This window comes from Gopherus flavomarginatus, chromosome 3, assembly GCF_025201925.1.
Source record: "Gopherus flavomarginatus isolate rGopFla2 chromosome 3, rGopFla2.mat.asm, whole genome shotgun sequence".
Classification (NCBI taxonomy): Eukaryota; Metazoa; Chordata; order Testudines; family Testudinidae; genus Gopherus; species Gopherus flavomarginatus.
In genome coordinates this window covers 44,627,652-45,670,805 of record NC_066619.1, presented here as the reverse complement: position 1 = coordinate 45,670,805, position 1,043,154 = coordinate 44,627,652, and the positions used below count along the sequence as shown (strand labels likewise).

The following is a 1,043,154-nucleotide window of genomic DNA, read 5'->3' as shown; positions in this document are numbered from 1 at the left end:
TGTGCTTCCAGCACTGCGGCACTGTTTACACTGAGGTGTTACAGCGCTGTATCTTGCAGCGCTCGGGGGCGAGGGGGTTTCACACCCCTGAGCGCGAAAGTTGCAGCGCTGTAAAGTGCCAGTGTAGCCATGGCCTCACAATACCTTTTTAGTGGAGAATTTCAGGTACTACTTTGAGCACCACATATACCTGGCAATAAGAGTCTGCAGAGAAACTGGTCTGCCTTCAGCATCTTTTTCAACAGGTTGAAATAGCTAATGTACAGGGATTTTGTTTTTAAGACAGATGCAGACAAATGAAGAAAATATCCAAACAGTTTTTATGCAGATTACTTAAAAGCCTATATTTAGATATTTTCACCACACTGCAAACTCTCATATTAAGCCTGCTGACAGGCTTCCTCCAGAAACCAAGAGGACATAAGAACTTAGGGTTTGGCTACACATGCAGCTACCAGCGCTGCAGTGTGACCACATTTGCAGCAGTGTTGGGAGTGGTGCATGATGGGCAGCTATCCCAGCGTTCAAGTGGTTGGAACATGCTTTTCAAAAGAGGGGGGTGGGGTGGCATGTGACAGGGAGCGTGGGGGAGACAGACAGAGTGGATTTTTGGAGCTGACACTGTGTCAGCTCCCTGCCTTGCAAGTTCTAAGGACTTGAAGATAGCACCAACTTTCAATCATTTTAAAAGTTTCGACCCCTTACCCCACCCCTCTCATATTGACTAAATGCAAATAGCCTTCAGACCAGATAAGCAGCTGTTCCAAAATGGACCTCCCATCCCCCTCTCCGGGCTGCTTCTCTCCTCAAGCAAACACTAGCTGTGGACGTTCATCCCCCTTGCCTGCCTCTGCTGGAGCAAATAGTAGCTGTGTTTGTTTTTTAGATAAGCAGCTCCGGGAGCCCTGAGTTCACAGCAAAACAGAGGGGCATCACAACAAATCAAAGAGAGTTATCTTTACTTAAAGCATTATGGGAAGGTTCCGGAGGTCAGTTACAGCGTAAGTAAGATTAATCACTGTTTACACTGGCACCCCAGCGCTGCAAGAGCAGCGGTATAGTCGTTATTCCCCAGGCTGAGATGGAGTACAGCCAGCGCTGTAGCCAGGGAGATACAGCGCTGTATGTGCATTGCCAGTGTGAATGGGGAGTAAGTTACAGCGCTGTAAAGCCACCACCAGCACTGTAACTCTCCAGTGTAGCCAAGCCCTCAGAAATAACATGGGCCATATCTTTGGCTACAGTCAAAGTGTACACAGCACAAGTTAGGTGCATGTGCAAGTGGTGGCTTAAAACAACTTTTACACTCTCTTGATCCATTTATAGCAGGGGTCGGCAACCTTTCAGAAGTGGTGTGCCGAGTCTTCATTTATTCACTCTAATATAAGGTTTTGCGTGCCAGTAATACATTTTAACATTTTTAGAAGGTCTCTTTCTATAAGTCTATAACATATAACTAAACTATTGTTCTATGTAAAGTAAATAATATTTTTAAAATGTTTAAGAAGTTTCATTTAAAATTAAATTAAAATACAGAGCCCCCTGGACCAGTGGCCAGGACCCGGGCAATGTGAGGGCCACTGAAAATCAGCCCACGTGCCGCCTTCAGCATGCGTGCCATAGGTTGCCTACCCCTGATTTACAGGCTCTGTACAAGGCTCTTTCCCCTGGTTGAAGTCAGAACTGCCTAAGAGGCACTGATTTACAAGAGCTGCAAACTGGCTAGAGGACCAAAAAACACAGTCAGTTTGGTATGACATAAGGGCATCCTGGCAGCAACTACTCTACCAAGAGCTCCTCCCTGGGCTTTTTATGTTGTCCTTACGGCCAATTTGGACTGGCAGTACCATGAAGCAGTCATACCAGAAAATCTTTGATCATGCCCCTGGAACTCTACCTGCTCAGGAGTCATACTGACTTGGAAAAAATCCTGGTGTTGGGTAAAGCAAGCCTTAGCCTCATAGAACTTTTCATTGCCAACTCCAACAATGTTGAAATCTATATATTGGTCAAACATATCAGAGTCCCTTTTGAATCTTGGGGAGCTGACAGATTGGAGTGACATCTTTGCATCCCAGCCAATAACGACTAATGATGGAGTATGCACTCTAAGGTATGACTCAGTTATCTAGGAAATAATCCAACAGCATTCACCACACATTCTCTCAGGGTTGGGTGCTGCAACTGAATCCATGTGACCAAACTTTTGTGCCTGGGCAGAGCCCCACTGACTTCAATGAGAATCTGCACAGGCATACGTGTCTGCCAGCATGACTCAGTCTACAGAATTGTGTCTTAGTGGCAAGGAACTGCCTTTTCTTATGTGCATGGAAAGCATCAAGGCCAATGTGGGTACTGCTGCAAAACAAATAATTAGAGAAGCTTTCTATATCCATAGAAAACACACAGCGAAGTTAGATTAAAAACATAAATACACTTGCTAGAAGGTTGCAGCAAAACACTACTTTATTTATTAGAATTCAGAACAACACACAAGAACCCCAAAATAGAAAAAAAAAGTAGGCTGCTCCCTAAAAAAAGAGAGGTACAACTCACTTTACTTTAGGCTGGATGGCCAGGGCCACCCGTGGAGGACAAGTGGGGCAATTTGTCCCAGGCTCTGGGCCCTGCAGTTTTTCGGGGCCCCTGGAGCAGGGTCCTTCACTTGCTCCAGGGGCCCCAGAAAACTCTCGGGGGGTCCGTGGCCCCTGGAGCTTCTCCCGCTCTGGGAGATAATTCAGCGGCAGCGGGTCCTTCCGCCCCAGGACCCGCCACCAAAGAGCTGGGTCTTCGGCGGTAATTCAGCGGTTGGTGACCCCAGGTCCCCTGAATCCTCTGGGCGGCCCTGTGGATGGCTGCAGACTGATTACATGCTTCCTACAGAGCTTTGAGTCTGGAAGCATGACCAAGAAACACCCTCCCCCGAATTTAAAGTGAGAGATCACAATTGTAACACAGTTTTCAATAAACCACAATCTGTGCATGTGAATGCTCAAGGAAGAAGAGCCTAGAGCTCAAACAAAGAAGGAAGCTGCAAACAAGAAAGACACTAAATGTTGTGAGGCCAAAACCTCAATGCAAGTGTGTTGATTCACATCTATATGGGACCAAAGCTTCTGGCATTAATGGCACACCTCAGCCCCACCTCGGAGTCTGCACTCCCAGACAGAACCCTCGCGCCCTCTGCACCAAAACCCCTAGCCCCAGCCCAGAGTCCCCTCCAGCACACCAAACCCCTCAGCCCCAGCCCCACTCCAGAGCCCGCACCCCCAGCTGGAGCCCTCACCTCCCTGCCCTTCAACCCCCTGCCCCACCCCAGTGAAAATGAGCAAGTTAGTGAGGGTGGGGAGAGCAAGTGACAGGGAGGAGGGGAATGGAGTGAGTGGGTTTGGGGCCTGAGAGAAGAGTCAGGGCAGGGGCGGGGCCTTGGAGGAGGAGCAGGCCAAGTGTTTTCGGTTTTGTGCAAATAGAAAGTTGGCAACCCTGGTGAGAACCCCGATCCAAACTTTCAGTTTACTTTCATTTATCTGTGCAGTAATTAGTACATTTTTAAAATATAAAAAAGGATTTCTTCAGAATTATCACTTGTATATAGCTTCCTGAAAGTCCACATTAAGAGATCACATGATTTCCACACAAACTGTTTTTTCCAATAAATTGAATAGCATTATTCTTTTCAGCCACAAGGCTTTTTAAAACATATACCAACACTGCCTCCTTGTGTTTTTATATGGTTGCCAAAGGGAAGAAAATGAATTTCAAACTGCTTTTCATGTTTGCATATGCAGGCAGGCAGAGTAATTATAAACTTTTTTTAATTAAAAAGGTTTCATTTGAAAACAATCACTTATGTATTTTTACTCTGAAAGGAACCTGTCATAGGTAACATATTCCCAAACCATGAAGCCTTTGGTTATTACTTTCTCCTCACTTTGCCTGCGTCAGAAAAAGCACATGGTCAAGTCAGCACTTCTCAAAAAAACCCAGAAGACGAAATATGTCAATCAGGCTCACTATAAATAATAGATTTTAATTATAAAGATGAGGACAATGGAAAAAACATGAAATGAAAGACCTTTTAACAATAGGTAACTAAGTAACAAATAAAACAAGAACTACATTAAAATAACATTATTTAGGTTGCAAATTCAAGCACTTGAAAGTCAGGAGATGCAAGATTTAGGGGTTGCCCAAACAACCTTAATTCTCTTCCCTTGTGAATTCACTGTGTGCACTGAATCCTGTGGAAAAAATAACATGTAATCATACAATTAAACACTGTACCATACTGCATACACACAAAGGGACAGAATTAAAGTGATGAGGTAAGAATGCAGTGATGTATGTTTTCTGCGGAGAGTCCTGAAACTGGAATTTCTCCCTAATCTCCTGGCATTACTGCCCCTGGAGCTAAAGAGTCAATCAAGACCATTTTCTTTAAAGCTGCTTCTATCTTTCTTTATGACTTTATGTATGTTAGGATTCTAATTTCATACATGCTATTATTGTTCCACCCTATTATTATCATTGACTACATCTAGATATTTAGTATGACTGGTTCTGCTGGTTCCAAGACTACGTATATTTGGGGTTATTCTGTATGCTATGTTGTTGTCTGGGGGTCGGAGGGGAATTGTGCTGGGAGATTTGTAATGATCTGTACAGCTGGTGAATGAGAGAGGTAAGTGTTCTGGTGAGAGGGTAGCTGTGTTTGAGTCTGTCCTGTGTGCTGATTATATAGTGTGGATGGTTGTGTTGATTTGTGTCTAAGGGGATTGTGCTGGGACATATGTGTTGATTTGTGTGGCTGGCAGCTGGGCCCACAGATCTGGCAGTTGGGCCAAGTAATCTACTATCTGTGCAGTGTTCCTCATACAACTAATGAACCTGTTGCATTCAAATTAGCTGTAGAATAAGGGCGGTGATTGGGTAAGTTATCTGATATCACAATGGTCCAGGACACTCGGCATGGCATAGATACATGCCTTGCTGTAGCTGTACGTTGGATGGTTGTACTTTGTAAATGAAAATGGCTGAGAGCGGAAAAATTGGATAGTAACAGACTATGAAACCCAGTGATGATTCAACATGGTGATATTCTGAACAAAAAGAGCCCTCAACCACCCTTGCAGCTGTTTCCATTGCTTCACACTAACTCTAAAGACATAATAGGCTTCAGAGTGACACACACACAGAATGACATTTCTGGAATATTATTATGTAGGTTAATATTCACATTATTGACTGGAGAGACAATTAACTTTTGCTTGTTTGAGATGAATGGATTTGATCCTTTGCGCTGTTATGGCAGCACGGATGGGACAGAAAGGTGACTTAAGGAGTCAGCTAAAGATTCCCATAAGAAACATAAAAATAGCCATACTGTCAGACCAAAGGTACATCCAGCCCAGTATCCTGTCTGCTGACAGTGGCCAATGCCAGGTGCCCCAGAGAAGTGAACCTGACCTGCATCTCCACCCCATGACAAACAGAGGCTAGGGACACCATTCCTTACCTCTCCTGACTAATCACCATTAATAGACTTAATCTCCATGAATTTATCTAGTTCTCTTTTAAACCCTGTTATAGTCTTAGCCTTCACAACCTCCTCAGGCAAGGAGTTCCACAGGTTGACTGTGTGCTGTGTGAAGAAGAACTTCCTTTTATTCATTTTAAACCTGCTGCCCATTAATTTCATTTGGTGGCCCTTGGTTCTTATATTATGCGAACAAGTAAGTAACTTTTCCTTATTCCTTACTCATGATTTTATAAACCTCTATTATATCCCCCCTTAGTCTTCTTTTTTCCAAGCTAATCATTTTAGTTGCCCTTCTCTGAACCTTTTCTATTGCCAGTATATCTTTTTTGAGATGAGGAGACCACATTTGTATGCAGTATTCAAGATGTGGGCACACCATGGATTTATATAAGGGCAATAATATATTCTCAGTCATATTCTTTATTCCTTTTTTAATGATTCCTAACATCCTGTTTGCTTTTTTGAATGGCGCTGCACACTACATGGATGTCTTCGGAGAATTATCCACGAAGACTCCAAGATCTCTTTCCTGATTAGTTGTAGTTAAATTAGCCCCCATCATATTGTATGTATAGTTGGGGTTATTTTTTTTTATGTGCATTACTTTACATTTATCCACATTAAATTTCATTTGCCATTTTGTTGCCCAATCACTTAGTTTTGTGAGATCTTTTTGAAGTTCTTCACAGTCTGCTTTGGTCTTAAATATCTTGAGCAGTTTAGTATCATCTGCAAACTTTGCCACCTCGCTGTTTACCCCTTCCGCAAGATCATTTATGAATAAGTTGAATAGGATTGGTCCTAGGACTGACCCTTGGGGAACACCACTACTTACCCCTCTCCATTCTGAAAATTTACGGTTTATTCCTACCCTTTGTTCCCTGTCTTTTAAACAGTTCTCAATTCATGAAAGGATCTTCCCTCTTATCCTATGACAACTTAATTTATGTAAGAGCCTTTGGTGAGGGACCTTGTTAAAGGCTTTCTGGAAATCTAAGTACACTATGTCCACTGGATCCCCCTTGTCCACATGTTTGTTGACCCCTTCAAAGAACTCTAATAGATTAGTAAGACATGATTTCCCTTTACAGAAACCATGTTGACTTTTGCCCAACAATTTATGTTCTTCCATGTGTCTGACAATTTTATTCTTTATTACTATTCCCCTTATACAGAGAAATCTCCATGTGGCACAAAACTGGCACAGCTGGACCTATATCACCTGTTCCTCCCCATCCCTTTGCATAGGTGGTATTCCAAGGGTCTAAGAGTATGGTCAGAACACCTTGCACTCCAATCATCTTGGGCTAGTAGAATGGCCCCTAGTAGGCTGTTACCAGCTCATGTAATTTAGAGCAGCCCTGAGGCAATGCTGAAAAATTTTATCAGGCAGATGGTCACGGCTCTGTATAGGGAAAGAGAAGGCAGATATGTGTCATAATGCCCAATGCACCACTCCTTGGGCCCTGTGCAGAAAACAGCTTGGCCAGACAAGGATCTGGCCCATGTTTTTTTCACCTTAATGAATGAACCAAACAGAAAACCCTCAGCTGTAGGGCAAAACTGATTAACTATTTTAATCTTGCAAATAAAAGTAAAAAATCATGCGTCTGATTCTCTGCTGCCTTGCATCTTATATAGTTATTTATTACTTGGTAAAGTAAATGTAAAAGGCACATAAACCAGAATTCTCCACTCCTGTACTCTATGTCAGTCTACTTTTCACAGGTGTAAAAGACTATACAGATACAAGGCAGTGGAGAATCAGGTTATACAGGTATAGCTACATTAACTATAGCAAGAACATTAAGAACAGGGTGTACTGGTGTTCCCTAATATGTACTTGTGTATGCATTCATGGTTTGGTTTAATTATCTAGAACAATATCTGGTCTAATAAAATGACTCGTTAACAAATCAATTATTTATCTAAAGCATAAAGAGATGTGTGGGTAGCATCCTATTCCATTATACATCTGGCTAGTTGCAGGTTAATAAATCAACGCTTTTCTTATTCTTGTCTCCTAATATCCTGGCTTCATAACCAAATGTAATACCTAGTTGTTGTCTGGGAGCTGATCAATTTACTCAGGTGCTGTATCTTACCACACCTCTGGCCATTCAGGGGTGCTTTACACATACATCTTGAAAAGATACTTCCAGTTTTTACTTGTCTATAGATTGCATGCACACCGATGCTACTATATAAATAGTAAAAACAATGTACAGTTCCTATAGAGTCTCCCTACAATGGCATATTTGATATACGCTTCTGAGCTGATACACAAAATTCATTAAAACAATTAAGTCTGTCAGTCACAATTCAACATTTTCTTACTTATGAAAAAGATGAAAATAAATTTTTATTTGTGAAAACCTGCTGCCCCTCAGTGGTTTCTGGAAGAAACAGCAGAACATTATCTATCAGCAAAGTAGTAACAACGCTCAACTCAGAGGCCTGGGCCAGCGGTCTTTTTTTCATAGATAAATCAATTCTCAATTTATTTATTATGTCAAAGAACAAGCTCATAAGCATAGAGAACCAACAATGTTATTCAATTAATTTGGTTATGTACTGTGCGCGGCACATACACCCCACAACTGGTGTCTGTCATCCCCTATTTTTGAGTGATGTTGAACTGAAGACCAGATTGTGGCTTTAAGTTATGTCCTGTCTTGGAAATGGTGTGGGTGGGAGTGCACAAAAGAAATACAGAACCTGATTTTTAGCAATGAGCAGCACTGATAACTACAGCTGAAGTCATTGAGAGCTGCAGGTATTCAGCACCTCTAAAAATCAGGCCGTCTGACTCAGAATTCTTCCTAGAGCTTCTAGGATTCCATTCATGCCTGTGGACTGGTGTGGAGGGAGGCAAGGTCATTAACTCACTTTACCCCACCTTTTTTCAGACAGCCAGTACCCATGGGGCAATAGCAGGGAACAAAGCCGGTGCTCCACACCTGCATGGCACCCATGCACAGGTGGGTGAGAGATGAAGGAACACTTCTTACACTCTCTCCTCCACCTTGTACAGTTACATAAGAATGGGCACAACCAACCCATTAGAATGAATTCTCCTGTAAAGCACGATGCACAATCTTGGTGATGTATAAATACATAAAATACTATTACTAATAATAAAATAATAATTATACACTATAATGCCACAAAAAGGAAAGAACATGACTCACATGAAGAAGCTTCATAGATTCATACATTCCAAGGCCAGGAGGGGCCCCTGTTGATCATCTAGTTTGACCTCCTGTATAGCATAGGCCATAGAAATCCCCCAAAATAATTCCTAGAATAGATCTTTTAGAAAAACATCCAAAATTGATTAAAACAGTGTCAGTGATGGAGAATTCACCATGACCGTTGTTAAATTGTTACAATGGTTATTACTCTCACCATTAAAAATCTGTGCTTTATTTCCAGTCTGAATTTGTCTAGCTTCAACTTCCAGCCACTGGATCATGTTATACCTTTCTCTGCTAGATTGACAACCCTTTAACCTTTTCTTTGTTAAGCTAAATAGACTGAGCTCCTGAGTCTATTGCTATAAGGCATGTTTTCTAATCCTTTAATCATTTTTGCGGCTCTTCTCTGAACTCTCTACAAGTTATCAACATCTTTCTTGAATTGTGGGCATCAGAACAATGCAATATTCCAAGAGCAGTTTCACTAGTGCCAAATATAGAGGTAAAATAACCTCTACTCCTCATTCTCATTTAAGCATCCCAGGATCACATTAGCTCTTTTGGCCACAGTGGGAACTCATGTTCAACTGATTATCCAGCACAACCCCCAGATCTTTTCCAGAGTCACTGCTTCTCAAAATGGATTCTCCCATCCCATAAGTATAGCCTACAGTCTTTGTTCAGTAGGCTCCATTACAGCAAGAACGTGGGGAGAGAGTCTCCTATCTTTCTTAGGTACTTACCTACCCCTATTACCACAGTACTGAGTACCCCACAATCTTTTAATGTATTTATCCTCAAAACAGCCTTTTAAGGTAAGCAAGTATTATTATTCCTATTTTACAGATAGGAAACTGTGGCAAAGAGAAGCTAAGTGACTTGCCTAAGATCATACAAGCTCTGTGGCAGAGGATAGCCTTGGACCCAGATGTGCCAAGTCCAACACTTGAACTTTAGCCATTAGCCCATCCTTCATCTCCTATGTAGTGACGGAAGGATTTTTGGAAGGAGGCCTTTTGAAAGCACTTCTTCACTCTAGTGGCATTAAGAATATTTAAGTGAAGCTGTTGGCAGCTCACTCTCCTTATTCAGCACTACAAGGATCCTGCATGAGACACTGGCAGATGCTCATAAAACCCTTCTGCCATAGGATCCCTTTCCTCTCAGCATCCAATTATCTCCCTCTTGTTCCGTGACCTCCTTTTTCTGCTTAAGAGACCGTGAGCCTCATTTTCACTTCAACTGAAGATGAGTGTAATTGATGTGAATTATGCAGAGCTTTTTATTGTATTTTCCATTTCAGTTGAATCAAAGCCCTGGAGCTAAACAGCCCTCCAAAGTTGGGGAAAGTTTTGATACAGATGTCAATGTGAAGTCTGCAACTCAGACCCACTGTTAGACAAAGAATTCTTTGTCTGTTAGATAATTTTAATTACTTCTGCTCATATAAACATCTCTTTCAATATAGTTTAAATTTTGAGTGTGTGGAAGAAGAACATCAGAGGAATCAGTTCTTAGGCAAGTCACTTGTAAAACATAAATAGCTCTGCTGAGAGCATAACAAAGGCTCATTGTGCTATTTCACAGCAGAGCCAAAAATGTTCTTGAAGCAAAGTTTGTTTACAATATAATTGCATATATTTCATACATAAAACAGGTGGTCCTATTGTATCCAAATATGTATTCCTTTAGAGTCGGTGAAGAACACAGAGTTACCTCTATTTATTTATATTAATAATAATAGCAAATGTATGTTAAGATTGTTTATATTTGATTGGATCCCTCTCCACCTCCACTTGATATGTCACTGCTTGCCTAAAGCCTCAATCCTGCAAGAGGCTTTGTGCAGACACAGGGGTCTGCCTGTGCAGAGCTCTTTGAAGGACTGGGAATTTAGATTATAAGATCCTTGGCGCAAGGGCTGTGTCTTGCTATGTTTTGCTCTGCAGACCTGTGGAAGACACTGACAAGCAGGAAAAAGATAGGAGCAGCCCAGAGAATTGGTGCGGGATTGACAGAACAGTCTTTAGCTGCCTAACAAAGGGTCCTGGGTGGGAACCCAGAGAAGAGTTTGGGCCTGAGTTCTCCTACCTCTCTCCAAGCAACAGAGGAAGTACAGGCCTCAGGATTAAAAGATACCAAGAATTATGAGTCCCAGATGGGGGCTAAGGGCCTGGCACAAAGACCATTAGACTCTGGTCCTTTCTGTTTTGGACTTTTCTGTTAACCCCAGAAAGGGGACTGGACTGAGAGGTGACCTGGCTGGAGGACTAGTCTATGGAAGATGCAGACCACTGTGGAAACAGGCAGATGGACAAGGGAGCGCTAGACTGGAACAGTCCCTACAGTGTAGTGTCCTGATATCAGTGGGTGCTGCAATGATGAGCATTCACTATAACATCTGGTGATCCATGACTTCTGGAGTGTACCCATAGGCACCGACTCCATGGGTGCTCCAGAGCACCAACGGGGAAAAATCGGTGGGTGCAGAGAGCTCCCCACCCCATCTCACCTCTGCTCCGCATCTGCCTCCTCCCCTAAGTGTGCTGCGGCTCCACTTCTCTCCCCTCCCTCCCAGCGCTTCCTGCCGCGAAACAGCTGATTTGCTGCGGCAAGCGCTGGGAGGAAGGGGGGAGGTGGGGGAATGTGGAGCGCTTGTGGAAGAGGTGGGGCTGGGGCAGGGATTTGGGGAAGGGGTCCAATGGGGCAGGGAGGGGGCAGAGTTGGGGCAGGAGGGGCGAGGCAGGAGTGGAGTTGGGGTGCGGCCGAGCACCCACCAGCTCCTTGAAAAGTTGGTGCCTAAGAGTGTACCAAGAACTGCTGGCAGCTGGCACAATCTAGAGCAGCCTAAAATCTGCTCTTTCTTGGACTACGGACAGGTCTAATGCCTGGAAATCCCAGAATCAGGGAAGCAAAAAATGTGACTTTCCCCTTCTCCCACCCTGGGACTTATGTTGAGCACATCTCAGCTGATCTGGAAAATCTTAATCATGGTGCCACTACTAGGGCCTAGTCCACACACAAATTTCTGAATGGAAAATAAACCTCATTTCCACTTGTTTTTGTCCCCCCAAGAATCAAAGAACTAATCTGTGGCTTTGACACAAGCCTTGCGAATGGGACAGTGCATAGCTGTGCCATCTCAGGAGGAGACCCAATTTGACTCAGAGCCACAACTTGTCTTCTGGTCTCCCTTCACTGCTCTGGGGGAGAAGTAAGTGGTGTCAGCCTTCTCGGGAACAACATACCCCCCAACACACCAGTAAGTGCAGCAACACTGTCAGCTCACCAGCGCATGAGAGCAAGGGGGCATCTTATCCCCCCTTAGTCCTCTATGCAGGCATGCAGAACGGACTCCTGTATAGCCTTAATCAGGTAGAAATAATGCCTGGAAGAGTCAACACTGACATAATGAACTTGTGACATGGTATGTGAAGCCATTCCCTTTTTGCTTTGAGGTACTCTACATCTTCTCTCTATTCCAACAAACAGTCCTAATATGAAACACTATTTTCCAGTTCCTTTCACACACAGACCACTGGATGAAGCAAGATAACAGAACATGTACTGAAGAGGCAACTGGTGCATCTCAGCTTGTTCTATAAATATAATTGAGTACAATAATCACTTAAACTTGTTACCACATAAACCTACAATATTTTAATTGTAATTCACTCTTCTTCACCTAAAGAAACCTGAAATGGGTTTTTAATTATTTTGCATAAAGTTAAAATCTGAATTATACAAATTAAAACATCCACCAAACACAGTCCCTAATCAAGATGGATCATTTCATTAGATTTAAAGTCCAACTTAATCATATCCATGGACAGGAGTTTTTGGAGGGGACATGTGACTGTACTGGTAAAAATCAAATAAAGCTTTATAGCAAAGAGAACTGGGATTTGTCCCATCAATCAATATTAAATTTTACATTTGCTACTAAAGCCTCTCAGAAATACAAACAATTAAGTTAAACTTAGTTGTTTACCCAATTGATCAAGCAGTTTTAAAGTAGCTGGTAAATTAATTGTAGTGATTAACTTGAAGAGAATACACCTCCATTTGAGAAACCTACATGGAAAAGAGGGGAGCAGGTAAGTCCAGCAACAAAGAGAGCAGATGAGCCTCCAGGGCACTTCACTGAAAGGGAACCTCAGATATATATTTAAAATGTTTGCCACAACTAAAAGTTGGCATATTTGGTCTGCTATGGATGAGAACCTAAAAGACGGCCTTTGTTAATGGAACACTATGCCAGAAAGCAAAAGTAAACTTGATCAGAGGATTAATTCACAGTATTAACAGCTGTCAGGATTTCAGAGCAAGCTGCTCCTTTCACCCCAATTCAGACCCTCCATGGGCACGCTTTTCAGGTGACAGACCCACCAGCTGCATGTCTCTAAAAGTGGAATTCCATCCCATCTTTAGATTGGGTCTCCAGATTTCAGCACCCCTGTTTACCAACTCTCTCTCTTTAGCAGTGCCTACTGGGTTTGGCCCCTACTACAGACTTCCTTCTGAGAGCTGTGAACAGTCAGTAAACATAGGGACTCCAAAAACAGATTCTTCAAAACACAGCATTACTGACTGATTTATCCATTTGAACATAACCACCAGAGAGGAAAAGGGTTAAAAACAACAAAAAGACCTATCTGCATATTATCTATCTTAAGCTTAGCATTTCTCTTAAGACTTAGGTAGGCCTGAGCGACTCCTGGTACTCCGACACCTGGGAGAGCAGGGTCACTACCTCCTTCTGATTCTCTCAGATTGAGGAATGAAGCTTTTAACACCTCCCCTTCATTTCATTTTTCCCCACTTGGAATCCAACCACCACAGTGGGTTATCAAACAGGCGGGCTGATCAGAGTATGGTAGAGATAAACCTTCAAAGCAGTTGACATCTATATCATGGCCTGCTTTATTTACAGCCATTGTCTGCCTTCCTGAAGATGAGTAAAACCACCAGGACCGAGTTATCTCTGTGCATCCACGTAGCAGACAGCATGATAGTAATCAGACAGAAGTACGCATCATATTTAAAAACAAACAAAAAAACAACAACAGGTATTTCCCACCTTCTTCACAGAGCTGTAAAGAGTTGCACAGAGGAAGCAATTTGCAGTGTACAACAACTTATTTGTTTTCCAAAACCTAGAACAATGTTGCATATTCTGGAGCACCATCTATAGACACATTTTTCTATTAACTATATATGTACATAGAACTATATTTCACTTGTAGAGCATTCTGTTAATGCACAATGGCCTTTACAGCATACTATCGCTATTACTGATATCTGTAAGGCTGCTATCTGACACTCTTCGTACATTTACTTAGGGCTTGGCTACACTGGAGAGTTGCAGCGCTCGTGGTGGCTTTACAGCGCTGCAACTCACTCACCGTCCACACTTGCAAGGCACATCCAGCACTGCATCTCCTTGGCTACAGCACTGGCTGTACTCCACCTCTGTCTGGGGAATAACGATTGCAGCGCTGGTGATGCAGCACTGCTCTGCCAGTGTGGCCACCAAAAGTGCTGTTATTGGCCTCCAGAGGTATCCCAAAATGCCTGTTCAGCCACTCTGCTCATCAGTTCGAACTCTACTGTCCTGGCCTCAAGTGACCCACCCTTTAAATGCCCCGGGAATTTTAAAAATCCCCTTCCTGTTTGCTCAGCCACGTGTGGAGTGCAATCAGTGAATCTTTCCAGCTGACCATGCCTCCACGCACCAAATGAGCCCCAGCATGGAGCAATGGCGAGTTGCTGGACCTCATCAATTTTGGGGGAAGGAAGCTGTGCAGTTGCTCTCCAGCCGTAGGAATTACAATACCTATGGGCAGATATCAAGGGCCATGCTGGAAAGGGGCCATGACCGGGACACGGTGCAGTGCAGGGTTAAAGTGAAGGAGCTGTGGAGTGCCTATTGCAAAGCCCGCGAGGGAAACCGCCACTTTGGTGCTACTCCCACAACCTGCCGTTTTTACAAAGAGCTGGATGCGATACTTGGGGCTGACCCCACCGCCAATCCAAGGACCACGATGGACACTTCAGAGCGGAGGGGGAGAAGAAGGAGGGGGGGAGAGGAGGAAACCGAGAGTGAGGGTACTGGGGCGGGGGGAGACACCCCGGAGTCCCAGGAGGAAGGCAGCCAGTCGCAGCAGTTGGTACTTGGTGAAGGACAAGCAGAGGAGCGGGTTCCCGGGAAGCGGCTTTTATTTTCAGGATGGAAATGTTTCGGGAGAGGAGGGAGGGTTAGGGCTGCATGCATGCATGCATGCCTAGATATGGAACAGCCCACTGATGTGGTCTATCACGTTGTGGTAATCGGCCTCGGTAATCTCTTCAAAAGTTTCAGCCAGAGCGTGGGCAATGCGCTTGCGCAAGTTTATTGGGAGAGCCACTGTGGTCCTTCTCCCAGTCAGGCTGTCGCGTCCGCGCCACTGTGCCACGCGGGGTGGGGGGACCATTGCTGCACACAGGCATGCTGCATAGGGGCCAGGGCAGAATCCTGTAGAAGATCCTGCATTGCTGTAGAAGACCCTCCCACTCTTCCCAGGTGAACCGCAGCAGAGAGATATCTTCCAAGATCAACTCCTGTGGAAAATGTTGGGAGAGCGTTCAGTGTAGGTGCCCCCTGCAGCTTTTTGCTTTCTCCAACACACAGAAACCCCAGTACAGCCCTGAAGCAATCATTCCCCCTTCCCAGGTGACCCGCAGCAGCAAGATCTCTTCCAGGATCAGCTCCTGTGAAAAATGTTTGGAGAGTGTTCAGTGTAGGTGCCTGCTGCAGCTGTTTGCTTTCCCTAACACAGAGCCCTAAAGCAATCAGTCCCCCTTACTCACCATTTCGGGGCTCCTGTGTGCTCTCTTTGGTATGGGAAAATTATGCTAAAGTGAAGACTGTAAACTCCTTCACTGTGTGGGAATAATTGTCCAAGATATAAACAATGCTGCCTCTGTTAACTGTTGCTTTTTTTGCCTTTCCATGAGCAACCTTGAGTTCTCAGCAGCCCGTGTTATCAACAGCTCAAAGACTCCAAAACCTTTGGAAGAAGCCACAAAAAAGAAAAGACGACCTGCTGCAAGCAGTTATGGATCACTCTGTCAGAGAGAATCAAAAAGTGCAGGACTGGAGGGAAAGGGAAAGCAGGATCCGCCAGAGAAACGCAGTGGCCAGGAAGAAAAGCACAAAGCAGCTGATAAGCATCCTGGTGCACCAAGAGGATTCTATCCAGGCGCTTGTAGCCATGCAGGCAGAGCACTACCGAGCACTACCCCCCTCCCAAAGCTCTTTCCCTTGTGCCCCAATGTCAGCTCCAAACACCCTTCCCCAGCATCCAGGTTCTTACCACCACCAGCTGCCTCCAACACCTGTATGTTCACCCACCAGCCCTGAGAACTACAACCCTCACCCTCTGCACTCAACCCCCATCACCATGCAGTATAGGCATCCTGAAGTGCAGCAGTCATTGCACAGCACTCCAGACAGGACATAGTCAAACCTGTGACTGTACAGTTCCCCACCACACACCCCTGCCCTTTTAGGTTCCCAAAATGTTGTGTGTCTGTCAAGAAAGTTATTTTCTTTTCAATAAATGAATTCTTGGCTTTGAAAACAGTCTTTATGATTGCAGAAAGTCAAAGATACCTTAGCCCAGGAAAGAAACAGGCACTGCAAATCAGCTTAGGAAAAAGAGATTCCTACTAACATTGTAACCACTGCACTTCACTCCCGTGCAAGGCACCAAACGTTACTGTTGGTTTTCAGCCTCACATTCCTCCCTCAAGCCATCCCTAATCCTTGAAGCCCTGTGCTGGGCCTCTCTAGCAGTCCTGCTCTCTGGCTGTGCAAATTCAGCCTCTGGGCGTTGAACCTCGGAGGCCCATGCCTAACTGAATGTTTCACCCTTCCCTTCACAAATATTATAGAGGGTACAGCACGTGGATATAACCGCAGGAATGCTGCTTTCCCCCCCAAGTCTAGCTTCCCATACAGAGATCGCCAGTGCCCTTTTAAATGGCCAAAAGCACACTCCATTGTCTTTCGGCACCGGCTCAGCCTGTAGTTGACCCAGTCCTTGCTCTTGTCAAGCTCCCCTGTATACGGTTTCATGAGCCAAGGCATTAACGGGTAAGCGGGGTCTCCAAGGATCACAATGGGCATTTCAACGTCCCCTACTGTGATCTTCTGGTCTGGGAAAAAAGTCCCTACCTGCAGCTTCCTGAACAGGCCAGTGTTCCGAAAGACGCGTGCATCATGCACCTTTCCAGGCCAGCCTGTGTTAATGTCAATGAAATGCCCACGGTGATCCACAAGTGCCTGGAGAACCATAGAGAAATACCCCTTCCGATTAACGTACTCGGATGCTAGGTGGGGTGGTGCCAGAATAGGAATATGTGTCCCATCCATCGCCCCTCCACAGTTAGGGAAACCCATTTGTGCAAAGCCATCCAGAATGTCCTGTACATTCCCCAGAGTCACAGTTCTTCTTAGCAGGATGCGATTAATGGCCCTGCAAACTTGCATCAAAATGATTCCAGCAGTCGACTTTCCCACTCCAAACTGGTTCCCGACCGATCGGTAGCTGTCTGGAGTTGCCATCTTCCAGATTGCAATAGCCACTCGTTTCTCCACTGGCAGGGCAGCTCTCAATCTCATGTCCTTGCGCTGCAGGGTGGGGGCGAGCTCCTCACACAGTCCCATGAAAGTGGCTTTTCTCATCCGAAAGTTCTGCAGCCACTGCTCGTCATCCCAGACTTCCATGACGATGTGATCCCACCACTCAGTGCTTGTTTCCCGAGCCCAAAAGCGGCGTTCCACAGTGCTGAGCATTTCCGTGAATGCCACAAGCAATTTAGTGTCGTATGCGTCAGGCAACTCGCTATCATCGTCAGACTCCTCATCACTTTGGATCTTAAGGAATAGTTCAACTGCCAAACGTGATGTGCTGGCGAGACTCATCAGCATACTCCTCAGCAGTTCAGGCTCCATTTCCCACAGAAATCGTGCTGCACGCAAACCACGGAGAGAGTCAAGATGGTGCCAAACGTGGACAGAAAAACAGGGACTGCCGGGATACGAAGCGATGCATCACAGGGCATTGGGACAGGAAGCAGAATGACCCGCACCCTCCGCCCCCTTCCCACAACCCATGGTGCCAAAATGGGACGAGGTGCTCTGTGGGATAGCTGCCCATAATGCACCACTCACAACACCGCTGCAAATGCTGCAAATGTGGCCACACTGCAGCGCTAGTAGCTGTCAGTGTGACCACACTCCAGCGCTTTCCCTACACAGCTGTACGAAGACAGCTGTAACTCCCAGCGCTGCACACCTGCAAGTGTAGCCAAGCCCTTAGTTATTGCTGTGACTCAGCTTCTGGGTTTAATACTTAATTCAGAAAAGTAGTTCTACAGTCTTTCATTTAACCAGCTGTTCAGATCCATCTCCTGTGAGCGCTGTTACTGCTAGTTAATCTTCCAAAAGTGGAGATTTTGCTGACAATATTCAAAGGAGGAAAAGAAGAAACTGTGGTTTTTCCAGTGGTTGTCAGTATAGATTCATACTTCCTACCCTCTGTCTCCACTTTAAGAGTTGAAGATACAGATTCTTATTAGGTGGAAGGAACTGAAGCCTGCAGCTCCTTATATTACCATATATCCAAATATTCAGTAGAGAGTGAGAGCATGTGCATGGTTCCAAGTCACTACTTTATATGAGGTTCCAGTTTCATGTAGAGGATCCATGCACACTTAAGAGTGAGGTTCTATGTAAATTAACAATATATTTGAATAATCACTGGTAATTAACCTCTTTATCTTTCAATATATGCAATCCTTCACCTCCCCCATCTTATTCCTCTTCCCAACTGTAAGCCATATTTTCAGGGGACCCAGAACCGATGTTGGCAAGCAAAAGCATCAGCAGACATCTACATAAAGGGAAGTCTTCATGTTATAACCTTCTTCTCTCAGTAGGAAATGCATCCTCATTATGACAGTGAGAATGACTATTGGTGATGGCAAGTCATATTGGCAGCAGGTACAACCATTCAGGAGACCATTGGTATTATGAGTCCATACCCTTGTGGGATACAGCCACTTCAGACTGATAAATGGTTTTATATCCACTCTCCCTTCTCCGAAAGTGATTTTTATCAGGAAGAGGAGATGGTTTGTAGCATCCAAGTATACATTTCACACAGTTCTGCGCATGTATTCTATCCAATTACTATCATGCTGTCTGCTACATGGATGCAAGAGTTAACTCAGTCCTGATAGTTTTACTCATCTTCAGAAAGGCAGACATCTCAAAGGTACTAGGTCTTGAGAACTATGGCAAGTCTGAAGCTTTCAAAAGTAGCTGATATGTTTTTCAAGTGCAAAAAGTGAGAACAACATTTGTGTATGCTTAGATGCTTAGTTACATGCTTTGTGACTGGACAAATCTAATTTTACTGAACAGTCCCACAGAAATTCACTTTTGGTTTGACAACAGTAGTGAGAAATTTACACCTCAAATTATTTTGATTCTTCAAAATTGTTTTGTAAAGAAAATGTCTCTTCAGCCATATCTATGGCATGTCTATCAATGCTGTAACACCAAGATTTTAATAGCGCACAGGAACGCATTCAAGAAAGAGGAAACAATACAGTTAGCCACAACCATAAGTCTACACAATCAGTCAAGAACATTTATTACTAGAAAGGGAAAACCACAAACCACAAAGAAAATTCAAATATAAACAACAAAATAGCCATGTGAATTTTTAAAAATTGAAATTCTAGCTCCTATACTGGCTAATAAAAATCTGCACAATCTGGTCTGCATGGCCTCTCTCATCCCATGCACACCTGGAGAAACAGCCTGTTAGAATTGCAGTTGCAGTAATGGGTGAGTGAAAGAATGGATCTGTGAACCATCAAATGCAGCAAGCACCATGATTCTTGACTCAACCAACCTACGAAGTGGGACCAGCAGTCAGGAAAACACTGCTCATATGAATGGATGTAGCAGAGGGTGTCTCCTGGAGACCTGCATCAACTTCAGCATGAGGCTGTCTCAGTTGTCTCTCCAATTACAATTTCGGTTTCAGTTATACTTCTTAGTATATATATTCTTATAGTATTAAACTAAAATTATACCCTAATCTTTCCCCACTCCTGTGTTGTGTCTAAATTTAACAGATTTCATTTTCGTATCTTTTCCAGCTTTCCAAAGAGGGATTCTTTAGTCTTGAATGCTGCCAATATCAACTTCTTGCTTTAAGTGCATGCCATCTTTTATTAACCAAAAGTCTCTGCTTCCAGAAGACAGTTGTGAGCATGATAAAATAGGTACTTAATGAGTCCTGGAATGCATTGATACAGCCCCAGTTGAAAGATGTGCCATAAGTGGACACATCAAAGTATAAAAAATGTTGCTATCTACATGCACTAAACCATCACAAGGACAACCAACCACTTCATGCAATCAAGTGCCCTGTCTCACTTAGTGTAGATGCACCTTTAGAAAAGTTGCTACAGTCTACAAAAGATATTTACAAACAGTAGATTTAAGTTTGCATTTTACCTTACTTGCATTGCAATTTGAACCACACTAGCAACACAACCTGTTCAAAACTGTTGTAACACATAGATCTGCCAGAACTTAACAATTCTTCAAGACAGAGGCAGTTTTAAAAACAATATCTTCACTGCTGCAGTGCTTCAAACCCTTTGATTGACTTGCCCTCTAACTACAGTAGCGTAACTGATAAACACTGTATGTGACAATGTGGACATAAATGACGTTACAATAGCATGGGAGACTGGAACTGTTTGAAAATGATTTAAATCCTCCCAATATACTAGGCTTCCCATACAGTGATGGGACTTGGGTTTCCTCAGAAAGACTTAGCACTAGAACTAGCTTATGCAAAGGGTTTAAACATTTGGATTCCATTCAAGAGGATGTAATTATGGTTAAGCCTTAAGCACTTTTCTTTCTGTAGGAGTCACAAATTAGGTGATAGGAATGTTTAAGCAAACATTTTAAAGAATGTTTCTGCTGTTCAGGGCATTAGTAGACAGAAGATGATTTATCCAGGTGTGGGTGAGATCACTGTAGAATGGTTCACACTGCTCATTTCAGGGAGGACCCTGAGGTTTGTGATAGGCAATTGTTATTCCTCTCTGAGAGCACTCAGATGTGGGGTTCCTCAAGGTTTCATCCTGCCACCTCTCCTGTTGAACATTTACTGTATATAAGGCTGCTAGTGGAGATTGTGAAGTGTTTTGAACCATACTCAGCTTTGTGTCTCCTTCTCACTGAACCCGGATTCTGTAGTTTACTTGATTTCCCAGTGCCTGGCTGAATTAGGATCTTGTCTGAAAACTAGCTGGCATGGACTCAATCTGGATAAGTTGTAGGTGATACTGGTGGGCAGGAAAAAACATATTGAGGAATCTATAGAAGTTATCTCGCCACTACACATTATGAGGTATTAAATCTACCTTTTAACTGGCTTGCCAGCCCAGATTCTTATTAGATATATCAAGGCTCACAGATTCCCAGGTGACAGCAGTGGCTCAAAGTGCCTTTTTTCATCTTTCGCTGGCCCTGGGATGATGATTATTAATTATTTCTATTATCACAGCACCTAGGTGCCCCAGCCATGGACCAGGACCCCACTGTGCTACGTGCTTACTAACGCAGAACAGACAGTCCCTGCCGCAAAAAGTTTACAATCTAAGTATAAAACAAGAGACGAAATATGGAAACAGACAGACCAACGGGGGTATACAAGACAAAAATAAGACCGTATTGGTCAGCATGACAAGCTGTGGTATCAGGACACCAGCAGCCTATCTGTTGTCAAGGAGTGAAACCATTCCTGTTCTAAAGATACCATTTTGACTGAATTCCTACTGTTGGGTCAATCTTGAGTTTCCTTGTTAGGGTAATACATCCCTCTCTGAGCAAGTCCTCAGCACTATGTCCATCAGGGTTCACAAAGACCTGAGATAGTGATTCCACAGTTTTATTGTCTCAAAAGTAGTAATACTAGTAGAAAGACTGGATATATTTACTGGTATGTATTACACATTGACTTTTTTCATTTGTGCATTATTAAAGACAAAATCAGATTGATATTTACACTCATATCCTGAAGAGTTTATTTCTGAATACCTGACAGAAACAGTCTATAGCTTTCCTCTCTGGACACAAAACTGTTTTCAATTGGAAGCTATGTTTGACTGATATTTGTTGAATTGTGTTGGCATTTAAACTACATGATAAATAGAAGTTATCTTTCACTGGAGTATCTCCCTTTTTCAAACCAGTTTTTCTTTGAGCTGATGTTCTTTCCTTCTAACTTTTTATGTCTGGTAGTCATGTTTTCCACACCACTCTGCATGTGTCTAGTCCAATGCTTGATTGCAAAGGAATGCATTTCCTTCTGGATACCTCCTTTGGAGTACTGTCACCGGGTGATGCCTCACCGGCACGGCACCTCCTGCTGATCATCCTGGGAGTTAGCTCTTCCAGCCTAGAGCACCCCCTGCAGGCCAGTTTCTCACGTGCCACTGGCCCCCATGTCCCTCCTGGACCCTAGTGCCCCTCCTCATCAGGGTTCTGCCCCAGCAGTAACCCACAATCTGGGTCTCCCCACCCTCTATCCCCACCTTGCCTCAGTGGCTACTGCTAACTCCTGCTCACTGGGGCAGACTACAGTCTGTAAACCACTCATCATTGGCAAGGGGGTTAGGAGCTGCTGCCTTCACTTAGCTCTGGCCCTTTTTAGCCTTTTAGCAAGGCCTGAGGCTCTCAAACTCCCTCTGCCCTTCCCCAACACTGCTCCACTTTAGGTACTCTTCTCAGCTCCCAGGCAGCCAAGTCATTCTCTCGCATAAGCTAGAGAGAGTCTCTTCTACTCTCTGGCCCTTAGCCCTCTTATAGGGCCAGCTGTGGCCTGATTGGGGAATGGCCCCACCTGTGGCTGTTTCCCCCATTCAGCCTAGTTTTTCCCCTGCCCCAGCCCTCTCCCAGGGCTGTTCTTAGTCCTTCAAGGCATGAGTGGGGTGACCATTCTGCTACAAGTACAAAACGTATATCATCCTCAGCCTGAGGACCATATAATATGGTCCTGTCTCCAGCTGTTTGCTATTGAGTCAACATTTCCCTCACTTTTCCCTTCAGTTCCAAGTTTTGGCATTCAAGAAGTCACGATAATTTTCCAGGGTACATGAGATGGCTTTGTACAGTGTCTTTGGTCCTCCGTGTTCGGAGAATGTTTGGGTTTGCAGAGGTTATCCTCAAACTTTGTTGTTTCCAAAAATAGGACTTTTTAAGAGACTCCTAGGACTCCTGCCATAAGAAAAGGGATCATTTAATTACTTGCGCTGCTTCTCTGACAATATTGTTTCAGGACGGATTCTTACTCATGTATCACCTCCTCTCAGATCTGAAAAGGTGTGGGGGGGCAACATTTTTCAATTACTGTTTTTTCTCTAATGGTCTTGCCCTATCATATAAATATTTTGGGGCCCTATTATTGTTGTTACATTTAAATTTGAGAAGAACTGTTTCCCACTCATCCAGGAAGTGAAAGGAGACATTCTAAAGGGCACCATGACACTGGCAGTAGGCCTCAGACTGAGGGTGAATTCTCAGTGCCAAAAATCTTTGAAAGTTAGATATTTCACCTAGTCTCATACTAAGAAACTGAGACGCAAAAGCAGGAATCCACTGAAATTATATCAAAAGAGAAGCAGAATTACAGGTGACTTGTTATCCCTTTTATGATGCGGTCCTTACAGTGCAATTGTCTAGTTTAGATATAGTATGTTCTGTATTTGGAATTACTTGAAGTGTCAACCAACGCAGAATAAAGTTGCCCACCTTTAAGTAGGCCAGGTAAACACGAGCATGTAATTGCTGTGCCTCGGTGCTCTCAGTTTACATCAAGATATCATCTATAAAACCACCCAAGACTTGGCTATTTCAGTGACTGCTTCTGTCCCCAAGTCCCACCACAGAGGCTGTTATCTGCCAGAGGTGCTTTTGCTATCTATCTACGGACATGAACTTCTAAAGCAAGGACGAGCATTCTTGCTAGAGGTCCCCTGACTCTGGAAATTACTCTTTTGAGGTATTCCTGCACCTCAGTTTGATGGTTTTACTTTGTCATGCAGGATGCATTTATTCAATTTCTAGTCAGGAGGAAGGGAGGGAGTACCAGCAACAGACGTGGCCTTTATTTGTGTCAGTCGCTGGTAACAGAGGTTTGTTTTTAACTTGTGCAACAGTTGCCCAGGTATCACAATGAGTAACTCAACATAAGGAAATAAGATAACCTACATAAAACACCAAACTCTTTCCCATTTCTCCTGGAAAGACTGTATTTGGGGCAGATGAAGAGTACAAAAAAATCCCAAGCCAACCACACCCACCATTAGTGAATGTGGCTTCATTATTACAGCATGGGATTTACATGTCCTTCAATGACAAGTAAGTCCTTTCCTGGGCTGGGTAACTGAAATAGAAAAATACATTTTAGGTGTATCCTTTTTGAAAAAACAAGGGAAGCAATTTTGGAAACAAAAGTTTGTGTGAGAAGAGAGGACAGTGGAGAAGAAAGTGAAACAGCAGGATGGGTTAGTGATTAGTTGCTGTCTGTTTGACTCCTACACGGAGTAGCAGCTAATGAGGGGAGAATCCTTTGAGGTTGTTTTGGGATTACAGATCTGTTGGAAGGAAAAAGAAGGATGATATGCCAAGAAATGGAAGAGAAACTAAATCATGGAACCCAGAGAGACAATGGGTTTTCAAAGACAAAAGGAAGCGTGAAAGCCGAGCTGCCCCGGAACTGACAGAGATGGAGGAATTGACCCCCTCCTCCCTTACCCTGTTATCCCAGAGGTGGCAGCGCCCCATGGCACTCCCCCCTGGACATTTCATCCGCCAGAGCCAGCAGCTGTGGGGTCAGGAAGAGGACTGACTTCGAATTACCCCTCCCTGCAGAGAAGGCGAGACTCCAGTTAAATCCCCCCGACAGAGACGATGAGGAGGGTAACGTAACACTCAGGCCTCAGCCGGCCGGTGTAACGACAGAAACAGTTCAACCTCATGGACCAGGCGGCAGCAATTCCTGAGCAGGAGCACAGATAGTTTCCTTATGCGGCAGAAACTGCAGCTAGTTGCAAAACGGGAGGGTTGCTCAAAGTGTCGTTACACCTACAGGCTCTTCTCTCCCCAACTCTTGCTTTTATTTTGTTTCCCTCCAACTGCGCTTGCGCCTGCTCCCCGGACAAGCCGACCCCAGCTCCCCCGCCCCATGGCGGTTAGGCCGCCCCGATTCTGAACGCCGCACGTGCGGCTCCTCGCGCCGCTCCCCTGAGCCTGACGCAGGCTACGGACCGGTGACAGCGTGAGGAAGGGGAACGGGCGGAGCATCCCCGTGGAGGAGGGGGGAGCTCTGTCTGGCGGCCTGGGGGGAGGAGCGCCGGCCGCCCGCGCCCCCCGCCGTTCACAGGAGAGGAGCCGGAGGAGGGGCGGGGACAGCAAGTGGCTTGGGGGCGGGACAGGACCCTAAGGCGGGGTGAGATGCCGCAGCGGCCGCGTCGCTTGTAAACAGAGCCTGCTTCTGCCCACGTGATCGTGCGAAGTACCTGTACGGGGAGCTGTGTTGTCCGCGGCGGCGCTCGCCCGCCCGCCCGCCAGGTGCAGGACAATACCGCGGCGGGAGGCGGGGCCGGCGCAGCTCGCGTCGCGCGCGCTGGGAGACAAGCGGCAGCGGGAGGCCGAGCTCGCGAGCGGCCGTTCCCCCCCAGCGCATCCTTCTCCCCCAAGATGGCTGAAGGCGGGCAGTGAGCCGGCGGCGGATGTGGATGCCTAGCGCGGCCGCGTAGCGGAGCACCATGTCCGCCTTCGCGCTGGAGGAGACGCTGGAGGCGGACTGGGTGGCGGTGAGGCCCCACGCCTTCCTCGAGCGAGAGAAGCACAAGTTCGCGTTCATCGTGGCCTGGAACGAGATCGAGGGCAAGTTCGCCATCACCTGCCACAACCGGACGGCTCAGCGGCAGCGCAGCGGCTCGCGGGAGTTGCGCCGGGGCAGCCTCGGGGGGCCGGAGCACAGGGCCCCTGCCCAGGTTGACGCCCCCGCGGCCCGCCGGACCCCGGCCTGTGGGGCGGACTCCAGCCGGGCCAGGAGCTCTTCGCATCCCCGCGCGGACTCGCTGCTCCGGAGCACCGAGAAGGGCGCCGCGGCCGGGGCAGAAGGGATGCTGAAGAGCCCGCTGCGGACGAAGGCTAGTCCGGTCCGGAGGCCTCCGCGCAACACGGAGGCGGCGGCGCCGAGCCCAGCTAGTGCGGCCGAGGAGATCGAGGTGCTGGAGCTGGTGAAGGATGAGCCCGCGGCCCCGCTGTTCTTGTTGCCGGGACCCGTGCAGCAAGGTGCCGAGCCGGCCACAAACGCGGACTCCTCGGGGGAAGAGTGCAGCTGGGCCGGCCTCTTCTCCTTCCAGGACTTGCGGGCCGTGCATCAGCAGCTGTGCTCGGTGAACTCGGAGCTAGAGCCTTGCCTGCCCGTCTTCCCCGAGGAGCCCTCGGGCATGTGGACGGTGTTGTTCGGGGCCCCGCAGCTGTCAGAGCAGGAGATGGACGCGCTGTGTTACCAGTTACAGGTTTACCTTGGCCATAGTTTGGACACTTGCGGGTGGAAGATCCTTTCCCAGGTGCTCTTCACCGAGACCGACGACCCCGAAGAGTACTACGAGAGCTTGAGTGAACTCCGGCAGAAGGGCTACGAAGAGGTGCTGCAGCGGGCTCGCAAACGCATCCAGGAGGTGAGGCCCCAACAGAGCTAGGACCCCTCTGCATAGCTTCCACTTGTTTCCACTCTGTGCCACTCTGTAACTCTGCTACCCCACTCCTCCCATCCGTACAATTGTACAAGGTAAATAGAAAACTAGTGTAGAAAAGGAAAACTTTACTCTGAGTGTATGTAGCTAAAAAGTAAAACTTTGGAGATGGAAAAACTGGGCTAGACCTTGCTGGATCCAGAGTCATATTTGGATTGTTTCAAGTGCTCATGGTGTCAGGGGCCAGACTTCTGTGATGTCCTAGGAGCAGCTAGATTCTAAACAGTAAAATTAGGGGTTTATGGATAAAAATTTGCTGGATCTGGTGAGACGTAAGTGCCAGGTATATGTTTTCTGCATTGTTCTTGCGCCAGGAAGTGTTGGAGTCTAGATTTTTCTGTTTGAGTGAGATTAGCAATTTGTGTTGTCTAATTTGACAGTTCAGTTTGGGAGCTTGAGGTAAAAAAATTGTAGGCTCCAAAAGACTCTGGGTACAGATTGTTCTTTGCAGTGCTAGTGAGCAGTCTGTGGATTTTTGCAGTAGAATTGGAGTTGCATTTCTCTTTAGCTAGAAGAATTCTGGGATTTGGGATTTAAAAAAAAGACCTGGCTCAAGAAGAATCTACTTGTGTTACTGTTTTGCCAGTTTGCAAAAAGGTCTACTTTTTTTTTTTTTTTTTTTTAGGTCTACTGGGACCTGCTGTTTTAGTTTTGTTTACAGAGTAGAATTTGGAGGACTGGAGTTAAAAATTAGCAGGATCCAGGTACAAGATTTTATTTCTGCAGTGCTACTGGGCTGAGATGTGTCAGCATCCAGATTTTTTCCAATGTTGTTGCACAATTTTTTATTTAGGTTGTGCAGTGTTGGCCAAAAAACTGCCAAGCTCCAGATGCCTGATTTAGGTTTTAACTAAGCTCAAGTGCTGGGATGCAATGGGGTCTGAACTTTTTTAGTGCCATAGAAGCAGCCATACTTCATTCATGTCATAGAATTTGGCTGATGAGGGCCAAAATAGGATAGATCCTACAGGATCCAATTGCTAGATCTGGGTTTTTGTAGCACTGATGCTCAGATTTGTGGAGGTCTGAATTTATTTATTTGGAAGTAGCTAGATTTGGGCTCTATTCTGACTGTACAGTTTAGGGTCTTGGGTCCATAAATAATCAGGATTCAGGGTAGATCCAGTTTTCATCCAGTGAACAGACTCATGGAGATCCACAACATGTTAATTTGGAGGATCATGCCATGATGTTGAGTCATTACTCTCACCACAATGCAGCATTTTCATGCATCGACACCTTATTACAATGCCATGTCAGAATTGATAATTGTCATTTTTGTGGCATTCTTACCAAAGGGGCCGAATTCATCCTTGGTGTTAACTTAATTGATCGTATGTCACTGATGAATTTAGCCTAATATTCCTCTTCTCATTTTACTTTCTTGTCCACAAGAGAGAAATAAGAAGTAGCCTAGAGACTCTTGGCCATTTGCCTAGCACTCTTTTTGTGTGGCGCTGTGTAGTATAAAAGAGATGCCTAAGAGAGCCATGTGTAAGGCCTTGAACCTCATTTGGTGATAGAGCATTGGTTCAGTATTATTACCATACAGTTATGGGTCCTGGCAAGTCTCCACCAGAATCATAAGCAGAAAAAAAAATTAGGCTTCCAAATAAGCTGTCTTCAGTCAGATTTGGATGCTGTTAATGTCTTGCGTTCTTGATAAATGTGTATAATTTGGTGCAGACAAAATGTCATGGCAGCATGTCTGTATTTGACCACAGTACAATCTTTCCTCCCCATAGTAACCGAACTAATTGTATACCTAAAGTCTATACAGTTTTATCTCTGTCAGTGCCTATTGTGTAAATCTATCCATCTTTAATTAAAAAGTGCTTCATGTTTAAGAAAGGAGACCAACTGGTTGACCTGCTCTTTCATTTTTGGCTCTCAGGTTTCTGCTTCCCTACCCATTGAAGCAGCTTGCTTGGTAATAGCTTCATTTTAAACAAATAATTTGCATCATTTGGCTTTGTAATTTTTAAGAAAAAAGAGGAACAGATGATGGGGTATCCAATATTGGTTAACAGGTAATTCTGAAGATAAAAGTTTTCTGTGTCTTGGAGACAGGCTTGGCTCTTCCCCTGAAATGTAAACCTGCAGGATCACATTTCATAGAATATTAGGGTTGGAAGGGACCTCAAGAGATCATCTATCTAGTCCAACCCTCTGCTCAAAGCAGGACCAATCCCCAAATGGCCCCTTCAAGGATTGAACTTCCAACCCTGGGTTTAGCAGGCCAATGCTCAAACCATTGAACTATCCCTCCCCTCTCATATAGTCCCTTTCAACTTGCCTTTTCCATCTGTACTTGAAATCTACTTATCACTGGATAGGAATATTAGATTCCTGCAGTTTTGCATGGCTATATATTTTAGAGCTTTGAGGGGCAATGCTGAGTGTTCTCAGCATTGGGGATGGTGTGTGTTATGAAACCTGGCGAATGTAGATGGTTTTGGTTAGTGTACAAAAGATTTCAAACAGTACTTAACATCTTAAAACATATTTTTAAGGCTTACATTTTTTCATGTAACTTTTTATAAGATAAATTCAATTGTGCACTTTAAGATGCTATAATATTACTTCTAAAATACTTGTAATATCCCTAGGTGTTCATTCTGTTAATTTGAAGGGAGTATGGGGCGAAACAATCTGAGCAAAAACCACCCCCTTTGTCTTTATTGTTGTAGTGTCCCACTCTTTGCCATCTGTTGCTTTTCATAAGTGCTACAAGATCTAATTGATCTTTTCAGCAGTTAATAATTGGTGCCGTTAGTCCTAGGCATCTTTCTTTGTTTGAACTGTAAAGTTTTAATAAACCATAAGCATTTCTCTCCACTTGCAGTGACTATTGTGCAACAAAGATTCAAAATAAGGAAGACAAAAATAGTTGTACAGGAAGGATATAATCAGCATTGTAAGGATGTGATTTTTATCAGTTAATATCAGTAAATGCCGATTTCACACAAACTGCTGAAAAAATAATTTCCCCAGATAATACTTGAAATGTACAGCGAGACAAAATAAGAAACGTGCTGCTTGAGAACTTTAGAGTTCTAAGGATATTTCCTTTGTATATTTTGATATAATTGAAAACAAATAATTACAAAACTTTTACTTTTGGAATCTCAGCTTTTACTTCTTGAATCTCATCATGTCATTAAATAATTGTCTGACTTCCTCCCCCAGTGCCCCACAACTGTGAACATTTAAATAAAAATCAGAAAAAAGGCTTAAAATCGAACAACGATATTATTCATAGAGATTATATAAAAATCAAATTCTGCCAAGTCTGTGTAAAATGATTTTAATAATTTGTTTTTCTTTTCTTAGAAATGCATTTTACTATAGAAGTAATGTTTTTGCAGGTCTAAGCTCATCTACACTAGGTGGGTTTGCTGTATAGCTGTACTGGCAAACTTCGAGAGTAGACTAAGCCTTGCTTTACTCCCTCCTGCTTAGCCAGCTGTGAAGTGGAGGATTTGGGGAGATGCCTATACTACATGCCTACTGCATCTTCTCTTTATGGGGTCCTTCAGTGTATAGTTTCTTTGCCTTTCTCTGCTGCTGCTCCTATCTCTTCTTTACTGCAGCAGCATGAAACTGACACTCTTGACAGTTGCACTGCTGCCAGCAAGGCTCTGAATTGTAGTTGTGAAACTGGCTAGAACTTGTTAATTTTATCCTGCTACTGCTTGGTAAAGTTACCATCAGCAGTTGAAGGGGCATTGCAGGAGTCTACCAGCAGGTGCAGGAAGATCACTCTGCTTCATTTGTTTACAATCTGTTTATATTTGGGTTATTTTCATGATCTTAAGGTCTAGAAACAATTTTAATGAAAGCTTAAAGTCAGAAGTTCTCTTATCTGCTGTGGCTAGTTTACCACTGTTTTGGGGCTAATAGATTTTATTTTAATCTCTTCCTCAGTTTAGTACACATACAGAGCACTTTACTAAGCAACTGGATTGTTTTATAGATCTTTAATTTTTCAACTCTTGGTTTAATTTTGCTTTTGATTCAAAGTGGCAGACCTTAAAAAAATCTTCTGTCAGAAGTCTTATGAAGTATTGATATAAATAACTAAGGTTGCTATCACTGAACCCCCCCCCCCATTTGCAAATATCTTGTATTTGATAATAGTGCATGTGGTCAGTCATACTATTTGTAGAGTCAGTGAATTTCTTTTAGATGTGGTTGGCCTTTTATGTGGGCATAGAGGAGAGAAACAAACAAAAAGTCAAGTCACAATATTGCCAGTGAATTATTTCACATCTTGCAGTTGATTAGATTTAACAGTGTTGTTTTAAAGGGATGCTGTCAATGTAGGAGTTAACGTGTCAACTTCAGTGTAAAACAATTCAAATAGTAACAACTTGTAAGGATTCTGTCTCATGCACATTTGAATGTTTTTGCTTCTGGTAAAGGAAGCATTCCACAGGTGAAAGCAGTATAGTGAGAAAGTGATGTTTGCATGATAATTCCAGTAATTTTAAAAACTAAACCGTAGTTATTTGACTGCTTACTAACAATTTGGATTTAGCTTTGACATAAATGTATCTGTTAAATATGTAGTCATGCACTCTGTCTCTTCTCATAGTTCAGTGCCCAGCTGTTTAAAGCAGAACATTCCCCTTTTATATCCATTCTGGATTATCAAATAGTTTGTGTATAGAATCATTGTGCTTGAATACTGCAGAAGATAAAGATAAATCCTGTCTAGTAACTGTAATGGTTAAATCTGAAAGATTTGCAAGACTTCTTGTAAGAGGAATAAAACATCTTTTGTTTTATACTTCTCTTTGATTTGAAATTCAGAGGGTTCAAATCTTGGCTTCTTTATTCATTATTCTGAACGTTCTATATCAGTGGTTCTCAAACTTGCGCTGCCCCTTGTTCAGGGAAAGCCCCTGGTGGGCTGGGCTGGTTTGTTTACCTGCCGCGTCCGCAGGTTCGGCCGATTGTGGTTCCCACTGGCCGCGGTTCGCTGCTTCAGGCCAATGGGGGCTGCAGGAAGGGCAGCCAGCACGTCCCTCAGCCCGTGCTGCTTCCTGCAGCCCCCATTGGCCTGGAGTGGCGAACCACGGCCAGTGGGAGCCACGATTGGCCAAACCTGCCAACACGGCAGGTAAACAAACCAGCCCAGCCCACCAGGGGCTTTCCCTGAACAAGTGGTGGCCCAAGTTTGAGAACCACTGTTCTATATGACTTTCTGTGGTGGTAGACATCGGTTAATTGGGTAGTATTGTTTTTTTTCAGTTGAAGTAAAAGAGAGCAGAAGAAAGCTAGCGTTGAACACTTTGAAAATTCCAGATGTAGATGATTGACAACAGACCTCAAATACTTGTTAACGATAGTTTTTTTAGAAACCAATATTGTTGCTCTGCAGTCTTGATTCAACACTGAATATTTGAACAAATGATCTTGAAACCACTCTAGGTGAGTAATGTAGCTTAGTTAACATCTGCCAGTTTTTTTGGCACAGTATTCTGTATGGAATTAGCCAGTGGCCTCATTCTATTGTCCACATCATAATTAGGTTTGGCAGAATTTGATTTTTATTTTATGTACATTTTGATGGATAATATAAATATTTATTTTTGAGCATTTTTATTTTTATCCATTTAAATTTTCACAGATGTGGGAAGGGGGTCATAAAATAATTTAATGACAGATTGAGATTGAAAAAGTTAAAACTCTATAATTGTTAAAATATAAATAAATTCACAAGCAGCATTTTCTTCAGCCATCTGTAAATTTTGATTGTTGATTTATGTATATGATGAAATCAACATTTACCAATAATCTAATCTTTCCAAGACCAATCATAATGTGCACTAATTAGTACTTAGTTGGGAGCCCTAGCCAGAGAGGATTTTTTTCCAGAATTGTCCTTATTCAGCTGTCTTTTTAACTTAGGGCATGTTTTCACTAGCAGTGTTAAAGTGCTGCTGTGGCTGTGTGGTCGCAGCACCGGCGCTGGGAGAAAGCTCTCTCAGCACTTTAAAAAAAACCCCACCTCCAGGAGGGGAGTAGCTACAAGTGCTGGGAGTAGAGCTGTCTACACTGCCATTTTACAGAGCTGAAACTTGCAGTGCTCAGGGGTGTGTTTTTTCACACCCCTGAGCGAGAAAGTTGCAGCGCTGTGAGTGGCAGTGTAGACAAGGCCTTAGTCTGAATTAGAGTTGCTATCTGTATATAGGCCTAGAGGCATTTTTTTCAGTTTATCATGGACTAGTCAAAGCTTACAAGTGCCTTACAGAGTCAAACCTCTTAAGATATAATTTTCCACCTGACTCATCCTGCAGCTGTTTAATACAGCATTGAAGATACTAAATGATGATATCTTTAGATAAACAGAAATCACAAAGGTAGTAACTTTCCCATCTTGCATACTAAAAATGCAAATACATTAACACTTTTCTTTTTCAAAATGAACATCTCTGCACTTCTGAAATATCAAGTGTATTTTGTTTATAGATTAATATGTTATATACAAGATACATGCATATGGCTTAAATGTTATCAATTAAACAACAACATTTTAATTTTGAGAGTAAGATATTAACTTGAAGACATGGAAACATTTGACTGAGGGTGATATAGAGCTTACCTTAAGGGAACATTATAAAGAATTCTTGGGCTTTAAGTAAAACTTCTGAAGTTCTGTTTGGAATTATTTTGTCCTTTTAAGTAGCAGTCTTTTGTTGTTTAAAAAAAAAAATGTTCACCATTTTGCCTTAGCTTTCTACATCTTATTGTTTTTACATTTCGCTTGTTTATATATTTCTCTTCCCTTTTACTTTCGTTCTGTGGGCAGAAACAAATTTAAACAATTTTGGTCTTTGAAGCTGTAATACCCTATCTTTTCTCAGAGGTTCGGGTTTTTGTAAATGTGATTTTGCTTTCTGCTGACAGTGTTGGGGAAAACAACACAAGAGTGAGCTTCTTGAAAAACGTACAAAATTAATAGTTTTATGCACTTCATCTGTAATAGATGAATGCATCTTTGAAAAAGCACTCTCACTTATGCTTAGAAATCCTAGTACTTCCATAGGCTTGTGACCATAGGGTAATCAGAGTTCTGGCTTGCTGCTCTTAACTATTGCCTCCTTGTCCCCAGGCATTGTAGGGTACTTGGTCCAGGTCTACACTACAGACTAACATCAGTATAACTATGTTGCTCATGGGTGTGAAAAATCCACACCCTTGAGCAGTGTAGTTACACCGACCTAATCAGCGCTATGTTGATGGGAGAGCTTCTCCCGTTGACCTAGCTACCACCTCTTAGGGAGTCTGGACCTGGCCAATGACAATATTCCTATGCTTATAGCCGCATGCTATACGTTCCATAATATTTGGGAAGGGAAGGGGGAAAGCTTCACTCAGGGCTGGACTGCTGAGGCTCAGTGCCTGGAGGCTGAATTTGAACAGCCAGAGACCAGGGCCATTAGAGGGCCACAGAGTGGGCCATAAGGATTGGGGATGACTTGAGGCAGCAGTTTGAAGCAGAAAGCCACTAATATTTGTTGCTATGCTCTGGGAGTGCAGTGCTTGTAATGCTAGGAGGTGATTGTGATTGGTGCAGACAACGCACTAGGAAGGTTTGAGAAAATTGTCTGATGCTTTGCAGGGCTCTGTTTGCTTTCAATTAATGGAATAAAGATTGCTTTCAAACCAAAACAATCCTTTTATTAAAAAACAACAACTGGAGGAGTGAGACAAAGAAAAAAAAACACATCAGCATTGAGGGGGAAGGGAGGGTCCCAGGAGGAGGTGGGGTCCTGGGATGGTTAGATTTTTGTATGTCCAGGTATCATATGCAACCTTGTCCTTTGCAGTACAGTGCAACAGGTACTGTACTTCAGCAGGGCTAAACTGTAACAGATGGATGTTGAGTGCAGTGGGTACTAGAAGTCCGTAGGGCTGGAGTGATGGGGGGTGGGTGGGGGTGGAATGTAGTGGGTACAGACTGTATCCAGGAGGTTGATAAGAGTGTGTTGGCTGTTTCTAGGGGGCGCATGGGAAAGAGTTTTTTGCAGAAGTGGCTGCAGGGGAGGGTGGGCGTGGAGCTGCTTAGTTTGCAGTGCTAATAGTGCCTGGAACATGTCTGCTTTCCGCTCCATAGCTTTTAAGAGCCGCTCCATGGCTTCGTTCTGGCGCACTGCATTCTCCTTTCGGTCCCTCTTCTCATTGTTCCGCCACTCCTTCAATTTGTGCTTTTTGGCTGCGGAGTCACCATGACATCACACAGAAAGTCCTCTTTAGTTCTTTGTGGTGCTTCCTAATTCTGCACAGCCGTTCAGCTGCCGATAACAAAGAGGGAGGCTGTGCTTCCAAGGTCATATCTGTGAAGCCAAAATGCAACATTTTACAGAAGTAGTAATGTTTGCAACACTAAGCCCTCGTCCAGACTAACCCGCGGCATCGGCGGGTTAAAATCGATTGCTCGGGGATCGATATATCGCGTCTAGTCTGGACGCGGTGTATCGATCCCCGAGCGCGCTTACATCGATTCCGGAACTCCATCAATCCGAACGGAGTTCCGGAATCGACGCGGAGAGCCGCGGACATCGATGCCGCCCCGTCCAGACTGGTGAGTACCTCGATTTTAGAAATTCGACTTCAGCTACGTTATTCTCGTAGCTGAAGTTGCGTATCTAAAATCGATTTTAATTCCTAGTCTGGACGTGGCCATAGACCACTGATTCAGTGATTTAAAACACAGCCACTATTCACATACTTGTCACTAACTGGCTGTCTCCAGGCAAGCGCGCACAGCCACAAGACCTCCAAAATGGTGAGTAACCTCAGGGGCAGGGGAAATCAGTGTTCCAGGACCATACTGTACACTGGGCACATGCTCCTTGGGGAGAGCCAGCACTTTACGGAGAGGCCTTATAATAAATCCTGTCCCCAGGATAAAGAAGAGCTCCTGGCTGCATGCATCTCTGACCTCAGTTTTGCCCTCTGTTTCTGGCTCCCCCTCCACATCCTTGTCCAAGATTTCCACCTCCCAACTCGGTCCACTCTTGACTGGCATGCGAGCGACCAAAGTATCCACAGTGGCCTTCGCAGTGAGGTTGGGTCGCCACCGAGTATCACGTCCAGCTCTTTGTAGAACCGGCAGCTCATGGGTGCAGCACTCGAGTGGCAGTTTGCCTTCCATGCCTTGTAGTAGGCGTTCTGCGGCTCCTTCTGTCATAAACAGATAGTTAAGGGTTAATGTCTCTTTTACCTGTAAAGGGTTAAGAAGCTCATTAAACCTGGCTGACACCTGACCAGAGGACCAATAAGGGGACAAAATACTTTCAAATCTTGGTGGGGGGAAGTCTCTTGTTTGTGCTCTTTGTTTTGGGAGTTGTTCGCTCTTGGGACTAAGAGGGACCAGATGTCAATCCAGGCACTCCAAATCTTTCTGAATCAGTGTCTCATGTGTCAAACTTGTAAGTAACAGCCAGGCAAGGCGTGTTAGTCTTATGTTTGTTTTCTCAACTTGTAAGTGTTCCTTTTTGCTGAGGGGATTTTACCTCTGTTTGCTGTAACTTTGAACCTAAGGCTAGAGGGGGTTCCTCTGGGCTATATGAATCTGATTACCCTGTAAAGTATTTTCCATCCTGATTTTACAGAGATGATTTTTACCTTTCTTTCTTTAATTAAAAGCTTTCTTTTTAAGAATCTGATTTTTCCTTGTTTTAAGATCCAAGGGGATTGGATCCGGACTTACCAGGAATTGGTGGGGGAAAGGAAGGGGGGATGGTTAAGTTCTCCTTGTGTTAAGATCCAAGGGGTTGGATCGGTGTTCACCAGGAACTTGGTGAAAAAGCCTCTCAAGGCTGCCCAGGGAGGAGAAGGTTTTAGGGGGGACAGGAAGTGTTCCAGACACTGAAATTTCTGGATGGTGGCGGTGTTACCAGATTTAAGCTAGTAATTAAGCTTAGAAGTGTCCATGCAGGTCCCCACATCTGTACCCTAAAGTTCAGAGTGGAGGAGGAACCTTGACACCTTCACTTTGACCCTGCACTGCAGTGTGTTCCAGTCATGGCCCCTTTCTGTCATGCATTGTGAAATCTGTCTGTAGGTATGATAATATGGCTGGAGTGCAGCTGGGATTGGACAGCCCCTCTCCCCAAGTGCTGATGATATCCAGCGGCTTGGCGTTGCTCCAAGCGGGGGATTGCCTGGTGTGTGGAGCAGGCATGGCCACCTGGAAAGATGCTCTGAGACCACTGCACGTATCACCAGGCAAACAGGAAGGGGACTTTCAAAATTCCCAAAGAATTTAAGGGGTGAGGCTCACAGTTGGTCACATGAGTGCAGGGCAATAGAGTTCAAATAGATGATCAGAGAGCTGAGAACAGGCATTGTGGGACACCTCTCAGAGGCTGCTGCAATCGATCAGGCTGTAGCCCTGACGCAGAAAGCTGTACACCTCTTGGGGGTTTTTTTTTGTTTTGTTTTTGTTATTTTTACAGCACTGCAACTGCACAGTTTCTGCTCACTAAGTGGCTTTGCAGTGTGTTCACATTGGGAGTTATACTGCAGAAAGCTGCTTTACTGTGCAGAAACTTGCCGGTGTAGACAAGGCCTCAATTGCTTGGTGTTCCTTCTCTCTTTCCACGTTTTGTTGTGTTGCTCCCCACCCTCTGCTTTCTACTTTACTTCATCTCTCCCTCTCTAGTTTCCTTCCCTTATTCCTACATCTTCTTTTCCTCTCTTTTATTATATGTCCTGCAGGGCTTAGTTTTAAAGTCAGTCCTTTCAAAGTTGCTTACAAAATCCTGTTTTTGTTTTGTCTTCTTCAGACTCCTATCTCTGAGATATTGCCACGTAGGTAGGCTCAAACTATACAGCTGGTTCTTTCTAGTTATTGCATCTTTTTTTTAACAGCCATTTTCCTTTATAGTGTGTCAATAGTATGCTACAAATGGCCAGCAGGGCTTAGCTGTGATATAGCTTTTTATAACTGTAATGTTGCTATAATTGAGATGGAGGAGCCTCTGAAAAACAGAATCTTGTAAATGGCTGGACCTGGCAGTTCTCTATAGGCTACTATGTAGTCTTTGCCAGAACACATTTTGTACATCCTTTTCTCTAATTTAGTACACTATTGTTGGTACAATTCTAGTCTGTTTAAAATAGCCGGTTTTAGGGAAGAACACCTCCAAAAGTATAGGTTTGATCCAATTAACTGATACTTTTATGGAATTCTCGTGCTTTTCAGATGACAACATTTATGATTAAAGAATATAACGGGTAGGCAACCTATGGCACGGGTGCCGAAGGCGGCACGCGAGTTGATTTTCAGTGGCACTCACACTGCCTGGGTCCTGGCCACTGGTCCGAGGGCCTCTGCATTTTAATTTAGTTTTAAATGAATCTTCTTAAACATTTTAAAAACCTTATTTACTTTACATACAATAATAGCTGAGTTATATATTAGACTTATAGAAAGAGACCTTCTAAAAATGCTTAAATGTATTACTGGCACGCGAAACCTTCAATTATAGTGAATAAATGAAGACTCGGCACACTACTTCCAAAAGGTTGCTGACCCCTGGAATATAGTGTTGGGAGAGGAAAGGTTAATTCTGAACTTCTTCAGTCCCACCCAGATTATCCTCCGGATGTTTGGTATTTTTGTTTAGAGAGATTTTAGCACCTGTGCTAAAAAGACCATTTGCTAAAAAGAGGCTGTGGATATAAGATAAGTGGGGTGCCTTTGTTAGGGAAAATTAACATAGGATGAATACTATATAAATGCTTGAGTGCTTTGTTTAAAAGTCAGGCAACTCCTTTTAAATATGGCCCCACACCCAGTAACTTCTTATAAGACCAATTATTTATGTGGAAAATAAGTCTGCATTTCAAGTCTTGGGACCTGCTAATTCTATTGTCTAGCTTTTAGTGTCACAAAGCCACTACAAATAGCAAGAAAATCAGTTCTTTCTGAATTTTGTGATTGTGATGTATGTACATTTTATGCAGGTTTGGGCAGCTCCAGTACTCAAGAAGTGTCAATAATTGAATGTGTTTTCCTTCTTTTTAGAGAAGAGCGTCAAATGACTTAAAGGGGCAGCATCAACTTAAAAAAAAAAGATATTATTTAGGATTGTCAACAGTATAGTGGTTAAAGGAGAACCAGCTGATCTGAGTCCTTTCAAAAACACTTTGATAAAGTCCTTCACAAGAGGCTATTAAGGAAACCTAATAGACAGGGTAAGAGAGAGAATACCATGTATTTAAAAACTGATTAAGAGAAGGAAAACAGGATTAACTGTCACTGTTAACTTTTTGCCATGTTGAAACTTGGGTGCACAAATGTTTTGTACTAGAACCAGTGTTCAGTGTATTAGTGATCTAAGAAAGAGGGTAATCCACAGTTGCAGATTTCGCAGAATTATTTAGGCTCATCAAGATGAGATGACTGAAACTGTCGGAGAAATGTTAACAAAGACAATATACCTTGGAATGAATGCACTTGAACTACTCACATACTTTGTAGGGTACTAAAATTCACAGTACCAGTCAGAAAAAAGATTTTGATATTAGCATCTGTAGCTCAGTGAAAACCTTCTCAGCTTGTAGTGCTATTTAAAAGCAAACAATGTTAGCATGTAAAGACTGGGATTTTAAATATTATATCACCATTATATGAATTGATGGAATGCTCTCCCAGAACTCTGGAAACTGAGATTTGTTGGTGTATAGGATAGTCTTCAAGGATAGCGCTAGAAATACTATTGCTTGAATTACCTAAAACTAGACTGTAAAAGGTAGATCGACTAGATGAACTAATAGGTTTTTCTGAGCCATAAGTGGTATGAATTAATAAGGGTAGGGCTGTTTTCTAGTTAAAGTACATTGTCTAAACTTGCAGAGCTACTGAAGTCAGAGGAAGGTGGATCTAAACTTGGGAGCATAGATTGGGAAAGTGGTTGACAATATTTTAAATGCTTAATTGAATTAAAACAAATAGGACTTAAATTCATCCTTGGTGTAAATGGGTGCATATCCACTGAGTGCTGTACAGCAGTACTAACTTTTCCCTTTAATGTCCTTGTAAGCATCTCCATGCTTATCTCTTGACTTTAATCCACACTCTTCCCTCCTCCGCATAGGTGATGGATGTGGTATGGTCATGTGTTTGGTGTTTCTTGTATATTTGGGTAGCAAAACTCGTCAACTGGTGCAATTCCATTGGTAGTAGCAAGAGACCTGATGTGGACAAGGTTCTTATGACAGCTGGTGTTTAACACAGTGTTGCTTAAACCTGCTTTGAGAAGGTCTAAATGACATAGTGTTAAACACTGGTGGACACATCTACTTAGGACTGTCACTAAAATAACTTACATGAGTGTTGGCAGTGGTGGAAAAATTTTTGCAATCAAAACCCTAGCACAGAGAATACTAACATTTGCTTCTCCTCACATTCTGTTCATTCTTCTTTCCTTTGACCTGGCTGTTCCTTTGTCTGTTGTGTTGTCTTACTGAAACTTAAATTTTTCTTTGCAGTTCATGGCATAGGCAAACACTGGCTGTGCTATAAAATAGAACTCTGATGATGCTTTTCAACAACAGGTTTCCCCTGACTGAGTATTGAGAAATGATACTAGTGTCATCTTGGCAGAATTGTTTGTTACCATTTCAGAAAGCATAACTGAATCTCCATATTTTCCAGAATGATACTGAAAAATGTCTTCTCCGCTCAACACAAGCATTTAACCAGATTCCAATACTGATTCCAGGGACTTTCTCCTGACAACCACTGTTGATGGTCTTAAGTCCGAATTTCCTGGGGTTTATTTTATTTTATTTTTTTGGGAGGGGAGGGAGGATAATTGCAGATCCCTGTAAATGGTTTTATCTCTAATTTGATAATGTGTGCCTTAATTTTTTGACCTGGGATAGATAGATAAGGTGCAATTGAAATGTTTTATTAGAACTCATTTGGGATGACTTGTAGGTCATTGGTACAAGTCATTCTAAATGAGTGCTAACAACATCTTTTGTGCCATACTACGCCATTAAGTATTCTGTTTATGACCACACATTGTAACAAGTGTTTTTAAAATGTATGAAAGCTGCTTAAAAAACAAACAGCATTCTATCCCTTTGACTTTAAAAAGTTACATACTGTTCACCACTGCTAGAAACAAATGCCTTGTAATAGTGAAAAGACAGGTTTTCCAGGCTTTCAAAGAGATGTAGTCCATCCGATGGTCCAGGGACATCTACATCAAGCACATCACCGGCCACCAACAGTACCAGGAGGCATGAGCCAGAGTGACATCGTTCTTTGACTATGAGAAAGGGACCAAGAGACTTTCTCCGTTGGATCATATGAACTGGAACCGTAAACTCCCTGAACATTAAATCTCACCAAATGAGGGTCAGTCCATGCTCATCATCGTATCCACTCATTGTACTCCACACTTGAACATAGCCACTTTATGAACTTTATACCCACATATCTCAATGTCTGTACTGTGACCCATCAACATTTTATCCCCAGTCAGGGATATTGCAGTTTATGTATTCCTTATGACACCCGATCTTAAACCAAACTTTGCGCCCTCGATAATCTGTATACCAGAAACTTCTATGCTTAAACTCTGTACTGTTCACTTTTTTTTAACATCATCTTAATGAAATTTTTAAATTTGATTCTAGCTATGATGCATTACAAGACTGGAACTAAAGTGTAACACTGGTCAAGCACTAATTGAAATTTGACTCTTCAGGCGAGTGCAATTTAGGGAAAATTCCATACTTTATGGAATGGATATAGCAGTGTGGCACTTTTTTGTTTTTGTTTTTTTTTTTTTTAGTTGGTAAGGGTGTATGGCGGTTAGAGACTCTTCTGAAATGTTACGGTAGTTCTGGCAGAAAGAGATTGGTGGGACTGATGCAGTTGAGGTGATAAGAGGTGTATGATAAATTGCTTTTATCTTATGGTTCAGTGTGGATATCAACCTCCCCCTGCTCCCACGGTTTATTTTTCCTTAATGTTCCCTCCCCCCAACACCAAATAAGCAAAATCACAACCTCTCAAACTCTCCAAGTTTATTCTGTGGCACTTTATTCCTTTGATACTAATTTAAATTGCTGCTACCAAGAAAGCTGTACTCTACGGAAGTGATTGCACAGATTGCTAATTATAAGGGACTTGACTGTTTTGAGTGGGAGGAAAAATGTGAGCAATATGGGACTTTCACAATTCCATGCACAAGTTTAGCCTTTTATTAATAGTAATACGTTCTAAATTTTGTCTTCTCTGAATGTTAATCATGTATGGTTTGGTTTATTTCTAATTCATAGAATCATAGGGTTAGAAGGGACTGCAAAGGTCATGTAGTCTAATAATTGGTTATTTTTGATATAACAATAGTTGCTGATAACTAAAATGATTTCAGTTTGGAAACTTTTTCATAAATCTTTTAAAATTGGGTTGCACTACTTTCTTCTTAGGGTAGCCATTTCATATTTCTTCTGTTTGAATGTGGTGTTGTAGAGCCTTGGAACCATATAGGAAAGCTGTGACCATTTGGAGGTGGGCACACGAGGGCCTGGTTGTGGCACTAGGCATTTGCTCTTCAAGGCTTTAAAGTAGATGTGGTCCCCGTAAGCAACTTGGTTTCTCCTTCTCCATGGATTTGAGAAGAGGAAACTCAGCTGTGCTCTGAGTCTGGCTTTGCAATACCCTTCTTGCCTGGTCCCCCCATCTGACTCTGTTTTAATTTAGTTCTAATAGTTTTGAAAATCTTATCAATGTGGTGATGTGCATCTAGGGTTGCAAAGCAATTATGGTTTGGTGCTAGTATTTTGACTCCCGTGAACTAACTAAAAAGTGATGGAAAAGGTGCACTTCTTATCTTGCTGTTTTCTGAGAATCAGACCCTCAAATCTAATTTTTGATCTGCCTAACTAACTTCTGGACTTGTTTGGTGGGCTAGGCCTACATTCCCTGGGCTTGCAAACAACAGACTTCATGTTGTCTTAATAAAAAAGTCCTTGAGCGTGAAGTCTTTGGCTGCAGCTGAGGACACTGGCCTTACTATATATTTATCTGAAAATACTATTCAGTGTTGGCGCATTAGAATAACATCTTCTTTTTTCACCTCTTGGCTTACAGTAGATATCCTACACAGAATGTCTTTAGGCCAGGAGTTAACATGCTTTATGTTAGAGCATAGATTCCCCAATACTGACACTAGTTCCTTCTCTCAAATTCCTGGTCTTTTGAGACTTTTGGACCTGATTTTTACAGGGCAAGTTCTTCTGGATTTATAAGGATCTGAGTAGAATAGAGTCCTTTGCCAAACCCTTAGAATAAAGTGTTACCTAGAAATTTTTTTGGTTCAAAGTGACTTTGTCCCCACTGATCATTGTTGGAAAAGGTATTCATTAGTGACTTTATTTTTATTGTGATGTTTTTCATCTTCCCAAATGGAAAAATAGGAGATCTTGGATACTCTGTTTACCTTGAAATAGAGTGAACTCATCCATCCCCTCTGTTTTTCTCATCAGAATACATAGTATTAATACATCCCAATACAGATAAATACCTAATGTGTTCTCATTCTGTTAGTAATAGAAAAAGTATGTGACTTTTCCCAAACAAGGACTAATTACATGAGTGACCTGCATAACCTGTTTCGGGCTTCATCTTTCTGAGTAATGTGCCCAAACCAAGCAAATGGCAGGTGTTTATTGGTCCTTGTTTAGTATGATAGTGTTAGTCAAGAATGGGACAGCTGCGTTACGCGGCCAGTTATGCAGGTTAGACAATTACCATCTTAAAACAAAAATACTTATACTATGCTGTCATGGATTTGCTTACTGGCCTTCAGAGAAGAAATTTGAGATACATTTTTTTTATTTATAAAAGATCCTTGGTTTTAAACTGACATCTTTTGCATTGCCTGTAAATTGCTGTAGTGACTGTAAATTATGATCAGAGTTAGCAACTTAACTAAATAGAATAATTAACTGTGAACCCCATCTGGGGGTGTGTGCGCGTGCACACAATTATATGTATGCTCTTCGGAGATTTATATTAAGAACTATAGAAAAATTAGTGATTATGGTCAATAAAGCATGTGTTAGATTAAATTAGTTTGTGGTTTACTTAACCACAGTAGTATTTTTAATAGTAAATATTCTACTCATTCAGCTTCTGTAGCCTCCTTGTCCAGCAGTTCATTTTTTCCTTCTATACTATCTGCGGTGATTTGGCTATTTATATGCACTGTGAGAGAGCCAAGGACTGAGCCCCAGTCAGTGACCAAGGCCACATTATGCTAGGCAGTGTACATACACATAATGAAAAACACTATTCTTACCTCAAAAACTGCCAGTCTTTAAGTGTAAGACACCACAAAAGGTGAATACAAGAGACAGACATAGATCATTTTTATAAGTTTTTAAAGGGTATATAATTTCTGAGGTTTGTACAGCTGGACTCACATATATGCCTTTTTAAAGGCAAAGGGTTAGAATCCAGTGCCAGTTTTTAAAAAAAAGTTTTCAAATATTTTTAAAACACTTTCCACAGTGTATGGCACAGTCAGTCAAAAATTAGATACTAGCCAGCACATTAGGCATTAATCTTTCACACCAGTGGCTCAGTGTTGTCAAATTTTTTTTAGGCATCACAGCAAAGGAGAGAGTTGAAGGAGAGGGCAGTGGCTTTGGGTGTTTACAAGGAGCTTATGCCAATTATATGGGGCTGCATGGGAGAAAGCATGAATGTGTGTGTGCATAAAAAACTTTGCTTGCTATTTCTCAGTATTTTCATTTTGTTCTTATCTAGAATAACTAAAACTATCTGATAACCCTTCCAATTATTTGAATTATGTCTTTGTTTTTTTTTTTATTTTAATCAACTCATTCTTTGTACTAAACAGCAGCTCATAATCGAATACTAACTAACCCCTGCCAAACACTTGCCTCAATCCCTATTGCTGTTCAAAGGCCAGGTGAAAAAAGTAACCCTGCAGCATACTCTAAAAGCTGACAAATAAGAGGTATTTTGGACCAGGGAAGGAAGGGTATTCTAGAGTCTCTTGGCCTTTATGGAGAATACCATGCAAGTACATAGGGTGACCAGACAGCAAATGTGAAAAATCGGGATGGGGTGGGGGGTAATAGGAGCCTGTATAAGAAAAAGACCCCAAAATTGGGACTGTCTCTATAAAATTGGGACATCTGGTCACCCTATTTGTACAGCACCTGCCACAATGAGATCTTGGTCCTTGACTGGGGCTCCTAGGTGATACGGTAATTAAAAATAATAACCCTGAAGTTACAAAAGCATCAGGGCCGAATTAACGCAGGGGCTTTAGGGGCTGCAGCTCACGCACTTGGGCTAAGGGGGCCCCTGCAAAAATAAATCCATAACTATATACAATTCAGTGGTCACCAACCTGTTGATCGCTATCTACTGGTCAATCCTGGAGCCTCTGCCAGTTGATCGCGATCTCCGGACTGCTAAAAGTCCAGCGGCGCAGCAGGTCTCAGGCAGGCTCCTGCATGCAGTGGCTCCATGCTGCTCCCGGAAGCAGCTGGCTGCTGGCACGTCTCTGAAAGCTGTTCTAAGGTAAGAAGTAGGCTATTCTGAATTAACTTAACTATATTCTACATGTTTTAAGACTGAAATGTAACTACAGAACAGTTTTATGTTAATTAAAAGTCAAGTATATAATTAATAGCCTCGATAACATAATTATGATCATTTTATTTTAAATTAGGAAAAAGACTTGTATATGGGGCCCCCCAAAGTCTAATAGCCCCATGCCCACAGGAGAGTTGATCTGGCCCTGAAAGGCATGGGTGTTGATAGCAAGATCCCCATCTCCAAGTCTGGTGAGGTTTATACAGTAAGACTTTTTTGACCATCCCTGCTACTTGATTCCTAAATGCAATAGTTAATGGCCAGAATAGGGGACCATGTGTGTGAGGAAGGCAAAAATAGTTTATCAGTAATCTTGATTCCATATAATTGAAGACTACTATTCTGGCGAAACCTATTCTGTACTAGTTGTGCGTGTGGCTTCTGTTGTCTTTTGGGGGGCAGAAGAGTGGGTTAATGGGATATCTTTTGGTGGGTGCAGAGAGTGAAGAAATACAAAAAACTTAAACATTAGAACATGCATACAATTTCCAATCAAATTTTAATTGCTGCTAATATTGCCTCTGAGTTTTATGTATCATTGGCTTTGGAAATGATCTTCTGGGACTTGTATGTTCAGTAGTCCTGCTGATCTATAAGGACTTGGCAACAAAAGGAGAGAGCTCTTTGAAGCTGCCACTGTTTGGAGAAAAGGGCAGGAGTATTTAGCAGTTGCTTTAGTGAGAGTAGTGAACTCTTGCTTTATAAATTACAATGACAGATAAAGCTTGGCAGTAGTTAAATATGCCTCTGTAATTAAAAAAAAGTTTAAAATAACCTCAGGGATTCTTCCTTCTTGAGAGACACATCCAAAATGACAGGCAGGATTATGAAGCTTCCGAGGACCTTGCATTCGCTCATATGGCACCACAATACTTTTGAAGTGTTTGTGTTTTCAATAACAAGCATATATTAAAACATAAGTGACCTAAAGAGATGTGTTTGTAACGCTTTAGCATCTTAAATAAAACATCTAAATCTATGTGGTTATGAAGATAATATTCAATACAGAGTAAAACAAAGGAGCAACACTAAAGGCCCTGATCCAATATTCATGGAAAGCCTCCTGCTCGTTTCAGTGATTTTGGATCAGGCCCAAGATAAAGAACAGCACATACATGTTTGCACAGACCTCTGTAATTCAGTGCAGTGCTTTTAAAGCTTTAGTGGCAAAGTATTTGATTATTTCCATCCTTAATTTTAAAAAATCTGCTATATTTTCAAATGCATGGACTGTTCAGTTGAAGACTTGGGTTTTTGTACCAGCCAGACCCTATCTGCATAATAGTTACCCAAGCTGTAGATTCATTTATTTGTGAACAATGTAACATCTGTAAAAAGTTATCTATTGAATACTGCATTTATTTTTAGGAGTCAACATCACTCAGGCCTGTAAATTCAGAGGTTACTCTTCCCCTTGCCTCTCATTTCTCAGTTAAAACAAATTTATGAATGATTGCAAATTTTATACCAAAGTTAGGCTATTCACACACTGCAGTAAATTGGCAGCTAAAGTAACACTGAGAATTAATTACAGATATGAGGGGGAAAATATATCAACTTTATGTTAACCCTCTTACAACTGTGCACTTTTTATGCACTAAGTTTATTTTGGCAGTCACCTAACTCTTCCAAGGCCTACATCTTATGGAAAAGTACTTAACGAATTTTCATGTGAGTATATAGTGTTTCTTCTTGATAGTGCCTGTGGGAAACTTTCAACATGTACAGTGAAACTGTCTGGTATACTGTTTCCTATTGGGATTTAGAGGATATAATTTGCCTCATACTATAAGTGAATTCTGACATTAAACAGAGACTGTATATGGAATTGAAGATAAGGTTTAGTCCTTCTTTGAATGGTTATCTACACATATTCAATTCTTGGTGTGCATGCACCTCATACACATGAGATTGTATTCTTTTTGGTCTGCAGTGTCCATTGAGCAGCTTGCACCCTAGATGCCTCATGTCCCTCTGCCCTAGACTACAGAAGGTGAAGCAGCCAATCTTCCCTTAGGGTACATCTACACTACAGGATTATTCCGATTTTACGTAAACCGGTTTTGTAAAACAGATTGTATAAAGTCGAGTGCACGCGGCCACACTAACCACATTAATTCGACGGTGTGCGCCCATGGTCCGAGGCTAGCGTTGATTTCTGGAGTGTTGCACTGTGAGTAGCTATTCCGTAGCTATCCCATAGTTCCCGCAGTTTCCCCTGCCCCTTGGTATTCTGGGTTGAGATCCCAGTGCCTGATGGGGCAAAAATCATTGTCGCGGGTGGTTCTGGGTAAATGTTGTCACTCATTCCTTCCTCCAGGACAGCAATGGCAGACAATCATTTCGCGCCCTTTTTCCCTGGATTGCCCTGGCAGATGCCATAGCACGGCAACCATGGAACCCGTTCAGCTTTTTTTTACTGTCACCTTATGTCTACTGGATGCTGCTGACAGAGGCGATACTGCAGCACTACACAGCAGCATTCATTTGCCTTTGCATGACAGCAGAGACGGTTATCAGTTGTTCTGTACCGTCTGCTGCTATCATGAGTGCCCCTGGCTGAGGTCGGCTGGGGGTGCAAAGACAAAAATGGGAATGACTCCCCGAGTCAATCCCTCCTTTATAGTATTTAAAAATAGTCAGTCGTGCCTAGAATATGCGGCAAGTGTACTAGAGAACCAGTGTATCAGAGAGCACAACCACTCCGTGTCAGATCCTGCAGAAATGATGAGCTGCATGCCATTCTAGGGGGTGCCCCTGCAACAACCCCACCCGTTGCTTCCCTCCTCCCCAAACCTTCCTGGGCTACTGTGGCAGTGTCCCATCCATTTGTGTGATGAAGTAATAATGCAGGAATAAGAAACAGTGACTTGTTAGTGAGATAAAATGAGGGGGAGGCAGCCTCCAGCTGCTATGATAGCCCAGGCAGTACAGAATCTTTTATTTAGACATGAAGGGGCGGGGGGGAGGGCGCTGATGGAGCTCAGCCCCCGGTTGCTATGATGATTACTGTTACCAGTCGTTCTGTACCATCTGCTGGGAATGACTGGGAATCATTCCTATTTTTACCCAGGCCCCCCCGGCCAGCCTCACCTGAGGCCAGCCAGGAGCACTCACGGGCTCATGACCAGGAGGGCTATCAGTCCTACTGCACTGTACTGTCTGCCACCAGGGAGGGGAGGGGAGAAGAGAGGATGCTACTGTTTACTGCTGCAGCACCGTGTCTACCAGCCGCATGCGGTATACATAGAGTGATACATAAAAAAGTCAAGAAACGATTTTCCCCCTTTTCTATCATGGAGGGGGAGAGGTAGTAAATTGGTGAGCTAGACCCTGAAACACCCTGGACAATGTGTTTCACTCTACAGGCATTGGGAGCTCAGCCAAAAATGCAAATGATTTTCAGAGACGGCGGGGACTGTGGGATAGCTGGAGTCCTCAGTACCCCCTCCCTCCCTCCATGAGCATCCATTTGATTCTTTGGCTTTCCGTTATGCATGTCACGCAGCACTGTGCTGTGGACTCTGTATCATAGCCTGGAGATTTATTTCAAATGCTTTGGCATTTCGTCTTCTGTAACAGAGCTCTGATAGAACAGATTTGTCTCCCCATACAGCAATCAGATCCAGTATCTCCCATACAGACCATGCTGGAGCTATTTTTGGATTTGGGACTGCATCACCACCCATGCTGATCAGAGCTCCACGCTGGACAAACAGGAAATGAAATTCAAAAGTTCACGGGGCTTTTCCTGTCTACCTGGCCACTGCATCTGAGTTCAGATTGCTGTCCAGAGCGGTCACAGTGGAGCACTGTGGGATACCGCCCGGAGGCCAATACCGTCGATTTGCAGCCACACTAACCCTAATCCGATACGGTAATGCCAATTTTAGCGCTACTCCTCTCGTTGGGGAGGAGTACAGAAACCGATTTGAAGAGCCCTTAGTATCGATATAAAGGGCTTCTTTGTGTGGAGGGGTACAGCGTTAAATCAGTTTAACACTGCTAAAATCGGTTTAAACGTGTACTGTAGACCAGGCCTTAGTTCCTTCTTACCACCTGTGCAGAACCCCTGCAGTGTCCACTTTTCTTTCTGAAAACTGCTAGTGTTTGTTGTTAGTTCTCATAGACAATAAAGGTTTTGGGGGAGTGTTGTGTGTGGGTTTATTTTGGTTTAGATACACTTTTTTTGGTTAGGCTAGACATGACACCCCCTGTGCTCCCCACATATCCCCTGCAGCTCCTTGCAGGACTGCTACTAACATGACAGAAGCTAAATCTCTAGGATTTAAGACCTATCCCTCATGTGAGGCTTTGCTGGCTAATAACTGGCAGTCCTGATGCCTTCTCTGCTTAGGAGAGGGACATATCCCCAAACAATGTTCCATATGTCGCTCCCTGCTTGAGGGACATCTAGCCCCTTTCTGGCGTTTGTAGAGAGGGTTATAGATCAGTCAGTATTCTCACAGAGGTAGTCTAAATTGGGTCTGCAACTATATAAAAACGTGGTCTGAGTTAGCCAAGTCAGATCCATCTATCACACTAGAGCTCATTCGTCTAGAGATCAGGCAGCCTCTGCTGCCTGTTTGAAGAGCGTCCATAGGGCAGCTATGTGGAGCTTGGTGCACACCTTATAGGGTGTTAGCCTTTGGCAGAGGCTTCCAGATTGGGTGCCTGTTTTGATAATGCTGACCTGCAGTCATTTTTTAATTAGAACCCCTAGTACTCATCTCCAAGCAGGGAAACAACTGCTGCATAGTCATCGAGTGGAATCCATAGGGACAATCACTTGAAGAAAGAACAGTTGCTTACTTTACAGTAACTGTAGTTCTTCAAGATGTGCTATCCACGCAGATTCCATGGCTGCTCTCCTTCCCAGCTTCTAAGAAATTCTGTTTCTCTGGAATTCTATATTGGTGAAGGAACTAAGGGTTGGTTTATCCTGAAGCATCCTTTATGACCTTGAGTAGCTGGTTTTAAGGGGATCTAGGGTGCAGGCGCAGCCCCAACAAACACTGCAAGCCGAAGAGAATCTGATCTCATGCTTGTGGGGTGCATGCGCACTAAGAGTGGAATCCACGTGGACAACACATCTCTAAGAATGACCATTACTGTAAGGTGTGTAACTCTTCTTCACAGATTTTCAAGATAGTTTATTTTATGCTATCTTTTTTTCCCCATTTATGGGTGTATACAGTAATATGAACACTCTAACTCTGATTTCATATACAACTATTATATATGTACCCATGCTTTCGGCATTCAAAAAGAAAAGACAACTTTAAAGTACTATAAATTTGAGTCTTAGCCCTTCACTTAGCATTTGTCCACCAAAACTTCCTTCTGCAGAGTTACTGTGTGCTTCCCAGAATATCAGAGCCCCGAAATAATCATAAACTACAGTATAGAATAATTAGTAAAAGTTACATCTATGCTATTGAGTTCTTGATGTAAGACTGCTTATGATTCTTCCAGAAACAATGAAAGAATTAAAATTAGTCTTATTTCCTTCCTGTGGGATTGACATTTTAGAATCTTAAAAAGTGGAGACATTTAAAGTTGTGCCCAGCATAAGTACAAGAAGAAATAAGGCTGTTTTCTTGAGTACTCTAACAGAGGGAAGATTGCTTTGCCAAGACTATGAGAGGGCTTTTTAAAAAAGGGGCAGGCAATAGAAAAGTTGGGGCAAGTTAGAGGTGAAAGAATAACACTGGCAGAACTGAGGAAATGAGTAAAGAATGAGAAGGAATGGAGTTGAGGGAGCAGGTGGCTTTTCTTTAGGGACTACACTGTCAGAAATGTCCATGCTGTTGGAGTTAAGACATCACTTATTGGATCAGAGGTAAGGTAACAGTTCCTGCCACAACAACTTGGTTTAAGGTATACTTGGCATACTTCTAGTTTAGGGGTTTCATTTTAAAACTATAAACAAATAACTAGAAGATATGACTTAGTTTAAGGGGAGGTTAAAGTCATTTCAGATGTATGGTTCAGAAAAAAAAGTAATGAGTGATATAAACAGAGTATAAGCTTTTGAGGCAGTAACACAAAAAATGAGCTTTGATTTTTTTAGTGGCTGATAATGATATAAAAAGACTATTAAGATAATCTGCTTTTTGTGTAGATACTTGGAAACATCTCAGATAAAGGGTAGAGGAGTTTTTTAAAAACATTAGCCTTAGCTAATCAGTAAGTGGCTTTCTAGATCTGGCAAGTGAGTTAAGTTATATGGCCTGACCTGCCAATGCATGTACATAAAATGGTCTCAAAGCAAGCATATGAGATAAAAATTTAATGTAACAAATTTGTGAAAGTTTCTGTTTTATCTGACTGACTAGGATTATATACAGACAATAATTTAAGAGAAGATTGTACAAGTAGTCACTTTCTTGAGGAAACAGTTTTAGGTTGATTTAAGCCTCAAATTAAGGACTTGTACAAAGTTTAAAATAAATCCACAACTTTTTTTTAATTCTAATGAAAACTCTTTGAAGACCTTGGATTTTATTTCACCTTCCTCTGCAGCATGTAAGTGTAGGTCACTTGCCAGGACCTACACTGTCATTGAGGGGGCCCTTGGGTGTTGTGTATCTTGGTTTCCCTGGTTCTTTGCACATAATAGTCTCATCTCCAGTGGGCAGCAATACTTTGATCTCATTTCAGTTGAGTTTAGTGTGTGCATGCTGGGTGGTGCAAGTGGCCTGTGATATATAGGTGGTTGGACAAGATGAGCTAGTGGTTCCTTCTGGCCTTAAACTCTTAAGACATTGTTTGCTTCATTTGTAACCTAGATAATAAAACGTGCTAAAGCACGTCAACCAGAAATTAAAATAGACTAGAAATATAGTCCACTATCCTGCAGATTGTGCCACACAGGCAAACCATTTCACCTGTGTGGAACTGCAGTGACTTTATTAGGGCTGTTTTTGGGCCCCTGGGGTCCACTTATGTGGAGCAGCTCAAAAAGCCAGGGCTTAGATTGTAAGTCTTTTGTGGTAATGCACTTGTCTTTTCTGTGATGCATCTCTCATCTTTGTGGTGTTAAAAAATAACAACTAGAAAAATCAAAACTTGACTTCTCTCTTATTTTGTCTAAATGGAGTGAAATGCAGTAAGTAAATGGCATAACTAGTGAAAAGCAAATCAGACTTTATCCTCCTACCTCCAGTTATGGCTATGTCTCCAGTGCTACTGTGCTTCGGGAAGCTCTTGGAAAGCAGTGATAACTTTAACTCTGGATGTTCAGTAATCAAAGGGCTGTTCAAACTTGACTGGCTTAGTTCCTTGCTTAGTATGGCAAGCTGCACCATGGAACCTTTTCATGTCTAGGTGGATCGGGGCGGGGGAGGAGGGGAGGGGATGGTTAGGGTGGGGATTGGCCATTAGCTGCAAGTATCCATCAAATTTTTTAGCAGGAAATTTTGAACACACTTTTTTTGAAGCAATATTTCTCTTATCTTTTTATAGCTGTTGGAAAAACACAAGAATACAGAAAGCATGGTAGAGCTGCTTGAACTGTATCAAATGGAAGATGAAGCCTACAGTAGTCTTGCAGAAGCCACCACAGAACTGTACCAATACCTACTACAGCCCTTCCGAGATATGAGGGAACTTGCAATGCTCAGAAGACAGCAGATCAAGGTACAAACTTTTTATCAAGAGATAAGCCATTATTTCAACTTGTATATAAAATAGCAGTGTAGATTGAAATCAAACCTGTTATACCTGAATGTGGAATTTCATGTTTTAAAATATGTTGTTGCTTGAGAACCTTCTGTCTATATTAAAATATCTGTAGACCAGTACATTTCTAGGCCTCCACTCTTCTCCCCCCCCGACCCCCAAACATCTCCCAGAGTGACTACATACTGACCAAAGGGCGAGTGCACATCCACACACATTTCTTACCTGTCAAGGTTTTCCTACAAGCAGTAAAGAGAGGGTGGGGAGGGAAAGACAGATATATTTTTAATTTGGGGGGTGGGGGTGCTAAAGTACTATAGTGAGGAGAATCATAAAAGTACCTAGATAGATAATTTTTTCCCTTGCAACCTTCACTGCAAGCTTTTCAACTAAACAATACTAGTTTCTTCATTTATGCTCACTCAGAATTGTGAGTATATTGAAGAGTAAGCAGTCATTGTCTTAAGCCTGTACCTAATGCATGCAGTTAGCCATCATTTTGTTTAATTTTATGTGCTTGTGAACATTTTAATTCCACATTCAAGTTCTTATTTAGTACGGTAACTCCTCACTTAAAGTCGTCCCGGTTAACGTTGTTTCGTTGCTGATCAGTTAGAGAACATGCTCATTTAAAGTTGTGCAGTGTTCCTTATAATGTTGTTTGGCAGCTGCCTGCTTTATCCACTGCTTGCAGAAAGAGCAGCCTGTTGGAACTTGGAACCAGAGTGAACCGGCAACCCCTCTATCAGTTCCCTGCTCCCCTAAGTTCCCTGTGCAGCAGCTGCCCAGCAGGCTATCAATTGCTGGCAGTTCAGCTGTTCCCCCCCACATTGCCGTGTGCTGCTCCTGCCCTCTGCCTTGGAGCTGCTCCTGGGAGCCTCCTGCTTACGTGGAGAGCAGGGGAGAAAGAAGGGTGCTAATGTGAGGGTATCCCCCTCCCCCGTGTTCCTCACCCCATCTCCATAGAAGGAGGGGGGTGGGAAACAACAGGGCTCAGGACAGAGGGAATTTGCTGGCACCAGCTGCTGTCTGAACTTGTTGATCTACTTAAAGGGACAGTGTACTTAAAGGGGCAATGCGCATCTCCACTCACGCACATAGTGTATGTCTCTATCTCTCTGTGCCATGCTGTCTCCCCTCCCTCCATTCTTGCTGACTTATAGAGTGTGAGGCTTCATTAACAATGTGTTAACCCTCGAGGGCTCAGCCAATTGCTAGTTCATCATTTAGCAGTAAGGCATTCCCTGGGAAATATCCCATCCTCTTCCACCCTCTGACTCTACCACCTCAACCAAGCTTCACAATCTTCATTGCTGTGTACAGTATTAAATTGTTTAAAACTTCTACTGTGTATGTAATATCTATCTATCTATCTAATCGACAGAGAGACTTTCTTTTGTTCTTTCTTCTGGCGAAAAAAATGTTCCTGGAACTTAACTCCCCCATTTACGTTAATTCCTATGGGGTAATTGGATTTGCTTAACATTGTTTTCCTTAAAGTAGAATTTTTCAGGAACATAACAACAATGTTAGGTGAGGAGTTACTGTATGTGAAGTTTACTGTCTTATGGCTTACTGTGAGTATTGACTAATGTGTAAAAAAGAAAAACGTGCTTTCTAAAATCTTTGTTACTGTTGAATTATTTAGTGAGATTATTTTGGAAAGTGACCTCCCCCCCCTCAGTGTTTGCTAGTGAAAGCACTGGAGTAAGTTGCTAGTTACCCATTCTTTGTTTAATTAGTAGAAACATTGGAATAATAACAGTGTACTTTAAAAACTTGTAATTTGGCCGAACACTAATGGCCTTTTTAAAATTGTTTCTACATCTGTTTTAGCTCTTAAGAAAAAACATTCAATAAGCTAAAGTCATTAAACATTTTTATAGATATATTCTGTTAAACTTTTAGAAAATCTTATATTGTCTTCATGTAGCAATTAATGAGCCAAAAATGATAATCGTGAGACAGGTAATTTCATCATCACACTTGGTTGGAAATATTCTGCACTTTTGATAAAGTATGAAGAGCCTTTTCTGGCTCTAGACATGTACTGTAGGTATAGGGGCCAAAATGGAGTCTTTTAGTTGAATCTGTATAGTGAGTATGTTGTCTTGTCTCATTATGATTCCTTCCATACATGTATCAGTAGTACTTGGTGGCTTCAGGTTTTTTGTAAAGGAGGGGAGGTTGGGGGAACGGTTAAAGAGCTTCCAAAAAGAACTTCTTATTTTGACTTATTACTGTGCCTAAAACTAAAATAACTTTCAGGAACTCTAGTAGTCTGAAGACAACTCAGTGAGTTAGTATATAGGTTCTTCTTAAATTACATATTTTCCTTTCCTGTTGGATAAATTTTAAAGAACAGAGAATTCTGGTGCAGAGCTCAGAATTCTTATACAGTTAGAGATCATCAACATTATAATTAATAAAAGCCTCTTTCAGTACAAGATAAATATTCCCCATTTTACTTAACTCTTCAGTGTACAGGAAAAGGTGAACTCTTGTTCTTTTGCTAATCAAGAAAAGAAACACTAATGCTTCATTAAAGGGGAAGCTTTGATTGATGTTTTAACAAAAATCATTGTTAGAAGTGAAATAAAAATTACATACAAAAGGTGATATTTTATTTTATAAACTCCAGAGACTTGGCAGACTGTTTGCAACTACTGGATTGGAGACCTTGAGTGGTACATAGCCGAGTCTAATGAGGTGAATGTATGTATGTTAAAATCTTTTCCTAATTTGGAAAACTTTGAGTATGCAAGTTGGTCAGCTGGACTTGTGACAAAGAAAGATGCCATCTCTTGTTTTATTTTCATGGGTGGAAAGAAAGCAGTACTTGTATCTATGATGACAAATTGTGTTAATCTTTGTAGCTAGGGTAGAAGACTTGGTTTATAAATTAAACTTGTTGGCAATAAAGTTGTTTACACTAACTCTCACAGCATATTGAGTTCTAGAAGGCTTAGGGTACGTCCACACTACCCGCCGGATTGGCGGGTAGTGATCTATCTATCAGGGATCGATTTATCACGACTCATCTAGATGCGATAAATCGATCCCCGCCGCGCTCTCCATCGACTCCGCAACTCCACCAGGGCCGGAGGTGGAAGCGGAGCCAACGGGGGAGCCGCGGCCATCGATCCTGCTCTGTGAGGACGGGAGGTAAGTCGAAATAAGATACATCGACTTCAGCTATGCTATTCTCGTAGCTGAAGTTCCGTATCTTACATAGAATCCCACCCCACCAGTGTAGACCAGCCCTTAGAAGTGTAACAAAACTCCACTGGGCTGCTATAGCTTCTTGGAGCTCCTTCTCAGGCTCAGTAGAACACTCAACATCTGAATGCCAGTAGCAGCTGTGGGCACACAGTACAAGTACTACAACAGTTTGTCTAAAGAAAATGGATGAAAGAGGAAAAATATTAACGTCAGCTTGCATGGAACCCAGCTTCTTCAGTCAAGCATGCCTACAGAATAATTGTAATAAATGTTAGTTTAAAATAATGTAAAAATCATATTTTTATCAGGATATCAAGTGTAACTACAAGTGGTACAGCTAGTGACACTTGCAGTTATGGTTGCCCCACACTGTCCATTAAAAGACCCTGTTTTCAGTTGCTTATAGCTTTATAAATTTAAACTGTTTGGGCTGAACCCTTTAGTGCTGGGTGTTTTGCCTTGAGCTGAACTTTTTTTTAAAAAAAAAAAGGTTCAGATAAAACAGTTGAGCTCTTTCAGGGAATGAGACTAGGAAAAAAATGTTTTGCCTTTAATTTTTCAGCTCATGCTCCAGTGCTTTGGAGCAAGGGCTTGACATTTGGCTAGGAGGTTGCCCTGGTGTCAGCGATGTAAAGTTTGCAGTTGGTATGAAAATTTGGTGAAATTTTGAAGCCTTGGGAAAAATCTTAGTTCACACATGCTCAACAGAGACTTATTAGATTTGGGCAGCTAAATGCTTTAGTGATTCCATCTGCACTGATAATGCTCTGTCCCTTCACGGCACCTATCTGCAATTGCCGGTACATGTAACGTCTCCACAATGTGACTGAGCATGGTCCATCCCAGGTCTGTAGAGACTGAGCAGAATTTTTCTACAATTGCTTGTTCCAGTTTCTGTGGCACAAGGCATAAAAACTGAGCAGGCATATTCTTTCCTGTGATTTCAATGCATTCCCTGTTAGTGCCCAGGCAAGAGGCACTAGAAAAATGTATTGCTTTAGCTATACCAGTATAGTTAGAGCAGTACAACCCTGCCTAGGGTGCACACAGTTATGCTGGTGTAAAACTTAGTTGGTAAAGCTAGTCCCATTAGTGAAGGGGAATAGCATGAGTGAGACTTAGTCTCTAGACTCCTAGTCTCTATGATAATACAAATAATAGCTATACTGGTATAAATTACCCCCATATATACATTCACTTAGTGACTTTTACTGGTAATAATTTAGCCCTCTAAGGAATAGTTACCCTGGTAAATTTTTATGCATATACCGGGTCTGAGAGAGGTGGGGAGAGTGTGGGATGCAGGGTGTGGTAGAGCGGGGGCGGTTAGGAGTAGGATCTGAGCAGAGTAATAGGTAGAAGATGGATGGGAGGGAAAGGAGGGAAGAGAACATGAGTATGGGCTGGGGATGAGAAACGAGAGGCAGGAGACAAGGAAGGATAGGAATGGGGGGGTGAGGAGGAGATGGGGCAGAAGCTGGGGTTAGGAGGTGGTCATAATGGTTGCAGCTCTCATTAAGATAATGACTGTAACAAAATTGCCTGCATCAGTGTTTCAACTTGTCACCTGCAGGGGTCAGGAAGGAAATTTTTTCCCCAATGCAAAATTGGCTTTATATGTTCTGTGTGTGTGTGTGTGTGTATGGTGGTTCTTTTTTCTTTCTCTGAAGCATCAGAGAATTCAGCCACAGTTGGAGATGGGATGGTGGACAAGAGGGACCAGTGCTCCGAGTGGGTACAGAGACTCTCTTCTTTCTCGATGCCTGGCTGGTATGTCTTACTCATGTGTTCAGGGTCCAACTGGGACCAGATTTAATGTCAAAAGAATCTCCCCCGGGTCAGATTGGCAGAGACCTCTATGGTTTTTCCACCTTCCTTTGTAGATGTGGGTGGGTGAGGGATTGCGGTTTGCCTGCTCGAATCATTTGGACATATCCCTCCTAGACAGTTCCTTGCCATTGGAGGAGCCTTGGACATTGATGGCACCTTGGTCTATCCTGTTTTCTGTGTCACTGGCACAGTTTAGTCTCCTGAGAATTGAAATGTGCTGGTCTAACTCAGGGGTCGGCAACCTTTCAGAACTAGTGTGCCGAGTCTTCATTTATTCACTCTGATTTAAGGTTTCACGTGCCAGTAATACATTCTAACGTTTTTAGAAGGTCTCTTTCTATAAGTCTATAATATATAACTAAACTATTGTATGTAAAGTAAATAAGGTTTTAAAAATGTTTAAGAAGCTTCTTTTAAAATTAAATTAAAATGCAGAGCCCCCAGGCTGGTGGCTAGGACAGGGGCAATGTGAGTGCCACTGAAAATCAGTTCGCATACCACCTTTGGCACGTGTGCCATAGGTTGCCTACCCCAGGTCTAACTAAAGTCTGTGGGCTTAATGTACAGGTATCTGGGTAAAATTTAATGACCTCTTATATGCCAGAGATAAGACTAGATTATGTGATGGCTCCTTTTGGCCTTAAACTCTATAAAGCATTAAAAGAATGTTAAGGTAGCAAAGTCAAAAGTTAGTAAACTCTGGAATTAAGGCTGCCTGTGCATTATTAATTTGGCTCCTTTGTGTGTATTATGATAGTCTTTAATTACGTGATCATACATTTTTTGCCACAAGACTGCTGCCTTATTCAGTGTATAAGATGGGTGATGTTCTGGGTATGCATTGGAGTTGTGTAGTGGAAGAGGTGATTGTCTGTTTGACTCAGCCTCATTTGTTCTTTTAACATAGTCTTTTTGGGTGTAATGAGGTTCAATCGGTGAATTATAGTGTTAATTTCACAAATACATTTGCCTGGAACAGGTATGTTTCATACAGCCACCAAAACTGAAAATTTGGAAAAGTCACCATGGCTAACAACCTCTCTCTTGTATTTTAATTACGAGTGGTTATCTTAATTTGTACGCTTCATTCTACTGTACCTAGCATGGTGCTCCTTAGCATTCTAAGGAAACAGAGTATTCTTGGGAGTTGGACCAGCAAGTGTAAAGCACACTTTTTTTTTTTTAAATATTCTTGAGAATCTGTGCTCTTCTGAAAGAACAAAACATTCTGAATGCATAACATCAAGTTTCATTAGCTGGAGATTTAGATTTTTCAAAAACAAATCATGCCAGGCCAACCTAATTTCCTTCTTTGACAGGTTTACCAGCCTAGTGGAAAGAGAGAAAGCAGAAGACATGATATATCTTGATTTTAGTGAGATCTCACCTTTTTGTTCTGGGTTATTGTGTGCTTCAGTTATGGACAGTGGTTTACTACCATGGTAATAGGCACTTTGAGATTGATCCAGGCACTGTTTACTTCAGTGAGAGTCTAATGTGAAGTAAAAATTGAAAGGCGTGGCTACACTAGGGAGTTTATGGTGGCACAGCTGCATCATGGCAGCTGTGCCACCGTAAATTCTCTAGTATAGCCACTTTAAGCCAACGAATGGCTTCACTACTTCAGCCTCTGCGAGTAGCTATGTCAGTGGGAGAAGCTCTCCCGCCGACATAGTGCTGTCCACAGTGGTGCTTATGTTGATGTAACTTATGTCATTGAGGAGTGTCATAAACAGATAGCTAAGGGTTAATGTTCTTTTACCTGGAAAGGAGTAACCTGAAACACCTGACCAGAGGACCAATCAGGAAACAAGACTTTTTCAAATCTGGGTGGAGGGAAGTTTGTGTGTGAATCCTTTGTTCTTGGCTTTCTGCCTGTACTCTCTCGGCTATGAGAGGATTTTTCTGCCTCCTGCTTTTCTAATCTTCTGTTTCCCAGTTGTAAGTACAGAAGGTAAGATAGTGATTTATAGGGTTTTTTTCTTTTGTATTTACATGTGTGTAGTTGCTGGAGTGTTTTGAAGTGTGTTCTTTTTGAATAAGGCTGTTTATTCATATTTCTTTTAAGCAATTGACCCTGTATTTGTCACCTTAATACAGAGAGACCATTTTTATGTATTTTTCTTTCTTTTTACATAAAGCTTTCTTTTTAAGACCTGTTGGAGTTTTTCTTTAGTGGGGAACTCCAGGGAATTGAGTCTGTAGCTCACCAGGGAATTGGTGGGAGGAAGAAGTCAGGGGGAAATCTGTGTGTGTTAGATTTACAAGCCTGACTTTGCATACCCTCTGGGTGAAGAGGGAAGTACTTGTGTTTCCAGGACTGGAAATAGGGAGGGTGGAATCCCTCTGTTTAGTTTCACGGAGCTTGCTTCTGTATATCTCTCCAGGAACCCAGGGAGAGAACACCTGGAGGTGGGAAGGGAAATGGTTTATTTCCCTTTGTTGTGAGACTCAAGGAATTTGGGTCTTGGGGTCCCCAGGGAAGGTTGTTGGGGGGACCAGAGTGCCCCAAAACACTCTAATTTTTTGGGTGGTGGCAGCTTTACCAGGTCCAAGCTGGTAACTAAGCTTGGAGGTTTTCATGCTAACACCCATATTTTGGACGTTAAGGTCCAAATCTGGGAATATGTTATGACAAGGGGGTGGCTTATTCACAGCCCTGAATGACATGTCCCTGGGGTACAATCTAGAACTGTGACACCTCTGTGCCCCCTTAGTTCTCCCCCCTGAGCTGTCTTACAATGCTGTGCTAGTGACAAGCAGCAAAATCCCTCCAGGTGCTGTGATCAGTCAGCCAACAATATGCAGGGACATACCTAGCTAAATTGCATGAATGCTATATGAATTATAAAGAGAGAGACACCAGCAAATCTCCCCAGGCCCCTACCTTGTACCTCAGTGATGTCCCACCTGACACTGCTCAAGACCTTCTCATGAACAGTGCAAGCTTATTAGTTAGTTTGCCACTTCATCAAAGGAAAGTGAACATGCACCTGCCATTGTAATCTGAGCAGATTCCCCAAGCACTTTATACAAGCTCTCTGGTAAGGATAAAACATTAAAATAAGTTTATTAACTACAGAAAGATTTTAAGTGATAAAGTGTTAGGCACAAAGATCAAAGTTAGTTACATAAGAAATAAAAATAGAATTTGGAATGTTTTTCTAACTTTAACAAACTAAGCAAGATTTCAGTCAAACAGCTTTTCTCACCCCACTGGATGTTCCAGGCAGTTTACAGTTCTAAATATACAGGGTGGATTTCTTTCTCAGCCTGGGACCAATCTTCCCAGTCAAATGGTCTTCCAAATGATCTTCTAGGTCAGGCCTGCACAACTTGTAAAGCGGCAAGGGCCACATTGCTCCAAAGAAAACAGCTGAGAGCCTAAACCCCCCGGCCCCGTGGAAGCACCCCGCCCCAGCATCGCCCAGCCCTGCAGAAACAAACCCTCCTTCCCCAGCGCCGCCCCACCATAACAGCTGTGGGCCAAAAAGGAAGGTTGAGGGTGGGGAGGTGATACTTGATTTTAAATCAACCAGAGGCTCCCAGCTGAAGAGGTGGCTGGGAGCCCTCAGGGTGAAATTAAAGGGCCCGGGGTTCCAGCAGCTGGGGGAACCCGGAGCTTTGCGGGGCTGGAGCAGGGATTTAAAGGGCACAGAGCTCCTGCTGCTGAGGGGAGCCCGAGCCCTTGAAATGCCAGCACCAGCCCATCCGCTGGAGCCACAGCTGGGATTCAAAGGGCTCTGGACTACCTGCAGCCGTGGGGAGCCCTGAGCCCTTTAAATCTCAGCCGCCGCTGGGATTCAAAGGGCTCTAGGCTGCCCGTGGTTGCGGGGAGCCCTGAGCCCTTTAAACCTCAGCCGCGGCCGGGAATCTCTGCGGGCAGCCCAGAGCCCTATGAATCCCGGCCTTGGCTGAGATTTAAAGGGCTCTGGCCTCCCCACCACTGCGGGCAGCTCAAAGGCTTTTGAATCCCGGCCGCGGCTGGGATTTAAAGGGCTCTGGGCTCCCCGTGGCTGCGGGCAGCCCAGAGCCCTTTGATTCCCGGCCGCGGGCCGCACAGTGAGCCTGCGGCCCGCGGGCCATATGTTGTGCAGGCCTGTTGTAGGTGTTGAGATGGGGGAGGCAAGAGGCCAAGTGCTGATGTAATGTCATCAACCCTCATTTATACTTTCTCTCCAGGTGCTAAAGCAGCTAAAAAGAGCTTTGCTATGATGGCCGAAAGGCTAGCTGTAGGTGTTTCCCACTGACCACATATTTCAGGAACAAACATACAGCAATACTTCATCACATCACATGCAATGATAGTACATACAATTCAACAGGATATTGATGTTCAACAGATTAAGACTTTTTAAATGATACCACACAAGGCATACATTGTACAAAAGATATCATAACATAACACAGTGGTGAATATGGGGGTTCCAGGGTGCTATTTTGAAGTATGGAGTATCACACGTAAGTTATACTGACGTAAGCTATAGTGTAGACCTAGCCTAAGATAAATGGTTTCAAAACAAACTTGTGGGAGGAAGTGCCAGCACTGCTTTCTGCAGCACATAGGTATTCTTGGAGTTCTGGCTTGGATTGACTGTGCATAACATATGAGAGTTGATAGACCTAAGTATATTTGAAGATTGTTATCAGGTCCCCCTTGGTCTTCTTTTCTCAAGATTAAACACGTCAAGGTTTTCTATATCTTTTCTCACTTTTGTTGCTCTTCTCTTGTCTCTCCAGTTTGTCCATATTTTTCCTAAAGTGGACACAATACTCCAGCTGAGCCTTCACCAATGCTGAGGAGAGCGTCAGTGGCGGATTAACAAATTTGGCACCCCTAGGCCCTCAAAAAATTGCTGCCCCCCTCCCCCCGCCAGCTCACCTCTGCTCCCCCGTGGTAAGCCTGGGAGGGAGCGGAAGAAGGGGGGTTGTGTCGTGCTTGAGGGATGGCAGCGGTGGAGTGGGAGGTGAGCTGGGGCAGGAAGTGGTTCCCTGCCCCCCCCAGGAGTCACTCCCCGTGCCCGCCGGCCCTAAGTCACCTTTGCTCCGCCTCCTCCGATTGCGCAGCTATTCGCTTCTCCCTCCCTCCCAGCGCTTTCGCGCAGTAAGCCTGGGAGGAAGGGGGGAGAAGAGGAGTTGCAGCATGCTCAGGGAATGGCAGTGGTGGAGCGGAGGCGACCTGGGGCAGAAAGCGGTTCCCGTCACCCCTCCCCCCCCGGGTTACTCCCCGCGCCCACAGGCCCCAGCTCACATCTGCTCTGCCTCCTCCAAGCGCACCGCTACTCGCTTCTCCCTCCCTCCTAGCGCTTTCGTGCGGCAAGCCTGGGAGAGAGGCGGAAGGAGGGAAGCACAGCGCGCCTGAGGGAGGAAGCGGGCCAGGAATTTGGGGAAGGGTTGGAGTTGGGGAGGGGTCACGAGTAAATTTGCTGCTCTAGGCCTAGGCCTTGTTGGCCTAGGCGATAATACGGTGCTGGAGAGCGTGACAATTACCTCCCCTGTCTGATGTACAACACTCCTGTTAATACACCACAGAATATTAGCCTTTTTTGCAACTGCATCACATTGTTGATTTATTGAATTTGTGATTCACTATTATCCCCTACTCCCCTTCAGCAGTACTACTGCCTAGCTAATTATTCCCGATTTTGTAAGTTGTGCATTTGGTTTTTACTTCAGACCAATTCTCTAATGTGTCAAGGTCGTTTTGAATTCTGATCCTGTACACTAAAATGCTTGCAACCCCACCCAGCTTGGTGTCATTTGTAGATTTTATAAGCATACTCTCCACTCCCCTGTCTAAGTCATGAATAAAAATACTGAATAGTACCAGACCCAGTACTGACCCGTGTAGCATCTCCTAAATATGTAACTCACAAACCTTCTGGGTGTGGTGTTCTATCCCATCTGGTGGCACCAAGACCACTTACGGAGAGAGAGATTAAGAAGTCTGCTTTACAGCCTTAGCTAACACCAGTTGGCTTTTTAGCTCATTGTCATAACATTTTTCCCAGATCTGGACCTTAGCGTCCAAAATATGGGTATTAGCATGAAAACCTCCAAGCTTAGTTACCAACTTGGACCTGGTAAAGCTGCCACCAGCCAGGAATCTATACAGTGCCTGGCGCACTGTGGTCTCCCCAAAACCTTCCCTGGGGGACCCCCAGACTCAGATTCCTTGAGTCTCACAACAAAGGGGAATAAACCATTTCCCTTCCCCCCTCCGGGTGTTCCCTCCCTGGGTTCCTGGAGAGATATACAGAAGCAAGCTCCGTGAATCTAAACAGAGGGACTCCACCCTCCCTGTTTCCAGTCCTGGAAACACAAGTAGTTCCCCCCTCACCCAGAGGGTATGCAAGTCAGGTTAGTAAATCTAACACAAAGAGATTTTCCCCCCTGACTTCTTCCTCCCACCAATTCCCTGGTGAGCTGCAGACTCAATTCCCTGGAGTCCCCAGTAAAGAAAAAACTCCAACAAGTCTTAAAAAGAAGGCTTTATATAAAAAAGAAAGAAAAGGACATAAAAATGGTCTCTCTGTATTAAGGTGACAAATACAGGGTCATTTGCTTAAAAAATGAATAAACAGCCTTATTCAAAAAGAATACAATTCAAAACGTTCCAGCAACTACACACATGTAAATACAAAAGAAAACAATATAAACCTATTGTCTTACTATTCTTGCACTTACAACTTGGAAACAGATGATTAGAAAGCCAGGAGACAGAAAGATCACTCTCAGAGCCGAGAGGGTCAGACACAAGACAAAGAACAAAGGACTCACACACAAACTTCCCTCCACCCAGATTTGAATAAGTCTTGTTTCCTGATTGGTCCTCTGGTCAGGTGTTTCAGGTTACTGGTGTTACCCCTTTACAGGTAAAAGAACATTAACCCTTAGCTATCTGTTTATGACACTCATACAGTACAGGCTCATGTACTAAGTTCCAGAGGCCCCAGGTTCTATTCCGCCCACCAGTGACTGGAGTCTGTCAGCATTACAAGTGGGGGCTTATCCTGGATTTCAACCGGGAAGTCTCTCTGAAGCTCAGGATGTGCTTCCTCAGCTTGGGGAAGTGTGTAACCCCCAGGCCTCCTGGGTGTGGTGTTCTGTCCCATCTAGTGGTACCGAGACCACAGAGAGAGAGAGAGAGAGAGAGATTAATGAGGTCTGCTCTATAGTCTTAGCCAACAGTTGCAGCTTTTAGCTCATGCAGTAGAGGCTTATGCAGTAAGCTCCAGAGGTCCCAGGTTCGATTCTGCCCACCGACGACCGGGGTCTGTCAGTGTTATAAATACACCTTCCGAGTTTGAAAGCAAACTATTGATAACTACTCCTTGAATACAGCTTTTCCAACCAGTTGTGCACCCACCTTCTACTAAGTTCATCTAGACCATCTTTCCCTAGCTTGCTTCTTAGAATGTCATGTGGAGTTGTGTGAAAAGCCTTACTAAAATCAGGATATATCATGTTTTTTTCTTCCTCTCTTTCCACGAGGCTAGTAATCCTGTCAAAGAAGGAAATTAGGTTGGTTTGGTATGATTTGGTTTTGGAAAATCTAACCCTTTTATCCTCTAGGTGCTTGTTGATTGTTTAATTTTGTTCCAGTTTCTTTCCAGTATCAAAGTCAGGCTGACTAGTTAATAATTTCCTGGGTCATCTTTGTCCCCCTTTTTTAAAAATAGGTACAGTTCTGAGATTGCTGTAGCTAGTTCCTTGTGTAACCTAGGATGATTTTTTCCACTGGACCCTGCTAACTGTAATTCATCTAAGTATTCATTAAATTATTATTAGCCAGTTAATCTCTCCCCCATCCCCCCCTCCATTGTTAATATTAGTTGTTTTGAGTATCTGGTCAACATTAACCTTTTTAGTGAAGACTGAAGCTAAATAGGCATTAAACATTTCAGCCTTCCGTTATTAGCTCTTCTTCCCTGCTAAGTAGAGGGACCGACACTTCGCGTCATGTTTCATGTGCTCCTAATGTATTTAAATAGCCCCTTCAAATTGCCTTTTATGTCACTGCCTAGGCATTTTGTGCCTGAGCCTTTCTGATTTGTGCTACATGTTTTGTGCTGTGCTTCTATTCACCACAGTAGCAATTTATCCATTGCTTTTTCTGTAGGATTTCTTTTTGACTTTTCATGTGATTCATGGCTCCATCAGGAGCTCCTTATTACCTCTTACTATTCTTCCTATCTTTCTTCACATTGGGATAGTTTGCAGTTGTGCCTTTTATATTGGGTCTTTGAGAAACTGCTGGCCCTTCTGAACTCCTGTTTCCCTTAATTTTTCTTCCCATGAAACCTCACTTACCAATTCTGAGTATTATAGTCTGCTCTTTTTGAAGTCCATTGTCCTTATTCCGCAGCTCTTGTCCTTTTACTGAGAATAATGAAATCTAACATTTTATGATCACTTTACCCAAGTTGTCTTCTAACTTCAGATTTGCTATCCTCCTTGTTGGTCAGAATCAAGTTTAAAATGGCTGTCCCCCTAGTTACTTCCTCCACTTTCTGAAACAAAAAGTTGTTCCCAACACATTCTGGAATTTTATAATTACCTGTCAATTCAATTTAGGAAAATGAGAACACTGTTATAATTAAAAGTGGTACTGTCTGTTTAAAAACACTGCACTTAATGAAAATGTATGTGGTTTAACTACCTTCAGCAGCAATTGTGAATTCACACGAATGTGTTTTTTTAAGCATACTTTATAAATGTGCCCAGATTGAGGGCTAACATGAGAAATATGAGAGCCTGAAATTCACTTACAGTTCATTTTGCTTATTAGTTATTTCTGAAGCTGCGGAATTGATAATTGTTTTGTGTGTTGTGCTTCTGTTTTTAAACTACTGTTAATAATGTCTAATGTCTAATTTAATTAGCTTGACAACTTAACTGATCAAGGCCTGATGGCGAACTATACTAATGTTTAAAGTTACAACTGTTTGGGTATTAATGTGACTGTTAAAAGGACAGATATCTTTTGAAAACAGCTTTATATTTTGATGAAACTTCAGATTTTTACTAAAAGCTACCATATAGTATGAAATGATATTAAACTTCACTAAACCTATTCTCTCATTTTAATGTGAGGGTAACTAAGAATATGTAGCCTGAAAAGAAAAATGTTAACACAGAAGGGGACTTTAAAAGACTCTCTGCAAACATGCTCTAGAAAATGTCCTCCACATATTGGAATGAAAGACCCTTTAGGCCCCAATCCTGCAATACAGTCAATGTGAGTGGACTTCCATCTTCATGGAGTTCCATTGAAGTTAATGAGGCGCTGTGTGGGCAAAGGGGTCCAATCGCTTGGAGATGATTGCAGGAAAAAAATAGTAAGTTTCTTATCCTCATGGTTACAGAGAAAAGCCTGAAAATGTCTATTTTGAAGCCCCCATGGAGAGACTGTGAAACAGCAATATTCAGATAACATCCAGCTCTACCTCTCCCTTCTCATCGTATGCAAACAACCTAATGTCACAGCCCTGTAGTGGCTTGGCTGAGAACAGCAAGTAGATGAAAAACAGTTGGCTAAAGTTGAATCCTGAACAGGCCAAGGTGATGATAGTGGGGAAAAAGAAACACTTTGGAAAACTCCCAACCTCTACAATAGTACCCCCAGTTGAAGGTATCTGCCCTAAGATCATGTAAGAAAAATGATCCACAATACAGCTACATAATACCTAGAGAAACTAGTAAAAAGGGAAAAAAATAATAAAAATAAGCTTATGTGAAATTTACCTGTTCCAGGCAAATGTCTTTTCAGAATGACTTCAACATATTCATTTTTCATATATTCCAAAGCCAGAAAAGATCCTTGTGATCATCTGGTCTGACATCCTGTATAGCATGGGCATAGAGCTTTTCCAAAATAATACCTGGAGGATATCTTTTAGGAAAACATCCAGTCTTGCTTTAAAAATGGTCATTGATGAATCCACCACAACTCTTGGTAAATTGTGCCAATGATTAATTGCCCTCATTGTTAAAAACGTACACCTTTATTTCCAGTGTAAATTAGTCTAATTTCAATTTCCACACATTATTGTGTTGTTCCTTTCTGTGCTACATTGAAGATGCCATTATTAAATATTTTTTCCCCATATAAGTACTTGCAGACTGATCAGGTCACCGTTTAACATTCTCTTTGTTAAGCTGACTAGATTGAGCTACTTGAGTCTGTCACTACAAGGCATGCTTTCTAATCCTTTAATCATTCTCATGGCTCTTCTCTGAATCCTCTCTAATTTATCAACATCCTTCTTGAATTGTGGACACCAGAACTGGATGCAGTATTCTAATAGTGGTTTCACCAGTGCCAAATACAGAGGTAAAATAACCCCTGTACTCCTACTCAGGGTTCGCCTGCTTATGCATCCTGGGATTGCATTAGCACTTTTGGCCACAGTGTCACCCTGGAAGCTCATTTTCAGCTGATTATCTGCTACCATACCCAAATCTTTTTCAGAATCACTCCTTCCCAGGATAGAGTCCCTCATCTTCTAAGTATGGCCTACCTTCTTTGCCCACATCTAATCTAAATGGAAATGTATACATCTGGGAACAAACTTCAGCCTGCGGGCCACATCTGGCCTGTGGGACCATCCTGCCTGGCCCCTGAGCTCCCGGCTGAGAGCCTAGTCCCTGGCCCCCCCCCCATCCCCCGTTCCCACAGCCACACGGCCATGCTCTGGCCCACCCCTCCCGCTGGGCAGCGTGGGGAGTGCGGCTGGCTCTGGCCTGGTGTTGCGGCTGCGAGCTCCTGCTGCTGGTAAGGGCTCATAGACTCTAGGACTGGAAGGGACCTCGAGAGGTCATCGAGTCCAGTCCCCTGCCCTCATGGCAGGACCAAATACTGTCTAGACCATCCCTAATAGACATTTATCTAACCTACTCTTAAATATCTCCAGAGATGGAGATTCCACAACTTCCCTAGGTAATCTATTCCAGTGTTTAACTACCTTGACAGTTAGGAACTTTTTCCTAATGTCCAACCTAAATCTCCCTTGCTGCAGTTTAAGCCCATTGCTTCTTGTTCTATCATTGGAGGCTAAGGTGAACAAGTTTTCTCCCTCCTCCTGATGACACCCTTTTAGATACCTGAAAACTGCTATCATGTCCCCTCTCAGTCTTCTCTTTTCCAAACTAAACAAACCCAATTCCTTCAGCCTTCCTTCATAGGTCATGTTCTCTAGACCTTTAATCATTCTTGTTGCTCTTCTCTGGACCCTCTCCAATTTCTCCACTTCTTTCTTGAAATGTGGTGCCCAGAACTGGACACAATACTCCAGTTGAGGCCTAACCAGCGCAGAGTAAAGCGGAAGAATGACTTCTCGTGTCTTGTTTACAACACACCTGCGTGAGGAGCGGGGGGGGGGGCGATTGAGTAAGAGATTGGAGGGTCCTGGGAGGCAGTCAGGGAGGAGGAGGTGGTTGGATGGGGTGAAGGTTATGGGGGGCAGTCAGGGGATGGGGGAACAGAGAAGGTTGGGAGTGGGAGTACTGGGGGGCCTGTCAGGGGACGGGGATATGGATAGGGGTTGGGAGGGCAGTCAGGGTACAGGGAGCAGGGGAGGTTGGATAAGGGGATGGGATCCCAGGGGGCAGGTAGGGATGGGGGGTCCTGAGGATGAGGAGCAGAAGGCTGTTGGATAGGGGGTGGGAGTCCCGGGGGGCCTGTCAGGGGGCAGAGGTGTGGATAGGGGTAGGGGCAGTCACGGGACAGGGAGCAAGGGGGTTGGATGGGTTGGTGGTTCTGAGGGGGGCAGTCAGGGGGCAGGAAGTGGAAGGGAGCAGATAGGGAGCTGGGGCCAGGCTGTTTGGGGAGGTACAGCCTTCCCTACCCAGCCCTTCATACAATTGCGCAACCCTGATGTGGTCCTCGAACCAAAAAGTTTGCCCACTCCTGATTTAGATGTATTAAAATGCATGTTTGCTTGCACCCAGCTTACCAAACGATTGCAGATCACACTGAATCAGTGTCCTGTTCTCTTCATTACCCTGAAAGAACCTGCTTCAATACAGGGGAAAAAATCTCCTCCAACTGTACACCCCTGGTTGTCACCTGCTACCCCACACTGAAATCCCTAAGGGGTGTCATCAAACAATTACAACCCATACTTGATGAGGACCACACCATGAAAAAAATATATCCCAAACACCTTCTGGACTTCAAACAACCCCCTAACCTCACCAAGCTGATTAGAAACAAGCTTCCCACAGATCAGGAGCCACTAACTTAAAACGGCAGCAGCTCGTGCTGTGACAACAGATGCAAAACCTGTAGACATATCTATACTGCAAGAATGATCAACATTCCCCATAACACACCTTTCAAGATCCCTGGGTCCTACACATGCCTATCACAACATGTGATATGGCTCATCCAATACACTAAATCCCCAGTAACAACTATGTGGTTGAAACCAACAATCATTATGTTCTTGAATGAACTCAGAGAGAAAAATAAGACAAATATACCATATCCATCCATGGGCATACACTTTTCACAAAATCATCACTCCATATCTGACCTCTCAGTCCTCATTCTCAGAGGAAACCTGCACAACACCTTCAAAAGGCAAGTCTAGAGCTTAAATTCTTAACTTTTAAGACCATGCTTCTTAGCATCAAGCTAAGACACTGGATTTATGGCTTATTACAATGATCTGTAACCCACTAACCCCCCTTTTTTGTTTTGTGGCTGCAGGGGTGTTCATGTGTCACTTCACCTTGAATGGTTGGAATATGTGTTAATTACTTATGCTGAACAATCTGTTCCACCTTGTATTTAGCTGTGACACTCACTTGTACACCTATACTTCGATATAATGCGACCCGATATAACACAAATTGGGGTATAACGTGGTAAAGCAGTGTTCCAGGGGGGGTAGGGGGCTGCACGCTCCGATGGATCAAAGGAAGTCGATATAACACGGTTTCACCTATAACACGATAAGATTTTTTTGGCTTCCGAGGACAGTGTTATGTCAAGGTAGAGGTGTATTTAGTTGAGTACCTTTCCCTGACCTGAAGGGCTCTGTGCAGTTTGAAAGCTGGTTTTCACCAACAGAGGTTGGTCCCATCAAAGATATATTACCTCACCCATCTTGTCTGTCTATTTTGAGACATATCAGTTAGATAATTTTAAATCCATTTATTGCATGCCATGTCGATCTTTATATTGTTCTAGTTTTTAAATAAAAAATATCCTGTAGTACCAAGTCACACATGTTAGAGAAATCTAAATATATTACATAAACGCCGTTACTTTTATCAGCGAAACTTGTAATCTCATAAAAATAAAATCAAGTTAGTTCGACAGCATCTGTTTGCTGTAAACTAGGGCTGTTGATTAATTACAGTTAACTCATGCGATTAACTCAAATTAATCACAATTTAAAAAGTAATCATAGTTTTAATTGCACTGTTAAACAGTAGAATACCAGTTGAAATTTATTAAATATTTTTGATGTTTTTCTACATTTTCATATATATTGTATTCTGTGTTGTAATTGAAATCAAAGTGTATATTATTTTTGTTTACTGATATTTGCACTGTAGTGCAATCTGTGTCATGAAAGTGAAACTTAGATGTAGATTTTTGTTGTTGTTACGTAACTGCCTTAAAAAAAATATAAAACTTCAAAGCCTACAAGTCCACTCAGTCCTCCTTCTTGTTCAGCCAATCACAAAGACAAACAAGTTTGTTTACATTTGCAGGAGATAATGCTGGGTGTTTCTCGATTTTCTGGTGACATTGTAAATGGGAAGAGGCATTTGTATGGCACTTTTGTAAGGTATTTATGTGCCAAATAAGATAAACATTCATATGCCCCTTCATGCTACACCACTATTCCAGAGGACATGTTTCCATGCTATTGTTTTACATTACTCTCCCTTTATTTCTTTTATTGGGGCCCCTACTTGCCACACTAGTATCTTGTCTGGGGTGAATATCAGACTGACAGGCCTATAATTACCCAGGTCACCCCATTTACCCGATTTACCCTTTTAAAAAATTAGCACGACATTAGCTTTCTTCCAGTCTTCAGGAACTTCCCCAGTGCTCCAAATGATCTCTCATGACACGGGGAACTGGTGTGGTCTAACAAATTCAACCAATGAAATATGCTGTGATCATTTTACTGTTTAAATCATCCAGTCTGTCATTCTGATTAACAAAGTTTGTATGCAAGTGAATGTTTAAGTTCGGAATTATACTTTTTATATTCTTTTCTTTATCTCGAAGGATCCTAAAATGCTTTAAAAATGTAAATCTAGAGTTCATAAGCTTTTGGGTAAAGGAGTGTGCTGAGCTGGGCTTTGAATGGAGAGAAGGTGGCGATATAGTGGACTGAGGCAATGAGGAATATAGGAAGATACAGCAGAACCCTGTTTATCTGATCTAATTGGGATGGGGCCCAGATCGGATAATCAAAAATCCAGATAAACCAGAGAATGGGAAAGTGCAGTGCTGCAGTGCCATCTAGCGGCCACAGGAGAGATTGCATCTGTCTGCGCTGGTAGTATGGTTAACACAAAGAGCCGACTAAAGGAGGGTTGGATAAACGGAGTTCTACTGTATACAGAAAAAGGCACATTGAGTGAGAAGAATACAGACAGGGGCACATTGTGTGACCAGGATAGAGTGAAGGGGCAAGGGAGAGGATGAAAGATGTTGAGCAGAGTTTGTGTTTGAAATGAAATTGTGCAAGGTATTGAGGGCAAAGAAAAGTGACTTAACTGTTTGGGAAAGATAAGAGGAAGCAATCCAATGTTTATTTAAATCTCTTGATTGAATGGAATAAGTTGCTTTTATGCTTCTGATGCTGCTATTTCTTCTCAAGCAGCAGTGAGAAACTTACATGATCCTAGTCAATTTCCCCCCCTGCTTTTGCTGTGGCAGTATCTGCAGAAGCTGCTCCCTTACTGCTGCTGTGGGGCACTATGGTATAGTCAAGTCTTGCTCCAAATTGTTTTGAAATGTTTGTCAAGTCTTACTCCAAATTAATGACTTTTAATTAAAGGTTGTATGTGAAAATAATATAGCAGGGCACAGATTATCCAACAAGTTCTTGAAATGTATTGGAGACAGTTTTATTTATTTCAGAAGGTGGAGAAAGCTACTGGGAGGAGGCTGTTCTAGATTTGATTTTGACAAATAGGGAGCAACTGGTTGAGACTTTGAAAGTGGAAGGCAGCTTGGGAGAAAGTAATCATGAAAATGGTAGAGTTCATGAATCTAAGGAATGGTAGGAGGGAGAACAGCACAATAAAGACAATAGATTTCAAGAAGGCAGACTTCAGCAAACTCTGAATTGGTAGGTAAATCCCATGAGAAGCAAGTCTAAGGGGAAAAAGAATTGAAGACAGTTGGTAGTTTTTCAAAGAGACATTATTAAGGGACAAGAGCAATCTATCCCAATGCATAAGAAAGATAGGAAGTATGGCAAGAGACTACCCTGGCTTAACTGGGAGATCTTCAATGATCTAAAACTCAAAAAAGAGTCCTACAAAAAGTGGAAACTCAGTCAAATTTCAAAGGATGAATATAAATAAATAACACAAGTATACAGGGACAAAATTAGAAATGCCAAGGCATGCAATGAGATCAAACTAGCTAGGGACATAAGAGAAAGAAGAAAACATTCTACAAATTCATTTGAAGCAAGAGGAAGACCAAAGACAGAGTAGGCCCATTACTCAATGAGGGGGGAAAGACAATAACAGAAAATGTGGAAATGGCAGAGGTGCCTAATTATTTCTTTGTTTCGGTTTTCACCAAGAAGGTTGGTGTCTACCATAGTGAATGCCAGTGAAAATGAGGTAGGATCAGAGTGTTAAATAGGGAAAGTACAAGTCAAAAATTACTTGGAGGAGATGTCTTCTGAACAGCAGGGCCTGATGAAATGCATCCTAGAATACTCAAGGAGCTGACTGAGGAGATACCTGAGCCATTAGCAATTGTCTCTGAAAAGTTATGGAAGACAGGAGACATTCCAGAAGATTGGAAGAGGGCAAATATAGTGCCCATCTATCAAAAGGGAAATAAGGACAACCTGGGAAATTACAGACCAGTCAGCGTAAATTCTGTACCTGGAAAGATAATGGAGCAAATTAATTAAGCAATCAATTTGCAAACATCTAGAAGATAATAAGGTGATAAATAACAGCATAGATTTGTGAAGAACAAATTGTGTCAAACCAGCCTGATCTCTTTCTTTGACAGGGTAACCAGCCTTGTTGATGGGGGGAAGCGGTAGATGTGGTATATCTTGACTTTAGTAAGGCTTTTGATACTGTTTTGCATGACCTTCTCATACACAAAACAGGAAAATACAGCCTAGATGGAGCTACTATAAAGTGGGTGCATACCTGGTTGGAAAATCATTCCCAGAAAGTAATCATCAGTGTTGCCCAGTCATGATGGAAGGGCATGACAAGTGGGGTCCCTCAGTCATCGGTTCTGGGTCCGGTTCTGTTCAATATCGAAATCACTGATGAAGGTAATGGCATAGAGAGTACATTTATAAAGTTTGCAGACGATACCAAGCTATGAAGGGTTGCAAGTGCTTTGGAGGATAGGATTAAAATTCAAAATGATCTGAACAAACTGGAGCAATGGTTTGAAGTAAATAGTATGAAATTAAATAAGAACAAATGCAAAGTACTCCACTTAGGAAGGAACAATCAGTTGCACACATACAAAATGGGAAATGATTGCCTAGGAAGGAGTACTGCGGAAGGGTATCTGGGGCTCTTAGTGGATTACAAGCTAAATATGAGTCAACATTGTAACACTGTTGCAAAAAAAGCAAACATAATTCTGGGATGTATTAGCAGGAGTATTGTAAGTGAGACACAAGAAATAATTCTTCCACTCTACTCCACGCTGATTAGGCCTCAACTGGAGTATTGTGTCCAGGTCTGGGCACCACATTTCAGGCAAGATGTGGACAAATTGGAGAAAGTCCAGAGAAGAGCAACAAAAGTGATTAAAGGTCTAGAAAACATGACCTATGAGGGAAGATTGAAAAAATTGGGTTTGTTTGTCTGGAGAAGAGAAGACTGAGAGAGGACATAACAGTTTTCAAGCACATAAAAGGTTGTTACAAGGAGGAGGGAGAAAAATTGTTTTCCTTAACCTCTGAGGTTAGGACAAGAAGCATTGGGCTTAAATTGCAGCAAGGGAGGTTTAAGTTGGACATTAGGAAAAACTTCCTAACTGTTACAGTGGTAAAACACTGGAATAAATTGCCTAGGGAGGTTGTAGAATCTCCATCACTGGGAATTTTTAAGAACAGTTTGGACAAACACCTGTCAGGGATGATCTAGATTCATAGATTCTAGGGTCAGAAGGGACCAATGTGATCATCTAGTCCGACCCCCTGCACAAAGCAGGCCACAGAATCCTACCCATCCACTTCTATAACAAATCCCTAACCTGTGCCTGAGTTATTGAAGTCCTTCAAATTGTGGTTTGAAGACCTCAAGCTGCAGAGAATCCACCAGCAAGTGACCCATGCCCCACGCTGCAGGGGAAGGTGAAAAACCTCCAGGGCCTCTGCCAATCTGCAGGAAAATTCCATCCCGACCCCAAATATGGCAATCAGCTAAACCCTGAGCATGTGGGCAAGACTCACCAGCCAGCACTCAGAAAAGAATTCTCTGCAGTAACTCAGATCCCATCCCATCACCAACCACTGGGCATACTTATCTGGCGATAATCAAAGATCAATTGCCAAAATTAGGCTCTCCCATCATACCATCCCTGCCATAAACTTATCAAGCTTAATCTTAAAGCCAGATATGTCTTTTGCCCCCACTACTCCCCTTGGAAGGCTGTTCCAGAAATTCACTCCTCTAATGGTTAGAAACCTTCGTCTAATTTCAAGTCTAAACTTCCTAGTGTCCAGTTTATACCCATTCGTTCTTGTATCTACGTTGATACTAAGCTTAAATAATTCCTCTCCCTCCCTAATATTAATCCCTCTGATATATTTATAAAGAGCAAGCATATCCCCCCTCAGCCTTCTTTTGGCTAGACTAAACAAGCCAAGCTCTTTGAGTCTCCTTTCATATGACAGGTTTTCCATTCCTCGGATCATTCTAGTAGCCCATCTCTGAACCTGTTCCAGTTTGAATTCATCCTTCTTAAACATGGGAGACCAGAACTGCACACAGTATTCCAGGTGAGGTCTCACCAGCGCCTTATAACGGTACTAACACCTCCTTATCTTTGCTGGAAATACCTCGCCTGATGCATCCTAAAACCGCATTAGCTTTTTTCACGGCCATATCACATTGGCGGTTCATAGTCATCCTGTGATCTACCAATACCCCAAGGTCCTTCTCCTCCTCTGTTGCTTCCAACTGATGCGTCCCCAATCTATATCTAAAGTTCTTATTATTAATCCCTAAGTGCATGACCTTGCACTTTTCACTATTAAATTTCATCCTATTACTATTACTCCAGTTTACAGGGTCGTCCAGATCTTCCTGTATGATATCCCGGTCCTTCTCCGTGTTAGCAATACCCCCCAACTTTGTGTCATCCGCGAACTTTATTAGCACATTCCCGCTTTTTGTGCCAAGGTCAATAATAAGAAGGTTAAATAAGATTGGTCCCAGAACCGATCCTTGAGGAACTCCACTAGTAACCTCCTTCCAGCCTGACAGTTCACCCTTCAGTACGACCCGTTGTAGTCTCCCCTTTAACCAGTTCCTTATCCACCTTTCAATTCTCATATTGATCCCCATCTTTTCCAGTTTGATTAATAATTCCGCATGTGGAACAGTGTCAAATGCCTTACTGAAATCTAGGTAAATTAGGTCTACCGCATTTCCTTTGTCTAAATAGTCTGTCACCTTCTCAAAGAAGGAGATCAGGTTGGTTTGGCACGATCTACCTTTAGTAAAACCATGTTGTACTTTATCCCAATTACCATTGACCTCAATGTCCTTAACTACTTTCTCCTTCAAAATTTTTTCCAAGACCTTACATACTACAGATGTCAAACTAACAGGCCTATAGTTACTCGGATCACTCTTTCTCCCTTTCTTAAAGATAGGAACTACATTAGCAATTCTCCAGTTGTACGGTACAACCCCTGAGTTTACTGATTCATTAAAAATTCTCGCTAACGGGCTTGCAATTTCATGCGCCAGTTCCTTTAATATTCTTGGATGAAGATTGTCCGGGCCCTCCGATTTTGTCCCATTAAGCTGTTCAAGTACGGCTTCTACCTCAGATGTGGTAATATCCATCTCCATATCCTCATTCCCGTTTGTCATCCTTCCATTACCCCTAAGCTCCCCATTAACCTTATTAAAGACTGAGGCAAAGTACTTATTTAGATATTGGGCTATGCCTAGGTTATCCTTAACCTCCTTTCCATCCTCAGTGTGTAGCGGTCCCACTTCTTCTTTCTTTGTTTTCTTCTTATTTATATGGCTATAGAATCTTTTACTATTGGTTTAATTCCCTTTGCAAGGTTCAACTCTACTTGGCTTTTAGCCTTTCTCACTTTATCTCTACATGTTCTGACCTCACTAAGATAGTTTTCCTTGCTAATCGCACCCTTTTTGCACTCCTTATAGGCTTTCTGCTTTTTCTTAATCACCTCTCTGAGATGCTTGCTCATCCAGCTTGGTCTACAACTCCTGCCTATGGTTTTTTTCCCCTTTCTTGAGATGCAGGCTTCCGATAGTTTCTGCAGCTGCGACTTAAAGTAATTCCAGGTCTCTTCCGCATTTAGATCCACAAGTTCTTCAGTCCAATCCACTTCCCTAACTAATTTCCTTAATTCTTTAAAGTTAGCCCTTTTGAAATCAAAAACCCTAGTCCCAGATCTATTTTTGTTTATCCTTCCATCTAGTTTGAACTGAATTAGCTCATGATCACTCGAACCAAGGTTGTCCCCTACAACCATTTCTTCTATGAGGTCCTCACTGCTCACTAAAACCAATCTAAAATGGCATCCCCTCTTGTCGGTTCTTCAACTACTTGGTGAAGGAATCCATCAGCTATCACATCCAGAAAAATCTGATCCCTGCTGTTCTTGCTAGCACTTGTCCTCCAGTCTATATCTGGGAAGTTAAAGTCTCCTATGATCACACATTTCCCATTAGTGTTTACTTCCTTAAAAACATTAAAGAGGTCTCAATCCATATCCAGATCAGATCCCGGCGGTCTGTAGCACACCCCAAGCACTATCTCAGGGGAGGCTCTAGTAGCTTTCTTTCCCAGTGTGATTTTTGCCCAGACAGACTCTCTCTTGTCCATTCCATCACTTCTTATTTCTTTACAGTTAACCTCCTCATTGATGTACAATGCTACTCCACCACCTTTGCCTTTATTTCTATCTTTCCTAAACAGCACATAGCCTTCAATACCTGTACTCCAGTCATGACTACTATTCCACCACGTTTCTGTTATCCCTATAATATCTGGTTTCACTTCCTGCACCAGTAACTCTAGTTCCTCCATTTTGTTCCCTAGGCTCCTCGCATTAGTGTACAGACATCTTAATTTTTGCCGTTTGGCTTCAGTCACATTCTGTACCCTGTTAGGCATGGACATTCTACCACCAACATCACCTGTTAGTCTGTTATCTACACTACCCTTCCTCCTTATGCCAATTCTTCTGTCCATGGCTGTATCCCCTCTTACTTTGTTTACTTCCCTCTCAAGGTTAAATTCCGGCTTGGAGATCTCCCGAACATCTCCCAACCATCTCCCCCAAATTTCTAGTTTAAAGCTCTCTTAATCAGGTCGGCGAGCCTCCATCCTAGAAGTCTATTTCCCTCCTTGCTCAGGTGAAGTCCATCCTGAGAGAACAGTCGTCTGTCTGTAAATGCTTCCCAGCGGCCATACATCCGAAGGCCCTCCTTATAGCACCACTGCCTGAGCCATCTGTTGATCGCCATAATCTTGTCACACCTTTGTCGCCCTTCTCTAGGAACCGGCAGAATCCCACTGAAGATCACCTGAGCCTCGATTTCCTTAAGTGTCTTTCCCAATCTGGCATAGTCTCCCTTGATACATTCCAGAGAGTATCTAGCCGTATCATTCGTTCCCACATGAAGGACAATCAACAGATTCTTCCCCGTTCCTGCTAGTATCCTTTTCAGCCGCAGGTCCACATCCTGTATCTTAGCACCCGGCATACAGCACACCCTTCTGTTCTCCTGATCAGCTCTAGTCACAGGCCTGTCTGTTCTTCTCAGTAAGGAGTCTCCAATCACGTAGACCTGCCTTTTCCTGGTGACAGTGTGCTTCTCTGGTCTATCTCCCGCACCCACCGGCTGCAAGTCCTCTCGATTTCTATTCCCCCTTGCAATCCTCCTGGGGCTCATATATTTGGTGTTGCCTTCATTGACTCCTCCCCTCCTCTTGCAGGGCTATCAACTCTTCTCTTTTTCCTTGCCCTCTCTCCTTCAGCGACCACCTGCTGTGCCCCTTCTTCATTTTTCAACTCTGCAAACCTGTTCCTCGGTTCTATTTCTCCTTCACTGGCCCGTCTTTTCCTCTGCCTGGTTCTCTTAGTCACATGCTTCCACTGTTCACTTTCCTCCCCCAGCAGTCTCTCCTCTGAATTCTTTGGTCCTGCTTCCATCTGCACATCTGAGCTTATCCCTTCAGCCCCCTCGTGTCTGTGCTCCATCGTCTGCTCAAACCCCCTTCTGGACTCAACCAGAGTTTGCACCTGCATCTCCAGTCCTCGGATCTTCTCTTCCATCAGCTCTATCGGGCGGCACTTCATGCAGACAAAACTCTTCTCAGGCGCCCCCTCCAGGATCATGTACATGCCGCAGCATCCACATCCAGTCATCCTCATTGTGTCTTTCACTGCTGCCTCTGTATCAGTCATGGCCTTTCCACCTGCCGCCTGGTAGTCAACACAACACAAGCCCCCAGCAGGCACCAGACCACCACCCTATCCCTTGACTTGCTTGTCGGTTCCTCTGTCTTAGTCTCCCCTGCAACCTCCCCCTGAAAACTCCCACTGAAACTCCGCTGTTTACAGCTCTGTTTGCTGGCTCCTGTGCTGCTGCAGCTGTCTAGATCAGTGATTCCCAAACTTGTTCTGCCACTTGTGCAGGGAAAGCCCCTGGTGGGCTGGGCCGGTTTGTTTACCTGCCGCGTCTGCAGGTTCGTCCGATCGCTGCTCCTAGTGGCCGCAGTTCACTGCTCCAGGCCAATGGGAGCTGCTGGAAGCGGTGGCCGGTATGTCCCTCGGCCCACACCACTTCCAGCAGCTCCCATTGGGGTCTGAGAAGTTACAAAGTAATCTACACTGGAGGAAAAATTTGGATTTATCAATGTTCAGTTCCATCTTTGCATTCAAGAAGTTAGAGCCTAAAAGCCCAAGTTCATTTCTGAGTTTAGATAACTTATTTAGAATGGATTGGGAGCGTGTAGTCCTAATACAGTTTCGAAAATATCTTTGGAAGTATAGCTATGTTACAGCTGGTTCTACAGGTTTTTAATAATAGTTTTTGGAGGGAAAATGGAGCTGAAATACATTCTCACTTGCTATTATATCAAAGTCAGGTCTGAGTGGTGTTCTGGCTGCAGGAATGCACTGAAGTAACTTTGATAACTTTTGTGCCAAACCACCCCCTACATATAAAACTATATATATTTCTTCAGTATACTGCCTTTTATCATAGATATACTATGCTCCCTGTGACAAAGTTCTTCCTCTGCCTTTCTGTGGATTCTCCTCTGTAGTTCTGCGCTTTCTGACGGATTTGCTCGCCTCAGAGGTTTTTGGCAGTCCTCAGTTTGTCTCCTTTTGTTAGTGGCACAGACCAGCTGTTCATTCAGCTAACCTCATCACTGGCCAGCATGGGGAAAAGGAGAACAATCCTCCACAGTCTCTGCTGGGCCCACCTAATGAGTTGTGGGACAGACCAGAGACCTTCCCCTCTGGTGGGACCCACAGTCCAGATCAACTCCTCTTATATCAAATAGGGAGTTGAGGGATAGGGGGAACCCGGGCCCGCCCTCTACTCCGGGTTCCAACCCAGGACCCTGTGGATTGCAGCTGTCTTTAGTGTCTCCTGTAACAGCTGCATGACAGCTACAACTCCCTGGCCTATTTCCCCATGGCCTCCTCTCAACACCTTCTTTGTCCTCATCACCAGACCTTCCTCCTGATGTCTGATAATGCTTGTATTTCTCAGTCCTACAGCAGCATGCCTATTCACTCAGCTTCTTGTCCGCCTCTTGCTCCCAGCTCCTCACACGCCCCTTACTGACTGCAATGAGGTCCTTTTTAAACCAGGTGCCCTGATTAGCCTGCCTGTCTTAATTGGTTCCAGCAGGTTCCTGATTGTTCTGGAGCCAGCCCTGTTACCTTACCCAGGGAAAAGGGACCTGCTTAATCTGAGGCTAATATATCTGCCTTCTATCACTCTCCTGTAACCATCTGGCCTGACCCTGTCACATCCCTCAACTTGCTTTCATTCTTTCTTATTACTTTAACTGCTGTTGGCACATCTTAGTTATCCTTTTCTACGCTCTGGGCCTAGGCAACTCGTGGTAATGCTGGTGGAGGGAAGATGAGCAGGACAGCAAATTCCCACTTCAGGCAGTAGTGTGCCCTGGCCAGAGTCTAGTTCATGTCACAATCTTGCCCACATTCCGTTGACTGGTTACACAAACAAGCTAGAAAAGTTCAAAAAACGGAGGAAAGAAGGAGGAAGATTCCAAACTGAGGGAGATGTATGCAGTATGAGATTTCAGGAAAAAGCCATAGTTGCAGGTCCCATTTCTGAAAACGTGCTGCCCATAGCACATCCACTTTCTCTTCCCTCCTCAGCACACCTTAAAAACAAAAACAAACTTTGAGGACTTTCCAGGGCAAATAATGACCTACTTTTATGTGTCTTCCTTGTTCAATCCCATCTGGCCCTAGGAGAGACTAGGAACCTGCTGTTACAGACTGTCATATCCTGAACAGACCGTATGGAATTAAATAAATTTTATTAAATAAAGTTAAACCTTATTAAAGGGGATGTTTTATTAACAATGCAATTGTGTATGTGTTGTTGTGGCTTGTAGAAGATAGAAAATGCAGCTTTTTTCTTTGGTTTCTGTTCTCACTTTGCAAGCATAGGAAAGAAGAAATAAGTTGGGGAAGGAAAAAGGTGTGTGTGTGTGTGTGTGTGTGTGTGTGAGAGAGAGAGTCTCACATCCCTGGTGGTGTTCAGGATTTAGCTGAATCTGATAGAGGTGGCAATATCATCTGGGTCCCTCTTGGCCTGGTCTGGTCAGGAAATCTCTTGGGACCAGGACGACAAAGGCCTAGCGATGTTACAGTTGATCCCAAGAGATAGCGGGAGATAGCAGCCATGATGGTGAAGCTCATTTCTTCCCCTTTCTCAGTCAGCATGTGTCTCTCTTTGCTGCTTCTCTGCCAATTTCCCTTTTTCTTTTTAAGGACCACAGAAGAGATCAATGGGCATAGTAGTTCATTCTTGCATTATTTTGTCTACCAGTAGGCCTAATTTCCAGCACACCAATTTTGGTTTATTGACTCTTACTCTTCATATTTACCAGGCATTATCTTAACACAGTCCTTGAGTTATATCAGTAGGCCTTTTTGTTTGGAATAATTCAGTCTCACTTTTGCACCTCTTCCCATCAACGTTTTTTGTTGATGGTTTATTGTGATGTTTTATACACTTTCACTCACTTTTCACTCTTGAGTTCACAATTAGGATAAATTTGTAGGGTAATTATTTCAGTGCCACTCTACTGATACATAAAGCTGTCAGAGGCAGCAAGCTGTTTGGTGACTCGCTTGAAAAAATTGATTGAGCCAGGAAGCATAGGTTCTCAATAAGTTGCAACTTTCTTGAAAGGGAAAGACACCATCAATCAAATCTGTCACTCCAGAGTGTTAACATTCAGTAATAAGTGCCTTACTGACTTGTTTCTTCTCTGGGATTAATTCTCCAACTTTTAGAATAGAATGTTAATCTCAGACTCCTTCCAGAACAATCAGATTTAATGTAAAATGCCTTTTTAATATGAAAAGAGGCTGTGTGAAAATGGCATGTTACTCAAAATATACCCTGACAGCAGAATATACAGCATTGATGTGCAAAATTTGTATTGCTTTTTACTCCTCTTAGCACTGCAGAGCCAGAATGTTTGAGGGAGAGTAAATGGATTCTGTTCTTGTACATGAACAGAGTTGTTTACAAGCCCACTGAATGCAATGACAATACACTGGTATTACTGCAAGGAACAATATAAATGCAAACTTGTGTAAATAAAGACTTAATTTGGCCTGTAGAAACACTGGATACTAGTGGAAGAGTCAGTTGGGGAGGAAGAATAGTTAATGTATAGAGTACTGGACCGCAAAATTGGGTTTAATTTCTGGCTTGGCCAAAGATTGACTTTGGGAGCTTTGCAAGTCAATTAACCTATTATTTGTGTCTGACATAAGGGGGAATTGAACCCACATCCTAGAGTACTCTAACCAGTGAGCTAAAAGTTAAAAGGGAGGTCCTCCTCCGCCTCAAAACTCCTCCCTCAAAGCATTTTTTTTAAATAATCCTCTTTGACTTTTGTCAAAATGTCAAAAATCTAAACAAAATTGTTTTGAAATGGGTTGAAACAGAATGTTTTGTTTCAACATTTACTAAAATGTCTTTTTTTTTTTTTTTTGGTTTATTGGACACTTTTGTGAACTCTACACACAGTCTCTAACAGTTCAGGATCAACTGAAGCTGCAATTTTTGGCAAATAAGCAATTTACTGAAAAATTGTGCCTGTTTCTACCTTAGAGTACAATTTACATTGACTTCAGACTGCAAACCTTCATTGGGACTATAGCCTGCCTGGTTGAAGCATTTAAGCTATTTTGATTTGTTGAAGGTGGCATTGGTGCAATGTAGTATGGCTGCTTTGTTTACCTATTTTTTGTTTTGATTTTCTATTCTCACAGTAAGAATATTAGTAAGGCCCTATGCTTGTCCTTTTTCAGCATAAATGAGCATTTTAAAGGTTTTTTTCTTCATTTTTTAATCCATTGATTAATTCATTGATTTTTATCCACCCAAGCTGACTGCAACTAGCTGCCATTGACAAAATTTAATTTGTTGATGTTAATGATGGACTGATTTATTTTCAGATCTCCATAGAGAATGATTACCTAGGCCCCAGGAGGATTGAGAGTCTACAAAAAGAAGATGCAGATTGGCAGCGGAAAGCCTACATGGCTGTCCTTTCTATTCAGGATCTTACCGTTAAGTACTTTGAAATAACAGCCAAAGCACAAAAAGGTAACCATTTTCCACTGTCTTATTTTTTTCACATAAAGATTATTTGAAATCTAAGTTGAATTTTAATAGTTCCTTTTTTAAGAAGTGGAAAAATGCGATCCAAGAAAGTATAGGCCTGTTAGTTTGATCCCAGTTCTATGCAAGGTCTTGGAACAAATTTTGAAAGAGAAAGTAGTTAAGGATATAGATGTTAATGGTAATTGGATAAAATACAACATGGCTTTACAGAAGGTAGATTGTGCGAGACCAACCTGCTCTCCTTTTTAGAGAAGATAACTGATTTTTTTAGACAACGGATATTAAGTAGATCTAATCTACCTGGATTTCACTAAGGTAGTTGATAAGGTTCCACATGGGAAAATATTTGTTAAATTGGAGAAGATGGGGATTAGTATGAAAATTGAAAGGTGGACAAGGAACTGGTTAAAGGGAGACTACAATGTGTCATACTGAAAGGTGAATTGTCAGGCTGGAGGGAGGTTACTAGTGGGGCTCCTCAGGGATCAGTCTTAGGACCGATCTTATTTAACATTTTTATTACTGGCATAGAAAGTGGGAATGTGCTAATAAAATGTGCAGATGAGACAAAGTGGGGAAGTATTGCCAATGTAGAGGAGGACTGGAATATCATACAAGAAGATCTGGATGTCCTTGTAAACTGGAGTAATAGAAATGGGATAATATTTAATAGAGCAAAGTGCAAGGTAATGCATGTAGGAACTAACATACCCAGCTTATAGCAAAAATTCTTCTTGTATCAGTTGGGAGTGACGGAGGAGGAGAAAGATTTGGGTGTACTCATACAGAATGAGTATGACCCACCAGCGTGATGTGGCTGTGGAAAAGGCTAATGCAGTCCTAGGGTGCATCAGGCGAGATATTTCCAATAGAGACAGGGAAGTGTTAGTACCACTGTGCAAGGCACTTGTGTGACCTCATCTGGAATACTGTGTGCAATTCTGGTTTAAGAAAGATGAATTCAGACTGGAACAGGTGCAGAGAAGGGCTACTAGGATAATCCCAGTAATGGAAAAACCTACCTTATGACAGGAGACTCAAACAAATGGGTTTGTTTAGCTTAACCAAAAGAAGTCTGAGGGGGGATCTGATTGCTCTCTCTAAATATATCAGAGGGGTAAATACCAAGCTCCAGCATGGACGCAAAAACAAGTGGATATAAGCTGGCCATCAACAAATTTAGGCTTGAAATTAGATGAAGGTTTCTAACATCAGAGGAGTGAAGTTCTGGAACAGCTCTTCCGTAGAGAGCAGCGTGGGCAAAATACCTAACTGGCTTCAAGACTGAGCTTGATAAGTTTATGGAGGGATGTTATGATGAAACTGCCCACAACAGCATGTAGCCGATCTTTGATAGCAACAAATGTTGCCAATGGCCAGTAACAGTTCACTAGATGGAGAGGGCTCTGAGTTACTGTACCGAAATCTTTCCCAGGTGTCTGGCTGGTAGGTGTTGCCAACATGCTCAGGGTCTAACCGAACACCATATTTGGGATTGGGAAGGAATTATACACTGGGTTAGATTGGCAGAGACCCTGTGAGTTTTTCATCATCTTCTACAGCGTGGGGCATGGGTCACTTGCAAGTTTAAACTAGAGTAAATGGTGGATTCTCTGTAACTTGACGTCTTTAAATCATGATTTGAGGATTTCAGTAACTTAGTCAGAGATTAGGGGTCTATTAAAGGAGTGGGTAGGTGAGGTTCTGTGGCCTGCAACGTGCAGGAGATCAGACTAGAATAATTTATCACAATGGTCCCTTCTGACCTTAAAGTCTGTGATTCTGTGTTGTTGGCTTTTCTTTTCCCTAGGAGGAAACTGGAGCTTTTTTTCCTTTCATCCTGTTTCTGCCTGTCCATCTCTCTCTTCAATTGGTCCTCCTTCTCAGACACCCACAATAGCAAACAAAAATGCCCCCTCAATGCAATTGTGTTTGTGCTCCTCCACAGCAGCACTTTTTGTGATTAGGCACCCCCCATGCAGACTAGAATTCCTGCAGGATTTTCTTTTTTCAGGCAGGTGGGAACCGTAATATCAATTTTGTCTCACTCTTTCATCTGACTCAGCGTTTCTTGTTCCTTTTCTCATCAGTTAGACCTTACATAACTGTAACTATCTTGCTACACTACTCAGAGAATACTTTACCCAGGTTCATCTGCAAAAGGTATCTGCTGGTTGGAAGTCTACCCTGATGTAACTGAGGCCTTTTCTATACTAGAAAATGCAACAGTTTAGCAAAATCAATTTAAAAGTCACTCTAGTTAAACCCTAATGTAGACTTGCTTAAATTGATCTAACCCAGGGGTAGGCAACCTATGGCACGTGCGCCAAAGGCAGCACGCGAGCTGATTTTCAGTGGCACTCACACTGCCTGGGTTCTGGCCACCGGTCTAGGGAGCTCTGAATTTTAATTTAATTTTAAATAAAGCTTCTTAAACCTTTTGAAACCTTATACAATAGTTTAGTTATATATTATAGACTTATAGAAAGAGAACTTCTAAAAATTTTAAAATGTATTACTGGCACGCAAAACCTTAAATTAGAGTGAATAAATGAAGACTCGGCACACCACTTCTGAAAGGTTGCCAACCCCTGGTCTCCCCTTCCTTGTATTGATTTAGCTTAAGTCAGTATCTTACCAATGCAAGCTACACTGATTTAAGCAAGGGTTAAACTTGTTTAACTACAGTGAATTTTTAAAAACATTATTTAGTTAAATAAATGCGCTGTGAAGTATAGACAAGACTTTAAGTCAGAAAAATGTTTTCCTGTGACTTATTTACCATCAATGTAGGTAAAGTAGCTAGAATGGTCCCTTGAAAAAATATGTTAACTACTTATGTTAAACAATCTGTTTCACCTTGTATTTAGTTGTGACACTCTGAATAGGTTTCCCAGGCCTGAAGAAGAGCTCTGTGTAAGCTCAAAAGCTTGTGTCTCTCACCAGCAGAAGGTGATCCGATAAAAGATGTTACCTCACTCACCTTGTCTTCAATATCCTGGGACTGACATAGCTACAACACTGCATCAATCCATCCCTCTGTCTCTTGTCTTATATTTAGATTGTCAGGTCTTTGGGGCAGCTCTTTTTGTTCATATTTGTACAGTGCCTGCCACAATGGGCTCCTAGGTGCTATGGCAATTCTAAGAATAATAAAAATAAGGACAGATTTTGTTACTGAGTGAGGAAGCAAGTTGTGAGTAACCATATTACTAGCTTGCCATTCAACAGCTATCCTTTACTGAGGGTACCACTGCTTTAAACACCTGGGCCCAGATTTAGGCCTGTATTCCTTTGAGGATCTGGGGCCTGAAGACTGAATGCTTCATCTGTAGACTCCTGAATTTCAGTGAGTTTTGCTTAGCAGAAGTGTTCAAATAATATCATGTAATTGCCCTGCATGGTTTAAATCAGTGAATGGCTTATCTGTCTCAGCCCAAGTAGTGGTTGGTGCTCAAGATAAGTGAGTTCTAATCTTGATCAGGCAAGGGACTTCTGCTATCTTGGGAGGTTCCTGAAGAAGTTCTGATTCATCTGGTTATGTCCAGGTCTTCTTGTACTCTGTATGGTTAACTTGAACCTAATTCTTTGGCAAGGAACCTGGATTTTCCAACAGCTTCAACTTTTAAAATAAAATTTTTTGTTACGTTGAATACCCAGTCAGTACAATGTTCATTGTGGTGTTAAATTTAATATTAAAGTGTAATTTTGTTGCCCCATAATTCTTAGTTTTCTTAGTGCTGTAGATTTGTATTGAACACACAACTGCACTGTAGAAGTTGTCAAGGGAAGCTGGAGGCTTTGGTAGGTAGAAGGTGACATTTAGGACTCTTAGCAGTTGGGAACATATGGGAGGCAGTTTAGAATTACAGGCTAAACACAACAGCTGGATATTTCTGTTAAATCAGGGGCCTCAACCTGGAGGTCATAAATAGATATCAGGAATTTGCAGTTATATTGCCTCTCACATATTGCTATTTGGGAGGAAGTTGGCATGGGGGCAGGTGGTGGTTGCTTCTGGAGATAGTTTGCACCATTGTGCTTAAATGATTAGCGGTGAAATAATATTGGCATTTAGATTACCATTATAAGGGCTCAAAGATAACACTCAATAGGTATTTGTGGAAGCTCACACTTATTTTAAAGATATTATTCAGGCTGTTTGCAGAGTTGAGTCTTTTATCATTCAGTTTACATTTGAAAAGTTTTCTTTGCAACCAGTTAAGCTAAAACGTTGGGCCCTGGAGATATCATAGATATGTAGGATTGGAAGGGACCTTGTAGGTCATTAGTCCAGTCTCCTGAACTGAAACAGGACAAAGTATTATTTAGATCAGAAGTTTCTAGACTTTTCTTGTTATGTACCCACTTCCAGATCAATCAGCTGCCTGCGTACCTCCAGTGTTGCTGTGTATATAAGAAAGGTGACCATTTATATCACTGTTGTTACCACTGTTAAACAATTTCCATAAATCTGGTACAAAGTATGGTATATAAAACTTCAGTGGAAAAGTTATGATTTGCCAAGTATGATTATGGTCTTTATATGCATATCATGTTTGTATCTGAAGTTATGAATATTGGCTATGTACTTGTATCTTAAACATGTATTGTATTCCTGGATGACTTCCACCAGATAGCTGTCTAGCCCTAATGTAAACCTCTATCGGAGATTGTCAAATTGCACCTCGCTAGCTGCATGTGGCTCTTTTTACAGTTAAAATGTGGCTCGCAGCCCCACCCTCCTTCTCTACCTACCAGACTGGGGCAGGGAGCTCTGGGTTTCAGCCCCATGGAAGATGGCTGCCTGGGGTTGGGGCTTCAGCAGGAGTGGGGCAGAAGCCCTGAGCCCCAGCAGGCACCTCCCATGTGGCTGAAGCCCTAAGACACCACCCATCCCCCCCACTCCACTGCAGGGCTGAAGCCCCAAGCCCCAGGAGAGGAGCCTGGCAGATACGCCTGGTTCTTGAACTTCGGAAGATTATCGCTCGGAGGTCAGTAAGTTTGGCCACCTCTGAGCTATGTATTGATGGCCCATTAAAATCACTCCACTCTCTGATATGGCCCGTTGAAGAAACTCATCCCGCTCAGTAGGTCTTCCTGTGGATGCCTCAGACAGCGAGGAGCCAGCGGCCACCCCTTATGATTCAGCAAAACATATAGGGACATGTGAGATATTCATGTGACCCTGGACTCCATTTTGGGCCAGTAACTTTCCATACATAGGGGCTGTGGGCTTTGTTTGGGACAGTAAATTTCCATGCACAAGGCAAAGAATAGAAAAGACACATGAAACAACTTGATTTTTCTTCTTTCCTACTCTAATTCTCTGGACCGTGGATGTACAACTACAGTAAAAGTAGCATCTTGAACTATGGACTGAGGCCCTTCCAATCTTTTGAAAGTTACCAGAGACTTTTGCAAGCCAGCAGTCTATTCCATCACTGCTACAAACCCGATATAAGGACTTTGCAATCATTTTTGTATGTATAGGATCTAGTAACCATTTATATCTCTCCTTTTATTAATAAATCTTTCATTAGTTTACTAAAGATTGGCTGAAAGCATGATATTTGAGTAAGATTTGGGATACATATTGACCTGGGTGTAAGTGTCTGATCTTTTGGGATTAGTAAGAACCTCACATATGGTGAAATGGGTTTTTAATAACTTCTTGCTATATTAGACTTGGCTGTTTGGATGGAAGCCAAGGGCTGGAATGCCTAAAGGGGACTGTGTTTTGGTTCTGGTTAACCAGTGTGGTACTGCAGAAGCTGTTTTATTACTAGTGTGGTGAATCTAATTATAGAATAAACCACCAGCTTTGGGGATTGCCTGCCCTATTTCTTGCAGACTGCCCTGAGTGTGGCATTCTTAGTGTGATCCATCCCAGGCACTTGGTCACACCCACTTGCAGATCTGTCAGCTGCCCCATGTACCCCTATCCTTCGTATTTTCTTCTTAACAATACCTGTCTTTAGCCTTTTGTCCATATTTCAGTGTTACGTGCTGATATAGTTATAGTGTGACGTATACAACCAAAAAAAAAAGCCCCTGACTAAGTTTTGAGCTCAGTTAGACTGGACAACTTTTCAGAGTGGTACCCGTGTTAGTCTGTATCAGTTGTTTTTGTTTAGACCGAACAGTTGCTGGGCAATTGAACCCAGGCTGTACGGTGATTGGAGGTGAGGGTTCTCTACATCAGCGTCTCTGTATATCTGTGTTTTCATTGGTATATTTTGAAGTAAATTAACTACCATATTTTATGTAACAAATTCCCACAGAGTTTTAAAGCTTTAAGGTTAGCCTATTAGGAGAATGCAGTAAATAAAATAATAAATCCACCGTTACGTAATTTCTCCTGCATGCCCCCCAGAAATGTCTGGGGGAGGGAGCATTCCGGGGGTTTGCATACCAAAGTTTGGGAGCCCTGATGTGTAGATCATCCTGACACGTTTGTCTAACGTGTTTTTAAAAATCTTCAGAGACTGAGATTCCATAACATCTTTATGTAATTTGTTGCAGTGCTTAACTACCCTTACAGTTGAGAAGTTTTTCCTCATGTCTAACCTAAATTTCTCTTGCTGTAATTTAAGCCCTTGTCCTGTCTTTTGTGGATAAGGAGAACAATTTATCACGTTCTTCTTTATAACAACCTTTTATGTACTTGAAAACTGTTAAGTCTCTCCCAGTTCAGATTTAGTTCAGGAAAGTATGTTTTACACTGTTGTTCTTATAGTTTGTTTTAAAGGCTTAGCTCTCTGTCAGTGGGTGGTTTTTGTGGCTGCAGAACTATGGAGTACTATGATATACCTCGAAACTTTACGTTGACAAGTACCTCAAACAAAGAAAACAAAAATTTGAAACAAACTAGGTTTCTAAAATTTTACTAAATTTCAAACTGTGTCTGCAGTGTCAGAAGCAGAAGTATAATGGAGAATGATAGTTCTGGGGAGATTGTGTAGTTGCAGAAATCATACATCATGTTTAAGCTCCTGGAAATTTATTTTCATAATAGCTATTACTATTGCAGAAATTGTTGATGTGTTTATAGGAATTGTGATAGCGCTAACAAATTGTATATGAAATTTAACAGCACATCAAATTTCATGTATTTTATCTGTATTAATGAGAGCTCTGTTTTTCTTTTACAGCTGTGTATGATCGAATGCGAGCAGATCAGAAAAGGTTTGGTAAGGCAGCATGGGCGGCAGCAGTAGAACGTATGGAAAAGTTGCAGTATGCAGTTTCTAAGGAGACTCTGCAGCTGATGAGAGCTAAAGAAATCTGTTTGGAGCAGAAGAAACATGCACTGAAAGAAGAGGTAATTTCTCATACAAATCTATTTAAAATTAAAAATATTGGGATTGTTGTGAATTAATTGAGTTTAATGTTATAAGGCTAGATTTTGTATTTGTATCATTTTCCTTCCGTATTTTCCCATATCCTGTTGTCTCCTTCATTGTACTGTTTAATAAGCAGTCTAGAAACTCTTCGACATATTTTAGTAATCCTAAAATTACGAACAATCTTAGTGGAGCAATAGAATGGGAGTGCAGAGGGAAGTAGTAGGATCAGAAATCTCGTAGTTATAATCTCAGCACATCATTGTTCCAAAGAGCTTTTGGAGGCCTGAGAGCAGTATTGGATTAACAGTGGATCAATGTACATGAACATCTGAGATCCAGAAAAAGATGACAGTCTACTCCCTCCACCCAACAAAAACAACCCACCAAAAATCACTATCTATGGGGAGTTGGGGTGGAGGGTATGGTAGCATATTTGGTGAAAGCTGCAGAAGAAAGAAGCTTTGTTTTACATTTTCATTGTCCTCTTTTTTTTTTTTTTTTTTTAATTTATAGCATATAGGGCAATGAAATGAGGAAAAAATTCTTGCTCCTTCAGCTTTCATGAAGGATGTTACTCACTTTGTTTTTGTGATGTTTGTGTGTGTCAATTTTTACTATAAATGACTAGAATGCTACTGAATTTCCAATTTGCTACAACTATGGATATGTAAACCTGCCTCTTTCTCTCTCGAGAAATATTTAAGCCTGTTTCACTAGCCAAAATGATTCCAGAATCATTGAATCATATAAATTATTATGTGCACAAACAGAATCTCTTCTGACATTGATTTCAACATGGAATTTTCCATATGAGCCAAATCTCTATAATGTAAAATCATATTATCACTTTTATCACAAATTAACACATTAAAAAGATAAATACAAAGTAGCATAGTTTGGATGCTGTTCATATGTTGGAAAGTGCAACAAACTGCTCATTGGTTTTAAATACTTATGCCTGATTTATTTTTGGCAAATTCAAAATTTTCTCCTCAGTTTTTGAATCCTTGCACTTAAATGTGCTTCTTATTGGCTTCTTGTTGTGCGCTTTATCCACACAACTTATGTTTGTTTCTGAAGCCCCATGGTGTAATCATGGCATTATTACATGATCAGCCAGGACTGGTTTTCTGCTTCCTTACTGTGGTGAAAACAGTCATACAGTATATCTATCGTCTCTCTCTCTCTCTCTCTCTATATATATATATATATATGCATGTGAACTAGGGAATAGATTGAGTAATGAATATAGTCCTTACATGCAACTTCTAAAGTTATTTATTTGTAACTGTTGTATTCAGGGAATAGTAGGATAGTTGGCATGTAGCTGACTAATTCCTATAAATCTCTATGGATAACTAAAAATGATTGCTTAAGGGATAGTATCTTAACGTTTTAGAAGTTGTTGTGATTTGAAATCCTCTTAAGGATATTGTCCTTTTAATATTTCTATCAATTTTTTCGTCATAATGATACATTCTGTTCACTCTTCTTAAACTAAATTATAACAAAACTGTATATTGGCTTTTCCTATATACAAGTTGGAAAAAGAGCACTCCAACTCCACAAAGATATCTGTTGAAAAAGCCATTGTAGAAAAGGTGCTAGCTGTTCAAATTGACCACGATCAAACACGCCACTGTTAGAGGTAATGCAGTCTCAGCTTTTAAGGCCTTGTCTAAACTAGCATCATCAGTGCAGGAGCTGGACCAAATGACCTCTAAAGGTCCTTTCCTGCCCTACATTTCTGTGGATTAGTGCCATAATACACCACTGGTGTAGCTCCACTGATGGTAGCCTTGGTGGAAGCTGTACTGTGGTAAGGGCTCAGGGATTTTTACCACCATCGATACCTCTGCTTCCATTTTTGCTACATTGGTGGAACCTTACCAGTATTGAATTGTGGGTCCTTATTTGCCAGTGTATCCACTGTCTTGGAATTTAGAAATTAACACCTGGGGCCTTTGAATTGGAGAGAGAGGGACAAGCTAGTCTTGGTTTATTTTTTCACCTCATAGTTAAAACATAACCATTTTCTATTGTGGTCTGTAAGAATAGCCACATCTTTACTTAACTAAATTTCTGTCTTCCCCTTTGTACCTCCTAAATTCTATGTGTGGTTGCTGTGCTCATACTTTGTTTGAGAAGGACTATGTAAAGCATCCTCAAAAGGAGACCAGATTCCATTTTGTGGACTGGTTGCCAAGTCTTGTCATGATGACAAACAGGAATGTATTAAATCATAGTGAGTGCTCTCTTTGTAAGTCTATAAATATGTAAAATTGTTTGGATACATAGAAGTGCGTTATTGGTCAATGCATTTCCACCAGTGCCTCATTGCAGACTTTTTACTTACTGTTGTATTGCTGAATTCCATAGACTTGACCTGCTTTATAAATAGCTTATTTATAAAGCTATTACAGGACATTTATAAATAGAGAACATTGCATTAAATTATTACAAGATCCCTCACTAAAGACTCTTAAGCAAAGTAAGCTGTCATGGGATAAGAGCGAAGGTCCTCTCCTGGATCAGTAACTGGCTAAAAGATAGGAAACAAAGGGTAGGAATAAATGGTCAGTTTTCAGAATGGAGAGGGGTGAATAGTTGTGTCCCCCCAGGGTCTGTATTGGGACTAGTATTGTTCAACATATTCATAAGTGATCAGGAAAAAGGGGTAAACAGGGAGGTGGCAAAATTTGCAGATGATACAGAATTACTCAAGATAGTCAAGTCCAAAGCAGACTGTAAAGAATTACAAAGAATACACAAAACTGGGTGACTGGGCAAGAAAATCGCAGATGAAATTCCGTGTTGATAAATGCAAAAAATGCACATTGGAAAACATAATCCTAACTATATGTATAAAATGATGGGATCTAAATCAGCTGTTACCTCTCAAGAAAGAGAACTTGGAGTCATTGTGGATAGTTCTCTGAAAACATCCACTGACTGTGCAACAACAGTCAAAAAAGCAAACAGAATGTTGGGAATCATTAAAAAAGGATAATAAAACAAAATATCACATTGTCTCCTATAAATCCAAGGTATCCTTACATTTTGAATACTATATGCAGGTGTGGTCACCTCATCTCAAAAAAGGTAAATTGGAATTCGAAAAGGTTCAGAAAAGGGTAACAAAAATGATTAGGGGTATAGAACGGCTTCCGTATGAGGAGAGATTAATAAGACTGGGACTTCTCAGCTTGGAAAAGAGGCGACTAAGGGGGGATATGACAGAGGTCTATAAAATCAGGAGTGGTATAGAGAAACTAAATAGGGAAGTGTTATTTACTCCTTCTCATAATACAAGAATAAGGGGCCACCAAATGAAATTAATAGGTAGCAGGTTTAAAACAAACAAAAGGAACTATTTCTTCACACAACTTACAGTCAACCTGTGGAACTCTTTGCCAGAGGATGTTGTAAAGGCTAAGACTATGACAGGGTTCAAAAAAGAACTAGATAAGTTCATGGAGGATAGGTCCATCAATGACTATTAACCAGAATGGGCAGAGATGCAAAACCATGTTTTGAAGTGTCTTTAGCCTCTGGTGTCAGAAACTGGGAATGGGTGACAGGATGGATTACTTGATGATTCCCTATTCTGTTCATTCCCTCTGGGGCACCTGACATTGGCCACTGTTAGAAGACAGGATACTGGGCTAAAGGGACCATTGGTCTTGACCGAGTATGGTTGTTCTCATGTCCCTCCAAAAATGTACAAAGCAGCAAATCAAAAGATGAAAGCAACAGATATCTTTAAAAAAAAATCTTCTAATATATATTCTGTGTAGATTCCTTCAGCTCAGATTAGTTTTGAACTTTTAATTAAAATTGGGAGCCACTTTTCCTTCTCTAATGAAGAGATTAAAAAAAACAAAACCCGGAGAAGGTTAAGTGCCTTAAGTGAATGTATTGGTGGTCAGTATTGATTCAGCTAGTTGTAACAGTTAGATTTATAATTATGTAATAACAAGTGAGTAGTGGAATACTCATTAATAGTGATTACTTGCTTTGCTTTTAATAGTTGGCAAAAAAACAAATAACCTCTTTTGAAGTTACAGTAATTAGAAGATAACGTAGGTCTTATTCCTTTATTATTTTAACTAGTTTTCCCAGAGAATAGCCAAGACTTTGAAAATGTAGAGTGGGAAGTTTATCATGTGTTCATGATCACAGCGAAAAACTAAGCATTCAAAGTGTTTGCGTTCAAACTGTTATCCTGTGTCTCATTGTGACTCATCCTGCATCTGCTTATGGCAAGAATAAGAAAGTCAAGACTGTTCTCATCAGTCTTTCACTTGAAAACACTTCATTCTAAGTTTTAAAAAAACAACCAATCTCTTTCCCCACCCTATACTTTCTGAAGGCAAACATTTTAGCCAAATTGTTTCATCTGTGATTTGGACATAAAATATCTAGCATGCTCACAGAAATGTTTAGGGGTGTAGAATAAACTGATCTGTTGCAGAAAACTGAAGAGTTGCAAAAAGATATCTTGGAGAAGTGATGACTTGCAGCAGGGTCTAGATCAGGGGTCAGCAACCATCGGTCCGTGGCTCATCAGGGTAATCCGCTGGTGGGCTGCAAGACATTTTTTTTACATTGACCTTCTGCAGGCATGTCCCCCCGCAGGTCCCAGTGGCTATGGTTCGCCATTCCCGGCCAATGGGAGCTGCGGGAAGCAGCGGCCAGCATGTCTCTGTGGCCCGCACCACTTCTACTGTAATAATAATGAGCTGAATCGACTCAATGTGGATATTGCATCACTCCAAGAAACACGGCTAGCATTAAGTGGATCTCTCAGGGAAAAAGACTACACATTTTTCTGGCAGGGAAACAGTGCTGAAGAAATGCGAGAGCATGGAGTGGGATATGCCATCAAGAACTCACTTCTGGGGATGGTTGAGTCACCTATAAATGGATCAGAGAGAATTTTTGGCACTACGCTTGTTCACATCTGAGGGCCCAGTCAACCTCGTGAATGTGTATGCCCGAACACTCTCCTCATTTTCTGACATCAAGGACCCATTCTGTGACCAGTTGAACACCACCATCAGCAGGATTCCAAAACATGAATATGTTTTCCTGCTAGAGGGCTTCAGTGCAAAGGTGGGAGCTGATCATGAAGCATGGACCAACTGTCTTGGTCAACATGGAACTGGTAAGATGAAAGGAAACAGTCAGAGACTGCTAGAATTTTCCTATTACATCCTCTGTGTAACAAACTAATTCTTCCAGACGAAGCCACAACATAAAGTGTCTTGGAAACATCCCAGATCTGGCCACCGGCACTATCTGGATCTTCCCATAAGGCATACCAACCTTAACATCGTTCTCATTACCTGCAGCTATCAAAGTGCTGATTGCAACACAGACCACTCTCTGGTATGCAGCAAGGTCAGACTTAAACCAAAGAAAATACACAGATCTAAAGTAAAGGGATGTCCTTGTATTAACATCAGTGCCATTCTGGACCAAGAAAAGTCACAGCAATACAAAAATATACTACCGCAATCCCTTGACTCCAGTGATTGTGCCACAAGTGACCAGCTGAAGTGGGACCAGCTGAAGAACGCAATCTATGATGCAGCTCTGTCTGTCTTTGGGAAGAAGGAAAATAAGACTAATGACTGGTTTCATACATATCTCAGTGTGTTGACACCATTCATGGAGGCCAGACGCACAGCCCAAATCAACTACAAGAGAGACCCAAATTAAAAAAACCTTACAAGCATTGAGAGTGACAAGAACCAGGATACAACAAACTACTTGATGCTACACTAATGAGTATTAGCTGCACTTATGTGAAAGCATCCAAGTAGCAGCTGATGCAGGCAACATTAGAAACATGTATGATAGGATCAAGAAAGCCTTGGGTCCTACATCGAAGAAGACAGCCCCATTGAAATCAACAACAGGGGAAACAATCAACAACTGCAGCAAGTAGTTGGATTGATGGGTAGAAAACTACTCTGAACTTTACTCTCATGAAAATATTGTTACTCATGCAGCTGTCAACGCCATCGAAAGCCTGCCTGTATGAACCAACTCGATGAACCAGCTGTCAAGGAGTTTAACCGTGCCATAGATGGCTTCCCTGATGGAAAGGCTGCTGGAAAAGACTGCATACCATAAGAGATCATAAAGTGCGTAAAACCTATTGTACTGCAACATCTTCATGAGTTCCTCTGCCTATACTGGAAAGAAGCCGAAGTACCACAAGAAATGAGAGATGTCAGCATATCATGGCATTTCCCTTCTTAGCATTATGGGAAAAGCCTTTGCCCAAGTTGTCTTGAACAGACTTCAGACCCTTGCAGACAGAATCTATCCTGAATCACAGTGCGGCATCAGAGCTGAAAGGTCTGCTAACATGATCTTCTCACTGAGACAACTATAAGAGAAATGCAGAGAACAAAAAAAGCCTCTTTACATATCTCACAAAGGCTTTTGAACTTGTCAGCAGAAGTGGATTATTTGCGATTCTAGAAAAGATTAGATGTCCCCCCCAAGCTCTTAAGCGTGGGTCGATCTTTCCATGAAAACATGTACGGCACAGTTCAATACAGCGGCTCAGTCTCTGAGGCTTTCCAGATTCGTAGTGCAGTTAAGCAAGGCTGTGTACTTGACCCAGCTTTGTTTGGGATCTTCTCCTCGCTACTAAAATAAGGCCTTGGCTACACTGGCGCTTTACAGTGCTGCAACTTTCTCGCTCAGGGGTGTGGAAAAAACACCCCCCTGAGCGATGCAAGATACAGCGCTGTAAAGCGCCAGTGTAAACAGTGCCGCAGCACTGGGAGCGCGGCTCCCAGCGCCGCAAGCTAAACCCCGTCAGGTTGTGGAGTACGTGCAGCGCTGGGAGAGCCACGGCAGTGCTTTGAAGTTTCAAATGTAGCCATACCCTAAGCTTTTGATTCCTCAATGGAGGGAATTTACTTGCACGCAAGATCTCATAGATAGCTGTTCAATCTTGCAAGATTCAGATCTAAAACCAAGATTCGGGAAGCCCTTATCCAAAACCACCTCTTTGCTGATGATGCAGCAGTGACAGCCCACATAGAAGCTCATCTCCAAAACTTTATGAATAGTTTTTCCAAAGCCTGCCAATACTATGGGCTTACCGTAAGCCTAAAAAAGACTAACAATGTGCCAAGGAGTTGAGCACCCTCCATCAAGATCAACAACTATGAACTTGAAGTGGTAAACGAGTTCCACTATCATAATCAACCTTTCACTTGAAATGGAACTCAACATCTGCACTGGAAAAGCCACCACCACAATGTCTAGACTGAGTAAGAGGGTATGGTAAAACAACAAACTGACAGAACACACAAAGATCTGTGTATATCATGCATGTATTAGCTTTTGTATGGAAGCAAGACTTAGACCTTATACTCCTATCAGGAAAAGAGGCTCAACAGCTTTTATATGCATTGCTTTCGTTGAATCTTCAGCATCTCCTGGAGGGACAGTCACCAATACCTCGGTGCTCAAGTGGGCAAGCACACTCGGCATACAAACACTCCTCAAACAGAGATGCCTCCACTGGCTTGGGTATGTGTGCTGAATGAATGGTGGGCACATCCCAAAGGACATTCTCTATGGCAAACTGGCATCTGGAAAAAGACCCAAAGGGTGACCAAAATTACATTTCAAGGATATGTGCAAGTGAGACCTCAAGAAATGGACATGGATGTGGACAACTGGGAAGATCGCACTCAAGACCACAGCCTTTGGAGACAAGAGCTAAACAAAAGTCTCTGGAATTACGAGAGGAAGCAGTCCAGCTTAGAAGAGGAGAAAAGAGTTCACAGAAGGCAGAGTTGAAATATCTCTAAATGTGACAGATTCGACAGCGATTGTCTCTCTCGAGTGGGTCTCTTCAGCCACATCTGCAGGTGCCATAAAACAGAGTAAATTCTTTACCTTTCAGGGCCGCATACCCATGGTCTCTTGAGACTGAAAGATGCCTACTAATTTGCAATTGCAGTGTTTCACTACAATATAAATGTGTAGAACCTAACTTCTCTGTAAGAGATGCTCCAGTCATATCAGGCTGCTCATTATATATACACAAATGTATTCAGTAAATATACAGTAAAAATGTTTTTGAAATAAATTTTATAACGTTTAATAGTATTCTGAATACTTGTTTAGCAGTGAGATGGTTTTACAGGTAAATAACATAGATTACAAGGTCAGAAGGGGCCACTGATTATCTGGTCTGACCTCCTGCATAACACAAACCATAGAATTTCCCTGAATTAATTCCTGTTTGAACTAGAGCATATCTTTCAGAAAAAAAACAGTCTTGGCTGAAAAATCTCCAGTGATGGAGGATTCACCTCAACCCTTAAATTGCTATATGATTAATTACCCTCGCTATTAAAAATGTGCGCCTTAATTTGTCTAGCTTCAGCTTTCAGTCATTGGATCTTGCTATACTTTTGTCTGCTTGATTGAAGAGCCCGTTATCAAAGTTGTGCTTCCCATGTAGGTACTTAGACTCTGATCAAGTCGCCTCTTACCCTTTTCTTTGTTAAACTAAACAGGCTGAGCTCCTTGTATCTATTGATACAAGGCATATTTTCAAGTCTTTTAATCATCCTCGTGGAGCCCACTCCATTTTATCAATACTCTTCTTAATTTGACACAGTATTCCAATAGCGGTCACACAAGTGCCAGATAGATGTAATATACAACTGCCCTACTCCTGCTCAAGATTCCAAGGATCATAAGTCCCCACAGCATCGTACTGGAGACTTATGTTCACTTGATTATTCACCATGACCCTAACCCTGACCCCTATTCCCGGGGCCTTTTTCAGAATCATTTTGTCCTGGGATAATGCCTGTCAACATGGGGGACTCTAATTATATCACCTTCCTTGAAGTCTTCATTAACTGAGTACTGGAACAGCTCTTCCATTATTTTCTTGGAACCAGCATCAGTCTGACGATCATCCCACTTACCCTTTTTAAATACTGGGAGAATATTAGCTTTTTTTCCTTAGTGTTCTCAGAGGCATTGAAAATCAGCATTAATGGTCTAGTGAACTCCCTGGCCAGCTGTTTTAAAACTGGGGGTTGCAAGTAATGTAAACCTGCTGATTTTAAAAATATGTAAGTTTAGTAGCTGCTGTTTTTAATATCCCTCTGAACTGCTATTGGAGTAGAAAGTGTTTCATCCTCATATATGGCTACATCTGGTTTTTTCAAATTCAGAACAGATATTTATTGAACACTTTTTTGCCTTTTCTTAGATGTAGGTGTGTATTTCATGTTGGTGTGCGTGCACACCCGGCGCACTGAAGCCAGAGAATTTTGCCTAGCAGTACTCGTAGGGGTTGCGCTCGTGCTTTGTGGCCCTAGCTCCTTCCTGGCCATAGGAGGGCAGCACTGCCTCAAACCTCTTCACTTTCTTCTTGATGGATGGAGATGGAGCTTGGTATAGTGTTTTCACTTCACATTTTTAGTCTGTTTTCTGAGGGTTATTTCCTCTAGATCAGTGGTTCTCTACCCACGGCCCACTTGTGGCCCAGTCAGCCCACAGCTACAGCGTATGTGACATCCTCGAGGCCATACAGGTAGTGTATATATATTTTATGGATGCAGCCCACATAGGATAGAGAGAGCTGCATCTGCAGCCCTCAATGGTAAATAAACTGAGAACCACTGCTCTAGGTAATAGTTACTAGTACTTTTTGGTTTAGTTTAGTGTTATCATAGTGTTGTTTATAGTAGCTGGGTGACGTGTGTTGCCTTTACCAGGGTTCAAGCATTGTCTGTCATGGCGGGGGGGGGCACATCCCCAATAATCCCTATAGGAGGTGCTTTTGTCTTGGTGATGGGCACATTAAAGAATGATGTGCCATATATAAGTTGTTCAAAAGAGGACTTAGGGTGGTGAGGGACTTATGGCTGAAGCAGTACCTTTTGGAGTAGGCCATGAAGCACACTTTGGCATGGAGGCCCTTGTCTGATTGGCAGTCGCCTTCGGAACTAAGAAGTGATGCTGCTCCACATTTAGACCCTGCTGTTTCCCCTAAGAGGAAAAGGAGTCATTCTCCCTCTTCTGGGGCAGTGAGGAAGAGATCCCATAAGACTAATCAGGACTGCTCCAGGGCTTAGGAAGACTTCCTCATCTTCTAAGAGGAGTGCTGACTGGCATCAGACTCCTCCTGGTACACTGAATGGAGCGGGTCCGTCTAACTGCTTCCACGTACTGGGCCGAGATCAGTGAGAGACCATACCATTGATTCCAGTTCCAGCCGTGAGCATCCTTAGAGTCCAGTACAAATGATGCTAGCGCCAGTGCTGACTGTCTCCACACTGGTGGTGTATCAGGCCGCGTTAGAGGTGCTGTATCTCTTAGTCCCTGTCTTTCCACTACTTCAGGAGTTTTCTGGTGCTGCAGTTGCTAAGGCTCTTGGTAGCTTTTGGCTGTGTTGCAGAGCTGCCAGGTTCATCGGCACTGCAGTTCACACCACTGGTATCCCTGGCTGTAGAATGGAGGCCAACACTGTGCCTGGCACTGAAGACCACCTTGGTGTGGGTGTGCCTTTTGGCACCATCATTGCCATGACAGCAGGTACCTGTCCTTGGCCTCAGTGCTGGTGCCTCCTCTGGTATCAGGTGGGAGTGTCTTGCTCAGTACTGCTAGTGCAGATTCCTTATTCCTCTTTGACACTAATGCTGTCCCTGTTTTGAGATTCAGATGAGTCCGATGATGTATTTGGTCCATTGGGGATGGCTCCCCCACTGTCACCAGAGAATCTCTGGGACTCCTTGAGATCCATATTGGGGTCATCCTCCAGTTCGTTGTCAGCTGATAGGCGCCAGAGACCATCCTCAGATACCTTTGATACTGGGATTAGCATTGTTCCTGCTGGCAGGACAGGGCTCTTGGCTTGGGGTCTTTTGGCCACCAATGCCATGTCCATTTGTCCAGTGGCCTTCTGGGAATCTTTGAGATGCTCCTTGGTCTTTGCGGTCCGATTCTTTGGCCCGCTCCAGAGCAAGAGCGTCTGTCCTACTGGTGTCTACTGTTTCTGAACCACCTCATCTAAAAGTAACGGCTGAATGGATCAAATTCAATAAGACAAGTGCAAAGTACGCCACTTAGGAAGAAACAATCAATTGCACATGTACAAAATGGGAAATGACTGCCTAGGAAGGATTACTGCAGAAAGAGATCTGTGAGTGATAGTGGGTCACAAACTAAATATGACTCAACAGTGTAACACTTGCCCAAAAAACGAAAACAAAAACAAAACAAAACATTTGGGGACGTATTAACAGGAGTGTTGTAAGCAAGACACAAGATGTGATTCTTCCATTCTACTCCGTGCTGATACGACATCAGATGGAATATTGTGTCCATTTCTGGGTGCCACTTTTCAGGAAAGATGTGGACAAATTGGGGACAGTCCAGGGAAGAGCAACAAAAACGATGAAAGGTCTAGAAAACATGACCTATGAAGAAAGATTGAAAAAATTGGGTTTGTTTAGTCTGGAGAAGAGAAGACAGAGAAGGGGACCTGATAAGTTTTCAGGTACATAAAAGGTTGTTCTCCTTAACCTCTAAGAATAGAACAAGAAACAATGGGCTTAAATTGCAGCAAGGGAGGTTTAGATTGAACATTAGGAAAAGCTTTGTAGCTGTCGGGATTGTTAAGCACTGGAATAAATTGCCAGGGACGTTGTGGAATCTCCATCATTGGAGATTTTTAAGAGCAGACTAGACAATCACTTGTCAGGGGTGTTCTAGATAAGTTCTGCCATGAATGCAGGGGACTGGACTAGATGACCTTTCAAGGTCCCTTCCAGTCCTACAATTAATAGAATCATAGAATTTCAGAGTTGGAAGGGACCTTAGGAGATCATCTAGTCCAACCCCCTACTCAAAGCAGGACCAATTCCCAACTGAATCATCCCAGCCAGGGCTTTGTCAAGCCTGACCTTAAAAACCTCTAAGGAAGGCGATTCCACCATCTCCCTAGGTAACGCATTCCAGTGCTTCACCACCTTCCTAGTGAAAACGTTTTTCCTAATATCCTCCCACTGCAACTTGAGACCATTACTCCTTGTTCTGTCATCTTAGGGGTTGGCAACCTTTCAGAAGTGGTGTGCTGAGTCATCATTTACTCTAATTTAAGGTTTCACATGCCAGTAATACATTTTAATGTTTTTAGAAGATCTCGTTCTATAAATCTATAGTATATAACTAAATGATTGTTGTATGTAAAGTAAATAAGGTTTTAAAAATGTTAAGAAGCTTCATTTAAAATTAAATTTAAAATGCAGAGCCCCCTGGACCGATGGCCAGGACCCGGGCAGTGTCAGTGCCACTGAAAATCAGCTCACGTGCCGACTTTGGCACACATGCCATAGGTTGCCTACCCTTGTGTCATCTGTACCTCTGAGAACAGTCTAGATCCATCCTCTTTGGAACTCCGTTTCAAGTAGTTGAAAGCAGCTGTCAGATCCCCACCCCTCCATTCTTCTCTTCTGCAGACTAAACAATCCCAGTTCCCTCAGTCTCTCCTCATAAGTCGTGTTCCAGCCCCCTAATAATTTTTGTTGTCCTCCGCTGGACTCTTTCCAATTTTTCCACATCCTTCTCGTAGTGTGAGGCCCAAAGGTGGACCCAGTACTCCAGATGAGGCCTCACCAATGTCGAATAGAGGGGAATGATCACGTCCCTCGATCTGCTGGCAATGCCCCTACTTATACAGCCCAAAATGCCGTTAGCCTTCTTGGCAACAAGGGCACACTGTTGACTCATATCCAGCTTCTCGCTACTGTAACCCCTTGGTTCTTTTCTGCAGAACTGCTGCCTAGCCATTCGTTCCCTAGTCTGTAGCAGTGCATGTGAATCTTCCGTCCTAAGTGCAGGAGTCTGCACTTGTCCTTGTTAACCTCATCAGGTTTCTTTTGGCCCAATCCTCTAATTTGTCTAGGTCCCTCTGTATCCTACCCCTACCCTCCAGCGTATCTACCACTCCTCCCAGTTTAGTGTAATCTGCAAACTTGCTGAGTGTGCAGTCCATGTCGTCCTCCAGATCATTGATTTTTCAAGTGGTTGCACGTTTAAACCGTTTTCCCTGCCAGCTTGGGACTTCAGATCCCTGTCTTGTTGAGCCAGATATGCTAATCTGCTACAATACAGATCCAGGGTATGACCCATGCCTCCAGAGCTGCAGACTTAACTGAAAACGGCTTAGCAAGTGTTCCTGTCTTTAGCACCCAGACACCCAGCTCCCAATGGAATCCAAACCTCAAATAAATCAGTTTTACTCTGTATAAAGCTTATACAGGGTTAACTCAAACTATCTGCCCTCTATAACACTGATAGATATGCACAGCTATTTGCTCCGTCAGGTATTAATTACTTACTCTGGGTTAATTAATAAGCTAAAAGTGATTTTATTAAGTATAAACAGTAGGATTTAAGTGGTTCCAAGTAATAACAGACAGAACAAAGTAAGTTACTGAGGTGGAAAAATTACCACACAATGTGTTTGGATCAGAACAGCCTGAGGCTCTTTTATTACAAGTATGCAGGGAGACACAGCCAGCCTAGCCGGTCTGTTTAACAAAGGAACACAGAAGCTTGTGTAGCTTAAAACCATGTTTAGTCAAACACACTTTTCATTCGTAATATCCTTTAAAACAGAAAAACAGCTCTTATTAGGAATACAAAAGCAACACGCTTTCCTATTTATTATCAGGTTGTACTTTTGCAGTTAAGACTACTAGCGATTACAGTTACATTTTGCAAGACTGGCATTTTTCATCCTCTCTCTCCTCTTGCCCCTTGTACAGAGTTATTTTAATCAAAGTTATCATGGTTAAAGTTTGGGCCTACTCAATTTTCCCTTACAATCCCCCCTTTTGTGCTTTTAGTGCAACCATTAATCTAAAAACCTTTATTTTTTATTAAAGTTTGCATTTTTAATTCCACATCAAATGGCTCAGCCTTTGGGGTTCTGGTTGAAGATAATGCATGGTCAGTATGAACATGGAAGGTGCTGCTGCTATTATTATTTATTATTACATCATTTACAACAACAACATGATCCCAAGCGAAACAGAAATATTAAAAACACTAAGAGCATTAACATTCCCATTGTAATAGCATGATGGGGTTGTTGTATAGCCTTAGTCACAGAACACATTACATCATACTTAGTACATAAAGTAGACACTTTATGGGCAGTCTGGAAAGCATGCTTTTCAATCTGATATATATTTTTGAGCACCTGAATTGTCCCTTGCAGTTCAGAGATTTTCTGAACCTTTGGTAGGAGTGAAAGCAAATTGTGAAATCAGTCAGGCACTAAGGCAGTCCAGTTGAAGGGTATTTGAAATCTTAAGGGCTGATTCTACAATCCTATTTGCAGGCCAGTAAATGATATTATTGCCTGTAGCAGTGGTGAGAATAAAATGTATGCTTTGCAAAGTGGTGGCCTTAACATACGGCTTTTATTAGCTTAGAAAAGTAGGTGTCCTGTCAGGGTAGTTCCTTGTCCCCTACCCTCCCAACAAACACAGTCATGAACAGTGACAACTTCCGCTGGGTTTTTGTACACACTGAAGCTGTGGGGGTTCCAACGGCCAGTGTGTCCATTTATTCCCTATTCCTATCCAAATATCGGGTGTTATTGCAGGAGCACTGACTTAAAAAGCGATTAGGCATACCAGGTAGTTTAATTTCCCAAATCTCTCGGTGAATTATTCAATCCTACATGCATCCTCCCCATGAACCTGGCAGAGTTCGGTTTGTGGGAGCCCACATCCCTCCATTTGGTCAATACACTTGGAAGGAGCACTGCGAACGTTTGCACTTCCACCCAAAAAATCTCCAAGTATGTCTCCAGGCCATAGATCAGATGATACTCCTGAAGTATCTGTAAGGACAGTGGGCCAAGCCTGATGCTCAAGATCACTCCAAATGGCCATTAACTGGGCATTCAGGAAATCATGAACCTCTGAACATGCCAGATCCCACTGCAGTTCCTTCCCAGCCCCAGTGATGTTTAGCACCATTGGTGGTAGCAGTTTCTGGGTCATTGAACTAAGGGCAGAAACAACATGTAACTCACCATAAGAACATAAGAACGGCCGTACCGGGTCAGACCAAAGGTCCATCTAGCCTAGTATCTGTCTACTGACAGTTGCCAATGCCAGGTGCCCCAGAGGGAGTGAACCTAACAGGCAATGATCAAGTGATCTCTCTCCTGCCATCCATCTCCATCCTCTGACAAACAGAGGCTAGGGACACCATTCCTTACCCATCCTGGCTAATAGCCATTTATGGACTTAGCCACCATGAATTTATCCAGTTCTCTTTTAAATGCTGTTATAGTCCTAGCCTTCACAACCTCCTCAGGTAAGGAGTTCCACAAGTTGACCGTGTGCTGCGTGAAGAAGAACTTCCTTTTATTTGTTTTAAACCTGCTGCCTATTAATTTCATTTGGTGACCCCTAGTTCTTGTATTATGGGAATAAGTAAATAACTTTTCCTTATTCACTTTCTCCACATCGCTCATGATTTTATATACCTCTATCATATCCCCCCTTAGTCTCCTCTTTTCCAAGATAATGAGTCCTAGCCTCTTCAATCTTTCCTCATATGAGACCCTCTCCAAACCCCTAATCATTTTAGTTGCCCTTTTCTGAACTTTTTCTAGTGCCAGTATATCTTTTTTGAGGTGACAGCAGAAGAAAAGGACAAGATGAAGTGCTAGTAACCTCTCTCTTGTCCACTGACAGACCTGTGATGCATTTGGACTTTGCTAGACAAACCAAACCATATCAGGGTGATGTGCTACTAACCTCTCCCCTGCATAATGCTAAACCATGGCTGTTCCAGGAAAGAAGAAGGAACACTCATGCTGCTGAAACCCCCAAGGTCCAGGAATTCCTGACTACAAAAGACATTAAAAATTGACCCTGGTGAAAAAGATGTAGTATTGTAAAGTGGCAGAGAGGGACTTGTGGGGACCATTCTTGGGAATGTAGAGTTAAATGGTGGGGTGGGGTTCTTCCAGGGGCTGGGCTCTGTGCTTATGGATAAGTACCATCAGAATGGACTGCCCTCCCTAATTGGCTTTGAAAGAGAGATGTGTTAGGATTTCGATGGATTGTGATTAATACTACTCTAGGAACATAAAATTCACACTGCCCTTATCTAATTTCCAAATCACCTCTACATATCCTAATTGTTCAGGAGGGGCTGCCCTTAGGTTAGCACTGCAAAGGGACTTGACCAGACACCTATGGGATGGTGCCAATAGTGCAGATGCAATTTTAAATATTTATAAAAGCCAAGAACATGAAGAGAAATTAAGACAGTTAGAGAAAGCCACAGGTATTATTACTGGAGTACAGTTAACCCAGTTACATTATATTCACACTCTGTAAAAATGCTGGTTCTGGTGGGACCCAGCTGAGAGTGCCAATTCAGGACAAATTGTTTAAAACAAGGCAGTTCTTCTTCGAGTGCTTGCTCATATCCATTCCAGTTAGGTGTGCGTGCGCCGCGTGCACGTTTGTTGGAAGATTTTTACCCTAGCAACACTCGGTGGGTCGGCTGGGCGCCCCCTGGAGTGGTGCCACTGTGGCGCCGGATATATACCCCTGCCGACTCAACCGCTCCTCAGTTCCTTCTTACCGCCCGTGTCGGTCGTTGGAACAGTGGATCTCCACCTCTCTAGCTACTCGTAGTTTTCTCGTTGTTATTGTTTATATAGTTCAAATTTCTATACTTGCAGTTAGTTTATTATTTTCTTTAACATAGTTAGTGTATATAGTTAAGAGGGGTTCGGGGATTAGCCCCTTCCTCTCACCCGGTGCCGAGGCCCACGCCCGGTTCACCGGGTTTCAAACCGTGCTCGGCCTGTCACAAGCCGATGCCTACAGGAGATCCTCACGACTCCTGCCTTAAGTGCCTCGGGGAATCCCACCTCGCAGATAAGTGCCGCATTTGCAAGGCCTTCTAGCCGCGGACCAAAAAGGAGAGGGACTTTCATCTCAGACAGCTCCTGATGGAGGCAGCTCTTACTCCTCCACCCTCGGCACTGAGTGCCAGACAGTCCGCACCAGGGAGAAGTGCATCTTCGGCATCGGAGCGCACCGGTACCGCTAAGGCCCCTCGACACCAACCGTCGCTGGCCCAGGTGTCTGCTCGGCACCGCTCCCTCTCCCCATGGGTAAAAAAACGTCGCAGTTGGAGCACCCACCTAAGTCTGACCGCCCGGCACCAACAACTGCCGTGGCACCGACAACTTCAGCACCGTCGATTCTGGTCCCACAAGCGCCATCGAGTCTGGTGCCTGACAGCTCCCCCGCATGCGCCGTAGTTGAGCTTACTATTCCCTCCACACCGGAGACATTCTCTACAGCAAGGGAACTGATTGCACTGACGGAGTCTGCGCTGCCTCAACCCCTGGCACTACCGGTGCAGGTTATACAGTCCATAGGCAAGCCTGCCGTACTGAGATCATCCTCCATTGGCACCGCTGAGAGGCACCGATCGCGGTCCCACCGGCGTTCTCGGTCCCATCGCTGATCCCGGTCCCGATGCCACTTGCAGTCCTGGTACTGTTCTCCATCTTGGTACTGGTCGTACTCGTGGCACCGTTCAGGACCCCGTTCGCCGGCCCGGTACTCTTGGTACCGATCAAGCTCCCGACACCGCTCCCAGCACAGCACCTCTCACAGCCGCTCCCGGTGTCGAGCTTCGAGATCCCGGTCGACCTCCCGGCACCGTTCTGGTCGCAGGTCCCGGTCTTGTTCCCGGTACCGGTATAGCGCCCGGTACTGCTCTCCGCTGCAGCGTACAGACAGACTACCCAGGGATGGAGACCTTTCTCGGGTTTTCAGCTCCTCCTTGGCCATCTCGCCATGCATCTATGTCATCCCATGCGGACAGTGCTTCCTATGCACAGGACCGTGACTCAGATGTCCCCAGCTGTGTCTTCCGAGAGACCCAGGCTCAAGACCAAGGACCTCATCAGTGGTCCTTCTGGACGCCTTGGGCATATCGCCAAGCCCAAGGTGGACCTCCAGTGCCATCACACTCCGTACCTTCGGAGCACCGGGTGCCGGAGGCTACTGTTAGCCACCCCCCCCTCCTGCGGGTACGGAGGACGCTCCTATTCAGGCACCAGACCCTCAGGTCCCACCGGAGCCAGACATCGCCCAAGTCCATGAGACAACAGAGGACCCAATTGTCCCTGGCCTTTCCTCTTCCTCTTCTCCAGATGAAGCGGTGGCGGGGACATCCTCCTCGGGCCCTCCTCCAATTGACCTAAGGTCACATCAAGACCTCCTGAGATGGGTGGTCCTGAATATGAACCTCCAGGTGGAGGAGGTTCCGGAGATAGAGGACCCGGTGGTAGATATTTTGTCAGCTGACACTCCCACAAGGGTAGCCTTACCATTTATTCGGATGATCCAAGCGAAGGCTGATACCATCTGGCAGTCTCCAGCATCTATTCCACCCACGGCTAGGGGAGTTGAGAGGAAGTACATGGTGCCCTCTAAGGGGTACGAGTACCTGTACGTACACCCTCCTCCCTGCTCCCTCATCGTCCAATCGGTTAACAAAAGGGAGCGTCATGGCCAGCAAGCCGCTGCCCCAAAAGCAAAGGAGGCTAGGCGCATGGATTTATTGGTACGTAAAATCTACTCTGCGGGGGGCCTCCAACTCAGGGTGGCAAACCAACAAGCCCTGCTTAGCCATTATAACTATAACACCTGGGCGGCAGTTGAGAAATTCACAGAGTTAGTCCCCCAAGACTCGCCTCGAGGGTTTGTAGCCCTTTTGGAGCAAGGAAAGAAGGTGGCGAGAATTTCTCTCCAGGCCTCATTAGACAGAGCTGACTCCACAGCCAGAACTCTGGCTTCAGGAATTGACATTAGGCGAATATCATGGCTTCAGGTGTCAGGCCTTCCACCTGAATTGCCGCATACAATACAGGACTTGCCCTTCGAAGGTCAGGGTCTATTTTTGGAAAAGACTGACCCTAGGCTGCAGAGTCTGAAGGACAATAGGGTGATCATGCGTTCGCTCGGGATGCACACACCGCAGACTCAGCGCGGACCCTTCCGGCCCCAGCCTCAGCACCCTTACCCCTCACCTAGACAGCGGCAGGACTTCGGCAGGAGGCTTGGCCGAGGCAATCGTAGACTGCAGTCCGGACCCCAAGGGGGTCAGAATCACGGCCCCGCCAAACCACCCGCGGCACCTAAACCAAACTTTTGAAGGTGCACCCGAGGGCAGCGTACCAGTTGTTCAACAGGATCCTTTCCCTCCCTTTTGCAGCCGCCTCTCCTTTTTCCTCTCTGCATGGACCCAACTAACTTCAGATCGTAGGGTCTTACGCACGGTAGAATTTGGATACCACCTTCAGTTTATTTCGTCCCCCCCCCACCCGCCATCCTCATCCTTCTTCAGGGACCCCTCTCACGAGCAAATCCTCTTGCTGGAGGTACAGTCCCTCCTTGCCATGGGGGCTATAGAGGAGGTACCAGAGGACTTGAGGGGCAAGGGGTTCTACTCCCGCTATTTCCTAATCCCCAAGACGAAGGGAGGTCTCAGACCAATTCTAGACCTGCAGGGACTCAACAAGTTCTTGATAAAGTTGAAGTTCCGCATGGTATCCCTGGGGACCATCATCCCATCCTTGGATCCTGGAGTCTGGTATGCCACCCTCGATATAAAGGATGAGTATTTTCACATTGCCATTTATCCTCGGCACAGACGGTACCTCAGGTTTGTGGTCAAGCGTCAACATTTCCAAATTACGGTCCTTCCTTTTGGCCTCTCCACAGCCCCAAGAGTGTTCACAAAGTGTATGGCCATAGTTGTCGCCTCCCTCCATCGTCGACGCATACACATCTTCCCATATCTCGACGATTGGCTCATTCGCGGGGCCTCCGAGACCCAAGTAACGCGGCACGTGGGCATCGTCAAGGACCTGTTCATCCAACAAGGCCTGATGATCAACCTAGAGAAATCTACTCTAGTTCCCACACAAAGAATAGAGTTCATTGGGGCCATTCTGGACTCCAATCTCACCAGGGCCTGCTTACCACAGCCTACAAAGATTCCCAACTACTTCGGCTCAAACTTGTCTCAGCCTCCTGGGTCACATGGCTGCCTGCACGTTCGTTACCAAGCGAGCCAGGCTACGCCTACGTCCCCTTCAAACTTGACTCTCCTCAGTATACCACCCGGGGAGACACAATATAGACAGGATCCTCATGGTTCCCCCGAGACTCCTAGGCTCCCTCGACTGGTGATTGACCCCCTCTCTGGTGTGTGCAGGGAATGCCGTTCCATCTGCCCTAGCCTTCTATGGCCCTGACGACGGATGCATCATCTCTTGGCTGGGGTGCTCACCTCAGACATCTTCACACTCAAGGCCTTTGGTCATCTCAGGAGCTGGCCTTGCACATCAGTGTCCGAGAGTTGAGAGCAGTCCTCCTTGCGTGCCAGGCGTTTCAACAGCATCTGCAAGGCCGTTGTGTCTCAGTGTTCACAGACAACACAATGGCCATGTATTACATAAACAAACGAGGGGGACATGGTTCTCCCCCCTTTTGTCAGGAAACCATTCAACTCTGGGACTTTTGTATAGCCTACTCGATAGACCTGGTAGCGTCCTTTCTCCCAGGGGTTCGGAACACTCTGGCAGATCAACTCAGCAGATCCTTCCGCTCTCACGAGTGGTCGATCCGTCTGGACATTATTCATTCTGTTTTCCAGAAGTGGGGATTTCCCCGCATAGACCTCTTCGCTTCCCGTGAGAACAGGAAATGCCAGATGTTCTGCTCCTTCCAAGGTCTCTCCCCGGGCTTGATCTCGGATGCTTTCCTGATACCGTGGACGACCCAACTGCTTTACGCCTTTCCACCGTTCCCACTGGTTCACAGGGTCCTGCTAAAGCTCCACAGGGATGGAGCTCGCTTGATCATGATCGCCTCAGCGTGGCCCAGGCTGCACTGGTACACTATGTTGCTCGACCTGTCGATAGCCAGCCCAATTACCCTGCCTCTTCACCCAGACCTCATAACTCAGGACCACGGCAGACTTCACCACCCAGACCTGCAGTCCCTTCACCTCACGGCATGCCGCCTGCGTGGTTGAGCCAGTCAGAATTATGCTGCTCTGCCTCAGTACAACAAATACTCCTGGATAGCAGGAAACCTTCCACTCGGTCTACATATCTGTCCAAGTGGAAGCGTTTTTCCTGCTGGTGCGAAACGCAAAATGTTACTCTCCCTGAGGTCTTGATCCCCACCATCCTGGACTACCTCTGGTCTCTCAAACAGGAGGGCCTAGCGGTATTATAATTGAGGGTGCACTTGGTGGCCATTTCTACCTTCCACCCAGAGGAGAGTGGCCTCTCCGTTTTTCACACCCTATGGTTTCCAGGTTCCTCAAGGGCTTGGAGCGCCTATACCCCCAATTACGCCGCCCTGCCCCTACCTGGGACCTCAACCTGGTCTTAACCAGACTTATGTCTCCACCATTCGAGCCGTTAGCAACATGCTCGCTGCTATACCTGTACTGGAAGACAGTTTTCCTCATAGCCATTACATTGGCCAGACGAGTCTCCGAGCTTCGGGCGCTCACGGTGGACCCACCGTATACTGTGTTTCACAAGGACAAGGTGCAGTTGCGACCACATGCAACGTTCCTCTCTAAAGTGGTATTGGCCTTCCATATCAATCAGGACATCTTCCTTCCGGTCTTCTTCCCAAAGCTGAACTCATCACGACAGGAGCAACAATTGCACTCCCTAGATGTCCGTAGGGCACTCGCATTATATATCGAACGGACGAAGCCCTTTCGTAAATCGCCCCAACTCTTCATCGCAGTGGCAGACTGAATGAAGGGCCTACCTGTCTCCTCCCAGAGGATCTCATCTTGGGTGACGGCATGCATCCGTACGTGCTATGACTTGGCTCATGTTCCCTCGAGCCATCTCACCGCACATTCTACCAGGGCTCAGGCTTCATCTGCTGCCTTCCTGGCTCATGTACCAATCCAGGAAATATGGCGCGCAGCTACGTGGTCCTCGATCCACACTTTTGCTTCACATTATGCTGTGGTTCAACAGTCAAGAGATGCTGCTGCCTTTTGGCTCAGCAGTTTTGCATTCTGCCATATCTCACTCCGACCCCACCGCCTAGGTAAGGCTTGGGAATCACCTAACTGGAAGGGATATGAGCAAGCACTCGAAGAAAAGACGGTTACTCACCTTTGTAACTGTTGTTCTTCGAGATGATGTGTTGCTCAAATCCATTCCAAACCCGCCCTCCTTCCCCACTGTCAGTGTAGCCGGCAAGAAGGAACTGAGGGGCGGTTGGGTCGGCAGGGGTATATATCCGGCGCCATGGCAGCGCCACTCCAGGGGGCGCCCAGCCGACCCACCGAGTGTTGCTAGGGTAAAAATCTTCGGATGAACGTGCACATGGCGCGCGCATACCTAACTGGAATGGATATGAGCAACACATCTCAAAGAACAACAGTTACAAAGGTGAGTAACCGTCTTTTACAGCCCAAGGCTGGGGTTTTTCGACCTCTAAGGCAAACCAAACCAGCCAGACAAAGAGGACTTTGGTCTCACCCCACTGGCTAGCCACAAGTCACACAAGCAATTCCCTTAGACACTCCAGTCTCCCAGTATCACCACCAGTGCCACTCATTATGGGGACAAATGGTTATGAAAACCAATACCCCAGTAAAATAAAAAAGGTTCTCTGACCAAGCCCCAGACCCAGGTCAATATACAAATGAGATCTTACCCACAAATTATGCTTTTGCCAATCCTTTAGAATATAAAATCTAAAGATTTATTCATAAAAGGAAAAAGATATAGATGAGAGCTAGAATTGGTCAAATGGAATCAATTACATACAGTAATGGCAAAGTCTTGGTTCAGGCTTATAGCAGTGATAGAATAAACTGCAGGTTCAAATCAAGTCTCTGGAGTACATCCACAGCTGGGATGGGTCAACAGTTCTTTGTCCAGAGCTTCAGTTTGTAGCAAAGTCCCTCCAGAGGTAAGAAACAGGATTGAAGACAAGATGGAGATGAGGCATCAGCCTTTTATAGTCTTTTCCAGGTGTAAGAACACCTCTTAGTTCTTACTGTGGAAAATTACAGTAAAATGGAGTCTGGAGTTACATGGGCAAGTTCCTGCATACTTTGCTGCGTTATAAGGTATATCTGCCTTCTCTCAATGGGTCAGTTGTATAGCTGATGATACTTAATGGACCATCAAGCAGGCTAGGCAGAGCTAACACCAACTTATCTGGGATGTTTCCCAGAAGCATAGCTTAAGTTTGAAACAGTATAGAGCCAATATTCATAACTTCAACTACAAAATTGATAGAGACGTATAGACAGCATAATCATAACCAGCAAACCATAACCTTGTCTTAGACACCTCATTTGACCCCCTTTATACAAGATTTGGTGCCTCTACAGGACTTTGGTTGCAACCATGTTCTATATGGTCCCAGTTCAAATCAATAATGTGACACACTCATTAGCATATTTCCCTAAAATTATATGGAGTGCAACGTCACATACCCTTTACCCACTACAGAGAGGATATAGTTTTTAGGGGTTGTGTTTTTCTCTTCCCAGGCCAGAACATTTCTCCCAGAGTCTGAATTCCAATCTCTTGTGATAGACCTCAAGGGTGGGGGAAAACGCCATTTGTTCTAACAGACAACATCACAGCTATGTTTTACCTCAGTAGGCAGGGTGGCACTCACTCATCCCTCCTTTGTTGAAGCAGTTCACCTGTAGGAATTTTTGCATAATCCATTCAATCAACCGCAAGGCCTCTTACTTTCCATAGCTGCAAGAATGAGCTAGCAGACCATCTGAGCAGGTCATTTTCTAGTCACCACAAATAGTTTTTTTGCCTGGATGTGGCAAGATTAATTTTCCAGCAGTGGGTGACTCCCCAGATTGATCTATTTGCAAACAACTTTCTGCTCCCTGCAAGGCCACAGTCCAGGCTCAATCACAGATACCTTCCTGTTACCCTGGACAGAAAAGCGATGCTTTACTCCTGATCCCACTCCTACAGAGTGCTATTAAAGATCAAACAGGATCATGCCTGGTTTATATGAATAGCCCCAGCACTGGTTCCTCCACTCTACTTGACTTCCCAGTGACATCTCCAATCTCATTCCCATTGCACCTGGATCTGATCTCCCAAGATTGTGGTTGGCTACTCCACCTGAACCTGCAATCGCTTCACCTAATGGCCTAGAAGCTCCATTGCTAAATTCCAGAGAACAGTCTTGCTTGGAGCAAATTTGCCAGGTCTTACTAAGAAGTAGAAACCCCTCCAACAGGACGCCTCCTTGTCAAAATGGAAGTGGTTCTCTGTCTGGGCTTGTCAAATCAGCATCTTGTTGATGCATTCGTCCATCCAACATATCCTTGACTGTCTGTTGCACCTAAAACATCAAGGCTTAGCAGTTTCCTCTGCCAAGGTTCATCTGGCAGCAGTATCAGCTTTCCACCTTTGTATGGATAACCAGTCTGTTTTTTCTAATGGTATAATAATCAGATTCCTTAAAGGTCTGTAAAGGATGTAGCGATGAGATGCAGATGAACAGAAAACCAGAGTTTACTTTTGTACACAGAAATCCAGTGGTTTTCCCATGGAAAAGTTCTCGCTCATTTGTTTGAGCTGAGAGACGAATTAAAACTGTTCTTAACTTTGGAGGAATCCACATATACAGACTTGATCTCTGATGTGGCATGGTGTGCAAAACTTGCTTATTTGGCTTATGTATTGCAACACCACGTGAGCAGGAAAATGCAAGGTAGAAATGAGAATCTTCTCTCCTGCATGGATAAACTGCATGGGTTTAGATCGGGGTAGACAACCTATGGCACGAGTGCCGAAGGCGGCATGTGAGCTGATTCTCAGTGGCACTCACACTGCCCGGGTCCTGGCCACCAGTTTGGGGGGCTCGGCCTTATAATTTAATTTTAAATGAAGCTTCTTAAACATTTTAAAACCTTATTTACTTTGCATACAACAATAGTTTAGTTATATGTTATAGACTCATAAAAAGAGACCTTCTAAAAGCGTTAAAATGTATTACTGGCACGCGAAACCTTAAATTAGAGTGAATAAATGAAGATGTGGCACACCACCTTTTGAAAGGTTGCTGACCCCTGGTTTAGATCTAAGTTAGCCTTCTGGTAGCAGAAGTCACAGTAGAAATGTCCCCCCCACAAACATGGCAGATCCTACTGGGAGTATTTTGGTCAATGTAATTTCTGAACATCTGAAAGGTCTGGAAGAAAAATTCAGGTTATATTTTTCTTCAGCCTATACAAAAGATTTTGACTGGATCTTTGGAGTTCTTTTGCCGTGGGAAGTGCTAAGAATCTTACAAAAATGGCTCGAGCAACTTGCCAAATTAAGGATGGACTGTGCTTTAAAGTATGGTGACATGTCTTTGGACTCATTCTGGTTGATGGTGGCAGATCAATACCCAGTAATGTCACACTGTGCTATCTCCATTCTGTTCTTGTTTTCAACAATGTACCTGTGTAAGTTTTTTAAGCCCGCCTTGCATCAAAAACAAAGAGCGTCTGAGATTGGTGGAGCAAGAGCTCCAAGTTGCATTGTTCACATTTCCTGCCAGGATTCAATGACTCTGTGCATCAGGGCAAGCTCAAATTTCTCATTAAAAGTAAGTTTTCTTTTAATAATTTTAGCACGCCCCACACACATTTTATTGAAGTGTACCTTAGACTAGAAAAGGTTGGGAAACACTGCTATAGTGGGAGCTGGTGATCTATAGCAAACACCAACTACTACCACATCTTCTGCTTTGTCTGTTAGAATATGGATCCTTAAGTGTTTATGATCATTTTCTTCTAAGTTGCCAATGACTTGGAAACAGGTAATGCCTTTTTGGACGGAGTGCCTGTCCATGTTTGCCCACTCCATGCTTCAATCTTGTGTGGAAACATGCTTTTCTAGATTAATTCAGAAAACTTTTTAAAGATCATTTCAAATCAATAAAAACTAGGAAGCCAATTTATGGTTGACTGTTCATTACAGTGAAGTTTTAATCCTTGAGGATATGACCATAACTTAAATCTACTGGCAAGTAAAATTTTGTTATTTTTAATTTGAAAAAAATACAACCCACACTTTTACTTTGTTTTGCATTTTCTCATTAGATGGCCCCACTTCCTGGTTGAGGATATATAATATAGAAGCTGGATCCTCTTTCCTCAGGAAAAGAGGATGGGCAGACTAGAAAAATGTGTCCAACTGAAACCAAAATGTCTTTCTCTCCTGCCTCAGCTAGGAGGGGAGCCAGACTTCATAGAAGCTGACAGGGACTCATTTTGTTAAGAACTTATGTTTGGCTTTGGCAGTGACTGGTAGGTGGGAAAGATAAACAGAGAAATCCAAAGCTAGATTCTCCTGTAAAATGCAGCAACGGATGAGAGATTCCTTTCAATATCAGCTGACTGTGCAGTTCTGAACTCCAATCCCCACTTTCTAGCAAAACAGGATCTGGCTGCTATGCATACTTGCCTACTGTGGGAAATGGAAAAGCTTAGAATTTGCATTTTGGCTGTTTTCTGAAACCTTGTTTTACATATTCCTTTCTGACATATGACCAGAAAAATTGACATCATTGTTTTAAACCTGGGAAATTCTCTATTCTCTTACTTTACTCCCAAAACAATGAGGCTCAAGAACTATCAACTTTTCTCTCTAACTAAAAAGGATCTAATGTTCTCTTCTGTTCATTGCTGCAGCACTGGATGTCCTGAGATTTTGAAGGGAGGCCTGAGAAATGGCACAAAAGCCTGTGGGTTAGGCAGGTATGCTGCTTTATGTCTGCATCTAGGAAGGTTAGCCACATAGTGTGTGAGAGTGGAAAACATAGAGTAAAGTATATGTATTTTATTTGCTGGAAGATTCCTCAGTTGTTGTCCCATTGAGAGAGAGAGAGATACATTTAGTCATTTTTTTAGTTCACCGTGACCTAGACTGTCAATCTTAACTTGAGTTTTCTAGGTTTTGTTGGTATAACAGCCTCTAACAATTTTAAAACATTTTTGCATCTAAGCTAACACAGTACCAAATGGTTATATTAGACCCCTATTGCTCTATCTACAAAAACAAACAAACACAAAAACATGAAATACATACAGAAACAGAAGAAACAGGAAGTTGGGGCTGTACCTCACTCTCCTCATCCTGAAAGAATGAGCAGTCATAAACTGTAACCTGATGTTACAGGCCTCCTAGTGCTATACTGAAAATACGTTGACTATTACATCTGAAGTGAGAGTAGTCAAAACTTTTACAGCATTGACAGTATTGAGTTTATCCATATTTACAATAACCTGAACTGTCTCTATTAAAACTACTTTTTGCATGTTTTAATTTTTTTAACATAACAATGAATATCTAGGTCTTGGTTTTACTAGGATCCTGTAGACATGTGTTATTCACTTTTCTTTTTTCTTTTTTTTTCTTCTCTCCATTCAGATGCAGACTTTGCAAGGTGGTACAGAAGCCATAGCCCATTTGGACCAGTTGGAAGCTGATTATTATGATCTACAGCTTCAGTTGTATGAAGTGCAGTTTGAGATTTTGAAGTATGAAGAGCTGCTGCTGACAGCACAACTTGAAAGCATCAAAAGACTTTTGTCAGGTGCAGTACACGTTTAATGTGCATAATCTTTGTTATCTAAGACAGTACTACTACTAGAACTGTAAAACTTAGAATCAGCAATTTTAGCATTCTCTAAATAAGTAAAGACTTAGGACTTTGAACATAAGTACAATTAAAATAAGTTAAAATCTGCATCTGGGAGAAGGAGGTAAATTTTTAAATCTTTATCATAGAATAGTAGAATATCAGGGTTGGAAGGGACCTGAGGAGGTCATCTAGTCCAACCCCCTGCTCAAAGCAGGACCAATTCCCAAATAATGTATTACTTTGTCTCCTTACCTTCAGTTGGAATCACATACCTAACATCTTATGCAATATTTGGAAAAATTAGGACTAGAAAGGAAGGAATTATTTTCTAAATAGTCTTGTGTACTGCATGTTTGGCTAACTTACAAGAGTTGTTGCTCTCAAAATTTTTGAAATAAATGTTTAAATGTAGCAAGTATCAGAGGGGTAGCCATGTAAGTCTGGATCTGTAAAAGTAGCAAAGAGTCCTGTGGCACCTTTTAGACATCCGACGAAGTGGGTATTCACCCACGAAAGCTCATGCTCCAATACGTCTGTTAGTCTATAAGATGCCACAGGACTCTTTGCTGCTTTTAAGTCTAGCAAGTGGCTGTCAAGGAGGCGTCATGCAAATTAGAATCCTCTAGCTGAGCTTTTGATACATTTTGAAACATTTATGCTGCCCTTATAACAGAGTTTTTAGATCAGGGACAGCAAGCTAGGGCCCCTAGACCTGATCTAGCTCACAAATCATTTAAAACCAACTCATAGACATGAAGCAGGGAAATTTAGTGTGTTTGTGTCCAGCCTGGTTTCCTGGGTTTTCTTATGCTTATACTTTTACTCAGATGTTAGCTGTCTATGCTGGCTCAATGCTAAAGGACTTGTGGAGGAAGTGTTCATCAGAAAAGTCACTCTAGAGCAGAAATTTTCAAATGTGCTCATGTTGTGAATTACGTCTTGGGAGATGGCACCTTTTCCCCCATTTACAGTAGTGTGGACCGTCTCTTCTCACATGTGTGATCTTATAACATCCTTATGTCAATTACTGTAATTGAGCCCATAGAGAGAGAGCTTAATACATTTTTAGCTGTCTTTTAATGAAATTTAGCAGTCAGCCTAGCCAGCTCTCTGCAGGCCATGAGTAAGTGCTCAATAGATAGCTCTTTGTTCACAGACTGCTTTAGGATATGATTCTAGTTTTGATCCTGATGTCACTGCACAGTTTACTTTCATGCAGCCAGAAAGGAACCTATCTAGTAAGAGAGACAAAGGAGAAAGAAGTGATTAAATCCATTTTCTTTAAATTAATATTAGCAAAACTATAATGTTATGTTGACTTTTACTTTTGGAAGGTTCACTGAGTAATTTGAAGGACCTCTGAGTTGAGAGGTACATTGTCACCAGTACTTAAATTCAGTTTGGGTATTGAGATCATTCCACTATTACCAACTTTTCCATCAAAAGAACAGTAGACCTGCTGTAAAAATAGTATACATCACTGTTTTGGTTATGGTACACTTAAGCAAGCTTTCAGATGATTACTGAATCAGAAAAATTCTTCATAGCTCACTGCTTAAGTTTTAAAAATATTCTTATTTCACAATATTACACTTTTATATTTAAGCCTTTATCCAAAAAAGCTTAAAGGGTTTGACAGACTTTATTGAATGCAACAGTCTGTTAGGAGTTAGCGTCTTTAAATAATGTACAGCAATACTACATGCAAGTTAGGACAGAATACTGAAAGAATACTGGTCCAGTTGAAATTTATGGGGGAGTTTTAGTTAGGCAGAATGAAACTACCTATTTGGAATTAATCCAGCAGAACTAGTGCAGTTACTCTTGTAAAAAATACCATAGGATCCTGCATCTCCTCTGAAACATGGCATCTCTCAAAGTACAGTGGCCTCTAACACATGCGAATTACTACTGACTCAGAGAGAAAAGTGCTGTTTATTGGATAATCAATCCTACTTCCTTTAAAGTACAGTTATGGTCAGAAAAGCAGCATTTTTCTTATGAAACAGATCTGTACTATGTACATTTTAGTAACCATTGTAAACTGGAACTACTTTTTACTCCTGGTAGCTACATTCACTCTGTAGTGCCATGAGAAGGCATCAGCAGAATTGACTAAATTCTGGCTGAGAATCTTCTTTTGATAATGCTAAAGCATTAAAGAAAAAAACACAACTTTACTTCAAAATCCTAGCTTGAATGTCCAGTTGTTAGTTAGGGAGGGAAAAAACATTGTTTTACTTGTAAATGGAACCCAGTTAGTTGCTCTGGTAGCTATTGAGACAGTAAATAGAGAATTCCATGATGATGGCCTTTAGAGTTACCAACAGAATATCTGTACTTGAATTCACATTCTGTAAATTAAGGCTTTTAAAGGGTCAACATACCCAAACAGGCCAGCTTCCTCTCTGCTGAGGGATTTGTGGTGGATGGAATGTCATCAACAGATAATGTGAGAGTTGGCTGCTAGCTTAGTATTTTAATTTATCTGGCAAGTCTGAATGTTGTGGGGCTAAACTGAAAAGGAATTATTTTAATTTGCATATTTTTCATGTTCCAGGTTATAAGAGAGCTTCAGTATTTACCAACCTCACAGACATGTTTTAAAGGCCAAAAATAATAGTTTGTGTTTTTCTGATGAAAGAAACAATAGAATTGAAAGGGAACCTGATAATGTACAAATATTTTAAAGAAAACTCTTGCATGTCCCAGTTTTAGCATTGAAGTGCTTGTTAAAGATATAATTGAGCAGGGTGGATTTGATTTAAATCACTAGTCAGGAAGACTCGATTTAATCATGGATTTCTACATAAAAGTGCATTCTTGTTGGTTGTTATAACCTTAATACACATCCTTCACAACTCAGAGATAGATGTAGGTTTCATTTTTAGAAAGGACACACTATACATAGAATCATAGACCATCAGGGTTGGAAGGGACCTCAGGAGGTCATCTAGTCCAACCCGCTGCTGAAAGCAGGACCAATCCCCAGACAGATTTTTGTCCCAGATTCCTAAGTGCCCCCCTCAAGGATTGAACTCACAACCCTGGGTTTAGCAGGTCAATGCTCAAACCTCTGAGCTATCCTTCACTCCTCCCCCCGCCCCCAACAAACACATGCCCTCGGGATGCGGGCACGGTCATCGGGGGAGGCAGACAGCAGGGGATGCGCAGAGACCATTTTTAAAGTGATTTATTTTGAAACCTTTCAGATTAGTTTTACAGCTATATCAGAAGATGAATGATTGTTTGGGTATTTTATTTACCAAAGGTAATTGAAGCAGATATTTCTGAAGTCATTGGGAAGTGAACTATCTCCAAATCAACAGGTTAACCATTAATATTTGGAGGATTTTCTTGCCATGCAGTATTAGGAGGAGAATATCACCAGACAGACATTTAAACTGTTTTATTTAACTAAAACAACAGCCTTCTGTGTTGTGGATTTTTTTTCTTCAACGGCAAACATTTAATAAATATTTTAACAAAACAAGCAAATGAATTTTTGAATGTAGTTAAACATTCAAGTTTTTTAAAATAAGGTTTGTTTTTGTTAACATTGTTTTTAACTAAAATAGTTAAATTAAATATTTAAAAAAAAAAGAAATTGACTGTGTCAGCCAGGTCAACATGAGAAACTTAAAATATTGGCTTCTGCAGGTAACTCAGTCGTCTTCACCTTCATTTTCCTGTTTGTTCATAATCTAGAAAAGAAAAACAAGCTTTCCTACTTTTCAGGTCCCAAATGATTTCTCAGTTTGGAATGAATTAGTCCAGTGGAAGAAAATATTCTTTCTACACTGGGAGAAGAAGCTACTGCTGTTAAAAGTGAGATTATCACTTCAACAGTCTGAATCCAAGTGCTTAAGTGACTTCCTCCAGTTCACTGGTGTGACTTTCTTTAAAACATTATCAGCAAACATATATTTTTTGATTCGTTCCACCAGTTCACTGGTGTGACTTTCTTTAAAATGTTATCAGCAAACATATATTTTTTGATTCGTTCACTCTTATCTCTCAAGTTTATTATAGTTGCATTATAGAGGGATGATTGCTGGATGTCCATGTCATAGCCAATTCTTCTTCAGTAGTTAAGGTTTGACCCTGGTACTGAGAATTGAGTATTGAGAATATTTGCAAGAAAATGAGCTGGTGATAGTGCTTGTCCCATTTGTTTTGTTAATGCTTGTAATTTAACTCTGTCATTGCATATTTCTCTCTTTAAGATCTCACTCAGTTCCTTCCAAATTTCAATGGCGTCAGCAATAAAACAACTATTTCCCTGCATTTTGTTCAAGGCTATAGAAATAGGCTTCAGGGTACTCAGCATGTGTTCAACATTTCTCTTAAGCCCAGTGTTGAGAACTTTGTCTGTGACAGTGCCATCTATTTTTTCACGATTTTGTTCACAGATGAGGCCAGTTCTTGATATAGTGCTCAAAACAGTCCACTACTGAGTTCCGTCGCACATCTTGTGGGAGAGTTAGCTTGGTTCTTCCCACTTTTGTCAGAGCAGCTACTGCAAAGTGGTTGTTACAGAAGTATTTTGCAGTTTCAACAACATTAGCCTTTATTTCTTGAACACTGAAGTCTTTGGCTAGGAGGTCATCAAATAAGCACTTCAACCATATGTTATTAGCTTGGGACTCTCTTCTAAATAATTTTTTCTCATCTTGGATACATTTGCAGCATTGTCTGTGACCAAGCCGTGTACTAGACATTTGATTTTTTTAATTGTTTTTACTGCTACTTCTTGTAAGTATTCTACTGTGTGCGCATTTCCTGATGTAACAATTGTTTCTGTAAAGAGACATTCCTTTCTTCTGTTGTCACACAAGCACATACAGCAGGATCACTGTGGACATTGCTCCACCCATCAAGACTCAGGTTAGCAATTTTACCCTCTAGACCTTTTGCGCACTGCTCAGTTTCTCTTTCATACACTTTATCCGGCAATTTGCCTGCAACATCTGCTCTGTTATGATTCTGTGAAACTCCTGGAACCCCATAAGATTGGGTCCCTAATCCATGAACTATTAGAACTCCTTTACAAAACTTTTCTTAAACATTACATGAATATATTGTCTCATACCATAGAATTCGAATTTATAATCCCTATTCCATGATGAGATATCTTTGAGCTATAAAGTATCTTAATTAAAACTATCTTTAGATAGGTTTTTCCCCCTCAAAAAGCATTTTACCAAAAAACCAACCAACCAACCAACCATTTTTTGATTTAGTTTTTTTAAATCATTGATTTTTATCCAGCCAGTAATTGAGTCTGTCAGTTCATTTGTAAAATCCTGTTTTACAACTCTTCCTCGTTTTAGAATGAAAACTGCACACAGATTCTCTCTTTGATAGCTGCTTAAGAAAATACAGTTTTAGATGATTCAAACATGAAATTTTGCAGGCTGATTTTTCATAAAGTGGTCCAGTGATATGTATGGCTGACTTTTTTTTTTTTTTTTTTTTTTGGTTGAATTTTTTTTTCTAAGTGAGTACTAGGTTCAATGACTAGTGTGGGGTTTTTTGTACATTGTTTTAATTTTAGAGTTATGAAGTTCTGTCCTTACTTGCTAGAATCACTTTCTTCTTCCGAGTTGTTGTTTGTTAGCAGGGAGATATAGTCAGCACCAGGAGGCAGAAGATGCTTCATGCAGATGACACAGTAAATGGCTGCTGCTTTTAAGATGGGTAGCCTCATAGAAGGAAGGAGGGAAGCCCTTGCCCCAGAAGAATCCTACAGCTGGGTAGGAGGAAGTTAGAGTTGTATGCAACCAGAGTAGCAGCTTTCCTGAGGTGGCTGACTGCAGGAGATATAAGACGACTTTTGATAATGTCATTGTCCTCTTAAGTGTGGTGTCTTCAAGGGAAGCCTAGCAGAGGTACTCACCCTGCCTCCGGTGAGCAGAAGCTGTGACTAGGCGCCCAGAAACCTTCTGATGGGTGAAATCTTGGGATCATCATGTTGTCTAATTTCTCTTTCATGGTGTGTGTGTGTGTGTGTGTGTGTGTGTGTGTGTGTGTGTGTGTGTGTGTGTGTGTGTGTGTGTGTGTGTGTGTGTGTGTGTGTGTGTGTGTGTGTGTGTGAGATATCTGAAGAAGAGTCACACAATGGACACCCTAGGAAGGGGCTATATAGCTTGAACTTTACAGTGGAGATCACATGGGATCACTGTGCAGCATAAACTCTCTCCCCTCACGTTAGTTAAGTTCAAACACTATCAGGGTTGTAGTGTTGGGGTGACATGGGGTTATGTTTCCTTCCCAAATCCATGCTTACATTTATTCTTTCTTAGAATGGTGTGTGAGCCAATAAGGTACAGGAGGTACATAATTGATGTAGCTTTTTATGTTTTAGCTAAACTGTAGAGCAGGGGTTGGCAACCTTTCAGAAGTGGTGTGCTGAGTCTTCATTTATTCACTCTGATTTAAAGTTTCACATGCCAGTAATACATTTTAACATTTTTAGAAGGTCTCTCTCTATAAGTCTATAAACTATTGTTGTATGTAAAGTAAACAAGTTTTTTAAAATGTTTAAGAAGCTTCATCTAAAATTAAATTTAAAATGCAGATCTTATCAGTTTAGTGCAGTGGTTCTTAACCTGGGGTGCACACACCCCCGGGGCAGGGCCAGGGCAAGGATATTTTGCGCCCTAGGTGAAACTTCCACCTTGCTCCCTCTCCTCCCCCCCGCACATCAGTTCATTGAGGGGTAAATCCCAACGAGCCTTTATAGACCCCAGGGTCTGCTCCTCAGACCAGGTTCCCCCCCCTTCCCGCCCCCTGAACTCCCCTGGAGGGTGCACAGCCCCTCCCCACCCCAGTGGCCCCCGCCCCAAGTCCACTCACTGGCTTTGCCGGACTTGAGCCACTGCAGCAGCTCGGCAGGGAGGAGCCGCCTTCCGGAGACACTGGAGAGCCAGTGTCCTGCTTGCAGTAGCAGCAAGCCCCAGCCATGCAGAAGCCAGCGTGGTGCAGGGGGGCAGCAGCCCTGCAAAGGTGGCGCCGCTGCTAGCAGGGAGCAGCTGTGCCCTCCTGCCCAGGCTGCAGCCTGGCGCCCCCCAGGGGCTTCTGCAGGCTGTAGTGGATGTATGCGGGTGCCAGCCCCCATGCGCCCCCCACCCCCATCCACTCCCTCCCACTTCCCACCCCGACTGCCCCCATCAGAACCCGCCCCTGCTCCTTGTTCCCTGACTGCCCCCTCCTGAGACTCCCCCCACCCTAACTGCCCCCCTCAGACCCTACCTCCTACCTGTCCCCTGATTGCCCCAACCCTTATCTACATCTCCACCCCCAGACAGACTCCCGGGTCTCCCACTCCCCATCAACCACTCCCTGCCCCCTGACAGGACCCTCAGAACTCCTGACCCATCCAACCCTCCCCCTGCTCCCTGACTGCCCCAAGGGACTCCCCTTACCATGTCTCTGCCGATCAGTACTTGGAGTACTGAGGCAGCAGGAAGGGGGGGAGCTGTGGGAGGGGCAGCAGTCCCGGCGGCTCACACTTCCAGGAGCCGCAGAGCCCTAGCACGGTAAGGGGGGAGCCGAGGGATGTGCCTGCCCAGCCTGCATCTTGGTGCCCCCCCAGGGGGGCTCCTGCACCAGATGCATGCGGGCAGCAGTCCCCGTGCTCTTTCTGGCTCCTCTCTCGCTGTGCTCGGGCTCTGCGGCTCCCGGGAGTGTGAGCTGCCACTGCCACCTCTCTCGGAGCAGGCTCAGGGTCCCGTGCCCTGGTAGCTCTCACTCCTGGGAGCTGCAGAACCCGAGCACAGTGAGGGGGAAGCTGGGGGGTGTGCCTGCCACCGTTCCAGGGTCCCGGCCGCCAGCCCCGCTCAGCCTCCTGCCGGCCTGGGATTCCGTTCACTCAGCTGAAAGTGGGCTGAGTGGGGCCGGTGGCCAGGACCCCGGCTGGCAGCCGCGTGCCAGGCAAAATTGGCTCGTGTGCCACCATTGGCATGTATGCCGTAGGTTGCCGACCCCTGCTGTAGAGCCTTCGGACGTTGTGCCTCTTTAACACGTTGGCTCTCAACTGTTGTTTTTGTCAAGACCAGCTCTTCCTGCGCATTGTCTAATGCAAGGTTCAATGTTAAACAAAAAAAAGGAATCCACCAACTTAGTGTTTTATCTCAGTCACGTTCACTGATTTGCCTTTTTATTGCTGACATTTTATAAACAGAGAAGAGAGATGAAGTGGTATATTACGATACTTATGAAAGTATGGAAGCCATGCTTGAAAAAGAAGATATGGCAACATCTATACACTTACAAAGAGAGGAGCTGCAGAAGTTGCAACAGAAAATCCGCCAGCTGGAAGCAAGGCGTGGACGCATTTCAGCCAAGAAAGCTTACCTCAGAAATAAAAAGGTAATATTAAATTGTACAATTCTTCTCTAACAGAGACGTCCCCTTTTTAGTAAAACCACAGAGACATCCAAACTTGGATGGGAGTCCACACAGGGAGACTCAACACCCAGTAAATTGCATCTCTTCGGGAACAGTAGCTGCACATAAGTGTTCTGGGATAAGGGATATAAGATACCAAGTTTTTGATGCTCCTTAAAATTATGGAGCTATCCATTTTAGTTCCACAGTGAAGGCTGAGAAGTTTTGCAACAGTTCAACCTTGTTCTGTACCCCACAATTACAACACTTGGAGCACATAATTCATTTTAGATAATTTATAAATCAGTCTGTTAAAAATGGGTCCTTTAATACTTTTTTTGGTCTCTAGTAACCTTAATAATGGAAAAACAGACTCTTCAGACTTCCAATATAATCAAAATGTCCTGAAACCTTGTTTTTGAAGAAGTTTTTGTTAGCGTTAAATATATTTATTCATTAGTTTGTTTATTTTGGTGGCTGCTTCTGTTCTTCACAACTGGAAGTTTCTCCTTTAGTAGAGGCTAATGTTTTTCTACAGAGAATTCTGCCAAGAATAGTCCTCTTTCAAAATAGCTATTATTCCCAGTTCAGTGGAGCATAGTCTCCCCACAATTAAGATGCCCTTCTCAAAATGGCTTCCATCTCTGATTGTTCCCAGTGCAGTGGAGACCACAGGCTGCCCTTAGCAAAGATAGTCACTGTCTTTATTCATCTGCTGCTCAGTCATCCTCTCTACTTCGTAACAGCATAGGGGCCACGATCTTTCCTTTGGGCAGCTTGGTTTCAGTCCTGTTAGAAGTGTGAAAATTCACAATTTAGAGCACTGAAATAACTTTAACTCTGCCCTGTAGTGACCCCATGCAATGTTACGATTAGGGCATTTCAGGGTTTGGGTTCCCAGATTAGATTAAATAGACTTTTAAAGAAAAATCAGGTTTTTTTCCCCAATTTAAAAAAATGTCAAAAGACTTGAGTAGAGAAGCAACAGTTTTTCATGGAACTTTAATTTGTAATCAGTATATGAAGAGATTTAAGTTACGGTATGGATTATCTCTTTAATATTAACCTGTCTTGAAAGATTAACGGTTGTGATTTGTATGCAGAAATGTTGCAATATGGATTACATTTTCAAGTCATATGTTAAATTTTGGTAAACGCACATTCATTCATTTCTCTGAATGACTTGTCTGTAGTTCCCTTAAAGCCCCATGCAATTATATGAACATGCATTATTTACGAGTGAATATATTATTGAAAGTAAAACATCACATAAAACATCACAGTACTAGAGATAGTCTTGAGTTTTTTCATCCATGGCTGTGTACTAAATTTGAAAACCAGCTGAAGAGTTAAAACAGTCACCAAGCAGTTATCTTTATACCAGCTAACTTTTTGTTTTGTTTTGTTTTGTTTTTTTTGTACTATCTGGTTTTCAGTCACCACTGTCTTACCTAGAGTGACTCCTGGGTAGCAGCGGCATGCACCGGGGCCAGGGAAGGCTCTCCGACTGCCTGCCCTGGCCCTGCTCCTCTCCTGCAAGTGGCCAGCACCATGTCCCTGCAGCCCATGGCGGAAGGGGAGCAGAGGGCTCCGTGCGCTTCACTCGCCTGTGGGTACCTCCCCTGAAGCTCCCATTGGCTGCAGTTCCCCGTTCCCTGCCAATGGGAGTTGCGGGAGATGGTGCCTACAGACAAGGGCAGCACACGCAGGCCTCTTCCCCCTCTCCTCCAGTGGCTGAGGTTGCTTCTGGGAGCAGTGTGGGGCCTGCGGCACCACAGAGGTTGCAATTCCATGGGCCGGATCCAAAGCCCAGACGGGCCAAATCCAGCCCATAGGCCATAGTTTGCCCACCCCTGTCTTAGAGCCTATGCAGTCAAACTACAGAAGACAAGCTGTATGTTAGATGGCATATGCCACAAGGTTCTGCTGTAGATTAGAGTAATCTAATATCTCTAGCTGCAGTATAGATTTTTAGGTATTAGGGTTCTCTGTACCCTGCTGCCTCTTTCGAGCTAAAATCCTGAATAGGAGAAGACTAGGATTGCATCTCCCTCACTAGCTCCTGCTTTTGTTTCTTTTTGCAGGAGATATAGCTAATCTAATTGTCCAAGAAACTGAAAACCCTCTCTCAGAAAAGTTAAAATATAATGATGTATTATAAATCCTTTTTATCCATAAAGTTCTGACGTCAAAAATACAGAAACATAAAATGAAGTGTAATGTACAATTGATAATACACATTGTACCTGACATTTGGTAATAGTGTAAGATCTTTCTCAAAACTTGTACTTCATTTTCTTTTTCCTTTTGGAGGGATAGCTCAGTGGTTTGAGCATTGGCCTGGTAAATCCAGAGTTGTGAGCTCAGTCCTTGAGGGGGCCATTTAGGGATTTACGGATTGGTCCTGCTTTGAGCAGGGGGTTGGACTAGATGATCTCCTAAGGTCCCTTCCAACCCTAATAATCTATGATTCTGTGAAAACATTGTCAAATCATAGCACCATTGTAACAAACCTTATAAAGTAAGAAACTATTACAATTTAAAATCAATAAGGAAACACCTTATCTTTCATTAAAAGTGAAGCCCCTACACAGTACATGAAGCATGTGTTTTGAGACACTTTTTTAAGATGCCACTGAGGCAGAATCGCTTAGATTAGGGTGAAAAAGTAAGTGCAACATATAGCTTGATAAAAGCCTTATATCTAAGTTGACTGTGCACCATCTTATCTTTGTAAAACTTAAATTTGTTTCACAGATAATCTTTTTTCACCTTAGTCAGTCATTTTTCCAGTGCTATTAGTTTTCCCTTCCCTCAGTCCAGGTGAGGTGGTTCTTCATGAACTAGTTCTTAATAGGTAATATAATGTAAAACTAGTTGTTTATTTTCCATCGTTCTTAAACAGCCAGCTCTGGATTCTGCTTGCAAATGTTGTAGCTGTATTGTTACCCTATTTCTACAACCGGATGTCTGCACAGTAGTATAGGATTAGGTATTCTTCTTCAAATGATTGCTCATGAGTATTCTACAATAGGTGTGCGTGCTCACCACATGCACCAGGGCTGGAAGTTTCTCCCTTAGCGATCCCTGGAATGGTGCCACCATGGTGCAGTATAAGGGGCGCTGTACGCTCCCCCCATCCTCAGTTCCTTCTTTCCGCCAATGAAGGTTCTTCAGAACTGCTCTGCTCCAGCTTTGCTGTAGCTTGTCTCCAAAACTGCTTGCTCGTTCAGTGTATGGTACCTGTAGTTAGTTAATTGTTTTGTTTAGCTTAGCTAGAGTGCTGGGGCATGCCCCATGCCCCAGGTTTTAAGTCGTGCAACACTTGTAGGCGATCTATGCTGGTGAGTGATCTGGACACAGATTGTTTAAGCTGTTTAGGGGGAACCCATCTCAGTGATCGCTGCAAGATTTGCAAGTCATTTAAGCCTTGTACCAAGAGAGAAAGGGACATCAGGTTCTGGACTATTCTGATGGAATCGGTGCTGACCCCAGCTCCAGTGCGCCACTCTGAGTTGGCACCGGGCACCGTGGTGTCGGTATGCAGTGACCCTGTGGCAGTATCGACTAGTTGGCACCGCTCCCCATCCACAGGGCATGCCAAGAAGGCTAGGAAGAGGCCTTCTTCAGTGCGGCATCAGAGTAAACCCAGGACAGAGGCTCGACCCATGTTGGGCAGTCCTCGATCCCCACTGGCCTCTAAGCTTCTGACTCAAGTCAAGCAGAGTGGCCTGGCCCATTAAGAGCTGGCTTCCCCGGATGTCCTCCACATTGGAGTCCCTGCAGGCAGCCTGGGATGTTACATCCATGCCGGTACCAGGAGCACCGCCGATGTCAGGCCTGCACTCCAAAGGCAAGCCACTGCTGGGATCTCCCTAGTTGCCCCCAGGTCAGTACCAGTCTCGGTCGAGGGAACATTCCCGACGCTGTTCGCTACCCAGCGTCCATCCAGTGAAAAGTCCACGTGGATCTCCCTTGACACTCACCAGGCTGTCTGGTTGGGTTCTGTCTGATTGAGACTTTCGGCACTGCTCTACCTCAAGGAGCGAACAGCGACGGAACCGAGGCAGACAACGCCAAAAGTCCTCATCTTGGAGGGGCTATCGCAGCCGGTCACGGCACGAACGTCGATGTCATTCCTGTTTGTCATCCCGCTCCAGGACCTCGCCATGGCACCATCTCTGCAGCCCCGGGCGTCGATTGCTGGCATCTCGCCGTCACGGGTCTGCCCACCGGAGCAGATCGCCGAGCAGCTGTTACCGACAGTACAGGTCCTCCACATTGGGATCATAGTCCCGTGGTCGGCATCGCTCCCAGCACCGCTGCTCCTCCCGGTCCAGGGATAGCGGCAGGTCGTATGTCAGCCCGGCCTCCCTTCATAGTCGTCCATCGATGGGCTAGGCCAGCCAGGCCAAACCGCCGACTCCACAATGCCACCAGGAAGGATAGTCTTGCCTCTTCACTGAGGAGTGGCGAAAATTTCAAATGCCCTGTGTCAAACCCCAGCCTCATTGGCCTCAGTCTCTAAGAGAGTGGAACGCAAGTATTTTGAACCCGCCAAGAGGCATGAATACATACATACCCACCCCGCTCCTAACTCCCTGATGGTTGAGTCAGTCAACCACAGGGAACGGCAGGGCCAAGTAGCCCCTAATTTGAAAAATAAAGATTCAAGGTGGCTGGACTCATTTGGAAGAAAAATTTATTCATCCTTGAGCTTCCAGTTATGAGTGGTGAACCGCCAGGCTCTCTTGGGCCGGTATGAGTTCAATCTGTGAGGCTCCCTGCCCAAGTTTGAGGACTCCCCCCAGTTCTGCTCCGGCGGGGAGGCTGGGACTGGGTGCTCTGTCTGATGACTTCCTCCTGTCCTGGTCAATCCAGTTTCTCTATGCCTTTCCCATGTTTCCACTGATCTTCAAGGTCCTGGAAAAGATAAAGACAGACAAGGCCCGGGTCCTTCTGATTGCCCCGGCCTGGCCCAGGCTGCATTGGTATGGGACCCTCACAGGCCTTGCGGCCACCCCACTGTTGCCTCTCCCAGGACCAGGGCTGCTTCCTCCACCGCAACCTAGCGGCAGTCCACCTCACGGTATAGCTGCTCACTGGTTAGGTACGGAGGAAAGGATGTGCGCGTCCTCCTAGAAAGCAGGCAGTCCTCCACATGCTGAGCCTACTTGGCAAAGTGGTCTCGGTTTTCCAGATGGGCAGATGAGTGGGGCGTTTCCCCGGGGGCCGCCCCAATCCATCTTATTCTGGACTACCTCCTTCACCTTAGAGCTCAGGGCCTGGCGCCCTCGTCAGTCAAGGTGCACTTAGTGGCCATCTCAGCTTTCCATCCGCCAGTGCAGGGCCACACGGTATATTGTCCCATGCTATGACTGGCCGATTCCTTAAGGGGTTGGATCGTCTCTTCCCTTAAGTTAGGCCCACAGTCCCACAGTGGAACTTAAACCTGGTGTTGTTCCGTCTCATGGGGCCCCTGTTTGAGCTGCTAGCCACATGCTCCTGGTCACACCTTTTATGGAAGGTGGCCTTCCTAGTTGCAATCATGTCGGCTAGGTGGGTCTTGTAACTCAGGGCCCTGACCTCCGAGCCCCCGTACAGGGTGTTTCATAAAGATAAGGTCCAGCTCCGCGCACACCCTTCTTTCCTCCCGAAGGTGGTCTCCGCCTATCATATGGATCAGGCCATTTTTCTGCTGGTCCTCTGCCCCAAGCCCCATGTGTCCAGTGAGAAGCGCAGCCTCCACATGCTGGATGTGTGACTGGCTCTGTCTTTTTACTTGGAGTGGACTGAGCCATTCAGAAAGTCCTTGCAACTGTTCATTGCCTTGGCCGAGTGCATGAAAGGTCGGCTGATCTCCACTCAGTGGCTCTCCAACCGGATCACCTTGTGCATCCGTACCTGTTATGATCTGGCGGAAATCCCTCCGCCACCAATTGTGAAGGTGCACTCGACTAGGGCACAGGCCTCATTGGCTACCTTTTTGGCCCATGTCCCCATTCAGGACATTTGTAGGGCTGCCATGTGGTCTTCAGTTCACACGTTCACTTCGCATTGTGCGATTGTCTCTCAGACCAGGGAGAACACCGGGTTCAGCAGGGCTGTTCTCTGTCCCGACAGTTTGTGAACTCCTTTCCACCTCTAGCTGATATAGCTTGGAATCACGTATTGTGGGTTACACATGAGCAATCACTTGAAGAAGAAAAGAGTTGCCTTTTCCGTAACTAGCGTTCTTCGATGTGTGTTGGTCATGTCTATTCTACATCCCACCCTTCTTCCCCTCTGCTGGAGTTGTCTGGCAAGAAGGAACTGAGGGTGGGGGAAGTGTGCAGCGCCCCTTATACTGCACAATGGAGGTGCCACTCCAGGCTTGCTAGTGTGCTCCTCTATGGATACAGGTAGGGGAAAAACTTCTGGCACTGATGCACAGACGTGGAACAGACATGAGCAACTGCCTTTTCTTCTATTAGTGTCCATATGGCTGCTCCACATCAGGTGCGCATTTTCCTCTTGAGCTCTTAATTGGAGATTTTCAGTTAGGAGTGTCTGTTTGGCCCATATATGCCCCCTGTGCCTCTTCGTGCAAATAAATCTGTTAGTCTCTAAGGTACCACAAGTTACTCTAGTTCTTTTTGTGGATACAGACTAACACAGCTGCTACTCTGAAACTTGTCAAAAAGGCCATATTAGGCAGGCATGGGCAAACTGCCTTCTGTTTCTTCTAAACCATCTTGGCCTGAGACGGAGCCATAGTGTCTGCCTTGAGCGTGCTTTGGTTTTTTTTCTAATATTAATTTTTATAGTTAATTGTTAGTATATTTGTAATTGTTTTACTCCTCTCTCCCCTCAGGGAGATTTTTTTTTTTTTCCTGGCAGGGCATGCCTGGTTCTCCATGTTTCAAACGTTGCGCCTCTGCCAAGAGACCATACATGTGAGTGATGGCCATTCTAAGTGTGTCCGTTGCTTGGGGGTGTCCCATGTCTCCCAGAACTGCAACTTCTGCCTGTCCCTCAAGTCCAGGGCAAGGAAAAACAAGAAGATTAAACTCAGAGTGCTAATGATGGCCAGCTTCTGAGTCAGGTCAGGACACCCCCTGCCATCCCCCCACCCCCATACATGTTCCAGCACCCCTTCTATCTCAGCACAGGCTTCCCCTAAGAAAGGGAAAACTTCCAAAAAGAGGAGTGCATGCTTTCACCTTAAGAAGACAGCTCTGAAAAGGTCCAGGTCCCAGGGAGATCTACAGTCTCTGAAACGGCGACCTTTCAACTCAACCCCATGCCATTGAATTGAAGGGCTTCTCCTCCAGTACTGGTGGGGCCATAAAGTCCCAGAGCACAAAGAAGAGAGAGATCTCCAATAGGGCCTTGGTACCCTCTACCAGCAAGGAGGGCAAACATAGACACTCGGGGCTGGTGATCTCGAGTTCACCCAGCTGTTGGTACCTATGTGTTCAGCCAAGCCATTGGTACCCATGCATGCAGCATTCTTGGCACCAAGCAAACAGTGGTGCCACCCACTATTGGCTTTAGCTACTGTGGTGATACCGATGCCCTACTTGATAGCATAGGAATTAAGATATACTGAGGACCTCTCAATAATAACCAGAGTCCCCACTACTTATGGGTAGTGATCATCTCTTGGTACTGAGACCCTGATCTACAGACTACTGTCCTCCAGTACTGCAGGTTTCTCCATCACTTTTATTGGGTGCTCTCTCTTTGGATCAGATGGAGGAGGAGAAGAGACTTTCAGTTGGTCTCCTCTATTTTTGTTCAGGCCTCTCCAACATATCTGTTCAGCAACCCATTCTCTTAAAGACGTAGGGAAGATTGGGGTCATTATCAAGGTGGCCCCTCATGCCACTCCCACTTCCATATGCCCTCTCACCCCCAGTGTCCATACTTGGATCTCTGGGCAGCCTATCAAGAATTTTCCAGACCACTGGTACTCTTCATAGGAAGGCCAGAGTTGTACAGCCCTTTCCTCCCCAGCCATCCCTCCCATAGCAGATGTTTGAGGTTCAGGAAGCTAGGATAGATAAGGAGGTCACCCCTCAAACACCTGGTTATGCCTCTGCCAGCATCCATGGCTGATGATTTTCGACAATTTCAAGACCTTGTTAAGAAGGTAGCTGACACTTTTCAAATTCCTCTTGAAGTAGTCAGTGATTCACAGCACAAACTGTTGGATATCTTGTAGTCAGTAACCTGTCCAGAGTGGCGTTACCCATCACTGAGGCACTTGTAGATCTGAGTAAGACTGGTGGCAGACATCTGCCACTGTTCCACCCATGTGGAAATAGGCGGATAAGAAGTATTATGTTTCCCCTATGGTTTCTGACTACTTGTTCTCCCACCCACCACCTAACTCCCAGACGGTGGATGTGGTAAATAAGTGGAGTAGGGAGCGCTTCTCCAGGTCTACCCCATATAATAAGGACTAGAAAAGGCAGGATCTCTTTGGGTGAAAGGCCTCTTTGTCAGCAACCCTGTATTTCAGGATGATGAATTGTCAGGTGGTCATGGCCAAATATAATTTTACACATTATAACAGATTCACAGTTTTTATTGAATTTCTGCCACAAGAACATAGGGAGCAATTCCAGTCCATCATCTGAGGGCCACTTGGTGGTCAGAACTGCCTGTCAAGCATGTTGGTGTGCTGCGCACACTGCTGCCAGGTTCATCTCCACGGCTGTGGTTATGAGCAGGGCATCTGAGGGAAGTACAGACCGCTGTGGAGGATCTTGCCTTTGGTTGTAAACTGTTCTTGGAAACCATGGGTGACTGCTTGTGCATGCTAAAGGACTCTAGGACTGTTTTATGATCCCTGGGTATACATACACCTACAAATAAGACAAAGTTTAATAGATAACAAACTGCCCAGAGATCACATCCCATTCAGTGTTCAAGGTTCCATAGATCCACCAAACCCCCTGCTAGAAAGAGACATAGATTTCAGAGAAAGAGGGCTGCATGACCACTCTCCATGATGACCCAGCCATCTTGAAGCAACAGTTTTAATGGATTGGTTGATGGTTCAAATCCTCCTGCACCTCTGGATTTACAGCTGTGCCCATGAGCCCACCTTCCCCATTTTGGAGATCACCTTGCCTATTTCAAACATGCTTGGAGGTGGATCACTACAGACAAGTGGGTCATAGAGGTCATAACATCCAGTTATACCATCCATTTTACATCACTCTCTCCACTCCATCCCTCTTCCTATCGTTCAGGGACCCCTCTCTGAGTTTTTATTGAGACAAGAAATGAACTCTCCTTTGATTAGGGGCAAGATCGCTGGTTCCTCCACCTCACAGGGAACAATGTTCCCTCTAATTTTTCCCATCCATGTGTGGAATGAGTTTTGTTATGAGCACCAAATTATTGAGGTAATGTGCGGATGTGCGCCACCAGTAGAAACAAAAAACATATAACATACATTTTAAAAAAGTTACCATACAGATAATTACTTCAGCCAGGACGGTTTAGGCATTTTAGAACTCACCACTCAAAGAATTAAATTTAACCGTAAGAGAGAAATAAAAATTATGAAGTGCATAGACCAGTCAAAAAACTCAAACAGCAACACATTGAAAGAATAAAATTACTGAGAATATATGTGTATTGCAGGAAGTTTCAGGAAATAACAATAATAATAATACACATATGTGTTGGGAGGTGAATGTGAAAGACGGAGATGTACACTGTGTGTGAGACAGAGACACGTTGCCGCTTTAAGTATGTTGCCCTTTTAAGCAGATCAGCACTCAAAGCAGCCACAGCAGCAGTCACCAACAATCTCCCGTTGTCCCACTCCTGAGCTCTGTCATGTTCTCCCCGCTCTGTGGAGAGGGGATGTGGGAGCAGGGGGACACCCTAACTTCAGCGCACCCTCTCCTCTCCTCCCCCCCCCACCCCCGCTCTGCATAGCAAGCAGGAGAGGCTCCTGGGAGCAGCACCAAGTCAGAAGGCAGGAGCAGCATGGTGTAGGGGGAGGGGCACCTGAAGTGCATTGCACTTGATAGCCTTCTGAGCAGCTGTGCAGCTTAGAGGGAACTTAAGACGGCAAGGGGTTTTACTTGAAGTATTTCCTTCTGCCAAAGGAGGACGGAGAGTGGAGACCAATCTTAGATCCAAGACTTCTAAAACAAGTTCAGAAAGTCTTAAAAGTTCAGGATGGTGACTCTGGCAGCTGTAATTCCCTCACTGGAGAAAGGGGATTGGTTTTTGGCTCTCTACCTACAAGATGCCTATTTCCATATAATGCTATACCCATCACACAGGAAATACCTACACTTCACTATAGGTCAGGATCATTTCTACTCCTGAGTGCTTCCCTTTGGTCTTTCGTCAGCCCCAGTGGTGGTGTCAAAAGTCCTGGCAGTAGCAGCTGTTTATATCTGACAAGAAGTGTCCTGTACTTCGATGACTGGCTATTCAAGGGCCGCTCCTATGAAGTGGTGCTATCTTCCACCCAGCCTGTCCTTGCCTGTTCCAGGAGTTGGATCTGCAGCTGAATGTAAAAAAGTCCCCATTAACCCCTGTATGGAAGATACAGTTTGTGGGGACATATTTGGATTTGTTGATGGCCAGAGCTTACCATCTATTATATTCATAATCTTATCATGAAACTATGGAATTGGTGTGTAGCTCATCAGATCCAAATTTTAGCACTCTGCCTCCCCACATATTCAGAATGCCACAGTTGATATCCCCAACAGACACTTTTCACAGGATTACGTATGGAACACTCAAGTTCTCCACAGCATATTCCTAAAATAGGGACTGCCACAGAGATGGATCTCAATACCTTCTTCAAGAACAGGTGGTGTCCACTTTTCTGCTCAAGCAGGTGTCTGGGCCACCACTCCTTGGGAGATGCCTTTTTTGGAAGAAGGGTCTGTTCTATGCATTTCCTCCAACACCACTGATACTAAGGATGATGAACAGGGACAGAGAGAGTTATCCTTATAGTGCTGGCAATACCGAAACAAGCTTGGTATGCTTACATGCTTCACCTAGATGTCCAACCATTATTCAGGCTCCCAACTTTTCCTCATCTCCTGTTACAGGTTGTGGGTTGTGCTTCATCCCAGCCTAGTAGTTCTCCACCTCAAAGCATGACTCCTCGATGGTTCACGGAGCTAGAATCCTCCTGCTCTCTACTACTCAGTAACTCCTCTTGTACTTCCAGGAAAAGATCAACCTGCATTACTTACCTGCAGAAATGGAAGAGATTCTTCCACTGATGGTGTCATTGCTGCTTCCTGCCTGCAGCAGTGTCACTTTGTCATCTTAGATGATCTGTTGGATCTAAAGAAATCAGGGTTATGAGTTCAGTTAAAGTCTATTTGGCTGCAATATCAGCCTTTCATTCTCTGGTAGAAGGATTCTCCATATTTGTTCACCCAGAATAGTCTAGGTTTACTAAGGGTTTGGAGACAGATTAGAAATGTCCACAGATTAGGCACCTACCCTGACCTGGGACCTCAACCTGGTACTCGGTTACCTTATGAGACCTTCATTCGAACACTAGTAACCTGTTCTCTGTTGCATTTATCTGCGAAGATGGCCTTCTTAGCAGCTATCACATCGGCCCATAGGGTCAGAGAGATTGGAGCCATGATGGCAGATTTCTCCCACCCCCTCTTTATGGTGTTCTTTAAGGGCACATTCTCCTTACAGCCACACCCTAAATTGTTACCTAAGATTCTATTGAAGTTCCATCGTAATCAACCCATTCATATACAAGTATTTTTCCTGAAGCCACATAGTTCACTACAGGAATCCTGTTTACATATCCTGGGTGTTAGCAGGGTATTATCCTTCTATTTAGATAGGACCAAGTAATTTAGGAAGTCATGTAGGCTCTTCATTTTCTTTGCGGATAGATTCATGGGGTTCTCGATCTCTACTCAGATTATCAAGATGGATACCTGGATGTATTACCACTTGTTACGATGCTGTGGGCGTTCTCTTCCCCCAAAAAGGGTGTGTGTGTGAAAACATGTTCAGCTAGATCACAGGCAACATCTGTGGCATTACTGAAGAATGTACCAGTATCTAAAACATGTAGGGCTTCTACGTGGGCTTCAATACATATGTTTTTTGAACATTGTGGCCTGATTCATGTTGTCAGATCTGCTGTGGCACTTGGTTCTGCAGTACTCTCTTCAGTTCTGGACTCTATTCTGAAGCCCCCTCCTCCATCTGGTGATACTGCTCAGACATCACCTGAAGTTGAGCACCCATAAAGATGCTACTCAGACAAGAAAAAGAGGTTCTCACTTTGTGCAGTAACCATAGTTTTTTGAGATGTGTCACTATGGGTGCTCCACTACCCAGCCTCCTTGCCCTCTGCTTTGGATTATTCCTTAGGGGATGTTTGGGTGGGAAAGGAACAGAGGGTGCTTTGCCTGCATGCCCATATATAGTCTTTGTATCTGGCACGAGGTGGTATTAAGTGCTTTTGTGGGCCGAGTAGACACTAAGTGAAAATCTCCAATCAAAGGCTCAAGAGGCACATGAGCACCTGAAGTGGCACACCCATAGGGACACAACCTCTTGAAGAACTGCAGTTACTGCACAGAGATGGATCGCAATACCTTCTTCAAGAACAGGTGGTGTCCACTTTTCTGCTCAAGCAGGTGTCTGGGCCACCACTGGGCTCCAGGGTTTTTGCTGCCCCAAGCAGTGGGGGAAAAAAAAAAAGGCAAAAAAAAAAAAAGTCGCAATTGTGATCAGCGGCAGCTCCACCATGCTGCTTTCTTCTTCGGCGTCAATTTGGCATCAGGCCCTTCCCTCCGAGAGGGACCGAGGGACCCGCTGCCGAATTACCGCCGAAGAGCCCGACTTGCCACCCCTTCCCCTTGGCTGCCCCAAGCACCTGCTTGCTGAGCTGGTGCCTAGAGCCAACCCTGCTGGGAGCACATCCTGGAACAAGTGAACAGCTGTAAAGATCCTGAAATATTCCTTGCTCTGGGAACTTATTCCTTATCATAGGCAGGCTGGGAAAACAGTTGGCCAATGAAGCTGTCTTAGGCACCATGAATAATGATTTCCTATCCCCCGTCATGAGCCTGCTAGGATTTCCACACAATCCGTGAAAAGCCAGTAGTGCAAGAGGAAACCATACATTTCCACTAAGGTAGTGCCTCACCTCCCCAATGAGTCCTGATGAAGTGAGTGAGATTTTGTGGAGTAAGGTGCTATTCCGTAAGAATATCACAAGCTGGATCAAAGATTGCAAACTCTCCTGGGAAGTAATAATATCTTAACAAATGGCCCTCAATCCTGATAGATTAGATTATGTATGTATTTTTTTAAAAACTGTTTAAAAGAACATTAAAGTTGCAAAGTCAAGAACTCAGTTTGGAAATGCCAGAATTAAGGATGCTTAATTCAGTACATGGGATGGACAGTTCTCACTGAATGATAGTTATTCAATATTACTTTTTATCCTTATTATGACTTCATGCATTATTTACTGCACACTATCCAAACCTTGCATCGAATGCCAAATTTTTAATTTCTCATGGACTTTTTTCTTATCGCACTCATCACTTTAGTATTTGGAGTGCTTCATGAACATTGGTCATTTTTTCTTCACACGTCTGTGAGGTCATGTGATTTTAAAGCTGGGGAACTGAGGCACAGAGAATAAGGACAAAATTGACCATTGTCCACTAATTTTGAGTGCTCAGTTTGAGACTCTAGGACTTGACTTTTTCAGAGTATTTGTCATCAGATAGCATTTTATATACTTGAAGCACAGAGCCCATTGACCTCAATTGCAGGTCAGTGCTTAACGCTTCTGCAAATCAAGCCCCAGGGGTTCTCCCTTTTCTCCCAACCTCTTTCCCTCTTCTTCCTCAGGATGTTTCCTTCTCCTCCATACTGCCTGGATTCCAGCAAGCGGAATGTTTGAGATCAAAGAAGATACGGCCGCCATACTCTGTTCTAGTGTCCAAGGGACCCTGGCAGTTGGGAAGAAAAATTACAGGAAAGGCCTTGCTCAGTATGGCTGACACAGAGCTCTATGGGGGAGGAGAATGCTTAGTGGAGGTGAAATATTAAAAAGTTTTGTAAATGCCCCTTAACCTCTACTGAGCACCTACAAAAGGTGATGTTCAGAGGCTTATAACTTGGCCGAATTTTGGGTGGATTTCCATGACAACAGGCAAAGATCTTTGTGTTCCCAGGGCGATCCTCCCTCCCCCACTCCCGGGTCAAATACGAAGTCCTAGCTCCAATGTGAGAGTGCTCTCAAGAAATTTTTTGGTGGTCTTGGAGTGTGGCCACCAATTCTTGCTGGAGGCCACTCTGACAATTTTTCCTAAAATAATTAATTTTAAGAAAAATAAATATGCACACATACATGTCCAAATTGTAGTTTATTTCTGTAGTATCAGAAGGATAGCCGTGTTAGTCTGGATCTGTAAAAGCAGCAAAGAATCCTATGGCACCTTATAGACATGCATCTGACGAAGTGGGTATTCACCCACGAAAGCTCATGCTCCAAAACATCTGTTAGTCTATAAGGTGCCACAGGATTCTTTGCTGCTTTTATTTCTGTAGGTTTCTGTAGGCTCAATAATAAAAAAAATAAAATAAAAATAATGTTCAGTTGTCTCTATTCCTTACTGGACCTAAACAGAATAGAAACACATAATGTACTTTGCATGTTCTTGTGTTTTTTGTTTTTGTTGTTTCTTTTGCTTTTTTGGTTGCTTTTTATTAAGACTTGCTAGCTAGTAAGTCTGTTTCTATGAAAAGTGATATTTATATGTTTGTTTACACTGGTTTGTCCCCGCAATCACTGCCCAGGAGGCTGTGACTGCACAAAAAGCCATGGTGGCTGCATTTGAGAAATGCTGCTCTAGATGTTTTAAATTAAACAGTTGTAAGAGTCATTGTTTTGCCAGTGATGCATGCTTTTCCCTAACCTCATTCTTGATGATGTCTGAAGTATTTTTGCTGACATTTTCCCAGAACTTTAGGCAGACACATGGCATTGAAAATTTCAACCTGAATGGTTAAATTCATAGATTCCAAAGACAGAAGGGACCATTGTGATCATCTGCTCTGACCTCCTGTATAACACAGGCAATAAAACTTCCACAGAATAATTTATTTTGAGCTAGAGCATGTCTTTAAAAAAATCCAGTCTTGATTTTAAAATTTCCAGTGATGTAGAATTTACCACAACTCTTGGTAAATTGGTTAATTACACTCACTGTTGAAATTTGGCAGAGTTACAAGCAACTGAAAACTGGATCTTTTAATGGAAAGTGTTAGGCAAACATAACTATTGCAGGTATTGCAGGTAGTGTGACCATCGCTGCCTATAACAGCGGTGCTATGGAGTACAAACCCATGCAAGACAATTTTTTTAATGCATTGCATTTAAATATGAATACAAAGTACAATGGAAGTTTAGGAAATCAACATATGTGTTCATTTTTGCTAGTAGTAATCAAGTAGTTTTATTAAGTGACAAAGGCTGAAAGGGTTGACCAGATTTTTGTTAGAAAAAGTGAAGATAGCTTGTAAACTTGAGGGTTTTCTGGGTTTTTTTGTTTTAAGAAATAGAAGCACACGTTGATATCACTGTAGAAATTAGCCCAGTGATTTGAAGAGAGAGAACCTGTTACTATAGAATCCATTAAAAAAAAGCCTGCTCTTTGGAGCTATTCCCATATGCTTTCTGAAACAAAGCCGTAAAATGCAAATAGCATGCATCTTTAGCTAAGTCTGCATGATCTTCTGAATATCTAATTTCTAAATTAAAGAGCATCAGAACAAAGACTTTGATTTCTTACATTGATACCATCCTTTATTTTTTCATCTTAACTTTAAGCATTTCTATTTTAATTAGCATATAATCAGCATTTCTTACAACCAAAGAAAGGGCAACTGTACTAAAAATAAAAGTTGAACATTTAGTCATCTTTTCATGTTTGTGTCTTTTATATAAGACCTTGAATTACTCTCTCTTTCTTCAGGGCTTTATTTAAGTTTAATAACTTTTAAAATTGGGGTAAATGCAAGTGTATAATTTGTAAATTCAGTCCTGCTCAAGTAACATCAGAGCAACATTCTAATGAGCATCTCAAATTTAAAAGGTCTTATTTAATAGTTCCAAATCAGAGTTTTTATTTAGATATAAAAGAAATAGAGACCTAAAATATTAGAATGGGTCATTTCTTGATCACTAGAAAGAGAGCTCACTATAGGTTTTGTGCTAATTGTTTACTTGTCTGACTCATTAGAAACATCTTTCATTTTTGTTGTTTCAAATTGTTTTGATTGTCAACTCTTAAGTGAAATGGCATTTTTGGTACATTTGTCTGAGGAATTATCTGTAAGTATAGTAACCTTTGTCATTTTCTTTCTCTGATTTCTCTTTTCTCCTCACCGTACTAGTCACAACTTAAAATATATTAGCTTAGAAATGCAGTACCTTGCCCAAAAAGTTACAATAATCTTTTAGCCAAGCTAATAGGTTTGAGAGACAACAAAACAGAGATCTAACGTTTAAGTCTCAGCTTCTGAAAGTCATTTATCATATTCTAAATTTATTGTTGTAGTTTCCAAAGTTTAGTTTATAGGAAACATTTGCTGCCTAGTGCCTTTATTTTATGGATAAATAGAGGATTCAGGTTTCCAGCCCTATTAATGACCAATAAAATGATTAAAAATTTAAAGTGTTAGTATTTACCAATAGTTCAGAAGGATATTCTATTATAAACCTACATTCTTCTTTGAGTATTGCCTGCATGAATTTCCATGTAGGTGTCTGCTCTTTGAAATTTTTCAGGTAACATTGCCGATTGAGGCTGGACACAAACTCTGCCTACTTCTTGCCCATCACTATCTCCACTGGTCCTCTTTGAGGAGAATGTAGCATTTTCCCTTTTTTATTCCTATTGTAAATGATTTTTCCTTCTTAAAGTTTGAGAGTTGGTGTTAGGCTTCTGCTGTATTTTTGGTCTCCGTTAGACATTTTGATTTCTTTGTTTTCTTGACTTAATTGAGCCTTCCTAACACCACTGTAGGTGTCTGTTGATTGATGGCTGAGGTCAAATCAACTATCTTTGATGATGCCTGTGATGGTGCATTGTCTGTAATGGATGAGCATACCCAGTGCCTCTTCCCCCTTATGGAGGGGCACGCTTGCAATCAGTTCTACATGTGGAGCATAATCCAACTAAAGTTTGGTCAAGTTTACAATATTGTGAGAACTTCCTGTAATTAATGTGAGGTAACTGTGTGTGTGTAATGTAACACAGTAAGTGTAATAGCTAAAGAGCCATTTTTTCATCAGTTCTTTAAATTAGACATGTCAGAAACGACTCTTGGAAAATAAGGTGCAGGTGCAGAAATGTAGATACAATAGCATCCATGTTTGTGTGTGCAGTCACCAATTGCACATGGAAATTAGGAATTTGCACTTGTGAGTTGCCAGTTGTCTAGCTGAATACATAATTATCTAATTTTGCTTGAATGTTAGCAGTCATTGCTCACGTCAGTTAAAATGGAGTTGCACGAGTAGCTGTGCACTCTCAACTTTTTGAAAAATCAGTGAGTTGTGCTACATCGATAATGGTGTTAGATTTGGCTAGTAGCTGCTACCTATATATGCTCTGGTGGTAGTCAAGAACAGTGTTAACACAGTTGTTTAGGTTTTGTGTCTTTATTCAAAAGTTAAATTAGATTACTATATGATGACTGGTTAAACAATTTTACTTTTTAATGCTTAGTGCTGTTTGTAAAATATTACAGTATGCCTTTAAAAGTTGATATTTGGAATGTATACTTTATAGGTAATATTTTGTCTCTACAGGAGATCTGCATCGCAAAGCATAATGAAAAGTTCCAGCAGCGTCATCAGAGTGAAGAGAAATACAGAATGCATCATACTGTGCAACTAGTGAGTTTGTGCTCAGTTATTGAGATTAGCCTTTGATTCATTTTTTATATCCCTTGCCATGCATTAATTAGAGCAGTGTTTTCAGATGGATTACTATTTTGAACAGTTGGCATATAACCTGGAAACTTTGGATAAAGATGAGTAAGTAGAAGTTCATGATAAGATATCTTATCTTATTTTTGAAAGTAAAACTGATGTTGTTAAACTAATGACTCCCACACAGTATTGGGGGTTATTTATTCTCTTTTACTATAGATAGAACTCCACCAGAGAGGTCCTTTGGGGCCATCTGCCTGTCCCAAGTCAGGATAAAGGAGGAGGGTTGGGCGTGGGGCTAGCAACTCCACCTCGTAAAAAATCAACCTGCTACAGAAACGCCAACAACAGAGACTTTTACCCTGGAAAAAGAACGGTCTTCAACTCGAAGATGCATGACGCTGGGTGGTAAAAGCCGTGAGGAAGCCACTAAGCCAATTTCAGGCTGATAGCAAAAAAGTGGGCTATACTTGGAACCAGCTAGAGTGAATGGCCCAGGACAGAGGACTCTGGAGATCTGTGGTTGGCGGCCCATACCCCGATTGGGGTGACGGGCATGAGTGAGTGAGTGACTATAGATAGATCTTTGGACTAGTTTTTTTAAGTGATATCTTTAACGAAATATTTTGCTATATAGTTAGAACCCTGAAATGTGTTGTGTTGTAAAAAGGGGGTTCATCTAAATTGTTGGATGTCAAGTAAGTTTATTTTAAAAATTATAAAAATACTTAGTTTAGAGAGAGAAATGGAGCTCTTAATTTTTTTTTCTTATTGCCAATTCTGGGGTGTGACTCCATTATTTTAGTCAGAGGGGTTCTTTTACATATCTTAGGGGATACCACGATTGTGTCCACCCAAAATAATCATAAATTATTAACCATGGTTATAAAGAAAGGAAAAGAAAACATTAAACAAAACAACACACATGACAACATAAATGATAAACTGGTTACTTCTGTTAGGATCTCTTCTGTATGTGTCTGTGTGGAGAGTTTTTAAAAGAAATTACACCCTTGAAAGTAAACCGCCTCTGGGGAGCGTTTTTCTCTTAAATCAAGACACAATTATATTGTTTCCCCAAATTATAGTAAGTTCACTCTTAAGTATCTTATTAGATACTTAAACTGTTTATGTATGAGCAAAACAATTTGTTTAAGGGCAGGTGGGACTCGTCCAGTTATTAATAAAAAAGTCAGTTTTATAGATGGCCATAGTAAACAATCTTAGTTAAATCCTAAGAAATCAACAAAATAAGTAAATTAGCTATTTAGAAGAAGTCCTGTAAGGAGCTGTCTTGAAACAGACCAATTACAAATATCAACAATCTTAAATCCCCACTATTCTTCTGTTTAGCTTCTGTCTCCCCTCTGAGGGTACATGGTTTAACCATCTTGTAATTAACAGGAAAAACTGTTAATATTTTAAGGTACAGCAGCATTTTTACATCCCAATAAAATCATTAAAAGAGTTTTAATGTTTTAGTTAATGTTCTCTCAAACCATGCTGAAATCTTGGTGAGGTTTTCATGGGGTTATTTCTTTGAGTCTTCTCTTTCATAGCTGTTCGTGGTAGCTTACTTGTAGAGATGGACAGGATGAACTATATTGAGTACTGTGTTTGAGCAGGGTAGCAGAGGGTGTGTTTTATGCCCTTCTTCCTATTTTCATAAAATGATAGGAAAACAAACCTTTCAGATTTATTTAGATTAAAAGTTGGTTGCTGTCACCCCTTCACTGTTTGATTACTTCCATGGGTTGTTCTTAGAGGCCTCTTCATCTTATGAATATGTAGTTTGTTAATGTATAAAGGTATTGGAGTTCAGCAGGAAATGAAATTGTTTCCAGAAACTCTTCCTGTTTTTATAAAAAGTTTTTTTTTGTTTTTGTTTTTTTTGTTCTTAAAGCAAAGTCTTTTGGCTTAAACAGTTATTAAAGAAGTTGTTGATTCTATGTGACAGTTTTTAGAAAGATGATCCTTGTCTTCCTGAGTTGGGTATGAGAATTCCTTGAGTACTCCCATTAATTAATTATTTTCTGCCATGAATATAAATAGCCTATACTTTAATAGCTTCTTACATTAGTAATTAGTTAGCAAGGTCCATCTTGGTACATAAAGTATTTTACCATTTATGTAGGAATGATATTAGGAGCTTAGCATTTGGTTAACGTATTTGCAAGCATGCATCTCACAAACATTTAAGAAATAAAAAAAAAGTTTAAAATATTTCCAACTACAAATGTTTTTCCTGGCATTTTGAAGAGTAGCAGAGGTTTTTCATAGTATAAACTCTTATGGGTAATAAACATGGGTTATGGTTAAGGAGTTGTTATCTTTCTGGCATTTGCTTGTCGTTGGGAGTCAAACAGAAACCTCATGGAATTTCTTTGATTAGACTGAACATTTTGTGACATATTAAGTTTAGCTAGTTATGTATTGTTTTTTATTGTGGCTATAACCTACTTGTAGCTATGTCTTATTATTCAGTAAAGATGCAGACAAGTTTGTAATGACCTATCAACTAAAAATGTATAATTTAATATCATTTTCCATCAATACTGAGGTCTCTCTGGTACCGTATCTTAAGTAAATTGCAAGAAACAATTGCAAAGAAACAAGTATTTTTCTTCCAGTTAGGCAAGACTGGCAAATTGTGGTGGTCTATGAATATGAAGTAGTATCGCTGCCATTAACTGCTGAAAGGTTGTTTTGCAAAAAGCAGTGAAATAATATAACTTGGAAAAGCATAGGAAAGATTTCTTTCATATTTAAACTGCCAGTGAATCTTGTCTTGTACTATGTAGCTACATTAGGGTTTGCGGCTGTATTTAAGTTGGGCACCAAATGCAGTTAGTCAAAGGCTGTTCATAACACTGTATCCATCCCTGATACTTGTCATTCAGAAACCCATCTAGAGCTGGCAGGGAGTGGTGCTATCTGAACAATAGCTTTCCACCATGTTAATTACAGCCATGCCACACACAACTGAACCTAATGTGGGTAGGTGAATCCACTTGCTTACAGACTTTGTCAAAATTATATTTCAGTCGCATTGGCATGTTCACAGTTACCATCCTCCATAGCAATGTGTAACTGGACATTGAGAATCCTGGGTAACTATTTCATACTGTCTCAGCAACAGATGGTAGGAATGAAATTATAGGGACTTTCCGAAAAGTCACTTTCTACCAAGTATTAAATAAAGCAATATGTAGTCCCAGAATCTCTCATCTGTATACTTCATGGCATTGTTCCCCTCCCGCCCCCATCACAGAGGCCGTATTAGCTGTTTAAATTGCCATATTTCTCACACAATTCCTGTTAGATGGGGTGATTTTTCAGAATTCCTTGTGGGTCTTGGACACTTGTTTATATTTAAATATTTATATTTAGTAACAATACTTGGGACAGAGATGCACCACAATCCAAATAGTCTCTTCACTGTCAAACTTTGATTAAAGTGGTAAAAGTGGACACATTTTATATCGAACATGTATGATAAACTTGTCCTGAGATCATGTTTCATAATTAGCATCATGAAAGGGCTACATGTGAAATATCACATATGAATTTATATAACCTTTCAAGAAATTGCAGAAATATTAAATTTCACTCTGACAGTAAAAATTGATAGTTTAGTTCAGCTTTTTCTATAAAGAAAAGGATTCTGGTATGTCAAGTAAATTAATTTACTGTTTTATTCATCATATCCTGACATACTGAAATCAGTTTTCCTTGTGTCTCTTGAAAATTACAGTAAGCTTTAAAGAGCTTAACCATGTTGCCATCTCACATCATTTTATCACAAGTTTCTCACTACTTGCTGTTCTTTTCCATAAATCCTTAGCTACTAGAGTCAGTGATTATGCGAGAATTTCTGCATTCACATCACAATCCATCTGGTCCACAAACACTTTCTGAGGTTGATGGTAGGAAACCATTATGACAATACAGGGTTCTACCATTTGGACTGTCAGCAGCTCCCAGGATATTCACAAAGTGCCTAACTGTCATAGCAGCCTACCTCAGAAAAATGGGTACCCAGGTATTCCCGTACTTGGATCACTGGGTAAATTTGGGAGACATCACAAAAAGTGGAGGAAAACGGTCAACATATCCTTCAATTATTCTGTCATCTGGACCTATTAATAAAAAAAAAAAGTCTGTATTGATCTTCTCTCAGAGAATAGAATTCACCGGAATTGTATTAGACTCCACCATAGTTAGCTCCAGAAACATTCTAAACAATGGTCCAGTTATATAATCTCTCCCACCGTGCTTCCCAAGCCTACCAACTGACTTCTGTCAGAATGTGCGTCAGGTGACTAGGCCTCATGGCATTACGCATCTTTGTCTCTCATCTGAGAAATGTGCAGAGCTGATTGGGATCAATATACTGACCAAGCAAATCTCACCTGCATGTGTTAGTATACATCCCAACCAAGGTCCTCCAGTTCTGTGCTGGACTGGGGAGCCCACATTGGCAGATTAACAGTTGAGTGAGTTTGGTCTGCTTGGGACGAGTTCCTCCACATAAACATGCAGGAGTTAATGGCCATCTACAAACCTCTGAGGTTTTTCTTCAAGAAATAAAAGGCCTTACTATTCAAGTATCAATGGACAACACAACCACTATGTTTTATAAATATAAACAAGGAGCATGGGCTGTTTACACTGATACCACTTGGAAGCTGAAGCTAGTGCAAAATGTGGCTACGCACTTATTAGGTGGAGTTTTATGCTTTATGATATGAGTTGGATGCCAGTCAGTTTCTGGATGAAACTTATGCTGGAGTGTTAATTTACAATACCGTAAAGAAAGTATTCTACCAGGTCTACATACCGAGTAGAATCGAAGAGATTTTCCAAATCAGCGCTACAACATCTGTCACCATCAAAATCTCAGATTCTTACTATTCATGACAGCTTATTACACCTTAACAAATTAGGGCTTTGATTAAGCTCTCTGCAAATACCCTTAGGAGCCATCTCATCCCCTTGTACTTGGATCCTCAGTGTTCTCTCACCCAGTGGTAAAGAGATTTATGAAAGATTTAACAAAAGTTTTTCCTCCAGTAAAAGATCCTGTTACAGTTTGGGATTTAAATCTAGTTCTGTTAGGGCTTGTGTGCTCACGCTTCAAACCCTGGGTCATATGCTCTTTTCCATCTTGCATTTAGGCAACTTTCCTGGTGACAAGAACTTTGGATAGGGGAGTTGCATTGGTGGCAGGTCTTCCATACACAATTTCCCACAAGAACAAGGTTTCCATAAAATCACGCCCCAAGTTTCTATCTAAAGTGGCTTCAGAGTTTTATTTAAACCAGATCATTGACTTTTTTCAAAAGCCACATTCTGATAAAGGGTAACAGAGGTTACATTAATTAGAAAGTACTCTATGCACATCTATTTTGACAAACTAAAGACTTCAGAAAGTCTTCTATATTGGTTGTAGCTCATCGAGAAAGTCAAGGGTGACACTATCTCTGCACAAAGAATCTCCAGTTGGATCTCCCCGTGAGACTTTATCAGCTGGTTGGTAAAACCCCACCTGATAAAATAATTTCTCATTCAATAAGAGCTCAATTCACTCCGGTGGTCTCTCTCAGGAACCTACTGTTTTGAGGCACTTGAGAAGTAACAATGTGACCTTCTGTCCACACATTCACTCAGCACTATGCCATTTCACAGGCTTGCAGAGATGATGCCGTCTTTGGTAGAACTGTGCTTCATTTTCTGTTTAACAGGTCACTGCTTGGGAGTCACCAACAGTTGAACATACAAATATAGATACAATATATCAGACAATCACTCGAAGAACCTGTTGCATGTATCGTAACTGTGGTTACTTTTGAGATGTATAGTCCATACATATATTCCATAACCAGCCCTCCATTCCCACTACTGTAGAGTCTTTCATCATTGAGTCTGCTGGTGATGAGAGAATTGAGAGTGGTTGGAATGATCCCATCCCTTATGCCCTTGGTTTGGAAGCACAGTGACATGCAGGGTGCATGCACCACCCTAGTCTCCGGCTCAAGCGCATTGGGTTTGCACCCATCAGCAGTGGACTATATATGTATATATGAACAATACGTCTTGAAGAACCACAGTTTCTGTGCAGGTAAGTATCTGTTTTTCCTCCTCGGCTTTTCTATGATGCTCATGACTGTAGTATGAATACTTCATGACCATTAATGAATTTATCTTCACAAACCCCTGTGAGATCAGGGAATGATTTTCTGATGGGGAAATGGAGGTACAGAGGGATTAAAATGAAAAGTATTCTCTGAGTTTAGGTGCCCAATTTGAGGTGCTTAGCACCTGATTCTTCAGTGTTCTTAGCATTGTATAGCACTTCAGGCACAGCTCCTAGTGACTTCAGTTGCAATTATGAGTGCTTAGCACTTCTGCAAATCACACCTCAGCATATCAAGTTTGAGACCCAGAAAATAAGGAACAGACAATCTGGGTATGTCTGCACAGCAATTAGACATCCATGGCTGGCCCGTGCCAGTTGACTCAGGTTCACAGGGTTCGGACTACGGGGCTGTTTCATTGCAGCCCAAACTGTAGGACCCTGCGAGGTGGAATGGTCCCAGAGATTGGGCTGCAGCCTGAGCCTGGAATTCTGCACTGCAATGAAACAGCACAGGCAGCCCAAGTGAGCTGGCACAGGCCAGCCATGGGTTTTTCTTCACAGTGTAGACATAGCTTAGTGACTACTTGTGAAAAATGTGGTTTATGTGACTTGTCTAGCATCACCCAGGAACTTCGTGACCAAGGCAGGGATATAATCCAAGTCAGCATTCAGCTGCCTTAACCATGAGACTGTTCTTTCTCTTCCTGCAGTCCCCTGCCTCAGTTTCCCTCTTCCTCTACAAGTGAGGCAGAGGGTCCTATCAATAGTCTTCCTCACTATATAACCCTGAGTCATTCCCAGAACATGTCTATCCTGTGCAATGAACAAGGCAAGGGCCTGTGGAAAAAACAGTATGTGATCCTGTAATTAAAGACTGTATCATACTGCATAAGTAAAAGGGGGCTGAATCTTAATTCTGGCATATCTTAACTTTTGACTGTTTGACTTGTCAGCTTTAATGCTCTGTTAATGTAATTTTTGTATGTAATTTCCTCTGTGTTTAGAAAAGCAAACCAGAAAAAATCAAATGCCATTATGTGGTTTATATTGATGTCCACGTGGGTCGTCAGAGTGGGAACTTCTAGATCCATCATGCAGATCTCTGCCATTTGAGCTTCTGGAATAACTAAGAACAGTAATAGGTTGTCATCCTCTATGTGGACACACTGGAGAGGGATGAGAGACACTTTGCCAGAGGGTTTCCCAGACGTTGCTGACAGCAGAGGAGTGGTGAAGCTCAGGGATCTTGGGTTCTGTTCCAGGCTTTGGAATGAGTATTTTCTTGTGGGCACAAACACCTTTCTTTCTCTCTCTCACCTCATCCCACCCCAATCTTGATGCTTTCAGTCCTGGTCCCTCTAACCTGTCCCAGTCCTGTCTCTTTCCTGCATGGGGCTCCTTATCCTAGTCCCCTAGACCTTGCTGTCCCCGTCTGTCTCCACTCCTCACGGTTCTCCATTCTCAATCTCCCTGCCAAGCCAGTCCCAGTTCTCCTCTGCCCCCTAGCTCGTTGGCTGATCTCAGTGTCCTCTCCATCCTTGGACAACTGGCACTCAACCCCTCATCCTCATTTCCGCCACTGGCTCCAGACTCCTTCCTCCCACCAAATCCCAATGACAGTTTCTGTTCCTGTCACTTCTTCCCTCTCTCCTCCATTCCATTTTGATCCTTTGTATTTCTTCCTCTCCCTCACCTCCAGTCAGGCTGTCTCCTGTGAATTCAAGTCAGGTGGCTTCCTCCTCCATGCTGTGTGGGTATTAGACAAGGGCCATTATTGAGAGTACAGTTGAGAGAAGTCCTCCTGTTGTCATTTTTGCTGCCCAGCCCCTCTCCAGCCGAGAATAGCAGCAGTTGCAAGGAAGGTCTAGCTCTGCCCCTGTAATTCTGGTGGAGTATGCTCCGTGCAGATGGTGTATGCAGAGTCTGGTCAGTACTAAGAACTGAGAGGCTCAAGCATGCTTGGTGAGGATGGAATATTCAGGGAGTTTAGCTACTAAAATCTAAATCTCTAGAATTTGTGCAGTTTGTTTTCATAGACTTATAACTTGGCCGAATTTGGATGGATTTTCTCCAGGAGGGCAAAAGGCATATCTCTCACACAATCCCTGCCAAATTTCAGGTACCCACTTCAAAGCCAGCCACTAACACTTTTCATAGACAAAGTTGTCAGAATCTTTTAACATTAATATTATTTTGCCCTTGTCTAGTTCTCAGAAATGACTAAACCGTTCTGACTAAAACGCCAAAAAAAATCAGCATGAAGTAGATACTTAATATGGAAAACTTCAGCACAAATGGTAAAAGTTTGGCAAAGTTTTTTATAAATATCTGAAAACAAGGTCTTTTAATGGGAAGTATTGGCCAACCTTCAAACAGGCAGTGCCACCAGTTCCACTTGTAATATTTGTATGAATTAATTGGTATTTCTGTTTGTACTTGCGTTGTCTTTTGGCAGTCACATATTGAGGGATAGCATCTTGGGGTTGGGATTGAGGGAGTTAAACTGCTTCCTCTCATACAAAATTTTGTAATATGTATCTTCACATTTGCCAAAGCAAATACTTTTATCGGGGAGGGGGGAGGAGAACGGGACCAAACCTACTTTATCTCTAATTTGCAAATTAGGTTTTAAAAGAAATGGGTTTTAAAAGAATTCTTTTACACCAGAAAAAGTGAACCATTAAATTGATTCACTTTTCACAATTGTATAGACTGGCATTTTAATGTGTAGACTGGGCATGTATCAACGTAACTAATAGTTTTCTGTTTGCTCATCATTTTTCTTAAGCACCTAAATTCAGTTCTAAACATATGAAAGCAGAGGACCAATAGTACCAATCTGAGCTAAGGATGACATTGGCAATGCTGTGCAGTGTTTCCCACACTTCTGTTAATGTATTTCAGCCAGCATTTGCACTCCTTTTCTAGTAGTGGACATCTAGAGCCAAAGAATGTGTTTTGCTGAATTTTGTTGGCAAATTAAGAATATTTATTTTTAGATCATTTTTGTATCAGCATAAATTGAGAATAAATTTGAAACCTGAAGTCTCATTAGGGAGCCTTTAAATCCATTTAATCTTCCAACTGCACTAATTCCTTACAGGGAACCTGTTTTATAGTCAAAACATGAAATCCAAAGCACACTTGATTTTTTTAAGCAATTCCTTTTTTAGTTAAGTTTAATTACTTAATAACATAGGATCTTCCAAACTGGATCGAACAGTGGCCCATTGAGTCCTATATGTTATCTCTGACAGTGACTAATATTGGCTGCTTCAGAGAGAGAAAATCTGCAGTAAGCAGTTATGGGGTAACTAGTCCCCAGGGGAGTATACTTCTAGCTCCCAAAAGTTAAAGGTTGGTTTATGCCCTGAAGTTTGAGAGTTTATACACCTTTCAAAATTCTTGTTTAGTTTACCTTTATAACTCAGGATATTCTTGTTACTCATATACATATCTAATCTTGATAAGAGTAGAATCCTGATAAGCTCTTGACCTCAACAATACCTTGAATTGGAAATTCTTATGATGAATGTTGTTCTGTACATAGTAACTGATGTGTTTTTGATGTCCTTTCTTAGAAGCAAGATCAGCTGCAAGATGAAGAGGAAAGAAAGAGCTCCTGGGTTAGTCAGGAGCGACAGAAAACACTGGACAGACTTCGCACGTTTAAACAGGTAACAGAAGTAATGACCACTTTTCACCATCGTGTGGCATTTATTCTTAAAAATACACTTCCGTTATATTCTGGTAATATCCTGAGAGAGAGATCTGTTCTTCTTTAAATACTTAAAGGATTCATTTTGGGAATAGGTGTTAAAATTCCCATACTCTAAGACTTAAGAGGAAATAAGGTACAGCGTTAGATAAAGTTCTTTGAATGTATTGCAGCATAGTTCTGTGCTTAACCTCCATCTTCGCAGTTTCTTTTCTTAGTTATTTAATATTTACAGGAAAATAATCAGGAACTGAAGCTTGGTCTTTCCTTATAGATATAATCCAGGTGCTGTTTTACACATGTATTGGATCATGTGACCTGTTATTTGCATTACCATAGTTCCTAAAAGTCCTTGTCTCAGAGTTTACAGCCTAATACCAGACAACAGACAACAGATGGATGCTGACGAGAATACAAGGAAATGACACAATGTTAACTCCTTTTAATGGTTCCTGGCCTATGCATCTAACTCTGAACAAGTAATAAAATTTCTATTATTAGCAAGAGAATTTCTATTATTAGCAAGAGCAGCAAAGAGTCCTGTGGTACCTTATAGACTAACAGACGTATTGGAGCATGAGCTTTCACCCACGAAGGCTCATGCTCCAATACATCTGTTAGTCTATAAGGTGCCACAGGACTCTTTGCTGCTTTTACAGATCCAGACTAACACGGCTACCCCTCTGATACTATTATTAGCGAGAAATCTTGTTTAGTAGTGATATAAAACTGAGTCTTTCCACCTGAATTGCTTGCAAGGCTGCTAGAAACTTACAGCTTCTATATACTAGTAAATTCACACATTGAAGCAATAGGATATTAATCAAGTAATTAATGGCTACATTATGTATAGTATATCCATATGGATAGAATCTATGTAGTTTTGTAAAATTTTTATGTTTTAAGTCATCTGTGGTAATTTAAAAAAAAATACGCATTGGGCCCAGTTTTCAAAAGCAGCCTTTAATTTCACCTTCAGCAGTTTGTATGAACAGTTGTAATTTGCAAGGACACAAACTAGGGGGGCAAATGTAAGAAGCTAGATTAAGACCACTTTGAAAGCTCATCTTTGACAAAAAATTCTAGTATTTGGAGTACCAATAGAAGAGAACTACTGAAAAGTGTTGAAGATTTTCTTGTTGTCTGAGTAAGTAGTACAATGCTGCATCTGAGACCAGCTCATCGGACCTGATGGCCTGAACATGCTCCAGTGCAACTCATTGGCCTATTTTATGGTGGGGGGGAGAAGGAAGATTGTATTTTTTTTATTATTCAGGAACCATTAATTTAGATGAAGAGCTTGGTTCTTGGAGAAGTATGATGTCTGTCCATTTGCATCCCTGAATTGACTTAAGCACAAAGATTGAGTTGACCAAGACCTCGCAGTGAGACAATAGATCACCCTTGATTTAGAACGTAGGATCTTTCTGCCATTCCGGTTTTTGGTGTAACCAGTAGTCACATAAAGAGGAGAGAAGATGACTGGGATAATCCCAGTGGTGCAGCATTTATAACCTTTTGAGGAATGTGCTTGTCTATCACCACCTGGTATGAGTTAGGGGAGGAGAAGGTGGAAGCTTGCAATATGTGGAAGTCATAATCTGGGAATGATGGATTTACATGTTTGCAAAACTTTAAACTATGACATGGTGTGTGTGTGTGTGTGTGTGTGTGTGTGTGTGTGTGTGTGTGTATACACACACACACACACACGGTACACCACCGTGCTGCCATATGCTGGCACATTTTATTGAAATGTGTTTTTGAAAATGTACTGCAGCGCAAGAGGCCTCCTATGTAATTCCAGTGCAATACAACAGCTAAGTAAAGAACAAAAATATTAAAGTGAGTTTCCTTGTCACAAAGGCAAAATCATCTGATCACATGTTCTTTAGTTTCTAGTATAGTATATTGCATACACTTATCTAATTTTAAATAACTGTTTCCATTTAGCGGTACCCTGGGCAAGTAATACTTAAATCAACCAGACTGCGACTGGCTCATGCAAGAAGTAGTAGTATACCCAGCTCAGTGCCCTGTGTAGATCAACCTCAATCTCTACCAGTAACCACGCAGATCCAAAAGAAAACTGAGGAGGTGGAATCAGGAAAAGTAATCCAGCCTTTCCAAACCCAGGAGCCCAGAAGCTTAGAACAACTTGAAGATAGTTCGTTACCTCCCAGTGGCATTACCTCTGAACTGTCTCATCATACTACTCCTCCTCTTCTTCCCGGTAATGAGCTTCAACCAGATACTGTTACTGTAGTTCCACTTCCGCCTCCTTTGCCGCCGCTGCCGCCACCACCGCCGCCACCACCTCTGCCTATCAAGGAAGACTCTACTGAACCTTTAGAGAAAAGTGACAGCCCTGTTAAACAGGAGAGTGAGGATACAGGAGTCCCACAGTCTACCACTGTCCCATCAGCACATCTTTTTGATAGCAGTCAGTTAGTCAGTGCCAAGAAGAAACTTAAGAAGACAGATCCAGAGGGTTTACAAAGGAGGAGAGGTAATATTTCTGTTTATATTTATTTAAACATAATTAACTGCTAAAGAATGTACTTGTCATTTTGTTTCCTCCTTTTTTGATTGCTGTGTAGAAAAGGGTATGTTGGATTTTATGTATAATTAGCAATGCAACACTTGTTCTAATGCCCTCAACTGAAAAGTTTGGTGATCTCATGTGGTGGGAATTTGTACTGTAGTGTATGCTGTTGATTCAGTTATATATAACTCCACATAAACTACAAATTGCACTTCATGATGCAGTTTTTCAGTTGACAGACATTACATAACAGATGTCTTTAGATCAAATATGGGTGCAAAAACTTATGCTGTATACAAAAATGAAATGAATTGCAGTATTTACCATATCTGTCTCACCCTGCCACCTCTGTGTATCCTTTTTCTTTCCACCAACCCAGTTGGTGTTGGCAGCTTTGAATAAACCACCACAGGTTGCTAGTTAGAAATTAAATAAACATTGAGACATAGGTGATCAATTTTAAAATTTTAGTACTTAATTTTCATTGTTTCCTCTGGGAAGCATGGGAAAATAGTCTTTCCATACCAACTTAGGATGGAATCCTTGCTCCAAGAAGTCAGTAGCAATCTTCCTATTGACTTAAATAGAGCCAGGATTTCACACTTTGTACTTTCACACTTTGTACTTTTCATTTAGCAAAATTTGTTTTCTAAAGTACCTACCTGTTTGGCTGTGTGCCCGTACTGTGATTTTATTAACCTTAACTAAAAGTGTGCTGAGTAGTAGTCAGACATAAGTGAAGCTCCTTTTGTGCCTCATGAACAGAGCTATGGTAGTGACTCCATGGAGCCTTTATTTGCAATACTTATTGTTAATCACCTAACTCCTTCCAAAAAAAAAAAATTTTTTTTTCTTTTGAAATGTCTTGTGGTGAATGAGACCACAGGATATTTTGAGTCTGAAGTATATTCAGTCTATTTTTTTTAATCACATGACAAACATTTTTGTTTTCAAAAAGTGTTGTCCAAATTTGTCCATGACCCAAATCTGTAAAGTTCAAACAGATTGTAAATTAAGTCTGAATGAAACTTAAGCATTTGACCAGCTTATAAATTTTGGGTACAAATCTTTAATTATCTTCATTGTCAAAATTCCGTAGTGTTGCAAGAACTTTTAAATCTCCCGAGACACAAAGGTGTTGTCAGGTGTCTGACATCATGGGCATGTCAGCACAGACTCTTCTTGAGGTTGATCGGTGTGTGGCAAAGGTGAATGTTACTGATATATTGATGCTCCTAACTTCTTATACCATCCACAAAAGAATTCTCTACTATTGTAAGCTCACAAAGGCTCTGATCCTGCAAGGATGTCTGTGTGTGGAAACCCATGCAGCTGGGCAGCTTTCTATTGAAGTCACCTGTGCCCCAGAGCTCTGCCTACATGAAACTCCATGCTTGATTGGGGTCTAATATACCCATGTGTTTCTAGGTGGGATAATCCTTACTCTCTAGAATTCTGTTTTACATTGATTTTAGGGATTGCAAAATCTGTGTGAAATGAAGAGTATAATTACGTTTGTTTAGTATTAATATGGGTTACACTAATGCCTCAGCAGTTAATTCTGTGAGTTTCTGTAACTTTGTCTGTTTTTAACTTCCTTTTGGATTTTTCCAAAAACTTCTTTTGGCCTGAAATTCCTAGTGGTCGGTCTGAAAGGAAACTTTTGGGACAATTGAAGTATATTAGTCCAGCTTAAAGCAGTTTTTTCAATGTTTGGAAAATGTCCTCAACATTTTGATGCATTCAAACTGCTTGGCACACAAAGGTACAACAAATGTGTGTGTATATATAGGATCATTTCTCTTAAGTTAGGTTTAAATATATTTCAGCTACTTTTGGTCAAACTCCAGGAGCATTATTGGGTCTTGTAAGACACTCATGGCCAGATTTAGGGGCAAGTGATCGCCTGGGGTGCCAGGCTCAGGGTGCTGTTTTTGTTGTTAGTGATAAAAGGAAAAATAGAATGTAAAATATTTCAGGTATTCTGTATGTGGATTTGTTTTTCACTAACCTCCTAGAATGTTCCGGACCTTTTTAGAATCTTGTGGCACCTTGCAGACTTCCTGAGAGTGACATTTTCCTTCAACCACCTAGAATGTTGTCAGTTGTGCCCTTGTGGGTAAATAAGTGGAGGGGAGGATGCTGAAGATACTCCTCACCTGGGGTGCCATTCGAACTAGGCCGACCCTGAAAACACTTACAGGTGTCACTCGGTGAAAAATATGAGAGTTGATAGAGCTTGTAACCACTGTCAGTTCTTCACTAAGAGAAGTGCAGCAGTTAACAATATATGCACCGTAGGACTTATTAGTTATAAATTCTGCTTCTAGCCCTCTCTTGGTGAACTCAGTTGCTGAGTACTGTGCACAAGTGTGGACAAGAAGCTACCATACTCCATTTGTGGATAGGCAGCTGAATCAGACCATGCAAATCATAATGGGAACTTTAAAATCAGCACCTCTCCTGTAGCTTTCAGTATTAGCAAACATCAAACCTTCAACCACTGAGATAGAGCTGCAGCACAAGAACCTAATTGTGCCAAAGGCAACCCAGAACTTCCCATCCAGCCAGGTTATGGATAACATACCCCAACAACACCTGAAATTGCCAAAACCACTATGGATCACATCTCATGTCTCTGGCCAGGGAATGGCAAAGTGACTGGACCACATTTACCATTCCAAACAAGTACATTATTACTGACTCAACAAGCCGCCCTCTCATTTCAACCATCCACACAGATTTTAGATCACACTGAACTGCACCTGAACAATCCTTAAAGGTGCAGCTATCATACAATCATAATATCAGGATTAGAAGGGACCTCAGGAGGTCATCTAGTCCAACCCCCTGCTCAAAGCAAGACCAATCCCCAACTAAATCATCCCAGACAGGGCTTTGTCAAGCCTGACCTTAAAAACCCCTAAGGAAGGAGATTCTACCACCTCCCTAGGCAATCCATTCCAGTGCTTCACCACCCTCCTAGTGGAAAAGTTTTTCCTAATATCCAACCTAAACCTCCCCCACTGCAACTTGAGACCATTACTCCTTGTTCAGTCATCAGGTACCACTGAGAACAGTCTAGATCCATCCTCTTTGGAACCCCCTTTCAGGTAGCTGAAAGTAGCTATCAAATTCCCCCTCATTCTTCTCTTCTGCAGACTAAACAATCCCAGTTCCCTCAGCCTCTCCTCATAGGGCATGTGCTCCAGCCCCCTAATCATTTTTGTTGCCCTCTGCTGCACTCTTTCCAATTTTTCCACAACTTTCTTTTAGTGTGGGGCCCAAAACTGGGCACAATACTCCAGATGAGGCCTCACCAATGTCGAATAGAGGGGAATGATTACATTCCTCCATCTGCTGGTAATGCCCCTACTTAAACAGCCCAAAATGCCATTATCCTTCTTGGCAACAAGGACACACTGTTGACTCATATCCAGCTTCTCGTCCACTGTAACCTCTAGATCCTTTTCTGCAGAACTGCTTCCTAGCCATTCAGTCCCTAGTCTGTAGCAGTGCATGGGATTCTTCCATCCTAAGTGCAGGAGTCTGCACTTGTCCTTGTTGAACCTCATCAGGTTTCTTTTGGCCCAATCCTCTAATTTGTCTAGGTCCCTCTGTATCCTATCCCTACCCTCCAGCATATCTACCGCTCCTCCCAGTTTAGTGTAATCTGCAAACTTGCTGAGAGTGCAGTCCACGCCATCCTCCAGATCATTAATGAAGATATTGAACAAAACCGGCCCCAGAACCAACCCTTGAGGCACTCCGCTTGAAACCGGCTGCCAAATAGACATGGAACCGTTGATCACTATCCGTTGAGCCCGACGATCTAGCTAGCTTTCTAACCACCTTATAGACCTTTCATCCAGCCCATACTTATTTAATTTGCGGGCAAGAATACTGTGGGAGACCATAACAAAAGCTTTGCTAAAGTCAAGGAATAACACATCCACTGCTTTCCCCTCATCCACAGACCCAGTTATCTCGTCATAGAAGGCAGTTAGGTTAGTCAGGCAGGACTTGCCCTGGTGAATCCATGCTGACTGTTCCTGATCACTTTCCTCTCCTCTAAGTGCTTCAGAATTGATTCCCTGAGGACCTGCTCCATGATTTTTCCAGGGATTGAGGTGAGGCTGACTGGCCTGTAGTTCCCCAGATCCTTCTCCTTCCCTTTTTTAAAGATGGGTACTACATTGGCCTTTTTCCAGTCATCCAGGACCTCCCCCGATCGCCATGAGTTTTCAAAGATAATGGCCAGTGGCTCTGCACCCACATCCGCCAACTCCTTTAGCACCCTCAGATGCGGCGCATCCGGCCCCATGGACTTGTGCTCGTCCAGTTTTTCTAAATAGTCCCGAACCACTTCTTTCTCCACAGAGGGCTGGTCACCTTCTCCCCATACTGTGCTGCCCAGTGCAGCAGTCTGGGAGCTGACCTTGTTTGTGAAGACAGAGGCAAAAAAATCATTGATTACATTAGCTTTTTCCACATCCTTTGTCACTAGGTTTCCTCCCTCATTCAGTAAGGGGCCCACACTTCCCTTGACTTTTTTCTTGTTGCTAACATACCTGAAGAAACCCTTCTTGTTACTCTTAACATCTCTTGCTAGCTGCAACTCCAAGTGTGATTTGGCCTTCCTGATTTCACTCCTGCATGCCTGAGCAATATTTTTATACTCCTCCCTGGTTATTTGTCCAATCTTCCACTTCTTGTAAGCTGCTTCTTTGCGTTTAAGATCAGCAAGGATTTCACTGTTATGCCAAGGTGGTCGCCTGCCATATTTACTATTCTTTCTACACATTGGGATGTTTTTTTCCTGCAACCTCAGTAAGGATCCTTTAGAATACAACCAGCTCTCCTGGACACCTTTCCCCCTCCATATTATTCTCTCAGGGGATCCTGCCCATCAGTTCCCTGAGGGAGTCAGAGTCCGCTTTTCTGAAGTCCAGGGTCCGTATTCTGCTGCTATCCTTGATGCACAAGTGGAAAACCAAAGACTCCCCTTTTTGTGACTGCAGAGAGACCATCCAAACCTTGAACACATCATAAGCAGATCAGACAATGAGCTTAGAATGTACCCTTATGTGTTTGTCTTTACAAAAATCTGAGCTAGCTTGACCAAATTTGGGCAGATTTTCACGGAGGAGGAGGGACTTCAAAAGGCATATCTCTGACACAAAGCCCAAGGCCCTGCTCCAAAGCATAGAGATGCTAGACTTTTCTTACAAAAAGCTCACTAGGTTTTGTTTTTTTCCATGGACAAAAAACATTTTCCCTCAGTCTTGTTCTCAGAAACACCTAAACCATTTTAGGTGAAATTTTCCATAGAAATTTTGCTTGCGGCAGACACCCGATACGGAAATTATCAACCCAAATGCTTGGTTTAGTAAAGTGAGCAACTGAAAACAGAACCTAATAATGGAAAGCATCAGGCAACATTAATAATAGGGGCTACCAGTCCCATCTTTAATTGCATGTCAGTCACAATTAACTCAAAACAAATTAACTCTCTTAAAAAATCAGTCATGATTAATCACTGTTCTAATCACACTGTTAAACAATAATATCAATTTAAATGTATTATAAATATTTTGGATGTCTCTGTATTTTCAAATATATTGATTTAAATTACAACACAGAATAAAAAATGTACAGTGCTCACTTTATATTATTATTTTTATTACAAATATTTGCTGTATAAAAAGATAAACCAGAGAAATAGTATTTTTCAGTTCCCCTCATACAACTACTGTAGTGTAATCTCTTTATCAGAAAAATGCATCTTAGGTTTGTTTTTTAGTGTGGTTATGTTAAAAAAAAATAAATCTATGTAAAACTTTAGAGCCTACAAGTCCACTCAATCCTATTTCTTTCTCAGTCTCTAAGACAAATGAGTTTGTTTACAGTTACGGAAGATAATGCTGTTGTAGCTGCCATTGCAAGGTATTTACGTGCCAGACATGCTAATCATTCACATGTCCCTTCGTGCTTCGGCCACTATTTCAAAGGACATGCTTCCATGCTGATGACAGTGGTTTAAAAAAAAATTGCATTAATTCAATTTGTGACTGAATTCCTTGGGGGAGAATTGTATGTCTCCTGCTCCATGGTTTTACCCGCATTCTGCTATATATTTTGTGTTATGGTAGTCTCGAAAGATGACCCAGGATATGTTGTTAGAGTTAAGAACATTTTCATTGTAGATTTGACAAAACGCAAAGAAGGTACCAGTATGAGATTTCTAAAGATAGCTATAGCACTGGACCCAAGGTTTAAGAATCTGAAGTGCCTTCCAAAATCTGAGCAGGATGAGGCGTGGAACATGCTATCAGAAGTCTTAAAAGAGCAACACTCCAATTCAGAAACTACAGAACTCGAACCACCAAAAAAAGAAAATGTTCTGTTGGTGGCATCTGACTCAGATGATGAAAATGAACGTGTGTTGGTCCACACTGCTTTGGATCGTTATTGAGCAGAACCTTTCATCAGCATGGAAACATGTCCTCTGGAATAGTGGTTGAAGCATGAAAGGGCATACAAATGTTTAGCATACCTAGCACATAAATACCTTGCAATGCTGGCTACAACAGTGCCATGGGAATGTCTGTTCTCACTTTCAGGTAACATTGTAAATAACAAGCTGGCAGCATTATCTTCCGTAAATGTAAACAAACTTGTTTGTCTTAGCAATTGGTTGAACAAGAAGGAGGACTGAGCGGACTTGTAGGTGCTAAAGTTTTATTTTTGAGTTAAATTATGTAAATTGCACTTTCACAATGAGATTGCTCTACAGTAGTTGTATGAGGTGAATTAATAACTATTTCTTTGGTTTATCTCTTTTACAATGCAATTATTTGTAATAAAAAGATAAAGTTAGCATTGTACACTGTACTGTGTTGTAATTTAAATCAGTATATTTGAAAATGTAGAAAACATCAAAAAATATTTAAATAAATGGTATGCTATTAATAGTGCAATTAAGACTGCGATTAATTGCTATTATTTTTTAATCTCTTGATAAATCAGAATTTTTCAATTGTTTTCCAGCCCTAATAATAATAAAAACAAATTGCACACATTACATTGTGTAATATAATATAAAAACTATAAATCTACCCTCTCCTCTCCAAGAATATCTTTGACTTCTGCATATGCACTCTCCCCACTAATCCATCTCCCATTGGATTTATTTAACATTCCAAACTTCTGAGTAGCTTCTTAGAGCTGAGTATAATGTTGATTTGCCAGAGAAACTTCATCTCTCACTTCCAAATGTGGGGCCCCATCACAGCAAATATATCAATAAATAAAAATGCTTGTCCCAACTCAGGATTGTTGAAATCCACAAATGGATAACAAAGGATGTCATAAAAATGTATTCCACAATACAGTTAGGAGAATTGGGGAGAGTTTTTCAGCTATGGATAAATGTTTTACTTTGGATATGATATGTTGGTACATAGCTAGTTCCCATTGTTGTATTGAAAATACTATGCTGGGTTGTTTTTTTTTTTTGACACACTTTAATCCTGGCCTCCACCTAATTTGTAGATCTGCAAAGCCAGAATCCAGTTGAAATACCATGTTTGTTCCACAGGGGAGTAAAGCTGCAGGTTGACTGTAAAGGGCTTTCACTCTGTGCCTTAACATAGCTAAATTACTGCTCTGCTTGCTTTAATTACAGGGGAAGGGGGCATTTGAGAAGGCTGGGATTAGTACTGTGAAAATCCACTGGCCAAAACCTCTGCATATCAGATTGAAGGAGAGGGAAATACATGCTGTTGCAGCTGACCACATCTGCTAGTTCTAGATGGCTTGTAATAGAAGTCATGCAGTGGATACAAACTAGCTACCTCAGGCATGTCCTAAGAATTCAGTTTCTCCTCTGGTGCTTGCATTACACAGAGTATGCAGTCCAGTCAGTTAAGTTATGTGCTCACTATCAGAGTTTCAGCCACAGGAAAAAGACATCATAATGTATTTTGATTTTGTAACTGATTGTTATCTTGCAAGCAGGAAAACTTATCTGCCAAAGTAGCCATACTGTATACCATATGCTGATGTTATTTGGTTTTCAGAAGTCATATTATAGTGTTCACAGTACAAATATGATTTCTTCTTGCCAGTAAATAAAAAGATAAAAACACCATTAGAAAGTTAACACTTACCAACTGTTTTTCCTCTATTTAGGATGCAAAATTGCTGTGGTAACTACCCTTTGTCATATAGGACATAAAAATAAAGATGCTGAAAAGTGTAAATATATTAAATTTAATACTAACGCGGTCTTTTGATTTGCTGCAGTGAGTTCCCCAATGGATGAGGTGCTGGCTTCCTTGAAGCGTGGTAGTTTTCACCTAAGAAAAGTTGAGCAGAGAAATCTCCCTCCTTTCCCTGATGAAGATGACAGCAATAACATCTTGGCACAGATAAGAAAAGGGGTGAAACTGAAGAAGGTGCAGAAAGATGTTCTGAGAGAGTCTTTTACAATTCTGCCTGACACTGACCCTTTAACACGTAGCATCCATGAAGCACTGCGAAGAATTAAGGAGGCATCACCTGAATCAGAAGATGAAGAGGAGAGTTTGACTTGCACAGACTGGGAAAATTAAGCTGTAAATTTCCTATATTTTTAAAAATTAAATTTTATTTTGTTGACACTTTTTTAGGAATACCTGCTAAGCTTGGGCTATAAAGTCTAGGAGACTTAGGTGTGTGCCTAAATCATGCAGTATACATAAACTAGTAAAAATGTGCATATCTAATCTGAACTAATGGCATATCAAAGGGAGTTAATTAAACTTATAAGGGAAACATATTTCTGGACTGTTGCCAGACATTTTTTTGGTAAACATTTTTTTGCTAAACCAGTGAGAGAAATTGTCCTCACAAAAAACCTAAACCTCAGTATATTGACCAGACTGTACCTTATAAGATTGAAAAGGGCTTTCAGAAATAATAATGCAACAAAATCACTCTTGAATATACCCCTACATTTACTAATGTCAAATGTTTTCTAATTGCTTCTGATGTGTAAAAATCCAGTGTATTTCCCACTTGAAGCTAAATAATTACAAGTCAAAGAAGATTAGATCTGACTACTAAGCATATTGAAATCTTGTTGGCTACCCTGTCTGTCTGGTTTCTTGGTGGCTGGCTTTTTGATAGCTTTCTTTCAGATTTGTGAAGGGTCTGATTAGATTTCTAAATCATAAACAGTAAATATGCCAGTATAATTTACACCTGTGCTATTCATAAAATACCCCACAAATTTCCAGGCATTGTAGTTAGATGTGATACAAGAACAGAACTTAGACTTAAGATAGCTAGTTTTAGTGAGTTCAGAACAATGCAGAAATAGCCAAGGAATTTTAATTTTCAAGATTGTGGTGGTAGTCAAAAGAGACATTCTTCTGTGCTACTGCTATGAACTGGACTGACAGAGTGCTGTTTTTCTGTAGCAAGTCTGCTGTTAGAACATGGCCATATTTAAATATAAATACAGGATTCAAATAAATATATTTATAAGTAAATAAAAATGTAAATCTAGATCGAGGAGAAAGCCACAAGGACCTCTAAAGAACTTATTTCAAAAACTTTCTTAGAAATGGACTCTCACAAGGTGTATAGTGAGTTAAAGGGAATAAATAATAAATTTTGCATTCAAACCACATATAGTGGTAGTAAAAGAAACCCCATTTGTATGTTAATAATTAAGCAGTAATGCACTCCAGGGATTGAGAGCTTTTGGGACACTGCCACAGCTGGGAAATGACATTTAGTGCAAGTACCACAGGTATTAAAAAGGGATGGTAGCCCAGCAAAACAAACAACCTGTAGTATTTTAATGTGGTTACAAATCTTTACTAAATTAAAGCTATTAAATAAATTGTTATGCCAATTTAATATCCTATTCTAAATTTTAAAAAAGGAAAATAAACAGTTATCTCCCCTCCATCCCCACTGGTAGATTAGTCAACTAGAGAGCCATATCAATTGATCTATTTGATTTAGTTTTACTGTATTTCTCCTGATCCAGCTTTATTGCTAGGAAGTGTGAACCTGTCTTAAATCCAAAGGCGCAGATATGCTGATGGAATGCACAGTCAAAAGCTGGTATGATCTGCAGGGCTTTCTGTCTCTCACTACAGTTGTTGATCACTCAAGAGCTGACGCCTTCCTCAAAACTATTATTAACTTCACGATTACAGGTTTGGGTCCCTCATGATTTCCGATGGCGATTGTTATAAAATCGAAGATGTGGGCTGAATTACTTTTTTAGCGTGTTCGTTCTTCTGTCACTCTTCCTAGACATTTGACCAAACCTATTTCAGTGATTTGGTTTTATGTAATAGTTTTGTAAACCTAATTGCATCTTTTTGAATCTTTTTTTCAGAGTAGCAGCCGTGTTAGTCTGTATCCACAAAAAGAACAGGAGTACCTGTGGCACCTTAGAGACTAACAAATCTATTTCAGCATGAGCTTTCGTGAGCTACAGCTCACTTCTTCAGATGCTTGTGCACAAGCATCTGAAGAAGTGAGCTGTAGCTCACGAAAGCTCATGCTGAAATAGATTTGTTAGTCTCTAAGGTGCCACAGGTGTACTCCTGTTCTTTTTTTGAATCTTGTTTTCCTCTTGGGAAGAATACTCTTTAATACCTCAGAATATTGTAAACTGCTTTCCTCAAAATCCTTCCCTTTTTTTTTTAACCTGAGGTATTGATAGGGCACTAGTTGCCATCTTCTTTTGTAAGCTAACATTATCTGGACCTTAAATATTCTAAGTAAATTGAAGGTGCTTAGAATCTTATGGAATTTGGACTGTGAGTTCCGCAGAGACTTATACACACATTGGCATTTGCATTCTATCCCCTCCACACTCTGTTACCATGAAAATACTTCAGTGAGATGTAATTGTAACTGACAGTTTTTTGATAGAGTTGTAATGGTTTGTGTTTAAAAACAAACAAACCTTACAAAAACTAGGCTATGCTGAGGAATTGTATGAAATAATCTGATTTTAGAAGCATTAGACTGAAACATATGTAACACTATTCTGCTGAATTACTATTATTTTCACAGACATGACCCTACTTGGATTGAATGTATAAATTGATTTAACAGAATTAATTACCTAGTACTTTAAATAATGGTCTACTGCAGAAATTTCAGAGCATGTTTTCTAGTACAAGGCAATCAGTTTAATGGCAGGATCTGTTAAAAGGATTTCATTGCTGATTAAAATTTCCTTTATAACTGCAGTCAGAGGATAGGGCAATTCTTTTAAAATTGTTTTAAGAAAAATTCGGTCTGTAATAAATTGGAATAAAATCTGAGCTGACTTGGTAGAAAGGTGTCCCTTTGATTGATCTTGGATATGTCTCTTCCCTATAATATAAGGAAGATGGTAAAATGGTTTGGTAAATGCTTTCTTTCCCCGAATACGGGTAACTTAGTTATAACTCCAAATAGCAGTAAAGGTTTTGGGGGGAAAAAAGTATAGTGGATGTGTAACAATTAGGGCTGTTCATTAATCACAGTTAACTCACGTGATTAACTCAAAAAACTTAATTGTGATTAATCACACGGTTAAACAATAGAATACCAATTGAAATTTATTAAATATTTTGGATGTTTTCTACATTTTCGAATATATTGATTTCAATTACAACACAGAATACAAAGTGTACAGTGACCACTTTATATTTATTACAAATATTTGCGTTGTAAAAATGAAACAAAAGAAATAGTATTTTTCAATTTACCTCATACTAGTACTGTAGAGCAGAGCAATCTCTTTATCATGAAAGAGCAACTTACAAAGGTAGGGTTTTTTTTTGTTTCATAACTGCACGCAAAACCAAAATAATATAAAACTTTAGAGCCTACAAGTAGTCCACCTAGTCCTACTTCTTGTTCAGCCAATTGCTAAGAGAAACAAGTTTGTTTACATTTATGGGAGATAATGCTGCCCACTTCTTAATTAAAATTTCACCTGGAAGTGAGAACAGGCATTTGCATGGCACTGTTATAGATGGCATTGCAAGATATTTACATGTCAGATGCAATAAAGATTAATATGCCTCTTCATGCTCTGGCCATTGTTCCAGAGGACATGCTTCCACATTGATATGCTTGTTTAAAAAAAAAAAATTAAAAAAAGTGTTAATTAAATTTGTGACTGAACTCCTTGGGAGAGAATTGTATGTCTCCTGCTCCATGATTTTACTCGCATTCTGCCATATATTTCATGTTATAGCAGTCTCGGATGATAACCCCAGCACATGTTGTTCGTTTTAAAAACACTTTCACTGCAAATTTGACAAAATACAAAGAAGATATCAGTGTGAACTTTCTAAAGATAACTACAGTACTTGACCCAAGATTTAAGAATCTGAAGTGCCTCCCAAAATCTGAGAGGGATGAGGTGTGGCGCATACTTTCAGAAATCTTAAAAGAGCAAGACTGACACAGGAACTACAGAACCCATACCACCAAAAAAGAAAATCAACCTTCTGCTGGTGGCATCTGACTTAGATAATGAAAATGAACATGTGTCAGTCCGCACTGCTTTGGATTGTTATCATGCAGAACCTGGAATGATGGTTGAAGCATCAAGGGATATATGAATCTTTATCGCATCTGGCATGTAAATATCTTGCGACGCTGGCCACAACAGTGCTATGCAACTACCTGTTCTCATTTTCAGGTGACATTGTAAACAAGAAGCAGGCAGCATTACATTCTGCAAATGTAAACAAAGTTGTTTGAGTGATTGGCTGAACAAAAAGTAGGACTGATTGGACTTCTAGGGTGTAAGTTCAACTTTCATCATAAAGAGATTGCATTACAGTACTTGGATTAGGTGAATTAAAAATACTATTTCTTTTGTCTTTTATGATGCAAATATTTGTAATAAAAATAAATTGAGCACTTACACTTTGTATTTTGTGTTGTAGTTGAAATCAATATATTGGAAAATGTAGAAAACATCCACAAATATGTAAATAAAAGGTCTTCTATTATTAACAGTGTGATTAATCACGATTAATTTTTTTAAACGCTTGACAACCCTAGTAATAATGTTTTATAAGTACTTCATAGGGTGCCCTAGGATATTATATATATCTATATATATGTATCCTAATTTATTAATAAATACATACATATTTATCCTAATTTATTAATCAGAGTCTTAAAAATGCACATGTTCTCAAACAAAGACTAAGTCCTTGTCCCAGGGGGCTTATAAAATAGGGTATGATAAAAAAGAAGGGTAAGCTATTTGGGAGCTGTGGAGAGGGTGGAGTGAAAGGAGTATTGCTTTTTTCTTCAATTTTGAGGGGAAATTAGCATTTATACAAGTTTTAAAAGAGAAGGCATGTGAATTGTAAAACTGAGTATTTGAAGTGGAATTTTTGGTTTCTCTACTAGTTTTAAAATGTAGTGTTCGCCTCAGACTAACACACTAAGAAGGGAGTTGAAACTTCCATTTCTCATTCATATTTTCTTCGTCTTTGTCTTCAAATAATTACCTGTTTCTAAGACCTTAAATCACACAAACTGTCCTTTTTAAAAAAAAATATCCACCTCTTGCACTTTCTGAAGCACTTAATTTATACTTCCTTGCATGGAGTATCATCCTCTGTTAATTGCATGCTTATGCCATAATGAAAGGGAAAAGTGGAATATCCATTCACTACTTTAAGCATTTTAGCAAGCCTTGTATACTTTCACAAGAAAGTATTTTAGAAATCCTATAGATGAGATTGTAATTTGAAAAACAGTTATAAATATACAGAATGAATCAACACATGAAAGATTAAATCTGGTCTGTCAGAGGTTCCAACTACCTGTTATATGGGTTAGCTTCTGAAACTAAATTTTTTTCCATTGATGTCTTCCCTATAATTTCTAAATCTTACAAGACAATACATGAGTCAGCTGCATTCATTTGAATCACTACCAGCAGATGCAGTGGCGCACAGAAAATTGTTGATGCTCAGAAAATAGCCAGTTGGAAGTTTTAGATCCTTTATACTTTTCGTTTTAAGATTGCATAGTCTCTGTTAAAGAAGTTTGTGTTGACTTGAGTCATCAGTCAAATGTTGTAATAACATAAGAGCCCAGATTCTCAGCTGAGACCAAGGAATGCCCAGAGCAACTCAGAGATGGGGTGACTGTAAGATTTTTCTAGACTACCTTGATTTAGGGCCAGCTATTTGACAGTGCAGCTCCCTGTTGCAGTTTAGAGCAACCTGACAGTGCTCTAACTTGTGTTGGCTGCTAATAAGCCCAAGAGGGCACAGTGAAGCCCTGGCTGTGCCCAATACACTGGTTGCTGGGGTTGTTAGGAGCCACTATGATGGCTCTAAACCACTGGAATTAAGGAGAATCTAAGAGTTTAAAAATGCTGCTTAATGTATTTAATGGAGGCAGTTTGTACAGTTGAAATTAAATTATGTTTTTCAGTTATTCTTTGTTTTGTTTTTTTACACAGGTGACTAACAGCCACTGAAGAAAGGAAAAAAACAACAACAAAAAATACCCCACAGCTGGAGATCAATCTTCCTCTTCGTTTCAGAAAATTCAAAGCCAGCAATTTTGACCATCAGCTGCATGGCAGAAAATAGCTTCTTTTGGCAAATGATTGAGTATGTGAAAAAACGTGAAACATTGATTTTTTTTTCAGATTATTTTTTATTCATTCCACAAGTGCAAGGTTGGACAAAAAGCTAAGTTGTTTAGATATGCATTTTATATAACTAATGAGAAAAGGGTCTTCAGGATGTTTTCTCAATTATTTAAGCACTTTTACATTTGCATTAGTATATATGGCCAGTTAGGTGAGGGAACATTTTAAGTGGGAAGAATGCTGCATTGATAAAGCTACTGGGGGATGCAGTTAAAACATCAGGACAGCTATGAAACCTACTTCTACTTTTCAGTGCACTGAAAATATCATCTGCTTGAAAAACAAATTTAATAGCTGTACCACAATAGCTAAAATTCAGATAGAGATGCAAATAAGATCTCTTTAGTTATTCTTCTCACTGCAAAGAAATGTATGTTAGTATGAAAAATAACAACAAATGACTGTACAGTCTAAGTACCATAATAGTGGAATACATGTATTTAAGAATGTATGGGTTTACAATATGGTACACTTAACATGGCATATTGCAGCAACTTTTTAGAAGGTCATATATAATCTTACACCCTACATTTTAAAAGTAGATTTTCCATGCTCTTTTAAACAGTAATATTTAGGTGAGATGAACTGAGTTAGTTATACCATACATACAAATTTGTTATAAGAAGCAATATTTTGTAATTTGATAATACTTAACATTATTTTTCTCTGTTAGCTTGAACTGTTCTTGTTTGATTACTGTAAGCAACCTTCTTTACTTTCTTATTTAAGGAGAGCGCAGGACTTAAACATATTAACATCGTTACGGAAGTTATGCTTCTCTGTTAGTTGTTAATATTTCCTTTAGTAGCTACAAAAAAAATCGTCATACCTAACAGCCTGTTTGGCTGAAAACTACACTTCCTTTTAATACTGGCTGTATGTGGCTCTAAAGGAGGGGAGGGTACAGTTTTCAATGCAGTGAGAACTTAAAAAGAAATAATCCTGAACTGCATGACTAATAGCTGCGGGCAGCTAGTTTTATAATGCCAGAGTACTTAGAACTCTGTATAAGATGTACCTCTAAGTAATCTTGTACTATGTTAAAGGCTCTGTGTAATGTTTGTTAGTTGAGAAACACTCTAGTTATATGAAAGTCTTGACCAGCGTTTTATTTTTATTAAAATTTTACGTACTGTTTGAGAGACACGCCACCCCTTTCCTTTTACAAAATGATATTTTTGTTCAGTATTCACTTTATGAAGGACAAATGACTGTACTCATATTTTCATGTAGAAGCAGATTCATGAATTGCTACTGTTGTGTAACGGAGTACATATTCTTCAACTTTTATAACAGTTCTTCTTAAAATAGTTGTGGGAGCAAGAATACCGACCTTGGCAATAGGTTATATAACCAAAATGAACCTCAGATCTTGGAACCTTTAGGCTGTTCTACAATTATTGTCCTGAATAATAAAGATCTGTCATGTTTTGAAAGATAATTTGCCACACTATACTTGGCATTGATAGACATTTTTCTTGATTTTTTTTTTGGCCTTATTTATAATGTCTAGTGAAACATTTTCATTTTCAAAAGGAATGCTTATGAGCAGCATTTTCAGAAATGATACCAGTTTTGCTCCAGGTATCAGGTTTGGGGCAGTATCTTTCTTGGATGTATCATAGAACTGATGCTCTGTCCATCATTAGCTTGTCAAGGACCTGACAACTTAAACTTCTTCCCAGTTTATTTCTATGGTTTTATATTTAACTAATCATTTCAAAATTTATCATGTGTAATCATTTAGCATAGATCATAAATGTAAGTAGTTTGTGTGCAGATGGTTTACAGGCATCCATATTCCAGATTACATTACACTATAAACTGGGTCCAATGCATGAATTTTTAGCTGTAGCACAAAACAGAAGTATCTGCAAATTAGAATGATATAGTATTGCAAGAAACAAAAGTGCAGATTGGACAGTGTGCATAAAACTGAGTTGGGGGGTGAATAGTGTAATTTGAAAAAGAGGCATAATGGTCCTTCTCCTTACACTAAATTTATTATCCACAAATTTACCACTATATAGGGAGATGTTTAAATAGCTCTGTACTGTGGTGTTCTCAGATTTATCTACACATGATTTGTCAACTTTGCCTTGAAAACTTGTTCATGATTAAAAATAAACCTGTCCTTGATAGACTTATATTTAGTTAAAATATTAGATTCCTGACTGAGTCTGTATACATTGCTTATTAATAGGAATATCATATTTTATGCACATGCACACAAAAGATAGGTGCTGAGCATAACAGTTTATATCAAATTCAAACGGCAACTTTAAAAAGGAAAGAAGGTGTGTGTTTTCTAGAGAATATTAAAAATCAGATTTTAATCTAAAGTACTTACTGGATGTCACAGTTTCAAATAGTTCTTCAATTTAATAGCCATTTACAATTCCATGCATAAAAATACTCCCAGTGCTTTTAGATGATGATTTATACCGGTATTGCAATAAAAGTTATATGGGGAAAGTCCAACTACTTTCACAAGTGTTAGAGAAATTGACAATCCTTGCTGTAACTGACAGTAGGTTTATTGAACAGCTCTGCACTTGAGAGACCATGGCAACCATCACTATGGGGATGGCATTAATACTTACTTGTGTATAAGAGGAAAAAAAGCTTGCCCATAAAATGATCACTAGAGATTTTCAATATTTGCTCTTCATGGATGCACTACATCAGATTTGCTGAATTGTTCTGTTCCTAGCCACTGATCTTCAACAATTGCTCACTTTTGCGCATTTTACATGCCAAGATACTTGCTTGTTTATTCAAAATAGAGCTGTTTGGTAGTGAAATGGGTTCACTGAGGTAAGGAATTGGAATTTCCCAATCTGAAATACATATAAATTCAGGAAGCATGAGTATATACTGTACTTTGGGGACTGAGAATTTATCAGTGAGAAAAAGGAATTAAAATGGTTTATTAGAGCAACCAAAAATGAAAGGTAAACAACAACAGTCTTTTGATCAGGAATGGGATTAGCATTTATTTCAATTTCTGTACCTTCCTACAGTGGTCCCAAAATCCATTAAAAATGACTTAACATTCTTATTTTATTCACTTTTGCATATTATGTTTGCGTATTTTGAGTGTGATTTAGTTTTAAAGCATAGATGAAAGTTTTGTTTCTCTTTTTTAAATGTTACTTTAAAGATTTCTTTAAAAAGTTTAGCAGCCTGTATGCAACACCACATAGCTGTTAAATAAATAAACTTGATCAGATATTGTGTTGTTCAATGGCTGCATCAGGGACTTTGGGTTCAATAGACTTCATCAGATTCTTTGTAAAGAATCACTTTGCCTTTCAGCATTGTGTTCTGTAAAGTCAAATCTTCAAACGCTGAGCAGTTCTTTATTGAAATGCAACCAATTGAGATGAGGAAGCAGAAACTTTCATTAGTTAATGTTCTCTTATTCCCTTTGTTGCACTGAATTTAAAGTAACTGTAAATTAAGGTTACTTGTAGTTTAAGCAGCTGTTTTCATTGTAATGCTTATGTACTTACTTTACCTGTGTTATTTCTGGTAATGATCCCATAAGCACGAAGCAAGATACTATGTATAATGTTAGAGAATCAATATGCTACAGAGAAGCAGTAAGAACTGGAAGCGTCTTATTGACAGAGCATGTTGCATTTACTGAATGCTAACAGGGCTGCCAAGAGCAGGTGCGGGCCCTGGTTAAAAAAAAATTTCAAGCCCCCCAGCAAGGGTGGACTGGCTAAATGGGGCCAACGAAGCTGGGCCCTGGTAATTTGTACTGGGTTCTTCCCCTTCCCCCCCATCAGCCCTGAATGCTAATGGAGTATATTGGACAGTAGGTTCAGTCTAAAAAGTGCTCTTTGGTATAGTGAAGCACATTGACCTGCATTGCTATCTAATGCTGTGTAAAATACAGCAGTGGCTGTTTTTATCCTATGAATATACTGTAATTTAAAGTTTTCCTACAAAATGAATTTATATTTAGTTGCTGCCTAAAACATTGTGTATTAAAGGTTAGAATTTTTAGGAGGGGGCTGGGTATGCCAATGTATTTTGGGATAGGGTGTGTTGTGTATATATTATGCCTTGCACTGCCCATTCAGTTACGACTTCGTCCAAAATTCCTGGCTTTGACCATGGTGAATCTGCAACTTGTGAATTACAATGAAATTCTGTAAATCCCATCTCCTGAAACCTGTGCCCTTGGGCCTCCTAACATTACCAAAATGGTCTTCCTTCCATTTCCCCCATGTGGATGCTCAGATATCTTTAAATATGGAATATGACCAATTTGTGACTTTACTGGGCCTATAATTATGTGAATGAGGAAAGACTGCCTACAGCTGATAGAAAAGACCAACTAAGCGGGTGTCTGTTAAAAGAAAAATCTTGACTGGGAGCATATTGCTCATTTATGGTCTCAGTGGGTAGGAGCCCAACAAATACAAAGCACAGCATCAAGTTTATAAATAATTCATCATGGTTTTTATTCACGTTCTGCTTGGTCATTCAAAGGTTCCACAGTAATTAATTTACCGGTAGAGTGGCTTGATTTTCAAGTCTTCACATCCATCGGAAGATACTTTTCACCCTCATGAATTGTGGAGAGGTATGTGATTAGAGACAGACTCACTGTGACCTCTCCATACATGTTTCTGTGGTTGCTGCCTACTTTACAAGTTATCTTACGTGTTTCTAAGTGCAGAGCCTCAAAGTAGGTAAAATGCAGAAAGCTGCAGATTTGCATGAATAAAGGGTTAAGAAAACTGACACTTTCTAGCTTGGTTGAATAAATAAGAAATAAACTGATTCACCATCCACTAGCTTTGTGCAATATTATGAATAGAATCAAACACTAGCACATTGTGGTTGGCTTTAAGAAAGTCTTTAACACAATTATATTTAAATGGACATTTTAAATGCACATTGTATTATAAAACTACTCCTGCAAATTTACAATACCTAATAATGCTCAATGTTAAGTATTAAGCAACAAGTGTAAAAAGTAAAAACTATGTGAGCATTTCTAGCAATATCTGAAAACTAAAAAGAAAAAAATATTGGTTTGACTGTTTGCCCTTTGCTCTTTCTTTAATGCAACTTTTCTGTAATTATTATTATTCTGTGTATTTCATGTTTTTACTATCATGACTTCAAAGTGAAACCTGTACACCAAGTACTGAAATCACCTTTTTCTTGTACAGGTGATGTAACAACATACTCACAGTTTTGGTGCTTAAAAATTATTTTTTTCTTTAATAAAGGATATTTATTTGAACACTTGTTTTATCAGATTGTTTGTCTCTCCTCCACTTTTTAAAACAATCAACACAGTTTAGTTCCCAAGATAATATTTATGTACTATTAGCCTTCCATTGCTATCATATTCTTAACTGCTGATAGGCACTTCTAAGAGTTAAATTTTGCCAGCTGAAGCACAGGTGTATGTCAGGTCGCTGAGATTCTAAATTCCTGAGTGTTTGTATTATCATTACACTGTTGCATCCATGGATATTTAAAGAGACACTGAAAAATTCTGCATTTATTTTTTCATCCTTTTATGGAACTAGGTAGCACCTACATCTTATTGTGGAACCAAAACAAGCCTCCAGATGGAATTACTTGGTTTAAAAAGACCTGACTTAGAATTAAAATAGACTCAAATACAAAAATCAGTTTGCCTTTGCTTATTGGAATACGTACAATATAATCTTCCAGAAACAATTAAGAGACTGTATTATGAGTATGGATTTCTCCCAAATTAGCAGACTGCCTACCTATCTCTAGTGTCTTTGTTATTCCCTTACATTATTACAAAAAATAAATCTGCATTAAAAGGGTGTTACACAGGTTGCAAGGTCATGCACACAAATGTTAGGAAATCTCCATTCCCATTTAGTCTTCTCTGGTATAGCTGTTACGATAGATCATATTTCAGCCATAGTATCCATGCCTAATTTCCACTGCAGCATGTCTTGTTGATGTTTTCACTTGTGCTTACATTAGAATGAAATTTGTGGTTTTGGCACGATTCAAAATTTTGCTGACAATGCAAGTGCCAGATGGAAAAGTCTAACAGTTTGTGTCACCCAAACCTGAACAGAATTTCATGGAACAAAGAAAAGGCCTAAGGATCTTCTCCCTGACCAATTTTGAAAGCAACAGTGGTGTGAGTGAGTCCTTAGGTATCTTATAATGGAGTCAGGCAGTCAAAATATAGGGCTGGTTACCAGCTTCTGTAGTACTGTATGTACAAAATGCTCTTACGGTTGTTTTGAAAAGATTCACCCATTTGTGTTCTGGGGAGAGGAGAGTAGTTTTTTAGCTAGGAACCCAGAAATGGGTACCGGGGTGAAATTTCCAAAGAGAAACTATTACCTTTTGTGCCAACTGGCTGATTTAAGTACCTCCACAAAATGGACATAAAGCTAAGTTCTATGTAGCTATTTTACAAAAATATTAAATTACTACATTATTGAATATGGCTATATACCATTTACTTGTATACTGAGCCATTTTCTGTTTGATATTTAGGATCCTACACCCATCTGAATCCACTTGCAGGAATCTGCTATTAAATTGTTAGCTTGTGGAGGCTAGGGACTCTGCTATGCAATTTGCAAATATAAAAAGGCAGATTGTTGTTGGAAGCACCACAAAGATTGCTCAGTCTTTCCCACTTAAAAAAAAAAAGTGCAGTAAGGTTACATTGGATGGGCACTTATACTTTGCAAACTGTCTTTGTAAAAAAGATGTTACTCTTGAGTTCCTCTGCTGTCTCAAATTTCATATTAAATTAGCTCAGTTTACACTGAGATTTTGGAGGGCATGTCTGGTACTGTGGATTATGCCAGGGATCTACTCAACAGATGCAATCATCTCTGTATCATTTTTTGTGACTGATCTCCATCTGGATCTTTTAATCTTGGGATACATCTCCACATGCTTGTCCCTGACTGCTGCAGCAGCGTACTTACTCTTTCCTGGTGTTTTGTACTTATTCCTTAGTTCTACTGACTTTTCAGGCCATTCCATGTATGAATCAGCAGCTGAGAGCAACATGTGTAGAGATTGCAAGGTCTCTCTTCTGGAATAGGCTTGAGTGGATGAGCAGCTCCTCTGTGCACACTTTCATCTTAATTGATTGGGCCCTATCTCAACAATGTATTTTTAATGTGTACAACAGAACCACTGCACCCTAGGAACTGAGATACTCCTTGCACGTTAGATTGTGTGAATTAGCGAATAACTCAAGCACCACTAAGAAATAAAATGATTAGTACAGTGGTGATCTTAGCCACATTTGGTAATAGAGAGATGCTAGATACAAAGGATAGCTACTCACTAGTAAGCCACTTTGTAACAGTCCTCTTCTTCCCAGTCCTATAGGAATAAAGCATTACATCAGGCTGTTATCTCCACCAAAGGGGGATGTAGGTTAGCCACCTTTCACAGCAGAAAATGAACGAAGGGAAAGAAGTTTTATACAAAACCAAACCACTCGATTCCTTTTCCCAATGCTCCTCTTCCTGTTGTTCTTCTTGGAGAAAACCTATTCTGTTACACCTACTGCCACAGCAAAAAGACAGCCTCTGTGAAACAAAGAATTTTTTAGGACACTTCCATACACACAAACTGGTAACATTTCAACTGATCATGTGGTTGCTCTGCAGTTCCTGTCCACTAAAGCTTCAACTTTCTGTTTACAATACACTTGTTTCTCTGCTCAGCAAAGTGAGTAGCCCGCTTCAGTCACAATATTCTAACAGGGCAAGCTTCTATCCACTTCTACAGTGGAGGACCGCAGGTAAAATGTCTGTTTGGTTGCTGAGATGTCATCCTGTCCTCCACTCATTGAATCATGTCACATTTTCTATAACTTGTCCAATTCTGCACCACCTTTTCCATCCCAACTACTAATAGTCTCCTCCACACCTTTGATACTATTGTCTGCACTGCTCCAGCAGTTCCACCTGCCTGCTCTCTAACCCACTCATGTTGTAGCTAGAATAAAATGTTCCTTTCCTGCCATGCCAGTCATGTGTTAGCCCGTGCTCAACTCCCCTTGGGCTTCCTGGCTCATTCCAGGAATCCCATCAAGGTCAAACATCAGTTTCAGAATCAATATAATTTTTTCACACTTACTGGAAATAATCTGATAGCTGAATGAGACTCAGACCCTGGACTGATAATGTCAGAGAGGACATTAACTACAGCTCTGGGACTCGGGGATACTAAAAATTGTGGGAGTTTAGGATTCCCTAGGTGCTGCTCCCATACACTCATAGCCAACAACAGCAATCCAAGAGTAAGTGAAGTTGATGAGGCCAGATGTTCTTATATCAATCACTGAGTCCGCGACTAGCATAGGTCAAACTTTTTGACAAAAGATTTCCACTAGAAAATAATTTTGTAGAAATCAAAACACTTAATAGGATCATTTCAATTTTAATGAAACTTTCAACAGAAAAGTAAACAAATAGCTTTCACTTGTTTAATGTCAGTATTTTATTAAGTAAAATGTTAACTTTGAAACAAATGTAATCTAGAAATATAATCTTCAGAACGATTTCAATAATCCTGACTTGATTTTTTTTTAACTTTAACTTTCTGTGAAGTTTTGACTCCCAGTTTGGAACAAAAACAAATGTTAAGAATTTTCCATGGAAATTCTCTTTTTCAGTCACTTCTGCCTATCCACGAGGCTAGACTATCCATCAGGCTATCAAAAGACTAATCTAGGAGTTACCTTAAACCAGCACTTCCTCACTCACCACACTGATGCCTGCCTCTAAAGGGAGTAGGACACATGGACCTGTTCATGAAGCCATAAATGCAATCAGAGTGGGGGCATGTTCTCACTAACTTTTTCTCATAGTGGTGATGTTCTTCCCAACTTTGCCTGCTACCTAAAAAAGGAGCCAGGTCTGCTGTTCCCTACTCCTCTATCCTAAGAGGACAGCACTAGGAGAAGGAGGTGACTGGAAACATCAGGAGGTAGAGAGGAGAAAATGATTAAGACAGCCTGGGGAATGGAGAGTATGAGGGTGGGTAAGAAGAGCCTCAGGAATGACACTATGGGGGTGTCATGGTATAATCCCCCACTCTGAACCTTAGCGTCCAAAAGATGGGTACCAGCATGAATTCCTCTAAGCTCAATTACCAGCTTAGAACCTGTAGCACTGCCACCAACCAGGAATTCCAGTGCCTGGTACACTCTGGTCCCCCCAAAACCTTGCCCAGGGACCCCCAAGACCCAGTCCCTCTGGATCTTAACACAAGGAAAGTAAACCCTTTCCCTCATCGTTGCCTCTCCCAGGCTTCCCCTCCCTGGGTTACCCTGGAAGATCACTGTGATTCAAACTCCTTGAATCTTAAAACAGAGAGGAAAATCCACCTTCCCCCCTCCTTCTCTCTCCCCCTCCCAGACTCTGCCTGAGAGAGAAAGTAATCCTAACACAGAGGGAAATTAACCTCTCTCTCCCCCTTCCCTCCTTTCTCCCTACCAAGTCCCTGGTGAATCCAGACCCAGTCCCCTGGGGTCTCACCAGAATAAAAAAACAATCAGGTTCTTAAACAAGAAAAGCTTTTAATTAAAGAGAGAAAAACCGTAAAAATTATCTTTGTAAATTTAAAAAATGGAACAGGTACAGGGTCTTTCAGCTGTAGACACTGGGAACACCCTCCCAGCCTAAGTATACAAGTACAAATTAAAATCTTTTCAGCAAAATACCAATTTGAACTCCTCCCAGCCAAATACACATTTGCAAATAAAGAAAACAACCATAAGCCTAACTCGCCTTATCTACCTAGTACTCACTAGTCTGAACTTATAAGAGCCTGTATCGGAGAGATCGGAGAGAAACCTGGTTGCACGTCTGGTCCCTCTGAGCCCCCAGAGTGAACAACCACCAAAAACTAACAGCACACACACAAACTTCCCTCCCTCAAGATTTGAAAGTATCCTGTCCCCTGATTGGTCCTCTGGTCAGGTGACAGCCAGGCTCACAGATCTTGTTAATCCTTTACAGGCAAAAGCAATATGAAGTACTTCTGTTCCATTAACTCTTAACTATCCATTTATGACAGGGGGAATTAGTGAGTGAGCGAAGAGGGTGAGCCTAGGGAGAGGTCTAGAAGGAGAAAGTGAAGAGGAAAGCTAGGAGGCAAAAAGTCTGAGTGGGAGAGTGTTTGGTGAGGGGAAGGGAAGGGATGAGGGGGGGAGAGAGAACCTGTATATGAGAGAGAAAATTAAGGGGGAGAGTACAGCAATTAGAATCAGGGAACACCAACAAGTACAAAGGAGAAGAGAGGGAGTGTGAGAAAACTTGAAGGAAGGAGAGAGAACAAAAGGAAAGAAAGAGGAAGGGGAAGAAAAGGAAGGAACAATTATTACACAATATAGAAACATACTGAAAGTCGCATGGATAAAAGATTTTAAAATTCAAATTAGATGTATTTAAGACATTAAAAATACTATTAAATTGGAAATTATGGCAACCTATGTTGAAGCCTAAACTTACTAAAATGATAAAATAATTTAAATAAAATAAATAATACCATTCAAGTGTTATATGTTTGCTGCCAAAGTTTTCAATACAGTCAAGCTACTTGAACTGGTGGAAGTTACTAGCTAGTCACCTGGAAGCAGAGTCTGCTGAACTGCTAAACCAGATTTTGACAGCAATAGCTTCTTGTAAAGGTGCAAGGAGAATATTTTCTTCATTGAGTTTACTCAACTAGTTCAGCCAAAGTTAATAAACTTACTGGGAACTGAAAAAGCTGGAAAGCTTGTTTTCTTCTTGCCATCTCTCAACAACAACTAGCTGTGAGACAATGAGAGCGGCTAGTTCTAAAATCTTGACAGACATGGCAACCAGAAACAATCAGTTCAGTTCACTAACTACACATAATACTTTCCTTGTTTAGTAATTGTTTGCAGTGTCTTAGCTGTGTTGGTCCCAGGATACGTTACCCATCTTGTTACTGATGTATCTTTTATTGGACCATCTTCTGTTGGTGGAAGGGACGAGTTTTTGAGCTACACAGAGCGCTGCATGTCTGTGTAGCTCAAAAGCTTGTCCCTTCCACCAACAGAAGTTGGTCCAATAAAAGATATTAAACAACAAAGGTGAGGTAATAAGTTAGTTTTAATGCAAAACATGTTTGGATAAACTGTTTTTCTTATGTATCAAATTTAAGGTACTTTTTTTTTTTTAATAAAGATTTTATGAAAATTTTAATTGAATTCTAATTTTCATCCAAATGCACAAATCAAGAGTAAAACATGATCAGCTAGTAAATAAATGCATTATTCACCATTTTTCCTAACAATAAACATGTAAAGATTAAGAATCTGAATAAATATAAATTAAACCCTATATAACTGCTTACATAAATGTATATAGACACACTATGTCCTCCTGGTTAGTAAACCCTCCCCCCCAAATTTTAGTGTGAAGGGTATATTCAGTTGCAAATCAACATGTTTTACTGGTTACCTACCAATGGGAATCAACCTCTTTTTAGGAAAATATAATTAAAAATGCAAAACAAGATTCAAATCAATTATTTAAATTGTGATTAAAATCAGTGATGCAAATTGATCCTCTCCGAGGGTAAAATAGACTGAAAAGGGCATAGAAAAAACAAAGTGAGAAAGAAAAAACAAATACAAGGAAGATAAAGTAAAGACATTTTTATGTAATAGTGTGATGCAGAAATGATAGAACACAGACATCTATGTGGTTATTTTTTTTTTAAAGGGTGCAATAAAATACGCTGTGGGAAGAGAAATTTGTCTAGCTTGAGTCCTGGCTGCCAATTCTGCTTCTCCCTTTTAGTGCTGCTGAACAAAATTCTCTCTCCTGGTCTCTCTTCATTTTTTTCTGCGGCTGCATGTTTATGCATATACAAACCACACTAGAGCAGAATGAGGGGACTGAAGTATACAAAAAACCTCCTCTGGGGAGCTAACTTAGAACTAGAAACGGATGCCTACAAAAAAAGTAACAAAACGAAAGTTGTAGAGGGGTAACCCAGAAAAGCAGCTGCTAGAGAGAAGAAAAGGACAGCATATCCAGACAGCCAGACCTGCATAGGGGATGGATGTGGTGTGTGTTTGTGGCAGTGGTGGAGCTTGGTTTCTTTGCATCTACGTCTGCTGGTTGGAGGATATAATATCCTCTTACTAGGCAGGGATATCAGGAGGATTTTTCCCTCCAAGAGATTTCTCTTATCAGGGGATGAATATCAGTTAATGGTCTGGGAATTCTGAATTTTTTTTTTTTTTAGCACATTAACCTCTAATGGCCCTAAATCCTATGGAGGAAAATTTGATTTCCCATCTGGTGACAGATACTTTGTTAATACTAGATTTTTTTTGTTTAATCTTACCTGTTAATTGTGGTTCTATTTCTTCTCTCAACATCTCGGCATGGCCTTCATTTGTGAAGGTTCTGGAACCTCTGCATTAGCTTCTGAGGAGGCTGGTGCTACCTGACCTACAGGAAGAATTTGTTCCTCATCAAAAATTCCCACATTCACCGAAGTGCAAGTTCTTTTCCACTAAAATATTTAGGTCGTTTGTCTAGTGGAAGCAGTGCTTGACAGGTATTGAAAATCCTGAATAAACAACTGGAGAAAGTTTCAACAGTGGATCATCCTAAACTACCCAAAAATGGAAAGGAAGGGAAAAAATTAATCAAAGAGCAACCTTCTGTCATGCTAATAGTGTACAGGTGTGAGACATGGGTGGCCTACAGCTGCTGTGACACCAAAATAGCAGAGTGTATTTAGAGACTATGAATGGCAAGATCACCACAATAATACTTTCTGGATTTGTGGAGGCAGAAGGCCATGAGAAAATGGGGTTTGCAGGTACCAGGGTTCTCAATGGCTTTATAAAATATATTCCATACTGCAGTATGTTTGGTACTGCTCTCGGGATCCCTGGTTGCGTGTGACACTTCCTCCTGGCACAATGAGTTTATCCAGCTAAGTTGGATGCACCCGAAGTTAGAGTGGCATAAGGGATTTGGAAGCGTGCCTTTTTCATGAACCTGCTGATGCAGATCCCTACTTCAGAAGTTGTATGTCCTGCCTGGAAAGCTATGAAACTTTGTCAATTTCTAAGCTGTGTCATGTGACAGATTCTTGATGAGAAAGCTCTCAGGATTCTTTTACATTCTAAAATATTTTTTAAACTTGTGCTTTTTTCCATGTCCACAAACTAAATGATCTAAAATAACATCAAGATCCAGATATAGTGGTCTACCCGAGCTTACCTTTATTCAAGATTGGACCACAAGCTGCAAATGTGGCTCTAAATCATATATGTGCTCTCCTGATCCCAGGGCTGGCTGCCCATACCCTAAAGGGTCATTCTGGCAGTTTGGACATATTGGTTCCCCAAGTCTCCTTTGCTTTATGCCAAGACATGAGCAAAGTGGGGAGCACAGGAACCACTATTCCACCTATGGATTGCCCTACACATGTGGAACATAGACTATTAGACCAGCTTTCCAGTTCCTTTACACTGCCAGAGCCGTAGAAAGTAGCTGAACAAGGATCCAAGATCTAGCCCACAGACCCTACTCACTATCTTGTATATAACATAGTGGGTCAAATTAAACTCTGATGTAAATTGGGTAAATCCAGGGGTTTGTTTTATTAAGCAGCATTAGGAATTTTAAAAATACTATTCAGCGATAAAGTCCCAGCTTTATACCATTGAGAGTTGGTGCACGGATGTAAGGAAAAACTCAACCAACCAATCAGGACATTGCTTTGCACAATCCAGAGCCTTGTTTAGAGAAAATGAGTGCATAATTGTATGTCTAATTGGCATAGTCAGTTACTGAGAGTGCACACACCTCTGGCTCAAGTGGGCTTGATTTTTTTAAAATGACTACTCAATGTTCAGAGCTGTACTCTAATCAGATTCACATTTGGCCCTATTCTAAGGTAATGACAAGTAAAGCAGTCAATATATTCTTAATGCTAATGGGCCAGACTTTGCAAAATAGAGAATGACAAGAAAGGATTGCAGCCTTTTTCTCCTTTGCCTCCCACTCTGAATCTGTGACAATAGCCTGATGCCAAATTTTGCATTTGACTCTGTAACTACCTCCTTCAAAGAATACGATGCATACAGGACATTGTTCTGTGCCTCTTCAGCACAGAAGCAGAGAACATGAGGATGGAACCAACTGAGGTTCACCCATTTACTCAAATTAAACATGGATTTAACCCTTAATTGATAGGCTGGAGAAGGAAAAGCCATGGAAAAAGGAAACTTTCCATGGCTGGCAACTGAAGGAGTATATTCAAAAATATTTTTTCTTCAATTGATGCATTCTTCTCCACTCTCTTTTATTAAAAATTTACTTAATTATAAAGGAATTATCTTCTCCAAATGTCACCATCACAGTATTAGTCACAGTCACCACTTCCTTACATTCAGTTTCAATTATATCTGTGTATTCACTATGCTAAACTACTTCTTACCTGAAATGTGCTCTTCTTTGAGATTTTATAACAATTAATTATTCCATATTCTTCCTGTACCATATAAAGTCCACTGTTGATGAATTATTTTGTTTTCCTTTCCAGTTTTCTTGGAAGTTTGCTGAGAGCAGGAAATCATGGCCTATATTACAGCTGACAGATTTTAATACGTCTGTATAGAAGAATACAACTTCGGGATCATTCCGGCATATGGATTATGAGAGAGACACTCCAAAAACTAACTTTCCAGACGGGGATGTACTTATAAAACCCTTTATGTCAAAGTCAGGATTTCACAACATGACACGCCAATGCAAAATCCAGTAGCACCTGAAGGATTAAGGTAACTGCTGCCATCACTTGAACACTTTTTAATACTTGAAAAAGTTTTAAGAAAAAAATAAAGAGAAAAAGTACATTCTCCAGAGAACAGCAAGTGTATTTCAAAATAAAAATTATATTTTTGTTTTTTTTTCTTTTTTCTTGTTGGGGTTCTTTTTTCCGATTTTTTTTTTACAAGACTCCATAGTTGTCTTATAACAAGTTATACATAATATGATTGCTCTCCTCTCCTGTTTAGGTTCTTCACATTTTCAGGCTACAGTACCCAACGCTGTTTTCTGGCATATATATTCCCACAGTTTTATCTAAATTAGATACAATGTACAATACCTGTCTCTGGGGAAAAATTAATGTTTCAAATATCTTAATACAGAAGTGGAGAGGCTACAGTAGGTATAACCACCTAATTATGAACTTTAGATTACAATTTCTACACACTCACCTACTGAAAATGAACATTTAAAATACTCTTAACAATAAGATTTTATTTATATGTGCACTTATGTCCACCTTATCCCATATCCATGTTTGACGACTACGTGGGAATTCAAAAGGTATAGCCCTCAGTAGATTGCATTATTTTAAAAAATGAAATCAAGCATCTCTACTTTATGAGAAAAGAAATTTTCAAATATTATTTTCCAATTTTAAATTTCATTTCACTAGGAAAATATTAAAAATGTGCACATCTAAATTTTTTCCATGTACTATATATACATATGTGTATGTATGTACACATAAAAATACTCATGTAACACACATATACAAAAAATTTAAGTGGAAATATTTTTGTAAGCTATTTTCCCACATGTAAATGATGACATTTTTAAAAGTTCTGATAATATAATTTAAAATAATATAATATCCTATCAACTTGCTTTTGTTTTACCTTTTACTTTCTCCTAATTAAGCCCATCCAGTTTTAATGGGCTTGATTCTCCTGGCACATAAACCAGTTTTAATCAGTGTAACTCCACTGACATCACTGAAGATTCTTCTGTGTGTAATCACTGGTGTAAATCACAAGAGACTCAGCCCCAAATATCTTCATGTAAATTAAAACCTGGTGATTTCTGTTCACCTGATGAAGTTACCCATATCATCATCATTTAACATCCACCAAATAAAAAATATGTAACTCACCACAGAAAGCTTTCAGTCATACACACGCTGAACTAAGCTTTTCCCCCCTCTTAATAAATAAAATAGGTGAGAAAATACACTAAAAATATGGAGGAAACGTAAATGGTGTGTACACTACAAACAGTATAATACATGATGGTTTAGTATTTGATCTAAACTGCTCTCCTGACTTGTCAGGGGAACCTGACAAATCACTTGTAAAGAAAAAATGATATTTTATAAACAAACCAGGTATTTTCTCTGTTTCTAATGTAAATCAGAACATGTGTATTATACATACGGTATACACACACAAACCAGACCTACGTTTTCTAGTTTTGAATATCACTCTGTAAAAGTGGAGAAAATTGTCTGTTATACAAATTTAGTAATCATTTAGATTTTGTATTTAACATTCAAATTAATTTTGGGTGCAAACAAAAACTCAGTGCATCTTGAGACTCTTGAGTCCGATACTCATTCATACATTTTTTTTTTTAAACTCTCCAGCATTGCAGGCAATTTATGGCAACAACATACTTTGATGCACTTCCCATTCAATAAGCAAACATATGACTCTTGGCTTACCTTTCAATGACTTTTCTTAAAATAAATATATTATATAGAGAAATGCATGTTTGACAAAAGTCTGTTAAAATTACATCAAAACAACTTAAAAACCCATTCACTGAGGATAAGTGAATTCAGTTCCTCTTTTTGAACAACTATGTAACAGTTCAGAATATTGCCTGGTGTAGTTTTGATAAAGATGTGCTGTGAAGAACTATACAGAGAAAACATGTCTCCATTTCAATTTGCTATGACTACACAACTTCTAGAAACATTTCTCTTGGCTGCACAAGTTCAACGTAAAAGTAATCCCCTTGTAATAGCTCTGCATCCTTAAAATGATCAATAAACAGTGTTCTCCACTAGCCATTATTACACAAAACTGAAATGCACTGATCATTCAGAAAAGATTTCTTGCAAAACAGGCTAATAAAACATCTTCAAGTAACTGCACGTTCTAATTATATTTGATGTTTAATAAGGCCAGACAATAAATGACTGGCTACCTATATTTATGTGTGTATGTCAAATTTTAAATTAAAAAAATATTTTTTTCTGAGGAACTCACCTGCCTTCATTGGTTGACTTCAAAATGTGTAATAAAATGGGAGACAGTATCTCATTGTAAATACATGGAATTAATATGGAAAGTAAACCATACACTGGACAATATTATAGAACACCAGAGTGAACTTCATAAAGAAATACAGTATCTTCCAGTATAAAAAAAAGGAAGAACTCTATACAAGCAGTTCTGTTAACTATGTTTCAATTAAAGATGCAATTCTCTCTCACTCCTGGCAAGAATTAATTGGTAATGGCACTGTTTCTCAACAGTGCAAAATATCCTGAGAAATTATTAAGATTACAACAAAAGACAGGGCTGTCATCACTAAGTTTTTGCACAAAACACATCAATTAGATATCTTAATTAAATAAAAAAGCAGATAATCTACATTGTGTCTAACACAAAAAGGGGATGTGACCTGGGACACTGCTAATTCTTCCACTGGCTAATAATTAGAAAATCATTGCATTTAATTACTGTTAATATCTTTCTTCAAGTTATTTATGGCCAATAATATACATGGAGGTAATTTGTAATTCAAGTGTTTTCTTTTTAAACTAGCTACAAGATGAATTCTAAATTTTACATTGAAATGTACTATTCAAATTTAAAATAGGCCCTCTTGGAGGAGCATTTTTCTAATTTTGTGCAACTTTGATGCAGAGCCCAACATAGTCCTATGAAGAGAGACAGTGCATCTTTAAGATGATTGGCACTGAAATCCCATTTCTTTAGCTGCATTCTATTAGCTTGGCCAGGTTATCTCGTAATTCTGTTAGTTCAAAGATTTTTCCATCAAGAATTTCTAAAAGTGTCTTCAAGTTATTGCGAAAAGCTTCTTGCTCATTCTGACTTTTCTCCAGACGTTGCTCTAGATCAGACAGCTGTCCTTCCAGGTCCTTGTTTCGAATTTCTACTTCCTTCAGAGAAAACATGCAGTATGTTAATATACTGTTTATAAATAGAATGTAGTTTTCTCTTTCTGCTGTCAGTCATGTCTGTCTCAGTTAATCCAGGTTTTAAAGACCACAGTTAAATTATTTGCAATCTTTCAGTTACTGCTAACTAAAACACAGGTTTTTGTTGAAGGCCAGTGAGGAGTTTGAAAAAAACGCTACCCTCCTTTTGTCTTCTCAGTAAAACATTCAAGGGACAGGACATTTGGAATAGAGTGATAAAATTATATAGCCGCTGAGTGCCATCTTGAATGCAAGACGTTAACTGAAGTAAATTTGCTATTGTTTCTGATATATAAATATGCCATTTACTGAAAGTGGCTTCTCAAGGGATTATTTTAATCTTAGCCATTCTCCATTTTAGAATACACAGATTACTCAAGGACACACACCCCACTAAATAAAAAGAATGGTTTCATGTCTTAGACATTCCTTCATGTGTGAATGAATATTATCACACTGTAAACCCACTGTATATGCTATTTCACACGACACACTGACCTATATAGATTAAGACTAATATCAAGATAACTGTACGAATGTATAAACAACAAAATACTAATTACATCTTTTGTTGTACTGAAATGTATGTTTCGGAGCTTCTCTCTGCTCGTGGGTGCTATTTGAGTAGTTTCTGAGCTGCCATACATAGAAGCTGTTCCAATATCACAGTGGGTAGGAGGGGAGACAACGTGTCTGCATCTCAAATGCAGCTCAAGGGGAATTACACCATGGTAAATGTCTTTTCTCATCTTTAAGGCACAGGAGCAGCCCACAGTTGCTATAGGTCACACAACACAATGCTGCTCAAATCCAGGCTGTCGGATCAAGATGCAGAACTGTATACTCAGACCTCTAATCTCTGTGGGTCACGTATTAAAGGGGAGGGCAGCTATAAGAAGCTACATTTTATGCAAATTGCATGCTGCCCTGGGGCTCCTGACAAGTTATCAACATGAGCCTTATTTGTGTCTGGTGTAGCTTATTGTTATAATTGCGTCTCAATTTTAAAATTTAGTTATTTAAAAAGATCTTTTAAAAACAGCACAGGGAGGGTTTATATAATATACCTTCTACTATGAAAAACTGTTTTCAGGAAACCGACAAGAAAAAATATTTATATATTTATTTATAAACATTTTTTCATCATTTTGTGGGCTACTTGGGCTTCCCCTTGATCCTCCCATCTCCCAGAAGCCCAGCTACCCTTTCAGCAGCACTCTGTGACAGAAAAGTCACTTTCAACTCGGCGGCATTTTATCAAATTAAATTTGGAATATTTAATAGTTCCCATTTTAGGTTTTACAATGACTGGTTTCAAGCTGCTGCTGAAAAGCACTTTGAGAAGCGGTCAATTTACAGTGGCCACTTTTTCTCCTCCTGTGTGTCCTACTCTCCCCTGCAGCTGCCTCCATTCACCACCTCCCCTCTCTGCACTGCCTGTTGCCATCCCCCCTGCACCACCTCACTTACCCTAATGACTATACTAATGTTTTCCATTGATATGGGCCCAGACGTACACCAGCGGGAGCTGGACGAGGACAATAAGCACCCACCTATGATGGGGTACCAAGTGGCTCAAAACTACCCTAAAGTCAATGTAATCAGCTTCTCACTACACAGGGAAATCCTTGGGTGGTTCAGATAATTGTATTGACTCCTACACCATCCCACCTCTTGACTACTAGTCACAGAGTACAACTTGGGGAAAGATGATGTGGCCAAAGCCCCTCAGAACAGGCCCAAAGAACAGCCCCTGGAGCATGTGGCAGCAAGCACAGATTTCAGCAGCCTTTATGGGCCAGAAAGCTGCAGAATCACAGAATCACAAAGGAGGCTTAAAAACCACACTTACATGTATGCACAGCAACCCGCCCTACGTGAGCACGTGGTCATGGGTTACATTAAAGTTAAACCGGAACCCTGTGCTTGCTTTTCATTTGTAAACAGATATGGAGTATTAAAAAATCTTAATAAATTACTGGGTTTTGATTACTGTGTCTTGTACAAAACCATCCGAGTAGGACTTTCCCTCCTGCTCTTGGAGTCCACAGCAGAGTGCTTTTAGTCTGTTTATACGATAGTTCTGGAAGTACTTAGAAGGGAGAATTGATTGAAAAAGATGCATTTCAGATTTATTTATACTGAATGGCATGAGTGATGCCTTCTCCTCTTCCCCAGTTGCAGCAGCGCTGCAGAGAGCTGGAGCAGTCGCTACAGGCCAAGGACCAGGCCGCACTACAGCATCTCCTGCCAGCAAGTAGGACAGACTTAGCACTGCTTTGTAGGCTCCTATTATTACTAGGTATGTAACAACTGCCATAACAGAACAGACCAATTATCCATCTTTGAATCCATACCTGTGCTAAATTCTATTGCCCTGCTCTTTAGTGTTTACACCTGTGCTGTGAAGTGTGTAAAACTGTACCAAATTACATGTAAATGATTACACAAATACAATGCAGTAAAGACTCAGGCCTCCTTTGTCCAAATCATCCATGACATATGCCTAAAAAGAAGGTGTTAACTCTTTAATATTTTTTTAGCTGCACAATGTCTATTTCTTCTTTCCAAAGTGGAACTGATTACTTGCTCTTTCTCCTCTTCTCTTTCTGACCTCCTGGCAGAGCCCCTTCTCCATTTCCCAATGCTACATGCAGTGGGGTGTCTTCCTTAATCCCAAGATCTTAAAATACTGTAAGCAGGGAGGGCAAGAGGATGTACTAGAACATTTTTCATATCTAATGATATTCATATAGATGGATGTGTGACTATCATCTAAATATTAGTAATCCTGAATATGTGCATCATCCAGGTCTAAATAATGGCTGATTTGCCTATATCTAATATTGAACACCTTCCTCAATCTAGTCCACTGTCCAATTGCTCTTAAAAAGTTAGGATTTTTATCTAATATCTAGCATAAACATTCCATTCCTTACTGTGCCCTTGCTCCTTTTCCTAATATTTTCTGAGAATAGGAATACTTACTTGCTTTCATTTAAATTATTTTGTGGGTACTTACAGACTGTATTTATGTCCCTTTCTTGTCTTCTTTTCTTAACTATACACAGTTAGCTCCCCAAATATTTTCTCATATATATTTTCCTCCAATTCTTGCATCATATTTGTTTCCCTTCTTTGTATTCAGTATACTTACTAATCTGCAGGAAACAGAACTGCATGCAATATTCCAGCTCCTGTTGCTGAAGTGTTATGTTATTTCCCTAGCTTTACATACAACCTTCCTACATATACACCCCAAAGAATAGCACTAGCATTTTTGGCACAAGTATTGCCTTGCAAGTTCGTATTTAGTTTAGTGTCTGCTATTACAGCTAGGTCTTTCTCACACTTGTTGCCTTCCAGATAGCTGTCTCTCTCCATTCCTATCTGCAGGTATGAGATTTAACTTTATTAGTAATGAATCTCATCTTATTATAATCAACTCACTCTTCTGATCTCTCCAGGTCCATTTGCAGCTATATTCTGTCCTGTGTTTTTGAGCTCCTCCTATTCTAATGGTATTGTGATTAATTTTTTAAAACATTTTTATTCTAAATGAAAAAAATATTAACACAAGAAATAGTGTTTGTTGTTTCCATCATAATAAAGTCCTGTGGATCTTAGTGCAAGGTATGTAGTAAACAGATCAGAATTAAATATATATGTTTTGAGTAAAAGCTATATTTATGAATCTGCTATTCTAATAAAGGAATACTTACTTATTGTGAGCTTATGTGATCATGGCTGATTGCGTATGCTTTCTCTGTATTATTAATGAAAATGTTAACTAACAAGGCTCCCAATACTTACCCCTCTACTGTGATAGCTTATTTGATACTGTTCCCCACTGGAGTTCTTACCATTAATGGATTTCTCTCTATTTCATTCCTGTTCATCAATATCTTTTTATCTAGTTGGTATGCAGGACAATGTGATATACTTTATTTTGTATAGCCTTTTTTATACAAGCTGTATTTTAAAATATTTTAGAGGTACACAATACATTAAATTGAAAATAAAAAATAAAACCGAGAGAGGAGAGAAATGAATAGTTATGCAGAAAGGAGAAAACATCTGTTTTTAAATGAGATCTGAAAACAGGTGATGGATCGGAGAATCACAGAAATACAGGGCTGAAAGGGACCTTGAGAAGTCACCAAGTCCAAACCCCTTTGCTGAGGCAGGACCAAGTAAACCTAGATCATCCCTGGCAGATGTTGTCCAAACTGTTCTTAAAAACTTCCAAAGATGGAGATTCCACAATCTCCCTTGGAAGCCTAGTCCAGAGCAGAGCTACATAATTAAAGCTTTTCCTCCTAACATCTAACCTAAGGGTATGTCTTCACTAGCAATGTTAAAGCGCACCAGCTGTAAAAAACCACCCCCACAAGGAGAGTAACTACCAGTGCTGGGAGCGCGGCTCCCAGCGCTGGTGCACTGTCTACACTGCCACTTTACAGCACTGAAACTTGCAGTGCTCAGGTGGCGGCCACTGGGAGCTGTGGGCGACTGTAGCTGCAGATGGTCAATGTAAACAAAGTGTCTCGCAGCCCGCCAGTGGATTACCCCAACGCACCACATGTAGCAGGTTGCCAACTACTACCCTTGTCTGTTTTGAATTTCATCTTGCTGATTTCAGACTAATTCTCTAATGTGTCAAGGTCATTTTTAATTCTAATCCTATCTTCAAAGTGCTTGCAACCCCCCAGGTTGGTGTCATCTCCAAATATTATAAGCATACTCTCCACTACATTATCCAAGTCATTAATAAAAATATTTAATAATATCAGACCCAGGATTGACTCCTCATAGAATCATATAAGATTAGGGTTGGAAGAGACCTCAAATGGTCATCTAGTCCAATCCCCTGCTCAAAGCAGGACCAATCCCAACTAAATCATCCCAGCCAGGGCTTTGTCAAGCCAGACCTTAAAAACCTCTAAGATGGAGATTCCACCACCTCCCTAATTAACCCATTCCAGTGCTTCACCATCCTCCTAGTGAAATATTTTTTCCTAATATCCAACCTAGACTTCCCCCACTGCAACTTGAGAACTAAAATTCAGAGGGATCTTGATAAATTGGAGAACTGGGCTATAGACAACAAAATTAAATTCAACAAAGACAAACAAAGAACTTAGGAAAGAAAAAACAAATACACACATACAAACTGGAGGAGGGGGGTAACTGGCTTGGTAGCAGCACTGCTGAAAAGGATCTAGGAGTTGTGGTGGATCACAACATCAACATGAGTCAGCAATGCAATGCTGTTGCAAAAAAAGCAAATGCATTTAGGTTGTATTAACAGATGCATAACATGCAAGTCACAAGAGGTGATAATACTGCTCTATTCGGCACTGGTTAGGCCTCAGCTGGAGTAGTGTCCCATTTTGGTCAACAATTTATAGAAAGGATACAGAGAAACTGGAAAGGATCCAGAGGCAAGTGACAAGGATGATCAAAGGGATGAAATGCAAGCCATATCAGAGCAAAGGCAGAAGGAATTGGGCATGTTTAGTTTTAAAAAGAGAAGATTAAGGGGGACATGATAGCGGTCTTCAAATACTTGAAAGACTGCCATAAAAAAGATGGAGAAAAGTTGTTCTCTCTTGCCACACAGGGCAGGACAAGAGGAAATGGGTTCAAACTACAGCATAGCAGATTTAGATTAAATCTCAGGAAAAACGTCCTAATTATAAGAGCAGTAGGACAATGGAACAGACTGCATAGGGAAACTCTTTCATTGTGAGCTTAAAAAGAAGGCTGGATAGCCATCTGTCTTGGATGGTTTAGACACAACAAATCCTGCATCTTGGCAGGGATTTAGATTAGATGATCCTTGCAGTCCCTTCTAACCCAATGGTTCTACGATTCTAACAGATACAGAAAAAGGCAATGCAAGCCTCTTCCTTGCCCTGTCTACACATTTCAGTCTACATCTGTAGAGAGACCTATTATAGGAATTAGATGTGGGCCCAAGAGACATAATTCAGATACGAATTTCAAAGCTCCTAAATTTTGGAAGTGTTTGAACACAGGGACTTAGTTAATGCCCATCTCTGCTCGAAATAAAAGAATAGTTCAGTCCCCAACTACATCTGGGCTTCTGCTGAGTCTGCCATAGGGTTTTCAGTTAAAGGGACAGACTGAGGTCACCGATTCATTTTACACAGAACTACTGAATTGTCAGGCTAACGATTTTCAAACTGGGGCTAAATTTAAACTGACAGAGATGAAAGGCTCCATGTTCCATTTCCAATTTGTGGAGGCATTCAGCTCTAAAAACAATTTTCACAAACAAAAACAAACACACCCCAATAAGATCCCCAACCCAAATCCTGGGTTTAGAGACTCCTGAGAGAATGTTAAGAATTGTTGAGTTATTCAAACCAACAAGGAATAATGAGATACTGTATATATGGACACTTTAAAATCAGAGTACAGTTGCAATTTGATCTAGATTCATTACAGTGTGTGCTAAAGAATCTGATGAAGGCACTCAATGGCAGCAGGTCTGCCAGAAAGGCCTGAGAGAAGCCAAGTAGTGCTCAAAATGGGAACAGTGTTGGCCAGTGAAGGAATGTGGCCAGAGAATGCATTAATGTGGTGCATCTCCTAAGCAGCTTCCACTACAGTAGCTTCTATGGAGCTTCAACTGCAACTTAAACTGCTCCCCTATGGAGCAGTTAGGTCAAATGGCCTAAGGGCAGGCAAATGGCAATTTGGTGTGAATTCCCCCTGGAGGATATGGGGTCCAGACTGGTTCATGGAGGCGTAAGTTACACCTCTCTCTGTCAGTTTGGGTGAACCTAGCCAGGAACAGATAAGCTGCAATATGATAATTATAAGCGTCTGCCTACTGCCCATCTTCCTTTTTCTCCTACATCTAAATTAATATGTATATAGTACTGATGCTTACCTGGAGCTTCTGGGTCAAAGCATCCCTCTGTGCCTGAAGCTCTCTGGCATTATCAATTTCTTGTTTCAATCTTTCTATTTCCTGAGGGAGGAAAAACAATTCCTTTAACTATATATTACCGGATCTTAACTCAGTGCAAATAAGCCACTTATTCTCTTCCTGGCCAAATCATTCCAATTATACCAAAACGGACACTGTGCAGCTGCTTACCGCGACACTTCTTGTGTGTGGAGTTCAACACCCCCCCACCCAGACACACACACTAATAGTATGGAATTAGCAACTTCTGCAATTTATTCATCTGCATGTTAGACATACACCAACAATGAGCAATTCCATCTTGAAAAGTGTAATAACTCAAACATATTTGCCATCAACATTTAACCTTTGTGGAGTTTCTCTTACCCTCCCATCCCAGCAAGGTTGGAATATTTTTTTCTGGAAAATTGAGGGTCATGGTAGTTAAAAGTTCAATCCTGGTCTGTACTTACTTTAAAACAATATTTTACTGCACACTAATGTACTCCTCCTCCTTTTCAAAAGAGAAATCTAGACTTAAGGGAGGAGCTGCTTCCTATATCATTAGCAAGGGATGAAGCCAGCAGCGGCAAGAGAGAGGGAACAGAAATTGCCTGAATACAAAGTTCTGACCACTGACTGCCATATGAAGAGAGATGGATAAAAATGGTATTTTTAGTTTAGAGAAAGTATGAGGGAATGAAGGTGATAAAGGTATACAAAATAAATGGTATAGAGATTAGATGAGACATTTCTGTTCACTCATTCTCATGATACAAGAACAAGCAGTTAGTCAATGAAATTGAAAGGCTGCAACTTTAAAACTGATAAATATTTTCCCCCACAACGCACAATTACCATGTTGACCAATTTGCCATAAGATATCACTGAGGCCAAGAGCTTAGCAGGAATCAAAGAAGGACTGGATGTTTACATGGATAACAAGAGCATACAGAATTGCAAAAGTAATGATTAAAAAAACAACAGGAAAAAAGAAACCAATACACATCCCCACATCTCAGGACACAAGCCGACCTCTTACAGGGGTTAGGAAGAAACTTGCCCTGTGGGGAAGTAATTCCATAACTGTCAATGTCCGGGTTTCTTGCACTTTCTCTTAAACATCTGGTGCTGGCCACTGTTGGAAACTTCTGGTCTGATCCAGCATGGCAATGCCAATGTTCCTACATACTGCTTGTTATAGAATCTTTGGTAATGGGGGAACCAGAAAAGCCAATTTCCGCCATAGTCTGCTCCCTTCTCCCTTTTATCCTTCCCCTTCAGTATGGAGACAGTTAGCTCTCTCTTTTGGGGGAGGGTATGCTTCACTTCGGGGCAGCACAGGTGGCTTCTCTAATTCCCCATACCCTCCTACTGCTGGCCCAGATCCTGGCTGACGGCACAATAAGCAGCACCAAATAGGGAGTGGAGCTTATTTAGAAGAAAGGGGCAGGGCCCTTAGGACCCCAAAATCAGCTATATTAAAATAAATCTTAACTCATAAAGACTGGTTTGTTTCTCACCACGAACTCACTTCCTCAATAAAGGAAAGCAGTGCTTATAGCTACTTTTTAAAATAAATACTTGCACTGACATTGCTTGTCTATAAATGGGATTCACAGTGCTTCATTTTGACTGCTGCTGTGAAGAAATGCTGCATGCTTCAGTACATGCTTTCTTTTGCAAAGAAAAGTACTTGGGGAGAGTGAACAGAAAAATGGAGATTTTTGGCTCAGATACACTAAAATACACACAATAGTTGTCACTGACAATCTGTAAGAAAATTTATTTGCCTCAAAAAGGCTAAAAAATGGATTCTTCTTACTTTAGTCCACACAGAAATTACCTCTGTGCTCACAAGCAGATTTAAGATTACATTACAAACTGTTATAAATAATATGATTTTTAAAGCCACTTTAAAATGTTATGAATAATGTTAGCAAATACCTCTTCTTTCTTCTTCAGTGTGGATTCTAATTCCTGTATTGTCTGGTTTAATTCTGTTTTATGTGTATGGACTGCATTTGCTTGACTGCTCACACACTCCAGCTCAGTCACCTGTAGAAATAAATGTCAGCAATAAATATAAAATTAAGTGACAACATGAAGAATTACAAGGTGCTATTGCCTCTTTGCATTAACACTTACATCTGAAATATACATCTGCTGAAATATACTTATTAACTGTAAAAATATATATGGATTAAGATGCTGAAAATATTTTTGTAAAACATTAGTATAAAATTCCATACCCAATTGTTTTGTATAATATTTCCAGCCTCTGAAATTCTAAATTTTGTTGCAGTTTCTGATAACTGAAAAATATTGGTTCTGTAGTCTGAAAAAAGCCCCTTTTGCATGAAAATGTGCACTTACTAATTTTGAAAACATTCAGGGAAGAAGCAGCATTATCTCTCTAGAGTTCACATGGTCTAGAGGATTGATCACAGATTTGTCTAATCTGATCTATCTAATCTATCCATTGAAAGTTTTTAATATTGCATCATGTTAATCAATGACCACCCAGTCCTCCAAAAGACAACTACAATTTCTCAGACTCAATTTCTGAATTTGCATGCAAGGTGTAGTGCTGCATACTTACCTACCAACACATGGCTGCAAACATTTTAACTCCTTTATATTTTCAGATCTCACCTTTAGGCCAGTGGCTAAATGGCACATTTTGGTACTACAGAGTTCCCTTTATTAGCAGACAGAGTGCTCTGTCCATCTGTCTTTGGATGAAATGCACAGCAATGGCATGTACCATTTTGATTTGAAGAGATGTTAATATGCCTGTTGTTATACACAGACAAATGATCCTTGAGAGAATAATGGGTAACATTTTGTACATCCATGAATTATATTCTATAATACAATATTCTACTTAGAAACATTGTTGTTCATAAATCATTCAGAACACTGATAGAGCCATTATGTTTTCTATCAATCCAGCTCTTGTATGTGTGAAGTAAGCTAAAAATATATTATGAATAATAAATAAAATGTTAGTGAAAAATATTACTGCACAAAGCAACAACTCAGTTTTCTAAATAAATTATTTCCCTCTGAAGCTTAAGGCTCTAATTTTCTTTAAAGACCATAATTACAAAGAGTCTGTTCAATTACAGATACGATGTGCTCCTAATTTGCATGAAGCATCTTTTAAAAGGGACAGATTTTCAGCAGTTTAAAATGAAGGTTACTTATATGAAACCAGAGTTCTTCAAGATGGACTCTGCATACTCACACTCATGGGTTGTGCTGCCTGGCGCAGCCTGAACAATGGAGCTTTCTCCTAGCAGTGTCCGTTAAAGGGACACTTCCCTCAGTGTTCTGAATATTCTGACAGAAAGGCTATAAAAAGTGGAAGGAACTGCTGCTGCCTCACTTCCTTCCACCCCTGCCTCAGAGGTAGATTTTATTAAGACTGCGAGGAAGAGTGGTGGGGGTGTGTGCGCGCGTGTGTGGAGATTGTGACTATCCAGAGCCCATCTCAAAGAACTCTGGTTACAGGTAAGAACATAAGAACAGACACACTGGGTCAGACCAGTGGTCCATCTAGCCCAATATCATGTCTTCCGACAATGGCCAATGTCGGATGCTCCAAGGGGAATGAAAAGAGCAGGGCAATTATCCCTGACTATCTTGGCTAACAGCCATTGATGTACCTTGTGATGGGTTGGATCACAGAAACCTCCTTGGGGCTGCCAACTGATGTACCGTGACTACTACTGCCCCTGCTTTCCCTGCCAGCCTGGGACTCCAGCACCCTGTCTTGTTGAGCCAGACATGCCTGTCTGCTCCAACACAGATCCAGGGTCTGAACCACATGCCCCGAAGCTGCAGGCTTAGCTGAAAGCAGCTTACAAAAGTGTTCCTGTCTTTAACACTCAGATGCCCAACTCTCAATGGAGTCTAAACCCCAAATAAATCCATTTTACCCTGTATAAGGCTGATACAGGATAAACTCATGAATTATTCGCCCTCTATAACACTGATAGAGAGAGATGAACAACTGTTTGCCCCCCGCCCCTCCAGGTATTAATACATACTCTGGGTTAATAAAAAAGTAAAAAGTGATTTTATTAAATACAGAAAGTAGGATGTAAGTGGTTCCAAGTAGTAACAGACAAAACAAAGTGAATTACCAGGTAAAATAAAATAAAACACACAAATCTGAATCTAATACAGTAATAAAACTGAATACAGATAAAATCTCACCCTCAGAGAAGTTTCAATAAGTTTCTTTCACAGACTGGATACTTTCCTAGTCTGGGCACAATTCTTTCCCTAGTACAGCCCTTGTTCCAGCTCGGGTGGTAGCTAGGGGATTTCTCATGATTGCAGCCCTCACTTTTGTTCTCTTCACCCACTTATATATCTCTTGAATAAGGTGGGAATCATTAGTCCCTCTAAGTTCCCACCCCTCACTTCTAAATGGAAAAGCACAAGGTTAAAGGTGGATTTCAGTTCAGGTGACACGATCACATGTCACTGTAAGACTTCATTACCCACTTGCCAGCACACATGTATACAGGAAGACTTACAAGTAAAACAAAGCCATGTACAGACAATTGTCCTGGTTAACGGGAACCATCAAGATTCCAAACCACCATTGATGGCCCACACTTTGCATAATTACAATAGGCCCTCAGAGTTATATTTTATATTTCTAGTTTCACATACAAGAGTGATACATTTATACAAATAGGATGACCATGCGCAGTAGATTATAAGCTTTGTAATAATACCTTACAAGAGACCTTTTGCTTGAAGCATATTCCATTTACATTATATTCATACTCATCAGCATACTTTCATAAAATCATATAGAGTGCAACGTCACATACCTATCCTCCATGAACTTATCTAATACTTTTTTGAACCCAGTTATAATTTTGGCCTTCACAACATCCTCTGGCAATGAGTTCCATTGGTTGATTGTACATAACATTCATTTCTTCTTTGAATGTCCTCTTTATATTTCCACTCATGGCATAGTTTGGAAAGCAGTACTCCATAAATGGGAGGTGGAACTCAGTGTCATAATTAAATAAGGACTGAAGTACAACTCTACCAAACTGGGTATCTACTCTAGGTGCCAGAACTAATATGTAATGTTAAGTAAAAGTATGTACAGTGCTCCAAGTGGCAGCCCTACATACCTTCCAAACTGGCACATGTCTAAGATATGCCAAGGATGTAGCCATTGCTCTAGCAGAATGTGATATAATCCAGCAAGGGGAGAATAGTTGCTAATCTATAGCGTTCCTGAATACATTGTCTAACCCATTTAGATATTGTTTGTGACAAGACAGCCTGTCTGCATAGGGAAAAAGGAGATTTAGGAATCCTGTGAAATTCCTTAGTCTTATTTAGATAAGATAGGGTTCTCTGAGTATCCAAAGTATGTAAGCTCGATTCACTCTTGTCACTGTGAGGAACAAAACTGGTAAATGTACTGTTTGATTAATATGAAACTTCAATACTAAGTAAAAATACTGGGCTAGGACAAAGCACCACCCTTATATTTGTGAAAAATAGTGAAAATTGGTCCAGCCACAAGGGTATGTAACTTGCTCACTTGCCCAGCTGAAATTATAGCTATTATAAAAGCAGTTTTAATAGACAAATAGAATAGAGAGCACTCTGCCTAAGGCACAAAAAGCAACTTTATGAGTTGCGCTAAGACTTAATTGAGATCCCATGGCAGAACTGAGTCTTTGCCCAGTCTCACCCAGCTCTGCCCGAGAAGAATCAGGGAAATATTCTTAACTGGCCTGCTAGTTCCTGATTGGTCAGTTCTCCTCCTTGCCCTTCTAGGGCTCTGGAGGACTAAGTGTTGTTGGTAGCCCAGCCTGACTGTGTGTGTGGACGTGTGTGTGGGGAGGGAAGTGTCAAGATGCCAGCACCTGGGGTTAGAGAAGGCCTGATGGATCCCAAGGGCCCAATCTCCTCCTCCTAGAATATCCACACCATACCGGGAAAAGAAACCTGCATTCTAGCACTGTGAACCTTGGTATTGCACACAAAAGGCATATGGTTGCAGTGACAAATAACATTGAGTAATGCGAGGACTAGTGTCCATCACCTGCAACCATTTACAGGGTGGATTGTCCATTATTAGGTCAAAGGGAGACCCTAAAAGATAATAATGTAATTCCCGTACAACCTATTTGATGGTCAGGCATTCTTGTTTGATGAAGAAGAATCTAGTCTCTAGTGGCTGCAGCTTCTGAATTACATATAGTATAAGATCTTCCACAACCTTACAGTTTTGTGACACTGCTCCCAAATGTACTGCAGAAGCATCCATTTGCAGTAAGAACTGGCGTGAGAAGACGTCCAGACTCTGAAGTACAGGCTGCTGACATAGGATACTCTTTATCTTGATATTGGCTTCATCACAGTCAGTTGTCCACTGGACTGCTCTGGGTGCAGTGGCCTTTGTGAGGTGTCTCGATGGTGCTGCAAGGCTTGTGAAGTGGGGCATGAACCTAGTGTAATAGCTGGTCCACTCCCAGGAAAGCATTTCCTCCCCCCTAATAGTCATGCTATGTCCATTCATACCCTGCTCCAATGATGTACTTATGAGAGAAAGGAGATCAAGGGATCCCAGAGGTGTCCTTTAGGTGCTACCTGTTGGCACTGAGGGCAAGCCTCACAAAAATTCTCTACTTCTTTGTGGACCCCTGGCTGATAAAATCTGCCCAGAACTCTCTCTAGGGTTTTGTCTCCGCCCAAGTGAGCAATGAAGGGACTGCATGTGCCAGCTGTAGCATTTCTTTCTGAATGTTTCAAAGCACCAGGATCTAGTGGCATACCTCACCTGGGCAGGAGTTCTTCTCCACACAATAGAGTAAGTCATTTTGCCACTTGAAATAAGGACATTGGGAGGTTTAAACCTCCTGAGAGATGGTTCCACTAACCACCACAATCTAGGTGTGTGCCTCTCCAAGGGTGTCATCTCCTTGTTCTTTTCAGACCAAATCAAAGGAACTGGCTAACAGCACTGGGTTGACATTGGGAAGAGAGAGTTATCCTGAGGTTGTTCTGCTGAGCTGCCAGCCATCTTGTCAGCTGTCAAGGCTGTTTGCAATCAAGCAAGTTGTCTCTGTTTCTGAGTCTTCTTGAATTGCAAGAAGCCATTACAGAGGTTGGAGCCCACAATTGGGAAGATGTCAGAACGGTGATCAGATCTGACATCTGAGCTCTCTAAGCGGTGCAGTAATAGCGAAGAGAAGCATTGCCAGTCTCTCCCAATTATTACTTCCCATGGCAAACTGAGTGTTACACCAACCTGAAGCATTCTGGTTGGTTCACTATGTTCAAATGTCGCCAGGCTATTGGGTAGGTATGAGTATCCTCATGGACTCAGGTCACATACACTGGATCATCCTCCTGTTATTCTCCAGAATCCACTAAGGTCTCCCAGACTATGATGCAACATATCAATCCCCGAATGCGCTCCGGTCAACTCCGGAACGCCACCAATGCGAACGGCGGTAGCGGAGTCAACAGGGGGAGCCACGGACGTCGATCCCGCGCTGTGAGGACGGTAGGTAACTCGATCTAAGATACTTCAACTTCAGCTACGCTATTCACGTAGCTGAAGTTGCATATCTTAGATCGATCCCCTCCCCTAGTGTAGACCAGCCCCTTGAGTTTATTAGCTCTGATACTGTTCAGCCCCATAGGACTACTGGATTTACAAATCCTTAGCAACAGTTCTAATCTGTTCTTCCTGAGAGATCCCAGTACTCCATGAAACCACACACTGTGAAATCACATGAGTGACTGATGTACCCCAGCTTTCTACAGTGGAAACAGATGATGATTTGTTTAGGGGAAGTTCCCTGACTCGCTCCCAGGTGTGACTCCATGTACTTCCTCTCTGATGCTCTTTTGGTGGTGTTGAGGGGTGCCTTCTGTGGTCCATGAGGAGGGTACCCCTCATTCTGAGACTTCTCCAAGAACTCTCAGCCCTTTCCTGATAGTTCAGGTCGATTCCTCAGGAGGCTGGGGCCAGGCTTCTCTAGGCCTAGGTGGCTCACACTGGTCGGGTCAACCTAACAGCATAAAATCCTCTGTGAATAGGATGGTACCTTCAGTGGTGTTGGAGTTATGTCTGCATACAGTAGGTTTGAGTGGTGGTTTGCAAAACCTCTAGATACTGTCTGAGCACTACAGACTCTACAATCTCGACTGGAGAGCAGGAAACCAGCTGAAGCAACAGGGTGGCTCAATCCTTTAGTTGCTGGGCCACGGAACAGGGTTGTGTCCCAAAGGAGAAAGTTTCTATCTGGAACCAGTGCTGGTAAGTCTCCACTGATACCCCTCGTCAGTCAAAGATGGCAGCTTTCAGGGTATCATAGTCCTTTGTGGCTTCAGCATTTAAGGCCCAGTAACTTGTCTGAGCTTCCCCAGACAGAAAAGGAGCTAGTCATGCAGCTTAGTCGTCTTTTCCCACTGAACAGCGTAACATGTATCTCAAGATCATCATCACGTCCTATTTTGGTAAGGTCTATTCCTGACCACAACAGTGTCACTCTGGAATGGGAGCCGCTGGTAATCCACTCATTTATTGCCTCCTGCAACTGTCATTGCCGCTATGGCTGCTGCCTCTACAGTAGCTTGAGAAGCACAGCTTGCTGCTTCTGGGTGGTCTCGTTGGCTTCCTGTTGTCCAGGAAAAGCCCCTGCTGCAGAGCCGGGAGTCTCCTTTACACAGTCTCCTCCATGGTTCTCCTTTACAGAAAGGAGAACCATGCTAATCCCATTGCTAATACCAAGCTGGGATAGGTGGGGCTGCTCCACAGTGCCTCTTGTGTGGCCAAGTGTGGTACTGCAGGTGTTCCCTGCCTTAGACCACAAGTTCTGGCAGCCTGCCTGGAGCAGGGTGACCATGTCACAAACTCAGCAACAGTCCCTAAAGAGTTAAATACAAACACTCAGATGTTGACTGTCTGCACCTTTAAATAAACAAACAACATATTTAGTTGTGTAACTTTAGCGCCTTCATGGCCAAGATGGAGTCTGCTCTGCAGGCAGCTCTGGCCAAGAGAAGGCGTATGCAGGAATGCAGCAGGAGAAATCCCTTCCACCCCAGGGGCACCTGTTCCAACCCCTTCCAGAGTGAACACACACATATCCACAGGAAAAGTACAAGGGATATAAGAAAGGGAAATATTTATTTACAGAGGGATGAGAGGAGAAATACAACAAGGGGAAATGTAGAGCGAGCAGTAAAACAGGGCTGCCTCCAAACCCAAGCCCCACGGGCTCAGTGGTAGCACAGTCTGGAAGGGCAGACACTGAGCAATGTGTCTGCACACAGAGTCTTGTTGGTAGCCTAACTGAGCAGGTGGGTTTTAGGGTGTCAACACCTTCAAAAGAGTGCAGAAAAGGGCTGATATCATACTTATGATGTTCTACAGCAAGATAGACAGGCTAGGATTAATGAGAATAATAAAACATGAAAGAAGGGTTATATAGAACTGTAAAGACGAATGCTAATTATAAAGATACAACATCAAGGTTCTGGTTGAACATAAAAATATACAGGAAAAAGGCAAGCAGTAACAATTTTAGCAACAAAAACAATAGGGCAGGACTAAATACAGAAAAATAAGATCAAGATAATAGTATGTAGCCCATCGTTCAGTACGTGTGATAGGTCGCTTCTGTGTTTGATCCATAGAGGATAAGGGTCTGCTACAGCTCTCAGCTTGAGGACTTAGGCCGCCATCCTGCAAATACTCACTCACTTTACTTTACTTAAATGAGTAATTCAATTAAAGTAAATGATCTTACACTTCTAAAATACAAATTATAATGCAGTTTTACCAAATTACATAGAAAATTTAATTTTCAAAACTACACTATGCATCATTAAACAGATGTAAAACAAGTAATTATTTCTGGAAACTCCAATTCATTTTTGTTTCTTTCCTTTCTCAGTAACAAATGTGATTGATTATCCACTAGGGTTCTCCCTCTCACTATGTACATTGTTTTTTTTGTGGTTTTCTAGGGCAATCTGATTGATGTGTGAGCTTCCCAAGAGAACACAGACAGACACACAGGCACAGATATAAACACTGCCCATGCAGGATGCTCTCACAGAAAAATCTTGTGTACAGAGAACCCATTTAACTACCCTTTAACATGAAAACCTGTACTGGAGTTTTTGCCTCCTCTTGAAATCTATCTTAATATGAACATTTCTAAAAACCAGGGCTATTCATTACAGGAGTCTCTTTTCTTGACAGGGCTCTCTCGGGACCAAATGGCATGTTTCTTAGGAGCTTAATGGACAGATTTTTGGTCATGTTTCATCTATATGCCCTCTGAAGAAAGAGTCAGATTTAACAACTAATATAATGATAATCCATTTGTCAAAACAGGCACAGTCACTTAACCTCTGCTTGCCATCATACGCTGTAGCTAAAACATTGCCTCCTTGTCTGTTATTCCAATGTGTGAGCAGAATTTTAAACACCAGTTTCTATCTTTTTTATAGAGGGAGCTAACTGTGATGTCAAAATTGTGCTTTAAAAAAATATGTCGCTGAATTAACTACCAAATCTAACAGCTTCTCCAGTTCCAAACATGGGACCTGACCCTAAAAGGTACTGACTGATTCTTGTAAAGTGCTGAGGGAAGCGTTGAAAGTGCTCAGAACCTTGCAGGATCAGGACCAGTCTAGATTAACAACCTGCATCCTGATTTGATCCACTTTTGCATCAATCATACTGACTGCATATTGATGTTGATCTTTTTTTTAAAAATGCCAGAACTCTATATATTTGCTTAGAGAGCTGGATTTATTGGGTCAGGTCTATCTCCCATGCTTAGGAATTCCCAAAGATGACAGCATACTGGGTGAGATTCCACTGTGATAATTTATGACTACATACCTATAGACATCATACCATAACTACCAGCCAGCTGCATAACTGGAGCATCATGATTACAACTGATGTTCACATTCCCAAAAAACACAGGTCTACAAGAGCTAAGGGAGTAGCTCACTAAAAGAGGTAGCAAAGGAAACCTGTACATATACACAAGCAGACTCAACATACATTATTCCATGGAACAGATGGCAATAGGTATTCACATGCCAGTTTATAACACCAAACTGGAAGGATCTGACTTCTAAAACAGGGATTCTCAACCTTTTTCTCTCTGAGGCGCCCCCCAACATACTACACCTCTACCCTGATATAACAGGACTCGATATAACACAAAGTCAGATACAACGTGGTAAAGCGGGGGGGTTGGGGTGGTGTGGCTGCGCTCTCTGGCGGATCAAAGCAAGTTTGATATAACGCAGTTTCACCTATAATGCGGTAAGATTTTTTGGCTCTCGAGGACAGCGTTATATTGGGGTAGAGGTGTATAAAAACTCCACAGCCCACCTCTGCCACAACAACTGCTTTTCGGCATATAAAAGCCAGGGCTGGCATTAGGGGGTAGCAAGCAGGGCAACTGCCCAGGCCACATGCCTCATGGGGCTCCAGGAAGCTAAGGTGTTCAGGCTTCAGCTTCAGACCTGGGTGGCGAAGCTCAGGGCGTCAGACTTCAGCCCCATGTGGTGGGGCTTCAGCTTTCTGCCCTGGGCTCCAGCAAATCTATTGCTGGTCCTGCTTGGTGGCCCCCCAGGGGGTGTCTGGCCCCTGGTTGAGAACCACTTTTCTAAAACACTTATCTTTTCCAGTTGTGCTTTTCTTTCAGCATACTCAAGAGGATGGCATTTATGGAAGAAATTTATGGGTTTGTTTTTAAACTGAGGTCACCTTCACAATATTTTCTAAGGTAACAAATTAATAAAATAGTAAACAAATCACTAAACAAGTCACAGCTCCTTTCTCCAAGTACTGATGCTGCCTTTGCTTTTTAATTTATTCACAAATGTGGAAATATGATTTCATAAGTGCAGAAACACATTCCAGGCTGGTCAGAGTGAAACTCCTGTGCCAACTTAATATAAAGAATAAATAATATTAAAATATAAATAATTACAAGAAAAAAAGAGAAATAGCACAATGCATATATTACAGAAACAGATCATTTCATTACTTCAATTTTGTGTAAACTTCATTCCTCTGTCATGCATTGTCATAGCTCCCTATTATCAGGCCAGATTCTCTAGTCTGTCAAATTCCTTCTGCACTGCTTACATAGGAGGATATTTACTACTGAGCATATAGGTCTACGCATAGTAATGTAAGAGTATGCAGGATTGGGTCTTCAGTGAGACATGATGGGCTTGATTCTCTAATGAACCCAAGTGTGCTCAGGTGCAGCGGATAGAAGAGGCTGTCAGGAGGTTGGCTGTGACTCTGATTCTCAGCTGCCTCTCTGTGGTGCATATAAAAGTTGCGGGGCGGGGGAGGGAGCTTTAACTTACACCACAGATGTAAGATACCTCATGGACCTAACAGCAGTGGAGAGTCAGGCACAGCGTTTGGGTGGGTGGGAGGTAAGATCTGTTGCAGAAAATAGTGGAACTGACACAAAGTGAACCTAAAGCACCTGGAGAATGCCACTGGAGAATTTCTTCCCGGATCGGTTCTGCCACTAGCTCCAACATCTTCTGTGTCAGAAACCCCATGTCAGCGGACAATCAAGCTCATCGTGTCTAAGGATGTGCCAGGGCCCAGATCATCATCCCTTCCCATAAGGGTGACCAGATGTCCTGATTTTATAGGGAAAGTCCCAATTTTTGGGTCTTTTTCTTATATAGGCTCCTATTACCCCCACCCCGTTCTGATTTTTCACACTTGCTGTCTGGTCACCCTACTTCCCAGAGAAAAACCCTCAGACAGAGACTATGAAGAGGAAATATCTACAAGGATCTCCTCCCCGAGATTCGCCCCCAATCCCAATATCTACCTCACCACCACCTCCCCCCTTGCAGGCCACAGGAATCCACAGGAGGGACTGGGCCTCTGCAGCTACTCACAAAGAACCCCTAACACAAGCACCTTGGCACTACATTTCCTTTACAATCTCGCTACTGAGCACTACCCTGGTTGCAGCTGCTCAAGGATCCCCAGATGGAGGCTTTGTGGAAAAGATAATATAGCCAGGTAAGAGCAACATTGATGCCCCCAAACCCTGCTTCTGACTTGACTACTCTTTTCTGCAGTCTTCTCAGTCTCCACCTCCTCACTGTGGATGCTGAGCACTGAGGTTTCCATGTCTGGGCTTCTGCTGGAGGAAGTTTTTATTATGCGCCATGCAGTTTCTGAAGTGGCTGAGGAGGCAGTATGTGTTACTCAGCTTCCTGGGTTTATCAGCAACCTCTTTGGAATCCAGGGAGATTACTGATGAACCCAGGAAGCTGAGTATCAGATACTGCCTCCTGAGATGCCTAGGAACCTGAATAGCAGCACATATCAAAGCTCAGAGGCAGCTCCAAGCAACCCACTGCTGCCTGGCTGCTTCTCTCCTCCCCCTTAACCCCACTGCTGGTCCCTCCTCTCCTCTCCCCAGAATCTGGACACCTTTCTATAGAAGTACAATGGCCTCTGTGTACTATGCCCCCTTAATGCGGGGAGAAGCTGCCCATGCCCAGGGAATGTGGAGCCACCAAGAGGCAAGGTCTGGGGCTGTGGGACTGCAGTGCAATGGAATTGGCTCCTTGTTATGACCCAGAAGGAGCTGCCTAGGAAGAATGGCTGGACTCCCTGCATCCCAGCAGCAGCAGGGAGTGAACTGCACTTACGGCTGCAGTGACTCTGGGTCCCATGCTCCTTCCAAGGTCCCTGAGCCCTGGGACTGCTGCTGGGGCGCCTGGAGCACTGGCTGCAGCTGGAGAGGTGAATCTTGAGCAATATAATGTTCCTTTCTAACACAGTTTTAACCCCCCATCCCTGTCTATTAAGAGAGTGGCTTTATTGGGTTAGGTCCAGGGTTGGCAACCTTTCAGAAATGGTGTGCCGAGTCTTCATTTATTCACTCTGTTTTAAGGTTTCATGTGCCAGTAATGCATTTTAACGTTTTTAGAAGGTCTCTTTCTATAAGTCTATAATATATAACTAAACTATTGTTGTACGTAAAGTAAATAAGGTTTTCAAAACGTTTAAGAAGCTTAATTTAATATTAAATTAAAATAAAGACCTCCCTGGACCGGTGGCCTGGACCCGGGCAGTTTGAGTGTCACTGAAAATCAGCTTGTGTGCCGTCTTTGGCATGTGTGCCATAGGTTGCCTACCCCTGGGTTAGGTGAAGGAGGAGACTTCCAGTTGAAGAGATTTTCCTTCCCACTCCTAGGTACCAGAATTTTGCTGACAAACCGTTATTTCTTCCACCAAACCCCCTTGCTCTGAAGCTAAATGAAAAGTTGCTGCTACTTTTGAAAGAGGTATTCTTGACCTCCTCCATTTATGGAGCTTATATTGCACTCTGTGTGCTCTGAAGCACGGCAGCCCAGTGTACCTCTTGCAGGGAAAATCCATTTATCAGCTGTTCGGGGGTGTGAGCAAGAGGGGATTGAAGGGGAAACAAGGATGCATGAGGGGGCAACAGCCTGGCGAAGGGAGATGCAAGGGGCAGGGTGGGATGGGGGGCAGGGGAAGTGGGTGCACAGCATGGAGGATGGGTCAATGCAGGGAAATCAGAGGTCAGGGAATTGTGGAGCTCCAGTGGGAGGAGGGCTGTGGGGGGAGGGAGCAATGAGGGTGGAAGGAGAGGAGGGATGTGGCGAGTGGGCAGAGGTAGAGTGTGGGCAGGACCACAGGCAGAAGAGGTAGACAGGGAGCTGGCCTCCCCCAGGGGAATCGTCACCCACTGCCCATGTCTATAAGGTGCCATACCTCTATAGCACCCTCTAAGTGATATAAAAATATTCACACTTCTTATGACAATTTACAACCCTTCATGTTACAGAATACTTCACTCCACCCTGGGGTTTTGAGTAAATTCCTAAGAAAAAAGTCAGTGCACATGTTAAGGTGTATTGCGCGCTCTCTCTCTCACACACACACACTCTCTCTCTCTCGCGCTCTCTTACAAAACTCTGCTTGGGTGCAGTTTGGCAACTGCAATATGAAAAGATAGTCTCTTGAGCGATCACTACACTGTATGTTTGATTTACTTCAAAATAATCAAATATATTCAATATATATTCATTAGCTCCTCAGTCTTATGGATTTCAAAGACCTTAGCTGTTTGTCTGGACTCACCCGCTTATGTAGACGTTCTGCTTCCTCCTGATATGCAGCAAGCTGTTGTTTCCATTGTTTTACATTGGCAGTGGACTCCAGCAGAGCTGCTGTGAGCTTAGCATTGTTACCCTTAAGTGTGGCCAGTTCTGCCTCCCAGTGCTTGCTGATTGTCGAACTACAAACAGAGAATAAGAACAATCATAATAATGCAAATCACCAAAGCATCACGTTGTGTTTTTTTTTTTTTTTGGTCTCTTCAACGCTAAAGTGCTGTCTTTCAGAAAACAAACATTCAAAATACAGAAAATCAACGGGACTAATTAAAAAAATCTCACTCCATTGAAAGCTCACATGAGAAAGGTATCCATGCTGGTTTAGTTGCTCAAATAGTTCAAAGTTAAAATTCTCAAAACACTTAAAATAGATTCCACCATAGAAAAGTATAATTATAAAAAACCGTCAAAGTCCACTTTATCCTCTCACAAATAGATGCTGAAGCCCAGGGCTGCTTTCTAAAAGTAACTGCATATGATTTAAAAAATGTATTCAACATAATTCCATCCTAATGATTTAAATATATATGCTTCATATGTAACTGATTTTTTTTAGCTTTAAATTTTAGAAGTATATTTAAAAAAAAATTCATGCACCATATTGATTTCAGAGAATTAATACAGTGGTTTGGAGCTACAGTTTAGTCAGCCTAATTACGATATCTCTAGTACAGGAGTAAATCAAACCTGAAGAGTATACTCAAACATACATTCAAACATCCTGAATTTACTGGGAAGCTTCTCCTCCTAGGAAGTCCATCCTGGACCTCCTTGAGAATAATTTTATGGGGAATTAATATATTTCCCTAAATATGCATCCCTATTTCTAACGCTGTAATTCTGCTTTTCTGTCATCTGTAGATAATAAAAATCAGGTACACTTCTATGCAGGTAAAACTGTTGTCAACAGTATGAAAATCATGCATGTTTCTGTAACCTTTTCTCTAGGTGTTAAATACGATAAAAGACGAGGCCTCAGTTAACATAGTAAAATGTCTCAGCGATTACTTCTCAGATTTCATTACAAGATAAAAAAAATCATGTGTGGAATCTGATGACCAAATCTAAACAACCATAAAATTAATTACTATGACTTTAGCTACTTTTAAAGGATTATTTTTTCCTGCACCAAGGAAATATTATGCAGATAAATACTACCTGCAATAAGGACAAGATAGAAGTAAAGGTTCCTTTTAGTCTTATTACCCTAGATGGAGATTCAGGGCTTGGCTACACGGGAGAGTTGCAGCGCTGGTGGTGGGTTTACAGTGCTGCAACTTACTCACTGTCCACACTTGTAAGGCACATACAGCACTGCATCTCCCTGGCTGCAGCGCTGGCTGTACTCCTGCTCTGCCTGGGGTATAATGATTGCAGCGCTGGTGATGCAGTGCTGCTCCGCCAGTGTGGCCACCAAAAGCACTGTTATTGGCCTCCAGAGGTATTCAGAGGTATCCCAGAATGCCTGTTCAGCCACTCTGCTCATCAGTTCGCACTCTTCTGCCCTGGCCTCAGGTGACCCGCCCTTTAAATGCCCCGGGAATTTTAAAAATCCCCTTCTTGTTTGCTCAGCCAGGTGTGGAGTGCAATCAGTGAATCTTTCCAGGTGACCATGCCTCCACGCGCCAAACGAGCCCCAGCATGGAGCAATGGCGAGTTGCTGGACCTCATCAGTGTTTGGGGGGAGGAAGCTGTGCAGTCACAGCTGCGCTCCAGCCGTAGGAATTACGATACCTATGGGAAGATATCAAGGGCCAAGCTGGAAAGGGGCCATGACTGGGACGGGGTGCAGTCCAGGGTTAAAGTGAAGGAGCTGCGGAGTGCCTATTGCAAAGCCCGAGAGGGAAACCGCCGCTCCAGCGCTGCCCCCACGACCTGCCGTTTTTACAAAGAGCCGGACGCGATACTCGGGGGTGACCCCACCGCCAATCCAACGACCACGATGGACACTTCAGAGCAAGGAGGGGCGGAGCAGGGGGGGGGAGGAAACCGAGACTGAGGGTACTGGGGTTGGGGGAGACACCCCGGAGTCCCAGGAGGCATGCAGCCAGGAGCTCTTCTCAAGCCAGGAGGAAGCTAGCCAGTTGCAGCAGCCAGTACTTGTTGAAGGACAAGCATAGGAGCGGGTTACCGGTAAGCGGCTTTTATTTTCAGGATGGAAATGTTTGGGGAAAGGAGGGGGGGTTAGGGCTGCATGCATGCATGCCTAGATGTGGAACAGCCCATTGATGCGGTCTATCACGTCGCGGTAATCAGCTTCAGTAATCTCTTCAAAAGTTTCAGCCAGAGCGTGGGCAATGTGCTTGCACAAGTTTACAGGGAGAGCCACTGTGGTCCTTGTTCCAGTCAGGCTAATGCATCCACGCCACTGTGCCACGAGGGGTGGGGGGACCATTGCTGCACACAGGCAAGCTGCATAGGGGCCAGGGCAGAATCCGCTTTGCTGTAGAAGACCCTCCCACTCTTCCCAGGTAACCTGCAGCAGCGAGATATCTTCCAGGATTAACTCCTGTGGAAAATGTTGGGAGACGGTTCACTGTAGATGCCCCCTGCAGCAGTTTGCTTTCCCCAATGCACAGAAACCCCTGCGCATCCCTGAAGCAATCAGTCCCCCTTACTCACCATTTCGTGGCTCCTGTGGGTTATGTGCGCTCTGTTTGGTATGAGAAAAGTATGCTAAATAGAAGACTGTAAACTCCTTCACTGTGTGGGAATAACTGTCTGGGTGAGATTATAAACAATGCTGCCTCTGTTAACTGTTGCCATTTTTGCCTTTCGAAAAGTGTCCTTGACTACTCGACTGCCTGTATCATCGACTGCTCAGAGGCTACAAAACATCAGGGAGAAGCCGCGAAAAAAGCAAAGAAGATATGCTGAAAGCAGTTATGGATCACTCTGCCAGAGAGAGAGTAAAAAACTGCAGGAAAAAACTGCAGGACTGGAGGGAAAGGGAAATCAGGATCCGCCAGAGAAACGCAGCAGCTAAGAAGAAAAGCACAAAGCAGCTGATAAGCATCCTGGTGCGCCAAGCGGACTCTATCCAGTCACTCGTAGCCATGCAGGCAGAGCTCTACCGTGCCGGCCCACCCCCGTCCCAAAGCTCATAGACTCATAGGTCAGAAGGGACCAATATGATCATCTAGTCTGACCTCCTGCACAAGGCAGGCCACAGAACCCTACCCATCCATTTTTGTACAACCCCTAATCCAGGACTGAGTTATTGAAATTCTCAAAACTGGTTTGAAGACCTCAAACTGCAGAGAATCCACCAGCAAGCGACCCATGCCCCACGCTGCAGAGGAAGGCGAAAAACCTCCAGGGCCCCTGCCAATCCGCCCTGGAGGAAAATTCCTTCCCGACCCCAAATATGGCGATCAGCTAAACCCTGAGCATGTGGGCAAGACTCACCAGCCAGCACCCAAGAAGGAATTCTCTGCAGTAACTCAGTTCCCATCCTATCCAACATCTCCCCGCAGACCAGTGAGCAGACTTATCTGGCGATAATCCAAGATCAATTGCCCAAATTAAACTATCCTATCATAACATCCCCTCCATATACTTATCCAGCTTAGTCTTGAAGCCAGATAAGTCTTTTGCCTCCACTACTTCCCTCGGAAGGCTGTTCCAAAACTTCACTCCCCTAATGGTTAGAAACCTTCGTCTAATTTCAAGTCTAAACTTCCTAATATCCAGTTTGTACCCATTCGTCCTCGTGCCTACATTAGAACTAAACTTAAATAATTCCTCTCCCTCCCTAACGTTAACCCCCCCTGATATATTTATATAGAGCAAGCATATCCCCCCCGCAGCCTTCTTTTGGCCAGGCTAACCAAGCCAAGCTCTTTGAGTCTCCTTTCATAAGGCAGGTTTTCCATTCCTCGGATCATCCTAGTAGCCCGTCTCTGGACCTGTTCCAGTTTGAATTCATCCTTCTTGAACATGGGACACCAGAACTGCACACAGTATTCCAGATGGGGTCTCACCAGCGCCTTATGTAACGGTACTAACACCTCCTTATTCTTGCTGGAAATACCTTGCCTAATGCATCCTAATATCGCATTAGCTTTTTTAACAGCCGTATCACATTGGCGGCTCATAGTCATCCTGCTATCAACCAATACCCCAAGGTCCTTCTCCTCCTCCGTCGCTTCCAACTGATGCGTCCCCAACGTATATCTAAAATTCTTATTATTAATCCCTAAGTGCATGACCTTGCACTTTTAACTATTGTATTTCATCCTATTACTCTTACTCCAGTTTACAAGGTGGTCCAGATCTTCCTGAATAGTATCCCTGTCCTTCTCCATGTTAGCAATACCCCCCAACTTTGTGTCATCCGCAAACTTTATTAGCACATTCCCGCTCTTTGTGCCAAGGTCAGTAATAAAAAGGTTAAATAAGATCGGTCCCAAAACCGATCCTTGAGGGACTCCACTAGTAACCTCCTTCCAGCCTGACAGTTCACCCTTCAATACGACCCGCTGGAGTCTCCCCTTTAACCAGTTCCTTATCCACCTTACAACTTTCATATTCATCCCCATCTTTTCCAATTTAACTGACAGTTCCCCATGCGGAACCGTGTCAAACGCCTTACTGAAATCGAGGTAAATTAGATCTACCGCATTTCCTTTATCTAAGTAATCCGTCACCTTCTCAAAGAAGGAGATCAGATTGGTTTGGCACGATCTACCTTTAGTAAATCCATGTTGCAATTCGTCCCAATTACCATTGACCTCTATGTCCTTGACTACTTTCTCCCTTAAAATTTTTTCCAAGACCTTACATACTACAGACGTCAAGCTAACAGGCCTATAATTACCCGGATCACTTTTATTCCCTTTCTTAAAAATAGGGACTATGTTAGCAATCCTCCAGTCGTACGGCACAACCCCCGAGTTTATCGATTGCTTAAAAATTCTCACTAACGGGCTCGCAATTTCACACGCCAGTTCCTTTAATATCCTCGGATGGAGATTGTCCGGGCCCTCCGATTTTGTCCCATCAAGCTGTTCAAGTTTGGCTTCTACCTCAGTTGCGGTAATATCCACCTCCATATCCACATTCAGGTTTATCATCCCTCCATCATTGCTAAACTCCTCACTAGTCTTATTAAAAACTGAGGCAAAGTACTTATTTAGATATTGGGCCATGCCAAGGTTGTCCTTAACCTCCATTCCATCCTCAGTGTATAGCGGTCCCACTTCTTCTTTCTTTGTTTTCTTCTTATTTATGTGGCTGTAGAACCTTTTACTATTGGTTTTGATTCCCTTTGCAAGGTCCAGTTCAATGCGGCTTTTAGCCTTCCTCACTTTATCCCTACATGTTCTGACCTCACCAAGGTAGCTTCCCTTGCTAATCCCGCCTTTCTTCCACTCCCTATAAGCTTTCTGCTTTCTCCTAATCCCCTCTCTAAATTGCTTGCTCATCCAGCTTGGCCTACAATTCCCGCCCATGGTTTTTTTCCCCTTTCTTGGGATGCAGGCTTCCGACAATTTCCGCAGCTGCGACTTAAAGTAATTCCAGGCCTCCTCCGCATTTAAATCCGCAAGTTCCTCCGTCCAATCCACTTCCCTAACTAATTTCCTTAACTCTTTAAAATTAGCCCTCGAGAAACCGAAAACCCTAATCCGAGATCTACATTTGTTTATCCTTCCATCTAGTTTGAACTGAATCAGCTCATGATCACTCGAACCAAGGTTATCCCCTACCACCATTTCTTCTACGAGATCCTCACTGCTCACGAAAACCAAATCTAAAATGCCATCCCCTCTCGTAGGTACTTCAACTACTTGATGAAGAAATCCATCCGCTATCACATCCAAAAAAATCTGACCCCTATTATTCTTGCAAGAACTCGTCCTCCAGTCTATATCCGGGAAGTTGAAGTCTCCCATAATCACACATTTCCCCTTTGTGTTGTTTACTTCATTAAAGACATTAAAGAGGTCTCTATCCATATCCAAATCAGATCCCGGCGGTCTATAGCACACCCCAAGCACTATCTCAGGGGAAGCTCTAGCTGCTTTTTTACCTAGTGTGATTTTTGCCCAGACAGACTCTGTCTTATCCATTCCATCGCTTCTTATTTCATTACAGTTAATCTCATCGTTGATGTACAAGGCTACTCCACCACCTTTGCCTTTCTTCCTGTCTTTTCTAAACAGCACATAGCCTTCAATACCTGTACTCCAGTCATGAGTACTATTCCACCAAGTTTCTGTTATCCCTATAATATCCGGTTTCACTTCCTGCACCAGTAGCTCCAGTTCCTCCATCTTGTTACCTAGGCTCCTCGCATTAATGTACAGACATTTTAATTTTTGGCGTTTAGCGTCAATGACATTCTTTCCCCCGTCGTGCACAGACCTTCTACCACCAGCATCACCCGTTAATCTGGTTTCTACTCCACTATTCCTCCTTGAATCAATTCTTTGGTCCGCAAGGGTATCCCTTCTCACTTTGTTTACTTCCCTCTCCAGGTTATATTCCGGCATGGAGATCTCCTGAACATCTCCCAACCATCTCCCCCAACTTCCTAGTTTAAAGCTCTCTTGATGAGGTCAGCGAGCCTCCATCCTAGAATTCTATTTCCCTCCTTACTAAGATGAAGTTCATCCCGAGCGAACAGTTGTCTGTCCAAAAACGCTTCCCAATGACCGTACATCCCAAAGCCCTCCTTGTAACACCAATGCCTGAGCCATCTGTTGATCGCCATAATCTTGTCACTCCTTCGTCGCCCTGCTCTAGGAACCGGCAGAATCCCACTGAAGATCATCTGAGCCTCGATTTCTTTGAGTGTCTTCCCCAGTCTGGCATAATCCTCCTTGATACAGTCCAGCGAGTAACTAGCCGTATCATTCGTTCCCACATGAAGGACAATCAACGGATTCTTTCCCGCTCCCGCTAGGATCCTATTCAGCCTCTGGTCCACATCCTGTATCTTAGCCCCTGGCAGACAGCACACCCTTCTGTTCTCCCGATCAGGTCTAGTTACAGGCCTGTCTATTCTTCTCAGTATAGAGTCTCCAATCACGTAGACTTGCCTTTTCCTGGTGACAGTGTGATTCTCCGGTCTATCCCCCACACCAGCTGGCCGCAATTCCTCTCGAATTGTATTCGCCCTTACAATCCTCCTAGGGCTCATACTTGGTGCCGCCTCCATTGACTCCTCCCCTCCTTCTGCAGGACTAGCTGCTCGTCTCTTTTTCCTTGCCCTCTCTCCTTCAGCAGCTTGCTGTGCTCCATCTTCATTTCCCAACTCAGCAAACCTGTTCCTGAGTTCTATGTCTCCATCGCTGGCCCGTCTTTTCCTCTGCCTGGTTCTCCTAGTCACATGCTTCCACCATCCACTTTCCTCACCCAGCAGCCCCTCCTCAGAGTTCTTTGGTCCTGCTTCTATCCGCTCGTCTGAGCTTATCCCCTGCGCCTCATCATGTCTGTGTTCCATCATCTGCTCAAACCCCCTTCTAAACTCAGCCAGACTTTCCACCTGCATCTCCAGTTCTCTTACCTTTTCCTCCAGCAGCTCTATCAGGCGGCACTTCATGCAGACATAACTCCTTTCAGGTGCCCCCTCCAGGACCATGTACATGCCACAACTACAGCATCCGGTCATCCTCAGCATGTCTCTACCTGCTGCCTCTGCCTCCATCATGCCCTTCCACCTCTGTTCCTGGCAGTCCACGCCTCACACCGTACCACAGGTCACCAACGAGCACTGGACCCCTGCCCCTTCCCTTGTCTGACTTCCTGGTTTCTCTGCCTTGGTCTCCCCTGTGACCTCCCCCTGGGAACTCCCACTGGAACTCCCCTGTTAGCAGCTCTGTTCGCTGGCTCCTGTGCCGCTGCCTGAGTGCCTGGCTCCTTATATAGGACCCCTAATCAGGTAAGCCCCGCCCCCAACTCAGGGCTCAGCCTCGCTCCCAGCACACAACCCCTAGCAGCCTACACACACACTCACTCACACACAAACTCCACAACACAATCCACAAACTACAAACTACAAAAACCTGCTCCGACAGAACTCCCACTGGAACTCCCCTGTTAGCAGCTCTTCCCCTTGTGCCTCAATGTCAGCTCCAAAACCCCTTCCCCAGCATCCAGGTTCTTACCACCACCAGCTGCCCCCAACACCTGTACGTTCACCAACCAGCCCTGAGAACTACGACCCTTACCCTCTGCACTCAACCCCCATCACCATGCAGTATAGGCATTCTGAAGTGCAGCAGTCATTGCACAGCATTCCAGACAGGACATATTCAAACCTGTGACTGTACGGTTCACCAACCCACCCCCCTGCCCTTTTAGGTTCCCAAAATGTTGGGTGTCTGTCAAGAAAGTTACTTTCTTTTCAATAAATGAATTCTTGGCTTTGAAAACAGTCTTTATTATTGCAGAAAATTAAAGATACCGTAGCCCAGGAAAGAAACAGGCACTACAAATCAGCTTAGGAAAAACAGATTCCTACTAACATTGTAACCACTGCATTTCACTCCCGTGTAAGGCACCAAACATTACTGTTGGTTTTCAGCCTCAAATTCCTCCCTCAAGGCATCCCTAATCCTTGTAGCCCTGTGCTGGGCCTCTCTAGTAGCCCCTGCTCTCTGGCTGTGCAAATTCAGCCTTCAGGCGTTGAACCTCGGAGGTCCATTCCTGACTGAATGTTTCACCCTTCCCTTCACAAATATTATGGAGGGCACAGCACGTGGATATAACCGCAGGGATGCTGCTTTCTCCCAAGTCTAGCTTCCCATAAAGAGATCTCCAGTGGCCCTTTAAATGGCCGAAAGCACACTCCACAGTCATTCGGCACTGGCTCAGCCTGTAGTTGAACCGTTGCTTGCTGCTATCAAGCTTCCCTGTATATGGTTTCATGAGCCAAGGCATTAACGGGTAAGCAGGGTCTCCAAGGATCACAATGGGCATTTCGACATCCCCTACTGTGATCTTCCAGTCTGGGAAAAAAGTCCCGGCCAGCAGCTTCCTGAACAGGCCAGTGTTCCGAAAGATGCGTGCATCATGCACCTTTCCAGGCCATCCTGTGTAAATGTCAATGAAACTCCCACGGTGATCCACAAGCGCCTGAAGAACCATAGAGAAATACCCCTTCCAATTAATGTACTCGGATGCTAGGTGGGGTGGTGCTAGAATAGGAATATGCATCCCATCTATCACCCCTCCACAGTAGGGTAACCCATTTGTGCAAAGCCATCCAGAATGTCCTGCACGTTCCCCAGAGTCACGGTTCTTCTTAGCAGGATGCGATTAATGGCCCTGCAAACTTGCATCAACACGATTCCAACGGTCGACTTTCCCACTCCAAACTGGTTCGTGACTGATCGGTAGCTGTCTGGAGTTGCCAGCTTCCAGATTGCAATAGCTACCCGCTTCTCCACTGGCAGGGCAGCTCTCAATCTTGTGTCCTTGCGCCGCAGGGTGGGGGTGAGCTCAGCACACAGTCCCATGAAAGTGGCTTTTCTCATCCGAAAGTTCTGCAGCCACTGCTTGTCATCCCAGACTTCCATGATGATGTGATCCCACCACTCAGTGCTTGTTTCCCGAGCCCAAAAGCGGCGTTCCACGGTGCTGAGCATTTCCGTGAATGCCACAAGCAATTTAGTGTCATACGCGTCAGGCGACTCGCTATCATCATCGGACTCCTCACTGTCACTTTGGATCTTAAGGAACAGCTCAACTGCCAAACGTGATGTGCTGGCGAGACTCATCAGCATACTCCTCAGCAGCTCAGGCTCCATTTCCCACAGAAATCGCGCTACACACAAACCGTTGGGGAGAGTCACAATGGCATCAAACGTGGATGGAAAAACAGTGACTGCTGGGATGTGAAGCGATGCATCACGTGGTGTTGGGACAGGAAGCGGAATGACCTGCACCCTTCCGTCCCCTTCCCACAACCCATGGCGCCAAAATGGGATGAGGTGCTCTGTGGGATAGCTGCCCATAATGCACCACTCCCAACAGTGCTGCAAATGCAGCCACACTGCAGCGCTGGTAGTTGTCAGTGTGGCCACACTACAGTGCTTTCCCTACACAGCTGTATAAAAGACAGCTGTAACTCCCAGCGCTGTACAGCTGCAAGTGTAGCCATACCCTAAGGCTTTCCTTCACTAAGGGTAAATCTCTCCTTGGATACAGCTGCCCTCCCTGCATCCACACAAGTGAATCAAGACCAATGGTTTATCCCACATTGGTTTCCCTGATCTACATTTATGGAGGTTAAATGTTGTCCAAAGGTCCACACAGGATTTTAAAACTTCAACACCATAGTTGTCTAAAACTAGAGTCCATTTGACGTCTGTGCGTCCGTATAAAAATGATTTTTATCCAAATTATAAAAAGGTAATTAGAAATACCAGTATTTTCTAGCTTTGCTTTTCACAAATGCTCTTCTATTCTAACCAACTAGTTACAGTACTGTGTTTTAACATGACAATATAAAATAATGTAATAGTGACATTAATTATCAAACAGAAAGGAATATTTTAGCTATTTCTCTTTGTGCTTCACAGTTAATGCCTGTAGCAAAAAACCAGCCAAGTTAATGGCTTAAATAAAGAATCATTGCCTCAGTCCATTCCAATGGACAAATTTCCACATCACAAAAACTATAACCATAACAATTACACTTTTGTCAGCAGCATCAGCAAAAGAGACCAAGGACTGAATAGGCATGGTGCTTTTATCATTCTACCTGGTCTACATTACAGAGTTAAGTCGCAGTAAAACAGCTTATGTTGACCTAATTCTGCAAGTATCTACACTAAAATGCTGCTCCCACCGATGTAAATAACCCACTACACTGACTTAGGCCTGGTCTACGATACAGAGTTAGATTGATGCAAGACAGCTTACGTCGACCTAACTCTGTAAGCAGCGACACTAAAATGTTGCTCCCGCTGATGTAACATGCCCACTACATCGACCTAATAACTCCACATCTGTGAGAGGCGTAGCACTTAGGCTGACACTTAGGTTGATAGTGTCAGTGTAAACACTGCATTACTTATGTTGACTTTAGTGGCCTCCAAGAGGTTTCCCACAATGCCCTACTATGACCCCTCTGGTCACTATTTTGAACTTCACTGCCCGGTGGCCAGGTAGACAGCCCTCCCCTTTAAAGTCCCACAAACTTTTGGAATTCCATTTCCTATTTGTTCGGCATGGAGAGTGCACCTAGCAACTGCCCAGCTGACCATGCTGGCTGCACACTGCAGACATATGCCTGCCTGGAGTACAGAGGAGGTGGTGGATCTCCTGGGTCTGTGGGTGTCATGGTATAACCCCTACTCTGAACCTTAGCATCCAAAAGATGGGGTACCAGTATGAATCCCCCTAAGCTTAATTACCAGCTTAGATCCTGTAGTGCTGCCACCAACCAGGACTTGCAGTGCCTGGTACACCCTGGTCCCCCCAAAACCTTCCCATAGGACCCCAAGACTCAGACTCCCTGGATCTTACACAAGGAAAGTAAACCCTTTCCCCCACTGTTGCCTCTCCCAGGCTTTCCCTCCCTGGGTTACCCTGGAAGATCACTGTGATTCAAACTCCTTGAATCTTAGAACAAAGGGAAATGCACCTTCCCCCCTCCTCTTTCCTCTCCTTGTCTCCCACCAATTCCCTGGTGAGTACAGACTCAATTCCCTTGAGCCTCAACAAGGGGAAAAAATCAATCAGGTCTTAAAAAAGAAAAGCTTTTAATAAAAGAAAGAAAAAAATAAAAGTTGTCTCTGTAATAGATGGTAAATATTACAGGATCTTTTAGCTTATAGATACTAGAGAGAAGCCTTCTCCTCAGCACAAATACAAATGAAAATCCTTCCAGCAAAATACACATTTGCAAATAAAGAAAGCAATCAAAAAGACTAAACCGCCTTTATACTTGTACTTACTATTTGAACAGAAAATTAGAGAGCCTGTAGGTACGTCAGGTTACTCTCAGAACCCAGAGAGAACAACAGACAAAGAAAACACACAAAGACTTCCCTCCATCGAGATTTGGAAGTATCTTGTCTCCTGATTGGTCCTCTGGTCAGGTGTTCCAGGTTCACTGTTTGTAACCCTTTACAGGTAAAAGAGACATTAACCCTTAACTATCTGTTTATGACAGTGGGGAGAAGAGGTTGTGCAGGCACAGCTCTGATCTGGCCATAGAAAGCAGTGGCGTAGCCAGGTTTTCAGCGTAGGGGGAGCAAACAACATAAAAAAGGCGCCCCTCCCTTGGCTCCCCCTCTGGCCATGCCCCCAGACCGTACCCCTCCCGCCCCCCCACCTTCCCTCCTGCGGTGCTGCCTGTCCCCGCACTTGGCTGTGCCTGCACCGGCTGGCAGGCACAGCTTCCACGCCGGCCTGTCACCCCGCGGCTCCTCCAGCTGTGTGGTGGGCAGCATCAGCCTGCAGCCCCACGGCTCCTCTGGCCATGCAGTGAGCAGCGCCAGCTTGCAGGCTCCGCTTTCACGCCAGGCTGCCTGCCGCTGCCACCACACGGCTTCTCCGGCCGTGTGGTGGGCAGCGCTGGCTGACAGCCGCGGCTTCCACGCCAGCCTGCAGCCCCGCTGCTCCTCTGGCTGTGTGGGATGCAGCGCCGGCCGGCAGATACCACTTCCACGCTGGGCTGCCACTGCCGCCCCGTGGCTCCTTTGGATGTGTGGCCAGCCGGCAGGCGCCGCTTCTGCATCGGCCGGCCTGAGGGGAAGCAGCTGCTTCTGCTGAATCCCGCCAGCTACACTACTGATAGAAACGTCTATATCTATGAGCAGATCACTTGGGGCATGGGGAGAAGGGTGACAAGCGGGACCTGCAGCAGTGCCACATGAAAGCCAAGGAGCTGAGGCAGGTGTACCAGAAGGCAATGGAGTCCATCCGTCGCAGTGGTGCAGAGCTGCAGCCATGCCACTTTTACAAAGAGCTGCATGCCACCTTTGGTGGGGACTCCCTGCTCCCCCCAGGGCCCTGTGCATACTTCGGGGGAGCTCGAATCACAGGCCGCTGAAGTGAACAGTAAAGAGGAGGTGTTGGATGAGGAAGAGGAGCAGCATGGGGGACAGGTGACCAGGGGATCCAGTGGTGCAGCGATCCAGGACGTGTTTTTGACTCCAGAATAGTCAAGCCAATCCCTACAGTCCAGAACGGGCAAGCCTGATGCCAGGGAAGGAACCTCTGGTAAGTGTGCAGTTTGCTTTGATATTGCAGGGGCACACCTGTTCATTTACTCTTTTTTAATCATGCTAGAAAAGGTAGTGAAATAACCAACAGAGATAGACACACTATCTGCTTCTTATTCCCCTGTAGAGTTAGGCAGAGGGGGTCCTGCAGAACAGTTTGTTTATGTGCACCAGGATGCATCTTGAAGAAACTTTTCTGAAGGTACACTGCAAGCCTCTGCTCAAGGTTTCTAGGGAGGGCTGCATTATTTTTTCTGCCATGGTAGGACACTTTCCCATTCCACTCAGCAATTACTTAAGCAGGCATCATTGCAACACACAAGCTAGCAGCATATGGATCCAGTCTACAGCCAGACATGTGCATTACCCCATTAATGCACATCACCAGCCTCAATTACCCTTGGGAATGAGATATCAGCTAAAATCACCACTGCCTGTGGAAAATGGTGCCAGTATTCAGTTTAACTGCCCTACCTATCTGCATATACTCACACCCGTCCCCCTCATTGTCCCAACTCGCTCGCTCTCTCCCTCCCAGGCCAGTCACTATGGCTGCTAGGACAGCCTCTGTGCTCTTTGAATCCCAAGGAGGAGTGAGAATATAGTGATTGCAACTTGTGTGGACCAAGGGGAGTGAGTTCAGTATACTACATTTCCATTTATCTTGTGAATATATTCACAATAGTGCCTCTGTGCATTGTATCTTTTGCAGCTGGAAATGTGGCCTTGAGGGTTTCTCCATCTACACCAGTGGAGCAGCTCAGTCAGATAAGGATGAGAAGATGCAGGATGACGTTCTAAGAGATCCTGCAAACCTCTGGTGCTGTGGAAACCAAGCACAAGGCTTGGAGGATCCCCCTTATGGACAGAATGGACAAGGATAGAAGGGAGAGGAGAAAAAGGAGAGACACATGCAGCAGGAGATGCTAGTGATTTTCAAGTGGCACACAGACATGCTGGGGACTCTTGTTGACTGTCAGGTTCAACAGACCCATGCTCACCTCCCTCTGCAGCCCACAGAGAATTGCATTCCGGGACTTCTTTTTATCCCCACGCACCCACCCAGCCACCCACATTCCACATGGTGTCTATTATGGAAACTTAATTCATTTTTATTAGTTCACAACATATGCTGGCTGGGGCTGACATAATTCACAGATAATAGCAATAGGCACATTTGCAATGTTATATTACTACACACACAACACTCATTACAAGGTTCATACCAGAGGGCGAAAAAACAATGCCAGGCAGAGCACACTACAGCAACACACATTACTGTGGCTTACTATTAAAATAGTCTTTCAAAGTTTCCCTGAACTGTATAGCTCCCTGTCAAGCTCTTCTTCTAATCCTGGTATCTGGCTGCTCAAAATCAACAGACAGCTGCTCCACCTCTGTCCTCCACCCTGGTGGAAACTTTCCCGCTTTTGCTTCACAGATATTATAAAGCACACAGCAAGTACCTATAACCATTGAGATTTTTTTTCAGTGAAGTCTAGTCTAATCTCACGTGCAGACAGGGCCAGCAGCCTTTCAAATGGTCAAAGAAACATTCAACTGTCCTGCTGAGCCTGTAGTTGAAGTGCTCCTTGCAGCTATCGAGGTAGCCAGTGTACAGCTTCATGAACCACGGGAGTAAGGGTTAGGCTGGTGGGGGGTATCCCAGGATCACTATTGGCATTTCGACATTCCCAATGGTAATCTTCTGGTCCGAAAAGGAAGTCCCACATGCATCCCTCACCATCTCGCACTGATGTCAGTAAAAACATCTCTGGTGATCCAACAGTGCTTGCAATAGCATAGAAAAGTAGCCCTGTCTGTCGATATAGTCAGTGGCAAGGTGGCCTGGTGCCAAAATCAGGATACGCATGCCATCTATTACCCCACTGCAGTTTGGGAACCTTATTGCTGCAAAACTATCCATTATGTTCTGCACATTGCCCAGAGTCACAGTCCTTTGCAGCAGGATGTCATTAATGGGCCTGCACACTTGCATCACAACAACCTCCTCAGAGGATTTCCCGATTGATGGTAGCAATCTAGCATTGCCAGCTTCCACATAGCAGTCACCACTTGCTTCTTCGCTGTCAGTGCAGTTCTCATTCTGGTGTCACTACGCTGAAGGGCTGTGGCAAGCACCACGCACACATCCAGGAATGTGGTCTGTGCATCCAAAAGTTCTGCAGCCACTGTACGTCATCCCATACCTGCATAACGATGTGATTTCACCAGTCAGTACTTGTTTCTGGGGCCCAGAATGGCACTCCACTGTCTGCAGCTGCTTCGTGAATGCCAACAACCACCTTGAATTGTTTCTCATAACACAAGAACTATGCATGCAGCAGGTTTAAAACAAACAAAAGGAAGTATTTCTTCACACAATGCACAGTCAACCTGTGGAACTCCTTGTCAGAGGATGTTGTGAAGGATAAGACTATAACAGAGTTCAAAAAAACAATTAGATACATTCATGGAGGATAGGTCCATCAATGGCTATTAGCCAAGATCGGCAGGGATGGTGTCCCTAGCCTCTGTTTGCCAGAGTGGGGAATGAATGACAGGGAATGGATCACTTGAGGATTACCTGTTCTGTTCATTCCCTCTGGGGCACCTGGCATTGGCCACTGTCGGAAGATAGGATACTGGGCTAGATGGACCTTTGGTCTGACCCAGTATGGCCGTTCTTATGTTCTATGTCCCATAGTAAGCTACCCTCTAAGGAATTATAATGTTCCTGGGACTCCTCTGGCAGCTCCGCAAATACTGCAGGATCAGGTGTACCATGCTCACAACACTCGTCACAATACCGCAGAGCTGTGCAGGATCCATGCTTTTCACAGAGATGGAGGACATGAAAGGTTGCGAGGCTTTTGAAAAGAGGCACGAAACATTATGGGATGCAGATAAAATGGGATGGAGAAAACTATATCATGGGACATTGAAACCATGTTCCTAGTTACCTGTACATGATTCATCTGCCCCCATGAGGCACTGCAAAACCTTCCCAAAATACCCTGCACTAGATGGTGGCAAGTTGCACAGTGAGATAGCTACCCATGGTGCACTACTCTCTGCATCGATGCAAGCACTGCTAGTGAGAATGCGCACCGCTGACATTGGGAGCACAGTGTAGATATGCAAAAGTGACTTAATTGCTGCAGTGGCTGTAAGTCGATGTAACTTAAGTCAACTTAAGTTTGTAGTGTAGACTTGCCCTCACATAGAGTAAGTTCATCCAGGTTGGGGTTGAGATATATTGGCAGAGCACTATAGGTAAACTGCCCCTGGCTATCCTGTAGTTGCTTTTTGGATAAACAGAGAGTTTCAGCTTCCAGGAGCAATCAATCAATCAATCTAGTATCATCCACAAACCCTACATTAATATGCAATACATACAAAGGAAGGAAAACAACATCTAAGGTAGATACACATAGGTGAATGTATTAATGTACACAGTCGGGTATGTACAGTCTCATAAACATACAGCCTTGCACAAAGTTGGCATTAAACAAATAAATAAATAAATATGAAAGCATGGATTGAAAAGCATTTATCTTGCTCTGTGAGTACGATGTATTTCGCCTGTTTTGTTTTTACAAGAGCAATAGCAACATTTAAAAACAAGTGCTCTCTGCCCCTGAAGAAGAGTGGGTTTGCCTGCAGGTTTACATGTGGTTTGAACATTGCCTACATATGCAGTATCATTCTGTGTTACTATTTCACCTATTGAGTTTCCTTTTCTCATCCTATGCATATACATAGCCTACCTACACTGCTGCAAACCTTACATACGAACTAGCTGACAGATTTTTAAGAAGATGTTTATGCCATTCTAAACCAGCAGCTGAGGGGTGCTTGTGGGCAATTCAGTACATCCTATGCAATTCTTCTTAGCGTTAAACCTGCATTTCACTAATTACGTATGGGTTCCCCCCAACAAAAAGTGAATAGTGTTGTTGTTTTAAATAAATCACCCACCTCCCTTCCTATCAGAATGTAGAAAATATCCTCTAGCATGGCATTTTAGGATCTATTCAACTAGTTAGAAGCTTACACTTTAGAAATGTCAACCCCCTCCCCCAACTGTTAGAGTAAAATGACTAAATTTTAAAACAATGAAAATCCTACTTTCAAAAGTATGAAGATTACAAGGGAAGATTGTGACTCATTTCTTCCAGAGAAGGCATGAGAAGTAACTATTGAAAAAGAACTTCTCATTCTTTGCTTCTGTGGGTGATGGTCAGATTTACTTTACAGTGGTGGCAGCATGACAGATGAGCAAAATCTATTAAGAACATGCTTAAGGAAGCCAGATCATTCCCTTTAATAGGCATTAGTTAATTATATGTCATATGCATATTTCCTCCCTTATGTCCTGATCCTGCACACACTTATCCAGCTAAGTAACTTAATGCATACAAGTAGTCACACTGAATTTAACAGGACTAATCACATGAGTACAGTTGCTCAAATGTGTGTTTACACTTGAGGCCCCTTCCTTCTTATGAAACAATTATATGTACAAGATTTTATACTAATGTATTATAGCACATGAAAGCTCTTTTTCCAAATAAATATACAGGCTAATCAAAGACTGGATTGATTATTTTATATATTTTAATTTAATGCAGCATAGGTAAGTAGATATATTTGTTTAATTTTTATATATCCATCTTAATACTAGGTAAACTTATGAATGATTAAGATTTCAGAAAGTATAGTCCAGCTACTATAAATAATGATGCAAGTGTGATCTTTCCTGAATGCATTGCACCTGTACTTTTGTATCATCCCCTCACCACCATGACAAGTAAACAGCCTTGACCTGTTTTATTACTGCTTGAACACTAGGATATTGGCATTAAATATTCCCGAAGCATTCATTTTCTAGAAGATTAGATTCAGCAACAATTCTATTACAGCTCTAGCTATGCAGATCTAAAACTTAGACATTGTCCCTAGAACTTTTTATGTATTTAGAATGGGAATTTTCAATGAGACTGCACCAATATGATTTCTCAAGCATACTGTCAGGCAATAGATTTATACAGCGGACTTGAACATTGCTATTTTAATGCAGACTTTCATAATACACTGTTCACAACACACACTGGTGCTTCCGTAAAGGATTTTACTGTGCCTTCTGCTGATTTTTTATGATTACATAAAATAACTGGCCACATTCTTCCTTAATTTGTCTAGTTTTATTTTTTATGAAGCAGAATAACTTCACAATTGTTTTGGTATTAGTACTTCCCCCTAATAAAATTTCACATCCTCTAACAAAACTATGACAATATTATTATAATTTCTTTTCCTTTGGACATTACAAGATTTGAACATATTTGAATATATACCTAATAGAATCAGGACCTGATTAAAATAATCAGCATCACATTATTTTGTTCATTTTCTTAATAATCACAGTGACGTTTTGTGCAAACCTTTCCAGAATAACTCAATTATAGCCCAACAATGTCCTCCAATAGCAGTGCTGAAAATACAGGAATAACATCCACGAAAGAGAGTAAAAATGTCAAACAAGACTCCAATGCAAGCCACTCAGACTGAGGTTTCCCAAGTACCAAGAGCAGGCAGATCATATCTACAAGTAAAGCAAGCTGGCATTAACTACTTGCTGACTGAACTGAGGACATACCCGGAGAAAATCAAAATTCCAGGTTTCCCATGAAATATAGAGCTTGTCTACACAAGGGGCAGAACCTCACATAGTGCAAACTGCCATAGCTCCACTGAAGTCAAGCTTCCGGTTTGAAATAAACAAAGCAACAATAATTTATGCAGACTGAAGATCTGCCCCGATATTGCACCAGTTTAACTAAAGGTATTATTTTAAATTGACTGAATCAAGAGCAAAATGCTATTTGGATACTTATTTTGGGTAAACCAGATTTATTTTGGATTAGTTTAAATCTGTTAGGAATCAGAGTGTCCACAATGGCATTTACACCAGTTTAACGAAATCAGTCCACATTTGTAGCCAACACCATAGTTAACTAATATCATGTCATTAGTCCCACAGGAAACATACATTCTTTGCATGCTTTGTGCGCATAATCTGGTAGGATGGTAGGGCATAAGCCAAGGCAGGGACTACATGGATCTAACAGTTAGAAGTCCCACATATACTCGATCATAAGCCGGTTTGTTTATAAGCCCATTCCCACAAGATGGATAAGTAAAAATGAAAAATTTTTATGACCCGTTCATAAGCCAACCCTATAATTCAGGGGTCAGCAGACTATGGCTCCCGGCCCATCAGGATAAGCCGCTGGTAGGCTGAGATGGTTTGTTTACCTCAAGCATCCGCAGACACAGAGGTAAACCTAAGTAAATGAAGCGTCCCAGCGCACTAGCTGCTTACCCTGATGGGCCAGGACAGCAACTGGTGGGGAAATGTTTTGCGGAGGGGAGAAGTTGGGGGTCAGGGGAGTAACTCCTGTGGCCACCCCCCACGACCCCACCCCTAGCCCGAGACCCCCACACGTTCCCCATCCCTCCCCTTCCCACCTTATCTGGGGAGGGCCAGGGGAGGATGTCTCTAGCCTGGCTGGAGCTGCTCCAGCAGGCTGGGCAGCGTGGCTGCAGCCTGCTCCGGTGAGCCAGACCGGGTTGCGCAGCTGCAGCATGTTTCAGCGGGTTTGGCCAGGCGGCACGGCCACAGCATGCTCCGGCAGGCTAGGTGGTGTGACCACAGCCTACTCTGGGGGGAGGGCTGAGCAGCACCGCTGCAGCCTGCCAGCCCCGGAGCTGCAGCTGCTTCAGAGGCTGTGGGGAGAGCAGTGTGGCCAGAAGCGGAGAGACTCTGGCCCCAACTTTTCCATTCTGGCTCTGCTGGCTGTGCTGCCTCTCCTTACTCCCTCTGTTGGGGGGAGGGGCTGTGTCTCACCTCTCCCTCTCTATACCTGTTCATAAGCTGACCCCCTTCCCTTTTTTACTAAAAAAATTTGGCTTATGAAGAGTATATACAGTCACTACATAGGAAATGCAGAGATGTTGCAGCCACAGTTCCAGCCCATAGGGTGGAATATCGATCATGGAGGAGATGCACTACAGTCCTCCAGTTGATAACGGATGATAAAGCAGGAAAATTTTCAGCCTAACAGATGGATTTCAGAAAACAGTGAATGCCTGAAAATAGATTATAATGGAAGAGACTTTTCAACAATAACTACAGTAGTGCTACTTAGGGTTGCCACCTTTCTAATTGCTGGTAACCTCTAACAAAGGCCCCGTTCCCTGCCCCACCTCTCCCTCAAGGTCCTGCCCTCTCTCTGCCTCTTCCCCCAGGCCCCACTCCTGCTCCGCCTTCTCCCCTAAACTCCTGTCTCCATGGCTCACTCCTTTCCTCCCCTCCCCTCATTGCTAACTGGATTGTCTCCACTTCCCTCCCCCACCATTCCCCCCAGCTAGGCTCCCTCTGCTCTGGGAATGGGAGCTGCTGCATCCTGACAAGAAGCCTGCCTGCAGATAGGAGGCAGCTCAAGCTGAGTAGGGGCTGGCACGGGTTAATAACCTGGCACCTCCCCTCACCCCGTGGTAAATGGGCTTTCCAGTTGAAAACTGGGCACCTGCAACACTAAATGGAACCCAGACACAGAGGCCAAAAAACAGCCTGTCTAGGTAAAACCCAGATGGGTGACAACCCTAGTGCTACAGTAATATGGCCTCCAGGCATGCGGATAAAGAGGAAAACAGACCATAGTGCTATGTAATAATAAAATGAGTGCTACTAGGGTCAACTACGACATACATATACTGTAGATATGTACAATATACAGAGTAATGTTTCCACAGTAAATTTATAAAGGCTTATCTACTGTACATAAAACCATGTTTATGTATCACTTGCCTTTATGATCATAAACACATGTGGGAGAGAAAGAGTTTGAGTGTCCATTAGAAATCTATGAGACATTTTCCTGGCTTTCTGGTGTAGATATAGTGTATCTGCTATCTGGGGAATGAATCTTGCATTTCTCAAGGGGAGGGATTCAGAGTAATAGATTTTCTTCAGTCTCAAACTTCTATGATTTATAATAATTTGACTGCAGTGGTGTTGTAGCTATGTTGGTCCCAGGATATTAGAGAGACAAGGTGGATGAGGTAATATCTTTCATGGGAACAACTCCTGCTCGTGAGAGGATTTTAGTTATGTCATTAACCTTCCAGGATTGTCCTGGAGTCTCCAGGAATTAAAGATTAATCTTTAATTAAAGATTGTGTCATGTGATGAAACCTCCAGGAACACATCCAATCAAAATTGGCAACCCTAATTTTAGTGTCTACAAAAGTTTACTAATTTAATTACTTTTCACAAAGCAATTACTCTATATCTGACCTTTCAGTCCTCATTCTCAGAGGAAACCAGCATAACACCTTCAAAAGACAAGCCTGGAAGCTTAAATTCATAACTGCTAGTCACTAAGGGTATGTCTACACTAGCACTTATGTTGGCAAAACTTATGTCACTCAGGGGTGTGAAAAAACACCCCACCAGCAACATAAGTTTCACTGACTTAAGTGGTAGAATGCACAATGCTATGTCAGCACCCGGCACTGGCCACGGTCAGAAAACAGGATACTGGGCTTGATGGAACTTTTGTCTGACCCATATGGCCGCTCTTATGAGAGCTTCTTCAATGGAGATAGCTACTGACGCGCATCCTGTCGGTATAGAGCGCCTACACGAGGGATCTTGCAGTGCCACTGTAAGCTGGCTAGTGTAGACATGGTCTAAGAATCATGGACTGATTAGAGACACTTGATTTATGTCTTATTATAACTATCTATATAACAATAACAATAACCCACTAAATCCCCTCGCACCCTAGCCTTTTTTACCCTCCTTCCCACCCCACCCATGACTGGAAAGGTATTACTGTTCACTTCGCCTTCAACAGTTCCTTAAAATATGCTAACTACTTATGCTAAATACCTTGTAGTTAGATGTGACACTCTGAGTACATTTCTCAGACCTGAAGAAGAGCTGTGTGTAAACTCTAAATCTTGTCTCACAACTTTGCTAGTCACTAAAAATCACACACTGATTAGACACACTGGATTTATGGCTTATTACAACAATATATAGCCCACTAAATCCCTACCCCAGCCATTTTTTTCTCATTTCCCCCAGCCCTTTTAAATCACCCAGGCAGGCTGCAATGCTCCTAGGCATGCATGGGGTGGTACTGGTAATGGCAAAGGCAGCCAGGCATGTGGAAGACCTGGCAATGCCAGAAGAGTGCCCATTGACTGTTCTGCCCTAGGGTCCGGAATTGCTGTTGGCAGGCCTGGTGTAGATAGCACTAGGTCAACAGAAGAATTCTTCCATTGACCTATGCCTGCTCTACACTACAGAGTTAGGTCGACACAAGCTGCCTTACATCGACCTAACTCTGTAAGTGTTAATACTAAAGTTTCGCTCCCAGCAATGTAACTCACCCACTACACTGACTTAATAACTCCACCTCTGTGAGAGGCATAGAGCTAAAGTAGATGTAGTTAGGTTGACACAGGGCCACTGTAGACACTGCATTGCTTACACTGACTGTTGCTGCCTTTCAGAAACTGTCCCACAAGGGGTGAGGGCGGGTCCCAGAGCTTGGGCTTCAGTCCGAAATCAAAAATCTGCACTGCAATTAAATAGCCTCTTTGTACAAGCCCGCAAGCTCGAGTCAGCTGGCACTAGCCAGCCATGGGTTTTTAATTTAGACATACCCTGTGTAAGCTCAAAAGCTTGCCCCTCTCACAAACAGAAGTTGGTCCAATAAAATATATTACCTCACTCACCTTGTCTTTTTCATAATTTGACTGTCAGTACAAAACAACTGCTTACTTACATGTTTGAAATAACCTTGATTCCCTCGCTTAATATCAAAGTATATTCCACTGATCATCTTTTTAGGCAACATGAACAATTAACATTGAGCCTGTCCTCATTCTTGTTGGGTATTAGTATTATAATGTAAGCAAATCACTAAGGAATAGCTTTGTTATCTGTCCATCTGTGACCCGAATACAGCGCCAGAGGCTACAAATGCATGCTTATTTTTTTCTGCAAACTAGGTCACTTAAGAATATTAATCCTGAATGCTCAAATCACCATATTTAGTTGTTTTTGCCAAAATAAAATAAAAAAATAAATAAAAATTGCTGCATTTAGCGTGAAGGATATTCCAACAGATGTCTTCAACATGTGAGAATACAAGAGATGGCCGAAGTAACAAATATTTTCTACATTTCAAGTCACTAGAGGATTATTTATTTGGTTTGCTGCACTATGTATATAGCAGGGATGGCCAAACTGGCTTGTTAGCCACATGTGGCTCTTTTACAATTAAAGTGCAGCTTGCAGAGCCCTCCCCCTCCCCCCCACACAGTCTGCCTACCAGTCAGGAGAGGGGTTGGGGGGGGGGCGCTTGGGGCTTCTGCCCTGAGAAGGGGTGGGGGGCTAGGGGCTTCTGCCAGAGACAACTGGTGTCTGCTAAGAGTGAGGGGGGACACAATTTAAAGGTTCACACACACCCAACAGCTTGAGTCATGACCTCCCAGTAACGTCCCCCCTCTTAGTCCCAGTGGCCCCATTCTGGAGTTCCCAGGTGTTAGCTCCATGTGGAGAGGCAGTGGCAAATAGCTGGAGCTGCAGGTAGGGGCCACTGCTTTAGGTCCATGAAGAGAGGCAGCAGCAAAGCAGTGGTTCCCCCTGCAGCTCCCAGCTGTCTGCTACTGCCTCTCATCAAGGCCGCAACTCCCAACTTGCTGGCTCCAGCAGCGAGGGGGCCTGGCAGCATCATGTGTCTGAGTGGGGTCAGCAAACCCTTGCAAAAATCTGGAGGGGGAGGCATGTGACCTCAGAGTAGGCCTGAAGCCCTAAGCTCTAGTAGGTGCCTCCCACGGGGCTGAAGCCCTGAGACCACCCTCCCCACAGGGCTGAAGCCCCAGCAGGTGCACCCCAGCTCTTGAACTTCTGAAGACAGTTACATGAGGCTCAGAGGGTCAGTAAGTTTGGTCACTCCAATATATACCAAGATATCAAAATTTTGCTTTAAGTTTTGCTTCAGAATTGTAGAAATAGTTCGTATGTACCGCCACTATGATTTCAATATCGTTTTCATAGAATCACACTAGTATGTGTCAATTTACAGAGTAATTACACATTTCCCTGCCCCAATATATTTATAATCTAAACCAAATAATATAAAGCAACGGACAAGTACGATGGGAGAAAGAATACAAGAATGATGGTTTTGTTACATTTTTTCTTTTTTTAAACCATGAGATAAGCTTTGGTTACTGGGTACTTCTTTCCTGTCTATTGTTGTGATTAAGTAGACACTGTACACAAAGGAGATCATATTGGATATTGATTGAAGTTATTGATTAATTGAAATTTTTAACAAAATATGGTCTCTTTACAGATGTGACCAAGAGATAAATACTGAGAACTTGCTTCAGGTTTAACACTTTAAACAAGGCCAGTCAAAGACTAATTAACTTTCAAAAGGACCCTTATCCTTAGAGCATTTAAAAGAATCTTTAGCAAAGGATGATAGTTCCCAGCGGGATGGGGGAGAAGCAGAGGACAAGGAAACATTAAGTGTGAAAGATCTGTTCTTCCCTCTGCACTAAGGAATATTTATATTAAGTCAATGGAGCTATGCCAGTGTGAAATGGAGAAATACATTTGTGAATCAGGTCCCAAATTTCAGATTTGATCAGAGGAAAAAAGATAAACGAAGTGTTATAAGAAAGTCTTGATTACACACAGGTTAAGGACAGAGAGACTTATCTATTGTACCACTTAAAGAAAAGCAGCAATGGCAGCTAAACAGACTAAAGTCATTGGGCATGATCTTATCTGAGATTCTTTTCTTCTTGACAAATATAGAAGATTGATCTCATTTCAGGAAGTATGTCTTTCACATGGAAATTTTTTAGACAGTAACAGAAACTTTTGTATATTGGTCAATGAATGAGGCGTATCAAAAGCTTGTGACTCAAGATTCTAGACAACACATGAAGCAATGCTGAAATAGGGTGAAAACACATCCCCTCTGAAGGAGAGTATCTAGGGCAACCTGATGATTCAGAGTAGATTCCCTGGCGAACAGGGGTATCGAGAAACAAAAACAGGCAGGCTCCTGGGGCCACCAAGGTAATTTGAACACTTTAGTCTCACCCTCAGACGTGCTTCTTGAATCAAGTGGAATGGAAGAGAAGGCATGAAAGAATCTGTTACTGTCTTCTTGTTTTTTCCCTTTTAGTGGAAGAGAGAAAACACCAACTCTTTTGGACAAGCGTGTCAGGGTGGGTATTTGTGGGACTATTTCAAGCTTCTCTTTCAAAGACTTTTGATATTCAGACTTACTATTTTCATTTGCATTTAGCATTTAATTTGATCCAAGATCTCTAATTCTGGAAGGTCAGCCGTGTAATCATGGTCCATAGAAATGGGGAGAGCTGCCTCTGGAATTGTTAAATCCATTTATTATCTCTAGTATTACATTTAAACTGTAAGCTCGTTGGGGTAGGGATCATATTTTTGTTGTGTGTGTACAGTACCTAGCACAATGAGGCCCTGATCCATTACTGGGGCCCCTCAGTACTACCATAATGCAAACAATACCTTTCCATGCAGGAGTAGTACAGGGAACGTGGTTCTGCATTTCCAGAGAGCTAACTGCTCTCCATAACAGGATCTCTCTCACCAACCCCATATGGCATTCCAGAGCAAGAGAATGATGCCCTAGGGAAAACTGGGTTTGACCCACTGTACAATGAAATATATACCATCCAGGAATAGCTTCAGAGCTAGCAGACAATGAATGAGAGCATGCGATCATAGCTCTAGAAACGGGCTCTCATGGGATCCAGAGTACTAAGAGACAGTGCCGAGGCACAGCGCTTTTGCTGTGGAACTTGAGAGATCCACAGATTTGGGGACAAGACCTCTCACCCAAACAAAGAAGGGAGACATACCTCTTCTCCCCAACAGAACAATGCCAATCTCAGAGTTTCCTGTCCACTTCCATATAGGGTTTTTTCCAGTTTAGCTCTACTTGGTTTTTCATTGAACTTGTGCTGTAACATTGTCCTTTGTGCCTTTTGCACATTGTTTAGTGAGAAAAGTATATATGTTGTAGTTATTTAACTTGCATTATAAGGATACAATTTGGGGAACTCATGTCCTATCTGGTGAGCTCGATTATTTCAAAAAGAGGTACTATACTTTAACTTAGTAATTTAATTTATACAATACAAAAGGATGCCACCACCTAGGTCACCTTTGTGTGCCTCTGCTGAAAGTCTAGCTAGCATTAACAACTTTGTTTTATAAGTTCTTGCTAAAGCTCTCTCTCCCAAAGGGTTAAACATTTTCTAAACATTTTTCACTACTGTACTAACACTACAGTCTCGTAAATGTAAAGTATTACTATATACTCTGAAAAAGTAAAAACCATTCTAGTACTCCATCCACAGATATCACTGGAATTGATCATCAGTGCTGCTAGGATAGGTGTGCAATCGTCTTGCACTTTTACCACAACTATTGTTTTCCATGATTTTGATGGTTACAAAGGATAGATACTTTAAGCTGTTCCAGACTCCTGGGCTTGGAATTCCCTTCAGTTGATGTGGTACAAAATACTTAGTTAGAAATTATATTAAGAATACAATTTCAAGAGCTCCTAAGTCACTTAGGTACTTAAGTTCTATTGTCTAAATTTGAAAGTCAATGAAAATCAATAAGAATTAGTAACTTTTAAAAATAAGACTTAGGAACCTAAGAAATTTGGCACTTTTGGAAATGTTATCCAAAGTGATCATTGATATATACACAGTGCTGCAATCCATGCACTACCACGAGAAAATTACTTTGCTGTAAAGGAGGTTCCAGTTACTGTAGAGTTCCCTAACCTAGACTCTCCTTATTTATTGTGCTAGTATTGTTCCAGATTGTAAGTGCTGGGGCAAATTAGATTCTCAGTTACACCTGTATAGATCTGAGAAATTCCACTGGCTTCAATGGAGTCGCTGAGAGCAGAATTGGTTCTTTCTTTCTGTCAAATCCCGCCAAGATGGTAGAGACAAAAGGGCAAAATCTGCTCTCAATTCCACCACTGTAAACGTAAAATAACTTCATCAAAGTCAGTAGAGGTTCCCATGTTTACACTGGTGGAATTGAGAAGTGTTTCTGTTCCTTTGCATCCACCATTTCTGGGCTGGATTTCAACACAACCCTGTGTACCAGGTGGCAGGCATTCACATTGCCTTACAATGAGCTCTGGGAGGAATTGAGTAGTCCAGTATACAGGGGGACTGCATAAGCAAAGGGGACTGCAAAGGGGACAGATCCATCGTCCACCTTCTTCTTGCCTCCCCGCAAGTACAGTGTGCTCTTCAGCAAAGCCATGGGAGTAATTAACTGTGCTGTCTCTGAGTGCAGGAAAGGCAGCTGACAGGCCCTATGCCAGCCAGGTAAGGGGGTGAGAGAGGGTACGTCTACACTACAGGATAAATTCGAATTAGCTTAAACCGATTTTATAAAACAGATATTATAAAGTCGATTGTGCGCGTCCACACTAGGCACATTAATTCGGTGGTGTGCGTCCGTGGTCCAAGGCTAGCGTCGATTTCTGGAGTGGTGCACTGTGGGTAGCTACTGTAAAATAATGAGGCCAATAACGTCAGTTTGCATCCACACTAACACTAAATCGATATAGTGATATCGATTTTAGCATTATTCCTCTCGTTTTGTATGCGTACAGAAATCAATTTAAAGAGCCCTTTAAATCGATATAAAGAGCAGTGTAGTGTGGACGGGTGCAGCGTTAAATCGATTTAACGCTGTTAAAAATCGGTTTAACAGCATAGTGTGGACCAGGCCAGAGTCTTCACATACTTCCAGACTTGCACCCTTGCGTATAGGCCTATCACAGCCTAGCCTTTAGCCTACTTGTGACATTTCCACCAATGACAACACATTGACAGCTGCTACTAGTGGCTGATTTGGTTCAGTTCAAACAAGGACTAAAGTTTAAACATTTACCTGAACCGTTTGAGATGTCTTCGTGATATCCTTAACTGTGTCACACACTTTCCCTGGGTCAGTGTCCATCCCTTTATCTTTGGCAATGCTGAGGCTAGCTGAAGCTCTGACACAGCTAACAGGCCCCACAATTTGAGTACAAAAAGTAGAGGAGCCATCCATGGGGGTTTGATTAGGAAGATGGCGAATGATTAAGAATGGTTATTTTGACTGGTTTTGATGATGTTCCTCATTTCCTGTATGTTCTGGGTTCTAGGCTATCTTATAACAGTAATATCAAATAGCTGCTGCACTCATACTCATGTTATGATTGTTATTTTACTTATCCAAATAAGTACAGTGACACATTAAATGCATAATTAGTGCACAAGATCTACTGTCATTTTACATGCTGACAACAACAATTTAATTCCATTAAGGAAGCAAAAGCTACATGAGATCATGGTAAATTTAATTAAGCCTAGTTATATTTCCCCTGATAACCATGCAATTTAAAGTCAGTAGCTAAAATAGACAGCCCAAACCTATTCTTTCTTCTGAGTTGTTAAAAGATACTAACAAGTAAATGTTAAAGGATGTGAAAGAAACATAGTATTAGCAATAACCTGACTCACAGTGTTCAACCCTCACAAAGCCAACATAACTCAATATGGGCTTTCAACACCCCTCTGCGTTCAGATACTGACAATTGTGCCATTTAACATCAGGATTTTACACTAGACTAAAACTATCAAATTTGTTTCACTTAAACCAAATCTGAGTCTAGGAAAAAGGCTACTAGGGGTCAAACTTTCACTTTTTCACTCAAAGATACACACTTCCTTGGTAAAGAACAGTGATTCTCAAATTATAGTCTTAGAACAATTTCTGATTAGCAGAAACTTTCTTGCATTCCCCACAATAACATGCTTTGAGAACCAAGTGTTTGTGGGGAGGGGTGTGTGTGTACGTACTGGAGTGGTAATGGGAAGGTGGTCCATGAGAGGATTTATGAAGGCCTGGTTTGTCCCCTTCGTTTCCTCCCTGACTGTCTTCCATACATAGTTGGGTACTATTTTTTTTAACCTAGTTACAGTAATATTGTGGGCAATATGAAATAAGCAAGTTAACTGATACTTTACATAGCCAATGCTGGATCTTCATTCATTGGACTCTAGTTTAATTTGATCCTTAGCCAAACTTTAAGTGAAGTTGCAGGTCCTGAAGTATCTTAGATTTCTGTTAGCACCTTTTTTGAATGAACTTGGCAGAGGTCAAGGCATCTTTATCTGTAAACTACAGAATGAAATAGTTGAGCAAGATGAGTATGTTCAACAGTCTATTGAAATAATAGTTTTGAAGAAACATTTAAACTATTATCAGTTTATGTCATTCATCTCTTGAAGTCAGTCATAGGAAACAGACTGAGTGGCAAATAGCCATCTGTACTTTTTGGATGGTTTGTAAGTTTCAGGCAAAATGAAACGACAGTTTCATCAAGAAGAGTATCTTCAGACCCGCCCCCCGACCCCCCACCCCGTTGGCCTCTAAAGCCAGGCCCACACTAACTTTTTTGCCAAAAGAATTTTCCACTATTGCTACCATTGTCTCAGCTTCACTGGCGAGATCACAAGTGTAGGGGGAAAAAATAAGCGCTAGCAGGTGGCAGCATTTTAACCTCCAGGAAACAACATGGTAGTTAAAATGCCAGAAAAATTCCCCAAGTGACAGAACTCATGGAACTTAAAGCCCTTTTTCTCCCGTCTCCAACTGTACTCAACATAGGCTCACTAAGGACTTGGCCCAACATGCCAAGAAAGTAGGCAATATGCAAGCCTCTGGCAAACATGACTTGACAATTCTACAGGACAGACACTGTCATCTCATTTTATTTTTAAAATTTGAAACTTGAAGCTGAATAAAGTGAACAGCTCTTTGAACTGATCAATTACATTTAGGTTTATGTTGACATGATGAGTCTACTTACATTTCATTCATCATTTTTAACTATGGAAAAGGAGAATAAGATCTCATTTCTGTTACGGGAAGATTTTATTTGTTAAACTACGCAATTGGATAGTTTATTTTGAGCTTTAGAAGCATTTCAGGGTTGGCTTCCTTTGACTGACCCACACTGGCTTAATCAAATCACACGGTTTCCATTTGATTTGAATTTCACAAGATTCTTTCTAATTCTCACACCTCAGTCACATCCTCTGCAAGAACACCTTGCAGGATACTACAATCCTTTGTATTTAAATAATTTAAAAAATTGGGTGTGTCATGACGGGATGATGGAATACCATTATCACACATCAAGTGATCATCTGGCTTCTTCCTTCCACTGGACAAGATTTGTAACGATAGCAACTCCAGTATCAAAGTTCATGATAATGAATGGCCTGATGACAGATCCTTGTATATGTTTATTGGAAAGAGGTCAAAAGTATCCTGGACATTTTATTTTGTCCTCTTAATTAATTTGAAGTGTGCTGGCTTTTCTCATCTGGACACATGTTTAAGAAAAACAAAGCCTGAGGGTTTTATTGACTAAATGGCTCAGATGGTTGATAAGTTGTATAGCCTTTCACCTCTAGATTACCAGTTTGAATCCAACCTGCCTTGCTACTAATCAAAAGTAGCTGGCATCTGATGGCTCTGTGGTGACCACTGTAAAATTAGTTTGGTGGTCAAATGGTACTATTTGGCAACCTAGATTACTGTCTCAACAAACAAAAGGAGAAACAGAGCTACCTTTTAACCTCTAGACTCTAACGATTTTTCAGGTTATATGATCAGAACAAGAGGGAGTGTGAAATCTTATTTGACAATATTACCCACTGCTACTGGCATTTATGGTGATGTTGATAGAACGCAAAGAGAAATTTTCTGAGGTCAAGGTTTACTGGCATCTTTAACACTATTAAGATCCTGAAAAATTTCAAGCTTTTGAGAGGCTATGTCCAAATGAGGGAGCTGTTCATGAGTGCTAGAATTAGAGGTGCTGCCACATCCCCTGGCTTGAAGTGGTTTCCATCATATACAGGGTTTTCAGTTTTGTTAAAGGGCTCTCAGCACCCCCATTGTACAAACTGTTCCAGTGCCCCTGGAGCTATTGCCCTTAACTGTAACCCCCTACTCAAGCTAAATCTTCTCTCATCTAAACACCAGATAATAAAAAGTCCATCTCCGTGCTCATTTCCATCTGCATACCTGCTCCTAAGCCCAAACCTACATCAAAGTTTTAAGAAGAAATATCACTCAACTTCCATTGCAAGGGGCTTCTGCTTGCCACGCGGTGACAAAAAATAATTATCCTGAGCAAAACAAACACGCTAATAAATGTTGCCCATAAGCTACACCCCAACATTAAAACTTACATTCAAATTCACAGTTGGCATTTAAACTAGACCATTATGGGACAGAACCAGAAAAACAGACAGCTGACTCCTCCAGTCTGTTTGTTGTAATCCCCTCTTCTCATTTTATATTTCAGATTCTAATCTCGTGGGAACAGGGACTGTCTTTTTGTTACATGTGTGAATCATGGTGCCCGAATCCTTGACTGGGACCTCTAGACACTATACTCTAATTCTTGCTCTGCATGTAAGTTAAATGTATTTGAAAGATATGCTAGACATCAGATGGATTAATACTGGATGGTTAAGGTCATTTACAATTTTTAATATCACTGTTACATGCGAGCTTTGGAACCCTATTTACAGTGAACTCTGATATTGTGGAACTGGAATTACTTTCGGGAAGTTCTCTCACCTGTTTTATACAGAAGATCAGACTATCACTAGATGATCACAACAGTCCCTATAGCTTTGGAATCTATGAAGTTATGTTTACAGTGAAGTGGAAATTCAAAGCTTTTCAACCCATTTCAATGAACTTTCACTCTTTGCTTTTTAGGGGCAAACTCGGTTTCCTCCTTCAGGTATAGCCTCCCTTTTAGAGAAAAATCAAATGGGTAGGGGGAGAGGGTTGAGGGCATACAAAGTATAGATGAGCTAGAGGAAGGCAAAAGTGGGGTTGGGGGATCTGTCGCTACATAGATTCCTACAATCCCATAAGTCCCAGTGGAGACTACTTCTACTCGGGTTGGAGTACTCTTCATGGAGTGGCTCCATACGCTAGAGGTGGGAAGGAACCAGGTTTTGCCAAGTCCGTACACAAATATGTAGGATGTCAATTATAAAAGTCTGTCATTCTACAGCTGTACTATCTGCAAACACAACACAGTTCTATTTCACTCTGATGAACAGTTTACTATCTTTAGAAGCTACAATACTGCATATTTATAAACATACACATACCAGCAAAAAAAAAATCTGATTTGTGTACTTATAACAGTGATGATAAAAGTTGTAAATGACAATAGCTGAAAGAAAATTAATATTTTCTTACAGGAGGAAAGATAATTCACTGCCTTAACACTGTTTACTTAAACTTTATGAGAAACTTTATGAAATTTGAATGAAGTAACTTCGTGACATCCCAGTTAGTAAGAACTTTGCAACAACAAAACACAATTACTCAAATGAGGAGGCTACCATAAGGCACAAATAAACGCCTGATCCTCTAAAGAGAGCTGTGTGGATGGATGTAAGCCCCATTCAGTGGGGCTCTGTGTAAATACTGGGGTCTGACTGGGGAACTGCAAAGAGAACTGCTCAAAGAATTTATTATATGTTAGACTTCTGCAATAGCACATTTTCAAATTTGGGAGTGAGGAAGATCTTTAGGAATCCTTTGATTAATCTGACAAAAATAGAGTCCATAGAGTACCATGCAATAAACTCTATGTGGGCCTTTTGAAGGAGATTGTTAAAAGCAAGCTGTCTGCTTTGTGTGAATATTTTAAGATCTCGTAGGCCTTCATATTATAACAGGAGTTTTTCCTAACACACTAGAGTATACTTTCTCTTCCCTTACCGTGATGCAAAAGTGACCTCCTGGTATTAAAAAGTGCTATAGAGATGCCAGATATTATATCCAGTATTTCAGATGCATTTTAAAGGCAAAGTAATATCTTGATTAAATTTAGTGTTTATTTGACTCAAACTAACAACTAAAAAATTATTTCAATAGTTCCAATAATTTAATGTTATTTTTAAAAGCATTGTGCTTCCCCCCCCACTCCAAAAATTTGGAGGACTCTTAAATGCAGGCATCAGCACCATCATAAAATGAAAGCCTCTCTTTAAGTCTAGTTTTTAAATGTAAGATCTATCAAAGATAAGTCGTTTTGCCAAACTACTCAGGTACAATACTGCCAACACACATGCAGAGACTTGGAGTTGGATTCTCCAGCCCAGTACAGCTGCTTTACAACATTGAGGCAACCAGAATACCAACTTTGTCAATAGCCGAGGGGTGCTCGGCCCCGCCACCCTCTCCCCAAGGCCCTGCCCCCACCTCACCTCTTCCCATCCCACCCTGCTTTTTCTGGCCCCTGGGAGGCACTGATTGGTGCAGCTGCCAGTGGGCGGGAGGCGCTGGGGGTAAAGGGAAGGAGCTGATCCGCGGGATGCTCCAGCCCCGGAACACCCACAGAGTCAGCGCCTACGCAGGCAGCACAAAGTTGCACAGGGGTACTCTACTGCTACAAAGTTGGCAGAGGCAAAAGAGCCTGCTCCTGTGCTGGTCTCCCCCACACCCCAGATGTAGAGGTAGATAAGTGATGTTCCAGGGCAGAAGAGCATTCAGCTATACCATTTCTGATCTCCCACTGGCTTATAGTCACTGAAAGACTTTACACTAGAGGTATAATATAGAGTTTCTCAACAGATCTAACTTATACGGGGGGGAGGGGGAATATTGGGAGCTGCAATCAACTGCTGACAAACCCTCTGCATAGTTCAGAATCCAGCTCACCCTATTTAATTTAAAAGGAAAAAAATTCTTAATTTAACGTTGATAGTTTAGAAGTCATACATGGGGGATTCTACAGCCACAGCCAAAGAGGAAACTTCCAACTAAGAAACTTGTTCTGACTCAAATACAGTTGTTTACAAATAATTTGGTAGGCCACGGAGGGTGGGAGGGCACAGAGCTTATGAAAACAACAGTGTTTTATGACTGACCAAAACACTTCATGAATTTCCTAAACACAGTTTGGGTGAATCCCTGATTGATAATTCACCATGAGACTTGAGAGTCTCATCAATAGCTATTAAGATCTGAAGTTCACTGTGGTATAAGCTTCAGTGAGAGATGTATTGGGTAATTATAAATTCCATACATAATAGGGCCCTTATAAACACCAATTGTGGTAAAAAAAATTAAAACTTTTCAACCCTAATTATTGCAACAGGTGGTGGTGATCAATACCAATCTCTGGCCTACTCTATCAAAGTGTGGGGTGTGTCCCTCCTCCTGGGGTACATTAGCGTACAAAGAATTAGCTGAAGGGGATGGGAAAATGTCTAAATGAAGATACTTAAGCCTTTAGCAGCTTACACTGGAACTGAGGAGTGGGAGCATATTTGGTTTCATTTCTCTGAAGTGGCTCAGCTTTCAGAAGTCAGGAAAAGCTGCTATAGATTCAAAAAAACAGTTCCACTTGATCATCCACCCTTTAAGGTTTGGAAACATGCAACAGCATGACAAATAGTCACCAACCACTCCAGGAATGCAAGTGAAATAAAAAAAGACAAATTCAAAACTGGCAGTATTGTTGGAGATATCTGCTCAGAAATGTTGACCGTCTTTGTAGGAGACCCTGAGATATATAGTACATAACAATCATCATAATCTTTGGGATTGTAAGGTTTAAATAGAGGACTTCTGAACAGTAAAAGATATCTGATTTTGCTTCCCTATTTGCTATCTCAAATAAAATCAGTGTTAGTTGCCTAAAAAGAGTAATCCGTACAGTGGTTGGCATTTTAAAAGTCATTATTTGCCATTAGTTACCATATGAAATATCACAACCCCCCTTTCTTTACAATAAGAAATAACTATGGCATCTGCTGGCAAATACTATTAAAAAATGGCATGCATTGAAGTTTACCTGTACTCATGATGTGTGCTAGATTGGCATGAAAGACACTTATATGAAGAACAAAGCCCTCCACACGCTTTTTTAAAAAAAGGTAAAAAATAAGAACAAAACAAAACAAAAACAGGATACAAAGAATATGGAGGAAGATACAAGATTTTAACACTCAGTTTTGGTCAGATGATCCAGGTCCAAGCTGGAAACACTGTGGGTAATATTGAAGGAGCAAGGAGGAGTATATCCAACATTGGAATACAAGGCCATATTATTTACTGTACTGAGCCCAGGGCCGGCTCTAGCAATTTAGCCACCCCAAGCATGGCGGCACGCTGCGGGGGGCGCCTTGCCGCTCGCCAGTCCCGCGGCTCCAGTGGGGCTCCCGCAGGCGTTTCTTCGGATGGTCAGCTGGTCCCGCGGCTCTGGTGGAGCTGCCGCAGGCGTGTCTGTGGGAGGTCCACCAGAGCAGCAGGACCAGCGGACCCTCGGCAGAAACACCTGCAGCAGGTCCACCGGAGCTGCCTGCTGCCCTCCCAGCAACCAGCAGAGCGCCCCCTGCGGCGTGCTGCCCCAAGCACGCGCTTGGCGCGCTGTGGCCTGGAGCCGGCCCTGACTGAGCCTTAACCTCATTAAGTCATACTTGGGAAACAAAGATATGTAGGGCTGCTGTATCTCTCTCTGTACCAGCAGCTTACTGGAAATTTTAAATGGAACGTTTTCAAATATAGCAATTTCCAGTACAATTAATTCATTGTCTAAAGAAGTGTATTGTTCTGACTTCCAGGCCAGGATGAATGTTTCACTGCTAGGATACTATACATCAAAGGAACTACTTGTGCTCCCAGACACAAAGTTTAAAGGGTTGAAATGGTTTCCCCAGAATATACATGGAAAGAGGAGTTAAAAAGTTTCAGTGTAAAATTGCTATGTGCCCAGAAAGTAGAACCTTAGTAATACACCAAAGCACAAATTAAAAAGTGGTCTATGTTCAGGTAGCTTCCCTGTCAATATTAGGGAAGGAATAACTGACAGAAGAATTCAAATTAAAAGTACTCTCTGCTTGTAGTTGCTTTTCCGGATACATTCCTTTCCAGTTACATCAAGCTAGTCTTCCTTAGACATACATACACTCACATTTGAATTTGGGCCCTGATCTCTGAAACACTTTATGTTGTTTCTTTAAAACAGCAGGATTCTAGCCAAACATAGCAAAGATTAACAGCAAAGTAGAATTATGTACTGCAGGAACTTGAGAGGAATAGAAGAATGGACAAACTGCAGTGGGTGTGCTTGAGGGCAAAGGGATAAAAATATAAAACAAGGGAAAATAAAGAGCCCGCAGGGGGAGGAGAAAACCACTTATTTTAAGAAATGTGCATACACCAACCCCCATCTCACCCTCCTTCCCCCCACCCCAACTTTATTTTGCATGACAGCCTCAGTTTTCTATAAACCCAATGAGGCTTGAACAGGGTCCCTGGAGGCCTGATCAGTAATCTAGCAATCAGAGGATTTTTCAGTCAAATATGAATTTTAAAAAATATTTAAAAGGTGCAGCACTAATCCATTAGCCCAGCTGTGATGAATGTGCAAGTCTGCATTTAGTACTGTATCAATCTAATGTGGACCATAAGAATAAAGTTGTTTTTTTTTTCAAAAATGTTTATTGTGCACGTGCAACAACAGATTTTGAAGTGTGAAATCTGACAGTCTTGTCTTTGCAAAACTTGACCCACACTAAATGCACACCACTTTAAATCAGTTTTCAATTACTGAAAAGCTAGTTTGGAGCCTATGGCCTCCTGGGAGCTGAAGAGTTTGTTATACTGTTGCACTGTCCTTTACTGCTGCTGATACTAATCTCTTTTGTGAAGCACTTTGAGATGTGCTGATGAAAAAGCACTATATAAAAGCTAGGTATTATTATTAAAGAACATTAGATGGAGGTTTTAGAGGCCTCAGACCTTGGCTAAATCAGACAACCGGAAATTAGGAGATGAATTTATCTTATGTATTCATAAAAATTCAAACCGAACACCAAATTAACCTTGAGATTATGCTGGATAGATAAAAAGATAGCGAAGCAGTTATTTTGTAGAAGTAAAAGGCTCTTAAGCCTACAAGCCGTATCTTAAGCTTTTTCCTCTTTAAATCTATATGCCCTTCTGCTGGATTCCTTTCTAGTAGCCATGAGGAATACTGACATCTGAAATCTAAGTTCAAGTCTTTCTTCTGCTCCATAGGAACCAGACCATGATATAGAATCTAGTTAGGTACTTAGTTTATTGAGTTGGAATTATATAAGGGAAGATTTGTCTGGCAGCAGAGGCAATTATAATTATATAAATCTTCTCTCTCTTGTATTTGATGAAAACTTTTGCCCTTAGAGGTATCAGATGGTAAGCAAGTAAGTCTTAACTTAATGGGTACACTGTTCCTTCATTTCACCAGTGCGTTTCTTTTCTCCTAGTGTATTAAATTTATAACAGGCTGCTCAGGTATATTTTGGACAGCTCTTACTTGGAGAGGCAGAGGAAAGCAGGTATCATGTGAACGAGTGTTATTCTTACAGATTGCAATAATTTTGCTACAGTCAAATTTCAAACCTTTAAGAGTTTCCCCACTAAATGAAGGGTGAACATGACCCCTCGCAGGCTGACAAAAGTCACCAGTTCCTGGGCATCTTTCTGATGAGTACAAATGTTAGGTACCTCATTTCTGAAGACAATTTAAAGCATTTTTATAAGTATTATTACATTCAGCTAGGACTCTGAAGAGGCAGAATATTCTGGTTATGAAATACTTTCACATATGAACTTCTCTAGCTAATTGGGATGCAAGCATGTTTACTACAATTTGATGAGTTCAGTTTGGTTATAGATATGGTTAAACAGGTGTTGTGTGACCTGAGATAGCAGAATCCTTATTTTTCATAAAAGGCATGTTTCTTAGAGAAGAGTCATGACTATCTTAAGTATTGTTGTGGCTATCTGGATTAACATCTTTATCATAATTTTTTCTAATAGCTGCAAATTGTTTTATTAGTTTCATCCTTTTGGTGGAAGAAAAGCTTTCAACAGGCCTTTTAGGAGTTACCTTTGACCAAATACACATTTGTGGTTTCAGATCCAAGTAAGATGACATTCGTTGTTACAGAAAATACACAGAAGTAAATTCTTCATCCCTCGTCCCACTGGTGACTCAAGAAATGTCACTTCCACAAAAGAACTGTGTATTTTTGGTTAAAAATGCTTCATGATAGTCTGCTTGATCGTTCGGGAATACACTTTGCTAGGATTCACAACATTAATTTGGTGTCTATTTTCTGAGACAAGATTTAAATGTTTTAAGATGTTTAGAGACATGTTGGACAGGAAAGATCTTTGTGACAAAAGTTGGAATCTTCAATTTAGCTCAGAGGAAAGTATCACAAATACAAGACAGATATTTGCTGAATGGAACATGGCAGCTTGGAATCCCTAGTCCTACAATAAAGAAGATCTATCATGCAGTTTAAATCTGCTCTTTGTAGTGCCCTAGTGTTCAAAGAATGACAAAAAAGCTGAAAGATGGAAGTGTGTGTAAGAACACAACAAAGTGACATAACTATCTTTCATAGAAGGCTTTTCCTACAACTCATCCCCTAAAGATTTCTTCATTGGAAGGAAGATAAGGGTCACAGTCTTAAAACTCATGATATTGTAAACTGTGTACATATTCTCACAGCATTTCAGACCAAACTGTCTCATAGAAGAACACCAGAGGAATCACACAAGGACAAACACAAAACCATCATATAATGTTACAACTAAAATAAAGACTTACTACTCTCAATGACATTTACTAGAAAAAACTATGACAAATAGTAATTAAACAGCAGGAATCTTATCACTAACCTATAACCTCAGCAAAATTTGAATGGGACAAAGCTCTTTCACCAGTGCCTCAAAAGGACAAGAAACTCACCACTCTATATGTGAAAGTAGCATTTGAACAGGAATAATGAACATCAAATATTTGTATTTTTGAGACATGCTGGGGCAATCCTAATGGCTATGCTTAAAAGCAACTCTCTTAACCAATAGAGAACTTGAAATTTGATTCCTTATTTTTAAGTACCAAAGGACACAATCCAGGTTTATAGAGAGTCATAAATAGTATTTATCATCAAATATTTAAAAAAAAATACAGGGTTTGAGAGATCTGGTTTTTGAATGGTTGAAGATTGGCTGTTCCTGATATTAGAAATAAGTTCAGCAGTTAAGCAAGCCATCTCCAACTTTTAATTTTTACATAGAATTCTTATGGATGTGATAAGCTGGAGGGGAAAATAGCATGACAATATAGATTGTATTAACATTCTTTTATGTGAACTACATAATGATTGTATTTGTCTTCTAAGAATGTGCTTGATAGACTGTTTTATATATTAGTCAAACAAATAGTGACAAATAATTATTCTAATTGTTTATGGCTTTTAGTTACAGTTATCATCAGTTCCTACATTTGCTAAAAATTAGCTCCAACCGATGCAAATTTCAGTTTTGCACACGATTTTTCAAGGCACCAAGCAATGTATGCTTTATGTCTACACTTACAACAGCATGATTAAGCCCCCCCCGCTTTGGAGATTGCTAGTGTAACTAAAGGTAAGTATCAAAGAGATCTGTATTAAGTATTCAGTACAATATTTTCTGGTTTGAACGTCTTCATAGGCCTGACTATATAATCTAGAAATTCCTATTACTTACCGGGATTGTCACAATTAGGAAAGTCTTTAGAAGAAATTCAAAGATTCAAGTTACATTAATTCAGTTAAGGCTGGCTATCATTTTTCTTTCAAATTAAGAACATAACACTGACAAACACTATGAATTTATTTATTTATTTTTTTTACTGATAGGAAACTCCTTAGGCTAAATTCTGGAAGCCCATGAGGAGTGCCAGAGAGAAGGGGGAAGCAGGAAGCTCTTCCCCTCTCTCTCTGCACTTGTTCAGTGGACAACCAGCATACTGGTCTGGAACTTCTTGAGCACAAAGGATAAGAGTACAGCACACAGACAGGTGCTCCACAGTAGTGAAGGACAAGCTGGTTGAAGTGAAAGCCACATGCAGCTGGCCCCCTCCCTCCACTTCCCCCTCCCCCACCCACTAGTGGCTGCATGCCAGCACTGGCAGGGAGAACGCATTACATCGTTTAATGGGTGAAGTAGTCACTGCTTTGAGCATACCTCAAGGGATTCTTTTCTCTTCGCAATAAAACAATTGAATCCATTAGAGTTCTTCCAATACACACAGAACTTATCTTTAATGAAAAAAAGTTACCGGTCACTTATAGACTGCTTAATTTTATAAAAAGGCAAAAAACTTTTAAAAGAACCTAGTTCTCTTTGGGTTACTATTCAGAGACGATATATCAACAATATTGTTTTATAAAAGGTCAAATTTAATCATTTTAATTCAAAACTTTTTTTAAGACCATGCAAAAGAAGCTAAAAACGACAATAAATAAAGGGAAAATATACATTTGGATTCCAGTACAAATTATCTCCATAATCAGGGAATGGAGTTATTTCAAATCTCAACTTCTCTTTTGTAACTCAGATAAACTTTGTAAGAATTCAACATAATCCATGAAATATAGTTTTACTATAATACAGAAGTAAACCCACAAATATTCAGTCTTTTAGCAAAAGTGCAATTGTAACAAAATAAAGAAGCAAATTGATCTACTAATAAGATTTCTGCACACAACCTTTAATGAAAACCCATAGAAAAACATGGACTAGCAGCAAGGTTTTTTTGTTGTTACAGCACTGGATTTACATGCAACATTATCAAATGGTATTCAGTCTAGACAATAAAAGATCTAAGATATAACCAACATTTGAAATAAAAGCCTATTTTTCACTAAGGCAATGAATCAAATTTTCTTATTAAAAACCTTATTTGAATACAAAAATAGGAATTATTTTAATGAACAGGCTATATATATATCTCTTTACTGTCAAAACATTATGTAGCACACACACTTCTTTTTCCAAAATGTAACACCATATATGTAACGGTTCATTAAATTTAATTGGCATACTACAAATTTATTGTACTGAAAGATTTTGCATAACATAAAATGTGAGGTAACAGCTTCAACTCATGGTTGCTGAGAAAAAAATCTTTCAAGATTTGTCAAAAACAAAGTCCTCACCTATTTAGTAAAGCCTCTGAAAGCTCAAGTTTATCACGTAGTTTTACAAGGTATTGAGAAATGAAATTAACTCTGCTAGGAAAACAATATGTTATAAAGCATCAAACAGATACTAGGCAAACTCAAAGTAATAAGATAGGCGTTCACTGACCTATTTATTAAACTTATAATTTTAGATCTGCTTTCAAAGGCTGAACAAAAAGAGTGCTCCTTCTTAACTGTCTTTCTTCTCTCTGGATGCCATTTTACAGTTAACATTTAAAAATAAAACTCAGACTGAGGATGTGAAAAAGAATTACAACCCTTCCCCCCCCCTCAAAAAAAAAAGACATCTGATGGTATTAAAAATCTTAGTCCTTTCTTGCCCCTTTCAAGTTAAGGGAGAAGATAATCTGTGCATTTTACTAGGTCTCATTTTACTTTACTAATGAACCAGAGGGCATGTGTATCTTCCTAAAAACTAGTTTGCATATACAGGATATACATTGCCTAGACAGGGCTGAGAAGAAAGAAGACTGGTGAAAAGTGCACCTTTAAAAGTGCATGATGCCAACGATTACTTGTGGCATCATAGGCTACAAATCATTTTATTTTTTATCCCAGGTTTCAGTTACCAGAGCAAGATTAATGCTATACTATATTTTAACTATTGCAGAAGGGAGAGATTGAACTGCAAAACAGTGTTACTGGATCAGTCAATGCTAACTACAGTAGTCACTCTGAACAAAGATAATAGGCAGAGATTTAACTGTATGCGTTTATCTTTCTTTGTAAAGGTCACATTGAATATTTGTGCAAACTAGCATATGCTGAAAAAAAATCTGATCTCCTTAAGATATGCTGACCACTTAATATGCTACAAAGCATATTAACACTAGTTCAACTAAGGTTGAATTGAAATGACTGAACAAAATTTTGCTCCGTTACATTCACGGAATATGAATGGGGTTACAGCAATTTACTGACAAGCAGAATTTGTCTCAATATTTTAATTATTTAACTAAAATAATTAAAAAAGTTAAAGTTCACAAAATAGCCAAAACTCTGTGGTGTGGTGATTTACATGGTGCTGTAAGTTAACATTTGGGTGCAAAATGCTACTTACACTTGTGTCTGACCAAAACAGTCTAAACTTATGATGCTGACATATTGTGTAAATGTGCAAAATAAAACAACTCCACTAACAGGCAAAAAGAGGCGAGTGTATGTCTGTCAAAGGGAGTATGGCTGGCCAAAGAGAAAGTACATCATGAGAAAACTATAAATCAAACCTGTTCTGCAGATGTGCTAGCAGACTAGAAGTGACTAACAGGAAAGGTGCAAACTAAAGTACCACCCCCTACACCTCTGATCATCTGTTCTCATCAACACTCACATCCTCCCCGTTATTCTTACATCACCTCTTTGAATCCTTCTACTCTCTCTCCTGTTACTGGATCAAGTTCAAGCTTCCTGTAACTACCTGTAAAGTCTTTCATTCCCTTTCCTTATGTACCTGTCCTTGTCTCATCTGCATGGCCCTCCTGCCTCCTCAGCTCTGTCCATTAAATTAGCTCTGTCTGCCAGTTTGTCAGCTTCTTCCACATTGCTCCCATGCCTTCTTCCATGAGCTGCATTTTCTGAACTCAAGGCAACCACGCTCCCTGCATTCACATCTCTCCTGAAGACCCACTTCTACTGTACCATCAGTGGGAAAATTAGCTGACTTATTCTGTATATCTGGGAGTAACACGCACACACACACTCTATTTGTTGGAGAAATAAACTTGTTAAGCTAACTGTATTTTACCAAAATATGGCCCATCACTATTTTTACCTTGCTATTAATTTGTTGTATCCTTTCTCCCTACTCTCTGTCTGCGAACTCCATGGAGAAAAGATCATGGCTGCTTTTGTGTTTAGAAAGTACCTAGCAAATTGTGGACACTATCAGTAATAAAATAAACACTAAACATTTTAAAAATACAGAACTGCACATAAGAGCTCTCCATTAGTTTTCACAACCAAAAACACGCCAAGATATCAACTTTGTCACTACACATTCACCAAGGAGACACCTGACAATTGCATAGTAGCAATAATTTCAGAAATGCACTACTGTGACAATGAAAGGGGACATTCACTTTGTTCTTTACAGCAATGCTATGGTCAATAAACATCACTGGTTATCTGTGCATCTGGAGTGGTGGGGGTTGGGTGGGGAAGCATCAGAATATATATATGATATATCAAGGTAGATCAAATCTGCCAAGTATTGAGAAATGCTATCAAGATATAGCAGTCACTACAGGAGTGTAATTCCTGTCTATAGTTCAGTTCCTGTGAAAATCCCAGATAAATACACACTAAACACTGTAGACTAACACAAAACAGTTTTCCTAAGGGCATCTGCAAGTTGAACTGTATAGCAAAACTGAACTGTTAAATCAATACAACGTACCTTACCAATGAATGCACCAAAAACTGCATCTGTCTAACTCGTCCATTCAACATTGTAGAATCCCATCGCATATTTGCACTTCTGACCATGACTACATGCCTACATAAGCTCATTTTACATCTGTTTTGTACATGCACTACAGAATTTGGCCCATGGAAACTTCATTAAACCTAACACCAAACCATTACAGAATAATCAAAGCAATTGATTTTCAAAATTTAGTTCGGTCATAGGCTGGGGGAAAAAAAAATAATGATTTTACTTAATTGAGCTATTCCTGAAAAGAGGCAACTTTATCTCTATCAGAAAAAATACTGAATTCCAGTATAGCAAAGACTGAGTTCTCATAATCCTTAATAAAAATAAAACTTTCACATGAAACATTTTCTACAAGTAAAACTCCTTGAAGAATATTTCTCTCAATGTTAAATATCACTATATAAATATCTGCAATTGAGCTTTTTAGTAAAATTAGAAAAATAGTTTTCTGTAATCTGTATTGAACTACAGTATAAACTACTTAACCCAGAATAACTTAATTTTCACAAGGTTACCTCCTTTGGATTTTCTTCTGAAAAAAAAACATGAATGGCTCATTGGCTAACTTGTAAGTAGCCATAGCAAAATAAACACTAGCTTTGTGAAAATCAACTTCATAAATAAGTGACACTCAAAATACAGAGTCAATACTGGAAGACAAATCCTAGCTAGTAAAAGTTAAACATAGTATAATAGAATAAACAGAAAATTCAAAATACATACATGAAGTAGACAGAAAAAAGAAATTCAGAAAATTTGTTGTAACATTGTAGTTTCAGAAAAATAATGGTACATATGGCTCATTTTTAAAATGTCCAAAGAAAATTTTTCCATGCATACTCATTGAAAATGGAGGTCCATTTACTATACTGGGTGTAACAGAAATGACTATTAAATTATGTAAGGAGCAGTTCCTGCAATGATCATAATTTTCTTTTAAAAACAAACAAACAAAACAAAACACACTGTGGACTTAGCCCTTTCCCTTTTCACACAAGATATTTATAGAAAATTTAAACATGCAAATATAACAAGTTTAAATAAACCCATTGACCAGAACCCTGTCTTCAGGATTTCAGAGAAGTGCAATACAGTAGATGCTCATTACTAGCAACTACGGCTGCCAAGCAATTAAAAAAATCAATCACAATTAATATGCAATTTAAAAAATTAAATCATGATTAATCATGCTGTTAAATTATAGAATACTATTTATATAAATATTTTGGATATTTTCCACATTTTCAAATATATTGATTTCAATGACAACACAGACCACACAGTGTACAGTGCTCATTTTATATTAATTTTTTATATTTGTACTGTAAAAATAAAAATAGTATTTTTCAATTCATTTAATACAAGTACTGTAATGCAATCTATCATGAAAGTTGAACTTACAAATGTAAAATTACGTACAAGAATCCATTCAATTCTACTTCTTGTCCAGCCAATCGCTCCGACAAACAAGTTTGTTTACATTTGCAGGAGATAATGCTGCCCACTTCTTGTTTACAATGTCAGCTGAACGTGAGAACAGGCGTTCACATGGCACTGTTGTAGCTGGTGTTGCAAGATATTTACATGGCAGATATGCTAAAGATTCATATGTCCCTTCATGCTTCAACCACCATTCCAGAGAACTTGCGTCCATGCTGATGACAGGTTCTACTCAAAAATGATCCAAAGCAGTGCCCACCGACCCATTTTCATCATCTGAGTCAGATGCCACCAGCAGAAGGTTGATTTTCTTTTTTGGTGGTTCGGGTTCTGTAGTTTCTGCATCAAACTGTTGCTTTTTTAAGACTTCTGAAAACATGCTCCACACCTTGTCCCTCTCAGATTTTAGAAGGCATTTCAGATTCTTAAACCTTAGGTCAAGTGCTGGAGCTATTGTTACAAATCTCCCCTTGATACCTTCTTTGCGTTTTGTCAAAATCTGCAGTGAAAGTGTTTTTAAAACGAACAACATCAGAGATGGCTATAACATGAAACGTAAGGCAGAATGCAGATAAAGCACAGAGCAGAAGACTTACAATTCTCCCTCAAGGAGTTCAGTCACAAATTTAATTAACGCCTTATTTTTGGAACGAGCATGAGCAGCAGCGTGGAAGCATGTCCTCTGGAATGGCGGCCAAAGCTTGAAGGGACATGCAAATGTTTAGCATATCTGGCATGTAATTATCTTGCAATATCAACTACAAAAGTGCCATGTGAACGTCTGTTCTCACTTTCGGGTGACATTGTAAATAAGAAGCAGACAGCATTATCTCTTGCAAAAACAAACTTATTTCTCTGAACAATTGGCTGAACAAGGACTGAGTGGACTTGCAGGCTCTAAAATTTTACATTGTTTTGTTTTTGAATACAAGTAATGTAACAAAAATATATATATTTATAAGTTGCGCTTTCACAATAGAGATTACATTACTGTACTTGCATTAGGTGAACTGAGAAATACTATCTCTTTCGTTTACCATTTTTACAGTGCAAATATTTGTAATAAAATATAAAGTGAGTACTGTACACTTTGTATTCTGTGTTATAATTGAAAACAATATATTTGAAAATGTAGAAAAGCATCCAAAATATTTAATAAATTTCAATTGGTATTCTATTGTTTAACAGTGCAATTAAAACTGCAATTAATCGTGACTGATTTTTTTTTGAGTTAATGGTGTGAGTTACTGCGATTAATCGACAAACCTAGTAGCAACATATCATTGTCCTTTTGCTATGTTGCTCCTAAGTGGCTGTTGCTATGAGGAGTGTTGACAATTCACAGTAGAAAAAGTGGTCCTGGGGGGAACACTGCTCATCAGCAGTGGTTGCTTTTAACAAGCTGTTGCTGCAAACAAGCATCTACTGTAGTTCGAATATTCCTCCCTCAAAAACATAATTTCTCTGTCTCTCTCTCTCTCTCAAAAAGACAATTTCCTCTACAGACGTACTGTGACTGCACTGGTGACAGTTCAAATATAAAAATGACATCTCACACAGTCACTCGTCAAACAATTTTCAAGTGTAAAATTTTGAGTATTTTAGAGTTTGGACATTTGTGAGCTTTTCCGGGTGATGTTAACACATTCTTCATAAGGAATACTGAATTCTTGAACAATTTAAAGTCCATGTCTCTGCTCATCCTGAATTCCCTACACAAAATTTCAAAAGATTCTGTTATCACCCAGTCTCTCAAGCACTATCTTAGCAATTTAAAGTTTTTAAACCTCTTCTTAAACTGAATCAAACACATAATTTAAAGAGAAATTTAATATTTCAAAACTTTGCTCAATTTATTATATATTTACCTAACTTTTCCCTGCTCTATTTATTCTGCTTGCAGAGAAAGAATGTCCCATTTATGATAATTTCAAGCTAGATCCATTTTAGCTTAGAACTTTCAACTTTAAATAAAAACATTGTTTCAATTTTCCTAAGGGGCAGTGGAGCAAAACATGCTCAGTTCAATGAATTATAATTCATGCTGAAGTGCAAATGTAACTTTCTTCTGTATTTGAAAAAAATATTGAGTAATATTTTAAACAGTCAGAGAGATGTTTAATTAGAAGGATGTTTTAAATGTAAGCACTTCAGGATTACATAGACACATTCATCTTTCAACAACTTATCACCACAAGGCTGAGTCTAACGTTATCAGTCTTTTAAAATAATTCGAAAGGGAACAAAAAATGTAAGTTAATTGGAACAAGTTCTTTGAAGCAGTTAATTCTGCTGAGGTCTCAGGCATGTAAGTATTGCTTCCTGTTAAAGGGACACCTTGTGTTCAGGAATAAAGTGCTTGTACTAAAATATTCACATTGTAAGAGAAATTCCAAAAAACCTCCTCAGTAGATTTTCCTATACAATTTTTCTGCGAAAACAGACTATTATAAACACGAAGCTGAGTCCTGTACTTTGCTTTTTAAAAAAAGAATATTAGATTCTTTAATTCATGACACTGCCATTTTGGAGCCATCTGAAGAAAAAAAGATCCTTTTAACAATGAAGTAAACATGAATTACTTAATTAATATCTGTGAACTGAATCTGTACCTATGTGTAAATGGCAATGCATTCTGGGTTGGTTCAGCCCTTGGTTCCGAGTTCTGTGTCACTTCCGGAGTTCTTTCATCATCTGTTCCATTAATGCTTTCTGGTGTTAAAGGAGACTGAATGTCCCCTCCTGCGGATTCCTTTAGTGAAAAAAAATTACAATTATACACTAAGCTTATGCCACAATGTGCATAGAAACAATGACAAAATTAACATTTTTAAGTGCATGGTTACTAATTTTAAAATGACATTAAGCTGAGGCACCCAAAATCAGTATACAAATTTGAAAAAAAAAAACCAAACACACCCAAGCTATCATGTGATATGATTCAGAAACTTAATATTATTTGTATGAAAAGATTGTACACATCAATATGTACAATATATCAACAAGTATGCAGTCTCCTCCTTATAGGGTTCCTGGACCTCTTTCCCTTCCTTTATCTTCTACCTACACATAGTACAGACTTTGTCATTGAAAATTCTTCACAACCATGACTACAACTCTTACCATCCACTTTGTATTTTACCATAGTGCAACCACCTTGAAGTATTAAAGCTATTTCTCATTTTACTTTAATCAAAAAATCAAAAGTTGAAAGTGGAAGCATCACTGTTGGTACAATCACAGCTTCAGCTGCACACTAATTACAGTAAAATCTGTACAAGAATCTATCTGCAAACCTTGTTCAGCAGGGTGGCCTGGACCTAGCTAGTGCTGGCCAAGGCAGCTAGTTTATGTACTGACTCAGCCCATGGGCAGCAAGTATAAGAGGCCAGGGGAGGCTAAGCCTCTCCAAGCAGCCTGCCCGCCAAGACCTGGTTCCACTCGTCCTCTTCCCCCAAGGCTCTGCCTCTTCTTGTACCCACTCTGCTTACATGGGAGCCTTGCTGAGGGTGAAGAGGTGTGTACAAACGGTAAGTGGCCAGCTGGGGTGTGTGTGTGCGAGGCGGGGGGGAAATATGAAGAGGTGTGAGCGGCAGGCAGGGGGACTGGAGGAGAAGAGGCGTGTGAGTGGCTTGCCGGTGGGTGAGGAAGAGGCATAAGTAGTGTGTGTGGGGACCTTGGGGAGGGGGCCGAGTGGGGCTGGGACATGGGTGGGCCTTCCCGGGAAGAGGCTGAGAGTGGGCAGGTCTTGGGGCAGGGCCACGGTCCAGGTGCATGCAGCCTCCCCAAATGAAGGAGTCATGCACCGCCCATGACTCAGCCCATCCCTTGAGCAGTCTCCACTCGTGTGGGTCTCTGGATCCCTGACTATACTTAAAGGATATCCACTGCTGTATGGCACTGGTACAATCTCCATCACCACAACACAGGTACATTTGTGTTTTGCTGTCTTTATCAAGCAACCAATATTTATTAAATCCTGGTCATTAGACATATTTCACTGTAATTTTAATTTTAAAAGAAACATCGCTCACTCTGAATCCTAAAACTAGGAATTAGACTTTTTTCACTCACTGTGTATCATTTACCTGACATGAATAGGTTACAGGAAGCACCATGTTTTCCCATGACTAAACACATCCTGTATCTCTAGTGTCACATGCCAATGGCCCCCTCCCTCAGAGTCCCCAGGGAAGGTAGATCAGCACTGTATGTGGCTAATGCTGTTGCAAGCATCACAAAGCATTTTGGGGAGGGTCAAAGGTGAGAAAGTGGGGAATGGAAGATTCTTTTGCAGGAGCACAAGAGGCCAAGGGTGTGAGAAAGCAGAGAACAGGTTAACTCGGCACTTTAGCTAGTTCCATGTGACAATGAGACGCTGGCCCTGGCTCAAGGTCATGGGCTAGACGAAAAATCTACAGACAAGAAATCTACAGCTGCCCAGTCATGAGAAGAGGAGAACTAAGTGGAGCAGAGCTGCAAAGATAACAGCAAAAACAGAGCGAACGGGGCAGCAACGGTGATGGCCAACAGAAGGGAAAACAAATTCTTCAGAGCCAGTGTGTTTTGGGCAGCTGAGAAGGCCACAGCAAGCTGATTGGAACTGGTACAAAGAGCACCAGGCAGAGAGGGGCCTGGACGACAACACCCACAAAGGAACCCAAGACTTAAAAACCCTCCCGAGAGCTGGAGCAATTTGGAGATTACAGCGGATTCCCTGGACAACCTGGGCCCAGGGCAAAAACTTCCATCCACCCCTCCCCTCTCTTCTTCTTACATGACACCAGACCTGGCCAGTCGTGGGTAGTGCGAGTGAGAGTATGAAAGTGGGTTAGGCCTTGGGGCTCTAATGCTTTCTTTTTTTCTCTGAGTGACGTGGGAGCGTTCCCAGCACTCTCTGCTGTATTTTATTAATAAAGCTTTAAAAAAATTAGACCCTTTGGTGTGCTTCATCATCTTCTCCCTGAGATCCTGAGGCATCAGCCTGATCAACTGATGCCTTCAGGCAGATTGGTAACAAAAATCTGTCACACTAGCACTTCCTATACCTCTGAATTAAGGATGTGGGGGGAAGGTGGGTGACAAAAGCTATTGTTACGTAACCCTAAGGGCTGAAGCTATGAAAAGGCTGCACTTGTAAGAGTAATGTCTATCCTCCCCATCCCCTTGATTACACTGACCTCAACGGGAACTGAAGGCCACAGAACCTTGTTAAAGGTGCTCACAACTGTAAAGGACGAGGCCCTCATTGTGCACATTCTTCCCCATTTAGTTTTATTCCCTAAAAACAAAGCTATAATTTACAAGTATTAGCCCTTTTGAGCTGCCACTTCTGAATCTGACCCAGTTACTCCAAATCACTAAATCTGCAGGAAAAGTTGACAAGGTTATCGAGACAGAAGCAGACCACAAAGTTCCAATTTCAGATGACAAACAACAATAGTTTTCTTTACCTGCACTGAAAGTGGAGGTTTCCTTTCCCTCCCCACAGGACAGATATTGTGTAATCAAAAATATTCAAGTCAAAACTTGTTAGTTTCAACTTGACCTTTACAAGAGCGTTGAAACATGGTTGACAAATGCTTAATAACTGTTAACATTTTTCTTTTGATTCATATATGCAGTGTTTATATCTTAAAGAGCTGCAAAAGCGGCATGATACAAACTTACCTTTTAACAGTTTTCTGTAATACTTGACTTATAGTTGTATTATGTTAAATGTTTTGGTTTTTAAAAAAAAATAAAAAAAATAAAGTCACACAATACACAAGTATTCCCCTCCCTTCCTCCCACTTCAGTCCAGAATGAAAAGTCTATTAACTCAAATTATAGGGAGTACACACTTCTCTCTTTCAATCTTGTTACCATTTCTGTGCCCAAAACTACTTTCTTTGTTTGTACTATAGTGAAACTCAGAATTTAGTCTTAACTACAGTGAATCATAGAATATCAAGGTTGGAAGGGACCTCAGGAGATCATCTAGTCCAACCCCCTGCTCAATGCAGGACCAATTCCCAACTAAATCATCCCAGCCAAGGCTTTGTCAAGCCTGAGCTTAAAAACCGCTAAGGAAGGAGATTCCACCACCTCCCTAGGTAACCCATTCCAGTGCTTCACCACTCTGAGTGAAAAAGTTTTTCCTAATATCCAACCTAAACCTCCCCTACTGCAACTTGAGACCATTACTTCTTGTTCTGTCATCCAGTACCACTGAGAACAGTCTAGATCCATGAATGTTAAAGGCAGAACAGTCTCAAGTGGGAAAAAACTAGTTTAAGAACACTGCTGCCAGAAGGTTTGGGAGAAATACATACAGGCATATATTATGCTATTATATGTAAAAGAGACAGCCCAAATTTTGTCCTCAGATACATAAAGTAACTTCTGCTGACATTAGATAAAAAGGCACAACTATTTGAGGTCAGAACTTATCCTAAACATGAAAATTTTTAGTTCAGTTTAACTTAAAGAATTCCATAAATTACATTTAGCACCATTTTGGGGGTAAAGCAAGTTAAGCTATTTTAAGTACAATGGACTTCTGTTGACAAATCAGTATACTTCATTTTAATTATTCCATCCAAATCCATACAGATCTCAGAGATGAAATCTGTATCTTGAAAGGCTAGATCAGTTTCGAGTAGCCATTTTTCCAATAAGGTTGGTCAATCAAATTATAATTAGTGCTCTCATATAATTAGAGCTTCCACTAGATATTAAATTCTTTACCTACAGCCAACTGGTATTCCAAAAGTGAGAAATTCTTTCCTGCCTTTGAAAACATCAAAGACTGTTTCTAATCTGATCTTTTCAAACAAATTCTCACCATCTTAATCAGTATGAAAGTTAAATCAAATTGTCACATATGGGACTAACTTCTGGAAAGTACCATCAATATATGTGATCAGGAAAGACAAATTCTACTGAACATAAAAGCAATAATTCTCTCTCAGCTGTCTGGGTAGTGGAGCATACCCACTTGGGGTTGGAAAGGAATTTTCCCCCAGGTCAGATTGACAAAGATCTTGGAGAGTTTTAAACTTCCTCTGCAGCACAAGGCCTGGGTCACTTGCTGGTTTGCACAAGAGTAAATGGTGGATTCTCTGTAACTTCAAGTCTTGAAAAATCAAGATTTGAGGATTTCTGGAAATGGCAGAAGTGCTAAATAACTTGTTCGTTTCAATTTTCACAAAAAAGTTTAGTACCGATTGAACCTCTAACGTAGTAAATGCGAGTGAAAATGAGGTGGGATCAGAGGCTAAAAACAGGGAAAGAACAAGTTAAAAATTACTTAGAAAAGTTAGATGTCTTCAAGTCACCAGGGCCTGATGAAATACATCCTTGAATAGTCAAGGAGCTGACTGAGGAGATAGCTGAGACATTAGTGATTATCTTTGAAAAGTCATGGAAGATGGGAGAGATTCCAGAGGACTGGAAAACATCAAATAGGGTGCCAATCTATAAAGAGGAAAATAAGGACAACCCAGGGAATTACAGACCAGTCAGCTGAACTTCAGTACCCAAAAATATAATGGAACAAATAATTAAGCAATCAATTTGCAAACACCTAGAAGATAATAAGATAAGTAACAGTCAGCATGGATTTGTCAAGAACAAATTATGTCACACCAACTTAATAGCTTTCTTTGACAAAGTAACAAGCTTTGTGGATGGGGAGGAAGCGGTAGATGTAGTATATCTTGACTTTAGTAAGGCTTTTGATACTGTCTTGCAGAACCATCTCATAAACAAACAAGGGAACTGCAACCTAGAAGGAGCTATTATAAGGTGGGTGCATAACAGGTTGGAAAAGCATTCCCAAGAGTAGTTATCGGTGGTTCACAGTCAAGTTGGAAAGGCATATCAAATGGGGTCCCACAGGGATCAATTCTGGGTCTGGTTCTGTTTAATATCTTCAATTATTTAGATAATGGCACAGAGAGTATACTTATATAGTTTGCAGAGGATACCAAACTGGGACAGGCTGCAAGTGCTTTGGAGAATAGGATTAGAATTCAAAGTGATCTGGATAAATTGGAGAAATGGTCTGAAGTAAATAGGATGAAATTCAGTAAGGACAAATGCAAAGTATTCCACCTAGGAAGGAACAATCAGTTGCATACATACAAAATGGTAAATGAATGCATAGGAAAAAGTACTGCACCAAAAAAGGATCTGGGGCTCAGAGTGGACCACAAGCTAAATATGAGTCAGTATAACATATTACTGAAAAAGCAAACATCGTTCTGGAATGTATTAGCAGGAGTGTTGTAAGCAAGACACAACAAGTAGTACTTCTGCTCTACTCCGCACTGATTAGGCCTCAGCTGGAGTATTGTGTCCAGTTCTGGGCACCATATCTCTCAGGAAAGATGTGGACAAATCAGAGAATGTCCAGAGAAGACATTCAATTTTTTTTTATTGAATGGCCTAGAAAACATGACCTATGAGGGGAGATTGAGAAAACTGGGTTTGTTTAGTCTGAAGAAGAGAAGACAGAGGGGACAGCATAACAGTTTTCAAGTATATAAAAGGTTGCTATAAGGATGAGGGAGAAAAATTGTTCTCAACCTCGGAGGATAGGACAAGAAGCAATGGGCTTAAATTGCAGCACAGGCAGTTTAGATTGAACATTAGGAATAATCACCCTGACAGTTAGGAAGTTTAACACTGGAATAAATTGCCTAGGGAGGCTGTGGAATCTCTATCACTGGAGAGGTTTTAACAGCAGATTAGACAACCACCTTTCAGGGATGGTCTAGATAATACTTAGTCCTGCCTTGAGTGCAGGGGACTGGACTAGATGTCCTCCTGAGGTCCATTCCAGTCATATGATTCTATGACAATAATGCCTTTGTTGCTACAGTAATTGAGAATCAGACCCTAAATGTCTACTTTGAACACTGACATGGCAGCAGACTATAAAGCATTTTAAAAAAAGAACAGTAAAACTGGAGAAAAAAGTCATTTTAAAAACACTAAGCAACACTCAGTACATTACTGAAACCTGGTGGGAAGATTCCTATTATTGGAACATGAATATGAATGGTTATGACCTTCTTAAAGAGGACTGTGGGGGCAAAGGGGGAGGGGGAGTGGCACTCTGTCAAAAATAGCATTACAGTAGAACCTCAGAACAGCTTGGGAATGGAGGTTGTTCGTAACTCTGAAATGTTCATAACTCTGAACAAAGCATTATGGTTGTTCTTTCAAAAGTTTTACAACTGAACATTGACTTACTATAGCTTTAAAACTTTACTGTGCAGAAGAAAAATGCTGCTTTCCTTTTTTGTAGTTTATGTTTAACACAGCACTGTACTGTATTTGCTTTTTTCCCACTCTCTGATGCTGCCTGATTGTGCACTTCTGGTTCCAAATGAAACGTGTGGTTGACTGGTCAGTTCATAACTCTGGTGTTCATAATTCTGTGGTTCTACTGTACTTGTTTCCAGGTCACTGACAACTCTGAAGCAAATGACCTTTAATGCTTATGGATTAGTGTTCTAACAGATAAGACACAAGATGGGGTAACTAGCTGGTATCTGCTACAGATCACCAAATCACACTAGAGAACAGAATGACTGGCTCCTTATTCACTTATCTATAATGTGTAGGGAAAAAAAGTTGCATTGACATAGGAGACTTCAATCCAAGTGACATGCTGGAGGGGTCTCACCGCCAATACTAAAACATCTTTCGAATTTCTAAAAAAATATAGATATCAATTTCTTAACTCAAAAAGTGCTGCACCCACCACAGGGAAATTCTGTTCAGGACTTCGTCTTGACAGAGACAAATGAACTGATCTCAGAACTCAAAATGAGTGGCTGCTTTAAGTACAACTAATCATGACTTAATTCTGTTTATACAAGTTCAATCAATTCCAAGCCAGTAACATATGTGCTTGTTGCTTTAAAAGGGTCAATTTCACATAGCAGAAAATAATTGAGAGTCAAGTCAGCTAGAAGAAAAAAAAATTTAAACAGAAAAATACTAATGATAATTGGGAATTGTTTAAGCATATTTTACTAGATGTCCAAAGAGCCACAGTGGAGAAAGGCTACACTGGTTTAAAATGCTATAGTTCAAGCACAGCTATTGGACTTGAAGCACGAATTAAGTCCTATGGCCTGTGTTAGTAGTCTAGTGTGACCACTTGCATTATACAATGGTCACTGCCTGCCAAATAATAGATTTTGTTTATGTATTTAATAATTTAAGCTATAAAGACCTGATCTCAGATCAAACCGTAAAACCCACCTGTGAAGGTGTACTTGTTAGCTCCATCTTTTCTTGTGATTTCTCCTTTGCTAATCGTGCAGCTTCTTTGAATTCCTGAAATTTTTCTGCAAACTGAAGGTACACGTTTAAAAAGATTATAGTACAAATACAAAATAATTGTTACAAAACATCTTACAAAATAAGACCACTACAGATTCAGTCAGTCAAGGGTTTTTCCCTTAGTAAATGACCATTTACCCAAACTGTGTTGTATTATTTATGGTACATGAGTTTACATACACTTAAAAAGCCATTTGTATGTTAGCAATACAGACACGCCCATCAGCAAATAACTACATTAAAATTGTGATATACCAACAAACTATAATGCTATACACAAATGAAAAAAGTGTGAAAAAGCCACTTCAAGCATGGGTATTAGGTTTGTTAGGTAGCCTTGAAAAGCTTCCTTGAAGTTTGAAATTAATTTTTCTCCTTACAGATGTTGAGATGGATGTAAAACCCACTGAAGTCAATAGGAGTCTCTTGATTTTCAATAGCCTTAATCCTTTCTCATATGGAAAATATACTGATTTCTCTCCATACCTTGGCTAAAACTGAAACTCAAATGGGTGAAAAAAAATCAACCAGAGGAATACTAAACCAAATTAATCTCTGATGTAGCTCCACTGAAGTCAATGGAGTTACATGAAGTATCAATTTGTTTCATTATGTCTAAGTAAATATTTAGCTCAGATTAATTTCAAGGATTACTATTCACATACTTTGCTTCATGAATTTTCATAAAAGGTCAATGTTTCCGGCACAGATTCTTCTTCTTGAAAACTGTTCAACTAGTTCTAATAGTGATTGAGAAATTATTCTGAATTAAATGTTAAATTTAAACATGATGGATTAATCTTTTGAGCAACTTTATTAAAGTAATGGAATTACAGAGATGAATTTGGCTTGATGTGCCTAAACCTGATGAGCACTGCACTCAGCATAGTACCCAAGCAACTGTTTTTATTTGAATTATGATTTTCTAATTAAGACCTCCCTGAAAACAACTGGTTTTGAAGCAACATCTGATTAAAGAGTTTGCAAAAATATTTTAATTTCTCTGATACTGGTATACTCTGTTATTTTTGGTTGTTTTTTTACACTGCCTATGATCACATGGATTTGGAGGGAATGGAAGATGTTATTGTATTATATAACTTTCTCACCTGTTTTTAAGAAAAACCTGACCTGTTGCCAAAGATCTAGAAATGGAGACAAAGCAGGCACCAGTTTCTCAGAATGAAAGCAATTCTGAATAACTTAATCCAGAGGTCAACTGCTCAGCTACTGTAAATAAACCTGTTTTCTAGATGGTCCACTAAAGTCTGGAGGAATATGGTATCCTCCTCACGGGAATTGTATCAATTTTCAATAAAACTCAGATTTATTTGCCTGGAGATGTGAGAAAGCGTACAGAATTACATCTCCTTCCTCTCAAGTCTCAGAAGGAGGTGATTTAGAGAGAAAATGAGTCAGGAGAGTTTTTCAAGAAGTTTAGGCCTCTTTCCTGAAACACACTGCAGATTCCTAACAGGAATCTGATTATAACAAGGATTTCTCTTTTCCTAGAGAAAGGTAAATTCAAGAAAGCTGTGCTAGATCATTCTGCCCTTCATATCCTAGTACAAGAGAGCTGGTTCTCTCCTTCAGACAATAAAATATTTTGAGTTGAGTTCTTAAAAACCAAATATAAACATTTACCAAAAGAAGAGCAAACTAGTGTCATCTAAAATAGACAATCATTACTTCCTACACAAAAAAGGCAGAAAATGCCAATCACCTTGGAGAACTTGGTTCCTTTCAAAAAACCCTCCCACCAGGTACTGACCTTGAACAAAAACAGTGATGTACTCTAAATTGAGTGAGAAGGGATGGAAAAGACTGGTGACAGTATGACCAAGTAGAAGCTGAGGAATGACCCCAAATGCAAATGTGGAAAGCCTTCCGTCAAGGTTCCTTCCCCACTCTGAACTTTAGCATACAGATGTGGGGACCTGCATGGACACTTCTAAGCTTAGTTACTAGTTTAGATTTGGTATCACTGCCACCATCCAGAATTTTCAGTGTCTGGATCACTCCCTATCCCCTCAAAAAAACTTTCCCCTTCCTTGGGTAGCCTTGAGGGACTTCACCGATTCCCTGGTGAACACAGATCCAAACCCCTTGGAACTTAAAACAAGGAAAAATCAATCAGGTATTAAGAAAAAAAAGGCTTTTAATTAAAGAAAAGAAAGGTAAAAATCATCTCTGTAAAATCAGGATAGAAAATACTTTACAGGGTAATCAGATTCATATAGCCCAGAGGAACCTCCTCTAGCCTTAGGTTCAAAGTTACAGCAAACAGAGGTAAAATCCTCTCAGCAAAAAGGAACATTTACAAGTTGAGAAAACAAAAATAAGACTAACACAACTTGCCTGGCTGTTATGTACAAGTTTGAAACATGAGAAACTGGTTCAGAAAGATTTGGAGAGCCTGGATTGATGTCTGGTCGCTCTTAGTCCCAAGAGCGAACAACTCCCAAACAAAGAGCAAACACAAAAAAGACTTCCCCCCACCAAGATTTGAAAGTATCTTGTCCCCTTATTGGTCCTCTGGTCAGGTGTCAGCCAGGTTTACTGAGCTTCTTAACCTTTTACAGGTAAAAGAGGCATTAACCCTTAACTATCTGTTTATGACACGCCCTCCAAATCTCAGACAGTGTTGAACCACACTGGCGGTGATTTCTTCCAAGAACTTTAGAACAAACAGGTTAATAAACGACATGCACCTTTACATATACTACTTATTATGTAAAACAACAACAAGATTTTTTACATTTCAAGGACAATTTTTAACCAGTGGATTCTGGGAAACTTTCACGGGAGAGTGCATCAGCTACTTTGTTAGAAGCTCCTGAAATGTGTTGAATTTCAAAATCAAAATCTTGGAGAGCTAAGCTCCACCAAAGTAGTTTTTTGTTTCTCTTGGCAGTATGAAGCCACTTTAGCGCAGCATGGTTGGTTTGTAGCTGGAAGCGCCGTCCCCAAACGTATGGGCATAGCTTTTCCAGGGCATACACAATGGCGTAGCATTCTTTTTCAGGGATTGACCAGTGGCTTGCCTTCTCAGACAGTTTTTGCTGAGAAACACAACAGGATGGAATTTTTGATCCGATCCTTCCTGCATTAAAACTGCTCCTACATCACGCTCAGATGCATCCGTGGTTACTAGGAATGGTTTGTCAAAGTCTGGGGCCCTTAGCACATGGTCAGACATAAGTGTCGCCTTAAGCTGGGTAAAGGCCTTCTGACACTTATCAGTCCACTGAACTGCGTTTGGCTGTGTTTTTCTGGTCAGGTCTGTTAGTGGGGCAACGATTTGGCTGTAGTGTGGTACATATCGCCTGTAATATCCAGCCAAGCCTAAGAAGGATTGGACCTGTTTCTCTGACCTTGGGACAGGCCACTTTTGGATAGCATCCACTTTGGCCTGTAGGGGGTTTATCGTTCCTTGACCCACCTGGTGCCCCAGGTAAGTCACTCTGTTTTGGCCTATTTGACACTTTTTAGCCTTAACAGTTAGTCCTCCTGCCTGATGTGCTCGAAGACTTTTTCCAAGTGTTCCAGGTTTTCTGCCCATGAATCAGAAAAAATGGCCACATCATTGAGGTTGGCAACTGCATATTCTCCCAATCCTGCTAGGAGACCATCTACAAGTCTTTGGAAGGTGGCGGGTGCATTTCGCAGCCCAAAAGGAAGCATATTAAATTCATACACCCCTGCATGGGTGACGAATGCTGACCTTTCCTTGGTGGGTTCATCTAGCGGTACTTGCCAGTGCCCCTTGGTTAAGTCTAATGTAGAAATGAACTGGGCATGTCCCAATTTCTCCAATAGCTCAGCGATGCGTGGCACTGGACAGCTGTCGGGACAAGTTACAGCATTTAGCTTACGGTAGTCCATGCAAAAGCATATTTCCCCATCTGGTTTGGGAACTAGAACCACTGGAGATGCCCATGCACTGTTAGAGGGGTGGATTATACCCATCTGTAGCATGCTTTGGATCTCTTGTTCTATAGCACCTTGGGCATGAGGAGACACCCGGTAGGGTGGGGTTCTAACTGGGTGAGCATTACCTGTGTCAATGGAGTTGTCATAAACAGATAGCTAAGGGTTAATGTCTCTTTCACCTGGAAAGGAGTAACCTGAAACACCTGACCAGAGGACCAATCAGGAAACAAGACTTTTTCAAATCTGGGTGAAGGGAAGTTTTGGGGTGTGAGTTCTTTGTTCTTGGTCTTGGTTCGGTGACCCTTTCAGCTCTGAGAGTGATCTCTCTCTATCTCCAAGCTTTCTAATCTTCTGTTTCCAAGTTGTAAGTACAAGGATAGTAAGACAATAGGTTTATATTGTTTTTCTTGTATTTACATGTGTGTAGTTGCTGGAATGTGTTAAATTGTATTCTTTTTGAATAAGGCTGTTTATTCACTTTTTTCTCTTAAGCAATTGACCATGTACATTGTCACCATGATACAGAGCCTATTTTTAAATGTCCTTTTTCTTTCTTTTTATATAAAGCTTTCTCTTTTTAAGACCTGTTGAAGTTTTTTCTTTAGTGGGGACTCCAGGGAATTGAGTCTGCAGCTCACCAGGGAATTGGTGGGAGGAAGGAGTCAGGGGGAAAATCTCTTGGTGTTAGATTTACTAAGCCTGACTTGGCATACCCTCTGGGTGAGGGGGGGGAAGAGAGATTAGCTCTCTTGGTACTTGTGTTTCCAGGACTGGAAGCAGGGAATCTCCTAGGGTCGTCCAGGGAGGGGAGGAAGTAACCAGGAAACAAGGGGAGGGGGATATTTCCCTTTGTTGTAGGACTCAAGGCATCTGAGTCTGGGGGTTCCCCAGGGAAGGTTTTGGGGAGACCACAGTGAGCTAGGCACTGTATAATTCCTGGCTGGTGGCAGCTTTACCAGGTCCAAGCTGGTAACTAAGCTTGGAGGTTTTCATGCTAACATCTATATTTTGGACGCTAAGGTCCAGATCTGGGAAAAAATGTTATGACAGGCGTGGTATGCCCGTTCAATCTGTCCTGGGGTGGCTGAGAACATTGGTGCAAAGCTAGTGTACAGCTCCTTGATTTGCTGTCGCTGCAGACGTCCAAGGGTCGCGGAGAGGTTCACCTCTTCCATGCCACCGTCACTTTTTTCTTCGTAGTAGACACCTTCAGGCCACTCAGCGTCATCTCTTCCCTGGGCTGTAAACTGACAAACCTTTAATTCTCTGGATTAAAAGGGCTTTAGAGAATTAACATGGTACACTTTAGTCTTTAGGGTTGAGGTGGGGAATGCTATGAGATAGTTGAAAGCTCCCAGGCGCTCTTGGGCTGTGAATGGCCCTTCCCATGATGCTTCCATCTTATGGGCCTGTAGCGCCTTCAAGCCCATAACCTGGTCCCCTACTTCGAAGGAACGCTCTCTGGTATGTTTATCATACCAGGCCTTTTGCTCTTCCTGAGCATCTTTTAGGTTTTCTTTAGCAAGGGCAAAAGAGTGTTGGAGGGTGCTTTGTAAGTTGCTTACAAAGTCTAGAATGTTAGTTCCTGGAGAAGGCATAAACCCCTCCCATTGCTGCTTCACCACCTGTAATGGCCCTTTAACCTCGCGGCCAAATACAAGTTAGAATGGTGAAAACCCTAAACTGGGATGTGGTACAGCCCTGTAGGCAAAAAGCAACTGCTGCAACATTAGGTCCCAATCATTGGAGTGTTCATTTACGAATTTACATATCATGGCCCCCAAAGTCCCATTACACCTCTCCACCAGGCCACTGGTTTGATGGTGGTAAGGGGTGGCAACCAAGTGATTCACCCCATGAGCTTCCCACAGGTTTTTCATGGTCCCTGCCAGAAAATTAGTTCCTGAATCTGTAAGGATGTCGGCAGGCCAACCTACCCTGGCAAAAATGTCTGCTAAGGCTTGGCACACACTTTTAGCCCTGGTGTTGCTTAGAGCTACTGCTTCCGGCCATCGGGTAGCAAAATCCATGAGAGTCAGTATGTACTGCTTTCCTCTGGAGGTCTTTTTTTGGGAAAGGACTCAGAATATCCACAGCTACTTGCTGAAATGGGACCTCCATTATGGGGAGTGGCTAGAGAGGGGCTTTGACCTGGTCTTGGGGCTTTCCCACTTGTTGGCACACCTCACAAGACCGGACATAATTAGCAATGTCCTTGCCCATTCCCTCCTAGTGGAAAGACTTCCCCAACCTGTCTTTGGTTCTGTTCACCCCAGAATGGCCACTGGGATGATCATGGGCTAAGCTTAAGAGCTTTACCCAGGATTTAGTTGAAATACCAACTGTCTTTGAGGATGCCAGTTTTCCTGGTGTCCACCAGAAAGAGTCTCCTTGTATAAAAGTCCTTGTTCTACAACAAATTGGGATCGGTTAGAAGAGCTGAGAGGTGGTGGGGTGCTCCGTGCCACCACCCAAGGTTTCCGAAGGCTGTCATCTGCTTCCTGCTCAGCCTGGAACTGTTCCCCTGATGCTGGAGACATCAGTTCCTCCTTAGACTGTGGACTTGGGCTTGGTCCCTGTGGAAGCGATGTAGGTGATTAGGTTGTTTTCGTTGATTATGAACCGCTCTCCGCTGGTGCACTAGGTGATATTTCAGGCTCTGGCTGAGCCTCTTGGGTAGGGTTGTCTGCTGCTTCTGCCAGTTCAGGCCTGCTGGTGCCCTCTGGCGTTGGAGATGTAGATGGGTTTGCAAGTGCTGGAGTCAGTGCTGACAACGGTTCTGGTGCTGGTTGCTTTGTCAGTTCCGGTTCTGGGACTGGATTCACTATGGCTGTAGCATTCATGGGTAGAAGATCCGGTTCCACCACCTCTGTCTGGGTCTCTGGTAACACAGACGGGCCCTGGCAGATGGCTCAGGAACAGGGATGGGTGTGGAAGCTTGCTTGGCCTGGCTGCGTGTGACCATTCCCACCTTCTTGGCCAGCTTCACATGGTTGGCCAAGTCTTCCCCCAGTAGCATGGGGATAGGATAATTGTCATAGACTGCAAAAGTCCACACTCCTGACCAGCCCTTGTACTGGACAGGCAACTCAGCTGTAGGCAAGTTTACAGATTTTGACATGAATGGGTGAATTGTCACTTGAGCCTTTGGGTTGATGACTTTGGGGTCCACTAAGGATTGGTGGATAGCTGACACTTGTGCCCCCATGTCTCTCCACGCGATAACCTTCTTTCCGCCCACTCTCAAGTTCTCCCTTCGCTCCAAGGGTATTTGAGAGGCATCTGGGCCTGGGGATCTTTGGTGTGATTGTGGTGTAATGAACTGTAATCAGTTGGGGTTCTTGGGGCAGTGGGGGCCTTTGTGTGTCCCAGTTCATTACATTTAAAACATCACCCAGCTGACTGGTCACTGGGCCGAGGTGGGTTGCTGGAGACTGGTGAGGTGGGACAATAGGGTGTCTGGGACTTTCCTTGGGTTGCCCCCGGTGATAGGGTTTAGTTTCGGCTTGCCCCCTCTGATATTTGCTCCCTTTGCTAGTAGTTTTTTTCTTTTCTGCCACTTCCACCCATTTGGCTCCAATCTCCCCCGCCTCGGTTACTGTTCTGGGCTTCCCATCTAGGATGTACCTTTCTATTTCCTCAGGAACACCCTCTAAGAACTATTCCATTTGCATTAGGAAGGACAGCTCTTCCAGAGAGTTAGCACTTGCTCCTGATATCCAGGCATCCCAATTCTTTCCAATGTGGTAGGCATGTCGGGTAAATGACACATCTGGTTTACACCTTAGGGCTCTGAACCGCCGACGGGCATGCTCAGGTGTTAGCCTCATTCTGATTCTGGCCTTGGTTTGAAAAAATTTATAATTGTTCATGTTCTCCTTAGGCATTTCAGCCGCCACCTTTGCTAAGGGTCCACTGAGCTGTGGCCTCAGCTCTATCGTGTACTGGTCTGTAGGGATGCTGTACCCATGGTAGGCCTTTTCGAAATTTTCTAAGGCCTCAGTATCATCATCTGCCTTGTAGGTGGGGAATTTTCTGGGATGGGAAACAGTACCTGGAGAAGAGTTGTTAGGGTTGGCTGGTACATTCTGATTAGCCCTTGCTAATTCCAGTTCATGCTTTCTCGCTCTTTTCCTCTCCATCTCTTTTTCCTTCACCTCCATAGCTCTCTTGTGGGCAGCTTCTTCCCTGGCTATTTCTGCATTAAATTTCTAATTGTTTCAGTTCCATCTGTCTCTTATGTTCGTTGTATTTCTCTGTTGCTTCCAGCCTAGCCAGTTCTAGTTTGTTAGCTGCTTCACTGGTACTCATTTTCCTGCTTTCTTGTGCTGGCCACACCCCTCTACAGTTCACTGAAACTGGGATGCACTCAGCTCAGGGCTGCTTGGTTAACAGAGTCTTTCTAACTAGCTACACCCGAGAGGTAGAAAGAAAGAAAAACAATTCAGCTTGTAAATTCCTTTTGCTGGTTGCTTGCTCACAGCTTGAAGCCTTCTCTTAACAAAGACCCTTGTCAAAAAAACTTAACACCTCTGCCCTCCGGCTGCTTTCTAAGCAGCTAGAAAGAAGAAAAAAATCCTACGGGCTTTTGGTTTAAAATGATCCCACCTCTGCCACCATGTCAAGGTTCCTTCCCCACTCTGAACTTTAGCGTACAGATGTGGGGACCTGCATGGACACTTCTAAGCTTAACTACTAGCTTAGATCTGGTATCACTGTCACCATCCAGAATTTTCAGTGTCTGGATCACTCCTTGTTCCCCCAAAAAACTTTCCCCTCCCTGGGTAGCCTTGAGGGACTTCACCAATTCCCTGGTGAACACAGATCCAAACCCTTTGGATCTTAAAACAAGGAGAAATCAATCAGGTATTTAGAAAAAAAGCCTTTTAATTAAAGAAAAAAAAAGGTAAAAATTATCTCTGTAAAATCAGGATGGAAAATACTTTACAGGGTAATCAGATTCATATAGCCCAGAGGAACCCCTTCTAGCCTTAGGTTCAAGGTTACAGCAAACAGAGGTAAAATCCTCTCAGCAAAAAGGAACATTTACAAGTTAAGAAAACAAAAACAAGACTAACATGCCTTGAAACATGAGAGACTAGTTCAGAAAGCTTTGGAGAGCCTGAATTAATGTCTAGTCCCTTTAAGTCCCAAGCGCGAACAACCCCCAAACAAAGAGAACAAAAGACTTCCCCCCACCAAGATCTGAAAGTATCTTGTCCCCTTATTGGTCCTCTGGTCAGATGTCAGCCAGGTTTACTGAGCTTCTTAACCCTTTACAGGTAAAAGAGGCATTAACCCTTGACTATCTGTTTATGACACCTTCGCAATTACTTGAATGCTGTCTGATGCAGTACCCCTTGTCAATATCCTCTCCTCCAGAGAAACTATTGGAAATAAGTGAGAACACCAGATTTTGGCTACAATTTTGGAGTGACAAGCTATGACTAGGATTTCTCACGCTAAGGTTTCTTTCTTCTCTTTCTTCCTTTGGATTCCAAGATCTCCATCAGATTAAAGCTGCACAAGAAAACAAGTTCCCTACTCAGGAAATGGACCATTTCACAACTAGGATGTAATTTGTGGACTAAAAATATTTCAACAAATTATTACATGATTGATAGCTTTGTGGCTAATGAGGCACTGTGCACAAAGGTCCCCAAAGAGCATCGCTATCCCATTTAGGTACCTCATTGCCTTTAAATATTACATTTCCAATATTCCCTGAAGCTAGCTACCAACATCCCGGGCACCTCAGTGTGCGCTAAACAAATAATTTGGCTGCATCCTTAGGAATTTTCCATACATAACAAAAATGAACAGTCCTCTCATTCAGAGGAGTTCTGTATTCTGCAAATCAGCTACATTCCACTCTTAAGGAAGCAAAAGAGAATGTCATCTCTGTTTAAGTGACTCAAGCTTGAAAGATCAACTTTTTTATTTGGACATTCTCATCGTGTTCCCCATCTGAAGATTATTGGCTACATTCAGAAGAAGAGATTCTCCATTGCTGCACACATTGCATAGTCATTCACTCTTGTGCAAAATGAGTACAAAGGGAGGAAGCTCTGGTAGGGTAGCACTTTACATGTTGTGCATTTGTGTATGAATACACAAGGTGCAAAGCAGTGGGAAATCAGGTCAGAAAGTCAAGACTGAAATTCCAACAACTCCTTTTAGAAGTTTTCTTAGACCTTCCAAACTGCTAACAAGCCTGAGAAAAATTTCTTCTAACAATTATAGTAGTTTAGTTCCAGGAAGCATGACTTCATGTCCTGGATAAGAAACAAGTTATCTTAATGACCCTTTGGAGCTACTGTGTATACAGTTCCAGTACTCCTATTCTGTCAGCAAATTATTTGGTTCAAGAAAATAAAGAGAGCTTTCCTTCAAGGGCGTTTTTCACCTTAACCTTCAGTAACAGATGTCTTTTCCCAATGCACAACTCAATTAACAGATAAGTTTAAATCCAGATTCTTCATTTCATCCTCATATTTTAAGATTGATTTATAGCTTCTCTCTCTTCAAGGTTACACATTTGCACATGAGCCACCAGAGATTCCAGAGGCTGTTTCTTTCTCTTTTGTTATTTTTCAGCATTAGTATTTTCAGTTTGGTGATTTTCACCAAAGTAATGATTACAATAGCTGCTGTGTTAAGGAAAGAGGCTATCCTGCTTGGATGATTGGTTTGAGAGGGCAATAATACCGGCACAAGAGGAAGCAGTCCACAAAGTGAAAATACTAGTCTAATTTTTAGGATTTATTGTCAACCTAGAGAAGATGTGCCACCTGCTAAGGGAACAGGCAATGGTCAGGCAAGTAGCAAGCTGAGAATGCTACTTATTACAAAAAAGATACTCATTTTTACAGCTACCTTGTCCTCCACAGCTCTGCTTGTCTGTTTCATCCATCTATAGTGTCTACTCAAACCTAGAAAATAAGCTTCCTGGGGTAAGAACTGTCTTTTTGCTATGTTTTTACAGTGGCTTGCCCAATGGGACTCTGATTAGGGCCCCTGTATACTGATGTAACTCAAAATTATATATAAAAATGAAACAGCTCATCTAGGGGCACTGTTAGTCACAAACACAAAAAAGCAATTTTAAAATTGGATTTATAGGTAAAGGAATAAATTGTTTCAGAAACAAACGTTTATATAAATTAATATTTCTCTGGCACCGCCAGGCCCACGTCACAACTGAAGTCCCATTCCACTAGGCACTGTACAAACACCTAGTGAAAGGCAGTCACTGTGGACAGGACACTTGGAAGGGGACACAGCGATAGAGGAAGTGAGTTACTCAAAGTCACACAGGAATTTAATAGAGCTGGATTATAACCCAGATCTTCTATTGTCTCAGTGCTGTGTCCACTAAATAAACTAATTTCCCAATTCAAAAGTGACTGAATAGATTACGATCAAAAAGTGAAGATTTCTTTTCCCCTGCTAAGAAGTTTCCATAACCTTTTCTTACATTTTGCTATTTAAAAAAAAAAACTGACAAAATAGCTTAATTTTAAAACTTCAGTCTTGTTTCGTGTCTGAGGTGTGGAGGGAGTCCTCAACAAGGACTGGCGACTAACATATCCGTAGGTTTAATAATTAAGATAAGGAAGGCATCATGAATATAGCATACTGAACATGTACTGAATGTTCATTATCATGAACTTCAGAAAGACAGTTTGATTTTTATAAAAAAAAGTTTACATATCTGCCAAAGAGCATGGAATTCAGGATATGCACTGCTTAACAACCGCTTCCTACAATAATTCTAATTTTTTTTCAATTCCTCATCAGCACATTGGTATCACACATGCAAATAATGATATAGCCAATGTATATGCACATCCCAAAAGGATTAAGAACCACGAACCACAGAAAGGGGCAAATGAAGAGGCAGTATCAAGATGCTAGGAAAACAAAAAGAAAAAACGAACAAACAACACACCCTATGAATTCCTGCTCTGAATACAAGGCATTCTTATTAAGCTCCTTTGATATTCTGTTTTGAGAAGTGAAGAGAGAGTGACCTGCAACAAACTAGTACATTAGAAAGGAAAATCAAACCAGCACTCATCAAATAACCTGTGTAAGTATTAGCAATGCAAGATATACACCACGTTAATGAGTAATTGTCTCTTGGGTAGATATGGACACCAGTTTAAAACAAGCTACATTAACTTATTTTTTAAGCTTATTGATGCAGTGATGTGTGAGAATGCACATGCATATTATATTATAATCAATGTCATTCACAATTTCTTCCTTGGTTTTAAGTAACTTCGTAGAGATTGATGCTATTTGATTATGTAAAGCAGAAATAATTTTAATAAGTAAATCACAATAATATCCAACTGGTCAGATATTCCATCAGGAAATATTTTGAAGGGGGTGGGCACAAGGGAACTGTTGTAACTTCTTGATCTGGACTGAGGCTGGCTCTACACTTCCCTAGGTGTAGAGTGGCTGCAGTAGTGCCAATAATCTGGTTTAAGAGAGCTCCAAGGAAAGCAAAGATAGCGTCTTCTGAAAGGCCCAAGATTCACTGGAAAACCAGGTAATCCAGTGAGAAAACCTTTCATGAGTTTCTCTATTCAGTACACCCTATGAACTACTGCATATGCTACTAACAACTTGCAGTTTGTTGTTCAAACTGTGGCACTAAAGACATCAGGAATACTAATTGGGTTTTCTCTGGGAAATGTGAGCAATTTACCTCGCACTAGGAAAACGGACTTATTTTCAAGCAGGCCAGCATAAAATTTCACATACTTCACAAGGTGTTTCTCAATATTGCTGGAATCTATTTGCATTTTCTATACTCCAATAATATTAGTTTTATTTTATCCCTGCTGTATTTTTCTAACTTTCCCTTAACTTTTCAATTCTTAAAATGTTTGTAATAAAATAGTTACATGGCAGAGAATGGAGGAAAAGATGAAAGAAGAATGTGGGTGAAAATTACAGCTGAAAAAAGTGTGTCACTGACTGAGCAAAAATTTTCCTGATGAGATCTAAATATAGCAAGAAAAACTATTTGAAATTAGGGCCTGAATCTTCTTCCTTAAAAGAAAAAAAGTAAACTGATCTTCCACGTAAATGTTTTGGTTTCCTATGGGGAAAAAAAATCACTTTTATATTACAAAAGAGAAGAGAAAAAATCTGACATTTTACATTGTACAGTAAGGTTTTAAAAGAAAAAAAAATCAATGTAAAATTTCTCCTTTTAAAAAAAAAAAATTCATGGGTATCACCAAAGCAGTTTAAAAGCTTATTTGCAGGGTTGCCCTTCTCACTTCTCCGGGTTATAAAAGGTAATATTTACATATTCTCTGAATCCAGCTTTAACACTACAGAGTGCCAAGGCTATACAAGATATTAATTTGGTTCCAGCTCTTCATAAATCATCCTGTTTGGGGGGGGAGGGGGGCAGAATTTCCATATCTCTTGGGTATTTTTAAACAACACGTTTACTTACTTTTGAAAGATGATGTTCAGAGGAAAATCCCAAGCCATAGACAGTATTCGCCCTGCTGTCTGCCCACTGGCCAAACTTCTGGGATGTTTTAGTAAATGTCATGTTGGGGGTGATAGTGCTATTAATTATTGCCTGCAAAAAAATGTAATAGCAGTTGTAAGAAGTTTTCACCGCATTTTAAATAATGTAAGATCCATCAGCCAACATGCAGATATCTCCAAATATTTGGGTATAGTTACATGCTCTCAAGAGAACTCTTTAGCAAAGTCATATAAACTGGTAGCCATGATTTAGAGGTGATACAAACTGTTCCAATCACATCTACAGTTATTAATATGCAGAGTGGCATTTTTTTCTAGGAGAGATGCCAATGGGGTCAGAAGAAAAAACACAAAAAACAGATTTTGTGATGTGTACATTGATGCGGCATTCTAAAGACATACTGCTAAGACAGCTGTTGTCTTACACTAAAATAAAAGCTTCAAAATGTGTGTTCAGAAACACAATTTTGTAGTTTTCGGTACTCTTCTTATTGTTCCTTTATGTGAACATGGCTAGCATTAATGAGAGAACACTTAACTATAGGAAAAAACCTCACATTTCTGTGTTTTAAATATCATGGAATATCAGGATTGGAAGGGAATTCAGGAGATCTAGTCCACCCCCCTGCTCAAAGTAGAACCAATCCCCAACTAAATTGTCCCAGCCAGGGCTTTGTCAAGCTTGACTTTAAAAACCTCTAAGGAAGGAGGTTCCACCACCTCCCTAGGTAACCCATTCCAGTGCTTCATTAAGCTCATACTGAAAACGTTTTTCCTAATATCCAACTTAAACCTCTCTCACTGCAACTTGAGACCATTACTCCTTGTTCTGTCATCTGGTACCAGTAAGAACAGTCTAGATCCATCCTCTTTGGAACCCCCTTCCAGGTAATTGAAAGTAGCTATCAAATTCCCTCTCATTCTTCTCTTCTGCAGAATCAACAATCCCTGTTCCCTCAGCCTCTCCTCATAAGTCATGTGCTCAAGCCCCCTAATCATTTTCATTGCCTTCCGCCGGACTCTTTCCAATTTCTCCACAGCCTTCTTGTAGCGTAGGGCCCAAAACTGGACACAGTACTCCAGATGAGGCCTCACCAACGTTGAACAGAGGGGGAATGATCACATCCCTCGATCTGCTCACAATGTCTGTACTTATACGGCCCAAAATGCCATTGGCCTTCTTGGTAACAAGGGCACACTGTTGATTCATATCCAGCTTCTCATCCACAATAACCCCTAGGTCCTTTTCTGCAGAACTGGTGCCTAGACATTTGGTCCCTAGTCCCTAGCAGTGCATGGGATTCTTCCATCCTAAGTGCAGGACTCTGCACTTGTCCTTGTTGAACCTCATCTAAACCTCTAATTTGTCTAGGTCCCTCTGTATCCTATCCCTACCCTCCAGCGTATCTACCACTTCTCCCAGTTTAGTGTCATCTGCAAACTTGCTGAGGGTGCAGTCCATTAACGAAAATATTGAACAAAACCGGCTCCAGGACCGACCCTTTGGGCACTCCGCTTGATATCGGCTGCCAACTAGACAGAGCCATTGATCGCTACTCGTTGAATCCAACGATCTAGCCAGCTTTCTAGCCACCTTATAGTCCATTCATCCAGCCCATACTTTAACTTGCTGGCAAGAATACTGTATCAAAAGCTTTATTAAAGTCAAGGAAAAATACTGCAATATAGCATAGAATAGATCAGTTACATACGCACAGCAAGCTGCAAAACTTTATGTATTCCTCTGTTGCATCTGAAGAAGTGAGGTGTTTTTTTACCCACGAAAGCTTATGCTCAAATAAAACGGTTAGTCTTTAAGGTGCCACTGGACTCCTTGTTGTTTTTGTGTATTCCTCTGTTACACACAGCACCAAAAAAAAGCACCTATTGAGTGACATTTTGGCCCCACTGAAGTCAATTGGACTACATTCGAATCCCTGTGAAGCAGAACTACTCAGCTGACTCAAAATTCATGTGAAAATAAAATACTTAATGTGTTAGTAATACCCAAATACTATGTTAGATCAACAACAAAATCAGGCAAGACCTATTGATTATTGAAATTCAGTACTAGCCAAACTGACCAAGAAACACTGGCTACACAGTATTCAGCAAAAGTTATTCTGTACTACAGATAATATGAAATGTGGCAATGTCCCTTTGCCTGGGTCTTTACAAACTACTTCCAACTTACTATTTAGGCAACCTATAGTAGTTATTGCAAATACATAATAGAGTGAAAAGAACGGCCTAGTCTCATCTGCCTTTGCAATTATCCTGGAGTAGACGAGTTGCATGAAAAGGCATATATGAGGTTTCAGTTCCACTGTACAAGAAAAGCTTCTGGTAGTGATCCTGGACTCATGCCCCCTCTGGGGCAGAAGCAGGACCGGTGCTAGGGGTTTGAGCACCCTAGGCGGACGGCAATTTCGCAGCCCCGCGCGCTGGTCCCGCGGCTCCGCTGGAGCTGCCGCAGTGGTGCCTGCGGAGGATCCGGTGCTCCGTGGCTCTGGTGGAGCTGCCGCAGTCATGCCTGCGGACGGTCCACCGGAGCCGCACAAGCAGCCAACCATCCGCAGGCACAACTGCAGCAGCTCCAGTGGAGCCGCGGAGCACCGGCCCCTCCGCAGGCACCACTGCGGCAGCTCCACCAGAGCCGCCTGCCGCCCCCTCCGGCAAAATGGCACCCACCAATTATTCTGGCGCCCTAGGCGATTGCCTAGGCTGCCTAAATGGTAGCGCCAGCCCTGGGCAGAAGTTCTGACACTTGGTATCTTCCTTGGTAGCAGAACAATTCTATCAATGGATGAAGTATCAAGTTGGTGATTGATTTCTGTGGCGACCACTCATGGCCTGTGATAGACAGTCTGTTTAGGACGTATGTCTGGTCACTGCCGGCTCCTGGGACATGGAGCACCACTGACGTCATTCTATGCAGGTGACAACATTTCCAGAGTGATTGCTTCTTGACAGAGGGAGACATGAGTGGTCATCCCCTTGCTAATTTACATATTGACAGGCTGCAGTGTACTATCTGCAGTGAGTGTCATAGAACACACCAGTTTGATGACTCTGAGCTCTAAGGCTATGTCTACACAGTAACTAGACACCCAAGCCCATGCCAGCAAACTTGGGTTCATGGAGCTCAGGCTGCGGGACTGTTTCATTGCTGTGTAGACTTCCAGGCTTGGGCTAGAGCCTGGGCTCTAGGACAGTGAGAGACAGAAGGGTCCCAGGTTTAATCAGGAACAAAGGCATCCATACTGGAAGAGCTACTGCACTTTAAATTCACACTCTGTTTTGCATTCACTTTCAAGAGAAGACAAGCCTGTAATCATTTTGCACGTAGTACCCACACTAGAAGAATTGGACCTTTTTCCTAGAGACATCAATTGACTAAAAAAACCACTGTTAGTAAATCAGTGCTAGCATCCTCAATGCTAATTCATAATAAAGCCAATCCTATTGGATTTAGTTATTAAAAACAGAGGGGAGGAGCAACTCTGGAAAAGCATTGATGTGAAAGACACAGTAAAGTTTTTTATAACCTCCACCACAAGCGCATATAGCACAAACACTCAAGACAGTTTCTCAGGAACCTTCCAACAAAAGCTGGCACCACAGAAAAAAGGGAAGACTACAACAAAACAAGTTACTGGCAATTTCAGTTTCTTCTCTTCCCCATCCTAAGAACAGATCAGTATGTGCAACAAATATTTTAACAAAGATCCCTCACAAAAATAAAAAAAAAAAATCTCTCCTTTAGCCTGTGGCAAACCCTGTGCATCAGGGCATGTGTTTGCAGAATGCGTGGGGAGAAAGGAGAGCAAGTGAGGGAAGAGGAGCAAGGGCTAGAGAATTTGTTACTTTATCAGTTCGCATTTAAACAAAAACATTCTGTAACAATAGCCAAATGAGGAGACAATGCCACAAGGCAAAACAAACCTATAGTTAAGTGCACTTAAAAGACTATTACTCACCTTTGTAACTGTTGTTCTTTGAGATGTGTTGCTCATATCCATTACAATTAGGTGTGCGCGCACTGCGTGCACATTTGTCCGAAGATTTTTACCCTAGCAACACTCAGTGGGTCGGCTGGGCGCCCCCTGGAGTGGCGCTGTCATGGCACCGAATATATACCCCTGCCAACCCAACCACCCCTCAGTTCCTTCTTGCTGGCTACTCTGACAGAGGGGAAGGAGTGCGGGTTTGGAATGGATATGAGCACATCTCGAAGAACAACAGTTACAAAGGTGAGTAACTGTCTTTTCTTCGAATGTTTGCTCATATCGATTCCAATTAGGTGACTCCTAAGCCTTACCTAGGCGGTGGGGTCGGAGTGAGATGTCATAGAATGTAATAGAACTGCTGATCCAAATGCCGCGTCATCTCTGGACTGTTGAACCAATGTGTAATGTGACGCCAAAGTGTGGACCAAGGACCAGGTAGCTGCACAACATATCCCCTGGATGGGTACATGAGCCAGGAAAGCGGCAGATGAAGCCTGAGCCCTGGTAGAATAAGCGGTAAGGTGGCTCATCGGAACAGGAGCCAAGTCATAGCAGGTGCAGATGCACAATGTCACCCAAGATGAAATGCTCTAGGAGGAGACAGGCAGGCCCTTCATTTGGTCTGCGACCGCGACGAAGAGTTGGGGTGTTTTACGGAAGGGCTTTGTTCGCTTGATATAAAATGCGAGCGCCCTACGGACGTCTAGGAAGCGCAGTTGCTGCTCCCGGCGTGATGAGTGTGGCTTCGGAAAGAAGACCGGAAGGAAGCTATCCTGGTTGATATGAAAGGCCAATACCACTTTAGGGAGGAAGGCTGGATGTGGTCGCAACTGTACCTTGTCCTTATGAAATACTGTCTAAGAGGGGTTAACCGTGAGAGCCCGAATCTTTGAAACTCGTCTTGCCGATGTAATGGCTACAAGGAAGGCTGTCTTCCAGGACAGGTACAGCAGCGAGCAGGTTGCTAGTGGCTTGAAGGGAGCAGTCATAGGTTAGGCCGATGGTGCAGTTCATACAAGAAATTGTTTAGTAACTGAAGTGTCAGATGGCAAGTCAGGGAGAAAAATGAGTAGTCAAACATCTCTGCAATGGCCTTCCACAAGGGTCAGTTTTGGTCCCTTTCTGTTCAATATATACGTAAGCAGGGTCTGAGTGAGCTCTATCCTGAAATCTAGCAATGAGCTGTGGATGACAACTGCAGGAGCTGATCTTGTTTGCATAGGCACACCCACCCTGCCCAGGTGCTCAGCATGATGTGATTGGTTGCCCAAATGATCACTTTTGGCTGGTGCTGAATCCACAATCTCCTTGTTATTGGGGCAGCTGTAATAAAATGTTGTTATTTCTGTTGTGTGAATCAAGGGCAGCAGAACTGTGCTTGGCATACCCTGATTGAGGGACTCACTCTCAACTAAACACTCGCTAGGCAGAAGACATGGGTTCCAAAGTCCCATGAGTTGAGAGAGGGTGGGGACAGGTACTTGTACCTGGTGGAATGGGTCCTGCTTAAGGACCTGTAACAGGGTACACTCACCTCCATTCAGGATAAATGGACACAATCAGATATTAGGAATGACAATATACAAAAACCTGTAGGAGAATACTTCAATCTCCCTGGACACACAATAGCAGATTTAAAGGTAGCAAAAAAAACTTCAGGACCAGACTTCAAAGAGAAACTGCTGAGCTTCAGTTCATCTGCAAATTTGACACTATCAGCTCAGGATTAAACAAAGACTGTGAATATCTTGTCAACTACAAAACCAGTTTCTCCTCCCTTGGTTTTCACTCCTCAACTGCTAGAAGAGGGCCTCATCCTCCCTGATTGAACTAACTGGACAAACAATTTCATTTTAAAAGAAAACTGCATTTTTTATCTCCTCTAAATTGGGTTGGAATAATAAAATAGCTTTCATGTTTTCCTTTCAACTGAGTTTACCTGGCTTTGAGGAAATAAGGCACATATCTGAGCTGTTCTTTTCACTGACTACACAGACAACATCTGCAGTCAAATATTTTATTTTGTACTAAAAGTAATGGTAATACTAATTTTCAGTTTCTTCAAAAACCATAGCAGTGAAGATCCACTTTAAAAGCCTCATTTTAATCTATATTTACTATTAAACAGATAATATAATAACACTTAACCAGTTTATTTTACAACAGTTAAATATAAAGATCCTCTCCAGCAGTGATATACTCATGGCTGGCTTATGAGTCACACTCATGTGGCCCCTGGTGTCTTCAAACCTGAGCAGCACTCTTCTTGTTCTACATTAGCTTTCGCAAGCCCAAATCTCAGAGAGAGCAAGCACAAATAACTGGAATTCTCCCTATACCGCCCAGTATTTGTGAAGGTGTTAAGAGCAAGTGAATTGGTACACAGAAGAGTGCCAGTTTGGAATGGATGAAAATGGTTTCTTTTTGTAAAATAGCTGCCAAAACATCCAAAAATAGGCTTCATGGAACCATCGGTGCCGATTCTGTGGGTGCTCCGTCCCTGGAGATGGAGATGCTCTACAGTGACGAAAGAGCTCTCCTGTCAGTGTAGTTAAACCACCTTCCTAAGAGGCAATAGCTATGTTGGTGGAGGAAGCTCTCCTGCCAAAATAGTGCAGTCTACACAGGAGTCAGGTCGGTATAACTATGTCGCTCACGGGTGTTGACTTGTCAACCCCTTGAGTGACCCAGTTATACTGATATAGGTCTGTAGTATAGACCAGACTTTGTGTCACAGATAAATACAACATACAACAGATTGTTTAGCATAAATAGTTAACACAGATTTCAAGGGGCCATTCAAGATGAAGGCCTGTTAATGGGCCATTTCGCCTCAAATGGCTCTTTGTGGCTCAAAAGCTTGTGTCTCTTTCCAACAGAAGCTGATTCAATAACAGATGTTACCTCACCCACCTTGTCTCTCTAACGTCCATGGCTATAACTACACTGCATACAAAGAAACTTTTTGTCAAGGTCCGCAACTCAGAGCTCTATGGTGGCCACAGTCTTCCACCATAATTACATCAATCTTTCCTTTTTACAGGAGATGGAAGAGAAAAATAACATCTCCTAAAACTAGTACATTTCTGTTGAGAAGTTCTTACTGGCTTAAAGATATACTTAGTGACTTTAAGGGCCTAAAAACAAAACAAAACAAAAACACACAACATGCCCGGAGGGTGGGGTGGTGAACTCCTGGCCCCACTGAAGTTGATGGGAGTTTTGCCATTGACTCTAGTAGGGCCAGGATTTCACCCTTGCCTCTTACCTCTGTCTTTATGATGTTGCCTCTCTGAAGTTAGATCAAGTAACTTGCTCCTTGGAAGGGATGGGATGCTAAATTCTTTTCTAGGACCTCTGAAACACACAACCTACCTCGTCCTTCTATATTAAAGAAGGACAGGAGATACTTGATATGGTTTTAATCAGTCTGCAACTTAAATATTAGATGTCTGGAACTACCTCGTCGGGGGCGGGGAGAAAGTACAGTACCAGTAACTCCATGATCGTACAATATCTACCCAGAGGCTTCTGCCAGCCCCTCTTTTTCCATCCAGGTCCTCCAGCTGACCCACTGCTAGGACTCTACCATCCCCCTCCCCCCAAATGAGTGTTTAGGTGGGCTATCAAGAAGGGGTGGTGGTTCCCTGCCATGCCAGTCATAGGAGCCCTAAGCACCCTCTCCCTCCCGGTTCCACTCTTCAACCAATACTATCTAAAAGTCTTTTACCAAGACATTTATCTGATCACTGTATCCCTTCCCTATGGAGTATCTGCACGGGACATCCGCCCCAAACTTACACAATGAGTTGTGACATCATAACTTAACTCTCATCCCATCTCATCATAACAAAGCCTTTCCCAAACCTGCTGTGGGGAAGGTGAAAAAACCTGTACTCCACCTAAGCCAAATCTGGCAGTGAGGGACAAATTGCTTCCCAGCAGTCCTAGAAAGGAGCGGCTAGTGCAATGCCCACAGCAGGTCCTTACCAAACCGGGTTTTTGGCATCTCAAGGGGAGGGATGGAGGGTGGGTGGGTGCTGCTCCACCTGGTCCAGGGAAAAGGAGCTTCTTCCACCAGGCTTTACACTTCCCCAGCCTTTCCATCCCTGGGGATCAGTCAGCATTGCCATGCTGGTCCACTCCCTCTTTTGTAGCAGCTTCTGAGCCCCTCTCTCACCTCCCACCTGTAAAGTGCCTTTCCCCTTCCCCCAGCAAGCTGGACAATGCCCCTTACTGTACCTCCCCCTACTTGCTTAATGTGTGATATCGTCATTTGCACTCCTGAACTCTCAAAGGTCTTCAGTGCAGCATCATAATAGAAAATAAATTGTGTAGGTCCCCAGAAACAATTCCTTCTCAGAACAGTAGTTTTTCTTAAGACTACCATAATGGCAACATCAATTTCGGGTGCAACAAATTTGAACTAATTAGGAGTTTACCTGTACTCATTAAGAATTACTTCATATAAAAATCAATAAACAAGAGATATGTCGCACTTACATAGCACTTTGCATATTCAAAGCACTATAGAACACCTGTTCTGAGACTTTTGCAAAAACTAAATGAAGAACTAATCACCATTTTGCACTGGAGTTTATCATCCTCCACGTGACTCAGAGTGAACAAAACCTGATTAAATTGGGAAGTCAGTGTCCACTAGTTTAAAGTAACAATGCTACATAGTATCAGAGGGGTAGATGTGTTAGTCTGGATCTGTAAAAGCAGCAAAGAATCCTATGGCACCTTATAGACTAACAGACGTTTTGGAGCATGAGCTTTCGTGGGTGAATACCTACTTCGTCAGACGCATGTAGTGGAAATTTCCAAGGGGAAGGTATATATATGCAAGCAAGCTAGAGATAATGAAGTTAGTTCAATCAGGGAGGATGATGCCCTGTTCTAGCAGTTGAGGTGTGAAAACCAAGGGAGGAGAAACTGGTTTTGTAGTTGGCAAGCCATTCACAGTCTTTGTTTAATCCTGAGCTGATAGTGCCATCCACAGCCTCAGAAACCACCCTGACATTATCATCAAAGAGGCTGATAAAGGAGGTGCTGTTATCATCATGAACAGGTCTGACTCCCAAAAGGAGGCCACCAGACAACTCTCCAATACCAAATTCTACAGGCCACTTCCCTCAGAACCAACTGAGGAATACACTAAGAAACTGCACCATCTACTCAAGACACTCCCTACACTAACACCAGAACAAAACAACATACCTTTAGAGCTCTGACCAGGGTTATTCTATCTACTACCCAAGATCCACAAACCCGGAAATCCTGGATCACCATCATCTCAGGCATCGGCACTCTTACTGAAGGACTGTCTGCATATGTGGACTCTCTACTCTCTGCCACCAGCACTCCCAGCTATCTCCGTGACACCACTGATTTCCTGAGGAAACTACAATGCATTGGTGACCTTCCACAAAACACCATCCTAGCCACCATGGATGTAGAGGCTCTCTACACAAGCATCCCACACACAGATGGAATACAAGCCGTCAGGAACAGTATCCCTGATGATGCCACAGCACAACTGGCTGCTGAGCTCTGTGCCTTTATCCTCACACACAACTATTTCAAATTTGATGACAATATATATCTCTAGATCAGTGGCACTGCTATGGGCACCCGCATGGCCCCACAATATGCCAATATTTTTACGGCCGACCTGGAACAACGTTTCCTCAGCTCTCGTCCACTCACGCCCCTTCTCTACCTACGCTACGTTGACGATATCATCATCCGGACCCACGAGAAGGAGACTCTGGAAAAATTCCACCACGATTTCAACAGCTTCCATCCCATCATCAACCTCAGCCTGGACCAGTCTACATGGGAGGTCCACTTCCTAGACACCACGATGCAAATAAGTGATGGTCACATTAACATCACCCTATACAGAAAACCTACCGACCGGTATGCCTACCTTCATGCCTCTAGCTTCCATCCTGGGCACATCACACGACCCATTGTCTACAGCCAAGCACTGAGGTACAACCACATCCGCTCTAACACCTCAGACAGAGACCAACACCTACAAAATCTCCACCAAGCATTCTCAAAACTACAATACCCGCACGAGGAAATAAGGAAACAGATCAACAGAGCCAGACGTGTACCCAGAAGCCTCCTACTGCAAGATAAACCCAAGAAAGAAACCAACAGGACTCCACTAGCCATCACATACAGTCCCCAGCTAAAACCCCTCCACCGCATCATCAGGGATCTACAACCCATCCTGGACAATGATACCACACTTTCACAGGCCTTGGGTACCAGACCAGTCCTTGCCCACAGACAACCTGCCAACCTGAAACATTCTCACCAATAACTGCACACCGCACCATAGTAACTCTAGCTCAGGAACCAATCCATGCAACAAACCTCGATGCCAACTCTGCCCACATATCTACACCAGCAACACCATCACAGGACCTAACCAGATCAGCCACACCATCACCGGTTCATTCACCTGCACGTCCACCAATGTAATATACGCCATCATATGCCAACAATGCCCCTCTGCTATGTACATTGGCCAAACTGGACAGTCTCTACGGAAAAGGATAAATGGACACAAATCAGATATTAGGAATGGCAATATACAAAAACCTGTAGGAGAACACTTCAACCTCCCTGGCCACACTATAGCAGACCTTAAGGTGGCCATCCTGCAGCAAAAAAACTTCAGGAGCAGACTTCAAAGAGAAACTGCTGAGCTTCAGTTCATCTGCAAATTTGACACCATCAGCTCAGGATTAAACAAAGACTGTGAATGGCTTGCCAATTACAAAACCAGTTTCTCCTCCCTTGGTTTTCACACCTCAACTGCTAGAATAGGGCCCTCGTCCTCCCTGATTGAACTAACCTTGTTATCTCTAGCTTGCTGTTATCTCTCTTCTAAACTGTTCAGTTTAGAAGAGAGATAACTGAGGTCTATAAAAACAGGAATGGTGTGGTGAAAGTGAATAAGTATAATTTACACTTCCACATAGCACAAGAACCAGGGGGTCACAAATGAAATTAACAGACAGTAGGTTTAAAACAAATGTAAGGAAAGTACTTCACATCATGCACAAACATGTGAAACTTGTTGCCAGCGGATTTCGTGAAGGCCAAAAATATAACTAGGTTCAAGAAAGAATTAGATAATTTCACAGAGGATATGTTCTTGATGGTTTTTAACCAAGATGGTTCACTCCCTCTGAACCATCTTGCACCAGCCACTGTCAGAAGACAGGATACTGGGCTAGATGGGCCTTTGGTCTGATCCAGTACAGCCATTCTTATATTCTTAGTACACTAAAAACCTGATTCTTATGCACCAAAATCCCAATAGAAATCTGGAATGAATGGTAGCGGCAATCTAAGAAGAGGCTCAAGTGAAAATTGGGATTGAATATCCTCAGACAGTCAATATAAAAATTCACTTTTATTCCATACCTCATATCAGTGATCCAAGAGAAGGCATTGTACAGGCCACTCACAGGATCACACATGGTCTTAGTAGGGATTGCCTATAAGTGTGCCTTGCATGCAGCAAAAGCGCACACTACTTTCTATATTCCCTCAGATTTATTCCAACTGATAGCCATGCCTTTTGGTCTGCACACAGAACCACTCAAGGCTCTGCCCACTTCTAGCACACAGAGGAAGAGTAGCAGCTTCACGGAGGCTTTTCTCCATGTCTCTCACAATGTGAATAGCTTATGGGAGAGTAAAGGAGCATCTTATACTTCCTTACTCCTCTGTGCTGGTAAACTTAGGGTAAACCAAGATACTTCCTTCCCTTAGGCTTTTTCACACATTCTGAAGAAACAGAAAGAACCTAAAGGCAAACAGGGGAAGGAAATAAGGGAATGCTGCAGAAGTAAAAACTAAATAAGTTTATTATAAAAACCTCTTAAGAGATTCTAAGACTTGTATAGGAATGATTTAATAATTAGACTTATAACAATTTTTTCCTGTGATCTTCAAGTAGCCAAGATACAGGGAGAGTTTTCAAAGATAAAGCAAAAAATGAAGGTGCAAGAGGAAGTTTTTGATCTATTTCCTTAAAGAAAGAAGTTTTAAATGCAGGGCATTACCTCAAGCAGCTCCAGGAACTAAGCTTTATAGACCTTCCCTCCTCTAATTTAATATTTGTGTGACCAATAGAGAAAGGCACTACAAGCTCAGACGACAACAATGTGTTATTGACACCCAGCTACATCCCAAGTAGAAGAGGTATCTGGATACAATTTGAACTTGAAGTTTTGTGATATCGGAATTGTGTGCTTAGCAATATATGTATATTACACACCACTCACGCACATGCACACACTTAATGGGCAGGGGTCAAGACTAAATACAGCTTAATTCCTAGAGATACATCTGCGTAATATCCTGAATTTAAGATTCAAACTAGAAATTCAGTCTTCCACTAGTGCCTTATTTACACAGGTAGAATGTGTGTATTTCAGTGTTTGCAGCAGTACTCAGCTCAACAGGACCTCGATCCTGACTGGGGTTTCTGGGCAACAAGTAAAAAATTAAAATTAAAAAATAAATAGCAATAGCAGCCCATGTATTTTCTGCAAAGATCTCAGTGAGTACTGTATTACTGATGGAAAGCTTGGAGAGGAAATGATAATTATTAATGTGAGCTGCCCTCATACATAAATACACAAAAGAAAAGATCCAATAGATAAATATAGGTATTACACTCTTCAAATGCTAGCAGTTGGACAACACAACTCAACAACTATTTTGGGATTGTTGATGCTTTTACACAATGAAGCCTCTATACATCAAGGAAAAAATGGTGAACATATGAATAAGGATTAGTGCTGCAAACAGATTGAACAAATCTAGGTATAAGCAGATTATTTAATTACTACCTTTGCTCTTACATAGCACATCCCATCTGAGATCTTCAAATACTTTACAAACATTGCCGAATTATAGCTCAACACTTTTGTGAGGTAAAGAAGCATTATCCCTATTTTACAGTTAGCGAAATGGAGAGAGATACCAAATGACTTAAGATCACACAATAAGTCTGCAGCAGAGTCAGGAAGAAAGCCATATATCATTCTCCCTTCTATGTGAAGAACAGCTAAGTAGAGTAGCTGCAATTAAAATAAATACTAGAGAAGTCTGCTAGAATTCTTTTGATACCCCCTTCTAAACTTGCCTAAAGTGGCATCATATAAAACATCCATTTAAAAACCCTACAGGTTTCTATAAAAATAAAAGGTTTTCATTTTATTTAAAAAAACATCAAGAATGTTATTTAAGAAATGCAGAGGTTCACATTTTAGGTTTTATTTAAAAAAACCTCTAGAAACTGCACTTTGCGCAAATCATGCTACTTAATTTGTAAGAGTTTTGCACTACTTTAGTGTCTCCTCTTACCTCCCAAGCTTGTGGCTTTTTTAATTATGCAAATCAGATCCAAATAAAATTCAAGGCAGAAAAAGTAATCAATACAGATGTGAGCATTATGTTGATTTGGGTATTTAAGAAAACTGATATTAATACAATGTAAACAGAGCTTTGAAGCAAATATTGTCATATTACTATTCATACTTCATTTATTATTTTGTCAGTGTAAATATAAAAACACCTGTAAGCTACATCTGCAGCTATTGTAATTTTTAGAGTACTTACACTCATAAGCTTTTGTTCACCTTACATATCTGATATGAAACCATGTCAATTTTGGTCAGAACTTACACTTATTTTTATTCAAAATATCTGTATGCAAATTTATTTTACTAGGGTTGGCCTCTGATCTCTGTGACTATGCAACACCCTGTTGACTTCAATGGGAGCTCATGTGGGCATGAAAGCTTATCCAAACAGAGTTTGACTCCAACTATTGTGCTCTATCCATTGGATCACTCTACCCAACCCTACGAAATTTTTACAAAACACAGTAAACCTCAAGTAATACAGAACATGAATTAACGAATTAAAACAAACTCTACTGCATCATGCAATTAGCACTAGTATAGGCCTTAAAACTTTGGTTAAAATACACGTCATCTGTGCCCCAGAATTCTTGAGTTGTTTTTGCTCTATCCCTGTTTTTCAATTCAGTGAAGCCCACAAAAGTTGCAACCTTTTTGTAAATTAAGACTTTCGGGAAAAATTCCAGCTTTTAAATTTTTGAATTATACTTTATACTTACATAATACCCTTAAGCCCATAGATTTCAAAACACTTTACAAATATTTAATAGCTCACAACTCCATGTCAGTATTTTAATATGTATTTTACAGACGGCTAATATGAGGGACAGACAAGGGTCTTGTTCACATCACACAATAGAACAAGATTCCTGATTTTTAGTCCTCTAAATCCAGGTACTAGATAATTTACAATGCCTAATCAAAATATGTATTGGGTTTTGATAAGAGGTTACTTTTGAAAGCATTATAGGAGAAAAGTCGTCATTTTTTCCCACACAGAAAACGGAGGATTATATGCCAAACAAGGATTTACTGAGAGATTATGATCACTGAACAGATGTCCTTCATAATGCCAAGGAACTAGTTATATTAATACTCCATAGAAAACAAAGCTGAAAACAGGTATGATCATCACCTACACATAACTTCCAGTATCTTTTACAATAAATGAACTTTTTGAGATAGCCCAGCGACTAAAAGCCAATTCCTGAACTTTGGTAATAGGTTTATATATTAATGTATTGACAACAGCATTTTCTCATGAACAATTAAACATTGTCAATAAAAGTGTTCCCATTTTAAAACACCAACAATAAATTTCCTGTTGGGAGAGATTGTGACATAGGACACATTTCTAAGAATGTGTGAAATATGCCAGACTGAAACATAGTTAAAAAGTTGATCAAGCAAATCAAAGTAAATAATCTTAAAATAAATAGACTTACCTTTGAGCCATCCAAGCTGATTATCCTATACACATTTCTTGTGCTGTCATAGAAGTAGGACACAGTAACAGCATGCTTGCTGGTGGGAACCCAGTTCTTCTTAGTGTTTGGGTCAATCTGGAAGACATGAGCTCGGGTGCTGAAGATGGGTTGTTCCCTGAAGGACAGAAAGTAAAAGTGATGAATCTGGTTTGGACATAGCATGGTTTTTTGCCTTAGTGACCCGACAATTCTGACCATCGGGATGTACACATTTTGCTTTGCATGAATAATTTTCCTCCACAAAAATTGTTATGTGAAGTGGGATACAGCAGTTTTAAGTGCATTCACACACAGAGAAGAGCAAGATTTTTAAAACAAAACCAGTGGTCAGCCGTAGAGTCAGATAAAAAAGGATCACAATAGATATCTAAATATAGATTCACCACTGATCCACTACCACCTCAGCTCCCACCCTCCATCTGTCTATCCCTTTAAACACTAGCAGCAGGGCCGCGTGAAACTTCCACCTTGCACCCCCCACACAGCTAACCCCACTCCCCCACGGCAGCTAACTCAGCTCCCCCCCCGCAGCAGCTACCCCCACCACGACAGCTAACCCCTCTCCCCCCCCGCAGCAGCTACCCCCCCCAACGCGACAGATAACCCCTCTCCCCCCCGCCACGGCAGCTAACCCTTCCCGGGGAGGGAGACTTCCCCCCTCACCCCCTTGCCACAGCAGCTAACCCTGCCTGGGGAGACTTCCCCCCTCTCCCCTCCGCCACGGCAGCTGACCCTGCCTGGGGAGACCTCCCCCCGCAGAAGCTAAACCTGCCTAGGTAGCCCACCCCAGCTCACCTTGGCTCCGCCTCCTCCACTGAGCATGCTGGCGCTGCTCTAATTCTCCTCCCCGCCCAGGCTTGTGGCGCTGATTGGAGGAGACTTAGAGCTGGACTGTGTGCTCAGCGGAGGAGGCAGAGTGGAGGTAAGCTGGGGCGGGGAGCTATTCCCCTGTGAGCACCCCCCTCATTACTGCGGGTAGCCCTCCCCGCCCCCCCCCCCAGCTCACCTCCACTCCATCTCCTCGCCTGAGGGGACTTTTAAGCGCCCCCAACCACTAGGCGCCCTAGGCAGACGCCTAGTTTGCCTAAATGGTTGCACCGGCCCTGACTAGCTGTCGTTAATACCAGTGTAATTACATCTCAGTACACTGAGCATTGCAGAGTGCATGGACTTCAAATCCTCCTTTTCCTTAAACTTTTTAATACTCTGATTATTCAATAATGGTCTGTCATCTGAAACTGAACTGGCCTCCTCGATTTAATTAAGCTACAGATGACATTCACTGGTGATAGGAACATGTGTTGTGAGACCCTCATCCTTTATTACTTGAATGTTCTAACAGAACCATGTAATTAGCCAATGGCAGCACAGTTCCAAGTGAAGTCTGGGGAGAACATGAGACAGATCAGTACAGGATAGCAGTCCTCCATACAGACACCATGGCATCCACACTATTAAGTCATCCCTTCCCCAGGATTCATGAGGTTGGAAGGCTGTTTTCCCTGACCAAAATACAGCAGCTGAACTCAGAAGCTAAAAGTCATCTTCCCCATCATTGGTCCTCATATCATCCCTTCCTTCTGAAATCATTTCACTTACTCCACTTGTCTAGCATATTATGTTTAAACTCCTGGCCCTCATTCAATACCTGACACAAAATTTGCTGCATCTACACCTAAACCGAATATAATAGAATTTTGCAATGGCACAAATCCAGTTCTCTCCAGTGTCCAAAAATTTAAAACCTATAAAAACAAATTTTACAAATCTTTATAAACAGCTATTTGGGAAAGATCCATTTTGGGATGAGGAAAAATACTTCGGCATCATAAATCCAACCTTTAGGTATACTGATAACTACTATAAGAACAGCAGGCCAAATACCCCATAGGAGCACTGTTCCTATTAAATTCTATCAAAATGGAGGATTTTTCCCCCCCAATATATCATGAGTCAGTATCCTGGTATGTAAACCGTAGGTATTTACTGTTAAGTATGAAGCAGTGCCTATCAAGTTTCCTTGCACCATTTGTAATACTTTCTGTAAATTAAAGCAAGACTGCTCTTTCCATCTTGTACATTGTAAAGCTGTCTGTTCACCAGAAGAGAGGAAGTTTAAAAAAAACCCTTAAGTTATACAACACATTAATCCATGCAAGAACGAAATAGTAGCTAAACATAGCAGTAAACAGTACAGCCCTATTTGGTTAAGCTAGTTGTGACAAACAATTTTGCCCAGATATCCTGCTGATTAGAATCTCTTGCAGCATCTAAAATGAAAAACTAGCCTTCTCAGAAAGATCAAAAACTCGAACCATGCCCCTGTTTTCTGCTGGCATGCTTAATTTTTAGATATACCCCTTGCACATTCCATTTTGTATAACTTTTGGTATGTGTTAATAAATCCAGTATTACATTAGAATAAATCTTTGCTTCCAAAAACAAATGGAAACTATTAAAATATTTTTAAGGGGAAAACGTTATAGAATCTTAATTAGTCATTCAACATTAAAACCTTTTAAAAGTTCCAGTAAAATAAAGTATTTTGTATTCATCTACAGTAGCATTAAAGCATAAAGTACATAACATAGGAGCTACTTACATTTATATTTACTGAGGGCATGGCTACACTTGCAGATGTAGAGGGCTGTGAGTTAAACCCGTGTTCAGAGAGCGCAGTAGGGAAAGCGCTGCAGTCTGTCCACACTGACAGCTGTTTGTGCACTGGTGTGGCCACATTCGTGGCACTTGCAGCAGCATTGGGAGCAGTGCAATATGGGCAGCTATCCCAGCATTCAAGTGACTGCAACATGCTTTTCAAATGGGAGTGCGGAGTGGGGTGAAGTGTGACAGTGAGTGTGTTATGTGTATGTGAAGGGGGAGAGAGTGGATTTTTGGGGGGCTGAGAGCAGGTCAGCACGCTGTCTTGTAAGTTCAGACAGCAGACAGACCCTGTCTCTCTCTCTCTCTCTCTCTCTCTCTCTCTCTCTCACACACACACACACACACACACACACACACACACACCATTTCACATTAATCTGTCTTGGAGCAGAGAAGCAGCCAGCTGTCAGAAACGGAGCTTTCAAATGGCATATCAGCATTCCTACAGCGAGTTCAAAACAATGAGAAGAGTGGCCACTTGACTTAAGGGGATTATGGGACCTTTCTGAAGGCTGATCGCAGTGCAGTAACAACACCTCGTTCACACTGACGCTGGGGTGCTCCAGCGGGGGCACAGCAAACGTTATTCCACTCGCCGAGGTGGAGTACCAGCAGCAGTGTAGCCACGGAGTCAGAGGGCTCTACATGCCTTGGCAGTGTGGACGGGGAGTGAGCTAGTGTGCCTGGGGCTCCTTCATTGCGCTGTAACTGGAAAGTGTAGCCAAGCCCTAAGACATTCAGATACAATCAGTGGCTAACAAGTTTTAGTACTTGCCTCTAAAAACTGTATACAAGAGCTGTGGCTTAAGCTGGTTAAATATCTCTGCTGAGAGCTTTCTTCCAGTAACAGTGTAGGCCATGCTGCCCTATCTTTCTTTCTAACTTGGAAATAATTATGGTTAAAATAGTAATGAGTAACATTCTACCTATGAGGTGATGAAGAATGTGTGTTTTAGCTACCAAAACACACAAATGCAGTTTTGGCACCAGTATTCAGTGTGTTAAGCAACTGATTTCGAGGCTTTTCTGCACATCAGTGACATTCTATGTACGCTCACAGAATTCACTGATGGTTTACTGGATCCATCGATGGTTAACATTTTAGAAAGACTGAAAAACATCCTATCTTCTACCTAGGTGTAGGCCCACACATACAAACTACATGAAACCTGAACAAGGTTAGTTTTGGCATTTATGTATATCAAACTGTTGTACTATCATTAATCAGAACCTCTTAGAGAGCATTTTTGTAGTCATATAGCTGAAAAGCAACTTATGTGCAATAGAGATGAAGTATTTTCTATAAGTTCACAGCTAAATAACTCCCCACCCCCCAAGTCATTGCATTGTTACATATGACAGCAGAAGTGAGTAACCGCCATTGTTAAATATAGATCGGCACGGGTTTCAATTTTAACTCAATGAGTTCTGAAACCTCTAAAATTTTGAAACAAAAAGTTAAAAAGCTACATGCTTGTTTGCATGGATTGCTTTGAGGGAAGAATGGAAGACCTTTTTCTATAAAGAAAAGGTCTATAAGAACATTTTCCTATTTTCTGCTTGCTACTGCCTCTTACTACTACTCCACTATTATGAAGATGCTTTCTGTACTCATTAAAATGCAAAAACCAGGAGTAAGGCAAGAGCTAGCTAATAATTATTAAGAACATTAATTCTTTTCCAGAAAAATCTTGACAATGAGCAATGGAAAGTGGAATTCTAAAGAAGTGAGACAGTATCCGAATTTAAATTAAATTTAAATTCATCTGCATGTGGCAGACACATCTAGGCTAATCTGCTATCCTTAATTCACTTTATAGTGCTCAGATATTCCAATGGTTTCTACAGACTCACAAACTTAGGCCTGGTCTACACCTAAACTAGCTACATTACTCAAGGTGTTAAGTGAGCCTAAGCTCCAGAGCAGACACTTCTGGGGGTACGTCTACGCTATGGGATTATTCCGATTTTACATAAACCGGTTTATAAAACAGATTGTATAAAGTCGAGTGCACGCGGCCACACTAACCACATTAATTCGGCGGTGTGCATCCATGGTCCGAACTAGCGTCGATTTCCGGAGCGTGGCACTGTGGGTAGCTATTCCATAGCTATCCCATAGTTCCCGCAGTCTCCCCCGCCCCTTAAAATTCTGGGTTGAGAGCCCATTGGCTGATGGGGCAAAAATCATTGTCGCGGGTGGTTTGGGTAAATGTCGTCACTCATTCCTTCCTCCGGGAAAGCAACAGCAGATAATCATTTCACACTCTTTTTCCTTGGATTGCCCTGGCAGACGCCATAGCATGGCAACCATGGAGCCCGTTCAGCCTTTTTTTTTTTTTTTTTTTTTTTAAAAAAAACAGTCACCGTATGTGTACTGGATGCCGCGGACAGAGGCGATACTCCAGTGCTACACAGCAGCATTCATTTGCTTTTGCATGATAGCAGAGACAGTTACCAGTCGTTCTGTGCCGTCTGCTGCCAGTGTAATTTGGCAATGAGATGACGGTTATCTGTCTTTCTGTACTGTCCGCTGCTATCGTGGGTGCCCCTGGCTGAGATCGGCCAAGGGCGCAAAAGCAAAACTGGGAATGACTCCCCGAGTCAATCCCTCCTTTATGGTTTCTAAAACTAGAGTCAGTCCTGCCTAGAATATGGGGCAAGTGTACTAGAGAACTAGTGTATCAGAGAGCACAGCTGCTCCGTGTCAGATCCCGCAAAAATCATGAGCTACATGCCATTCATGGGGGGGTGCCCCTGCAACAAGCCCACCCGTTGCTTCCCTTCTCCCCCAACCTTCCTGGGCTACCGTGGCAGTGACCCCCCCATTTGCGTCATGAAGTTATAAAGAATGCAGGAATAAGAAACAGTGACTTGTTAGTGAGATAAAATGAGAAGGAGGCAGCCTCCAGGTGCTATGACAGTCCAGGCAGGACATTAAGCGGTGCGGAGGAGAGGAGCCCAGCATCCCGCTGCTATGATAGTCCAGGCAGTACAGAAACTTTTCTTTACACAGGAAAGGGAGGGGGCTGATGGAGCTAAGCCCCCAGTTGCTATGATGAGGACGGTTACCAGCCGTTCTGTCCCATCTACTGGGAATGACCAGGAATCATTCCTATTTTTACCCGGGCGCCCCCGGCCGACCTCACCTGAGGCAAGCCAGGAGCACTCACGGGCTGATGGTGACAATGGATATCAGTCATATTGTACCGTCTCCCACCAGGGAGGGGAGAGGAGCAGATACTGCTCTTCACTGCTGCAGCATCGCGTCAACCAGCAGCATTCAGTAGACACAGGGTGACACTGAAAGAAGTCAAGAAACAATTTCTTTCTCTTTTCTTTCACGTGGGGGGGGGGGCGGTAAATTGACGATCTATTCCCTGAACCACGCCGGACAATGTGTTTGAACCTACAGGCACTGGGAGCTCAGCCAAGGATGCTAATACTTTTCGGAGACTGCTGGGGACTGTGGGATAGCTGGAGTCCTCAGTACCCCCCTCCATGAGCGTCCATTTGAATCTCTGGCTTCCCATAACGCTTGTCACGCAGCACTGTGTAGCCTGGAGATTTTTTTTTTCAAACACTTTGGCATTTCGACTTCTGTAGGAGCTCTGATAGAACAGATTTGTTTCCCCATACAGCGATCAGATCCAGTATCTCCTGTACGGTCCATGCTGGAGCTCTTTTTGGATTTGGGACTGCATCGCCACCCGTGCTGATCAGAGCTCCACGCTGGACAAACAGGAAATGAAAATCAAAATTTCGTGGGGCTTTTCCTGTTTACCTGGCCACTGCATCCGAGTTCAGATTGCTGTCCAGAGCGGTCACAGTCGTGCACTGTGGGATACCGCCCAGAGGCCAATACCGTCAATTTGCGGCCACAATAAACCCTAATCCGATATGGTAATACCGATTTTAGCGCTACTCCTCTCGTTGGGGAGGAGTACAGAAACCGATTTAAAGATCCCTTTATATCGATATAAAGGGCCTCGTAGTGTGGACGGGTACAGCGTTAAATTGGTTTAACGTTGCTAAAATCAGTTTAAACGCGTAGTGTAGACCAGGCCTGGGTCAACAGACGTATTCTTCTGTCTTCCTAGCTACCATCTCATGAAGAGGTGGATTTACTACAGCGAAAGAAAAAACCTTCCATCACTGTAGTAAGTGTCTACACTACAGCTTGTTCTACCACTACAGTTAGGTCAACATAAGGCAGCTTATGTCTACCTATGTGTCTACACCAGGGTTTCTCAAACTTCATTGCACCGCGACCCCCTTCTGACAACAAAAAATTACTATAAGACCCCCGGAATGGAGACCGATGCCTGAGACACCCACCCTGGAGGGCACCGAAGCTTGAGGGCTTCAGCCCAAGGCAGTAGGGCTTGGACTCTGGCTTCAGCCCCGGGCCCCAGCAAGTTTAACAGCAGCCTTGGTGACCCCAATAAAATGGGGCTGCAGCCCACTTTGGGGTCCTGACCCAGTTTGAGAACCACTGGTCTACACTACCTCTGTGCCCTACTACACCAACATCATAACTCCACCTCCCCGAGAGGTGTAGAGTTTACATTTGTGTAGTTAGGATGATGCAGTGTCTGTTACATCAGCTATTGGCTCTCCAGTCACCCTGCAGCCAGGTCTCCACTCCAAGCCAGGCTGCCACCCAGGCTCTTGGCTTGGGCTGCTGCCTGGGCTCCCCACAAGGAGCTCTGCTGTCCCAAGGACCCTGGCTCCCTGCTGGGAGCACAGCAACTGATTGGACTCCAGGAGCAGATCTCCCTGCTGGAGGTGAGAAGTCCCAGGTGGCTGTCCCTTACCCTGACTCTTGGCTAGGAATGGGGAGGTGAGAAGCTCCGGGCGGAAGCTGGGCTCCCAGTGGGGAGCTGGGAGCCCTGGTTCTCAGCCTTCCCTCAACACTGCCTCTCTTCAGTTGGTGGAAGCGCTTCTGGTGAGGACACTCACCGCCAACAGAAGGTGGGTAGTGTGGATAATACCCACTGCAGTAATTACTGCGGTTGGTGTAAGTTAACCTAATATAGGTTGACTTAAGATTGTAGTGTAGATGTGCCCTAAGACACTACAGCAGCACCAGCTGTAGGGCCATAGCTGTGCCACTGTAGCATCTGTAGTGTAAACAAGCCCTTTACTTATTGCAGTGCCTACACATTAATAGACCAGGATTTTTAACATGATGTTTATATATATATATATATATATATATATAGGGTGACCAGAAAGCAACTGTGGAAAAAAATGGGACGGGGGTGGGGGGCAATAGACACATATATAAGAAAGAGTCCCCCAAAACAGGACATCTGGTCACCCTACATATACTGGAAGAATATCTACTGGTTGTTTCCAGGCTTCAATTATAGATGGGTTGGTCCCATCTATTCTTAATTTCAAAGTAGCTGAGAACGTTTGCATGAAGGCTCCCTCTCAGCTATAGTTCCATTTCGAGCCTTGTCAAAAATTCTGCCCCAGAAAATATAGACTAGTTAATATAAGCACATAAAACCTGGTCTATACCGAAACTGGTAAATACTTCTAGACAAAAAGCCCAAATTTACAGGTTGGAAAACTATAATCCCTTTTCTGTTTATTATCTCTAACAGTGTGCATGAGTCTGTCACACATAGTCCCCCCAAAAAAGTTAGAAATAGGTCTATTGCTATAGGAAAACAATGGGGAAATAGTCTCCCCAACTCACTCACAGACTCTTAGCTTTCCTACCTCAAAGAGAATTAAGACCATCTACAAATTTTATTAATATGCAATTTGTCTCCATCTCCAGAATATTAAAGGTGTTAAAGGCCAGGCTTAACACCCCACTAGACTGACCTCCTCCCAAGTTGATAAATTACCACTTTTACTGTTTATAGGCTTTCAGCCAATTTTCTATCACTGTGACAATTCTCATACTCACACTATGTTAAGTTAGTTTTGACAAGCCAAATTTGGGACACCAAGAAACAATTTACTACAATCCAGGTTTTACCTCTGTCATTTGCCACTGATCCATGAGTGCTGAAATTGTAACTATCAATGTAATTAAATGTCTGTGGCATAACTAGAAAGAACAATGTTATTAATTAAGCTGGAATTTGGCTAAGACATCAGAGAGAAAACCCTATTCTTACAAAGACTAGCATGGAGATTTTAGTCAAGACCTCATTTGAGCTGAATATGAGGGAAGAGTGCCATCTACTGAAACAGCAACACTCTTTGTAACACACAGGCTTTCCTTTGGCATTTTCCAACCAATGAATGGGTCCAATCCTGCCTACTATACATGATTGGATAATGTCATAGTACACAACGGTATTGTTGAAAGCCATATATATCCTGTAATTTCTTAGACCTCTCAAATCTTATTATGCCTTAAAAGTGTGCAACATCAGAAATGGATCAGGTATTAGTCTATATTTGCTGAGTAGTAATACCATTTGGAGCCTAAGGGTTTGTCTTGAACGGAACAGATAGCTTGAGTTAGTACACCTGAGTTAGCATGCATTCAACTGAAAGTACCCACGCAGTGATCTGATCGGCAGAGAAACTGGGTTAGCAGCTGATGAGTTTTAACCTAAGCTGCTGCATCCCCACTATGTTACTAGCTTGAGCTTCAGTAGCTCAGGAGCGTCAATCCATACCCCCTAGCTGGTGCTTGAAACACCATTTAAAATAGAGATTTGTGTCTGGATGAGGTGGGCAAGGGGCAAAACTCAAGTTATACCTCAAGCTAACACTGTAGTGAAGACAAACCCAATGACTTCCAGGCTCCTAAATCACCTAGGCACTTCAAAAAATTTACACCACGTGTTTCTTAATTAGTTGAAGAAGTTGCTGTTGTTGTCATGCAAAAGTGATCTATACCTATTAAATCTGGCATAATTTTAGAAACCTTCAGGTTTATGTGATGCCAGCTCAGTTGCTACCTGAATTTTGAAGCATATAACTAGATAAAACAAAGTTAAATTATTTGCTGCCCAGTGAAGTAATTATGTCAGGAACTTTATGAACTAGCTGGAGGTTGTTGCTAGCCCAAAAGTGTGGAAAAACATACATATGGGGATGCAATTCATTGTAAAATGCACGAATTCTTGGAATGCTAGCCATATGTATAAACCAGTATCCCGCAGAACTGTGGACACCAGAAACAACTTTGGTTAAATTAAGTAGATGAATTTCATTTTGAAATTAGGATGTTTCTAATCCTAGGTTTGTTTTCTTTGAGTTTAGAATAGCTCAAAATCCCCTGAACTTTTTGATACTACAAATAATAGAGAATATGTTCTTTTTCAAGTGACAAATTTTGTGAGAATTCAATGCTCAAAAGGTGTCAAATGCACAACTCTGGGGACTGAGGTCCTCCTATACCAAAGGGTAGGCAACCTATGGCACATGTGCCAAAGGCGGCATGCAAGCTGATTTTCAGTGGCACTCACACTGCCCAGTTCTTGGCCACCGCTCCAGGGGGCTCTGCATTTTAATTTCATTTTAAATGAAGCTTCTTAAGCATTTTAAAAACCTTATTTACTTACATACAACAATAGTTTAGTTATATATATTACAGACTTATAGAAAGAGACCTTCTAAACGTTAAAATGTATTACTGGCATGCGAAACCTTAAATCAGAGTGAATAAATGAAGACTCGGCACACCACTTCTGAAAGGTTGCAGACCTGTCTTATACTCACAAAACAGATGTAGAAAGGGCAGACTCAGGGGCAATGCTCCATCAATGAAACTTAATCATGACTTGGAGGGGTCTAGCAGTAAGAGGCTATTCACTCTCCATGCCCCTTCAATCCTTGGCCTCTTCTGCAATTGCCAACGAGGATGCAAATAGATGGATGGAGTTGTGGTATTACATTGTGGGACACGTACAAGTGTCCACTAGAAATTGAACTGAGACCGTGAAAATTTATTTCCGATAAACAAGTGAACAGCCATCCTATAGCAACAATTGTTTACTATTAGGGAAGGCTGTATTTCAACTTCAAATATTACTACTTGCATTTTGGCAGAACTTATGCCACTGACAGCACACATACATATACACAAAACTTAAAGCAGCTATCTATGGATATATAAAAAGACAACAACATTTTGAAAAAGCTAGCACAAACACTAATCACTTTCTTTCGAGCCACTAGGTCAGTGAGAATCCAAGCATAGACAACCAGCTCTAAAAACAATTCACTGAATTTTTGGAAAGCACTTCTTACTCTATTTCTAGATAACGCTGCACTAGTACCTATCATCTGATATTGCTGAGTATAATTGCTATTAAAAACAATATTACATAGGGTTAGGGTCTTGTTATTTTACAACCTTTATGGAAGCAACTACAATATACAGAGACATTCTCTGTACAGGAAAAAGGAGGTATTTGAAGATAACAGATATTAATCATAAGTATTAAGATTCATTACACTATCTGAAAGCTTACTGGAGGCTAATATATCCGGTCTATTAAATTACAGAAAAAGCTAACAGATTTTGCTTTTCACACTACATACACCAAGTAAAGTGTCAGAACTTTGAATCCAATATAGTCCTGCTTTTTTAGCTAGGTAGCCATATTAATCCTATTTCTGCAATCCATCACTTAATAAAAATCTGGAAGCTATAATCACAATCAAACATTTACTGCAAAGATTTTCTATACCATCGATTGACTGACAAGAGTTTTGTCCTAAGTAGTTTTACACTTTAATTCTCACAGCTATTCAATCTGAAATGGTGTTTGGCATGCAAATCTTCAAACTTGTTGACTGTCAGTAATTTAAAGAGAAAGATGGTGTCTATAAAAGCTGAAAAGATAATTGAGAAAAAAAAAATTTCTGACAGAAATTTCTCATTCACAAGCAGTTTTTAAAAGTGCACTCTAATTCTATAAGGGTTTCAATGACTCATGTTTTGTTTTAATTTAAAAGTTTGATTATAAGAGAGGAGTGCCACAATATGTTGTCTTGATTAATTTCCTAGATTATGTAGACTATACTTTCCCATACATCATCACCTAGTTGTATAGGTCTTCTAGTAGTTGAAGTTTTATCACTAAGAAAGTTGGAATATAACTAAAATGAAAAACTGAAAATATTCACAAGAGATGGGCAGTGATATGAGGGAGAAGTTGGCAATCTTGGATAGTTTTATGAAAGTTAAGAAACCAAAACGTTTCCATTTAACAGGCATATAAAAATTCCTGTGTGTGTATTAATCATTAATAAGAGAAGCCTCAACAGTTGCTTTTTGATGATGGGTAATCACAGACAGGAGATTTAGCTGATGTGCTGTACTTTAAGCACTAAACAGCCGTCAGGCCTGCTGGTTTAATCAGCTTTAGCTGGCTCCAGTGCTTTCCTGCGCCAGCTATAAGTCATGGTTTAGCTTAATAACGTATTTTAAAATAATAAATCTAAACATGCTATCTCAAAAGCTTTTACTTTAGCAGAAACTCAGATAACTACCATTACCTCTCTTTTATAAAGGGCAAATTCAAAATTATTAAGAAGAGTCCATCTATCCCCCAACCCCCATTCTATCGTCTTCCTTGTCCTGTAAATTTGTTATTGGCGCCTCACCTACTCCTGCACTGTGAATTTGCTTTCAGTTTCAACCACTTTCTTCCTCCCCATCTGTTCTGTGCCATTGGCTCATGCCTGAATTAAAAAGTATACAGGGATCTGAGTAGAACAGGGGAGCAATTTAAAAGAAAACAAATATGTAGCACGATACAAAAACAGCTGAGAGGCCTATCCTCCAATGAAAATACAGGTCAGACTTGGTCTATATTTGAATTCTTGAAAAAAAAAATCCCCATTTTGACAATTCCCTTAGACGAAAAGTAACTTTAAAATATCTGAATTTATTGGGAAAAAAAACTTCTGACTTTGAAAGGGCCTAAATTTTGCCGAATGTTTGTAGGATTGATTATGTATATATATTTAATGGTTAAATTACCTGGGCTAAAGAAAATACTTGTGTACAGTGCAGGTCCTGTTAGCAGTTGTGGGAAGGCTTTGAAAGAATACACTTTAACTGGAAAAACTGGACCTGAAAGGTAACTGGTAAGATAGGAGGAAGAGTCCTTGGAAAGTAGGTCCCAGTTAAAAGGGATCATCATCACTCGTTTGAACAATAAAGGAGGATCGTGTGTGTTGAGCCAGTAGTAATCCCTAACATACGACTACTCAAAATTGGTTCTTAACTAAAGTTAGCAATTGGCAGTGACATCAATTGATTGTTAAAAGGCAAAAAAGGAGAGATATGGTCTTAAGGGGTTAATTACTAGTACCTGCTAACCAAGCTAGAGCCAGCCAACCTGGGTTTAAGCCCCACTGGGTCTAGTCCTTATGTAAGTATGTGATCACTTCTTATAAATGTTTGTTACTATACAGGTGTAGTAATTGCTTAGTATTTAGGCATTTGGACATGTTTAGAGCAACTTTAGAAATACCATTTGGCCTTTATTAAATCCAAAGGAATGTATGGTTACATTAATGACTTATTCCATATAAACAATTACATCAATACATTTCCAACAGCCTCCTTCCTATTTATGTAGGCTAACTGAGTTATCTAAGTTGTCCGACTAAAAACCAAATTGTATGACTACATGGAACCACGAGGTGAACTGGTCTGATATCATCTACATATTGCTGACATGCATCCGTGTTACACAGCTCTACCTATCCTTTACCACAGACAACGACACCACTACCACCACTACCACCACATTGAATTAGATCAGCTCTTGGATAAAGAGCAGCTGGCTGAAGTTGAATCAAGCAACACAAAGGTGATGCAGATGGGCAAAAGAGGAAAGTATTTTGAAGAGCTTGAGGCTATGAGCAAGTCTCGGTTGACTGAAGATACACACCCACAATTGGTCAATTTATTCCTGTAATCTAGGTCAGAGTAATCTTTGATTCTTTGCTAACAATGAACTCTCGCATACCAGCACCCACAAGTATTCTACCACCCTTGCTTGGCTAGAACACTCTGTCCCATTCTGGTGGGCAAAGACCTAGTCTCAGTTATTCACACTTCAATCACCTTTCATCTAGATTACAGAAATGTAATATGCCTCAGCATAAAGCTTCAGCATTTAGGAAACTAATTAGTTCAGAACTCTGCAGCACATCTCCTCAGCAAAGGAGGCTACCACAAACATATCAAATCTGTCCTCCGCTACTGGCTTCCAAGAGAAGTTGAAGGTCTTACCTGAAAAGCATTCCATTGCTTGGGCTCAGGATACAAAGAAGATCGTCTAAAGCTCTGGAATGCAGACCATGGTCGACAGCTACGCTCCTCCGGCACAATGAAACTCTTAAAAAAAGTAAAGCTCATCTGTGCATGAGATGGACCTTTATCCAAGGAGGTCCACAACTGCAGAATGAACTTCCACAGGAACTGAGGAACATCAAAACCTCAACACTTTCTGCTCCAAGTAGAAGACGCACTTCTTTGACCTTGTCTTCTCTAATGAACATATAACAACAGCTATATTTATATTAAAACGAGCCACTACTAAAATAAGACACTCCACTACACATTTCTCTCCCTCTGGGGAATGGATGAGAGAACACACACGACAATGTGCAGTTGTGCTGCTTTATGCACTACAGGAAGGTGTTTAGATACGACAATGAGCGCTATATAAAAACTGATGTAGAACAGAATTAAAGTCCATTTAACACAGCAATACAACCACTACAGTACTTGTCTGGCCTAGTTAACAAAATGAATGAAAATTCAGTATGCCATATAAACTTTAAAATGTTAGAATAGTTATTCTTATTTGCCACAGGGACAAAACCTGTGAGGGAGCCTTCAATTCAATGCTAAAACCACTTGCATGATCAAACCCTATGGATAAAACAGTAGGTAGCACTAGGAATCTAAGGGGATCCAAAAATCCCAGAAGCTGCAACAAAGATATTGTCCTTCTATTTGTCATCACTTTAAAATATTTTTAATGACCCTTTATCAGCTTAGTCAGAGATATGAGCCAGGAAGATGACCCCATGAGCAACATTTTGAATGGACTGGAAGGCGCAGCATGGCTGGCATTAAAGCCAGACAGCGAGAGATTTGTTGACTCTCGTCTCATGTTGAGTCTACTATAAAGTCTTGGCAGTCTGAGCAGAAAGGATTAAATCTTGGCATTATGGCAGAAGAAGTGGCAAGCCTCAGACAATGCCTGGATGTGTGCACTGGGAAGGCAGAGTAAAAAGGACACACAGATTATGGCACAGGGGTGAGGGGAATCCATTGTTTTATTTACAGTGAAGACAATCAAAAGCTTGGCTTTGATCATATTGAGCTTAAAATTATCAGCTGAATCAATGTCAGAAGCACATTAGAAATACAGGACTGGAGGGAGGGAAACTGTAATGACAAAGTCTCAGAAGTCTCCTTGTGGATGCTGAACTATTCGGATTGATAGAGATGCAGGGGAAAAGAGCAGGTGCTATTTCAGTGAGACATTGAGTTGTTCCTTTCCTACCAATCTTTGCAGAGGGTGCACGACACTAAATAGCCCACAGCAGAGAAGTACTGGCTTGCTCCTCTCTTGCTGAATGTCTTTCCAGAGAGGAGGAGTATTGTTGGAGTTGTAACCAGTGGCTGTAGTTTCAATAGTGCCAACTATATCAAGTTTCTTAATGAGAATTTCCAATTCCACTTGCCTGTTACCCAGACTTGTAGCACTTGTTTATAAGCAACTGAAAACTCTTTTCATGTTCTTTGTGGCATGCTGAGTAATTTTTTAATCAACTAGTCTCCTTAACACCCTTCCTTTGCACTGTTAATTTGAAGGACCTCCATGCTGCTTCTGCCAAGCTCCAGAGAAGACTCACCTATGAGCTGCAGACCATCCCATTCATACAGCCCCCCTCTCTTGGTGGATTGTGGCCTAATGTTCCACATAACTAAAACCTTTGGCTTCACACCATTCCCGCAACCCACATGCGGTATTTTCTACTTCTCTCAACTCATAATCCATAATTCCATAATCCATATAGTTCCAGTGATGCCATACCATTGGTTTCAACATGTATGATCAGTGTCAATTTACCAGACAACTGCATAGTCCCATCTAATCTTGCAGTTACATCTTGTATTTTTGCTGTTTTATTGTCCTTGTGTCCTTTCCTTGAATTCTCTGTTCATTTTGCTTAATACGGAGTCACCAATAATACTGCTTGCCTTCTTTGGATGGATGAAGAACCTCCTGCTAGCTGCTTACTTCATACCACAAGGTTATTTACCAGGTACAACCCCTGTAGCTTTCTGTTCCTCCAGAGACAGGCTCTTTAGCAATTTACTCATTGAGTGTTTGATAGTGATTCAATACTTCTAATCAGGTTGAAAGCTTCTTGGTTCTACTTTCCCCTTGGTCAAAAGTTGCCAATCTGAGTCTTTGGTTTCTATTCTCTCCATTTCCTTTATAGCAGTGGTCCCCAACGCGGTGCCCACGGGCACCATGGCGCCCGCCGGGGCATTTATGTGTGCCCGCCTAGTGCCCAGCAGGGAAGAGAAACCACGGCTCCAAGCCTGCCAGGGACAGAGAACTCCAGGGCTGCGGGTGCCAGTGTTCTCTGTCCTCACAGCTTCTCTCTGGATTCATATATTATGTAATATTAAATATGACTTTTTGTATTATTTAATGTACAAATACAAAATAAGCCTTGAAAAATTGTTGGGGCCCGCCACACTCTTCTGAAAACATGAGTGTGCTACTGACCACAAAAAGGTTGGGGACCACTGCTTTATAGCCAGTCTTTCCCCTTATATAGACTGTTGTGGACACAATTTCTGAATCCAGTTGTCCAAGAAGTCTTTTGTTTTCTCAAATGCTGCAGTGCTGAAACTTGCACTTCCAGACAATGCATCTTGTACAGGACTATGGCCACCAACTTGTACTTAATGTACCAAAAGTCTTGTCTGTCTTCTAGCAGAATGGACACAACAATATATCCAAGGCAGGTCACAGCAATTGTTCCCTTGTCCTCCATATCCACTACTTAGTGTGGAGCCATCCCTAAACAGAAGGAAGCACTCTCTCCAAACCTCTCCTGTTACAGCTCCCATTTACTTGGCAACCAGTTTGTATACTAGAGTTGACCACAATGCCCCTAAAGCAGATGGAATGTTGTCCAGGTTTGCTGAGGGAAGGCAGCTGTGCTTTATGGCTAGGGGTGGGAACGAAGTCAGAAACGGCTGCAAAAGGTGAATGGTGGTCAGCTTTCCAGCGCCGACTCACCCCCAAGGAAGTGAGGTCTGAAGGCTATAAAGATGCAAGCCTAGGCGTTGGAAGCCTCTTTTTCCACGCAGCAGGCAAGGCAACACCCACCCTCCCTCCCCTAGTGGCGGTCTTGGCATTCATTAGATAATTATTTAAATGCTGTTATTCTATTTGGAACTGTGCAAGATAAATAAAAATAGACCCTGCCCTGAAGAGCTAACAGTATATAAACAGAAACAGAATACAAGCTGCTCCTGGAAGCCACAGGTCATTAGTTTATATTCATTCTCATCCCCTCTTCACATACAAAATGTGAGCAGAGAGGGCACTGATTGACGTAGGTTAACATCTGTGGAGTAAGTGAATCTTGAAGAGGTATTTCAGTCGATGAATGTACATTCTATTGTTTGTGACAACATTGTTAGACCTATTGCGCTACAGTGTATTAGCCTGTTTAAACAGGGCCGGTGCAACCATTTAGGCAAACTAGGTGGCCACCTAGGGCGCCTAAAAGTCCCCTCAGGCGAGGAGGTGGAGTGGAGGTGAGCCGGGGTGCGGTGGGGAGGGCTATCCGCAGTAACGAGGGGGGGGGTGCGCACAGGGGAACAGCTCCCTGCCCAGCTTACCTCCACTCTGCCTCCTCCGCAGAGCACACAGCTCAGCTCTAAGTCTCCTCCAATCAGCGCTGCAATTTATGAATTGTATCTAATCAAGAATTTCATTCTCTATCAAAAGTTCTGGTAACATAACCATTTCCTCCCAAAAGACTTGTCCTCCCACTGTAGTGAGCTTCAGCCAGTCAGTCAGTCTCCCTACTCCACACAACAGCTCAGACTCATGAGGCTGTGCAGGGTGCAACTTGCGGATGCTGCTGTTGAGGTCTAAGTAGTATAGTAAGGCTGTTGGGGCCATCTGCCCCCAAATTTCTGGCCCCATAGAGAGGCTCAGCGTTTAGAGAGAGATTTACCTGTTAAAATGCAAACCACTGGGTTTTTTTTTTTGTTTTTTTTTTTTTAAGTAAGATGCATTCTAAATACAATATGAGCACAAGCTCCTTAAAACAGAGAACTGCAACAACATCATGGAGACAAAACCATTTACCAATATTTCCATATGTGATGACATTCTTGTGGGACATGTACATAATGCTGTTTGTCTTTTTGCATTCTGTAAAACCCATCTCTTACTTAGATACAATAATGGAGGGGAGAGGGGTTTAATCACATACACAATGGAAGGTGTCCGACAACCTAAATATCAGAGTGGCTGCTGCTCCCCCATAATAAAAACAGAAACTCTAGTTCTTTTTGAATGGTCCAACAAACTAAAAAAAAAATTTCACTCTCTGTTGCCCCAAAATATCCTGTGCCATTTCAGCTCTGTGTAATCACTTCTCCCAGAGTGCTATTAAAGAAAGGCAAGATCAACATTATGTTGAATATGGCAGTTTCATTGACTGCCGCTTTGACGGCCCATCTCACTGAATAGTTTCCCTTACTCTGTCTTTCCAGCCAACCATCATAAACATTCATCTTCCTTGTGTCATGTACCAAATGAGACCTCTGGGAGTAAGATGTCAACAAGGAGAAGGGTATGAACAAGGACAAGCATTAGGCTTCATGCAGCTCCTTTTTGGAATACCTTCATGAATGAATTACCATTAATAAATATTTAAGGAACATCTTAACTACTACTTTTTTAAAGATTTGTAAGTGCTTATTGATCTGGAGATCTTCCATTTATTTGCATACTATTACTTCTGAATTACCTCTTATTTTAATTTATTCTTTTGATTAAAATATAAAAATGGCTATGATCTTAAAGTGATGTTATAGCAATTAAATTTACAATCAGTAAAAATATCATCCAGCAGTCTAATCAAGTAAAAAGCAAATATTCTGGTCACCAAACAGCAGCAAAACCCCATCCCAATCAAAGCCTTGATACCCTTTGTTCTCACCAAAAGCCCTAACAAATTTTAAAAAGGGAAAGAAGAATTTTTTTATGCTGCGAGACCAGCCAACCAAGTTTAAAAAAAACAGAAAAAAAAAGGTAAGAAAACTAGCTATCTACTAACCAAAAAAGTAATCCCTAAAACAAATAATAAAAATAATCCAATAAATCAGTTAATATATTCTATGAATTTACAACACTGGAAAGATTTTAAAAATCCAATACATATTTCCTAAAGTAATTTATTATATTAATTGTTGCAACACTTGGGTTAAGATACAATGGAGACGTTTGCAGATGAGATGAAGTGGAGCCTACACAGTACTTCCCTCTTCCTATAAAGCACTCCCATGGCAAGCCAGCAAATATTCCAAATGATAGCTGCACAGAACTACAAGGAGTAACATTAGTTTCCCCTTTGTTAGGAGGAAGAGAAGTTGAGTGCACAGCTAGAGTTCCAGAATGAGCCAAGTAGAGATGCCCCAAGAGCTACAGAGATAAATATTTCCTCACAATTCCCAGAGCACCCATATGGTAGGAAGACCTCATTTACAGTCAACATTCAAAGCTCCCTCCTATCAAGAGAGATAAAAATACAGTTTTTTTTAAACAAAAAAAGAACATTTTTAAATTTAAAACAGTTTTTTATTTTATTTAAATCATAATAAGTTTTTCTTTTTAAAAATAAACCTGTTTAAAATGAAATCTGAATTTAATACAAAATGTTAAGGCCTAAACTTATTATACTCTCTCAAGACATTTAAACAAAAAATAAAATATGCTGTATCCATGAGTCTCTATCAAAAACTGAATTAAAGGCTGCTTTTCTATAAAGAAAGAATCTGGGGGGAAAACATCTAACTTTTGAGGTCAAGCTTTATAAATATGGCACAAGATGTCAAGTGTTGTATTAAGGGCTTGATCCTGTGGGGGATCTCAGTGCTGTGCTACTGGGTGCAAGAGACTGGCAAAGTTATGACAAGCATTGGAACTCAGCCTGTAACTCTCATGTGATCCCCTCAGGGTCATCCACTGAGCTCACCTGGGTGATTTCATACTCCTATTTTATAACTTCTCCCTTCCTGAGCTCTAATTGGCTCAGTTCTAAAAAAAAAGACTGAATATTTATGACTGCATTCACGATAGAAACTTATTCTCCGGCTCAGGGAAAAACACGGATCTGCTCAGTAACTAACTACCAGACTTTGCTTCTTCCTGGTTCTGGACACTTCAGGTAAATGGCCTTGCTATGTCTCCTTGCATGTGCACACAAATCCAATAATTTCTCAACTGTCTCCCTGTCCATAAACAAATAAAATACTGCAGTGTAAAAGGCATGTGGGTTACATGACAGAAGTCTTGGATTGTTAGTTCTTTTGTTTTTCTGGGAGCAGGGGAATTATGTAACAAGGGAGAAGGAGCACATTGTGTAACCAGAAAGGAGCAAAACTAGTGTCAAAGCAGGTCACTGTGGAAAGAAGAAGGGACAGAGTATAGCCTCTAGTGCTGATTTCGACACCTGAGATTTAGAGGAAAAAATATTGCCATGACTGCAGGTCATAGAAAGACCATATTTGGGAATACAGTCATGAAATTCCTGTATCCCTGGGTACATGCAAAAGGGTGCTGGCCAAAAGGCACTGACTCAGCCCACTAGCTCAGAGCCTGATAGCTCAGCTCCCAGTAAGGGGAAGAGATTGGAGCTGACAGGGTGGCTGATTAAAGCCCTAAAGGACAGATACTTGTGAGCTTGGTGTGGGAAGGCCTATAAAAGCTAGCAGGAAGGAAGAAGGAAGGGAGGAACAGGAAAGTGAGGGCCTGTTGCTCCCAGCTAGCTGTAAGAGCAAGCTGATCCCCATGGGGCTACCTGCCTGATAGGGAACTGTATAAAGCTGTATACATGTGGTAGTAGTAAAATACAAGGAAATAAAAGGACACTGATGTTTGAAAAAGAGTGGTCTCCCACGAATTTGTGCCATAGAGCAATGAAGAGCATATCTACAATGCAAGAGGAACACATGCCAAATGTATACAGTGCAACAAAGAGATACAAGGCCTGGACATCAGAATGAAACAGCATTAAGAAAAATGCTTCTCAGAAGGCAACAACTTTGAAGATGATGATGCAGACAAGTCTGAACCAATCTGGATCAATTGGACAGTAAATTTGTTTTTGCACCATTCTTCCAGGCTACCTATCCTTTCTAAATGCTAGTAAATGATAATTTAGATCATCATCAAATTTGTGTTTTGGGCGGATACTTATAAATTTCAAAATGTTCACATCCAAAATATAATTAGTATGATACTTTGTTGAGGGAGTATTTATCAATTTCATTTTTACTATTACTACTGGATTAAATTTTTTTAATTGCTCAATACAGTCAAACATCCTACATGAAGCTTTCCTGTTCAAAACTGAAGTTTTATTAGGCATTCATGAATTTTAACACTTGACGTTTTTTCCCAAGCTGTTTGGTATATTGCTAGAGATAAGGGTTTAAATAGATTTAGATAGTCCTTATAATTTATTCTCCCTATAAAACTGGATTTAGAATAATTATATCATTTAAACAGTGGTATAAACAGCTGCACTATGAAGAATCTGTCATTTACTCAGTGTACTGATTTAAAAAGATTGCAATGCTCAGTGAATGAGTTACCTTTTTACCATCTTTATTTCAGGGATGTTCAGATGAACATCCATTGTCTGCAAGGTCTAGAACTTTAGAGCCATCTGCTGGTGTGACCAGCATTTCTGCAACTAAATAAATATACATCAGACAGTAAATTACCTGCACACCCCTCCCCTCCCAAAAAAGCCTTTATTCATCATCCAGTAAAACCATGAATGAGTTTGTAACCACGACCAGCAAATTCCAGCAAGACTGAACAGCTGAAAAGATTGCTTAGTTTATTTAAGCAACAAATTCTCCCTTTCATCTTGTTCAGAACAAAATATTTCATTGACATGGTTCAGTCATTACAAACAGGCTATATTCCGCCTGCTAGAGCGGACATTGCTGGAAGGTTGCCAGATGCAGCATATGAGAAGGAAGTTGAACAAGGTGCAGAAAACACTGACAGAAAATTTGTTAATCCGAGTCTTGTTGTGTGGTGCAATGTACATACTGATCCAGTAATATGTGCTTGTGTGACAAGAGAAGGTGGGGCTTACACAGAAACAATTGATACATCAGGTAGTGTTAATAATGCGGAATACTTAAAAGTAGCAGCCGAAAAAGCTCTAACAACTGTGAACAAAAATTAACATTCAAGTGTGTTGCTTTGTCCTAAACAATGCTACAAATGTCTCAATTTTGAGACGAAAACTAGAAGAAGATAACGAAGGGAACCTGAAACTTAACATATGGCCACAGTGCTCATTTGACGCACATTTTAGCCAAAGGTTTAGGTACAATTCCAGGAATAAAGGAAAGTGTTAAAATTGCACAATACTTCTGTAACAACCACTTTATTTCAGCTTCACTGAAGAGAGCAGGAAGATTTCAAACTAATTCTCCACCAAGATGCACAATGGAATTCAGTGGTTGACTGTTTTGAGTTATTTATTAAGAATGGCCTATTCCGATAACAATTTGTGAAGAAAATTGTGACAAAGTAGATGGAACTATCACAACCAAAAAGTCAATATTGGATTAAAGAGAAATGTAGAAGATACGCTGAATATACTGAAACCTATTTCCATAGCCTTAGACAAACTGTAGCAAGATTGCTGCTGTATTGCTGATGCTGGTGAAATTTGGAAGGAACTTCAAGAGATATTGAAGAAATAAATACCCAACAACAAAGTTAAATTGCAGGCAGTAAAGAAGCGTATAGATCAAGCACTCACTCAACCTCATTTTCTTGCCATTACTCTCAACCTAAAATACCAGTATAGGTACCTAAATGCTGAAGACGCTAGTGCTATTACACAGGCATCCAAAAGCCACTAAAGCACTTCAACGATAAGTTTCAGGACTCGAAGTGAACCATTCATGCAGTACAGGTTTGCTGATGTTTTAAAGAAAGTCTTACCACTGAATTGCAGGAAGTCATTACTTCAACAACACGGATTTCAGGTGCTTAAGTGCTAAACCAGCTTTTGAAAGCAGTAGTACACTTTCTGTGCTACTGAAGAGATTTTCTTCATTTGGACTAATTCAAAGTTGAGAAATCGATTGGGAGGTTTTTTTGTTTTGTTTTGTTTTTTTAAACAAAGGAAAACTTGTTTCTCTTCCAGTCTATGAATAAAATCTAGGAGGGAGGGGGATGATATTTACTAGTTTTAAAAGTCTGAAGGATAGCCTAAAGTAACTTAGCAAATTGTTGTCTCATTTTCAAGAGACTTAGATAAGTAGAAACTTATGTTCCAGTCACTTTCACTTAGGCATATTTGAAAATTTTCCCAAGCTGAACTGAAATAATCAGTTTAATTCACTGACTACAGTTAATCCCTGTTCCTTTAATAAATCATTTAATTGTAAATGTGAAACATGTTTTGAGAAAAGTTTATGCGTTCAAAACATGTAAGGTGTTTTAATAAAACAAAATTCTATATGCTGTTGTGTGTTTAATTCCAGTTTCTATCCTATTGCAGCTTGACAAATCATGAGCAAAGAGTTAATTATCTAGTAAATAATATATTATTCACCATCTTCTAACATATTAAAAAGTATTACCAAGATCCGAAAATATTAAGCTACGCAATTGCTTGAAGAAACGTTTATAGTTATAGTATACTCTCCTAAGCAGTGACAAGATATACCAAATCTAGTGTAAAGGCTCTATTTAGTTGTAAACCAACATGTTTTAATGGTTATATCAGCTAATGAGAATACATCTCTCTTTAGAAAATATGAATGGAAGAGTTGATAAAAATCTAGGCTTTCTACTTGGTGATTTAAATCACCTTGGTTTAATTCTATTCATACCTCCTCGTATCCAGTGGGAAAGCATGTCCAAATGATCTCATGGAGTCTCTACTATTTTCATGTAAGGGGAGAACATGAGCTCAAGTTCTTACTGATGCTCAGCTGCCTAGTTCTTACTCACCTCAAGACAGCAATCCGATTACACAACCTGCAATTGCCAAAAACAGGCAGAAAACAGCACTTTATGCATGCCCTGATGCCTAAATCTCTCCTATTCCCCAGTTTAATGGATGGGTCATAGTGGTAAGGCAGAGTACCTGTGATTTACTAGACAAAGCTACACTTAGCAGTGTAGATATTTATTTTTCCATAAGTCTAAGTGGACATTTCCCCCTCAGTATCTTTAATTGTAAAAATCAGAGGATTTAACCACTGTAACAGAGACACTTTATACTGATGCAAAAGTTACAGGAAATATTGTCCAGAACCAACGTATTTTGTGACCAGAAGTTTGATCTGATAAAGACACCTCCCCACCATAATGGATTTCCTTCAGACATTAAAAAAAAAAAAAAAAAGAAGAAGAGTCCCTGCATACATTAAGAGCACAGAGAAAAGAGCTGGTTAAAGCCCTGCATATTCTGTTGAAAGCTTCACCTAAATCCTGCAGCCCCTGTAGTAGTAGACTGGAAATTCTACAGTAAAAGGAAGGATTTTAATAAACTAAATACAAAAATGAATGTAGTACAGTAGCCCTTCTCTTGTTTGATATTACTAAATTCTATGTTGTCTCCATTTTTGATATGCTGTGGATGTTTGTAGTGACAACTCCTCACTGCATCATAGACATTAACAAGGTCCAAGCTTGAGGTTTTGGCAATGGGGTAGAGGATCATTCAAGTGTTTGGTATATGGGGACAAGTAGAAGGCAATTAAGCTCATGGAAGAGGCACATTTTAGCAGAAATATTCACTTAATCAGCAGTGAAGTAGTAAAGGTTGATATTTAAAAAATCATCAACTTTGGAGGAGATCACATCCAAGAGTAATTTTTCAGGCTAAGACTCAGGAAGTAACAATCAATTTACACCCTGCTCAGGGTTTTCTTTGCAAGCACAAAAGCTATTTTGTTTTGAGGAAAACTGAGATTCTGGAGCACGGGATGGATTCTACAATAAATTCTTCCACAAAGGAATGAAGCATAGTGGTCATAATGCAGCAGCAACAGAAGGTTCACCTGGCTATAATGTAGCTGTGGTGGTACATACACAGACTTCTATCTTGAACAGTCCCTTGAAAGTCATCTTTTTTTGGAAAGAATAAGTGTAATGCCAACAGACCTTGGTCGTTGGTGGGCAGGATCGAATTGGGGACCTCTGGAGCGTAGTGCATGTGCCTCTACAGCATGAGCTAAAAGCCAACTGACTCTTAGTTAAGGCTGTAGAACACTCTCTAGGTGCCACTAGATGGGACTGAACACCATACCCAGAAGGTGTGTGGGTTACATAAATGTGGGAGGATTTTGTTTTTTGAAAACCCTCAAAAATTGCATCCTCCAACCTCATTCTGTGGTTGGCCTTGTGCTCTACAACCTTCAACCTCACTTCTATAACCCTTCTGTAAAAGTACCTTATACCTTTTTCTGCACATTGGACTTGATCCTACTGACAAGACCAATCTGATATGTGACTCTAGATATAGAACATCCGGCTGTCAGCCGACTACCCAGGCAAGGATTGTTCACCCAATCAATGTCACTACCATCTACAGACAGCATCTGCAGGTCATTCATTTCCATTTTATAGGAGGCACAAATAGCTTTACCACTACTGATCTTAAGTCCCATAGATTCTACAGTTTTTCACAGCTCTTCCACCACTAGCTGTAGTTGGTCCATGGTCTCTCCCAGTAAGGCAGTATCAGCCGCATACCCAAGATCCTCTAAAGATGAATCTTTAGATTTCACACGGCTTACTACTTTGGCCTCAGTCAGCTTTGTCATCAGATAGTCTATTAGAACATTAAAGAGCACAGGTGAGAGAATGCATCCCTGCTGTACTCCTGATTCTACTGAAAACGAGTCTGTAATACAACTGTTGACCCTCACACAACTAAGTGTACTGCAGTACAGTTCCTCTGCTAAGCACACTAAGCCCTCAGACACCCCATACTGGTGCAGCAGTATGCACAGTGCTGATCAAAACAATGAGTCAAAAGCAGCTGAAAAAAAAAAATCTATAAACACAAAGTAAGCTTCTTATTGTTGCTCTAGTGTGGTCAGAAAGAGTCACCTGGAATTTATCTGCTATATTTCAGCAGCAAAAATAAGTTTTCATAAATTGGCACTAAGACTGTGGTCATTCTCCTTCAACGCATTTTCCATATCAACTTTAAACTGCTTGTCCTTGCCGTCAAGGCTCAGCCTCTGCCTCATCTCTGCCTTAATTTATTACCACTTTTCTCTTCACCCAATGAAAGAATTCTGCCTCATCTTTCCTCTTCACCTCTACTTTCTCTTATCTGTGTGCATTCTTCCAGTGCTATGTATATCAAACTCCCTTCTTATCCCAGTGTGCTAAGCACCCGTCTTCTTTCAGTTCCATTCCAAAGACTCATTTAGCTCAGAAGCACTAACCTACATTAATAAAATTATCAGTTGCAAAGTTAAAAGTTTAAAGATAACGTTCCTTTGGTTCTCACAATGTATTCTAGGTCTATCGATTTAGACTGTAAGCTCACTTAGACATGGGCAGTATCTTCATCAGCACTGTGTACAGTGTTGATGGTTAAAGAGTGACAAATAATAAGAGGGGCTAAAATTGATATATACCCACTGTCTCCATCATCAATTTCCAAACAGTTCACATTTTCTTCCAGGCTTTAGAAGCATTCTAAGTTTTCAAAGGAATTGCTGATCCAGATTATAAGATCAGCCAATAACTATTTCACGCTACATGGGGCATTGGATGAGCATCTTTAAAAAAAGTAAATGAATTCATTTTACAGTAATAAGTATCAAATCAATTACACTCATTTTTAATAAGCACTGTATGTAGTACTCCAGAGCTATCTGCCATCACTGATCTGGCAAGTTACTCCTTTTCCTTACGTCTGGAAACATACTGCATAATAAAGACTGTTACATTATGGGAAGTCATGGTCCCTGACCCAAAAAGGAGTTGTGTGGGGGGGGTGACGAGGTCGCAAGGTTATTGTAGGGGGGCTTGCAGTACTGCTACCCTTACTTCTACACTGCTGCTGCCTTCAGAACTGGGCAGCTGGAGAGGTGGCTGCAGGGCAGGAGCCCAGGTCAGAAGGCAGAGCCACCGCCAGTACCAGCGTAGAAGGAAGGATGGTATAGTATGGTATTGCACTGCCATGCTTATTTCTGCGCTGCTGCCTTCAGAGTTGGGCCCTCAGTCAGCAGTCACCACTCTCCGCCACCCAGCTCTGAAGGCAGCAGTAAGGGTGGCATAGTATGGTATTGCCACCCTTACTTCTGTGCTGCTGCTGGCTGGGTGCTGCCCTCAGAGCTGGGCACCTGGCCAACAGCCGCTGCTCTCTGACCACCCAGCTCTGAAGGCAGTGGAGAAGGGTGGCAATATTGCGATCTCCCTAAAATAACCTTGTGACACCCCTTATGACAATCCCCTTAAATCAGGATCCCAATTTGATAAACACTGGTCTCCCCCATGAAATCTCTATAGTACATGGTAAAAGCACACAAAAGACCAGATTTCATGGTCCGTGACATGTTTTTCATGGCTGTGAATTTGGTAGGACCCTAACAATGGTGTATCAACCTTGTGATGCCCACAATACTCTGAGAACGGTAAAGATCTGCTATAAGAGTTATCTGTCGCTATATCCTCAGAACTGAAAAATAAAAAATAGTTTAAATGATTTGTAGCAACAGCCAAGCAGTAACACTAACGTTAAGAAGCTGGTTGGGAGTGTGAAAATAATTTAATGGAATGCAGCCAGCCTCTTCACTCTAGAATAAAGTTTTATAGTAGCATATAATCACCACCTGGTCTCCCAAAAGCAGCTAACCAGTTTCCAGGCCGCCTGGATTCATCACCCTAGATCTTCCGATGTGGATCCTTAGCAGGTGATGAAACTAACATTAAATTTATGTGTCAGTAGCACCGCGAGTACCTCCTCTGGGTCTGTCATCTGTCACCTCCCTCCTTCTGTAAAAAATCTGGGAAAATGCTGATCAGGCATCTGCTCTCAATTCCACAGAAGACAGAGAGATGTGGCTCAGTGATGAGTGCAGAGGGCTATGAAACAGGAATTCTCAAGTTCTATTCCTAGCTTCTACACAGACTCAAACCATTTTTAAAGATATTATCAGATAAAAGAGAAATTAAGATGTATAGTAAGTGAGAAGAGATGCTTTCAGGTAATATTTAAAGTAAGTGCATCAATGACTGGTAGAAAAAGGAGGGATTCTACCACATGGCAGCAGTTGCAGCAGTATAGGTTGTAGCACAAACAGTACCATTGGGAAGACTGGGAGAGTAGAAGGGGAGCCAGGAGACAGACAACTGAGAAGGAGAATAGTCAGATGAGGTTCATAACATTTAGAACTGAATCCTAAAAAAGAAAAGAAAAAGAGCCAGGAGAGCTGCTGAAAATAGTGACGTGCTCGTGTGTCTTCCAGTGCGTGACAGCAGTAGCATTGTGGAGAGCTAGGATTTAGGGAGGCCACAGAAAAGAATGGTAATAATCAAAGGAGAAGATTATATGGAAAGAAAGTTTCATCACAGGCTGAGTCAAGGTAGTGATATACATGGGAATTGTTGAGGAGGTAGCAACAGGCATATTTTCAGGTATTGGAGATGCCAGAGAGAGAGTCTGAGGTCTAAGATGACACTGAGACTACTGACAATAGAAGTAAATGGAAGGTGCTTTGAGGTCATAATGGGAGAGCCATCAAGAGAGAAGAGCCTACTTAGATCATCCAGTCCATCTCAATGTCAAGCCAAGAGAGTTCTGTAGAGTACGCTTTTTAAATATTTATTCCAGCCTAGTTTTAAAACTTGCAAGCAATGGAGTTATATTTGAGGATATACTTTCTCTATTCCAAAACCCATATTATTTCTGTCTCCTTTTTCAGACACCATGCCCAGTAATGAACAAAATGTCCCAAGCAAAGGCATGCCATTGACTTGGCATTATAACACTTATTTTCTATCAATCATTATGCATCTTCACATTTGATTTACATTTTGAACACCACTGCATGCTGACGATAAATTTTCATTGATAAGTCCACAATTATACCCATATTTTTTTAGCTAATTTTGACACCAGTAGAGTTAATCCTTTCAGATAGCATAACTTTACATTTATCAACACCGAATTTCATCTGCCATCATACTGCCCATACACCTATTTCTGTTAGGTCCTTCTGAAGTTCTCTCTAGTATCAATCACCCTAGATATTTACGTGTCTTTTGCAAATGTGTACAATTAACACATAACTGCGTAACTTTGACTTTAAAGAAAATAATTACTTCATTTTTTAAAAAAACTCTTCAGAGTTAGTACTTTGACAGTCTAGAAAACCAACTAGCACATATGGTGTACGTATGATTTGTTATTGTCAATTCCTTAAGATTCACAAAGTCCAAAAGCATGCTGACATTTCATTTTCGAAAACAGAAGTTTTTTTAAACAGAAGAACAACATTTACTAGAAACAAAATAAATGGCATAAAGAAAATAATTTATTTTGCAAATAGGTTTAAAGGTGATGTACAAGCAGAAGTTTGCAAATGCTGTTAAGTTTAGAATATACTGAATGCCCTAAATGACAAAGGTAAACCGGGAGAAGAGCTCTGTGTATCCTGAAAATGCCTGTTGGTGAAAGAGATGTCCAATAAAAAAAACAAAAACAAATTACCTCACCTACCTTATCTCTCTAGAGGTAAACATTTACTATTAGGAGTTGTAGGGGACAGCAGGTGGAGACATGCTGTCAGAATAACTTCATTTCAGAATAACTAATGATCACTACTAGTGATCTGGAGCATAGGTGTTACCCAGATGCCTGACTGCTCTTTTAAATAAATTTTCTTGACAGCATTTGGTGCTTTTCTCACCACACTAGCTACACTCTTTTTTCAGGCCTTTGACCAGTCCAACCCATGCTATGCAACATACTCATCACTTCCATTCACCAGCTTCACTCTTCTTTAAAAGACAAATGAGCTAGTTAGTACATATTTAATTTCAAATTGCTATCACACCAGCCGGCCTAGTTAGATTTAACAACTTTCCCTACCAGCCAGTGAAAATTAACCTATTACGGCCACGAGCAGCAGAAGTGGAGTACAAACTGACCTATAAGACGTTTATTCTTTCTTTTGTGGCTTAAAAGATGAGAGCTCAATATGTTCTCATTAGTATCTGCATCTACCTTGTCTGACAGACACTTGATGGTTTTTCTTCCATAAGCTTAGACAAAGGTGTCTCCTTGCAGCGGTATTGAATGCTCGAGCTCTACACTAAACCCTTAAGAAATCCACTGATGTATTGGTTAAAATGTTTGTAACAGTTTAACCCTCACTTTTTAATTTAGCAACTTAAATAACTTGAGTGTTTTGAACTGGATGAGTTCTTACAAAGCTAAATGGCTGCAAATGGGGGTCTTAACATTGTGGACAATGTTTTAAATGATCACTCTCAGAGCTATGTTCATATTTTTTCAAATTCCTGGAACAAAACCAACACACTGGGTGGAAGGTTTGGCTTCCTGCATCCAGCTGGCTACTCAGCTACTCTTCATTCCTCTCTCCACGCCAAACACACAACTATGCCACAGGCAATCTCGTACTTGTGCTACTGTAACTTCCTCCTCTTGGGTCTCCTTGCTCAATCTCCTCCAGGCCATCTGAGATACCACGCCTAAAATAGATTCTCCTGACCCCTGCCCAGTTACTCTCTCCACTGAAAACATCCATGAACTGTCTTACCTTTATCAAGTTCAGATTTCTCCTACTGTCCTTCAAGATTCTACATGTGCTATCCATGCTTATTTCTTCCAAATCCTATTTTTTTCTCCACCTAGATCTCCTTCCTCACCTCTTCCTTTGCATTTCCCATTCATCTCTGGACACTGTTTATACATATTGCTATCACATGTAAAGTCCTTTCTGGCCCTGCTGAACAAGGCAATCACCTTCTTCATTCAAATCCCTTTCTTAAACTCAATATTTCCATAAAGCATCAAGTGTTAAACCACTTAAAAACAGAAAGCACTATTCTACACCCATATGCAACATTTACTACACTAAGACCCATTCTCCTAGTCATCCAATGCATTTTGTGTCTGGATTTTGAAGGTTGAAAATTCTTTGTGGCAGTGACAGGATCAACCGACATGTTTTGTACAGTGATAAGGACACTGTTAGTAGTCCAGTTAAATATTTGAGAGAAGAAACATTAAAAAGAGAAGAATGGAAAATAAAAAAAAAGTTGAAGCAAGTTGAACCAACATAGGTTAGTTTTGTATACAATTCAGAGTATGCATCAGTGGGTATTGGAAATTAGAAATCCATAACTCATATGAAAGTACAGATGGTACAATGCCTTGTTTGAAAGTCAGTAGGCTAAATAACTGCTAGGGACCCAAATTACTTATATAACTAGAATGCTGGTGAAAAAGCCACCAATTACCAGCCATTTTTTCTCAGTTTCCGTCACTGATTTGTGTATACACAAACCAGTGGCTATTCTTTTACTCAGCAAGTTTCTAATAAGAGACAAAAAGGATACATACAGTTATGACAAGAAATTCTGCAGCAGCTTCATATTGCTAAATGGAAGTTTATAAAGAATTGAATAGGAAAATACTACAAGCAGGACAGCAGCCAGTAGGCAGTTTATTTTGTATATGCCATTGATTTTACATTGTCTTACTATTTTCAGTTTTCAATATGCTAATAATTTTTGTATTGACAATTCCTAGCTGCATCACAAGACTTGGGTAACACTGGAGGTTTTCACAGCTGGATAAGGGAGAGCTAAGCCTTTTGGCACCTGAGAGGCATAGGCTGCATGGTTGGCAGCTAGGAATGGTGGAACAGACTTTTCAGCTGAATACGTCATTGCTAAAAATATATCAAATCTTCACCTTTCAGACTTAAGAACTCACTGAGTTGCATGAGAATTCACACTTCTCAGAGCTATACTTCTAGGCTAATGTAGATTTGAGACTTTTCACCCTAACTTACACTGGTCACATCCACAGTGTCTTTGCAACCATACAGATGAGAAGCATTTTTAAAACCCTTAAATTCAATAATTTAACTTGTGGGAATGGGTCATTTCCATAGCCAAGGAACACAAGAGGACCTACTTATACTTAGGTTTATGTTGTCAACAAGGTACTTGTAGAGAATCATGAAAGAGTACTTGTCCTAATAAGAGACCAACCCAGCCCTCCAGATGGTCACAGAAAACTCTCCTAGATTAAACCCTATGTCTCATGCCCAGAGAAGATGGGGAGAACAGGGCCAATGTTTGTGAGGATACAGCCTTGGCTCCTAAACCCAGAGCTAGCAAGGCACCATGGTGGGGTGCAGTACTTACTCTATGAGGTAGTAAATTAAACTGTGCATATTTGGCAGGTGGAGGAGGTTGGAGGGTAGAAAAGAAGCAGGAGAGGAACTGTGAATTTGAATCACAATTTCTCTCAGAGCTGTTTAGCTACCAGACATCGTTTCAAGCCAGCCAAGCCCAAAAGGTGCAAACTAGTTGACTTCATACTTGTCGGTGACAACCAGCATAAAGATATAGGAAATCTAGGTTTACCCTGATTTTTCAAGTGAAAGCATCAGTCAGTTGCACTTGGAATGAGAGCAGCTGGATGCCTGAATACAGTCTTTCTGGAGTGGTGTTATTGTTTTTGTAGTAGTAATGACTGCTGTCATCAGCATTATATTTGCCAACAGAACAAAGATATCAATCACAGTACACTTCAGTGTCATGCCAGCAGTGTGTGTTTGATTTCTAACCCTGTTATTTAATTCCTTGGAACTGCAATGTATTCCATGCTCTTCCTTCCCAGAAACCAGTAACTTGCAATATTACCACTACCACTGGTAATTTTGTCTGACCCCAAAACTGTGCAAAGTTAGAAGCGTTAGGATGCTGCTATCTCTAATTTTAGAATAGAGTCCGAGGACTAATGGTGTCTTACATGGTTCCCTTATGATCTTTGCACTTAGTCATCCTTTTTAATTTAATCCTAAAAGAGACTATATTACAGACATTTGTAAGAAATCAACATTTGAGAGATTTTAAATCTTGTTAAAAGCCAGGAAATTCAGATTAAAGGTCCCAAGAGCAACCTTTAAAAGGCATATTTGCTTAGAAGTAAAGATCCTATTAATGGTGGCACATTATATGAAAACCTTCAAAATTGAAGACTTTTACAGGACCATGCTTTCAAATTAGAAATCTGTCCATAAAGAGATACATTCCTACCTACCACTATAGCCTTAACTCCAAGCTTCCCAATTTGTATAGTTTTGGTTTTTTTTTGTTTTTTTTTTGGTGCTTGGCAACTCTGTCAACACACTCTTCTGTTTGTGCCCTTCACGGAGGTAAAGATTATGTCAGTATCATATCACAGAGTTAAAGAGGAAAAAAAACACTTATTCCTTTACTCTACCACCAAGACAATGAACCCCCCACACATAGTGGATTGGAAACTAGAGCTAGGAGTCTGAAACCCAAGCTGCATCATGAAGAATAACAGCTTCAGTCTGTTGGTTTTGCAAGTTTATTCATTCTTTCAACAACATCTGAACCAGACATTTTTGATCTTTGAGGGTAAGAGAGAAAGGAAAAAAAATATTTTTGAAAGAAATGCATAATGAAGCATGCACACTTACTTTTGCAGTTCACTTCAAGTCTCATCCTAATTCTCCACTAGTTGCTGCTAATTCAATCACATCTTTCATTATATGAAACACAAAGTCTATAAATGAGCATGTCCTTTAGATTTAAATAAAATAAATAATAATATCTGATCAACAGAAACTGTCCTGTCTACTTACATATTTCAAAACTTCTTTACATATACACAATTTGAGATACATTGGAAGCTATAGTTACAAGATTAATATTTGACCAAGGTGATCTGGACAGTTATTTTACACAGATATCTGTAATCCACTTTTACAAACACTAAATCAGTACGTTTTTCTCCCTATGCATTACTGTACCACAGATAGATAAGAAACAATTCTGATTTAAAAAAAAAAAAAAAAGATTAGCCACAAGGTTCAACATTAAGTTGCAGTGCTGAATAAAGGTAAAGCAGATAATTTTTGATGGACCTACTATTATAAGAAGGAATTTTTTTTTAAATGTGTAACTTTCTGTGCTCGCCTTTATATTACTTGTTGTCTTGGCTCCTTAGGGTGTGTGTAAACTGCCAAAACCCACAGATGGCATAAACATGGCCATACTGGGTGAGACTACAGGTCCATCTAACACAGTCTTCAGACAGTGGCTAATGCCAGGTGCTTCAGAGTGAATGAACAGAACAGGTAATTATCAAGTGATGCATCCTCTGTCACCCATTCCCACCTTCTGGCAAATAGAGGCTAGGGATACTCAACCTGGGCTGCTGGGCCATTTAACTGCTATGTAGATGTTCCGGCTCAGGCTGGAGACAGGCTCTAGGACCCTGCAAGGTGGGAGGGTCCCAGAGCTCAGGCTACAGCCAGAGCCAAAACGTCTCCACAGCAATTTAACAGCCCCACAGCCTGAGTCAGCTGGTGCTGGCCAGTCATAGGTTTTTAATTGCAGTGTAGACTTTCCCTATGACTTTTGAGTTGTTCTTTTTAATAAATAAATAAATAAATAAATAAATAAATAACATTTAGCCAGTAGTGGTGCATTCTGCTTCTAATACAAGTGACTAATATTGCACTAAGCAGTCATGCTGGTTTGTTTTCATCCTTTTTTAAGTGGATTGTATATTAAAGCTATTCATAAGAACCGGTGGTAATTCCATTATCATTTGCAAGCCATAAAAAGACACACTCAGCAGCCCGCTAATCTATTTTGAAATGACATGTTAACAATGAGATATGCAATGCAGCAGTGTCTGTAGTCTTAGCCACAGTTTTCATTTATTATGTATTTGAAAGACATCCCAACAATAAAACCACTTGCAAATAATCCTCTGGTATCCACCATGTTTGTCTTGAGATATTAAGGGTGAAATCCTGGGCACACTGAAGTGACAGGGAGTTTTGCTATTGACTTTAGCAGAGCTAGGATTTCACCCTTAGGCACAGTTTTCGTCCTGATCTAGCTATACTACTGTACCAAAAAAAAAATAATAATAATAAATTGGTGCGACCCCTAGAGCTACAGTTATACCAATATGAAACCAGATCCATGCTGGGGGGCAGATCATACCAATTTCACTGTGTTTATCTCTAAACTAACAGTTGATTAATACAAAAGTTTTTTTTGGGGGGGGGGGAAGATGGGGGATGGTCTAATGTGTCTAACAAACCTATAACATGCTCCAGTTTTATTAGGGAGCAGGATTGGGAGAGAAAGAGGTCTTCAGCCCAATCTACTCCATGCCTACGTGCTGAAAAGCTGCAAAAACAGTTTTAATCTTCTCATGCCTGTTTCAAGGCCATAAAAAACACATGCTTTAAGTGTGTGGAGTTCCCGACCACATTACTTCCTCAGGTAGTAGTCTATGAACTATTTAGTATTAAGAACAAACACAAACTGGACTCTTTCTAGGCATTTATACCTCACTCATCTAGTACATACACTTTGGGGTGTACATCTGGGTACATCTGTAACAAGAGTTCTTGTTACTACACTCCACCCCTGCCAGAGGAAAGGGTATGATTTTTTTAAGTGTTAAAGTATTTAAGTGGAAAAGCAGTGGCAATGAAAATTATTTTGTCCTGAAAGTGCCAAGGTCTGCGGCTTTTGTGTAAGGGAGTTTCAAGATCACGAATGCATTACCAAAAAGCTCTGCCCTCATACTTATAAGCAATATTTCCAACTTCTGTAGGAGACCACTACTGATGAGAAAAGCTGGTTCTTGAGTGAGCCTGAATCCAGCACATTAGGTAGCTTGGAAAAAAAAATCAGGATAAGAATCTTAAATTTGATGTAGTGTCCAACAGGGGACATCATATCCTAGCTGGCTGTTTAGTATAAGGTCTCGTTTGTGGTGTGTGAAGGTTTCTAGTATTGTCAAATATTGTTTACTACTCAGTTAACATAGTCTGGAAGAAGAAATATAAAGGGCAGACAATCTCTGAATTGCTTTAAAAAAAAGAAAAAAAAGTGAAAGTGACATTTCTTTTCTCTGTTTTATAAATCCCTCATATGGATATTTAAGTTGTCTAGCATGTATCTCTATGCTGTGAGCCCAAACAAAATGGTTCAGCACAATTCAATGTAGATTTTACAACATCGATTGTAAGTTTCCCTTTAAGACTAGAGTCTGTTGGGGTGGGGAGAGAGGCAGAGGGATTGACTGAGACTTAGGCTACATCTACATTGGCAACTGAATGACAAAACTTCTGTCTTTCAGAGATGTTAAACCTCCCACCCCCCCCAAAAAGTTTTGCCGCAAAACGCACCAGTGTGAACAGCGCATTGTCCTGCCGACAACGCAAGTGCAGCTTGTTGGTAGTGGAAGTTTTTTGTCGGCTCTACAGCTGCTACGCTGCATGACTTTTAGTGGCACAGCTGCAGCGACATAACCATGTTGCTAAAAGCTGTGCAGTGTAGCCATAGCCTAAGTGTAACAACTTGCCTGTTTAAGGGTTTTTCCCAAAGTGCATTAAGCTACTATGCACTAAGGCAGTAAGAGTGTTCACATGGGGAATTATTGCACATTAGCTACTCCACGCTAACTGCAGGGTCTCCCTCCTCCCTCCCCCATGAGGCTAAACCCTTGGTATATTATCTCAGAGACAGAGTCCCACACAATTAAAGAAAAATCCACTTTTTAAAGAAGATTTAAAGAGACCATACATATATATTTGCTAAAAATTGGAGTGTTAGCTAGATGCCTGAGACTCAGACCACATGTAGATGAGTCAAAATTAGGGTAATCAATCAACTAGAAATATGCATTCTGCCAGGTGTCTAGAAAGAGCCCTGGCATGCACTACTTCAAGTACTCATGTGGAACTTCTGTTTCAGTTAAGCGAATAGTATCTGTGGAATAAGTACACACATACTACTTTCTACAACATGCCCTAGTTGATGAGAAAGCCTTGCTATCCTGACTGTGCAATCTCCTAGCAATTTTTTCAAGTGCTAGTGCATGCAAAAACATACATGTGTTAATGTCTGCAGCTACACCCAAGGACTGGAGGCTGACAAGTGTCATAACTGTCATTAGAAAAAAAAGAAAACAAAGATAGCAATTACTGTAATTTTTTGATCATTCAGCAAGGGTAAATAAAAGGCAAAGTGGTTAACAATTTCTTTGTATTTTCAATAAATATTTGACAAAGTCCTGCAAAAAGGCTATTAAGGGAATTAATAATTTGCCGGGGGCCTGAAGGATGTTCACCAGTTCACTGCTGCTGTATAAATTTGTAGTCATTGCTACCTACCCAAGCCATATGAAAGAAAGAGTTGACAAACATCCAGAATTGTTCTGGAGTCTCCAGGAATTAAAGATTCATTTTTAATTAAAGATTATGTCATGATGAAACCTTCAGTCCAGAAATACATCCAGCCAAAACTGGTAACCCTAATGAAAGAAGAAGATTACAGGGCAAAGGTAGTGTAATAAACCAGGATCTTATCCAGGAAAGTACAAGAGTAGCCAAGATCAGTTTTCACTTTGCAAAGTTAACAGCTGTTGCCCAAGTTCTTCATAGCAGAACTGGTATTTAAATATATTTTTCAATTATCTTTAAAAAGGGGGTGAACAACAAATTGGCAGACCTTCTAGATGAAAAGCTGTCTTCACTAAGTTAAAACAAAGAAGGTCAACAAGCAGCAAAATTGCAAGTGAAATTCTGTGTTAAACAATAAAAGGTAATAGTCATGAGTAGTGTAAACTATTCCTTCTAATGGGACTTGGATTGAAATTACCCTGCAGACGCTCAGGAAACAGACAGTGAGTGAATGACTGGAGATATAGAAATTTGTATACAAGGAGAGATCAAGAATATTAGAACTGTTTAGTGAGATGAATCAGAGTGGGGATAATGAAAAGGTACAAACTAATGAATGTTACAGACAAAACTAGATCAGGCATTTCTATTTACCTTTTCTTACATTACAAAAGCAAAAGGGACATTCAATGACACTGAAATGCAACAAACTGAAGACTGAAAAAAGGAATACTTTACACAGTGCATAGTTAAGCTATTTGCCACAAGATGCTGAGGCTATGAATTCAAGAGCTTAGAAGGATAATATTTATAGTGTCAGTAAGAACATCCAGTTACATTAGATATGACTAAAACAGAAAGCTTCTTTTTTGAACAGTTTACTCCACAATTGTCTATATGCGGTTTCTTGTGTCTATCTCTGAAGCATCTGGTACGAAGCGCTGAAATAGGTATAACACTGGTGTGGCCTGGTACCAGTTTGTATGTTCATAGGTTGAGTGAGAGGTGTGTAGAAAAACAGCACCTATTAAGTATTAGATATGTTGATAAAATAGATGCAACCCTGCCTAAATGTTTGAATTACCAACTGCCTCACTGCTTCTATCAGAGTAGCCATGCACTCTTGTAAATTGACTCTAAAGGATTAAACTTCAAGAGTTTACAGTCATTCACTTTGCATACCACTTGAATTCATTTTGAATAGAAGCTTGAAGAAAAAGCCATGATCGAGATAACTTTAGAAATTGTTGTGTTACAGTTGCTATATCTTACATTAGAAAAAGCATCTACACAAATATCACAGAGTACCCTCTAACACAAAAAAGGACTTCAGACCCATGAAGGGGACTGATACTTCATGCTATGTGCTTTTCAACACTAGTAAAATTGCCCATTCTCAACAGTGGATTCAGCTGAATCTTCGCTAAACATGGTACCCATGCATTCACTGTGAAACCTGTCAGGAACAGATAAGTGTAGACACGGCTATACAGCAATAGTCTTAGCAATGGTTAATATCAGCATTTCTGATCTGATTGTACCCATTCCTTTACAAGGAAATCTGCAGAGAGAATAGTACAGCTTCTGAGTTAATACATTTCTCTACATTATCTAGCATGCACTCTCTCTGAAGACAGTCATTCTTCAGATGAAGATCTGCTAGTGATTTGCTGCTGAAATTACTCAGTTAGAGACCTACTCTCTGGGAAGCCATTTTTGTAGTCTCTCCTCCTCTCTCTATACTCCAAAAGCCCCTCACATTTTATATATTTGTAATAAATATTTACAGAAACTTCCACCTCCTCTACTAGAAGAGGTAATTTGCACTGGTTAATTAACAAAAAATAACCAAACACACTTGAATTTCTCCGCAATGGTGAAATATTCTGTTTATGTTGGCTAGCTTTTATTTTCAGAAATGATAAAGTTGTGAAGGGGTCAGGAACTCATTACTTTTTACTACAGAACAGTGAAAACATGGGTATTGGGCAGAACTCGTGTGTGTGTGTGTGTACACACACACACACATATTCAGGTAGCATTAAGTATGTTCATATTTTTCAGTGCTCTGTGAAGGACAAAGTACATTTTCCGTTCATATGTGGAGTAAGATCAACTAACCAAGTTCTTAGAAAAACTATTAAGAGCAGACTTTAGTAGTATTTTGAAAGACTTCCAAAAGCAACAATTCCTACACCTGAATTAAAACTGCACTAAGGTCTATACAGCATTTATATTCTATGAAGACCCCACAATCATTTAGCCACTTGTATCACAAGGAGTTACCTACATTACTGCTTGCTTGAATACATCTTCTATGTATGTAGCTTGCTGCAAATGAAAAGTGAGTTGGGTTGTTGTCTGGTGGGTGAGTGGAAAAGAAGAGAGAAAGCAAGAATATAACATATAGCCTATGAACAAGAGAGGTGCATCACTGGGATCTAAAAGGTTATCAGTCTATTCATCCTATGCCACTAGATAAGATTAGTCTACTCCAGAACTACATACCAGAACATATTCAGAACTACCTAAAGCCCCGCAACTAGCTGCTGAAAAAACTGGAGGAGATTTAAAATGCCCATTTAACTGTCCTTGAGGAGAAATGCACTTTTCACTTTCCAGTGAAATGAATGAGACACTGAAGAACCATATATGAATGAGACACTGAAGAACCATAACTTGTCTTGAGTCACATTTCTGTTTGAAATGCTGGCCTTACTATTGTATAAAGTTAGTATAATTACAAAACGTTAGGGGAAAAAAAGTGATTTTTTGAGGTTTACTCTGTGCATATGACAACATTTTCTTTATAATCCACACTACTGTTTCCTGTGTATAGTGAATTAGTCAAATATCCCCCACTGATGTTCCGTGCAAAGAATAAGGATAAAGATAAAGATAGAGAGAGATCATATGATTTTTCCATTATATTTGGTAGGGGCTGCCCAACTAAGTGTGCTGCTTGGGATGACTTCAAGACTTATTAAAATTCCAGTTGGCCATGAGAAAAGATTTCTGGAATGGCTAAGTCACTTCATAGCCTAAATGACTTAAAATTTACCCCACCTCTCTACTTTACAAGTTCTGATTTACACAGAATAATTAGTGGCCAGTGGTTTTCCAATACAGAGAACACTCTATAAAAGCTGGGAAAACTATACATTAGATCTAATTTATCTTTGGTAGGGAACCTGGAAGAGGAGCTAGAACAAATGTTTCCTTTCCTGGTACCTACTGTTAAGTCAATGTAACAAGCTATACTTTAAACTATGGTTCAACTCTGAAAGTGACTAAAAATGTCACTGAAAGTTTTCAAGTTTCTCTCAGTCTGGGATCTGAAAGTCAAGCTGGGTTATCTTCTTCTTCTGTGTCAGCATCAGAAAGAGAATTCTGCAAACCAAGTTGTGACCAATGAAACCCACACAACTCTGTCATCTTCAGTGGATTTGCATAGGTTACTAAATGTAATTTATTAATAATAGAATGCAAATCGCTTTCTTAGCTGATCTGGCCCTGCAAAGCCAAGAGGTTTGTCACAATGCAAGTAGGTATGACTAGAGTCACACAAGGAAATGATCATTCAGTATAGAGATGCCATTTTCATTCACTTTTCAGAGTAAAAATTAAAAATGTAAACATGAAATAGATGGTAGCCAAGTCTGGAAAGGGCAGAAACACCAATTTGATGTTTTTCTAGCTATCATTTCATGTCTTGTTGCTGAAATATTCCCTAGTTCCCTACTCAACCTGTTAGCAGAAACCTGTTATAGAAATAACAGTGTCCTTTAATACAACTCCTGGTGCCCCATCCAAGTCCATAGTGCTGAGAGACCAAAGACTATATCACATGGCCACAAAAGCATTCATTCTACTAAAGTTAAAATGAAATTTCTACATACCAGACTTCCTGTACCTTTTCTTATTGACAACAGAATTTAAAAGCTCGTTTGTTCTGCATTTCATGTGGGACCTATGTATTTTGCTTATAACTTGTGAACCACCTGGAAACCCAGTTCCTTTTTATGTTCCTCTTGACAAGTCCATTTCTTAGTATGAAATCCTTACCCCATGATGCCCAATCGAGACTTGCACCAAAGTTGCTCTATAGACGATTCCCAGAGGATTTTCCTCGCCTCTCCACCACACTGTTGGTTCTCTACCCCTCTGGTCCGACGTTCCCTTGGCGATGCTGACACGAGTCTGGGTCACCACGTTTCCCGACTGAATATCCCAGGCGTTTCAGAGAAATCCAAGTGGCCCCGCGCCCCTATTAGCAGGGCTTATGCGCTGCCCTAGCGGGTCAGCGCCTCCCACAATCGGAGTCCATAGGCATGTGCGGTTGTAGCCAAAGAAATCACAATCCTCTTTGGAAGGAGAAGGAGCCGAGGCGTCCTAAGGAAGAAGCCCGAGACGGGTTTCTCCCATATCCTCTCGCAGCACGGTTTTCGCCTGTATCTCCAGCCCGCTGCCAGTGGAGATGGCCTCGGAGGTAGCAGCAGACAGCAAATCTCCTCCCCACAGCCAGCCAGCCTCTCCTTGCGCGGGGAGAACGGGAGACGCTCGCCTCTCACGGGAGCGAGGGACCCTGCAGCAGCGTTTATCCCTCGGGTAAGCAAAGCCCCAGGGCAGCGCGAGCTCGGGGTATGTCAGGTGCAGCGCGGGATGCGGCCGGCGTTATGCGCAGCGGTGGCCGCCGCCTCTCCCTCTAACACCCCCGCCGGCGGCAGCAGCAGCAGGATGGGGGGTATCGATTCATTTTCCCGAGCAGCAGGCGGAGGCGGAGCGAGCCGTTTCACCGGCGCTGGCATGAGGCTCCCAGAGAGCGGCGGCAGCAGCAGCTATGGGGGAGCACCAGTGGCACGTCCCCCGCAGAGAGAGGCCCCCCTACCGGCCGTGGAGACGCGGGGCGCCGCTCCCTCTTCCAGCGGGGACGGGTCCTTTCAGTCACGCCTCATCCTGCAGCGAGCGGGCGAGCATCTTTCTCCGGGCTCGGAGAGGCGGATCAATCACCGAGAGCGGCAGCGGGGGAGGGGAGCGGCAGCGCCCCCCACTCCCCTGTGCCGCAGGGGCACGGTACAGACCAAGGGTCGGAGCCGCGCGGGACTCCCGCTCCCTGGCCCCGCACACGGCAGCGAGATCCCAGTGTCGTGGCTGGGAGCTCAATGTCGGGCTGTACCCGGCTGCTCCAGCGCCGCCAGCTCCCCGCGCACCTCCCCCCTCCCTCACACCCGCCCCCGCTCCGCTCCGCTCCTTCTTTGCCTGCCTAGCTCCCGGGAAGAGGCGCTGCTTGCCCCGGCCCCCTCGTCTCTCTCTCCCACCCCTCGGGCACTGGACGAGGCGCTTGTTCTGTCCGCAAGACCGCAGCGACTTAGCGGTCCCGGCTGTGCACTTGCCCCGCCTCCTCCCCGCGGCCGGGCACCCTACAGTCCCCAGCAGGCTGCGCCGCGCGCTCCCTCCCTGTGCTCTGCAGCCCCGTCGCTCCCCACAGCGGCACCTGCTCGCTCTGTCTCCATCCTCCGCTTGGGGACCTTTAAATAGGAGACGTCAGCGCGTTCCCCTACGCACCAACGTCACACACAGCTCCCGGCGCTGACGTCATCAGGGTGCGGGGGATGATGTCAAAGTGTTCCACGCCGCCGGAAGCGTTTCTATATTAGGGAATGGAACAGGAGAAGTAGAGGGAAATCTCGGCTACCGCCCACTTCAGTGAGTGATCTTCCCGAGAGTACTGGCTGTGCCTTGTCCTAGCGCATCCATCTCCCACCTCCTCTGCCCACCTCACTGATTCTGCTCAGAACATCGGGTGTTCAGAAAATGGGAAGAAATCTGGAGTCTGCTGATTCTTGTTTCCAAAGTCGCAAACTGTACCATCAAAATAGTGAACAAGTCCAGCTCCCTCTTACCCTCCCAGAAAATAAAAATCCAGACCCAGATGTATCTCAGAGAATAAACACTACAAAAACTTGGAGTCTCTGAGACCTAGCCAAATTTTGGTTTCCCTCTCTACCGCCTTAAATTCCATAGCCTGGATAGAGAACAGTTATAGCTGGATCTTTGCAATTTTTGGCCTAAAACCCCAAAATGTATAAACTAAATATAAAATAAGTATATATCTACATCATCACCATAAAAAAAAATCCAGAACCTGATGGATTGCAGCCCAATCCAGTGCCTGCCTTTCTGCCAATTTTAAATTCCAATTTGGGTTTTTTGGTGTTCATCCTATCAAAATTTAACAGCTCCCACTGCACCAAAAAAATCCTGATCCTGTTGCAAATTGGCACACTGGCACCATAAAGATATATATCTAGCCCTTAGATCCAGCTACTTTTACAAATCCCAAACCTCCACATTCTACCAGGTAAATTCAGAAATTCAGCACCTTCTCCAGTTTTACTGCAAAAATCTAGATCCTCATGCACTCCTGCTTAGTAGCATTGCAAAGACACAGCCAGCACCTAGAGTTTTCCAGATCCTACTATTTTTGGCCCACTCCTCCAACTGTATTGCCAAAATAGATAACATGTTGCTGCTGCTACTAGACCGGAAATTGCCAGGCTCTATCAGAGACTGGTGCTAGTTTAATGTAAAATCATTTATCTGGCATCTGATTCTTTGGAGGTCCAGCAAATTTTTGTACCTAAAATCTCTAAATTCTAATGCAGAAATAGAGATCAAGGGCAGCTGATCCTTTACAAAGCTAGAATATTGAGGCAGTTACATCAAAAAGAGTCTCAGTCTGTGGTCTGCTTTCCAGCTCATAATTAGACACCCAAGAATTCTTTAAATATTTTCCCCATATAAGAAATCTAGTTACCATAGGGACAGTATGCAATCATAAATGGGAGGGGAGATATCCATGAAACACTCAAATTGTCTGCCTATATGTAAAAGTCTGATTAGCCTTGAGTTATACCATTGGGGTACATAGGGTACTGCCTCACTGAGAAAAATGACCTCTCATGTCCCTTCCAACCCTGATATTCTATGAAATCCAGAGGGGAACAACTACATAGTGTCCTGAGAACCAGAGCTGTGAGCAGGTTGAGAGCAGAGAAAGACTGAGCCATCTCCAGACCACCACCACTTGGGACATTGGGAAGCTGTCTCATTCTGTATCATTTTCTGGATGCTTCAGTTGAGAGCATGGGTCTGATTTACAGATGTGCTCAGCACTCACAGCTGCAACTGAAATCACTGAGAGATATGCTTTGACCAGATGAAGTGCTATGTAATACTAAGTACTCTGAAAAATCAGGGTCTGGGGGTCCCAGATTAGGCACTCAATATTTGTGAGTACTTTTGACCTTAATCTTCCTCTGTCTCAGTTCCCCACCTGTAAAATGGGGATAATAATCTGTTGTATCACAGGAGTGTTAGGATATAAATTAATGTTTGTGAAACACTGAGATACTGTAGTGGTAAGAGCCAGAGAAAAGCCCATGAGGAAATCAGTTAGTGTATTCTGAACAAGGTTTGAATACTGTGCAGTAAATAAAGCATAGGGCACAACACTGAACAATGAGGAGAAAACAAAATATTGAATAACTGCTCATTAAATGAACATTGTCTATTCTGTGCATTGAATGAGGCAGGGATCCTGTGTGACAAATAATATATAATTAAGAACTGTATCATAATACATAATCACAAAGCAGCTGAATTAGGATTACACAGGCAACCTTAATTGTGTTTTTTCCTAGTTTTTGAGTGCTTGATTTTTGCAACCATTGTAATGTTCTTTTAACTTGTTTTTGTGCAATATTTATATGCAAGCCAGGATCTGAATGAGCTCTCCCCTTCATGTCCAATTGAAGAAACGGTCAGTTATGAAAAACAGGGGGAGGTGGCCATTAATTTGAAAAATAAATCTTCAAAAGTAGTCTGTGCACAAGGTTTCAGTTAATTTAATGTAGGAAGTTTGAAGCAGACCTCCCAACAGTTCCAGGTTTTGCAGAACTGTCCTGGGTGAAGCAGGTCCTGTCCCATAGAGCTGGCTGGGCTTGGCTCTCAATTCTGGGCATTGAGTCCTGGCTCCTGGCACATAGGGTTGCACTACCACTCAAGTCTAGCCCCTCCACAAATAGAGATGGCGAGGTGGACAGGCTATATGTGAGTGAGTGGACCACGTAGGCAGCACCTGACAACCCCTCTGGCCTCCTGCTCCTTGCGGGCAGCACCCATCCTGCTTTAGCCACTTCAGATGTTGTGAAGTATGTCATTGTGGCTGCATTATTCTATTAAGAAAGTTCAGGACCAAAAAAGGAACACTTCACGTGACCAGATACTAAAACACAATATTTACAGGTGGGAAGGAACACAAGCCAAAATAGGGGAAAAAACAGGTTAAAGAATAATTAGATGAGTTAGATCAGTGGTTCTCAGCAAGGGGTATGTGTACCCCTGGGGGTACATAGGTTTTCCATGGGTACTCAATTCATCTAGATCAGTGTTTCTCAACGTGGGGGTTGTGACCCCGGGGGTGTGTGTGTGTGTGTCACAGGACAGGTTTAGGGGGGGTCGCAAGTGCTGGGCCAGGCTTACAGGGTGGCAAGCAGGGCAGTTGCCCAGGGCTGCCTGTCACAGAGGTTAATTATATGCTTCAGTACTAGGTGGTGGGAATAAGGCCTCCGATAAAGGCTCACATGTGAAAAAACAGGCTCAAGTATTACACCGAAATGTAAGTACAATATTTATACTGCAATCGATTTATTTTATAATTACATGGTAAAAATGAGAACTTAAGCAATTCTTCAGTAATAGGGTGCTATGACATTTTTTGTATTTTTACGTCTGATTTTGTAAGCAAGTACTTTTTAAGTGAGGTGAAACTTGGGGTACAAGACAAATCAGATTACTGAAAGGTAATCTGAAAAGTTGAGAACCACTGACCTATATGTATTCAAGTTGGCAGGGCCTGATGAAATTCATCCTACGGTACTTAAGGAAGTAACTTAAGCAATCCATAACCATTACTGATTATTTTTGAGAACACATGGAGGAATGGCAAGGTCCCAGAGGAGAGATGGGCAAACATAGTACTTACCTTTAAATACAGGAACAAAGAGGAATTATAGACCAGTCAACCTAACTTCAACACCTGGAAAGATACTGGAACTAATTATTAAACAATCAGTTTGTGAGCACCTAGAGAATAATAGCATTATAAGGAACATCTAACAAGGATGTCAAGAACAAATCATGCCAAACCAGCCTAATATCCTTCTTTGACAGGGTTACTAGCCTAGTGGATAAGGGAGAAGCAGTACATATATATGATATATCTTCATTTTAGAAAGACTTTTGACACAGTCCTTCATACAGGGGCCACTGATGCATCTACAGAATACCAGAGGTCTCAGTACTTCTGGAAAAGCATGGGCCTGCCCCTATCTGTGTGACCGCACATGCATGACACCAGTGGGAACAAGGTGGCATGCTTTTCAAAATGGTGTCCTCCATGCGGCATGACCTTGCATGCACCATATATGTGAGGTCACACCAGTGGGAGCAAAGTAGCATGCTCTGATATCAAACAAAACCAAGTCCAGGACAGGACAGGGACAAACATTACCAAAAACAGATTGTCATGTGGGAATAGGCAAACCAAATTTAAGCTGGACAGTCTCATAAGCAAACTAGGGAAATGTGGTCTAGATAAAATTACTATAAGGTGGGTGCACAATTATTGAAAGACTGTCCTCAAAGACTAATTTACCAACAGTTCACTGTCAAACTAAATGGGTGTATGTAGTGGTTTCACACAGGGGTCAGTCTTGGATCCAGTACTATTCAATATTTCATTAATGACTTAGATAATAGAGTGAAAAGTATGCTTATAAAATTTGCAGATGACAACTAGGTGGGAGAAATTACAAGTACTTTGGAGGACAGGATTAGAATTCAAAACAACCTTGCCAAATTAGATAATTGGACTGAAGTCAGCAAGATTAAATTCAATAGAGAGAAGTGCAAAGAGCTTCATTTAGGAAGTGAAAAAATCAAATCAACAAAATGGCGAGGTGGTAGTACTACTGAGAAGGTTCTGGGGGCTATAGTGGATCACAAATTGAATGAATCAACAATGTGATACAGTTACAAAATAGGCTACTATTCTGAAGTGTATTAATAGAAGTATTATATATAAGACAGTAGGTAATTGTGCCACTCTACTTGGCACTGGTTAGGCCTCAGCTGAAGTACTGTGCCCAATTCTGGGCAACACACTCGAGGAAAGATGTGGACAAACTGGAGAGAGTCCAGGGGAGAGTAACAAAAATGATAAAAGGTTTAGAAAACCTGAGCTGTGAGGAAAGGTTAAAAAAATTGGGCATATTTAGTTTTCAGAAAAGAAACCCGAGGGGGGTCTTGATAATAGTCTTCTAATATGTTAAAGGCTGCTATAAACAGGATGGTGAACAACTGTTTTCCATGTCCACTGAACATAGGACAAGAAGTAAGGGGCTTAATCTGCAGCAAGGGAGATTTAGGTTAACTATTAGGAAACACTTTCTAACTATAAGTATAGTTAGCACTGGAACAGGCTTCCAAGAGAAGTTGTGGAATTGGAATTAATTATATAATATGGGAAACCACCAAACACTAATTGGATTTAATAAAGGAATTTGTGATTAAAAGACCAAATGGTATTTATACAGTTGTTCTAAACATGCCTAAAGAACCTAAAAAATAAGCAATTTACTACAGCCAAAAGGTTATAAAACGTTTATAAGCATTTGATCAAGATACTTACAAATGGGCTAAACCCATAGGTGCTTAGATCCATATTGGTTGGCTGCAACATGGACAGGCAGGTATTAGCAACACACCCTTTAAGAGTTTACTTTTTATTCTCTTTAACAAACAAGTAATGTCATTGCCATTTACTAATTTCAGCTAAAAACCAGTTGGAAAGAACTCACCCTTATTTCCCGTCTTAATTCATATAAGATTTACAATCTCCTTTCTTCCCAAGGCCTTTCCTCCCCTCCTTCTTGCTGTCTAACAGTTCTCCCATTGCACCTGGGTTCACATAGGCTTTATTGCTGGTATGTGGTTTGGGGAAGGGCCATGTTGGCTCATTTTAGGATAGATTCTCTTGTTTTATTTAAAATCATCTGCAGTCATCCCTATTGGTCAGAGGCCCCCCCCCTTTTTTTTTAAACAAACTTCCCCTTATTATTAGTTATTCTTTGCACCAGACGGCCTCCTTATTTTATTCCTTCTGGCCTTATGCCATATTATTTTCAAGGACTTCCTTCTACTTACTTGTCAGGGCTTTCTTTACAGCACATATTTCCTTAATTAAACTTAAATCAACTTTAATTTTATACTTACCCTACACCTGGGGTTCTCAAACTGGGGGTCAGGACCCCTCAGGGGGTCACAAAGTACTACATGGGGGGTCGTGAGCTGTCAACCCCCACCCCAGACTCCACTTTGCATCCAGCATTTATAACGGTATTAAATATATTTAAAAGTGTTTTTAATTTATAAGGGGAGTCGCACTCAGAGGCTTACTATGTGAAAGGGTTTGCCAGACAAAAGTTTGAGAATCACTGTCCTACACCATTACTGGAGGTTTTTACAGACAGGTTAGACCAGGGGTAGGCAACCTGCGGCACACGAGCTGATTTTCAGTGGCACTCACACTGCCCAGGTTCTGGCCACTGGTCTGGGGGGCTCTGCATTTTAATTTAATTTTAAATGAAGCTTCTTAAACATTTTAAAAACCTTATTTACTTTACATACAACAATAGTTTAGTTATATATTATAGACTTATAGAAAGAGACCTTCTAAAAATGTATTACTGGCACGCAAAACCTTAAATGAGACTGAACAAATGAAGACTTGGCACACCACTTCTGAAAGGTTGCCAACCCCTGGGTTAGACAAACACCTATCAGAAGTGGTTTAGATTTACTTGGTATTGCCTCAGTACCAAGGACTGAACACGATTACTTCTTGAGGTCCCTTCCAGCCCTGCATTTTTATATTAAATTTCTTAAAGACCCCCTTTTAAAATTAACGTAAATCCTAAACAAATTAGCAGATTTATTTGTCACTGCTCAAAACACATATTCTGTACTCAAAGTGCTGTGATTTTGGGGAGGTTAACTGTATTTTTATACATACTACAGACATTGAATCTCTGCTTTAAGTGCAAAAATAAACTTAACTGTAACTATTTAGCCACAGCTGGTATTTCCATAATGGTTCCAATATTTTCTTGTTAGACAAAGAATTGGGGATTCAGTCTGTTCCTTGCATAAGGAACTTTTCAAAATATTTCCTGATTTGCTTTTCATCCAGCTCCAATTCATCCCTCAACATCTGCTGATACAATCCCTGAACCTCCATATTGATTTACAGTCTATACAAGACATGCTCTCAAGAAAGCAGTTAGCGGTCTGTGTGAGGTCTTAAAGACTAATCCTGTTGTGTAGGTAAAAAGCATGTTTATGAAGGAACTCCTCTTGAAACATCTTGCTTAGAACTTTCTGCCTGTGCCTTTTAGTTTGCAATATTTATGGTGCAATTATACATACTTTAAATTGTGGTAGGGGTTTTTTTCGGTAAACATTAAATTAATCCCATTTAAAATCCATATCAAATCACAAGAGGGAAAAGTGATGATGTTTCCTCCAAACCAGATAGTATAATCCAAGTTTTACCTCAACTAATTCTTTTTTGTCCTCAACCAATAGTGATGAGAGGTAGATGGATTGCATGGTCACTTATCCTCTCCAACTGCTGGTTAGGCCCTGGTCCTGCACACAGTTACACACACTTAACTTTACTGCCATGAGTAGTCCACTACTCATGTTAGTAAAGTTAAGCATGTGCATAAGTGTTCGTAGAGTTGGGGGGTCTTAGTTATTTTGTGAGAGAATAGTATATTTTATTACTTCATGTTCAAAAGCAGGCAAATAAAATTCTCATTCCTTCTTCTAATTTTTCTAAATCATTGACTCTTTGCTGTCCTAAACAGAAGGATAATAACTGAACATCTGGGATATGGTCTAGCTAGCCAATCCCAGGTGGTTCAAGAAAATGACCTATGATAACAGTTGTCAAGGTTTTTCAAACATGCATAGGAAAAAAAAACAAACAAACCCATATTCTTCCCCACCTGCATCTCACAGGAAGATTATTTAATCGTATGCTAGGATACTATTATTTTCCACATTTGCATTTTTAATCCAAAAGTAATTCAAATATTTGATAACTGATTACATTCTATACAGGGAAGAGATAAAATGCACATTTTCATTATTTTATTGTATACATTTGTAAGGCACCTCTCGCTAAAGCTTTTGAGCTCCCTTTACATAAAGGACTGATCTAATACAACATTTTCCATAAAAATAAAGGAACATACACCCAGTGTCTTCCCCAGCAATCAGTTCCCTGCAAGGACAATAAGGTCATAGCTCATAAAAAATAACATCTACATATGTGAAAGGGCAGGAACAACAGAGTAAACAGATTAGTCTTGCCACAAGAAGTGACCCAGTATGGGGAAATTGACACTGAGGGAATAGGATTTATTATTTAATAAATACTGGGCACAGTGTTCTTGCCAGCTCAACAGCCAGCAGCGCCCACTCCCCTCAGTTTACTTAACCTTATTGTGTCATGAATAAAGCACCATGCTGAGCAGTCCCATCAACAGCTCAGAATTGCACTTTCACAATCTGTATCTACATTCCTGCAAGACTGAGACCTTAATAGGTTGGAAGTGAAGGAGAGAGTACAGAGACCTTACTAGGTTCTGCTCAATAATGAGAAAATAAAAAAGTACTTGAAAATACTTGCACTGAAATGTTTAAAAAAAAATTAAAAACCACCTAAGAAAGTTCACAGAATACATCTGTGAATTTACAAATTACAAATAAATGCATTGTGAAGGTAACCTGAAAGGCTCTTTATCTGCCCAGATAAATGCAAGCCTCTGAGGTCTCTCCTCCAATAATTGATGGCATCGCTGATAAGGACAACATATTCCTTACACTCTTATGTCTTAGTGTACAAGTGAAAACAAAACTATGAGGACCTGATCCCTGTCTTGTTGTGCAGGTGAATAACTGTACTTAAACTATAATGGCAATGCAATTGGGGTATGCCATGAAAGACGTTTATATGGTGCTCTCATATGTGCTGCTCATTTGCTCGTAGAATAAACAAGAGTTGACTCACACAGGGAGACATACCAGGATGTTCCGGCACAGTTGAGAAATGGCAGTGCTGGAGAGGATGTATGCCTAGGGAGGGCTGGCTCCTTAGCTACTGGTGTAAGAAGTCTGGGATGGGGATTCTTTTCCCCTGGAATACAATAGAAAGAAAGGTAAGTGGGTTCAAATATTTCTAACAGACAAAAACTAAAAAAAAAAAAAAAAAAAAAAAAAAGAAAGGTTAAACTTGAAAACAGAGGGAAGACAAGGTAACAGCACCTTGCAAATAATAGGCAGCTTATGGGAGAATATTGTTACAAATTGTAACTAGAGAGAGTTGATTTAGTGAAAGGCATCAACTGCAGAGAATGGGGCCAGTTAAGGAAAGAAGAGGAGATGCAACTATCCCCACTGATCCATATAAGAGAGCAGTAGGGTGTGTGTTGAACTGGTTAAGAATACAGACACTTCTCCCTTCTGTTTGCCAGCAAACATCTGCTTTTGTCTTTGAACTTTCCATTAAGCTGGCCAGTTTACAGTGTAGGTGTAAGTAGGGGAATGGTCCCGCTACAGTGGGGAACTTTCCTAGCTTCTGTATCACCCTGGTAGAATAGGAATAGTGAAAGAATCTGAGTCCTCACTCCAAACTCAGATGCCTGCCTGACCTTGAGAACTCCTCTTCCATTCTCCAATGCAGTAGTCCTTGTAACCCCAATAAGGCTAGGTCTAGGATTCCTCAGAGGCTTAACCCCCAGTCTTGTCGTGGTCACTTAGGCCAGAGGCTAGGGTGTCACCATTCTGGGGTACTCTCCCCACACTAGCCACTTTCCTGACCCACTGATCACTACATTAAGTTTAAACCAAATACAATTTATTAAACAGCAACTGTAAGAAAAGTAAGGGGAAAATTGAAAAGATCAAACGAACAAAGGACCCTTCCCTATGGGCAGGGCGAACACCATTAACAGTAGTCTCTGCAACTTGAAAAGTTCACAGTCTATTCCTCACATGTCCCAGGCCTCCCTCCCAGGACCTGGATGCACTGCAATGATACTGTGGGTCAGACACCTGTGCTGATGGCAGCTACATGCCCTCAGGCCATAGGTGACAGGACCCTCTTTCCAAGCATCAGCCCTCTCATTGGGTTCACCCTCCCCTCCCCTAGTCCAACTTTCAAGGTCCTCTTGCATGGCAATATCTCCCTCCGCTAGGCCCTCACTGCCCAGTGTCCCCACCTCGCTCTCCTCAGTGGTTCATCATTCTCAGCTTCAGTGTACTCATAGCATGGCAGGCATCCACTATCCCGACTCTGGCCCTGCAGCTCATCTCTAGTGTACTGTCAGTGTGACAGGTCTTCATTGCTCCTGGCTCCAGCCCAGCTCTGGCTCAGTGTTACTGCTGCTTTGCCTACAGCCTGACTCTACCTTCTGGGCTGTTCCTTTGGCCCCTCTGGTTCTGGCTGCTGCTCTGCCTTCAGCTCAGCCCTGCCTTCTCTGTCCCTGGGCTACAGTCTCTCCCCCACCCAGCTCGGATTGCTGCTCAGGAAGAATAGGCCACTGGGCTTTTGACTCCCTTCTTGGCCTACCTTCCATGTCAATCAGGCTGACTTGGAGCATTGTCCTCTCAGTACTGCCCACCTCAAATATTCAAAAATCATGAGTCAGGCTCACCACAAATCATGAGATTCTGTAACAATAACAGATTTGGCATTCTTTTTATTTGCTTTCTGCTTTTTCAGCCTTTAGGGTGTGCACTGGGGTCACATTTTGAAGCTTTCTTCACAGCCACAAGGGCTAGAAACTTACTTTTTCTTGAAGAATGAAGGCTGAAATCATCACATATCCACTTGACTCCAGGAGCTGGGGTGTTAAAGAAAATAATCATCATGAGACTCATGACAAAATCATGAGTTGGTAACATTGCCCTCTCCCACTTGGCCCTGGGAAGTGTCAGTTTCAGGATCCCAACTTCTCTGTGGCCCTTCCCCTTTCTCCTAGTAGTGGAAGAGGGACAACCAAAAATATATATCACCAAGTTTAAGTAAGGGGACAACAGCCCCCTTACATAGGTGCAAGGCCTCTCCACTTTCTCTACTTCCTAAATGTAGATATCTGGCTCGCTTACTAACTGCTGAGATAATATTATACTCCCGATTTTCCTGCATCTCAGTTTGCCTCTATCACAAAGGCAGTATTCCCTCACCATGGATTCCTTACTGCAAACAGTCCTCACAAACTCCTGCAGGGTTCAACACCATATGCTTTATTGACAATATGCTAGACATATGCATGTTCCTTATAACTGGAGGTATACCAGTCTCCTAGAACTGGAAGGGACCTTGAAAGGTCATTGAGTCCAGCCCCCTGCCTTCACTAGCAGGACCAATTTTTGCCCCAGATCCCGAAGTAGCCACCTCAAGGATTGAACTCACAACCCTAGGTTTAGCAGGCCAAGGCTTTTACCTTCTCCCCACACACAAGGAGAAAGAGAATTAAAGATTACAATGAGATCCTGGACTTCTCTAGCCCCTCCTTCCAGATTTCTTCCTCCTCTCCTATTTTTTCCTCTCTCTCTTTGAACTGTCCCCAGCTGACAAGCTGAATCACCTTGTTAGTTGTTTACTCATCCAGTCCTTAACTAATTATCTCCTCAACTTGGCCCACATGGGGAAGCTTGCAAAATGTAGAGAGTCAGCCTGAGGTTACTCACACTCTGTCACAGCCTCTGTACTGAAGCACAAGCCAGGGTTTGGCATTTTCAAGACTTCAGAACATATAACATGGAGTTAAAACTCAGAGCTATAGTATTCAAAACTCTGAATATAGATGTTAACAACAGCTGTCAATCAGCTTCAAATAGAGCATACTATGCAATTTCTTAGTGAACAAACATTTAACACATACACAAATATTTGCACACAGTATTTGGAATACTTCTGAATAACCTCTTAAACAAGACTATTTGGCAGTAAAGTTATTGAAGTTCTTTGTACTGTACAGACTTCCCCACTTGTTGCAGTTACATATACTTTGTGCAAGGTTCAAAAAGACCATATATAATTTTATATTTTGGTACACACAGAGACATTTTCACAGAAAGCATTTCTCAGTCCCTGTAACATGGCCTCAAAATGTATGTGTGTGTCACCTGGATTCTTCAGAGCCTAAGGAGAATAGAAACCTCTAAGGTCCCATCCAAATACTCCAGAATATCTTCAGCAAAACAGTCCTAAGAGCCTAGCAGCCAGCTAATTCCAATTCCCGAACTAATCGTTGACTGTCTCCATTTTCTAGCAAAGCAGAGACTCTGTACCCAAAATCGTACAGGTATTGAGATGCAGCCTTCATAACAAACAGATCTCTTAGCTATGCATTGATCAGCCATTGATTCTCTAAGGCTCTCTCCTACTTCATATTTATAACATTTCCCACTTCACCCTCTGAGAACTGAGTCAGAGGTTCATGTGTGGACCTGACGGACTGCTTGCCTTTAATGAAAAATTTTTGTACTGCTTTAAAAAGAGCTATTGAGCATATCTAGTAACTGTCACAAATCTTTCTCCTCTAGATGTCTCTGGGCCTAAGTTGCTATGACCTGATCTCTGCACACATGCACAGACGCAGATGATTCAACTAAAACCCATGTCTCCTCCCACTGCTTCTCTCCATTTCTTCGGACTTATAAAATATAATAAAATAATAATTCTGAAGTATAAGCATGTGAGTTACACAAGCATGGGGGATGACATCTTTGCTTTAAAAAATTGTGAGGAGGCAGAGATCTGTGGTGGAAATATAAGCTTTACTAGGGAGAGTGGTTGATTAGTGAGACTGGGGGGTATAGAGACAATGGAACTTTCAGATGATAGGACAGACTAATAAGCAGGCAGAAGAAGACAGCTGGACCAGTTGCTGGTAGGTGGGAAAGATGATGTGCCTGTGAGATTGGGTGTGGCAGGGCCAGCGGACAAACAGGGATGGCTGGGCTGGAGAGGGAAGGGATATCACAGGCTTCCCAGTTCTTCTGTTAGCTCCATGATTGCCATGATGTTTGAAGTTATTAATTAACCTTCTTTCAGTTTCTGCATGTGGGATGCAGACTCAGGCTGGTCATGCCAGCCATTCCCAGGCAACTGAATGAAGTCCTGTAATGGTCCCTGCAGTACAGCCTGAAAAAATCACCAAAGGAAAGGTGATTCATTATTAGCAGAATAAAATCAAAGTGAATAGAGATCTCTTTTTGATGGTATGGTCTTAATGTAGTAGCAAAAACAGGGATATTCCATATTAATGTGCACATCTATATAACATTGTGTAATGATCCTTTAAAGGTTGAAGGAATGGAATATTGAAATCAGAAGGTTCTATGGCAGTTGGGAGTGACAGTAGGCCTTTGGCAGATGGATTTATACTGTCAGTTCTTAGTACTGTTAGTATATGGGGTTCCTGAGACCCTGCCCTTGAGGCAAGGGATTAATTGGGAAAATATCAGACTATCCCCCTGAGGCAATTTTGCCATGAGGAAGAGAAAGGTTTTGAGTTGAGAAAAATATCAGAAGGCTCTGACAGGAAACAGTAGGGCTCCCTACTGGTTCTGCATAGGAAAGAAAATAGCAGAAAAGAGTCCAAATAAAGAGTATATAGCTACAGATTTTCCAAGCAATGGAAAAATGGCTAAGTGTCAAGGACTAAGTAAGAGGTCACAGGCAAACTCTTCCCATTAAAACAAACAAACTTGTAAATATATAGGGCCAGATTCACTTCCCCATATCCCAACAGAAGGGCTAGGAATATTACAGTCCCTGAACTTGTGGGAAACATGGTAAGCGGGGCAGAGCAAGCTGGTGGCCATTCATGTTTAAACTTTGTTAATTGCAATGCTCATGAAAGCAGGCTTTTCCCCCCATGTATCACTTTCAGAAGATGTTGGTGATAGTTCCATTGATAGATCAATCTTTGCTGGTTCTGCAGTCATTCTTCCTTTTGCTAGAAGTCGTGGGGATATTCTTTATGGCCTGAAGAGGTCTCCTAAAGCAAATCTTAGTAAAAAAGACATTACGCCTTTGGTTATCACGCTTGATTCTTTTGGGTACAGCCAGATTGGGCAAACTGACTTGCAAAGGAGAACTTTTGGACAACAGTGTGCAAGTTTTGGAAGGTAATGAAAAATATTAAGCTTCATAGTTTTTATGAATGTCATGTTCTGGGTACAATCCAAAGCAGTGAGGGGTTGTGTCACTGCCTACCATCTAACCCTGGCTGCCTCACAATGCTTTGCTGTTGTAGCTCCCACCCTGTGCCATCCACAACCAGCATACAAGTTGCACTCTGTCCAGGGTTTTTGCCGCCCCAAGCAGCAAAAAGAAAAAGCTGTGATCATGATCTGCAGCTCTACTGCTGCTGCTTCAGTCTTCAGCAGCAATTCAGCAGCTAGTCCTTCACTCCAAGAGGGAGTGAGGGACCCACTGCCAAAGACCTGGATGTGCCGCCCCAAGCAGCTGCTTGCTGAGCTGGTGCCTAGAACCGGTCCTGACCCTGTCTGTGTGCTAGACAGCCTTGGTTCACAAACTCTGATCCCAGTGGCCTGTCTACAGCCTCATGTCCCACTCTGGCTTCCACCAGCCTTAGTTACTACTTGTAAAGTGACTCCAACGTGTGCCCAAATTTTCTCAAAACCATGTGCCCTGCAACATCCAGCCCTCTCCCAGACAGTTCAGAGAAACAACATAAACACACGCACTATGTCCTTTCTGAATATATCTACACTGCATGTGGGAGCATGCCTCCTAGCCTAGGTCCACAGATTTGAGCTAGTGGGGCTTGTGCTAGCATGCTAAAAATAGCTGTATGGTCAGTGCTTTGACATTGCAACACAAGCTGGTGCTCAGGCTCTGACACAAAGCCGTCAGAGCCTTGCTGCAATGTCTCCACAGCTATTTTTAGTATGCTAGCGTGAAGCTGTGACCTGGGCTGGGAGGCTTACTCCCTGATGCAGTGCATACATATGCTCTGTGTCCAAGCCAAACAGGCTATACATCTGTGACACGACATGTGCCAACTTTCCAAAGTGCTGGGGGGTGCTTGATTCCTGGCTATATCCCATACCCAAGGCCATGCCCCCACTCCACCCCTTCCCCCAAGGCCCTGCCTTGCCTCTTCCTGCCCAGTTCTGCTCCCTTCCCCAAGTGCACCCTGTCCTCGCTCCTCCTCCATCCCCCCCTCAAACTCCTGTACACCAGGAAACAGCTGATCACAGCAGGTGGGAGGCACAGGAAAGGAGGGAGAGGCACTGAACCATGCAAGAGGAACTGAGAGTGGGGTGGTGAGGCGTACAGGACCCACTATTTTTTCCCCTGTGGGTGCTCCAGCTTCAGAGCACCCATGGAGTTGCTGTCTATGTGTGATGGCTCCCAAGGTGCGAGCCATGCTCAAGCAGTTAAGGAGCATACTTAAAAAAAAAAAAAACCTCTGAAAGTCACAGTTCAATTCCCACCATTAGCCAAGAATGGGTGTAACAGTCTGTATCTCTATATTCATCCCTTTTACAAGACTATATTAAATTTTGTACAAAGTGTAATGTAGCATTTGAAAACTCATGATTTGCTGATAATTATTGTCCTGGTAAATTTGAGTGGTAACATTGTATGTAAAGATATAAGATTCCACTGTGATTATTACTGAGACATGTTCCAACATGTTCTGGAGGGCAATCACAAACAAGTTCCCCAGAGATGAAAGGCTAGCCCATACCTCAGCTAGGTGTCAACAGGATCAAACGGACCATCACCTGATCAAGGGGTCACTCTTTAGCGAGAGAGGGTGTGGGCAAAAGATTTACATTTTGACAAAGAAGCAGCTTACGGTCCCTGGCCATACTGACTTTCTGTCTCCTGAACATCAGCTATAGATGATTCTTGTGCAAGAGAAAGGGCTATAAGAGACAAGGGCAGGTGCCCCAAGTCATCTCTCCCTTGCTCTCTACCCAGGGCAGCATCAACCCTTGAAGAACAAAGGAAGCAGCACTGGACAGAGGGAAGGGGGAAGAGATCCTGATTAAAAGAGGTTCAGCCAGTAAGATTGCTGGAACACTGGTGAGAGACACCTTTGCTTTGTCTCTCACATGCATCTGATGAAGTGGGTATTCACCCATGAAAGCTCATGCTCCAATACATCTGTTAGTCTATAAGGTGCCACAGGACTCTCTGCTGCTTTTACAGATCCAGACTAACACGGGTACCCCTCTGATACTTGCAACTTAAGCTAAGTGAATACAAAGCAAAGATGTCACTTCATCTTTTACTTCTTTGTAACCAATTCTAACACATGCATCATTACTTGTAGTCACTTAAACTCTATCTTTTTGTAGTTAATACATTGGTTTTGCTGTTTTATCTAAATCAGTGTGTTTGGATTGAAGGGTTTGGGAAAACTCCATTTGGGATAATGATATCCACAAACCCTAATATATGATGGACTTTATCTGAGCTTGTATTGTCCAGGAGGGTGCTGGGTAGTACAAAATGCACATTGCTGGGGAGAAAGACTGGGACTGGGAGTTTGCTGGTGTTGGCCTGCAATGCAATTCATGAGTGGCAGGCACTCATCCCATATAGCTGGAACTGTGTGAAAGCAGGCTAGAAGTGGTTGCTTTCACAGGAAAGCAGGGTAAATAGCACCCCAGGTTGGAAAAATTGAGAGGACACAGCTGTCCATCAATCCAGATTGTACCCTGGCTAATGTCACAATTGGCTGTCATCCAGCATAGGCATTTTTGAATGCCGAGAACGTATGCTTCACACAGGAAGGGACTGGGTCCCAAAAGGAGAGTGCAAAAGGCTCAACTGGTAGCATACTTGCATTTTTTGCTGCTGCAGCCAGTCCTGGCTGTATCCATTTCCAAAAGCCAATGAGAGGCTATGTTTTGGGGAATGATGACAGACTCCTCTGTTCATGGAAGTTTGCTCCTGCTGAAAGGCCATGCCATCACCAGTTCATCATGGAGGACTGTGTTTTGTGTGTGTACTTCCGTTGACTTTTAAATGGGGAGAAAATGTACCTCAATTTTTTGTCTAACATTACATCCTCAGAGATCCTGCAGCAGGTTTGGCACGGTCAGGAGCAGCTTCAACAGTACAGTTTTTCTGTGATTCCCAGGCAGGTGCTGCTCTCATTTTCCTTGTCTCTGCATAATTATCTGTTGTGGTACATCAAAGTTGTATAAAAGATCAGGATATCAAAAATGTGAAGACAAAACAATATTCTACATGCACTGAATGTGCAACAATCAGCTGTGCTGATCACTTGATAGAAAAGCATGAGGTCACAAGGTTTTGCATCAGGGTGCAAGTTTGATGAAGCTGGGGTACCTATTCCTTTTGGGTGTCTACAGTTGATGTAAGTAAAAGGTGAGTGGGAGTAATTATGGAGTGCATTATTGTTGGAGATAATATGAATGTGGAAATGAATCCAGGAAGCTTTGCCCTTAATGTCTTTTTTCTGTGCTTTTAAGGTTTTCCACAGGTGAGGGTTTGTCCTGCCACCACCTTAACTGTCACTAAACACAGTTTGTTTTCTAATTAAACTACATATTCAGTAATCTTAAGAGTTCTAACCCTGACAGAAGAGGTATCTTTTTTCTTCTTCCACCAATACTAGTAAATGTTGATTTGCTTAGGAATACTAGAATTCTACAATTTTTGACTCTAAGTTAATTCTCCAACATTCTTTGTCCTGAGTCAGCCCAGCAGCTGACTGGGGGAGGGATAGCTCAGTAGTTTGAGCATTGGTCTGCTAAACCCAGGGTTATGAGTTCAATCCTTGAGGGGGCCACTTAGGGATTGGGGGCAAAAATCAGTACTTGGTCTTGCTAGTGAAGGCAGGGGACTGGACTCAATGACCTTTCAAGGTCCCTTCCAGTTCTAGGAGATTGGTATATCTCCTATTATATTAGCCTTTTTTTAAAATACAGATTTTTTTTTAAACCTTGAGAGATTTTAGTTGCAATTTGCATGTTACTAAGACTCCATGTTCTTTATTCTCATACCTAAGGATGCTAGCATACTATCAAGGGCCCCAATTTGCAGGGTGGGGGTGAATCACATTTGTATGAAGCCTCATTAATGTCAGAAGGCTTTCATCCACACAGAGTCACTTGGAAGATCAGGGCCAAAGTTAGGAATTATACCTGATTGCCTGGTACCTGGATTCACTATTGAAACTCACTGTATTTTGTCTTGTTAAAAAGATTCTAGGAGATGCCACATAGTTGTCTCTACTGCTTGAAGAGGAGTAGCCTCTGGGGAGTCTTCAAGTTGCAGATAGGGTTGAAAATAAATTATTGTCTCAGCCTGTTTCTTTGTCCATTCTGGAGCTGCAAGAAATAAACTAATCCCTCATAGGAATTTGATAAACACTTTTAGAGTGGAAAGTAAGACTTAAAGGTTTAAGCTGTTTATAAAAAAAGGCAACTGCAGTTCTGATGCTTAAATTGTTTGGAAGGTTGAAATTCCTAGAGTCAAATTTCAAATGACAGTACCTTATACGATATTGGGCCAAATTCCCTGATTGCATAAATGGCTGAAACACTACTGAAATCAATGGAACTTATCTACTTATGTCAGCAGAGATTTTGACCCATTGAATCTTTGCTAAAAGCCAGTGGATGGGATAGCATCTCTTCCTAGCTAGATAATGTAGCTAAAGTCAAGCAAACATTTGAATTTGATCTCCTCTTCCCTTTTACTTTGAGTAGTCATGTTCCAATCTTGCATTAATTGTATGCTAACATAGTAATGACAATGTCTCGCTTATAACTATGTAGGATATTTATGTGTAGTGATATATTGCAAGTGTATTTAATAGAGTTATGTACAAGGCTTTATTACTGACCAAGTTACATAACATTTCCCTTTGCTCTTCTCCTCCAGACTGTTGTTCATTGAGGATGTTCACTGGATTTTTATCCCTTTGTAACTGGTGACTTTAGTGGAGGTTCAAATTATTTATTCAGTGTTAAATAACTGATGATTACTTTAATAAATATATTTGCTATTTTGTCAATAAATTAAAAAATCTTATTTATGGATTTCTAAACAGGTTACCGCCAATGACAACTGCACACATAAAAACACTCTTTCATTCCCACCTTTTAAGTTTTGTGCATTTAATATTATCCCTACAAATTTGCCAGAGGTACTACTAGTAGTTTAAGAACTGAAAACCACTAGATGGTGTTCAAATCTGCTTTTTTACAAACACTTTTTATTATAATCTTTTACTGAGTACTTATGGAATTTAAGGAATGCAGGTTCCCTGCCCTAAAATAGATTCTCACTGCCAGAAACCATTAACTTGCTAGAGGTGCCTGTAAATAAATATCCCGTACAAAATTCACCAAACAGTGCTTCACTTCCTGCTTGCACTGATATAGGTCCTCTTTTGCTAAATAATCTGCCCTGCAGTCTCCTATACCCTTCAGGATCTCATCCAAAAGAGGTCAAGAGGTTGAGTACTAGAGTCTAGTAACCCCAAGTTTCGGGTTCAGTGCATCCCTTAAAAGGATTAGCAGAGTCAATAATCAAGTTAAGTACAGCAAAACTGCAGCTAAAACTTGCCCCTTTCTAGGGCTCAGAAACTCACAAAAAGTAACTCTGAATTTTGTATGAGTATATAGTGATCCTGGCAACCTAATAAGAGCTTTGCAAGGATTTCATGCTATCAGTCAAGCTGTCTGTGAAGGAAGTAGAAAGAAAGTAAACAACAGCGCTACCCTTGTAAAGGACATGCTAGTGTTGGGGAACAACGTAAATGTGTAGATATGGAAACTATAATTTCATGCTGAGGTGAATAAAGTGACCATCATTCTGATTCAACTTAGCATTAAGTACTGGTTTCAGTTTACCTCATCTTTTATATTGCCTTGACTTCTAGGAGCTCTCTATATTATAATGAGTTATCGGTGTTCTGCTACTATAACTCAGAAACAGGACTAGCCAATACATTACAGTGGGGCAGACAAGTAAGCTATAATTATCTTGTCTGGATGCATATAACACAGACAACTGAATATTACTATGAAAGATATTTCTATACATCAGTTTACTATAGTTAACTCATATGTATGAGATTTGCTGAGTACTGCAAGTGTAATTAAGATGTACTATAGATAGTTAGTGCTCAGTGTACCTAAAATCCATAAAATGAAAATAGGGTGCTTATAGAGTTATACATAAAGCAGGTAATTAAAACCATAGCACTGCATACATAAAGGTTGTCATGGGAACTTAACTCTGGGTTTCCTACCTTAGTGGGTTTAAAGACAGCCTCAATATTGCATTAATGTAGTATTTTGCATTGTGTATGTTTACCAATAGACTTTTTTAGAAACCTGACATTTCTAGGACTCCTAATACCGTAACTAATTTGCACAGCAACATTATAAATTATTCAAAGAAAATTTATTAATATAGCACTCACAAGAAAGCCTGAGGTTGCCTGAATCTGATGCAATGTATTATGGAGATGTGGTAGCCTCTCCCTAAATAAAGTTGCAGTCAGCTTCCATTTCAGAGCCCTATTTTATCTCCTCTATAATGATGACTTAGAAAACTGTTTGTCCTGAAAAAAATGCCAGAATAAAACTGAAGGCAAAGAGGAACATCTCTGTAAAGTCTGAAGAAAAATCAAATGATCTGAGCTACATATTAAAAACCAATGTGCCACCTGTATTTGAAAAAAGATCCATGGGGAAAAAAGTAACATTATCCATGATTTTTGGTGGGGAGCATTTGGGTGACAGTTTTGTTCTCTTAATTTGGAATGGGTGTTGTTGCAGCACCCAAAGTAGGAGCAGGTAGGCACATTGTGAGCAGGTTACCCTTTAGTAGCTGGCTGCAGCTTAGAAAGAACATAAAGTTATTTATTTAGCTGACTTCTAGCAGATTTTCCTTTAACTCAGGAGATAGAGGCCTGGCTTTTTAGAGCCTACAGGACCAAGGTTACAGTCACTGCAGGGTGCTTTATTTTGCATGCAAGAACCTGGCTGGAGAGGAAGCAGTGGCCCACCCCCTCCACTCCCTGCCCAGGCCCAGCTGCCAGGAAGTGGGGCAGAGCAAGCCAGAAACATGCTGGGGGGGTGGGGAGGGGAACCACAACCAGAGGCCCCCCACTCTTCCCAGCAGCTGGACCTGGGTAGGCCACAGCGGAGAGGGAAGGCTGCCATCACCTCCCCAGTTGGGATCTCACAGGCAGCTGCTGCGCTGCATAGAGGCAGCAATCCAGAGTGGCCACCCTCATGCCTGGCAAGAGAAGCGGCTCTGTCCCACCCCCTCTGCTTCATGCTCAGGCCTGACTATTGGAGAGAGGGGCTGAGAGACCTGGAAATGTGCCTGGGGTGACGGGGGAACAGCATGAGAAGGACAGAGCCCCCTCAGCCCCCTATCCCCAGCAGGCAGAGAGGAACAAGCTCCGCAAGGGCAGCTCAGTGGACCCCCAACATTCTGCGAATCAGATTCCAGGACTGGAGTCCTCCATCAGGGTTCAGCTTCTATTGTGGCAACTGTTGGCAGGTTGGAAACGACCAACTCCTAAGAGCCCTGAGAATTAGGGTTTAAGACTGGTGGTCTGTGACATAGCTGCAACATACAGCTACCACTCTGAAAATAATTTTGGGTGTTAGTCTGTATCTGCAAAAACAACAAGGAGTCCTTGTGTACCAACATTTTTATGGCTGACTAAAAATGCTTCCTCAGCTCTAGAGCAGGGGCATCCCCTACTGCCCTACTCCACTTGTGCTACACTGATGACATCATCATCAGGGGCTCGTTCACCTGCACATCTACCAACGATATATGCCATCATGTGCCAGCAATGCCCCTCTGCCATATACATTGGCCAAACCAGACAGTCTCTACGCAAAAGAATAAATGGACACAAATCTGACATCAAGTATCATAACATTCAAAAACCAGTCGGAGAACACTTCAACCTCTCTAACCACTCAGTGACAGACTTGAAGGTGGCAATTTTACAACAAAAAACTTCAAAAAACAGACTCCAAAGGGAGACTGCTGAACTTGAATATGCAAATTAGACAAACAACTTAGGTTTGAACAGAGACTGGGAATAGTTAGGCCATTACACTAATTGAATCTATTTCCCCATGTTAAGTATCCTCACACCTTCTATAGGTCATCTTGATCATCACTTCAGAAGTTTTTCCCCTCTTGCTGATGGATAGCTCATCTCAACTGATTGGCCTTTTACAGTTGGTATGGATACTTCCACCTTTCCATGTTCTCTGTATGTATAAATATCTTCTTGCTCTATGTTCCAGTCTATGCATCCAATGAAGTGGGCTGTAGCCCACAAAAGCTTATGCCCAAATAAATTTGTTAGTCTAAGGTGCCACAAGTACTCCTGTTCTTTTTACAGAAAGAATCCTCTGCTGATACTCACACCATCTTGTCAACTGTTGGAAATGGCCAACGTCCACTTTGATTGCATTGTTAGCACTACAAAAGTAAATTTTCCCTCTCTTGATATTCACCCTTTCTTGTCAACTGTTGAGAATAGGCCACTTCCACCTTAATTGAATTGGCCTCATTAGCACGAACCCCCCACTTGGTAAGGCAACTCTCATCTTCACACCCCTTACTGTATTTTTCACGCCATGCATCTGATGAAGTGGATTTTAGCCCACAAAAGCTTATGCCCAAATAAATGTTAATCTCCAAGGTACCACAAGGACTCCTTGTTGTTTTTCCTAAACTTCTTCCAATCCTTCATCTGCATTCAGTTTAGATAGGTAATGGAGACCCCACTGTGAATGAGAATACTTTATTCACCCATCTCTGTTGAAATTGAAATTAACATCCCTTGTGGAAAACTTGTCTGTCAACTCTGCCTTGATGCAAACTTTAGAACATTTTCAGTATATATTAGGGCTGTCAAGCAATTAAATTGTGATTAATCAATTTTAATCACACTGTTAAATAACAGATCAAAAATATAAATTAAGCACTGTTCATTTCACAGTACAAAGTGTAATCAGTATATTTGAAAATATAGAAAATAGCCACAATATTTAATATATTTTAATATTTGCCTTGTAAAAAAATAGTATTTCAATTAACCTCATAAGTACTGTACTGCAATCTATCATGAAAGTGGAACTTAGAAACGTAGGATTACTACTATTTTTACATAACTCCCTTCAGCTGAATGAACCGTTGTTTGCAAGAGAGCGTGGATTTACCTCAGGGACTTGGCATGAAGCAGGGGAGGAAAGGCTGGTGCAGGGAGGTTGAGCTTGCCAGACCCCTGTTCTCTATGGCAGTTTCTCTCAAACTTTTTGCACTGGTGACCCCATTTGGACTTTAAAAAAAATCCCCCCTTCCACTAGAAAAAATTGTGACCCCCTACCTTCTGCCCCATACTGCCACCCACTAAGCACTGAGTTTCAGCCCCACCAATGCTTCCCTCTTCACCCAGAGGAATACAATTAACATGTTAATTTTTTTTTCAGTTAATTACAGGCATTAACTGTGATTAATTGACAGTCCTAGTACGTGTATACATACACACACAATAAATGAGGGATGTGTGTATCTGTATATACATTTCATAAAATTAATTTCCAGCATGACCCTAGATTTCCTTTAAGACCTCACATGACATCCTTTGGTGAACCAGAATCAGGATATTCTTGTAACGTCCATGCCAGCTGGCATGGAGTTCTTGGGTCACAGTCTAGCACCTATTTGTTGGCTTCATTTCCTTTTTGACATTACCCAAGAGAGAGGGAGACCCCTATACAGGGGCACCAGAGGTACACCTGCATCAGCCCATGGATTGGAGGGGTTTGAAGCAAAGGCCTTTAACCCAACAGCAGCCATGCCCCAAACAGAGGGAAGAAGTTGTCCAACGGAGGGTAAACAGGGTCCTGGCCATCCCACATTGTTATTTATACTTTAAGGGCCCCGGACCAGGACTTGGTGAAGCAAGACAACCTGGGACTTTCTACCCACCCAGATTCCCTTGGTCAGAAAGAATGAGGGGTTACCAGCAAGAAGACTGACCCAGCTGGGACCCTATCCAGGCCACATTGGGCATCTGAAAAAGTGGTTGGTTTTTTTTGTTTTTTAAAAACCACCCACGAAAGTTTATGCCCAAATAAATCTGTTAGTTTTTAAGATGCCACCGCACTCCTCATTGGTCTCTCTATCAGCCCAATAAAAACAGAGTCAGAGGCTCAGACCACCAAGCCACCCTACTATAGGATCCTTATTTTTTGGCATCCCCGTACTGGGTCTTGTCTTTTCTTGGATCACTAAACAAGCAATCCTAGTGTGGGAAACAAAGGACTGTTCAATTCCCTTGGACTGGAATTGAAGCAAATGAAGGCCACTATTAAGATTGGAGGAAGCAAGGCTGGGGTGTGCCAAAGTCCTTTTGCAGGGCCCTAAAATGTGTTTGTTAATTAATAGATCCTTGTAGACACTGAGGATATTGAACAATTTATGCATGTTCTCTTTGAGTACTGTCATCTCAATTTTCAAGGTGTCTGCTGTGCTGGAGAGCAACTTCTGAAGGGTCAAAAGTCATCCATGGCCAGTGTCAGGGAAGAAGCAACTACTCTGTCAGAGAAATAGGTTGATTCTTTAGGCAGAGAGGGAAGCTGGAGCTTCTCTTGGGCTTGCTTTATCCTCTCATGTGGAGGTTCCTCTGCTGACAAGAAAGGGGCTCTGTGACAGGGCTCCACTCCAAGACCTGTGAGAAGTACCACCTCAGTACAGCCATGGCAGCACATTGTTTTGTTATTGGCCAGATTGTGGAGGGCCCAAGAAAACCGACCCAGCTGGGCCCAGACCCAGTACTGGGAATGTCTACAGTACACTTTAAAGGTACCACTCCTCTCCCTCTGGGGAGTGCTCCTTAGTCTAAACAGGGGAGAGGCATATTCCTCGGGGAATGGCAAACAGCACTGAGTGTAGTTCTGTTGGTGCTGCAGGAGCAGGCATCAGTACTGGTGCTGGGAGGAAGGGTGAGTGTAGATATTTGAATACACATACCTCAGCACCTGGAATGGTTTGTTTAGTTGGTGTCACAGTTGGTACTGAGACAGCTCTCAGCATCAGCGCTGGCACTGGTACAATCTGTACCTTTTCCTCCTGTCAGTGGCCTGCCTCTGTCGCTTGAAGTCAGGTAAGGTATTGAGGACTTGTTCCTAGACTTCAAGTACTCTTTTTGAGAGGAGCAGGAAAGCCCTACTGAGCTGCATTTACACTCAGAGCAGTTGTGACACTCTATACTCAAAGTGGACAGTGTGGGGTCTCTCTATCCCGAGGTCAGTGATGACACTGATGGTGCCAAAGTTCCCAATGCTGAAGACTCCACAGAGCTCCCTGTGCTAATATTAGGTGTTCACTTGACTCTTCTTGCTGCTGGAGCCAGAGATGGGGTCAGTTGCCAGATGATAGTCTCCTCCCCAGAGTTAGAGCAATCCAGGAAGGGGATGCCCAACAGGTACAGTTTGAACCTTATATCTCTCGATTTCCAGGTGCAGGATGAGAAGGAATGATAAATGGAGTATTAGTCTGGGATGTGCCCTTCACCAAGGCAGGGGTCAGAGGCATTTGCTGTGGCATCAGGCCATTGTAGGAAGGGTATGACAAACCCAGAGTGTTTAGGTCTGCCATTTAGTTTTGAACATCCAATTGAAAATCTGAAAAATGAACAAGAACTTCATTTTTAAAAAGATGATATTTCTTCACAAAAAATTTTAGCTTTCTGTGTTTCACAACCTAAGCAGTTCAGATAGAACTGCTGCTATGGGTGATAACAAAACTGAGGGAGGATTGGGGCTGGTCTGCCATTTATGCCCTCATACAAGAGCACAAGAAAGCACATGGATGGCCCCCCTGGATGCTGGTATTCGAAAGATTCCGAGCTCAGACACTAGGCACGTTTCTACCCATGCTGGGATCCACAGTCACATGTTAGAAGAACCACCTTACAGCTGTTAGAAGCAAAACTGATTGTTAGATTACAGCTAAGGTTTGTTATGACAAACTATGTAGTTCTATATACTTGGTAAGAATGTGTTTATTGTTATAAAAAAATATTCATCAAGCTCTCTATTCATCTCCTGACTCTTATGCTTCTGGGTTTTGTAAATAATGGGTCAGTACTTAAACTATCATTTAACTGATATTTTTAAATTATTTGTTTTTTGGAATATTAATTTATTGTTGTTTCTTAATGTACATCGGATTTAAATTCTTTGTATTATTAAAGCCCTATATGCTTTCCACAAGGAAAGCGGCTTTTTCATGGACACAGAAATTTTCTTTTAGAGTTAAGTCTCTGTTTTGGCTTGCATCCCAGAACATGCGGATTTCTAAATGAACTTCAAAGTATAGTACATGGGTATCATTTTTAAAAAGCTAGTCTTCACTAGCCATTGTAGGAAGGGTATGACAAACCCAGAGTGTTTAGGTCTGCCATTTAGTTTTGAACATCCAATTGAAAATCTGAAAAATGAACAAGAACTTCATTTTTAAAAAGATGATATTTCTTCACAAAAAATTTTAGCTTTCTGTGTTTCACAACCTAAGCAGTTCAGATAGAACTGCTGCTATGGGTGATGATAAAACTGAGGGAGGATTGGGGCCATGCATCTGAGGAAGTGGGTATTCACCCACGAAAGCTCATGCTCCAAAACGTCTGTTAGTCTATAAGGTGCCACAGGATTCTTTGCTGCTTTTATAGATCCAGACTAACACGGCTACCCTCTGATACTAGTCTTCACTGTAGATTTTGGCCTAAATTAATCCCCGTTATTGCTTCACTTATTTCAATGGAGGTACATTTCAGATTTGAACACACTTAGATTTACTAGGTCAAAATTTGGCCCTGATATGCAATATGAGCATAGCTATATTTAAATATAATAGTGTGCTGGTATAAGTTTATCTATACTGCAAGGATGTCTTGCAGACCCGTGACTAAATAATGTACCACAGCTACATACCAAACACAAAACCATGTTAAGAAAGCTAAGGTTTCACAGCTAGACACTCATCAGTCAGGATATGCCACAGTTAATGTTACCCAGGCAACTAACTGAGCATATATAATAAAAAGTGATCGCAAAGCATACCATTTCTCAAAAATTGTAGTATTCTATACTTTTTGCCTATGGCTAATTTAGTTACACTGAAGAGTGTGGGCTCTGCAGAAGCTCCTGGCTCAGAGCCTGCATGCACTGTAAGGGGCAAGGAAAGGAGCTGTACTTTTTCAGGTGCAAAGGAGTTCAGCCAAAGGCTCCTGTAGAAAAGTAGATTTTTCTTCTTTAAGTAGCATCTCTATGGGTGCTCCACTCTAGATGTGTTTGGAGCTGGCTAGGAAAACAGAAGGGAGCCCAGATGGGGCTCTGGCCTGCCAACAGGGCTCTGGCTGCCTCCCTGTCCCCCCCCCCCCCCCCCCCAGATGGGCCTAACTGAGGGAGTCTTGTTTTCTGTACCTGCAAGGCCTGTCTTGGACTGTATTCCTTTTGTCTAAATAAACCTTATGTTTATTTAGCCAAAGGTAGTCATCTTGCAGCAAAAACAAACTAACAAAAAAAAAAACTCCACCACTTCAGGACCAGACTTCAAAGAGAAACTGCTGAGCTTCAGTTCATCTGCAAATTTGACTCCATCAACTCAGGATTAAACAAAGACTGTGAATGGCTAGCCAGCTACAAAAGCTGTTTCTCCTCCCTCGGTGTTCACACCTCAACTGCTAGAAGAGGGCCTCATCCTCCCTGATTGAGCTAACCTCGTTATCTCTAGCCTGATTCTTGCTTGCATATTTACACCTGCCTCTGGAAGTTACCCACATTGTTGAATGCATGTAGTGGAATTCACCCACAAAAAGCTCAGGCTCCAATACATCTATTAGTCTATAAGGTGTCACAGGACTTTTTGCTGCTTTTGTAGATATATCCGCATCCCTGTGCTTCAGATTGGAGATTTTAGGTAGCAGTGTCTATTTGGCCTGCACATGCATTCTCCCTGTCATGCCTTATGTCTAGGCTACCTAATGCTGCGTAGGTGAATTGTCCTCAGTTGCTTCTCAGCCATCCTTGACCATGCAGTAATGGAAGATTCCAAATCTGGTGTGACTCAACACATTACCCCCACATGCTCTCCCCTCCTACTAGCTCTAGATTACAGCCTAGATCAGGATTATCTCTAAATTCAGTAAAGGTACATTTTGCAGCCATAACTGTCTTTCATCATAAGACAGACAGCTACTCTGTATCCACTCATCCTACAACAAAGATTCTTCAAGGGTATGGATAACTTCTCACAAATCAGACATCCTAGGCATGGATAGATATGGTATGGATAACTTCTCACAAGTCAGACATGGGACCTTAATCTGGTCCTGAAGTGCCTTACAAAGCCTCCTTCTGAGCACATGGCCACATGCTTGCTTCTGTATCTGTCTATGAAAACAACAACATTCCTAGTAGCCATCACCTTGGCTTCGTGAATCAGGCAAACAGGATGAGAGGGGTAGCCGTGTTAGTCTGGATCTGTAAAAGCAGCAAAGAATCCTGTGGCACCTTATAGGCTAACAGACATTTTGGAGCATGAGCTTTCATGGGTGAATACCCACTTCGTCAGATGCATCTTGCTCATGCTCCAAAATGAGCAAGCTCATGCTCCAAAATGTCTGTTAGCCTATAAGGTGCCACAGGATTCTTTGCTGCTTTTACAGGCAAATAGGGACTCTAATGGCACATTCACTCTTAATATTATTAATCATCATTTTTTAAAAGGGATAAAGGTCACACAGACCACAGCCAAAGTTCTTCCCAAAAGTATCTTCTACCACTGCCTTCTACATGAACCAATTTATTCACCTCTTAATTTCCTCCCGAAGCCATCTTTTGACAACAGAAGCAAGATTACATATATTTGATGTCAGGAGAGCTTTGGCATTCTACTTTGAGAACAAAATTTTTCAGAATCTCCTAAACTGTTCTTTCTGATTGCAGAGAGGACTAAAGTGTCCTCAACCTCAAAGCAAAGACTCTAGATGGATATCAGACTATTACCTATTGCTATCATATCTGCAATCTTCAACCTCCATCTGGAGTTTGAACTTATTCCACAAGATCTCTTTACACTTCTGCAGCCTTCATTAAAAAAAACCATTCCCATCACAGAAATATGCAGAGCAGCAACCTGGACATCTGCTCATATTTTTGTGGAACATTATGTAAGCATCTGATGCTAAGTCATAGGTGATACATTTGGATTCATCAGTACTATACTTGACTCCGAAGCCCAGTGGAGCATGCATACTGCCTACTGAAAGAAAGAAAGAAGAAGAGGTTATTGACCTTGTGCGGTAACTGTGGTTCTTTGAGATGTGTCCCTCTGGATTCTCCACATCCCACCCTCCATATGTCAGAGCTCTTAATAAGGAGAGTTGCAATAGAGAAGGAACTGAAGACAGTTTGCCTGCACAGTGCTAGATGCCTCAGTGCAAGTCATGAGACTGGAAAAGCACATGTGCATTCTGAGTGGACACTGCTACCTAAAATCTCTGATCTTAGTTCACAGGGGGACATCCTGAAGAACCACACTTACTGCATAAAGACAAGTAACCTTTTCTTTTCCACTCTTTTGACTTATGAACGGTTGAGCCTTTTTTAATCAAAGCAATTTACCTTCAGGCATAAACTTAACAAAGAGAATTTCAGCTCAAAAGGAGAGCTTCAGAAAACTGTGAACTGAAAACAAGGACTTAGATAAATAATCTATAGAGATTCCTATTGTTATAAGCTCTGAAAAAAGGCCAAGAATTACATAGGTGTTTGTCATAGAGTGCTCTACTCACCTCTGAATGGTGCCTCCTTCTAGCAATTAACTACCCCCAGTTCAGCACCCCATTTCCACTCAGGCACAGTGTCAGCTGTCCTGATGCTCACATAATTGCAGTACAGCTGCCTATGACTTGGCTCTCTGGCCAAATTATACTCGAATTTCCCCTCCCCGGGGAGCCTTTTCAAATCTCTGCCTAAGCAGCATCAGGCACTCCTCATGCCCACTGCTCTCACTCTCACAGTGACACAGGCAACCTTCCCATTCACAGCCCCTAGAAATACTATGCTACAGTGGACAGTAGGGGAATCCAGGCCTGACTTCTACACTGGTTTCTAGTCCAAGGTCCTACAGTGAGCAGTTAAGGTCTGCAGGTATATCTATCTTATTGCTCTTGCCCCTAGACTACTTCCTACCATGCTTCTCCAAGCTTTTCATTCTCCAACCACCTAGTCAGACACCTCTCTCTTAGGGCTACTATGTAAACACTTCCTCCTAGGTTTTTATCTCCCCTTCTTTCCTAAGGAAGAGAGGGAGTGCAAACTTCCTCCCTGTCTCCCCCCACCTTGTTGCCTGCCTTCTGGCTTTATAGAAGCACTGCCTATTCCCTCACAAATGAGCTTTCTCATAAATTAGCACCACCCACTCAGCCTACATCTCCCTTGTTTGTACCTATTGACATCTTGGGGAGGTGGGCAGACCTCTCCTATTTTCAGCTGATTTGAATTAGACCAGGCAGGCCCACTTTCTGAGGGCAGGTGTGAGGAGTACATCCTATCATACAGTTACTCAGTAGTTGTTAAAGACAGTTCAGGAACTCCTACTACTACCTTACTCATCAATACACTTACAGGTGGTAAACAGCAAATAGTTTTTACTGACATTTAAACAGCAGTTTTTCCTAAGACATTTGCAAGCTCTAGTAAATCATATGACACAAAAAGTGATGTTCACAATGAAGTTCATTGTTGCCAGGATCCCTCTGGTTTATGAGCTGGCAATGTACGGCCCATACAGTTCTGATTACAGGGTAAGAAACAGTCAATTTAGCCTCTATCATCTATATTTAGATACCCAAATAAGTGGCCTGATCTTCGAGAGCATGGAAAATCCATCAGCTCACAGCTGAATTCAGGCAATTTTTTTAGTTGCCTACCTAAGTATTTAGGAATAAAGCTTTAGGCACCCTATTTTGAAAGTCTTAGCAATCATTTTTTTCTTAAAAGGGGCCTGATCAGAAGCATTGTCTAAGTAAAGTACTTCCAAAGGGACCTGTGATTATTATCTTTAAACAGTAGTAAGTGAGCTGCTTGAAAGGCAAGATTTGGGCTGATACATATGTTTCTTCTGGACACTTTGATTTTCCTTCTTTCAACATCTGAAATATCATACTGGTTTCTCTCTCTGCAGGGGAGATACACTAGTATTTGCTATACTAATTCTATGCCCCTTTCAGACATCTGGAACAGGCTTCCCTTAACATCATACCTGAGGGGTTTTGTTGTACATGACCAGGTGACTTTTCCACTTACTCTGATAAACAGTCTATGCACCCCTTGGGATGTCAAAATTCACCCCCTTCCTCGGTTTCAATTTAAACCTTCTCCCTAGACGTTGATACTTTTAGGTTTGTTTTTTTTTTATTAAAGTGAATACTGGTTAGCCCAACCCTAAGTCTTTTTTGGCTCAAATCCAAGAAACTCATTGTCAGAACAATTTAACTCTGAAACATTTTCTTTTTATTCCCTCCAGCCTAAATATTGCTGTCAGTTTTTGTGAGATTGGCTTTAGTTCCTGACTCTTGCACAGACCATTAACTCCTTTCTGTGTTGGTCCAGTGTGGGGTTTGTCCATGTCATCACAATCTGTTAGACCCTTCTTTATGTCACAGTAACATACTCTTTGGAAAAAAGAACACGGAGAACTTGGAAAACGGCCGTAAAAAAATACAAGCAACTAGAATGTTGCAGAAATACCTGCAGTGAGAATTCCCTCCCCCCTTTTTTTTTGCTAGGTGAAGGGGATTTATTTTGACCAAACAACCTGTTTCTTTTGTGTGGCATGACTGAAAAATATCACTAAGATTCTGCACCCTGTGTTAGACAAAAAAGGGATCTGTGCTGTATTTCATAACTGAAGACATCTACATCATCATCACTGTAACACCGACAGGCCCCATTCTGGGTCATATAGTAAGAAACCATCCTGACCAAAAGAACTGAAAATCTAACTTAAACTGAGATGCAATAAGAACAGAAGCAAAGAAAATAATAATGAGAACGCACATGTTGCAGAGCAAGCTCCCCTACTGCCTCTTTGCACCACAGAAACCAGTCAGTAGTGTAGCCACCATTTCTTTGAGTTCCTTCCACCAACCACAGGTGAAAGTAAACCAGTATGGTCTGGTACAGCATACCAGCAAGAGCCCATACATTGGTTGGACTGGACTGGCTTCTCTGGCAGTGATTTAAAGGGCCCAGGACTCCAACCACTGCAGGGAGCCCCAAACCCTTTAAATCACTACCAGAGCTCCAGCAGCTGGGCTTGGGCAGGGATTTAAAGGTCCTAGGCTCTGGCCCCTGCGGGGAGCCCTAGGCCCTTTAAAGTGCCTCGGGAACTCTGGCAGCAGGGCTCCCTGCAGGGGCCAGAGCCCTAGGCCCTTAAATCTTGAAAGGCCCCACCTTTTCTGGTTGAGGCCATGCCCTGCTCAGGACTGCTGTGTACTGGTACATCCTTTAAGTTACTTTCAGTCCTGCCACCAACACTCTTATTGTCCCATACAATAGCCTCTTATACATTAGGCCTTCTCCTCAGGGTCTGAGAGAAGCTAAGATCTCCCTTCACTCAGACTTCTGTGAAACTGAGCTCAGTTAGCTTTTCCCTCCTGTGCCTCTTTATCAGTCTTAGCTCACCCAGCCTATCATCTGATCAGCTAATTACCTTTAATTACCCTAATTAGCTTCCTCTAGGGAAACTAATGGGTGCTGGAATGATCAGATACAGGCTCACCTGTTAATTCCCTGCACTTAACCCCATACATCTCCCTGCTTGTCTACTGGTTAGGTTTCTCCCTTCCCCTGCCCAGCATGCCCTTCCATCTTTAAAGGTGGTGGTGGACTCTTTCTGCTCAGATTTGCTTTCAGGGTGGTTTTCCATTCTCTGCCTACAGAAATCACATTTCTTGGGTGGGGTTTGCCTCCATAACTTAGTTTCTGCCTATAGGTTCTCATACCAAGGCAGCCCACTTCCCCACTCTCTTTGCCCTCTCCCTCTTTGGTTTGGGGTACAGCCTTTTACTGTCCCTCCTTTTTCCTCCTCTAGTAAGAGCTCTGGCTCTCTCAGCCCCACAAACTGTTCCTGAGATTCTTCCTCCCACACTCCTGCTGTGGAAGTTCCCTGGGACTGTCTGACTATCTTCCCCTACATCTTGTTATGGGCTCTCTTTTTCCTCCTTCCTTTTCTCTATTTTCCACCTGTTTTGTGTCCTCAGGGCTCGGGTTTTCAGATTTTTCTATATCAAGCCCTTTTGTCCTATTTTTTATTAGCCCTGCTTTCTGCTGCAGGGACTCCAGACTCCCCTTTTTTTCTTATAAGGGAAGGGGCTCCAGTCTGTCCCTGTAATGATTGGATGAGGCAGTCCATCCATCCCCCACCCTTGCACTTAAACATCCCCTTTATCTCTAGGGGTGTCTCCATCATTGGGCATAGTCCTCTCTTGCCTTGGATGTATTCTAGTTTTAAGCTCCTGCCTGGCCACATCCAATGGGGCTACACCAAATCCCTTTGGACCAGTGAACAGCCTGAAACAGTGTCCACCACTCCCCTCTGATGCCTCCTCCCCACCTACGGGGATGGTAGGCATTCTTCTTTTCCACTCATCTCTGCTAGTCACAGACCATTCACGACATTCTGTAAACCCACATTTCATAACTAGGCAGTCCCCCTTTATATACCATGTAGATGTGTGGACTCACCCTGCTGCACCTCCTGGTCGTGGCTTCCTGGAATTAGCTCATTCCAGCTCTGGAGTGCCCTCTGCAGGGCAGTGATCCACTGCCTCTTGGCCCCATGTTCCTCCCAGGACCCCGGTGCCTTGTTAGCTGGGGTGCTGCCCCTAAGCAGTAACCCCTTTCTCTCAGAGTCTCCCCTCCCTGGGAAACCCCCACCCACTATCCCCACCTCACCTCAATATACGGCTACTACCAGTCATTGTCTAGCCTCTGCACCCTGGGGCAGACTGCAGTGTAAGCAGAGTCAGGATGAGCTCTACCCTGACATCTGGTGGTGAATTATGGGAAGTGTGGAAAGAATTTCAGAAAGTGTGAATTCTCAGGTATTTGCGTGGGCACACCCAGCATAGCACAAGGCAGCCTGGGATGGTTATTTTGACAGCTCTGGTATCCCCAATTTCTTTGTTATTGGGGCAGGATAAATAAAGTGTTGCCACCTGATTATGTGAATGAGGAACTACGAGACTGCTTTATGACAGAGATGTCTCAATACAACTTAAGTGACACTTGCTAGACAAGGGACATGGGTTTCAACTCCCAGTCAATGGAGAGAGGTTGGGGGTTGGTTTGTATACCTGATGGTATGGGTCCCTTTTCAGGGCCTGGAACACCAATTGCACAGCCTCCTCTCTCCACTGTAAAAGAGTAGAGCTAATTTTGATTCCATTAGGAGTCCATCTAGAGACTGCTGAGCTGAATTCATATTGGGCCAATAGTGCACCAGCACCAGGGCTCCCCTACTAAGAGCTGAGATCACTGAGTGCTGTGTTAACTAGTGGGGGAGCCTGAAAACCTATTGTTAAGTGGCTGGCAGAGCAGAGCAGTTTTCAGCGTGTTGGAACAGCCCATGGAACAGTGAGTGGAGTGAAGCAGTTTGCAGGGATGGCTGGAGGAGTGGCACAGCTGGTGTAGTGGAGCTGGTTGTGGTGAAGGCTGCAGCAGAACTCCACGGAGAGGTGGAGCAGTTGGCCCTGGCCCACGTAAGGTGCCCCTTAACACCTTGTGTGGACTCCCCCCCACATTTCCACCCAGGATTGCGGGGGTAAAACTCTGCAGATAAACTTTTGAATTCTGGGGTGGCACTGACCAGAGACTTTTGGGTTGTTGGACTTTGGGGTGATTGGGCTTAAGACCCTAACGGGGAAAGGACATTGCCAAATGTACTTGGAGGTGGGTTTTTGCTTATGGTTTGTGTTATAATCCTGTTTGTGGTGTTTCTCCAATGGGATGCTGCATTGTTTCCTTCCTTTATTAAAAGGATTTTGCTACACTCAGACTCCGTGCTTGTGAGAGGGGAAGTATTGCCTCCTAGAGGTGCCCAGGGGGGTGTGGTATGTAAGTGTCCCAGGTCACTGAGTGGGGGCTTGAGCCGGTTTTGCACTGTGTTATTGAAACGGAACCCCTGGATACTGAACCCAGCCCTTGTTGCTGCCAACTCAGAGGGGCAGAAGGGTTACAGCAGTATCAACCTACTCATCACTGACAAGGTTGGGTTTGGACCTGCTGCCTTTCCCTACCCCTGGGCTGCCCTCTGCAACCCCCAGTACCTATTAGCCCAATGTTAGGCCGCAGCCTGGGGCTTTCCAGGCTGGAGCTCCCCAGCCCTGCTTCACTCAGCACCCTGTCTCCAGCTCCCTACAACCAAACCCATCTCTCTCTGAATTCTAAGAGAGACTCCCTGGGCTTCTGGCTCACAGCCTCTTATAGGGGCCAGCTGGGCCTGACTGGGGCATGGCCACAGCTGAGCCTACTTTCCCCAATCAGCCCAGGTTTCTTGCCCCAGCCACAGCCCTCTCCTGAGCTGTTTCAAGCCCTTCAGGGCAAAAGCAGGGGACCACCCTGCTACACACCCCAGTTCTCCAGACCTTGTACTCCCCGGCGCGTACTCCAGGAGGTGGAGGCCGCTTTGCCGCCCGCTGCTCGGGCCTACCTCGACCGGGTCCTGCGGGAGGGCACGCCCCGCCCACCCCAAGCCTTCCGGACCTTTTCATCGGGCCCCTGCCCCGTAGACCTGACCGGCCCCCCCGCCCCTTCTCCACAAGCCGGCTGCACGATCTGCAGCCGGTCCGTTTTCAAACCGCACCAAGGAAACAACTCTACACACTCGTAGTCCACACCCTTCACTTCCTCACTCTCATGTCCCACCCCGATACACAGTGGCGGGACCTCCTGCCACCTCTGGAGGGTGAGGAGCCCTGGTGGGCCAGCCTATGCTCTACCCTGGTCCCGAGGCCTGCCGGGGATATCAGTTGGTGGCTCCTTCATGGGGCCGTGAGCACAGGTGTGTACTTGGCGCGGTTTACCCCTGTCCCGGACACCTGCCCTTTCTGTGGCATGAGAGAGACCCTGGCACACGTTTACTTAGAGTGCGCCAGGTTGCAGCCCCTACACCGGCTCCTCATTAACATCCTATTACGTTTCTGGCTGCACTTTTCCCCTCACCTCCTTCTCTACGCACTCCCTATCCGTGGCCCCACGAAGTCCTGGGACCTCCTGGTCAACCTCCTCCTCGCCCTGGCTAAAAAGGCCATCTACACGACCAGGGGGAGGAGGTTGGCCGATGGAGACTCCGGTGACTGTGGGGCTTGTTTCCGCTCCCTGGTCCGTTCACGAATCCGGGCGGAGTTCCTCTGGGCGGCGTCCACTGGCTCCCTTGATGCCTTCAAGGAGCAGTGGGTGCTGTCCGGGGTTCTCTGCTCAGTATCCCCGTCAGGCTCCCTTCTTATGACCCTCTGACCGCACTCCTGTCCCTTTTCTTTTATTAGTTGTCCCCCGAAATCAGTGGGTTTCTGAGGTCCTGTAGATCCTCCCCTTAGGCTGGGGGGGGGGATCTGTTAGCAATAGGTGGGCTTCTGCCCGCCCAGTTCCCAGAAACCCAATAGGTACACACCCCAGTTGCCCAGAAACCAAATAGGTACACTCCCCAGTTGCCCATGTTGGTAGCAAACCACACCCTAGCTCACTGAGGCAGTTTCACTTACCTCCTCCTTTTTCTTTTTGGTTGTCCTTAGTATGGCAAGACACCACCCCTGCCCCTGCCAAGTCTAGTCCCTGAAATAGCTGGACTTCTTTCTTTGGAAAGTCTGTCTCCACAAGGTTTTCTTTACCACTTCTTCTAGGGTTGTTGCCTGTGCCTCCAAACCCAAATGCATGTGCTTTCAGGGAGGCTCAGGAGAAATTGTTCCAATATTATCATATCTATGATTTTCCCCAAACTTCAGGTGTCTGGCTGTAGCCAGTAAGTTGCCCGGTCTGTTAATTTTTGCATGCTGTGGGCTGCATGCCTCTGTTCCATCTTAGACCTTAGTCCATCACATGCTTTGCTGCACATTGGGCTACCCACATATACCATCCTTGCCTGTCAACCACCCCTCACTCCATCTAGCTGCCAGAAGTTTCTGTCTGTATTTTAAAATTGAAAGGCCTACCAGGGGAGCCATTTAGGGTCCCCCTCAACATAGGCACTGACTCTGTGGGTGCTCTACACCCACTGGCAGCCAACTCCCCCCATCCATGCCCACCTCCTCCCCTAAGCGTGCCACACTCCTGCTTCTCTACCTACCTCCCAGTGCTTCCCGCCTTGCTGCCACCAAACGTGTTTGGCAGCATGCTTGGACAGAGGGGGAGGAGTGGGAATGTAGCACGCTCAGGGGAGGAGGCAGGGAAGAAGCGAAGTTGGGGCAGGGACTTTGGGGAAGGGGCTGGAATGAGAGTGGAAGGGGGCAGGGCAGGGGTGGAGTCAGGGTGGGGCCGGGGACAGAGAGGGGTCGAGCACCCATCAGTGGGAGCAGAAGTTGGCACCTGTACCCCATGAGTTATGTACATGAGCTCTGCTCCCAGTGCATGTAGTCCTAGCCCTAGGCAGAGCTCTTACCTGCTGTACAGCCTGAGTGTGTCATGTGAGCTCATCAGAGGAGAAGTGCTAGTATCAGCTTGTGTCCCTGGGGTAGGGGGGGAGTCAGCATTTTGTTTACAGAGACAGGGTGATTAAGATAAGAAAGGGCTGGTAATTAAATTAAGGATCTGGAAGTGAAGACAGAACTCCGGGGACTCTCATAGACTCATAGACTCTAGGACTGGAAGGGACCTCGAGAGGTCATCGAGTCCAGTCCCCTGCCCTCATGGCAGGACCAAATACTGTCTAGACCATCCCTAATAGACATTTATCTAACCTACTCTTAAATATCTCCAGAGATGGAGATTCCACAACATCCCTAGGCAATCTATTCCAGTGTTTAACTACCCTGACAGTTAGGAACTTTTTCCTAATGTCCAACCTAAATCTCCCTTGCTGCAGTTTAAGCCCATTGCTTCTTGTTCTATCATTGGAGGCTAAGGTGAACAAGTTTTCTCCCTCCTCCTGATGACACCCTTTTAGATACCTGAAAACTGCTATCATGTCCCCTCTCAGTCTTCTCTTTTCCAAACTAAACAAACCCAATTCCTTCGGCCTTCCTTCATAGGTCATGTTCTCAAGACCTTTAATCATTCTTGTTGCTCTTCTCTGGACCCTCTCCAGTTTCTCCACATCTTTCTTGAAATGCGGTGCCCAGAACTGGACACAATACTCCAGTTGAGGCCTAACCAGCGCAGAGTAAAGCGGAAGAATGACTTCTCGTGCCTTGTTTACAACATACCTGTTAATGCATCCCAGAATCACATTTGCTTTTTTTGCAACAGTATCACACTATTGACTCATATTAAGCTTGTGGTCCACTATGACCCCTAGATCTCTTTCTGCCATACTCCTTCCTAGACAGTCTCCTCCCATTCTGTATGTGTGAAACTGATTGTTACTTCCTAAGTGGAGCACTTTGCATTTATCTTTATTGAACTTCATCCTGTTTACCTCAGACCATTTCTCCAATTTGTCCAGATCGTTTTGAATTTTGACCCTGTCCTCCAAAGCAGTTGCAATCCCTCCCAGTTTGGTATCGTCCGCAAACTTAATAAGCGTACTTTCTATGCCAAAATCTAAATCGTTGATGACGATATTGAACAGAGCCGGTCCCAAAACAGACCCCTGCGGAACCCCACTTGTTATACCTTTCCAGCAGGATTGGGAGCCATTAATAACTACTCTCTGAGTACGGTTATCCAGCCAGTTATGCACCCACCTTATAGTAGCCCCATCTAAATTGTACTTTCCTAGTTTATCTATAAGAATATCATGTGAGACCGTATCAAATGCCTTACTAAAGTCTAGGTATATCACATCCACCGCTTCTCCCTTATCCACAAGGCTCGTTATCCTATCAAAGAATGCTATCAGATTAGTTTGACACGATTTGTTCTTTACAAATCCATGCTGGCTATTCCCTATCACTTTACCACCTTCCAAGTGTTTGCAGATGATTTCTTTAATTATCTGCTCCATTATCTTCCCTGGCACAGAAGTTAAACTAACTGGTCTGTAGTTTCCTGGGTTGTTTTTATTTCCCTTTTTATAGATGGGCACTATATTTGCCCCCTTCCAGACTTCTGGAATCTCCCTCGTCTCCCATGATTTCCCAAAGATAATAGCTAGAGGCTCAGATACCTCCTCTATTAACTCCTTGAGTATTCTAGGATGCATTTCATCAGGCCCTGGTGACTTGCAGGCATCTAACTTTTCTAAGTGATTTTTTACTTGCTCTTCTTTTATTTTATCTTCTAAACCTACCCTGTTCCCGTAAGCATTCACTATATTGGACATTCCTTCAGACTTCTCAGTGAAGACCGAAACAAAGAAGTCATTAAGCATCTCTGCCATTTCCAAGTCTCCCGTTACTGTTTTCCCCTCCTCACTGAGCAGTGGGCCTACCCTGTCCTTGGTCTTCCTCTTGCTTCTAATGTAGAAGCAATATAGCCAAGCCCTCTGAGCCAAGGTTACATTCAGAAAAGAGGGAGACGTGAGGAGGATAGGTGAAAAGAAGGGGTCAAAACTCTACCTGTGGTCCTTATGTGGCCCCATCACCATAGTATCTGAGCACTTCACAATGTCTAACCTATTTCTCCTTACAGCCCCTCCAGGAGGTAGAACAGTGCTGTTATCCCCATTGTACAGATGGGACACTGAGGCACACATAGAATAAAGGCCAAATTTTCAAAGGTATTTAGGCACCTAGAGGAATTGTAAAAGCGCCTAGAAGGTTAGGTTCTTTGTAAACCCCACTAGATGCCTAGCTGCATTTTTGGGTGCCTAAAAATCTTTGAAACTCTGTCCCTAAGTAGGGTTGCCAGGCATCTGGTTTTCAACTGGAACGGTCAAAAAGGGATCCTGGTGGCTCAGTCAGCACCACTGATTGGACCATTAAAAGTCCGGTCGGCAGTGCAGTAGGGCTGAGGCAGGATCCCTGCTTGCACTGGCTCCGTGCGGCTCCCAGAAGCTAGTGGCATTTCCCTCTGGCTCCTACATGGAAGTGTGGCTATGGAGGCTCCGCGCACTGCCCCCATCCTGAGCACCAGCTCCACAGCTCCCATTGGCTGGGACCTGCAAATGGGGGAAGCATACAGAGCAGCCTGGCCACGCCTCTGCCTAGGAGCTGCAGGAAAATGTTGGCTGCTTCTGGGAGCTGCCTGAGGTAAGTGCTGCCCAGAGCCCGCACCTCAACCCCCCTCCAACACCCCAACTCCCTCCCAGAGCCCACACCCCTCACCCCCTGTCCCAGCCCTGAGCCCCATCCTGTACCCAAACTCACTCCCAGACACCACACCCCATGCTCCCTCCCACACTCCAATCTCCTGTCCCAGGAAGGATGAAGAAAGAGAGAGAGAATAAGAGTCAGATGAGAGGAGATCACTTAACCCCCAAGAAGTGGCATGTTCTGCCCCATGCTGGGCTGTAGAGCAGTGGCTGCTGTGAAATTTTATATTTTAACTGAAAACTATTTTGTTTTGTCATTTTTTGTTCTGAGTTTGAGAAAAAGAAGGAATGAGAAAGTGTCATATGAGTATCAGATGGGTTTATGCCTCAAATTCTTAGTGTTTCAGCTGTATTCAGGATAGTTCCAGAACAAAGAACAGAAATTGCATCCATCGGGTCCATAAAGTCGACAGTTATTGTCATGATTTGTATTATTCGTGATATTGTATTATTGTGTTCCTAGCCTCTGTTTGTCAGAAGCTAGAAATGGGTGATGGGATAGATCACTCAATGATTGCCTGTTCTAAAGACAGGACATTGGACTAGATGGACCGTTTGACCGTTCTTATTCACTGACACCATCTGCGTGGTCAGCACTGTTTAGAATATGACAGAAAATGTAGTCCCTGAACCACTGTGTATAAAATGAGTAGCCCTGGATAAGATAGTTAAATATCTTGAAGTATGAAGTGTATAATTATTGAACACATGGTAATATCCATGAGTGGAGGCGCTGATGGCAATAGAAGTTTTACCTGATTAAGAACTGGAAGATTTGACCCTCCAACTTTTTTCAAGAGGAAGAGCTGCCCAGGGCTCCTGGCCTGTTTATTTTCCTTAGAAGACTCCATTTTTTTTCAGCTTCAAAATGTGGAAATTTCTTGGTATTTGGTTTTAAATATTCTCCTGGGAGAACTGCAACTCAATCACAGTAGTGTTTTTTCTTAAAAGCCTTCCTGAAAGTAATTGGTCTTTATACCAAAGTGAAAGGAGTGTTGCCAACTCTCATGATTTTGTCATGATAATTTTTTTCTTTAAAGCCCCAGCTCCTGGAGTCAAGTGGATATGTGATGATTTCAGCCTTCATTCTTAAAGAAAAAGTAAGTTTCTAGCTGTGAAGAAAGCTTCAAAATGGGACCCCAATGCACCCCAAAGGCTCAAAAAGCAGAAGGCAAATACAAAGAACATCAAATCTATTACTTTTAGATAATCTCATGATTTTTAAGCCAATCCCATGATTTTTTGTGAACCTGACATGATTTTTTAACTTTTGGGGTTGGCAATACTGTGAAAGTAACTTAAAAGTAAGTAGCCTAAATGATAGAAAGTAATTAGATTTTTCTACAATTGTTTCAGTTGTATTCAAGAATATCCTTTAAAATTTTAAACCTAACCCGTGTCCCTTAAGTGACATGACACAAGATGCTAGAACATGTTAGTATTAGAGCTGAGTATTAGAGATTCTTTATTTATATATAGTCAGCTAATTTCTAAGCTACTGTCTGCAAAAAACCTAGAGTTTTCAGTTGCCTAAGTAACTCTTGGAATCAAAGTTAAAGTTGCCCCTGCTCCAAAAATCTGAAATGGCGCCCCTGAGCCCTACCCTGTCCAGGATGGCCATATTTACCCCACCATAGTCCCAGGTCTGCTCTTCACTCAAGGCCATATAAGAGGGGTGGCCAACCTGAGCCTGAGAAAGAGCCAGAATTTACCAATGTATATTGCCAAAGAGCACCAGTAATACGTCAGCAACCCCCCATCAGCTCCACCAACCCGCTCCCAGCGCCTCCCAATCAGCTGTTTTGTGGCATGCAGGAGACTCTGAGGGGCAAGGAGGAGGAACAAGGCATGGCAGGCTTAGGGGAGGGGGCGGGAAGGGGTGGAGTGGGGGCAGAGCCTGTGGCAGAGCTGGGGTTGAGCAGTGAGCATCCCCCAGGCACATTGGAAAGTTGGCGTCTGTAGCTCCAGCCCCGGCATTGGTTCCTGTACAAGGAGCTGCATATTAACTTCTGAAGAGCCGCATGTGGCTCCGGAGCCACAGGTAGGGCACCCCTGCTGCCTGTGCTTCCCCAACAAGCAGGGCCTCACCTGGCTTAGTAGGCCCTAGGCAAGCATATCATCTTCAACACCACTACTCCACCGGATCTAACTAAGATGTTACAGTAAGCTGTGCTTCTGCCTTGATCCAAGCAGTTCAGTGAACACCTTAACCCCCCCTTAACCCTCTGAGCTTCCAGCAGTTCTGTGTCGGACAGGCTACGCCATCTTGTTAAACCCTGTCAGATCAGAGTAACACATCAACAGCAAGAATGAACAATAAGAAGTATGGAGCCCATGGCTGGAAAGAGCAGAAAAATAAAATTTCACTCAAGCAGAGTGTCAACTTATTCAGAAAGATTAAAAACCCATGGGACAAGAAATTGTTTGCAGGAGAAAATGCTTTAAAGAAACTCAGTGTTAATTGGGAGGGATTTGTCACATCAAAACTAAAACTTAGTAAAAAGTGAAGGAAAAGAGCTTTGATATATGGCTTTGCAATGGCAGCTAAAGAACTGGACAAGCACATTAAGTCACAGCAAGGTGCTGCCACAAATATTCAAGAACAAATGTCATCTAAAAGTATTGAAATGGAAGGACTGACAATGCACTCAAACACTTTGTCAGCACAGGCTTAAAACAGACCATGCAAATAAACCAATTGGAACAACTGGTGAAGAAGCTTAATATCTGTCTCACCAAAAAGGATAAGGAAAATTTTATATTAGCAAAAAAATTAGAAGACTCCCAGGCAGCTATAAGGGAGATGATGAAGGAAACAAAAAATTTCAAAGAAAGGTCTAATAATCATTCAGCATGTAATTTTAAAGTTAACATGTTAAAGGAGAAGTTAAGGAAAAGACAGAGAATGATCAGTGTTATACATATGAACCCTGTCACGGGCTATGAGTCCCAAGGCACAAACTCGGATGTGGAAACTTCTGATGCACCTGATGATAGCATGAATGTGTGAGAGGAAGGGGAAAAAAATCAACACAGCCTTCAGGAATTGACATGTTTTACTGGAAGGGAGGAAGGGACATCATATCCTCTAGTGGCTCCAGAGACCACTACTGTGGTATGCTATGGACCACAAACCACCTGAAACCAGGCATGAGACAAAACCATTTGGGCCAGAGCAGATACGTGTGATGGGATAGAACTTGGGTTCTCTCAATAGAGTCAGCTGTGGACTGGCTCAGTAGGACTAGCAGCATGATTCGTTTAAGTAAAGAGGATATAGTCTTTTTGTTAAGGGAATGTATGAGTGGGGAAGAGTTTGAAGCCCTGCCTGAAAACATTCAGATAGCCAACATAAAAGACATTGCAGAAGTGTATGATGCTGTGTTTAAGATATATTATCCACATGAAAATGTTACGGGTAAATACTATTCAGAAAGACAGAGACAGGGGGTGGGGAGGAAGGCCAGAGAGGTATCTGGCATGAAAACAGTTGCTATACTAGCTGTCCAGCATGTCTCCTGTGGTTAACGGGTTGGCCACTTGTGATACACCTGATTTTAAGGAAACTCTGATTCAGGGATTGCTGCCTGCTATAAGGATTTCCATTGGACCTGTAAATGCAAGAACCACCACTCTCTGAGAACTGGAGAATAAAATGAGGGAGGCATTTGAACTCCAGCGAGAAGCCCTCCCAAGTCATTGGAATAAGAAAAAGGTAGCAGCAGTCAAGTGTGATCAAGGGAAGCCAATCAACAAAATCAACGAGAAAAAGGGCAGCTCACACTATAAAAATGAAACAGCAACAGACCGCCAGAACTCCTCCAGCCAGGACCCAGCTAAGTACAATAAGGAATACCTCAAAGACAACAGAGAATACAACAAAGACATTGCTGCTGATCTGAGAGGATTTAGATCTACCCTCTGGAGAAGGCTTCTAAAATATGAGACCAAGGACCAGCATTCAATGCCTAGATGGACATGGTATTTTGGGCACAGATGTGCTCAAAAGACTAAATTTAATAGTATATTCATGTAACCTCTTTGGGGTTTAGAGAACATGGCCCCTTTACATCTTTTTCCTCCAGGGGGAGGGGGAGAGTGAGGAAAAAAGGAGGGAAACTCCAGGGGGTGGCGCTGGAGCTGGGAGGGAGAGAGTGAGGCAGCAGCCTGCAGGCCCTCACAAAGGAAGCAGTGGAGAACCTCCCTGAAGCCTGGGAAGGACAAGGCGGCCTGTCAGGGACACCCCAAGACAGGAGCCAGGAGGAGCACTGTGCCAGGGAGAAAACGCCTGAGAAGGACAGGCTGAATTTGGACCCAGTATCATGGCTGCCCAGAGCTGCATGGAGCTGTGAGTACTGGAGCTTGTGACTCTGCACTGGGAACAAGGACGGAGGTTGCTAGATAGTTAAGTGGGGAGGTGGTCGCTCTGTGTGGCTTTGCAGAGAGTGGCAGAAGAGGGCACTGGAGGGGTTTGCTGGGGAGAGTTCACTGGTGCCAAAGACAACCAGGAGCACCCAATCCTCACCACTGGACTGGAACTTTGCTCAGGACTCCTGAACTCTGTGTGCAGACACATTCCTCAGTGTCTGCCCTTCTAGACTGTGCTACCACTGGGCCTGTGGGGCGTTGGCTTGGATGCAGCCCTATTTTACTGCTCCCCCTACATTTCCCCTTGTTGTATTTCTCCTCTCATCCCTCTATAAATAAATATCTCCCTTTGTTATATTCAGTGTACTTTTCCTGTGGATGTGTGTGTTCACTCTGGGGGGTTGGAACAGGTGCCCCTGGGGTAGAAGGATTTTTTGTGCTGCATTCCTGCATGTGCTGTCTCTTGGCCAGAGCTGCCTGCAGAGCAGACTTCATCTTGGCCACGAGGGCGCTAAAATTACATTTACCAAATAATATGCTCAGTAAAACAGACAATGAGCTGGGAGGAATCGTTGTGCTATCTTCACATTGGGTGGTGGCAGTTAAAGCTCCACAGGCAATCATCATTCCTGAATGGGAAGAAGCAGTGAAGCAAGTTAACAGCCATCATCCACGAGTCTTTGCAAAAGACAAATTGCAGTGTGGAAGAATCCAGGCCGAAGTCATGGTTGAGGGACCTAAGCCGAGGCCTCAAAAACAATATAAATTCTCCAAGGAGGCCGAAGAAGGAATATGTAGTACCACTGACTCCCTCAAAAATCAAAAGGTGTTGGTTGAAATGGATAGTGTCTGCAGCTCACCAATCTGGCCCATATTAAAATGTGATAAAACCACATGGAGGTTGACCATAGATTACCGCAAATTAAATCAAATTACCCCTAAATTAACACCTGTCATGGCAAAATTTCAAAAAATAATGTCAAGTATTGCTACAGGAGCACAGTGATTCATGGTGTTGGATCTCACGAATGCTTTCTTTTCTATCCCACTGCATCCGAGTGCTTAGCACAAATTTGACATTCATGAGAGTACCACAGGGATACCATAATGCACCTTCCCTGTGTCACAAGTACGTATCCAGGATGTGGGGAAATCTTAATAGCAGAGACAAAATCATTAGCTACTTTGATAACATCTTAATAGCTACTGTGTCCAGAGAGGAGAACTTGGAGGTTCTAAAATGGTACAGGCCATTGAAAGAACTGGCTTCATCATCAGTCCCAGCAAAGCCCAAATGTTACAACAAAGGGTTACTTACCTGGGTATGGAGCTTGGTGTTCAAGGGAGAGGACCTGATTCAGCCAGGGTGGAACTAAACAGCAAGATGCCTGCACCACAAGGTATTTCGGCACTTTGATCATTCCTGGGCCTGACTGGCTTCTCAAGGGACTGTGTGGAAGGATATTCCAAGCTGGCGCAGCCCCTCTACCTGCTGTTAAGAAAAGGACAGGAAAGGAGATGGGGTAAGGAGGAGAAAACTGCCTTCTGTAAACTCAGACAGGCTCTCCTTTAAGCTCCAGCCGTTGCCTACCCGCAACCAGGCAAGCCATACCATCTCCAACTGGCTACCACAGACCATGGATTAAGTGTGGTATTGCTACAACGAAGTGGGACAGGCCTGAAACCTGTGGCCTACGGGTCTAAGGTTCTGATGGAATTTGAGAAGAGGTATTCGCTTTGTGAGTGGGAGGTGGTAGTGCTCACCTGAAGCATTGTGAATACCTTACAGGGATGTCCCCTGTTGTATCGATGACTGTTCACACATCTATCAGGGACGTCCTATCTGGGAAGATTAAAGAAGGTTGGGTCTCCAATCACCGCCTTGCAAGGTGGACATTGAACCTCTTAAATCTGGATGTTCAGGTGAACAAGGTGCTTACCCTCTCTGCTGTTCCGTTCACGCTAGTCACACAGGGAGAGGAGCATGAATATCCACTGCCTCCCACAAATATTGAAGAAATGCTTTCACCATTCCACCTGGAGATTTCTTACGAAAAGGCCAAGGATGCGGGTTTGGATCTGTGGGTCATTGATGGCGGTTGCCAATACTATCAGGGCAAGTCATGTGCAGGCTATGCCGCATTACAAGTCACCATAGATATCATTTTACAAGGAACTGTCACCCCAAGGTAAGCACAGGCTGAAGAGATAGTTGCTGTAGGGGCAGCCCTCGATGCAACAGACAAGGAAACACCTATAATGATCTGCTCTGATTCAGATTGGGTTATACGAGCCTTAATAGAGTGGATGCCAGTCTGGATGAATAGGGACATGAAGTCTGCCGATAACAAGCCAGTGGCGTATGCCAAATATCTGACCCATGCTTGGAGGTTAGCAGAGGAGAAAAAGCAGCCAACCCACCTGTTCAAGATACGTGTTCATAGAAAGAACTCTGCAGAAATCACCCTTTGGAACCATTGGGTTGATCTCTTGGCCAAAGAAGCAGTGCTCTTAGGACTTGAAACCTTATGGCTGAAGTCGTTAGAAGTGGTACACAGGATTCAACCAGTGGAGGCTGACAACCAGTTCGATATCGTCAACCTTAAAAAACAGGATAAGAGCATTATGGAATTACTAGATAAGAAGGAATATAGTTGGTATAAGATCTTCCAACATGATTAGGGGCGGGGCTTACCTGATTAGGGGTCCTATATAAGGAGCCAGCCAGTTAGGCAGCAGCACAGACAGCTGCAGCAGCACAGGAGCCAGCAAACAGAGCTGTAAACAGGGGAGTTTCAGAGGGAGTTCCTAGGGGGAGGTTGCAGGGGAGACTAAGACAGAGGAACTGACAAGCAAGTCAAGGGATAGGGTGGTGGTCTGGTGCCTGCTGGGGGCTTGTGTTGTGTTGACTACCAGGCGGCAGGTGGGAAGGCCATGACTGATACAGAGGCAGCAGTGAAAGACACAATGAGGATGACTGGATGTGGAAGCTGCGGCATGTACATGATCCTGGAGCGGGTGCCTGAAAAGAGCTTTGTCTGCATGAAGCGCCGCCTGATAGAGCTGATGGAAGAGAAGATCCAAGGACTGGAGATGCAGGTGCAAACTCTGGTTGAGTTCAGAAGGGGGTTTGAGCAGACAATGGAGCACAGACACGAGGGGGCTGAAGGGATAAGCTCAGACTTGCAGATGGAAGCAGGACCAAAGAATTCAGAGGAGAGACTGCTGGGGGAGGAAAGTGCACGGTGGAAGCATGTGACTAAGAGAACCAGGCAGAGGAAAAGACGGGCCAGTGAAGGAGAAATAGAACTGAGGAACAGGTTTGCAGAGTTGGAAAATGAAGAAGGGGCACAGCAGGTGGTCGCTGAAGGAGAGAGGGCAAGGAAAAAGAGAAGAGCTGATAGTCCTGCAAGAGGAGGGGAGGAGTCAATGGAGGCAACACCAAATATGAGCCCCAGGAGGATTGCAAGGGGGAATAGGAATCGAGAGGACTTGCAGCCGGTGGGTGCGGGAGATAGACCGGAGAAGCACACTGTCACCAGGAAAAGGCAGGTCTACGTGATTGGAGACTTCTTACTGAGAAGAATAGACAGGCCTGTGACTAGAGCTGATCGGGAGAACAGAAGGGTGTGCTGTATGCCGGGTGCTAAGATACAGGATGTGGACCTGAGGCTGAAAAGGATACTAGCGGGAGCAGGGAAGAATCCGTTGATTGTCCTTCATGTGGGAACGAATGATACGGCTAGATACTCTCTGGAATGTATCAAGGGAGACTATGCCAGACTGGGGAAGACGCTTAAGGAAATCGAGGCTCAGGTGATCTTCAGTGGGATTCTGCCAGTTCCTAGAGAAGGGCGACAAAGGTGTGACAAGATTATGGCGATCAACAGATGGCTCAGGCAGTGGTGCTATAAGGAGGGCTTTGGGATGTATGGCCATTGGGAAGCATTTACGGACAGACGACTGTTCTCTCAGGATGGATTTCACCTGAGCAAGGAGGGAAATAGACTTCTAGGATGGAGGCTCGCCGACCTGATTAAGAGAGATTTAAACTAGAAATTTGGGGGAGATGGTTGGGAGATGTTCGGGAGATCTCCAAGCCGGAATTTAACCTTGAGAGGGAAGTAAACAAAGTAAGAGGGGATACAGCCATGGACAGAAGAATTGGCATAAGGAGGAAGGGTAGTGTAGATAACAGACTAACAGGTGATGTTGGTGATAGAATGTCCGTGCCTAACAGGGTACAGAATGTTAGTGAAGCCAAACGGCAAAAATTAAGATGTCTGTACACTAATGCGAGGAGCCTAGGAACAAAATGGAGGAACTAGAGCTACTGGTGCAGGAAGTGAAACCAGATATTATAGGGATAACAGAAACGTGGTGGAATAGTAGTCATGACTGGAGTACAGGTATTGAAGGCTATGTGCTGTTTAGGAAAGACAAAAATAAAGGCAAAGGTGGTGGAGTAGCATTGTACATCAATGAGGAGGTTAACTGTAAAGAAATGAGAAGTGATGGAATGGACAAGACAGAGTCTGTCTGGGCAAAAATCACACTGGGAAAGAAAGCTACTAGAGCCTCCCCTGAGATACTGCTTGGGGTGTGCTACAGACCGCCGGGATCTGATTTGGATATGGATAGAGACCTCTTTAATGTTTTTAAGGAAGTAAACACTAATGGGAAATGTGTGATCTTGGGAGACTTTAACTTCCCAGATGTAGACTGGAGGACAAGTGCTAGCAAGAATAGTAGGGATCAGATTTTTCTGGATGTGATAGCTGATGGATTCCTTCACCAAGTAGTTGAAGAACCGACAAGAGGGGATGCCATTTTAGATTTGGTTTTGGTGAGCAGTGAGGACCTCATAGAAGAAATGGTTGTAGGGGACAACCTTGGTTCGAGTGATCATGAGCTAATTCAGTTCAAACTAGATGGAAGGATAAACAAAAATAGATCTGGGACTAGGGTTTTTGATTTCAAAAGGGCTAACTTTAAAGAATTAAGGAAATTAGTTAGGGAAGTGGATTGGACTGAAGAACTTGTGGATCTAAATGCAGAAGAGGCCTGGAATTACTTTAAGTCGCAGCTGCAGAAACTATCAGAAGCCTGCATCCCAAGAAAGGGGAAAAAAACCATAGGAAGGAGTTGTAGACCAAGCTGGATGAGCAAGCATCTCAGAGAGGTGATTAAGAAAAAGCAGAAAGCCTACAAGGAGTGGAAGAAGGGTACGATTAGCAAGGAAAGCTATCTTAGTGAGGTCAGAACATGTAGGGATAAAGTGAGAAAGGCTAAAAGCCAAGTAGAGTTGAACCTTGCAAAGGGAATTAAAACCAATAGTAAAAGGTTCTATAGCCATATAAATAAGAAGAAAACAAAGAAAGAAGTGGGACCGCTACACACTGAGGATGGAAAGGAGGTTAAGGATAACCTAGGCATGGCCCAATATCTAAATAAGTACTTTGCCTCAGTCTTTAATAAGGCTAATGGGGAGCTTGGGGGTAATGGAAGGATGACAAACGGGAATGAGGATATGGAGGTGGATATTACCACATCTGAGGTAGAAGCCATACTTGAACAGCTTAATGGGACAAAATCGGAGGGCCCGGACAATCTTCATCCAAGAATATTAAAGGAACTGGTGCATGAAATTGCATGCCTGTTAGCGAGAATTTTTAATGAATCAGTAAACTCAGGGGTTGTTGACTGGAGAATTGCTAACATAATTCCTATCTTTAAGAAAGGGAGAAAGAGTGATCCGAGTAACTATAGGCCTGTTAGTTTGACATCTGTAGTATGTAAGGTCTTGGAAAAAATTTTGAAGGAGAAAGTAGTTAAGGACATTGAGGTCAATGGTAATTGGGACAAAGTACAACATGGTTTTACTAAAGGTAGATTGTGCTAAACCAACCTGATCTCCTTCTTTGAGAAGGTGACAGACTATTTAGACAAAGGAAATGTGGTAGACCTAATTTACCTAGATTTCAGTAAGGCATTTGACATGGTTCCACATGCGGAATTATTAGTCAAATTGGAAAAGATGGGGATCAATATGAGAATTGAAAGGTGGATAAGGAACTGGTTAAAGGGGTCATACTGAAGGGTGAACTGTCAGGCTGGAAGGAGGTTACTAGTGGAGTTCCTCAAGGATCGGTTCTGGGACCAATCTTATTTAACCTTTTTATTACCGACCTTGGCACAAAAAGCGGGAATGTGCTAATAAAGTTCGCGGATGACACGAAGCTGTGGGGTATTGCTAACACGGAGAAGGACTGGGATATCATACAGGAAGATCTGGACGACCTTGTAAACTGGAGTAATAGTAATAGGATGAAATTTAATAGTGAAAAGTGCAAGGTCATGCACTTAGGGATTAATAATAAGAACTTCAGATATAGATTGGGGATGCATCAGTTGGAAGCAACAGAGAAGGAGAAGGACCTTGGAGTATTGGTAGATCACAGGATGACTATGAGCCGCCAATGTGAGATGGCCGTTAAAAAAGCTAATGCGGTTTTAGGATGCATTAGGCGAGGTATTTCAAGCAAAGATAAGGAGGTGATAGTACCGTTATATAAGGCGCTGGTGAGACCCCACCTGGAATACTGTGTGCAGTTCTGATCTCCCATGTTTAAGAAGGATGAATTCAAACTGGAACAGGTTCAGAGACGAGCTACTAGTATGATCCGAGGAATGGAAAACCTGTCATATGAAAGGAGACTCAAAGAGCTTGGCTTGTTTAGTCTAGCCAAAAGAAGGCTGAGGGGGGATATGCTTGCTCTTTATGAATATATATAATATATTAGGGAGGGAGAGGAATTATTTAAGCTTAGTACCAATGTAGACACAAGAACAAATGGGTATAAACTGGACACTAGGAAGTTTAGACTTGAAATTAGACGAAGGTTTCTAACCATTAGAGGAGTGAAGTTCTGGAACAGCCTTCCAAGGGGAGTAGTGGGGGCAAAAGACATATCTGGCTTTAAGATTAAGCTTGATAAGTTTATGGAAGGGATGGTATGATGGGAGAGCCTAATTTTGGCAATTGATCTTTGATTATCGCCAGATAAGTATGCCCAGTGGTTGGTGATGGGATGTTGGATGGGATGGGATCTGAGTTACTGCAGAGAATTCTTTCCTGAGTGCTGGCTGGTGAGTCTTGCCCACATGCTCAGGGTTTAGCTGATCGCCATATTTGGGGTTGGGAAGGAATTTTCCTCCAGGGCAGATTGGCAGAGGCCCTGGAGGTTTTTCACCTTCCCCTGCAGTGTGGGGCATGGGTCACTTGCTGGTGGATTCTCTGCAGCTTGAGGTCTTCAGACCACAATTTGAAGACTTCAATAACTCAGGCATAGGTTAGGGGTTTGTTATAGAAGTGGATGGATAGGGTTCTGTGGCCTGCTTTGTGCAGGGGGTCGGACTAGATGATCACATTGGTTCCTTCTGACCCTGTGAATCTATGAATCTATGATAGTGGGCTAATTATGGCAGCTAAACAGAGAAACAACAGAGAGATACCCATTCTAGTAATTCCCACCTGTCTCAGGAGACAGCTGATTGCTTTGGCCCACATCGAGGTCATTTTGGAGTGGAAAAAAAAACACTAAAAGAATACTAATAGTGGGATGGTGGCCAGACATAGCGAAAGAAGTGGAAAACTACATATGGAATTGTCTGGCATGTGCTGCCAACAACCCTGACCACAAGATTGTTAAGGGACCCAGGCAGCACCAACCAATTGAAGGGCCTTGGCACAGACTGCAAATAGACTACATTGGTCCCCTACCATGTTCAGGATGGTTAACCGATACTGCTTGCTCATAACAGATCTGTTTTTGAAATGGGTGGAAGAGTATCCAAACATGCAATAATACTGCAACCACCACTGTGTGGATACTGCTTGAACAGACCTTTTCGAGATTTGGGATTCCATCTGTCATCGAATTAGATCACTGGCCCCATTTTGTGGGGGAAATAGTTAAAACCCTTTACCAAGCCTTCAATATCCCCCAGAGACTCCACATTGCAGGCCATCCACAGACCTCGGGGCTGTGGAAAGGACCAACAGAACTCTCAAGACAGCTCTGAGGAAAATCATAGAAATTTCTGGAAAAAATTGGGACAGAAAACTACCATTTGTGTTGATGGCAATACGGTCATCCGTGGGGGTTCATGGATAAACTCCTCACAAGATCATAACTGGGTGTCTAATGAAAACACCAGAACAATGGTGGCTGTGAAGGGCGCTTCCTGACCACTACCAGCCACAAGTGTAAATGGATAAATACATGAACGCCTTACTGAATGCCATCAGCAATGCCCAGAAGCAAGTGGCCTTGCAACTAAAATGTAGTATAAGGCAGATGGATAAGAGACTGGGGGAAAATTTAAAATTTATAGAGTGGCAAATAGGGGACAAAGTCCTCTATACATTTTTCTCAGACAGAAACCATTCATTGGGTCCAAAGTGGGTGGGCCCAGCGGTCATTGTGAACAAAGCTAGCCCTACAACATGTCAGGTGGAGTTAAAAACAGACAGAAAAAGAATTTTAAAATGGTTCCATTCCACCCAATTAAAAGCATGGAAGGGGAAATAATTGCATGATACTAATGTCTTCTTCTGTTTCTCTGTTTCAGGGCTAACTTCTACATCTAAAAATGAAATTCATGTTGTTCACATATATATTTATAGGTATAAAATGTTTTATGGTTGTTAAAGAAAATGAACATGTGTAGTGCAGGGTAAACAAAACCTTCAGTCAATATGAAAGTAATTGGATTTACATCTGTGGCCATGATTATGAATTGCCTAGTATGAAACTTTATGGAATAATTTCCATTTATGTATTTAGTCACAATGACTATTGCTACATAGTTTGAAACAAGAGACCGATAATAAGTCTCTGATGGCTTTCACGGAAAATGATGAAGGGGATCGTGAAGCTACCATGGAAGATGGAGAACAGCTTTCATGGGTTCAAAAATTACGATATGAATTTGTGTGGCAGTTCAATAGTGATTTCTTGGAGGAGTGTTCAAACAAATGAGCAATGCAGGAGCTGCGTAAATGTGCCTATATTCAATCCAACATTCCCTCCACCAGGCCAGTTGGAAATTTTAAGGTTAAGGTTTCAGTGGGTCTCCAGTACACAGCAAATAATGTAAGTGCATATCTGAACACTCCATCGTTCAGTTATCACATTCAATTAACATGTTTTAACTGTACTCAGTTATGTTATGTTAACCATCCTGGCACTAATATGTTTTGTGCTGAAGAAAATGTGTCATTTCATATCAAATGTTTTGGAAGTGTAAATATACAAGCACATCCCAATAAAATGGGAAACTGACATGTAACAAGTTTGTTTGGACTTCATGAAATAACCAATGTTGTGGCTGTCTCTGAACTGTATGTCAGCAACATTGGTCCAGTTGTTGTAAAAAGAGGTGTTAAGAGATTGTTAATGGTTAACCCAAATTATGCTCTAAAAAAAAAATCATGCCTCTCCAGATTTCATTATCTCAAGTGTGTGTAGAATGTATACTCTATGTCATTCCTATAATATCTGGGTGGCACACACGGCTCAAGGGTGTGGTACCCAAAGCATCCCCTATACAGTACAAAAAGGGACACAATAGCAACCACATTAAAAGGGATAGGAACGGGGCTAGGTGTCCTCAATATGATAGATCAGCAAGTTTTAGCCAATGAGATTGGGGCACTAGGTTATGATATAGTCTCATTAACAAACCCCTTCACAACATTATTAAACCAGTTAAGTGTCCTAGAGTACACGGTTGCCAGCATTCTACCAGGCTGGATGCAGCTGCAGAAGGCAGACCACCTTAATCTGACAGGAGACATTCATGTCCTGCAATCAAATAGCTCCATGGCATTGGCATGTATCCAGGCTCAGGAGCGGGTACTAAGTGTGGCTAAAGATATTATTAGAAGTGGCCTCAGTGGTTTAATCCCTATTGAATTACGAATTACGAAATGCTCTCTGGGTGAAAGCCACTAATGCCTTTGAACAACGTGAACAGGCTTGGTGGAGACTACTTAATTTCTTATATTTACCCAGTAATGACACTATTATAGCATATGTCCTCACCCCATTAGATGCCCAAGAGGAAAGATACACCTTTTGGTGCCCTTAGGTTTAAACGTCAATAGCTCAGTCCTGCTTCCAAAAGAACTGAGCAAATGGGTGCACAACAAGAATGGAACCTATCAAGGTATCAATTTATGATCCTGTTTAGAGGATAAAGGATTGGGTTATACATGTGACTCTGGTGTTTTGGAGATCTCTCAGATCTGTCTAAATCCCAACGAGGGCAAATGTAACTATAAACTCCAGCCATCCAGCTCTAACAGCTCAGCGTTGGTATTTGTTGATCATACATGCATATGCTTGAGAAGCTGATGCAGGGAGTTCTTAGTAAATTCCTATTATAAGATCTCTACTAACCCTTATATTAATTTGTGTCTCTGTTCAGTTTTCTCCATTGTGGGTTGTAATGTTAATTTTATAAGGCAATTACAACAGGAAAGCTGGGAAGTGGTGGTTACTATGTATTACTTCTAATCAAATCAAGAGGATATTAAAAAGATACAAAGTGACTCTTTCCATTGGTGGGAAGGTTTATTCAATGGCTCAGTAGATTTTAATCAATTCTGGAACATTCTGTTGCATCCGGTAATCACTGTGTTGGTCATCTAGTTAATGATTATTATTTACTTAATTGCCTTCACGTTTTGGATAAAAAGAAAGATTAATGCAGTCATCATTATATATCAATTCCCTCTTTTAAATTAGTCTAAATTTGTTGTGATGGCATTGAAGACAGAGTCCTTCAAACTGCCAAAGAGGGGAAACTGTAAGGGGAAAATTGTTTTGTTATGTATTCTAACTGTATATTCTGTTATGGTATCATTTTAAACATTTATTCACAATCGTCATTTTGAATTCTATAAAGTTGTTGTTTGGGAGCCATGTTGGTCTCCATTTTTGTTGGGCTTTTGGTGTCCTTTTCCTGTAAGGTGGGAAAAGATCAGTCATGTGATTTGGCAATTCTGCCCGGAGACAAGAGAGTATATAAGCTCCTCTCACAGGCTATATGGTGCTGTCCATCATGGTGGCAGCCCGTGTCTGTGTCAGTCATCAGTCGTCATGAGCAGTCTCCAAGAGACAACACATCAGCTCATCCCTTCTTGCCTGAGATTGAGGAATTCTGGTCCAGCAGCCGATTTGATCCATGTTCCTCCTGTGCACATCACCATCACCAGGTACAGTAGATGGTCCGGATCATCCATCACACCAGAGCTGTGGCAGTTGGTCAGACACGACCCTCCCTCCATGACTGACATCTCGTGTGTATAGATTTCTTGACTGTTAGTCCATAACATCTGTAAGGGTTAGAGGGCTTCACACCCTTGATTCCAAATCACTGAGTATTCTTTACTTATCTGTACCTAATAAACAGTCTTTTTGTTCACCTTTAATCATGTCCTTCTTCTGTTTGACTGAGACCATAGGTGACAGACCTAAAACAGGAATAATCCAAACTTCCATCATTAGCAGGGGTCCTTTAATACACCCCCCTTTGATTCCCTTTTCCTCTAACAGTGGTACTTTTATCCAAATTCAGTTCAAGTAGAGGAAACAACACTCTGAGGCTAAAATGGCAAGGGAAAAATTCTGTCTTGGTTTCTAACCCTCTAGCCCCATTGAGAATAAATAAGACTTCAGGGGTCTATTGGCTCTAAATTTGGTCTGAAGTCTTTGTTTATATGTGTGGAAGGAATAAGGGTGCAGTTATAGTCTTGAAAAATATTACACAAATGGAGGTGATGGTTCTATGTCTATGTCACATTACTATTTCTGTGTGTAAATACTGCCTGCACTACAACCCCCACCTGGATACTGAAATATAAACTGTGTTTTTTCTGGTTAATGTGTCATCCTAAGTAATAGAGACTGTCGCTAGATATTCTGTTAATAATGTGCATACATGAACAAAATCCAGCTTGCTTTCACAAAGCTGTATCTGTTGTACAGTGCTAACAGGAGAGAGCGGTAATTAAATCTTATCTGCTTACTTGAGTAGTTAAAATAGTATTCTGAATTTTCACAGGAGCAGATCTGTTTAATAATAAGGTGACTTTTTCCAGTTTTTTTTTTTACCGTAAATATAATTTAAAGCTGTTGGTTTAAAGGTTATATTGATATGTATAGCCTTGTAGATTTGTCTCTCTCTGGTATCCCTGGCAGGTCATTTGATCTGGGGTATTGGAAGTCTGAGAGTTAAGACATTGCCAAACAAAACTTGTAAACTTAAAGCTTGGTCTAGCCCAATAAGTTTATAAACTGGACTCTTTCCTTTCTTCAGAGGCTTTTTTTTGAAGGAGGGGAAGAAGGGAGGGATACATGAAGTTCACAAGCTGCTGTTTGAGCAAAGCTAGAGACTTACTTATGTGGCTTATCTAGTCTCATACAACTCGCTATGAATTCTGAATGTCATATTAGCAGCAAACAAAAACTATGTTTACAGATGGTTAAGACTGTATTAAGACACACCTCATCCACCCAAAACTTTAAAAGCACAGAAACATAAAATCAATACATACTCCTATTTCATCACACTTTCACTGCAACACAAAATCTTAACAGTGACCTCATGCTTTTATATTAAAAAGATCAGCACATCTGACTGTCAACACAAGTCTGATGGAGCTGTTGTACATATTGCTTTTTGATACCTGTTGGAGATGGAAGCGAAAGCCTTATAGATCATTAGAGTGCAGTATCCATAGCACTGTAGGCAATACAAAGGTGAAAAGAAGGCACAATTCTTTCCTCTTTTTATTTCCATGCTTTTAAGGTTTTGGGTGGATGGGGTATGTCCTGTCACAATCTTAGTCACTCTGAAAGATAGTTTGCTGCAGTGGATAAAATTGGGGGTTGTTGCGGTAGTGACCTCACACAAGCTCTTTGCTAACATATAAAAATGGATGTAGGGTGGAGGGAATTGTGTTGCTCTTCCTTAACTACCTTCCAATTTGGGATTACTGGGCTTAATCAATAATAAGGATAGCGAATTGCATGGGAGTTTAAAAAATGGATGAAAAGTTGAGATTTGAACTTCGGCTTTTCTCTTTCCAAGCTCAAGGGAACTTCCTCTATGCAACAAGATTATTTAAGAAATCTCACTCTTGTATGTATGTAGGGCTTTTGCACCTGGAAATGAGTGGAGTTGATGGGGTTTGCAAGTGCAGCCAATTTGTCAAATTCTCTGGTTCAGCTTGCCACATTTTCCATTATGGCTTGAGTTATAAAAGGCTTTATAGATGAACACGAGGCACAATCATGAGACCAAAGCTCAGATCCAAGAGTTTCATATTCTTGCAAAAGGGGTATAAAGGAAAGTGAGAGAGTCAGGTGAAAATCACCAGATGAGGTGATTTTTGAACTCCTTTACTCTGTATCAATTTATTTTGTATCAAACCACCATGAAATATGCAAATAGTACTTAACTTATATTTTATATATATATTTTTAATAAAGGTTTAAGTCAACTGAATTCTAACACAACCTTAACTATAGAGCAGCTACTGCTGCCTCATAATGGAATAGGAGATGAGAAGAGGTTAAAATAAGAGAGAATAAGTTGTGATTACTTTATATTTTTTCCCATTCTACTCTCTCTTCTGAAGACTTATAGAACTAAGTAGGGAACCAATGTATTCTAGCGCAGTGTTTCTTAAACTGGAAGTCCTGAGCAAAAAGGGGGTTGCAATGCTATTGCAGTGGGGGTCATGAGATTAGGGTTACCATATATCCAGATTTTCCTGAACATGACTTCTTTTTTGGTCCTTCAATCTCCATCTGGGTAGATAAATTTCTGTGATTTGCTATTGCTACCCTTACTTCTGAGCTGCCTTCAGAGCTGGGCGGCCAGAGAGAGCTGGCTGCTGGCTGCCACCACCAGCAGCAGTGCAGAAGAAAAGGTGGCATGGTATGGTAATCGAGGCCCCTTCCAGTTCTACAATTCTATACCATTGTATGGTACCATACTGTACCATATAATATCATGTCATACCAATCACTTTGGCGGGGTCATGACAGTTTCAAAGGGGGGCCCAGCAAAATTTTTGAGAATTAGGCACTGGAAAACCTGCACCCTATTTCCAGCTCTGCCACTGTATGAGACCTTAGGCAAATAATATCATCTCTTGGTGCCTCTGTTTCCCCACTGTCAAAAGAGAGTAATTATTGAGAGGAAGGATGATCCAATGGTTAGGGTAGTATCTTCGGTCTTTAGAGACCTGGAAGTGCCCGCTCTGCCACAGATTTCCTATGTAACTAGGACAAATCATTTAGTTTCTCTGTGCTTCAGTTCCCCATCTGTAAAATGAGATAATAGTACCTCCTTACCTCATATGGGGGCTATGAAGATAAATGCATTAAGGACTGTGAGGCACTGGAGTGACTGGGGCTGTATAAATACCTTAGATGAGTAGGTGAATGCTGTTTGTTATTTTGCTGCTTAGTGGTTTGCTCCAGAAGTTTCTGTCTTGAGGTAGAAGTGGTTGGGCTGGTTTCTTTATAATGGCCATGACAGACAGTCCTCTTACTTCCTAGAAGGTGGATCCATAAGAGTAAATCAGCTACTAGCAAGTAATTCTGTATTAGAGCAGTGCAAATAACTGATTTTTTCAGTTTGCTAGCAGGTCTGAAAAAATTTCAGTCTGGGTCAAATAAAAAATTTCCGGAATTTTCAGTGACCTGAAAGTGGGAAAAATAATTAGTGGTTGCACAAAATGTCTTGGTTGACCCAAAACAAAACGTTTATGGCATTTTTAATAAAAGAAAAGTAAATGAAGGGCTAGATGCACAAAAAACAAGAAGGGGAGATTTTATATGCAATAGTCCTGTGGAATGCAGGAGACCCAGGTTTGAATCCTGGCACAGGAGCAGGGAATGGAGCCCAGGTGCCCCCCACTTGTGAGTGTCCAAACCACCATGCTACAGAGTCATTCTCATGCACTTTTACTAACCCAATGACTATTGAAGCTGTTCCATTTTGTATGAAATACTTGAATAGGAGAGACCGAGAAAACCCCACCTCAGAATTGCCAGCAGCCTGGTGGTTAGGGTGTTCATGTAGGAGAGAGGAGAGTGTGAGCTCAAGTCTGAGTTTTCCAGATCCCATGTGCATACCCCAACCAGTGGACTATTGAGTATAAGGGGGCAACCATAATTGATTTTATGAAGGGTTCCTAAATCCTCTTGTGACTCTAGCATGAACATTGTTTTGATAATGTTGAATTGGTTCACTTTGACATTTCAGAAATTTTTTCTTTTTTTCTTTTCATCCAAAACAGTTTGCCAAAATTGACCTGACTTTTGGTTGACTTGAATCTGCAGTTTTGGGCAAACAAACAAACAAACAAAAACCAATAACCCAGGGCTACCAATTAAAAAAAATTGTGAAATTAAAAACCCCCACAATTAATCACAGTTTTAATCACACTATTAAATAATAATAGAATACCACTTATTTAAATACTTTTGGATATTTTCTACATTTTCAAATACCTTGTTTTCCATTACAACACAGAATACAAAGTATACAGTGCTCACTTTATATTATTTTTACTACAAATATTTGCACTGTAAAAATGATAAACAAAAGAAACAGTATTTTTCAATTCACCTGATACAAGAACTGTAGTGCAATCTTTTTATCGTGAAAGTACAACTTACAAATGTAGAATTTTAACATAACTGCATGCATAAATAAAACAATGTGCAACTTTACAGCCTACAAGCCCACTCAGTCCTACTTCTTGTGCAGCCAATCACTGAGACAAACAAGTTTGTTTACATTTACAGGGGATAATGCTGTCTGCTTTTTATTTACAATGTCACCTGAAGTGAGAAACATTCACATGGCACTGTTGTAGCTGGCGATGCAAGGTATTTACATGCCAGATATGCTAAACATTCAAGGTAAAATAACATAATTAATGGATTCATTCTTCAGAGGAGAGCCCAAAAGCCCTTGGCAATGAGACCAACCACAGTCTGCAGTAAGCATACAATAACTTCAATACTGCTAGTAGACTAGTGTCCATAAGTTGCTATGCCTTGATCCTCCTGGCTGAAGAGCCTTTGTCTGCCACGCAAGATTCTGATCGGAGTAGAGGACTTTCCATTTCAGGAATTTTGACCACTGCGGTGTGGAAACCGACATCCATTTTTATCAAGAGGAAGTTCCCTTCCAGCTACAGAGGCAAAGCCTTTTCCAACATCAAGTGAGCCAATCTTCCCAGAAGCACCTTTCCTTCCAATAAAAATCTAACCATTCACACAAACTGTTTGCCTCTGTCTCTAAAGTAATTTTGTCACATTAGGCTACAGGCAGCAAGTTTGACAGGACAATCTTGAAAGACAGTTGCACATTTTGATCACATCTAAAATCTCCAGTTTTGTGTAGGAAAAGATTCTGATTGATCTTTCTACAATATTGAGTTTTCACCAAATGCCTGGTTGTCATGGTTGCTTTAATTTGACATCAGGGTATCCTGGAGCTAGATTAATTGTAGCTAAGAACATACAACATAAGGGGTGTCTTCAATTTCCAAAAAATAGGCACACTATTCCACTCCTTGGGCCTTCATGTAAACAATCAAAAGTTTATTGTCATGCAGCCTTGGTAGATTCTACAGCTGTGAAAATTTGCTTGCCAGTGGACCAGCTATACATGATATCCTCTGCAAAATCCCAGCCTTCAAGAAATACAGTTTCTCCTCTAGCTGTTAGGTTTCACACGCCTCATGACACCATTCCCCAGACTATTTCAGAAAAATCTACAGGGCTATTTACTGGTAATGTATTATCCCTATCTTGACAGCAGGGTCACCTTAGGTCATTCAAGAAATCTACTGTAGTAGATAAAGGAGAAACATACCAGTCAAGGAGTCCCAATCTCACCTTGCTGTCTCCAGTAACAATCACAGGTTGCAGGTGCTTTAGTAGAAGGCCTGGGGGCTCCTCCAAAACCCCACACTAGTCAACATTGTGGGCTTCCCCAGAGATGAAGCTTAATTTTACATTGCTGGAGTTGACAACTATTAATCTCACCTGCAGAGTTTTCCTCCTTCTGATCAGATCTAAAGTTGTCCAAATCTTAATCAACAATGCGATGACAGTATACTACATGAACTGCTAACAAGGAGCCTGATCTCATTTTGTGCTCAGTGTACAGAATTACCCCAATATCTCTTCATCTGCTGGGGAGGGATAATATTTCAGTAAACTTCTTACACCATAGTTTCCTGTTCAGAAGGGTTTATTGCACACAAGGAAAACCTTGAACAGTAGCTTGACGTCCATAAATAACTTCATTATTTCAGTCTCTACTGAACTTCAAGTGAGCTTAAATCTATATATTACACACTATTAACTGCATTAGAAGAATATTAAGATTACAAAGTCTAGCACACACAAGTTAGGAAATACCAGAATTAAGGTTATTGAGCAACCTTGTGCATATCCATTATGATACATTCTTCAGTGACATGATCACACTACTTTTTCCACAGGACTAGTGTACATGGTGCTCACTGAATGAGCAGCTATTCAGGATTTTGATTTTACACTCTTCAAACCCTGCTTTGAAGACAGAATTATTTTCCTCAGAGGCTTTTCTACGGCACTTTGCACTATATTGTCTGAGTAGCTCATAGGCATTAAGGTATATTCTCAAAGTCTCTGTTAGGTGAGGGATTGGTATTATTCCCATTTTACAGAAGGAGAACTGAAGCAGAGAGAGATTGAGGTCAAAAGTATCCTCTAATTTAGGGTGCCCAATCTGATATTCCGAGGAACTCATTTTTCAGAATACTTAGCATTGTATAGCACGTTAAAGGTACAAAACACAGCTCTCATTGACTTCAGTTGCAGCTGTGAGTGTTGAGCACTTCTGCAAATCAGACCTCAGGATCTCAAGATGGGCATCCAGAAAATGAGGAACAAATTTAGTGGCAACCTGTGAAAAGTTTGGTTTAAATGACTTGCCCTGCATCACACATCTGTGTTAGAGGGTGGGATAGAATCCATTTCTCCAAAGCACCATTTAACTGCCTTAACCATGAGACTGACAAGGTGAATTAGGTAATATCTTTTATTGGACCAACTTCTGTTGGTGAAAGAGACAAGCATTCAAGCTACACAGAGCTCTTCTTCGTGAAACCATCATATATCTTCCTACAGACTCCTGCCTGCCTCATTCACTACATATTGTCCAACTTCTGCAACAAGTGAGGTAAGGCTTCAACTGAGAACATCCTTGGTCACTACTCAACTCTGATTTATCCCCAGGGCACAGCCCTGCCTGTGCACTGAATGATGCAGGTGTCCTGTGGTATATCCCAGTCTCTTCTCCCCTTCTTTCATCTCATCCCAATCAAGCCATGGGTCAGACTGGAATCAGAGTTGGGAGTCAAAGACCAGGGGCAAGCATCATGAACATATTGCCTCTATATAAATCCATAAGTGCAGATGAGGTCGCCCCATCTCAAAAAAAGATACATTGGAATTGGAAAAGGTATGGAAAAGGGCAACAAAAACAATGAGGGATATGGAACATCTTCCTTATGAGGAGAGCTTAATAAGACTGGGACTTTTCAGCTTGGAAGAGATGACTAAGGGAGGATATGACTGAGATCTATAAAATCATGACTGGTGTGGAGACAGTAAATAAGGAAGTATTATTTACTCCTTCGCATAATGTAAGAACTAGGGGTCACCAAATGAAATTAATAGACAGCAGGTTTAAAACAAGGTCAATGCATTTTAATGAAGAACACAGGAGTTGTGGTTTAAGCCATGTTGGTCCAAGGATATTAGAGAGACAAGGTAAGTGAGGTCAGGGTGGATAAAAATCCGTGATTTAAAAAAAAATCTGATTTTTTAAATTTAAATTGGGTTTTTTTGATAAAACGCTTTTTGAGGATAAAACCTAACAAAAATAGTTTTAATTAAGATACATTATAGCTCCAAGATATCTCATCATGGAAAAGGGATTATAAGTTCTAGTTCTATAGTATGAAACAATATATTCATGTAATGTTTAAGAAGTTTTGTAAATGAATTCCAGTAATACATGGATTAGAGACCCAATCTTATGAGGTTCCAGGGGCTTCTGTATAGATTATTTAGGTTAATCTTTTTATCTACTCAATGGGACTCAGTGCGCAGTCTAGAAGATACCATCAGAGATACTTAGTTTTTCAGTTCTCAGCCTGTGAATTTGTGTCTCCAGAGATAACATGCTTGTTAACAGCAAAAAGGTTTTAAATAAAATAAATAAATAATATATAGAGGTGAGAAATAACAGACCTCAACCCTACTGACCCTCTGCAAATTTGTGTACACAGAGTCAATCCCTTACCTCTCTCTAAAAGTGCAAAGTTTCAAAAAGTTCAATGAATAGAAGATTATTGGGGGCAGAATAGATTTGGACAAAAATAAGAAGTCTGGAGATAAACGTGAGAAGGGAGGGACAGGCAGCAGAAACACAAGTAAAACTGTTTGAGCAGCACATTCCAGAAGTCTTGAAGTCTTTCTGAGTGTAGCCTTCATTATTTGAGATCTACCATATTACTCTCTCACTAGAAGGGAAAACCTATAATAGCAGCAGGCCGTAAAAGAGACCCAGTTTGGGAATATTTTAATGAAGTTCCTGTACCTGTGGGTAAAACAGGCATGTGTGCAAAATGCAAACAGTGAAACAAAGAAATGCAAGGACTGGTTGCCCAAATGAAACAACATCATGAGAAGTGTTCCTTTCATCATCTTCAATGCAGCTTCCTCCTGAGAAGGAACATGTCTGAACATGCAGGATCTTCAGGTTGGTAAATGTTTTTATTTCATACTTTCTTAAGGACTGCCTGTCTTCCTTCTGGACTATCCTTGAATTCTCATGTTGGCGCAAAAAACATAGTTGTTACTCTATGGGACTATCATTTTAGATGCAGTTATGATTAAAAATAGATAGCTGAAACAGGCAGATCTTTCTTTTATAACTTCACCTTTAAAGTGTTACTGAGTGTCAGTAAATGCAATGAGTAATACTAAATGAGCAGTATGGTAACAATAATTAAATAACCGCATTGACTTAGTTTGTTTAGGAGAATCCATCCTCAACATAACAGGATTCTGAAGACTATCCACCTTCAAGATCACCATCATTTTCTATAGTTTCAGAGTTAACTGCCAATGATAGTGTTTCAGTCACATCATGTATGTCACATAGCCACAGTAATCACCTGTAGCAAAAAAAAAAAAGACTCCATCATCCAGAAACAACCGTAGATAGGTTTGTCATAAGAACCAGCAGATTACAAAGAGAGGTAATTGACGAAAAAATTGTCTGGTTTGTTTATGCACAAACTCTCCTTTCCATATGATTGAGAACCCACACTTCGTTTACATGGTTCAGTCATTAAGACCAGGATACAGTCCACCCAACAGAGCAGATGTCACAGGCAAATTGCTGGATAAAGTGTATGAAGGAGAAACTGAGCAGTGTGCAAAAGGTCTAAAGGGTGAAATTGTTAACCTGAGTCTTGATGCGTGGAGCAATGTCCACAATTATCCTGTGGTATGTGCTTGTGTGACAACCGAAGAAGGGAATGTCTTCCTTACAGAAACAACTGATACATCAGGAAATGCACACACAGTAGAATACTTACAAGAAATAGCAGTAAAAGCTATAACAAACGGCGAAAAAAAATCAAATGTGTAGTATGCAGCTTGGTCACAGACAATGCTGCAAATATATCCAAGATGAGAAGAAATTTAGAAGAGAGTGCAGAGTCCCAAGCTAATAACACCCGGTGGCAGTGCTCATTTGATGTACCTCGTAGCCAAAGACTTCAGTGCTCCAGAAATAAAGGCTAATAATGTTGAAATTGCAAAATACTTCCATAACAACCACTTTGCAGCAGCTTCTCTGAAAAAAGTGGGAGGAAACAAGCTAACTCTCCCACAAGACATGTGATGGAACTCAGTAGTAGATGGTTTTAAGCACTATATCAATAACTGGCCTAATCTGATGACAGTTTGTGAACAAAATTGTGAAAAAATAGATGACACTGTCGCAGCCAAAGTTCTCAACACTATGCTTAAGAGAAATGTTGGACACATGCTGAGTACCCTGAAGCCTATTTCTGTAGCCTTGAGCAAAATGCAAAGAAATAGCTGTTTCACTGCTGATGCTGTTGAAATTTGGAAGGAACTGAGTGAGGTCTTAAAGAGAAATATGCAATGACAGAATTAAATTACAAGCATAAAATACCAAATGGGACAAGTACTATCATCTATTTTTTCACAATGTTCATACTATAGAATTAGAATTTATAATCCCCCTTCCATAATGAGATTTTTTGAGCTATAATGTATCTTAATTAAAACTATCTTTAGATTGCTTTTTGAGGAAAAAACCTTTTCATAAAAAAAATCAGATTTAAATTTTAAAAAATCAGATTTTTAAAAAAATCATTGATTTTTATCCCCCCGGTAAGTGTGTGATTTATATTGGTGAGAGCAATGTAGTAGCACAGACCATTACAAAGCTTAGGTCAGCATAAGGTGCCTTAGGCCAATCTAACGCTGTAGTGTACATCAAGCCTTAGTCTGCAAAGTCTTTCAGTGCTAATCCATTAGTGAGTTCAGAAAACAAGATATCTGTAGTGCTCTAGATACCAGGCCATAAACCACCAGCCTTTCTCATCCCTTCCTCAAAAGTCTGTACACTAGCAGAGCGGCCTCACCTGAAGCCCTTCCAAGCAGAATGGAAGTTAGGAAAGAGAATAAAGTGTTTAGAGACAGCAGGGCCAGTGCAAGGAAGTTTCCCGCCCTAGGTGAAACTTCCACCTTGTGCTCTCCCCCGCCCTGCGGCAGCTCCCCACCCTCCTCCGCCCTGAGGTGACCCCTCCCCCAGCAGCTCCCCTCCCTGCCCAGAGGCACCCCCTGCTCCCACAGAACTGCAAGCCTGGGTGTCAGAAGAATTAGAGCAGGGGCAGCGTGCTTGGGGAGGATGCAGAGCAGAGGTGAGCTGGGGTGGGGATCCCTGCAGCAGCTCCCCCCCCACCTGCCCTGAGGCACCCCCACGACAACTCCCCACCCTCCCGGCCCGGGGAGCCGTGCGATACCTCCGCACCCCAGCTCACCTCTGCTCTGCATCCTCCCCAGCACACCGCCCCCACTCTAATTCTTTTCCCAGGCTTGCAGCGCCAAGCAGCTGATTGGCGCTGCAAGCCTGGGAGGCGGGAGAAGAGGAGCAGCGACTGCGCACTTGGGGAGGAACTGCTGTAAAAAAAAAAAAAAATCAGGGGCACCGCTTTTTGGCGCCCTAGGCAACCACCTAGTTTGCCCTAATGGTAGCACCGGCCTTGAGAGACAGGAACAGCCTCGTTTTTAGAGCATGGAGAAGAAAATATTGCACTTTAAAGCAACAGATCACGTGCAACCTGCCTACAGGTTAACATATTCCTACAGGCCATGCTTAGCTGCAAGGAGCTGTACCTGAGCCCTCTTCTCCAATTCCACCGCCTAGGCCTGCGCCCTACAGCTTCCAGCAGCCTAGGCGGGATCATCGCGGGCTGGGGGGAGGTCACCTCCTAAAGCACAAACTCTGTGTACCCCAAGAATAAATGGCAACGCCCTGACGGAAGTTACCACGATTCCACAGACCACTGACCCCACTGCCGCAGCGTGAGGGCAGCGCCGCCTAGCGGCTGAGCTCGCACCGCGGGGAAGGTGGGTGACAGCCTCCGGGAGGCTCACGCCGGTGCAGCAGGAGTGGGGAGGGCTGTGCCCGCTCCCACAGAGCTGGTCCCAGGATGCGGGAGGCCCCCGAAGGACTCGCACGTCCCAGCGCGCACGGGCAAGGAACAGAAAAAAACGACGCCCCCACGCGCACCTGTACCACAGCCCTACGTCTCCTGCACGGGGACACCGCGCATGCGCACGGTGACAAACGTGAGGCCGGAGTGGGAGGGGCAGAGCGCTCACGTCCTGCCGGCCCTTTCTGGATCCGGGTCAGAGGGCGGCTCTCAGCTGGGCAGCCCCTGGCCCGGTTGGCTTCCGGCGAAGTCCTGCCGGCGGAAAGCAGAGCTAGCGCCCCCGCTGACTGCCCGGGGCCGGCACGGCGCTGCGTCCTACGCGGGGCTGGCGAGGCCCCGGCTCCTCCGCTGCCCGTCCTTGCCCCCGGACTGGAGTAAGTGTCCTGGCCGGGGCGCGGGTGCCAGCCTCGGGGTCCTCTGCCGCGAGTGACTCCTTGCTCAGGACAGAGGGGAGGGGCCAGGGCCCCGCGCTCTGCTTCCGCCCGCCACTCGCTGCTGGGACAGAGGTATTGCGCCGCGGTGTGCGGGCCGGCGAGGCGCAGGGGGCACGAGGGCACTGGAGGTGTGGGGGGATGTGTGGGGCACAGAGCTGGGGACTTTGGCACTGGAGGTGTGTGTTGGGGGGATACGAACGGCCGTAGTGGGTCAGACCAAAGGTCCATCTAGCCCAGTATGCCTGTAGCTAATGACAGATGCCCTAGAGGGAGTGAACAGAACAGGTAATCATCAAGTGATCCATCCCTGGTTGCCCATTCCCAGCTTCTGGCAAACAGAGGCTAGGGGGACTTCAGATCATGGTTTTGCATCTGTCTATCCTTGCTATTAGCCGTTGATGGGCCTATCCTCCATGAACTTACCTAATTCTTTTTTTATCCCTGTTATAGTCTTGGCCTTCACAGTGTTCCCAGAAAAGAGTTCCAGAGGTTGACTGAGCATTGTATGAAAAAAATACTTCAATTTGTTTTATTTTAAATCTGCTACATGTTGATTTCATTAGGGTGTTACTTAGTTCTTGTGTTATGAGAAGGAGTAAGTAATACTTCTTTATTTACTTTTTCCATACCAGTCATGATTTTTGGGCCTTTATCATATCCATGCAGCTAATCATTTTTGTTGTCCTTTTCTATACCTTTTCCAATTCCAGTACATCTCTTTTTGAGGTGGGGTGACCACATCTGCACTCACGGATGTATATAAAGGCAATATGATATTTTCTGTCTTCTTATCTTTTCCTTTTCTAATAATTCCAAAGATTGTTAGCTTTTTTGGCTGCCGCTGCACATTGAGTGGATGTTTTCAGAGAACTATCCACAATGACTCCAACATCTTTCTTATGTGGTAACAGTTAATTTAGATACCATAACTTTATATATATAGTTGGGATTATGTTTTCCAATGTATTGCATTTATCAACATTGGATTTCATATACCATTTTGTTGCTCAATCGTCCAGTTCTGTAACATACCTTTGCAGTGCTTGGCAGTCTGCTTTGGACTTAATTGTCTTGAGTAGTTTTGTATCATCTGCAAACTTTGCTCCCTCCCTGTTTACCCTTTTTGCCAGATCATTTGTGAATATATTGAATAGTACTGGTCCCAATACAGACCCCAGGGGTACACTACTATTTACCTCTCTGCATTCTGAAAACTGATCATTTATTCCTACCCTTTGTTTCTGATCTTTTAATCAGTTCCAGATCCATCAGAGGACTTTCCCTCTTACCCCATGACAGCTTACTTTGCATAAGATGTGTGGGATACAGAGCTGAGGGCACTGAAGGTGTGTGGCGAGGTACAGAGCTGGGGTCGCCTAGGGCACTAGATGTGTGTGCAGAGATATGTGGCGTACAGAGCTGGGGGCTTGGGCCCTGGAGGTGTGGGGGGTACAGAGCTAGGATGTACGGCTTGGGCAAAGGTACTGTTCTGTGGTATGGGGGCTGGCAAGATGTGGGGGGATGTGCTCGTGGCACTAGAATACAGAACACTTGAGGGGTGTGTGGGGGGTGGGTTGTGGTGTAGTACAGAGCTGGCGCCTCAGGGGCACCAGGTGTATGACACTGGAGGCATGTGTGTGGCATGCATGCTGGGGTCTGGAGGCACTAGGCTACAGCACAGTGTAAATGCGCATGGGACTCCATGGGGTTGGAAGCATGCAGTGTGTATATTGGTGCAGTTGTTGGTGAACATCTGCTATTTAACATCCTACTGAGATACTAGTGGAATTGGAAAAGCGTTATGTGATATGAGTACATCATCTCTCTTTTTTTCCCAAATACAAAACAGAAATATCTATTGAACATTTCTGCCTTTTCAGCATTATTGGTAATTCTTCCATTTCCATTTAATAATTGACCAATACCATTGTTAGAATTCCTTTTGTTCCTAATATATTTTAAAAACTCTTTATTATCCTTAACTTTGCTGGCAATAGATTTCTCCTTGTGTCTCTCTTTTCTTCCTTTATCAATTTTCTATAAGTCCTAGCATCTGATTTATATTCAGAACTATCAGCTTCTCTTTTCTTCTAGTTGTTATATATTTTTATTTTTTATGTCTGTTTTCACTTTCCCTCTGCACCAAGCCAATTTTTTAACCCAGATGGCCTTCTTTCTCAATTGTGGCTTTTGAGGCATCTAGTAAAATATTTCTAAATAATTCCCAATTAACACTCACATTTTTTGATTAAATTCTTCCTCCAAGATGATAGACTCATAATTGTATTCATAATTTGTGAAATTGGCCCTTTTAAAGCACTAAGTATATATATTACTGGTCTGGACTTTATTCTGCTTGCTCATTATAAATGTGATGAAGTCATGATCACTTGTACTTAAGTTACCATTAATTTTAAGTTCTGTGGTCATTTCTTCATTTTCTGTCAAGATGAGGTCTAATAGAGAGTTTCCCCCATCTTGGATGAAACAAATTCTGAGCCAGAAAGTTATCTACAATATTTAGAAATTCCAAAGATGTTTTAGTACTGGCAGCATGAGTCCTCCAGCATGTGTCACCCAGATTGAAGTCCCCCATTATCAGTGCTTTTTTCTGTAAGTGATAAGGAGTTAGTTATCTGATTCCCTAGTGATTTTTGAAGTTCTGTAGCAGCCCCTAATAGCTCATTGTGTGCTTTAAGTGTTAGGACGTTGATCCATAAGCATTCAAGATTATTTTCTTCTGAGTTATCAGTGACTTGGAAACAAGTACTTCGCTACCTCGATATAACACGACCTGATATAACACGAATTTGGGTATAAACGCGGTAAAGCACTTTGGTGGATCAAAGCAAGTTCAATATAATGCGGTTTCACCTATAACGTGGTAAGATTTTTTGGCTCCCGAGGACACTGTTATGTCAAGGTAGAGGTGTAATACAATTTTTTACGTAGAGCCAGGGCTGGCTCTAGGTTTTTTGCTGCCTCCAAGTGCGCAACTGCCGAAGTGCAAAAAAAATAAAAATAAAAGTGCAACTGCCGCCCTTGCAATTGTGCTGCCCCAAGCACTTGCTTGGTTTCCTGGTGCCTGGAGCTGGCCATGCGTACAGCACCACTCCCACTCCCCTTTTGGCCACTTGATTCTCCCTACATAGGTTTTAACCATTGATTTTTAACCTTCAGTAAAGGAATTATCCCACCAGATTTCAATTATACCAACTAGATCAAATTTATGCTCATAAATGAAAATTCCTCTTGTTTGTTACCCAAGTGCCTAGCATTGGTGCATAGGCAATTAAAAAGCAACAAAGAGTCCTGTGGCACCTTATAGACTAACAGATGTATTGGAGCATAAGCTTTCATGGGTGAATACCCACTTCGTCAGACGCATGTAATGGAAATTTCCAGAGGCAGGTATAAATATGCAGGCCAGAATCAGTCTGGAGATAACAAGATTAGTTCAATCAGGGAGGATGAGGCCCTCTTCTAGCAGTTGAAGTCTGAACACCAAGGGAGAAGAAACTGCTTTTGTAGTTGGCAAGCCATTCGTAGTCGTTGTTTAATCCTGAGCTGATGGTGTCAAATTTGCAAATGAACTGAAGCTCAACAGTTTCTCTTTGGGGTCTGGTCCTGAAGGTTGAACTGTTCTCCTACAGGTTTTTGTATTGTGCCATTCCTAGTATCTGACTTGTGTCCATTTATCCTTTTACGTAGGGACTGTCCAGTTTGGCCAATATACATAGCAGAGGGGCATTGCTGGCACATGATGGCGTATATAACATTGGTGGATGTGCAGGTGAATGAACTGGTGATGTGATGGTGTTGCTGGTGTAGATATGTGGACAAAGTTGGCATCGAGGTTTGTTGCATGGATTGGTTCCTGAGTTAAAGTTGCTATGGTGCAGTGTGTGGTTCATGGTGAGAATGTGCTTAAGGTTGGCAGGTTGTCTATGGGTGAGGACGGTCCTGCCTCCCAAGGCCTGTGAAAGTGTGGGATCATTGTTCAGGATGGGTTGTAGATCACTGATGATGCGTTGGAGAGGTTTAAGCTGAGGACTGTATGTGATGGCCAGTGGAGTTCTGTTGGTTTCTTTCTTGGGCTTGTCTTGCAGCAGGAGGCTTCTGGGTACATATCTGGCTCTGTTGATTTGTTAGGCAATTAAAGAATTTCTTCTCTATGTCCTTTGGTTCCTTGTTTAATTTTGTGCTCAACATTTTGATTTTTGTACGGAGTGCTCAGACCTTCCCTCTTTTTACCCTCCTCTTTTCTTATTAGTTTAACCACCTCCTGACTCCTCTAGCCAGCCAGCCATCCCTGAGAAGATTGGTCCCCCTTCTACTGAGCTGGAGGCCATCCAAACTTTATAGCTCCCTTTTCCCCCAGAAGATGGACCTAGAATGCCTCCACCAAGCACCCTTAATCTTCGCCCCACTGATTCTCACCTGCATCCTGAGGACCCCTGCACTCAGACCTTTCTCCCTGGTGAGCCCCCCTCCTCCACACCTGGACTCCCTGGAAAGCCCCTCCCTCCTGCATCAAGACTCCCACTCTTGCACCCAGACTATCTGCCGCTGAGCCCCCTGCACTCAAACCCCCACCCCAATGAGCTCCTCATCCCACTGAGCCCCAATCAGCTGCACCTGGATCTCCACCCCACCAAGCCCCATTCACCCAGCACTTGGATTCCCTCCTGCTGAGCCTCATTCCCCCACAGCCCTCCTGCTTAACCCCAACCATCTTCACCCTCCCCCCAATGAGTTGCTTGCACCCAGATTGCCCCACACAGAACCCTCTCATCCCACACCTGGATTCCCTCACAGTAAGCCTCTCCACACTTGGATTCTGCTGGGCTAAGCCTGTCTGTCTCATACCTGGATAGTGGGAGAGCTCTTTGTGGACAAGCTTGATTTTTGTTATAGGTTGGGCTGAGCAGTCATTCACAGGTGTGTCCTGTACGTCTCTGTTCCTTTGGAACAGCTGGATCTCGAGAGGTCTCTTCCACAGTTTCTACGTTGAGGACCTGGTATCAACTGGAAACTCCTCTAGCTTTGTAGAATTCCTCTTGATCCTTGTCTTTCTGGTGGCCACAGCCTGCTCATCCTCGTCTCTCTCCAGCCATAAAGAATGCTGTCGTGACCTTTTGCCTCTGGTGGTTACAAATTGCCAGGTCTTTTTTCTCTTTCTCTCTCGTTTTTGGTGGCCAGCTCCTTGAACCTAGAGTACTGATATTTCCTGAATCTGGCTGTCTAGGAACTCATCAGCTTCTCTGATTCCCAGTAGTGTCTTTACTTGCCCCTCCAATCCAAGTGGGCGTCCTTTTAGGTTTGTCGGCTATGCATGTTAGGACTTGTCTGTATGGGGAAATCTACTAGCATTAACATGCTGCTGTAGTTATATTGGTATAAATCCCCATGCGGCAGTATGATAATGCTGGTAAATTTCCCCATTAAGACAAGCCCTTACTAAATGTTTCTACTATGACAATCAGTAATGAAAATTAATTTAAATATTAACATAATTTTCAAGCTCAATGATAACTATCACCATTTGCACAAACTGAACAGTTCATATCTCTGAGCCATGAGTTTAGGTTGTATTCTGATTCAGGAAGATAACTGGTGCATTGATTTATACTTGGTTCATGGGTTTTTCACAACCATTTTAAAAAGAAAGTTTGGATTCTGAAGCACAATTTTCTTGCAAAGGATGTATTCACTTCAGGTTTTGTCGCTGGTGGGTCATGGAATACACAAGTACTTAGCATATATGAAGGGATGTATCTGGTGCTGGAAATGGGACTGGAGCAGTTTTTGTTTCTATGATATGTGGTTTCTCTTTTCTTAAGCAATTGGGAAATTACCACTGAGTTCCTTAATGGTTTAACTTTTTTTTAGTATGAGCGTATCAGTGTTGTAGGTGGCGTTTTTTTTTTTTTTTGTGGGGTAGTGTTTATAAAATCAAGTTGACAACCAAGAAATGTGGAAATATCTAATTTTATTTCCAAATTATTTTTATACATTCTGATTAAAAAGGTTGTTTATGCCTGGAGATGTTAGTATAATCTTAACTCTTGCAGCGAATGTGGCTACTTGTGTGTTGGGATTTATGTGTTTGGGTTTAAGACCCTGAACATGAAACTGACTATAAAGAAAATTGAAAAAACTCACTGGCTTTCACTGCAGCAAAGAGAAATGTGAAAAGTAAACAGCAGTATGCAGTGATTAGCAAACTGAAATGAAAATTCTTCTGAGGCAGCGTTAGTAACTTAAGAAAGGAAACTTGTTTATAGTGTAAGTTGAGTTTAAGAAGAAATGCTCAGGAACTTCTGTAGTAAATTATAATTCTATGTCTAATTTGTCTTAAAGATGAAGTTTTTTAATGTCTGTTTTTTCTCTTTTAATCCTCTGATTTTTCTGATTCTATACAATGTATGTAATTTAAATGATACATTTTGGCATTTTCCTATATGGTGACAAATGAAAATAGTAGGTTAGGTAAACTGTAACAGACTCACAAATGTTTGTCACAATCAGCTGAAACAACGTGTAATAAAAAAAATCAAAGTTTTACTACTATTGCCTTAGAACAGTAGTTCTCAATATTTTTTTTTCTTTTTTTCCCCACGGACGACTTGAAAATTGCCAAGGGTCTTGGCAGACCATTTAATGATTTTTCCAAATGTTGTTTGTACTGTTAGCTAACTATTGTAAAGTGCTTTGGATAAAAGTGATATATATATATCGATATCTATCTATCTATCTATCTATATCTATCTATATAAATTTAATTATAATTGTTTTTTGTTATACAAATAAAAGTGCACAACTCATATTTTAATATCAGGAGTCTTACCCTTTCTAATGCAGTGGATGTGCCCTCTCTTCCCTGCTGTGGCAGCCCCCGAGCTGCGGGCTGGGAAGGAGGTGTGTGTGTGTGTGTGTGTGTGTGTGTGTGGTGGAGGGGTTCTCTACCCTTGCCACAGAGCTGAGGCTGGGAAAGCGGGCCGTCTCTTCCCAGCCGCTGCAGCCCTGGAGCTGGGAAAAGTCGCCTCTTTCTCTGGCCACCGCAGCCCTCCATGTCCCAAACTTCCCCCACCCCCTTTTCTCACCCCACTGCCCCCTCCCACCTACCCTCTATTCCGCACCCCCAAGGCCACCACCTCACCTTACATGTGTGTCTCCTCCAGGGTCCAGGCACCTAATTAGTGGAGCCATGCCTGCGCGGCTCTACTAATTAGATCGGTGGCCCTTCATTCTCTTGTGTGCGGCTGCCCATGCACGCACCTCAGAGGGAACTATCTGTGGACCACCTGAATGGAGCTCACAGACCACTGGGTGGTCGACGGACCACAGTTTGAGAACCTCTGCCTTAGAACTCTATCCTGTAAACATGCATATGAGTAACTTTATGCATGTGAATAGTTCAACTGAACTCAGTTATATTGTTGAAACTGAAATCATTTTAAAACTCTAAATTACATTTCACCATTAATGTTGGCTGCTTACTTTTTGCATATTATTCATCTTGAACACGATAATATACTAGTTTTGCTTTATTTTTTGGTCAGTTGCACTTTCTGGTTCTTATATAGTAACTGAATGTCATTTTGTTTCTTTTGGAGTATTGCCTAGAAATGTTTAACTCCAAGTAGACTATTTACATGGAAATCCAATTTTCAACAAGATGGTGGAAACACCTACCTTAGGTTTTATAAAACATTTTAAACAAAAACTAGATATGGGGAATTAATCAAAATTTTCCTTTAAAAGAATTTGCTAAATCAAGGTAACTACTTATTAAAATGATTTTGTTTTACACAGTGTCTTCTCAGAGGTGATAAAATACCCATAGGATAAGGCTGAGAAAATCTAAGGTGACTTCTAGAAATCTGTTTTGATTTATTCTAGTTGTTCAGTGGCAAAATAGTTAAATCAATGCGTGCTTTGAAAGAAATACATAATTAGTATTTTGTTAGCTGCCTAATTTCAGGATTTTTTAAAATGTTGACCTAGGTAGAAGAATACATGTTCACTTTCAGTGAAGAAGAGCATGTTCCCAAATTCCTCCAACTTGGGTCGTCCACCCTTTCTTCCAAAACATCAGCAGCACAATAATTTCTTCAGTGAGCTTCCTCTGAACATACCACCCACTCTTCTCTCTCATCAGCAAATTGTTGATGCTCGGTTCAACTTTCAGAATGCAGCGTAAGTACAGTAGAATTTCAGAGTGGGAAATGGTTCCTGGAAGGCCTGTGCTTTTTTTCTTTTTTTTTTTTTAAACTGATCTAGGTTGGAGGGAAGAATCAAATGAAGATATTTCTCAGAGAATTAACAAATGTCACTGTCAAATCAGGCCCAAAATGTATCTTCCTTTGAAGGAAAATAATTTCTATTTATCACTGGAAGAATATTTTTTTTCCAATATGTTATACTTTGTCATATAAAATATTTTAATTTTGTTTAGAAATTTATCAATTTCTATACATGGGTTTGCATTACCTCTCTTGGTGGCCTGCATATTCCATTACTGTTCAGTAGTAAATGAAATACACACCAGCGCAATACATGATGCATCACAGCAGTGGGAGCTAGTAATCCACAGTGGGTCTTTAAGGATCTTAAATTGAGAATGGGTGGGGGTGGAGAGTCAACGGAGGAGATGAATAAGGGAAAGGAACATTTGGCTGGGGTTAAGTTTTAAAGCATGAATGTTCTCTTGAGAAATTCATGTTAACACTAAGTGTTGTTTTTGAGTAAGTTTGCAAAGTTCCTTTTGTATTTGTACTCTGCGCAGTAACTACCTCATTTTCTTATTCTAGTTAATTTCATCCTGTGAAAAGTATTCTCCTCTTCCTCCTTTCAAATGTAAAGAATAGATGTACTACTTCTAACAAATAGGTTATAGTTGGGGTTTTCTACTTAATTTTTTTATTGAAAAGTGTGAGAAAAATATCCCAAACCCTCAGTTATTATCTGAATAATAATTATGGCCTGCAGTCTTTCTAGAGCTCTCTTGAGTGGGAACCTTTCAACTATTCCAGCTGTTTCACCTCAGCCATTGACGTATGGAAATGGCAGCTCAGGACCTACATCAGCTGCCCCCACATTATTCCGAGGCAGGAAGTAAGTATTTGTTAGTATATAATTACTTATGCTTGTAATGCACAAAAAGGTGGTTTTCTGAGAGACTTGATGGTGAGATCATTTTGCATTTTTTATTTAAAATTGTCTAGAATCAGGAATATTGAATAAGAAGTTTCTGATCAAGTAGGTCCAAGTGCATGCATAGCAGCATTTTTAAGCATTCATACACCTGCTTGTGACAATATTAGCTATAGTAGAAAAGTGCTTGGCATATACTGCTCTCTTATTTTCTTTTCAATTACTAGTGGCTCCTCCGCCATCTGTCTTGCAAATCAGGCCCCCAATTCTGTATAAACAAGCACACGCACGTGTTTAACTTGAAGTAGATTAGTGTCAGTAATTTGATAAAAATTCAAATTGAGTAGAACTGCTTTTTCAATGTACATTGTATGGAGATTATGATGTTTCTGTGACATAGAAAACAGGAAGTCTGCAGTTTGTTTGCCTCTGCATCTGAGAGCTATTTGAAGTATAGTATTAGTTACATTTAGCCTTTAACTTTTATTTCATTTTTTATATATATAAATAAATACAAGCAAGGATCTTCTATAAGATCCTTGCTTTTTGGAATTTTGTAAGCAAGTTTTGCTGTTCTACAATAAACAAACAAACTTACATGTAACTTTGTGTCCCTCTCAGTTGTCTTAGGTTTTTCTGAAAGGGAAATTCCAGATGGAAACTGGGTTTTGCTCAGTTTTTTGTCAAGCTGTATTTAGATGGAAATTGGAATTCAAGTAAATGTGCAAAAATAGGATACATAAGGGAAAAAAATCAAAACATGTTTTTGCATTTAAAACTGATTATTTATTAAACAAAGGAAATATTAACTGTAGCTAACAAATTGGCAGATTTGAAAATCTGGCTATGGTGACCAGAAGCAAAGATGTTTAGGTGTCTAAAAATGCAGACAGACACCTTTTGAAAATCCCATTGGCAAACATCTGTATCTGTAGGTGTCTAAATATCTTTGAAAATCTGTCCCCATGTTCTTTGTTTTTAGAATTTGTATATCTCATCCTCTTCTACCTGACTTTTACTCATAGATTGAAAGAGGAAATCAACATCTGTTTTTTAAATTCCCAATCAGTTTCTCAAATTTCAAATTTTTATTTTAAACAGGTTTATTTTTTTAAAAGAAAAGTTTGTTCATGGTGCATTTTTGTAAAGAATAAATACACTTTTATATTCATGTTTTCTTTTTATACAAAACTAGAGCATCCTCTTCTGTACAACAGCTGTTTGAAAGTAAAATGTATAGACTCGAACATCTAATACAGCTTTATCACAATGGGATTTTGAAATGCCAAGACGAATGTAAGACCACAGCATCACATAATAAAGTATATTTAGATTTCTAAAACTAATGAGATCATGCTGGATTATATTGTTTGTGTTTGAAACAGACACATTAACTTTGAGCCACATTAATGAATGCATTAAACTATAAATATTTGCCAAATGAATAGTGGTTCTTTTTTGCCCAGATTACACATTTTACTGTCTGTACAATCTAAACCTACACAGACAAATTCTACATTTTGAATGGCTATTGTGGTAAGTTCCTCTCTTTCTCCCCTTCCCACCTTTGAATTTATCAAATTCATCACTGGGTATACACACTGGACACAACTTTTCACTGCACCAATGTTGATGTAATTACAAAAACACACTTTTCAGTAGTGAGTATTTCAGAAAAAAAGTAAGGTTAAAATAGCCTGACCAGACTTCAGCTTGGTTAGTTATATTTTTGCCTAACTGAATTCACCATTTAGTTTCATTTGACGATGGTATTCATTTTACTATTGTATAATGTAAATTGTGCCATTAAGCAGCTGATGGTGCATTGCACTTCAGAGATGACTGCACTTCAGCGGTTATCCATTCTCATATGTTCTCCATTCAAGATTTTGATTTACTTAGTACCTAGGATGGGCATGCCTCTTGTTTTTAAAAAAAAAAAACTTGGTTTTGCTGAAATATTCACTGTAATTAACTGTTAGTATTTGTACTTCAGGCTCTACTTTAAGTAATTCATTATTGGATGTTGATACATGTTTAAATTACAAGCTGGAAGGATACTGTCTTTGTTTTTTGCAGGAGGCTAAGTGAACAAAATGTTCCTTATGATGTCAAACGTCAGCGGTTTCATTCACCTCATTGTGAGTCAACTCTAGTTAACCAAACAGTGCCTTTACCAGAAGAACGCAGATACTCATTCCCAGGATCAATTCCTTCACCATTGTTTCATGCACATTACATACCAGATTTAACTGGATGTGTTCCACCCTTACGAGATGCTCCATTTCCAGACCCTATAGAAACCACGCTCCCTGTGGCCAAAGATAAGGTAATGTTAACACAGGCCTGAGTTTTACTTTCTTCTTGTGAGATATTCATATTTTATCATTTATATGAAAAAAGTATAAAGAAAACATTTAATGCTAGTGATTTTTTCTTAAGTATTAAAGGTAAGACACCGTTCTGTTTTAAAAAGGGTTACCTAGGGAGGTCATGGAATCTCTATCCTTAGAGGTTTTTAAGGCCTGGCTTGACAAAGCCCTGGCTGGAATGATTTAATTGGGCTTGGCCCTGCTTAGAGCAGGGGGTCTCTTCCAACTCTCATCTTCAGTAAAATTTAACAAATTTAAATGAGCTCATGATACTACTACTTGTCACTTGCATGATGGTTTTACAGAGCACTTACAAACATTAACTAATTTAAGTCTGTTCTCCAGCTGGTAGGGAGACTCTTGTCTCTCAGGCTGCCAGGAAAACTTTTTTTGGAATTTTATGGCAGCATCAGCTGCTGGGTTTAACAAACATGGCTGCTGGGGTGTGTTCTTGCAAGGGACAGAGAATGTCTGTAGCTCTATGCTACCTCCCTGTTTTCTTCCTACATGTGGATCTCAGAAAATCTGCATATGGGTCAGGCAGAGTGAAAATCATAGCGGTCTCCATTTGCTGCATCACATGTGAAACAGCAGAGATAGGACTAATAAGGAAAGAGACCCAGTACTGTGGGAGATTACTCTACAAAAGGAGCAATGAGAGAGCTGTAAAGAAGCCTCTCTACCAAAACTGGGAGGAGGTGAGGGAGAATTTCATTCCAGTTCTGAGGCTGTGTAAGGGAGGAAAAAGCACTTTTTGCTGTATCCTGCATCTTCTAGGATGTGGGGGAGGAGGGACATAGCAGATATAATCCGAGCTGGTGGTAGGCATAAGCAGACTAAGCAATTGCTTAGGGGCTTGAGCAGCTCAAGGGTGCCACCTGTTCACTTTTCAGTATGTGTTTGGGAGTGGCAAAAATATTCCTGCTTAGGGCCCCCAATGAGCTAGCACCACCTCTGGATATAATGATATCATAGCCACAAAATAAGAACAAAGCCTGCTGCAGCGTTTTCTTTTGAAATTGAAAGACTGTAGTGCATTATGTAACAAACAACAGGGAAGTGCCATGTTAGAATTTTCATTTTTAATAAGGTCAAGAATGTATTGAGACAGGTCTTGTTATACTACTGTGAAAATATTTACCTGAAGATGATGATTATTTATAATGCATAGCTATAAAGTAGATTAAGAGAAACTAATGATGCTTGTTTCCAAATAAAACCAGAATTTTTCTGACAGATAGCTAGTGTTTTGATTTTTCCTCTCATGCAAACTGTCTTCAAACTAGTTTTTTTTTATATATGTTTTTTCCTGACATAATTTTAAAGTTCCTATTTGTTTGAGTCAATAGAAAATATTTGTAGCCTTTAGGACTGCTCTTTGCTTGGACTGTTGCAGATATTGCCTGGCTGAAGATGAAAATTGGCTTACTGTGGATGAATAGCCTCTCTCCACTTGTTGGCCAAACCAGTCTTGTGTGGGTGATTTACGGTGAATTTGAGCTGGATAAGGCTCTAAGAGTGAATAGACTTTCGAAGCTAATATAGACATATATGTATGTTATTGCCTCTTAATTATGATGTATTCTGTCTTCCGTTTTTCATATAACTGTATTTTTCGCAGGAATTTTTCACCCATTATAAAAGGTGTTGTTTTTTTTTTGTGGGGGGTGTTAAGTTAAGTCAACAGGTTCTGGAGTTGTTTCAAGCATGTCAGCAACAAACCTGCGACTTGAACAAAAAAGAGCTCTGCCGAACGGAACTCCAGAAGGAAATTCAGCAAATTTTTCCACGTATGTTATTTCAGGCTTTTAATACATATTTGAATATACAGGTTTCAGTTATATGATTTTGTTTGAGCTAAGAAAAATCCTCAACCTTATTCTATGGTTCTGTTACTGCAGAGAGCAGACTCTTCTTGGTTGGATCCTCACTGAATGGATTTGGTACTCGTAGCAGTGATGGTGACCTGTGCCTGGTGGTTAAAGAGGAGCCGGTAAGTTGCTTTAAAAAACATGTTAAAATGGGAAGACTGTTAACACAGTGAACTCTGTAATAAAGCAAATTGTCCCTTTCAAGATATTACCTTGAAAAATTTGGTTTTTGTTTAGTGGATTAAGTCTGTTTTTGGAATCCACCCATGTAAGAAATTGAGAGTTATATAGGAGGTGTGAAAACCTTCTATTTAACAATTATATTTCACATTGCTAGAGCTTTGATCTGTGGCTCTCAGAATACTTTACAAATCTTAATGTAGCTTCATGCAACAGCCCTGTAAAGTAGTTACCTTAATTTTACAAATAGGCAGAACTGAAACACAGAGAGATGAGTTAGTTGCCCAAGGTCACACCGGAAAATCTGTGACACTTTACTTCAATAGGAAAAAAGTTCTCAAAAGTGAAAATGACTTAAAGTCCAGGTTACATAATGTGGTGACAGCCATTTGCATTGTTATTAGACAGCAAGACAAACTTTCCGTGATACAAAATCCTATTGAGAAAAAAACAGAGAATGTGAACTTTTTAAGAGGGAATAGAGATTCGGTAATTTTACTGAGTTGCCACAGTAAGAAAACTTATTATGTAATATATCATCACTAAAATGTACTTATTGTACTTTACTACATATAGTGAGAGGACGCGAAGTTCAGAGAAAAAGAATAGTAAAATTTAAGTCTTAAGTAGAGGATTCTGGAGTATTCTTGTAAGTAACACCAATTAAAGCGAATGTTGCAAAACTCCAGTTTCTTCAGATATGGGTTAGTTTCCTGTCATAGTTGTTCTCTGGTGTGACTATGATGCATGATAAGCAATACTCTGTATGACATATTTTAGCTGTTGCTAAAGAAAATATTATAAAGGCTTTGATAAACTTCCTGAATGCTGATAGGTTTTTACATGCTCATCTCCTAAAATATCAGATTTTTTCCATTCACTGTAAATAATAGGGAAAGAGAAGGGGTCACGTACTTATATTCTGTATCTTAAATTTCATATTTCAGGTAAATCAGAAGACTGAAGCAAGGCATATACTCAGCTTAGTCCAAAAACTCTTCTGTACTAAACTTTGTAAGTCCTAGACAATTGGTAACAGTGTTTGTAATTCTGGAGGCAAAATGGATAGTTCATTAAAGCTACCTTTATATGTCTATGTTGTCTAGATTCCAATCATATGGGATAAAAATATCACATAATGTACAGTATCTTATCAGAAGGGGTAAGTGGTACAGTAGTTGGAAAGGCCTTTCCAGATTCTAAAATCAGATAGACATGACTTTTTAAATTTCACTGGGAAGATTATTTTTAATAAACTAGTGTTCCCCTCTAGTGCTTGCAACCCAAACCTTACATCTTTAGGTTACTGAGAACCTGATTGTAAACATGAAGAGAAACTGCTTAATCTATATTATAGATTATAGTATTATAGTGAGCAGTAAGTTACTTTAAGGTGGTCTTAAAGGTAAGAACAAAATGTTCTTACCTTTATTTTCCTTATACTTTCTACTTCTGGCTTAATTTACAGTAGCGATAAGGGAAAATAAAATGTTGTCTGATACAGAAAGCATGCAAAGTTCAAGTGGTCCCAGATTTTGCTAGCATAGTGAAGACTATTAAAAGCTCTGTTCCCTGATGGTTTTCCGTAATGGTTAAGCTCCTTTGGACTCAGCTTTTCTCTCTCTCTGTCTCTCCTGATTATTGCTGAGTGAGAGATGCCTCTGGGAAGATATGTCCTAGCTCCCAAAAAACAAAATGCAGGTGTGGTCTGTCTCCCCTACTGTCCTTTGATGGGAAGAGTTGTCCTAATTGCAAAAATAACAATAACTTGTGTTCTATGTCGATAGAATGCTAGGGAACATCTTTCTCAGAACACAGTCAATTAACCAAATTAACAGTTCCTGCAGAGAGTTTTAAGTACAGTATGTATGTATAATGAAGATACAATTCTTGTGTTAAGACAAAATCAAAGTACTAATCTAACAAAATGTAAATTAAAAAATCCTAAGTACTAAGGGAAAAGATTAAAAATTAGACACACCCACATCTCAGTGCTAGTCTGTTTTGCTGTATATCAGCGGACTGTGGGTCTGGCTTCCAAGTTTTAGGTCTGGTTTTGTACCTCTTGCAAAGTAAGTAGCACTAATATAAGCAGTTTCGTTGATTTAGGCATGGTCTACACTACGCGTTTAAACCGATTTTAGCAATGTTAAACCGATTTAACGCTGTACCCGTCCACACTACGAGGCCCTTTATATTGATATAAAGGGCTCTTTAAATCAGTTTCTGTATTCCTCCCCGATGAGAGGAGTAGCGCTAAAATCGGTATTACCATATAGGATTAGGGTTAGTGTGGCCGCAAATCGACGGTGTTGGCCTCCAGGCAGTATCCCACAGTGCACCACTGTGACCGCTCTGGACAGCAATCTGAACTCGGATGCAGTGGCCAGGTAAACAGAAAAAGCCCTGCAAAATTTTGATTTTCATTTCCTGTTTGCTCAGCATGGAGCTCTGATCAGCACGGGTGGCAATGCAGTCCGAAATCCAAAAAGAGCTCCAGCATGGACTGTACGGGAGATACTGGATCTGATCGCTGTATGAGGAAACAATTCTGTTCTATCAAAGCTCCGTTACAGAAGACGAAATGCCAAAGCGTTTGGAAAAAAAAAATCTCCAGGCTACACAGTGCTGCGTGACAAGCATAATGGGAAGCCAGAGACTCAAATGGACGCTCATGGAGGGGGGTACTGAGGACTCCAGCTATCCCACAGTCCCCAGCAGTCTCCAAAAAATATTAGCATTCTTGGCTGAGCTCCCAATGCCTGTAGGTTCAAACACATTATCTGGTGTGGTTCATGGAATAACTCGTCAATTTACTCCCTCCTCCCGCCCCCGTGAAAGAAAAGGGAAGAAATCGTTTCTTGACTTTGTTATATGTCACCCTATGTCTACTGAATGCTGCTGGTAGACGCGATGCTGCAGCAGTGAAGAGCAGTATCCACTCCTCTCCCCTGCCCGGTGGGAGACGGTGCAGTAGGACTAGTAGCCGTCCTTGTTATCAACTTGTGAGTGCTCCTGGCTGGCTTCAGGTGAGGCTGGCCGGGGGCGCCTGGGTGAAAATAGGAATGATTCTCGGTCATTCCCAGTAGATGATACAGAACGACTGGTAACCGTCCTCATCAAAGCAACTGGGGGCTGAGCTCAATCAGCTCCCTCCCTTTCCTGTGTAAAGAAAAGATTCTGTCCTGCCTGGACTGTCATAGCAGCGGCATGCTGGGCTTCTCTTCCCCGCACCACTTAATGTCCTGCCTGGACTGTCATAGCACTGGGAGGCTGCCTCCCCCTCATTTTATCTCATTAACAAGTCACTGTTTCTTATTCCTGCATTTTTTATAACTTCATGACACAAATGGAGGGGACACTGCCACGGTAGCCCAGGAGGGTTGGGGGAGGAGGGAAGCAACGGGTGGGGTTGTTGCAGGGGCACCCCCCCCCGTGAATGGCATGTAGCTCATCATTTCTGCAGGATCTGACACGGAGCAGCTGTGCTCTCTGATACACTAGTTCTCTAGCACACTTGCCCCATATTCTAGGCAGGACTGACTCTATTTTTAGAAACCATAAAGGAGGGATTGACTCGGGGAGTCATTCCCAGTTTTGCCTTTGCGCCCCCGGCCGATCTCAGCCAGGGGCACCCACGATAGCAGCAGACAGTACAGAAGGACAGATAACCGTCATCTCATTGCCAATTTACACTGGCAGCAGACGATTCAGAACGACTGGTAACCGTCTCTGCTATCATGCAAAAGCAAATGAATGCTGCTGTGTGGCGCTGGAATATCGTCTCTGTCCGCAGCATCCAGTACACATACGGTGACAGTAAAAAAAAAAAAAAAAAAAAAAAAAAAAAAGGCTGAACGGGCTCCATGGTTGCCATGCTATGGCGTCTGCCAGGGCAATCCAGGGAAAAAGGGCACGAAATGATTGTCTGCCGTTGCTTTCCCGGAGGAAGGAATGACTGACGACATTTACCCAGAACCACCCGTGACAATGATTTTTGTCCCATCAGCCACTGGGCTCTCAACCCAGAATTCTAAGGGGCGGGGGAGACTGCGGGGAACTATGGGATAGCTACGGAATAGCTACCCACAGTGCAACGCTCCGGAAATCGACGCTAGCCTCGGACCATGGACGCACACCGCCGAATTAATATGCGTAGTGTGGCTGTGTGCACTCGACTTTATACAATCTGTTTTATAAAACCGGTTTATGTAAAATCGGAATAATCCCGTATTGTAGACGTACCATTAGAATCATAGATTATTAGGGTTGGAAGGGACCTCAAGAGATCATCTAGTCCAGCCACTGCTCAAAGCAGGACCAATCCCCAAATCGCCCCCTCAAGGATTGAACTCACAACCCTGGGTTTAGCAGGCCAATGCTCAAACCGCTGAGCTATCCCCAATGGTCCTTTTCATGTGAGCAAGAACTATTCAGTGTAGCATTTGAAGAATTGATCTTTTTAGGATTAATCTGCTTGTATCTCGTGTCCCATTGAAAAACCTTCGACCAATGTTTTTTTCACAGTAGAAATGAAGTTATCTTTAATTTTTTCTTATAATCACCTAGATTGTATTTCAGCTAGTAGTTCTTCTAGGTTTACTGCAAAAGTTCATATTGGACTTCATTATATCACTTTAGCTAAGTTCACTAGTCAGCTCCTGTTTACTAAATGTGAACGATCTGACTACCACTTTAGGATCCAGTTTTCTTACATTCAATGTCTTACATGACACTTCACTGAATATATTTTTCCTCCCTTTCAGCAAACTACATTGAGAGACCTCAGCTGATTCGAGCAAAAGTGCCAATAGTGAAGTTCAGGGATAAAGTCAGGCAAGTACTTTAAATTAACATCCTTTCTTAGGCCTGATACAGTAAAGTTCTTAAACATGTACTTTGCGCTTGTGTAGTCCCATTAAAATCGTGCTTCGTATTTGTCACGTGTAGTCAGATCATAGATCTTGTCAGCTAGCACAGTGGTAATGTCAACTTATCTCCTTTCTGGCCTTAAGCAATTCTCAACAGCCCCTCCAGCTGCGAGTTTTTATGATGTGAATAAATAGCAGCACCACATCACATATTATCATTTACACAGCATTTTGTCTCTTAAAGGCCTTAGTTAATAGTAGATCTGGGTGAGAATCTTTTCTCATCCTGCAAACATGTTTGAGATTTTGAAAAATTTCCAGTTCCACGTTGGCACATATCTGAGACCTCTTGAAATCTTTTGTGAAAAATCAGTGAGCACTCCCACCCAGAATAGCTAGTATTCCTGTTGTTAGGAGGCTTACCTGGGAAGTGGATATTCAGGTTCCAGTCATTCCAGGTGAATATTCTAACTGCGGAGACAGAGAATCGAACTCTATCTCTGATCTATTGAATATTTACTTATTTATGCAAAGTGGAACGGGTCAAACAGAAGAGAGCGAGTCATCCGCTACAGAGTAGTAAATAGCCTGTGAGCTAGAACGTTTGCCTGGGATATGGAATGCCCATGTTTAAGCCTGTGCACCAAATCAAGCAGAACTGAAACTTGAACCTGTATATCCAACTTCCCAGGTGAGCGCCGTAACGACTGGGCTATTCTGAGGTAGGGGGTGGTTTCTGGTTTTGACCTGAGGCATCTTTCCCACCAGAAGTGTAGTTTCTGGTCCATCCTGCAAAAATTGGCATTTTTCCAAAGAAACGACATCTTAGAAAAAATTCTCAAACAGCTCTAGTTAATAGTTACTTCATTGCAGGATAAAATTCAAAGGGGAAAAAATTCAAGATGTTTTCAACATTAAAGTGTTTAACTGTTGTCAAGAATTAATTCATGATTTCTTTGAGTGTGGCAGTGTGGATCCCACTGTAGATGTGAATGTGCCTCACATGCACAAGCTCAGAATCTTTTGAATAGCAGTATCTGTCGGTGCTTCACATGCCCCCTGTGCCGTCTCATGTTCCCATACCAAGACATAAAGGACAGAATGTCTGCAACCCTCCCTCAGTTGCCTCTTACTGTCTGTGGCAGCAAAATGGAACCTGGCAAATGTTCAACCCACTACACTTCTTGAGCTTCAGACTTTGTTTTGTGAAGAAACTCTTCTTCACTTCTTGTTATCTTTGACTTAGATGTTTAAAAAAATGGGTATGTGCCCCATATGCCCCCTGTAGAGTAGGGCAAGGCATTTTGCACCAACTGTCATCATGACAAACTCTAAACCCACGGGGTTTAAACCCTATCTGTCATGTGATAGTCATATGCTCTTCATTGATGGGCTTAGCAGATGTCTCTTCTGCTTCAGGGCGGGGACATCACCAGCAAATGTATTTTTTTTTTTTTTCCCTGCTGCATCTTCTCATCCTGCACTCAAAAACTGAGACACATCAGGCTCAAATTACTTCTACTTGAGCAATCCATGAAAGTCATCTTACCCTGGGGAAGAGAAATCCACCAACTCAGAGTTGAGGAGCCGATCCATGGCAAGTGCCTCCCTGTAACCAGGCACCATAATCTTGGTTCTAGTGGGGAGAAGAAGCCTTTGAAAGAGAGAAACACCTCTTTGCCATCTCCAAGGTACTCTTTCTTCCCTACTTCAATTAGGGAATCCTCCTTTGTGGGTCAGAATGTTCCCAGAGTTCCCTCTAGGTTACTTTCTGTACTGGGCACTGATATGTGACTAGCAGTGGACAGGAGAACTGTAATTGGGACAGTACCCTTGTAATCTGTCACCTTGGCCTTACTGGCGCTGCTGCGATATGCTCTTCCATGTGTTGAGAAATGCAGAGCCTCATCCCACATAGTAAGAAAACAAGCACCTTCATCCTTTCTCCCATGCTGTCCCTGATGCTTGGGAAGAGCTTACCTTAAACACCTGCAAAACTAACTCATTATCCTCCTTCAAAACCGGCCTTAAAATTCTACCTTGCCATGAGGCCTACACAAAACTTGGCAATGGTTATGCTGCTGTTGTGCTGAGACCACTACCTATCCTGCTGGCCACTACTGACTTACTGTTTCCTTGTACTTCCTATCTGCCTCTATCCTCTGTTGTCTTTTGCCTTTATACTTGGATTGTAACCTCTTTGGGGGCAGGGAATGTCTGTTTGTACAGCACCTAGTGCAATGGGGTTCTGGTTTGTGATAAAATTGCTCTCCATCTTCTCTCATCTAATGGTATCCAAATTTCTTGAGACTAATGCTTACTTATCTACTGGTTAGAGAACCTTCTTCCATATGGAACCTCAGTGTTGTCCTTTCAAAGCTTATGGAGCTTCCCTTCAAACCTCTCTCAGAGAGCTCCATCTACAGTCTTACTCTCAAAACAGTCTTTTTGGTGATAATCAATTTGGCCAGAACAGAATTTGGTCTGTTCTTCCTGAAACTCCACACCAGGGGAGAAAAAGCTACATACTCTGGACATATTCAGAGCTCTTTATTACATTGACAGGCCCAAATCTTTCAGAATGTCTCCTTTTCTATTTGTGGCTACAGGGACAGGCTACTTCATGCACTCCATTATCCGTTTAGGTAGTCTTTGTATCTAATTGTGTTACCAGCTGACTGTTGTGCCTATCCTAATGATTATTAAGGTTCACTCCAGCAGAGCCTAGGTAACATCTGGAGCCTACTTCTGAAATGTACTGAAATCTGCAAGGTAGTTACACAGAGCAACCCACTCATGTATGTCAAGCATTATTTACTGGATTTAGCTAGATCTGATGCCAAGTTTGGGAAAGCTGTACTTCCATTTCTGTTCAACTGATTCAGCTGATGCTCCTTATGCCACCATACCTTGCCTTTCTGTAGTAGCAGTGGTTCTTTAAGATGTTGTGGGAAGTGTGGGTCCCACGACCCATTCTCCATCCCTCCTTTTGTAGTCCTCGGCAGTCAAGGGCTTTGAATTATGAGGGAACTGAGGTAGGGGGAGGGACACGGCCATTGCACAGGAGCATGAGGCAGCACAGGCACATGTGCAGCCCTGCTGGATATAGCTGTTGAAAAGATTTTAAGTTTTGTGCATGTGCGATTCAGAGCAGGGAGGGGATGTCACTTCTTACCCTGTAAGACTTAGTGCCTCTCAGTGCTTTGCCACTGTAACTCACTACCTGGGACATAGACACTCAGCCTATGACCTGCATGCTTGTTGCTGACTCAGTGTGCTATGCAGCCAGCGCTGGTTCAGCAATTCTGACCCAAGCAGCCTGTCTACAGACCCACACTGGTTTCTATCAGCCTTGGTTACAACCAGCAAGATGACCCCAACACACTCCCAGTCCCAGATTTTCCCAAAACCTTGTGCTCTATGTCCAGCCCTCACTTGGACAATTTAGAGAAATAAGAAGGTCTGTGTGTCTTTTTAAAGGAACAAAAGCACATCAGAGTTATTAATTTAATTGAAATAAATATATTCTTTCCTGCAGACACAGCACAGAATTGGTTAACAGTAAATAAATAAATAAATAAATAAATAAACTAACCTGTGTCCTATTGTTAATACATTTAAGTGATGCCAAGTAAAAGAAATAAAGTTAGAAAAGTTTACAAGCAAATCAAAAGGGAAAACGGGTATCTAAAAGATAAACTAGCAAGGGACAGGCTTTGTTCACGATGGTTTCTCACACCAGTCTTCGGTCTTCCCAGTCATAGCTGACTTTCTCAGGATTTTCCACAGAAGCACGAGGTCCTGGCTTCGCTTGTCTTTTGTGAGTGAAAGATCTTGGCCTAAGCAGATTTCTCACTTTATTTTCAGTTTCCAGAGACTTCAGTACAACCTTGGTTGAAAGACACATCTTTCTCTGCTGTTCCCTTGTCTGTCTAGTGATTGGGTTCAAATGTGGCTTCTGTCCTTGCTTATATCTTCCAAATTTCAGTGACCTTGTTTCAAGAGGCAAGATTACCTCATGCTGTTATAATCTCATAGACTCATAGACTCTAGGACTGGAAGGGACCTCGAGAGGTCATCGAGTCCAGTCCCCTGCCCTCATGGCAGGACCAAATACTGTCTAGACCATCCCTAATAGACATCTATCTAACCTACTCTTAAATATCTCCAGAGATGGAGATTCCACAACTTCCCTAGGCAATCTATTCCAGTGTTTAACTACCCTGACAGTTAGGAACTTTTTCCTAATGTCCAACCTAAATCTCCCTTGCTGCAGTTTGAGCCCATTGTTTCTTGTTCTATCATTGGAGGCTAAGGTGAACAAGTTTTCTCCCTCCTCCTGATGACACCCTTTTAGATACCTGAAAACTGCTATCATGTCCCCTCTCAGTCTTCTCTTTTCCAAACTAAACAAACCCAATTCCTTCAGCCTGCCTTCATAGGTCATGTTCTCAAGACCTTTAATCATTCTTGTTGCTCTTCTCTGGACCCTCTCCAATTTCTCCACATCTTTCTTGAAATGCGGTGCCCAGAACTGGACACAATACTCCAGTTGAGGCCTAACCAGCGCAGAGTAAAGCGGAAGAATGACTTCTCGTGTCTTGTTTACAACACACCTGTTAATGCATCCCAGAATCATGTTTGCTTTTTTTGCAACAGTATCACACTGTTGACTCATATTAAGCTTGTGGTCCACTATGACCCCTAGATCTCTTTCTGCCATACTCCTTCCTAGACAGTCTCTTCCCATTCTGTATGTGTGAAACTGATTGTTCCTTCCTAAGTGGAGCACTTTGCATTTATCTTTATTGAACTTCATCCTGTTTACCTCAGACCATTTCTCCAATTTGTCCAGATCATTTTGAATTTTGACCCTGTCCTCCAAAGCAGTTGTAATCCCTCCCAGTTTGGTATCGTCCGCAAACTTAATAAGCGTACTTTCTATGCCAACATCTAAATCGTTGATGAAGATATTGAACAGAACCGGTCCCAAAACAGACCCCTGCGGAACCCCACTCGTTATACCTTTCCAGCAGTATTGGGAGCCATTAACAACTACTCTCTGAGTACGGTTATCCAGCCAGTTATGCACCCACCTTATAGTAGCCCCATCTAAATTGTACTTTCCTAGCTTATCTATAAGAATATCATGCGAGACTGTATCAAATGCCTTACTAAAGTCTAGGTATATCACATCCACCGCTTCTCCCTTATCCACAAGGCTCGTTATCCTATCAAAGAACGCTATCAGATTAGTTTGACACGATTTGTTCTTTACAAATCCATGCTGGCTATTCCTTATCACCTTACCACCTTCCAAGTGTTTGCAGATGATTTCTTTGATTACCTGCTCCATTATCTTCCCTGGCACAGAAGTTAAACTAACTGGTCTGTAGTTTCCTGGGTTGTTTTTATTTCCCTTTTTATAGATGGGCACTATATTTGCCCCCTTCCAGTCTTCTGGAATCTCCCCCGTCTCCCATGATTTCCCAAAGATAATAGCTAGAGGCTCAGATACCTCTTCTATTAACTCCTTGAGTATTCTAGGATGCATTTCATCAGGCCCTGGTGACTTGCAGGCATCTAACTTTTCTAAGTGATTTTTTACTTGCTCTTTCCTTATTTTCTCTTCTAAACCTACCCTCTTCCCGTAAGCATTCACTATACTAGACATTCCTTCAGACTTCTCAATGAAGACTGAAACAAAGAAGTCATTAAGCATCTCTGCCATTTCCAAGTCTCCCGTTACTGTTTCCCCCTCCTCATTGAGCAGTGGGCCTACCCTGTCCTTAGTCTCCCTCTTGCTTCTGATGTATTGATAAAAAGTCTTCTTGTTTCCCTTTATTCCCATAGCTAGTTTGAGTTCATTTTGTGCCTTTGCTTTTCTAATCTTGCCTCTGCATTCCTGTGTTATTTGCCTATATTCATCCTTTGTGATCTGACCTAGTTTCCATTTTTTATATGACGCCTTTTTATTTTGTAGGTCACGCAAGATCTCAAGGGTAAGCCAAGGTGGTCTTTTGCCACATTTTCTATCTTTCCTAACCATCGGAATAACTTGCTTTTGGGCCCTTAATAGCGTCCCTTTGAAAAACTGCCAACTTTCCTCAGTTGTTTTTCCCCTTAGTCTTAATTCCCATGGGACCTTGCCTATCAGCTCTCTGAGCTTACCAAAATCCGCCTTCCTGAAATCCATTGTCTCTATTCTGCTGTACTCCCTTCTACCCTTCCTTAGAATTGCAAATTCTATGATTTCATGATCACTTTCACCCAAGCTTCCTTCTACTTTCAAATTCTCAACAAGTTCCTCCCTATTTGTTAAAATCAAGTCTAGAACAGCTTCCCCCCAGTAGCTTTTTCAACTTTCTGAAATAAAAAGTTGTCTGCAATGCAGTTCAGGAACTTATTGGATAGTCTGTGCCCCGCGGTGTTATTTTCCCAACATATATCTGGATAGTTGAAGTCCCCCATCACCACCAAATCTTGGGCTTTGGATGATTTTGTTAGTTGTTTGAAAAAAGCCTCATCCACCTCTTCCACCTGATCAGGTGGCCTGTAGTAGACGCCCAGCACGACATCACCTGTGTTTTTTACCCCTTTTAGCCTAACCAAGAGACTCTCCACCCTTCTGTCTCCTATGTCCATCTCCACCTCAGTCCAAGTGTGTACATTTTTAATATATAAGGCAACACCTCCTCCCTTTTTCCCCTGTCTATCCTTCCTGAGCAAACTATACCCATCCACACCAATATTCCAGTCGTGTGTATTATCCCACCAAGTTTCAGTAATGCCAATAATGTCGTAGTTGTATTTATTTATTAGCACTTCCAGTTCTTCCTGCTTATTACCCATACTTCTTGCATTTGTATAAAGGCATCTAAGATACTGGTTTGATCTTGCCTCCCAGCTTTGCCCTGACCCTCCTTCCTCTCTGCCATTATAGCCCGTGCTCCCTCCTGTTTCCAACCCATCTCCCAGGTCTTGTTCCCCACTTACCTGTGGGCTTTGCTCACCTGTCCCCGTCAAACCTAGTTTAAAGCCCTCCTTACTATTTTAGCCAGTCTGTGCGCAAATAAGGCCTTTCCCCTCTTCGAAAGGTGAACGCCATCTGTTCCTAGCAGTCCTTCCTCAAATAGCATCCCGTGGTCGAGGAAGCCAAAGCCCTCCTGGCGACACCATCTTCGCAGCCAGGCATTCACCTCCACGATGCATCTGTCTCTGCCCGGACCCCTACCCTCAACAGGAAGAATCGAAGAGAATACCACCTGCGCTCCAAACTCCTTAACCCGTACTCCTAGAGCCCTGTAGTCACTCTTGATCTGCTCAGCGTCACACCTTGCAGTATCATTTGTGCCCACATGGATGAGTAGCATGGGGTAGTAGTCAGAAGGCCGGATAATCCTCGACAATGCCTCTGTAACATCTCGGATACGGGCCCCTGGCAGGCAGCATACCTCCCGGGATGAACGGTCAGGGCGACAGATGGGTGTCTCCGTCCCCCTCAGCAGAGAGTCTCCAACCACCACTACCCTACGTTTCTTATCAGTGGTGGCAGCAGACCTCCCAGCCTTAGGGGTACGAGGCTTCACCCCCTTAACTGTTGGGGGTGATTTCTTCTCTCCTTCCCTTCCTGTGGACTTCCCATCCCCCTGCTTACATAAATGGCGCTTCTATAGTTTTTTGGTCACGCTTTGCTTAATTTGATTGGAGACTGGTAGATAGCTGCCTTCTCTCCTGGCTGGGAGGGAACCTGTTTCTGTTTGGGCACAGACTTTAAAGCATAATGTAATTAAATATTCATATTTCCTCACATAGTGTTAATACATACATATCATCATCATCATCATCATCGATCTGGTGTATCGTTAACTTTCAGAAAAGATTTCAGAGTGGTAGCCGTGTTTGTCTGTATCAGCAAAAAGAACAAGGAGTACTTGTGGCACCTTCGAGACTAACAAATTTATTCGGGCATAAGCTTTTGTGCACTAAAACCCACTTCATCGGATGCATGGAGTGGAAAATACAGTAGGAAGATATATATATATACACACAGAGAACATGAAAAAATGGGTGTTACCATACCAACTCTAAAGAGACTTATCAATTAAGGTGGGCTATTATCAGCAGGAGAAAAAAAACTTTTGTAGAGATAATCAGGATGGCCCATTTCAAACAGTTGACAAGAAGGTGCGAGTAACAGTAGGGGGAAAATTAGCATGGAGAAATATTTTTTACTTTGTGTAATGACCCATCCACTCCCAGTCTTTATTCAAGCCTAATTTAATGGTGTCCAGTTTACAAATTAATTCCAGTTCTGCAGTTTCTCGTTGGAGTCTGTTTTAGAAGGTTTTTTGTTGGAGAATTGCGACTTTTAGGTCTGTAACTGAGTGACCAGGGAGGTTGACGTGTTCTCTGACTGGTTTTTGAATGTTATAATTCTTTACATCTGATTTGTGTCCATTTACTCTTTTGTGTAGACACTGTCTGGTTTGGCCAGTGTACATGGCAGAGGGACATTACTGGCACATGATGGCATATATCATATTGGTAGATGTGCAGGTGAACGAGCCTCTGATGGAATGGCTGATGTGATTAGGTCCTATGATGGTGTCCCTTGAATAGATAAGTGGACAGAGTTGGCAATAGGCTTTGTTGCAAGGATAGGTTCCTGGGTTAGTGTTTTTATTGTGTGGTTGCCTGTGAGTATTTGCTTCAGGTTGAGGGGCTGTCTGCAAGCAAGGACTGGGCTGTCTCCCAAGATCTTTGAGAGTGAGGGATCGTCCTTCAGGATAGGTTGAAGATCCTTGATGATGCGCTGTAGAGGCTTTAGTTGGGGGCTGTAGGTGATGGCTAGTGGCGTTCTGTTACTTTCTTTGTTGGGTCTGTTATGGAGTAGGTGACTTCTGGGTATTCTGGCTCTGTCAATCTGTTTCTTCACTTCAGCGGGTGGGTATTGTAGTTTTAAGAACGCTTGATAGAGATCTTGTAGATGTTTGTCTCTGTCTGAGGGATTAGAACAAATGTGGTTGTAGACAATGGATCGTGTGGTGTGTCCTCAATGGAAGCTAGAGGCATGCAGATAAGTATTGCAGTCAGTAGGTTTCCAGCATAGGGTGGTGTTTATGTGACCATCGCTTATTAGCACTGTATTGTTCAGGAAGTCGATCTCTTGTGTGGAGTGGTCCAGGCTGAGGTTGATGGTGGGATGGAAATTGTTGAAATCATGGTGGAATTCCTCAAGGGCTTCTTTTCCATGGGGCCAGGTGATGAAGATGTCATCCTCACCTACAACTATTTCACATTTGGGGACAATGTATACCTTAAAGTCAGCAGCACTTCTATGGGTACCCACATGGCCCCACGCTACGCCAACATTTTTATGGCTGACTTAGAACAACGCTTCCTGAGCTCTCGTGCCCTAACGCCCCTGCTCTACTTGTGCTATATTGATGGCAACACCCATTTTTTCATGTTCTCTGTGTGTGTGTGTGTGTGTGTGTGTGTGTGTGTGTGTGTGTGTGTGTGTGTATATATATATTCCTACTGTATTTTCCACTGCATGCATCTGATGAAGTGGGTTTTAGCCCACAAAAGCTTATGTCCAAATAAATTTGTTAGTCTCTAAGGTGCCACAAGTACTCCTCATTCTTTTTTCAGAAAAGACTTCACCCTGTAAACTTTGATGATACAGTAATGCTGTATACAATCAGTTGATTCAATTGCTTATCGCTTGAGCTTCAGCCCATCCACCTCACCCCTATCTTTATAGACCAGTAAACTTCTGCAGTGTATTGTTTGAAAAGTAAAACCCAGACCAAGCTTCTCTCTCCTGCTGGGACGTAGATGCCATGCTGTCTCCTCCCCCACTTGTTAGTTTTATAGCTGTGTTTACATGATATGTAAAAATGGGTCTTCCTTGTCTCTGCCTGATCACCAGGCTGGTCAGAGAAGCAAATACACATTCCTTTGTCTAGGGCAGACCTGGTTACCAACTTCCTCTGGCATGCCTGGTTTAAACACATTTTATTAATCGTTCCAGCATACATTCATAACTCTCAATACACACTGCATACGTACCTCACGCAAGAATATTAATGATCAGTTAGTTATTAACTTTTCAAATGCTTCACAAGGCATATTTTGTACAAAGATTATTATAGTAGTGTGTAGGGTGTGAATACAGGGGTGCTTAGGTTCACAGTGTGTGATCCACATGCACACTTACAGTGAGATCCACAGTAATATCATCTCAAAGAACCATATTTACTATAGGGTAAGTAACTGATCTTTGTACTTTGTTGTTAAGACAGTTTTACATCAAATGAACATCATTTTTTATAAAGACTTATTGTTTTTTAATCATTATACATAAACTATAGAGTCTGATTTGAATCAAAATTAACATTCTAAATACTTTGTGAAGAGAGGTGTTGAATTTGTAGCAAAAATTATGGACTTTCATGCTAACCGTATAATACAAGGATTATACACGTGCATTAAATACTTGGTTTAGTATTTAATTTTTATTTTTTTAAACACTTAAGGAAAAACAGTGTGTATCTAAGTGAAAAAATAAACATCTCAATGAAAGCATAATGGATGCAAAAAAGTTCTTGTGAAATTTGTGAATGAATATGAAAATCACATTAGCCAAAGAAGAGGGATGCACTAGGAAGCTGTACAGTATAACTATTTTATATCCTGTTACCCTAGCTAAGTTTTCAACATCTGAGTGCTTACTTGGAAAAAAGATTACATGTAAAAGCATTACATTAGTGACAAAGTATAGGGATGGTGCCCAAGTCTTTCTACATTTATGGGCCTGCATGTTAAGATAGGAAGACAATTTGTATATCGTTTTCATATGATGACTATACTCTAATCGTTTTTAATAGAGTGTTCCCTGAGCAGCTTTCTAATATTCAGCTATTTTCTGCTTATTGCCCCCTTTCTTCCTGTTTTCCCCTCCTGCTTTTCCCCCCTTCATCCTGTCCTGGGGTGGGGAACCCAAAACTTTTATTGAGACCTTCCTTGGAGAGATCCACTATGGTCAGATCAAAAACCCGTACTATATCCCCTTTGGTACTACAAAATCAAGTATCTCCTCAGTTTTTATTAGTAACTATCTTCCAATTTTGCTATACTTGCATTCTGGATTAAAAAATGCTAACTGGAATTTCATTACATATTTTTTCCATTTACAATGAGGTTCAAAATAGGACAAAAGGTGGTCTGTTGGATAGGGTATAGGACTGTAGGACACAAGAACAAAATATGCAAAATATTACTTTTAAAATAGTTGAATAAAATGATCAATTGTAGGTAAACAATGGATAAATTATCCAAATAGTGAAGTAAAAGCAAGCATCATGTAAAGTTTGCCCAGATACCACAGTGGTCTCCTGTGTGCATTTAGTAGTAACTCACAAGTGAGAAACTTAAGTGATTAGATGTAGTTATCTTTATGTAACAGCAAGTTTAAAAAAACCCAAACCCTAAGAATAAGTATGAAAATGACCATATTAGGTAGTTTTCATAAAGACTCTGATAAGCTTACAGTTCATACTAGTTTTGCCGGTAATACTACTACGTAAAGTTTCACCTAATACATTGCCATAATTTTAACATCAACACACAAAGTGGAAACTCTTTACAATCAGGGATTGAAAAACTTACTTGTCATCTATTAGCCCCCGGGCAAAATTATCACCCAAGAAAACTATACTGCCAACACCTGTAGCTTATGGGAATTAAACAGCTGTTGTACTATTTGTGTATTTTTAGTTGTAGCACTGTCAGCAATACTTTCTATGTTTTATTGCTTTTGTTAGACCTTCTTTCTGTTTTTTAGATTCAATCTAATTATAGGGAAAATAACTTTCACGGCAAGGGATTTTGAGAAAAATCTTGTTTCAGAAAAATGAAAACTATTTTTTCCCGGCTTCCTGGCCACCTTGAAGGAAGGCTTTTGTCAATTTCTCTTCTGAAATTGACAGGAGCCTTCTTTGAGGCTAACTGCCAGAAAGGCAGAGAGCTGAGCCGCTATTCCTCCCTGCTAACTACCAAGCTCTGGGACCCAGAGCGGTACTGCTTGTTCCCCTGAGCTAGAGGGGAGGTGGAGGAGGCAGAGTGTCCTGTGCTCTGCTGTGTTTCTATGAAGATTTTTCCAGTTCTAGTACAGATTTGACAAAAGATTTTGTTCTACTGAATAGGCATTTTTTGACAAAACTAAGTTTTTCATCAGAAAATTTCCCTAAAGGTGGTACATCTTTCCTGAATAGTCTTCAGTGTCTTATCCTCTCTTCCCTCCTTTCCTTCACCTAATTCTTTCCCTAATTGTGTACGTTACTGTCTCCGTCTTCTCCTAAAATCTCCATGACGTACTACTTTTCCATCTTATCCCATAAACCTCTTTCTCTCCCACACTCTTCATTAACTCACACGTGCATGTACCCATGCACTTACCCATACAGAGATCAAAAAATGAACCAGGCAATGAATACCTAGAGGACTAACCCTGTATAAACCAGGCATCTTCTCTTTTTCCCAGCTGCTCCTAGGAAGCATATTTAGTTCAGTGCAGTTCAATGACCACTAATATTCCCAGCGGTGTTTTCACATTATTTATAATATCTACCAAATACTAACTCAAACTTGTAAACTTCCTACTCTGCTGATTTTCTGTTTACTTTGTGGGGCTTTATTGTTCTCTGACTTCTCAAAGAGTAAGATTTAACTCTGATATAGGTTTTCAAATAATATGTCGGATACAATGGGCTGTTTTTAAAGCAATTAACAAAATAAAAATTCCTTTACCAGTATAGCATGTTCTGCAGATATTCAGAATTGATTGCTTAATTGGCATACTTCTGTTTCCACCAATATAACAAATAATCCTATAAATTATTATAAAGGAAATGTAAGTAACATGTGAAAGGGATTTTCTCCCAAACAGAGGTTATTAAACAGCGATCTCATGATTATATTACTGTGTAATGTTTCTCTAAACAAAAGCTCACTGCTGAAATGGTGGTTTTGTTTTTAATCTCTATATGGCAATGATTTGTAAACCTATTAAAGCTTCATAAATAGATTAAAAAAATTAAAGGAGATGGCTGTTAAAATCAAAGCAAAATAAGGAGTATTTGACACTTTGAGAAAATTTGACTGAATCAGTCCTGAATCTCTAATGTATCATTGATTTGAGTTCCCTTCTGGTCCATCTGCAGTGTGTCCTTTCTGTTCTAGATTAAAACGTTGCTGTTCTTCATTGACTGTAAATTCAGATGCTGTCACTAATCTAGAGTTTTCCAATCTCATACAGGCACTACAATTAAAATTTGTCAGTTGGGAATAGGCATATTATGCTTTTCTTGCTGCACTCGTTTTGCTGCTAATAATGTGAAATATATAAAAAATGCACACTCTGAAGTCAGATTAACAATGGAGAAACTGAGTTAATAGCAAATCTTGCATATTTTGTACAAAACAAATATCTCATTCTAAAATGCCTGTTGCTTGATATCCAAACATCACTGCAGAGTTAAGAAACAACCAGGACACTGAAGTGTGTGTGTGTAGCCGTATTGGTGTGTCCCTAGAGTAGGATCAATTAAATGTGAACCTGAATTGTCTAGGAAGAGCCTTGTGTTTCTAAACCTTCTATCTGTGTTTTCCTTCTCTCTTTCTCAGGGACTTATTCCAAACTAAAACATCACAGAATCCGAAATGATTTCAAAAGATGCTTCATCAAATCAAAGTATTTTAGCAAATGAATATATATTAAATATTGTCCAATGTAAATGTGTAGGCTAATATGAAAACATGTAGGATTTTAAGCCATCCTATTGGTTTGGACTGTGTTCTTCTTGCATATCGTATACTATCCAATTTCAGTATTATTTAGTTGTATCAGACACAACCGAATTCAAGTCTATAATTGAGACATGAGCAATAATAAAGCAAATAGCACATTTGACATCCTCACAGCTTTTACTGACCCAGGAAGCAAAAGTCTAGAGGCTTATCTTAAACTCAGATTTCCAGTTAACAAACTCATAGTTGTTAATTCAGTCAATGACAGGATGATAATAAATATATTGTAGTTATGTCTTATTTTGAGAAATGTGTGTGATACAATTTGACTTCTTTCTCCTCCCCCCACCCCAATAGCTGTGTGGAGTTTGACTTGAATGTAAACAATGTTGTAGGAATAAGAAATACATTCCTTCTCAGAACCTATGCATACAGTAAGTTGTCTTTTATATTTTCTTATTCCCAGAGAACTGTCTCCTACTTTAAGCTAGCACTTCAGTTAAACCCTCTTGATAGGAACTTTTATTACACATGCGCTAGTATCTAATCATATTGGGATGTTATCTGTCTTACTAAGTAACTAAAATAGGTATAGTAATTCTCGTTACCCACAATTCTTAAAAAATCAGTTATATGGAGAAAAGTCGTGTAGTTTAATATGACTAGTTCATTTTTTTTTAACTTTCAGCAGTTAAAATGTATATTTTTTCATGCTAAAGTCCACAGATCTGTTACAGTGGGTGTGTCAGCCTGCCTGCAGCTTGGGGGCAGAACCTGCCCCATCTGTCACTGGGAGCAGTGGAATGCCCTGCTCCCTGAAGGTCCCCCAGTTTTTTCTGCCTTCCTACTGCAGAGCTTCTTTGATGGGAATTCCAAACAATATTTCAGATTTAGGCTGAAAATTCCATTGAATAATTAGTCTGGCTAATTCCTAGCAAAGCCCCAAGTCTGTCTTTGATTTTGGGGGAGATTGTCCTCTCAGATCGGATTCCACTTCTGAGGTGTTTGTAGCAGCTGGCACCCCTGCAGAGAGAGCTAGCCTGAGAAAAGCTAGAGGTAAATGGAAGGGTCTGTGTCTTGTTGGGGAGCTTGACCAGCTCAGCAGGCAGATTGCAATTTCCCAGTCCGGGTGGGGTCACCTTAGCCTCTCTCCCTTGGACAGGAGAGGAGCCAGGCAGGATTAGAGAGGCTGGTGGTACTGGACAAGATGCTTCCCAAGTAGGAAAATGGTACAGGCGGGATTGGGAAAGAACAGGCTCTGGGGGAAGCAGCCCCCTCCATCTCCCTGAAGAGGTTGAAGCCAGAAGTTCAGTATGCCAGACTGAAGACTGTGCCAGCATTCCGTCAGCCCACACTAGCAGCCACACCTCAGACTGCAGAGCTCAGCTGCCTCCGCTTCCCTGCAGCTCACTGATGTGGAGGGCTGCAGATACAGCACAGTCACTGCCAGTGCCTGAGGATGCAGTAAGGAGCCTTTGGGCCCAGCTCCCTCCCCCTCTTGCTACCTCTATAATAGCCCCCAACCTGAATAGATCCCTGCTGACATCCCAGATGAGACTCCCCTCACCCCTGGGGAAAACAGACTTATCTGGCACATGTGGATCCCATGCAAAAGAGAGGGTAGAACTGCTGGGGAGCCTGTTCTTGAGCCCAAGGCTAGTGCCTTCATTGAGAGACCTGGAGAGGGCTATGATAGGGCAGAGAGACAAATAACCTCAGCGTCTCTGAGATCATGGAAATTGCTAGCCCCTTGAAATATTCCCAGTGCAATCTGACCCCAATTTCACTCCCCTCTCTGAAGCAGGATTATGGGGACAAACTCCCAAAGGAAAAATAAATGAATAATAAAATCAGTGCTTGGTTCCCCTGCTCACCTTCATGGAGTGAAGCGTATCAGATAATCCTCAGCACCCAGATCTTCTGCTCACCCTCCGAGAGAAGATAAGCAGAAAGATTGGGCACAGATGTGCTGATTCCTTTAGGGATGCTTTCACCCCAGTTTCAGACCAGCAGTTCAAAGCAGAGTTAGAGACATAAAGAGTAAAATATATTGACATTTCCCTCTCTTCTCAAACAAAAAGAGGATAGATTTTTGTCGATGAGAGTAGTGGATATTTTAAAGCTATCCCTAGTTGGTCTGCAGCTGCCTTGTAGCTGTATATCCCTCTTGCTACACTTTGGGAAGATGTAATAGACGCTAGGGATTCTCTGTCACACCAAAAAGATTGGGAAAGTATCATGCTGTCATCTCCAGTTGGTGCTGTAGGTCACCGTGCCCTAATGTTCAGATTATTGTTCCTAGCTTCTGTTGCAGGTTGCCATGTCTCACCATTGCCTCTCCCTCTCTCGTAGCAGGTAGCTGTAGACTAATGGCAGGACAGCAGCCCAGATACAAAATAACCGTCAGACAGTGAGGGGTCTCTTGGATCACCGCTTACTTTTTTCTACCCTTGATTCAATTTTATAAGGTTAGAAGGGCTCCTCGGTGTGCACCGGACAAAATTTAATCTGCTTTCACTACCCAAGATAAATGTGGCTATTTGGTGACCAAGGAGTCTGTGTTTCTAACTGGTGGAGATTTTTACCTGGGTGACCACTTCACTTTACAGGCCTTTCATAGGTATCATCTCAGCTCCCTCCTTTGGGCATGAAAACTCTTAGATGGCATCAGGCAAACAAAAATAAACTAGTAAATATAGCACCCTAAGTAGCCCTGCATACTTTCACAAGCAGCACTAACGTGGTCTTTCTCTACCTAAAAATCATGCCTAAATGCTACTCTCTTGGGGAGAGAGTGGGAATCAAATCTGTTTGATGCAAGTGTATAGTGCTTTGCTCCTTGGGATCAGATGCTCAGGCAAATCAGATCCTAGCTGTCTTAATATAATCGAAAAAATTATGGAAAACAGGCTATTCAGTCGTCAGAAGAGTTGACTTATACTTCTTCCAGACACTAAAGAGAAAAGGAATAAAGGCTATTTGGCAAGTTGGAGCAGTCTGTGAAGTACAACAGGAAAAGCTACCGCTTTGCAAATGATAGCTAGAACAAGTGCAGGGTCAGTAGCTGTCACATATTGCTTAAGTTACCTGCCTGTCAGCCCTGTCTGGAATTAGGCCACTGATCAGTGCCAGGCTTTTTCAGTTTGCAGACAAAAAAGGCATTTGATCAAATGAGGTAACAGGCTTCCCCCTCTGGGCAATGTCCAGTGTAGCTGTGTGAGAATTTCAAGAACATCTTTGTCCCATTTCCAGTCTCAGTAACCAATGCAAAAGCCACAACATGAACAAAATCATCATCATCTACTTCAAATTGGAGCATTGCAACACACTTCCCATCCTATTTCTAGCCTCACAATCCGGGACAAGGAGAGCAGGGTCATATCTGAAACATCTAACTACGTTTCTAGTAGAGGCTTGCCTTTAAAGCATTCCCATTTTACCATCCACAATTTTGATATTTGCATATGGAGGGCAGCCTGTTTCTTTTCCCATCTTCAATCATTACTGTTTGTGACTTTACATGTGTTCCCAGGGTCTCTTTCGAGGACCTCGTTGGCAATAATACTGGCTTTAGAGAAGGAAATTCACTTATCTCTTCCTGGCCAATTCTTCTGATAAGGGTCTGTACAAAGAGAAGGCTGAAGTAAATATACAGAGTGATACAATTCCTACTATGTCCTTGATTTCAGGACAGACCCAGACACATGGTGCCACGGAAGTTAATCATAGGCCTGTGCTGAGGAGAATACTTCCAGGTACAAAGTCTCATTTTGGAAGAATGTAAACAGAGTATGAAGATTGTCATAAGGAAAAGAAGTGGTGTCACAGGAAAATCGAATTCTTACTGCATCCTCTTGGGAATTCTGATCTCAAACAGGCATGCTTCAATGATCCAGAGTTCATATACCTGTCCGGTTAACTCCAGGTATCACCCTATATCATCTGTTGGCAGAGCTCTAGCTGCAAATATATACTCTCCACTCCCCCAAATGTTGAATGCAGAGAATCAAAGACTTCTTTTTTCAAGGGATCTTTCTGATTCAGTTCAGGGAATGGATACCAGAAAGAGAGAGCACATCATCCACTAGCTGGAACACAGTGGTTCATTGGGGTCTCGGAGCACTGACTCTTATATTTTACATGGATAACTAACCTGTTCTGGTCAAGACAGTCAGCATGTCAGATAAGATTTTCCTAATAACTGAGAAGAACAGAATCTGGCCTACCTCCGAGAGATTCTCTCATTGAAGGCTGAACAAAGTTTCTTATGTCTATGTGCACTGCCCAACAATGGGGAAATGAACACCAAGATTTACATGGCAAAAGTCAAATTAGCAAATTGGCTTCTCCACCCAAAAATCTCACTTATTGTAAGCCAGTTTGATGAGCTAATGATTGACCTCTGTGCATCTGGAAACCTTATAACCTTGCTGTGTGTGAGGATCCAAGATGTGAAGTAGTGAATGACATCTCATAAAGCTGGGTAAAGTTCTTACTATATATCTTCCCACCTTTTCCACAGCTCCCCAAGATAATACAAAAGGAACAAGACAGTGGCAGTGTTACTGTTTATGCCTTTCTGGCTCTCAGGCGTGATTAACCTAGCATTGGATCTTTGGGTGTGTCTGTCTCACACAGGATGTCTGTTAGTGCAAAACGAGTCGTCCATCCAAGACCATAAAGGTTAAAAATGAATGCTTGGATGAAGTATGTTTTGCTTGGGCACTCTTATATTCCTAAAATAAAGCCATTCTGGGGGAACTCAAGGCTATGTTTCACTGGTTTAACACGGTAATTAAGGGCTTTGTACCAGAATAAGTTCTATTTGACTTCTCTTTGGGGTCTACAAGCTCAATAAATCCAAGTCTCTGTAATGTGTTTTCAGCATGTTCAAGAAAAAACAAATCCAACATTAAATATTTTCGTAAGGCATCAACTGTACTCCAACCCCACAAGATAATAGAGTGAGACTCAGGAACCTCATTGTGCTCCTTGCAGACTCAGGGTATGCCTGTTTTGCCTTTTGTCACTGTCACCGTATGTGTACTGGATGCTGTTGACAGAGGTGGTACTGCAGTGCTACACAGCAGCATTCATTTGCCTTTGCAAGGTAGCAGAGACGGTTACCATCCGTATTGCACCGTCTGCCATTGTAAATTGGTGATGAGATGATGGTTATCAGTCATTTTGCACCGTTTACAATTGGAAATTGGCGATGATGGTTATCAATCATTTTGTAACGTCTGCTGCTGTCATGGGTGCTCCCAGCTGGCCTCGCTGAGGTTGGCTGGGGCCGTATGGACAAAAATGTTTTGTCTAAAAATAGAGTCAGTCCTGCCTAGAATATGGGGCAAGTCTACTAGAGAGCCAGAGACCACAGCCGCTCCGTGTCAGAGCCCCAGAGATCCTGCAGAAATGATGAGCTGCATGCCATTCTAGGGGGCGGCCCTGCAACAACCTCACCCGTTGCTTCCCTCCTCCCCCAACCCTCCTGGGCTACTGTGGCAGTGTTTCCCCCATTTGTCTGATAAAGTAATAAACAATGCAGGAATAAGAAACACTGAGTTTTTAGTGAGATAAAATGAGGGGGAGGCAGTCTCCAGCTGCTATGATAGTCTAGGCAGGACATTAAAGGGTGACGAGGGAGAGGAGCGCAGCCTCCTGCTGCTCTGATAGTCCAGGGAGTACAGAATCTTCTTTAGACATGAAAGGGGTGGTGGAGGGGCTGATGGAGTTCAGCCTCCAGCTGCTATGATGAGGACGGTTACCAAGCCTTTTGTACCGTCTGCCAGGAATGACCGGGAGTCATTCCCATTTTTACCCAGGTGCCCCCGGCCGACCTCACCGAGGCCAGCCAAGAGCACTCACGGGCTGATAATGATGGCTACCAGTCATTTTGCACCATCTGCCACCAGGAAGGGGATGCTGGTGTTCAGCGCTGCAGCACCCCATTTACCAGCAGCATGCGGTAGATATAGGGTTACATTGAAAAAAGGTGAGAAATGATTTTTTTCCCTTTTCTTTCGGGGGGGAGGGGAGAAGGGTGTAAATTGACGACATACACCCTGAAACACCTGGGAAAATGTTTTTGACCCTTCAGGCATTGGGAGCTCAACCAAGAATGCAAATGCTTTTCAGAGACTGCGGGGACTGTGGGATAGCTGGAGTCCTCAGTCCCCCCTCCCTTCCTCCATGAGCGTCCATTTGATTCTTTGGCTTTCCGTTACGCTTGTCATGCAGCACTGTGCTGAGTCCCTGCTGTGGCCTCTGTCTATCATAGCTTGGAGATTTTTTCAAATGCTTTGTCATTTCGTCTTCTGTAACAGAGCTCTGATAGAACAGATTTGTCTCCCCGTACAGCGATCAGATCCAATGTCTCCTGTACGGTCCATGCTGGAGCTTTTTTTGGATTTGGGACTGCATGGCCACCCGTGCTGATCAGAGCTTCACGCTGGGCAAACAGGAAATGAAATTCAAAAGTTCGCGAGGCTTTTCCTGTCTACCGGCCAGTGCATCCGAGTTCAGATTGCTTTCCAGAGCAGTCAAAATGGTGCACTGTGGGATACCGCCTGGTGGCCAATATCGTCGAATTGCGGCCACACTAACCCTAATCCAACATGGCAATACTGATTTCAGCGCTACTCCCCTCGTCGGGGAGGAGTACAGAAGTCGGTTTAAAGAGCCCTTTACATCGATATAAAGGGCTTCATTGTGTGGACGGGTGCAGAGTTAATTCGGTTAGTGTAGACCAGCTTAGTGTAGACCAGGCCTTAGTATTGTACTTTTAATTCGGAAAGGTAGCCCTCACAATGCTCATTGCGTTAATTCCTTAAGGAAATTCAAAATATTCCTCCTTTGGCTAAGCAACAAAGTATAGTCCTTTAGGCATGCTGACAATCTCAGGGTAGAGTAGTTGTGTTCTGTATTGAGATCTGCTAGATGGCCATTAGTTAACCAAATTCTGCATATTGGTTATCCAGTCTTACCTGACGACATTTCCTTTCTTTTGGCAGAAATTTTTTCCACAGCTTAATGCCCAGGGAAGAGAGATACGTCATTTACTTATTTTTAGAAGTCCATATTTAAAAGATGATCCTGCTTTCCACCCTGTAGGCACATTGCTATGAAAATCCCATTGTAATTGATCTGTGGACCTTAGCACAAAGAAGAATAGGAAAAATTATGCATGTTTACCTGAAATTTTCCTTTCTTCAAGTTATAAGACCTACCTAGGAGACAATGGATTATCTAGGGCAGAGACTGACATCCAAGAATTTGCGTTTGTTTGTTATGTGGAATTTACCACACTCTGCAATAAGAGAAATTGTTTTCTTCAAAGTATATTTAACATAATCCGTAATTTAGGAAAGCAGATTTGAATTATCCTAGCTGTGGAAGTTATCTCAACTTTAGGAGGCGGGGCATTCCCCTGCTACCAGTGACTGGTGGGTCCAATTCTGTTCCCCAGCTGCAACCAGGCTGAAGTATCCATTATAATGGATCTGTGATCCTTATTACTCAAAGATAGGAAATTTTCAAGTAAGCATGAATACAATTTCCTGTTCTGGTAAGATAACAGTTGCACTGGGATAACTAATGAAATTCTGTAATAGGCAGGAAAAGGGGAGGGCAACGTATAGTAGGTGGTGTCATGTTAACCTGGAGGGAATATAAAAACTTTAGCATTGACAATTAGTTAAAAATTTACTTAATTGCTTGTTTTGATGTGTATTTATTTTACTTACAGTTGAGAATCGAGTTCGTCCATTAGTACTGGTGGTTAAGAAGTGGGCGAGTTTTCATGATATAAATGATGCCAGTCGTGGTACTTTAAGCAGCTATAGTCTTGTGTTAATGGTTTTGCACTATTTACAAAGTAAGTATGTTTTCAGCTTTTGAAATTGTCCCTTTGAAAGTCATATTTTCCTAGCTTTCATTTTTTTAACATTAAGATCTCAAGTAACTGGATAGAAGTGGCTGAGGATAAAGTGAAAATTATTTTTGTATTCTTTTTCCTTAGTGCTTCCTCTTATGTAGTGAGGTTGGACCTGTTCTCTGGAGGCAGACTAATTCTTAATAAAAATCTGTTTCGAGGACCTTGTATTGCTATAAAATAAACTCAAGCCCAACTTAATATTTTCATTTTACAAGAGGTAGATTTTGGTTAACTGCTCTGCTTTCAGGTTATTTTGGTGTTCAGGAATGTCTTCAGGATATCCTAAGGGGGATTGTATGCTATTGGGTGGCCTCCTCTGTGTTCTGATTTCCCAGGACCTGAACAACTGGGGTGCAGTGAATTCATGCAAACAGAGTTTAATTCATGAGAGCTTCCTTACTATTGATTTTTCATTAAGGGACCGGTATATCCAGTAATCATGAACTGCTGGGGTCCCTAAATGTCCATAGTCTCTCATCTTTTCTTGTAGTTTATGTATTGAAATATTGAATTTCTGTCTGTATTTGGTAAATCTCAGGGCTGCTGAGTTGAGGCTCCTTGTTGCAAATTTAGGGGAATGGTGCAGCGCAGCAATTGCTTCTGTAAGCATAAGATTGAACTGCATGCTCATGGTCCCCCTCCTCCCCTTCCCCCCATATGCTTATATTGCTCTGTTATGTTAAAGAAATCCCTCTACATCATCTTCTAAGCTGTTCTCCCTGCTTAGGAACATAGGAATAGAGAATCTATATCAAATCTGTGGTCCACCTAGTTCAGTATCCTGTTTCCCAACTGTGGTCAGTAGCAGATGTTTTGAAGGACAGTGCAAGAAACTCTGAGGTGTACAGTTATGGAGTAACTTGTCTCCAGAGGAAGTTCTGTGTAGCCTCTGCCGTTTAGAGGCTGATTTATGCCTCAAAGCTTGAAGGCTTCCAAATTCTTGTTTTTAATCTTTTCTAATGTAACTCTCAGTGTTCTTATCTATATAAATATCAATCCTTTTTCTAATCCTACTAAGCTCTTGGCCACAAAAATCCCTTGCTGTTCTACCTGCAAATTATGTGTGTATTTTTAAGTTTTTCTTTTATCAGTTTGCTGCCTTTCAGGTTGCTTAGTTTTTCTTTCCTGCAGGTAGGAAGATAGACATGGCTCTATTTATTCACTTTTACATAATTTTCTTGGCCTGGATATCTGATATCCTGCCTGGAATGTATAGCTAACTACTTACTAAAATGTCTCAAGGAGCACGTGATACCATGATTTCTCTGCAAACTTTTGACGATGATTCAGAAGTTAACTAAAAACACAGTTAACCAGGTTGATGGCTCTGATTATTGTAGCAAGACAACATCTATAAGCATAGCAATTTAAAAGGCATATGTCATTCCATGGCCAGTTAGATTGAGTTACCTCTCAATTATATCCTGCCGAGACTGTGTAGATATTCCTAATGTAGCAGTCACCATGGTATCTAGGCACTAAATGTAAGAGTTAGTCCATGTTGTCCTATTATGAGTATATTCTTGGTCTGGTTGTCTGCTATAGGTTCCTTTGGGGAGATGTCTATGGAAGGGAAGAATCACTAGCCAAAATATTGCTAAGTCTGTTTTTTTGTTTTTTTTTTGTGACTCGGAAACCTTATGGTATATCCACCTACCATCAGGTTTCTGGAGTTTCCAGAATAGTTTCTTGCTCCTTCCAGGTTTAAAAAAATGGCTATATTGTTTGCATGCAACTGGGTGGAATGGATGTAAATCATTGAAGCAGCCAATTTTTAAAAATGACATAATTGGGAAGTTAATCAGTGAGGTCTTTGTCAGTCCTGGCCATTTGGGTTATAGGATCAAAACCACTGTGGGCCTTCAGATCCTAAGGTTCAAAATAAGAAAGCTGAAGTGTATGCAAGAGGGGGAAAAACGTATTTTCAAAGAGTTATGAACACCATTTTGCAGTCTTTAAAACAGATTTGGCCCAAAAGTTATAAACCATTTGATGTGATCAGTGGTAAGCTTTCAATGTAAGCAGGCTGCCTCAGTTGGAGATTGAAGGCAAGGGTCTCACTTTTTATTTTGTTTGTTATTTTAATATTTGTATTACAGTAGCACCCAAAGAGTTCCTGGTTCACACTGGGGAACTTTTTGCACTAAGTGTTGTGCAAAGCCACAGACAGACACACTCTCTGGTTTGAAAAGTTTACAGTCTATGAACACAAGTGTTCTACAAATGGTAGGAAAGGGAGATACAATGAAATACATAGATTTTATATACACAGATATTTTGCAATGATACTACTACTTGTGAGGAAGTGATAATTGCACAAAATACCTGTGACAACCACTGCATTTGTTTGTGGGAAACTATTAGGAACCTAATGTGTGTTTTGCTATCTCCTAATATTATTAAGCAATTTGAAATTAGTTGGAGAAGCAGCACCATGTGATCAGCCAGCTCCCCAAGGAGAACCAACAGTTCACAAACCATAGTTTGGGAGCTTTTTAGCTTGTTAGATCAATCTCCTGGGCTAAAAAGTCTGAGGGAATGTGTCTCTGGATATATGCACGGCTGCTAGTGGTTGTGTTCCTACTGTTTTATTTCTGCAAGATTACCTAACACACAACCGCTGATCACACATTGGTAGGAGGCTATTGGAAACAGCTTATCTTCCATAATTTTATACTTTACCTACAAAAATCTTAGTAAGGAGGTATAGGGGAAGAAGAAAGGAAAAGCAAATATTTCATTTACCAGTAAAATTGAGTGCATCTTTCCTCCCTAGTGCAATCAAATCTCTGTTCTGTTTCCTTTTTCTCTTTGCCAACCATGCTACTTTGGAAATCTTTTTTGACCTATGGCTTGAGTTTATTTTATAGGTACACACGTTTCTTGAGCTTTAACCTTCCTACACGAACAGGTCCATCTGCACTGTATTGCAGGAAAAGAGGAACTCAGATGGCAAATGTGATTACTGACCAATAACATTTCCCCCCTTTATAGCCCTAGACTCTTGATGTATGATGTAGACTCAGATGAAAATATCTTGAGCACTCAGATGGCTCAGATTTTGCTTCCTTTCCTGTCATTCTGACAGAATGCTGGGAAATCTCCAAGATGTCATAGAAATAAGATAGCTCCTTCATATCCCCAAACGCCCACAAGCAAAGGAAACCTTGAGCATTAAAACAGCTGTGATCTTATTCTTAGCAACTCAATTAGTCACTGTAGCATTCTTTTTGAAAATATGAAAGTCCTACTGCTGAGAATTCTGCAGGTCCAATTCTCAGTTGCCCAAAACAAAGGGTATCTTAATTATTGTTCCCTTCTGAGACACAGTTTTGAGTTCTAGATGCTAAACTTAGTTATCATTCTCCTTAAGGAATGGTATAGATTTAGTGGTTCTTAAACTTTTGTACTGGTGACCCCTTTAAAATAGCAATCCTCTGTGTGCGACCCTTCACCCCTTATAAATTCAAAACACTTTTTTATATATTTTATATATTTTTTATATATTAACACCATTATAAATGCTGGAGGCAAAGCGAGGTTTGAGATGGAGGCTGACAGCTCATGACCTCCCCATGTAATAACATTGAGACCCCCGAGGTCCCGACCCCCAGTCTGAGAACCCCTGGTATAGGTGAACCGTTTTAAAAAATGCTGATGGAGTGACATCATAGCTTTAGTGCAACAAGGAGCTAGCTGCCAGATCTACAGCTCTAATAAATGAGTGGGGTACAAACATTAAATGGAAACTCAACTGTTTTTTGTGGGTTTTTTTTTCTCTCTCTATTATGTTTAACACCATCTGATATGGAAGATAAATATTTGCCCCATTATTTTTATTCTTTGCGTGTGTCCTGTTTCTTCCCCTTCGTCTCCCCCCGCACCCCCGCCACCGCCAAACACAACTCCCTCGACCACCTCAGGGTTTTATTAAAGTTAAAATTACCTCTATTTGTTAGTGCACCAATATCACCAATGTCCACATGGCTTAGGGACGCTGCTAGCTGTGTAGTAAAAGCAGGAAATAGCACAGAACATAATCTTCTAGGGCTTTTGTCAGCAGTGGCTACTGGATATGTGGGCCATTTTATTTTATTTTTAGTTACTTGTGATGACATAGCGTGGCAGATTTTATATCTGAAGAATTGTGTACTTATCTAGAATCTGAAAGACATCCCATGGCATGTTATAATCATGTTAGGGTAGATCCAAGTACTTGAGTTAAGCTGTGATTATCCTTTTTAGAGTCTAAATAATCGTGGCCTACAGTAACAAATTAACATGAATTTTAAAATGCAAACAGTGTCCAGCTGACATAGAAGTCTTCATATGTTTATTCTACAAATAGCAATATGTTGATAACGCTTTCATTTAACAGAATAATTTTCATATTATGAGATATACAATAATTATATAAAGTTTATGCAGGTAATTTTAATTTCACAAAGTACATGAAAGTGAAATTCAAAGTAAACGCTTCTATCATGGACTTTCAGTCCACACCTTTGGTGTAATGATACAATATTGTTTTCTGTGAATTATGTGAATCACAGCAACTTTAAACTTTTTTTTTATAGCCCTACCTGAACCCATCCTTCCATCCCTCCAAAAAAATTACCCAGTAAGTGTTTCTTATAAATTATTATTACATCATATTTTGTATATAAAACTGATTAGCTACAATATTACTGTGAATACTTAAATCAATATTGGATAAAATTAAATATAGCTTATGGGCATGGGAACACTCAATGCCATTTCATTTGTGTGCAGAAAGGTTATCTGCTGATTCTGATCATTCCTTTTTTAGTATAAACCGTTTCAGTTACATACAAGATCAGCTTTCAACACAGGATCAGACAATGTGCTGCATTGTTGTTAATAGGAGCTGCACACCTAATTGACCATGTACTGTGCTGAAAATTTATCATTTGCATATATTAGTCTGGTATAACATTCCACTTGCTATTTTCTTAATACTGCTTCCAGCAGTGCTTTCATTCTTGTTGTCTGTCAGCAGCAGGAAAGGCCAGGGAGAGAGCCAACTGCCTAGCTGTTGAGTCACTTGGATCCTCCATTTGATCAAATTTTTAGACCAGAGAGGACAAACCTTGCATATTTAATATGGAGGATTATGCGCGACCTTCCCATGACTTTAGGCTTCAATTCCATCAAGGGGCTGTGTGTGTGTGGACACTTACTGGTACGCCCAGGCAGTGTCCCACTGATGCCCAGAAGTCCCATGGGAAATAAGAGTCCATGCTGTTGGATCTCTTTTTAGGATCAAGGCCTTAACTGGTGGCTCTTTGACTGACTGACTGCTTCCTGCCCTTTTACAGATGTTCAACTGGAAAAGAAAAGGAAGTTATTGTTGAGTGGCTATACTCTGTATTTAAGTTGTTCAGAGACATTCCTTATTCCTTCCTTACTCCGTTTTCTTCTTCCTATGTATCACTTTTTTCATATTTCTCTCTAACATTTGTCTTTTCTCCTCCGTCTGTGCCTTCATATTCTTTGCTCCTCATTTCCATCTCATTTCCGTCAACTCCACTCAGTCTCTTCTCTTGGTCTCTTTATGATGTTACTGATAATGACAGTTAGCTGTCCAGATTGTGCTGAATCAACCCTTCAGAAAACCATGCTTGCTACCATCACACACTGACAGCAGAAACAGTTGCTTTCAAAATTGCTGACTCTCTACAGCAGGGAGAAATAATAATATCCAGCTCTCATATAGCAGTTCTTATTCACAGTAGTCCAATGTAAGCCATTACCACAGTTAAGATTAACAAAAAACAGTGGAAAACTTTGAAATAGAATACAAAACTCAGAATTTGCAATTTTATTCTTATTCCATTGACCCTGCTGACTTGGTAGCTACAATTAGTCTTTAAAGGTATATTTTATTTTTACATTGTGTTTTTTATTCTTTAGAAAAATATTACTATATTTTATATCTTTCCATCTCTTTTCTTAAGATTCACTTTTTTTGGTGATTTCACTTTTGCATTACATCTGAAGTTTCTTATCATTTTTTGTAAATATCATAGTCTGTGTATTTAAATGTAATTGAACTTGCCTTCAGCTCAACGTTTTATGTCATATAAATATTGCAATTCATGTGAAATTTCGTTGTCCTTTGTACAGCATATATTTTTGAGTGTCACCAACTCCTACAATTTGTTCCTTGTAAAAAATCATTTGAACATGTTTCTATAATGCAGTGTTGTCATAGCTGTGTGGGTTCCAGGATATTAGAGAGACAAGGTGAGTGAGGTAGTATCTTTTTTGGACCAGCTTCTGTTCATGAGAGAGGCAAACTATTGAGCTTACACAGATGTGAAAAAGAGCTCTGTGTAAGCTTGTCTGTCTCACCAATAGAAGTTGATCCAATAAAAGATATTTCCTCACCCTCAGTGTTTGTAGGGTTTATTTGAACTCTCACAAAATGCAAGTGTTCACATTGTGGACTTGCCAAAGCAGTAGAACTTGCCTAGGAAAACATATTGTGGGAATTCATCTGTTTTAATCTAAAGGCATTGTAGATTCTTTTTAGCTGTGTTTGATTGACAGCAATTTCACAGATAGGCACTTGTATTTGAGGTGGCAGTATAGGTATTATATGGTTAATAGCCATTATGTTTACTCTTTTGGGATGAATTTATGACTATATAGTACCATAAAAAGTAATAATATTCTAATCAAAATCTTGTATTAAAATAATAAAAATGTTGGCTTCTGCAGTCTGCTAACAAATTGCAAGTATATTACTGGCTCCACCTTCTCCACCAAGAATGTAGTTACTTAAGTATTTAACTATTGATCTGAAAATTGTAACTCCTATACAAATTAAACTACAAATTAGAATGAAAATAAGGAACACCCTACAAAAAACTTTAACTCAGGGTGCTCAAGTGCATTTCACATTAATGTAATCACTAAAAACTAGGGCTGTCAATCACAAGTTTAATGTGAGTAAATTAACTCGATTAAAAATTAATTGGGATTAATCACTGTTTTAATTTCATTGTTTAATAATAGAATACCAATTGAAATTTATTTATAAATATTTTTGGATGTCTTTCTACATTTTCAAATATATTGATTTCAGTTATAACAGAATACAAGTGTACAGTGCTCACTTTATCTTTTTTGCAAATATTTGTAATAAAAATATTATAAACAATAAATATTTTTTGATTCACCTTGTACATGAACTATAGTGCAATCTCTTTTTCGTGAAAGTGCAATTTACAGTTGTAGACTTTTTTGTTACATATCTGCACTCAAAAACAAAACAATGTCAATCTTAGAGCATACAAGTCCATTCAGTCCTACTTCTTGTTCAGTCAGTTGCTAAGACTTGCAAGTTTGTTTACATTTATAGGCAATAATGCTGCCTGCTTCTTATTTACAATGTCACTTGAAAGTGAGAAGAGGCATTCGCATGATACTGTTGTATCTGGTGTTGCAAGGTATTTATGTACCAGATATGCTAAACATCCATATGCCCCTTCATGCTTTGGCCATCATTCCAGAGGATACGTTTCTATGCTGCTGATGCTCGTTCAAAAAATAAGGTGTTAATTAAATTTGTAACTGAACTCCGTGGGGAGAATTGCATGTCGCCTGCTCTGTGGTTTTACCCACGTTCTGCCATATATTGCATATTATAGCAGTCTCGGATGATGAACCAGCACATGTTCGTTTTAAGAACACTCTCACTGCAGATTTGACAAAACACAAAGAAGGTGCCAATGTGAGATTACGAAAGATAGTTACAGCACTCGACTCAAGGGTTAAGAACCTGAAGCGTCTTCCAAAATCTGAGAGGGATGAGGTGTGTCTTAAAAGAGCAACACTCGAATGCAGAAACTACAGAACCTAAGCCATCAAAAAAGAAAGTCAATCTTCTGTTCTTGGATTTGATGCAGATGAAAATGTCCGTTCTTCAGTCTGCACTGCTTTGGATTGTTATTGAGCAGAACCCATCATCAGCATGGAAGTATGTCCTCTGGAATAGAAGCCCAAGCATGAAGGGGCATACAAATGTTTAGCATATCTGTCATGTAAATATCTTGCAATGCCAGCTACAACAGTGCCGTGGGAACAACTGTTATCACTTTCAGGTGACATTGTAAATAAGAAGCGGGCAGCATTATCTCCCGTAAATGTAAACAAACTAGTTTGTATTTGCAATTGGCTGAACAAGAAGTAGGATTGAGTGGACTTGTAGGCTCTGAAGTTTTGTATTTTTTTTAAGTGCAGTTATGTAAAAAAAAATTTCTACATTTTATGTTACACTTTCATGATAAAGAGAGTGCACTACAGTACCTGTACAAGATCAGTTGAAAAATACTATTTCTTTGGTTTATCTTTTTACAGTGCAAATATTTGTAATAAAAATAATATAAAGTGAGTACTGTAAACTTTGTATTCTGTGTTGTAATTGAAAACAACATATTTGAAAATGTAGAAAACATCCAAAAAATTTAAACAAATGGTATTCTATTGTTTAACAGTGCGATTAAAATGGTGATTAATCATGATTACTTTTTTAATGTCACAATCACGATTAATTTTTTTAAGCTCCTTTAATCTGTACTGGGTCTGGCATTGTATTTGCCTCTGAATGAGGCAGCTATTAGTGGCTACTTTGTATTTTCCTCCCTCCTTCCAGCTGCACCCTTTGAAAAGGTATGTGAGGGAAGATACACCAAAATGGCTAGATTCTATGCTGATAATGTCAAATTGTAGATTTTTAAAGGAAAAAAATTACATGGCCAGAGTTTCCTTGTGTGTGTTGCTTTTGAGTAACTAGCTGTGTTGGGTGGAGGTTTGTGTTCCCTTCCAATAAGGCATGTAGAATGGGAATATATATTACTCACCAAAGGCTCTTAAGCAGTCTTGGGATAAGAGGAAAGGTCCTCTCATGGATTGGCAACTGGTTAAAAGATAGGAGACAAAGGGTAGGAATAAATGGTCAGTTTTCAGAATGGAGAGAGGTAGAGAGTGGTGTCCCCTAGCGGTCTGTACCGGGCCCAGTTCTGTTCATTATGTTCATAAATGATCTGGAAAAAGGGGGAAACAGGGAGGTGAACAATTTTGTATCCTCTCCAAATTTTGCCAATATAGTTAAGTCCCAGGCACACTGCAAAGAGCTACGAAAGGATCTCTCAAAATGGGGTGACTGGGAAACAAAATGGCAGATGAAATTCATTGTTGATAAATGTAAGGTAATGCACGTTGGAAAGTATAATCCCAGCTATACATATAAAATGATGGGGTCTAAATTAGCTGTTACCACTCAAGAATGCGATCTTGGAGTCATCATGGAAACATTCACTCAATGTGCAGCGGTAGTCAAAAAAGCAAACAATGTTGGAAATCATTAGGAAAAGGATAGATAATAAGACAGAAAATATCATATTGCCTCTGTGTAAATTCATGGAACGCCTGCATCTTGAATACTCCGTACAGATGTACGCCATCTCAAAAAAGATATATTGCAAAAGGTTCGGAAGAGGGCAACAAAAATGATGAGGGGTATGGAACAGCTGCCATATGAGGAGAGGTTAATAAGACTGGGACTTTTCAGCTTGGAAAAGAGATGACTAAGGGGGAATATGATAGAGGTCTATAAAATCATGAGTGATGTGGAGAAAGTAAATAATGAAGTGTGTTTTACTCCTTCTCATAACACAAGAACTAGGGGTCACCAAATGAAATTAATAGGCAGCAGGTTTAAAACAAACAAAAGGAAGTATTTTTTCATAGACGGCAGAGTCAACCTGTGGAACTCCTTGCCAGAGGATGTTGTGAAGGCCAAAACTATAACAGGGTTCAAAAAAGAACTAGATAAGTTCATGGAGGATAGATCCGTCAATGGCTATTAGCCAGGAAGGGCAGGGATGGTGTCCCTAGTCTCTGTTTGCCAGAAGCTGGGAATGGGTGGCAGGGGTTGGATCACTTGATGATTACCTGTTCTGTTCATTCCCTGTAAATTATCTGTTCTATGAAGAAGACACTTGTGTTGGCTTCTCTTAGCATAAAGTTGACTACTGTCTGAAGATTGGATACTGGGCTGGATGGGCTTTTGGTCTAACCCAGTATGGCCATTCTTATGTTAAATTGAAACAGTTATAATGAACAATCATTATCTTTTGACTGCTATGTTATGTTGGAGATTTAGCTATTTGGATGTAAATTTAGAAATGTGACAGCAAAGATATTTGTTAGCTAGAGGGAGATGAAGAAAAGGTGGGACTGGAAGCCTACATTTCTAAACAAAGACACTTTATGTTCAATTCTAAGCTAATAGACAGATATAGTTGTAACTTTACTAAAAATTCAGTTGATACTGTAAGTGTTGAGAACTTGTTGATACAGACTGTTTTCAAACATAAAGGGATGTAATCCCCCCCTAATACTGCAGATGTCATAATGCAACCTTAAATATAGGTCAATACCAGTGCCACCATAATTAAAGAAAATTGCATTGATTATCCTATTAGATAATAGTAAGCATTGTACTATGGTACTGTAATGGTACCATATAATATAATGGTTTTGTTAATATTATACAAATGTGATACAAAACTCACTTATATTGTTGGTTTGTAGAATTGATTGTTTATGTTGGCACTCTCGTTATGTTGGCAGCTCTGTGTACAAAATACTTTTTCAAGCATGTTACCTGTTTAAATTTCTTGATTAATCTCTTATTAATTTAGTCTATTACAATATTAGATCATGTATATAACTTCCAAATCATAATGTATAACAGGTAATCGATATTCTAGTAAAAATGAGTGACTGACTCGCTACAGCTTCATCTATGCACTAATTGGTACTCTGCACCAAACCCATGGAAGAAATAGATAAGCACCACTCTGCCTTATGTGGGCACATTCCACTATTTTGTTGCCTGAAGTGAGAAACTCACTAAAGATAGGGAGATCCTACTTAAGTTTCAGTCTGTTGAAATTCTTTATTGCACAGCAGCGTCGCTAACTATAACTCTTGAGCTACCGGTTGAGTCCTAAATAAAGGAAGTTTCCAAAGGGAGAGCAAGGGAAGAGATGTTTTAAAATAAGAAGGAGGAGTTTATTTTCCCTAACATTCAGTGGCTAAACATTAGGAAATGTGTAACACTATCTGTGTAACACTCCTGTGCCTAGGAAACTTAACATTGATCTTCAGCACTTGACAAATCAGCACCTCTCTGTCACACAATTACATTCTCTAAAAATGTTTTAGCAAACTATAAAGATATTTTGTTCACTGAAATTGATCCACCAGCAAAACAATGGAAATAGAAAGGAGACATGGCCAAAAAAACCAAGATGATTCAGTTTCATCCAGTCGTACCAAATGTTTTAGTGCTTATGCAACCCAGAGGAACATTTTTTCCCCTAGAATGCAAACAATAAACCCAGAAGATGACAATTTGGATGCAGAATTTGAGGATCACTCAGAGCTTGTCTACACTTAAAACATTACAGTGGCATAGCTACACCACTGCAGTGCTTCAGTGTAGACACTACCTACACTGATGGGAGGGATTCTGCAGTTGGTGTTGGTAATCCACATACCCAAGAGGTGGTAGCTAGGTCGATAGAAGAATTCTTCCGTCAATCTAGTGCTGGCTACATGAGGACTTTAGTCAGGTTAGCAGCGCTGCTCAGGGATGTGGCTTTTTCACACCTCTGACCGATTTAGTTAAACCAAACTGATTTTCTAGTGTAGATCAGCCCTGAGTCTAAATCATAGTCTTTTCATGACTACACAATACATTATATCCATATTATCTTATCTGCAGTATATCTCAGAATTTAAATACTATTTAGCCTTTTGAGCCATAAATCCTTTTAAGATATAATTTAGGCTAAATCTTCAAGAAGGTGTTTGTAATGATTCTTTCATAGAAGTGTCCCTGTACTACGGGCCTGGCTGGAGCCTGTCCCACTGCTAGGGAACCTTGCTCCAAACCTGAGCCAGAGCCCGAGTGGTCGCTCCCCTGGAACCAAGATGGGGGCTGATTGGTGGTGTTGTCCTAGTCGGTACCGGTCGCTGGTACCGGTCGCTCCTCCCGGAGTTGGATCTGGCTGACCTTGATGAGTGTCTGGATGGGGGCCTTGGTGACCAGCAGCACTTGACAGATCTGCGACAGCACCAGGCTGGCGATCTACGCCTCACACTGAATGAGTGGTACTGGGATGTGGAGCAGGATCAGGAACTAGAGCGGGCTTGGCATCATTAAGATGTAGCTGCACGCAGCGATGCTGCCCAGAGGTATTGACGACGGTCCAGAGAGTGGTACTGTCAGTTCCTTGACCTGTCCCTAGAGCAGTACTGGTGCTGCAGAGATTCCGGGCGCTGGCTCCGAAACTCCTGCTGGGGGGTGTGTGCCTCCAAATATCTGCGCCTGGTTACCAGTGAGCCGCATCTTCAGCCTCTCTGCCTTTGTCCTAGGTCCCTCCCTAGCCCCTGCCAAACTGACTGGACCTGCTGTCTCAGGATCACGGCCAACTTTTGCACCCCAACCTTGCATCCCTCCACCTCACAGCATGGATGTTGTGAGGCTGAACCTGGATAAATGGGCCTGTTCAGATGGTGTCTAGAAGGTTCTTCTCGAGAGTAGAAAGCCCTTGACTAGGCAGACCTACCTGGCAAAGTGGATGAGGTTCTCCCACTGGATGGCTGAACGGGGCATCTCCCCTTCGCATTCTTTGGTGCAGTCAATCTTAGACTACCTGCTTCATTTAAGGAACCAGGCCTTGTCGCACTCCTCCATCAGGGTGCACCTGGCTGCCATTTTGGCCTTTCATCTGCCAATCCAGGGGCAGACTGTGTTCTCCCATGACATGATGGTCAGGTTCCTTAGAGACTTCGAGAGGCTCTTTCCTCAAGTCCAGTCCCCAATCCCTCAGTGAGATCTCAACTTGGTTCTGCCCAGGCTCAGGGGTCCACTCTTTGAGCCTTTGGCCTCATGCTCCCTATCTCATCTATCGTGAAAGGTAGCTTTCCTGGTGGTGGTGACATCGGCAAGTCTCCGAGCTGCAAGCCCTGACCTCAGAACTTCCATACAACCTTCTGTATTGATGAGGTCCAGCTCCGGCAGTGACGTCGGCGAGTCAGGACTCGCAGCTCGGAGACTTGCCCTCAGAACTGCTGTACATGGTCTTCTATAAGGACGAGGTCCAACTCTGACCCCACCCGGCTTTCCTTCCCAAGTTGGTGTCCACTTCCACATGAGCAAGGACATCTTTCTTCCGGTTTTCTGCCCTAACCCCCTTGAGACTGGTGAAAAGAGGCTCCTTCACGCTTTGGACGTAAGAAGGGTACTAGCTTTCTACCTAGATCAGACAAAACCTTTCTGTAAGTCTACTCAGCTTTTCATCTCTACAACTGATAGTATGAAGGGCCTCCTCATGTCCACGCAAAGGATTTATAACTGGATTACCTCTTGCATTCGGACCCACTACGAGTTAGCATGAGTCCCTCTGTCACTGGTAGTCAGAGCCCACTCGACTAGAGCGCAGGCATCCTTAGCGCCCTTCCTGGCACACGTTCCGATCCAGGACATCTGTAAAGCCATGGCGTGGTTCTTGGTACACACGTTCACAGCCCACTATGCCATCACACAGCAGGCCAGGGACGATGCTGGGCTTGGCAGAGCTGTATTGCAATCTACATGTCCGTGAACTCCTTACCTGCCTCCAGGGGTACTGCTGGGAGTCACCTAAGTTGAATGGACATGAGCAATTACTCGAAGAAGAAAAGACCAGTTACCTTTTTCTGTAACTGGTGTTCTTTGAGATGTGTTGCTTATGTCCATTCCACAACCCACCCGCCTTCCCCACTGTCGGAGTTTTTGGCAAGAAGGAACTGAGGGTCGAGGGGGTGGGCAGTGCTCTATATGCCACTGCATATGTGCGCCACTCCAGGGGGCCCCAGATCTGGTCCCCTATGGGTACTGCAGAGGGAAAAACTTCTGGAATCAGTGCATGTGGTGAGCACACACACCTAAGCTGAATGGACATGAGCAAGACATCTTGAAGAACACCAGTTACGGAAAAAAGTAACTCTCTTTTTAGCTGCCTAGTATTCACATAAGGAACATTTTTGTTAACCTGTCAGAAGGAAAATTATTTAATTACAAAGGGAGAAGTGGGAGGAAAGAATTCTTGCACATGCATGTTACTTTTCATGATATGAATTCATGACCTGCAAAAGCTAAAGCTAGAGTGTGCTATCTTATACATTATATAAAAGCTTTAAACTAGTCCTTAATTTTCATTACTCTGTCAGTGAAACAGCTTGTTTTAGTTGTGGGAGCTACCATCCTGGACACTTGTTAGCTCTTCAATCAATGCATAAAGCTGTGAATTTCAGCCCTAAAGAATTTGCAAGCTCACACCAGTTATCTCTTTAAAGAGTGATATTTTGCCCAATTAACTTTGTCAAGTGGTGATCAGCAGCCCTTGGAGTCCCTGGGAAACCTTACGGAGGTGTGGGAGTATCCTCAAAGTTCTTAAACATTTTCCTGGCAGTAATGTCAAATACGTGATATGCAGTTTTGTTTTTTGGAGGAATGAGGGTGGATTGATGATCAATTTCTTTGATTTAAATCACTAAATCAGCAAGTGGAAAATCATGTTAACCATTTGTACATTTTTAGTTATTTTCCAAATGAAAATTTCATTCTCATTGGTATAACCATTAAAACATGGTAATTTGATTTATTTACTATACCGCTAAATGCAGCTTTTAACCTAGTTTTGGTTATTACTTCTTGCTAAAACAGGAGCACACACTGTAACTATACACATTTATTTAAGCAATTATAAAACTAGTTTTAACATTTTATTCAACAACTAAGGCAAGATCTTCACTGCACAACAAAGTACTGGCATTTGGTGAAAAAAATAAGTAGTAGTATTCACATCATTAAACCTGAAAATAGGTAATACAATACATGATACATTGTGCTATATTTATAAAGCTTGACCTCTAAATTTAGTTAAATGTTTTCCCCTTGCTGCTGTTTTTTAGAAAAGCACCCTTAACTTATTAGTTAAAATATATTAGGATTCATTAGTTCAACATACCTTTTATTTAGATGATACTAGATTACGATAAAAAGATAATCGGTTGTCATGAATTCAAATTAAATTTAAAACAGGCTTATTTTTAAAATAGTATATATATTTAAAAAACCTGACTTCAGTTTTCAAAAAATTATTTTTAAAAAATTATTCACTGTGACAAGCAGAAATTAGAATACAGGGCTTCTGTTTCAGAAAGTTTAAGAATTGTTCTTATTGGCTCAGAATAGTGACTGGCATTTTTGGATCTTTTGAATGAGGTGCATTTCCAGCTTGTCACAGGAGGAGTCTTTTTTTCATGTTTGCTGTGCTGGTGCTTGTGTGATTGCTGGTAGGCAGTAAAATTTAGTGAAGAGGCAGGCACAATAGATATACCTGGAAAATTCAATCAGTTATATGATTATTATAACATTGTTATGAGTAAGTTGTCTATGAACTTAGCTTTCCTAAATATGTCGTCTTAAGCTTTGGTTGCCAACATAAAAAAAAATTCTAGTGATAATGGTATCTGATATTTTTTCATCCATCCTTTTTTTTTTTTTTTCCTGTGTATGTTTGTTCTTTCTTCTTGGCTAAAATATTTACCCTGGTGATGCCTGATGTGTTGACTGATGGTGTTACTATAACTGTTTGTTGGCAGTAGATTACTTTTCATGGCAATCTGGATATTCTTTGTTTTAGCTCCATAAATAAAAACTAGGGACTGTCATAATCACATTCTTTAAATATTGGTCAAGTTTCGTTAATTTAGATTAATGCCTGTATGTTTTCCATGGTCAGGTGCTGATCTAAATGTGAGCTAGTAATTGCACTAATGAAAATAGCTCATTTATTAATCTGTAAAACAAATGGGGCAGTACTCCCTTAGCCTAATTCCTTATCAGTTCAGTATGACCGCCTCAGTGCAGACTAGTGGATTTTTCTTGAAGTTGGGAAGATCTTGATGTTTTGTACAAATACAAAACAGCCCGCGATAAATCCCAGATTCCGTTCCAGAAGTGTCTAGTAAGAGCATGTAAACGTAGAACCAGTAAATGTCTGCAATAGCAATTTCATTATATTCACCTTTTTCTGTATTTTTAGAGGGCAGCAGCCCCAGTTGTCAACCTGTGTGTGTGAGGAGGGGGAAATATCTTAAGGTCCTTGTTACTATATGCTGTGGCTCTTTTGTTCACACTCACAGCAAGCTGTAGGGATAGCTTCCACTCAGGTACTGTATTACATTTCTGGTGAAACTGATGTTAAAACAGTGTGGAACGCTGCAGAATCTTTAGATGTTTACTGAGTGCCTATTGATCGAGACTGTGACTTGACTTGTAATATCCACATTCCTGCCCTTAGTATATCCCGTGTCTTTTAGATTGTAAGGTATTAGATGGGGACTTGTGGACATTATAATATAAATGAATATACATGACATAATTATGTGAGGTAGAAGAGGAACAATATTTTTGGTAATTGGTAGAGTGCTCTTTATCAGAGAGGGTTAATTATCCAAGGTCACACAGCAAGGCTGGCAACAATGGGAACAGAATCCAGTAGTCCCAAACCCTGTCCTACTGATCTAACCACCTGACTGCACCTGACCATTTTACGGATGGTTATCTATTGTGAACATGGAGATAGTGCTCAAAAACCTTTTTGGAGTATTGCTAAACTTGAGAGAAGCTTGCTGTAAATTTCAGTTTTATTTTCTGAAAGCTTAGCAGGCACATTGAAATGAATAACAAACAATAATAAATAAGTGACCCTGAAGAGGTTCCTTCAGTTTTTGCTAATTTCTTCTCTTGCCAGCTGAAAGATTGCTTTCAGAAGTCTGTTAATTTCTATACATTTTCTTTTTAACAAGTAATACAATTAGTATTAAAGCTGCAATTCAAGAACTAGAATCTTTTCATATGTGCCCTCATATTACAGGGTTTTCAAATCTATTGCATTAGCTAGGAACACAAGGATGAGTTACATCCCCCTTATGATTCCTTCTGCCATGCCTCCATATTCTGAGGTGAACGTGCAAGATATGGTGCAGTACAAGTTTCTCTTAAACATAATAATAATTAATAATACAGGACCTATATGCAAAATGGCAAGACTGGCAGTTGTTTGCTGCTATTTCAACATGCCCAGCTTATGTTTAGGAAAGTTAAATTGTTACTTAAATTTTCTCTTTTGTTTAAATTTTTTTTTTAAGTTATTTAGTCTTGGGTGGAGAACTTTCTAAATTAGTAAAGGCAATTGTTCTTGTGGTCAGCCTCCAATATTTATGGTGGAAAAACAAAAGTGCTGTGGACTATATAGTCAGGTATATGTTGGTTGTTAAACAATTTTTAATGTTTTCACTTAACTTGATTAGAGGAAATGCTACCACAGTCTTTGAAATCATTGTATGGGAAGATGCAAGGTCACACAAGAGTGAGGGGTTTGACATACTGGTTTAAAACTAACTATGCAATATGAAATAAAAGTTTCCCCTCCCTTTCAGACCTTGTCTGTCATAGTGGGTATGCAAATAAAAATTCAGTTTTGAGATTTTTCTGATGTGACAGTTCTTAGGCAGCTTCATGAAGGGAAAGGGAGCACAGGCAATAACATGACTGACTGTCCTCATGCCAGGGATGATTAATTCTCCTTGAGGTCAGTGGAGTTACTTGTATGCAACAGAGGGGTAGGAGGAACAATAGGGCACTTCACTAGTGAATAGAAACTGGGCCATGTACACTTAACAGCACTTGCTAAATAAATGATGGGCAACTTTCGTGTGTGTGTGTGTGTGTGTGTGTGTGTGTGTGAGAGATCTTGAAAGCACCTAGATTAAATGCAGTCATGCAGCATGTACTTTACAAAAGGCTATATTCTCTATTCTTTTATTTTGACAGGAATCTTTTAGTCCTACTATGCAGCTGCACCTTGTACATCAAGCTCCACGCACCGTTCCTCCTTACCTCTCCAAAAATGGATCAACTCTTGGAGACTTATTAGTGGGCTTCTTCAAATATTATGCCACAGAATTTGAGTAAGTGATAAACTTCTACCTGTGTTTAGCATCTTGCAATAGGTGAAAATGCTGCATGCTTGGATGTAGCATGCTAATATTTTAAGACTGATCAGCAGAGAAAGAGGAATGGTTTGGAGGCAGAATGGGGGTGATGAAAAGCAAGGAGAGAAAGAAATGGAATGGGGCACATGACTGCACTTGGATGTGCCTGTGTAAGCTTGGCAGTGAGATGTGCCTACAATTGTTTAATAAACTACCTCTGTTTAATCTACAAAATAGTCTGTCAAAAATCAAATAGTTTTATTGTCCTAAAGCCAGCTTTTTGTTAGTGTGCTATTTTAGACTGATATTTCCCTCTCCAAGAGATTCAGAGTTTCTGGATGCAACTTAAGGTATTGATTTTGACCTGACGTACGTTGGGTCCTGATTACTTCAGTGGCTTCTTTCCTCGTTTCATAGTTTCACTTTATATTAAATGAGATGTTTGACCTAACAACCCCCTGTTTGATCCAAACAGTTTAGGTCAAAACAAACACCTGGAAATTTCACCTGGAAATCAACTGCTGTTCAGTGCAGAATAGAGTTCATTTTACATGATCTGCAGTTCTTCGAGTGCTTGCTTATGTTGATTCCAATTAGGTATGTGTGCACCGTGTGCACGGTAGCTGGAAGGTTTTTCCCCTAGTGGTAGCTGTCGGGTTGGCTCAGGCACCCGTTGGAGTCGCTGTATATAGGGTCCTGCCAACCTGCCGTCACTTCAGTTCCTGCTTACCACCTGTGATGGTTAGCCAGAACACTCATTTCTCTTGCTTCGGCAAGCCTTCTCCCTAGTGGTCTTCAGACTGTTCTCTGTAAATAGTTAAATCAGTTAGTTAGTTAGTTCGTTGTAGTTAGTTTAGTCATTGTGTAGTTAGAATTCCAGTAAGGAATTATTCTGGAGGTTACCCCCCATTTTCCCTACCCTTTTCCCCCTGCCCCAGCACCAGGGCATGCCTCAGTCCCTGGGGTTTAAACCCAGTGCAGCTTGTAACAAGCCTGTGCCCAAGGGTGACCCTCACACTTCCTGCTTGAAGAGTCTGGGGGAATGGCATCAGAAGGACTGTTTGGTCTCTTTGCAGATCTTGCAATGATTAAAAATCCTTCTGATGGAGGCTGCTCTCCATCCCCACTTGGAGCCAAGTTTGGCCGAGCCAATACGGCACCCCGGTGCACAGTGCTCCGGCGTTGAAACGGGAGACTTTGGTGCTGAGAAAGGACTCTGATAGAGAGGCTCGGCACCAGTAGGGCTCCCTGCAGAAGGGCTCCGCACATAATAGTGCACAGCACCGCTCCCAGTCCCCGGTGCCCTGCAAGAAGAAGGAGCTGGACAGGGCACTCACCTGCACTGAGACTGGGATGGAAAAACTCGAGCACAGTGAGGCCTGTATTGGGCCATGCAACCACTGCACCACCTAGACCAGCACAGTTGACTCCTGCCCCAACAAGGTGTCAGTTGAGTCTGTCTCCGCAGGACTTCCTCCTCCAGGAGAATCACGGAGAGGCTTAGGAGATGCCTTCCACACCAGAGATCTTCGAGGCAGTGAGAGAGCTCATTGCCTTCATGGCACTGCCTTCCCCATCCAGGCGAGACCAGGCACTGAGCGCAAAGGCAACGACATCCCCGAGACCTTTGGTGCCGTCCTGAGGCAAGCCAGCTATAGACCAGCAGGGAAGTCACACCGGTCCCCAGTTTCCCGACACTGCTCCTCTGTGGTCCTCTCAGAGCGAGTCCTCCCAATCAGACTCTGAGGCAGAGTCCTTTGTGTCCGGGTGGAGCTAGCACAGATCGGAGTGCAGACACTCAAGATTTGACAGGGAGAGACCAGCTGCCCCATGCCGCGCTAGTCACCGCACCGGAAGATCCAGCACAGCACGATCCTCTTGGTGCTGAACGCCAGGAGCAAGAGCTGGTCCTGATTAGAGCCTCGTCTTCATTATTGCCAGATGAAGCAGTGGCTCTAACCTCCATGGCTCCTGTACTCAAGGACAGTAGGGTCCACCAACAGCTCCTGAAGAGGATGACCCAGAACCTGGGGCTCGAGGTCAAGTATATCTGAGTCCTTGGACCCCATGGTCCTGACATGGGTCCATAGACATCCTGGCCCCCTGGTGACCCTCCAAGTTGCCCTGGAGCTTAAGACCATACAGGATACCACCAAAACTTTGTGGCAGACCGTCGCCTCCCTGCCCCTGACGGCGAAAAGGACAGAAGAGAAATAGCTTGTCCCCTCTAAAGTGTTTGAACATTTTTATTCATGCCCACCACTGGACCCCTTAGTGGTGGCAGCAGCGAACGAACGTGAACGTAAAGGGCATCAAGGACCCTCACCTAAAGCCCAAGAGGCGAAGAAGCTGGACCTCTTTGGGAGGAAAGTCTATTCTACCAGGGGGCTCCTGCTTCGGATTTCAAACCACCAGGTGATGCTCAGAAGATATAGCTTAAATTCCTGCGGTGCTATGTCAAAATTCACAGAGCTTCTGCCAGAGGGCTGAGCGTTTCACCTTGAAGGAGCACAAGCTTGTGGCACAGGCTTCGCTACAGGCAACCCTACATGTTGCTGATTCAGCTGCTTGTACCATGGTGTCAAGGGTGGTCATGAGAAGAAGCTCTTGGCTGCAGACATGAGGGCTCCCGTATGAGGTCCAACAGACCATCCAGGACCTCCTATTTGAGGGCTCATCCCTCTTCTCCAAGAGAACGGACTCACAGCTCTGTAGGCTTAAGGACTCAAGAGCCACTCTCAAGTCCCTTGGCCACCATACCCCCAGCGTCTGCCTCGATTCTACCAGCCTCAGAACAGGCAAGACTCTTCTAGGAGGTGTAACAGAAACCACAGGATGAGGCCTCCTCCTTCATCTGTTCTGGGCAGCTGAAACAGTCCTCCAGACAAAACAAGCCTTTTGAAGGTGCACCCAAGGGCAACACACTGATTCAAACACTGCATCCAACTATCCCAGGGGTCCTCAAACTGGAGGTTGGGACCCCTCAGGGGGTCACGAGGTTATTACATGGGGGGGCGTGAGCTGTCAGCCTCCACCCCAACCCTGCTTTGCCTCCAGCATTTATAATGGTGTTAAATATATAAAAAAGTGTTTTTAATTTATTTGGGGGGGTTGCACTCAGAGGCTTGCTATGTGAAAGGGGTCACCAGTTTAAAAAAAAAGTTGAGAGCCACTGAACTATTCCATCCTTTTCATGCCAACTGTCCCACTTCTACCATGCATGGGCCTGGATCACTTCAGATTGCTGGGTGCTCCGCATGGTAGAACTGGGATACTCTCTCCAGTTCAGCTTATCTCCTCCTGCTCACCCTCCCTTCCCCGTCCCTCTTCAGGGAACCCTCTCACGAGAATCTGCTAATGCAAGAGATGCAGCTGCTACTAAGAGCGGGAGCGATGGAGGAGGTTCCTCGGGAACAAATTCATGAAGAAGCTGAAGTTTTTGGCCTCCATTATCACTTCCCTGAATCTAGGAGGATTGGTATGCTGCCCTTGACTTGAAGGACGATGCTTTCATACATCCATAACCCCGCCTGACAGAAGGTTTCTCAGGTTTGTGGTAAACCACAATCACTATCAGTTCACTGTCCTCCACTTTGGCCTGTCAGGAGCACCTTGGGTGTTCACCAAGTGCATGGCAGTCGTGGCACCTTTCTTGGAGAAGTGCCAGGTGCAAGTGTTTCTGTACCTCAATGACTGGCTGATCAAAGGTCACTCTAGAACACAAGTGGAGCTGCAGGTAATCCTAATAAGATCAACTTTTGACAACCGTGACCTTCTACTGAATGTGCAGAAGTCAATCCTGTCCCCCCCCTCAAAGAATAGAGTTCATAGAGGCAGTGTTGGACTCAAGACAGGTGAGAGCATTCCCACCAGAGTCATGGTTTCAGAATCTTTGCGACATCATACAAGATCTCAGATGTTTTCCTACCACCACGGCAAGGAATTGCCTGAAGCTCCTCAGCCACATGGCCACCTGCACTTATGTAGTGCAGCATGCCAAACTGAGGCTCTGACCCTTTGGGCGTGGCTAGCATTGGTGTATTGACCAAACTGGGACAGTCTAGACAAGGTAATCACTCTTTCCCAGCTGGTTCTTGAGTCTTTCCTATGGGTGGCTCAACCAGCAAGCCATGTGTTCAGGGATTCCCTTCTCCAGACCTCAATCATCACTTTCCCTGGTCATGGACGCGTCAGCGATGGGATGGGTAGTGCAGCTGGGGAAGTTCAGGACTCAGGGCCTCTGGTCCCAAGCAGGGCTCTCACTTTACATCAACATCATATTGCTGTGGGCAGTCCATCTGGCATGCCAGACCTTCCAAACTCACTTGGAGGGGAGATGTGTATCAGTCATGACAGACAATACAACTATGATGTTTTATATAAAAAGGGGGCAGCACGCTCCTCTCCCCTGTGCCAGGAAGCCCTCAAACTGTGGGACTTTTACATAACCCACTTGATACATTTGGAGGCATCTTATCTCCCCAGAGCTCAGAATGAGCTGGCAGACCATCTCGGCAGGTCCTTTCACAATCACGAGTGGTCCATCCGTCCTGAACACCATCATCCAGTAGTGGGGAACTCCCCAAATAGATTTTTGTGACAAGACACAACAGGAAGTGTCTGCAGTTCTGTGCCTTCCTGAATCACATCCCAGGCTCAATTGCAGATGCGTTCCTTCTCCCTTGGAGAAGGACCACCTTCTCCATGTGTTTCCACCCATTCCACTCGTTCACAAGGTGCTACTCCAAGGTTTGATGGGATGAAGCCTCTGTGATATTGATAGCTCCAGCCTGGCTGTGTCAGTACCGCTACACATCTCTTCTGGAGCTGTCAGTAGACACGCCGATCACTCTACCACTGCTCATGGACCTGATAACTTGGGATCACTGTCGTCTTCAACATCCCAACCTCGAATCTCTCCACCTCATGGCTTGGAAGCTCCATGGCTAAATCCGATGGAGCTTGCTTGCTCTGATCCAGTTAGGGAAGTCCTCCTTGGTAGTAGGAAACAGTCTACTAGTGCCACCTACCTAGCCAAATGGAAGAGATTCACAGTTTGGTCATCGGAGAAACATATGTATCCTACGCACTCATCAATGCCTTTTTATCTTGAGTACCTTCTGCACCTGAAGCAACAAGGGCTCTCTCTGCCATCAGTAGAAGTCCACTTGGCTGCCATTTCTGCCTTTCACCCAGGCGTGGCTGGCTGATCGGTCTTCGCCAACCCGATAGTTGGATGTTTTCTTAAAGGACTTGACAGATTATATCAAGTACAACAACCGATCTCAGACTGGGACCTTAACCTTGTTCTTTCCAGACTAATGGGGCCCCACTTTGAACCACTAGTGACATGCTCTTTGCTCTCTGCCTCATGGAAGGTGGCATTTCTGGTGGCAATAATCTCTGCCAGGAGGGTGTCAGAGCTTAATGCCCTAATGTCCGAACCTCCTTACACAGCCTTCTATAGGGACAAAGTTCAGCTTCGACTGCACCCAGCCTTCCTCCCGAAGGTAGTCTCCTAGTTTCACATTAATCAGGACATTTTTCTTCCAGTTTTTTACCCTAAGCCACATGCCGAGAGCAAAACCTTCACTCTTTGGATATTCACCAGGCATTGGCCTTTTATATCAAACAGATGAAGCTACTCAACTATTCATCACAGTAGCAGACAGAATGAAGGGACTCCCAGTCTTTTCCCAAAGAATTTAATTGCGGATCACATCCTGTATCTGCACATGCTATGATCTGGCTAAAGTGCCTGCCCCCACCATGACAGCGCACTCCACAAGGGTGCACGCATCTTTAATGGCATTCCTGGCCCAGGTTCCAACCGAGGAAATTTACACGACTGCGACATGGTCCTCAATCCACATTTTTGCCTCTCACTACACCATTACCCAGCAGGCTAGAGTGGTGCTTCAGTCAGCGAACCCATGAGCTCCAACCCTGCCTCCAAGTTCCTGCTTGAGTCTCCTAATTGGAATGAACATGAGTAAGCACTCGAAGAAGAAAAAACAGTTACCTACCTTCCAGAACTGTTGTTCTTCAAGATGTGTTGCTCATGTCCATTCCAAGACCCACCCGTCTATCCCTCTGTCAGAGCAGTGCCAGAAAGAAGGAACTGAAGTGGCAGCAGGTCGTCTGGACCCTATATACGGCACTATGGAGGCTCGACTCCAGGGGACGTCTGAACCGACCCAATGGATGCCAATAGGAGACAAACCTTCCAGCTACTGTGCACGCAGCATACACACACCTAATTGGAATCGACATGAGCAACACATCTCGAAGAACAACAGTTACAAAAGGTATTTTTTTAATTAAAAATTTATAATACTGTAGTGCATAGAAGCCTTGGTTATGGGCCAGGACCTCTTTGTGCTAGGTGGACATAGTACAAACAAGTTGTCCCTAACCCACACAGCTTAAAATCTAAGTGTGAGACAAGAGATGGGGTGTACAAGAAAACAATGAGACAGTACTGGTCAGCATGATAGGCAGTGGTCTCAGCATACCAGCCGCCTAATCGTTGACAAGTTTTTTTGTAAGCATCACCAACAGAGTTTGAAGGAGGGGGTTGAAGGAGTATAATGAGGCAGCTTTGTGGATATTCACAGTGAGCTGCTCCCAAGCATGAGGTGCAGCCTGGGAGAAAACACGAAGATACTTGTTTGAAAATGTAATAACAGGCTGATTGGAGACTGGTATAACAAGTCAGTTGGAGAAAGAAGTTGACATCATAACAGTACATTGTAAGATGATGGGTAGGGTGGAGATAGGTCTTGAAAGGCTTTGAAAATGAAAACAAATAGTGTATGTTTGGTGCAATAAAGAAGGGGGAGCCAGTGGAGGGATGCGAAGAATGGGGTAACAGCCATAATGATGGGCTAGGAAGATGATTTTTACAGCAGCATTTGGAATGGTTATAAATAGGGCAAGATTTCATTTGTCAAGGCCAGAGAGAAGGATGTTGCAGTAGCTGAGACGTGAGAGAAGAGCGTTGATGAGGTTTTAGCTATGTGGATAGATAGGGAAGGTGTGATGCAGAAAGAATCCACAAGATTTAGATATGGATGTGAGAACCTCGAAAGAGAGAGGCCTGAGTCGAAGACTATAATCAAGATACTGGCCTGAGTGACAGGCAGGATGGTGATGTGGTTCACAGTGATTGAGAGAGGAGGTAGTAGAGATTCAGAGTTGTGTTTTAGTCATATTGAGTTTGCGGTGATGGCAGACATCCATTCAGAGATGTCAGAGACAGGCCAAGATTTTAATTTGAATAGAAGGAGAGGTCTGGAGTAGAGAGGTAGATGGGTGAGTTTTAGTATAGAGATGGTAGTTGAATTTGTGTTTGCGAATGAGATTACCTGGCGATAAGGTATAGCGGTAGAAGAGAAGGGGACCAAGAACAGAGCCCTATAGAACCCCACATTAAGACTCTTCTGAAGGACACACTGAATGAGCAATTAGAGATAGGAGAAGAATGAGGAGAGGTCAGAGTCACGGAAACTGCTAGAGGACAAGATTTCAAGAAGAGCATGAATTATTTCAGTGTTCAGTTTTCCAAAATAGAGCACATTGTGATATCATTTGGAATATTTTCCCTTTAAAAGAAAATAATGAAATCTGGGAGTTTTTATTTAAAAAAATTCTCATGTTAAGAGATCGTGAATATTGTATGGTTTAGCATTCATATAAAAAATGACAAAGGTTATACAGTATATCAAACTCTTTTGCAGCATATAGATTCCTGTCATATTTTTTCATGTTTCCATACTTAACACTGTTTTCATTACTGTGATTCTCCAATACCTCTACCGATCTTTCACTTATCTATATAATTGAATAATTTAATCAGCAGCATATGCAATACTACTTTTCAACAAGCAGAAGAGCCTTCCTTAAGAACATAAGAATGGCCATACTGGGTCAGACCAAAGGTCCATCTAGCCCAGTGTCCTATTTTCTGACAGTGGCCAATGCCAGGTGCCCCAGAGGGGATGAACAGAATAGGTAATCATCAAGTGATCCATCCCCTGTCATCCATTCCCAACTCAGGGTACGTCTACACTACGGGATTATTCTGATTTTACATAAACCGGTTTTGGAAAACAGATTGTATAAAGTTGAGTACACGCAACCACACTAAGCACATTAATTCGGTGGTGTGCTTCCATGTACCGACGCTAGCATTGATTTCTGGAGCGTTGCACTGTGGGTAGCTATCCCGTAGCTATCCCATAGTTCCCGCAGTCTCCCCTGCCCATTGGAATTCTGGGTTGAGATCCCAATGCATGATGGTGCAAAAATAGTGTCGCGGGTGATTCTGGGTAAATGTAGTCACTCTTTCCTTCCTCCGTGAAAGCAACGGCAGACAATCATTTCGCGCCCTCTTTCCCTGGATTGGTCTGGCAGACGCCGTAGTATGGCAACCATGGAGCCCGTTTTGCCTTTCGTCACTGTCACCGTATGTGTACTGGATGCCGCTGACAGAGGTGGTACTGCAGTGCTACACAGCAGCATTCATTTACCTTTGCAAGATAGTAGAGACGATTATCAGTTGTTCTGTACCGTCTGCCATACCATTGTAAATTGGCGATGAGATGACGGTTATCAGTCATTCTGTACCGTCTGCTGCTGTCATGGCTACTCCTGGCAGAGGTCGGCCGGGGGCACAAAGACAAAAATGGGAATTACCCCCCGGGTCATTCCCTCCTTTATGTTGTATCTAAAAAGAGAGTCAGTCCTGCCTAGAATATGGGGCAAGTGTGCTAGAGAACCAGTGTACTAGAGAGCACAGCTGCTCCGTGTCAGATCCCGCAGAAATGATGAGCTGCATGCCATTCTAGGGGGTGCCCCTGCAACTACCCCACCCGTTGCTTCCCTCCTCCCCCAACCCTCCTGGGCTACCGTTGCAGTGTCCCCCCCCCCCCATTTGTGTGATGAAGTAATAAAGAATGCAGGAATAAGAAACAGTGACTTGTTAGTGAGATAAAATGAGGGGGAGGCAGCCTCCAGCTGCTATGATAGTCCAGGCAGGACATTAAATGGTGTGGAGGAGAGGAGCCCAGCATGCCGCTGCTATGATAGTCCAGGCAGTGCAGAATCTTTTCTTTAGACATGAAAGGAGGGGGCTGATGGAGCTCAGCCCCCAGTTGCTATGATGAAGACGGTTACCAGCCGTTCTGTACCATCTACTGGGAATGACCGGGAGTCATTCCTATTTTTACCCAGGCGCCCCTGGCCAACCTCACCTGAGGCCAGCCAGGAGCCCTCATGGGCTGATGATGACGATGGATGGCAGTCATATTGTACCGTCTGCCACCGAGGAGGGGAGGGGAGAGGGTGCTGCTGTTTAGTGCCACAGCATCGCGTCTACCAGCAGCATGCAGTAGACATAGGGTGACACATAACAAAGTCAAGAAACGATTTTTTTCCCTTTTCTTTCACGGGGGGGTTAAATTGACGAGCTATACCCTGAACCACCCCGGACAATGTGTTTGACCCTACAGGCATTTGGAGCTCAGCCAATAATGCAAATGCTTTTCGGAGACTGCGGGGACTGTGGGATAGCTGGAGTCCTCAGTACCCCCTCCCTCCCTCCATGAGCATCCATTTGATTCTTTGGCTTTCCGTTACGCTTGTAACTCAGCACTATGCTGAGTCCCTGCTGTGGCCTCTGTCTGGAGATTTTTTTCAATGGCTTTGGCATTTCGTCTTCTGTAACGGAGCTCTGATAGAACAGATTTGTCTCCCCATACAGCAATCAGATCCAGTATCTCCCTTACGGTCCATGCTGGAGCTCTTTTTCGTGCTGATCAGAGCTCCACGCTGGGCAAACAGGAAATGAAATTCAGAAGTTCGCGAGGCTTCTCCTGTCTACCTGGCCAGTGCATCCGAGTTCAGATTGCTTTCCAGAGCGGTCACAATGGTGCAATGTGGGATACTGCCTGGAGGCCAATACCGTCGATTTGCGGCCACATTAACCCTAATCCGATGTGGTAATACCGATTTCAGCGCTACTCCTCTTGTTGGGGAGGAGTACCGATTTAAAGAGCCCTTTATATCGATATAAAGGGCCTCGTTGTGTGGACGGGCGCAGCGTTAAATCTGTTTAACGCTGCTAAAATCGGTATAAACACATAGTGTAGACCAGGCCTTAGTTGCATTTCAGGGGATGAGGTAGTTAACTATGCACTTAATTCACACTGAGGCAGCCTATATATTCAAGTGAATTTTCACTATTGACCTAGTACATAGTACAGATTAAAGAATAATTATGATTTGTCTGTAGAATTCATATAAGTAGCTTTCATAGCTTTTTGCCTATACAGAGTAATACATAATACTACACAAAGCAACACACGATATAGGTGTTATAGAGAAAAACGTACAATTTAGAAGTAGTGTGACCATATAATTGAAGACTATCGTAATGGATATTCACAATGGGACATAATTAAAGTTTCATCTGCGTCCTCAATGCTGTTGTTATCTCGCTTGAGTGCTTAATTGGTCAGCTGTCACAGGGTTTTTGGTGGAGGGAGAAGAATGTAATAATATTTGGTGATCAGTTCGAGATAGAGATCATTTCTAAATGAAGACAGTAGATTTTAAAATTACATTAAAATACATCATATCAGATAGAATTAAGTAATTCTTATGAGAAAGGGAGCATGGTCCAGTAGGTAGGGCACTGGGCTGGAACTCAGAGCTGGGTTCTGTTCGCAGCTACACCATTGTCCTGTGTGATCCTGGGCAAGTCGCTTCACCTTGTTATGCCTCTCTTTCCCCTCTCACTATTTGTCTGTCTTGTCTATTTACACTGTTAACTCTTTCAAGTAGAGGCTGCCAATTAAAATGTGTTTGTACAGTGTCTAGCACAATGAGACCCCAGTCTCAGTTGGGGCCTCTAAGCACCACTGTAATACAAATTATAAATAAAATAATTGAGGGAAAAATAAGATTGTCCCAGAAGCATCACACATGGAAAACGCAAATAAACTTGTTACACAGCAATATTGGCAAACAATGCACAATTTGATTCTCATACACTGGTTTGTGATTGATTAAATTTCACTCTAATGTTTTGTACATAATTCAACTTGCTGAAGATGTGCTTTTAAATGTTTTTTTTTGTGTATAAACTTTTAATAAGTAAATGGGATCTCTTCAAAGAACATAATTTTTTATTCCAAATTATCAAAGCTGCACTTTCAGTATATCGAAGTCTAATGCACAGTGCAGAGTAGTCTAGAAGTGTATTCAAAAGAAAATAATCTACTGAAACTCCTCTCTGTTTACCAGACCCTCTTACAAGCCTCGTGTCTGATTTCACACAGCAGCTCTGAGTGAAGGCAGCAGGTTTTTACTTGGCATACGCTCTTTAACAAAGCAAGGGCTGATTTGATAAATGCCTTGCTTGTATCCAGTGGATTTTGCTGCGGAATTGGAGACTAAATAAAGGCATGATGAAAGATGCAGTCTTATTTTTAAATCTTACCTATTTATTGAAAAGTGAAAATGTTTTACTTTCAGAATTCATTCTTCTGAATTAGAATTCTAAATCAAAAACTGTATAATGAAGGCATGTTACTTGAAACTATATATTCCCTACTGAGGAAAAATAGATTCTAAAATGTCCTTGGAGGGGTTAGGGGTGCTGATTTTTATAGCAAGTGTTTTTGAGTTACATAATTGATGTTGGGCTATGGGTTTAAGGTCAACCTATGAATAAGCTGTATTTGGTTAGAGATGACAAAATAAGTGTGGATTGGTCATGTGGTGTGTCTCCATTTTTTGGAGTGTGAGGAAGAGCAGAGTATACAACAAGTAGAGTAGTTCACAGCTATGTTTATCAATTCAGAATACAACTGGGAAGATAATGCAATCATGAACATTGATTTAGATTAACAGTTAATTGCTTTTGAATATGTTCACAATGTATTTGTTCATTTTCTTTGAATATTTGTGTAAGAAACTTTTTTTTTGTCTACAAGAATGTGTAATGTGTTCATACAAAAATTTATACCTGAAGCATTTGCCTGGTTGTCTTGAAATCTTTGGGTTTTTTTCCTTGAAATGTTTGTCTGCTGCTCAGAGAGTAAAACATCATATGATCAGTGACACCAGAAATAGCGGAGGAAATAGTTAAAACAAAGAGCATATTTTAAACTCATAGGTTGAAATATATTTGCATAAAATGTTCATTGAGCAACTACAAAAAGCGAGAAAACTTGTAAACATTCTTTACAAACCAAAAAGTCTAAGGTCAGTAAATAAATCACTTGCTGTGAATAGTTCAATTCTAATGCAGACTCTAATTTTAGTAGGAATACAATGTTAATTAGTGGTAAGTGGGATATCAGGTAAAGGTAGTTACTGTCATGATTCAGTGAAGTGCAAAATGTGATTTAAACAACTAGAAATGCTACTTCATTGTTCCCAAACACTTGTAATATAGAACAGCTTGTAATATTTAGATTTTTCTGCAATAAAATATACATTTTTATTTTGCTGAAGATGCAACTGCTCATCCTGAAGTCAGGTAGAACCTCAGTAGTTTGTAAGAAGGGGGGAGAATGTTTATCATGTTCAGTGTGCACCAAAGTGGCTTTACTGCCTGCTGTGATCTGCTCAGTTTAGATATTCTGTTACATAACTCCTCCCTTTAGTTTGTTTAAGATAAGCTTATAGACATGTTGGGGTGAGAGCCAAATGATGGTGTCTAATATTACTCTTTCCTCTATGACCCATATTTTCTAGAACTGCAGTGGAACCTTGCTAATGATACTGTGGTCACTATGCATCCTTCCAAGTAGCAATCTATGCCTGAAGCCCTTTCTGATCCTGCCTACATGATTAATGAATTAGTAAATCTACATCAGGGGTTCAGACTTCTTTAGTGGTGACCCCTTTCACACAGCAAGCCTCTGAGTGCGACCCCCCTTTATACATTAAAAACACTTTTTAATATATTTAACACCATTATAAATACTGGAGGCAAAGCAAGGTTTGGGGTGGAGGCTGACAGCTTGTGACCCCCCCCCCCCCATGTAATAACCTCATGACCTCCTGAGGGGTCCTGACTCACAGTGTGAGAACCCCTGATCTACATTGTTCATTTGACGTGGGCATTACAGTATTTAGTTACAATACTTCATATTATACTGATAAATGTTCCCTAATTTGTGAAAATTAGTGGGACACACAAGGAGATACTAGAGTGGTGGTGTGGACAAGAGCTAAAGTTTTTGCTGGCCTTGAATGCTAGACATATTTACCATTTATACTTTTGTTATTGCCTAGGAACAGTCCAGTCAAGAGATATTTAAATAGGTTAAAATGTGTGGATAAGTTGTTTGAAGTATTTCAGCTAAATTGTACATTAAGCAATTTGTCCTGTAACCCCATAGAAATTTCAACAAACTGTTTAACAGATATTTTTTTGAGTTATGGAAGAGTGAAAGTATATTTTCTGCTGTAAAGATGTATGTGCACTTAACTCAAATGGCTGAACTTCATAAGCTGAAACTTTTCAGGTGTCTAGTCTGAAGTCGTGAATAAGAACTAAATTTGTAAAAAAAAAAAATACTTTGAATACAGTCTTTCGTAAAGCTATGAGGGAAGATTCTCAATTGATGTAAATTGTCATGGCTTCATTGATGTACAATTTTGAACAATCAAAAGGTTCAGAGAGAAAGTGTAAAGGTTCTCTAATATCCTTACCTTGCTTGTAGGCTTTGTGCAGGCTCTCTGCACAGGTGTGAGTTTCACCAATCTGAGAGTAAACTACTTACCGTACTGTATATTATGATTAAATGTTGGACATTTTTAATGGCACCCACTATGTAGCCACAGTTGGACTTGATTTATTACCTTGCCCTTCCCCTACTTCTCAACCTATACTGGTCAACTTGGCTTGTTTTAATTAGAATTTTAAGAGTCCCAGGTTCTAATTGTATTTTTAAATTTAAAACAGCATGTTGAACTGTAAAGGGATTACTTCCTTAAAAAAAAAAAAAGTCACCAAGTTATAATGTCCATTGAGATCTGTGGTGTTCTATGTTGCTAAATGTTTTCATAATTTATTTTAATGTGTGTATGAAAATTTTACCTCTTGTCTCCCCCTCATGGTTCCCACTCTCCAAAATGGTTAATCTCCATTATTTTCTGCCTAGAAACAAAGGCTGCTCAAGACAATCTGCCACCCTAGGCAAAATTTTAGCGTGCCACTCCACTCCTACCCCCTACAACAGAGGTTCTCAAGTAGGGGAGGGGCATGCACCCTGCACTGGACTTTCTGGGCTGAGGGTGGTGAGCCTTCTGATGGTTCAGTGGTTATGGTAGAAATGGAGTGGGAGCTAAGCACTTGGTCACAACACTATTCACTCAGGTGTCGTCTGGCTGCCTCTCCATCAAGAGAGCCGGCTGCAGCAAGCCAAATCTGAGGGAGTGGCATTGCAGCCTTGTGTACAGATTTGCAGTGCTACTCAAGTTTGGCCTGGCTACTCCAGGCAGTGGCCTAGTTTGACTATGGCCAGAGCAGCCCCTGCCTAGAAACGCTAAAAAAAATTGCTTCTTCGAACTACTATCCTTTGAAATTCCTAAGTCATAACTCTGTATGAACACTTTACCTATTTTATATGTAACAGTATACAGATGGTTCAAAAAGCAATCTGTGTTAAGTGTCTGCAAATTGTTTTCCTTTCCTCTAGCTGGAGTCACCAAATGATTTCAATTCGTGAAGCCAGAGCCATTCCAAGACCTGATGGTACTGAATGGAGAAACAAATTCATTTGTGTAGAAGGTAAAGTGTGAAGCTGCAATTTTTGTGTTTTCAGTTTCATATATTTAGTTTCTTGATAGCATTCATTTAACTTAGCCTGTCACTTATAGGCTTTGCTTGTCTCTTATTTCAGGCATTTTCAATAATACATGCAGATTCATAATATGACATTTCAGTGGAAAAGTTAGTGTACCCAAGGTAGATTACTGTTTTACAACTATGTAGCAAAGTCCTGTGCCACTAAAGTGGAAATATTTGTTGGCTTCTCTCCTTTGAGTGATTTTTTTTTTTACCATTGTCATACAATACCTTCTGCGTCACTTCACATGCTATTTTATGCAGTGACTGCTCCCAGTTTATCCTTCACTTACAGTACATGTGTTACAGGCAGAGCTGATAATGTTGCCAAGTGTTATATGACTTTAATAGTTCTCAGAGGGTCAGGTGGACTAGTGGATAGCACACCCAGTTTCCAGTCTCACGCCTTCCGGCAGGAAGGGCTTTCAGTCCGGTTCCTAACCCTTGTTATGTGGCTTAGCTTCACCTAAAGGTTTTCAATGTCCTACCCTTTCCTTACTAGAGTGGGGTGAGGCTTTGGCCCCTCCTGCAACAAAGACAGTTGGTAGGGGAGCCTGGGCCTTCCCTCCCTCTCAACTGGCTCTGAACCAGGACCTGTGAGAGACAACAATATCTGACTCACTGGAGGCTTCTTCAGCACCCTTGTTCTGGAGCCCCAAGACTGATTCTGTCGTCTTCCCCCTTATGAGTTGAGTTGGTCCCTTTTAAGATTCCTCTCCATTTGGAGCAGGCTCTGCTGGTTGGGAGTTCAATGTGGTATTTGTACACCCTGTCACCCTGATCCTTTTTTCAGTTGCTAATAATTTGGCCAAATTCAGATTTTCTATTCTGATTGTCCGTCTGCCTCAGGCTGAATTTTTTCTTTTTATAGAGCATTTCAGCCATAATGGTCCTGCCATTTCCAAGAACAAGGCTAAAGAAAAATACATTGTTTTGCAATGTTAAAATTCTGGCAAACTTTTCTTTGAGAAGATCTGGCATCTCCATGCTTTGGAGCAGGGAGTCAGAATTTGGTGGTGATGGGGGAGGAGGGGTTCCTTTTGTGTCAAGGGTGTGTCTCTTGCTATTTCTGTGAAAATCTGCCCAAATTGGGCCAAGTTATAAGCCTTTGAAAATCTCAGTTCACTCGTGCTCAGTGGCGATGTCTTAGTTTAGTTGCTTAAATCACTGATTCCAGGGCCGGCTCTAGGCACCAGCGTCCCAAGCAGGCGGCACTCTGGCCCCCCCCTTTTTTTTTTCCCCTTGGGGCAGCAAAAAACCTGGAGCCGGCACTGCCTGATTCCATCCAAACTGGGAATGCTTTAGCCCCTCATGGCCCTTAGTGCTGACCTAACTGCATGTGTGCTATGACATGCCATCCCCAAGCATGTTCCATCCCCTTGTAGCTCCTATGAGTGACTGGACTGCATATGTTTTTAGAGAAGCTCGCACAATAGCTGTCTGCACTGTACCTGATTCAGGCCAGTATTAGTCTCATTTCCATAAGCCCTTAATACAGCAGTGCAGTTAAACTCTTTTTGAAAAAAAATTCTACAAAACCTGCCTTGCTACTACCCTTGAAATATTCTGGATTCTAATGTTTCCTAATGGAAAGAGGATACTTTTAGTCCTCTTCTCAATCAAATTGTCAGGATGGCAATTTGTTTATTTTATATTTGACATTCATTTTTACTGAATTATTCTTCTCATTAGTGAGTAAAATTTACATTATACTGGAGTTTTCCTTTGAAAACTTCCTGACATTTAGAAAACATTGAGGGACACTTAACAGTTGATTTATTTTAATTAAAATGTTGCATACATAGTCTTGCAAAATTCTTCTTGTCCACTCTTCCAATGCAAGTGTTTTTCTTTTGACAGGAGAATAGAATAAAAAAAAATTGTCATTTATTAGCATAGCATGGGAAAGGTTTGAGTCTGTACTGGGACAGTTTCCTAACAATCTTGGGAAGGCTTTGCAGCCCCTCACTTGTCTTTTAAAATCTTTATGATCTTGGGTGCAGTATGAAATGCCTGGAGGCTCCTAACTATTATTACAGAATCATTCAGCATCAAATTTCAGACAGATAAAGGGAAATACTATGCTACTTCACATGGCATATAATCAGCATTTGCAATTCACTGTAGTAACAGGTAACTGTGTCAAATTCTGTGTCTAGATTTTAGAATGCTGAACCTCTTGTGTATCAGATGGCCAATATTCTGATCCAGTATAAAGGCATGTCTTACTGTAATGTAAAGTCTGCTAGTAAGCACCCAATTAAATATTTTAAACATATTTTTAGGAAGGAAAAATATTCTAGAAGCATGCCAAACAAAACCAGTCAGCCCATTGTGCTGGTGAATTATGGGTACTGAAGTGCATTTAAATTTGGAGTGTAATTTGGATGGTTTTGATAATGAAAAGTCCCAGTTTTATAGTCAGTATACTGGCAAAATCCCTGTGAGTTAAATGGGAGCTTGTAATTGGATGCTCTTACCTCTTGCGAGTGCCCTCTTCTGGTCAAGTGTGAGCAAGCCATTTCTCAGTTCTTGGAATGAGATGGTACTCACCTCTCGCAAGCGTTCACCCCTCCCTCCCGCCCCTTTGGTTGATGGCTTCATCGGCGGGTCTTCAATGATTCAGCCCTCTGGCTGAATCTCACACACTGTTTGTAGGTGGAGAAGAACAAACAAACCCCTTCCGAGGTATACAGTCTTTAACTTTACAGGCTTCCTACCCAGAGAAACTGCCCGCTATAACAGGGTCCATTGCGGTACCCTTGCTTGGTCAGGCTGGGTTCTGGGCTCAGTCCTTGCTTGGTCCCTGCAGCCTACTAGGAGCTCCTTCTTAGCTCCCCTGGTATTTGGCAGCCCTCCCTGGTCTCACGCCTGCCCACACTGAGCTGTCTGTGGTCCTTCTGCTCTTCCAGCCAACCAGGAACCCAGTTCTCCCTCTTCCAGCTCCAGGCAACAACTGACTGCTCTGTTGCTGCTGCTTTTTTTATATGGCCCTCTTGGACCCTGATTGGCTGCTCCCGCAGCCCCTCTGATTGGTTGTTTCTCCTGCAGCTGCTCTAGGCTGCCTGGAGCACTACTCTTTTGCTCTTCTTGGGGGTGGGGTGAGGCAGGACTGCGAGGCCTCCAGCAGGGGCCTCGGAATCTAGTCCACCCCGTCACACTGCTTTTCTTGAGTAAGAATTGTAAAAACAGGCCATAAATGAATACTTTGGAAAGTCACAACTGCATCATTGCCACTGTAATCAAAAATTCGTATGAGAAATACAAAACTGTGACCAATATTGTGCTCAGTTTATACATGGACGTTTATAGTTTTGTTTTTGTTTTTCCAGCACATCTTATATGTATTAATGTATTTCATAAAACTCTTATGCTCACATCTACTAAAATTAAAAGGGTTCCTAAACCATTAAAAATAAAGTTAGTTTACAACCCGGAATGTGACACACATTAAAAAGAGACTAATCTAGCTAGAACTGTATTTTGCCTCAGGACTCTGTCATTGGATATTGTACCTTTACAAGTATGAAATACACCATAATGTACTTAAGCTGTCCTCTGGAAAAGTGTAAAAAGACAGGATTCTAAAACTTGTTTTGCAATGAAATTGAAAGGCAGTCAATGCATGGTAACCCTGTTGTATATTTGCTGTACTGCAGAGGCGAGTACAAATTTATGAATACTTTGCTGATATTGATTATGTGGATGACAAATAGGCCAGAGTCATGTTGGTGTCTAGTCCATTAGAAGCAAATGAGAAAAACTATACATTGCCAACTGGAAAAAGACAAAAATAGTAGGAAGAGTAGACATTTTTTGAAAGATGGGTTTTCTTAAATATTTTACAGGGCTTTTGGTTTTTATATATTCAGGTATAAGGAAAATACCATATTTTACCACTTCAGTCTGTTGTATAATTTTGTCTCAAAAGATACTGCATAATAAGATAAAGTAGTTGCTTGTAGATCTGATATAAGTATATTGTTGCACATGGACTTTTCAGAACAGTTACACAGTCATATTTAGATGTATAATGCACACTATTGATTGTAACGGGACCTTCCTGATTTAGAATATTTAGCAATATTTAAAATGGGATAGAAATATATGGTCTATGAACTGACAAAAGACATTAGTTAAGGATGTGGCTGCTTTATTCCTTGTTCTGAGACTTTGAATTGACTGCTGACTTTTATAATACTTGTACAGTGCATGAAAGCACGTGGTAGAAGACATGTATTAATACTCCTGCTGACAATACCATCTATCTAGATTTAAAGGAGTAAATCTCCAACAATCTCTACTGCAACTGCAGAATATTAGTGTTGTGTTTTTATGGTATGCGAGTTACCTGCACAGTACATGTCAGAAATGGAAAATGCAGCCAGTATCTAAAAGCTGTCATAGAAAGTGACAGTATGTTGACTCATCCTCTGCTTCTCTGTTTACTAGGTGAAGATAAAGTAAAGGTTAGTTTTTTAACACTTAAATTTTACATTTAACTTTGCAGAGCCTTTTGATGGAACAAACACAGCTAGGGCTGTACATGAAAAGCAGAAGTTTGACATTATCAAGGATGAATTTCTTAAGGTAAAAAATACATCACATTAATTCTTGTAGCCCTCTTGTCTGCAAGAAAGTTTTTGAAATAAAAAATGAAAACAGAGAGAGGGTCAGTGGATTTGTGTACTACAGTGGTGGCCTGAGGTATGTGTGCCTTACACTTCAGAATCTGTATAATAAGAATTCATCCCAATATATGTAGAAGGAGAAAAATATGAAATGAGAATGTTTTTGTGTGTGTGTGCGTGCGCGCAAGAGCAGGCCTAACACTGAAGTGGGTACCTAAAATGAAAATTTCTTAATGGTCTTTGTGTTTAAATTCAGGACTCCAAGGCAGAGATAAATTGTAATGAGAATTGGGCATCCAAATCCCTTAGTCAGCTTTGAAAGTCTCAGCCTGACTTCCTTATTCATGTTTTGGGGGTAGAACACTTTCAGCCTTTCGTGGATTCAGTTGTGTTTGTTTCTTATGGAAATCTGAAAGGGAGCTATGGAACAAAAACAAACAAAAAATAGTTTGTCTTTACCGTTCCTTCTGTCATGGGTAAATATGGCCTCTAGTAATTTACAAGTTGTTTTTCTGCTCTTTGTACACACTTCTTCAGCAAGAAGGGCTTATTGACACAATCTTAGGAGAACATTAACTGTAGTGAGACATGACTGTTATCTGACCTGCAACTTTCCCTATTTCCAGCTGAGGGAGAGATGTGGATTTTACTTGGAATGTAAAATTTAGGCCTTAGAGGGCTTAATCTGCAAATTCTGACCACCTCCTGTCTCCTACCCCTATTCCCCATCATAGAGTTTGCGTTGTATGTGAGATATCTGTTTGGAATTAAGTACCTATAGCTGCACTTGTACTGTGGGTTCACTGAGATTTTTCATAGCAGGTATCACTGTTCATGTTTCTCCAACAAAGAGAAGGAAGTGAAGATCAGATTTTTCTAATGCAAGAAACAAGCAGAACTAGTCCTTTAAAACTGAATATCTTTCTGTGTCACAAACACTAGTAAAATATTTTGTTTTTTAAAATATTGTCACATTTCATAGGTATTTTGTGTTCTCTGAGGAAGGCAGCAAATACGATGAAAGATCTTTAAAAATAAATAAAAACCTGATGTATGAGGGAAGTTTAAAAATGAGTGTGTTTAGTCTTGCAAAAAGATGACCTGAGGAGAGGCCCTGATAACATATTTGAAGACTAAGAGCTGTTATAAAGAGGATAGTAATCAGTTGGTCTCCCTGTCCACTCAAGGTAGGTCAAAAAGAAATTGGCTTAATCTGCAGCAAAAGAGATTTAGGTTAGATATTAGGGAAAACTTTCTGACTAGGAGGATAGATAGCTCAGTGGTTCGAGCATTAGCCTGCAAAACCCAGGGTTGTGAGTTCAATCCTAGAGGGGGCGATTTGGGGCAAAAATCTGTCTGGGGAATGATCCTGCTTTTGAGCAGGGGGTTGAACTAGAATCATAGAATATTGAAGTTGGAATGTACATCAGGAGGTCATCTAGTCCACCTCTCTGCTCAAAGCAGGACCAATCCCCAGACAAATTTTTGCCCCTCAAGGGCAAAAAATTGCCACCTCAAGGATTGAACTCACAACCCTGAGTTTAGCAGGCCAATGCTCAAACCACTGAGCTATCTGTTGCACTTTTAAGGTCCCTTGCAATCCTGATATTCTATGATAGTTAAGTACTGGACTAGGCTTCCAACAGGCATTGTGGAATCTTTGCTATAGTAGGCATAGTTTTCCCATAGAAGGCTTTCAAGAACAGGTTAGACAAACATCTGCCAGGGATTGTCTTAAGTATACTTGGTCCTGCCTCAGTGTGGAGGGATGGACTGGATGACCTCTTGAGGTCTCTTCCAAACCTATATTTGCATGATTCTATAACTATTTATATGTATATAGTTCTAGGCACGGTATACTTGTCCTTTGATTTTAAATCTGTTACTGAATATAAGCAATGGAAAAGAGAGTGAGCCCATACTGGATAACTTTCTGAGCATGCTGTAAAAATCTGCCTCTTGCCATAATACCTAAGAAAAAAGAGATCAGTTGATGAGCTACTGACACAAGTGGTCAGGTCTGGGCTTTTAATATGGGCAATTTGCAAGCTTGATTTTTATTGTGAAAATATTAGTGACCTTATAAGCATATAAAGTGTTTTAGGTTTTTTATGCAAAATATTTTTTTTCTGTGAAGCCACTAGTGTTAAGCACCATATAATATATGTAAATAAAATAGTCCATTACTAATGAATGATTTTAAATAAGTTCCTTAGGCACCATAAGGAGCAACTATATTAATTGCTTAAAAAGTATTGCAGATACTTAAGAATATCCTCTAAGGCTTGGATTTTAAAGAAGCCCCGGGGGGGGGAGGTTGGTGCCTAACTCTCATTGAAAATTACTCCAGCTCACTGTTCCTGTGAAATGTTTACTTGAAAGGCACTGACTGCACTGGCACAAGATTTGCCTATATAAAGTCAGTTGCTATATCAGGACCTTAAAGACCTTATCCCATACTCTTTTCCTGTAACCCAGGACATAAAAAGAGAGAGTATAATTTAAATCACCAATTTCAAGGACACATCATTTTGTTAGAAGTAGCAAGAGAGATCTCCTTAGATATTTAGCCTATGTCTCAAAAAATCAGAAATGTGAAGGTACTTAACCATTTTTAAGCCAGAACATTAAAAGAAACTTAGTTCTTTTCAAAATATACTAATACCCCCACCTTCACAAGCTGTCTTTGTCCCCTGAAAACATACTTAGAATCATAGAATATCAGAGTTGGAAGGGACTTCAGGAGGTCATCTAGTCCAACCCCGTGCTCAAAGCAGGACCAATCCCCAGCTAAATCGTTCGAGCCAGGGTTTTGTCCAACCTGACCTTAAAAAACCTCTAAGGAGATTCCACCACCTCCCCAGGTAACCCGTTCCAGTGCTTCACCACCCTCCTAGTGAAAAAGTTTTTCCTAATATCCAACCTAAACCTCCCCCATCACAAATTGAGACCATTTCTCCTTGTTCTGTCATCTGGTACCACTGAGAACACTTTAGATCCATCCTCTTTGGAACCCCCTTTCAGGAAGTTGAAAGCAGCTATCAAATCTCCCCCTCACTCTTCTCTTCTGCAGACTAAACAATCCCAGTTCCCTCAGCCTCTCCTCTTGAGTCATGTGCTCCAGCCCCCTAATAGTTCAGGTGTACACTACCACTTATTTGTGTAATTTACGTTGCTTAAGGATGTGAATAAGTCACCTCCCTGAGCAATGTAAGTTACTCCAATCTAAGCACCAGTATGGACAGCACTCTGTCAGCAGGAAAGCTTCTCCCGTCTATATAGCTATGGCCTCTTGCAGAGGTGGATTTCTTATGCTGACAGGAGAGCTCTCTCCCATTGGCATAAAGTGTCTTCACCAGACATGCTACAGTGGCAATGTAGCGCTTCTAGTGTAGACTAGCTCTTGTTCTCAACAGTCACGCTATTTTGTCTGGATTACTACAGATTCCCTCTTACTGTAAGCAATCTTTTTAAAGAAATAAGTACCTGATGCCGTTCATAAATTTGTGAGGAAAACAAAACTGTTTAAAACTCTTTGTGGATCTGTGTGGGGTTTACCTCTTTCAGTTTTAAAGGAGGTGGTGATATAGAAGAAACAAGGTTTTTAAAAAGCTATTAACTTTTTTTCCTCAGTCATGGCAGAGATTACGAGACAAGAGAGACTTGAACTGTATACTACCTGTAAGAGCAACTATACAGAAAAGATAATTGGCTGCTGCTTCTTCTTACTGGAGTCTGCTGAAATATAAAGAACAATATCAAAACCAAGATGCAGTTTTCCCATAGTTTTTTATGAAGTGTTTTCTCTTTCAAGTTTTTGTTAAGGAAATATTTATAAGAAAGATTGCATATTTTATTATGACATTTGTTAATATAACCATTCATTCAAAGATGGATTTTCTAAAAATCCTTGCACCATTGACTTGTATAGGAGACTATTATGACCCAAATTTCAGACCACAGGACTAAATTAATTTTAAGGAAAGTATCAGAGTATATTAAATTGTTACCTTTAACTGTGTAATGGTTAATTCAACCACACTTAACACTGAAATAAAGAAATGAAGAGCTAAGCAATGTATAAAAGTCCAGCTGTTTCCTTAAAGCATAGCACACATTGCACGTTTCTTGATAAATAAGTAGGCTGTGCTTTACAACTGCTTAAAGCAGTATGCACTTTTGCTCTACTTGGCACTTTCAAGTTTTATTTCCCTCTTACATGGAACAACAATAACAATTTTTCAACATGAAATTATACTCTAGTTGTTGTTATGCTCCAGGTCACAGGAATTATAATCTAAACTGGAATTTTTGAGCAGCAGAACTACTACAAAACAGTTGAAATAATCCATGGTAAACCAATGTATGTAAATGCTTAATGTTCATACAGATTAGGTCAGATATCTATTTTAATGTTTCCTTTCCATATGCAAAGTAGTAGTGATGGCTGCTTAAAGAAAAGCTGCTAATAAGCCAAGTTTTTGTTTTGATTTTGTGTAAATATTTGTAAATTGGTCAGCTGCTGTAAATTGAAATTTAAAAAGTAATCTTGAAAATTTTAACTTTTCCAAAACAAAACCCAGTGAAACTTCTTTTAGACCTGCTGTAGCACAGTTTGTGCCTCTCATGTATTTGTTGTTGCAGACCAATTAATGTTAAAATTGTTACTTCTCGATGATGTCAAATTAATATTTTCATTTTTTTCCTCTTGAGTTTAATATTTTGTATGGTGTCCAGTGGAATAAAGTTTATGTACGGAAAATACAGATAATTTTTCTGTTTCATTTTGCTCTTGTTTCACATGAGCTCTTCTAAATGTTTTCTACTTCCCTGTGATTGTGTAGAATGAGAAGTCCTCTAAGGATTGTCTGTCCAAAACCAGAAATACATGTGTGGCTGTTGGAATTTTATACCTATGTGCAATGTAGTCCTTACAGGCTTCTCAAAATGTACATTTGGATTCTTAACATGTTCTTGAGTCCATGTCTCCAAGTTGCAGGTAACTTTTATTTATGCTTCATCAATTGCAGAATTCTTTAAAAAGTTACAAAACACGTTAATGTTTAAGATTAAACGGGCAAGTTGTTGCCTGTTCTAAAATCATTTACTATACATATCTCACTCTAATCTGTCATCTAATCTGTTTTAAACAAGTTTGCTTCTATAACTTTAATCTAATCTGCAGTTCAATGGCAGTCAAGCAGATAAAACTGAAATGTTTTAGTCCAAATCAGGTTTTGTTTCCTTGTCTTGAGATGCTAAAATTGGTCTGAATGAGTCACCCATGTTTAAATGTGTTGAAGTATGATCAAGTGGCTTTACATAAAACAATGAAAACTTGTTGTACAAAATGTCAGCATTCAAAGATTCTCTGGTAACTCTAGGTGTGTTTATACAATGTTTTTAAAAAGGCACTAGCTATTTCTATGTGTATTCAGAGTACAAACCTTTATGGAAATAGAAGATCTAGAAAGGAACATGCATACACAAGACAGCATTTCAGATGCATTTCAAGTGAGCGGCATGTCAAAGCTACAAAACTACATATATAATCTTCCATAAACTTTATCTCACTGGGCTTGTCTTCACTACACTTCAGGGCAGCTACGAATCTGGTGAAGACATGGTATGTTGACAGGAGAGCGCTCTCGTGTTGAAGTAACTACTCTACCTCAACGACAATTAGCATCTCCCGCCAACGTAGCACAGTGTAGACACCACTTTAAGTCAATGCAACTTACGTCACTCAGGGGAGTGGCTTTTTCACACTCCTGAATGACATAAGTTACATTGATTTAAGCAGTAGTGTAGACAAGCCCTTGGAGTATGCATCTCTCCCAACAGATAAAGCAGAACGGGCGATAGGTATTGCATAAGGAAAGCTCTCCTTGTTACCATTTTCCATGCTTTAAATAATTGTTTTGTATCCTGCACTATTTCCCCATCTTTGCCTAAAATTTGCTAGTAGGATAGTGAGTCTCCTTTTTTAAAATTCCCTTATAGCTTCCTTTATGAAGCTCAATAATGCCATCAACTTAATGGTTTACAAAAAAAAGGGCAGTGAGAAATTGCAAAAAAAAAAAAATAAATAAAAGTTGAAACATTTTTGAGCATCTATACCTGTAACCAGGAATCCATGAGTCCAGGTGGCAGTTCCTTAAAATGTGTGGAAATAAATCTGCACTACCCTCTTTCCTCCAGCAAGTATTCCCGTACTCCTGAACCAGATACCTTCTGAGTAACTATTTTGAAGTCGTTCTCTCTGGTGATGGCACGGATAGTGGCAGTACCCCAGTAATGTGAAGAATATAAGGGAAACTCAAAAAATGAACAAATATCAAGGTATTGTAGTATCCTCTCTGGCCAGCGAGGAGCAGGAATACTGTGGAAATGCCAATTATTTGAAGAATAACTTGTGAATGCTGTAAAGCTCGTATTACTGTGTGCAGTAGTTTTTGATTAACTTCATGAAACAGGATGGAAGCTCTTGAATTTTTTTTGTTTGGATTGTGTAACTTTTGAGCTCATCTTCCACGTAGTTTAGAATGTTTGGATCACTCACCCTGTGTAGTTGCTTGAAGATGACTTGATGAACTAAACCTTCAATTAGTTTAGAGTGAGGAGTCCAGTAATAGCCAATATATTTATGAATTAACTTTTTCAGATCTTTCTTCCCCAATTTACTCAAATAAGGATCCTCATTTGTAATCAGATTCCACCTCCTTTATAATCAGATGCAATAATAGTTTTCTGAGAGACCTAAAGTCTTTAAGTAACAGACTAAGGCCATGTCTACACTAGCACTGAAGTTGGCAAAACTTTTGTTGCTCAGGGATGTGAGAACACTCCCCTGAGCGACGCACTGGTGTGCACAGTGCTATGTTGGTGGGAGACACTTTCCCACCGACATAGCCACTGCCACTCATTGAGCTGGGTTTATTATATCGCCAGGAGAGCTCTTTCCCGTCGGCATAATGCAGCTACACAAGCGCTGTTACAGTGGCACAGCTGTGCTGCTGCAATCTTGTAAGTGTAGGTATGGCCTAATTGTTAAAGGGTTTGTCATGTTGGACCAATGTTTCCTTCTGTCACTGTGCGTAGTCCAACACTGAAGCATCTCTGAGGTTTCTCACTGCAATGAAGTGGAATGATTTAATTTAGACCCCTTCCATTGCTTTAGAAACAGCTTTGAATACTATGTGACTTTTGGTAGTGATTTGCTGCTTGATGTCTTTTCCATTTCTCAGTTTACATTATGTCAGAAATTGACAATGTGTAGGATTCTGTTTCACTTTCTATCCTTTTCCAAGAGCTCTCTTCAGTGTTCTAGGGCCACAGGAATTAGTAACATCACTTTCAATTAAGACTCTGATTTGGACAGGTGACCTAACTGACTTCACTGAATGATAGCAAAAGCTTCACTTTCCATAGCAGCAGTATTGGAATCAGCATGGACTGCGTATAGTAGGGTCTATAATGTTGGCTTTTTGACTATTTGATTTATGCTGTCAGTGAGATTAGAGTTCTATTATGAACTCATTGAAGATTTTTTATATAAATCTAAATCAAGCTCTCAGAATTAAGTAAGTTTATACGTGTGACCAAAATAGGTCATTAGGACAGGGTGTGGGTGAAAAAGCTGAACTCTAAATTAACATAAGACACTGATGGTGCAAGGAATTGCTCTAGTAAATCCCCCATGAGGTATTCTATGTGTAGGTGGGTTCTGGAAATCCTAGACTGGGGAGATAGTGACAAGTAAAATTAGTCAAAAAAGATTGAAATATGTGCCCTGAAGCCAGATTAAGAGCTATAAGGGGAACTAGAGATCAGTGAGTGTCATTACTAGTACAAGAATGCAGTTGGTGAGAGTACGTGGCAAAGATCTGCTTTAGTTTAGAGTTCAGTTGGAAGAATAACTACTGCTGGTGTAAATTAGTGAAGATAAATCTGTCAGTCAGTGAGATCTTTGACAGGAAGCAGGATTAATGGTAGTATAATGTTGGGGTTTGTTTATGTATATAGTACCTTCATGAGGAGAAAATACCAGGAACTGAAGGGTTATTTAATCTACTGGCAAAAAAGCATAACAGGAACCAATAGCTGGAAGCTGAAGCCGGATACAGTCAAATAAGAAATAAATTTTCCATAGTGAGGGTGATTATCCAGTCGAACAAACTACCAAGGGAAGTGGTGGATTCTCCATCTATGGATGTCTTCTAATGAATACTGGATGCCTTCTAGAAGATATGCTTTAGTCAAACACAAGATATTTGGCTCAACAGAGCAGTAACTGGGTGAAATGTAATGGCCTGTGACATAGAGGCAGTCAGACTATACAACCTAATAATGCATTGTGGCCTTAAACTCTGTGAATGCTTTAGTGTTCTTGTGTTCTCTCGTGTTCCTCTTTATTAATGTTTGCATGTACTAATGTAAATCAATCTCTTTGTTACCCGTGAAGTGTGGTGCTTACAAGAAGACCCTGTAAAGGGATATGTAGAATCTTTTTTGATCTACTTACAGAACAAGCCAATTTGTGAGAGGTACAGGACAAAGTTGAGAATGCTATTCTGGTCACTTAAATTAGTGGTGATGGGAGCAAGCAATGACACTGCATTCACTGTGTGTAAGAACGAATCTATACCTGTGTTATTCACAGCATTGTGTCCCTACAGAGATGTTTCCAGGGTAGCTTTTCTTATAGAAGAAAGTATAACACTGTTCTCTATTAACTTAAAAAATCTTTCACTCAGCTGATCCTCCATCTCAGTGACCAAGGCCAAACCTGGGGCATAATCTACTTTAATGTCCCTTTAAATCAAGGTAATTGTTTAAGAAATGATCTGTGATGCAGAGACTGCATTGTACATCATGAACCTAACAGGTCTCACTGCCTGGGGCAAGGGGAACAAAAATGCTTTGTCTATACATAGGAAACACTTTGGATGAGATGATTCTGGCACCCAAGTTTGTAATTTAACTTTAGAGAGATGGCTTATAGTCCGAAATTAGTCCAGTTGGACTTCCTTAATCTTGTGATATCAACCAGAGCTTGATGATTGATTTACAACTTGCAATTTATTTAAAGTGCCAAATAAAATAAGGAATTATTTTATTTCACTCAAAGTATCAAGATACACCATTCTGGTTAATTTAGGATTCTGAATTCGAAATCTCAGTTGAGGGGGGTTCCCCTGTTATAAATATAATGACAATGGGTGCTGTAACAGACTATGTCCTGAACAAACCTTATTGAATTAATTTAAACCTCATTGAATTAGGCTTAATACCTTTGCGCATGTGTTATTGTGGAAATGTGTATCTGGTGTAGGAGGATGGGGACACTAATTTAACACCTCTGGTTATCTGCCCTTTGAAGCTACCGCTTGGGGAGTTTTCCGTATATTAGTTCAAACTGGATTTTTTAGGGACCAATGGACAAAAGGATTCTTGGATAAATATCCTGATCCAGCAAATGGACAGGACCTCTCATCCATGAAGGGCCTACAGATTTACCATAATTGTGAACTCAACTGTCAAAAGCATAAGAAAGTTCATAAGGTGTCACAATAACCTATAACAACAAATGTTGATGGGAAAAGGTAGGAAAGGGAGACAGACTGAATTAGTCCACCCCACCCCCAAAAAAGCCTCCTGATGTAACTCGGACTTTTAAGATCATTCTTGGTAAATGAGAAAAACGTGGAGCCAGAAATCAGTGATCCAAAATTGGTGTGTCAGAAACTAGGCCCAATTGGTGGACAAAATAATGAGGGGATGGGCTAGTCCACCATTCCCTTGCTGGGTGGCTAATGAAAGAAACGATAGAAAAATAGGCCACTGGAATGAGCTTCACCATCATGGCTGCTGCCACCCCCACCATATAGTGGCACCCCAGGCCTTTTGTCATCCTGATCCTGAGACATGTCCTGGCCAGGCCAAGCCAGAGAGAGGGACCCAGATCACATTGCCACCTCTACCAGCTCCAGCTGCATCCCAAACACCTCCGGGAATAAAAACAGAATTGAATTTCAACAGCAGCAACAGCAGCTTCGGCTCATCTCCGCTAACATCTCTTTTTCCCCAAAAGGACAATCACCATCTCTGATACCATCTAAGAGACTGCCGCACAAGGGAGTTTGCCTTCTAAAGACTCTCCAGCCCGAAAGAACAAGATGTTGCTAAAATAAAAGCTTTATTTAATACTTTACATTTCAAATGCATTAACTGTTTTTCCATCTTTATCGTTAAAAAAAAAAATTAATGGTATGTTTGCCAAGGTAGAAAGTAGGTTGAGGCCTCTGTATACCAAACCTTGGACCTTGTTTAACAGTGCTCAATGTTGGACAGTGATTGCATGATGTTAACACGTTTGATCCATTTATATCATATAAATTAATACAACAGAGCCCCAATCCTTAGAGAAGATTTGGAAGGACTTGTCCTAGTAAGGCCCCATAAGAGTGGGTGCTTGTTCTGAGCTAAAGCTGTGATGAACTCGAACCTCAGGAGAAACCCCTTGGGTGGGGTTTTGAAGGACTGCTCCTGCCAGAGCCAATGTTCGGACTGGGGGCATCGCTGGTAAACTTATTAGCATATGTGTAGGTTCTTTTATTGTTTGTTTGTTTTTTAATGTTTTCTCTGTAGTGCTTTTACCTTAAGAGAAAAATGCGCTTGCATAGGAAGTGCTGCATGGTAACTTGTAACTGCGGGCAATTGCTCTGTAGGTAGACTCTGAAGAGAAAGTAAGCAGGCAGAGTCCCCTGCTGGGACATCCCAGTACAGTCAGAAGACTGTGCAGCCTGGAGATACCCTGGTCGGAGGATGTGAGACCCATGTCTCTGCCCACAGAGGTGATGGCAGGGGAGCTGGAAGCCTGATGATGGATGCCATCGCTGAACCGCTATGGGGAAATACAGGTGCAGTTGCCCTGAACTGTGACAAGCACTTCATTTGGTTAGTTCTAATTTAAGAATATTGAAGATAGTTTTCTCCTTGCCTGTAAAAAGCAGCCCAGTTTGTATGATAGTAGAGAATAATTACAGTGCAAATGTGGCTGATTTCCATCTGTTGCAGAGGAAAAGCAGATGTTGTTAGTCTGCTAGTTTGCTTATCAATAACAATACACAGTATCAGTAGCTGTTCAAACTGCAGCTGCATCTTCATCCACATCTTAGTGAATTGTTTTGTCTTTATAGGCTTTAGTAACTACTATTTAGCAGAGTTACCATATGGGAAGGAAAGGGAAAGTCATAACTTGTTTCAAGATACTGTAGCATCTGAGCAGTAAATCTAATCATGCCTCCCATTGCCTAATTACAATACTTATGTTTTTCAAACCAAGGGTATTGAATTGGCTCCTCCACATGGTCCATAAACTCAGCATTCCAATTTTGAGGCATAAAGATAGAAAACTTGAAACACTAGGATCAGCTGACTCCTTTCACAAGCACCACATTCATTTTTAAGGCTGTGTATTCTTTGCTTGTTTTTAATATTTTAATCTTTATAAAAAAAATTTTAAAAACCACATCTTACTCTGAACCTTCATGCGTCGTTCTATGCCAGAGCCCCCTGTTAAACATTTACATACATTTATTTTGCTTTTAATAACTGATATTGAGACACAATTAGACTTTCCACATATCTGCTTCCTCCACTCCCATAGCCCCACACTGTCTGTGTGTTACCTTTCTTCTGGTTGGGGAAGGTCACTTGGAGCCCTGATTTGTGTTTCTTTTTGTAACTCTGCACATTTAGCCAGTGAGCTTGGCTATAAAACACTGTTACCAAAAGCTTCTTCGTAGCAAAAATGAGCTGAGTTGGTGAGTGGCTTGAGTAGCCCAGAGACCTGGCTGCAATTGCTGGTTTGTCCGTTTTATTATTCACAGTGTACTGGGGTGAGGCTGGTGCTAGGACCCAGTGGTAAGACTTAGGCAGCAACAGCAACTTGGTGTTGTAACTTTCCTGCCTTCTATTTAAAGACTGCCCTGAGTCAGGAGGACTGAAGCTGGTGGGGATGACAGTTGCTTCAGGCAACCCTGGGGAGGACGGAGTAGGGGGTAAAATCCCAGCAAAGGCCTGAACTGAATGGAGGGTTACTCTGGCTCTGAGTGCGACAGAGTGTCTGAGATTTCCTCCTCTATAGAGGATGACGTTCCCGAAGGGTTGGTGGAGCCCCAAGAAGTGGCGGAGCTGACTAACAGGTACTCCCTCTCCAAAAAGGAACAAGCCCTGCATGCATGGGCGGGGCGTAACACTTGGGGGACCTGGTATCCAGGCCTATTTTATCTTTTTCTCCCCCAAAGCATATTTGAATGAAACAAATGAGAATCTGCCAGCGAGGCTTTCTGGTTAATTTGGCTGTAATTAAGTTTTATTCTGTTTAAGTGCCTATCCTGAGCACTGAAGGCTTTTCTATTTAAAGAGTCTGCAGCATGCCAGCTGGAGTGGCATCTCCTGCCCCTCCCTTTCTGGCTGACTTTCTGTTACATATTGATCTTTCTTATTCTGGGGATTTACATGTCAGCAGTCGGGTGAGGAAGGAGGACTCTAAGCTCTTTCCACCAGGTATCTGAGGCCTGTGACTGATTTTTGGGGTAAAAGGGACATAGAACACAGTTTGATTTTAGGCATTTTTATACAGAGACCAAAGTTCCTAACAGAAACTGCTGAGAAATAGCTTGGATGAGTGCTCTCTGTGTAGGACTGGGAGCCAGAAATCTGAGTTCTGATCCTGTCTCTGCCATGATCCTGGGCCTTATCCTGCAATCTGATTCGTGTGGGCAGACTCTTGTGCCCTTGCAGAACCTCACTAATATCAGTGGGACACCTTGCGCCCATCCAGGTCCACCTAATGTAGATCAAGAGCAGGAGGTTGTTGTGTAGGGACAGAATCCATCATTGTTAAATGTACATTGTAAACAGAGTTGGAAAATAAGTAGTAATGTTTGAAAAATACTTTCTGAAGTCTGGTAAGTGGTTTGAGTAATATACTTCTAGCCACCCAAGTGATAGGAGTTGTTCTTGGTTATACAGAGCCTCTCGGCAGCCTATCAAATTTTGGAATGATTTGGAGCCTTACCATGAAAGTTCTTCATGGGCAGAGGTCAACAAGATGAAGAAAAAATGGTGAAACTCTACTCATCATAATGCCCAATTTTGCCATGAGCCTCTTCTCTGGTATCTTTCCTCAGCTCCCTGGTTCTAACTAGGGGTAAAGGAATGAGATTAAGAAAAGGAGAACTTAGTCCACAGCATTAGGAAAGCTTCCTGACTGTGAGATCCATTCAGTTGTGAGTTACTCCCGCAAAGGAAAGGGTGGAATTCCCCGTCACTGGAGTTATTTCAAAGTAGAGGGGACCAAGCCTACTGTGCCAAAATGTACTATAGAAGCAGTCTTGTACTAGCGAAGAGAATGGACTACATGCCCTGAAAGATCTCTTACATCTTTGGCTCCTATATTAACCATGCTGGTTAAGCTCTTTAGCCCAGATTTAGGAAGTTATTTCAGCCTGCGTGTAACCTGAAGCACATGTGTAGTCCCCCTGAAGTCAATGAGACTATGAAGGGCTTGAAGTTTTATATACATGCTTAAGTATGTTTCTGAATCAGAGTAATCAGCTGGATATTTCTGCTTCTATGAGCAACAATTAAATAGTTAATGATGGTGTTTAAATAATCATCTTTAAGCTACAGATGAGAGTGGCTCATGCCTTCTATCTTCAGATATCCTTTTTTTAATAGCAGTTCGGGGGGGTGAGGGATGCGGGGAGTGTATCTATGCATTTGAGTGGTACTTAGGACAATCAGATTTCATTCTTGGCTTCGGTGGGTGCTATTGCAATACAAGCTGTACAAGTAAAGTACCATTGCTTATCAGGAATAGCATTATAATGCTGCAGATGAAGAATGTTCTAATACACTGAGTATTTGGTAAATCATGGTGATAAATTCCTTAGACAGCCAATTATATTAATAATGGCACAATTCATGTACATCCCACAACAGCATTTAATTAAGATAGGTGAGTCTACCTGAGGGACTTCCAAACAGCTGTGTTCAATGGGCACCTGAGTTTTTTCAACTCAGGGCATGTTTTCACTGGCAATGTGGCCACGCTTTAATGTGGTTTGTGTAGCTGCGGCATAGCACTGGGAGAGAGCTCTCCCAGTGCTCTTAAAAAACCACCTCCACGAAGGGAGTAGCTCCCAGCACTGGTGCACTGTGTACACTGGCACTCAACTGCACTGAAACTTGCAGCGCTCAGGGGGGTGTTTTTTCATACCCCTAAGCGAGAAAGTTGCAGCACTGTAAAGTGCCAGTGTAGACGAGCCCTAAGTTTGATTTACTTCTGATTTTAATTAGTGTAGTTCTGTTCACATCATGTTTGTTAAGAATATTCCATTGCTTTTCCAGGAGGTCTGTGATGGGAATTAACATTTGGCTTTTAGAGCAAATAAGGCAAAACGAGTTCACAGCTCAGAAACCTCTCTAACCACTCAGTGACAAACCTGAAGGTGGCAATTTTACAACAAAAAAACTTCAAAAACGGACTCCAAAGAGAGACTGCTGAACTCGAATTAATGTGCAAATTAGATACAATTAACTTAGGTTTGAACAGAGACTGGTTATGGTTGGGCCATTACACTAATTGAATCTATTTCCCCATGTTAAGTATCCTCACACCTTCTATGGGTCATCTCGATTATTACTTCAAAAGTTTTTTCCCTCCTGCTGCTGATAGCTCATCTCGATTGATTGGCCTCTTACAGTTGGTATGGCTACTTCCACCTTTTCATGTTCTCTGTATGTATAAATATCTTCTTGCTGTATGTTCCAGTCTATGCATGGACTGGAAAGCCCACAAAAGCTTATGCTCAAATAAATTTGTTAGTCTCTAAGGTGCCACAAATACTCCTGTTCTTTTAGTTCAGAAATGGTTTATTGGTATAAATTTTTAAACTTTTTTTTAAGCTGTTAGGGATTTTTGTAAATGTAAATAAAATGAAGATTTGGAACTTTAGGCCCTCCCCTGTCATTACTAGTTAAGCAAAACTCTCAGGAATATGAGTAAGGATGTAAAGGCCAAGCCTATAAGATGTGACTCTGCACTCTGTAACTTGGTAGTGAGTTTACAAGTGAAATTTGGTGCCTCTGTTTCAAGATACAATTGCTACTGATGATTTGAAAATCTTTTTTTAGAAAAGTCCAAGATATGTTAAATCTGTCTGCAAGGCCGTACATGCCTGATTCTGCAGCCAACTCTGCCATTAACTGCAATTTAACATTTGCGAGCTGTGTGCAGGACCGGTTGCCTATTCAGCTCTAGACTGCCCTTGCACTATTAAACTCGGGGGGAGTTTTGCCATAGGACATACGAGGAACCTATGTAATGTGTTTCATCCACAGATTTCCAAATGCTTTTCCAAAGCAAGATGATTACTGTATAATGATCTGGGGCATAGAGAAGTCAAGTGACTTGCCCCAGGGCAAACAGCAGGCCTGTTTAGAAACAGGAATAGAATTCAGGTTTCCTGACTCCCCCAGCAGTGCTCAAAGAGAATAACTTTAGCATTGTCTTCCTATCTCTCATTTTTAGAACCCTACAAAGCCTGGAATTGTGTTGTGTCAGTTCTTTTCATATTCCATTACAACAGTTGAGGTCATCCAGTGCACTTTTGTTGAAGTTCCTTTACATAGGAAGCTCTTAGCTGAGAGCCCTTGTCTCTGGAGCTTGCTTCCTCTAACATTCTGCCAGAACTCAAATTGACAAGCTTCATATATTGTGCTAGAAAGAGAGATCTGACTGATCATTTAATCTTTTTGTCATTTAGTATATAACACAGGTGAGATCTCAATGAGCAATGGGACACCAGTGGATTGAGTCAGTAACTAAAGCCTAAGGATACAATAGCGTATATTTTAACAGAAAGTACTTATCTACAGCTGTGATAAGTGCAAAGTTAATGAATAAATAAAAATAAAGTTTGTCAATGGTGTTTAAAAAAAGCTGTAAGAGTGCTTGTGAATAACCTGACACAAACCATGTGTATCCAACAAAGAGAAGAGGTTATTATGAGTGACCAGTTTTTTCACTCTTTCAGAATCTATTAAAAAGAGCTAATTTTTTTTAAAAATATTAAAAATACTATGAGTTATTCCTTTTAGACAGGAAAATACAACAAAGAATTTACAGGATTAAAAATTAGTTTATTTCATTACTGGGCTCTTTGCACAGTCAATTGGAGACTAGGCCATCTTAGGAGAGGGTGTCTGGTACTTTAGAAACAAAGGTAAAAAGTAATTAGTTTGTGGTGTAGGTAAAAAATATAGTGTACACAATATATGCCATTTGGATAAGATAAGAGATCCAAAGTGTTGAAGATATTCTAAGTGTTTTAGGCCGGTGCTTAGTAAAGTAGCATTCAAGGATGGCACAGTAACAACAGTGATGGACAGTGGTGTTAAAGCATGATTATCCAGCATGGAATGTGTGAGGATTTGTGGGTAACTGTAACTGGTGTTTTTTTCCCAATTAGACTAAAGCTTTACAGAGCAGGGGGGCTGCATTTGAAACACAATAGTAGACATGCTACCGTACAGAGTCAGTCTTAGCATTATCTGGTAGGGAGAAAATAGTTCAATGCAAGAGGAAGAAGGATTTAAATAAGATCTATGAAAACAAAAGCTAGCAGCAGCTGGTGGTTGTTTAAACTGGCACAGATGATGTGATAAAGCATAAAGCTTAATGGACATTTTTAAAGTTCGAAAGTAGAATTCTAGCGAGAGTGTATAAAAACATGCAACATACAGGTAAAGGGCCTAATCCTACAATGAAAAAATCCTTACTTGCACTAAATAGTCCTAATAAAGCCAGAGAAGCTGCTCAAGTGGGTAAAGTGATGCATGTTGTTGTTTCCAGGATCAGGGTCAGTGCTACAATGTAGTGTTTCTATCAGAAACTAGTTATCCTTTTAAATCTGTTGTAAAGTTCTGATAGCAACAGTCTCCATAAAACTCCAGCAAAGTCATGGTGCCTTACTTTTCACACCATTTAATCAAAGCCAGGTATTGCAGTTATTCTTTTATTTCTGGAAACAATGAGATTAACAAGTAGTGTCAGAACCCTGTAATAAGGACAGTGCAAGACATCATGTCCTTCGTCGGCATGAATAAACCAGTTGTTTTTATAAACTCCTGTGCTGTGTGCTCTAGCTTTTGGAACTATACCTTGTGAAATTATCTTCCTGACTGACATCTATTTTTTCTATTGCCATTTAGAACTAATATCTTCTTATAAAGCAGTGATGGTATTTGGAAAGGATGTGTCATATCTTTGAGAAAAACTATTGGTGATGCAAACTATTATGATGCAAGTTACCAGACCTTCATTTGTAGGATTCCCTGTGGAGTCTGGTACACATGTGGAATTAAAGTTTAATCACAGGAAAAGAACATCAGTTAGCTGTTCAGGCACTGCTGTTTCTGGGCTCCTTCCATTAACTGGCTCATATAGATAAAAGGACTTCAGACTCCCAGCCTCAAATACTCAGAAAACAAAAGATAACCAGACATTATATTGTTGTAACTATTTCCTGTACCTTTTGGAGTCGATTATTTTTAAGGATAAAATCTCAGACGGCAAGTGAACTGGGGGACCAATACAAGGTTCTGGAGAATTGCCATTAAAATAACATTTTTTTGGATGTATTCCTGGTTTCATCACATGAAATAATCTTGAATTCAAGATTAATCTTTAATTCCTGGAGACTGCTAGGACAGGAGTCGGCAACCTTTCAAAAGTGCTGTGCCGCGTCTTCGTTCATTCACTCTAACTTAAGGTTTCGCGTGCAGTAATACATTTTGATGTTTTTAGAAGGTCTCTTTCTATACATCTATAATATATAACTAAACGATTGTTGTATGTAAAGTAAATAAGGTTTTTAAAATGTTTAAGAAGCTTCACTTAAAATGCAGAGCCCCCCGAACCAGTGGCCAGGATCCATGCAGTGCAAGTGCCACTGAAAATCAGCTCGCGTGCCGCCTTCTGCACCCGTGCCATATGTTGCCTACCCCTGCTCTAGGACAATCCCGGAGGGTTGGCAAACCTACTTGCAATTAAAAGGAGACAAAGCCAGGAAGATGGTGAGAGGCAGTATAGCAGGGTCAAAGGCTGCCCTCAGCGTGAAGGAAGCTGGAGAAGTGGATTGAGGAGTCTAACTTGAGTAGTGGACTGATCTGAGTAGGTGAGAGGTTCCGCTAGCCAGCATGGAGAAGGAGCTGCCTGGCAGCCAGTGGGTGGGATGTGGCAGGGCCCAGAGGGGACTGTCACAGTGGTGTAACTAAGTTTGTAAGTATAGGTACTCTAGACCCACCTACTAAAGTAAATGGGAGTTGGAGAGTGTATTTTCTTTTTGTTTGTTTCAGTATTTTTTTTAGCCTCTCTCAAATAGGTCAGCACCTTCTGATTAGGTGAGGGGAGGAGAAAGAAACAAGGTGTAGAGTATACAAAGGCCTCGTGCAATCAGTAGGCTGTGTACTGGATGGGTAAAGATGTTACCCTACCACACCACACTAGAATGTGGGCACAAAGTAGTATGGGCCCAGGAAATTCACCACTAGGGTTGACGTTTTAAGTAAAAGGGCTCGAAATGAACAAACTGGTGGATGCCTCTCTTACCGCTCACTGCAAGCGTAAAATAGCAAGAACAGCAGTAAGATGCTCCCTGATAATGAAATTACCACAGTACATTGGGTCGGTCTGACGTATTGTCCTGCACAGCAATGCCAGGATTCCTGCTGCAGTTTCCTTTTCCTGTCTACCAGCTAATCTGAATTGGGCTGGTGCCAACACTGCCTTCTCTCACCCATGGTATTTGGGTCATGTGCAGCTCTGAGGATCTTTACCATTTTTTCAAACCCAGAGGGACCTGTTCAGGGCACAAGACCCATGGCCGTCTTTCCCTCCATGGGTGCTGCTCTCCATGAGGAAGGAAGAGCTTTCAGGTGTGGGCTGTGGAAATACTCTGACATCTGGGAGCTCCTTCCTCAAAATAACCAGCACTGGTGAGAGCAGTGGAGGCAAGTCAGACCCCTTGGTCTCCCTTTTTCCTTGCTAAATGGGGAACAAAATCAGCAGCCATGGCCGGCTTTAGGCCAATTCAACCAATCCCCCTGAATTGGGCACCGTGCCCAAGCCCCAGTACAGTGTACTGGCAAGAGCCGGTGCGCTGTACTGGGGTGGCCTGCCTTCCCTAGCGGGCAATTTAAAGGGCCTGGGGCTCCCAGGAGGGGCTGGAGCCCCAGGCTCTTTAAATTGCCACCAGAGCCCCACTGCTGGAGCTCTGGGGTAGGGCTCTGGGGCCTATTTAAAAAGTCTGGGGCTCCCACTGCTTCTACCGCCCTGGCCCTTTAAATAGCCACCGGAGCCCCATTGCTTCCCCAGGGCTCCCTTGGCTATTTAAAGGGCTGTGGCAGTAGAAGCAGGGGAGCCCCGGACCCTTTAAATAGCCCTCCAAGCCCTGGGGTAGAGGGGGCAGGCTTCAGCTGACTCTGCCACCCTAGTCCTTTAAATAGCCCCTGGAGCCCTGCCACTTCCCCAGGGCTCCCACGGCTATTTAAAGGGCCGCGGCGGTAGAAGCGGGGGAGACCTGGGCCCTTTAAATAACCCCCAAACCCCGGGCTGCTGCTGCTACTATCCTGGTGGGGGAGGGAGGAGGAGGAGGCACTCACCCGCTTCATCTGCACCCCTTTCCCGCAGCCAGCGCCTCCTGCACCCCCTGCCTTCACCAGCCGTGCACCCCCCTGCCCTGCCTGCATCAGCTCCTGTCTGCAGCCAGCCCCGCACCCCATGCCCAGCCCACAGCCAGTCCCTGCCTGCAGCCAGCCCCGCAACCCCTGCCTGGCCTGCAGCCAGCCCATCTCCAGCCAGCCCCTGCCACACCCCCTGCCCTACCCGCACCAGCCCCTGTCTGCAGACAGCCCCTCACCCCCTGCCCTGCCCGCAACCAGCCCCGTCTCTAGCTAGCCCCGCACCAGCCACCGTCCCCAGCCAGCCTTGCACCCCCTGCCCTGTCTCCAGCCTGCCCTGCATCTCCTTTCCGTGGCCAGCTCGTCTCCAGCCAGTCCCTGCCACACCCTCTGAGCCAACCCCTGCTGCACCCCCCTGCCTGAAGCCAGCCAGTCCCGCACTCTTCTGTCTCCAGCCCTGCCAACCCATGCTGCACCCTCCTCTGGCCCTGCCTGAAGCCAGCCAGCCCACCCCACAACCCCTTGTCTCCAGCCAGCCCAGCACCCCTTGCCCTGCCTGCAGCCAGACCCTATCTCCAGCCAGCCCCATCTCCAATGGTGCCCTGCAGTTCCCAGGGCAGTAACCCTGCACACCTGCTTCAATGAGGGGGGCAGGGAGCAGCTGGGACCCACACGTGCACATCCTAGGGTGACCAGACAGCAAGTGTGAAAAATCGGGATGGGGGTGGGGGGTAATAGGATCCTATATAAGAAAAAGACCCAAAAGTCGGGACTGTCCCTATAAAATCTGGACATCTGGTCACCCTAGCGCACCCCCAGGGAATGGTGGGGACCCACACGTAAAACAGAGCTCATTTCTAGTTCAGGCCCATCTTTTTAAAAAAGAATTTAGGTTGGTTTAACAAACATCCGTATTTTCCTGGATGTGTCAGGCTTTTAGGTTCTTAAATCACCATCCAGGAGGAAAATACGGATGTATGGTAACCCTATTGGTACAAAAAATGCATACTGTGGCACATCCCTTAAATCAGAACTTCTTATAGGAAACCAGTTGCTAAGAAATGAAACGCTTTTTTTTTTTTTACACTTTTTTTTTTTTTTTTAGTCATCCCTGCTGGGGCCCCTCTGAAAATGTTCTAAATGGGTCCCACACTAAAGCCGGCCCAGTCAGCAGCAGCCAGGAGGAGCTCACAGGAAGTGTCCTATGGAAATCCCTCGCTGGGCTCATTCCCCAAAGACATACTAACTGCACCTGATGGTTCAGGGAGGAAGGCAGAGGCTTCCAGCTTCCCATATATCTCACTCATACGTCACCCAACCCCCTAGGGGATCAGGCCCAGTGAACTCCACTCTGCCTCTCCACAAAGGTAGCAGGAGCTCTGCACCCTGGGGCTCTGAATACTTGTTTTGCTCATTGTGTAGCCGTTGTTTGTGGTCATTCAGCTTCCCAGCCTCACTCTCATCTCCATTTCCTTCTAACCTTCACTCTTCTCTCCCATTTCCATCTCCCTCCCAGGCAGATTTGCTCTTTCTCCACCCACTCCCCTCCTCTTACTGCAACAATCCCCTCTTCTTCCCCAATGAGTGTCTCCACCCCCAACTTCATTTACACACCTTTATGATGTAAATAAATCAGTGACATTTATAAAACAAGCTGTTCCATTTTCACAAATGTGTTTGAAAGTGTTTTCCTTTCCAGTGTGTATTGAAAACAAATTTCAAAACCTCAAAAGTTGCTGTAAAACAGAATTGTCATGCTATGATCAGTTCTGCCTGGAATGTGTGCTATTTGGTGACAGGCATGACACACAACTGCTTTTGCTGAGTACTTTTGAACAAGGGGAGTGGGGGCTGTATGCTTCTAGTTTTTGGAGTTTAAGGTTTTCTGTAGACCAGGGGTAGGCACACGAGCTGATTTTCAGTGGCACTCATGCTGTCTGGATCCTGGCCACTAGTCTGGGGGGGGCTCTGCATTTTAATTTAATTTTAAATGAAGCTTCTCAAACATTTTAAAAACCTTATTTACTTTACATACAACAATAGTTTAGTTATATATTACAGACTTATAGAAAGAGACCTTCTAAAAACATTAAAATGTATTACTGGCACGCGAAACCTTAAATTACAGTGAATAAATTAAGACTCGGCACACCGCATCTGAAAGGTTGCCGACCCTTGCTGTAGACCATTGTACTTCTTTGATGAATTTTCTTTTCTCCTTGTGCTTTAACATGTCTGTCTTCTACCATATGTTGGAGGGTGTTTTTTAAGTCAATGTGGTTGTAGTTTATCCTTTTTCTCTAATCTCTACTTGCCATCTGTAAACACTCAGTGCTGCTCAGCCTCCTCCTTGTGTCCACTAAGACAATGAGTTCCACCTGGCTCTGATCCTGGAGTCTCGTATATCACAGGTTAGCTCTTTATTCCTATCTGTGTAATTACATTATATTAGCCAGATAAAGGTAGTTCAAAGCATGACTATCTCCCTCTATTCAGTGGAACTAGAATGTTTCAGCTGCAAGTTTGCCTCATCCCATGAAGTAGGCTTTGAGAGTTCATAGTTGCTTCAGTGCGTGTGTTATCTTTTATTGGACCAACTTCTGTTAGTGAGAGAGAGAAGCTTTTGAGCTACACGGAGCTCTTCTTCCGAGCTCTTCTTTGTACTCAATCAGATGGGGCTGGTGACACTGGCAGTTTTCCTTCAGACAGTTGCTAGGTAGGTTACAGGATTTTTAAGGCCTTTTCCATAGCCAGGTGGCTAATGGAGGACATCTTCTGCCGTCTTTGTGGTTTGCTTTGCTCGATGGAAGTTTTTAAGGTATTGGGTATTGAAGAAATGTAGAGGGTTGAACATTTGCTGGTAGTCTTTTCTATTTTCTGCATATTACTATTCAATTTCTTTACTGAAATAAGTTTGTGACTTCATCCTTAATTATTTAATCATTTTAACATTTTTTGCTGCTGTAGTTTATAAAGCTGGAGAGGTAAATTGTTCTGTAGGTTTTTCCTGAAACAATATACTTAAATCACTGATAGAAATGATAGCTATTGGAATTTTATGTACCATAAATATTTTAAAAGTTTCTTTTTAAAATCATGGTTAACCATTTATTGGTATGTTGGAGGACTTACTCAGATAAACTCATGATTTTAGAGGAATATTTTTATTATTTGTAACACCCTGATACACAGAATTGATCTAAATTAGTAAATTAAAGTTCATTAAGTTGGAAGATGAAGAGAACTAAGATGTTGTAATAAACTATGGGCCTGAATCTCCACTGCCTTGTACTTTGAATTAGTCATTTATATCTGTGCAAAATAGGTGCAAAATGCTACCAAATCAGTATGTCAGCATTTACACCAACATAGTACAGGTTTAAATGACTCCACAAGGTATCAGGCATTGGAGAATCAGGCCTTAGATCTTTAGTGATATTGCTGATTTATTTCATGTTTAGATTTTTGCAGAACATTAAGCTTCCTTTAAGTTTTAAAGCCAGACTCTGACTTCACGCTAGCATAAGTGAGAGAAAATTTGAAGTCCTTAGTGTTTTTATACAATCTTACAACATATGACATTATCAATGCCAACAGTATATTTGTCAGACAAAATGTTACATTATTTATGCCTATATTTGTTACAGTACTTAAGAAAAACCGTTTTTCAGATTTAGGTATGTTTGATTTTACTGTAATTGATTTTTATAATGATCCTACCATACTTTTATTTATTATTGTAGTTTAAAGGAGATTATCCATAATGAAGATGTGAAACCCAAGCTACAATGCATCATGTCCGACCCTTCCTTTTCTGTGGTAACAGTTCAAAGTGAAGATAGTGGAATAACATGGGAAACCAGCTCAAGCAGATGTTCCACTCCCTGGGCCTCAGAAGCAAGTGCTACTTCTGATCTTTGTAGTGTTGAAAGTTCATCTGTAGATTCTCCCCCAGGGAAAGTTATCTTTCTCATGGATGAAGGTAAGACTGTCCGGAAAAGGATGTGTAAATCATCAGATAGGACATCAGACTTGAAGAGAGGTCAGGGCAGCAAAAAGAGTGACTTGTCCGGAATGCAGATGCAAGAATTAAGAGATGCTCCCACAAAAGTGCAGGATGCTAAGTTAAATGCTGCTCAACTGGAAACACAAGCTATGGATGCAGAAACTTCAAAAGATAAAGAAGATTTGCTAGACATTACAGGGGAACCAGTGTCAGATGCTTCAATTGCCTCAAAGTTCATGGGTAAAGAAAATAAACTGAAAAAAGGAAGGCCAGCCCTTAATGGAGCTGTAAGAGCTAAAATCCAGAAGTTCAATTCAATTTCAGAAGAAGAAACGCCAAAATTTTTCCAAAAGAAGGGTAGTAAAGATCCAACTGTGCCATCAGATATAAAAAGGAAGCAGAAACAACAGCACAAAGGATTCTTAAATCAAAGCCTTTCCTCACCTTCTTTGGTGCATCTTGAAAAGAATTGCACTGATAGGGGTGATGGTTCACTTCATAATATAAAACATGTCAAAATGAATATTGAATCTAGCAGTTTTTCAAATGATAAAGAAGAGAGAAAAGAGACACAGTCTTCTCCAGCTGAGACTGTACATGAGACATCAGAGCAGTCATTGTCTTTTTCATCATACCTTACTGAGGAAGAAGGGAAACAGGAAATCCACACAAGTTCACCTATGCCCGTAACATCAATATCAGAATGGTCAATATCTGAGCCATCAGATCTTATGGATATAGCAGAGAGAGAAGAAATACAGCCCTTTCCTTCTGAGACTACAAATGTAATCTCAGAACAGCCACTGTCCATTACACCATCTCTTATTGATGAAGGAGAGAACCAGGAAATTCAGCCTAATTCATTTTTGGCCACAAAGACCATTTCAACAGATTGTATTAATGAACCAGAGGGGCAAGCAACTCAACCTTATGTGCCTATATCTACAGAATCTGTCTCTGAACGTTCTAGTTCATCACATACTGGTGAGGAAACAGAGAAGCAAGAAATTCAGTTTTATTCACCTGTGACTACACAGTCGGAGCCTGAACATTCAGTTTTATCTGAAATAAAAAAGCGTGATATTAAACCTTATCCACCTATAACTGCACAATCCGAATGTGAACATCCAGATATATCATATTCCATCGAGGAAGCAGGAAAGCAAGAAATTTATCCTTATTCGCCTGTAATTGCACAACTGGAATCTGAACAACCAGATATATCATACTCTACTTGTGAAACAGAGAAACAAGAAACAGAGCAATTGGAGTCTGAACATTCAGACCAGGAAGATATCCAGCCAAACACTCCCATAATTGCTCAGTCAGAGTCTGAACATTCAGATCTATTCTATTCCATTGAAGAAGCAGAAGAGCAAGAGTCTTATTCACCTGCAGTTGAACAACTGGAGTTTGAAAATGTAGATTTATCATATCCTGTTGATGAAACAGAAACACAAGAAAGTCAATATTATTCACAAGTAACTGCAGAACCAGAGTCTGAGCTTTCAGATTTGTCATATTCCAGCAATGAAGCAGAGAAACAAGCTGCACAAATGGAGTGCGAACATCGAATTTTATCACATTCCATAGAAGAAGCAGAGAATGAAGAAATTCAGCCGTATTTACTTGTACCTGCACAATTCGAGTCTGAACATCTAGTTTTATCTGAAACAGGGAGTGAAGAAATTGAGCATTATTCACCCACAACTCCACAATTGGAATCTGGTCATTTAATTTTATCATATCCTATTGGAGATACAGAAATCCGAGAAAGTCAATGTTATTCACGTGTACCTGCAGGACTGGAGCCTGAACATTCACTTTCACATTATTCAGTTGATGAAGTAATTCCGCAAGAAATTCAATCTTCTTCACCTGTAACTGCACAATCTGTGCCTAAACACTTAGTTTTGTCACATTCCATTGATGATGAAGAAAAGCAAGACATTCAGCCATATAGACCCAAGCCTGCAAAATCAAAGTCTCACTCTTTAGCTTCATCATATGACACTGATGAAGCAGAGATGCGAGAAATTCAGCTACATTCACCTAAAATAGAAAACCTGATGTCTGAACAGTTAGTCACTGTGCCACTAATGCATACTGGTGACAGAGATGGGCAAGAACTTCAAGCTTATTCACTGGGCACACAATACCTGCTGTCAGCACAGTTAACAGCTCCTTCTCCCATCTTCACTGCTGAAAGTGATAAGCAAGAAATACAACCTGATGCACATGAAGTGCCAGACTTGGTTTCAGAAGTGTTGAACTTTTCAGCTGGTTCTATTAATGAAGAAGAGAAGTATGATATTCATTCTTCTTTGCCTGACACAGAATATACGTCACCTGAACAATCAATGGCTGTTTCATCAGACTTTGTTGATGAAACCATGATGCAAGAAAATCAGTCTTATTCAGCTGAAGTAGACAGTTTCCCATCAACACAGTTAAAAACAACCTTAGTTAGGCCTTTTAATGAAACAGAGAATCTAGAAATTCAAGCCTATGCTTTTGAGGAAACTGCTTTGTTGTCAGAAAAGTCAAAAACTGGCTCAGCTGATCCTACAAATAATAACGAAGCAGAGAAGCAAGAAATTCAGTCTTTTCCAAATGAAGCTGAATACTTTGAATCAAAACAATTTCCAGGTAGACTTCAGACAGCACATACAGCCCAAAGTACTAATGAGAATAAATCAGACATGACAATGGTATCTGATTTTGTTTCAAATGAAGCTTCCTGTAATCTCCTATCAGAGCCCATTAATGAAACCCACACACATAATTTATACTCCTCACTACCAGGTAATCCAGTCTCAGATAAAACTGTAAATAATGTAACAGTAACTAGCACTGGAGACCTTTCAACAGCAGAAGAAGTACAGCATTTTTCAAATGTAGAAGCAGGGTCAAAAGAGCCTGAACATTATCTACCGAGAGAAGAGAAATTAACAGAACATGTGAACTCTGCAGAAGAATCCAAATATACTCCAGAACCTGATGAACAAAAAGATATGTTTAATATCATTTCAGAAGGCTATGAGATATTGAACATTCATGCTGTCCCACTCATTTCTTCAGTGGATGAAGAAGAAAGCAAACACATGCCAGATAAACTAGAATACTTAGAAACAAATACTCTCATTAAAACAAAACTGTTTGATTGTGGTGACCATGAAGCATCAGCATATGGAACAGCTACAGAAATTTCAGAAAACTCAGTGACAGATGACACCGGAGTTAAAGATATGGAACAAAAAGAACTTGTTGAAGTAGATGCTCAGGAAATTGTAGAAACAGAGGAGGAAATTTCCACTGTGTCAGAAAATAAAAGTGGCGAAGTTTTGAATCCTAACGAGAGTACCATTGAGATGGATTATTTTGAAAAGTATACTTTGATTGATGACAAATCCCCCACTGAACTATCTTCCTTTGATGCTGTAATGACAAACCCTAAGAAACATACAGAAGAAACCATCTCTTCAACTGGAAATTCTGATGTTAATACTTCAGAAGATGAATTTACTTTACTAGATAATGACTTAGATGAAGCCTTTTATGGAATGATAGAACAAGAAAGCAAGATGCAGTCTCATGCAGATGCTCAGAAATTTTTGACTATGCAAAAATCAATTGACTGTAGTAAAAAAGTGATAAATATAGAAGATGAACAGAAGTTAGCAGGCACACCCTTATTTGATACAGAAGAAGGAGTGTTAGAACGGTCTATGTTGTTTCCCACATCAGTCAGCGCAATTAACCCAGAACTTCTAGAGGAGCCACCTGCACTGGCATTTTTATACAAGGACCTCTATGCAGAAGCAGTGGGAGAAAATGCAAAAGGTGAAAATGAGCCTCCTTCTGATGAAGACAGTGGGAATTCTGATGCATCTTTTCCTAGAAATTCTGACACAGACGATGAAACTGGAATATATTTTGAAAAATACATTCTTAAAGATGATATTCCTTGTAATGCAGCTGGGTCTCAAAAAGATCAAGTTTCAAAAGCTCAGTCTATTAATAAAGACCTGTCAGGCCAACTGAGGGTTTCAGGAGACAAACATAAGGATTTTTATGAGGTAATTGAAAAGGAGCAGCAATCTGTTCATATTTTATCTGAAGAATCCACCAAAACCCAGGTCTTGTCAGAAGGGGAAATTGTGGCGGGAGAGAGAATCCCGTTTATTACTTATATTAAAGTAACAATTTGTCAACCAACTCAGGCAGTTCCTTTTGGAAGCAAGCTTAATGTTTCAGATGCAAGAAATGATCCCACTGGTCAACAAGAAGAAGAAAATGCACCTGCAGCAACACATGAGGAATTGTCAGAGCAAATGAGTCATGAAGAGTCCAGTCAAGTACTGGATTCTGAGGTAATTGCTAATCAAAAAGAAGCATCTGTGCAAGATAAATCAAAGACAGTAACTCCTCAAACAGATGAGCGGAAAGACGAACATGAAATAGCAACAGTTAATAAAATGGATAATTACATGCCTCATGGAAGAACACCTGTTGATGAAAGTGAAAGCAATCAATATGTTCGTACTCCTCAGAAACCAGAGCAATTAATTTCATATTTGAATAATCACCTTCAACCCATGACAAAAGAGGCATATGATTTAGACCATGATCATTTTGAAAGTGTGAACAACGGGGAAAAATATCTATTTGATACAGATGAGCAGACAAATGAAAACAGAGTCCGAGAAAACATTGCCAACAATATAGGAAAGCATAACCTAGAAGTAGTTAAGACTGGCCTTCCAGAACCTGGAGTAAAGTTTGATAAGGCATCAGGTGATTTAAACATACAGCCTTTTAGACGTGATTTCGATAACCTTCCATCAGATTCAACAAGAGAGGAGCAGTGCTTGGAGACTGATGAACATCTTGCTGAGTCAATGGTTTATGAAGTGATTACCCAAGAAGAACTTTTGCAAGATGAAATATCCTCTGAATTGGCACATGAAGATTTATTGTTTGAAGACAGGGAATCGTTTGAGCAGATTAGCTATAGTTATGAATCTGTAAATGAGACAGAGCAAGAGATACCCATTGAACAAGAGGATTCAGGCTTTGTGGTGATGAATTCTGAAAAATCATCACTCGACATATCTGAAAGTGAGAGTCAACAAAAAGAAGTTAAGAAGGCCCATGTTGATACTTATTGCTGCCAGTGCAGGTGCCCAATTTCTGCTATTGACAAGCTTTTTGGGGAGCATGAAGGCCATGATGTGACAACACTGGACACTGCTGTAATGGATATGAAGGTAAGCATCTATTTTAACATTTTCATAATTAAACTTGATAAATGATTACTTGATTGACTATGTAGTTTAAAATATGAATCTTTCATCTTTAACCTTAGCCCGAATTTGGGATTGTAAATTATTAGTTGGAGACTGCTCCAGATTCAGCAGAAAGAATGCAAGTATTTTGGTTTTCAGTTTCTATATATACTATCTATTGACAGGAACTTTTCCTTTTGCCATAGTTGTCAATGCTTTAGTCATCCTTGGGCTGGATTATTACAATGCACTTTCTTTATACCAGTGTTTCCTATATGCTGGGTCATGGAATAGGTCATGGAAAGGTTGTAGATGGGTCATGGAGTGAGGCCCTGGGGACGAGGGGGAGTTGGAGAGTAAGCACACCTCACATTTATCCCACTGCAGCAGCTCCTGTCCCATGGGACTGGGACTGGCTCCCTACTCTCAAAGGCCAAACCTTGAGAGGTGCTGTGACCCTGGTCATGTGAGGGTCACAGAGTGGGGAGCTGGGCCCAGCCCTGCAGAACAGGAGCAGCCATTGTGGGGTATGGAGTGGGGTTGATATCCTTTCCCCTCCTGCCCATCCCCAGCCTCTCTTCTGCCCTGGGCCAGGATTAGGGTTGTGATGCTGGAGTGGAGGGTGGGAGGAAACTTCTGAGGATATTCAGTGGCCCCTTCACAGGACAAGGAAGAGAAGGTGGTAGCAGAGGAGGATGCTGGATTATGATTCTGCCCCTTCCTCCCCCTATGTGGACCCTGTGTGGGTTGCAAAAAATGATACAATGTTGCAGGTGGATTGCCTTAGTAAAAAGTTTGGGCACTGCTACCTTCAGCTACACTTGCAGCATCATTCAGAAGTTTCAGCCTAGTGCTGAACATACATGCAGTGCTCATCTCTTGGGTTGGGCCAACATGAACACATTACCGTTGTGCTCCATGAGCAGCACTGGCTCCCAATCCAGTGGAAGGTGTGAGTTATTAATCTGTTAGAGCCAGAATGGTCTGATGCTCCACTGTGGAAGGTCCATTTGACTGGAAAGCTTTTGTCATAGGTCACCAGGGCTACATACCTGGGGTGGGCAGCAAGAAGTTCTTGGTGAAGGGTCTTTGGAAGACAGCCAAAGTTTGGTGACTTTTTTAAAATGTTGCAAAGTAAGATGCAAATGTTTGTTTTGGCTGAATTTGGGGCTATTGCAGAGAATCTCTCCCATGAGAGAATGGAAATAGAAAATATTGAAATGGGTTTGATTTAACAGCATTGCAGGCCAGCATGGTTCATTTAATTTGTGTAGCAAGACCACATATTACAAGATCTATTAAATAAAGAATGCAAAAAATTCCTAAAAATCTGCAGGAGAGCTGGGCCAGCAAATACCAGTACCAAGATGACTATCAGGTTAGTTAGAGCAGGGCAATACAAGGTCTCTTTTAGAATATGGAACTAGAAGGAAGAATATACTGTAATTAAGGTGGCCTTGCAGTCATGAACTTGCCAAACTGGCGATTTTGATCTATTCATTTTTTTTGGTGTGATCTTGTTTACATACCAGGTCTTACTAAGCTTTCCTAGTTATAGCATCATCCTTAATATAGGTGGCTTTTTTTGGCATGCAGAGAGGCGTAACTTTAGTAACACTGGTTCATTTCACTTTGACATTGTAGAGTAACCTCTCTATGCTTGCACCGACATTGTCACAAGATTGTTAGCAGTCCAGTTTAAGTACGAAGGTCAGACAAAGGCTTTAGCCTGGTTACAAAACATGGTTAAAATCTTAACTTTCACTATACATTAGACTCATGTTTTATAATCAGTTCCTTCATTTGGTTGTAGTGGTAGTGCAGACAAGCTCTTATTGTCTTCGGGAGGGGTGAGAAGTGCCCGATATGGAGCCTAAATGTACACCACTGTTGATGTTTCAAAAAAATTTGCATCCAGCCTCTATCATAGCAATTGTCAGATCTATTCAATATAAAAGGTTGAAACAAACTCAAAAATAAAGGTATGAAATTAAAATTCCCTCATCCATAATTCTAGCAAGCCTATTCTTGCCAGTGTTACAATTTAGTATTATGATAAGTATACATTCATTAATATACTATGTATAATGAATGCGTCCAAATACTCCTGCAATATAAATACCTGTGAAAACACTTTTCACTTCTCTAGAAACTTGTCTATGTTTAATTGAAGTTCGGATCTGAAAAGTGACTGTAAAAATGGTATTATGAGGTCTAATCTTTATGTTCTCATTTATTCCATATCAAAATTGCTCAGTTTACCAGTCCAAAGGTATTCCTTTTCTAGTCACCAGCTGTGCAATCTGAATCCAGCATCCAAAAGTCATGCTGTGTTTTCTGGGTTGTGCACAGTCATTTTGCAATTGGAAATTTATTAAAAATTCTGAGCCATGTGCATCAGTTTTTAAGAAAAATTCCCTGTTGATTTCACCTTTAACTTGCACCTTTTTTCATCTCATTCTGGCCTCTTTACATGTAAGTTACTTTCACTCTCTTACTGACTGTTGAAACCAGGATGGTTTGCTAACATTAAATGTATACATTTCACCCTTGAATTTGGCCTGAAAGTGGATCTCTGGCATGTGTTCTATTGCACAAGTATATTATAATGCTAATTCAAAAGTAAGAATAAAAAATTATTATAAGATGATGAAATACCGCCCTCAAATATAAATATTTACAAAATTTTGCAACTGTTAATTTTTCTTTTTCTCTGGTCTGTGCATGTACCACATTTTATCACTTTTTATCTATGGCAGTTCCTGCTTTGGCTGTGAATTATGATCAGCTGCCAAAATGTCACTAATAAAGTCACAGGTCTGAAGTCTTCCCTGGTGTAGTTGCACTGAAGTCAGTGGAGTTATTCCAGAGATAGATATGTCCCCTGATGTAATTCCCTGGCTGTGGAACTTGGAGATACAGTCAGTAATTAAATCTGGCCACAACACATGTCTGACTTCATGTGATTTCTACCAGCCAAAGCTCATGTTACTCTTAGATTGTCTATGTGTAGTTCTTGCTACTCACACAGTTGTAATTGCTAAGGAAATAAGAAGACAACACAATGCTCACCTTCTCAGCTTTTGGCATTAGAGCAGAAATTCATGTTAAGTGAAATGAGCTGTTAACCTATAAAAACTGACAGAGCCATTATCTTCACAAACAAAATTTCACACTGGGATCTCAAAGTGATCAATCCTAAATATTTATCAATTTAACATTAAATTTTACAATAGAATATGATATTTATGATTCAGAGGTCACGTGGTATTTTTTCAAACACGTTTTGGATGTGGAAGTTTGCCAGACTGCAGGAAGCTGCTACCAACCTTCCTCTAACCTTCCATTCAGAAGTATACAAATTGGTTAAAACCAAGTGCACTTATGAAATATAAATTGCATATGAGCAGATGGCCAGCTCTCTCAAGGAAGGTCAAGAAGGACTGCTGCATAGAGAGACAGCTCTATTATTATTATAATATCTGGTCAATGTTGTCTTTATTGTTTCTAGAGCTTTATTCCCTATTGCTTGCACACCTAAAACAACCAGTGACTTTGATGAGAGTTTTGGGTGCAAACGGAATGCAAGTTCAGACCTTCAGTGCACAACAAAACATACGTAGTGTAAATTGTGTATATTTATTTAAAATATTTAAAAGTGAACCTCAGGAACATATATATTTATGTTTAGTTCCCTAGATACTTTATTGCATAGGCTAGCCTGTAACAATTACTTTTCTCGCTGTGGGCCTGATCCTGCAGTCTCTGGAGCATTCCTGTGCAGTGCTGAGTGCCCTCAAATTCCCACACAGCCGGTGAGAATTGAGGGTGTGAAACACCTCACATAAGCACCTTGAAGGATCAATTGTTATTTCTTCTTTCAAGCTGGTATTGTACCTTTTCCAACCACTATTCCTGTGTTTGCCTTTCTAGTCATGTTGAAGCTATGAAATTAATTTTAACAATTGTTCCAATAATATCTAGAGGTGAAACATTACATATATATTTTATGTGAAAGCTTTATAAAGCAGTATTTCCCAAGCATCATATTTAGAAAATTGCTGCCACTTTTTTATTTCAGGATCAATTAGACGAATTTCTAGGAGAGTTACAGCAAAGGTCAGTGAAGTTTGAGGAGTTGGTTAGTGAAATAGAAATCCTGTTTAAATCTGTTGAGGTAAGTCTAATATCTACACTACTTCTGTTTTCTTTCCTCCTTCAATATTGGCAGTCTTTTAAGAATATTTTATACTGTTTTGTAGTTTCATGTTATCATTTTCACAGGAATTGTCTGTTTCACTAGTCCTTAAACAAAGTTTCCTTACTATGAGTGATTAACAGAATAATATATAGTTGCTTTACTATACAGAGCTGCTGCACAGTGACCACTATGTGGGCTATTGTGATAGCACTTTCAATCTGTTTCGTTTAATTTTTAAACTTTTACATGGATCAACACTTTCAAATGTTGGATACCTAAAGTTAGGCACTTAAATTCATGTTCAGGCATCTAAATGAGTGGTCTGATGCCCAGAGGTGCTTAGCACTTGTAGCCTACGTTGATTTCAATAGGAAATTTGGAAGTTCAGCTGCTTTGAAAATAAGGCTTCTTATTTAAGTGCCTAACTACAGAAACCTTAACTTTAGGCACTCAGGTTTGAAAATGTTGGCCATTGTTTTTAAAGTATTTACCTAATAATATTTCTTATATGTGAACTTGCTTAGATAATTACATGTGTCTTTTTGTAAGGATGCCAAAGGTCGCCTGACTAATAGTTGGTTTTTACATAATTTAGAGAGTTTTAGGTACATTCATTCACTGATGTAGTTTTACTTCTCAGATTTTCACGTTTTATTTTCCAGGAAAACAGTAAAAAAAATGAGCAGTTTTTAGAAGACCAAAATGAAGAGATGGTTAAGAAAGTGATAGCCCAGTATGATGAGATGTCCCAGAACTTTGAGGAATTGAAGAAGATGAAAATGGAATACTTGTATGACCAGATGGTTAACTTTCAGCAAAGTATTGTTGAGGTGAAGGAAACCTTAGAGACAACTGTAACAGAAACTGAAGAACTTGATGATGTTGTTTTCCTAAATGTAAGTATGAATTACATTCATAACAGAAACCTTAATGATATTAGTCACATATAGCATTTGATATAATATGCTCAGACCTACTTTGTGTTCTGAGGTAAATTAATTCTGAAACCTCAGATACTGAAACCTCAGTCTGGAACTGCTGGGTCATGTGAAGGTTCAGAAAAGAGGTCAAAGAATGATCTGTCATGTGGAAAACGTGCCTCACAGTGAGACACTAAAGGAACTCAGTCTATTTAGCCTATTGAAGAGCAGTTTAGGAAATGACTCTGTCACAGTCTATAAGAAGCAGAGAGAAGATATCTGTTATGAGAGGATTCTTAATTATATCAAAGGGTGGTGTAACAAGAAATTGGAAGGAAATGGTAATTGAAGTTGGAAGAGTCCAAATCGGGAAAAAAAGACTCAAATTTTTAACAGTCAGGATAACTAACCATTGGAACGGATTACCAAGGGTTGTGGTAAATTCTCCATTACTTACAGTCTCTAAATGGTTTGTGGGTTAGATACAGGAATCACTGGCCAAAATCTATGCCCATAGGAATGCACAGTTGCTGCAAGAATTATCAGTGACTCGGTGAGTAGCACTTCCCCCTCTGTGTCAGTACTGACTCAATGCCCATCACAATATCTGGGGGTATGTGCCACTAGATATGCCATGTCACAGGTCAGATGTAAAAATGGGTCCCTAACTATGTGTGGTTGTTAAAGATCCCGGTATTGCCAACTCTAGTGGCTTTTCTGCAACTTACATGAATTTGGCTGGGGTTGGACCCAGTCTCTCAATAATGCAAGAGGCTCCAGCCCTCTAGTGAATTGGCGCTCCCTGAGTAGTTGCTGGCCTCCCTTGTCTGCCCCCAAGGAAGAATCACCAGTCATCTGCTACAGGCAGAGCCCTCTCCTCCCCTCCCCTGCCCTCCCCACAACATCCTGGATCCATTCTCATAGCAGACGGGGAGGGAGCTTAAGGGTAAATCTACATGGCAAGGAAAAACCCATGACTGGCCCATGCCAGCTAACTCGAGCTGCGGGGCTGTTTCATGGCTGTATAGACTTCTGGACTTGAACTGCAAACCAGCATCCTGCAGGGCGGGAGGGCTCCAGTATTTGGGCTCCAACCCAAGTCCAGAAGTCTACACAGCAATGAAATAGACTCGCAGCCCGAGTCCCATGAGCCTGAGCTGGCTGGCACAGGCCAGCTGCGGGTTTTTCTTTGCTGTGTAGATATGCCCAACGAGTGCAGCAGCTCAGGGTGACTCCATTCCCTCCTCCTGTGAACAGCCCCAAGTGCTTCTCCCCTGGTCTGGAAGGGGGATAAGGGACCCACTGCAGTTGCCCTCGACCTGGGAAGGGGTGCGAGGAAGCTTAAGAGGAGCAGAGATGTAGCTGTGGAGTAGGACTATGAGGATGAGGGTTGGGGAGGCTGAACTGAGATAGGGGGAAAGCTGAGGGCTTCGGAGCTGGGGGAAGTGAACTTGGAGGGGCTGAACTGGTGAGGGCTGGGGGCAAAGCTGATGGGGTTAGGGGCTGGATGGGGCAGAATGAATTGCTGGGCAGGGGCTGGGTAAACATGTAAGTGAGACAAAAAGCCCCCACAAAATAGTCTTTTTTTTAATTTGAAAAAGGCATGATTTGGAGGGGCAATCTCCTAATTTTGAGGGTCTTTAACTCCTGATTTTTGATCTCTTGAGGCTGGCAATTCTGAGATCCTCTAGCCCTTTCTATAAGGAATGGAGGGTTAATCCTGATCTGTTCTGTGTCTTCTTTGTGCTGCTAAAGAGACAGCTGAAGATTCCCATGACATGGGAGTATTCCCAGCTCAACTGGTGTAAAGGTCATGGAGCTTTTAAGGGTCAGCAATGTGGAGGCACTTTTGGTCTTGGAATTTGGACCCTAATGTTTTAATGTAGAAATTATATCTCCTGCTGTGAACATAACTTATGATTTGTTTCAGCAAAGTAATTAAGGCTTGTGCTTCAAGTGAAGCACAAGTAAGGAAACCCGACTAATCGTGCTTAAAGCTAGGCAGGTGCTTAGGTACCATGCTGATTCATTCATGGCCTTAAAGAGGGGAAAATACTTGGAGACCTAAATTCTCTGCTTGTGCGTATGGGAAAATTTCCAGTGAAGTTCATGAAGTGGTGCTTATTTACATCAACAGAAAAGAGCAGACTCGGTCTTGAAATTACTTGCTTTAATATTATGTTGACTTCTGTTTTTTATTGTTAATACGTTCTTTTCCCCTTTCTCTATTAGTTATCTAAAGAAATGAATAAAAGGTATATGAAATGTGGTTTAGGTGCATTGTAGTGAATATTAGGAGTAGCATGTTTGGCTGTTCTATTTAATACTTTCTAGCTTTATTGAAAGCATGCTTCCAGTATAAATATCTGCTTTTAAAAACACCACAAATAATAGTCTGGGAAGAAATCTTACACTTGTTACTGTAGCTGACAGCTTTTGAAGGGTTTTGCATGTGTTTTATAATTCATAATTTAAATAATAATAAATATAGCTTTTTTTAAAATGTCAGATCACTTGGAATATTCTGCATAGCCATTCTTAAATAGCTGCTGCTTGTAATTATATAAGAGCACTCTGATGATGCTTAGATTTCTGTCTTAAATACCCTGGTTTGAAGTGTTCGTATTTTACTGGTGTAATTTCCATATGAGATGAAATCTTAATGAAAATCATCCAACATGTCACTTATATGGCTGGAACTGCTGGGATAAATTCAGAGCTAGTATAAATGGTTGCAGCTCTAGTGAAGTTTGAATTTGACTGCTATTTCATCTGTGTTTGTATCCTCCCCCCCTCCCGAAACACACACACCAACAAAACCCCCAAACCCATAATCAAATCCTTATTCCCTATCTGATTTGCCACTGAGGGTTCCATTTAGTGGGACTCATCCTGATGAGAGAAAATTTAATCTTAAAATCATTTGCTATCTGCTAAAATCTGCACATTATCTCTTACTATTATTCATAAAGCCTGAACGCGCAGCCCTTTTGTGCATAACACTGTTATTGAGTGAAATCCTGGCCCCACTGAAGTCAATGGCAAAACTCCTCTTGAAGTGGGGCCAGGATTTCACTTATTGACTTAAATGGGAGTTATATACCGATATGTGCCCCATATGATTTATCAATACTGAAGTCAATGATACTTAGTCATGCGCTTAAAGGTATGCATGTGCTTAAAGTGTTCAGTTGGATTGGGGCCTAGATAAATCATATGTGGCCAATTCAGGGACATACTGTAAAATAGTAAGTTTTTTTTATAAGGAATATCGGATTGGAAATTTCTGTATGTAAGTAAGGGGTTATTTTTTTAAGTGATGCTCAAAACATCCTTTTACATTTCTCATTATTCATGAGATTTGTGCTATGAAATCATGTGGCATAAGAACAGCCATACTGGGTCAGACCAAAGGTCCATCTATTCCAGTATCCTGTCTTCTGACAGTGGCCAATGCCAGGTGCCCCAGAGGGAATGAACAAGTGTCATCAAGTGATCCATTCCCTGTCATTTATTCCTAGCTTCTGGCAAAAACAGGGCATGGACACCATCACTGCCCATCCTGGCTGATAGCCATCGATGAAATTATCTAATTCTTTTTTGAACCCTGTTATAGTCTTGGCCTTTGCTTTTTTGACTGTGGCTTCATATTGAGTGGATGTTTTCAGAAAACTATCCACAATGACTCCAAGATCTCTTTCTTGAGTGGTAACAATTAATTTAGACTCCATCATTTTATATCTATAGTTGGGATTATGTTTTCCAATGTGCATTACTTTGCATTTATCAACATTGAATTTTATCTGCCATTTTGTTGCCCAGTGACCCAGTTTTGAGAGATCCTTTTGTAGCTCTTCACAGGCTCCCTAGGACTTAGCTGTCTTGAGTAGTTTTGTATCCTCTGCAAATTTTACCACTTCACTGTTTACCCCTTTTTCCAGATCATTTATGAATATGTTGAATAGGACTTGTCCCAGTACAGACCCCTGTGGGACACCCACTACATTAAAATTGTATACTAACATGTGGCGATCTGTCCAATTACTTGTATATTGAAGATTATTGAAAAGTAGGCAAAGCAAAAAATAATTTTCAAGGATTTTTATTGCATGTTATTTACTAGCATTAGTTTACATATTAAAATTAGTTTGTTTTGTGCATGAACTAGATTATTTTAATTGATTGTATCTGATTTACTAAAACACATTAAGAAAAAGGTTTATATAATGCTGCACGTCTTTCTAAAGAACATTTATTTTTTATTACATATATCCTGTTAAAACTGTGAACAACTAACAACTTCAGTGTAAAAACAAATAGAGTTGCTTGACTGCTTTGTAGAAAGAATTATTTCATTTCCTTGGAGCTGCTTTTGCCTCAGAGTTAAAAATATGTTGCTGTTTTTCATAATGAACTAAGCAAATAAGGGCTAATTGAGTCCAATCCATTTTTCTTTTTCTTTTTTTCTCCTCATCACCAGCTGCTTTACTTTATGTCTCTGAAGTCAACTTCCTGTAGATAGATGTAATTTTCTGTAGCCTTTAAATATACAAAGGGACAATGTCAATAAGTTTAAATCCCATATTCTTGAGGGCCTTACTGTGAACTTCATATCTAAACTTTCCCACAGTTCATGAGCGTACAGATTTGTGTAGTTCAACTGGGTTCATCTTTACTGCTAAGATATCCTTGAACTAATTTTAAACATTGTACCCCCTAGTTAATGTCCAAGGTTAGGAAGTTCTCTTCTCTTTGCTTGTTGCTCTTAAATCCATGGGAAATATTCTGAGCAGTGCATGTCACATGTTGTTCATCTTTGAGCTTTGGAAGCTGTGTAATACTACAGGGATTTATTTGGATATATATTTTCTTCCCAATAGGTTACTTTCTGCAATGGATAAATCTCTCTCACTAGAAAAAATGCCCAGTGCATTTTCACTTTTTGACCATTATGCAGACGGTTCAGTGAGAAGTGACCAGAATACCTTAAAATGTGTCACTGGTAAGAATCTATGGGTGCATTCTGTGAAAAATAAACATTTTCGCAAAGCCCTGGAGTTTATAGAAAAGTAAAATTAGAATGTGCTTTGAAAAAAAAAAGTTTAGAGTTGTGAGCCTGTGTAATTAGCAATCAGAGCTGAATTTGAAATGAAGTCTAATTGTGCACAAGTGCTTGGTTTATTGCTGGGCAGGGGAAAAGGTAGCGCAGGAGAAAACACTAAAATGTCTTGTTTATTCTAAATTCTAATCACTCTTTACAATACCTGTCCATTCCAAAGTGAAAATCTCATATCCGCATAAAGCCTATGTAACACTCTCCATGCTGAGGAAGCCCCATGGTGCCCATGTGTGTGGGGTCACAAATATGGCAGCCATTCAGAGTGTGCTTCTGAACCACCTCCTTGCTGGGGAAGCAGGCCTCTGGAGTGGAGAGAAAAGTTGGGGGTGGACTGAAAAGAGGTCACTGGATGTGTATTTATGTGGATCTAGTGGCTGGAAAACTTATCCACATATGGATATGAAGCAGCAGTGGCTACAGTAGCTGGACCCAGCCCGCTCTGTAGGCAAGGGCAGTGACTATGGAGGGTAATGGGGTGTATTCCATCTCCCCAGCCCATGCTTAGTTCACAAGCCTGTTTAGTTTAAATTAAAGCCTGTTTAGTTGCACTTTGTGCCATATGTGTGTGTGAATTTTACCTATGAAGATCATCCAGATCTGACCAGCAGTCATGGAAGTTAAGAGAATAAACAAGCCATGTTTGTCTACTGGTCATGGTGTATCAGCTTCATCCATTACTAGCTTTCTTTTCAGTTTTATGATTTCTGAGAACTAACAGCTCAGAATCAGCATAGTTCTTTGCAGCAAGCCACCTACTCAGCTTCCCTCCTGTCAGCATCCTGCCAACCATTCTCTTCAACTTTTCAAAACGTATTTTTAAATGTTGTTTCAAGAAATAAGAAAATTAAATGTATTTAGATGTATCAAGGCAATTCTGTATTCAAGTGACGGTCTGCGTACTGGCGCCCTACCCCAACCCAGCCCCATGCCATTGTAGCTTTAAAAAAAAGTAACTTACTAGGAAATCTCTAGCCGTTTTTATTAAAGATTTAGACCAAATTTCCTTTGATGCTATTATTCAGTTTATAAACTGACCCTTCCAATCCAGCAGGCAAGTCCCACCTTCCCACTCTAACTGCCAGCTAATGGCAAGGAAGTAACCGATGGAACAGATTTGCTTTGCCTTTGTTTTGTGTTTGCTTTCCACAAACACTTGGATTAAAAACCAGGGCTGGTCCACACTAGGGGGGGAAATCGATCTTAGATACGCAACTTCAGCTACGTGAATAACGTAGCTGAAGTCGAATATCTAAGATCGGATTACTCACCCGTCCACACTGCGCGGGATCGATGTTCGTGGCACTCCATGTCGATTCCGGAACTCCGTTGGGGCTGATGGAGTTCTGGAATCGATATAAGCGCACTCGGGGATCGATATATCGCGTCTAGATTAGACGCGATTTATCGATCCCCGAGCAATCGATTTTAACCCGCCGATACGGCGGGTAGTCTGGACGTGGCCTCATTAGTTTCCTAAAGTTGCTGAGATCTGCTTTAACCACTGTGTCCAATCAAAGCCAAACAGCACATCCAACCAGGGCTGGATTTGCACTGACAAACGAGGAGGGAGGGGCTCTAGCTCCCATTTCCAGTTCCCAATAACCCAGCTAGCCCCCTCCTATATTTCTCTCCTTCCCTTTTTCCTCCATATAGTCTTTTCCCTTGCTCTTCTGCACTGTGTCTCTACATTCCCTTGAAATTAAACCTGTGATATAAACAGAAGATATCATCTCTTCCTCTTTTTTCTTTTCCTCCATACCTTTTAATGCTCTCTCTCCTTTAGCTCCGTATGCAGTCTAGCCTTTTTCTCTTCCTATCTAATCCTCCTTTTTGTGCTGTCTCTTCTGTGACTTTTGCATTGCTCACCTCCGCTGCATCACTCTATTTTATCTATTTAAAGTACTTATATTAAGCCCATTACTATACCATCTGTGACTGTGCCTCACAGTCTTTATCTATTTATCTTCGCAAGTAGAGTGTTTGCCAAAAAATACACATTCGGGTCAACTGAAAATTTAGCAAATTCATGCTGAATTTACCAAATTCTTTCAGTTGAAAACAAACTGAAATATTTTCGAGTTTTTCAAATCACCAGAAAATTTTTATTTCAGGTTAATCCAAAGCTAATTTTTTTCTCTGATGTTTTTTCAGCCAACTAGCGGAAAAATATATTCATCCAGCTCTGCTCTCAACACCCCTGAGAGGTAGGGAAGTGCTATTATACTCATTTTACAGTTGGGGAACTGAGCCACAGAGAGGCTAAGTGACTTGCCCAATGTCAGACAGGAAGCCTGTGACAGAACAGGGAATTGAACCAGGCTCTTCCCATCCCAGGTGCCAGAACAACTGGACCATACTTCTTCCACTTCTTTGCCAGTGCACTGACACGGAAATGAAATTTCCTCAGATCTTGATCTTTGAAGTCCTCTCATCACCTGCACACGTCTGTGCGCGCACACACACATGCTCACACACTCTCTCTCTCTCCGTGCTGTATGGTTGATAAAATAGCAAAAATAGATTTTTTTTCAGAGTCTTTTCACTCCATCAGAAAATTCTCCCCAAGAGCTTCCCACCCAGTAACTTTTTCCTTCACCCATTCGTCTCTTCACTTAATCCACTCGCTCAATAAAGGCCTGGGACCTTAGATAAACCTTGTCAAGTATCAGAGGGGTAGCCGTGTTAGTCTGGATCTGTAAAAGCAGCAAAGAATCCTGCGGCACCTTATAGACTAACAGACGTTTTGGAGCATGAGCTTTTGTGGGTGAATACCCACTTCCTCAGATGCACGTCTGTTAGTCTATAAGGTGCCACAGGGTTCTTTGCTGCTTTTATAGATAAACCTTGCAGCATACCCAGAATGTGATCAAATATGTCAGGAAGAAAAGGAGGGAACAAATTCCAAGGTCAAGGACATGTCACTGATAAAAACCTGCCACCAGCCCCTGCTGTTTAAACGAGGTTACTGTTTGACTCCAGCACTTCCACTGATTGCCACTTTCTGCCAGGGATACTATGAAAGGAGGGGGAAACTGACCATTCTCCGCATTATACTGACTTTGTGAAAACCGCTCCATGGAATGCTATATGTTTGGGTCATCTTGGTTTTACTGTGAGCAGAGGGGGTAGAACCAGGGATGAAATGATCTATGCTACAGTTTGTCACTGAAAACTAGAGTTGGTAGAAAATTTCTTTGATGGATTATTTTTCCATCAGAAAATGCCATTTCATTGACAGAGAAAATTTCCCTGGAAACTTGCTAGGTTTGATTACATTTCATTTCAGGAAAAAAGCCTCGACATGAAGCATTTTGTTAATGTCAGTACATTCCATTTCAACATTTTCTGAGGGGAATATATCAATATTTTGTTTTGAAATGACTTTTCAATTTGAAATTTAATTCTATATTATAAAAAATAAAGTTGACATTGAAATGAAATATTTTGATTTAATACAAACTAAATGTTTTATAGACTTGAAACAACAATTTTTCAAAAAAATTTATTGGGAAATTTTGAAATTTTTTGTTTTCATTCTAATTTGGAACAGAAACAGATTTGAAAATTGCATCATTTCCCATTAAATGGGAATCCTGGTTTCCATACAACTCTACTGAAAACCCACAATAATTTCTCCACGGGACACTATTAGAAGACAGGCTCTTCTAGATGCAATAAAAAAAACCCCCAAATCTGGTTTGCTTTTAGCAACTAAAGGGATGATTTTTTCAATGACAGGCAGATGTAATCTTACTGTAGCTCTCTGTATAAATCACAGGAAAACAGCTAGCATCAGCATCTACTTTGTTAATGCCACAGGCGATCATCATCATTAGTCAGAAGATAACTGAAAAGAGCAAAAGCTTTCTGCTTAGATCTTTATAGAATCCATGTAACATGGAAATTTACTGAGTAAATGAAAAAACAGTGTATAGTTTTTGTTCTGTGCAATCAGACTATTTAATGGTGAGATATGATTTTGTCTTCCATTGACTCATAATCCTGAAAAATAACTATCTCATGAGGGCTTGTTCCATTTGGATCAACAGTCAAACTTTTGGGTGCTTATCTGAGGTTTGTGAAAATCTTAGAGGACTTTGTGACACCCCCAATCAGATCACAAGGTGTCAGATGATATAGGGTTCAAAATCAAAGTATGGCAGCCTTGCAGAGCTCAAACAGAGTTCTATGTCTGCCCCCTGAAAGGATTATCTCCCCACAAAACATCTGTCACCAGATGCTCCTGGTGTGGTGCTCTGTCCTGTTCAATGTTGATATTAATCGGCTGCGTGCATGTGTTCCCTCTGTGTGCTGCCCCGGCTCTGCAGATCGCTGGCACAGCAGACCCCAAGAGAACTCCCAATGACCACAGACTCTAGTAAGGTACAAAGGCACCTAGGCCAGGTTTATTGTCAAACGAAGCACAGTAATAGTTCCCTCTATACTCTACTGTACAGGACATACTATGAATATGTGCCCCCAGCAATGGACTCAGTTCAGTCAGTGGTGGGACTCTCCACTGCCTCCTAGGCTGGACAAAGACACCGCCCCAGGGATGCATTCTTATACATAGGTACAAACAAGTTACACATCGCTCCTGACGTATTGAGGTTCAACCCCTCTACGTAGCAAGGTACAACCCCTCTACGTAGTAAGGTGCTGCCTCTCACTTTGTACACGTTGCTTCAGACAAAACAACTCTACCCATCATATTACCCTTTTGGCCCTGTCATTGGGATGGGCCAGCTTGTTCCTTGTTAACTGTGTGGAGTGTACGAGTATGCGAATGTTCTGATATCTGGTGTCCAGTACCTTTTAGGTATGTCTCTTTTTGCAGCATCAGCCCTTTCCTTGCCAGCTTCTATGAGCAGGGCCTGCCTCTGGCTCACAGCTTAACTTTGCTTTATGTTAGCAAAGTCTTACCATTACTTTAGTTCAGGCCTTAGGCCTTCTACCGGGCCTCTGATAAGGGTTTATGTTTCAGGGCCTCATCTTACTACAACACCCCTGGACATCCAGGGAACAGTTCAACATTAGTGAGACTCCAAAGAGTCTCTCTCTGTCCATGCTGTTAAGTTCTGAGCCCTGGAGGGCAGAGCCCACTCAGCATCGTGTCCAAGCAGAGTCTGTTCCTCTCTGGGAGCAATGGCCTCTCCCATAGTTCACATCCTTTCTTTTAAAGACCTATTGCTCAGCTGTCACCTCTCCCTCTAGAATTGACAGACTGTACCATCTCTTCATGGTATGGCAGGTACTTTTCCTAGATTCCAAGGAATCTTATCAACTATTTCTGCCCATAGCTGGCAGTGGTGTACATCCACTCCTGCCTCTGAAACCTGGCTCCCTTCCTTCAGTAGGTTTCCACTTCCCACTAACTAGCTCTAGTGTAGTATTTCCTATGAACAAGTGTTTCTCTTGTCTTTTTGGTTGGTCTCCTGTTCAGCAGGTGCTGTCCTGTTATAATCTCTCTGTTCAGGGCAAGGCCAGTTCCACACAAATAGGCTCTCCCAAGAGGCAGCCTGTTTCCCTTTCTAATACAGTGCAACCCACAATAGTAACCCTCCTGCTGGGCTTTCTGATCTGACAGTTTAAATTATAAGAGGCACTTTGAGGCTTCAGCAGAATGTATGCCTCAGAGTGCACTACAAAGTAGTAGATGCCTGAGCATGTGGACTCACTCTCTTCTATTAAGGTTAATAGACCTCATGGGGAAAGGGCAGGGGAAGGGATGATGCCCATGACATTTTACTACACTGCAGTACATACCTGATAGCTTTAAGTTTTAAAGGTATCACTGAACTCAATGGTGGAACGCGGGTTCCCATATCACTGAAGGGCAGATAGAGGCAGCCTGTATCTATTGATATCTAGATTGGGAAAAAGCAAGTTAGTGACCTGGGCACTCCTAAGGCTGACCGGACTCTGGGCTGGTGGGGAAGGTCCCACTTTACCATTCTCTGAAGAGGATGCTTGTAGCTAGTTGAAAGGAAGCTTATTGTCCTTATTCAGTCATTTGAAATGGTCCCCCTATTTTTTATTTTAATGAATCCTTAACTGGCTGTCATCTCAAGTATTCATAGTTAAGGGAAAATAAACCATTTGGTTGCCTCATGACATGCATAACTGGAGTTGATGTGGTTCAATATAAGCAGTGTAAATAACTACCAAAGTCTACCTTCCAGTTCCACAGACTCCAAAATTGCTACCTCAGGAACCAAACTCTGCTACAAGCACATCAATTGCAATCTATTGGACTGTGAGTGAAGGAGACATCATTGATTGCTTCCAGGTGTACTGCATGGAGGAGCCTCAACCGAACAAAGTTCAAAGTGGTATGTGACTTTTGAACTTGCATCTCACCAACATTAGTTCAGCATTTCAAATAAAATTATATCTAAAATGATCCTTAAAATGTGGCTATTGCTATGTAAAGGGGAAGAGCACAATATGACTGATCCTGAAGAGTTAATATTAACAATAGTAAGGACAGATACAGATCTCCACCTCTGAAAATCAGGTGCCTGATTATGAATTTAGGGGTCTGGATTTATGCTCCCAAGTTGGAAAAATGGGTTCGGTGGTAACAAAGCAGGAAAAACTCAGCAAAAATACAACATTTCAACACGCAGGTGCAGATTTTTCAAAATGGCACAAAAATATTTTACTTTTTAAATATGTGAATTTGAGGTGCAATAAAGAAGTTTGTACAGTAAAAAAACAGACTAGTAATAAGAATTATTTAAAGTATTGGAATGTTGCTTAAACATTTTTTTAAGATGTGCAGCGAATTAAATTCCTTTCTGAGAGATTTAGTTACACAAGACAGAAATGAAGCCAAGATTCACAACTGTTTACAGCTGACGTATTACAAAAAATTTGGGGTCCAGTCCCTCAAAGCATTGCGGGCTCTGATATCCATTTGACTTCAATGGGAGCTGAGGGCACTCAGCACTAGGGCTGATCTAAGAGTTAATCAGAACTTTTTTTCAGTGGAAAATTGGGTTTCCAATTAAACAAAATCTTCCAAATAAAATGTCTGCTTTCAGGAGCAGTGTTGTAGCCATGTTGGTCCCAGGATATTAGAGAGACAAAATGGGTGAGGTAATATATTTTATTGGCTCAACTTCTGTTGGAGAGAGACACGCACGCACGCACGCACGCACGCACGCTTTTCTTCTTCTTCAGAAAGTAGGTTAAAAGCTTTTCTCTCTCTCCAACAGAAGGTCCAGTAAAAGATATTACCTCACCCATCTTGTCTTTACTTTTAGGAGAAAATTTCAATATGTAATTGAAAAAACAAATGCCTTCAATGAAAAAGTTTTCAATTTTGGCTGAATGCGAAGATTTTTCTTTTCAAAATAGTGCCACAGTGCCTCATGAGAATTTTAATCTGAGTGTTTTATACTTACATTCTCCTTTATAGGCCAGGCTCTCTGGTTGGACTGTATCTCCCAGGATGCACCACTGACAGGGATTCCTATGATGCACTCCTTTACTCAGAGGGGAGGAGGAGATATTTTCCACCCAGAGAGCAGCCATACTACAACTCCTGTGAGGCACTGCAGCACCATTTTAACTGGAAATATTTTGGTTTGTGATAAATTGCCAAAAAGTCTAAATTTTATGTGGAAAGTAAACAAAGTCATTTTTGTCTAAATTTCCTACAGAAAAACACCCCTCTGTTTCTCAACGATCTCTACTGAATGCCTTGCAAGAAGAACTTAGCACATTTGCCTGTAGTAATCCCTTTGTATCTTAACTTTGCTTTTCTGCCATTTTATTTGAGAGTGAATGGTAAAGAGTTCAAGCAGTTTAAGTGCTAGAAGACCTCCATGTTAATTAGCCAAGGGGGTGCTGAGCTATCTCCACAAATGCAGTGTGCAATAAAAGGCCAACTGGCAATTAAATTTGGTGCCCATCAGTGACGCTTAAACAATTTGTACAGTGTGGGTGCTGAAAGCCATTGAACAAAACTGCAAGCCCTGTATATGGTGGAAACCTCTTCAAGCCAGGGGGTGCCGCTGCATCCATAGTTCCAGCACTGCTGATGACCACAAATAAACCGTCCCATTATCTCCTTACTTTGCAGAACTCATTTAGTTCCTTCTTGACCATATTTTTGTGGCAAATGTTATGCCTATTCTATATAAGCCCTGATATGATCGACTCCTGTTTGGTCAATATAAGAGACTCTAAACCATACAAATTGTTTCTAACAGGTGTGCATTTCTCTAATGCCCTGAATGTGTGTGTTTGTACTAGCCTTGGTGGAAGAATACAGAGTTACAGTGAAGGAGAGTTACTGCATTCTGGAAGACCTGGAGCCAGATCGCTATTATGGTGTGTGGGTCATGGCTGTGAACTATTCAGGATGTAGCTTACCGAGTCGCAAATCCACTTTCAGAACTGGTAGGTATATTTTGGCATTTAAGATTAGATCTCAGTTCCTGAGACGGTATTAACTAGACAATGCTATTAGAAATGTAGAGAAGTGTTTCACTAGATAATAGGCAAGTCACATAGTTTCCCTACCTGTAAAATGACTGCAATGTATTTACCACACGTGAAGTTTGAGAAAACACAGAATTTAAAATGTCCCCAATCCTAACGTGTACTTGAGGCATTGGAATGAAATGATATTAGTTCAATTTTTGACTCTGTCACACATTCACTGTGTGACTTTGGGAAAGTTGCTCAGTCGCTCTGTGCCTCGGTTTCTCATCTATAAAATGGGGATGATATTGATACTTACTTTTCTCCACCTTTTTTCTTTCGTGTCTATTTAAATTGTAACCTCTTTAGGGGGAGGATCTCTTATTATGTGTATGTACAGCACCTAGCACACAGAGGCCCTGAATTTGGCTGGGGATTCTAGGCACTATCATGATACAAATAATAAATTATAATAACGGCAAGTAATTAGAAAAGTATTATGTATTAGCTTCATTTGACAGATTAGAAAACTGAGGCTCAGAGTTTGTGACTTGCTTTGAGGGCACCATGATCTAGCAGATTAGGCATAGGTTTAGGAGTCCTGTGTTCTAATCCATGTTCTAACACTTATTTTACTGAATGACTTTTGTCAGATCATTTAAACTCTGCAGGATGAGGAGGATTATTCAATTTCCTTATTGGTAAAACACGGATAATGATATTTACATGCTTTATAATGAAATAATGTTTATAAAGCACCAAGTATTATTGAGATCGCTTGGTGGAAGCTGTGGCTTTGAGCCCTGTGCTTAATCCACTAGGCCACAAAGTTTTTGGATCCTCCTCCTTGTCATCCTGGAGCATGTTAAGTCATAGTGCATATTTTTTACCAAAGATTTTTGCAAAAAATAACTGGAAAAAAAGTTCAGACTTCCCAAATTTTGTGAAAACACGCAGTTTTGGGGGTGTGAAATCCTTTACATTTAAATGGCAAAATAATTCACATGAATTTTCACAAAAAATGTTCCACCAGAGTTTTGTCCTGCCCTGATCTCTAACCTCTCTGAATCTGGCTTCTGGCAGCTAAATGTTATTTTTGGCATCAGGCTAAAATGCAAACTAGTTGTTCCAGCTGGAAAGTCAACATACTTCTCACAAAATCTAAAGTTTTTTAAAAGACTAACTCTTTGGACTGTTATTTGTTTGATATTGTTTTATTTATGCCTGTCCCTTTTGGAAGCTGGACGATTTTTTTATATGAACTATTCACTCTGCTTCCATCTTTTGGTCACTGCCCATCCACCACTGAAGAGAACTCCCTCTGGAGTCCATTGATGCTACCTTTTGTAACGGGCTAGTGGTAATGTTGTATAATGGAAGATACTATATCACCCTGCCCTCTCAAACACCTAGGGACAGCAAAATTATCACAGATAATAGAAACTAGTTCTCCAACGTATCAGTTCAGGGAATGACTGCTAGGTCACAAAGTTGGAATATTCAGATTCTTTAAATCAGTGGTTTTCAACCTATGGTCCGCAGACCCTTGGGGGGTCCGCAGACTATGTCTAAGATTTCCAAACGGGTCCATTCACAATTTTGTATGGGTCTGCAAATGATTCCAGTCTATCTTGCCACTTAGGCAAGTTTGCATTTATGATATATGGTCCCTTATACCAAAAATCACAACAACATTCAGGTTACTCCCTGTCCCAAAGGACCAGTCACTTACCCTAGGACAATTGCACTTTAGATCTTACACCTATAATAAACTAACTAAAGATGTATAAACTAAGAAAAAGCAAAGAGAGGTATTCCCAATATTAAAGCAAATAAACATACACACACACAAATGAGTTACAGCCTAGGGCTAACACAGACTAAGCAGCTGCGGATCCCTTGCTTACGCTTAGAAATCTTTGACCTTCAGAGTTCAAACAGCATAGAGAGTTTCTTTGTGTTAGGATTTTTATTGCCTTCTCCCCCTAGTTCAAGATGATGGGATGAGTTCACACATTCGCCTCCTCTTCATGGGAGTGAGGGAGGAATACTATTTGCAAAGTCTTTGTTCTTTGATGTTTCACAATGTCTCATTTGGTTACAATGGGCCTTCTTGATGGGCAGGACCTAACACCTTCTGTAGGAAGCCAGCATTTTACATTAATTAATGTTTCATTCTTGTTTGATTTATACAATTACAGAGGATTACAATGCAAACCCTTACTATAACCTTATAACGGGATTCAGATGTTATAAATGAGATGAATACATGCAACTTCCTACAAGCGTTTCACAAAGTCTAAACATGAAACACATTTTTATAACCGTAATACCTATTTTAACAATACTAACACACAGGTGAGCCAGACTGATTCCCAGCTATATATTGGTCAGTCTTCAGTTGAGGCCTTTGGGCCTTGGTATGAGCTGGCACCTGGTCTGCCAACATCACTCTGTTGCACAGTTTAATTCATAAAGTCATGGGAGTAAAAAAAGACAAAATGGCCGAGAACTTAAAAATTGGATAGTAACAGACTGCATGATTCAGCCTTATGATATTCAGAATAAAAAGAGCTCTCAACCCTGCTTGTACCTGCTTCCATCACTTCACACTAACTCTACAGAAATTTTAGGTTTCAGAGTGACACTCAGAGTGACAATTATTTCCTCCTTGAAAGCTGTGGAAAACAGGCTGAGCCTTATAACATCCTGAGGGTCACCAAACCTGGTCTGTTGTGGGCCACGACGTGGAACAGATAATCAGCTGGTATAAGGTGGCATGGCTTCATTGACATTCATGGAGCCACACAGAGTTACAACAGCTAAGGATCAGGCCCACTGACTTCTCGTTTTGGCATGACGCTTCCCAGGGTACCACCACCTGCCCTTAGAATGAAGCAGTCTTGTCTGTGCCTGCTGTGGATCCACAAGCCTCTGGCATCACAAACACTACTTTCCAGTCCCCCCACCCCTCTGCCCCTACTTTACAAGTTAGTGATAGGTGCTCTCCAACCCCCGAGTCCTCTGATAATTCCCTGAAATGTCCAGCCCCTTATCTCATAGACTTTAAGGTCAGAAGGGACCATTATGATCTTCTAGTCTGACCTCCTGCACAACGCAGGCCACACAGTCTCATCCACCCACTCCTGTATCAAACCGCTGACCTATGTCTGAGTTATTGAAGTTCTCAACTTGTGGCTTAAAGACTTCAAGGTGCAGAGACTCCTCCAGCAAGTGACCCATGTCCCACGCTGTAGAGGAAGGCGAAAACCCCCCAGGGTCTCTGTCAATCTGCCCTGGAGGAAAATTCCTTCCTGAGCCCAAATATGGTGATTAGCTAAACCCTGAGCATATGGGCAAGACTCACCAGCCAGACACCCAGGAAAGAATTCTCTGTAGTAACTCAGTTCCCACCCCATCTAACATCCCATCACAGGCCATTGGCCATATTTACTGCTAATAGTCAAAGATCAATTAATTGCCAAAATTAGGCTATCCCATCATACCATCCCTTCCATAAACTTATCAAGCTTAGTCTTGAAGCCAGATATGTCTTTTGCCTCCACTACCTCCCCTTGGAAGGCTGTTCCAGAACTTGACTCCTCTGATGGTTAGAAACGTTCATCTAATTTCAACTCTAAACTTCCTGATGGCCAGTTTATATCCATTTGTGCAATATTACTAGTATTACCTGCTGTTCTCAAAGAAATAGTTCACACCAGCTTGCAAGATTCAGCTCAGGATCACCACATTGCTTAACATCACAGCACTTAGCCTTGTTTTCGCTGTAAATATAACTATGTTTATTATCAAAGAACAGAAATCCCAGTAATATTGTTTTAGGGACTGATATTAATATTATCCCAGAAGTGTTAAATTCAGATCTTGGTAGGCTCACATGATGCCAGTACTTCACGTAGTGGAGAAAAGTTTGCAGAGAGAAACTGAGTGAGTAAACAAAATCACTTTTAGCCTAGAAAATAAGACCTTGAATCTGATAGGCTAATTCAGTACATTATTTCACACAATATTCCTTTGATCACTTGCAATCCATATCCTCCTCCTTGTACATTTTTCTATATATGCAATAGGGTTTGTAATCCTTGAGTTTAGACCGTAGGGAAGAGAAATGTCGTATTAAATTTTGGTAACTGCATTGCAACAATATACGGGACACAATTAAAGCAGCAGAGTTACCCTTTGCTACTACTCAGTTCTTCTGCATCATATTAATTTTTCTTATACAGTTGATGCAAGGGCTGCTGAAGACAGAGCTGTGGTAATCTAGGTATAACCAGACCCTATGCTGCTTCAAGGGTCTATTCCTTAAAGCACCAAAGAAATGAGTGAAAAAAGTGTTTGAGATCATCTAAATCAGTGGTTCTCAAACTTTTTTACTGGTGACCCCTTTCACATAGCAAGCATCTGTGTGCAACCCCCCTTACGTAAAAAAGTGTTTTTAATTTATATTTAACACCATTATAAATGCTGGAGGCAAAGTGGGGTTTGAGGGTGGAGGCTGACAGCTCGCGCCCCCCCATGTAATAACCTCGTGACACCCTCACGGGTCCCAACCCCCAATTTGAGAACCCCTGATCTAAATTAACTTGTTAAGGAAACTCTGAACTGCATGAATTTACATAATGATTTCTCATGGGTTCTTTCTGGAGGGATTGAACTTGAGACCTTCAGCTCCAAAGCATAGGGCACTGTCATTTAAACTACAGAATAAACTGCATGTAATTCTTACTACATTTTTTTTTTGATAATGAGATGGGTAAAGTAAAGTGTTTTTCCTGATTAGCGTGCTCCTCCCCTCCCCATTCTCCCTCCTCCCCCCCAAAAAAGATAACAGGGGATGGGAGAACATTATTTTAGTGGTGTTATTTACAGTTGTTTCCACGCACATTATTTCCATCTGAGGAAAAATGATCTTTCTACGCTAATTTAGTTTATTGTTTTTTTAGGATTGGTGACATATACATTTTGCAGTTGTCATTTCATTTCAATCTGCCGAGCATATATATTGCAGTTGCTGTAACATTCTTCATAGTACAGCTAACATATCATTGTGTTCACAGCACCCTCTACCCCCTTACTAAAGGCAGAAGACTGTACTGTATGTTGGGACACTGCCATCATCCGATGGAGCACAGCCAACTCAGAAGCAACAAAGTCTTTCATGCTGGAGTACTGCAGACAGTACTCTCCTGAAGGAGAGGGTCTCAGGTCAGTCCCTAAGGTTTGAAATGTGGATAGATGAGATTAAATAGAAGTTTCTAGATCATGGATGATTATATAAGAGATTATTCTGTTTGTCCTGAATTACATAATGAAGAAATCAGCTTCTGGGACAGATGCTAATCTCTGATATTAGATCGGGGGAAACTAGAAATATCATCATTTTATTCTGCTAAGCTAATGAACCCATTTATTTCAGACCCAAACCTGAAGTCTTTATGCAGTCTTTACTCAGGAAAAACTTCCATTGAGCTAGTCCTCAGTTGGGAAATAAAAGAGATTAAGGGGCAAATTCTACCTCTTCCTCTTCAGCTATGGAGCCCCCTGCCCCTCCTTCCCAGCAGAACCAGTATACTTGTGTTGCACAGAAAAGGGCCGGGGCTGGGAAGTCTGTATGTTTGCTTAAAAAAGAAAAGAAAGATTTGAGAGACCTGAAAATCTGTTGTGGGGGGTTCATCACTAGAGCATAGCGGAAGGATTCATTCATGTGATTTCTTTATTAAACACATCACAAGTATTAGTATGCTATTAGTATGGAGCTTTCCTATGTTAAATTGTAAGATTTACAATTAGATTGTAAGCTTTCCTAAGACTTGATCCATCAATGAGTTCTGTGTGGGTGACCGCCTGGTGATTTCAGTTGGGCTCTATGCTGGCACAGGGATCTGTCTGTGCAAATCATCTTGCTATATCAAAAAAACTTGCATTTTAAGATCCTCAGGGCAGGGACCTAGTTTGCTATGTATTTATGCAGCACCCAGAACAATGGGGCCCCAGATCATGAGTGGGTTCAGATTCTAGATATTCTTGTAATGCAAATAATAATAATTAGTAATGCATGTACTCTAAAAATTACAATAACAGGCATATCCAAATTGTGAGTGCACGCAACTTATAAAGCATTTCTCCTAGGAAAATAATAATTAATCATCACTAATAAATAACCTTACCTTTCCTACCCCACCCCAGAAAAGGCTCCCCACAGAAAAACAAACCAACTCTTGGACTGGAGCTGGTTTGGAATTTTTTGACAATTTTTTTTATCAGAAAATGCCAATTTGTTGAAACCAAAACGTTTTGTGACAATGTACTGCTTTTGACTGAACTTTTGGGAAAAGTTTCTCAAGTCCAGAATGGAATTTCAGGAGGTGAAAGGCCCACCCCAGAAGAGTCCAGTGATGTGGTCACTCGCCTGGGATGTCAGAGACCCAGGTTCAAGTCCCTGGTCTGAATCAGGCAGAGCAAGGATTTGAACCTAGGTTGCTGATGTCCCACATGACTGTTCTAGCCATTGGATGATTGGCTATTCTGGAGTGGAGCTATTTCTTTCTGTTTTTTCACCAAAACACTTCAAAGGGTCTTTGTTTCATCCTGACATGGAATGAGTCCATTTTCAAAATCTCAAGTGTTCGTGGGTCAGCAAAACCATTTCCCACCCACCTCTGCTTTCCATCCATCACTTCAAACACCGTAGTGATGACACTGAGTATATATGTTGTCATCATCCATATCAAGGCACATATTTGTCAGGTGAGGGTAATAGACAGGTTCCAGTGACGTCAGCACTGTCCCAGACTGCACTGATTTCAGTGTGTGTTCCCCATAACTGATCAGTATATTTTCTGTCCTCTTGTACCTGCCCAAAGGATGGCAACAGAGAGAATGAGAAAAAACAAACAGGCCCCTCATGACCTTCCAGCCCCACATGATGCAGGGACAGTAAGGAAGAGGGAGATTTATACAGAGGGAAGAGCCCATTGCCCAAAAGTGTTTGGGGGGATAGTTTAATTGTTCTTAAAAATAACAGAAATGAATTAGGTGACACACAGAGGTAGTTGGTGATAGTCTCTAAGGAAAAGGAAAAACAAACAGGATTAATACATTTTAAAAGAATATTTAAATAGCCTGCAAGAAAAAGTCAGTACCTATGTGCCAGATGTAACCCCCAGAGCTCTACAAGGTAGACCATGGCTCCTTCTGATCTTTAAATGGGGAGTTGAGGCCTGCATAGACTAAATGTGCCAGCACACTATGCTTTGTCTTAGTCCAAGCAGGAGGAGGAACAGGAGTTCTGCATGGCTGTCCCTGGTATGCAGGCAGCTGCAGCATGCTCAGTTTAATACAGATTTTATGAGGCCCTTGAATTCCAGCCAATGTTGTCTTCAGTTAGGCAAAATGTGGTTGCTCCTGACCATACAGTACATGTTTTGTCCAAGTTTACAAGTTTACTTGCAATTAATTGGAATAGCCTCTATTCTGCTCAACAGCAAAGCTGAAAATGTTCAGTGTTCTGTCACTGGTGAGCAAAATAAGTTCAGTATGGAGCAGTTTGCTTGTGTGAAGATAACTGCCTACAAAATGACAGAACTGACTGACCCTCATTGTCAAGTATACCTGTGCAAAATCTGAAATGTTCATGAGTCTATGTATTAGTGAATCAAATTGATATTTTGGCCTTTCTGCAGGTAGAAAATAGCTTTTCACTGTCACCAGAGTGAAATTTCAGAAAGGACAAAAAATGAAAGCAAACAGGGAGTACATTTGACAGACACCACAGATCTTGGGGATATGCCAGGCACAGGCCATTTACACAGTGAACCTGTATCTCTAGTCCCATCCTGTTTTGCTCCAGCTCCATGAAGCCCAGAAGCTGCAGAACCCCCTTTCAAGGGAAATCCAAGATGCCTGCCTCTTGGATTTCCCTTGAAAGGGGGTTCTGCAGCACCAATGGGGATCCAATGGAAAGTTAATACAACTGCTGGGGTGGCCTGGGCATGGTGGAGGGAGCAGAGAATGAGGGAGGAGAAATGGGGAAGTAGTGGGCAAGTTGGGGGTACAGGATGCGAATCGCACACTCCTGCTGGTATATGGAACTTACCAGGAAAAGGTAATACAGTCCTAGGCTATATTAACTTCTCTGCTTATATCCTTCTGGGGAGCCACCACAGACAAGGGGGGGAGGTCTCCAATGCACCACAGGGGGCTGGATCAGGTGCAAGGATACAGGGCCTACACGCAAATGGTTGTGGCTTTCTGCAGGTTCCAGGAGATCTACCAGGGATGTGGACAGGACCGCACCCTTTCCTGTGGAGACAATCCCCATTCCCCAATGGGAGAGTGTGGGGGAATCTCCGCAAAGAAATCAGCACAGAGATTTTTCTCCCCAAATGTTCCCACTTCCTTCAACTTTTCACCTGCACGCGGGATGATTTAGTGTAGAAATTTTTAATTCTCTGACAAAAATCACTCCCTAACCTTGCTATTGTGGTGGCTGAAGATTTCCTACTGGCTGTGTGTAAACTCATGGAACTCCTCCTCAGACATCCTTGCTTTTCTTTAATCCTTTTCCAGGCTAAGTGGGCTTGAAATATTTTTTTTTGATTTCTATACTGCTGCTGTTTTCTCACAGTTCTGCTTTTTCTGAGTGGAGAAGTCAATGGAGCTGTGGGTGGAAGATGGAAAATTTAGAGAAATATAGTCCTGGGATTAGCTGTGTGAGCTGTTCAGATAGAAACTGTGAGAAACCTGAGAGACAGAAATTAGTATGTTGTGAATTCATAAGAAATGGAAATAATTGTGTTTGTGTTTTCCTGAGTGAATTTAATCCTTGTAAAAGCAGCAAAGAATCCTGTGGCACCTTATAGACTAACAGACGTTTTGGAGCATGAGCTTTCGTGGGTGAATACCCACTTCGTCAGATGCATGTAGTGGAAATTTCCAAGGGCAGGTATATATATGCAGGCAAACTAGAGATAATGAGGTTAGTTCAATCAGGGAGGATGAGGCCCTGTTCTAGCAGATGAGGTGTGAAAACCAAGGGAGGAGAAATTGGTTTTGTAGTTGGCAAGCCATTCACAGTCTTTGTTTAATCCTGAGCTGATGGTGTCAAATTTGCAGATGAACTGAAGCTCAGCATTTTCTCTTTGAAGTCTGGTCCTGAAGTTTTTTTGCTGCAGGATGGCCACCTTAAGGTCTGCTATAGTGTGGCCAGGGAGGTTGAAGTGTTCTCCTACAGATTTTTGTATATTGCCATTCCTAATATCTGATTTGTGTCCATTTATCCTTTTCCGTAGCGACTGTCCAGGTTGGCCGATGTACATAGCAGAGGGGCATTGTTGGCATATGATGGCATATATTACATTGGTTACAGGGTCAGTTATGGTGATGATTTGGTGACGTGGACACCTGTCCAGTCGGAAGTGGATTGAGACCACCAACTCCTTTCCCATAGGCCACTTACTGGCAAAACTTTCCCTCAGCACCATTGATCTGTGCTGGATTTCAGCTAGCACCCTGATGCCAACTGGAACCTTCAGATGTCGATGCAATACTATACCTATCTACCGGCAGGAACACTAGCCTGGTAGAGTGGACTACTTTGCTTGAGGACACTCTCAGAAGTACAGTCTCCATAGAGAAAATGGGTCTGGGAATGATATAACAATGTTGTCCAGTGTTGAACAGTGCTGTGGAGATGCGAAAACTTGTGCATGCTGAACAGTTGCATCTGCCACTGCCACTGAAGTGAATGGCAGCTGTGGGTGCTCAGAACCTCTGACAATCAGCCCTAGGTGGCTCAAGATGAGCATCCCAAAACAGTCATTCAAGATTAAGCAACGCTTGTAAAAAAAAAATTGGGCCTAAATGATTTGCACGCATCACTGAAGAAGAGCCTGGTACTGTGTTCAGTTATATTAGCGCAATTCATACTCCTTTAAGAAGAGTGTAGATGGGCACATATGCAGGCCTGAAGCACATGGCACAGCTGGAAATGGAACTCCAATCTCCAAAAGACCATCCTTCCCTCTTAGTGGGCCCAGTCCTGTGAGGTGCTATACTTGCAAAATGTTGTGTGCATTCAGCTCCCACCATAGATATCAATGATGTCAGCACAGCTCTAGATATTGGGTTCCTCTGGTGGATTGTTTGGAAGGGAAAATAGCTATTTAAAGTACAGAGGGGATTCTGAACACTTTAACATATATAAGTCACCCATTGGCTTACACTGTATTTGAAAGTACACCTTTAGAATTTTTATTGCAATAGATGGGAATAAATGGGATATAATTGTTGTGTGGATTAAAACAAAAAAACAACTGCAATAAATCAGATTTCTCATGACTCAGGAAAATCTCCAGTGTTTTAGGCAATTTCTGAGCATTGAGCTACATCAGTCAGGTGATACAATCTTGTTCACCAATTTAAATGTGAAGAAAAATGTAACTGCTTCCTGCTTAAAGTGAAAAATTGTTCCTGTTAAATATAATACAGCTCTACCTCGATATAACGCTGTCCTTGGGAGCCAAAAAATCCTACTGCGTTATGGGTGAAACCGTGTTATATCAAACTTTCTTTGATTTGCCAGAGTGCACAGTCCCGCCCCCCCCCAGAGCACTGCTTTACCATGTTATATCTAAATTAGTGTTATATCAGGTCACTTTATATCAGGGTAGAGGTGTACCTGAAATTTGGAGACTGTCTTTGAGACTTAGATTTCTCATTCTAAACAGGAGCAAGAGAGAAAATTAAAAAAATCAAGTGTCTTGTGTTCCTTTACTTTCAATGCCCTGTATCAGAGGGGTAGCCGTGTTAGTCTGGATCTGTAAAAAGCACCAGAGAGTCCTGTGGCACCTTGTAGACTAACAGAAATATTGGAGCATAAGCTGATGAAGTGGGTATTCACCCACGAAAAAAAACTTCTGTTAGTTTACAAGGTGCCACAGGACTCTTTGTCACTTTTTAATGCCCTGTATTTTTTGTCAAAGGTTTTGTAGCAATAGTATGAAACCTAAAGAAAACCTGGCCCTTTTCCAAGAGGTTATGTCATGCTCTGACAATACAATTATCTTTTTACATTTCCAATTGGCTGTAAAATGTGCATGCATATTTTAAACAGCAAGTATATAACTGAACACTCAGCATATTTTGTTAGATTGATTTCCCTTCCTTCTATGACAGAAATTACAGGGTTCAATGATTTATGCTAGATTAAGGGAGATCTAGCATCACAGTTTATCACAGGGACTTGGAAATGGAGCAGGCTTTTCCCATAGCACCATCAGGATGTTAAAAATGCCGATTCCCTTCTCACATACTTGCCTTATACTCACATAAACCAGGCAGTAATCATGCCTTTTTCCCTCTAAAGGTTGTATTACTGACTAGAGGGCCGACCTAAAGCATAACCAACAAAAGTGATTGCCTGTGGCATGGGGGTGGGGGGGCGGGGCTCATTGGCTCAGTTTTCCACCTCATCCCTTCCCCGTAGCAGCCAGACCAAAAGGCAAAGCATTCAAAGACATTTCTTGTTTGGGACTCAGCTTGTTGTGAGTCTGGAGCTGGCTGAAATTAACTGAGTGTTGCAAATCAATGTTCCATCTTGTTGGCTTATCCTCTTTCATTAGTTGGCACCAGCAGGGATATTTTTTAAGCCTTAATCTCAGATAAAATTGATGGGCTCGTATTCTTAGGAAGCTGAAAGCTAGCTAAAATAAGTTACCAGGCACAGTACCTTACTGGCAAACCTGATTACTGTTTTACTGATAGGTCCATTCTGAGTCCAGACAACTTTGTGCTGCTATTAAATCTGAGATGTAGGTGAAATATTGCACTCTCATACTGAGATGGGCCCAAAGTCGGAATTCAAATATCCGCAGACTTGGAGGACATCCCAGGCCACGTCCAGACTACCCGCCGTATCGGCGGGTTAAAATCGATTGCTCAGGGATTGATATATCGCGTCTAATCTAGACGCGATATATCGATCCCCGAGCGCGCTTATATCAATTCTGGAACTCCATCAACCCCAACGGAGTTCCGGAATCGACAGGGAGAGCCGCGAACATCGATCCCGCACGGTGTGGACGAGTGACTAATCCGATCTTAGATATTCGACTTCAGCTACGTTATTCACGTAGCTGAAGTTGCGTATCTAAGATCGATTTCCCCCCCATAGTGTGGACCAGCCCCCAGTCTGAACTTGATGGCTGATCCTATTCTGAACACAAACTGCAGATCTGAATGCCCCTACGCCATGAGAAAGTTTGGCTCTGACTCAGGATGTGGATGTTGCAGCTTGCTCCCCTCTGTACTCAGATGGACGTGTTGTATAGCCTTTGGTTCTTTGGTTAGTCTAAGAAGCCATCTAAAATGTTATGATATAATTATTCTACAAGGGGGCGGAGGGAGGGAAAGGACAGCTCCTGTTTTCATGGTAGGGCAGTGACTTTTGTGGCATCTCATAGGGAAAACAGGAAGGCATTGTGCAGAGGAAATCACTGTGCTTGAGAGATTCTGTCCATTCATTAGGACAAGCAGTTTTCTATACGTCTCCTTGTAGCTCGATTTTTAGCACTCTTTTAACTATTTGAGCAAAATGACTCCTTTTCAGCGAGTTCTGCTTCTGTGTCAGAGCTTTTAACTGAGAGCTATGAAAAATGACTCCACCTGCAAAAACTGTTGGGGTATCAGGACATTATCATAGAATATCAGGGTTGGAAGAGACCATCTAATCCAACCCCCTGCTCAAAGCAGGACTAATCCCCAATTATTTTTTCCCCCAGATTCCTAAATGACCCCCCCCAAGGATTGAACTCACAACACTGGGTTTAGCAAGCTAGTGCTCAAACCATTGAGCTATCCCTCTCCTTCATTGCAAAATAATTATAGAGTGTCCCAGGCCATCTTCCTAGTTTAAATAAGTGTGGACAACTTATTTCAAAGCTTTGCAAAACTCCATTCCTGCCTGAGTCTTGGCCGTCTCTCCTTCCTTGCTCCTTTTATTCTACTTTAACCTGCCTCCAAAGTGCTTCTTTTGTATTCTTCTTGTACTCTCATCATGCCTTTTTCCATGTTGCTCCTATACTCAGACCAGTCTTTCTCCTTTATGAGACCACTCTCTCTTTAGTCATCCCTCCTCTAGTCACACTTCTCCCACAAAGCCTTTCCGGGATGATCCACCAATATGATTATTCACCTGCTTAAAGACAGGCACATGCATAAGTACCTTGTTGAATCAGGGTCTCTATCACTTACTTGATAGTGATACAGTCTGTCAATCTTCATCAACTTTGGGTTACCTGATTCTGCATTTACTGCATCTCTTTTGGGATTTGCATGCTTATTTCTATAACAAGGTTTGTCTTAGTCCTGATGAGCTTAAACCCTCTCCCCCCCTTTGAAGTTCACTCAAATTGGAAACATCTTTGAAGGACATAATGATTTTTTTTCTCAATTTTTTCATGACAAAAGGCACTGTAAAACACATACAATGGAGAAGTGAAATAAATTGCTCATAGAGTGCAATCTTGCAATCTTTATGGACACAAAGCTCCCTTTGAAGTTAAAGGGAGTTTTACCTTCATGAAAAACATGTAATGACTGCGAGATTTTGCTCATACTGATAAACAAGGCTCAGATGTGCGTATGAAAATCCTAGTGGAAGAGCACTGATCATTCTTCAGTTTGTACTGCTCTCTTGTGGGACAACTGCAGAAAAACAGTATAGATAAATTAATAATAATGGACTTACGTGGCAAATTGCATTTGCCTGTCTGACATACTGTGGGATCATAGAAATTAGAGATGGTAAAGACACACATACAGTTGAAATCTGTATTTAAGTAGCCTGGTCATACCAGCCATGTGTTCTCATATGCAGTTGTATTTATTACAGGTTCTATTTGTTTAACTCGTTCACCTGGCAACATGTATGTTTTACTGGGAAGATCAATGAAAATTAGGGGTCCTGATCAGGGGCGGCTCCAGGCCCCAGCACACCAAGAGTGTGCTTGGGGGGTGCCCTGCTGGTCGCCGGGAGGGCGGCAGGCGGCTCCGGTAGACTTCCTGCAGGCATGCCTGCTGGAGGTCCACCAAAGCCGCGGGACCAGCGGACCGTGGAACCAGTGGACCCTCCACAGCCACGCCTGTGGGAGGTCCACCGGAGCCGCCTGCTGCCCTCCTGGCAACTGGCAGAGCACCCCCCGTGGCATGCCGCTGTGCTTGGGGCGGCAAAATGTCTAGAGCCGCCCCTGGTCCTGATTCTCCACTGCCGTGCACTATGTATACTCACTTCCATCTGTGCAATCTGAGCATAAAGCGTGTGTAAAATGCTACTAAATCAGATTAGTTGAAATTTACACCTTGTTTACATAGGTATAAATAATTATATAAAGTGCAAGACAATAGAGACTCAAGTCATTTTAAAGCCAGTAAAGCAAGGGAAAATGTCGTAGATAAAATGGCAAAATCCATCTGTAATCTGAAGAAAAGATCTGTCTGTCTATGCTTCCATACAACCTCAGGTTTTCCTACAGTGCCAATCACTGTAATATCCAAGTATAGTATTACATAGCTAAAATGGCTTAGCTGTTTGTATAAGAGATCATTTTAATTTGTTCATCATAGTTTTAGTTTGCATTTTCAATTGTAAAAATTGTTGAATTTTTCTAGATCTTTTGCTGGAATAAAAAAGCCTGAACTGCAAGTTAATTTGCAGCCCAATGTGAATTATTTCTTCTATGTGAGAGCTGCCAGCTCATCTGGGACAAGTGAACAGAGTGAAGCCGCCCTCATCTCAACGAAAGGTAGATTTGCATTTTCTGACATCAAAAGAATGGAGTAGAGTGGCAGGACACTCAAAGGAGGCATAATTGCCCCAGAATTTAATGCTGAAATTTAGTCTCCAAAAGTAACCAGTTCATTGTGACATACTGGGCCTGCTTCTGATTTGACTGACCTTTAGTGTAAATTGGGAATAACTCAGCTGAAATTAATAGAGTTATGCCAGTGTAAAGCTGGTGTAACTGGAATCAGGACCATTGGAAACTATCCAGTATTCTTCAGGTACTGGAGTTTTGTACAACTCCTGTGAATGTAAAACTCCTAAAACACTACCAAGTTCTGCTCTCATTAGACCTATGCAACCCTAGTGAATTCAGCAGTTGACAGAAACTCATCTTTGCATTTCAGCCCCTTGTGGGCCTTACCTGGATATGTTTAGGGATTTTTCTTTTTACCTTGGCAAGACATTTCCTAATAAAAGGTTCTATTCAAAATTATACAGAATGATCTGAAACACAACTAAAAGTTTGTAAGTGGATTTTAAAAAACGACAACAACTTAGTCCAGTGTTTTAGCAGAAGATACATTACGGCAGGCTTAAACTTCAAGAACTGTGTTTTGAAAAATAATTGATTGACTTCAAAACTTTTTTCAATACCAAGGATCTCTGTGTTGCCCAAAGAGTTTTTGAACTACCCTAAGCACTTGGGAGTCTTTGCCTTCTTTGGCATAACGTTACCCATTACTAATGAAAAAGATTTTGATGGACACAGAACAGACTGTGGCAATAAAATTAGTAAAGAAATGTGGAGAACAATGACAGCAGCAAACCCTACATAAAGAAGTCCTACAATTTTCCAGAATATCTGTAGTTGTCTTACTTTTATTGTTGAGTGTGAGATTGCCTATGGCAGATTCACCTGGAGGTCTATGTAGTGAGGCTGTATTTATGATTGTGCTAGTCTAGTGGGGAACTGGATCACGATAGAGTAGTGAAGAAAGTTATTAAAGTTGAAAGCTACTGGGTTCCCCTTTGTGAAACTTTCATAGTTATGCTAGAAGATGCTACATAAATAAAATTGGCTGTCAATGCTGGTAGCCACTGCTGCTCTTGCTGTATAATTATTTTATGTGTGGGAGGGTGAAAGCAGGGAAAACACTGCTGATACAGGTGTCGCCCTGATTTAAGGCTTACCACTTGCATACACCACCTCCTCCTTTTGTGAAAATAAGATGGATCCAAGCTGCCATATTCAGATCCAGATCTGAATTTCAAGAGAAGAGTAGCTGCACTTAAGGGTGCACTGTTCGGACTCTGCCCTTCTCTAAGAGAAATTCATCCTTGCTGCTGTGTCTTGTTTAGAAAACAGTAAATGTTGTTATATTGTTTGGTATTTTATGTTTCATTTAAAATTAGCACTGTAGTCATCCCTGAATTGGTGTGTGTTTCTTTGTCATGAATAATAACAGGAACTAGATTTCATGTGATGAGTGACACAGCTCATCCTGCTTTGCAAGTGTCTTCCGATGGAACTGTGATATGCCTTCCTGAGAAAACTAAATTCACTGGGTAAGTATCAGAATCCTGAGCATGGAAGTTCTGATGTCTCGATATGGGGCCTGACTCTTCAGGCTTATCTACACCCAGTTTTTGCACCAATGTAACTCAAATAGTAGAAAAAACATTTAGTGAAATTGATGCAACACCCTGTTATGGTATAACTGAGTTTACACTGGGAAGCTGCACCAGTTTAACTAAGTTATTTTTCTACTGATTTATTTAAATCCGTGCAAAACCTATGTTTGGTCAAGCTTCATTGCCTTGTACCTTGTGTAATCCACCCCTGTACCAGGTGGATGCAAAACGATTAATCAAATGGCATCATTTTACACCCACTTTACACAGCTGTAGATGATTATATAGGGTGGAGGAGAAAAAAATTGAACTGCTTTAGGAGGAAAAAGAACACCTCTTCAATGAAAGCAAGAATCTGCCTCATCCTGCATAAGAGAGTGAGGCCTTGTCTATACTAAGGGAGAGATCAATCTAAGTTACAAAACTTCAGCTATATGAATAACGTAACTGAAGTTGGCATATTTAGATCTACTTACCCTGGGGTCCACACTACGCTATGTCGACGGGAGATGCTCTCCCGTTGACTCCCCTTGTGCTTCTCGTGGAGTACAGGAGTCAACAGGAGAGTGATCTGCGGTCAATTTAGCAGCTCTGTTGGTCTTCACTAGACCCACTAAATTGACCGCTGATGCATCAATCGCCATGCGTTGATCCCCCGGTAAGTGTAGACAAGCCCTGCTTTTCTAGAAACTGAAAGGGATAAGGCTTCAATTTTAGCACTGCTGTGAGGTGAAAACAATCACAGCCACAAACCTAAAATGATACTTGTTTTGTGGTCTTACCAATTTATTTCATTATTTGGATTTATAAAACAGCACCTATCTCAGTGTTTCTCAAACTGGGGTCGCTGCTTGTGTAGGGAAAGCCACTGGTAGGCTGGGCCGGTTTGTTAACCTGCCCCTTCTGCAGGTCCGGCCGATCGCGGCTCCCACTGGCTGCGGTTCACCGCTGCAGGCCAATGGAGTCTGCTGGAAGCGGCGGCCAGTAAGTCCCTCGGCCCGTGCCGCTTCCAGCAGCTCCCAGTGGCCTGGAGCAGCAAACTGCGGCCAGTGGGAGCCGCGATCAGCCGGACCTGCAGACGGGGCAGGTAAACAAACCAGCCCGGCCCACCAGGGGCTGTCCGTACACAAGTGGCGACCCCAGTTTGAGAAACACTGAGCTATCTCATAAGATATTTGCTTATGACAGTTGATTTTTAAAAAAACCCCTATAATAAATTATTACGGAACTTTAGAAAACACCTTGTTTTTTTTAAAACAGAGGTATCAAGGGAATGTTTCAGAAAAAATAGCACTGATGTTGTGATATGTTATTGTATTATTAATTACATTATTTGCATTCTGGTAGCAACAACAATGTGCTAGGCACTGTCAATACAGATGATGAAATGGGCCAGATTATGTGGTTCAACTGGCATAAACAACCACATTTATGCTCTCATATCCCAGTGTGGTCTCTGGTGTAAGCTAAGGCATCCTGAAAGCTGTTCTAATTTATGCGTGACAGTCCATGGTCCTGGAGCTGTGCAATGTAGCTGGCTCACATCAGTAAATTAGATGTCTGTAGTGCCTGTCCATTACAACTCAAAATATTAGAACACTCCCCTCCAATATTGGAAGGTTGGGAGAGTGGGATACAAAATACTATCAAAATAGACACTTTAAAAATATTATAGTCTAACATTTAATATTAAGAGAGGAAGAGAAGGGTAACAAAACATTGTATCCTCAAATGAAGAAACCATCAAACTGGCTTATTCAGATACCTTAATAAAACTGAGGCCAGATGGAAGAGAAAATACAACATAATAACGTCTGTTAGTCTGATATCTTTTTTTATTGTTGTAAAGAGGTTAAAGCTGCACTGAGAAACGTCCACTGAAAATTAAACTGATAAAAACATAAAAATGGCCATACTGGCTCAGACCAGTGCCCTGCCTTCTGACAGTGGCCAGTGCCAGATGCTTCAGAGGGAATGAACAGAACAGGGCAATTAGTGAGTGATCCAGTCCCAGCTTCTGGCAGTCAGAAGCTTAGGGGGACACCCAGTGCATGGCGTTGCATCCCTGACCATCTTGGCTAATAGCCATTGATGGACCTATCCTCCATGAACTTATCTAATTCTTTTTTGAACTTAGTTATACTTTTGGCCTTCAAAAGTGTGTTGTGTGAAAAAGTATTTCCTTATGTTAGCTTTAAACCTGCAGCCTATTAATTTCATTGGATGGCCCCTGGTTCTTGTCTTATGTGAAGGGGTAAATAACACCTTCATATTCATTTTTTCTACACTGTTCATGATTTTATAGACTTCTATCGTATCCCTCTTAACTGTCTATTCTAAATTGACCTGTCCCAGTCTTTTCAATTTCTTCTTGAATGGCAGCTGTTCCATATCCCTAATAATTTTTGTTGCCCTTCTCTGTACTTCTTTCCAGTTCTAATATATCTATTTTGAGATGGGAAGTGCAGACCTGCCAGCAGTATTCCAGATGTGGCTGTACCATGGCATTCTGATATTTTCTGTCTTATTGTCTATCCCTTTCCTAATTGTTTCTAACTTTGTTAGTTTTTTGACTGCCGCTGCACATTGAGTGGATGTTTTCAGAGAACTATCCACAATGACCCCAAGATCTTTTTCTGAAGTGGTAACAGCTAATTTAGACCCCATCATTTTATATGATAGTTGGGATTATGCTTTCCAATGTGCATTGGTTTGCACTTATCAACACTGAATTTTGTATATTGCCCAGTCACCATGTTTTTGTGAGATAAGAATTCAGAGAATAAGCTATGTACTGGAGTGACTGGTTCTGCCCTTGTCTTGGCTCATGCTCAGTTCTCTGGATCTTCAAGACCCTTCCTGTCTTGAAAATTGCCCCAAGAAGAACTGATTTGTGATTTTATTGCCATATTGACCATGGTTAAAAATGGCTGGTCATCTTACTTTCCTTTCATAAGGAATATTCACTATTCTCTCTTTATAGCTCTCTCCTGTCAACTTACAGCATCTCCGTTAAAGTGCTACAGCGACACCGCTGCACCGATGCAGGGTTTTAAGTGTAAACTTCCCCTAAGTCACTTAAGAGCCTAAATCTCATTTTCAAAAGGGACTTCTGAGGGCTGGTCTGCACTAGAAAAGTTAGACTAGTATAACTGTCAGTTAGGGATGTGATGTTTTTGTTATACTGGTATAAACCCTAGTGTGGATGCATTTATACCTGCATAGAAGATGTTCATACAGATATAGCTTGTTTGGCTTCCTGAACCTCGGTAATCTACATTGGTACAAGCACTTTTATACCAACATACTAGGGTTTTTTTTCAATCTAACTGTACTCATATAATAAAGTGGCAAAACTTTTTAGTGTGGACCAGCCCATAATGCCTAAGTCTCTTTTGAGAATGGGACTTCTAAATCAGCCAGGCACTTTTGAAAATGTTATTCTACGTCCTTGTGTGTCTTTTACTGGACATCATATGGCTTTCTATAATGTTTAATAGTTTTAAATTCTCATGGCAAGTTTACCATAATGTGCAGGTAGAATCAGAGAGGATTTTTGCTAAAAGTAACTAAGCTTTTTATATTGAAAAGCTTGTTAGGAGGATGAAGTTACTATCTAAGCAATATAAGATGCAGCCACATGATGTGACTATAAGCGATGGAAAGAACATTATGCAGTCGCTATGCTGAAATACTGGCTTTGCTGTATTCTCTTCATTTGTAGAATTCCATCTGTCCTGGGTGAGCTGCTGCCAGCTCGTGGTCTTCATTACTGGGAAACCACTGTCACTGGCTGCAAAGGCTACCGGATTGGAATCTGCTATAACTCTACATCAGAAGGCAGCAACCTGGGGCAGGATGATACTTCTTGGTGCATATGTTATTGTTCTACACAAACGAGGTAAAGCTGAGTGAGTCTAGGTACTTGCAAAGTTACATTTTTACACATGGTGGAAGACATCTTTCTTTGTTTTTTATTTCTTCAGATTTAAGTCATAATTAAAAATATACCTGTAAAAGATAATAATATACCTATAGAAGTACTTGACACTTAGTCTGACAGCAGCTTAGCACATCTGGCAGCATTAAAAAACAAACATTTATCAGGCACAAATGAACCCAGTTCAGTTCAACCAGCAAGTGGATCGCATACAAGGTTCTGGGGACATAACCTCAACCCGCTTGCAAAACCCTATCAAAAAAGGCTTTTGGAGCATGTGCAGAAGGTCACTTCTGGAGCACGGAGCAAGTTCCAGAGTTCTGGAGATCACACAAAGCACACTCTGCCAGACCTTCCACCCTTTTATAATGAGGGGGATCCAGCTTGAGTGCCCCTGTTGGCTGCAGCTGCGGCATAGGGAAAGGGACAGTCCCAGGTCACTTAGGGCTGTATAGGTAGGGCTATGATTTGTCATGGAGGTCAGTGTGGTTATGGAAATCCTGAACATGAATGGAGTCAGTGCAATTTTGGAAATGGATATATAAAGACATTTGATTAGGCCCGAGTGGTGGTGTGGCTTGGCTCACAGGGTTCAGCACCACTCAGGTTTGGCCCCTCTGCCTCTATCTGAAAAGCTGTGGATGGGCCAAACTCAAATGATGGTACAACCCCATGTGCCAGGTTGCAACACCCAGCAAGGGAAGCTGGGCCCAGCCCTGTGGGACAGAACTGCTGCTGTGGAGTGAGAGTGGGGTAAGCTTGTTCTCCTTTCTGTGACTTATCTATTTTCCCCCTGCACCTTTGGCATGAAATTTACTAAAAATTTCCAAGCCAAAATCGTAGCCCTATTTATAGGACATGAGTATACTACAGGTTCAAGTAAAGTGCCAACCTTTGGGGAGTACATTTTTTATTTAAACCTAAATCTGAGCATATTAGCAACAATCAACTAAATGCAGCATTTGAGATAAGTAGGGCATGATATTGTGAGGCTCTGAGCATCCTCAAAGCCCCATGACGCCGTAACTGGGCCCAGAGGCCGGAAAAGAACGAAGGTTGCATTGATGAAGAAGATCAAAATGGGTGTCTTTCTCCTGAAAGAGAGTTCTTTGAAATGCTGAGGGGCTAGTGTAAGAGTTCAGAGCGTAGAAGGTAGTATTATGAAATAATGTCAGCTTAGACATGTAGTAAGTTTCATACTTCTCGGAGATCTCCTTCAGTGTGTGAACTGCATTGTGCAAAGTGTACGAGAGGCAGCAATTCGTTAATGGCTGGGAAATAAATGGTGGTAGTTTATTTCTGATTAATGGCATCATGGATTCACATTTTGTTTCTATTTCCCATTCTCCACAGTTTCATTTATAAATTCTTCCACCATGGTGTAATGAGTGATGTTTACATGACGGAACAGCCAGCCAGGGTCGGCATTCTGCTGGATTATAAAGCTGGGAGACTTTCATTCTTCAATGCAGAGAGGAGACTAGCTCTGTTCACCATCAGGCACAGATTTACTAATGCTGCTCACCCTGCCTTTGTTCTGGAGAAAGCTGGCGTACTTAACCTTCACACAGGAATGGAACTGCCAGAGTTTGTAAAACACAGCTAATCTCTTGCTTTCAAACTATCTGGAAGACAAACCATTATAATTTTTCGGGGGGTGGGGAGAAGGTATCTGTTTTTCTCTTAGCAAATGTTACCCGCACCATTCTCCCATACATCAACACTAATTGTAATTATACACATAGCACTCTGTGCATGGAGAGGATAATAGACTCCCTCCCACTTAGTATGTATCTTGTGGTATATATTGAGTTATTCTCTAAAGGGAAAAGGTGTATATTAGAACCGAGCATTGGGACAGGGAAAGATAAATTCATGAACAGGAACTGCAGTCTTTACTACGATAGAAAACAATTACAATATTAGCTGAATTTTTTTACGTTTGATGATGATCTTGTGTATGAGATAAGTGCTTCTCTCTTTGAGCTTTAGAAATCTGCATTTCTACAGAAATAAATGGGCAGAGAAAATAAGATCAAAGGGGCAACATTTTCAAGCCAGCCCCAAACTAGCCTCCAACATTGCTCTCACATGTTTTGAATCCATAGACTCAACATTTCCCATCCGCATTATTCAGACAGTCGCAGTTATTTGATTTGTGTGCGCAAATGCCACTTGTAATGTGAATAGATGTTCAGCAAAAATATGCATGTGCAATTTTGGAGTCCAACGTGTTGCCTGTGTTTCTGGTCCTAAAATTACTGCCTGGCTGGCTTAAAGGATAGATAGGGTCCTATAGCTTATGACTTTAGAGTAAAATTGTCATCAGCATTCCTGTGAATTGTCCCTTTTTCATCTGTGACATAATTGCTGTTGCCTTTGATCTTACCTTACCCAGGTTCACACTTATAGAACTCCCCGTAGATGATCTCCTTGCCTCTGCTCTAATCTGTCTTTTTGTCCCATTTGAGCCTTGTCTCCACTAGCATTGGGCCCTAGTTAGCAAGCTGCAATGCTTGGGGGCTATTGTGATGAGCTTGCTAGAAATTGCTAGATAAGAAGACAAAGATGGCATCGGAATGTGATTAAACATTTGCCTGCAGAGCTATATTCTGGTATGAACCCTAGCCAGTGTTAGTTAGAACTGTATTTCAAAGCACTTTACAAATCAGCACTATGGGCCCTTCATCTCCTGGCCAGATTCACTGGTGGTGGTGCCAATGAAGCCCTGTGAACCCCTGGTGTGTATTGACCTTAAGGGATGGCAGGCAATGTGATGCATGTTGCCCATTCTTGTGGTTCCTCACTGGGCTCACTTCTCATCTCAGTTAATCCCCGGTACCCTCTGAAGTAAGTGGGGTTTCACATGTCTGAGAGGAGTTGCTGTTGAAAATAGTTTTTTAATTAATTACAGTTTAGATTTCTGCTTGTCAAGATCACAGTTGGTGTCCAATCTGCAGTCTATTTTATTTATGTTTTGTTTTAGCAGCATCTAAAAGTGTACTAGAGGCATCACAAAGAAATAGTAAGACATGCTCCATGTCCCATAGGGTTTACGCTCTGATTTTGGTGCAGTGACAGGTGTAACAAATACCCAGGGATGGACAAGGTCAGAATGACAAGATCACACAGTCATTTAGTTTAAGCCTGTGCACATCTTGATGAGTCAATTAAAAGTGCTTTTTTGCCTCTAAAAATTATTTCTGCTCACTGGGAGCATCCTGGAAGGAGTGCATCCGAAGGAGTCTTTTGAATCGACAGAAGGATTCAGCTGGCTTGTTGGCTTGGGAGAGGGGAGAGTGTTCCATGTGTGTGCAGAGGACTGTGTGGAAAAGTAACACAAAGGGGGCACTGAAGGTGGTGATATTATCAGAGCTGAAGGGGCCGGGGGAGGTGGAAAGCAGAAAAATAGAATAGAGGGAGAGAGGCTGCGAGGCTAGGTCAGAGATGTAGGCTGTGTGCATTCCTAGAGCACCCAGAAAACCAATGATTTCACTGGAGATTTGAGTGCAGAAACAATACAGGATTGAGCTTTTAATAGCTAAATTCAGAAACTATTTATGAAAATGAAACTAAATCTGCAAATCCCAGTTTTCCAGTTATTTTATCTGTAATGTCCTTGTTATGGTATAATTTTCCACTCTGAACCTTAGCATCCAAAAGATGGGGTACCAGCATGAATTTCTCTAGCTCAATTACCAGCTTAGTACTTGTAGCATTGCCACCAACCAGGAATTTCAGTGCCTGGTACACTCTGGTCCCCCCAAAACCTTGCCCGAGGACCCCCAAGACCCAGACCCTCTGGATCTTAACACAAGGAAAGTAAACCCTTTCCCTCACCGTTGCCTTTCCCAGGCTTCCCCTCCCTGGGTTACCCTGGAAGATCACTGTGATTCAAACTCCTTGAATCTTAAAACAGAGAGGAAAATTCACCTTCACCCCTCCTTCTCTCTCCCCTCCCAGACTCTCCCTGAGAGAGAAAGTAATCCTAACACAGAGAGAAATTAACCTTTCTCTCCCCCTTTCCTCCTTTCTCCCCACCAATTCCCTGGTGAATCCAGACCCACTCCCCTGGGGTCTCACCAGAATAAAAAAAACAATCAGGTTCTTAAACAAGAAAAGCTTTTAATTAAAGAGAGAAAAACAGTAAAAATTATCTTTGTAAATTTAAGATGGAATATTTTACAGGGTCTTTTAGCTATAGACACTGGGAATACCCTCCCAGCCTAAGTATACAGGTACAAATTAAAATCCGTTCAGCAAAATACACATTTGAACTCCTTCCAGCCAAATACACATTTGAACTCCTTCCAGCCAAATACACATTTGCAAATAAAGAAAACAAACATAAGCCTAACTCACCTTATTTACCTAGTACTTACTATTTTGAACTTATAAGAGCCTTTATCGGAGAGATTGGAGAGAAACCTGGTTGCACGTCTGGTCCCTCTGAGCCCCCAGAGTGAACAACCACCAAACACTAACAGCATGCACAAAAACTTCCCTCTCTCAAGATTTGAAAGTATCCTGTCCCCTGATTGGTCCTCTGGTCAGGTGGCAGCCAGGCTCACTGATTTTGTTAACCCTTTACAGGCAAAAGAGATATGAAGTACTTTTGTTCTATTAACTCTTACTTACCTCTTTATGACAGTCCTCTACTACTTGTCATCGCTGCATCCTTGCAGGGCAGCTGTGTCCCGCGAGCCAAGGGTAGCTTCATTTATCAGCAATGCCATGATGTATTGCAGGGTGGACAAATCAAGGTTAAGGAGAGCAAGAATGGCAAAGAAAACCAAAAACACTTTTTGTGACAAACTAGGATCTTTCAGGCTATATTTACAAATGACAAAACAAAGCCTTGTTTATAACCATTCATTGTTGTGCAGGTAGTATTATAATAGCCCTTCTAGATCAAAGGCTTTTTCGAAATGGTTCCAATTATACAAATACAAGATCTCTGTCTGTCTTGAAGGACTACCTGATAGGGTTCCTGGATGTACTGTACAATTCCAGTTATCCATATTCCCTTTATCCAAAAATCCTAGTTATCCAAATCCAGTGTGTCCCCCATGTAGTCCTGTGTTCAAAATAGCACTTCCATTTAGCTGAACACTTGGTTATCCAAAATGTTCAGATGTCCCCCAGGCCATTTAGCTAAATGGAAGGGAACAGTATTTTTATATTTACGTTTTTAAACTTCAGTTTTGACCTTGGATGCCCATGTGCATAGCACCAAAAAGTGAAATGTGTTTACAGGACTTACAAGTAAGTTGTGTCCAAAATTTAGATTTGACGAGGATTTTGCCATTTGCCTACTGCAAAAGCTAGACCTGTCAAACGTAAGAAGCGATGGTTATGGGTTGATTCTAACCAGTATACCGGTATATCTCTATGCTTTTGTTATTTGCATACTTCTGTCTGAAAACAGAAGATCTGGAGCATCTTTCATTAGTAATATATTCCAAATAAATCTGGAAATATCTAAAACAGATGAACTGGTCGGATGCAAAATAAATATAGAACTATCTGCCCACCTGTGACTTTACACCTCTTCAAAGAAAATTAACGAAACAAATGCAAAATCCAGCATGCAACACATCATATGAAGCTGTGATTCTCCCTGGTAGATTTTAGGTCAGAGTTTGTTTCAGTTAAATCCATGTGCATGATAGCAGAATTTAGCCCTCTGGATTTATAAATTTAAGTAAGGGTTCTACTCATCCACATACACGATGAAATCTCAACTTAATTGTTGTGAATGGCAAAATTCTCATAGGCTTCAGTGTGGCCAGGATTTCTCAAACAGTCTATATGTTTTCTGTGAAGTATGTGGATAACCTTAATTTAACCAATAATTCAAGAATAATGCAGTACAGATTACTAAAATGTGTGTACAATGTCTATTTAATTGACCTGTTTCAAAGTACCACATGTGAGAGAATGCAATAGAACATTGAATGCTGGTAGGAAAAGGATAAATATATTTAAATGGTGAAAAGCATGTTGATTAAAAACAATTAGTTCTTGGGTTATATACATTTTTGTTTGCAGCTGTCAGGAACTGTCTATAAGAAATGGGGAGCAAGTTATACATATTTGATGTCCCCTCTGATGTTGGATACTTTTGTTTTTTGAGCTGTCAGTGTTTATTTTTTGCATAATGCTAGTCTCAATTACTAATCTGGTCCACATTAATTAATATTGATTGAACAAAGCTTGGAAGCTCATCCTAGCTTGGATAGCCAGAACAAAGCACATGGTAAATAAAATGCATTGCCCAAGACTTGTAAGCATACATATTGGTTAGAGATTTACCAAATTTACAAGAAGCACAGATGTTGAAATCCCACAATATGATCTGCCAAAACACAGCAGTATGCAGTGTAAACTCTGCTGCCCTTAAGAACCTAGAGATGCAGTTATGGGCTTTTTGTATTTGCTTTTGTGACTACAGGCCAGAGATGAGCTCCTAGAATTTATTTACCAGAATGTGCTTCTGGTGTAAGTTTGAGTATAAAATATAGTCACTCTTGCTTTTCGCTATGCAGTGTATTGAATCAAGATGTTGGGGCTTGTTACACCCATTTTTCTGGCTACTGTGATTAATAGCTACCTATACAAAAACAAGATCCAAGTAAATAAATTGCTAATATTCTTGATGATGTTTTTGTTTAATGATGCATTATAACTGTGTGAATTATTTTTTATGCATAGGCTGCTAGCTCAGCTGGTAGTGGCTGAGACATTTTTCCAAATGCTAATGAGTTTATGCAATATGTGTACACAGTCTGTTCATCATTCCACGCTTACCATTGCACAGGTGCACTTCAGAGTCAAGACAATGCAACAGTAAGAAACTAAGGATGCTCAAAATACTCTGAGGTGTATTTTTATCTTGAGGCATGAGGATTTGCACTTGCAGCTGTTATTAGCATTAGTTAATATTTAGCCTGAGCCAAAGCCCACTAAATGCATTGGAAAGAGTCCCGTTAGCTTCACTGGGCTTGGATTAGGTCTATAAATCCTTGTGCTTGGAGGTAAGAATATATGCCTGACTATAAGAGATGATCATTAATTTCTATTGTCAAAAACAAGTGCTGAATGGGACTTTCACTAGTATAGATAGTATTGATCTGCAAATCTCACTTAGGCCTTTCTATTCCAGAAAAAAACCTAAATGCTTCATTTCAATGTCAGCTTGTAATAGTATATATCAAATAGAACTTGCTTTTAAGAGTGCACTGCAGAGCATATGGGGGCAGGGGTGTCTATGAGTAATAATTTCCTCTTCTGTTGCAGTCAGTACTTTTTTTTTTAAGGGAAACATCACTTACGTTTAAATTTCTTTGTTCTAAAGATGATCTAGAGAGACCTTATTTTTGAAATATGGAAGAAAGAAAAAAAATACACTATGGATTATGTATCAGAGGGGTAGCCGTGTTAGTCTGGATCTGTAAAAAGTGACAAAGGGTCCTGTGGGATCTTATAGACTAACAGACGTATTGGAGCATAAGCTTTTGTGGGTGAATACCCACTTTGTCAGATGCAATTATGGATTATGGAATTTGATTATGGTATCACCAAGCCTAATTTATGACATGTAGGTGCTAAATCCACATTATTGTGATGTTTTCTTTGGTTTATGAGTGAGCTACACATTCTTATTGCCACTGTAAGGTTGGGTTGTTTTTTTAATAGCATATAAAGACTAAAGTGAAGTTAGATTAATTTGGAATTTTCCTCTTCCAAAATCATTCACAGACTGGGACTTCAGATAGGTTGAGGGTTAATCTGGATTTTGAAAATAGCAATACATGTTATAGAATCACTAATCTGCATAAAGAAGCTAGATCCTATCAGATTATTTACCTGACCCGCCAGGAAAAGTAAAGGCCCTATTCTGCCTTCAACAGTGTGTTGTGCAAATGAGTTTCAAAGTTCATTGTAACGGAGATATTTTTGCTTATGCTCTGCATACCAGAGGGTAGCGTTCTCTGGTCACGGACCACATCTCATTGCAGTTCCTCATGAGGCACAACATGTGGGGAATGGAGCAGAGATTCCCCCCAAACGGAAGAATTGTCCCAATTATAGCTAAGTCATCAGGTGAAAAATGTATAGTTTAAAGTATTGTTCTACTCTGAAAAATGACTGTGTATAAATGGCACCTTCTTAAACAGCATGTATGTTGCCTGAGTGTGTTCAGAGATGCATCTGCTCATTTTACTGACAAAAATACATGTTCACTTATTTTTGGTTTATTGTGGCTAACCCTGCAGAATCAATGCTGTTAATGATGAGTGATGTTAATAACTGGAGTCTATTATGTGTTATGCATCACCAGATGTGGTAGCTAAATTCCAATCAGCTATACCTTTACAAATCCACAAGACCAGGGGATTGCACAGATGTAACTAGGGGCATAATATTCCTTGCAGAATCTTTATTTCAGGTGATAAGGCACAAGGAGGAGTGAACCCAGTATGACTTTCAGAGCCTAATCTGAGTTTGCAGGGCTGACTATGAGAAAAATCATCTTTCTGCTTGTAAGTCAAGTACATATTACATATTCCAGTCCTGTGAGGTGCTAAAATCCTCCTGAGAGGTGCTTAGCAGACTTGGATCATGGGACATGATAAATATATCATCTCACACATCCATTTTCAGAGAAACTTTTCAGAGCAGAACTGCATCTTCAGGTAAAATTAATTAAGGTTATCTGTAACCATGTACTAGTTATCTGCCTGTTTTCCTTATGTTTCCTCAACTAGACCTATCAAAATTCACACTCATAAAGTCAAGAAGCCCCACTGAAATTATACAAATATTATTATGTAGACTAAAACTAGAGGAAAAAATAGTTTACATGCAACTCCCATAACACACACAGTTGTTTATGTGCTGATTACATAATATTAAGGAATCATGATGCAGTTATTTCTTATACATGTATATTTTCTTATCTCTACTATTAATTAAATGCCATATATAAAGTTACTATTTACATGGATACTTTCTAGATTTATCATACTGCCAGTGCTTAATAAATAAATGTTGATTATTTTATCTTTAAAAAGGTGAGATTTTCTTTCCATTCACATTTCCATCTCTTGCTTTAAAAATAGTCAGTCAAAGATTTTTCCTTATTTCAGCTAATAGCACGTTTTATATAGGAGCATAAGACATTACACAGATGTTTGTATAACTCTCATCACCATAGTATCAGAGCACCTTTGAGTCAGGGGCATCTCTGGGGAAAAGGAAGTGTCTGTCATAGCTGTGGGTCTGTGCCTGCAGAACATATTTTTATAAAACTCCCATTGAAGTTTCAGGACTGCAAGACTGGGCCCCATATGTTTATTTACAAATTACTGCATGAGAGTCTAAACTACGCTTCCTGAAGATAAGAGTGCACAAGTAAATCACCAAAAAGAAGAAAAGGGCCAAATCCCTCTTGTCTTACTCCAGGAGGTAATTTCATTAAAGTGTATGAGAGGATTTGGCCCATTTAGTGTCACACTTTTGCTTCCCTTGTGCATGCGTAACAAGCTGGACAGTTACTCTTCATTGCTAGTTTATAGCATTTTTGCTGCTTTTTTTAAAGATCTCCATTACCGGCCAAATAAGGAAGATGCTAAAACCCTGAGTGGTTATAAGCACTTCTCTTTAAAATCAGCTATTTTTCAAAGGAAGCTAGAATTAATTAGTGCAACTCTCTGTTAACAAATACAATCTTGATATTGAGTTAAGCAGGTTGGTTTGATCTTCTGGAGTTTAAAATAGTAGTGAGCTCATCTCTTAGCAACTGAGCTAAGGGCTGGCAGTTAAGCTTCTTTTAAAATATAGAGCTATTAAAGTGATTGAATTATCTGCATTTCAGATTTTAAAAACTAACACATCTAGAATTTTCATTTTGTGTAGACAGTACTGTGGAATCTGTAACACTACATACCTTGTGGATAGTAATGAAGCTTTTAGAATGAAGTCTCTCAGTCATGACTCTGGAGTAGAAATACCTGGATCTACGTGTTTTAAAGGTGATGCATATTGTGTGGCCAAAATTCCCCCTCTCTAAACTGCATTGACTTTCTCTTATCTGCAGTGCAGAGGTAATAGAGAGAATTAAAGGTTTTAGTGTAGTGGGCTAATGTAAAGCCACAGATGTGTGCTTTAATGAGATGCTGATAAGGAGGCATGTTAAAAAACATAAGGACCACTAAAGATGTGGAAGGGGAAGTTAGCTAGGAGGACAAAAGCATATGGACATTGGAGAGTGGTAAACCAAATGAAGGCATTTTAAAAATTGTACTGCAATCTTTATTGAATATTACAAGTGCAGAATATACCATATGGACCTGTATGGTGGATCAGAGAGCAAGAGTGCAGATCAAGGGGTAGAATTTTACATGTAACAGCCTATTTAAATTGGCTGTAACCTACTTTCTAACGTTGTAAACCCAGGTTCTGGGAAACGAGAGATGGAAGCAGCGATTTTACCAACACTTCAGCTAGGTGTTTGACATTGCAAGAGAGAAATATAGGGGAAAGCCTGAGACACATACTATATTTAAATTCTTCTTTGTAGAAATAAAGATTATTTTTGTAAAGCGTGCTAACTTTCTTAAGCAAAGCATTAAATATGAAAATTCATATGCCTTCTATTGTAATATGCTATATTTTACCCAGGTTGCTGTTGAAGAAATGTTGTTGGAAGTGATTATTTCATTAAACATATTCAGAGAAAACATCTTTTGTTTTTCCTTGTTCAAAAATCTCTGTTAACTGATTATTGAGAAGACACTGTAGGTTAGGGGAAATGAGCTGTATTATTTTAACTTGACTCTTGGTGTCTTTTTTTTTTTTTAAACATGTATGGTGATCTTAGACGTAATCTGAACTAGCTAGATCACTTACATATTCATTTGAAAAGGAAATGTTACAAATCTTAGGAATCTGTAACGCTGCAAAACAAAATGAGTCTAGAGCCATGCTTTTCTTTGAGTAGTATCCCATGGGTGCTCCACTTCAGGTGCACCTTTGCTCTGCCCCACTGATCAGAGATTTTTGGTAGCCGTGCCCCCAAACATGGGGCTGCACAGGCAAACCGCCTTAAATTCCTTCACAACTGCCTTTGTGTGCCTGTTCTCTAATATTTAGCTTTTTCTCAGCTACCTTATAGTTACTTTCCTTACAGTGATATAGTTGTTGGAACAATTATTCCCTTTGTTTTTCTTAAAAAAACAAAACATGCCCCCCCTCATTTATTCATAGAGCTAGTTAAGTAGGAGATTTCCCTTCCTAGGGGTTAAATGTTCATCAGTTTTGCTTGGGGATGCCAGCAGGACCGGCGCTAGGAGTTTGAGCGCCCTAGGTGGACGGCAATTTTGCTGTCCCGCGTGCTGGTCCCACGGCTCCGCTGGAGCTGCCGCAGTGGTGCCTGCAGAGGGTCCGGTGCTCCGCAGCTCTGGTGAAGCTGCCGCAGTCGTGCCTGTGGGAGGTCCACTGGAGCTGCGCGAGCAGCCGACCGTCCGCCCGCAGGCACCACTGTGGCAGCTCCAGCGGAGCCGTGGAACACTGGACCGTCCGCAGGCACCACTGCAGCAGCTCCTCCGGAGCCGCTTGCCGCCCCCTCCAGCGAAACAGCGCCCACCATTTATTCTGGCGCCCTAGGCGATTGCCTAGGCTGCCTAAATGGTAGCGCCGGCCCTGAATGCCAGGCTTCCCAGGAATCAAGAGGTGTCTCTCCTGTTGTCAGGCTATTCTGATAAGTGGTGGATGCTCCCACGACCTTCACTGCCTGGGTTATACTCGTATCCCCAGTAAGTGCAAGATGTGCCCTTCCTTCAAGGGTAGATCCCAAAAGAATAGAGAAAATAAGTTTAAACTCCTAATGATGGCGCAAGCTTCATGTCCAGCTTCAGCCCCAAGAGTGGAGGACCCCCCTGTACATAGAGCTCCCCGGACAACTAGTACTGCATCCACATGGATGTCTTGGTCACTGGAGAGCAGTGGTAGGCAGTACTGCAGCACAGACTACATCTATGCAGTGATGAGCTGCCAAAATCTTAACAACCGGTTCTCTATAAAAAGTTCTGATTTAAGGGGGGGAGGGGCCGAGGGGAGACATACTTGTGGGGCTGGGGGCCCCTGCAGAGCCTGGGGCAATTGCCCCACTTGCCCCCTCCCCTCCCCTCTGACCAGCCCTAGAGCTTGCAGCACCCCCCACACACACTCACACCTTGCCGGGAACCTCAAAAAGCGGCAGCAGGACGACTCCCGAGCTCAGCTGAGCTGCCCAGCTGGTGCCGGCGGCTGGCCACGCTGCAGCTGGGGGGAAGTGGGGGAGGGGTCCAGGGAGCTTCAGCCTCCCCAGCTGGGAATCCTGGGAGCAACAGGATGGTCCAGCCCATGGACTGGAGTTCTTTGCCCACCTCCTGGCCCTTTAACAACTGGTTCTCCACGGAGGTCTAATTTTAGCAACCAGTTCTTGGGAACCAGCGGGAACTGGTTCCAGCTCACCATTGCATCTATGTATACCAAAGTCTTCATGTATATCTGCCTCTAAGCAGTAGGAGGTAAAAAATAAATCTCCAAGAAGCGCTCAGTCACTGTCTCACAAGAGTTCAGCTCCCAAGGGGAGTTATACACAGGCTCCGAGTGAGACCGTGTCATGGTATGAACCCCCACTCTGAACCTTAGCGTCCAAAAGATGGGGTACCAGCATGAACCCCCTTAAGCTTAATTACTAGCTTAGAAATGATAGAGCTGTCACCACCCAAAAGTATAGTGTTTTGGGGCACTTCTGACTCCCCAAATCCTCTCTGGGGACTCCAAGACCCAAAACCCCTTGGGTCTCACAACAAAGGGAAATAAACCATTCCCCCCTCCTTTCCTCCTCCTAGATACTCCCCTCCCTGGGTTACACTGGCAGGTCGTTGTGATTCAACTCCTTGAATCTAAAACAGAGAGGAATTTCACTTTCCCCCCTCCTCTTTTCCCCTCACCCCAGAGGCAATACAGATTCAAGCTCTGTGAATCTAAAACAAAGAGGAAATTCACCTCCCTCCCCGTTCTTTCTCCCACCAATTACCTGGTGAGTACAGACCCCCTCCCCTTGGGTCTTACACAAGATAACCAAAAAATCAATCAGGTTCTTAAAAGAAAAAGCTTATAATTAAAGAAAGAAAGAAAATAAAAACTATCTCTGTAAAATCAAGCTGGAACATGTTACAGGGTCTGTTAGCTTCACTTAGACCAGGGGGATCTTCCCTCCCAGCCTAAGTATATAAATACAAGAAACAGAGTTAAAATTCTTCCAGCAAAATACACCTTTGCAAATAAAGAAAATAATCCAAAAGACTAAACTGCCTTTCTAACAGGTACTTACTAAATTGAACAGAATAGGCTGTTTCAGAAGATGGGAGGAATCGATTACGTGTCTGGCTTCTCTTAATCCCAAGAGAGAACAGAGAACAAAAAAACCATCACAAAACAAAGATTTCCCTCCACTGAGATTTGAAAGTATCTTGTCTCCTGATTGGTTCTCTGGTCAGGTGTTAGCCAGGTTTACTGGACTTGTTAACCCTTTACTATCTGTTTATGACAGGCCGGTACCACAAAGATGAAGGAATCAGTCATCTAAGGCAGACTCAGTACCAAGTTTCGATACCCATACCCAGAGTGGCAGAGACAGGGCTGAAAAGACCAAGCCCATCCCTGAACAACAATTCATACTGATAAGAAAATCATCGCTACCAAAGACTGCTCACCTACCTACAACTGAGGGGATCCCATATCATGTGCTCAGTACCAGCTGCTTTGGTACCAAAGCCGTCCTCCACAGGTACCCACTTAGTCTCATCTTTGATACTGTTGGTACCATAAGAGTTTAGGTGCCCTAAGGATATGATAATATCTCCTGAGCTGGAGTTTCTTCTGTTATAAAGTGCTGTGGGTTTGTCAGTGTCAAGCCTCTCTGTCACTGACTCCTCTATCATCTAGAGCACCACATGCACCCTCATGTACTCTGCAAGCTGAACAGCTTTCTTCCCACTTAGACAATGTGGAAAAGGACTTCTCAGACTCAAATTTTGGTGCAGGGTTCCCCTGCCTATTCTAGGACACAGCACTCTACCTCCCATACATATTACAGACCTCAAATGGCATCCACATGGCAGAAACACAGATGGCTTCCTCCACCAATGTCATTTGGGCCCCCTCAGTGGCCTTGCTGGGATCTGTGGGCATGCTATCACCAGCAATTTACATCAAGGCTCTTACAACACTGAAGGGAAAAGAGAAGAGCCCATGTGCTTCAACCACCTTTACCATTACCTATGCCTGAGAAGATCTTTGAGGGGCAAAGGCAAGGGAGGTGACACCTCTTACTAATATTTCCTCATCATCACTTGACGAAGCTATTGTGCCTCTGCAGATGAATTCAGGCACTTTCAGAAACAGAAGTGAATTGCTGACACACTGCAGATTTCCTTAGTGAAACTGCAGGAGTCTCATCAGAAACTCCTAGCTGTTTTACACACTTCAATGTGTATGAAGATCTGCTATTCCGGTAAAAGCTGCTCTTATGGGACCTGCTATGGTGGTTTCTCAAACATCATCTACCACACCACCTACCTGCAAGAGAGCAGATAAAAAGTAGTATGCTCCAGCTAGGGATTCAGAGTTTCTATTTTCTCACCCAGTTCCAAATTCCCTAGTAGTGGAGGCCATTAATGAATGAGGCAGTCAAAATAACTCAGTCCACCCCTTACATTAAGGACCACAACTGGCTCAGTATTTTTGGTTAAATCTTATGCTTCAGCCACACTTCAGTTCAGGATAGCAAACCACCAGGCATTCATGGCCAAATACAACTATTTAAATTATAATAAATTAAATTATTTTATTGAGCATCTACTAGAAGAACATCAGAACCAGTTTAAGTCCATTATACAAGAAGGTGAGCTCCTGGCAAAGGCATTGCTCCACGCCTCCTTGGATGCAGCAGATACTGCAGCATGGTCTACCTCCACTGCAGTGGTCATGGGAAGAGTATCTTGGTTCAGCTTTTGCGCTTTCCAAGAGGTTCAGAGTCTGCCAAAGACCTCCCCTTTGACAGTTGCAAGCTGTGTGTGCACTTAGTGGATACAATTCTCCACACTTTAAAGGACTTGAGAACCTAAGGATTTATTCTCCTGTAAATACAAGGAGATTTAATAGGTCTCAGATGGCAGAAAGAGCAGAAAGAGCCCAGTTCTGTATTCAACGTTTCGTAGAACCTCTGAACCCCTAGCCAAGAGATCAACACACTCAAAAAAGAAACCTCTTTCAGCTACATTGTGTCAGCCATTCCTGTCCTCCAAGTGACAGTTTTGATGGCTTGGTTGAGAGTCTCAACCATCCAACTGACAAATTATTATGGCTGCAATATCTTACCCCCCCCCTCCATCCTTTTAGATGCTGCCTCTCCCACAGGATGCATGGGAGCATATAACATTGGACAAATGGGTTTTGGAAGCCATAACACCTGGCTACGCTATCCATTCCAAATCTGTCCCACCTACCCATTCCCCTTTCCTATCCCTCTTCAGGAACCCCTCTCACAATCAATTGCAAGAGGTGACCTCTCTTCTGTGTATAAGAGCAATAGAACCAGTTCCTGTGCAACACAGGGAAAGCAGATTCTATTCAGGCTACTGCCTGATTCTCAAAAAGAATGGAGGATGGAGACCAATTTTAGATCTCAGGTCTCTAAACAAATATACAAAGCAACAAAAAATCAGGATGGTGACCCTTGCAGCAATATTTCCTTTGTTAGAAGTAGGAGATTGGTTTGCATGTTGTCACATTGCTATTCACCCTTCACACAAGAAGTTTCTTTGTTTTCTAGTAAACAATGAGGAGTACCAATACAGGGTACTCCCTTCAGCCTATCTTCAGCACGAAGGGTGTTTTCAAAGATTCTGGCAGCAGATGTCACTCACTTATGTCGTTGGAATACAATTATTTCCCCATATCTAGACGATTGTTTGATCAGGGAAGATCATATCAGGAAGTGTTCATGTCAACAAAAATTAGGTATTTCCTGTTTCACAGCCTGGGCCTTCAAATAAACCTCCAAAAGTTCATTTTTACTCCACTATAGTGTCTAGACTTTACAGGCGCTTCCCTGGATGCAGACACAGGCAAAGCATACCTATCGTCCAGCAGATTTCTCACACTAGTGAATTTCATCTCAGAGATTCAGAGAAGGCCTCAAGTAACAGTAAGAGATTGTCTTCAACTGCTGGGATGTGTGTCAGTTTGCATCTTTATAGTGCAGAATGCCAGATTACACCTCCAAGGTCTACAAGGATGGCTTCAAATGGTTTATAAACCAAGCAAATACAGATGAGGCAGGTTACTGTCTGTTCCCCAGTGGGTTCTACATTTATTCAGCTGTGGAAGGACCTGACCAAAACCTGCACAGGTGTTCCATTCTTGCAGATTCCCCCTACTATAGCGATAAAATCAAATACTTCACTTTTGGGTTGGGGACCACATCTGGGACATCACTAAGTGCAGGGCAAATAGTCACTACAAGAAGATTTTCTCCACATCAATCTTTTGGAACTGAGACCCGTCAAAAATGCTTTCTACCACTAATCACACAGAAGTCAGTAATGATGATACCAGACAACATGGCATGCATGTATTATATCAACTCTCAGAAACATGCACATTTCCCATCTCTCTGTGCCAAAGTGATAAAACTCCGGAACTAGTGCATAGTCAACACAAAGTCATCTCAGCTTCTTACCTCCCAGGTATTCAGAACACCATGGAAGATGACTTCAGCAGACATGTCTTTCTAAATTATGAATGGGAACTGAACTCCAGGGTCCCCACAAGATATTTTTAGTCTGAGGGCTCCCTGCTTGCCATGGCAGCCAATACAAAATGCATCAAGTATTGCTCCAAAGGGGGAGCAATAGGAAATGTGTTCCTCAACTCATGGATGAAAGCACTTCTTTATGCATATCCACTGACACCATTACTATTCAAGGTTCTCAATAAGATCAAACAAGATCAAGCCAGAGTCAAATTGATTGCACCTATATGGCCAAGACAGGTCTGGAGGTATCCTTATTTGGTCAGACTGACCACTCGCCCTTGTGGAGGCTTCAGCCCCTTGCCTATTGACCCAGGATGCTGGTCCAACACTTCACTCCAACCTGCAGATTCTAAGGCTCCAAGCATGGTGGGACCTCAGTAGTTCTTGTGAATAGAGGCATCCTGTTCGTCAGAGGTACAACATGTTTGATTAAATAGTAGAAAAGAATTTACAAGAAATACTTCCAGAAATGGAAGCAGTATTATCTTTGGTGTAATAGTCATCAGATTTCTCTGACTCATTCTTCTCTTTCCAGGGTATTGGATTACCTATTGGAACTGAAAACATTGGATCTTTCTATGAATTCCATTAGGGTTCACTTAGCAGCAATAACAGCTTTTCACACACCAATAGGAAATTTTTCACTTGTTGCTCACTCAACTACAGCAAGACTCCTAAGAGGGTTACCCAATATCTGCCCACAAATCAGAGATCCTACTCCAAGCTGGGACTTTAACCCAGAACTTAATTGTCTTATGAAACACCCTTTTGAATCACTAGCTATGTGTTTTTTTATTGAAGACAGCCTTCACTTATGCCCAAAGGGTTGGAGAATTGGGGGACTTAATAGCAGACCCTGACCCCCATTTACAGTATTCATCAGAGAGAAAGTGTCACAATGGGGACATCCAAGATTTTTACCTAAGGTGTCTTCAGAATTTCATATTAATCAAACCATTAATCTACAACTTCCCCCCCAAAACCGCACCCAGTCACTCAAGCTGTATTCCATACTCTAGATGTACAAAAGGCAATAACCTACTACCTAGGTAGGACCAGACTGTTTAGAAGATCTCCTGGGCTATTTGTATCCATTGCAGATAGAAATAGGGCTCAGTTATCAACAGAGGTTATCAAAATAGATCTCTGGTTATATAAAGATTTGTTATGACCAATCTCATGTTCAACCCTCTTTGAGAGCGGTAGTACTTTGCACAAGAACACTAAGTATGTCTTTAGCCTTACTTAAGGATATACCAATTGCAGACAGCCATATTGGTCATCTGGTTCTTTTTCTAATCATTATGCTTCCAGGGCTGGTGCAACCATTTAGGTGACCAGGGTGCTGGGATTTGGGGGGTGCCATTTTCTTTGGCAGAGACCTAGGCAGCTGGATCTTCAGCCGCCCCTGTCGCCACTGGCATTTAGGCAGAGGGAGATGGGGCAGGGGAACGTTGGGAGGGCCTCCTGCAGCAAGTAAGGTGAGGGGTGTGGCACACAGGGGAACTCTCCACCCCAGCTCACCTCTGCCCTGCCTCCTCCCCAAGCATGCCATCGCTGCTTCACTTCTCCCACCTCCCAGGCTTGTGGCGCCAATCAGCTTAGGCACCACAACTCTGGGAGGCAGGAGAAGTGAAGCAGGGACAGCGTGCTTGGGGTGCTCATGCTCAGAGCAGGGGTGAGCTGGGGCGGGGGGGGGGTTCCTCAGGGTGGAGGATGGGGAGCTCCACAAGGAGGGCACCTCAGGGTGGAAGGCGGGAGCTGCTGCAAGGGGGGGAGGTGCCTCAGGGTGGGGGCACGGGGGCGGGGAGGGCTCAAGGTGGAAGTTTCGCCTAGGGCACAAAACATCCTTGCACCGGCCCTGTATGCTTTGATACCTGATCGGAATCTCCCACCTACTTAATGGGGCTTAAAAGTCCTGAAGGATAAATGACTCAAATTCAACCCTTAAAGACACATAGGGAGATAATGTTTGTGTTTTTGTGTATTTACATATATATGGGTAGTGGTCAACAATGTAATCAACGGTCCCTGTCTATGCTGTATTCTGTTAATTCAAAGATCAAAAGAACATCCTAGCATTTAAATGAACTGTAAACACAGGATATTGCTGTATTCATCTCTCTTTGAAATGTATAGCTGATTATCTGAGAATGGCAAAAAACAGGCAATTGCCTTATGTTAATTTGTGTAGCTAAGTACCAGTGATGGACCTACTTCAAAGTCGCCCTGATTACCTATTGTAAGCTGACTTGTCAAAGAAGGCTTGAAATTCTATAAAAGATTCTTGAGTCCTGATCCTGTCATTTCAGATCTGTTTAAGCGTCATCAGGGGAATTTGAGTCACAAGATAAGATCTCAGTTAAGCTGGTACACCCTGAATATGATACTGGACATTGGACTATAACCTATGGACTAAATCCTAAAAGAACTCTTTGCAACTACAAAGCTCACCATCTCTGCTATGAATCTCAACCTCAAGAATTGAACTAATGTCAGTATGTATATTGATCTTTTAACCACACTCTCTTCTCTTATTTAATAAATTTTAGTTTAGTTAATAAGAATTGGCTGTAAGAGTGTATTTGGTTAAGATCTGGAATATTAACCTTGGAGGTAATGTGTCTGATCCTCTGGGATTGGTAGAACCTTTTCTTTTATATGTTGAAGAAGATTTTCACTTATCTTCATCATTCTTGACTTGGGTATCTGGGTGGAGGCCTGAGGCTGGCTTACTTAAAGGGAACTGTGTTTTGGACTTCTGAGTAACTCATAAGGTATAACAGAAGCTGTTTAGTGCTGGCTTGATAAATCTAAGTATTGAAATATCCACCAGCTTTGGGGATTGTCTGACCCATTATTTGCAGTTCACCCTAATTAAGTGAGCTCAGCTGGCTCCCCCTGGGCTTCCGGTCACCGGGATATTGCTTGGAACTCACCTGAAGTGGAGCACTCACATAGATACTACTCAGAGAAGGAGAGGTTACTGACCGTGTGCAGTAACTGGAGTTCTTCAAGATGTGTCCCCCAATGCATGCGCCACTACCTGTCGTTCTGCTCCTCTGCTTTGGAGTCTCTCTTGTGGGTCTTCGCGATAGGGAAGAAACTGAGCACAGTTCACCTGCGCAGCCCCATATAGCCTTGGTGTGGAGCATTAGGGTGCATAGGCCAAATGGGCATGGCTACCAAAAATTTTTGATCAAAGGCATAGGGAACAGGCACAGCTGAAGTGGAACACCCACTGGAGTACACATCTTGCAGAACTCCATTTACTGCACAAGGAGAATAGCCTCTCCTTCTCAAAAACTTGTGTGCTGTGGTTTATTTGTAAGCCTTGTGGCCTGAAACTTTAGAGGGTAAGAAGCTCTCTGCTCCCATCACTTTGTGAACAGGTGGAAGTATGGCTACAGAAGGCCTTATTTGCATAAAATTTCTTCCCAGAATTCCTCCAGTGGCACTTTGGGACTCACCACAACCGCATACAGTGTCCGGAGTTGGTTGAAAAGTGGACCTGATTTGAGAAGAGAGAGGGAGAAATGTTCTTATATTGTGGCAAGGAGTGCACCCCTGGGGCATGGACTCTGCTCTGGGGTCCTATTTGTTACTGATTCCTTTCCAATGAGGGTATTGTGCTGTTAGGAGGATTCTCTGATGAAGTGCAATGCAGAGAGGTCTCTTCCAAAGCCTCTGAGAACTGAAGTAGAGCTGAGTGAACTCTAGTGAAGGCCCTCCTATTTAGTGACATTCTGGGTGGCTGTGTCAAGCTGGTGGTTGTAGTTAGTTTCAGAGGGAACTCTAGCTGTTTGAACCTGGCCCATTTTGCTACTAACAACATCTGGCAGAACAGAAGGGTTACACTTAGAGAGGCCCCAATCCAGCATAGCATTTAAAAATTTCATAGGTCTTAGTGCCTGGGGTGTGACAGAAACATACATGCATTAGCCAGCTGGAGGGGGAGATGAAACCAGGCTTAAATGTGTAGCCTCTTTCTGCAAATGGGTGACCTTATTGAAAGAGCCTGCACAGGAGCTCTGTATGTCTTTCTGCTGGGCTTGTAGCTCTGCATGGCAGCTGACTTCCCTTTCTGAACTTCATTCCTGCACAACAAAGAAAATGCAGGAGCAGAAGGTTGCTCCCATGCCCTGACCCAGAGCTGTGCAAAAAGGAGAGCTCTGTTCCTCTGCAGGGTAAAGAGCTGCACAGGAGCATAGACTAACAGACGTTTTGGAGCATGAGCTTTCGTGGGTGAATACCCACTTCTTCAGATGCATGTAGTGGAAATTTCCAGGGGCAGGTATATATATGCAGGCAAGCTAGAGATAATGAGGTAGTTCAATCAGGGAGGATGAGGCCCTGTTCTAGCAGTTGAGGTGTGAAAACCAAGGGAGGAGAAACTGGTTTTGTAATTGGCAAGCCATTCACAGTCTTTGTTTAATCCTGAGCTGATGGTGTCAAATTTGCAGATGAACTGAAGCTCAGCAGTTTCTCGTTGAAGTCTGGTCCTGAAGTTTTTTTGCTGCAGGATGGCCACCTTAAGGTTGGGCACATCACACGATCCATTGTCTACAGCCAAGCACTGAGGTACAACCGCATCTGCTCTAACCCCTCAGACAGAGACCAACGCCTACAAAATCTCCACCAAGCATTCTCAAAACTACAATACTCGCACGAGGAAATAAGGAAACAGATCAACAGAGCCAGACGGGTACCCAGAAGCCTCCTACTGCAAGACAAACCCAAGAAAGAAACCAACAGGACTCCTCTGGCCATCACATACAGTCCCCAGCTAAAACCTCTCCAATGCATCATCAGGGATCTATAAGCCATCCTGGACAATGATCCCACACTTTCACAGGCCTTGGGTGGCAGGTCAGTCCTCGCCCACAGGCAACCTGCCAACCTGAAACATATTCTCACCAGTAACTGCACACCGCACCATAGGAACTCTGGCTCAGGAACCAATCCATGCAACAAACCTCGATGCCAACTCTGCCCACATATCTACACCAGCGATACCATCACAGGACCTAACCAGATCAGCCACACCATCACTGGTTCATTCACCAGCATGTCCACCAATGTAATATACACCATCATATGCCAGCAATGCCCTTCTGCTATGTACATCTGCCAAACTGGACAGTCGCTACGGAAAAGGATAAATGGACACAAATCAGATATTAGGAATGGCAATATACAAAAATCACATGTATAGCTCCTAAGTGGCTTAGGACCAGAATTCCCTTAATGAGAATCTTAGGAGTTCGGCTTGACAGCTATGTCCTTCTCCATTAACTCCCCTGGTTAAAGCTCCAGTTGTGAGGGTTTAGGAGCTTAGAGAGTGGCCCCCCACCCCCACAGCAGAATACCAGGCATGCCAGGGTATGGCAGAGAATATTCTTCTGCTACTCCCAGCTTTCCAGTTTAACAAGTGTTTCTGCCCCTTCTCTCCCAGCCCACTTACCCAACAGACTCTCAAAAGCTCAGAATGTGCCAGGGTATGTCCTTCTGTTCTACAGTGCAAATAAATAATATTAACAGGATTATTTTCATTTGCAGGTGCATTTTAGAATTCCTGCTGTAAAATCAAAGGGCACCGAAGAAGTCTACAATCAATTAGTGTTGCCGCATAAAGGCTGTTTTGCTGCAGAATTTGTTGTGATTCTCCTAGCATAACTTTTGAGATCAGGCACATAATTGAGCCTTGATGCACTGTACAACACAAAGGCCTTGTCTGAGATGTTATGGGGCAATTCTGCTTTCTTTGGTTTGAAGAAATACAATGGGTTAGATGAAAACAACAAGGAGTCCGGTGGCACCTTAAAGACTAATAAAAGTAGATAGTAGAAACAGCCTATGGCTTTCATCCTCAGAGGAATAGCATTGGGAGAACAAAATAACAAGTACACTAGAAGTTGTAGCAAGTACTGCACCTTCTCTTCCATCTTTCATGCAGCCAGCAGTTAGAGCATTGAATTCTGTTTAGACAAATGGGCTCCTTGAGGGAATATACCAGCATGAGATGGTCTCTCTCTTTTTCCTACCTATTCTACAATTCAGCAGCAGTAGTGTATATATAGAATAGCTTATCAAGGAGTGTCACCAAATACTCCACATACCCACAGGTATGATGATATCACTGTTTTCTGTGATATCACTCCTGGAACTATCACACTAGGAAAGAGATTTCTGGTAGTTGCAGTTTCTAGCATGGACTTTGTTGTGTTAACTCATCACTCTGTCCGAGGTGGTGATTTCACCCTAACTGCTACTCATGTGCAATACTGGTGGGTCACATAGTTCCTGTATCCTACTTCCCCCACACTGCCCAAGGTTCTCAAAGTCAGATGAATGAGGTGGGTCCATCACCATCTTTGAAGCTGTTTGCTTTGGGAAATAGTGCTGCTTGTCTCCTTTTTGGCTGCTGTGTTACCGAGATCTCAAAAGCCTGAAAGCTCATTCATCTCCACCTGATCTCCCAAGCTCTTAGCAAAACTAGTAGCAAATCTTTTTGTTTTTAAAAATGTATTTCAAGCCACCACAGCAAAATAATAACTGGAAATCTTGAGTGTAATCACATCTCAGTGGAATCGTTCTGCTTCCCTGTGACATTTTCGTGAAACAGGTCCCAGAAATTTTGCAGAGGCCTAATGCCCACATAGTAACCCAAAGAGTCTGCTTAGCAACTGAGAACTGCTTCAGGAAAAAAAAATAGTACTGTAAAATAGTAATGTGGTGCAATTTAATGCAAAGAGAGGACTGGAAAGATTCTCTTACACAAGGTCCCTTGTACAAAGCCATCACAGAATGTCCCACATAGTTTCATCTGGTTATAGATGTGTATTTTTCAAAGTGAGAAACTTGTATTGCCCAGTAAATAGTCTGCAAATAAAACTGTTTTAATAAATGTGCTTGCTGTTGTTGTTGTTTATAACTATCCATTGTCCATAAGGGGGCAATATATGTCAAGAAGAACAGAATTGCTGGGTCTCACCAAAAGTGCTAGCAAGACACAAGATTAAGTGTACATTGGCTTCTTTAATTGAACAGCTTATCTCCTTTTGTATGAGAAGGAAAAACAAGGAATCCCCACTCCTCATATCGAATATGGTGTTTCTAAAATCAATATTGTGCCTGACTGGCAGATGAGTGGAGCTTTCATTTTCCTATATGCACCAAGATGCTTTGGAATTATGAATGGAGGTTTTCTTTGTTTGGGTTTTATTTTTCATGCAGAGGGTGAGATAAAATTGTGTAGAAATAAAGAGCAGAAAGTGTCCTTTCTGATGCATGCCATTGACTTTTTGGATCTGTCAGGAAGTTAACAAGCAGCGATCTGAAGACACTTGTATAGACTGTGCGTTATATGGTTCAGTATTAGGAACAGGAAAAAAACAAGCAGACAGGTAACAAGTTATCTTAATGAGAATACAGGAGGAATATCTTATCACATGAATCAAAAGGGAAACAGACTAGAATACAGGAACGTCATGCATCCATCCATGTGCCATCACCCTGAATTTTGGGTCCAGGCAAGCTGTGCTCATCACAGGACTTGAGCAGATGAGGAACAGGAGCTGTTTGACTCCTAAGCAAGTTCTCAATTCTGGGGCTGGTTTGGCTTTGTGGCCAGATGCCCTTAGTACCAAGGATCTGTTCTAGCAGTCAGGATTAGCCAGAGGGCAGCCGTACTCTAGCTACATACTATTTCTCGTGGCTGTACCAGGGGCTGTGTGAATGGGAACATGGAGTTATACTGGCTCTGTGTCACCCAAGGGTTCCACCTTGTCATGAACATACAGCTAAGGGTAGCATAAAATCCCTCCTTTACCTGTAAAGGGTTAAGAAGCTCAAATAACCTGGTTGGCACCTAACCAAAAGGACCAATAAGGGGAGAAAATACTTTCAGATCTGTGGGGGGAGGTTTTTTGTTTGTGCTTCTTTGTGTTTTCTCTGGGACAGAGAGGGACGGGGGCAGAAAAAATACATCTCCTAAAGCCATATCTGAAATAAGCATCTAAGATTACAAATTGTAAGTAACAGCAAGGAAATGCATATCTTTTGTTTTAGCTTGTGAATGTTCCCTATGCTAAGAGGGAGGTTTATTCCTGTTTTTAGTAACTTTAAAGTTTTGCCTAGAGGGGAATCCTCTGTGTTTTAACTCTTACTACCCTGTAAAATTATCTTCAATCCTGATTTTACAGAGGTGTTTCTTTTACTTTTTTCTTTATTATAAAGTGCTGTTTTTAAGAACCTGATTGGTTTTTAGTATCCTAAAAACCCAAGGGTCTGGTCTGTGTTCACCTTGTTTACCTATTTGGTTGGTATATTATTCTCCAGCCTCCCCAGGAAAGGGGTTGAAGGGGTTTGGGGGGATATTTTGGGGAAACAGGAACTCCAAGTCATCTTTTTCCTGACTCTAACTCACTTGATGGTGGCAGCGATACTGTCCAAGCACAAGTAAGAATTTGTGCCTTGGGGAAGTTTTTAACCTAAACTGGTAGAAATAAGCTTAGGGGGTCTTTCATGCGGGTCCCCACATCTGCATCCTAGAGTTCAGAGTGGGGAGGGAACCCTGACACACTTATACCGGATTGTGGGCTTCATAGCTGTTTTGGTGCAAAAATACAAGAGCATGATGAGAATTTGGCCTTGTATATGTTATAATAATATATATGATGCCAGAAGTTTACCCTGTGCTTTCCAAGGATATAGTAATGCTTGTTCCCTGCTCTGAAGAGCTGCCAGTCTAAGATAGACAAGGCAAGACACTGAATGCTAGTTCAAGTAAGAGAAAATTACTTTAAGAGGGGCTTCTTCCTGCACTGTCCCCATTTGTGCACGCTGTGTTGATGGCAAGGTGATGGCAGCATAGAAGAGAATGGAATCCTACTATCCTGCCCCACCAGTCCTCTGTTCTGATAGTTACGCACAGTAAAAATGGAATGAGTGCACAGGTATGAAACATAAGTAAATATCTGGAGAGGTTTCTTAAGCTAAAGATAGTAATGTGGTGCAACAAGCCAAAAAAAAAAAAATTAGTAAAGAGAGATGTCTAATACAGTTAGCTTGATTCCAACAAATGACACCTGAAAGTCAAAGCTCTGATCTAATTGTTTGTATGAGTCCCTTGCTTATACTTGTAATGTCTATAAATCCATGTCTATGAATAAATGCCAGGGAGAGTAGCAAAAAATGTCTTCACATTTGTCATTGACTTTTACAGAGGCCAACATCCACATATCTAAATACCATGCAGTGTGAGTCAGTCCTGATCCATCTCTTCAGAAAATCATTTATTTTTTCCAAAAATAGCATTACAGCAAGATCTGACCAGTATCCTTTGCAACTTGCTGCACACTGGGTGAAGTTGCCTTTATTCCAGTTCTGCACAACAACATGCTTCCCAGTTGCTGGGTAGATCATTCCTATGGTGGATCATACTAGGTATTGGTATAGGGCCACCATGCACCAGTGGAACGATGTAAAGTGGCCAAAACCCAGCAGAGGATTAGGATCTGAATTTCAAATTTGTATTCTTTAGTTCTAATCTAAAAGCATAAAATCTTTCTAAGTGGCCAAAAAGAGGGGGGAAAAAAAACTGAAGCAAACAAGCAAAACAAAACTGTGGTAGCCCCAGGGAACTCACTGCAAAGGGACTTCTTCACATCTCTTGAGTTACCTGGTAATGAAAGTACCTTTAAAATAAGAGTTAAAGAGAACACCAAATAAACAAGAGAGAGGGAGAAAATAATTCAAATTCAAAGATTGAAAGGAATTTTCATCTTAAGAATTTTATATGCTCAAAAGAAATTAAAAAAAACACACGTTCAAACAGAAGAGCCTAGAATGAGTCTAGGTGTGGTTGCTGCTATATAACTTTTAATTGAACTTATTGGGTTGTTGTGTCACATGAAAATATCCCTCTTATTGAGTCTGTCTGCAGAGAAAATCTCAGCTTTAATTCAGATTTTGTTTTCTCTACAACAGCACTGATAAAATTTATGATCATTCCCTATACAGCCCATGGAATGATGAATATGAAAAGTTATGACCTGCAAAACCAATTTGGAGTTTCTTAGGGTGCTTTTTCATTGAAAAAGTATTTGTCCATGTAGCAGGGTGGTTACTCCCTCCTGCCCTTTGAGGCTTAAAACAGCCCAGGAGAGGTCTGTGCCTGAGGCAAGAAGGGCTTAAAAACTGCAGCTCTAAAAGCTGGGCTGATTGGGGAAGCGGCTGCAGCTCGGCCACACCCTAATCAGGCCACTGCTGGCTTGTATAAAAGGGCCAGGGAAGCCAGGAGCAAACAGTCTCTCTTTGCCTTTAGAGGGAGAAGGGTCTGGCTGCTAGGGAGTGCACCTGGGTGCCCAAGGTGGAGCAGGACTGGGGGAAGGAAAGAGGACTTGGGGAGCTCTGGCCTGGAAACCCCCCCACCCCCGCTGCAGGCCTAAGGTAAGGCCAGCTGAGTACTGGGGTTGCAAACCCCTTTGCCTATGATGAGTGGCTGATACTACAGTCTGCCCCAGTGAACAGGGGGCTAGATGGAGACTAGGCAGTAGCCAAAACTGAGGCAAAGTGGGACTAGTGGGTTGGGGGTTCCCCAGGTAGGGGAGACCCAGATTGGTGGGAGACTTCTGGCTGGCAGCATCCCAGTTAAAAGGGCACTGAGGTCCAGGGAGGGACATGGGGGCCAAGAGGGCAGGCGGATCACTGGCTGCAGAGGGTGCTCCTGGCTGGAAATAAGCTAATTCCCAAGGACAACTAGCAGGAGGCGCTGCAGGGGTGAGTCCACAAGTCTACAGTCCAGTATCTAGAAAATTTGTCTTTTAAAATATTGGTAACTGGATAGTCCTTCAAGAAAAGGAGTAATTCTCTATTTGATGCTTCTTTGTATGATACAGATTAACTTTCTGGGTGGGTGTTGGTAAGGTTTAATGTACACGGTGTTTTTATTGCAGTGTCAAATCTGGGAACACCTCAAAATGTCCTACCTTCCAGGTTTACTTATTTATGGCCATATTAGGAACTCCATTTAGGCTATTATCTAATTACCTGGAGGTCATTTGAAAGTAGAAATTAAACAAGTACTCTTCTTGTAGCAATTTTTATTTCAAGTTTAGTAACAGCGTATGGTATTTTTGATCTCACGTCATTCTTTTGTGACAGGCCTATAATACTGAATTTACAAGAAGGGTTGCTTCCAAGAGTTTTATATTAAAAAGTCAGCTTCCAGTTGGACTGGTTAAAAGTTTAATATTTACCAGCTACCATGCCCAAATTGGAAGGGGAGTGAGGCTAATGCACTTCCAGAATGAAAGTTTGCCCCACTCACTCCTAAAATGAAAAGATACTGTCAAAAAGAGATGCTGTGTTCCAACTTTTCCCTCAACTTTTTATTCATTTTTCCATACTCTTCTTTTATTTGTCTCACTCAATAGCATTCAGCTCTGGGGATTATAACACAGCCACATATATTCCCTTCGTTGGAAGAATGAGCTGATAGTGCATTACAAAAGTCTCACTTTACTTTTCAGTAAGAAGTTCCATAGAATATATTTCTGATTCTTAAAACTCAGGAAAAAGAAAACACAGTGGTAAGCAAATTAACAAAGGACACACATAATTTGGTTGAATAATATTTATTTAACAGAAGCACTAAGGAACAGATTCAGGTAGATGGCTCACTAGATAGAGGATTGGTTTGAAGTTGATACATCAGTTTAAAGCTCACCAGTCTTGGAAGAAATAGATACGATGTGCTTGTCACATGTTCCTTTAAAGGGATATTATCAGAGATTTTCAGCCCCCTTCCCTCCCCCAAATGATTGTGTCCATGACACCTGTGCTGCTTCAAACCCTTTGTGAACCAATTAGACTGGTCACCATTATTCTGGGGGAGAGTAAAAGAAACATGTTCATTTCAGTTCTGTTCCAAACCAGGGGAAAAAACTATTTACCAAAATAGGAAAGGACACAGACTGCATGATTCCACACATACACATGGGTCTAGCTGCACAGATACAATTGATGAGTGGAGTTGAAATAAGTAGGAAAATGTCTTCCCTAGAGCAACTCTTCTGCACAACCCTTCTCCCCTCACTTACACCAGTTTAACACCACTGTGACTCCATTGATGTTGGGGGAGTTACTCTGGATTTACATTAGTGTAAATGACAGGAAATTCAGGTCCCTTATGTCAAGCTTTCAAGAGGGCATTGGAAACAATGGGCAGCAAAATAACATTTAAAACAATAAAAAATAATTAGCCAGTGTCCTATTAATGGGAACATTTTCCCAGAGCCAGCACACAAGTGTGTTCAGGAGACTCAGGAGGGAACTACCAGTGAGATTCCAGGAGACAGAGGTACTTTTACAGCCTTCTTAAAAATCTGGTTCCATTTAAAAATCATCTGTGTGTTCCATGACTTTAAGCATTTACCAGTTTTAATTACAGGAATGAAAGGGGCCTTTGTGCTGGAAAGAGAACAAATGCTCCAAAACTGTATTTTAAGATATCACAAAATATTTCCATATACTATAAAAGTTTCTAGACCATGCACTAATTTGGTCCCACAACATGTTACATTGTCTTGATGAAAGACAATTTCTGCATTTTACAGTTAAATAAAAATATAACACTTGAATGTGAATTATACTGTAGGTTTATTAGAACATTTTGATTTATGGAAAGAGGCCACCTGCTGTTTAAGATCCTTAATTCACTTAGCTAATCTCTTTTCCACTAGGATTAATTTTAGCTGTTGCTACTTGTAACTTTTCAATTTTTCAGCCTCTTCCATCTTTAGAGTAACTCTTCCAGCCTCTCTGAAGTGTATTCCATATTCATATGTCTAAGGATTATATATAGCTCCATATGAAAAATGGTCACTAGAGAAGAAGTTAGATATACAGGTAGGAACTGCGAATAAATAGATTATTAATGCCCCTCTGAGCACCAAGTCACTGATTCACTCACAATCACTTCCCACACAGCTCTGGCTGAGTCAACCATGGAGGACTGAGAGGGCGTTGTAGTCAAGAGAGAAGGAGATTCAAAGAGGATAATGATGCTGCAAAGCCCAAAACAGAAGAATGATTCAGAGAGGAAACTAAAGAAGAGAAACACAGGAAATAAAAAATCAAAAGGGAAATAAAAATCAAGATGCAAAACTTGGGGGAGAGGAACCCCAAACACCCAACAGTGGAAAAACAAGGTGTTCAAGGAGCAGAGAAGAAAGAGGCAAATGAAAGGAGATGAGTGCCTAAATGAAAAGACATTAAAAACTAGAAATAGTGGCAGACGAGAAAATGAGATCATCGGAGCAAGGCCACAAAGGAAAGAAGAAAAAGCTATACATGTAAGAGACACAATTTGGATAAAATTTCCAGGTAACCTCAGCCTTGGCTTCTGACTTTCTGCCTATATAAACATGCACACAAGTAGAAGCATCCATAAAAAATGCTAGCATCTATATTTGTGCAGGAGAAAAAAATCAGATGTCAGAGTATAAAGCATGACATTTTACATCTATGATAAAGTTTAGAGTATGAGATGGAGAAATAGGTTCTGAAGGCTTGTATGAGAACCAGAAACTCTTTAGACATTTGCCAGTACAGTACATTGGTGATGAGTCATCTGTTAGTTGAACTCATTTACCAGACAAGTCTTGGGAGTTGGTCAACTTGTTTTTCAAAGACCAAGGACAAGGTGACACCTAGCCAGGTGTCATCAAACCTGATCAAGTGCCCATTCTTTGGCAAGGAAGGAACAAAGAAAGCAGCATCTGAGCAAACAGCACAAAATCTCTCCCCCCAGCAGACTTCATGTTGCCGTGCTCTCAGCTTGAAAGAATTTAATCTGAGTCACTCTCAGGAAACTGCATGTCTAAGGGTGACTGAACTATTGGGATGCTTTTGCCCATCACTTCTAGTTATCTCTCCCTACCCATCTCTCTTTCCATGTAAGAAGACAAGAGAAACAGCCTATAGACTTTGGGATCAGATCCTGGCCTGAGAGTTTGCTCAGCTATGTACTGAAACCACCTTGAACGTCACCTCAAACAAAGTCTAGTTTAAGTTTTTTTTTTAGAAAGTTTGTTTAGTTTTTAATGCTTCATTACTTGCACTCAATCTCTCTCTTTATAGTTAAATAAACTTGTTTTCTTCCTTAACTAAAACTAATCTGGTATTGTGAATTATTTGGGTAACTTCATTGAAGGAAGCAGTCTGTTGTATGTTGATACCTTTAGAGGGGCAATGGACTAATATACCTGACTGTCCAGGAGAGAGTTGAACAGTGAAAAAACACACTTTTGAGGTGGGGGGGAGTTCAGAACTGGGAGCCTCTTAGGGTCACCATGCAAATAGCAGGGCCGGTGCAAGGATGTTTCGCACCCGAGGCGAAACTTCCACTTTGTGCCTCTCTTCCCCCCCCCGGCACCCCCACCTTGAGGCATCTCCCCCACCCCCGCGGCAGCTCCCCCCCTCTGCCCTGAGGCCACCCCCCTTGTAGCAGCCCCCTAAATGCCTTGAGGCGCGCCCTAAATGCCAGCGGTGACTGGGGCAGCTGAAGATCTGGCCGCTGCGGTTGCTGCCAAAGAAAATGATGCCCCCCAAATTCTAGTGCCCTAGGCGACCGCCTAGGTCACCTAAATGGTTGCACTGGCCCTGGCAAATAGTAACCAGTGCTGCTGGAAGCCACAGTGTGTCTGGTGTTTGCTGCCCGGTTGCTGGGATCAGAGCTGCTGGACCAGGGCTGTGGCTATACCCAGACAATCGGGGTGCCTCTTGCATGCTGTTTATAAGGAGCCCAGTTTTGGAGCTATAGCACCAAAGAATTGTAAGGCACCCCAGGTTGCAGGGCAAGTAGTGACACAGCCCCTCACTGGTCTGGCTTGCACCCTGGAACATCATAAACCACAAACCAAGAGACCAATTTTATGGTTCCGGTGGAAGACATGCAAAACTCAGCAGTTCTATCTGGTTTTGAATCTCATAGGTCAGGTCTACATTACAGACCTATATCAATATAACTACATCACTCAGGGGTCTGAAATATCCACACACCTGAGCAATGTAGTTACACTGACCTAACCTGTCATGTAGAGAGTGCTATGTCAATGGTAAAGCTTCTCCCATTGACATAACCCATCTCTCCGAGAGGTGGTAACTAACTACACTGACAGGAGAAGCTCTCCCATCTGTGTATGAGCACCTTCCCTTAAGAGTAATACACTCAACTGCAATGGGACAGCTGTGCTGATGCAGCATTTTAAATGTAGACCTGCCCATACCTCCAAATCAGATGAAACGCTGTTTCAGCTGAGTTTTGCTGTATATTTTTTTGTTCAACTGAATCCAACTAAACTAAAACTGTAAAAATGGTTCACATGAACCCCCTAACAGATACTGTCATATGCAGTCCAAGGGATCAAATATAGGAAGATTATTTTATGCAAAATCCTTCAAAAGATTTTAGACACACCAAATTCTGGTCTGATTTTGACCCCTGAAGTTATCGGTTCTGCATGAAAGAGTAAATCAGGCAGAAGAGGGCTCCAAATATTTTACACTAGTACTGTATATAACAGTAATTATGGAGTGAGATTGTTTACTCCCACTGGTGAGCAGTAATTTGCATGAATAATCTCACTGATTGCAAGCCCGTTACTCTTGCTGGATCATGAAATCTGTCCTTATGTATCTTGTGATTAAATTTTGTCAGTACTGTAGGTCATTCTTTTCTCAGAAAAAATAAGACTTTTCACAACTTTAAAGGGGCTCCTCCCTCTTTCATCAATGAGTGAGACAATAGAGATGTCAACCCAGGCCAACTGCCTTCAGCAGCAAAACAGACAGAGGAAGTCACTTTTTATACCACTTTTCCTTGTTTGTAAGAATGTGAGCTAGGTCACAAACTCTCCAGCTACAGCATAACTGAGGCAAAGAGTGGTTAAAATCAAATGAAGCTGTCCAGAGGCAATGCAGCCAAGGAATGGAGAGAACATTCGAACAGTTTTGTGTGTAATAGAATTTCTTGCTATCAGGGCGAAATAGTTTCTAACCAAATTTGGTTTAAAAATTGGTTACTGTGCTCCTCTGAGAGGTTTTTCAGCAAAATATTTGTTAAAGTTTTTAAACATAGTACATCAGAGTTCAATTGGTCACTGATCTAGAGAATAAAAGAGAACTCCAAGAACTGGCAGTCCGGAGAAGGTAAACAATAAAAGGCTCCAATGCAGTAAATACTATCCCTCCTTCAAAGGAGGCAAAATCCTATTGATGCTCTCCCTTGGTGGTGGTGATACCGTTACCTGGGGTTCTTTCAACCCAAAGCCCTTGGTAATTCTTTACTCTGTGAGAGGTGGTGTCAGGAAATGAATCAAGGAAGACACGGCTGTCCAACCGATAGATGGCTGGCACAAACAGGATAACAAAGTGCCTTTACTTAAGGCTAAACTTTACTTAGTCTCAAGCACTTACACACATCCGTATCAGGTTAGTAAAACACCCCCAACCCTCGATAATTTCTGAAGCTGAGTGTGGCTTAGAGTGGCACAGCGGCAGCCCGTCTGCCTGTGGGGAACCCAAGATGCATCCAGAGGGAGAGTCCAGTCCCAAAGATTCCCACTACCTCAAACTTCCCCCTTTATTTATACAAAGTAATACAATGACCTGTCCCTCAAAGAAATCTTGTTAAGCAAGCACTTTCAACGGTCAAGCAAGAGGCTGCCTTCTGATTATTGATTAACCAGCTGTGGGTTTTTCCCAGAGCTGGCAGCCTTGAGACCCTGTTAGACACAATTCTGAGGGCACATACATGCATTTTAGAAGAGCAGGATCAGCAACTTCAACACAATTCTTATCAGGAAGGACATGGGGCCAAGCAGCCCTTTCTATGGCACCCTAAGCCCCCTCTCCTCCTGCCTTCGTCAAGCTGAAAAAATACATTGTACAAGTGCAAGGTGGTATTATTGTTGGGTAAAACGTTGAGTAAAGAGTTTGTTTTGCACCCAGGATAAGGGCTGGCAAGAATGGCAGTCCTTGCAACTCCTGCTGAGTTGCTCCCCTATCTTGGGAGCAAATTGCCTAATCTGGAGTAGGCAGAGCCATAGCTTCCACCATGCACTAGCCAGCCCAATTATCTGATTCACGAGGGGGAGTTTGCTGCACTCCTGCGTAAGATGTTGCAGATTGCTTTCTTCCTAGTGCAGATGGAGATCTCCAGGAGCTTCCCTATAGGGTGCCCTACTAAGCATCACACCTTACTACAAGCTCACTGCAGTCCTTACTCAGGCCACGTCTACGCTTACAGTTTTGCAGCGCTGGTAGTTACAGCTGTGTTCGTACAGCTGTGTAGGGCCAGCGCTGCAGTGTGGCCACACTGACAGCTACCAGCGCTGCAGTGTGGCCACATTTGCAGCACTTGCAGCGCTGTTGGGAGTGGTGCATTGTGGGCAGCTATCCCAGTATTCAAGTGGCTGCAACGTGCTTTTCAAAAGAGGGGGGTGGGGTGGAATGTGACAGGGAGCGTGGAGGAGACAGAGAGAATGGATTTTTGGAGTTGACACTGTTCTCAGCTCCCTGCCTTGCAAGTTCTAAGGACTGAAAGACACACAGTGCCTACCTTCAATCATTTTAAAAGTTCTGACTCCCTTCCCCCACTCCTCTCTCATTCACTAAATGCAAATTATGTACTTCTAAATACCCGTCAGACCAGATAAGCAACTGCTCAGCACGGACTTCCCCCTCCCCCTCTGCCGTGTGAGAGTGCTGCTTCTCTCTTCAAACAAACAGCTGTGAACATTCCAAAGTAATTCCCCTGCCTGCCTCCGCTCGCTCAGCAAACAGGAGCTGTGTCTGTTTTTTAAATAAGCAGTTTGGCTGAACTCCGAGCTCTCCCTTTCTTCCGGTTTGTTGTGGACAGGAATTCTGGGATACCTCCTTATACCCCGGAGGTCAATAAAAGCGCTGGTGGGCGTCCACACTTGCTGACCAGCGCTGCATCACCTGCGCTGGAATCCCTACACCCGAGGCTCGACCGGGTGTACAGCCAGTGCTGCAACCAGGGAGTTGCAGCACTGGCCGTGCTTTGCAAGTGTGGCCACATCCTAAGTTACAGCGCTGTAACCCCCTCACCAGCGCTGCAACTCTCTAGTGTAGCCATGGCCTCAGACAAAGCTCACACTGAACACAACTTAGTAATAGCAGCAGAAAGTGATGTTTGTGGGTTTTTTTTAAACAATTACAGCTGTAAGACAGAATGTTGGCCTGAATTTTTATTCTTGCCTCAGAATGTCTTTGGTTCTGCAGCATTTGAGTCTAACACAATGTGGCTTTTATAATTTAAAGTCCCAATTTGGCAAAGCACCTAAGCACGTGCCTAACTTTAAGTTGACTTGAGTGTTAAGCATGTGTTTGAGTATTTCCCTGAATCAATGACACAGTAGAATTGCTTAATTACATAATGAGAACTAGCTACACCTTTGTACAACAATAAAGTGCTAATAGGTTAATACCTAGCTGCAGTGATAGGGTTTAAACCCAGGTCCTTGCAGAACAATTAATGATCTACATTTAGCAGAAATGAGTGCACTTGATTCTTTGTATTTGACTGGAAAATAGGGGTGTGTGTGTGTGTGTGTGTTTAACTGATTGTCCAATTAAGTGTGTCTGTTAAGTGGAGCACACTTTATATCAACTACTGCCTTACTGCACTGAGAAAATATTAAAAGTATGTTACTTCAGTAACACAATGTTTGGTGATACAGATCTTCTCTGCAGATCTGTTTCACAGATGTGGAACTGGAATCTTAGTGGGCTTTTCTATTGGGAAAAGAATTAAGTATGCCGTACAATAAACAGATTTTTTTTGTACATCCTCCCCAGAAGGCAAAAATATTTAGTTTACTAAAAGCATTCATCTTCTGTCTGAGAAGGCCATCTCAGCATGGAAGGAGTGAAAGATGTTCTTGGTAAGTTAAAAGACAACCAGGAACAAGGCAAATGGAGGTCTTAAAAAGATTTAGAGGAATTGTGTCAATAATAAGTAGCAGTGTTTTAGGAAACTAAAGCACAGTCACACAGACAAAAATAAAACACTAAGACCAAAGTTTAGCAGATCTCTTATCCATTAGCAGCCTTCTTCTGGAAGAGGCATAAGGACCAGTAACCCACACCAAGATCATCACTCAAGAGCATCTGGATCTGAATGTTTTAACTTAGGAGTGTTCCTCTTAGGATGTTGTCTTTCTCCATAGGGCATGTCTTAAGTGTACCCATCTAGAAAGTGAATGATTGTTTATCCAAAGTCTGAAGCTATTGTGTTGGTGTAGTTTGATCATATAGGAACTAAACAAAAGGAAAGAGGGATACTGCATCAGAATGCTGGGTAGCTGAAATCCATACCAAAGTTAGAAAGCTAGCTACAATATTATGACCAGGAAACTTTCTTTGGAAATTATATTTGAAGGGGAAAAATAACTGTTTTTCCACTTTCCTCGTGGATTAAAGTTTGTAGGAGATCTTGAAGATATAAAATGGAATATAAGTGCTTACTAACAGAGAGAGAACTGAGCTATCCCTCCAAATTGGAGCATGCTGAACTTTGACTAAGTTTGGATCCAGATTGGAGCTTAGAGGCACTTCCTGGTCCTTGAGTCTGTTAATGGACTCAGTTAAAACCCCACATCTGAATATCCTCAAACAAGAGTTACATTCTGCTCTGGAGTCAAGTAAGCAGTAGCATTTGTATAATTTTCCTTTTCTCTAAGCTAGAGGCTGATTGAACTCCAGCGCACCCAATAGATTGCTAATGTATACCTCCTCTTTAGTGCTCCAGGATTCAGGCTGCAGGCCTGGGAAGGAGCACTCATATGCCCCTTTGAACTGGTACAATGTATAGCTACCCTTTTAGAAAACTCTGGACCTGCCTTTAAAAACCTGGTTCTCCCGTGGACATGGCAGAAAAGGAGTTAACATAAATGCTAATCATATTTATAGTTTATTTTACTGCAGCCTAGTTCAAACTGTGCATATTCTACCAATTTCATTTTTTGTTCCGAATGATGCCCACATATTGGACATTTTTCAATACAATACATTCCACACTTAATTGGGGAAGCTTCTTAATTGGGCTGCCTCCCAAGGTTGACATTTAAATCCAAAGCTATTTATAGCAATGACAACTGCTTAAGGGGGGCACTCATTTCTCTAAATCGAGACACCTACTGCTTATGTATTTTGTTTGTCTCCTTCTCCTTCTAGCTCTGCGTGTTTGCTCCTCAAACAACCGCTTTCAGTCCAACCTCGGCTATGATGCGTACAAAAAGTGGACAAATTGCTAGATGTCTGGCTGGCTGTGGTTGTTAGTATGTTCTTTCTGCACCAGCTACACATGCTTGGCCACCGTACTGGGAATCTTGCAACTGTTCCTGCTGCTAGCATTAGTCAGGCAGCAAGCTCAGTCCCTATCCCAATTCACACAGGCAACTCATTGAATTGAACAGTAATATGATGGACTTTGAAGCGCCCCAGAAAGCCCCATTGTTAAAATGGTGTCCTCTGTAAACTGTGAATGGCAGACAATGGAGGCAAAAGGCCACACACCAGGATGCTCCAATTAAGAGGACTCTGTTATATTCACGCACAAATTAGGAGCAGAGCCCTGTTTTGACGTCTGTCTTTTTCTGGTGAGAGTGGGATTGTTATGAGTGGAAAGCACAGAGAAGAATTTGTTGCAAGTTTAGAAAGGTTTTGTCTTAAAGTACTACTGTCACTGAATAATCGTGTATGCGGTTGCTGCTCTCCCACCAACATAAGGCAGTTAAATCTACAGTAGCATGGATCAGATTCTAATTCTGCCATATCATCAGGCTAATGGGGAGAAACCAAAGTTTATTGGATTTCCTACGGTTGACTAGACTTCCAGCTAAGAAGGATGGAATGCTAAAACAGTAGAACACCTAAGCAGCAAAATATGAGGACAGCATAAAAATATTTTAGAAACTAAATTTGAGTGTGCCCGTAACCAGCCCCAAGAATGTAATATGTCATCTCTACCAGGAGAGATAAATAAGCAGTTAGGAAAGGAAACCATATTATTACAGTGACAAAGGAACTGCTAGAGTGATTGGTTGCAGAGTAAATCTGAAACATCAAAAGGAACCTAAATCATTTATTTTCCCAGAACTGGGAAAGAGCTGCTTCCTTTGTATGAATAATGTATTTACCAAGTGTTTTCCTGTGCACCTAATTAAGATAATAAAGAAAAGAACTCAGAATTTTCTCTCTGAAGCCTACACTTTCCAAGGATAACACATGAGCCTCCCATGAGCTATCAGTCTGAATATTTGTGCATTAGTGAAGAAAGCTGATGTTCATAATCTGCCAATATTCCTGGGTGTCTCAAACTTTGCAAATCGTTTCCTCCTCACATATGTTCTCACATGACTGACCTTTGAGATCTATTATAGTTGGCTATGCCCTAAGAGTTATTACTGAGAAGGATAGTTACGTCTTGAGGAATTTGCAGAGATTGATGAGAGAGCACCTCAAAAAGGCTTCTCTTTATGGCTTTTGGCTAAGAGTTTGGCTAGTACTGTGTGTTAATAATTTTCATGGTACATTGGTTTATATTAACCAAATGGGGTTATTCAACTGAAGGCACTTAAATAGCTGAACATCATCTGTCCAATCTGGCAGTCCTCGATGTCTAAATACATGCAATCTTGATGCCTATTTGGTGTGGCTGGATAAAAGTTTTCTATCCTGCAGATGCAAATTGTGTGGTTAGGTTCTACTTGTAGGTATCAGGTTAACTGGATTGGTGCTACTGTATCATACACCAGGTACAGCATGTGGGATTAAAAGGCATTTCTAGTGAGGCCCACTGTACCTAGTACATTTTTTTTTTTTATTGCAGTGGAACATTTGTTGGCCTTTGAAAAAATGTGGCTGTGATCTGCTACAGCAACACAACCACCTTCAGCAGGCTGCAGCTGGCAGGGGTGGCTCCATGCCCCAGCATGCCAAGCGTGTGCTTGGGGCAGCATGCCGCGGGGGGGCGCTCTGCCAGTCGCTGGGAGGGCGACAGGCAGGGTGCCTTCGGCGGCATGCCTGCGGAGGGTCCGCTGGTCCTGCAGCTCCAGTGGATCTCCCGCAGGCGTGCCTGCGGAGGGTCCGCTGGTCCCGTGGCTCCACCGAAGCTGCAGGACCGGCAAAATGTCTAGAGCCGCCCTGGCAGCTGGGAAAGGGTTAACACTTTTATATCAGATTTGAGAGTTGGAGCTTATAAGGATCAACTAGTATTGCTGAAGGACACTTCTCATTTGATGTTTCACAAGTATCTATGAAACCATTGGCTTCAAGGTATTACAGCATGATGCAAAGAAGGATAAGGGAAAAACCATCAGAATAAGAGTCCATTGTGCAAACCCTGTGTCAGTGCTTCTTACCCTCGCCATACCAGTGTTAACCTCATGTCAATATTTATGCCCATAAGAACAGCATATAAACCATTCATTCTAGGCCCATTTTCAAACTTGGGAGTGCCAGTCATGCCAAAGCAACACTGTATCCAGGCTTTTCATTGATCATGATGGCTTCCTTATAAATCAGAGAAATGATCAGATAACGTGAAACTACTCATATTAAGTTATTACTCTGCATGAAGTGAGGCCTGCAGAGTTACTCCTTTGGATGAGATTTCTTGCCTTTATTATTCTACTACATGGGGAGGAAGAATAGTCAGTCCAGTGGTTCAGGTACTAAGTGTGGAATAGGGAGCTTTAAGTTCAGTTCCCAACTCTGCCAGAGACTTGGAAAAGTCACTTAGTTTCTTTGTGCCTCAGTTCCCCATCTGTAAACTGAGAAAATAGTACTTCTGTACTGTGAAGGATAAATACCATGGTGATTGTGAAGTGATCAGATACTATGGTGATGCAGGCCATCTAAGTACCTGAAATGGACAGATGGATCAATATATAAATATATCAAATGCAAACTGAATATTTGTCACATCCCTAAAATGCACTTAAAAACTAGAGAAAAAGTTTAATTAGCTTAATAGCTTACTCTATTGCCTCGTACACTATCCATCCATTTCATTTGTGTTGCAACCAAGTGCTGCTGGACTCACATTGCAACACAAGACAAACTAATTTCTTTGCCCCAATAGTCCACATGAGGAGGCCTCTGCATGTGGATCTGTCCCTGCTCATGTAGAAAGAGATCTGCCATCTCTATGGTGCTGTTTCTCCTCCCTAGCTCTGCACAGATAACCATCTAGCTGAGCACTGCTGGATTTTGAAGGCAGAGCTAAAGGCTGTAGGGGGCAACAGTGCAGGGAATTTATAATCTTTGTGGTATCCTCCTCTGTAAAACTCAGAGATTTCCGTGTGAAAGCCCAATTGGAAGGTGAAACAACCAGGAGCTATAGTGAATTATTCTGATTTTCTTCTGTGGCTTCTACTGAGCAGCCCCAGGAGACTCAGGATGGAGGAGGTGCCTGCCAGCAGAACAATGGGTATTCCTGCAAGATAACTCATGTCTGTCTGTAGGTGGGGATTGGCCTCCTCCCTGGGGCCTATAGTTCCTCTAAAATCCATGTGCTCCCAGACCCTTCTACCAGTTGTGACATTCCAGAACAGCAACCTTCTCCTCTGGATTTTTAGACGGGGGTTGGAGAAGAGTCAATTGTCCTTTCTAATTTAGTGGGATGTATTGGGCTTACATTGCCACAGAGTGATGAGGCACTACTTGGACCTTAGTACATATAATACCATCACCAATTTACGTTTTCTCTTCCCTAATGCAGGTAGTCAGGGGAGGGGTTATAAGAAGGACTGGTGGAGAGACAGAAAGGGGAGAATATCAGGGCTCCCTATTCACGCACTGCAGGCTGGAGGATCCCTCAACTAGAGAAGTTGTTTGCTACTCTTTGTTCCCTTGTTCTGATTTGTGATTATAAAGATCGTCTCCTGCTGCAAACACCTTACTGCCTGCTGCTATGATTTGATTCTGCTCAGTCATCCCACCAGCTTACATAGCTATTCTGACCAAAGATAAAAGCAAGTCTTACCTGAATGGAAAGTTATTTGAGTTTTTATTGTGAGGAAAGCATGTTAATTCCTTCAGCTGTTACATATGCTCTTGTGCTAAGCTTTGTTGTACCCACCCGCAAGGTTCATGATATTGAATTGTTCTAACAACAGTATGTGTATTACTGAGAATGCCAGTAAGAAGAAAATCAAATTTAAACCCCTCTTCCAACACTAGCCGGTGAGCTCCACTCTGGAGAGTGACAGTGCCTGTGACACCAACACCATGCAGTGCCATGTCAGAGAGCATGTCCTGCTTTCCATATGGCCTTGCTGCTCATTTACTGATCATTATGTCTAATTTTTATATGCGAAAGATAGTGTTTTGCTGTTAAACCACTCAAAAGCAAAATGGGAAGATGGTTTGCAGTCACTTACATTTGCCTCCCTTACAGTTGGTGTGGAGCCAGCCAAGAGTCAAGCCGCTAAAGCTCAAGTCTGCACACACCAGCGCTAGCAGATGAGTTACGTGGAAACCTCCCATGGATCATGCTGATAGGGCCTGTGCCTTTTTCAGGTAATCTAGCAAGCAATTCCCAGAAGAGTCCTAAAGTGCTTGGGAAATGAATAATTCTGCACCAGGAAAGAGCTAAAAGGAGCCTGGAAAAAATGTACAAGTGCAAACTAGGAATAATGGAGTCCTGTTCCTACTGTATTCTTAGGCCCCACACAGAGACTCAGCTGGGAGGCTATCTGCTGGTGAAGCAGCCACATAAAGGTATCCAAATAATACCCATATATGCCATGGAAATGGCCTACATTACAGACCTGCATAGTCTAGTGAAGAAGGCCACAAAGGGGTTGGGTGAGGGAAGGGTGCAGGTCCATCTTGATGTGGATCCAATGACCCTAGTATGCCACTCAATTGGTGGGGAGGGGCTTAAGATGCTAGTCTAGCCCAGATGATGAAAAAGCAGTGAGTGGGTAAGTGGGGTTATGCAGCAGCTCTCTCCTGGTCTTGAGTGGAGGGGGTGGATTAACGCTCCACACTTCACCTAGTACTCAGGTTTTAATGAGTGAAGTCACTGACTACTCACATGCTTAAATGCTTTGCTGAACTGAAGCTGGATCTTTGCATTAGCAAACCCAGTCTCAGAAATCCGGATTGGCATGTGAATGATTCATCAACAGAAAGATAGCACTAAATGCACTGGATAATTTATTTTCCATGAATAATTCAATGGTAAGAACTAAGGACCCAAATCTTCTACCCTTTCTCCTGCTGAGTTGCACCTCACTCTGAGTTTTCCCATAGATCCTCTAAGTACTTCATGATTCAGATCACTTGGTACTAATAAATTTACCCCTATTTTGCTAACCACTCCACCAGTTATACCCCCAGACATCCTTTACCAGTCCTGTTGCCTTTTCTAATACTTTATCATTCTGGTAATAAGGTGCTCCAAACTTGTTGGGGTGCTCTGCACAGTCTTGCTAGTCCTGTCTAGCTTGCCATAGCAGTCTGGTCTGATCTTTGCTTGAGTCCTCCTATTTCTATATCCCTGTCTTCTATCTGATATTTTAATCTTTACCAAACCAGGAACTCATGTGGCCACTACACCCTACAAATTATTTTCCTGGTCTTTGTTATAGTTATATTTTAAAGCACCCAAGAAGCCTTTGGAAATGCAGTGCCGCAGAAATAAACATTCATTATTATTGTGTATAATAATAATTCTGAATGTTATTGTGTTCAATATGTTGCATGTGGTGGCCACCTAGGATATAATCCATTTAATTTAAGATATATATAACTTCTACTTGGCTTCCATTGTTCCAGGTCCCTTTGGACCCAGCCTTTCTCTAGAGAGGAGGAGGTAGGGGACTTCAGGACAGAAGACTAGGTCAGATTAAAAAATTGAAGGTTGGGAGGGAGTTGTATATGGCCTTGAAAATGAGGACATGGAGTGAAATCCTTTCTTCATTGAACTCAATGGGAGTTTTGCCATTGACCTCAATAGGGCCAGGATTTCACCCAAGAAGTTTAAACTTGATGCAGTGGAGAAGTTGGAGCCAGTGGAGCAATTTAAAGGTGGAGTCAGATTGACAGACTGAGGGTACGTCTACGCTACCTGCTGGATCGACAGGTAGTCATCCATCTATCGGGGATAGATTTATCGTGTCTAGTGTAGACGCAATAAAATCGATCCCCAGTCACTCTGCAGTCGACTCCGGAACTCCACCATGGCAAGAGGCAGAAGCGGAGTCGACAGGGGAGTGGTAGCGGTCGACTCGCCGCTGTCCTCATGGCCAGGTAAATCAACCTAAGATACTCCGACTTCAGCTATGCTATTTGTGTAGCTGAAGTTGCGTATCTTAGGTTGTCCCCTCCCACCCCCAGTGTAGACCTAACCTAAGATCAGGGAATTGGGTCTTAACAGCTGAGTTTTGTAAGGACTCAAGGGCATGTTGGGTTAGGAAGGAGGAGTTTATTGCACTCAATGTGTCCTAATAATCATCTTTTTATACTAGACATGGAAAAAGAGGCAAAACGGATTAAAATAACCTTTAGATTTGCAATATGCAGAAATTCCCCTGTGTGTTGGGTTCTGCCTTCCTATTGGTAATAGATTTATGGGAAGAAGGTGAGATTTTATTGTTTGCATCTGAGATTTAATCATGGCGGGGTGACAGCAAATAAAGCATGTCCCACAAAAAGTTGTGCTAGAAACATTGCCAATGAGAATTCCAGCTACTCTCAGATGTTAGAAAAATATATATCTCGTCTTTCAGGTTTAAATCACTGGAAGCTGCAGTTTTAGTCTGGATTTCCTCTCAGATCCCTTGGTTTTATTGATAGACACCCAATGGAAAAATTCTGAGATTACCAAGACTGTGGTCTGGAACTTTGCTGAAGAGTTTAGCCACAATTCGTCCCACTTCTTGGTAACAACAACAGACGTCTGATTGTTGCAATGTGCTTTTATTGTAAGTCATGGCTGAATTTAGCTCTGCCTTATTTGTTCTAGTTGCCATGAGACATTACAATGTGGATGATAAAGTAATTTGCTATTTTTAAAATCTGCAATAAAGATAAGATTCCTCCCCCCCAAAAACAAACAAACCGCTCAGTGTTGCTGATTTTAAACAATCTAGGTAAAATATTCTTCTGGGTTACAAAGGTGAGAGCTGACACTGATGAGGTAGCAAGTCTAATCACTTGTCATTTAACTCACAGCACCTCCCTCTCCCCCCTCCCCCCCGGCCATAGTGTTTTATGGTTTGGACGTACTTATCTATACAGTCACATGAAGGACCCTATGTTAGCTCTGTGTGCCGTGTTAGGAAACTCTTAAGATAATGCCTGGTAAGGTCGTGTGATCCTTATTATGCCAAATCTTTTACAGCAAGGCTTCTACACAATCAGGGGTGCAATTGTTTTGGATGGACCTGAATGGCTTATGGCAGTGTCTTTAGAGATCTAGAAGCTGTGTGGTTCTGGCTGAAGGAGAGAGGACCCAAGGGGCTTATTGTATGACTAGAGACTTAACAAAAATGGGGACTACAGAGATGACAGGCAGTTATTGTTATTAATTGTAGTGTCCAAGGACCAATGAAGAGCAGAGACTCATTGTGGTAAGCATTGTACAAATCCTGAGTAGCAGACAGCCCCTTCCCCTGCATGGCCGGAGGGAGTGCAGAGGAAAGGCACTACCCTAAAATGGGTTGATCTACCCAGCACAGTTCTGGGTCAGGGAGAGAGGGAGTCTTGAGGGCAGGGGAAGGGTGGTCCCAGCTGGGCTCCATTTTAACTCTTTTTTCCTACTGCAGCAATCCCTGCTTTTGCTGCTTCCGCTCTGAGTTGTTTCTTTGGCTGCTTGTGCTTCTCCGGGCTGTGTCTCACAGCTAGCAGAACGTAGGGTGCTGTGAACCCTGCAGGGAATGGGCCTCAAGATTTGGATACTTAGATTATAAGCTCTCTGGGTCAGGAACCATCTCTTTGTTCTCATAGACTTTATGGTCAGAAGGGACCATCGTAATCATCTAGTCTGATCTCCTGCACATTGCAGGCCACAGAACCTCACCCACCCACACCTGAAATAGACCCCTAACCTCTGGTTGAGTTACTGAAATCCTCAAATCACAGTGTAAAGACTTCAAGTTACAGAGAATCCACCATTTACACTAGTTTAAACCTGCAAGTGACAAATGCTTCAGAGCAAGATAAAAAAAAACCCAGGGTCTCTGCCAATCTGACCCTAAATAGGGGGGGTGGGACCAGGGAATAGGGACCAGGGGAAATTTCTTCCTGACCCCAAATATGGCGATCAGTTACACCCTGAGCATGGGGGCAAGATCCGCCAGGCAGATACTACAGCAAATTCTTTCCCAGATAACTCAGAGCCCTCCCCATCTAATGTCCCCTCTCCAGCACTTGGGGTTTTTTGCTACTAGCAATCATTGATGGGCCACATGCTATTGTAGGCAGACCCATCATAACATCCCCTCCATACATTTATCAGGCTCCACCTTGAAACTAGTTAAGTTTTTTTTCCCCCCACTGCTCCCTCACTTCCCTATTTCTACAGCACATAGCACAAGGGGGTCTTGGTCTGTGGGTGGGGCTCCTAAATGCTACCACAATAAAAATAATAATGTATGCAACTACATGCTAAAGAAGATGCACCATAATCCCTATCACATGGTTGTTAGGGAAACTCAAGAGTACCTGTCACATTCCAGGGTGTCATTCATACCAGTGAGGGGCTGTCACCACTTGCCTTGTAGTCTTGGGTGCCTCACAATGCTTTGCTGTTGTTGCTTCCAGCCTGGATCACTCTCAAACAGCCTAACAGCAGGCAGGTCGTATCCTGAGTGTTTGTGTATGGCTACAGCCCTGGTCGAGCAGCTCTGACCCCAGCAGTGCACAGACACACTCTGGTTTGCACCAGCTTGGTTACTATGTTCAGGGTGCTCCATCACACTCCTGTTCCTGAATTTTCCCCCAAACGTGTTCTGCACCGACCAGCCCTTTCCTGGACAGTTCAGATATAAAAGTCCTTTGCCCCTGTAACGGGTCAACATGTAAGTTTGCTGCTTTACTTGGAGTTACCAAAACGGTTCAGTTTAAGCATTACACTGGATTAGTTTTGATTTAAAAAATAAAACAAGTTTATTTAACTACAAAGAGAGAGGGTTTAAGTGAGTACAAGTAGAAGGCATTAAGGTGAGAAATGGTTACAAGAGAAATAAAAATAAAATTCTTTCTAGTAACTAAACCTAACAAACTGGACTTGATTCAAGATAAAATCCTTATCACATGTTCCCAGCAACAGGGCTGATCAAATTCTCCAGTCAGAACCACTTCCAAAGTCTGGTTCTTTTGTCGTCTTAGGGAAAAGAGAGAGAGAGAGTTAGAGAAAGAAAGAGGGGACACTGAGGTCTTTTCCCCTCTAAATTTTATAGTCCAGTCACCCTTTGAAATGCATTTCCCTGAGGGTTACCCCTAAATAAAATTTCTTCCAGCTGTGAGGATGGAGACATGGAGTCTAGTGGTGAAAAAGATGCCATGTTGTTTGCTAAAATGCAGCTTGATCTGTTTCTGCTCCTCTTCCTGGCCAAAAAATGGCTGCTTAAAAGGTGATTGCTAATCAACTTTAATGACACCTCACTAGAGGTGTCAGCTTGTCCTTTGTCTTTGAGGAACAAATTTGTCTCCTCCCCACACCAGTCTGGTAAACACATTTCAGTTTAGGTTCATAACTTTACATATAATGTTGCTACAAACATTTAACCATGATATTATTGACCACCAAGTTATTTGTTTTCACAAGCATATTCTGTACAAGGATTATTACAATAGTCTGTAGGTTATGAACATAGGGGTGCATTTGGTCACAGTACCTTAGCCACTGTTAGGTATTATGGGGCTTCCCTGTCCCTGTGGTCAGTTACAGACTGGCTGCAGGGGGAGAAGCAGTTTTTTTGCAGTTGGTGGGGAGATAGTACATCCCTCTGATTCACTCACCTAGAAGAATAGGAATGGGAGGTGAGGTTTCTTTAAGTACCTGCTATGGGGAGTGGTCATCTTGTGTTCCCAAGAACTGAGCAAAATTGTACAGCCAAAAAATGTTCAGGGAAAAAATGCAGCTTCAGTGTGACCAAACCACTGCATGAATTTGGGTCAATTTCAACCAATTGTTTCAGTTGGAAAAAAAACTGGAAAAAAGTTGAGAAAAAAAATCAAGGCGTTTTGTTTCATCTGTTACAAAAAGCTATGTTTTAATTTTCCAATTCAAAATATCTTCCCATTTAGAAAATTTCTTCATTTAAAAAAAATTTAGAAATATAAAAAACCTCAACATTTAAATGAAACACTTAATTTGACCTGAAACTATTTTTTCCCAATTTTTTTTTACAGCCTGGGGCTTTACTGGGGGCCTGAGCCTGTTGAGAGAAGGCTGGTGTGCTGTCTATTGGAGGATCTAGTTCTTGGCTGTATAGGGTGCAAATTGTTATATGACAATGGTAAACAATAATAGAAAGAATCACTTTCTTCTAACACTGAACAAGGAACTGTAGTAGAATAAAGAACACAATGTTAGCCCTAAAACTAATCTTTTTCTCCCTTTCTTCTTCAATTCAGCACTTAGGCCTTCAACCTTCCCCAGACTTGCTTCTCACTATGCCTACCTTACTGCTACAGTTTAAAGAGACAGTGCACATATTCCCACAACTCTCACTCTTTTCCGTATCAGCAGTCTGTAACATGAATTAATATTTAACAATGAGTCATAGATTCAGATGAATCACAAGCTTCACCATTCATGCAGATGTAGTTATCTGGCCTCAGGGAAGGTTTTGGTCCAGTTTATTCATTTGACTATCAAATCACAGATGTGTAGTTTTCTGATCAATGGTGTTGGGAGTCTTCTCAATAGGATTATCTCCCTAAACTAAGGCTGTGATACAAGTACCACTGCTGCTAGAGTTATACAGCAATTCGACTGGGTTTAAAAGATGCCATTTGCTTCTTTTGTACTGAGCACCTTGATCAGCTTCAGCCATGTAGGATTGCTGGGTGCAGTTATGACAAGTAAGACTGGCTGGTGGTGGTCAATATTTTTCCTGATTCAATATATGAGGGACTGGGTCTTGAGGTTTCAGGCTGTATTCTGTCAGCATAAAAAAGTCCTTCCCTATGACCTTGTAGATTTGGTGTGTCTCAACCTTGTATCCTTTAAGCAGGGCTGCTTATGATAAGATGAATATTTAGCTCTGAGGTGGGCAGTGTTGTTCTGATCTTTCAACCCATAAGCTGGTCTTAGACTTTTGTCAGAGAAGAAAGTATTTTTCAGTTGTTTACCAGCGCTAATATGGGGGCTTTTTGTTGTAGAAGTGTTTTAAGAATGTGTTCTGCTCTCCCTGCCCGTGCATATATATTTAACTTACCCTCAGTCAATCCTTCCAAAGGAATTAGTGTTCAAAACATACTACAGGTGAGATTGGCTCACATTCTCTCTCGATATAAGAAGTTGTCAATTATTTTTTGAGATCCACAATTGAAAAGTTGAGGCGTGGGGAAGGAAGACACTCCTAATATAACTGTCTGAATGGGCTGCTTCTGTGAAAGGCATCAGCTGTAAATTTAGCAATTGTTTACAGATTGTTGGCAGGCATCAGGATACATATCAGCTTGGAATAAGTGAGTTGCAGGGATGACATATAGTGGGTTCTCTTACTAACTAAAGGGCAGATGGTAACCTCAGCTGCATGATACATGCCAACACCTATCTCAGAAAGTAAAAAACCTCCTATTCTGTTTCTATGTATTTAGTCTGGATTTGTTTGTGCCAGAGAATGAATAGCAGACATTTTATATTCTGCAAGAAACTGTAAGTCAATTTTAGTACCCGTGGCAGGATGGTAGCATTGGAGATTGACATTTTCTGCTAGGCCAAAAAGGAAGTACAAAATGGGCAATGGCAGTAAAAGCTTCCTCACGCCGCTGCCCCAGTCTACCTCCACTCTGACTTCTTGGGCCCCCTCCTCCCCCATAGAAAGGTCAACCAGTCTCTAAACGCATTCAGTACTTGGTTTCTCTGCTGGGCTTTCCAACAAAGGTGCAAATCAGTGTCAGCTGTCAGGGTGGTTTTTTATTATTTGATCTGTGTGCTAGCAACTAGACTAAGACAAGAAAAACTTGATTCATATAGACCACCGAATAATCCCTGGAGTAATAGACATGCTAGTGTCCTGCCAAAGTGAACTGGTTCAACAAGGAGAATGCTATGATTTTTGGCAAGTAGACATGAATGGAACAGGTATTGTACAGAATTGTAATACACTTAACCTGTCCTGAAATTAAGCTTTCCCCTCTTCATTCTCCAGGAATTTGCAGCTATTCTTTATGCTGGATTCTTGCCTTAGAGTTTTTGTTTATTTTTGTCTTGTCTTGTTTTGTTTTTGAATTGGGACTGGACCTGCCTTGATCCAGAAACTGCTGCTGCTTTTCTTGGTATATGCGAAAATGTGTATTTCGTGAACAGGGACCCAAGGGATCTAACCGCTACTTAACAGTGTCAATGAAATGCTTCAAATGTGCTCCCAAAACATTACAAAACAGAAATATCTGTTTTCCTTTATTACAAATTGAATGTATGGAAGAAGTATACTGGACAATGAGAATAATATAAATAAACTAATTACAGACAAAACACTTTAATGGGGTGGTTATTTAATGATTTTTATAAACAACAACAAAACTTTATTAGCTGGAAAAACAAAATTAGAATCATCTGCAGGCTTCCATAGTAATTCATTTAATTTCCTGTTTTCTTTGTTGTTTGGCTTCTGTAGCATGATGGTTAAAAGGGGCGGGAAAAGCATCAACTGCTTCTCTTTGAAGATGGTACAGGAAACTCAGGAAACTTAAATTTCAAAGATTTGCAAGTTTATAGGAGGAATGTATTTTACAAAAGTCTATGTACATTCCAAATAATGAACTGACTTTCAATAGAACTATGGAGACCAGCAACATCCATCTGTTTTAGAAAAGAAAGCATAATGTTCTTTCCATATGTTAAAAGCCAGAACAAAGGATATGTAATATGGTTTTGTAATAGTGTCAGAAAATAAGCTTCTGCCATCCCTAATATACCAAAAATACAGTATCCCTGTCTCTCACTTTATGCCATTGTAGGCATCAGATCACTGCAGCCTAGTTCTTCCATGTGATGGTACTGCATCTCTTTTAAAAAAAAATCTGAGCCCCAGACCTATTCTCATTCTTGGAAAAACAAGTATAGCTGGCAGGAAGCAGTGGGATCATTCTGTAAAATATCCAGCCTTGCCCCCTCTAGAACGGGTAAGGAGTTTAACTTGGAACCCTCAGATCTGCCACACATCTCTCTGTCTGTTTGGAGACTCTGTGCCTCCATACTGTTTCCTGGGCCTCAGAGGCTTCTCCCTTGTTAAGGTGGCACTGATGGAGTTGCGCTCCCAAACCTTCTCTTCTTGATGGCAGCTGCCTCGAGAGTCCCACAAAGAAAGGGTCAACAGCACAACGTGACTCTGTATAAAAGCCAATACAGATTGATGCTGTGTTTATAAAAGCAGATTCCACACTAATGTTGGGAAGTGTGGAGTGAGATGATGGTGTACTTAATACACTTAGCATCATGCACTCTCCTCTCCCACTCACTGTCTCCCTTAACACATACAGATTCCTGACCCTATGGAGGCACTTAACAGAATCCAAGGACATGAGTATGGTGTTATGGAGGTAACACATGATCCTTCTCTTCATGGACAGCAGGTGATCCACATCCAAAGGTCTCCCTGTGGACATACCTCCCTGGGGGACTTCTAGATAGGAAATAAGGCATGCATATGGTACGAATGTCACAGGAATGCCTTAGCTTTGCTGAACAATGTTAAAAATATGCACCCTATTTCTAGCCTGAATTCATCTAGCTTCAACTTCCAGCCATTGGATCTTGTCTTGCCATATCTTTGTCTACTATATTGAAGAGCATATTTTCCAATCCTTTAATCATTCTCAGGCCTCTTCTCTGAACCCTCTCCAATTTATCACCATCCTTCTTGAATTGTAGACACCAGCCCAGGACACAGTATTCTAGTAGTGGTCACAACAGTGCCAAATACAGAGGTAATATAATCTCCCTCCTTCTACTTGATATTCCCCTCTTTACACACGCAAGGTATTAGTTCTTTTGGCCACAGCGTCACTCTGGAAGAACCTGAGGAGGGACCTGATAACAGTAATCAAATATGTTAAGTGCTGTAACAAAGAGGACGCTGATCAATTGTTCTCCACGATCACTGAAGGTACAACAAGCAGTGATGGGCTTAATCTGCAGCAAGGGAGATTTAGAGTAGATATTAGGAAAAGCTTTCTACTTATAATGCTAGTTAAGCTCTAGATTAGGTTTCCAAGAGAGGTTGTGGAATCCCCATCACTGGAAGTTTAAAAGAATGTTAGACAAATTCCTATCAGGGATGGTCCCCTGGGCTTAGGGTCCTGCCTTGACACAGGGGGCAGGACTAAATAACTTCTTAAGGTCCCTTCCAGCCCTACATTTCTCTGATTCTATGTTCTCTCCAATTTGTTCTGGGAACTCACGGTTTATTAGGTGCTCATCATCCATGAACCATCATCATAGTTGGTTTATTTCTTTCAGAAAGCTGATAGCCCTTTTTGTGTCTCAAATGATCCCACTAGTATATTGCACAACATAAGCCAATCAGAGCTGAAATAACATATATATTTTTTGCTTGTTTTTAATCAATACGTTTTGGCGATACTATTCATAATGTATGCAAAATTCTGAAATAATGTTATATTACAGCATTGGGTTTTTAGTGAAAGGGTTAAAACTGTGTTGGTGTTTATTATAAACCTGGTTTTCAGATTTTTTTTTTAAAATAAACTAGCCATTTTAATTTAGCTTGTGTGGGACAGGATGTCAAATTTTGGCAGTAAGTTCTCAGCTTTGAAGTTAATTTCTATCTTAAATAATAGCTTATATTGAGTTACCTGACATTTTCATTATATAGACTTTCAAACCATTTATTGGCTATCTTTTGGTAATACAGGTCTCGTTTTTAAAAGTTCTTAGGGGAACACTTGCAATATATTGCACAGGGATTTTACCTTTAAGATCACCAGGGGCTAGATAGCTAAATTCTATACAAGGCTTTGAAAATGCCCTCCTTATTCTTTATTGTGAGCTATTAAAAAGCAACTAAAGCAGCTGAGAAATTTGACTTTAGAAAGCTTCACAGCAGGCACTATTCATAACATTTTTATTGTTGTCACTAACAACCTCGGTTCTGTAGTGTGATAAAATGGTAACGGTTTGAATGGAAGTACCACAGACTATTCTTAATAGCAAAATCCGCAGGCACATTTCCAATGAGATTAAAAGGAACTATTAATTTCTCAGTGGGAAGATGGGAACTGTTCTTCAAGCACTTTTGTGTTTAAATATCGAACCATATACAATACTCTTGTTGCTATTCTGTTATTTGTATTGTTGTAGCACCTAAAGATCCCATTTGGTATAGGCCTAAGAAAAGCAAAGCGTATTATTAAAGACCATATTTGGTTGAGGTTTGTGATTTCTTTGAGTCCATTTTTCTTGTATTTTGTACAGAAATGATGAAATATCTGCTTAAGAGTGTGATATACGAATACCAACGAATTAGGCATATAGACAAATGGATAAGAAAGGCAAAAGGATGAATTCTATAGAAATGTGTCTCCTCCATTCCCAGCAGACATATGTTCAATCAGCAATAACACGGTATTAAGTGACCTGGATTTTAAATGATATATCAGGGTACAGCTACGGTGTGTTGAGAGATGTGAGTGTAGAATGAGGACAAGCTCATCCAAAACAAGCAAATGGAACAAATTTCTCAGTTAAAACCTCAGATAGCCTGAAGTCTTTGGCATCATTACATGGACAACCTTTGCTGCTTAAGAACAAGCTGTACTTCTACAGTTTTTCCAGGGTATCAGATAAACCTACACTGAACAGGTTATGAGCAGACAGATTTGCTGAGGCCAATGCATAGAAAATCCTGCTCCCCCTACCATTCAGATTACTATTAATTGCTATTACTGAAAAAGCCTTCCTCCCCCACACTAGCAGGGTCACAGGAGTGTGGTTAGAGAGGGGATGGGGAAATAGCAAGTGAAACAGAGTGCTCTTTTGAGGGATGGAGTTGCATGTCGCCAACTCCAGGAGGGAGAGGTACTGTCATGTAGGGACGCTGGCTGCCTTCTGATTTTTGGTGGAGAATTTACAGTGTGCATTAAGGAGAATTTACAATGTGCAATCTGCATTGCAATGAGAGTTGTGATTGCAGCACATGTAGATGGAATGAAGCTAGCTAGCTTGAATACTGATAGCAGTGAAGCTGTGGCAGCCGAGGCTTCAGCATAGCCTGTTCCAGTCCTCTGGGAACCCTCATTTATTATTTCGGTCGCTAGCCTGCGCTCAAGTCCATACTGCTGAAACTTCACTGCTATTAATACATGAGCTGGCTGTATCGAAATCTCACTCAGGTATGTTTACACATGCTGCAATTACACCTCCTGATTACACTATAGACATCATCATCGGCGATCCCTCGATTTGATCTACCACAGATTTACATGTGGGTCCTGAGATGACTCAGGAGTCCGATCCTGGAACCACAGATCTGCCCGCAGTAGCTACCTACCTACCTACCTAATGTAGACATTCCTTAGTCAGAAACACCTGAGGCTACATTATTATTATTTATTGCAGTTATGCCTAGGTTGAGGGTCCATTGTGTGGGGCACTGTACAAAAACAGTTCCTGGGAGCTTAGCTCCTGACTCTGTCCCATTGAAGTCAGTGGGAATTTTGCCTTTGATGTCAGTGGGTGGTGAGTCAGACACTAACACTGTAAATTCTTGTATGTCCTTCCTAATACGCCGCTAGAGCAATGCTGCACTGCATAGTCTTTGATCTCAGTTAGGTGGATAAGGATCTGTCATCAGAAGAGTCAGTAGCTGGTGCAAGGCAAAACAACCAGGTAGGGGACAAGACAGACAGTGGATCTAATGGCATGTCTACACTGGCAGAGTTACATCGCTGGCAATTACAGTGCCACTCAGAGAGCGCTTAAGGGAAATCGCTGCTGTGTGTTCACACCGTCAGTTGCCTGCGCAACAGCATGTTCATACTTGCAGCAGTATTCAGAGTGGTGCACTCTGGGGAGCTATCCCACAGAGCATCTCTTTCTCTTCTGCCACTGAGAGTTGTGGGAAGGTGGAGGGGGTTGCGGGGCATCCTGGATCCTGTCCCAAGGCCCTGTGATGCATTGCTTTGCATCCCGGCAATCAGTGCTGTAACGAGGGCAAGGCAAGTGAGGCACTTGCCTCAGGCGCGGAAAGTGAGGGGCGCAGAAAGTCTCTCCTTCAGCGGCAATTCGGCAGCAAGTCCTTCCCTCCAAGAGGGACTGAGGGACCCGTCACTGAATTGCCGCTGGTCATCAGCAAGGGAAAGGGGAGGCACATCTGGCTCTTCGGTGGAAATTCGGTGGTGGGTCCTTCCCTCCGAGAGGAACCAACCGTCAAAGAGCCGGACATGCCGCCCCTATCCCTTGCCTTGGGTGCAAAAATCCCTAGTTATGGCTCTGCCGGCAATCCCTGTGCTTCCATCCACATTTGGCACCATCTTTCAACAGTTTGTGTACTGCAACCCTGCTTCTTTGGTCTCCAGGAATGGATCCCATGCTGTTGACCAGTATGCTGCTTGCTCTGATCAACACGTCAAGAGTGACAATGGAGTTATTCCTTAAACTACAAAGGCAAGAGGAATGCAGCACTGATCTTGCCATTCGTACTAGCTACGACACAAGATTGCTTGTGGCATTCTTGGAGGTGCTGACCACAGTGGAATGCTCCTTTTGGGCTCAGGAAACAAGCAGTGAGTGGTGCAATCACATCATCATGCACGTCTGGGCTGATGATCAGTGGCTGCAGAACTTTTGGATGAGGAAATCCACATTCATGGGACTGTGTGATAAGTTTGCCCCAGCCCTGCTGCACAAGGAAACAAGAATGAGAACTTTCCTGCCATTGGAGAAGTGCATGGAGATTGCACTGTGGAAGCCGGCTACTCCAGACTGCCACTGATCAGTTGCTAACCATTTTGGAGTGAGAAAATCAATGGTTGGACTCCTGTTGATGGAAGCATGCAGGGCCATTAATCACATCCTGCTCTGAAAGACTGTGACTGGGCAACGTGCTTGACATTGTGGATGGGCTTTGCATAAATGGGCTTCCTGAACTGTGGAGGGGCACTAGATGGCACACATATTCCAATTCTGGCACCAGACCACCTAGCCACCGAGTACATTAATCTGAAGGGGTATTTCTCAATGGTTCTCCAGGCGCTTGTGGATCACCATGGGTGCTTCATGGACATTAATGCCGGATGGTCTGGAAAGGTGCATGATGCCCACATCTTTCGGAACACTGGCCTGTTCAGGAAGCTGCATGCAGGGACTTTCTTCCCGAACCAGAAGATCACCATAGGGAAGTCGAAATACCCATTGTGATTCTGGGAGACCCTGCCTACCCCTTAATGCCATGGCTTATGAAGCAATACACTGGGCACCTTGAGAGCAGCAAGGAGTGGTTCAACAACAGTCTGAGCAAGTACAGAATGATTGTTAAGTGTGCTTTTGGCTATTTAAAGGCCTGCTGGTGCTGCCTATATGGGAGGCTGGATCTAGCTGACGACAATATTCCTTTGCTTATAACCACATGCTGTATGCCCCATAATATTTGTGAAGGGAAGGGTGAAAGCTTTCTTTATTCAGGGCTGTGGCTCAGTGCCTGGAGGCTGAGTTTGAACAGCCAGAGACCAGGGCTATTACAGGGGTGCAGCACGGGGCCATAAGGATCAGGGATGCCTTGATTTGAATTTGATTTCAGCAATTTGAAGCTGAAAGCCACTAATATTTGTTGCTATTCTCAGGAGTGCAGTGCTTGTAATGCTAAGAGGTGATTGTGATTGGTGCAGATGATGCACTAGGAAGGTTTAAGAAAATTGCCTGTTGCTTTGCAGGGCTCCGTTGTTTGCTTTCAATTAATGGAATAAAGATTGCTTTCAAACCAACACAATTATCTTATTAAAAAACAACTGGAGGAGAGAGACAAACAAAAAAACACATCAGACTGAGGGGGATGAGGGAAGGGAGGATCCTGGGATGAGGTGGGATCACAGGACAGTTAAAAACAACTGGAGGAGAGAGACAAACAAAAAAAACACATCAGCACTGAGGGGGATGAGGGAAGGGAGGATCCTGGGATGAGGTGGGATCACAGGACAGTTAAAGATTTGTGTATGTCCTGGTATCATATGGAACCTTGTCCTTTGGAGTACAGTGCAGTGGGTACTGTACTTCAGCAGGGCTAAACTATAGAGGGATGGGTGTTGAGTGCAGTGGGTACTGGGAGTTCGCAGTGCTGGAATGTGATAGGGGAAGAGTGGAATGCTGCGGGTACAGACTGGAGCCAGGAGGTTGATAAGAGTGTGTTGGCGGTGGGCAGGGGCAGTGTGCAGAGCCACCTGGCTGCCCCTGAGCCAAGGAGTTGGAAGGACATGCTGGTCACTGCTGGAAGACACCCAACATAAGTGTCACCTGGCCAGGGCCCACCTCCCTTCCCCCCCTCCTGCATCCCAATCCCCTGCCCCAGCCCTGAATCCCCCCTGCACTCCAAACGCCTTGGCACCAGACCTGAGCCCCCTCCTGCACCCCAGACCCCGCATCCCCCAGCCAAAGCCCTTACCCCCTCCTGCACCGTAACCCCCTGCCCCAGCCCTGAACTCGCTACCCTACTCTGAACCCCCCAGTCCAGAGCCCCTCCTGCACCCCAAACCCCCCAGCCCCAGCCTGGACCCCCTCCCACATCCCAACCCCCTGTTCTAGCCCAAAGCCCCCTCCTACACCCTGAACCCCTAATTTCTGGCCCCACCCTGGAACCCGCAGCCCCAAGCAGAGCCCTCACCTCCTCCCGCACTCAACCCCCTGCCCCAGCCTGGTGAAAGTGAGTAAGGGTGGGGGATAGTGAGTGACAAAGGGAGCGGGGATGGAGTGAATGGGAGTGGGAGGCCTCAGAGAAGGGGTGTGGGGGGCATGGCCTCAGGGAAGGAGTGGGGCTAGGCAGGGCACGGGTGTTCGGTTTTGTGCAATTAGAAAGTTGGCAATCCTACTTATAGGATCTGCTGCTGCAGAGCCCATCTTTTGTGTGGAAGCTCATGCTTTGCCAGCAGAGGCTACTCCAGTCTTTAGACTCCACAGAGCAGCTCCATTGCCAATCCCTGGCCTGGGCAAAGAATAATATTTCCTTCTCCTTATCCCAGTGGGGCTCCCCAGTACCCAGCTGGGTTATTTAGCCTGGGGGAAAGTGTGTATCTAGCTAGGTGTAGATAGCTACCCCAGTTTGCATTTGTATGTTTGTTCTTAGGTGGTTCCTGTACCTTTGAGTCCAGGAACTACGATTCCTAAGGGGAGAGAGGAGTAGAGAGAAGGGAAAGAGGGGGCACCATTAAATTAGGCTTGAATAAAGACTGGGAGTGGATGGGTCATTACACAAACTCAAAACTATTTTCCCATGCTAAATTTTCCCCCTACCATTACTCAAACTTTCCTGTCAACTGTTTGAAATGGGCCACTCTGATTATCACTACACGTTTTTTTTCTCCTGCTGATAATAGCCCACCTTAATTGATTTGTCTCATTAGAGTTACTATGGCAACCCTTGTCTTTTCATGTTCTCATATATATATATATATATATATATATATATATAATCTCCCTACTGTATTTTCTACTCCATGCATCTGATGAAGTGGGTTTTAGCCCACAAAAGCTTATGCTCAAATAAATTTTAGTCTCTAAGGTGCCACAAGTACTCCTAGTAGAGTAGGGCTACCTGAGGATCACCATGAAGACATGAGATGGCCTTATTTAACTGAAAATAATCTATTCCTGGAACATGTAAATGGCATCAATCTATTGAAGGCTAGTGTTCTCAACCACAGCTACTGTGGCTCTCTGCTTTTCCACTCCTCCAATAACCGGCTAGACCACATCCCAGGGGCTTAGGTTTCCTGCTAATCCTGAAGAGGTTGGTTTCCATCTGAACTCCCTTATTTTCCAAATGCAACTTTTTCCTTCTCCTACATTCCAGCTGTTGGCACTTATTTACCACCCTCTGGTCAAAACACAGATTGTCTCTTTCCTCCCACTTTTCACAACAGTCAATGACATCAGCTTGGCTTTGTGTACTTTGTGATCTAGATTCTTGAGACACGGCATTGTCTTACCTAGTTTATTCTACAAATAAGCAGTTATGTGGAATAACACACCAGAGGTACACTTCTGAGCTGACTTAAAGTTGCTTCAAAATATGCCATGTGTGTTCTGATAATGTGCTGCTTTCACTTAGGGCATCTTTTGAAATCCAGAGGGGCACTTCAGTCCTGCTGTGTATAATTTCAGAATCCAGTGTTATCATTTAGAAGAAAATGCCCAGCTTGCTGTATAATCTGTGCACCATATTTCACTGATTTTCACCAAATGTTGAAAACTGGGGAAGTGTTCACAAAAGGCTTTCCTGACAATTCAGATCCTTGCCTCCTTTGTCCAACTGCTCCTGCACACCCCTGTCTGACGAGTGACACTGGAAATGTTTCTTTTGAGGGTTTTTTTTTTTTTTAAGCCATGAATTTGAGCAGAGGTTGAATAGGACATTGCTGCTGCCAGAAAGCTTTCAGGAAAATGAGTGAAGTGAGACAAATTGCAACATCCCACAGGAATACTCACAGGAGGGGTTCATGCCCCACCATGACTCTCTTCAGCCTTCTCCTCACATCACTCCATCTGGGAACATGGTTTGTCTCCCCTGTGGAATAGGCTGTAGGCCCTGCCCCAGGAGGGTCACCTGGGAAGAAGTCTTCTTGTGTGTCTACTCTGTCTAGCCACTAGTATTCACACACCTGCCTTGCCCCTAGCAGTGTGGTTTCCTTCAAGGAGCACTACTAGAGATGGCCCACCTTGCTGCAGGTGCCACCTGGAACTCCCCCTCCTGCCCCTTGTCCCCATAAAGCTTTGTTGAAAAGTTTATCCAGCCTGAGGCCGTAGTATCTTTTCCAGGAACCTCTATGAGACTAGTTCTGTAAAGCCCTGCAGGTCTAGAAGCCAGGATTACAGAGCAGTCAGGCAGCTGACAGCTCCATGATGCCAGAGAGCAGCAGCTGTAACCAGCTTGTGTGCCATTGCCCATCACCTGCTGTGGCTACAGCCCATAGGAAGTCCCACCTCAATGGGTCTGAGGCCTGGTCCACACTACAGCGTTAAATCGATTTAAACAGCGTTAAATCGATTTAACGCTGTACCCGTCCACACTACAAGGCACTTTAAATAGATTTTAAGGGCTCTTAAAATCGATTTCTGTACTCCTCCAGTGTGGACGGAAATCGAAGTTATTGGTCTCATTCTTTTACTGAGCTACCCAGAGTGCACCGCTCCGGAAATCGATGGTAGCCTAGGACCATGGACGCACACCACCGAATTAATGTGCCCTAGTGTGGACGCGTAAAATTGATTTTATAAAACCAGTTTTATAAAACCGGTTTTAATAATTTCGATTTTATGCTGTAGTGTAGACGTGGCCTGATAGGCAGAAGGCTCATGGCTCCCCACCATATGTAAACCCAATGGACATTCCAGGAAGTGTCTAGACAACAGGGTGGAGCTCCTGTAATTGCCATTATAGTTTCTGCTCCTGAACTTCTGGCTTTTACCTCAGCTTTATTTGGTCTTTGCCTCCTGACCTGGACCCTGAAACCTAACTCAGACTCTGATGCTTAGTACTGACCCTGACTTGGAATCTGACTACAAACTACTCCCCCGCTCCTCGTCTCAGGTTTGCCCCGACTCTGACTCTTGGTCTGAACTGCCCTTGTTAGGATCCTGACAGTAGCAGTAGATTACATGCAGCTCCTGTGGTCCCTCTCACTCAGCAGCCCACCTGCTCAACCCACTCCCCACTGCAGACCCAGTACTTGGAGAACCTTCAACAGTGTTCAGAGGAATGGGGGCGATCTGGGCATGGAGATACCTTTCTGCAGTGGATCTATTAGGCTAGAGATTCACCTCATCTCAGACAGAAAAGGTCCAAGAAAGAGTTCTCTGAGCACGGCTATTCCAGTTCTACCATTCCTGTTTGGATGGACCTGGGAAGTTGTTGAATATGTCTCTGTGGAAAGCTGCCTCTGTATGTGGCTGGAAAGCACACTTGGTGCCATACTTTTAATCATGCTGATCCCCTCTGCACTCAGTCACAAACACGGCTGTGAAATAGGTTAGATCATGTTGGGGCCTGGCATGTAACCATGCACACCAGCTCGGGCTGTTACGCCATCTGTGCTGAAACACCCTATATGGGAGACTAAAAAGCTCTCAAAAAGGGCCTGAAATGATCAGTCCAGACATGTCTGGATGTTTACCCAAAACTCATGCAAACCCAAAACCTTCTAGGGTTCAATCCCCTGCTTCTTGGCAACTCTCCTGACTGTTCCCCATTGCATTTCATCTTCAGCCATCTTCTCAAAGAGCTGCTGTGATGGTCCCATGAACTGAACCCAGAATGTCCCAGTAGTTAGGGTGCCTACCTTTTCAAAAGGCAAAAGCGAGACATACGCAGGAGCCCTGCATCTCCATAGCCCCACCCCCTGCTCCTCTTTCCCGTGAGGCTTCATCCCCTGGCCAGGCCAGAAGCTGGAGCCAGGCCATGATAAGAGCCAGCCAAAGAGTCTGGGCTGCTATGATGACCCAGGACCCTCCATCTGCCCTGAATGGGGGGCTGGGGTGCACAAGAGCAGCTCCGGCCCGTGTCTGTGCCCCCCACCCCCGCCCCCCAGGGCCTGCTGCCCAAGGCAGGTGGAGGGTCTGGGATTCCCCACAGCAGCCCAGGCTCCCTGGTGGCTCTTACCATGACCTGGCTCTGGCTTCTGGCCTGCCCAGGGAGGGGTGTAGGGGGGTGGGGATAAGAGGAGGAACAGGGGTGGGGCCTCATGGCAAAGAGTGGGGGCTAAGGTCCACTTCAGCCTCCCCCCCACCCAGGAAGAGGCTGGCACTGCCCCTCAGCCTCGGGCAGGTGTGCAGTAGCATCGCAAGGACCCCAGGACAAATGCAGACCCTGAGTCATTCAGCCCAGGACTGGGACTTGAACTCCGCATTTTGGGCCTGGCCTGTCCAATTTTGGACGAGTGGTCACCCTACCAGAAATGCATTGATCCAGCTTGTTAACTATACATTCTCCATAGTGCACTAGCAGAAGAGTGTCTTTCTGTCTAGCAGAAGAATGCAGTAATCAGTGCACATCAAATGCTTGTCTAAAACTGTCATTAGTGAATGAATGAATCAGCTTTAAGGAGCCACTTCTCTTTTCTGCTTTAATGTGTTTTGCATGTGTGTTACTGACATGTGTTTTAACTGATTCAAGTTTAAGATGGTGTAAAGAAAATGGAAGTGTGATCACCATTGTAGCTTCTGGTTGCACAGTTTGCAAAACATTCTATTTTCTCTGGATTCAGTTTGTACCCTGGGAAAACACTAGGATTTATTATCTAAATTTTACAAGCAGTTCAAACAGGGATAGGTGCCCCATGTGCTGCAAATGTTCTAGAGGTTAAGCATAATTAACTCCCTCCAGCGTCACTAAAGAACTATCCTAATGATGTTAGTGGTGAAGTCAGGGAAGCAGCCTAAGGAAAGATAGTTTTAAAAGCACATTTCACTGTTCAACACAACCCTTGAGATCACTGCTAAAAAGCTGACATAGGGATTAGAGAGTCTTACCTCCAGAACACTTTGATCTTTGTTCCAAGGATACTTATCAATATTAGTAACCACTTGAAAACCAGTGGGAGGCTTTGGTTTCAGTTCCCTCTGCTGATGGAAAGGTCTCTGAGGTAGTTCCTGGACATGACTACATCCATCCTGGAGAAAAATCAGGCGTGTACGCTTGGCGTTCATATAGATGTATGTTTTTAACATTAGTCTATTGGCAAACTGGGAGGAATAATTAGGAGACTTTTCTCTGCACTGCAAATATTTTGTGGCACCAAGCAAAGAGATTTGTTTCCTCATACAATATTCTTGCTTGTGAGCAGTGTCTTTATAATATTGATGAGCCCTACTCTGATTAGGCCTCATGAATCTCAACTTTCACCTGCTGACCAAGACATTATAGGAATGGTATTGTTCACAGTTTTTAATGCTTAGGGTTTGACTTTTATAAGGCAACCTAGGAGCATATCACTGCTCTGACCAAGCCTGCAAAGCAAGCCAATGACAATGTAATTCTTTGCACTGTGGTTACATGACTTCTAGGAAAATATGTCAGATGCGGTCAGATTTTTCCTAGACCTACCAAAGCTGTACAATGGCAAAGAGAGACTTTTCTGTAGTATTGTGATCCCCTCTCCCCCATTAAATGTGTTATCTCTGCCCAGAATAAGAGACCCCTTGAACTGATATAATCTTTCTCATGGATGCAATCTCCTTACCATATCTTCCTGTTGATATCTAACATGTGATGTCCAAAAGTGATTAATAGCTTAGGGAGTCTGAGTTGAGATATCTGAAAAAGAGTCTGATTTTTCAAAAGAGTCTGATCACCAGACTCTTCAAAATCAAGCTATATTAAGGTTTCAAGTTAGGCACCCAAAAATGGAGTAATCAAAAGTTACTAGTTACTTTTGAAAATGTAGGTATGAACTATTTTTCATTAGTCTATAGGAAAAATACTGTCCAGAATGGAGAGGAAGAGACTTGATGTTAAATGAATGCTTCTAACTAAATTCACCAACCTAGAATTATAAAAGTTAGAGACTCGGAGATGATTTAAGGGGCTGGTCTAGAGACACATCATGTTATGCCACATATCCTGAATTAAGCTGCAGGTTTGTTCAATACTTGTTTACAGAACCCCTGGACAACATTTAGGTCATACCAGAATTACTGGAGTTAGTGATTCAGCACAAAACAGCATTTGTTTGGAGTCAATACTGGAGTAATGTAACCACATGGTGCCACCAAGCAGTGGGATATTGGAGGTGCTGTTTTACCTATGAAACATAAAACTAAGGTCTGGTTTAACTGGGGTCACTAATGGTTACCTGGCAGCCTGGATTGCCTCACTGTTTCTGAAGGAGGCTAGAAGCAAGGAGGATTTTAGTTCTCTGGGGGCTGAGTTCACCTTTCTAACTTAATTGTGATGGAGATTTTTCTTGTTACTTCTCCTGGTGGTACAGCCCATGTTGGACCATTGCTATTTTTGAGATCCAGTTGATGACTAATAGTATATTTGCTCATCCTGGTTATTTTAGCTGGACCACTGTTATAATTTAGTATTTTATTGTACTTAAAGGGGTCTCTCTCTCTCATTCCTTAACTCTTCCTTTTATTTCTTAACCTCTCAAAGGCCCCAGAGAAATTATCACAAGCATGTTAAACACACTCCTCTTCCCCTGCCCCCAATAAAAAACACTTGCCTAATACTACTTTCCTCTGGAGAGCCAGGGAGAGCGATGGTAGCCATGTAAGTTTGAAAATGTCAGAATCTGACCAAAGGGTGAAATCCTAGCTCCAGTGAAGTCAGTGGGAGTTTTGCCATTGCCTTCAATAAAGGCAGAATTTCACCCTAGATTTCTAACATACAAGAAACAGTTAAAAGAACATTAAGTATAGTGTAACTGAGAATCAGTCTCATGGGGTCTGAAGTACAGGTGCAAAATTGGAGTATAAATGCACTTTGTGCTACCATTGTAAGAAACAGCATTTGTTCCCTGGAAAAATCACAATAATGAGAACTTTAAGGTGTTTTTTTTGTTTGAGACTTACTGACAATTCTGAAACTAATTATCATGACAATACACCTTCAGAGTTGGAGCATCCCCAAGAACTGCCCTTCTCCCTCCTCCTACATTTTTCAAAATACTGACTCTCAACCTGGCTTGCTCCATTCTTCCATAACATGCAGAATTTTAGTGCTTTCCTTTTTGTCTGTTTTGGATAAATAAAGAGTTATCCCAGAAATTTGGAAGTGAGAAGAAAAAAAAAATTATTCCCTGACATTATTGAAGCAGTGCAGGCACAGCATAAAAATAATTAAGAGTTTGATTTTTCTCAGAATGACAACTTTACTTTGTTTTTTGTAAAGCGGTATCACGATTGAAGAGAAGAAATACATTTTCTTAAAATGATGCCAAACTGTTAGTAACAAAATAATTAAAAAGTTAAAAGGGGGCTTAATGACAACACCTTGAGTGGTGATAATCTCAATGCCGCTGTAGCTAAATCCTTATATGATTGTTTGGTTTCAGTGTGAGAATATTCTTTTTGAGGCTGCTCAGGATATTTCTCCCTGTTGTACATTCTGAAACAACATCAAGACATTACTTTAAAATGTGTTCTCTGCTTGCTGAAGTATCTACATGGTGGCTCTTCTGAGACCATAATCCACATTTTACTCTCCCTTTTGTATGACCCGAAGGTCATTGTTTTTATCAACAAGTATTTTTTCCCATTAGTGGTGAAGTATTTGAGAAAATGAAAATAAAGGTGTTTAAAGAAACAAATCAAAAGACTCATGGTCCTTTCTCTAAAAGTTGGGCTGGTAGTGTTAGTGTGCTGGCCCTATTCCAGGGCAATAGTTACATTTGGCATGACTGAATCAGCCCTTCACTTTTAGGTCCTGAGTCCAAAAAGCACCGCTAGTTAGGGCAGCACTTAAATACATGCTTATGTTTCTCCTGATTCCAGGCCATGGTAAGGTACACTATCCTTCTCAGGTCTTGTCTCACTCTTTTGTGGAGTGGTACAATGTGCTATAAAACAGCTCCTGTGCTGCCCACACAGGTCACTGCAGTTCTATGGTGGGTAAAGTGCTCCCATTTTCATTTGTATTACTGGAGCACCGAGGAGCCCTAGTCACGGACCAGGGCCCCCCTGTGCTAGGCGCTGTACAAAAACAGAACAAAAAGATGCTCTCTGCCTCAAGGAGTGTACAATTTAACTATAAGTGATAACAGATGGATACAGACACATGGGAGAGTACAAGTAAACAATGAGACAGTATTGGTTTATGTAGATTAAACAGCACTTTGGGCTCCAATGAAATAAAAAGCATTGCCTTGGAAAGTCAGCCTCATGCCATGGTGAACATAAGTCTGGCAAGGACAGAATTGAGCCTCTGGAAAAAAATCTAACCCTGCCCAGGTTTACTTAACCTACAGTTCTTAGTTGTGTTTAGAATTAACCAGAAGGCACAAATGTTTGCTCCTTGTCTACGTTTGTGTTAAAAGCAGGTGTTAAAACACAACTGGAAATTGTAGTGTATACAAGTCCTTAAATGGAGGCTACGTTATGGGGATAAGAAATAGCCTAAGTTACAAACTGTAATATCCATTTGGGAGCTGGGAAGAGCCTGACTAAGGCGAAAGGCTCTATAATCGCTTATCAGCAGGTCAAGCCATTCAGTCTCCACAGAGCAATTATTTTTAGTTAGCAAAACACTGACACAACTGAATACTTCAGGAAAAGTAAAGTACATGGAAAAAAGTTAGTTGATTAGAATTCATGTTTTATAGATCAGCAGTTGTGGTTAGAAGAAATGAGTCTGTCTAGATCCATTTTTTTCCAGAATGTGTCCATGGTGTATATTCAGTTACTTAAGTTTGTAGAAATATCTCAGACCAGACCTTGGAGAGTCTGGTGTGTGTGGTAAGCCTAGGATTGAAGGAGATGTTACTAAAGCTGAAAATACTCCAAAAAATATTATTAAAGTCTCAGACAACAGCCCCTTGGGACACTATCAGACAGATTAAAACAGAATGGAAAAAAGTGTAATTATATATAAGAACCACCAGCTAGTTACTTAATAGAAATCACATGCTCTGTATCCTGTGGGTAACATTTCAGCTGCTCCACATTCACTTCAGTGAGCATAACCTATTATATTTCATTCACATGCTTTTTGGAAGAAGGGTGGTAGGTTTCTGAAAGATAAACAGCCAATTTACTCTTCCCCACTCCCACATATCCTTCCCCCTATGCCTATGTATTATTTTAATAATGTTTTGACAGAGGATAAGATGCAATGAAATAGTGCATTGTGAAGAACTGTCAAACACCCTTTATGAAGTTAATAAATCAGAGAACGGATGTAATTTTGGCATTTATTTTTCCTTTTGCAAAATGTTGTTACAATACGGAGTTCAGCCACATTTCAAAGAAGTAAGACTTTTCTTTTCTACCAATGAAAATTTCTTATTCAGAAATAATATTTCTAATAAACAAAGAGCATCTCTAAATTGATGTCCCACTTACATCATGCTTTGCCAGGCATAAGAAGCCACCAGAACTTCAGGAAATTTGGATGTCAAGCAGGTAAGCTAGTGTGTCAGTAGTGGAAAACAGTTGGTACAGACACAGGGAAAGAATTTCTACCAATCTGTGCTACTAGTGCAAAGGAGGCAAAGAGATTGTACATCTCCTCTGCCTCAGAAATAGCAGCATCATGCCATCCAGAGATTTTCCAGACTGTAAATCACTTCATAAACTCAGTCTGCCTCAACTCAGCCCTGGAAACCAGCCGCTCATTTCATGAGATCACCCACCTACATGATGGCTTTATGAGTCACCCAGAACACAATACCCTGCTTCCAAGAATTTGGCCTGTTTACACAAGAAGCAATCATAGCAGCACCGACAGAAATCAAGGCTGTACATGGGACTGACTCCTGACCTTAGTAAAAAAAACAAAAAACAAAAAAACCCACACCTGGGACATCTAATATCAGATTGTAAAACCTCCTTTAAGAAATCTGCCACCCATCCTAAAGCTAAATACCTTCCAGTTCAAAAGAAAGCATCACTCAGTGCTAGACTCCTCACAAACTGCTCCTTAGTTCTCACCTCCCATTGCTGAACAAACCGAGAAGTGAGCAGAGTCTCCAACAGCACCTATCAGTCACCAATAGCCTGGATGCCTCTCAGTCAAGCTTCAAACTAGACCCTGGTTCAGAGACAACACTTGTTGCTATGGTGGATGACTAGCTCCTGTATGTGCACAAGGAAAAAACATCCATACTCATCTTGCTCAGTCTTCAATATACTATTCAACAGCCCTATGAAGCTGTTGGGAGAGCTGCAGTGAGAACACAGGCTGAAGTACTAGCTGCACATAGAAGACACCCACCTCTACACATCTTTTATGTAAAACGTAAACAGCACCACTTCACAGCCTTCAGAGTCCCTAGCTGAAATACACTCTTGGATGAAGAGCAGGTAGCTAAAGCTGAATTGGTGGAAGACTGAGGTGATGCTACTGGCAGGAAAATGGAAGACCATCAGAAAACTTGCCACCTCTTAACATCCCTCACGACCAAAGAACTATGCCCTCAGACTTAGGCCATGTCTACACTACCAAGTTGTGTCGACAAAAGTTATGTTGACACCCAAAAGTTGACATGTTAAAAATTGCAAATTCATGTTCACACTTGTTCCCTCTATTGGCAGATCGCATCCACAGTGGGGGCACCATCATCGACTGTGTGAGCAATGCACTGTGGGTACCTATCCCACAGTCCTCCTGTTGCTAGGTGTTGTGGGATGACAAAGCGGATCGCAGTTCATCTTGAGATAGTGCTAAATATCCCGTGATGAATTGCTCTCTGTTCCAGTACTCTATGGGCTTCTGGCTTTCTCTCTCAGCATTTTCCATGGCCCGTTTTTGCTGTGCACCCCAGCATCTTTGTGAGAACGGATGGATCCCACACTGCTTTTCTATGCTCTGTCATGAAGACATCATGGCTGGCAGTTCAGTTAATCATGAAGTTCCTAACTGAAGAAGACTCACAGGTGCAGACATTGTGCATGATATGGACAGGGGCAACTTTAGATTGCTTTCGGCATTCACAGAGCAGCTGCATAGGGTAGACTGTCGCTTTTGGGCTCGTGAAACAAGCACTGAGTGGTGGGATCATATCGTCATGCAGGTTTGGGATGACGAACAGTGGCTACAGAACTTTTGGATGCAGAAGTCACCTTCCTGGAACTGTGCACAGAGCTTGCCTCAACCCTGCGGCGCAAGGACACCAGAATGAGAGCTACCCTCTCAGTAGAGAAGCATTTGGTAATCGCTGTGTGGAAGCTGGTGACTCCAGACTGCTACTGGTTGGTTGCGAATCAATTTGGAGTGGGGAAGCTGTCCATTAGGGCATTGTAGCAGGATGTGATTTATTGCCCTGCATTAAAGGACCATGACTCTGGGAAATATGCATGAAATAGCAGATGGCTTTGCAGAAATGGGTTTCCCTAACTGTGGAGGGGCGATAAATGGCACACATATTCCAATCTGGCACCAGACCACCTTGTGACAGAGTACATCAGTAGGAAGGGGTACTTCTCCATGGTGTTGCAGGCACTTGTGGATCACTGTGGGTATTTACTGACATCAACGTGGGGTGGTCTGGGAAGGTGCATGACGCACGCATCTTCAGGAATGCCAGCCTGTACAGAAAGCTGTAAGCAAGGACTTTCTTTCCTAACCAGAAGATTACAGTGGGGGGTGTTGAAATGCCCATAATGATCCTGGGGGATCCTGCGTCCCCCTTACAGCTGTGGTTCATGAAACCTTACATGGGACACTTGGACAGCAGTAAGGAACGGTTCAACGAGAGGCTCAATGGGTGCTAGATGACAGTTGAATGTGCCTTTGGCAGATTAAAGGTGTGCTGGCGATGTCTTTGTGGCAGGTTGGACTTCACTGGGGACAATATTCCTATGGTCATAGCTGAGTGCTGTACATTGCATAACCTCTTTGATGCTAAGGATGAAAGGTCTGCTCAGGGTGGAGTGCTAACGGTGACCGCTTGACCACTGATTTTGAGCAGCCAGATACCAGGGCTGTCAGAGGAGCACATTAAAATTTTTAGTGCTTGTTTCAATTACTGTAAGTAATGAGCTTGTTGCTCACTGTAAGTGTCTAAGTCTAAACCTGCTCTGTATTGAGTCCAGCCTTTATGATAAAGGGCTCAATACTGCAGCATGTTCAGCACCTCACAGGAGTTGCTTAGCACCTTGCAGGATTGTGATCTACAGCCCCAATTCAGCAAAGCACTTAGCCACAGGCTTAGCTTTTAAGTACATGCTTAAGTGCTCTGATAAACTGGGGTCTACATTAGTACATTCTAAATCTAATATGTCATTAAGTAATATGTCTTAGACAAGGCAAGTGCGTTAAACAGCTCTTTCAATAGTTTAGATCAGCATAGAGCAGTTGATCTACAGCAACAAGTTTTTAAATATATAATAGAAAAAAAATCTATTGATATTATGTATGAGAAATACCATTGTGAATGGTTTCCACTGGTATGCCAAAAATAATAGTAACATTGAATAAGTGAGGTACATATTTTGAGAGTCTGAAAAAGTATTTTAACCAGAAATCAAATAAATTTGAGTGGTTTTCTTAATACCATTCTAAGCCATTTTCACATATATGCTGTAACTTTATAAAAATGCAATTATTTATAAGAACATGCTCTATCTCACTAAAATTTTCAGCAAAAATAAATAGACCATTTTAAAAGTTAGCCTTTGAAGCCTTAAATAGAGCACATTTACAGCAGCTCATTCTTTATACTTCTCATCTTATTTCTTTAGGATATTACAGATGTCCCTGCAACTAGAACAGAGAAACTTACAGAAAAAAGTTTGCTTTATTTTTGTTTTAAAAAAGGACTGATACACACAAGCCATATTTAAACACTTGATATCCACACCAAACTGTATACCTTAGCTCACACAGAATTGCATTGTGACTTCACAGGGCCACCCATTTTCATTCTCCAACTGAGCCTGAGGGAGTTACTGAATGACACAACCAATTCATCAAGCTCTGCCCACCACCTACGTGTAGTGCACAAGTTTGATGTTTGTCTTCATACCAGAGGTTAAGATTTCCACCTAAAGTTTATTTTTACATTTGAGTTACATTTCTTAAATATTGGTCTGCACAAAAGATTTAACAATTGGCCATTGAACGGAATGAGTGGTCACTAAATACAAACCCTTAATATTAATATTAACTAATTGGTAAATTAAGACTAAATGAGGCTTGAGTCCAGTCTGGCCAAAGGGGTTCCAACAACAAACAGTACGCAGATTTAATCAGATTGGAGGAGTCTTGATAATATGTATATTTAATATAAAAATTTAATTATTTGAAAAAGCTTATAATTTAAACAAAAATTATAACGTAATATACAAATCCACCTATCGTGATCCCTCTTATTCTACCAACTGCCAATTAAGCTTCCCTTTCATTTCTCTGTAGAAGCGTTTCATAGATCATATGCAAACCCCTCCATAGGAAACTTTGCCTCAAACACAAACTTTTAGTTCTGGATAAGAAGTGCTTTAAAAATCCCTTTAATCTCAAAGCAAGAGATCAACTATTTTACAAAATAAGCTTTTAAAGGGCAAACACACATATTCACAAAACAGACTAATCAAGTTACACTTTTCTTCACAATTACGTTTGTTAAATTATGAAAGAACTTTGGAGAAATTATGCAACATGATCTCATTCTAAATCTCATCAAGATGCAGACAAAAAAATTCAAAACATTTGACAACCCTAGGAATGTGCATGAAAGTTATTTTATTCAATTATTGTGTGTGATTTCAGTATGTCTCAAATTGCTAAAACATTCTAGAAGTAGCATGTAACAAAGTTTATTTCCATGTGTCCACTGGAGACTCAACATTTTATTTATAAATAACAAGATATGTTAAAGTTAAGATTACATTCCTTGCTGATAAAGTACAGTATTTACACAATCCAGTCTTGTCTGTATAAATAGTATATCTACATATATTAAACATTGGAAATAGTTGAGAGGAAAAATGTCAAGAGACTTCTTAGTTTGACTTGGCAAATAAAGTTAGCAGTAATCTTGCACATCTGCAAGATACCCATCTGCATCATCTCTCTCTCAGATGAAATCTTTAATTAACACTTGACAAAAAGCAGTTCCCATTTTGGCTGAGCATTTTTAGTAATCTGATGATATCATTAATAAAGCATCTGTCAACATACCAAAATTTCAGAATTATCTGGATTTCTAGAACTGACAGTGCTACTAAGAGGAAACATAATTACATGTACATCTCTTTTAACAATTCAATGAAGAATTTGCAGTGTGACACTCTCAAGGACTTGATCAAGGAATAAGATTAGATGGCTTTTGTTTTCGTTTTTCGGTGAATTATAGTGCTTATAAAAGTGAGACACTGATGACTTGTTAGAGACAGGCCAGTAGCATAAAGTAGAAAGGCCTGTGCAAGCTTCTTCACACAACCCTAACCAATGCACTTCAGTCCAGATCAGCTAATCTGGTCTTTTGCCTTTGTTGAACCAACACTACTAATCTTTCTATACTATAGTTTGTGCTGTGATTTTGCAGCACGGCTATCCAGTAGGCTGATGAAACTTGTATGACTAAGGCCAGATCTCAGAGGTGATGTTTTAGTACATTTGGTCACTGTGCCTCCTAGCAATGCAATGTAACTTCTAAAATATACATACTCTTAAAACATAAGCCATCCACAATACATTATCTGTGAAAGCACATTAACAAATGGCCAACAACCCTCATTGCTTTTCAGTTCTTGTCTGCCATCAAAGATAGTCTTTCATTGCTTTCCCATTTTAGAATTGAATTTGGTAATCTACTAAAATCTAGAAAAATGCTAGAAGTGATGAGTAAGTAGCTAAACTAGTGTATAGCAACCTGGTCAACCTATAACATGGCTACAGTAAAACCAAAATTTTTAAAAGTAAAATGAAATCTTAGTCAACAAATGTGCTAGCCTAAAAGGCAGAATCTCCAGAAGTTAAGGCAATTTCATACAGTACATTGTTTAAGGATTCACTCTATCCTCAACTTAGTGTTAGTTCTCTGGACTATACATTTTCCTATAGGAATAGACAGTCTGGGATGTTTTATACCATATTAAGTGATTCATCCCCTTGTGAGACCACATTTATGCAAAGAATTACTGCAAAGTTCAGAATACTTGAAGTAAAACACACGTACATGGCAACACAGGCTGTCAGGGAGACAAGCGATTCAATGAACTGCTTTCATCTCCTGCCGCACTAAGTTTGAGTGTTGTCAGCTTCCGAGGGGGATGCTGAGGACTCTTACGAAGGTTGTCGTCCATCTGCAGGAAAGAAAATGGAAGCTGAATCTGGCATACAGAAGAACACAGATGCATGCCAAGAGCCTTCAGTCATGAAGGTTTGTGTGAGTGGTCTCACCCTGCTATTTCTGCTCTCAGCCCAGGTCATAAAGGATGCTTTGGTTCCTCTCTCATCCCTAAACTCCTACTTGTGCTGAGATAGCTATTTATATCATGACGATAAGAGGTGGGACAGTTATGTGGGCTCTTCCTTGAATCATCTAACTGGGAGCACTGAGATAATGCTGTGGCTCACCTTCTCCAAGGAAGTACCTACGTTTTATGACAGCCAAATTCTGTTGGATCAAAAGTCATACAGCTGCCAAATTCAACTGGTGCATTAACCTGCTCAGCACCTGAAGCAACATTCAGCACCTTGCAGAAGTGTATTCTTTAATTTCAAAAGTGCTGCAGAGCAGTTGGAGGAATTTCAATTAGCTAATGATTTATAAAATATATTCCTAAAAGAGCATGATAAGAACTTTTCAAAGACATATTAAAAGCAATCTCTGAATAAAAGGATTTTAACTTCCCAGAAGAAATAAATGGAATTTGAAACACTCCACATAGAACAGTGCATAAAGTTCAGCAAATATGCTACAATCAATACCTAATGCAAGAAATTCTCCACATTATTCATGAACAAACCATTTGATACACTGACATTTTTCTCAATGTTATTTTCAGTCACATCTGGGTAGCATTTTTTAGTGAATTAATATGCTTGGTGTCCTCAAATATTTTCCCCAGTAATTTAGTTCTTATGAAAGGTTCTGACAGACAGCCTTGGAAACAAGTGCCCTTTACCAAGTACAGGACAGACTGGGGAACTTCTGACTGACCATTAACTAAAAAAACAAAAACGCAACAAGCATTAGAAGGAACAAATGTGGGATTAAAAATACAGGGTGAGTAGGGGAAAGAAGGAATGTTCCTAGACAGGGGATGACAAGTAGTTACATAGAAGACTCTCTGGGTCTTCAAACCGAAAGGAAAGGGCTTAAATGGATGTCCATACGGAGCAAGTTCCACATCTTAAAGCACACCTGAAAAAACTTTGTCAGTTGCCGATGTAAGTGGTGATGTGGACATCTCCAGATTACTAAGACTATTCACACAAGGCCCTGAACAGTTACATGGGAAGGACTTTTGGTCTCTAGCTCAGATGGATTATCTGAACTGCAGGCCTGATAGTGAAAAGCTGCCTCTCTCATTACCAATTCCTTTTTCAGGGAGAAATCTGGATTATTTGTAGGGACATGGTTAACCAAATTCTGCTGGTTAACAGCATTTATTCAAAAGAAAACTGCTGACATAAATTTGGAAGACGATAAAATTTGAGGCAGGGATTGTGTATTTTACATGTGTGTACAGTGACTAGCACAATGGGGCCTTGACCTGGGAATGAGGCCTGCAGGTGCTACTGCATCACAAATAATACATACTCCTATTAATATGTTGTGTTATCCTCCAGCATTTGAACACACAGTATTTCCTTTGTCAACAGTACTGCTTTGAATACAATGAAACAGTTACTTCAGGAAGAACAAGAATTTGTTACTGGTTTATTTTGAATTATGACATTATATTCATATTTTTCTATGTAAATTAGAACCTTAGCAAAGAAACAAGGAAAGAAAGAATTTGCATTGTAAAGTTACAATGATTATTTAGGGCAAGTCTACACTACAAAATTAAGTCAACCTAATTTACATTGACATACAGCCACCACAGTAATTGAACTGGTTTTACACAGCCACACTGTGCTCCTTGTGTCGGCGGTGCATGTCGTCACTTGGAGCACTTGCACCACTTTAACTGTCAGTGTGAGGCATTGTGGGACAGCATCTGAAACGCAGCAACAGTCGACGTATGCACTGGCACTGTGTTGACCTAACTACATCGATTTAAGTGCTACATCTCTCGCAGAGGTGGAGTTAGGAAGTTGGTATAATGAGTGAGTTACATCGGTGGGAGCTACATTTTAATGTAGATGCTTACAGAGTTATGTCAACATAAGCTACCTAACATCGACATAACTCTGAAGTGTAGACCAGGCCCCAATATGCAAGAATAGCTGGGAACAACAATGAAGTCACAAGAACTAATGGAAAATAAAGACTGAAGAAAAATAACCTTTTCAATCAAGTTGGATTCCTTATTTACAAGCTGTGTGAGTTTCTGTAGATTTGCATCTACCGTATCCTGTCCAGATGGAGAGAAGCCTAAAGCATCAAAGCAGAAAAGATGAAGATTGAAATGAAATTTAGAGGAGCTTCACAAGTCTATTGCAAAGCTTTTTTGGACAGAAAGATCATGCAGTTTTTCACCCCTATAAACAGGTCTTTATTAAAGAAACAGTTTGTATTGCAGACAATGTTTTGTTTCCAGTTAGAAATCCTGAACCTGAACTTCTATGTAGATATAGATACACCCTGCTAATTCTTACATGCTTTAAAGGAAAGAATTAAGTGGTTCTCAACCCTTTAAAAACCATGTCCTCATGTTACAACAACAAAAGAAAGTTTCAGGATCCTCCCTTAACTCAAAAAATTTGTGATTCTTCTCCTAACTCCATCTAGCCTTAAAGAAGACAGAAGAGCCATTTGCACAGAAGTTTGACAGCAAAGTTAAAGCTATAAGCAAGATTTGCGATAGTCAAATACTTAGGGCTTATCTTCACTACCGTGCTAAATTGGTGCTGCTGCACTGACGCAGTGGTGCCGATGTAGCATGTCTGGTGAAGATTCATTACATTGACAGGAGAGCACTGTCCCATTGACGTAATTACTCAACTCTACAAGAGGAGGAAGCTATGCCAGTGGGAGAGCGTCTCCTGCCAACATAGTGCGGTGTAAACACCGCTTTAAGTCAATGAAAGTTATGTCACTCAGGGGGGCAGTTTTTTCACACTCCTGAGTGACGTAACTTACATTAAATTAAGCAGTAGTGTAGACCAGTGGTTCTCAACCATGGGTCCAGGGACTCCTGAGGGGCCAAGAGCAGGTTTCGGGAGGGGGAGATGCCAAGCAGGGCCAGTATTAGACTCACTGGGGCCTGGAGTAGAAAGCCAAAGCCACACTGCATGGGGTTAAAGCCCAGGGCCCTGAGTCCCACTAGCCAGGGCTGAAGTCAAATTTGAGCAATGTACCTTTGGTGGTGCCTCTGTGGTGTGGGGCTCTAGACAACTGCCATGGTTGCTACCCCCTAACGCCGGTCCTGACTTTTATATGCAGAAAACCAGTTATTGTGGCACGGGTTGGCTGTGGAGTTTTTATAGCATGTTGGGGTGGAGGGGAGGGCCTCAAAAAAAAAAAAAAAAAAAGGTTGAGAACCCCTAGTGTAGACAAGCCCTTAGTCTTTAAAATGCAATGCTAATCTTAACTTGTCCAAAGTGGTTGAGAAGTTATGAACTCACCTCTTTTCCTTTCCCCATCCCAAGTCATTAGATATTTTAATGTAGGATTTCTAGACTGACTAGACAAGATTATTCTTGTACAACTGACATTGGTAACCTTTATCTACTGTACTGCAAGAGTACCCGTTTCCTTCCCAGATATATTCCATGCCTTCTATCCCTTCCCTCAGCCTTCCAAAGAAGGGGAAACCTCCCCCACAACACACACATTTAACACTATATCAGCTGGCAAATCAGAAGAGGTAATCTCAGTCTGGCTTTTTGAGTTTTTGTCAGTACTGTGTTTATATCTACATCCTAACATGAAATGCTGATGTACTGATGCCTCAGTTTGGGTCATCTTCAGGACTGAACCTGGGATCTCTGGATCTAAAAGCATGAAACTCTACTGCTTGAGTTAAAGGACCAGATCCATTGGCAGTAGCAAATGGGAAGCAGGAGCAAACTAAAACCTCTCACATTATCCCTTCTCTAGTGACGAGATAAAGACCCACACTATGGATCTTGGTGTCGCTTACACTGGCAAGTTGTTTTCTAGAAAAGGAAAATAAATCTGAGGCTACGTCTACACTACAGCATAAAATCGAAATTACTAAAACCGGTTTTATAAAACCGATATAAAATCAATTTTACGCGTCCACACTAGGGCACATTAATTCGGTGGTGTGCGTCCATGGTCCTAGGCTACCATTGATTTCCGGAGCTGTGCACTCTGGGTAGCTACATTAAAGGAATGAGACCAATAACTTCGATTTCCGTCCACACTAACCCTAAATTGATATAGTAATATCGATTTTAGGGTTACTCCTCTCGTTGGGGAGGAGTATAGAAATCGATTTTAAGAGCCCTTAAAATCGATTTAAAGTGCCTTGTAGTGTGGACGGGTACAGAGTTAAATCGATTTAACGCTGTTTAAATCGATTTAACTGTGTAGTGTGGACCAGGCCTGACAGTGAAGGGGCAGATTCTAGATACAGGAGGAAAAATTGGTAAATAAAGGCCAAGTGTTGTCATCCTTTATTAAGCAAAACCTCCCCCTGATGTTAATGGGAGAACTGCGCAATTTAAGGACCACCAAATTTGGCCATATAGACTTAAGTTATCTTCTTAACACAAAGGAGGTGTCTGTTTAGGCTGCAGCAACAAAGATGAAGAAGAGGAACAATCAAGTTTCTCAGTTTCATACATCAGAATAACAAAAGTAGATTTGTTCCCATTTCCAAATACACCTCTATCTCAATATAACACGACCTGATATAACACAAATTCAGCTATAATGCGGTAAAGCAGTGCTCTGGGCGGGCGGGGCTGCACACTCCGGTGGAAGTTCGATATAACGCGGTTTCACCTATAACGCAGTAAGATTTTTTGGCTCCTGAGGACAGCATTATATCGAGGTAGAGGTGTAATATACGATAAGAGAAAGAGGCAGGAGAAGCTACTTAAAAATGTTAAACAAATGCTGTTGTCACTCCACTGTTCAAAAGCATTACTTTATCCTACTATACAACTTGAGAACTGATCATGACTCAATTTCTTCTCCACGACCTCAACATGAAAAGCCACAGGCCAAAGTTGTAGCTTTGTAACTGACTAATATAGCTTCAATTTGGCATCCAATGGGAAGAGGCATCCTTCTTTTGGATATAGTATACATGTTGAAGAAGAAAAACAAACATGACTTACCTGTAACGTTAAGTCTAAAGTAGCCACTCAGGATGTCATCACAGAAGCGACACAGGTTGGAAAGCTGTTTCAAGTGCTCTTGTAATTGGACTCTAGGGAAGTGCACTTTATAAAGAGGTGCGAGAAAACCAAATACAAAGGCATCTAAGGTTGTAGGCCTATAGCGAATGTAAAAACAGACAAAACATTAACAATGCAGTACTCCATAAACCAATTTCTGAGCACACACCAAACAAATGCAAAGCACAATTTAACCAATTATTCTGGGACTCCATCACACCATCAGCTGGGTGCACATCTACTGACTTTAGAGCTTCTGAATTTGAGAGGGCCCTACACGCTCAAGCAGCATAATTTCAGAATTAAAATTCAGCCCTGCTTCCATGTATGGTAGGCATTCAAGTCACATTACAAACCATTTTTTGCACCACCTCTGGAACAGTGTGGTCTCTTGTGCAGAGACCAAGTGAACAAACTTATGCAGGGAAACAGAATCCACTCACAGGCCACAAAGCACTAGTACATTAAGCATTACAGCCCATAAACAGAAGTGTGGGGGGGATCACTGAATCAATTTAGATAACTACTACACCTTTGCCCTCCCTTTTCCTGCTTCCAAATCACCCAGAACTACTTTGGAGAGAGCTGCTGAGCTAGCACACATGGGATGTCCACCTGCACAGTAGACTTCCTGTGGGTATACTGTATCCAGGGCCTTCCACACTTGGGGATTGAGGCAGCATGATGTGGCCAAAATTGGGAGTTTGCTACAGTTAAAGTGGATGGGCCTGGTTTTAATTATCCTGTTCAAGCAACGGCCATCACCAGAAAAAGGCATATAAATAAGTGGAGAAAGCACAGAAGGTTCTAGTGAAAAAATCATCATCATCTTTGGTTCACCAAGCCCCCTGGCTGAACAGGCTGACACTGAAGTACTATGTTTCTTTATAACATATACATTTCTCTTCAGATCTTACCTCCAAAGATAAATGTTAAACATGAACCTCTTGTGGAGCAGCATGAGACATTCTTGCAATTATTCAATAATGTCAGAGCATGCAGTATGTGAGATGACTATCAATCATAAAAAATACACTCACGTATTTCCAAAGAAAAACTGAGATGTTCCCAATCTGTTTGATAGAAGATTTAGGCACTCCTTGCCATCTCTGTATATCTAACAAGAGAAAAATTGACCTAAGAGCAATAAAAAGTGGGAAGACTAGTATGCAGAACAGCGTTTATCATTACACAACATAAGTCTCCATTTCAGTTCTTCCCCTTGTCAGTACCAATTTGTGACCTACGCTACTCATAAAGCAAAGCATACCTGTGCTTCTACTTCACTCAAACTGTAAAGTGGAGGCTCTCCCCTCGTCAGTAGGATCCTGTTAAGTGCTTCCCTGGACATCTTCCCAGGTAGATACAAACTCAATGGAAACGGAATCCTTGAAGCAAACCATGGCTTTGTCACAGTACAGTAATTTTCAGCCTCGACCCAGAATGTGTGCAGCTGTATCAACATAGTGAAGAACATGAACAAGAGTTATTAGGAATTCTAATGAAAATAATATGCTTCTCTTTATAAAGACTGTTAAGGTTCTCTGTTACACAAATAATAGGAATTTTCATAGTATTAAAAAAAGCAAGCAGGCTCCTTACTAAATTATATTCCCACACACAAGGCATTAAGAGAGAGTTAAGGCTGTAACTATGCTCCTATTAAATTAAGACATTAGGACATTGTAGTTAATGCATAACATTCAGAGTGAAGGTTATGGTGCAGTGTTGATGTCATAGGAAAAGATTATATCACTATCACACACTATATCCTTCCCTGAGGAACAAAATGAGGGAATGGGTTTGAGACAGTTACAGAACTAAGTGGGATGAGGAAGATATTGGTGTTTATTTCTCTCAGGAAGTAGATGAAAGTGAAGACACTAGGTTAAAATCAGCATCAGTCTGTGAGATTTGGTAGACCTGTAGTATGGTAGGTAATGGTTTCCTGTTCAAACTGGAGCCAAAGTCATACAACTCCAATATAGAGGTAATCCTAGTAGCTACAGAGTTCTACATCTTTACTGTAATTCACAGTATGCTGCTGAGGGCTTGTGGCCTATGGTAGATGTGACTGAGGTATGGAGGCTACTGGTGGACTGTTAGAATGTGGATATTAATAGAGTCAGAGTTAAGGTTGTTAGAGAACCTTAATTTTGAATCAGAGTAGCAGCCGTGTTAGTCTGTATCTGCAAAAAGAACAGGAGTACTTGTGGCACCTTAGAGACTAACTAATTTATTTGAGCATAAGCTTTCGTGGGCTACAGCCCACTTCACTGGATGCATAGAATGGAACATATAGTTATACTGGCACTAGAAAAGGTTCAGCAAAGGGCAACTAAAATGATTAGGAGTTTGGAGAGGGTCCCATATGAGGAGAGATTAAAGAGGCTAGGACTTTTCAGCTTGGAAAAGAGGAGACTAGGGGGATATGATAGAGGTATATAAAATTATGAGTGATGTGGAGAAAGTAGATAAGGAAAAGTTATTTACTTATTCCCATAATACAAGAACTAAGGGTCACCAAATGAAATTAATAGGCAGCAGGTTTAAAACAAATAAAAGGAAGTTTTTCTTCGCACAGCGCACAGTCAACTTGTGGAACTCCTTACCTGAGGAGGTTGCGAAGGCTAGGACTATAACAGCGTTTAAAAGAGAACTGGATAAATTCAAGGAGATTAAGTCCATTAATGGCTATTAGCCACGATGGGTAAGGAATTGCATCCCTAGACTCTGTTTGCCAGAGGGTGGAGATGGATGGCAGGAGAGAGATCACTTGATCATTGCCTGTCAGGTTCACTCCCTCTGGGGCACCTGGCATTGGCCACTATCAGTAGACAGGATACTGGGCTAGATGGACCTTTGGTTTGACCCAGTATGGCCATTCTTATGTTCTTATAGTAAGGAGATATATATACGCATACAGAGAACATAAAAAGGTGGGAGCTGCCTTACCAACTCTAAGAAGCTAATTAATTAAGAGAAAAAACTTCTGTAGTGATGATCAAAATAGCCCATTACAGACAGTTTGACAAGAAGGTGTAAGGATATTTAACACGGGGAAATAGATTCAATATGTGTAATGGCTCAGCCATTCCCAGTCTCTATTCAAACCTAAACTGATGGTATCTAGTTTGCATATTAGTTCAAGTTCCGCAGTTTCTCGTTGGAGTCTGTTTTTGAAGCTTTTCTGTTGCAAAATTGCCATCTTTAAGTCTGTTACTGAATGACCAGAGAGGCTGAAGTGTTCTACTGGTTTTTGAATGTTATAATTCCTGATGTCAGATTTGTGTCCATTTATTCTTTTGCATTGAGACTGTCCGGTTTGGCAGTTTGATAGCTGCTTTCAACTACCTTGTCTCCCCCGAAAATTTTGGAAGCAGTTAGAAGTACTATCAAAATTGGGCCTAAAAAAGGAAGTACGTTGCAGCCATAACTGTGGTGTGACTGCTATGTCTCCACAGTCAACACCAATGACCATCTCCCATAAGAATCCTTTTGGAGCAATGCATGCTGCCTAACACCTTCACAGATACAAATATTTACTAATAATGTATAGCCTGCTCCATTCGGTGTCTGAAAGCATTCATCACCCTTTCTCTGAAAACCAAGTTCCTTTAAAATGTCTCACATTAGGCACTATTTAATTATTAATCACTTTTTATCTTGACCATCATTCTATGTTAGTAGATGCTTACCACAGCAGGAAGCAGTTTTTCTTCAAGTAGTGCAATGTATGCCAGTGTGTCAGCTCCTTGTTTTGCAGATAGTTCATAATCAGCATTGTACTTCTGTCAAGTTAAAAAACACACATGCAACACACACAGTGTCACATGAACATTCTCACACAGAAAAGAAGTCCCACAACTGGTGACTTCTGTAGAGCTAAACAGTTATTAAGCAGGTCAAGTAACCAAAATAATTTTAAGTCCTTCAATCTAAGAACGGAAAATGTATACCTACTGAAGTTTCCTTCCTTTAATCACCCATACCCGCTAAGCTAAACCTCTCCCTGCCCAACCTCTCTACTCCTCCCAGTATCCTCAGCCTCCACAGGGGAGGAAGGTCCAGAAAAACAGCCTGCCTTTAACTGCTTTCCAAGCAGCAGCAGAGTAAAACAGCTGCAAAAAGTATTACTCAGGTCCCAATACTGTACTGAACTCCTCCAGCAGATAGCTCTCTCAATTTTCTGTAAAGCCTCATGCACATATGGTGATGTATAAAGAATAAACCAAAACATTCTTTTATTTGTTATTTTTCAAAGTTACCATTTTAGAAATGTAAACACTGTCTGAATGCTAAAGGTACCATAGACCAAATTCTAGACTCAATTACACTGAAGTCAACAAATCAATTCCATTTAAGTCAGCTGAGATCAGAATCTGACCCCTGATGTTTAGCCTTATAGTTCACTGCACAAGGAAAGAAAAGAGAAGTGGATATGTGTATAAACTATTCTGTACCATTCCTGGTTTCTAGAGCAGAAGTGAGAAACGTCTCGAAGAACATAAGGCTAAGAGATACACACAAATTTATGCAGGTATACATTTGTTCCTTTTAAAAGGTGACCTGCAACAGATTTTTTGTTAAATGGGTCTTGTGCCCACTTTTTCAGTCTTTACATTGTATAAAGAGGATTTGGAAGTTTGTTTTGTAAAAAAAGAGACAAGTTTTGACATATTGGGAGCGTTAATGCTTTTCTTCCCAGTTTTTGTGGAAGACCTCTTGGATATCTCGGAGGATGCATATTGTTCGTTCTCACACCTTGATTGGACAGAGAGAGGTATTGAATCTCTAGCCGATGTCTTTTCTCCAAGAGGTTCCTTAGTCATTGATGTCTAAAATTCTTGGGGTTAACACCTATTTAACAGTGTGATTAAAAATCCTTTCCCAGCTTTCACTCTCTTAATTCTTCTGATGTCATACTATCACTAACTTTCTAGTCATCAGCGACTCTTCCAGGCGAGACAGGAACTGAATTTCTAATGTAAAAACAAAGCAAGGGGAAAAAAGAGAGACAATACCATTTTAGGCCCTCTTCCTACATTATAAAGAAGGAAAAACTGTACAAACCAACTCCCACCCTTTGCAGATTACTTAACATTCTAGATGCAGCTCACCAAAAGTAAAACTGTACATTGCCAAAATGTGCATCACTAAAAATGATTCCAGATTTTCTTTGTTTTGCTATTCAAAAAATCCCCACAGCAGATTAAAAATAATAGCGGTTTTAAAGTAAAATAAAAATTTCTGTTAGAGTAATCCAGTTATGTAAAAACTTGATATAAAAATGTGATCTATAAATACCAGCAACATTAGAAAAAGATTAGCTATTTGAACACTTAATATACAACTCAGGCTGGGTCAGCCTGCTTAATGAAGCTTTTGTTGTTTGTTCTATATTTAAACCTTAGAAGGGTTAAAGTTAATCCTTCTTAAACAGTTAACCATGGTCCACACTCTGCCACCCTTATTTATGCTAGAGAGGCAATTACTTATGAGTAGTCAAAATGAAGTGACCTAGTGCTACTCTACAAAAGTAAGAGTTGCAGAATCGAGCTTCATGTTATTAGAAACCATCTATATGGATATTTACAGATAAATATTGAGAGACAGGTAGAAATGTTACATGACAGAGGAAAAAAACAAGTTGCAAATTAAATTAAACTGAACTAAACCCAACACTTCTCTTTAGCAAGTTAGAAACTCACCTGTTTTCTTAAGAAGTTTAGTATTTTTGCTGGCTGAGCAATAACTGTGTCTTCTGATATTAACACTGGCACATCTCCTAAGAAGTGAGAATTATACTGTCAACAGAATTTACACCGGACACTTTCAGTCTAATTTGAAATGGGCCCTAATCCAGCAAACACTGATGCAAGTGTTTAGCTTTACATAACAAAGAACTTCATTAAGGTTGTGTGTGTGTTTGCACAATCAGGGCCATAGTTAGCACAAAAAAGAATCCATACAAAGGCAGGACCACATCACAGTCAGACTGAAGTCACTGGCATATGCTGGGTGCTTGGCACTTTTGAAAAGCAGGCTACTTCTTTAGGTACCTAACTGTAGATTCCTATTTAAAAATTTCAGCCTGTAAACCTACAACTTGTACACACAACTAGTCTGTTAGCCCATTCTCTCATCTTTCTCCTCCATTTGTTTTAACCTTCAGTGATGTCTTGCCTTAAACTGGGACCACAATTTAATCTGAGCAGGCAGATCCCTGCACCCTTATGGAACCTCACTGACTTCAGTGGGACTCCTCACAATGGTGTGAGGGTCCATCTGAACACACCAGATTGCAGGATTGGGGTTTAAGATTGTAAACTCTTTGGGACAGCCTACAGCAGTGGTCCCCAAACTGTGGGGTGTCCCCCACTCAGGAGGCATGGAGAAACATTCCAGGGGGGCATGGTGAGGCCCAGGCCAGCCCCCTTGGAGGACAGGGAGGGAAGGCCACCCAGCCCTGTTCTGCCTCCAGCTCTGCAGGTCCCAGACCTGTCCCCAGCAAAGGCCCCGTCTCCCAGCCATTGCTCTGCTCTCGGCCCTGGACACAGCCCAGACCAGCTCCCACAGGGGGCGAGAAGAGAGTGGCACACAGTTCCACTCTGGCTCTGCCCCAGCCCTGCCTCCAGCTGAGGCCCCAGCTTTGGCTTCTGGCCATGACCACGGCCTGGTCACAGCCCCACTCCCAGCCACGACTCCGCTCCCGCCTGCAGCTCTTCTGCCAACCCCAGTTCTGCTCCCAGCTGCAGTTCCAGCCCTGGTTCCCAACGGGGCGCATACAGATTATATTTATAGGAAGGGGGGGGCATGACCTTAAAATGTTTGGGGACCAGTGGCCCACAGAGTCTCTCTTATAGGGAAAGGAGTCCAGGAGAGCTGGATGTATTTTAAAGAATCTTTATTGAGGTTGCAGGAACAAACCATCGCCATGTGTGGAAAGAAAAGTAAATATTGCAGGCGACTAGCTTGGCTTATCCTTGCTGATCTTAAACACAAAAAAGAAGCTTACAAGAAGTGGAAGCCTGGACAAATGACCAGGGAGAAGTATAAAAATATTGTTCAGGCATGCAAGAGTGAAATCAGGAAGGCCAAATCACACTTGGAGTTGCAGCTAGCAAGACATGTTAAGAGTAACAAGAAGGGTTTCTTCAGGTATGTTAGCAACAAGAAGAAAGTCAAGGAAAGTGTGGGCCCCTTACTGAACGAGGGAGGCAACCCAGTGACACAGGATGTGGAAAAAGCTAATGTACTCAATCCTTTTTTTGCCTCTGTCTTCATGAACAAGGTCAGCTCCCAGACTACTGCACTGGGCAGCACAGTATGGGGAGGAAGTGACCAGCCCTCTGTGGAGAAAGAATTGGTTCGGGACTGTTTAGAAAAGCTGGACGAGCACAAGTCCATGGGGCTGGAAGTATTGCATCTGAGGGTGCTAAAGGAGTTGGCGGATGTGACTGCAGAGCTATTGACCATTATCTTTGAAAACTCATGGTGATCGGGGGAGGTCCCAGATGACTGGAAAAAGGCTAATGTGGTGCCCATCTTTAAAAAAGGGAAGGAGGAGGATCCAGAAGCTACAGGCCAGGCAGCCTCACCTCAGTCCCTGGAAAAATCATGGAGCAGGTCCTCAAGGAATCAATTCTGAAGCACTTAGAGGAGAGGAAGGTGATCAGGAACAGTCAGCATGGATTCACCAAGAGCAAGTCATGCCTGACTAACCTAATTGCCTTTTATGACGAGATAACTGGCTCCATGGATGAGGGGAAAGCAGTGGATGTGTTATTCCTTGACTTTAGCAAAGCTTTTGATACAGTCTCCAACAGTATTCTTGCCAGCACGTTAAAGAAGTATGGGATGGATGAATGGACTATAAGGTGGATAGAAAGCTGGCTAGATCGTCAGGCTCAAGGGGTAGTGATCAATGGCTCCATGTCTAGTTGGCAGCCGGTATCAAGCAGAGTGCTCCAAGGGTCGGTCCTGGGGCCGGTTTTGTTCAATATCTTCATTAATGATCTTAAGGATAGCGTGGACTGCACCCTCAGCAAGTTTGCAGATGACACTAAACTGGGAGGAGTGGTAGATACACTGGAGGATAGGGATAGGATACATAGGGACCTAGACAAATTAGAAGATTTGGTCAAAAGAAATCTGATGAGGTTCAACAAGGACAAGTGCAGAGTCCTGCACTTAGGACAAAAGAATCCCATGCACTGCTACAGACTAGGGACCAGATGGCTAGGTAGCAGTTCTGCAGAAAAGGACCTAGGGGTTACAGTGGACGAGAAGCTGGATATGAGTCAACAGTGTGCCCTTGTTGCCAAGAAGGCTAACGGCATTTTGGGCTGTATAAGTACGGGCACTGCCAGCAGATTGAGGGACGTGATCATTCCCCTCTATTCGACATTGGTGAGGCCTCATCTGGAGTACCGGGTCCAGTTTTGGACCCCACATTACAAGAAGGATGTGGAAAAATTGGAAAGAGTCCAGTGGAGGGCAACAAAAATTGTTAGAGGGCTGGAGCACATGACTTATGAGGAGAGGCTGCGGAAACTGGGATTGTTTAGTCTGCAGAAGAGAAGACTGAGGGGTGATTTGATAGCTGCTTTCAACTACCTGAAAGGGAGTTCCAAAGAGGATGGATCTAGACTATTCTCAGTGGTATCAGATGACAGAACAAGGAGTAATGGTCTCAAGTTACAGTGGGGGAGGTTTAGATTGGATAATAGGAAAAACTTTTTCACTAGGAAAGTGGTGAAGCACTGGAATGGGTTACCTAGGGAGATGATGGAATCTCCTTCCTTAGAGGTTTTTAAGGTCAGGCTTGACAAAGGCCCGGCTTGGATGATTTAGTTGAGGATTGGTCCTAGTTTGAGCAGGGGGTTGGACTAGATGACCTCCTGAGGTCCCTTCTACCCCTGATATTCTATGATATTATATATTTGTACAGTACCTAGCACAATGGGACTAGATTTGGTTGGGTCTTTATCTGCTACCGTAATACAAGTAAATAAGACTCTTATTAGTGAACCAGAGTTTTGGAGAATTAGATGAATTTAAAATGTTCTTTCCTTACAGTTACTTGTTGAAAAACACAAACTTTATGAGCAAATATGTTAAATTGGTTCCTGATGCAATTCACTCAAGTCAAAGAGATATACCAGGGATGAATTTGGCCCTACAAGTCATAAGGGGCCAAGTTCTGTGTGGATATAAGTGGTACACAAGCTAATCATGTGACAGGTAAAAGTGGCAAATTAGTTTAACTTACACTGATTTGGTTTCCAGAGTTGTGCAAAAGAAATGCAATTTACATGCCAGTGGCGAAGGAAATAAACTAGCAGGAGGGTCCAAAATAAAGGCCTCTCTAGCATCTTATCTTAAACTCACCTCTTAGTTGTATTTCTCATACACCCTCCTTTTGATCCACCTTTGTGCAAATTCAGCATGGTTTTGCACATTCAGATTGGTGCAAATTATACTTGACGCTTACACTCATCTTCCAACCAAGTTACACCTAGTTTAAAGGAACACTCGTAACTTGATAATCTAATTTCCATTTGAAAGTTCTGTGGCTACTATTCTGAATAGTAACAAATAACCTCTAGCTATACTGTGCTGAAAGATTAGAAATTTTTTATTTTTTTCTGATTCAATTTGTTTACTTTGTGTGTTTGACAAAACTATAGGTATAGTCAGTTTCAGTGTTTTGTTGATTGTCAGTTGTACAAATTTACATAGTGATCCAGGACATACTATTTATACCCTCCAGATGGCACTTTACTGTCATATAATTTCCAGGCTTGATGTTGTAAACATATTTACATTCATGTTTAACTTCATTAATGTGAGTAGACCCACTGAAGTCAAATAGATTACTCGCATGTGTAAAAGTTTGGCATGTACATACAAGTGTTTGCAAGCTAAGGCCTTGATTCGTCAAATGGCTAGTGTGTGTCCAGGAAAAAAAAATTACAAAAGCAAATACCTTTTGGAGCTCTCCATGAGTTATCAATAGCATTCACTTTCACTGGAGCACCAGAAAATCTGGCATAAGCCTGCAATAAAAGTTGCATTAAAAATTCTAGTCAGCATTTCCAAAAAAAGGTGATCTCTAAGAATTGATATCACTAAACTAGAGCACTTCTGGGTAGCCATGTTGTTATTGGTACATGATCTAAACTTCATTATGCACATTCAGTGTATTTTTAACAGATAGATGACTAACATTAACCCTTTTGTGCTAAGAGTTAGAATTTCTTGCTGTAACTTGTATTTATACTAATTGCTAAAGGGTTGATTTAGGCAGTTTCAGGCAGTGGTGGTTAGCTAGAATGATTTTTAAATGTCAGAATTCTTCTAGGAAACTATGAGTTAAGAATAATGTCCTGACAACATCAGTGCCATACTGCAAACAGATAATCCAAGTATCCAAACTAACCCTATGTTGTAGAGAGACCTTGGAATTATGTGACTAGGCATTACTATGGGCTCTAGAGCAGGGGTGGCCAACCTGTGGCTGCGGAGCCACATCCGACTCTTCAGAAGTTAATATGAAGCTCCCTATATAGGCACCGACTCTGCGGCTGGAGCTACAGGCGCCAACTTTCCAATGTGCCCGAGGGTGCTCACTGCTCAACCCATGGCTCTGTCACAGGCCCTGCTTCCACTCCTCCCTTCCTGCCTCCTCCCCTGAGCCTTCCGTGTCATCGCTCCTCCTCCTCCCTCCCAGAGCCTCCTGTACCCCGCGATAACAGCTGATCAGGAGGTGCAGGGAGAGAGGGGGAAGTGCTGACCCGGCTGCTGGTGGGTGGGAGGTGTTAGGAGCCCGTGGTGGGGGAGGGAGAGAGCTGATGGAGGGGCTGCTGATGTATTACTGTGGCTCTTTGGCAATGTACACTGGTAAATTCTGGTTCCTTCTCAGATTCAGACTGGCCACCCCTGCTCTAAAGACTACATGGAAAAAGACATGGCAGCAATTCACTACCTCCTGACCATGCAATCTCACCTGTGCAGGCTCAATGACTTCAGGGCAGCTCTGCAATGGTGTAAAAGTCCACCAAAGCAGATCAGATATCAGGATTAGTATTTTAGGTTGTGAATTCCTCAGACTGTCATTTAGGGTTAAAGAAATAATTTTCCATACTGAACAATCACCAAAGACACAGAAGTGAACAATAATGTTGCTACACTTCAATTAATGGGCTTTTTGCTCACCTCTGCCAATAGCACTTGCCAGGGAAGGCAGCATCGCTTTCCTGTAGCCTACACAGAGTCTCATGATAGCTATAAATAACGCGCCATTCGGTATCAGGGAACCGGCCGGCGGCATGAACTGTAACACACGTCAGACACAGGCCAGTGATGGAAGGGAACCGCTTCCCGGAGTTATTTCAACGGCCACAGCCCGGGGTAGGATTTCCCGCGGCCGGGCAGGGCACGGACGGGGCTCTAGCCGGGGGCCGCGCTGCAACGGGAGCGGAGGCCGTTTGCGATCGCCGAAGGCAGCCGGCTCCGCCGAAACGAAGACGGGAACTAGGACCCTGCGCCCGACAACAGCACCCGGGCAGCTGCAGCGGCAGAGCCTCCCCAACCGCCCCCAGTGCCGCCCCGCTGGGGTCATCCCGGTCCGCGAGCCGATCGGGCGCCAGCTACTTCCCCTCCCCACCTCCCACGAGCTGATTGGGTCAACCCGCCCGGCCGTTACCATGACAATCAAGGACTCCGTGTGCACGGACGGCAGCCCCCAGTCTCCTCCCCAGCAGCTCAGCTCCATAGGAGACGCCATCTTGCCGCGGCCCTTTTGCCCCCGGAAGTGCTCGCTTCCGCCTCGTGCCTTCCGGCGGGTTCTGTGCCCCCGGGACGCGTGTGGCGCGAGCACTTGTGGCCTCGCGCTGCCGGCGCCCGGTGGAAGGGGTTCTGCCTGCGGACTGCAGCGCTAGCGCGTGTCGCGGAATTCTGGCCGTCGGAGCCCGCGCAGAGCGGCCCTGCCCCCACCTTGCACCCTCCCAACACAGCCTGCGTCCACCCGCCCGCTCCGGAGCTGCGGCGCCCGGCCACGGGGTGGGAACAAGGAGAGACCCTCTGCACCGCATAGACGTGGCTGCTAGTGCAGCCGGGTGCATGAGCCCGCAGCTCCGCAGGCAGGGGTGGTGCAGTAGGGCGCTGGGGTGGGGCCTCGAATTTCCCCCTCTTTCCAAGTCTAGGTGAGTGCCCTCGGCCCCGCCCTGAGCCTCGCTGTCAGCCCTCAGCATCTATCACAGGGTCTATCTGCAGAGCCGGCGTTAGGGGTGCTAGAGTCAGCTGGCTGTCCTATGTTTGCTAGGCCTGAGCACCTGCTCTGCATTTTAACCTGATAGAAGGCTTCCTGGTTGTATACAGGAATACAGTGGTTTGCGTGATTGGCTGGAACACTGATGGATAGAGCTTTTCCACCATGCTGGAGAAGGAGCTAACACATCTTTATGAAGGCAAGCAGGCATAAGCAGTGATCAGTTACAAGTGAAAAGCACATCAGGATGCACTTACAGTCTTTAAAGTCCGAAGGGACCATCTGACCTCCTGCTGCATGCTTCCACTCCAAAAATAGCTGCCTAACCTGTGGCTGAGTTACTGAAATCCTCAAATCATGGTTTAAAGACTTCAAGTTATAGAGAATTTACCATTTACACTAGTTTAAAGCTGCAAGTGATCCATGGCCTGTGCTGCAAAGAAAGGTGAACCTCTGCCCCCTCCCCCCCAGCCTCTGCCATTCTGACCCAGATGAAAATTTCTTCCTGACCCTAAATATGGAAATCAGTTAGACCTTGACCCTGTGACTCACCGCAGTCACCTCCAATGGCACAGTGTACAGCTTTGCTTTGTTATGCTGGCTATACGTAAGACTTTTTATCATCTTTTCTTATATCTATGTAGGGCCCTACCAAATTCACGGTCATGAAAAATGCATCACGGACTGTGAAATCTGGTCTTTTGTGTGCTTTTACCTTATAGACTCATAGACTCCAGGACTGGAAGGGACCTCGAGAGGTCATCAAGTCCAGTCCCCTGCCCTCATGGCAGGACCAAATATTGTCTAGACCATCCCTAATAGCCATTTATCTAACCTACTCTTAAATATCTCCAGAGATGGAGATTCCACAACTTCCCTAGGCAATCTATTTCAGTGTTTAACTACCCTGACAGTTAGGAACTTTTTCCTAATGTCAACCTAAATCTCCCTTGCTGCAGTTTAAGCCCATTACTTCTTGTTCTATCATTGGAGGCTAAGGTGAACAAGTTTTTTCCCTCCTCCTGATGACACCCTTTTAGATACCTGAAAACTGCTATCATGTCCCCTCTCAGTCTTCTCTTTTCCAAACTAAACAAACCCAATTCCTTCAGCCTTCCTTCATAGGTCATGTTCTCAAGACCTTTAATCATTCTTGTTGCTCTTCTCTGGACCCTCTCCAATTTTTCCACATCTTTCTTGAAATGTGGTGCCCAGAACTGGACACAATACTCCAGCTGAGGCCTGACAAGTGCAGAGTAAAGCGGAAGAATGACTTCTCGTGTCTTGTTTACAACACACCTGTTAATGCATCCCAGAATCATGTTTGCTTTTTTTGCAACAGTATCACACTGTTGACTCATATTAAGCTTGTGGTCCACTATGACCCCTAGATCTCTTTCTGCCATATTCCTTCCTAGACAGTCTCTTCCCATTCTGTATGTGTTAAACTGATTGTTCCTTCCTAAGTGGAGCACTTTGCATTTATCTTTATTGAACTTCATCCTGTTTACCTCAGACCATTTCTCCAATTTGTCCAGATCATTTTGAATTTTGACCCTGTCCTCCAAAGCAGTTGCAATCCCTCCCAGTTTGGTATCGTCCGCAAACTTAATAAGCGTACTTTCTATGCCAACATCTAAATCGTTGATGAAGATATTGAACAGAGCCGGTCCCAAAACAGACCCCTGCGGAACCCCACTTGTTATACCTTTCCAGCAGGATTGGGAGCCATTAACAACTACTCTCTGAGTACGGTTATCCAGCCAGTTATGCACCCACCTTATAGTAGCCCCATCTAAATTGTACTTTCCTAGCTTATCTATAAGAATATCATGCGAGACTGTATCAAATGCCTTACTAAAGTCTAGGTATATCACATCCACCGCTTCTCCCTTATCCACAAGGCTCGTTATCCTATCAAAGAACGCTATCAGATTAGTTTGACACGATTTGGTCTTTACAAATCCATGCTGGCTATTCCCTATCACCTTACCACCTTCCAAGTGTTTGCAGATGATTTCTTTAATTACCTGCTCCATTATCTTCCCTGGCACAGAAGTTAAACTAACTGGTCTGTAGTTTCCTGGGTTGTTTTTATTTCCCTTTTTATAGATGGGCACTATATTTGCCCCCTTCCAGTCTTCTGGAATCTCCCCCGTCTCCCATGATTTCCCAAAGATAATAGCTAGAGGCTCAGATACCTCTTCTATTAACTCCTTGAGTATTCTAGGATGCATTTCATCAGGCCCTGGTGACTTGCAGGCATCTAACTTTTCTAAGTGATTTTTTACTTGCTCTTTTTTTATTTTATCTTCTAAACCTACCCTCTTCCCGTAAGCATTCACTATACTATATATTCACTATACTATATAGATTTCACAGGGGAGACCAGCATTTCTCAAACTGGCGGTTCTGACCCAAAAGGAAGTTGCAGGGGAGTTGCAATGTTATTTTAGGGACGATGTGGTATGGCCACTCATACTTCTGTGCTGCCTTCAGAGGTTGGTGGCTGGACAGCGGTGTCTGCTGATGGAGGGCCCAGCTCTGCAGGCAGCAGCACAAAAGTAAGGGTGGCAACAGGGCCGGCTTTAGGAAGTGCGGGGCCCAATTCAAACAGTTTTGACGGGGCCCCAGCAGGGATGACTAAAAAAAAAAAACCAAACCAAAACAACAACAAAAAACACTTGTAGAAAAACAAGTGGGGCTTGTATTCGCCGGGCAGTGCTGAGTCTTTGGTGGCACTTCGGCGGTGGGTCCTTCACTCGCTCCAGGTCTTTGGCGGCACTGAAGGACTCGCTGCCGAAGTGCCACTGAAGACCCAGAGCAAGCGAAGGACCCGCCGCCGAAGTGCCGCTGGAGACCCGAAGCACCACCAGGTGAGTAAAAATTAAAAAGGCGCCTCTAGCCAGGAAAGGGATTCTCACTGGGTGCGGGGCCCTCTTAGGCGCGGGGCCCAATTCGGGGGAATTGGTGGAATTGGCCTAAAGCCAGCCCTGGGTGGCAATATCATACCAAGCCATTCTTATTTCTGTGTTGCTGCTGGCAGTAGCTCTGCCTTCAGAGCTGGGCTCCCAGCCAGCAGCTGCCGTTTCTCAGCTGCCCAGCTCTGAAGGCAGTGCCACCACCAGCAGCAGTGCAGAAGTAAGAGTAGCAATTCAGCAAACCCTCCCCCACACAATAACCTTTGCAATCCCCCCACAACTCTTTTTGGGCCAGGACCCCTACAATTACTGTGAAATTTCAGATTTAAATAGCTGAAATCATGAAGTTTACAATTTTTAAAATCCTGTAACCATGAAATTGACCAAAATGGATCGTGAATTTGGTAGGGCCCTATGTATTAGTCTCTCTCGGAAGAGGTTTTGAGCTAACTCCGGGTCTGTCTCCACAACAAAGAAAAACCTGCAACTTAGACTTGTGGGGCTTGGGCTGCGGGCTGTTTCATTGCTGTGTAGACTTCCCAGCTTGGGCTAGAGCCGGAGCTCTAGGACCTTCCCACCACACAGAGTCCTGAGCCTGGGCACCAACCTGAGCCCAGAAGCCTACACAGCAATGGAGCAGCACGAGCCCAAGTTGGTTGATGGGGGGCCAACCGCACATGTCTAGTTGCTGTGTAGATGTACCCTCAAACCAGTTTCTTATGGTTGTGTAGTTACTTTATCTTCTGTTTTCCCCACAAACTTGATTACTTTACAATTTCTTACATAAACACAACACTAAACATTACTCTGTTAAAATGTTAAATCACAGTAGACTTCTGTCAAGTCTAAATCTGCGTTTGCTCCCAACAAACACTAACTACAAGAAAAAGTACCCTGTATATTTATATAAGCAAAAATAATGTAGATTACTGTATTACTCCTCTCCGACATCTTGTTTTAATTATGTCTATTCACAGAGAAGGAAAAACATGGCTTGCTATTTTAAAAAAAGTGAATTTGGACAAATAAGTGTTTAATGTATCACAGTAGGTAGGGAAAATATGTTAAAAATAATTCCTTGTTGAGATGCATAAGTATTTGTTCTCTGTAACCTGGTACTGTATCTTCTTTTCTATTAAATAATGTTGCAAATATGTCTATGTCACCCAATATGTTGTGCTTTACTATTAATAAAAGAGGAACTCAAGAGTTAATTCAAGTTAATAAGTTATGATAGTAACTGTAAGAAATCCCTTCACATTTTTCTGAAACACTGTAGCACATTAGATATGAGCCTGATTTAAAAACATAATTTAGGACCCTGTCCTTCCATCAGAAACATGGTAGATAGGATATATCTCATCTTTCCATGTAAAGGAAATGAGAGAATAATCACCTCATTTAAGTTGTTATATGCCACATAAATATGTTTCTGTTTGGACTTTAAGACCAAAATTATATATTAGCTAGCAAAGTACAGTTGCCATAGCTAGTAATATACAATAAATATAAAATGATATTCTAGAGGTAAGTACTTGTTTATTTTATTTTAAAAAAAATGCTGTGCAGCTTTTTGGGAGTAATATTTTTTCAAATTTAAATAACTAGTAGCTGAAAGCCCATCACAGGGATAATTCACAAACTAAAAACTATTTCCCCATGCTAATTTTTCCCCTACTGTTACTCACACCTTCTTGTCAACTGTTTGAAATGGGCCATCCTAATTATCACTACAAAAGTTAGAGTTGGTATGGCAACTCCCATTTTTTCATGTTCTCTCTCTCTCTCTCTCTCTCTCTCTCTCTTCCTACTGTATTTTCCACTGCATGCATCTGATGAAGTGGGTTTCAGCCCTCAAAAGCTTATGCCCAAATAAATACTGTATGTTAGTCTGTAAGGTGCCACAAGTACTCCTCTTTCTTTTTGCTGATACAAACTAACACGGCTACCACTCTGAAATCTGTCATAAAGCTGTGTGTAAGAAAGCCAAAACTATCTGAGAATTTAAAAATTGGATGGTAATAGACCACAAATCCTGGTCATGATTGAACCTGATGATAATCTGTGACTATGGTTTTATGGTAAGTGTGAGAGAGAGTGGGCAAATGTGTGGGTTGTGCTGGGATAGCTGTGTTGATTTGTGTGTGGGTTGTGGTGTGCTGGGAGAATTGTGTGAATTTGTGTGGGTGGCAAATGAGGATGTGTGTTTGGTGTTATTGTGTGTGCTGGTTGTGTTCTTGTGTAGGTGGTTTTGAAGAACTGTGGCAGTTGGGCCAAGTAATCCACCATCTGTGCAGTTTTCCAAACCCAGTAATGAAATTGTTATATGCAGATTAACTGTAGAGTAAGGGTGGTGATTGGGTGAGTTACCACTAATATCACAATAGTCCAGGACTCTTGGCATGCCTCACTGTAGCTGTACACCACATGGGTGTAATTCATAAAGTCAAAATATCTGAGAACTTAAAAATTGCATGTAACAGACTGCAAAACCCAGTGATGATTAAAACTGATGTTATTCTGAACAAAGGACTCTCAGCCTTGTCTGTAGCTGTTTCCATTAGTTCACATTGACTGTACAGATATTCCAAGCTTCAGAATGACCATTATATAAATATTTATGGCTTGAACATCCATTCATCCACCCAGGACCGCCGATGTGGGGGGGTGAGGCAAAGAGGGCAGGGTCACAGGGCCCACTGCTGCTGCCGCAGTAGCAGCAGCCGGGAATCCTGGCCCCTTTTAAAATCACCTGGGTAGGCTTCAGGGCTCCTACATATACAAGACTGCTCTGGGACCTGCGCTGGCACGATTGGCCAGCACTTCCGCCCCGGGCCCTGCCTCCCTAGGGACAGCCCTGGCCCAGGAATTTCTGTTGGCGGGCCTGCATCCACCTTGCCCTTGGTAAACAGGAATCTTTTCCAGCTGGATGCCATCAACTTCTGCTAAATGTAAGTTTTTCTTTTCTTTCTTAAATTAAATTTCTAGCCCTTATGGTTGCAAAGCTACTCCTCAAAACAAAAGACATGTGTAAACCATTGGAATGTAATCCTCCTGAGTCTGTAGCTGGACAGTTCAGTGCCTATACTGCTGTTCATAGCTCTAACAAACTGCAAACTCTGATAAAATAAGAGATTAATGGGGTCAGTTAAATAAGAGAAGTGTGGTCGTAGAAAGATTTCAGAGAAAAAAGAGGCACTGAGGACAACAGAGAAAAATATGTGCTATAATTTATCATAGGAAAGAGAAAAGCAAAAGTGGACATGGTAACTGAATTCTCCTTTTACCCCTAGAGATTCTTACTATTGATAACATGTCTTACAGTAGTGCTGAGGTACCAACAGAATTGGGCCCCTATTGTGCTAGGTGCTGTACAAATACATAGTAGGAGACAGGCTCTTCCCTGAAAATCTAATGAAAGAAAACATTCAAAGAAAATGGATATAACACAGGATAAGGGGAACAGTGACAGGAACATGAGGTCACACAGAGTAGGCAGGTGATCAGTTCAAATATTAAGCTAATTTAAAATTAAATATATGTAAATAAGAAATATTAATGATATCAATAATCCCTATGACCCACAGGCCTAGCCCTTATCAGTTGATGATTTACCATAGTTATTGTGATACAAGTGGGTCTTGAGGGGAGATTTGAAGGAGGACAGGGTAATAGCTGGTTCAGGGATTGCTTTCCATGCATGAGAAGTAAAATGGAAGAAAGTGAAAAGGTAGAAGTAGACAAATGGAAAACCAAGGCTGACGTTGTTGGAGCAAGGGGGGAGGTGATGACATAGGATAGAAGTGGGGCTACGTAAAGAGGAGAAGAGTTGTGAAGGCCCTTTGTATTTGATATGGGGGAAATGGGGAGCCAAAGGAGGGGTTCCATTTGGGGGTGATATGGCAGAATGATGACCCAAGGAAGGTAATCTTAAAATCAGTCTTTTGAATTGACCTGTATAGATGGGGAGATGTATGTGACAGGAAGGCCAGAGAGCAGGGCTGCCCGGGGGGGGGGGGGGCAAATGGGGCAATTTGCCCCGGGCCCCTGGCCCCACGAGAGTTTTACAGGGCCTCTGGAGCGGGGTCCTTCACTGTGCCGGGTCTTCAGGGGTAATTCAGCGGTGGGGGCCCTCTGCCTCAGGTCTTTGGGGCACTTCGGCGGTGGGTCTCGAAGTGGAAGGACCCCCCACCGCTGAAGCGGGGGCCCCCGCTGCCAAAGACCCCAGGCCCCCTGAATCCTCTGGGCAGCCCTGCCAGAGAGGAGGAGGTTATAATAGTCAATATGGCAGCTGATAAATGCAAGAGCTGGACAGCCTCTTTTGCTTCATGGAAAGAGAAAAAGCAGGATCCAGGAAATGTTATGGAGGAATAAGCGGCATGTTTGGTCAGGGCCTGGATGTGTGGGGATAGTGAGAATGCAAAAAGACTAAACTCAGGTTCTGGTCCTTGATAAGATATCTGAGATGAGATGTCAGACAGGACAAGTTGTGATGTTGGATAGAGTGGAGACAGGAGCTGTAAGTGATCAGTTAAGGATACAAGAGTGCATTAGATCATGTTAGAAAGGTTGTAGAAAGAATAGAGATGGGGGAAAATATTGATCTTGGTGGGACCTCCTTAGAACCATGGAGAGAGGAGAGGAGGAAGATCCACTGAACAATACACTGAAGGTTCAATCAGCAAAGTAGGGTGTAGACGAAGGGCAGATGCGCTAGAGGGGGGAAAGGGTTCGAGGAATCTTTCCTTTCTAATCCACCCATCCAGGGTTTAGCTCTAATCTACTTCCTTGTCTGTCTGTCTAGGCACTTATATGGCTCTCATCACCATAGTATCCCTGTGTTGGAGTGTGCAAGGATAGGTGGCCGCTGCCTGCAAGTTCAGTGACTCTAAAGGGGGCTGTTTCTATGTGGAGGGAGGGTGAGTCTGTGGCTCTTCCCTGGGTGCAGGCTAAACTGGCTGCATTGGAGGGCTACATCTGTTAAATAGGTGTAGAAGGATCAACCCTTCCCACACTGTCACAGGGCCAAATTCATCCCTGTGCCACTGCAGAGTCCAGTGCGGGGATCAAGAGGAAGCAGCTTGCTCCCTCTCTCCCCAATCCAGGGGCTATTTGGATCTTTTTCCAGTAGGATCCTTGCCTGAAACTCCTGTTAGTGTTAATGAAAGCTACACATGCACTTTGGGAAGGATTATGTCTTTTTTTTGAAAGTTTAGGGTTTGAGCCTGCATTTATATATTGGCAAAACTCTCTGTGAAGCCCATCTGAATTTCACCTGTGTACAGGTTGAAGGATTAGGTCTGTATTATCAAAATAAAAGTAAAAGGCTGCGATTTAGAGCTGGGTTTCATTCCTGTGTCTTAGTTTTGCAAGTATGCTGAGTTTTTAAAATAGTGACCCAGGCACCCTTTCATGAAAAACGGTGAGTCTTTTGTTGCATGTTAAGAACAAATTATGAAAGTTGAATTCATCAATTGGCCTCTTCCCCGCCCCATTACTTGGAATTTGAACAAAACACTGGCTTTTTTTTTTAAAGGAAAACCAACAGTGTTGACAATTTCTCTAAATTCTGTATGCCTAGTATTCTGTTGATTTAAATAAATTAGGAAAGAAAAATATTTTAACAGTTGAGTTGAGCTTCACTCACAGACCCTATATTAAGGATTACAGTCTCATGTGCCTTTAAGAATTTTCTTTATGAACATGTTATTAAATGTATGAACATGTTTTGATAATGTAGTGCTTAGTAATTTGTCATGATTCCTGTTCAAAATTTTAAGGTCTACTCAGGTAACCTGGGATTGAAATTTCAGAGAATATACAACAGTAAAAATATAATAGTTAATATAATAGTAGTTTTGTTATCCAAAGAGACAGTTAAAAGGTCAAATACTCACATCCAGACAGCAAATAAACATAGGACTTTGTGAAAATCCTTTTAAAGAAGGTTGTGCATAGGTATAAAATCCTGTTCAGTCTGTAATATATTTCAGTAATAAAACTGAACATAGAAATGAAAGCCTGGAAAACTACAAGGACCTTTTATGTGCACTGGCTAAGTACATGTAAACATGGATTGATTTCTGTTTTTATAGAAGTTGTGAACTTGCTCTGTTCTCTGACATTTTATAAGTAGCACAGCATATTTGTTAGAACCAAATTCTGCTCTCTGATATGCACATGCAACTCCTGGTGCACACATGTGGGAATGGAATTTGGCCCTTAGAAAGCAAATACTGTGAAATTCATGGCACTGGAGCAGAGATCTTCCTAGAATTAAATCCACTGCTGTCAGTGCACACCATCAAGAATCACCTCTGTGACTAAATTAGAACTAGAGCTGGTCAGGAAAAAAAAACAAAATTAAAATGCTGTAGATAAAAAAGGGAAGTCTCATGAAAACACTCCCTATATTTTGACAAACTCTAATGAATGCTTTGCTTAATGAAGCTAAACAACTAGTATAGCAAATCTTCGAGTCTGTTAACTTAGATTAGTGATGGCAAACCTTAACATTGTCCTTTTTTTCTCTGTAGTGTCTACAATAGTTACTGGATGCCTTAATACGTAGCTGTCATATTCCTTGCTTTGGTGGTGTGTTTGTGCTAGGCACTTACGTTTATATTTTTAAAGAATAAGGACTGAGGATGAAGGAATTCTCCTCCCCCGACCCCACTGAGTGTAGAGCAGCAGCAGGACTGCTCCATGTCTTTAATTCTAGCCTTTGCAGCACCTGCACTCCATTTGTAGTGGTGGGGCTTCCACTTGCTGAGCAGCGAGTGCTCCAGTCCTACGGTCCCACCCTGGAAGGCTTGCAGTGTTCAGGCAATAGAGATACCCCCCAGCCCCATGGTTCTAATCTCTGCACTGCTCGTTAACTGTGCGCTCCATGCACGACTGCCATTGCACACTAGTCAACACCCCTTTGCTCACTAATACAAGTCCCTTCCTTCTTGTGTTCTTTGTATGACGTAGACAGCTTCAGATAGCTCCTCCTTCCTGCTGATATTCAAACAAACCAATGATCCACATTCTACCTGGGGTAGAGGGTAACAACAATGACTTGAATCCCTAACGGTGTTGCCTGTGTTGTCTTCTCTGATCCCTAGACATCTCCCTCCTGCTCCCTAACCCAACAGAAGGCAGTGGCACCTCTCTGGGCTATGTGCTATTGGCAAGGAGTATGAGAGGAGCCAGGCAGCTGTTGTTGTGTGGTATACTCCCTTGGGAATCCCATTTGATTTTAAGCATAAAACTGCCCGAAGATTACTTACGAGACAGCCCTACCTGAATGGGAATTCTGCGTGGCCATCCATGAGAGAGGTTACAAGACAGCCTGGCTCCAAAAGGAACTGGGTGTTTTACATTAGAAATTGATGTCCTGACCTGGCTGGAAGACACTGTGGTGACTGGAGAATTACTGAAATAGTGACACCACAAGAGCCTAAGACAGAGGTTGGCAACCTTTCAGAAGTACTGTGCCGAGTCTTCATTTATTCACTCTAATTTAAGGTTTTGCATGCCAGTAATACATTTTAACATTTTTAGAAGGTCTCTTTCTATAGGTCTATAATATATAATGAAACTATTGTTGTATGTAAAGTAAATAAGGTTTTTAAAATGTTTAAGAAGCTTCATTTAAAATTAAATTAAAATGCAGAGCTCCTGTTAGCCAGGACCCGGGCAGCGTGAGTGCCACTGAAAATCAGCTTGCATGCTGTCTTCGGCATGCGTGCCGTCAGTTGCCTACCCCTGGCCTAGGAGACGGACAATTAATTAAAAGAGAGGGGTTTTAGGTGGTTTAAAACCCAGGTATTTGTGTTTTCCTTAGCATTTATTCAACTTCTCTGATCTATAACCATATCGAATAGAAGAAAGTCTTTGTGCGAGACCTCACCACCTCAATGTAGGTTTTAGAGCTCACATTAAACAAGCTCTGGGCTTTCCCAATGGTCCCATGTCTTCTAAGCAAAGCCATGGAAGACCAGGCTTGACAATTCCTAATGTTTCTTATTAGGCCCAATCTAGCAATAAAATTTGCTCCACTTTCTAAACAGAATTAATTAAATCAGTGCAACTCCTTTTTGTGGACACTTTGGAAACAGTTTAAGAAAGGCTAAACTAAACAGATGCCAACCACTCAGTTATTCTGAAATCAACCTACACAATTTCCATCAGCCATTTCCAATTTAGTTAAATCAGTCCAATTTCTGTGTGTAGACCAGCTTCAGGTAAAAAACAAGCAGCAAAGAAATCTTTAAAGGGCATGCTTTATGTGCCTCAGTAAAGAATCCCAAAAGTGCTTAAAAAAATCTTTTACAGGTTACCTTTAGGGATGTATTTAATTTCTGTTGATTTTCATAATTTATCTAAGGGCCACATTGGTTAATGCTTTCAGTTGGATCTAAGTTTACTGGAACAGATACTAATATAAGTGAATAGTGGTTAAATTAATTTTCCATGTGAGTCCCACTCTTGATACATTTGTATTTTTGGTGTAAACTGGAGTTAATTCGTTGGAAGACATCCCTGGATGTCCAAGGCAAGCTCCACTAACGTTGTGTAATTGTATCAGGTGTGGGTTGCTCGGTTTCAGTCTTTGCTAGTGTACAGATTCTAATGTCTTATTTTAAAAGGGAACAGCCAAAGCTGTGGCCTCTCTTTTTCGAAATACAAGAGATTAGGGGAAAGTGAACCTCCTGCCAAGTCCTTTCCCCCTTTCGGGCTGGGGAGACCCCCTACTCCCTGAGCCGGTCTCTGTGTTTCTCGGGGCAGCCCTTTGTGTCAGTCTGTCTCTAACACAGCTTGTCCCGCACAACGCACCGGCTTCACCCCCGCCTCTCGCCCTCCTCCTCCTCCTACCACTGCCGGCCCAAGGGAAAGGACCCTGCGGCCAATGGACTGCAGCCTCCTGAAGTTCCGCCCCCCTTCCCGCACGAGGAGCAGGTCCCCGGTTAAACACCCCCTGCCTGGGCTGCCAAGCTTGAGTGAGCGATTGTCCCCGCACAGCCTCCGAGGCAGAGCTGCCAGCCCCGAGCCGCGCTCCATGCCCCTGGCTGCTTAGGGGCCAGCTCCGGCATCCCTCTCCTCGTCCCCAGAGGCGCGGCAGGAGCCGAGAAGCGGAGCTGAGCTGGGGAAGGGGGCTGAGCTGCGCTCTCCCGCCACTGCACTAAACATGCTGAGCAAGCGCCAAGTCACCGTCCTGCTCCTGCAAGTTCTCCTGCTGTTGTGCCCGGGCTCTGGCGTCCAGCCTGCCCCGCAAGGTAAGGGGCAGCGGCCCTTCTGCAGCCGGACGCGCGAAGGGGCGGTGATAGGAATAGGTGAGGCGCTTTCCCAGCTGACTCGCCTCCGGTCGATGAGTAGTTATTCTGCTGAGGTGCATTGTCGTGCTAGACAGCAGGTGACTGGACTGGAAACATACGGCAGCAGTGATAGAAACCCCAGGATCTCTCCCCTGAGACAAAGATGGGTAAATCTCCTTGGGGATTTTAACACGTGAAAGGGGCTAAGGTAGCACAGCAGAACAGTGTCTCATTCAGAGACATGGGAATCAAAGCTGATTAACTGAATAGGTAAGCACCAGGGTCTCAGACTTTTAAAGAAAAAGGAAAGTTTCTGTAAATGGGCAATGAGATGCGTCTATGTCAGTATTGGTCTGGGATCATGTTTATCTAGATACCCAGATGTGAGGAAACCACGTGTTTTCACAGGCGTCTGTGACATGTCTCACCTCTTAGCGACATTCTGTAGGGTTATTCTTCTTATCTCCTATCTCCTAGTCCCCTCGCCTCTGGTCTTTGTTCTTCCCTCCTCTATCCCAGTACACAGGAACCCTACCTATGTGAGGACAAGTATCAGAGGGGTAGCCGTGTTAGTCTGGATCTGTAAAAGCAGCAAAGAATCCTGTGGCACCTTATAGACTAACAGATGTTATGCTCCAAAACGTCTGTTAGTCTATAAGGTGCCACAGGATTCTTTGCTGCTTTTATGTGAGGACAGTGTAACTAAAGATTAGACCTAGGTGCAGTCCTTTCTATTCCTGCTTAGTTTTATGGTGATTTACTCTAAAATACCCCAAAAGGAATGAATGTATCAGGCACAAACACTCACTCACTCAGGCACAAACGACATCCTACTTTATTGAAGGCTTGGTAAAGCAAAAGTGCCTTTAATATGTTAAGAGTTGGTGCCAACTTGAGTTGACCGCTGGGTGGTGGTGGTGGGGGGGAAGCAGAAACAAAATCTTAAGTTAGTGAAAGTTAAATTCTTCCTCAGAGAATTTGAGAAGTGATTCATTTGACTTGGTATTACTGATAAAGTTCTGGTAATGTCTGGATGCTGTGTTGTTTAATTTCACAGTAACCTCTACTTGTATTTATCCACCTGTTTGCACATTTTGATTTGAACACTAACCTTGTAACTGAGAGATGTGATTGCTTCAGGGGAAATTCTTCCATAAGTTTGGAAAGAGGCTGTGTTTAAACTTTGTAAAGTAGCATACTCTCTGCAACCGCTTACAATTACGGTGTGTTTGCTTTTGAGGCAAAAAGATGGCATTCTCTGGAAATTATGGTTGAGATTTTCAGAATGTAGACACACATCTTCCTTTGGACAGCTTTAAAAATCAGAATCTTTAACTTTTATTGACTTATTTTTATTCGGTATTACTTTAAAAAAAAGTCTGTTTTGTAGACAAACAGTACATGTGCCAGGTTCCAAAGGCTGAAGTAGCATTTTGTATTAAATAGGCTTTCAATATCCAAGTATACATTTTAGAGTAAGTATGCATTGCTTCTTCTATTTCCTACAGATTCTCTTCTACAGCTAATATAAGAATCTGGGCAGGGGGTGTCTCTCTTCCTTAGACTGCACTACGTGACCATTTTATGATGATTCCATTTTATATATACGATGTTTACTAACTGGTCCAGTGTGGTTCAGTTGATAGAGCTCTTACCTCAGAGCCAGAAGAACAATGATTCAAGTTCTCTCCCAAGACCTGTATATAGACCAAATGTTGATATTGTGTGTACCACACTATGAGAGATGCTGCCTTTGTATATTATAAGATGTTCGAGAAGTGGAGTGAGGTTTGGTAACTGCAGCAGATGATTAGGAGTTAGAACTCCTAGTTGGATTTTGTTCCCAACTCCTTGTGTGAACTTGGGGAAGTCACTTACCTGCTTTGTTTCTTAGTACTGGTCTGCACTATAAAATTAGATCTATATAAGTCACCTTGTGTCCATCTGTTTGTTCATGTGTCCATGCTTACATTTGTCTCCGGCCAATGTAAGTGCCCTGTTCCGGCAATGCAGTAAACCCACCTCCCTGAACAGTTGCTACTGAGGTTGACACAGTGCGAGTGTAAACGCTGCATGGCCTGTGTTGACCCTAACAGTCCTCCAGCAGCTGTCCCACAATTCCCCATTCTCCGTGACAGTGACCGCTGGGGTCACAATTTTAAAGTCCTCTGCCCTGAGAGATCACAGAGACTGGAAGACACCCTCCTTTTTAGAACTCCTTGTGTTTTCCAATTGCCTTTTCCTGATTGCTCACCTTGGCAAGCACACCAAGCAGCTCACCCTTGTTGTGTGCAACCACTTAGTCAACCATGCCAGCTCCATGCACTAAACGCACTCCTGCCTGGTATCGGATCTGTTGGGCCTGTGCAGAGAAGAGGCTGTGCAAGCACAGCTACGGCCCTGCCATAAAAACATGGATATCTACCGGCAGATTGAACTGGGGATGCAGGCAAAGGGGTACACAGAGATCAGCAGTAGTGCTGTGTGAAAGTGAAGGAACTTTGCCAGGGATAACACAAAGTCAGGGAAGCCAACAATAGATTTGGTGCTGCTCCACAGGCATGCCGCTTTTACAATGAACAGCATGCTGTACTTGATGGAGACCCCACCAGCACCCTGCCGACCACTGTGAGGAGCACAAGACAGAGATCCCAGTCATGAACAGTATAGAGGAAGGGTGTGGGGGGAGACATTGAAGGAGTGTCTGGCCATGCAGCAAGCCAGGACCTGTTTGAGACTCCACCACAGTCTAGCCAGTTCTGCCAGGCGAGTGGGGTGAGTTTGATGGAGGGGAAGGGAATTTTGGTTAAGTGTGTGCATGCATTTTTTCCTTACAGTGTTTAAATTTAAAGATGGCACCTGGCACATCCATAAGATAATAAGACAAAGGTATTGATTTTTCATTATTTTATTTGTATGAGAAGCAGCAGAGGTACAACAGAGAGAGAGTTGGCATCTGCCTCTCATTCCCATGTAGTTAGGCAGGGGCAGCATGTGGAGCAGTTTGTTTTTGTGCACAGAGATGTCCATTTTGTCCTCCTGAGAGACTTTCATGGAGATACTCTGCAATCCTTTCCAGAAGGTCTCTGGCGATGGCTGCCTTATTTTTTCCTCAGTAGTAGGACACTTTCCCACCTCACTCTGCAATGAGTTCGTCTGGCATCATCTCAGTAAACAGGGTATCAGCATACAAGCGTGGTCAACTTTGAGACACCAGTAGTATCTGTGTTTTGTGTCCTTGTGATCCTCAGGAGTGAGAGATCATCTAAACCCATCACCACTTGTAGAGAATAGGGCTAATATATATCATTGCCCTATATTGGGTCCATGGAATGGGGAGTGAAATTTTATAGCTTCATGCAACAGAACAGCCGTGGCTGGGGCTGAAGAGCAGTGCTGTGCTGAGGGTCTCTAAAGCTGAATTGTCAATAATCATTTAAAATTATTTAAAAGTATTTATGGGACTACAGTGCCCCTACACAGCTGCAGAACACCTCACCTTGATGAGGAAAAAGAAAAGGACTAGGGAGGACATGTTCAGTGAGATCTGCAAGTCAGTGCTTCATTGGACCATGAGCAAAGGGCCTGGAAAGCCAATATGACTGACAGCATGGAGAAGGAAGGGGTACAGAAGAAAGGCGCAAGAGTCCCAGCAGGACAAGGAAAGGGAAATGCACGAGGACATAATGGGTGTTCTCAAGCAGCAAATCCAAATGCTGCAGATCCTGGTTGACCTACAGTTCCAGAAATCCCAGACTCTCCACCTTGTGCAGTCTTTGGAGAAATCCCTGGGTGCTGCGCCCTACACATCCCAATATGCTACATGGCATCATGGGCTGCATTCTTACCTCTATCCCTCCATGCCAGTGGACAGCAAGGAAAACCACCACTTCTCAGAGGTCTGTGAATGTGAACAATGGTTGTTGTACGTGAAGCCACAATAGACTACCTTTGTGCATGGAAATGGACAGAAATGTTCATTCCCTTTCCAATTTTAAAGTTCCACTCCATTAATTCATATTAAACATTTGTATTACATTGCCTATTTTTTTTGCACTTTGTTTATTTGCACTGCTTTTCCCACTCAAAGTAATATTTTTGGAGACCTAAATTATCTTTTTTAGTTCACAACAAATACTGCAGAATGCACACTGGTACTTAAAGCAGACAGTACTTATAAGTGTACAGCCACCACATAATTCATAGATTCAGGTAAAGATTCATTCATATTTATAAATGTGCAGCGAGTACTATACAATTTTTAGCAGCACCCAAAGCTCCAGGCCCAGAGAACCCTCCAGCAGAGAACACTACTCTGGCTGACCACTGAAGTGCTCTTTCAAAGCCTCCTTCAACCACATAGCTTGAAGTTGGGTCTTCTAATGGCCCTTGTGTTTGGCTGTTCAAAGTCAGAGCTTGCTCCCCCTTCCCCCTGGCAACAATATTTTTCCCCTTTGCCTCGCAGTTATTATGCAGGACACAACAGACAGCTATAACCATTGGGATATGTTTCTTACTGTGAGCCATTCTAGTGAGTAAATGCCATCAGTGCCCCTTCAATCTACCAAAAGCTCATTCAACTGTCCTTCTGCACCTGCTGAGCCAGTAGTTGTCTCTTTTCTTGGTGCTATTGGAGTGGCCAGTGCACAGCATGAGCCAAGGGAGGAAAGGGTAGGCTAGGTCCCCTAGAATCACTGCTGGCATTTCAATATCACCAGTGATAATTTGCTGGTTGGGAATGAATGTCCTGTGTTCTTGAAGATGTGAGTGCAATCTGTTACCAGCCCAGGCTGATATCAATGAAGTATCCCCAATGATCTATCAATGCTTGCATAACCATAGAAAAGTACCCCTTTCTGTTCATGTACTATGGCAAGGTGAGCTAGTGACAAAATAGGGCTATGCATGTTGTCTGTCACCTTAATGTGCTGCAAATCCATCCACTATGTCCTGCACATTGCTGAGAGCCACTGTCCTGCAGATCAGGAGACATTTAATGGACCTACAAATTTGTATGCTCCCACTGTGCATTTTCCAACTCCAAAATGATTTCCTTCTGACTGGTAGCAATCTGGTGTTGCTTCTGGAGTATGATTGCCACTCATTTCTCCACTGTTAATGCAGCCTTCATTCTAATGTACCTGCACTGGAGGACTGGGCAAGCTTGGCACACAGATGAAGGAATGTGGACTCTCTCACACCTGGAAGTTCCTTGTTGTTCCTAACCTGCATTACGATGCAATCTCATCAGTAGGTGTTCTTTTCTTGGGCCCAGAAGTGGTGCTTCATCGTCTGCAGCTGCTCCATAAACACCACCGACAACCTGGAACTGTTTTTCACTATGTTCCTTAGTAAACTATCCCTAAAGAAATCCTCATGTCTCCTGTTCTTGCAGTACTTCCTGCGAGTCTGCAAAAATGGGAAAATCATGTATCCTGTATTTGCAGCATGAGAACAGTGCAGAGCTTTGTGGGCTCCATGCTTCTGTCAGAGATGGCAGACACCAAAAATGCCCTGTGGTTTGTTTTTTTATAATACGTCTTGAAAATTATGTGATATGGATGGCTTTATGGAATAGAGAAAGTTGCATGCTGGGAACTTGACCCCTAGCTTCCAGGGGTCCCTGGGTGAGCATTTCTATCCCACAACACATTGTGAAAATTTCCCAAAAGGCATCTTGCCAGCACATGGTGAACTGGTATACCTGCACTTCGCTTTGCATTGATACAAGCACTCCTGGTGAGTATGTGCAGTGGCAATGCAAGCATGTATGCATAGGAGAGAGAGGCAAATTTCAGCGGCTATACGCTGATGTAACTTGTGTTGACCAAAGTTTGTAATGTAGGCATGGCTTTAGTTTACTCATCTCTAAAATGAGCACAACATTTACCTATCTCAGAAAAGTGCTTTGCAGATTAATTAAATGTCTGGAAAGCACTTTGAAATCCTGGCATGAATGTTCCTTTAACAATGGAGTATAACACACGTGAATAGATAAGTTCTGACGTAATTACTTTCTATCACTGGTAACTTGATGATGTTTTACTAAGGTGACCCACCAACTGCCTTTTTTCTTTTCTTGTGCACACAGGATCCAAATTCATGGGTGGAAGAGCCCAAAATCATAGGCCAGAGTCGTCCTCCTCTGCCACCTCCTCCTTTTTACCTTGCCTAGGAGTCGCTCACTACCTGCAGCAGCACCCTTCGCGCTGGCACTGCAAACCTAATCCTGGCTTAGGCTTTGCGGTGGTGGGATTGGAGAGCTAGTCTACCCTGCACTTACCGTGCACCATCTGCTCCTATTCTATGGAGCTAGGCTCAGCTCCATGCTCTGGGTGTTGCAACCTGACTCATTGGGCTGCAACACCATTCAGGTTTGGCCAGGCCACCCTTTCATCATGGGTGGCCTCTTCTTCCCTCCCTCAAACCAGGTCCTCCCTTCTAAACCAGGCCCACAACCCATCTAGAACCTTCCCAACCAACTGATGGGTTGCAACCCACCATTTAAGAAACATGGCTTTATGTAATAAAAGTATACTACACAGGAAGTCAGTGCTCCACTCTATTTCAGTAAATGTTTAGGCTGCAAACATACCACATGTTCAACAACATTAGCATTTTTACTGGATCAAATTTAGCTTGAGTGTAGCAGTTAAACTCTGGGAATTGCACCAGTTTGCATTAAGGAGGCATTTGGTCCATTGTGCCTTTTCAGCCTTCTCCATCATCTTGATAATATACTAGACAACATTCTCATAAACAACCAAGGCTGAGGGGCATATAGAGGATTTTAAACATTTTTAGATTTACTATACAAGAAGATAATTACTTACAAAAAAATAGCACGTGTATTTCCGCTAATGAGAATAATAATGAAACTGTACTGTCCTTTACAGTGCTCTCCCAGAAAAACAAGATTATTAAAAAACAGAATTAGAAAACATCTGGATACACAATATGGCAAGGACAAACAAACATGACTTCTGCAAAAGGAAAATCATACCTCTCAAATCTACTAGACTTCTTTGAGCCTATCTACAAAAGTAAGAGGTACAATATGGTCATGGTTTAGAAGCTGACAACAGAGACAGAAAACAAGGAGTATGAATAAACTGTTAATTGTTGACATAGCAAAAAGTTAACAGTGGAATGCCCCAAGGTTCCATATTGGGGATGAAATTCTGTCCTCACTAATGTCAGTGGGAGTTTTGCCATTGATTTCAATAGGGTCAGAGTTTCATCCTAGGGTCGATGTTGTTTAATATGTTTTTGTAATTATCTGAGAAGGGGGTGAACAGTGATGTAGGAAGATTTTCAGTAGACAGAATTATTTAAGTTTGTCCTGACTAGAAAAAACAATTTCAATCAGATCTAACAAAGCATGATGGCAGATTAAATCCAGAACTGACAAGTGCAGGGTAGTGTGTAGTGGAAGGAATAACCTGAACTTCTTCTACACATTACTAGATTCTAAATTAACTATAACCACACAGGAAAAAAACCTGAAAGTCACAGAGGACAGCCCAATGAAAATTTATTTTCAGTGGGAAATGATAGTCAAAAATATTAGAATGCATGAAATATGAATTATAAAATAGTACTGAAAATTATAATACCATTAAGTAAAATATTGGTATGCCTTCATCTGTGATAACTTGTTTGAGTCTGATTACTGCATCTCACAGAAATAGAAGGGGTTTAAAGATGGGTGACAAAAATTATTAGAGGTCTGGAAAGACTTGCATATGAAAATGGAGTGAAAAAGAGGACTGTTTAGTTTAAACAGGGGACAATAAGAGATAAACTTGAGGTGTACACATTTATGGGTGTTATAAAGAGAAAATAGAAATTCCTGATTTACTTTCTCGTAATACAAAAACAAGACGACAGTCAATGAAACTGAAAAGTAACACCTATAAAACTGATAAAAACTTTTCCTTCTAATCATCATGGTGATGCATCTATTGCTTACAAGTCCACATTGTCTGACACGCTTTGTTGGTCTATTGCATTGGACGGGAGCCCTTGTCTGCTGGTCTCCTCCCTGACCCCCTCGATAGCTTCCCTCATTGCCTTCATTCTCCCAAGCTTCTTTCTCCTCTAAGAACCTCACATCCTCTCTTTGAGAACTCCCAGGTGCACAGTTAGTCTTAAGATTTTTGCGCAGGCCTCCAAAACAATATTTTGCCACTCTCTTCAAATGTAAATGATCCCCCTCCAACATTATCACGCTGCACTGTACAGGTCCATCCTAAGGAATTTGGAAAGAGTTAGTAAGTTGATTCTTGGGATACGCTGCAAACTTTGTTATCTGGGGTTCTTTCAACCCAAAGCTCTTGGTAACTTTTACTTTATGCGAGATGGTGTCAGGAAATAAATCAGGAAGACATGGCGGTCCAACCGATAGATGGCTGACACAAACAGGAAACACAAGAGTGCTTTCACTTAAAGCTAAACTTTACTTAGTCTCAAGCACTTACATATGTCCGCCACAGGTTAGTAAAACACCCCCAACCCTTGATAATTACTGAAGCTCAGTGTGGCTCTCGAGTGGCACAGTGGCAGCCCATCTGCCAGTGGGGAACACCAGATACATCCAGAGGGAGAGTCCAGTCCTGAAGAGTCCCCCTCCGCAACTCTTCCCTCTTATTTTATACATTAGGAACACAATGACATGTCCCTTAAAGAAAACTCGTTAAGCTAGCAGTTTCAATAGTCAAGCAAGAGGTTCCGATTATTGATTAACAAGGTGTGGGTTTCTCCAGTTTGCAGCCTTGAGGTCCTAATAGACATTTCTGGGGCACATCCTGCTTTTCTAAAAATGCATGTATCAGCAACTTCAAACACAATTCTTATCAGGAAGGACGTGGGGTCAAGCTCCCTTTCTGTGGCATCCAAAACCCCCTCCCCTCCTGCCTTGATCAAGCTGAGCTCGCTACATGGCCACTTTACAGCCTCCTGACTTGGCTGCTTTTAGCAGTAAGCCATAGTGGTTTCAGGCACTTTACTGGTTTGTCAAAATCTCCCTCTACAACTTCACCGATTCATTTAAATAAAGAATGAAAGAATGTATGTGTTTGGGGACGTTTGGCTGCATGAATTGAGATCTGCTGCTTGTTCCTTTCAGTTCTAGCAATTTGCCCATAAGTTTGTTTTCAAGTCCAAGGAAAGGGGCTAGCAGATAACTTTTCTTAAAATGAAAGTGTGATTCTCTTTTACATATCTTCTTGTTCCTTCCAACCAGATCATGGGCTTGCTGGGGCCCCAAAGCTGGCTCTATCCAGAGAACAGTGCTAAGTGTGTAGGCATACCTGTAGGAGGGTAGACGCTTGTCCCGGCCAGCAACTGTTGCTAGGAAGTGAGTGCCTCGCACCGGGATGGATTTGATCTGCATTGAAGTCAATGGACATTCATCCTAATTCATCCCAGATACATGGATTTGGCACTTATTTCCAAAAGAATCCCATCAGTGCTAAGAAGTTGTGCTTTATTAGAACCCAAACAATTCAAATACATCTTTTAAACATGAAAATGCTTTATAAAGGGCATTTTACCTGAGTAAAGACTTCAGGAGCAGGCCTCAAGTGATCAAACACGTACAGAATTTCTAAATACTTCATAAATACTCTAATGTAAATATTCATTTACCAACATTTAAGTCAGATTTAGTTTTAAATGTCTGAATAAATTGAAGCTTAATTCATCTTATAAGAAATTAGCTAATATAAAATATGCTCTTGACACAGAGCTATTTACTAATATATTCCCTTTTCAATAACTGGTTTAGCATTTAACAAACCTAGAAGATTTCTATTCTATGCCAGTGTTATAACTTAAAAGATTTAGCTGCATATTTTGGGTAGTTATTACCTGCAAGAGTTTGCTGTATGAAGTAGTGAGTTGTCCTTCTGTCTTTGATTGGGGCTATGTAGCTGCTTTCTATGGGCCGAATGTGAAGAGGTGTCAGTCCCCTCTCCACCATATCACTGATCTAAGAAGTGAGGGCTCAATCCTTCTTGATTGCCCTGTGTATATAAAGAAATTGTTTTTGGATATAAATTAAATGCTAGCAATGGCATTTTGCAAGGTGGCTCTCAGACATTCATTTCTCTGTATTCAACAATAAATCTTGGGTACATTTAGGGCCTAGTCCTTCTTTTGTAGTGTACCATAAAAACCTAGTAAAATCAATGGGAGACTGAGGTGCATAAGAATCAGGCCATTAAATAGTAGAATATTGGTGCAACTTTCAATAGGTTTATAAGAAATGAAGGCTGCCTCCTATAAGGGGAGAACCTCCTTCTTTCCTCATTCTGTGGGGGAATTCCATTTGCATCCAAATGCAATGGGGAGCGATTCTGCTCTCTAACCCAGCGGGTATCCTTAGACTTGCATAGAACTTGGGAGCACCATGGAATCCCAGTGCCTCCTTACAGCTGAGATGTTTTCATGTGATCCTGGAGGAAGCTGTGTTCCCACGTAGTCCCTTCTGTTGGCTGCCCTGGAGACAACTGCTGCCCTAGGTGTAGGAAAAGGTTCATTCAGTGAAATGGGTCAAATTCATTTTACAGAGCAGTCACTTTGAAATATAATGTAGACTGAGTCAAAATTGTTACAGCTGAGGGACAGAGTTATAGGAGATGAGGCCAGGCAGAACAGGCCTATCTATCCCTGACCTTTTCAGCCCAAACTTTATATTATAACCTTGGGAAACTGAGGCAGAGCATACTATAGAGCTGCTGTTACCTTTCTTCTGTGTACCCCATCTTAAACCCCCATTGAGTTCCACCAGTTTTTGTCTTCATGTTAGTGAGAGTGGGGTAATATAGCCCTAACATAATGGAGCTATTAAAAGGGCTTACCATATGTACAGCACTGCAACTAAATAAACAGAACTACCACAAGTTTACTGAAGTGGTTCCCTTGTAATTAGTTCTTATCGGAAGGAGATTGGAAATATGCAATTTTATTAATATTTGGTTTATATCTGAGATTCACAAGATTTCTAGTAGCATCATTGATTTGGTTTGGAGGCATTTAATTAACTTTTTCTCTCTCATCTATATTTATTACTCAAAAAGCAGCAATAATTAACCAGCATAGTAAAAGAACAACATTTCATCAACAGAAAAGTGTGCCTCTGTTCCAATTCTGTCTTAGAAAAATGTATTCAAAGATTTGGAAATACTGAGAAAAGCATGATTTGATATGTGTTAAAAAAGAAAGTGAGAGAGAGTTTGACTTAGAAGCATAGAATATCAGAAAAAGGTCTATATGCATTCTTTAAAAGTTAAAGAGAATTCAAGTAGATTTAATTATGTCACTTCTTTCAGTTTCTTAATCTATGCTTTCATATGTGCCGTGATTTGGTATCAGTACTATGAAGAGAATGTGGGTTTTATTTACATAAAAATGTCTTCTTTTAGCCTTTTGGAAAGTCAGCAAAGAAAGTAGTCATTTATATCATATTAGATATCGCCCTAGGTAGACTATATTAACTGAAACCAAAATATTTGTACTGTACAGTACACTGCACTGAAAATTCTTTACATGCAAATTTTGACTTTAGATCTTGGACTTGATTGGAGCATGAATGACAGAGTCTGAATTTATAAAAACAACAGTGGGGTATGAGATTTCTGTTAAAAAGATGAATTTTAGAAATCTGCATTAAAAGATTTTAATAATTTGAATTGAAAAATAGAGCATGCTCGTATTTGAGCAATAATAGATAATGCTTGCTAACAGCTGTTGCTAAAAAGAAATAAGTGATAACAAAGACCATAAAGAGTCTGATGTCATGAATGAAAAATTGCTTTATATATTCTAGTTGCAGTTCAGAGAGAATTTGGATTAATTGCTAAAATATCCCCGTGACAACAAAGAATAGTTTCTATCCCCCAAAGAGAAGTCATTGAGGGGTATTAGATGAAGTTCTCTTGGGTCGTTATTGTACTATGATTTGATACACAGTTTACCTACCAACTTCCCAAATCCTTTTATTTTACAGTTTTTGATCTTCTTTCATCTCCCAGCCAGAGACTGGTAAACTTTTTACAGCAAGCACTTGCTGATCCTACATTGAATGAAGTATATGTGCTCTCAACGCTCAAACTGCAGACAAAGAGTACAGCCACCATATTTGGCTTATATTCTTCAGATGACAATAGCAAGTATTTTGAATTTACAGTGGTGGGGCGATTGAATAAAGGTAAGTCATTTGCCCCCAACCCCCTTATTTTATGGATCTACAAATATTGACATGTCTGCAATAGTCTTTACAAATGTTATTTACAGCTACTCTTTTGTTGTTTATTTCACTACTTATCACCTGCTCATTCTACTGCTCAGGAAGATATAAGTGTTGGCAACGTTCTTGCCTCCCCTTTTATGCTTCCTTGCACAGCACTGATACTACCCTGATGCCTAGTAGGAGAAGCATGCTGAGAAAATCAGTCGGAGTCTCTACGTTCTACCAGCCAGCTTGCTACAAGCAAGCGCTGAATGGCTCCTAAAGAAACGTAAAGTTGTTTTCCTTTCTTTTCTCCCTTGGGACAATAACTGCTTCTTATTACTAAGGAATGTGACAGACACACGCACATGCTGCCTCATGCATATGAAAGAAGGGTACTTGCGCCATGGACCTGAAGTTTAGATTTGACTGTGCAAGGCAAATGTTCCTTGCGCTTATAGAATCTTTCAGGTGATGAAGAAATGTTTGTTCTCTGTTTATTGGAACCAGTTAATTAAGAGTCACCGTGCAGACTTGAGCAAAGTTAGAAATATATTTGTTGAGAAATTTTAAGTTAGATGTAGGAAAATTCTGACTCACTTAAAACAACTTTTATTTTTTTTAATTATACAGAGAAGACCCTTAAAACCAAAGGTCTAGTCCTATAGGTCCAGGAAACTGCTCCTGAAGTCAATGAGTAAGAACTGCAGGATCAGGCACAGTGTTCTCTCACACACACACACACACACACACACACACACACACACACACACACACACACACACACACTTTTTGAGCTTTATAGACAATGTTTAAATTGTTCCTTGGCAGTTCTGAATATGTTTCTATTGCGCACAGGGAACACCAATTGTGAGTTACCTTCTCATCTTTACAGATGATCCCTCTGTGTCAGGATTGAGGTATATTGATGGATAGTGTGGAGAAGCTTGCACTGCCACTACTCATTTCCTTTTGGACTCTTGAATATGTAGAAAACTTCAGTCTACAAGACTGCTACTCTTGCACCATTATATGATAAATTCAGATTTAAGATTAGTTAAAGAGACAGAACTTCCTCAGTAGAGCTGTCCATTGAGATCTAATCCCCCCATTATTTTAGTGTGGTTTGCCTAGGACATGCACCTATATAATTAGTTAACATTTGTTAAGGGCTTTGAAAATATCCAACATGCAGTGCAATAGCTGTGGGCAATAGGTTAGAATGCTCATTGGAGTGGGTCTTTTCACTACAGCTCATCTTAGTTAGATGATTGCACGGAATCTGGGGATGATTTGGCATCCTTTTGAGGGTAAATATAGTATTATTTCAAAACTTTATTGTTATGCACATTGTGGGCCCAAATGGCAAATGGACACCTAAACAAGATGTGAAATCTAAACATTTGTACTTCATAATATAGGGGCATAATATTTCCACTGATGCGTTCAGTGTTGATCTAAGCAACCCGAAGCAGGAGTTAGTTATCTGTGACTGTGCCATGTTTGAAAACTGGGTCCAGATGTTTTGCACACATTCTGGTTTTGTTTTGGTTGATTCTATTGTAAGTATGTTCAAGCCTGTGTGAGGTTTACAGCAGAATAATTTGACGTGGGTTCCCTCCTATCCCATCACCCCCGGATTTGCTAAGTCTACACTAAGGTCTTTTCTGTACCAGAAAGGTGCACTGGTTTAACCAATTCAATCTAGTTAAACTGCTGTAGACTTCTAATGTCAATGTACAGTAACTGGTTTAAATCTTGCTTATATCAAATTAGTGTAAGTCAGTCTTACTGATGCAAGATAATTTGATAGAAGCAAGAGATGAACCATTTTAAGTGTAAGTAGATTAGGGATTTGCACCTGTTTAAATAGGTAATTTTTTTTTAGTTTGATCTAATTAAACTGGTGCATTTTTCATAGACAAAAAGCTAAAATAGCCCTGCAGACTTCTCATGCACACTGTCTAATAAGGGCACTTGGAGAAAAACTGTTTTCACATAACAGATGTACCTCTTTTACATCAATGTTTCTTTTAAAATCTAAATAAATACAACTGATATTGCTTAACAGCTCTGTGAGCCATAGTCTATTACTATGCTGCAGCTGTCCTTTCACTGAACGTTTTCTAAGCTCAGACCATTGTATTGGCTTTCAGGAGCCAGAATGACAGTGAGTATGTTTTTTAGATAGTGCAAGTAACTGAACACTTCATTATCTGCAAGTCATCTGTGTCAAGCATTCTGGTGGTGGGAGGGTACATGCAGGATCATAGGTGATTTGAGTGTAACTGGGACTGTAGTCCATCAAAATTTTGCCCTCATCTTCTTCAACAGACTGTTCCAGCCCCCTCGACGGACCTTTGGCTTTGGCCCAATAATGAGTCCTTGGATCTTCCTCTCAAGCCAGACAGTTCAGCTGTCCTAAAGCTATCCTGGCAGGTAGCCAGCAATCAGTTGTGTGCTCCACCACTGTCCTCTGGTTTCTCTCTCACTGACTCACTGCTGTGTTCAGTCATTCTGGCTGCAGGGCCCAGTTCCAAGGATCCTGCTTTAATATACCCCCATGCACGTAGCAGTCACATAAGTAAATGCCTGCAACATAGAGCTGGCAAGTGAAACTCAGCATTTGTCAGCAAGCAGAGTCGCTTTTTGTCAAGTTACTGATGACCCCATGCAATCCTAAGGAAATCTCATGTCTGGTTGTTTTTGTACATAGAAAATGGTGAAAATAATTGAGTCATTGATGGCAACTGCTGAGATTTCCAGAAAGGATATATAAACTAAAGATAGAAGGGACCACACACTGGTATAAATCAGATTCATTGGAATTACTGTGGATTTATACTGGTACAACAGAGCAAAAGCTATTTCTTTATATTTAAGAAATGACCAAAACAAATGATATCAAGGTAATGTCCAAAGAAAATTTTAAGGAAGTTCAAAACACATAGGAAACACAGAGTCATTAATAGTATAAAAAGAATAGTGGAAATCCCAAACCTTAGAATAAATGGCAACTGGAGATATCATGATAACTGCTTACAAGTATCGAAAGAGTTTAAACACCTGTCTCCTGTTTCTTCTATTCTAGAGGGTTGTAACCATAAATATATCATATGTAATATGTGCCAAGTGGCTTTACATTCAAGGAGCATTTTTGTAGTTTCCCCTGCATCCTACCTACAGACCTTCTGCCTCACACACACAGACTCATTGGGTAACTTACAGACTTCTCATTCCTGAGAGCAGTAAAATGCTGCAAAGTCTGGATACTAGCTAGGAAAGATGTTCCAGCAGCTCTTTTACCCTATCAAAAAGAAGTTGCAGTTAAAAAAAAAATCCTCCAAACACTTTTCTAAGATTCCAAAAGAGGAAAGAAGTACATTACTATTGTTTATATATGTAATTAGCCTTGATTTTAAACAAAATTTGAGACAGTTACCATCCCCTTGAGATGCCTAGGAGTCCAAGTTTGCAAGTATCTGGATTTCTTAGCCAGAGCAAGTGATATCACAAAGAAGGGCCAGATTCCAATAACGTTACTTAAGCTAAATCAATGGGATCTTGGAAAGTAGCTGTATGCGCTACAGATGTGTCCTCCCTGCTGCTATTATCGATAGCCACATATGCTCAGCCAGGTTGTCCCCCCATAAGAGATTGTGGACAGAGGAAGGTTTAGCAGGTAACCATGGGGATAAGTCCTGGGTGGCATCGAGGAGGTGTTTCATTCTCGCTTGTAGATTCAGTTTCCTTAAGGGATAGATTTTTCTTTTCCAATTTTACTCATTTTTAAGTTTTTTTTCAATATAGTAATTTTGTTAATAACAGGAGTGTCTTTGTGCAAAGTGCAGTCTATCCTGGGAGCCAGGCAAGTACATCAGGTAAGGTAAGCCAGGTGTTTGACAACTCTTCTTTATCAGGAAGCATTAAAAGAAGGGAGATTTTAATGCTATGTTTGCGTTCTCTGTGTTATTTTTTGTATTCATTTTGTGTTCATCATGTTGAAAGACAGAAAGAAATGGAATCAACTAATAACTAACACATTTGACTACACAATTGTTAGTATCCTTTGCAGAGATGTTGTACTCATTACTGAAACATATACTCTAGCTATGCATTTCTGCTGCAGAGTAACTTTTAGGATGTCAAGTGTAATTCTGCCATACTATTAATTGCACATTAACAATGATACAGCATTTTATTGGCAATGTGTATTTTATTACATTATGCCCTCTTATGATGACATATGCTCCATCATTTGAGTCATTTAAAATGAGCCTGAACAAAGCACTGGAGAATGATCGGTAGGCAACAATACTGAACCTATGAGTTTTCTTCTATCTTCATTTCCTGCAATTCTATGTCAAATTTATATTCCCTGCTTATATTTGCATATGGGGTACATTTGTCAAAGCAGAAGTGATTAAATAAACCAGAGCAGTGAGAAGTATCCACCCTGATCTTCCAGTCACCAGCCACTCAGATTATCAGGACATGCCTCGTGTTTTGTGTTACCATCTTATAGTCATGTTGTGCATTTTCTACTAGTCATCCTGCGTTACATGAAGAATGATGGGAAGTTAAACTCTGTGATGTTCAGCAACACCCAGCTGGCTGATGGGAAGCGCCATGCAGTCCTTTTGAAGCTGAGTGGTCTGCAGCGGGGATCCATCACAGCAGAGTTATATCTGGACTGCATGCAGGTGGATGCCATTCAAGGTCTACCTAAAGCATTTTCAGGTCTATACCACAGCTCAGAGTCTGTGGAACTTCGCACCCTACCGAAAAAGGCACAGGTAAGTATGAAAACTTAAGAACAGATGGAACAATTAGAAAGAAGGTGCATTAGCAGTGAGAAGGTCTTACAGTAATCTGTAAAATGAATGGAAAATTGAGTGGCTTCTCCAGATATAGAGTGAAATCCAGGCTGCATTGAAGTCAGTAAAATTTTGCCATTGATTGCAAAGGGGCCGGGATTTCACCCAGTTTACAGTCTACCATAACCAAGATGTTTTAGTCTAGGTATTACTTGAAGGTCAGATTATTTGTAAATTTTTACTTATTGCAAAAATGAAAGCTCTAAGTAGCTTCCTACAGATTTTCAGTAGGAACAATATATAGGCTACATGTATGCTTAATGTACATGCGTACAAGAAATATGCAGTTTGACTCTTCAGTCTCTGCAATGACTGTGATTCAGAAATTGAAGGAATAGGAGGAAAACTACACTGGCAATGATCTGGAGTCAAAATACCAGCTATGTGATTATAACCTTGCTATCTACCTCTGCCTGGGCTATTCCAAGGAGAGGGGCTGACGTTTTTTGCTGTGATTTCCACATCAACCATCCCAGAAAAGCAGTATCTTTCAGGAACACAGCACAAATATCTTTCATCATTGCAACTAGTTGTATGCAAAATATTCATAATAAAATTGAAAACTAGTCAAAAACAGAGTGTTTTCTCCTAATTTTATTACAAACTTGAAAAGGAGCCCATTTCTATGACACACAAAAAAGTAAGGTACCCATATTTTTTTTTTTTGAGTGAACAGGATTTTGTTTTCAAGCAAAAAAATGCCTTTGCATTGAAATCACAGGAGCATTCTTTTGGTATTGTTGTTATAGCAATATCTATTGTCAAAATTTGTTGTGTGAAATCACGTGATTCAAAAAAGACCTGTGTGAAAAATCTGCAAAACCAAAATGTGGTGTTTTGCCCAGTGCATTGCAGTTTCTTCTGTCAAAAGGACTTTATGGAATGGCCAAAGTAGTTAGGAGGTACAGTAGCATGTCCAGGGCTGGCTCTGGCTTTTTTGCCACCCCAAGCAAAAAAAAAAAAAAAAAGACGAGAGGCAGAGGGGCAAAGCAGGGGGAAGAAAAAAAAATGGCCCAGCCGGAGCAGCAAAGTGCGTGTGAGGGGGAAACATGGTGCAGCTGGAACGGCAAAGCGGGGAGAGGGAGAGGAAAACAGAACAAAGAAACCCTACAGGGCAGCTGGAGCCAGGGTGCAGGAGGATTCCCTGCGCTACAGAGTGCGCGCCCAGTCTAGTGGAGGGGAGGGGGAGGGAGTGGGGGCGAGGAGAGAGAGAGAGAGAAGGTGGGCGGCCAGCTCTTTAGTGGGGCACTCACCATGCGGCCCCGACTGCCACGCTGCCTGCCGGGAGGGCTCCGCTCCGCTCTGGTCGGCGGGGAGGGAAGGATGTGGGCTGCCCTGCCAAGTTTGCTGCAGGGTGCTCCCCTCCTCTGCACTGCCGCCCCTACAGGGCTGCCGGAGCAGTGAACAAACAAACAAACAAAACACGGACGTGCTGCCCTAGGTTAGGGCGGAATGCCGCCCCGTAGAATCTGCCGCCCCAAGCACGAGCTTGCTCGGCTGGTGCCTGGAGTCGGCCCTGAGCGTGGCTATTAAGCCCTGCCCACACAACATGGGCTTAGAGCTATCCGCACATCAACTAAGAGGCTTGCCCCATTTCAAGGTTGCTTGCTTGTTTCTTCGTTGTTCTGGAGATGATTGCTGTGAATTTCTCTGATTGCTCCAGGACACTTTGGATGAGCTGAAGCTGGTAGTGAAAGGCTCACTTTCCCAAGTAGCAAGTCTGCAAGATTGCTTCCTTCAGCAGAATGAACCTGCTACTCAGAACACAGGTAAATAAGTTGAAATACCCTGCCTCCCTAAGATATCCTGAGAAACTAATTACAGTGTATTTTATAAACCTGAAGAAATTGTTCAAATTAATGAGGGCAACCAGATAGAATCAGGGCCATGACGACATCATGCACATTTTTTTCAAATGTCACAGGATGGAGAGGAACACAGTCACAGACACATGTAACAAAGCAACATGTCATTGATATAGTTATGGGAAAGTCAGTGGTGCTGGGAAAGGCCTTTTCTTGTTTGAAGGGGTGCAGGCCAATTCAACTGCTCTTTAGCTCCGGCTCTCACCCAGCTTGTGAGATGGTTCTGCTTGAAGCAGAGGATCTAATTGTTTTGTGTTTTTAAAACAGATTTCTTTTTACATGTAACGTGGTTCCTGGTTATTGAGCCATGAGTAGGGAGAAGCAAAATGGGTAAGGGCTGCTGTGATTGCTTTCCTGGACAGTAAGAGGTGAAGGAGTAGACAGGGCAGAGCAAAGTGATTTAATGACAAATTGTGACTGTTTTCATAGCGTCTGGGAGGAGAAGAACAGGTAAATGTTGTGCGTACAAGATTTTAACATTACATAAGACAGTGAAGCCAATAGGGCCAGTTTAAGACTAAAAATGTCCTTGTAAATAAAAATACAGGATCTGTGACAAATCTTCTCTCCCTTGCCACCTCCTAGCAAAACCACAGCCTTAATCATTTTAATTAGGATTGATGTAATATAGTTGCGAGACAGGGTACATCATTTTTACACAAGACTACCCTGTCTGGAAAACAAGAATTCTGTTTCACTAAAGTTTTCAAGGTTTAAAAAGTTGTTTTTATCCTGCAAAAGAGAACCTCGAATAGTCTACAGCGTGGTGGTTGGGGCATTCCCCTCAGATGTCCCTGCTCCAATGCAGAGACTTGAATCTGGATCACTCTAGGCAAGTGCCTAACCATCAGACTGTTGGCTATTCTGGGATGGAAGTGCTCTCATTTTGACCAGAAATTCCATTTTCTCTAAAAGTTTCAGTTTCCACAAATCAGCATTTTCTGATGGAAAAAAAAATTCATTGAAAAATTCCTGACTAGCTATTTGTATGTGTTAGAGCTTCATAATGATTAAGGTTAAGATTATGTCATGGGTATTTTTAGTAAAAGTCAGGGACACTGTCCCTAACTTTTACTAAAAATACCCTGAGGGAGGGGGGAAGGGGAGAAACACAACTAACAGTGGGAGCTCTTCTGGAGGGGGACCATTGGGAGCTGCTGCTCCTGTGGCCCCAGGGTCTAGCCGCCTGCCGCTGCTCTGGCAGCCCTGGGGACGACCGCGGCAGCTGCTCCAGCTGCGCTGCTACCCCAAACCGCCCCTCCACTCCTGCTGCTTCAGCCCTGGGGCTGCCGCTCTGGCAGCCCTGGGTACCGGCTGCCAGCCACTGCTGCAGCAGCCCTACGCCTAACCGCTGCTCTGGCCCTTCCACTGCAGAAGTCCTGGAGGTCCCCAAAAGTCATGGAATCCATAACTTCCATGACAGAATTGTACCCTTAATAATGATGACTGGATATGCTTTGCATGTAGCTTCAGTTGTCCACTGTTGCAGGTTTCCATTTCCATGATACTTTATATTTTTGTTTAGATGTACAAATCTTGAGAGGTTTAGTTCTAAAGGTTCCTTCTTCTTTCCCATAAACTAGCATGCACTTACAGATACATCAGGAAATTAATTCAGCACTGTCACTTGTAAAGACACAAAACTCAGTGATCAAGATTTCCAAACTGAGACCTTGCATTATTCCCTTTTGGAAAGATCTTTATAATTTTTGTTCACTAATCAATAACTTACGGGTGAAACACTTTCTTATTTAGTAGTTAGATGTGGCCTTTTAGGAGACCTGGCTGAGCTTTTTGTGCTGGCCTCCAATTTCAATCACATACTCACTTTCAAATGGAATTAATATAATATTAAATGCAAAAGAGACTATGTTAATTTGTCTTCATAATTAAAATCATGAAAAGAAGAGATGCAAACGTTCCAACAACAATATTAACTCAGCTGGATTGCACATCCTGTGTGTTTCACTATGTATCTTTTACAACAATAATGTATCAAGTGAATGCACTACATTTAGTCAAAATAAACAGGAATGGAAATGCTTAGCCATCCACAGGTATAGGACCCAAGTATTTTAGAGAGGAGAGACTGTACATGGGAGTGGTGGAGAGTCTGGGAGATAAAGAACTGTCAGTGGTCTTGATAGCCTGCCCTAGGACTCCTTACTCAGACACCAGCTATGGCAGCGCCATCCCTTAGAGGCCAACCTGAGGTGGCTTGAGCAGTGCTGATAGTGATCCTAGGTAGTGGCTGGGCCCTGTCATTGCGGACAGAAGGACATAAAACAAAACCTAGATTTTTACAGTATGCAAAACCAGGGTGAGGCATTTAACAACAGCCTGGCTCATTTAGTTGGCTGACACAGAACTGGGCTAGTAGATCCATTTAGTTTCGTACCTATTGGCCACACCTCTGGCTTGCCCCAACACTCTCCTGGAACAAGCTGCTATGGGACACTACTTGTGCCATGTGGTTGCTAAACAACTGTGTTAACAGCTTCTCTGAAGCCTGGTTTTTGCAGTGGAGCTTTGATCATTCTCCTACGTTTAGGATCTACTCCAACTGCAGACTGGGGGCAGGATTTGGCTTTAAATGTAGAAGAAAAAATGTTATGGGAAGCATTTTTGGTGCATGCAAATTTAGATATCCAGGCATTTCAAAACCATCCTGTATAATTCACAGCACTAAGTCATTAGTCCACCTTAAGGTTTAAAAGTCTACAAAAAAAAGTGTTCAGACCTGATCTGTTTTTGATTTAGAGGCTGGCAACAAAGCAACCTCTGAAACCTTAAGAATTTTACATTTTTTGCAGCTCTCAATCAATAATGGCTAAACCAATTCTTTGTAAAGAAAAAGTTATTACATCTGGCCTGACAGCTTGCAAGCCAAAGTTCCAGACTTAAGTATTTTTGAAATGGCCAAGATATTAAGTCTCCCAAAAAAATAAAAGTTGGGACTGAACAGATGCAGCATTTCCAGGTTACCTCAGCTTCTTTATTATTTTGATGAGAACAATCTGAAATGAAGAAAAGCCCTTATTTGTCAAATTGGTCAAGTCCCCTGAGCATGCCTGGGATCAGACCAGAAATGCTTTGAAGTACAAAACAATTTAGTAAACATTAATAAGACCAATTTCCATATAAGCATTCAATACTACAGCAAATAAAGTATATGGAAAATATATAGTGGCTATATGTGAGTTAACAGTTTCAAAATACTCTACCCGCTTAGAATGCAAAAATATCAGTATATATCTTGTGAATCTTGCACAGATATTTAGATTTAAATTAACAAAAGGAGTAAATGAATTGGCACTTGAGTGAGAGTTATACACAGACACATAGCAAGATGGGTCAGAAAGCCCTAATTTGGAGATACTAAGTGTTTCACCTCTCATCAGTTCAAATCTAGGTCAGATGGGTAGTGACTAGTTGTTGATACTATTTGATGGCTTTAGGGTGCCCTGAAGTTAAAGTAAACACGTGTCTTGGTTCTGCCACGAGAGGACTGGCTTTTCATGTGGTATCCTGGCATCCCACAAACTTATTTCAAGACACCTCAAATGTCTTCAATTTTCATTTAGACTATCAAAACTTGTATATATGTTATAATAATAACAAAATATATATTCAAGATGTACTGCTCTACTGAGCAGAATTTGATCTATGTTTACCAGGAACAAGAAGTCCCAGGGAACTAGCTTTCAGTGTGATGAATAGTGTTCAGAGTGGAAAGAAAAGTCAAATGAGAGTAGATACTATCACATCTGTTCTTTGACTCTCAGTGAATATTGTTGATATGTCCAGTGCATCATGATAAACTGATTCAGAACATTCAGTAAATGGAAGAAGTCCTCCACTCCGAAAAATATGAACATGCTGAGTCAGAAATGGGCAGTAGTGGCATCAGAACACATTTCTTTCGTATGGCTATTTTGTGACCCTAAAAAATACCACCACAGAAGCATCTCCTTTTTATTTTGAAAATATGGTCACCTTGCCTGAGATTAGTCATCTCAGTCCGGTTCCTAGTGGAGCCAGCAACACAGCTGGTTCTAACTGGTGTACTTGTTGATAGTATCAGCAAAGAGTCCAGACATTGAATGGTCATGGAGCTAGAACTGTCCTCTAACTCTTGAAGATGGTTCTCCCACCATGTTGCACCAATGTGGAGAAGTTTGCGTTTCCTCTGCCTTTGTTCTTCCACGTGTGTGGCTAAAAAGGAGTTCAATCTTCAGTGCTTTGAATCTAGTATCTTTGAAGAATATTGAGTTCACACAGATGCTTTCCTAAAAAATAAAGCTATTGTATTTCCCCTTGTGTTCTCTCCCTACTGATGCTAAGATATTATGAATTATCTGCTCTAGCTCATCCTTTAAGACAATTTCAGTTAAGATTTCACTGCTGATCTTGGCAAATGAACAAAAAGCTACTAACGTTGTGCATGCCTTTTCTCATTTTTGTTGTCCCTACAGATGATTTTAATAAGCAATTCATGGGTCAAATGATGCAAATGAACCAAATACTAGGAGATGTGAAAGACCTTCTCAGGCAGCAGGTACTGTAAGAGGCTTTCAGTGTGAATCCCTCAGATCCAGATTAGAGCACTGCTTTGTGCAGCGTTAGGGCAGATTTTACCCAAGTGTGATGTTCCTGTACAAAGCTTTCTGTCTGCGCAGTAGGAGTGAAATGACCTTGTAGGGGAACTACAACTTCGGCATGTTGTGGAGGGGCCACTGGAGGTGGGGCAGGCGATGGCCCACTTATATAGATCCAGTCCCCAGAAACCCCTGCATTCAGAGTGGAGAAGAGCCACAGCTACTATTATAGCCCATTGGCTAGCTAGCTAAAGGTAGTCTTGCACATGTAAAAGGAAACTAAATTAATTGCACTATTAGCCTCATTGGTGTGAAGTCGCTAGTGTTTTACTGATTTGCTAAACATCCTTTACTAATTATGGGTTTGATTCTGCAAACACTTTCTACAGCACTTAGGCTCCAGTTCAGCAAAGCATTTGGGCGTATGCTTAAGTAAACCTCTATTCAGCGAAACGCTCAAGCACATGCTGAAGTCCCATTTAAGTCAATGGGATCTAAACGTATGCCTAAAGTTAAGCACCTACTAAATGCATTGCTAAATAGGGATGGACTGAATTGTGGCCATAAATCTCACCACCATGAGTGTCCCTATGGAAGTCAATGTACAATCTATATAGAGTTATTCTCCACAGAAGATGATAGGACTACTCATGCTAATAAGCACCATGCTTGGGAGTAAGCATTTGCAAAATCAGACCCTGTCATTGTAAGGCACTTTGTGAATGGTCAGGATTTTATTAGCATCTAGACAAGATATAATGGTGCTATGGGCAGCCAGGCACAAATTAGCATCACCCAACTAATACATATTTTCTATACCCTAAAGATCAAGGAAACAACTTTTTTGAGAAATACTATAGCAGAATGCCAGGCATGTGGTAAGTATTCCTGTATTTCCTATAAAATTAGCAGAGGTCCACATAAGATTTGCAATAGTTTAAAAACAATTCTCACTGGATTGCCACTATTTGATTTATAGGAAGCATTGAAAAATGAGCCTATTCTTCTGGGTTCTAAGCATCTTTGACTTAAGTTAAAAATAGATTCCTATTGGTGTAAAGCCTTAAGCTTCTGCTCTCCCCCAAACCAGAAAATAACCAGTCAAAACCAAACAATACTCTACCTCATCCAAAACAACCAACCCTCATCATGCCCTACCCCAGGAGCTTAGCCTTTTAGCATGCCAGGGAGGTAAACTGCATTCAGGCTATTTCAGACCAAGAGTCAGTTCAGTTCTAGTGCAGAGCCCATCAAAGACCTTATCCTGATAGCAGTTCCCTCTCTTTTCAAGTGATGGTGCTCCAGCACCTCTGGTGACCACCGTTCTGGCAGTATTTCATGTGGGGAGAGATGGAGGGAATCTCCAGTAGGAAGGTCAAAACCCACTATTATGTAGTATTCTTGTAGCCATGTTGGTCCCAGGATATTGGAGACACAAAGTGGGTGAGGTAAAGATATTACCTCACCCACTGTATCTTTCTTTAACCTACTATGTGCATCTCAACTCCTCAGATTCTACCTGAATGCAGATCGTGCCACATGTCCCTGGGAGATAATAACATGCATATTAAGCAGTGTAAGAGCCTTAGTAGAATAAATGAATAAGCAAACAGCCACATTTGGCACCAGCTTGCATTGCCAGGCTGATTTAGGGATTCTATACAAACCTTGCATTGCAGTAGTCTAATCCTGAGGTGACACAGGCATAGATACAGTAGCAAGGTCTGCATTCAAAAGAAATGGCCAGAGAGGATTATAAAAGCCTTTTGAAGAATCCTCTAACATAGCTGGGAATCCAACAGATCCCCTAAATGCCAACTCTTTTACCAGCAGAGGACACACACCCTTATTCAGAGGAGTAGGCATAATTGTTGCCAGATCTTCCAATAGCTTTTCTCAAATTATCATCCCTCCACTGAATCTCACCTTGATTGAGCTTCAGCTAACTTAGTTTTCACACATGTGAGACGAAGACTAGAGCCACAGGAAGTTTCTTTAAAGCCTGCACTGTGTTAATCAGCTGAAAGGATAAATTACATGCTTTGGTACCATTTTGGTACCTGTCTCCTTGTCCCAGATTTTTCCTTTCCCCCTCTGGTCAGTCTTAGTACATGAAACAGTGTTGTGGATACTCTGTCACATATTCAATATTCTGCCACTTGCTATTGCCTCCTCCCTCTCCTTTTTTTACTCCTTGTAAATTTTGATCTCTCCGAGGCGAAATAATAGCTCTGTTTTTTACACTGAGGGCAGCATTGCTGATTTAGCCAGAGTAATGGCTCACCTTGTCTTTTCAATAATACCATCAACCTATAATCCCTTTGGGACCTGTTCCCCATTTGTCCTTGTTAGGTCACTCTAACCTGCACTTATTGCTTTCCCCTGGTCAGCATCAGAAGTTATACATCTGCTCTGGGACTAACTAAGCAGAAAGACATCCATATCCCTATGACATATGCAGCATAGCCTTAACCTCCACTATTCTGTAGGTTCTTGATCAGTTCCTAACAAAAGTCTCCTCAATCACAATCCAAGAAGTTGCTACTGCCGCAGCCCCAGCCCAGCCAACATAAAGGATATTTATGATGCAGAAACACAATCCCACTGCTCAGCAGTGGATTAGGTATCTCCTTAGAACTCTTGTCAATTGAAATGCATGATGGATATTTCCTTGAATCGCTAAAACTGCTGTTCTTTCTACTCAAAGGTTTGGGAGCTACAAACTTTCCAACTGAGCCCCCAGTGCCCCCTAAACCCAAATGCGAAGCCAGCTCCTGTTTCAGGGGGGTCACGTGCATAGAGACAGCAGATGGATTTCAGTGTGGACCCTGTCCCGAAGGGTTCACAGGAAATGGAGTTACATGCTCAGATATTGATGAGGTAAAATATTGACTTGTAAAAAGAAAAAAATCCCAACTCATTTCTCACATAAATGGGCCCTGACTCTTGCTTTCTGCAGCATTCACTAACAGGCTGCACGGTGAATAGTAATACATCCTGGGCCCAGTTCTCCACTCCATTACACTAGAGGTATGTTGCAATGACTCCATTGTTGTCAGTGGAGTTACATGGGTGAAAATATGGAGTTATACTGTGGTGAATCAAGACCACTGTATTTATTTTTTAAGTATCTGCAGTACATATTTCCATTTTACTGCTCTCTGAATGTTACATCGAAAGGGCAAAGCTACTGACACAGTTATTGGGATTCCACAAAAAGATTAAATATCAGCAGTTATAGGGCAGAAATGCAGAAGCACTTCCTGTTGATTTGGATTTTATTTCTCTGAATTTCAGTGCTCATAAAAAGTTTTAGTTTAAACGGCCTTGGAAACTGAAGTCAGTTTATTCACAAAATTGGCTATGTTTTCAATTCAGCCGTAAAGGTCAATTGCAAAGGAATAAACATTGGGATGGTGCCGCTTCTTTATGATGTAGAAAGAAAACCTAAAAGGTTTGTTTTTAAATTTTTGTGGGAGGGGGAGTGGTTCTACATTAGAAATTCAGGTTTTGTTCACCCTTGGAGACTTGAGAATTAGCAGATTAATGACATCTGAAAAACCAAGGAAATGAAGCCTGATTAATCGAAAGAGGAAATAAGAATTATTCAGAAGTGTTTAAAAAAAAAATCCACCACCCACACTTCCTTGGTCCTGATTGTCCACTGCTTTATACTGATTGTTGTGGGGAAAAGCCATGGTGTAATGGAGCAGAGAATCAGGTTCTTTGTATTTTGGTTGGCTGCAGCACTTACTTAACTCAAAACAGTTTGGTGGGACTGGGAGGGAAGCTTCTTTTGTTAAGGATTCAGCACTCCCACTCCCTTTCAACTGAGGGCTGAAAAAGCTCCCAGCCCACATTTTCAAAAAGCCACTCAAAAAAAAAAAAAACCAAAAACCAAACAAACAACTCAATATCCCTGGTATTTTGAAGGGGGGAAATAAAATTTTACACCTTCTTTATACATCATAAAGAAGCATAAAAAAGGCACAAAACATTTACTTTTCAAGCACTATTTAACAGGCTTCTGTTTTTATACCTGCTATTTATGTCTGCAGTTATTTGCAGACTGTCTAGTCACTTAGAAGGTATTTCTACACTGCATTGTGAACCCTCTGTGAGACCTGGGCTTGTGGACTTGGTGTTTCCAAGACCACACTTGAGCATCCACACTGCATGGTAAACCTGGGCTTACAAATGCTGACCCTGGGTCTCACAGCCATTGCTAATGCAGCCATACTGCCCTACACAGACCTACTGACTCAAATGTGCAGTCTGAGCTGCGTCCACACTGCAAAACGGCAGCGTTTGGACCCGAGTCACAGTGGGACTTGGGCTCCTACCCACCCCACAAGCAGAGTCCATGGACCTGGGTTCTGAGTATTTGCTGACCAAATCAGACTGGTTTGTGTGCGGACAGAATGGGGCTTGGGCTCAAACTGAGTCAGAGTCTGCAGTGTAGACATATCCTTGGGGAGCTGCAACTGAGATTCCCAGCACAGGTGGACAGACTCTGCGAGCTCTGCTTGAGCTAGCACGCTAAAAATACCAGTGTGGCTGTTGGGGCACTGGTGGTTGCGTGGGCTGGCTGCCTGAGCCCGGACGTTGAGTGGCTTGTACTTGGGAGGCTAGCCTGAGCCCCCCTCCATACAGCAATGCTCATGTTGCTATTTTTAGTAAAAGCAGCAAAGAGTCCAGTGGCACCTTATAGACTAACGTCTGTTAGTCTGTAAGGTGCCACAGGACTCTTTGCTGCTTTTACAGATCTAGACTAACACGGCTACTCCTCTGATACTATTTTTAGTGCGAGTCTGTCTGTATACCCGCACTGGGAATCTCCCCTCCCAACTGCAGTGTAGACATAGGCTTAGGTGTTTAATCTACAGATGTACATTGTAGCGTCTAAGCACTTCCCAGGTAATTCAAAATAGAAATAATCTCTTTCTTCCTCCTCAGCCAGCAGGAGAAATAGCTTGAGTATTTGACAGTTGTTTTGATTGCAGGTTGATGTTGTGTGTGCAAGTCGGAGAGAGAAGGTGCATGAGTCTACTTGTATCTGTTTATGAAAAAAAATTTATAGGGGGAAAACTAAGTTGAAGAAATTGAATGTATGTTTCAGTTACCTTGTTGTGGGTAGAGTTAGGTGCCCAAACATGACGTGACATGAATTATGCCTACTGTTATGTCATGCACAAAAATGGAGGCCTGCGTTTGTAAATCTGGTCCAATAGGCATAGCACAATCATCTTCCTCACACTACCTTGCTACTCTGACTCAGCCCACACCTGGATGGACCTTGTCCTTACCTATGGTAGGTGTGCAAGGGCACTTCAGTCTCCAGAGCCTTCCCTGCCCTGGTGATTTTGAGCAAAAGAGTTCCTGTTACTACCACTGGAGCAGCTCCACTAATGGTAGAAGTTGTGGGAGGACTAATGCAGACTGGTCATCAGTGTGTTCAACACCGAGTGGTTCAGGCTTACTTTGAACATGGTCAGATCACACAGAGTTAAAAATACAGGCACTAGTGCCCCTACCATGGTGGAGCTGAGTTAGTGTCAGAAAGAGTGGTGACATTTTTGCCAAAAAGATATAGAACAGACACAAGCCATGTCCATTCAGACCTTCGTCTTTATGCTGATAGTGCCAATAAATTGCCAAGCAACGTGGGGCTTTTTCTTTACAAGAGCATGTCTGTTAAAAACTGGAATAATGCCTACAACTCATCTCACATAGTCCATCAAATGATAACGTTCATTGTGCTACATTAGGTTGACCACCTTTTCGAAATGCAAAAATGTGACACATACAGGAGCCCTGCCCCCTGCTGCTCCTCTTCCCCAAGGCCCCGCCCGCTGATCAGACCAGAAGCTGGAACTGGGCATTGGTAAGAACTGCCCAGGGAGCCCAGGCTACCATGGGGAGCCCTGGACCCTCTACCTCAGCAGTCTCCAAATTTGTCATGGTTGCCCCCCTATCCCCCAATCCCTGTCTGCACCCACCCCGTGAGGGCTGGAAGTGGGGCTACAGCTGGGGGTGGGGCCAGAGCACAGCTAGGGGCCAACTGGGGTTAGGTGGTGATCACTTTCTGCCTGGGCCCGGCCATGCCCCCAAATGTTCCTCCATGCACCCCATAGTTTGGGGACTTCTGCTCTACCAGCTCTGGGCGGGGGACTGTGGTGCCCAAGAAAAGCCCTTGGCCCATGTCCCCCACCCCCACCCCCTGGGTAGGTGGAGGGTCTGGGACTCTGGGGTTCCCCACAGCAGCCCGGTTTCCTTGGGCAGCTCTTACTAATGCCTGGCTCTGGTTTCTGGCCTGATGAGGAGGTGGGGCCTCAGAATAAGAGAAGGAACAGGGTGTAGGACCACAGAGGGGGCAGGGCTGAGGCTCACCTCAACCCCCCACCAGGAAGAATCTGGCACTGCCCTTGAGGCTTGGGCAGGCGCAGAGCGGTGCTGCAGAGAAGCTGGGATAAATGCTGTTCCAGACGCATTCAGCCTGGTTCTGAGACTTGAAATGTACATTTTGGGACTGTCTCACCCAGTTAGGGACAAGTTGTCACACTAGGCTAAATGTGGGGAGCATTTGAACCAGTGGAAGGACCTCTATGCCCTTATCCACCCCCAAACTGTCCAATTGTCCAGGAAGGACAGTTAACATCATATTGTGTCTCCCTTTGTAAACTGTTTCTGCATGTCATGAAACCAGGGCATTTAAATAGGAGTTTTGTATTCAATAACTGTTAAAAAGGAACCTTGAATTCCAACTAGGAGCTATCCTTATCCCTGTCTGAGCCTTGAGACTGTTAACATCTCTCTAGTAAGGCCTCTTAACACCAATCCAGGAGGAAGCGTTGCTGATTTGTTTTGGGGGATGTGCCTCACAACCTTAAAACATTATCTTAATATGTATTTTGAACTGCATGTCTCTTCTGTTAATAATGCCATTGTTTGAGCTCCCTCTACTGGCTAAAAAAAATTAATCTACTTTTTCAAATCAAGAGCTATATTATGAGTATATGTGTCTAGGGTGACAAGATGTCCCAAATGTATAGGGCCGATTCCTATATTCATGGTGTTGTCTTACATAGGCACCTATTACCCCCCACCTCTCTCCCAATTTTTCACACTTGCTATCTGGTCACCCTAAGTCTGTCTTATGTTTAAGTTCACATTTTAGATTATGCTTTTGCTTTTATTAAATCTTTTTTTCTATTAGGCTCCAAAGCCAATTTTGTGTTTAGTAATCTGTTATAAACATATAAAAAAATTAATGCCATTGTATGTTGAGGGACATACACTGAACTGTATGTATTTTGTCTATATTATCCTGGTTTGTTTTGTCATCATTTTATGGGTATTTTTGCTTTATGCCCAAGCTGAGTTAATCATAGAATCGGAGAAATGTAGGGTTGGAAGGGACCTTGAGAGCTCATCTAGTACCTTCCACCATGCTAAGGCAGGGCCAAGTAAATGTAGACCATCCCTGACAGGGGTTTGTCCAGCCTGTTCTTTAAAATTTCCTGTGAGGGGGATTCCACTACCTCCCTTGGTAACCTATCCCAGTGCTTAACTATCTTTATAGTTATAAAGTTTGTCCTATCATCTAAGCTAAATCTCCCTTGCTTCAGATTAAACCCATTACACTTCTTGTCCTGCCTTCAGTGGACATGGAGAACAATTGATCACCCTCCTCGTAACAGCCCTTTGAAGACTGTCCCTTTGAGTCTTCTTTTAAGACTAAACATGCCAAGTTTCTTTAACCTTTCCTCAAAACTCAGTTTTCTAACCTATCATCCTTTTAATTGTTCTCCTCTGGTCTCCCTCCAGTTAGTCCACATCTTTTCTAAAGGTTGGTGCCTAGAACTGAACTCAGTACTGCAGCTGAGGACTCACCAGTACCAAGTAGAGCAAAACAATACCCTCCCATTTCTTACAATGTCATGCCTGCTAATGCACCTCAGAATTAGCCTTTTCTTCCAATTTGTAATCCACTGTAACCCCAGCTCCTTCTCAGCAATATTACTGCCTAGCCCCATATTCTTCATTTTGTATTTGTCCATGTGATTTTTCCTTCCTAAGTGAAATACTTTGCACTTGCCTTTACTGAATTTCATCTGGTTGATTTCAGACCAGTTCTCCCATTAATAAAGGCTATTTTGAATTCTAATCCTGCCCTCCAAAGTGCTTTCAACCCCTCCCAGATTGATGCCATCCACAAATTTAAGCATGCTCTCCACTCCATTATCTAAGTCATCAGTGACAATATTGAATAGTACCAGACCCAGGACAGACCCCTGTGGGACCACACCAGATAATGGTGAAAAGACCAGACATCTTTAAAAATATTTTTAATATTTCCTATTACTTGTTTAATCTTCTGTTTGAACCATATCTAGGGAGATGATAAATGAACATATTCAGGATTTGTCTGCCAATTAACAAATGGTGTTGGTATTTGACAAATACTAGACAGGGGCAGGACTGCAACAGGGCATATGCCGTTTTAACTAATTCATTTTCCGGTAACCTTTCCCCCATGTGTATTTTATCAAATACAAACAGCAAAATGCTGCTATTTATATGTGCATTGAATACAGGTGGACAGTCATTCCCCAGTGATCTCATGACTGCCACAATTACAGGGCTTTCTACTTTTTTCGGTCATGTCCATTCAAGTGATACTTGGTCAGACTTCAGAGGGAGTTAAACCCATACAACTGAGGGGAGAGTTGAGCTCATGGTTTGAGACTTCTAGGACAACTATACAATTGAATATTATTTAAGTGCTGCTTAAAAAGGTAACGTTTTGGAATCTGAGATCAGCAGAATGTTATTGACTCACTGATGCAGGTTCAACAATTCATTTGTCTTTTTAGTGCCGCTATAGCCCATGCTTCCCTGGGGTGCGCTGCGTGAACATTGTTCCAGGCTTCAGATGTGAGGCTTGCCCCCGAGGATACACAGGACAGACAGTTCAGGGGGTAGGGATCAATGCTGCCAAGAACAATAAGCAGGTGAGTGGCAGCCAGACACACTGCCATCTCCAGTGTGCGAGGCTGGTTTGCTATCACTTTCGCTTTCCAAATACAGCTTGAAACTATTAAACATTCTAAGTATTTTTCATTCAATAAAATTACAAGTGTTTTGGGCAGCTCGGCAGAGTGACATCATTTTGTCCCTGACTTTAACAGCAATAACAACAGGTTAATGTGGGGTGGAGGGGAGACAGGAGATGGCCTTAGCTAATGGGAAGTGTCCTGTAGGATTTGATAGAAAATGCCAAACTTTCTGTAGGTCCATATGATATCTTGTAAAAGAGATTTATGTTCCTTCTGTAGATTTCCATAGGATGGTTCATAAAACTTACAGTAAAGTTGGCATCTTTCATACAACTCTGTAGACCAGATTCTGGGCTGAGTCTGGAGTGTCACTATAGTGGCAGAAACACTACACATGGGCTCCCCTAGGTTAGAAGAGACTTCAGTTGGCCATATCTGCCACGTTCATGGCTGTTTCACATTCCTATATGAATACAGCCCTACAGGTTTTATTGTAATTTCTATAGAAGCCTACTATTTAAGACCCCATTAAATTCTTTAGGAGTTTCTCAGAAGGATCACAAACAGATTAAAAAAGCAACAGAGCATATAGGTGAGACAATTTAGTAATTGGTTCTTTCACATTGCACATAGTAATATGTTTTGTTACTTCACCAATGTGTAGGAAGTTATTTAACAGCGCATTAGTTTAGGACAGACTCTATGGCAGGGATTCCCAAACTTCATTGCACCACGGCCCCCTTCTGACAACAAAAATTACTACAGGACCCCAGGAGGGGGGACCCGAGCCTAAGCGCCTCCACTGCCCTGGATGGGGGGCCAAAGCCAAAGCCCAAGCCCAAGGGCTTCAGCCCCAAGTAGGGGGTCTGTAGCTTGAGCCCTGCTGCCCAGCGCTGAAGCCCTCAGCTTTGGCTTTGGTCCTAGTGACCCCATTAAAACGGGGCCGTGACCCACTTTGGGGTCCCTCCCGATCCACAGTTTGAGAACCGCTGCTCTATGTTGTTATAAATGGCCATTTTGTTTGCAATTGTTAAGAGACAGTCTGCTTTTCCATCACAGATAAAACACAAAATAAGTAATTTTAAAAGAAAAAGTTAATTCCACTTTATTTATAGGGCCAAATTAGATTTCCTCTATGAGTTATGCTATAAAAAAAGGAAGAAATGCACTCTCTCAGAAGTGGTGCCAAAAGTCATTATGCAGATACAAGGTCTATTAACTGGGAAGAAGTTCTTTATAATTAAACTGACTCTAAAAATATTGGCTATATTAAACCAAACAAAAATTGATTTAGCTTCACAACACTCCTGTGTGGTAGGGAAGTACCACTACCCCCACCTTACAGACGGAACAGTGACACAGAGGGGCAAAGTCACTTTTCCACAGTCGCAGAGGAAATCTGTAGTGGAGCAGGAATGTGAATCCAGGTCTCCTGGGTCACAGACCAGCATCCTAACCCCTGGACCTGCCTTCCTCCATTTCAGATTTAGGTTGAATGCCATACTGAACATGCTTGTTCATGTTTCTAAAGCTTTTGAAGGTGGTCAGTGAGTGATTTTCCTTCACACTTGGAGCTAAGGTTCACTAGTTTTTTATTATAGGCTCCTTATTTTGTTGTTTTAGGTCTGCTTGGATATTGATGAATGTAATAATGGCCAAAATGGAGGATGCGTTCCAAATTCCCAGTGCATGAACACCATGGTAAGTACCCTTTCATTTACTGTTTTCAAAAATGATCATTTACATCAGGCTGTGATTGGGATCTGTGGTTCTGGCTTGAGATGACCTCTGTATTATATCTTTTGACTCTATCTAAACAAAAAGAAGAATCTCATATCCTCCCTAAAAGTTAAAACAACCAGCGCTTAATGAACCATTAGCATGCCTTCATGAACTCCATCCTCTCCTCTTCACCCAGCAATGACGGCAGTCTTCCCTTCATCCCCTGCAGTTGCAGGGAGTTCTGGCAATTGTGCAAGTGTTTGCGGTGGGGCATTCTCTGAAAAGATACATCTTCACTCCCCACTGGGAGTAGCTGTAACAAGACTGGAAGCCAGCAATTCCTTCTGGTGCCCTGTAAGTAGGAGCAACCTCTCCATCTTTCTCAATCACCATAGTATATAGGGGAAGTCAGGGCAGAGGAGGAATGATATGGCTACCAAATAGCATAGGTGTTAAATGTAACTGCTATATTACAGAAGAGTGAGCAGAGTGGAACTAAAAGTGGAATGAGAGGAGTGAAAGGAGGAGAAAAGGAGTAGAAGTTCCTTTTAATGCATTTTGGGCCTTTCACTCCACTTCACCCTACTGCTAAATGCTGTTTCACTGTGAGATGGTCTGCTGTGTATAGCTAAGTATACTCACACAGAAAGAATAAGAGAACCTCTACGTTTAAATATTTAAGTTTACTGAGTGCTTCTGGTGATATCAAACTGCAAGCTCTGGGTGAGGTACTTTTACATAAATGAAGTATTTTGTTACTAAACTCCACTCCCCACCTGAATATCCTTCTTTTTTTTTTTTTTAAGATCTATAGCATTTCTATCTGATGCATCTTCTGTCCTGTTACTAGAGCAGGCATCCTTTAGAGATCTTTAACCCTTTTTCATGCAGTCTTTAGGGAGACAAGTGGGCCTCTGGGAAAGCCAGTTCTTGAGAAGCTCATGAGTGGGACAGATTGTCTGTCTGCCCTGCCTCCATTCAGTATCATCGGTGTCAGGAAATGCTGCTTTAAAGGTTGTTTAACTCATGGGTGCCCAACCTCTGGCCCGTGGGCCATACATGGCCCACCAGAGCATTTCATAAGGCCCGGGGCCTACTTCAATGCAATACACTAACAGCTAATTCATTAGCATTTTATCATCATATTGACATCATTTTAGTTTACACAAATGTGTAAATAGACAATATTTACTTAGAAACAACCTAACTTAAAATATAAATCAATATAGGTGACTTTAAATCTTATTAAAATATGTAGAATCTGTTTGGCCCACACAAGGTTGTGCTTAGGTTTATGTGGCACCATTGGATTCGGAGCTATGATACAGCTCAGAATACATTGTGCAAATCCAAAGTAACTAGCAGATTTCAGGAGCATGAGCCTGGATGAACTGAACCCATCAACTTTAATTAAGGGGGGAAAAGAATTGCACAAAGCACTGGATTTCATACAGTCCTAACCCCATGCAGATCTAAGCTAGCTGCCAATTTTCTAAACTACCACTCATTGATTATTTGATTTATGCAGTTCTCCGTCTATCTCCATATTCAAACTGTACAGCTTACTGCCATGAAATCAGATAGCACAGACAGTGAAAATCCTGAACAAATCCAGACAAAACCCACGTACTTCCTGGTACAGACAAAATACGCCATATGTGGGTTATGAGTATGCTTTTCCAGTCCACCTGGACTAGGTCAACACTAATAGGTCACCCATGAAGCTTTGCTGCTTAAGTGTTAGGAAGTCATCTGGAACTCCTAATGAAACAAAGACTCGTCATTAACACATAGGGCTGCATGTCTAGTTATGTACATATATATTTGTTCCCTTTCTTTGTCTTTGAAAATGTTGAAAGTTGTTATTGATTATGGTGAGGTTTTAACTGATGTTTTTCCTCCCAGCCAGTGAAAGATTAAAAATAACTAAGCAGGGGGAATAGAGAGCTCAAGACCAAATGAAATGCCTCTGTGGGCTTATTATAACCCATTAGTAAACCTGTCCAGATCACAATACCCACCATCAGTAGCAAAGGCACTAACCACAACATTCTTGCTTGGAATCTCTGGGCTGGTTTATGTAAGAAAGTCAAACTGATGTAGTTTATGGTGCTATTTTAAGCTAATTTAGTTCAGCCAATGCAAAAGGCTGCATGGATGCTCTTATGTCAGCTTAAACAAGGCTTATTTTGATCTAATTTCTGTCAAATCCTAGGCACTGTCATCAACAGACAAAAGTTGTACCAGTTTAGCTTAAGTCAGTTTTTAAACTGATTTAAGCAAAACCAGAGAAAACTTTTGGTGGACACATTTATTTTAGCATAAGAGCAGCTGGTTTCAGTTTAGCTTAAAACTTGTTCCCAATTTAGTGAAGCTAAACCAAAACAAGGCTGATTTATACCAAAATAAAAGTGTCCACACATGCTTTGCACTGGTTAAATTGATTGAGGTCAACTAGTGTAATGTGTGTATAGACAAAAGCTCAGCAAAGAATGAATAGGCAAGGAGATTGTAATATCCTCTCCCACCTTAAAGGTGGCTCATCCTGAGCAGGTTTTAGGGACATTCACAGGGCAATGTAGAGAAGTGTGGGCAGTTGCTGTAGTCTACTTGTTCTCTGGATAAACAGGGGACTTTGGTTCCTCCACAAGTGTCAGTCTCACATGTTTGACAGCACTTAGTCAAACATGTCTGTTCACAAAAGGAGCTAGCAAGATGCCACAGTGAACATGAAACTGAGCCTGCACATCGTAAGCAGTGTGAGGCAAATCACAGACACGCTCATGCAAATGACTGATTGTCTTTACAGGGTTCTTACCGCTGCGGCCCATGCAAACCCGGTTACACTGGAGACCAGGTCAAAGGATGCAAGGCTGAGAAAAGCTGCAGAAATCGAGCCTTGAACCCATGCAGTGTTTATGCACAGTGTATTGAAGAAAGACAAGGAGAGATTTCATGTACTGTAAGTTGCTGATAGGATATATTTTAGGCCACTCCATAGAAACTAGAAAAAAAACAGTCCTACTGAGGCAATGAGCAGGATGTTTTAGGGCCTGTGTACACTTTGATCAGTAAAAAAGTGTGTTTGTAACCAGAGTATGACACACTCATTTGACCCATTTACAAACAGTCCAGTTATGTCCAGATAGCAGACTCCCCCGACTCCAGTACATCCAGGTGGTAGCCAAATCTGGGTGGTTACCTTTACCATGCTGCCTGGCAGCATTTGTATGATTGAATTCTGGGAAGCCTTTTTCTGCTGAGACCGTACAGGATAGCAGGTCAGATAGCAGTGGCACAGTGTGCCAAATATCAATGCGCACAGAGCAAGCATCAGCATCACGTGGTTGGAAGGGACCTCAGGAGGTCATCTAGTCCAACCCCCTGCTCAAAGCAGGACCAATTCCCAACTAATTCATCCCAGCCAGGGCTTTGTCAAGCCTGACCTTAAAAACCTCTAAGGAAGGAGATTCTACCACCTCCCTAAGTAACCCATTCCAGTGCTTCACCACTCTCTGAGTGAAAAAGTTTTTCCTAATATCCAACCTAAACCTGCCCCACTGCAACTTGAGACCATTACTCCATGTTCTGTCATCAGGTACTACTGAGAACAGTCTAGATCCATCCTCTTTGGCACCCCCCTTTCAGGTAGTTGGAAGCAGGCATCAAATCCCCCCTCATTCTTCTCTTCTGCAGACTAAACAATCCCAGTTCCCTCAGCCTTTCCTCATAAGTCATGTGCTCCATCCCCCTAATCATTTATGTTGCCCTCCGCTGGACTCTTTCCAATTTTTCCACATCCTTCTTGTAGTGTGGGGCCCAAAACTGGACCCAGTACTCCAGAAGAGGCCTCACCAATGTCGAATAGAGGGGAATGATCACGTCCCTTGATCTGCTGGCGATGCCCCTACTTATACAGCCCAAAATGCCATTAGCCTTCTTGGCAACAAGGGCACACTGTTGACTCATATCCAGCTTCTTGTCCACTGTAACCCCTAGATCCTTTTCTGCAGATCTCTGGCCATGTCCTGCTGTCCAGTGAGCTGTGAAGAAAATTTTCTGGTATTTAAGTGTGGTTATGGGCTCCTGTCTACAAAATGAGATGATAGTATTCTGACCAGATTACTTGAAGATTGAACATGTCAGATCAGATCTCTGGCAAGGGTAACACATAGCTGGTTGCTGTAGTTATTAGTCATGCAACGTGTGGGCACAAACTGTGCCACTAAAGGGGTACAAACTCAATCAGAAGTTTTAGTGTAGATGGAACCTTAAATACAATGGTCCTAACAGTGTAGCCTTTGTACAGGCAGAATCTCAAATGAAGTTCATTTATTTTGCCACAAGGAAGACTAATAACAAGGAATTCATACACCAGGAACAGCAGTTCCCCCACTGTGTCTAAAAGGATGAAAACATCACAACTGATGCCTACTGCATTAAATAAAGATCTGTATTGTTCGTCTCTATGGTATATTTAAGGGATTATGAGGGTTTTTTTTCTCTACTGTTGTAATGAAAGGGTTGGGCAGATCTATTTACCTAGTAGTATTTCTATTTTTGTATGCAAGCATCCGATAGTGAAGGAGTCCTTTAAATTTGATATTGGTTAAAGTAATCTGAAATGCCAAAAGACTATTCCCTGTTATGTTGAACGTTTTCATTCTAAATCTATTTGTCTTTGTTTAAAGAGATGTAGTAGAAGGAATCAGGTGGCTGGAGATTCACTGCAGCAGAGCTCAATTCCATGTCTTTAAAGATGTCTGCTCTGTGGGCCGGGTCTCTAGAATACTGCAATATTTCAGAGCCCCTTTGTGTAGCAAGTGTTTATAAGTTCTGTGTCTACAGAGATCACAAATCTGCTTGGGCCAACCAATGAGATACAGCATTTTTCACTTCTCTCTGTGAAATAACCTGCTGGTTTTAGTCTAATTCTCTATGGATATGTTTCAACACCCCCAAAACACCATGACAGCCAGTATTTATCTGGTTTGCTGGATGGCACTCTCAGTAGAGAGGCCAAGGACACAGTACATATATACACTTTACTGCCCTTTCTACCCTGGGAGGTAGCAACTCTAAACCAAGATTGAAATGCATTGGTGGGGCAGCATGAGGAAGCTAGCCCTGGTGGAGTGTGACCAGAGGTGCTCCCTTGCCAAACCTGAATCTTTGCAGCTCATCCAACTCATTACCCTGGAAGCAAGGGACTGATCCTGCATATGAATACCACATATGTTCTGCAATTTTCTTCTGGGGTCTGAAGCTAAATCAGACATTTTTCCTGATGTTGATTCTGCTGTCCTCACTCTCTGGCCCTGTAGGTGCATCTCAGTTTTAAGTATATTTATTTCAAAGAAAAAACTGGGATACTTCAAATGTCTGTAACAGAGATTTCTAGATATTGGTGCTGAGGACAGTCAGTAAAGGTCTGAAGTCCACATGCAATTTTATCCACACATTTGAGTGTGCAGTTTCAGCAATTGTATCCACAAATTAGGTATTTTTGAGAACTGATTGCAATTTAGATACTTAAATGTTCATATGCAGAAATGCCCAATTTGCTAGTGCAAATAATTGTGTGTAAAATATTCCAGAGAAATTTCAGACTTCTCTTTCTGGAAGTCTGGCCCTCAGAATATATGTTACATATTTTGGCTCTCTTTTTCCAGTGAGTTTGCATTTTATCATCTTTCAGGGAGACTGTTGACCTCTGCTTCACCTCGGATCACTAATGCCTACATTTTCAAAAGCAACCACTAATTTTGGATGGTCACCTTGAGGCCCTGAGGATCTGAGTACCCACTGGAGTCATTTGGAGTTGTGGGTAATCAGCACCTCTGAAAATCAGGTCCTACGTGTCTGAAGCTGGCAATCCAAAATTAGCAGATACATTTTAATTGTAGAGCTAAATCTCGATGCCTACCTTAACAGATAGCGATGTATGGTTGAATATATCATTATAAATGTTAGTGCCTCCTGCACTGCATATTGATCCTTTCTGAAACTGACCTAGGGTCCCATCTTGAGCATTGCTGTACATGTTTGCAAAGTGGAACCTTCAGTCTTTCTGTGGTTCTATAATAGTGTTTTCATTTGTAGTGTGGCATTGGTTGGGCTGGTGATGGTTATATCTGTGGAAAGGACATAGATATTGATGGCTATCCTGATGAAAAACTCCAATGCTCTGCTGATAGCTGCAGAAAGGTAGGAGACATTCTTTTTAATCACCCAGGGGAGTGATAGTGGGGGGCATGAAGAGGCAGTGGGGGAAACACTACCAAGTGTAATACACTTTTGCAAGTTTTTATGTTTATTTTGTTTAAAATATATTTTATTAAGAAACTTTTCAAGTTAATAGTAAAAAAAAAAAAAAAAAAGTCAGCCAGCCCTCAGGAGAGAGATTTCAAGTAATGTTGTGGAATGCTGGTCATATTTCTTGGATTTATTTTTTGCTTAGGACAACTGCAGATTTGTTCCAAACTCAGGACAAGAAGATGCAGATGGCGATGGACTTGGAGATGCCTGTGATGAGGATGCAGATGGAGATGGAATTCCTAATGAAGAGGTACTATACACAGACATAGAACTTGGTTCAGGTTTGGGATCTTGTGCAGATAGGATGGAATGAAGTTGGTGCAAGGTGGGACGTTCTAAAGTTAATACAGTACCATTTTCCTAGGCATGTCTCACTGCCCTCACTACATTTAGCCACCTGTACTCTCCAGCATCTTCTCTAATGCACTCATTTCTATTTATACGATGCTCACGTCAAAGACCTGAAAAAAATCACACTGTGACAAACAACCTTAACTCTAACCTACCAATAAGAACATAAGAATGGCCCTGCTTGGTCAGGCCAAAGGTCTATCTAGCCCAGTATCCTGTCTTCCAACAGTGGCCAGTGCCAGGTGCCCCAGAGGGAATGAACGGAACAGATAATCATCAAGTGACCCATCCCCTGTTGCTCATTCCCAGCTTCTGGCAAACAAGGCTGGGGACACCATTCCTGCCCATCCTGGCTAATAGCCATTGATGGACCTATCCTCCATTAATTTATCTAGCTCTTTTTTGAACCCTGTTATGGTCTTGGCCTTCACAACATCTTCTGGCAAGGAGTTCCATAGGTTGACTGTGCGTTGTTTGAAGAAATACTTCCTTTTATTTGTTTTAAACCTGCTGCCTATTAATTTCATTTGGTCCCCTCTAGTTTTTGTTTTATGAGAAGTAGTAAACACTTCCTTATCTACTTTTCCACAACAGTCATGATTTTATAGACCTCATTCATATCTCCCCTTAGCCATCTCTTTTCCAAGCTGAAAAGTCCCAGTCTTATTAATCTCTTCTCATCCGGAAGCCATTCCATACGCTTAATCATTTTTGTTGCCCTTTTCTAAACCTTTTCCAATTCCAAGATATCTTTTTTGAGATGAGGCAACCACATCTGCACACAGTATTCAAGATGTGGGTGTACCATGGATTTATATAGAGGCAACATGATAGTTTGTCCTATTATCTATCCCTTTCTTAATTACTCCCAGCATTCTGTTCATTTTTTTGGCTGCCACTGCACATTGAGTGGTTGTTTTCAGAGAACTATCCACAATGACGCCAAGATCTCTTTAATAGCTAATTTAGACCCCATCATTTTATATGTATAGTTGGGATTATGCTTTCTAATGTGCATTATTTTGCATTTATCAACATTACATTTCATCCATCATTTTGTTGCCCAATCACCCAGTTTTGAGAGATCCTTTTGTAGCTCTTTGCAGTCTGCCTAGGTCTTAACTGTTTTTAGTAATTTTGTATCATCTGAAAATTTTGCCATTGCACTGTCTACCTCTTTTTCCAGATCATTTATGAATATGTTGAATAGGACTGGTCCCAGAACAGACAGCTGCGGGACACCACTATTTACCTCTCTCCATTCTGAAAACTGACCATTTATACCTATTATTTGTTTCCTCATCTTTTAACCAGTTACCAATCCATGAGAGCACCTTCCCTCTTATCCCATGGCAGCTTACTTTGCATAAGAGCCTTTGGTGAGGGACCTTGTCAAAGACTTTATGAAAATCTAAGTACACTATATCCACTGGATCCTCTTGTTCTACATGCTTGTTGACTCCCCTTAAAGAATTCTAGTAGATTGGTGAGGCATGATTTCCCTTTACTAAAACCTTGTTGACTCTTCCTCAACAAATTATGTTCATCTATATGTCTGACAATATTGTTCTTTATTATAGTTTCAACCTTTTGCCTGTTACTGAAGTCAGGCTTACAGGCCTGTAATTGCTGGGATCACCTCTGGAGCCCATTTTAAAAATTGGCATCACATTAGCTATCCTCCAGTCATCTGGTACAGAAGCTGATTTAAATGATAAGTTACAGACTACAGTTAGTAGTTCTGCAATTTCACATTTGAGTTCCTTCAGAACTCTTGGGTGAATACCATCTGGTTCTGGTGACTTATTGCTGTTTAATTTATCAATTTGTTCCACAACCTGCTCTAATGATACCTCAGTCTGGGACAGTTCCTCAGATCTCAGATTTTCTGAGGAAACTACAATGCATTGGTGACCTTCCAGAGAACACCATCCTAGCTGCCATGGATGTTGAGGCTCTCTACTCAAACATCCCACACACAGATGGAATACAAGCTGTCAGGAATAGTATCCCTGATGATGCCACAGCACAACTGGCTGCTGAGCTCTGTGCCTTTACCCTCACACACAACTATTTCAAATTTGATGACAATATATATCTCCAGATCAGTGGCACCGCTATGGGCACCCACATGGCCCCACAATATGCCAATATTTTTATGGCCGACCTGGAACAACACTTCCTCAGGTCTCATCCACTCACACCCCTTCTCTACCTACGCTACATTGATGACATCTTCATCATCTGGACCCATGGGAAGGAGACTCTGGAAAAATTCCACCACGATTTCAACAGCTTCTACCCCACCATCAGCCTCAGCCTGGACCAATCTACATGGGAGGTCCACTTCCTAGACACCACGGTGCAAATAAATGATGGTCACATTAACACCACCCTATACCGAAAACCTGCCGACCGCTATGCCTACCTTCATGCCTCCAGCTTCCATCCTGGGCACATCGCACGATCCATTGTCTACAGCCAAGCACTGAGGTACAACTGCATCTGCTCTAACCCCTCAGACAGAGACCAACACCTACAAAATCTCCACCAAGCATTCTCAAAACTACAATACCCGCACGATGAAATAAGGAAACAGATCAACAGAGCCAGACGTGTACCCAGAAGCCTCCTACTGCAAGACAAACTCAAGAAAGAAACCAACAGGACTCCACTAGCCATCACATACAGTCTCCAGCTAAAACCCCTCCAACGCATCATCAGGGATCTACAACCCATCCTGGACAATGATCCCACACTTTCACAGGCCTTGGGTGGCAGGCCAGTCCTCGCCCACAGACAACCTGCCAACCTGAAACATATTCTCACCAGTAACTGCATACCGCACCATAGTAACTCTAGCTCAGGAACCAATCCATGCAACAAACCTCGATGCCAGCTCTGCCCACATATCTACGCCAGCAACACCATCATAGGACCTAACCAGATCAGCCATACCATCACCGGTTCATTCACCTGCTCATCCACCAATGTAATATATGCCATCATATGCCAGCAATGCCCCTCTGCTATGTACATCGGCCAAACTGGACAGTCGCTACGGAAAAGGATAAATGGACACAAATCAGATATTAGGAATGGCAATATACAAAAACCTGTAGGAGAACACTTCAACCTCCCTGGCCACACTATAGCAGACCTTAGGGTGGCCATCCTGCAGCAAAAAAACTTCAGGACCAGACTTCAAAGAGAAACTGCTGAGCTTCAGTTCATCTGCAAATTTGACACCATCAGCTCAGGATTAAACAAAGACTGTGAATGGCTTGCCAACTACAAAACCAGTTTCTCCTCCCTTGGTTTTCACACCTCAACTGCTAGAACAGGGCCTCATCCTCCCTGATTGAACTAACCTCGTTATCTCTAGCTTGCTTGCATATATATACATGCCCCTGGAAATTTCCAATACATGCATCTGACGAAGTGGGTATTCACCCACGAAAGCTCATGCTCCAAAAATGTCTGTTAGTCTATAAGGTGCCACAAGATTCTTTGCTTGCTTCCTCAGATCTGTCACCTAAAAAGAATGGCTCAGGTTTGGGAATCTCCCTCATATCTTCAGCCATGAAGACCGATGCAAAGAATTCATTTAGTTTCTCTACAATGGCCTTGTCATTCTTGAGTGCTCCTTTAGTATCTTGATCATCCAGTGGCCCCACTGGTTGTTTAGCAGGCTTCCTGCTTCTGATGTACTTAAAAAAATTTGCTATTACTTTTTGAGCCTTTGGCTAACTGTTCCTCAAATTCTTTTTTGGCCTTCCTAATTGTATTTTTATACTTCATTTGCTAGTGTTTATGCTCCTTTCTATTTTCCTCACTAGGATTTAACTTCCACTTTTTAAAGGATACCTTTTTACCTCTCACTGCTTCTTTTACTTTGTTGTTTAGCCACGGTGAGTTTTTTTTGGTTCTCTTACTATGTTTTTTAATTTGGGGTATACATTTAAGATGAGCCTCTGTTATGGTGTCTTGAAAAAGTTTCCATGCAGCTTGCAGAGATTTCACTTTTGGAACTGTACCCTTTAATTTTTATTTAACTAATCTCCTCATTTTTGTGATGCTACATTACTAGTAAGTTAATGTCATTAAAATTATAATAATAATTTAATGACAAATTTCCAGTGGAAAAAATACTGTGTGACCATGTAATTAAATCTCTTCCATTGTTGTTTGCAGTATTGGGGTAGCAGTGGTTGGTACCAGGATGTTAGAGAGACAAGGTGGGTGAGGTAATATCTTTTACTGGACCAACTTCAATTGGTGAGAGAGACAAGCTTTCAAACTTTCACAGAGCTCTTCTTCAGGTCTGGGAAGGGTACTAAGAGCGTCACAGCTAAATAAAAGGTCAGGCCAACCGACATCTCTCTGACACAATGTACTATAGAGCAGTGGTTCTGAAAGCTGGTCCACCATTTGTTCAGGAAAAGCCCCTGGTGGGCCGGGCTGGTTTGTTTACCTGCTGGGTCCAGAGGTTCGGCTGATCACGGCTCCCACTGGCCGCGGTTCGCCACTCCAAGCCAGTGGGGGCAGCTGGAAGCAGCGCGGGCCGAGGGATGTGCTGGCTGCTGCTTCCCACTGCCCCCACTGGCCTGGAGCAGCAAACCTGTGGACGTGGCAGGTAAACAAACCGGCCCGGCCCACCAGGGGCTTTCCCTGAACAAGCGGTGGACCAGTTTTCAGAACCACTGCTACGGAGAACTCAGAGAAGGCCCCACACCATAATTTACCCAGGAACTTAAGGGTATAATCAAATCCTTCCCCAAACAATTCCAAGAGAAACTCTACAAACTCACTCCCACGAACCCACCCCAGTGACCTTTAACATGCTTCCCAAGATACACAAAGGAACCTGCACAACACTTTCAAAAGACAAGCCTGGGATCTTAAATTCATGAAAACTTTGCTAGACACAAAAAATCATTGGATTTATGGCTTATTACAAATCCACTAGCCCAGAGGTGGGCAAACTACGGCCCGCGGGCCACATCCGGCCTGCAGGACCCTCCTGCCTGGCCCCTGAGCTCCTGGCCCTGGAGGCTAGCCCCTGGCTCCTCCCCTGCTGTTCCCTCTCCTCCACAGCCTCAGCTCACACTGCTGCCAGTGCAATGCTCTGGACGGTGGGGCTGCAAGCTTCTGAGGCGGCATAGCTGCAGAGCCTGGCCTGACCCAGTGTTTTGTGCTGCGCGCTGGTGATGGCGTGGCTGGCTCCAGCCGGGCGGCGCGGCTGTAGTGCAGCCAGGCACCGGTGCTCCAGGCAGCACGGTAAGGGGGCAGGGAGCAGGGGGGTTGGATAGAGGGCAGGGGAGTTTGGGGGTGTGTGGATAGGGGTCAGGGCAGTCAGGAAGGAGGGGGGGTTGGATGGGCTGGCGGGGAGCAGTCAGGGGACAGGAAGAAGGGATGGTTGGATGGGGCAGGGATCCCGGGGGGGGCAGTCAGGAATGAGACGGGGGGGTTGGATGGGCCGGTGGGTGGCAGTCAGGAGCAGAGGTTCAGAAGACAGAAGGAGTGGTTGTATGGGGCAGAGGTCTCAGGGGGCCCATCAGGAATGAGAGGAGGGGTTGGAGGCGGCGGGGGCAGAGAGTGGGGGTGGCATCAGGAAATGGGCGGGGGGGTTGGATGAGGCAGGAGTCCGGGGGTGGGGGCAGATGGAGGTGGGAGCTGGGCCACAACCTCCTCCCCTAACCCGCCCTCCATACAATTTCCGAAACCCAATGCTGCCTTTAAGCCAAAAAAATTTGCCTACCCCTGCACTAGCCCCACTTTTTGTGCTATGACTAAGAATACGTGTTAACTACTTATGCTAAACAATCTGCTCCATCCTGTTCTTAGCTCTGACACTGAGTATCTTTCCCAGACCTGAAGAAGAGCTCTGTGTAGCTTGAAAGCTTCTCTCTCTCACCAACAGAAGATGGTCAAATAAAAAGATATTGCCTCACGCACCTTGTGTCAGCAGTGAAATAGTTAATGTTGACATTGAAATTTTCACTTCTATGTTTCAGACATAAACGTTCCATTTTCATCAATTGGGCAGGTCTCACCTCCCAAAACTATTGTTACAGGCTGTCCACATACTGAGGAAGACAACTCTGCATTTATTTACGTGTTCATTTTTTCAAGGGTTTCTTGAACAACCATGAGAGCTAGGCACTCTTGTTTTTATTTAAATTAAAGCTTAGATTCTGTAGCATCCGTCCATCCAATAGCAGTGTCACAGAGTCCACCATTCACCACTTGTCTGGTGCCTCTTCCTGGCTGCTCTGGGGATTAGCTCACAAGGTCAACACCCCTTCCCATGGTTGTACACTGTCACTCCATCTTTCTCTCTGGTCTGCAACCCCTATCTTGCTTCAGGAGCTGCAGGATCCTCTTCATGAGTCAGCCCTCTGTCCAGGTCACGCAGCATTCCCAACTTCAGGGTATAGGCCTTCCAAGTCTCTGTCACTCCCAGTGATCCCAGCACTTTCAGTTCACTGCCCCACCAGTGCCATTTCCCCAGTGGTGGGTAGGGAACCCCAGCCTGCCCTCTATTCCGGGTGGTGCTAGGACAGGTAGGGAATAGCCTGCCTTAGCCAGGCAGCACCACCAATGGGACTTTTAACAGCCCCGTCAGCGATGCTGACCAGAACCACCAGGCCCCTTTTTGACCAGGCATTCCGGTCAAAAATCGGACACCTGGCAACCCCATTGCCAGCAGCAGTCCCTGTCCGGTGCCAACTTTCTGGCTTGATAGGCCCTGCCTGTTACTGCACAGCTGAACCTGCTTGCAATCAACTCCCTGGCTCTTTCTCCAGGTGCAGCCTGTGGAGTTAATAGGCCTACCTGGCCACCTTAACCCTTTCCAGTCCTGTGTGGGGTTGACACCCCTTAATTATAGGCAGATATATTAACAATGTTAATTAAATTAAAAATTAACAATGCAAGTAGCCCATGTCTCAGATTTTGTTATAGCAAAACAATTTTAAAATCTCAAAAACACCTAGGAGCTTATTTGTTAGAGGAGTGGCAATAAAGTTAGTCTCATCCTCAGAAAAAGAATTTAGAAGCCCATTTATGAGTTATTGTAACTCAAATAATGAATAGTTTGGCGTGAGAATTCAGTCTCTATTCAGGGCCTGGTCCAAAGCTGACAGCAGTTAACGGGAGCCTTTCCAGTGATTTCAAAGTGCTTTGAATCAGGTGAGGTTCTCAGAGAGTAAGTGCTGTCAGTTTGGGACAATTCACTGTGTTATTGGTGCATAATAAATGTGACGGGTTGGGTCACAAAAACCCTCTTGGGACTGCCACCTGATGTGCTGAGATTACCTCTGAGCCCGTTTTCTCTGGCAGCTCTGGACTTCAGTACCCTGTCTTGTTGAGCCAGACATGCTAGCCTGCTGCAAACACAGACCCAGGTCTGAACCATGTCCCCCAGAAGCTACAGGCTTAACTGAAAACAGCTTAAGAAGTGCTTCTATCTCCAGCACCCAGATACCCAGTTCCCAATGGGGTCCAAACCCCAGATAAATCCATTTTACTCTGTATAAAGCTTACAGGGTAAATTGTTCGCCCTCTATAACACTGATAGAGAGATATGCACAGCTGTTTGCTCCCCCAGGTATTAATTATTTGCTCTGGGTTAATTAATAAGTAAAAAGTGATTTTATTAAATATAAAAAATTAGGATTTAAGTGGTTCCAAGTAATAACAGACAAAGTAAATTACCAAGCAAAATAAGACAAAACCATGCAAGTCTAAGCCTAATACAGTAAGAAACTGATTACAGATGAAATCTGACCCTCAGATGTTCCAATAAACTTCTTTCACAGACTAGACTCCTTTCTAGTCTGGGCCCAATCCTGTCCCCTGGCACAGTCCTTGTTCCAGCTCAGGTGGCAGCTAGGGGATTTCTCATGACTGCAACCCAATTTGTTCTGTTCCACACATTTGTATATCTTTTGCACAAGGCAGGAATCTTTTGTCTCTGGTTCCCCACCTCTCCTTCTAAATGGAAAAGCACTAGGTTTAAGATGGATTCCAGTACCAGGTGACATGGTCACATGTCCTGTGAGACCCCAAGCCTTCATTCTTCCCAGCCTGACTCACAGGACGCCTTGCAACTAAACAGAGCCATCTACAGTCAATTGTCCTAGTTGATGGGAGCCATCAAGATTCTAAATCACCATTAATGGCCCACACTTTGCATAATTACAATAGGACCTCAGTTATATTTCATATTTCTAGTTTCAGATACAAGAATGATACATTTATACAAATTGGATGACCACACTCAGTAGATTATAAGCTTTGTAAGGATACCTTACAAGAGACCTTTTGCATGAAGCATATTCCAGTTATATTTTATGAAAATATGCTAATGAGTGTGAATATAGTCATATGGAGTGCAACATCACAACAAAAAATGTAATTCTTGCTTTAAATAAAAATCCTAATGTAGTGCTAACTGTGGAATTGCTTTGGCACCTTCACAGTCCTGAACCTGCACTAACAATAATACACAGCTGATACTGTAAATTAACGCCTTATTGTCCTGTCCATCTCTGGGTGAAGAGGGGATGAGAACCCAGGTGTTCAGGAGGGATGCACAGAAGAGGAAAGTGCTGCCTCCTTGTCAATGTCCCCCCTTGTGGAATTAATACCAAATTAGAAAACATATTAAATCTGGAATTCACGCTCTTCTGGGTGAAAAAGTCAAATTGCCAGGCAGAGTCTTGGTTTGGGGATATACCAGTAGGGGGAGCTGGCTTTTCTCCTAATGCAGTACTTTTCAACCTTTTTTCATTTGTGGACTCCTAAAAAATTTCAAATGAAGCTGCAAACTCCTTTCGAAATCTTAGACAATCTGCAGACCCCCCCGGGTCCACAGACCACAGGTTGAAAGCCACTGTCCTAATGGATTGAAGCAGCGTGCATCCTGAAATGCAGACCCTGAAATAGAACACATTAAATAAGAGAACTGGCATATCAAGGCAGACTGTTTAAATGGACCCATGTGAAGTGACAACCAAAAATGACTGTTATGAACAAACCCGTATGCACACTGGACAGTAATACCTCTCATCCACACACACTGTATATAAAAACTGGAAGTTGGTATAGGACCAGTGAAATCTGGTCCTGATTTATTGATCACATAGAATGCCAAGCTATTTATAATAATATATTTCCATCTGCAAAAGCGTTTACAGTGTATAAATGAGAGTTAAATTCTTACTGGAGTCAAATAATCCTAACAGAAGGGAATTTGTGTTTGTCTCCCGCTTAGGATAACTGTGTATTGGTGCCAAACCTTAACCAGAGGAACAGTGATCAAGATATTTTTGGAGATGCTTGTGACAACTGTCGCACAGTCTTGAATAATGACCAGAGGGACACAGATGGTGATGGGAAAGGAGACGCCTGTGATGACGACATGGATGGAGATGGTTGATAAATCTTCACTTAATTCTTTAAAATCACCCAGCATATGCTGAGTGTTACGGCACAGCTACACTAGAGTGTTCACAGTGGCGCGGCTGCACAAGCTGCACCACTGTAAACTCTCTAATGTAGCCGCTCTAAACAGACAGGCCCTTGGCTTAACTACTCCAGCCCCTGCAAGCAGCAGTTCTCCCGCAAACATAATGCTGTCCAGTGCTCATGTCAGTGTAACTTGTCGCTCGGTGGGTGGTTTATTCACATCTCTGAATGACATACACTAGTATTGTGTGTGTCCTGTAGTGTAGGTATAGCCTTAGAGAGGATATTTGTCACCAGCTATTAGGCATCTCTAAGGCTGAATACTTTAGTTCTAGTTTCCAGCAGTGATGAGGTAACCCAGCAATACTGTGTAAAACTCAGCAATTTTGACTGTTTCCCTCCTTGCAGTTAGCATGGCTGCAGTAAAGGACACAAAATGTGTTGCAAGAATAGTTCTAACTAACCTATAATACTGCAGAGTGTGAGAACTATGAATTCCAACAGCAGCAGCAACTCAGGGCATAGCTACACTTGCAGATGTAGAGCACTGGGAGTTAAACCAGCGCTTAGAGACCACAGCAGGGAAGGTGCTGCCAAGTGTTCACACTGTACACACTTCAGATGGAGGGGATGAAGTGTGTTGTGTGTATGTAGGGGGAGAGACAGTGTGTTTTGGTAGGCAAAGAGTGTGTCAGCATGCTGTCTTGTAAGTTCAGACAGTGGCAGGAGGAAGGCGAAAACCCCTGACATCAGCCCCCACCCCCCGCTTCTCTCTCTCTCTCTCTCTCTCTCACACATGCACACACAAAAAAGCCTGCCTCTGCAGCAACAGGATTCCACAGTAATGTTTTGCTTTGTTGGGGAGCAGATAAGCATGCTGGCTGTCGAAACAGAGCTTTGAAAGGGGATCTCCACATGCCTGCAGCCAGGTTCTAAAAAATGACCAGAGTGTGCACATGACTTCAGGGGATTATGGAATGTTTGTGAAGGCCAATCACAGCACAGTAATGCAACACGTCATCCACACTGACACCCCGGCGCTCCAGCCAGGGTGCAGCAAGATCTATGCTTCTTGTAGAGGTGGATTACCAGGAGCGCTCCAGCTGCAGGGTCAAGGCACTCTAAGTGCCTTGCCGGTGTGGACCCCTCAGAAGTTATGGCGCCCGGAGCTGATTTAATGCACTCTAACTTGCAAGTGTAACCAAGCCTTAGACTAAAATGCAGCAAATTTGGGGATGACATCAAACACATCTTCTCATGTGAGTTTGGTCAGAGATCACACATTCCACCTCTGCAAGCAACTCCTAGTTGCAACCATTGTATGTAAATACTGGGGGGTTTGCTCCACCCCAAGACCCAGGCACCGTGTAACAGTTAAACGCCACAATAATCCATATAATTAAAAGGCTGTTGAACATTTTAATGGACTATCAATACTAACAGCAAAACACCCCAAACCTCTTCACAATAATCCACAGGTCCAACTACATCCTAGCACAACTGACTGCCTCCTGCCTGAATGCCCAAGAGATCTCTGTCATGCAAGATTTTATTCTCATTACTGCGTGGGGCTTGGGAGAAAATCAAGTCACCTTAAATATAATAATAGGGATGAAATGTCACGTGATACAAACTATGCGGTATGGGGACAGAACACAGTGAGGTGTGCAGGAAAATGGAATGCAAGGCAATGTCTTTTGTGAGATGCTCCTAACCTTGATTAACACGGAAACAAAAACAGATTTGCTGTTTATGATGAAATCACACACTGTGCCCCAAGTGAACTGCTTCAGGCATTGGTGATGGCTGAACAGCAATGCTGTATTCTGTGAAAATACATAAACAGATGCATTTGGAAAATACACACATTTGGAAACCTAGGGAATAATTTTGACTAATAGCGACGATTTTTCCAGGTATTAAGAACCTTTTGGACAATTGTCAGAGGATTCCCAATCGGGACCAAAAGGACGGGGATAACGACGGTGTTGGTGATGCTTGTGACAGCTGCCCCACTATCAGCAACCCCAACCAGGTTAGTGAGGGGAAGAAAAATCTGTAGGATACCACAAGCACTCAGTGAAAAAGTGACCGTGAGCACCACATAACTGTAGCAGGACACAATTGGAGCTGCAAGAGATCAGCTCCCATTTTGTTAAAGGATATGTAGAAAAAACTTCTGAAACTTTGAAAGCTTGAGTTTGGAAAAGGAGACTGGAAATAGGAACAGATAGGTGCTTTTTCACACTATGCATGTCTCAATGTGCACCTCCTCTGATCAATATGCTGCAACATATCCCATCTGTGGTGGGCCAAACCCCAATCCTATAAAAGTCAGTGGGAAGACTCCATTGGGAGTACAAGTTCATTACATATATTTTTTCTTCCATTAGGGTCAAATCCTGATTTTCTTATTCAGACAAAAAACCATATCACCACAGACTCAGGCACTGAGTAAAACAGAATAGACCTGCTATATTTGTTTGTTCAGTTGTGTAACATTTTGTTCACCTGTGTAGGCTTATTTTTAAGTTACATATGAGGGAAATCTCTTCTGGAAAATGAGGGTTTATTCATTTTCAGTATCTCAGGCAACTTCTTTTTAATTCCTTCAGCTAGAACCCCAGAAACTAGTACCGCCCAATTTAATACTAGGTTGTTTTTCTGCCCTTGTTAAATAGATTTTCTTTTTTGGATCACCCACATAACCAGAAGATTTTATAAAAAGAACTGATCCTGCCAACATAGTACTGTCATTTAAATATTCTCTCAGCAGTAAATACTACAACTTCCTCTGTTTCTGTTTGCAGTCAGATATTGACAATGACCTGATTGGAGATTCTTGTGACACTAACCAAGACAGGTACAGTACCCCCTATCTAATATCAATACTGGGTTAAATTTAACCCTGGCATAAGCTAGTCTAATTCCACCCAATTCAGTAGAGTTGCACCCACACTCCCACCAGGACTCAGTTCAGCCCTAGGTTATTTTCAGTACTTCCTGCCCAGTAAGAACATACTTCGTTTTCATTACATAAAATTATCTTTTGAAATAACGATCATTCATAGCCATAGTCATCAGTTACTGTTGCTATTACAGTAGGTAAAACATCCCCCTCCCTTCCACTTTCTCCCATGCACATATCACCAGTTCAGGTCCAAAAAAAGGCATAGAACACAGGTACATGATATGATTCATAGCTGATTCCATAGAAGCAAAACTGGCGAGGTCCACACAGAGCTTATATTATCAAATAGACACATATCAAAATCAAAACCAAAACCATGCAAACAATTTTAGGGTGAGGAGTTTTCCCCACTAAACACACAAGAGTTCACTATAACAACGTTTCATTGTAAAAAGCAAGGACCTACCTGAAAAAATGCCCCTTTCACTTTAGCATAGGAGTGGTAGTAAGGTCTCTCTTTATCCCTTGCAGATACTAGGTGAAGCAGCAGCAGCTGAGGGTGTGCTGGGGAATCCATGAAATGCCATTTCTTTTCTCCCAAAGGCAGCAACTGTCACAAGACCAGCTGCATTCACTTTTACTCCATAATGAGAGCAGCTCCAGCAAAACCAATATTACAGGATTATATTTTACTCCTCTTTCCACAAGGAAAAGGCAACTACTACTTGCCCCTCCTGAAAGCAGAGAAAAGGGGAAGTGATTAAATCCCTTAGGGATGCACAGTGGAAACCACTGAGGCCGGGTCTGCACTAAGGATTTCTTGAAATTACCCTACCATCATCTATCCTCATGTATGGGGATTAGCTTTATCATGGAGTGAAGCTTCACTCCAAAGAGAATGAGACTTTGCTTTCACTACTAAAAAGGTGTGTTTTCTGTCTTGGGGTAGCTATTACACAAGCTATCCTAGGGTAAAAACACAGTGGAGACAAGGCACTGTAGTTTTTCCATGAGGTAAAGACAGGTTATAGCTATGCTACAGCTGCTACAGTGACATAGCTACAGCACTGCAGATGTGCAGGTGTAGCACCGTAATGTAAATGCTTCCCGCATCCACAGAAGGGGCTTTTCTGTCAGTGTAGTTAATCCACCTCTCTGAGAGGCAGTAACTAGGTCAAGGGAAGCTTTCTCCCATTGACCTAGCTGCATCTACACCAGGGGTTTGCTCACGTTAACTACAGCACCACGGGCAGTCGGTGAACTGGCCGATGGGGGAGGCTAGTCCCCAGCCCCTCCCTTCTGCCTCCCCCAGCTGCACAGGAGCACAGAGAAACACCCTCAGGGCCACCAGCCCCCACCATCCCAGCTCCAGGCTGCCCAAGCATCCCCAGCCCCAGAGCACCAGGCTGGCGCACGGCACCGTTCTAGTGCGCAGAGCACCAGGCAGGCAGCGCAGTGTGGCCCCAGCGCCAGCCGCCTGGAGTCACAGAGACAGTCCCCCAGCTCCAACAAGCCAGGGGCACAGAAGAGCAGGAACTGCAGGAAGGGGACCAGGGGGCGGAGTATGAGTGGGGCCACACCAGGCTTTTTGGGGAGGCTCAGTCTCCCCCAGCCTATAATACCCACTGCCCATGTACAGCACTCAAGGCATGACATTTTTCACAGCCCTAAGCAATGTAGCTAGGTCAGGTGTAGACCAGACCTAAGTGACAGCACTGTATCCTCAACTGGGATTGAGCTCACCTAGTTTACCTTGAGGTAAATCTAAAGTGCCTTATCTCTACTGTGGTTTTACCTCAGGGTACCTCACACACGTTTGTTATCCAGAGACAAAAAGTCACCTTTTTTAGCAGTGAAGACAAGTCATGACTGTTCACTGATAAACGTTGCTGCTACTCCTACTCTCACTGCACTTCACTGTGACTCTGTCTACTCTAGGCCAAAAGGTACTGGGAAAAAACATTGCTGGAATGCCTTGAGTTTGCAACACCTCCTACCCCTACATAACACAGCCCCAGGTGCTTCACCAGCATGGGTTATACAGATTGGTTGCTGCACCTGAGGTAAGGTTTTCAGAAGGAGTCTGACGGAGCCATTGTATCTTATGGTGATTTCACTACACCACAGTCAGGAAGCCACAAGTAGGTTTGGAAGGACTAGATTTTTATTGGTAAAGATTGGTAAATGTTGATTTCACCGAACGCACACAAAATATTTCCATCTATAACAATAGCAATTTACAGATAAGGAAAGTCAGATTAAATGCTGCTTGAGAACTTTAGTAGAGTCCCACCTCCATTTGTATAGCTCATGTTGTAATATGGGCATTAGCTGAGCTGAAGCTGGTGCCATTTAGATATGGCTGGAAGGCAGTTCCTCTGCTTCCCCTCTCCCTCCTCCCCCAACCCCCATGATTTACATGTGTTAATTTTAAGAAGAGGGAGCCTCTGAGGCAAGGACACTGCCAGGGTCAGGTATGGGGGGGGAGTCTCTGCTTTGCCTGGAGAATGCAGCCTCCTCCCCATAATTTGGCACAACAGCGTACATTTAAATGGATTAAAATTTAGAAAAGGCTTAAAAATAAACACTAATTTAAAAAAAAATCAAATCTCGCCAAGCCTAACCACTAGTGATGCAGCTATATCAGTTTAGCTGGGCTTCAATTTAGAGCTGCTGCTGTATGGACATTTCCCCAAAAAACCTGTCAGTGCTGAGTACCATGGTCCATCAGGAACCCCAGGACACACTGGTACAACATGATGTTTAATTTAGATACCTCAAAATGTTTGTCGAAAAGCAGTGTTGCTAAACCATGGCAAGGAGAAGCCAGGCAGATAACCACCTCCTGTTCTCAGTGTCCTCACATTCAAAAACTGAAGCTTCACTATAACCAGATTAACTATGAGCAAGTTTCACTGTCCCAGATATCCCATTTCATGGTCCTGGTGAGAGTTTTCCTTTCATTACATGCTGGCATCAGGATCCATCTGGTGGCATCAACTGTACTTTGTATTTCATCAAAAACTACGAGGCGCCCTTGTGGCACCTTAGAGACTAACAAATGTATTTGGGCATAAGCTTTTGTGGGCTAGAACCCACTTCATCAGATCTAGCCCATGAAAGCTTATGCCCAAATAAATTTGTTAGTCTCTAAGGTGCTATGAGGACTCGTTGTTTTTGCTGATTTGCAGAGTAACACAGCTACCACTCTGAAACCTGTCACCATGAAAGGCTTTGTATTTCATGATTGCTTGGTTTTGTGCTCTAGTCTGGGGACAAGAACTGATTCTTTGCGGGGGAGGGGGAGGAATGTTTGTGTGTGTGTGTGGTTTATTGTTTTGTTTGAATTCATAGTGATGGAGATGGACACCAGGACAGCACAGACAACTGTCCCACAGTCATTAACAGCTCCCAGCTGGACAGTGATAAGGATGGGCTGGGTGATGAGTGTGACGATGATGATGATAATGATGGGATTCCAGACCTCACGCCCCCGGGCCCTGATAACTGCAGACTGGTTCCCAACCCAGGACAGGAAGATGACAACAGTAAGTCTGTTCTACCCACCTATGCAGTTAGTGAACATGCAGTACACTTACTGTAAGGCAGCATATTCTCACCAAGGGGAACCAAGTTCACATAGGCCCGTTGTCCAAAATCTAAAGGCTGATTTCTCTTTTATACAGGAGAGAGCCCTGTTACTTACAAGTCAGGACTGATACATATTACAAGTAGCAGCAGCCAATGGCTCTATCCCATACTCTGGGCCAGATTCTGTGCTGCATCTCTCAAGGAGGCACAGCTGGGGTGGGGAGAGGCTTTAAGCCATCTTGGGACACCCCAGATTGTAGGCTACTCTGGGGTCTGGGCAGCCCAGGGACCACTCTGACTTACAGAAGCCTTCCTTGGCTGCCTGTGAGCTGCTGCCGTCACACCTTTGACACCCGCCTTCTTGCCCCAGCATGCCCCTACCATTGAGGAATTCCCTCAGGGGGCACCTAATGCCTTTCATGCTGCTGGAATGGCATAGAGGTGCTAGCAGAAGCTAGAATTTGGCCCTTGGCTCTCACTTTCATGAACAATGTGAATTCACCAAATTTATTCAGATATGAAAGACAGACTCACATTAGGATCCCTGTGACTCAGCACAAAACAGTAAAATCATCTATCTGTCTGTTTTTCTTAAACTAACTAACTTGTAAAATATCCCTGGAAGATTTTTCAGTTGTCACCAGAACAATGATACAAAACTATCTTAAAAAACAAGCCAATACTGTAAAATCTCAATACTTCACGTTAGTGATTGAGGGTCCCCATTGCACCTTACTAAATCTTGCAAACAAGCAAATGACTAAACAATTTACAAAGCAAGGAGAATGCATCACAGAATATACTTTATTTGTTAATTTGGATATTTGCATTTTTATGCTTAACTTAAAAATATTTCTAAAAACAATGGTGTCTTGGTCATTTGAGAACTCAGTGTGGAACTCTGCTTTCAAATCTTTGCTTAAAGGTGGCAAAAAAACCATTATTTTGTGTGTCATTATGTGGTATTAATTTTAGTCCAACAAAAGTGCTATACACTTGTATTCTGAATTTTGCTTGATCTGTTAGCCATGTCAGATCAGAGTACAGCTAATGGTGTGTTTGTTAAATCCTAATAAAACACCTGTTGCACATGTCAAATTTGCTGTAAATTTCAAGCCCTTTGTGTAGGTTCCTTTGCCACTCTTAGATCAACAACTTGTGTTTGGCTAAAGCATATCTTCCAGAAAGGCAACCAGTCTTGATTTTAAGACATCTAGAGATGGAGAATCAACCGCTTCTTTCAGTAGTTTGTTCCAGTGGTAAAGACTAAGGTGACTGTAGCTGCATTGTAAATAAATCCCCTTTTGTTTAATTGATGCATTCAGGTGATGGAGTTGGTGACATATGTGAATCGGATTTTGACCAGGACACAGTAATTGATCGAATTGATATTTGCCCTGAGAATGCTGAGATTACCCTGACAGATTTCAGGGCTTATCAAACTGTGGTTCTGGATCCTGAAGGTGATGCTCAGATTGATCCTAACTGGGTGGTTCTGAACCAGGTAAAAATATATTCAACAGCATTTAGCTGCCAGAAACAAATCATTACAAAACAAAATAAAAAACCTGTGCTGAACTTATCAGAATCTGTAATGCTTTAGCAAAGAAATGAAAATCAACTGATACTTGGAAAGGGTATTTTTGAAAAAGTGTGCAACTAAGTTTGAAGTTACACATTCTAACACATGGGCTAAAATAATTACAGACACAGAAAGCTCATTCTGGGAGAACTTCCCTGCTGCACAGAGGGCCAGCATGAGGCCAATGTACTGCTTTGGGATGTCTCATTGTAGTAATTGCAGCATCACCCTATTGTTTATCATGCATCAATAACGTAATTAATTTCCCCTCTCAGGGTATGGAGATTGTACAGACCATGAACAGTGATCCTGGCCTCGCAGTTGGTATGGACGCCTTTTTTGTACTCATGTTTTGCAATAGAAAAGCTTTTGGCATGTGGTCAAGTTTTCTGCCAACTATTGGTCTTAACATAGTGTATATCCATTGCTCCTAGGTTACACAGCTTTCAATGGGGTTGACTTTGAAGGCACCTTTCATGTGAACACGGTGACAGATGATGACTATGCTGGCTTTATTTTTGGTTACCAAGACAGTTCCAGTTTTTATGTGGTAATGTGGAAGCAGACAGAACAGACTTATTGGCAAGCAACTCCATTCAGAGCTGTTGCAGAGCCTGGCATTCAGCTTAAGGTATTGAGCTAAGTATCATCATCAAATCTGGTGGCTCAGCGTTCTCTGTGTAATGACTACCCAAGCATACATGGCCATATAATGCCTATGCTGTTCTCACACCATTGCTGGGGGACCACCAGCTCTTTCCTAAAGGAAAGGTTAATTTAATGTCAGAGTGGTACCTTATGTATGTGCATCACTTTAATAAGTATATGGAAATGCAGAGGATAAGCTGAATCCACCAAAATTTGCGTGCCAGTCAATGCTCATTAAAAATGAATAAGGCAGCTTTCATTAGTTGACCTAGAGTTGAAATGGGCCTTTTAAATTAGAATAAATACATTAAAATCAAACCTGGACACAGATCTCCTTCAATTCACTGGTGATGCCTAAAGTGACAATTTCAAAGAGGTCGTGTGTTTGTCTAAACCAGAACTTCCCCAAATGTGGTCCATGGCACACTCAATAGTAGCCCATTGAGACCTTCTGATCACATGCTGCTGGCTTCTCCTTGTTCCTAGCTGCTAAATGAAAAGACAGCAAACATTAAATTCTTTTATTTCTCCTTGTAAGCAGTTGCTATAATTGGCCCAAGGATGTCATGAGCTCATGTCTGGGGAGGGGAGGTGTGCACAAGGCAAGCCCTTTGGTAAGATGTGATCTCTCTAGGAAAAGTGAGAGCTCCTGGTCTAACGCTTAAAGGGAAAATTCTCTTTGTTCACTTTCTAAACTATGCCATTTTGTCTAGGCTGTTAAATCTAAGACTGGCCCTGGTGAACACCTCAGGAATTCACTCTGGCATACTGGGGACACCAATGACCAAGTCAGACTGCTATGGAAAGACCCCAGAAATGTAGGTTGGAAAGATAAAGTCTCTTATCGCTGGTTCTTGCAGCACAGACCCCAGGTTGGATACATCAGGTAGGGACTGGCTTGTTTAAACCTTTGTAGAGCTAAACGGGAGTGACTGTTTTTTTTAGATTTGTGAAATTCTATTTAGTGTGGGGTGGTTTTGTTTTTTAGAAAAACCAAACCCCATATAATGACAAATATTGTCAAATGTCTCTGGGCTTTGTAGCTGCTAAAGACAGACACTGCTATTGTGCCTGGTTGTGCTTTAAAAGATTTTGAAAATACCAGTGACATCACTTCTAGAAACACATTCAAATCTTAACATTTCACAGATATTTGACATTTGTATGAATATTCCTTAATGTTGATCCCTTGGAATATGTAAAAATAAACTGTGATAATTTATCCATAACACCAGTGTAACAAGTAACAGAATTAATCAACCAAAGCTGGCCACATAGAAATTGTAAAGATAGTAAAACAGAACATTATCAGTAATTAGCATGAGATGAGATATATATCCATGATGCAAACAGTGTGGTGTAGCTGTGCTGGTCCCAAGATATTAGAGAGAAGGTGGCTGAAGTAATAGTTTTTATTTGACCTACTTCTGCTTGTGAGAGAGATAAGCTTTTGAGCTTACATACAGAGCTCTTTTTCAGGTAACCTTGTCTATATGAGATATGACCTCAATATGTTCTCTGAGTGTATGTTAGGGCTTGTCTACATCACAAAGTTGCAGCGCTGGTGAGGGGGTTACAGCGCTGCAACTTAGGAGGTGTACACATCTGCAGGGCATCACCAGCGCTGCAACTCCCTGTTTGCAGCGCTGGCCGTACTCCCGTTTTGTCTCGGGTGTAGAGGATCCAGCGCTGGTGATCCAGCGCTGGTAATCAAGTGTAGACACTTACCAGCGCTTTTCTTGACCTCCGTGGAATAAGCAGGTATCCCAGCATACCTGAGGAAGCCTCTGGTAATCAAGCTGGTCTCCTTCCCCGGTTTGCTCTCGCGTTCCCCGAACCCCGAGCAAGCAGGTCTCCTTCCCTGCGGTTTGCAGGGTGGTTCGGGGAACGCGAGAGCAAACCGCGGCGAAGCTGGTCTCCTTCCCCGGTTTGCTCTCGCGTTCCCCGAACAAGCAGGTCTTCCCTGCGGTTTGCAGGGGGGTTTGGGGAACGCGAGAGCAAACCGCGGCGAAGCTGGTCTCCTTCCCCGGTTTGCTCTCGTGTTCCCCGAACCCCCGAGCAAGCAGGTCTTCCCTGCGGTTTGCAGGGGGGTTCGGGGAACGCGAGAGCAAACCGCGGCGAAGCTGGTCTCCTTCCCCAGTTTGCTCTCGCGTTCCCCGAACCCCCGTGCAAGCAGGTCTCCTTCCCTGCGGTTTGCAGGGTGGTTCGGGGAACGCGAGAGCAAACCGCGGCGAAGCTGGTCTCCTTCCCCGGTTTGCTCTCGCGTTCCCCGAACCCCCGAGCAAGCAGGTCTCCTTTCCTGCGGTTTGCAGGGGGGTTCGGGGAACACGAGAGCAAACCGCGGCGAAGCTGGTCTCCTTCCCCGGTTTGCTCTCGCGTTCCCCGAACCCCCGAGCAAGCAGGTCTCCTTCCCTGCGGTTTGCAGGGGGGTTCGGGGAACGCGAGAGCAAACCGCGGCGAAGCTGGTCTCTTTCCCCGGTTTGCTCTCGCGTTCCCCGAACCCCCGAGCAAGCAGGTCTCCTTCCCTGCGGTTTGCAGGGGGGTTCGGGGAACGCGAGAGCAAACCGCGGCGAAGCTGGTCTCCTTCCCCAGTTTGCTCTCGCGTTCCCCGAACCCCCCTTGAAGCCGCCCAACAGCGCTGTAATGTGGCCACATCTAACACCACTTGCAGCGCTGGTTGCTGTAAGTGTGGCCACTCTGCAGCGCTGGCCCTATACAGCTGTACTAATACAGCTGTAACAACCAGCGCTGCAAAATTGTAGATGTAGACATACCCTTAGCATAGAAGTTCTTCTTGTCCCTATGATGTTTACAAATTGCCAGGGGCAAGACAAGTAGTCATGATGGTGGAATTCACACTCTTTGAACAAAGTCCGAAAGTAGTGAGGCCATTACTGCAGTCGTCTATTTAAGTATTAAAAGGCAAACGAGATGTTGATCCAGCTATAAGACTATGGGTTTGGCTACACTTGTGAGTTACAGCGCAATAAAGGAGCCCCAGGTGCACTAACTCACTCCCCGTCCATGCTGGCAAGGCACGTAGAGCACTTTGACTCCGCGGCTACAGTGCTGCTGGTAGTCCACCTCGGCAAGTGGAATAACCTTTGCGCCCCTGCTGGAGTGCTGCAACACCAGTGTGGACGAGCTGTTGCATTACTGCGCTCTGATCAGCCTCCGGAAACGTCCCATAATCCCCTTAAGTCAAATGGCCACCCTTGGCATTGTTCTGAACTCCTGTAGGAATGTGGAAATGCCCTTTCAAAGCTCTGTTTCTGACAGCCGTCATGCAACTCATTACTGTGGAATGCTGTGTGTGAGCAAGAGAGGCGGGGGGGGGGAGGAGGTCTGCTGCTGTCTGAACTTACAAGACAGCATGCTGACATGCTCTCAGCCCCCACAAAACCCATCTCTCTCCCTCCACAAACACACAACACACTCCCTGTCACACTCCACCCCACCCTTCCCATTTTAAAAGCACATTGCAGTCACTTACATGCTGGGATAGCTGCCCATATTGCACCACTCCCAATGCCACTGCAAGTGCTGCAAATATGGCCATGCCAGTGTGCTTGAAGCTATCAGTGTGGCCAGACTGCAGCGCTTTCCCTACTGCGCTCTACAAAGGCAGGTTTAACTCAAACAATCTACATCTGCAAGTGTAGCCATGCCCTATGATTCACTCAGTGAGAAGCCTTTACAAATTGCTCCTGATTTTTAATCTGTTTTTCAGTAGATCTGGATTTACAGATGTGATTTGAGTGATGTTGGTCTTTGGCTGACATCCATGGAGAGGTGTAGGTCTCCTAAAGAAACAGGGCATTCTATTTTGTTAATATTTAAGAAGGGCAAAGCGACAAAAATGAGAAAGCATTTTAACAAGAAAACATCATTCAGAATCAGGGCCTTGATCTTGGAACATTCAAGTCAATGGGAATAGGCTCTAAAAGTATTATATGAAAAAATCTCTAAGTGCACACGGCCCCATCAAACCAGTTGCGTATTTACACTCTTTTTCAAGTAGGTTGAATTGGACAAAGGATTTAATAAACTTCAACATTAATCACAATTTTTGCAGCTCCCTGCCTTTCAGCATGTGCTGCGTATACAGCCACACACTCTCTTTTTAGTAACTCCAGTTAAAAATCCTCAGAAACCAAAGAAGTGGATAAAGTGAGTCTTATTTAATCCTTTGAGAACAAGGGCCTTCAGAACCAAAAGTGGAAGTCTGAGTCAACGCTCGGGCCATAACTCACTACAGTATGTTATGACTAAATATAGCAGCCCTGTGGAATATATAGCACCACACATTTCTTGGAGACTTCAGCAAGGCCTAGGAATAGGTTCAAAAGCCAAAATAGCCCAGGAGAGTTGGCTGACTAAATTCACCAGCTGTGCTATTTTTGAAACACCCGAATAAACAAAAATCAAGGATGGTAAATGATTTCTTTTTATAATGGTTTTATAACAAGGAAACTCTTGGGGAAGGTGTCTGTATTTCCATATGTGTTTGTACAGCTCCTAACACCATGGAGCCCTGATCCTGATTAAGAATAATAAATACTGATATTCACAGGTAAGTACACAGCTGAACATTTGGTGTAGTTGGTATGGAGCTAGCATAGCCGACTGACTCCCCTGGTGTGGGGAGCATGCTGGGATGAGAGTGGGCATGTAGGGTTGCCAATTTTCTAATTGCACAAAACCAAAAACGCTTGCCCTGCTGTGGTCAGAACATACTGTGCTTTAGGGATCCCCAGCTAGTGTAAGGCCTCCTACTCAGCTGTTAGAAACTAGCCTAATTTGGAGCAACTCTGCCCCTTCTCTACCCCACTGACACAGCCCTGTCACAGCTAAGGGTTATTACCCTGGTTTCTTTTCAAGCTTATGGTGGTATGGTCCAGAGACTAGTCTAATGAGCTTGTCACAAGGTAGACTAAAGATAGATATTATAAACCCTTTTGCAAAGCAACTGTGGCTATTTGAGAGCTAACAGGTTGCGTTTGTTTTATTCTGAAGGGCAAGATTTTATGAAGGTTCTCAACTGGTGGCAGATTCTGGAGTAACTGTAGACACTACCATGCGTGGAGGAAGACTTGGTGTTTTCTGCTTCTCTCAGGAAAACATTATTTGGTCCAACCTGAAATATCGCTGCAATGGTAACATTTCTCTTAGAGCGACTCAGCTCGTGATTATCAAATGACCTACTGTACTAGAGAATAAGTAGTTTGGGGTTTGTTTTTTTTATTAACCACTTTGCAGCCTTCACCAACAAATGAATTTGTGAACCATTGTGCCTGACGTGGCCTATCTTAGTATGGGTCACGTCTCACCAGAGGTAGAATGAGCAGCTCAGCTGCTCTGTTGCTCCTGATCTGCAATATACATGTAATCTGTCAGCACAGTTGTGCCCTTGTATGGAGCATGCTAACTACACGAAGTAGGTGCCGTTAGAAATGTTACTAAAAGACCAAATGGACAACACCTTAAAGTTAACCATACAGCAAGTGTGGCTTTGTCCTCAGTGAATTAGATATGATGTCCCATAGCACCCATCGCCTGCACCAATACATCCACTGTATAGGATGTTAGCCAACCCACACTCCAGCCAAACTGCTGCTGCTCGACTCAGTTAATGGAAGGCAGTTTCTTATACCGGTCTTTACGGTTACAGTTGTTGCTATGAGCTTCCTCTGCATGATGCCTGGCACCACAGCTGAGAAGGCATCCTCGTGCAGACAGACTTTAGACATTTAATGCCTCTTCAGTTTTGGCCAGGGCTCCTTCTAGCTGAACTCAGAGCTCTAATGTAGTGAGTCAGCATGAAAATCTCTGAATTAATTTTAAAACAGTGATGCAATACACACATTCCTGGGCTGTCGCCCCCCACCTCGCCTATACTACCACACTGCCCTGGTGCTCCCATGTACTTCGTGTACACAACTGTGCTTCCCCTTTAAATAACGAGCACACTTTTTCCTTATTGTATGAAATTCTTCTGAAGGAATTGTTCACGTGGGGCTATTTCTGTCACATCAACTCATCAGTCTTATAGAAGCGGAACACAATTACTTCTCTCTTCTCAGACTCAACCCCTGCCTGACCAAACAGTCCCCTGTTTAATGCCATTATAGTCCACCCAAGTACTGAAGCAAAGCCAGTTAGCCAATATTGCAGTGAGCAAATACTGACTGAGCTAGTAACTTACATTTGTTGGAATTAAACATTTAAATCCAAATCTCCGGCCCAGAACTAGTCCAAAGGTGACATGTTGCATGTTTAATGAGAGTTGCCAGCTTAGAATAGGTGAAGCAGGCTCTCAGAGCTGCTGGCCTGTGCTGCAAAGGCTCTGCCTTTAGTTTCAATGACAAAGCAAATTGCTGTGCTCAGAAATGTGATTCAAGCGAAAGAAAGACCAGGGGTGACAAGTGTAATTGGCACTTTATGAAGTGACAAGAGGTCTTAAGATTGGAAATTTGATTTTCCACAAAGTATCTCCCCCCCACCCCTCTCCACACACCCCCCCCACTTTAGCACGTGTAGAAAAAAGGTTCAAAACTGACAGGCTCTGCTTGGCAACAGCCCTGCTTCCTAAGCTACATCACTGACTCTTCCATAGCAAAAGCACTATTGCCACCTATTCAGCAGTACCTTACCTTATGGAAATAGCAGCGCTGCCAACTCTCACAATTGTAACACTCGTCTCACGTTTTCTTCATGCTCCAGTTGCTGGAGTCAAATGATCTCAGCTTTCATTTTAAAAAAAGTTTCTCTCTAGCCCTCACCATTTCAGAGAAAAGCTTGAACCCGTGATCCAAGTGAATCCTAAACATTTTAAAATACACGTGGCAAATAAAAGCCTCCCCCCCCCTTTTAATCTCACTGATCCTTGAGCCAAATTTGTGATTGACTCATGATTTTTGAAGGCTTAAGGCTGGCGTTACTGGGTCCGAGTGGAACACGTGTCTGGCTTAGGTCAGGGCATGGGTCTGAAGCCCCATACAGCTGAGTGCCTCAGACTGTTCATTCAGCTATCTGCCTCGGAGGCTTTTGCACCTGCTCCCAGGAGCTTCAGGTTAGAAGCCAAGGGATTTGGCACAAAGGTTTAATGGGACACTGTTCACTTGAAACTAGTCAATTTCCAACCAAATGAACTACAGTCATTTTGGCAACATTGACCTGCCAGTTTTTAAATATTTTATTATTGTTTTAATGGTTCCCTTGCCTGTAGCTGTGTGAAAAGCCCCCCCAACAGGTGACGCTGGCTGGCTGTAGGCAGGAAGTAGTGCAGCTGAATGTGCAAAGTTCTGACAAAGGCACAGAGTAAACACAAAAAATATTTTCCTTCTTGTCTCTTTCTGTTCAGTCCTTCAGGTGCAGTTTGTAATAGGACGTTTTCAGACAAATGTGATTTTGAAATTGACACTGTCAGCTTCAAGGACTTTTAGCTGCAGACTGATAAATCCTGCATGGTATTTAAAACCAGGAGATAGATTCTTCATGACACTCTAAAGATAGCTGGGCAAAGAGTAGGAAAAAAACCTGCTTGTGAATGTTCTGCTGAATTTGAGAGAGTATTTTGGTTCCACCCCATTCCCACAGCCAGCTCTTTCGTGTTCCCTAGCAGCAAAGCATTTGACCACTCAGCCTTTATTAGCCCACAAATACCTTCAGCTTGAATCATCACAGGCAGCAAATTATGAGTTGCTTGTTCAGTTATAAAATTCACTATTTTCCCTGCTGTGGTTTGTTACACAACCACACAGTGCAGAGAGAAACTGTGCCCAATTCTTGAATGATCTGCAACTCAAAAAAGTTATTCACAGAAATGATTCAGCAAATCAAAAATTCAGCTTGGAACTTCCACATTTCTGCTTAGAGGCAATTCTGATTAGAAAAGGAGGCATCATTTAGCCAATTAGTTATTCATGCCCAATTAGCCACATTGCTCTAGTCCTAAACACTCATCAGCTACATAGGAAGAAGACTAACCTTTGCATATTTTCTTGTTTTCAGACACCATCCCAGAGGACTTTCGGGAATTTCAAGCTCAGCAGCTTGGAGTTGGAGATATTTAACACAGAAAGCAAACTGATCTTGCTATTTCAAACAGTAAAGCAATACTTTCAATCCTGCTATGATTTTTTTTGTAAGAGTGCACACTGCAGCTCCTGTGGCTGATATAACTGCAGACTTTTAATGTAAATATGAAAATAAAAAGTAGATAAAATAGGCTGGGGCTTCCCTGTCTTTGGAAATTGCTTGGCACGCTGCCTCATGGAGTTTAATGTAAAAACGCTTGGCTATGAACTGGGAGGCACTACTTTGCTTGCACGCACACATAAAAAAAAGAATGCAACCAGCATGAAATGATCAGTGGGTCTCAGAGTTGTAGAAGTCCAAGTTGGAAGCAAACTCTTAGGTCATCTAGTCTATGGTCCTGTCACAGGAGGTATGTTCCCCATGGGTAGCTCTTCTCACGCTCTTTTCCAGTCTAGTTTTTTGTGTCTTCAGTGAGAAAGGATCGGGTCCCACCCTTTCTCATGGACTATTCCAGACCACTCCCTAATGGGCTACTCTGAGAATTGTTCCTGATTTAGTCTAACTTTTCCTTCTAATTTCATCCATGAAAAGCCAGCTTCTATCCACAGAAATGTCTGAAACTAATTCCGCAAACTGTGGGGCTTGGCTTCAGGCTCTAGCTCTTCAGTTCTCCAAGGTTCCTGGCAAGCAGTGTTAATCACAGACCCTCTCAGTTGCATGCTCCATGTGTGGAAGTAATTTATGTAGTTAAACATTCACGATTGTCTGTGTCTGTTCAGAGTACAAATCAGCATGTAGAATGGTCTGTTCTTAAAGTTGCTGTGCTGGCCTATTTGAGTCACTTTGGAAAAATCTTCAAAACAGCAGCATGAAGAGAAATTCCTAGTGCAGATAGGAATTTATTTTAACTGCCCACAAGATGGCAGCATTTAATCCATACACTCCAGTGAAAATTTCTACAGATACTAAAGATTTCTCCTTTGTGAGGGGTATAAGCCTAAACCACAAGGTGGCTGAAGGCATGGTCACGGGTTTCTCACTCTTCCTCTGAATGCTATACCCGAAAAATCCATACACCCCTTCCCACTCTTGTAGGAAGAATCCTATTAAAATCTTGGGTCATTCTCTTGGCTAGGATCCATTCCACTGGAGGGAAAAGAAAACAAGGCGTTCATATTTCTTAGCAAAACTTAACCCTGCAAGCACTAAAGACTAGGATATTCATCCTCTGGGCTCTTTACTGAGGGACAGAAGAGGAGTAAAGATCGTCTCTGTTCCTCTGCCCCCCCACCCTCCCATTCCTTCATCCTTCCAGGATCCGTGCCTCGCTCCCCACTGCTACTCAGGGCTGGTCTACACTGGGGTGGGGGGGGGGGATTGATCTAAGATATGCAACTTCAGCTACGTGAATAGTGTAGCTGAAGTCGAAGTATCTTAGATCGATTTACCTTGGGTCCTCACAGCGCGGGATCGACGTCTGCGGCTCTCCGTGTCGACTCCACTACCGCCACTCACTCCGGTGGAGTTCTGGAGTTGATGGGAGCGCATTCAGGGAATCGATATATCGTGTCTAGATGAGACGTGATATATCGATCCCCAAAAAATCAATTGCTACCCGCCGATACGGTGGGTAGTCTGGACGTACCCTTATAGTCTTACTCCTACAGCTCCACATGGGACCATCTCCTTTCCTCTCCTCCAGTGGGTTCCTAATGAGAGTGATTAAGGCTGTTAAGGAGATTAGCCATCTTATGAACAATAGATGGAGGGAAGGGGCAGAGAGTATGGAGTTTTCAGGAGTCCTCTCATGTTTCCCAAAGGTTTGAAAATGCCTCTCTCTCATCTCCCAGCAGCCTGTCTGAAAACTTTGGAAACTGGCTGGTCCCTAAGGTATTAGACAAATGGGGACAGGTTGTGCTTACGCATCAGCCCAATGTCTTGCTTGCCTGCTGGCAGTCAAATGGGGTACCACAAGCCATAAAGGATATGAACATCAAAACATATAAAAACAAAGGCAATTGGAGTGATTGGATAACTGCCGAATAAGTTCTAAGTGCTGCTGGCAAGGTGTTCACACAGGGCCTTCTCAAAAGACTGCAAGTTCTTCCTGAACGTGTTTATGCAGAGAATCAGTGCAGCCTCCATGCCAGTAGATCTATTATCGACATGCTCTTTGTATTGAGGCAACTGCAAGAAAAGCGTCAAGAACAAGGAAAAACCTCTCTGTGTGGCCTTTGTAGATCTTACAACAGCTTTTGACCTGGGCAGAAGAAAGGTCTTTTTCAATTGTCAGCGAGAATTGGTTCCCCCACCCCACCTCAATCCTCCTCACTGTGATTCAATCGTTCTATGATGGCATGAAGGCTACAGTCCAGTATGACTGGGATTAGTCTAATCCACAGTGGTGTCAAACAGGGATATGTTTTGGCACCAATTTTCTTTGGAATTTTCTTCTCTGTCGCTTTGGCATGCTTCTCATCTAGCACCGAGGGCATACATCTCCATCCAAGAGCAGATGGAAAACTTCAGCATTGCACGCTTTAGAGCAAAAAGCAAAGTCAGTCATCCGCTGCTAAGAGAACTATTTTATTTTGCCAACACCACAGGGCTCATCACATACAATGAAGAGGTGCTTCAACAACTTTTAAGTAGTGTTGTCACAACTTGTTATGAATTGGGACTAATAATCTAAAGAAGACAACGTTTATGGCACAAGACATGTTTGCTGCACCAGAGATGTCAATAGTTAACACCATGCTAAAAATTGTGCACAAAGTTCTGTGATCTAGGATAACTTATCTCAAGATTACTAACTTAATCATCACATCAGAAAAGCAGCTACCACATTTGGTCAACTGACCAAGCACATGTGGAGTTATAGGAAACGAACATTGAACATCAGGATACAGATCTACCCGCTATGCCTTCTGAGCATGCTTCTGTATGGTGGTGAGACCTGGCCCATTTGCAGCAGGCATGAAGGAAAACTAAACACCTTCCACTTGTGAAAAAACAAAGTTTCGGACACCTCAGAAAGCAAAATTGCCAAGTCTAATCACTACACACAAACACAGATGTCTCCCTTAACTTGGTCATCTGCACTGGATGGCCCATGGATGCATTCCAAAGGATCTCCTATGTGGAGAACTTATAATGCCAAAGCTACTGGGCCAACTAAAGCTCAGGTTCAAGGACATTTGCAAGAAGGATTTGAAAACTTTCAACATCAACCCCACAATCTGGGGAGATGCAGCTAGCAACTGGCTATGTTGGACTCCTGAGCTATGCCAGGGAGTCAGAGGCTGAAGAGATGTGTCTGAGAGAGAGGAAAGGGCAGCTGGCCTTAAGCACTAGTGATGCGCCAGCTTCATCCTCTGGCAGTGCATTTTATGCCTGCACTATTTGTGGCAGACTGCCATTTGAGAACAGGACTGTCCAGCCACCCGCCATGCTGCCACAGGGGACACAGCAACTGAGCTGCTTTGGCGCTTATACCATCACCTTTTGAGATTTGCCACCAGGCCAAATTTATCTGGATTGGTGTCAGAGTTAACCAAGGAACATTTGTCCCCTAGTAGCCTAAAGTTAGCACACCAATAGCATTTTCCTCAGAATGGGGCTAGTCTGCTATCTCCCATGCCATACGGTACCTAGTGCAGGGCTGTCTACTCTTCAAGTCCATACAGATGCTCTTCCTTAATGAATTCACAGACCTATGCAGATGATGACTTTTATTCCCCTTGAGAGAAATCTGAGGATTCAAATCCATGGCCATGTAACTACCCAGACTTGAATATACACAGCCATGGAAACATTGCCGTCAAAGGGGTGGAATGTGGTAGGAATTCTGCATCAGCAACACTGCACAAAAGTTTTCACAGGAGACGTGGAGATTAAAGTCTACAACTGAAGCTACCAGGAGGATGTATTACGGACACCGATTGCTGGGATTTGGTTGGCTATTTGGGCACTAACACACCAACTTAAAAACTTGCATCACCCTGTCTGCATTTTGCCAGCTATACCCCATGCTCATTTGGGGAAGAAAAATGAGAGGGGAACTTTATGACTGCACCGTTGCAGGCTTGAGAAGTGAAACGGAGCATGGGGCCGATATGAAGTTGGGCAAGTGCAGCAGGACAAATGAAGAATTTACTTTCCTACTTCGGCAGCAGAATTATTTCCCCCACCTTCATTCTTCCAACCTTTGCATCAAAGTGAAAATGCTGAAACCTTCTTTCAGTTTTAAAGGACGAAGGATGGTTCTGTGGATAAAACTCAGAATGAGTCAGGAGATCTGAGCTGTATTCCTGTCCTATGCCTTTGGCAAGTCAAAAACCAAGTTACAGTTCCACATCTGTAAAATTGGCCTAATCATTTTTCTCACATGGGTGTTGCAAGGGTAAATTCTACTTAAATGAAAGTACCCCCCAGAAAGCACTTCACGTTCTCAGATGGCCACCATGTGATTACCCTAGGATCAAAGATCTCATGGTCAGTGCCACAAGTTATTTGTTAACTCTTTCATTAACATGACAAATGGTAAAATACCAATGCAAATAGATGTCAGAAGCTTCAGTTCCCCACAGACCTTCAAGGAAGATTAAGTACAAATCATCAAACCAAAGCAGCCAGGATCTCCCTTTAATAGGAATGTGCAGAATTCTGGAAATAGCAGTAGTAAATTCAGAGATAGGGCTGCACTGAGATTTTGCAGTGAAGAATTAGAATCCCTGTTTTACACTTAAAAGACTGAGTTACTCTCCATATTTGGCACAATCTCTCTTCACAAGAGAATGGAAAGTTGCATCTTTTTGTATTATATTTACTAACTTTTGCAGAGGAAACAGTAGAAGTTTGGCCCTTCTTCCCTAATATTTCTGTAAGTTCCTCCAGCTAAGCCACCACAGTCCCAAATGCCAAACTTTTTCACACATCTCAAACATGGCTGGCTACTTGGTTTTGTATTTAAGTTTAAAATGTCAAGAGGTAGTCATCATAACCCTTGAGTTTCAAAGTGTTGCCAACTCACGATGTTCCCGAGTCTCATGATAGTTTGTGCTTTTCTTGAAGCTCCAGGAGTCAAGAGATTCCATGAGAATCTCAGCTTTCATTTAGAGATGGTAAGTTTCTAGCCCTCATAGAAATGTAGGGCAGGAAGGGACCTTGAGAGGTTATCTAGCAGCCCCCTCTCCTCTGCTGAGGCAGGACCAAGTATACCTAGACCACCCCTGACAGGTGTTTAACCTGTTCTAAGAGACTATTAATGACAGGGATTCTACAGCCTCCTTTGGTAACCTACTTCACTGCTTAACTAGCCTTAAGTTTCTCCTGATATCTAACCTAAATCTCCCTTGCTGCAGATTAAGCACATTGTTTCTTGTCCTACCTTCAGTGCACATAGAGAACAACTGATCACCACTCTTTGCTACAGACCATAACATATTAGAAAACTGCTATCAGGTCCCTCCTCAGTCTTTACTAAAGACTGAACATGCCCAGATTATTTTAACCTTTCCTCAGAGATCAGCTTTCCTAAACCTTTTATCATTTTTGTTGCTGCCCTATGGACTCCCTTTAATTTGTTCTCATCTTTCCTAAAGTGTGGCACCCAAACGGATACACTACTCCAGCTGATGCCTCACCAGTGCCAAGTAAAGCGGGACAACTATCTCCTGTGTCTTACATGTGACACTTGTTAAAATTCTACAGCATATTAGCCTCCTTTGCAACTGCATCACCTTGTTGACTCAAATACAATTTGTGATCCACTATAACCCTCGTAAGTGCCATAACTCATAGTTGTAGAGACAAACTTTGAAAATGTGATTGGAGTACATCCTAAAGGCTCAGAAACAAGGCAAATAAAATCCATATGTATTTTTTTAAATACCTCATGATTTAAGCCAATCACGATTTTGAGGTCTGACTCAAGGTTTTTTAATACTTGGGGCTGCCATTAGTGTTTTCACCAGCTACTCTGTTACAGCAGCTAGATCTGTTTGCATTAACATTTTGTCAAAGCTTTAGTTAAAAGTTTCTAGCTGTGCTTGACTGGACCCCCCGCTGTTCAGTCATGGTATTAACTATGGTGCAGGCATCTGTCACGAAAATATGACTTTGCAGAAAGTGTTTAGTTTTTCCAGATTTTCCCCAAGAGGAAAACAGCTGAAAATTAAAGACATTTCTCACAACTGATACCACATGTTGTTCGGTTTGAAAATGGGAAGTAAGGAAGAACTCTTGGTTACATGAATTCAGGGGAAATTTGAAATATGCTGCTTAGGGAAATTCCATCTAGTGCAGGGTCTTGTCTCTTGCAAAATGGAAAAGGGGGCAGGGAGTGTTTGTAGCTGGAAATATGGGTCCCAACACTGACCAGTAATTAAGGGTACTAATAATCACCTCTCCACTGTTACAGTTCCATAGTTTCCAGATTATTGCCATGTTTGCACAGACAAGCAAAACCAAAAGTAGTATTTTTCTTAATGAATACATACTAAATTAAAAGCAGCTTCAGAGACTTTGTATTGCAGCTGTTAGTGTAGTACAGCTCAATGGGAATGGGAACATTTAATCAGCATGTTCATGCCACGGGGGAGTGTTATTTTTCCTGGCAATCAGAGCAAAAAATTCTGCTGATGCAACAGTAGAGTCAGAAGGGAACTTGTTACACAGCACCCTAGCATGCAGTTTGGCACTTCTTTCCCAAGCTAATCACAGACACTGAGGCCTGGTCTACACTACAGGGTTAGGTGGACATTAGCTGCCTTGCGTCCACTTAGCTCTGGAAGCGTTTTCACTTAAATTTGGCTCCCGTTGACCCAAGTGGCTCTCTGTGCCGATTTAATAACCCCACCTCCCTGATTGGCATAGTGTCATGGTCGATGTAACTAGGTCAAGACAGGGTCAGTGTAGACACGTGTTGCTTATATCAACCGTTGCTGGTCTGCAGGAGCCATCCCACATGGCCCCACACTGACAATAAAATCGACACAAGCGCTCGTGGTGAGAACACACTGCTGACACAAGGAGCCAAGTGTGTGTGCACGCACAATTTAATAACTGCAGTGGTTGTATGCCAATGTAAGTTAGGTCAACATAATGTTTAGTGTAAACATAGCAGGGGACTAGGAAGGGATTATGTCCATAATTTAGCCCTCAGGGCTGTCTTCAGTAACATGAGGATCAAATGAGGAAAATGTGCTTAGTTGTTGTGCCGGGCTGCAAGCTGGGTTATATGCAATGCAACACATTTCTTGGTGGCTATACAGCTGCAACAGCAAAATTCTGCCTTTGATGGCCTGGAAAAATTACATTCCTCCTTGGTATAAATATTCTAGGGGTTAAGTGTTACCATTCCCTTTGATCTGTACTACAGGAACAGCTTCAGTACAAGAGCCAGCAGCTCTATTTAGACTCATTGTTGACCCGGCAGTAATGACACCCAGTAGGTCCATACAAGTATGCGACAGGGACCCAGGGGCAGCGTGCTGGTAGGACATGCTCAAACAGAAGTAAGTGACTGGAGCAGAGGTGGAAAGCATTCAGTTGGCTAGCACTAAACAGGAGTTAACAGAATTGTATTATTTTCTTCAGCAAGGCTTCATGTTCTGAAGTCAGCAGTTGCTTCCCTCTGCCATCAAATGCAATTAGAAAGAGTACAGAAGACAAATTAGAAAGGAAGAACAGTTTAGGTGGAATGGCTTGGGGAAACAAGACAGCAAAGACCATCCCAGCAGCCCACAAGAAAAGTTGATATAGCCCCATTTTACAGATAGAAACGAGACCAAGAGATTATGTGACTTCAACAAGGCCTCAGAAGTAGCATCAGAGTCAGAATGAGAAGATCTGAGTTGGATCTCACAGCAGCCATGTCACCACCAGGGCAGACCCAGCAGCATTTCCCCTACAAAATACTTAGGAGCCTGCCCTAGAATTGAAGGAGCCGTGGCCATTGGCTTCATGGGACCAGAAGGCCAACTGTAGGAAAAGCTAGTATGACAAATTGAACATTAGGGAGTTCTATTTTTAAAGCTCTGATTGCAATGAAGATGGCTAGAAATGTTCAGTCAGGAAAAATTAGTAAGCTAGGCTAAACCTGGACATCTACAGGCACCCCACGTTCAAGAAAGCTGTGCTGCCACAGCCTCGAGACCCCAAAGACTGATTGTTACTCTATTCCTATGCTTGAGGCATTCACCCTGTGTGCGCTCACCACACTCTGGAGGCAGGCTGGGAAGGGCCTAAATTAGAGTAGCCTAGTGCTCTGCCTTATTCTCTGCTTCCCATGGATCCCTCTGGTTCCTGGAGAACAGAGAATATCAATAGTGCAGTGCACTCCCAATTCCTGGCATAGGAGGCAGACCAGGGACTGAACTGAAACTGGAGTGGGGGATGGTGTAGAGCCTTCACCACGCTCTCTGCTAGCCAGAAAGGTTCCTCTTGCACAGGGGCCACTTTCAAGGATGATCTAGGCCAGGGCAGGATTATGTCCTGGATCTGCAAATCAAAACTCTTCCCTTACTAAAGATCCTGCTACAGACCTGTTCTTTTCACATTCTCCTTTGGAAGCACTCACCTGCTCAGCTTGTCCCATCACTGACTCACAGGATCTACTCAGTCATGAAAAATGTTCTGCCAAGTAGCCAGGCAGAGGATGAATGGGTGAATAATAGGGCCCAGAAAAGGCAATCAGAACACACTACAAAAACAGAAGAAATCTTAGAATATTGACAGTGTTGGTATATGGTTGTAGCTATAGCAGTTTAAAGAAGTGAGTTAAAGAAGCACAACTCTCTCATGCTGACATCCCACTACGGTTTTAAATGTTTCTATATAGTCAATATAGTTGTTAGTACAAAAACTGTTCAGACCAGAAAATGTTACTAAAAATAGTGAGCAACGTGGTTTCTTCTCAGTTTTAGAGGTAGCCTTTAGACCTAGGAATATGGCAGTCTGGATAGAACAGTGAAGTAGAACTCTGTTTTCTAGGTTCAGTTTTATCATTGGTTTGTTGTACAGTCTTGGGTTAAGTGACTCACTCTGCTTCCGCCTACCCATCTTTAAAATGATTATATCAGCACCTACTTCCCACGCATGCATAAGCTAAAAACACTGTCAAAAGAAGGGCATTGCAATCTCATCGTCATTCATTTGACCAGATTCCACTGACAAATCTGTCATGACTATCAGATCATATTCTGGTGGAACAGGAGTGAATCTCACATGTCTAACAGATAAACAGACCAGCTTATACAACTGGCAATAGGTATGAAGTCCATACATTACTGCAGGACAGACTTCAGAAATTCCCAAACACAAAAAAAGCTTTTAATAAAAATGAAATTCTCCTCAGCCAGTTATGCCCTAAATATGTATCTGCCAAAGAACTAAATACAAACTTTATTAAATTACGCCGTTAGATTTCTAAAAAGCTTTGTACATATAAAACAATTCATTGTAATTTCAAACAGGCAGAACTTTATTGGTCTAATAAGCATTAAAAGTATAACAGCTTACACTCAACATACAAAAAATGTTTCTTGAAAACCCATTAACATGCTTTAAAAAGACAAAACTGTTTACAGCTGATTTTACAATTAAGAAATTGTTTTTAAATTCTGAAATTATTAACAGCTCAAACTTCAAAACAGTCTTAAAGTTGCTACAGATCATAATATTCACAAATAGTTAAATAAGCTTAAACTAGCAAACATCCATGTTATTGGAATACAAATTTTTTTTTAAAAAGTACACCAAGAGATAAAAAAGCTTATTTGAAATATTATTAAAAAGAACTTTTAAAAAAAGACTAAACATTTTTTAAAAAACATTTTAGAATGCTTAAGTTTTGGATATTTTATATCCCAGTTTTGGAAATGGCATGGAAAATTAAACTTTAATTTGTGCTAACTAAAGCAGTACAATGGACCTTATTACATTTCCTGTAAATATTTTCTGGAGTTTTATATTCTAAATTTTGGTATGAGGCTCAAGCTGAAAGTATCTCTAACAAATTAATTTTCTTCACACCAGGCTCACAAATACTGCCCAGTAGCATCTATGCATCTGGATAGATTTCATTAGGAGAAAAATAAAATTAAGGTATGAGTAACATTACGTGATTTCCTTATCATTTTTCCAAAATTTGTCTAGGCTTCAGATTGAGAATTCTTTGGCAAACATACAACTACAGGTCTGCACCCCCCCAGCTCTAACTTATCAGAACTTCTAAAGCCTTGTTAAAATGCTGAAAAGATTTCAAGACTCACAACAGCAGTTGTTAAGAGATTTGTGCAAATGGCTTATAATCTACAGCAGTTAGAGCAGGAAAAAACAACTTGAGGAAATAAGTCAATATGTTTGAAATAACTTCAAACTATGTGTTTTATAATACACTGACATGTGGAACAGCTTTAAGTCACATTAAAAACCGTAACTATTAGTAAGGTTAGTGGGTTTAAGATCTACTTCTAAGCTAGAAAGCCTCCTCCCATGTTAGAGATTGAATCATGACAGTCCTCACTAATCCAAACCAAGGGTTCTGGTTCCAACAGACATACCTGTGACATAGAGATATGCCTCATTTCTGGGCATTTCCATTTCAGATGCGGGAAATACAATAATGCATATTAACAAGGGATTGGAAGGTTGGGAGTCAGAAATATAAAAAAAAGAAGTAAAGGCCTTTAAAATGTATGGTCCCTAGCATTCCCTTTTACAGAGGCAAGTGAAGCACCAGTGTAGATAATGTTTACACAATACTTTAAAAACCGGAATATTAAGAGAATAAAATTCCACTGCATTCATGATTCATGTTCCTCCTTCAGGAGCACAAGGGCTAGATTCTGCTTTACAGAGATCAAAGATAGTTTTAGCATGGAGGCAAAAAGTAGGTGGGTCTGCTGTTTTGAATACTAGAACTGATCCCCATTTCGCTTTCAAGTCCCAAAGAGAAAAGAGATCACCAGGTACAAATTAAGAAACTTAAAACAAGAATCCACAGACTGAGGAAGAGAGGCAAATATTTCTGGAGACCAAAAATTAAGACTAATGTGAGGACATTGTAAGCACTATCAAGCCTCAGTTTTTGATAACTTTGCTAGTTTACCATATGATAGATGCATACAAGGTCTCCCAATAATTTGTTCTACAATCCTGTTTTGGAGAAAAACCAAATAGCTTAGAGTGTTAGAAATAATTAGGAAAGTGAGTGGACTGTTTTGTTACCAATCTGATTAAAGCTTCCAGTCAGTTTTTGAAATATTCTGGTAGCCCTGGTGTCCGTGCCAAGTTAGAAGCAGGGTAATTACATTCTGATTGCCTACATTCTCCTGGTGCATTGATTGGAAATAAAGTGGTGCTGGGGACTAAACTTTTGCATAATGGTGCTAATGCTTTCCTGATCGGAGCGATCTGTCACAGTTTCAGAGTTAAATGCTCCTCCCCACCCCTAGTCTTCCTCAAGGGCACCAGCTTAGAGTCTCAAACTTCCAACTGTCACCTTCCATGGACAATGATGTCACTTTCCATCCAGACTGGGAAGTTAGGTTTGGAGTTCTTCCCTCTGTATCATACTGATTTCCCCAGCAGATCTGACCAGTTAACCTTTCTACAAGGGCTACAACAGTGTTATCAGCCATCCTTCACAAAGCAAAGCACATTTATTCTTAGGGTAAAAGCATTACAGAGAAAACATACAAAAACAATAAACACTCCTATACACATGCTAACAACTTTCCAGAGGTCACCAGTAGTCTTATTGGGGTCCTATTAAGACAAGATTTCTCCAACCTTTCTGCGAGGATTGGGCAGTCTTTGTTTTCTGGATTAGAAAGGCCCTGTGTCAATTTAAACTCAGATTTTTTTATGCCAAAAGCCCTGTGTCTGTTGTTCTCTGGGAACCCAGTTTGAACCAGTGCATGCAAACATCCCTAGGGGTTGGTACCTCTCCGGAGGTGTCTGCAACCGGAGTGATTCATCTTAATCGCTCTCCACTGTTTTAGTTCCTTGATGGGTATACGTGAAAATCCAGACCACCACAGTAAACCTTTAACAAAATTAAATGGGTACGTAATTGACTTAATATTTTTAAAAAGCCAATCCAAATTTCAATTGAAATTATTGAAGCCTAAAGTGATTTAAAGAGTTCAAAGCTTAGCATATAAAATGGTGTGGTCCTTTCAAATGTGAGCACAATTTACATTTACATTTCCTGGCATCCACCTGCTCATGGAGCCTGAATACTTTGAGGAACTATCACACTGTGGGAAATGGAGCACAGACAAGTCCATTTGCCTTTCACTTGGTCCTTATAAGTGTTTCTGGCCTCATTTGCTAATCCAGGTATTTGGGTTCGGAGGCTTGCTCTCTCCAAAGTCACCTTGGCTTCTAATTGGAGTGAATTTGGGCTCCCACAATTGTTTTCATGGTCATTACTGACACAAAGGAATGGAAGTTTGCTGCAGGCTCAAGCAGCATTGCGAACTCTGAAACTGTGACAGATCGTTCCGCTCAGGAAAGCATTAGCACCATTATGCAAAAGTTTAGTCCCCAGCAGCACTTTATTTCCAATCAATACACCAGGAAGGAAGAAAAAAAATTATTCAGATCCAGTGTAGTATTTGAAGTAGAGGGAAACCTCAACAAAACAACACAAGCTTACTGCAAAGCAAAACCATGTTTCCTCCAATACAAGAGGCCTTCTTGAAATAAGACTTGAGCCAGCCTTTTAATTTAAATACAAATTAAACTGGAATGGACTTCTGGAAGGAGGAACAAAGGAAGAATGGGTTTTGCCCATTAACAGTAATATGCTCCCCATTCTCAGAGGTGGAGAAGCTCCTTGTGAAAGTAGGTAGCTTTCAAGATTCTTGCAAATTTTAAAAGGGAGACTAACACAACCCATTTAAGTTCCACAATAAGTCAAAAGAACAAAGATATATACAAGGCACGTGCCAGGGCAAAAGAGAGCACTGGGTGTCTACCAGATGTCAAGCAAGATTAAGTGGGTATGGTTATCTAGCTTACACAATAAATGCATGGGGAGAAAGTTCTGCTCTTATTTATTTAGCTATTGTCCTAATACATGACTAATGACAAGCATTTTATAACACTGAAGCATTAGACACTAGAGACCTCTCATTCCATCCTTTAAAAAGTCTTTCCAGAGCATCTCTTATTCCTGATCACTGCAGAGCAGTAGCCTGCATCAGAATCCTACAACAGATGTTTGACAAGTATAGATTCAAAAAACCAGGAGTCTTTCATATGCACAGTAAGTATTAGCGCATCTTAAGGTCAGAGGTGACGTATGAGGCAACACCATTGAATCATAGGCTCAGTTCAGTTCTTCCAGTTTCAGTCACAACTGAATTATTATTTATGGCAGAGGTATGTATAATAGGCACTTCTAAAAATGCATGTTCACCTGAGCAGATAATGACCAATGAGCTGGATATCCGGAATTGTGACAGACTCTGACATGTGACTTTAGGAACCACACAAATAGCTGTCAACAGGAAGTTCACAGTAAAGTTTTTTTTTTTAAACTACAGAAAGGACCCTAATATTCTCCTGGCCTGCAGGAAGGAATGTATCACTGAGGGAACTCCACGGGCCTACACTCAAGGAGATGTCATCTTCTCCAGCCGGGGGAAACAGGCACAGCTTCCATCTGCACAGATGTTGAGTGACCCAAATGGATCTTAGACATCTGTATAAAGGGACAACCCCCGCAAGTTTCTCTCTGGGCCTTCTCCTGGTAACATGGCTCACAAAATGTTAGTTTGGAGTGGGATAATGCAGTGTAGAGTCATCCTCCACTGCTCCCTCTGCATCCTACCCAAATTCTGCAAACCCTGTGCACATGTACTTTGTGAGATGGGCCTGGGTGGTGAACTCAGGGAAGCAAGTGCTGGAGGAGGAGGAAGGATTGGTGCCTCTTCTTTCCTTATGCGACCATCATTTCCTCCGTGCAAAATAGTTAATGCCCTATATACACTGAACTAAAATGAGCATGCAGTATGTACATAGGGATTTTATTTGTATAGAGATATTGCCTATGCATAGAGTCGCTATTAGTGGATGCCTTGGCCAATACACATTTTAAAAGATACCTGAAGGAGTTAAGCCATAACAATCTCAAAAACATTAGTATTTTAATCCACTTGTTTTTCATACCATAGATGTATATGACACCTCAATACTACACTTACAGATATTTGAAGATTAGGGAATTTCACTCAGCATAATCAATCAATCAAAACCCAGAAAACTATTTGTTCACCTTCATAACGTAATAGCAAAAAACTTATTTAAGCTGAAGTGGTGTTGGGGTGTGAGTGAGAGAGAATGTGGAAAGATTTGTGGTCATACCAAAGAAACCCACACATCAGTTTTCAACAGAGGGGATTCTGATGGATATCTAAGCCCCTGGGAACAGTGGGGTTAGTAGCATAAAGTTTATAGGATTTTGCAAACTCTGCAGAGTTTGCGTGAGAAGGAGGATGTGCAGGGTTTGGGAGTAATTCAACTCTTGCAGAGCCATATCAGTTCAACTCAGACCCCAGAATGAGACAGTCGCTTCCTGCCGCTCTGGCTCCAAGGAGAAAGCCCAGAAACCTTTTACCTGAGAGATCTTTAGGGGGCTCAGGAGCACCCACTTCCTTCCCCCAGTAGCATAGCGGAAAGGTTTATTTCTGCTCTTTATTTCAATGATGGTTCTTAGCATTAAGCAAACTGTTTTACTGAGTTGTTAAAATGCAATACTGGAAGCTAGCTTTTTGTAAGGGTTGTTTGGGAAATGACCTGGGAGAACAGGAAAGTCAAACAATAAGCTGACGAAAGAGGGTACCTATACCCTGGGTATAAAAATCTGCATCTAACTCCTGCTAAAGTCAGGAACCAGAATTCTCCATCTCACCCCTCAGTGCACAGATGCCAGTGATATGCATGTTAGAAGTACTAGAGATAGCATTAACAGAACAAATCTATCATAGTAATATGGCAGTAATAGAACTACCATAATTACTGCAATACAGAACAATGAAGGCATGATAATGTGTTAACAGACCATCTATTTGCATCAGGATTGTGTGGGTTTTTTTCTTTTAACACATTAGGAATTGAATTCTTGCAGCTTAAAGAAAGGGTCCAAGTAAAAGGATGATGAACATAGGAACGTCATACCGGGTCAGATCAAAGGTCCATCTCGCCCAGTATCCTGTCTTCCAATGGTGGCCAATGCCAGGTGCTTCGGAGGGAATGAACAGAACAGGTAACATCAAGTGATCCATCCCCTCTCACCCATTCCCTTCTTCTGGCCAGCAGAGATGTAAAAGCTCACTAACTTTTTGTGGTTCAACAGACAGCATACCAAAGTGGATAGTTTTCTTTCTTATTTTAATTTGACAAACTGGTATGAATAGGTTAGTTTCAAATCTACTGAAATTCAGAAGGATTCATATTAGTTTTTTTTATTTACTTTCTGAATAACTGATATATTTAAAGAGTAGTTCTAACCAGGAAAACTAACTAATCGTGGCAATGAAGCGTTCATGTTTATTGGCTCAGAAATCTCCTGACCATGTTTATTCCATTCATATTAAAAAATCATTTAACTTGCTTGGAAGATTTTCCACATGGACATTAACTGGCCAATCTGTTGTTGATGTGTCACCAGAACAGAATTTCGCTCACACTCTCAAAGTACTGCTGTGCTATTATAGCTAGCTGGAGTAAAGAAGTAGAAAAATAATTTTCCCCCCAAAAGTGCACAACTCTAAATACCCAAGAAGCTGACATATTGAATAAAGTGATGCCATTGTACATAGTTCCTTTCCTAGCCATATCCCAGCTTTAAAGTATTAGCAAATTAGCAGTGAAAATTTTAGGTTGAAGTCTGAGGGAAACCTCTAAATGTGGGTAAAAGTGTTGAGGACAAAAATAATGCTCAGCACTCACTTTTAAGGTTAAAGACGCTGAGCAATGTTTCCCTGTATTTGTTAAAAATCTCCTTTGTTGGTGTGGCACACGTAATTTTTCTTTAATAAAGAATGTACCCTGCATAATATCCTTGTATGGATTGGGCAGTTTGCATTCAGTTACTGCTTGCAAAACAAATCCCTTGAGAGTTCCATTAGGATAGTTTAAACTATACATGCAGCATTCACATTTTGCTGATAATTGGGTCTCTTCTAAATTACACAACTATTTAGCATCTGTAGAAATTTGAATTTAAAAGACAGATTATATATTAACAGCATTTCCTTATACAATATTTAGCATCTCTGAATATTTCAGATATATATGTCCTAGCGCTTCATATGATCAATTGTATTTAAAAGGTGCCTTTTGGTTTACATAATAAATATTTATATTGCCATTGGTACATTTCTCTATCATTCCATATTTGTAATAACTTAATATATTGAGTAATTTAATATATTTAGAAACCTTTGAGCAGATACATTGCCCAACTCCCACCCCAGTCAAATGCTTACTCGTTTTCTACTACTCAAGTAGTACTTTAGGCGCATTTGTGGAGAAAGTTATCTGGAGACAGAAATCAAGACTTGTGTGCAGTATAAAAGGATAGTTTGAATTTGAATCATCATCATCGCTGTAAATGGCATCAGTAATGAAAAGTATAAAAACAAATACATTTCTTTTTGTTACAAGGTATCTGACATCCCACAGGAGGAAAACATACACTCTGCACTATGTTTGATTTTGCTCTTATTGCCAATAAAATCAGATTGTCAGTTATTCTACAACTGTTTTATTTATTCCAGTTTATGTAACATTACCCATATTTTCCCCACCCTTCTGCATCAGCGTTGCAACACTGTCTTTGAATAGATTTGTTACTTGGAGCTCCATTTTTGTTCAGATAGTTTAAAAAAAGGGTTAAAAAAAGAGGAACTCTTCAGATCTATAGTTACCTCTTGTCAGAGGAAACTAACCAGCATGTGAAGACACCTGATGATAGACTTACTTCTCCATCACAAAGTGACTGATGTATTTGTAACAGAATAGCGCTTGTGAATTCTCACACTGAGAATTCTCGGGTTGGACAGCAGAGAGGTGCTACAAGAGTCCACAGGTAGAGTAGGACACACACCCAACATGACACCATCTTAATCCAGAAGGTGGACCAGGTTCCACGGAAGAATTTTTCAATCTCAGCACTTTCATAACTGTTAAAGAGATGAAGGGAAAAGGTGACAAGAAATGCAGTAAGCTGTTACACTCATCGTTCCTATTTCAGATTTGTTTCCCTCTACTCATTTTGAGACAATTACTGACCTCAAGCAACCTAATTTTGAACCTGGGAACACGTGAACAGCTCTTTGTAAACTGGGAGCTTGTTCAGGTAACAGCCAGGACAGACTTGCATATTCTCTCCCTCTCTCAACCAGGAGGCAAGATGCAACTGCTCCAGTTTTGGGTATTTCAACTGTACTCCCACACTGAGAGCCGTCCAGTAACACTACATGAATGTTAAGATTTTTCCATCTTGAAGTTTACTTACTGGAACCAGTGAGTTACTGTCATCATCACATAGAGAGAAGCCAAGAAGAAAACGAAGTGGAAGTAGGCATAGCTGTATACTGTGCCTCTCTTTTCATCATAAATTACAGTCTGACCGCCGCTTTTTTCAACATGCTCTTCGGTGTCAGCTGTACGAAACACGGAACAAGAAGTTGTTTCACACAAAAATGGAAACAGTGGTAGAGTTTACATCCTAGAGATCTAATTAAAATGAACAATTTTAGGCCCAGTTCAGTTCAATATCCTTATCCAGCAAAAAACTTGAGCATGCCCTTGACTTCAGACACATCCTTAAGTTGCATTGAAGTGAATGGAATTTAAGCATATGTTTAAGTGCTGTCATGAATTCCAGTGTTTAACTTAATCATAGGATCCTGAGCTTCCTCACTTTATATTGGTCTCAGTCCAATACTCTCTTGCTGATACCAAAGTGAGAGTCCCAACACCACTGGGTCTTCTGACAGAGGGGGCAGCAATTGGTACTCCATTTGTTGTTGTTGTTCCTACACCCAGGCAGAGAGCAAAGGCTCAATAGAGAAGAGCACAGAATGCTGAGCACACAAATCTGGCAGTGACAGCAGGACATACCCATTTGAAAGTATGTTAAGAGCAGCTACTCCCCTTTCACACTTTTTTTTAAATTCATATAATGCAAGAAAAGAGATTAACCACATAAGGATGGAATGGGAAAGTGTATATATATATATATATATATATATATATATATATATATATATATATATATATATATATATATATATATCTTTAAATAACAAAATTGTACAGATTTTAAAATAAATATATAAAATTAAGTATTCCAGAGTAGTCTTAGTTTTTGAATATTTTTCAATGCACTGCATGCTGCTGAAGAAGTTTCAATTTCCACCGAATTTAGGACACATGCACCTCTGTATATACAGGGCCTTGTCTTAGTTATACTCTTGTGGTTTGGGCTAAATGGCACAAGAATTGCTAAGCAAAATGTATAAGAAATGCATAGTTACCATCTCCATCGGGTGCACAGCAAAAGCAGCAACGAGCTACCTACAAGGCAAACATAAAGTTAACAAAGAGGTTTCATGCAACAACAGAGAAGTAGAACAGCAGATTAAGTCAGCCTATTGTGCCTACATTACAAATGCTGATTTATAAAAACACTGCTTTGTATATTTGCAACAGACAACACAGCCAAAGCCTCAATCAGGAATAACCAAGCAATTTACAGCAATAGAACTTTTGGAAGTTAGGCAGCTACACTGCAAGTCTTGGTGTTAATTAACCATTTATGGAGAAATATATTGCACATATCCATTTTACATAATCTAAGACCAACATTCAAATTACAAGAGGGCAGTGTAGCTACAGTGGAGTAATGCTGTGTGCCATAGTTCCTTCTTCAGGACTTAAGTCACAGGTGTTTTTTAAAGTAACATTTCTTTATAGAAATGAGGATGCAAGGAATATTAGAGATTTTGACTACATTCAGCAAGACTGATTATACAAATTTAAACATCAAACTTAAATGGACATTTGCGAGGTTGAAGTCAGCAATAGTAAACAAAGTTACTTTTATCTTCATAGCATTTTACTTAAGCAAGGTTTTTTTTGTTTTGTTTTTTGGTGGACAAGTCTCATTTCTCAGTCCAGAAGCTAATTCTTCACACTGACACTTCTGAAATGCATTTGGCTATTGCCAGTGTGTTTTCCTATTTCCACTGCCTTCTAATATACAACATTGGACTTTTATTGTGTGTTTTCCCAGTATTTTTCCTTCTTCTGCACAATTCCACAGTACATGTATTAACTCTGCATTTTCCATATTATATCTTCAACATCTGTTATTCTCTAATACGTTTCAGTTTCTTTTGGAGGAGGGGGTGTTTGGTTTTGAAGTATACATACCAAGAAATTGTGTTGTACTTTAAAGATGTGTGATCTTTATACTTCAGTTTAATAGCTAAAGATTTTCACACTAGCTGTGTATGATTAAATACTCTCTGGATGCAAAAGAGGACAAAAAAAACTAGCAAAGTTCCTGCTTTAGAGATTGGCTGACTAAGCTGATTAAACAGGAGACTAAAGGCTCTTCCTATAGTTTGGTTTAACAGGGTTCTTTACTTTTTTAAGTTAAATTTGGACAAGAACTATTGCCTTTCGCTTCCATTATTATTTGGCTACATCAAGATCTTGAAGTTAATGCCAGGTTCCTTTAAAAAAAACCAGCCACTTTCTTTGGATACATGAGTCAGAAATTCAGGCCTTGCACATTAAGTAATGTAATTAGCACTGTTGGCATGCATACAAATAGCCATTCAGAGCAATTAATTATCTCTAATTTAGGTACAGAAAGACTTTCTGTATAAACAGATGCAGCTGCAGAATTAGGTTTACATTTCTTGTCAAAAGACAAAGGCCCTTTATCACAGGAAAGACAATCAGGATGCAATTAATTGGTCATTGCTTTATATTCACATGCAATAGTCCCCATATAACTCTTTAAAATCAAATGATCTAGCAATAACTCTACTGTTGAGTGCTCCAGTGAAGCAGTTCAGCCTTCTCAGACAAATGGACCAGGGTTACCAGCCGGTGCCTTCCGCTTACCATTCAGCAATTTGCATTCTAACATTCTACAATAAAGCTTAAACTGCTTCAACTCTCACACTGGCAAGACAAGACTGGGGTCTGAAGCAGCCTAAGCGCTATTCTGGATCAACTGATTAGTAAGGAGGCAAAAAATGTGCATGGAATCTAGTGCAGAGGGTCAGCGTTAAGGTTGCGTGTGCATGTGCCTGGAACACCAGGCACACATGCTTGAAGTATAGTGATTTTGCAAAATGGAGTGCTAATAATATCTATTTAATATTGAGCCATAAGCAATAGTTACTATTTTTCAAAGATTTATATGAGTACTACCTGCATGTTTGGGTATATAACAAAGTTAATTACTGTATCATTTTAAAATACTTATCTTTGCAACCAAGAAAGTCTAGAAACACTACTTTTTAAAGATGACAGTATGAATGCTTAGGTTCTGTACCAAGTTTCATGACACCCAGAAAGCTTTTACAATACATAGGATCAGCTCTAAGTCTGAGTCTTGATCTACAAAAAAAAAAAAAAAAAAAAAAAAAAAAAGCGCTAAATTTGAAGTATTTAGCTTGACCCATTTAGATAGAGTGTACAAATTCTGAGTGAACATATTGAAAAAAGCAGATTGATTTTATTTTTTTAAATGCTCAGAGTTAAGTGGGTTGAGTTATTTTGCTCAAGTTTTCTCACAGAATTCACCTTTGGGGTAAGATCAAACAGGGATATTTCTACCTCAGATGGAAGCCACAGCAACTAAAACAAGGGAACTAGAATGGAATGGGAATTCAGTCTTCCCTACTGGGAGCTGACAACATCTGTTAGACATTTGTGAAGCTAACAAATGCATGTATGCAATAGAATGGCTTACTTCTACCACATATAGCATGACAATTCAATGGTGACAGTACATTATCTTTTTCACTGTAAAAATGCCAAGAAAGCCACAGAAGGGGGGATAGGGGGAACAAAACAAAGTGTTAGTGGTTTTGGGTGGGAAGAGATTAAGAAACCCTGATGTGGAGCACTAATACTTTTGCTCATGTTTTGCTACCTTTGAATTTTCAAAACTGCCCCGTTCTGCAATTAAAATATAGTGATCTCATCTTTGCCTATATACCTAATATTGACTTTTCTGCCTCTAACTGAGAGGAAGTGAGCTTCTGGGGAACAGTTAAATTCCAGTTTAATGCAAGCTGTATCATCACAGGATGTCTGCAGAATGCTAGGGAAAAAACTGCAAAGACAGCAGCATACCATTTAGGACACATTAGCCAAGTCCTCTGAGGGACCAGCTGGAGCTGCTGAGAAGCCAGCCCAGGCAGTAAAGAGTCAGGAAATCCCACCTTTCCTGACAGGAAGAACATGGACTGTGAATAGGCTTTTCACTTAGCTATCTGTAACAGAGTGGCTTGCCCCGGAAGGCCTGGAGCCAGCAAACCCTAGTTATTCAGAAGGCACACCTGAGCAGGGATCAGGGGGTTACCCTATAAAAAGCAGCAGGAAGCTGTAGAAGTGGGGAGTGCTTGGGAAAAGACACCAGCATGAAGCTGGAGGGAGACATCAGCAAAGGCCTGCTAAGGCAGGGAATGGTGGCTGGGAGTGAGCAGGCTCCATCAGAGAACCCTAAATTATCAAGGAGGGAGCTGGCTCCATACAGGGAAGACTTTGGGAGAACCCCCAGCAGGAAGACTGGGAGCACAGACTTTATGGGGATTTGAGAACTTTGTTTGGGAATGATTGTATTGTTGTAATAAATCCAGCCCCAAAGAAGGGCACTGCTGAACTACAGAAGTGTTGCATGGAGTTCTTCAGGGGGCCTGAAGAGGGAAAATGCAGAGCCACTTGTGGCCACAAGGGGTTGCTCAAGAGGCAGCTGACCCTTTTATACCATCGTTCTCAGTTCCAGTTCATGTAGAATTTGCAACAATACATACAATCGGAAGTAGTACAGCTTGAAAATCAGCACCAAGATGGTATGATGGGAAGAAGCAATCTGTTACAGTTCGGGGAATAGTTAACTCACTTCAGTTTCAGGCGTTGCATATACTCCTCTCAGTGCTTCAGAGCTTGCACGAGTTGTTGAGGTCAAACTAGAATCAAAGAGAAGATAGCACCATAACATGTAGTGTAAGTATATGTTTCCTGTGATGCTGAGAAGTCTCACGGGGAACAACTACAGTGCTAGAAGAGAGTGAGCCTCCCAGCCCAAGTAGTGTGCTAGCAATGGCACTGTGGATGCTGTGGCTTGAGCTGCAGCTCATGTTTTCAAGCCCCTGGGCCTGAGCTTGGGTGGCTATGTCAAATGCCCACCAGAGCCACAGCTATGCTGCTGAGTTTAGCATACTAAGTCAAATGAACCTAGCACAAGTCTGTGTAACCCAAGCTGGGAGTCTTGCTCTCAGCTGCAGCGTAGACATACCCTAAGGGTCCAGTCCTGCACCAACTGAAGTAAGTGATACCACAGAATGTAGGGTCAAGTGCTAAGTCTGTGAAAGGTTTATTCTGTGCAAGTAGAAACCTACAGGACAGATCACCATCACCAGACTCATTCTGTAAGCCTGAACTTAAAGATTAATAGAAGCCGTCTAGTTTATGTCAATGCTACCAGCCAGAAAAGCTAAACATACTGATGTGCATTTCAGAACAGGTTCTCCCTGCTATGCATGATGAGTGTTTTGCCATTCCAGACTAGTTTTACAGCAATTGCTAGACTAGTTTTACAGCAATTGCTTTGACTGATCCTGTAAATAAAGACCACAGTCACAGTCCTGCAAATGAGAAACTCATAATTAGCAGACAGACAATCAGTATGTATAAGCTAGGAAAGACTATTTATACCATCGTCCTCTGCAGCATGGGGCACGGGTTACTTGCTGGAGGACTCTCAGCAGCTTGAGGTCATCAAACCACAATTTGAGGACTTCAATAACTCAGACATAGGTTAGGGGTTTGTTACAGGAGTGGATGGGTGAGATTCTGTGGCCTGCATTGTGCAGGAGGTCAGACTAGATGATCATAATGGTCCCTTCTGACCTTAAAGTCTATGAGTCTATTCCATTTCCTGTAAAGTCTGTTTGTTGGGGGAATCCTTACCAGTTTCCACCCTACTTCTCTAGAGGAAGGATTGCTATGTTACACAAACTCTCCATGACTCTCACTGAAATGTGAACACATCTCTATCTAGGTACTTATATGGACCCCAGAACTGTAGTAAACGAGCCATTTTGAAACATTTAGCAACAGAACAACATACTCTACTCCTTGTTTCCTTCCCACCATTTAGAGGAGTGTAGATCTCATACTGAGGAGGAAGCCACAAAGAAACGAGTTTCTCATTTAGTTCTGAACATGGTGGTATTTGTGGTCTTGCTCCATAGTCTAGTTTCAACTCTTCTAAAAAGTCTGTCTTCTACACTGACAAATCTTTCCTATTGATTGAAAGATTCAAAAGTCGATGTAATAGGAGGTCATTGCAATAATCAACCGGGATCATTATGAATATATGGATTCATGGCAAGAACTGTGTCTAGGAGTTACCAGGGTTATGCGGTTTCTCCAGATGGGAGGACTGGTTGCACCACCCTCTAAGACAGCTATTTTAGGGTGGAATTGGCAGCAAAGGCCAAATTCTTGGAGGATGGAGATTTTGAACTGGACTCTTATTCAGTGCGGAGCCAATGCAAAGATCAGTGCATTGTAGTTACAGTTACATGGCAACTTGTGTTGCCAAGCAATTGGGAGTTATTTCCTGGTTCATTCCCAGATATGAGTTGCAATAATATAACCTAGGTACTACAAATGCACAGACTGATGTGCCCAGATTCAGGTCCAATAGGAAATACCAAGGTAGCCTGGTTTCTCCAGATATTAGGACTGGATATCCCACCTTCTTAAAAGGCATTCTCAATGCCACCCCCAAGGAGGTTCTTTTAGAGCGTAAGACTAAATTTAGCTAAGTTAGAAAAGATGGGAGATCAATATGAAAACTGAAAGGTGGACAAGGAACTGGTTAAAGAGGAGACTACAACGGGTCATATTGAAAGGTGAACTGTCAGGCTGGGGGAAGATTACTAGTGGTGTTCCTCAGGGATTGGTCCCAAAACCTATCTTTTCATTATTGACCTTGGCACAAAAAGTGGAAATGTGCTAATAAAGTTTGCGCATGACACAAAGCTGGGAGGTATTGCCAATACAGAGAAGGACTGGGATATCATACAGGAAGATCTGGATGACCTTGTAAACTGGAGTAATAGTAATAGGATGAAATTTAATAGTGAAAAGTGCAAGGTCATGCATTTAGGGATTAACAACCAGAATTTTTGTTATTAGCTGAAGACGCATCAGTTGGATGTAACAGGAGAACAACCTCAGAGTATTGGTTGATCACAGGATTACTATGAGCCGTCAACGTGATACGGCCGTGAAAAAAGCTAATGTGGTCTTGGGATGCATCAGGCAAGGTATTTCCAGGAGAGATAAAGAGGTGTTAGTACCATTATACAAGGCACTGGAGACCTCATCTTGAATACTGTGTGCAGTTCTGGTCTGCTGTGTTTAAGAAGGTTGAATTCAAACTGGAACAGGTACAGAGAAGGCTACTAGGATGATCTGAGGACTGAAAAACCTGTCTCATGAAAGGAGACTTAAAGAGCTTGGCTTGTTTAGCCTAACCAAAAAAGGGAGATATGATTGCTCTTTATAAATATATCAGAGGAATAAATATCAGGGAGGGACAGTGTCAAACAGATAGTAGGAGTTAATAGAACAGAAGTACTTTATATCTCCTTTGTCTGTAAATGGTTAACAAGTTCAGTGAGCCTGGCTGTCACCTGACCAGAGGACCAATCAGGGGACAGGATACTTTCAAATCTTGAGGGAGGGAGGTTTTTTGTGTGTGCTGTTAGTTTCTGGTGGTTGTTCTCTCTGGGTTCTGAGAGTGACCAGACGTGCAACCAGGTTTCTCTCCAATCTCTCCGATACAGTCTCTTATATGTCCAGACTAGTAAGTACTAGGTAGATAAAGCGAGTTAGGCTTATGTTTGTTTTATTTGCAAATGTGTATTTGGCTGGAAGGATTTTACTTTGTACTTGTATACCTTAGGCTGCGAGGGTATTCCCAATGTCTATAGCTGAAAGACCCTGTAACATATTCCACTTAAATTTACATAGATAATTTTCACTGTTTTTTCCTTCTTTAATTAAAAGCTTTTCTTGTTTAAGAACCTGATTGTTTTTTTTATTCTGGTGAGACTCCAGGGGACTGGGTCTGGATTCACCGGGGAATTGGTGGGGAGAAAGGAGGGAAGGGGGAGAGAAAGGTTGATTTCTCTCTGTGTTAGGATTACTCTCTCTCTCAGGGAGAGTCTGGGAGGGGGAGAAAGAAGGAGGGGGGAAGGTGGATTTTCCTCTCTGTTTTGAGATTCAAGGAGTTTGAATCACAGTGATCTTCCAGGGTAACCCAGGGAGGGGAAGTCTGGGAGAGGCAACGGTGAGGGAAAGGGTTTACTTTCCTTGAGTTAAGATCCAGAGGGTCTGGGTCTTGGGGGTCCCCGGGCAAGGGTTTGGGGGGACCAGAGTGTACCAGGCGCTGGAATTCCTGGTTGGTGGCAGCGCTACAAGTACTAAGCTGGTAATTGAGCTGAGAGGAATTCATGTTGGTACCCCATCTTTTGGATGCTAAGGTTCAGAGTGGGGAATTATACCATGACAGACAGGAATTATTTAAGATCAGTATCAATGTGGACACAAGAATGAATGGATATAAACTGGCCATCAGGAAGTTTAGACTTGAAATTGGAGGAAGGTTTCTAACCATCAGAGGAGTGAAGTTCTGGAACAGCCTGCCAAGGAGAGCAGTGGGGGCAAAAGACATATCTAGCTTCAAGACTAAGCCTGAAAAGTTTATGGAGGGGATAGTATGATGGGATTTTGGCAATTAATTGGTCTTTGACTATTAACGGTAAATATGCCCAATGGCCTGTGATGGGATGTTAGATGGGGCAGGATCTGAGTTACTATACAGAATTCTTTCCTGGGTGTCTGGCTGGTGAGTCTTGCCCACATGCCCAGGGTTTAAACTGATCGCCCTGTTCGGTGTCAGGAAGGAATTTTCCTCCAGGGCAGATTAACAGAGGCCCTGGGGAGTTTTCACCTTCCTCTGCAGCGTGGGGCCCGGGTCACTTGCTGGAGGATTTTCTGCACTCTGAAGCCTTTAAACTGTGATTTGAGGACTTCAATAGCTCAGACATAGGTTAGGGGGTTGATAAAGGAGTGGGTGAGTGAGATTCTCTGGACTATGTTGTGCAGGAGGTCAGACTAGATGATCATAATGGTCCCTTCTGACCAGGGCTGACTTTAGGGAGATTCCCACGATTCCCGGGAATCGGGCCCTGCGCCTAAGAGGGCACCACAGCATCTGGAAAAGGGGCCACACACCCTTCACCGAAGGGACGCCAGAAACAGCAGCAACCAATTGTGCTGCTGCCCAATTGCCGCCGTTTTTGGCAGCATTTCGGCAGCAGCTCTTTCGACCCTGCTTCTGACCTTAAAAGTCTAAGTCTAAGACAATCTGTCACACCTCCCTCTACAGATTAAAAAGGTTTTGTAAGGGATTTCTGCTTTTTAATACTACATGTATTTCAAATCATTTTTTTTTTTTAAAGGCCATGTTATTGCTGTACCAGAGCAGCTGTTCACTTGTATTTATTTTCCACATCAACATATTTATTCTTCAGCTAAGCTAAATTTTAAGAATAAATCATAAAGCGATTAGAATTTTGTTTAAAAAGACTGCTGGTAAAAGTTTCTAAACACAAAGTGTCTTTCACTAGATTATTAACACCACTCTTTCTACTAGTGAACATCAATATAAAAAATATCTAAGTTACAGTAGAACTTCAGAGTTACTAACTGACCAGTCAACCACACCCCTCATTTGGAACCAGAAGTAAACAAACTGGCAGCAGCAGAGGAAAAAAAAGAGCAAATACAGTACAGTGCTGTGTTAAATGTAAACTACTTTTTTAAAAAAGGGAAATCAGCATTTTTCTTCTGCTTAGTAAAGTTTCAAAGCTGTATTAAGTCAATGTTCAGTTAGTTTTTGAAAAAAAAACAAAAAAACACCATAACATCTTGTTCAGAGTTATGAACAACCTCCATTCCCAAGGTGTTCTTAACTCTACTGTATTTTTCACTGTTTGCATTTTTGAATTTCTCTCATGGACAACCAAATAGACTAATCAGTTTCAGGAGGGCTTCTAGTCAATTTCATATTCAGATTCTCAGACACTAGCAGTGCTTGATCACATACATATGAAAGACATCACTCAATTCATTATGCACATTACATTTAGGAAGTTTATTAGACTGGGGTCCTTTACATGGGTGGCTACAGATGGAGAGCAACACTACACTATCCTGGCAGTTTGCCACAAGGTTAAAAACCACACACCATGTCCAAATTACTATCAGAGAAGCTACTACTTGGTGGTACTTTCTGCAGAATAAGACTTTGTGGAAAAGTGATGTTTCTCGTTTTGAAGATTAAGAAAGTTTTCTAACATGGACAAAGGCAGTGTTGTCTTCCTGTGTATGCAGTCAGACACATTAAACCAGCTACGTCTGCAAACTCAAGAAGGCAATGCTTCACTGGTTCACGTTTGGAATTTCTTCCACCAGTAGATATGGATCCTTTTCATAAAATGCTAAATCATCATTAGGATTCAGAGTTGCCTATTTCATCACTGATCATTTTAGAGAAGAATCATCCAGCCACTGTGGGAAAGTATGATTAATCAGATTAATTTTCCGCCTTTCACGCAATTCTGCCTCTAGCAATTGCTTTGCATTTGCATTGCACACATTATAAATCTTAATCTGTTTGATCCCCACATTTAATTTATAGTAGGGTAACTTAAAAAAATTCAAACCTGCAAAGACTTACCAAGAATATAAAATGCAGCAAAACAGAAGGGCAGTGCCCAATCCAGTAACCAGGTTCTCATCTCCGTGCAAACCCTGACTAAAGTCAGGTACGCAGATTGTAATGTTCTTATGGTTCTCACCCAGGACTTTAAAAACAAAACAAAATAAACTTAATTAACAAGTTTGTTTGACTTCAGATTAAAGAACATAATTTGTTTCCCGAAACATCAAGAATATTGGTTTTTTAGAAAGATTATCTACGCTGGGAGGCTGAAATTAGACTTGCCAGATGTGTTGTTTCTTGAAGGGCAGAACTACAGTAAACTTCAGCACTTAGCTGGCTCAGAGTGGAGAAATGTCAGGCCCTGGGGTAGTTCTTAAATCCCAGTGTCTCTGCTGGGCCAGTCACCAACACTTCACCTCCCCGCTATTTTGGAGGGCCAAGTGACATCTGAAGAAATTTAAAATTATACATACATTGTAAATGTGTTACTGTTTGTAAAGCTTGGGTCACATTACCCTGTACAATGTCTGTTTAAGACAGGGGTTTTTAAGGGCAGCCCAAGTGCCAAATACAGGCTCAGTGAGGTCTAAAAACATGGCCTGAGGCAACTCTACTCCTAAAACGACGTACAGAGGACAAGGAACTACACTGGTTATGGGTATATTTTATTTTAAAATGTATGCAAGTTAGCTGCTGCCCTCAGGTTCCTGGCAAACTGCCGGCATAGTCCTTGGTGTCCCAGAGTACAGATACTTTTGCTTGACAAATACATCTGCTTTGAGCCAAGGGCTGGGATATTTCTAATACCTACCTGCCCAGTGCATGATCTTGCAAATGCAATTGCTTTCTTGCCTATAAATTGGGTGTCTCATTCAGATTTACCAGTGTGTCATTCTCCAACTTTCCTTCTGACAGGTGGACAGCCCAGACAGATGAAAGCCTACACATCACTAAGTTGTTCCTCTCTGTTCCTTTTCTAGTTACTGCTATTCTAGTAAAAAGGAGGCAATTCTTACCAAGACTAGCCTAAATTGCAGAGGTTAGAGCAGTGGTGGGAAACATATGGACTCATTGGGGCAATTTGATTGCAGGCCATGAGACAGTATGCTGACTGACCGTCCAAAGGAACCGCCCTCCCCCTTGTTAACTCCCAGTGGTCACGGTTTGCTGTTCCTGGCCAATGGGAGCTACCAGAAGCGGCAGGCCACAGGGACGTGCTGGCCGCGACTTCCCGCAGCTCCCATTGGTTGGGAACAGAGAACAGAGACTACTGAGAACTGCAAGGGGCAGTGCCTGCAGATGGTCAACATCAGCATAAGGTCTCACAGTCTGCAATCAGATTACCCTGATGGGCACAGGTTGCCCACCACTAGGCTAAAGGAAAGGCTTTAGTGCAATTCATCTGAAATCACAAATCTATTTTGGAGCTTGGAAAATGGCTTGCTGTTCACTAGTTTCACCAGTCTGGATGGATTCCAAAAAGGAATTTCTTAAGAGAAAAATGGAGACAAACCAAATTTTTAAAAAGAGCCTAATGTTAGAAAAACTATAGCAAGGTTTTTTGGCATCCGGAGATGCTCTGGAAATATATGAGGCACAACGTGTTCTTCACATGCATACTAATTTGAAGTACAAGGACACCCATATCTGGTGAGGATTAATCTTAGTTTTTTATTCTCTGTGAACAGCAACTGTAGTACTACTCAAATGTCCTTGAAACAAAAAAGATATGAGAGTAATTTTTCACATGAAAGGAAAAATGGGGTAAAAAACTAGGTAGTTTGCTTTGTTAATTGGAAGCATGGAACCAATCTAGCACATCAATTATAGGCAGGTCCCTGCCAAATTCACAGCCATGAAAACATGTCACTGACTGTGAAATCTGGTCTCCCACCATGACATTTGGTCTTGTGTGTGCTTTTACCCTATACTATACAGATTTCAGAGATGACACCAGTGTGTCCCAAACTGGGGATCCTGACCCAAAATGAAGTTGCAGGGGGATCACAAGGTTATTTTAGGGGGAATGTGGTATTGCCACCCTTACTACTGTGATGCCTTCAGAATGGTAGTTGGGTGTCCAGGCTCCCAGCTCCGAAGGCAGTGTCCCACCAGCTGCAGTGCAGAAGTAAGGGTGGCAATACCATACCATGTCATACTTACTTCTACACTGCTGCTGCTCAGCTCTGAAAGAGCCGTACCGCAACAATAACCTTGAAATCCCTTCTCCCCTCCCTCCCCCAACTCCTTTTTGGGACAGAACCCTTATTACAACAATGAAATTTCAGATTTAAATAGACAAAATCATGTAAATTTATGGTTTTTTTTAATCCTAGGATTGTGAAATTGACCAAAATGGACCAGGAATTTGATAGGGCCCTAATTATAGGAGGACAGCAAGAGATCTTATTGTAATGGCAGCTAAAATAGCAATGAGGGGAGGAAATCTACTGGATAGAAGTGAAAAAGGGCAGACAAAAGTGTCCAATCTGAAACTAAAGAAGGATCTACATCTTTCTGGTTGGTATTGCATGCACTGGCCTCCATCCTTCACCAGTCTCTCCTGCCAAATCTAGCATCTTGCACTGAACTCATGACAACGCAGGATTTGTTTGGCATGATAATCTAAAGGCCTAAATAAATTCACTTTTGATGCAGCGTGCCTTAAAGGACTTTATTAAAGCTCAAGATAACTTACTAGTTTCTGGTGGTTTGCTTGACAGAGATGAGAAGGTGAGATACATGACATAGCAGCTGATAACTCCTGACTGCAACAAACCAGAGTGTGGCTTGCCTTTAGAGAAAAAAGGTAAGATATTGAAGCATTTTTATGGGCTTTAATAAACTGTAAAACAAACAAATTCAAATGGTCAAAGTATCTTTAACATGGAAATTATTTAATCCTTTGCCTATGCACTTTAGAAAGTTTCCAGACAGATTAGATATGTATTTTCTCTGAAGGACAAGGAAACATCCCTTTCTACACTGTCTGCTCCAGGGAGGTTAAGATCCCCAAACCAGTAAGAAATAAATGCTGTGTTCTGGCTAACTATACCAAGCTCAAAAACAATATTCATGCCTGGCGTAAGTTACTGGCAGACTTAACAGATATAATTGCCTATCATCATTTAACTCTGAAATTACTTGAAGCACTGATGTATCTCCAGTCCTAGTGCATGAAAGATGCCACAAAACACAAAATTTTTCTTGAAACACAAAGTGTGATGTGAAAAAACAAAAATTAAAATAGTTGTGAACTGTTTCAGCCCTAGTCTCAAAAACAGATAGATGGCAACTGTATGACTGTGAGAAATGAGCATGAAATCAGAGCTGAATGGGTTTGAATGCTATTCTCTTAACCATGTAATTACAGCAAAGGTAGCATACGTGGCTCCACACCTAGAAATGGCTATACATGTGAAACCTCTGCTGCGTCCCCACCCTATCAGGGAATTGTATCAAAGATACCAGCATGCTTATCATAGAAATCACAGAAATGTAGGACTGGAAGGGACCTCGATGGGTCATCTAGCCCAGTTCCCCACATTGAGGCAGGACTAAGTATTATCTAGACCATCCTGACAGGTGTTTGTCAAACCTGCTCTTAAAAATCCCCAGTGATGGATATTCCACAACCTCCCTAGGCAATTTATTCCATTGTTTAACTCCCCTGACAATTAGCAAGTTTTTCCTGGATGTCCAACCTAAATAGCCCAAGCTGTAATTTAAGCCCCTTGTTGACCTGTCCTCAGTGGATAAGGAGAGCAATTTATAAAAAGAAGACTGACAACCTTTTACAAATTGAAGATTTATGCCCCTCTCCCCCTCCAGTCTTCTCTTCTCCAGACTAAATAAACCCAATTATTTTTATACTTCCCTCTTATGTCATGTTTTCTAGACCTTTAATCATGTTTGTTGCTCTCCTGTGGACAAATTGGAGAAAGTCCAGATCTTTTCCAAAATGTGGTGCCCAGAACAGGGCACAATACTCCATCTGAGGCCTTATCAGTGCTGAGCAGAATGGAAGAATTACATCTCATGACTTGCTCACAATACTCCTGCTAAATGAAAGATACTTGCTTTCTTTGCAACGCTATTACATTGTTGACTCGCTTAGCTTGTGATCCACTACAGCCCCCAGATCCTTCTCTGAAGTACTCTTTTCCAGGCAGTCATGTCATGATTATTCCTTCCTAAGTACAGTACTTCGCATTTGTCCTTACTGAATTTCATCCTATTTATTTCAGACCATTTCTCCAGTTTGTCAAGGTCATTTTGATTTCTAATCCTGTCCTCAAAAGCACTTGCAAACTGTCTCACCTTGGTATCATCTGCAAACCTTTACAAGTGTACTCTCTAGTCCATTATCCAAATCATGGATGAAGATATTATCTAGAACTTGACCCACATCCCAGTAGGACCCTACTCGATATGCCCTTCCAACTTGATTGTGAACTACTGATATCTGCTCTGAGTAAGCTTGTCCAACAAGCTGCATACCCACCTTATAGTATGTTCATCTAGGCTAGTGGCTCAAACTTTTGTACTGGTGACCCCTTTCATATAACAATCTTCTGCGTCTAACCCCTTCTTATAAATTAAAAACACTTTTTAATATATTTAACACCAATATAAATGCTGGAAGCAAAGCAGGGTTTGGGGTGGAGGCTGAAAGCTTATGACCCCCCATGTAATAACCTCATGACCCCCTGAAGGGTCCCAACCCTCAGTTTGAGAATCCATGATCTAGGCTATATTTCCATACAGTTTGTGTCAAAAGCCTCACTAAAGTCGAGATCATCACATCTACTGCTTCTCCTCTATCAACAAGGCTTGTTACCTTGTCAAAGGAGGACACTGGGATGGTTTGACATAATTTGTTCTTGACAAATCCATGGTGACTGTTACTTATTACCTTATCTTCTAGGTGCTTACAAAGTGATTATTTGTTCCATTATTTTTCTGACTGGTCTATAATACAGTGGATTGTCTTTATTCCTCTTTTTATAGATAATAATACCTATTTGCCCTTTTCCTGTCCTCTGGGGGTCTCACTTCCTCCATGAGTTCTCAAAACACAAATCACTAATGGCTCAGAGATTTCTTCAGCCAGTTCCTTAAGTATTCAAGGACGTATTCTATCAGGCCCTGCTGACATGAAGATATTTAACTTGTATTTAAGTAATTCTTAACTTGTTCTTTTCCTATTTTAGCCCCAAAATCTACCCCGTTTACACTGATGTTCACTATGTCGAACATATGGATGTTAGTCATTTGATCACTGATAACCATTTTGGTGAAAACAAACAAAAAAGGCATTGCCACTGCTGTGTTTTCTGTTATTGTCTTTCCCATCTCACTGAATAATAGGCCTATCCTGTCTTTGGCCTTCCTCTTGTTTCTCATGTATTTGTAAAATGTTTTCTTGTTACCATTTATGTCCCAAGCTAGTTTAATTTTTTTTTTTTTTTTTTTTGGCCTTGGCTTTCTAAGCTTGTGTTGTAGGTTTTTATATTCGTCCTTTGTAATTTGACCTACTTTTTGTATGACACTTTTTGATTTTCAGGACATTGAAGGTCTCCTAGTTAAGCCAGGGTGATCTCTTACATCCTTCCTATCTTTCTTATGCATTGGGGTAGTTTGCTCTTGTGCCCTTAATGGCTCTTTAGAAAACCGTCAACTCTCCTGAATGCTTTTTTCCCTTGGACTTGTTTCCCATGGGATCTTACCTACCAATTCTCCGAGTTTACTACAGTTTACCTTCTTGAAATCCATTGTCTTCATCCTGCTCTTTTCCTTCCTACCATTCCTTTCAATCATTTTCACCCAAGCTGCCTTCCACCTTCAAATTTACAACAACTTCCTCTCGGTTTTCCAGAATCAAATCTAGAATAGCCTCTCTTCACATCACTTTCTCCACCTTCTCTAATAAAAAGTTGTCTTCAGTGTATTCCAATAATTTGTTGGATAATCTGTGCCCTGTGGTAATACTTCCTAACAGATGCCAGGGTAGTTGAAATCCCTCATCAACAAGTTTTGTGTTCTGAATGGTTTTGTTAATTGTTTAAAAAAAGCCTGATCCACTTACTCTTCCTGGTTAAGTGGTATCATGGTAGGGGTCTACTACAGATCATCACCCTTGTTTTTTACCCTTACGCTGTCTACACTTGATGTTATACTTAGTGACATGGAGCAGAGAGGGTATGGTATGGAATTTATGGAGACAGTGACATAAAAGCTAACTCAAGAGAGAGAGAAAGAGCGCGCACGCGCAAGAAAGGTACACACACACACAGGGTTAGTACCCCAATGATATCAGCCTTGTTAAGTCTGATAACCAGCAGTAGCTCCAGAGGACTCTCAAGGTGTTGCATCTCCAACAAAACAAACAGACAAAAGATTTGATAAGCAAACTTACGACTTTGGACACAGGGTGAGATGGCTACCAATGAAATAAGAATGCACAAGCCACCATTTACACCAAGCAGGATCTTGTTGTAGGTACAGCCCTCAGAGCGTGTGTAAAAGACAGCCATCAAAATCAGGGCTCCCACAGCAATGGAGTACAAGATGAGAATGCCCAGAGCTAGTAAGCCATACCACAGTTTATTACGTGTTATGCCCGCCGTCCTGTTTGTAAGAAAGAAAATATATTTAGCTACAGAAAAAAAATTCAACACTCGTCTTTTAACATATACTCCTTATCAAGGTAGCTTATATGACCATTAGAGCACCACAAAAGTCAGCATTTTGCTTTCTATAGTACATACATTGTTTTAGCAATATAGGCCGTGACTCCTGGGTATTTTAAAAATATAGTTGCCTTGCTAGATTCATTTGCTATCACTAGGATCTATAAAAAACATTCCATAACGCTAGTGTTGATCATATATCAAGATGTTACACTGATGTTTTAACGACTGGCTATTTCCATAAATAGAGCCTGTAAGATTCTGAAAACTTGGAGCAGCTTAGACTGAGCCATCTGCAAATCTTTGACAGACTGTTGTAATCCTGGCTCCTAGTTAACGTAGGGAATTCCTTGGCTGGAGCCAAGGATGAGACCCTTCCAGGTCCCAGTTCATTAGTGAAGTTCTTCCATTAGATAAGCCCTGGAAAACCACTGTTAAATACATTGCAGCTATTCTTACCCTCCTACCACTACAACAGTTTTGTCCATTCAACCATTCTCCCTTCTTTTGGCTCTCTGTATCCTACAAGTGTTATTGAGTCCTGAATTCCCCACCCCTGACTCCCACCCACACCCCAAGAACTGATCTTGGGGGAACAATGTATCAGATAATCTGATTGTACTGGGTGATGCTTCTGTGCTAAATGGTTTACAAAATCTGTAATGCAGATGGTGCCTTTGAGTTAAATGCCACTGCTGGAAGTCTCCTCTCAGTCACACTGACAGCACTGGGGTTTTGCTACAGTTAATTATTAGCAGCAGTGGTTGTGCTGTGACAAGAGAACATATTTATCCCATCCTGAGGAAAAGGGTTATCAGGGAGAAAAGGGAGAGAGCAGAGGTTTTTACACCTTTCCTACAAGCTCGTGGGATAACTGTGAAAACAAAAGAACAGAGGAAGACAGAGGAATGGATGGGCAGGGAATAGCTCAAGAGAGGGGATTTTGTGTATGATTTAAGAGTTCTAAAATATTAATGAGGCAGGGAAGGAAGGTGCCAAAACTACACAAACGGGAAATCAAGCCTGGATAAGGGGACTGATTGATCAAGAAAAGTTGTAGAGTTGGGTGGAAACAAGTGGCGCAGCTCTTATTTAAAAACTGGGCTGGGGTGTGTCTATAAGCTTGCATGAAAACAAATCAGGATCCACCAGTTTACATCATTGCTCAAGTGCTGTGGCTATGCTGTATGGATCCACTCCATTTTATCAAAAATGGATTATACCAATACAGAAGAAGTGAAGAGGCTTAAATGATGGGGTCCTTGCAGCACTGTTATTTATTGGAAACTATTTTAGTCAAATACAAAGCAACAAGAGGTCATAAATAAGAGGGATAGAAATGGCATCCAAAATGGGGAAGGAGAGTGAGTAAAGAGTAGGAAGAGACTCAGAAGATTAGGAAGTACCGTACCTTCCTTAAGTATAGTTGCCTACCATCATAAAATGGTGTCCGTGGTATTTTTAAACACTGTGGTTAATTTTCTATTAATAAAAACATGCATTTAAAGAAGGATTGCACTACAATACATTATACAAATGATTGCTTGCCAGACACATACCAGTTTTTATTCCATTTGTGTGCAAACTCCACAAGCAGGATAAGCTGAATGAGTATAAAAAGGATTCCTCCTGCAACACCTACATAGCGCCAGGCTGCAACGGGAAAAAGGATCAAATTTCCAATTATGTTGAACTGAGAGCTTAGATAAAACTGAGCTTTGTGGTATTAGGGCAAAAGTCTATGCAGTGAAACTATTATACAGCTCATCAAGACACAACTCAATTAACCTTGACTAGAGACCTTCCTGAAAATGGCAGAGGTCATCTGAAAGACGAGTGCAACTTTACATCCATCCCAGCTGACTGATAGATATGATTCAGTTTATGGCACTCCATACCTTTTAGAATATCCACTACAAGTTCATTAACCTGAAGAATTTTTGTGGAAAAAAGTTACTGTATATGAAGAGAAGCTACTGAAATCTTGGTATATGGTGCAAAAAAGCAGTGGCATCAGTTTACAGATGTCCTAAAACCTAAAATTGTTGAGGAACTGGAGGCTGAAAATGACTATCACTAGATTCAAAATTACACAGATTTACCATGTAAAAATAAGGGGGAGGGAAGAAAAAAATTATTCATATTTGTAGGAATAAAAAAAAGTGTTCTGAGACACTCCCACAGCTACCACAATCCTCCGCATTCACCTATGAATGGTTTAAATCAGGGGCCTCAAACTCAAATGACCACGAGGGCCACATGAGGACTAGTACATTGACCCAAGGACCACATTACTGACATCTCCCCCACCACCGCCCTCGGCCCCGCCCCCACTCCACCCCTTCTGTGCGGCCCCATTTTGATAAGCTATTGTATTAGTTTAATGAGCATGTTGTTCTTTTGTAAAAAAGCCAGCAAAGTGGAGTACAAAACTAAAGATGTGGAATGGGCTGTGCGTATGTGAGGGGGAGGGGAGAAGACCGGTAAGCTCCTCACCTCTACTCAGTGACTAGGTACCTAGATTTTCAAGTAAGAACCATGCCTATCACAGAAGGTTAAATTGCAGGTAGTATATGTGCACACCACAGAGCTAATAATAGGGCCATGCAAACCATGCAGTTGCACATGATGCCTCCCCAGCCAAACTGATGGAGCACGGAGCAGTGGTAATGAGGGATAGCTCAGTGGTTTGAGCATTGGCCTGCTAAACCCAGGGTTGAGAGTTCAATCCTTGAGGGGGCCGCTTGGGGAACTGGGGTAAAAATCTGGGGATTGGTCCTGCTTGGAGCAGAGGGTTGGACTAGATGACCTTCTGAGGTCCCTTCCAACCCTGATATTCTATTTTATGATATAGAAAGAGAGGGGAGAGCTACAGAAACCTTCTGGGAGGCAGAGTGAGAAGCAGATGCCTCCTGTTTGGCAGTTTCTTCAAACCCCTCTCCAAAACACCCTCCCCAAAGAGACACACACACACACAAAGTTTGCTTCCTGGAACATTGTTTTGCACAGAAAAAAAAATCAAGAACTAGGACAGGGGGAAAAAAAGTGCTGTTTCCTGTCTAGAATCATCAAAAGATTGTTTATGTCCTGACTCAAGAGCCACTTTTTCTCTACTTACACATGTTCATGTTACTCGAGAGAATCAGTACAGTGGAAAGGGTCACCGAGGTGGACCTGGAATCATGAATGCCTCCAAATAGTAAGTATTCTAGAATTCCAGCACTTTCCAATACAGTGGGTGTTTAAAGATTAAGGAACATAGACTACGTAACTAATTTTAGCCTCAAGAAACTGGGGTGGTGCAGGGTGTGGCAGCTGTCCCCTGGTGGTGCTAGTGGGCAGGGCTGGGGGTAGTACTACCATGCCAGGGGAACTTCCCGGGCTGGGCGCATGCTGCTGCTTTTGCCACTGTGGCTCATGGTAGAGCCATGCAGCTCTGCGGCTATCAGGTAGAAATCCATATCCAGGGATATAAATTTTATATCCATGCGGAGCTCTATTTAGGAGCACAAATCCCACTGAAATTCAGTGGGACTTTTGCTCCTAACTTCCTAAAAATTTTTTTTTAAATCTCCCCCAAAAGCTGACATCTACATATGATTGAGAAAATATTCTCAAACCTCTCCCCCAGAGTTAGTAACAGTAACTGCTACCAATTTATATCCCCAATTAACAAAAATGGCTTCAGACCCTGCTATAGAAACAGGATCAACAATAATTAATTGGCAATACCACATCTCAGTAAGAAATCTAATTTTATACCAGTAGATGTAAGCAATGTGGAAACTAAAATTACAAGATCCTGTCTCTCATTACAGTCAGTCACTGCTAGTTTTCAAGAGAGGATTCCAGTGTGCTTTATGTTGTGTGTTACTTGGCTTACTGTACCACCTTATGAACAGAACAAGCTCTCTCTGTTGCAAGTAATGACTATGACAGAGCTAATTATACAGACAGGGTGGGTGATGTAATATCTTCTATTGGATCAACTTCTGTTAACAGATAAGTATTACCTCACCCACCTCACCTCTCTAATATCCTGGGACCAACACAGTTATAAAACCATAGCATAAAGCTAATTATGTCAGCCAGAAATTTTTTTTTTTGCATACTCTTAAGCATTAATTTTTTCAGCACTTATTATGACTATCTGTAAATCCAAAAGCTTGCAAGGCAGCACAAGTTGTTTTTTTTTCTGTTCACATGTGCAGGGCATGTGTGTATAACATGTATATATAGTTAAGAATATTTTTAACAAAACTAAGAAAGTAGTCTTAACACAACTAAGCCAACCCCATTCATTCACTCAGCTACTAGCACTATCACTGCTTTACTGTAACAACAGCAAAGAATCCTGTGGCACCTTATAGACTAACAGACGTTTTGGAGCATGAGCTTTCGTGGGTGAATACCCACTTCCTCAGGTGCATGTAATGGAAATATCCAGGGGCAGGTATATATATGTGTGCTAGCAAGCAAGCTAGAGATAACGAGGTCAGTTCAATCAGGGAGGATGAGGCCCTGTTCTAGCAGTTGAGGTGTGAAAACCAAGAGAGGAGAAACTGGTTCTGTAATTGGCAAGCCATTATGCCAATTACAGAACCAGTTTCTCCTCTCTTGGTTTTCACACCTCAACTGCTAGAACAGGGCCTCATCCTCCCTGATTGAACTGACCTCGTTATCTCTAGCTTGCTTGCTAGCACACATATATATACCTGCCCCTGGATATTTCCATTACATGCACCTGAGGAAGTGGGTATTCACCCACGAAAGCTCATGCTCCAAAACGTCTGTTAGTCTATAAGGTGCCACAGGATTCTTTGCTGCTTTTACAGATCCAGACTAACACGGCTACCCTCTGATACTTTACTGTAACAAGTAATACAGGAATAACAAATCTGTCTCTACTGTAAGAGTATAGGCACTCATACAAATGGAATGGAAAGTGTATACACATAAAGAAAGATAAAATTGTACCATTAAGGAAGGTGCCTTGATCTGGAATGAAGAAAGCTCCTGAGCACATGGCTGCCAAAACTAGAAGCTTAATGAACCAGAACCTGGAAGACAAAACCAAAGTGGAATCATCTTTTTAGAAATTAAAAGTCTTCAGCATAAGTTCTGTTTCACAGGATAGCTGTGCCTTAAGTAGTGGTTACTGCTCTCTGGTATAAAGGAATTACACTACCAGTCTGAATACAACTTATAATTCACTTATACATACTTAGGTACCTATGTCAAGCTATCAAAATTAACTCAAAAGCTTTTGATAACACTATACATAAATCAAAAAAATGCAGGATGGAAATCTAGCACTACACAGGGAATGTGATTTATTGCTTCATTTCAGAAGAGAGGAAAAATAAGCAAACAAACTAAAACCTACCCATTGTGAATGTATGCTCGGCAGCTTTTGCTGTTGTTAACTTTGATGGTGAATAAGAAGAAGACAAAGAAGAAAGATGCCATTCCAAAAGAGACCCTATACACCGCAGAGTATCCCACTAGCTTCTCACACTTTTCACCTGCTTGAATACCTTTGCAGATGTGCTCATAAGAAGGAATCTGAAAAAACACACAATAAGAAACAATTAAACATAACACAAGATTTACTATAATTAAGCAGATTGCACTTATATAGTTTACGTGTATACAGCGGACTTAAAAATAGCTAATTGGATGTATTTCACACAAGTCATGGTTCAAGGTCACTGAAACATCAGTCTGGACTGAGGGGTAATCTACATACAACAGGTAAGGTGATACATAGATTATAAAGGTTTGGAAGTCTGGAGCCACAACTGACAACTCTTGTCAAATGCTTCAGTATGGGGCGAAGGGGAACAATCCCCTACTCCCCACCACTTTTAAAGTAAGACTGGCACCATAAAATTCTTTAAAAATAAATTGGCAGAAACGTAGGAAAATTCCATCCCTTTCCCCACTTGTTAAATATTTGCCTTTGAGGCCCTGCCCTAACTGTGTGTGGTTGTGTGTTTTCTTTTTTTCTCATTCTGGTCTCAGAGGCTCACCATGCTAACGTGGAACAGAATACTCTGGAAATGTCTCCCGAAAAGCAGGTTTTTGTGACTTATCCATTTATGTGCAGTGTCTCTGTATGCAGACTAGACCTCACCTCTTCATCCCACAGCTAGAGCAGACCCCAAAGAGAAGGGTTTAATAAATCAGTGAAACACCATTAATTTAAAGGAAACTAAAGTCTCTGTATCCTCAGAGCCACCAACCTGAATCAATGAGACTTACAGAGCAATACACCATCAAATGAGAGTGGGGATCATTAGTTCACCTTTCTTACATGAACAGAGGCTGACACACACAGTGTTTTGCTCTAGCAAATGTTCTCTTCAAAGATTTAGAGGAACAAGAAGGAAAACATAAATCCAGCACCTGCTCAGCCTCGGATGATCTCAAGAAAGAGAAATGAGTCTGGGAAGCATACCAAGGTTGTAGACAATACACTATATAAAGAAACTGTGCAGCTCCAAGAAAGAAAGAATGCTGGTCTCTGCTTGTCCCAGATGACAACTCGAAAAGCAAACCAGAAAGGGTGAGAGCAAATGGACAGAAGACTGGACGATTAGCTTCAAGCCAAACTGTAACTCTTGAAAGATTTTCACCTCCAAACACTTTCAGAACGTGGCTAGTATGCCATGCAAGACATGGTTACTTGAGCAAGAAGAACATTAGTGAAAAAAATGAATGACAGGAGCATAGAAGTGAGGGGTTGATGAACTTGCTTTCTTTGGAGAGCCACACCAGTCAATCCAGATGCCAAATCAAGCAAATATGTCCAAAGCCTGAATGTTTTTTTTAAAAACAGTTCTGCAACAGGAAGTTAATTTATCATATGACAATGCAGAATTGAGGACAATAAGGAGTTTTTGAGGCGTATTAGGAACAAAAACAATATTAATAGTAAAATCTGCAGATGATACAAAACTACTCAAGATAGTTAAGTACCAGGCAGACAGCAAAGAGCTACAAAAGGATCTCACAAAACTGAGTGACTGGACAACAAAAAGGCAGATGAAATTAAATGTTGCTAAATGCAAAGTAATGCACAATTGGAAAACATAATCCTAACTACATATACAATGATAGGGTCTAAATTAGCTGTTACCACTCAAGAAAGATCTTGGCGCCATTGTGGATAGTTCTCTGAAATCATCCACCCAATGTGCAGCAGCAGTCAAAAAAGCAAACAGAAATGTTGGGAATCATCAAGAAAGAGATAGATAATAAGACAGAAAATATCATACTGCCTCTATATAAATCCATAGTATGCCCACACTTTGAATACTGTGGGTAGATATGGTCAGCCTATCTCAAAAAAAGATCTGTTGGAATTGGAAAAGGTTCAGAAAAGGGCAACAAACATGATCAGGGGTATAAAATGGCTTCCGCATGAGGAGAGATTATTAAGTCTGGGACTTTTCAGCTTAGAAAAGAAGCAACTAAGGGGGGATATGATAGAGGTCTATAAAATCATGAGTGGTATAGAGAAAGTAAATAAGGAAGCATTATTTACTCCTTCTCATAATACAGGAACAAGGGGCCACCAAATGAAATTAATAGGTAGCAGGTTTAAAACAAACAAGAAAGTATTTTTTCACGCAATGCACTGTCAGCCTCTGGAACTCCTTGCCAGAGGGTGTTGTGAAGACCAACACTATAATAGGGTTCAAAAGGGAGCTAGATAGATTCATGGAAGATATGTCCATCAGTGGCCATTAGCCAGGATGAGCAGGAACGGTGTCCCTAGTCTCTGTTTGCCAGAAGCTGGGATTGGGTGACAGCGCATGGATCACTTGATGATAACCTGTCTGTTCATTCCCTTTGAGGCACCTGCCATTGACCACTGTCAGAGGACAGGATACTGGGCTTGATGGACCTTTAGTGTGACCCAGTATGGCCGTTCTTATGGTCCATTGCTAGATAGGTATGGTAGAATCATCAACAGTAATGCAGAAAAGGCACAAGTATTCAATAAATATTTCTGTTCTGTATTTGGGAAAAAGCAGAGTAATAAAATCATATCATATGATGAAATACATTCCATTTCTACTCAAGAGGATGTTAAAAAGCAGCTACTAAAATCAGACATTTTAAAAATCAGCAAGTCCATACAGTTTGCATCAGAGTTTTTAAAGAGCTGACTAAGGAGCTTCATGGAAAATTAATGTTCATTTTCAATAGGTCTTGGAACACTGGGGAAGTTACAGAGGACTGAAAGAAAGCTAAATTTGAGTGACTATTTCAAAAGGGTAAATGTGATGACCTGGGTAACTACAGACCAATCAGTTGGACATCAATTTCAGGCATAATGATGCAAAAGCTGATACAGGACTCAAAGGGTATGGCTACACTTGGAGATGTGCAGCGGTGGGAGTTACAGCTGTGTTCGTACAGCTGTGTAGGGAAAGCGCTGCAGTGTGGCCACATTTGCAGCATTTGCAGCGCTGTTGGGAGTGGTGCATTGTGGGCAGCTATCCCAGCGTTCAAGTGGCTGCAACGTGCTTTTCAAAAGAGGAGGGTGGGGTAGTGTGAGACAGAGTGTGGGGGAGACAGAGAGAGTGGATTTTTGGAGCTGACACTGTTCTCAGCTCCCTGCCTTGCAAGTTCTAAGGACTGGAAGATACACAGTGCCTACCTTCAATCATTTTAAAAGTTTTGACCTTTCCCCCACCTGTCTCTTATTCACTAAATGCAAATTATGCACTCCTAAATAGTCTTTAGACCACATAAGCAGTTGCTCAACACTACCCCTCTCTTCAAGCAAACAGCTGTGAACATTCCAAAGCAATTCCCCTGCCTCTGCTCGCTCGCTGGAGCAAAGAGCAGCTGTGTTTGTTTTTTAGTTAAGTAGCTATGTGGAGATCGGAGTTCAGCCATTCTTCTGGTTTGTTGTGGAAAGGAATTCTGGGATACCTCCTAATACCCTGGAGGCCAATAACAATGCTTTTGGTGGCTACACTTGATGACCAGCGCTGCATCACCAGCACTGGAATCACTACACCCCAAGCAAACTAGGTGTACAGCCAGCGCTGCAACCAGAGAGTTGCAGCGCTGGCCGTGCTTTGCAAGTGTGGACACAGAGTGAGTTGCAGCGCTGTAACCCCATCACCAGCGCTGCAACTCTCCAGTGTAGCCATGCCCAAAGAATTAAAGGAGAGTAATATATAGTAACTCCTCACTTAACATTATAGTTATGTTTCTGAAAAATGCGACTTTAAGTGAAACTATGTTAAGCGAATCCAATTTCCCCATAAGAATTCATGTAAATAAGCGACCCTCCCCTTAACCCTTCTCTCTCTAGAGACAAGGGTCGCAGTCTACTGAGCCATTTTCATCATAAACCAGCAAGGGAGGTGAGGAAAAGCTATCCTCCCTTGCACAATCTCTGTTGTGTCCTAGTCTCAGTGATTAATCAGGAAGGGAAGGGGGGAAGCGCGTGCCCACCCTCTACTCTGGGCTCCAGCCCAGGGACCCTAATAGTATCAGCTATGGTAGCTGACCTTTTAGGAACAGGACACATACAATTCCCTGGGCTACTTCCCCACAGCAGCCCCCCACTTCCTCAAGCTCCGCTTCAGCCTTACCTCAGGGCCTCCTTCCTTGTACCTAGTATGGTGTATACAGCTCAGTCTCTCCAATAGGGCAACTTCTCACAGCTCCTGACATGCACACCCATTTGACTAACTGGGAGGCTTTTCAACTAGTTTCAGCCAGCCCCTGACTGGCTTCAGGTGTCCCAATCAACCTAACAATCTCCACTGCCTTCTGGAAAGATATTAATTGGGCCCAGGTGTCTTAATTGACCTGGAGCAGCTGCCATTTACTTATCCTGGTACCAGGGATTTGTTTAAATTGGGGCTAATATATCTATCTCCCATTATTTTTCTATAGCCATCTGGCCTTGCCCCCTCACAAACACACACACTAAGTTTTAAACAAACAATTTAATACTGGTACACAGTGATGATGATTGTGAAGGTTGGTTGAGGTGGAGGAATCAGAGGGTGAGATATTTCCCTTACTGCTATATGATGAACTAGCAATTGGCTGAGCCCTCAAGGGTTAACTCTCTCACTCTACAAGGCAGCAGGAATGGAGAGAGATATGCACATTTCTCCTTTAAGTACACTGCCTTGTTAATTCCATCAGCATGCTGAGACTGCAGGGGTCCTGAGCTCTGGTGTGTCCCCCCCAGCTCTAAGGAAGATGGGGTAAGCGGGGTGCAGGAGCAGGGGGGCACCTTGACATTAGCTCCCCTCTTCCTTCCCTCCCCCCTGCACAGCAAGCAGAAGTCTCGGGGAGCAGCTCTAAGGCAGAGGGCAGGAGCAGCACATGGTAGTGGGGGGAAGGACAACTGCAATTGCTAGCCTGCTGGGCAGCTGCTCCGTGAGGAACTTAGGGGAGTGGGGAGCTGATGGGGGGCTGCCGATCCACCCTGGTTCCAAGCCCCCACCAGCTAGCTGTAATGGATTTCTCTTCCTGCAAGCAGTAGACAAAGCAGGCGGCTGCCAAACGAGGTTAGAAGGGAGCGTTACACAACTTTAAACGAGCATGTTCCCTAATTGATCAGCAACATAAACAACGAAACAATGTTAACTGGGACAACTAAGTAAGAAGTTACTGTAATTAATACTTATCAACAAGGGTTTATAGAAAGTAGATCCTGTCAAACTAACTTTTTTTAAATTTGATTACAAAGTTTGGTCAATAAAGGTAGTATTGTTGATGTAAGACTTCTCTAGGGCATTTGACTTGGTACCATATAACATTTTGATTAAAAAACAATCATCCTCCCTACCCCCCAAAAAAAGTCAACATAGCACACGTTAAATGGATTAAAAACTGGCTAACTGAAAGGTCTCAAAATGTAATTGTAAACAGGGAGTCATTACTGAGCAGCTGTGTTTCTAGCAGGGTCCCACAGGTATCAGTTCTTGGCCCTACGTTATTTAACATTTTTATCAATGTCCTGGAAGAAAACATAAAACCATCGCTGACAAAGTCTGCAATTACACAAAAATTGGGGGAGCAATAAACAGAGGATAGATGGGTCATTGACACAGAGCTGATCTGGACCGCTTGATAAGCTGGGCAAAAGCAAACAATATGCTCTTTAATATGGCCAAATGTAAAGTCATACACTCAAGAACCAAGAAAGTAGGGCCCACTTTACAGGATGGAAGCGTATCCTGAACAGTAGTAATTCTGCAAAGGACTTGGGAGTCATGATGACAGAAACCCCCTTGGCAACTGCCAACTGATGTGCCAAGATTACTTCTGCTTCTGCTTTCCCTGCCGGCTCAGGACTCCAGCACCCTGTCTTGTTGAGCCAGACATGTCAGTCTGCTCCAACTGGGGGTCTGAATCACGTCCCCTAAGAGCTGTAGGCTTAAACTGAAAGCAGCTTACAGAAGTGTTCCTGTCCAAAACTCAGATGCCCAACTCCCAATGGGGTCCAAAGCCCAAATAAATCCGTTTTACCCTGTATAAAGCTTATATAGGATAAACTCAAATTGTTCACCCTCTATAACACTGATAGAGAGATATGCACAGCTGTTTGCCCCCTCCCCCCCAGGTATTAATACATACTCTGGGTCAATTAATAAGTAAAAAGTGATTTTATTAAATACAGAAAGTATGATTTAAGTGGATCCAAGTAACAGCAGACAGAACAAAGTGAATTACCAATAAAATAAAAAACACAAATCTAAGTTTAATACAGTAATAAAACTGAATACAGATAAAAGTCTCGCCCTCAAAGATGTTTCAACAAGTTTCTTTCACAGACTGGATGCCTTCCTAGTTTGGGCACAATCCTTTCCCCTGGTACAGCCCTTGTTCCAGCTCAGGTGGTAGCTAGGGGATTTCTCGTGATGGCTCCTCACTCTGTTCTGTTCCACCCACTTATATATCTTTTGCATAAGGCGGGAATCCTTTGTCCCTCTGTGTTCCCATCCCTCCTTCTAAATGGAAAAGCACCAGGTTAAAGATGGATTCCAGTTCAGGTGACATGATCACATGTCACTGTAAGACTTCATTACCCACTTGTTAGTCTTCCTGTACACCTATGTGCTGACAAGTAAAACAGAGCCATCTACAAACAATTGCCCTGGTTAATGGGAGCCATCAAGATTCCAAACCATCATTAATGGCCCACACTTTGCATACTTACAATAGGCCCTCAGAGTAATATTTCATATTTCTAGTTTCAGATACAAGAATGATACATTCATACAAATAGGATGATCATGTTCAGTTGATAAGCTTTGTAATGATACCTTACAAGAGATATTTTGCATGAAGCATATTTTAGTTACCCTATATCCACACATCGGCATACTTTCATAAAATCATATCGAGTGCAACGTCACAGGAGTCATGGCAGATATCAATTAACATGTGCTCCTGTGTGATACTATAGCCAAAAGGGCTAATGGTATCTTTGGATATATAAACAGGGGAATCATGAGTAGGAGTAAAGAGATTATTTTACTTCTGTATTTGCACTGGTGTGACTGCTAGTGGAATACTGTGTCCCGTTTTGGTGTCTACAACTCAGGAAGAATGTTCAAAGAAGAGCCATGAGAATAATCAAAGAACTGGAAAATACGTCTTATAGCGATAGACTCAAGGAGCTCAACCTATTTAGCTTAATGAAGAGAAGTTAAGGGATGACTTGATCGCTCCATAAGTACCTAAATTTGCAATAGATGGCTTTTCAACCTAGCAAACAAAGGTATAACAAGAAGATGCAATGGTAGGAAGATGAAGTTACACAAATTCAGATTGTAATTAAGGTGCAAATTTTTAACAGTGAGGTTAATTAGCCACTGGAACAACTTCCTAAAGATACAGCAAATCCCCTATACATTGGAGATTTTAAAAATCAAGATTGAACTAAGGAATGTCTTCTAGAAAAACATCCAAACAGGAATTATTCAGGGAAGAGTCTATGGCCTATGTTACAGAGGAGGTCAGACTAGATGATCACAGTTGTTCTGGCTTTATAATCTATGAAAGCCATTCTCGTCTGGATGTATGTGGAACACTTTGTAATTCATTATTTCAACAACATTTCATTTTGGAGAGGAATAACTCTTTCTGCTACTTCCAAGTACTGCATTAAGTGATTGAAAGCTGTTGGGGGCGATTTCTGGCAAGAGTAAACAAAGCAGCAGCAGACAAGTCTACAGGTGGAGGCACTTAGCACCCACCCTATTGCCAGGTGAGGTGGGGTCTTGAGGGAAGGGGTAGAGTGGGGCAGGGCGGAGCTGGGCAGGCTGGGGCCAGGTCATTCGCTGCTACCAGTGCCAGGCCCCCCTCGCTAACCTCCCAGGCAACTCTGGACCCCACATCCGCCTGAAGTGCAGGGGGCCCCCCAAAGCACAGGGTCCAGGGCAGTTGCCGTGGTCTGTCCTATGGACAAGATGGCTCTGAAAATATAAGCCCAAACATTGGTAGAGCCAGGCCCACGTTCCTGAATATTAGTGGAGCACGGGCACCATGGGCCCACATAACTCGCTGCCTATGTCTTCAAGTGGGAGGGATAGCTCAGTGGTTTGAGCATTGGCCTGCTAAACCCAGGGTTGTGAGTTGAGGGGGTCACCTAGGGATTGGGGGCAAAATCAGTACTTGGGTCCTGCTAGTGAAGGCAGGGGCTGGACTCGATGACCTTTCAAGGTCCCTTCCAGTTCTAGGAGATTGGTATATCTCCATTTTTTTTTATTTATTTATTTTTTTAAAGTCCTTAAGACTTATCTCAGACATAATGTCCAGAGAACATTACCAGTTTAGACAGGTGGTGAACTGAGATATCTGCTTATTGTACCATAACCTGATCACTTTTACTGCCACTATGTCCTCCCTCTATCCCCAACGATATTTGTTTCATCCACCTGCTGAGTCTTGTCACAGCCTAGATTGAAGCTCACTGGGGCAGGGATGGTTTTTACTGCAATCTTGTACAGTGCCCAGAAAAATGGAGCCCCAATTGGTGTCCATACATGCTCCTGCAATACGAACTCTAATAAAATAGGCAATGCTGAGATTGTTTTCCTAGACAGAACGCGAAGTAGTGAGAGTTCCCCAATGTGCATTGGGTAGAAAAACATTCTTCTTAAAATGAAAATTTTAAAACTATATTTGAACGTTTTTTCTGAAAAAACCAGATGATAGTTTAGTTTCTCAAACGTAAGTCTGCACTCTCACTTGTAGCTATCCCCTCCCAAGACAAGCGTCCTAGATATCATTGACTTAACAGATATGCTGCTACGGCAGATGATATAGAATCGCTTCAGACTTGGCAAATTTACAGCAAATGTAGAAGCTAGTTTGGCACAACATTGAAATGGCATAATCAAATCAATAAAATTTCAAAGGTGAGTTAGAAAGGGTAATATTCACTCCACATGAAAGGGGATGTTCACAATATTAACGGGTGTATTTGATCTCTAAATTGATAGAGCAGAAACAAAGTCATGTACCAGATATACAGACCAATAAAATACTGGACTAGGTTTTAAAATTCATGAGCAAAGCTCTCTGTTTTTAAACAGATGATCAACCTATACAAATATTGGAGAATTATAGTTGTTTATGCCTGGCTTCCAAAGTTGCTGAGCACTCAGAAATCCCATTGAAACCACTTCTAAATATCAGCCCATAATCAATCTGGATAGAGAATTTGAAGGTGCACCCTGCTGAGGCTGGGCTGAATTAACCATTGAAGCCTTTGAACTTTAAATATCCCAGAATGTGATTACTAAATTACAGATCAGACAAAGAAAGCCTAATTTCAGACACTTCATTTTTCATTCAAAGCCATCAAGTACTCTTAAAGAGCAGTTATCTTTCCACTTTACACTAATGACTCTTGGTGCCATTTCTTCCTACTTCTGAGGCTTCAAGGCACAAGAACAGGCAGAGAAATTGGCATTACTGAAAATCATATTGTTGAGGGCTGCTTAGAGACCCTGAAACAGTTTACTGTTTTGATTAGAATACTTGTTTTGTTGGAGACACAAATAGTATTAAAGCCTTACTAATGAAAGAAATGGATTTTTATGAATTTTTGGCATAAACATGCAAATTGTTTTCAAAAATTCCAATTTCTGGTTATATTCCACTTCTCTCCATTCAAACTTCCCACAAATGAAAAATCTAGTTCCTGTCAAGCAATTCAATATTAAGATGAACTCTGGCAAACTGAAGTGTCTCTAAAATAGCCAGAGGCCAAGGAGGAACAATATGCCTGTATTAATCAGCCATACAGACTACGAGCAAGCAGAACAGAATCAATCTGGTAATTTAAATAGCTGATTAAACTGGGAAGCAGCTTTAACCATGTGTTCCATGGCACACTTTCTTTGGGAAAACAGTGCAGTGAAACAGCCAGTGCAACACTGGCTGAAGATCCCTTCTGAATTTCTAAGACCACCTTACTCACAAACAGAAAGGCAGGCCTGATGTTTATTCCCTGGAAAAACTAACTAGGTTCCAGTCCTATGTTACTTAATTATTGAATATTCAATCTACCTGTTTAAGTAGCAGAATCAGATTTTTGTTCTGTAACAGAAACAAAGTTTAGATCTCATGCATTAATACGTTGTGCTGTCAGGTGCTACGGCAATTTGGGGAATCTATGTACAACTTACAGCAAGTTCATAAAATCAACCAGAATTCGTATCACTGAATGCCACAGACCATGTTTATGCTACAGGAACTATAGCAGCAAAGCTACAAGGCTGTAGCTATGCCATCACAACCCACAGAGACAGAAGGATTTTGTCACTGTAGGAACACCACTTCCTTCAGCAACATTAGCTAGGTTGATAGAAGATTTGTCTGTCGACCTAGCTGTATCTACACTTAGGCTTAGGTCAACATAGCTACATCACTCAGGGTGTGATTTTTCACATCCCTGAGTGACATAGCTACGTTGACATACATTTTACACCAGGTCTCAGCGTATGTGGATTTCACCTTGTGCTGTCAGAGCTGAGTCAGGTATCTCCTAGCCCATTCAAACTGGAACACCTTGGGATAATGGGTTGGAGAAAACGGATTCTCCTAGCTTCAGCAAATTTCTCTGCAAGGGGCCGGGGGGATGAAGGAGTGGAATTCCCCCAGAAACTGAACAAAGATTTGGTGTTAGTTCTGGCTCTTAAAAAACACAGAGTCTGAGACATTGAGAGGAAGAACTCCCAGGAGCAACACAGGCACAGGCTCTTGAAGGGAGAGATGTCTTTGAAAGCAACTCACCAAAGTTAGAGAAAAAGAGAGCAGATCCAGAGATGCCTAGGGTTGGCCGTCCTTAAGAGTAAGAGTTACAGCCCCCAAGAGTGAGAGTCAAGGTGGTGTGTTAGGTCATTGCTTAAGACAGGAACATTCATCTCTGTTCCTTGGCGACATCCAGTAGTTCAGGTTTTTAAATCCAACCAGCACTAAATAGTTGGTTTTAAAATGCACACTGCTTAACATTGCATATGAAACACTTATGTCCTAATTCATACTAAAATCTAGGGCATGTGAGAATTTTATATGCAATGCAAACCAGTGGATTTTAATAAAAACAATGATTTGCTGGTTGGAACAAAAACCTGGATGTTTGGAGATCCTTGAGGACCAGAGATGTTAATCACTGGTTTAGGCACACAGTCAGTGGACAGAAAAAGAACAATAAACTTTTTATATAAATGTAACAAAACCAAAAACTTATCAGTGCAACAATATGTTTACTTTGTATATCACCTTGTTATAGTGATCAATCATTTGAAAAACCACTTACTATACAAACAAAATAGTATTTGTACTATGGTCATATTACATATACAGAAAACTAAAATAATCAGATTCCAAAATAAATAAATGGAAAATAAATTAAAATAAAATAACCAAACAATACATTAAAATATTTTAAATAAAGTAATTAAATTGAATCCTTTATCTATGGTTTGTTAGCTTCAAAAAAATTAAATTCAGATTCCACATTTCTTTTAATACTTAATTTAGTTTCACATTTATGTGCTTTTTTATATTGCCATGTGGCCCTTTTTGCTGTTTTTATAACTTCTTTTGGTGGCTCAAACTTGAAACATGGCTCAGGATTTACCTGCCCCACTTGGCTATGAGGAGAGTGCCCTGTCTAGTCTGAATGGTATCTTATCCTTTTGAACAAAGACTGAACACACTCTCTTCTCCTGTATTTGAGTGGGGTAAAATTCAGACAAGCCTGGCAACCTTGGTTAATGGGAACTTTAGAAGACCACATTTAAAAAAAGAAGTCTTGCCTGTTACCAGGACAATGAAGGGCCATGAATTTGTCCTGTGTGGTTTACATTTTGAACTGTATTTTGCAGACCCTGCAAACTTTCAATCAAGTCCTGCCCTTTAGGCTCAGGGGACTTCCCAGCCCTTCTTGGGCCTGGACAAGGCGGAAGGGAAAATATCCTATCCAACTTCTCTCTCCTTGGCACAGGAGGCCCACAGCAACTCTAGATGGTAACTCTGCTTGTTACCTCTGGCCAACTGGGGTTTCAAACAGGCTTGCCTGCTGCAGCTGGCCCCTTTTCACCTTACTCCCTCTTTTCTCCCTGGACTGGTATTGCTCAGCTGGCAGCAACCTTCCAAGTTCCGGTATCTGGCTCTGTTCTGAGTGAAGAGGCAGTATATGGACAGACTTCTTTCTCAGAGCTGGTTCTGGTTGGATGGGAGAGAGGGAATCTTGCCCCTACCTCTCTACAAGATCGCAGGTCCTTAGAGGACTGGAAGCAGAGATTTTCTTCAAATGCAGATTATTCCCAATGACCACTTCCTTTATCTGCCTTTATCTACACTGAAACCTCCCAAAAATCTTAAAAGGCCATGCCACGTGATCAAGGGTGGGCACAACTACCTTATACACAACTCCCTTAAGAGGCCAAACCATACTGCCACAAGAACTTTTGCCAAGTTTGCGTGTTATGTGCCTCAGCTATCACGTGTCCCTGAAGCAGTAAACTGTAAACTAGAGTACCCACAAGGCTGTAGCTCTGGAAGAGGGAACCAGCACTTGTTACAGCTAGTTACAGGTAGATAGACTGCCAGATCTCTGCTCTCACAAAGGGGTACTAGATGGAAAAGCTGCACTGCAAAAGTGTGCCCAGGAATACAAAGTCAGAGGCAATGCTAGGGCTCTGCTCTGACCCAGGAAGATTAAAAGCACACAGGCCCAGCGTATAGGCCCAAAAAGCAACCTGCAGAATGTCCAGCAGTGGAGCTTGACTAGGGCTATGACAGAAGCTTGTGGGAGCTATCCCACTGTGCAACCCACCACAAGGAGCTCTGGAAAGGGTTTGCAATGCCTCATGGGGCAGGCACAGCATCACATGATTCAGGTTTCCCAATCCCATTGTTCCATGGGCATCCTACCACATTGCCAGCTGCTTTTCAACTGAAGTGGTGGGAGGGGAGGGGGGCTCTGTGCTCAGCACTCTCCCTCCCACACACATGCCTCTATGTTCAATAGCACCAGCATTCCACATTAATGGTTTGCTGTGTGTCCAGGAGCAGATCAGCACAGCAAACAAGGGCTGTCAGAAACAGTTGTTTTGAAAGGGGAGGGGCATATGTCTCCAGGGCAGCTGAGTTCAAAACAATGAGCAGAGTGGTCATTTGAGGCATTATGGCATTCAGAGGCCAATTACAGCGCAGAAAGCAATCAAGTGTCTACACTGGCAAAAGAGCGCTGAAGCCTCTGCGCAAATAGCATTACGACTCCCATCTAGGTGATGGAAAAGGCCTAAGAATTAAGAGGCCTGAAATTCCGGCTTCTGCTTCTAGCTAAAGGATGGGCCTAGGAATTTGAATGAGAGACGGGACCTGAGAATCAAGGACAGGACATGCATTTAATCTTATATTTAACCATGTCAGCTATTTGCTAATTGGCCTGCTTGGCACGTAAGTATATGCAGCTGTTTTCTCATGTATCCCCAAAGACATTTAATGCCAGGGGTCAAGGCATGTACCTTACTCTCCCTTCAAAATGACAAATGTATCCGCAACAGATGTCTCCTGTATCCCCCTCCCCAAAATAATACATGTATTCTGTGTAACCTGTTATCTATAGGTCAGCCTAATAACGTAAACAGGATAAGAACTAAAGTTGTTTGTTGCTGATTATAAAAGGGGCCTATGTCGCCCATGTAAGGTGTGTTCTTCTTCTCTGGCACTAGCCGAGGAGAAACACCCGCTCAGCTGAACGAGAATAAAGGTGTGGTACCCGTCTTCTTGTCCTCCGTGCCTCCTTGGTGTAATTAGGTAAGCTCCAGGGGGAAACGGGCCCTATTTGGCCAACACAGGGTTTTTTTTTTGGCAGTACTGCAACTGAGGAGTTTCTATGCACAAAGTGGCTTGGCAGTGTGTACACGTCTGCAGTTTGAGCACAAAAAGCTGCTTTACTGCGCAGAAACTTGCCAGCGTAGACAAGCCCTAAAACACAAAATTTCAAGGATTATTCTTCCCTTTCGAATCTTCTCTGCTGCTAAAACCACTACCGCACTTAGATGCAACTTTAAACAGTACCCACAAGAGGCCCATAATAGGAATGTTTAAGGAATCAAGAGAGTTTCTCCTCAGAGACTGGAATCCGTTCTGTTTCCTCTTACAATATTCATTTTCACAATCTGACAAATTAAAAAGGGCAAAACATTTGTGTAAAGACTACAGTGAGGAAATCATGGTGAGACTCCTCCCACCCTTGAGAAGAGAATGTCCACCAAGTGTTAGCTGGCTTTAAGATCGGTCTGCTGTTCTATCATATCCCACAAGTGATCCAAATGAAGCCTGTGTCATATTTACTGAAATAGTTTCCACATAACTAAACAGGAAGAAGGCCACTCATCATTAGATCTTTGCTCCCCTATGAAACCCAGCTGGAACCATGGACAGCTGGAGGGCAGATAGAGGTATTGGCACAACAGCACTTCTATTTTTTTAAGGGGAAGGGGAGGGAGATGACTGGAACTGTGCTTCAGTGACCCATTGTAAGGATATACCTAGAGAAATATTTGGTATGGGGCTATGCCCTTCCAGTTCTGCCATCTATACATGAGGGTACATTAAAAGAACCCCATCATTCCCTTCAGAAATAATTTACCAAAAAACCCCGTTACTTACACGCTCTTTCATTTTGGTAGCTACTGTTCTTGACATCATGATACAGCAGATGACCGTTACCAGTATGAAGTAAAGTGCATACATGAAGCGGGTGCTCGTAGATTGCTTTATCTTGGGGCAGCATCTGCAGCACAGGGAGCAAGCAGCAGTACCACAGCAACAGGCCAACTAGAAAGGCAGAAACAGACAATGTTATTCATTCTGACAGCTCACCTCATTTTAACTGACTAATTTCACTGGGGCTGCTGGTAGACTTCCTAAACGTTCCAGAAATAGACAGTAACCAGAGGGGGATGTATTATCCTAGGTGCAATAGCCTGCTTCATTGCCAGTGAAGGGTAAAACCAAGACGAGCTCTAATAATTCCACAACTGAGAGTAAGAACAAAATGTACTTCTGACATCCTAAAAATGTTTTCTGCATTCTCAGGCAGCTCCTGGTACCGGCCTCATCCTCCCACTTGATCCAGCTGCACAAATTCACTCCAATGACAACGCCCTACCTCCCAAAACACACATATTTCCACTATCAGTGGGGAGGGGAGTGTAAGTCAAAGGACCTGCACTAAAAGGGCACCAACTCTATGGCAACTGTAATAAAAACAATGACAAGATGGTTTAATTTGCAATATGAACTGGAGATAAATTTTTACCTTACAAAGACTGTGTATAACTGTACTGACTGAATGAGAAATTGGAGTCAGTGTCTAAATCCTTTTATCAAAGGCACATTGCATTCTTCATTAACATTAACTTGTTAAAGGTGCTCTCTCTTTATTCAGATCTCTTATTTCAGTACTTTCCTTTTTGCTATAAAAATATTCAGAATGTTTTATAATGGTATTTGAGTGAATTAGGAAAGTTTTGACCAGCAGGCAATCATTTATTCTCTGTGCTCAAAGCAAAACTTTATAATTTTTTAGCATTAGCTTTAATGGAACATTTAGTACACAGGTTAAGAAAAGGAAATGTCTCTGTACATCTGGGTATAGTGCTTTGACTCTAAGCCTTAGATTTAAAACAAACTTTGTATTTGTAGGTAAAGTCATAAGATATATATAGTGCATAATCAGCAATAACCCAAATTTAGGTGAAGAACATTATGGCTGCAAAAGGAAGCACTCAAATCAGCAAATGCCAAAGTTAAAGTTGCTCGGACAGACATAGCCATGCTGCATTGTGTGTATGCATTTTAACAGTTTAAAGAATCACATACTACTTTTCACCAGGACCATGCCTCACTCAGTGGGCAAGATAGGGAGTGCCAAGTGAAAGACAGTTATTCAATATTTCTTTTTATCCTATTATTCGGTTTACGGCCACATGTCTTATACTATCCTATCCTATCCAATATTTGCACTGAATGATCAAGAACTTCTGCAGACTCCTGCCTCAATCACTATTTACTGCTCAACTTTTTCAGTGAATGAAACAGGTACTCAAAACAATTTCCTTCACTACACACATACTGCTTCGTTCACCATCTGACCCACACAGTGAATGAGAAAAAGGTCTCGTAGTATGTGATCATGTAATTAAAGACTGTATAATATTGTATATGCACGAGGGGGTCAAATTAAAATTGTGTGGTTGCTCTAACTTTGGCACTTCATGACTTAAATGTGAAGCCACTCTGTTAATTAAAAGTGCCCCATATTTTATACATACATACATACATACACACACACACACACACACTTCTGAAATGGAAGACAAACTACTGCAGTTTTGATTTACTTTTAAAAGGCTAAGCTAACATCTACAAATCAACTATAGGCCAGACAAATAATTCAACCAAGCCATAGCAAGTTACTCATTCAGCAGACAGAAACCCTGATACTTTATCCCTTTTTTGGTAAATTCTGAGGTATCAGAGACATAGCCGTGCTAGTCTGTATAGAAAAAAAAACGAGGAGTCCGGTGGCACCTTAAAGACTAACAGATTTATTTGGGCATAAGCTTTCGTGGGTAAAAAACCCACTTCTTCAGATGCAAGGTGCTATCCACATAAACAAGAAATCAGTCCCTGCCCCAAGAGAGTAAGATGCTGACATCAATATGTTGACCAAAGAAGTTTCGCAGATTTATATCTTGGAAGCCAGATTTCAAGTTTAGCACTAATTTGAACCCTTAACAAGAAAGAAAATTTTAAAAAAATGATCAATGCAATCTAAACTATGTACTCACTATCATGATATCGAGGAAAAGCAGCAGAGTCCTGTGGCACCTTATACACTAACAGACATATTGGAGCATGAGCTTTCGTGGGTGAATGTCACATATGATATCGAGTATGTTCCATTCACCTCACTTCCTGGTTCCTATTACTATAGGGCACGGGTTCTCAAACTGTGGGTTGGGATCCCAAAGTGGGTCACGTTGCCAGGGCTGGTGTTAGACTTGCTAGAGTCCAGGGCCAAAGCCCAAGCCCCACCACCCGGGGTCGAAGCCAAAGCTGAAGCCCGAGCCCCGCCACTCGTGGCCGAAGCCCAAGGGCTCCAGCCCTGGACAGTGAGGCTCAGGTTACTGGCCTCATGCCTGGGGCTGATGCCCTTGGGCACTGGCAAGGGCATTGACCCCCATACACACAGGGTAGTAGGGCTCAAGCTTTGGCTGCGTCCCAGCCACGTCTGGGGTGGCGGGGCCTGGGCAGGCTCAGGCTTCAGTCCCCCCTCCTAGGGTAGTGTAATAACTTTTGTTATCAGCAAGGAGTCACGGTGCAAGGAAGTTTGAGCACTGCAGCTATAGGGTCATAACATTCTCCATAGCACCGATTACTATGTTAATGGAATCACTGCTACCCTACAGCAGGCAAAGTCAAGAGACGAGAAGACGTTGGTGAAGTGTTTTGTTTCTCCCCACTTTTTATGCTAGTTTGCTTTAATTATAAAGCAGTCACTGAATATATATAGTTACAGTTCCATTTATAAAGCAAGCAGGAATTTTAGTTTACTCATTATGGATTAATATGTTTCAGCAGAGTTCTATTTTCCATGAGTTAGGCATCAGGCTAGAGTACATACATCCACACTGACACACTAATAAACCTTATGTCTGTATTCTATCTGCAGTTGGAATACCACAGAAAAGTCTGACAGTGATTACAAGCATAGGTTTACCATATCTGAACATTCAAAAAAGAGGACACTCCACAAGGGTGTCGGTCCCGCCCACAGTCCACCCCCGCTCCTACCACACTCCGTCCCAGGTTCCATCCCCTCCTCGCTCGGCCCCGCCACTGCACCCCTCCTCACCACTGGCTTGCTGCGTCCCTCCTCAGTCCCCCACCCACCACTCGCCTCCTCCCACCTGCCACTCACCTCCTCATTCCCCTGCCAGAAACCCCCATGCCCACCCCAAGAACCCCGCCTGCCACTGGCTTGCCACTTCTTGCCTCAACCACCGCTGCTCCCTGCACACCTCTTCACCCCGCCCCGCTCACCTCCTGCCACAGGTCCCTCTGGGTCCTAGGTTCAGGGGCAGCCAAGGAGTCTCCATGTGCTGTACCTGCCACAAGCACAAGCTCCACGGCGCCCATTGGCTGGGAAAAGCACCAATGGGAGCTGCCAGAGCCACAGAGCGGGGATTGCAGGTGCCGGCAGCACGCAGAGAGCCCTCCATCCTCCCAACCCAACCTTAAGGGCCAGAGGGGCCTGCCGGGGGGTGAGGCGGGAAGTCCCGGCAGTGCTTACCTGGGGTGGCTTCAAGAAAGCATCCGGCAGATCCCTCTGGCTCCTAGGGTTGGGTGTGGGGTGGGGGGAAGATGGGGGACGGAGGGCTCTCTACCCGCATCTGCGAGCCCTGCCCCCGCAGCTCTGATTGGGCAGGAAGGAGCCAGTGCAGCACGCAGAGACCCCCTCCGCCTCTGTGCCTAGGGGCCGCCCACACTGCAGGCTTCTGCCGGCGGACAGGTGCCAGACCTGCCCCAGGAAGCGCCGCCAGCCCCAGTACTTTGGACTTAGGGTTACCATATGTCTGTATTTTCCTAGACGTTTTTAGATATTTAAAAATTCCTCCCAGATGGCGATTTAAGAACTAAAAAGCTGGACATGTTCGGGAAAATATGGACATAAGGTAACCCTATACAAGCTTTACATAAAAAACAAGGCCTTGGCTTTCTACAAATATTTATAACCACACCTCCATCTTTCAGATTATTATACTGAACAGTCAGGACTTCAGTTTATACAGATGAAATCTGACAAAACATTAGAAGGAATCAGCACCCATTTTGCTCAGTGTATATTCCAAAGGGAGCAGTTTTCACCAGAGAGGGAGTCAAGTATTTTTGAAAATAGAAAGTTCACTAAGATTGGCATTTTAATCTTTCCACTGATGGCAGTTAGTTTGCTGGAGAAAGACATTTGTGACAGCAATACAGAAACCCTATGTGGGCTTTTCTACACTATTAAAAAAAAAAAAATGGTTAGCCAGTTGATTTAACTACCATTTTTTCCTTGTATGGACACAGCGCAATACCAGTTACCTCCACTGAGCATGACGGGGCATACCCTAGGCTCCTAACTCAGGCAAGATAAATAGCATCACGCTGCAAATTGATGATGGTTAGATCAAGGTTTGTTAACACACCCCATCCTAACCTTGACCCATTTTTCTAGTATATGCAAACCCTGTATGACTTTGTAAATTCGCACCCTATTTCAACTCCAAAAGAGATTAAATAATCATCAATTAGTGTAACAGGTTAATGAAACAGCATGAAAACCAAGCTACTATCTTAGGCCCCAAACCAGTAAAGACTGATATACATGCTGAACTTCAAGACAGTGAGCACCCTGATGAAATCAGTGGAACTATTCATGGTAGTAAAAGTTAAGCGTGTGTAAGTATTTGCAGGACTGGAGCGGTACAGCGGGCTCCTTCTCCCTGCTGTTTTCATAGGACATCACAATTTAGCACGATACTTTCTCCACCAAAAGACATCTCATTAATACCACAAAATATTCCATTTAACCATTATGAGAAATGCTTCTGAGCAGGTGGTGAGCTTCAAGATCGCTGTGCAAAATAGCTAGTTTCTTTATGATATCTTCATATGATTTATGTATGAAGCTCAAATCTGGACATCTACAACATACAAAGTCTATAAAAAGGTCAAACTGACAAAATCAAAAAGTATCAGACTTTTAAAAAACTGCCTATTTATGTGGAATGCAGACTTAAATATGACTTATTTTCTCTCCTCTAAATTATTGCTTACAACATAAAATTAAGATTAAACAGGAAACTTGCAGCTATTCCACAGAGCAAAGGAATGTGTCTTGCTGAAGCATCTTTTCACTACTTTTTCAAAACAACACTTAATTACTTCATTACTTCAGCATTATGTAGGCGATAAGATTTGCAAAGGATGTGGTCAATGACTTGTGTATACCAAATGTCTACCATATTAAGAGAGAAAATAGGCCAAACTCTTGTACTTAGTTTGGGGACAACTATTCTTTTGGCCAAAGAACTTTCACTTTATAAATGAGTGTCCAGAGAATGAACTACTAACAGATGGTGCACCTAATTATTTAAGCACAAGGTGCCACAGTGACAAGTGCCGGACACATTAGGAGTAAGGTCCTATTTTATTAGTTATTGAAATTCCTGCTCTGTTATATATGCTTTGAGGAGTGTCTGTAATGGGTTACATAGACCTTACAATGATTTGTTTTAGTGGGAAATTGTGCGCATGAAGTAACTAATTTAATTGATGGGAATATTTTGTTCATTTCTTTGTCTTAGTCTCAACTGGCTTTTTAACACTTCCCCCTTTAATATTTATAGCTGACTGTGCCGCTTAAACCAACATATTTTGTGATGGGTATAAAATTAAGGTGATTTGCAATCTATTTTAATGCATAGTTGTGGATCCACCCCTCCCACCTCCCTGTGTATGAACTGGATGTATTTTTCTGAAGTCAGTTTTAAATGTGCAGCAAGTCACACATACAAACATGGCCTGGGTGTGCCCGTTCACCTACTGCTGTGGCATGCCTGACAGTAATTTGCATTTTCAAAACCAGCACCAGGTGACGGCCCTGCACTCTGTCCTGGGACTGTGCTGTGGCAGACGATAGCTTTCTCCTTAAGGCAGCATATACAGCGGGAGGTAGAACCATTTCAGCAATGGGTTTAACTGAAACAGGGCTGAGGATAAACTATGTTTAGACTAAGATTGTCAGAGTTATTTTTAGTAAAAGTCATGGACAGATTGCAGGCAACAAACAAAAATTAACAGAAGCCCATGACCGGTTTGTGACTTTTATCCTTAACTATGCTTAAACTCTAGTCAAAGCAGAGGTTAGCCACAGAGCTGAACTGCTGCTGAGCATATTTTGGACTTGTTAAATCTACAGTTAAACAGTTGTGATAAGTATCTGGCACAGATTCATAGAGCTGAAGGCCAAAAAAGAACCTTAGATCAGCTAGTCTGTCACAGGTCATTAAACTTCACCCATTTACCTCTGGGTATTTCATGCCCAATAACCTGTGTGTTTAGTTAAAGCACATCTTCCAAAAAGACAATCAGTCTTGATCTGAAAACGTCAAGAGAAGGAGAAGCTACCACCACCCTTGGCAGTTTATTCCAGTGGATAATCACCCTCGCTATTGAAAAAAAATTGTGCCTTATTTCTAATTTGAATTTGTTGGGATTCAGCTTCCAGTCATTGGTTCTTGTTATGCCTTTCTCTGCTAAAGAACCCTTTAATACCTTGTATTTTCTCTCCTTGAAGATACTTATACACTGTAATCAAGTCACCTCTCAATCTTTTCGATAAGCTAAACAGATTGAGCTCTTTTAAGTCTCCCTGTAAGGCATTTCCTCCAGCCCTCAAATAATTTTTTCTGCACCCTGTCCAGGTTTTCAACAGTCTCTTTAAAATGTTGACATCAGAACTGTACACAATATTCCAGTATCAGTCTCACTAAGATTGTATGCACAGATATAAAATTCCCTTACTATGCCTACTCCTGTTTACATGTCCAAAGGTCATATCAGCCTTTTTGCCACTGCATTTCACTGGAAGCTCATGTATTTCTTGTCCACTGTGACGCCTAAATCCTTTTCAGAGTCACTGCTTTCCAGGATACTGTTCCTCAGTTTGTTTGTATGGCCTGCATTCCTTGATGTCTAACTCAGCATTAGGTTGTTTTAAAAACAAATTTTGTTGGAATGGGCCAAGCTTACCAAGTGATCCAGATTGTTCTGCATCACTGCCTTGTCCTCAGCATTATTAACAACTCCACCAATCTTTGTGTCATCTGCAAATTTTATCACCAGTGATTTTATATTTACTTTCAGATCAGTGATGAAATGTCATATAGCACTGGGCCTAATACTGATCCCTTATGGAACCCCACGGGAAACACCCCCATTTGATGAGGAGCTCAGTGGTCTCCTTCCTCACCCCCTCCAGCTGATTATCTCTTAGCAGCAGCTGGCTCCAAGCAGCTCATCCCCTGCACCTCCCTCAAAACCATTGTTTTTCAAAGTTTGGGTCAGGGTCGCGGCATGTAGGCACTGGGTCGCCTTGCTCAGCACTCAGGAACCCTAGTGGCTCTGGTCAGCAACACCAACTGGGACTTTAAAAGTCCTGCCGGCAGTGCTGTCCAGCTAAGGCATGCTAAGTACCTACCTGTTCTGACACTGCGCTGTGCCCCGGAAGAAGCCAGCAGTGGGTCCAGCTTCTATGCAGGGGGCCCCGTCACGAGCACCAGCCAATGGAAACGTGTGTGTGTGTGTGTGTGTGCGCGCACGCACTTGCGGCCAAGAGCCACAGGGAGCTGCTTGCGTGCCTCCGCCTAGGACCCAGACCTGCCGCTGACCACTTATGGGGCGCAGCACGGTCCACGGTGTCAGGACAGGCGGGAAGCCTGCCTCTACACCCCATCTGTGTCACTGACCAGGAACCCCCAGAAGTCTGCACCCCAATCCCCTGCCCCAGCCGAGACCCTCCCAAACCCAGAACCCTTCCTGCACCCTAAACCCCTCATCCCCAGCCCCACCCCAGAGCCTGCACCGCCTCCCACACCGCAAACCCATCATCTCCAGCTCCACTGGGTTTCAGGCATCAACAATTTTCTTCAACTGGGTCCCCAGGAAAAAAAAAAAGTTTGAAAATCACTGTTCTAAACTGTTCAGATCAAATGGGCTTCTGCAAAGAGAGGCAGCTGACTGGGAGAGGTAAGGGAACCACAGAGTATGTCTACACTGCAGTGTAAGCCCAGGGTTTGAACTCAAGCTAAAGCCTAACCCCCCTTCTAGCTACACAATAATTGTGCTAACCCAGAGCTTGGACCCAGGGTCCCAGGACCCCACAGGATTGGAGGGTCTGAGCCAAAATCAAGCTGGGACCTATTGCTTTGAGACTGTCTCTACACAGGACACAGGAGGAGTGAAGTAGTCATGAGGACAAATGGGAAATAGGAGGACCCATGAGGACATACGAGATGGCACTTTAGTAAAGGAAGATGTGTGTATTGTTCAAGTTTTAGATGATTTCTCTCTGCCTCCTATGCTCACTCTAAGAAAGTATCCAAAAAATTCACCATAACGTAAGAAAACTCTCTGATGGACCATATACCTGCTAAAAGAACTGTCCCTAGCATCCTGCTGCATCCAACTCCGCAGCAGTTCAGATTTAAGCATTTTTAATTCCTCACTCAGAATATTGTACGGCAAATTTCTCCACACTTGAGTCTTTAGGGATGTCAAGTCTCACTCGATCTCTAAAACCAGCCATTTGGGATGATAAAGAACTCTTCTATTTCATTAAATTGAAAACTTTGGGATCCTTCGGCACTATACAAGATGGTCATTATCTACTTTTGTCTCAAATACAAGAGTGGGGTGAATAACTGACAGGATATTTGTGAGGAGGAATTATAGTACAAACACTTTTGAAAAAACAACAGCCAACAAGTGAGGGAAAATAATTTAGTTTTTAAGCTTCAAAGCCATCACTCCTTTCAGCGAACGTTGTCCAATTTAACCCTAATGTTCAAAATTCGGAAATGTACAAACAAGATAACAGATTAACATACATTACATATCAGCGGAGAAAAGAAAAATCTAAATTCTAGATTTTTCAAAAATAATTGCCTGAATAATATATAAAGCATAGGAACAAGAAAGCAGTATAAGTAAAGTCTACATACTGATTTAACCTCACAGTTAGCTGGAACAGCTGCTTTAGTTTTGAGTAAATAGACAGTATCCGTCTCCAAGAATATGTTTTGTCTTTAAAAGGAATCTTTTGCATTGAGTTCACCAGGCCTTTAAAAAAAAATTTTTTTTCTTTTTTTAAAGCTAGTGTTAAAGCTTTCATACAAACTGACAAAAGCCAGGAAACCAGAAATCCAGAGTAGAAGTTAACCCTTTCCCAACTTACGCTATTTATTTTCAAGTGCACTGTAAGTAATAGCCCAAATCAGTGAAAGGCTTTAATTTAGTTTATTGTCAATATAGCTGGTCAAAAAGCATTTAGCAAAAAAAAAAAAAAAAAGTAGTTATTTCCATTTTTCATAAAAAATTCAATAGTGATTTCAAAAATGATTTTGGAAAAAAATCTATAAAATGTTGATTGTAACAGTAAATAATGTTCTGGAAAATTGTGATATTGTCAATCATTTTCACAAAATTTTTTGGTTTTAGGGAAAAACATTCGTGTTTAAACAAAAATTTAATGTGAAAAATTTTGACCAACTATTTATCAGATTTTAGATTTATCTTGCTGCCATTTTCAGCATGTGGAACACCTCACATATTCAAACATTATTTGTGCATGTGGAATGTCTAGTTTCTGAAAGCTTCCCTGTACTGACAACACTGATGTCGCATCATAAAGTTAGTGGTCATACCAGACTATTGGTTCTAGGTGGCTCTCTTCAAAATAATGTATTTAGATCAAGTTCTTCAAAACAAATGGTGCTGTAAGAAATGCAATCCCTAAAAATCTCTCTGATTCTCTTCCAATGCATTCTTACACTTCAGTTTAACCACCTTCAGAATCCACCTACTAGTATTTTACACAGTAAAAAGTTTTAGTTCTGTTGGAACAATAAAATGGTAGTATGCTTGTGAATGGCAATATGCTTGTGATTCAGCAGTTTTATCTTAAACAAAGGATGCCTAAACGCAACAAAGTGTGCAAGTTTCTGCTAAAACCCTTCTATATGCAAGGATTCCTTCTCAAGTAAAAGTATTTTTAATCTCAGCATCAAAACTGATTTACTGTGTTGCCGTGGGCAAATCATAAAGGTCATATTTTCAAAAACGTGCATGAAGTGATGATCGTAAATGCTATGGCTAATTTAGAAGCATAATTTAAGGACCGCATTTTGAGAGTCTTCGTCTAAATCCTCATATCTGTTTCCCCCATCTACAAAATGAGGACAATATTTATCTACTGTACCAGGGTGTTGAAAGTATGAGTTAACATTTGTACGGTGTTCTGATGGTATTATTACATAAGCAATTATTAGCATGTCAGAATGTTAAATTCTTGTGGTGTTTGAGCCAAATGAAAATGCCATTAATTCTTCAGATATAAAATTAACATGGAAATAATCAGAGAGTGTGGTGATCTTCAAATGGTTAATTACCATCCCTCCTGATGGGAGAAACTCTTCATTACTGAGACTAACCTAAGCCAGTACAAGTAAGGTTTGCACCTGCTTCCATTCCCATCAAAGGGTTTCCTTGCCTTTTAATTGTACTAGCCCTGTTCTTATGCAATACTTACTCTGAAGCTGAGAGAGTGGCTGTTCCAAAACTGGAATGTCGCTAAGTAGCCACTTCATAACAGGGTTGGGGAAGAAGTGTAAACAGAGATTAAACAATAAAGCAGTCTAAATTGCAAGACTAGAGAGCTATACGAATGAAGAAGAATATCTTCTGACTAGCTACATATTTCTAGAAAAAGGATAATCTTGACATCTTTGTATTAAAGGGAAAACACTAATTTAAAAATATAAACATCGATTTTTTTAACCTACTATTGTTGCAAGTAGCTCCAGTCATGATAATTGAAAGAGATTAGAGAAAAATAAAACCTGTTTCTTTAGTTCTTTATTCTGTGCATTTAACAGCACTCTTGTGACAAATATTATAATTAAATCACAACCTTAATTATAATATAATCATGAAAACTGTGACTTCAGCCAGTGCTGGCCAGGGTACCCCTGGAGCTCCCAACCGCCGCAAGTAGCAGGGGGACTCCCCGAGCTCCTGGCTGCCAGCGGAGGGGAACCCCTGGAGCTCCAAGCCCCCATTGGTGGTAGGGGTTCCTGGAGCTCCTAGCCTGCCCACAGCCGCCCACCCTCCCCATTTAGTCATGGATATTTTTAATAAAAGTCTGGAACAGGTCATGGACTTCCGTTAATTTTTCATTATTGTTGTGACCTGTCCATGACTTTTATTAGCCTGATTTATAAACCCACGCAATATCTTTGGGACCCTATTATGTTGAGTTTCTGCAGCACTGTGGGCCAGGGATTGTATGCAATTCCAGAAGGCAGGGTTATCACAGCTCCCCAGGGAACCAAAAAACAGTGGAGGTGATAAAGGTGAATAACTTTGATTTAAACACCTCCAGAGAGGTACCACCCCCTGGGGAAGCTTGCCTACATTGGTTCAAACTAGGCTGTCTAGAAACCTAAAGAAAAGGCTTTGGGCATAGAAAGTCAGAGTTTAAATTGACACTGGCTTTCTTTCTGATCCAGTAAACAGACAGGACCATCTGTTCAAGGGAGCCCAACACTTGGCAGAAGAGTTGGAAAGACTAGGCCTACTGGGGACCCATAAGACTGACGGGTGACTCCTAGTAAACTTTTAGCACATGAATAAGAATGTTTATTGTTTTTTATATGTTCTCTGTAATGCTTTTACCTTAAGAGTATATGTCGTTGCCCAGAAGGGGCTGTGTGGTAACATGTAACTGCTGGCAATAGGGCCATAGCCCTAAGAGAAAAAGTGAAGTGCAAGTACTGGCCTTCAGGCAGACTGGCTTGTCGGGGATATTGCAGTGTAAGGCAGGGAGCTTTGGTCAGAAGGGAGTGGGATAAAGGTCCCTGCCCACAGATATCTGGAAACCTGCCTACGCACTCCTGAAGTAGACTATGAAGGCTGGAGGGGTCAGGATAGAGATAGAGGTGCAGTTATCCTGAAACTGTGACAACTGGATTTTGCCATTTGCCCTGTATAACTAGTTCCATCTCTTACTAATGACCTATATGGGGCAGAGTGAGGGGGGAAGAGAGGAAAGGACTGGAAAGCCACAAAAATCTGTCAGGTGAAGGAGGGGATGTAAGCAGTGATGGAGGGGAAATGAATTTTCACTCCTTTTTAAACTAACTAGTTTAGGCTGGCAGTGTCTCCAAGTGCAGTCCAGCTGTGGAACAAGCATTTCTTACATGGAGACCATCACCAAAGGACAAGATCTCTTAAATATTGTAGTAGCAGGGTTGCCAGTTCTGAAATGAAAAAAAAAAAAAAAAAAAAAAAAAAACAGCCAGCGACCTGCTCCCCAGGTCCCCACCAGCCTGACCCCCTTTATCCCCTCTCATGCAGGCAGTAGTGCAGGTGGGGAGGACTTGGAGGTGGTTCATGGCCTCTTTGCCTGTTACATTCCCATAAGCTTCCACACTCACCCCCCTCCCAGGAGCCCCAGCCCTTGAGTAAGCCCCCATTACCATGCCATCCCAGCAGCCCCTGCCTTCACCATCACCTTCTCTCCCCCTGCTGGTGAGCCTCAGGTCCGTCACGCACTGCGAGTACCTGCCATGGGTTTGACAGATTGTTGGCACCTGAGTGCTGTGCCAACCACGTTCCACTTCAAGCCATGTGACTTGTGTGCACTGGAAGTTATATGCTGCTTGGCCACCCCCAAGTGTGCATGCTGCAGTTTACAGAGGGAACATTGGTGCCATGACAAAAAAGGTAAATTCCCACTGGCAACAGGCAAGCACTATAAAAACCAGCCAGACCAGTTAAAAACTGGCCAGGTAGCAGCCCTATGTAGTAAAAAGAGTTGCCAACATTCAAGGGCAAATTTGAGGAGGATCTTGTAAGACAACACAGGCAGTGCAGGAATCCTGCCTGAGCTGCAAGGTTCTCCCCTCCAGCAGCTAGAGGGGACTCTACCACTTACTCAGCAGACAACCATAGCAGCTGTATGCATTATCACAGGGCATCCCAGTGGGCTCCAAGCAGCCAGAGTTCTGGAGCAGGCTCAGCATAACCCCTTCCCTGAGGCTGACCGCAGGAGCAGCCTAACTCCCTCTGCTACCACAGTGCCAAAAGGAGGAGTTAATGAGAAGCGCCCGGTGGAAACCTCTGCAAGGGGGCAAACTACTGGAGCCTGCCTGACAATTGGGGCTGGAGGAAGTGGAGGGCTTGCTGTTGGAGTTGGGAAGGCAGACAGTGGGGAGCCAGGGAAGCCAAAAGCTGTGGGGAGAAAAAGAGATAGAGTTAGGGTCCAGAAGAGCCAGGGTCTGCGTTTTTGTACACACATTTTGCATGTACCCAAGGCTGAATTTTCAACCTTGGCCTGTCATCCACACATTGCAAGTAGGGAGGGGGAATTTAAAAGCCTGAAGACAATCTAAAAGCAAGATATAGATTTTTTAAAAACCAGCACAAAAAAATTGGATTTTGAGATCTGATTCATTTTAACTGAGAGTTAAAATAAACCGGAACTGAATATAGTATAAATCTGATATAGTATGCCATATTCAGGCAGTACTGTGTATAGTATGAATCTGATATTCCATTAAGGACAGGTCTTATTGCACTTTATCACAAGATATGATTGCTAAATGCACAGTGGTATTGAAGAAGCAACTTACATAATTTGACAGATAGACCTGTAAATTTGGCTTCACATGATTTTAAATATCAATAATTACATAGGATCCAAATGGAAAATTTTCACAAGACATTGTATTATATTCTCACCAACTACCTAATCACTACATAATATTGTCATCTAAAAACATTTCATATTTAATTTGCATTCATTTAACACTGGAAAAACCATATCCATTTTAATCAAGATTTTCCACAAACAGCTGCTTTTCTCAAACATGAGCTCTATTTTACTCTCATGAGACAAACTACAGAAGAAAAGCCAAATGTAAACTCCCGTTTCCTGTAAATTTAAACAGATGTTTTTATATAATCAAAAGCAACTCTCTATTGTGCAGGTCTTGTATAGACTATATCCTCCATTACATTCCAGGGGGAATCTGCTAAAAAGAACTAACAAAAATCTAAAAAACAAAAAGACCATAAAAACAACACACACACACACACACACTTCATTCCTGTTATAAATGCATTACAAGAATGAGGGTTCTAACATGTTCATTTTAAACAAGTTTGGAAATTTCCTGTTTTGCATCAGTTGTAGAGATTATATTTTGTAAACTGAAATATTTTCAGATCAGGATTCCAGTATCCACTTGGCAAGGATACATGTCAGGCAGCACAGTTAATTAATACTAGATGTCTTATTATTACTAATTTTGAGTCAGAGTTAGCAATACTATAGCATGACTGTTAAAAGTTCGGCAGTGTGCCTTTATAATGGCTAACAGGATTTTTGTTCTGAGAAATCAGAACACAGTTATTTAGATAGGCAACACCAAGTGGATGTCTGGCATGGCTTGGTCTTGAAACAAAGTGTAATTCATATACTGTCCTAGGAGAATTTGTTCCTCATTCTTAAGGCCAACAAGTTACACAATAAAACTAATCACCAGTACTTTGAAATTAAACCCAGTAATTTTTCCCATGACTAGCACAAAGTCTTTGATATGAACCACAGACTCAATAAGGAATGTCTCTCTAGCTCAAGAGGGTGGGTGTCACTATTCTAACAGAAATATAGAAAAGCAAACAGAAACCAAGAAAAACAAAACAGGGAGACATGAGAAGCAAAGCTGCTTCTTAATAGAGAAGTACTGTTAGTATATAGGCTTGTCAGTCAGCTTGAGGTAGAATTTTGGGTTTAACTTGTTGATATTAGTATGAAAAATAAGAGTATGTGTAAACAAAGGACAAAGACACTGTGTGTTGCTTCTGCCTGGCTAGATGAGTTTGTTAGCATAATGGGAAGAGATAAGGGATAGAACTAAAGTGTTACATGGTATGGTGGGAGTGAGCAGCCTTTCAGGGTACGTCTACACTACGGGATAATTCCGATTTTATAAAACAGATTGTATAAAGTCGAGAGCAGGCGGCCACACTAACCACATTAATTCGGCGGTGTGCGTCCATGGTCCGAGGCTAGCGTCGATTTCCGGAGTGCTGCACTGTAGGTAGCTATTCCGTAGCTATCCCATAGCTCCCGCAGTCTCCCCCGCCCCTTAGAATTCTGGGTTGAGAGCCCAGTGGCTGATGGGGCAAAAATCATTGTCGTAGGTGGTTCTGGATAAATGTCATCAGTCATTCCTTCCTCTGGGAAAGCAATGACAGACAATCATTTCGCGCCCTTTTTCCCTGGCTTGCCCTGGCAGACGTCATAGCACAGCAACCACAGCCCGTTCAGCCTTTTTTTTGTTTTCTTTTGTTTTTTTACAGTCACCCTATGTGTACTGGATGCCGCGGACAGAGGCGATACTCCAGCGCTACACAGCAGCATTCATTTGCTTTTGCATGATAGCAGAGATGTTACCAGTCGTTCTGTACTGTCTGCTGCCAGTGTAATTTGGCAATGAGATGACGGTTATCTGTCCTTCTATGCTGTCTGCTGCTATCATGGGTGCCCCTGGCTGAGATCAACCGGGGGCGCAAAAGCAAAACTGGGAATGACTCCCCAAGTCAATCCCTCCTTTATGGTTTCTAAAAATAGAGTCAGTCCTGCCTAGAATATGGGGCAAGTGTACTAGAGAACTAGTGTATCAGGGAGCACAGCTGCTCCGTGTCAGATCCCACAGAAATCATGAGCTACATGCCATTCACGGGGGATGCCCCTGCAACAACCCCACCCGTTGCTTCCCTCCTCCCTCAACCTTCCTGGGCTACCGTGGCAGTGTCCCCCCACTTTGTGTCATGAAGTTATAAAGAATGCAGGAATAACAAACAGTGACTTGTTAGTGAGATAAAATGAGGGGGAGGCAGCCTCCCGGTGCTATGACAGTCCAGGCAGGACATTAAGCGGTGCGGAGGAGAGGAGCCCAGCATCCCGCTGCTATGATAGTCCAGGCAGTACAGAATCTTTTCTTTACACAGGAAAGGGAGGGGGCTGATGGAGCTCAGCCCCTAGTTGCTATGATGAGGACGGTTACCAGCCGTTCTGTCCCATCTACTGGGAATGACCAGGAATCATTCCTATTTTTACCCAGGCGCCCCTGAGGCCAGCCAGGGATATTCAGCAGTTATCAGGCACGGGCTGATGGTGACAATGGATGGCAGTCATATTGTACCATCTGCCACCGGGGAGGGGAGAAGAGCGGATACTGCTCTTCACTGTTGCAGCATCGCATCTACCACCAGCATTCAGTAGACATAGGGTGACATTGAAAAAAATCAAGAAACGATTTCTTTCCCTTTTATTTCATGTGGTGGGGGGAGGGAGTAAATTGACATGCTATACTCAGAACCACGGCGGACAATGTGTTTGAACCTACAGGCATTGGGAGCTCAGCCAAGAATGCAAATACTTTTCGGAGACTGCTGGGGACTGTGGGATAGCTGGAGTCCTCAGTACCCCCTCCCTCCTTCCATAAGCATCCATTTGAGCCTCTGGCTTCCTGTTACGCTTGTCACGCAGCACTGTGCAGCCTGTAGATTTTTTTTTCCAAACGCTTTGGCATTTCATCTTCTGTAACAGAGCTCTGATAGAACAGATTTGTCTCCCCATACAGCGATCAGATCCAGTATCTCCCGTACGGTCCATGCTGGAGCTCTTTTTAGATTTGGGATTACATTGCCACCCATGCTGATCAGAGCTCCACGCTGGGCAAACAGGAAATGAAAATCAAAATTTCACGGGGCTTTTCCTGTTTACCTGGCCACTGCATCCAAGTTCAGATTGCTGTCCAGAGCGGTCACAGTGGTGCACTGTGGGATACCGCCCGGAGGCCAATACCGTCTATTTGTGGCCACACTAACCCTAACCCAATATGGTACTACCGATTTTAGCGCTACTCCTCTCGTTGGGGAGGAGTACAGAAACTGATTTAAAGAGCCTTTTATATTGATATAAAGGGCCTCGTAGTGTGGACAGCGTTAAATCAGTTTAACGCTGCTAAAATCGGTTTAAACGCGTAGTGTAGACCAGGCCTCAGTGTAACTGGTTGCTTGACCTTAGCTTAAGAGGAGGGGCAAGGAGATTCGGGGGCGGGGAAGGCATAAGACACTCTAAAAGCTAAAGAAAGGCCTGACCTTGGCCAGAACACAACCTCATTCCTTACCCCTCCCATGAGATACAAAAGAGGTGGAATGAAGACTCCCCCCTCCCCCGACTCTCAACCCTCCAAAATGGAACTTGACCATAAGTTGTAAGGGGTGTGACTAGGCACGTGCACTGCAGATATATTCGGGCTTGCTAAGAAGGAGGAGATGGGAATGGGAAACAGGGACACAGGCAAGGCTCTGCAGCATCAGAGCTGGGAAGGGGGTCACGGAATAAATGCTTTGCGGCATCAGAGCTGGGAACAGAACACTGGGAAACAGACTCTGCCGGTGTCTAGAGCTATGGATATGCTTGCTTTGAACTAACCCCAATAAACATTGCATTGCCTGCACTTTGGACTTCTAGTCTTCTGCTTTCTGTCTGTGTGACAAGAACCAGGTACCATGCCTTCAGCCTGAGTTCTTTATGCAGACATGCTTTCACCATGCTGAAGGCAGAGTTAGCTTATACTTTTGGGAATAAAAAGGCACATTATTATGGTCAATAATAAAGGATAAAAGGCAGGGGAAAGGGGTTGAGTTTGACAGTAAAAACCAACAAAGGTAAAAAAGGAACAATAGTGACAGCCAACTAGACTAAACTAAACTAAATTAAAACTACACTAAGTTACAGTAAAGGCAAGCTTCAGGAAAAACTGGAAGTAGGCATGCTAAACGCACCATCTCAGGCTGTGTGGTAGTTGTGTGAGTGAACTCCCCTCAGTTCCTTCTCATCTCTATATATCCTTGGTACAGGCAGGACCCTACTACTGAAAATCTCTGATTAAAAGCACATGGTGTACATGCACACATGAAGTGGAGCACCCATAAGGACACTACTTGAAAAACTGTGTTCCCTAGAAATCAGCCAATACCAACTGGGAGATGACCCCAAAACACTCCAAGCAAACAGTCTCACCTTGTGTTCTTCAGCTGTGGAACACTTTTCTGCATTCAAGCCATGCACACATTAATATTGAATACAGTCCTGTAGGATCATCACAGGAACTTTGAAATGGACTCGCACACTGCAGTATGCTGCCTCATGGGGACTGCATTACTATCAGCAAGGCAGGATGCATTCCAAAGAAAAGAGACAAAAACAAATGAATACTCTGAGACACCCACTGCATGGACACTTCCACAATGTGAGAGACGGAAGTCCAGAAAGAGCTCTGCCTCTGGAAATTCCTTATCCCAAAAATACCATTGTGGAAGGCTGCAGAGTAACAAAATGGAAAAAAAAATGCTGACGATTCTTGAGAACCTGGTTCCTTCAGAACAACTCCCCTTGGGCACTGACCTTAAACAAAAAGATTGGTGAACTCTAAATCAAGCGAGAGCATGGGAGGCAAAAACTGGTGATATGACGACCAAGTGGAAGTTGAAGAATGCCTAGGCTTTCCACATTTGGAGTCAAACACTGCCTGATTCAGGGCCCTTTGTCAATATCTTACACTTGGAGGAACTATTTGAGATAAGTGATTACACCAGGTCTTGGTTGCAGTTTTGGAGCAACAAGCTATGATGCTGGTTATCAATAAATCACAGAATACCAGGATTGGAAGGGACCTCAGGAGGTCATCCAGTCCAACCCCTTGCTCAAAGCAGGATCAATCCCCAGATAGATTTTTGTCCCAGATCCCTAAATGGCCTCCTCAAGGAGTGAACTCACAACCCGGGGTTTAGCAGGCCAATGCTCAAACCACTGAGCTATACCCCCCTCCCCCCCCCCAAAGAGAGAGGCTTTCTTTCTTTCTCATCCACATTTTCAGCTGGTTTTACAGATAAACAACTTCAGAAAGACAGTAAGGAAGCAGGCTTTTTTAATATATACATGTATATATAGAGAGCTCTACCAAATTCATGTTCCATTTTAGTCAACTCCAGACATAGGATTTTAAAAATCGTAAATTTCATGACTTCAGCTATTTAAATCTGAAATTTCACAGTGTTGTAACTGTAGAGGTCCTGACTCAAAAAGGAGTTGTGGGGGTTAGGGGCAGGGTTTGCAAGGTTATTGTGGGGGGTTGCGGTACTGCGTCTTCAGAGATGGGCAGCAGCAGCACAGAAGTAAGGATGGCATGGTATGGCATAGCCACCCTTACTTCTACGCTGCTGCTGGTGGGGCACAGTCTACAGAACTGGGTGCCCAGCCACCAGCTGCCGTTCTCCAACCACCCAGCTCTGAAGGCAGTGCAGAAGTAACGGTGGCAATACCACAAATCCTTAAAACAACCTTGTAGACCCCCGCAACTTCCTTTTGGGTCAGGGTCCCAACTTGGAGAAACTCTGGTCTCCCCCATGAAATCTGCATAGCGGGTCTGGGCCACATGCGGCCCGCGGAGGCTCACTGTGCAGCCCGTGGCGGGGAATCAAAGGGCTCTGGGCTGCCCTCAGCCTTGGGGACCCCAGAGCCCTTTAAATCCCAGCCGCAGCCGGGATTCAAAAGCCTCTGAGCTGCCCGCAGCGGCAGGGAGCCCAGACCCTTTAAATCCCAGCTGCGGCCGGGATTCATAGGGCTCTGGGCTGCCCGCAGAGATTCCTGGCTGCGGCTGAGATTTAAGGGGCTCAGGGCTCCCTGCCGCCACAGGCAGACCAGTGCCCTTTGAATCCAGGCGGTGGCTGAGATTTAAAGGGCTCAGGGCTCCCCGCAGCTGCAGGCAGCCCAGAGCCCTTTGAATCCCAGCCGTGGCTCCAGCAGATGGGCTGGGGCTGGAATTTAAAGGGCTCAGGCTCCCCTCAGCAGCAGGAGCTCTGGGCTCTTTAAATCCCTGCCCCAGCCCCACAAAGCTCCGGGTTCCCCCAGCCTCCAGAGCCCCGGCCCTTTAATTTGCCCCTGACAACTCCCAGCCACCTCTTCAGCTGGGAGCCCCTGGTTGATTTAAAATCAAGTATCACCTCCCCACCCCCAACCTTCCTTTTTGGCCCACAGCTGTTTTGGTGGGGCAGCTCTGGAGGAGGGTTTGTTTCTGAAGGGCTGGGCGGTGCTGGGGTGGGGTGTTTCCCTGAGGCCGGGAGGTCCTGGGGGGGCATGTTTCCGCAGGGCCGGGAGGTTTCGGCCCTCAGCTGTTTTCTGTGGAGTAATGTGACCCTCGCTGCTTTACAAGTTGTGCAGGCCTGCTGTATAGTATAGTTTAAAAGCACACAAAGAGACCAGATTTCAGGGTCCAGACTCATTTTTCATGGCCGTGAATTTGCTAGGGCCCTACTAATAGGATAAGTTCTCTCCATTCAAAGAAGTTACAATGAGCAACATTGAAACAGTATTTAAGTTACCATCCTACTCTAGTAAATCTAACCAAGTTACCACTAACAATATCAATAGTGGCTTTAAGACGACTGACATTTAGTCTTTAGAGTCAATTGGGCACCACATGTCTTACACTACTGGTTACTCTACCACCATTAGAGCTGCAAGGGTGGACATGCTAATACAGACAAGATGCCAGCAGGCACCTGTTTTAGCCACCATATGGTCTAGCCCTACTCTGAACATGGTGACCTGACAGCGGATAGAACGCTGTGAGCTGGTCCACTGTGGCACTCCCTCCACTACCACTGCTGTAAAGACAGTCCTTCAGGCTCGCCAGCATGGTGCACTTAAAATCTTTGTTTCAAGATAGTTTAAGTTCTGTAAACTTTTATAGTATGAAGACAAGATATGTATTAAAAAGAGTCAGTGAGAACAGTAGCTTGGGGAAATCCAATTCAGACATCACCTTTACCCTCTACACCGCTACAGGCATTCACAGCAGTTATAATAGTCGTGAACTGGGATCAGCTCACAGTCACTACACTACTGCATCAGTTTTTGTTTTTAAGACTATGGAGAGCTGACTGGAGTCATACAGGCCCACCCTGTAAGCACCAAAACAGGAAACTTTGCATGCTCTACAAAATGAGACACTACACTGTTTTAAAATCTTGATCCTATTATGGTGCCTCTGGCAATGAGATGTGGGGAAGAGAGACTCAGTGCAGGTGCCTTGAGAAGATAGGAACTGTAAGGGAAAAGGAGAGAGATACAAAAATACTAAAAAATGTCCTACCTTAAATACTGTCCCATAATGAAAGGTTACTTTCAGGATTCTAGGAGTGTATCTGATCCCTTCCCAACAAATTCATTGTGTTCTTGTAAGACACATACTTTGCTGTTGGAGCTTGTGCACATTATAGATTTTTGCACAGGTATAGCTACACTGATACAAAATCTCAGGGTATGGCTACATTTGGAATTTCAAAGCGCTGCCGCGGCAGCACTTTGAAGTGTGAGTGTAGTCGGAGCGGTAGCGCTGGGAGAGAGCTGCATGTAAACCACATCCTTTACGGGTGTAGCGCGCAGCGCTGGGAGCTGCGCTCCCAGCGCTGCTGCCCTGATTACACTGACGCTTTACAGCACTGTATCTTGCAGCACTCAGGGGGGTGTTTTTTTCACACCTCTGAGCGCCAAAGTTGCAGCGCTGTAAAGTGTGAGTGTAGCCACGGCCTCAGAGTAAATGCACTGAACCAGTGCGATTTACTTCAGCTTCAAACTCGGTAAAGTCACAACTGGTGCAACCCCAACTTTACACTGGTCAATTCCTACCATAGACAAGCCTTTTAACCCACAACAAACAAAGTGAGGGGGACACACCATTGCATGTCTGTTTATTTTTAGAATGCAGCATAGATTCTAGAGTTTTAAAAGGCCAATTTACACCTTGTATTCCTATCTCCCTGTCCGAGCAGTATTTGCTATTTTATTCTCACTACCCAGTCTACTTTTAAGTGTGCCACACAATCCGCTACTTCTCTTGGGAGATTACTCCACAAGCCATGTAGATCCATCAGGAAGCTTTTCCTAATGTTCAGTCTAAGTTTTCCATTTCTGAATTTACATCCCATTAATCCTAGCTACAGCTTCTTGCGTTTAAGTTATAAGCCATAACATTCCATCAATATAAATGTTGTGCACTCAACAGATAGAGAAGGCAATGCTGTTATCTCTGATTGCAGTGACTCAAAGTTTTAGGAAGGCAGAATGCAATTACGTGGCTGACATCTAGCCAGGGACCCCAGTCAGCTGCACCCATGGAAAAAAGGCACATTATTAAAATCTTGAATATGGGGATAGTTTTACACAGTACTATATAAACAGAGACACCACTATTAAAACATACATCTATACACATTTTACAACTATGCTAATAAGGAATTTTATAACTGAACAAGATAACTTGTCAAACTTGTCCTATCAGGAGAAACGCACATTGAAGAGCAGAAATTTCAGAGAACAAATGCTGAGAATGTATATTGATAGCTAACAAGTCATAAATGCAAGATTTTCCAACTGCACTGAAAGGAGTGAAGAAATCCAATTTAAAATCTTAAGTTAAAAGCAAAAGCCACTACGACAGTACTATGTTTTGTTTATTATTTTCTAAAAGGTCAAAGAGGTACTGAAAGTTATTTTAAAAATTATTTAACACACCACAAGAGATTTCCCTTGAAAATCAGTTTGTCTCTTCATATTTTATAGCAAGTAGCTTGAACAGCAGAACCACAGCACTGCTCAGACTGAAAGCGTTGAATGCATTTCCTCGGGGATGACAGTAAATTTTACTTTTCATGGGGGTTTCTCTTGATGTCTCCAGTGCGGAGGAAAATTTTCCATAGCTATCATTTCATTCTCTGAATGCAGAACTGACTGGGGAGGGGAGGAGGCTGGGAGGAAGAGAGTTTCCAAACTCCTCCCTAATAGCATAAAAGCCACAATGAGAAACTTGAGAGGCTGTCCATTCACATACATGTATTACATACATATTAGTATTTTGGCTTTTTAACCACTTTTTTAAAATGTGGAGTTTCTTAGCAAGCCAGACACACTGTCTGATGGTGTTTATTTGTAATTCAAGCATACTGAGTGATCAGACAAAGGTGCATTCCACAGCAAATATGGCAAGACACCAACTGCAGCACCCCACACCGGATCTCTCTCAATTGCTACCGTGCTCTGGGGTGCTGCAGCAAGCTGGCTTCTCCCACAGCCCCGGGCTGCCCACACAGAAAAGCACTGGTCTCAGCACTTAGTCTGGGTTTAGAGAGCAGCAAATGCTTTCCAGTCTGGGTTTCAGAAACAGCTCATTTAATCTCATGCCACTGTACTGACTGCTCAATACTCAGCAAACAGGTGCAAGTGGCTATTTTATTGCAGATTCCTCCTCTACTGCCTCTTAAAGGAGAGCCCATGCTCTCCCTGCTTGAGCATCTGCTGGAAGGTAGTGTCTTTTATTGAACCAACTTCTGTTGTCATTTGAACAAAGTCACCCCCATCCACAAACAACTTCACTAACTTCTTGTTTATTTCAGTGTCCACCTAAAACTTCCCTCGTTTTCCAAACCCTCTGTGGATTTGACGGAGGCTTTGTTTTCATTACTAAAAAAGGTGTGGTTTTACCACTGGTTAATTAGTGCTCATTTAGTTAGGTATTGTGCTGTAAAATCCTAGTGCAGACAAGGCACTACCGGCAGAGCATAATGCTGATCTTGCAGTAAAAAACAGGGGTGCCTTTGGACAGGTCTACACTTAAAAGGTGCAGCTGCCCACTGCAGTGCTTCACTATGTCCACTACCTATGTCCCCTTGAGTGACCACAGCATTGTCTACTTAGGGGGCTAGATCAGTATAACTACATCTCTCAGAGGTGTGGATTTTTTCCATCTTTTGAGCTGTGAAGACATAGCTTAGCAGGTCCACTTCACTTACTTTGGGCTGTATTCTGGTTTCAGTCACTGTGGCATAACTGTAGAACTCCTCCCCCTAAATCTAGGAATTACTCCCGATTTACACCTGTGTAACAGATCAGAATCTGGGCAATGCATACATCTCCCCTCTTGCTTGGTCATCTAGGCACCACTGTGCTGCAGCCTTACCAGAGTTAAGGTGCAAGCCCTACTAGGGTGTGTGCACGCTAGGGGAACCTGAACCAGTGTAACATCATCAAAGGAACAACATAATGCCTTCCTTTGAGGCCAAGCCCTGAGGCCACCACAGAGTAACACCTGTACGCATCGTTCTGCAGCAGCGCTCCCTCGGGGGATCCGCACCTACTCCGGTGCAAGTTTCCCTCCCCAGGCCAGACCCTTAGAGCCTGCACCCAGGTTCCCAGTCGGGAGTCTCAGCTGGGCAGAGCCCCACAGCATTGCCAGGACCCTCTCAGCAGCAACCCCCCACCCCATCGTAGCCTCTTGGAGGTCCTAAGGAAGAATATCCCCCCGCCCCTTACAGAGGGTCTTATAATAAAAAGCCAATGGGGCCCCCTTGGGATGCTCGGGGCCTTAAGCAATTGCTTCGTCTGCTTGTGCCTAGCGCCGGTTCTGCCCCCACGGCCGCCCCGCAAGCCCAGGTCAGCCTCGCTCGCTTACGAGTCGCCAGCCGGGCGGGGCCGCCCCTGCTGCCCGGGGCGCTGGGGGGAGAGGGGGGTTCTGGTTTCGTCTGACGTCAGGCAGAACTCAGGGCTGAGCCCCTGACCGCGGGGTCACCCGGCCGCGACCCCCCGCACCCGGGAGCGGGGCCGAGAACGAGCGGGCGCTGCCCGCCCGACACAGGCAGCCCCAAGGGGGCAGCGACCCCTCGCCGCAGCCACGCGGAGCCGCCCCCAGAGGGCTCCCCTCGCCGCCCCCCAGGCACCCCGGGGAGCGGACTCGCCCGCCGGCGCTCACCTGGCCCGCGCAGCACCGCGCGGACATCCCGGCTCCAGGCGGCGGGGCTCAGCTCCCAGCAGCGAACGCAGCCGCCTCACAGGGCCCGGGCGAGGCTCAGCGGGAGCGGCCAGCCCGGCAGGTAGCGCTCGGTCCCCGCGTGCCTTGGCTCGGCAGGTAGCACACAGACACCCCCAGCCCCGCTTCGCTCCGGCCAGGCGGGACAGGGCTTGAGCTCAGCCCAGCGCCGCCCCTCGCTCAGAGCTTCCGCTGTCGTCAAGGGCTGCGCGGCCCTCATTGGCTTTCCGCCGCAGGAGCGTCCCCAGCCCCCTCGCCATTCCCAAGCCGGACCCGGCGCTACCCTCCTCCCCAGCCAGCACCTTTAGGGGCGCTCCGCATCCTTCCCCAGCTGGTGTCAACCCTGCTCCGCAGGCGCTGCCGGCTGGGGCTGTGGAAGCGCCCACGTCTCCTTTGGCCGAGGCGCCCCCCAGGAAGGGCTGATGATGCGCTTGGGCAAAAGCAGGACTGTCCAGCTCAGCGTCCGCCCCCCTCCCCCGCCAGCCCTGGGAACGGGAGAGGGGCCTCCCATCCCCATGCTGCTGTAGGGGAAACTGGGGAAGGGAAAGGAGATGGGGCTGAGTCCAGTGGCTCAGAGGAGAATGAGTGTGTGGCTAAAACAAACGATCGGGGTTCAAAATAGAAGATTCTTGTCTAGGGCTGCAGCGCTGTACCTAGACTGCTGGTGTCCCTGGCAGGTAGGTCTTAATGCGCCCCTGGGGGCCAAACCAGCAGAGCACAGCTCTCACTTTTATGAGACTAACACAGAACTGTAACTAGGCATTTTAGCATCTGGGGAGAGCAAGCAGCTTTGTGCCCCCTAATATTTTTTGGTTCATTTTTCCACCCAGAAGTGTTGTGTGCCCCCCCCAAATTGGTTGCACCCCCCACCCCAAACCAGACAGTCTGGGTGGTCTGCGGAGGTGAATTGGGGTGGAGGTAGTGCTCCCCCTCCCGCCCCAGCCCCAGCGCATCAGACTGGCCCTACCAAGCCCTACCATGAAGGCCTTTATGTGTTACCTCTGTTTCTGCCCCATTTTTCCACCTCTGTGGCTTTGTGCCATGGGTTGCTGCCCCGCACAGGTTAGGGCCCTGATAAAACAGCTCTCTCTGTGATGCTAAACACACACACATACTCAGTCATCCCTCCTCCTGACACATGAAAGTATATTTATTTCTGGTAATATTGCAAGCCATTTAAGGGAAAGAATCTGTATAGTATGTTCCTACATTGCAGTGTTTTTAGAGTCAATAATCTTGGGTGTGAGTTTGTAAAACTCCACATGAAACACAGACCTGCAGAACACGTGGCCACTGGGAAGGATTTTTATCCACAACAAATCTTCCCTAAAGTCAACTCAGCTGTTTCACCCCTTCTGCAAATAAAAAAAGAAATCCTGATTGCTTTCAGCTGCCTTCCAGGATGCTTTATTTCAACATCTTCTACTTCACAGTGTAAACAGGAGCCTTTGTTATATCAAGCAGATGGCTGATGAGCAATTAGGAATCACATTATTGTGTTTTTAAAATTAGCTAATTAGTTATTTAGTGCTTTTCTACGGTGCATGTCCCCTGTAGAACCTGAGGCTTCACAAACATCAATTAGTTTATCCTCACATCTCTTCTGTGATTTTTCCATATGGGGAAACTGAGGTACAGAACTACTGAATAGTATGACCCAGCCCCATTCAGGCACATGCTGTGTGGACTTCCTGGATTGCTCTTGCTGACTTCAGTGAGTAACCAGCAGCTACATGCCTGATTTTGGCAGATGCGGAAAAAGCAGGATGTTGGCTCTGTCCCAAATGCCCCAGCCAGCAGCTCCAGAGAAGGACAGAGGGGTGTAAACTGCAACAGGTCAGGAAAGGTGGCAGAGTACTTCAGAGCAAGGAAGGAATTATGTCTCCTAAAACAAATTATTTCCCTCAGTTACTCCTGGAGTGGTGTATCTACACCCTATTCCTTACACAGGGCTGTGCCTAAAGCAATATGTCCAAGATCATACTCAAAATCTGTGGCAGGACTCAGAATGAAATCATATCTTCTGAGTGCCAGTCTAGTGTCTGAACCTTAAAATCATCATTCCTATCAGCTGCTTATGTGTAATTATTATTTTTCAACAAAACCCATAGACTTCAGTGCACTTGTCTTGCACAGTAAATACAGTAGAGTTACACAGCAGGCCTAGATCTTGATCTCACTTAAACTAGTGTATATAAGTAGTGATTTAAATCACTGGAATTACAATACTTGGATCAGATTAGTATGAGCTCAGAACCATGTGACAGAGACTGTAATTGAAGTTAGGCCAATAAAAGATATTACCACACCCACCTTGTCTCTGGTTCACTAACAGGCATTTTAAAAAATCCTTATTTTTACTATTGAGGCTACAATGGATTCAATGTGAAAAGTTTATAAACATAATTTTTAAAAAGGCCACACATCTGCATGATCTCTCCTTGAAAGGCTGCAAATATAAATTTACATTGTGATGAACTGACCTCTACTGGACAAAATCTGAACAGCTCAGCTGTGTCCCATAGGTGTTACAGTGCTCACAGCTGAAGGAAAAGAATCTTTTTAAGCTCAAATGATGGAAGTCTTTGGTTCTAGAAAAGCAGGCTTTGCCCTCTAGCCTTATTGTTGCTGTTAAGTTTTCAGTGAACAATGTGTGTAGCAAACTGAGATCTGAAGTAGTAGATAGCTGTCATGGATTTCTCACATTCCCATAAATAAAAGGCATGTGAAGCATTGTTTTTCTTTGCTATTGCAAACAAAGAAGATGAAGCACAAGCGAAATGTAGATGATATTGCAGTAGTATGACAACTTTTTGAGAAGATGGCTGAATTTAATATGCCCTGCACAGCACTTTTTATAGACTTCTGTCAGGCCTTTGGATCCCACACGTTTGCTCAATGCACTGAATCAATGAGGCAACTTGGCATGCATGGAAAGATACTGTCATTGGCAGAAGAGGTCTGTAATGGAACAGTAAGCAGTGCCAACCAATGGCAGATAAAGCATGGCTTCCTTTTTCCCCAGGGGTCCAGCAAGACTGCGTGTACCCTCAGGGTTATCCGGTTATCTCGCCCAGTGCCTTCTTCGGCCAAACAGGCCTAGGTATCCTAAGGCTGGGGCCTCAACCTTTTATTACCCGTTCAGTCACACAACTGCAATCACACTCTTTCACTTAACATATATTCCATCACCTCTACATTTTATTACCTATTCATTCTTTAACATAACCATTCTAAAATCATTGGGGCATGACAGACTTCAATAGACCTATTCATACCACTTGTTACACATGAACAGGAAACAAGCATGATAAGAGTGCAAGGATGGAGGAGTTAACAAATCTTGTTCCTGAGTTCAGGAAAATAGCTGTAAACATATCACTTTAGAACAGACTTTGTGTCTTGGGATGTGCTTCTACAATTAACATAGACCTTGTAAACTGACAGGCATATTTCAACTATCACAGACTCAGTGTGCTTGAGAGACATATTTCTTTCTAATGGTCAGGCCAAATCTGGGGTTTGTTCTGAGCCATCCTTTCTCACATTTTCCCATAACAGAAATGTATTAATTATTACTTTAATCCAACAAGTTCAGTAATAGAAATGTTAAATAAGATTAGTACTAAAACTGATCCCTGAGGAACTCCACTAGTAATTTGCCTTCAGCCTGACAGTTCACCTTTCAGTATGACCTGTTGTAGTCTCCCCTTTAACCAGTTGCTTACCCACCTTTCAATTCTTATATTAATCCCTATCTTCTCCAATTTAACTAATAATTTCCCATGTGGAACTGTATCAAATGCCTTACTGAAATCCAGGCAGATTTGATGTGCATTTCCTTTGTCTAAAAAATCAGTTATCTTCTCAAAGGAGGAGGTCAGGTTAATCTGGCATGATCTACCTTTTGTAAAACAATGTTGTATTTATCCCAATTATCCTTCACCTCTGTAGCCTTAAGTACTTTCTCTTTCAAAATTTGTTCCAAGATTTTGCATATAATTGAGGCCAAACTAAGAGGCCTGTAGTTTCCTGGATCACTTTTTTTCCCTTTCCTAAAAATAGGAACTATATTAGCAATTCTCCAGTCACGGGATACAACCCCTGAGTCAGGGCCGGCTCCAGGCACCAGCCGACCAAGCACGTGCTTGGGGCAGCACCTTGGGGCGGGGCGGCGCTCGGGGTTTGTTTTTTTTTGGTTCAGCAGGGCGGTGCTGGAGGGGTCTTTTTGCTTGTTTGTTTTTGTTTCAGCCGGGCAGCGCTCGTGGTGGGGGGAGTTTCGGTGGTGCGGCGCTCAGGTGGGGTGGGTGCTTTGGGTGGCGCGGCGCTCGCAGGGGGGCGGGGGCTTAGGGCGGTGCGGCGCTCGTGGGGGGGCAAGAAATGCTGCTATATGGTCGGTGATCACATGAGCACCAAAAGCTTTAGTAGTGCAATAACATTGCCAGTGATGGACATAAACTGAATATCGAGCATAAGGACCTAGCCAGAGATTAATCTGAGTGAGGTTTAATCTGCAAGGAGGCCCTGTCCCTGTGGGATTTGCCATGATGATGGTGACAGTAGCATGACAACAGAGGCAAGGAAAGTTTAACTTAGCTCCCCAGCTGGTGTAAATCGTCATTGTTCCATTGAAATCAATGGAGCTGTGACAAATTTGTAGTAGCTGAGGATCTGCCCCCAAATGGCTGCTTCCTTGCTTTTGTAGATTTATGCCAGAATCCTAAACTGAAAATTCTTTGCATTGATATGTGACCAAAAGCTCTGTCATGGGCTCTGTGCAAACACCAGTTAATAATAATTCCTTTGAAAGCCTAGTGAAGTGATGTAGATTGTGGGAATATGGCCCATAGCCTTTATTAAATACTCAGGATAATGTTGATGCAAGTCTCTAGGAAACCTGCCAAATCCTGCAATCATCCCTACCCTGCCAAGCACACAATATTCCGGAGGGATTTGAAAACATCTCCTAACTACATCATAGTGATCAGAGACATTATAGTGGAAAGGGTTGTGTAATACAAACATTTGCAAAATGACACTTTCCTGGAAGTAAAATATTTACGTCAATGCAGAGACTTCCCTTTGAGGTCTGAAAATTTACATATAAAATACTCTTACCAAAAACTTTGCAACTTTTGCTTTTGGAATTGTAGTTTTCCTCTCCATTGTAAAGTAAGGGTCTTTGAATGCACTACTTGGAATGGAACTCAGAGAGGATAATTGGTTGAGGCACTACTCTGGGTAAAAATTGATCTAGAAGAGTTAATAACACACAATCTTAGCCAAAAGCATTTAGTGCATAAAACTCTTTCCTGTAAGTTGTCTATGCAAACAAAAGTACTAACTTGGCATTGTGCTCGCAGAAGATGCAATATGATGTAGCAGTCCTAGGTGCAATACAAGTTGGTAGTCTGTCAACTATGAAGCCTAAATGCACTGGGATGGTGCAGTTTTAATAAATGTATCCAGACTTGAATTCTATTTTGTGGTTTTCTTAAATATATTCATTATTTATGGACATTTGTAGGGCACTTACCATTGGACCAGATGAGTGATCCTCTCCCAATGCTTCTGTCAGACAGACGTTGTCATCTCCATTTTGCCAAAAGAGAAACAAAGCCAATAGTGATTTACAGCAACGGACAAGGTGACTAAATAGTCTGGGGCAGAAATGGGAAGCATCTAAGATCTGCTGATTTCCTGTGATGCTTGTGCCTAGCCACAAGGTCCCTCTTCAAAAACTCAATGCAATTGCAAAGTTAAACATTGGTGTGGTGGTTGATCCCTTTGCTGGCTTTCCTCAGGTCATTTCATTCTCCCACTACTCACCTTGTCCTCAGACAGCTTCCTCACAGCACTTTTCCGGGAGGGTAATTGCAAGCTCTTGTCACCTCTGCTCCAGATTCACCCAGGGCTTGGCTTCACTACTGAAAATGGCACTTTTTCTTTTTTAACCTCAGTCTGCTAACAGGCACGAGTTACCCCAAGGTCAAAACACACTGAAGATAAAGCATATTCATTTTGCTAAGGTCAGTCTGTGGAGCGGCATGGGGCTGTTTAACTCTGCCTTAGCTCGTTTTCTTGCAGAGGGAGCCTTGAAAGTGGAAGGAGATTGGTACAGTTGAAAGGCACAAACAACTGGGTTCCATTTCTGCAGCAGGAGGTGGGGAGTGGGGAAAGAACCTGACAAACTCTCCTCACCCCACACAGTGCATTGTATTTCACCAGCATCCAGAGTTGCCAGCTGAGCCAGTGGTGTAGTGATTAAAAAAAGGAGTAAACTAATTAACTCATATTCTCCTAATTTACCCTCCTGAGCTGCCCCACTGTTCAAACATAGTAAGGGACAGTCCCTGCCCAGAAAGCAACACAGAGAACATCTAGGAGGGAGAGCAGAGGCACAGAGACTTGCCCAGGGTCTCAGCAGATCAGTGGCAGAACCCAAGTCTCTGGAGTCCCAGGCCTGTGCCTTACCCAGTGGAGCACACTACCTCTCACAGAAACTGAGCAGTTTACATTTGGCGTGTAGCCCAAAGAATTGGTTCACTCCCCTCCTGCAGAATCCTCAGACCAGCCCAGTGCATTGTGATGGGGTGGTAGTGAGCAACCATGAGTTATTTGGGGGTGACGTGGGGCGCAAGAATTTTTTTATAAGTACATGCAAAAGTGCAAGCATCAGCTCTGGAATCAAAAATGTAAATGAATTAGTTTTGTATGTTAGCTCTCCAATCCCTTCTCATAAGCTCCCCGGGCACTCATTCCTGTGCACTGTCTTGCTATCTACCTATGCTCTGACCCATGCCTGGAAGTGGCCTACCTTCATATTCCCTCTGCTCAGTGTCCTCAGGCCCAAAATGATTGCGTGCTTGCAAGCAGTTTCACTGATCTCCGGTGTTTGGTACAACAGACCAACGCCCAGTGTAAGCCTGTGTCCCAGCATGGAGCCACTTGGCTGGATCATCCTTTTTTCCCTCCACAGTATCACTGGAATAACCAGCCCAGGGGAGTTCCTATATAATCTTAGCTGCTGCTTCAGTTGTGGGTGGATGAAGCACCATTGTTTGTCCTGCCACCCCTTCCCCCTATTCCCCCTCCCTGCACTTGCTACCACATTGCTTCACATGGCAGACAAGTGTAGAACCTCCCCTCTCCAAACTGGCAGCTGACGAAGGTTGAATGCAGCAGCATTTTTTCCAAAAGAAAAATGCTTGCACAAAAGTAAAAAGCTTTTTGGCTGTAGCTGGGACAAATGTAACTTACTCACAAACTTTAAGGCGAGAAGGGACCATCACAATTATCTAGTCTGACCTCCCACATATCACAGGGTTACAGAACTTCCTCCACCCACTCCTGTGAGCTAAGATCCAGGCCCCACGCCAGAGCCTGGCAGCTGCGCCACAACACCATCCAGGACCGCCTAATGAAGGCCATCACCCCGCACCTGGGAGAGATGGCTGTCAACCGCACCATCCCCGACACCGACAGCCCACTGCACCCAGACATCGTCGTCACGGACGAGGACCGGAAAAAGATCATCCTCGTCGCTGTGACGATCCCATTCGAGAACAGGACCCCGGCCTTTCGCGAAGCCCGAGCCCGCAAACTTGAAAAATATACTCCCTTGGAGGACACCCTGCGGACATAGGGCTACGAGGTCTACACCGACGCTCTGATCGTTGGGGCCCTGGGTGCCTGGGACCACTGTAATGAACGTGTACTTCGCACCTGTGGGGTGGGCCGTCGCTACGCGCGGCTCATGAGACACCTAATGGTCTCGGACACTATTTGATGGTCTAGAGACATTTACACAGAGCACATCACCGGCCACCGCCAATACCAAGTGTGAGCCGGCGTGACTTTGCGAACCCATGAGGGGGAGGAAACTTGTGGACCTCCCCTGCTGGACTTTATCCCCTGAGCCCTGAACCCACCGAACCGAACTCCACCACGTGAGGGTCATCCTATCCCCATTACCCAGCCCGCTTATCTTTACCCATGACTGTCTGTGACCTGTATGTATGAGCGATGTACCCCCACTGCTTCCTGACTGTATCTTGATCTCACCCACCGTACACCCCACATTGGGAACATGGCAGACTGTATATGCTATGTGCTGTTCAATACCAAACTACTAGCATCCCCCTATACAGTGTATGCTACCCCCGATGATCAATAACTGACTTTTCAAACTCTCTATATCGTTTATTTTTAAACATTTTCTAATAAACTTTTAAATCTGTTCTTATCAGTTTAATTTTTTCTGATGGACAGCTGCAAACCACTGTCCTAAGATGGAATCTCCTGCAGCTATTTTTGAAAGAATTGATGCTGCCCTACAGATCTATGCTTCTGCTGAAGCTAATTTGCATATAGATGCTGCTGATCTGCATATGCCCTGCACTGCTGAAACCTTGGAAGAAATTTCTGTTTCTTCTTCTCTTTCAGGTATATCGTCGTCAAGTGCTGCTGTTCCTGTGTGCTCCACATCCCAGAAAGCCCAACGGAAACCTGGCCCAAAGACCCAGACCACCAGCAAGGATGAAATCAGAAGCTGGCAGAAAAAAACCACAGCAGGCACCTCTACAGGAAGATTAAACAGCAGAAGGCCAGCTCTTTGGGACGTCACATCCAGGAGGAAGAACATCTCGACAGCTCCTCAGGAGAAGGAACCCAGAAGATCCCCACCTGCTTCCCAGGTCCAGGATGCTGAACACCGCCCTGCTGCTACCGAGACGGACGACACTGGAGGAGCCCCTCCAAGGAAGCAGGACCAGGATACTGATGGGCACTCCGCCTAGAAGGACACCGCTGGAGGAGCCCCCCCAGTGACTGAAGACCAGGATGCTGAGGGCCGCTTTGCCAGGAAGGACGCTGCCGGAGGAGCCCCCTCACCGACTGAGGACCAGGATACTGATCACCGCCCCACAGGGAAGGATGCCCCTGGAGGAGCCCCCCAGATGACCAAGGACCGGGATGCTGATCGCCACCCTGCCAGGAGAGACGCTGCCAGAGGAGTCCCTGCAACAACCGAGGACTGGGATGCTGATCACCGCACCGTCGGAGGAGCCCCCTCACCGTCCAAGGGTCAGGATGCTAATCACCACCCTGCTGAGAAGGACACCGCCGGAGGAGCCCCCCCGATGACCGAGGACCAGGATGCTGTTCATCTCCCTGCTGAGAAGGACACCGCCAGAGGAGCCACCCAGAGGACCGAGGACCAAGAGGCTGATTGCTGCACCGCCGGGAAGGATGCTGCCAGAGGAGCCCCCCAAACGACCCAGGACCAGGATGCTGAGCGCCACTCCACCGGAAACGATGCCGCCGGAGGAGCCCCCTAGAGGACTGAGGACCAGGATGCTGAGCGCTGCCCTGCTGGGAAGGATGCCACTGGAAGAGCCCCCCAGATGACCCAGGACCAGGATGCCAAGCGCTGCCCTGCTGTTCCAGAGGGGGATGCTCCAGAAGGAACAACCTCCCCAACCCGAGACTCTGAAACTTCTTGCCACCCGCCTGTCCAGAGGAGGGCCACTCGAAGGGGAATGGACTCCAGAGCCCTGGATCTCAATGCCACACGCTGTCCTTCTGGGCAAAGAGACATCATAGCCAGTAAGTCCAGCATACTCCCAGGAGCGACTTCATCTCCTCAAGCTTCTCCACCAGACCCAGAGGAATCACCTGGTGAGTCTGCAGGCACAACAGGGGTCCACCCCACGGAGAGTGAGGCAGGTGATGACGACCACATCTACCTCCAGGACCCACTCCCTACAGGCCTCCTCCTCTGCCCCTTCTGCCTTCCCGTCCACAGAGTCCAGACCCTCGGGGCCCTCAGCAAACACATTCACAAGACCTACAACAAACGGATTGCTTTCCGGTGTAGCCGCTGCAATGCCCCCTTCGAGACCCAAAAGAAATGCAAGTCCCATCACGCCACATGCAAGGGACCCCTCGCGATCATGAAGGTGAACCCTGCTGACGTCCTGCGGGCTCCAACCACGACTCCCACCGATGGTCCGGCTTCAGCACCCCAACCAGCATCCCCACAGTCACGGCAGATAAGGGGGGACCAACCGCTAATCGAGGAAAGCGCAACCCCCGCCTCGAGGACCGATGATGCCACCAAAAGGACCAGCCCCATCTCCAGAATCCCCACGCTGGACCCTGCTATGAAGGGGATCACTGCCACCTCCCAGGTCAACAACCTCACCAGACGCCTCAGCAACCAGGGCCCCGCTGTTGGGATGGCACCTACCGCAGCGGGAAACGTCGCCCGAGCCCCTGCCAGCAGGAGACCTGTCACATCGTCCCAGGTCGCCTGGAAACTTTCTGAGCTGAGACGTCTCAGTGCCTCCTCGATGCCCAACCAGTGTAACCCCATCCCAAGAAGAATCAGTGCCCCATCGCGCATGGCCGCCCAAGACCCTGCCCCCGGAGACACCAACGCTGGCCCTCGGTGCACCCTGTGAGCACCAACCACAAGGGGAGCCAACGCGACTCCTCAGCCCGCACCACAAACACCACCTGTCGGGGGAACGGGGACCACCCCCCAGACTGCCCCGCACACTTCTACCATCAGAGGAGCCAACGCCACAGTCAGACCACAGCACCAGATCCCCATCGTCAGACGAACCGGCATGGCCCCAAAAGACACCAGGCCGATCCCTGCCGCCAGAAGGTCACGCACTCCTACAGCAACCCCTCAAACAACAGCTGCACGCGGAAGACCGGGCGTCACCCCCGCACCCACCGACCCGAACCAGGTCCCACCAACAACCAGTAATGCTGCTACCCCACCACTGACTCTGCCTCGGGAACCAACCGGAAGATCCCCTGAGCCGCAAGTGAGGCAACCCGTTGACCAAGCGGCGAACTCACTACCCACGCAGACCGAGGAACCCGAGGACCAGCAGCCGACCGTCCGGCCAGCCACGTCCTGGCAGGCCACCTGGATTGAGAAGCTCCAAGTGGTAGCCTCCTTTGAGGAATTCGACCTGCTCATCGACAGACTCACCCGCGAGCTCTCTACAGAGATTGCCTCCAAGCGGATGCCAAACTAGGAGACCATCCGGCCTGCCTTCAGACAGCCCATCTCAAATCGCGACACCACCACCACCAGAGGAGCTGGGAGAAGGAACACCGGCTGCCGCTATGACCCTGCAGCAGCCTCAAGGATCCAGAAGCTGTACAGAACAAACCGCCTCAAGGCCGTAAGAGAGGTGCTCGATGGTCCCTCCTCCTACTGCACGATCCCGCCCGAGCGCCTCTACAACTACTTCCTCGGAGTGTTCGGCGGCCTGCCCAGCAACGACGCACAGCGACCGGAGTGCCTCCGCCCCCTGCCCCGCGTTACCAACACAGAGGACCTAGAGGCCGACATCATGCCTAAAGAAGTGACGGCCAGGCTCTCCAGAACCAAAAACACTGCGCCCGGAAATGATGGTGTCTGTTACAGCTATCCCCTATTCCATTTTGTTTCTTACAGCTGTCCCCAGACTCCATTTTGTTTTCTGTTCTCCTGTGGCCACCCTTCCCTGGCTGTTAAGTTGTTTACCAGGGCCACTGCCCTTCTCAAAGGGAGGGCCCCTTAAGTTGTTTAACAAGAGCCATTGCCCTTTTCAAAGGGATGGCCACTTGTGCTGCGTGCTAAGTGGGACCACTGCCCTGTTCAAAGGGTTAGTCCTGTTATCACCTCGTTGAGCCTGGGCTTGGTGTAGGGTAGGCAATGTCCAGAGCTGCAAGACCTAATGTGTTTTTAAGATCCTGGGCATGAGTCATAGGCCTCATGTGCTCTTGAGTCACCTATTGCACAGGACTATGTCCAGGCATGTCTCTGGGCTTACCTTCAGTTTTTTCCCTGTGCCCTCTCCCCTGTGACAGAGGGAGCCTATCAGGATTACTGGTGGGAAACTGCCCAAGTTTGCCTTTAAAACCAGACATTTTTGAAACACACCTCAGAAAGGTTCCTGCATTGCTGCCTGGTCTGATCAGCCAGGGGTTCTGGGGGGTCCTTTCTCCGCTCTCGTTTTATTTTTTGAGCGTACCCCCGTTTTTTTGAACGCCTCCCCCCCACGAAGAATGAATTGCTACCTGAGAGATCTCCTGATTATTGAGACTGTACCGAGCCCTCCTTGCCTCTTCTGATGTTGCTGCTGCTTCTGCCTTTGCTGCTGCCTTGGGGACTGGTAAGAATCCCTCTGTGAAACTTTCTATACTTTTATTTTATTATTTTAGCTGCTGGCTCTGTTTCCCCAGCACACAGACTCAAGCTAAACCTTGGTCTGTGTCTTAAAACCTCTCTTAAACTCCAGGGCTCTTTGCCGCTAAAAATAAGTTTGTGCCGCTGCTAAGCTCTGCTCCTGTGGGCTTTGCCTTGGGGCTCTCTGCTTTCAGCTGTATCCACCGCTGTAGCCACCATCCCTTGGCTTCCTTGGGAGCTGGGTCCTGGACACATACCACTCTCCCCTCTGTAACCTCCCCATAGCATAAGGTGCACCATAGGTCTTGTTTTTTTTAGTTTAATAAGTCATAGTTTGTTAAGTTTGTAGAGCTTGTAAGTTTCAACTGCCTTGTTATAGTTTACTGTTTTGTTGCTCCGTATAGTTGCTTGTTATAGCTTTGCTTAGAATTGTGATATTTGTTGTTTTGCCTAGTTGTTGGTTAAGATAGATAAGGTTTTTTGCTGCTTAAATTCGCCTTCCTGCTGTCCCGATCTCTCCCTGAACTTTCCCGTGTCTGTTTTTTCCCCGCTCCAATCTCCCCCTCCGTGTGCTCCTCCGTGTCTCCCTGTTATAACCCCTTGCTGCTTCTCCCCCTGTATAACTTCCCTAACCCTTTGCTGCTTTTTCCCCCGCATCTGCACTCTCTCCGAACTTCCCAACTCCTTGCTGCTTCCCCCCCTGCGTCTGCGTCACCCTCCGAACTTCCCAAACCCCTTGCTGCTTCTCCCCCTGTGAAACTTCCCAAACCCTTTGCTGTTTTTTTTTTACCTTTGTTTTTGGTGTCCGCTGTTGCTTAAACCTCTCTCTAGCCCTTCTTTACACGTCTCCGCTGCCCCTCCCCTACCAAAGATCACCATCACACTGCTCCGTTGTCCTTGCCCTGCAGGGCTTCAGAGTCTCTCGCTGCTTCCAGCCGCTCGTCTGCATACCACTAATCACTCACCCCCCCCCTCCTGTTTCTTGACCCAGCCTTTATATTGATATTATATTGTTGTACTGTAACTCACATTTTACTTGTAATTATAACACCCCATTGGTTGCCTCCACTTTTCTGATATACTTTGTATTTACATTGATGCCACTGTGTTACATTGTGTATCGAGCTATTAACTCATATAGAAGCTACCATTTTATTTTGCATTTCTTTCGGGTACGCTTTGCATTTCCACACTGTATCTAGAGTTGCTTATTGACTGTACTGTATCCCATTGTGCTGAACCCCACTTGCTGTAGCCCACTATTAGAACTCCCTACACTGTTCAATAAGAAGAACCCCCCCATCGTTGTCTATTGTAAACACCCTATACACCCCATCCCATCGTATTTCATTATTAAATTCCCACCACTTCCTTTTTTTTCCTTTAATAAAAAAATTAATTGGAACCCCAGCTGTGTGGTAATTGCTCCCCAAGATCCCATATACCTGCAGGCAGGGACAGACGGCATCCCCTACAGCCTCTTCAAGAAGCGAGACCCCGGCTGCCTTGTGCTCTCCGACATCTTTTAACTTGTGCCGGCACTTTGGCCGGTCTCCCACCTCCTGGAAGAAGGCCATGACCGTCCTGATCCACAAGAAGGGCGAGCGAGACGACCCCAGCAACTGGAGACCCATCTCCCTCTGCTCTACGATGTACAAGCTGTACGCCAGCTGCCTGGCAGCCAGGATCACGGAGTGGGCAATGACCGAGGGAGCCATCAGCCCGGCCCAGAAGGGCTTCATGCCATCGGAAGGGTGCTACGAGCACAACTTCCTGCTCCAGACCGTCCTCCAGACAACCAGGAGGGCGCGGAAGCAGTGCGCGATAGCGTGGCTCGACCTGGCCAACGCCTTTGGGTCCATCCCCCACCATCACATATTCAGCACACTCCAGGAGTTTGGGGTGCCGGAGACCTTCCTTCGTCTAATCCGGGATCTCTACAGGGACTGCAGCACCACCATCCGCTCGGTGGAAGGGGTGACCACCGAGATTCCGATCTGCAGCGGCGTGAAGCATGGCTGCCCCCTCAGCCCAATCGTCTTCAACCTCGCCATGGAGCCACTCCTGTGGGTGATCTCCGACGGCGCTGACGGCTTCGACCTGCATGGCGAGAGGGTGGGCATATGCGGATGACCTGGTCCTACTCACGGACGACCCCGAAAGACTCCAGGGCATGCTCAACACCATCGGGAGAGTCACGGACTGGACGGGACTCCGCTTTAACGCCAAGAAGTGTGCGTCCCTCCACGTTGACGGGAGTAGGACGGACTCAGTGCTGACAATGGAATTCCTCATCCAGGGCGAGTCTGTCATCCCCCTGCCGGAGGGGCAGGCGTACCAACACCTTGGCACGCCGACGGGCTTCCGTGTCCAGCAGACCCCCGAGGACACCATCTGGGAGATCCTGCAGGACGCCGCCAAGATCGACGCATCCCTGCTGGCGCCGTGGCAGAAAATCAACGCCCTCAACACTTTCCTGATCCCCCGCATTGCCTTCGTCCTGAGAGGATCCACCGTGGCAAAGGTGCCCCTCAACAAAGCGGACAACACCATCTGACAGCTGGTTAAGAAGTGGATGTCCCTACCCCAGAGAGCCAGCAACGAGCTCGTCTACATCGCTCACAGGCATGGTGGCGCCAATGTCCCTCGCATGGGAGACCTCTGTGACATCGCGGTCATCACGCACGCCTTCCGCCTCCTGACGTGCCCGGACACCATGGTAAAGAATGTGGCAACGACCACCCTATGCGCCGCCACCACTAAGCGAATAGGCAGAGCTCCTTCCGACCAAGATGTAGCCACCTTCCTGAGCGGCTCCCTGGACGGCGAATTCGCCTGGGACAGGGGCAACATGCCCCCGCTGTGGACCCGCGCCCGCAATGCCACACGCCGACTGGGAAAGCGACTAGGCTGCCACTGGGTATGGAGTGAGGAATGGCGGGAGCTGGGAGTCCTGGTGCCGCGGATCGAGACAGAGGGCAACACCATCGTCAGCCCCGGAGCCAGAGGCATGCTGGCGAAGTCCCTGAAGGCTTCCGTCCAAGCGCTCTACATGGACACCCTGAGGAAAAAAACGGACGAGGGCAAGGCCTTCGAGGTCACCAGCAAGTGGGACTCCAGCAACCACTTCCTCCCTGCGGGCAGCTTCACCCGATTCGCCGACTGGCAGTTCATACACCGCGCCCGACTGAACTGCATCCCGCTCAATGGAGCCGTTCGCCACAGGAACCCGGTCAAGCGCTGCAGGAAGTGTGGGTACGCCACGGAGACCCTGCCCCACGTCCTGTGCAGCTACAGGCCCCACGCCAGAGCCTGGCAGCTGCGCCACAATGCCGTCCAAGACCACCTAGTGAAGGCCATCGCCCCGCACCTGGGAGAGATCGCTGTCAACTGCACCATCCCTGACACCGACAGCCCACTGCGCCCGGACATCGTCGTCACAGACGAGGACCGGAAAAAGATCATCCTCGTCGACGTGACGATCCCATTCGAGAACAGGACCCCGGCCTCCCGCGAAGCCCGAGCCCGCAAACTTGAAAAATACACTCTCTTGGCAGACACCCTGCGGACAAAGGGCTACAAGGTCTACACCGACGCTCTGATCATTGGGGCCCTGGGTGCCTGGGACCACTGTAATGAACGTGTACTTCGCACCTGTGGGGTGGGCCATCGCTACACGCGGCTCATGAGACACCTAATGGTCTTGGACACTATTCGATGGTCTAGAGACATTTACACAGAGCACATCACCGGCCACCGCCAATACCAAGTGTGAGCCGGCGTGACTTTGTGAACCCACGAGGGGGAGGAAACTTGTGGACCTCCCCTGCTGGACTTTATCCCCTGAGCCCTGAACCCACTGAACCGAACTCCACCATGTGAGGGTCATCCTATCCTCATTACCCAGCCCGCTTATCTTTACCCATGACTGTCTGTGACCTGTATGTATGAGCGATGTACCTCCACTGCTTCCTGACTGTATCTTGATCTCACCCACCGTACACCCCGCATTGGGAACATGGCAGACTGTATATGCTATGTGCTGTTCAATACCAAACTACTAGCATCCCCCTATACTGTGTATGCTGCCCCCGATGATCAATAACTGACTTTTCAAACTCTCTGTATCGTTTATTTTTAAACATTTTCTAATAAACTTTTAAATCTGTTCTTATCAGTTTAATTTTTTCAAATGGGCATCTGCAAACCATTGTCCTGAAGATGGAATCTCCTGCAGCTGTTTTTGAAAAAATTGATGCTGCCCTACAGATCTATGCTTCTGCTGAAGCTGGTTTGCATATAGATGCTGTTGATTTGCATATGCACTGCACTGCTGAAGCTTTGAAAGAAATTTCTCTTTCTTCTTCTCTTTCAGCTACACCCTCATTGACTGCTGTTCCTGTGTGTTCCACATTCCAGAAAACCCAATGGAAACCTGGCCCAAAGACTCGGACCGCCAGCAAGGATGAAAACATCAGGAGCTGGCAGAAAAAAACCCCAGCAGGCACCTCTACAGGAAGATTAAACAGCAGAAGGCCAGCTCTTCGGGACCTCACATCCAGGAGGAAGAACATCTCGACAGCTTCTCAGAAGGAGGACCCCAGAAGATCCCCACGTACTTCCCAGGTCCAGGATGCTGAACACCACCCTGCTGCTCCCAAGATGGATGACACTGAAGGAGCCCCCCCGAGGATCCAGGACCAGGATGCTGATGGACGCCCCACCGAGAAGGATGCCATTGGAGGAGCCCCCCCAACGACAGAGGACCAGGATGCTGATGGCCACCTTGCCAGGAGAGGTGCCACCAGAGGAGCCCCCCCAACAACCGAGGACCGGGATGCTGATCACCGCCCCGCCAGAAGGGACTCCGCCGGAGGAGCTCCCCCAACGACTGAGGACTGGGATGCTGATCGCCGCCCTGCTGGGAAGGACGCTGCCAGAAGAGCCCCGCAGATGACCGAGGACCAAGAGGCTGATCACCACCCCTCTGGGAAGGATGCCGCCGGAGGAGCCCCCCAGATGACCCAGAACCAGGATGCTGAGCGCTGCCTTGCCAGGAAGGATGCCGCCGGAGGAGCCCCCCACATGACCGAGGACCAAGAGGCTAATCGCCGCCCCGCTGGGAAGTATGCTGCCGGAGGAGCCCTCCAAATGACCCAGGACCAGGATGCTGAGTGCCACTTCACCGGGAAGGATGCCACCAGAGGAGCCCCTCAGAGGACTGAGGACCGGGATACTGAGCGCTGCCCTGCCAGGAAGGATGCCACCAGAGGAGCCCCCCAGATGATCCTTTAAACAATCCAAATAAATAAAATAATAGTTAACACATACATTGAGGTCAGAGAGGGCCAAAGCTCATGCTACTCACATGAGTAGCAATCACGTGAGGCTGAAGTCAATTTCTTGTGTGAGGAAGGGTTGATCCTCTGAGCAAGTTTTGCAATACCAAGCCAGTGTGGGTAATACCTGACGCAACACGTTAAAGACCAAAGAGGAAAAGATACCCAGATAACTGGTCTTGGGGTATAGCCTGGGACTCACTGAGCAGCAAGCTAAGGGGTAGCTGAAAGCACTTTGAACTCAGGTGAACTTTTCAGAAAGCCTGCCTGATGGCAATTCCTGCCTAGAGCAAGGAAGAGACATCACTGATAGATACTTTTATTAGTCTCTAGTGGTGGTTTCTAAGACCTGGTTTCCATAGTTTTTGTACCAATTTGTTTTGGTTGGGGGTGCACTTACATTAGTCAATTTTCGGGAGCAATCTATACTAATCTGAGGCTTTACACTGTTATAACTGAGTCAGACTAGGGTTGTACCAATGTAACTATTTCAGGATAAAAATCACACCCCTAACCTAAATAGTTAAATTCATACAAAAACTGTGCAGAAACCACCCTGAAAGTTACAACGGATTCTCTAATATGCTTACACTGCATATCAGTCAATCCTTCACAGCTATTATCCTTCATGAGGGGTAAAAATGGAAGGTCACAAGGCTACTTGCTTTTGCCTGTTATGCATCATATTAGTTCCTCTTTTAAAAATAAGCTATTTTTTGTTAAGTTAGCAAGGGCACAGGGACAAGTCACCACTGGTGAGTCAAAGCTCTTTCATTCAGCATGGAACTCTCAAAAGTTCTCTCATCCAGGGCTTCTCTTGTTTAAGTTCAGTTGTTCCTTCATATTCTTCTCCCCTTTCCCAGTTCAGCTCTGGTTTTCTCTCCCTTGCTGCAGAGATTGCTAGGATCCATGGGATGGGGAAACCATGGTTCTTTCTCATTCTGCACTCCCCCAGGCCCTTCCTTCCTCATAAGACAATTACAAGAAAACTCGGTGAGGTGGTTTGCCCTGTGCCCACCTTCCATGGGAGAAGAGGATCTAACTTAGCTGATTGTATTTTATGTTCAGTTATGGCCATAAGACATTGACCCTGCCTTACTCACAATTCCCAAACTCCCAGTAGAATCAATTTAGAATCACGTTCTCAATGTTTTATGGTGTAATGATGTTTCAATAACCAGAGGAGGGTTTGGACAAACTGACTGTCATGCTATCTGGAGTGGCTCATGAGCAAGAATACCAACCTCAGGCACACCATCAGGGGCTCATTCACCTGCACATCTACCAATGTGATATATGCCATCACGTGCCAGCAATGCCCCTCTGCCATGTACATTGACCAAACTGGACAGTATCTATGAAAATGAATAAATGGACACAAATCTGACATGAGGAACCATAACAACCAGTAGGAGAACACTTCAATCTCTCTGGTCATTCAATAACAGACCTAAAAGTAGCAATTCTTCAACAAAAAAACTTCAAAAACAGACTCCAACGTGAAACTGCAGAACTGGAATTAATTTGCAAACTGGACACCATCAGATTAGGCCTGAATAAAGACTGGGAGTGGTTGGGTCATTACAAAACCTAAACCTAATTTCCCCAATACTAATTTCCCCCTACTGTTACTCACACCTTCTTGTCAACTGTTTGAAATGAGCCATTCTCATTACCACTACAAAAGTGATTTTTCCTCTCTTGGTATCCTGCCGTTAATTGAATTGTCTTGTTAGACTGACCTCACACGTAAGGCAACTCTCATCCTTTCATGTATTTATACCTGCTCCTGTATTTTCCACTCCACGCATCTGATGAAGAGGGTTCTAGCCCACAAAAGCTTATGCCCAAATAAATTTGTTAGTCTCTAAGGTGCCACAAGGACTCCTCATTGTTTTTGCTGACACAGACTAACACAGCTACAACTTTGAAAGCTCAGGGCATACTGTTAAGAACCAGGGCACAAACCCCCAACTGGCTGTGAATTCTATACTTAGATTTCATCAAGCAAGTCACAAGGGTAAACTCCTCAGGCATTATACAGCCTTATCATGGAGTCTCAGACAGTTCCCTTGGGCACACTGGTCTATCTTGTCACCCAGGCTTGCTTGATTCTGTGATAGATGGTCACTTTACACCAAAGATCACTAAATACAGAGGACCAGTCACTTACCCCAAGTCATCTTAGATCTCATACCAAAGGTAACACTGGTAGCCAATCCTGTAACAAACTAACTAAAGGTTTATTAACTAGAAAAAATAAATGGGAGTTATTTACAAGATTAAAACAGATAAATATACACACAAATGAGTTGCAGTCTTAGGTTTCAAATGGAGATAGAACTGTTGAAATATGCTACTCTGAATTTCCATTAGGGCTAACCCAGGTTAGTCCTGGGGATCTCTTGCTTATGTTAGCAAAAAGAACAGGAGTACTCGTGGCACCTTAGAGACTAACACGAAAGCTTATGCTCAAATACATTTGTTAGTCTCATAGGGCTTGTCTACATCACAAAGTTGCAGCGCTGGTGAGGGGGTTACAGCGCTGCAACTTAGGAGGTGTACACATCTGCAGGGCATCACCAGCACTGCAACTCCCTGTTTGCAGCGCTGGCCGTACTCTCGTTTTGTCTCGGGTGTAGAGGATCCAGCGCTGGTGATCCAGCGCTGGTAATCAAGTATAGACACTTACCAGCGCTTTTCTTGACCTCCGTGGAATAAGCAGGTATCCCAGCATACCTGAGGAAGCCTCTGGTAATCAAGCTGGTCTCCTTCCCCGGTTTGCTCTCGCGTTCCCCGAACCCCCGTGCAAGCAGGTCTCCTTCCCTGCAGTTTGCAGGGTGGTTCGGGGAACGCGAGAGCAAACCGCGGTGAAGATGGTCTCCTTCCCCGGTTTGCTCTCGCGTTCCCCGAACCCCCGAGCAAGCAGGTCTCCTTCCCTGCGGTTTGCTGGGTGGTTCCGGGAATGCGATAGCAAACCGCGGCGAAGCTGGTCTCCTTCCCCGGTTTGCTCTCGCGTTCCCCGAACCCCCGAGCAAGCAGGTCTCCTTCCCTGCGGTTTGCTGGGTGGTTCCGGGAATGCGATAGCAAACCGCGGCGAAGCTGGTCTCCTTCCCCGGTTTGCTCTCGCGTTCCCCGAACCCCCGAGCAAGCAGGTCTCCTTCCCTGCGGTTTGCAGGGGGGTTCGCGGAACGCGAGAGCAAACCGCGGCGAAGCTGGTCTCCTTCCCCGGTTTGCTCTCGCGTTCCCCGAACCCCCGTGCAAGCAGGTCTCCTTCCCTGCGGTTTGCTCTCGCGTTCCCCGAACCCCGAGCAAGCAGGTCTCCTTCCCTGCGGTTTGCAGGGGGGTTCGGGGAACGCGAGAGCAAACCGCGGCGAAGCTGGTCTCCTTCCCCGGTTTGTTCTCGTGTTCCCCGAACCCCCCTTGAAGCCGCCCAACAGCGCTGCAGTGTGGCCACATCTAACACCACTTGCAGCGCTGGTTGCTGTAAGTGTGGCCACTCTGCAGCGCTGGCCCTATACAGCTGTACTAATACAGCTGTAACAACCAGCGCTGCAAATTGTAGATGTAGACATACCCTAAGGTGTCACGAGTACTCCTGTTCTTTTTGCTGATATAGACTAACACCGCTGCTACTCTGAAACCTTGCTTATGTTAGGAATCAGTGCCCATTAGGGTCCAAATAACATAAAAAGACCCCAAATTCCTTCTGGTCAGGGTTTTTTTTTGAATTACCATCATCCGAGAGTGCAAGCTGATGGGAGGTGGGGTTCTGCATGTAACCTCGTCATGGGTGGGTGAGGGGAACAATTGACAAAGTCTTTGATTTACAATGGCCCATTTAGCTTCAACTATCCTTCCTGCTAGGCAGGAGATAACACTTCCTGTAGGAATCCAGCAGTTTGTATTAGGTGAAAGGTTGTCCGTCCGTCCGTCCGTCCCTTCCCCCCCAACCCGGCCCTTTAGTGAGTTATGGAGTTTCAGAATAAATATTTTACAGTTATAGAGCAAATACCTTATAGCATGGGACACTATAAGTAGGATTAATACATGCAGCATCCTACAAGCATTCCATAAAGTCTAAACACATTCTTATAACGCTAATACCTTTTTTAACTATAGTAACACACAGGTAAACCATGCTGGTGGAGAAGCTTGAGGAGGTGAAGTCGCTTCTGGGGGTGTGCTGGACTCACTGGCCATGATGTCTCTTTGCCAGGAAGGACAGCGCGTGGCATTGAGATCCAGGGCTCTGGAGTCCATTCCCCTTCGAGCGGCCCTCCTCTGGACAGGCGGGTGGTAAGAAGTTTCAGAGTCTCAGGTTGAGGAGGGTTTCCAGCTATTCTTTTGTCAGTGTTCAGCGAGGCCCAGGGCCTTGGCATGAGCTGGCACCTGGTCTGCCGGTGTCACATTGACCAGAGAAGAAAATGAAATCTGCAGAAGCAGGGAGGAAACATCTGCAGTTTTGATATTTGTCAGAGGGGAATAGAAAGGGAAAATTGTTCTAGTGTAGTTCATATTTTGAAGAAAGAAAAAACAGATTACACTGCTTCTGCAGGTTAGCCAGTTTCATATCAACATCTCAATTTTATGGTGTATTTTACAATTTACGTGCTCATTAAATTCAATATAAAAAGCCTGGAAATGATTTTAAAAATAACTATATACTTTACTTGAGTACTGACCTGACACCAGTCAAACAATGTGTGTGTATGGTGGGAGGTTGAGGGGGTGTTAATCCAACAACTCATGCCCAAATTGGACCCATCTGTCACAGCCTGTTATTTAACTGCCTTGACTGTTGCTAGAACTGCAAGTTTCCTCTGGAAGACACATTCCAGTAATGGGGAACATCAGGGTATGCAAGGCTGTGAAAAACATGGTCAAACACTCTCACTGAATGTGTCTAATGTGGGGGTTTTATCTGTGCAAGAACTGCAGGACAATGGTGGTCTTACACATAGGTTGTCACCACAGGCAGCCAGTGAAGTCCCTTCTGCTCATGCCCCTCACTCTGCAGCCAGAGTCCAGTGAGATTACTTTTGAACCTGGGAAGCTGAATAGCACATACCACCGCCTCAGCTGCCCCAGAACCTGCATGGGACATAATAAAACAGAAACTTCCCCTGACAAACCCCTCAACCGAGTGTCTGGTGGCAGCCTCCCCTAGGGGTCACATAGGCCTTGTCTACTCTAGAGAAAGTTGGTGTAACCAAGTGGACATGCATCAGCAAGGCGTGACTCATGGAATTTCCCTGGGAATTATGGACTACATCTCCCACCAACCTCTGATGCTATTGGTAGTTTCCGGAAAGCCTCTAGAAATCAAGAGCCACTGATTCAAGGAATCACACCAGGAATGGTGGCAGAGTAATAGCATGGTTCAGCACAGCCGTGAACACAGGAAAAAATATTAACGGAACCAGCACATTTTGAGCAGGTCCTGTCTTGCTGATACATAGCAGGTTGGTGCTGCCCTAAAGATTCAGTTCTCTAATGGAGTCCTATAGCTGGGGCCTGGCTCATTCAGAGGACAACCAGACCATCAGCTCCAATGCCACTCCAGTACTCACCAACAGCACAAACAGTTTCAGGCTGTTCTCTTATCCAGGGCTTGTCAAATTCTGTTTGTTCTCATCTGATTGTCCTCTCCCAGTTCAACTCTACTGGCAGGCCTAGCGGTTAAAATCATGAGTCAGGCTCCAAGAATTATGAGATTTAAAAAGAAGGTTGGGTTCTTTTTTATTCGCCTTCTGGGTTTTAAGCCTTTAGGAGTCACATTTTCAAACTTTTAGCTGCAGCCAGGGATGGGGGTTGGTAGCAGAGTTGCCAAGAACTTTCTAATCGCATAAAACCTAACACTGTGGCCTCACCCCAAGACCACACCCCTTCTCCAAGGCCCCGCACCCAACTCACTCCACACATACTCCTCGCTCTCACTCACTTTCACTGGGGTGGGGCAGGGGGTTGGGGTGCAGAAGGGGTGAGAGCTCCGGCTGGGGGTGTGGGTTCTGGTGAGGGGGCAGAAATGAGGGGCTCAGGATGCAAGAGGGGGCTTTGGGCTGGGGCAGGGGGTTGGGGGTGAGGGCTCCGTGGTGAGGCCAGGATAAGCGATTTGGGGTGCAGGAGGGGGTTCCAGGCTTGAGCCGAGGGGTTCAGAGTGCGGGAGCAGGCTCCGAGCTCGGGCAGGGGTGTGGGCTTTGGGATGGGGCCGGGGATGCGGGTTTCAGGAAGGGGTTCTGACCTGGGGCAGGGGGTTGGGTCGCATGGGGGGATTCGAGGTGCAGGCTCCAGCCGGGCAGCGCTTACCTTAGGCAGCTCCCGGTCCATGGTGCAGAGAGGTTAAGGCAGGCTTCCTGCCTGCCCTGGCTCAGCGCAACTCCCAGAAGCAGCCAGCGTGTCCGACTCCTAGATGCAGGGGCAGTCAGGCGGCTGTGCACAGTGTGTGCTGCCTGTGCCCACAGATGCCGCCCATGCGGCTCCCATTGGCTGTGGTTCCCAGCCAATGGGAACTGTGGAGCCAGTGCTTGGGGCGGAGGCAGTGTGCCGATCTTTCCTGATTGCCCCTGCGCCCAGGGCAGGGTTTCTCAAACTTCATTGCAACGCCACCCCCTTCTGACAACAAAAATTACTACATGACCCCAGGAAGAGGGATGGAAGCCTGAGTCCAACTGCCCCATGCAGCAGGGTCAGAGCCAAAGCCTGAGCCCTGCCACCCTGGAGGGGTAGGGGCAAAACCAAAGCTTGAGGGCTTCAGCTCTGGGTGGGGGAGTTGTAGCTTGAGCTGAATCCTGACTCCTGCCACCCAAGGATGAAGCCCTTGGGCTTCGGCTTCAGCCCTTGTGGTGACGATCAGGCTTCAGCTTCAGCCCTGAGCCCCAGCAAGTCTAACACCAGCCCTGGGGATGCCATTCACAGGGTTGCATCTCACTTTGGGGGTCTTGATCCACAGTTTCAGAACCTCTGGCCTAGGGGCTGCAGGGACATGCCAGCTGCTTCCGGGAGCCATGCAGAGCCTGCCTTAGCCCCTCTGCACTGCCAACTGGACTTTTAAAGGCCCAGTCAACAGTGCTGACTGGCACCACCAGGGTCCCTTTTTGACCGGAAAACGAGATACCTGGCAACCTCATTGGTAGGACTGGGGACTTACTTTTTAAAAAAAATGAAAGCTGACATTCTTGCCAAATGTCCTTCACAGATTCTTGAATGTATTTATCACCTTCTAGCCTGTCTGAAGGGTGGAGCAGCTATCACAGACCAGAGAGCAAACGAACAAAGTGGGCATCCCAGGCAAAACAAAGGCTCCCCCATGCAATGGCTGTCAGTGATTATTGTATGTGATCTGCTCATATTGACTAGCAGAAACTGCTGCACAACCCAGAGTGGGCGGTTATTGATTCTGCCTATGGCTGGTTTACATTGGATCTTTTCCAGCCAAGAAAAGCAGAAATGTAACTGTTGCAGGGGTGCAGCAGTTGGGGTTCGTTTGCTCGGTGTGCGTATCCCCAATGACCACACCGGAGTGGAGAAGCAAGTCTCTTTATTTGAGTCAAATAAGGTGCAAGAAGATATGCAATCTCAGATCATGCACCAATCACTATCCTCTTCCCCACCTTATATACCCCACTTGTTTACAAAGATGTTCACAGGTGCTACAATTCATCATTTACAATTCATTAACTACCGGATCTTTTAATTAACTATATCCTTAACCCATACTACTAACCCCCCCCTTTGATTGATTACATCTTGTGCCATAAACAAAAGATGATGATAAATGATTACATGTACTCATGCTAACTTTAAAGGAACATATTGTTTAGCTCAAAAGGCAATCGTAGGCCTGAGAATGTAAACTTTTAACCCCACGCCATATTGCCAGTTACTTGGGGTCTGGCCTCCCCCAACAGTAACATTTGAAAAATAAAAGCTTAGCACCTGAAGAATTGAGGGCACACACTTTTGGGGTCCCTTTTTGGCCTAATCTACTGTAGTAAAGATCAAATCTGTTAAGAGCAGGATTACAAGACACTGTTAATGCTGATAGCCCATCTAAAGTAGGGTTCCCTGGGTTGCCAACAACAGGTTGCAAATCAATGTGAGAAACAGTGAACATTTTTAGAAAGTTCCCCTGTTGTAGCTAGAGCCTACATGACTACTGGGTTGAGTGTACTGAGGTTTTGCTACATTTATAGGTGAAATTAAGATATCAAGCTGTTAGGTGGGCTGAAAAAAAAAGCATGCACAAAACAGTTATGCCAGCTCGACCGAAGTCAGGCTAACAGGGGTTTCTGGGTAGTCCCTGAAATACTGAGGAGCATACTTACAAAGAGCTGGGAAAAGTAAGATAAGAAAGAGTTGCATTCTTGTACCAGATGTGCTGTGTTAAGAACAGTTTGTTTAAATAACAGAGTTTAAATAACAGATTTGTTTAAACAACAGAGTCTTCTTGTTTTCATTCCCTGGTTCTGTTCTCTGTCTGTTCTTCACTCCCCCGTTCCTAACTTCTGGTGCTCGTCACCATGCTGATAAGAGGTTTGTTAAGATGTCATTAATCACTTAATGTTGTAGAATGTAGGTATGCATGTATACAAAAGGTTTCTAGTTGTTAGGAGAAGGGGTTGGGTGGGGGGAATTGCATAAATGAATAATCTATGACACAATGGAACTGTCTATATAAATTTATGCTAGTTGTAAAGAGTATGCTGGTTCTCTCTGGAGACGGGCTGCTCTCTATTGTTGTGTGCACTCCTCAATAAAGAGCTTTTGATTGGATCTTGCTGGTGTTGCCTGTCTCTCTGCCGTCAGACAACGAACCTCTCCATCTGGGTTCGAGTCCTCGACAAAGCCATTTGCTAGAGAAAAAATATATAAGATCTTAATCAAGCAGAGAGGAAACAAGATACAGTTGAAAGCAAACCTAATTACAACATCTGAACTAGAACATTCAGGTGGTTTAGGAAGATTTAGTATAATCCAAACTGGTAACTTTGTAATCTGACTCTTTTCAGACTATGGAACAAATGGAGGAGAGTAGGCAAAAATATTCGCCAGTGTGTTCTCATGCCATCTAACCGGGTGCCAGAAATGATCCATTATGGTTAGGGAACAATGAAAGTTGCAACTCTCCACACCAGCAACAAGTGCCTTCTTACCCAGCATGGATTGACTCGCTTTTGAGGCAAGACAGATGGTATTTCTGCCATCACACTGCCTCAGTGCCTTGGGGTTTCAGTGAGGGGAGGATTTAATTCCCAGGAGCTCTACTGGGGGAGGCAGTGAATCAGGGAACTCTCTGGTTGCCCTGCGCAGTGCCGAGTGCTCCATTTTGTACCAAAGCAGCCTGCAGCCCTTATAGACTTTCTACTGGCTGTTAAACCCTGGAGTAAATCCATCATTTTAAGCTCCAAAAGCTAGCTCTTCAGACCATTCCTTGTGCCTTTTTATCAAAGTTAATTCAGGAATAACAAGCTACTTCAGTTAGGAGGATAATAAACAGTTGGAAATGAAATACAAAGGTGAAGCAAGAGGATTCAAATAAATCACATTAATCACTTTTCTCTTTTGTGCCCAAAAGGTTTGTGGGTGTGGTGTTTTTGTTCTTGGGTTTTTCCCATTTCATTCTCTGCAATGGAAACCTGCAATTGACTAGGAGGGAAAAGGCTCATTATACAAGGGATAATACTACAGTGCATGTAAACTACTCAAATTCAAGTGGTGGTAAGAGTCAGTTATCTCAGGACTGGAGCCATTAAGTTAGCAAAGAAAAGGGTGTTGGCCTCCCAGCAGGGAGGAGAAATTTCTTTCAAATGCAATTTCTCTACACAAGATGCACAAAACAAAGGGAGGAATCCATTCTGCTAACCTTATGTTGGATCTCACATAAGAGGGATGGATTAACCCCTTCTACATGATAATAATGGCTGTCCACCAAAATCTTGGTTTATGACAAATTCTCCGCAGAGCCCCACTACAATTAATGTGGAACAAAGCTAACAAAATAATCTGGTCATGGATTCTAAGGCCAGGAAGGACCATTGTGATCACCTACTCTGACCCTTTGTATGGCACAGCCCATAGAACGTCCCCCAAATCATTCCTAGAGCAGATCTGACATCTGGCATTTTATAGGTTTTAGATGGATGGCCACACTAAATGATCCCTTAAACTATAGGCCCTCAAAGGCATGGCTATTCTTTTCACAGTATAAAAAAGGCAGTCATGAGTCAGACATCCAACCACTCCCAAGATCATGAGATTTCCCTCACCCAAGTTTCAGTTGTGCTTTTTGGTCTGTCTTGATTTAACTTCCTCTGCCCTCCCCCAGTGCATGGGTGAGAGACAATGTAGGAGCTGGATACACTCAAACTCATCTCCTAGGAGGTTTACCAATTTTCCATCAGATAAGGACAACTTTGCATCCCTGCTGACAGTTGAAGTAGTGAGCTACAAGTGAAAGGCTTAGTGGCTCATTAACAGCAATGAGAACCATTCCCTCATAAGTGCTAAACTTACACTGAGAAAGAGGCTTGCTCTCTAGAAAGGTAAATTTATTAACTCACTTTTTGACCTTTAGGAATTTATGCCAGCAGGTCTTCTACTCTCTGGACAGCCAACACAGACAAGAGCAGTGTGGGAGCTTTTGTCTCAGGGCTTGTCTACATCAGAAAGTTGCAGCGCTGGTGAGGGAGTTACAGCGCTGCAACTTAGGAGGTGTACACATCTGCAGGGCACCACCAGCGCTGCAACTCCCTGTTTGCAGCGCTGGCCGTACTCCCGTTTTGTCTCGGGTGTAGAGGATCCAGCGCTGGTGATCCAGCGCTGGTAATCAAGTATAGACACTTACCAGCGCTTTTCTTGACCTCCGTGGAATAAGCAGGTATCCCAGCATACCTGAGGAAGCCTCTGGTAATCAAGCTGGTCTCCTTCCCCGGTTTGCTCTCGCGTTCCCCGAACCCCGAGCAAGCAGGTCTCCTTCCCTGAGGTTTGCTGGGTGGTTCCGGGAACGCGAGAGCAAACCGCGGCGAAGCTGGTCTCCTTTCCCGGTTTGCTCTCTCGTTCCCCGAACCCCGAGCAAGCAGGTCTCCTTCCCTGAGGTTTGCTGGGTGGTTCCGGGAACGCGAGAGCAAACCGCGGCGAAGCTGGTCTCCTTTCCCGGTTTGCTCTCGCGTTTCCCGAACCACCCAGCAAACCGCAGGGAAGGAGACCTGCTTGCTCGGGGGTTCGGGGAACGAGAGAGCAAACCGGGAAAGGAGACCAGCTTCCCCGCGGTTTGCTCTCGCGTTCCCCGAACCTCCCTTGAAGCCGCCCAACAGCGCTGCAGTGTGGCCACATCTAACACCACTTGCAGCGCTGGTTGCTGTAAGTGTGGCCACTCTGCAGCGCTGGCCCTATACAGCTGTACTAATACAGCTGTAACAACCAGCGCTGCAAAATTTTAGATGTAGACATGGCCTCAGACACACTAATTCTGCCACACCTAGTTTTTAAAAGGACAACTCCCATCAGCCTACTAAAAGCAACAATGCAACAGTAAAACAAATTAGCACATCATCCAAATACCATGCTGTGCAATACAAAAAACAATCCAACAATTACTTCAAAGTCCTCACATTAACTTTTATGCACAGCTGTATATTCTTCAGTGTTGCCAACTAATGATTTTGTCAAGTTTCATGGCAATTGTTGTTTTCCTTAAAGCCCCAACTCCTGGAGTCAAGTGGATAGGTGATGGTTTCAGCCTTCATGCTTAAAAAAACATTTCTAGCTCTTGTGGCTGTGCAGAAAGCTTCAAAATATGACCCCAGTGCACCCTAAAGGGCAGAAGGCAAACAAAAAGAACTCCAAATCTATTACTGTTACACAATCTCATGCTTTCAAAGGTGCTCTCATGATTTTTGGTGAGCCTGACTCATGATTTTTGAACATTTGAGATTGGCAAAACTAATTCTTGCACCTCATATTAAGCAGAAACAGGGTTTGAACCTATAGCACAGATAACACTGCTCTACAGCCAAAATGCTTCTGAAATAAATGTAGTCCAACTTTACTAATTCTGGGTCACTGAGAATGAAAATGATGCTTAAAATTGTTGATTGGCTCTAGTTTTCAAGATATGCTATTGGGTCAGCATTTACGACCCTTGACTTGGGAATGGCGGAGGATAAGTGAGTTATAAAGGGAAGGGATCTCAATTTAAACCAGAAATGACTAAAATACATCTATGACTGGGTTTGGACAGTACTTGCTTTTTAGGCAAAACAATGAATGATGCAATCTGGAGCTGGTATTGCATCATACATGATATGAATTGCATCATGTTATTCCTAGAAGTCATGGATGATGCAATCATAACGAAGCTTACATCACTCTGCTGAACAAATTGCCCTAGATCAGCTCTAGAAATCATACAGTGTCGTGCTCTCTTATTTGTCAGTGTTTGATTTTGCAAAGGGACACATTTCTGTTTAGCCAAAGTGAGCAGAGATGCCTCGTACTTGTGTGAAGAGTGCAGATAACTTCTGCTATGTTTGTGGTGACGTGAGACTTTTGCATCACAAAAGTGCAGTATAACCACTATGGTTAAGAAAGCCTATTACCTTTATTTTGGCTGCAAAATTGGAGATCAGGACAAGAGGTGGGCCCCACACATATGCTGCAACACTTGTGCAACAAATCTTCGCCAGTGGTTGAACAGGAAAAGGAAATTTATGCCTTTTGCAGTGTCAATGGTTTGGAGAGAGCCAACAGATCATACCAGCAATTGTTACTTCTGCATAGTGCCTCCAGTTGGGAAAGGTGTGTCAAAGAAAAAAAAGTGGACTGTGCATTATCCAAACATTCCATCAGCTATATGCCCAGTACCGCACGGAGAAGGACTGCCAGTTCCTGATGCACCAGAATCATTCTCACTTGAGTCAGACGAGGATGAGGAAGAGGATGAAACTTCTGGTCCTGAACCATCAATGTCACAGGACGCACATTTTCTCCCATCCTCCTCCTCTGAACCACACCTCATAACACAAGGTGAACTGAATGACCTTGTCAGGGATTTGGAACTACTCAAGAGTAAGGCAGAGCTGTTGGGCTCCAGACTACAGCAGTGGAATCTCCTGGCAGGCTATCAGAGCAAATGGAGCCCATCAATGCTTGCAGACTATTGCTGGACAGTGACAAGAGATGCTCCATTTAATGAATACAAGAGACAAGCCACGAAGCGCCGAGTAGACACTGAATAGGACTGAACTATGTACATAATAGTTTGCCTTTTTTTCCATAATAAATTTTATTTATATAACCCTTTTGCTGATTTTTAAAGTGTTACATAAACAGGACAGGTGAAATATTATCATGTAAAGCAACCATAAACACAAGACCAACCTAGGTTTACAATTTATGATTAAAACTCTACTATCTACACAATATACATAGACATAAAATGTAAAAACTTAAGTATAATAGAAACAGTAGCCAGTTGTTTTAATTGTCATATTTGAATTCAGCACATCAAAATACATAATAAATACCACATTTTATCTCTGAAGCAGACGACTTCTCAAAAATTGTAGACCAGTGTAACTTCCACACTAGATACTGGAGTAACTGGTAGTGGGGAAAGCATATTATGTGGACAAGGCCACACAGGGAAACACCGCACGTGTCAGTGGATTAGACAAGTATCTGCTTGTGCCTTTTGCAGAATAGCTGTTGAGGCTGTTTTTCATAATTTCACACCAGTTTTCATTAGGCAGTATAATTAGGGACTTTGTTCAGCCACAACAAGAAATTGAGACAAGTCACATGATACTAGTCTCCACAATTGACTGTCTGAAAAGGCACTGGGAGTGCAGCAACCACACACACAAACTTTGGCACCTAAAAAAGCATCCTGATTTGCGGAGCTGCTTCTATTAACTGAATTTTATGGGATCTACAGTTACTCAACTTAAAATATCATGCTCTGTGTGGGGAGAAATACAGAAAGGAAGAAAATGGAGTAACTATGTTAATTATGATAATCTGATGCCTAGCACTACAACAGGGAAATCAGTTTATTCATCAATTATTTATTGATCAGTGCAAGAGCTTCTGTCAGGAACTTATTTTGTACTGCAGTACAGGTTTGAATAGTCATGCTCTCATTCATTCAAACCTTCCACTTCAATTATCTTATTTTGAAACACTTTTATTGCCATGCATTTAGCCCTTACCTCTACATCTTTGTCTTCCCATTTCCATCAAACTGGCCCTTATCCCACAAGCTGACCCTGCCAGTGGCGAGGACAAACTTCCACAGGGGGAATTGAACCTGCCTTCAAGAGTTCTGATGAGGAGTATATACTCAAGGGACTCTTTCACAATGTGAGAGATCAGCCTGCTTCTCTGGAGTCCTCGACAGGATCACTGGGGTACTGTTGTGATGGGTTCCTCCTGGGTGGCACCTGGAACTGGGGTGCCATTGAGCCCTGACCTACCAGCCTGGGATCCCTCTCACACTGTGCTACTGTGAAAAGTTGCAAAGCCCTCCAAGCTTGCATTTTCATCAGCAGTCCTACATCCAGATTCCCAGCCTAGGACCCGAGAGCAGCACTGTCCTGTGCTGGTTAAATTTGGACAGTATATGAGTATGACACCCAGTCCACTTCTCCCTCAATGTGAAGAGGACCATTCACACTTGTGGTAACCAAGCTGAGACTTTCCCTAGACACTCCAGTCAAAATGCACACGGATTTTGATTAAAACATAACATAAATTTATTAACTACAAAAGGATAGATTTTAAGTGATAGCAAACAGATCAAAGCAGATTACCACTAAATAGCAAATAAACTGCATACTGAGGTTAACATACTGGATAGGTAGGACATGAATTAGCAAATTCTCACCCCGAGCGATAAACAGGCTGGCAGATTCTTAAGGCACAAGCTGCCCTGACTTTTCAGCTTGGGTTTTCCAGATTTTCATATACAGGTTAGAAATCCCTCAGCCTGGGACCATCACTTCCCACAGTTCAGTCCTCCTTCCTCAGGTGTTTCCAGGCATGTGTAGGGAGAGTGAGGTACCATCATGATGTCATTGTCTCCCTTTCATATCATCTTCTTCCCACTTGCTGAAAAACTCTTTTCCTGTGACCTGGGTCAAACAGTCCCCATTGTGTAGTGCTGAGGTTTCTATTGTACACAGCTCCTGGGGTAATCCTTGATCTTGTGCACATTTCCTCAATAAGCCATTAACAATAAGCCCTCTCCCCCTGCCTTATTCCACCCTCCTTCCTTCCCCACTGCCTCTTCACCACAGCCCCTCATCCCCGCCCCTTATTCCATTCTCTTCCTTTCCTCACTGCCTCTTCCCTGATCACCACCTTAACCCAGCCCCACCATGGACACTCACTGTTGCACAGAAAACAGGAAGGCTTGCACCACACAGAAGGGGTGCACAACTGGCACTAGGATCCAGGAGGCAGCATTCAGCTGCAGAGTCAGCAGAGACATAGCCTCCTTCAGCCGGCCAGCTCTGTGCTTGCAGAAATGAAGGGGGGCAGTGGCATGTAACCCTGTGGGGCCCCCCCATGCCTCACCTGTTTGGGAGTGCAATCCCCCCCAAAAACTGCATCCATGGTTGTTCCTCCCCCACTCCCCCGCATGGCTTCCCTTTGCTTTTCTGCAGGGGAACACAGGACTTCTGGGGGAGTCAGGTGTTTTCTGCAGGTGTGCTGTCATGTAGAATCCCCCCAGAAGTAGCAGATGTAGCTATTCAACACCCAGGTTCTCTCCTTACCCTGTCTGCTGCTCAAAAGCAGCAGCCCTTTTCAGCAATCTTCACACCATCTACAAGGTCCAGCCCACAGCTATTAAAACACCCCCAAACAGGGCAGGGACTCATTCTTACCCTGTCCTTCTCACCATGACGGACTGGGTTGCTCGAGGGCTTTGTCCACACTAGAAAAAAACTTTTTAAATAAAAGAAATGAGTTTTAAAATCTTATAGAAGACCATGCTGCTGGTCAGATGAAACCCAGCAGGGAACCTAGTATTCACCTGGACTAGCTATAATGTTAAAATTACAAAAGGCCCCATCAGCACTAGGGCTAAATATGGCAGCCAACATACCTTCTACCCTATACATAGATATACCCAAAGGAGGAAGAGAAATGGAGATCCTATTCCACTGACCTACAAGCTGGGGGAACCCTCCCATGGAGGTACGGCAACCAGGCCCCTCCTTGAGAAGGATTCCTGCCAGAAGCAGGCATCCCCTACCTCAGCTGACCTAGAAGTGGGGATAGAATAATTCTTCAAGTGCCTTTACCCCATGAATCCCACTCCTCTGGTTTATACACAAAGATTCCCTCAGAAGCTTGGCAAGAAGGGCAACTGCCTGCTAGAAGGAATTAAAAGTTGTCTACTCCCCTAAAGAAACCTGGAGAAGATGCTCTATATGCCAGCATTACTCTTCTCCCACTGCTACATGCAACCTAACTCTCAAATTCACTGGTGCTCATGTGAAACCTTAGTGTGCTTTAGCTAAGTAAGGTTGTTATCTCCATTCTGCACCTAAACTAACTGACGGCCCCATTTAAATCAATCTTTTTCCAAACAATACAAGTGCCAAGAGGCATTACTTATTTCACTAGAGAATGTTTCCTCTTGGGAAACTGACTTCCCGGTAATGGCAATGTCTTCTGGCTCCTGGGCACCTGCAGCAATTCCTCATCATGCAGTGCAAAATAATCTGGAAGTGGTTTCTATAAATACTTAGCACTTCTAGTGCTCTACAAACAGTGTTTACTACACCCAAGAGCTAGGTATTATCCTCATTTTGCATCCTACCTTTGGCTAGAGATTTAAATTTCAGAACAGTATGTGGGCTCTGAAATCCAGCAAGGAGCAGTAACTACCTCAAGGAAGCTAAGTGAGTTTATAATAGAACCTCCCTTCCCACACAGTGTGATCTCAGATAAGTGCATTTGAGTATATGCCTGCTACAGATGAGAGTGCACAGCCATTTGTTCCATCAGAATCCTGCATCTGTAATTGTTCAGTTATGACACGTGCACACTGAGTTCTGTTTTCAGGCTAAAGTAACTTCTAAACAGAATTTGTCACTCAAACCAAATGTTATTAAATATGAATTTCTAGCTACATATGGAGTCCATTAAGTCTTGGAGGAGATTTACAGCGAATTTAAAATTACTAGTGGTCAATACACAATACAGGAAATACAATTATTTTTTCCCTAGTGTTTTCTTGGGATGACTAATTACTGTACTCGGTTACATAACCACCATTTCATCCAAATATGAGTCATAAGCAGCACCATATAGGAGGTCTGCCACATTACTCTTCAGACATCCCTCCACTCCTTTTTAAACATACTGTAGCTCTACAGGCTGCAAAGCCTTCTTGTTTATCTCCTTAGCATTCTATTCCAAATATTTTTATTTCTTCTTTTCAATAAGTTGGTTCTTTTGGACGATCAAATCGAGGAGTACCTCCTTGTAGTTCAAAACTCAGCACGGATACACCTTGAAGACTTTTCAAGTACGTCTGTCACAAGAACAAGTGCACACTCTGTTATTGCACTAGCAGATTTAACTGGAACGAAGTTAAAACACTATGGCATCTCCTTATGTCTAGTACAGATGGGTGGAAAAAACTGTATATGGGCTAACAAACATTCATCTGCACACAGGCTCCACACCTGGGGCTCTCTTCTAGAGTAGGGTTTGCATCAGCACAGCACTTCATTCATCAAAGCCTGCATCTCAAGTTATTCTTCATCACCACAGAGTCTTCCCATAGTTACTACACAAACACATTTCAAAGTAATTATACAGCAAGGCAGTTCAAAATATTTTGATCTTTTTAAAAAATATATTTATTCAAAAAGGAATAGGTTTAATAAAACACTCCACGTGGTTTCAGCATTGAAATATTAAGTTTCACATTTTACACATGTAAATATATTACAAATTCACTTTTCATCAAAGTTCAGCTAATGTTGCAGCATTTTCCCATTATCTTAGTCTTTCAGGCCATTTAATCATCATCATCATCCATGGTAATCAAAAAATCAACTTTTTTGGTAATCCTGAAAAATTAATTTTAGAGTGTAAGTATTTCCTTTGTATCAATACTGAAATGAAATAACGGCCCCAATCCCCCAAAGTTATTTAGGATATGTTTGAACACCAAACGCTGTGAACAGGCTAGCTTATCAGAGCTAGCTTGAATCCAGCTAGCACAGGTTAGCAGTAGCAGTGAAGACAGCACAGGCGTCAGTATGGGCTCATGAGCTGAGTATATACCCAGCCTCTGTACTCAGCTCTTGAGCCCACACTGCTCCCTACACCAGCTGGATTCAGGTGAGCTTGGATAAACATGCACAGCTTTTGCTTGTAGCTATACCCTCACTACTATCTAGGCCCTGTCTAGTCTTGGAGCAGGCTCATAGAAGAGCAGCTATAATAGTGCATGAAAAAAGTTGTCCAGAACATCTCTCTCATGTTTACATGAAACATGCAATCCAAAATTAAGCTATATGTATAGAAAGCCATTTTGTACTCCTAAAAAGTTTCCAAGCCATCTTTGTTCAAGGCTGCGTGACATGAAACATTTTAGACACCATCTGTTTTTCCTTCCATTTGATATAGAAAGTTACAGGTTTAAAATAGAATTAAGCGTAGAAAAAAAAAGGAGGCAACTGTCAGTGGGGTGAGTGGTGGTATTGTAATAAAGATAGTAAGTTTTTCTAGTTTCTCAGTAACTGCAACATGTTGGTACAGTGGAGTGAAATGAAAACCCTTTCAATGTCTGCTTAGGGGTTTTACTAGACTTTTATTTTAGAATCTGCCCCAGAGACTGGCAGCACTACTCCATTCCTCTTTCCTGAGGTCCACCTATACTATAAATGTGACCTACTAAAACATGGCTGTCTCCTAGCATCCTATAAATAAGCTGAGGCTTTTTGTTTAAAAATGGTTTGGTCCCATCCATGCTACAAGTCACTGACAACCATGCTCACCAACTTATTTAATGCCAAACTGCACAAGGAGTTTTAGACAAACATTTTCCCTACCACTACTTTAAAGAATTTACAATTCATTAGTTGCATCTGTAGTATAGAATAGGCCAAGATATTAGACTGCTTTTCTATCCTTTGTTAAAACTCAGAGAAAAGCCACAAAAGAACTTAGATCTTGCCTACACTATCACTTAATGTATGTCTATACTGCAGTAAAAACCCATGGCTGGCCTACGTCAACTGACTAAGGCTTGTGGGACCCAGGCTGCAGGGCTATAAAATTGCAGTGCAGATATTATTTTCCCTATGCAGGACAAATAATGGGAATGTGCTTAAATCTACCATATCCAGAACTTCAGAGGCTTGACTCAATGACTGAAAGGTGCATAGTTTAAGAAAAATACAAAGTCTGGAGACACAGGGACAAGGTCCACAGATTCTTAGCCAGGAAAAGAAAAAAAACCAAAACCAAGTGATGGAGGCCATATCATCCTTTATGGTCTTGGCTCAAAACATCAGGTACTATAATGCTTTCCTTTTGCAGCTCCAGAGGACACTGCTGTCCAGAAGATTCTCAAAGCTGAGGATCTCTGAGCAGGTATATTTTACACATGAAAATATGTAGAGGCCAGTAGTGGGATGAAGTTTGGCTATAAAATTAAGAATGTGCAGACCAGAGAAGTAAACATTTAATGTACATCAGAGTTCTAAAATGATCAGAATTTCCAATGAATTCAATGAAATGTCTCAATTAAAATGTAAGTAATTCCCTTTATATAAGGATTTAAGAGAACATCTCAAACAGGTGATAGTCATAGGATAAAATGTATTAAATACTGTAATAGTTTTGGATATTGACAGAACTTGTGATACAGAAGTTTTTCTGCACTTTAGAATCTACATGGATTATAAGATATTGCTTTTAACAAGGTACACCTCTTGTAAAAAGATTACTACAAGTCACCAAGGGGCTTAGGTTGGTGTTATGGGCTCAGATTTGGCTAATTTAGAGAGCAATATTTCATTTGGTAAGATAGAGGACTACATATAGGTCATATTTCCTTAAACACTCGGACAGTATCATACACTTACCATGCATCTTCAGTTTAAAATTAAAAATATAAAAATGCAAAGATTTAGAAGAAAAATTACCTTGATCTATTCCTTCTGTTCTCTTTCTTTTTAAATTTAAAAGTGAATTTTGTTGTTCTTTTAAGGCTTCTGCAGGACAGTTTGGTCTTGGCAATTGACTTCCTGGTGTTGGTCCTGGTCGATTACTAAAATACTTCTGTTTCAATGCCTTAAAGATAAGAAGGGGAGAAAGCTGGTCAAGTTAATAGTGTGCACAAAATTGATCTGAAGCTATATTCTCTCTTTTTCTTAAACTCCTTACTTATAACTTCTGACAATTCTAGAGGTTCTAAGATTGCAGTTCTAAGACTGGAGTTGTACTCAAGAGTAGCTACAAAACCCAAGATTCCAGATTCTCTCAGTGACTTCCATACAGTTTGCTCAATTTACAAGTTGAGATAATTTATCTAATCATCATCTGTATTACAGTAGGTGCCTAGAGTCCCCAACCAAGATCCTGGCCCCACTGTGGCAGATGCTGTACTTGTACACTAAGACAGGTACAGCTCTGAAGAGCTTACAGTCTAAATACTGTAGACAAGACAGAAAAGGAAAGGGGCAGAGATTGACTTTTCCAAGGTAATCAGTGACACCTCTGGCAGAGCCAGGAATTGAAGCCAGATTTCTGGAACACCATCCTTAAGTTGATTTACAAAGTAAGTTGGGTTCTGTTCTTCTCTGCTCTAATTGCTCTGGATTCTGCAATGCCAAAAGAAAGGCAGGCTTGTTACTGAGTACACAGAGGACCTGAACACATAGGAAGCAGATATGTAAAATTGACACTTATTTTATGTAAGTTAAATTATATCCTCCTCACCCCTTCACTTTAAAGCAGATTTCAGTTCCACAGCTTCTATAAACCACAGTTCAGGAAATAAATAAAATAAAGCAAACAAGCAGCTGGAATTGCCAGGAAATGCTTTTGCTTATTCTAATTACAGTGTTCAGTCTCTGCTAAGTCAAGCCACATTGGGAAGAACCCAGATTAAAGCAAAAAACTTGCAATTTTTAAAGTGTGTATAAATAGGGCTCTGTCTGTCACGGAGGTCGTGGATTCCGTGACTTCCTGTGACCTTTGACTTCTGCAGTAGCCAGTGTGGCTGACCCCAAGGCTGCCACAAGCAGCTGGCCCTGGGATCAGCTGCTCAGGCCGCTCTAGGGACAGCCCCACCAGCCGCTGCTCGAGCGGCTCTGCACCCAGCCACACCAGCCACTGCTCAAGTTGCCACAGTCCTGGGGCCAGCCACACCGATCACTGCTCTGGCAGCCCCAGGACCACCTGAGCAGCAGTCCTGGGGATGCCAGGAGCAGCTGCAACTGTGTGGGTCCTGGCAAGAGTCAATTAGAGAGTATTTATGGTACATTTCTACCCAGATATAATGTGACCCGATAGAACATGAATTAGAATACAACACAGTAAAGAAGTGCTCTGGGGTGGTGACAGGGCTGCGCACTCTGGCAGATCAAAGCAAGTTCAACATAATGCTGTTTCACCTATAACACGGTACGATTTTTTGGCTCTTGAGGACAGCGTTATATCAGGGTAGAGGTGTATAAGTCATAGACAAGTCACTGGCCATGATTTTGTTTTTTCCCTGTGACCTGTCCACGACTTACTAAAAATACCCATGTTTAAATCATAGCCTTAGTTATAAATGGTCCTCCTGCTACAGTATTTTAATTCATATTTTGCAACTTGATCCTTGAATATCAGCATATGAAAAAGGACTTCGTAAGTAGGCTATAGTATAGCATTCTATTTTACTAGAAACCGAATGCATACTAAAGCAAATATCTGATATAGAGGCAGATAATGCTACAAAAGTGTTGTTGAAAAGTCTACCTAAGGCAGTTAAACTCATCTCCTGTCCTAGACCCAAAAATGTAATTTTCCTTGAGCGGTAAGGGAAATTGCAGTGATCAGGTGATGGGACACCTTTGTTCTTTGCAGCAGTGTTCCCTCTGGCATGCAACAGTCAGCTCCATACCCTTCCAAGCTGGTATCCATCATTATTGCATCTCTGTGATTCTGTCAAGCAGAATACAGTCTATGAATCTTGTTGTAATTGCCACTTGAGGGTCCTTTCACTGTGGAGAGAAGTCTTCCAGTGAGCTGAAATTGTGAATGTGAGCAGGGAAACTGAGTAGGCAGTACTGCAGGCACCAGAGATGAAATTTTGCCCATGACTGTAGGTATATGCATGAAATGAACATGCCTAGACATCTTCATAGTGTAGTGTTGACTGTGAAGGATCTTTTATGGTTTTCTCCAAAATCTGTACTTGCCCATTTTTGAGGAGGAAGGTCCTGTGAAGTGTTGCGTTCAGCCAAAATCCCAGGTGTTCCATTGTCTGGGTAGGGACAAGCTGGCTTTTCTCCACATTGATTATAAATTCATATTTCTGCAGCGTATGCACTGGTCATTTGGGCGTACTTGAGAGACTTCTGTAGGAAGGAGGCTCTTTATCAGAATGCCATTGAGAAAATGATACAGATACTGTTCAGAGATGCCTCCAGTATCTGTGACTACTCTGGGGGCAGTGGCAGTGCCAAAAATGGGTGTTGTACAGCATGTGCAAACTTCAGGTACCATCTGTGTAAGGATGGAAACATGAAGATATGGTTCCATGAGGTTGACAAAGATTAGGAAATCCCTGTTGTGGTAGCTACCATGACAGACAGGAGCAGAGTCCATTTTGAACTTGTGAAAGTGGATCACCTTGTTCATTCTTTAAATCCAAGACAGCCCTGTCCTCCATGATTGCCTCACAAATTGGGAACAGTATGGACTATAAGCCCCAATACTGATCCTGGTCTAGGACAGGCTCAATCACCCTGATATGGAGAAGGCTGTCTATTTGCCTGAGCATAGCCTTCCTCTTGGATGGGCTGGGTAGCCAGGGGAGGAGAGGGTTTTTTGGAAATCCATGGCATAACGTTTGGAAAAGATGTGTCAATCATTTGTCCATGGAGGTGGCAGCAAACCAGGTGGGAACAAAAACAAAAAACCTCAAACAACCAGGCTTCCACCCCCATCCTCACGGAGGAAGAATGTCACTGATTGCTCTTAGAGACATTCCTGGAGAATGAGTCACCTTTGCATTTAATAGGACTGGTATTCTCCCATATGCTCTTAGAAAATCTGTCATATCTCCTCCCATTATCTATATGAAGCTCCATAACCTCAAAAGGGATGCCTAAAATGGTTTAAAATTTGTACTGTGCTTTAGATCTCCCTTTTTATATTGCTCCACCCCCAAACGCTTTGCCCTCAAGTACAGCTTTGCTACCAAAAACCTGTCTTGAGGAAATATCCACCTTCCATACTCACAGAAGCCTTCCTGACACTATGCAAGAGTCCTCTATCTGGTGCAGGACTTGAAAGCATCAAGTGAGGTGTCAAAGTAGAGCAGATGTTAGGGAAATTCTTTAAATATGATCCCAACTCCTTGGCCCTTTTCACCTTTTTTGGAATGTCAGAGAGCATGGACTCAGTAGAATGAAGTACTGCTCTGGCAAAAACACCCTGACCATTGTCAATTGTATTCTACGTGCTGCTGAGAATTCCTCACAGTCTCTTCAGAGAACTGATGTCACCCTTCTGTCAGTGAATATTTTGGGGGTGGGGGGGGAGGATCAGGGCATGGACTTTTAAGTCACATACTCTGTCTTCACTAGGTTTATCATCTCATCTTAAACAGGGTGGCCAGGAAGGGATTGCAAGGATCAGTTTTAGAGCCCTTTGGAATCCATTTTTAGTAACTCCACACACTAAAAGTGTAGACACACTCAGAAAAAAAGAAGCTGGGGGGCGGGGGGGGGGGGGGGAAAATCAGGTTTTGGACAGCCTACAAAGGCCTTCACTCTTAGCCTGCTGCATCTTTGGAGGCAGAGAAAATTCTGGAGGGGCTCTTTTTACACTTCAGGGCCAGAAGGGACCATTGTGATCATCTAGTCTGGCCTCCTGAATAGCACAGGCCATAGAACTTGCCCCAAATAATTCCTAGAGCACATCTTTTAGGAAAGCATCCAATCTTGATTTGATAATTGTCAGTAATGGACAATCCACCACAACCCTTGGTAAACTGTTGTGTTCCAATGGTTAATTACTCTCTCTCAAAAATGTCCAGTCTGAATTTGTCTAGCTTCAACTTCCAGCCACTGGATGGTGTTCCACCTTTCTCTTCTAGATTCATTAGCCCATTATTAAATATTTTTTCACCATATAGCTACTTATACCTAATCAAGTCACCTCTTACCTTCTCTTTGTTAAGATAAATAGATTGAGCTCCTTGAGTCTATTACTATAAGGCAGTAGTTCTCAACCAGGGGTCCAAGCCCCCGAGAGGGGCTGCAAACAGGTTTCAGGGGGGCCACCAAGCAGGGCCAACAGTAAACTCACTAGGGCCCAGGGCAGAAAGCTGAAGCCCCTGCCGCATGGGGTTGAAGCCCAGGCCTTAAGCCCTCCCACCTGAGGCTGAAGCTGAAGCCTCACCAATGTAGCTTTGTGGTGGCTCCTGTGGCATGAGATCCCAGGCAATTGCCCTGTTGCTAACCCTGGCTTTTATGGGTTTTCTGCATATAAACCCATTATTGTGACAAAGGTGGGTTCTGGAGTTTTTATAGAATGTTGGGGGGAAGCAAGGGCTTCAGAAAGAAAAAGGCTGAGAACCTGTGCTACAATTAATGTTTTCTAATCTCGTCTCTAAACTCTCTCCAATTCATCAACATCTTTCTCAAATTGTGGGAACCATAACTGTACACAGTATTCCAGCAAAGGTCACACCAGTGCCAAATACAGAAGTAAAATAACCTCTCTACTTCTACTTCTCATTCCCATTTATGTATCTCAGAATCACATTAGCTCTTTTGGCCATGGTGTCACACTGGGAGCTTATATTCATCTGTTTATCCACCACAAGCCCCAAATCTTTGAGTTGCTACTTCCCAGTGAAAGCAGTTACCTGGAGAATCAGCCCAGCCAAACAAAACATCCGACTCTGCCTCATATAGCACAGAGACTGAAGAACCCATCAGTACTGAATATATGGATCCATTCCCCATAAAATGACAAAGAAAAGTTGTCACAGATAGACTTTCAGCAACAGATTTGAGATGAAAATTCTGGGATAGGCTCCCACTGTAAAACCAAGGAGGGTCAAGAGTTTCAACAGAAATGAGAAAAATTGAATTTTAATCTGAATTTATGATTTCAACATTTATAAAATAAAGGATGGAAGGTGCTGTATGAAGAGATGTAAAGCTCAAAGCTCACCAGGTAGCTGAACAGTATATTGATACCATAGAGTACCAAGTAGACCCATACTGTCTCATTGTTTCCTTGTACTCCCTCATCTATCATCTCGTCTTATACTTAGACTGTGCATTTGGGGCAGGAGCCATGTTTATGTTTCTGCGTAGTGCCCACCACAATAGGGTCCTGGCCAATTACTAGGATTCCTAGAGATATGGTAGTGGTAATGCAAATACTGTTGCAAAGGTAGGATGTAATTAAAGTGTCAAAAAAGCCTAGGAGTCACAAATCTTTCATCTTCATAACTTCAACCTAGATCTGTAGGGGGAGATTTTCAAAGACAAGTGGCAGACAGACATCAAACTTCTAACTGTCATTTATGCCTTTGAAAGTCTCTTCCACAGCATGAGAAGATTTTACAGTAGTTCTATGCTCAGAGCAAGATGGGGTTCTGGTCCATTCCAGGGGCTCCTATGTGCTATAATAAAACTGTCATCTTATTTATTTGATCTCAAACCTCAACTCTCACTCCTTGTATCCAAGAGATATTGAACTGATGTTAACAAGAGGTGTTAGAATGTACACAACCTATAACATACAATACAAACATTCTACCATACCTGTGTAGCTGTGACCCTAGTACAAGGATTAAATATGAATAGACCTTGGAGAAGATCTAGCAAGTCATCACCAGCTGCACTGAAGATATGCTGAAGTGGCATTCCAGGAAAACTCTTAAATGTTACATAATCTGGAAGACTAGACATGCCCTATGAAAAAAAACCGGAATCAGATTTTAAAAACAACAAATAAAGAAAAGCTTAGACCCCAGCTGAAGGAATTGCCACGGTGCAGCTTATGGATCAGAAGTAACAGTCAACTTTTAAAGCATGCTGTCAATCTGAAATTGAGTCAGTTGAATAAAAACTGATAAATGGGTTACCTAAAACTAATGTAATAATGTTGTGGTTTTAGAATCACAGTCCCCTTTCTAAAGCATGTTTTCCTACTATGCAGTGTAAAGACCTCCACAAAGCGGGAAAGTAAATGGCTATAGAATGGAAACAACAAAAATGACTATTCCTAAGAGGGTCAAATGCACTAACAAAATTGGGAAAAAAAATTCCCCTCTAGTCTCTCATTATTGTAATCCTAAGAGTGATTTGCAGTAAAAGAACACACAAGATTTTCAGACAAAAGCCATTTAAATTGGCCCCTCTAACATGGAAGCCATTTGCATCAACAATGTGAGAGACTATGTTCTGCATAAGTAATACTCTGCAACTGCTTCTGCAGCAGAAAACTGAAGAACTTTTGAAAAAAAAATTGAGCCCAACAGATTAACACCTGTTCAAGTTGCAATAATGCACATTTTACTGTTGCTTTCATCAAGTTTATAAGTCACCTCTCTTCTTCCCCCAATATCATACAAAGTTATATTGATAGACTTAAAATAGCCAAATGATGCTAAATATTTCTAGCAACATTATACTGCAATAAGTTTTAACTAAAATGCTGTGGTGTGCTTGAAGTGGCAGTAAACATGATGAATGAATTACATCTCTCTTGTATAGTCTATAAAAGTGAGGGAATTAAGGTTCTTAATTTTGAAGAGTTATAAGATTTGTGAATTAATTTCAGAATATATCCTCTCTTTTGGCCAAGTATCCTATAAACAAGAATTTCTTCAAGGTTAAAGTTTTCATTAAGCACCAAGAATATGATAAAATATTGCAAGATTCTTTAAACACTTCCTTTTGAATTATAGTATGACAGCATACAACTGTTCTGAATCAGAAGGCATTTACAAATGCCTACAAACTACGTGGCTATATCAAACAAGATGAAACGAAAAAGCCTTAAATTATCACTCTTCTCTGTGTCCCATGATGAAAGTCTATCATGGGAAGTTCTGTTTTCACTCTTAAGTTACCTGCTAATATAATAGCACGTGGTATCCGATTCAAGTAACAGTTTTGGAAACCCTGATTATCTGTCCTCGGCACTTTTTGTAAATTCAGCTAACAGTCTTTTTGAAGTAATTTCCAAATATTTTGGGACAACTTTAAATTTAATTCAAACAGTTGACTAATAAAAAAAAAAAAGAGAATATTGAGATAGGTTTGTTAACTAAAAGGACTTACAGGCCACTGTTCTTCTGTTGGAGTCCCTAGCGTTTCAAATATTTTTGTCAGCTGATCAAGATCAGAGTCTCCTGGCAAAAAAGGAACCTGTAAGAAGGCAAATGCAACAGTCATTCTGACTTAAAGGTTTAATCAACATCTGAGCTTGGACTCCTGGGGAACAACCTTGATTTTTCTCTTTGTGAAAAGCATTCTACAGTTATAGTAACATGGCTTTGGATACCAACTATCTGTAGATGGGCACTGCTGGAATGCGTGGGGCTTCACCATAATGTCTAAATAGGTTTCAAATGCCATTTGCATTTAGGCACGACATCATTAACCTCATCACTAGATTTTCCATTATGAAGCTAAACAACCATTAGCTAAGTGAGATAATACAAAGCTATGCCTCTTTCTAAACTACTAGAAATTTTAAACATACCATGTAAAGTAACCTAAATCTGTACAGTTGCATGTTTTAAATTTTTCCTCAATAACTCTGATCGTTCCAATGCCCACAACTAGTGAAGAAAGAGGAAGACTGATATTGGAAACCATCTAGGTTTTGTATTTAGAACTTCAGAATGAATTAGGTGATGACAATACTAGGAATTAAATGATCTCCACCTAAGCAAAAATAATGGGGTACGGATTCACTGGGTTAGAAATTGCCTAACCAGTGCTTGTCAAGTTTAAACTACACTAGAAGGAGAAGGAGGAGCAGGAGGAAATTGGCCTAATTCAGTCTGCCATGTATTTACAATACATGAAGGTAGAAGATAGAGTTCTGGGAGAGAAGTTAAGAATAAGGTGACTATTAATGTGTTAAGCATGAAGAATTAGATAATATTAACAGTGATGGTAACTGAAATCAAAACTGAAAATCCAGTGTAACTAATATTCATAAAAAAAATCAAGGCAAAGGGTACACCCAATGTTTTTGTGAAATTTAGTTTATATTTTCCTCTCAATGTTATCTGTTTAAGAGACATTTTGGATAAAAGTCTCTTAAAATTGTCTAAAACTAGACCAAGTAACAGGAAGCGTGCTGTAGTGCAGTATCCTGCATTGCAGGATTGGATTAGATTGTCCAATAGGACTCTACCCTTTCCATCATTAACCCTCTTAAATAACATCGTTTCTCTCAAGCTTGTCCTACTTTAGAGAGAGTTTAGCTTTTTGAACAGAAGTGGAAAGAATTTTACTCTCCTCCTCTACCTTTTTCCCTAATGAACTCTATTTTAAGGGGTCCACTTAAAGGAGTTAGTCACTAGCGCAAAAAAAAAAAAAAAAAAAAAAAAAAGCAAGAGCTATGATCCATACTCAGTCTGAGAACCATCATATTAACAGTTAGACAGATGTTGACATTAAACTTTGTTCTACCAGTCCATGGTTAGCAGGGGAAGGACAACACATGGAAAGTTAGTACATACTTATAACATTCTTAGACACTATACTTCAGTGCATATGGAATGAGTCACTAGTGATATACAGCAATTCATGACTTTGCTAATAAAGTGATGTGAGATGAGATGTCAGATTTCTGTTGACTGATTAAAATAGATATTTATAACCTCATACTGTCAAAGGTTAAAACACAAAAGATAGAAGTACATAAGAACCTATATATAAGAGTTATGTTATATTATATTATAGATAACACAAATATTTGTGTTTGAGGCTTACCCTAAGAAGCAGTTCTGCTAAGATACAGCCAACAGCCCACATATCTACACCTACACCATACATTCTAGCACCAAACAGTAGCTCAGGTGCTCGATACCATCTGAAAAGCAAGCAGGAACACTTTCAGGCAAGGATAATTTGTATAACACAGCATGCAAATAATGTATTTAACTGAGCAGAAGTGTTACAGAATGTTTATTGCTCATTCCCTGGATAGTTATCAGTTTAATGTCGGAAAAGATCTACATCTTGGGGAGAGCTTTTTTCCCTTTAAGGATGTGGTTCAACATCCTGATGTTGCACAAAGCGCAATTGCAGAGCATATTTGCACTAAGCAAACGACTGGACTGCAAACTTGAAAGACAGAAGATATAACTGGTAGTCTGAATAAATGTAAAAACAATCACGGTTATTTGTCAGGAAACAAAACAAGTAGGCATCAAAACTCCTACCAATATCCAGACACCTCAAAAGTGACAGTGACAGCCACTGATTATTAAGAGCTGGATTCTTGTGTAGAATGAATCCTAGCAGTTACTATTAATGCAAAGCAGCTAGTATCACTGCTTAAAACAATTCAGTTTACCTTACACATGAAGGTAACACCTTAGGCCTGGTCTATTCTACGCGTTTAAACCAAATTTAGCAGTGTTAAACCAATTTAACCCTGCACCTGTCCACACAATGAGGCCCTTTGTATCAATATAAAGGGCTCTTTAAACTGGTTTCTGTACTCCTCCCCGAGAGGAGTAGCGCTAAAATCGGTATTGCCATGTCGGATCAGGGTTAGTGTGGCCGCAAATTGACGGTATTGGCCTCCGGGCGGTATCCCACAGTGCACCATTGTGACCACTCTGGAAAGCAATCTGAACTCGGACGCACTGGCCAGGTAGACAGGAAAAGCCCTGTGAACTTTAGAATTTCATTTCCTGTTTGCCCAGTGTGGAGCTCTGATCAGCACGGGTGGCAATGCAGTCCCAAATCCAAAAGGAGCTCCAGCATGGACCGTACGGGAGATACTGGATCTGATCGCTGTACGGGGAGACAAATCTGTTCTATCAGAGCTCCGTTACAGAAGACGAAATGCCAAAACATTTGAAAAAAATCTCCAGGCTATGATAGATAGAGGCCACACCACAGTGCTGTGTGATAAGTGTAACGGAAAGCCAAAGAATCAAATGGATGCTCATGGAGGGAGGGAGGGAGGGGGTACTGAGGACTCCAGCTATCCCACAGTCTCCGAAAAGCATTTGCATTTTTGGCTGAGCTCCCAATGCCTCTAGGGTCAAACACACTGTACGGGGTGGTTCAGGGTATGTGTTGTCAATTTACTCTCCCACCCTACCCCCGTGAAAGAAAAGGGAAAAAAAATCGTTTGACTTTTTTCAATGTCACCGTATGTCTACTGCATGCTGCTGGTAGACGCGGTGCTGCGGCAGTGAACAGCAGCATCCTCTCCCCTCCCCGGTGGCAGACAGTACAGTGCAGAATGACTGATAGCCGTCCTCGTCAGCATCCCGTGAGTGCTCCTGGCTGGCCTCAGGTGAGGTCGGCTGGGGGCACCTGGGTAAAAATAGGAATGACTCCCGGTCATTCCCAGCGGATGGTACAGAACGGCTGGTAACCGTCTTGATCATAGCAACTGGGGGCTGAGCTCCAACAGCCCCCCTCCCTGCTTTCACGTCTAAAGAAAAGATTCTGTATTGCTTAGAATATCATAGCAGCGGGATGCTGGGCTCCTCTCCCCCCCACCGTTTAATGTCCTGCCTGGATCATTACAGCAGCTGGAGGCTGCCTCCCCCTCATTTTATCTCACTAAAATGTCAGTGTTTCTTATTCCTGCATTCTTTATTACTTCATCACACAAATGGGGGGACACTGCAATGGTAGCCCAGGAGGGTTGGGGGAGGAGGGAAGCAACGGGTGGGGTTGTTGCAGGGGCACCCCCTAGAATGGCATGCAGCTCATCATTTCTGCAGGATCTGACACAGAGAGGCTGTGCTCTCTGGTACACTGGTTCTCTAGTACACTTGCCCCATATTCTAGGCAGGACTGACTATTTTTAGATACAACATAAAGGAGGGAATGACCTGGGGAGTCATTCCCATTTTTGTCTTTGCGCCCCCGGCCGACCTCAGCGAAGGTCAGCCAGGAGTACCCATGACAGCAGCAGACGGTACAGAACAATTGATAACTGTCATCTCATCGCCAATTTACAATGGCATGGCAGACAGTACAATTGGGATGGTAACTGTCTCTGCTACCTTGCAAAGGCAAATGAATGCTGCTGTGTAGCGCCACAGTACCGCCTCTGTCAGCAGCATCCAGTACACATATGGAGACAGTGACAAAAGGCAAAACGGGCTCCAGGGTTGCCATGCTATGGTATCTGCCAGGGCAATCCAGGGAAAAAAGGCACAAAATGATTGTCTGCCGTTGCTTTCACGGAGGAAGGAATGAGTGACGACATTTACCCAGAATCACCCGCAACACTGTTTTTGCACCAGCATGCGTTGGGATCTCAACCCAGAATTCCAATGGGTGGCGGAGACTGTGGGAACTATGGGATAGTTACGGGATAGCTACCGACAGTGCAACGCTCCAGAAATCGACACTAGCCTCGATACATGGATGCACACAGCTGAATTACTGTGCTTTGTGTGGCTGCGTGCACTCGACTTTATACAATCTGTTTTACAAAACCGGTTTATGTAATATCAGAATAATCCTGTAGTGTAGACGTATCCTTAATTAGATTCCACTTGCAGTGTTGAATACACTAGTATTCGAGAACAGCTTAGTAGATGGAAGAAGTGAGATGGTTCCAAATGTTGGCAATTATGCCATTACTCAAACATCTATAACAAATCTAGCTTCATTTCTTCCATTAGAAAAAGACATTTAAGATAAATCCCAACTATTCATATTAGCGTAGACAAATGAAAAAAATATTCTGGCAGTTCAGTTATGCCTTGCATCCCCACTCTGTTTTTAGAAGTGTGTATTAAAAGTTACAAAAAAACCCAATAGATCTATCTGATGTAAATTAAGACCATTTAGTTACCCTAAGAGACACATGAGCGAGTAGTTAGGAATACTACATTCAGGGCAAATAATTTGGTTAATATACAAGAGATAAAGAGCCTACAAAGCCTTGTTGTTTCAGAAGTTAATTACAACCAGACTTACAAAACTAGTGTACGTATTTCCTTGTGTTTCTGGAGAAAAGGCAACACCTAGAGTTGCCTGGACGAGATCTTCTGTACGTACTCCATAATCCTTTTTACATAGACTGTGGGGGAGGCAATATCTTTTATTGGACCAAATTCTGCTGGAAAGACAAGCTTTCAAGCTTATACATGGGACCTGAACAACAAGAAGGAGTCCGGTGGCACCTTAAAGACTAACAGATTTATTTGGGCATAAGCTTTCGTGAGTAAAAAAACCACTTCTTCAGATGCATCTGCATGTGACCCAAGGAAGAGCTCATTGTAAGCTTGAAAGCTTGTTTCTCTCAAGAGAATTTGGTCCAATAAAAGATATTACCTCTCTCATCTTGTCTCTCTAATATCCTGGGACCAACACAGGTTCAACAATCCTTTTTACTGGCAGTTCTGAAAAGCAATTAGATAACCTTGCAAAGCACTGAGGTCAGCTTTTATAGCAGTTATTCAGGTTCCCATTGCCACATTCATATAAAGTTAGCTCTTCGGCTTGTGCAAAGAGTTGATTTTACAAGATACCCATCTATCCAACAGCCAAGCAGAGTGCTTTATTTCTTACCTTGTTACTACCTGGTGTGTATAGACTCTATTTGGACTTCCAAAAGATTTTGCCAAGCCAAAGTCAGCCAATTTTAGAACCCCATTTTCATCTAGTAACAGATTGTTTGGTTTGAGATCCTATCAAGAAAGGGGCAAAGACAATAAAATTGATAGTATTAATAAAAGCATGACTAATAACGAGCTCCTCTGGCACTCCTGTATTAAAGTTATTCTAGGAGATAAGCTTCTATCTTTATAGAAAGCCCCTTTTGCAAAAATAAATTCTGCATTACACCTGTGTGTGTCTTTGGCTGTTGTACTTCTGCTACCTGACCTGCAGATTTTCCAAATACCTTTAAAAAGCTGATTTAAGGGTGACCATAGCTTTGCTGCCAAAGAGCCGCAGTTTACTTTTGTGGCATTACTCTGACAGTTACAACAAAAGTTTTAGAGATGCATTTGCTCCCTGTAGTGCAGTACACTAGTTTTATTTAACTTGATTTTTTAAATATATTAACTAGAAAGTGATAAGCAATTTAGTAAGCTTCCACTGCACATTTGAAACCAGCCCTTTTTATTAAACTCCATTTAGCCATTTATTTCACCACACTAAGTTGGTACTTCCCAGTTCAGAACAGCCAAGATAAGAGTTGCAATCAAAAGATTTAAAGTACCATAACATGTATTAATGTTACTCCACAGTACTCTATCACAATTTTGAAATGGAAGGCTTTCATAAGTAAATAGGAATACTTTCCTAACTGTACGGTGGATTGGTATTGTCAGGTTGCTCAGCTATTGGGCTGCAGGCATTGGAATTGTGTCTCCATAATAAAAACCACTAAAAAAAAAAAAAAAAAAAAAAAAGCTTTCCCCTCAGCAGTCCCCCATCTTTAAAAAAAAAAACCTATGTTACATGAACTTTACAGAGTAAGATTATTTTTGGACCTACTAAGCTCTACCAAAGTGTCACCCTTGTTACAGGGTGTAAAGTTTCCTTTAGCAATTCCTTTACTGAAAGGGACTTTGTTCTTTTTAGAGCAGGGGTAGGCAACCTATAGCACACATGCCCAAGGCGGCACGCGAGCCGATTTTCAGTGGCACTCGCACTGCCTGGGTCCTGGCCACCGGTCCAGAGGGCTCTGCATTTTAATTTAATTTTAAATGAAGCTTCCTAAACATTTTAAAAACCTTATTCATTTTACATACAACAATAGTTTCATTATATATTAAAGACTTGTAGAAAGAGGCCTTCTAAAAACATTAACATTTATTACTGGCACACGAAACCTTAAATTAGAGTGAATAAATGAAGACTCAGCACACCACTTCTGAAAGGTTGCCGAATCCCGTTTTAGAGTATTCTTACATACCCTGTGCAGAATCCAGTGCCGATGTAAATATTCCAATCCTTGAAGTGTCATCAACATATATGCTTTGATGTGAGATTGTGTCAGCACAAGACTACTATCCTTGATTATAACCTGGAAAAAAGCATGTTATGTTTAATTATCTTATTACAATTCTCTTTGATTAATGTTACTATTTTCCTTTAAGCAAAGTTGAATGTTACATGGTGCAATTGCTAATAAGATTCTATGCCACTGGCTTGTGTAAAGAGTGGTGGAACTTCTTAAGTTTCTTCAGAAAAAATTATAGCTATTTACACAAGAGAATAGAAATTGAAATGGAGACCACAGCTATTCCAGATACCATATTTGTGTTAAGTTTATATTGACTCCATGTTTTCTAGCTGCATGACTACATAAGCTTGATCTGAAATCTCAACTTCTTCCAGCTAATTATTTCAAGAGCTACAGTGCCTCTCTTAGGCAAGAGGAATATGCTTAACCATAACTCTACCACTTCAACAAAATATACCACATATGCTATTGTGGCAAGTCCTTCACAGAAATCCTCATTTATACTTTTGTGTTCTCTGCCTGAACTATTTTACCTTCCTTCAATATAGCTCCAAGACTCTAGCTCTGGAAGAACACAACAGCCCTCTGAATACACAGGGAGGTATGACCTATTCACTACCATTTTAGCAAATCCACTTGTTTCAGAATCCAAGTAAAAATGGCCTCCTCTTTTTTTGTATAGATCTTTCATGAACTTGCTCCATCCTATTTTTTAAACATCCTCTCTGCCTCAAACACTGCTCCCTCCACTGGTTTTCTATTAATAATGCTTTGCACTCCTACAAATAGCTTCCATTTCCCAACACGCTTAAAAATTCAAGTTGAAATTTGTAAAATATCTGAAATGGTTATTAGATTGCATTAAGTTTTCTATATGTTGTACAATGCTAATCACTACAGATCCTGATCCCAGCTGGGTCTTCTGGATGCTACCAAAATACAAATAAATGCTTTGTTTTGCCTTGTCCTAGTTTGTCATGGCATCCTGGGTCATAAAAATAGATTTTACTTAGTTTTGAATTATATAGATAAGCAAAGTTAACATTAGGAAAATACATAGATCAACACTAATAGTTGATATTTTACAAGTCTCAACTTGAATTCTTATGAGTATTTGCAGCACATCATCATTAAGGAGAGGGTAAATATTGCTATCAGCAAAAAAACCTCATTTTGTTTAGTAATCTATTAACTTTGTTTTGATCTTGTATTCCTCTAGTTTATGACAGGCATTACAGATATTAGCAAAACAGACAACTATTCTTTTAACATTTGTATATGCTTTTCTGATTGCTCACTACATTGTATACTGACAGATTACTGCTATTAAATTGAACTTTTTCCCTATAAAGCATGGACAGTCATTGCATATGCACAACCATAATTGACTTAACATGCACTCTTGCTTACTACAACCTTTATTTCGAAGAACGCATAAAAACATGTGATATCAAATCCCCTGTAAAGATTTACTTATTTACACTCCAATAGGGATCAAACACCAGCAAAACAGAAATTAGTGGATAATATGTTATCTATATTTCTTGGAATGTACCCAATTCACAAGTTAACAGAACTGATTCAAACAGGACTGCATGCCTATTACTACTAATTACAAAATATAGTAAATGTTTGTACATTGTCTAGCACAATGAGGTCCTAGTCTATGACTTGGGTCTCAAAATGTTAATTCTACACATGTGTTTAATAAACTATTTCTTGACAAAAGTCTACTGACACTCTAGAGCAGTATTAAAAAGTAAAGCATTGCATCCTAATTAAGAATGCATGCATGTTAATATACTACAAAAGAGACTTCAAAAAGATACTACCTGAACTGGCAAAGTTGTATAGGTCTAATCCGTGTTATAGTCTCATCTCTTACAAATACAAATTACTAATCTTTCTTGATATAAGTATTTTCAAAATGCATTTACTCGGAGATACCATCTGGATATCAATATGAAAAAGTAATACATTATCATAGTTTCCAGTATTTCAATAGTTTTGTGCACAATATTGAAAGTTAAAACATTCCAAGTTCTGAATCAAAAGAAGGCAACAGCTAAAGCAGTCTTACCTCTAGATCTGTTTCCATAAAATCAAAGACCAGACTAATATTGGATTTGTGTCCAAATGCATCAAGAAGCTGGAAAACCAAAATATACCACAACATGGAAAATATATTTGACTGCAGAGTACTTCTAATATTATCATTTTAATGCTGTGTCACTACAGTGTGTGTTGTGATAGTTTTCAGGAAGGGGGAGCAGAGTTGTATATATTGGGAAGAGAACATACTGTGATTAGAGGGCAGTATGGGGCAATCTGACATTCAGCCTGGCCCTGCCTCAGACATATACTCATTTTAGCTTCTTTACTAGGATGACCCAAACTGTTTCGAGAACATACAAGCGTCAGGGCCTGCCCCAAACTCTAGGGTACAGATGTGGGGACCCACATGAAAGACCTCCTAAGCTTATATTTTACCAGTTTAGGTTAAAAATTTCCCCAAGGCACAAATTCCTTTCCTTGTCCTTGGACAGTACTGCTACCATCAAGTCATTTACAGAAAATGTCAGGGCAGGGTCACTTCGAATCTCTATCCTCCCAAGCCCTTTCACTCCCTTTCCTGGGGAGGCTTGAGAATAATATACCAACCAATTGTCTTCAATGTAAGTACAGACCAGACCCTTTACTTTTAGGACACTAAAATCGATCAGGTTCTTAAAAGAAGAAAATTTTTAAAGTAAAGGTAAACCAATCACACTTTCAAAATCAGGATGGAAGGTAACTTTACAGGGTTAAACAAACATTTAAAAACGCAGAGGATTCCCCTGTGGCTCAGCTTCACAGTTACAAAACAGGGAACAAACTACCTCTTAGCATAGGGAAAATTCACAAACCAAACCAAAAGATAACCTAACACATTTCCTTGCCTATAATTACAAAAATTGTAAGTAAGAAAGATGGATCATTTCAGGTATGTTTTCAGGAGATGTTGTACCTGCCTGGTGTCTCTCTTCATCTGGAGAGGGAACAAACAGAGAGCCACAAACAAATCCCCAGATTTGAAAGTATCTTCTTTCCTCATTGGTTCTTCTGGTCAGGTGCCAACTAGATTTGAGCTTCTTTACCCCTTACAGGTAAAGCGATTTAGTACAGCTGCCAACGAGGGATTTTATGCTATCCTTTTTACATTTCTGACACAAGCTAAAGCCTTTTTTGAATGTTTTCAGTCAAGTTAACTGCTTTTTAATTCATGTGTTTCAACATCTCCTGGTTTCAGCTACGGGTATGGAAATGCTGTAAGAATGGGCTTGAGATCAGGCAAGAACAGTATACTTCCAGGGAAAATATTTAAATAAAGCATCTGAACTTTTGTACGTCTATGTGAACCAACTGTTCAGAGAATAAACCATCACTAGTATTTACCGTTACAAACATTTATCTGAAGCTGAAAGTAAAACTAAAAAAAAAAAATGCATGCTCTGAACTACAAGTATTACTGTTGCCCATTGGATTTTAAAAAGCATTACTGAAACTGAACAGATCCTGTCGGTTTCACCTTGCAGTTGCTTAGGAAAGCTGAGCCGCAACAGAGAGGCAAGAGAACAACATGCAAAAAATCAGGGAAATGCCACACTGCATTGATTCACAAGCAATTTTATTTTTAAATTTGAATTTTTCAGGATTTGACTCTCCCCACCTAAACAGCAAAAGTTTCCAACTAACACTTGGCAAAAATGCAAGTGGATTTTGAAATCTGCCTTTTTATTAAAGTTAATGTTTTATCAGGTTTGCCAACTTGCAAGATGCCCTGTATAAGAATTAAGATAAAATCTCCATAATCACAGCAGTAAGTCTTTGTGGCAGAATATATCTACAGTATTCAGGGACTGACTTACAGCATGCGCCACAAATAGTATTCATTTTATACTTACACCAATGATATTTGGATGGCTTAGCTCCTGTAACAATTTTATCTCCCTCAGGGCTGTTCTGTTGATTCCTAGATTGAAAGAAAGATTACATCAAAGGCAGAAGCAGCATATAAAAACTTCAATTTAGCTACCAATAAGAATTTCTAATTCAGCTTCTTTTGTATGTTAGTCATTTATGATTGTTTGAGAAATTATGAACTAGACTACAAAGTGAGAAAAAATGTATTTAGTTTGCAGAATGGCAACTAAATACATCACTGTAATTCAAAGTTGGGTACACATCGTCATAGCAGCCAACAGTAAATACTTCACAACTAACAAGTAAGTGGAAATTCACACTTTAGGATGTGATTGTTTCTATAGCAGTGTATGCTCCCTTTTGGCAAAATAGAGAAGTTGTGGCATAGATCTAGAAGAGGATATCAAATCTTGACCTGTCAAACAATTTTAAGGCTTTTTAAAAAAATGGTTACTTACCCAGCAGTAAGTGTGGATCCCACTGTGGCTGTACACGTGCATCATCCACAAGAGAGGAGATTCTTTTGAATAGCTATGTCCATCGGGGCAGCATATGCACTCTGCCTCCTCATGTTCCCATGTGAGAGAGGGATGAAGAGTGGTATGTGCGATCCACACCAACAAGGTATCAAAAGAACTAGAGTTATTGTAGTGTATGTAATAGTTCTTCCTTCAAGTACATGTTCGTGTAGATCCCACCGTAGGTGATGGTCAAGTAGTATTGTCTTCAGGATGGTGGGAATAAGTTGCAGCTATATCAGTAAAACAGTGATTGAAATACTGCTCTCCCAAGCTTGGCAGCTGACCTGGTGGCTAATTCCAAGGGGTAGTGTTTGACAAAGGTCAGTGGGTTACTCAACATTAGAAATCTGTAAGGCAGCAGTTTTGGAACATTCCTAAAGCAAGTGGAGGATATTGCTTGTGCTCTGGTGGAGCAAGTCATGATGTTTAATGGAAGAGATACATCAGCCAGCAAGTAACACAGCAAGACATATTGTGTTATCCATTTCAATATTCTTTGTGAAGAGATAGATTGACCTGTAGAGTGCCCACCTATGGCTAGAAAGATGAAATGCATGGTTTGGCGATGTCAGTATAACAAAGTCAAGTCCTGGATGGGCACACACTCCCAGTGCTGAGGGTGGCTTTGAGAAAAAACAAAGGAAGTTTATTAGATAAAATTCTGAGACACTTTTAGGAATGAATTTCAAGTGAAGTTGCAACATCACTTTGTGCTTATGAATGCAGTATGGGGAGGTTCGGACATAAGTGCCTGAAGCTCACTCAGTCTCCTGACTGAAGCAATAGTCACTAGGAAGACCATCTTCAGAGATAGGTGGTGTAAGCTGCATTCTGAGAGAGGCTGGAAAGAGGCCTCCATGAGACTCAGACAGACTAAACGGAGATCTCAGGCAGGATTCTGTTCTCTGAACAGTGGGTAAGTGTGCAGCAACCCTTTACAAAATTTAGATATTGTGGGGGTGAGAAAAGACCAAACATCACTGAATAGGTGGACTCCAAGAGATTAAAAAAAGGCCAGTCTGTTTTAAATGCAACAAGTAGTAGAGAACATTCAGTACTGAGACCTGGACCAATGCTCACATTGAGAACCTCTTCCAATCAGATGAATATATTGTGATAGATGTTTTTCTGGCATGTATCAGGATTTCCTGGACCTGTAGGTATCTGTGGTACTTAGCTAGCCAATAGCCATAGAAGAGATGTAGGGGCTTCAGGTCTGGATGGAGTATCTTGTAATGGTGGTGTAAGATGAGGTCTGGGCAGTCTGGGAGCTGGATCTGAGGCTGGATGGACATTTGTAGCAGGTCTGTTAGCCAAGATTGCCTCAGTCAGCATGGAGCTATGAGAATAATCATGGCTTTGTCCGTTTTGATTTTGGAAGTCATCCTGAGGGTCAGGGGAATTGATGGAAAGTCATTAAATAGGCCTTGGGACCACTGCAGAAAGGCAGCATCTGGTAGCAACCCCAATCTCATGCCTGCTCTGGATAAAAGTTCTAGCATGTGGCATGGTGGTAATAGTCTGCCTGCTTAGGAAGCCTGCCAGGTTGATGCTGACACCTGGAAGATGAAGAACCATTGATGTTCTCCAGTATTGGTGGCACCATGTCCAGCACTTGATGGCTTCCAAGAAGAGAGGAAATGAGCATATATCGATCTTTGTTTATGTAGCATACTGCAGAGCTGTCCTACAGGAAATGTACTGTTGGATTACAGACTAACCTGATGGCTTGATGTGGAACCCCATGTCTTCTGAGGACAAAATCTCTTGAATTTGTAGATTGTCCAGGTGGGCTTCCCAGTCGGTACTTGATATATCCATGATTCAAGTCTTTGTCAGGGAGGAGGCAGAAGATGGTACCACTCCATGAATGTTTCTGGGTTCCTTTCACCAACTCAGTTCTACAACAGGAGGTGGCACCACAAATTTCTGATAATCTAGTGTGGGAGGACAGGCCCCAGTAAGACCAATATGGCCAAGGTGGGACATTACATGGGTACTGGCCTTGTTAGCTGACCTGGTGTCACTCCCATGCTCTTTGGAGCAGCACTCAATGCTCTGAATGGGGGCTTCCTTATGCCCTCTTTAGGATCATTCTCCATTGGCAGGGGCAAAGGATCTCTGCTCAATGCTGACAAGAATATATAGGCAATTGCAAGGTGTGTATATTCCCTTCAAAGGGCACTGGCAAGGCACCATTCCTGGTCCAGTCCACCTCATCAGTACCAGGAACATTTGCAGATGGTGTATGGGTGCCTCTACTGATAGTGTTAGGTCCTTGCTCAGCCCCACCGCAGGTAACAGTAACAGGATTAGTGTCAGGTCTCTTGCTCTTGCCAGCTGCTAAGTGACTGTGTTCTTGGAGGACTGACATTTCATGTGCTCTAAGTGGGACTTCTCATTGGTCTCAGGGCTACGCTTATGCTAGGTACAACTATACAAGTTGGAGTCCTGTTTATGAGCAGGCATAGGTGTTATTTTATTGTCCGAGGTGTCAAGGTAGCTTGCACAGGAACCAAAGTCACTGGTTCTAGCATTGTCAGTGCTAATGTCTCACACAATGGGGACTTTACCAATGTTAAGGTGGTCAGTATCATCAGTACCAATACTGCTCTCTTCACGTTCTTTCCATCCCCTGACCACAGAATGTGGAGCGCTCAAGGGAATGCTGGCCAATGCTGCTTTACCTAGCCCCACTCTGGCTGTAACCATCACCTCTTGGTCTGAAGTAACCAGTACGGACTGCTCAGAGAGATGCACCTTGAGCCAAGCATCCCTGTACTGGATCATGGCACAGAAAGACTTGCCCACAGAGCACCTATGTGGGATGTGGCTCCCCCTTAAACAGAAGGGGCATCATGTGTGTCTGTCGTAGGATGGCCAGAGATGAAATCCTGAGGATTTGGATTTCATCATGAAAGTGTGGTGTCACTTGATTTAATCTCTCTTTTTTGGGAACATCATTTGCATGAAAGTGTGAAGATAATTTCTTCCCCCAAAAAGTTTTTAAAACCTCTTTAAAGGTCTCTGAAGAGAGTAGCGGGTTGGACACTCACTGGGTTCCATCTTGCTGCACAGACAATAAAAGTGATCGTAGTGTGGGTTGTGCCTGCCCTACTCTCTATGCACTTGTATGAGAGCACAAGGAAGCATAGTGTGTATGACAGGCCCTGCTAGACACCACTATTCAAAAAATCTGATCTTGCATGCATGAGGTACATATGCACCTACGAGATCCACACTGACACATACTTGAAGCCTAATTCTTCCTACAATCATCTTCCTCCTGCTGTGATTTAAATACATGAATGATACTAAAAACGGGGTAACATTGGGGACACCAGTGTGAAAAGAAACACAAAAGGACTAGCTTCTTACCAATCTAGTATGCCATGTACATCAACAGCACTATGATAAAACATATAACAGAAATGTGGGCAGGAAATCAAAGAAGACATTAAAAGGCACAGTAAACTTAATGTTGTAAACTAATAACTATGTGATTAGCCAAAGATAATTAAAAACTGAAAAGTTTTAAAATTCAATGTATTTGCCACTATTTATATTTCATTTACATCTATTTTTCATCTTAGATCATGGAAATCAATTGATTTGACACTCCAGGATTTTATATCATGTTCAACACTGCAAAGTATATGAAGTTTTCTATTTGTTTCTCTTTAGACCCCCCAGCAGTGTTGGGGTATTGTTACTGTGGAAAAGCTACACCAAAGAAGTAGGATTAAGTTAGTCAATATAGGTATCACTTTTCCAGCTAGGACAGATGAAATAACTAATTTACTGCTCTACCGCAACAGTAGGAAGTTCACAGTAACACACTAAAGGCAAAAAGACAAAATAAGTTATGGTGTACAAGTACTTACCATCTTTAGCTTCTGATCTATGTCCAAGTTTAATCTAAAGAAATAGTAAGCGCTGTATTATCTGTAATTAGAATCACATTCCTCAACACCTGAAGACTTCAATAAGTTTCTCAAAGATAAACTGAGTTTTAGTGTTAACAAAAAAATCTTAAATAGCTAAGAAGAAGTTTATTTTTAGAAGTGAATTTGTAGCTTTGGCATTTACAAAAGGAACAGGTGTTTATGCTTCCCAAAGCCAGACATAATGCAATCTTACCAAAGAGTTTTGTAACTGCAACCTTGGCCTGGGCCTGCAAAGCCATATGACACCAGTAATGGGCTTCTCCCAAAAAGGTGAATCATACCAAGTACAAATTTTATTAAGACTGGCATCCACATGGTTGTTGCAAACCAACTCAAATTTACAGGCTATTCTGATTTTACCAGATTGATCCTATGCCAAACATTTTTCGGTCCTGAAGTTATTTTTTAACCAACAAAACTTTGTGACCTTACAGCAATTCTACAGTGCAAACAAGTTTGTTCTCCACGGCAATTTTAAACAGCAACAGCCTTATGGGAGCAGTAGTAGAGATGTAGCAGTACAATATGAATATTGAACAATGTGACTGCATTATTGAAATGGCTAAACTTTGCTTATTAAGCAAAGCTGAGGGGTACTTGCTTCTTCATTATGGTAATTCCATCATAGTAAGAGTCCCTCAAAGCACATCTAAAACATTTATATTCAATATTACAATTTACTGTAACCTCATCAGGTTGTGGTGTTTCAAATCAGAAAAGAGCAATCATATTGTAAACAGATTTCTGTAATTTAGTCTTTGGAGTAAAATGACTGTCAAAAGCAAGATTTCCCCCAACACCAATAGCCAGACCATCTGAAAGGGTTATCTGGAAACAACTTTGTCCTTCTCAGATAAACAGACACTCCTTTTGAAGAGGACACTCAAGGGTGTGGAAGACCCAGAGCTTAACACTACTAACATTATGTTTGGAAATACTTCAAAAAAACCCCAAACATGCAATAAAAAGTAACAGCCCACCAAAATGTTGTCTGCAATATTTAAAATTCCAGCTTCTGATCTGGGTGACCAGTCACAAATCTAGAAATGTAATGGCATTGAAGTCAGCGTTTTACATTAGGAAAACATTTGAGGTGGCTGATTTGGACTGGTCAACCAGTTAGTCAATCAACACACTGTTGGTGCTATAGGTGTGACGTTGTGCAGTCTGTATGTTTTTATAAAAATTTAATAAGTGACTATAATAAAACTGAGATATGCTTCATGCAAAAAGTCTCTTGTAAGGTATCATTACAAAGCTTATAATCTACCGAGTGTAATCATTCTATTTGTATAAATGTACCAATCTTGTATCTGAAACTAGAAATATGAAATACAACTCTGAGGGCCTATTGTAATTATGTAAAGTGTGGGCCATTAATGGTGATTTGGAATATTGATGACTCCCATTAACTAGGACCATTGTCTGCAGATGGCTGTGTTTTACCTGTAAGTCTTCCTGTATACATGTGTGCTAGCAAGTGGGTAATGAAGTCTTGCAGTGACATGTGATCGTAGCACCTGAACTGGAATCCATCTTTAATCTGGTGTCTTTCCATTGAGAAGGTGGAGGTGGGAACTCAGAGAGGGACAAAAGGATTTCTGCCTTATGCAAGAGATATATAAAGGGGTGGAAGAGAGCAAAGGGGGAGAGAGAAGCCATCATGAAGAATCCCCTAGCTACCACCTAAGCTGGAACAAGAGCTGTACAAGGGGAAAGAATTGTGCCCAGACCTGGAAGGTGTCCAGTCTAAGAAAAAACTTACAGAAGTAGCTCTGAGGGTGAGATTATCTGTATTTAGTTTGATTAGACATAGATTTGCACATTTTATTTTACGTTGCTTGGTGACTTACTTTGTTCTGTCTGTTACTACTTGGAACCACTTAAATCTTCCTTTCTGTATTTAATAAAATCATTTTTTACCTATTAACTCAGAGTATGTATTAATACATGGGGGAGCAAACAACTGTGCATCTCTCTCTATCAGTGTTATAGAGGGCGAACAATTTATGAGTTTACCCTGCATAAGCTTTATATAGGGTAAAACAGATTTATTTGGGTTTAGACCCCATTGAGAGTTGGGCATCTGAGTGCTAAAGACAAGCACACTTTTGTTAGCTGCTTTCAGGTAAACCTGCCGCTTTGGGGCAAGTAATTCAGACCCTGGGTCTTTGCTGGAGCAGACGGAAGTGTCTGCCTCAGCAAGACAGGGTGCTGGAGTCCTGAGCTGGCAAGGAAAACAGGAGCAGAGGTAGTCTTGGTACATCAGTTGGCAGCTCCCAATAGGAATAATAGGAATATATAATCACAGCTTCCCTTTAAACTGATAAAGCCGTTGAACAGTTTCAAGAGCAATTAGATACCTGATTGCAGAGTACATACATAAAACAGCACACAAAGCACTTACCTTTTTAATAGCAACAATTTGATTGGTGTTCTTATCCCTTGCTTTATAAACAGTGGCAAACTAAGACAAGAAAAAACAGTAGTCCTTATTTACAATATTATTAACAACCATATAACAGGTAAGTGCAATAATGTAGTGTTCTTCATAGACACAGAAATTGCCATATTGGATCAAACCTATAGTCCAGTACCCCATCTTCAGCAGTGGCCAACATAAAAACCCCTGCCCCTCATGACTATGCTCCAACTGCTGTTGGAGATTGGCTTAAGCACAGAAGAATGAAGTTTTATACCCCTTCAAAGTCTCTTCAGCAGTAGCTATAACAACTGTGCATATTCTTATCCAATCCAGAGGTGTCTGACATATGGTTAGCAGGTCAGATCTAGCCTTTGTGATGTGTTTGTGTGATCCAAACAACACTCATTGTGCAGAAACAAAGCTTTCACATTTAAAAACTTTCTAGCTCTCATAGGAGGCAAAGAAAGCTTTCCAAACACCATAACCAGTGTTGTGGTGTCTGCCTGAGTTTGCAGACAGACTGAAATAGTGACTGAGAAAGATGAACTCCCCCTACCTCCGCCTCCATTGGTGTGTTAACTCTAAATACCAGTGAGACTTCAGTGTCAACATTAACTATTTCACTGCTGAACACTTTAGCAGAAGGAGTGGGAGTGAAGACTGGCCCAAAGGCAGAAGAGGGAAAGAAGCAGAGGAAGGGGGATGGAGAAGAAAAAAATTATGGGGCAGGAACAGCATCCTCCTACGGGGAGCAGATCCTCACTGAGTGATGTTGAATGTGTCAATTAACGCACTGAATAAATAGTAAATGTTTAATTACTACATAAAGGCTTTGGTTCCACCAATGACCAACTGAGAGAATTCCACTGTTGGCAAAATAAGAGGTTATGATCAGCTTCTTTTTACGTGAGTTGTGGTCTTTGACTGCTAGCTAGTTGCTTCAAGTGTCTTGGTTAGGCAACGTCTGATGAGCCCTGTGCTAGTTTTACCTAGAGAGGGGTCTTGTGTGGCAATTTTTCGCTAGTTCTAATCCAAGCAGAATATTGAAGTTTTCTGAGAAATAATAAAGGGGAATACATTATTCTAGGTGAGAGCAAACCACTGATTAATAAGAAAATATTACAAAGGCATTTTATAACTTTCCATCTCATTCCTTACACATTCTAACATTGTTTAGGTTTTCGGCCAAAAGTGCACATTGAACAGTTATGTTCATAGTCCCGTTTTCCTCCCCTCCAGACTTCTGGATCCAGTTCAAGGTGCTGATCCTTATCTCTAGAGTGCTCTGTGAGCTGGACCTTTTCCACCTCAAACTATGTTGCCCTCAGTGCCTTGCCATGACAGTCACCACACCTAGGACATAGTGCCTAATAGTCTCTTATGTGAAGCCTGAAGGTTTTTTGGGGTGGGGGTGGGGGGAGGAAAAGGGTATTTTGGGTGGATTTTCAGCTCCAGAAAATCCAGTCAGTTATCACAATGGATCCTGCCATACTTGGGGCAAATATGGCATAGCTCTTTCCTCTGCAGAAGCCCTTCTCCCAATAATGGCGTAAAAGCAGGAACCAGTGTTCTGGTAGATACCACCTACAATAAATGGATAGTGACTGGAATTGCCCACTCACAGACAGAAGCCTATATGACTCTCCATTACATGTCTTGTATAAAGATGGCACAGATGTCAGTGGATTGCTTCAAGGTTCTGTTTAATATATTTGTTAGTGATCTGCAAAAAAGAGGTGAACAGTAAAGTGACACAGTTTATACATGATAAGCTTACTTAGGTTAATCAAGACTAGAGAGCAGTGGGGTGCTAATAAACCTAATTAACTGACCTAACAAAGCTAGCTGAATAGGATCATAAGGATGAATGGAATTAACTGCTGAGGAAGGTAAGGCTAGTCACTTTGCAAGGAGTAACTATGCATTCAGAAAACTGAGTTCTAAATTAATTGTAACTGCTCAAGAAAAGTCACAGGTGTCAGCCAGATCAGTGCACAGCAGTGGCCAAAAACCAAAATAGTAGGGTAAGTATGGGACAGAATATCCTGAAAATATTTTAATATGTCATTATACAAAGCAATGGAATGCTTTTACTTGGAATACTGTTCTGTTCAGGTCACTCTATATTAAGAGATCTATGAGAAAGGGTTCAGAAATTGGCAATTAAAGTGATTAGATTCAAGGAGAGACTCAACTAAGACTGAAAAAAAATGTGAGGGAAGACCAATAAGAGCAGATATGATGGAGGTTTAATACAATACTGGAGGAGATAGAGAAGGGAAGTCAGGGGCTCCAGTTTATGCTCACGATACAAAAAGGAGACATACAATATAACTGAAAGATAACATTCAAATGTGTTTTTAAAAGGGTTCCTTTTATCAGTTTGTAATTAATACGTGGAACTTGCTGTCACAAGAGATCTCAGGCCAAAATGAATAAGATTAAAACCAATTAATATATTTACATGAATAATGGAAAAATCAAAAGATATTTCTCCTGATATAAAAGGGATAAGAACTCCCAAAGTTCAGTGCAAAAGCCAACTATATAATGAAGACAGAAGTTTCCCTATGGGCTGGTCATTTTGTATTTGTCCATCACAGAATTTCTTGTATCTTCCTTTGTAGCATCTGGTATTGGGCTCTGTCAGATTGGACACTGGACTAGATGGACAAGGTATGCAAGTGTTTATATTCCTAGATGAATGCACCAGAAATCAGAAAAAAGCCTCTAGACCAGAGGAAAAGGATAAAACTTCCAAGTATGATACTCATAACCTGTCCCAAATTACCCAAAAGAGATGCCTCTCCATCCTTAGGGCACACACACACTGACCCCATACTCCAACTACAGCTACCAACAGAAGTGATGATAGCCCCTCAATGTGACTTTATTGGCATGACAAGTGTTGCCAGGGCATGAGAAAAACATCCCACATCTCTCATATGATCCACCTAGGATAGGATTACACACTGTGGGGGATCTAATCCCCTGTGTCTATTTGTCATTATTGTCCTTTCCTGATCTTGTGGCAGGGTACTACATAGCATAAGGCCATCTCTTATGAGCATTCTTCTCAATTTCATTCTGGGACAGGAGCTAACCAGAGTACAGACCTTAAACTGCCACCATCCTCACTTTGTGCAGCACCTCTCTGTTGCATAGGCTAGCCCAGGGCTCCACCTCTCCGTCATAGCATAAATTGAAGAAGATGTGCCTCAAGAAACTGGTATCTAGTGCAACTAGAAAGAATTTAAACCAAATCAACGTAACTAAATCCCAGCCACACAGCATAGAGCATTTCCAAGACCTATAAAGAAAGAGTCCATAAATATAACCAGACCAACTTTCTTCAATCCATACATCAATGACCTACCAACTTTAGTGGAAGAATTTCCAAATTCATAACTCCCCCTAATGGACTCATAAATTGACTGCTGTATGCTGGGAACCAAGTTGTACTATCAGCTACTCAAGATGCTTTGCAAAGAATCTTACTCCTTCTTAGAAACCTACTATAATACAGGTCAACCTTGGCAGGGGCAGGGAGAGAATCAGTTTTTTTAAAAAGAAAAATCCCTAAACAGCTTGAACAGGGGATATTTTTCTTTGAGAGACTTGAAGACTGAACAGACTTAATTACAGATACCTAAACCTTATAATAAATACATCAGAATGTTTCAGATGGGCTACAAGAATTAAAGAAATAACCTTCCAGGGCTTCCACTCTGATAGAAAAACACAACCCCACTCTCCCCTCCCGACAACAAACTATCCACTAAAAACTATTCAACACAACACAACCCATTCTACTTATAAGAGTGAAATTGGGGGCCCAACTTAAATTACATTAACTGGGATAAGCCCTCCAACAAAAACCCTGCATCTGTAGTTCTGCAAACATACTCCATGTGCACAGGAGCAAAGCAGAATTGGGATGATTTCCTCTTATTAATCAATATACAGAAAGGAATATTCAAATTCTAATGGCACCACAAACAAAGCAGCAACCCTACCTCTACCCTACCAATTGAAACACTCCTACAGCACATGAGCGACACAAATGTATAATTAATATGTAGAAGGTGGCCTTGTCTCTCTCATATCCTAGGAGCAACAAAGCACCAACACCGGCCCGGCCCCGCTGCCCCACTAGCCGAGACCCCCTCCCCTCCCCTCCCCCGCACAGGCCGGCCCGGCCCGGCCCAGCCCAGCCCCTCTGCTCCCAACTGCACCGGCCGGGCGGGCCCCGACCCCACCGCGCAGACCTCACCTGCCCCTCGCCCAGGAAGTCGAGCTTCTCATAGCGCTTAGCCCGCGCCCGCGCGTCCATCACTGGCCGGGGAAAGGAGCCGGCCGGGCCAGGGGGATTTAAAACCGTCACTGCCTGAGCCGCCCGCTACTTCCGGCCCCGCCCCTTCCTCGAGCTACCTGCGCATGAGCTCTACTGGCGGCGGCGGCGTCCTGTTGACGACGCCATCGTCCCGCTCTAGCAACAGTCACTAAGCGACGCACATTCGTCGCCCTTGGGCGCCAGCCCCTTCCGAGGCCGCCCCGGCAGACGCCTGCCGCAGGCGGGGCAGGACGGGAGGCGCTGCGTGGCGCCGGCTCAGGGTTCCTGGAAGAGCGAGGGCCGAGGCGGGGCTGCTACAAGGGAGCGCAGCAGCTCGCTGAGCTCGGCGGGGTGAGGCGGCTGCGGGCTCCACGCTACCGCCCCTAGAGCTGCCCCAGCAGGGGAGTTTGCCGGAAGCGCCGCCTGGCAGGCTAGGGCGGATCCCGTCCGACCGCACCGACCAGCCAGTAAGGCACTGGGCCCACTCCCCTGAGTGAGAGGCAGGGACACCAGCCTTTGGGCAGATGGGAGCTCCAGCCTGAACGAGAGACGTCCACCAACACTCGCTGCAGCTCACCCAGAAGCGCTAACAGGTTGCGGCTGAAACAAAGCTACAGCAGGCCGCTGCAAAATGCCCGCCTTTAATTCCTAGAGAGGCGTGAGCCCTTTGAAAAGTGCATTGCAGTGATATGGGCTGGAGGTGACAGGCCCGGATCACAATAGCAAGGTCTGCATCTTACTCAGTCCCAGTCTCTGGTTCAAGGCTAGATGGCGATAAAAGCATTCCTGAAGCACACAATCACAGAAGATAAGGGTTGGGACAGACCTACACAATACTCCAGATGTGGCCTCACCAGTGCCAAATAGACAGTAATAATCAGTTCCTTAGATCTGCTGGCAATGCTCCTACTAATGTAGCCCAATATGCCGTTAGCCTTCTTGGCAACTGTTTATTCATATCCAGCTTTTTGTCCACTGTAATCCCCAGGTCCTTTTATGCTGAACTGCTGCTTAGCCAGTCGGTCTTCATCCTGTAGCAGTGCATGGGATTTTTCTGTCCTAAGTGCAGGACTCTCCACTTGTCCTTGTTGAACTGCATCAGATTTCTTTTGGCCCAATCTTCCAATTTGTCTAGGTTACTCTGGACCCTATCACTACTCTACAGCATATCTGCCTCTCCCCCCAGCTTAGTGTTATTTGCAAACTTGCTGAAAGTACAATCCATCCCATCATCCAGATCATTAATGAAGGTGTTGAACAAAACCGGCCCCAGGACCGACCCCTGCCGCACTCTGCTTGATACCAGCTGCCAAGTAGACATTGAGCCGTTGATCACTACCCGTTGAGCCTGACGATCTAGCCAGCTTTCTATCCACCTTATTGTCCATTCATTCAACCCAAACTTCTTTAACAAGATTACTGTGGGAGACCATATCAAATGGTTGGCTACAGTCAAGGTATATCACGTCTACCACTTTCCCCATATCCACAGAGGCAGTTATCTCATCATAGAAGGCATTCAGGTGGATCAGGCATGACTTGACCTTGATGAATCCATGTTGACTGTTCCTGATCACCTTTCTCCTCCAAGTGCTTCAAAAGGGATTCCTGGAGGACCTGCTCCATGATTTTTCTGGGGACTGAAGTGAGGCTGACCAATCTGTAGTTCCCGAAATTCTCCTTCCTTTTTTTAAAAAAGATCACTATATTTACCTTTTTCCAGTTGCCTGAGACCTCCCCTTATCACCATGAGTTTTCAAAGACAATGGCCAATGGCTCTGCAATCACATCAGCCAACTCCCTCAGTACCCTCGGATGCATTGCATCCAGCCCCATGGACTTGTGCATGTCCAGCTTCTCCAAATAGTCCTTAACCTGTTCTTTCACCACTGAGGACTGCTCACCTCCTCCCCCTACTGTGCTGCCCAGTCCAGCAGTCTGGGAACTGACCTTGCTTGTGAAGACAGAGGCCAAAAAAGCATTGAGTATTTCAGCTTTTCCCATATCAGCTGTCATTAGATTGTCTCCCCCATCCAGTAAGGGTCCTACACTTTCCTTGACTGCCTTCTTGTTGCTAACATACCTGTAGAAACCCTTAGATTCATAGATTATCAGGCTTGAAAGGGACCTCAGGAGATCATCTAGTCCAACCCCCTGCTCAAAGCAGGACTAATCCCCAAATGGCCTCCTCAGGGATTGAACTCACAACCCTGGGTTTAGCAGGCCAATGCTCAAACCACTGATCTATCCTTTCTTCTTGCCCTTGCTAGCTGCAACTCCAATTGTGCTTTGGCCTTCCTGATTACACCTCTGCATGCTCAAGTAATATCTTTATATTCCTCTCTAGTCATCTGTCCAAGTTTCCACTTCTTGTAAACTACCTTTTTGTGTTTAAGATCACTGAAGATTTCTCTGTTAAGCCATGCCAAGCCTGCCATATCTGCTGTTCTTTCTGCACACAGAGATGGTTTGTTCCTTCTGAACAAAGGAACTTATTGAACCCTCAATAAGGCTTCTTTAAAATAAAGCCAGTTCTCCTTGATTCCTTTCCTCATTAGCCTCCTAGGGGATCCTGCCCATCAATTCCCTGAGAGAATCAAAGTCTACTTTTCTGAAATCCAAGGTCCTGCTATAGGATTATCCAACAGCAGTGGAAGTACAGTAGAAGGATAAAATTGACTTTGAATATTCAAAGTGATTTTTTTTTTGGCTTTATTTTCAGAACTTTGGAGGAAGATGGTGATTTGGAAGGTAGAAGAGTCTTTTTTTTTTTTAAATCCAGTCACTTCACTGTGCACTTTTGGGCCCTCAAACTGGTTTGTAGAACAGAACTTCATGGTTAATATTCCAGCTCTCAAGTGGAATCATTTTCAGGAAAATTTGGACAGATTATATAGTATACACCTTAGACTCAGACCTATTTACATCCATGCTTCACATTCTGGCTATGACTTCCCACCAGTGCCAGGAGTAGTGGAATGTGCAATTGATTTAACAAAACAGTTTATTAGACCCATAAAATTCAAAATGAGCTTTTGTAAGACAATGCTTTTTTTCATTGTCTCTGCATTTTAACATGGTGTTATCCTTTCTATGCAACATATTCCATTGATTTAAAATTATTCTTTTGCTGCCATCGCTCAGTTATACTGGAAGTAGCAGCCAACCCCCAGTTAGAACTGTTCATATTGACACATTAATCTGAAATAACTTTCAAGACTAGACAAGGCCTTAGTTATTTAAAGTGTGAATTTAAAGCACAAAAGATAATCCAGAATAGCTCACTGTGTGGACATACTTATTCTGGAGTACATGATGAGGGGAAGCTATTCAAATTAATTCTTCCAGATAGACAAACCTAAGAGTTGAATTAACTCTTTTCTCTGTCCATGTGTAAGTAATGCATAGTAATAATATGAACAAACTTCTCTCATCTTTGTCTACTATACTCTGCAGTATGTTCTGGCACCACCATTTTGTATTTTGGGAAAATAATGGTCTTTTCAGAGCTCATGACTCAGAATCAGGAGATACGGCGTCTATATTCCTTGTTCATTCAACCACTTTGTGCCTCAACTCCCCTCTTCAGTACATTTATTAGTATTTTCTGTCACAGCAATATTACCATATCACTGTGACAAAAAAATACTGTTGTATAATGTACACAATTCACCAATATATTTAAAATTCTATGAGATAGTTGGGAGAGATGGTTCTCTAGGAGGACTTGAAGATGCACTAAAACTTGGTTGTAACTGAATATTTTATTTCCTGAACAATGTTGTCAGTGACAGTTTAAGTACTAAGCAGATTGGTAGTGAGTTGTTGGGGTTTTTTTTTGCTACCCTAAGAGAACTGATATAGAATTGTCCATCCCTATCTGTAGATATGGCATATTTTAAAATGAGTCTTACTTGTCAGCAACATTTCAAGGCTTTAGTGTTTATAATTACTGTGAAACATACAGAACCAGTTAATCTGATAGAGCACTTACTGCTCTAGTTGACAACTGAACCTGAAAACTATACTTGGATACAATCCTGAAAAGATAAGAGGCAAGCCCTTCCCCTATCATGAGCCTGCAACTTTGCAACTCTGCCCCTCATGCCGCTTCTGTATCTTCTAAGAAAGGCCTGAAGTCCATTTTTAATAGGTTAAAAGGTATAAAACAAAAGCCTGATATCTGCCTTAGTAGGCATCAAGGGACTGAAGGGAAGTTCTCCAGCTTACTGGGCTAGTGGTGTAGTTTAACCTATTAAAATTGCTCAAGGCACAAGGCGTACTTAACAGATGTGGCACTCACGTTAATTTTTTTAGTCTCTTTTTTACCCAGATTAAGGTTAATTTGTCGAGCAAACATGAAGAGAAGTAAAGGCTACCTGTAGTTTTCTTCTTGAAACTAAACCCATCGGCCCTATGATATACCTGACTTCTAAAGCTCAAGAAAGCAAGAATCAGTTCTGAAAGGTAGTTTTCTCTAAAACTGTAGGCAAGTGAGTTTAAGAGCTGTTCCAAACACAATTTTAATTACTAAAATTAGTCCAAGAATAAGCTGATCATCTCTATCTTAATGCTGTTCTCACCCTAGGAAGCATTTAAACTGTCAGGGCAAGCAGCCACCATGCAGCAGGATGCCAGAATGAAAGCTTATTTTTATATATCTGTCTGAAGTTGAAAAGTAAGAACATTAAGATTCTTATAATAAAAAGTAGCAACTTTACAATGCTCATCTTATGGGCCTGAGAGATTTTGCACTAGATCTGGACCTTTGTTTGTGGATCAACAATGGCTATGAAAGTAGATATCCTTGACAATTTTATTGCTTAAGTTACATTTGAATAGTGGAGGTTTCTAAAGTGGATTCAGACAATTATCTTAATCAGCTTTTAACAGAAAAGCTGGCCCAGAAACATACATTAGAAGAGAAGTGGCCTAAGTGTCAACTTTCTCACTCTTTTATACAGGGTCTTTATTAAAGCAATTAAACTGTTTATAACATTCAGAGTGATAAAGGCCTTTAATGTGAATACAGTAATTCATTCAGCAGTGGTGAACAAGCATCTTCTGTAATTATTCTGGACCTCCACGCTGTAAAAGAAAAATAGACTATTACATGTCTTCTACTAAAAGAAATGGAAGCTGACATGCTGGTTTGCACTTTGTTATTACTGAACAGGGAAGTTCTGTTTTCAATACTGGGTTATTTGCACATTTAAAGAATTCTACCTTTTATTTATTACTTTTATGGACACAAAGTTTCTATTTGTCTTAGATGTTGTAAAAAAATCTCACAAAAATCTGAGAAATGTTTGTGTAACTTCTTATATAGGTCAATGTAAAAATGAACACTGCAGCATTACACTGGTGAATAAAAGACTGCAAAAGAAAGAAACTGGACTAGTTATTTTCTTTGTCCAAGCTCAGAAGTGCAAAAAAGACAGTAAAAAGCAAGCTTCCTGTTTAAACATTCTCTGTTTTAATAATCTAAGGTGTCCAGAAGATGTTTCCACTGTTTTCCTGCTAGACTTTTACAGCTTAATACCTCTCATTGCTGGAAAACTTTTAGGCTCAATGGCAGGAAGTTTCACGCCTTCTTTAATTCCATTACTCCTAGTTATAGCCCTCTTTCCACCCTATATAAAAATTCCTCTCTATCATCAATGTTTATATCCTTTGAATACTTGTGGACTTAATCATCACCACATCAAGTTACATAGATGTAGTTTTTTAGCCTTGCCTCAAACCCATCCCTCCAGCTCTTTAATATTTTTGATACTCTTCTCTAATCTCCCAATTTGTCACCATCTGGTGACGAAGTGCTCAAAACTCAACAAATTACAGGTACAATGCCAATTTGTAGTCAATTAAATTTTCTGCCTCTCGTGTACTTGCATAATGCTGCAATATTAGTTTGCCAACACTATAAGGGAGCATTTAAACTCAATTTGTTTTCTGTGAAATAAATAATTAATATTTGTTTCTGTAATTTTTATTCTTAAACACACAACCTATATTTTGGGCATAAGCTACCTGTTTAGCCTCCTCAGTCTATGAATAAACTCATAAATGAAAGGATCAGCACTTTGTGCAAAAAATAAATATACTAATTTTAATAGAAGTACATGTAGACAATTGTAAATACAATAGGTAATGACACTGAAATAACATGGTTTAATGGATTAAATGTAGTATAGAACTTCAAAACAAATTCTAGTACTGATTTTGTCACTGGCTTTCTGCACGACCGTGGGCAAGTCACAGCCTCTCTGTCTGTATCAGCATCCTGAACTGCCAAACAGGGATACCTTATCTACCCAGCTTGTGTGTTGCGGAATATTTAGTTTGCATTTACTGCAAATTAAGTTGTAATGCTTGATGTAAGTGCAAAGTTAACAAGAGTTAACTTGGATAAGGATATTTATCATGTTGTCCAGAAGTTGTTTTGCAAAGTATTCAACATAGTGAATAACTACAGAGGACATATGTAGTAACAAATATAACAAAAAACTTACTTGAATGTATTCCATCTCCTCATCTGACATCAGCTTTCTCCTGTACTTTTGAGGTAATGTTTTTACTAATTCTGTCGTGTCTGGTGTGCCTTGTACTCTACTAATGGATGAAATGTTTTGAAGGGCTGGTGGTCTGTCTCCTACAGACATCTGTGCAGCTGAAGCATGGAGTGGTGGTACCCTTGCTTGCAGAGATTCCTGCACTGAAACCCAGATTTCAAAACCATGTATAGAAGTACAGAGAATATTTTAATACCTTAATGGGCTTGAGTATAGTTATTCATTACTGCAGTCAGTAAAAGTTAGAAGGTACTGGTCGTGCAGTAGAATTTTTCACTATAAAGCTACTTGCATGAATTTAAGCCCCTTCCTTCTCACCATATACTTTTATTTTCAATTTTAGGGACTAATATAGCAATGAGAACATTGATACAGTCAAATTTTGAGAGTAAGAGGAAGCACAGATTGAAAGGGATAGGTACTGATGTTGCAACAGTAGTTAAACCAGTACATAGTTTTACAAATACTTACATTGGGGAGCCGTAACTGCAGATTAAGAACATACAGTGCCTCACAGTGTATGTCATAAGCATGTGGGATTCTTTAAGGTTTGGTCATTATATTTCTACTCAAGTAGTTTACAATACAAGTTGTCCACAGACAAAGGGATAGGTCTATGGGAGGATGACGGTTGTAACTGTGAAATATTACAAAATGTGGTTTGTATTATAGTGCTTTGTTTGTATTTTTAATTAATTCATATAATATAGTTTGTAGGTTACATCCAAAATGAAGGTCACAGGGAGTGGAGGTCAGTTGCTGAATGTTGACCAAAATGGGTGAGTTTTGAAGGATTTGAGATGCACAGGGTCAGGAAGGACATTCCAGGCATACGAGACTGAAAGAAGGCATGGAATAACTTGTAGAAAAGTACAGAAACAGCCTCAAGTATAAATAAGCACTTGGGTTATGAGCTGGGGAGTAGGAAACTAGGTGTCAGAAGGGCCTTGAAGCTGCAAGGATGGAAGATTTTGAACATGATATAAGTCAGCATTGCATAGCAATGCAAGAACTTGATGATGAGGGCTAGATGGTCAAAAAAGCCAATAATGAATTTTTCTAGTGGCAATGTGTTTATATAGCATTCATCCCTCTGGACAAAAAAACAAAAACAACCCCCCCCAATAAACAAATGATTTAGACTTGACAACACAGTAGACTACACAATTACAATATCCTGTGGAAGTAAAGATTCCTAATTCAAGTCCCAAGTCCCATGGGAGCAACATTTCCCATCCTATTACACCCCCAGCCTCAATTTGTGGACTAGAGTGAATGTAATGCAAAAGTCAAGGAAGCCAGAGATGCGGATGCTGCAGTAGCCCAGGTGAGAAATGATCAGACCTAATACGAAAATTGAAGCAGCAGTGATAAGATAGTTGCAGAATAAGCAGTAACAGGATTTAGCAATCCTAAATGAGTCAAATGTGAAACTATGCTTGCCAACCCAGGGGACCAGATGGATGATGAAGTTGCTGATAAGGTCAGAGAAAGAAGCAGAGGAAGATGAGTTTTTCAATTTTAGCCATGTGGCATTTCAACTGATTCAAGGATATTGAGGAAGAGATGTGGGATATTGAGGAAGAGATGCGGGACTTAGCACTGTGGGTGACAGCAGCAGCAGAGAGACATATTCAGAGTTGACAGTGAAGAAATATACCTGATACCCTCAGTACAGGTAAGGCTTCCCAGAGACTGAGGAGGGAACCAGGAACAGATCCCTCAAGGCCAACCAGTCAAGTATACAGCCAACCACAAATGCACCACATCATGGTAAAATACAGGCTATCATATTCTAAATCACTACAGGATGAATGGATTGAAAATGTACAGAATAGTCTTGAGGTGACAAAGGCATGGATCAAGGTAGGAAGGTCTATATCTACACACCCACACACCCCCTCCCCCCGGGAATCCCAGCAGGGGCTCAATGAAACTGACATTCAGTGAATAGCATTCTGATTAGTTTCCAATATTTCATTCCACAAACACCATATTTCAGTGTCTCCAAACTGAAATTTTGGATTTGTTGAAATATTTCAACAAATTCGGTTTGGTTATGATGAGAACAAACCCAACTTCTGAAAAGCTGAAATTTCTCACGAATCAAAAATTTGGAGTTTCAGCCAGCTCTAATCAGAACTTGCACATCAGATTTAGAAGAATAAGAGATGAGAAATTAGTTGTTTATTCAATCATTGAAAAAGATTTTCAATAGAGTAGAGGGTGTTGGAACTAGATACAAATTAGATGGTGTGGGCAAACACTGCATAGAATTCTGTCCAATACACTTCATTTTTTAACAAAAATATTCAATGGGAATTCACGCTCAGGTCAAAACCACCAATCAAGCCAAAAAGAAAAATATTTTTATGGAGTGCTTCCAACACCAGGGTTGAAGTCATTAGATTCCAAGAATTAAAGTTCTCATTTTTCAAAATTCTATAGTAATGTTCATTATATCTACCTCTACCACCACCAGTGAAAAACCTTAAAATAAGTGGTGAGCTCTGGGGACATAAACAGGAAGGGATCCTTTAATTTTAGGTGTGCTGAACAAGTTTGACTCCAATATTTAAGAAGATATCATAGGTACTGAATTAAAAGAGGAATGAACCAGGAATTATCACAGCCTCCAGATAAAAAGAAGTATTAGGCCAGAATTTCATAAAAAACATCTCCTATTTTTGTTTCAAATACTTTATTGAGTCAAGAGGAATGTTAGTCATAACAATACACAATCTCATTTTAATGGAGCAATATGACAACTTTGATGTCTACATATGATGGTGATTGGTACCCTGTAAGCATCAATGTAGTAATATACAGATATACAGTAAAGTCAGATTGAGTACTGTTTTTTTAAATATAACAACAACTTTTTTCCCTTATGCATAGTGGGAGTAAACTGCCCTCTCAGGTACCATCAGGATTTTAAATATTGTAGACAAAGCAAGGAAAACAGACTGCCTTTCTGCTGCAAACTTCATTGAAAACTCATGCTGCTTAGAAGTGAGTTTAGCACAGCCTCTCTTAAATGGAGATTAGTGTTAGCAAAATGAGCTCATAGTATAAGATTAAAGTAGGAGGATAAAAATGGAGATCCTCAAAACTCTGCCTGGGCAACAGAGGAAATAAGGTAATCTCAGTTTTATGCATTAAGTATGGTCTGTTTTCTAAAGCATAAAATCAGGCAGCTGCCACCAAACTAGGTCAATGCTCAGAAACAATTGAGCCAAAATTGAACCATATAAGCCAAAAAGAAACAATGTGTCATGGGTCTTATGTAAATACTCAGGCAAATAAATATAATATGGTATAAATTTTATTTACAAATGAAATACTTACTTTTAGGTTTAGGACTAGTTTTTCTGTCCGGGAACTTGATTAAGGGTGTATGTGGCTTGACTACCTAAAACAACACAGCAGTGGAAAGAGGCAGGGAAGGGGGGAGAGTTTGGGTAAATAAAATATAAAAGTTCATGAGATTTTCATGGCAAGAATGCTACACACTAAGCAATTATTTTTACCCTGTTGCTTTGCGCTTTCATTAACACCAGATTTGGGAGATTTATAATAATTTAAATTTTATTTTTAATCAAAGCTAAGACTGTCCAAGTGACATTTCAGATTCAAAGCTGTATTAGACTGTAAAGCAAATGCAATGCTTTATTAGTTTCCACACAACTAACTATGGCTTATAGAGGAGGAACTATAACTGCAGTATAAATTGGATTCTAAGGTTTTTCTAGTCTCAGAAGTAAACAGCTATATACTAATACATGTGGAGTTCAACCCCCATCTGCATTAAGATATTTTTTGCAGGGCTTTGGAGAGGAGCCTGGAGCTGGAGTGCAGAGCAGTAGGTTTTTGCCCGGAGCTGGAGTGGAGCAATTCAAAAATTTGATTGCTCCAAATCCCTGATTATTTGCATTGATTTTTTTCAAAAAGTTTATTTCTTTAAAATAAAAAAGGCTTTCCCTCATTCCCAAGAACAGCAGTTTATGAGTTGCAAATAAGCATTTATGGGAAGGTGATATTCTGAGGGTGCATAATCAGGGCTACTGCAAGATAGGCAATTTGCTGGCATCCCTATAGCAGTAGGAATAATACCACAAGAGAAGCAGGCAATTGAGCACTGGGTCCAACAGACCAGATGACTAGTTAATATGGGTAGGGAAGAAAGGTATGTGAGGATATCAAGACATTGGAGAACCCCTACTTGCTTGGTCCATGAAGCAGAAAAGCAAATTCCGCTACACACAAAGTGCTATTAAAGGTACAAAGGAAACAAAACTGGAAAAAACAGAAGAAAAGATTTTTTTTCTCAAATCCCTTTCATGTATCTTAATGGTTATTTGTACTAATAGCAGGTGCTTATTTCTGACTGAGGTGTGATCTGCAAGCTGCTGTCCCTTTAAGGGGAAGCTGAAGACAGTTAGAGTAGGCTGTTGCCCACATAGCTAAACCAGAATAGTGATGGAAAGAATTGGAATAGAGGCTCTTGAAGAAAGAGCAGCGAGAATTTATTCCCTCCCTCGGTTCTGCGCCCTTTCTCCACCAACTCCTCCGAGTCTCTCGAGGAAGCTCTCCCAGGGTGATCAGGCGCGGTCGGCATCTCCACGTACCGCACCCGCGCGAGGGCCCCCGGGCCCGGACTGCTGTAGCGCGAGCACCGCGCGCTTCCAGGCACCGAGGACGAAACGACGGAGGCCTCGGGCCCTGCACCTCAACGCAGAGCGAGGTTGCGGGGAGACGACAAGGCCCGCGGGGGGCGGGCGGCAGCAGCAGCTCTAAAGGGAGCCGGGCTGTAGCCACTGGCAAGCATCGCCCATGGAAACAGGTGAGCCCGTGGGCAGCGGCAGTCTGGGTCCCTCCCTCCCGCCGTGGCGGAAGAGTCCCCGCCCCCAGGCAGGTGAGGCCCCCGCTGCTGTCACTGACCCCCAGCGCGCCCAGCCTCACTCGTCCCCCCCGCAGTGTCCCCGCAATCCCGCAGCTCAGATCCGCTCGCCCCTTCTCCAGACTCGGGCCCAGAAGCACCTCGGCCCGCCACTTGCCCAGAGCCCCCACCAGCGCCCCGGCTCCCCAACTGCACCTCCAGGCCAAGGGCATCAGCCCCGGCCGCTCTCGCTGTGCGGCTGCTCCGGCATCTCCAGCCGCCGGCAGAGGTGGGCAGATCGCAGCAGGCTCCCCCCGGGCGGCCGAACGCAGAACGCCGGGCCCGCCCCCTTCGCGGGGAAACAACCCTAGTTACCTGAACGACCCTGCTGGCGGCCGCCATCTTGCTGCCCATGGTGACCCGCAGGCAGCTACTGCATCCTCCAGTCCGCGAGCTCGGCGCCGGCGCGAGAGGCGGGGCCACGCAGGGGGCGGGGCAGAGCTAGAACTGCCTGGAAGGCGGGGCTGGAGTCAGGCTCCACAGCTGGAGCAGCCTCATCCTGAGTTTGGTGTGGTGGACCATATACGTGCACGCCAACATGTGACCCAAGGTACGTTCTGTCTGTTGTCAAGGGAAACTTTGTGACCATGTCTAGGAGCCCTTTCAGGGTCTCAAACGTGTCCTGAGGAAGGGAGGCAGGCAGGCAGGCTCTGGCCGACGTGGTGTCCAGGACCACCCTGATTAACTTTGTGTTGTACTGGGACTAACATGGACTTGGTGTCATTTACCAACAGGCCCAAAGTGGTGCACATAGAGAGAGGGTGGTCGGGCTGGGTGGAAGTAAACTGGAGGGTGTAACCCCAGGAGATGGTATTGAGGACCCATCGGTCCTAGGGCAGCCGCGACCACTCCGGGAGGAAAGCACACAACCGCTAGGGTAAGAGAAGCTTTATTGTGGGTGGATCCCTGATGAGAACTGGCAGGGCACCCCCCGGCCATCTTGTCAAAACCGCCTTTTCTCTGCTTGCTCCGGGGAAGGCGGAGACTGCCTCTGCAGGTGTTTTTTATAGTTCCATGACATTTAGAGTGGGCGGCGTGAGTAGGAGCCTGCTGTGGCTTAAACTTAGGTTTAGCCGGAGCCGGAACATAAAGGCCCAGAGTCTGAAGCGTCGGGCGGGAGTCTTCCAGGCCATGCAGTTTTATATCTGTTTGTTCCGCAAACAGAGTTTTGCTGTCAAACGGGAGGTCCTGCAAGGAGGTGTGTACCTCACTGGACAGCCCAGAAAGCAGGAGCCATGACGCCCTTCTCATGGACACTGCGGAGGCTATGGACCACGTGGCCGTGTCCGACACAGGGTTGCCCTGGCAGCCACTGTACCCTCCTCCACCAGCGCTTTGAACTCCTTCCTGTCACACTCCTGGAGGAAGTCCTCAAACTTGAGCAAAGAGTCCTACAGGTTGAACTCATACCAGCCCAGGAAAGCCTTATGGTTTGCCACCCGTAACCAGAAGCTCGAGGACAAATACATTTTCCTTCCAAATGAGTCCAGCCTCCTTGAATTTTTATTTTTTGGTGTAGGGATTGGTTGGCCCTGCTGCTCCCTGTGGTTGACCGACTCGACAACCAGGGAGTTAGGGGAAAGATGAGTGTATAGGTATTCATGCCACTTGGTAGGCACAAAATACTTGCCTTCCACTCTTAGAGATTGAGGCCAATGAGGCCAGGGTTTGCCATAGGGCATTTGAAATTTTCGCCACCCCTTCGTGGAGAGGCAAGGCCACCCTGCCCAGTACTGAGGCGGACAGTACATTAAACAGGGAGTCCAAGGGCTCCTCCACCTCCGCTGCCTGGAGATTGAGGCTTGATGCCACCCTTTTTAATAGTTCTTGGTGCACCTTAGAGTCCTCCTGTGGGATGGACAGAGGGGCCATAATTGCCTCATCAAGGGAGGGCGAGGAGGTCGGTGCTGTACTTTGTGTGTCCACTGGCACTGGAGGGTCCACCTCCTAGTCAGTCTCTGGGCACAGTGCCGAGGATGTACATCCCATTGATTCCTTCCTCGGAGGCCGGGAGAGGGAAGCCAATGGCCCTTCTGAGGCTCTGGCCACCGAGGGCTGCATCGGGGGACATGGTGCCTGCTGGTACCATTGCACCGGTCACAGGGCCCGGTGCTACTGCACTTGCTGTGGCAGTGGGAGAGTGGGTTGTTTGGCCTGGCTGGCCTGACCCATCGATGGACAGCTACGAAGGGAGGCTGGGCTTCCATACGACCTGCCACTGTCCCTGGAACAGGAGGAGCGGTGGTGCCAGGAGTGGTGCCGACCCCGAGACTGTGACCTTGACATGGAGGACCGGTACCATCGGTAACAGCTACTCGGTGATTGGTCCGATGGGCAGATCTGCAATGGTGACTCACCGGCAATTGACACCCGGGGCTATGGGACCAGTGCCGTGGCAGGGTCCTGGAGCGAGATGTTGAACAGGAATGGCGTCGACATTTGTGTTGCGACCGGCTTTGATAGCCCCTTTGGTGGCACCTGCCTCGGTCCCGTCGGTGTTTGCTCCTTGAGGCGGAGCGGTGCCTGAATCTCGATCAGGAATCCAGCCAGACAACCTGCTGGGAGTTGACGGCGACCTATGTGGACTACGTACAGAACGGTTACTGAGCAGCAAATGGTGTCAGGAACGGGCCCTCAACCGAGTGAGTCAGCGGCGACTGCGGAGATCCTAGCGGCGGCTTGCCTCTGGAACGTGGGGCCAACATTGGCAGTGCTCCTGGTACCGGCATGGACATGATGTTTCGGGCCGCCTGCAGGGCTTCCGGAGTGGAGGGCATCTGGAGAAGCCTGGGCCAGGCTACTCCACTCGACTTGAGTCAGAGGCCTACAGGCTGATGGAGATCGAGTACTGCCCAACACAGGTCTAGTCTCTGCCCCAGATTTACTCCAGTGCTGCAGTGGAGAAGGCCTCTTCTTAGCCTTCTTGGCATGCCTCGTGGACGGGGAGAAGTGCTGACATTGGGGGCGTCAGTGCCCGGTGCTGACTCAGAGTGGTGCGTCACAGTCGGGGTCAATGCCAACTCCATGAGGATAGCCTAATGTCTCTCTCTCTTGGTCCGAGGCTTAAATGACTTGTACATCTTACAGCGATAGCTGAGATGAGTTTCATCCAAACAGCGTAAACAGTCTGCATGCAGATCACTCACTGGCATCGTCTGCCTACAACTGTCACACGATTTAAAACCTGGCCCGGGCGCACTAGCTAAACTAAACTAAACCTAATTGAGTACTAACTACGTCACATACACTGAAAGAACAAGAGTTCTGGGACAAGCTACAGCAAAGCTGGAGCAAAGCAGTTCCAAAGCACCTTCACTGGCGGCAAGAAGGAACTGCGGGTGTGGGGAGCGCACAGCATCCCTTATACCACGCCATGGAGGTGCCACTCCAGGGATTACTAGGGGAAAAACTTCTGACACTGGTGCACATGGCGAGCATGCACACCTATTGTGGACTGAATTTATCTTATGCTTGACAGATTTAACTTAACTAACACTTCCCTCTTATGACACACCTTGTGCATTTCTTCCAGAGAAAACCATGGCCAGAGAGTTGATGGCTTCTTCTTCTGTGAAGCAGTCGTTTCCAGAGGTCAGAGAAGTGAAGCCTTATTGCCGTGAGCATTGAGCCAGTTTCCTTTCACAGGTCCTAACCAGCAGTAGAAGTACTATACTTTCTTTCAAAGAAGGGTGCCCTGTTGCCACAAATAGTGACAGCTGCATTTTCTCTCTGATTTAAGGAGGCTATTACCACTGACAAGTGTTTTCACTGAGGTGGCCTTGTTTTTGTTGGGTGAGAATGTTGCTGCTGTCCCTGCTCTGCAATAGTGCTCTTTGAAGGGGCTGAATCAGAGGAGGCAGATACCAATTTAGAGTGCACAAGCATGCTAGTACTTCAAAAAGAAGTGAACATCTGTCTATACCAGAGGCATGAACAAGGATACAGGTGTGGGATAGAGGGGAGAAAGACTGGAGCTGATGGGAGAATTAAGGACCATAAGCCAGACTTATGGTAAACAGCCTTTTCTTTCAACAGAAAAAGTTGGTGACTGAGGTAATATTTTTTTTTACTGGACCAGCTTCTGTTGGTGGAAGGTATAGGCTTTTGAGCTACACTGAGCTCTTTTTCAGGTCTGGGATCTTACACCAGAAGACACTGGTCCAAGAAAACACATTTCCTCACTTACTGTTACTCTCTCATATCTTAGGACCAACACAACTGTAACAGTGGAAGATACTGAATTTTCTGTCAGTAGTCACTTAAACTAACATGCCTGTCTGAGTCAACAGAAGCTAGGACAGAAGGAAGTCAGTAAGCTCTAAAATAGCACCAAGTCTTCCATACGTATTACTTCATATGAGATCATTAAAAAATACAGACTATTTACTATATTATCACCAATTCTGAAGAGCTGCAAGATTCATGAGAAGACAAAGGGAAGCAGTCAGCACGAGTCATTTTATTGAGGGTATTACTAAGAAAGACTTAAAACTACAGTATATAGTTTAATCTATTTTTGCATTTTGAAGCTTAACAAAAACAGAAGTCTCATTCTCATCTTAAGAGTTTTGTCCCCAACTTCAGATCACCTCTTTTGAATTTGTTACCTGCATTTTTATTTAACTAAATGCATTTCCTCTATCCAAAATGTTACTTTTTACTTAAAGAAAATTAAGTGTGGAATGAAGTCCAGATACAAATCTGTCAAATTGTAAAGAATAAGGTTAAAACTAAGTTCAATTGTATAGAAACTCAGGCACTGGCCTATATAAACATTCCACATGCCTTCTGCACAACCCCCATTTTCTCTATATTGGCTGTTGTGATTCAGGACAGACAGTTTTTATTAAAGCTGGTGTTAGAGAGCTGCAGGAGCAGATACAGCACAGACTAAATGATGATCAAAACCAATTAGTCATTTTGAAGTCATACAAAATAAAATGAGCTCAACTTTTAAAGAAGTTTTAAATCATACATAACACTTTTGGCCAAAGTGCTACACTGGTTATCAATAGTAGCCTTTGTAAATGACTGTACACACAATGTGCAGTACTGGGACATGTCCTTAGGAGAGGATGCAGGGGAATTAGGGGAGTGAGATGCCACCTTACTTTCCTGCACAGGCTATCCCACAATGAGAGTCACACTTCAGGGAGGAACAGCACCAGGGGGACTGCTACTCCCACTCCCAGGCAGGAAGACGAGGGAAGAAAGCAGAGCCTTGTTTCCAGCCTTCAATATGCCTGCCAATAGCAGATCACTGTGCTCCTTGGTGTGGAGGGACAGACAGGACTTAGACAGCTGCAGTCCTTTCCTTGGACTTGAGCAACTATGCACTTACCTCAGCTCAGACTGTAATGTTACAATCTAAGTCCTTAAAATAATGATTCAGTTTTGCACCACCAACTGTGTAATTGCACATCTGAATCACCATAGCAGAGGAAATGCACTTGTAGAAAGGTCCTTTTTTCAGAGTCTCTTAAATTGTCTTGCTATTGTTACCATTACTTGTGTCAGTCTAGTTGAACTCCGGTTTATTGGTGCATATTATATAAAAACTATAGCTTAAAAAAAAAAAAAAGTCTTGTGGCTTATTCAGATACAGTCCACATTTTTCTCAAGCTGTAGAATGATTGCCTTCAAAACTGGATCCTCTGCCCAGTTGACTTTACTTCCAATAATGATGCCCTGTAATAAGATAGTTATCATTAGGTTAAATGCCATAGGAAAACCAGTTTAAAAAAAACCCCTAAAATGTTAAAACACTATTTTAACTGTCACTTAGTAAGAAGTTGCCCAAGTTGTTGCCTTTTTTAAAGTTTGAATCAGTATATAAAATACATGAACTGAAAAAAACCTCTAGTTTTAGTAACTCAAAACACAGAAAATGTGTTGTTTTAACACCATGCATATGATCTTGGTGCTGAGAACGGGAAGTATTAATTTCAACCCAAAGGAGATCTCCCTTCAAGAAATATTGAGATGCTTACAAAAATGAAGGTATATTCACACTTAGGGGTACTGCGCCACCTTGTGGTAGTAGGTTTCAGAGTGGTAGCCGTGTTAGTCTGTATCAGCAGAAAGAACGAGGAGTGCTTGTGGCACCTTACAAGACTAATCAATTAAGGTTGGCTATTATTTCCTGCTGATAATAACCCACCTTAATTGATTAGTCCCGTTAGAGTTGGTATGGCAACACCCATTTTTTCATGTTCTGTGTGTATCTATCTATCTACCTACCTGCCTGCCTACCTACCTACTGGATTTCCCACTGCATGCATTCGATGAAGTGGGTTTTAGTCCACAAAAGCTTGTGCCCATATAAATCTGTTAGTCTCCAAGGTGCCACAAGTACACCTCGTACCTTGTGGTAGAACCTTCTAGCAGTGTCAGCTACAGAATTCTCATTCCATTCCCCTCCACCCCTACAGTGTCACTGATGTACTGAGGGCAAGGCTATATAGGGGGCCGAGCTCCCTCTCCACCTCAGTTCCTTCCACCACAAAGCCAGAGGGATAGAATGAAACAAGGACTCCAACAAAGAGGTAAGCTGGGTGGGAAGTGTGAACATGCAGAGCCATCTTGAACTCTGGTTACAAGTAATAAATGGTTACTAACTTTTCCGTAACTGTTTTACTTTAAGAGGTGTTCCACTGTAGGTGTTTGTGTGCTCCAGTGCACAGTTGGAGAGTATTTATCCTTAGCAGTACCTGCTGGGGAGGCCTAGGCACCCTCTGCTGTCTCTCACACACTGCCCAGGCATAAAGGGCTGAGCTACCCCGACCCCCTCAGTTCCTTCCTACCAGACCAGCTCCATTAGAGAGGGGACAGAGGGTGGGTTGTGGAATGGACATGTGCAACATAATTCAAAGAACACGTTACAGAGAGATTAGTAACAGTTCTTTTTTCTTCGAGTGATTGCTCATGATCATTCTACTGTAGGTGACTCAAAAAGGAGTCCTATCTGGAGTTGGGTTTAGAGTCTAATTGAACAGGGACGGGAGGACCACTCATCCAAATTTAGCATAGTCTCAAGGTTGCTGAGAGATCGCATGGTAAGAGGCAAATGTGTGATGTGTACTGACACAGAGGTGCTTGGTATCTGAACTGAGGTAGATGACTCAGACAGAGGATGTGGCACCAACGCCATCAGCAGATGGAATGGGGTTTAAAGCCCTCACAAATATATCACATATGTCACTCACAAGCCTTCCTCAAGCACGTACAACAGTTGGGGTGAGGGTCACTATGAGACATTGCCTAATTACAAGAGTGGCAAGGCTTGAAACCCAGAGAGTACAGCATATCTTCAGTACCCAAACTGGGTGCTGGAACCACAGAAAACAAAACTTTAAAACAAACAAACAAAACCCCCCAAAACTAACTAACCCGCCCCCCCTCTAATCTACACTAAATTATACACAGGTACTATTTACAGATTTTGACTAAAGATTTGTAGAGGCAAGGACAGGGAGCTCTAACAATTGTCATGAGCAGTAGGAAGGAACTGAGGACAGTCAGTGACAGCTTGGCCCTTTATGCCTGCTCAGCGTGCATAATACAAACTGAAGTATGAAAATATGCATCTTTTAGATAGAGAATTGTGAACCAATCCATGACCGACAGTGACGGGACTATGGTGCTAGAGTCAACATACGGAACCAATACTTCCATATGTATATGTTCAAGGCCAGTCAGTTAAAACCCCCCATCCTTCTTCTGCAAACCCTGGCCTCTCAGGTATTTGAGAACATCCCTGACTGCTTCTATCAGAAGAAATTTTTCCACTTCTGCAATAAGAATCATCTTGAGTGTGGGATTCCTGAAAAGGGAAGGATAGGGAAAATTGTGGGGAGGCAACCTTTGGATTATTTGGCATAGTCTGTTTCAATAATCTCTAGGACCCACTGATCCAAGGCAATTTGCCTCCATACATTGATGAAGTAGGCTAGTGTGTTCCCAAATTAAAGGAGAGAGTGGTCTTAGTTAACTGTTTTTTGACTCTTTGCATATCTTGTCAAAACTGTGGCCTTGAGGCTTTGTGCTAAGGATGCTGATGATGCAGTGGATTGTTTAGGTTTAGACCTTGGTTTGAAAGGCCTTTTTTCATATTGACTCTGAGAAACTGCCTGCTGCTGGTACTGCTGATGTCTGAAGTGTTAAAAAAATAGGACAATGAAGACCGTGGACAGGATTGCTTCTGGTACCTGAAAGAGGGAGAGGGCTTCCTTCTAGCAGGGAATCGGACCTGGATAATGAGCCATCGATCTTATATCCTTCAGTTTTCGCAGTAACTCTTGTCTTTTCGCTAAACAGATTTTCCTCTTCCCCTTCAGTCTAGTGTCCATAGTTAAGGATGAGGAATGGTGCCATGCATGCCTCCTAATGGTCACAGCAGATACCAATGCGCTTGCAACAGAGTCTGAAACATCAAAGGCAGCTCAAATGGAAAGTTGAGCTACATTTTGAGCCTCTACTAAGAGGGCATTAGCCAACCTTTTTCTGTCATCTGGCAGGTGAAATAAAAATAAAGTCATTTCCCGCCCCCCACCCAATAAATGGAATTGGTAATGGGCCATGGTTGCTTGATAATTCATCACCCTAATACTGAAGGACGAGGAAGAACACTTTTCTCCCTAACGACTTGATCTTTTTGCCCTCTATCAGCTGGTATGGAGTGCTTGTGCTCAGTTCTTGCTCTATGGCGGACAGCAGCCATCACCAGAGATTGTATTCAGACAAGATTGGCATGAAAATAAGAAAAACCTTCAGAAGGCACCTGGTATAGTTTATCTGGCTTTTTGGAGATGGGCTGATGATGCAGCAGTGGACCAAATGGATCTGGTTGACTGTAGCAGTCTATCTATGATGGGTAGGGATACCCTACTCATAGCTGTAGCACCATAGATATTGCATACCAGGCAGGTAGTCTTTTCCAGGCAGGTAGTCTTTTCCAAAGATACCACAGGTAGATTCAAGATGGAAATCATGTTGTCCACCAGATTGTGGAACTGCATTGCGTCCTCAACTGGACAGGAGGCTGAAGCCACCCCTACATGTTTGTTAGGTGATGGATTTGGTTCATAATCCGTGTCCATCCGCTTCTGTTAAAAGGAGTGGAGGCTACCTCCTCCTACTCTTCTCCCTTGGACAAAACTTCAGGAATCACTGCCTATATCATCAGTGTATCCAGAAGAGTTGGATCAAAGTATCTCTGGGCTTCTGGATCCTTCGCAGACGAGACATTACCTCTCTATCCACATGGAGAATAGCTGAAAAAAATCCTAAGGTGGCCCCCAGTACAATCATAGGCCCCAGGGCTGCCAGTCTCCCTAGCAACTAGGATGTGAGAATATGCCAGCCAGGGGAGGACCAAAGACAGGTCCCAATCACACTGTCAGTCTCTGCATTCTTCCTCTATCTCCCTCAGTAAAAATCTGGGTCTGGATCTGAGACAGAGTGGATCAGAGACAACAACAGATCCAGCAGGAGATATGGGGAATTGGCTTTTTGTGGAGAACCATAGACCACTGAGGAAGAGGGAGAATAGGAGGATCTGTGAAACGGTCCCCCCACATACCTTCTAGTATCTTCTTCCTGATGGGGAATATGGAAGAGGATCTCAGAGTTGGGGAAATAGGCCGTCTCTTAAAACACAAGTGCCTTGCATTCTTTTTCTTTAGTTCCACCGTAACATGGAACCGAAAAAGAATCACTAACTGACTAAACTAACAGCTCACGCTAGCTACTGAGAAAAGATGCTCTGGCGAGAATGAAGAGGTTCACAGCAGTCTGTGGCATGCAGTTGGAAGGAACTGAGGTGAGGAGAATGCTCTGCACCTATAAAGCCTTGCCCTCATTACATCAGTGATGCTGACGGGAGGGTCAGGGAGGAAAAGAGTGCTCTAGCTCAGTGGTTCTCAGCCTTTTTTAATTTGCAGACCCCTAAAACATTTCAAGTGGCAGTGCAGACCCCTTTGGAAATCTATTGTCTGTACATATAGTTGAATTCTGTTCAGTTTTCAGTCTAAATGGACCCTTTAGACAGTCTGCAGACCCCAGGTTAAGAACCATGGCTCTAGCAAACACTGCTAGTAGGTGCTACTGCAAGGCACCACAACGTGGCACAGTACCCCAAGTGGGCATATGCAGAGCCACCCTGCTGCCTGTGGAGTTTGGGCTGCTGCAGGGTCCCCCGCTGCCAGCAGCAGCTGGTCAGCTGTGGGGCCCCCATGATCACAGAGGTCACTGGAAGTCACAGATTCCATGACTTCCACAACCTCCGTAACATAATCTTAGCCTTACTTATGGCATGATCCAAAGCCAACTGAAGACAATGGCAATCTCTATCTTGACTTCAGTCCCTCAGAATGGAAGTACCTTCTCATTCTTAACTATGGAGTTACAAATGCAATGTTAACATCCACACCAACCTCTCGTAAACATATGATCACTCAACATAGAAATGAATGGCATTTCCTTTGAAATTTTTCCCAATGCCACTCATCTTTACAGAAGGTGATGATACAGCCATCAGCGCCTCTCCTCTTAATATCCAAAACCTTCAAAACATGCTCCTACCCCTTCTTCCACCCTAAGGTTTTAATTGGGATTTAATGGTCATTCAACTAGAAGACCCATCATATCATTTAAGTACCTTAAATGGTGTAACAAATGGATAAAAATCTGGTAAACATCATTTCAAAAATAGTTTAAGATTCTCAGTATTTGAAGTACCAAAATCAGGATATTTACATACAGGCCAGTTTGCAGTTATAAAAATTACAATTTAAAAAGAGTAAATTAATCAGACATTTTTAGAGATTCTATAAAGTCTCTCTCTCTCAAGTAAATATCCATCACCAAAAAATAGCTGAATGCCTGCCAAAAATTCATAAGTTGTGTTTGGTTGAGATACGATAGAAATGAGATTTACAAATTTATCCTATTTTCAAAGGAACAGATTAAGTTACCTGGAAGATATTTTGAATTAATGTAGTCATCTGTGTTTCTTTTTGCAAGTTTCTACATAGTTTCTTTAACATTTCACCCACTTCCATGCTCTCTAGTTCCTCTTTTTGTTTTTTCTTCAGAGTGTGTATCTGTAGCAGTTTGTGTTCTCCAGCTTGCTTTAGTGCTATTCAATTCACAGAAAAATGAAAGATTAGAACTAGACTGGATAAAATCCTAGCAAACATACTGTAGGGAACAATTCCTGGACTGACAGAACAATGTCCTATCTTACCTAATATATTTTGCTCTCTTTCTAATTTTTATGATTCTGTGAAGAGATCGTTTGAAGAAAAGTTTGGACGCCCTGGATTTCTAAGCACAGACATGCACTTTCCCTATGTCAAATGGACAGTAAAAGAACAAAGCTGATTGTTTTGCCAGTAGTTTTAACTAACTATGCCATTCAAAAGGCTGGTACGATATTTGTAAAGATCTGCATATAATTTAGTTTTGAAGAATGGTTTTAAAGAAATCCAAATCCAACCCCTGGCCTAGTCATGTAGGCATGTTATAACCATTCCCTCTCCCCAAAATATTATTCTTTACGACGAGATCTTTATGAATCAGACTTTTCCACCAAAACATTACACAAAGGTACAGTATGATAAAATGGTATGTAAAGAGATATTGTAAGATAGGAGTTTGTTGAACTAAAGCACTCTAAATGATGTTTAGTAGGAAACAGTGGAATGAGACTGCATTCTTTTGAAGTTCTCCAGTCTCCTTGTTTTAAACCATAGTACCTGTCCTGTTTGACTGCAGACATTCAACATACCAGCTCACTTTCATGTACACACCATACTTAATATTTAGAAAGTTTTACATCTAGACCAGAGCTTTACAGTTATACAAGATAACTTAGTTGTCAGAAGACACTTTTTAAAGCTTGTCACAAAAGTTTGAGCTTACAATCTGAAAGATACAGAAGGTAGCAAGACAATATACGTTTGCTAGCAGGTTATATACACTTACCGAATCTCCTTTTTTTAATCTCATTCAGTTTTTCTTCCAACTCACGTGCTTGCTGTGTTAAAAAAGGGTTTGACATATTGATATTAATATATTGTCAATCTGTAGTACTGTTTAATAGGTACTAATCCTATACACAAAATAAATTAAATAGAACAATGAGGCAAAGTGCAGTTCTATGTAAAAAGGAGCTTTACTGAGAAGACTCTCTTTGTATATTCAGTCACCTGTTTATTTTAGTGAAAAAATCATTTTTAAAATAATTGTATTACTGTCAACGATAACTATGGTTTTTTGGTTTGTGTATCATTAAGTTCCAAAAGCAGGATCGCTTTTGCATTCCCATTGTTTTCAAATTCTGCCCTTCATTACACCTGTAGAAGATCACTGACAACAGACCTGTGCAGTTGTAACTGAGGGGACAATTTGACTTGCAGAATATTTGTTAAAGGTGATGATACATGAACCAGGAAAAATGCAGCTTGACTTTCAGATCTCAAGATCAGTTTTGCATTTGACTTACTACTACACAATACTCTGATTAAAATAAACAGCACTATACAAAATCAGTAAGGCACATATTAGACTAAAAACTGGTGGACAGATCTCTGGTGGACAGATTACAAAAATGTAATTCTTGAGGATTCTCCATTAATGAGTGGTTTCTAGTGAGGGTTTGGAGGATTCTTGGCCCAATGCTCTTCAATATTTGATTAATGATCTGGAACAACATAACATCACTGCTTTGCAGATGACACAAAGATTGATGGAGTGGTGAATAATATAAAAAACAGATTATTTACTCAGAGCAATATGAATCACTTGGTAAATTGGGTGCAGTCAAATGATATTCACTTTAATACAGCCAATTGCAAAGTTATCTATCTAGGAATGCTGGTCACACTTACAGGACAAGGAATTATCCTGGAAAGCAGCAACTATGACAAAGAATAAGGGGACATGGTAGAAAGCCAGCTGAACTCCCAATGTAAAGCTGTAGCTAGAAGGGCTAGCCTGATTCTTGGATGTATAAACATTGGCATCTCAAGTAAAAGTAGGCATGCAATACTAGCTCTATAAAAGGCCTTGATGAAGCCACTACTGGAATACTGCATCTAGCTTTGGTGTCTACACACTGAGAAAGATGTTTTAAAATTTGAGGATTCAGAAAAGAGCTCCACAAATCACCTGTCTGGAAAACTTGCAGTCTTTAAATAATGACTAAATGTCTTTCTAAATGATATGCTCTAATTCAACAAGTTATTGGGACTACAGCAGGAATTATTGGGTGAAATTCTATGATCTGCATTATGCAGTTTAGACTAGATAGATCAGTTATCCATTCTGGCCTGTGAATGTCTGTGAATCCACAACTTGCAGTCTTTTTAATTATAGACTAAATTGGATATAGACTAAATCAAACTGTAAATGTGGAACACACACAATGCCTTTCAAAATTAAAACAACTTCCCTTTCTAGAATAGATTTAAATGCATCATGTTTCAGGCTCCTCACAGCAGTTATATCCCTCTGGCTAATGTCCCTTCCACTGTATAGCTGTTGATTAAATTGCTATAGATTAATTTCCAGCAGACAGACAGTCCCAAACATAAATCTACAGCATCTATTATCCCCATCATAATAGGTTCAATATCAACATAAATCTCAAACCTAAGATGTTAACAGTATAGACAAATTAGAGTTTTCTCCTAAAAGAATCAGACCACCTCTAAGAACTATGTTTAAAAAGGTATTTTGGTAACCCACTGAAGTCTGAAAATGATTTAATAATTAGTAATACCAAGGATACTTGCCTGCTGAGATTCAAGTATTGCAGTACTAAGCATTATTATGTGTTTTATAGTTTCCAAGATCAACCTAATGAGGGAACAAATAATTAATTACCGAACCATAAATTAACACTATGAACATTTTAATCATAATGATTTGGATTAGGGAAAGAATGTTCCTTTAGCATCATTAAAAGCATAATGTGCTTCTAGCACTTGAAAAAGTATACATTTATTCCCTGGGTATATTACGCTAAATACAGTTCAAGAAATCAACTAAATATTCTCTTTGCACCCTCATCAGATCATCAGGATTTAATTTTCAACAGTTCTAGCACTGTGCAAAAGGTACACAACTTGCTAGGCATCAAGGTGGTAGTGGCAGCATCATGCAAAAGAAAATCTAGGTTAAGAAGTAACCTAGAACTTTTGCCTTCAGGCTAGCGGTGAAGGCATCATGGAGGTGGAGCATTTTTATTTCCTAGAATGGGAAGGAAGGGTGTCCAACCCAACTGTTCAGACAGCGTCCCTTAGTACCACTTTTTAGCTAACCAGTGGAACTGTGCAACAAACAGAAAGGAAAAAATGACTGAAGTAGTTTGAGTCTCTCTACTCTGGAGTGTCAGGTCCACCTCCCTACTCACCGACCGCACACAAAAAAGCACCTTACTTTGAGTCGGCATCATTGTGTCTCAGTTTGGTTCTGAGGGCATCTATAAGCTGGATCCTACACATGGTGGGGAAAGAGGAAAAATTCTGGTTGATGAGAAAGCCAAAGGAAAAACAAAACCTTAGATAAAGCTGAAAGAAAAACTGAGTTTGAGCATCTGTTTCTTCTCATGTATTTGGTGCATATGTAAAATACACCTCTACCCCGATATAATGGTGACTCGATATAACACGAATTCAGATATAACATGGTAAAGCAGTGCTCCGGAGGGCCGGGGCTGCGCACTCCAGTGGATCAAAGCAAGTTCGATATAACACAGTTTCACCTTTAATGCAATAAGATTTTTTAGTTCCCAAGGACAGTGTTATATCGAGGTAGAGGTGTACACCCAAAATGTATTATCTGAGGATTTTCTTATAAATGGTCATTTAAAAACAAAAACAAAAAACTCCTCTAATATGTTTCCTCCAGGTTCTCTGTGTGTGTGTTAAAGTGAGAATGTCCCCCAACCACTCTTTAATTCTTTCAGTTACTTCAGTAATCCTACTTAATCCAAGACTATGAATGGGAGGAGGGGGAGAGAAGGAGGAGAAAGAGGAGGAGGAAACGAGGTGTGCAGGGACATGGATCTCTATGGGGAAAATCAAACACCAATGCAGGAGAGCCACCACTTTCCATACATGCTGCATTTTTATATAAAAATAATAATCTGTCCCTATGTTCCAATGAAGTTGTTGTTAATGATTAACAGTTGTTAATTATTTGTATTACGATAGCACCTAGGGTGCTTAACAGATCAAGGTCCCATTGTGAAAGGCCCTGTATGTAGAATAATATTCTCTAACCCAGAAGAGTTTACAGTCTAAATAGATCAGACAGATTTTGGGGGAGGGATTTAACATACAAGCAGAGTGAACAATTTGATGGTCTGTGTGATGGCATGGAGGTCACCCCCTTTCAGTCAGGCATGGTACCACAGGTCAACCCTTCCTCACTTCCCTTCCCTGGGCTATAAACAAGAGTGCCCTTCCATCCCCTTTTAAGAGTCTTATTTAATCGATAGCCATAAGCACAGGTAGAAGCTCACTCAGATATATCCAGGGACATTCATTGCTTTAGGTTAAGCCCAACTAACAGTTTCTGTCTCCTTCCTTCTGGAGACTCTTCTTTCCTGTGCCTGAAAACCATGTGTGGGCCAGGAATGCTTCCTGGTTCCTTTGAGGGTTACCGCTTTTCAGTACTTCTGTTAGCAGGAATCCCCAGCTCTCTTCTTTGGAACTAGGCTGTATTAGTTAGTTCCATACTTTCTCCTTAGCCAGGAGTCTCCCCAGCTCTCCTCCCTGGATCTGGGTTTTGTTAGGAATAACTAGACAATCCGACTAAGCAGAAGCCCTCAGCTCTCCTCTCTGGAGCTGAATTGTGGATTAGCCAGCTGTGGGACATTGGGAAGCACTGCAGTATTTAAGATCTGAAGAAAGCTGTCATTTTGTGCTCAAGGAGTTTCTAAAGCCACTGAGATCTCACTGGAGATTTGGTAGAATAGTAGACAGGGGAGGAGAAGACGTCTCTAGTGGAAATTAGGCCTGTTTGCACTAGAAAATTAGGTCGGTTGAACTATGCTAGTCAGGAGTTTGAAAAATTCACACCCCTGAGTTGCATAGTTGAGCTGACATAAATCCTCATATAGACAGTGCTAGGTCAATGGAAGAATTGCTGAATTGCTACAGCAACACAGCTGTGCTGCTATAGTATTCTGTGTGTAGACAAGCCCTTAGACTCAAGACAACATTTTCGCAAGTATTGCCACTTTCCTCAGCCCTCCCAAAAAAGATTCTTCTCTCTCATAAATTTGAGTCAAATCTAGTTTCTTTCCTCACAAATTAATAAAGACTGTCATTTAAATCCATAGTAGGAAACCAGAGATATTTTTAAACTGATCATTCAAAAACAAACGCCTTTTTATTCAGTTCTGACCTTTCAATTATATACCTAAAAAGCTGATAATGGGAGGGAGGGGAATTTGGATTTATTATTTTATTTTGTGAACCTGTACTCCAGAACTAGTACCATATTTTATTCCGGTTAATTTCATTGATCTGTTGTATTATGAGCTTCCTAATAAATAGCTTAAAGAAGTTCAACTCCTAGGTACCCAAGCTGGAAAAAGCAAAACTTAATTTTCTTAATTCCTGCTTCTCTCACTGAATTTCCTGCACAGTAAATACAGATTACTTCTGAAGTGTTAGAAATGTACAGTTTACAGGCCTATGCCTGCAAAGACTTATGCATGTAAGTAACTTCTCATGTTAACAATCCTATTATCTTTAGTAAGACTATTTGAATATAGATGAGTAAATTCATCTTTTCAGGATCGGGGCCCTTCCATGACGTAAGTTTGGAGCATTCTTTGTTTTAGCCTTTTATAAGGTATATTTGTCTACATTCTATTTGGCCACCTGTGACAGAGGCACATTGGTGGTTCATTATGCTATGTCAGCAACTCTTGTCAAGCCTGACATACTCACTACACCTAACACACTGTCGTCAAGACATATACTCACAAGATGGCATCTAAGATATCACTGGAAAACTAATAACTCACTGATCATTAATGTTCTTGCATGATGTATGTATTGGGGTGCATACAAAGTTATGAATATGCTAGAATTATGTTCTTAAAAGGTGTTTGGCAAGCAATGCATAAGCCCAGTCTGCCTTAGACAAGGGAATATGTATTTGTTTGTCTCATCAGCCTTGTCATCAGGCAGAGACAATGAAGTTATATTTTCATAAAAGGTAAACACAGCTAGTGAGTGGAGACAGCCTCTTGCAGGAGTATGAACCTCAAATGATAAGCAATTGAATCAACTGACTGTATACAATATTACTGTATTATAAAAGTATATCAAGTAAAGTCTTATGAAAGCTAACACTTGTGATTAAGACATACATTTCACAAAGATATTAACACTATATGAGGAATTATGGATACTTAATGATATAATAATTCAAAGTCTGTGACCAAACACACGAAGAAACAGGTTTTCCCCCAGACAGGAAGGAAAGGAACTAACTACCTGTCTCCAGTAAAATTAAGCAAGGTATGGCCAAAAACAATGGAAGCCCTATTTACATACAAATCAGCAAGGAAATGGGAAGTTCACAAGAAAGGAAGAATAGCATGCGATCATCTGAGTCTGGGGAAAAAACTGAGTTTGGGTAGATATAGGGAGAGAGAAGACAGCATCCATCACTGGGCAGAAAAGGGGTTAGAGTTCTTGCAGCCAAGGTAATTGACGTCTCTGGGAACTGAATACAAGTGAAAAACTGCTGAGGCAAAGATCTTTCACCTAGGAAGACAAGGGAAACCAGCACCTTGTACTTCTGTGGAATGTCTTGACTGAAAGTCTGCCATGGCTAGAAAGAAAAAGACTGGTAAGAAATTTACCTTGAACCAAGGCTGGTTGAGACCAAGGTGGGGCTGTTGTGTTCTAGCTTGGCTGGTGGGGTCAGAATGCTGAACCATTGTATACTTGTTTGCTGACTGTTGGTGTCTGGGCTGTGAGTCACAGCAGCAGAGCGTTTAAGGCACCCCAGAGTTACAGGGCAGGTACTGACACAACCTCACTAGTGTGGATTGCACCTCAAAATGTGACACCACCATTCTAACATTTCTGATGTTAATTGCAACTCTAACTTCTTGGTTCAACATTAAGAAAGTCTTATGTAGTTCCGTTACAATTTAAACAAAATTTCAGAATAAAACTTTAAGAGGAGCTTTACCTTTGTAACACCAGTGTTTTGTTTTGAAAGGAGACTTTAACTTGTTCCGTTTCTCTTTCCAGATCTTCTGCAGCACTAAAAACAAATGCAATAGCAGAAGACTTTAGGATTCTACAAACGAAAACGACACACTTTAAATAAAACATGGTTACACTGCCTTCTTTTGGAGTAAGACACTTTTCCAATATATTATTGATGAACTTCCCCTTTAAAAAGCAGAGGATGACTGATTATGATACCATTGTGCCACTGGTACCACAACATATGTGTTCTCCTGTGCTTTGATACCAACTTGGTTTCCAGTGCTATGGCAGAAAGAATATTTGTATAATGATTTGGAAGAACAAAAGTTAAAGAGAAGCACTAAGACCTACCAACTCACAGATTCAGGTCCCCCATCCCCTAACTTACCATAGGGGGACCTGGTAGCAACCCTTTCTTGTTTAAACTCTCTATTATGAAGTATTCTTGTGAACTCTTCTTTAAGAGCCATCATCACCTCCATTGTCTGCAGCAGACCTTTAATACTCAGCAGGGAGAAATCGTCTAGTCTACAGAAGTGCCCTTTCTTTGTCCCATTCAGATCTAACTGCTTTGTAAAGTGAAATTCCATTCAGATCTAACTGCTTTGTAAAGTGTAATTGGGCTCCTCTGGAAGAGGTTGGTAGCCTGCAAACCCAATGAACATTCTAAAGAGCCCAGTCCTACTGCCACCAACCTTGCAACAGCAGCCTGTCCACTAGGAATACTGTGGAGAACCTATAGCAGAGTAGGGAGAGAAAGAGAGAAGAAAGAGGCTCTCCCCACTACTCCCCCGACCCCAGCATCTGATCAAAGCTCCTTACCCCTACTCTAGAGGCACCAGATGGAACAGAAGCTCCCTCAGCTCCCAAGGTGGCAAAGGGAGTGAGTCAGATGAAGCTCCCCTCAGCCACCCCCAGGATTCAGCACATGATGCCAGCCCTCCACTATCAGAGTTAGTCTTGTAGCCCAAGTTGTAGAAGTTGGTTATGCAGTAGTGAAAGCTGAGGATTCAAATCCTCATGATGAGACATGTACCAAATCCCCACTGTGTAACTAATAGTTTTGTTGAGAAAATTACACATGAAACAAACCCAAATCCCTAAGTTAAAAGAATGTTATTTAGCCTACAAAAATCAAGCACTTGAAATTTAAGAAGTAATCGTCCATGCAACCTTAATTCAACCACACTGAGTATATGCATTTTGATCTTTAATTACACAATCACAATCAATTTTTTCCCAATAGGACCTCAGTCTCATTCCATGCACAAACTGGATGCACAAAAGGACTGAATTAAGATTGCATGAGCAATCATGAATCTGGCCAATTTTGCAACCTAGATAATATTATTGACTTTTTCCTTTGTAAGGATATTTACATTTCAGAACTAACTAGCGCCACCACATGAACATGTTAACTTTTTTCCTCTAGGCCATAATACGAGATGCTCCTGCTGTCTCTCAGTAATGCAAAACAGCACTCAGAACTAGTGCCAAAAACGGCAGTCATGGTTCTCCTCTGATTATGGTTGCTTAAAAAATATCTAACAGAACAAAAATCGTACTATGAACAGATTTGGGGATGGAGAAAAATCAGGAAGGGGAATGCCTTCACTTTTCTATTCATAATCGGCATTTTAAAGACCAGAAAGAAAAGTAAGAACACATTATTTAGAGAAGTCTGTATCTCCCGCCGTTTGAATCATTAGGAATATTTGTTTGAAAACAGAATCTGTATTTGCGTTTCTGCTTCTGATGCTTATTTATCTGAACTCTTTAAGATACATTACAAATATTCTGATCACTACATCCAGTTACAAGAGTACATTCCCTTTTTTAAAGCATATTTATTATAAAAGTATAATTAATAAAAGAGGAACCAGTAACCTGAAAGTCCAATGTAGTTTTGGACCCTAAATGCAACTTGCTATCTGAATGCCTAACATAGGCAAAATACTTTAAGAGATGTACATAAGATTCTTTTCTCATTTAAAGGTGTAATTTAGTTTAGCACTTGAATATTTGTAGCTAAATCCCAGCCAACACTCCGAAGACTATGGGTATGAAAAAATATTTGAGAGGTGGAATAAAATTTCTCTGCTTATCCCTGCACACTCCACAAGTAAATTAAAGCTCTGATAATTAATCCAACATTCTTATTAAAAGGAGAGCAGTAAGAATAGAACCTATGACAGCTTTCCCCTTACCCCTATTTTAAAAGTTAAAAATAGTTATCAGAAGACATACGCCTCAATTAGCTTTTCTTCTATGGCTTGGTCTGGAATGCTTTCTTCACCTGCAAATCAATAGTATTTTTGTTAATTAATAGTCAATAGTAGTAAGTTAACAAGATTGAAAACAAAAATCTGTTTACACAGAATATGTGAGATGTCAGTTGAACATATTTCTGAAAGCCTTTATTATAGTTTTAAACTTTGTGATGATATTGAAAGGGGTCTAATTTGAAATTCCAAAACCACACCATTGTCATAGGATTATAACTTTGCAATCAAAGAGGTTGGATGTTCAGTGCAAGAACAAGGTATTTAATAAAAATCTGAACAAGCATCTTGTTTGTAGAATAAAAAAATTAAAATGTTTACCTTTATTATTGGTTTCTCATCTTTTATTAGTTTACTGCAATATCAGTCAAATTAAGATAGAGCATGCAGGTGTTGGTGTCACTAAGCATAACCCTACGTAACTCGGGAGGGTGGAAGGCCACAAGAGTATGGAGCCTTCCTGGTTTTAGGCCTCAGCAGACAAGAGTCCCTCCATGTTTGAACTTTAATCGACCTAAAAGGCCAGGTGTAACAGCCATTATCAGTTGCAACAGTTCTAACTGGTCTAAAGCAGAAATAATGAGGCCTGTGCACCTTTAGCAGAAGGACAAGATAACTTGCAGAAGGAAAACTTACTAATGAGCTGCCGCGGCCAAGATTACTTAATGCACCTGCGCTTACGTAATTGCTACAGGGGGAGGAAGGAGGAGGAGGGAGGGGAAACAGGGGATTGCTAGTCAGTGAGAAAAGTTCTCATGGATATAAAGGAACAGACTGCTTGTTTTAGGTGTGCTTGATCTGAGTCAATCTCCCTGCACCGCTTTGAGATCTCAAATAAACTTGGTTTGCTTCTCCACCCTGGTGTGTTTATTGGCGCGGCACACCAGGCGACTGACCCCCCCGCTGTTGCTTGGCCTCAGGCAGTTATCTGCCGGCAACACAGGTACATTGTTTTCTGTTATGACAACATGGACATTTACTTGCATTGGATAGACATGGTGAAGAACGACAGAAGAAAAAAGGGTTTAAAGATGAATGAAGCAGGAAAAGTGATACAAAATAGAAAGTGGTGGAAGACTTCATTTGGCTCCATTGTTGCTGTGGAGCTAATGAACAAGAAAGAAAGAAAGAAAGAAAGAAAATTTACCTGCATGAACTGTTGTACTATATTCCATAAGTTGCTGTTTTATTTGTTCTCTTAGTCTATAAGAGGAAAGAAGAAAAGTAAAATAAAAAGCATCTTATTTTATTTATTTAGATTTAAAACAATAAAAAGTCACCTCATCTAAAGCTCTAAACACCCCCAAACATCATAAATACAACAAATAAAATCCCAGACACTTCAAAAGGAAGTCAGACACCTAAAGAAACTCCTTTCCATTCATTTGTCATTGTGGGAAGCATACCCCTCAGCCCTCTCCAAAAACACGATCAAGAGAGTATTTTGCAGCATACCTAGCAAAATATTTGCAAGTTCTGGGGGTAGGGGTGGGGGAGGTTGTTTGTTTTTTTAACAGCATCTGTTGTTCTAAAGGGATCCCAAAACCAGTAGTGAATTACAATAGCACAGTCACTGTGATAACAATGACCTCGATAGACTCAGGTGACATCTTCACACAAGGGTGTGTGGTGGGGGGAGTGTATTTTCATCAGGATAGATATTTTCATGTAAAATCCTAGTGGAAAATTAACCCAAGTAGTTCTTATTTTGATGTAGGTAGGCGTGTCAATTCTATATCCCTCAGGTTTATTTCAATACTTCTGCTAAGATTAGAACTACAGTGCCTTGCCTCCCCTAGGATCTCTCAGTGTAAAAACACATTATTTTGTGCAATGCAGATGTAAGCAGGGGGAATAGGCCCACTATTTGGGGAACTTTCCTGGCTTACACACTACCCCAGTGAAACGGGCTAGCAAAAGGATCTAAGTCCTCATTCCCACTTCCTTTACCCAGAGGCCTGCCTGACTTCGAGGGCTCCCCTTCCACCCTCCTGTGTGGCAGAGTTCTTGTAACCCCAACAAGGCTGGGCCCAGGATTCCTGGAGGACTCAACCCCCAACCTTGTTGCAGTTACTTAGGGCAAGGGCTAGGGTGTCCTCACTCCAGGGTGCTCTCTCTGCACTGGACACTTCCGTGACCCACTGATCATTACAAACAGTTCAAAGCAAATACAATTTATTAAACTGCAATCAATTAAAAAAAATAAAGGAAAAAATGGGAAAAGTTCAAGGAAAACACATAACCCCTCTCTGTGGCACGGGGATATCACAAACAGCATCACTGGAATGTAAGGAAAGTTCAGTCTGTTCCTCACACGTCTCAGGTCTCCTTTTCAGGCCCTGACTGTGCTGCAGGAATGTCGGGGGTTGGACACTTGCACTGGTGGTGGCCACACACTCTCAGGGCATGTCTACACTTACCTCCGGAGCGATTGATCCAGCAGGGGTCGATTTACCATGTCTAGTGGAGTTGTGCAAATCGACCACCGAGCACTCTCCTGTTGACTCCACTGCAGCGAGAAGCATAGGTAGAGTCGACAGGGGAGCGTCAGCAGTCAACCTACCGCAGTGAAGACACTGCGGTAAGTAGCTCTAAGTAAATCAACTTCAGCTACGAAAATAGCGTCGCTGAAGTTGTGTAACTTAGACCGACTTACCATGCCAACCCCACCCTATCCTATGCCTAGCGTAGACCAGGCCTCAGGCTCTCGGTGGCAGGACCCTTCTTTCCAGCATCAGCCTCTTCACCCCCCCACCCCTTGTCAGGGTGATGACCCCCCTCCAAGTCTGGCCTGCAAGGGCCTCCTGGCTGGGGGTATCACCCTGTGCTGGGTCCACTGCCCAGGGTCCCCCTTCGCTCTCCCCAACTGCTCACTGCATGCTCACTGCATCCAGCTCTAGACTGATCCAGCCCCAGCTCCACTCTGCCTCAGCACGGATGCTGCTCTGGCTCCAGCTCCCTGGGCTGCTTTTTCTGGCTCCTCTGGCTCTGGTTGCTGCAGCTCTGCCTCCAGCACAGGACTGATCTCTGTGCTGTTTCTGTGGCTTTGCTCCCAGCACTGACCTGATCCGTGGGCTGCTTCTCTGACTGGCACAGCTCTGCTCCCCAGCTCAGCTCAGGCCCCTGCTCTCTCCTTAGCTTGGCCCCACCCTGTCTGACCCAGACAATTGCAGCTCACATGGAGCCAGGACCCCACCCCCAGCCTGCTGCCTCCCTTATTAACCTGCCCACCCTGATCTGGAGCTTTGCTCCTGGGGACTGTCAGTCTTGGTTTTGATTTCCCATCGTCCTTCCCCCTTCCTTTTGGTAGTGGGAACTAGCCAACCAAGAAAGCCGCACTGACACAGACATAACCTGTTACACAGACCTTCACACGACAGTGTCATGCTGAAGTTTTACTGAGCATAGGCACTAAGCGCTCCAGGCTTATCCCTTTACTCTTTCGGAAGGGGACCCCAGGACTGCACCAGCAAAGCCACCAGACATAGTTACTTTCTTCTCCTGGAATGATCAGCAACCCGGAGGGGTTCAGATCTGGGCGGGCTGCATCCCTAGCTCACGTGGGCCCATGGATCGGGGCTGGGCACGCGTCAGCCCCCCTCCCGTACACGCCAGGGCCCGGGAGTGCCAGAGAAAGGGCAGGGCCGAGCCTGGCCCGGGGGTCCGGCTCTGAGCTACAGGCCCGGCGGGGAGACCCGCGGGTTCGGCCGATGCTCCGGGGATGGTGGAGATCCCCCGGGCGCAGCACTGACCGGAGCAGGGTCACCAGGTCCAGCTTCTCGCCAGCCGCAGCCCCGAGCCCCGAGGCCGCCCCGGCCTCCACGGATCCACCGGCGGCAGCGCTGTGAGCCACCAGCTTCCCCAGGGCTTTGGACGCGTCCCTCACTCGCTGCAGCGGCTCCATCCCGGCAACAGCAACAACGCCCGGCAGCAGCTCAACCGCCGCCGCGTCGCGCCTTCAAACCGCCCGCCGCACGTCACTAGCGCCATCGATGAGCGCGGCCGGCGGCTACTCCTGGCTGGATACCAGAAATCCTCCCGGCACTTCCCGGGCTCGTAATTCGGCGTTCTCCTCTCAGGCCTGGCGAGGGGGTGGTCCCCGCGGGAGGGGCGGGAAGGTGGTTGGGGGCGGGTTCACGGCTTCAGCGGACATCGGAGCGAGCGGAACGGCTCCAGGGTGCCAGCCGGGCCGGGGGAGGGTTCACGGCTCCAGGGTGCCAGCCGGGCCGGGGGAGGGTTCACGGCTCCAGCAGACACCTGGGCGAGAACGGCTCCAGGGTGCCAGCCGGGCCGGGGGAGGGTTCACGGCTCCAGCAGACACCTGGGCGAGAACGGCTCCAGGGTGCCAGCCGGGCCGGGGGAGGGTTCACGCCTCCAGCAGAAGGAAGGTTGCTCCTTAGCATGGAGTTGGTGGACGAGGCAGCTCTCTAGGGGTAGGTGGCCCCCCCGCTCCTGGGGCAGGATGGGGCAGTGTTGTGCACTAGCCCCGCCCCACACCATGGCTAATCGAACAGTGCATTGCATACTTTACCCGCCAGTATTTTTGCTTTCACACTAGACTCCAGCCCGGCGCAGAGCTGCTGTGTGACCTGCTCCGCCCATGTCCTTTTCTTTATGAACTTTCTTACCAGCTCATTTCGCAATTCAGCCCTGTTCTGACATTTTACTGCACTACTATCTTAAACACTCCTTTGCCTTCACTTTCCAAGCACGGAGGTGTAGCAATGTTTCACACTTGTTCCTGATTTTTAAGTGCACTTGCAACATTACAGCGAAGTGTCTTTATTTTGAACAGGGTCACTGGCAGAAATTCCAGGCCCCAGGGCACAACGGTCAATTGGCCCCCACGAGCTGCGTGGATGTGATCACTTGACAGTTAGGTGGTGCTGCACTTGTGCTGGCTGGTGCCCAGTAGGCTGCCAGCTATGCTTTTCCGGCACAGCAAGGGCTTCCACATGCCTGCCTGGTAGGGTTGCCAACTGTTTAATCATGTAAATCCAAAGACCCTTGCCCCACCACCTGCCCAACCCCTTTCCTAAGACCATGCCTCTGCTTTGAGGCCCTGGCTGCTGCTCACTCTAGCCCCTCTTCCTGCCCCTCTTCCCCACCCTCACTCACTTTCACCAAGCTGGGGCCAGGGTGTGGGGTGCAACCTCAAGGAGGGAGTTCAAGTTCAGGAGGGTGTTTAGGTAGGGGCTCCAAGAGAGAGTGCAGGGTGTGGGAGGGGTGCATTCTCTGGGAGGGAGTTTGGATGAGGAGTGCAGGCTCTAGGCTGGGGTTAGCACTTCTTGAAACTGACCAGCACACCCCTCTAGTAGCAGCTCCTAGGTGTGGGGCTTAGGGGAGTCTCTGCACACCACTGTGCCGTCAGAGACCCCCTCCCCAGGGATGTGCCAGTTGCTTCCACAAGCAGTGTGGAGCAAGGGTGGGTAGGAAGTCCACCTTAGCTCTGCTGTGCTGCTGGCAGCCCCTGGGTAACTGCCTCCTTTTTATCAAGCCTGCTTTTGAAGATACTGTCTATGCAATCCCTTTTCTTGGAAGCTTGTGCAAAACCAGCCTGAGGTTTAAGAGTGATGCGTTTACATATACAGATCATTTAAGTAATTTTCTCCCTGCCTGCTTTATAAGATCTCATTGAACAGATTTTTATTAAGTGTTCCACATTTAATTTACAAATAATTTGAACATTACCACTTCATAAAGTCCATTTTTGTGACACCGACAGACCAGCCAACCTGTGTATGACCTGTAAGAAGAGGCATTGCACTTGTATCAAGACAATTCACTTCTACATGAACTTCAAAGATGTACTAGACTAGCAATTATCAAGTCATTTGTAGTAATAGAAATATTTAGTATCTACACTTAATATATTTGTTTGTATTTACACTGATTAAACTTTAACAGAATATAGGTAACCAAATAGCTTGTAGATGCTAATTCCCTTTCATGTCTTAATTATGTATGGGACTGTCCAATTAAGATTAAAGGTGTGAAATACTGTTGGAAACTAATATCTACATATAGTTAAGCTGAAGACAATGTTATAATAGAGAATGGGTTAATTGCCATATGTTAGTCAGGGTAACTGGATTATTTATATATGCATGGTAAATAGAATGTTAGCATCAAAGTGATGGGATAGCATGTGCTCAAAAAAATCCTGTCATATGCTGTTCTCACACTTAACAGTTTCTTCAGGTATAAAAGCAAAACTGTGGGCCTGATCCTTTCATCTCTAGCCCGCTTAAACTTTGAAGAGCTAAAAGGTGTAGGATAGAGCTCTTCCAAATAACTATTTTTAATATGCTGGAAAATGCCTGGAAGGACTAACTACATCTAAGCTGCCTTTGCATTCTGATCTGTTGACATGATTTGAGAGAGAGAGAGAGAGAGAGAGAGAGAGAGAGAGACTTTTACAAGTCAGCAGTTGATTCTAGCACTGCTGTGATCTTGAACGATGAACACAGAATCACTTGTATTTATATTGCTCTTTCAACCATATGCATTTTTTTTTTTATACTAAATCTTAGATGTTAGCAAGGTTTGGCTGACAGCAGGATATTTAGGTCTGACCTCCTTGGGAATTGGTGAGCCTCATATGGTGAATCAAGTGGTTAGTAACTTGAGAGTGCAAGTATTACAGCAGTGAACTATACAACTAATGGACATAACAAGTCCTCCACATCAGGTAGTTTACTAGTAAACTAGTTGTCAGCTATGTCCATTACAACTCCGAATGGATTTATGGTGGACCATGAGGCCACTTTTAATATTCCAAGATAGGAGTAGCAGGCATAATGTAATCTCTTTGTAAGAGACACCAGTTAGACTGAGACAGGTACCTGCCAATATGGTATCTCCTGTGGAGAGATTAAACTTTTACATTGCCAGCTGAGGGATACAGTGTATTGTTCACCTACCCAGGCCATCATTGCTCAAGGCTGAGACACCCACTGCACTTTAGGTTAGAGGGGAAAAATGACTAGAGAAGCTGGACACCTGTAGCAAATTATACTTTCCCAGTGTTCTTAAAGATGAACCTATAGCTTGGTGTTAGCAAAGCTGCACCACACTTTTACAGTGTGATATAGCTGCAGAAATGTTATGATGGGAGAGCTGCCCTTGCTCTGGCAAATAGTTGGTACATGTGGGATCTGTTTTGGTATTGACACTGTCTCTGACACTATAGGGCCCTATTGATCCTCTGACACACACACACACACACACACACACACACACTTGAGAGAACACCTGCCCCCCTGAGCACACTAGGTAAATGTACTAGAGCTACAAGGTGGGTGAGAATAAGCAATCAGCCTCCTGTTTTAAGATTTGTCACTGGAAAGTGATCATACCTTGGACATCATGACAGGAAACATGATTAGAGTAAGAAGCATAAAGTGCTTTATTAAAAGCTTTAGGTCAAGGACAAGATATTATATACACACAAAAACACATACAATGGCACATGGTGCCAACTTTAATCTAATTCTGCTAGTTTTAGCTAAAAAAAGTTATGCCACTTTTGACACAGGCTTAGCCAGATCTTGTATGACTGTAGAGTTTAGCTGTGGAAGAGTGCTAATCTTAGCATTTTTGCTGCTGGCATATTTGTTCTTGACTGTCTGAAATGAGGAAAAAAAATGGTTACATCTTGCATATTATAAATTCCATGTGTTCGGGGGGGGGGGGGGGTCAGTTTCCAGACATTGGACAAGAGCTGAAAATTGGTCAGCTTGTGCCATGACAGGCCTATGAACAGCTAATATTCAAAACCCACATTTCAGCAAGCTTTTCCATGAGCTCATACCAGAGACTGTCTACACTAGGCAGGTACACCTGAGTGTCTGTATTTACCTGTTAAGCTTCATTAGCAGCCAAGTTTAACAGTGAGCAGTTTGTTGGGTTAAGTGTTGTGGCACTGTATTACTTTGTTCCCACCTTCACCATACCCATCCTGTAAAGGAAAAACAGGTTCCTTACCATGTGCTTTGTCAGGCCCCGGTTCACTAGGATCACATTCTTTGCCATATGTTGCATGACAGGGTGAAGGGCACTCTCAGTGTAAGACATGTAGTGTTGTAAAGTTGGTGTCTAAGACAAGGAAATTAGAGTTATTCAGTAGTTTACACTAATCCTATATTAGCTATCATCTAGAGGCAAAGGTCTGCTCCTTGAAGTAGTAAGGAGCATCAGCTATACACCTGTGTTCCCCTTCCGGAGTGGGAAGATGTCATGCTTTCCACAAGCCCATCTTATTTAGGTAGAACTTGCTTAGTATTATGCCCAGAGTTCCCATTTTGGGAAATGGAACCATGCACTCTAGCCAGTAATGTAGGCTGGAGTGTAGTGTAGCTTACTGCAGAATTCAATGGGGGTACTCCTTGTACATTTATTGTACCCACTTGATCAGTTTAGTCTCAAACTAGCAGGCACTAAGCTTACCCACTCTCCACCATCAAGAACCTTTAGAGCCAAGCAAAAAGCAGCTGCAGCAATCTGGGATGGAGGGTAGTGTACCATTTCATAATCCACCAGGGATAACTCCATCAGATATTTGGCTAGAGTGTGCTGTTCTAGGTCCACCTAGAATGAAAATCAAGCATTAGTTGTCTCTCAGTAAGCCTTGATGGGGGAAAACAAATGCATTCTACTTCTTCTCTACATCCCCTGGAACAGGATTGTCCCCAGCCGCACATCTCTCGTTATATAGCTTATGAGAGTCTTGTCCCATTATTAGTGCACCTATTTTTGTCATCTGTGGGTTCTCCTTTAGATGGTACTAGCTTGCAGACCTGACTAAGCTGCTGCAACTCCATTCCCCTGAATACCAGTTGTGTTTGTGCATAGCTCTAAAGTGGCAGCTAGCTACCAGCCAAGACAAGACTTGCATCTTGGAGAAGCCAGTACAAATGGAATTGCCATTTATGAATACCTTCAGATCTACTTGCAGGTGTGCTAAACTGATATGTTCCCTTTAATAAGGGCTTCAAGAGCCTCATGAATTTTACCTCTCCAATCTTTGATGCCCTCCTTAGAAAGTGCAGTGGCAGAGGGCGACCCAAGGTAAAGTCTAGAGCTTGTAGAATCTTCCTTTCCATTTGTTTGATCTGGGACTTGGTGTAAGTGTGGTCTGTTACAAATGCAAAGTCCCCAATTTCAGGAGGATACATTTCCTCGTACTTGCTGGCAATAAACATGGCCGTGACACCAACCAGCTGCAACATCTTCTTGGGCACACTGTTGTCCTATAGTACGAAAGTGTTTAATACAAGAATTACACAAGCCAATAAGTATATTTGTCACAGGACAGCTGGCTACCATGCTGATGAAGTCAGGTTTAAAACTAGAGTCTTTATACTACATTTAGTTTACGGTCAGTCACTGTCACAAAACACACAAATTTCTGGCCAGTTAGGAGGTAGAGAGTTTTAATGCTCTAAAGTTAGCAATTTATGAAGGGGTTTCAGGAAAAACTGAGAAGCTTCTAGATTAGATGCAATAAGGATGATTCGTTTCAAGTACAAAGTTTGTGCTCAAAACTTAGTATCATTAAAAACATGACTGACTAGACTACTTAAGTCTGAATTTTAATTTCAAGATTATTAAAAGCAATCAGCCTTTGCTATAGTGAGTGCATAACATTAAGTAACATTCAGCATGTGCTGGGTTCAAAGTTTGTCATTTATCTGCTATATGCTGAAGAGCAATGGAATCATGGCAAAGGAACAAGGTGCCATGTCATACCCTTACCTGCAGGAAGCGATCAATGATGGCAGCAGTCATGTACATAGTTTCTGAAAGTAGTCTGAATTTCATCTGAACCTGCACAAGCCAATCAATTAGGATAGCCCGCATGTTTCCAGTAACTTCCTGGCCTGCCAGGTATTTTGGTCTGACATTTTGTTGCTTCTGCATGGAAGGAATATTTGTTACTACAGCAATTCTTGCATGTGAGGAGTATTGGCACTACTACAGACCCTTTAGAAAACTGGAGGTTGCTAGTCTTGACCAACAGAAGTGCAGAGTCTACCTTCTTTGGCCGAGAGATATTTGAAGACAACAGCTAACAATTACCATGTACTACTTTGCAATAGTAGAGTAAATGCCAGTGCTGGTAGTTTAGCACACTAGTTCTGTGATCACTAATGTTTTCAGATTCTGTCAGAGCTCTTATATGCAGCGTATTTGTAGCATGTCAGTCACAAGATATTAGAGAGAGAAACATGGTGAGTGAAGGAACCTTTTATTGGACTAAATTCTGTTGGGGAGGGGGAAGACGGAGAGGCAGAACAGAGCTGTGTGTCTCAGAAGCTTCTCTTACCAAGAGAAGTTGGTAAAAAAAAAAAAAAAAAAAAAAAAAAAAAAAAAAAAACCACACCTCACCCACCTTGTCTCTAGAAGGTTGTTAGATTAAGAGAAATGCTTGCCTCAGGGAGTTGCTGAGACTCCTGCACCTTAGGAGTACTACAAGACAAGTCTAGGAATAGAGACTCAGTTTCTCAAATAGCCATTGCACCAAAAGATGAGACATACTAGAGTCAGGGTAAAGTCATATTTCATACCAACCTCAAGGTCTCTCAGATAGCCATAGATGTCCTTTACATATTCACTGCAGAGATTTGGGTCAGCACCATCATCTACATCTACATCTTTCACTTCAAGCAAGACATCAGAAAAAGCCTGGCACAGCACCTCCTCTCCTGGCACACATCCAGAGGTCTCCATGGGGCTTGGGGATGGAGACTCCAACTGGGGAGAAAGTTTAAGATTGAGGAACTATAGCTTCTACTGAAGACTCAGGGAGGTGGATTGCCTACACCAATGGGAGAATCCCTCACATGGGTAAGGTCTACACTGAAGAAGGGCTACAAATGCACCTGTAGCCTTTCAAGTGTAGGCAAGTCCCCATTCCTGCAGTAATTTATCTACTAATGAGTTAGTCAGATAATCCACTCACAGACTGCTACTTGAATCCACCACTGCTTTTATCCTTCCTCCAGGGAAGGGAGCTTATAGGTGATGAGAGAAGTAGGCTGCAGAGGCAGAGGCTCCAAGCCATGCAGGAGTCAGTGAGGTCATGGTAGGTGTGGAGGTGAAGAAGCCTGTTCCTCCTCCAGGCTCAGAGCAGGGCTGCATGCCCAGGGGACTGGCACCGCACAGATACCTTAGCAGGCTCAGGGATTGGCTTCTGCTCCTTAGCCGGCTCGATCACCTTCTCCGCAGCTCTCGTGGCTTTCCTGGGGAGGGGTTTCACCGCAGCGCTGGGGGGCTTCGTTTCCTGAGGCGAGAGAAGGGGGCGTGAGCGGGCCAGGCTCGGGCTGCTCAGGGCTCCGGCGGGGGCAGGCGCCAGGCCTTACCTTTTTGGGAAGCGCTTTGGGTGGCTGCTCGCCCACTTTGTTGCCGATGTCGCCCAGGGCAGTTCTCGGCCTGAGGCCGGGCTTGGCAGCAGCCGCTCCCCGCTTGGCAGCGGCCACATTGCTCTTCATTTGGTTCTCGGCGTTGCCTCTGGTGTTCTGCGGAGAAAAGCGCCGGTCAGCGCGGCAGGCCTGGGCGGGAGGGGACACTGCGGCACCTCCGGGCGGCAACTTGCTCGGGAGCAGCACAGGGCCCCCCATCCTCCCAGGCCATGGCTTAGCCCAGGGCGGGGCAACGGCGTGCCTATTGGCCGGGCTTCCCCGAGCCAGCTCCAGGCGAGCTAACCGGGGCGGGTTGGGGGGTGGACGTCGCTCCCTGCAGCGGGCCCAGGGATGGAGCCGTAGCAACATCCCGCGTGGAGGCGCATAGGTCCCCGCTTATACAGTCGCTATCTACCCCCCACCCCGGAGGAGGTAGGGGCGCAGCCACCCATCCCCCCTCCACAGGGGAGCCCGGCGGGGTCCCGACTCCTTCTTCCCGCCCCCCCCTTACCCTGCTGATCCGCAGCGCCATAGCCCCCGCGCCTTCTGCACCACACAGCCCTGAACCCCGGCTGCGCCGCTGCCGCTTTTGCTGCCTGGCCTGGGGCAAGTGACTATCCCGACAGCTGCTTAGCTCACAAATGCATGATTCCCCAGCAGCTGCCGCCGCAGGTTTAAACCACGCACCGAGCTCCGCTCATTGGCTGCCCCCTTGTCTTCTCTCGATCCTCATTGGCCGCTCCTCGTTCCACCCCGAATGCGTTTCCGTGGAGACCAGGCGCTGATTCCTCAAGACGTTCGAAAAGGGGGCGGGGCCATTGGGAAGTCGGGAGGGGGGGGGTGTTTGTACCACGTGACACCTTGTTGCCGTTATAACTTCATCTCTGAAGCGTGGGGCCGCGTAGGTTGGAGCCTGAGGGTGGGAAGTGGAGCCTTGCTATACCTGTGGCTGACAGTCTTTCAATGGTCCTGTACTGTGTCCATTCTCATTCATTAACCCAGGAATTCTTAAAAGCAAGCTTCGCCTTGGGGAAGCATGATAAAGGGGATTGCACTGTGTGAAAGGGGTCACCAGGACGAAAATTTGAGAACCAGTGAGTTAGACATTAGCTGCATTTTACTTTTATTTTCTTGTGAATTTTATACCTTATTACTTGAGTCACTTAAAACCTATCTTTCTGTAGTTGATAAACTTTTTACTATTTTATCTAAATCAGCGTGTTTGGATTAAAGTGTTTGGGAAAATCCATTTGAGAATTTAGGATTTGTGCATTTCATGTTCTATTAATAAAACTGCAGATTTTATATGAGCTTGTATTGGGTCCAGGAGAGGACTTGGCAATACAAGGCATACACTTCTGGGAGAAAGTCTGGGAGTGGTAACTCAGGGCATAGTCTGTACTACAAACTTAAGTTGACCTATGTTAGGTCAATTTACAAGCACCACAGTAATTACTGTGTGTTTCATGCCCATGCTGCCATCCTTCTGTTGGTGGTGCGCATCCTCATAAGGAGTGCTTCCACCAACTTAAGAGGGGCAGTGGGGGGTTAAGAGCTTGGCTACCATGGAGCTTTCAGCTCCACAAGAAGTTCCCTGCTGGGAGCCCAGTTAGGAGTCAGGGGGGCAGCAGGGTTCCCTGTGGTGTGCCAAGAGTCTGGGTGGCAGCCTAGCTAGGAGCCTGGAGGGAAGTCAGGCTCTAGCTGGAGCCCCATCCCACACCCTGGGGTGATAGGTGTAGTTGTGAGCCAGGCATGGGGTTCACAGCAAGGAGCCTACTAGCCTTGAGAAGAATGCCAGTCTGCAACAGATGTAAGTAACACCAATATAAGCCCTAAGCAGTGTAAAAGGCACCTCAACCTGGAAAATTGGGGGGACACAACATCAGTCCAGATTGTACCCTGAGTAATGTCACAGTGGGCTGCAGCGCCCGGGGGAGTCTGTCTGTGTGTGAGCTGTGTGGGTGTGGAATGGGAACACGGAGGGTGGCCCAAAGGAAACTACAATGGGAAATTGATGGTGGGTTGTGTGGAGAAGGAAGAGTGGGAAAACTGGAACAGCTCTGGAGGTTTGATGGGAATAGAGGGAGTCAGGTGGAAAAGGAGACTAGGAGTAAGAGTGAACCAACGGTGATGCAGGTGAGGTGAGCTAGATGACAGAGATAAGGTGCCACCAGGCTGCAGATAACTGAGTCAGGATTGGTAAAGGTGCTGGAAGGCTGAGTGGCAGCCCCCAGACGTAGTTTAAAAAGGGGCAGAGGGCTGGATGGGCTATGGAGTCTGTTTGTTTTGCTTGCACAGTACCCTGGTCGTTAACCTATGGACAACTCTACTTGAGAGGGAGCCCGTCAATGAGCCCTCAAACTGCCTACCATCAGCAGCATCCCTTGCACTATTCTCCCATTCCAATGCAGGGGAAAGAGAACAGATAGCTTGATGATGTGCTATCCCAATACATGTAATGCTGTACATCACTATTTTCAGTTTATCTTCGTCTTACTGGTTGAACTGTTTTCTACTGTTATATTATGCACATCTGTGGAAAAATTGGCAAATTATTTTTATAATTTTCTATAGAAAAAATAATGTATTTTTCTGATCAGCTCTAATAATTAACTTGTGATTCCCCAATGACAGGATAGAGCACAATGAATACAAAGTCTTACAGAAGTCGCCTGAGAGGTAAGGAGTTGGGGAATCTCTGACTTTCAGTTACTCCCAAAGCAAAGCTCTCCTGCAGAAGTCCTGCCCAACCACGGACAGGGCAAAGTTTGCCTCTAGAGCAAGTACTAAAGAGAGGAAAAATCCTGGAGAGTAACTGATCATCATTGTGTCTCACAGAACTGAGGAGGAACCCACTGCCTGCACTGGCACAGGCTACCACAAACATGTAAAGATAATATACTTTTACAGAAGAGGGGCATCTTCCCACCACATTAAGTTTGTGGTATAGAGATATGTACAAAAAATATGCAGTATTGTCTTAATTTTCACGTTACAACCAATTTTAGATCAAAAAGCAATGTGCATTGTGAGTTATGATGGATTTCCATGAAAAACTGTAAGTGTTTTAAGAAGAAAGTCTCTATGTCAAGGTCAGTAAGATGGTATCAGACACCTACTAAAACAGCAAATTTTTACACTTTACAACAGGTCAGTATGTTTCTTTGAAACTTGTAAGAGTTAAGTGTACATTACAAGCAATAGTAAAGCTCATGATTAACATACCATAGTGCTGTAATATTGACTAATATGAGCAGTAGCAGTCTGTGTTCATCTTCTGCACCATGAGAATGTTGCAAAAGGTAAAAATGAATCTTCTATAGTATTTCAAATCTGCTCATTTATACATCTGAGATGAAAAAAAATCTTTAAAAAAATTGCACAAGTCAAGATGCAGTACACAATAAACATTCAAAAAAATTCGTTTGGCTACACTATACAGATACATTACTTGCTGCCACATACAAATGAGATCCTTGCTGTTTCAAAGATGAAACTGATTTAGAACATACCATGTAACACTATCTACCTGTACACAAATTAAATTACTAGACCAGGAACTTGTCTGAGCTGAAAAACTATCTTATAGTCCAGTTCTGCTTGATGGTGCAGTGAAACCTGAATTCTTTGCTTAAAAATATGGTTATAGCCTGAAAAGGGTTTCTATGGAAGTAGCAGAATGTCTGACTCTATCGCGATGGGCAAAAAAGGTGGGGTTTCTAACTGTTAGCCTAAAACAACTGAAGAGCCCTCTTAATCCTTATTAAGATGCAGGGTAGTATGTCTGAAAGCCTGATAGCTGGTTCTATTGTAGGCTAGAGTGAGCCTAGGCTACACCACTGTCACGTAACATTTTAAATGCGCTTGCCTGGGTCTTAGGCCTTATCTAGACAATAAGGTGTGATGTCAGCATGTCTAGACAAGACCTTAATATGCATTAAAAGGTCTTTTGAATTGTTGATAACCTGAATGAAAAAAAAATAATCATACCTTTTTGCCTAGCAGTACATGCCAGTGGCTTCCTGCTCAGGTTGGTCAGTTTACAGTCACAACTGTCAGTACTGCAACTCAAACTTGACCATGATGTGTAAAGGTGGTCCCAGTCATTTTGTTTGAAAGACCTGTTCAACAGTTTGTCACCACATTACTCTCCTCCTCTGATAATCAGGCTTAAGTTGCATGATATCTGTGAACACATAAGGCTACTAGTTCCATAGCTGGCCAGAGCCATCCAGAAAAAACTGAATGACGAAAAAATGAAGAAGCAGAAAAAAATCCCCTTTGCACACTGAATTTGTGTTAGGATCTGCAAGTTAGTGGTTTTCTTTCTAGCTCACACACCATCAATAAAATAAATGCAATCAGAACATTAGAAGTTCTGTTGATGTAGTCAGAAGACCATCCTGATCACACTTCCAGGGCTGTATTGGTTCTGTAGTGCTTACAGAAATAAAAACTTAAAGTTGCAAACACAATTGAATACAGACACAAGATTGGTTGAGTAAGGAAGATGCCATTTTTACAGACTTTTTTTCTGGCCATAACTACACTTTAAAAAAAAAATCAGTCCAGTGGCCATACAAATGATTTTAATTCAGCACTAGTGGAAGAGAAGGGAATGGTGTGGAACTTCCTTGTTTAAACACATATATACTGGAAATCAATACGGAAGGCAAGAAAAATTCTGCTCACAAAAGAAGTTGGTTTACTAAATGATATTTTAAATTATATTGTTAAATTTGATATGATACAGCAGTTACTAGGTCATTGTATGCTAAATTCCACCAACACTAATTCAAGTCTTTCATAATTAAGATTAAAATATAAGAATTCAGGTACCTTTTCCAAACTGTATAAAGAGGACAAGCTTTGTGCCACAGTAAAAATTGTGAGCAAATATGCGGACTAATTGATGAAAGAACTACTCAGTTACATTAAGTTAACCATTGCATTATGCAATTGCTGAATTTGAAGGACACATTTAAGTGTTTTTAATATAGGAAGAAGAAAAGCATGAGTGTCTCACAGGAAAATAAACTGAAGCTTTAAGGAAGTCTGTCTCCAACAACACAGTAAGAAACAGGTGCTCACTTAACTACTGTAGATTATCTTATCACCAGGCTTTTGCTCACAAAATAGTGAGTAAGGCTTTTCTTCTGTTGTGTGTATACATTGGCTAAAGTAAATATTTTTCACTTAAATTTACATTTTGTATTATCTTGTAAACCCCCAGACTGTTAATATGGATTACAGGGACATTTTACTTAGTACTATATTGTACAATGGTATATTTTATATAAATAAATCTGTTTTAACAAGACATAATATACTAAATCCAGTCTATGGGTAAGTTTTTTGAACTAGATGACAGACTTAGGGTAGGCTCCATTACCTAGCCACAATAGAAAGCGGTGTTTTTTTGTCTAGACATGGTATGTGATCAGTTGATGGAAAGATACCATTCAGCTTCTCTGGAATAATGTGAGCTTCTTCGCACCTATTCCAAAGAGTCCTCCATGATAAACAAGGTACTGAAGAGTTCACTACCAGCTCACTCAGCTGCTCCTCCTCCCTCCTTATGAATTAACTTTGACTATGAAATAGCTCTTTGCACAATACTGAGATAGTCTACAATTTTCTATTCAATGCCACAGAACTTACATATATCAATTGCATGACATTCCACAATTAGTTACCTGTCAAGGAGAAAGAAATCTAGGCGTCTAAAAATAACTGGATTATACCATTTTAACAGGAAGAGCATGGCCAGAGGAGAGCGTTAGGATGCTCAGGGATGACGTTCTTTACACTTCAAACAATAATATTTCACTTGCAATTATAAAAAAGTGTAAAATGTTTATTTTACATAGTGGTTCAAATTGACTTTCAACCTCCTCAGTAAACAAGAACACAAAATAGTGCAAGGGCAAAACTTGCAATTCTGTTCTTCCCTGCATCCACACTGCTTGATTTTTTTCTTACAAAAATTATTTTGATATTAAATTTAAAATGACAGCATCTATTTGCCGTGGTATGCTAAAATTATGGTTAGAAATCAGTTTTATACAGAGTGAATAAATATAAAACTGTATATTCCTTTTTGTATCTAACAAACTCTGCAAAAAACCTTGATTTCATATGCAGTTTAAGTTTTACTCTTTATAATAAATGTGTAAACACGCATGCACACACAGATTCTTCAAAATCATTTTGAAGGAAATGAAGTATTTTTGGAGGCAATTTTGTTTCTCTTGCAAAGCGTTTTCTTTTCCCTTTAATTTTGACATGAACATGATTCTTGATTTGACGTTCCATACTTTAGGGAAGGTATGGAATACATTTGTGCTCATCCACACACATGTAGCAAGAGTTCTGTTTAATAAACACCAAGTACAGTATTTCAGATTTACATTTCCACATATACAGCAAATGTTCTAGTCCATCTTATTTCCTTTATAAAAGCACCCTGATCCAGTCTCAACATATTAAGCTTTTATAAAAAAAATCAAATATATACTATATTTGTTTCTGTACATTTATGTGCAAGGTCTCCTGACAAAATAATACAAATATTGAATACTACAGTTTATATCCCAGTGGTGAATGTAACTTCACATCACATGATGTAAGTGCCATCTTTGTAGTATTTCATGGATTCCATTTGTTGTGTCATAGCAATGACTTCATGGAATCCTGTACTGAGGCCAGACATATGTTGAAAATAGGCTTCTTTCTCCACCTGGACAGTTAAATTGTTCACTCCAGCATCTTTCAGAACCGCTGTTACCTGAGCATAACAGAAATTCAATATTAAATCTCATTAATTGTAACTTGTGATTATACTCAGACACTAGAATGGTAATTAGATGAGAGCAAAAGGTCACATCAAATCTAGATACAACAACATTTATTATGGCCCGGAGAGGAGCCAGTCAGAAACTTAAAATGACTAAATTTGTAGCTAGAATTTCTGGGGAAAAAATGTCAAGCAGTCAAAAGTTAGGAATCACACAGGCAACCTTAATGCTTAATTGAGCAGGCTGAATTATGATATAGTCTAATATGACTACATATTTATTCCCTCAGGAATTGCGCCTCATTCAGTGCAAGAATGGACATTATGTTTTATCCTCATTGTTCAATGTGTTCTCAAGCCTTATTTATTGCACACTATTCAAATTCTGCTCTGAATACAGAATTATTAATTTCCTCAGAGGCTTTACTATGGTATCTGAGAGCTTCACAAACAAAAACTATCTTTATAACACCCCTATTTTACAGATGGAGATCTGAGGTAGAGAGATTAAGGTAAAAAGTATCCAGTAATTTCAGATGCCCAATTTAAGATGCTTAGGATCTGATTTTTTTTCCCAGACTATTTGGCATTGTATAACTTAATATGTTCAAAGCACAGCTCCCATTGACTTCAACTCCACCATCAATGCTCAGCACTTCCACAAATCAGACCCCAGGGTCTCAAGGCAAGTAGCATCCAGAAAATGAGGAACACACAATTAATAGTGACTATGAAAGTTTGGTTTAAATCAGTGGTTTTCAACCTATTTTCATTTGTGGATCCCTAATAAATTTCAAATGGAGGTTTGGGCCCCTTTAGAAATCGTAGGCATAGCATGTGGACTCCAAGCCCCAGCCTCGTACCCCAGCTCCTACTCAATTTCAGTCTTGCTCCCATGTCCTTCCCACACACTATTTTATTCCTGGCTCCCAGTTTCCTTGCACAGTCTTACCCAGTCAAAAGCCCCACACCAAAGCTCACTCCCAGTCTTCCTCCCTGCCCCCCAGCTCTATACCTAGTCCTAATCTACCCCTTCCATTACCCACACTGCCCTTCCAGGCCCAGCTCTTCTCTTCCTGAATTAGGTTGCTCCCTCCTCCATGCTGCCTGGGTGCCAGAAAAGGGAGCATCAAGAACACTCCTGCTCTCAATTCCTAAGCCTAGTGCAACAGCAACTCCTGGCAGCTACAGGCACCAGTTGCAGGGAAAGTACAGGGAAGGGGCAAGGGCAAACCATGGGGAATCATTTTTGCTGAAACTTAATTTTTTTAAAGTTGGAGGAAAACATCCAGCATGGAAAGTTTCAGCCCTAATTGTTAAAGTTTGGTAAAGTTATAAGTAGCTAAAAACAGGGTCTTTATAATGAGAAGTGTCTGACAACATCAACTACAGGCAGAGCTGGTAGCAATGTCTGTAACATAAAAAAAGATGGCCTGGAAAGGTTTCACCATTTTTAAAAAAAATTATTAATTCAGGTCTCATCTAACTTGGAACAGTGAAAAGAGAACTAGTGAAATTGTATTTACAAGAGTAAAAAACTGAGATGTTGAACAAGTAAGGGATTTTTATTCAGACTGTTTAAAACCTTTGTTTCTTTTTGTTAGTACACTTCTACCTCAATATTCTCGGGAGCCGAAAAATCTTACCGCATTATAGGTCAAACCGTGTTATATCGAATTTGCTTTGATCTGCCAGAGTGTGCAGCCCCCTCCCAGAGCACTGCTTTACCATGTTATATCCGAATTCGTGTTTTATCAGGTCGCATTATACTGAGGTAGAGGTGTATCTATTTAACAGCACTAATTAATGAACATTTTGGAGATAATGTCATAAAAAACATATCACTCTTGCCCCTTAATTTCAGGTGAGAGTTTCTAAAATACATCTCAGATCCCCAGGAAGTCCTCCAGCAAAGCAAAAAGAAAAATAGGCTTAACACTTCTGATATTTCTAAGATTAAAAACAAGCAGAAAAAAGCCCCACACCACAATCCTGAAGAACTCGTTCAGGCTTTTGTTATACCATGAAAAAAAGCTGTACAAAACTAGTTTCCCCCAAAAAATCCTTTTGGCAGGTCACCTCTAGAGCAAGACAAAAGAAACTGGCTGATTTGTTTTCAAATGTCAAAAGCCCACCACCAAACAAACTTTTTATAGGACAACAGCAGAAGGAGGAGCAGAGCAATACTGAAAAGGCTCGTCCTGGAACATCAGCTACCAGCTATGGAAATCATTACAACAGCAGCTTCAAACTTAAGCCTATGATTGAAATATTCAGAGTTAATCAACAGGGCGTAAAATATGAAGAGCCAACAGATTCTGAAAGTGTTATATAGTTACCTGCTGTATAATTCTCTGTTCCATCACATCTGACATCACCTGTACGTGTAAAGTACCTGCCACAACACTAGCAGAGTGACACCAGAAATGAGGATCTCTGTAGGATATTAAACCATCTATTTTCTGGATCTGTAAAAAATTGCATTAACAGTAAGAATTACTTTTGCAGTATGCTACTTTATGCCTTCCTGCACACTTAAATAGCTCCTGGTGGCAATTATTTCATGGAGCAGATACTATTATACAGTAAAATAAACTGCCATCATTTTATGTTATATACAGAAATTGTTATATAGTGACATTTTTGGAATTGAGACTGTTCCATCACTGCCAAAAATAGAAGGCAAAATGAAAAATTTGTGGGTGGGGGCTAAAAAGGAGGGACAAAGACACTGAAGTGGAGTCCCCAACTGGTGGCCAGACTATAGTGGCATCAAAGGAGAGACTAGCGGAGAGGCTGGCTTTGGGCACCCAAGCATTTCTAAGGACCTATCCCCATGATAACCAAGATAAGCAGAGACTTCAATATCCAAGTTGGACTTAATATGTTCACGTTTCTTCTTGTCCACGAGGTGTTTTGTTGTTAAGTGAACCTTATTAGGTTATTTATTGTAATATTTCTTCACTACGTTTCAGACTGGTTAATTTTTTTTCTCCCCACTCCTAGCATTTTGATTATTTTCTGGTTTTGTTTCTTGTTTTTAATTTATCCCACCTCAAGGTCACTCACACTTCAATTCCCTCTTCTGCATCACTCAGTCTCCTTTTCCATCTCCTTTCACTAAATCACATAAGTCCACAATCCACCTTCCTTCTCTTCTTCCTCTCCACGGATCTCCCTCACACAATTTAATTTCATTCTGTATTCCCTGATGGCAAGAATCTATTATCCCCATTCCCTGGTGACAGGCAGTGTTCAATACCCTTGTTGCTGAAGTCTCCCTTCTACTCTTGTTGATGGAATCCTGGAAGTTCCCACAGTTTCCCAATGTAGAAATATTTAGCAAGCACTCCATGTACTTCAGGAGTGGGCCCATGGGGGTTCTGGGCAGGACACTCACAAGAGCTAACACCAGGAGCAACAATTAGTGGATAAGAGTTAACAACGGGAGTGGAGTGCTGCCACAGACTTCAGGCTTTGACTGTTTTAGTAGGAGCAGAAAGCAGTCTAGACTGAAGGGGAAGGAAAAAAATCAGCAATAGAGACTTCAAATGGGAAGAAGAGAACTAGCTTCAGTTTTGCAGTCCCATTCACTACAAGTCAACCTGTCCCACAGTAGACTGGAAGACTGGCCAAAATGCAACTGCATGCCCAGGAAAGAATACTGCAGCCAAATGAAATCTGGCCATGCCAGGGTTTTAAAAAAAAGCCTGCCCAGGTTTTTGAGATTTACTAAGTTTAGTAATTACAATTAAGTATTAAATAGTCCTCCCACATTCTGCTGGGATAGGTTTACCGCATTACCAAGTTAGTCTATGGTTATGAGCTGTCCACAAAAGCAAAAGCAACATATGGCTGCCATTGTTATTTAAAGAGTCTATTCTGCAAAAATCATGATTTTTAAAATTGTAAACGTTAAACTAATAAAACCAAAAAATTCATGTATCTCTATAAAAACTGATCAACTTAGACAAGCAATTTGGGATACCCAAGAGTCTTAGACAAAGATAACTGGCACAATGAGGAATGATTGCATGTAAAAGTTAATAAATGCAGTCAGAAACTCAAATCTAGATTGAACAAAGAAAGTAAAACAAAATGCAAGTTTAATTTCCGACCTTTTCTAGTGCAATGTGCAGATCTTTCTCACATTCTGGTGGTAGCCTCAGCAAAAGCACTTGACAGGCATCTTTGATCAGTGGGATAACACTGAGAAAAATTAATGTAGCAATAAAGAGAGAGCACAGGGGATCAGCTATCAGCCATCCAAACTGTTGAATAAATATCGTAGATATGATCACACCAACACTACCCAGGGTGTCTGCCAACACATGTAAAAACACACCTGAAACAAAATAAGACTTTGAATGATTGCGTGCCTGCATTTAGTTGCCATTAGCACATGGACTATATAGCATGAGTATTAAAATCTCTCAGTACATGGATCAAAATTCTCTTGGATCACTGGTCTTGGACCTATAGTAGAAAAGTTTACTGATGTGCTAAAGTGTTTCTAATGCTAGCACGTATTAAGATAGACCATTATCATTTTGTTTTTACTCCAACTCTGGTGTGATTTACATCTCTCATAACCTGCTGCTGCTAGGATTAATGTTTTAGATCATTTGAACTCTAGTACTCCCAGTTTGCATTTAGAAGGTATAAAACATTAATATCTTAACACTAATAGTTTGAGAGATTAATCCTAGTACTTCAGCTCCCACTAAAGAATATGCAAGTAGTGAGAAGCTGAGCAGACTTTACCAAAAAAATTTAAAAAAATTCAGATCAGTAGAATAGTCATCTAAGCTATCTGATTGCATTCAACTTCTCTATTAAAATAATATAGCATGGTGATAGTTAAATGCTTGAACCAATACATTTTACATACTAAAACTTATTGTAATAGACAATGTGACAAATATTTGGTAGATTTGCTATATCCTGTATTTTTTTTCATACTATCAGGAAGATTCCAGAAAGTAACCACATTATTTATTAAATAATGCTGCCAGCTTTGTGTTTTAGGTTAGTCTGGTCTTTAGCAGAACTGACGAGAAATATTTTATATTATGAATCAGTGACAAACACCGTTTACAAAGTTTTGTAGAAACTGTGTTGCACGCTGGTTCGTAAAGGGAAACTATGAACAACTATGTCAGCCTCAATGTCCCATTGGTCTATTTAGCTCACAACCATCTCTATGGCTTTGTTCAGACTACTACCAATGTTACCAACACAGAATGACTTCCCAGTCCTGGCCCACCCACTCACTACTCTCTTCCCTCAAATCCTCTCAAAATTCACTTCTTCCTTACTGACTACAAGTAGCAAGTTAATTATTTTTAAAAACTCAAGACTAACTGAACCAGAAGTTCAAGCATATAGATGGTATCCCAGTGTGACAGGCTATACTATTTTGGTCACCACTTTTCATAAAATTATGATAACTCTTGTACAAAGTATGCCTTGTGAGGTGCAATTTGAAAACTTGTAATCTGCTGAACATTACTGTCCTGTTGATGTGTGTAGCAGGAATGTGTATGAAGTTATAAGATTCTATGTATGATTGTTACTGTAACATGCTGCACACTTCTGGGTAACATCCACAAACAAGTTTTTCAGAGTGAAAGGCACTCTAGCTCCAGCAAGGTGTGAAAGAGCAATCATCAGTTTAAGCAGTTGTTCTTCAGCAACAGGAATTGTAAACAAGAAATTTACAATTCACCTGAAGGACAGCTGGCAGAGCATATATACAACACAACTGTTGACTCCAGGACCCAGCAGGGACTTTTCAAATAAAAAGGGTCAGGACATATGAAGGGTAAAAACAGGCCCCTGACCACCTCTCCTCCCCCATCTCTACTCACTGCAGCAAGATTGTTTGAAAGACAAAGAATCATCTTTGAACTGGGGAGAGTGGTCCTAATGAAGCCTTTCCAGTTAGGACTGCTGAAAGTTTTGGGTGAGAAACCCTTTTGCTTTCAAATCTTATTTAGCTTGGTAAAGGTTAGGATTTAGCTTGGTAAAATTTCCGTGTTTATCTTTTATTTCTCTTGTAACCAATACTGACTTTTATGCCTTTACCTCTTATAAGCACTTAAAATCTTTCTTAAAAGAATAAAACGTTTATTAACTAATCTAAACCAGCGTGTTTTGACTGAAGTGCTTGGCAAAATCTCATCATTCCCTTTGATAGAATGACAGACTTTTAATGAGCTTACACAGTTCGGGGAGAAGCGGGGGGAGTCCAGAGCAGTGCAAGAGAGACATTTCTGGGATGCAATGCTGGGACTGGGGGATTTGCGATGTCACCCTATATATAGTTCATGTGTGGCTGGGAGAGCATTCATATTTTCAGCTGGGTTTGATTTTGTATGCTGAAGGCTGCATGAGCAGGCCAGGAGTGGCTGTTCTGATAGCAAATCAGAGTAAAAGGCTGGAGAGTTAAGGGGACACAGTGGCTCCACAATCTAGACTATACCCTGGGGGATGTCATACCAAAAGTGGCAAGTTAATTATTTTTTAAAAAGATAATGCTTTAACTCAGTGGTTCTCAAACTTCTGTACTGGTGACCCCTTTCAAATAGCAAGCCTATGAGTGCAACTCCCCCTTATAAATTAAAAACACTTCCTTATACATTTAACTCCATCATAAATGCTGGAGGCAAAGCGGAGTTTGGGGTGGAGGCTGACAGCTCACGAGCCCCCATGTAATAACCCCGACCCCCAGTTTGAGAACCCCTGCTTTAACTGAACCAGAAGTTCAGGCCTGTAGATGCTACCCCAGTACAAATAATTAAATAGGTGAATGTGTCTAAATAGTGTAACTGTTTAAATGTATTGCTGTTAAACTTGTTTCTTCCACTCCCCATCCCTTTCCTAGTTATTTTAATTGACCAGCTGTCATATGCCATCTAAAATTAGATGCATGGATGTTGGAGTTATACTTGGTCTTTAAGACATGTAGTACATTATAGGTACTGTAAAAATATTACGGATCAAATAATAATAAAAAGAAAACAACATTAAGTGCCTCTAGGACCCGTACCATCACAAATCTGAGAACATTAAGTGTGAGGGAAGAAACTAGTGGAATATCCCAAATTATGTTTATTCTTTAAAACATTTTAGTTAGAAAAAGTGTTTTCAAAAAGCTCTATCTGTGCTATATAAAAAGACTGCCAGAAAACAAGTTTTAGAGAGATTAAGAAAAGTGGACAAGGGATACTTTGATTTAAAGGTTTTTTGACAGCTAGTTTACTTTTAAAATTAAACAATTTGTACTTACCTCTCATATTGGCATTCATGCCTCCTCCTGAAAACCCATGAGAGTGATTATGTCCATGACTGTGATTGTGTCCGTGGTCACTGTGGGAATGGCCATGACAGTGTCCATGTCCATGACCATGGTGTGAATGGCTGTGATCATGTGAGTGACAGCCTCCACGAGAAGCACCATGGGAGTGGGCATGGCTAAAGGCACAGATACCAACAAGGTTTACTATCAGCCCTCCAACCGAGACTGGCTATGAGAGGGAGAAAAGAAAAGAAAAGAAAAAAAAAAAAAAAAAGGCACAACAACCTTTAAATCCAATATTTCTTCCTTAACACTCAGATTAACTTGTTTGATAGCAAACTACATTTTTTTCCTGTTAACAGCATCTAACATACTTCCGTGACATGTCCAATTAGCTGAAGTTAACAATGACAATAGCAGGAGGATTCCCTTGCTGCGGAATGCTCACAAGTGAATCTTCTCTTCATGTGAAGGACTTCTCTTTTCCTCTTAAAAAATCTAATATCAGCAGGTACAGACATAGACAACTTTGCTTTCAACAAAGCGAGACTGAGTTCATCTACTTCTCCCACAAGAAACAAAGCTCTGAGGATACAGCGAAAGTTTTCTCTTAACTCCCCAGAATCACGTATCAAGTAGAATATACAGGAAGAGTTACAAAGGACCTGCACACTTCATCGTAAATTGTAAATATTTTGGGGTTGGGACTATGTCGCCGTATGGGTTTGAGCAATACATTGTGGGTGCTACCAGAATACAAATAACTCTCCACCACTCTTGCATGAAGAGACTGGAAAACAGGAAAATGCCAGTTAGGAAGGAGACAGAAAGAACTCCCACCTCCTAGCAGAGGGTGCAGGAACAGGAAGTTCTCCTTTGGAGAATGTGGCCACAGAGCTTATCCTGAAAGCAGTATGACATACAGGATAGCAATGTTTTTAAAACAGGACTTAACTCTAGATGAGTGTCTCTCTTAAATTACACTATTAAAATTTAGTATTTAAGTGTCTATATAAGTGTTGGAGTTCAATGCCTTCAAAGTGAGGAAAGAGGTAACTTCACACTTGTTTGAAAAACAAAAAAACATAGAAGTAAAATTTATTTTTGTTTAAGAAGTGAAGGCTTAGACTTAGGGAAAAAAAGCAAAAATTGTGAAAAAACAGGATCTACAGTTTTGATTCCATGATTTAGCTGTACCCATACATACATCAAGGACCGTTTTAAGACTACCTGTGGTAATCGGCACCAGTGTTCCCTAAAATTTTTTTACATCCATGTGCACTGATATGGGGCAGAGTGTTGTGGGGGGGGGGGAAGGAGGGCTGTGGTGGGGATGCAGGCTCTGGGGTGGGGCTAGGAATGAGTAGTTCAGGAGGGGGCTCAGGGCTGGGGCAGAGGGTTAGGTTGCAGGGTTGTGAGGGCTCTAGCTGGGGGTGCAGGTTCTGGGGTGGGTAGTGAGGTGTTTGGGGGTCTGGGTTGCCCCATGGCTGCAGTGGGGAGAGGACTCCCTCCAGCCCTCTCTTGCCCCAGCAGCTTGGGGCAGGGGGAGGGGTGCATCTCCCTGCTGCGGCAGGTCCACACTGGGGCACCTCTCCCCACTGTAGCCCTGAGCCCCCTACGCAGGGTTTAATAAGCAGCTGCGTGGCTGTGCAGCTTAGAGAGCCCTTAGATCAGTTCCTATTTGAACAGTAAGCTAATATGAAATCTGATTTATGTTCTTTCACATCTCTGCTGAAGCCCTGAGATTTGTTAAATCCAAATTTGAGGCTTGCTTTTCTTACAGGAAAGGCACAAGGTTGAAAGATTCCCATTGAAGTAATCAGTGCTACTCTTTCTGCCCAAAGGATTGTTACTGAACATACAGCACTTTTCTCTCCAGGAACTGACCTAATACTTCTATAATCATGCCAGATCCTACTGGACTGGGATTCAAGAGACTGGAATCTGAAATTGAGAGTTAATTCAATTTCAGTGAAGGGTTGTTAAAGTGACTGGGCTGATTCTAACACAAAGAAATCACAGATATAGCCAATTATAACACAATTATATGGTTTGACATTTTTGCAACTGAATATGAGGGGTACTAATTACCATTTCTCCAGCAATCAAAACCCTTATCTTGTAAATTATTTTGGAATCCAGCAGTATAATATACTGTATATAGTAATGAAATAGAGCAAGAGTAAGATATGTTATTATAGCTATACAATAAACACATTATAGTTACCAAGTATGATATACTTAGATGCTTCTATTGACCAACTCCAATGACCTGCTTTGACTGACTTAAAATGCATGTTAACTACTTATGGCTCCATCATGGTTTTAACTAGAGGCATATCCTAAAGTCAGCTAGGATACAGTAACTCCTCACTTAAAGTTGTCCCGGTTAACTTTGTTTCACTGTTACATTGCTGATCAATTAGAGAACATGTTTGTTTAAAGTTGAACAATTCTCCCTTATAATGTTGTTTGGCAGTTGCCTACTTTGTCCACTGCTTGCAGAAAGAGCACCCTGTTGAAGCTAGCTGGTGGGGGCTTGGAACCAGGGTGGACCAGCACCCCCCCAATCAGCTCTCCACTCTCCTAAGTTTCCTGTGCAACAGCCGCCCAGCAAGTTATCAATTGCAGGGCAGTTCAGCTGTCCCTCCCTCCATTGCTGTGTGCTACTCCTGCCTCCGCCTTGGAAGCCTCCTGCTTGCTGTGCAGAGGTGGGGGGAAGAGGGGTGCTAATGTCACGGTATCACCCTCCCCTGTACCTTATCTCCACGGGGTGGGAGGGGAGGAACAAGACAGGGCTCAGGACAAAGGGAGCTTGCTGGCAGCAGCTGCTGCCTCAATTTGCTGATCTACCTAAACAGGCAGTTTACTTACAGTGGGGTCAGTGTGCTTAAATGGGCAATGCAGGACTCTCTCTCACTGTCTCTGTCTCTCTCTGCCATGCTGTCTCCCCACTCCCTCCATTCATGCTGCCTTGTAGAGTGTGAGACTACATTAACAATGTGTTAACCCTTGAGGGCTCAGCGGAGTGCTAGGTCATCATTTAGCAGTGAGGCATTCCACCCTCTTCCACATTCTGACTTCACCATCTCAACCAAGCTTCACAATCATCATTGCTGTGTACATATTAAATTATTTAAAACTTATTGTGTGTGTGTGTGGGGGAGTGTTTTTTTTATGGCAAAAAAATTTTCCCTAGAACCTAACCCTCACCCCATTTACATTAATTCTTATGGGGAAATTGGATTCGCTTAACATCGTTTTGCTTAAAGCAGTAGTAATGTTCCTGAAAAATGCAACGTTAAGTTACTCTATTCAATAGTTTATTTTGTAGATAAATGGAACTTCCTTCCATGTATGTAATGAGGATCAAATAATTAAAGCCTCATTCATGAAGCTAACCACACTCTATCCCCCTTTCCAACAGACAAATGCCATTCATTATAAAACTAAGACTGTAATATAAGGAATTACTTCTGTAATTTACCTACTTTTGAATAGGTTTAGAGAGAATTTCTCTCAAGGTAACATATTTAGAAGCAGGCAATATAATGAAGTTTTTAACTTTAGACATATGGACTTTTAAATTCTGTTAGTCACTATATCAGGGGTAGGCAACCTGCGGCATGCGAGCTGATTTTCAGTGGCACTCACACTGCCCAGGTCCTGGCCACCAGTCCAGGGGGCTCTGCATTTTAAATTTAATTTTAAATGAAGCTTCTTAAACATTCTGAAACCTTATTTACTTTACATACAACAATTGTTTAGTTATATATTATAGACTTATAGAAAGAGACCTTCTAAAAAGGTTTAAAATGTATTATTGGCACGCGAAACCTTAAATTAAAGTGAATAAACTAAGACTTGGCACACCACTTCTGAAAGGTTGCTGACCCCTGCACTATATAACAGAAAGCAAAGAAACATTTTGAAGTCATACTGAAAACAAATGCTTGACGTTATATAATTTGAGTCCCCACTATTCAGATGAGTGGATCTTAATTTCAGTTAAGGAATAAATATTCTACAGGAGTAACTAAAACTGTTTTTAAACAGAAGAAAATGACAAAACTTACAGTTAACATATTTGTATCTATGTCTGGAGGATCTACCAGTCTGGCCACAGACTCCATGAACACGAAGAAAGCTATTACCATTAGAAAAAGGCCATTAATAAATCCAGAGAGAATTTCTACACGGCCATACCTGAAAGTGAACAAGTGTAATGTATATTTAAGAAAGACTGAGGAATAGCTATATTTAGCATATTTGAAAATATTTGGCTTATTCATGCATTTAATACAGTATTTCCTTTTCAAGTCAGTTTGATTTTTCACAATGTTAGAACAAAGTACCATAACAAATATGTTACACAATTATTTTCTGCTCTGTTCTGTGGCAGCACTCACAATGTGGTAGGTGCTTTCCTAACACAGTACAATCTCTACCCCAAAAAGCTTACACTCAAAGACAAACTAAAGAGATGGTAGGTAGACAAAAGGGATGAAAGATGGCCATGTGGTAATTGGCCTTGTCCTCATAATACAAAGTTATAGTGATACAATTAAAAAAGTTAACTATACTACACACATTACGGCTGATAGTTGACAAGCTGGCTAGGGAATTCTGCTAATTTCATTGGGAGTTATATGGCTAAATACCCCATTAAATTCTGAATCTCTCAATGTGTACACACACAATTCCAAATCCCTTTCTGCAATCATGCTGACATAAGTGCTTGTATTTTTCACATGTAATATCTCATTTTCTTTTTGAAAAACTGACTGATCTAGATTACCACAGTGGGTTCATAACACTGGCAGACACTTTTGAGGGGCAGGGAGAAAGGGGAGGTGTAATAAAGTGTAGAAATATTAAGTGCCATGAAAACATTTCATGGTAGGAACATACCCCCTAGTCGTTTGTGTTTAAGAGGAAAAAAATGAAGACCTACAACTAACTAGCAGCATCTCTTCAAAATAATTATGTAAAAGTCAGTGTACATACCCATAAGAAAATATGCGGGTTGCTTTCCATCTAGTCATTAGAGCTGCGAAAAGCCCCATAACTAAAGCAGAACAATCAAAAAGCATATGAAATCCATCTGAGATTAGACCAAGGCTATTGGTCCACACTCCATAGAAGAGTTCCACAAAAGTGAAAGCCTAAAATGAAAGAAAAAATTGATTTTTTTCCTTGTAACATGTTCTGAGATGAAATTGTGCTTTTATTTTGCATATGCAGTTAGCATGAAGCTCTGCCATAAGGGTGCTACTAATTTTAGAGTGTTTAAATATTTCTGCACCAATTTTACTCTATTCCCTACGAAACAAAACAATGGATTGTAATATTAGGTTTTGCATTAAAAGTCAAAGTCAATGTAAATGCAGACATTTTAAAACTCCCCCTCTCTTCTGCACAAACAAACGCAATTTCTATAAAAGGGACAGCATCTATATGGGAAACTAGAATTCTTTATCTATAAACAAATCAATATAAACAGTACTGAGCAGGAGTTCCGATCTCTTGGGCTGAAAGGACAATATAATCTGCAAGTCCATCTAGTCTACAGTGTGTCTATCAAAGCAGTCAACATGGGAGACAGTTCTCATCAATTATGATGGTAATTATCTGGAACCAGGCAGTTTACCAATTCATTTTGCCAAGACAATGGTGAACAGTGAGATGAAAAGTTTAGATGAAAAATTCCCCAAGAGATGAAAGCTTCTTGTAGCCATTTGTTTTGGTGGGTGCTTTTTAAAGATAATGACTGGTCCATCCTGGAGGATAATGAATATCTGAAAATTGGACAGCTGCTGTTCATAAATGATTTGTATCAAAGCTAGAGCACTCCTTAAGTGGTTAGCGAGTACCTCAGATATCTGGTATGACCAACCAGCATATATTGGTTACATTAAACTCCTTCAAAGAAAGTACTCCTGTTAACAAGTCTTTACACAAGCCCCCTTACTCAGTAACATAATTGTCCCCAACAATGATTTTGAATTCCTCCCAAACAATCGTTATTTGTAACAAATCAAAAGGCTGTTTACCAAAAGATTGTCACCTAATGGATGGTTTCTTATTCACTGAGGTTTCAAAAAGCCATTGCTTTAAGATGTAGTTTAACAAAAGTGTTTTTCAGTCACTACAAATTTTATTTATGGAGGTTGCTTTACAGAAATTACTTCCATTTTCTTTGCTAACTAAAGGTTTTAAGTAGTTTAGGAATTAGTCTTGAGAGGAAGATGGTACCTACTTCATATCTCTTCCTGCATAACCTGGTATCTATAAATCTGTGACTCTATAAAACCAAGCTTTGTTCCTAATCCTTCTCCAGTTCCTTCTTTCTCCATTAACTTCCTCATCCTATACATTCAAACCTTTGAAGTCATCTTTGGTTATATCTACACTACAATTAACAGCCTGCAGTTGGCCCATGACAACTGACACAGGCTCATGGGGCATTAGCTCTTGGCTGTTTTATTGCAGTGTCCAGTTCCAGACTCCTGCCTGAGCTCTGGGATCCTCTCACCTTGCAGGATCCAGGAGCCTGGGCTGCAGCCCAAGCCCAGAAGTCTACATTGCAATTAAACAGCCCCTCAGCCAGAGCCCCGTGAGCCTGAGTCAGACACAGCTGTCTAATTGCTGTGTCAACATACCCTTTGACACTTTACTCCCCTCACATCCAAACTTTCACACTCCCGGAAAATTACTAGAATCTTATTTGCTAACATTTTTGTGCATTCTTTGATCTCCCCCCTCAATTACTATAACTGAAGTCCATGCATCTTCCCCATTTCTCACCTCTACTCCTTCTATTCCAAAATGACACTAAACTGATCTCCCTCTACTGCTGTTGTCATCCCCCTATGAATGCCTTCAACTAACTTCCCACTTTCTATCTTATCTGCAGGCACTCAAGCTCATTGCTCATATTTCTATGTCTTATGTGATCTCCCCTGTTCCCCCACTACATCTGATTTTGTTCCTTCTGCCAATTACTCATTTTGTTCTCAGTCATCTTTCATCTCCATCATCACACCATCATTCTGTGCCACACATTTGGAACTGTTTCCCAATACTTGTCCACCAACCACCCTCTCCACTTCTTCAAATCAATTTATTCCAGAAATCCTCTGTCTTTCAACACTCTTTCCTGAATTACTGTTGAGTGTATTGTGTGTATTGGATTGTATGATTTTCAGGGCAGGAAACAGGTGCAATCTTTGTAAATGCATTCAGTGCTTTGTCAGGGAATATTTACATTACAGTAGGGCCCAGAAGAGTCAATAATGAGTGAGGACCCTTGTGCTAGTCGCATACAAATACATACAAGGTGCTATGACTATTCATATTAACCTGACAAGTACAACTGTAAGTCAAACTATCCTGTCTTTAACAGAAGACCCAGCAAAAATGTATTCGATCTTAAGATTCCATTAAATTAACTATGCCAAAACTAACTAAGTTCTGGAAAAAACTTCCTAACTGTCATAGTGGTTAAGCACTGGAATAAACTGCCTATGGAGGAGGTGGAATCTCCATCACCAGAGATTTTTAAGAGCAGGTTGGACATACACCTGTCAGGGATGGTCCAGATAATACTTAGTAATAGGAGATATACCAATCTCCTATAACTGGAAGGGACCTTGAAAGGTCATTGAGTCCAGCCTCCTGCCTTCACTAGCAGGACCAAGTACTGATTTTGCCCCAGATCCTTAAGTGGCCCCCTCAAGGACTGAACTCACAACCCTGGGTTTAGCAGGCCAATGCTCAAACCACCGAGCTATCCCTCCATAGTCCTGCCATGAGTACAGGGGATTGGACTAGATGACCTCTCAAGGTGCCTTCCAGTTCTAAGTTAAAGGTCATATTAAAAGTTGCCAGTAAATTTTAAAAGAGATTGACCCTTTTTCTCTACTATGATTTGGTATTAGAGTTAAAAAAGTGCACTTACCAGATTTAGGCACAAGAAGTAGAAAATCTGTCTAGAGTCATACTCCTCAAGGATTTGTTTCAGTGACTCTTTAATAAACCGGGGTAACGATTGAGAACTATGCTGCAAAGCATCACCCATAAAATTATATAGAGGAATGCCTTCAGGAGAATAGCCAATAAGAGTGCCTTTCTGCCCTTTCCTGGAGGGGGACGACAGAATATTGGCAGCTGCAAAGAGAGGTACATGTTTTTGTTGTTGTTTTTAAACCTTTATGGATGATTGATAATGCAAGTGTTTTATCAGTGACTAAAACTTCCACAAGCATATCAAGGTGGTGAAAGTCACCAGCTTCATTTTCAAGGCTAACATTTTATTGTTATACTAGATTGGATCATCATTTCCACAAGCAGAAAGATTTACTGTATCCTTTTTTGTAGCCAATGAATTATGAATGTTGCCGTGAGTCTACAATACTGTGCGGTTTCCCCTCACCCATGGAATCCACAGAAGCAACGGTGGTGGAATTCTACAGAGAAATATTTTTTGTGACCTTCCAGTAATCTATAATTATTTTTAACTGGTTTATCATTTAATGGGGAAAAAAAGGAATACGTACATAAAATGAAGAAAATGGCACTCACTACCACTCCTCCAGAGAGAACATGCTCTGTGATTTCATGGTGTGCTGGCTTGTTCATAGCTCGAAGCTGATCTGTTATTGGATGTGTCCAGAAGCTGCCAAAGAGCAGCGCACTAATTAAAATGAGCAGCGATCCATAACGGGCACACTTCGAGGCTTCCATCTTGACAGAACATATGGACTCCACATAAAAATCCAAGATCACGACGAAAAAGATAACTGTTATGAAAGGCATGATGAGAGAGGACCAGGATTCGACTTTACTCTGTGATAAGAAGAACAAATTCTTAGCAGTATTGATTACAGGTTAGCAGAAGTGTCACCTACATACATAAACTGGTACTATATCTAGTATTTAGTCTATTGCACGTTTGCTATACTTTAGACACGTTAAATAAACAGGTATTCACAGATTCATAGATTATAATGCCACAAGGGACCATCATGATCATCTAGTCTGACCTCCTGTATAACACAGATCACAGAACTTCCCTGAATTAATTACTGCTTCAAGTCCAATAGCTGTGGTTGAACTAGAACAAGTCTTCTAGAAAAACATCCAGTTAGGAAATTAATGAAGTTGATTTGCTATAAAAATGTTTTCTATTGATTTAATTATCTCTACATAGAAAGACAGTGGTGTAAAAGCTGCAAATTTAGAACAAACATGTATTCCCCAAGAGGAACAATATCTTCATCATCACTGCCTCTGTAAGGTTAGCAGAAAAACCAAACTACTGCACACAGTCCCACATATCCTCTTCTTATGAGTCTTGAGAGAGCAAACCCAGCCAAAAAAACAAACATCAAATCACACAGATGCACGTATCAGAAATACTGTGCATATAAAACCAATCTCAAAAAAAGTAAAAGTTTCAATAATGTAGAATAAATTCTTGTAAAGGAAAGGTATATGTTGCAGTTTACAAATGTAGAATATCAGTCACTTTTGCTGATGAACCCTTGCTATGCTGTTACCTCAGTTGTCAGAGATAGGACGATGACCCAGGGGCACAACAGAAGGACGGAAACAAGATGAGACAAAGCTTGAAGACGCTTGGCTCCACCTACATCTACAGAGAGCTTTCGGGAAGCCATATGAAAACCAACCTTGCAACACAATGCCAGTACCAGCAACAGCACTCCACCCTGCAACACAGATAAATCCTATTAGCAGTAATTAAGAGTCAAGTACCTCACTCTAATATAAGTAGTATTTACATGACAGAATATTAATATTCTTTTCCTTATTTCCTCCTTTTACTTATTAACATAAGACACAGACAAGGTATTCCCCCGTCCCCTTCAAGGATAAGCTTTATTTGCTAACAGTAACATTCTATGACTTAGTTTGCAACTCCCAGTATTTTTAACAGGAACTCCATCTTCAATTTCTCTTGCCATTCTCCCTTTTTTTATCCCACAAAGCAGCACATTGGAAATGTTTGAAAATAAAATGGAATCATCTTATATCATCCACACTCTTTGTATTTATTTATCTTCATTCAAGCCCTGTATCATTTCTCCCCAACCTTTTCTTTAGAAATTGTTCCCTAATCTTTACAAAATATATGTACATATACAAAATTAGCTTCTCATATTTCTTAGGTCTAATCTATCCTGTACTAGGCTAATCAATTTAACGTAAACTCATCTGCCTGATTTATTTTTAAGTAAGGCCAAATGTTTTCCTGCTGTGTCATAAATTCAGTATTTTCTTTTCAGCTTCTCATTTGCCAGTGCAGCAAAATTGGGGTACCACCCAACTCAAGTGAGGGTATCAGAATCTGGATCTTAGGCTCCAAGAAGCGTAGGAAAAAGGCAGACACACAAGACAATGATTGATAACACTAAGGAACAGAGGGCTTGTCTATTAAGGGTCATGAATATCTAAGTCACAGTTGAAATAAAACTCCTTCAAGTAAAAAAGGAACTAATTTCAGAGATACTTTCAGCTTAAGTATTAAAGCAAAATACTGCTAAATAAATAGTTGACAGGACATTCTGAATTAATGCAGCTCTCTCCACAGAATTTTTTATGAACACATCATTCAATAATTCAGTATATAAATTACTGAAGAAAACAACTTACCTTGTGATCTGCAACTCCTAGGAAAGCAATGATTGTATGAAGAACATGGGTAAGAGCACTGTCATGATGTCCCTCAGCTAAACAAATGAAGTTAAGAAAGATTCTCCAAATGAACCCTCTTCCAACTGCCCAATCACATTTCAACCTCATTCTCATAAGGATCACAAGTGATTTACTGATGTTATTTAAAAAAATAATGAAAAACACAGCTACAGGTACACAAGAGGACCAGAAATTGTAAATACAATAGGAGATCAATAGAGGAAACCACATACATTTAAAGAAAGTAAAATTGGAATCAAATTAAGCTTTGAAGTTTGGATAATTCTAAAATTTTAAATTACAGAAGTCCATAAGTCTATTGCTTCCTTAGGGAAAATATTTGAAATAATGTTACTCAATGAAAGAATTAGAAACATTAGAAATTAAGCTAGTCTTAACACTGATGTTAAATTTGGTAATTATTTGGACTTAAGAGGATGAACTGGATACCAGAAATAAAATTTTAGATGAATTTTCACTGGAAGCATTACTTGATTTATCAATGACATGTCTGAAGTATGAAACATTCTGTTAATAGACAGCTTTTGAAGAGTTTCCGAACAAAAAATTAAACTTGAGAAAATTAATGAAATTGACAAATAAAAAAAAGAGGTGCAATCAAGATAAAATTATTCCTTCTGAATTAGACAAAAATTATATTTTAACTTAGAAGCAAGTGAAATTGGTCTAACAGAAATTGAAGGAAGACAACTGGTAAGATTGGGTGTGGATGAGAAAGCTAAATCACTCAAGTACTGACAGTCCTCTAATGTCCTTCCCACAATTCCTTCCAAAGGACAGATAAGCTCTCCTACAGCTAACACAAATGACTGACAAAGAATGAATATCTCAGCACAAGAAACCATGGGATGTACCCTAGACACACATGGTATTGCACAAACAGTGAGGACAAAAAAATGTGGGTACAGCTTTGCAGAGGGGAGATTCAGACCAAGCTAGGCTAACTCATATGCCAATCCACACAGGTTAACTACACAGTATAGACATACTCTGAGGTGCTTAGCATCCACAACTCCTGGGACATAGGCCTCAAGTTCTCTCTGAGAGGGAAACTGAACAGAGAGGCTTCTAGCTAGTTGAAGGGGCCTAGTAACTAAATTGGGATTTTTCTGCCATTATGGTCATTTAGATTGTAATTATTTATAGAAAATGTATAGCCAATGCTGTTATCATTAAAGTAACTAATGACATGCATTTGACTGGATTAGTTGCTCAGAATGACTGTTTCCTCTTTTCTTTCCAGTCACAAGTACAATCCTCTGGAAAGAAAAATGCAGTTGAAACAAGGCTAACTTACACTTTTTCTCCAAAGACTTGGTAAGAAAGGATACGATGTTCTGCAATTTTAGCCATGAGATCATCATTATCAAAAAGCAATAAGCAGATCACAGCAATGATGAAAAACGCAGCACCTCTTGTCTGGAAAGACAACAAAAGGGCATCAATATAAAATGGCTTATTTGGATGGCAAACATAAAAAGTTGCAAAAAAAACATGCAAAGGGCTTTCCCCCTCCCGCCAGGTGTGTGCATGTAAGTGTAAACACAAGAAAAACAAAGTCCAAACAAAATCCTTAAAGCAAAAATTACATTTGGAGAAACTGATCTTGGTTATAAAAAAAACACTATATTCAGCTTTTATCAGACTTGTTAAGTGACTTTGGACAAGTCACAGAAGTTCTGTGCCTCATTTCCCCCTTCTGTAAAATGGGGATAATCATATTTGCTTCCTTTGTAAAGCACATTGAGATCTATAGATGAAAGGTATTATCAGAATTATTTGCTCTGAGAATATGGCTATGGTTGCTGTATGGGACCTTGGGAATGTCACCTAATCTCTCTGTACTTCAGTTGAAACATCCATAAGATGGGGATATTTTCTTGTTTCTCTGCTCACAGAGATATGAAGCTTAATTTACTAATGTTTGTAAATCACTTTGAAGTCCTTGGGTGGAAAGTGCTATACAAATGCAAAATACTATATTTTAAGTTTCTTCTCCATACAAATGATAAATTCCTTGCATCTCTTCATCATCATGAATCTCAAACACCTTTTCATATTGTTACTCCTTGTATGTGTGCCTATTTGCATATTTATTTCATTAAAAAAGGAAGTACAGATTGTAGTTTCACCTACATTTAAACTTAAAACATACATAATTTACCTACCCCTTTTATGAATTTGAGTTGGAAACAATTAGGTTTACCTCTTCTGTATTCCTGAATACCTGTTACATTTTAAAGTCATACATTATAATGGTCTTTTTCAACAAAAAATATTTAAATACCTTTGCTGGTCCTCCTCCTGAACTTGTGAACAAAACACTAAGCAGAGACACAACAACAACATCACTGTGCTCAAAGAGCAACAATGTCCTACAAAATAAGAGAGACACCAATTTTTATCACGTCCATTTCAATATGATGTACTAGCTTGATATACCTGGTTTCAACTAAAATTAAATGGAAGGGAGGTCAAGGATTTAATATATAGCTTCAATAGGAACACTGTGCAATTCAAAAGAACGGTAGGGAACCTGAAGTGTAGTCCAGCAATCCAGCTGTTGATAGACTCTGCCATGATGACAAATCACATAATACCTATTTTATAGCTCAAACAATAGATCATGTACAGTAATTGAGCAGTAGTAACTACCGAAACACTTCTTAAACAGTAGTGTGCTTTATTAGAGCATCAAGAATCAAATTGCTCAAGATGGAATTAATGTTCATATTACAATAATGTCTGATAAATCTGAAGTTCCCTGTTCTCTGCCTGGGAAAAGGACCTTTTCTCTTCCTGTTAACTTCTGATTACTGAGAAGCTGATTTCCTTCTTATACAATCGCCTCAATGCAGACAACGTATAGTTCTTCTTCGAGTGATTGCTCACATCCATTCCAGTTAGGTGTGCGCGCCGCGCGTGCATGTTCGTCGGAAACTTTTTACCCTAGCAACTCCAGTGGGCCGGCAGGTCGCCCCCTGGAGTGGCGCCGCCATGGCGCTCGATATATACCCTTGCCGGCCCACCCGCTCCTCAGTTCCTTCTTACCGCCGTGTCGGTCGTTGGAACTGTGGAGCGCGGCATAACTGTCCTCCACGTCCCTAGCTCTCCTTGTTAACTACCGTTATTATTACAGTTGTTAGTTACATCGTTAAGTATAATTAGTTAATTAGTTGTAGTGTAAATAGTATTGTATATAGTTGTTCGCCGGTCTGGGCTGTAGCCCTTCCCGGCACCCGGCACCGGGCTCATGCCTGGTTCGCCGGGCTTTAAGCAGTGTGCGGCCTGTAAAAAGCCTATGCCGACCAGCGACCCCCACGACGCGTGTCTGAAGTGCCTGGGGGAATCGCACAGGTCGGACAAGTGCCGCATTTGCAAGGCTTTTAAGCCAAGGACAAAGAAGGAGAGAGACCAGAGACTCAGGACTCTCCTAATGGAGGCGGCACTTGACCCAGCAGCTTCACAGGCCGTGATCTCGACGCCGGCACCGGATCGTACCGGCACCGGAAAGACTCCCCGGCACTGACCTTCCCCGGCACCGGGTGCAGAAGCGAGACTGTCTACGTCTGCTACTCCAGCCAGGCAGACCCGAATGGAGCGCCCGGCATCGACATCGGCCGTGGCGCTACCGGCACCGTCGACTCCGGGCCCGGTGGGTCCGTCGAGTCCAGTACCGCCAAGCTCCCCCTTAAGATCTGGGGTTGAGCTATTGGTCCCATCCACTCCGGAGACCTTCGCCTCAGCACGGGACCTTATCGCCCTGACTGAGTCTACTCAGCCGCCACCCCCGGTACCTCCGGTGCGGGTAGCATCTAGGGGCAAGCCAATGATGACGGCATCGTCTCGGGACTCGCGCTCGAGATCGAGGTCCCGACGCCACGGTCGCTCGAGATCCCGCCGCCGCTCGCAGTCCCGGCACCGCTCCCCTCGGCGGTACCGGTCGCACTCGCGGCACCGATCGACCTCCAGACGGTCGCGGTCTGACTCCAGCCGTCGATACCGGCACCGTGACTCTAGGAGCCAGTCTCGCCGTCACTCACCGCGCTGGTCGACCTCCCGGCACCGAGCTGGTGGCAGGTCCCGGTCGACCTCCCGGCACCACGTCGGTGGCAGGTCCCGGTCCCGATCCCGGCACCGAAGCAGCGGCCGGTACCGATCCAGATCCCTGCACCGAGACAGAACCCGGTCCCGATCCCGGCGCCGCTATGACTCCCGGTACCGATCCCCGGCACCGAGAAGATCTTCGGTGCCGAGCCGCGCAGACCCTTATCAGCCGCGGTCGGCCCCGCCATGGCCTTCTAGACAGCCGTCGGTGTCGTCGCAAGCGGACAGCGTGTATGCGCTGGGCACCGACAGGCAGGCGGCATTGTTTCAGGACCCTCCGCAACAGGACCAGGGTCCGCAGCAGTGGGGGTTTTGGACACCCTGGGCATACCATCAAGCCCAGGGCCCCCAACAGCTTCCTGCTAGGCCTGCAACGGCGGAGCACAGGGTGCCAGAGGCTTCGTTGTCTCGCCCCCCTCCCTCCCCTGATGGAGAGGAAGGATCGAAGCAGCAAGACCCTGGTCTTGCTCCTGAGACAGAGGCGAGGGCTGAGGGGGACCCCCCACTGGACACTTTCTTGCCAGGGGTCTCCTCATCCTCCTCCCCCGACGAAGCGGTGGCTGGCACTTCCTCCAGTAGCCCTCCTCCGCTGGATCTCAGGGCGCACCAAGACCTCCTTAGGCGAGTAGCACAGAATCTGAGCTTGCAAGCCGAGGAGGTCTCCGAGATCGAGGACCCCATCGTCACCATCCTCTCATCTGATGCTCCCACCAGGGTCGCCCTACCCTTCATTAGGACGATCCAGGCCAACGCCAATACAATCTGGCAGTCACCGGCCTCCATCCCCCCTACGGCGAGGGGCGTCGAGAGGAAGTACATGGCCCCCTCCAAGGGCTACGAGTACCTCCACGTCCACCCGACACCGTGTTCCCTGGTGGTGCAGTCGGTGAACGAGAGGGAGCGCCACGGACAGGAAGCTCCAGCCCCCAAATCCAAGGAGGCCAGGCATATGGACCTCCTCGGCCGCAAGGTCTATTCGGCTGGGGCCCTTCAGCTCAGGGTTTCAAATCAGCAAGCCCTACTCAGCAGATATGCTTTTAACTCGTGGGTGGCAGCGGACAAATTCAAAGAGCTGCTGCCACAGGAGGCCCGCCACGAATTTGCGGCCATTCTGGACGAGGGCAAGAAGGTTGCACAAACCTCGTTGCAGGCTTCTTTGGACGCTGCAGACTCGGCTGCCCGCACCCTCGCCTCGGGGGTAACGATGCGCCATATCTCCTGGCTTCAGGTCTCTGGCCTTCCACCGGAGCTCCAATACACCATCCAGGACCTCCCGTTCGAAGGCCAGGGCCTGTTTTCAGAAAAGACAGACCCTAGACTCAAAAGTCTCAAAGACAATCGGGTCATTATGTGCTCCCTCGGGATGCACACGCCGGGAACGCAGCGCAGACCCTTCCGGCCACAGCAGCAACAGCAGCGCAGGCCATACCCCCAGTTCCGCCAACGGCAGGACCTCAATAGGCGCCGTGGCAGGAATGGAAGGCGTAGACATTCGGGGAACCAGGGGGGGCAGAATCAAAGCTCCTCTAAGTCCCCGCCTGGGCCCAAGCCTTCGTTTTGAAGGTGCGCCCGAGGGCGCAGTAACAGTTTTCCCCACGGATCCTTCCCCCCCGTTTTCCAACCGCCTTTCGTTTTTCCTCCCGGCGTGGACCCAAATAACATCGGACCGCTGGGTCTTACGCACGGTGCAGACGGGATACCGCCTGCAGTTTATATCATTTCCTCCTTCCCGCCCCCCTTCCTCATCCCTCTTCAGGGACCCCTCTCACGAGCAATTCCTTCGGCAGGAGGTACAGACGCTCCTCAACAAAGGAGCTATAGAGGTGGTTCCGGAAAACGAGAAAGGCAAGGGGTTTTATTCCCGCTACTTTCTGATCCCCAAGGCCAAGGGAGGCCTCAGGCCTATCCTCGACCTGCGAGAGCTCAACAAATACCTAGTGAAGTTGAAGTTCCGCATGGTATCCCTGGGGACCATTATCCCATCCCTGGATCCGGGAGACTGGTACGCCGCCCTCGACATGCAGGACGCTTATTTTCACATTGCCATTTGGCCACACCACAGATGTTTCCTTCAATTCGTGGTGGGCTGCCTTCACTACCAATTTGCAGTCCTCCCATTTGGCCTTTCTACGGCCCCGAGGGTATTCACAAAATGCATGGCCGTCGTTGTGGCACATCTTCGGCGCAGTCTTATCCACGTGTTCCCTTACCTAGACGATTGGTTAATTCGGGGCACGTCGGAACTACAGGTTTGCAGCCACGTCCGCAGGATCACCGGCCTGTTTGCTACCTTGGGCCTCATGATCAACATAGACAAGTCCACCCTGCTCCCCACGCAGAGGGTGGAGTTCATCGGGGCCGTCCTGGACTCCACCGTGGCCAGGGCTCTTCTGCCGTTACCGAGGTTCCAGGCGTTGTCGGCGATCGTTCAGCGATTGCGGGCAGCCCCCTTAACATCAATACGGACATGTCTAACCCTGTTAGGCCACAAGGCAGCATGCACATTTGTGACCGGTTACGCTCGGCTCCGCATGAGGCCCCTCCAGTTGTGGCTCATCGCACATTACCGGCCGGCAAGGCAACCACTAGACATGCTGATCACAATCCCCCAGGGGGTGTTAGATTCTCTCACCTGGTGGCTAGACCAGTCCGTAGTGTGTGCGGGGCTCCCTTTCCACCCACTCCAGCCTTCGGTGTCGCTAACGACGGATGCCTCAGATCTCGGCTGGGGGGCCCACCTGGGATCCTTGAGAACACAGGGCCTGTGGTCCCGCCAGGAGGTGAAGCTACACATCAACATGCGGGAGTTGAGAGCGGTCCGCCTTGCTTGTCAAACGTTCTGTCACCAACTTCGGGGTCATTGTGTCGCGGTGTTTACCGACAACACGACGACCATGTACTATATCAACAAGCAGGGCGGCACCAGATCCTCTCCCCTATGTCACGAGGCGATGCGACTCTGGGACTTTTGTGTAGCCCACTCCATTCACCTCACGGCTTCCTTCCTCCCCGGAGTACGGAACACGCTGGAGGACCGCCTGAGCAGATCCTTCCTCTCACACGAGTGGTCCCTTCGCCCGGACGTCGCCCTCTCAATCTTCCAGAGGTGAGGTTATCCCCGTGTGGACCTCTTCGCGTCCGGGGGGAACAGGAAATGCCAGGCGTTCTGCTCCTTTCAGGGCAGGGAGCCCGGGTCTATAGCGGATGCCTTCCTTATTCCGTGGACGACCCACTTGTACTACGCGTTTCCCCCGTTCCCACTGGTCCACAGGGGACTTCTGAAGGTGCGCAGGGACAGGGCTCGCGTGATCATGGTAGCCCCGGCGTGGCCCAGGCAACGTTGGTACCCCATGTTGCTGGACCTGGCCATAGCCGACCCAGTTCCCCTGCCCCTTCACCCGGACCTGATCACCCAGGAACACGGGACTCTCTGTCACCCGGACCTGCAGTCGCTGCACCTAGCGGCGTGGTTCCTGCGTGGCTGACCAGTTCTGAACTGCGCTGCTCCACCCCGGTACGGGAGGTACTCTTGGGCAGCAGGAAGCCTTCCACTAGAGCGACATACTCGGCCAAGTGGAAGCGTTTCTCCTGTTGGTGCGTGGAGAAAGGTCTCCGCCCGATGGAAGATTCGGTGGCCAATATTTTAGACTACATTTGGTCCCTCAAACAACAGGGCCTGGCAATATCGTCTTTGCGGGTCCACCTGGCAGCTATCTCCACCTTTCACCCGGGTGGGGATGGCCGCTCCGTTTTTTCTCACCCGACGGTGACTAGATTCCTGAAGGGGCTGGAACGTTTGTACCCTAACATCCGACTCCCTGCTCCAACCTGGGATCTTAACCTGGTGTTGTCTCGGCTCATGGGGCCCCCCTTTGAGCCATTAGCTACTTGCTCCCTACTCTCTCTCTCTTGGAAGACTGCCTTTCTAGTAGCTATCACCTCAGCTAGACGGGTGTCGGAACTCCGGGCTCTCGTGGTAGACCTCCCGTATACAGTCTTCCATAAAGATAAGGTGCAGCTGAGGCCACACCCTGCCTTTCTCCCCAAGGTGGTCTCAGCCTTCCACATCAACCAAGAGATATTCCTCCCGGTTTTTTTCCCGAAACCTCACTCTTCAGGCAGGGAGCAACAGCTCCACTCGCTTGATGTCCGTAGGGCTCTCGCGTTCTATGTGGAGAGGACCAAACCGTTCCGCAAATCCCCCCAGCTTTTCGTGGCAGTAGCGGACCGCATGAAGGGGCTTCCCATCTCCTCGCAGAGGTTATCCTCATGGGTGACGTCCTGTATCAGGACCTGCTATGAGCTGGCCCACGTTCCTACGGGCTGTGTGACTGCGCATTCTACCAGGGCGCAGGCGTCGTCGCTGGCTTTCCTCGCCCGTGTGCCCATCCAGGAAATCTGTCGGGCAGCGACCTGGTCATCGGTCCACACCTTTGCTTCCCACTACGCCCTGGTCCAGCAGTTAAGAGAGGTCGCGGCCTTCGGATCTGCAGTGCTCCATGCCGCGACTTCTCACTCCGACCCCACCGCCTAGGTATGGCTTGGGATTCACCTAACTGGAATGGATGTGAGCAATCACTCGAAGAAGAAAAGACGGTTACTCACCTTTGTAACTGTTGTTCTTCGAGATGTGTTGCTCACATCCATTCCACACCCGCCCTCCTTCCCCACTGTCGGAGTAGCCGGCAAGAAGGAACTGAGGAGCGGGTGGGCCGGCAAGGGTATACATCGAGCGCCATGGCGGCGCCACTCCAGGGGGCGACCTGCCGGCCCACTGGAGTTGCTAGGGTAAAAAGTTTCCGACGAACGTGCACGCGTGGCGCGCACACCTAACTGGAATGGATGTGAGCAACACATCTCGAAGAACAACAGTTACAAAGGTGAGTAACCGTCTTTTCTCACTTTTGGATCCTCATCCACCATTCATAACTCCAGTGACTTCCTCTACTGCTGGTAGCTTTCCCAAGCATACTTTTCTTAATAGCAGCAGTAAAAGTGGCTACATTTTCATTGCTTCTGCTTGGGAAAACATCTAGCATTCACAAAGGCACCGGAACTTTCAGCTGACCTGAGAAAACAGCAGTAAACTGATTCAAATTCGGACATCTTTGCTATCATAAGAGCTAAACCTCCCCCCACCTTTTTTTTTTTTAATTTAAAAAGACAAACAAAAGCTTAACCTTTGCAGAATTAGATAGCTTTAAGCCCTATCTCCACACATTAACTATTCAGAGAGAGGCTTTCCCGAAGCTCTTCACCTCTGGAAGTCCAATGTTGCCATCTTTTTTCTAATCATTTCTGAATCAGTCAAGATTGCCACTTAATGAACTAAAGGGACTATCACTGCGTGATGCAAGGGACTTTTTTTCTACACAGACCTAAGAGTATTACCATTACCACAGTACGCTCAGCCCCTCCATGCTAAAAGGAGTAAACTAGGATGTCCTGTAGCAAACCAGGAACTGAATAATTGCTGCTCATCCGAGGATTTATTTTTATAAACAAACAGAAGTACGTTTCTATCAAACACTTCATTTAAAAAGAAATTAAGTGTACAGAGTTGCTATTTCAAATAACTATAAAACAAATTAAGTTAGTGTATACAAATAAAGCATGCTTTCAGGCATGTACATTACCTGAGAGGTCCACAGAGAGTGAGGCCAAAAAACCACAAAAGTGAAATGATACAGCCAACAACAGCATGTTTAACTATTTTGATCCACTATAAAAGAAAAACATTTTATTAACATTTTTTGCCCGCTTTCCAACAAACATCTTGCATTCAGTTCACATACCAAATCACTACATTAAAGGAACATTAAAATGTATGCGTAGAGCATCTTCAGAAATTAAAACAATCTGACTTGTCTTGACTACTTCACAATGACCCATTATGTTTACTTTTGGAAATACATTTTATGGCTAAAATTCTTTACTTTTATCATTTTCTATCACAGTGGCAAATTCTTTTGATGTAGTTTTAGTGCCGTTGTTAAAAAAAATCCATGGGTTACAACAGTTAGGCTGAAGTCAAATTTACTTAGTGGTCAAAAGATGCTAACAGTCAGAGTATTACACAATAAAATACATCTGACAAACATTCACAGTGCTAGATAAAGTTGTTCAACATTATAAAACTAAGGCCTTGACTCTACAAATATTTACAAATGTACTTAATTTTAATCCAGTCAACTGGGACTACTTACGTGCTTACAATTAAGCATGCACCTAAAATCTGAAGGATTATGATTTAAGAAGTCTTTATGAGGAGATGCAGCTCATTTTTATAAAAATAAAACTACTTAGGATGTATTTTAGTGAGACAAGTGGGTGAGAAGTTCTGTTAGTCCAATAAAAGATATTACCTCACCCACCAGGTCTCTCTAATATCCTGGGACCAACATGGCTACAACAACACTGTGAACAATAGATGTATTTTCTTGTTTTAAACCAGATAAACTAGATAAAGTTAGATGTGATTTTTATTTTTTAAATAATCCACTCAAGTTATTCTTATACCAAAAATCTTAAAAATCCAAAATTTGAGTTAAGACCAAATGAATACCTTTAGCAGACAGAAAGATACATTTTCCCTGATGTATGACAAAACCAAGAAATTTGGTCCCCCTCTCACTTTCTTTCAAATTCTGCCATGAGCTTTCTTAAGCCAAATTTACCTTTAGGACATTTCCTGGTTCAGATCCTCTATATTAAATACATTCCAAATGACTATGCAGCGGCACAATCAATTATTTTATATAAAGATGAATGTGGGGAAGAGGTGACAACAAAAGTTCTTCCTCTCCTTATTTCAGGCTCCTTTCTGACAACTGCTTGGACTCCTCTGCATGGTGGGATCAGCACAAAGGGGCTGAAAAGCTGGTGGCTCAGACCCTCCTGCACAATACAATCCTCTGGGCCACCCCTCTCCTCCTGGTCCCTGGTACAGGAGGCATTCCCCAGGGCGCAGCTTAGGACTGATCTCTTCATATTTACAGCTATTTGCATGTTAGTTGGTAAAGAACAGAGTGCTCAAACAGGATGTAATTTTCCATGGGACTTGAGCTCCTAAGTCACTTAGGTCATTTTGAAAATCCCAGCCATGTTTTCCAGATGAAACCAGAAACATCCCTTTCACTTCCAGCGAACAAGTGAACATTTTACTAGAGCCCTTATTCATATTGTCCCAGAGTATCTAAAAGTGAGTGTTCAAGCATTAGGTACAAGTCAACTCACCTGGTGCTTGGTCACAGTTTTTCCAGAAGAAAATGGCTTTTGAAACAAAACCATAAAAAATGCACACCTGTTAGGGGAAATATTCTCCATTAATGTACTAGTTCAAGTGCACTTTCAGTCAACGTTCAAATGTAGCTATTTTATTATTCATACCAGTTCAAGGGAATTGTTTCTCACCCCGTAACAAGTAACTATTCTACAGTGCCACTTGTATTTTAAATGAATGCTGCCTGCCTTCTGTGGGAGGGAAAAAACAATAGTGGCTCAATATGTTTCTGTCCCCCATAGCCCATTTCAGCTATTCAAGTAGCCATAAGCTTCAGTAAGCTTTTTTGTAGCAAATGAATTTTAGTCCTGCCTACTTTGCCAGCCATACAAGTCTGGCAGAGGACAGCCAAATGGTTGTTAATTCGCAATTAGCAGGGATCAAAATAAGTGAAGTGTTGAAAAGAATAGTGTTTTGAAGGGGAGCATGATTATATAATACTACTGTTACATTTTCATTTCCAAGGTGCCCCTACCTGAAGGTTTCTAGTGCATAAAAACTAAATAAAGCCACTCACCCACACACACTTGTACTAGAACTGGCCTGAAACAGTATACCCAATATCCTACCTTCCCAACAACCATAAAAAATAAACTAAAAAGATTATGTTGTTTGGAAATAGTCAAGTGAAAAACCCAAAACTGGAAATAAAATGGGAACATAAGCTAATTGATATTAGTCAATGTTATCAAGTTAGTTATAGCACAGCTTTCACAACTCATTATGAGCTAAGCTTAAATTAGTATTGGTTCAGTTACCAACAAAGCTCTTAATGATGACAATAGATATAGGAAGCAAGATTCTAGAGTGGAGGGAGATTAGCTTCCTTCCAAAGAAAAAGGTAGCAGAAGAAGAAACCACACTGATCTTATCTGTAATTTTTACTTAAAATGAAATATTCTTGATGCACATTTATTCTCTTTACTAAATATTTGTCATTACATCATCTGTCTAAAAGTGACAACTACAAGCATTCTAATTAATTAAAAAAATTCTCCTTCTTCCCTATAGTTTCTCAAACTACAGTAAGTATGCTTAAAAATTAGGGTTTTAGATATTGATTCTAATATTCTTCCTCTTAAGTACAGGGACTATTACCATAATTTGGGATGATCATTTTAAATGCATCTACCATTGCATTTCTATTATCAATTAAATGGTTAGTTTTGTAGCATCATACAGCTGTGCATTACAACACAAATTATTTTAAAATCCATGGCAAGAGTATGCTTAGACTACCCTTTATCTAATAAGAGAGTCAAAGCACAACAGCTACACTCTAAACATCACTACATCAGTACCTACAAATTTCACATTGAAAATAAAAATCTAAAAAGGGGTAAAAGAAAAGCAGGCCCAGTAGCTAGATAGGACAACAAAGCATCTCAGCTTTTTTCTTGCACATCTGTCAGGAGCTGTTATGCTTTGTCGAAATGTACATCCCATCAGAAACAAGGAAGGTTTTTCCCTTTAACAACCTGTCATGCAGCACAGAAAAGGCACAAACGCCCTTGACTTATTATGAACGAAACTTTTTTTCTTTCAGAATGAATCTTTTACTAACCCAATGGAAAGAAACCCAGGCGTTCATTGCCACCAAACTAGTCTCAAATGAAAGAAGCTGCAGCTGTGTTATAAAAGGCTTAAACAACAGCACACTTACCCCAGCTGTACTATAAAGATAAACTGGACAAGGTGGACCACTTTCAGGAGATCATAGGATTCAAAAAGTCCCAGAGCCTTTAAAAACTTGGTGAAACACAGCAGCACAATGTACCTAGTCAGCCTGCAAAAGAACAAACGATCACAGGCATTTCCTAAGCAGAGGCAAGAGGGACCGAGATGCACCCGGGGACGCAGGCTGGCTCAGAGGCCCTCTGCCCGCCAGGGCACTGGGTGAAATACAGCCCGAGCGGGCAGCGCAGGGGCTCCCCTCCACTTCCCCCCACCCCCTGCTGGCAGCCTGAGACCCCGGAGAGGGGCCCAGTTCCCCCCGTTCCTCGCGCTGGGCGCTGCAGTTACCGGGCGCTGGGCACATCCACGGGCCCCAGCCCGCCTCCTCCGGCCAGGGCCTCGCCGCTATAGACCGTCTCCATGCCGGGTCTCAGGAGCCGCGGAGGCCGCCTCCCCCGCCGCGGGGCCTCCTCATCCTCCGCCTGCTGCGAGCTGGGGCCGGGCGCGCCGGCTCGCTCGGAGGGAGGCAAGGCCCGTAGGCCGCGGCCCGCAGCGGAACTTGCGGAGGCTGAGCCGGGCCAGCCACGTCCTCAGCGGCCGGAACCCCTCACTACAGCGCGGCGGGCGGGGGAGCGCCAGCGCCCTCCCCCTCTCCGGCCCAGTGGACCCGCCCGGCTAGGGACAGGGCCCGGCTCGCGGCAACGCCACCTGCCGGTCTGGGGCGGCTGCTGAGCGCAGCAGCGACCCGCCCGCTAAGGAGCGCGGGGGCGGAGCAGGGAACGGGTCACTGGCGCTGCCCCATGCGGCGAAGGCAGCGTGCTCGGCCTCCCCGACCGGTGCCTGTACGGAACCCTGTGTCCCCCCCGCTTTGCTCCTTTCCGCACTGCCCCCCCTTGCCCTGCTCCTTCCTCCTCCTCCCCTTCCCCCTGCACTGCCCCCTTGCCCTGTCCCTGTCCCCGCACTGCCCCCCTTGCCCTGCTCCTTCCTTCTCCTCCCGCCTGCACTGCCCCCTGCCCTGTCCTCGTCCTGCCCCCGCTGCCCTGCACGTTCCTCCTCCTTCTCCCCACACTGGCCCCTTATCCTGTCCCTACCCCCCGCACTGCCCCCCCCGTCCTGCTCCTTCCTCCTCCTCCCCTTCCCGCTGCACTGCCCCTTGCCCTGTCCTCGTCCTGCCCCGGCTGCCCTGCACCTTCCTCCTCCTTCTCCCCACACTGGCCCCTTATCCTGTCCCTGCCCCCCGCACTGCCCCCCTCGTCCTGCTCCTTCCTCCTCCTCCCCTTCCCCCTGCACTGCCCCCTTGCCCTGTCCCTGTCCCCGCACTGCCCCCCTTGCCCTGCTCCTTCCTTCTCCTCCCGCCTGCACTGCCCCCTTGCCCTGTCCTCGTCCTGCCCCCGCTGCCCTGCATGTTCCTCCTCCTTCTCCCCACACTGGCCCCTTATCCTGTCCCTGCCCCCCGCACTGCCCCCCCTCGTCCTGCTCCTTCCTCCTCCTCCCTTTCCCCCTGCACTGCCCCCTTGCCCTGTCCCTGTCCCCGCACTGCCCCCCTTGCCCTGCTCCTTCCTTCTCCTCCCGCCTGCACTGCCCCCCTTGCCCTGTCCCCGTCCTGCCCCCCTTGCCCTGCACCTTCGTCCTCCTCCCCTTTCCCCCGCACTGCCCCCTTGCCCTGTCCCCGCACTGCCCCCCTTGCCCTGCTCCTTCCTTCTCCTCCCGCCTGCACTGCCCCCCTTGCCCTGTCCCCGTCCTGCCCCCCTTGCCCTGCACCTTCGTCCTCCTCCCCTTTCCCCCGCACTGCCCCCTTGCCCTGTCCCTGTCCCCGCACTGCCCCCCTTGCCCTGCACCTTCCTCCTCCTCCCCTTCCCCACGCACTGCCCCCTTGCCCTGTCCCTGTCCCCACACTGCCCCCCTTGCCCTGCACCTTCCTCCTCCTCTCCTTCCCCCTGCACTGTCCTCTTACCCTGTCCCCGCACTGCCGCCCCATCCTGCTCCTTCCTCCTGCCCCCCCGCACTGCTCCCCCTGCCATGCACTTTCCTCCTCCTCCCCTCTGCACTGCCCCCCCTTGTCCTGCCCCTTCCTCCTCCTCCTCCCCACACTGCCCCCTTGCCCGGTCCCTGCCCCCGCACTACCCCCCCTTCCTCCTGCTCCTTTCTTCTCCTCCCCTCCTTGCCCTGTCCCTGCACTGACCCCCCTTGGCCTGTCCCCTCCCTCACACTGACCCCCTCTTGCCCTGCCCCTTCCTCATTCTCCCCCTCCCTCGCAGTGACCTCCCCTTGCCCTGCTTCTTCCTTTTCCTCCCCCTCACCGTCCCCCTTGCCCTGTCCGTGCCCCCGCACTTATCCCCCTTGCCCTGCCCCTTCCTCATTCTCCCCTGCCACTTCCCCCCTTGCCCTGTCATCTCCCCTGCACTAACCCCCACTTGCCCTGCCTCTTCCTTTTCCTCCTCCCGCACTGCCCCCCCCTTGCCCTGCCCCCTCCCCAGTGCCACCTGGGACCCCCACCCCTGCCCTAAGCCTCTTCCTGCCCTACCTTGCCTCTTCCTTACCCCCACATCCCTTGCAGCCTGGGACCCCCCTGCCCTGTGCCTTCCACTTTATGCTCTGGGTGGGAGCCTGTGCCTCCCTCACCCTGGGTGCTCCCTTCCACTGTGCAGCCTGGGCTGGCTTCTCCCCTGTGTCATTCCTCCCAGCCTGGGCCTTGTCGTGCTCTCTGGTCTGTGAGTGCAAACCTCACGGAAGACTCTCAAGACACAGGGCAGACACCCCAAACTAGTGGTATGTTCTATAATTAGGTTTCACCAAATCAGTAACAGATGTGAAGTTCTAAAGTCCTATAGCAGTCTATGTTGCCAACTCTCATGATTTTGTCATTAGTTTCCTGGTAATTATTATTTTCCTTAATGCCCCAGCTCCTGGAGTCAAGTGGATAGGGGATGGTTTCTGCCTTCATTTATTAAAGAAAAATAAGCTTTTAGCTCTCTTGTTTGTGAAAAAAGCTTCAAAATGTGACCCCTCTGCACCCTAAAGTTTCAAAAAGCAGAAGGCAAATAAAAAGAACTCCACATCTATTATTTTTACACAATCTCTTGATTTTAAAGCTAATCTTACGATTTTTGATGAGCCTGACTCATGATTTTTGAATATTTGGGGTTGGTAATACTGCCATGGAGTTACAGACAGTCCCTTTGGGCATTCCAGTTTTTCCCACCACCTAGGCAAGCTGGATTTTGTAATAGATGGTTGCTATATTCCAAAATTCACAGAATATTCAGGTTGCTTCCAGTCATTTACCCCAAGTCAATTTGTCTCTCAGATCTTACACCAAAGACAACGCTTGTAGCAAATCCTATAGTAAAATACTAAGAATTTATTAACTAGCTAAAAGAAATGAGAGTTATTTACAGATTAAAGCAGGTACTATATTTACATACATGGGTTACAATCGATATGGTTCCAAAAGATGACAGCTGAATGTCTTTTTAGGGCCAACCCAGGTTGACCCTGGGGATCTGTACTTTTGTTTCCTAGCTCCAACTCTGTGCTTTGCTACACTGGCACTTTACAGCGCTGCAACTTTCGTGCTCAGGGGTGTGAAAAAACACCCCCCTGAGCGCTGCAAGATACAGCGCTGTAAAGCCTCAGTGTAATCAGTGCCGCAGCGCTGGGAGCGCGGCTCCCAGCGCTGAAAGCTACACCTGTAAGGGATGTGGTTTACGTGCAGCTGGTGCTCCGACCACACTCACACTCACACTTCAAAGCGCTGCCGCGGCAGTGCTTTGAAATTTCAAGTGTAGCCATACCCGTTGTGAGAGTCCAAACAGCAAAGTGAGATGAAGAATTTTCATGCCAGCTATCTTTATTTCCTTCCTTCAGAATTCAAGCTGATGCAAGGAGCTTCCTTGTAATATCTTCACGGATGTGAGGGCCATTAGCCCAGTTTTTTTATCACCGTGCTTCACAATGGCCCACTTAGTTTTGATAGTCCTTGATGGGTGGGGAAACCCTCCTGTAGCCTGGGTTCACAAGTTCAGAGCAGGCATTTTGACAGTTATAAAGTAAAACGTACACATTGCATTATAGCATGGGCTACAGACAGCGACGGCTCCAGGCACCAGTGCTCCAAGCGTGTGCTGGGGTGGCAAGCCACAGGGGGCGGCCTGCTGGTCCCGCAGCTTCGGTGGCAATTCGGCGGCAGCTACGCTGAAGCCGCGGGACTGGCGGACCTCCCGCAGGCAAACCGCCGAATCCATGGGACCAGGGACCTCTTGCAGGCAAGATGCCGAATCCGCGGGACCGGGGACCTCCCGCAGGCAAGACGCCAAAGGCTGCCTGACTGCCTTGCTTGGGGCGGCAAAAAAGCTATAGCCGCCCCTGACTACAGACATTACAATAAAGAGTAATGCATGCAGCAAGTTACAAACATTTTATGGTATCTAAACACATCTTTATAAGTCTAATACCTAACTGGAACAATACTAACATACAGGTGAACTGGTCTAATTTCCAGCTATGAATTTGTCAGTGCTCAGCTGATGCCTACAGCCTTTGCAAAAGCTGGCCCCTGGTCTATCAGTGTCACAGGCCTCCTCATCCTTCTCACACATGCAGCCTGAGTCTTCCCCTGCCCCTCATATGCAGCCTCAGCCTCCACTTGCCTCTGTGACCCCTCTCCCCCATGCAGCCTGGGCCTCCTGCTGCCCTTGTACCCTCTCTCCCCTGTGAGACTGGGCCTCTCCCTGCCCTGTGTCCCCTCTTCTCCATGCAGCCTGGACCTCCCCCTGTGCACTTTAAAGCCTGGGCTTCCCACTTTCCCAACAGCAGCCTACCCTATGCCCCTCAATAACAGCCTGGCCTCTGCCTCCCCTTTTCTGCCTCTCACGGCAGTCTGGCCTCCCCTTTCCATCTGCCCCCCAGTGGCAACCCAGGCTGTCCATCTCCCCTGGGGATCGCCCTATCAGTCAATCCTCTTTCAGCTTTTCCTAGCAACCTCTACCTCCCCTCCATTTCCCTGTGGGTCTGGCCTTCCTGGCCTGCCTGTCACAGAGGAAGCATGTGTAATTTGCAGGAGTGTGGTGCTCAGACCAAGGCACTACCAGGCTCAAGTTGAGCACCAAGGGCTCTCTCCTATGCACGCACGTGGTGTGCTCACAGGGCTCATTTACATTGTGCAACATAACCCCCCTCAGACACAGTTGTGGAGGTTTGAGTGAGCTGACACAATGCTGACGATGTTAGCGTAGGCCAGGGCAAAGAGTGTGCAGCATGGTATCAGCTAGTCCTGGTTAAACCCTGACCCCAGGGAACTCAGACATGTTGGGAGAAGGATGTGTATGTGGGACAAAGCTGCGATGAGCAGCTGGTGGGCTGGCCAATGTATGATTATGTCTTGGCCTTACTCATGCTATGGAGCACTTGCTTGAGCAAGGATTGACTACTCTTCTGATTGTGTTTTGATTTAAGGCCTGATTCAGTGAGGTTATTAATTCTAATGCCTGTTCAAATGTCTTTGTAATTTGATATTACATTACGTCACAAATCAAAGAAGCCAGCATATAGTTTTCTCACGCAGGGATGATACTTTGTCTGAGTATTCAAAATCATAGTCCACAAGCATTAAATTCTTTTCTGTCTTTAAAAATAAGGTTACAGTTTTCAAAAATTAATAGAAAGGAAAAGCTGTAGGGTCAAACACTTAATTGAAATAAGATTAATGAAGATAAAAAAAAGAATAACTACACAGTGATTTATATTTGGTTAATCTGCTAGCACAGAAAAATCTCCTGTTATGTTAGGCCTTTTCACCTTTTCAGATGGGTATTTGTTGTTTACTTCAATTTACTGCTTATTATATTGATCTATTTCTGTTGATTTTTGTATGTGCAGGTGCTTATTTCTCAAGGCTGCCCATTGATGCTCTGTATCATTGTGTTTGCTGACATTTCAGACATGCTGTTAGACTCACAATCCAGAGATTTGAAATAACTGCCAGGAGTGTGGCAACAGCTACTTGTTTGTTGGAAAAGGAGGTGTACCGGTACATTTTACCAAACTTTTAATTAGTGCCACCTACAGTCTGGTACCCACTGCCATATTTTACAAAGCTCCCTTTCACTTACAGCCTACTGCCAGCATGCTGATGTACAGTGGTCCTGTGTCCTACTGTCTCAGACTAGTAGGAGAGCTGTGTCTGCACTGACTGATTCTTTCTCTTTCAACCAGTAAGCATAGGACTAGCCAGAATAGTGATTTTTCTCAGTGACCTGATTGATATCACCCTGCTTCTTGTCAGCTTGGCAACTGCCGTAAATGAGCAACCTTTCCAATGGTTTTGATACCATTCTTCATGTTTATTTATACCATGCTACCACTAACTGTGCCCACTGCAGCCTATGCACATGGGGTAGGACTGTAATTTGATCAATGGTACAGCGTAGCAAGAGCAACCCTCCTGCAGTGCAGTTTTGTGCATATCTTACATTTTTGGGGAGCACTTTTATTTTATTTAAAATGAATGATCTGGCCCTGTGTTTGTCTCTGTCCTCTTGTCTCCTGGAATGAATAGAAATTGACAAGAATCATAAATAAGGCACTGGAGATGGCACAGCAGACAAATTGATTTTAGTAATTTTCCATTGCTGCAGCCACTTCACCTCACCTAATGCTACTCAGAAACAATCAACCTGCATGTGGAACAGGACAGAAGGAAAAAATCACTTGAGATATTGGGGCTTGTGTGTCTCTTTTGTGTTTTCTAAAAGGATGTAACAACATTGAAGGGGAAGCTTCCAAGAAGCACTTGTGAAGCATCTGTGCATGTTTAATCAGAAGGCAGTTGACCTGATAAACATGTAGATAAGTCAAACTAATGCATTTATTATGCATCAGATTATAAATTCTCCTTTTCTTTGTCTACAAGATTATTTCAAGTAAATGTTTTTCTAATTAGGATACCTCATAATTAGGCTTTACAGAATTTAACTTTTTAAAATGATTTTGACCTATAATATTGATATTTTATTTGTATCTTAAAAATTTTACAGTTGCACAAAATTATGATGTTTATGCATTTTTGATTTTTATCAATTTACATTTTCACAATTGCAGGAAAATTTTGTGGAGAGTGGGGAAGTCAGTCAATTATTTAATGACAGCAGACACTGAGATTCAAAAAGTTAAAGCTTTATAACTGTTAAAACACAAATTGTCGACATCACATGTCAAAATATAAAAAGGAAATAGCCTTAAATCAACAAATCATACCTGCTTTTAATGTTCATTTGCTAGTAGTCCATTTGTAACAAGCCTAATTTAAAAGTCTAAATCACTGGATTTTGACTCTAAAATGTTCTCAGGCAGCATTTTTCTTTCTTTGCCTATCTGTAAATTTTGATGATTATTGCTAGATATATTTTTGATTGGTTTGTGTGCATACAGTGACATCAACATTTAGCGACATTTAGTGATAAAAATCAAAACCTTCCAAGCTTACTCATAATATAAACATTTCATTTTCATGAGGATCCCAAAAGGGGTGGTAGAAATATAGTCTGTTGCCAGCATTATAGTACAAATGATATTAGGCAGACACTAGGGTTGCCAAGTGTCTGATTTTCAACTGGAGTCTGGTCTAAAAGGGCATTTGGCAGTGTCCAGTCAGATGTGCTGATCAGACACCAAAAGTCCAGTTACCGCAGGGCCAGGGGAGGCACCAGGTCATTAATTTGTCCCAGCTCTGGAGAGAGGATCCCAGCTGGGAGAAGGTGGAGATGATCCAGCAAGCAAAGGAGGACTCTTGGGGGAAGAGATGGGGTCTTGGGGGTCTGGTTACCAGCAATTGGAAAGGTGGCAACCCTACAGGACACCCAGTCTAAAATAGCAGACAATACTGAATTGTCACATTTACAGTCATAATGGAGAATACTTATGCAAATCTTAGGACAGTAAAAGGAGTAGACTGAAAGCTATTTGGGGCATGGACTTTCTTTTCATTGTTTTTGTGTATAGTACCTAGCCCCTGACTGGGGCTTCCTAAGTGCTACTGCAATGCTAATTAACCACAATAATAATTAATAATGCATTTTTGCAGCACCATATTATCTTGTTTGGATCATGACAAATTGTACCCCGGTGCCCGCTCTGGGACATTTAGAGAAATTGCAGCTTACAGGTCAAAAACATCAGCCCTTGTCTCTTGACACTTAACGCTTTAGAAAATCTGTTTGAGATTTTCAACACCGTAACTTGCTTGGTGTTAAAAAGAAACATCAAGATTTCCAGTTGTACTGTTTTCTGATATGTGACTTTTTCATTCAGTGAATTGCACTTTTAAAACTTTTCATTGTTCCTGGCATTTTATGCACAGCACCATACAGCAGAGGATTTAAGTCACAAGCTGTTCTTGCAGCAAGACTGAGAGTGAAACTGTGATTCACTATATTTTAAAAATGGTAAAAGTATGCAGCATTTAGGATGAAAAAATTTTTACAGAATTTTTTTACGCTTTCACTGCTTAATTAGATTTTCTGTTCTTGCTTTTGAGTATAAACTTATTTGACTGTAAACTTGAACATGATACATACAGCTTTCCTTATGAAGTTTTAATGCATTATGTGATGTGGTCTAAGTTACAATTCCCCCCAGTGCTCAGCTGGCTTTAGACTTTTTGATGTACTAAACAAGACTAGAATTTAGTTCACCCTATGAGACCAAAGGGATTTTCTATCTGTTTCTGTGGTGTATCTGTTGCTTGTCTCTCTTGCACACATCTCCATCAAACAGGCAGCCAGCCCCTGGGTTTGAATTCAGCCTCCAGTCAACTGTCTCCACCCACACAGCTCAGATTCCTGGCATGTGACTTGTGATATGAGTAGTGGTATCTATAGTTTCAACTATCTTATTACTTAAAGGAGTTTAATTGTTATTTACATTTATCCTGAATGAAGCACAGCTGTTATTCCCACCAGCTTCACCAAGGTTTTACTCTCAGCATAACAATTAAATCTTCTCACAGGGAGTACTTCATCCACTAATGAAAAGTAGCTACATCTTGGATAAGAAACAAAGTGTTTATTAGTGTTTATTAGTGGTTCTCAACTTATTTACCATTGTGGGACACATTGTGTCCCACAATGTGTTATGTGGGCCACATCCAATACTACCTCTATGGTCCTGAGGATGTCACATGGGCCACAGCTCTGTGCTGATTGGACTGCAAGTGTCCCGCAGGACGCAGGTTGAGAACCACTGGTTTACAGAAATACTACAGAAGAGTTTAGGACAAGAAGGGAAGATTACAATAACCAAATGAAACTTCAGGCGGAATTTAGTGAGTAGAGGGTAACTACCCAAATTAGATTTGGGCTAATGCCCTGCATTAACAGAAGAGAGTCCTGTGGCACCTTATATACTAACAGACGTATTGGAGCATGAGCTTTTGTGGGTGAACACCCACTTTGTCGAATGCATTCATTAACAATGCTAACTCTTCCAAGAAGTGATGTGGAATTTTTAATGATTACAAGAGGTGAGGATCTTGGTTTTAGCTCGTCCATATTGCATCTCCAGCAGCGTGGGACCTTCTAACACCATTTTGTGGCACTGAGTCAGTACTGATTCTGGGAAAAGCATCCAAGAATAAATTTAAGATCAATTGATAAATGAACTGGGAGAGGGGCAATAGTAGGGATATAGATTAAATATCTCTCAGGACTCTTCAACAGGTGAGGCATGTGGAAAGGTCAGAAAAAGAGAATTTCCAGTCTGCATGTGTTTATCTTACCCACCCTTAATTCTATTCCTGTGCGTACCACCTGCTGAATCACACTCAGCAGTGTCCAGTTGTTTCTTGGAGGTCTTCTACGAAAGCAGCAACCCAGCATAATACCGTTTAGCTTATGAGGCATGATGAAGGTATCAGAGTACATAGCAGTATGGCTGCTGGAAAATAAAAGCATTAGGGTTTTGCTTTACAGAAATAATAGCAATAAAACCTGATCATCTTGTTGCATTCATAAACAAGGACATTATTAAAATATATGTTACTTATGCAAGGTGCAATTGACATGTCACAAGTCCTATGTCCAGAAGGGGGAGATGTTAACAAACAGCACAAAGTTTAGTTAGAGAATTATAAATTAGACAGTTGGAAGACAGCAGCTGGAGAGTTAAAAAAATTGGTGAATGATTGGGGAATTGAAGAAAGACTTGCTGTGCAAAGGTGGGGGAAATGGGAAAAAGGAAAAACAAACATTCTGTTTCAAAAAAGTGAAAATGGGGAAAGGAAATTGAAAGGAAGTAGATAGGTACAGGGAGTATTTTAAAAGGACCAAAAATAGGAGAAAAATCCATACCAGCAATAAAGACAGAAATATTGAAAATAAAATCTTTTAAAACAGCGAAACAACAACATTACAAAGACAATGGAATACAGGAATTCATTCACTACATTCCAGAAGGATTATAATAGATGTATTCCAAGTATAAATTGTTCAGTCAATGCAATCATTAAGTATTTTGTTCAGAAAATACCTTGATAGTTTGTGTTTATTGAATAATGGCAATTTGGACATGCATTCCACAAAAACTTGCTGGGATTAACTGAATAACCAGAGTGGCAGAGGATGTGTCTCTCTTCCATCTGATTCAGTATGAGGGGACACAGAGTTTGCTTTGACTTCACTTCTTATTTTTCTTCCCATTCTAATGCAACCACCCACACTTGCCTTTTTCAGGTATGAAAGCACAATAAGCCACTGCAGAGAAGCATGCAAAGGACTACATTCCAGGGACCTTGGTTCAGTTCTTATTGCCTGCATTCAGTAATGAGATCTACAGCAAGTGGTGGAGAATTCCAGGACTGGCATCTGTTCTGGGGTGGAAAGGGGGAGGGGAGTCTGTTTTTGAAAAAGGATTATAATAACTTGATTTACTGTGCATCCGATTCTCCTCTCACTTACACTGTTCTAAATAGGAGTAACTCTGTTGAAGCTGGTGGAGTTATACTATAAGTGAGAGAAAAATCAGGCCCTATATATTTAATTTGTTTAGATAAAGGAAACCCTTTAATAAGAAAGCTTTACTGTTTCTTTAAAGTCTGACATTTTCTGTTTTGTAAAGCTCCAGTATTGACTCAGAAGCAATAGCAGATTGAGAAGGCAAAAGATTTGATGCAAAATCAGGAAAGCTCCTGAAAATCAGTCACTTGAGAGGCTTTTGTGATTTCCTGTAATGTGACATAACCCATTTATTGTGGTTTTACTGGAAATTATCAGTTGAGGTCAATGTAGCAGAAAATAAAACAGTAGAGAAAACATGCTCAGACTTGCTCAGATGGTGTGTGAGCTCTGTTCCTTATCAAATCAGTAGCAGACTATAGCGCCAGATCAAGTTTACATAAAGCAAATCCTGCAGCATCTATCATCCCACATTTTAACATGTGTGTTATTTCCTGTCAGTTTAATTTCATATTATCAGAAAACTTTTGTTTAACAATAAACCAAGCTTGGTACTTGATTGTATAAATACAGGAATATACCACTGATTTTGCTTTCTATCCTGCCTGCTCATATACAGCGTGATGCTCAGCAGTACTAAGCAACTACAACAGTCTTTGGCCCAAATCCTGCCTTCCTTGCCTAGGGGAACTCTGATAATGAGTGGGCCTAGTGGAAGGCACAGAGAAAATCCTGCAGTCTGGACCTGCTGCATGCCGGAAGGGGGGAAGATTACCTCTCTGCCCCTCCACCTACCTTTTGAGGATCCTGCTGCTCTCTCTGGGTACGTCTTCACTACCTGCCGTATCGGGGGGTAGCAATCGATTGCCTGGGGATCGATATATCGCGTCTCATCTAGACGCGATATATCGATCCCCGAACGCGCTTATATCGATTCCATAACTCCACCAACTCGAATGGAGTTGCGGAATCGACAGGGGGAGCCGTGGACATCGATCCCACGCCGTGAGGACGGTGAGTAATTCAGTCTCAGATACTTCTACTTCAGCTACGTTATTCACGTAGCTGAAGTTGCCTATCTAAGATTGATTTTCCCCCATAGTGTAGACCAGCCCTCTGTTACAAAGGAGCCAAGAGACTCCTGGGGTTGCATGCAGTGTAGGCTCCACAGGGAAGGCAGAGGGATGAGGAGGGGCTCAGACACAGCATCCTCCCCAAAACTGGTAACTATGAGTGAGGATTTGGTGGTCCCTAGAGGCGCTGCTGCTCTCCGTTATAGTTGTAGTGTTCTGCGAAAGTGGGTTCCCTTAGTTTCAATGGGCAAATTCCAAGGAGAAACTTCAGAATTGGAATTAATTTGGAAACTGAACATCATTAAATTAGGCTTGAATAAAAACTGGGAGCGGATGGGTCATTACACAAAGTAAAAACTCTTTTCCCATGCTAATTTTCCCCCCTACTGTTACTCACACCTTCTTGTCAACTGTTGGAAATGGGCCATGCTGATTATCACTACAAAAGTCTTTTTTCTCTTACTGACAATAGCCCACCTTAATTGATTACTCTCATTATAGTTAGTATGGCAACACCCATTTTTTCATGTACTCTGTGTATATGTATCTTCCTACTGTATTTTCCACTGCATGCATCCGATGAAGTGGGTTTTAGCCCATGAAAGCTTATGCTCAAATAAATTTGTTAGTCTCTAAGGTGTCACAAGTACTCCTGTTCTTTTTGCTGATACAGACTAACTTGGCTACCACTCTGAAATCTATTCCCGGCTGACAGCTCTGGTTTGGAGCTGCCAGATGGCTTTGCTGGCAAAGAGCAGCAGTATTTTCCTGATTCATAGTCATTTGGAGAGAGCCTGTACCCTATGCAGAGCCATCAGAAGAGGTATTGACTCTGTTAATTCACTCCTTAGCAACCTCTATGTACATATAGGACAGTGAGGGTGGAGTTACAGACTCAGAGGGATGGGGCTGAGCAGCTTTGAATCAGCTTGGCTGCTGAGGAAACCTGCCCTCTCAGGATGGAAACTTGCAGACATGCAAGGCCCTTGCCACCAGCCTGCACACCTGCTCAGCAACTGCTTCTGGATTTGACTACTGATGTCAATGTGAGATGTAGGAGCTCAGCACCTCTCAGAATCAAGTGCTCAGTTTATTAAGAAAACATTAATAATCGTCTTTAGCCAAGGCAGGAACTCATTAGCTTGTGCTTATAAAACACAGAGCAATTAAGTGACTTTCCAGAGGTCACATGGAAATTTGTGGCTGAGCTGGCAATTGAATCCAAACCCCAGTCCAGTGCCTTAACCGTGAGACCAACTTTCCACTATGTACCAGTTTTTGATTTGATGTATAAAGTCTAATAACTAATTGAAATCACCTCAAGTATTTTTGTAACTTTGCACTGTAAACTAACTGCGTTCTGAGACCAAAACTCCTACTCCTTTTCTCTCTGAGTACACCTGAACCATTAGAAATATTTTACTTCTGCCCTGAGAATTTACAATGTACATGTTTTATAATGCCCCTTTTTGCTGACAGAGCTGAGTTCTGCTTTAGCAAACCTATGAAGCAAGATCAGTGTCAGCAAAGACAAATGACACTACTCTGAGTATTAAGGCTGTAGCTTTGCTTTAGTTATATCTTATATCATCTCTCCATTGTGATATTTATAATTCCAAAATAATGAGGAGCACATGCTGTCTAGAAACTGAGCCCATGTGCCTGTCTACACTAGCTTTTTACTTCAAATTTCCCACTCTTCCAGTATCACTGGCTGTAGCAATGATGGGAACATTAGAGTAGGACAGCCACTAGCATTGTATATATCAGCTTCTCTAGACCTACTCTGAGCAGGGTTCGATGACTTGGTAGTTAAAATGCCAGGGGTCAGACTACACTAGTTCTCCCACAGTTACTACCCCTGGTTGCACTGCACTGGTGGGAAATTTGAAGGAAACTAACAGGGTAGACATGGCCGCACAGAGTCTATTGTCAGGACACAGAGATAAATGAAAGCTGTAGAAAAGAGATAGAAAGCAGAGCTCAGACTACAATCTATTTATGATATTTCTGTTCATATTTTATTTCCAATTATTTTAATATTAAGCTATAAAATGAAGTCAGAGTCCATGTTACACATTCTTCTTCCGTTCCGCAGACCTCAAGGGAATCAATGCTGCTTTATTATGATACATAGAAAATAGACTACCATTATCCATCACATTCATTCTCTCTCTCCCTCTCTCTTTATATATATTGGGTCCAGCTTGGGTCCAGATCCTCAAAGGTATGTAAGTGCCTAGCGACCACCTAAATGCCTTTGAGGATCTTGACTGTGGTTTCAGTGTAAGCAGGACATATACTGAGGCCACACTTCTGTCCCTGGCAGAACATGTTCATTGGCCTTTGGAAATATCTTCATGAAAGCACTTAAAGTGAGAAGAAGGAGAAGGAAGGAGAGAAATATTGAGGCATTGAAAATAAGGGAACATTTTAGTATCAAAGGAAGAAATAATTATTAATAATACTTTGGCTGTCGAGAATGACTTTGAGATCCTCAAAGTCTTTCCAAGCAATTAATCAATCAATTAATTAAGCCCACAAGCCTCCAAGGAATGCAAGGGATATAGGGATCACTTTACCTGCCACTGAATGCAGCCCCCTCTGTGGTGGAGTATGGCAGCTATTTAATAGTAAAAAGCAGCACTTCACAATAGGGTAGCATGTGAACTGCATACAACTGACACTCCCAGGCAGATTATAATGACCAGAAAGGGATCCTGAGAAGGACATCCCAGCTCTTCTAAAAAGTGCCATGGGATCAAAGTGGTCAGGACATGGGTTACCTCTCATTTTAAAATTACACATCCAGCAGCTGTGTGCTCCCTAATACCATTCTGGGATGTTCGTTTGGTTCTGACGCAGAAGGGAAAGTGATACATAAGAACATACCAGCACCACTTCCTCCGGCACTTCCGTGTTCCTTGGAGGTCTCCCATCTCATTGCTGAGGCCAACCGTACTTAGCTTGTGAGATTTAATGGGATCAAAGTAGGATGGAATGGAAAGCTTGCTTAAGAAAACAGGGAATTGTTTAGGGAGAAATGGGAATAAGGAAATATAGGGGTTGTTAGGAGAAGCAATTATAGGGAACTGAGGCTGTGGTTGAAGAAGGAAGCAATACCAATGAAATCTGAGGGAAGAGATGCTGAAACATGGAAGGAAACAAGAGAAGAGAAGAAATGTTAAGGAAGACATGGATATATTGTGCTAAACTCCATCTCCTCTACCTCTTTTCCCTTCAAAGCCCGATGAGCATCTCTGATCTCATTTTCTCCTACTCCTAACTAGTGCTATATGCTCCTATTTTCTCAATGGTACTGTATTAGAGAGGTAGCATTTTTGTGCTTGGGCCTTCAGAATCTATGCCACAGACAGTGGCTGGGATTGAGCTTTCATTACATTTTTGCTTGACAGACTCTATTTCCCCCTCAGTTCAAATAATTTTTCCTTTTGCCATCGAGTATCTATCCAGACAGGTGACAGCCTCTCTCTATTAGACCAATGCTGCAGCAGTATCCTACAGCCAACGAGCCAGACCTTGATGAAACACAGCTTCTCACTCAAATTTGCTAATAGACGAGTATGGGAATGGCCAGAAGCATTCCTTTTTTACATGACAAAAAAAGCCCTAGTAAAACTTGCTTGAATTTATGTGTGTAGATGTGTGAGTGTGTGTGTGTGTGTGTGTAAAGTGCCAGCGTCCATTTTGCATAACTATCTATGGTTTTGTATTTGTTACATACTGTAAAAACAAGAGAGGACATAGCCAGCAAGATGATGCCCCAGATAATTGTACAAATGTGTTAAATCATATGTCCCTGTAAAACAGTTTGTTTCTTGCTAGTGGTCAGGACATTTATCATAACTACTCTATATTGTCTCAGCATGTCATGATACTAAACATGGTGAGCATCTTGCCTTGAAGCGACTTTTCTTGCAGTAGGTGAATTTTTTAAACAAACGATTTGGTCAAGGATATTAGAGCAGTTCAGAAATCACTGAGATCAGAAGCACCACATACACTACTAGGTAGATAGTTACTTTTTACAGAACTCATATGCAATGAGACAATTACAGTGTAGGTGCCATAGGTGTTTGTTTTTAAGAGTGCTAACAGTGAAAAGCAAATTTCACTGCTGGCATAAGCATGTGCAACTCCTTTGAAGGTTGATAGGATTTACTTGTTTATGCCAGAGCTGAATTTGACCCAAAGTGTTAACAAAGATGGGAATGGGAGAGAAGGGGATTGATAGAATTTAGAAAATGCCTGCAAGCTGCAAATAAACTATTTAAAAACACCATAATTGAGGTTTAAACTAAATGTATACCCAAAAGGACCAAACATGCCACAACAGCTAAACAATGGAGTGAGAGAGGCAGTTAGAGACAAAAAAGGCATAATTTAAAAATTGGAACTGAAATCTTACTAAGGAAAATAGACAGGCACATAAACTCTGGCAAGTCACATATACAAGTATAATTGCGCAGGCCAAAAGAAAATTTTTTTTGAATAGTAAGTAGCAAAAGAGACAAAAACGAACAGCCCATTTTTGGAAGTATAGTACATCTTAAGCAGGAAGCCTCCCAAATAATCAGTGAGGCCACTGGATGATCAAGGTGCTAAAGAAGAACTCAGGAAAGACAAGGCCATGGCAGAGAAGGTAAATGAATCCTTTGCATCAGTGTTCACTGCAGAGGATGTGAGAGAGAATCCCACATCAGAGCCATTTTTTTAGGTGACAAATCTGAGGAACTGTTTATTAGCTATTACCATTCAAGAAATATCTTGGCGTCATTGTGGATAGTTCTTGGAAAACATCTTCTCAATGTGCAGCAGCAGTCAAAAAAGATAACAGAGTAGTAGGAACCATTAGGAAAGGGATAAATAAAACAGAAAAAAGCACATCTACACCTGGTACTGAATGCAGTTCTGGTCATCCCATCTCAAAAAAGATATGCTAGAATAGGAAAAAGTACAGGGAAAGGCAACAAAACTGATCTGGGGTATGGAACAGCTTCTGTATGAGGAGAGATTGAAAAGACTGGGACTGTTCAGCTTAGAAAAGAGATAAATAAAGGGCAATATGACTTAGGTCTATAAAATCATGAATAATGTGGAGAAAATGCATAATACAAGAACCAGGGATCACCCAATGAAATTAATAGGCAGGAAGTTTAAAAGAAACCTAAGCAAGTACTTATTCATCTAGGGTGACCAGATGAGAGGAGTGCTGCAAAATATCGGGACAAATTGTGTCCCAACCAAACATTGGGGATGCGGGATAAATGCCTGTCAGCACGTGTGGTCACCCTATATTCACCCAACACACAGCCAACTTGTGAAACTCTTTACCTGGGGATTTTGTGAAAACCAAATGCATAAAAGGATTAAAAAAATAATTAGATAAGCTCACAGAGGACAGGTCCATCAATGGCTATTCGCCAAGATGTGATTGGAGTAACAGAGACTTGGTGGGATAACTCACATGACTGGAGTACTGTCATGGATGGACATAAACTGTTCAGGAAGGACAGGCAGGGAAGAAAAGGTGGAGGAGTTGCATTGTATGTAAGAGAGCAGTATGACTGCTCAGAGCTCCAGTATGAAACTGCAGAAAAACCTGAGAGTCTCTGGATTAAGTTTAGAAGTGTCAGCAACAAGGGTGATGTTGTGGTGGGAGTCTGCTATAGAACAACGGACCAGGGGGATGAGATGGATGAGGCTTTCTTCCGGCAACTAACAGAAGTTACTAGATCGCAGGCCCGGGTTCTCATGGGAGACTTTAATCACCCTGATATCTGCTGGGAGAGCAATACAGCAGTGCACAGACAAAGAGATGGTTGATTTCGGATCCTGACACAAGGAAGAAAGTAGAGCAGCAGTATACGGACCCTGGACTTCAGAAAAGCAGACTTTGACTCTCTCAGGGAACTGATGGGCAGGATCCCCTGAGAGAATAACATGAGGGGCAAAGGAGTCCAGGAGAGCTGGCTGTATTTTAAAGAATCCTTATTGAGGTTGTAGGAACAAACCATCCCGATGTGTAGAAAGAATAGTAAGTATGGCAGGTGACCATCTTGGCTTAACAGTGAAATCCTTGCTGATCTTAAACGCAAAAAAGAAGCTTACAAGAAGTAGAAGATTGGACAAATAACCAGGGAGGAGTATAAAAATATTGCTCAGGCCTGCAGAAGTGAAATCAGGAAGGCCAAATCACACTTGGAGTTGCAACTAGCAAGAGATGTTAAGAGTAACAAAAAGTTTCTTCAAGTATGTTAACAACAAGAAGAAAGTCAAGGAAAGCGCGGGTCCCTTGCTGAATGAGGGAGGCAGTGTAGTGACAGAGGATGTGGAAAAAGCTAATGTACTCAAAGATTTTTTTGCCTCTGTCTTCACGAACAAGGTCAGTTCCCAGGCTGCTGCACTGGGCAACACAGCATGGGGAGGAGATGACCAGCCCTCTGTGGAGAAAGAAGTGATTTGGGATTATTTAGAAAAGCTGGATGAGCACAGATCCATGGGGCCAGATGCACTGCATCCAAGGGTGCTAAAGGAGTTGGCGGATGTGATTGCAGAGCCATTGGCCATTATCTTTGAAAAATCATGGTGTTTGGGGGAGGTCCTGGAAGACTGGAAAGAGGCTAATGTAGTGCCCATCTTTAAAAAAGGGAAGAAGGAGGATCCAGGGAACTACAGGCCAGTCAGCCTCACCTCAGTCCCTGGAAAAATCATGGAGCAGGTCCTCAAGGAATCAATTCTGAAGCACTTAGAGGAGAGGAAAGTGATCAGGAACAGTCAGCATGGATTCACCAAGGGCAAGTCATGCCTGACTAACCTAATTGCCTTCTATGATGAGATAACTGGCTCTTTGGATGAGGGGAAAACAATGGATGTGTTATACCTTGACTTTAGCAAAGCTTTTGATATGGTCTCCCACAGTATTCTTGCCGGCAAGTTAAAGAAGTATGGGCTGGATGAATGGACTATCAGGTGGATAGAAAGATGACTAGCTCATTGGACTCAATGGATAGTGATCAATGGCTCCATGTCTAGTGGGCATCCAGTATCAAGCGGAGTGTCCCAAGGGTCGGTCCTGGGGCAAGTTTTGTTCAGTGTCTTCATTAATGATCTGGAGGATGGCGTGTACTGCACTCTCAGCAAGTTTGCAGATGAGATTAAACTGGGAGGAGTGGTAGATACGCTGGAGGATAGGGATAGGATACATAGGGACCTAGACAAATTAGAGGATTGGGCCAAAAGAAATCTGATGAGGTTCAACAAGGACAAGTGCAGAGTCCTGCACTTAGGACGAAAGAATCCCAGGCACTTTTATGTACTAGGGACCGAGTGGCTAGGCAGCAGTTCTGCAGAAAAGGACCTAGGGGTTACAGTGGATGAGAAGCTGGGTACAAGTTGACAGTGTGCCCTTGTTGCCAAGAAGGCTAACAGCATTTTGGGCTGTATAAGTAGGGGCATTGCCAGCAGATTGAGGGATGTGATCATTCCCCTCTATTCTGCATTGGTGAGGCCTCATCTGGAGTACTGTGTCCAGTTTTGGGCCCCACACTATAAGAAGGATGTGGAAAAATTGGAAAGAGTCTAGCGGAGGGCAACAAAAATGATTAAGGGGCTGGAGCACATGACTTATAAGGAGAGGCTGAGGGAACTGGAATTGTTTAGTCTGCAGAAGAGAAGAATGAGGGGGGATTTGATAGCTGCTTTCAACTACCTGAAAGGAGGTTCCAAAGAGGATGGAACTAAACTGTTTTCAGTGGTACCAGATGACAGAACAAGGATTAATGGTCTCAAGTTGCAGTGGGGGAGGTTTAGGTTGGATATTAGGAAAAACTTTTTCACTCAGAGAGTGGTGAAGCACTGGAATGGGTTACCTAGGGAGGTGGTGGAATCTCCTTCCTTAGCGGTTTTTAAGGTCAGGCTTGACAAAGCCCTGGCTGGGATGATTTAGTTGGGGTAGTTGGTCCTGCTTTGAGCAGGGGGTTGGACTAGATGACCTCCTGAGGTCCCTTCCAACCCAGATATTCTATGATTCTAAGATAGTCCATGATACAACCCCATGCTTTTATGTTCTTAAATGCATTGAGAATAAAGCTAGCGTTTCCAAACCTCAGATAATCAATTTGTTCCCTGACTCCTGAGGCAGTTATCAGCAATCACTCTGGTATCAGATTATTTTTTATGGAGAGATGCGCAGTGTGTCACAGATTCATAGATTCCCAGGCCAGAAGGGACCATTGTTGTCGAGGTTCCTTCCTCAGTCTGAACTTTAGGGTACAAATGTGGGGACCTGCATGGACACTTCAAAGCTTAATTACTAGCTTAGATCTGGTAACTCTGCCACCATCATAAATTTTAGTGTCTGGATCACTTCTTGTCCCCCTCAAAACCTTCCCCTCCCTGGGCAGCCTTGAGAGGCTTCACCAGTTCCCTGGTGAACACAGATCCAAACCCCTTGGATCTTAAAACAAGGAAAAATTAACCATCCCTCCTCCTTTCCCCCCACCAATCCCTGGTGAGTCCAGATCCAGTTCCCTTGGATCTTAAAACAAGGAAAAATCAATCAGGTTCTTAAAAAGAAAGCTTTTAATTAAAGAAAGAAAAGTAAAAAAATCATCTTTGTAAAATTAGGATGGAAAATACTTTACAAGGTAATCAGATTCATATAGCCCAGCGGAACCCCCTCTAGCCTTAGGTTCAAAGTTACAGCAAGCAGAAGTAAAATCCTCTCAGCAGAAAAGGGACATTTAGAAGTTGAGAAAACAAAAATAAAACTAATCCGCCTTGCCTGGCTGTTACTTACAATTTTGAAACATGAGAGATTGATTCAGAAAGATTTGGAGAGCCTGAATCGACGTCTGGTCCCTCTTAGTCCCAAGAGCGAACAACACCCAAAACAAAGAGCACAAACAAAGACTTCCCTCCACCAAGATTTGAAAGTATCTTGTCCCCTTATTGGTCCTCTGGTCAGGTGTCAGCCAAGTTTACTGAGCTTCTTAACCCTTTACAGGTAAAAGAGACATTAACCCTTAACTATCTGTTTATGACAACTTTGGTATCAGATTATTTTTGATGGAGAGATGCGCTGTGTGTCATAGATTCATAGATTCCCAGGCCAGAAGGGACCATTGTTGATCATTCTGTTTGACTTGCTGTATAACACAGGCAATAGGACTTCTCCATATAATACCTAGAGTATATAAAATGCTAGAATAGATATTTTAGAAAAAAATCTAATCTTGATTTAGAAATTGTCAGTGATGGAGAACCCACTACAACCCTTGGTAAATTGTTCCAATGGTTAATTACTCTCACTGTTAAAAATTACACCTTATTTCCAGTCTGAATTTGTCTAGCTTCAGCTTCCAGCCATTGGATCATGTTATAGTTTGTCTGCTATACTGAAGAGCCCATTTGTTCCCCATGTATATACTTATAGGCTGTAATCAAGTCAACCCTTAATCTTCTCTGCGTTAAGCTAAATAGATTGAGCTTTTTGTGTCTATCACTCTAAGGCATATTTCCTAATCCTTTAATCATTCTTTTGATCTTTCTCTGAACCCTCTCCAGTTTATCAAGATCCTTCTTGAATTGTGGGTACCAGAACTAGACACAATCTTCCAGCAGCAGTTGTTCCAGTACCAAATATAGAGGTAAAATAACCTCTGTGACAAAGTTCCTCCTCTACATTGGTGGGTCCTGAGTTTATAGGTGGATTTTGCTAGCCTCTGAGATCTTCCTATGTTGGATCAGGAGTTGGGAGGTTTTGGGGGGAACCCGGGCCCGCCCTCTACTCTGGGTTCCAACCCAGGGCCCTGTTGATGGCAGCTGTCTATAGTGCCTCCTGTAACAGCTGCATGACAGCTACAACTCCCTGGGCTACTTCCCCATGGCCTCCTTCAAACACCTTCTTTATCCTCACCACAGGAGCTTCCTCCTAGTGTTTGATAAACTTGTACTCCTCAGTTCTCCAGCAGCACTCCCACTCCCACTCCCACTCCCACTCAGCTCCTTGCACCTCTTGCTCCTAGCTCCTCACACACACACCACAAACTGAAGTGAGCTCTTTTAAACTCAGGTGTCCTGATTAGCCTGCTTTAATTGATTCTAGCAGCTTCTTGATTGGCTGCAGGTTTTCTAATCAGCTGTCTGCCTTAACTGTTTTCAGAAAGTTCCTGATTGTTCTGGAACCTTCCCTGTTAACGTACCCAGGAAAAGGGGACCTACTTAACCTGCGGCTAATATATCTGCCTTCTACCACTCTCCTGTAGCCATCTGGCCTGACCCTGTCACACCTCTCTACTCCTACTTGAGATTCCCCTGTTTATGCATCCAAGGATTGCATTAGCTCTTTTGGCCACAGCATCACACATTTTGAGACTTATCCGTTAGCCAGCTTTTATCCATTTTGTCTCAATAGTTCTGGCTGAGCCTGTCATGAGGCTTATTTTCTCACATCTCTAGCTTTTGCATACAAACCAGAAACCACTTGACATCCACAAAGCCACATCTTAACATGACATAAAAAGTTTGATTCTCATGTCCACTAAGTCTGCTTTGTGCCACCTCCTGTGCAAAGCAGTCACAAGTTTGGCATACCCAACTCCCTGAGCATTCTTCTGGTATAGGAGAATCTTTGGGTGGTCTAGTCCTACATCTCCCCCTGTCTACATGGGACTAGGGGTCATAGCCAAGGCATTCCTGGGCTCCACTGATCCCTGGATGTAGGAGGAGCCCCTGGGAGTTATGACAGCTGGGCACAAAGTAGGCCTGTACAGTAATAGATGAGATGAGCAAAGTTAGGTAGTGAAACATTCAAAGTCAGCGTTAATTGGTTGTATTGCAGAGATAGGGAACGTTTCAACTAGGAAGACAATTACAGTGCCCAAGGAAAGCTCCATTATGAACGGTGTCTTATGGTGCATGGAGGAGCATGGAGATGCATGTGTGCTTATAATAAAGGGGAGTACTCTGGGCCTCGTCTGCCATTCTTACATTCAATTGCACCTTACGAGGTGAATAGCCCCCTTGAAATTGAGATGGTCTTGTTCTTTTCATTCCCATTCCAAAAGCTTTAATGGCATATTGCTACCCCATTGCATTTTGCCCTAGTACTTGCTCCTACATCCTACAGTTATGGACAAGCCCTTTACCTGGATGTTTCTGCTAAAAGGATCAGAAGTGAAATACTGAAATTTAAATTGTCATAGCTGGGCTTCAGAGTTAAAAACCCAGAGCTATGCCTGAAGCAGTTCAGACCTCTCTTACAACTATTATTAGAAGCTGTTTGCAGAATCGGGAAGCCAGCAATGCACAGGTTTGCAGAGAATCCCTATTGGGAAGGTTAGATCTGCCACAACATTGAATAGAAACCATATTTTTTTTAAATGAAAGCTTAGATTCTGGAGCATAATTCTGTGGCAAGTGGTAGATTCTGCATTCAAGGAATCACTGAACACATGGGGTCTTGGATACTGGTGTTTGGCAACTACTGTTCTAAAACGAAGGGTCAGAGTCTCTGTTCTGATCTGACCTCTTTAATATTGACAGCACAAATGGGATGGATTCTGGCTGTAAAAAACTACCAGAAAATTCCTCTGGCAAGGGGAATTCCCTTGTCAGGGTCTCTTTCCCACTTTGAACTTTAGAGTCCAGAAAGTGGGGACCTGCCTGTTCCCTTCTAAGTTTAATTCCTAGCTTAGATCTTATCAAGCTGCCACCAACCCAAAGTATAGTGTTTGGGTACACTCCTGGTCCCCCAAAATCTTCCCTGGGGGACTCAGGACCCAAACTCCCTGGGTCTCAAAACAAAGGGAAATAACCCATTCCCCCCCTCCTTTCTTCCTCCCAGATTTTCCCCTCTCTGGGTTACACTGGGAGATCACTGTGATTCAACCTCCTTGAATCTTAAAACAGAGAGGAAATTCACCTTCCCCCCATTTCTCTCCCGCTCTCAGACTCCCCTGAGAGAGAGACTGTGATCCTAACACAGAGAGAAATTAACCTTTCCCTCCCACTTCTCTCCTTTCCCCCCACCAATCGCTGGTGAGTCCAGACCCCGTCCCCTGGGGTCTCACACAAGAATTTAAAAAAATCATTCAGGTTCTTAAAAGAAAGCTTTTAATTAAAGAAAGAAAAAGTAAAAAATTATCTCTGTAAAATCAAGATGGGAAAATGTTTACAGGGTCTCAGCTTCACCTAGACCAGAGGGATTCCCCCTCCCAGCCTAAGTATAAGTTACAGCAAACAGAAGTGAAATATCCTTCCAGCAAAATACACATTTGCAAATAAAGAAAACAAACAAATCTAATCCGCTTTCTATCTATTACTTACTATCTGGAACCTGAGAGTCTGTTTCAGTAAGATTGGAGAAATCTGGTTACATGACTGGCTTCTCTTAATCCCAAGAGGGAACAAAGAAAAACCCAAAAAGCACAAAACAAAGACTTCCCTCCACCAAGATTTGAAAGTATCTTGTCTCCCGATTGGTCCTTGGGTCAGGTGTCAGCCAGATTCACTGAGCTTGTTGACCCTTTACAGGTAAAAGAGACATTAACCCTTAACTATCTGTTTATGACATCCCTATTGGCACAAAGCCAGTAGAACCACCTCCTAATGCCTGCTGTCCCATCTCCCTCTAGGCATAGGGATATGGGTGGGTGGGTTTTGGGAATGGAGAGAGGGAATCATAGTTGAGCTCAGCTCTGCTAATCCCCCACTGATATAACTCAGAGCAGTCCTACAACTGCTTTATATAATGCTGGTACTAGGCCAATACAGAATCAGGGAACTCTATAACCAGCTCAATGAAAGTAATCCTCTCCTCCGTGTGCTGATCAGATGTCCGAGATGTTTTAAAGGTGAAGTAGGTTTTGCTTTCTAAAAAACACCACCCCAGACTTGGAATCATCCTACTGACAGGCTTCATCCTTCAGGGACTCTTCTATAAAACACAGTTCACTGAAGGACACCATCACATTTACCTGTGTTGACACTGTTATATAGTATCATTTTTTATTTACACAATTCAGAGTTTTATTGTGTTACAGAGACTAAGGTTTCTGGGCATAGGGAAGGGGTATGAGTTGGAAAAACAAATAGCACCACAGTGCAAGTCACGTTTCTTTACTGTAAACACGAAAATTCTTTGCTAACAACATAATATGGTAAAAGCAAACTTTGATAAAACCAGAACTCAGGGATGGTTGATCCATTGCAGATAAAATAAAAGCTATGCTGAATCTTCAAACCATACTCAAACCAGACAAAACCCAAAGCTTTCTTGGCTGTTCTGCAGGGATCAGGTACATTGCAACCATGAAGGCAATTATATCTTCCTATTTACTTGAGCTGTGAAAAAGATCTGGTTAGCATTTTTTTTTCATTTTTGTATCCCTATGCACTTCTTGATTTAAGACATTACCAAAGTGGATCAAAAGTTCTATGAGAAAGACTGTTAAAGTGGTATTTCCAGCACAGCTGAAACACGGCAGTGTTGGAAAACTCCTGAGAAAATCTGATCATGTGAAGGTCTCAGTCTCATTTCCAGGCCAGAGAGGCTTGGATAAGTTCAACAATGTTATAATTTCCCCCCCCAAGTTAATGGCAGCTCCATGAATACAAACATGGATCTTCTGTACTAGACTATTGAGTTAATAGGTTTATTGAATGTATCTACATTACATGGGTATCTAAACAGCAGTGATTAAAAACCTATGGTCTCATTTACATGAAGACCTCTTTTTTATCACTCTGGCAGTGTAAACAGGTTCTTAGAGTGGGAGTAAATTACATTTATATAAGGGCTAAACATTACTACATACAGATCAGTATGGTTAATGCAATATTTCTGTTTTACAAATGATAATCAATATAACATTTTTAATTTCCTAGTGAAGTCAATGGAAGTTTTGGGTGTGCAAAGAATGCAGGATCAGGCCCTTCTTTTGTGATATCTATACTGTAAATTCAGGTTCAGCTGGTACCTGAGGGCCAAATTCTGATTACATGGAAGTCAATGGTAGTTTTCTCATTTACTTGAGTGCAACAAGGATTCAGCTCTCAATCTCAATATGCACTGTGTCTTTAATAGTTTTGTTTCTTGCATATGTTTAAACTACCAGAGATCATAAGATAGGCACCGGGGGAGGGAAAACATAATAGGAATGGTTTAATTCATTTCTGGGTCTACCAAACATTTGTGTTGATAGTATTTTTATGTTCTTAGTTTTCATTATAAAATAAACAATAACACTGTGATGGGAGATTTTCTAATTTCCTGTTAATAGAATTTAAATTGAAATGCATTTTTCAATGGGAATGCTGCCCATTTAAATTATAGATGGCAATTTTGTTGCATTTTTTTTTTTTAGCTCTTCTCTTCTGGCTGGAGTCTGGAGTCATAAGGCATTTATAGCTTCTGTAACAATATATAGCAGTGATAGGGCTGCCAATTTTGCATCATATTGTATATATATATAAAGATGTTAACAGTATATTCTGATTATAGCAAAATAACTCTGCAGCAGTGCAGAGGAGGCAGTGCAACACACTTCATGGAGAGTTGTGTCTACAATGCAAAACACAACTTTTATGGGGAAATCCTAGCCCAGCTGAAGTCAATGGCAAAACTCTTATTGACTTCAACAGCACCAGGAACTCCCCAAGTACAAAAAGACAAGGAGAAGGAGCTGATTACAAAGGAGAAAACCTAATGAGCAATGTCCATAGGAAAGAAAACAGGAAAAGTACATGAGAGCTTAATAAGGCTTTAGTTTAACAGCACATTTTATTCTGTTCAGGTTTGATGTAGTGTGGAGTGATTTTTCAAATCTGAATTTATTTGCTTGTATTGGTTTTGTGTCACTGTCATAATGTTATTGATTTTTTTAAACAGTAGTATCATTAAAGGCCTCAAAAGGCAAAAAAACTAGAAAGTAAACTTTTATTATTCCTTTTACTTTGTGAGTCAGACGCCTGTGTTTCAGTGCTGCTGTGATGCTTCAAGGCATGCTCCTGTAACACTGACAGACCCCAGTTGTCGGAGAGCGGGATCGAACCTAGGATCTCAGTGCATGAGCCTCCACAGCATGAACTAAAAGCCAACTACCTATTAGCTAAGGCTTTAGAGCAAGCTCATTTTTTCTCTCTCTCTATGTGGTCTCAGTGCCACTAGATGAGACAGAACACCACAACCAGGAGGTGTGTTGGTTACACTATGAAGCTTGATGCAACTTAATAAATGTTCAGCACCCTAGGGGTGACAGAAAATGGGATAATCTGGATATTCCTGTATTGGTTCATTTTTGGTATAAAGGATTCCTTAGATAACTGATGCATTATAATTATTGATAATGTATCCTAATTGCTCATATGGAGGTGGATATACAGTAAATTAACAAATTTGTTAGGGTGCCATTAAGCAACAAATCATTGACAAGGTAAATATTAATGTCTCTTCTTGTGCCTTTGGATATGAAGGAAAAAGGATGAATGTTATAGAACTGTTATAGGGGGAATAAACCAGCATTGCTGACTTCCTGGGGAGTTTATATATTTTATTTGTGATGGGGCCAGATTTTCTTTAATTTGCTCATAAAGTTTAATAGGCATGCATCAGAGAACAAGCAAAGCAATTCACAAGATGCACATTCAAGATTTTATGGAAAGAAAAAGAAAAATTGTTTGGGACAGTCTGGGTGGATCCTGGGTTTGGATTGCAAATGGAATCCCAAACTTGCTTGGAGAGCAGACTTAAAGATTCATTCTTCTCTCCTAGGACAGAAGTAGCAGCTATGCAGCACATTTGACTGCTGAGGCTATCAAGGGTTAACACATCTTCCATTCTCAAGACAGAAACTGGGGTAAAAGAAACCTATTTTATCATTTTACACAGGGATATGGTTATCATTTCTAATCCAACATACTTGTAATTTGGCATTCTAATGCAGTATGCACTGAAGTGTTGGCTGTTTGAGTGATTTTCTTAGTTACATTTTCAAGCTTGGTTCAATCTTCCCTTCCCATGGGGATATTTAGCCTTTTGCTAGAGTTAGAGACTTTTAAATAAATGTTCTTTTTCTATATATTTCCTCCTACTTTGTGAGACAGCTTTGTTTGAGCTAATAGAAGCAATAGACCAAAGAAAGGTAGGGGGCAGGAGAGAAAAATGAACCTAATGGTCACATTTAAAGCATGCTACTCAATATTATAGAGTGATGCAGTGATTTGTGCTTAGCCCTGGCAAATTTAAACACTGACTCAGGGACAAAGCCTTAGCTGCAATATATTGGGTCAGCTCCACGTACTTCAAATTTACACTACTAGAACATTTTATCCTAAAATCTGCTCATTCCTGGTGAACTTCAGGCAATCACCTGGTCAGCACATCCCAAATCCTTTTGTCTCTATTACTTTACACTGCTACCAGAGCCACTCATATTCTGTGTCCATTTGCTCACAACAGCATACAGTGCAATACTGTAGAGCCACAAAGGCCCTAAGGCACAAAACTTAAAGGCACTAAAGCTCTTTACCCTACTGCCACTCATGTACGTGTGCTAACTTTAAAGGTGACAGACTTGTCTCATTGATATTAATGACTACACAAGGGCTTAAAGGTAAGCAAATGCATAAATGTTTGGAAGACTAGGACCTAGGAACCTCACAGCTTTGGACCTTAAATGAAGAAGGAAAATGTGTCATGAGCTGTAGTTTATTCTTTTGACAAATGTATTTTAGTTTTAATTATTTATAACATTTCAGAGGTTATTAGTACAGAAGTTAGGTGCTGCACAAAGGCATAGTAAAACATCCCTGCCCCAAAAGCCTATAGTCTAACTGGGCAGGTAGTAGTAAAATCATGTTTTGTCATCCCTGTTTTACAGCTGGGAAACCGTAGCACAGTGGCTACTTACTGCTAGGCACACTCTCAAGGCCAGCTCTGCTGTTACAGCTCTCTTGCTGGGCTAGCGCCCTCTGACAATGGTCCCTCCTGCCTGGTGGCAGTTTCTCTGCCTGCTAACTCCACCCTCTGGCCAGGTCACCAACTTGAGTCCACCTCTTCTGGGGTCATAATTGTCCCAAATTAAAAGTCCAAAAATGCTTTAACAGAAACAAAAGACTCTTTCTGTCTTCTCTGGGACTCTTTCCTAGCCAGTCTCCAGTTCAGCCTGCTGCCCCCTTGCAGGACTTGACAGGCCTGACAATGGGTATGTATGCCCCCTTCCATGGGGAGTAGGGGTGCCAGTCTCATTCCCCAGCCCAGGGCCTTATATAAAGGGCTAGGTCTGCTCCTTTACCCGTGGTTGTGATTTTCCCTCGGCCACTTCCTACCTCTCTTCTCAAATTCTCCTCTGGGTCTGCCAGTCACTTCTCTGGTTCATCAGGGTCTCCCTCAGGCCTCTCAGCCTAGAGAGCTTTCTTCCCCTCACTCTCTTCTGTGCAGTTTCCTTTCTTGCTTTGAGCTTTTTCTCCTGTGGGCTCAGGGCTCTGCAGGAGCCTTCTTGCTCCCTTCAGTCTCTATAGACACCTCTGCTGCAGTATCCTTTTATACAGAAATCACCTGAACCCTCACAGGTGAGGCTCCCCCATAACTAGGATTGGCTTAGGCTCAGGCTTTCCAGCCCACAGGGCAAATAGGAACCAAGGCACAGAGAGATGAAGTGACAAGACCATTGCCAGTTACAGGACTAAATGGACCAGCAGTGGCTCCAGGAACCAGTGCTCCAAGTGCATGTCTGGGGCAGCAAGCTGTGGGCGGTGGCCTGCCGGTCCCTGCGAGGGCGGCAGTCAGGCAGCCTTCAGCGGCTTGCCTGCGGGAGGTCTGCCAGGCCCACGGGTTCGGCAGCAATTCAGTGGCGGGTATGCCGAAGCTGCGGGACTGGCGGACCTCCTGCAGGCAAGCCGCCGAATCGGTGGGACTGGGGACCTCCCACCGATGCGCTGCCAAAGGCAGCCTGACTGCTGTGCTTGGGGCGGCAAAAAAGCTAGAGCCGCCCCTGAAATGGACCATAGGGATGCAGTACAGCAGTTCTGATGTTCTATCTGAGCTCAGCTCAGTTCAGTGCCTTAGCCACAAAACCATCCTTCCTTTTGGCTTCAGTTAAATTCAGTGGAGTTACTCTAATTCACACCAGCGCAAATGCGAGCAGACTCAGGCCCTTTGTACCTGGCCCCACTCTCTATAACAGGCGGCATCAACACTCTGGATCCAAATTGCCCAAATCTTTAGGAAAATTCAGATTCAGAACCAGACCCATCTTTAATGTGCACCAAGAAAACAGGTATTTTGAAGTCAGGATGGGGGCTTGCTATGTCATTCTATAATAATTGCTACATACACCTCTACCTCTACATACACCTCTACCTAGGAGGGCAAAAATCTTAGTGCATTATAGGTGAAACTGTTATATCGAACTTGCCTTGATCCACTGGAGTGCGCAGCCCCTCCCGGAGCACTGCTTTACCACATTGTATCCAAATTTGTGTTATATCAGGTCGCATTATAGCGGGGTAGAGGTGGATTTCTTCTCTCTATGCTGCCTAATGGATGGAAACATACAGCTATCTGTGGGTACTGCAGTGAAGCTGAAGGTCAGAGTTGATGATGTCTACCAGCAAGTTTTTAAAAGGGGTCTTATTAATGAGTTAGGGTTCCCCATCAGCTAGAAAATTTTCATTGCTACCAGATTAGGTAAATATCTGGGGGGTCATCACCAGGGCGATGTAGATGCCAGAAGTGGTGCAGTTTTTTGTATCACGTAAACATTACTGAACACCTAATCTGAAAAAAAAAATTAAAAAGTCAAAGAAAGGGCCATAACTTGAAGAAACATAGTCTAATTGTGACCAAAATTGGCCGATGGGTTCTAGATATAATTGATAATACAACTATGTACTCAAAATAGTACAGTTTTGGAAAGTTTTGGAAATATTTAGCTTCAGGTGATATATTTTATGCATTTTCCCATACTATAGCCACATGACAGTATGAACTTGTTTGTACCATGTAACACATGAAAATATTTGTCGTTTTTTGTAGAATGGACTAATTTGAGAAAAGGTTTTCTGTCTACTATTTTTACAAAATTATGCAGATAAAAAGACCCCTACCTCCTAATTGTAAAATTATAAAATGGCAGAATTTCTGACCCAATCACTCCACCAGCTCAAGGTCATCTATGTTATCCAAAGAAAAAGCTGTTCAGATACATAGTCTTCCCAGAACAGAAATGTAACATATTTCTCCCAACTACTGATGGATGACATAGTGGAAAGAGAGACAATAACAAGTTGCTGGAGCTTGAGACATTTGCAAAGGTGATTTCACTAGACTTCCAGGGTGGTCATGTGAATTGTGCTAGATGGGGTTATGTAAATGTAGCCGAAGCCAGACTTCTGGAAGAGGAGAAGCTAGATATATATCAGACCCTAGATGACAGTCAGGGAGCAGTGGATCAGAATGCCGGGCCCTTCAGTGATGTACAGCATGATATGTTCATCAAGCAATCTCTCATCAAGGACTGTGGGAAGCATGAGCACTTTTGCACAAAAGATAAGGCTCTGACTAAGTATTACCTGACTGCACATATTAAGGTAGCTGTAACAGCTGTGACAAAACAAATGTGTGGAATGTTGCTTTCAGCAACACTCTCCACAAAGAAGCTACTGCCAAGTGCATAGCTGAAGAAGATATGATAAAAGTTGTGACTGAAAGAATAACAAATCCTTTTAGCATCAAACCTGGAACAAGCCTAGACAATATAGCCACTTGTACACATTGTAACATCTACTGCAGTCCTACCTGAAACTGCAGAAAGTTTGTGTATGATAAGAGAGAATGACACACAGAAGTTTGCAACCAGTAGTCTACAAAGGGGAGAAATGCAATTTTTCCCCTGGAATTTCAGTTTGTGGGAAATCTAGAATTTTTTTTTTTGTTTCATTCTGTTCCAGAATGGAAGAAATGTTGAAATTGTGAAACTCCTCTAGAACTAAAAATCTAGTTCCTTCACAGCTTTAGAATTAAGTCTCATATAATCCTTGAGTAGTAAATATTGCTATCTCATTTTACAGATGGAGAAATTGAGGCATGGAGAGGTTAAGCCCTACTTTTTTAGTATCCACTAACTTTGGGTGCCTAAATTGGTCCTGAATTTCAGAGGGGCTCAGCACCCACAATTCCTATTGAAGTCAGAAGGAGCTGTGGGTTTTCCAGGCCTCTTAAAATCAGGCTCTATGTGTCTCAGACTGTGTACCAAAAAATTGAGGCATTTAAAATTAGTGGAAAACTTTGAAATTTTAGACCTAAATTGCTTGTGCACATCACCCAGGAAATCTATGGAGAACTTCAGAGTAGAACCCAGGCCTCCTAATGGCCAATGCCTGGGCTGTACCCACATGACTGCATGTTCCATAATCCTCACTGACCTTCCATCTGCACTGATCATGTTCCTCCATTTTCACAGACCATACATTCCAGATAGGACATCCATGCAGCCACTTTAGATTAGGAGAAGATTTTTGGAGTGGGATGCCACTAAGAGTTCTAGTCTCATCTCTTCTGCTGGCTGTTGTTAATAATGCTGTGCTCTTCACAGAACTTCTTACTGAGCATGGCCTCCTACTCCTACCTTAGGAGAAACCCAACTAAGGGATATTTCCCTAACTGAAAGGTTGAACAAGATCACTTCTGGTTGTTCAAGCCTCTAGAAAAGAGTCTTTTTCATCCCCCTTTAGTGGTTGGTCCACAGACGATGACACCCTACTACTTCTAACAGTTAATTTAGCTCAAGTGGTAGAGGACACAAAGGGCCATAGTTCATACTCTGGTGCTGACCCTTGCAGGGGGTACAATACGTTCCATATGATGGAATTTCTGTCCTCTTTTTCAAAAAATGAGGAAATCACATAAAACAAGAAAAAGCTATGTTAAAAGAATGTTGAAGTTGCAAAATCAAGCACTTGAAAGCTAAGAAATGCCAAGATTTACAGTGAGTGAGAGTAATGGGGAGAGAGAGGATGTTCTCTCGTGGCTAAGGGACTAGACTGGGACTCAGGAGAGTTGGGTTTAATTCATAACACACACACACACATAATTCTTATTTAATGGGTAAGATTGTAGCAAAATGCATTTTACAAGGGCGGCAAATGAAGGTTGCAAGAGTAATATTAATTCTGACATTTCCTATCTTTTCAGGGTTTGACGTTGCTATCTTAATATTCTCTTAACACTAGTGTTAAATATGATATTATATATAGTAACTCCTCGCTTAACGTTGTAGTTATGTTCCTGAAAAATGCGACTTTAAGAGAAACGATGTTAAGTGAATCTAATTTCCCCATAAGAATTAACGTAAATAGGGATGGTTAGGTTCCCGGGAAATTTTTTTCACCAGACAAAAGACTATCTATCTATCTATCTATCTATCTATCTACAGTATAAGTTTTACATAAACAATTTAATACTGTACACAGCAATGCTGATTGTAAAGCTTGGTTGAGGTGATGAAATCAGAGGGTGGGGTATTTCCCAGGGAATGTCTTACTGCTAAATAATGAACTAGTACTCTGCTGGGCCCTCAAGGGTTAACACATTGTTGTTAATGTAGCCTCACACTCTACAAGGCACCACACATGGAGGGAGGGGAGACAGCATGGCAGACAGAGACAGACACCCTGTGTATGTGTGAGAGAGAGATGAGCATTGCCCCTTTAAGTACACTGATCCCACTCTAAGGACATTGCCTTTTTAAGTAGATCAGCAAGTTGAGACAGCAGCTGCTGTCAGCAAACTCCCTCTGTCCCTGAACCCTTTCATGTCCCACCCCTGCTCTATGGAGTTGGGGTAAGTGGGGGGCAGGAGCAGGGGGGAGGAGGACACCCTGACGTTAGCCTCTCTCTTCCTCGCCCCTGCACAGCAAGCAGGAGGCTTGGGGAGCAGCTCCGAGGCAGAGGGCAGGAGCAGTACATGACAGTGGGGGGAGGGACAGCAGAACTGCTGGCAATTGATAGCCTGCTGGGCAGCTGCCGCACAGAGAACTTAGGGGAGCAGGAAGCTGATGGGGGGCTGCCGATCCACCCTGGTTCCAAGCCCCCACCAGCTATCTCCAACGGGCTGCTCTTTCTGCAAGCAGTGGACAAAGCAGGCAGCTGCCAAACAACGTTATAAGGAAGCATCGCACAACTTTAAATGAGCATGTTCCCTAACTGATCAGCAATGTAACAACAAAACGACGTTAACTGGGATGACTTTAAGTGAGAAGTTACTGTATTGTTAAAAAAAGTATATGGGCCAGATTATGTTCCCCTGTTCTGGGTCCTTTGCATTGTGGCTCTGTTTTAACCCAATTTAATTGAGTGCCAATTAACTCAAGTTAACTAACATGAGTGTAAATGTTAGTCTGGATCTCCACTAAAGTTTGTGGCAGAACACAAACATTTGATGTTCACCATCAGCAGTTTGCTGGTAGCCAAAGTCTATGAAGTTCCACCTGATGTGGCCAGCATGATGAAAGCTGTGACAGAAAGGCTTTAGAATCATCAAAGAAACAAAAGGTTTTTTTTTAAAAAGGCTACTCTCCCTGATAGTTTTTTCCTACCTAGTTATCCGATTACCAACACGATGGAAGTAGGTAATGTGGCTAAGCAGCTCTGAACCCTGACAGTCACTCATACATTTTTATGCACAGTCTGGAACTGCTGTAACAATTAGATCACCTGGCACCTCCCAGTCTTGCCTATTTTGTAATGCTATTTTCACCTCCTTTTTAATATTCTGATAGAGTAATCACCAATATGTACAAATTATAAACAGATCAATATGCCATAAAAGATGACCATTAAGAAGATAAGACCTCCCTAGCTTGTTGGCAATTATTTTATGATATTTCTGATTAATGATTTCATTTTAGCCATTACAGTGTTCAGCTGTCTTCATTTGTTAGTGTTGATTATGGGACTTCATGCCTTGCCTGAATCTGAATAATTTCGACCAACAAATGTGAATTAAAATCAATAGGAATGTCATTAGCATCCCAGTACCATGAAAGATAATGCAACCATTTCTCATGCATTCAGTTTATTAAAATCTGCTAAAGTGTGAAGTATGTACGACAAGTAATGATATTTTAATCTTTCACCAGGGTAACAATTTCAAGCTGATTGATTCCATTCAGTAATTATAAAATCAAAATGATGGAAGATTATAATCAAGATGGATTCTGTTTCACACTTTGTGATGCCTCCATGCAAGACAAAATTCTCATTTGCATCATTTCTTTTATCTGAAAAGAAATCAGACTCCTATTTGCTCCAGTTTAAATCTGATGAATGGGTAGATAATAGGCTTTTTTGACTCCAATGAGAAAAAAAAAGCAGCCTGTCCCCATTGACTGAAAGATTGCGTCCCCATGTGTGCCAGAGTTTCTTAAAAACAGCTCATTTCTATTTTCACTAAGTACAGGGTTGCACATCTCCTCCTACAGGAAAGGTTGGCAGGGCCATCACTTCATTTTCCTTCTTAAGTGCTAGACTGTACCTAGCCCTAATGCATCCTTGCCTTGGAGTAAGGGCTGCCCACGCTGTGTGGCCGAGTTAGGGCTACCTACATTGCAGCTCTGCAGTGGTGAGCTCAAGGGCTGTGGTACTCCTCTAGTACTTCCCCACCCCTACAGCAAGTGGTGGGGAATGGGTGGAGCCAGGACTCTGCTCCACCCCTTCCATGTGCCAGCCAATGGGGCTAGCAAGGAGAAAGGCGAGGGAGTAAGTGGTTCCCTGAGAAGGGATGAAGTAACATATTCCTCCCCAGAACCCAAGTTGTTTGGTTTCTTAATCACTGTGTAAGGTCTCCTCCAAAAAGGTATAAATCTGTGATTTTTTCCAAGATGCTTTTTCCATTTGCGTTGCTACACCTTCTCTCTTTCCTGGATGGGCATGTAATTTTCCTTTTTTCCTGGGGTCTTGTGCCTGGCATGCTCACTGCTGGCTCATCGGTTCCTCTGCCTTCTGGATTGCTGTTCTCAGGTCACTAATATAAGACTTTGCCACATCACCAACCTGTGTAGGTGCAGGGAGCCTTGCCAGTTCTTTCTGCCTGAACATCAAGGCACAGGGAAGCATGTTTGTGGGGTCCCAAAATAATCTCTTAAGGAAAGTAATGGATAGTTGAGTGCTGGCTGGTATTACAGGCAAACATGAAAAGAGGTGAATTTGTATCTGAGTCTCATTAGTCTTCAATGACTAAGATTCTAAGCATAGAACCAATAGTGCAGTTTACTCTCTCCAGTCCCACACCCAGGGTGGGCAACACTGGTCCTCGCCTTGGTTATCTGGAGAGGCTGTTAAACTTTGAGTAAAAACTGTGATTTAGATTCCTTCCCCTTCTCCATTCCTTCCCACAGCAGATGCAGCTTGGTGGGCTGAACAGCAACGCTACAAGTTTCATCAATACATCCGTAACTGTCTCAGTCCTTTTATCCTTCAGTGGTTGAGATACCACATATCTGGAGAAGATGTCATATATTAGCAGCAAACACCAATTTCCAGCTGGTGTTTCTGGTAGTGGGCCTTTTAAGTCAATCTTTGTGAACTACTAGGGCTTACTAAATTGGGGAATTTCTCCTAAAGGAATTATGCCTCTCCTTGATGGTGCTTTTCTTTCTTGATGGATAAGACATTATGGACTGGGTACTTTCCTACCTGCGGTCATACCCAGCCAAAAAAATCAGTTAGATACCTGGCTCAGTATCTTTTCATACCTCAGGTAGCCAGGTGCTTTGTTATCATGAAGACACTACAATACCATTCTCTGTAAACTTGCTGGTGAGACAATCCTGTTACCTTCATACACCAGGAAGTTGGCAGCCGGATCAATGCATAATCATTCCTGAACTGCATTGAACCTCCCCAGTCTGGCTCTCCTTCAGTAAATTTATTGGCTCACTGAACACTTCTCCGGGTCCTTAGGCTGTTTTTGACAGATGTCCTCACAAGACCAGGCTAGTCTATTCTCACTGCCCTCTCTCAATTAAGAGCATTTGCCACCACATTTTGATTTCCAGGTTATGGTGCACTGTGAATGTATATTCAGTTAGTTCGTGAATTCCTCTCCGCAAGCGTCCTTCTAGGTTGTGCTCTGTAAGCAGTCACTGCAGGGCACTGTGGTCTGTGTACACTGTGAATCCATACCCACTATATAGAGATTACAGGCTGTAATGGGTGCCTGCTACACACTGCTTGGTAGTGCCTCCTTGTGGCTCCTCACTGTTTGTGCCCCATCCTGCAGTCACTCAGTCTGTTGCCTCAGTCACTCACTCTATGGGCCCTTTCTCACAAATCAGGAACTGCAGTGCCTCACCTTTGTGGCTTAGCCCTCAGGCCAAGTTACTACTGTTCTCTCCTTCAGGTGTATTATCAGTATCCTTCCTCAAAGTCTCAGGCAGTCTCCATCTCCACTGCGCTGACTGCGCTGCTCCTGCAGTGGCTGGTAGGGGAACCCAGTCCTGACCTCCACACCAGGTTCCAATCTAGGGACCCTCGAACCAGCAGTTCAGGTCTATTCCTCTCAGACTGTACTGCTTCCTCCCTGTACTGCTTTCTACCCTGCCCTTTTCAGGCTCCTCATCTCCCCCTTGTATAGGGAGCATGACTCCAGGCTCACCTCACGGAAGCCCCCTTCCATCCTTAAATCCTAGACCTTATAGAAGACCTGCCTATTCCTGCCCAGCTGAGCTTTGTTCTCAATCAGTCTCATTTCCCCTTACATCCCGAGCAGGTGCAGACTAAGGCTAATAGGCCTCTCATGCCACTTTCACCCCCCCACATGCTGGTATGGGGTGAACGCCTGTTCACAAAGGTCATGAGGGCCTCCACAATAGCCTTATGCTCCCATTCTGTAGCTGAATACTTGGTTTCCCTTTCATTTAACTTGTGACCTCCAAAAGACACTGGTCTGCAGCAACCAAACTCACAAATTTGTTCAAGTGCAAATCTGACAGTACCCTTTCAGTAAGGCTGCCGGATAGCAACTGTGAAAAAATGGAAGAGGGAGTGTGTGTGTGTGTGTGTGTGTTTGTGTGTGTAACAGGCATCTATATAAGAAAAAGTCCCCAAAAATGGGACTGTCCCTTTAAGAACGGGACATCTGGTCACCCTACCTTTGAGGCATCAGTGATTACTACGAATGGATGGGATGGATCTGGGAATTTAAGCACAGCATGGTTTTAAAGTCCTTTCTTAGGTGACTCAAATGCTTTTTGGTGTTCCTCCATCCAAAGTTACTCTAAGTGAGTTGGTATAATGTTGTTCTGCAAAAGTTATTACAAATCTCCTGTAGAATCTGCATAGGTTTACAAATCACTGTCTCTCTTCCAAGTATGTAGGAACCTTTTTTGCCTTTATAACATTCAGTTTCTGGGGTTGGAGCTTAAACCCATTCATACTGACTGTATGTCCTATGAAGATGATGTGGCTTCTAGCAAACTGAAATTTGTTTTCTGCAAGTTTAAATTCTGACTCCTTAAAAAGCTTTAGAATCCTTTTCATTCCTTCCCGACATTCATCCCATGTTGTGTGGAAACAAATGAAGTACACAAGAATGTCTTCAATTGTCAAAGCTTGCGTTAGATCATTTATTGCCCTCTGAAATGTTCCTGGTACATTTATGAGTCTGAAAGGCATTCTGCAGAACTGAAACAGTCCATAAGACGTCACAACGGCAGTTTTTTCTTGATCTTCAGGGCCACTTTAATCTGATGGTGTCCAGGTACCAAATAAAAATTTGAAACATATGTTGCTCCTGCCGTTTTATCCAGGATGTCTGCTTTATGGAGGAGTGAGTAGCCAGCTTGAATTGTCTGTGAATTAACTCTCCTATAACTGATGCATATCATCAAGTCTAAACTGAGCTTTTTCACAACTATAGTTGGTGTTGCCTCAAGGTGATGCAAACTCATCAATCAAGCCATTCTCCAACATACTATTAATTTTCTCTTTCACTGCAAGCTGATAACCAGGGGAATCCAACTTGGGGGCTATCTCATAGGAACTCTCCTTGGCTTAACCATAACCTGATGTTGCACCTGATCATATCTCCCAAGCTGTTCATTATTCGTGGAGAAAGTTTTAGTATATCATACAAGCAGCTGTTCTGATTGCTTCCTTTCATTGCCTTCTACAGTGGCTTCTCTCAAGTCAACCTCTAACTCTTTTATTGATTGGGCTGCTCCACAGCTTCTCTTCTCTGTCCCATGAGAGGCTTTGAGACACCAGCTACACTGGACACTGTCCCCTGGTCTGATTTTTCACTAGCTGCACTTCCTGGTCAGAGATATTAATTGCTGTTACTCAGAACACCCCCTTTGGTCCAGGTGGAAATAGAGTTCTGCATATAGATCAGTGGTTCTCAAACTTCTGTACTGGTGATCCCTTTCACATAGCAAGCCTCTGAGTGCAACCCCCCCATATAAATTAAAAATACTTTTTAATATATTTGACACCATTATAAATGCTGGAGGCAAAGCAGCATTTGGGGTGGAGGCTGACAGCTCGCAACCCCTTCATGTAATAACCTTGCAACCCCCTGAGGGGTCCTGCCCCCAGTTTGAGAACCACTGATATAGGCAGCGCCAAACACCCCTACAGGTTCACTGCAGCAGTGTTTTATCCTTAGTGGTGTTATTGCTTGATGACCTGGCTTCACCACCATTTTCTTTTGAGCCACCACAGGGAGTAGTTTCTCTGTTACCCTGTAGGCATGGTAGATGCACCTCTAAGGTCCAAGAGTTGCTCCCCAGTATCCACACTTTCTCCTACCCACATTCAGCAGGGGTATATAGATATTGTGCAGGGACAAGTGTGTTCTATTAACACCCAGAAGTTCTTGTGAAGCCCTTGGCTGAAATCCACTCCCAATGCAACAGCATTAGAAATACTGGTCACCACAACAAAAGTTCCATTTAGTACATAAAGAACCCCAAGTTCAGAGGAAGCTGGATTTCTCTTGTTTTCTGCAATGACTGATGATTAATAGTCACCAGCTGAACTCCTGTAATACAAATTTTCTTCCTCTTCATCCCCATGGGTCAGACTTTTTTCAGATCATGAGTCCACAGGATAGTGGTTTTCCAGCCATCAGCATCTCCAGACACATAGTAACAGGTGTCTGGGCAGCTCTTCAGTGTCCTTCAGTTGCCAACTTTGTAATATTTAAAAACCGGACACCTCAACAGGGGTGCTGGAACCTCCCCTGTCCCAGTTCTTCCCCCTCCTCAAGGCTCCACCCCTGCCCTGCCCTGCCCCTTTGCCCTGATGCCCCACCCGGGCAGCCCCACCTCTTCCCCCAAGGCTCTGCCCCCCATTCACTCCTCTTCCCTCCCACCCCCTTATCGCTTGCTGCTTTTCTCTCTTCCCCACCCCACTCCCCTCTGCCTGGGTCAAGAGGGACTCGCCTGTGGAGCCGGGATTGGGACTTACAGCTGCTCAACTCATTCAAAGACAGCATTCAAACCCACTCATTCAAAGACAGCAACAGCTCAAAGTTTGTCCAGTATTCACAGGTTCTAGACTCATCAGCATGACCAGTACATTTCTACTTAGGCAAAAGTGCTTTTGTCATCTTAAAGCTGCTGCCACCAAATATAATACTCGCTTATAGAATCACAGAAATTTGTTATGACACTGCAAGTACCAACCCAGCACACGCAGGCAGGATTGAACTTCCTGCTAATCTCCCAGGTCAGATCAACAACATAATAACATACCAGACAACAGCTTACCACTATACTAAAGATATAGCACCAGTGGAGGTGCTGCCTACACTAATGATTGCACTATTTATGGTATGGTGAATACTTAGAGGAGTAGAGTGGTCTAGTGGATAGCGCATGGGATTGGTGGCCAGGGAATCTGAGATCTTTTACAGGCTCTGTGACTGATGTGTTTCATGACCTTGGGCAAGTTACTTAACCTCGCTATACGTCTGTTTCCACATGTAGAAAATAAGAGCTAATGATACTTAGCAGTGCTAAGTGAATATTGCAATTTCCCACAAGTATTAGTTTGAATTTAAAACTTGGACTACATTTATTTTCTGTGAACATGTCCCCTCTCTTACACTGGTATAACTCCAGGCTCTCGGTGGAATTACTCTTCTTTTATATTAGAGTCAATGAGAGAAGAATTAGGCACATTACCTCTGAAATCCCTTGCCAGATTCCTGTACAGTAGGCAATTAAAAGCTCAGTCTTGCCAGGGGCTGAACACTCTCCCCATCCCTTGAGGTCACTTGGGAGTTGAGGGTGCTCAACATCCTTTGGGTTTGAGCCCTACATGAACCAAACAAGGATTTGCACTCTTCACAGCTAGGACAATTATTTTGGTTGAACATGATGAGACAAATTAAACCCTGCCACCAGGAGTATTCCATGCACTGGCAAGAACCAATGATTAGGTTGGTACTCAGGACACCTGGGTGTGACGCTGTAACTCAGAATAGCACCTTGGAATCCCCATATCCAGCACTGTCATATAGTTATGATATTTTTTTTACAAAGCATGTAAGATATCATCTGAAATGTCATGATCTGCTGAAACCCTTTGTTCTTTCCAAATATGTATATTGTTAGTGTGTATGAAGTTATGAGATTTTGCTGTATGGTTGTTATTGAAATATGTTGTAAATTTGGGAGTCGTCCACTGCTAGTTCTCCAGTGACAACATCGGAGGTGATCCACACTCACAGGTGAGTGTAAACCGACCATGAATCAGCAGGGAGTTGTAAATAAGAATTTACAGCTCTGTAAGAGAAGCACCACACAATGGGGATAGCTCAACCCTGTGACTCAGCAAGGCCTACCAGGCATGCTATGGATTAAGAATATAAAATGAGGGACAATGGCATCACAAGGGCACCTTTCTTCTCCCCCACCTATACTGGAAGCAACAAGAATCCTGGGAAGACAAAGAATTGAACTGAGGAGAATGGTTCCAGGCTTAAAGGCAAATTAAGGATATTAATATTGTATATTTAGGACTGGAACCTACCTACAACATCCAGTGGGGTGAGAAAAACTGCTTGATACAAATATTGCCTAGTCTAATAAGGTTCAAGGTTTAGACTATGTGTTTACCTTTTATTTTCTTTGGTAGCTATCTCTGACCTTTTATGTCTACCATTTATAATCACTTAAAATCTATCTTTCTGTAGTTAATAAAACTGTTTTATACATAGGTGCTGACTCCCTGGAGCACCCACAGAAAAAAATTAGTGAGTGCTTAGCACCCATTGGCAGCTCTGTCCCTGCCTGGGCTGGTGTCCCGCCGGTGCAGCCAGGGCTGGGGCCACTCTGACCCAGCTGGGGCTGAGGTCCGGCCGGCAGGCACAGCATGGCCAAAACTGGGGTCCTGCCTGCTGACCTGGCGTGGCCAGGGCTGGGGTCCCTCCTGCCAGGCTAGGGTCCTTCCAGCCGGCATGGGGCCACTGGGGTTAAAGGTTAAGTTTAGTTAACCATAAAGCCTAATGCTTACTGGTTAATCGGTTAACCTTTCACATCCCTAGCTCTGATCTTGGTTTAGGTTTCTATGTGCTGCTGTTATATATGTAATCCTTTTGCCAACAGAGTCAGAAGCAACAAGGGTTAGTTTACACTGGCAACCGTAGGTGCCGACTCCATGGGTGCTCCAGAGCTGGAGCACCTACCGGGAAAAATTAGCGGGTGTTTAGCACCCACCGGCAGCCAAGTTCCCTCTGACTCCTCCTTGTCTCCTCCTTCCCCGAGCGCACTGCATCCCTACTCCTCCCCCTCTATCCCAGCACTTCCCACAGCCTAACAGCTGTTTGGTGGCACTTAGGACTTTACTGGAGGGAGGGGAGGAGTGGAGATGTGGCACGCTTGGGGAGGAGGCAGAGAAGAGGCGGGACAAGGGAAGGGCTTTGGGGGAAGGTGGTGGAATGAGGGCGGGGAAGGGTCAGGGTCAGGGGTGGTTGGGGGTCGAGCACCCACCATGCAAAGGGGAAGTTGGCGCCTATGCTGGAAATGCTAAAGCACTGCCGCAGGAGTACTTTAACGTGGCTTGTGTAGTCACAATCACCTCCACAAGAGGCGTAGCTACCAGCACTGGGAGTGTGGCGGCATTGTTTACACTGGCACTTTACAGCGCTGACACTTGCTGCGCTCAGGGGGGTGTTTTTTCACACCCTTGAGCAAGAAAGTTGCAGCACTGTAAATTGCCAGTGTAGACAAGCCCTATATTCAGTTTACCTTAATTTACTTTGGCTATGGCCTGGTCTACACTAGGAATTTACATCAGTATAGTTATGTGCCATTGTAGTGTTTTAAAGTGTACTAAGCCCTGTTTGTACACTTAAAATGCTAAATCTGTGCTGCTGTAGTGCTTCAGTGTAGACTCTCACTAGAGTGAGGGGAAGAGTTCTCTGTCATTGTAGTTAATTCACCTCCCTGAGAGGCGGAGCTAGGTTGTTGACTAATTCTTCCATTGACCTAGTGCTATCTACACTGGCAATTAGGTCGTCTTAATTACATCGCTCAAGGGTGTGGATTTTTCACACCCCTGAAACATAGCTATGCTGATGTAAATTTCCAGTGTAGACCAACCCTTCAGAAACGGCCAAATTAAAACCACTTTAATTCTGAATGAGAAAGTCCACACACAGATTTATGCAGTTTAACTAATTCACTTTAAATTCAGACCATTGGTTAATTCAGATTAACTTTACTGAGGGCTTGGCTACACTGGAGAGTTGTCACTCTGGTGGTAGCTTTACAGTGCTGCAACTAACACACCGTTCACACTTGCAAGGCACATCCAGCGCTGTATCTCCCTGGATACAGCGCTGGCTGTACTTTACCTCTGCCTGGGGAATAACGACTGCAGCGCTGGTGATGCAGCACTGCTCTGCCAGTGTGGCCACCAAAAGCGCTGTTATTGGTCTCCAGAGGTATTCGGAAGTATCTCAGAATGCCTGTTCAGCCACTCTGCTCATCAGTTCGAACTCTACTGCCCTGGCCTCAGGTGACCCGCACTTTAAATACCCTGGGAATTTTAAAAATCCCCTTCCTGTTTGCTCAGCCAGGTGTGGAGTGCAATCAGTGAATCTTTCCAGGTGACCATGCCTCCACGCGCCAAACAAGCCCCAGCTTGGAGCAATGGCGAGTTGCTGGACCTCATCAGTGTTTGGGGGGAGGAAGCTGTGCAGTCCCAGCTGTGCTCCAGCAGTAGGAATTATGATATCTATGGGCAGATATCAAGGGATATGATGGAAAGGGGCCATGACCGGGACGTGGTGCAGTGCAGGGTTAAAGTGAAGGAGCTGCGGAGTGCCTATTGCAAAGCTCATGAGGGAAACCGCTGCTCTGGTGCTGCCCCCACGACCTGCTGCTTTTACAAAGAGCTGGATGAGATACTTGGGGGTGACCAATCTGAGGACCACAATAGACACTTCAGAGCAGGAGGGGGGGAGGCGGAGGAGGAGGAGGAGTGGGGAGAGGAGGAAACTGAGAGTGAGGGTACTAGGATTGGGGGAGACACCCCGGAGTCCCAGGGAAGCATGCAGCCAGGAGCTCTTCTCAAGCCAGGAGGAAGGTAGCCAGTCGCAGCAGCCGGTACTTGGTGAAGGACAAGCAGAGGAGCGGGTTCCCGGTAAGCAGCTTGTATTTTCAGGATGGAAATGTTTCGGGAGAGGAGGAGGGGTTAGGGCTGCATGCATGCATGCCTAGATGTGGAATAGCCCACTGATGTGGTCTATCACGTCGTGGTAATTGGCATCGGTAATCTCTTCAAAAGTTTCAGCCAGAGCGTGGGCAATGTGCTTGCTCAAGTTTATTGGGAGAACCACTGTGGTCCTTGTCCCAGTCAGGCTAACGCGTCCACGCCACTGTGCCACGAGGGGTGAGGGGACCATTGCTGCACACAGGCAAGCTGCATAGGGGCCAGGGTGGAATCCGCATTGCTGTAGAAGACCCTCCCGCTCTTCCCAGGTGACCCGCAGCAGCGAGATATCTTGCAGGATCAACTCCTGTGGAAAATGTTGGGAGACTGTTCAGTGTAGGTGCTCCCTACAGCTGTTTGCTTTCCCCAACACACAGAAACCCCAGTACAGCCCAGAAGCAATCATTCCCCCTTCCCAGGTGACCCGCAGCAGCGAGATATCTTGCAGCATCAACTCCTGTGGAAAATGTTGGGAGACTGTTCAGTGTAGGTGCCCCCTGCTGCTGTTTGGTTTCCCCAATGCACAAAAACCCCAGTACAGCCCAGAAGCAATCAGTCCCCCTTACTCACCATTTCGGGGCTCCTGTGGGTTATGTGCGATCTCTTTGGCATGGGAAAATTATGCTATTGTGAAGACTGTAAACTCCTTCACTGTGTGGGAATAACTGTCTGAGATATAAACAATGCTGCCTCTGTTAACTGTTGCCTTTTTTGCCTTTCTACAAGCAACCTTGACTTCTTGGATGCCCGTGTTATCAACAGTTGAAAGACTCCAAAACCTCCGGAAGAAGCCACGAAAAAGCAAAGACGACCTGCTGCAAGCAGTTATGGATCACTCTGCCAGAGAGAATCAAAAACTGCAGGACTGGAGGGAAAAGGAAAGCAGGATCCTCCAGAGAAACGCAGCGGCCAGGAAGAAAAGCACAAAGCAGCTAATAAGCATCCTGGCACGCCAAGCGGACTCTATCCAGGCGCTCATAGACATTCAGGCAGAGCACTACCGTGCTGCCCCCACCCTGTGCCAAAGCTCTTTCACTTGTGCCCAAATGTCAGCTCAAAATCTTCTTCCCCAGCATCCAGGTTCTTCCCACCACCACCAGCTGCCTCCGACACCTGTATGTTCACCAACCAGCCCTGAGAACTACGACCCTTACCCTCTGCACTCAACCCCCATTACCATACAGTATAGGCATCCTGAAGTGCAGCAGTCATTGCACATGTCCAGACAGGACATATTCAAACCTGTGACTGTACAGTTCCCCACCACACTCCCCTGCCCTTTTAGGTTCCCAAAATGTTGTGTGTCTGTCAATAAAGTTATTTTCTTTTCAATAAATGAATTCTTGGCTTTGAAAACAGTCTTTATTATTGCAGAAAGTAAAAAGATACCTTAGCCCAGGAAAGAAACAGGCACTGCAAATCAGCTTAGGAAAAACAGATTCCTACTAACATTGTAACCATTGCACTTCACTCCCGTGCAAGGCACCAAACGTTACTGTTGGTTTTCGGCCTCAAATTCCTCCCTCAAGGCATCCCTAATCCTTGAAGCCCTGTGCTGGGCCTCTCTAGTAGCCCTGCTCTCTGGCTGTGCAAATTCAGCCTCCAGGCGTTGAACCTCAGAGGTCCATGCCTAACTGAATGTTTCACCCTTCCCTTCACAAATATTATGGAGGGTACAGCATGCGGATATAACCGCAGGGATGCTGCTTTCCCCCAAGTCTAGCTTCCCATACAGAGATCTCCAGCGCCCTATTAAATGGCCAAAAGCACACTTCACAATCATTCGGCATCGGCTCAGCCTGTAGTTGAACCGGTCCTTGCTCCTGTCAAGCTTCCCTGTATACGGTTTCATAAGCCAAGACATTAAAAAGTAAGTGGGGTCTCCAAGGATCACAGTGGGCATTTCAACGTCCCCTACTGTGATCTTCCGGTCTGGGAAAAAAGTCCCTACCTGCAGCTTCCTGAACAAGCCAGTGTTCTGAAAGATGCGTGCATCACACACCTTTCCAGGCCAGCCTGTGTTAATGTCAATGAAATGACCACGGTGATCCACAATAGCCTGGAGAACCATAGAGAAATACCCCTTCCAATTAAAGTACTCGGATGCTAGGTGGGGTGGTGCCAGAATAGGAATATGCGTCCCATCTATCTCCCTCCACAGTTAGGGAAACCCATTTGTGCAAAGCCATCCAGAATGTCCTGCACGTTCCCCAGAGTCACGGTTCTTCTTAGCAGGATGCGATTAATGGCCCTGCAAACTTGCATCAAAACGACTCCAACGGTCGACTTTCCCACTCCAAACTGGTTCGCAACTGATCAGTAGCTGTCTGGAGTTGCCAGCTTCCAGATTGCAATAGCCACCCGCTTCTCCACTGGCAGGGCAGCTCTCAATTTCTTGTCCTTGGCCGTAGGATGGGGGAGAGCTCAACACACAGTCCCATGAAAGTGGCTTTTCTCATCCGAAAGTTCTGCAGCCACTGCTCGTCATCCCAGACTTCCATGACGATGTGATCCCACCACTCAGTGCTTGTTTTCCGAGCCCAAAAGCGGTGTTCCACAGTGCTGATCATTTCCGTGAATGCCAGCAGCAATTTCGTGTTGTAAGCTTCAGGAGACTCGCTATCTTCGTTGGATTCCTCATCACTTTGAATCATAAGGAATAGCTCAACTGCCAAACGTGATGTGCTGATGAGACTCATCAGCATACTCCTCAGCAGTTTGGACTCCATTTCCCACAGAAATCGCTCTGCAGAGAAACTGTTAAGAGAGTCAAGATGGCACCAAACATGGACGGAAAAACAGGGATTGCTGGGATGTGAAACGATGCATCACGGGGCGTTGGGACCGGAAGCAGAATGACCCGCCCCCTCTGCCCCCTTCCCACAACCCACGGTGCCAAAATGGGATGAGGTGCTCTGTGGGATAGCTGCCCATAATGCACCACTCCCAACAGCGCTGCAAATGCTGCAAATGTGCCCACACTGCAGCGCTGGTAGCTGTCAGTGTGGACACACTGCAGCGCTTTCCCTACACAGCTGTACTAAGACAGCTGTAACTCCCAGTGCTGCACACCTGCAAGCGTAGCCAAGGCCTGAGTGTCCATGTGAAGACAAGCTCAGAAATCTACTTATGGATGTCTGTGAGTAGAAAATGAGGTTCCAGATTTGTGACGTTTACTGAGATTGACAAGTGGCAAATGCTGTTCTTATATGTTAAGTATATTTTGGGGAAGGATGAATGCTCTGAGGGCTCAATCTAAAACCTATTGAAGACAGTGGAATCACTACCATTGCATGGAAGGGTTTTAGATTAGGACTTCAGTGTATTGTGAAGATCTAGTTCTTGGAGGTTTATCAACTTTAAGCACATTCTTAAATTCCATTGAAGCTAATGGGATTTAAGCACATACTTTACTGCTTTGCTGAATCAGGGCCTTAAATATATATGATGGGCCAAATTCTGCTGTAAGTTACAGTAGTGTAAAAGTGGGGTGAATCCACTTAAGACAATGGAATTACTGTGGATTTACAGTACCATAATCAGAGCAGGATTTACCCCTATATTTCTTGGAAAAGGGAAATTTTGTTTTATCATCACCTGCAGCTACTCAGTGCAACATCTTTCATAATAAAAGTTCATACAATCATAGAATCACAGCATATCAGGGTTGGAAGTAGGGTGATCTGATGTCCCTATTTTATAGGGACAGTCCCGATTTTTGAGTCTTTTTCTTATATAACTCCTATTACCCCCTGTCCCCTGTCCCGATTTTTCACATTTGTTATCTGGTCACCCTAGTTGGAAGGGTCCTCAGGAGGACATCTAGTCCAACCCCCTGCTCAAAGCAGGGCCAATCCCCAACTAAATCATCCCAGTCAGGGCTTTGTCAAGCCTGACCTTAAAAACCGCTAAGGAAGGAGATTCCACCACCTCCCTAGGTAACCCATTCCAGTGTTTCACTACCCTCCTAGTGAAAAAGTTTTTCCTAATAGCCAACCTAAACCTCCCCTATTGCAACTTGAGACCATAACTCCTTGTTCTGTCATCTGGAACCACTGAGAACAGTCTAGATCCATCCTCTTTGGAACCCACTTTCAGGTAGTTGAAAGCAGCTATCAAATCCCCCCTCATTCTTCTCTTCTGCAGACTAAACATTTCCAGTTTCCTCAGCCTCTCCTCATGAGTCACGTGCTCCAGCCCCCTAATCATTTTTGTTGCCTGTCTGTAGGCAGAGAATATTTTTCTACTTCACTTTGTTTAACAAGATTCTTGGTATTTTATTCATTAGAAGCGGGCATTTACTTTACCTGCATTCCTGAATGAATGTATTTGATCAATCTACTACAAGTTTATTTTTACATGACTTTCCTTTCTTTTCAATTGATAGTTTATGGATTTCTTTTTCTCTGTATGTTAAATGATGTCTCCAGATATGTTTTTTACCTTAAACTTTGATGAAAGCTTTTGTTTCCTTAACAAGTACGCTCTGTACTCCAATATATATATTTTTTTTAGTCAAAAGAGATCTCATATGTTGATCTCATTGCATGTGCCAGTGAAATCTATTTGAACAAGCAGCTGGCATATCTGATTTAGCCAACAGTTCAGAAAGCACATTAAAAAACCAAAGAGAATGCAAGAGTAAATTGAGAGGAGCCAACAATGGCATTTTCCTGCTGCCTTGTGAAGGCAGAATAAGCTCTGCGTGAACACAAACTCATCTTTATCATTGGGACTATGAGCCTTCCCCCCCACATCTGATCATTTAGAGGTAAATTTGCTTTTCACTAGCTCAGATAGACCATGTCCCCCTCAATGGTATACTTATTTATTAGTAACATTGTTTGTAAAATGTTAACTTCTTTGCCCGCTCTTATGATATAATCTCTATGTGCGCCTGTGAAAATGTAAAGAATGTCAGGAAGAAAAATGATGTAAAAATGATGTGGGCACATAAAATGGGATTGACTAAATATAATAAATTGCTCCTGGGCTGAAGAGCAGAGCTGCATGTGTAATGAAATATTTTAGCATTACATCACCATTTATGTAACATCTGTCAGTGCCTTGTACTTTAGCACTGCTTTGAATCAAGATACCTCTTTCTGTCTGAAAAAGAGAAAAACAAACCATTACATTGTGCATGCAGGAAATGCAGAAAAAAATAGATTAATCTCTTGAGATACCTGTGAACTGTTCCAAAAAGAGTTCTCCCCTCCCCATCTCTCTGTAAACAATATGAGAACAGAAAGGCCCGCAAAAGAATGTCAATCCAAACATTATTCCTGAAGTTATATACAGAAGAATCTTACTTTGCCAAAACAACACACCTCCAGTGTGAACATGATGCTTTGGGAATTACACAGGCAGTGTTCCAAAAGAAGAGCTTTGGGACCCTTCTTATTTTCTCCATTACATGGCAAACCAAGATGTGAGTCATGGTGTTCCTGAATATGTTCCACAAAGATCTCTTACACTGCAAAGCCTACTCAACCCCACACAACCATGTTTCACCTCTTCCACAATCCACTCAACTTTGTTGGACTTCCTTCAAAGTCTGCATCATATCTTCAGTGCTTTCCTGGGTGAATATATCCAGGGGTGGCAGTCAGGTTGGTGATGCGGATTCGGTGGCGCTTCTGTAGGTGATCTGACGGTCCTGTGCCTTCAGCATTCCTCCGCCAAATTGCTTCAGAAATGCTGCTGAACACCTGACTCCCGCCCTCACGGGGTATCTCTACACTGTCTGGCCATGCCACCTGACTTGATCTCATGGGGCTCAGGCTCAGGCTAAGGGATTGTTTAATTACAGTGTAGATGTTCAGGCTTAGGCTGGAGCCTGGGCTCTAAAGACCCTGCAAGGTGGGAGCATCCCAGATCTCGGGCTGTAGTACAAGACCGAACACCTAAACCACAATTAAACAGCCCCTTAGCCCAAACTCCCTTAGCCCGAGTCAGCTGGTGTCTAGTGTAGACATACCCTTATTTACATCAGTGGGCTTTAGATCATGGTCTCAGTGCATGGCCAGTTATAGCTTTGGGACCCACCTACTGAACAGTGAGGGTTAAAAGAAATATGGAACAGCTACTTTTTCCACCACACACTGTCCATCCTGTGTACTGCATGAGGCTCAGATGCTGCGGAAATAATAGTGTGTGATCATGGAATGAAAGGCAGTATATCACAATACATATGTGCAAGAAGTTAGAGATCAGACTGCATACATGAGCAGGTGCACAGCACTTTCTAAAAATCAGACCTGTTTAAAGGGTCTCAAGCTAGGCACCCAAAATTGCTAGAGTCTTGTGAAAATCTTCTGTGAACTTTTTTGTAAATCTAGCCTTTTGCATGAGCTGGATGGTGAGCAACAAGAAAGAGGAAGAGCTCCCATGCTGAATTGCTTGTATAGAGTTGCTACATCGTTGTGGAAGGAACTATAGGACACCAGATTACTGGCAGTATGGGCAGTTTCTTACATGATGTGCTAATTAAAGTATGCTTTATGTGCTGCTGTGGTGAATCTAGTAAAAAATGGAAGGCACCTGCTAATAAAGTTTCTAGATGAAATGCTGGCCTCAATGGAAGTTTTGCTATTGACTTCAGTGATTTCACTCTCTTGCCTTAAAAGCAGTATTTAACTTACTGACATTCTCCATTGTACAGTCCTAACAGAATTGGATGTTGAGGCCTTTAATGGAGGTCCCTGGATACCTGGCACCAAGTGTGTTAGGGTGCCTGAGCTCCCTAGGAGGGAGCAATCCCACAGACGGCTCTTTCATTCTGCAAGGTTTCAGCAGGTGGCAGTTGATAGCAATACATTAACAGGTAGCTGGAAAACAGTTGTGGTATCTAAAAATAGGGTTTTTGCTTTCTTTTACTGATGCCCTATCTTGCAATGAGGCAATAACCCAGGCTGCCAAAGAGAAATCACGGTTTTGTTTAGCTTAATTTTTATTAATCAAATGTCATGTAGATAAGCCAGTCTTAGCATAATCGATCTTCTCCCAGGGATTTTTACTTGGTGTATTTATCCAATAATATAGTCTGTCTGGTACATAAACAGTTAGTTGTTACAGCCATTGTACTCCGCTTCCCATTTTTCACTGGCTGGTACAGAATGTTAGACCTTGATATGCTCTCAAGAAAAGCATGATTTAAGCGTTTGGTCTGTAAGAAGGGAAGTGATAATGGAAAGCAGTGTGGGACTGATAAAACAGTTAATGTTCTAGACACCTACCTCAGTTTGTGTAGGTGGCTTGAACACTATTGCCCTTTCTAAGTGAATGTTACAGTTAGTGGAAGGTTTCTGTGCCTTGTACTTTTAATCTGTGCTAGTTTTTTATTGATTTTCATTTCTGAAGAGAACAGTGCTATGCAATGTGAATGTTGCCATGGGCAGGCTGGAATAAAGTTGGGAAATGCAGAGGAAGAAGACAACGATCTTGTGATTAAAGAATAGGATTGGGATTCAGGAAATCTGGGTTCTTATTCCTAGCTCTGACATTCTCTTCCTGTGTGCCCTTGAAAAAAATCACTGGTAGGGTCAAATTCTAATCTCACACAGCACTGCAGTGACTGTCAGCAGCTCCGGGGAGCAGCAATGGGAGCGTACTAGCTGTGCACCCCTCTGCCTCCAGCCCCTGTGGAACTAACTCTTTTGGGGGTACAAGGCCACTGTATCCTCCCTCCCCACATGAGCATCATGTTAGCTGAAGCTCCTCCATGGAATTCCCCAGTGGGAGAGGGAAAGACTGTGCAGGGAGGATACCCAATGATATTTTTAGTTCTGGACACTGTGAGGTACTGTGTAGGGCTGGGAGACAGACTGTTGCATGGGGGAGGTCTGGGTGTGGGAGGAGAACTGAGAGGGTTAGATAATGGGGAGAGAGTAAGCATAGCTAAGGGTTACATTAGGAGAGTGATGGAGTTATCTCTAGGAGTCCAGAGACTAAGCCTGTGTTTGTGGAGCAGTCAGCAGGCAGCATCTGTTATGGGACTATTATGTATAGGGTGACCAGACAGCAAATGTGAAGAATTGGGACGGGGGTGGGGAGGGTGTAATAGGTGCCTATATAAGAAAAAGACTCAAAAATTGGGACCGTCCCTATAAAATCGGGACATCTGGTCACCCTTGTGTGTCTATAGATAGATGGTTACTGTAAAGGAGGCTATTTACCAGCACAGAAGAATATGCAGCATGGTTCATAAGATATAAGGGTCAATAAAGTTGTTGTTGTGCAATGAAAATGGCTTTCTGAGTCCAGCTCCAGGAAGGGTACAAGAGGAGCACAAGACGACTGCTGAAACAGCAACACGCGCCTATACTTTCATGGTGTAATCTGGCCCAAGGAAGGTTCCCTCTAGCCAGGGCCATCCTTAGGATTTATGGGGCCCTATGCAATATTATTAAACTGGTGACCTTATGCCCCATGGCAGCCTGGACTCATATGTGTATTTTAGATAAGGGTAGTCTTTTGAAGAATTTATTTAAAAAACTATATGTCTGAAGATCCAAGCATTTAAGGCCAAAGATGAATAATCAGATTGTGCATCAAAAAATCTCTGCAAGGATTTTTTAGAGATGTGATTTTATAATCTTCAGCAACACACTAATGAAATATTTTTAAAGAAAATTTTAAACTAAGTCCTGGTCTACACTGGGAGAGGCGGAGGTATCGATGTAAAATGTGCAACTTCAGCCACGGGAATAGCGTAGCTGAAGTCGATGTATCTTATTTCCACTTATCTCCTGTCCTCACGGTGCGGGATCGACGGCTGCGGCTCCCCTGTCAACTCCGCTTCCGCCGCTCACCCTGGTGGAGTTCTGGAGTCGACGGGAGCGAGTTCGGTAATCGATATATCACGTCTAGATGAGACATGACATATCGATCCCCGATAGATGGATCGCTACCTGCTGATCCGGTGGGTAGTCTGGACGTACCCTAAGGTCCTGTAGACTAACATGTTCTGAGTAAATAATACAGTAATGCACAATTGTTTTTGTCAGTAAATTAAAAAACTGACTATATACCTGGAGGTTGGCAAACGCCTGTCAAATGGCTTCATTACCACTTGAATGGCTCTTTAACAGTTCCAATGTTGTGCTAGTACATCTGACAGGCTGGAAGTACTTCTTCACTTTTAAGTACTAGATCCCAGAGGAAGATTCACCAGGCTGTAGCAGCCAGCTGTGTTAGGAGCCTGCAGGAAGGATCAGAACAGGGATAGGAAGAGGCGGGGGGGGGTGGATACTAAGACCCTGGGGTGCCCCAAATTTTTGGGTGCCCTATGCAGCCGCATATGCTGCATACCCCAAAGGATGGCCCTGCCTCCAGCTATCTTGTCAGAGTTTCTTTTTCCTGCTGCTCCCTCTTCTGCCCCCTTGACAAGTAAGATACAGTTGTTTTGCACACCCATTGAATGCCACCTTGATGCATGTTACACTACATCACCACCTACATCTATTTTCTGATATCTGTCATCTTAGACAACACACCAAGGATAGGAGTACTTGTGGAACTTCAGAGACTAACAAATTTATTTGAGCATAAGCTTTCGTGGGCTACAGCCCACTTCATTGGACGCATGCAGTGGAAAATACAGTAGGAAGATATACATATATATATATACACAAAGAACATGAAACAATGGGTGTTTCCATACACTCTCTAATGAGAAAAGAACAGGCGTACTTGTGGCACCTTAGAGACTAACAAATTTATTTGAGCATAAGCTTTCGTGGGCTAGAGCCCACTTCATCGGACGCATAGAATAGAACATATAGTGAGGAGATATATATACACACTCTAACGAGAGTGATCAGTTAAGGTGAGCTATTACCAGCGGGAGAGAAAAAAACTTTTTGTAGTGGTAATCAAAATCGTCCATTTGCAGCAGTTGACAAGAAGGTGTGAGGAACAGTGTGTGTGTGTGGGGGAATAAACATGGGGAAATAGTTTTACTTTGTGTAATGACTTATCCACTCCCAGTCTTTATTCAAGCCTAATTTAATGATGTCCATTTTGCAAATTAATTCCAATTCAGCATTCTCTCGTTGGAGTCTGTGTTTGAAGTTTTTTTGTTGTAATATTGTGACTTTTAGGTCTGTAATTGAGTACAGATCTGCTACAGGGTTGAGTTTACAAGCTTATTCTTTTGGTTTGGGGCTATAATAGACTCAGACTCTTGGGAGATCAGACATTGATGAGTATTTGCAACACCCCTTCATCAGTGGGTTACACCCAGTATGTAACTCATACCCCATTTATATCACTGTGGAATTTTAGCCAAGACATTGTGAGGTTCTTTCAGTTCCTTGGGTACAATCAAACACATATTATTAGTTGATATTGTAAATGTGGGTGGCGAATGGATTGGTGAGCATTGATTTGGCAGAGCAGAGGGAGAGGAAGGAAAGAACTATCTTTGTTTTCTCATTATTTCACTTGCCAGAGTAGTGGCTCCCCTATGGAGAACATGTGAATGGACTAGAACAACTGGGCTGACGTAGGCTCAGGTTTGAGGATGTTTTCAAGAGGGACTTGAAAACTTCCAACTTTGTCATTGCATGTTGGGAGATGCAACTAGCCAACAGGCTACACTGGAGAGCGGTGCTGTGCCAGGGAGTCAGAGGCTGAAGAGAAGTAGTAGAGGCAGGGGAGAGCAAACAGGAAAGCACAGCAGGCCTCAAGCGTTAGGATTATGCTGGCTTCATCTTCTGGCCCTGCACTTTATGGCTGCATAATCTATGGAGGGACTGTTGCTTAAGAATTGGGTTGTTTTGCCATTGGCAATGCTGCAGCTGGACACAGTAACTGAACTGCTTTGATGTTTCCACCATCATCTTTCAAAATCAGATGGTTGGCATCCTACTCTGTTTGAGAGTAATCTATAGGAAGCTGGTTATTGAACAGTCAGTGAGTGAAGCTTTAAATAACACTAACTAATTAAAAATGCTTTTCTGTGCTAGTGGAGTGGATCTCACTGGCTTCACCAAAAGTATATGACAATGTCAATTCAGATTTCACCTCTTGACAGCTGTTTAGTATTATATGGCCAGCTGTATTGATAATTTTTGCTTATCATTTTTGGTGCAAGAAGCTATAGTTATTTCACAGATCTATTCAGTTTAGCTGGATAGCATTTAGTTGCATGTTTAAAAAAAAGTTTTGTGACAAATATTAAAATGAATAGCTATTAATGTTATTTACCAGACTAAAGACTGTGACTGGAGCACATATTCACTGAACAAACTCTTGCCTTAACTTGGGGAACTGTGTGTGATCTTGCTCTAATGCCAGATATATGCTAAATACTCTAACAATTTTAAAGAATTTTTGGTAGCTAGCATTCCTATATTTTTTTTCTCTCTGTTAGTTATTGATTGTGATCCATACTAAAGTTATTGGGCCCGATTCTGATTCCTCTGACACTAATTTTACACTGGTGTAGCTCAGCTCACACTAACTGAATTAGTCCTAATTTACACCAGTGAGAGATCAGAATCAGATCCATTATTTTAAAAAGATAATGCTAGGAAAATATGGTGTTGGTATTTATGACCCTTTGCTATCTTCTACTGAAGGGCTCTCTTCCAGTGTTCCTTCCTGCTGAATTCCAGTAAAGGCTTCTAGCCTTACAAAAACACAAGGATAAATTTCTGATATGGACATTTTCTTCCTTGAAAAAAGATCCCCTTTTGGGAAAATTGACAGTTTATCTGTATGTATTTCTTATTTGCATTTGCTCAGAGGACTTTGGAACCCAGAGACAAGATTTACATCAAACAATTCCTCTCCATCTTATCCAATTTAGTTATTTTATGCTAATACGATCATTTTCTAAATCAAGCTGATGGAGCAGTTCCTAAAGGCATTAAGCAGGCTGTAGATCTGGAATCATATTCACCTTCTTTTATTGCATTAGCACCATACTTGAACTTTTTAATTTGCATTGTGTGTTGCAGAAGTTCTCAGGATATTTGAAACCGTTTACAGCTGGACTCTGGTAAGTTGGATGAATTATATGACAAAGTTTGCATGGAGATGAGTTCTTAGTAACATGGAACAACTAGAAGCCAAAATAATGAAGGAAGAAGAGATAGTATGATCTTTCTTTCACTGACCAAGTGCTTATGACGAGATCAGTTGGATGCCTTATTATAGGACAGATTCTGTTGCCCTTATGTAATACCTCACTCTCTGAAAACTTCCACTGACTCAGTGGGACTTCTCTTGGAGTAAAGTACTGCTCGATGTAATTAAGGGTATCAGAATGCAGTTTACAGTAATTGCTGCTTATGGAAAACTAGCATGGGGCATGAGAGCAACCTCTGTGATAGGATGTGGCAAGAAATTCTGCAAAGGCTTTTTGCAAACATTTCTCAGGTTGCTTGAACATAATATTTCTCTTTTTTTATACACACAGTTGGGCTGTAGCAATCATGCATTCTTCATAGGCCAGAGGATAGATATGGGTAAAACACTAATGGGGGACATTTTCGAAGGCACCACTGTGAAGCTAACTCTCATCTGTTCCTACAAAAATCTTCCCCCATTGTTCTTAGAAGCCTTTAGGATATTTTAATGATAAAAAATAAAAAAGTCACAGGCTGCTGGCAGCTGGATGGCTCATGAAACTGTCAATAGTGGATGAAACCTTTCATTTCTAGGTCCCTGACGCCTGCCTCATCTAGTTTGGTAGTTATTACCACCTATCTACAGCACAGCCTGACTGTCACAATTAGAACAAATAAGCACCCTACTGTTGGGCTCAGGCTTGGTCTCCATCTAACCCATAGGTCCACCTAGCAAAGCCACTCAGGGGTGTGAAAAAGTGAAAGGAGAACTGATGTTCTTGTTTGCCATCAGTGCTCTACTGCACAAAACTGCTGGGGTGAAATCCTGGCCCTACTAAAGTAAGGGGAAATTTTGGCTGCTCTGTTGAGGGTCCTATGGTTTGATAGGCAGGGATCATTAAAGACCGGGCTGCTGGAAATACTGCTAATGATCCTGCTGGTACACTTTGGATAAAATGACCTGGTAGTACCCCAGCTTCTGTTGTTGGAGCAGATTCTTGATAGCCCCAAGTCCAGTAACATGCTTAAACCACTGCCAGGAGCTGGAATACCAATCGTTATGTTTATTGCTGAAAGCAGCTAAAAGGTTCTGAAACCTTAGCACAACTAACAGACCAGGAGCGGAGAGGGAAGAGAGGAGTAAACATGACCCTATGCCCTCTTGACTTGAGCATTTTGCAAGATGGAAAGTCTGGCAATAGTTAATTATTACTATGTAAAATACTGCTGGTTAACTGACGGAAAATGACAGGCTGGAAAATTCCACACTTAACGTCGCTTCTGCTCAGCAGTTTTTTTTGATGAACAAACTGTAATACTAACAAATTGGGCATAAAAAGAGGAAGAAAACTGAGCTCTGTGGATACGTTAACACCTCTCAAGTTCCCCTGCAGACAGAAGGCTGGCCACTGGACATCTACAATTGTCCACTCAGCACCTCCTCAAGATCCGGGGTAAATATGAATCTGGAGGTAATTTGGGGTGCTCTACTAATCTGTTGCAGACGTGTGTCACTGGTGGAGACCAAATAAAGTAGGAGCTTTGAGTGAAAGTACTTTTGTTTGCCTGCTTGCATCACTATCTATGGCCAGATGGCCATGTCCTCTTTGATTTTTTTTCCTGCCACTGCCTCACAAAGAGTAAAGTTACCAAGAGATTTGGGTTCAGCAACCCCCCAGGTAACCCTTTTGAAAAGCAGGAGGTAATTTGGCTCATTACCACAATTATTTCCTTGCACTAGATTGGTGTGGTCTGCGCTTTTGCCTAGTTGCGGAGACAGTTGTAGGCTAGCTGGTGATGACTGAGAAGTTGCCAGAGGAAAGTAACCATTTGGTCACCTTTTGTGGTGACTCTCCATAATGCCCTCTTTCTGTATAACTGTCTGCCTTGTTTTGATGAGGAGCATGCTGCTGTGTGACATTGCATGGACATTTCTAATCTGAACCCCCAGGAGATTTTGGAGGTCTATGAGCAGTCATTCAGAATGCATGAAGAGAGGAAATGATTGTCAGGTGAAGGCAAAGCTGGTCTTACTCTAGCAATAGGATAGGGTGGTCAGGTGTCTGGGTTTTTGACCAGGAAGTCCGACTGAAAGGGAACCTGTACAGTGTCCGGTCAGATGTACTGATGTACTGACCGGACACCAAAAGTCCGGTTACCCGGGGTGGGGAATGGAGAGTTGAATGTTCAGGTCATCAATCGTGCAAGGTGCTGACAGCTTTTCGTGAGGCATTAAGTGCTCTCAAGACCCATTGCTTTCAGCGGGAGTCAGAGGTGCTCAGCGCTCATACAGGGGTTGTTCAGTACATTGGCCGATGACCAGGAGATTGATGTAGTCTGACTAATATACAAACTTCCTGCATTCTATGGAGAGGCGAATTACGGTTTTGTGGGGCCCTGGGCCAGAGTAAGTGGAGGCCCCTCCCCACCCTTTCCCCCTGTCTCTCTTCGATGCTTCTGCCAGGGAAATGGGGTTGGGGTATGGGGACTTTCCCCACTCCCTGGCAGGAGCGCTGGGTGGGCAGAGTGGGTCGGGGCATGGAGGTGCCTATTTTTCTGGGGCCCCCCAGTTGGCTGAGGCCCTTGGCATGGGCCCTCTTGACCCAGTGGCTAATCCGCCACTGATTCTATGCACAAAAAAAATTAATGGAGAGATTGGGACTTACAACAAATGCTATTATATATATACTCAATACAATATGCTTTGCAAAAATTAGAAGTTTGCTGCATTTTAAAGGTGCATGATATGAAGGAGCAGATTCCAGCTGACAGTGCACTAAATCTGGCTAAACTGAATGCTGAAACATGCCAGTTAAAGATGTTAATTGTTATTAAGAGTCTTTAAAACAGCCTTTTAGTGGGTGCCATTGACTGCTCACATGAACAATTTTATTTATAGTTTAATCTTTCTTTTACTATCGATCATAGCAGGGAAGAGATGAAAAATATGAAACCGGTGCTGCGGAGAATAGATGAGTTTATTAATGCTCCCTCTTCAAATTGGCTATTGTAAAATGCAATAGAAGAACACAAAAAGCTGGTCTAAGGAAAAAGCTTTGATATAGTAAGTTCTAAAAGTAGGTTCCCTCTACTTTTTATTACCATGCTTTCCATGGAGCCCATGAAGCTGGAACATGCTTGACCTCTTGTCAGGTGATTATAAGTATAATTTTACCTTAGAGAATCACATTTTTGCTGATATTTTGTATTTAAACAAGTTGTAATTTACTTCTTACATACATTCCACCTGCCATGTATCTTATCATAACTAGCATTTATCTATATGCTAATAAGCAGCTTTTAGATCAATGCACTATGCTTTGTATTAATGTAACTTACACGTTTAACAAAAACAACAAGGAGTCCTTGTGGCACCTTAGAGACTAACAGATTTATTTGGGCATAAGCTTTCATGGGCTTGAACCTACTTTATCAGATGCATGGAGTGGAAAATACAGTTACAAGTATATATACATAGTACATGAAAAGATGGAGTTGCCTTACCAAGTGAGGGGTCAGTCTAATGAGACAATTCAATTAACAGTAGAATACCAAGGGAGGAAAAATTACTTTTGTAGTGGTAATGAGGGTGGCTCATTTCAAACAGTTGACAAGAAGGTGTGAGTAACAGTAGGGGGAAATTACTATGGCGGAAATTAGTTTTTGTAATGACCTAACCACTCTCAGTCTTTATTCAGGCCTAATTTGATGGTGTCCAGCTTGCAAATTAATTCCAGTTCTGCAGTTTCACGTTGGAGTCTGTTTTTGAAGTATTTTTGTTGAAGAATTGCCACTTTTAACTCTGTTATTGAGTGACCAGGGAGGTTGAAGTGTTCTCTTACTGGTTTCTGAATGTTATAATTCCTGGCGTCAGATTTGTGTCCATTTATCCTCTTGCGTAGAGACTGTCCGGTTTGGCCAATGTACATGGCCGAGGGGCATTGCTGGCACATGATGGCATATGTCACATTGGTAGATGTGCAGGTGAAAGAGCCCCTGATGGTCTGGCTGATGTGGTTAGGTCCTATGATAGTGTCCCTTGACTAGATATGTTGACAGAGTTGACACGGGGGTTTGTTGCAGGGTTTGGTTCCTGAGTTAGTGTTTCTGTGATGTGGTGTGTAGTTACTGGTGTGTATTTGCTTTGGGCTGGGGGGCTGTCTGTAAGTGAGGAATGGCCTGGTTCTAGCCCATGAAAGCTTATGCCCAAATAAATTTGTTAGTCTCTAAGGTGCCACAAAGATTCCTTGTTGTTTTTGCTGATACAAACTAACATGGCTACCATTCTGAAATCTGTCACCTTAAAAATGTAAGTACTATAATTGCGGGCCTAGCCATGGACTTGAGGAATCCCTTCCTGTTCAGAAAGAGCCTAAAATGTACACTGCATTGCTCAGTTCTATGTGGCAAAAATAGCAAGGAGCATGAGACTCCAAAACCATTAATGCTGATCATGCTGTCAACAATGGCTTTGTATGTATCTCAGAATCATAGCAGGTAGGGGAAAAGACTTATTAGGTCATCCAGGGCACCTCTCTGCCAATACGAGATTATTGTGTGTTTACTTCTCCTTTGTCCAGTCCACTTGTAAATGTCTCAGATGAATGGGCTTCCATCACTTCTCTTGGGAAAAGGCTTAATTTTGTGTGGTGCTTAGAAACCAAGATGGTAGGTGCCTTAGACATACCTAAAGCAGACAGTTCTGCAGCTTAATATATCTCATTCGCTGGAAGTTTTTCCTGATATTTGACCTATTTCCCCCTTGCTTTATTGAATCTCATTTGACTACCTTAAATAATTCCTCTCCCTGTTTGATGTTTGTACCCTTGAAATTCTGCTCCCAGCCCTCTCCTCAGGCATCATTTAGCTCAGATAAACAATTATTACAATTGTTATGGTAATGCCTAGGAACCCAGTCGAGGATCAAAGCCCCATTGTGCTAAGCACTGTATGTAACACAGACTATAGTCTCTGCCCCAGAGAGCTTGAAATCTACATGACAGACAGGTGGGCAAAAGAGACCAAGGGGCTGATGAGGTAATAGTACATTTTTCCCTAGGAATTTTTTCCCCATAGAAAGTCAGTCCCTTCAGCTCCCTAATAATATTCTCTGAACTCCCACCGATTGGTTAGTATGTTTTTGGTAATAAAGGTACCCAGAACTGAATACAGTATGCCATGCACAGCTGCAACCCAGCTGTAAAGAAAAGGGATTGCTATCTTGTTGCTCTGACACGATTCCTCTCCATATACAGCCCACATTGGTACTGACCATTTTTAATGCCAAACAACATTGCAAAATTGTGTCTAATTTTCTGTCTGCTATTCCTTATGTTTTTTTTACTGTGTTAGATTATTTCCCTCCAAGATATGCTGATTTGCATGTATAAAGGTTTTGCTATAATAATACTGTACTAAATGAACCCATATATCAGCAACTCCACCCCAATGTTGTTAGAATTTTGAAATGCAGAGATTAGTAATATAAAATACATATACAATACTTGTAAACAAGTTGTTATAGCACAGATACTGGGCCAAATGAATGCCTCATTATTCCATCCTACTGTTTAGAGAGTGCACTTGATGGCACTAATTAAATATGAAATGGTCCAGGACGTGATTTTAAAAAAAAATTCCCTTTCTCTGTGTTCTCCAAGTTATAGTGCATATAAGGATTTTACCTGCAGTTCCTCCATTTCATTTCACACAATAGGCCATATCCTGTGCAGATTTATGTCACATGCATTCCCACTGACTTCACCCCATGGCAGTGGGATTGCCGGGGGTGTCGATCTGCACAGAATCAGGCCCAGTCTAGCAGTAGTTGAACTGCCTTCACTTGATTTCCCTTACCTGGGTCACTTACCACCAGCTTCCTAGCACAGCAGCACCTAACCTTTTGGACAACCTTGTTGCTTCAGTGCCTTTATGAAACAAAGCCATGTTGTATAATCTTCCAGATTTGTTGACAGTGTAGAGAAGAAACCCAAACACAAGCTGAAGTTTGTCATTTCTTTCCTAATCAGATATTAGTTCACCAGCAGGGGTCACTCATTTTTTCTTCACAAGGTTATTAAAAGGTTTAAAGAAATTATCCACGTGAATGATGTTGTCCACATTTCCCAGTGTTTAGTGTATAGGTGGGATTTGGGGCTGAATATACAGGGCTCTGCTCTGGCATCATATGGCTGGCAAGGGGACAAGGCAGGAAACTCTGCACGCATTCCAATTTATCAGCCATGCCCAGTTCTGAGATGCACAATGTGTGGTGAATGACAACCAGTAATGACTGTTTTTTTCCTAACAGTCTGTGTACGAATATGAATTCATTGTGTCCAGACAATAATGCTTGGAGACTAGATAGCTCATGTTATTTGAATAGAGGTTTAGCATGGGATTTTCAAAAGCATCCAAGGACTCTCTAAAGACCTGGATTCAAACAGCGGCCTAAAGTCTATAGGTGGGTTTTCAAAAGCACCTAAGGGAGTTAGAAGCACAAGGCCCATTGGAAGGCAACTGCGTACGACTGAAAACTGCTACCATCTGACAGCTACTCAGCTGCTTAAGTGAAATGCAAGAGACAAGGTGGATGAGGTAGCATCTTTTATTGGACCAGCTTCTATTGGTGAGAGAGATGCTAGAAAGCTGGTGTCCCCCACCAACAGAAGTTAGTCCAATAAAAGAAATGACATCGTCCACCTTCTCTCCTGGGACTGACATGGCTACAACACCACTGCATATGAGTGAAGTGAATCTGGCCTGTCTGACTGGACTCTGTCCAATTTCTAGTAGACAAATGTCCATGTCACAAAAACTATCACCACAATTGAGACCAATGAGTAACTTTGTGGACAGCACCAGCACAGAGAGCAAGGACAGGATGGGTTTTGAGTGTACCAGCCCAACAGGCATTCTTTCACTCTCTTTCGGGATGGACCATCCAAGCCAAAGGGGAAGGGTGGGAAGAGCAATGTAAGTAAGTCTATGCTTCTGCACCTGTTCTCAGGATAATCAGAGAGATGCTGGAACTCCTCACCTGGTGTAAACTGGTGTGGTTCCATATTGGCTGCTACATACCTATCTGTACATTGTGGTGCTAGACCAATTTACACTAGCCGAGTATCTGGTCCAATATCTCTGACTATCCTTGTAAAGAGTGATTGTCCTCAATGGAGCTCTTCTGATTTACAGCAGCTAAAGATCTGATCTTCATGGCCCATGAACTGATCCTCAGCTTCCTTCCACTTTCAACAGCACTCAGTTCATCCCAAATTTACCCTCCCTATGTAAGACAAGTAGGAGAATTCCATGACCATCTGGACTCTGTGAGCTCATGAATACCAACACCTGGTACACTGGGCCGCCCACTGGACTTTGCAACTGTCTGTTGTCCTTAGTGGGCCGTTATTATAATTGTTCACCGTGGGTGAGATTCACCCTTGTGTAGTGGGCCAGCACAATGCCTAAGCACCATTTCAGCCCTACATAAACCCTGTTCTGAGGGGTTAAATGAATTTTAGGTGCTGCATAGACCTGGTGCTGGCCCTCCGAATTTCATCCAGGGTGACCAGGGTTTTATACTTTACTCCTTTGTATGGAATTCTGTAAACAATGCCACTGTACTCTGTTAGTCACTATTAACCAATTGTAATAAACAGGGGTTAAGCTACTATACATTTTTATTTTTGATTGAGTTATATACACCTCTACCTCGAAATAACGCTGTCCTTGGGAGCCAAAAAATCTTACCGCATTATAGGTGAAACCTTGTTATATTGAACTTGCTTTGATCCGCCAGAGTGTGCAGCCCCCATCCCGAACACTGCTTTACCGCATTATATCCAAATTCATGTTAATCAGGTGTCATTATATTGAGGTAGCTGTGTATTTATCTTTGCTGTTTCACTGCTGGCTATGCAGCATGCTTTTGTTTTGCCTTCTCCCCTTTCTGATCATTATTCATTTTCTAAGTTAAATTTTTACCACATCTTGTCTGCACAAAGTATGGTAAATTATTATGCTGTAATGCAACTCTCTGTAAAAATCCAGTGATGTAGTGGCCACTAGAAGTCATATTGTGACCAAAGGTTGCTTGAAGGATTTTGATTCTCTAATAAACTTTATGATGATAATAAATAAATGGACATGATTCTGAGTCACTAGTGGGGTGTGTCTGAAAATAATCCGTATGAGCTGCCTATATAAACAGGAAATCAGTTATATGTCTCATGATATACAGTAATTTTCTGCAGTGGCATAAGGTGGGCTGTTACTGAAATTACTTATTTAAAAAGACAAAGTAGAAATAAAATTAAGGGGAAAAGTAAATTTTCAGAGGCTTTGTGTGTGCCGCACAGTTATTTCATTATTTTCACATTTACATTATGGAGAATCTTACCCTTTTATTTCTTTTTTAATTTCCTTTGTGCATGAAGAAACACATTTTGAGTGGAACAGAATTATAGGAATTTAGAGTACCACTTAAACTAGTTGTTTTAGAGGAAAGAGTGCTCTTTACGTTTATTTAAGAAATGGGAAAAATATTAAAATCTGGGCCATTAGTTTTAAACTTGCTAAATGTACGGTAGATTTTTATTTTACAATCTTGACTCTACAACTGTATGTAAAAGCTCCTCTCACTAAGTAACTAGGCCTAGTGTTCTAGACTATCAGGTGTAGTTGTCACTCACTGGCATTATGATAAGCAAACACAACAGCCCACCACTGTAGTATCTGAGCACCTCATAATCATTTTACCCTTTCAATATATCTGAGAGATAGGGTGGTATTAACTCTATTTTTAGCTATAGAGAATTGAGTCAGAGGATAGATAAAGTGGCTGGCCTAAGGTCAAATAGTAGCTTTTTGTCTGAGCTAGGAAGACCATAGAACTTCTGAATGACCAAACAGTGGCCTGTCTACTAGACTATTCTTCCAGCTACCAAATAGCACTTACTGAAAATTTAAACCCCAATAACCTATATCATAACCCCTACATTACATTGTTGTTTGTGGCACTGCATTGCAATGAGTCTTATGACCTAATTAGAGTCCTGTCACCTTAAAATTCCTCCATCCCTAAATGGCATTTCCTGTCCGAGGGGGTGAATTCTGTATAATAAACACTGAGTTCCTGTGATAAAGGCACTTCCTTCCTGCAAGGCATGAGGAATTTTAAGGTGATAGTGCTTTGCAAACATATTCCTGCCGCCTTAGAACAGACACAAGTGATTCCTATTTGTCAAGGGAAAAGTCACTTATTTTGGGTCAAGCTGTTTTTCTTTGATGCCCTCCTCTGTTACCTAAAGAAGCTGAATAATGTTTGCATTGAGCCTCTGCAAAAGGGTGAATTACATCCTTTGTGAGCAGAGTTACCCAAAGCAAACATTATACAAGTGAGCAGCTGACTCAGCCAGGCAGCCAATCTTATCCTGTTGCTGTGTGGAAACCCAGTAACAATGAGATCATCAGGTTTACTGAAAAGCAAGCAAGGTTAAATTAAAAGCACATGGGCCAATTTCATCCTTAGTGGAACTCCACTGAAACTAGGACTGTTCCACCAGGATTGCATTTAGAATGTTCCATTGAATGGTTTACAATGCACTTTTTGAGCAAATCTCACTTCTATTCTCCAGACTCCCCTTTTAATGACCCTGAACCAAAATGTTGGTTCTGAATGTTACCTACCCACTATCTTGGTTACATGAATACCCCCACGTTTTTGAAGAAATTTGGATAAAGATGTGATATTTGTGACTAGCCTCTCTCCATATAATGAGCTTGTGACAGAGTGTATGGATCGCACCCACAGGCTGGCAGAATAAACTGTTAACCCTTATTATTACTGTTAACCCTTACCTTTATAGAATTTGTGGCCTGCCTTGAGCTCAGGGAGTTATAAGACTGGATCTTTTCTGGGGAACTGTTTTCCCCCAGGGCCCTGTCAAAGCGACATGTGGTAGGGAATTGGCAGCTGAGTCTGTATGTGAGAGTTAAGGAGAAAGACCCATGGAAGCTAGGGCAAGAATGAGAAAAGAACCAGGGCTTTCTCTCTTCCTGTCCACTTTGCCAGAGGCAAACCACAATTTTTTATGCTGATTCTGTGACTTTGGCAGAGGAAAGCCTGGTTCTACTGATGTTTAACTCTTAAAAGAGCAGATATTATCAATCAGTGTCTAATCTTAGACAAAATCCTGGATCTCAGGAGTGCAGGGTAAAAGTCATCAAGTGGAGGAGAAAGAATAGGTGTGTGTTAGGAGATATGGACCCCCATGCTACCAAGAGCTTTTTCTTTGGTTTTATACATGCACTGTTCTACAGCCTTGCTGGAAAATTGTGTCTGTTCTCACTGGTTCCTATTGTGATGTTGCAGTGCATATGTTTATGGAAATATGCTTATGAAGGTGAATATAATGTACTGGAATATGCTTTATGCAAAAGGTGTCTTGTAAGGTATCATTACAAAGCTTATAATCTACTGAGTGTGTTCAGCCTATTTGTATGAATGTATCTTTCTTGTATCTGAAGCTAGAAATATGAAGTATTACTCTGAAGTTCTATTGTAATTATGCAAAGTGTGGGCCATTATTGGTGGCTTAGAATCTTGATGGCTCCCATTGACTAGGACAATTGGTTGTGAATGGCTCTGTTTACTTGCAAATCTTCCTGGGGATGTGCAGGCCATCCCTGGAAGAATGAAGGCTGGGGTCTCACAGGACATGTGACCATGTCACATGATACTTGAATCCATCTTAAACCTGGTGCTTTTCCAGACAGACAAAAGATTCCTGCCTTGTGCCAAAGATGTAAAAGGGGGTGGAACAGAACAAAGGGGGCTAGCAATCATGAGAACACCTCTGCTTTCCACATAAGATGCCTGCTGGAACTAACAAGGACTGTACCGGGGAGAGGATTGGGCCCAGGCTAGGAAGGCATGTAGTCTGTGAAACAAACTTATTGGAACATCTCTGAGGGTGAGATTTACCTGTATTCAGTTTCTTAATGTATTAGGCTTAGGCATGTGTGTTTTGTTTTATTTTGCTTGGTAACTTACTTTGTTCTGTCTGTTATTACTTGAAACCACTTAAATCCTACTTTTTATGCTTAATAAAATCACTTTTGTTTATTAATGAACCCAGAGTAAGTGATTAATACCTGGTGGAGCAAACTGCTGTGCATCTCTCTCTATCAGTGTTATAGAGGGTGAACAATTCATGAGTTTACTCTGTATAAGCTTTATACAGAGTAAAATGGATTTATTTGGGGTTTGGATCCCATTGGGAACTGGGTGTCTGGGTGCTGGAGATATATGACCTGCTGAGCAGTTTTTGGTTGAAGTCTGCAGCTCTGGGGGCATGGACAAGGCGTAGGTATGTGTTGCATCATGATAGTGTGTCTGGCTCAACAAGGCAGGGTTCTGGAGTCCCAAGCTGGCAGGGAAAACAGGCTCAGAGGTAGTTTCAGCACATCAGGTGACAGTCCCAAAGGGGTGTCTGTGACTGAACCCATCACACCTATCTTCAGTGATCATTTGTACAAAGCTCTTGGAGCATGAAAATAGTTGAAGTACAATAGCAGTATGAAATACACAGTTATATTTAAACAAAAATCCTTTTCTTAACAACCCTTCCTTCAGAAATCATACTGCAGGTTACACCCGACCCAAGACCATTTTAAATCTCAGTTGCACATCAGTTTACACACTTACATAGAGTAATTCAGAGTCTGACAGAGCTCTCCCTTCTCTTCTAGTGATGAACTGGGGACAGAGACCTTAGGAGTAGACCATATTTGCATAGACACACCTATTCTACCTGGCTCAGCAGAGCTATTTCCCCAGGGGTAATGAAGTATTATTCTTATTGTATGAGTAAAGGGCAGAAGAACATGCCCTGACTGAGAGGATCACCCGGACTGTAACCTCACTTGGTAAGCAGTGGTTAGTGATGCCAAATCCATGTGAAGGCTGGGGGTTGAGGACAAGTGTTTCTACCCGGTGGTGTGGTCCTGTTTAGAGGCTCCTGGAAAACATTTCCCCCTTCCCCTCCAGAGTTTAAAAATAGAATAATAGAATAATAGACTTTAAGGTCAGAAGGGACCATTATGATCATGTAGTCTGACCACATCTGAAGTAGAAGCCAAACTCGAACAGCTTAATGGGACTAAATCGGGGGGCCCAGATAATCTTCATCCAAGAATATTAAAGGAACTGGCACATGACATTGCAAGCCCATTAGCAAGAATTTTTAATGAATCTGTAAACTCAGGGGTTGTACTGTATGACTGGAGAATTGCTAACATAGTTCCTATCTTTAAGAAAGGAAAAAAAGTAATCCAGGCAACGACAGGCCTGTTAGTTTGATATCTGTAGTATGCAAGGTCTTGGAAAAATATTTGAAGGAGAAAGTAGTTAAGGACATTGAGGTCAATGGTAATTGGGACAAATTACAACATGGTTTTATAAAAGGTAGATCATGCCAAACCAAACTGTTCTCCTTCTTTGAGAAGGTATCAGATTTTTTAGACAAAGGAAACGCAGTGGATCTAATTTACCTCGATTTCAGTAAGGCATTTGATATGGTTCCACAAGGGGAATTATTAGCTAAATTGGAAAAGATGGGGATCAATATGAAAATTGAAAGGTGGATAAGGAACTGGTTAATGGGGAGACTACAAAGGGTCATACTGAAAGGTGAACTGTCAGGCTGGAGGGAGGTTACTAGGGAAGTTCGTCAGGAACTGGTTTTGGGACCAGTCTTATTTAATCTTTTTATTATTGACCTTGGCATAAAAAGTGGGAATGTACTAATAAAGTTTGCAGATGACACAAAGCTGGAAGGTATTGCCAATACAGAGAAGGACCAGGATATCATACAGGAAGATCTGGATGACCTTGTAAACTGGAGTAATAGTAATACGAAGTAATTTAATAATGAAAAGTGCAAGGTCATGCATTTAGGGATTAATAACAAGAACTTTTGTTATAAGCTGTGGATGCATCAGTTGGAAGTAACAGAGGAGGAGAAGGACTTCAGAGTATTGGTTGATCACAGGATGATTATGAGCTGCTAATGTGATATGGCCATGAAAAAAGCTAATGTGGTCTTGGGATGCCTCAGGCGAGGTATTTCCAGTAGAGACAAGGAGGTGTTAGTACCGTTTTACGAGGCACTGGTGAGACTTCATCTGGAATACTGTGTGCAGTTCTGGTCTGCCGTGTTTAAGAAGGATGAATTCAAACTGGAACAGGTACATAGAAGGGCTGCTAGGATGATCCGAGGAATGGAAAACTTGTCTTATGAAAGGAGGCTCAAAGAGCTTGGCTTGTTTAGCCTAACCAAAAGAAGGCTGTGGGGAGATATGATTGCTCTCTATAAATATAAAAGAGGGATAAATACCAGGGAGGGAGAGGAATTATTTAAGCTCAGTGCCAATGTGGACACAAGAACAAATGGATATAAACTGGCTATCAGGAAGTTTAGACTTGAAATTGGAGGAAAGTTTCTAACCATCAGAGGAGTGAAGTTCTGGAACAGCCTTCCAAGGGGAGCAGTGGGGGAAAAAGACATATCTGGCTTCAAGACTAAGCTTGATAAGTTTATAGAGGGGATAGTATGATGGGATAGCCTAATTTTGGCAATTAATTGATCTTTGACTATTAGCGGTAAATATGTCCAATGGCCTGTAATGGGATGTTAGATGGGGCAGGATCTGAGTTACTATACAGAATTCTTTCCTGGGTGTCTGGCTGGTGAGTCTTGCCCACATGCTCAGGGTTTAGCTGATTGCCATATGCTCATTTAAATGAAACCAGCTGAGCATTTGGTGCAACATCTCCGTTATCATTAATAAAGAGAAAGTAGCCTGGGTTTGTGTGGAACTGACTCACTCATTTCTAAGAGTAAGGGACAGTTGCCAGGTTGGGAAGTAGTCCAGCTTCTCTCTTCTTCTCAGCTTTGGTCTTGGAGATGTCGATACTAACACCTAATCTCTTCAACAAAATTTAGGATCAATGCATGTAAGCTTGTTGATGTGAATGCAGGTTAGATGTCAGTTTAATCTCGCTGGGGCACATCTACTGCCTATCATATAATGGATTTATAAACCACTGCGCATTGTCATGTATACCATTCCAACTGGAAAAAGAACAAGTCTGCCTGAGCAACACCAATCTTAACTAAATTGTAAGAAATGGACAGAAAGTTGAAATTCACAGATTGTCAGTGTAGAAGTCATTAAGAGTCACCTAAAAACATAGTGCTATATACAACTCAGTAGTCATTCTAGTCACAGCCCCATGTTAGGTGTTTTTTTTCTGGTGGAAGATAGATGTTTGGGATTTTTCAGTTACTATTGTCATTGTTGCTGCATTTTCTATTGTCTTAAGGAGTGGTTTTTCAAAATGTTAGTCTATCAAAACCAGTGGAATTGGCTTCAGAGAAATGAACATTGTACTTATAAAGACAAAGCCCAACCCACCCAAAAAACCCCACAAAACAACAACAACAAGCAACCATCCAAATCAAATAACAAGACAGGCAAGCAAATAAAACTAAAAATCCCAGTTAAACTCACTCATTTCTGCAGGCAGCAAGTTTGATGAACTCAGATGCAAAGTCTTCCACATTGATTTCAATGGGAAAAGTCATTTGAACTCTTTCAATAAATATTTACTTTTTTGTCCCAGAGGAAGAATGTTATTTTGTTTTCCTTGTGGCTCCTATTAACTTTAATGTCAGCTGTGTGGGTAAGTCCCCTGCATCAAGCTCTAAATTGACTAGTAAATGTCAATATGATGAAGGCTGATACAAAACTCAGACTTTCATCAATCGGTTACTTAAAGGATCAGGACATAATACCACATTTATTAAATCAAAAAATCTCTCTCACACACAGAGTTGACTATTCTAGGGAAGAGAGAGAGTGTAAATACTTTAATGTATATTTTAGACATTAATATAGCCTATTAATTGAAAATATTTGTATAATTCTAGCAAATCAACATTTGCCCTTGTATTGCCTGAATGGAGAGCATTAGTACTTCATGATATCAAGGTCATAGGCCCAAATTTGAGACTTTATTTCAACTCTAGGAAGAATTACCTCCAGAATTACTCACTCTGTATACTATAGAGCCACCAACTCCTAGAAGTCTAGGAAAGAGTCACATCTAATAGCTTACTCAGAATGCTCAAATGATATACAGTGGAATTCTGAGTTGATTTGAGCAACAGTCTTATTCTTGAATCTGAATCTGAATCTTCACTGCATCTGAGGGGGAGGAATAGCTCAGTGGTTTGAGCACTGGTCTACTAAACCCAAGGTTGAGAGTTCTAATCCTTGAGGGGCCACTTGGGGATTGATCCTGCTTTGAGCAGGGGGTTGGACTAGATGATCTCTTGAGGTCCCTTCCAACTCTAATATTCTATGATCAATGGAACCGTGAACTTCCCAAATTAGACATGTGTAGTAACAAAACACACATTTGAAAGAAAGCAAAAAACCCAGTGTCTTCTCTAAAAGTCTAAGAACAATCTAGATGTTCACACATCCCAGTTTTTGCTTACCCATCTATTCAGTTTATGCACTCAAATCTCAATTTTTGCATGAGCAGAAATGCAGAAAAAGGGCCAATTAAAAAATAAGTTTAAAATGTAAAAAAGAAGCCCAGGGTTCATGTGCAATCAAGCAACTGCACTATTGCAACTATGCATGCAAATAGGGTGACCAGACAGCAAGCTTGAAAAATCGGGACAGGGGGTTGGGGGTAATAGGAGCCTATATAAGAAAAAGACCCCAAAATTGGGACTGTCCCTATAAAATCAGGACATCTGGTCACTCTACATGCAAAATGGGTGACTATAAGCTCAATGGGTTAATTTGGCACATGCAAATGTAAGAATTGATTTTAATGGGCTTAGCCTGGATAAAAACTACAGGGTCAGGTCCTATATTACCTGATTCATACAAGTGCAGGTTTTCCACAAAAATGCCCAACCTTCTTAAATTGTTAAGTGTTTTTGTCTCAAAGATTACGTTGAGGAGAGACTGCTAATGATAACTAAAAGCTAATAATTTGCACTGTCAGTTTGTGGACATTAAACCCCTCAGTCACAAATATAAACAAGAAAACTGTCAGAAAGTCAATCTAGAAAGGTGTCTGTATGAAGAAATTATGGGCCTTATTCTCATTTACATTAAGGCCCCTTTATCCCAGAGTCCAGTGGATGATGGGCCTTAAAGGGGAAGTAAATTACATATAAGATCACTTTAAAGTTCCTTCACAATTCCAGAAAAGCATTAAGTGACCTTAATGAGACTAAGAATTAGGTCATATTTGTTTATAATTGTCAGGTTTGGGCCAGACAAATAATGGAAGAATAAAGAGAACTGCAATTCTGGTTCCTTTCAGTGTTCTTGTGGGGACAAGACAGCCCTGACATGAGTTGACTCCAATGTGCTTGGATTCCATGCTGAGGGGCACTCTAGAAATACTTCACATAAGAACATAAGAACAGCCCTATTAGGTCAGACCAAAGGTTCATCTAGCCCAGTATCCTGTCTTCCGACAGTGGCCAATGCCAGGTGCTCCAGAGGGAATGAACAGAACAGGTTATCATCAAGTGATCCATTCCCTGTTGCTCATTCCCAGCTTCTGACAAATAGAGGCTAGGGACACCATCCCTGCCCATCCTGGCTAATAGCCATTGATGGACCTATCCTCCATGAATTTATCTAGTTCTTTTTTGAACCCTGTTGTAGTCTTGGTCTTCACAACATCCTCTGGCAAAGAGTTCCACACCTTGACTGTGTGTTGTTTGAAGAAATACTTCCTTTTGTTTGTTTTAAACCTGCTGCTTATTAATTTCATTTGGTGACCTCTAGTTCTTGTGTTATGAGAAGGAGTAAATAACACTTCTTTATTTACTTTCTCCACACTAGTCATGATCTTATAGACCTCAGTCACATCCCCCCTTAGTCATCTCTTTTCCAAGATGAAAAGTCTTATTAATCTCTCCTCATATGGAAGTCGTTCCATACCCGTAATAATTTTTGTTGCCCTTTTCTAAACGTTTCTCAGATCCAATATATCTTTTTTGAGGTGGGGAGACCACATCTGCATGCAGTATTCAAGATGTGGGCTTACCATGGATTTATATAGCGGCAATATGATATTTTCTGTCTTTATTATCTATCCCTTTCTTAGTGATTCCCAACATTCTTCTTCGAGTGATTGCTCATATGCATTCCAGGTAGGTGTGTGCGCGCCGCGTGCACGTTCGTAGGAGAAACTTTTACCCTAGCAACCCAGGCGGGTCGGCTGGGCGCCCCCTGGAGTGGCGCCGCTATGGCACCCAATATATATCCCAGCCGACCCGGCCACCCTTCAGTTCCTTCTTACCGCCCGTGTCGGTCGTTGGAACTGTGGAGCGCGGCTTCGCTGACCTCCACACTCCCTAGCAGCTCTTTTCGCTACCGTTGTATATAGTAGTTGTAGTTGTTATTGTACATATATAGTTGTTAGTTAGTAAGTTATCTAGTGTTGTTAGTATAGTTATTAGTAGTAGCGAGGGGATCGGGGTACTCCCCCTCCCCCGCATCGGGAGCCGGAGCCCATGCCCGGCTCATCGGGCTTCAAGCAGTGCTCGGCTTGTCACAAGCCCATGCCCGTGGGAGACCCCCACGACTCCTGCTTGAAGTGCCTAGGGGAGTCGCACTTATCGGCCAAGTGCGCTATCTGTAAGTCCTTCAAGCCCAGGACCAAGAAGGAGCGGGACATTAGGTTGCGACAGCTCCTCATGAAAGCGGCCCTGACACCTTTGCCCTCGGCACCGTCCGCAAGTCAGCCGCTGAGCAAGGGCACCGCGGCACCGAGTGTCACCAAGAAGCCGGCACCGAAACCAGCCCAGAGCCGCTCCCTCTCCCCGAAGCCAAAGGCAGCGAAGGCGCAGACCATCTCGCCATCAATCGCCCCGCAGTCAGATCCTGCGCAGAAGGTGGATCGCCCGGCACCGATACCTGCCGCGGCACCACCCAAGCTGGTACCGTTGACTCCGACCCCGCGAGGGCTGTCGAGTCCGGCACCTGGCAGCTCCCCGGTACACACCGTGGTAGAGCTCGCCTCTCCCTCGACCCCGGAAACGTTCGCCGCGGCGAGAGAGCTAATTGCCATCACCGAGGCGCCAATGCCCTTACCCCCAGCACCGCCGGTGCGGGTTCTCTGCTCTATGGGCAAACCGACCCTGACCAGACCAGTGTAGCAGGCCGGCACTGCTCCAGCTCGCGGTCCCGCGGTCGCTCGACATCAAGGCGCCACTCAGGCTCACGACGTCGATCACGATCCCGGCACCGGTCGACCTCCCGGCACCGATCGCCTCGGCACCGGTCGAGCTCCAGGCACCGATCAGACTCCCGGCACCGGTCGAGCTCCCGGCACCGATCACCCCGGTACCGCTCACACTCTAGGCACCGGTAGGGCTCCCGGCGCCGGTCTATGTCCCGAGCGTCAACTCGAGACTCCCGGCACCGCTCCAGCTCTCGGCACCGAGGTGGACGCCGCACCTCCAGGAGCAGATCCAGGCAACGGCGCTAGCGATCCCGGTCGACCTCCCGGCACAGAGCCGGTCGCAGGTCCCGGTCTCGATCTCAGCACCGATACCAGCACCGGTCACCATCCTCCAGAGATGTGAGGTCGGTCGGTACCTCGGCACCGACTTTTGCAGCGCCACGGTGGCCATCAAGGGGCACGTCGGCATCCTCCCAGGCAGGCAGCTACTATGGGGACCAGGACCCCGAAGTACCGCTGGGGGTGTTCCAAGACCCCCGCCCACAGGACTCGGGTGCCCAACAGTGGGGTTTTTGGACACCCTGGGCTTACCATCAGGCCCAGGGTGCCCCCGTGCCTCAGACACATCCCACTGCCTCAGAGCATCGGGTACCAGAGGCCACTGTTTCCCGCCCCTCAGTGGTTGAGTCGGACAAACAGTCACCCACGCACTCCCCGGGACATCAAGAGCAGGAACCAGGTCATGAACAAGAGACCGTACAGGATACCCTCATCCCCGGGGTATCCTCCTCTTCCTCCTCGCCAGATGAGGCAGTGGCTGGGTCATCGGCATCGGGACCTCCACCGATAGACCTCAGGGCCCACCAGGACCTCCTCCGTAGAGTGGCCCTTAATATCAACCTCCCGGTGGAGGAGGTTGCAGAGGTGGAGGACCCAGTAGTGAGCATCCTCTCGGCTGATGTGCCTACCCGGGTAGCCCTCCCGTTCATAAAGACCATTCAGTCCACCGCCGAGAACCTCTGGCAATCACCAGCCTCCATCCCGCCGACAGCTAAGGGAGTGGAGAGGAAGTACATGGTACCCTCTCGGGGGTACGAGTACCTGTATGTCCACCCTCCTCCCTCCTCCCTGGTGGCTCAGTCGGTTAACGACAGGGAACGGCATGGCCAACAGGCACCGGCCCCCAAGTCCAAGGAGGCAAAACGGATGGACCTCATGGGGAGCAAGGTATACTCGGTGGGGGCTTTGCAACTCCAGGTGGCCAACCAGCAGGCCCTGCTGGGACGCTATAACCACAACATCTGGATGGAGGTGGGTAAGTTTGCCGAACTGCTTCCCCAGGACTCATGCCCGGAATTTAACGCGTTCCTGGAGGAGGGTAAGAAGGTGGCCAGGACCTCCCTCCAGGCCTCCCTTGATGCGGCTGACTCGGCAGCCAGAATCCTGGCGTCCGGAATAACCATAAGACGCATCTCATGGCTTCAAGCCTCCACACTACCCACGGAACTGCAATATACAATCCAAGACCTACCCTTTGACGGGAAAGGGTTGTTCTCGGAGAAGACGGACTCCAAACTACAAAATTTAAAAGACAATCGAGTCATTATTCGCTCGCTGGGGATGCATACCCCTTCCACCCAGCGTAGAGCATTCAGGCCCCAAGCACGGCGCCCATACTTCCCACCCCGTCAGAGGCAGGAACTCAATAGACGGCGTGGCCGGGGAGGACGCAGACGCCAACCCAGCGCCCAGGGAGGCCAGAACCAAGGGCCTTCCAAGGCACAGCCGGGCCCCAAGTCCGGTTTTTGAAGGTGCGCCCGGGGACGGCTTACCAGTCTCAACGCAGGATCCTTCCCCTACCTTCTCCAACCGCCTCTCCCACTTCCTCCCGGCGTGGTCCCAATTAACGTCAGACCGTTGGGTGTTACGCACAGTGAAGCATGGATACCATCTGCAATTTGCTTCTTTACCCACTTCCCGCCCCCCTTCCCGGTCCCTCTTCAGGGACCCCTCTCACGAGCAAACCCTCCTACAGGAGGTTCGCTCCCTCCTGACGGCGGGGGCTATAGAGGAAGTACCGATAGCCGAGAGAGGCAAGGGATTCTATTCCCGTTATTTTCTGATTCCCAAATCCAAGGGAGGTCTCAGGCCCATCCTAGACCTACGGGGCCTCAACAAGTGGATGCTCAAGTTGAAGTTCTGCATGATCTCCCTGGGAACCATTATCCCATCCCTGGATCCTGGAGACTGGTACGCCGCCCTCGACATGGAAGGACGCGTACTTCCATATCGCCATTTTTCCACCGCACAGGAAGTACCGCCACTTCACGGTCAGACATCAGCACTTCCAGTTCGCAGTTCTACCCTTCGGCCTCTCTACAGCCCCGAGGGTGTTCACCAAGTGCATGGCCGTCGTAGCTGCCCACCTCCGTCGGTGGAAAATCCACGTCTTCCCATACCTCGACGACTGGCTCCTGAAAGGGTCCTCTCAGTCGCAGGTGCAACGGCATGTCGAGGCCGTTATGGACCTTTTTTCCCAGCTGGGCCTGCTTATCAATGCCGAGAAGTCCAGCCTGGTACCCACACAGAGGTTGGACTTCATAGGCGCGACCCTGGACTCGACTCAAGCCAGGGCCTTCTTACCTCAACCTCGCTTCCAGGCGATCGGTGTGATCATCCGGAGCTTGCAAGCCTTCCCACTCACCTCGGCTAGAACCTGCCTCACACTGCTCGGCCATATGGCCTCTTGCACTTACGTAACAAAGCATGCCAGGCTCAGAATGAGGCCCCTCCAAACGTGGCTTCATTCAGTATTCCGACCGAGCAGTGACCACCCGGATGTATTGCTGACGGTCCCCCCCGATCCTCTCCGCTCCCTCGACTGGTGGCTGACCCCATCTCTAATATGTGCGGGCATGCCGTTCCATCCACAGCATCCATCGGTAACTCTAACAACCGATGCGTCATCCCTGGGGTGGGGAGCCCACTTAGGGGACCTGCGCACCCAGGGGCCTCAGGTCATCCCACGAGCTGTCACTCCACATAAATGTCCGGGAGCTGAGGGCAGTCCGCCTCGCCTGCCAGGCGTTTCAACTACACCTACAAGGCCGTTGCATTTCCGTACTTACGGACAACACAACGGCCATGTATTATATCAACAAACAGGGGGGAACCCGTTCGTCTCCCCTATGTCAGGAGGCCATTCGACTTTGGGACTTCTGTATAGCCCAGTCGATAGACCTGGTGGCATCCTTTCTCCCAGGGGTCGAGAACACGCTGGCGGACAACCTCAGCCGATTCTTCCTCTGCCACGAATGGTCGATCAGACCGGATGTCATCCATTCCATCTTCCGGAGGTGGGGATTTCCCCGCATAGACCTCTTCGCAACCAAGTCCAACAGGAAGTGCCAGGAGTTTTGCTCCTTTCAAGGTCTCGCTTCGGGGTCGATCACGGACGCGTTTCTCCTGCCGTGGACCCACCACCTCCTGTATGCCTTCCCTCCGTTCCCTCTGGTGCACAAGGTCCTGTTGAAGCTGCGCAGGGACAAAATGCATCTGATCCTGATCGCACCTGCGTGGCCCAGACAGCACTGGTTCACCGCCTTGCTGGACCTATCTGTGGACCCCCCGATTCCCCTTCCTCTCCACCCAGACCTGATTACCCAGGACCACGGCGCGCTTCGCCACCCGGATCTACGAGCTCTACACCTCACGGCGTGGCTCCTGCATGGCTGAGCACAGCGGAGCTTAGCTGCTTCGCATCGGTCCAGCATATACTCCTTAACAGCAGAAAGCCCTCCACTCGTTCAACGTACAGGGCCAAGTGGAAGCGTTTCTCTTGCTGGTGCGCTTCTCAAGGGGTGAACCCTACGCAGGCCCCAATGTCCACGGGCCTGGACTACCTCTGGTACCTTAAGCAGCAGGGCCTGGCAATTTCCTCCTTAAAGGTGCACTTAGCGGCCATCTCTGCCTTCCGGCCAGGGGAAGGTGGCCGCTCTGTATTCTCCCATCCCTTAGTCGCCAGATTTCTTAAGGGCCTGGAGCGTCTATACCCCCCCGTACGCCGCCCTGCCCCTACCTGGGACCTTAACTTGGTCCTGAACAGGCTCACGCTCCCACCATTCGAGCCACTGGCGACTTGCTCGCTCACGTACCTGTCATGGAAGACGGCCTTTCTGGTGGCTATTACATAGGCCAGACGGGTTTCAGAGCTGAGAGCTCTCACAGTGGACCCACCCTACACCGTCTTCCATAAGGACAAAGTGCACCTGCGACCCCACCCGGCGTTCCTCCCTAAGGTTGTTTCCACCTTCCATACCAACCAGGACATCTTCCTCCCTGTCTTCTTCCCGAAACCACACTCTTCTCGGCGGGAGCAACAGCTGCACTCCTTAGATGTACGTAGAGCGCTTGCTTTCTACATCGAGAGAACAAAGCCATTTCGGAAGTCCCCTCAGCTGTTTGTGGCGATCGCGGAAAGAATGAGAGGGCAGCCTATATCCTCACAGAGGATTTCCTCCTGGGTAACTGCATGCATTCGCGCATGCTACGACTTAGCTCGCGCCCCCTCTGGCCATCTCACGGCTCATTCCACGAGAGCTCAGGCGACGTCGGCGGCCTTCCTTGCGCACATGCCTATACAGGAGATATGCCGTGCTGCAACTTGGTCATCGGTCCACACATTCGCTGCACACTATGCGCTGATCAGACAATCAAGAGAGGATGCGGCCTTCGGCGTAGCAGTCTTAAATACCGCCACATCTCGCTCCGACCCCACCGCCTAGGTAAGGCTTGGGAATCACCTACCTGGAATGCATATGAGCAATCACTCGAAGAAGAAAAGACGGTTACTTACCTTTGTAACTGTTGTTCTTCGAGATGTGTTGCTCATGTCCATTCCAAACCCACCCTCCTTCCCCACTGTCGGAGTAGCCGGCAAGAAGGAACTGAAGGGTGGCCGGGTAAGCTGGGATATATATTGGGCGCCATAGCGGCGCCACTTCAGGGGGCGCCCAGCCGACCCGCCTGGGTTGCTAGGGTAAAAGTTTCTCCGACGAACGTGCACGCAGTGCGCACACACCTACCTGGAATGGATATGAGCAACACATCTCGAAGAACAACAGTTACAAAGGTAAGTAACCGTCTTTTCTGTTTGCTTTTTTGACTACCACTGCACATTGAGTGGATGTTTTCAAGAAACTATCCAGATTAACTTCAAGATCTCTTTCTTGAGTGGTAACAGCTAATTTAAACCACATCATTTTATATGTATAGTTGGGATTATGTTTTCCAATATGCATTACTTTGCTTTTATCAACATTGCATTTCATTTGCCATTTTGTTGCCCAGTCACCCAGTTTTGAGAGATCCTTTTGTAGCTCTTTGCAGTCTGCCTGGGACTTGACTATATTGAATAGTATCATCTGCAAATTTTGCCACCTCATTGTTTACCCCTTTTTCCAGATCATTTATGAATATGTTGAATAGGACCAGTCCCAGTACAGACCCCATGGGGACACCACTATTTACCTCTCTCCATTCTTTCTGAAAATCTAAATACACTATATCCAATGGATCCCCCTTGTGCTCATGCTTGTTAACCTCCCTCAAAGAATTCTAGTAGATTGGTGAGGCATGATTTCCCTTTACAAAAACCATGTTGACTCTTCCCCAACAAATCATGTTCATCTATGTGTCTGACAATTTTGTTCTTGACTATAGTTTCAACCAGTTTGCTCTGTACTGAAGGCAGGCTTACCAGCCTGTAATTCACAGGATCACCTCTGGAGCCCTTTTAAAAAATTGGTGCCACATTAGTTATCCTCCAGGCATTTGGTAGAACAAGACATTCCCCCTCTTCAAAGAAAGCATTCAGGGAATTATTTCAAAGAGAAATTGGCAAGACTGGTGAGTATATTTTTCAAGTATACTCTACTACTTTGAAAATGTTTCTCTTCTCTCAGAAAGGAAAAAATGCTATCTGAATTTCACTGGTTTTCCAAGAGAGTGGCAATTATGCTTTCTTCAGTTTGCTGAGTATAACTAGCTGGGAATTTTGGACAAACCTTTTTTTTTGGTCAGAAACTGCCAATTTGTCAAAGTTGAAACTTTTCAGGGAAACATATTGGCTTCTGCAAAACATCAGTCATGAAGGATTCTCAGGTCCAGGATGGAATTTCTGAAGGGGGTGGACACACAGATGGACATGAATATTCTCTTTCTCTCTCTGGTGGTTAGGGCACTTTCCTAGGCGGTGGGAGACCTTGCTTTGAGTCCCTACTTCCAATCAGGCAGATCTCCCACATCCCAGCTAAGTGTCCTAATTACTGGGTTATTGGCTATTGTGCAGTGAATCTTTTTTTTTGTGAAAAATTTCAAAAGGTTTCAATGTCAAAAACTTTTTTTTTTTTTTTTTTCAAAATGGAATTCTTGTTTTCCAGCCAAAAATGCTGAGTCCTATTCAAACTCCTTGGTAAAATTAGTTTCTTTCTGGGTCATACAGCTCTTTTCTTATCATTACCCTTTTTTTAAAAAAAAAAAAATCTTATATGTTCTAGGGATATTTTATGCATTTCCCTGAGCTTTCACAAGACCCTTTTTAGGGTTTCATGACCCTTTGCTACTTTTTATCCTGGTCCGGGTCTTTGTTTATCTGATCTTACTCTCCTCCGATTCCAAACTTTCTTATTCTTGAGTTTCTTTACCTTTAGGTACCACAAACTGACGCAAGATATCATTGTTCAAGAACATTACTCTTGTCACCACCCATGAACAAGCAGTTATTTATATAGTTTTACTGTCAATATTACATTGTATTTAGGTCAGTAATAGGGGCATAATAATGCTATGCTCTAAAGGTTAGGACTACATCAGCTGCAAGGGGATGGCCATGTACAGCAATGTCATTATTAGGGATCACAATAACCTGCTTCAGATGAAATAAGAAATGACCTAAACTTTTGCCCAAAACTTGAATCATATCCAAACCAAACCTCCAGAGCTTGAGTCAAGTCTGGATAATCCTCTGGCCCATTCACTTTCATTTTTGTACTCATTTGAACTTCCTGATTCTGGATGGAATGTAGATATGTAGGTTCCTAAAGATGCAGAAAAATGCTTCACAGGATTTTCAAGAACTCCTAAGCAGGTTGGGTTACCCCCAGGCACCTATCTGCAACTTTTGGAGCCTACATATCTTTGAAAAATCTGACCAGGATCGTTTTCCATGTTATGAGACATTTTTGTGGTATTCCCTTCCCAATCAGAACCAGGAAATGTGGGAAATCTTCTGAGAGCCTGTTTCAAAAGTTTTAGATCCAAGAGACTGGATAAGGTTTGGGCAGGTATCCAGCCTTCTGAGTGCTGAACCCAATTCCAAACCTAAGGATTTTGATCACAGGTCATTATATAAGATTAGTTCTGCCACTCACAGCTACCCAGAAGGCATGGGCTTCAGAGGGTTTTCTTTGGTTTATACATGGTTTGCCACAAACAACTTTTAGGTTTTGTTATAGCTTTTCATTGTCGAGCGGAGTTCTGGTACAAGCTTTTGAATTGATTGACTAGCGGTTATTGTTCTGCTGGATAAGGGATGGTGCAGGTGTGTTTGTAACTGTCCTCTCATAGTTCAAGTTGTACACAGAAAAGGAGGAGTTGGTCATAGAAATGGGCAATTTTTTGTTACCCATGAGGGATATGAAATATAGTGTCCCTCATGGTCTAGCCTATTTCCCATGTTATTCAATGTATTTATGGAGTCTTTCCTATCTATGGTACTTCTATGCCCTGTGAGGGAACTTAACCCCCCCCTTCCGTCTCGTTGGATAGAGCTTTGAAACTGTTTATATGGGATCTTGTCTTGCCACCAAAGCCTTTCGGTGGGATGCTGTCACTGGTTGGATGCTGTATCAGGGCCCTGATTGAAATAGTAACCTGTCAGTCCCTGCTGCAGAGCCATGCCATTGATATAAGCATCTGTGATTTTAACATATAATATTGTAACAATTATATGCTTTTAGCTTTATTAGTTTACAGGCCCATAAAAGCTAAATAAATGCAAAATAAAAGCCATGGTTTTAGTTCTCAAAGAAAAATTGTTTATCAGCATACTGTGGCACTGGGTGTGGAGAAACTAGATATGAAAAAGCAGGGTATGAAACACTGACAGAAGAGGAACTAGGAGGGGAACAAGGGGTCACTTGAGTACCAGTTCAGCTTTAGGCAAGTATAGTGTAGCAAATATTGCCTGCTTACGGTAACTGCAAGGTGGAGTTACAGAATGACCAGCTCATCCACTGTCAAAACGCATGATAAGTATGGAAATAGCTTGCTCAATTATAGAATGACCAGTTCAATCACTGCCAAAATGCATGATATATGTTAAAATACCTTGCTGATTTGCAATATTAAAGGACAAATAACTTGTGTAATCAATATGACGTTTTGCGGTTTTAACCTTTATAAGCTTGGTGAAACTTGTAAAGGGCAGAGCAACCTACCTCTTGCAGGGGGTCACACTGTCTCTCCGTGTATGCATACTTGTAATCTTGTTTTATCAATAAAGGTGCCTCAAGCTGTCTGATCCAAAATCAACTGGGTGGTGGTCTTTTCCCCAACAGCCCCACATTGCTGCAGTATCTGAGTGCCTGAGAATAAATACACCAAAGATTATGAGAACACCCCGGTGAGGTAGGAACTGCTGCTATCCTCAGGGGATAGAAAGAAAACTGAGGCACGGCAAAGCTAAGGGACTTGCTCCAGGTCACAAAGGACATGGTAGAGCAGGGACCTGAACTGAGTTATTCCAAGTCTTAGGTTAGCATCCTGAACACTTGATCTTCCTTTCTCCACGAGAGAATTTTAAGAGATGATTTCCAGACAAGGTAGGATCAGGTTCTCAAATTGGGGGTAATGACCCCTCAGGAGGTCACCAGCTGTCAGTTTCATCCATGCCGAGCTCAGGCTGTCAGCCCTGCACCATGCACAAAGCTGACAGCCCAAGCCCTTCCAGCCCCTCCTGCACCCCTGCTCTGCCTCCAGCATTTAAAATAGTGGTAAATATTAAAAAGTGTTTTAGTTTATAAGGGGGATTGCACTCACAGGCTTGCTGTGTGAAAGGGGTCGCCAATACAAAAAGTTTGAGAACCACTGACAATATTACCGCTGTACTAATAATATACAAGTATATTTGCATCACGGATCCTGCAAAGTTTGATGTCTGATTTGGTGGAATGCTTGAGCAGTGTTGCTAGCTAGATGTGCTAGGGCACTCTTGTCCTCCTAGGAAAGACACAGTCTGTGCAAGGAAGTTGGTACCGCCTTAATGTTCAGAGGGAGTGAATCAGGATAATTGGTGTTCTTTGGACCAGCTCTTTCCATGGTGCCATCTGAAAAGCTTTTTATAGCTACATAATATGCATTAGAAGGACTTTTATTTGTGTTGTGATGACCTTGCAATAGCAACACATGCCCTTGGGAGCACAAAGCTTGATTGTTCACCTCCTTCATTGCAGGGCTTTTGAGAGGACAGTCCCATCTCTTGCAGCTTTTTCACAGTGCAGTAGCACAGTTATATTATGTCCAGAAGATTAGAAGAGTGCAAATGTTGTACCAATATTCAAAAAGGGCAAGTGAGATGACCCAGGTAACTGTAGGCTGGTTAGCCTGACATCCTTTCCAGGCAAAATAAAGTAGTAAAGAGTAAAAATATAATTAATGTCAGCCAACATGGTTTTATGGAAAATAGAACTTGTCAAATCAAAAAACCTGATTTCATTCTTTACTAAGATTACAAGTTTGGTTGATAAAAGTAATTGCACAGATGTAATGTATTTAGGCATTTTATTTAGTACTGCATGCTATTCTGATTAAAAATTAGCACTACACAATATCGATAAAGCACATGTTAAATGGATTAAGAATTGGGTAACTGACAGATCTCAAAAAAGTAGTTGTCAACTGGGAATTTGTACTAGTCCCAATACTAATCAACATTTTCATCAGTTATCTGAAAGTAAATATAAAAAGACGTTTGATAAAATTTGCAGATGATATAAAGATTGTGGAGCGGTAAACAATGAGGAGTCCAAAGGAGTCATACAGAGCAATCTGGATCTCTTGGTAAGGTGGGTCCATTCAAGCACAATATGTTTTAATATAGTTAAATGCAAAGTTACACATCTATGAATAAAGAAGGCAGGCCACATCTACAGAAGACAGCACTGCATTCTGGAAAGCAGTGATTCTGAAAAAGATTTTCAGTCATAGCAGACAAGCAACTGAACACGAGCTCTCAGTGAGATGCTGTAGCAAAAACGGCTAATGCGATTGTGACACTGCACCCCATATTAATCATAGTAATATAGTATTATTACGATATGATTATGGCATAATTATGATGCATTTTGTACAAGATAAGTCATGTGACATGTCATTGAAAAAGTTATGATTTGCTGAATATGATTATCCTATTTATATGCATGCATCATTTTTGTATCTGAAGTTATGAATATTGACTATGTATCTGTATTTCAAATGCAGTTCCATCTGGGTGATGTCCACTAGACAAGATGCTTTCAGTCTAGATAATGGGTGTGGAAGAACCGATTCAGAGCCATGCTAGAAAATGTGGCATTTACAAGAAACACAGAGAGCATCATCAGAAGGATGATGCACAGAAAATGTACAGTAGAATAAATAGCTAATCACAGAGAAACTGTCTTAAGTATTCTCTAGCACTTACACAAAGAGACCAGCAAAATGCAATGAGCCTGTGCCAGAGAACATTATATTGACTAGTTAACAATGAAACTCACAGCCATTCTAAAAGTTTTCCTAGAAGAGAATACTCGATTGGAAGCACTGATAGGTTCTTTGGTCAGAGGGGAAGCAAAGAGATAGGACTGTGTAGTGTGTGAACTGCATGGCTGAATATGCAGAGTTTAAAAGGCTCATCTGTGCCTCCAAAAGAGAGAATAGTAGCTCAAGCTGTGAGACTGACTGCTGAAGTTAATGTGGGGAAAACATCTCCTGAGGGCCCGTTGTTGAGGGTTGTTGAGGCAGAGATTGAAGATAAGAAAACCCTGTTGTTCAGTATAATTTCAGTTTGAAATTTACTTAAGTAATTTACTTTTAGTAATTATTTATAGTGGTGCTATTCTTTCAAGCCAACCTGAGACAGCAAGGCTTTTATGCAGAACAGCATCAAGGGTTGGGATACCTGTGCAGAACTATCCTTCGAATCTGATGTCCACGCATCAATGCACAGCAGCCTTTAATACTGGACACATGGAGCCCATGGATCCTGAGGTAAGTAGTGTTTCCTGAAGCCTCCAAATGAGACTCCTAGTTGTAGGCCATCCTGGAGGACTCTGAAAGGCTCAGAAGGGCCAGAGATTTTAATTTCACAGTTTTTAAAAAAACACAAGGCATCTTATAATATAAAAAACAAATGAATCCAGTAGAATTGACAGGAAGAATGGAGAGACATACTGGCATGGCAATACATTCAATATTGACAGGAGTTCATTCAGTAACTATTATGAATGGAATAAAATTGGGACTGACATGGAAGAGATTTACTGAGCTGCAGGATGTAATGGTATGTAGCCTTTCCGAGACAGCACAGTTCCCTTAGGGCAAGCGAGGCCAGTTCCACTTGCTGGTTTGTGTAGGATCTGAGCTGCATGTGAGGCCTGGTCTACACTATGTGTTTAAACCGATTTTAGCAGCGCTAAACCGATTTAACGCTGCACCCGTCCACACAACGAGACCCTTTATATCGATATAAAGGGCTCTTTAAACCGGTTTCTGTACTACTCCCTGACGAGAGGAGTAGCGCTAAAATCGGTATTACCATATTGGATTAGGGTTAGTGTGGCCGCAAATCGAAGATATTGGCCACCGGGCGCTATCCCACAGTGCACCACTGTGACCGCTCTGCACAGCAATCTGAACTCGGATGCAGTGGCCAGGTAAACAGGAAAAGCCCCGCGAACTTTTGAATTTCATTTCCTGTTTGCCCAGCGTGGAGCTCTGATCAGCACGAGTGGCAATGCAGTCCCAGATCCAAAAAGAGCTCCAGCATAGGCCGTACGGGAGATACTGGATCTGATCGCTGTATGGGGAGACAAATCTGTTCTATCAGAGCTCCGTTACAGAAGACGAAATGAGAAAGCATTTGAAAAAATCTCCAGGTTATGATAGACAGAGGCTACAGCACAGTGCTGTGTGACAAGCGTAACAGAAAGCCAAAGAATCAAATGGACGCTTATGGAGGGAGGGAGGGTGTACTGAGGACTCCAGCTATCCCACAGTCCCTGCAGTTTCCGAAAAGCATTTGCATTCTTGGCTGAGCTCCCAATGCTTGTAGGGTCAAACACATTGTCTGGGGTGTTTCAGGGTATGTATCGTCAATTTACTCCCCTCACCCCCGTGAAAGAAAAGGGAAAAAATCATTTCTTGTCTTTTTTATGTGTCACCCTATGTCTACTGCATGCTGCTGGTAGATGTGGTGCTGCGGCAATGAACAGCAGCATCCTCTCTCCTCCCCTCCCTGGTGGCAGACGGTACTGTACAAAAGGACTGATAGCTATCCTCATCATCCTGTGAGTGCTCCTGGTTGGCCTCAGGTGAGGTCGGCCAGGGGCGCCTGGGTAAAAGTAGGAATGACTCCCAGTCATTTCCGGTACATGGTACAGAATGGCTGGTAACCATCCTCATCATAACAACTGGGGGCTGAGTTCCATCGGCCCCCCTCTCCCCTTTCATGTCTAAAGAAAAGATTCTGTACTGCCTGGACTATCATACCAGCGGGATGCTGCGCTTCTCTCCTCACCACTGTTTAATATCCTGCCTGCACTATCATAGCAGCTGGAGGCTGCCTCCCCCTCTTTTTATCTCACTAAAATGTCAGTGTTTCTTACTCTTGCATTCTTTATTACTTCATCACACAAATGGGGGGACTCTGCAACTGTAGCCCAGAAGAGTTGGGGGAGGAGGGAAGCAACGGGTGGGGTTGTTGCAGGAGCACCCCCTAGAATAGCATGCAGCTCATCATTTCTGTGAGATCTGACATGGAGCAGCTGTGCTCTCTGGTTCTCTGGTACACTGGTTCTCTAGTACACTTGCCCCATATTCTAGGTAGTACTGACTCTATTTTTAGAGACAACATAAAGGAGGGAATGACGCGGGGGGTCATTCCCATTTTTGTCTTTGCTCCCCCAGCCGACCTCAGCGAAGGTCAGCCAGGAGCACCCATGGCAGCAGCAGACAGTACAGAATGACTGATAACCGTCATCTCATCGCCAATTTACAATAGCACAGCAGACGGTACAGAACGATTGGCAACTGTCTCTGCTACCTTGCAAAGGCAAATGAAAGCTGCTGTGTAGCGCTGCAGTACCGCCTCTGTCCGCGGCATCCAGTACACATACAGTGACAGTGAAAAAAAGGCTGAACGGGCTGCATGGTTGCCATGCTATGGCATCTGCCAGGGCAAAAGAGTGCAAAATGATTGTCTGCTGTTGCTTGCATGGAGGAAGGAATGAGTGACGACATTTATCCAGAATCACCTGCGACATTGTTTTTGCACCATCATGCATTGGGATCTCAACCCAGAATTTCAATGGGAGGGGGAGACTGTGGGAACTATGGGATAGCTACGGGATAGCTACCCACAGTGCAATGCTCCAGAAATTGATGCTAGCCTTGGTATATGGTTGCACACCACTGAATTATTGCACTTTGTGTGGCCGCGTGCACTCGACTTTATACAATCTGTTTTACAAAACCAGTTTATGTAAAATCGGAATAATCCTGTAGTGTAGACGTACCCTTAGATTGTTCTAGAGGATATTCCTATTTGAAACCATTTTTTGGAGAGAAGTTTCTTGCTTATTATTTATTAACCTGGCCCTTTCTCAGCAGCTTTTATGGCGTGTGATAAAGCAGTTCTTCTAGACTACAGTTCTGAACCAATTTTGGAATTTGTGCTTGTGCAATAGAATACACTTCCACTTTGTTTGTCTTACAGTTCAAACCCTGTATCATCCTCACCTTGAGGAGGACCATACAGCCCTGCCACCAGTTACTATCTATTCAATATTTCCTTCATTTGTCCCACCACCTGGGGAACTTTTAAGAAGTCTTTCCCATTCTCCAGGGTATACGAAACTGCCTCAGATGATTTCTTTATTCTTCCATGATATGAGAGTATGTGGGTGTGCAGAGGCTATGCTTGTCTTTAGTCTCAGAGTCCAGACAATGCAGTATCTTTAGAGAAGGGATAGTGACTTATAATTACTTAAAGTTGGAAATGGGGAGGATAGCAATTTTCAGTGATTTTCCCGGTGGTCTTGCCCTATCATAGAATTTTTTGGACCATATATTATGATTACATTTCAAATTTGGGGAGCTCTGCTTCCCTCTCAATGAGTAACTGAAATGGAATGCTCAGGGCACCGAGATGCTGGCATTTGGTTCAGAAGGGTACAGTACTTCCAAGGTATTCATCCTTAGCTGTGCTCTTTATAGAGTCTTCCAACCTCTAAGAAGTGAGGCCTTGCACAGAGGCAAGCGGGAGCTCCCATATCTGGTCTGAAATTGCTTTAGGATGCTGCCAAATCTAAGGATGAGAGTCTCACCCCTATGCTGACCCCGTCATGCCAGGTGATAGGATCGCAGTGGCATAAAGCAGCCCTAAAAGGCTTGGTTCTGGGTGGAGAAAGGATTTTATCAGTGCAGATACTGCAGAAGACAGCCAAAAGACTACCTTCCACAGACCTCCTTGCAAGCCCTGGTGTAAGGGGCATGAAGGGATAGGGGGAGGGGCCAGGGATGGGGCTGAGGGAGAGCCACAGTATGCAATACTGAAATTACAGTAACTTTGGTAGGCCGCCAGGGCTGTTAAAGTTAAGCCAGGACCTCTCTAGGCCATAGAGTAGCCCAAGACTGGAAAGGCACAAAGATGCTTAAAGATGACTTAGCCCACCTTTCCCCATGGTCTGTGAGTTCTGTGCTGTACCTTTTAGGCCACGTCCAGACTAGGTATTAAAATCGATTTTAGATACGCAACTTCAGCTACGGGAATAACGTAGCTGAAGTCGAATTTCTAAAATCGAGGTACTCACCCGTCTGGACGGCACGGTATCGATGTCCGCGGCTCTCCGTGTCTATTCCGGAACTCCGTTCAGGTTGATGGAGTTCCGGAATCTATGTAAGCACGCTCGGGGATCGATACATCGCGTCCAGACTAGACGCGATATATCGATCCCCGAGCAATCGATTTTAACCCGCCGATGCCGCGGGTTAGTCTGGACGTGCGCTTAGACAGTACAGAATCCTACCCTAAAAGTTTCCTTTGAAATAAAGCTGATCGAGCATTTTACAATGAAATTTTCCAATCTGCATAAAGCGAGGAGTGATATGCACTCTTACTGATGCCTTTAGTTTGTATATAGACTAGAACAAAGTTTGGTTGTATATAGCTCCTTTCACACTTATCTCTGCCAAAGCACTTTACACAGCAGTGAAGTTAGAATATAATGCAGGTAAAGCAGTGACTGCAGGCAACTGTAGGTTGAACTACACAATATAGCCACAACCCTTTGATACAGTGCACACTGCACTTGATTTTTTAATAGCTCTTCCTCGTCTGACCTTGATTCTCTTACTAAGTGAATCTGTACTATTAGATCTGTACTCTTTTTTTTAGATCTTATTTTTGTAGCGAATTTAGTTGCCAGATTAAGCTTGGTTTGTAGGACTCCTGGATACAAGACTTTTCTAAGAATAACATGGGGGGCATTTGAGGCGTCAAAAGGCTTGGATAAACTTGGATTAGCTTCCAATCAGCATCCCCGCTTTTCTGAGGTCCATCCATCAATAGAGCCTTTCTGGGAAAGCCAGATTGATTGCCCTGACTTTTCTTGTAAGAGGCATTATTTCGGAGGCACAAAGAAATTGGCTTTTTCCTCATACAGTATAACTTGGAAAAATACACGACAAACAGGAAGGGATGGGGGAGGGGGAGACTGCTTTATTTATCTGCAAAACAGAAAGATTCCTGCACATCTCAGAGCCTTCTAGGTATGTCTTATTCTGTTGTGC

General features: G+C 42.5%; 13 protein-coding genes across 27 annotated transcripts; 5 read left to right on the top strand and 8 right to left on the bottom strand.

Annotated features, from left to right (window-relative positions):
- The first annotated feature begins 25,329 nt into the window (after positions 1 to 25,329).
- Positions 25,330 to 178,268, top strand: JMY (junction mediating and regulatory protein, p53 cofactor). Of its 3 annotated transcripts, XM_050946890.1 has the most exons (12): positions 25,330 to 26,571; positions 52,787 to 52,960; positions 84,217 to 84,367; positions 91,540 to 91,709; positions 119,318 to 119,483; positions 127,717 to 127,904; positions 141,807 to 141,995; positions 145,777 to 145,863; positions 155,620 to 155,715; positions 157,710 to 158,265; positions 166,609 to 166,919; positions 172,805 to 178,268. In XM_050946890.1, the coding sequence occupies exons 1-11, from the start codon at positions 25,645 to 25,647 to the stop codon at positions 166,914 to 166,916; spliced, it is 3,012 nt and encodes a 1,003-aa protein (XP_050802847.1). In that variant the 5' UTR covers positions 25,330 to 25,644; the 3' UTR covers positions 166,917 to 166,919; positions 172,805 to 178,268. The 3 variants fall into 3 exon arrangements, 2 of the variants coding, with proteins under 2 accessions (XP_050802847.1, XP_050802849.1); XR_007773521.1 differs by lacking the exons at positions 166,609 to 166,919; positions 172,805 to 178,268 and adding an exon at positions 151,807 to 152,020 and having other exon boundaries at positions 157,710 to 157,807; XM_050946892.1 differs by lacking the exon at positions 141,807 to 141,995.
- Positions 178,269 to 187,854: 9,586 nt separating this feature from the next.
- HOMER1 (homer scaffold protein 1) lies at positions 187,855 to 340,275 on the bottom strand. 2 transcript variants are annotated; one of them, XM_050947069.1, is made up of 9 exons: positions 340,241 to 340,275; positions 297,312 to 297,468; positions 282,352 to 282,483; positions 268,857 to 268,949; positions 261,209 to 261,348; positions 213,196 to 213,352; positions 199,947 to 200,057; positions 197,982 to 198,062; positions 187,855 to 191,020 (listed from the first exon to the last, which is right to left on the bottom strand). In XM_050947069.1, the coding sequence occupies exons 3-9, from the start codon at positions 282,451 to 282,453 to the stop codon at positions 190,832 to 190,834; spliced, it is 873 nt and encodes a 290-aa protein (XP_050803026.1). In that variant the 5' UTR covers positions 282,454 to 282,483; positions 297,312 to 297,468; positions 340,241 to 340,275; the 3' UTR covers positions 187,855 to 190,831. The 2 variants fall into 2 exon arrangements, with proteins under 2 accessions (XP_050803026.1, XP_050803025.1); XM_050947068.1 differs by lacking the exon at positions 340,241 to 340,275 and adding an exon at positions 338,812 to 339,945.
- Positions 340,276 to 407,922: 67,647 nt separating this feature from the next.
- TENT2 (terminal nucleotidyltransferase 2) lies at positions 407,923 to 490,767 on the top strand. Of its 4 annotated transcripts, none has more exons than XM_050947024.1 (15): positions 407,923 to 408,088; positions 416,159 to 416,350; positions 417,143 to 417,268; positions 419,387 to 419,636; positions 421,355 to 421,469; positions 421,581 to 421,672; positions 422,678 to 422,744; positions 426,497 to 426,566; positions 440,774 to 440,850; positions 448,164 to 448,292; positions 452,930 to 452,973; positions 466,339 to 466,475; positions 481,217 to 481,308; positions 485,876 to 485,955; positions 489,630 to 490,767. In XM_050947024.1, exons 2-15 carry the CDS (start codon positions 416,196 to 416,198, stop codon positions 489,702 to 489,704), a joined length of 1,509 nt encoding a protein of 502 aa, XP_050802981.1. In that variant the 5' UTR covers positions 407,923 to 408,088; positions 416,159 to 416,195; the 3' UTR covers positions 489,705 to 490,767. The 4 variants fall into 4 exon arrangements, with proteins under 4 accessions (XP_050802981.1, XP_050802982.1, XP_050802983.1 ...); XM_050947025.1 differs by lacking the exon at positions 407,923 to 408,088 and adding an exon at positions 408,223 to 408,433; XM_050947026.1 differs by lacking the exon at positions 407,923 to 408,088 and adding an exon at positions 415,096 to 416,019.
- Positions 490,768 to 498,003: 7,236 nt separating this feature from the next.
- Positions 498,004 to 976,819, top strand: LOC127047924 (cardiomyopathy-associated protein 5-like). Of its 2 annotated transcripts, XR_007773520.1 has the most exons (14): positions 498,004 to 498,205; positions 509,495 to 515,027; positions 519,127 to 519,222; positions 519,909 to 520,142; positions 522,399 to 522,421; positions 525,047 to 525,168; positions 531,468 to 531,617; positions 533,548 to 533,694; positions 538,800 to 538,947; positions 548,410 to 548,543; positions 549,991 to 550,090; positions 553,881 to 554,057; positions 555,450 to 564,122; positions 976,804 to 976,819. XR_007773520.1 is itself a non-coding variant. In XM_050946851.1 (13 exons), exons 1-13 carry the CDS (start codon positions 498,090 to 498,092, stop codon positions 555,700 to 555,702), a joined length of 7,233 nt encoding a protein of 2,410 aa, XP_050802808.1. In that variant the 5' UTR covers positions 498,004 to 498,089; the 3' UTR covers positions 555,703 to 564,843. The 2 variants fall into 2 exon arrangements, 1 of the variants encoding a protein (XP_050802808.1); XM_050946851.1 differs by lacking the exon at positions 976,804 to 976,819 and having other exon boundaries at positions 555,450 to 564,843.
- MTX3 (metaxin 3) lies at positions 623,853 to 643,401 on the bottom strand. 2 transcript variants are annotated; one of them, XM_050947098.1, is made up of 9 exons: positions 643,273 to 643,401; positions 641,554 to 641,623; positions 637,274 to 637,350; positions 635,261 to 635,353; positions 632,833 to 633,015; positions 632,603 to 632,679; positions 631,503 to 631,660; positions 628,535 to 628,623; positions 623,853 to 626,380 (listed from the first exon to the last, which is right to left on the bottom strand). In XM_050947098.1, exons 1-9 carry the CDS (start codon positions 643,351 to 643,353, stop codon positions 626,270 to 626,272), a joined length of 939 nt encoding a protein of 312 aa, XP_050803055.1. In that variant the 5' UTR covers positions 643,354 to 643,401; the 3' UTR covers positions 623,853 to 626,269. The 2 variants fall into 2 exon arrangements, with proteins under 2 accessions (XP_050803055.1, XP_050803056.1); XM_050947099.1 differs by lacking the exon at positions 628,535 to 628,623 and having other exon boundaries at positions 626,275 to 626,380; positions 643,273 to 643,393.
- Positions 655,755 to 723,471, top strand: THBS4 (thrombospondin 4). Its single transcript, XM_050946904.1, has 22 exons — positions 655,755 to 656,020; positions 668,070 to 668,270; positions 672,840 to 673,087; positions 674,832 to 674,937; positions 679,509 to 679,591; positions 680,458 to 680,509; positions 682,339 to 682,511; positions 688,508 to 688,645; positions 690,314 to 690,391; positions 693,222 to 693,374; positions 696,515 to 696,619; positions 696,873 to 696,980; positions 706,362 to 706,521; positions 708,472 to 708,590; positions 709,366 to 709,418; positions 712,821 to 713,014; positions 714,383 to 714,561; positions 714,915 to 714,963; positions 715,074 to 715,270; positions 716,001 to 716,173; positions 720,304 to 720,443; positions 723,301 to 723,471. The coding sequence occupies exons 1-22, from the start codon at positions 655,933 to 655,935 to the stop codon at positions 723,360 to 723,362; spliced, it is 2,859 nt and encodes a 952-aa protein (XP_050802861.1). The 5' UTR covers positions 655,755 to 655,932; the 3' UTR covers positions 723,363 to 723,471.
- On the bottom strand, positions 737,582 to 803,599 carry SERINC5 (serine incorporator 5). 2 transcript variants are annotated; one of them, XR_007773528.1, is made up of 13 exons: positions 803,394 to 803,599; positions 778,285 to 778,452; positions 763,481 to 763,659; positions 763,072 to 763,154; positions 759,654 to 759,747; positions 757,821 to 758,032; positions 754,101 to 754,196; positions 751,418 to 751,544; positions 745,499 to 745,565; positions 741,888 to 741,927; positions 740,864 to 741,011; positions 740,327 to 740,528; positions 737,582 to 738,583 (listed from the first exon to the last, which is right to left on the bottom strand). XR_007773528.1 is itself a non-coding variant. In XM_050947045.1 (12 exons), exons 1-12 carry the CDS (start codon positions 803,418 to 803,420, stop codon positions 740,381 to 740,383), a joined length of 1,389 nt encoding a protein of 462 aa, XP_050803002.1. In that variant the 5' UTR covers positions 803,421 to 803,599; the 3' UTR covers positions 740,095 to 740,380. The 2 variants fall into 2 exon arrangements, 1 of the variants encoding a protein (XP_050803002.1); XM_050947045.1 differs by lacking the exon at positions 737,582 to 738,583 and having other exon boundaries at positions 740,095 to 740,528.
- LOC127048011 (bile salt-activated lipase-like) lies at positions 814,803 to 821,358 on the top strand. Its single transcript, XM_050947087.1, has 2 exons — positions 814,803 to 814,886; positions 820,019 to 821,358. Exons 1-2 carry the CDS (start codon positions 814,826 to 814,828, stop codon positions 820,936 to 820,938), a joined length of 981 nt encoding a protein of 326 aa, XP_050803044.1. The 5' UTR covers positions 814,803 to 814,825; the 3' UTR covers positions 820,939 to 821,358.
- Positions 838,835 to 870,688, bottom strand: CDK7 (cyclin dependent kinase 7). 4 transcript variants are annotated; one of them, XM_050947075.1, is made up of 14 exons: positions 870,519 to 870,664; positions 869,362 to 869,487; positions 866,228 to 866,287; positions 863,758 to 863,791; positions 859,811 to 860,496; positions 859,334 to 859,401; positions 857,470 to 857,538; positions 855,339 to 855,449; positions 853,985 to 854,103; positions 850,202 to 850,301; positions 848,534 to 848,620; positions 847,010 to 847,159; positions 841,157 to 841,304; positions 838,835 to 839,071 (listed from the first exon to the last, which is right to left on the bottom strand). In XM_050947075.1, exons 7-14 carry the CDS (start codon positions 857,485 to 857,487, stop codon positions 839,046 to 839,048), a joined length of 759 nt encoding a protein of 252 aa, XP_050803032.1. In that variant the 5' UTR covers positions 857,488 to 857,538; positions 859,334 to 859,401; positions 859,811 to 860,496; positions 863,758 to 863,791; positions 866,228 to 866,287; positions 869,362 to 869,487; positions 870,519 to 870,664; the 3' UTR covers positions 838,835 to 839,045. The 4 variants fall into 4 exon arrangements, with proteins under 4 accessions (XP_050803032.1, XP_050803031.1, XP_050803033.1 ...); XM_050947074.1 differs by lacking the exons at positions 859,811 to 860,496; positions 869,362 to 869,487 and having other exon boundaries at positions 870,519 to 870,688; XM_050947076.1 differs by lacking the exons at positions 859,811 to 860,496; positions 863,758 to 863,791.
- Positions 875,381 to 882,507, bottom strand: MRPS36 (mitochondrial ribosomal protein S36). Its single transcript, XM_050947187.1, has 4 exons — positions 882,405 to 882,507; positions 880,499 to 880,562; positions 877,091 to 877,293; positions 875,381 to 875,666 (listed from the first exon to the last, which is right to left on the bottom strand). The coding sequence occupies exons 1-4, from the start codon at positions 882,441 to 882,443 to the stop codon at positions 875,649 to 875,651; spliced, it is 324 nt and encodes a 107-aa protein (XP_050803144.1). The 5' UTR covers positions 882,444 to 882,507; the 3' UTR covers positions 875,381 to 875,648.
- CENPH (centromere protein H) lies at positions 887,119 to 906,601 on the bottom strand. 3 transcript variants are annotated; one of them, XM_050947127.1, is made up of 9 exons: positions 906,372 to 906,601; positions 903,767 to 903,822; positions 902,585 to 902,633; positions 900,315 to 900,389; positions 896,532 to 896,588; positions 895,882 to 895,949; positions 894,075 to 894,122; positions 893,063 to 893,226; positions 887,119 to 887,777 (listed from the first exon to the last, which is right to left on the bottom strand). In XM_050947127.1, the coding sequence occupies exons 1-9, from the start codon at positions 906,521 to 906,523 to the stop codon at positions 887,685 to 887,687; spliced, it is 762 nt and encodes a 253-aa protein (XP_050803084.1). In that variant the 5' UTR covers positions 906,524 to 906,601; the 3' UTR covers positions 887,119 to 887,684. The 3 variants fall into 3 exon arrangements, with proteins under 3 accessions (XP_050803084.1, XP_050803085.1, XP_050803086.1); XM_050947128.1 differs by lacking the exon at positions 906,372 to 906,601 and adding an exon at positions 905,040 to 905,221; XM_050947129.1 differs by lacking the exon at positions 906,372 to 906,601 and adding an exon at positions 904,863 to 904,922.
- On the bottom strand, positions 909,941 to 914,742 carry CCNB1 (cyclin B1). The gene is made up of 9 exons (XM_050947064.1): positions 914,533 to 914,742; positions 913,983 to 914,138; positions 913,790 to 913,903; positions 913,192 to 913,374; positions 912,376 to 912,534; positions 911,634 to 911,870; positions 911,068 to 911,208; positions 910,606 to 910,716; positions 909,941 to 910,247 (listed from the first exon to the last, which is right to left on the bottom strand). Exons 1-9 carry the CDS (start codon positions 914,551 to 914,553, stop codon positions 910,137 to 910,139), a joined length of 1,233 nt encoding a protein of 410 aa, XP_050803021.1. The 5' UTR covers positions 914,554 to 914,742; the 3' UTR covers positions 909,941 to 910,136.
- Positions 919,858 to 952,506, bottom strand: SLC30A5 (solute carrier family 30 member 5). Its single transcript, XM_050946926.1, has 16 exons — positions 952,266 to 952,506; positions 951,907 to 952,029; positions 950,198 to 950,264; positions 948,598 to 948,683; positions 941,142 to 941,229; positions 940,186 to 940,273; positions 938,792 to 938,868; positions 937,678 to 937,848; positions 936,676 to 936,964; positions 936,078 to 936,286; positions 933,125 to 933,282; positions 932,194 to 932,323; positions 928,109 to 928,346; positions 924,936 to 925,162; positions 923,157 to 923,285; positions 919,858 to 920,808 (listed from the first exon to the last, which is right to left on the bottom strand). Exons 1-16 carry the CDS (start codon positions 952,337 to 952,339, stop codon positions 920,638 to 920,640), a joined length of 2,325 nt encoding a protein of 774 aa, XP_050802883.1. The 5' UTR covers positions 952,340 to 952,506; the 3' UTR covers positions 919,858 to 920,637.
- Positions 976,820 to 1,043,154: the final 66,335 nt, after the last annotated feature.

Bases quoted from the DNA above. Each gene is read 5' to 3' on its own strand.
- JMY (XM_050946890.1), top strand. From the start codon at position 25,645: ATGTCCGCCTTCGCGCTGGAGGAGACGCTGGAGGCGGACTGGGTGGCG. The intron at 84,368-91,539 runs GTAACCATTTTC...TTTCTTTTACAG, and splicing joins AACAGCCAAAGCACAAAAAG to CTGTGTATGATCGAATGCGA. The intron at 91,710-119,317 runs GTAATTTCTCAT...CTCTCCATTCAG, and splicing joins AACATGCACTGAAAGAAGAG to ATGCAGACTTTGCAAGGTGG.
- HOMER1 (XM_050947068.1), bottom strand. The intron at 261,349-268,856 runs GTGGGTTTTACG...TTTTCACTAAAG, and splicing joins TAACAAGTACACCTTCACAG to GAATCCGCAGGAGGGGACAT. The intron at 198,063-199,946 runs GTATTTGCTAAC...TTCCTCCCTCAG, and splicing joins CACTGAAGAAGAAAGAAGAG to GAAATAGAAAGATTGAAACA.
- TENT2 (XM_050947024.1), top strand. From the start codon at position 416,196: ATGTTCCCAAATTCCTCCAACTTGGGTCGTCCACCCTTTCTTCCAAAA. The intron at 416,351-417,142 runs GTAAGTACAGTA...TATGGCCTGCAG, and splicing joins TTCAACTTTCAGAATGCAGC to TCTTTCTAGAGCTCTCTTGA. The intron at 426,567-440,773 runs GCAAGTACTTTA...CCACCCCAATAG, and splicing joins AAGTTCAGGGATAAAGTCAG to CTGTGTGGAGTTTGACTTGA.
- LOC127047924 (XM_050946851.1), top strand. From the start codon at position 498,090: ATGGAGGGTTACTCTGGCTCTGAGTGCGACAGAGTGTCTGAGATTTCC. The intron at 531,618-533,547 runs GTATGTGACTTT...TGTTTGTACTAG, and splicing joins ACCGAACAAAGTTCAAAGTG to CCTTGGTGGAAGAATACAGA. The intron at 554,058-555,449 runs GTAAAGCTGAGT...CATTCTCCACAG, and splicing joins TATTGTTCTACACAAACGAG to TTTCATTTATAAATTCTTCC.
- MTX3 (XM_050947098.1), bottom strand. From the start codon at position 643,353: ATGGCGTCTCCTATGGAGCTGAGCTGCTGGGGAGGAGACTGGGGGCTG. The intron at 641,624-643,272 runs GTAACGGCCGGG...CTTTTATTGCAG, and splicing joins CGGAGTCCTTGATTGTCATG to GCTTATGCCAGATTTTCTGG. The intron at 626,381-628,534 runs GTTATTTTTCTT...TCTTTCCTGCAG, and splicing joins AATCCAACTTGATTGAAAAG to ATGGACGACAACCTTCGTAA.
- THBS4 (XM_050946904.1), top strand. From the start codon at position 655,933: ATGCTGAGCAAGCGCCAAGTCACCGTCCTGCTCCTGCAAGTTCTCCTG. The intron at 673,088-674,831 runs GTAAGTATGAAA...TGATTGCTCCAG, and splicing joins CCCTACCGAAAAAGGCACAG to GACACTTTGGATGAGCTGAA. The intron at 714,964-715,073 runs GTATGGACGCCT...CATTGCTCCTAG, and splicing joins TGATCCTGGCCTCGCAGTTG to GTTACACAGCTTTCAATGGG.
- SERINC5 (XM_050947045.1), bottom strand. From the start codon at position 803,420: ATGTCCGCGCGGTGCTGCGCGGGCCAG. The intron at 778,453-803,393 runs GTGAGCGCCGGC...CTGCCTTTCTAG, and splicing joins CGCGGTGCTGCGCGGGCCAG to TTGGCCTGTTGCTGTGGTAC. The intron at 740,529-740,863 runs GTAAGTAAACTT...TCTCTTTAACAG, and splicing joins ACAGTAACTCACTGGTTCCA to TTATGAAAGTGCTGAGATTG.
- LOC127048011 (XM_050947087.1), top strand. From the start codon at position 814,826: ATGCCTAAAGAAGTGACGGCCAGGCTCTCCAGAACCAAAAACACTGCG. The intron at 814,887-820,018 runs GTGTCTGTTACA...CTTCTCTTTCAG, and splicing joins CACTGCGCCCGGAAATGATG to CTACACCCTCATTGACTGCT.
- CDK7 (XM_050947074.1), bottom strand. From the start codon at position 870,578: ATGGACGCGCGGGCGCGGGCTAAGCGCTATGAGAAGCTCGACTTCCTG. The intron at 857,539-859,333 runs GTAAGTATAAAA...TTGGTTTTCCAG, and splicing joins GCCATCCAAATATCATTGGT to CTTCTTGATGCATTTGGACA. The intron at 847,160-848,533 runs GTAAGTCCTTTT...TTTTTTTCATAG, and splicing joins CAACAGAAGAACAGTGGCCT to GGCATGTCTAGTCTTCCAGA.
- MRPS36 (XM_050947187.1), bottom strand. From the start codon at position 882,443: ATGGGCAGCAAGATGGCGGCCGCCAGCAGGGTCGTTCAG. The intron at 880,563-882,404 runs GTAACTAGGGTT...GTGTTGTTTTAG, and splicing joins CCGCCAGCAGGGTCGTTCAG to GTAGTCAAGCCACATACACC. The intron at 877,294-880,498 runs GTAAGTATTTCA...TCTGGGTTTCAG, and splicing joins AACTAGTCCTAAACCTAAAA to TGCAGGAATCTCTGCAAGCA.
- CENPH (XM_050947127.1), bottom strand. From the start codon at position 906,523: ATGGAGCCGCTGCAGCGAGTGAGGGACGCGTCCAAAGCCCTGGGGAAG. The intron at 903,823-906,371 runs GTCAGTGCTGCG...TTCCTCTTATAG, and splicing joins GACCTGGTGACCCTGCTCCG to ACTAAGAGAACAAATAAAAC. The intron at 887,778-893,062 runs GTAACTTAATCT...ATCTTATTACAG, and splicing joins TAATTCAAAATATCTTCCAG to GGCATCATTATTGGAAGTAA.
- CCNB1 (XM_050947064.1), bottom strand. From the start codon at position 914,553: ATGGCGCTGCGGATCAGCAGG. The intron at 912,535-913,191 runs GTTGGTATGAAA...CCTTCCATGCAG, and splicing joins GCTATCTGAGAGACCTTGAG to AAGCAACAAAATGTCAGACC. The intron at 910,248-910,605 runs GTAAGGAACCTG...TCCTCATTTCAG, and splicing joins GGGGCCTGACAAAGCACATG to ACAGTCAAGAACAAATATGC.
- SLC30A5 (XM_050946926.1), bottom strand. From the start codon at position 952,339: ATGGAGACGGTCTATAGCGGCGAGGCCCTGGCCGGAGGAGGCGGGCTG. The intron at 940,274-941,141 runs GTATTTAAATAT...TTGTCTTTCCAG, and splicing joins CAGGAGGAGGACCAGCAAAG to ACAAGAGGTGCTGCGTTTTT. The intron at 932,324-933,124 runs GTATGTACACTG...GTTCACTTTCAG, and splicing joins ACCCGCATATTTTCTTATGG to GTATGGCCGTGTAGAAATTC.